The sequence below is a fragment of the Pseudophryne corroboree genome, chromosome 1 (genome assembly GCF_028390025.1).
Source record: "Pseudophryne corroboree isolate aPseCor3 chromosome 1, aPseCor3.hap2, whole genome shotgun sequence".
Classification (NCBI taxonomy): Eukaryota; Metazoa; Chordata; class Amphibia; order Anura; family Myobatrachidae; genus Pseudophryne; species Pseudophryne corroboree.
Window position 1 is genome coordinate 500437611 of NC_086444.1, and position 1153433 is coordinate 501591043.

At 44.6% G+C, this 1153433-nt stretch overlaps 2 protein-coding genes, 1 long non-coding RNA gene and 1 pseudogene across 5 annotated transcripts; 3 read left to right on the top strand and 1 right to left on the bottom strand.

Moving 5' to 3' along the window:
* The first annotated feature begins 976 nt into the window (after window positions 1-976).
* On the top strand, window positions 977-14178 carry LOC134895773 (uncharacterized). Its single transcript, XR_010171945.1, has 2 exons — window positions 977-1459; window positions 13149-14178. It is a non-coding gene; the product is annotated as an uncharacterized LOC134895773 (long non-coding RNA).
* A 136175-nt stretch (window positions 14179-150353) lies between these two features.
* TRPM6 (transient receptor potential cation channel subfamily M member 6) lies at window positions 150354-678228 on the top strand. 3 transcript variants are annotated; one of them, XM_063913863.1, is made up of 39 exons: window positions 150354-150645; window positions 310013-310092; window positions 312742-312780; window positions 336117-336297; window positions 337299-337512; window positions 357664-357788; window positions 373945-374116; window positions 387036-387210; window positions 395888-396011; window positions 404321-404393; window positions 413277-413377; window positions 415751-415885; window positions 434039-434092; window positions 456054-456194; window positions 479935-480084; window positions 500002-500282; window positions 502122-502350; window positions 506317-506472; window positions 509360-509494; window positions 510694-510822; window positions 513613-513864; window positions 516873-517047; window positions 519066-519180; window positions 532610-532809; window positions 538376-538508; window positions 538870-539903; window positions 542262-542374; window positions 550366-550456; window positions 586865-586962; window positions 589482-589522; window positions 601102-601127; window positions 621227-621277; window positions 622919-622984; window positions 628370-628656; window positions 630405-630487; window positions 651407-651612; window positions 670966-671017; window positions 674708-674814; window positions 677837-678228. In XM_063913863.1, exons 1-39 carry the CDS (start codon window positions 150628-150630, stop codon window positions 677938-677940), a joined length of 5946 nt encoding a protein of 1981 aa, XP_063769933.1. In that variant the 5' UTR covers window positions 150354-150627; the 3' UTR covers window positions 677941-678228. The 3 variants fall into 3 exon arrangements, with proteins under 3 accessions (XP_063769933.1, XP_063769936.1, XP_063769935.1); XM_063913865.1 differs by lacking the exon at window positions 150354-150645 and adding an exon at window positions 205512-205560; XM_063913866.1 differs by lacking the exons at window positions 395888-396011; window positions 404321-404393; window positions 413277-413377; ... (26 more) ...; window positions 674708-674814; window positions 677837-678228 and adding an exon at window positions 387308-387800.
* Window positions 678229-684842: 6614 nt separating this feature from the next.
* On the top strand, window positions 684843-684961 carry LOC134949793 (5S ribosomal RNA; annotated as a pseudogene).
* A 130658-nt stretch (window positions 684962-815619) lies between these two features.
* Window positions 815620-1077133, bottom strand: RORB (RAR related orphan receptor B). Its single transcript, XM_063917496.1, has 10 exons — window positions 1076633-1077133; window positions 876598-876683; window positions 867040-867181; window positions 860836-861237; window positions 848822-848943; window positions 837713-837845; window positions 827688-827795; window positions 824354-824464; window positions 817554-817666; window positions 815620-816294 (listed from the first exon to the last, which is right to left on the bottom strand). The coding sequence occupies exons 1-10, from the start codon at window positions 1076637-1076639 to the stop codon at window positions 816139-816141; spliced, it is 1380 nt and encodes a 459-aa protein (XP_063773566.1). The 5' UTR covers window positions 1076640-1077133; the 3' UTR covers window positions 815620-816138.
* Between the last annotated feature and the right edge of the window lie 76300 nt (window positions 1077134-1153433).

Genomic DNA, 1153433 nt, shown 5'->3' on the forward strand with positions numbered 1-1153433 from the left:
GGACCGCATTTGGGAACCTCTGACGTAAATATTGGCCCAATTATGTGAATTGGAAATTTCAAATGCCTATTCAGTCATTAGGGGGAGTGTCCAATGGCTCCTGAGGCAAGTCCCATCATTTTCACCTTAAAACAAAGTTTTTTTTCTACCTGTGGGGGGTGCACACAAAAACAATTTAAAAAAAAAAAAAAGCAAAGCCTTTTTGGAACCGAATTGCAGTGTGAGGTCACCTTGAGAATGGCACCCAGACTGAATACGCACCTAACTGGATGGACACCTGTGTCTGTAGTGAAGCTCCTTTGTGCATGACCAAACTACAGTTGTCCGTTGCACATGAGCATCAACACAACATTGATGTTAACAAGCGATTACATACCATTGCAAGGAATGCTGCGATGACAGCAGAGCCGCAACTATTCAATGGTGCATTTCCAACGATCATTCCTACATTACACAGCACTAAATCAAGGTATATTGAAAGGTGGAGGAGTAAAGGGCCCTACACATTTAAAGATCCGCGCTCGAGCTGCCTGACGGCGGATACGGGTGGTGGGCAACCCGGCGGTGGGGGGGTGAAGTTACTTAACTACCCCCGTCACACGGCTCCATAGAAGTGCAGGCAAATGTGGACGAGATCGTCCATATTGGCCTGCATGCACAGCCGATGGGGCACCAGCGATAAACGAGTGCTGGGCTGCACATCGTTCATCGCTGGTGCCTCCACACTCAAAGATATGAACGGTATCTCGTTCATATCTTTGAGTGATATCGCCCAGTGTGTAGTGCCTATAAGAGTAGCCTAGTACTTCAGAAAAGTATGCATGAGCCTGGGTGTCTTTCACACCCTGTCCCTATTTAAAGCTCTGCAACATTAGGCCATGATAAACAAGAACTAGCGGTTATAAGCCCAGGATAAAAGCAAGACCATAAATTAACACATTGTTTAGTATTATTTAATACACAAGCGTCTGGTCCCTTTATTTCTGAATCTCAGAAACCTGTTATAATGGTGCTGCACTGTGTGGAGGGGACGCCAGAGGGCGCTGTGTGTAGTGTGTACACTCGGGAACGGCCAAGCTCCTGCGTCCCACCACGATAAGGTGTGGGAGGCTGGCGGAAGGAGAATATGTCCGTGTGACACACGTGTGTGCTGCTGTGTGTACACATACCACACGCTGGTGCCTCTACCACTATGTCCAAGCGGAAAGTAGCGATGCTGCCGGCGCCGCCCAGTGCTCTGCTACCTCCATGCAAGAGGAGAGTGTGGTCCAGTCACTCTGCCCCGGGGCATTCCGAGCCACGGAGGAAAAGAAAGCTGGAGCCCGAGTCTGCCCCGTTAGTGGAGACGGCGTCCTCTCCCGAGTGTGATCGGCTGCGGGAGCCGCCAGCCTCTTCCCCTCCTCCCTGCAAGAGGCTGCTGGTGTCAGAGCGTCGTCCTGCCGCAGTGTTCCAGTGCCAGGTACCTGCGCTGCAGCCGCTCCCCCATCCTGCAGTGTGACTGAGGGGCTAGTGCTCACATTATCCTTACGTTGGAAGCTACTAGTATAGCTGGCCAAATACTTAGATGTACTGAGCCTGGGAGAGAGAGAAAGTACCAGCCAGCCAGCTCCTGTCATTTTTCAAATACAGCCTGTAACATGGCAGCTGTGAGCTGATCGGCTGGTACTTGATCTCTGTCCACTTGATCCCTTTCCAAGGGTTAGTACATCATGGTATCCGGACTCTGGATCGACACCACTTAGGTCGACAGTGAATAGGTATTTTTTTGAACTTTTTCATACTTTATGATCCATGTGGACTACGATTGCCCAAAGCATGACGAGCCATGCGAGGGGACATGGTGCACTAATTGGGGTTCCCGGTCACTTTACGAAGAAAACAACACAAACAACCCCATGAAAAACTCATGTCTATCTTTTTTCATGTTGACCTAATGGCCGTGTTGACCTATTTCTAGTGTCGACCAATAGGTGTTGACCCTGAGTCTCATACCCGTACATATCCTTCTCCAGTTAATTAGGTACAATGGGGGAGATATATTACGCTTCCTGCTTTGCCTGTTTACCGAGGTGAAGCAGGAATGAACACTGCCGGGTGTGGCCCCCCTATTTGAATTTTGGACTGTGCTGCCACTGGAGAAGAGACAAACCTATCTCCCAAAATCATAAATATACAATTTCCTGGGGGTTTTTTTGTTTGTTTTTTTTGATCATTACGTTTATTAAATATCCCACATAGAAACATAGAATTTGACGGCAGAAAAGAACCACTTGGCCCATCTAGTCTGCCCCACATAGACCCTTAACTGTCCAACCAACCATCCAGTTGGCTGGTTGGAGTTATAACCTGAAAGTGTATAGGAATGAATTGCTCCCAAACCCAAGTAAACTGACAAAAACAGTCATTGAGACAAATTATTACGGTTTTAGTTCAGAACATAGGGATCATTGGACTTCCATCGGCGCCGCTGTCTATGCATTACCTTCGGAGCATGTCTGCAATCCGGGTTCTCTGCATGTCTCCTCTGGTGTTGGTGGGGACTGCCCTGGTGGCTCCATACAACTTGGCAGCAGCATGTGTGAATGGAGCCTGCCGGAGAGGAGAGATACAGAGGCCCCGGACTGCAGACATGCTCTGATCCGTATATTATTTAAAAAAAATAGATGTTCAATCTACATAATTTACCAAATCTTCTTAATTACAACCTTCAGTTTTAGGGGCCTATTTAAGCTTTATTTATTTTTACTTATTCATAAAATGATGTAGAAACTGAAGTTTCTGCATAATTTTATGTATTTTTGCTATGTACTATTGGATGTGGATCATTAGATCGACAGTGTCTAGGTCGACAATGTTTAGGTCGACCACTATAGGTCGACAGGTCAAAAGGTCGACATGAGTTTTTCGTGTCGTTTTCTCCGTACAGTGACCGGGAAGCCCAATTAGTGCACTGTGTCCCCTCGCTTTGCTCGCCATGCTTCGGGCAGGTTACTATTCCCAATCGTAGTCCGCGTGGATCGTTAAGTATGAAAAAGTTCAAAAAAAAGAAAAATGTGAAAAACTCATGTCAACCTTTTGACCTATCAACCTTGAAAACATGTCGACTTAGACACTGTCGTACTAACAGTCTAATGCAGGGAATTTCAAAGAAGTTGCAGTCCCCATTATTATCAATAGCGACTGTGATCTGATTCCTATGTACCAAACTCTGAAAAGCCTCAGTTTATTTTGGATCATCTTCAGATGTTGTAAATGGCTCTAAGGGTGTGTACACACGGTGAGATTTTTTCTTCCGATTCTGACTATATAGTCAGAATCGGAAGAAAATTTAGTGCAGATCGCAAGGTGACAGTCACCTTGCGATCCCGATTCGATGCCGATGCGTGGTCCCGCGCGGTCGGCATTGAAAGAAAAGATAGACTATGCAGGCAAGTCAATTTTGACTATCTCTATAGAAGAGAGTCAAAATTGACACTTAGCCAAAATCGCACATAGCCAGTATCGCAAGCACAGTCATTATGTGCTTGCGATACTGACTATGTGCCGATCCGGCCCCTGTCGCATAGTGAGAATTGGGCATAGCCCGAATCTCACCATGTGTACACACCCTAAGTCTATGAGCTTACATGCTACAATTATCTGGCCGATCTGCCCGATAATTGCAGCGTATATGTGGCTAACCAACCCGAACATATTGATCGGTCGGCATGCTGGATTGTCCATCATTTCACTCTGATGCGATATTTTCAAGTGAGAAAGACTCCTCCAATATGCCTGGGAAGTACAGTAACTCGCAGGCACAGTGGTTATTACTACTGTTGTCCCTGACAGTTTACTTTAGTACGTAACTGGGATATATCATACAGAATGAAAATATCCGTCGCAGTTGTTAATAATTGCAGCGGTGCAACAGTTATTAATACATAGACCCCTTCGAGTATGTGTAAACAGTAGTTATAAAGAATTACTGTAGTGATCAGCATAGGACCAGGCTTCCAAGCTGTGTTCTAATTAATTACATCTCATCAACAAAACATTAGTGCTGTGATGTCTTTACAAATAAACGTATGTTAATCATTTAACAACATTTTCTATTTAAGTAGGTAATAAGGGCCATACATCTACATAGATGATCGGCGATTTGTCTGGGAATCTTATTTATTATTTTATCATTTATTAGCAGTTTCTTATATAACGCAGCATATTCCATTGCGCTTTACAATTAGAACAACAGTTATAGAACAAAACTGGGCAAAGGCAGACAGTCATAGAGGTAGGAAGGCCCTGCTCGCAAGCTTACAAAAGCATGTTGAAAATCCCTGTCTCACCAACCCCCTTAATTTTTTTTTTGTCTGAAATGGTGATCAAGGATTTCCTACATACAAGCGTCGGGAGAACAGGGAATTACCCTTATTCTCCCCTAATGTATGGGCCCTCTAAGATTGAGTTGTGTAGGACTTAAAGCAAACTTTTTTATGGAAGGGTAGTAGGTGCTGTGTGTGAGGTGTCTGAGGTTCCCTTTGCACCCTTACCTGTTTAATATGCAGAGTAAATGCTATGTGATAGCATGCCTAGGACATCACATTCTTGAATACTTGTGCCAGATCAGGTAAAACAACTTCTGTTCAATTGGTTAATAAAGGGGTGTTCTGCAACCATGTTAAACTATCATTAAACCAATACCTGCTGCACAAGCGGATATGTAGCGGTTTTAGAATGGACTAAAACCCAAGAGAAAAATATTACAGCGCTCAGAAATTAATGAACAATTTATTAAAAATACAATATTCAAAAATACATAACACAAAACCACCGGCCGTTTTTTCAAGTTAGGTTAAGTGTCCTCTATAATTGATAAATGTAATTAAAACTGCAGTGGATCTAAAACACAAAACGTTCTGATGAAGCCGCTGACACTACAAGGAGGCGGAGAAACGTGTTAAGACGACTATCTTTCAAACACCACCCGTGCTGGAGCTTGTATCCGCAGCGTCTGCATTACCACCGATCCCTTTTATACCATTCTCCCAGAGATGTCTGCATTCAAAGGTTGACAGCACTAGCAGCTGGGGAGACATAGGATTGGTGAGACTGAAGGCTTTTTAATTAAGTTACACAAAGGAATGTCTCGGCGCTATTTGCTGGGTAGATAAGTACACCTAAATTAAAATCTATATAAAGGAACACACTAATCAAGAGCAGCTGTTGAAAGGGAGAGTACTCCACCCTTAAATGACAAAAACTAAAAACACAGATCACAGCGCTTGATAAAAAGATATGTACCTTTATTAATACAATATAAAAAATTCAATAATTATTAGTAACACCAATCTCATCCTGCGTTCCAGTCGATTCTGCAGAGCATTAACCACAATTATAATTGTAACTCCCGGCCTTGTTAGTATGGTTAGTATATAGGTTTTTCCAACTCAGCTAATTAGTCAGTCTCTTGATTTTAATTGGTTAAAAGTACTTAGCAGTGTAGTAGTAACTGATATTGACTGATTTGTTGCAACAATTGTTTAGAGTTAGTATTTAGTAGATAATACAGCATGCTGTTCTCTATAGCTTTAAGGCAATGGCAGTGATCCACACAAGTAGATAAATCAAAAACCTGTTTTGACCTCTGGTTCCATATATTGGTATCTCCCGGCTCCTGGTGCTTTATCATCCCATTCGTGGTGCCATATCTGGAGTGTCCAAGTGTTTGGAAAGTGCCTGCAGGTAGTTGCAAAATCCGACCGGTACCGGACAGGTGTTGGGGGTCTCTTACGCGTTTCTCCACCTTTAGTATATTCAGCGGCTTCCTCAGAGCAGTATAACCCCTTGTCTCCGTGGCGGTGTTTAAATAGTAACTGTTCTCCCGCCTATGGATGTACGTAGCGTCTCCTTCCAGACCTCGTTTCTGAGTGGAGCGCATACGTATGTGTATTTACACATGCACGTGACCTCTCGCGATCACGTGTCTGCTTCTCACGCCTCAGTTTCGGAATACGGGGCTCCTTGGCCATTTAACAGGCTACACGTCAGAGATGCGTTCCACACATCTTCCGGATTATGATTTAATATAGTTAGAATCTATTTAACTTATGTTCTTAAAATCACATAGACTTGAGAGTTGATATTCCTTATATGGGAATTTCTTCATATTGATTATTACTAACCATACGGAGACAATTAGGTGTAAATAAAAACATATATAAAAGATATACATACATATATATATATATATATATATATATATATATATATATATATATATATATATATCATGTGTGTACTTAAACGAATATACATAAAAATACAGATGTTATCTGGTCATTTGTTCCTATATCCGCCACGCATCTGAGTGGCGAATATAGGAACAAATGACTAGATAACATCTGTATTTTTATGTATATTCGTTTAAGTACACACATGTATTATATGTATATATATGTATATCTTTTATATATGTTTTTATTTACACCTAATTGTCTCCGTATGGTTAGTAATAATCAATATGAAGAAATTCCCATATAAGGAATATCAACTCTCAAGTCTATGTGATTTTAAGAACATAAGTTAAATAGATTCTAACTATATTAAATCATAATCCGGAAGATGTGTGGAACGCATCTCTGACGTGTAGCCTGTTAAATGGCCAAGGAGCCCCGTATTCCGAAACTGAGGCGTGAGAAGCAGACACGTGATCGCGAGAGGTCACGTGCATGTGAAAATACACATACGTATGCGCTCCACTCAGAAACGAGGTCTGGAAGGAGACGCTACGTACATCCATAGGCGGGAGAATAGTTACTATTTAAACACCGCCACGGAGACAAGGGGTTATACTGCTCTGAGGAAGCCGCTGAATATACTAAAGGCGGAGAAACGCGTAAGAGACCCCCAACACCTGTCCGGTACCGGTCGGATTTTGCAACTACCTGCAGGCACTTTCCAAACACTTGGACACTCCAGATATGGCACCACGAATGGGATGATAAAGCACCAGGAGCCGGGAGATACCAATATATGGAACCAGAGGTCAAAACAGGTTTTTTATTTATCTACTTGTGTGGATCACTGCCATTGCCTTAAAGCTATAGAGAACAGCATGCTGTATTATCTACTAAATACTAACTCTAAACAATTGTTGCAACAAATCAGTCAATATCAGTTACTACTACACTGCTGAGTACTTTTAACCAATTAAAATCAAGAGACTGACTAATTAGCTGAGTTGGAAAAACCTATATACTAACCATACTAACAAGGCCGGGAGTTACAATTATAATTGTGGTTAATGCTCTGCAGGATGAGATTGGTGTTACTAATAATTATTGAATTTTTTATATTGTATTTTTAATTAAGTGTCTGGCCAGACCTATATAAACTACACATTAAGCCTATGATTGGACGCTTGCTTGGATACACATCACAGAGGAGTCTGTGAGCTAATTTAATTCAGCTGCAGCAGTCTTCACACAAGCAGCTGATCTAGATACATTTGAAACTAGGGGGTATATGCAATTAGCGGCGAATCGCGGCAATTTTTCGTCCGTTTTTTAATTCGACACAATTCGACCGTCTAATTTCGGCAAGTGGGTGCCGAAATTTACCATATTCAATAAAAAACGGATTAGACAGTCCCGCTGACGAAAAACGGCCGATTTGACGGATTTTGTTCCGATTTTTAAAAAAACGGGAAAAAACCCGGAAAAAATTGCGTGGGGTCCCCCCTCCAAAGCATAACCAGCCTCGGGCTCTTCGAGCTGGTCCTGGTTCTAAAAATCCGGGGGGAAAATGGACAGGGGATCCCCCGTATTTTTAAAACCAGCACCGGGCTCTGGTGCTGGTGCAAAAAATACGGGGGACAAAGAGTAGGGGTCCCCCGTATTTTTTACACCAGTATCAGGCTCCACTAGCTGGACAGATAATGCCACAGCCGGGGGTCACTTTTATACAGCGGCCGTGGCATTAAATATCCAACTAGCCACCCCTGGCCGGGGTACCCTGGGGGAGTGGGGACCCCTTCAATCAAGGGGTCATCCCCCCCAGCCACCCAAGGGCCAGGGGTGAAGCCCGAGGCTGTCCCCCCCCCCATCCAAGGGCTGCGGATGGGGGGCTGATAGCCTTGAGAAAATGACAAGAATATTGTTTCCTGCAGTACTACAAGTCCCAGCAAGCCTCCCCCGCAAGCTGGTACTTGGAGAACCACAAGTACCAGCATGCGGGAGAAAAACGGGCCCGCTGGTACCTGTAGTACTACTGGAAAAAAAATACCCAAATAAAAACAGGAGACACACACCTTGAGAGTAAAACTTTATTTCACACCTGCCGACACACACATACTTACCTGTGTTGACCCGCCGACTGCCACGTCTCCTGATCCGACGATCCGGGGTACCTGTGAATAAAATTATACTCTCCTCAATCCAGTGTCCAGATATAAATCCTCGTACTTGGCAAAAAAAATAAACGAACACCCGACCAAGCCGGACTGAAAGGGGTCCCATGTTTACACATGGGACCCCTTTCCCCGAATGCCGGGACCCCACGTGACTCCTGTCACAGAGGTCCCTTCAGCCAATCAGGAAGCGCTACTTCGTTGCACTCACCTGATTGGCTGTATGCGCGTCTGAGCTCAGACAGCGCATCGCACAGCTCCCTCCATTACTTTCAATGGTGGGAACTTTGCCGTCAGCGGTGGGGTTACCCGCGGTCAGCCGCTGACCGCGGGTGACCTCACCGCTAACCGCAAAGTTCCCACCATTGAGTATAATGGAGAGGCTTTGCGATGCGCTGTCTGACAGCTCAGACGTGCAGCCAATCAGCAGAGTGCCAGGACGTTGCGCTCGTTGATTGGCTTAAGAGACCTTTCTGTGACAGCAGTCACGGGGGGGGTCTCTGCATTCGGGGAAAGGGGTCCCATTTGTAAACATGGGACCCCTTTCAGTCCGGCTTGGTCGGGTGTTCGTTTATTTTTTTTGGCAAGTACGAGGATTTATATCTGGACACTGGATTGAGGTGAGTATAATTTTATTCACAGGTACCCCGGATAGTCGGATCAGGAGACGTGGCAGTCGGCGGGTCAACATAGGTAAGTATGTGTGTGTCGACATGTGTGAAATAAAGCTTTACTCTCAAGGTGTGTGTCTTCTGTTTTTATTTGGGTATTTTTTTTTCAGTAGTACTACAGGTACCAGCGGGCCCGTTTTTCTCCCGCATGCTGGTACTTGTGGTTCTCCAAGTACCAGCTTGCGGGGGAGGCTTGCTGGAACTTGTAGTACTACAGGAAAAAACAATATTCTTGTCATTTTCTCAAGGCTATCAGCCCCCCATCCGCAGCCCTTGGATGATGGGGACAGCCTCGGGCTTCACCCCTGGCCCTTGGGTGGCTGGGGGGGGGACCCCTTGATTGAAGGGGTCCCCACTCCCCCAGGGTACCCCGGCCAGGGGTGACTAGTTGGATATTTAATGCCACGGCCGCAGGGCGCTGTATAAAAGTGACCCCCGGCTGTGGCATTATCTGTCCAGCTAGTGGAGCCCGATGCTGGTGTAAAAAATACGGGGGACCCCTACTCTTTTTGTCCCCCGTATTTTTTGCACCAGGCGCAGAGCCCGGTGCTGGTTTTAAAAATACGGGGGATCCCCTGTCATTTTCCCCCCCGGATTTTTAGAACCAGGACCGGCTCGAAGAGCCCGAGGCTGACTATGCTTTGGAGAGGGGGACCCCACGCCATTTTTTTCCGGGATTTTACCATTCCATCTAAAAAAAAAAAAAAAATATATATATATATATATATATATATATATATATATATATATATATATATATATATATATATATATATATATATATATATATATATATATAATTAAAAAAAAATTTAAATATATAAATAATACTTGTGCCTCCCAAAAAGACAAACCAAGTACCTAATCCCTTCTAATATAAATAGATATGCTATTACCAATAAAAAAAACACCAAAAAAAACATGTTTTACATTTTTTTTAATAGATTCACCCACCAAAGTGTGGCGGATTGAAAATGACGAATTTACTGTCTAAAAGCACTGTTGTCGAATTTCCAAACTTCAATTGAATATACTTTTGTCGAATTGCCGTATTTGTACCATTGCAGAAATGTCGAATTTGACAAATGTCGAATTTCAAAAAGTCGAATTTGGAATGGCCGTTTTTTTGACAGCAAGTACTGAATTGCATTGTCGAATTTTTTTTTTTTTTTTTGGCGAAAAAGTCCAGTTTTTCGACAATTCGACCGCAATTGCATATACCCCAAAGTCTCCACTTGATGAACTCATATGTGTCAATGTTAAGTGATGTACTATGAGCTATTGGGCTACATAGAAAAAACACCCTTCTTATATTTTATATGAAGCGCTGCATTATGAGTTACTGGGCTACTTGAAGGAAACAAATATCCTTGCCATATTTTATATGGATGTATAGCAGCCGTGGCCAACCTGTGGCTCTTTCTTTATTCAAATGTGGCTCCCGACACTCAGTCGCCTTACCACAACAGATCCTGGAAACTGGTGCACTCCAACCAGACACACAGCAGCACTACGGCGACTGAAAACTGAGGGAGCCAGATACTGGGCTGTAGTGACATATGAGGGTGGGCTGGAGTGACACAATGGGGAGCTAGCTGGAGTGACACAGAAGGATCCTGGAGACATAATGGGGGAGCTGACTGGAGTGAAACAGGAGAGTGCTGGCTGGAGTGACACATGGAGGAGCTGAAGTGTATTATGTGAATATTGCTTTTTCAATATATTTTATGTGGATCTGGATTTTTTAATTATTTTATGTGGAAGTGTCTTTTTTCAATGTATTTTTTGTGGATCTGGCATATTCATTGTCTTTTATACCAGGAGTGTGGCCTAGCAGGCACAAGGTCCCACCCCATTTTTGCACACGCGCCTTCGGCTTGATGTCTGCTCTTTGACGTACCTAACAAGATTTTTTGGCTTTGTCTCTGACTGGTTGGCCACCCCTGATGTATAGTATTTTGTGTTTTAGATCCACTGCAGTTTTAATTACATTTATCAGTTATAGAGGACACTTATGGGTATATGCAATTGCGGGAAATTCGACCGTTTTTGGATTCGACAGGCGAAACCCTCCCGCCGGGACCCGAATTCGACATATTCAATAAATAACGGATTCGACAGTCCCGCTGTCGAAAAACGGACCAATTGACGAATAGTGGGCGGCCTGGATTCGACTTCATGGACGGCACGAAAGTGTTCAATAAATCCTGGAAAAAAATGCGTGGGGTCCCCCCTCCTAAGCATAACCAGCCTCGGGCTCTTTGAGCCGGTCCTGGTTGCTAAAATACGTGGGGGAAAAAAATGACAGGGGTTCCCCCGTATTTTAACAACCAGCACCAGGCTCTGCGTCCGGTCCTGGTGCCAAAAATACGGGGGACAAAAGACGTAGGGGTCCCCCGTATTTTTAACACCAGCGCCGAGGGACACTTTTATATTGGTCCCTGTTGCCGTGGCATTAAATCCCCAACTAGTCACCCCTGGCCGGGGTCCCCCCCCTTCAGCCACCCAAGGGCCAGGGGTGAAGCCCAAGGCTGTCTCCCCACCCACCCCCATCCAAGGGCGGCGGATGGGGGGCTGATAGCCTTTTGTGAAAAAAAATATTTTTTTTTGTAGCAGAACTACAAGTCCCAGCAAGCCTCCCCCACAAGCTGGTACTTGGAGAACCGCAAGTACCAGCATGCGGGGGGGGGGGGGGGCGCTGGTACCTGTAGTTCTGCTACAAAAAAAATACCCAAATAAAAACCAATACACACACACACCGGCACAGTATAACTTTATTACATACATGCACACCAACATACATACAAACTTACCTATGTTGACACGAAGAGTCGGTCCCCTTCTCCACATAGAATCCGCGGGGTGCCTGTAAATAAAATTATACTCACAACAATCCAGTGTAGAGCGGTCCTCTTCTGTTTGTAATCCACGTACTTGGCAAAATAAAAAAACGAAAAACACGATCCACGCACTGAAAGGGGTCCCATGTTTACACATGGGACCCCTTTACCCGACTGGCGGGACCCCCTGTGACTGCTGTCAAAGAGGGTCCCTTCAGCCTATCAGAGCGCCACGTCATGGCACTCTCCTGATTGGCTGTGCGCGTCTGAGCTGTCAGTCAGGCGGCGCACTCGAGATACAATGTAGCGCATAGGCGCTCCATTATATCCAATGGTGGGAACTTTGCGGTTAGCGGTAGACCACAAGAGTGACCCCGCATAACCTCGCGGTCTACCGCTGACCGCAAAGTTCCCACCATTGGATATAATGGAGCGCCTATGTAGTTAGTAAAAAGAAAAAAATATTCTTTTAAAAAATCGATCAAATAATACTTGTGGCTCCTAAATAGACAAACCAAGTAGATAATCCCTTCAAATATAAATAGATATGCTATTAGCAATAAAAAAAAGCACCAAAAAATACATGTTTTTTAAAAAAAAATGTATTAGATCACGACAGAAAAATGAGGCGGAATGAAATTGACAAAATGACTGTCAAAGCACTGTTGTCGAATCGACATTCTTCAATTGAATATACTTTTGTCGAAAAGCCGCATTTTAACATTACAGACATGTCGAATTGAAAAAATGTCGAATTGACAAAAGTCGAAAATGAAACTGCAGGTTTTTTGTCAAAGTACTGTATTGAATTGTCGAATCAAATTCGACAGGTTTTTTGTGTCGAAAATGACGCGTTTTTCGACATTTTCGGCAATTCGACCGCAATTGCATATACCCCTTAACCTAACTTGAAAAACCGGCCGGTGGTTTTGTGTTATGTATTTTTGAATATTGTATTTTTAATAAATTGTTTATTAATTCCTGAGCGCTGTAATATTTTTCTCTTGGGTTCTAGTACATTTTATAGGGTTGGGCAATCCCTATATTACTAGCAGCAGAGGAATTAAGTTGTTAAGCGCGTGGTCACAAACCCCTTTCCTGGTTTTAGAATGGTGCTTCTATAATCAAAAGCAGAGTTGTCATTGCACCTGGCTCTGCCAAGCTAAAAATACAGTTGCCTCTTATAAATATGTTGCTCACATGACTTGAACATTCCAAAAATGCTATGTTTTTATGTTTTTCTTTCAGAAAGATGAAGCTTTTTCTGAATTCAATTCTTTCCAGTATTGGAGGACTCCTTTACCTGATGTTGACTTTTCAGAACTAGCAGTGGAGGCTGGGGAAGATGAGCAGAGGCTAAAACTTTCTGTGACCGATGTATTGGAAGAAATGGACAGCTGACTGGAATCCTTGCAATGACTTTAATATTTTTTTCATCTTTACAAAAACTTTTCTTTTTTGTTCTTTAAACAGATTTATTTCCAGCTTTTTTTTTTCATTGCCAACGTTTTATGTAAAACATTTCTAAGAAACAATGAATCTAAATTTACAGACTATGAAATGGCAGGAGTAAGGAGTCTGTGCATCTGTTCAGCTCTAATCCAAAATAACTGTGGCTTGCTGTTTCTTCAAAAGTGTAAAAAAAAAATAAAAAAAAATTGACCCTGGATATATTTTGTATATACACTGTACTAAACTGTAAATATTGGTGTCTATATATTTTATGGATTTTGTTTTATTTTTGACATCGGTAAACAGCATAACCTGTTTACAGTTATAGACTCAGCTGTCCTTTTACTTTTTTTTATTTTCATGGTACTGTAATTATGTTGCAGCTAACTCTGGGATTTAGCACACAATCTTCTGTTACTGGTGGCCCTTACAGATGTGTTGCAAGCCAGTCCTACTTGGATGGAAATTCCCTACAACAAATGAAACGGGTTGTCAGTACTTGAGGGCAAGTTCAAGATTTTGGCAATTTTAGTTGCTAGGTTTAAATCATTTCTTTTTTTTTTTAAAGGCAAATCCAGTATAATTTTACCTTTTTAAAAATGCTTCACATCTAGCGGGTCAGTCACAGAAATCGTGCTGCTGCAGCTTGCAGACTGTTGTATTTGCACCTTAGATGGTATTCCAGTAAATGCTTGAAAGAACTCACTACCATCTCTGATGACACACACTTGCATTACTCTAACTTTCCACTGCTTTTATTTTTAACTGCTTTTTATTTGTATGTAGATCAGTATGTACTTGAGCACAATAAAATTTAGTTTATTGATGTATGTGTATATATATATATATTATAGAGAGAGAGTGTGGGTTTAGTTTTAATGCAAATTTTTAAAAAAATGGAAGAAACTGAATAAGTAGAAGGAATACAGATTACATACACCATGCAAGTTTTAAGGGTTGGGTGGAATAGGGGCAATAGATGAACAGCTACAATTTTATAACTTATTGTAAAACCTCTAGAGGCCTGTTTCTGACTTGCTCTCAATGCCGATGTTCACGTTCTTGGGCGATCATTCAATATGCCCATTATAGAAGTGTCGCGGGCATGTCAGTTCAAGCGACTGTTCCGAGACACACAGCCACAAATGTAGGAGGGCTGTCAGACAGAGGGCTGGTGCAATTTTTGATGGTGTGACCGATGGTGGCGTATAATAATGCACTAAGTGGTATTATAGCGTGCATGGGTTCTAAAAGCGGACATCTCCGCCCTTGCACATTCTGCTGTACGCATGTACACAAAGAAGGGGTGTGTGTATGCCATTTGCATAACCTTGCATTTATTTTAGCAAGCAAATGTAAATCAGTCTCTCAATGAAAGAGGTGGAGGATAAATTTGCTCTACTATTCATATAGAGGATTCTCATAAATTGACCCCAGTACCTGAGGAGTGTGGTATAGGAGATCTACACTGTCTAGATAGACAGTCATTAGGTTGAAAGGGTCAAAAGGTAGACCGTCAGTAAGGTCATGAAGTTATCTGGGTGTCATTTTGTATGTTTAACCATATCTAAGTACAATTAGTGGAAAGGTGTACCCTTGTGGGCTTGCTTTGGCAGGTTACTTTTCCCAATCGTAGTCTATGTTGATAGTAAAACTGGTGTTATTGGTGCCTTCTTGTTCCCGCTGTTTATTGGACATGGGAATGGGTGTGTAGAAAGCGGGTGGACTACTGACAATTTTGTAAGAGCCAGTGGGTAAAGATAGTAGTGCAATTTGTTTAGGTTCAAATATGTATTTTCTCTGACGTCCTAGTGGATGCTGGGAACTCCGTAAGGACCATGGGGAATAGCGGCTCCGCAGGAGACTGGGCACAAAAAGAAAAGCTTTAGGACTACCTGGTGTGCACTGGCTCCTCCCCCTATGACCCTCCTCCAAGCCGCAGTTAGATTTTTGTGCCCGACCGAGCTGGGTGCAATCTAGGAGGCTCTCCTGAGCTTCTTAGGAAAAGTTAGTTTTAGGTTTTTTATTTTCAGTGAGACCTGCTGGCAACAGGCTCACTGCATCGAGGGACTAAGGGGAGAAGAAGCGAACCTGCCTGCTTGCAGCCAGCTTGGGCTTCTTAGGCTACTGGACACCATTAGCTCCAGAGGGACCGAACACAGGCCCAGCCTCGGAGTCCGGTCCCAGAGCCGCGCCGCCGGCCCCCTTACAGAGCCAGAAGCAAGAAGAGGTCCGGAAAATCGGCGGCAGAAGACATCAGTCTTCACCAAGGTAGCGCACAGCACTGCAGCTGTGTGCCATTGCTCCTCATGCACCACACGCTCCGGTCACTGATGGGTGCAGGGCGCTGGGGGGGGGGCGCCCTGAGCAGCAATATAAACACCTTGGCTGGCTAAATTACATCACATATAACCCTAGGGCTATATGGATGTATATTAACCCCTGCCAGATTCCGAAAAAAAGCGGGGGGAAAGTCCGCCGAGAAGGGGGCGGAGCCTATCTCCTCAGCACACTGGCGCCATTTTCCCTCACAGCTCCGCTGGAAGGATGTCTCCCTGACTCTCCCCTGCAGTCCTGCACTACAGAAAAGGGTAAAACAAGAGGGGGGGGGGGGGGCACTATTTAGGCGCAGTATAATATACACAGCAGCTATAAAGGGAAAAACACTCTGTTTGGTGTTATCCCAACATATATATAGCGCTCTGGTGTGTGCTGGCATACTCTCCCTCTGTCTCCCCAAAGGGCTAGTGGGGTCCTGTCCTCTATCAGAGCATTCCCTGTGTGTGTGCTGTGTGTCGGTACGACTGTGTCGACATGTATGAAGAGGAAAATGATGTGGAGGCGGAGCAATTGCCTGTACTGGTGATGTCACCCTCTAGGGAGTCGACACCTGAGTGGATGAGCTTATGGAAGGATTTACGTTAAAGTGTCAGCTCTTTACAAAAGACGGTTGATGACATGAGACAGCCGGCTACTCAGCTGGTGCCTGTCCAGGCGTCTCAAAGACCATCAGGGGCTCTAAAACGCCCGCTACCTCAGATGGTAGATACAGACGCCGACACGGATACTGACTCCAGTGTCGACGATGAAGAGACGAATGTAACTTCCAGTAGGGCCACACGTTACATGATTGAGGCAATGAAAAAATGTTTTACACATTTCTGATAGTACAAGTACCACTAAAAAGGGTATTATGTTTGGTGAGAAAAAACTACCTGTAGTTTTTCCTGCATCTGAGGAATTAAATGAAGTGTGTGATGAAGCGTGGGTTTCTCCCGATAAAAGACTGATAATTCCTAAAAAGTTATTGGCATCATACCCCTTCCCGCCAGAGGATAGGGCACGTTGGGAAACACCTCCTAGGGTGGATAAAGCGCTCACACGCTTGTCAAAACAGGTGGCACTACCGTCTCCGGAGACGGCCGCCCTTAAGGAACCTGCTGACAGAAAGCAGGAGAATATCCTAAAATGTATATACACTCACACGGGTGTTATACTGCGACCAGCAATCGCCTCAGCCTGGATGTGCACTGCTGGGGTGGCTTGGTCGGATTCCCTGACTGAAAATATTGATACCCTGGATAGGGACACTATATTACTGACTATAGAGCATTTAAAAGATGCGTTTTTATATATGCGTGATGCACAGAGGGATATTTGCCGACTGGCATCAAGAGTAAGTGCGCTGTCCATATCTGCCAGAAGAGGGTTATGGACGCGGCAGTGGTCAGGTGATGCTGATTCCAAAAGGCATATGGAAGTATTGCCTTATAAAGGGGAGGAGTTATTTGGGGTAGGTCTATCGGACCTGGTATCCACGGCAACTGCTGGGAAATCCACATTTTTACCCCAGGTAGCCTCTCAACATAAAAAGACGCCGTATTATCAGGCGCAGTCCTTTCGGCCCCATAAGGGCAAGCGGGCGAAAGGTTCCTCATTTCTGCCCCGTGGCAGAGGGAGAGGAAAAAGGCTGCAGCAAACAGCCAGTTCCCAGGAACAGAAGCCCTCTCCCGCTTCTGCCAAGTCCTCAGCATGACGCTGGGGCTCTACAAGCGGACTCAGGCACGGTGGGGGCCCGTCTCAAGAATTTCAGCGCGCAGTGGGCTCACTCACAAGTGGATCCCTGGATCCTTCAAGTGGTATCTCAGGGGTACAAATTGGAATTCGAGGCGTCTCCACCTCGCCGTTTCCTAAAGTCTGCCTTACCGACGTCTCCCTCCGACAGGGAGGCGGTATTGGAAGCCATTCACAAGCTGTATTCACAGCAGGTGATAATCAAGGTACCCCTCCTGCAACAGGGAAAGGGGTATTATTCCACGCTGTTTGTGGTACCGAAGCCGGATGGCTCGGTGAGACCTATTCTAAATCTAAAATCTTTGAACACTTACATACAGAGGTTCAAATTCAAGATGGAGTCACTCAGAGCGGTGATCGCGAACCTGGAAGAAGGGGATTATATGGTGTCTCTGGACATCAAGGATGCTTACCTCCATGTCCCAATTTACCCTTCTCACCAAGGGTACCTCAGGTTTGTGGTACAGAACTGCCACTATCAGTTTCAGACGCTGCCGTTTGGATTGTCCACGGCGCCCCGGGTCTTTACCAAAGTAATTGCCGAAATGATGATTCTCCTTCGAAAGGAATGGAGTTTTAATTATCCTTTACTTGGACGATCTCCTGATAAGGGCTAGATCCAAGGAACAGTTGGTAGTCGGAGTAGCACTATCTCAAGTAGTGCCGCGGCAGCACGGTTGGATTCTCAATATCCCAAAATCGCAGCTGATCCCGACGACACGTCTTCTATTCCTAGGGATGATCCTGGACACAGTCCAGAAAAAGGTGTTTCTCCCGGAAGAGAAAGCCAGAGAGTTATCCGAGCTAGTCAGAAACCTCCTAAAACCAGGCCAAGTATCAGTGCACCAATGCACAAGGGTCCTGGGAAAAATGGTAGCTTCCTACGAAGCAATCCCATTCGGCAGATTCCACGCAAGAACATTCCAGTGGGACCTGCTGGACAAATGGTCCGGATCGCATCTTCAGATGCATCAGCGAATAACCCTGTCCCCAAGGACAAGGGTGTCTCTCCTGTGGTGGTTGCAGAGTGCTCATCTTCTAGAGGGCCGCAGATTCGGCATTCAGGACTGGGTTCTGGTGACCACGGATGCCAGCCTGCGAGGCTGGGGAGCAGTCACACAGGGAAGAAACTTCCAGGGCTTGTGGTCAAGCCTGGAGACATCACTTCACATAAATATCCTGGAGTTAAGAGCCATTTACAACGCTCTAAGCCAAGCAAGACCTCTGCTTCAAGGTCAGCCGGTGCTGATCCAGTCGGACAACATCACGGCAGTCGCCCACGTAAACAGACAGGGCGGCACAAGAAGCAGGAGGGCAATGGCAGAAGCTGCAAGGATTCTTCGCTGGGCGCAAAATCATGTGATAGCACTGTCGGCAGTGTTCATTCCGGGAGTGGACAACTGGGAAGCAGACTTCCTCAGCAGGCACGACCTCCACCCGGGAGAGTGGGGACTTCACCCAGAAGTCTTCCACATGATGATAAACCGTTGGGAAAAACCAAAGGTGGACATGATGGCGTCCCGCCTCAACAAAAAACTGGACAGGTATTGCGCCAGGTCAAGGGACCCTCAAGCAATAGCTGTGGACGCTCTGGTAACTCCGTGGGTGTACCAGTCGGTGTATGTGTTCCCTCCTCTGCCTCTCATACCCAAAGTGCTGAGAATTATACGGCGGGGAGGAGTAAGAACTATTCTCGTGGCTCCGGATTGGCCAAGAAGGACTTGGTACCCGGAACTTCAAGAGATGCTCACAGAGGACCCGTGGCCTCTACCTCTGAGAAGGGACCTGCTCCAGCAGGGACCCTGTCTGTTCCAAGACTTACCGCGGCTGCGTTTGACGGCATGGCGGTTGAACGCCGGATCCTAAAGGAAAAAGGCATTCCAGACGAAGTCATCCCTACTTTGATAAAAGCCAGAAAGGATGTAACCGCAAAGCATTATCACCGCATCTGGCGGAAATATGTTGCGTGGTGCGATGTTTTCCAAATCTATATCGCGAGGCCAAAAAGGCCCCGACGGAGGAATTTCAACTGGGTCGATTCCTGCATTTTCTGCAAGCAGGAGTGTCTATGGGCCTAAAATTAGGATCCATTAAGGTCCAGATTTCGGCCCTGTCGATTTTCTTTCAGAGAGAACTGGCTTCAGTGCCTGAAGTCCAGACGTTTAAGGGAGTGCTACATATACAGCCTCCTTTTGTGCCTCCAGTGGCACCCTGGGATCTGAATGTTGTTTTGGATTTCCTAAAATCACATTGGTTTGAACCACTCAACACTGTGGAATTAAAATATCTCACATGGAAAGTGGTCATGTTGTTGGCCCTGGCTTCAGCCAGGCGTGTGTCCGAATTGGCGGCTTTATCCTGTAAAAGCCCTTACCTGATTTTTCATACGGACAGGGCAGAATTGAGGACTCGTCCTCAATTTCTCCCAAAGGTGGTTTCAGCGTTTCATCTGAACCAGCCTATTGTGGTACCTGCGGCTACTAAGGACTTGGAGGACTCCAAGTTGCTGGACGTTGTCAGGGCCCTGAAAATATATTTCTCTATCGTCCTAAGTGGATGCTGGGGTTCCTGAAAGGACCATGGGGAATAGCGGCTCCGCAGGAGACAGGGCACAAAAAAGTAAAGCTTTACTAGGTCAGGTGGTGTGCACTGGCTCCTCCCCCTATGACCCTCCTCCAGACTCCAGTTAGATTTTGTGCCCGAACGAGAAGGGTGCAATCTAGGTGGCTCTCCTAAAGAGCTGCTTAGAGAAAGTTTAGTTTAGGTTTTTTTTCTTTACAGTGAGTCCTGCTGGCAACAGGATCACTGCAACGTGGGACTTAGGGGGAAAGTAGTAAACTCACCTGCATGCAGAGTGGATTTGCTGCTTGGCTACTGGACACCATTAGCTCCAGAGGGATCGAACACAGGCCCAGCCGTGGAGTCCGGTCCCGGAGCCGCGCCGCCGACCCCCTTGCAGATGCTGAAGCGTGAAGAGGTCCGGAAACCGGCGGCTGAAGACTCCTCAGTCTTCATAAGGTAGCGCACAGCACTGCAGCTGTGCGCCATTTTCCTCTCAGCACACTTCACTGGGCAGTCACTGAGGGTGCAGAGCGCTGGGGGGGGGCGCTCTGAGAGGCAAATATAAACCTTATACAAGGCTAAAAATACCTCACATATAGCCCATAGGGGCTATATGGAGATATTTAACCCCTGCCTGACTGGAAAAATAGCGGGAGAAGAACCCGCCGAAAAAGGGGCGGGGCCTATCTCCTCAGCACACGGCGCCATTTTCTGTCACAGCTCCGCTGGTCAGAACGGCTCCCAGGTCTCTCCCCTGCACTGCACTACAGAAACAGGGTAAAACAGAGAGGGGGGGCACATTAATGGCTATATATATATATATATTAAAGCAGCTATAAGGGAGCACTTAATATAAGGATATCCCTTGTATATATAGCGCTTTGTGGTGTGTGCTGGCAGACTCTCCCTCTGTCTCCCCAAAAGGGCTAGTGGGTCCTGTCTTCATTAGAGCATTCCCTGTGAGTTTGCGGTGTGTGTCGGTACGTGGTGTCGACATGTATGAGGACGATATTGGTGTGGAGGCGGAGCAATTGCCAAATATGCAGATGTCACCCCCCAGGGGGTCGACACCAGAATGGATGCCTTTTTTTGTGGAATTACGTGATGGTTTATCTTCCCTTAAACAGTCAGTTGAGGACATGAGGCGGCCGGACAATCAATTAATGCCTGTCCAGGCGCCTCAAACACCGTCAGGGGCTGTAAAACGCCCTTTGCCTCAGTCGGTCGACACAGACCCAGACACGGGCACTGATTCCAGTGACGACGGTAGAAATTCAAACGTATTTTCCAGTAGGGCCACACGTTATATGATTTTGGCAATGAAGGAGACGTTACATTTAGCTGATACTACAGATACCGTAAAACAGGGTATTATGTATGGTGTGAAAAAACTACAAACAGTTTTTCCTGAATCAGAAGAATTAAATGACGTGTGTGATGAAGCGTGGGTTGCTCCTGATAAAAAGTTGATAATTTCAAAAAAGTTATTGGCATTATACCCTTTCCCGCCAGAGGTTAGGGCGCGCTGGGAAACACCCCCTAAGGTGGACAAGGCGCTCACACGCTTATCCAAACAAGTGGCGTTACCCTCTCCTGAGACGGCCGCACTTAAGGATCCATCAGATAGAAAGATGGAAGTTATTCAAAAGAATATATACACACATGCAGGTGTTATACTACGACCAGCTATAGCAACTGCCTGGATGTGCAGTGCTGGAGTAGTTTGGTCAGAATCCCTGATTGAAAATATTGATACCCTAGATAGGGACAATGTTTTACTGTCGTTAGAACAAATAAAGGATGCATTTATCTATATGCGTGATGCACAGAGGGATATTTGCACACTGGCATCTCGGATGAGTGCTATGTCCATTTCAGCCAGAAGAGCCTTATGGACACGACAGTGGACAGGCGATGCGGATTCAAAACGTCACATGGAGGTTTTGCCGTATAAAGGGGAGGAGTTATTTGGAGTTGGTCTATCAGACTTGGTGGCCACGGCTACTGCCGGGAAATCCACTTTTTTACCTCAAGTCACTCCCCAACAGAGAAAGGCACCGACCTTTCAACCGCAGCCTTTTCGCTCCTACAAAAATAAGAGAGCAAAGGGCTTGTCGTACCTGCCACGAGGCAGAGGAAGAGGGAAGAGACACCAACAGGCAGCTCCTTCCCAGGAACAGAAGCCCTCCCCGGCTCCTGCAAAAACCTCAGCATGACGCTGGGGCCTCTCAAGCGGACTCGGGGACAGTGGGGGGCCGTCTCAAAAATTACAGCGCGCAGTGGGCTCACTCGCAGGTAGACCCCTGGATCCTGCAGATAATATCTCAGGGGTACAGGTTGGAATTAGAGACGGATCCTCCTCATCGTTTCCTGAAGTCTGCCTTACCAACCGTCTCTTCCGAAAGGGAGAGGGTGTTGGAAGCCATTCACAAGCTGTACGCTCAGCAGGTGATAGTCAAAGTACCCCTATTACAACAAGGAAAGGGGTATTATTCCACTCTATTTGTGGTACCGAAGCCGGATGGCTCGGTAAGGCCTATTCTAAATCTGAAGTCCTTGAACCTCTACATAAAAAAGTTCAAGTTCAAGATGGAGTCACTCAGAGCAGTGATAGCGAACCTGGAAGAAGGGGACTTTATGGTATCCTTGGACATCAAGGATGCGTATCTACACGTTCCGATTTACCCCGCACACCAGGGGTACCTCAGGTTCATTGTTCAAAACTGTCACTATCAGTTTCAGACGCTGCCGTTCGGATTGTCCACGGCGCCTCGGGTCTTTACCAAGGTAATGGCCGAGATGATGATTCTTCTTCGAAGAAAAGGCGTATTAGTTATCCCATACTTGGACGATCTCCTAATAAGGGCAAGGTCCAGAGAACAGCTGGAGACAGCTTTAGCACTATCTCAAGAGGTGCTAAGACAACACGGGTGGATTCTGAATATTCCAAAATCCCATTTAATCCCGACAACTCGTCTGCTGTTCCTAGGAATGATTCTGGACACGGTTCAGAAAAAGGTTTTCCTTCCAGAGGAAAAAGCCAAGGAGTTATCCGATCTGGTCAGGAACCTCCTAAAACCAGGAAAAGTGTCAGTACATCAATGCACAAGAGTCCTGGGAAAAATGGTGGCTTCTTACGAAGCAATTCCATTCGGCAGATTCCATGCAAGAATATTCCAAAGGGATCTGTTGGACAAATGGTCAGGGTCGCATCTGCAGATGCACCTGCGAATAACCCTGTCACCAAAGACAAGGGTGTCACTTCTGTGGTGGTTGCAGAAGGCTCACCTATTAGAAGGCCGCAGATTCGGCATTCAGGATTGGATCCTGGTGACCACGGACGCCAGCCTGAGAGGCTGGGGAGCAGTCACACAAGGAAGAAACTTCCAGGGAGTATGGACGAGTCTGGAAAAGTCTCTTCACATAAACATTCTGGAACTAAGAGCAATCTACAATGCTCTAAGCCAGGCGGAACTTCTCCTGCAAGGAAAGCCGGTGTTGATTCAGTCGGACAACATCACGGCGGTCGCCCATGTAAACAGGCAGGGCGGCACAAGAAGCAGGAGTGCAATGGCAGAAGCTGCCAAGATTCTTCGCTGGGCGGAGAATCACGTGATAGCACTGTCAGCAGTGTTCATCCCGGGCGTGGACAACTGGGAAGCAGACTTCCTCAGCAGACACGATCTTCATCCGGGAGAGTGGGGTCTACATCCAGAAGTCTTCAACATGTTAATAGACCGTTGGGAAAGACCAATTGTAGACATGATGGCGTCTCGCCTCAACAAGAAACTGGACAAATATTGCGCCAGGTCAAGAGATCCACAGGCAATAGCTGTGGACGCACTGGTAACTCCTTGGGTGTACCAGTCAGTGTATGTGTTTCCTCCTCTGCCGCTCATACCAAAGGTATTGAAGATCATACGGCAAAGAAGAGTAAGAACAATACTAGTGGTTCCGGATTGGCCGAGAAGGACTTGGTATCCGGAACTTCAAGAGATGCTCACGGACGAACCGTGGCCTCTACCTCTGAGAAGGGACCTGCTACAGCAGGGTCCCTGTCTTTTTCAAGACTTACCGCGGCTGCGTTTGACGGCATGGCGGTTGAACGCCAGATCCTAAAAGGGAAAGGCATTCCAGAAGAAGTCATTCCTACCTTGATTAAGGCACGGAAGGAAGTCACCGTGAAACATTATCACCGCATTTGGCGAAAATATGTAGCGTGGTGCGAGGATCGGAGGGTTCCGACGGAGGAATTCCAACTGGGTCGTTTCCTACATTTCCTGCAATCAGGATTATCTATGGGTCTCAAATTGGGATCCATTAAGGTTCAAATTTCGGCCCTGTCAATATTCTTCCAAAAAGAATTGGCCTCTGTCCCTGAGGTCCAGACTTTTGTCAAGGGAGTACTGCATATACAGCCTCCTGTGGTGCCTCCGGTGGCACCGTGGGATCTAAATGTAGTTTTAGATTTCCTCAAATCCCATTGGTTTGAACCATTGAAAAAGGTGGATTTGAAATATCTCACATTGAAAGTGACTATGTTACTAGCCCTGGCCTCTGCCAGGAGAGTATCTGAATTGGCGGCTTTATCTTATAAAAGTCCTTATCTAATCTTCCATTCGGATAGGGCAGAACTGCGGACTCGTCCGCATTTTCTCCCTAAAGTGGTATCAGCATTTCATCTGAACCAACCTATTGTGGTGCCTGCGGCCACTAGCGACTTGGAGGACTCCAAGTTGTTGGACGTTGTCAGAGCCTTAAAAATATACATTGCAAGGACGGCTGGAGTCAGAAAATCTGACTCGCTGTTTATATTGTATGCACCCAACAAGTTGGGCGCACCTGCTTCTAAGCAGTCGATTGCTCGTTGGATTTGTAACACAATTCAACTTGCACATTCTGTGGCAGGCCTGCCACAGCCTAAAACTGTAAAAGCCCACTCCACAAGGAAGGTGGGCTCATCTTGGGCGGCTGCCCGAGGGGTCTCGGCATTACAACTCTGCCGAGCAGCTACGTGGTCGGGGGAGAACACGTTTGTAAAATTTTACAAATTTGATACCCTGGCAAAGGAGGACCTGGAGTTCTCTCATTCGGTGCTGCAGAGTCATCCGCACTCTCCCGCCCGTTTGGGAGCTTTGGTATAATCCCCATGGTCCTTTCAGGAACCCCAGCATCCACTTAGGACGATAGAGAAAATAAGAATTTACTTACCGATAATTCTATTTCTCGGAGTCCGTAGTGGATGCTGGGCGCCCATCCCAAGTGCGGATTATCTGCAATACTTGTACATAGTTATTGTTAACTAATTCGGGTTATTGTTAAGGAGCCATCTTTAAGAGGCCCTTTCTGTTGTCATACTGTTAACTGGGTTTAGATCACAAGTTGTACGGTGTGATTGGTGTGGCTGGTATGAGTCTTACCCGGGATTCAAAATGCCTCCCTTATTGTGTATGCTCGTCCGGGCACAGTACCTAACTGGAGTCTGGAGGAGGGTCATAGGGGGAGGAGCCAGTGCACACCACCTGACCTAGTAAAGCTTTACTTTTTTGTGCCCTGTCTCCTGCGGAGCCGCTATTCCCCATGGTCCTTTCAGGAACCCCAGCATCCACTACGGACTCCGAGAAATAGAATTATCGGTAAGTAAATTCTTATTGTTTCCAGGACGGCTGGAGTCAGAAAATCTGACTCGCTATTTATCCTGTACGCACCCAACAATCTGGGTGCTCCTGCTTCTAAGCAGACTATTGCTCGCTGGATTTGTAGTACAATTCAGCTTGCGCATTCTGTGGCAGGCCTGCCACAGCCAAAATCTGTAAAAGCCCACTCCACAAGGAAGGTGGGCTCATCTTGGGCGGCTGCCCGAGGGGTCTCGGCTTTACAACTCTGCCGAGCTGCTACTTGGTCAGGGTCAAATACTTTTGTAAAATTTTACAAATTTGACACTCTGGCTGAGGAGGACCTGGAGTTTTCTCACTCGGTGCTGCAGAGTCATCCGCACTCTCCCGCCCGTTTGGGAGCTTTGGTATAATCCCCATGGTCCTTACGGAGTTCCCAGCATCCACTAGGATGTCAGAGAAAATAAGAATTTACTTACCGATAATTCTATTTCTCGTAGTCCGTAGTGGATGCTGGGCGCCCATCCCAAGTGCGGATTATCTGCAATACTTGTACATAGTTATTGTTAACAAATCGGGTTATTGTTGTTGTGAGCCATCTATCCAGAGGCTCCTCTGTTATCATGCTGTTAACTGGGTTCATATCACAGGTTGTACGGTGTGATTGGTGTGGCTGGTATGAGTCTTACCCGGGATTCAAAATCCTTCCTTATTGTGTACGCTCGTCCGGGCACAGTATCCTAACTGAGGCTTGGAGGAGGGTCATAGGGGGAGGAGCCAGTGCACACCAGGTAGTCCTAAAGCTTTTCTCTTTGTGCCCAGTCTCCTGCGGAGCCGCTATTCCCCATGGTCCTTACGGAGTTCCCAGCATCCACTACGGACTACGAGAAATAGAATTATCGGTAAGTAAATTCTTATTTTAAGTATGTTTGAGCAAATATTAAGATTTACAGTCCAAGAAGTCTTATTTGACAGGGCATTCCCACAAAAAACCCTCCTGTAGGTACAGTATTTGGGACTGATAGAAGCCACTTATTAATAGGTAATGTATCAATGCCTGTACAGGCCTCTCTCACCATACAAAGCACGGTTACACCTCAAAATTAAGCTCCTGAGTATTTCTGTTTCTTGAGACAAATCCTAGTCAGAATAAATAAAACTAACACTGGAGTTGTGGATACAGATGGAGTCCTCCTCATCTTTTCCTTTAATATGATTAACTGAGCAAGGGCAGTCAGACTTAATCCCCTACTGCAGTGGTTTCCAAACTTTTTTGAATCACGGCGCCCTACAATATCAGAATTTTTTTCATGGCACCCTTAGGCCAAAAATGTATTATTGAGAAATTAGAAAGAAATATTACATTAAGTAGATCGCGTTTATATGTCATCCTTAGGGTCATTTGTGTGGCGAGGGACAACATTTGCTTCTGTTTGGCCACATATGTTATGACTGGCAGCCACCAGCACTGGTTTTGCCTATTATATTGACCATGAATAATTTGAATTGGTCCTGGACCACCAACCCAGGGCCCCCCTGCAAGTGTCCCGAGGGAGCCACGGCACACAGTTTGGGAACCTCTGCCCTACTGTATTGTTCTCTCTGTATTGTATTGCAGGTGAGAACAGTAGATGAAGGGTTTATGCTAATAAACCATGGTGCACCTATGCGCAGCAGAGATGCCTAGATGAGCATGGCTCAATCTGTATGTCCTAGACAATGTTTGCAAAAAGGGGAAAAAACATTTATTATCTTTTATTTAATTTGCAGCACAAGGGTTCCATAGTGCCTTACATAGGTATAGACAGCGTCAGACTTGCTGACCGGGAAACTGCTTCTGGTCCATTTATGCCAGGGACAATGTTTAGAAGCACGCTGCTCTTTACACCCGCTACCTGCATCGCAGGTGAGAGTGCAGAGAACCGGGTGCCGCTAAATATTGTCAAAAGTCTTGGTATAGGAGGGCATTTCACAGTTGGTTGCAGTGCAGGAGAAATCCTGGAGGTAGTGTGTGGACGTTGTTAGCAGAGCCGATAAGGGAAAAGAGTGGCAGGGGGCTGTGCAATTGAATAAGAACATTTTAAATTTGATTCTGTATGGTAGTGGTTCTCAGGACTTCAAGCATTTCTGTTTTCCAGGTCACCCAGCAGGTGCACAGGTGTATTCATTACTCACTGACACATTTTAAAAGCTCCACAAGTGAACAGTCTTATTTCACTTGTGATTCTGTTAGGAGACCTGAAAAACATTAACTGCCAGTGGAGATACTGACAGAAGGGGGCAGTGGAGGAATGGAATTGAGGATGAAGAGAGATGAGAATTCAGGTGCTCAGAGATGAGTATGTTACAGTAAGTAACCAGTAGTGAATGCCTCTAACAGTCCCACCTTTGTTGGGAAGTATGTCTGTTAGGATTAACCTGCCTTAACTGACTGCAGGTAAATTGCTAGACTACGATTACTGCTGGAGTAGAACAGAAAACATGCCAGGTTGACGAAATAAAAATAAAACTGTATTATGACAGGGAAAGCACACAGGATTACAGATGATGATGAAAATGCTTGAACAAAGGAATACTGAAGCAGATTACTTCACCTGGGGAAAACATATGGATGGTAGAAAACAGTCTGAAATATGGTGCAAAGAAGGCAGGCAGGGTTTGCAGGATTCTGGCTACGGCAAGATCAAACAAGGCAAAATAAAAGTATACGGGCTGGATACAGAGTTGCAAGGCAAGGATACAGACGAGACTGACAGTTACTGGGAACTGTACTGGCAAACAAACACTTGATAACTGGCTATCACTGGCCCTGAGCATCAGGGCTAACGCACATTTAAAAACAGCAAGCCAATCACTACAGCACACAAGGGCAAGCCCCCTAACACACAATGTGCTGCAGATGGAGAATGATGATTATGAGATCAGTCTGTTCCAGCTGATTACACCAGCTGGGACTGCCCTCTGACAACAGCACCTCTGGCCACCCAGAGGTACTCCAGGCCAGAACATAGCAGCACCTCTGGCCACCCAGAGGTACTTCAAGCCAGAACATAGCAGCACCTCTGGCCACCCAGAGGTACTCCAGGCCAGAACATATAAGAGGGCAGCGTTTGTAACAATGGGGGTAATTCAGATCTGATTGCTGCTGTGCATTTTCGTACAGCGTGCGATTAGATCCAAACAGCATGCGCCTGAGCAGCAAAGTGCTGGCGCGCCGCACAACAGCAACATGCATCGGCGCCTAGCGATGGAGCGAAAAATTGAAGCGCATGGGCGATCGCAAGGTGATTGACAGGAAGTGGCCATTTGTGGATGTCAGTTGACCATTTTCCAGGAGTGTCAGGAAAAACGCAGGCGTTTTCAGGGAGGGTGTCTGACGTCAGCTCCGGCCCCAATCAGCAGGATTCCATCGCAGCAGCTGAGTAAGTCCTGGCCTAGCAAAGACTGCACAAACTGATTTTTGTGCCACTCTGCTACAGAAGCGAACGCACACTTGCACAGCGCTTTTCCCCTCCCCCTGTAGGTGGCGACTATCTGATCGCAGGGCAGCAAAAAACGCAGCCCAGCGATCAGATAAGAATTAGACCCAATGTCTGAGCATCGAGTAAAAAAAAGGTAAAATGTCTGCTACTTCCTACCATATTGAAATGTGATTGATAAAACACTTACTGGGCAACCAAGTAAGGCCTCTGTTGGGCCCTAATGTCAATTTATAGGCAGATTAACTGCTTCAAAGCACAAGGGTCTGTCTACAATTACTTCAGAGAACATTTAAATGAACTACTCCCTGGCACAGTGGCACTAACTCAGGTGTATAAATGCTGTTAACCACTTAACTGATGATTTTTTCCCCAAAAAACGCTCAGAAATTGTTGGGGGGTTTTACGAGTGAATCAAGTGAGGAACATGATTTTAGTTAAAAAAAGAAAATATATATTTTTAAAAGATCAGTAACATTGCGATGTTACTTTTTACACTCCAGACAGCTGCCAGGGTCACATGGGGGTGGCTTGGGGGGGTTGGTTGGCACATTCCCAGCAGCTGCTATTGTCTGCAGCTGTTGGGTGGGGGGTCCTGCCATGCTGACCAATCAGCAATGATCGGCAGCACGGCAACACTGAAAGCAGGGTGTCGGGGAGGCAGAGGGACTTTCCGGTCCCTCTGAGAGGAGCAGCGGAAGGGAAGTTTCTCTTCCCTGCAGCTGCTAACACTGTTGATCTGACTGGTCGCATACTGTGCCACCACGTCCGATAAGACACTTGCTGGTATTGTTGCATCTGCCAGGCAAGTACACAGACTTGGTGGAAAAGAACATCTGCGCTTACAAATAAAGGGCCATTCAAGTCAAGTACTTTGACCAGGTGAGGGTCTTATACATTTAGCCAAAATTCCTTTCCTATGTAAAGCATACCTCTTCTTCTTTTTTTCTTTTTCTTTTTTTTTTTCTTTTTTGGGGGGGGGGGGGGGGGTAAATTGTCAATGAAGTCTGTTAAAATAAGCAGATAACCTTGTCCAAGTATTTTAATTAAAGGTGGCACACTCAGGTAGATATAACAAGGATAGTGATGAGCCTGAGGACTTTATTACCTTGACCTGTGTATAGAATGCCTGTAGTAGCAGTAGTAATAGTTCTGTGATCAGTTAGTGATCCTTAACCTATACACACAGAAACAGAACCAGTTATCTGGGTGCACTAATAACCTTACAATTAGTATTTTTATTAAAATGTATCCTTTATTGTCATCATTTAAAATAGTAACGATTATTTCTCTAACGTCCTAAGTGGATGCTGGGGACTCCGTAAGGACCATGGGGAATAGCGGCTCCGCCGGAGACTGGGCACAAAGTAAAAGCTTTAGGACTAGCTGGTGTGCACTGGCTCCTCCCCCTATGACCCTCCTCCAAGCCTCAGTTAAGATTTTGTGCCCGAACGAGAAGGGTGCAATCTAGGTGGCTCTCCTGAGCTGCTTAGAGTAAAAGTTTAAATAGGTTTTTTTATTTTCAGTGAGACCTGCTGGCAACAGGCTCACTGCACCGAGGGACTAAGGGGAGAAGAAGCGAACTCACCTGCGTGCAGAGTGGATTGGGCTTCTTAGGCTACTGGACATTAGCTCCAGAGGGACGATCACAGGCCCAGCCATGGATGGGTCCCAGAGCCGCGCCGCCGTCCCCCTTACAGAGCCAGAAGACGGAAGAGGTCCGGAAAATCGGCGGCAGAAGACGTCCTGTCTTCAATAAGGTAGCGCACAGCACTGCAGCTGTGCGCCATTGCTCTCAGCACACTTCACACTCCGGTCACTGAGGGTGCAGGGCGCTGGGGGGGGCGCCCTGAGACGCAATAAAAACACCTTTTTGGCAAAAAATACATCACATATAGCTCCTGGGCTATATGGATGTATTTAACCCCTGCCTATTTTTACATAAAAAAGCGGGAGAAAGGCCGCCGAAAAAGGGGCGGAGCCTATCTCCTCAGCACACTGGCGCCATTTTTTCCTCACAGCTCCGTTGGAGGAAGGCTCCCTGACTCTCCCCTGCAGTCCTGCACTACAGAAACAGGGTAAAACAAGAGAGGGGGGGCACTAAATTGGCATATAAATATATACAGCAGCTATATTAGGGAAAAACACTTATATAAGGTTATCCCTGTATATATATAGCGCTCTGGTGTGTGCTGGCAAACTCTCCCTCTGTCTCCCCAAAGGGCTAGTGGGGTCCTGTCCTCTATCAGAGCATTCCCTGTGTGTGTGCTGTGTGTCGGTACGTTGTGTCGACATGTATGAGGAGGAAAATGGTGTGGAGGCGGAGCAATTGCCTGTGTTAGTGATGTCACCCCCTAGGGAGTCGACACCTGACTGGATGGTCTTATGGAAAGAATTACGTGATAGTGTCAGCACTTTACAAAAGACTGTTGACGACATGAGACAGCCGGCAAATCAGTTAATACCTGTACAGGCGTCTCAAACACCGTCAGGGGCTCTAAAGCGCCCGTTACCTCAGGTCGATACAGACACGGACACTGACTCCAGTGTCGACGGTGAGGAAACAAACGTATTTTCCAGTAGGGCCACATGTTACATGATCACGGCAATGAAGGAGGTTTTGAACATTTCTGATACTACAAGTACCACAAAAAAGGGTATTATGTGGGGTGTGAAAAAACTACCCGTAGTTTTTCCCGAATCAGATGAATTAAATGAGGTGTGTGATGAAGCGTGGGTTTCCCCCGATAAAAAACTGCTAATTTCTAAAAAGTTATTGGCATTATACCCTTTCCCGCCAGAGGTTAGGGCGCGTTGGGAAACACCCCCTAGCGTAGATAAGGCGCTCACACGCTTATCAAAACAAGTGGCGTTACCGTCCCCTGATACGGCCGCCCTCAAGGAACCAGCTGATAGGAGGCTGGAAAATATCCTTAAAAGTATATACACACATACTGGTATTATACTGCGACCAGCAATCGCCTCAGCCTGGATGTGCAGTGCTGGGGTGGCTTGGTCGGATTCCCTGACTGAAAATATTGATACCCTGGACAGGGACAATATATTATTGACTATACAGCATTTAAAGGATGCATTTCTATATATGCGAGATGCACAGAGGGATATTTGCACTCTGGCATCAAGAGTAAGTGCGATGTCCATTTCTGCCAGAAGAGGATTATGGACGCGACAGTGGTCAGGGGATGCGGATTCCAAACGGCATATGGAAGTATTGCCGTATAAAGGGGAGGAGTTATTTGGGGTCGGTCTATCGGACCTGGTGGCCACGGCAACGGCTGGAAAATCCACCTTTTTACCCCAAGTCACCTCGCAGCAGAAAAAGATACCGTCTTTTCAGGCTCAGTCCTTTCGTCCCCATAAGGGCAAGCGGGCAAAAGGCCACTCATATCTGCCCCGGGGCAGAGGAAGGGGAAAAAGACTGCAGCAGACAGCCTCTTCCCACGAACAGAAGCCCTCCCCCGCTTCTGCCAAGTCCTCAGCATGACGCTGGGGCCTTACAAGCGGACTCAGGCACGGTGGGGGCCCGTCTCAAGAATTTCAGCGCGCAGTGGGCTCACTCGCAAGTGGACCCCTGGATCCTGCAGGTAGTATCTCAGGGGTACAAATTGGAATTCGAGACGTCTCCCCCTCGCCGGTTCCTGAAGTCTGCTTTACCAACGTCTCCCCCCGACAGGGAGGCGGTATTGGAAGCCATTCACAAGCTGTATTCCCAGCAGGTGATAATCAAGGTACCCCTCCTACAACAGGGAAAGGGGTATTATTCCACGCTGTTTGTGGTACCGAAGCCGGACGGCTCGGTGAGACCCATTTTAAATCTGAAATCCTTGAACACTTACATAAAAAGGTTCAAGTTCAAGATGGAGTCACTCAGAGCAGTGATAGCGAACCTGGAAGAAGGGGACTATATGGTGTCTCTGGACATCAAGGATGCTTACCTCCATGTCCCAATTTGCCCTTCTCACCAAGGGTACCTCAGGTTTGTGGTACAGAACTGTCACTATCAGTTTCAGACGCTGCCGTTTGGATTGTCCACGGCACCCCGGGTCTTTACCAAGGTAATGGCCGAAATGATGATTCTTCTTCGAAGAAAAGGCGTCTTAATTATCCCTTACTTGGACGATCTCCTGATAAGGGCAAGGTCCAGAGAACAGTTAGAGGTCGGAGTAGCACTATCTCAAGTAGTACTACGACAGCACGGATGGATTCTAAATATTCCAAAATCGCAGCTGATTCCGACGACACGTCTGCTGTTCCTAGGGATGATTCTGGACACAGTACAGAAAAAGGTGTTTCTCCCGGAGGAGAAAGCCAAGGAGTTATCCGACCTAGTCAGGAACCTCCTAAGACCAGGCCAAGTGTCAGTGCATCAATGCACAAGGGTCCTGGGAAAGATGGTGGCTTCTTACGAAGCGATTCCATTCGGCAGATTCCACGCAAGAACTTTTCAGTGGGATCTGCTGGACAAATGGTCCGGATCGCATCTTCAAATGCATCAGCGGATAACCCTGTCTCCAAGGACAAGGGTGTCTCTCCTGTGGTGGTTACAGAGTGCTCATCTCCTAGAGGGCCGCAGATTCGGCATTCAGGATTGGGTCCTGGTGACCACGGATGCCAGCCTGAGAGGCTGGGGAGCAGACACACAGGGAAAAAATTTCCAGGGCTTGTGGTCAAGCATGGAAACATCACTTCACATAAATATCCTGGAACTAAGGGCCATTTACAATGCCCTAAGTCAGGCAAGACCTCTGCTTCAGGGTCAGCCGGTGTTGATCCAGTCGGACAACATCACGGCAGTCGCCCACGTAAACAGACAGGGCGGCACAAGAAGCAGGAGGGCAATGATGGAAGTGGCAAGGATTCTTCGCTGGGCGGAGAATCATGTGATAGCACTGTCAGCAGTGTTCATTCCGGGAGTGGACAACTGGGAAGCAGACTTCCTCAGCAGACACGATCTTCACCCGGGGGAGTGGGGACTTCACCCAGAAGTCTTCCACATGATTGTGAACCGTTGGGAAAAACCAAGGGTGGACATGATGGCGTCCCGCCTCAACAAAAAACTAGACAGATATTGCGCCAGGTCAAGGGACCCTCAGGCAATAGCGGTGGACGCTCTGGTAACACCGTGGGTGTACCAGTCAGTGTATGTGTTCCCTCCTCTGCCTCTCATACCCAAGGTACTGAGAATCATAAGAAGGAGAGGAGTAAGAACTATACTCGTGGCTCCAGATTGGCCAAGGAGGACTTGGTACCCGGAACTTCAAGAGATGCTCACGGAGGACCCGTGGCCTCTACCTCTAAGAAGGGACCTGCTCCAGCAGGGACCCTGTCTGTTCCAAGACTTACCGCGGCTGCGTTTGACGGCATGGCGGTTGAACGCCGGATCCTGAAGGAAAAAGGCATTCCGGATGAAGTCATCCCTACCCTGATCAAAGCCAGGAAGGATGTAACCATGCAACATTATCACCGTATCTGGCGTAAATATGTTGCGTGGTGTGAGGCCAGGAAGGCCCCTACAGAGGAATTTCAACTGGGTCGTTTCCTGCATTTCCTGCAAACAGGACTGTCTATGGGACTAAAATTAGGGTCCATTAAGGTTCAAATTTCGGCCCTGTCGATTTTCTTCCAAAAAGAACTAGCTTCACTTCCTGAAGTTCAGATGTTTGTCAAAGGGGTACTGCATATACAGCCTCCTTTTGTGCCTCCAGTGGCACCTTGGGATCTCAATGTGGTGTTGGGATTCCTAAAATCACATTGGTTTGAACCACTCACCACTGTGGAATTAAAATATCTCACATGGAAGGTGGTAATGCTGTTAGCCCTGGCTTCAGCCAGGCGTGTCTCAGAATTGGCGGTTTATCTTATAAAAGCCCTTACCTAATTTTCCATACGGACAGGGCAGAATTGAGGACTCGTCCTCAATTTCTCCCTAAGGTGTTTTCAGCATTTCACTTGAACCAGCCTATTGTGGTGCCTGCGGCTACTAGGGACTTGGAAGATTCCAAGTTGCTGGACGTGGTCAGGGCCCTGAAAATATATGTTTCCAGGACGGCTGGAGTCAGAAAATCTGACTCGCTGTTTATCCTGTATGCACCCAACAAGCTGGGTGCTCCTGCTTCTAAGCAGACTATTGCTCGTTGGATTTGTAATACAATTCAGCTTACACATTCTGTGGCAGGCCTGCCACAGCCAAAATCTATAAAAGCCCATTCCACAAGGAAAGTGGGCTCATCTTGGGCGGCTGCCCGAGGGGTCTCGGCTTTACAACTTTGCCGAGCAGCTACTTGGTCAGGGGCAAACACGTTTGCTAAATTCTACAAATTTGATACCCTGGCTGAGGAGGACCTGGAGTTCTCTCATTCGGTGCTGCAGAGTCATCCGCACTCTCCCGCCCGTTTGGGAGCTTTGGTATAATCCCCATGGTCCTTACGGAGTCCCCAGCATCCACTTAGGACGTTAGAGAAAATAAGAATTTACTTACCGATAATTCTATTTCTCATAGTCCGTAGTGGATGCTGGGCGCCCATCCCAAGTGCGGATTGTCTGCAATACTTGTACATAGTTATTATTACAAAATCGGGTTATTATTGTTGTGAGCCATCTTGTCAGAGGCTCCTTTGTTATCATGCTGTTAACTGGGTTCAGATCACAGGTTGTACGGTGTGATTGGTGTGGCTGGTATGAGTCTTACCCGGGATTCAAAATCCTTCCTTATTGTGTACGCTCGTCCGGGCACAGTATCCTAACTGAGGCTTGGAGGAGGGTCATAGGGGGAGGAGCCAGTGCACACCAGCTAGTCCTAAAGCTTTTACTTTGTGCCCAGTCTCCTGCGGAGCCGCTATTCCCCATGGTCCTTACGGAGTCCCCAGCATCCACTACGGACTATGAGAAATAGAATTATCGGTAAGTAAATTCTTATTTATTCAGCCATTTATGAAATATAATTAAAATTGAAGGAGTGAATGTAAAGTTAAAGGGAATGTGAATAAATTAAAATCTAATATATTTGATAGAGATTGCTCAATTCTTTTATGAAGATTTCTCTTCCAATAAAGGCATTATAGCCCCCGCTGATTTTTCTTGTTTGATATTTATACAATTATATTATTTCATCAATCCAGTCCTATTTTTTATTTTTTCTCCCCAGGAAAGTATGGCTTTCTTTAGATGGAGCTCTGATGTCACATGTAGATACAATGTTGTTTGCTAACTTGTTACAATAAATAATAAATTAACTGTAACACCTCCTGGTCTTTGTCTGTTATAGCAAACAGTTCATTCAATGTATTGTGTTGATGCTTTATTTTTATTCTTTGGTGGTCACATAGTATACTGAGAGGATAGATACATTTAACCCTTTGATTTTACATACACCATAGAAACTTATACAGTATTTTGAAACACCAATGCATGTTATACATAATTCACCGTGCTAGTGTCCTGCGGGACCATCTGTGACACTGCACTTGGTGAATCTTATGTTTATTATACTGAATCACATATAGTCTTCTTTTCATTTAATCAAAATGATAATGTCAGGTGTATTATTGGCACGTAGAGATTAAATCTAGCTTATACGTATCATGCTTTGCAAGCTTGTGGCCCCTCTAGTAACTTTATTTCTGTGATTTAATTATGCTCATATACATTCCATGGGTACACTGTAATTCCTTTCTCAGGTGCTAACAATATACCTGTCAGCGACTGTTATGCTGCCGCTCTACACTCCTCAATGACGGACCAAGTGTAACTGCCCGACCCGCTTGCTAAGTACGGTGAGCTGCTTCACAGGCGCTCTCACCGCTTGTGTTCTCCCCCTGCAAGCAGTCACCAGATATTAAACGGAGCGGTACACATTACATTCAACAACACATTATACATTTATAGGACATAATAAGGACTATTCAGCGGTATTAAAGAAGCGGAGCAGCCTCTGAAACGCCTACTTACGTTTCACAGAGGGCTACTTTGTCAGGGCAAGCAGGAAGCACTAGGGACCCCCAATATATACATAGAGGCCTTGACATGGCTTGGGGGCTTAAACATACATTTGCGCAGATATATGTAACCAAGATCTCTGCATTCTAAGATATTGTATAGGATTTAACTCTGGTTACTTCCATTATTCAGGGTGCTGAGGGAAACAAAATGTTTTTTTCCTGCTTAGAGAAACCCCTCCCTTTCAAGTACGTGAATTATATCACTAAGCTAATTGAGTATCTGCCACTATTTATGTTTGTTGTGAGAGGCAGAAAGGAGCTTACATTAGGAGGAGATGCATATGGAACATTATGGGGTTGCTCCAAGGTAGGTAGCTCTTAGCTTAGATATGTTGTAGCAAGGAGCCATTATGTGGCTCCTTGCTGGTTAATCATAGACACAAATTGGGGTTGTGGAGGTGTGGGATGTGGTTCCCCTGGATTGACTGAGCTGGATGGCTTTAGTGTGGCATACCCTTACAATCTATTAACACTTATCACATACTAATTTCTTTAACACTATTTCTTATTTCTCTTACGTCCTAGAGGATGCTGGGGACTCCGTAAGGACCATGGGCTACAGACGGGCTCCGCAGGAGACATGGGCACTCTAAAGACTTTAAATGGGTGTGCACTGGCTCCTCCCTCTATGCCCCTCCTCCAGACCTCAGTTGGATCCTGTGCCCAGAGGAGACTGGATGCACTGCAGGGGAGCTCTACTGAGTTTCTCTGAAAAAGACTTTTGTTAGGTTTTTTATTTTCAGGGAGCACTGCTGGCAACAGGCTCCCTGCATCGTGGGACTGAGGGGAGAGAAGCAGACCTACTTAAATGATAGGCTCTGCTTCTTAGGCTACTGGACACCATTAGCTCCAGAGGGTCGGAACACAGGTCTCACCCTCGTTGTTCGTCCCGGAGCCGCGCCGCCGTCCTCCTCACAGAGCCGGAAGATAGAAGCCGGTTGAGTATAAGGAGAAAGAAGACTTCAAAGGCGGCAGAAGACTTCTGATCTTCACTGCGGTACCGCGCAGCAGTAACGCTGCGCGCCATTGCTCTCACATTCACACACACCGACGGCACTGTATGGGTGCAGGGCGCAGGGGGGGGGGGTGCCCTGGGCAGCAATTATAAACTTCTAGGGAGACTGGCATAGATATATATATACTGCGGAGGCAGTATATTACAGAAACCCCCGCCAGTATAAAGATTTGAGCGGGACCGAAGCCCGCCATTGATGGGGTGGAGCTTGATCCTCCAGCACTAACCAGCGCCATTTTCTCCACAGCACGCTGCACAGAAGCTGGCTCCCCGGACTCTCCCCTGCTGAACACAGGTACAGAGGGCACAAAAGAGGGGGGGGGGGGGCATATTTATTTGGCGCAGTGAGTGTATTATATCTATATATATATAAAAGCGCTGTACTGACTGGGATTGTATTCCAGTGTCAGGTGGCGCTGGGTGTGTGCTGGCATACTCTCTCTCTGTCTCTCCAAAGGGCCTTATTGGGGGACTGTCTCCATATAGATATATATCCCTGAGTGTGTGGGGGTGTCAGTTTGTGTGTGTCAGCATGTCTGAAGCGGAAGGCTCATCTAAGGAGGAGGTAGAGCAGATTATTGTGGTGTCTCCGTCGGCAATGCCGACACCTGATTGGCTGGATATGCTGAATGTTTTAAATGCAAATGTGTCTTTATTACATCAGAGGTTGGACAAAGCAGAGTCCAGGGATAGAACAGGGAGTCAATCCATGGCTTTGGCTGTGTCACAGGGCCCTTCAGGGTCTCAGAAACGTCCCCTGTCCCACGTAGCAGACACTGATACCGACACGGATCCTGACTCCAGTGTCGACTAGGATGATGCGACGCTACACCCAAGGGTGGCCAAACGTATTCATTATATGATTATTGCTATAAAAGATGTTTTGCATATCACAGATGACCCCTCTGTCCCTGACACGGGGGTATGCATCTAAGGTATACAAAATGTTACCAGTTTTTAGTGCGCAAAAAAAAACCCTATATTGCAGCTAGTTATGTATATCAGAGTAGCGCATCCAGGTTACTCAGAAACAGTGAATAGAGAAAAAGAAATAGATATACACCCTCCAGCGCTAAGGAGAATACCACATTCACAATATATATTCAGAAAAACGCCGTACAAAAACACTTGTCACCAATGTGGATAATGACACGATTAATAGTACTTAACGTTTAGGGAAGTGGTCAACATAAGAGCAGATTTTTCTTAATCCGTAGGTTTCCACAGTTTACCATGTGAAAAGAAAAAATATATAATAGTGCAGATTATTTAAAAAGGATTGCAGATTTTATTAAAAGGATCCACTTACAAACGCAAATTATGGATTGAGCCTGATAAAATTCCCAAACTGGCAAAATACAGCATCAAACAGGTGCATCAATTCCAGGGTTGTAATAGATCTTTCATGCAGACTCCATGATGAAATGCACGGTACCATAAAAAAGAAATATAAATAGTGCAAGTATGTAGAAACAATTCAAAGTTTTAATACACATATGCACTTACAAACACTTGACAGAAATACAGCATAACGGGTTCCCCACTGGCAAAACAGCATAGGTAAGTTCCTGATGTCCGAGGAATTTTCCAGCACTCACTTCCAGAATGTGAGTGCCGTATCAAACCCAAGATCTTAAGCCACGCAGGGTATCCCTCCTAAAGCCACGCTAGACGCGTTTCAGACCGAAGTCCTTCCTCAGTAGCATGGCTTATACTCTCCTAAGGCGTCCTTTTATCAAGAGGAAGCAGGTGCTTCCAATTCCCGCTGGATGCGTCGTCCTCACATCCGGCATGCACGTCACGACCGGAACCGGAAGTGACATCGCGGTTTGCGTTCCATACAGACAGGAAGTCCTCCGCATGCGTTCCACGTGTCGAGCATGTGCATTACAACCGGAACCGGAAGTGATGTTACATTTTGCATTCCACTCGATCAGAGGTGGTTCACATGCGTTCCACAATCCATTTTCATGATGAGAGTCACTAACAGAAGTCCATATACATGTTCCACATCGTAAAACCGGAGCTAAATAATCACATAACGCAAGCATCAATAAAAACAAAAAAAATATATATATAAAAAAATATATATTTAAAAAGAATAACTTTAAAATACATAAGAATAAAACGAAGGATAGATTTATAAAGAATTTTTGGGGCATCCAATTAATATTACCTAGATCCAGAAGCTGTGATATAGATAAACGACTATCACAAGCCGAGATGCGGTGGATACACTATTTAGGAATCCTTGCACCTAAGGGTTTGAATGTGGACTTCGAGCTTAAATGCTTTTTAACTTAATTAGTTCACATATAATTTTATTCATTTTTATATTATGTAATTTCTACTATACACATATATATATATATATGTTTATTTTAATTAATTGCCCCAGCGATTCATCCCCTTGAATTCCTGATGAAATCTATCCTTCGTTTTATTCTTATGTATTTTAAAGTTATTATTTTTAAATATATATTTTTTTATATATATATATTTTTTGTTTTTATTGATGCTTGCGTTATGTGATTATTTAGCTCCGGTTTTACGATGTGGAACATGTATATGGACTTCTGTTAGTGACTCTCATCATAAAAATGGATTGTGGAACGCATGTGAACCACCTCTGATCGAGTGGAATGCAAAATGTAACATCACTTCCGGTTCCGGTTGTAATGCACATGCTCGACACGTGGAACGCATGCGGAGGACTTCCTGTCTGTATGGAACGCAAACCGCGATGTCACTTCCGGATCCGGTCGTGACGTGCATGCCGGATGTGAGGACGACGCGGATCAGCGGGAATTGGAAGCACCTGCTTCCTCTTGATAAAAGGACGCCTTAGGAGAGTATAAGCCATGCTACTGAGGAAGGACTTCGGTCTGAAACGCGTCTAGCGTGGCTTTAGGAGGGATACCCTGCGTGGCTTAAGATCTTGGGTTTGATACGGCACTCACATTCCGGAAGTGAGTGCTGGAAAATTCCTCGGACATCAGGAATTTACCTATGCTGTTTTGCCAGTGGGGAACCCGTTATGCTGTATTTCTGTCAAGTGTTTGTAAGTGCATATGTGTATTAAAACTTTGAATTGTTTCTACATACTTGCACTATTTATATTTCTTTTTTATGGTACCGTGCATTTCATCATGGAGTCTGCATGAAAGATCTATTACAACCCTGGAATTTATGCACCTGTTTGATGCTGTATTTTGCCAGTTTGGGAATTTTATCAGGCTCAATCCATAATTTGCGTTTGTAAGTGGATCCTTTTAATAAAATCTGCAATCCTTTTTAAATAATCTGCACTATTATATATTTTTTCTTTTCACATGGTAAACTGTGGAAACCTACGGATTAAGAAAAATCTGCTCTTATGTTGACCACTTCCCTAAACGTTAAGTACTATTAATTGTGTCATTATCCACATTGGTGACAAGTGTTTTTGTACGGCGTTTTTCTGAATATATATTGTGAATGTGGTATTCTCCTTAGCGCTGGAGGGTGTATATCTATTTCTTTTTCTCTATTCACGGGGGTATGCATGTTTAAGGAAAAGAAACCTGAGGTAACCTTCCCCCGTCTCATGAGCTGAATGCTTTATTTGAAAAGGCTTGGGAGACTCCAGACAAGAAACTGCAGATTCCCATGAGAATTCTTATGGCGTACCCTTTCCCCTCGCAGGACAGGTTACGGTGGGAATCCTCGCCCTGGGTGGACAAGGCTTTAACGCGCTTGTCCAAAAAGGTGGCGCTACCATCTCCGGACACGGCAGCCCTCAAGGATCCTGCTGATCGCAGACAGGAAACTACTTTAAAATCAATTTATACACATACGGGTGCCTCGCTCAGACCGGCAGTAGCGTCGGCATGGGTATGTAGCGCGGTAGCAGCATGGGCAGATAACTTGTCATCTGACATTGACACCCTAGATAGGGATAGCATTTTATTGACCTTGGGTCACATTAAAGACGCAGCCTTATATATGAGAGACGCTGCGAGAGACGTTGGGCTGTTAGGTTCAAGAGCCAACGCCATGGCTATTTCTGCTCGGCGAGCCCTGTGGACCCGCCAATGGACGGGTGATGCTGACTCAAAGAGACATATGGAAGTTTTACCTTACATGGGTGAGGTCTTATTTGGGGAGGGTCTCGCGGACCTGGTTTTCACGGCTACCACGGGTAAATCTTCTTTTTTGCCTTATGTTCGCCCACAGCAAAGAAGAAAACACCACAATATCAGATGCAGTCCTTTCGGTCGCATAAGTCCAGAAGAGGTCGGAGCTCTTCCTTCCTCACCAGAGGTAAGGGTAGAGGGAAAAGAATGCCTGCTACGGCTAGTTCCCAGGAGCAGAAGTCCTCCCTGGCTTCTACTAAATCCACTGCATGACGCTGGGGCTCCACTGAGGGAGTCTGCGCCAGTGGGGGCATGTCTTCGTCTCTTCAGCCAGGTCTGGGTTCTGTCAGACGTGGATCCTTGGGCGATGGAAATTATATCCCAAGGCTACAAACCGGAATTTGAAGAGGTGCCTCCTCGCCGATTTTTCAAGTCGACTTTGCCAGCTTCTTCCCCAGAGAGGGAAATAGTTTTAGCTGCAATTCAAAAGCTGTATCAACAGCAAGTGATTATCAAGGTTCCCCTAGTCCAACAGGGGAAAGGGTACTATTCAACCCTGTTTGTGGTCCCGAAACCGGATAGCTCGGACAGACCCATTCTGAATCTAAAATCCCTAAACCTGTACTTAAAAAAGTTCAAATTCAAGATGGAATCGCTCCGGGCAGTTATCTCCAGCCTGGAAAGGGGGGATTTTATGGTGTCACTAGACATAAAGGATGCATACCTTCATGTCCCCATATATCCTCCTTATCTGGCGTACCTGAGATTCGCTGTACAGGACTGTCATTACCAGTTTCAGACGTTGCCGTTTGGGCTTTCCACGGCCCCGAGGATTTTCACCAAGGTAATGGCGGAAATGATGGTGCTCCTGCGCAGGCAGGGAGTCACAATTATCCCGTACTTGGATGATCTCCTGATAAAAGCGAGATCGAGAGATCAATTGCTGAAAAGCGTGTCGCTCTCCTTGAGAGTGCTGCAGCAGCACGGCTGGATTCTAAATCTACCAAAGTCACAGTTGATTCCAACGACTCAGCTATCTTTCTTAGGCATGATTCTGGACACGGAACAGAAGAGGGTTTTTCTCCCAGTGGAAAAAGCCCAGGAACTCCAGAACATGGTCAGAGACCTGCTAAAACCAAAAAGAGTGTCAGTCCATCAATGCACTCGAGTACTGGGAAAAATGGTGGCGGTCTACGAGGCCATCCCCTTCGGCAGGTTCCATGCAAGGACATTTCAGTGGGACCTTCTGGACAAGTGGTCGGGGTCCCATCTACAAATACATCCGAAAATAAGCCTGTCCCCCAGGGCCAGGGTGTCTCTCCTGTGGTGGATACAGAGTGCTCACCTTCTCGAGGGTCGCAGGTTCGGTATTCAAGACTGGGTTCAGGTGACCACGGATGCGAGCCTCCGAGGATATGGAGCAGTCACACAAGGAAGAAATTTTCAGGGACTATGGTCAAGCCAGGAGGCTTGTCTACACATCAACGTACTGGAATTGAGGGCCATATACAATGGCCTACGACAAGCGGAGAATCTTCTTCGCGACCTGCCGGTTCTGATTCAATCAGACAACGTCACAGCCGTGGCTCATGTAAACCGCCAAGGCGGGACAAGGAGCAGAGTGGCAATGGCGGAAGCCACCAGGATTCTGCGCTGGGCGGAAAATCACATAAACGCTCTGTCAGCTGTCTTCATTCCGGGAGTGGACAACTGGGAAGCAGACTTCCTCAGCAGACACGATCTCCATCCAGGAGAGTGGGGACTTCATCAAGAAGTTTTTGCAGAAATAACAAGTCATTGGGGACTTCCTCAAATAGACATGATGGCGTCACACCTCAACAAGAAGCTTCGGAGGTATTGTGACAGGTGAAGGGACCCTCAGGCAGTAGCGGTGGACGCCCTGGTGACACCGTGGGTGTTTCAGTCGGTCTTTGTGTTCCCTCCTCTTCCGCTCATCTCAAAAATATTGAGAATCATAAGACGAAAAAGAGTGCAGACAATACTCATTGTTCCAGATTGGGCTCGAAGGGCCTGGTATTCAGATCTTCAGGAAATGCTCACAGAAGATCCGTGGCCTCTTCCTCTCAGGGAGGACCTGTTACAGCAGGGGCCCTGCGTGTTCCAAGACTTACCGCGGTTACGTTTGACGGCATGGTGGTTGAACACCAAATCCTAGCTGGGAAAGGTATTCCGGAGGAAGTCATCCCTACTCTGATAAAGGCTAGAAAGGAGGTGACGGCAAAACATTATCACCGTATCTGGAGGAAGTATGTATCTTGGTGTGAAGCCAAGAATGCTCCTATGGAAGATTTCCATCTGGGCCGTTTTCTCCACTTGCTACAGACAGGAGTGAATATGGGCCTAAAGTTAGGCTCCATTAAGGTACAGATTTCGGCCCTATCAATTTTCTTTCAGAAGGAATTGGCTTCTCTCCCAGAAGTTCAGACTTTTGTAAAGGGAGTGCTGCACATCCAGCCTCCTTTTGTGCCCCCTGTGGCACCATGGGACCTTAACATGGTGTTACAGTTCCTAAAATCTCACTGGTTTGAACCTCTTCAAACGGTTGAATTAAAATTTCTCACTTGGAAGGTGGTCATGTTGTTTGCCTTGGCATCTGCAAGGCGGGTGTCCGAATTGGCAGCTTTATCTCACAAAAGCTCCTATCTGATTTTCCATGTGGATAGAGCAGAGTTGAGGACTTGTCCTCAATTTTTGCCTAAGGTGGTTTCATCGTTTCATATGAACCAACCTATTGTGGTACCTGTGGCTACTGGTGACTTGGAGGATTCCAAGTCCCTTGATGTAGTCAGGGCCTAAAAAATGTATGTAGCCAGGATGGCTCGGGTTAAGAAAACAGAGACACTGTTTGTCCTGTATGCAGCCAACAAGGTTGGTGCTCCTGCTTCTAAGCAGACTATTGCTCGCTGGATCTGTAACACGATTCAGCAGGCTCATTCTACGGCTGGATTGCCGTTACCAAATTCGGTAAAGGCCCATTCCACTAGGAAGGCGGGCTCTTCTTGGGCGGCTGCCTGAGGCGTCTCGGCATTACAGCTTTGCCGAGCAGCGACTTGGTCGGGTTCAAACACTTTTGCTAAATTCTACAAGTTTGATGCCCTGGCTGATGAGGACCTCATGTTTGCTCAATCGGTGCTGCAGAGTCATCCGCACTCTCCCGCCCGGTCTGGAGCTTTGGTATAATCCCCATGGTCCTTACGGAGTCCCCAGCATCCTCTAGGACGTAAGAGAAAATAAGATTTTAAACCTACCGGTAAATCGTTTTCTCCTAGTCCGTAGAGGATGCTGGGCGCCTGTCCCAGTGCGGACATATTTCTGCAAGGCTTGTATATAGTTATTGCTTGCATAAGGGTTATGTTACAGTTAAGATCAGTTTTTGGCTGATGCTGTTTTGTTCATACTGTTAACTGGTTGCGTATATTCCATGTTATACGGTGTGGATGGTGTGGGCTGGTATGAATCTTGCCCTTAGATTAACAAAAATCCTTTCCTCGTACTGTCCGTCTCCTCTGGGCACAGTTCTTTAACTGAGATCTGGAGGAGGGGCATAGAGGGAGGAGCCAGTACACACCCATCTAAAGTCTTTAGAGTGCCCATGTCTCCTGCGGAGCCCGTCTATACCCCATGGTCCTTACGGTGTCCCCAGCATCCTCTACGGACTAGGAGAAAAAGATTTACCAGTAGGTTTAAAATCTTATTTTTAATTACATCTCATTTTTGTATCCCTTTATAGCATCGGCTTCTTAACACTAATCTATTAACATTATGGTTTTTCACTGGTATGCTGCCCTGGGCTTTCTGGCTTATGCTGATTTGTGGGGTGCCATGCCCTGCACCTAGATATAGCGCTAGGGACCCCCAATATATACAGAGAGGCCTTGAGACGCTTAGGGGCTTATACATACATTTGCGCAGATATATGGAACCAAGATCTCTGAATTATAAGATATTGTATAGGATTTAAATCTGGTTACTGCTATTATTCAGGGTGCTGGGGAAAACAAAATGTGTTTTTTTCCTGCTTACAGAAGTTCTGATGTAAGCTCAGTATTGCCAAGCAGATTGTGATTTTTTTTTTGTGGCCAAGACTGATCGTGTAGCTACTGTAACACTCGTACAGCAGTGCACCATCACTGGGGACTGGTACATCAATCAATGCCTGCTGCAAGTACTGGAACCCATTTCCAGACACCGTCGAAGAACCCGCGCTTGTGGTGCCCTTCTCCCTCATGAAAATTCACCTGCCCACAAATCCAGAAAAGTGGTTGATATTCTGGCTCATGTACGCATCCTGGAGCTTGGTCGTCCGCCATACAGTCCAGTCCTTACTCCCTGCGACTTCTGTTCGCACAAATCAAGTGCAAGATGTGTAGGATTTGTTTTGAGTCATCAGGAGCTGCCGTGGAGACCTTCATCCAGCATGTAGAAGACATACATGCTTCGGACTGGTCCAGCTGCTTCACCAAGTGGTTTGAGCACATGCAACTTTGCATAGACTCCTCTGGCGAATTCTTTGAAAAAATGTAATGTTCACTTTGTTTGTAAATACAGTATATTACTTTTTGTGCATCCAGAAACGTATTGCATACCCCTTGTAATAGAAAAGTGTGCAGGCTTTCTGTAATGATTGGTGCTGTAAACTTACAGTGGTCACCGTTTGTGCATCATGAAGAAATAATGCACCATTCACTAGCGCACGCAGGGGGGGGTTCCGAGTACCTAGAAACCCCCCCTGGCCGCCGATTTATCGCCGCAGCTAACCAATCTTTTTTTTTTTTGAGACGGAGGAGTGATGTAGCAGCAGCTGCCTCCTCGAAACAACAGACATCTGGCAGTGTCAGCTGGCTGAAGCTAGGGGGAGCTGGCATTTCCTCCCAGGCATGTCCCATGGAGCTGAAAGCTGGCGGAGTGAAGCACTCTCTATCAGTCTGTCCCAGAAGGTAGGCAAGCGCATGCATCAAGCTGCACACAGAAGGCTCCCACTACCCAACCGCGCTGTCTCTTACCTGCGCGCGTCCGCCTCCCCCCCCCGTTTTGATGGCGCGCTAAGGATCCGGCAGTGTGAGGCAGCTGCCGCACATACAGGCTGAGAGGCTGGCTCGGGGAGCGGGGGTAGTGTGTTGACTGTCTATGGAGGGAGGGGGGGGGGGGGGGTTGTGCCTGTGACCCTGTCTGCTGTCTTTCTATGTAGGGGTGGTGGTCTTGGTGCCTGTGTGCAGCATTGATTGCAAAATACGCGGTATTTACGCGCTACGGGCAGTAGGGGACTCGGATTTTAAAAGTGAGCGGGTCCTGCAGGACACGCTGTTTCTTGCTGACTGTCGCCTCACAGCCAATACAAATCCCCAAGCCCTGCCTCACCAGCCAATAGCCGTCGGCAGCTTCTCAACATCCAATCGCCGCCGGCCTTCTCCCGATCCAAGCCTTGCCTGAGACGTCCCTCCTCCCTACGCTGCCTCCAACCCATTGAATGTGCTGGCAACTGGGCGGGGACATCATGATGACCAGAGCGGAGGTATGGCATGCGCAGGAGGGAGCCGAACAACGCTGCAGCCGAGGAGCATGACACAGGAGACTTCTGCCACGCTCACTCTGGCTGTCTCCTGTGTCTCTGAGGTTGCTGTCAGCGTCGGGACCTGCAGAGAGGAGGCACAGTGCGCTTCCTGTTATGCTACATCTTATTCCCCCCAGCGTCCATTCCACTCCCAACTGCTAGTGCACCCATCCTGCCCCCTGCTACCACCACTACTGCAGCTATCCTGCCGCCTGCTACCACTACTGCACCCTTCCTGCCCTTTGCTAATACTACGGCTCCCATCCTGCCCCCTTCCACCTCTACTGCACCCATCCTACCCCCCACATACCCACACAGTTCCCATTATATACCCACCCATACTGACAAAATGCCCACAATATGCACGCACATAATATGCACACCATCATATCCACACAGTGCTCAGTATTCACACCCCCACAGTGCACATAACACCCTCCATACCCACACACTGCCCAGTATACACCCTCCACAGTGCCCATCATACGCACACCCCATACCCACACAGTGCTCATTATACCCCCACACCAGAGCTCATAAAACCCTCTAAACCCACACAATGCCCAGTATACACACCCCCACAGTGACCATCATACGCACAGCCCATACCACACAGCGTTCAACATATACACACCCCTATACCCACACAGTGCCCATTATACACCCCCCACAGCTCTCATGACACTCTATACCCACACAGTGCTCATTATACTCACTCTTACAGTGCTCATACCACCCTCTATACCTACATACCCGCACAGTGGCCATCATACCCACAACCCGTACCCACACAGTGCTCATTATACACCCCCCCCCCCCCCCCCACAGCACCTAGCATATGGGTACTCCATACCCACAGTGCCCAGCATACATCCACCCATACACAGTGACCAGCATACATACATAAACTCCCATATCCACACACAGTGCTCAGCATACACACAAGTAACCGCCACACCCACACAGTGCTCAGCATACACATAAACAACCCCAAACCAACGCACACAGCCCATACTCAGACAGTGCCCAGCACACGCACACACCCCATACTCAGACAGTGCCCAGCATACGCACACACCTCGTGTTATAGCGATAGGGCTTCAACAAGGACACAGAGAGCTGATCTTAAAAGTTGACGGGGAGCACAAAGTACCGAATCCTTACGACTGCCTACAGCACTACCTGCACCTAACCCCTTATTTGCCCCCCAATACTGCCATAACTGCTATCTACCATGTGGGGTGGTTTAATGCTATGTGGGGAGGCATAAGGGGAGCTCAAAAGCATACATTGCTATGGGACCCAGAAACAGTGAAGTAGGACCCCAATTTTTTAAAGTGAGGGGTTCCCGGTACCCACAAATGTCAGCGCGATCACTGTGCAGTCTATCTATGTAGGGGTTGTGGTCGTGGTGCTTGTGTGTAGTCTATGTGGAGGGGTGGGGGGGTTGTGGTGCCTGTGTGCTATCTATCTATGTAGGGGGGTGGTCTTGGTGCCTGTGTGCTATCTATGTTGAGGGGGATGATCTTGGTGCCTTTGTGCTGTCTATCTATGTGGGTTGGGTTTCCACCGGGGTCTCGATGTGTATATTGCCGGCGGGGGGCTCGGTGTGTCGTGGATACCCACGAGTGGGAATACTCCCTGTTAGTCGGCATGCCAACTGTCGGGCTCTGAATCGGCTGAGATCCTGGCGTCGGTATAGTGACCGCCCGTCTCCTGATCGCCGGTCACATAACTACATTGTGTATGTGTGTCTGTAAGGGGTCATGGTGTCTGTGTGCTGTCTATGACTTTTTTTGGTCTATAATCAATTATTTGGAAACCCCCCTTTCAAAATCCTGCGTTTGCCACTGCCATTAGCATAAACCAAGCCCATGCTGGAGAGTTGAAGGTATTCCAAATATTATATACAATACAAATTAAAATTCATAACATAGCAGAAGCGTAGTTAAAATTAATAAGTTCCATGACAGTCTGTTAAATAATAAGTTCAATTTAATTGACTTGTTGATTTTATCAGATTTGCTCAAGACTTAAACTCAGTGGCACTTGTTACTGTACACCTCAAGAGCAGTCATTTGAATATAAAGTTCTGTGTGCCAATAACTGAAGCTGCTACCTACTGTACCAGTGCCAGCTTCCAAGTAAATCAGGTTTACAGACAGAATAACACCAACCAGAATAAAACCAAGGAAGCAAAATAGATTGATAGATAAACATCTTGAAGATCTTTCAAGAATTTCTGAAGAGGGACTTGTTTTGAAAGATGAAACGATACAATGTCGTTTTGAATTCCCAGCAGTAATATAAAACATGCAAACTGAACCTGTAATTTATCATTCCTCAGTCAAGATCCTGTTCATCCAGTTAAAGGGATGCGGTCAATATCCCGGCGGTTGGGATCTCGACCACTGAGAATCCGAGCAACGGTGCCAGGGCTATTCCCACTAGTAGAGTGGGAACAGAAACTGTGGCAAGCCCGAAAAAAGCTTTCTAGCGCTTGCCCCGCTGCCGACATTCTCTGAGGTAGGTATACAGACCTCCGAGATCCCGGCCGCTGGTATTCCAACACCAACCCAAGTTAAACTGTCCTTGACTGGCCCTTTCACAGTGACTTCCCAAAATCCTGCATGTGTTCTAGGTAAGGTTTAACTATACTGTTTTTAAAAATAAATAAATAAATAAATAAATATGAAGTTATTATATGGTTATAAGTAACTCAAGTTAGTGGTAATTTGGTATGTGATGATCAGACATCACCATTTAAGTAGGGGACCATTGTTATTGAGCTTTGAACATCATATGTCAATGTACCATTAAGTTAAATACGCTGTAATGATTTACTCCTGTGTATAAAAGTACTTATTAAAAATATATATTAAAAAAGCATTTTCACGCCACTGAAAAAAAAAAAGCACAGCGACTCCTTGGTCAAAGTGCTACCATATTACCACCTAGAAATTTGTTTTTGTGGGTCCCATGGCTAATAGAGGTGTGCACTACTACAGGAATGGCACTTTTTAGTTCTCCACTTACCGATCAGTTCCTCCCATTGTTCTAGAAATGAAGGTCAACAACTTATTGAGGTGTATAATTAGGTGTCACAACTGAGGGCCTGAGCTGACGGGAGGCAGCCTCAGTTGTAGGGGCTGAGATGTAACGGAACCTGGGAGGTTGTATCAGACCCCTAGACATGTAAGTAACATGTAGAAGAAATGCCCGAAGGCGTGAACACGACAACCAGGGTAAAAGTCAATGATGTTTATTTATGACAAACTCCGTAACACAGCAGCAGTAAAAGAAAACATAAAAATCAGCAGAGGATAAATACAGTTCCTGGGTTCTACAGGGTGGCAAGGGCCACAGGGCTCTGGTAGTGTGAGATAGTTCTTATAATCTTCTAGTTGGAAAGTCCTTACCAGGCCCGACTGTAGCAATGGAGATAGCCCAGGATCGTACCAGCTGGTGTTCCAGGAAAAGCTGGGCTGCTGTGGATAAAACGGCTGCTGTGGGTACTGGCTGGAACCAGACTGATGTTGGCACGGAGTGGATACTGGCTGGAACCAGTTAAATGATAAATATAGCTTGAGAGCGATGAATCCAAATGGATAGGAGAGTCAGGCTACACCGCAGGTGGAATGCTGGTGCGGGTCTCTTTAGTGGAGGTTTGGAGATAGGAACTGGAACCTGGAAAACAACCACAGGAGAGAGACAAACTGGAACAAGGTTTGACAACCAAAGCACTGACGCCTTCCTTGCTCAGGCACAGAATACTTATACCTGCAGCAAGGAAGGGATTGGCTAGGCAATTATGCAGATTAACATTGCAAACAGTAGATTGGTGGAAATGAACAGATGACAGAATCCAAGATGGCTGCGCCCATGCAGACACTTGGAGGGAAGTTTGGTTTGTAATCCATGTGGGAATTAAAACAGTAATGGCGGCGCCGGCCACAGGAGACGCCAGACTGATAAGTGCACATTTAACCACGCGGGCACAGCGGAGGCCGCGGGAGACGCCATTCCGGATGTTACAGGCGTTGCGGTGACCGCGTCTCAGAGTGACAGGAGAGGAGGCAGGAATGTGGACATCAGTATGACAGATGGGATCTGGTCCTGGAACGCTGAGCCAGCCTTAGAAGGCATCTGAAGGGTAAGTAATGGCGTCCAGATACCCGGATCGTGACAGCACCCCATCCTTTAGGAGTGGCCCCAGGACACTTCTTTGGCTTTTGAGGAAACTTGGAATGGAATCTCCGGACCAAGGCAGGAGCATGGACATCAGAAGCATTGGTCCATGAGCGTTCCTCAGGGCCGTAACCCTTCCAGTCAATAAGATACTGTAGTTGACCGTAACGGTGACGTGAGTCCAGGATCTTGGCCACTTCATACTCAACGCCTCGTTGAGTTTGGACTTTCGGAGTTGGAGGAAGTGAGGAATGAAACCGATTCAGGATCAGCGGTTTCAACAGGGAAACATGGAATGTCCTGGGTATTTTTAAGAAGGGAGGTAACTGAAGTCTGTAAGCAACAGGATTGATGACTTGCTCAATTTTGAAAGGACCAATGTAGCGAGGTGCAAACTTCATACTGGGAACTCTTAACCTCAAATTCTTCGTGGATAACCATACCCGATCACCCACCTTGAGAGCAGGAACCGCTCTACGCTTCTTGTCTGCAAACTTCTTATACCTGAACGATGCCTTGAGCGGAGCTGCTCGTACACTCTTCCAGTTGTTTGCAAACTGATGCAAGGTGATATCCACTGCTGGAACAGAAGTTGCTGGGAGCGGTTGGAATTCAGGGACTTTAGGGTGGAATCCAAAGTTGGTGAAGAATGGTGTTGAAGAAGATGAGGAATGATACTGATTGTTATGACAGAACTCGGCCCAGGGAAGTAATTGAACCCAGTCATCTTGAGAGGAAGACACATAGATGCGGAGGAAGGCCTCCAAGTCCTGATTCACCCTCTCAGTTTGACCATTGGTCTGAGGATGGTAAGCCGTGGAAAACTTTAGTTTGACTTGGAGGACTTGACATAAACTTCGCCAGAATTTGGCTGTGAATTGAACTCCTCGATCTGAGATAATTTCTTCAGGCAGACCGTGGAGTCGGAAGATCTCTTGTATGAACACTTGAGCCAACTTGGAAGCTGACGGAAGACCGGTGAGAGGAATGAAGTGTGCCATCTTGGTGAACCGGTCAACTACCACCCAGATGGTATTGAACTTGTTGCACATGGGTAAGTCTGTAATGAAATCCATCGACAAATGGGTCCATGGTCGACGGGGAACGGATAGTGGAACCAGTTGCCCCGCAGGCGACTGGCGGGATACTTTATGTTGGGCACACTTTGGGCAAGATGCAATAAACTCCATGACGTCCTTTCTCAGAGTTGGCCACCAATAGGACCTAGAGATAAACTCCAGGGTTTTTTGGATACCTGTATGTCCGGCAAAACGGGAAGCATGGGCTCAATGCATGAGCTTCTTCCTCAGTACCGGCTTCACAAAACTTTTCCCTAGTGGGGGCGTAGAGTCCATCCCTACCGTGGAGAATGCCAACGGATTGATAATAGGATGCTTGTCTGAAGACTCTGACTCATTTTCTTGCTCCCATGAGCGGGAAAGGGCATCGGCCTTGCGATTCTGAGAGCCCGGACAGAACTGGAGTTTAAAGTCGAACCTGGAAAAGAAAAGTGCCCATCTGGCCTGACGAGGGTTGAGACATTGTGCGCCTTTCAGATATAAAAGGTTCTTGTGGTCTGTAAGTATGGTGATTGAATGAGAAGCTCCCTCCAACAGATATCTCCACTCCTCTAGAGCGAGCTTGATGGCTAGCAACTCCTGGTCGCCAATGGCATAGTTGCGCTCCGCTGGGGAGAACTTCCGGGAGACGAAACTGCAAGGATGTAAATGGCCATCTTTAGCCCTCTGAGATAACACCGCTCCTACTCCAACGGAGGAGGCATCCACCTCTAAGATGAAAGGAGAGTCGATGTCGGGCTGTTTCAGAACTGGTGCAGAGATGAACCGTTGTTTTAAGAGATGAAAAGCTTGCGTAGCTTCTTCAGACCACTTGGACGGGTTAGCACCCTTCTTAGTTAAAGCAGTAATAGGCACCACAATGGTGGAAAAGTCTCGTATAAACTTTCTGTAATAATTGGCGAACCCTAAGAACCTCTGGACCCCTTTGAGGGTTAAGGGTATCGGCCAATTCTGGATTGCTTGTAGTTTCTCAGGATCCATCTCTAGTCCGGAACCGGACACAATGTAACCTAGAAACGGAATGGACTTGACTTCAAAGACGCATTTCTCTAATTTGCAATAGAGATGATTGACACAGAGACGGGACAGAACCTCTTTTACCCAAAAACGATGTTCCTCTAAATTGTTGGCAAAAATGAGGATATCATCTAGATAGACCACGACATGACGGTATAAAATGTCTCTGAAGATCTCATTGACAAAATGCTGGAAGACAGCTGGAGCATTGCTCAATCCGAAGGGCATGACGAGGTACTCATAATGTCCGTCACGGGTGTTAAAGGCGGTCTTCCACTCGTCACCCTCACGGATCCGGATGAGATTGTATGCACCTCTCAAGTCCAGCTTTGTGAAGATGGTAGCTCCGCTAACTCTATCAAAGAGCTCAGTAATCAGGGGTAGTGGATAGCGGTTCTTGATGGTAATGTCGTTCAGACCTCTGTAGTCAATGCACGGCCGCAGACCACCATCTTTTTTCTTTACGAAAAAGAAGCCTGCGCCGGCTGGAGAAGAGGAAGGTCGAATGAACCCTTTTGCTAGGTTCTCTTTAATGTATTCCTCCATAGAATGCGTCTCAGGCAGAGACAACGGGTAAGTTCGGCCTCGAGGTGGAACCTTCCCTGGAACGAGATCAATCGGGCAGTCCCATTCTCTATGAGGAGGAAGGATATCAGCAGAAGCCTTACTGAACACATCCGTGAAATCTTGATATGGAGGAGGTGGAACATCAGACGACCTGGGGGAGGAAGAACAGACAGGCAATACTTTAAACAAACATGTCTCAGCACAGGAGGGACCCCATGCCAGAATCTGCGTAGTCGTCCAATCAATAGATGGATTGTGAAGACGGAGCCATGGAAGGCCCAGGACCACAGGATGTGTGGCCCTTGGTATCACTAAAAAAGAAATAAATTCGGAATGAAGAACTCCCACTCTCAGACGAACTGGTAGAGTCCTTAGGGAAATAACTGCATCAAAAATCTTGCTGCCATCCACGGCAGTTAAGGAGATGGACGAAGGAAGTCTCTCGGTGGGTAGGGACCACCGTTTAACATAGGCTTCGGTAATAAAGTTCCCAGCTGCTCCGGAATCAAGGAGGGCAATGACGTTCCGATAACGTTGAGCAATTTGGAGCGACACTGGGAGATTACAATCATGAGGAGATGGAGAGGAGATCATTACTCCTAGCCGACCCTCTCCTGGGCGAGCTAGGGTTTGGAGTTTTCCCGGACGTTCGGGACAGGCATTGATGGTGTGAGACGGAGCTGCACAGTAAAGACAAAGAGACTCAGAGAGACGTCTTCGGCGCTCAGCAGGAGTTAAATGGGAACGGCCAATTTGCATGGGCTCGTCTTTAGATGGTGACAGTTGGCGAGGAGGAGGAGCAGAAGATTTTGGAGCAGATGATCTTCCACGCTCAGTTGCTCTCTCTCTGAAACGTAAATCAACTTTCGTGCAGAGTGAGATTAGCTCATCTAACTTGGAAGGTAAGTCTCTGGTAGCTAACTCATCTTTAATACGCTCAGATAAGCCATGCCAGAATGCAGCATACAGGGCCTCGTCATTCCATGCCAGTTCGGATGCCAGGATCTGGAACTGTATAAGATATTGTCCCACAGTACGTGATCCCTGGCGTAAACGGAGAATCTCAGATGAAGCTGAAGTTACCCGGCCTGGCTCATCGAAGATACGCCTGAATGTTGACACGAATGCAGTGTAGGAGGATAGCAGGGTGTCGGACCTCTCCCATAACGGTGATGCCCAATCAAGGGCTGAGCCACTGAGAAGAGAGATAATGTAGGCAATTTTTGTACGGTCACTGGGAAAATTGCCAGGTTGTAGCTCAAACTGAATCTCACACTGGTTGAGAAATCCCCTGCAGAATCTTGGAGATCCGTCAAATTTTGCTGGCGTTGGAAGATGAAGACGTGGAGCAGAAATGGGTAAGGTGGGTGGGGTCATAGCTGGAGTCACTGTGGTTGACGCACCGGACGCGTCTGATCCACGGAGGGTTGTCTGAATCCCATCCAGCCGAGTAGAGAGATCCTGGAGACAGCGGATGATGTGGCCCTGTGCAGCCTCCTGATGTTCAAGTCGGGCTGCCAGTTCTTGCATCGGCCTGGCCGCTTGATCCTGGTCTCCGGCTGGATTCATATGGTCAGTGCTTACTGTCACAACTGAGGGCCTGAGCTGACGGGAGGCAGCCTCAGTTGTAGGGGCTGAGATGTAACGGAACCTGGGAGGTTGTATCAGACCCCTAGACATGTAAGTAACATGTAGAAGAAATGCCCGAAGGCGTGAACACGACAACCAGGGTAAAAGTCAATGATGTTTATTTATGACAAACTCCGTAACACAGCAGCAGTAAAAGAAAACATAAAAATCAGCAGAGGATAAATACAGTTCCTGGGTTCTACAGGGTGGCAAGGGCCACAGGGCTCTGGTAGTGTGAGATAGTTCTTATAATCTTCTAGTTGGAAAGTCCTTACCAGGCCCGACTGTAGCAATGGAGATAGCCCAGGATCGTACCAGCTGGTGTTCCAGGAAAAGCTGGGCTGCTGTGGATAAAACGGCTGCTGTGGGTACTGGCTGGAACCAGACTGATGTTGGCACGGAGTGGATACTGGCTGGAACCAGTTAAATAATAAATGTAGCTTGAGAGCGATGAATCCAAATGGATAGGGGAGTCAGGCTACACCGCAGGTGGAATGCTGGTGCGGGTCTCTTTAGTGGAGGTTTGGAGATAGGAACTGAAACCTGGAAAACAACCACAGGAGAGAGACAAACTGGAACAAGGTTTGACAACCAAAGCACTGACGCCTTCCTTGCTCAGGCACAGAATACTTATACCTGCAGCAAGGAAGGGATTGGCTAGGCAATTATGCAGATTAACATTGGAAACAGTAGATTGGTGGAAATGAACAGATGACAGAATCCAAGATGGCTGCGCCCATGCAGACACTTGGAGGGAAGTTTGGTTTGTAATCCATGTGGGAATTAAAACAGTAATGGCGGCGCCGGCCACAGGAGACGCCAGACTGATAAGTGCACATTTAACCACGCGGGCACAGCGGAGGCCGCGGGAGACGCCATTCCGGATGTTACAGGCGTTGCGGTGACCGCGTCTCAGAGTGACAGGAGAGGAGGCAGGAATGTGGACATCAGTATGACAGATGGGATCTGGTCCTGGAACGCTGAGCCAGCCTTAGAAGGCATCTGAAGGGTAAGTAATGGCGTCCAGATACCCGGATCGTGACATTAGGCAAGGAAAAAACATCAAATGCTGTAAAATCCTCAACGTAATGCCAAGCACCAAATGAATTACCACATACTGATTACAAGCTGAGTCTCCCTTATTCGATGTTCTAAAAACCATAAAATTCCTAAAACCAGAATTTTACGGAAAGTCGTGATAACGTGTAGCAATAGCCCATGACTCGGAGAGTGGGCGTTTGATTTGCTGTCCTCACCAAGATCTGCCCGCGACACCCACTGAATCCTTCCTCCTGCATCTGATGGACTCTGAAGGCATCCACGAATACCCGCATTCTGGGTCTGCCAAAACCTCCCCCTCGCTGCACTTGTCACCCCCCTCCCCACTGCACCTGCCAACCCCATCTGGTCCCAAGCATTTCGGATATTGGAGACTGAACCTGTGCTAGGCTTTGTAGCTACCCAGATATTGGCTAACTTCATGCGGGCATTTAAAAAGCAGAATTTACAAGAACATACACTACTTTAACACACAATAAATGTTATGCAATCATTTTTTTATTAGTTTTCAAAAATACATTTAAAAAGCAGAATTTACAAGAACATACACTACTTTAACACACAATAAATGTTATGCAATCAATTTTTATTAGTTTTCAAAAATACATAGAGCAAGTAGAGGTTTACAAACAACATATTAATAAAGACATTTCAGCAAAACAAAATATCCAGAGTCTTCTTTGTCAGAAATGTCCACAAAGTTTGCTCAATAAGCAGTAAACAACAATATAACAAAACCTTAGAGAGAGATAGGAAGAAAGAATACAAAAAGAAAAGGAGAGGAAAGTGGAAGAAAAGACGAGAAAAAGAAGAATAAGTAAAAGAGAAGGGAACCTCTGTTTGCATGAAGACAATATGATCACAAACCTTAAGCAGAAGACATATCAGATTTATACTCATCTTTTGTTTTATACTCCAGCCACGGTAACCAGATGGCCATAAATCCAGTCAATTTATCGGGAGTGGAGTTAAGGATGTCTTCCATTGACCAGTCTCTACGGCAGAGTAGTGTCGTGGACTTCCATAGAACTGGGATAGCAGCACGAGCTGCGTTCCCTAAATGTTTGAGGAGAGAGGACTTGTAGTCTGGTAAAGGAATATGAGAATGATTGAGAAGCCAAAAAGGCGGGTCTGATGGTACTGTAATCTGCAATATTTGCTGAGTGACATTAATTATATCTGACCAACAATTCGTCAATTTAGGGCAACTCCACCAAATATGCTTCAAAGTCCCAGATACTGAGAGACACCTCCAGCACGTAGCAGGAACTGAAGGATAGATTGCATTTAATAATGAAGGATGTCTATACCACCTCATAAGAATTTTGTATTGTGTTTCCCTTATAATAATACACGTGGAGCTGTAATGAGTTTTCAAAAATATACGCTGCCATTCAGTGTCGGATAGGGAAAGCCCCACTTCTTTCTCCCAGGATTTAGTCCATAGTGGTCTAAGAGAGTCATGTTTATGCAATAACAGTTTATACAAAGTAGAAATTCTACGGGAACAGGTAGTAGAGGCTATACACATTTTCTCAAAGTTTCTAAGCTCTGTTTTAGCCAAATTCAATCTATTTTCTGTCAGTATGTAGTGTCGAACCTGTAAAAATTTCCAAAAGTCAATCTGGGGAATGTTCCATTTTTCACAAAGCTCTTCAAATAGTTTAAGTCCTGAGTTAGAAACTAGCTGACCTACTCTAAAGAGCCCTTCCCCCGCCCAAGTTGAGAAATGAGATAAACGTAGACCTGGAGAAAAGGATGGATTAACCAAGAAAGAAGTGAGAGGACTAAATTTAAAGGAACTGTGTTTCTAATAGATTTTCAGATTGTCAAAGTCGGGGTAATAGTTGGATGAGGAGGGTAGTGTTTAGAAATATTAGGAAGCCAAGGTAAGATTTCTATAGGTGTTTTCATGAAACAACTCTCCAAAGCCACCCATTGCTTAATTTCCCTATCCCTGGTCCACTCAAGAATTCTGTTTAGATGTATTGCTTGGTAATATAGTTTAAAGTCTGGGAGCTGAAGTCCGCCCGCCAACCTAGACCGAGTCAAAAAAGATAATTTGATCCTAGGATATTTCCTGGCCCATATAAATTGTTGAACCAAAGAATGAAGCGATTTGAACCAAGCATCTGGAATTTTTATTGGTAAACTTTGAAATAAGTATAAAAGTTTAGGGAGTGTGTTCATTTTGAGTGCATTAATCCTGCCTAGCCAGGAAAGTAATTTCAGGTTCCACCCCGCGTATTCAGACCTAAATAAAGCAAGTACAGGGGAAAAGTTCGCAGAGAAAAGCTGAGAAAGGTCCCTAGTCATTTTGACTCCCAGATATGTAATGTGGGAGGGATGCCAGATAAATGGAAAGGCAATTTTCAATCCCTAAATCATTTTGTGGGAAGCCGAAATATTTAGAGCAGACGATTAAGAGAAATTAATTTTAAAGTTAGAAAGCGATCCAAACTTCTCAAATTCCAGCATAAGGTGAGGCAAAGAGGTTACAGGATAAGAGAGAGCAGCAAGGAGATCCTCCGCAAATAATGCAAATTTGTATTCTGAACCGTCCAGCCGTATCCCTGAGATTTGAGGGTTGGATCTAACAGCGAGGGCAAAGGCCTCAATGCACAACACAAATATTAAAGGGGAGAGGGGGCAACCATGACGGGTACCATTACCGATTGTGACAGACTCCGAAAGACAACCATTGACTTTCACTCTCTCTGATGGTGTTGAATAAAGGGACAGAATCCTATGTAAAGCAGTGGGACCCAAGCCCAAGTGTTCCAGCATCGACCTCATAAAAATCCAGTTTATCCTATCGAAGGCTTTTTCAGCATTTGTGGGCGTGTGCTTCTCAGAAATATGTTGCATTAGATTAATTATCTTAGTCGTATTATCTCTGGCTTTCCGTCCCTGCACAAAGCCAACTTGATCACTATGAATCAATTGGGGAATGAGAGAATTCTATTGGCTATAATTTTAGCATATAATTTAAGGTCCACATTAAGCAGGGAGATAGATCTGTAGCTGGAACACAAGGACGGGTCCCTACCTACTTTGTGTATCACTGAGATGTGTGCTTCTAAGAATTGAGAAGAGAAATGTGAGTCACTGGAAACCTTGTTAAAAGCTTTCAGTAACATGGGAGCCAGTATAGTCTTAAATGTTTTAAAATATCCTATCGTAAATCCATCTGGACCTGGACTTTTACCCGAGGGAGAATTTGAAATAGCCAACTCAATCTCACGTAAGGTAAAAGGCTATTTCAGAGATTCTCTGTCTTACTCTGAGATAGTGGGAAATTAAATTGAGGAAAGATAGTTCCGAACATCCTGCGGGAAAGGGATCGGTAACATTTCAGAGGAATTGTCGGACAGATTATATAAAGGGTGGTAGTATTTTTGAAACGAAGAAGCTATCCTAGAGGTCTCGGAGACTGTCACACCAGAGCTATCCTTAACAGAGTTGTTAAAACCAGCAGCCCTCTGAATTCTAAGAGTGCGTGCTAAGAGCTTGCTAGGTTTATTTCCCCATGTATAAAATCTACTTTTACATTTTGTCAAAGAGAGTTTTATCTTATCGTGAGGATTTTATTTAGAGAGGTATGTGCTTCTATCAATTTAAAATATGTTTCGCTAGATAAAGTCACTTTATGTGAGGATTCCAGAAGTACAATCTGATGGAGCAAGGCATTAGTCTGAGCTGTGTTTTGCTTTTTAATAAAAGAGCCTAAATGAATAAAGGCGCCCCGAATTACACACTTGTGAGACTTCCAAATGGTAATCTGAGACATACCTGGGGTTTCATTATGATTCATAAAATCTAGAAGGGTAGAAGTAATTTCAGATTTACAATATTCGTCCAACAAAAGGAGCTCATTGAGTCTCCAGGTCCACTGTTTGGAAGAAGTCAATGGTAGAATTAGTGTTAAAGAAATTGGAGCGTGATCGGACCAAGTAATAGATCCTATGTTAGCGTCTGCCAACAAGTGGAGGTGTCTATGACTGATAAAGAGGTAATCTAGATGGGCGTAACTATTATGAGGGTGAGAATGAAAAGTAAAATCCTTATCGGATGGGTGAAGGACTCTCCAAGAGTCGGCCAGCTGGTATTCGTGAAAGACCTTTCTAACTTTGGAGTATTTAACTAACGAAAACTTAGGTGAGTTAGCGGAGGTATCTATAGAGGGATTAAGGGTCCAATTGAGGTCCCCACCGAAGACAGTGATGTCCTTTATCAAGGGTGCCGCCAATTCCATTGTATTTTTAATAAAGGTCAATTGTGATTGGTTTGGGACATAAATGTTAATTATGGTAACAGACTGATGAAATAATGTACAGGTAATCAAAAGAAGCCTTCCAGGGATCAATCTATGGACTTTAATGTCCGAGACAGGGAGTCTTCATGAAAGGAGAATAGCTACACCTTTAGACTTCCCATCTGGATTGTTACTATAAAAGCCTGTAGGAAAGCGGAGATCTCAGAGAGAGGAGGGATTTGAGCTTGTTTTAAAATGCATCTCCTGGATCAGAGCTATATCAGATCTTCTGGCCCAAAGGGATCGTAGCAAATTGGATCTTTTCTCGGGTACATTCAATCCCCTGGCATTAATTGATGAGACTACAAGTTTCTTTGGACTAGACATTTAAGGTAGACCAATCGTAGCTTGTGTACAATGGAAAAAGGATGTTGTGGAAAATGGTCACAGAAAAAAAAAGTAGAAAGTAGAATAACTAAAGAGAATATCTAGATAGAATATCAAACTAGATACCCACAGTAGAGAATATGGAACCTAAGGAAAGCCCCAACATCTCAACCAACAACATGAAACGTGGGTATGGGGGTGAAGGGGGCCAGTGTCACAGTGTCACATAGTGTCTCCAAGTTATAACATTAATAAACATAACTATCACACTTCAAAGTTATAGTTAAACAGCCTAACTCGTAAATTGTGAAAAGGAAAATCAGATACAGAAATTATCACAAATAGACAAAAATCACAGAGATATACTTAGCACTGTCGTGGGTCGAAGAAGTAATGTGGGCGATCTCTGGTGACTAAACTGACATATTCTAAGAAGGAAATTCAAAGTAAATCAAATCAGTGTCCCAAATTCAAGTGTCCTCGAGAGGAGGAGGTTCCATAGGACTCTTGGGAGGATGATGATTCCTGTGAGCTTTCTGCCACGATGACTTCTTCTCCCGGATCTTCGAGAAGTCCAATTGGGTTAGCAAGTCAGTCCATTCAGAAATGTCGATCGGTGAAAGCCCCAGAGTCTTGCTAAAGGACGGACGATCTGAAGCTGAATGGAGGAAGCATGGTTTTCCCGAAAAGGACACTTGCAAATTAAACCGGTATCCCCATTTGTACTTCAATTGTCGCTTGCGTAGTTCTTCTGTTAGTGGACGTAGCGCTCTGCGTTGTTGTAAGGTGTACCAGGACAAGTCCTGATAAATCTGAATAGTGACTATATTGAAGTCCACACCATCCAGTAGTCGGGCTTTCTGCATTATCTTATCTTTTTGGGAATAATAGTGCAGTCTACAAATTACATCTCTATGTTTGTCGGAAGGAGTGCCCCTAGGCCGAAGAGCCCTATATGCTCGATCAAAGACAATGTCCTCATTGGGATCATTTTCGAGAATTTCATTGAATACCTTCGTCAACACAGGAATTAAATTAGCTGGTTGTACTTCCTCAGGATGGCCTCTAATGCTTATATTGTTTCTCCTTCCTCTGTTGTCCAAGTCCTCAATCCTAGCTTTCATTAATTGTATTTCAGACGTTTGAAGAGCGACAATGTCAGATAGTTTAGTGAAAGCTTTGTCAGTTGATTCCTGACCGTCTTCCAGCTCCGTAATGCGCTCAGAAAGCACAGTTAACTCTTGTTTGACAGATGTGATTTCTTGTCTAATAGTGGTTTGAAGAGCTTGTTTGGTAGGTAAAGCTTTAATGTAGGTCAAAATTTCTTGTAATTCTTTACCTGTACTATGAGCTGTGTGGGAAGGTGAATCAGATATCATGGAAGGACTTGGAGGAATAGATGGCACAGGAGAAGAGTCAGACATACCAGCACTGGGGCTCCATGTTGGTCGATTAGGAAGAAGAAAATGGCTCAGGTCAGATTGAGAGGTTTCCTTTGTGGGACGAGGTTTATGCTGCAGAGATGATTTTCCAGTCCTGCCCATACTTCAGTATAACATTATGGTAAGCAGAGAGAAGGTCATCATGCAAGTAGTGACTTAATTGAAGCAAGTGTTGAAATAAGGAGACGTCAGCGAGCACAGACCCCCAGTGGTTAACAGCTACATGACCATAATCAGTTCAGTTATGTACAAAGAATGCAAGAAGATAGCATTTCCAAACGATATATAATCTTGAATGAGCTAACAGCTGACTCCTGCCACTACCCTGGACTCAGAGGCCATATCGCCATGACGGTACTGATGCCCCATACGTGGTGATGGGTTCTTGCAATGATAGAAGAGTGCGGGAGCGTTATAGTTTCAGTCACGCATAATGGAGGGCATAGATATCACAGTTTGCCACCAGAGGGTGCAAACATAACTGGAGTGGAGGCCAGTAAATAGCAATAAAAGTTAATTCAGGGAATAACTCACTGCCCGATGAGTTCCGCCCCAACAGAACTTCCTGTCAGAGATCACTAAGGTTGCAGAGGAGGGTGCTGGCCACAGTCCGCAGCATCCAGAGAAGCACCCAACAACAACAAAAGGGGCGTGTAAGATGTACTGCCAGGAACCAAGATGGCCACTGAATTAGATGACTTCCCGGTACCCCAGTCAGCAGCAGGACAGCGGCGACCAGGCAGCCAGGATATAAGGACACAGGGAAGATAATCGGGCGACAGAAACAGCCGCGTCACAGGATCCGGAGGTCCACTGCGGGAACTGGCCGAAATCAAGGTCCCGGCTTGGAAGGGGAAATAAGGCTGTAGCTGACAGGGGTGCTGGAAACACCTCACTGTGCCGTATGCTGGGTTCCCCGGTGGGAGGTTGCTCAGAGGCGTAAGTGAAGCCGGATAGGAGGCTCAGGCAGCCCGACGGTAGGGGCAAAGCTGGTGAGAAAGCAGACACTGGGTAGGAGCCGTTGTAAGGTGCATCCACTGCTCGTGCCAGTCAGACCACGTCCCTACACACAGTAAATGAAAGGCCGTAAGTAGGGTGGTGTGGACGATGCTCAGCACACAGTGCACTTGCCCTGTGGATGCTCCATCTGCATCCACCTGTGATTGGCCGCCTATGTATGCACTGCCACCAGCTGCATCGCTGCCCACTGTAATGTATAATAGCAGTGCAGACATTGATTCCAGAAGAAGGCATTGAACACCTGAAAGATGTTCTCCACCCAGACCAGTCACATGACGCACCATTCCCGGAAACTCTTCTCACAGGGAGACGCATACAGCTGGAGAAAGTAACTGAGCAGATGGCGTGGACGACTGCATGGGGAGGAACAGGTGAATCTTTGTAACAGAGGATGTGACCAGTGACTGGTTCCCAGAAGCCCAACCTGGTAACATCCCCTCCTTAGGCTGCGTTTGGTCCTCGAGGGGACGTCTGCCCACAGGCCATCTGCGTAAAGAAGACTATAAGTCCATGGGGCCCACACCGCACACCCAGGTAAGCACATCAGTGGCTGGTGGCCACGATACAGTACATTGAGAATCCCAGTGATCAGTATACAATACCCAGAGCATCTCAGTGACTACCATAAAATAAGTGTGTGGATCACAAAAAGTCAACATGCACTATGTCAACATAGGGAAAAGGTAAAATGACCAGGAATCCCAATTAGTGCAAAACCGTAATAAGGTCGACCTATTGACTCTCGACCTATCATCCGTATACCGTACAATACATAGAGTATCCCAGTGACCAACATACAGTACATAGAGCACCACAGTTACAATCATCACAGCTATCGTCATACAATACACAGAGGAACCCGGTGGCACCCATACAGTACACAGAACACCCAGATGACTGCAGTACAGTACATAGAGTATACCAGTGACCATACAGTAAATATTGCATCCCGGTTAGTCATACCATACACAGAGACTCATGATTACTGTTACAAGATACAAATAGCATCCCAGTGACAGCCATTCAATAAACAGAGCATACTGGTGATCGCCATACAATACACAGAGCATGCCACAGTTAGGAGGAGAGGTACTAAAGTTTAAAGAGTGATAAAGTGAAGGGAGCTAAAGTACCAGCCAAACAGCTCCTAACTACCATGTGTTTGAAAAATTACAGTTAGGAGCTGATTGGCTGGCTCTATACCTCTCTGTACTTAGGGCCTAATTCAGATCTGATCGCAGCAGCAAATTTGTTAGCTAATGGACAAAACCATGTGCACTGCAGATGGGACACATATAATGTGCAGAGAGCGTCAGATTTGGGTGGGGTGTGTTCAAACTGAAATCTAAATTGCAGTGTAAAAATAAAGCAGCCAGTATTTACCCTGCACAGAAACAAAATATCCCACCCAAATCTAACTCTCTCTGCACATGTTATATCTGCCACACCTGCAGTGCACATGGGGGGTAATTCTGAGTTGATCACAACAGGAATTTTGTTAGCAGTTGGGCAAAACCATGTGCACTGCAGGGGAGGCAGATATAACATGTGCAGAGAGAGTTAGATTTGGGCGTGGTGTGTTCAATCCGCAATCTAAATTGCAGTGTAAAAATAAAGCAGCCAGTATTTACCCTGCATAGAAACAAAATAACCCACCCAAATCTAACTCTCCCTGCACATGTTATATCTGCCTCCCCTGCAGTGCACATGGTTTTGCCCAACTTCTAACAAAATTCCTGCTGCGATCAACTCAGAATTACTCCCATGGTTTTGTCCATTAGCTAACAAATTTGCTGCTGTGATCAGATCTGAATTAGGCCCTTAATCACTCTCCAAGGCTTAGTACATCTGCCCCTGACAGTCAGACCATACATAGAGCATTACAGTTACCATTAAACAAGACAATCCCAGTGACTGCCATACATACACAGAGCATCCCGGTGACTGCCATACAATACAGAGAACATGCTAGTGACCACCATAATAGAGTATTTTTGTAAATGCCACACATCATCCCTCACAATTGATTAACTCCTCAAAAATAATTTTCTCCTTCAACTTCATCATAATTAACTCTGTTAACTCCCCCATTGACATTAGTACCCCAACATCATCATCAATTATTTAATCCCCTAACTACAGATACTAGCTTGATAGTTTATAGATTTAACGCTCAGGATTTTAAGGTTTCAGAAGTTTCCCCTGTGTAAAGTGCAGGTATATGTTTACCTCCTCCAGCTGTGCTGTCTTGAACTTCTCATGGACAGCGCCATGGGCAGTCTGGGTTAATGTCTATACTAGATACCATCCCATGCCTGCTTATATTCACGTAAATTTGCAGAATGTTTATTTAATAATCTTTTCCATCAAACTTGAAATTGCTAATTGCTTCATGTGCAACTCAGGCCCTTGAGCACTATATGAATTGCATGGTGTGTGCTGTACTACATGAGTAAGCTACAGTATTGTTTTATAGTCTCCTGCAAACAGTTTCCTGATGTCAGGGCACAGAGTTCTTGTTACAAGAGGCCATTAGCCAATTACATAATATCAGGAGCGCTGCAGCAGGTTAAAGTGTAGACTATTTGAAGCTATGAATGGTTAGTATATTAACTTTTACTTCTATTGTGAAAATAAAGAATAAGATCATCGGCATGATGTAATGCAGTCCAAGACCGCCAGAGGTGCGGGATGCCGGCCAATCTCGGAAAGTTTTTTAAAGGGGCAGTTGCAAGGCAACAGCATGCCTTGTGTTTGTCCCTTTAAAAAAAGTCCAAGATCAGCCTGCATCCCGCACCTCCAGTGATCTAGGACTATATTACTCCCGCCACATGTCTGTATTTGCAGTTTGTTAGTGGAAATGGATGGTGTGTGCAGATCAGTAATGTTGGTGGGTATGTAAGTATTCACGATGACTCAGGAATGGTTCAAGGGCGGTTGGGAGTGCCTGCCCTGATGTTCTGCTGCACTGATATATATCAGCAAGCAGAAGTGGACAGGTTAGAAGTGTTACCGGATCCACCCCTGTGTAGACTGATTTATAGTAAGGCCAACGGCTCATGAACAGCTGTAGGCAGATGTAAATACACCAGTGGTTCTTAACCTTTTTGGAGGTACTGAACCCCGCAAGTTTCATACGTGCATTCACTGTACCCTTCATAGATGGAAAAATAAAATGTTGTTTTTATTCAAATTCAAAACATAGAGATATATATTTTATTAGTGCACAAAATGAACCATGCATCAGTTGCACATAAAATCGCTGTGTTCAAAGAACAAAACCAACAAAACATAAATGTCACACAAAAACATAACTCAATGACTATTTACTGCAAATCAATGTGACTTGCCTTGTAAAGACAAGTTCAGAAATGCGCGGCTTCACCTTGGCAACTGCCACTCTCATATCATATCGCAACAAAGTCTGTTTCTATCTTCGTTTTTATGTCTACCATCCTCGAAAAGGGTCGTTAGGTCGACACCACTTAGGTCAACAGTCATTAGGTCGACCACTATAGGTCGACATGTTCACTAGGTCGACAACACCATTAGGTCGACATGTACTAGGTCAACAGGTCAAAAAGGTCGACATGAGGTTTTTTTTAAAAAAAAATCCCAATTTTTGGACTTTCTCATACTTTACAATCCACGTGGACTACAATTGGGAACGGTAATCTGTGCCGAGTGCAGCGGTAGGGGAGCGAGGCACCTTGCCAAAAGCATGGCGAGCGAAGCGAGCCATGCGAGGGGACACAGTGCACTAATTGGGGTTCCCCATCACTTTACGAGGAAAACTACACCAAAAAAAGTAAAAAAACTCATGTCAACCTTTTGACTTGTCAACCTAGCACATGTCGACCTAATGACCATTTCGACATAATGACCCTGTCGACCTAATGCATGTTGATCAATAGTGGTCGACCTAATGACTGTCGACCCAATGGCCCATACCCCTCGAAAAGGATTGCTCGCAAAGATACATTGTAACAAACGGTATGGGTATCTCAAGGGCTTTCTTAGCAATAAGAGGGTACGATTTGGTGACAACAAAACGTTGAGAGCGTTGTTCTGAAGAGTTGCTGTTGAACCTGGCTCTGCTGAAGTTCAATGATTTTGTTACGTTCTCTGTGCTCCGAACGTAGTATATAGAGTGGGTAAGTCCCGAGCACAGGAACGTGATGCTGATATTCAGGACAAAGTAAAGCAGTACCCCTAGAACCCAACTCCGTTGTTCCACCCAAATGGTCAGTCTACGTCTGCGAGACTATGTGTTCTTGGGCCCACGGCAGCCGCGTTTGAAGGGCGGATTAGGTCTGCCCAACTCCGATGGCCCCCGGTCTTAGTATGAGACAAGGCATAAACTGAGACTGGATGGAAACAAGGGGACCTCTAACTAAACAAAACACAGAGCTAGGGGTTAATGCAGAACTAAAAAAAACTAAACGTATGTGCAGCACGGCGCCAATGGAAAAGGCAACAAAGGTAACACTGTCCACCCCTACACGGCACCGTCGTGTACCGGGGAGGACAGCTGTGGCGGAGCACCTCCGCAAAAACACCAGCAAAAGAATATAACGGAAACTCTACAGCCAAGGCCGCAAGACGCGGCAAAGGCCGCTACTCACAACACCGGGGAACAACCGCAGGTGAGCAGGAACCTCGAGATCTTACGACACAGGCTTCTACCAACAGGAAGGCTGGAATGACCCCAGGAGTCAGCACCACAGGAACGAGGTAGACCGGACCACAGAACACCGGACAGGGAATTTCTCCAGAGCAGGAACAGCTCACAGGAAGCTATCACCGGCGTCTGTGTAAAGCACTGACGGAGAATATAACAGGACTCTGTACCAATGGCTGCAGAGAACCTAATTAGAAAATGTCATGTAGCTGCCCTGCTGCATGACCACACGCTGACAGGTGCTTGATTAATTGGATAGCAACGGGGAACGCGGTCGCCTGTGGCGTCCCCGTTGCTATGGACCCGGCGGCTCAGCGCGCACGGCGTCCCGGCGTTGCCATGGACCCAGCGGCTCAGCGCGCACGGCGTCCCGGCGTTGCCTGGCGCATGCAGGGAACACCTAACAGATTTCATCGAGGTACTCATCATTGACATTTGCTGTCGCAACACTAAATGTGAATGGCTGTCTCACTCATGCTGGATATGACTCTCTGGTGGGGAAGTATCCATCTAGAGACTTTGCGAGCTCATCTAAGTGCATGGCAATTGCTTGCTTCACTTCCCCGGGTACAGAAATGTCTCCAACTCCAAACTCAACTTCGATCTTACTTACACAGTCGTCCAGCAGGGGAAAGTTTGCCAAGTTATCATTCTCTGTTCGTCATTTCCATAACGGCAGCTTTTTTTGAAAAGCCTTCAGGTTTTCTTACACTTCGATAATGTTGATTCCTCCCACCTGCATCTGTTGATTATAATGACTGAGAGCATCGAAGATATTGGCCATGTACGCCAAAATGAGAATGATTTAAAAGAAATCTGCATGCCAATGTTGGTGCCCTCGCAAAAACAGGGCTAATACCACGCGCATGGCAAAAACACGATTCAGCACCTTTTCCCGGGATAACCACCAATTTTTAGAATGGTACAGAAGTACCTTGAATTCAGAGCCCATTTTATTACACAGCTCTTTGAAGATGCGGTGCTTGAGAGCACTATTTCGCACATAGTTCACACATTCCACTACAATTTTTAATACTTCTGCCAGTTTTGGGGGCAAGGTTTTTGTTGCCAACACAGTGCGTAACAATGATGTGTGGGCAGGGACTTTTACCAGCACACAAAAACCAGAGTTTCGCCCCAGCATGGCTAGAGCTCCGTCCGAACAAATTGCAGAAACCATATCCCACGAAAGATCGTTGTCTCTGAAGAAGTCATCCTCTTCACGTCGGCTGCATTAGTTGTTGTTGTAAGAGGCTTACAAAATAAAAAATCTTTCGTTATCATGTTGTCTTTCACATAGCACACAAATACAACAAGCTGGCTTTGATTGGAAACATCTGTGGTCTCGTTGAGTTGGAGGCTGAATTTTGCTGGGCTTGAAATCAGATCTGCAACTACTTGAGCCAAGATGTTATTGCACATGTCATCTATTCTGCTGCTGATGGTGTCATTTGAAAGAGGAATTTGGGACAACTTATTTTCAGAAGCTTTTCCCAGCATGATATTCACCATCTTCAACGCAGCTGGTTTTACGAGTATTTCACCAATGGTGTGTGGTTTTCCCCGCTTTGCGATCAGGTATGCAACTTCGTATGATGCTGTTAAGATTGGTTTGTCGATGGGTACAAAGCAGAGAACAGGCAGAGTAGCCCTCTCATCCAATCTGGCTCTCTTCACCTTGAAGTCAGCGAGCATTGTGTTCTTGTATTTCCCATCTCCATGCAGCTTTTGGAAGTGTTCCCTTAGTTTTGAGAGTGCTAGACTAGAATTGCTCAACTTGGCATTGCAAATCATGCATTGAGGACACTGACTTCCGTCACATTCCATTATACACGTGATTCCATATTGTACGTATTTGTCTGACCACTTTCTTATTTTGCTCTACATAGTACGAAGGGATTGGAATATTAAAAAGGAAATCACAAATGACGTACAATCACGACAGTCACAAGTCGACTACTGAGCGCACCAAGTTCCCTGCGGCACAGATATTAAGGCCAAGCAAGCAGCCAATGATGGCCATGCTGAGTGTGACGTCACAAATCATATGAGTGGGGTGAATGGCAGGGCTGCCAGGTCATGCCATGTATGGCGTTTTTTGCCATTCGTCAATAGCCTTCAGTTTCTTATGGTGAAACATTGAAAATGCCTTAAAAGTATTGTGTGAATGCCAAAAGTATATTAATGCACCTGGCAACCCTGGCGAATGGAATGGACACACACCTCCGCCGAACCCCTGAGACTGACTCACCGAACCCCTGGGGTTCGATCGTACTCAGGTTAAGAACCACTGCTCTACACTGATGATGACAGACAGCAACATAATATCATTGATTCTCATTAGATGATTACTGAATCACATACACAGCTGGCAGCACTGCCTACATTAATTACACCCATACTGTACCGGTTGATTAGCGCTTTCATGACATTCCAGGCTTACCTTGGACTTCTACTGGTGACATATTTGAATGGCATGGTAAGGAACACTTGGAGCTTCTAGACTCTTATTCCAACTGCTTGATAAAAACTTGTTGGAGTGCATGTTGGTTTTGGCCCATAGCTATTGCTGCCCTGGACTTTTGTTTAGAAATTATACATCACATCCTTGTCGCGTTATCTCACAATTACACATCTTGTCCATTTATTGAAGTTTCTGATCTGGGATTCCAATGTCCCCTATCGGTTATTCAATGATCCTTGAACATTATATTACACTACCCTTAGCAATCATCTTTTTCCCTCTACTAACAGGCCTTATATTAGGTATCTGTATGAAGAGGTTAATAACATGGTCTGTTTGGGAAACTAGCCAACTGGGCAGGTTCTGGGGAACTGGAGACTTTCTGGATTGTCCAGATTATGTGGCTAACATTCCAAAGTCTTTTCTTTAAATCGCTATCTTTATTTCTCAGTAATAAAATTCTGGCTTATTGCCCAGGACATGCAGACTTTTTGCATTGGGAAATCCTTCTAGTTTCATTTTTGTTTGTTACTTGCCTTAGTTGTAGTATGATTAAAGGGTGAACTCAGTACATACACTCTCCCAGTTCTAATTAGATTAAGGGCCTAATTCAGATCTGATCGCTGGGCTGCTAATTTTGCTGTTCTGCGATCAGACAGTCGCTGCCTCCAGGGGGAGTGTAAATTTGCCATGCAAGTGTGCGATCGCATGTGTACGCCGAGCTACAAAAATCCACTTTGTGCAGTCTCGGCGCAACCCAGGACTTACTCCTACAGTGCGATGAGAAGAGGCTGATCGGGGCCGGAGCTGACGTCAGACACCCTCCCGGAAAACGCTTAGGCATGCCTGCATTTTCCCGAACACTCCCAGTAAATGCTCAGTTGCCACCCACAAACTGCCTCTTCCTGTCAATCACCTTGCAAACGCCCGTGTGATCGGATTTTTGCACATCATCCCGTTGATGACTGACGATGCCCGTTGTTGCTGTCTAACACGCGTGCGCATTGTGGTGCATACGCCTCCGCAGTTAAGATCTGATCACCTGTTGTGCAAAAACGCACAGCTGCGATCAGATCTGAATTACCTCCTAAGTGTGAATACATACAGACTATTGAGCTGCACTTCGGTAAAATGTGCTTAAATTACTTTAAAAACAAAGAGCAAAGAAAAATTACTTTTTTTCCCATATGCTATGTCTTAAACATCTCAAGGTGCAGCTGCCTCTGCATCACGCCTCTGGTTTACAGCAGATTATCACCACTAACATGTATCTCCTCCTGCCATGCAGTGGGCTCCAAATATTTGGCTCCTAACATGCTTACTGCATGTTTGTACTTCTGCAAGGCTGAATGAGCTGCATTTGTGTATACACACCTTTACTGTACTCATCCTATGCTAGACTGCCCATTACCACATGTGTTCCGCCTCTCCAAGTGCAAGCAGACATATGCATGGAAAACACACAAGCCTGCATAGGTCCATATGCATGTACACACTTTCTGGTATGGCAATATACTGTACACCAAGCAAACTGGCATATCATTTCTCTCAAAAGAGTCCCAGAATCTTACTTTTTTCCCATTACCCAGGAAACTGTGTAAAGTGAAGTTATAAAGATCAGCACATCTAATAGAAAAGAACCACCATCTAGTGTACACAATGGAGTGGGGGAAAAAGTACATGCAGGATTGGCATACTGTAGATTCATTTTTGGACGGAAGCTTTAACTTTTGTCGAAGTCAGAAAAATGTCTCTATGCACGTTGCCATATTTGCACCGCACACTGGTCCGCGCTGCGCGTGCGTGCGCTCTCCCGTGGAGGCGCATACCCGCAATAGCGTGCACTCACAGGCGCGGTATGCGTATTTACGGTAGAGTTTACGTAGTCGTAGCGTGCGACTCATTCGTTACATATTTTCACAATTAATGTAGTTTATAGATTATGGTCCCTTTGATAGATTCTGAAAGTTTGGTTAATATAGAATGTCCCTGAACGGAGGAATCCCTCTTTGTATTGTGCGAAGGGTCTAACAGGAGTCAGACAGTGGTGTTTGGTACCTATCGGAAGAGTATTTAAATAGCAATGTTCCGGTGTTGGTTTGGAGCAGATTAATTGCTCGTGCGAATAGTTATGGACATAAGAAGTTATGTCCATTTATTCATTATTATTTGTCCTTACTTAGTCATGCATCTGAACAGTTGGAGACAGGCATCAGTAGGTCTCAAATGTCTCTTTGACCTCAGAGATCCCCCAAACAATAGTTTGCATGTTAAGAGGGCCTCATCTCTACACATGCATAAGGTAAACACAGGAATAGTAATTGAAGATCAATTGTACTCCAAATCAGTATCTTTCCCGCAGACGGAGTACAATAGTCTTTAATTACACTGAGCTTTTGAGACTCAATGAGGAGGGTCAACACCTGTGTTTACAAATGGGGCTGGATTTGTATACAAAGAGAATGGTGACTCAATACAAAGGAGAAAGAAAGACCCCTCCCCCAGGGACTGGTCAAACAGGAAGGTAGTGGTCAGGTGTGGCCTCAGAGAGCAGATGTAATGTAGCTACACTCACAGACACACACACAGCTACCTGGCACCAAGCAGCATGGCGGCTGAATCCCCAGGACATCTTCCAAACTAAAGGCTAAGTATTGAACCTCACATGGCTAGATAAGGAAACAGATAGATTGCTTTCTGGTTTAAATAGGATATTGTAACTTGGTTGTGTGATTGTTGGGTGTTTGTGGATACTCTGTGAAGTCTGTGATAAATTGGAACAGTATACAATCTGTAGCATAATATTTGTGGTATTTGTTTGCCAATGGAGATTTAAAATAGATTGTGCTGGTTAGTTATAATATATATCCTGTTAATCATAAATACCACCATGCAGTTACGTTTGTGTTAATTACATTGTGATCTGGTCTTGTGATGAATATGCTCTGGTTATTGAGATACTGAAGTTGTTTGGGATGTGAAATTATGAGATGGTTCTAGGAAGTTGGATTACATTGTGAAAGGTGTTTTAGATGGTTTGGAATTGTAAAATCAGAACATATGCATTGTTTTGAGGCTTGGACATTTTGGAAGAAAATGGAGTCTTGTGTTTTCTGCTATGTGATTGTGGTTTAGTATAGAGTGCCATGGGTTTGGACCTGCAAATCTAAAATGGCTGCTGCTGGATGTCTTCCCCTCCCCCTTTCAGCCATGTGGTGTGGTCTTTGGAATCAAGTGGAGGTTTCTCAAAATGGAGTCTAGCTTCCATCCCATGCTGTATTCAGCATTGACTAACTGCGCAGCGATTGTCTCTCACATGTGTAGTTTTATCTGCAACCATGTTGTCTCTTATTTAATGTTATCATGAGCCATTTCTCTCTATCTCTCTCTTCTTCTCTTCCCCTTCCATTTTCCCATAAATAGTAATTGTATTGTATTGTATTTCTTGTGTAGTTATCTGGTTAGGAAGTCTCTGTTATATTGTAGTGTATCAATTGTACTGTTATCCCCTTTTACAAGTATATTAGATATAATACAGTTAATAGGCCTTGGAACCTAAACCAGCATCTGTGTATTTTCTATAGTGATAAGTGTTCATTTGAGCGTCGGTGACGCTCATGCAGCTTTGTAGATAGTCAGGTTACACAAGGTTGCACTTACACCCTGTACTCACATTAAGGTATTCAGTGTATTTCATTGGTATAAGGTTTTAACATAAAGGTATAGTGTTGTAAGCGTCTGCATCGCTGGTGACCTCCTCGTGGTCTCGAGCGTATGCTACGCTACAGCGAATCATTCCCCTAGACATAACCAATAACGTGTCCTGTGATCACTGGGCCGTGAGCGAACGTGACGCTTGAGCGTCTCGCCTACGGCTGAGCGATCGCTACGCAGATAGCGTACCATTACGGTACTTCTTAAGTAAACAGCGTACAGTGTTCTTAGCTTCATAAAGGGTTGTTTATACGACAAAGGAATTTAGCATTCTCAATTGCGGGCTCGTCCTATACTTCTCATATCTGCACTAGGTAGATCAGCAGACATTATCCCTCCAGCAAAGGGTGGGAGGTTGTCTCACAGTGCTGACGGGATAAGCGTCTGCTTCGCTTAGATAAAGAGTGCTGAAGGAACCCGGTAACCGGAGGTAAGAACAGTACGCTATTGTCTTTGAAAATCTGGTTTTTATTTCAATTTGGTGCCAACTACACACTCAGGCCTAGAATAACTTTAGGAGTTTTGAATGATGACTTTCTTTGTGACAAGAGACCGCATGGTCTGTCCACCATTTTGTGTGACCCTCATGGAGGTGGAAGGGGGAGGAGCAGCGGCCATTTTGGGAAGGTCAAAAAAAAAAATTTTTTTTTTTTTGAGCGGCTGGTTTTCAGTTGACTCAGGAAACAATCAGCCATCCACTGTCAAAAAGAAATCATCATTTAATGAGTTTTTTTTTAATGCATTTATTTAATCTATATCATAGTCAATCATAAGTAATAGTGATTGGTACTTATATGTAATATCTATATGCGTGTGCTTACATCAATGTATGTTATTAGATTAAATTTAGAATTGCATTTTCATCTGTGTAAGTTTCACATCTCACCTTCCTGTTTGCCATTTGCATTGATAACGTGCTGAGAAAAAAAACAAGCACACAGCATAGAAGATACTGTGTGGTGTTTGGTAAGCGTTTATATAGTGAAATATCGCTTATAGTAAGGCGATACAGAAGCCACAAGACAATAGCACACATTTGTTCAGTTTCCAAAATTTAGTTTAAATACCTTACTTTACTGTAACGCCTCTGGGGAGAGCTATCAGACTACGGGAAATGATTTTTCTGATCAGAAAACTATAAGAATGATAGTGGGTTGAAAACGGTATGAGTGTATTGAATCCCGCTTTGTGGACTTTGTGATCTATGTGATAAAACGGTATTGAATTCCGCTTTGTGGACTTTGTGATTTGTGTGATCTATGTGGAACGTGATGAGCACGATCTGAGTGAAAACGTGCAACAGAGTGTGATAAAGTTTTCGTTGTATTACGCTCTGGCTGTTTTGGAGCACAGTAGGGAGACTCCAATGATCCTACCATTTATGGGCAACAAGTGTCTATAAGTGGTACGATTGGACCGCACGGTTGTATGTGTGACCAATAACGCAACGTGATATGAGGTCGTATATCCATGCGTAAATCTTGCCCTCATACGTGTTGTAGGGAGCACATGCAAGCGTGATTTGTGTAAAGAAAAAGGAAGGGAATTTTCTCAGGAAAATCTCTAGAGATAGGGCCTGCAACGGCTACACGTGTCTGCTAGAAGGCGGACCGGAGATACCCGGAGCAGAAGAAGTTCAGTGGAAGAGCTTTAAGGATTTCCAACGAAGTTCTGTGTTTGGTGCATTTTAAGAAGTTTTTCTGTGTTAAAAAGGTCCACAATGGCAGCCAAGTGCACAACACAGAGACGGTCGGAGGTCAGGATTCAGACTCCAGAGGCTTGCAGACCCCGAGGGTCTGCTCGGTTAGTAATGTGGGGCAAATATGGTCCCCACACTGAGACCTTTTGTGATGAATGGACACGAATGACTGCGGGGGATAAGGCACCATTTCCCGGGATAGGTAGTTTTGACTTAGAGGTGTTGCATAATTTAAGGCAAAGGATCAGTCTCATAAAATCCTGGAAACAACGAGTTAAACATGATGATTGTTTGCAGTTATGGCAACAGGAAAGTGAAATGCAAAGAAATGTAACTTACATATCTAACTTTCATCTTGAGAGGAGAGACATGGCATTGAAGAGGATTATGGTTGCAGAGAAATGGCACAATGTTGTACGATAAAAATGCACTTAGTAACTGTATTAAGAATGAAAGTGTTAAATGTAATAATGTTTATGAAAATGAAAGTGTAAAAATTACAAATGTTAACCTGTGCAAGTCGCACCCCATGTTAAACTTCCCTCAGGATTACCAACAAGAAAGTGAGCCCAGAACGATGTCGGCACCTCTTAAAGAAGCCATCCTACAAGACATCCAGGTGGACGCGACCAAATTGGTAAAGGCAATAATCAAACCCCCTAACGGAGGGTCAGGTGAGGTCGTGTCCACAGGTACGTACAATGTTTTATATCACGCACAAACAAATGTACCCCATATTGTAAGACCAAAACAAGGTGATGTAATTGAGTTTAGTCCTGTCAGGGTGATCACAGTCCCCAATGGGAAGACTGACGATCAGGGAATCATTCCCGTCAAGGACAGTGCAATGCGCCATCCCTGGTCCCGGACAGAATTGAGATCAATCATGTCTGATTACCCAGATCCTAGGAAAGATCTAACTGTATGATCAAAGATTCACAGAAGGCATATCAACTCCCTAGACAACGACATAATCATGGTATCCAAGGAACCAGGTAGGTACAGGGAAAGCGGTTGAGGGTGATGAGCATCCAAACGTTGAGGAGGCATCAAATCAACCAAAACCCCAGGCCATTGGCACATGGAGGAACTTAAGGAGTTGTGATCTGTGCAAAAGAGAACTGCAATAACCCACATAAAGTTAGACCCCCTAGACATGAAAATGAGCAAAAGTTATGACACACCAAATTACAAGCAGGGATCATATAGGAAGAATTTTGGGCCACACCCATAATATATAGTTAGGAAAGGTGATTATTAGGAATGGAGGCAAGCCTGAGGTAACGGTTAATAAATTGGGAGGTCATTCACTGAAGACACAGGAATGACCAGGTTAAACGTTGTAAATGTATTTGTGAAAAATGTTTTTTCTTTCTCTCTCTATCCCCATCTCTGACGATTATTGGTAAGAATTCAAACATTGCATATTCGCTTGGTCCTTGCAGAAGTCTACCAAACCCCAGCATGACCTATCCACCACAATGTATTCTGGCCAGATACAGACAGTGGAATAATGCAAGTGCTGGTGGGGAGGGACTGCTCAAGGAAACCATTAGACACGTAGATACGACAGCCTAATAAGTCTGACAATGTTTTTTCTAATGCTAACAATGTTTTCTTAATGTTGACAATGTTTAAAAATGTTTTGTTTCTCTTTTCTCATTGGTGGTTATTGTCGAGTTATGTAATGTATATATGCACATGAATTGTTCTCTATCTCTTTTGTTTTTTTGTTGTCTCTCTCTTCCCACTCATGTTTCCATGGTTTAAAGATGGTATGTCATCCCTCAGTTGGACCAATGGTAATGCCAGATTTTTTCTCCTTACAGAAAGATCGCCGGTTAGGAAGGAATATTGCATCACCAGAATGTTCGTTTGGAAGACTGAGAGACAGCACCTTTGAGAGGACAGCAGAACAAGAAGAACAACAAGACGAGAGAACTTATTATCGTAACAAGTTCTCTCCCCCTCAAACTGTTTTCTTATACCCCCTTTACAAATTTCTTCTTTTCTCCTCCTGTAAGATGGACTTGCCCCAAGAGACTGTGATATGGATTTTCCCGTTAACCATGATGTTGACCAGAGCAGTCTGTTTCGGTGAGAGTACCAGTGAGGTCGAGAAAGGATCCAGAAAGGTCCTGATGACTGAGACGGAGGTGTAAAATTCCAATAGCAACCCAATCACCAAGCAAAGGCGAGTACCGGGCACGATCTAACAACCATGTTATCTGTAAACATTTTCTTTGAAGGATTGTTAGTTCAAAAAAAAAAAAAAAAAAAAGAAAAACTGTATCTGTAGGCTCTGTGACAATGGTTGAAGATGGATGCATAAAGAAATGCCAATCCAGTCTTAATATCCATATGGACCAGCATCCATTGAGTGACCATCACTCCTTAGTGGGTAACGTGTTAAATAAAACAGATTGTTGGGTATGCTCTCAAGTACCTCAGGGTCATAGCAAATCAGGGCTAGTACCATTTCCTTTAACGTTAGGGGAGGTACTTGAGCTAAGGGGTGGGAGACCGGTGGACCGGAGGTTTAACATCTCCAGCCCTCCTAGTTTGAAGCTCCACCAATACCATGTGGATAGGTCCCTCTTATGTTTTAACATCTCCAATCCCAGAAAACCGGGAAATTGGGAAGTGTCATGGAGCAACCTTACCATGACCTTTTCACACAGAGCAGATAGAATGCCTACAGATACAGAGCTCGTACGCCACATAGCCAGTAGAGGAAAATCTTTCCGGTATCGATATACCTTAGGGAATAGGATTACTAGAGTTGGAGAGGTATCACCAGGATACTGTGCACATATCGTACAAACCGATACGTGCATTAAGCAGTTGGAAGAATTAGGGTCAGGAGATTTCACCTGGAAGGTTTGTAACATGGTCATGTCCTTCTCCGTCCCTTATGTTCTCCCCGATGATGCATATTTCATATGCGGGAGAAAGGCGTACAAATGGCTTGCCCCAAACTCTGAAGGATTGTGTTATATTGGAAAAGTATTGCCTGAAGTGATGACTGTTACACATGACAAAATGAAGGACATACACCGTGGTGCCCAAGCTCCTTATACTCACACTCACTACGAGCACCGGGTTAAAAGACAACTGTCAGAAAGGTTAGAGCATCCGGCCTCTGATCTTATCCATGAATCCACCGGGATTCAGGTTCTGGTAGCGTTAGATTTCACTCGTACCGCTCGGGGAGTGATGAATTATAGATACATTTCCGCACTCGCCAATTTGTTAGATAATATCACTGAAATGTATGATGACACGTTTAGATACACTGGAAGAGAACTTCAAGCTTATAAAACAGAACTAGTTCAGCATAGGATGGTTCTTAATTATCTTACAGCAGTAACAGGCGGATATTGTGTTACATTGGCAACACAGTACGGCATAAAGTGTTGCACGTATATCACAAATAGCACCGAGGATCCGGTAGAGGTCATAGACCAAAAGATGGACGATATTCTCCAATTGAAGTGGGAATTTCGTCGAAAACACAATCTCACCCTTGCTGCTGTAGGTAATGAGCTGACTGGTTGGGTGTCATGGTTGAACCCGCGAAATTGGTTCTCCGGTTTAGGAGAGTGGGCTCAAGGAGTCATAATGGATGTTGGAAAGTTTCTACTATGTATCTTAGGTGTCGTTATATCGATTGGATTGATATTTAGATGCGGGCAGGCTTTAATGAGGTGCAAACAAAGTACAAAAGTGATGAGCTTGAGGAGTGAGGAAACTGTAATTAACCTGGATTTGATTTATGACCCAATGATAGAAACCAGAATGTGATGAAAATGCGATTATACGGTCCGTTTCTTTCACCTGTTTTTCTGCTTTTTCTCCAAGACACAAAGACCCCCTTGGACGAGGAAGCTGACGAGACGAGATGTATACAGACAACAGACAAGCACCAAAGAAGAAGATTTGACAACTTTAAATATGGACACTTGATGAACTTTGCCATGGATCCCCAGTTTCCCTAGTATCTTTAAACTCACGCTAGCCCAACATTTTTGTAAATCTGATGGCTCAGACAAAGCTATTTGCTCATGCCTAAGGAGCAATACAGCGCAAAGAAGACGACTCTCAACAGATACCGAAAACAACTTCGACGACAGATGTACATTTCCCTGACATAGAATATCATTGCATTTTTCGTAAGTGTTCTTTATCTTCATCTCTACAACCCTCAGGTAACGACACACATAGACGATAGGGAATACAGGCACAGATATCAGCAACCACATACCTCCCCCATTCATGTATCATCAACTAAAATGTGCATCCCCATTTTGTTACAACCACAGCCGAAATGAGCTCGGTAGAGTTTGACAGCCCATCCACAGACCTGTACCACAGGATAAGAAGGAATTCAAATGTATACTTCGCAATACCTCGAAGCTTGATTTACCACACGTACGGCACGATGATACATGACCCCCCAAACATGGATTCATACACACATGCTTCTGCTATCTCACTAGGTCATACCCTTTTCACACCTACTCCTCTCTTCTTCCTTACCCCACCATGGAAATCAATTAACCCCTGACTTACATTTTTCTCCTTAAATGTTTTGTGGCAGTTATTATTGACTGCCAAAGGGTGGACTGTCGAAGTCAGAAAAATGTCTCTATGCACGTTGCCATATTTGCACCGCACACTGGTCCGCGCTGCGCGTGCGTGCGCTCTCCCGTGGAGGCGCATACCCGCAATAGCGTGCACTCACAGGCGCGGTATGCGTATTTACGGTAGAGTTTACGTAGTCGTAGCGTGCGACTCATTCGTTACATATTTTCACAATTAATGTAGTTTATAGATTATGGTCCCTTTGATAGATTCTGAAAGTTTGGTTAATATAGAATGTCCCTGAACGGAGGAATCCCTCTTTGTATTGTGCGAAGGGTCTAACAGGAGTCAGACAGTGGTGTTTGGTACCTATCGGAAGAGTATTTAAATAGCAATGTTCCGGTGTTGGTTTGGAGCAGATTAATTGCTCGTGCGAATAGTTATGGACATAAGAAGTTATGTCCATTTATTCATTATTATTTGTCCTTACTTAGTCATGCATCTGAACAGTTGGAGACAGGCATCAGTAGGTCTCAAATGTCTCTTTGACCTCAGAGATCCCCCAAACAATAGTTTGCATGTTAAGAGGGCCTCATCTCTACACATGCATAAGGTAAACACAGGAATAGTAATTGAAGATCAATTGTACTCCAAATCAGTATCTTTCCCGCAGACGGAGTACAATAGTCTTTAATTACACTGAGCTTTTGAGACTCAATGAGGAGGGTCAACACCTGTGTTTACAAATGGGGCTGGATTTGTATACAAAGAGAATGGTGACTCAATACAAAGGAGAAAGAAAGACCCCTCCCCCAGGGACTGGTCAAACAGGAAGGTAGTGGTCAGGTGTGGCCTCAGAGAGCAGATGTAATGTAGCTACACTCACAGACACACACACAGCTACCTGGCACCAAGCAGCATGGCGGCTGAATCCCCAGGACATCTTCCAAACTAAAGGCTAAGTATTGAACCTCACATGGCTAGATAAGGAAACAGATAGATTGCTTTCTGGTTTAAATAGGATATTGTAACTTGGTTGTGTGATTGTTGGGTGTTTGTGGATACTCTGTGAAGTCTGTGATAAATTGGAACAGTATACAATCTGTAGCATAATATTTGTGGTATTTGTTTGCCAATGGAGATTTAAAATAGATTGTGCTGGTTAGTTATAATATATATCCTGTTAATCATAAATACCACCATGCAGTTACGTTTGTGTTAATTACATTGTGATCTGGTCTTGTGATGAATATGCTCTGGTTATTGAGATACTGAAGTTGTTTGGGATGTGAAATTATGAGATGGTTCTAGGAAGTTGGATTACATTGTGAAAGGTGTTTTAGATGGTTTGGAATTGTAAAATCAGAACATATGCATTGTTTTGAGGCTTGGACATTTTGGAAGAAAATGGAGTCTTGTGTTTTCTGCTATGTGATTGTGGTTTAGTATAGAGTGCCATGGGTTTGGACCTGCAAATCTAAAATGGCTGCTGCTGGATGTCTTCCCCTCCCCCTTTCAGCCATGTGGTGTGGTCTTTGGAATCAAGTGGAGGTTTCTCAAAATGGAGTCTAGCTTCCATCCCATGCTGTATTCAGCATTGACTAACTGCGCAGCGATTGTCTCTCACATGTGTAGTTTTATCTGCAACCATGTTGTCTCTTATTTAATGTTATCATGAGCCATTTCTCTCTATCTCTCTCTTCTTCTCTTCCCCTTCCATTTTCCCATAAATAGTAATTGTATTGTATTGTATTTCTTGTGTAGTTATCTGGTTAGGAAGTCTCTGTTATATTGTAGTGTATCAATTGTACTGTTATCCCCTTTTACAAGTATATTAGATATAATACAGTTAATAGGCCTTGGAACCTAAACCAGCATCTGTGTATTTTCTATAGTGATAAGTGTTCATTTGAGCGTCGGTGACGCTCATGCAGCTTTGTAGATAGTCAGGTTACACAAGGTTGCACTTACACCCTGTACTCACATTAAGGTATTCAGTGTATTTCATTGGTATAAGGTTTTAACATAAAGGTATAGTGTTGTAAGCGTCTGCATCGCTGGTGACCTCCTCATGGTCTCGAGCGTATGCTACGCTACAGCGAATCATTCCCCTAGACATAACCAATAACGTGTCCTGTGATCACTGGGCCGTGAGCGAACGTGACGCTTGAGCGTCTCGCCTACGGCTGAGCGATCGCTACGCAGATAGCGTACCATTACGGTACTTCTTAAGTAAACAGCGTACAGTGTTCTTAGCTTCATAAAGGGTTGTTTATACGACAAAGGAATTTAGCATTCTCACTTTGAACAATTGGGCAGTGCCGTAACTAGGCATTTTAGCGCTGTGTGCAAGAAACGACAGTGGCGCCCCCCCCCCCCATGTAAGATAGGGGCAGTGTGCGCCGTAGGTGCGCAAATTTTTTTATAGGGGCGTGGCTTCACGGGGAAGGGGCGTGGCCACAAAATAATAGCAATTCATACTACGGTGCACAGTAGTCTACATTATTCAAATTACGCTGCACAGTAGCGCCACTACACCAGGTAGAGCCCCTTTTATACATTACAGCAGACAGCGTCCCCCTTTTTACACATTACAGCAGACAGTCCCCCTTTTTACACATTGCGGCAGCCAGTCCCCCTTTTTACACATTGCGGCAGCCAGGCCCCCTTTTTACACATTGCGGCAGCCAGGCCCCCTCTTTACACATTGCGGCAGCCAGGACCCCTTTTTACACATTGCGGCAGCCAGGACCCCTTTTTACACATTGTGGCAGCCAGGCCCCCTTTTTACACATTACGGCAGCCAGGACCCCTCTTTACACATTGCGGCAGCCAGGACCCCTTTTTACACATTGCGGCAGCCAGGCCCCCTCTTTACACATTGCGGCAGCCAGGACCCCTTTTTACACATTGCGGCAGCCAGGACCCCTTTTTACACATTGCGGCAGCCAGGCCCCCTTTTTACACATTACGGCAGCCAGGACCCCTCTTTACACATTGCGGCAGCCAGGACCCCTTTTTACACATTGCGGAAGCCAGGACCCCTTTATACACATTGCGGCAGCCAGGACCCCTTTTTACACATTGCGGCAGCCAGGCCCCCTTTTTACACATTGCGGCAGCCAGGCCCCCTTTTTACACATTGCGGCAGCCAGGCCCCCTTTTTACACATTACGGCAGCCAGGACCCCTTTTTACACATTGCGGCAGCCAGGACCCCTCTTTACACATTACGGCAGCCAGGACCCCTCTTTACACATTGCGGCAGCCAGGACCCCTTTTTACACATTGCGGCAGCCAGGACCCCTTTTTACACATTGCGGCAGCCAGGCCCCCTTTTTACACATTACGGCAGCCAGGACCCCTCTTTACACATTGCGGCAGCCAGGACCCCTTTTTACACATTGCGGCAGCCAGGACCCTTTTTACACATTGCGGCAGCCAGGACCCCTTTTTACACATTGCGGCAGCCAGGACCCCTTTTTACACATTGCGGCAGCCAGGCCCCCTTTTTACACATTACGGCAGCCAGGACCCCTCTTTACACATTGCGGCAGCCAGGACCCCTTTTTACACATTGCGGCAGCCTGGCCCCCTCTTTACACATTGCGGCAGCCAGGACCCCTTTTTACACATTGCGGCAGCCAGGACCCCTTTTTACACATTGCGGCAGCCAGGCCCCCTTTTTACACATTGCGGCAGCCAGGCCCCCTTTTTACACATTGCGGCAGCCAGGACCCCTTTTTACACATTGCGGCAGCCAGGACCCCTTTTTACACATTGCGGCAGACGGTGTCCCCCTAAGAGAGAGAGAGAGAGAGAGAGAAAGAGAAAGAGAGAGAGGGATATACTTACCTTCTCCCCGCTGACAGGCTTCTCGTGCTGGCATCTCCCTCTCGGTGCAGGCAGTGAGGTGAGAAGGAGGAGGAGGGAGGGGGAGCAGGGAGCCGCAGCAGCGCTATTTCATTGGTAGTAAGCGCTGCTGTGGATGCTGGGATGAAGGAACCGCATCCCAGCATCCATAGCAGCGCCGGGCAGCCTATACAGAAGGAGAGGGGGATGCTGCAGCGGCGCTTACTACCAATGAAATAGCGCTGCTGCGGCTCCCTGCTCCCCCTCCCTCCTCCTCCTTCTCACCTGCCCGGCGCTGGTCTCTTCTCCCTCCAGCGCGGCGCACGGCGCACACAGCACACGGCCGTGCGCCCTCAGAGCAACTGCGCTGTGTGCCAAGCCCACTTGGCACACACGTAGTTACGGCCCTGCAATTGGGGGTTTATTTTAAGCTGAATGAAGGCGCATCTGTGTCGGCATCAATTGACGGTTACCCGCTTATGACTTTATGCAAATGCCGCTGCATAGTCCTTCCCTTGTGTACATCTAAGCATATGAATGTGAAAAGACTGAGAATCCACTGTCAGCATCAGTACACAATGACATATCAACAGGTGCATCTGCTGATCTGCTGTATACAAAGGTGCAGCATCGACATGATTAGCGTACACCTCTGAATTAGGTCATAAGAGACCTCACCTTAGTGCAGTCTTTCTAAAGGCCCATACACACTGGGCAATTTTGAGCTCAAAGTACAGATGGAGCCACGCTAGTTGTGGCTTTATCTGTGCCGGGGAGTGCCTAACGCAGAGGGTGTGTCCGTCCGTCCGGGCGCACGTGCCCATTCACTGTAATGGAAGAGCGTCTCTTTTGCGCGCCCGGACGGAGATGCTCCAATGTGTGACTAGACGGATGGATCACCTAGTCACGCTGGGAGTGCCTGCGATTCATTAGCCTCAGATGAGCGCAGCTCCATCTGTAGCTCACTTTTGGCATTTTGAGTTACTTTGATCTCAAACTCGGCCAGTGTGTATGGGGGCGGGCGATGAGCGGTGAGTGCTGATGCACGCTCCCGCATCATCGCTGGCCGCCGCAGGCCGTCGGGCTGTTTGAACAGCCGAGTTAAGCACTTTCCACAGTATCCTACTGTGGAAAGTGGTTCACCCCCGTGAACATCTCCTACCAATCTTTGCATGAGTAAAGTTTGGATTTATGTTTCTCTGTTGGTATTTGAAAGATAATTATTTTGACTGTTCATCAACTTCAGCTTAATTCCTTACAATAATACTTTCAGCATACCTCAGAACTGTCCCAATTTTCGTGGGACAGTCCCGTTCTTTCGGAACTGTCCCACTGTCCCACCCGCGGGACTCAGTGTCCCGCCGTGTGTGTGTGGGGGGGGGGGGGGGGGGGGCAGTTGGGAGGCTCCTGTCACTCTGTGGGTCCTTCAGACCTGATCACACGCTAGCTTTTTTTGCAGCGGTGTGATCGGATCTGAACTGCGCATGCGTATGCTCCGCAATGCACAGGAACATCGGCCGCCGCCGGCGGGGATCGCCAGACAGTGACATATCTAACGATGAAAGTGGTCGCATCGGCGATCACAAGAAGATTGCAAGGAAGAGGCCGTTTGTGGGTGTCAACTGACCGTTTTTAAGAAGTGTCCGGGCGAACGCTGACGTGTCCAGCCGTTTCAAGGGAGGGTTCCTGACATCAGCTCCAGGCCGGATCGTCGCAGTGGCTGAGTAAGTACTGAGCTGTGCAGAGACTGCGCAAACACTACTTCTTAGGCTATCATGGATTCATAAGTATACTATTACTTACAATCTTAGCAGCCATACATCATTCTATGGGGATTTCCTCAGATCTTTCCAGCTAACATTGGGGTCATTCCGACCCATTCGCTCGCTGCGTTTTAACGCAGCAGAGCGAACAGGTCCCTGCTGTGCATGCGCCGGTGCTGTAGTGCGCCTGCACATGCGGGACGGCCAAAGGCCGTAGCAGGACAGCGATCGATGGGCGGGAGTGGGCGAAACGGCAGCGTTTGGCCACCGTATCGTAGGCACGGTCCGGCCAACGCAGGCGTGGCCGGACCGAACGGGGGCGGGCCGCAGCGGCTGCGTGACGTCATACGCAGCCGCTGCGGGCCAGGGAGCGAGGAGTAGCTCCCGGCCAGCACGCTAAAGCTGCGCTGGTCGGGAGCTACTCCTGAAGTGCAAAGGCATCGCCGCTGTGCAATGCCTTTGCACTTCTGCAAGGGGGGGGCTGGCCTGACATGCGGGGCAGACTAGCCCTGTGCTGGGCGTACCCCCGCATGTCAGGGAAGATGATCGTAGCTGTGCTAAATTTAGCACGGCTACAATCAACTCGGAATGACCTCCATTATCAGCCAAAACACTTTAGACCTTAACTAAGAACAAGTAACAAAGTTTTCTCTTTCTTGCAGGAATATACAGTAAGAAGTAAAGTACCTGTCATTAAAGTTGTTTCATGTTTGACTGGTCCTTACAAGAGCTACATATAAATCAGTTCTGCGTCATTTTGTTTCAGAGCTGCATATTTAGAGTTAACATCAGGATTTTAATCATACCTCCCAACATCTGGGAGTACGAAGCTGGGACATTGTTATGCATGTGCAAAAAGGGGTGTGATCTCATTGGAAGTGGCGTGGCCTCATACATCACTCTAGGTGCATGCCCAGCGCTCCCTGAGCTGCACCCAGACTTACCCCGCACTGCGTAGATGCACCCAGACACACACACACACACACACACACACACACACACACACACACACACACACACACACACACACACGGTATGGGTTTTCACAGGTCTTTGCCAGCAGCTAGTTGTTAAGAGTCTTCCAGACCGAAGTCTACACAAATATACCAGAATCAACACAGAATAAAAATGCATATGAGGCTGCACTACTTGCAACTCACAGTTTGCTTCCTGGATATGGGCATAACCAGAAACCTCCTGTTGATTAGTGGCATGAAAAACCCTGTGGAAACAGTAAAAATGTGGTGTGCTCTCAAATGGCAACAGCATTAGCACATCTAGCAGGAGATTTATAATTAATCCTGTCCTTTTGTAGCATACACCTAAATCACAGAATAGTAATCAATTTACAAAATTGTACCCATTTAGGTGTCTTCACATGTGTCCATGTGAGTGTGAATTAGGACACACAACCATTTGATGTCAGGGACTATGGGGGTCATTCCGAGTTGATAGCACGTAGCAACTTTTTGCTGCTGGTGTGATCAACCTGACGCCGCCTATGGGGGAGTGATTTTTAGCATAGCAGGGCTGCGAACACTTGTGCAACCCTGCTATGCTAAAAATGTTTCTAACAAAACAAGACCAGCCCTGCACCTATTTACCATTTGCGATGGATCCAGCGATGCAGGTCCTGGATTTGACGTCAGACACCCGCCCTCAAAACGTCTGGACACACCTGCGTTCGCTGGACCACTCCTGGAAAACGCTCAGTTGACGCCCCGACACGCCTTCCTCCTGTCAATCTTCTTGCGGTCGCCGCTGCGACCACTTTGCTTGTTCCCGGCGTTGTTGCCCGACAACAGCCGTCGCCGGACAACGACGCGTGTGCGCAATGCATATGCAGCGCATGCGCAGTTCCGACCCGATCGTACCGCTGCAAAGAAGTGCAGCGTGCGATCGGGTCGGAATGACCCCCTATGTGCTCAGGCTTTCTCTGGTCACTGACAAACAGGTTGTGTTTTCTTATTTTTACACTTTAGTTTGCCTGGCGTCCCAATTCTGACTCAGCTAGTGCCTGTTCATTTTCTTGTGACCCTGGAATATAACCTTAATAAACCTGTACTGCCTGCCCTGATTTTGGAATATATATTTACCTGTCTCTTGATTGCATTCTATCTCTACCGAATCGGAATGACATATCATGTACCATCAGGTAGTATGTATGCCCGATATGTGCTCTCCAGTCAGAAGTTATCAATAATGATGCCATGCTGCAGAATTCAGCATGGATGTTAGATCGCTCCGTCATCCCCTGCATTATACACGTGTGTATGCACTTGCCGATGCAGGGTCTCAGTGCCCGTTGGATTAGACGGTTACACATTATTTCATGTGTAGCCAGCCATAGTTCATAAGTCCATGGTAAAAAAGTTACCATTGGTGTATGTGCTCTACATGCAGCCAGCACCATTCACCTGCAGCACAGTGGGTTCACAATTTGCTACATATCCCCTACATACTGTAACACTGCTATCTCTAGAGTCAATCATACTGAAATGGAATGCTAGTCTCAGTCATTGTACATTCCTATTACAAACACATGTGGGGCAGTTCAATTGAATGGGCTATGGGGGTCATTCCGAGTTGTTCGCTCGCAAGCTGCTTTTAGCAGCTTTGCACACGCTAAGCCGCCGCCTACTGGGAGTGAATCTTAGCTTATCAAAATTGCGAACGAAAGATTAGCAAAATAGCGAATAGACACTTCTTAGCAGTTTCTGAGTAGCTCCACACTTACTCGGCATCTGCGATCAGTTCAGTGCTTGTCGTTCCTGGTTTGACATCACAAACACACCCAGCGTTCGCCCAGACACTCCTCCGTTTCTCCAGCCACTCCCGCGTTTTTCCCAGAAACGGTAGCGTTTTTTCGCACACACCCATAAAACGGCCTGTTTCCGCCCAGAAACACCCACTTCCTGTCAATCACATTACGATCACCAGAACGAAGAAAAAACCTCGTAATGCCGTGAGTAAAATACCTAACTGCATAGCAAATTTACCTGGCGCAGTCGCACTGCGGACATTGCGCATGCGCATTAGCGACTAATCGCTCCGTTGCGAGAAAAAAATACAGAGCGAACAACTTGGAATGACCCCCAATGTACAATAGATCTGCTTGGGATAATACTGAGGTATAGAGGCGTGAGCAAAAATAAGTGATATTTTCTGTAATGTAATACCCAGAAGTGTGCATTTAGGGTCTGTTTCAGAACTGCATGCAATTCCAATGTTTATGAATTTGAAGTAGAATCAAGTTTTGCTACTGTGTGTGTGCATATAAACATAAATCCCTAAAAACTCCTATGGCACATGTGTTACACAGACTGTATGCACAGAAGCGCTGTTGTGATTGAAAGTGATGGGTGGTTACTAGGAGGTAGCTTAGTGCACAGATAGAGATGGTTTGTCATATGGGAGCAATGGCGGAACTACCACCAGTGCAAGAGATGCATTGCACTGGGGCCAACTGCTGTCAAGGGGTCCAAAGCAAGCGGCATGTAATGAATCAGACTGACTCATTACATGCGGCCTGCTGCTGTGTGCTGCGGGGTGTCAGAGAGGAGCAGGGACGTAGCCATGGGGAAGGAGGAGGAGGAAGGGGGATTCTTGAGCTGCAGCGGCGTACTGTAATTAGTGCATCATCCTTCACAGTGATACCGCTGCAGCTATCCCTCTCCCTCTCTGTTGGCTGGCCGCTGTGAATGGTAGGAGGAGACGGGCCCGACGGTAGGGAGCTGTCTGCAGCGGCAGTGAGGAGCCTGAGCCGGAAAGTGAAGAAATGTACACATCATTCTCATGTGTAGCCGTCATTCTCATGTGTGTCATTATCTATCTATTACATATCTATCTCTATGTGTATCTATCTTTCTCTTACGTCCTAGTGAGGATGCTGGGGTCCACATTAGTACCATGGGGTAGATGGATCCTTTGGGAGCCACTGGCATTAAGAGTTTAATAGTGCGGGCTGGCTCCTCCCTCTATGCCCCTCATACCAGACTCAGTTTAGAAAATATGCCCAGAGGAGCCGGTCACAGTTAGGGGAGCTCTTAGGAGTTTTTCTAGTTTTATTATTTTCTGAGTTTATCTAGGTACAGGCAGGCTGCTGGCAACAGCCTCCCTGCCTCGTGGGACTTAAGGATGGGGGGGGGGGGGGGGGGGGTGTAGGAACTAACTGTGCAAGTTAATGGTTCTCTAACTCTGCTGACAGAACACAGAGCTCCTCCTCACGAGCAGCACGGCCACCACCCCCTGACAGAGCCAGAAGAAAGAAGAGTGGTGAGTAGGATGAAGCAGGTCGCCGGTGTGAATGGCGGAACAAGGGTGGGAGCGCAGCTCTGACAGGCTGCGCTCTGGAAGGCTCAGCGGCATTTGGTGTACGGCGCTGTGAGGGGCGTCCTGGGCCAGCGCACATACACTACACTGGTCAAAAATGCTAACAGGGGCTAAACCCACTGTTAGCAGCACAAATATCTCAGGCCAGTATAATCTGTTAAGTGCGGGAAGATGCGCCATTACAGGGGGCGGGACTTCTACTCAGAGCGGATCCAGCACTCACCAGCACCATTTTCTCCCTGCAGATCACACAGATGAGACGCTGACGGGGAGCGCTGCCCTCCTCATAACTCCAGCATACCTCTGCGGTACCAGGGTGTTATAGATGTGTGGGAGAGTGTTATAAGTACTGTTTATCCTATTAAGGTTACTCATTAAGCGACGGCAGTTTATTCTATTAACTGCCTACTGGGGCGCTGTGTGGCTGGCTCCTTATACTCTGTGACTCTCTGAAGGTACTCTGGGGGAAACTGTCTGACATTTTCCTGTGTGTGTGTGTATGTGTATTTATCCACATTACCATGTCTAAGGGCTCTGTGTCTTGTGCTGCAGAGTGTGTATCTTCTCCTGAAGAGTCTATCCCATGTACTCAGGACTGCAATGTGCTTTCCCAACCTGTCAAATCCGAACCCCCATGGGTGGATTCTTTAAGGGGAATGATATCACAGATTTCATGTAGGATGTCACATAATAAGAAAGAGATGCAGTTTTTGAGGAAATCTTTTGAGGGGTTACAGCATTCAGCTCCTACTCCCTCCCATACCCCACCTACATACCCTAAAAAACGTACACTTGCCCAAATAATGCAAGTTGACACGGATACCGACTCTGATACAGGGGAAGGTGATGGGGATATGCAGGGGGGTGATGCATCCCTTGCTAAGGGGGTACAGTTGATGATTGAAGCCATTAGGGATGTTTGACATATTACTGAGAAGGTACCAGAGCCGGAAGAGGAATCTTATTTTACAGAAAATATGAAATCCTCTCTCACCTTCCCTGCTTCTAAAGAGCTGAACTCTTTATTTGAAAAATCCTGTAAAAACCCAGAGAAAAAATTCCAGATCCCTAAAGGAATTCTCATTGCTTTCCCTTTCCCTGAAGAGGATAGAAAGAAATGGGAACACCATCTATAGTAGACCTTTCTGTATCTAGGTTGTCTAAAAAGGTGGTTTTACCTGTCCCTGGTTCAACCGCCCTAAAAGAGCCGAGTGACCACAAGATTGAGACTACGCTCAAATCTATATACACTGCTACAGGCGTGGCTTTAAGGCCCACTATTGCTTGTGCGTGGATTTCTAAAGCCATAGTAAAGTGGTCAGGCACATTACTAGAGGACTTAGATTCTATGGATAGGTGTGACATTGATTTATTTTTGCGTCACATACAGGATTCTATTGAGTTCATGGTGGAGGCCATGAAAGACCTTGGAATGCTGAATGCAAGGACTACTTCCATGGTGGTATCAGCACGCAGAGGACTCTGGCTATGCCAATGGACTGCGGATGCAGAATCCAAGATAAGTGTGGAGAACCTACCCTTCATAGGTCGGGCTCTGTTTGGGGATGCTTTGGATGCGTGGATTTCCATGGCAACTGTGGGTAAGTCAATCTTTCTCCCCTCAGCGGCTCTAGCGACTAGGGTGTTTGGGGATGCTTTGGATGCGTGGCTTTCCACGGCAACTGCGGGTAAGTCAACCTTTTTCCCCTCAGCGGCTCCACTGACTAGGAAATCTTATCCTACGTCTACATTGCCTTTCGGACAGCACATTTTTAAATATCCAAATCCCCTTCCACCTTCTTTAGGGGTGGTCTTGGAAAATCCAAAAAAACCTGCACCTGCAGGTTCTCAGGAACAGAAACCAAGTTCTGCTTCCTCAAAATCTTCAGCATGATGGTGGTCCTCCCAGCCTGGAGATCGGGCAGGTGGGAGCGAGACTAAAAAATTCCAGTCACATCTTGGCGTCATCAGGCCTTGACCCATGGGTGACAGACATTGTTACCCAGGGCTACAGACTGGAGTTTCAGGAACTCCCACCTCACAGATTCTTCAAATCAGGCTTACCAGTTTTGCTGACAGAAAGTGCTATCCTGCAGGAAGCCATTAATAAATTGGTACAAACAAATGTCATTGTTCCAGTTCCACCTCACCTAAGACACAAGGGTTATTACTCAAACCTGTTTGTGGTGCCGAAACCGGACGGCTCGGTAAGGCCGATTTTAAACCTAAAGTCATTAAACCCCTACTTGAGGAAATTCAAATTCAAGATGGAGTCTCTGAGAGCGGTGATCTCAGGTCTGTAGGAGGGGGAGTTCCTAGTATCCCTGGATATCAAGGATGCGTACCTACATGTTCCGATCTGGCCGCCTCACCAGGCTTACCTGAGATTTGCGTTGCTGGACTGTCACTATCAGTTCCAGGCACTGCCATTTGGCATCTCCACAGCACCAAGGGTGTTCACCAAGGTCATGGCAGAAATGATGCTACTCCTAAACAGGCAAGGAGTGAACATAATTCCATATCTGGACGATCTCCTGATAACAGTGTCATCCAGGGAGAGATTGTTGCAGAGAATTGCTCTCGCAACTCAACTGCTCCAGAATCATGGGTGGATCCTGAACCTTCCAAAGTCACATTTGGAACCAACAAGGAGACTGCCCTTCCTGGGGATGATACTCGACATGGAAGTGCAGAGGGTGTTTCTACCGGTAGAGAAAGCGTTGGTGATCCAAGAAATGGTACGGCATGTCCTCAAGCCAGCCTGGGTATCGGTTCATCAGTGCATTTGCCTTCTGCGGAAGCTGGTAGCCTCCTACGATGCTCTACAGTATGGAAGATACCATGCAAGGCCCTTCCAATTGGATCTCCTAGACAAATGGTCTCCACATGCATCAGCGGATACGCCTGTCGCCGAAAGCCGGAATTTCACTCCTCTGGTGGATTCAAACTTCTCACCTCGAGGACCGCAGGTTTGGGATTCAGAATTGGATCCTTCTAACCACGGATGCAAGTCTCAGAGGTTGGGGTGTGGTCACCCAAGGGGAAAACTTCCAAGGAAGGTGGTCAAGTCTGGAATCCATACTTCCGATAAACATTCTGGAACTAAGGGCCATATACAATGGCCTTCTGCAAGCGGCACATCTTCTGCAAGATCAGGCCATTCAGGTTCAGTCGGACAATGTGACGGCAGTGTCCTACATAAACCGACAGGGCGGAACGAAGAGCAGAGCAGCAATGACAAGAATCCTCCTCTGGTCAGAAACGCACGCGGTGGCGCTACCAGCAATTTTCATTCCAGGAGTGGACAACTGTGAAGTGGACTTCCTCAGCAGAGACGATATCCATCCAGGATAATGGAGCCTTCACCCGGAGGTGTTCGCAGAGGTGACAAGCTGATGGGGCGTACCTCAGGTAGACATGATGGCCTTTTGCCTCAACAAGAAGCTTTGCAGGTACTGCTCCAGGTCGAGAGACCCACAGGCAGTGGCAGTGGACGCCCTGGTAACTCCGTGGGTGTTCAAATCAGTGTATGTGTTCCCTCCACTTCCACTCATCCCAAGAATTCTCAAGCTAATAAAAAGAACAAGAGTTCAGGCGATCCTCATTGCTCCGGACTGGCCAAGGAGGGCTTGGGATGTGGATCATCTCGAGTTACTCCTGGGGGATCCGAGGCCTTTTCCTCTTCGCGAGGACCTTCTTCAACAGGGGCCGTTCGCTTATCAAGACTTACTGCGGCTACGTTTGACGGCATAGAGGTTGAACACCAGGGCCTATATTTACTAATAATCCGAGTTTGACCGATTTGTGTGTTTTTTTCTAAGTCCCAACACGGGAATTTACTAAGCACAAATCTCGGCAGTGTTTGGGCTATTTGTAATGGTTTTCAAGGCTAAGTTCAAAAATACGAATAAATAGACCATCGGTCAAATGCGGCTGTTATTTCATGCAACACGGGTATTCACTATTAATTCGTATTTGGGTGTTAGTCTCTGAATGCTCAAGTGCGGGTGTTTTTTTTTGTGATTCATTAAAAAAAGCAGCAAAAAAATAGACCTGCTTTTTCCTGGCTAGTTTGGATAACCATGCACGGATCAGTGAGATCTGTCCATGGTTATCTATGGGAAAGGGTCGTTTAGTGTAAAAACTGGAAAAAAAAATTGCGTGGGGTCCCCCCTCCTAAGCACAACCAGCGTCGGGCTCTTTGAGCCGGTCCTGGTTGCAAAAATATGGGGACAAAATTGACTGGGGATCCCCCATATTTTAACAACCAGCACCGGGCTCTGCGCCTGGTCCTGGTGCCAAAAATACGGGGGACAAAAAGCGTAGGGGTCCCCCATATTTTTAACACCAGCTCCGGGCTCCACTAGTCAGAGATAATGCCACAGCCGGGGGACACTTTTATATATGTCCCTGCGGCCCTGGCATTAAATCACTAACTAGTCACCTCTGGCCGGGGTAACCTGGAGGAGTGGGGACCCCTTAAATCAAGGGGTCCCCCCCCTCCAGCCACCCAAGGGCCAGGGGTGAAGCCAGAGGCTGTCCCCCCCATTCAAGGGCGGCAGATGGGGGGCTGATAGCCATGTGTAAAAATAAGAATATTGTTTTTTGTAGCAGTACTACAAGTCCCAGCAAGCCTCCCCCACAAGCTGGTACTTGGAGAAACACAAGTACCAGCATGCGGTGGAAAAACGGGCCCGCTGGTACCTGTAGTACTACTACAAAAAAATACCCAAATAAAAACAGAACTCACACACCTTGAAAGTAAAACTTTATTACATACATGCACACCTACATTCACACATACTTACCTATGTTCACACGTGGTTCGGTCCACTTCTCCAAGTAGAATCCATGGGGTACCTGAAAATAAAATTATACTTACACAATCCAGTGTAAATCGGTCCTCTTCTGAGCTTGTAATCCACGTACTTGGCAAAAAAAACAAAACGAAAAACCTGAACCACGCACTGAAAGGGGTCCCATGTTTACACATGGGACCCCATTCCCCAACTGCCGAAACCCCCCGTGACTCCTGTCAAAGAGGGTCCCTTCAGCCAATCAGGGAGCGCCATGTCGTGGCACTCTCCTGATTGGCTGTGCGCTCCTGAGCTGTCACTTAGGCTGCGCACGGCAGAGATACAATGTAGCGCATAGGCGCTCCATTGTATCCAATGGTGAGAACTTTGCAGTCAGCGGTGAGGTTACTCGTGGTCAACCGCTGACCGCAAAGTTTCCACCATTGGATGCAATGGAGCGCCTATGCGCTACATTGTATCTCTGCCGTGCGCAGCCTGAGTGACAGCTCAGGAGCGCACAGCCAATCAGGAGAGTGCCACGACATGGCGCTCCCTGATTGGCTGAAGGAACCCTCTTTGACAGGAGTCACGGGGGGTCTCGGCAGTCGGGGAAAGGGGTCCCATGTGTAAAAATGGGACCCCTTTCAGTGCGTGGTTCGGGTTTTTCGGTTTGTTTTTTTGCCAAGTACGTGGATTACAAGCTCAGAAGAGGACTGATCTACACTGGATTGTGTGAGTATAATTTTATTTTCAGGTACCCCATGGATTCTACTTGGAGAAGTGGACCGAGCCACGTGTGAACATAGGTAAGTATGTGTGAATGTAGATGTGCATGTATGTAATAAAGTTTTACTTTCAAGGTGTGTGAGTTCTGTTTTTATTTGGGTATTTTTTTTGTAGTAGTACTACAGGTACCAGCGGGCCCGTTTTTCCACCGCATGCTGGTACTTGTGTTTCTCCAAGTACCAGCTTGCGGGGAGGCTTGCTGGGACTTGTAGTACTGCTACAAGAAACAATATTCTAATTTTTACACAAAAGGCTATCAGCCCCTCATCCGCAGCCCTTGGATGGGGGGGGGGGGGCAGCCTCGGGCTTCACCCCTGGCCCTTGGGTGGCTGGAGAGGGGGACCCCTTGATTTAAGGGGTCCCCACTCCTCCAGGGTACCCCGGCCAGGGGTGACTAGTTAGTGATTTAATGCCAGGGCCGCAGGGACCTATATAAAAGTGTCCCCCGGCTGTGGCATTTTCTCTCTGACTAGTGGAGCCTGGTCCTGGTGTTAAAAATACGGGGGACCCCTACGCTTTTTGTCCCCCGTATTTTTGGCACCAGGACCAGGCGCAGAGCCCGGTACTGGTTGTTAAAATATGGGGGAACCCCTGTCAATTTTTTCCCCATATCTTTTCAACCAGGACCGGCTCAAAGAGCCCGAGGCTAGTTTTGCTTAGGAGGGGGGACCCCACGCAATTTTTTTCTTGATTTTTAACACTTTCATTTTTTTTTTAAAGGTGCACAATGAACCCCTGCACGGATCTCACAGATCCGGCCGGGATTCCTTGTGTTTTGTCAGGCAGTGTTTTACTCATCACTCCCGTAAAACACTGCCTGACATTACGAATCACATCGACATCGGAAAAGACGAATGTTGCAAACTAGGCAGCTTAGTAAATGACCGTATCAGGATTCAAAAAGTTGCAGTAAAATGCACCCGATACCATTCGAGTTCAAACCAACTTAAAAACGGCTAAAACACGAATATTAGTAAATATACCCCCAGATCTTAGCTCAAAAGGGCATTCCGAAAAAGGTTATTCCTACCCTCATTCAGGCTAGGAAGGGAGTTACGTCTAAACATTACCATCGGATTTGGAGAAAGTATGTGTCTTGGTGTGAATCCAAGAAATATCCAATGGTGGAGTTTCAACTAGGACGGTTTCTCCTCTTTCTGCAGGCTGGTGTGGATGTGGGCCTATGTTTGGGCTCCATAAAAGTCCAGTTTTTGGCCTTGTCCATTTTCGTCCAGAGACAATTGGCTGCCCTCCTTGAGGTTAAGACTTTCTTGAAAGGGGTTCTGCACATCCAACCTCCCTTTGTGCCTCCTACAGCACCTTGGGATCTTAATGTGGTGCTGCAGTTCCTGCAATCGGATTGGTTCGAACCTTTGCAGGAGGTGGATGTCAAGTTTCTTACTTGGAAGGCGGTCACACTGTTGGCATTGGCATCTGCTAGACGTGTGTCGCAATTGGGGGCTTTGTCTTGCAAGAGCCTCTATTTGATTTATCATGAAGATAGGGCTGAGCTCAGAACACGTCAGCAGTTTAAGTCCTAAGGTTGTGTGAGCTTTTCATATCAACCAACCTATTGTGGTGCCAGTGGCTACTGACTCCTCAATTACCTCAAAGTCCTTGGATGTGGTGAGGGCTTTGAAAATTTATGTGAAGAGAACTTCTCGTCAAAGAAAGTCGGACTCACTATTTGTCCTTTATGATCCCAACAAGGTTGGGTGTCCTGCTTCTAAGCAGACGATTTCTCGTTGGATCAGGTTTACTATCCAGCATGCTTATTCTATAGCAGGTTTGCCATATCCAACCTCTGTTAAGGCCCACTCTACTCATAAAGTGGGTTCTTCCTGGGCGGCTGCCCGGGGTGTCTCGGCTTTACAGCTTTGCCGAGCAGCTACTTGGTCTGGGTCGAAATCGTTTGCTAAGTTCTACAAGTTCGATACTTAGGCCTCTGAGGACCTAAAGTTTTGTCAATCTGTTCTGCAGGAACCTCAGCACTCTCCCTCCAATACTGGGAGCTTTGGTATATCCCCATGGTACTAATGTGGACCCCAGCATGCTCTAGGACGTAAGAGAAAATAGTATTTTAATTACCTACCGGTAAATCCTTTTTTCGTAGTCCATAGAGGATGCTGGGTGCCCACCCAGTGTTTCGTATTCCTGCATTGTTACTTGGTTCAGTTTTGTTGCTTCAGCCATTGCTGAATTGTTCCAAGTTGGTTAGCTTGGCTTTCCTTTTTGTTATGTGTGAGCTGGTGTGAATCTCACCACTATCTGTGTACGTCCGTCTCCTCGGGCACAGTTTCTAGAGTGAGTCTAGTAGGAGGGGCATAGAGGGAGGAGCCAGCCCACACTATTAAACTCTTAAAGTGCCAATGGCTCCCAAAGGACCCGTCTATACCCCATGGTACTAATAAGGACCCCAGCATCCCCTACGGACTACGAGAAAAGGATTAACCGGTAGGTAATTAAAATCCTATTATCTCTATGTATATCTATCTGTCTATCTCTCTACTGGATATCTCTACTATATATCTATTTATTTGTCTATCTACTGTATATCTATCTGTCTACTGTATATATCTCTGTACGGGTAGGGTCTGAAATGTCAGTGGGCGGAATGCCAGGGGTCAGAACACCGACCACGGCATCACACTGTTTAGAATCCAGACAGGGGTTGAGAAGAAAGCTACCCCCAACCCCCTTACCCCTCCTCCCCACAGCTTAAACCGAACCCTCCCTGCCCCCGGCAGCCTAACCTTAATCCTCCAAAGGGGTGCCTACCCTAAACCCCCTCTCCGCATCCTAAATGTAAACCACCCCTCCCCCCAAGACCTAACCCTCCTTGGGGGTGCCTAGCATTATCCCCCCCCCCCTCTCCGCATCCTAAATCTAACCCCCCTTCCCGCAGCCTAACCCTAACTCTGCCCCCGCAGCCTATACACTCTGTATATCTGGAACTCACTACAGTGTGTAGAAGCTTGGCCGATTGCCCTATGCTCCATACCAGTCCCAGCATGGAAGAAATCAAACATATATCCAATATTCTGCGGCAGTCAGGGACGCCAAGTATTACAAAGCAGTAGGCTGGTCTGTTATTTCATACTTTGCATCCCTGAGTGCCAGTGAATATTATATATATATATATATATATATATATATATACTAGGTGCTTCATCGCACCCTACGGGCGCTCTTCACACCGTCGCAAGGGGCTACGCCCCCTTAACCCTTGCATGCCTTTCTGGGGTTTAATATTTGTATTATATAGAGTATTACCTGCATTCCTTTGTTAGTTGTTAAATATTGCACAATGAAAGGGCGTGCGATGGTGATGGAGGCGCAGCCCCTTGCAACGGCGTGAACAGCACCTGCAGGGCACGATGTACAGAATGTAGCGGGTGCGGGGGGGACTGCGGATGGTGTCTGTAGATGCTGCGGGTGGAGGGAGGCAGAAGTGGGGGTGGGGCCAGGATGGGGAAGGTTCGGGAGGTGCTGCGCGTGGGGGAGGGGCAGAGGAGTGGGGGATGCAGATGGGGGAGGGGTCCGGAGGCACTGAAGGTGGGGGAGGGGCAGGGGTGCCACGGGTGGGAGAGGGGCAGGTGTGGGGATGTTGTGGATGGATGAAGGGTTCCGGAGGTGCTGTTGGATGGGAAGGGACGGGAGTGCCGGGGGTGGGGTAGGGGACCGCAGGCACCATGGGTAGGGTAGGGGCAGGTACGGGTGTTGCGGCGGATGGGAAAGGAGGTCCGGAGGTGGTGGAGGGGCAGGTGCGGGGGTGCCATTGGTGGGGGAGGGGTGGGTGAGAGGGGGACCGCTGATGGAGGAGGGTGTCTGCAGATGCTGCGGGTGGAGGAGGGCAGGTGTGGTGGGAGACATATAAGGGGGGTGAATGGTGGAAGGGGCCTGGAGGTGCTGTGGGTGGTGAAGGGGTGGAGGAGTGGGAGCCACGGGTGGTGTAGGGGGTCTGGAGGCACAGCATGTGGGGGAGGGGTGGAGTGCCGCATGTGGTGGAGGGGAAGGTGCGGAGGTGTGGTGCATTGGGGAGAGGTCTGGAGGCGCTGCGGGTACTGTACATGCCATAAAAGGTAGTTGGAGGGTATGCAGTAACAGAGCCAGGACAGGGGTGACAGGGTCAGTACAGGGTTGACGGGGCCAGGACAGGGGTGACAGGGTCAGAACAGGGGTGACGATGCCAGGACAGGGGTGACGGGGCCAGGACAGGGGTGACGGGACCAGGACAGGGGTGACGGGGCCAGGACAGAAATGATAGGGACAGGATAAGGGTGACAGGGCCAGGATAAGGGTGAAAGGGCCAGGATAAGGGTGGCAGGGCAAGGCCAGGGGTGACATGGACATGACAGGACACAGGGCACGGGAGAGATTGGTATTAGGGACAAAACAGTGGTGACAGACAGATGTGTCTTACCGGAGTCACTGCTGCTGGCTGCTGCTGTTCCACTCCAACCTGTTGGGATCTGCTGCTGCTGGAGACTTGGCATGGCTGACTCTCTCAGGCTGGAGTCCTGCTTCCTCTGCCCGTCCGCATCCCTCCCCCCCTCCTCAGTCACACACCGCAGACCTCGCGCAGCTGCCGGGCACTGTGGTAAGGTGAGACTGGAAATGACTGGTTAGCCCCCAGGAAATGCTGCGGCTGGAGGGAGGAGGGGGTCATAGCATGCACGTGGCGCGGACCTCACGGCTTCCGGGCACTGTGGTAAGGGGAGACTGGGAGTGACTGGTTAGCTCCCAGGAGACGCTGCGGCTGGAGGGAGGAGTGGGTCAGAGCCTGCAAGCAGCTCGGATTTCTGCAGCGCTACCCGCCAGCTAAAGTGTGTGAAGGAGCTGGGTGCACCTCACTGCGGGTGGCAGCGCTGCAGCTAGCGGTGGGGTTGCCGGGGCTGGAGATAACAGAGGCAGTATGGAACCTGCACAGCGGCAGGTGCCCCACTAAACTGCAGCTAAGAAGCGTGGAGTGTGCCAGAAAGTGACGCTCCTCCGCATCAGAGAGACCCTGCTGAGTATGCCGATGTGGGGGGTCAAGCACACAGTGAGCCGGTGCCCGTCTGTCTGTATGACATACCCCTCACACACCCCCATACCTCCCAAATGTCCCGATTTTCGCGGGACAGTCCCATTTTTTGGGGTCTGTCCCGCTGTCCCACCCGCGGGTCGCAGTGTCCGGCGGTGGGGGGGGGGGCAGTTGGAAAGCTCCTGTACTCGCTGTTCTGCTTAGCAGAGCAGCGGTGAATAGTGGAGACAGAGGGAGAGGGGGCATCAGGGGGTACGGATTAATGGGGGGGTTCCAGCAGCAGAGCCGGATTAAGGTGGGGGGGGGCAGGCGATACGTACCGTTGGCCCCACAGTTTTAGGGGACCCCCCGGCTGGAGTAGCTCTGTCCCAGCTCAGAAGCTACCCCCCCCCGTCCTGCCAGTAACAGCGGCATTGTGCTACAGTCAGCACACGCTGCTGCGTATTGGCAGGTCTGTGGTGTTGCAGGGAGGCAGCAGTCTCCCTGCTTTCTTCTCCCTGTGCGGGTGTGTAGGGGGGAGCGACCACCTCCTCTGGATTTAGCCCTAGCTGAGGGGCCAAAATCACATTAAAAAAATAAAATAAAAATCGAAATTTGCATAAGGGGGCGTGGCCGCGCGGGCCGCGATTAGGCCACGCCCCCAACCCACAGCAGGCACAGCAATGAGATAGGGCTCCCCTGTCACAAGTGCCCTGGGCCCCCCGGACTCATAATCAGCCCCTGGGAGCATGCCAGCAGCTCACAGAGCACTGGGCATGCTCCCTCACTGACGAAAAACGGGGACCCTCCCGTGAAGCCACGCCCCCTTTTCGCCGAGTGTGTTTCCCTCCTTCTGCCTGGATAAAGCTCCTGCAGAAAGCTGGGAGGTCTGCACCCCTGCCTGTGCCATGCCCAATGCCCATGCTATCTGCTTCTGCTCCTAGTCTCCTGTAGATTTGGCCAGATCTCTGTGACTCATTTGACTAACTCCGCCCAGTGTTGTAACTCCGCCCAGCGTTAGCAAATGAATCACAAGGTCACAGAATAGGGCTATTATATAGGAGATATTGTGACAAGAACACTGGGATAGTGTTTGAGGGCAGGTATGTTTGTCCCAGGTTCTTGTCTTACATGTATTAGAAAAATGAAAACTTCTAGGAATATGTTTTGTTTTGTTAGAACCTTTTCAGTTTGTTGGAAAAGCTGGGTAAGGGCCCTGAAAGAGAGATGGGGCAAGTTCCAGACATTGGGCCCAGTTCGGGTCTTTGGCCTCACAGAAGGCTAATCAGGCTTTCAGCTGTGTAAGAGTGTTATAGAGCTGCTGGCCTGATTAGGGTGTGCAGACTGCCTGGGAAGACTGCAGGATCTCTGTGAGAGAAACACGCTTCCTGATACAAGTAAGCTATACAGTGCTTACTGGAGAACTCTGTGGGTTTTTTGTTTAGTGATAGTTAGGAACATCTTGTGTTTAGTTAGTGCCGGACAGGCAAGGTATTTTCTTTTGGTGTTTGTTTTATTTTCTGTATAATAAAACTGGCTGGGGCCAGTTGTACCAGAACCTGGACTTGTGTTGTTCCTCAGCTGCTGCGTGCTGCCATATACCCCAGGAAACGGCACCTTGCACCCTACAGTGTTACAACTTGGTGGAGAATGCGAGCACACCGTTCTGCGCATAAGTGAAAGCAGCAGCTTTGTGAGGCCTGCAGAAAACGGTGGTTTATGCAGATACAGCCCAGTGTGAGGTTACTGAGACTCGCCCTGAGGATTTGATATATGTCCTGGGTGAAAGCAGCTACAAAGCCACCTGAAAAATCTGTCGACATGGAGGAACTGCTTAAAGCCTTGCTGCAAGCTACAGCGGCTCAGCAGGAGGCCAACAGATAGCAGCAGGTGGCAATGGAGGAAAATTGGAGACAGCAGCAGGTGGCAATGGAGGAAAATAGGAGACAACAGCAGGCAGCTGTTGACGAACTTTACAGGCAACAGCATCAGGATAGAGAGGCCTTAACAAAAGTGGTGCAGAGCCTTGCAGCCCGGATTGGAGATGTGGCCGTCAGTGCTCCGACCAGCTCTAGTTCTATACGGGCCAGTCACTTCCTGCAGAAAATGACAGAGGCTGATGATGTGGAGGACTACCTGACCACGTTTGAAAGGACTGCCGAGCGTGAGAACTGGCCGAAAGCACAGTGGGCCAGCCTGCTGGCACTTTTTCTGTCAGGTGAGCCCCAAAAAGCGTACTTTGATTTAAGCCCTGCTGTGGCTCGGGACTATGATAAACTAAAGACTGAGATCCTGACCCGCCTGGGAGTCATGCTGTCAGTACGAGCACAACGGGTGCACCGTTGGGTGTACGCCATGGAGAAGCCACCTCGCTCCCAGATGCACGACCTTATTCAGCTAACAAAAAAATGGTTACAGCCAGAGACATTAACTGGTCCCCAGATGGTTGAAAGATTCGTCATGGACCGCTACTTGAGATCTTTGCCCATGGTCCTGCGCAAGTGGGTGAGCCATGGAGACCCGGGTACGGCTGACCAATTAGTGGACATGGTAGAGAGGTATTTGGCAGCAGAGGAACTACTGATGACCACCCAGCAACCCACAGATCCTCGACAGCGCCCTTCAGTAAAGACACGTAAGACTGTTCCGTGGGAAAATGTTGCTGGGCGGTTAAGAGAACGCAAGGCTGGAGAGACTGTAAACACTGGCCCTGGAGACAGGCCAATGGGGCTAGAACGGTCTATGCTGCCCAAATGGGTTGATAATTGTGTGGTTAAATGTTTTAGGTGTGGTATGCCAGGTCATGTTATTGCCAATTGCCCAGTCACGCAAGAACCCATGCAATGTGATGCTGCCTTTGAATGTCGCAGAATGTCTTTCTTTGCTAGGTTAGCCTGTACTGTGGTACCTTCACCTGAGCTGGAAAAACAAATGTGTGATGTGTTCTTAGAGGGTAACCGGGTAGAGGCCTTGCTAGACTCAGGAAGTTTAGTTACCCTCGTGAAAGCGGGGTTAGTGAACCCCTTAAAAGTCCAGCAAATACCTATTGGGGTAACTTGCATACATAGGGATACCCAACATTATGTCACTGCTGAAGTGAATATAGAAACTTGTTGTGGGTCAGCAATTGTTAAAGTAGGACTGGTCCCCACCTTGGTGCATGAGGCCATGATAGGGAGGGATTTTCCTCATTTTTGGAAACTGTGGGAATCACGTTTATCAACAGATGTGAGAAGTAAAGAGCCAGGTGATAATACCGGTGATTTCATTGATGTACGTGTGTCTTCGGAACTTTCTGACCCTTTGCCTTTTGCTAGTTTGGTTGGGGAAGGGACAGATGGGGAATCCAGTGAAGACCCTCTTGCTGGGAACAGAGACATAGTAGTTAGAACTGAAAGCATGCCTGACCTGGAGGTAAAGAAGGATCTGTTTGCGTCTGAACAGTTAAAGGATCCTACCTTAATAAAGGCTAGAGAGAATGTTAAGGTTGTTAATGGAGGACCTGTGGTACCAGGTGACAGGGTTACGTATCCCCACATGGCCATCTGTAATGAGCTCTTGTACCACATTGTCAAAAGGGGTGAGGATGTGGTTGAACAGCTGGTAGTTCCCCAGCCTTATCGGAGAACGGTACTAGATTTAGCTCATAGTCACGTTACCGCAGGACATTTAGGGGCAGAAAAAACCACTGAAAGAGTTTTACAAAGGTTCTTTTGGCCAGGGGTTTATAAAGAAGTGTCTGAATATTGTTCTTCCTATCCTGAATGCCAGTATCATGCCCCTAGACCCCAATTCAGGAGCCCACTAGTTCCCATGCCTATTATAGAGGTCCCGTTTGACAGAATAGCCATGGATCTCGTGGGGCCCTTGTTAAAGTCTGCTCGTGGCCATCAGTATATCCTGGTAATTATGGACTATGCCATTTGATATCCTGAGGCTGTCCCTTTACGCACTATCACAACCAAGGCGATAGCTAGGGAGCTGGTGCAGGTTTTTAGTAGAGTGGGAATACCAAAAGAAATTTTGACTGACCAAGGTACTCCATTTATGTCAAGGATCATGAAAGAATTGTGCAAATTATTTAAGGTCACTCACCTCAGGACGTCCATCTACCATCCCCAAACTGACGGGTTGGCGGAAAGGTTTAATAAAACATTAAAAAAAGTATGTTAAAAAAGGTTGTTGAGAGAGATGGGAAAAACTGGGATTGTTTGTTGCCCTACTTGTTAATGGCCGTCAGAGAAGTTCCTCAGTCCTCTACGGGGTTTTCTCCATTTGATTTGTTGAATGGTAGACACCCCAGAGGGTTGTTGGACATTGCCAAAGAGACGTGGGAAGGACAGCCCACTCCTTATAGTAGCGTTATTGGACATGTAACACAAATGCAGGATAGGATTGCAGCCGTGGTACCTATTGTCAGAGAGCACATGGAACAGGCCCAAAGTGCTCAACAAAGGGTATATAACCGGAGTGCCAAGATACGGGAATTTGCTCCTGGAGATAGAGTTCTTGTTTTGGTACCCACTGTGGAAAGCAAATTCCTAGCTAAATGGAAGGGTCCATTTGAGATTAGGGAAAAAGTGAATGAGGTTAATTACAAAGTATATCAGCCAGGAAAGAGAAAACCCGAACAAATCTACCATGTTAACTTAATCAAACCCTGGAAAGATAGGTTGTCTCTGTCAGTGGAGCCTTGCCCTTCAGTGTCTTCACCTCGGTTGCTTCCCGCAGTAAAGGTGTCAGAGACATTATCAGCTGATCAGAACAATCAGGTTAAAGAATTTCTCATCCAAAATAGGGAGATATTTTCAGAGCTCCCTGGCCGAACGACCATAATAAAACATGACATTGTCACAGAACCAGGGGTCAGGGTTCATTTAAAGCCATATAGGATTCCTGAAGCTCAGCGAGAAGCTGTTTTTAAAGAAGTTAAAACCATGTTAGAACTTGGAGTCATAGAGGAATCTAACAGTGAGTGGTCCAGTCCCATAGTTCTCATCCCGAAGCCCGACGGTAGCATACGCTTCTGTAATGACTTTCGTAAGTTAAATGAGGTGTCCAAGTTTGACGCGTACCCCATGCCCCGTGTGGATGAGCTTATAGAAAGGCTTGGAACAGCCAGGTTTCTCACCACATTGGACCTGACCAAAGGTTACTGGCAAATACCTTTATCTGATAGCGCAAAAGAAAAAAACAGCCTTTTCGGTTCCGGAGGGGCTGTACCAGTATAAGATGTTAACCTTTGGGTTGCATGGGGCTCCAGCAACCTTTCAACGGGCGATGGATAAAATTTTGAGGCCCCATAGAAAATATGCAGCTGCCTATTTGGATGATGTGATAATTCACAGTACAGACTGGGGGTCCCATTTGGTTAAAGTACAAGCAGTACTGGACTCAATCAGAGAGGCAGGGTTAACTGCTAACCCAAAGAAGTGCTGCCTCGCAATGGAGGAGGTCAAATACTTGGGCTTCACCATAGGCAGAGGTCTAATTAGGCCCCAATTGAATAAAATTGATGCTATTCAAAACTGGCCTCGTCCAGTGAATAAAAAACAGGTAAGGGCTTTTTTGGGAATAACTGGGTACTATAGACGGTTTATTCCCAATTTTGCGACCACAGCGGTGCCGTTGTCAGACCTTACCAAAGGGAAGCAGTCAAATATGGTGAAATGGAACCCTGATGCAGAAAAAGCGTTCCAAGCGTTAAAAATGGCTTTGTGTTCACAACCGGTATTGATAACACCAGATTTTTCAAAAGAATTTGTGGTACAGACAGATGCCTCAGAGGTAGGGATAGGCTCTGTGCTGTCCCAAACCAGAGATGGGGACGAACACCCTATCATTTATTTGAGTAGGAAACTCAATGAACATGAAAAAAGGTATGCCATTGTGGAAAAGGAGGCTTTGGCCATTAAGTGGGCACTAGATACCTTGAGATATTACCTCTTGGGCAGACAATTCAGACTAGTGACGGATCATGCCCCTTTAAAATGGATGTATGTAAATAGAGGCAAGAATGCTCATGTAACTAGATGGTTTCTAGCGTTGCAGGATTTTAAGTTTACTGTTGAACATAGACCTGGTACACAATTGGCCAACGCAGATGCATTGTCCCGCATCTTCTGTTTGGGGGCTACAAGTGTTCCGGCCCCTAGGTCGAAACAGGGGAGGGGGATATGTGACAAGAACACTGGGATAGTGTTTGAGGGCAGGTATGTTTGTCACAGGTTCTTGTCTTACATGTATTAGAAAAATGAAAACTGCTAGGAATATGTTTTGTTTTGTTAGAACCTTTTCAGTTTATTGGAAAAGCTGGCCTGAAAGAGAGATGGGGCAAGTTCCAGACATTGGGCCCAGTTCGGGTCTTTGGCCTCACAGAAGGCTAATCAGGCTTTCAGCTGTGTAAGAGTGTTATAGAGCTGCTGGCCTGATTAGGGTGGGCAGACTGCCTGGGAAGACTGCAGGATCTCTGTGAGAGAAACACGCTTCCTGATACAAGTAAGCTATAAAGTGCTTACTGGAGAACTCTGTGGGTTTTTTGTTTAGTGATAGTTAGGAACATCTTGTGTTTAGTTAGTGCCGGACAGGCAAGGTATTTTCTTTTGGTGTTTGTTTTATTTTCTGTATAATAAAACTGGCTGGGGCCAGTTGTACCAGAACCTGGACTTGTGTTGTTCCTCAGCTGCTGCGTGCTGCCATATACCCCAGGAAACGGCACCTTGCACCCTACAGTGTTACAACTTATAAATATATATATATATATATATATATATGTGAAAACCCTTACTCACTCACTCACTCACTCACTCACTCACTGAGCGACTCTTCACTAATTGTTTTACTTCCCGATATGTTAGGAAGCTGAAATATAACAGAGGTATTCGTCAGGTGGGAAATAGAAAAGCTACGTAATCAATTCCCTAAGGGGATGAAAAGAGGGTTGACATAATGGCATCATTACTGATGTGTGGTTTGCGTTGCGTGAACGATAACACCCAAATGGACAATCGGATCAAAATTTGGATTGCACCTCTAGTGTGTAGAATTTAATAAAATACAAAAATGGTCCTGTCACATATTACCGTATCTGCTACAGATGCTCCTCGGTTAACATCTCAAATTTACACCTCTACAGATTTACCAAATTTAAAACACTCATTTATATTTACAACTATGAAGATCAGAAACTCCTGCGTGAAAAACGGCAGATCAGCTAGTAAGTATATATATATATATTTATCCGTGAGCATGCAAAGAATCCCTAATTTTGAGTTGGGGGCAAGGGGGGTGAAGTTGGAGGTGAGGGGGCCCAAAGTATTTTGTTTCACCGTGCCCACCGCTCACTAGTTCCGCCACTTTATGTCCTTTATGATCCCAACAAGGTTGGGTGTCCTGCTTCTAAGCAGACGATTTCTCGTTGGATCAGGTTTACTATCCAGCATGCTTATTCTATAGCAGGTTTGCCGTATCCAACCTCTGTTAAGGCCCACTCTACTGTGAAAGTGATCGCTAGCGCGATCGCAAGAAGATTGATGGGGAGGGGTCATTCTGGGATGTCTACTAACCGTTTTCCAGGCGTGGATGTCTGACGTCAATCACGAGACCTTCATCGCTGGATCCGTCGCACAGGGTAAGTATGTCTGACCCTGCTCTTGCTTTGCAGGAAACTTTTTAGCATAGCAGGGCTGCACAAGTGATCGCAGCCCTGCTATGTTAAAATACACTCCCCCATAGGCCGCGTCAAGTTGATCGCACGAGCAGCAAAAAGTTGCTACATGCGATCAACTCGGAATGACCATCACTGGGAGAACTTTGCAGCAGCATTTACTTAAAGTGACTGACGGGCAACTGCAAATAGACTAAAGGTGCATACACAGTGAGATCCTTGCTATGCCTGATTTTGACTATGAGATTTCCCTTGAACTCCCTCAGAGCCAAGAAGCACCGATTTTGACTATTTGTACTTTCGATTTTGACTATGTACGATTTTGACTAAGTGCCAATTTTGACTATTCTTCATCCTAGATAGTACACTAGATAGTCAAGATTGACTTGCCTGCACAGTCTATCTAGCCTTGCAATACCGATCCCGCAGGACCGCGCATCGGGATCGAATCGGTATCGCAAGCTGCCCAACACCTTGTGATTTCCACTAACTTTCCTTGCGATTTTGACTATATCGAAATTATATATCTCACCGTGTGTACACACTTGTAGCTGCAGCCGCTTCTGCACCCACCTCTAATTCAGACCCTAAATGCATTCTGCCCTTTCTTATGTCTTTATAATTCTTGCTTTAAAAATAGTTGCGATCATTACGGGAAAGTACTTGTCATCACAATAGTGCTGTATTGTACAATTTTAAACAATGCAATAAACAAACTTTGAAAAGTAAAAAAAAAACTAATTGTGTAATTTTATTAGTACGTTTGGCATTTTCAGTGTCCTGTGTTTCTGATGTGTAACTATTTTACCTTTTTTGTAGTTTGTTATCTAGATCAGAGAAATGCAAAGATTATTTCTAAAGATCTATGTGCGTGTTAACTACCCATTATATACAAGACAGATTTATTTTTTTATATTTTTGTTACTGAACCTTTGTTCCATTGCATGCAGTGTCTAGTCCCATCTTTCCTGTATTATCAGTTTCTTGTAGAACACAGATGTGCTGATATGGCAAATGATCTTTCTTAGCTTGCTTTTACAGCTAGAATGATTTTTATTACAGTGTAAATATTCTTATTGCTACAGTATGAAAGTTTTCTGCACTTATTCGTGGCATTCTGACCACTGGTTAGGGTTGTTCATGTAAAGAGGAAATTTTATTAAGTGGCGGGTTGGGATTTTCGTTGATTTTACTGTCCTTTCCTGGCGGCACCACTGATAGAAAGCCGTTGAGAAGCCACAGTTTACAGTACAATTAAACATTGGTTTAACATCGGTTGACTATCATTTTTATTTTATTTTTGCCACTACAACTATAGAATTCCTTGATTTACTAAGCGTCAGTTCTATAACTCAATGGGAAACCATCGGCAAACTCAACCAAATAAATGACTTGCTTCCGACAGGAGGGTTAGTGCGGATAATCATGCTGTTGGTTTGGGCTCCATCATGATGCCTATAAAAAGGGACCACACCATGTGTTACACTACAGTATATGGAAACCACGGGTCTGATTCAGGGGATCCGGTCTGAAGATCGACACTGTCTAAGTTGACAACGTTTAGGTCGACCACTATAGGTCGACAGTCACTAGGTCGACAGGGTTGGAAGGTCGACAGGGTTTCTAGGTTGACATGTGCTAGGTCGACAGGTCAAAAGGTCGACATGAGTTTTTCACATTTTTTTTCTTTTTTTTAACTTTTTCATACCTAACGATCCACGTGGACTATAACCGAACGGTAATCTGTGCTGAGCGAAGCGAGGCACCTTGCCCGAAGCATGGTGAGTGAAGCGAGCCATGCGAGGGGACACGGTGCACTAATTGGGGTTCCCGGTCACTCTACAAAGAAAACAACACAAAAAAAAATCCTCATGTCGACCTTTTGACCTGTCGACCTAGCACATGTCGACCTAGAAACCCTGTCGACCTTCCAACCTTGTTAACCTAGTGACTGTTGACCTGTAGTGGTCGACCTAAACATTGTCGACCTAGACACTGTAGATCTAATGATCCACACCCCTGATTCAGATGTGGACAGCCTAAGTGACAGCTCAGGAGCGCACAGCCAATCAGGAGAGTGCCACGACGTGGCGCTCCCTGATTGGCTGAAGGGACCCTCTTTGACAGGAGTCACGGGGGGTTTCGGCAGTTGGGGAAAGGGGTCCCATGTGTAAACATGGGGCCCCTTTCAGTGCGTGGTTCAGGTTTTTCGGTTTGTTTTTTTGCCAAGTGCGTGGATTACAAGCTCAGAAGAGGACTGATCTACACTGGATTGTGTGAGTATAATTTTATTTTCAGGTACCCCATGGATTCTACTGGGAGAAGTGGACCGAGCCACGCGTGAACATAGGTAAGTATGTGTGAATGTAGATGTGCATGTATGTAATAAAGTTTTACTTTCAAGGTGTGTGAGTTCTGTTTTTATTTGGGTATTTTTTTTTGTAGTAGTACTACAGGTACCAGCGGGCCCGTTTTTCCACCGCATGCTGGTACTTGTGGTTCTCCAAGTACCAGCTTGCGGGGAGGCTTGCTGGGACTTGTAGTACTGCTACAAAAAACAATATTCTTATTTTTACACAAAAGGCTATCAGCCCCTCATCCGCAGCCCTTGGATGGGGGGGGGGGACAGCCTCGGGCTTCACCCCTGGCCCTTGGGTGGCTGGAGAGGGGGACCCCTTGATTTAAGGGGTCCCCACTCCTCCAGGGTACCCCGGCCAGTGGTGACTAGTTAGTGATTTAATGCCAGGGCCGCAGGGACCTATATAAAAGTGTCCCCCGGCTGTGGCATTATCTCTCTGAATAGTGGAGCCCGGTGCTGGTGTTAAAAATACGGAGGACCCCTACGCTTTTTGTCCCCCGTATTTTTGGCACCAGGACCAGACGCAGAGCCCGGTACTGGTTGTTAAAATATGGGGGAACCCCTGTCAATTTTTCCCCCATATCTTTTCAACCAGGACCGGCTCAAAGAGCCCGAGGCTAGTTTTGCTTGGGAGGGGGGACCCCACGCAATTTTTTTCTTGATTTTTAACACTTTCATTTTTTTTTTTAAAGGTGCACAATGAAGCCCTGCACGGATTTCACAGATCCGGCCGGGATTCCTTGTGTTTTGTCAGGCAGTGTTTTACTCATCACTCCCGTAAAACACTGCCTGACATTATGAATCACATCAACATCGGAAAAGACGAATGTTGCAAACTCGGCAGCTTAGTAAATGACCGTATCAGGATTCAAAAAGTTGCAGTAAAATGCACCCGATACCATTCGAGTTCAAACACCCTTAAAAACGGCTAAAACACGAATATTAGTAAATATACCCCCAGATCTTAGCTCAAAAGGGCATTCCGAAAAAGGTTATTCCTACCCTCATTCAGGCTAGGAAGGGAGTTACGTCTAAACATTACCATCGAATTTGGAGAAAGTATGTGTCTTGGTGTGAATCCAAGAAATATCCAATGGTGGAGTTTCAACTAGGACGGTTTCTCCTCTTTCTGCAGGCTGGTGTGGATGTGGGCCTATGTTTGGGCTCCATAAAAATCCAGTTTTTGGCCTTGTCCATTTTCTTCCAGAAACAATTGGCTGCCCTCCTTGAGGTTCAGACTTTCTTGAAAGGGGTTCTGCACATCCAACCTCCCTTTGTGCCTCCTACAGCACCTTGGGATCTTAATGTGGTGCTGCAGTTCCTGCAATCGGATTGGTTCGAACCTTTGCAGGAGGTGGATGTCAAGTTTCTTACTTGGAAGGCGGTCACACTGTTGGCATTGGCATCTGCTAGACGTGTGTCGCAATTGGGGGCTTTGTCTTGCAAGAGCCTCTATTTGATTTATCATGAAGATAGGGCTGAGCTCAGAACATGTCAGCAATTTAAGTCCTAAGGTTGTGTGAGCTTTTCATATCAACCAACCTATTGTGGTGCCAGTGGCTACTGACTCCTCAATTACCTCAAAGTCCTTGGATGTGGTGAGGGCTTTGAAAATGTATGTGAAGAGAACTTCTCGTCAAAGAAAGTCGGACTCACTATTTGTCCTTTATGATCCCAACAAGGTTGGGTGTCCTGCTTCTAAGCAGACCATTTCTCGTTGGATCAGGTTTACTATCCAGCATGCTTATTCTATAGCAGGTTTGCCGTATCCAACCTCTGTTAAGGCCCACTCTACTCATAAAGTGGGTTCTTCCTGGGCGGCTGCCTGGGGTGTCTCGGCTTTACAGCTTTGCCGAGCAGCTACTTGGTCTGGGTCGAAATCGTTTGCTAAGTTCTACAAGTTCGATACTTAGGCCTCTGAGGACCTAAAGTTTTGTCAATCTGTTCTGCAGGAACCTCAGCACTCTCCCTCCAATACTGGGAGCTTTGGTATATCCCCATGGTACTAATGTGGACCCCAGCATGCTCTAGGACGTAAGAGAAAATAGTATTTTAATTACCTACCGGTAAATCCTTTTTTCGTAGTCCATAGAGGATGCTGGGTGCCCGCCCAGTGCTTCGTATTCCTGCATTGTTACTTGGTTCAGTATTGTTGCTTCAGCCGTTGCTGAATTGTTCCAAGTTGGTTAGCTTGGCTTTCCTTTTTGTTATGTGTGAGCTGGTGTGAATCTCACCACTATCTGTGTATGTCCGTCTCCTCGGGCACAGTTTCTAGAGTGAGTCTAGTAGGAGGGGCATAGAGGGAGGAGCCAGCCCACACTATTAAACTCTTAAAGTGCCAATGGCTCCCAAAGGACCCGTCTATACCCCATGGTACTAATAAGGACCCCAGCATCCCCTACGGACTACGAGAAAAGGATTTACCGGTAGGTAATTAAAATCCTATTATCTCTATGTATATCTATCTGTCTATCTCTCTACTGGATATCTCTACTATATATCTATTTATTTGTCTATCTACTGTATATCTATCTGTCTACTGTATATATCTCTGTATGGGTAGGGTCTGAAATGTCAGTGGGCGAAATGCCAGTGGTCAGAATACCGACCACGGCATCACACTGTTTAGAATCCAGACAGGGGTTGAGAAGAAAGCTACCCCAAACCCCCTTACCCCTCCTCCGCACAGCTTAAACCGAACCCTCCCTGCCCCCGGCAGCCTAACCTTAATCCTCCAAAGGGGTGCCTACCCTAAACCCCCTCTCCGCATCCTAAATCTAACCCACCCCTCCCCCCAAGACCTAACCCTCCCTGGGGGTGCCTAGCATTAACCCCCCCTCTCCGCATCCTAAATCTAACCCCCCTTCCCGCAGCCTAACCCTAACTCTGCCCCCACAGCCTATACACTCTGTATATCTGGAACTCACTACAGTGTGTAGAAGCTTGGCCGATTGCCCTATGCTCCATACCAGTCCCAGCATGGAAGAAATCAAACATATATCCAATATTCTGCGGCAGTCAGGGACGCCAAGTATTACAAAGCAGTAGGCTTGTCTGTTATTTCATACTTTGCATCCCTGAGTGCCAGTGAATATTATATATATATATATATATATATATATATATATATATATGTGTGAAAACCCTTACTCACTCACTCACTCACTCACTGAGCGACTCTTCACTAATTCTTTTACTTCCCGATATGTTAGGAAGCTGAAATATAACAGAGGTATTCGTCAGGTGGGAAATAGAAAAGCTACGTAATCAGAATTTTAATAAACCTTCCCTAAGGGGATGAAAAGAGGGTTGACATAATGCCATCATTACTGATGTGTGGTTTGCATTGCGTGAACGATAACACCCAAATGGACAATCGGATCAAAATTTGGATTGCACCTCTAGTGTGTAGAATTTAATAAAATACAAAAATGGTCCTGTCACATTTTACCGTATCTGCTACAGATGCTCCTCGGGTAACATCTCAAATTTACACCTCTACAGATTTACCAAATTTAAAACACTCATTTATATTTACAACTATGAAGATCAGAAACTCCTGCGTGAAGAACAGCAGATCAGCTAGTAAGTGTGTGTATATATATATATATATTTATCCGTGAGCATGCATAGAATCCCTAATTTTGAGTTGGGGGCAAGGGGGGTGAAGTTGGAGGTGAGAGGGCCCAAAGTATTTTGTTTCACCGTGCCCACCGCTCACTAGTTCCGCCACTGTATGCTGAACCACTCACATTGTAGGCCATACATAGTTGGAGAAACTTAACTTGCTATAGGGCAAGTGCAAGTTACAATGGTGCAACCAATTGTACATTTAAACTTGCACTAATCGGTATTTCAACCTGCATAGACATTGACAGTGGGAGTCTCAGTCCTTGCACATTAGGACGTTAGGCTGTATACACTGGGGGTCATTCCGACCCATGCGCACACAGTGGTTCTTCACTGCGGTTTGAACGGGTCGGAACAGCACATGCGCAGCAGCCGCATTGCACACGCACGGCAGTCGCCTGGCAGTGGCCAGAACACAGAAGAAAGTGATCGCTAGCGCGATCGCAAGAAGATTGACGGGGAGGGGTCATTCCGGGATGTCTACTCACCGTTTTCCAGGCGTGGATGTCTGACGTCAATCCCGAGACCTTCATTGCTGGATCCGTCGCACAGGGTAAGTAGGTCTGACCCTGCTCTTGCTTTGCAGGAAACTTTTTTAGCATAGCAGGGCTGCACAAGTGATCACAGCCCTGCTATGCTAAAATACACTCCCCCATAGGCGGCGTCAAGTTGATCGCACGAGCAGCAAAAAGTTGCTACATGCGATCAACTCGAATGACCATCACTGGGAGAACTTTGCAGCAGCATTTACTTAAAGTGACTGACGGGCAATTTTGTAGTTTGTTATCTAGATCAGAGAAATGCAAAGATTATTTCTAAAGATCTATGTGCGTGTTAACTACCCATTACATACAAGACAGATTTATTTTTTTATTTTTTTGTTACTGAACCTTTGTTCCATTGCATGCAGTGTCTAGTCCCATCTTTCCTGTATTATCCGTTTCTTGTAGAACACAGATGTGCTGATATGGCAAATGATCTTTCTTAGCTTGCTTTTACAGCTAGAATGATTTTTATTACAGTATAAATATTCTTATTGCTACAGTATGAAAGTTTTCTGCACTTATTCGTGGCATTCTGACCACTGGTTAGGGTTGTTCATGTAAAGAGGACATTTTATTAAGTGGCGGGTTGGGATTTTCGTTGATTTTACTGTCATTTCCTGGCGGCACCACTGATAGAAAGCCGTTGAGAAGCCACAGTTTACAGTACAATTAAACATTGGTTTAACATCGGTTGACTATCATTTTTAATTTATTTTTGCCACTACAACTATAGAATTCCTTGATTTACTAAGCGTCAGTTCTATAACTCAATGGGAAACCATCTGCAAACTCAACCAAATAAATGACTTGCTTCCGACAGGAGGGTTTGTGCGGATAATCATGCTGTTGGTTTGGGCTCCATCATGATGCCGGGATCCGGTCTGAAGATCGACAGTGTCTAGGTCGACAATGTTTAGGTCGACCACTATGGGTCGACAGTCACTAGGTCGACATGGATGGAAGGTTGACAGGGTTTCTAGGTCGACATGTGCTAGGTTGACAGGTCTAAAGGTCGACATGAGTTTTTCACATTTTTGGGGGGGGGATTTTTTCATACTTAACGATCCACGTGGACTACGATTGGACCGGTAAAGTGTGCCGAGCGAAGCGGTAGCGGAGCGAAGGCACCATGCCCAAAGCATGGCGAGCGAACGCGGTGCACTAATTTGGGATCCCGGTCACTCTACGTAGAAAACGACACCAAAATATTTTTTGCCCTCATGTCGACCTTTAGACCTGTCGACCTAGCACATGTCGACCTAGAAACCCTGTCGACCTTCCGTCCATGTCGACCTAGTGACTGTTGACCTATAGTGGTCGACCTAAACATTGTCGACCTAGATACTGTCGATAAAACGAACCACACCCCATGATGCCATGTGTTACACTACAATATATGGAAACCACGGGACTGATTAATGGGTGGGATCCGGTCTGAAGATCGACACTGTCTAAGTTGACAATGTTTAGGTCGACCACTACAGGTCGACAGTCACTAGGTCGACAGGGTTGGAAGGTCGACAGGGTTTCTAGGTTGACATGTCCTAGGTCGACAGGTCAAAAGGTCGACATGAGTTTTTCAATTTTTTTTCTTTTTTTGAACTTTTTCATACTTAACGATCCACGTGGACTATGACCGAACGGTAATCTGTGCTGAGTGAAGCGAGGCACCTTGCCCGAAGCATGGCGAGTGAAGCGAGCCATGCGAGGGGACACGGTGCACTAATTGGGGTTCCCGGTCACTCTACAAAGAAAACAACACAAAAAAACCAAATCCTCATGTCGACCTTTTGACCTGTCGACCTAGCAAATGTCGACCTAGAAACCCTGTCGACCTTCCAACCATGTCAACCTAGTGACTGTTGACCTATAGTGGTCGACCTAAACATTGTCGACCTAGACACTGTAGATCTAATGATCCACACCCCTGATTCAGATGTGGACAGAGTGCTGTCCCACGCTGCAGAGTACCAATGTTCGGTTCTTTGCATATGCACGGGACCTGTTCTTCACATGCATGAACGGGTCCTGCGACACAGGATGCAGGGCCGACATCAGACTGTCGGTGATTGACAGTCTGATGCCATTTGGGAGCGGAGGCACGTTGCCGCCGTTTAGGACGATGGAAGAGGCCAAGGATCTGTGTTGTTGCATCATGGAGATTTCGTAACATCTACGATGGCCAGCATGTGCATTCCCATGAGCAGGGCTGGCTGGCAACTTTCAGCTTGGGGGGCAACACTAACAAGGAGCCCTGACTTTTCCACAAACATAAATGGTGACAGAAATAAAGTTCTAGATTACCCCCCCCCCCAAATAAATAACACAGTTGTACCCAAAATCTACAATCCCCTTCTCTAATTGTAAATCAATTCCCAGTTCTGAAAACAACTACATTCTCCCACCTTCCCCTTTACAAAATGTAGAACTCAGATCTGTGTGGTGACCCGGTCACGTAGCTCACCATCCTTTTCGCCCCCCTCCTCATCTTTATACTCATTATGGTGGCATCCTCCCAATCTATATACCTCTTATTGTGGCCTCCTCATCTTTATACCCATTATTGTGCCCCCCTACACATCTGTATACCTTTTATTGTGGACCCCTCTCCATCTGTGTATCTGTATTGTGTCCCCCTGTATTGTGTTCCCCTCCCCATTTGTATACCAAACTATTCGGACACTGTCCTGCTGTCCCACCCGCAGGTCTCAGTGTCCCACGGGCGGGGAGGCAGTTGCTGAAGCCTTTGGTCACCCGCTTCTCGGCTCTGCAAAGCAGTGAGTGATCTCTGCATACATGCTGTGCGCACGGCATGTATTCAGAGCTGGGAGGTGAGCAAGGGGCTGCCCAGCTGCTACGGGAGCACTGGGCGCACCCCCAAAATGAAAGAAATAGGGACAGTGTCACAAGGCCATGCCCACTAAGAAGAAGCCATGCCCATCCCACTAGAGGCCACGCCCCCTTTGCGGCTCATGTGAGGGTCCCGAGTCTCAACAATGATAGGTTGGGAGGTATGAGTACTGCCAATTACATTAGCACTGCCACAAGCTTCTATACAGAACACTCTCTGACCGTCAGAGGCAGAGCTACTGTATACATTTTAATACATTTCTCAGTGGACAAGGCTATGACATCACAACTGTAAACAAGCTATTCAATTGAACCTTAATCCAATTTATCTGACTTTCACATACACCTCATTTAGAATTTTAAAAACCAATGCCCCCCATTTATCAAGCCTTGGAGAGTGATAAATAGCACTGTGATAAAGTACCAACCAACCAGCTACTAGCTGCCATGTTACAGGCTGTGTTTGAAAGATGACAGTTAGTAGCTGATTGGTTGGTGCTTTATCACTGTACAATTTATCACTCTCCAAGGCTTGATACAGTAAATAGGGGCCCAAATTCTCTAGGTAAGTCTGGTGGTATTCTACTGTCGAGCCCAGTTAAGGTCCCTGATATTGTGGTTTGTTGCTATCTCCTTCACAATATGGCATTACAACAACCTACCCCCTCCGATGTGGTACTAGATCGTGAGTCTGCATGGGTCTTGGTGCCATTTGGCAAGATGCACAGCACAAAGGCGGGAGACAGGTAAGGAATATACTCATTAACAACTACTTCACCTTTAAATATTGGGATTAGTACCTAAAATATGTATTGCCAGAATTATGATTTCTGTTGTGTTGTGTTGTGTTTAGGTCTTGTTTGAGATCAGTGCATGTGTATTATATTTTTTTTCTAAGCTCACAAAAAAACTAAAACATAATACAAGTGTCATGTGCAAACAGTGCAAATCTATTTACTGTAACATTTCTGATGACCATAACTTTGTTCTCAGCACATAAAAAGATTACAGAACTTTAAAACAAGCAATATAATCTTAACAATCCAAAATGTATGTTAAATTTCTTTCCGTGTTATTCATAACATTTTTATTTAATGATCCCTTACAGAGTCATTGAGCACTCTGATAAATATGTCCTCCTGTTTTGTGATAACTCAAGGTTGTCCAGTTTTCAGTTTTCACAAGTGTTCACAGTATCACAATACAAGGTGAACACAGAATTCTTTCACTGTGTATGTGTTGACGAATCGGTTTCATAACAGCATTGAGCATATATCTGATGAGCATATATCTACCTTGTCACTTGAGGGCGTAATTTGTTTATTTTTAGGGATCATACAGTGGGGCTAATTCAGTAAAGATAGCAAATACTGATTCTAATCAGCAGAATTTGCTATCCTGTTGCTCGCATGCTGGGGGCCGCCCAGCGCTGGGCAAGGCCCCCCAGCATACTGTCCGGCGCCTCCCCCCCTTTGACAAACAGAAATTGCGATCGCTTCACAATTTCTGCTTGTCAGCAGAAACTACAGAAGACTCCTGCCGGCGCAGCCTAGCTGCGGCTGCAGGAGTCCCGGCGCCATTTTACCTATTGCAGCGGCTGCGTGTGATGTCCCGCAGCCGCTGTGACCACACCCCCAATACGCCCCCATTTGTGCCGCACCGCCCACTGTTCTGGTAGCCCCGCCCCCGCAACGCTCCATCACCTATCTGGAAATGGAGCATTGCCCGCCCCGCGACCGCCTCTGCCTGAGGCAGAAAATGCAGGCGATCGTAAAAATTCAGGTTGGATCGTGATTTCCGAGTTGATCGCTAGCTGCATTTGTTCGCAGCGCAGCGATCAGGCTAAAAAATGGCAGTTCTGCGCATGCGTATGCGGTGCAATGTGCATGCGTATGCAGCGCAATCCGCACGCGCGATGTATGGGCTCAACGAACAATGCAGTTTTGCACAGGGACTAGCGAAGATTTTCAGTTGCACTGGTTGCCGCAGAGTGATTGACATGAAGTGGGCGTTTCTGGGTGGCAACTGACCATTTTCAGGGAGTGTGCAGAAAAACGCAGGCGTGCCAGGGAAAACACAGGCGTGGCTGGGCGAATGCTGGGCGGGTGTGTGACGTCAAATCCGGAACCGAATAGTCTGAAGTGATCGCAAGCCTTGAGTAGGTTTTGAGCTACTCTGAAACTACACAAAAAATGTTTGCAGGCGCTCTGCGATACAACCGTTCGCACTTCTGCTAAGCAGAAATACACTCCCAGTGGGCGGTGGCATAGCGTTTGCACGGCTGCTAAAAACTGCTAGCGAGCTATCAACTCGGAATGACCCCCAAGTTCATCCTTTACAGAGAAATCGAAGAGCCTGGAGGTGTATTGAACTGAAAGAGCTGTAGTGTACTTTATTCTATCCTTTTTTGATAGATAACAAAAATAAATAAATGTACTCCCTGTTTGGCAGTGATTACTATTAATTTGTTCTTTGGACAAGTGTCCAGTTACTTTGAATTACAGCAATGTTCTGATTCCGTCCTGTGGATAAAGGAACAATTTGATACTGAGGCACATCAATCCTACTGTATATTAAATAGCCAGCAAGATAAATATAAATAATTCTGGATGTTATCCAAAATGTAGGGATTTCTTAAAAGTGATTTTCTTTTAGTTGAACATCTTAAGTTCTTTAGGAGAGTATTTGTGACAGAAATATGATTGGTTAGACCTTTTTTTTTTAAGATTAATGAGCTCATGATGTATCCATGCATTTTGGGGATTTAATCTATGTCAACCACATTGCTCATAATCAAGCAAAAAAAAAAAATGTATTGAGTGGTCATGTAAATTTGACTGTATCCTGATATTCAATTGTATCCTGAAATTTTACTGTATCCTGAAAGTTTAGTCTATACCAAGTGTTAGAAAGATTTCATTATATCAATTGAATTTAGGGCACAAAAAAAAGGGCAAAGGCTTCGCTGCAATTTACAACCCAAAGAGACAAAAGCTTGCGCCCCCTCAGAGAAAAAAATCACAACTTTTACGCGTTATTCCTCATCAACCTGACCACTTATCAAAATTCTGTGACCTTATTGCCATCTACATCACATACCCTATCGAATGACACATGAACCATCCAAATCAGGAAATTGTTGAGTAGTGACTTTCACAAAAAAACAAAAATCGCAGATCAATTTTTTTGTCACAACGGGTCCAAAACTACTTATTACACTTCATAGAAGATGACTTGTGTTATGTAAATTCCCTTTGATGTGTTTATGTGGTGAGAAACCTCCTATATGAATTAATTAAATCTGCCCAGGGTAATTCAGTCAAAAGTCAGTGGTAAATATGGAGTCTCATGGATGAAATGGGTCAGGTAGACACATACAGTGCATCCGGAAAGTATTCACAGTGCTTCACTTTTTCCACATTTTGTTATTTTACAGCCTTATTCCAAAATGGAATAAATTCATTTTTCCCCTCAAAATTCTACACACAATGGGGGTACTTCCAAGTTGATCGCAGCAGGAATTTTGTTAGCAGTTGGGCAAAACCATGTGCACTGCAGGGGAGGCAGATTGTGTCTGTCACACTTTATTTAGTTGTAAAAAACAAATGTTTTAAATAACTGACAAATTCAACCTATAGGGGGTATATTTACTAAACGTCGATTTGGGTCGAGTTTGATCGATTTTTGGTCAGTTTTGTTGATTTTTGATCGATTTTGTGTTTCAGGGTCGTAATAACACTTTTACTAACAGATGATTTTTGACATCCTTTATAAATATGTAAAAAAATCATCTGTTAGTAAATGTGTGATTTAGGGGTCTATCTACTAAACCTTGGATGGAGATAAAGTTGCTGGAGATAAAGTACCAGCCAAGTGGCTCCTGTCATTGTTCAAACACAGCCTGTGGCATATCAGTTAGGAGCCGATTGGCTGGTACTTTGGGGTCTATTTACTAAGCCTTGGATGGAGATAAAGTTGATGGAGATAAAGTACCAGCCAATCAGCTCATAACTGCCATGTCACAGGTTGTATTTTAAAAATGACAGTTAGCAGCTGATTTGCTGGTGCTTTATCTCCATCTTCTTCATCTCCATCCAAGCTTTAGTAAACAGACCCCTTTATCTCCAGCGACTTTATCTCCATCCAAGGCTCAGTAAATAGACCCCTTAAGGGGGGTACACACGGAGAGATCCGTGCTCAAAATCTAAGCAATCTTGCTAGATTGCTTAGATTTTAAGCAGGGATCTGCCGTGTGTATGCCCTCCAGCGATAGCGATGCGCGGCCCCGCTCATCGCTATCGCCGGTGCTAGATTGAGCTGCATGCAGGCTCAATCTAGCTGGTCGCTCACTTCACCGTTGTGTGAAGTGAGCGGCCCCCCGTCGGCTTTCCCCCTCGCTCAGCACATCGCGCTGTGCTGAGCGGGGTGAGAGATGTGTGCTGAGCGGTCTGTGTTAAGATCGCTCAGCACACATCTCTCCCGTGAGTACCCCCCTTTAGACCCTGAAACACAAAATCAAGCAATAATCGACCCAAATTGACTTCTCTATTGGAACTTGGTTTTACCAAATAAGAGTTTATTTTTCTTAATTAGGAGTACCTAAATAAGCAGCTCTATGGCAGGTGCAGATTTTCCGTCTGAGTATGGCCTCCAGTGTGGACAGATAAGCAACCAGTTCAGCAACATGCCCACACTGCTATAACATGTCCATGAGTTGGACCTTCTCTGTGCGTCTGAATAGCAACCTCCCACTCACCACACAGAAACAGCCAGCACATTTACAGCACATTTCTGATAACCATGAATCTCAATTGCACCTGAGGCTTTGTGTCTACACACAATGTACGCCAGGGACATGCAGTCAAGGTAGGCAGGGGAGCCCCCTGTTTATTCTCCCTGTCAAACTCCAGTGAATTTATATAAAAACGATTATAATAATACAAAGGATATATTTATAACATAAACATCTTTTGTTTATTGTCATCTTTTTTTATAGATAACACTCACCAGCTTTTTGGAGATCCCTGGAGCTGCAAGGAGATGAGAGATGAGGCTGCAACAGCTCTGCCTCGGTTCTACGGTCAGATACTTCTTTGCAGAGCTGGGGGTGGGTCCACACCACGGGCAGTAATGCTGCACAGAGAGGGAGCTAATAGAGGCATGCCTCTGAGTGTAGAGGTAGGCCTTGTGCACTTGTAGACACTTGGACGTGTCATGTGACCAGTAAGTGCGCGGTAGTCTGAGCTCAGTCAGGAGCAGCAGCAAGAGAAGACACAGGGATGAATGTAGGAGACTCAATGGACACTGTAGCTTAGTATAGGGAGGTGTTGGGGGTGAGACAGGCTCCCAACATCCAGACCTATCCCCATGTGTGCCTCCCCAGCCATTTACCTGACCACATGTCACTGGTGTACGCATGCACTGTATGGTTTATTTGAGCATGTGTAGTAGCTAAAAAATCACCCAACTCCATAAACATTGGCATTTAATTGTTGTCCCTTCAATATAGTGTATCAGCCAGGGGTTAAAGTGAGCCGGAATGGGGCAGAACTGCGTTCCGTCAGTTCAACTTGGAGACAGAACGCAGTTCCGCCTCCTCTGGCTCACTTCACCCGATGTGTGCCGGCGCCGCAGTGAGATGCCGGACGCCTGCTGTGTTACCAGTGGCGCCCAGATCTCCCTGCACAGTAAAAGCCGGCGGCAGGAGCTCACTACTGAGCTCCGGCTCCCACCTCTGTCAGTGCGCGATATGAGAGAGACGTCATGACGTCTCTCTCATAGTGCTGGGGAGCCGGACACCAGGAGGATCACAGGGGGCAAGGTACTAACTACAAGGGGGCAAGCTACTGGGGGCATTACTACTTTGGGCAAACTACTGGAGACAAACTACGTGTGGCTAAACTACAGGGGATACCTACTGGGGGCAAACTATGGGGCACATTACTACTGGGGGCATAACTACAGGGGCGCATTACTACTGGGGGCATAACTACAGGGACATTACTACTGGGGGCATTACTACTGGGGGTATTACTAACTACTGTGGGCTAAACTACTGGGGACATTACTACAGGGGGCTAAACTACAATGGGTTTAACTACAAAGGGGCTAAACTACAGGGGGCAAACTACAGGGGGGCATTACTACTGGGGCTTAACTACAGAGGCTAAACTACTGGGGGAATTACTACTTGGGGCAGACTACATGGGGCTAAACTACAGGGTCTAAATGACTGGGGGCATTACTACAGGTGACATTACTACTGGGGCAATACTACACAGGGGCATTACCATTAAGGGCATTACTAATGGGGGCACTACTAATGAGGGCATTGTAAAGGGGACACTTCATAAGGGGCATCACTCCTGGGGACATCAGTAGCACTACTACTGGGGGCATTGCATATGGGGCACCACTACTATGGGCTCTATATAAGGAGCACTACTACTGTGGGCATTGTAAAAGGGGCGCTACTGATGTGGGCATTGTGTATTACAGGGTGCTACTACTGTTGGCATTATGTGTATTAGGGATGCTACTACTGTGGGCATTATTACTATTGTGTGACCACGCCCCTTTCTTTTTGAGACCACGCCCCCTGCAATACCTTTATTGCATGGGCGACGGAGGCATGGAGGGTGAGTTCCACCACCTCTCTAGGACCACTTTAAGCACTGGTACCAGCTGTTTCTAAGCACAGGATAATTACAGTTCCAAATGTTACTATGGCCCCCTTGGACTTTGAATCATAGAGGACATGCGGTGGTCAGTATACCGACAATGGCATCCAGTCCATCATAATCCTGACAGTCCTCCAGGATGCCCCCTAACCCTTACCCATTCCCTACCCTAACCCTAACTCTCCCTTGTGGGTGCCTAAATCCTAACCCTCCCCGCTGGTGCCTAACCCTAACTCTCCCTTCCCCGCTGCCTAAACCTAACCCTCGCCGCTCGATGCCTAACCCCAACCTCCCCTTCTGTGTGCCTAACCCTAACCCTCCCTCCCTAGTACCTAACCCTAACCCTCCCAGCGCTTACCCCTAACTCTAACCCCCCCTTCTTCTGCCTAAACCTATCCTACCCCCACCCCCCCACGGCAGGACGCCAGCGTGTCGCGCTGTCAGTACGTTCAGGATGCCAGCTGTCAGTATTGTGATGCTGGCATCCCGTTCGTCGTCGGTATATTAACGCCGGGATGGTGTGCTTGTTCGGGATGCCAGCATCAGTATAGCGACCATTGGTATCCCGGCCGTTGGTTAAGTAACTGCTTCCCAACTGGTGGCCTGTGGTGGACAGTGTAGACAAAATGACCACCCTACTAAAGATGGTACTGTATAAGCCACAGGAGAGCTAAGTGCCATAGAGGGAATATGGCAGATAGTTACAAAAAGTATAGTATCTTTTTTCATATTTACCTCCTACAGTATTGTAAATATTGCATCCTTATGTCCAATGCTTAATTGAACAAGTGAATTTGTGTGTGCTTAATCAGTGCCTACACAAAAGTTTTCACACCTTTTCACTGAATTTTCTCTGTGACAATCACCTACCTACTGCCTTTGTTTTTTTAGCTGAAGTTCTATATTTGTTAATAGTCTACTTCCTCTCCAGTATATACTTATGGAAACCAAACCAGGCTAGATTGCATTGTTGACTTGAATTGTGTGATGATGAGTGCATGTGGTAGCAGAAAGTAACACAACCCCAAGCCATCCATGGCAAAGATGTTTATAAGTGCATAACCTTTGTAGCTACCATTTTATGGCTGTAACTAAGAAATTAAAGTTGCAATATAATTGGTTGTATTAGAAAATATGTTTTAAGAAATAAGGGGAAAGATTTAGGAAAAGTAGTCCTTATGTCATGACCTTTCTCATTATTAGGTGCTCATAATACATCCCTTCTGCAGTTTCGTGAATTGATGTGACTGTACTGTATAAGTAATCTGCAGCGAAGCAAAAACGAATTAGTTATGATGCTGATATAGCTGTACCACATCTAACCAAACCTTAGAAATAGCCCTTGATGAAGTGGCTTCAGCTACTTTTCACACTTTGTGTCAACTGTGGTAATACAACATCTACAAAAACTCTCTCATAAAGTAGATTGCCAATGGTGCAAATCTCATACTCCTAATGGTTTCCTCACATATAAGACCATCTATCACTCGTATCAAAAGGTTCTGGACACTGCCAAATAAACACATTTCCAAGATTTCATCTCTATTCAAGATTCTAAGCCCAATCACCTTTTTAATACATTTACATCTCTTCTCAACCCTCCCACACCAAGCCTAATGTCACAACGTGCCAGGGCCTGGATTTTTCTGAACGGGTCCTTCAGAGCTGGTCCTCTGAGGCAGCAGTTGCTCTGTTGAGGGCCTGTGATGGGCAGTACCCTTCGCAGTGATTTGATTCCTCCAGACTCCGCCAGCCCCGTACATTAGGAACCCTGTCAGAGGGCTGTGACCAGCATATTGGGTGCAGCCAAGCCAACACACTTTTGCAAGGGTCCCTGAGGAAGGCCACTGATACATTAAACTCTGCCCCTCTGGCAGATGTGCTACTATAAGGGTTATAAAATATCAGTTTATAAAAACTTTATAAACAGTATTCTCACTATGCAAGGTCAAAAAAAACCTACACATTTCATGGACATTTTCCAGTTCCTCATACATCATTTTAGCCTCCAAACCTTGAGCATTCCTAAAAACACACTTCTTCAGACAAACATATCAAATTCTTGAAGCAGTCACATAACCTCCATAAGATGTCACACTGTCTGCTTCCATCATTACAGCCTGGGGAACTGGACAGTGTCTGTGAAACACGTCATTTTTTGGACCATGCCCAGTGAGAATTCTTTTTATTATTTTTATGTTTTATTCTCATATATTTTTCATACTGCTCTATTCTGCATGCCAGTTTTATTTGATATTTTATCAGTTGTCTTTTATTGTTTTATGTTTTACAGTGATTGTTTAAGTGTTGTTATTGATCTTCTGAAACTCTACAGTACCTACTTTCCTCCCCTCTACACAGCCCACACAAAACCTTACATATTTGCCTTTGGATTCCGACTGCACTAATTTGCAAGGGATCTGGTCGTGATCCCAGAATCCCAACATCGATCGCAATGCCGGCGCCTGAATCCCGACTTCCAGCATCCTGAACGCAAGTATGCCCGGGGCTGCTTAGGGTTAGGCTACAGGTGGAGGGGGAGGTTAGGTTTAGGCTACAGGGAGATGGTTAGGGTTAGGCTGTGGAGTGGGGATTAGCATTAGGCACCTCTGGGGATGGTTAGGGTTAGGCTGCAGGGAGGAAGGGTTAGGGTTAGGCACCATCAGGGAGGGTTAGGCTGTGGGGGTGTGAGGGTTAGGTTTAGGCTGTGGGTAGGGGGGTTGGGTTTAGGCACCACCTGGGAGGGTTAGGGTCTAGCTGCAAGGGGGGTGGGGGGAGAGTTAGGGTCAGGCTGCAGGGAGGGAGGGTTAGGGAGGTAGGAGGCTAGGATTAGTATACTTGCCCGTTGCCTAGTAGGTGTCAGGATCCTGTGCATTGGGATGCCGCTGTCTGTATTCTGAGCGCTGGCATCCGAAGCACCGAGATCCCGATACCACCCCATTTGCAATATGTATAGCATGTATCCTCATTTCACATTTCTATTTCTCTTTGTAAGCTGGCCTCCCTTTACCTCTTTTTTTTTTCTGTTATTACTCAGTCTCATTTCATTTCTATTTTCCAATTATTTCCCAGTTGTAAAGTGCAATGAAATATTCTAGCGTTCTATCTCCTGAAAGAGACGTTTATATATTGGCAGTATATCTTATATTTGGAAACCATGGTAATTCCTTACAAAGCTCTGTAATATGTGTGCAAGTAATATGTTATTTAACAAGTTACCCTTTTCTTCTAGTCTTAAAGGATAACAAACTCTTATATGGTAATTGTTATATGGAACATTTAAGTAACTAACACCAACTTTGTTAATCATTTTCTACACCGAGGAATGACTGAAGCTAAAACTAAATCACATGTTCACAAGTGTTTCAGCAAGGTGAGACAATCTGCACCACTGTCCAAATAGGAAGTTTATGTTACATTTTCCCTGAGTAGATTGTTAAAATTCTGAGATCAAGTTAGTGATTTTAGCGCAGAAGTTATTTTTTACTTGGCTTTGCCTGAGGACTTCAATTTAATGGCTGGACAGTACATGGTTACTACAAACCAGGATGAGACAGGTACGTGAAACCTCTGCACTTGTCTGTTTGTACAAATATAATCTACAGTATATACTGTACATGTTTCTTTTGCTGCTAGAAAATTGATACCTTGGAATTTCCTCAGACTGTTTAATTGTATGTTGTCTCAACAGTAGGATAGGAGGAACTTCTGATGGCTATAAAGGTACCATGTATACAGTGCAATATAGCAAGAGAGAAAGAAAACATATGTGTATTTTATTTTGCAGTAGATAGCTGCAGGTCTTAGTTAAAACTGTGCTGCTTTAATCACAATCCAGAGCCGACTCTAGGCATAGGCAGTATAGGCAAATGCCTAGGGGCATCTGAAAAGCATAGGGGCATCTGGGCAAGCTTGACATCTAAATTCTAATTAGCAAATTTTGGGCTGTTGCTTTATTGTAGCTGCTGTAACTTTACTGGGTACAAGAAGAACCAACGATACGTACATTAGTTGTTGATAGATAAATAAATAGATTGATGGTTTTAAAAAAGTCTAAAAACACATATTTATTTTGTTAAAAACAAGGTATATAAACCTTAAAAACATCCATATATGAAATGTATATCTCTATAAAGCCACTGTCCCAGCTCCTACTGTATAGAATTGAGTTCATATGACGGAGCTCACCACATCAGCGGTGTGGAGTATATTAAAGGTCCAGCTGAAGCAGCGAATGTTATCAGTTCATGTGAAAGCTATGTTTCTGCAGTCCTTTTAACAATAATGCAGATGGTGTCAGGCTATAGGGAAAGTCCACCAGGCTTTTGCAGATTTTGCTGCAATTTTCTGGTCCAGTTGATCATGTAAAGCAGGGGTGTCCAACCTTTCACCTTCCCTGGGCCACATTAGAAGATGAAAATTTGGTTTGGGCCGCACATAAAATAAAATAACAGTAACGATACCTGATCGTCCAAAAAAACCATAGAAAACACAGTTAACATATTAAACTTACTTGTAGCTGTGCCCCTGTAGCTGCGTCCCTTGTAGTTGTGCCCTTGTAGCTGCGCCCCTTGTAGCTGTGCCACTATAGCTGCGCCCCTTGTAGTTGTGCCCCTGTAGCTGCCCCCTTGTAGCTGTGCCACTATAGCTGCGCCCCTTGTAGTTGTGCCCCTGTAGCTGCGCCCCTTGTACTGTGCCCCTTGTAGTTGTGCCCCTGTAGCTGCGCCCTTGTACTGTGCCCCTTGTAGCTGCCACCTTGTACTGTGCCCCTGTAGCTGTGCCCCTGTAGCTGCGCCCCTTGTAGTTGTGCCCCTGTAGCTGCGCCCCTTGTAGTTGTGCCCCTGTAGCTGCCCCCTTGTACTGTGCCCCTTGTAGCTGTGCCCCTGTAGCTGCGTCCCTTGTAGTTGTGCCCCTGTAGCTGCCCCCTTGTACTGTGCCCCTTGTAGCTGCCCCCTTGTAGTTGTGCCCCTGTAGCTGCCCCCTTGTAGCTGTGCCACTATAGCTGCGCCCCTTGTAGTTGTGCCCCTGTAGCTGCGCCCCTTGTACTGTGCCCCTTGTAGTTGTGCCTCTGTAGCTGCCCCCTTGTACTGTGCCCCTTGTAGCTGCCACCTTGTACTGTGCCCCTGTAGCTGTGCCCCTGTAGCGGCGCCCCTTGTAGTTGTGCCCCTGTAGCTGCGCCCCTTGTAGTTGTGCCCCTGTAGCTGCCCCCTTGTACTGTGCCCCTTGTAGCTGCCCCCTTGTACTGTGCCCCTTGTAGTTGTGCCCCTGTATCTGCGCCCCTTGTACTGTGCCCCTTGTAGCTGTGCCCCTGTAGCTGCGTCCCTTGTAGTTGTGCCCCTGTAGCTGCGCCCCTTGTAATTGTGCCCCTGTAGCTGTGCCCCTTGTACTGTGCCCCTTGTAGTTGTGGCCCTGTAGCTGCCCCCTTGTACTGTGCCCCTTGTAGCTGCCCCCTTGTACTGTGCCCCTTGTAGTTGTGGCCCTGTAGCTGCCCCCTTGTACTGTGCCCCTTGTAGTTGTGCCCCTGTAGCTGCGCCCCTTGTACTGTGCCCCTTGTAGCTGTGCCCCTGTAGCTGCATCTCTTGTAGTTGTGCCCCTGTAGCTGCGCCCCTTGTAGCTGTGCCACTATAGCTGCGCCCCTTGTAGTTGTGCCCCTGTAGCTATGCCCCTCGTACTGTGCCCCTTGTAGTTGTGCCCCTTGTAGTTGTGGCCCTGTAGCTGCCCCCTTGTACTGTGCCCCTTGTAGCTGCCCCCTTGTACTGTGCCCCTTGTAGTTGTGGCCCTGTAGCTGCCCCCTTGTACTGTGCCCCTTGTAGCTGCCCCCTTGTAGTTGTGGCCCTGTAGCTGCCCCCTTGTACTGTGCCCCTTGTAGCTGCGCCCTTGTACTGTGCCCCTTGTAGCTGTAAAAAAAAAACACACACGCACAGACACATACTTACCGCTCCTGCAGCGCTGTCTCCGTCCGCCGCTCCACGTGTTCTTGTACAACCAACTTCTCCGCTGGGCTCCTCTACTCTCGCGCTGCTCAGTCACGTGTGCCGCTATGCAGCGGAGGAGGGCTACATTGTGACTGACAGCGGAGAGGGCGTGAGCTGGTGCTGGTCCCAGCAGCAGCAATCCAATCAGGATGTGCTGACAGCCTGCTGGGGCCGGCTCAGCCTCACATGTGGTGTCCGTACTCGGAAAAAAAAAAAAACCTCTGCTGCAGCGCTGCTCCTGGGCCGCATTACTAGCCGACTTGGGCCGCATGCGGCCCGCGGGCCGCGGGTTGGACAAGCCTGATGTAAAGGATCCAAGGGACACTGTGGCATCAGTTTAATGTGTTTCGCTAGGCAATGTGCACCCAATTTCCTCAGAGGCATATATATTGTGTGGGGGAGTGACAACCCCTCCTGCTCCTTCCCCCCTTACCAGCTGCTTCTGACAGCGCACCCAACTTCAGTTGCATACCTGTTGTAGATTTATTGCACTGGCGGTGGGCAGTGCAATAAAGTTTTGTTTTGTACATTGCGGTGCAGCGTGCAAGATGCCATGACCGCTGAGACAGACAGAACATGGTGGCGGGCAGCCAGTAGACAGGGGCGGGTGGCCAGAAGACATCAGAGAAAGTAAATGTGGTAAATGTGTTGTGTGGGCTGGTACCAGAGACTGTAGGGATTCATTCATGTTGTTTGAGATATTATATAATTGTGCACTATTTTAACAATGTTCTGGAGCTTGAGAAACAATTGTGTGGGCTGTTGAGACACAAGAGGGGAGGAGGCTGTGTGTGAGATGGGGAGCAAAACACAGTGGGTGAAAGGGAGCACAGCACCACGAGGCCGCGCCCTTCCATGAGACCACGTCCCTTCCGCAAGGTGAAGCTTCCACATAATGGGGGGAGGAACCAGACAAAGGGCCTAATTCAGCCCTTTGTCCCTCAAGCCCTTTTGTGTAGTGCGCACGCACACAGATGCGAAAGCATCTCACTACTGTCATCGCCTCTGCCTGATAGACAGGCACATACGGGCACAGGGTGGTAGGGGGCATGGCAACGGTGTTTCAACGCCGTTGGGGGGGCACGGTCTGGACAACGCAGGCGTGTCCAGACAGTAGCTGAGGCGGGCTGCGGTGGCTGCGTGATGTCACACGCAGCATCTGGACCCAAGACATAGCAATGCTTTCGCACCCCTGCGGCTGGGGGGGGGGGGGGGGGGGGGGGAGTGTAGGGCTTGACATGCGAGGCGGACTAACCCTGTGCTGGACGTCCCCCTGTATGCCAGAGAGTCTGATCATAGCTTTGCTAATTTTAGCACATCTACGATCAGCTCTGAATCGGGCCCCAAATCTTGCCTTAAATTTGGTCTTGGCTAGCTCTGCACTATACTATACTATACCTAACCGTATACAAAGCAGCTGCTGCAAACATTGGAGCTGATGCTGTGTAAATCAAAGTGTTTTTGCCCATATGCATGTTGAGATGCATCTGTATCAGGGACGGATCTAGGGGGTCATTCCGAGTTGTTCGCTCGTTATTTTTTTGTCGCAATGGAGCGAATAGTCGCTAATGCGCATGCGCAATGTCCGCAGTGCGACTGCGCCAAGTACATTTGCTATGCAGTTAGGAATTTTACTCACGGCATTACGAGGTTTTTTCTTCGTTCTGGTGATCGTAATGTGATTGACAGGAAGTGGGTGTTTCTGGGCGGAAACAGGCCGTTTTATGGGTGTGTGCGAAAAAACGCTACCGTTTCTGGGAAAAACGCGGGAGTGGCTGGAGAAACGGGGGAGTGTCTGGGCGAACGCTGGGTGTGTTTGTGACGTCAAACCAGGAACGACAAGCACTGAACTGATCGCAGATGCCGAGTAAGTCTGGAGCTACTCAGAAACTGCTAAGAAGTGTCTATTCGCAATTCTGCTAATCTTTCGTTCGCAATTTTAATATGCTAAGATTCACTCCCAGTAGGCGGCGGCTTAGTGTGTGCAAAGCTGCTAAAAGCAGCTTGCGAGCGAACAACTCGGAATGACCCCCCTAGACTTTTCTTTTAGGGGGGGGGCGGTTTACTGTTTAATCCTGACTCCTCCCCTCTCCAGTCCCAACTCCTCCCATCCTCCTCTCTCAATTCTGACTGAACTTTTTGCGTGAGACTGAGATAGAGCTTTGTGATTGTTCTAAGTACATGTGACTGTGCTGAGTGGTAATTGTATTTATTAGCCCTAGTACCCACACACCAGTAAGTGAGGGGCAAATACTCTGTAAACCTTGCTCTCCTGGTTCCTCTGTGCTGCTGTGGTATGGGCTGCAGCACATTGTTCTGCCTCAGGCTCTCCCCAGTGAGCTCTCTGCTGCTCAAAAGTGGGCGTGGCTATGACTGTGTTAGGGGGGAGCGGTCGCCCCCTTTACCCCCCTCCCGCCCTAAATCCGGCCCTGATCTGTATCTGCCTGTATAGGACTTGGGCTTCGCTTTCGACCATGGGATTTGAAATAAGAATTTAGTAATAAGAAAAATATAATGATATCAATAATAGTATTCCTTTGCTCAGAATATATCTCACAGTGCTGTTCCCTATTGCGTAGAACTACAAATTCTAGTGATTTGGTGTTTGTGGCTTGACCAAGTATTAACTCTTACAGTACCAGCAACATTTCTGCTGAAGGCAACAAAAACTACGGTACAATTTTTTGTGTGTGTATAATACCACCATATTAAACTGAACACCCAGAGGAAAGGAAACCAATACAAACACAGCAGGGACATGTAAACTCCACACAAAGAGAGCACAGCTGAAAAGCAAACCCATGTCCCCAGCTCTGTGAGGACACAAAGCTTATCGCTGCCAAAATGCACAAAGCAAAACTTGACATCATTTCTGATGACATTATTAATGGATTCAAACATTTATCACATTGTCACCCACACACATTTTAATTTACCTACAATTCAGATCTTAAGATAGCATTGTAAGGAGTATAGCTAGCTATATAATAAAGTAATGTTTAGCTTGTAAGTGGTAGGCTGTTAACCTTTTCCACTTATGTCAGCAAATGTTTCAGTGAAATGTCACACATAACACACATGCATTAATAATGATACTTTTGACATTGCAACCAGTTACTGGCAACACTGTAAAACAACCAGCCAAGCTACGTCTGCGATATGGCTTTCTCATGGTTATAATGATCATTAGGACATGGTGTATGTAAGCTACAAACCCACAGGTTTATAGCGGTATGTCATGGAACTAGATCACACAAGAGTTCATAGGAAAATGCCAGCTGCCAATGTTAGCCTATTACCTAGTTATACCAGACATTGAAGCAAATTGTATTATTGAATAATGGCTATAGCCCTGGTGATGTCCGGGTTATGGGAGTATGGTGTACCAATAAATATGTAAATACTAAGATGTAATACAGACTTACAATTTACTTTTGACATTTTTATTGGTTTATTTTGTGACAATTATCTATTCAAAAAGCACAAAGAAAAAGGAGAGAAAAGGCTGTATTGTCGATGCACATATGGGAGAGTGACCTAATTGTCACGTCCACCGGTGTATTTATAAAATGTAACTTTTATTACTGTCTCTTTAAAATAGTGTGAAAATAACGAACACACAATTGTCTGCCGGTGTATCATACTGGATCCCAGTGCCGTAACAAGAGTGACCCCACTTAACCTCGCGGTCTACTGCAGACCGCAAAGTTCCCACCATTGGAATAATGTAGCGCTGCTACGCTACATTGTATCCACAGTGCTCTGCCTGACTGACAGTGCAGGAGCGCACAGCCAATCAGGAGAGTGCCATGACGTGGTGCTCCCTGATTGGCTGAAGGGACCCTCTTTGACAGGAGTCACGGGGGGTCCCGACATTCAGGGAAAGGGGATCCATGTGTAAACATGGATCCCCTTTCAATCCGTGGGTCGGGTGAGCAGTTTGTTTTTTTGCCAAGTCCATGGATTATAACTTTTAAGAAGAGGACCGATCTACACCGGATTCTTTGTAAGTATAATTTTATTTACAGGTACCCCTGGATTCTACTGGACCGAGTGCTTCGTGTCAACATAGGTAGGTAAGTATGTATGTATGTATGTAAGTGTGCATTTATGTACATTAAAGTTTTACTGTCACGGTGTGTGTGTTTTGTTTTTATTTGGGTATTTTTTTTGTAGTAGAACTACAGGTACCAGCGGACCCATTTCCCCCCCGCATGCTGGTACTTGTAGTTCTCCAAGTACCAGCTTGCGGGGGAGGCTTGCTGGGACTTGTAGTTCTGCTCCAAAAAAACAATATTCTTTGTTTTTACACAAAAGGCTATCAGCCTCCCATTCACCGCCCACGGATGGGGGGGAGGGGGGGTTTGGGGGGTTGGACAACCCCGGCTTCACCCCTGGTCCTCTGGTGGCTGGAGGGGGGGAAACCCCTTGATTTAAGGGGTCCCCACTCCTCCAAGGTACCCCGGCCAGGAGTGACTAGTTGGGGATTTAATGCGAGGGCCGCAGGGACCAATATAAAAGTGTCCCCCGGCTGTGGCATTATCTCTCTGACTAGTGGAGCCCGGTGCTGGTGTTAAAAATGGATCCGGTCTGAAGATCGACAGTGTCTAGGTCGACAATGTTTAGGTCGACCACTATAGATCGACATGGATGGAAGGTAGACAGGGTTTCTAGGTCGACATGTGCTAGGTCGACAGGTCTAAAGGTCGACATGAGTTTTTCACATTTTTTTGGGATTTTTTCATATTTAACGATCCACGTGGACTACGATTGGAACGGTAAAGTGTGTCGAGCGAAGCGGTAGCGGAGCGAAGGCACCATGCCCGAAGCATGGCGAGCGAAGCGAGCCATGCGAGGGGACGCAGTGCACTAATTTGGGATCCCGGTCACTTTACGAAGAAAACGACACCAAAAAAAATCCTCATGTCGACCTTTAGACCTGTCGACCTAGCACATGTCGACCTAGAAACCCTGTCGACCTTCCATCCATGTCGACCTAGTGACTGTCGACCTATAGTGGTCGACCTAAACATTGTCGACCTAGATACTGTCGATAAAACGAACCACACCCTTTAAAAATACGGGGTACCCCTACGTTTTTTGTCCCCCGTATTTTTTGCACCAGGACCAGGCACAGAGACCGGTGCTGGTTGTTTAAATATGGGGGGACCCCAGTCATTTTTCCCCCTGTATTTTTACAACCAGGACCGGCTCAAAGAGCCGGAGGCTGGTTATGCTTAGGAGGGAGGACCCCACGCACTTTTTTTATGATTTTTAACTCTTTCTTCACTTCTCATAATATACACAATGAAGCCCTGCACGGATCTCACAGATCCGGCCGGGATTCATTGTGTTTTGTCAGGCAGTGTTTTACTAATCACTCCCGTAAAACACTGCCTGACATTACGAATGACGTCGACATCGGAAAAAACGAAAATGCAGAATACGACAGCATAGTAAATGAGACGTAAAAAAACCAAAAAGTTGCAAATTCACACTACCGATGTCATTCGTGTTTAATCTCCCACCAAATCCCGACAATTACGAATCTTAGTAAATATACCCCCAGTATAGTAAATGCAGGAAAAGTTGTAAAAAAACAACCAAAAATGTGTCGACCTTTTGACTGTCGACCATTTGACCCTGTCCACCTTTTAACCCTATCAACCTAATGCATGTCGGCCATTAGTGGTCAACCTATTGCATACCTCCCAACATAACCATCTCCAGGAGGGACAGAATGCTCTGCTCCTGGACTTCCCTCTTAATTTGTGATTGCCATCACCTGTGTTGAAACACCTTTCTAATCCATTAACCTGTTCAACACAGGTGATGGCAATCATAGAGAAAGGGAAAAGTCCAGAAGCAGAGCATTGTGTACCTCCTGGAGAGGGTCATGTTGGGAGATATGCAATTGACTGTAGACCTTTTTATTGTAGATCTATAGGGGGTCATTCCGAGTTGATCGCACAAAGCTACTTTTTGCAACCCGTGCGATCAACTAGTTTCCGCCTATGGGGAGGGATTTTTTGCATAGCAAGGCTGCGAATGCTTGTGCAGCTCTGCTATGCAAAAAAAGTTTTGAGCAAAAGAAGACCAGAGTCAGACTTACTTACCATGTGCAACGGATCCAGCGACCTAGGTCACGGATTTGATGTCAGACATCAGCCCTCCAAACGCCTGGACACGCCTGCGTTTGCTTCACTATGCCTTGAAAACGATCAGTTGATGCCCCGGAATGCCTCCCGCCTGTCAGTCTTCTTCCGATCGCCGCTGCGATCACTTTTTCCGCTGGTGATGTCGCTGCCCGACGACAGACGTCGCTGGGCAACGACGCACATGCGTGCAGACGGATCGGAATGACCCCCATAGACCGGATACCACACAGACTGTGGAAGTACTGATGGCAGCTAATAATTGCAAAATCACAGGCAGCTGATGGTGTTCATAGCATACCCTCCAACATGACCCGCCCCACTAGGTACAAAATGCTCTGTTTCTGGACTTCCCTCTTAATTTATTATTGCCATCACCTGTGAAGAAACAGCTTTCTTATCATTTAACTAGTTCAACACAGGTGATGGAAATAATAAATTAAGAGGGAAGTCCAGGAACAGAGCATTTTGTACCTAGTGGGGCGGGTCATGTTGGAGGGTCTGTCATAGTGATGCAGGGAATGCTGTTTAGTGTGCTGCATGCCTAATTAAATAAATTAGCTTTCTACAACTGACAGAGTAATGTGCCCTACACATATAAAGATCCGCCGCCGAGCTGTCCGATGGCGGATAAGGCAGACGGGCGACCCGGCGGCGCGGGAGCAGTGATGGGGGGAGTGAAGTTTCTTCACTCCCCCGTCACCCGGCTCCATTAAAGTGCAGGCAAATATGGACGAGATCGTCCATATTGGCCTGCATGCACAGCCGTCGGGGAACCAGCGATGAACGAGCGTTCATATCTTTGTGGAATATTGGCCAGTTTGTGGGGCCTATAAGATTTTTCTTTAGGTATACTGTCATGTGTGTACTCATTTTAACACAGTGTTGTGCATAACATTACTATTGTAAGCAACTTAAAAGTTTTCATACCTCCCAACTTCAGAGACAGCAGTGGAGGAACACTAGCATGCGCCAGAAATTGGGGGCGTGACCTCGTGGCAAGGGGGCATGACCCTGTGACAAGGGGGTGTGGACTAGTGGCAAGCCATGCCCCGTTTTTGTCACTATGACACCATGCCTGCCTAACATTATTCTGAGAAGACGCAAACCATCCCAGCACATTATTGCAAAATGATTTTTGAACGCCATATTTTAATAGCTACATTATCAAAGTACTAATCTCCTATATATTAGCCCAGATCTGTGACTTTATGCCTCATTTGCTAATGCTGGGCGGAGTCACGTAGCTGGGCGGAGTCAAGCCATAGATCTTACAGATCTGGGCTAATATATAGGAGAAGATAGCCATAGGAGATCTGCCCTAATCTATATGTGAGCAATAACTGACCGCAGGTTATATCAGAGTGGCCGCGATTGTGCAGAGACAACAGCATTAGCTAAAGGCTCCGTCGCGGCTCCCACCCCACCCTCACCAGCCATTGGCAGTGGCAAACGCAGGATTTGCATGGGGGGGTTTCCAGAACTGGGTGGAGCCAAGCACGGGGGTGGGGACTGAGGTGACCCAGTATATGATGGGTCTGTAAAACTAGTGTGTCTGTGTGTGTGTGTGTATATATATATATATATATATATATATATATACAAAGCCAAATCAGCCGGCACTCAGCTTCAGACGACAGCGTGCCCCGGTGCCTTAATCCTCAAAATGTATGCAATTCCAACGGTGGACAATAAGGCACTCAAGAGGCCGGTTATAAGCAAAAATGCTGTATTGACATAAAGCCATATATATATATATCTACACACATATATATACCGTATATACACCTCTCTCTCTCTCTCTATATATATATATATATATATACACACACACATATATATATATATATATATACACATATACATAGCATATTAAACATGCATATATATACAGTACACATATATATATATATATATATATATATATATACACATGTATATATATCATATGTGTGTGTGTGTGTTTATATGTATGTATATACATGTGTATATATGTATGCACATGGATATATATGTACTATAATTAAAATAAAGTAACATTTTATTAAGCACTTATAAGTACCACCAGGAAGACAGCAGGCATAATAATAGTCATGCAGAAAAAAAAACTTAAAAAAAATATATATTTTTTTTGTGAGGGGGGATTCTGGGTGCTCGGAAACCCCCCCTGCGTGCGCCACTGATTGGTTCAAACTCCGAAGTGTCCCCCCTTCCTCCGCCAGCCATTGGTTGAGTCTCCCTCCGTCGAGCCCCCGGCACACTCCGCCCGCCATTGGCCAGACGCCGCCAGGACGTGCTGTGATTGGCAGCCCGTGGAGGTGCCACTGGAATGCTTGCCTCCTGCTGGCCCACCACTCACCACCAGAGAGTTGAACAGTGCTGATACGGAGGGTACTTGCAGGCAGCAGGTGGCCGCCCGTAGCTCCTCTCCCGGCTAGACACCTTGCCTGCCGTCTGACGCCCACACCCCAGGGCGGGGGGCGCTAGCTCAGGTAACGCTATATGAGCACCTAAAGCATACATACAAGGGGGTGCCATGCTGGGTGGCAAGCGGTGCGGACCATGTGCAGCGGGACAGCGCCAGGACGGGACACTAACCAATTACCTAAGGTCGGCCGCCGCTCCTCTCCGGGGAAAACACCATGACTGGCGGGTGAGAGCCACACCACAGGGCTCGGAACGCTACCTCATGCCCCGCCATAACAGCAGCTGCCACAGCCAGACAGAGTGGAGGCATGCCACCCGTCAGACGGGGCGGACCATGTACAGCGGGACAGGACGGGACACTGACCGCAAGCCAGTGCTGCTGAGCTGGGGCTCCCTCCCTCTGCAGCCGACTGAACATCTCACAGCAGCAGCCGGGTGGTTAGTGGCCAACACTACCCGCACATCCTTACGTCACACATGAGAGCAAAGGTACACACACTGTGACGTCACACCTGTACTCCTCGCCTACATCTTCGCTCTGTCACCCTCATACGCACAGGTCACACTATTTGCCTGTCCACATGCTGCTGCGTCTATTACCCGTCCAGAGCAGCACACCTGCCCCTCCAACACCCTCAACACTGCCCCAAGCCCCACTCACCCACCTGAGGCACCCACCCACCGCACCCCAACCCTGCACCGCCCATATCCGCCACCCCCCCACAACTGAACACCAACCATGCCACCCCAGCACCCTCTTCTCCTCCACCCGCAACACCACTCCACCCACCTCTCCCCCAACCACAACATTGACGCTCCCTCCCCCACCCCCTGCGCACCCGAAACCTCTTCCCCATCCGTGCAGACCACCCACCCACAACGCCTCCTGACCCCCTACCCCTCCCGCCACACCAACTAAACCAACCCTCCAACACCCACAGCTCCTCCGGAACCCCTACCCCACCTGCACCGTCAGCACACCCGCCCGTTCAACACCCCCTGCACCTCACAAGCCCCTCTACCAACCAAGGTAGCCCCATACCTGCCCAGCCCCCCCTCCCACCGGAAAATCCACCCCTCCACCACCCCCTGCACCTCCGGACAACCTCCTCCATTCGCCTACTGCACTCCCCCTCCCCTCCCTTCCCCTGCACACAGCACCTCCCAAAACCCTCCCCCATCCACTCATCCATCCAATGTGGCCCACCTCCCCCCATGGCACCTTTGGCCACCATCCCCCTGTCCACCACACCCGCAACTTCCCCAAGCACAACACCTCCAGACCCATCCCCCACCCCTATCCCCTAGCATATACAGACACCCTACCCCATCCACAACTATTGAACACCACAAAGTCGTACGGAGGTTAAGGGGGTGTAGCCCCTTACGACGGTGTGAAGAGCACCCGTAGGGCGCGATGAATCACCTAGTCATTTATAAATGAATATACATGTTTTTGTGCTGACATTGATGTGTAAGAGATGTGTTTATTCTCATAACTTTGAGCGAATGTATGCAATGTTGTGTTTGTAGCTATGTGTGTAATGGGAGTGGGCTATATTTGCGATAGTATACGCACATGCTATTGTGGGTTTGGCTAGAGGTCTTTGCAGATTTGCGATTGCAACTGTAATCAGTGTGCGTTCACAATTGTAATCCACGCTGAATCAGGCCCAATGACCGAAGTGAAACAGAACCTAGATAAAGACTAAAGTTCTTCCGATACACTGTACAGGGGCATGAATTCACTGAACTTTGCAGAAGGAAAATAAGTCCTGTTGCTACCCACTTCTGCTGGTTCCTTACTATCAATGGTTTAAATTCTGTGTGCAAAAATAGTAAATAAACCTTCTGAGTAGGGCTGCCCATCGGAATCCAATTGTTCAACTATCAATGTTTCTTTTTATTTTATTCAATTTGAGGAAAGCGATGGTGACCACCACTGTTTACTTTCTTTTCTGATGTTTTTTTTTTTTTCAATTCTCTGCTGCTGTTATTGAAGCACTCACTCAGCATAGGTAAACAATCTCACTCTATTGCACATGTGCACCAAGTAAATCATCAGTGGCTAAACCAATGAATGCCAACGGTCGTATGCCATTGCAAAGCATGTTGACACGATAGATAGATAGATAGATAGATAGATAGATAGATAGATAGATAGATATAAATATACACTACATATATATGTATATACTGTATAACTGTATATATATGTATATACTGTATATATATATATATATGTGTGTGTATGAATATATATATATATATATATATATATATATATATATACATACATCCAGTGGGGCAAAAAAGTATTTGGACAGCCACCGTTTGTGCAAGTTGACCCACTTAAAAAGATGAGAGAGGTCTGTAATTTCCATCATAGGTACACTTCAACTGTGAGAGGCAGAATCTGAAAAGAACAAACTAGGAAATCACATTGTATGATTTTTAAACAATTTATTTGTATATTCTTGCGTAAAAAAAATATTTGGACAATCAAAAAGTTTAACTCAATACTTTGTAATATAACCTCGGTTGGCAATTACAGAGGACAAACGTTTTCTGTAGTTCCCCACCAGGTTTGCACACCCTGTAGCGGGTATTTTGGACCTTTCGGGCACTGCAGGATTTCAATCCATGACGACGCAATGTGTTGATCTCTTCTCACCAAGCTGCTTGCCTATTGTCGAGTAGCTCATCCCAGCTTTGTGCAGCTCTACAATTTTGTCCCTGGTGTCCTTAGACAGCTCTCTGGTCTTGGCCATGGTAGAGAGGTAGCAGTCTGACTGTTTGAGGGTGTGGACAGGTGTCTTTTATACAGATAACCAGTTCAAACAGGTGCCATTAATACAGGTAACGAGTGGAGGATAGAAGAGCTTCTTAAAGAAGAAGTAACAGGTCTGTGAGAGCCAGAAATCTTGCTGCTTGGTAGGTGTCCAAATATTTATTTTCCACAAGAATATAGAAGTAAATTGTTTAAAAATCATACAATGTGATTTCCTGTTTTTTTTTTTCAGATTCTGCCTCTCACAGTTGAAGTGTACCTATGATTGAAATTACAGACCTCTCTCATCTTTTTAAGTGGGTCAATTTGCACAATCGGTGGCTGTCCAAATACTATTACTCCCCACTATATATATATATATATATGTATATATATATATATATACATATTGTTAAAAAGAGAGAGAGATCAAGAAAAAAACAATCAAATAAATAAATAAATAAATATATATATATATATATATATATATGTACAATACTGAGCAAACATTTTAGGCAGGTGTGGAACAAATGCTGCAAAAAGTGTTAATAATTAATTTTTATTAATTAACAAAATGCAAAGTGAATGGACAGAAGAGAAATTTAAATCAAATCAATATTGGGTGTGACCACCCTTTGCCTTCAAAATAGCGTCAATATTTCTAGGTACACTTGCCCAAAGTCAGGGATTTTATAGGATTATGGTCACATGTATGATTAACCAATCATACCAAATAGGTTATAACGAAAATCATTTTCATATATAGGTTGAAACACAGTCATTAATTGAAAGAGAAACAGCTGTGTAGGAGGCTTAAAACTGGGTGAGGAATAGCCAAACTCTGCTACAAAGGTGAGGTTGTGGAAGACAGTTTTATGTCACAGGTCATACACCATGGTAACACTGAGCAAAGCAACAAGACACAAAGTAGTTATATTGCATCAGCAAGGTCTCACCAAGCAGGGCCGTAACTAGAGGGGGGCTAAGGGGGCATGCGCCCCGGGTGCAGGATTTGAGGGGGCGCCAAGGAGTTACAGAGGAGCAGGGTTTTTTTTTTAAACCGGCATTGCTGTGCTGCTCCTGTAAGACAGCAGACAGCTCCCAGGGCAATGTCTCTGACCCACCTGTCTGCACACAGCTGGCTCTGGCGCTGTGCAGGTGAGCTCCAGTACCTGGGATCTCTCCTATGCCGGCTACTGTCTTAAACTCTCTTCTTTGCCATGCAGTGCTGCGACTAGCGTGTGGTGCACCATACAAGCTATAGAAGTGCACTGTGCTTCCAGTTAGCAGTATCAACCTCCACTTTGCCTACCAGATGGGGGGATTTGATGTAGCTTATAGGGTATGTATTGTAGTAATGTATTGCAGTATATAGGGGCACGTAGTGCACTGATGTGGTGTAGCATATAAGGGGATGTAGTGTAGTGATTTAGTGTAGCATATAGGGTATGTAGTGCAGTGCATAGGGGCATGTAGTGTAGTGATGTTGTTCAACGTGTAGGGGATGTAGTATAGTGATGCAGTGGATAGGGGATAGGGGAATGTAGTGCAGTGACGAAGTGTTATGATATAGTGCAATGTATGGGAACACACAAAGGAGCATGTAGTTGTACACGCTGGCTGGGCATGTGACGAATAGGGTATTTGAGGCACATAGGGGAATATTGTCCAATAGTATCTTCTTTTTTCGCATTTTTTGATAATATGATTATTTTAGTCTGACAGAGTTTGTTTTTGTTTGTTTTTTTTGGGAGGGGGGCGCCAATTTTCTGTCTTGCCCGGGTGACGAAAATCCTAGTTTCGGCCCTGCACCAAGGCAAAAGATTTCCAAGCAGACTGGGGTTTCAAGATGTGCTGTTCAAGCTCTTTTGAAGAAGCACAATGAAACAGGCAACGGTGAGGACCGTAGATGTAGTGGTCGGCCAAGGATACTTAGTGCATCAGATGAAAGACACATCATGCTTGCTTCCCCCTCAAAATCGGAAAATGTCCAGCAGTGCCATCAGCTCTGAACTGGCAGAAACCAGTGGTATACAAAAAAAGAGAGAAACCCAGTGGCGCAAAAGTGAATTGACAGTTTAAACAAACGTCTTCCCTGATTATTGTCCTCAATGGATTTCTTCAACCTCTGTGGTTTTCTTTTCTGAAGATCCACACTGGTAAGAATTGTACCTCGCACAGAGAGATAATATCCTTAGTGCAACACTGTTTTTATACAAGAATGGCACTCCTTAAAAACGTATGATGTTACACTCACATTTAATCAAAAGTATAAATGCTCATAATCCTCCACAATTGAATCGTACTCCTTTACACTTCCTTCATCCAATATGTGACTCAAAAGGCAAAGGGAGAAAGGGATTTAGTGCAACACCGTTTTTTAAAAACAATCTGATTTATTCAAGGTTGCACTTACAAGATAAAAAATTCACAAAAGCATATAACAAAACCCCCAGGGAAAGGTTGATTCTCACGGTAGATGAAGTCCGAGCCAGTCGGTCCAAATCGCCGAAGAGAAGCAGTTCTTTCACCTTCACAATGAATGAAAATGTCCAGAAAATGTCCACCTGCTTAACGCGTATCGGACTATAAAAAGTCCTTCATCAGAAGCATGGTGGTTGATAGCACAGTTCAGATATTTATACCCCAGTATTAATGGGACACACCTTTAGATCCACCCCCTCCCGAGTGTCAAATGGGCGCCAAAATTGAAATGGGCCAATCATAATAGCCCGACAAAGGAAACTCCCGATACGAGAGTAGCGATACGTCACTTCCGGTATTACCGGAAGTGACGGGCATGCATTTCACCGCGTTCCACTCGCGGCCCTGATGGATTCCAATGCCGTCAGTTCACAGTGGTACTCCATGCGCTCACATGTGCGTTTCAAAATCCCGGAAGTGAGATCAGTTTAAACACTTTTTCCATAGTACCACTTGATTAATATTAAGACGCAAACGGAGTCCATTTTCCTAGGGAGAGGGTGACCTTAAGAATAACAAAACAATAACAACAATTAGTAAAAGTATTTTTAAACAGATAAAAAGGTTATTACAATAATTTATTTTATCAAAAGGAGAGGAGGAAAAATTAGAAAGATTTATAAAAAAAATTATAAAAATTTATAAGAAATGTTTCAACTCAAAATCCCCATTCAGACCTCGGGGAACAAGAGTTTTTAACTGATAGATCCATTTAATTTCTGCCCTAGAAAGCCTCAAATCTATATCACATGTTTTCCAATGAGGTGGTATAACTTGTATGCCCCAAAAAGATTTTATAAAACATTCCTTTGAATTATGTTTTTCTTAAAAAGGGCCGACAACGTATGCGATTCTAATCCCTTTTTTATGTTGTATACATGTTCCGCTAATCTGGTTTTTAAGTTTCTTGTGGTTTTTCCCACATATACCAAATTGCACGTACATTGTATAGCATAGACCACATTTTTTGAACAACATGTGATAAAATCCCTTATGGGGTATGTTCTCCCATTTATGACAAAATCTTTAATTTTTGAAGAGTTATTTTTAGTTGTTGTTCTACACATTAAACACAATCCGTATCGATGGAACCCTTGTATTCTTAAGCTGGTACGTTTTTCCTCCTCAACACTACTTCGTACTAATTTACTTTTAAGGTTTGGGGCTCTTCTGTAGATAAAAGGCGGTTTATTGGGCAGTTCCTTCCCAATTATAGGGTCTTTTTGAAGTATAGGCCAATTCTTCCTAATACATTTATCTATATCCTTAGAATTAGAGCTATATCTACTGATAAATGCCCATGAAGATCTATTATTTTTTATAATCTTTGGCTTACACTTCAGCAGATCTGTTCTATCAATTTTTTCAATTTTATCTTCCGCTTTTGATAATTCTTCCGGGGTGTACCCCTTCTCCAAAAAACGTGATCTAGTTTCACTCATAAGTTCTTTAAGTACTTCAGGCTCTGAACAGTTCCTTTTTATACGACTGTATTGACAAAAGGGGATAACACTTTTACTAATTGTTGTTATTGTTTTGTTATTCTTAAGGTCACCCTCTCCCTAGGAAAATGGCCTCCGTTTGCGTCTTTATATTAATCAACTGGTGCTATGGAAAAGTGTTTAAACTGATCTCACTTCTGGGATTTTGAAACGCACATGTGAGCGCATGGAGTACCACTGTGAACTGACGGCATTGGAATCCATCAGGGCCGCGAGTAGAACGCGGTGAAACGCATGCCCGTCAATTCCGGTAATACCGGAAGTGACGTATCGCTACTCCCGTATCGGGAGTTTCCTTTGTCGGCTATTATGATTGGCCCATTTCAATTTTGGCGCCCATTTGACACTCGGGAGGGGGTGGATCTAAAGGTGTGTCCCATTAATACTGGGGTATAAATATCTGAACTGTGCTATCAACCACCATGCTTCTGATAAAGGACTTTTTATAGTCCGATACGCGTTAAGCAGGTGGACATTTTCTGGACATTTTCATTCATTGTGAAGGTGAAAGAAATGCTTCTCTTCGGCGATTTGGACCGACTGGCTCGGACTTCATCTACCGTGAGAATCAACCTTTCCCTGGGGGTTTTGTTATATGCTTTTGTGAATTTTTTATCTTGTAAGTGCAACCTTGAATAAATCAGATTGTTTTTAAAAAAACGGTGTTGCACTAAATCCCTTTCTCCCTTTGCCTTTTGAGTCACATATTGGATGAAGGAAGTGTAAAGGAGTACGATTCAATTGTGGAGGATTATGAGCATTTATACTTTTGATTAAATGTGAGTGTAACATCATACGTTTTTAAGGAGTGCCATTCTTGTATAAAAAGAGTGTTGCACTAAGGATATTATCTCTCTGTCCGAGGTACAATTCTTACCAGAGTGGATCTTCAGAAAAGAAAACCACAAAGGTTGAAGAAATCCATTGAGGACAATATACAGGGAAGACGTTTGTTTAAACTGTCAATTCACTTTTGCGCCACTGGGTTTCTCTCTTTTTTTGTATTCTATAAGTTGTATGGTTTTTGGTGAGCCATTTGAGATACTTGGGCTGCATTATAAGTGTATGTGCGCAATTGTTTTCTGGTGATTTTCTTTCTAGAAACCAGTGGTACCCAGGTACACCCATCTATTTTTCGGAGAAGTCTGGCCAGAAGTGGTCTTCATGGAAGAACTGCGGCCAAAAAGCCATACTTTTGACGAGGAAACAAGGCCATGTTACTCAACTGTGCATGAAAACATAGGAACTGGGGTGCAGAAAAATGTCAGCAGGTGATCTGGTCTGATGAGTCAAAATTTGAAATATTTGGCTCTAACAGAAGGCAGTTTGTTGGCCGAAAGGCTGCAGAGCGGTTCAATAATAATGTCTGCAAGCAACAGTGAAGCATGGTGGAGGTTCCTTGCAAGTTTTGGGCTGCATTTCTGCAAATGGAGTAAGGGATTTGCTCAGGATTAATGGTATCCTCAATGCTAAGAAATACAGGCAGGTATTTATCCATCATGAAATACCATCAGGGAGGCATCTGATTGGCTCCATATTTATTCTTCAGCAGGACAACGACCCCAAACATACAGCCAATGTCATTAAGAACTATATTCAGTGTAAAGAAGAACAAGAAGTCTTATAAATGATTATATGGCCCCCACAGAGCCCCGATCTCAACATGATTGAGTCTGTCTGGGATTAAATGAAGAGACAGAAGATTTTCAGCAAGCCTACATCCACAGATGATATGTGGTTAGTTCTCCAAGATATTTGGAACAATCTCCTTGCTGAGTTCCTTCAAAAACTGTGTGCAAGTGTACCTAGAAGAATTGATGCTGTTTTGAAGGCAAAGGGTGGTTACGCCAAATATTAATTTGATTTAGAATTCTCTTCAGTTCATTCACATTTTAACTGATAAAAATAAATTAGTAATACTTCTATTTTTTAAAGTATTCTTACTTTGCAGCATACGTTGGATATATCTACATAGGGGGAAGGTATCAGGATCCCGGGGCTTGGGATGATGGCAGTCAGAATACCGACAGTGACATCCCGATGCTCAGGATCCCGACACCTATTTGGTAAGTAAACTACCCCTAACCTCCCTAACCCTTCTTTCCTGCAGCCTGACCCTAACCCTCCCCCCACAGCCTAACCCTAACCATCCCCGGGAGGTGCCTAACCCTAATTCCCCCTCCCTGCACCCTAAATCTAATCCTCCATCCAGGGTCGGACTGGGGCATGAAGGGCCCACTGGGGGAATTCTGTTATAGGGGCCCATGCTTAAAGGTGTGGCCAGGCTCCAGTGGGGGTGTGGCCAGCCACTACAGAGGTTTGGCTAACCATTACAGAGTACATGGTCTGTGCCCCTTGGTAAATTTATAATAAACCAAATTCTTGTGAAGTATAATGTAAGATATGTATAATGCATAATTTATGCACACTAGGATAGAGTCTAGAACGTGATCCCTAGAGGAGGATGAGGGCCCACAGGCAGTGGGGCCCACCGGTGGTTTCCCCTGTGGGCCAGTCCGACCCTGCCATCATCCCCTGCAGCCTAACCCTAACCCACTCCTGGGGTGCCTTACACTAACCCTGCCTCTCCGCAGCCTATCACTAACCTTCTCCACCACCGCAGCCTAACCGTAACCCTTCCACCCCCCGCGGCTTACTAGTGTGGAATTCCAGCACACAGCAATCAGGATTCTGGCGTTCGTGATCCCAGCATCGGCATTTCTATCCATGCCGACGCCAGCATTCCAAGCAGTGTCAGGATTCTGGCGTCAGTATTCCCGAAGCCGGGATCCTGACTGGATCCCCCTATACATGTACTCGCAGACTGGGAGTCTAATAGACAGCATCCAACACAGCAGCTCTTGGAAATAAAAATATGAAGACAGAATGAAAATGTTGCATTAGCAGTAGTCTTCACATTATTATTTCAGAGTGCTGCTGTGTTATATTTGGTATATCTATCTATATATATATTTATATAAAATCTATCTATCTATCTATCTATCTATCTATCTATCTATCTATCTATCTATCTATCTATCTATCTATCTATCTATCTATCTATCTATCTATCTATATGGGCCTCTAAAAAATACAGTATATAGGTTTTAGATTGAGTGGCCCTTTAAAAGTACAAAACCTGTCTTAGCACGTGTTCACTGCTGTTTTCATTGGTACACTTGCTCCAGACCTATGTGTGCTTCTACACTGCAGAGGGAGCCATAAATGAGGATCAGATCCCTGTAAGCAGATCAAGGATCATGCTTCTTCTATCTAGGGAGCGATCCTCCTTCTCCACTCCTCCCGCTGCCGCTGCAAGTGTTTCCTTTGGGGACATGAAGCCTCACATAGCGCCCTGGCCCCTGCCTGAACGCTGGTCCTAGATGAGTGTGTGGATAGAAGCTGTGAGAAGCAAACCCAGGGGAATCTCCTAACAGACATTAAAGCCCCCGGGGGACAGCAAGATGAAAGTACAGCTGAAGGTAAGGTATAGCGTTACCACACTTTCACCTTATCCCTGTGTTACCTGAATGGCGGGTGCACAAACTTTTGCCATGTTGTGACTTGTATACACCAGGTTTAGGCAAAATGTGACTCTCCAGTTGTTGTGGCACTGCAAGTATCAATATACCCTGCCAACTAGATGGAAACAGGGCATGCTGGGACTTGAAGTGCCACAGGTTGTCTTCATTTGTCATATACATACATCAGCGTTCACACAGAATGGTTATTTATGAGCTGTGTGGAGTAGATGGCTACATTTGATCACACTGTCAAAAAAGCTGACATTTAGCTATGTATAGCTAAGCATTTTTATTTCACAGTAACAGTTGTATCTAAGGTGTATTTAAAGTAATATGTGTGGGTGGGATGTACAACAAATTGTACATTCATCTTTGATTCATGACAGATTTCACATTTGTCATTATTGTTTGTAAATTTTGAGCTTATGTAATACATGACATCAGGGGTTTCTATGGAATCATCATGGTGTAGGCTGGGTGCATTTTTATATTAGTGTTTATATGAGCAAAAATAAGTCCTAGACATAGCCAACAGGTTACATGTCCATTGTATTTCATTTATGGTGTGTATGTATGTCTGTGTGTCTGTCTCCATTTAGTGGTTGGGAAATAAAAAACAGGTTCATCCTGCAGCCCACCCAGTGCTGATTGTTGGGTTGCTATGGTAACCAAACTGTTATGGTATGATTTCCATTACCCTAACATGCTGCACATAAAGCTCTTAAGAAGCTATTGTGTGCAGTAAAAGGTTCAGTTCTATGTGATGGCTACATAGTGCCTGCCGGAGAGGACAGACTAAGGCATTTCATGGCCATTCATTTCACCAATTTTGGCGTGTGAGGAAAAGTGAAGTTGGACTACAGTGATGTCAGCAGTCCGACATCGTGGTGGAACATTGCAGGAAATTGAATCTCCCACTGAGGGGACAATCCCATTGAGGTTGAAGGGCCGAGTTGCCTTTGCAGCGACGTGGAAAAGGCGGCAATGGCACTGCATCATGCCCTTCTCGCTGTCCGATCTCCCTTCGAATTTACAGTTTTGGACACAGTCATATGGGGCTGCGAATAGAATTGTGCGAGTTCGAGCTGCTGTAAAGTGTGGCTGTTGCTGCACTAACTCACATGGGTGGGGGTGGGGGACACACACGACATTGCCGCAACCGGATTGCCCACTTTCTGTTTGTTTGTCATTAGTTGCAGAGACAGATACACTCACGGACAACAGTCAAGGGATATGTATAGCAGGTGCACATTTGGGACATCCAAAATCCTTATTCAGTACTCAGGGTAAATATATTTAAAACTGCAATGAAAATAAGAGCACAAATGAGAGATGTATCAAACTTTGGAGAGGAATAAAGTTTACAGTTTGCCCATAGCAACAAGTCAGCCTCTAGTTAGCATTTATCTAGCACAGTCTATAAAAAGGCAGAATCTGATTGGTTGCTGTGGACCACTTCTCCACTTTATCTCTCTCCAAGGCTTAGTACATCACCCCCCCATAGGCTGTGAGTATGGCACTCCGCACTCCCACCTTATCACAGACATGGAGAAGGTGCCGCAGCCATCACAGAGGAAGGGGCTGAAGTGTGCTGGGTGTGTTAGTTAATGCTAATTATTAAACACGCTCCCTCAAATCTCACTGCCAGGTATTACGGGGAGTGTTTAAACCCCCAGGACAGCTAAACCCAAAGTCAGTGGGTATCCGGTTTTTAGGTCGACACTCATTAGGTCGTCTACTAATGGTCGACATGGTCACTAGGTCGGCATGGCAAAGGTCGACACATGAAAAGGTCAACATGTGTTTTTCCTGTTTAAGTTTTTTAACAACTTTTCATACTTTACGATCCACGTCGATATAATAACTGTCGACCTATTGCATGTGTCGACCTAGTCACTGTCGACCAATAGTGGTCGACCTAATGATTGTCGACCTAGTTACTGTCGACCTAATGAACCACACCCAAGGCAGTGGTGCAGCAGGGCAAAATAAACAACTTTGGCAACCTAGATGACTTCATAGTATGCCTGATGGTACAACCAGAGGCATAACTACGGTTGATAGTGCCTAGGAGAAATATAAACATAGCACCACTTTAAGACTTTTATTTAAAAATACTGTAGAATTGTGACATGAAACTAATACCTCGTTCACACTGCCATGAAAAATCCGGGTTATTGCACGTGAACGCGCAGTAATCCGGGTTTATGTGCAGTGTGAACGGGGGTCCTGACAAATTCCCGGGTCGTCTGACCCGGTATTTTAACCCGGGAATAAAGAAGGGTTATTCCCGGGTCAATACTGGGTCAGGCGCAAGTGTGAACAGTGTTAAGTGTTCCCGGGTCGATGCGATCCGGGACCCTTCAACACTATTGGAGCAGGCGGTGCTTGTAGATCATCTGATCTCCAAGCGCCCCCCCCCCCCCCCCATGTGACCCGGTGACGTCATCGACATGGCAATATGCCGTGTCGGGGCCGCCAGTCTGAACAGGGTCTCAAGCGGGTTGCACCTGGGAAGGTCTCGTGCACGAGTCCCGGGTGCAACCCGCCAAATGTCAGTGTGAACACTGCATAAATAGTGCAAAAGACCACACCACATAATCACGTCACAAGAATATACAACATCCTCTTTGCTCACATTCCCAAAGCACAGTACTTCCAAAAACCTTCACATGCTCCCAGAATTTTTGTCCCTTCTTCTTTTCTGCACCACACTTTTATTTCTATTCCTCCTTTCGCTTGACACATAACACAACCCTACTTAAGCCCAGATTTATCATACCTTGGAAAGTGATAAATAGAACGGTGATAAAGTACCAACCAATCACCTCCTAACTGCCATGTTACAGGCTGTGTTTAAAATGACAATTAGGAGCTGATTGGTTGGTACTTTATCACTGTGCAATTTATCACTCTCCAAGGCTTCATAAATCTGTGTTCATTCTAGCAACATGTACATGTCACAGCCCGTGCAGTCCCCTTTCCTGACTGGGGTGTCGCTCTCTGCTTTGGTGCTTCTAGCACACTCTGGCTTGTATCTCATCACTGAGATACAGACCAGAGTGTGCTAGAAGCATCAGAGCTGAGAGTGACACCCCAGGCACACAAGAGGAATTGCACGGATTGTGACACCCTGCGTGCAAGAATGAACACTACATACTTGAAGATACTTACTGTCCTCCATGCTCTCCCAAATAAAGTCAACCGGCGTTATTCTCTTCTCTGCAGTGGATTCAGTATGATATCCCAATGGACGGGATGCCGGCACTCAGAATACCGACAAGACCATCAGAATCCTGACAGATCCCATGAAACTACCCTAATCCCCCTACCTAACTATAACTTTCCCGTCCCTGCACCCTAGCCCTAACCACCCCTCTAATGTCTAAACCTACCCCCCCCCCCCTGCTGCAGGACGCGAGCGCGTCCCACTCTAACAATGACCGAGATTTCGGGCGTCATTATTTTGACACCGGGATCGCTACCTCCATCAGGATTTTGACGCCAGTCTTATGCTGTCATTCGGTATTTCGACCGCTGGGATCCCGTCCGCCTGCATTTTAACTGCATCCATCTGAAGCATACAATCCACTGGCACTCGTCTACAAGTACCTGCACATAAATGAGAAGTGGAATTTTTACATTATTTAACCATAAAAATGGCGCCATCAATATTAATAAAACAACAATAATGTTAAATGCAAATCACTCTTGGCTTGTATTTCATATTACAGGTTGAGTATCCCATATCCATATATTCCGAAATACGGAATATTCCGAAATACGGACTTTTTTGAGTGAGCGTGAGATAGTGAAACCTTTGTTTTTTGATGTCTTAATGTACACAAACTTTGTTTAATACACAAAGTTATTAAAAATATTGTATTAAATGACCTTCAGGCTGTGTGTATAAGGTGTATATGAAACATAAATGAATTGTGTGAATGTACACACACTTTGCTTAATGCACAAAGTTATTAAAAATATTGGCTAAAATTACCTTCAGGCTGTGTGTATAAGGGCCCTCATTCCGAGTTGATCGGTCGCAAGGCGAATTTAGCAGAGTTACACACGCTAAGCCGCCGCCTACTGGGAGTGAATCTTAGCTTCTTAAAATTGCGACCGATGTATTCGCAATATTGCGATTACTAACTACTTAGCAGTTTCAGAGTAGCTCCAGACTTACTCTGCCTGTGCGATCAGTTCAGTGCTTGTCGTTCCTGGTTGATGTCACAAACACACCCAGCGTTCGCCCAGGCACTCCCACCGTTTCTCCGGCCACTCCTGCGTTTTTTCCGGAAACGGTAGCGTTTTCAGCCACACGCCCCTGAAACGCCGTGTTTCCGACCAGTAACACCCATTTCCTGTCAATCACATTACGATCGCCGGAGCGATGAAAAAGCCGTGAGTAAAATTACTTTCTACATAGCAAAGTTACTTGGCGCAGTCGCAGTGCGAACATTGCGCATGCGTACTAAGCGGATTTTCATTGCGATGCGATGAAAAATACCGAGCGAACAACTCGGAATGAGGGCCTAGGTGTATATGTAACATAAATGCATTCTGTGCTTAGATTTAGGTCCCATCACCATGATATATCATTATGGTATGCAATTATTCCAAAATACGGAAAAATCCGATATCCAAAATACCTCTGGTCCCAAGCATTTTGGATAAGGGAGACTCAACCTGTACTTTTATTTTAAAAGACACTGTGTGGAAATATATGGAGTTTGCACTGTCCAGTGTTTGCATTCATGCAAGTGCCTCTCATACCCCAAAATGGTGGCTAGGGACTTGCTCATGAAAAAAGTCAAGGTCCTGTGGAACCTGCTATGACCAATCATTGTAGTCACAGTGCTGATATAGGGCCTAATTCAGACCTGATCGTAGATGTGCGAAAAAATGCACATCTACGATTAAAATCTTTGACATGTGAGGGGACGCCCTGCACAGGGCAAGTCTGTCCTGCATGCCGGATCCAGCCCCCGCTGCAGACATGCAAAAGCATAGCGGCGATGCTTTCGCATCTGTAGAGTAGTGCGAAGGCAGTCGGCTACCCACCATGTTTAGGGTCACAGCAGCTGTGTGTGACGTCACGCAGCCACCTTGGGCCGCCCCACAAACGGTCCGGACACGCCTCCGTAGTCCGGACCGCACCCCCCCAACACCGCCATAAAGACGTCCCAATGCCGCCGACACGCCCCGCGTCCGCCTTTGTCTGTCAATCAGGTAGAGGCGATTGCACAAGTGAGATGCACAGTGTGGCTTCTGCACGTGTGCACACTTCACCGGCCTTCAGCCTGCGAACGCCGCCACTGCAGCGTCCAGGTCAAAAGATGTCCTACCAGCATATTTGCCTACCTGAACCTCTCCATGAGGGAGAAAATGCTCTGTTCCTGGACTTTCCTGGTAATGTATGATTGCCATCACCTGTGGTGAAACACCTTTCTTATCAATTAACTAGCTCACCACAGGTGATGGCAATCATACATTACCAGGAAAGTCCAGGAACAGAGCATTTTCTCCCTGATGGAGAGGGTCAGGTAGGCAAGTATGCCTACCAGTCCATCCCTATCCCAGCTTCTATATCATACCTCCCAACATGACCCTTTCAAGAAGGGACAAAATGCTCTGGTTCTAGGCTTTTTTTCTTAATTTATGATTGCTGGCACCTGTGTTGAACAGGTTAATGGATAAGAAAGGTTTTCAGCACAGGTGATGGTGATCATAAATTAAGAGGGAAGTCCAGGAGCAGAGCATTTTGTCCCTCCTGAAGAGGGTCATGTTGGGAAGTATGACTGTATTACTTACCCAGCTTTATTCTTCAGAGTTATGGTTCGTTGGGTGGACAGTCATTAAGTCAACCACTATTGCATACCTCCCAACATGATCCTCTCCAGGAGGGACAGAATGCTCTGGTCCTGCACTTCCCTCTTAATTTATGATTGCCATCACCTGTGGTGAAACACCTTTCTTATCCATTACCCTGTTCAACACAGGTGCCAGCAATCACAAATTAAGAGGAAAGTCCAGGAGTAGAGCACCATGCTTCGGGCAGGTTACTATTCCCAATCGTAGTCCATGTGGATTGTAAAGTATGAAAAAGTAAAAAATAAAAATGTGAAAAACTTATGTCAACCTTTTCATGTGTCATCCTTTGCCATGGCGGCCTAGTGACCATGTCGACCTAATGTGCGTCGACCATTAATTGTCGACCTAATGAGTGTCGAACTAAGTATTGTCGACCTAAAGATCTGATACCGTTCTTCAGCTGGCTTCTCTGCTGACGGCCATGTGGCAAAGTAATTAGGTCACATGTGCAAAGCCGAATACAGAAAGCAAATCACACTCCGTTTCAGGGCAGGATCTTCCAGCAGCTGCACCCATAGAGGACCTCATAAGAACCCTGATAGACCGGGCCAATGCTGCACTGAACTATTCCTGGTTTACTGGATGCCCCTTCTCCCACCGGGCCTGCCATTCCTTCTGGGGAACATGCCTCACGTGTCCCATACCTGTTATGCCACTGGGTAGTCACTGCTTTGTCTTACATCCTACATGACCACATGGCAAAAACTGTCTACCATTCTTCACTATAATGAGCCAGATATCAGCTGTTTGCACAGCCCACAATCATACCCAGTGCTTATTGGTTGGCTTGCCTCCCCTAAATTTTGATGTGTGTGTGTGTGTGTGTGTGTGTGTGTGTGTGTGTATTTACAGCTCCTTGCGATGCTGACTCGTGCTTATGGGTAATGGCAGAATTGGCCTAATTCAGACCTGATCGCTGCTGTGCATTTTCGCACAGCAGGCGATCAGGTCTGAACTGTGTATGCGCTGGTGCATGACAGAGATGCAATCGGCATCTCTGCCCAGCAATCGCCTCTGCCTGATTGACAGGCAGAGGTGTTCGCTGGGCGGGAGGGCCGGTGGCGTTAGGCCGCTGTTTTGGGGGTGCAGTCCGGGCAAAGCAGGCGTGCCCGAACTGTGCGGGGGGCGGGCCGCGGTGGCTGCGTGACGTCACAAGCAGCTGCTGCGACCCGGAGAGCGACAAGTAGCTCCCTGCCAGCGCGCAGGAGGTGCGCTGGTAGGGAGCTACTCTTCAGGTACAAAAGCATTGCCGCCGTGCAATGGTTTTGTACCTGTGCGGCGGGGGGAGGTCCAGACATGCGGGGCGGACTAGCCCTGTGCTGGGCATCCCCCCCGCATGTCAGGGTGGCTGATCGTAGCCGTGCGCTATGATCAGGTCTGAATTAGGCCCAATGTTCCAGACTAATTTCTTGCACCTAGTATAGGGCTGATGTAAGTGCCCATACTAATGATAATGGTTGCATCTATGGATGCTAGAACAGTGTGCAGGATAGGCTAGCACTTTCATATATACAGATTTGTGACTTAATTTGACTAATTGTCCCCTTAGCATATGAATGTCAGTATAATGCCACGGCTGCAGAATCGTGCAACTCAGAATCAAGCCCTAAGACTTCAACCAAGAACAGAGAGTAAGGGAGCGGTGTGGCCAAGTAGGGTCATATTGGGGGGCATGGTTACTTCCCCTCTAAGGGGGTTATTCAGGTTTGTTAGCAAATCGAAAAAGCACACTAAAGGACAAAACCATGTCGCACTGCAGGTGGGGCAGATATAACGTGCAGAGAGATTTAGAGAGAGTTATTTTGTTTCTGTGCAGGGTAAATAATACTGGGTACTCTGTTTTTACACTGCAATTTAGATTTCAGTTTGAACACATCCAACCCAAATGTAAATCTCTATGCACGTTAAATCTGCAGTGTAAAAATAAAGCAGACAGTATTTACCATACAGAGAAACAATATAACCCACCCAAATCTAAATCTCTCTGCACGTTACATCTGCCTCACCTGCAGTGCAACATGGTTTTGCCCAATTGATAACTTTTGTTGGTTTGCTAACACCCCCTTCTTCCCCCATGGTCCGCTGACAAATTTATGAGTGCAAGATATGCAGTGCACATGTGACCCAAATGAAGGGGCCTCCATTTTTCAGTGTTACTATCTACCAGAAAAATGATATAAACTAGCAGGCAGAATGAAGTAGAACTATACACTATGTATGCCACACTGCTGCTTTGTAAACTACTGTAGGGTACTCCATTTTTTATTTTCTTCTCTGGTGATTCCTTTGCTCAATTATAGAAACTACTGTGGGTTCTAGACTTCATTTCTGGAAACAAAACTCAAAACACAGCAAAATTCATATTCTTTTGAGAAAAATAAAAAAGCAATGATTTGCATGTGTACTATACCAAAACATTATTGGTAAAAGTGCAAGCTAGGCTCTAGATGGGAGAAATATGTCTCTGCAGTGAAGGAAAAAAGGTAATAAAATCAAAGCTGGCGGTATATTTTGTTTAGTATGGCTGCATCTTGCAGTAATAATTGCTATTATATCATGAGTATTTACCAATATTCACCTATTTGGTAGAATCCAGTGGTGTCTCCCTCCTCTGCGGTTTTCTATTCTGTGTTCCCGACTGCCTAATTATGCCATTGCCTGTGTATAAATTGCACAGGCGCTGCAGCCAATTATGCGTGCACCACAGCTATGTTCATAGCTCTGCAACCTGTAAGGGAAGGGTTGGGTTCGGGATACCGGCAGTTGGGGGGGGGGATCCCGGCTTCCAGAATGCCAGCAGGGGGGCGAGTGCAACGAAGCCCATTGCAGGCTCGCCACGCTGCAGGCGCGGTGCGCTCGCCACAGGTTCTATTTCCACTCTATGGGTGTCTGGGGCACCCACGAGTGGGAATAGCCCTCAGCCCTCTGCTGGCATTCTGGCGGATCCTGGCATCGGTATGCGGACTGCCGGGAACCTGACTACATCCCGTCAGGGAACCACCAAGTAACAGTACTGACATTAGGCACTGACGGTTGGGCAACAATTAGTGCAATACCTTGGCACTGTTAAATATATACTAACAAATATTACAATTTATATTGTACAATATTTTATTACGTTTTCACAGTTCCTTGGTTATTATCTGATAAAGTGCACAAACCCCTCAAAAAGAAATAAAGAATTATAGTGTAGTCAAAAATGCTTATAAACAACTAGGAGCAGCTATAGAACTGTTTATTTTCCACATACGTACACTGTGGTTTGAGCCGCTATGGCCGCTAATCATATACATATAACCGCTATGTGGTTTATATACATTACGTATGCACGCCGACACGTTATGCGCACAATATAGCAATACGTGTGGCTGTATACACTTTACCCCAAACAGGAAGGAATGCGACACCAGTAGTTAAATGTAACGTTGTGGTCCAACGCATCAACAGTATTTACTTGAGAATATACAGATAAAAGGTACAACAATATACAGAGAAGAGCTACAACCAATAATACATAAGTTTACGTGAGCCCTCCTGGATCCAGGACTCAGTCAGTCTTGGCAAGATGACCTCAGAGTATAGGGACTGACTCTTGGATCAGGAGACCACTCTTTTATACAGTTTGTCCTAATACAGTACAATGGGAAATGTAATCTCTCTTCTTTCATAGGTCAGAGGGCAAGTTATTTATTGTACATGAGGGGGTCATAGGTTCGTTTGAACCAGTAGGCGATGCTTGATCCAGGGTGCACTTGCAGATGTTCGCCTCTGGTTTCCCGCCGAATATCATGAGTACAGTATAACTACAGTTTGTGAATATTCCCATTCTGCGTATATCTATATGTAGAAGTATGCGATATACTTGAAACAGCCACCGGAATGTAGATCATAAAATACTGCACATCTGGATACCAAACACTAAGTCCTAACACTGCTCCATCCCCTCATACCATGTAGAGCTGAATAGCTCCGTTGCTTTACCTTTAAAATGGACGCAAGTTGCTGACAATGTATATAGAGACTATGTGTAAATTATGCACTATATGAATAAGATATTATATATGTCTTTGTGGCTTTTCTGTGCGAATGCGTATGCTACTGTATACACTCTTGTCATGCGTTAATACGCAAGGCGCGTGAACCTGTGTACGTAACTGGCGTGTATGCGTACGCACGGCGGTAACGTGATATTTTTTTGACTCTGACAGTCCACCCTTTGATAGTCACCTAAAACTATCACTAAACAATTCATTATTATATTTCATTTTTCGTATGCACAACAATAGCGTATGTACCTTCGAAGAGGAGGAGGAAGAATTTTAGGTAGGAATATATCTAATTTTGTACGACCTAGTGGTATAGGTAAAGTGTGTATGTATGGGTGAGTGTTTGAGGGGAAAGTATCATTGTGCCGTATAAGTCTTAGTTCTATAAAAGCTTCAAGGTCATGCAAAGTATTCATTTAATCCTTCTCATCCCGTATTAAGAGTCTGTAAATGGTCCAACAAACATTTACATAGCTTTTTTTAGACAAGGGCATTCCTAGCTGCCCTCATCTTGTTCGGCTTATTAATAAATGGGAAGCACATTTACCTGAAGATACATTTGGGGAGATGTATGTGTATGCCATTATGTGTGGATAGTGTTCCTGCATCGGCTATGTGTTATTAACTGGGGATTACAGAAATGAGGGTAAGTCAACATTTATAAAGCCTATGATGTCTGTCCTGGACAATTAAATACATATACATACACCTACATCAGGGTACACTGATGTCATATCCGGTTGGAGATTTCTGGGTTGAGGGGAAAACACAAACAAATGGTGAAAGAAACAGACCATGAAATTCATTTCCATTCCTATCACAGTACTGTTTCTATCGCTGGATCGTATACTAGATCTGCCGCATTTACAACGCACCTGCTCCTTAGACTCATCAAATTTGCATTGTGATTTGTTCTTGTTCGCCCTGTCAAAATCTGAACACATTTAAATACAGTGGGGCAAAAAAGTATTTGGACAGCCACCGATTGTGCAAGTTGACCCACTTAAAAAGATGAGAGGTCTGTAATTTCCATCATAGGTACACTTCAACTGTGAGAGACTGAATCTGAAAAAAAAAACCCTAGGAAATCACATTGTATGATTTTTAAACAATTTATTTGTATATTCTTGCGGAAAATAAATATTTGGACAATCAAAAAGTTTAACTCAATACTTTGTAATATAACCTCGGTTGGCAATTACAGAGGTCAAACGTTTCCTGTAGTTCTTGACCAGGTTTGCACACACTGTAGCGGGTATTTTGGCCCACTCTTCCATACAGATCTTCTCTAGATCTGTCATGTTTTGGGGCTGTCGCCGGGCAACACAGACTTTCAACTCCCTCCACGGATTTTCTATTGGGTTGTGGTCTGGAGACTGGCTAGGCCACTCCAGGACCTTGAAATGCTTCTTACGGAGCCACTCCTTAGTTTCCCGGCCGGTTTGTTTGGGGTCATTGTCATGCCAGAAGACCCAGCCACGTTCCATCTTCAATGCTCTTACTGAGGGAAGGAGGTTTTTGCCCAAAATCTCACGATACATGGCCCCATTCATCCTCTCCTTAATACGGATCAGTCGTCCTGTCCCCTTTGCAGAAAAGCAGCCCCAAAGCATGATGTTTCCACCCCCATGCTTCACAGTGGGTATGGTGTTCTTGGGATGCCATTCATCATTCTTCTCCCTCCAAACACGGCGAGTGGAATTTATACCAAAAAGTTTGATTTTGCTCTCATCTGACCGCGATACATTCTCCCAATCCTCCTCTGGATCATCCAGATGGTCACTAGCAAACTTTAGACGGGCATGGACATGTGCTGGCTTAAGCAGGGGGACCTTTCGGGCACTGCAGGATTTCAATCCATGACGACGCAGTGTGTTACTAATGGTAACCTTTGTGACTGTGGTCCCAGCTCTCTTGAAGTCATTGACCAGGTCCCCCCGTGTAGTTCTGGGCTGATTCCTCACCGTTCTCAAGATCATTGATACCTCACGAGGTGAGATCTTGCATGGAGCCCCAGGTCGAGGGAGATTGTCAGTGATCTTGTATTTCTTCCATTTTTTAATAATTGCGCCAACAGTTGATCTCTTCTCACCAAGCTGCTTGCCTATTGTCGAGTAGCTCATCCCAGCCTTGTGCAGCTCTACAATTTTGTCCCTGGTGTCCTTAGACAGCTCTCTGGTTTTGGCCATGGTGGAGAGGTAGCAGACTGACTGTTTGAGGGTGTGGACAGGTGTCTTTTATACAGATAACCAGTTCAAACAGGTGCTATTAATACAGGTAACGAGTGGAGGATAGAAGAGCTTCTTAAGGAAGAAGTAACATGTCTGCGAGAGCCAGAAATCTTGCTGCTTGGTAGGTGTCCAAATATTTATTTTCCACAAGAATATACAAGTAAATTGTTTGTTTAAAAATCATACAATGTGATTTCCTTGATTTTTTTTTTTTCTTATTAATTTTTATTATTTTATGGGTAAGCTAAGCAAAAGGGGGAGGGGTACAGAAAGGAGAAAAAGGGAAGGGGAAGGGTGAGGGGGGTACACAGTCTGCTCAACAAAAATACAGAATTACATAGATGATATAAAAAAGAACATCGCACAGGCATACATCGTGAGGCCAGATCCGACCAACAGTAAATACATAACGAAAAGACTACATATAATCCTAAGTGTCTGGAGGAGGTAAGGGAACTGGAGAACGAGTATGCCAATAGGTAGACCATGAAAACCAGCGGAGTAGTGGGCAGGATGGTGTAGAGGCATAGGCCACACCCGCTGTCTCAAACTCGCAATGCGACTGTACGGCCATCTCTATCGCTGATATGTGGGGTATCTCGGTGGAGCGCCATTGGCGAGCAGTCAATAGTTTTGTCGAGATCAGAATATGCCCTAAGATATAGCGATCGCCCGGCGATAAGTCGCCATAATATAGATGGAGAAGAGCCAGTCGCTTGTGTGGAGCTACAGAATGACCCAGAACTAACTCTATGAGGTGGAAGACAAAGGTCCACATTGGGGTAAGTATAGGGCAGTCCCAGAAGGTATGCACCAAGGTACCGACCTTACCACATTTACGCCAGCATAAATTGGATGTGGAGGGTTGCATTGCATGCAAGCGGGATGGGGTGAAATATAAACGGTGGAGGAGTTTATAATATAGCTCTATGTGTGATATGCATCTAGACACCGTATAGCAGGACCGAAAAATCATCCCCCATTCTTCCTCCGAGATAGAGCATCTAAGGTCTGCCTCCCATTTCAACTGGAAGGGGGCTTTCTGCAGCGTTTGGGAAGTAATAATATAGTTATACCATTTCGTGATGCCTCCCCTGCCCTCCCCGGTACCCAGGAACCTTTGAACGAAGTTAGGCAAGGGGGAGAGGGTGAGGTGGGGTGCTGAGGTTCCGTGGAGCCAATGTCTGAGTTGCAAATATTTATAGAATTCCCTATGGGGCAAAAGGAATTTTTCCTGAATCTGAGCAAAAGATAAAAGAGTATTATGTGCCGTTATATCCTGTAGAGACTGGATTCCCTTTAATATCCAAGATTCAAAACTCAAGTCAGGGTTCAAGGAGGCTAGGCCCGTCAGCGATAGAGCAGGGGCAGGGAGAGTTATATCATTTCCACTTTGCACCACGGTCAGCCAAGCCTTCCTAGTAGCGTGAACAGAAAGGGATCTACCGGTCATTAACTTTCCCTCCGATTTCGGGAGCAATAAAACATCAGTCAGGGGCAGTGGGGCAATCAGCCCTTGTTCCAATTGAACCCACGGCTTGAAGGGAGGGTGTAGATACCATGCCCCTATCTGCGCCATTCGGCAAGCCAGTTGATAGGAAAGCAAATCCGGGTATGCCAGGCCCCCTTCCCGTTTGGGTCGGGTCATAGTTTTCCTGGCTAACCTCTGTTTCTTACCTTTCCAAACGTAAGAGGTAAACACGGCATTAAATTTGGACAAAAGGTATTCGGGTAAGAGGAGAGGAATGGCCCGAAATAAGTACATGAGTCTTGGGAGTACCGTCATTTTTAGTGCAGCTATTCACCCTAGCCAGGAAACATGGTGCATCATCCAGTCCGAAATCAGAGCAGTAAATTTGCGCAACAAGGGGGGATAGTTAGCAGATATTAGATCATCCAGCTTCTGGGTGATATGGATCCCCAGATATTTAAGGCTTCTATCCTGCCAGGAGTACGTGTAAGAAGCTTTCAGTGCGGATAGGAGGGGGGGTGGAAATTTAATAGGTAGTGCCTCCGTCTTGGTGCTATTAAGTTTATAATATGATACAGCCGAGTATTCAGACAAGAGTGTGTGCAAAGCTCGGAGGGAGGTAGTAGGGGCAGTGAGTGTCAACAGGACATCGTCCGCGAACAGACATATCTTGTGCGATTGTCCCAAAAACTCCACTCGTTCAATCAGTGGAGAGGATCGTATTTTCTCAGCCAAAGGTTCTATTGCCAAAGCAAATACCAGTGGAGATAAAGGACACCCTTGGCGTGTGCCATTCGTGATCATAAAAGAGGAGGAGAGGAGTCCATTTACACACACCCTTGCTGAGGGGAGAGAATACAAAGCTAAAACAGAGGAGAGAATCCTACCTGTAAGGCCAAATTTACAAAGAACCGCCTGTAGATACCCCCAGTGAAGACGATCGAACGCCTTCTCCGCGTCTAAGGAAAGCAGCAGTAAGGGAGAATCAGATGGGGAAAAGGCGTCCATCACGTCTATCACCCGCCTAGTGTTATCGGGGGCCTGTCTTCCGGGGATAAAGCCCACCTGATCACAATGGATGAGCGAGGGGAGCAGGGGGTTGAGCCTGTTGGCCACTAGTTTCGCATAGATTTTTAAGTCAGTATTCAATAAAGCTATGGGGCGATAATTAGGCATCATAGCGGGATTTTTCCCTGGCTTAGGAAAGGCTGCCACACGAGCCTCCAGCATTTCCACCGGGAAATTCCCCACGGAGGAAGCATGATTGTAGACTCCTTCCAGGACAGGGGTAATAGCGTCTTTGAAGCATTTATAGAATTTATTTATAAACCCATCTGGGCCTGGAGCTTTGTCTAATGGGAGGGAGTCTATGGCTTGGGTAATTTCTTTAGAGGTCCAGGGTTGATTTAAAGTCTGTAAAGTAAGTGAGTCGATGGAGGGGAGATTAATATCTTTCAGGAAGGCCGCTATATTGGCTGGTGTGTGCTGTGGGATAGATACGTCATCCTTCAGATTATAAAGGGAGGAATAATAAGTAGCGAAGGAGTTAGCAATGTCCAACGGGTCGGATATCTTGACATTGTTTAAAGTGACAATGGATTTCACCCTCTCTTTAGCAATTTTCCCCCTCAGTTTGCGCGCAAGCATTCTACCTGCCTTGTCCCCTTGCGTATAGAACTTTTGCCGCAGCCGGAAGAGGTTTTTATGGACCTCAGTTAAAGCCAATTTATTAATCTCATCCCTGACCCGAAGCAGATCTCGATAAATTTTCTTATTAGAGGGGTTCAACTTAAATAGGGTATCTAAATCTTTAAAGCGGGTTTCGAGTTCTAACTGTTTTTCTCGGGAGGTCCTGCGAATATAAGCAGCCGCCTGGATTGCCGCTCTCCGAACCACCGCCTTAAGGGCACACCAATGCGTAAATATGGACGTGTCTGCTGGAGCATTGGTTTCGATGTACAAGGAGAGGGCCTGTGAAATAGACCGGTGAGCATCCGCATTTGTGAGGAGGTATTCTCCAAGGCGCCATAAGGGGGGAGAAGACCGCACGCGGCGGGGGTTCCATTTGACCGAGAGGGCAGAATGATCGGACCATGATACTGGCAGGATAGAAGCCCTCGATACTTGCTGGAGAGTCCACTTATCCGAAATCACTAAATCGATCCTAGAAAAAGAGCCGTGTACCGGGGAGAAGAACGAATAATCCCTACAGGTAGGATTCTTAGCTCTCCAAACATCATAAAGGTCATACTCATGTAATATATTCCTAAATGCTTAAGAGCTATCCCGCTGCGAGTTCGCTGTGAGAGATGGGCGGGGTAAGGATTTGTCTACCGCTGGATCAAGGACCATGTTAAAATCCCCTAGCAGTAATAGAGCACCCGATAAGTGTATCTGGAGGAGTTTAAAAAATTTCCTAAAGAAGGGTATTTGTTTGGTGTTAGGAGCGTACACCGTGGCAATGGTGACCGGTCTGTCCTCCAGTTTACCTGCCAGAATAAGGTACCTACCCTCTGGATCATTGATTTGATGAACCAGAGAGAAATCACAGGAACTAGAAAATAATATGGCCCCCCAGCCTTCTTCTCCGGGCCGTTGGACATGTAACCAATGGGGAATTTGTTATCCTTAAGAGAGGGGGGTGACAAGGACATGAAGTGAGTCTCCTGTAAGGCCACTATGTGCGCTTTACATTTGGCAAAATGGCGCAAGGCCAATCGCCGTTTATGTGGTGAATTCAGCCCTTTCACGTTTAAGGATGGAACATTAACCATAAGTCCTGTCGGTGAGCAATGCAAAAATCAGTCTACATACATAAGCTATGTAACGGGATCTACTAGCGTGTTTGTGTATTAGAACTTGGAAAGGCAGGAAAAACAGGAAAGGAAGAAGAAACAGTAAGAAAGGGAAGCAGAGCGGGCACCGCAAGGATGCCAAACAAGGTTGCCCAGCTAGGCAACACATGGGGTCGGGGCGTGGTGTAGGGAGGGGTCTCCCCCCCCCCCCCCCCCACTCCTAGAACAATCAGCATAGACATAGAAAGAAAAACATCAAGAAGACATACGATACACGTCTCTTCCCGGGCCGCACCAATGTTACATACACAGTGCTAATGGTAGCAAAAACGTCTCGCGAGGGAGATGTAAAAAGAGCAGCAGGCAATAAATTGGCAGTAGAAACAATGCTATATGAGCAACCCAAGCCAAGCTAACACCATACGTATATATAAATATAAATCTATCTTCGTGCCCATCCGAAACATTGCCCAGGAGGGTACCTGAGGGGTAAACATAAATTTAAATGGAGAGAGGAAAATCAATGCCAGCTACAACATACAACCTGAGTGAGATAATCAGTTTCTAGAGTCATTTGCCGGCCATTGACCACTCCTGGGTCAACTTAAGGGTTGCAGGTGTCTTCTCAGGTGTATCCTCCCTCTTCCAGGAATCCAACAATTTCAGCCCAGCTTCCGGCGTGATTATCGCGTGCATGACACCGTTACGTCTGACCAGCAATTTCGTCGGAAACTCCCAACGATAAAGAATATCAGCTCTCTTGAGTGCTGTAGTCACCGGGTAGAACGCACGTCTCATGGCTAGGGTAGCCACTGAGAGGTCGCCATATACTTGAATATCTCCCAAGGTCGTGGGTGGTAGATCCGGACGCATAGCTGTCCGCAGGATTTGGTCCTTGACATGGAAATAATGCATCCTCATCAGAGTGTCTCTCGGAGCATCTTTTGGGGCATTTCTAGCCTTCGGTAGGCGATGGATGCGGTCGATAAGAAAGTCATCAATAGAGTTGGTAGGAAGAAGAGTCATGAAGAGGTCCGTTGCAAATTGGTTGAGCTCTGAGTTGGAGACTGTTTCCGGGATGCCGCGGAGCTTTATATTGTTACGGCGTGACCTGTCCTCAAGGTCACAGGTCTTCCGCCGTAGGTCCGCAACCTCTGCTTGTAGCTCTTCAAGTTGGTTAATCACCTCATTATGAGACTTCACCACCTCCTCACACTTATTCTCGAGGTGGTCCGTACGCTGACCTATAGTGTCGACTGTCTATTGGCAGCTTTGGAGCGCTGTCTTAACTTCCATTGTAATATCATCTTTAAAGGAAGTAAGCAGCTGCCGCATAGAGCCGAGTGTGAGGGGTGCATCGTCATCCAGTTGAGAGAGTCTCGTTTGATGCACCCGGGGAGTCACGGAAACGTCATCTCTACCTTGGGAGTGTTTGGATAGGGAATCCGACACAGCGGGAGTTTTCTGACTTTGAGGAGTCGGAGACTGCTTGAAAAGAGCGACCGGGCGGGCCGGGGTCGAGTCTTTTTGGCGTTTAGGCGGCATTATCCCAGGGGATATCTCCCTCCTCAGTGATAATCGCTGACCGAAGAAATCGGGAGGAGGATACGGAGGTCTATGTCTACTTGATATGTGCGTCTAAGGCGGGGTCACAGCATCAGGAGTGGGGGAGAGATTCAACCATCACAGCGTAGGTCACATCAGCACGGCTCGGGCATGGATAAGTCCCCCTGCAGCGCCCAGGTTCCGGGTGCGGCTATGGGGAAACCGGCCAAATAAACCCTGAAGGGTTAATAATATTATAATCTCCTAAAATCTCCCAGCTGTTGTATCAGGTGGTCCCTTCAAAGAGCCAGAAAACATGCACCCGTAGAGTGGTAGATAAAAACTCCTTTCAGGTAGCTTGAACAATTGTACAGCTGTGCAGAAATGGGAGGGCTGACAGGCAGAGTGTATGTGCTTCCACTGTGGTAATGTGCCTGGAAGCAAAATGGCGCCGCCTGGCTCCCGTCACAAACTGCAGGAGCTCAGATGATTTTTGTCCCCCTGATTCATTGGTGGCATCGGCGGCAGATATTCTCGGGCCCCCGGGTCTCCGTCCGCTGCGGGCGGGGATGAGTGCTCGCAGCGGGTAGCAGTAGCGGTCACAGCAGAGGGGTCGGGCGGCGCGTTCGCGGACCCGCTCTCCCGCCCCGGCAATCTCCCTTAGCGGCGGCCAGCGTCAGCGTCCGGGGAGCCCGGCCTAACGGCTGAACTAGCGCCAACAGCAGAGCCGCCCAGGGGGAAGATAGTGCAGACCCCGTACCTCCGTCCAAAAAGGGTCCTCTCCGCGGCACTTCCGGTCCGGACTTCACACTAATCCAGCCCCCGGCTTATTCCTGGCAGGTAGGCCGCAACCCGCATGGGCACAGAAGGCACCCGCCGGCTCCGCAACCCACCTTGCCTCGAACAGGGGGACCTCTACAGAGCAGTAGTGGGGGTCCTGGGGATAAATCAGGGGGCAGAAGGGTTCTGAATTTGGTCTAAGGCAGGAGCCCAGGCACAGCACGTCCTCTTCCCTCCACGTCCAGGCCACTCCCCTTGATTTTTTTTTTTCCAGATTCTGTCTCTCACAGTTGAAGTGTACCTATGATGGAAATTACAGACCCCTCTCATCTTTTTAAGTGGGTCAACTTGTACAATCGGTGGCTGTCCAAATACTTTTTTGCCCCACTGTATCAGGCCGATAATTATGACAACACCCAGGATACAGAGAAGCTTTCCCACATTTGCGATCATCCCTTGTGCCCACTATCCTAACCCAGAGAACCACTTGAGTGGGTTCAACCATGAGGCCCATCCGGTCAATTCATTACCCACAGCCGCTAAAGTGAGATTGTGTTTCTTTCTAAACTCCCATTTTAACTGCAATATCTCGTCCATCTTTTGATCAATGATCTCTTTTGGATCCTCAGTACTGTTTGTAATATGCGTACAGCACTTCACACCATACGGAGTTGCCAAAGTAACACAATACCCACCCATCATGGCCGTGACGTAATGCAAGACCATTCTGTGTTGTATCAGTTTCTTTTTGTAGGCCTGTAGTTCCCTACCCGTATACCTGAAGGTGTCGTCATACATCTCAGTGATATAGTCTATCAAATTCGCTATCGCATGGATATACCTATAATTTATGATTCCTCTGGCAGTATGGGTGATGTCTAATGCAAGAAGAATCTGAATCCCGGTGGATTCGTAAATCAAATTAGAGGCCGCTGGCTCTACCCTGTCTATAAGGTATCTCTTATAAACGTGTTGTGAGTATAAGGAGGCAGAGCGCTGCGGTGAATGTCCTCCATTCGGTCATGTGCAATGGTCATGATTTCTGGTAGTACTCTGCCTATGTAACATAACCCTTCAGAGCTCGGAGTAAGCCACTTGTACGCCTTTTTTCCACATATGAAATAAGCGTCATCTGGGAGCACATAGGGGACAAAATGCATTAATATCATGTCACAGATAATTCTCACAATGAAACCTGTCCCCAGTTTTTCCATCTGCTTGACACGAGTATCAGGCTGGATGATTTGCGCACAATATCCCTGTGACACTTTCCCAGCCCACATGGTTTTGGTTCCACGTGAATACTTGTATCGGAAGTACCTCCCACTTGTGGCTATCCTATGTACAAGTTCAGAGTTGATGGGTTCCTCGACAGCTCCGTGTGAGAAGGTCATTGTCTGATTGTTCCAAGTCACTTCCCAATTTCCTGGTTTCCATAAATTGGTTACATTGAAACAAAGTAGGGATCTGTTTACGTGGTACTGGTGGAGCTTTATGCTAGGGGGTCTAGATATATTGTATTTTCTGTCCACCGGTCTTCCCCCATGCAATTCGAGTACCTCATTTACTGTTAATGGGTATGGCACTAACCCCGATTTACTCTGTCCTTTAGGTACTTGTGAGCACACCCAGCATTCTGTTTGGTTTAAGACCGTATCCACTAGTGAGTGATAGACACTCAAAGGATGTCCGTCAATATCGATATTATTTTTTGACTGACATCTCTGGATGCACTCATCTTCAACTATGGGGTCGCAGTACTTACATATGCAGTATTCATCAGACAACAACCCCTCACATTGCCTCCGAGCTCTGTGACTACCAGATCTCTTACTTATACCAGCTTTGACCAAAGTGATGGACTGATCCTGGGATCCTACGAATTCATCCTCTTCATCAGAACCCATTCCAGATCCTTGCTCAACTTCTCGGGGGCCCTCGTAAAAACAAATTGTCCTGATCAAAAATAGAGTCACAATCAAAATAGCTATAATACAGTCTCTTGATGTAAATTCATTTCGTAAAAGGAAGGCGGGGTGAGAAGAAAAAAAATAAGATAGCAGTCATTGATCTTGTTTTTCACCACGCTCAGGTACAGTTCAACAGTACTGCCTTTCAGGTTTTCTTCACCTTTCTCTTTCTCACGAGCTTTCTCCGGGTTAGCGACCTTCTTGCAATGGGATGTGTGGACCCAAGTCTCTCTTTCGGCACCCTGCAGTGATGTTGTGCTGGCCAACAAGACTTGGTACAGTCCTTCCCACCTGTCTATTAGGCATCCTCAGCGTAGAAAACTTTTAATCATCACATAGCCCTCAGGTTCAATTTCATGACCGTTACTGTTCGGTAGTTCAGGAATCGCCAGTTTCAACTTCCTTTGCTGATTTCTCAATTGCTTGCTCAACCTAACCAAGTATTGCACATCTCATTGTTGCATTTCAAATAATCCTGGGGATCTATCATTACGTGGGGCTGTCGTCCAAAAATAATTTCAACGGGTGATAGGTTAAGCTGCGACCTGGGAGTGGTTCTGATGCTGTACAACACTAGTGGCAGTGCCTCTGGCCACAACAGTCCAGTTTCAGCCATCACTTTGCTCAGCTTGTTTTTAATAGTGCTGTTCATTCTTTCCACCTTCGCACTGGCCTGTGGTCGGCAGGGAGTATGAAGTTTGCTATTAATACCCATAAGTTTGCACATAACCTGAAAAGACTTCACCTGTAAAATGGGTACCCCTATCACTCTCAATGATCTTAGGGATACCATATCTACACACAAATTCCTGCACAATTTTCTTTGCGGTAAACACAGCAGTATTTGTAGCAGCAGGGGAATGCCTCTACCCAGTTTGAGAAAACGTCAGTGCGTACCAATACATACTTCAAATTCCTACATGGTGGTAGCTGTATAAAATCGATTTGTATTACCTGGAAAGGTCCATCTGTAGGAGGGATATGGGATGGCTCTGTTGGTATTGTCTTACCAATGTTCTTCCTCAAGCAAGTAAGACATGTCATTGCTTTCTTGCTTGCCTGAGAAGAGAACCCTGGTGCACTCCAGTAAGCTCTTACCAATTTGCACATACCTTCCTTGCCCAGATGAGTCAGACCATGTGTCGCTTCAGCTAGACTTGGGCGATACGCCCTGGGGGCCACTGGCTTACCCTGTCCATCTCTCCAGAGTCCTGAGGACTCCTGACCATATCCCTTCGCCTTCCAGACCGCCTTCTCCTATAGGGAACACAAATCTTGCATCTCAATTAACTGTTATGTATTTACTGTATTGACTGTCATCAGTTGTGTGGTGGTAATTTTTGTAGTGGTGCTTGCTGCCCTTTTAGCAGCTTCGTCTGCCCGGCTGTTACCAAGTGAAATTAGGTCTTGGTTGTACGTGTCTGCTTAACACTTGATAACAGCCACTCTGTCAGGTTCCTGTATGGCTGTCACCAGCCTTCTGATGTGTGACGCATGCGCCACAGGTGTGCCAGCTGCCGTCATGAAATTTCTGAGGCACCACAGGGCCCCAAAATCATGCTCTACTCCGAAAGCATATCTAGAATCCGTGTATATTTGACTGACTTACCCTTTGCCAACTCACATGCTCTGGTCAGTGCCACCAACTCAGCGACTTGTGCTGAGTGAGATGGGCCAAGGGGTTCAGCTTCTATAATACCTTCGTTATCTACAACTGCGTATCTGGTGCACGTCTCCTGACTCCGTCTGTCTGTGACAACTACCGTCCATGTAAAAGGTAAGGTCTACGTCTTCTAGTGGGTTGTCACTGATGTCAGGTGTCTCAGTGAAGGTCTGGTTCAAGTATTCCATACAGTCATGTGTATCAGTGTCTGTACCAAATCCTCCTTCACCATCGTTCTCATCCTCCACTCTTTGTGCACGACAAGGCACACTTGGCAAATACTGTATGTTGCAGGATTTAGGGTGTTACACCTTTTTATGGTGATGTTTACAGGGGCCATCAGTGACCGTTCCCATTTTGTAAACCGAGTGGATGAGACATGTCTGGTTTGTGCGGAGTTTAGCAAGGCTGACACTGCATGAGGTGTATGGATCATCAGGTCACACCCTAGCACTACGTCTTCACTCTTACCAACAAAGCTGTTGCGGCAAGACTTCATAGCTAAGGGGGGAGAGGCCATGCTACCGTGTCCAACTGTGCACTGTAGTAGGCTACCGATCTGCTGGCATCACCATGTTTTGTGTTAGGACCCCTGCCACGCACCCAGCACTTTCGGTACCATATAATTCAAAAGGTTTCTCATAATCTGGCATCCCCAATGCTGGTGCTTTTGACAAGCACTCTTTCTTTCAGTCTCTCAAACGCCAGTTCGGACTCCTCAGTGTGAGAAACCCATTCTGGTTTGCTTGAAGAGACCATTTCTTGCAGTGGTAGTGCCAATAGAGAAACCCGGGATCCAGTTCCAGCAATATCCACACATTCCTAGAAATGCGCAAATTTGTTGCTGAGTCTGCATCAGAGTCATGTCACGGATGGCCTGTATCCTGTCTGTGGTTAGGTGTCTTAGTCCTTGTGTCAAGCAGTGTCCTAAGTATTTAACCCTTGTCCGGCACAACTGTAATTTATCCTTAGAAACCTTGTGTCCTGTCTGGGAGAGGTGAAACAGAAGCTGTTTAGTATCTGCCAGGGACGACTCAAATGAATCCGAGCATAACAACAAGTCATCAACATATTGTATCAGCACCGATCCATTCTCAGGCTGAAAGGATTGCAAACAGTCATGTAGGTCCTGGGAGAAAATACTTGGCCTGTCAATTAAACCCTGGGGGAGATGGGTCCAGGTGTACTGTACTCCCCTGTAAGAGAAAGCAAAGAGGTATTGGCTGTCGGGGTGAAGAGGAACAGAAAAGAAAGCCGGCAGAGGTTTATTACAGTAAAGTAAGTAGAGGTAGAGGGAATCTGCATGAGAATGACAGCTGGATTGGGCACTACCGGGAATTGGCTCTCGACTATTTTGTTTATCCCCCTTAAATCCTGCACTAGCCTGTAACCCCTTCCCCCACTCTTTTTCACAGGGAAGATGGGACTATTGGCTGTGCTGTACATCCTGACTAGGATGCCCTGCTGTAGCAGCCGTTCTATGACAGGGTATACTCCTAATTCCACCTCTGGCTTCAGAGGGTACTGGGGAATTTTTGGAGCCATCTTGCCATTTTTTTATTTGCACAACTACTGGGGCTACATTTGCCATCAATCCAGTGTCCTGTCCATCTTTAGCCCATAGGGAACCCGGTATTTGTGAGATCATTTCCTCTACCTGTGATGGACATGTGTCTAGAACGGTAGAGTGCATCATTAGCCTTTGAGCGGTGTCTAACATATCTTGTACTTCCTGTGCATGGATTTCAGGGATATCTAAAACACACCCTCAGGGGTACAATATATAACACAACGCATCTTGCATAATAAATCTCTGCCAGGTAGGTTAGTTGGGGCCACTGCAGCCAACAAGAATGAATGTTTGGTATGCAAGGGCCCTATTGTAACCTCTGCAGGTCTAGTCAAAGGTACTGCTGCACTTTTGCCATTTACTCCCATTGCCGAAACAGTTTTGCCCGTGGTCATTATTCCTTTTGAAGAGGTTAATACAGATCTGGCCGCCCCTTTATCTACAAGGAAGGGTTGTCTTGTGCCTGCTACATTGACCATGACCTCAGGTTCGTCTCTAAGGCCAGTAGTCAATCTTACTGGCTGCAGAACACAGGTGTGACCTGACCCCTATTGTGGATATTGGCCTCCCCGCCGAGCATTGGCAGCTATTATATGTGGGGAAAATATTTGTGAAGCTTTGGAGACCTCCCAGTCCTTCCTTGGTGGATACCTCTGTGTTTCCCCTCTGTGTGGCTCATAATCCCTCCTATATGTTCCCTGGTTCCGTCTATGGGGGTAATTCCAAGTTGATCGCAGCAGGAAATTTTTTAGCAGTTGGGCAAAACCATGTGCACTGCAGGGGGGGGGGGGGGGGGGCAGATATAACATTTGCAGAGAGAGTTAGATTTGGGTGGGCTATTTTGTTTCTGTACAGGGTAAAAACTGGCTGCTTTATGTTTACACTGCAATTTAGATTGCAGATTGAACTCACCACACCCAAATCTAACTCTCTCTGCACATGTTATATCTGCCTCTCCTGCAGTGCACATGGTTTTGCCCAACTGCTAAAAAATTTCCTGCTGCGATCAACTTGGAATTACCCCCTATGTGTCTGATAACGTGGCTCGTGTTCTTGTCTAGGGGATATATACTTACTATGTGTCCCTGTGTTCCTACACTCTCTGGCAAAATGTTCCTCCCTCTGGCAAATATAACATTTTGATGACTTTTTCCTGTTCTCTTCAAATGTCTGGGGTTTTGGTTGGGTGGATATCCCTTTGAGTGCCTGTATACTTACCACCATCAACCTCTCCCTCTGTGTCTCCTTCCGTTTCAGTATGTTTTTGTCATGTTCCACTGCGGATTCCCAAAGGGCATCCACAGTTACCCCTCTCCAATTAGGCAGAGAAGTCTGTACCCTGACTTTTAATGCCTCTCTGAGTCCGTCCATTAACACCGAGACAACCACCTCCCTATGATTTGCCTCATTTTTGATATTCTCGATCCCATTCATCACTACCGGAATATATAATCCCAATTGAACATTAATTTGTTTAGCGTTCTCTTGGTTATATTCATCAGTTAGAGGTTCATCTTTCTCTATTTTGCAATCATTTATGAATTTTTGGTTGTCAATATTTGGGGAAAGGCACGCTCGCAACACAGTCCGCCAATCTTCGTTTATGGGTTCCTTAGCATTACCCAGATTCCTAGTGAATTTTGGCATTTGGCTAAGTCCTGTCTAGGATTGGGGAATTCTGTAATGATTGACCGTAGTTCAGACCTGGTCCACGGGCAATACATTGCAATATTCCTCATGGGGGTTACCCCGTCCCTTTCAGTTCTTCCTTTGATGACAGCTATTATGCAGACGGGGTTTAGCCCAGCTATATCACTCCTTTCTGAGTCAACATTGGGATACACGGACTCTTCATAATGGACGGACCCATACTTACCGGTAGCTCTGATCCCGGCTGTCTCACTTGAAGAGGAAGCAGTTGTCGCTCTTACCAGTTGGGCTTGCCCCACCTGGGTTTCCTGCATGGTTACTGCCTGAGAGGGCTGAGATCAGGCTAGGTTCGTCATCCTCCTCTGAACTATGATCCTTGAAAGAACTTAGGACAGGGTACAATTTGCAAGTGTTAGGGTTAATACATGTTGCAATTGTATTTCTACCGTTTTCTAGTATGCCATTGGTTGTAGCGGCCTTCTCTCCATCGACATATGGCGGTGGTGGTGCACTCGCATTCACATTCCTGTCTGGTTTGCGAGCAAGTTCCCTTTGCGTTTCTCCTTCCTGTTGCCATATGTTTAAACAGTCGTTATGTCTGATCCTCCGTTTCCTGGATTTGATCAGGCATATTCTATTTCTAACGTTTTGCAGCACCTCTGGGTCAAAACTGTCATTCGCATCCATTCATCACAAAAAGCCTCCGTGTGAGGACCATACTTCCTACACATAATATAACCAGCGGACCCTTTCGGCCCCTGTCCTCCAGCCTGAACCCTGGCTAACGAACGTTTCTCGCTTGTGCATTTGGCTCCCATCGTGGTCCTTTTAACAGGGTGGTCTTCTGTTTGCCGGCGGTCGGGCTCCCGGCGCTCAGTATACCGGCGCCGGGAGCCCGACAGCCGGCATACCGACAATTATTTTCCCTCGTGGGGGTCCACGACCCCCATAGAGGGAGAATAAAATAGTGTGGCGCGCGTAGCGCGCCACCGTGCCCGTAGCGTGGCGAGCGCAGCGAGCCCGCAAGGGGCTCATTTGCGCTCGCCAAGCTGTCGGTAAGCCGGCGGTCGGGCTCCCGGCGCCGGGATGCTGGTCGCCGGGAGCCCGACCGCCGGCCACCCGTAGTGAACCCCTTTTAACACGATCATCAAATGGATAACACAAGCAAACAGTGAAAGTCCTCCGAGTTCTTTCACCAACTCCTTCTCTACCGAGCATGCCATGCCTCACCGACTGATGACGCGCGTATATCAGAGAGGACCCTATCAGGCCCCTCAGGCACTGGGAGAACGAAATGTATTAACAGAATAATACCACGCCTTTCCAGTGAAGGTAACAGGCCTGCTACTTTTGGGTTTCTATGACACTGCATCACCACACCATCCAATGAATGTCCACCAAGAATCTTCCTGGAAGAGCAGCAAATTTTCTTAACTCTTTACTCAATCACCTCTGCGTATGCTAACACAGCACGTATGATGACGCTATTTGTGCAAAATGACGCAAAAACCGTATCACGTTACGACGCGTATCACATAAGCAGAGATGCTGTCAAATCGCATGACTCACAAATACTTATTTGTTTGCCTTACGATTATGAAGACAATTTTACTTTTTACAGTAGGCTATGTCTCCATCACCTGGAGTGTTTTATAAATGTGCTAACTCCACACCTGGACGGTTTACCATACCTCGTCCGAACGGAACCTTACTTCGTTCTATACTTAACGTGCGGTTGCGAGCCGCCACGCCACTTGAGCATCTCCTTGCTGAGTGCCACTCCACAGGATCACGCTTTCCGGGGTTCAATCCACTCACACTTACTCTTCAACCATCCACACTTTTATATTTTCTGTACAGAAAAAAAATCACTCCCTTTGATTCATAACTTGCCCCAGAGGTAGTACACTTATAATAAGATTTTCAGTAATCTGTCTAAAATCGGATAGTTACTTGTTAATGTGTAACTAGAAGTCTTTTATCCCGCCTTAAAATTAAATTCTATTGTGTGGCAAACTTGCGCTCGCTAATTTACGCATTTTTTTTGCGTAATTACGCAACCGTGCGTGTAATCATGCACACGTGCGCGTCCCCGTACACACGCTTCACGTACCTCTGTACTGTGCCACGTGTGTACCGTGCGTTCGCAATTGCGTATATTCATATATACAGGAATACGCAACAACCACACTTATATCAATCAATGTACCGGTAAGCAATAAAACAAAACTTGTGCTTCTATTGCTATTGACTAATACACACTACTTCCTTTGTTCCCCACACACACACTGAAAGTCACCCATGTGGATAACTTCCGTTGAGTGCTGCCCAAACTTTCAGGCAGGATCCGAGTTTTGTATGTGCTTTACAGGTAACCACTAAACAAATACAACAAATGTATAACAAATAACTTATCCGATTCTATGCAGATCTATAATGACTACTACAACCTATGGCAACAATGTATGAGAATATACGCAAAATATCTGTACGCTTATGCATTTATTTTCACGCCAACAGACCCAAAGAAAAATGGCTTTTCTTTGTTGTCCCTTGGTTCGCACCAGCACCTCTGAGACTATTCAAGACAGACGTGGTTTAACAACATTAAGTAGTTTTAACACAAAACAAAATTGTTTTACTTTAGACGCGTCCTCCACTTTTTGTTGTTAGACAAACGTCTGTAAGGCCCTGCAAGTCCGCGAGTGTGAGATGAACCGGACAGAGCCCCCAATTGTTAAGTTTGTTTAAAATCTACACATACGTACACTATGGTTTGAGCCGCTACGGCTGCTAATCATATACAAATAACCGCTATGTTGTTTATATACATTGCATATACACGCCGACACGTTATGCGCACAATATAGCGATACGTGTGGCTGTATACACTTTACCCCAAACAGGAAGGAATGCGACACCAGTAGTTAAATGTAATGTTGTGGTCCAACGCATCAACAGTATTTACTTGAGAATATACAGATAAAAGGTACAACAATATACAGAGAAGAGCTACAACCAATAATACATAAGTTTACGCAAGCCCTCCTGGATCCAGGACTCAGTCAGTCTTGGCAAGATGACCTCAGAGTATAGGGACTGAAGCCTGGATCAGGAGACCTCTCTTTCTCATACGTCCTACAGGATGCTGGGGACTCCAAAAGGACCATGGGGTATAGACGGGATCCGCAGGAGACATGGGCACACTTTAAGACTTTGAATGGGTGTGAACTGGCTCCTCCCTCTATGCCCCTCCTCCAGACTCCAGTTAGACTCTGTGCCCAGAGAGACTGGACACACACTAGGGGAGCTCTCCTGAGTTTCTCTGAAGAGACTTTGTTAGGTTTATTATTTTCAGGGAGACCTGCTGGCTACAGGCTCCCTGCATCGTGGGAGTGAGTGGAGAGAAGCAGACCTACTTCTGTGAGTTTCAAGGCTCTGCTTCTTAGGCTACTGGACACCATTAGCTCCAGAGGGTCTGATCGTTTGGTTCGCCTAGCTGCTCGTTCCCGGAGCCGCGCCGTCACCCCCTCACAGAGCCAGAAGAAGTCGGGTGAGTATTAGAAGAACAGAAGACTTCAGTGACGGCAGAAGACTTCAGAGTCTCTGAGGTACCGTGCAGCGGTCGCGCTGCGCACCATTGCTCCCACACACAAGCGGCACTACACGGGTGCAGGGCGCAGGGGGGGCGCCTTGGGCAGCAATTATACCTCATAATACATCCTGGCAAAGAAGTATACAGTGCATAGGCATTGTATACAGACCCCGCCAGTATAAAAATGTCAAATATTAGCGGGACTGAAGCGAACCGAGAAGGGGGCGTGGCTTAGCCCTCACAACTCTATACCGCGCCATTTTCTCCTCACAGAGATGCTGGCCCGCCAAAACACTGTGGGACAACTAACAGTAAAAAACGGAGGGGGGCACAGTTGTTTAGTGCACTATGGGTTCATATAAGAAGCACTATATATATATATATATATATATATATATATATATATATATATATATATATATATATATATTTCTCTAACGTCCTAGTGGATGCTGGGAACTCCGTAAGGACCATGGGGAATAGCGGGCTCCGAAGGAGGCTGGGCACTCTAGAAAGATCTTAGACTACCTGGTGTGCACTGGCTCCTCCCACTATGACCCTCCTCCAAGCCTCAGTTAGATTTCGTGCCCGGCCGAGGTTGGATGCACACTAGGGGCTCTCCTGAGCTCTTAGAAAGTTATAGTCTTAGAATTTGTTTTTTTCAGTGAGACCTGCTGGCAACAGGCTCACTGCAGCGAGGGACTAAGGGGAGAAGAAGCGAACTCGCCTGCTTGCAGCCGGATTGGGCTTCTTAGGCTACTGGACACCATTAGCTCCAGAGGGATCGACCGCAGGCCCAGCCTTGATGTTCGGTCCCGGAGCCGCGCCGGTGTCCCCCTTACAGAGCCAGAAGCAGGAAGATGGTCCGGAAAATCGGCGGCATGAAGACGTCCTGTCTTCACCAAGGTAGCGCACAGCACTGCAGCTGTGCGCCATTGCTCCTCATACACACTTCACACTCCGGTCACTGAGGGTGCAGAGCGCTGGGGGGGGGCGCTCTGAGGCAGCAATAAAAACACCTTGACTGGCTAAAATACCTCAATATATAGCCCCTGGGGCTATATATGAGGTAAATACCCCTGCCAGAATCCCAAAATAAGCGGGAGAATAGGCCGCGAAAAAGGGGCGGAGCCTATCTCCTCAGCACACTGGGCCCATTTTTCCCTCACAGCTCGGCTGGAAGGAAGCTCCCTGGCTCTTCCCTGCATTTCTACAATACAGTAAGAGGGAAAAAGAGAGGGGGGGCACTAAATTGGCATTGTATACAGTATAAGCAGCTATTAGGGACATAACTCAGTTAGTCCCTGTATATATATAGCGCTCTGGTGTGTGCTGGCATACTCTTACTCTGTCCCCCCAAAGGGCTTTTGTGGGTCCTGTCCTCTATTTGAGCATTCCCTGTGTGTGTGGAGTGTGTCGGTACGGCTGTGTCGACATGTTTGAGGAGGATAATGATGTGGAGGGAGAGCAGATGCCTTTAGCAGAGATGTCACCCCCTGCGGGGCAGACACCTGAGTGGATGGTATTATGGCAAGAAATGAGTGCACGAATAGACTCCTTACATAAAAAATTTGACGACATGCCGACTGTGGGACAGCCGAGTCTTCAGCTCGTGCCGGTCCAAGGGTCTCAAAAGTCATCAGGGGCTCTAAAACGCCCGTTATCTCAGGTGGCACAAGTAGATGTCGACACGGATACTGACGCCAGTGTCGACGACGATGAGTCAAATTTAATGCCCGTTAAGGCCATTCGCTGCATGATTGAGGCAATGAAAGAGGTGTTAAATATTTCTGATTTACATCCAGGTACCACAAAAAAGGGTATTATGTTTGGGGAGAAAAAACTACCTGTAGTTTTTCCCCCGTCAGATGAATTAAATGAAGTGTGTGAAGAAGCGTGGGCTTCCCCTGATAAGAAATTGGTGATTCCTAAGAAATTACTAATGGCGTTCCCTTTCCCACCAGAGGATAGGTTACGTTGGGAAACACCCCCGAGGGTGGATAAAGCGCTCACACGTTTGTCAAAAAAGGTGGCACTACCGTCCCAGGATACGGCCGCCCTTAAGGAACCTGCTGATAGAAGGCAGGAGGCGATCCTGAAGTCTGTATATACACACTCAGGCATTATACTCAGACCAGCAATTGCGTCAGCTTGGATGTGCAGTGCTGCCGCTGCATGGTCAGATAACCTGTCAGAAAATATTGACACACTAGACAGAGACACGATCCTGTTAACAATTGACCATATAAAAGACTCAGTCTTATACATGAGAGATGCACAGAGGGAAATCTGCCGGCTGGCATCTAAAGTAAGTGCACTATCTATCTCTGCTAGGAGATGTTTATGGACTCGCCAGTGGACTGGAGATGCAGATTCCAAAAGGCACATGGAAGTTTTGCCTTATAAAGGGGATGAATTATTTGGGGATGGTCTCTCCGACCTAGTTTCCACAGCAACGTCTGGGAAGTCAGCATTTTTACCCCATGTCCCCTCGCAGCCTAAGAAGGCGCCATTTTATCAGGTTCAGTCCTTTCGATCCCAGAAAAATAAGCGGGGAAAAGGAGGGTCTTTTCTGTCAAGAGGCAGAGGCAGGGGAAAAAGGCTGCAGCAAACAGCAGGTTCCCAGGAACAAAAGTCCTCCCCCGCTTCCTCTTCCAAGTCCGCCGCATGACGGTGGGGCTTCACAAGCGGAGCCGGGTACGGTGGGGGCCCGCCTCAGGAATTTCAGCGATCAGTGGGTTCGCTCACAGGTGGATCCCTGGATCCTTCAAATAGTATCTCAAGGATACAGGCTGGAATTCGAGGCGATTCCACCCCGCCGTTTCCTAAAATCCGCCTTGCCGATTGCTCCCTCAGACAGGGAGGCAGTGCTAGCGGCAATTCACAAGCTGTATTCCCAGCGGGTGATAATCAAGGTACCCCTACTCCAACAAGGCCGGGGTTACTATTCCACACTATTTGTGGTACCGAAACCGGACGGTTCGGTGAGACCCATTCTAAATTTGAAGTCCTTGAACACATACATAAAAAAATTCAAGTTCAAGATGGAATCGCTCAGGGCGGTTATTGCAAGCCTGGACGAGGGGGATTACATGGTATCCCTGGACATCAAGGATGCTTACCTACATGTCCCCATTTACAATTCTCACCAGGAGTACCTCAGATTTGTGGTACAGGATTGCCATTACCAATTCCAGACGCTGCCGTTTGGACTCTCCACGGCACCGAGGGTATTTACCAAGGTTATGGCGGAAATGATGATACTCCTTCGAAAAAAGGGAGTTTTAATTATCCCATACTTGGACGATCTCCTAATAAAGGCACGATCCAAGGAACAGTTGTTAGTGGGAGTAGCACTATCTCAGGAAGTGCTGAGCCAGCACGGTTGGATTCTGAATATCCCAAAGTCACAGCTGGTCCCCACGACACGTCTAATGTTCCTGGGAATGATTCTGGACACGGCCCAGAAAAAAGTGTTTCTCCCGGAGGAGAAAGCCAGGGAGTTGTCTTCTCTAGTCAGAGACCTCCTAAAACCAAAACAGGTATCGGTGCATCACTGCACGCGAGTCCTGGGAAAGATGGTAGCTTCCTACGAAGCAATTCCATTCGGCAGGTTCCATGCCAGAATCTTTCAGTGGAACCTGTTGGACAAGTGGTCCGGATCGCATCTTCAGATGCATCGTTTAATAACCCTGTCTCCACGAACCAGGGTGTCTCTTCTGTGGTGGCTGAACAGTGCTCATCTTCTGGAGGGCCGCAGATTCGGCATACAGGACTGGGTCCTGGTGACCACGGATGCCAGCCTACGAGGCTGGGGGGCAGTCACAAAGGGAAGAAATTTCCAGGGACTATGGTCAAGTCAGGAGACTGCCCTTCACATAAATATTCTGGAACTAAGGGCCATTTACAATGCCCTAAGTCAAGCAAAATCCCTGCTCCTACACCAGCCGGTGCTGATCCAGTCAGACAACATCACGGCAGTCGCCCATGTGAATCGACAGGGCGGCACAAGAAGCAGGACGGCGATGGCAGAAGCCACAAAAATTCTCAGATGGGCGGAGAATCATGTACTAGCACTGTCAGCAGTGTTCATCCCGGGAGTGGACAACTGGGAAGCAGACTTTCTCAGCAGGCACGACCTCCACCCGGGAGAGTGGGGACTTCATCCAGAAGTCTTCCAAATGATTGTAAATCAATGGGGTCGTCCACAGGTGGACATGATGGCGTCCCGCATAAACAAAAAACTAGAGAAGTATTGCGCCAGGTCAAGAGACCCTCAGGCGATAGCGGTGGACGCCCTGGTGACACCGTGGGTGTACCGGTCAGTGTATGTGTTCCCTCCTCTACCTCTCATACCAAAGGTACTGAGAATAATAAGAAAGCGAGGAGTAAACACAATTCTCGTGGTTCCGGATTGGCCAAGAAGAGCGTGGTACCCGGAACTTCAAGAGATGATCTCAGAGGACCCTTGGTCCCTGCCGCTCAGACAGGACCTGCTACAGCAGGGCCCCTGTCTGTTCCAAGACTTACCGCGGCTGCGTTTGACGGCATGGCGGTTGAACGCCGGATCCTGAAGGAAAAGGGCATTCCGGAGGAAGTCATTCCTACGCTTATTAAAGCCAGGAAAGATGTTACGGCAAAACATTATCACCGCATATGGCGGAAATATGTTGCATGGTGCGAGGCCAAAAAGGCCCCAACAGAGGAATTTCAACTGGGTCGATTTCTGCATTTCCTGCAAGCAGGAGTGAATATGGGCCTAAAACTAGGCTCCATTAAAGTACAGATCTCGGCTCTGTCGATTTTCTTTCAAAAGGAACTAGCTTCAGTACCTGAAGTTCAGACATTTGTGAAAGGAGTGCTGCATATTCAGCCCCCATTTGTGCCTCCTGTGGCACCGTGGGATCTCAACGTGATGTTGAATTTCTTGAAATCACATTGGTTTGAGCCACTAAAAACCGTGGATCTGAAATATCTCACGTGGAAAGTGGTCATGTTATTGGCCCTGGCATCAGCCAGGCGAGTGTCAGAATTGGCGGCTTTATCATGTAAAAGCCCTTATCTGATTTTTCATATGGATAGGGCAGAATTGAGGACTCGTCCCCAGTTTCTCCCTAAGGTGGTGTCAGCGTTTCACCTGAACCAGCCTATTGTGGTGCCTGCGGCTACTAAGGATTTGGAGGACTCCAAGTTGCTAGACGTTGTCAGGGCCCTGAAAATATATGTTTCCAGGACGGCTGGAGTCAGAAAATCTGACTCGCTGTTTATCCTATATGCACCCAACAAGCTGGGTGCTCCTGCTTCTAAGCAGACTATTGCTCGTTGGATTTGTAGTACAATTCAGCTTGCACATACTGTGGCAGGCCTGCCACAGCCTAAATCTGTCAATGCCCATTCCACAAGGAAGGTGGGCTCATCTTGGGCGGCTGCCCGAGGGGTCTCGGCTTTACAACTTTGCCGAGCAGCTACTTGGTCAGGGGCAAACACGTTTGCAAAATTCTATAAATTTGATACCCTGGCTGAGGAGGACCTGGAGTTCTCTCATTCGGTGCTGCAGAGTCATCCGCACTCTCCCGCCCGTTTGGGAGCTTTGGTATAATCCCCATGGTCCTTACGGAGTTCCCAGCATCCACTAGGACGTTAGAGAAAATAAGAATTTACTCACCGGTAATTCTGTTTCTCGTAGTCCGTAGTGGATGCTGGGCGCCCATCCCAAGTGCGGTCTATCTGCAATACTTGTACATAGTTATTGTTAACTAAATCGGGTTATTGTTGAGCCATCTGTTGAGAGGCTCTATTGTTTCATACTGTTAACTGTGTTTCATATCACGAGTTGTACGGTGTGATTGGTGTGGCTGGTATGAGTCTTACCCGGGATTCAAAATCCTTCCTTATTGTGTACGCTCGTCCGGGCACAGTACCTAACTGAGGCTTGGAGGAGGGTCATAGTGGGAGGAGCCAGTGCACACCAGGTAGTCTAAGATCTTTCTAGAGTGCCCAGCCTCCTTCGGAGCCCGCTATTCCCCATGGTCCTTACGGAGTTCCCAGCATCCACTACGGACTACGAGAAACAGAATTACCGGTGAGTAAATTCTTATTATAAATAAATGAGCGTGTGGTTAATGAGTTGTTAAAAATGTCTGCGTTTTCCCTGTCAGATACTGGAATCTACCCATTATAGCGATTTAGTACACGTGTGTTGACATGTGTGAGTGCTCTGCCACAAACAACTATGGGAATCCCTCTCTCGGCATTGCCGACTCCTGATGATACTTGATTCAGTAGTTGAAGTGTCAGCATGTCGGTAGTTGTAAGCTTTTCCAAAGTAAACACTGTATGGGAGACAGTCGTATTTGGGTGACCCTGTCGGCACCAACTGTATGACTGGGTGGAAATTAACATGATAATGTAAAAAACCTATACCTGTGTGTGTGTGTGTATGTATGTATGTATGTATGTATGTATGTATGTATATATATATATATATATATGTGTGTGTGTGTGTGTATATATATATATATATATATATATATATATATATATATGTGTGTGTGTATATATATATATATATATATATATATATATATATATATATATATATGTATGTATATAGTAAGGATCCATTGAGCTGTAGCTTGAGCACAGACGTGGTAGTATTTGTGGGGGAGTGATATTAAAATTATGTATATATTTCCCTCAGACCCCTCTGGGTCGCGAGAATGTTATTTTGCCCTGCTACTACTCCCTGTTGTTGACGAATACTATGTCTTATGTCGACCATAATGTTTCCTGGTTAGATCCACAACATTGGCATTCAGTACATGTTCATACACATTCAGAACACATTAATGTCACTAGGGACCCTGCTGTTCCTGACAAAATAAATATACGTATGATGTGTATATATAGAATATGTGTGTATATGTGTATTTAAATATGTATACTCATATTACGATTTCTAATGAATGCTGAAGTAAAGTTATTCCTTTTCATGTGCTGGTCGCTCTGTTGATAAAGCTCTAGGTCAGCCGTGATGAGATGGTCTTAAATCCTCACGAGGAGTACGAATGTTTATTCTTTTCCCGCCGTGGATAGAATAAAGTGAAAGTCAACCCCTGGTCTGCACGGGGCCCTGTCACAAAGGATCGTATACAGGAAGCTAAGTGATATTTTAATTATATGCTTTGATGATCTTTGCATTACATACGCATGGGGGAGTGCTTGTATTCAGAAATGGTCGGTTACCTTGTTATCCGATATAATTACCCTGGGGAGAGATGGGATATTCCTTAAGTTGGGTCTTATCTAGAACATTGCAGCATGCTGCCGTGCGACTACAAGAGGTATGCACTGACTCCGAGAAATACTGGAGTATCTTCCCTATGAAGGTGTAACCTGGATTGGGGATGGCTTTGATCTCGGCAGATACCACTGGTAAGTCTACCTCCTTGAGCTATGTTCCCTCACAACGGTTGGTAAAGCATTTTTTGTGGGATGCAGTCATTTTGACCGGTTGGATACCGTTTTTTTTCCCCTTCTTTGTAGGTAGAGGAAGGTGAAAAGGTAAGAGGTCTGCAGCCTTTTCAAGTTCGCAGAAGCAGATATCGTCCTCTGTTTCTACCACATCCACTGCATGTCTCTGGGTCTATCTTGCTGGAACTCGTCTAATACTCTTCAGTCAGTCCTAGAATGGACTTGGACCAGTGAGTTAAAAATAGAGTCCAAAGGTGGACATACTGGAGTTTCCAGATGATTCCCCTCACTGATTTTTCAAATAGGTCTTACCGATTCTCCTCTGGACGGCGAGGTAGTATGCGACGCCATGCAATAGTGGGGTCAGGATCAGGACGTTGTCCTGCTGTCTCTGTCACAAAAAAAAAAAGAAGAAGCTGTTATTCAAGCTTTTTCGTGCTTCTGAGCCCGGACAGCTCGGTCAGAACAATCCCAAAAAGATTTCTACTTAAGAAATTGAACTACAAGATGGAATCTCTCAGGGCAGGGATCTCCAACCTGTAAAAGAAGAAAGAGGGTTTAAATGCGGTTTCATCCGCATTAAGCTTACCTGGTTTTGCTATTCAGGTTTGTCATTGCCATTTCACCAGAGTGATGGCAGTATGATTGTTTTCCTTCAATAGTAAGAGCCATTATTATTCTGTACTGGGACGCTCTCCTGACTGCGGCGAGGTCAAGAAACAAGTGGTACAAATCGTTGTTTCTCTATGACAGTTCTTCACCACAGAGAATCGCTGTTGATTCCAACGACGCAGATGTCTGAGTTGGGAATAAGATTAGATTCTGAACTGTTAAGAGTTGTTTTTTCCTGTGGAAAAGAGATCTGAGGATCCAGAGTCGGATCAGATTTGCAACAGTGTAAATCCATCAATACGTTCCGTTGATGAAGAAGATGGTTGCGGCCTACGAGGCCATTCGGTGAGCAGGTCAAATGCCAGAGTGGTTTTTGCCGGACCAGTTGGACATGTGGTACGGGTCTCACCTGCACATGCACCGGAAAATAATCCTATTTTCCAGGACCAGGATATCTCTCCTGTGGTGGCTGCACAGTTCTCACCTCCTAGAGGGACGAAGGTTAGGGATCCAGGATTAGATCCTCGTGTCCATGGATACAAGTGTCCGAGGCTGGGGAGCAGTCTTTCCAGTGGAAGAATTTCCAGGGGAAAAGGTCAAGCCGGGTAGCTTGTCTGCAATAAGCATTCTTGAATTAAGAGCTATCTTCTTCGCGATCTGCCCGTCTTAATTCTGTCGGACGACTTAACAGCAGTGGCGTAAGTAAGCCGCTAGGGCGGAACGAGGAGCAAAGCGGTAATGGCAGAAGCCGCAAAAGTTTTCCGCTGGGCGGAAAGGCATGTAAACGCTCTATTAGCGGTCTTCGTTCCGGGTGTAGACAACGGAGAAATAGACTTCCTCAGCAGACACGATCTCCATCCAGGAGAGTGGGGTCTTCATCAAGAAGTTTTCACAGAAGTAACAAGGGGAATTCCTCAATTAGACATGATGGCATCTCGCCTCAACAAGAGACTTCAGGGATATTGTTCCAGGTCAAGGGACACTCGAGCAAAAGCAGTGGACGCCCTCGTGGCACCATGGGTGTTTCAGTCGGTCTATGTGTTCCCTCCACTTTCACTCTTTCCGAAGGTGATAAACATAAGTAGAACAAAGGTTCAGGCGATCCTCATTGTTCCGGTTTAGCCAAGGAGGGCTTGGTATCCAGATCTTCAAGACTTACTCATAGAAGATCACTGGCCTCTTCCTCTACGAGAGGACCGGTTACAGCAAGGAACGGGCGTGTATCAAGACTTACCGCGGCTGCGTTTGACGGCATGGCGGTTCAACGCTATATCCTAACCCGAAAGGGTATTTCCGGTGAAGTCATTCCCACATTGCTTCAGGCTAGGAAAGGAGTAACAGCGAAGCTTTACCACCGTATTTGGAGGAAGTATGTGTTTTGGTGTGAATCCAAGAAAGCTCCTATGGAAGAATTTCAGCTGGGTCGTTTTCTCCATTATTTGCAAGCAGGAGTGGATGCAGGCCTAAAGTTAGGCTCCATTAAAGTGCAGATTTCAGCCTTGTCAGTTTTCTTTCAAAAAAGAATTGGCCACCCTTCCAGAAGTTCAGACTTTCGTGAAAGGAGTGCTGCACATCCAACCTCCATATGTGCCCCAGTGGCACCATGGGACCTTAACGTGGTGTTGCAGTTTCTTATGTCACACTGGTTGGAACCTTTATAAAAGGTTGAGTTAAAATTTCTCACTTGGAAAGTGGTCATGCTGTTGGCCTTGGCGTCCGCAAGGCGGGTGTCGGAATTAGCGGCTTTGTCTCACAAGAGCCCTATTTGATGAACCAAACTATTGTGATGCCTGTGGCTACAGAAGCTTTGGTTGATTCGAAGTCTCTCAATGTAGTCAGAGCTTTGAATATTTATGTCTCCAGAACGGCTCAGATTGGGGAAACAGAGGCTCTGTTTATCCTGTATGCTCCCAACCAAATTGGGGTTCCTGCTTCTAAGCAGACTGTTACACGCTGGATCTGTGATACGATTCGGCATGCTCATTCTACGGCTGGATTGCCGTTACCGAAGTCGATGAAGGCCCATTCTACCAGGAAGGTGGGCTCTTCTTGGGCGGATGCCCGAGGAGTCTCAGCGGTTTAACTTTGCTGAGCAGCTGCTTGGTCGGGTTCAAACACTTTTGCTAAGTTCTACAAGTTTGATACCCTGGCTGATGAGGACCTCATGTTTGCTCAATCGGTGCTGCAGAGTCGTCCGCACTCTCCCGCCCGGTCTGGAGCTTTGGTATAAACCCCATGGTCCTTTTGGAGACCCCAGCATCCTCTAGGACGTATGAGAAAATAGGATTTTAATACCTACCGGTAAATCCTTTTCTCTTACTCCGTAGAGGATGCTGGGCGCCCGTCACAGTGCGTACTGTATCTGCAGCTATTGGTGGTTACACTCAGGTGGTGTTTCTTTTCAGTCAAGTCTGTTGCTGAAGTTATTCATACCATGGCATGCGATATGCTATTATTGGTCGTGTTTACACACAGGTTGTGTTACATTTTCGGTCAGCATATTGCTGTATATTTTTCATGCCATCGGCTGATGTTCTTTTGAATGCCACGTTCTGCGGCATGTTCGAGGTGTGAAATGGTATGACACTCACCGTGTTTAAACAATAAAATTCTTTCTTCGAAATGTCCGTCTCCCTGGGCACAGTTCTCTAACTGGAGTCTGGAGGAGGGGCATAGAGGGAGGAGCCAGTTCACACCCATTCAAAGTCTTATAGTGTGCCCATGTCACCTGCGGATCCCGTCTATACCCCATGGTCCTTTTTGGAGTCCCCAGCATCCTCTACGGACTAAGAGAAAAGGATTTACCGGTAGGTATTAAAATCCTATTTTTATACAGTTTGTCCAAATACAGTACAATTGGAAATGTAAGCTCTTCTTTCATAGGTCAGAGGTCAAGTTATTTACAGTACATGAGGGGTCATAGGTTGGTTTGAACCAGTGGGCGATGCTTGATCCAGGGTGCACTTGCAGATGTTCGCCTCTGGTTTCCCGCCGAATATCATGAGTACAGTATAACAGCAGTTTTTGAATATTCCCATTCTGCGTATATCTATACGCAGAAGTATGCGATATACTTAAAACAGCCACCGGAATGTAGATCATAAAATACTGCACATCTGGATACCAGACACTAAGTCCTAACACTGTTCCATCCCGTCACACCATGTAGAGCTGAATAGCTCCGTTGCTTTACCTTTAAAATGTATGCTGGAGGAAGAGAGATGCAGATGCACACTCTTAGCACTAAGAACACTTATAGTAAAAATAATTTATATAAACCCTCACTATTAACATGGAGTATAATTGAAGTTCTTAGCACACATTTGCGCAAATATGCGGGCCCATGTACCGCGGCCAGGTGACTTCATCACATGGGTCCCTAACATTCCTAATACTATCACATTCTATAAATGTATTCAGGACTTACCTCTAATAGGGCCTTATCAATGTGTGATCTGAAATGCAGGAACCCAGCTAATTAAAACACCTGAGGGTGAATGGGAGGAGTGCCAATACCAGAGGAAGGAAGCCTTGCCTTCCAGTGTACAAGATATACACAAATATAGGCCCTCATTCCGAGTTGTTCGCTCGTTCTTTTTCATCGCATCGCAGTGAAAATCCGCTTAGTACGCATGCGCAAAGTTCGCACTGCGACTGCGCCAAGTAACTTTACTATGAAGAAAGTATTTTTACTCACGGCTTTTTCTTCGCTCCGGCGATCGTAATGTGATTGACAGGAAATGGGTGTTACTGGGCGGAAACACGGCGTTTCAGGGGCGTGTGGCTGAAAACGCTACCGTTTCCGGAAAAAACGCAGGAGTGGCCGGGGAAACGGTGGGAGTGCCTGGGCGAACGCTGGGTGTGTTTGTGACGTCAACCAGGAACGACAAGCACTGAACTGATCGCACAGGCAGAGTAAGTCTGGAGCTACTCTGAAACTGCTAAGTAGTTAGTAATCGCAATATTGCGAATACATCGGTCGCAATTTTAAGAAGCTAAGATTCACTCCCAGTAGGCGGCGGCTTAGCGTGAGCAACTCTGCTAAATTCGCCTTGCGACTGACCAACTCGGAATGAGGGCCATAGAGTGCTAAGAGTGTGCATCTGCATCTCTCTTCCTCCAGCATAGTATTAGAAGCCTCAGCATGATAGCACCTCTTGATATCTTAAGTAATAGGATGTGCAGTCCAGGTCCCCCCCCTTTTTCCTTTAAAATGTATGCAAGTCGCTGACAATGCATATGGAGACTATGGGGTATATTTACAAAGATTCGTGTTTTTGACGTTTTGAAGGGTGTTTGATCTCGAATGGTATCGGGTGCATTTTACTGCAACTTTTTGAATCCTGATACGGTCATTCACTAAGCTGCCGACTTTTCACAATTCGTATTTTCCGATGTCGATGTGATTCGTGATGTCGGGCAGTGTTTTACGGGAGTGATGAGTAAAACACTGCCTGACAAAACACAAGGAATCTTGGCCGGATCTGTGAGATCCGTGCAGGGCTTCATTGTGTTCCTTAAAAAGGTGTTTAAAGTCTTTAAAATTCTGAAAACAATTGCGTGGGGTCCCCCCTCCTAAGCACAACCAGCCTCGGGCTCTTTGAGCCGGTCCTGGTTGACAAAATATGGGGGGAAAAATGACAGGGGTTCCCCCATATTTCATCTTTGCGGTCAGCGGTGAGGTTACTTTCGGTCAACCGCTGACCGCAAAGTTCCCACCATTGGATACAATGGAGCGCATAGGCGCTACATTGTATCTCTGCCGTGTGCTGCCTCACAGACACTACAGGAGCACACAGCCAATCAGGAGAGTGCCACGACGTGGCGCTCCCTGATTAGCTGAAGGGACCCTCTTTGACAGGAGTCAGGGGGGGTCCTGGCAGTCGGGGAAAGGGGTCCCATGTGTAAACATGGGACCCCTTTCAGTGCGTGGTCGGGTTTCCGTTTTTTTGTTTTGCCAAGTACGTGGATTATACAAAAGACAGAATCTACACTGGATTATGTGAGTATAATTTTTTTCACAGGTCCCCCAAGGATTCTACATGGAGAAGAGGACTGAGCCTCGTGGGAACATAGGTAAGTATGTATGTATGAAGGTGTGCATGTATGTAATAAACGTATACTTTCACGGTGTGTGTGTCCTGCTTTTGTTGGGGTATTTTTTTAGTAGCAGTACTACAGGTACCAGCGGCCCAGGTTTTCCACCGCATGCTGGTACTTGTGGTTCTCCAAGTACCAGCTTGCGGGGGAGGCTTGCTGGGACTTGTAGTACTGCTACTAAAAACAATATTCACATTTTTTACACTTGGCTATCGGCCCCCCATCCGCCACCCTTGGATGGGGGGGGACAGCCTCGGGCTTCACCCCTGGCCCTTGGGTGGCTGGAGGGGGGGGACCCCTTGATTTAATGAGTTCCCACTCCAGGGTACCCTGGCCAGGGGTGACTAGTTGGGTATGTAATGCCAGGGCCGCAGGGACCACTATAAAAGTGTCCCCCGGCTGTGGCATTATGTACCTGGCTAGTGGAGCCCGGTGCTGGTTTTAAAAATACGGGGGACCCCTACGCTTTTTGTCCCCCGTATTTTTGGAACCAGGACCAGGTGCAGAGCCCGGTGCTGGTTGATGAAATATGGTGGAACCCCTGTAATTTCCCCCCCCATATTTTGTCAACCAGGACCGGCTCAAAGAGCCCGAGGCTGGTTATGCTTAGGAGGGGGGACCCCATGCAATTTTTTTTTCACTTTTGACACTAAACACACCCTTTCCCATAGATAACCATGCACAGATCTCACTGATCCGTGCATGGTTATCCAAACTCGACTGGAAAAAGCAGGTCTATTTTTTTCCTGCTTTTTTTTTAACGAATCGAAAAAAAATAGACCTGCACTTGAGCACTCAGAGACTAACACCCAAATACGAATGAATAGTGAATACCCGTATTGTATGAAATAACAGCCGCGTTTGACCGATGGTCTATTCATTCGTATTTCAGAACTTTGCCAATCAAACCATTACAAATAAACCAGACACTGCCGAGTTTTCTGCTTAGTGAATTCCCGGATTGGGACTTAGAAAAAAAAACACAAATCGGCAAAACTCAGATTTTTAGTAAATACTGGCCTATGTGTAAATTATGCACTATATGAATAAGATATTATATATGTCTTTGTGGCTTTTCTGTGCGAATTTGTTTGCTATCGTATACACTCTTGGCATGCATTAATACGCAAGGCGCGTGAACCTGTGTACGTAACTGGCGTGTATGCGTACGCACGGCGGTAACATGCACGAACAGAGGCCACTCTGTTTGGAGTTTGTATGTTGTGTGTATGTAATTTTTTTTCTCTATCGTCCTAGTGGATGCTGGGGTTCCTGAAAGGACCATGGGGAATAGCGGCTCCGCAGGAGACAGGGCACAAAAGTAAAGCTTTCCGATCAGGTGGTGTGCACTGGCTCCTCCCCCTATGACCCTCCTCCAAGCCAGTTAGATTTTTGTGCCCGGCCGAGAAGGGTGCAATCTAGGTGGCTCTCCTAAAGAGCTGCTTAGAGAAAGTTTAGCTTAGGTTTTTTATTTTACAGTGAGTCCTGCTGGCAACAGGATCACTGCAACGAGGGACTTAGGGGAGAAGAAGTGAACTCACCTGCGTGCAGGATGGATTGGCTTCTTGGCTACTGGACATCAGCTCCAGAGGGACGATCACAGGTACAGCTTGGATGGTCACCGGAGCCTCGCCGCCGGCCCCCTTGCAGATGCTGAAACATGAAGAGGTCCAGAATCGGCGGCAGAAGACTCCTCAGTCTTCTAAAGGTAGCGCACAGCACTGCAGCTGTGCGCCATTTTCCTCTCAGCACACTTCACACGGCAGTCACTGAGGGTGCAGGGCGCTGGGAGGGGAGCGCCCTGGGAGGCAAATGAAAACCTATTTGGCTAAAAAATACCTCACATATAGCCTCCGGGGCTATATGGAGATATTTAACCCCTGCCAGAATACACTAAAGAGCGGGAGACGAGCCCGCCGGAAAAGGGGCGGGGCCTATCTCCTCAGCACACAGCGCCATTTTCCTTACACAGCTCCGCTGGTCAGGACGGCTCCCAGGTCTCTCCCCTGCACTGCACTACAGAAACAGGGTAAAACAAGAGAGGGGGGGCAAAATAGTGGCAAAAATTATATTATAAAAGCAGCTATACAGGGAGCACTTATTATAAGGCTATCCCTGTCATATATAGCGCTTTTGGTGTGTGCTGGCAAACTCTCCCTCTGTCTCCCCAAAGGGCTAGTGGGGTCCTGTCTTCGTTAAGAGCATTCCCTGTGTGTCTGCTGTGTGTCGGTACGTGTGTGTCGACATGTATGAGGACGATATTGGTGTGGAGGCGGAGCAATTGCCAAATATGGGGATGTCACCTCCTAGGGGGTCGACACCAGAATGGATGCCTTTATTTATGGAATTACGGGATAGTGTCAACACGCTAAAGCAGTCGTTTGTCGACATGAGATGGCCGGACAATCAGTTAGTGCCTGTCCAGGCGCCTCAAACACCGTCAGGGGCTGTAAAACGCCCTTTGCCTCAGTCGGTCGACACAGACCCAGACACAGGCACTGATTCCAGTGGCGACGGTGACGAATCAACCGTATTTTCCAGTAGGGCCACACGTTATATGATTTTGGCAATGAAGGAGGCGTTACATTTAGCTGATACTACTGGTACCACTAAACAGGGTATTATGTGGGGTGTGAAAAAACTACCTATAGTTTTTCCTGAATCAGAAGAACTAAATGATGTATGTGATGAAGCGTGGGTTGCCCCCGATAAAAAGATGCTAATTTCAAAGAAGTTATTAGCTTTATACCCTTTCCCGTCAGAGGTTAGGGCGCGCTGGGAAACACCTCCTAGGGTGGATAAGGCGCTCACACGCTTATCTAAACAAGTGGCGTTACCCTCTCCTGAGACGGCCGCACTTAAAGATCCAACAGATAGGAGGATGGAAAATATCCAAAAAAGTATATACACACATACAGGTGTTATACTACGACCAGCTATAGCGTCAGCCTGGATGTGCAGTGCTGGAGTAGTTTGGTCAGAGTCCCTGATTGAAAATATTGATACCCTGGATAGGGACAATGTTTTACTGTCTTTAGAGCAAATAAAGGATGCATTTCTTTATATGCGTGATGCACAGAGGGATATCTGCACACTGGCATCACGGGTAAGTGCTATGTCCATTTCGGCCAGAAGAAGTTTATGGACGCGACAGTGGTCAGGCGATGCGGACTCAAAACGGCATATGGAAGTTTTGCCGTATAAAGGGGAGGAGTTATTTGGAGTCGGTCTATCAGATTTGGTGGCCACGGCTACAGCCGGGAAATCCACCTTTTTACCTCAAGCTACTCCCCAACAGAAAAAGACACCGACTTTTCAACCGCAGTCCTTTCGTTCCTTTAAAAACAAGAGAGCAAAGGGATATTCATATCTGCCACGAGGCAGAGGAAGGGGGAAGAGACACCAACAGGCAGCTCCTTCCCAGGAACAGAAGCCCTCCCCCGCTTCTACAAAAGCCTCAGCATGACGCTGGGGCTTCTCAAGCGGACTCGGGGGCGGTGGGCGGTCGTCTCAAGCATTTCAGCGCGCAGTGGGCTCACTCGCAGGTAGATCCCTGGATCCTGCAGATAATATCTCAGGGGTACAGGTTGGAACTAGAGACAGATCCGCCTCGCCGTTTCCTGAAGTCTGCTTTACCAACGTCCCCCTCCGAAAGGGAGACGGTTTTGGAAGCCATTCACAAGCTGTACTCTCAGCAGGTGATAGTCAAGGTACCTCTTCTACAACAGGGAAAGGGGTATTATTCCACTCTATTTGTGGTACCGAAGCCGGACGGCTCGGTAAGACCTATTCTAAATCTGAAGTCCTTGAACCTGTACATAAAGAAGTTCAAGTTCAAAATGGAGTCACTCAGAGCAGTGATAGCGAACCTGGAAGAAGGGGACTTTATGGTGTCCTTGGACATCAAGGATGCGTACCTCCACGTTCCAATTTACCCCTCACACCAGGGGTACCTCAGGTTCGTTGTACAAAACTGTCACTATCAGTTTCAGACGCTGCCGTTCGGATTGTCCACGGCACCTCGGGTCTTTACAAAGGTAATGGCCGAGATGATGATTCTTCTTCGAAGAAAAGGCGTATTAATTATCCCATACTTGGACGATCTCCTAATAAGGGCAAGGTCCAGAGAACAGCTAGAGAGGGGATTAGCACTGTCTCAAGAAGTGCTAAAACAGCACGGCTGGATTCTGAATATTCCAAAATCCCAGTTAATGCCGACAACTCGTCTGCTGTTCCTAGGGATGATTCTGGACACGGTTCAGAAAAAGGTTTTTCTCCCGGAGGAAAAAGCCAAGGAGTTGTCCGAGCTTGTCAGGAACCTCCTAAAACCAGGAAAGGTGTCTGTACATCAATGCACAAGAGTCCTGGGAAAAATGGTGGCTTCTTACGAAGCAATTCCATTCGGCAGATTCCATGCACGAATTTTCCAGAGGGATCTGTTAGACAAATGGTCAGGGTCGCATCTTCAGATGCACCAGCGGATAACCCTGTCTCCAAGGACAAGGGTATCTCTTCTGTGGTGGTTGCAGAGTGCTCATCTATTGGAGGGCCGCAGATTCGGCATACAGGATTGGATCCTGGTGACCACGGACGCCAGCCTGAGAGGCTGGGGAGCAGTCACACAAGGAAGAAACTTCCAGGGAGTGTGGACGAGCCTGGAAACGTCTCTTCACATAAACATTCTGGAACTAAGAGCAATCTACAATGCTCTAAGCCAGGCAGAACCTCTGCTTCAAGGAAAACCGGTGTTGATCCAGTCGGACAACATCACGGCAGTCGCCCATGTGAACAGACAGGGCGGCACAAGAAGCAGGAGTGCAATGGCAGAAGCTGCAAGGATTCTTCGCTGGGCAGAGAATCATGTGATAGCACTGTCAGCAGTGTTCATCCCGGGAGTGGACAACTGGGAAGCAGACTTCCTCAGCAGACACTACCTTCACCCGGGAGAGTGGGGACTTCATCCGGAAGTCTTCCACATGCTGGTAACCCGTTGGGAAAGACCAATGGTGGACATGATGGCATCTCGCCTCAACAAAAAACTGGACAGGTATTGCGCCAGGTCAAGAGATCCGCAGGCAATAGCTGTGGACGCGCTGGTAACGCCTTGGGTGTACCAGTCGGTGTATGTGTTTCCTCCTCTGCCTCTCATACCAAAAGTATTGAGAATTATACGGCAAAGAGGCGTAAGAACGATACTAGTGGTTCCGGATTGGCCAAGAAGGACTTGGTACCCGGAACTTCAAGAGATGATCACGGAAGATCCGTGGCCTCTACCTCTAAGGAGGGACTTGCTTCAGCAGGGTCCCTGTCTGTTTCAAGACTTACCGCGGCTGCGTTTGACGGCATGGCGGTTGAACGCCGGATCCTAAAGGAAAAAGGCATGCCGGAAGAAGTCATTCCTACTTTGATTAAAGCAAGGAAGGAAGTAACCGTGCAACACTATCACCGCATTTGGCGAAGATATGTTGCGTGGTGCGAGGATCGGAGTGCTCCGATGGAGGAATTTCAACTGGGTCGATTCCTACATTTCCTGCAATCAGGATTGTCTATGGGTCTCAAATTGGGATCTGTTAAGGTTCAAATTTCGGCCCTGTCGATTTTCTTTCAAAAAGAATTGGCTTCAGTTCCTGAAGTCCAGACTTTTGTTAAGGGAGTGCTGCATATACAGCCTCCTGTGGTGCCTCCAGTGGCACCGTGGGATCTCAATGTGGTTTTGGAATTTCTAAAATCTCATTGGTTTGAACCACTAAAAAAGGTGGATTTAAAATATCTCACATGGAAAGTGACCATGTTACTAGCCCTGGCTTCGGCCAGGAGAGTGTCAGAACTGGCAGCTTTATCTTACAAAAGCCCATATCTGATTTTCCATTCGGACAGGGCAGAACTGCGGACTCGTCCGCATTTTCTCCCTAAGGTGGTGTCAGCATTTCATCTGAACCAGCCTATTGTAGTGCCTGCGGCTACAAGTGACTTGGAGGACTCCAAGTTACTGGACGTTGTCAGAGCATTAAAAATATATATTGCAAGGACAGCTGGAGTCAGAAAATCTGACTCGTTGTTTATATTGTATGCACCCAACAAGATGGGTGCTCCTGCGTCTAAGCAGACGATTGCTCGTTGGATCTGTAGCACAATCCAACTTGCACATTCTGTGGCAGGCCTGCCACAGCCTAAATCTGTAAAGGCCCACTCCACAAGGAAGGTGGGCTCATCTTGGGCGGCTGCCCGAGGGGTCTCGGCATTACAACTTTGCCGAGCAGCTACGTGGTCAGGGGAGAACACGTTTGTAAAATTTTACAAATTTGATACTCTGGCTAAGGAGGACCTGGAGTTCTCTCATTCGGTGCTGCAGAGTCATCCGCACTCTCCCGCCCGTTTGGGAGCTTTGGTATAATCCCCATGGTCCTTTCAGGAACCCCAGCATCCACTAGGACGATAGAGAAAATAAGAATTTACTTACCGATAATTCTATTTCTCGGAGTCCGTAGTGGATGCTGGGCGCCCATCCCAAGTGCGGATTATCTGCAATAATTGTACATAGTTATTGTTAACTAATTCGGGTTATTGTTAGGAAGCCATCTTTCAGAGGCTCCTCTGTTATCATACTGTTAACTGGTTTTGATCACAAGTTGTACGGTGTGATTGGTGTGGCTGGTATGAGTCTTACCCGGGATTCAAAATTCCTCCCTTATTGTGTACGCTCGTCCGGGCACAGTACCTAACTGGCTTGGAGGAGGGTCATAGGGGGAGGAGCCAGTGCACACCACCTGATCGGAAAGCTTTACTTTTGTGCCCTGTCTCCTGCGGAGCCGCTATTCCCCATGGTCCTTTCAGGAACCCCAGCATCCACTACGGACTCCGAGAAATAGAATTATCGGTAAGTAAATTCTTATTTTTTTTTTTACTTTGACAGAACAATAGAATGGTATAATTGGCAGTGAGGATGGTGTTAGCATTACTGCCTCACAGCATTGAGGTCTTGGGTTCAATTCCCTCCATGGCCCTAGCTGTGTGGAGTTAGTATTTTTTCCCTGTGCTTGCATGGGTTTGCTCCGATGTCCTCCCACAATCCTATAATATACTGGTTGATTAATTGGCTCCTGACAAAAAAATAACCCTAGTATGTAAGCCAAGTTTCTGGTGGTTTGGGCAGAAGATTGGCTTTTCACTGCTTTATAAATTGAGCCCTTTGACAAAGGTGGTCTGAATGTATGGTGAAATGTGGCCAGATAATTAGCTTCATTATTTGAAGGTTATAAGTAAAACACTATTTAAGGATATATTCACACCTATACTTGTTTGGTATTCTTATTGAATTGAATCATTTGTGTTGATATAGGCCCTCATTCCGAGTTATTCGCTCGCAAGCTGCTTTTAGCAGCATTGCACACACTAAGCCGCCACCTACTGGGAGTGAATCTTAGCTTAGCAGAATTGCGAACGAAAGATTCTCAAAATTGCGAATAGAAATATCTTAGCAGTTTCTGAGTAGCTCGACACTTACTCTGCCACTGGGATCAGTTCAGTCAGTTTCGTTCCTGGTTTGACGTCACAAACACACCCAGCGCTCGCCCAGACACTCCCCCGTTTCTCCAGACACTCCCGCGTTTTCCCCAGAAACTGCAGCGTTTTTTCACACACACCCATAAAACGGTCAGTTTCCGCCCAGAAACACCCACTTCCTGTCAATCACACTCCGATCACCAGAACGAAGAAAAAACCTCGTAATGCCGTGAGTAAAATACCAAACTTCTTAGCAAATTTACCTGACGCAGCCGCAGTGCGAACATTGCGCATGCGCAGTTAGCGGAAAATCGCACCGATGCAATGAAAAATAACGAGCGAACAACTCGGAATGAGGGCCATAATACAGTTTTATAAATACTACATCTATATTTCTTATACTATATACATTACTGCATATGTTGACTATTAGTGGTCAAAGACAGAATGGTATTGAAAAAGAATACAATAACTTTGTTAGGTTTATCATTTAACAAAAAAATAAAAATGGGCGCAATATAGTGCCCACTATTTAGTTAGCTGCTGCTGGTATTTAACACTACCTTGCCATGCAGCGAGTGGTAGGTTTAGTTTACTAAGCAGCATTTTTTTTTTCTGCCCTCTGGCTGCCAACAAGTGGAGATTGCAGTGCAGAGAGCAGGAGGGAAGTGAGGGCGAGTGGTAGAGGGGGGCGGAGAGTAGTAGAGAAGGGGTGGAGAGTACAACGGAGGTGGCTGATAGTGAGGCCAGGAGACTGTGCTTCAGCACTGCATTGTGGGTAATGTCCCGGTAGCCGGGACATTACCACTCGCTGACACAGATGGATGCGAGGATTACCTGGCGAATTTGAATCTTTTCAAGAAGCAGTAAGTTGCAGACATCGCTCTCTGGTAAATACAATGCCCATACTGTTTGTATGGGCAGGGCCATCTTAACAGCATTGTGGGCCCCTGGGCAAAGCAATGCACTGACGCACCTACCCATCCTTCAGCGATAGGGGTGAGGGGTGTTATCAGCAGCAGCTTTGATGTCCCTTGGGCAGCAGGGGATGTTCTTGGTCAGCTTTGTAGATCCTGGAGCAGTAATTTCTGCTAATTACTCCTTTAGTGCAGGGATGGTGGGAGGGTCAGTGATCACGCTAAGCCCCAAAAAATAATAATAAAAAAGAATAAAGGTTCTTATTAATCTTATTAATGATTCAAATATAAAAACACAGACTTGATTTTGACACTACAAAAGTGATGCAAGGGGGATGAGTGATAGTGCTGCTGGGCTGTGTAGCGTACAGGACACTCTGCAACAGGGCTGTAAGTAGACATTTTGGTGCCCTTTCACAGAAACTGAATTGGTTCTCCCCTTCCTATAATGTGAAGGATGGACAGTGCGCGCTGAAGGCAAAATTTTAGGTTCATGTTTTCGTGGAGAAGGGGCATGGCCACATCATAGTAGTGCCACTTGTACACACTGCACCAGGTAGGACCTCCCATACATGTTATATACATTGCGCCAGGTAGAGCACGTTACAAACATTGCACCAGGTAGAGCACGTTACAAACATTGCACCAGGTAGAGCACGTTACAAACATTGCGCCAGGTAGAGCACGTTACAAACATTGCGCCAGGTAGAGCACGTTACACACATTGCGCCAGGTAGAGCACGTTACACACATTGCGCCAGGTAGAGCATGTTACACACATTTCGCCAGGCAGAGCACGTTACACAGATTGCGCCAGGTAGAGCACGTAACACAGATTGCGCCAGGTAGAGCACGTTATACAGATTGCGCCAGGTAGAGCACTTTATACAGATTGAGCCAGGTATAGCATTTATACAAAAGAAACCATCTTTCAGAAGATAGGAGGTAGTAATGTACATTGATAATATGCTAATGCCATCATTCAATACAATATGACTAAAATAACATAAAAAAACAACTTAGATTTCTAGGTGACCAGTACTGTTTTACATCGGTGATAGTTACGGTAAAGACACTACAACAGCAATGTTTGCAGGAACACAATGTAATGTATAGGGATTTAATTTGTCACACAACACGTATTCTGCTCTCTCAGAACAACTTTAGCTAAGGCCACATAACAAGGAGGAGGCTATGACCACAGAGCACACTGTCAGTCACAGCAGTCGCGCAGCCAGGAGGACGCTATGAACGGTGCAGACCCCTCCAGGGATCCTGCACACAAACTTTGGAGGAAGGCACTGAGAGAGGGGACCTGTGGGCAGGCAGAGGCTCGGCCGTCCCTGCATTACAGGACATCGGCCTCCGGATTTTTGTCTGGGAACAATAGCACATCCTCCAGCATCCTCCATCTGTCACCTGTAGTGCAGGATTGGGCCAGGTGAAGCCTGGGTCTCGCAGAGGAGCGGGTGCGCTGTGGTGTACGGGAGAAGCCAGAGACTACCCTGCTGTGCCGCCTCCTGCTGGCCGGTGCTGACCCCGCGCGGTGCTCTCCTCTTACCTTCAGTAGACCTCATTCTTTCCATCCCCCTGACTGTATGGCGCCATGGAGTACTGGGCGGACGCCTCTCACACTGGGACCCGCTGGTGCTCAGGCCGGGCTGCCATGGGAGGAGCGCTGATAGCCGCCACTGCCCGTTACCATGGAAACGTCCCGCCGCCTCTGCACACACACATACAGACACGGTGCAGCCAGAAGGGGTGGGGCCGGCGAGGCTAAGTTGGGAGGCGCCGGCAGGAGAGGGGGCGGTGTGTGCGCGGAGCAGACAGTGAGGGGAGGCGGGAGTGAATACACCCTTGATGGTCTCCTCCCCTTCCAAGTTCCTCCCTCTGCTGCTATGGAGACGAAAATTCACTGACAGCGCTGCTAAGTCAGAGCGCGTCCTGAGGGACCCTGCGGGTTTTTAATCTTGAGTCCCCACCATCAATAATTGGGTAAAATATGTGCCATAGCGCGTTTTTGCGATCACTGAGGGTGACCACTAAACTGTAAAAGGGGGCATTGGGCTGAATGAAGGGGCATGGGTACATGACTTCCTGGTTGGTAGGGGGTGTTTAATATGTAGGGGACGGGTGGATAGTGGAGTGGGCTTAATATGGGGGAGGGCAGCTTTCGTGACTGCAGATATCTCCAGTTCCTGGTAATACATTTCTTAGCTTTTAATGTGATAAAAAGTAGAGAGTTCCAGGTACTGGGGACTTGGGGATCATAGTTCAGGAGTCAGAGCAATCCACCGATGAAAATATAAAACTGCATACAAGGCTTGTTGAGCTGGAGCAGGGACCAGCTGCTGGAAGGCTGTACTGGTTCTGGGCACAGTAGAGACAAGCTACTATTGTCCTCCGAAAGGGGAGAGTCCCAGCTATAAAAGTATACCCTCAGAAAAACTCTAAGTTAGACAGAACCTGAGATATCTGGCTTGGAAGAGCAATTAACATGCTCGGATTGGGTCCACTGCTTTGAATTTGGATATCTCCGGTTCCCCAGGGCCGATTTAAAAAAAAAAATTCAGCAGTCCGCCTAGGGCCCTTATACTCCTGGGGCCCTTGGGCAACTGCCCATTGAGCCCATGCGAAAAGACGGCCCTTTGCCCATAGAAAGCAGCCAAGCGATGCTCACTAGAATAGGACAAACTGCGGAATCCTGATAAAACATATGTCACTTGTTATTAAATGGGGTCCTTAGGCTTAATAGCTGGATCCAACCTCAGGGAGTACTGCTAGAACAGCAGGCCAGTGAGCTCTGCCCTATTGTGCAGTGGGTAGGAGCAGGGTGATTCGTAGGGGCCGGGCCTTGATAACACAAATTGTTCCACCATGCCTTCAGCACTTGCCCCTAGACCTCCCTCCAGGATATCACAGTGGTGAGGTCACTAATATCGGGCAGATTATCTCTGTAGATGCCTTGTATATATTATAATTAGTAATTCTATAATAAAAGATTCTATGTATTATTTTTTTTTACAATTCTTTTAAAGTCTTGCATATTTCATAAAGATCCTTTGACGTAATATGCCAGGTTATTCTGAGGGCTTTTGGTAATCTCTTTTTCTCTAACGTCCTAAGTGGATGCTGGGGACTCCGTCAGGACCATGGGGAATAGCGGCTCCGCAGGAGACAGGGCACAAAAATAAAGCTTTAGGATTAGGTGGTGTGTACTGGCTCCTCCCCCTATGACCCTCCTCCAAGCCTCAGTTAGGTTTTTGTGCCCGTCCGAGCAGGGTGCAATCTAGGTGGCTCTCTTAAAGAGCTGCTTAGAAAAAGTTTTTTAGGTTTTTTATTTTCAGTGAGTCCTGCTGGCAACAGGCTCACTGCATCGAGGGACTTAGGGGAGAGAATTTCAACTCACCTGCGTGCAGGATGGATTGGATTCTTAGGCTACTGGACACCATTAGCTCCAGAGGGAGTCGGAACACAGGTCTCACCCTGGGGTTCGTCCCGGAGCCGCGCCGCCGACCCCCCCTTACAGATGCTGAAGATTGAAGGTCCGGAAACAGGCGGCAGAAGGCTCTTCAGTCTTCATGAAGGTAGCGCACAGCACTGCAGCTGTGCGCCATTGTTGTCACACACTTCACACCAAGCGGTCACGGAGGGTGCAGGGCGCTGCTGGGGGCGCCCTGGGCAGCAATATTTTAATACCTTATGGCAAAAGAATACATCACATATAGCCATTAAGGCTATATGTATTGTGACAAGAACACTGGGATAGTGTTTGAGGGCAGGTATATTTGTCCCAGGTTCTTGTCTTACATGTTTTAGAAAATGTTAACTTCTAGGAAAAATGCTTTTTGTTTTGTCTGAACCTTTTCAGTTTGCTGTAAAAGCTGGGAAAAGGCTCTGAGAGAGAGATAAGGCGAGTTCTAGACATTGGGCCCAGTTCGGGTCTTTGGCCTCACAGAGGGCTAATCAGGGTTTCAGCTGTGTAAGAGTGATATAGTGCTTCTAACCTGATTAGTATGGGCAGACTGCCTGGGAAGGCTGCAGGATCTGTGTGTGAGAGACACGCTTTCTGATGCAAGTAAGCTATACAGTATGTACTGAAGAACTCTGTGTTTTGTTTAGTGACAGTTAGGAATATCTTATGTTTAGTTAGTGCCGGACAGGCAAGGTATTTTTATTTTGGGGTTTGTTTTATTTTCTGTTTCAATAAAACTGGCCGGGGTCAGTTGTACCAGAAACTGGACTTGTGTTGTTCCTCAGCTGCTGCGGGCTGCCATATTCCCCAGGAAAAGGCACCTTGCACCCCTACAGTGTTACAGTATGTATTTAACCCATGCCAGTTATCTAAATCTACGGGAGGAAAGCCCGCCGAAATAGGGGGCGGGGCTTATTCTCCTCAGCACACAGCGCCATTTTCCTGCTCAGCTCCGCTGTGAGGAAGGCTCCCAGGACTCTCCCCTGCACTGCACTACAGAAACAGGGTAAAACAGAGAGGGGGGGCATTTTTTGGCGATATATTCGATATATTTAAGCTGCTATAAGGAACAACACTTATATAAGGTTGTTCCCATATATATTATAGCGCTTGGGTGTGTGCTGGCAAACTCTCCCTCTGTCTCCCCAAAGGGCTAGTGGGGTCCTGTCTTCGATAAGAGCATTCCCTGTGTGTCTGCTGTGTGTCGGTACGTGTGTGTCGACATGTATGAGGACGATGTTGGCGTGGAGGCAGAGCAATTGCCGATAATGGTGATGTCACCCCCCAGGGAGTCGACACCGGAATGGATGGCTTTGTTTATGGAATTACGTGATAATGTCAGCACATTACAAAAATCAGTTGACGACATGAGACGGCCGGCAAACCAGTTAGTACCTGCCCAGGCGTCTCAGACACCGTCAGGGGCTGTAAAGCGCCCTTTACCTCAGTCGGTCGACACAGACCCAGACACAGACACTGAATCTAGTGTCGACGGTGATGAAACAAACGTATTTTCAAGTAGGGCCACACGTTATATGATCACGGCAATGAAGGAGGCTTTGCATATCTCTGATACTGCAAGTACCACAAAAAGGGGTATTATGTGGGGAGTGAAAAAACTACCTGTAGTTTTTCCTGAATCAGAGGAATTAAATGATGTATGTGATGAAGCGTGGGTTAACCCAGATAGAAAAATGCTAATTTCAAAAAAGTTATTAGCATTATACCCTTTCCCGCCAGAGGTTAGGGCGCACTGGGAAACACCCCCTAGGGTGGATAAGGCACTCACACGCTTATCAAAACAAGTGGCGTTACCGTCTCCTGATACGGCCGCCCTCAAGGATCCAGCGGATAGGAGACTGGAAACTACCCTAAAAAGTATATACACACATACTGGTGTTATACTGCGACCAGCCATCGCCTCAGCCTGGATGTGCAGTGCTGGGGTCGTCTGGTTGGATTCCCTGACTGAAAATATTGATACCCTGGATAGGGACAGTATTTTATTGACTATAGAGCAATTAAAGGATGCTTTCCTTTATATGCGAGATGCGCAGAGAGATATTTGCACTCTGGCATCGAGAGTAAATGCGATGTCCATATCTGCCAGAAGGAGTTTATGGACGCGACAGTGGTCAGGTGATGCGGATTCCAAACGACATATGGAAGTATTGCCGTATAAAGGGGAGGAATTATTTGGCGTCGGTCTATCGGATCTGGTGGCCACGGCAACTGCCGGAAAATCCACTTTTTTACCTCAGACCCCCTCCCAACAGAAAAAGACACCGTCTTTTCAGCCGCAGTCCTTTCGTTCCTATAAGAACAAGCGGACAAAAGGACAGTCATATCTGCCTCGGGGCAGAGGAAGGGGTAAGAGAGGGCAGCAAGCAGCCCCTGCCCAGGAACAGAAGCCCTCCCAGGGTTCTGCAAAGCCCTCAGCATGACGCTGGGGCCTTACAAGCGGACTCAGGAACGGTGGGGGGTCGACTCAAGAATTTCAGCGCACAGTGGGCTTGCTCACAGGTGGACCCCTGGATTCTGCAGGTAGTATCTCAGGGTTACAGGTTGGAATTCGAGAAGTCTCCCCCTCGCCGGTTCCTAAAGTCTGCTTTGCCAACGTCTCCCTCAGACAGGGCGACGGTATTGGAAGCCATTCACAAGCTGTTTTCTCAGCAGGTGATAGTCAAGGTACCCCTCCTACAACAGGGAAAGGGGTATTACTCCACGCTATTTGTGGTACCGAAGCCGGACGGCTCGGTAAGACCTATTCTAAATCTGAAATCTTTGAACCTGTACATACAAAAATTCAAGTTCAAGATGGAGTCACTCAGAGCAGTGATAGCGAATCTGGAAGAAGGGGACTTTATGGTGTCCCTGGACATAAAGGATGCTTACCTGCATGTCCCAATTTGCCCTTCACATCAAGGGTACCTCAGGTTCGTGGTGCAAAACTGTCATTATCAGTTTCAGACGCTGCCGTTTGGATTGTCCACGGCACCTCGGGTCTTTACCAAGGTAATGGCCGAAATGATGATTCTTCTGCGAAGAAGAGGCGTATTAATTATCCCTTACTTGGACGATCTCCTGATAAGGGCAAGGTCCAGAGAACAGCTGGAGGACGGAGTAGCACTAACCCAAGTAGTGCTGCAACAACACGGGTGGATTCTGAATTTTCCAAAATCTCAGTTAACCCCGACAACACGTCTGCTGTTCCTGGGAATGATTCTGGACACGGTTCAGAAAAAGGTGTTTCTTCCGGAGGAGAAAGCCAGGGAGTTATCCGAACTTGTCAGGAACCTCCTAAAACCAGGGACAGTGTCTGTGCATCAATGCACAAGAGTCCTGGGAAAGATGGTGGCTTCTTACGAAGCGATTCCATTCGGCAGATTCCACGCACGAACTTTTCAGTGGGATCTGCTGGACAGATGGTCCGGATCGCATCTGCAGATGCATCAGCGGATAACCTTATCGCCACGGACAAGGGTGTCTCTTCTGTGGTGGTTGCAGAGTGCTCATCTGTTAGAGGGCCGCAGATTCGGCATACAGGACTGGGTCCTGGTGACCACGGATGCCAGTCTGAGAGGCTGGGGAGCGGTCACACAAGGAAGAAACTTCCAGGGAGTATGGTCAAGCCTGGAGATGTCTCTTCACATAAATATACTGGAGCTAAGAGCGATTTACAATGCTCTAAGTCTGGCAAAACCCCTGCTTCAGGGTCAGCCGGTGTTGATCCAGTCGGACAACATCACGGCAGTCGCCCACGTAAACAGACAGGGCGGCACAAGAAGCAGGACAGCAATGGCAGAAGCTGCAAGGATTCTTCGCTGGGCGGAAGATCATGTGATAGCACTGTCAGCAGTATTCATTCCGGGAGTGGACAACTGGGAAGCAGACTTCCTCAGCAGACACGATCTACACCCGGGAGAGTGGGGACTTCATCCAGAAGTCTTCCACATGATTGTGAACCGTTGGGAAAAACCAATGGTGGATATGATGGCGTCCCGCCTCAACAAAAAACTGGACAGGTATTGCGCCAGGTCAAGAGATCCTCAGGCAATAACTGTGGACGCTCTGGTAACACCGTGGGTGTTCCAGTCAGTGTATGTGTTCCCTCCTCTGCCTCTCATACCAAAAGTACTGAGAATTATACGGCAAAAGGGAGTAAGAACGATACTAGTGGCTCCGGATTGGCCAAGAAGAACTTGGTACCCGGAACTTCAAGAGATGCTCACGGAGGATCCGTGGCCTCTACCTCTAAGACGGGACCTGCTTCAGCAGGGACCGTGTCTATTCCAAGACTTACCGCGGCTGCGTTTGACGGCATGGCGGTTGAACGCCGAATTCTAAAGGAAAAAGGCATTCCGGAAGAGGTCATTCCTACACTGGTAAAAGCCAGGAAGGAGGTGACTGCACAACATTATCACCGCATTTGGAGAAAATATGTTGCGTGGTGTGAGGCCAGGAAGGCCCCCACGGAGGAATTTCAACTGGGTCGATTCCTACATTTCCTGCAAACAGGATTGTCTATGGGCCTCAAATTGGGGTCCATTAAGGTTCAAATTTCGGCCCTGTCGATTTTCTTCCAGAAAGAATTGGCTTCAGTTCCTGAAGTCCAGACTTTTGTAAAAGGAGTACTACATATACAGCCCCCGGTTGTGCCCCCAGTGGCACCGTGGGATCTTAATGTAGTCTTGGATTTTCTCAAATCCCATTGGTTTGAGCCGCTCAAATCGGTGGAGCTGAAGTATCTTACATGGAAAGTAACCATGCTACTGGCCCTGGCTTCAGCCAGGAGAGTATCAGAATTGGCGGCTTTATCATATAAGAGCCCATATCTGATTTTCCATACGGACAGGGCAGAACTGCGGACGCGTCCTCATTTTCTGCCTAAGGTGGTGTCAGCGTTTCACCTGAACCAGCCTATTGTGGTGCCTGCGGCTACTAACGAGTTGGAGGATTCCAAGTTGTTGGACGTGGTCCGGGCATTGAAAATATATATTTCAAGAACGGCGGGAGTCAGAAAGTCTGACTCACTGCTTATATTGTATGCACCCAACAAGATGGGTGCTCCTGCTTCTAAGCAGACGATTGCTCGTTGGATTTGTAGCACAATTCAACTTGCACATTCTGTGGCAGGCTTGCCACAGCCTAAATCTGTCAAGGCCCATTCCACAAGGAAAGTGGGCTCATCCTGGGCGGCTGCCCGGGGAGTCTCGGCATTACAACTCTGCCGAGCTGCTACTTGGTCAGGGGCAAACACGTTTGCAAAATTCTACAAATTTGATACCCTGGCTGAGGAGGACCTTGAGTTCTCTCATTCGGTGCTGCAGAGTCATCCGCACTCTCCCGCCCGTTTGGGAGCTTTGGTATAATCCCCATGGTCCTGACGGAGTCCCCAGCATCCACTTAGGACGTTAGAGAAAATAAGAATTTACTTACCGATAATTCTATTTCTCGTAGTCCGTAGTGGATGCTGGGCGCCCATCCCAAGTGCGGATTGTCTGCAATACTTGTACATAGTTATTGTTACAAAAAAATCGGGTTGTTATTTGTTGTGAGCCGTCTGTTCAGAGGCTCCTACGTTTGTCATACTGTTAACTGGGTTCAGATCACAAGTTATACGGTGTGATTGGTGTGGCTGGTATGAGTCTTACCCGGGGTTCAATATCCTTCCTTATTGTGTACGCTCGTCCGGGCACAGTATCCTAACTGAGGCTTGGAGGAGGGTCATAGGGGGAGGAGCCAGTACACACCACCTAATCCTAAAGCTTTATTTTTGTGCCCTGTCTCCTGCGGAGCCGCTATTCCCCATGGTCCTGACGGAGTCCCCAGCATCCACTACGGACTACGAGAAATAGAATTATCGGTAAGTAAATTCTTATTATCTGTTTTGATGCAGTAAAACACTGTGTCTGCATAACTTCTCATAAGTATATTTTATTGCACTTGTACAACTAAAGTGTTTAATAAGTAACATCTTGCTGATTACTGTGAGTATTCTATTTCTGAAACGGAGATCAAAACTAACAATACTGTATCATGCAGGGCAAGTGTTGCCTGGACTTGATGTCAATAGCCCTGTTTATTATGGTTGTCTTTTCTTTTCTTTTTGTTCATGTAAATTAGATACTTTATTCTGACAGCGGGTAATTGTATCGCCAGGGGCTATCCAGTTAGTCCCGACTCTGCGCGTTCCTCCTCCCCAATGCAGGCATTTAATGGGGATTATGCTTGGGGTGCCTCAGGCTCTGAAGTATAATCTGCAGTAATTTTACTGCACGACCCGCGATAACGCATGGGATCGGGGATTTATCCCCGTTCCCATGTGTTTTTGCACGATCGCGGGTCCAATTTCAGCTGATAAAAATGGCCTCTAATTGGACACCGCGATAATGACCGAAATGGCATCGGGGCTTATTGGATACTCTGAGTGAACGCATGAATGTGTGGCATAGTAAGAAATCTCATATAGAGGCTAGTTATTGACTAATTGTGAGTGGATGGCATAAGACTCTGTACAAACATGCTAAAATTACAGTGCCATGTGCAGTTTGCAGTGTCATCACCAGCGCATTAAGAACCTGATTCAGAGTTGCATGCAATTCAGAATGCGGACAGTCTTCTGACTTTTAGCAAACTGCTTATGCATTACAGTTTGAAATTACAGTATGTATGGACAGGACATTGAATATAGGGGTTAACCTGCTCAATCTATGTCTATAATTGCTTTCATAGTATTATTTGAATGATGTACAGTACATGTGTAGTTTTTGTGGATCTTAAATGTCACCAGGTGGTGTTCCACTCACTGCTTCTATTGTGTAAATGTCCATTTGTGTAATATGCCTCTATATACAGGCAGCACGAGTTTAGTTGAGTAGAATCCCACTATAGCAGACATGCTGAAGCCACAACATGTAGGTTGCTTGCAATTAGGCTGAATACTATGGAAAATCCATGGGAAGCCCCCCTCCTCCCTTGACTAGAATGGAAAAGGGGGTCTAAAAAGATGCAGTCCAGGACAGTGCTTAGATGCAGTTACAGCTCTGTTTGACTGGTTGCAGGATGGTTAAGTTTGCCTGGAATTAGATCATAAACTCTCTGTGAACTGCAGATTTTACTATTGTATGTGCCAGACACAAGTAGAAAGACATTGATTCCTAACAATTGGATGGAGAAGTGAAAACAATGGCTCAACAGCTGAGATTGCGCATCGAATGTGATGTCAAAACCCCTTGGTTTTTAAAGAAAAAATATAGTAAATTTTTAAGTGTTGTGCATCTCAGCAATAAATGGAGGTATATTTTACCTACTATTTGCCTAGGTGGGTTTACTTAACCAAAGTCATGAATGCCAGGTGCCACTCATAAGGTGACCTACAGTACATGCAGAGTAGTTAAGACATTGCAGTTCTACCATTACTCTTATGTATTTCCATATATTTGGGGCCTGTTTCTGATTTGGAGGCTACAGTGTCCATGTGTACGTCTCTTGCTGGTATTGCTTCTGCTACTTTATGCAAATACTGCCTTCCCTGTTGTAGGAGGGTGGTTCAAGAAATAAGGTTACAAGACATCTCATTGTGCAAATTTTTTCAACTTGTACATATAGTATATGTATAATCAATAGTATGGCTTTGGTACAGATGACTTTTCCACATAGTCCCTATACTTGTCTAAGCATTTGCTCCAATGGTACACCAAGGCATCTATCCTGGCACAGAAGAAATCAGTGTCAAGCGCCTGAAGACGGAACATAACGGCTTGCTGAACTTTACCGTCGGTTGAGAATCGCCTGAAGGTCCTTCAGTGGAACAAAGAGATGGAAATCACTTGGGACCAGGTCAGGGCTGTAGGGAGGATCATCAGTAGCGGATCTTGCCACGGGCAAGCAGGACTTTTGCCCGGGGCGCCGCCTTCCGGAGGGCGCTGGCGCCATCCGGAGGGCGCCGCACCATGGCAAGATCCGCCACTGCTGTGCCCTCCGCTGCCCGCTGTGTCCCCCGTCGGTGCCTCCTGTGAAGGGAACTAGACGCGTAGCGTTTAGTTTCCCTTTGTGGAGAGTACCTTTGCTGAGCGGTGCGCGATGACGTCATCGCGCACCGCTCAGCATTCAAGCGGCGCTACTAATGTACAGGGGGCGTAACTGACCACGCCCCCTGTATTAAGCCACGCCCTGTTTCCTGCCCGGGGCGCAGTGCGGGCTTGAACCGGCCCTGAGGATCATACTCGACAACAATGGGGAATAAGGGTAAAGGGATGAACCTCAACACCAGTGGGTACTACAGTACCTATTCTGAAATCCCCAAATATCGAATGACCGTTAAATATTTAAAGGATTGCTTATAGTAATATAAGCAATCCTTTAAATATTTTGTCTGTGTACTAGACATGGCAACAAATATTACTGGTAATATACTGAACAGGTAAATTAATTTATATTTATATACTGATGAAAGGTGCTTATCAAGTCTTGCACTCATTCTCATCGGTATGCATAAAGTGACATGGCATAACGCATCAGTAAGAGTGGATGGTGATAGTTACTAAGTAATGACAAGCTTATAGGTGGTCCTATCCATTTGATTACGCACATCCTCTACCATCTGTTATCAACGTGTTTGTTCACACGGTATGTCTGTTGACAGTGGTATTAGGGGTCACTAAATTATATCGGTGAGTCCTCACCTTATACAGTTAAATATCCCTAAATCTGCTGGCAGTAGATGCTGTTGAGGGATATTTATTGTATAATGTGAGGACTCACTGATATAACGGGTTGGGTATGCGTGACACGAGTGGGAATAGTCCCTGTTAGTCGGCATGCCGACTGTCGGGACTGACCCTGATATCACTGTCAACAGACATACCACGTGAATATACATATTGAGTACAAACAGCCAATAGAGATCCACAGGTAATGACATCATCAATTAAAATCAAACAAAACTCTAATACATTTAAACAAGGAAGTGACATATTATTGTAACACTATGTATATATAGTATAACATTTAATATTATATTCTTATAGACCATGTAATCAAAAGTTACAAAAACAGTCCAAATGCATTTGAGTGTGCACGTTGTCATGGCAAACGGTCTTTCATCAGAGATAACCACGGCGATCAGTGGAGTAGAGATTACTCTCCTTGTTCCAAAGTAGGAGCCAAATCCCAATCCCGCACGACAATTTTAACAAAGATGGTTATGTACACTGGGTTTTATCCCCAGCCGGAAATGCCGCGAATGCCTCTAAACTCCGTGGAATGCACACAAGCAATCAGATTCCGTATATTACATCAAAACCGGTAATAGTATGGCGGCCATCTTGGGTCCCATGGAACGCATTCTGACACGCATGCTGGAACGCATGCCAGGACTCGTAGAAATCACCGTACTTCTTTAAATTCATTTTTGTTTGTAAAATGTGGTGTCATTTTAAAGGATTGTAATGGTATCTCAGGCAGCTCTGTTGTGACAATACATGAAAAAATCCTTACTTTTGCATTTAAAAGTACTTAAGGTCATTGAATCAAAGTGTCTTCTCACAAGCCTGTTGCCTGCTTCTCCAGGTAGTGAGACTCCAGGTAAAGCTCTGTGACACCTTATATCAGCCTCTTGCAGGTGCAGGTACTAATTTGCCTACTGTCAGGCTGAAGACACAAAATGGCCCTAATGGATGGAGCCCGCCCTCTCTCTCCATCCATACTCTCAGACACCCTTAACTGGCTTATGCTAAAGCCCAAACTCTAACCAAATCTGTTTGGCAGTAACAGACATTTTCCTGGGGGTTTAAATCGTATAGCTCAGAAACCTGGGAAAAACATATCTCCCATTTATAAATTTCCCAGAGTTTTACATAGATATTCATCTTTGAGGACAAGAATTAACCAATAATGTCAGTAGAAAACAACATAATTAACACCAAAATATATTTTCGGTATAGAGTTTGTGTCTTTAAAGATGGTGCACATCGTATTCTATATTAATAAGTACTGTCCCTTCCAAATAATGGATTATTCCTGCCACTTTAGAATCTATTGTCCAATTGAAGAATTGGCTATCACTGTCACAACGGCGTTTCCTATGGAGCTATTATTACATTGTAATTGACGAGTTAATGGAGATTGACATCTCCAGACTACTACCTGGCTGTCCTGGGAGGCAGCTTAAGCAATATAGGGGCAGATGTATTAACCTGGAGAAGCACAAGGAAGTGATAAACCAGTGATATGTGCAAGGTGATAAAGGCACCAGCCAATCAGCTCCAATATGTAAATTAACAGTTAGGATCTGATTGGCTGGTGCCTTTATCACCTTGCACATATCACTGGTTTATGACTTCCTTATGCCTTCGCCAGGTTAATACATCTGCCCCATAATACTGTAAGTTCCTAGGGAGCTCTTGCTAGATGGACACTGTAGTGATTAAGCAATTCATTTGTAGACTGGTCTGGAATGGTTTCTCCTGCTGCCTGTCTCTCAGCTGTGAGTTCCACTCTGCAGGTCTGTGTCACTATCTGGTGGTCTGCCTCATTGACAGCAGCTGCCTGGTCCAGCTCTGGCTTCCTTAGGGGGAACGCCTCTGGTGGGCAGATCCCTTCTATAACAGCCTTGCCTCCAAGTCTGCCTATTTCACCAACAGGCACAGAGGGCAGTTTGACGCTTGGATCCCAGCTCTGCCCTACAGAGTGATGTGGCTCTCACACACAGGCATCACTAGCCATCTATTTACTGCACAGCCAGTCTCTCCCAGCTGCATCTCAGGATAGCACTTGATGTCCCACCTGACGTGCACTATAGAGCGTTACACAATGCCAAACGTAATGCCTCCCATAGTGGGGTATTACAGATGTTGTTATGGAAAATTACTTGGGGCAACAGTAGGTCTGCTACTTTGTTCGGACAAATAGCTACAGCAGCAATAGTTTGGACCAGATGCACCAGATTTCTATTTAGTATCTAGTCTGGTCCCCACCAGGCACCTAGTTTACAATAGCACTCAATCTAAGTTTAGCAACGGGGATTAATGTGACAAGATGGGCATTTCAGTACATTGAAAGTAGACATTAAATTTTTTTAACATTACTTATATTGTTTTTTGTTAATCAGGTATTAATTATGGCCCTCATTCCGAGTTGTTCGCTCGGTATTTTTCATCGCATCGCAGTGAAAATCCACTTAGTACGCATGCGCAATGTTCGCACTGCGACTGCGCCAAGTAACTTTACTATGATGAAAGTATTTTTACTCACGGCTTTTTCTTCGCTCCGGCGATCGTAATGTGATTGACAGGAAATGGGTGTTACTGGGCGGAAACACGGCGTTTCAGGGGCGTGTGGCTGAAAACGCTACCGTTTCCGGAAAAAACGCAGGAGTGGCCGGGGAAACGGTGGGAGTGCCTGGGCGAACGCTGGGTGTGTTTGTGACGTCAACCAGGAACGACAAGCACTGAAATGATCGCACAGGCAGAGTAAGTCTGGAGCTACTCTGAAACTGCTAAGTAGTTAGTAATCGCAATATTGCGAATACATCGGTCGCAATTTTAAGAAGCTAAGATTCACTCCCAGTAGGCGGCGGCTTAGCGTGTGTAACTCTGCTAAATTCGCCTTGCGACCGATCAACTCGGAATGAGGGCCTATGTACAGTGCATCCGGAAAGTATTCACAGCGCTTCACTTTCTCTGACGTCCTAGTGGATGCTGGGAACTCCGTAAGGACCATGGGGAATAGACGGGCTCCGCAGGAGACTGGGCACTCTAAAGAAAAGATTAGGTACTATCTGGTGTGCACTGGCTCCTCCCTCTATGCCCCTCCTCCAGACCTCAGTTAGAATCTGTGCCCGGCCAGAGCTGGGTGCTCCTAGTGGGCTCTCCTGAGCTTACTAGTAAAGAGAGGATTTATTAGGTTTTTTATTTTCAGTGAGCTTCTGCTGGAAACAGACTCTCTGCTACATGGGACTAAGGGGAGAGAAGCAAACCTACCTGCTTGCAGCTAGCTTTTGCTTCTTAGGCTACTGGACACCATTAGCTCCAGAGGGTTCGAACACAGGCACCCGTCCTCGATCGTCCGTTCCCGGAGCCGCGCCGCCGTCCCCCTCGCAGAGCCAGAAGAACAGAAGCTTGAAGACGAAATCGGCGGCAGAAGACTCCTGTCTTCATTTAAGGTAGCGCACAGCACCGCAGCTGTGCGCCATTGCTCCCAGCACACTTACACACTCCGGTCACTGTAGGGTGCAGGGCGCTGGGGGGGGGGGGGGGGCGCCCTGGGCAGCAATTGAAGTACCTTTTGGCAATAAAAATACATATATACAGTCTGGCACTGTGTATATATATATATATATATATATATATAAAACCCACGCCATTTTTTTACACAGAAAGCGGGACAGAAGCCCGCCACTGAGGGGGCGGGGCCTTCTTCCTCAGCACACCAGCGCCATTTTCTCTTCACAGCTCTTCTGGAAGCAGTTCCCCAGACTCTCCCCTGCAGTATCCAAGTACAAGAAGGGTAAAAAAGAGAGGGGGGGCACATAAATTTAGGCGCAAATAAAACATATAAGGCAGCTATTGGGTAATCACTTATTATAAGTGAAAATCCCTGTGTTATATAGCGCTGTGGTGTGTGCTGGCATACTCTCTGTCTCCCCAAAGGACTTTGTGGGCTCCTGTCCTCAGTCTGAGCATTCCCTGTGTGTGTGCGGTGTGTCGGTACGGCTGTGTCGACATGTTTGATGAGGAGGGTTACGTGGAGGCGGGGCAAGGGCAGATAAGTGTGGTGTCGCCCCCGTCGGGGCCGACACCTGATTGGATGGATATGTGGAAGGTCTTAAACGACAATGTAAGCTCCTTACATAAAAGGTTTGATGACGCTGCAGCCTTGGGACAGCTGGGGTCTCAGCCCGCGCCTGCCCAGGCGACTCAGAAACCGTCAGGGGCTCATAAATGCCCTCTATCTCAGATGGTTGACACAGATGTCGACACGGAGTCCGACTCAAGTGTCAACGATGATGAGGCACATTTACAGTCTAAAATGACCAAGGCCATCTGATACATGATTATTGCAATGAAAGATGTATTACACATTTCTGAGATTAACCCTGTTAATACCAAGAGGGTTTATATGTTTGGGGAGAAAAAGCAGCCAGTGACTTTTCCCCATCTGATGAATTAAATGAATTATGTGAAGAAGCGTGGAGTTCCCCTGATAAGAAACTAGTGATTTCTAAGAGGTTACTGATGGCGTACCCTTTCCCACCAACGGACAGGTTACGTTGGGAAACATCCCCTAGGGTGGACAAGGCGCTGACACGCTTATCTAAAAAGGTGGCCCTGCCGTCTCAGGATACGGCCGCCCTAAAGGAGCCTGCGGATAGAAAGCAGGAAGCTATCCTGAAGTCAGTGTATACACACTCTGGTACTCTACTGAGACCTGCTATTGCTTCAGCCTGGATGTGTAGTGCTGTAGCAGCATGGACAGATACTCTGTCAGACGACATAGATTCCCTCTACAGGGATACTGTTTTGCTAACCCTGGGCCATATAAAAGACGTCGTCTTATATATGCGGGATGCTCAGAGGGACATTTGCCTGCTGGGCTCTAGAATTAATGCTATGTCCATTTCTGCCAGGAGGGTCTTATGGACTTGGCAATGGACAGGAGATGCTGATTCTAAAAAACACATGGAGGTTTTACCTTATAAGGGTGAGGAATTGTTTGGGGACGGTCTATCGGACCTCGTGTCCACAGCGACAGCTGGAAAGTCGACTTTCTTGCCTCAGGTTTCCTCACAGCCTAAGAAAGCACCGTATTATCAAATGCAGTCCTTTCGTTCTCAGAAAGGCAAGAGGGTCAGGGGCGCATCCTTTCTTGCCAGAGGCAGGGGTAGAGGTAAGAAGCTGCACCATGCAGCCAGTTCCCAGGAACAAAAGTCCTCCCCTGCTTCCACTAAGTCCACCGCATGACGTTGGGGCTCCACAGGCGGAGCCAGGTGCGGTGGGGGCGCGTCTCCGAAACTTCAGCAACCAGTGGGTTCGCTCACAGGTGGATCTCTGGGCTGTACAAATTGTATCTCAGGGATACAAGCTGGAATTCGAAGCGACTCCCCCCCGCCGTTACCTCAAATCAGCCTTGCCAGCTTCCCCCATGGAAAGGGAGGTAGTCCTGGCGGCAATTCACAAGCTGTACCTCCAGCAAGTGATTATCAGGGTCCCCCTCCTTCAAAAGGGAAGGGGTTACTATTCCACAATGTTTGTGGTACCGAAACCGGACGGTTCGGTGAGACCCATTCTGAATTTAAAATCCTTGAACACTTATATAAAGAAATTCAAGTTCAAAATGGAATCGCTCAGAGTGGTTATTGCAAGCCTGGAAGAGGGGGATTTTATGGTGTCGCTGGACATCAAGGATGCTTACTTGCATGTCCCCATTTACCCACTTCACCAGGAGTACCTCAGGTTTGTGGTACAGGACTGTCATTACCAGTTCCAGACGTTGCCGTTTGGCCTGTCCACGGCACCGAGGATATTTACCAAGGTAATGGCCGAAATGATGATACTCCTTCGGAAGAAGGGAGTTATAGTTATCCCGTACTTGGACGATCTCCTCATAAAGGCGAGGTCCAGAGAGCAGTTGTTGATCAGCGTAGCACTCTCTCAGGAAGTGTTGCAACAGCACGGCTGGATTCTGAATGTTCCATAGTCGCAGCTGATTCCTACGACGCGTCTGCTTTTCCTGGGCATGATTCTGGACATAGAACAGAAGAAGGTGTTTCTCCCGGTGGAGAAGGCCCAGGAATTAGCATCTCTGGTCAGGGACCTCCTAAAACCAAAACAGGTATCGGTGCATCACTGCACGTGAGTCCGGGGAAAGATGGTGGCTTCATACGAAGCCATTCCCTTCGGCAGGTTCCATGCAAGGATCTTTCAGTGGGATCTGTTGGACAAGTGGTCCGGATCGCATCTTCAGATGCATCGGCTGATCACCCTGTCCCCAAGGGCCAGGGTGTCTCTTCTGTGGTGGCTGCAGAGTGCTTACCTTCTCGAGGGCCGCAGGTTCGGCATACAGGACTGGGTCCTGGTGACCATGAATGCAAGCCTCCGAGGATGGGGGGCAGTCACTCAGGGAAGAAACTTCCAAGGGCTGTGGTCAAGTCTAGAGACTTCTCTACACATAAATATACTGGAACTAAGGGCCATTTACAATGTCCTGAGTCAAGCAGAGCCCCTGCTTCGAAACCGGCCAGTGCTGATTCAGTCAGACAACATCACGGCGGTTGCCCATGTAAACCGCCAGGGCGGCACAAGAAGCAGGATGGCAATGGCGGAAGCCACAAAGATTCTTCGGTGGGCGGAGAATCACGTGCAAGCACTGTCAGCAGTGTTCATTCCGGGAGTGGACAACTGGGAAGCAGACTTCCTCAGCAGACACGACCTCCACCCGGGAGAGTGGGGACTTCATCAAGAAGTCTTCACACAGATTGCAAAGCAATGGGAACTGCCACAGGTGGACATGATGGCGTCCCGCCTCAACAAAAGCTAAAAGGATATTGCGCCAGGTCAAGGGACCCTCAGGCGATAGCTGTGGACGCCCTAGTGACACTGTGGGTGTACCAGTCGGTATATGCGTTTCCTCCTCTTCCTCTCATATCCAAGGTACTGAGAATAGTAAGAAAGAGAGGAATAAAAACAATACTCATTGTTCCGGATTGGCCAAGAAGGACTTAGTACCCGGAACTGCAAGAAATGCGCACAGAGGACCCATGGCCTCTGCCTCTCAGACAGGACCTGCTGCAACAAGGGCCCTGTCTGTTCCAAGACTTACCGCGGCTGCGTTTGACGGCATGGCGGTTGAACGCCGGATCCTAGTGGAAAAAGGCATTCCGGATGAAGTTATTCCTACGCTGATAAAGGCTAGGAAGGACGTGACAGCAAAGCATTATCACCGTATATGGTCAAAATATGTTGCTTGGTGTGAGGCCAGGACGGCCCCTACAGAGGAATTCCAGCTGGGTCGATTCCTGCACTTCCTACAGTCAGGGGTGACTATGGGCCTAAAATTGGGGTCCATAAAGGTCCAGATTTCGGCCCTATCCATTTTCTTTCAAAAAGAACTGGCTTCACTGCCTGAAGTTCAGACGTTTGTTAAGGGAGTGCTGCATATTCAGCCCCCTTTTGTGCCACCAGTGGCACCCTGGGATCTTAACGTTGTGTTGGATTTCCTGAAATCCCACTGGTTTGAGCCACTTAAGACCGTGGAACTAAAGTATCTCACGTGGAAAGTGGTTATGCTGTTGGCCTTAGCATCGGCTAGGCGTGTGTCGGAATTGGCGGCTTTGTCATGTAAAAGCCCATATCTGATCTTCCATATGGACAGGGCAGAATTGAGGACTCGTCCCCAATTTCTCCCAAAGGTGGTATCATCGTTTCATTTGAACCAACCTATTGTGGTGCCTGCGGCTACTCGGGACTTGGAGGACTCCAAGTTGCTGGACGTAGTCAGGGCTTTAAAAATATATGTTTCCAGAATGGCTGGAGTCAGGAAGACTGACTCGCTGTTTATCCTACATGCACCCAACAAGCTGGGTGCTCCTGCTTCAAAGCAAACTATTGCTCGCTGGATCTGTAGCACGATTCAGCTGGCTCATTCTGCGGCTGGATTGCCGCATCCAAAATCAGTAAAAGCCCATTCCACAAGGAAGGTGGGCTCTTCTTAGGCGGCTGCCCGAGGGGTCTCGGCTTTACAGCTTTGCCGAGCGGCTACTTGGCCGGGTTCAAACACCTTTGCAAAGTTCTACAAGTTTGATACCCTGGCTGAGGAGGACCTTGTGTTTGCTCATTCGGTGCTGCAGAGTCATCCGCACTCTCCTACCCGTTTGGGAGCTTTGGTATAATCCCCATGGTCCTTACGGAGTTCCCAGCATCCACTAGGACGTCAGAGAAAATAAGAATTTACTCACCGGTAATTCTATTTCTCGCAGTCCGTAGTGGATGCTGGGCGCCCGTCCCAAGTGCGGACTTTCTGCAATACGTGTATATAGTTATTGCTTAAATAAGGGTTATTGTTTGGAGCCATCCGTTGAATGAGGCTCAGTTGTTGTTCATACTGTTAACTGGGTAAGGTTATCACAAGTTGTACGGTGTGATTGGTGTGGCTGGTAAGAGTCTTACCCTGGATTCCAAAAATCCTTTCCTTGTAATGTCAGCTCTTCCGGGCACAGTTTCCCTAACTGAGGTCTGGAGGAGGGGCATAGAGGGAGGAGCCAGTGCACACCAGATAGTACCTAATCTTTTCTTTAGAGTGCCCAGTCTCCTGCGGAGCCCGTCTATTCCCCATGGTCCTTACGGAGTTCCCAGCATCCACTATGGACTACGAGAAATAGAATTACCGGTGAGTAAATTCTTATTTTTTCCACATTTTGTTATGTTACAGCCTTATTCCAAACTGGAATAAATTCATTTTTTCCCTCAAAATTCTACTCACAATACCCCATAGCGACAACGTGAAAAAAGTGTTTTTGAGATTTTTGCAAATTTTATTACAAATAAAAAACTAAGAAATCACATGTACATAAGTATTCACAGCTTTTGCTCAATACTTTGATGATGCAGCAATTACAGCCTCAAGTCTTTTTTTTTTTTTTTTAAATTGTTTATTTTAATTTTCAGGGTATAAACTTTACAGGTTACAAACATTACAGCAGCCTCCCCCCTTTCTTGGGGTGGGCTGTTCCGTCTAACATTACATTACCAATAGCAGAAATATAACCTTAAAATAAGGAACATGTGGTTCCCATAATGCAAAGATACAGCAAGGAGTTATGCATCAGGGTAGACAGAGACTGTTCAAATGGGTGGGAACCAACAAACAAGTTCGTGATTATGTCAGTAGGAGGATAAAGACTAAAGAGATAGAACATGAAAGGCGAGAAAAAGAGACCGGGGAGATGGGGAGGGAATAGAGTAGAAGGGGAGAGGGGACAGGGTTAGAGAGAGGCCGCTGGTACGCCCCCGTGTTGCGCTGGTTACGCGCAGGGCGCTAGTACAAAATGGAAAGTGCTACTCGGGAAACACGGAAAGGACATGTTGAGGATATCCCCTGAGCTACTTGTCAGGCTAGGAGAGTACAGGAATCATAATAGGAGGGCCGTCGAGCTCCCGGGGGGTCGTACTCCATGTGCGGGAGCCTGTGAGTCAAACCATAGTTACCATATTTGAATAAACTGAAAAGATCTGTTATGGAGGTATGCAGTGATTTTTTCCATGCTTGCGAAGTACCATACTTTGTTGATGATCTGTTGTATAGGGGGGGACTCCCTCTTTTTCCAATGTAGGGCAATTGCGCATCTAGCCGCGTTCAAGATCTGTGTCAGTAGTTTACCGGAGTTCGGAGGTGCATTGGCAGTGGGGAGACCTAGCAGGAAGGACCAAGGATCTTTGTATATCCGGGTCTGGAGCACTGTACTCAACAGGTGTGCGACTGAATCCCAGAATAGCTTGATTTTAGGGCACGTCCACCATATGTGGAGGAAAGAGCCATGTCCGCCGCATCCTCTCCAGCACAAAGGCTGAGAGGAGGGAAACATTTTGTGGAGTCTAGAGGGGACTAGATACCACCGATATAAGATTTTATATGCGTTTTCCTTAACTAGGGTTGAGATCGAGGATTTCGCGGCCGCCGCAAAGACATCTGACCAATCATAGTCATCCGGTATCGGGCCAAGGTCCTGTTCCCACTTGAGTATAAAAGCCGGGGTCGTCACCTTATTCCCTACCTGGAGAAGGGAATACAGTTGGGAGATGATTCCACGAGCGAGCGGTTTGTGATAACAATAGGACTCCAGGGTGGAGAGAGGTTGGAATGGGGATGTGCTCATTAAGGACGAGACAAAGTGTCTCACCTGGAGATAGGTAAAAGGATTCGCATCCGGGAAGTCATATTTTGACATGATTTCCGGTAAGGGTGCACAGGTCCCTTCGGACAACACATCTAGAACAAAGCGAATGTTATGTGTCGACCATGGGTGCGAGCGGGTCATGGAATGGCCTGGGACGAAAGAAGGGTTGCCCCATAAGGGGGTAAGCGCCGAGGGGAATGACAGCATGTGGAAATGGCGTGTGCAATAGTCCCAGATCTGACAAGTGAATTCCAGAACCGGGTGGAGTTGCAAATGGGGAGATCTAGATTTAGGAGGGGATAAGAGTAGAGACGATAGAGATGGAGTGTGGCTAAGCGTCCTCTCTAACTGAAGCCAACGTATGGACTGCGTAGGGGCGAACCATGCCACCGCTTGGCTGAGATGAGTAGCCAGATAGTAAAGACGGATATCTGGGAATCCTCTCCCCCCTTCTTGTACTGGTTTGCGGAGGGTAGAGAACCCTATCCTAGGGGTTTTATTTCTCCACACAAAACGTAGCAACCACGTATGGATTTGTGCCAGTACCGAATCCGGGACTTTCACTGGCAGCGTCTGAAATAAATAGAGGAGGCGGGGGATAATATTCATTTTCAGAGCTATGATACGGCCTAACCAAGATATGATTAGTGATTGCCATTTATGGAGATCGGCCTTAAGATTTTTAAGCAATGGCGAGAAGTTTTCCTTAAACAAGTCTCCATAGCGGCTCGTAATATAGACCCCCAGATATCGAATTTTAGAAGTGCACCAGGTGAATTTAAAGTTGTTTTGCATGTTGGCTATTTGGGGAGGGGAGATGTGGAAGGGAAGAGCTTCTGTCTTGGACCAATTGACTTTGTAGCCCGATATATTTCCGTATTCAGACAGGAGAGTAAAAAGGTTCGGCAGAGAGGTGTGAGGTGAGGAAAGTGATAGGAGGACGTCGTCTGCGAACAAGGAGATCTTGTAAACAGAGTCCCCTACTCCCAGCCCCCCGATATCGGGCGAGGCTCGGATTCGGGCTGCTAATGGTTCTATCACTAAGGCAAAGATCAGGGGTGAGAGTGGGCAGCCCTGTCTGGTACCGTTGGAAATGTCCAAAGGGTCTGATTGTACTCCGTTTACAGATACCCTAGCGGAAGGGGTCGAGTATAAGGCTTGTATCCCTGTAAGGAATTCCCCCTGAAAACCCAGATGAGCAAGGGTTTCAAACATAAAGGGCCATCCTATTCTGTCAAATGCTTTCTCCGCGTCCAGAGAAAGCAAGAGAGCAGGAGTGTGTGTAAGGTTGATATAGTGAGTCAGGCTAATAACTCGTCTCGTGTTGTCTCGAGCTTGGCGGCCGGGAATAAATCCTACCTGGTCGTTATGGATAAGGTGGGGTAAGACTCTATTTAGACGGAGGGCTAATATTTTGGCATAGATCTTGATATCTGAGTTAAGTAGTGATATAGGCCTATAATTAGCGCAATTAGATGTGTCCTTACCCTCCTTAGGAATGACTATAATCTTAGCCTCCAGTGCCGATTTGGAGAAAGAAGCTCCCTGCAAGACAGCATTGAAAAGGGCTGAGAGGTGAGGTGTAAGCTGGGGGAGATATGGCATCATATTTTTTTCATAGCCTCAAGTCTTTTTGAATATGATGCCACAAGCTTGACACACCTATCTTTGGGCAGTTCCGCCCATTCCTCTTTGCAGCACCTCTCAAGCTCCATCAGGTTAGATGGGAAGCTTCGGTGCACAGCCATTTTCAGATCTCTCGGGAGATGTTCAGTCGTATTCAAGTCTGGGCTCTGGCTGGCCACTCAAGGACATTCAAAGAATTGTCCTCAAGCCACTCCTTTGATATATTGGCTGTGTGCTTAGGGTCGTTGTCCTGCTGAAAAATGAACCATCACCCCAGTCTGAGTTCAAGAGCGCTCTGGAGCATGTTTTCATCCAGGATGTCTCTGTACATTGGCCCTCATTCCGAGTTGTTCGCTCGCAAGGCGATTTTAGCAGAGTTACACACGCTAAGCCGCCGCCTACTGGGAGTGAATCTTAGCTTCTTAAAATTGCGAACGATGTATTCGCAATATTGCGATTACAAACTACTTGGCAGTTTCAGAGTAGCTTCAGACTTACTCGGCATCTGCGATCAGTTCAGTGCTTGTCGTTCCTGGTTTGACGTCACAAACACACCCAGCGTTCACCCAGACACTCCTCCGTTTCTCCAGCCACTCCCGCGTTTTTTCCGGAAACTGTAGCGTTTTTATCCACACGCCCATAAAACGCCGTGTTTCCGCCCAGTAACACCCATTTCCTGTCAATCACATTACGATCGCCGGAGCGAAGAAAAAGCCGTGAGTAAAAAAACTATCTTCATAGCAAAATTACTTGGCGCAGTCGCAGTGCGAACATTGCGCATGCGTACTAAGCAGAAAAACGCTGCGATGCGAAGAAAATTACCGAGCGAACGACTCGGAATGAGGGCCCTTGTTGCATTCATCTTTCCCTCTATCCTGACTAGTCTCCCAGTTCCTGCTGCTGAAAAACATCCCCATAGCATGATGCTGCCACCACCATGCTTCACTGTAGGGATGGTATTGGCCTGGTGATGAGCGGTGCCTGATTTCCTCCAAACATGACGCCTGGCATTCACGCCAGAGAGTTCAATCTTTGTCTCATCAGACCAGAGAATTTTGTTTCTCATGATCTCAGAGTCCTTCAGGTGCATTTTGGCAACCTCCAGGTGGCTGCCATGTGCTTTTTACTAAGGAGTGGCTTCCGTCTGGACACTCTGGGTGTGTTTCATTAGGTCGACATGAGTTAGGTCGACATACATTGGGTTGACATGATCACTAGGTCGACATGGTAATTAGGGCGACATGTGCTAGGTCGACTTGGAAAAAGGTCGACATGAGATTTTTGACCTTTTTTGTTGTTTTCTTCGAAAAGTGACGGGGAACCCCAATTAGTGCACCGTGTCCCCTCGTAAGGCTCGCGTTCGGGAAAGGTGCCTCGCTCTGCTACCTCTGTGCTTGTCACAGGTTACCGTTCCCAGTTGTAGTCCTTGTGGATCGTTAAGTATGAAAAAGGTAAAAAAAAAAAAAAAAAAGTGAAAAAGTCATGTCGACCTTTTTCCATGTCGACCTAATGACTATGTCAACCAAAGGCATGCTGACCAAACGTGGTCGACCCAATGTATGTCACCCTAACTCATGTCAACCTAATGACCGCCATCCGGCCACTCTACCATACAGGCCTGATTGCTGGATTGCTGCAGAGATGGTCATCCTTCTGAAAGGTTCTCTTCTCTCCACAGAGGACTGCTGTAGCTCTGACAGAGTGACCATCAGGTTTTCGGTCACCTCTCTTACTAGGGCCCTTCTCTGACGATCGCTCAGTTTAGACGGCCGGCAAGCTCTAGGAAGAGTCCTGGTGGTTTCGAACTTCTTCCATTTATGGATGATGGAGGCCATTGTGCTCATTGGGACCTTTAAAGCAGCAGATATTTTACTGTACCCTTCCCCAGATTTGTGCCTTGAGACAATCCTGTCTCGGAAGTCTACAGACAATTCCTTTGACTTTATGCTTGGTTTGTGCTCAGACATGCACTGCCAAGTGTGGGACCTTATATAGACAGGTCTGTGCCTTTCCAAAGCATGTCCAATCAACTAAATTTACCACAGGTGGACTCCAATTAAGCTGTAGGAACATCTCAATGATGATCAGTGGAAACAGGATGCACCTGAGCTCAATTTTGAGCTTCATGGCAAAGGCTGTGAATACTTATGTACATGTGATTTCTTAGTTTTTTATTTGTAATACATTTACAAAAATCTCAAAAACACTTTCCTCTTACGTCCTAGAGGATGCTGGGGACTCCGTAAGGACCATGGGGTATAGACGGGCTTCGCAGGAGACAGGGCACCTAAAAAGCACTTTGACTATGGGTGTGCACTGGCTCCTCCCTCTATGCCCCTCCTCCAGACCTCAGTTAGATTCTGTGCCCAGAGGAGAAAGGGTACACTGCAGAGAGCTCTCCAGAGTTTTCTGTTTTAAAAGAATTTTGTTAGGTTTTTTATTTTCAGGGAGTCCTGTTGGCAACAGGCTCCCTGCATCGTGGGACTGAGGAGAGAGAAGCAGGGCTGGCTTTACGGTTGGGCTCTGTTTCTAGGCTACTGGACACCATTAGCTCCAGAGGGTGTCGGAACACATGTCTCACCTGGGGTTCGTCCCGGGGAGCCGCGTCGCCGTCCTCCTCACAGATGCCGAAGATAGAAGCCGGGTGAGTATGAGAAGGCAGAAGACATCAGGCGGCAGAAGACATCAGATCTTCATGAGGTAAGCACACAGAGCAGGGGGCGCCCTGGGCAGCAATATTCCTCACTTCTGGCCATGTTGAGATGGATTAGGCTGCGGAGGCAGTAAATCCAAGAATCCCCCGCCATTTTAATAAAAAAAGCACTGGGACCGAAGCCCGCCGTCGGGTGGGCGGGGCTTGATCCTCAGCACTAACCAGCGCCATTTTCTCCACAGAGGCTGGATGCTGAACGCTGGCTCCCTGGTCTCTCCCCTGCTGAACTTCACAGGCTGGAAAAAAGAGGAGGGGGGCACATTGGCGACGCAGTGAGTGGGAATTGGAATATTATTATATAAAAAAGCGCTATCTGGTCATATTTTTCCACAGTGTTATTAAGCGCTGGGTGTGTGCTGGCATACTCTCTCTCTGTCTCTCCTAAGGGCCTGGTTGGGGTTTTGTCCCCTTTGTAGGTTAATCCCTGTGTGTGTGGGGTGTCGGTACGTGGTGTCGACATGTCTGAAGCGGAAGGCTTCTCCAAGGAGGAGGTGGAGCAAATGAGTGGTGTGTCCCCGTCGGTTGTGCCGACTCCGGAATGGATGGACATGTAGCATATGTTGAATGCAAGTGTGGCATCTTTACATAAAAGGCTTGATAAGGCTGAATTAGGGGGGACATCAGGGGGTCAATCCTCGGATTTGACCGACTCACAGGGCCCGTCGGGGTCTCAAAAGCGTACCTTAACACAAGACACTACTACCGACACGGATTCTGATTCCAGTGTCGACTATGACAAAGTAAAATTGCACCCTAGGGTGACTAAAACCATTCAGTGTATGATTGTGGCAATAAGGGATGTGTTGCATATTAAGGATGAACCCTTGGTCCCCGACACAAGGGTACACATGTTTAAGGAAAAGAAACAGATTATTAATTTTCCCACATCTCATGAATTAAATGATTTCTTTGGAAAAGCTTGAGAGACTCCGGAAAAGAGACCGCAGATCCCCAAAAGAATTTATATGGCATACCCCTTCCCTAAGCAGGACAGGGAGATTTGGGAATCACCCCCCACTGTGGACAAGGCCCTGACGCGCTTGTCCAAGAAAGTGGCGCTACCGTCTCCTGACACAGCGGCCCTTAAGGACCCTGCAGATTGCAGGCAAGAAACTACCTTAAAGTTTATTTATTCTCATACGGGTGCTGTGCTAAGACCGACAATTGTGTCGGCATGGGTGTGTAGCGCAATTGCAGCTTGGACAGATGAGCTGACAGATCAATTTGATAATATGGATAAGGATATTATATTCTTAACTCTAGCCCATATTAAAGATGCAGTCTTATTTATGAGGGATGCTCAAAGGGACATTGGACTGCTAGCTTCTAGGGCCAATGCCATGTCTATCTCTGCGAGAAGATCCTTATGGACTCGCCAATGGACGGGTGATGCGGATTCCAAAAAACATATGTAAGTACTACCCTATAAGGGTGAGGTATTGTTTGGGGATGGGCTGACGGACCTGGTTTCCACAGCTACAGCAGGTAAATCAAATTTTTTACCATATATTCCCCAACAGCAAAAGAAAGTAACATCCTATCAGATGCAGTCCTTTCGGTCGCACAAGTCCAAAAGAGGTCGGGGATCCTTTTTCCTCGCCAGAGGTAAGGACAGAGGCAAAAGAGCACCTGCTTCGGCAGGTGCCCAGGACCAAAAGTCCTCCCCGGCTGCTCCAAAACCCACAGCATGACGCTGGGGCTCCCCTGAGGGAGTCCGCACCGGTGGGGGCACGTCTTCGACTTTTCAGTCAGACCTGGGTCAGATCAGACCTGAATCCCTGGGTGTTGGAAATAGTTTCCCAGGGGTACAAACTGGAATTCGAGGAGGTGCCCCCGCGCCGATTTTTCAAATCGGCCCTACCAGCTTCCACATCGGAAAGCGATGTAGTGTTAGCTGCAATTCAAACGCTGTGTATACAGCAAGTGATAATCAAGGTTCCCCTGCACCAGCAGGGAAGAGGTTACTACTCAACCCTATTTGTGGTCCCGAAACCGGACGGTTCGGTCAGACCTATTTTGAATCTGAAATCCCTAAACCTGTACATAAAAAGATTCAAATTCAAAATGGAATCACTCAGAGCGATAATAGCCAACATGGAGGAGGGGGAGTTTATGGTGTCTCTGGACATAAAGGATGCGTACCTTCATGTCCCCATATATGCCCCCCATCAGGAATACCTGAGATTCGCTGTACAGGATTGTCATTACCAATTTCAGACGTTGCCGTTTGGACTTTCCACGGCTCCGAGGATTTTCACCAAGATAATGGCGGAAATGATGGTGGTCCTGCGCAAGCATGGAGTCACAATTATCCCATGCTTGGACGATCTCCTGATAAAAGCGAGACCAAGGGAGAAATTGCTGAGAGTGCTCTAGCAACACGGTTGGATTTAAAATCTACCGAAGTCACAGTTGATTCCGACAACTCGACTACCGTTCCTACGTATGATACTGGATACGGAACAAATGAAGGTCTTCCTCCCAATAGAGAAAGCCCAGGTCATCCAGAACATGGTCAGAGACCTGCTAAAACCGAAAAGGGTGTCAGTTCACCAATGCACTCGAGTTCTGGGAAAAATGGTGGCAGCCTACGAGGCCATTCCCTTCGGAAGGTTCCATACAAGGACTTTTCAATAGGACCTTCTGGACAAGTGGTCCGGGTCCAATCTGCACTTACATCGGAAAATAACTCTGTCCCCAGGGGCCAGATTGTCTCTCCTGTGGTGGTTGCAAAGTGCGCACCTGCTGGAGGGTCGCCGGTTAGGAATTCAGGACTGGATCCTGGTTACCACGGACGCGAGCCTCCGAGGATGGGGAGCGGTCACACAGGGAAAAATTTTTCAGGGACTTTGGTCAGACCAGGAGTCCTGTCTACACATCAAAGTGATGGAACTCAGGGCCATTTACAACAGCCTTCGACAAGCGGAGAGTCTTCTTCGAAACCTACCGGTTCTGATTCAATCAGACAATGTCACAGCAGTGGCTCATGTGAACCGCCAAGGCGGGACAAGAAGCAGAGTCGCGATGGCGGAAGCCACCAGGATTCTTCGCTGGGCGGAAAATCATGTAAGCGCTCTGTCGGCTGTCTTCATTCCGGGAGTGGACAACTGGGAAGCAGACTTCCTCAGCAGACACGATCTCCATCCAGGAGAGTGGGGACTTCATCAAGAAGTCTTTACAGACATAACACGTCTTTGGGGAACTCCTCAAATAGACATGATGGCGTCACGCCTCAACAAAAAGCTTCGGAGGTATTGTGCCAGGTCTCGGGACCCTCAGGCAGTGGCAGTAGACGCTCTAATAACACCGTGGGTGTTCAAATCGGTCTACGTTTTTCCTCCTCTTCCTCTCATCACAAAAGTGTTGAGGATCATAAGGCAAAGAAGAGTACAGACGATACTCGTTGTCCCAGACTGGCCTCGAAGGGCCTGGTACTCAGATCTACAAGAGATGCTCACAGGAGATCCCTGGCCTCTTCCTCTGAGGGAAGACCTGTTGCAACAGGGGCCCTGTGTATTTCAGGACTTACCGCGGTTACGTTTGACGGCATGGCGGTTGAACGCCGAATCCTAGCGAAAAAGGGGATTTCGGAAGAGGTCATCCCTACTTTAATAAAGGCTAGGAAGGAGGTGACGGTTAAGCATTATCACCGTATCTGGCGAAAGTATGTGTCTTGGTGTGAGGCCAAGAATGCACCTACGGAAGATTTTCATCTGGGTCGTTTTCTCCACTTCCTACAGACAGGAGTGGATATGGGCCTGAAATTAGGCTCTGTTAAGGTTCAGATTTCGGCCCTCTCGATTTTCTTTCAGAAGGAATTGGCTTCTCTTCCAGAAGTCCAGACGTTTGTAAAGGGAGTGCTACACATCCAGCCTCCTTTTGTGCCTCCAGTGGCACCGTGGGACCTCAACGTGGTGTTGCAGTTCCTAAAATCACACTGGTTTGAACCGCTTAACAAGGTTGAGTTGAAATTTCTTACTTGGAAGGTGGTCATGTTGTTGGCCTTGGCATCAGCAAGGCGAGTATCAGAATTGGCGGCTTTGTCACACAAAAGCCCCTACTTGATTTTTCATGTGGATCGAGCTGAATTGAGGACACGTCCGCAATTTTTGCCTAAGGTGGTTTCTTCATTCCATGTGAATCAACCTATTGTGGTGCCTGTGGCTACAAGTGACCTGGAGGATTCCAGATCCCTGGACGTAGTCAGGGCCTTAAAGATTTATGTAGCCAGAACGGCTAGAATTAGGAAAACAGAGGCTCTGTTTGTCCTGTATGCGGCCAATAAGATTGGCGCACCTGCTTCGAAGCAGACTATTTCTCGCTGGATCTGTAATACGATTCAGCAGGCTCACTCTACGGCTGGATTGCCGGTACCAAATTCGGTTAAGGCCCATTCCACTAGCAAGGTGGGCTCTTCTTGGGCGGCTGCCCGAGGCGTCTCAGCATTACAACTTTGCCGAGTGGCGACTTGGTCGGGGTCAAACACTTTTGCTAAATTCTACAAGTTTGATACCCTGGCTGATGAGGACCTAGCGTTTGCTCAGTCGGTGCTGCAGAGTCATACGCACTCTCCCGCCCGATTGGATGCTTTGGTATAAACCCCATGGTCCTTACGGAGTCCCCAGCATCCTCTAGGACGTAAGAGAAAATAAGATTTTAAACCTACCAGTAAATCTATTTCTCCTAGTCTGTAGAGGATGCTGGGCGCCCGTCCCAGTGTGGAAACTCTGCAAGACTTGTATATAGTTGTTGCTTACATAAGGGTTATGTTACAGTTGAAATCGGTCTTGGACCGTTACTGTTGTTGTTCATACGGTTAACTGGTTATGTATGATCCAGGTTACATGGTATGATTGGTGTGGGCTGGTATGAATCTTGCCCTTGGATTTCTAAATCCTGCCTTGTATTGTCCATCTCCTCTGGGCATAGTTCTCTAACTGAGGTCTGGAGGAGGGGCATAGAGGGAGGAGCCAGTGCACACCCATAGTCAAAGTTCTTTTTAGGTGCCCTATCTCCTGCGGAGCCCGTCTATACCCCATGGTCCTTACGGAGTCCCCAGCATCCTCTACGGACTAGGAGAAATAGATTTACAGGTAGGTTTAAAATCTTATTTTTTTTCACGTTGTTATTATGGGGTATTGTGTGTAGAAATATGAGGAAAAAATTAATTTATTCCAGTTTGGAATAAGGCTGTAACGTAACAAAATGTGGAAAAAGTGAGGCGCTGTGAATACTTTCCGGATGCACTGTATGTATTGTGACAAGGATCACACACACGGGGACTGAAATGAACACTCACAACATAGCAAGTTGATTCCATACAGTCGGTATTACAGGCAGTAGCATACAGGTACTCACAGCATAGCAGACTCTTGATAGGCTCCAGTGGTCCCTAGTCTAACCCACACAACCCGGCCTATCACTCGGGTAGCTATTCCACCATCGAGAGCAAGATGACTCTGCCCTGGAAACCCTTATATCAGGAAATCCCAGGTGCTGCTGATCACACACCTGGGAGTCTGCTACTGCTTCTAAAACCTGGTCTGGATCCTCCACATTACTTTCAGATGGAAAACTGCTGTCTCTGCCACACTCCTACCCCCTTAGCTTCAACCACCCTGTTGAAGCTACACTATTTTCAGGCGAGCTCTCTGCCTCGCCCACCCCCATCTGTATCATCCACCCAGGTACACAGCCTTCCACAACCTTCCAGAGGTCACCCACCTCACCTTCTTCCTCCTCCCCTAGCTTCACCATAGGGTTGCTTAGAGGGACAGGACCTACAAACCTCCTGGAAAGGGCATCGGCATTGAGGTGCTGTTTCCCCGGATGATGCCTCACCTCAAACTTAAATGGCTGCAAAGCCAAAAACCAACTGGTCACACGAGCATTCACCTCTTTGTTTATATGCATCCACTGTAAGGGTGCATGTGACCAACAAAAACTCTTGTCCCAATAAATAATATCTTAATGACTCAACTGCCCATTTAATCGCCAAGCACTCCTGCTCCACAGTTGAGTACCTGCGCTCCCTGGGTAATAATTTACGACTCAGATAGAGGATGGACTTCTCCTCTCCATCTACCTTTTGGGATAGGACTGCTCCTAATCCTGTCCCAGAGGCATCCGTTTGTAACACAAATTACTTTTTAAAGTCAGGAGCTTGTAAGACAGGCTCAGTACACAAAGCTCGTCTTAAATCTTGCCAAGCAGTTTCCATTGGTCCAGACTACGTTATCTTGTTTGGGAATTGTTTTTTAAGACATTCGGTTAGTGGAGCCGTTCTAGCGACGAAATCTCGAATGAACCTGCAATAATATCCGACCAAACCGAGAAATGTTCTAAGTTGTGATTTACATTTAGGTCTGGACCAGGTGAGGACTGCTTCTACCTTACTAGGCTGAGGTTTAACCTGTCCTCTGCCCACAATGTACTCCAAATACTTGGCCTCAATCATACCAATGGCACATTTCTCGGGGTTGGCGGTAAACCCGTGTGCCCGTAGAGACTGTAAAACGGCTTCTACCTTTGGTAGGTGTGACTCCCAATCAGAGCTGAAAATAACGATGTCATCTAAATATGGAGCCGCATATTCCCTGTCGGGCCGCAGCAACTTATTCATAGCTCTCTGGAAGGTTGCTGGGGCACCATGTAAACCAAATGGGAGCATTTTATATTGGAATAAGACTTTTGGGGTAGAGAAGGCTGTTTTTGCCTTAGCAGCTTCTGTTAGCGGAATCTGCCAATAACCTTTTGTCAAATCAAGTGTAGTGAGATATTGACTATTGACTAAATTGTCTACTAACTCATCCACCCAGGGCATAGGGTAGGAATCAAACCGGGACACTTGATTTAATTTACGGAAGTCATTGCAGAACCGTAAGGCACCTGAAGGCTTCGGTACTAGGACAATTGGATTATTCCACTCACTGGTGGATTCTTCGATAACCCCTAGGCATAACATCTCTTCCACCTCCTGCTTTACTGCTGCTCGCTTCGGGTATGCGATATGGCATCTGTTTAATGACCACCCCGGGTGGAATCACCACATCATGCTGGATGATCGATGTCTTTCTCGGAATGGCAGAAAACGCATCTTGGTAGTATTTCACCAAGTTCACCACTTCCCGTTTCTGTTCAGGAGTAAGCGTGACTTCCATGGGCACCTGGCATTCTGAAATCTTTGTAGCTACCAAAGTGGGACGATTGGCAGTTTCCTTCCAGGGTTTTAACAGGTTTACATGGTAGATTTGCACTTCCCTCCTTCTACCCTCCTGTCGGACCCTGTAATTGACCGGTCCCACTGCCTCAATGATCTCATAGGGCCCCCGCCATTGTGCATACATCTTGCTTTCTGTGGTGGGCACCAGCACTAACACTTTATCTCCTGGATTAAAGGACCGGTTAACTGAGGTGACGTCATACCTCTGTTTCTGACGTTGTTGGGCCCTTTCCATGTGTTCGATCAGTAGTGGCGCAATCTGCCTTAGACTGCCGTATAACTGGCCCACAAACTGAACGACATTAGGGTCCTGGCATGTTGTTCTTCCCACCCTTCTTTTAAGAGATCTAGAATTCATCTGGGCTGTCTCCAATAGAGGAGCTCAAAGGGACTAAACCCTGTAGAGGATTGGGGTACCTCTCTGACCGTAAACATCAAGTAAGGTAGGAGCAGATCCCAATCTCATTTTTCTTGTGACACTGCCTTCTTTCTCCTTTGCTTAAGGGTTTTATTAAATCTTTCTACTAGGCCATCTGTCTGCGGGTGGTACACTTAGGTGGTAATCCTATCTACGTTTAGCAACCAACATAAATCTTTCATGAGTTTAGACACGAAAGGTGTACCTTGATCCGTTAGGACCTCTTTCGGTATTCCTAACCGGGTATACATGGTTAGTAGTTCTCTGGCAATAGTGCTAGATTTCATATTGCGCAGGGGTATAGCCTCTGGGTACCTGGTGGCATAATCAACTACCACCAATATGTATTGGTGCCCCTGAGCGGATTTTTCTCACGGTTTCCCACCTGTAACTGCACCCGGGACAGGGAGGACTCTGCTTGGGATACCTCCGCTGCTGCCATGCTGACCAACGGCCGAGCAGTTTTCCCCGCACAGCAATCCATCGGCTCGCCCTGTGTTGGGCAGTCCCGCCGTACATGACCAGGCTTGCCGCACTCAAAGCACACCAAGGGAGGCGGAGTTTTTGGTTTAACTACTGGGACCTGAGTCCTGGGTTTAGATGTTGGCCCGTATTCTGACCTGGCTTTATTCAGCTTACCCAGCGTCAGTTGCCGCTCAATCACCACCGCCAACCCCTCAAATGTCTGGGGGTCAGCCTGAAGGGCCCACTGCTGCACCGAGCGGTCTAACACTCGCATAGCCTGGTCCAGTGCGACTACTTCCACAATCTGTACTGCAGAGTTTTTATTCGGCTGCAACCAGGCCCTTGTCAGTCGGGCTAGTCTGGCCAGCTGAATCCTGGAAAGCTCAGCCCTCCAGCCGCCAGTCATGGAATTCTTGGGCTTTGCTTGGCCCCGTCACTCGAATCCTATCCAGTATAGCCTTTTTCAGGGCAGGATAGGAGCGTGCCTCAGCCACAGTCATGTCCACATACACCCGCTGTGCCTCCCCTGTTAAACAGGGAGCCAGCCTGTCAGACCATTCCTCCGCAGGCCATCCCAACCGCGTGGCCGTGCGCTCAAACGTGCAAAGGAATGCCTCTATATCATCCGCTGGGATGAGCTTCAGCAGCCTTTCCCGCTCTGGCTCAGATTTCTTTAGCGCTTTTAACTCATCGCACAACATTTGAATTTGAGTTTGCTGTCTTTCAGCCTCTGTTCGTTGGCCCTCATGTAACATTTGAATCTGAGTTTGTTGCCCAGCTATCTGGGCCTGTTGCCCCTCATGTAACATTTTGAATCTGGGTTTGTTGCCCAGCTGCAAGTTCAGCAAATTGTTTTAGCAATTCCTCCATATTGCCCTGCGTGGCCCCTTTAAGGACAAATCTAGGAGGTTTAATATAATGTGCCAGGCTTATCAAACAGGCCAAGCCGACACCTGTCTGCTTTGCTGGCTTATTTAACAGATAACAGCAAACCGTCTGCCTATAATGCTATGCCCCTTTAAGACTGCCACATGCACTGCATAACCAGAGAGGGAAAAAAGGAAAACTTGCAGTTTAAACACAGGTAGGCTTACCAACCGTTTCTGCTGTACACCGTGTCCTTCCCCGGCATCTCCACCACTTGTGACAAGGATCACACACACGGGGACTTAGATGCACACTTTCGGTGTTTATTTTGCACAGCAGGTCACCACATAGCAAGTTGATTCTATACAGTCTGTATTACAGGCAGTAGCATACAGGTACTCATAGCATAGCAGACTCTTGATAGGCTCCAGTGGTCCCTAGTCTAACCCACACAACCCGGCCTTTCACTCGGGTAGCTATTCCACCATCGAGAGCAAGATGACTCTGCCCTGGAAACCCTTATATCAGGAAATTCCAGGTGCTGCTGATCACACACCTGGGAGTCTGCTACTGCTGTATTTTATGTTTGTTAGGATTCTTAAATGTTGCCGTATAGGATTGCTGCTATTTTGTAAAACACTTTTTTTGTTTACAAATGGTAAGTTGTGTAATATGCTTCCTGCAAATACATACAAATCCATTTGGAAAGCAAAGAAGGACGAAGGCGGATGCTGGGACACGGATCTGGAGGGACAAGTAAGACTCTGTAAGAGGGGTTAGGACACCGCGGACAGTCCTGTTAGGTTTTGAAGCGGTGCCCTTGTTCCCCTTCTAAGACTGGGACCGCCTCCCAGTGCCTCTGGTGACCACAATGTGCTTGTAACATAGTCATCCCGGTCAACGCCAGATCACTGGTCAGGATGGTAAGTCCGGAGTCCTGACACTTGACCACCGTATCCGATCCCCCCGCTAGCAAGACAGGGGTACCCCGCACTTTACTTAAGGACTTATAACACCCTCCTACCATACTGCTAGCTTCACCTTCCCATTCATATACAGTGGAATTTTTAAAGAGCTCTAAACATGTTATACCAGTATAAAACATTATCCACTCAATAGAGAGGTGGGATGCCACCCTCAGAGTGGACATATTTCAGACTCTCATACCGATTTCTTGCAGACTTTCATAACTTCTCTAAGTTAAATGCACTGTGTTATTTTCTGTCCCGTGTCCCTTCCCCCCCCCCCCCCCTTTTTTTTCCAATTCTGTATATGTTTTGTGTTAAGGAACACAAAAATTTGGGATGGGCTGCGTGCATTAACAGACGTGGCAACGGAAAAGGGATTAAGTATGTTATCCCGGCTGACGGGATGCCGGTGGTCGGTGTAAATCCCGACAGGGGGGAAGTAAGAGTGTTTCCCCCTTTTCCCGACCCCCAGGGTAAACCCTGCAGCTAATTGAAAATCCTTCTTGGTAGCAGAGAAATGTTGTTTATGAAATTCCCAAAACAATTTACCACCATTGGGGCTGCTGAATTAAATGTACACCTGTTTAAAGAGAATATCTTGCATGTTTTGCATTTCTCCAAAATTGTGCCCACACATGTACGGATGATGTAGAGTCGTACTCAATTGCAAATTTATTTTAGGAAAACAACGTATGATATTAGTTTAACTACTGTATGACATCAACATGCAGTGCATCAGAAAATATAAATTGTTCCAGAAATGGCACAGTTACGGTTTAGATCTCAAAGTCCACACAAAATATATATGAGGATTTTACTTTTCCTCAGTTCTCATGCTTCTGATGAAGGATAATATCCGAAACGTGTTAAGCTACTGGCTGCTTTGGGGTATCTGGTCTGCAATAACTTTTACCTGGAGGTTGAGCACAAGTTCCCTGGACTTTTGGAGCTCCTGCCAAATTCCATCTGGGAGGGTATTCGTTTTGAAACCAGAGTGAGGGTGATCCCCATAACCACTGAATTTAGTGATATGATTTTTTATTGTTTTAAGTTGTGAATGTAATTTATCAACAAATTTGTTCCTTTGTCTTGCAATATTGCACTATTTTCCCTGTTTGCTTTCTTTGAGCTGAGAAGCGTCTCTCAGATGGAGTGATTTTCATACAATAACAAAAGGGGTTGCGCTAGAGACGGAAAAATACAAGTTGGATTATGTACATTACAGGACTGCGGAGGAGCCTCTTATATATACTTAGTGAGGACTTTGAGATCTAAACTGTGACTGCGCCATTGTGGAACAATTTTTATGTTCTGATGCACTGTATGGAGTAGTTGTGAAGGCTCCATTTGCTTTCATAGGCTGTAGCTCACAGGTTTACGCAGAACTGGATTTGTTCTATTATATACAGTATGATCAACATACAATGTAACAGATGATGGAAATGCCTATCATTGGATTGTATGCTAAAACCAAGTTTGTGTCATTTGCACAGGAAATGTCAGCACATTCTTTATTCCTAAGAAGGCAGACGAAAGTCATGTCATTGTTTCAGCTATCTCAGTGATATACATTTGTTTACAGATCCCAGGATTCTTTTGAATGTTTACTGTGATTGGTTGAACAGTTGACTTGTACAAACTTAATAACCTTTAGCAAGGATTGGTTTCAGCATTTTTCACATTGTAACTTTGCTCTTGTTTACAAATCTGTGATAGTAAGGTTGAAGAACTAACATATCAAGTGCATTCATTAAAGCTTTGTGATTTGGCTGTACTACAGTTGTCTATCTACAGAAGATTTGGAATACTTCAGCACAGACCGTTTTAGATTATCTCTGAACAACAAAATGGCTTGCAGCTTCCAATTACACATGTAATACTAAACTCTCTTGACTTGGTAATAGAAAAATGAATTTATTAACCCGATTTTATTGATTCAATACAGAGCCCTGTGATTAGAAATATTGTTTTTAGACAATGTACTTTGAAGTCAAATTTTTATTGTAGGCAGCTAATTATTTGACTTGGAACATATATCTCTATTAAATATGTGCCTTTTGCTGCATTTACCTGTATTTTTTGGTACTCTAGACTTCCACAGTAGTTAATACTGAATATTACTTTAGGGACACATTAATAATTAGCAGCTGTGTAAGAATATGCTAATGTCGCAGTAAAAAGATGCAGCATCAGCTCAACTATGTTCATCTTTGCCGCAAATGGGTCTTTGGCCTATGGATTGCGGGTGCCAATGCAGTGCACATGGAAGGCTGTGGGCATGCTAGTCACTGCAGACAACTCACAGTTTCGTGGCTAGCAGCAAAGGTGAGCTAGCCTAGAACCTATCTGTATGTGAACATCAGACATATGCAATACCCTCATATTATTCAAGATATCCATGAAAATCACGCTGCTGGGACCAGTGAAGCTTTTACTGTCCTTTTACTTGTTGCTGTGGTTATTTGTTTTGGGTTGTGTGTGTGTGTTTTTTTTTTTTTTTTTACTTTTCCTGTGCTTGATCTCAAACGTAATCCTTCTGTGAACTGGTACCACTATCCGTACAGTTGCTTAAAGCTGCATTAACAACTATTGAAGATTTTAGATACCTCTATCAGGAGCTCTAGGAGCTGCTAATTGTGACCATATTTCCTTTGTCTCAACCAGCTCTGTAAAACTAAATTATCAAATCAATTTATCTCCTCACTTTTAAATGGCGGCAGAGGGGTGTGTGTGAGTGGGAGGACCAGTCACAAACCACAGTCATTTAATTGTGGTTTGTGATTGTCCTCCTGATCAAAACCTTTCCCTTATTTTGGCATGGGCTTTAAAAGGAACAGATGGGCCCCTGGAAAATGGTGGCACTACCATTGTAGCTCCAGCTTTGGTGCTGGGCACCTTTGGTAAAATCTGTACTAGGTGGTAGTACAGCATACCTCTTAACTGTCCCGATTCCAGCAGGACAGTCCCGCTATTCGGACACTGAGCCGCTGTCCCACCTGCTTTTATCAGCAGTGTCTCGCGGGTAGGGGGTGGGGCAGTTGGGGGATCCTTTGATCACCCACTGCTCTGCTGTGCAAAGCAGCGAGTGATTGCTGAATAGATGCCGTGCGCATGCGCACAGCATTTATATAATACAGGGAGGTAAACCGGGGGTTGCTGAAGCTGCTTGTCGAGCACTGGGCATGCCCCCAAAATTACAGAAACAGGTCTGTGGTGTGAGGCCATGCCCACCCACCTGAGACCATGACCTCATCTACCTGAGGTCATGCCCCAATTTTTGGGTCACGCAGTTCCCGATCTGTGTACCAGAAGACTTGGGAGGTCTGCAGTGGAATAGTAAAAAAAGTAACCGTGATTAATGTATTTTAGCTCATCATTTATATCTAAAAATTTTAATTTTTGTGGGGTTAGTGAGCCATTGATTTTTTTTTTCCCTCTTCATATTTTGTTCTATCAAGTGGCAGTGAACTTCCTCTTTTATTGAGTCGGCTTGTGTTGCTTTATAGTACCAGCAGTGCCGGATTAAACCCTGTGGAGGCCCCTAGGCAGTCAAAATCTTTGATCCACTTCGCAAATTATCTCCTAATACTTTTTTAATTTTACCAACCGTCTACGATCTAGAAACTGTAATGTGAATCTCATGTCTATGGTTTATGTACTTTTAAGTTGTTAATGGGTACATCACATTAATACAGTATTTTCCTATAGAGTCTTTAATGTAAAGTTTTCATTTCCTTGAATTGATTTATTTTTTTCTATCTTTTGCTGGGCCCCTAAAGGCGTGGGGCCCATAGGCCAGTGCCTTCTCAGCCTACTTGGTAATACGGCACTGAGTACCAGTTATAGATGTGAACTGACATTGAAATCTGTGACTCCTATAAATAGGAAATGGCTCAAACTAAAAGTGTTTTAAAAGTTTCATATTAGTTAGTGAATGAATGGATCCTCTGCACCAAATACACAGCAGCATGTGCGTGACTGGAGAGGGATGTTACTACTGCTGAGCCGTAGCAGTCTCCTCTCTCTCACACTGCCCAATGTGATGCTGCGCTGCTTTCAGCGGCCATCGTTGGTGGACAGAGGAGAAGTTTTACAGGTGACAGGGGACCCTGCAATTGGCCTGAGCTCAGGTAAATAGTATTCGGTGGTGCAAATGTTAAAGCTTTATAACCTGTGATATATTTAATTTTGATGGGGATTTTTTAAAGTATTTTCTCTGTAGTCATTTGAACATGTTCTTTTCAGTTATTTGAGCTGTAACCCACATCAGCAACAATTCCATCATTGGTTGTAGTAAGGCGTTTTTCACTGTTTGTGATGAAGGTAAAGACCATACTCTAAAGGTGCATACACACTGTACATATTTTAGTCAATACCGCTCATTTTCCCTCTTCTGAGCGATAGTGACTAAAATATTGCATAGTGTGTATGCCGCACACGACGGCCGATCCGCATTCCCGGGGGTTGATAATGAACCCCTGTCGGCCGTATATGCAGGTCAAAACTGTATGTACAGGTCGGCTGCTGCGTGGCGTCACTAAGCAATTTCGCTTACCATTTTCGCTCAGTGCGTACGCATGGGTGTAGTACGGTATGCCGGCGGCCGGGCTCCCGGCGACCAGCATACTGGCGCCGGGAGCCCGACTGCCGGCATACCGACAGCGTGGCGAGCGCAAATGAGCGCCTTGCGGGCTCGCTGCACTCGCCACGCTGCGGGCACGGTGGCTATTTATTCTCCCTCCAGGGGGGTCGTGGACCCCCACGAGAGAGAAAATCTGTTGGTATGCCGGCTGTCGGGAATCCGGCGCCGGTATACTGTGCGCCGGGATCCCGACAGTCGGCAACCTGAAGACCACCCGTATGCACAATGGGGGTCATTCCAAGTTGATTGCACGTTGCCGATTTTTGCAGCGCAGCGATCAGGTTACTACTGCTCATGTGTATGCACCGCAATGCGCACGCGCGTCATACGGGTACAAACAGCATTGTTGCTAGCGACGAATCCATTCGCACAACCGATCACAAGGCGATTGACAGAAAGAGGACGTTTATGGGTGTCAACTGACCGTTTTCTGGGAGTGGAAGGGAAAACACAGGTATGTCCAGGTGTTTGCAGGGTGGGTGTCTGACGTCACTTCCGGGACCGGACAGCCTGAAGTGATTTCAAGGGCTGAGTAAGTTCAGACTTACTCAGAAACTGCAAAAAACTTTTTCGTCCCGCTAGGCTGCACGTGGGCGGCGACTATACGTTTGCACGACTGCAAAAAGTAGCTAGCGAGCGATCAACTTGGAATGAGGGCCAATGTCGGGTGGGACGGGAACACACAGGCCCTCATTCCGAGTTGTTCGCTCGCAAGCTGCTTTTAGCAGCATTGCACACGCTAAGCCGCCGCCTACTGGGAGTGAATCTTAGCTTATCAAAATTGCGAACGAAAGATTCGCAAAATTGCGAAAAGACTTCTCTGTGCAGTTTCTGAGTAGCTCGAGACTTACTCTTCCAGTGCGATCAGTTCAGTCAGTTTCGTTCCTGGTTTGACGTCACAAACACACCCAGCGTTCGCCCAGACACTCCTCCGTTTCTCCAGCCACTCCCGCATTTTTTCACACACTCCCATAAAACGTCCAGTTTCCGCCCAGAAACACCCACTTCCTGTCAATCACATTACGATCACCAGAACGAAGAAAAAACCTCGTAATGCCATGAGTAAAATACCAAACTTCTTAGCAAATTTACTTGGCGCAGTCGCAGTGCGAACATTGCGCATGCGCAATTAGCGGAAAATCGCTGCGATGCGAAGAAAATTACTGAGCGAACAACTCGGAATGACCACCACTGTGCGGTATCGCTCATGGAGCTTATCGCACAGTGGGGTATATTCAATTAAAGTCGGATCCATTCCGACATGTATTTGTCGGAATGGATCCGACAACCCCTATTCAATCCCATCTTAATTCGACTTTCTCTAACGTCCTAGTGGATGCTGGGAACTCCGTAAGGACCATGGGGATAGCGGGCTCCGAAGGAGGCTGGGCACTCTAGAAAGATCTTAGACTACCTGGTGTGCACTGGCTCCTCCCACTATGACCCTCCTCCAAGCCTCAGTTAGATTTCGTGCCCGGCCGAGGTTGGATGCACACTAGGGGCTCTCCTGAGCTCTTAGAAAGTTATAGTCTTAGAATTTGTTTTTTTCAGTGAGACCTGCTGGCAACAGGCTCACTGCAGCGAGGGACTAAGGGGAGAAGAAGCGAACTCGCCTGCTTGCAGCCGGATTGGGCTTCTTAGGCTACTGGACACCATTAGCTCCAGAGGGATCGACCGCAGGCCCAGCCTTGATGTTCGGTCCCGGAGCCGCGCCGCCGTCCCCCTTACAGAGCCAGAAGCAGGAAGATGGTCCGGAAAATCGGCGGCATGAAGACGTCCTGTCTTCACCAAGGTAGCGCACAGCACTGCAGCTGTGCGCCATTGCTCCTCATACACACTTCACACTCCGCTCACTGAAGGTGCAGAGCGCTGGGGGGGGGGGGGGCGCTCTGAGGCAGCAATAAAAACACCTTGGCTGGCTAAAATACCTCAATATATAGCCCCTGGGGCTATATATGAGGTAAATACCCCTGCCAGAATCCCAAAATAAGCGGGAGAATAGGCCGCGAAAAAGGGGCGGAGCCTATCTCCTCAGCACACTGGGCCCATTTTTCCCTCACAGCTCGGCTGGAAGGAAGCTCCCTGGCTCTTCCCTGCATTTCTACAATACAGTAAGAGGGAAAAAGAGAGGGGGGGCACTAAATTGGCATTGTATACAGTATAAGCAGCTATTAGGGACATAACTCAGTTAGTCCCTGTATATATATAGCGCTCTGGTGTGTGCTGGCATACTCTTACTCTGTCCCCCCAAAGGGCTTTTGTGGGTCCTGTCCTCTATTTGAGCATTCCCTGTGTGTGTGGAGTGTGTCGGTACGGCTGTGTCGACATGTTTGAGGAGGATAATGATGTGGAGGGGGAGCAGATGCCTTTAGCAGAGATGTCACCCCCTGCGGGGCAGACACCTGAGTGGATGGTATTATGGCAAGAAATGAGTGCACGTATAGACTCCTTACATAAAAAATTTGACGACATGCCGACTGTGGGACAGCCGAGTCTTCAGCTCGTGCCGGTCCAAGGGTCTCAAAAGTCATCAGGGGCTCTAAAACGCCCGTTATCTCAGGTGGCACAAGTAGATGTCGACACGGATACTGACGCCAGTGTCGACGACGATGAGTCAAATTTAATGCCCGTTAAGGCCATTCGCTGCATGATTGAGGCAATGAAAGAGGTGTTAAATATTTCTGATTTACATCCAGGTACCACAAAAAAGGGTATTATGTTTGGGGAGAAAAAACTACCTGTAGTTTTTCCCCCGTCAGATGAATTAAATGAAGTGTGTGAAGAAGCGTGGGCTTCCCCTGATAAGAAATTGGTGATTCCTAAGAAATTACTAATGGCGTTCCCTTTCCCGCCAGAGGATAGGTTACGTTGGGAAACACCCCCGAGGGTGGATAAAGCGCTCACACGTTTGTCAAAAAAGGTGGCACTACCGTCCCAGGATACGGCCGCCCTTAAGGAACCTGCTGATAGAAGGCAGGAGGCGATCCTGAAGTCTGTATATACACACTCAGGCATTATACTCAGACCAGCAATTGCGTCAGCTTGGATGTGCAGTGCTGCCGCTGCATGGTCAGATAACCTGTCAGAAAATATTGACACACTAGACAGAGACACGATCCTGTTAACAATTGACCATATAAAAGACTCAGTCTTATACATGAGAGATGCACAGAGGGAAATCTGCCGGCTGGCATCTAAAGTAAGTGCACTATCTATCTCTGCTAGGAGATGCTTATGGACTCGCCAGTGGACTGGAGATGCAGATTCCAAAAGGCACATGGAAGTTTTGCCTTATAAAGGGGAGGAATTATTTGGGGATGGTCTCTCCGACCTAGTTTCCACAGCAACGTCTGGGAAGTCAGCATTTTTACCCCATGTCCCCTCGCAGCCTAAGAAGGCGCCATTTTATCAGGTTCAGTCCTTTCGATCCCAGAAAAATAAGCGGGGAAAAGGAGGGTCTTTTCTGTCAAGAGGCAGAGGCAGGGGAAAAAGGCTGCAGCAAACAGCAGGTTCCCAGGAACAAAAGTCCTCCCCCGCTTCCTCTTCCAAGTCCGCCGCATGACGGTGGGGCTTCACAAGCGGAGCCGGGTACGGTGGGGGCCCGCCTCAGGAATTTCAGCGATCAGTGGGTTCGCTCACAGGTGGATCCCTGGATCCTTCAAATAGTATCTCAAGGATACAGGCTGGAATTCGAGGCGATTCCACCCCACCCTTTTTTCTAAAATCCGCCTTGCCGATTGCTCCCTCAGACAGGGAGGCAGTGCTAGCGGCAATTCACAAGCTGTATTCCCAGCAGGTGATAATCAAGGTACCCCTACTCCAACAAGGCCGGGGTTACTATTCCACACTATTTGTGGTACCGAAACCGGACGGTTCGGTGAGACCCATTCTAAATTTGAAGTCCTTGAACACATACATAAAAAAATTCAAGTTCAAGATGGAATCGCTCAGGGCGGTTATTGCAAGCCTGGACGAGGGGGATTACATGGTATCCCTGGACATCAAGGATGCTTACCTACATGTCCCCATTTACAATTCTCACCAGGAGTACCTCAGATTTGTGGTACAGGATTGCCATTACCAATTCCAGACGCTGCCGTTTGGACTCTCCACGGCACCGAGGGTATTTACCAAGGTTATGGCGGAAATGATGATACTCCTTCGAAAAAAGGGAGTTTTAATTATCCCATACTTGGACGATCTCCTAATAAAGGCACGATCCAAGGAACAGTTGTTAGTGGGAGTAGCACTATCTCAGGAAGTGCTGAGCCAGCACGGTTGGATTCTGAATATCCCAAAGTCACAGCTGGTCCCCACGACACGTCTAATGTTCCTGGGAATGATTCTGGACACGGCCCAGAAAAAAGTGTTTCTCCCGGAGGAGAAAGCCAGGGAGTTGTCTTCTCTAGTCAGAGACCTCCTAAAACCAAAACAGGTATCGGTGCATCACTGCACGCGAGTCCTGGGAAAGATGGTAGCTTCCTACGAAGCAATTCCATTCGGCAGGTTCCATGCCAGAATCTTTCAGTGGAACCTGTTGGACAAGTGGTCCGGATCGCATCTTCAGATGCATCGTTTAATAACCCTGTCTCCACGAACCAGGGTGTCTCTTCTGTGGTGGCTGAACAGTGCTCATCTTCTGGAGGGCCTCAGATTCGGCATACAGGACTGGGTCCTGGTGACCACGGATGCCAGCCTACGAGGCTGGGGGGCAGTCACAAAGGGAAGAAATTTCCAGGGACTATGGTCAAGTCAGGAGACTGCCCTTCACATAAATATTCTGGAACTAAGGGCCATTTACAATGCCCTAAGTCAAGCAAAATCCCTGCTCCTACACCAGCCGGTGCTGATCCAGTCAGACAACATCACGGCAGTCGCCCATGTGAATCGACAGGGCGGCACAAGAAGCAGGACGGCGATGGCAGAAGCCACAAAAATTCTCCGATGGGCGGAGAATCATGTACTAGCACTGTCAGCAGTGTTCATCCCGGGAGTGGACAACTGGGAAGCAGACTTTCTCAGCAGGCACGACCTCCACCCGGGAGAGTGGGGACTTCATCCAGAAGTCTTCCAAATGATTGTAAATCAATGGGGTCGTCCACAGGTGGACATGATGGCGTCCCGCATAAACAAAAAACTAGAGATGTATTGCGCCAGGTCAAGAGACCCTCAGGCGATAGCGGTGGACGCCCTAGTGACACCGTGGGTGTACCGGTCAGTGTATGTGTTCCCTCCTCTACCTCTCATACCAAAGGTACTGAGAATAATAAGAAAGCGAGGAGTAAACACAATTCTCGTGGTTCCGGATTGGCCAAGAAGAGCGTGGTACCCGGAACTTCAAGAGATGATCTCAGAGGACCCTTGGTCCCTGCCGCTCAGACAGGACCTGCTACAGCAGGGCCCCTGTCTGTTCCAAGACTTACCGCGGCTGCGTTTGACGGCATGGCGGTTGAACGCCGGATCCTGAAGGAAAAGGGCATTCCGGAGGAAGTCATTCCTACGCTTATTAAAGCCAGGAAAGATGTTACGGCAAAACATTATCACCGCATATGGCGGAAATATGTTGCATGGTGCGAGGCCAAAAAGGCCCCAACAGAGGAATTTCAACTGGGTCGATTTCTGCATTTCCTGCAAGCAGGAGTGAATATGGGCCTAAAACTAGGCTCCATTAAAGTACAGATCTCGGCTCTGTCGATTTTCTTTCAAAAGGAACTAGCTTCAGTACCTGAAGTTCAGACATTTGTGAAAGGAGTGCTGCATATTCAGCCCCCATTTGTGCCTCCTGTGGCACCGTGGGATCTCAACGTGATGTTGAATTTCTTGAAATCACATTGGTTTGAGCCACTAAAAACCGTGGATCTGAAATATCTCACGTGGAAAGTGGTCATGTTATTGGCCCTGGCATCAGCCAGGCGAGTGTCAGAATTGGCGGCTTTATCATGTAAAAGCCCTTATCTGATTTTTCATATGGATAGGGCAGAATTGAGGACTCGTCCCCAGTTTCTCCCTAAGGTGGTGTCAGCGTTTCACCTGAACCAGCCTATTGTGGTGCCTGCGGCTACTAAGGATTTGGAGGACTCCAAGTTGCTAGACGTTGTCAGGGCCCTGAAAATATATGTTTCCAGGACGGCTGGAGTCAGAAAATCTGACTCGCTGTTTATCCTATATGCACCCAACAAGCTGGGTGCTCCTGCTTCTAAGCAGACTATTGCTCGTTGGATTTGTAGTACAATTCAGCTTGCACATACTGTGGCAGGCCTGCCACAGCCTAAATCTGTCAATGCCCATTCCACAAGGAAGGTGGGCTCATCTTGGGCGGCTGCCCGAGGGGTCTCGGCTTTACAACTTTGCCGAGCAGCTACTTGGTCAGGGGCAAACACGTTTGCAAAATTCTATAAATTTGATACCCTGGCTGAGGAGGACCTGGAGTTCTCTCATTCGGTGCTGCAGAGTCATCCGCACTCTCCCGCCCGTTTGGGAGCTTTGGTATAATCCCCATGGTCCTTACGGAGTTCCCAGCATCCACTAGGACGTTAGAGAAAATAAGAATTTACTCACCGGTAATTCTGTTTCTCGTAGTCCGTAGTGGATGCTGGGCGCCCATCCCAAGTGCGGTCTATCTGCAATACTTGTACATAGTTATTGTTAACTAAATCGGGTTATTGTTGAGCCATCTGTTGAGAGGCTCTATCGTTTCATACTGTTAACTGGGTTTCATATCACGAGTTGTTCGGTGTGATTGGTGTGGCTGGTATGAGTCTTACCCGGGATTCAAAATCCTTCCTTATTGTGTACGCTCGTCCGGGCACAGTACCTAACTGAGGCTTGGAGGAGGGTCATAGTGGGAGGAGCCAGTGCACACCAGGTAGTCTAAGATCTTTCTAGAGTGCCCAGCCTCCTTCGGAGCCCGCTATCCCCATGGTCCTTACGGAGTTCCCAGCTTCCACTACGGACTACGAGAAACAGAATTACCGGTGAGTAAATTCTTATTTTTTCAAGTCGAATTTAGATGGGACGCAGAGGAGGAGAAGGGGTGCGAGCCGCGGGGAGACAGCCGGCGGGCATACAGGGAGATCAGCGCTACAGTAGCGCTGCAGCAGGATGTCACTCAGCCGCCCGACCTCACGGCAGCTTCCACCCGGCTCCAGCAGCGTGCTGGAGCCGGGTGGAAGCTGCCGTGAGGTCGGGCGTCTGAGTGACATCCAGCTGCAGCGCTGCTGTAGCGCTGATCTCCCTGTATGCCCGACGGCTCCCCCCCCGTCTCCCTGCGGCTCCTTCCCCCCCCCCCCCTCACCTCCTCTGGGTCCGCATCTCAGTCCAACATCATTTTGATGTCGGACTGAGATGGTCGAAAAGGGGGCCAAAACCTGTCGGTTTTGGCCCCGTTTTCGACATAAACACATGTATCGGCAGCTATTCCGCCGATCCACGTGCTTTTCGACAAGTAGAATTTATCGACTTGTCAAAAAATGTAGGAAAATATTGAATAGGTCGAATCAGGATTCAACCTTATAAAGTCGAAAACTGACGTCTTTTCAACAGACGGCAGTTTTCGACTTCAATTGAATATACCCCAGTGTGTACCCACCTTAATATACATTATTTGTTATGAATGCTAGATTGGAAAGCTAGTGCAAATTTTAACATTTTTTTTTACTATGCTTCATATGTGAGAACATAACTTTTGAAAAGGCATAAATATATATTACTGAAACAAACAATAGCTGCCTCTGTTGCTTAAGTCATTTCTCAGTAGCAAATACCATCGTAAGAGCAGCTCTGCTTTATTTGCTATGATATTTAATCTTAAGATTATTTGGAAAGGCCTTCTGCCAAACAGACAATGCCTGCAGGAAAGTAATAATGCTCTTTTATTTCAAAAGTCGTCAATGTACCTGCAATTATTACATTTTTGCCTAAAGAAAAAACATTGAATTATGTTGCCATGTTAGAGGTGATGTAGCTATTATAGAAGTGTGTTGTTTTTTGTTGTTGTACTGTAGTGAAAAATGACTGTGTGTTGTGTAATATACTTTCTGAGCTCTCTTCTAAGATACCCATCTTTCAAATGTTTTTGCTGGGTAAGAAAAGCCAGAATTTACACCATTTTTTACAATCAACTGACTGGCTTAACTTAATTTCATTATACGGGTTCCATTATAGTTTCCTCTCGTTCCTTTTCCAAAAGCAAATAAAGCCCCTTCTGAATGAGAGCTTAATCTGTGTAAAGAATGAATGCTACTCACTTGAGACATCACAACAGACAGCTGAATTTAATCAACAATATGCATGGTAGTTTATTCAACATGTGGAGCAAGAATCTGTACAGTCTCAAGTGTCTGATGCTTTTCTAGGGGGATATTTCTAAAACTTGGAAAGAGATGAATTGTGAGAGGTAAAGTGCCAACCAATCAACTCCTGTCCAGCCTGTAACAGGTAAATTAGGAGCTTATTGGTTAGTACTTTATACTCAATTGTGTCTCTCTCCAAGCTTTGATAAATATCCCCCTTAGTCTTAAGTTGCATACACACTGGGTGTTTTTGCCCAGCTTGTATGAACAGCGATGATCGCTGACATCGCTGGGCTGAATAGCGCTCAGTGCATACACACTGAGCGCTTTTCCTCCCTGCCCAGCGATGTCAACGGGGGTGAGCGGCTTTGCATAGCAGGACGCTATGGAAAGCCGCTCACTGCGCCGTTCATCTACTGGTAATACCAGTAGATGAACGGCGGCCGCCAGGGATGAAGCGGGAGCGCGCATCAGCGCTCACCGCTCATTGCTTGAACATACACACTGGGCGGCTTTGAGCTGAAAGCAGCTCAACAAACCAAAAGTGAGCTGCTTCCAGCTCAAAATCACCCAGTGTGTATGGGCCTTTAAAGAACTTGACAGACTGGGATTAAGGAGAATCGCAAAATGGAGCCTTGGCAGGCTTTACTGAATAGCAAGGCTTGAAATGCAGCAGTAACCTTCCTCTATTGGGTATCTGTAAAAGCGGATGTGGTGTAATAGATAGACAGTATATAGTTAGACAGTCAATAGATAGACACCAAGTTAGACAGTCAAAAGGTAGACAGAGTCAAAAGGTCGACATGAAAATGTAGACACCATTTTTTTTTTAAGGGTTTGTGTGGATAGTTTTGTCATTTGGGACCCCTAATTGTAGGATGGCATCCCCTGGCAGGGCTCACTTTCCTTGCCACAATTCGGGCTCTGTGGCTTGCTGCGCTCGCCACAAGGTTTATAACCAACTCTATGCCAACATGGATAGTGAAGGTATAAAAAAGTCCAAAAACATGTAAAATTGGAAAAAACGTGTCTAAGTTTTTTACATCGATTATTTTCATGTCGACTTTTGACCCTGTCTATCTTTGGACCCTATCGACCTTTTGTACTGTCTACCTTTTTCATGTCAACCTTTTGAGCATGTCGATCTTTTGACCCTGTCGACCTAATGTCTGTCTAACATATGGTGTCTATCTATTGATTGTCTAACTAGACTGTCTATCATCCGGATACCGTAAAGGCCACTATATAATCTAACGCAGGGTTTCCCAATCTCAGAGGGGCAGATGTATTAAGCCTTAGAGAGTGTTACAGTGGAGAGAGATAAAGTGCCAACCAATCAGCTCCTAACAGTCATTTTTAAAACACGGGTAGGATGTACTAAACAATTTTTTTTCCTATTGTACTATCCCCCGGACGCCAGGTCAGCGCCACAGCTGGGTTCGCCAGCTTTTGCTGGCGATACCCCATAGAAGCCAATGGGCTTCTCTCCGCAGCGCTGTGTGAGGGATCCGATTGGATCCCTCCCAGCATGCCTCACGCCCGCCCTCATCACCCTGCTCATGCGCAGCCTGACTCCCGGGGCCAAATCTCGGAAGTCAGGCTGCCGCAGCGCATCGCGGAGGACAGCTCTTATCGGAAGAGCTGTCCTCCGCAATGCTGATCGCATCGTACATTGTTGGTGCCTATACACTGAACAATATGAACGAGTTCTCGTTCAGTCATGAACAAGAACGTTAATATAGTTCTTTGCAGTGCTGTAACTAGACATTTTGGCGCTGTGTGCAAGAAACGGCATCGGCGCCCCATTGTTTATGTAAAATAGGGGCAGTGTGCGCCGCAGGCGCACGCGAAAAATATAGAGGTGTGGCTTCATGGAGAAGGGGTGTGGCCACAAAATAATACCAATTCATATTACGGTGCATAGTAGTCTCCATTATTCACATTACGCAGCACAGTAGCGCCACTACACCAGGTAGCGCCACTACACCAGGTAGATCCCCTTTTACACGCAGACAGCGTCCTCTTTCTTACACATTACGGCAGACAGCATCACTTTTTTACACATTACGGCAGACAGCATCACTTTTTTACACATTACGGCAGACAGCGTCCCCTTTTTACACATTATGGCAGACCGTCCCCCTTTTTACACATTATGGCAGGTGGAGCCCCCTTTTACTCATTACTGCAGGCAGAGCACCTTACAGCCCCCCTACTCTTAGGCTGTAATGTAGTGTACTGTAGTGTAGTGTACTTTAGTGTAGTGTAGTGTAGTGTACTTTAGTGTAGTGTAGTGTGTGGGCAGCCACTTACATGATTTCTCCTTCCTGTGGCTGTGCTGCTGTCGGCTCCTGACCCAGCGCTCCCTCTGTATACTGCACTGCAGGCCAAGAGAGGGGGTGGGTCGTGGGAGCGCAGCACAGGGGGATCAAGAGAGGGGGCAGGCTGCGGGAGCACAGCTGAGCACACGGGGGCGAAGAGAGGTGGCTGGCCGCTGGAGCGCTGTACACGGTTGCCGATGGAGGAGGGGCCGTATGAACACAGTACACAGGGGCCAAGAGAGGGGGCGGGCCGCTGGAGCGCAGTAGACAGGGACAGGCAGTGGGAGCGTAGGGGGAATATGCGCTCTAACTAGGTGTGCGCTGTGGGCAATGCCTCTTCTGCACACACCTAGTTACGGCGCTGGTTTTTTGTTATCTTCCAGTGTGTAGGGCCCTTAAGTCAAACTTGAATTGGATTCTGTAGGCTATGGGGGTCCATCGTTGTGATTGATAGTGTAGGGATGCTGATGTTGAGAGGGGGAGAGAAAAATCTAAGTAAGTGAGGGAAAGACGAGTGTCAGAAATGCCGGCCTGGAATAAACTGAGGTGGGAGATAATGAAATACTGTAGTGGTGAGACGTTGGTATGGCAAAACAAACCGGAAGAAATATGTCACAGGGAAAAATACTGAAAGACATGAATGTATTGATAACATGGTAACTTTATGCATTACTGCCATTTTCAGAACATTTAATATAGAAATGTCTGGTTCTGTGAAACTACAGGTTAAACTCTAAAGGGCTCCATACACTAGGACGATAATGCCCGATTTCATCCGATTTCGGGCATTTGGCCCGATATATTGGATGAAATCAGCCATTTTGGAGGTGTTTCCGATCCGGTGCGCGTTCCGGTGAGCATCGGATCAGATTCTCCAGATTGAATGTGCTGCCCAGAATCGCCCAAGATACATCGTATGCAAAAGGACAGCATACGATGTATCTTGGGCGATCCTGGCCCCCGGGAAGCTGCCGGGGTGATCTCCTCCGACATGTCAGACGGACATGCCGCGTACTGTATGGGGCCCTTTAATGGTATTCCTTCTCTGTCGTGTATTAACCCTTGCATTGCCAAATTGTATTTCCCTATATTTTAAAAAACAATTGGTACCACCTGTCATGACTGTGGTTTTTGTGAACCCGGCGTGTATGTGAAGTCCATGCGGGTAACTGAAGGACTATGTGTATATTTGGCTGGTCAGTGGGAATCAGTGTGATGAAGTAGTAAGGAGCAATCCCTGACCGGGGGTCGAACCCAGGCCTCGGCCGAGGGAGACGTATCCTGACCACTGGATCACCAGGGACTTGGTGTTGATAGCCGGATGGTGAATGTATTGGTGAGAATGAACTGGATATACTGTCACAGGAGTAGGTGTTTGTGTACTCAAGGTTACTATGAAATAGGTTCTCTGGAGTTGCGCAGAACTGGGAGAAGAGCTGAAGATGTTGAACCGGACTGGTTAACGGTGAGACTGAGAACTGGGCTGGTTACCAGTGAGACTGAGACCTTCACTGTGAATCGGGCTGAGTATCACTGGAATGCAACTGTATGTAGAACAATGACACTGGCTGTGACTTTAAGACAAGGCTGAAGAAGAACTGGAGACTGTAGCTGTGACTTTAAGACGAGGCTGAAGAACACTGCGGCTGTGTCCCCAAGTCGAGACTGAAGAATACTGCGGCTGTGTCTTTAAGACGAGACTGAAGAATACTGCGGCTGTGTCTTTAAGACGAGATTGAAGAATACTGCGGCTGTGTCTTTAAGACGAGGCTGAAGAATACTGTGGCTGTGTCTTTATGATGAGACTGATACTGGATATAACTGGTAACACAACTGTAATCCAGACTAGGTAGCAAAAGAGCAGAGTTTTTCTTAGGGAGCTCAGCTACTAAGCTACACAGAGCTGTGTGACACAAGGAACTGGCCGCTTCTGTAACACAATTCTTTTTACTTATACGTCCTGGTCCTTGATGATTGGTGAACAGTCAGGTGATTCAGAGAGTCTCAGGCTGGCACAGGATTGGATAGCTCCAGGTCAGGTGATTAGACCCTGTCATGTTAATACTCCAGGTTAGGCTCTAATGTGGAGTGAGGCCTAGTAGGCAGGAAAAACACTGAAGCCTAAACTCCTAAAATGAGCAGAGGATGCTGGCTTTTAGGCCCAAATACCAGAGAGTCGAGCACAGTGGGGAAAGTATCTGGTGACCACTGGAGTCAGAGAGGCATATAGTATAATGACAACAATGATTGCTGTGTAGGCACAGCATAGAGAGACTTGCTGAATTCAGTATTCACACAGAAGGGTAATCAACAGCTCGTTAACTCTCATCTTCCAGGCAGAGAACTCAGCACTCAGGAAACTCATGGTACTGGCAAGCTGTTTATCCCAGTGAGCAGAAAAGACAGCAGAGGTAAGTCGCCAAATATGAGAACTGCAGTCAGGATCGTGGCAACCACCGTGGTAGTGTTACTGATCATGAAATGTTCATTGATGCAAAAACTTCAATGTGTGTAGCCTTAATAATCTGAAAAGCGCAGCCTCCTAGTTGCGGTTTTTATGGCCTTCACAAGTTTTCTGCACTGAAATGACCATGATCCAAAGAGGAGAAGATTGATTTTATATAAAGGGAGATTCTGTCCTCTCTCAGCTGGTAACCCTGTAGTTTACTGTCCTTGGTACCTTTCCATGTTTTTTTTTTTTTTTTACTTTTATATTTGAAATGAAAACTTGTACAAACGATATAAATATGTAATACAAAATTCTTATTTAACAATGATTTAACAATAATATTAATTAAAAAAAAATCTTAAATAGGAAAAACGTCAGTGTGAAATGTTAAAATCGTTAAGTAAAATAGGAAGGGTTCACATTTAAAGATACAGCTTCGTTGTGGGTGGAGAGCTTTCCATATTTTTGGTATTATAAACACTTGTCAATTCAGTAGCAGGATGTCTGTGCACCAATTGTCCAAAATTCTTAATGATTCTTTAATATTCAGTTTAGACATCTATCAACCCTTAGGGGTATATTTACTAAATTGCGAGTTAAGTGCCCATAGCAACCAATCAAATTCTAGCTCTTATCTTCCAGAAGGTGCTAGGTAAATGCTAAGGGGAATCTGCTATGGCAAACATCTCCACTTTTATGAACTTGCACTTTAGTAAATATACCCCTTTGTATACAATGATCACACTCATTCAGTTTAGTTTACTGAAACATTTGTTCTCCATTGAAAAAAATCTTCTAGATAATGTATAAAGTTTATGTCTCAGTTTGCACATTCTTCCATAGTTAATGCATACTTTCCAACTGTCCCGATTTTCGCGGGACAATCCCTGTTTTTGGGCACTGTCCCAACTGTGGCCCTCAGTGACCCACAGTGGGTGGGGTGCAGTTGGGAGGCTCCTGTCACTCACTGCTCTATTTAGCAGAGCAGCGGTGAATAGATACTAAGCACACAGCGTCTATTCACGGGAGACAGAGGGATTGGGGGCACGCCAGCAGATCACAGAGCGCTGGGCATGCCCACACAGTGACAGACACGATGGCGGCATTATCACAAAGCCATGCCTCCCAGGAAGCTGCCGGGAGAGTTTAAGAGAAGTCTGATGCAACATGCAGCTCAAGACAAGTCAGCCTAGTGGATGGGGCCTTTAGGGTGTTGAGCTTATGCATGTTTGCATGTATTTGTACTGTGTGTGTTCTCATGCGCATTTGTTGTATGTACACCTGCATCTGAAGGGATATAACTGGGCATTCTCACATAGGCAAAGCTCAGCGAGGATGTGTCAATGTAACTGTGGGCAATGCATTGTTGGACAGAAGTATATATATGCACATTTCCAAATGCATCTATTGTATCATGTACAGGCTTGTGCACATGCGTCCTGACGTGATTGCTAAGTGCCACGGACAAAGCTGTCCACAAAGATGCATACAGTGCGGGCAAAACTCTGCATTTATTGTGTGCACACAATGCGGGTGCAATTTGTGACAAACTTGCATGCATCAGACCTTAAATTAGTAAGGATATTCCTAATTCATAGTGGTCAAACTCTGCTTGCAAAGAATGTACAGAACATCAGAGTAGCTATACCTTCTTAAGGGGGGTACACACGGAGCTATGTTCACTTAATTAGGAACGCATCGCTCAGCGTATAGGGGTGCCAGCGAGATGCGATGTGTGGCCCCGCGCATCGCTATCGCCGGTGCTAGATTGGGCTGCATGCAGGAACAATCTAGTACTTCGCTCATTTCACCGCTAAAGCTGCGCTGGCCGGGAGTTACTCATGTAGTGCAAAGGCATCGCCGCTGTGCGATGCCTTTGCACTTCTGCGAGGGGGGCCAGACTGACATGCGGGGCGGACTAGCCCCGTGCTGGGCGTCCCCCCGCATGTCAGGAAAGTTGATCATAGCTGTGCAAAATTTTGCACATCTACGATCAACTCGGAATGACCCCCATAAGTGGAAGCTGCTAAATTTGGCATTAGACTTTCTGGTACGTTAATCACAAACATCCACACAACAGAATAGTGTAACATTAACAGTCTGTGACATTGTGATTGGGCAAGCTGGCAGGTACAAATAAAATGAGTCTATAGTGTTTTAGTTGCTGTAGATAAGGAAATATCTTCTGAGACTTTAATGTGTATGGATGTTAATCACTTTGAGGCAGCTGAACAAATTCCACTCTTTAAACCTGATATTGTACTTTTAGAATATAGTATACAGTTACCTGTTATCACTCATGTTTTTTTTCTTTTGTGTGAGAAGGGCATGAGTCCCTCTAATACTGTATAATATTTATCCTAGGCTCACATGCTAAAGTCTTAAAGCACCCTTGGCTATTTGCCCTACTCAGTCAGGCTCCTGGTGGTTTTAAAAAGGAGCACCACCAGGGGCTTAACTAGAAATGCATAGGAAGTGGCAGACCCCACCTTAGCTGCCAGGCCCCAGAGTGGTTGTTACCTTAAAAGTTATGCACATACTGTAAGTACCTCATTAACTAATTTGGCTTCTGATTCTATTTGATGCACTGCCTCCCATGAACGTGTATTACCTGTATGACTGACTTTTCACTAATTGTTTTCCTGTAACTCCTACTGGGGGCTGCAGGGCTGGTAGAGAGTTAAAAGGTGTGGACAAGAAGGAATGAGATGCTGCCATATTGTGGCCATCAGCCCTAGCCAGAAATGAACCACTGTCTTTCAATATGGTAAGCCAGCTACAGGGTGAGAAGCATATAGCCATATAGCCAGAGAGTTTTCTGCAAGTTTGAGAGTCCTTAAGCCGAAGGGTAAAACAGAGAGACTAGAAATGTAACCCCCCCACACATACACTTTTATTTGTGCTGATGTTAGCAGTGAGGAGGTTAATATAGGCACCATAGCTGTGGGGTGATTTCGGTGGAGGTTGCCATGGCAATCCAAAAGAAGCTATAAAGATGAAAAGTGGTTAAAATACCGCTAGACGGGATCCCGGCGGTCACGATGCCGGAATCCCGACTAGTGGTGAAACGCCACCGCCTGAATAGCGGCGAGGTAGGTGATTCTCCCTCTGTGGGTGTACACGACACCCATAGAGGGAGAATATAACCTGTGGCGAGCGCAGCAAGCCACCGTGCCCACAGCGTGGCGAGTGCAGCTTTCCAGCGCTTGCTTTGCTGCTGGCATACTGCTGGCCGGCGCCGGGATGCCGCTGTTGGTATACTGACGGCCGGCATCCCGGCCACCGGTCATTTATACTGAACCCATAAAGATCAGTGAGGCAAGCAGAGTTACAGCTGGTCTGACAGTCTGAGGTAACTGACTGGACAGGTAGATTCCTGTCAGCTCTACATGTGATGAGGGGGAAGAGGTTGAGAAGCCTGAGGTAACGGACAGGTGGAGTAATCCCTATCCACTCCTCCTATATGTGGTGAGTGGAGAGAGCGAATGTGGGGACACTGTCTGAGGAGAGTGTCTGGCAGCAGAGTCAGAGACCACGGAGGAATAACTAGGGTTGCTATATTCCAGGGAGGAATAACTAGGTTTACAAATCCCCCCCACAAAATAAATAAATAAATAAATATATTTTAAAAACATTCAAAAATAATACACACAGAATCCCGGGAAAGTTACTGTGCACCATTCTCTTTCCCTCCGAGTTCTGGGCTGAACGCTCCTTTTTGGTATACTAACACAATGATAAAATAATCAAGGGAAACCCTGCCCACCAGCACAGCACACACAGCAACTACTACTACAGCCACGCTGCTCCTCTACATCCCTCCATCCCAGTGTTGTTGTGCTGCTGTAATCTCCCCACACTCATCTCCCCCTCCTGTGCGGGGTGACTGGATGTCCATCGCCCGTTTATGTTGTACACAGCGATGCTAAAGAGGAGGGATGCATATAGGGAAAGGGTAGAGAGTGAGGCATGAGCTCAATCGGAGCTCACAGTCTGGCAGCCAATCATGAGCCAACGTTCATGATTGGCTGCAGGTTTGTAAGCTACAGTTGACTCACGGCCAGTGCTAGATTTAAAATCTATCCATGACTGCCTGCCGGTGTGCTCACTGTAACCATTGTCACAAAGACCCACACTGTTGGGTGTATGACATCGGGACGGACACCCAAAAACCAGTACATTCCCAAAAATCCAGGACATGTTGCATCCCTAGGATTTCCTCATGTGAGGAAAAAGAAAGTAGCCAGAAAAAGGGCTGAGGAGGCTGAAGCTTGTCCAGGAGAGAGCTGACCAGTCTGTCAGAGATTACAAAGAGGCGACCCAGCCACATAGTGAGCAGGCAGAAGAGCCAGTGGTAAGAAAGAATCACAGACAGTGACAATAAAAGGAAAAATTACTTTCTCCTACGTCCTAGAGGATGCTGGGGACTCCAAAAGGACCATGGGGTATAGACGGTATCCGCAGGAGCTTGGGCACACTGAAAAGACTTTGACTGGGTGTGAACTGGCTCCTCCCTCTATGCCCCTCCTCCAGACCTCAGTAAGACTTTGTGACCAGGACTGACTGGACACTCACTAGGGGAGCTCTCCTGAGTTTCTCTAGAAAATACTTTTGTTAGGTTTTTTATTTTCAGGGAGACCTGCTGGTTACAGGCTCCTTGCAGCGTGGGAATGAGGGGGGAGAAGCAGGACCTACTTCTTCTTAGTTTAAGGGCTCTGCTTCTCGGCTACTGGACACCATTAGCTCCAGAGGGTTCGATCACTTGGTTCGCCTAGCTGCTTGTTCCCGGAGCCGCGCCTTCACCCCCCTCACAGAAGCCAGAAGAAAGAAGCTGGGTGAGTATGCAGAAGGCAGAAGACTTCAGTGACGGCAGAAGACTTCAGTAACGAGGTACAGCGCAGCGGTAGCGCTTCGCTCCATGCTCCCACACACTTCACCAACGGCACTCACAGGGTGCAGGGCGCTGTGGGGGAGCGCCCAGGGCAGCATGTTACTGGGTCTTGGAAGCTGGCAGAAGGCTTTTCGGTGCCAGGGCACCGTTTTTCATACCCCCGCCAGCATTTTCATTTTGAAATTTTAGCGGGCTGAAGCGCGCCGGGAAGGGGCGGGGCTTAGCCGCACAGCTCACCAGCGCCATTTTCTCTCATCCACGCCGCTGCATGAGACGCCGGCCCGGGACCTCCAAGCTCCACTACAAGTAACAGGGAGCTAATCTGGGGGGGGCACAGATATTTGGTGCATAATTATTGTTCTTATTAGCAGCGCTTTCAACATATATTTCTCTGACGTCCTAGTGGATGCTGGGAACTCCGTAAGGACCATGGGGAATAGCGGGCTCCGAAGGAGGCTGGGCACTCTAGAAAGATTTCAGACTACCTGGTGTGCACTGGCTCCTCCCACTATGACCCTCCTCCAAGCCTCAGTTAGAATTCGTGCCCGGCCGAGGTTGGATGCACACTAGGGGCTCTCCTGAGCTCTTAGAAAGAATAGACTTAGGTTTTTTATTTTCAGTGAGACCTGCTGGCAACAGGCTCACTGCAGCGAGGGACTAAGGGGAGAAGAAGCGAACTCGCCTGCTTGCAGCCGGATTGGGCTTCTTAGGCTACTGGACACCATTAGCTCCAGAGGGATCGACCGTAGGCCTAGTCCTTGGTGTTCGGTCCCGGAGCCGCGCCGCCGTCCCCCTTACAGAGCCAGAAGCAAGAAGATGGTCCGGAAAATCGGCGGCATGAAGACTGTCTTCACCAAGGTAGCGCACAGCACTGCAGCTGTGCGCCATTGCTCCTCTCACACTTCACACTCCGGTCACTGAGGGTGCAGGGCGCTGGGGGGGGGCGCCCTGAGGCAGCAATAATAACACCTTGGCTGGCTAAAATACCTCAATATATAACCCCAGAGGCTATATATGAGGTAAATACCCCTGCCAGAATTCCATAAAAAGCGGGAGAATAGGCCGCGAAAAAGGGGCGGAGCCTATCTCCTCAGCTTACTGGCGCCATTTTTCCCTCACAGCTCGGCTGGAAGGAAGCTCCCTGGCTCTTCCCTGCTATATACAGTAACAGTAAGAGGGAAAAGAGAGGGGGGGCATTACATTTGGCAGTATATATACATATATTATATGAAAAGCAGCTATTAGGGACATAACTCAGTTAGTCCCTGTATATATATAGCGCTCTGGTGTGTGCTGGCATACTCTCACTCTGTCCCCCCAAAGGGCTTTTTGTGGGTCCTGTCCTCTGTTGAGCATTCCCTGTGTGTGTGGGGTGTGTCGGTACGGCTGTGTCGACATGTTTGATGAGGATAATGAGGTGGAGGCGGAGCAGATGCATTTTGAAGGGACGTCACCCCCTGCGGGGCAGACACCCGAGTGGATGAACTTATGGAAAGAAATGAGTGCACGTATAGATTCTTTACATAAGAAATTTGACGACATGCCAAATGTGGGACAGCCGGGATCTCAGCTCGTGCCTGTCCAGGTGCCTCAGGGGTCGTCAGGGGCTCTAAAACGCCCGCTACCTCAGTTTGCAGACCCGGATGTCGACACGGATACTGATAACAGTGTCGACGACGATGAGTCAAACCTAATGCCTGTCAGGGCCATTCACTGCATGATTGAGGCAATGAAAGAGGTGTTAAACATTTCTGATTTACATCCAGGTACCACAAAAAAGGGTATTATGTTTGGGGAGAAAAAACTACCCGTAGTTTTTCCCCCATCAGATGAACTAAATGAAGTGTGTGAAGAAGCGTGGCTTTTCCCTGATAAAAAATTTGTAATTCCTAAGAAGGTACTAATGGCGTTCCCTTTCCCGCCAGAGGATAGATCACGTTGGGAAACACCACCTAGGGTGGATAAAGCGCTCACACGTTTGTCAAAAAAGGTGGCACTACCCTCTCAGGATACGGCCGCCCTTAAGGAGCCTGCTGATAGAAAGCAGGAGGCAATCCTGAAGTCTGTATACACACACTCAGGCATTATACTTAGACCAGCTATTGCGTCAGCTTGGATGTGCAGTGCTGCCGCTGCATGGTCAGAAAAACTGTCAGAAAATATTGACACACTAGACAGAGACACTATTCTGCTAACGATTGACCATATAAAAGATTCAGTCTTATATATGAGAGATGCACAGAGGGAAATTTGCCGGCTGGCATCTAAAGTAAGTGCATTGTCTATCTGCTAGGAGATGCTTATGGACTCGTCAGTGGACGGGAGATGCAGATTCCAAGAGGCACATGGAAGCCAGCATTTTTACCCCATGTTCCCTCACAGCCTAAGAAGGCGCCATTTTATCAGGTTCAGTCCTTTCGGACCCAGAAAAGCAAGCGTGGAAAAGGAGGGTCTTTTCTGTCTAGAGGCAGAGGTAGGGGAAAAAGGCTGCAACAGACAGCAGGTTCCCAGGAACCAAAGTCCTCCCCCGCTTCCTCTTCCAAGTCCGCCGCATGACGGTGGGGCTCCACAGGTGGAGCCAGGTACGGTGGGGGCCCGCCTCAGAAATTTCAGCGATCAGTGGGCTCGCTCACAGGTGGATCCCTGGATCCTTCAAGTAGTATCTCAGGGATACATGCTGGAATTCGAGGCGGCTCCACCCCACCGGTTCCTAAAATCTGCCTTGCCGATTGCTCCCTCAGACAGGGAGGCGGTGCTAGCGGCAATTCACAAGCTGTATTCCCAGCAGGTGATAATCAAGGTACCCCCTACTTCAACAAGGCCGGGGTTACTATTCCACACTATTTGTGGTACCGAAGCCGGACGGTTCGGTGAGACCCATTTTAAATTTGAAATCCTTGAACATGTACATAAAAAAATTATTCAAGTTCAAGATGGAATCGCTCAGGGCGGTTATTGCAAGCCTGGACGAGGGGGATTACATGGTTTCCCTGGACATCAAGGATGCTTACCTGCATGTCCCCATTTACCATCCTCACCAGGAGTACCTCAGATTTGTGGTACAGGATTGCCATTACCAATTCCAGACGCTGCCGTTTGGACTCTCCGCGGCACCAAGGGTATTTACCAAGGTTATGGCGGAAATGATGATACTCCTTCGAAGAAAGGGAGTTTTAATTATCCCGTACTTGGACGATCTCCTAATAAAGGCACGGTCCAAAGAACAGTTGTTGGTGGGAGTAGCACTATCTCAGGAAGTGCTGAACCAGCACGGCTGGATTCTGAATATCCCAAAGTCACAGCTGGTCCCGACGACACGTCTACTGTTCCTGGGGATGATTCTGGACACAGTCCAGAAAAAAGTGTTTCTCCCGGAGGAGAAAGCCAGGGAGTTGTCTTCTCTAGTCAGAGACCTCCTGAAACCAAAACAGGTATCGGTGCATCACTGCACGCGGGTCTTGGGAAAGATGGTAGCTTCTTACGAAGCAATTCCATTCGGCAGGTTCCATGCCAGAATCTTTCAGTGGGACCTGTTGGACAAGTGGTCCGGATCGCATCTTCAGATGCATCGCTTGATAACCCTGTCTGCAAGAACCAGGGTGTCTCTTCTGTGGTGGCTGCAGAGTGCTCATCTTCTGGAGGGTCGCAGATTCGGCATTCAGGACTTGGTCCTGGTGACCACGGATGCCAGCCTGCGAGGCTGGGGGGCAGTCACAAAGGGAAGAAACTTCCAAGGACTATGGACAAGTCAGGAGACTTCCCTTCACATAAATATTCTGGAACTAAGGGCCATCTACAATGCCCTAAGTCAAGCAAAATCCCTGCTCCTACACCAGCCGGTGCTGATCCAGTCAGACAACATCACGGCAGTCGCCCATGTGAATCGACAGGGCGGCACAAGAAGCAGGATGGCAATGACAGAAGCCACAAGAATTCTCAGATGGGCGGAAAATCATGTACTAGCACTGTCAGCAGTGTTCATTCCGGGAGTGGACAACTGGGAAGCAGACTTCCTCAGCAGACACGACCTCCACCCGGGAGAGTGGGGACTTCATCCAGAAGTCTTCCAAATGATTGTACATCAGTGGGGTCGTCCACAGGTGGACATGATGGCGTCCCGCCTAAACAAAAAACTAGAGAGGTATTGCGCCAGGTCAAGAGACCCTCAAGCGATAGCTGTGGACGCTCTGGTGACACCGTGGGTGTACCAGTCAGTTTATGTGTTCCCTCCGCTGCCTCTCATACCAAAGGTATTGAGAATAATAAGAAAGCGAGGAGTAAGCACAATTCTCGTGGTTCCGGATTGGCCAAGAAGAACATGGTACCCGGAACTTCAAGAAATGATCTCAGAGGACCCGTGGCCTCTGCCGCTAAGACAAGACCTGCTACAGCAGGGGCCCTGTCTGTTCCAAGACTTACCGCGGCTGCGTTTGACGGCATGGCGGTTGAACGCCGGATCCTGAAAGAAAAGGGCATTCCGGAGGAAGTCATTCCTACGCTTATTAAAGCCAGGAAAGAGGTTACAGCAAATCATTATCACCGCATATGGCGGAAATATGTTGCATGGTGTGAGGCCGAAAAGGCCCCAACTGAGGAATTTCAACTAGGTCGATTTCTGCATTTCCTGCAAGCAGGAGTGAATATGGGCCTAAAACTGGGTTCCATTAAGGTACAGATCTCGGCTCTATCGATTTTCTTTCAGAAAGAACTAGCTTCAGTACCTGAAGTTCAGACATTTGTAAAGGGAGTGCTGCATATTCAACCCCCATATGTGCCTCTTGTGGCACCTTGGGATCTCAACGTGGTGTTGAGTTTCTTAAAATCACATTGGTTTGAACCACTAAAAACCGTAGATCTGAAATATCTCACGTGGAAGGTGGTCATGTTATTGGCCTTGGCTTCTGCCAGGCGAGTATCAGAATTGGCGGCTTTGTCTTATAAAAGCCCTTATCTGATTTTCCATATGGATAGGGCAGAATTGAGGACTCGTCCCCAGTTTCTCCCTAAGGTGGTGTCAGCGTTTCATTTGAACCAGCCTATTGTGGTGCCTGCGGCCACTAGGGACTTGGAGGACTCCAAGTTGTTAGACGTGGTCAGGGCCCTGAAAATATATGTTTCCAGGACGGCTGGAGTCAGAAAATCTGACTCGCTGTTTATCCTATATGCACCCAACAAGCTGGGTGCTCCTGCTTCTAAGCAGACTATTGCTCGTTGGATTTGTAGTACAATTCAACTTGCACATTCTGTGGCAGGCCTGCCACAGCCAAAATCTGTCAATGCCCATTCCACAAGGAAGGTGGGCTCATCTTGGGCGGCTGCCCGAGGGGTCTCGGCTTTACAACTTTGCCGAGCTGCTACTTGGTCAGGGGCAAACACGTTTGCAAAATTCTATAAATTTGATACCCTGGCTGAGGAGGACCTGGAGTTCTCTCATTCGGTGTTGCAGAGTCATCCGCACTCTCCCGCCCGTTTGGGAGCTTTGGTATAATCCCCATGGTCCTTACGGAGTTCCCAGCATCCACTAGGACGTCAGAGAAAATAAGAATTTACTCACCGGTAATTCTATTTCTCGTAGTCCGTAGTGGATGCTGGGCGCCCATCCCAAGTGCGGTTTATCTGCAATACTTGTACATAGTTATTGTTAACTAAATCGGGTTATTGTTGAGCCATCTGTTGAGAGGCTCAGTTGTTTCATACTGTTAACTGGGTTTCATATCACGAGTTGTACGGTGTGATTGGTGTGGCTGGTATGAGTCTTACCCGGGATTCAAAATCCTTCCTTATTGTGTACGCTCGTCCGGGCACAGTATCCTAACTGAGGCTTGGAGGAGGGTCATAGTGGGAGGAGCCAGTGCACACCAGGTAGTCTGAAATCTTTCTAGAGTGCCCAGCCTCCTTCGGAGCCCGCTATTCCCCATGGTCCTTACGGAGTTCCCAGCATCCACTACGGACTACGAGAAATAGAATTACCGGTGAGTAAATTCTTATTTTTTTGGTGGGATATATGGGCGCTGGTGTGTGAGCTGGCATACTCCCTCTGTGTTTCTCTATCCAGGCTTCCTTGAGGGTCTGTCCCCTTACTGAGACAGTGTGTGTGTGTTGGGGTGTTGATACTCCGTGTCGGCATGTCTGAGGCTGAGTGTTATTTCCCGGAGGAGGTTGCTTGGGGCGCAGATGCAGGTCTGGAGTTGGCTCTGTTGGCGCAGCCGACACCTGATTTACTTACAATGTTAAGTACACTTAATACAAATGTAGCCTCCTTGTCTAAAAGGTTGGATAAATCGGAATCTCAGACACAGGTGTAGAGAAAATCCATGGAGGATGCTTTGTCTCAGGTGCAGACCCCATCAGGGTCGCAAAAGCGGTAGTTTACCCAGTTGGGAGATACGGATACCGACACGGATTCTGATTCCGATGTCGACTTCACTGAGGCTGCTTTACACCCACGGTTAGTTAAGAGTATTCAGTACATGATTGTGGCTATAAAAGATGTTTTACATATTTCTGACGAACCTGTGGTGCAGGAAACAAGGATTTGTTTGTTCAAAGGGAAAAACCTGAGGTGAAGTTTCCCCCCTCTCATGAAATGAATACTCTTTGTGAAAAGGCTTGGGAGTCGCCGGACAAGAGGTGGCAGATTCCCAAGAGAATTTACATGGCGTATCCTTTCCCCTCTGATGACCGGGAAAAATGGGAGTCGTCTCCGAATGTCGACAAGGCTCTATCCCGTTTGTCTAAGAAGGTGGCGCTTCCATCCCCTGACACGGCAGCTCTCAAGGATCCGGCAGATCGCAATCTGGAGACGTCTCTGAAGTCCATTTTCGCTAATACGGGTGCATTGCTCAGACCTGCTGTGGCGTCGGTATGGGTGAGTAGTGCTATTGCTAAATGGGCTGAGAATTTAGCGGCTGATATGGATACCCTTGATAAAGATAATGTTCTTTTGACTCTTGGTTATATCAAGGACGCTGCAGATTACCTGAAGGATGCGGCGAGGGATGTTGGTCTCTTGGGATCAAGAGCCAATGCCATGGCAATCTCGGCCAGGAGGGCGCTGTGGATCCATCAATGGAATGCTGATGCCGACTCCAAGAGAGCTATGAAAGCTCTCCCCTTCAAAGGTAATGTCTTGTTTGGTGACGGCTTGGCTGACCGGGTGTCTACCGCAACGGCGGGTAAGTCATCTTTTCTTCCTTATGTTCCCACACAACAGAAAAAGGCACCACATCAGCAGATGCAGTCCTTTCGTCCAAATAAATACAAGCGTGGAAAAGGTTCGTCCTTCCTCGCTTCAAAGGGAAGAGGAAGGGTAAGAAAGTCGCCTGCAGTGTCAGGCGCCCAGGACCAAAAGTCCTCCCCTGCCTCTACCAAGTCCACCGCATAATGCTGGGGCTTCCCTGGGGGAGTCCGGACTGGTGGGGGGCCGTCTGCGGATCTTCAGTCAGGTCTGGGTTCAATCAGGCCTGGATCCTTGGGTCCTAGATATAGTATCTCAGGGATACAAGCTGGAGTTTCAGGAGGTGCCCCCTCACTGGTTTTTCATTTCGGCCTTACCAGTGTCTCTTCCGGACAGGGAGGTGGTGAAGGCAGCAATACAAAAGTTGTGTCAACAGAGGGTCATTGTTCCCGTTCCCCCGTCCCAACGAGGTTCTACTCGAGCCTCTTTGTGGTACCGAAACCGGATGGTTCGGTCAGACCGATTCTGAACCTAAAATCCCTCAATCCATACTTGAAAGTTTTCAAGTTCAAGATGGAATCTCTTCGAGCTGTGATTTCCAGCCTAGAAGGGGGGATTTTATGGCGTCAGTCGACATAAAGGATGCCTACTTACACGTCCCGATATATCCTCCGCATCAAGCTTTCCTCAGGTTTGCGATACAGGATTCTCATTACCAATTTCAGACGTTGCCGTTTGGGCTTTCCATGGCCCCGAGGATTTTCACCAAAGTCATGGCAGAAATTATGGTTCTCCTTCGCAAGCAAGGGGTTACAATTATCCCATACTTGGACGATCTCCTAATAAAGGCGAGGTCAAAGGAGCGGTTGCTGAGAAATGTGATTTTTTTTTGTCTGTCGGTTCTGCGACAACACGGTTGGGTGCTAAATTTGCCAAAGTCTCAGTTGATTCCGACCACTCTGCTGCCCTTTCTGGGCATGGTTCTGGACACGGAGTTACGGAGAGTGTTCCTTCCGGAAGACAAAGCTCTGGAACTGCAGACGATGGTCAGGGAGCTTCTGAGGCCGACAAGTGTGTCGATTCATCAGTGTTCTCGGGTTCTGGGGAAATGGTTGCGGCGTACGAAGCCATTCCGTTTGGCAGGTTTCATGCCCGGGTGTTTCAGTGGGATCTGCTGAGCAAATGGTCCGGGTCTCACCTGCACATGCACCGGAAGATAAGTCTATCTCCCAGGACCAGGATTTCTCTCCTGTGGTGGCTACAAAGTTCTCACCTCCTAGGAGGACGCCGGTTCGGTATCCAGGACTGGGTCCTGCTGACAACAGATGCAAGTCTCCGAGGCTGGGGCGCAGTCACCCAAGGAAGAAATTTCCAGGGGAAATGGTCACTCCAGGAATCTTGTCTCCACATAAATGTTCTCGAGTTAAGAGCCATTTACAATGGCCCGCTTCAAGCAAGAAGCCTTCTTCAGGGTCGACCTGTCCTGATACAGTCGGACAACATAACAGCGGTGGCACATATAAACAGTCAAGGCGGAACAAGGAGCAGGGCGGCTATGGCGGAGGCCACAAGAATCCTTCGCTGGGCGGAACAGCACGTGAGCGCTCTGTCAGCAGTCTTCCTTCCGGGAGTGGACAACTGGGAAGCAGACTTCCTCAGCAGACACGATCTCTATCTGGGAGAGTGGGCTCTTCACCAAGAGGTATTTGCAGAAGTGACGAAGCGTTGGGGAATTCCACTGATCGACATGATGGCGTCTCGCCTCAACAAGAAGCTTCCGAGGTATTGTTCCAGGTCAAGGGATTCCCAAGCCAGTGCAGTGGACGCCCTGGTGACTCCGTGGGTGTTTCCGTCGGTGTATGTGTTCCCTCCGCTTCCTCTCATTCCAAAGGTACTGGGAATCATTCGACGAGCAAGGGTTCAAGCGATTCTCGTCGTTCCAGATTGGCCAAGAAGGGCCTGGTATCCGGATCTTCAGGAATTACTTGTGGAAGATCCTTGGCCGCTTCCTCTAAGAGAGGACCTGTTATTGCAGGGACCATGCGTGTTTCCAGACTTACCGCGGCTGCGTTTGACGGCATTGAAGTTGAACGCCAAATCTTAGCTCGAAAAGGTATTCCCGGGGAGGTCATTCCCACTCTCCTTAAGGCTAGGAAGGAGGTTACGGCGAAACATTATCACCGTATTTGGAGAAAGTATGTTTTGTGGTGTGAGACTAAAACTGCTCCTGCGGAAGAATTTCACTTGGGTTGGTTTCTCCATTTTTTGCAGGCAGGCGTCTATGCAGGCCTGAAATTGGGTTCCATCAAAGTGCAGATTTCGGCTTTATCTATTTTCTTTCAAAAGGAATTGGCTGTCCTCTCAGAGGTTCAGACTTTTGTGAAGGGAGTGCTGCATATCCATCCTCCGTTTGTGCCCCCTGTGGCGCCATGGGATCTCGATGTGGTCTTACAGTTTCTTATGTCTTCCTGGTTTGAACCTTTGCGTAAGGTTGAGTTAAAGTTTCTCACTTGGAAGGTGGTCATGCTGTTAGCTCTGGCGTCTGCCAGGCGAGTGTCAGAGTTGGCGGCCTTATCTCACAAGAGTCCGTACTTGATTTTCCATTCGGATAGGGCGGAATTGAGGACTCGTCAGCAATTTCTGCCGAAGGTGGTTTCTTCGTTTCACATTAACCAACCTATTGTGGTTCCTGTGGCTACAGATGCTCTGGCAGTTCCAAAGTCTCTCGATGTTGTGAGAGCGTTGAAAATCTACGTCGCCAGAACGGCTGTTGCCAGGAAAACAGAGGCGCTGTTTGTCCTGTATGCTTCCAACAAGATTGGTCATCCTGCTTCGAAGCAGACTATTGCACGCTGGATTTGTAGTACGATTCAGCAAGCTCATTCTTCGGCTGGGCTACCGGTGCCGAAATCAGTAAAGGCCCATTCTACCAGGAAAGTGGGCTCATCTTGGGCGGCTGCCCGAGGGGTCTCGGCACTTCAACTTTGCCGAGCAGCTACGTGGTCGGGTTCAAACACCTTTGCTAAGTTTTACAAGTTTGATACCCTAGCTGAGGAGGACCTCATGTTTGCTCAATCGGTGCTGCAGAGTCGTCCACACTCTCCCGCCCGTGTTGGAGCTTTGGTATAGACCCCATGGTCCTTTTTGGAGTCCCCAGCATCCTCTAGGACGTAAGAGAAAATAGGATTTTGGTACCTACCGGTAAATCCTTTTCTCCTAGTCCTTAGAGGATGCTGGGCGCCCATCCCAGTGCGGACTGTTACTTGCAGTGTATTCTTGCTGGTTGCATTAGTTTACACACGGGTTGTGTGTTTGTTGTTTTCAGCTTGTTACTGTAGTTAATTCATACTGTTATCTGGTTTACTGTTACTCCGGTTGTACGGTATGTTGTGGTGTGGGCTGGTATGTTTCTAGCCTTAGTTTACACAAAAATCTTTTCCTCGAAATGTCCGTCTCTCCTGGGCACAGTTCCTATAACTGAGGTCTGGAGGAGGGGCATAGAGGGAGGAGCCAGTTCACACCCAGTCAAAGTCTTTTCAGTGTACCCAAGCTCCTGCGGATCCCGTCTATACCCCATGGTCCTTTTGGAGTCCCCAGCATCCTCTACGGACTAGGAGAAAAGGATTTACCGGTAGGTACCAAAATCCTATTTTATCTGTAATTAGAGTGCTACAGGAACACAACAATAATTACCAAAGGGTGACTGAGGAAACTACTTACCTGGGGCACCATTTCCCTTAAATATTACACATATACAGGTCAGTGGGAGGCACTAGGAGATAAACACATACTGTGACCCAGTCAATGAATGTACATCAGCCTGCCTACTGATCACCTCATGCACAAAGACAAAAAACTATATAGGATCACATTATTGGCAGTGCCAGGTTATCATGGGCAGTGGTTCCCAAACTTTTTTGAATCGCGGGCCCCTAGAGAATCAGATTTTTTTTCACGGTACCCCTAGGAAAAAAGTTTCTTATTGAGAAATTTAGAAAGAAATTCAAAATTAATTCAATTGTTTTTAAATGTCATCCTTAGGTTCAATTATGTGGTCGGGGACAAGATTTGCTACTGATTGTCCACATAGTTTATAATTGCCAGCCACCAGCATTGGTTTTGCCTATTACATTGACCATAAATAGTTTGAATTGGTCCTGGACCAGCAAGCCAAGGCACCCCTGCAAGTGTCCCGAGGCACCCCAGGGTGCCACGGCACACAGTTTGAGAAACACTGTATTACAGTGACCATAAATAATTTGTATTGGTCCTGAACTACCAACCCAGGGCATCCCTGCAAGTGCAGTGAGGCACCCCAGGGTGCCACGGAACACAGTTTGAGAACCACTGTCATCAGGGTTTCTCTGATCTAAACCCTGGTGACCACCCATCTACTGAATAAGAAAAAAAAGGGTGTATTCAATTAGCTCCTTTCATTTCGGATTAATTCCAGAGCTAATGAATTCTCCCCCCCCCGCGTAATCAATTACGAGCCGTATTTCAATGTTCATTTTCTTTCTCCTTTTTTTGTTGTGTTGGATAGAGTTGAGGAGTTGGTGGTGGTAGTGGGGAGGCGGTAGCGGGGTTAGGTATATTGTTAATCATCTAGACCAGCGGTCGCCAACCCATCGCTCGCGAGTGACGGGTAGCTCGCAGTTGCAATCCGGGTCGCTCGACCCGTGCTGGCTGTTACCGCTGGCCAACTTCGGGGGGGAGTCCGCAACTTACTCCCCCCGGACGATCCCTAGCACTCCTCTGCCGCAGAGGAGACAGACGCTAGAGGTCATACTTGACCTCTAGTGTCTGTCAGGCAGCACAGCGCTGTAGCTACCCGGAAGTGCCAGGAGCGCTCAGCGCTGGCGGCACCCAGAGAGAGTCCTGTCCTGCTGCAGAGCCTGTCATCCGGCCCTGCATGCCTGAGAAGTATCTCCCAGAGTATCTTCTTGCGGACGTACACCGGCCTAAGCGGCTTGCTGCTGCTGCACCTCAGCCTCCTCAGTGTCTATCATAGCCTGATCAAGGAGCTGTGGGGAGACAGAAGTGGGCGGCCTGGCAGAGGCAGAAGAAGGCTGGGCTCAGAAGACTCCGGGGAGGTGGCGGCTGAGCTAGGACAATTTCTGGTGTCAGTCTGGGAGTGTGAGTGAGTGCAGGGGCTGGGGGAGAGCTGCTGTATACCATGCTGTCTTTTGCCATCATGTGTGCACCTTGTACAGTATGCCCCTCCCTGGTAACGAGCGTTACACCCCTGGCAACGAGCATAACTTGCAGGGCATTACACCCCTGGCAACGAGCATGACACACAGAGTATTATACCCCTGGCAACAAGACCATAGGCAACGAGCATGACACGCTGAGCATTACCCCCCTGTCAACAAGACCCCTGGCAATGAGCATGACACCGCTCGCAACAAGCATGGAACCCAGAGCATGAAACCCCTGGCAATGAATATCAAACCCCTGGCAATGAGCATGAGACCCCTGACAATGAGCAGGTAATTTAAAATTAATTAGAAGCCTTACTGTGGGGCATAATTTGTAAGTGGCATTATGGTGTGTGGCATAATATATCACGGGCATTGCAGTAGGTGACATAATGTGTCAGGCATTACGGTGTGGGGCATAATGTATCACGGGCATTGCGGTGTGTGGAATAATGTGTCAGGGTCATTATGGTGTGTGGAAAAATGTGTAAGTGGCATTACTGTGTGTGGCATAATGTGTAATGGGCATTGCGGTGTGTGGTATAATGTGTAATGGGCATTACTATAAGGAGGAAAAATAGCAAATAATGTAAGGGGCATGAATCAGGATTATTTTTTTCCTGTGGTGGCCATTGTCTGGGTGTGCAGGTTGCAAAACTGGGGTATAAGGTAGTCTTTTCCTGCAATACCACGCCCCTTGCAGTGTGGCCACACCCTCTTTTTGGAGGCGCGCCCTAATTCTTTGCTTTTAGTATAGCAATGGGATGAGCGCCAGAAACTTTTTGGGCAGGAGGGTGCAAAATATATAGCTACGCCACTGCTCACGTGTCCAGTCTTAACACTGAGAGCGCACCAGCAACCATTCAAGTACAGCATTTTTTTTTCCAAACACTTTAGTAGCTCCTCAGAAGGTTTAATTTTTCTCGAGTAGCTCACACCCCAATTAAGCTTGGAGACCACTGATCTAGATTTATCCTGATTGTGTATATGATCAGTTGGCTCATTTATAATGTCACGATTCTTAAATAGACCGATTATACGTTTTTTACGTTTATTGTATGCCCTCTAAAGTTGTATATTATTTGTATCTACTTATAGGAAGAGTATATCCTTTATATTTTCACCTCTACAATTCTGTGACTAATGTGAAGTGTATTTACTGATTACCTTACTTAATAAAAATAATAAAAAAAGAAAAAAGTTCAAGTTCTTGTATTTCATTTATAAGGTCAATTTTAATACAGACGTTATTCATGTTTAGATATTTTTGTCCATGCTCCTCATACTAAATTGTGATCATGGATTTTTTGGGCCCACTTTTATGTCATTTTTGGAACGTCTGATGGACCTATTTTATTTTATTTGGACCTATTATTTGTATCTGTACGTTAAGGTTGCACGTATCTTAAGATAAACATAGGTGTATATAAAATCCACAAGTAACTTGAAATCATGTCCATAGATGTTATGTTTGATTATTCACTTAGTGCCAGCAAATGATCCAAATTATGTTATCATTATCAACTTACAGTGTACACCAATATAATAAAAAAGCATAGTTACAAAACAATTCTAATATATTATCTATGACAACAAATTATTTTTCCTTCTATTTTTCCAAATTAAAGTCTCAAGATATTCCCTACACCATTTTATACCACCCTTATAATAATTAGAAGGGAAGGAGTGATGTAGAACATATATATATATTTTTAAAAGGAGATTGTTGGGAGTACTAGACAGTAATATAAATGGGCAGCATTGGTTGTCATAAAATTCTGTGACATGGGAGGAAATGTATTGAGATGTTCTTCTTCTCAGCGCCAAGAAACATCCTGCATCTCCACTTACTGCATAGTTTATTAGCTAAGCAGTGTATGAAACAGATAGACCCCAAAGAGGTGTTAGGGTAACTCACCCCTCCAGTGTTCTGTTCCTCTGTGTCAGCTTTGTGCTAATACATTGTGTTATTAATTCTTAGCAATCATAATGCTCATGCACATTTTACGAAACAACATGAGCTGTTGTATGGTGCGAACACACCTCCGGAGGTGGCATTGGCTAATGTTACCCTCATATGGCATTATCTTACTTGACAAGTGACAAAAAGCTGAGCTTTTTGTTGCATGGTAATATACCACCATGCCACCATAGCTAGCTATGGCAACAGCGGTTTTTGGAAAAGGCAGCGACGCTGGGAAAATCTCTTGAATTCTCCATGGACTGCCTTTTAATACATGTTTAACTGCTCTGGCCTCTACAGTTCAGCATCTAGGTTTGTACCTTGGAGACCACACTGAGCCGCAGGTGGGATAGATTGCAGGGGTGCATATTTTACATATGCTTGTAGAAAGTATAAGAAAGGACTGGGCCACCATCAACGTGGTTTATGTAGTTGTTTGGGACAAGGAAGCAGGAAACAAATAATGCTCACAGAAAACACTCAGAATGCCATTAAATATAAAATTATCATTATTTGAATGCATTAAGCTTACATTTGAACTTTACAGAATGTAAATGTAATTAAATGAGACTTCAATAAACTTTGAGTGGGGCAGTGATTATATATTAATCTCATTGTTACACTCCTGTCCTTGTCTCTCCAGATAGGTAAGTATGATGTAATCAAAGAATAAGACCCTTTCATTAATAAAATAACATATACAACAAGATCAGTAGGCATTTTGAACAAGTGGTACAAGCTGAAACAAACATTTGACAATAAAGCAGGAAGGCGCTGGAGGCCGCAGATGAAGCCAGATACATTTTTACCACTGTCTGTTAAGGCCCATATACACAGGAGAGTTGTGAACTGAGCGAACACATCTCTCCCGCCGCTCAGCACAGCGCGATGTGTGCTGAGCAATGCGGGGGAGGACGGGGGGCTGCTCATTTCACCCAGCGGGTGAAATGAGCAACCTGCTAGATTGAGCCTGCATGCAGGCCAATCTAGCACCGGCGATAGCTATTATCGCTGTGGGGGGTACACAAGAGTGATCTGTGCTTAAAATCTAAGCAATCTAGTCAGATTGCTTAGGTTTTAAGCATGGATCTCTCCGTGAGTACCTCCCTTTACCTATCATTGCTTAGATGGATTGTGGTGGATTTTCAGTAGGATGGTGTACAGTGCTTAAGTGTGCTATAACATATAGCAACTAGACTACATATCTTGCCATCTTATTAGATAAGCCCCTTTTTCTCTAACGTCCTAAGTGGATGCTGGGCCTCCGTAAGGACCATGGGGAATAGCGGCTCCGCAGGAGACTGGGCACAACTAAAGAAAGCTTTAGGACTACCTGGTGTGCACTGGCTCCTCCCACTATGACCCTCCTCCAGACCTCAGTTAGAATCTTGTGCCCGGTTGAGCTGGATGCACACTAGGGGCTCTCCTGAGCTCCTAGAAAAGAAAGTATATTTTAGGTTTTTTATTTTCAGTGAGATCTGCTGGCAACAGACTCACTGCTACGAGGGACTAAGGGGAGAAGAAGCGAACCTACCTGACTGGAGATAGTTTGGGCTTCTTAGGCTACTGGACACCATTAGCTCCAGAGGGATCGAACACAGGACCCGACCTCGATCGTTCGGTCCCGGAGCCGCGCTGCCGTCCCCCTTACAGAGCCAGAAGCAAGAAGCGGTCCTGGAAATCGGCGGCAGAAGACTTCGGTCTTCACCAAGGTAGCGCACAGCACTGCAGCTGTGCGCCATTGCTCCTCATGCACACCTCACACTCCGGTCACTGACGGGTGCAGGGCGCTGGGGGGGGGGGGGGGGGGCGCCCTGAGCAGCAATATTAAACACCTTGGCTGGCAAATCTACACAATATATAGTCATATAGGCTATATATGTGTAAAATACCCCTGCCAGAATCCATAAAAAAAAGCGGGAGAAAAGTCAGCCAAAAAAGGGGCGGGGCTATCTCCCTCAGCACACTGGCGCCATTTTTTCTTCACAGTGCAGCTGGAAGACAGCTCCCCAGGCTCTCCCCTGTAGTTTTCAGGCTCAAAGGGTTAAAAAGAGAGAGGGGGGGCACTAAATTTAGGCGCAATATTGTGTATACAAGCAGCTATTGGGAAAAATCACAGTTATAGTGTTAATCCCTGCATTATATAGCGCTCTGGTGTGTGCTGGCATACTCTCTCTCTGTCTCCCCAAAAGACTTTGTGGGGTCCTGTCCTCAGTCAGAGCATTCCCTGTGTGTGTGCGGTGTGTCGGTACGGCTGTGTCGACATGTTTGAGGAGGATATGTGGAGGCGGAGCAGAGGCCTATAAATGTGATGTCACCTCCTGTGGGGCCGACACCAGAGTGGATGGATAAGTGGAAGGTATTAACCGACAGTGTCTACTCCTTATGTGAAAGGCTGGATGACGTAACAGCTATGGGACAGCCGGCTTCTCGGCCCGCGCCTGCCCAGGCGTCTCAAAGGCCATCATGAGCTCAAAAACGCCTGCTACCTCAGATGGCAGATACAGATGTCGACACGGAGTCTGACTCCAGTGTCGACGAGGTTGAGACATATACACAATCCACTAGGAACATCGGTTGCATGATCTCGGCAATGAAAAATGTGTTACACATTTCTGACATTAACCCATAGTACCACAAAAAAGGGGTTTTATGTTTGGGGAGAAAAAGCAGGCAGTGTTTTGTTCCCCCATCAGATGAGTGAATGAAGCGTGGGTTCCCCCGATAAGAAACTGGTAATTTCTAAAAAGTTACTGATGACGTACCCTTTCCCGCCAGAGGATAGGTCACGTGGGGAGATATCCCCTAGGGTGGATAAGGCGCTCGCACGTTTGTCAAAAAAGGTGGCACTGCCGTCTTAGGATACGGCCACTTTGAAGGAGCCTGCTGATAAAAAGCAGGAGGCTATCCTGAAGTCTGTATATACACACTCAGGTACTATACTGAGACCTGCAATTGCCTCAGCATGGAGAGTGCTGCTGCAGCGTGGTCTGATACCCTGTCAGATAATATTGATACCCTAGACAGGGATACTATTTTGCTAACCATAGAGCATATTAAAGACGTTGTCTTATATATGAGGGATGCACAGAGGGATATTCTGCCAGGAGGGTATTAGGGACCCGGCAGTGGACAGGTGATGCTGGCTTTAAAAGGCACATGGAGATTCTGCCTTATGAAGGTGAGGAATTGTTTGAGGATGGTCTCTGGGACCTCGTATCCACAGCAACAGCTGGGAAGGAAAATTTTTTACCTCAGGTTTCCTCACAGCCTAAGAAAGCACCCTATTATCAGGTACAGTCCTTTCGGCTTCAGAAAAGCGAGCGGGTCAAAGGCGCTTCCTTTCTGCACAGAGACAAGGGAAGAGAGAAAAAGCTGCACCAGACAGCCAGTTCCCAGGATCAAAAATCTTCCCCCGCTTCCTCTGAGACCGCTGCATGACGCTGGGGCACCACAGGTGGAGCCAGGTGCGGTGGGGGCGCGTCTCGGGAACTTTAGCAAACAGTGGGCTCGCTCACAGGTGGATCCCTGGGTTCTGCAGGTAGTATCACAGGGATACAAGCTGGAGTTCGAGGCGACTCCCCCTCACCGTTGCCTCAAATCAGCCGTGCCTGCTGCCCTCGGAGAAAGGGGAGGTAGTACTGGTGGCAATTCACAAGCTGTACTTCCAGCAGGTGATAATCAAGGTACCCCTCCTTCAACAAGGCCGGGGTTACTATTCCACAATGTTTGTGGTACCGAAACCAGACGGTCGGTGAGACCCATTCTAAAATTGAAATCTGTGAACACTTATATACGAAGGTTCAAGTTCAAAATGGAATCGCTCAGGGCGGTTATTGCAAGCCTGGACGAAGGGGATTACATGGTATCACTGGACATCAAGGATGCTTACCTGCATGTCCCCATTTACCCTCCTCACCAGGAGTACCTCAAAATTGTGGTACAGGTCTGTCATTACCAATTCCAGACGTTGCCGTTGGTCTGTCCCCAGCACCGAGGGTATTTACCAAGGTAATGGCCGAAATGATGATACTCCTTCGAAAAAAGGGAGTTATAATTATCCCTTACTTGGACGATCTCCTTTTAAAGGCAAGGTCCAGGGAGCAGTTGTTGGTCGGAGTAGCACTATCTCGGGAAGTGCTTACAACAGCACGGCTGGATTCTGAATATTCCAAAGTCGCAGCTGGTTCCTACGACGCGTCTACTGTTCCTGGGTATGGTTCTGGACACAGAACAGGAAAAAGGGTTTCTCCCGGAGGAGAAGGCCAAGGAGTTGTCATCTCTAGTCAGAGACCTCCTAAAACAAATACAGGTGTCGGTGCATCAATGCACACGAGTCCTGGGAAAGATGGTAGCTTCTTACGAAGAAAATCCATTCGGCAGGTTCCATGCAAGGATCTTCCAGTGGGATCTGTTGGACAAGTGGTCCGGGTCGCATCTTCAGATGCATCGGCTGATAACCCTGTCTCCAAGGGCCAGGGTGTCGCTGTTGTGGTGGCTGCAGAGTGCTCATCTTCTAGAGGGCCGCAAATTCGGCATACAGGACTGGGTCCTGGTGACCACGGATGCCAGCCTTCGAGGCTGGGGGGGCAGTCACACAAGCAAGAAACTTCCAAGGACTATGGTCGAGTCAGGAGACTTCCCTACACATAAATATTCTGGAACTAAGGGCCATTTACAATGCCCTAAGTCAAGCTAGATCCCTGCTTCAACACAAGCCGGTGCTGATCCAGTCAGACAACATCACGGCGGTCGCCCATGTAAACCAACAGGGCGGCACAAGAAGCAAGATGGCGATGACAGAAGCCACAAGGATTTTCCGATGGGCGGAAAATCATGTGTTAGCACTGTCAGCAGTGTTCATTCCCGGAGTGGACAACTGGGAAACAGACTTTCTCAGTAGGCACGACCTCCAACCGGGAGAGTGGGGACTTCATCCGGAAGTTTTCCAAATTATTGTACACCATTGGGAAAGGCCACAGGTGGACATGTCGGCGTCCCGCCTCAACAAAAAGCTAAAAATATATTGCGCCGGGTCAAGGGACCCTCAGGCGATAGCTGTGGACGCTCTGGTAACACCGTGGGTGTACCAGTCGGTGTATGTGTTCCCTCCTCTGCCTCTCATACCCAAGGTACTGAGAATAATAAGAAGGAGAGGAGTACGAACTATACTCGTGGTTCCGGATTGGCCAAGAAGAGCTTGGTACCCAGAACTTCAAGAAATGATCTCAGAGGACCCATGGCCTCTGCCGCTCAGACAGGACCTGCTGCAGCAGGGGCCCTGTCTGTTCCAAGACTTACCGCGGCTGCGTTTGACGGCATGGCGGTTGAACACCGGATCCTAAAGGAAAAAGGCATTCCGGAGGAAGTCATTCCTACGCTGATTAAGGCTAGGAAAGATGTGATCGCAAAACATTATCACCGCATATGGCAAAAATATATGTTGGTTGGTGTGAGGCCAGGAAGGCCCCAACGGAGGAATTTCAACTGGGTCGATTTCTGCACTTCCTACAGTCAGGAGTGACTATGGGCCTAAGATTAGGTTCCATTAAGGTCCAGATTTCGGCTCTGTACATTTTCTTCCAAAAAAGAACTGGCTTCACTGCCTGAAGTTCAGACTTTTGTTTAGGGAGGGCTGCATATTGAGCCCCCGTTTTTGTGCCTCCAGTGGCACCGTGGGATCTCAACGTGGTGTTGGATTTCCTGAAGTCGCATTGGGTTGAGCCACTTAAATCCGTGGAGCTAAAATACCTCACGTGGAAAGTGGTCATGCTGTTGGCCTTGGCGTCGGCCAGGCGTGTATCAGAATTGGCGGCTTTGTCATGCAAAAGCCCTTATCTGATTTTTTTATATGTATAGGGCGGAATTGAGGACTCGTTCACAATTCCTTCCTAAGGTGGTATCAGTTTTTCATGTGAACCAACCTATTGTGGTGCCTGCGGCTACTTGGGACTTGGCGGATTCCAAGTTACTGGACGTAGTCAGGGCCCTGAAAAATATGTTTCCAGGATGGCTGGAGTCAGGAAAACTGACTCGCTATTTATCCTGTATGCACCCAACAAGCTGGGTGCTCCTGCTTCTAAGCAGACTATTGCTCGCTGGATCTGTAGCACGATTCAACTTGCACATTCTGCGGCTGGACTGCCGCACCCTAAATCTGTAAAAGCCCATTCCACGAGGAAAGTGGGCTCTTCTTGGGCGGCTGCCCGAGGGGTCTCGGCTTTACAAATTTGCCGAGTTTTTACTTGGTCGGGTTCAAACACTTTTGCAAGAGTCTACAAGTTTGATACCCTGGCTGAGGAGGACCTAGAGTTTGCTCATTCGGTGCTGCAGAGTCATCCGCACTCTCCCGCCCGTTTGGGAGCTTTGGTATAATCCCCATGGTCCTTACGGAGTCCCAGCATCCACTTAGGACGTCAGAGAAAATAAGATTTTACTCACCGGTAAATCTATTTCTCGTAGTCCGTAGTGGATGCTGGGTGCCCATCCCAAGTGCGGATTGTCTGCTTTACTTGTATATAGTTATTGCCTAACTAGAGGGTTATTGTTGAGCCATCTGTTGAGAGGCTCAGTTATATTTCATACTGTTAACTGGGTATAGTATCACGAGTTATACGGTGTGATTGGTGTGGCTGGTATGAGTCTTACCCGGGATTCAAAATCCTTCCTTATTGTGTCAGCTCTTCCGGGCACAGTATCCTAACTGAGGTCTGGAGGAGGGTCATAGTGGGAGGAGCCAGTGCACACCAGGTAGTCCTAAAGCTTTCTTTAGTTGTGCCCAGTCTCCTGCGGAGCCGCTATTCCCCATGGTCCTTACGGAGGCCCAGCATCCACTACGGACTACGAGAAATAGATTTACCGGTGAGTAAAATCTTATTATCTGTGCTTTACTGTATGGGCCATTAACGTGAAATTCTTTATTCTCATTACGTGCTACTTATACCACTTTCAGACAGAAAAATCTCAAAATACTGGGTTTTTCCCGGATTTGTGAAACCGGGAAAAACCCGCTACACAGTTCTTAACCCCCTTTCACACAGCACATTTAACTCGGATTATTCCCGGATCGACCCCTTTCAGACAGAACCCGTGTCAGCCCTGCAATAGACTGTGTCATAAGAAATTAACTGTTTTTAGGGCACACAGAGATGAGGTCATGAAAAGTGGGTGGTAACTGCTCACTGCATTGCATTAACCATGGCCGACGAGTTACTGCTGAGTAGCCCCGGAGTTCCTGAGTTCTTGCTGTTTTTTTCTAATAGCAAGCAGCTCCCGGATCTCTTCCTCCTTCCAGTGCGCCATGCTGTCTCTCTCCATCTCCCCTGCAGCACAATTGTGACCTCAGACGCCAGCGCCAGTGCCACACCCACTCGGACAATCAGAGAGACCTTGCTGCTCAGCCAATCAGCCAGTGCCCCGCCAGCTCAGCCAGTAAGCGCTGTTAACCGCGATCCGTTTCTAAAATCCCGGATTGGACAGCCGGCAACCCGTGTAAGATCCGTTAAAAACCTGGGTCCAATAGCCGGCAATTCAGTCCTGGGTTGACCTTTTCAGACAGAAAAAAATCCCTGGTCGAATCTTCCCGTGCCGGGAAATTACTGGATTGTTTTCTCTGTCTGAAAGGGGTATAACTTGAAAAGCAGTACCCAGAGTGTAAAATGCTAAAAGTTTATTTGTCTTTCTAATTTGTTATTGTTAAACACTTCAATAGAATTTATAAACTAGAGAGTTAATATATTGTTATTTACGATAGGATTTTATCATCCTACTGTATATTTTTCCGTTCTAGAAAACTGGTTTGTAAAGAGATCCTGATAGTCATACAACTGTAGTTTCATAGTTCTGCAGTTGCTCACCTCTACAGCAATACTATGCTGAGAAGGCCTGTGGCATAGTGCACTACATATTTTAGCATGAAAAATTCTTTGATAGCTAATTGTCAAAGCTGAGGAGGTGACTTTTACTTCATTGTGCTTCTTCTACATCTTGTCCTCTGTCTCCCATCCTCCCCTCTGCTTCTCTTCCCCTCCTCTTCTGTTACCCCACTGTCACTCACTTCTCCTCTACCCCTCCGCTCAGCCCTGCTCTTTCCCTACTCACCTTGTCACCTCACCTCTATTCCAACAGTATCACACTGTACTCCCTCCGTGCCCAACTCTTGCAGTTTACCTTCCTAGCCCAGGAGCCAGCACTATCACTACACCCCAGGGGCGTTTTAAGAGAGGAGGGGACCTGCGTCTACAGCGCATGCGCAGGTCTCCGGGAACATGGTGTCCATGCCTTGTTCCCGGGGACATCTTCAGTACGCATGCGCAAATCACTCGGAAATGGCCACAGCGGCCATTTTCTGAGTGATTTATGCCCGTACTAGAGTGCCGTCAAGGCGGGATTACGGAATGGTAAGTATATTTTATGGGTGCAGCGTGTGTGGTGTGAACCTGCCTGCAACCAGGGGCCCGTACACTCTCCGTATCTCTACCTTCCAAATGAATCTCACCTCAACGCTACATCAACCCTGATAATCTCATTTGCATCTCTCCCACAAACTCACACCCCCTATCCTCTGGAATACCAGATCTGTTTGTAACAAGCTGTTCCCCAATCGTGACCTTTTCATCTCCAACTCCCTGCATCTCCTAGCCATTAATGAAACATAGCTTACCCCCTCTGACACTACGTCTCCTGCAGCTGTCTCTGCTGGGAGCCTCACATTCTCACACACCCCTCAACCCAGGGGTGGTTGGGGTCCTTTTACCCTCATGCCACTCCTACCAACTCATACCTCCAGAACTGTCCCTTACATTCTTTACATTTGTGGTCCACACTATACACTTCTTCCAACCTGCTAATCTTCGAGTTGCTGTCAATTACCCCCCCCCCCCCCCCCCGCCACTCCCTCCAAATTCCTTGATAACTTGGCTTCCTGGCTTCCCCACTTACTCTCCTCTGCTATTTCCTCCATTATTTTTGGTGATTTCAACATCCCTATCGATATCCCCACTAAATCCCTTGCCTCTAAACTCCTTAACCTCACATCTTCGCTTGGTCTCTCCCAGTGGATCTCCTCACCCTCACATGTGAATACGAGCTCACTTTATCTGGTCTTCACCTACTGTTGTGATATTTCTGATTTCTCCAACTCCCCATTTCCCCTTCTCTGACCACCACCTACTTTCCTTTGACTTATTTCTCTCCGCTACTCCATCTCTACCTCCTAAGGCTACCATCACTAAACGTAACATTGAGGCTATTAACACCACTTCCCTTTCCTCCCTGTTTGACTTTGTTCTCTCTCTCTCCTGTCCTGAACAAGCCACTTCCCTTTACAAAGCATCCCTTACTTCTGCTCCTAACTCTGACGCTCCACTGACCACTAGCCACCCATGCAGATCAACACCTCAACCCCGGTACACCAAATGCACCAGATATCTGCAAAAATGCTCACATACCGCTGAGCGACATTGGAGGAAATCACGCACTGAGGCAGACTTTGTCTTTTTCAAATGTATGCTCTCATCCTTCAGTGGATGGCCTTTTGCCTTGCTAAACAGTCATATTTCAAGAATCTCATCTCCTCCCAGTCTTCCAACCCCCAGCGCCTCTTTGCCTCTGTCAACTCCCTCTTCTGCCCACCCCCACCTCGTATCCCCTACTTACTGTCTGCTCCTGACTGTGCCACTTACTTCACATCCAAAATTGACTCCATACTGTATTTCACGACATCACATCCCACCAGACATCACCAACCAGCCACATCCTTTCCCTTAATGAAATAAACAGAAAAAAAACCTCTCGTGGCGCTGCACAATGGAGCAGCAATGGGCGGTACAAAAATAGGTCACCAACCTATAAAACAATGGATAATAGAAAAAGTACAACCTCACTTTCTGCGCTCCAAATGTCACCTTGATTGTATAGTTCTCACCAAGATAATGGTATTACATGAAACAGAAAGACATAAATCACAACATAGTGTAATATTGTCTGTATGAAATGGTTCTTTTCCACTGTGTGGGGTGGAAGAATAGGTGATGGAGAATAATCCCAGAAAGAATTCAAACGTTCACCTTCTTATAGGATCACCCAAAGTGATGTCATGACAACGGAACAGGGAATTCGTACATGTATGCCTACTTGTATAAGCGGAGTAGAAAACACATAAAGGTTTCTTTGTTAGAAGTGTGAACTTTCTTCTTTAACCAATAGGGTGAGGAAGAGTATCACTCGTGCAATGGATGAGAAATTAGAAAGGGAGCCAATTAGGGCAAAGCTTAACCCCTTTATTGAGAATAAAATACAAATAGACGACCAGCTGTACCATGGAAGAAAACTGAGATGGAAACCAGCTGACACAATATGACCCGGGTATCAATATGTCATAAGTTTTCCTCCATGAATATGACAGGTTTAAACATCAATAGGCACTGTATCAACGCGTTTCGACGCTCACCGGCGTCTTTATCAAGATTTAACAGTGTGTGTGACTATAAAGATATAAATATACAGATATACAATAATATCAATCCAATTGCAGTTATCACAATTAAAAATAAACGGTCCTAACATAATTGCAATTATCACAATTAAAAATGAACAATCCTAACATAAGTATCAAGATATGACATACCACTGATGTGCAGCCTTAGTGGATTGGCTGACAGCATTCCCCACCTATTTATGCCCATGCTATTTAAGGAGTGTCAGATCTTGAACCTCTCATTCAGCTGACAATACAGGAGAGGCTGCACATCAGTGGTATGTCATATATCTTGATACTTCTGTTAGGATTGTTAATTTTTAATTGTAATAATTGCAATTATGTTAGGACCGTTTATTTTTTATTGTGATAACTGCAATTGGATTGATATTATTGTAAGTCTGTATATTTATATCTTTATAGTCACACACACTGTTAAATCTTGATAAAGACGCCGGTGAGCATCGAAACGCGTTGATACAGTGCCTATTGATGTTTAAACCTGTCATATTCATGGAGGAAAACTTATGACATATTGATACCCGGGTCATATTGTGTCAGCTGGTTTCCATCTCCGTTTTCTTCCATGGTACGGCTGGTCGTCTATTTGTATTTTATTCTCAATAAAGGGGTTAAGCTTTGCCCTAATTGGCTCCCTTTCTAATTTCTCATCCATTGCACGAGTGATACTCTTCCTCACCCTATTGGTTAAAGAAGAAAGTTCACACTTCTAACAAAGAAACCTTTATGTGTTTTCTACTCCGCTTATACAAGTAAGCATACATGTACGACTTCCCTGTTCCGTTGTCATGACATCACTTTGGGTGATCCTATAAGAAGGTGGACGTTAGAATTCTTTCTGGGATTATTCTCCATCACCTATTCTTCCACCCCACACAGTGGAAAAGAACCATTTCATACAGACAATATTACACTACATCCTTTCCCTTACCACCCCTCCACATCCCTCTTACCAACTCTAACATCTTTCTCCCATGTATCTGGTGAGGAAGTCACGGGCCTCATCTGTTCCACTACCCCACCACCTCCCCACTTGACCCTATCCCCTCCCACCTACTTCACTACCTTTCTCATTCTGCCTGTTGCCATCTTGCCCTCCTCTTCATTCTCTCCCTCTCATCATGCACTATACCTTCTGCCTTCAAGCATGCACTTGTCTCCCTTATTCTTAAAAAAACCTACCCTTGATTCATTACAGTTTAGCTTCCTTCCTCTCAACTCCACTCTAAACTGCCCTCATGAAAGTCTTCAGTGACCTCCATGCTGCCAAATCTAAAAGCCACTACTCTCTGCATATTCTTCTTGACCTCTCTGCTGCTTTTGACTCTGTGGACCACCCTCTCCTTCTGCAAATCCTTCACTCCTTTGGTTTGCATGAAACTGCCCTCTCTTGGCTGTCCTCCTATCTCTCTGATCGGTCCTTCTCTTTCTCCTCTCATGCCTCCAACTCCCTCTCACTTTCACTAACTGTAGGTGTCCCCCAAGGTTCTGTTTTTGGTCCTATTCTTTTCTCTCTCTACATGTCTTCTTTAGATGAACTCATGAACTCTTTTGACTTCTAATATCATCTATATGCTGATAATACTTAAATCTACCTTTCCTCTCTTCCCCTCTCTCCTTACTTGTATTTCTCTCTGTGTCTCTCTGTGATCTCTTCTTGGATGTCCCAGCGCTTTCTTAAACTTAACATGTCAGAGACTGAGTTGATTATCTCCCTGCCCTTCTGCACAACCTCACTTCCCACAGTTTAATTATCTATTGATGGCACTACTATCTCCTCTAGCCCCCAAGTGTACTGTTTTGGAGTAAGCCTTGACTCCTCTCTCTCCTTCAAAACACACATTCAGCACCTCTCACAAACTTGCCATTTTCATCTCAACAGAATTTCCAGGATAAGACCCTTTCTCACCCAGGATGGCACTAAACTCTTATCCACTCACTGGTCATCTCCAGACTGGACTACTGTAATCTCCTCCTATCTGACATCCCGGACAAATGCCCCTCTCCACTACAGTCTATCCTTAATGCTGAAGCCTGGCTCATCTTCCTTACTTCCTCCAAATGCACTATGTCCACCTCCCCTCTGTTACAACCCTTCACTGGCTTGGCTTCCCTTTCAGAATCCAATTCAAGCTTCTCACACTCACAAAGCCCTCACCCACTCTCACATTTACATCTCTGACCTTATCTCCCTTTACACTCCCATCCATCCTTCTTGCTCCACTAATGCACACCGCCTCTCCTGCCTACTGATTATTTCCACTCCCACTCCTAGATTTTTCACGTGCTGCTTCCTCTCTGGAATTCTCTACCTCTACACCTCTGACTCTACTTCTCTACAAAACTTCAAACGGACTCTCAAGACCCACTTCTTTACCAAACCCAGCCACATCTAATCCTAACCCTCTGTTCCACGCTCGCTGTCTACCCCATCTGATACACCCCTATCTGTCTTCCCCTCCCCTTTAGAATGTAAGCTTTCACAAGCAGGGCCCTCTTCCCTCATGTGCTTTTCCTCCTCTTAAACTATCTTCAACGGCACCAAATCCCACGGTTTTCTGCAACCCTGATACTTATTTCAATGTCATCTGCTGATGCAGCTATGTTTATGTACCCTGTACTTGTCCTATATTGCCTTCAGCTTTAAGTCAGTTTTTCCTATTTTGCTTATTTATTTATGTACTCTGTAATTGGGCGCTGCAAATCCCTTGTGGTACCATATAAGGATAATAATAATAAACAAGTAAATTGTGTGTATGTGTATAGTATAGAAGCAGTCTTAACAGGGTATACATCGTACAGCTGTATCCCGGAATGCAATGTTCAAGTAATTTTAACAATATTTTTACATTTTTGGCGTGTACCATTATTATGCATGGTGACTAAGATAGCAGTTAAGCTTTCAATGAGCAGTCAAATGTAGCGTCTAGTATAGAATTTAGGTATTTTCAGAGAAGCTTTAGAATGGGTCATTAAATATAAATATAAATATTATATCAACGTTTTAGTGCATGGCAGCACTTTTATCAAGACTGTCAGATCACAATCTTGATAAAAGTGCTGCCATGCACTGAAACGTTGATATAATGAAGATTTGTTTTTAGATGTTTATTTCAGTCCGGAGTGCCACTGTTAAGTGTATGGTTGTGGATCACTGCTAGTTCAGCAGTTAATACAGAGGGCACCTGGCAAGTTTTGCTTTGGGATAACAAGAGAGTGCCGGATTTGTGGTTGTATATATATGTGTGTGTGTGTGTGTGTGTGTGTATATATACAGTGTGTAAATATATATATATATTTATGATATAATACACAAAATCCCATTAGCTGGCACACTCCTTCAGTAGCCGCAACAGCCGTGGTACATGTGAAACATATTTGCTTATGAAAAGTCTAACAAGTGCCGTTATTTGGATGTGTGTGTGCAGGGAAGGACTGGGGCCGCTTCTCGGCTCCAGCACTTATGAAAATGGGCGTGGGCTCTGCTCATGGGGGTGTGCCACGAGTCAAGGGTGTGTGGACTCACAACACGCCCCCATCTTTTTTTGGAACAGACACTTCAGGCGAGGAGAGGGCAAGACAGAGAGCGCGGCCTTCCCGGCTCTCTGAGTGACTGGACCAGCCCACCAGACCATCGGCCCTTCCATATGCAGTCTGTCCCTGGGTATGTGTGTGTGTGTTTGTGTGTGTGTAAATACAGGTATATCATCTGGATAGATAGAGAGATAGATAGAATATATATATATTTTTAACTCTGGTTTTCCTTGCACTGCATATATAATTTTGAAGTTTCTTATAAATTTAGACAATTACAGTTGGAGTAATAATAAATGTACGCAACTGGAGAAAAAAGTCTATGTTTGCACTCAGTTTTCCAGCTGTATTTGTTTTGCAAGTAAAAGGAACAGAGAAAATTGAAGCTTCTATATTTTTAGTGTCTTGTGTAGACACTGTTATTTTCTAGACTACTGGAGGACCTACAGATGTAGCGATGCTCATCTTTGCTGCGATACGGCTTTCTGCGTGGCATGCCCGGCTGCAGCTATTCGCAGCTGGCGGGAATTAATGGAGCAATCGCCAGCTGCGAATAGCCTTATGCCATGCAGCATGCTGCATTTTCCCGCAAGATGAGCATGGCTACATCTGTACGCCAGAGGTGCGGGAGTTTTGTGCGAGAATGCCCATATTTTAAAAGCGACAATCATTTACAAGGCAAAACCAGGTTGGTTTTGCCTTGTAAACGATTGACGCTTTAAAAATACGGGCATTCTCTCAAAAAATGCCCGCACCTCTGGCTTCTTACACCCTATTACATTTACACACAATGGGGGTAATTCCAAGTTGATCGCAGCAGGAAATTTTTTAGCAGTTGGGCAAGACCATGGCCCTCATTCCGAGTTGATCGCTCGCAAGGCGATTTTAGCAGAGTTGCTCACGCTAAGCCGCCGCCTACTGGGAGTGTATCTTAGCATCTTAAAATTGCGAACGATGTATTCGCAATATTGCGATTACAAACTACTTAGCAGTTTCAGAGTAGCTCCACACTTACTCGGCATCTGCGATCAGTTCAGTGCTTGTCGTTCCTGGTTTGACGTCACAAACACACCCAGCGTTCGCCCAGACACTCCCCCGTTTCCCCGGCCACTCCAGCGTTTTTTCCGGAAACGGTAGCGTTTTTTCCCACACGCCCATAAAACAGCCTGTTTCCGCCCAGTAACACCCATTTCCTGTCAATCACACTACGATCGCCGGAGCGATGAAAAAGCCGTGAGTAAAAATACTATCTCCATTGTAAAATTACTTGGCGCAGTCGCAGTGCGAATATTGCGCATGCGTACTAAGCGGAATTTCACTGCGATGCGATGAAAAATACCGAGCGAACGACTCGGAATGAGGGCCCATGTGCATTGCAGGGGGGGGGGGGGGGGGGGCAGATATAACATTTGCAGAGAGAGTTAGATTTGGGTGGGTTATTTTGTTTCTGTGCAGGGTAAATACTGGCTGCTTTATTTTTACACTGCAATTTAGATTGCAGATTAAACACACCACACCCAAATCTAACTCTCTCTGCACATGTTATATCTGCCTCCCCTGCAGTGCACATGGTTTTGCCCAACTGCTAACAAAGTCCCTGCTGCGATAAACTCGGAATTACCCCCAATATTCGATAAGAATGTCCTTCCATGCAAATGAACATTAAAAGATTTTCTCTAACATCCTAGTGGATACTGGTGAATGTACATTAGTACCATGGGGTATCATACCTCCCAACATGCCCCTCTCCAGGAGGGACACAATGCTCTGTTTCTGGACGTTTCTCTTAATCTATGATTGCCAGCACCTGTTTTGAACATGTTAATGGATAAGAAAGGTGTTTTAGCATAGGTGACGGCAATCATACATTAAGAGGGAAGACCAGGAGCAGAGCATTGTGTCCCTCCTGGAGAGGGTCACGTTGGGAGGTGTGGGGTATAGATCGGGTCCATAGGAGCCTGGCACTCCAGAGAGTTTTCTTCAGAAATGTGATTTAGTTTGTTTTTTTACAGGTAGTACTGGTTGGCAACCAGTCTCCTGTGTTGTGGGACATAGGAGGGGGGACCGGACCAACCTCATGAGGGTTAATGGTTCCGTAATCCCCGCTGACAGGACATTAAGCTCCTGAGGCTCTGTTTCACATACTACACTGTATGTGCCCAGGCCAGCAGTGCGCTGCCACCACCTAACACATGCTGAATAAGATGACCAGTGCGGTGAGTGTTTACACCGGGGTACCAGTTAGCGGGTCCCGGTGTCATGTGGCGGCTGAAGGGCGCGGCGGTCATGGACTGCGAGCTGCAGTCCCTGCCGCGGACCCCAAGACTGGCAATATAAAGGGGGTGAAAGCTTCCTTATTTTACACTGTAAACAAAAAACGATTAAGCTGGTATAAACAACAGAATGGGACCGCACGCCATTGAAGGGGCGGGGCTTCCCGGAGAGCGGGACCAGCGGCTGAATGGCGCCATTTCCAGCTGCTGCTGTCTGAAAGGCTGCATAACAGAGCTCCTCCACAGACCCTGCTGAACACCAATAGTACTGGTACCAGGGGGCTATAGAGAATTGGGGAGCACATCAGCGGTGAGTCACTGCTGCAGATTCTATATATATATATATATATATATATATATATATTTCTCTGACGTCCTAGTGGATGCTGGGAACTCCGTAAGGACCATGGGGAATAGACGGGCTCCGCAGGAGACTGGGCACTCTAAAAGAAAGATTAGGTACTATCTGGTGTGCACTGGCTCCTCCCTCTATGCCCCTCCTCCAGACCTCAGTTAGATTTTTGTGCCCGGCCGAGCTGGATGCACACTAGGGGCTCTCCTGAGCTCCTAGAAAGAAAGTATATGTTAGGTGTTTTATTTTACAGTGAGACCTGCTGGCAACAGGCTCACTGCAACGAGGGACTAAGGAGAGAAGAAGCGAACCTACCTGCTTGCAGCTAGCTTGGGCTTCTTAAGCTACTGGACACCATTAGCTCCAGAGGGATCGACCGCAGGACCCGTCCTTGGTGTTCGTTCCCGGAGCCGCGCCACCGTCCCCCTTACAGAGCCAGAAGCATGAAGATGGTCCGGAAAATCGGCGGCAGAAGACTTCAGTCTTCACCAAGGTAGCGCACAGCACTGCAGCTGTGCGCCATTGCTCCTCATACACACTTCACACTCCGGTCACTGAGGGTGCAGGGCGCTGGGGGGGGGCGCCCTGAGCAGCAATAAAAACACCTTGGCTGGCAAAATAATCACAATATATAGCCCCAGAGGCTATATATGTGATAATTACCCCTGCCAGAATCCATAAAAAAGCGGGAGAAAAGTCCGCGAAAAAGGGGCGGAGCTATCTCCCTCGGCACACTGGCGCCATTTTCTCTTCACAGTGTAGCTGGAAGACAGCTCCCCAGGCTCTCCCCTGTAGTTTTCAGGCTCAAAGGGTTAAAAAGAGAGGGGGGGCACTAAATTTAGGCGCAATATTGTTTATACAAGCAGCTATTGGGGAAAATTAACTCAGTGATAGTGTTTATCCCTACATTATATAGCGTTCTGGTGTGTGCTGGCATACTCTCTCTCTGTCTCCCCAAAGGGCTGTGGGGGGTCCTGTCCTCAGTCAGAGCATTCCCTGTGTGTGTGCGGTGTGTCGGTACGGCTGTGTCGACATGTTTGATGAGGAGGCTTATGTGGAGGCGGAGCAGATGCCGATAAATGGGATGTCGCCCCCTGTGGTCCGACACCAGTGTGGATGGATAGGTGGAAGGTATTAACCGACAGTGTCAACTCCTTACATAAAAGGCTGGATGACGTAACAGCTATGGGACAGCCGGCTTCTCAGCCCGCGCCTGCCCAGGCGTCTCAAAGGCCATCAGGGGCTCAAAAACGCCCACTCCCTCAGATGGCAGACACAGATGTCGACACGGAGTCTGACTCCAGTGTCGACGAGGTTGAGACATATACACAATCCACTAGGTACATCCGTTACATGATCCCGGCAATAAAAAATGTGTTACACATTTCTGACATTAACCCAAGTACCACTAAAAAAGGGTTTTATGTTTGGGGAGAAAAAGCAGGCAGTGTTTTGTTCCCCCATCAAATGAGTGAATGAAGTGTGAAAAAGCGTGGGTTCCCCCGATAAGAAACTGGTAATTTCTAAAAAGTTACTGATGGCGTACCTTTTCCCGCCAGAGGATAAGTTACGCTGGGAGATATCCCCTAGGGTGGATAAGGCGCTCACACGTTGGTCAAAAAAGGTGGCACTGCCGTCTTAGGATACGGCCACTTTGAAGGTACCTGCTGATAAAAAGCAGGAGGCTATCCTGAAGTCTGTATTTACACACTCAGGTACTAGACTGAGACCTGCAGATAGTGCTGCTGCAGCGTGGTCTGTAACCCTGTCGAACAGGGATACTATTTTGCGAACATAAGTCGTCGTCTTATATATGAGGGATGCACAGAGGGATATTTTGCCGGCTGGCATCCAGAATTAGTGCAATGGCCATTCTGTCAGGAGGGTATTAGAGACCCGACACTGGACAGGTGATGCTGACTTTAAAAGGCACATAGAGCCTTATAAGGGTGAGGAATTGTTTGGGGATGGTCTCTGGGACCTCGTATCCACAGCAACAGCTGGGAAAAAAAAAATTTACTTCAGGTTTCCTCACAGCCTAAGAAAGCACTGTATTATCAGGTACAGTCCTTTCGGCTTCAGAAAAGCAAGCGGGTCAAAGGCGCTTCCTTTCTGCACAGAGACGAGGGAAGAGGGAAAAAGCTGCACCAGTCAGCCAGTTCCCAGAATCAAAATTCTCCCCCCGCTTCCTCTGAGTCCACCGCATGACGCGGGGGCTCCACAGGCGTAGCCAGGTACGGTGGGGGGCCGCCTCAAAAATTTCAGCGATCAGTGGGCTCGCTCACAGGTGGATCCCTGGATCCTTCAAGTAGTATCTCAGGGGAACAGGCTGAAATTCGAGGCGTCTCCCCCCCGCCGTTTCCTCAAATCTGCCTTGCCGACAACTCCCTCAGGCAGGGAGGCTGTGCTAGAGGCAATTCACAAGCTGTATTCCCAGCAGGTGTTAGTCAAGGTGCCCCTACTTCAACAAGGACGGGGTTACTATTCCACACTGTTTGTGGTACCGAAACCGGACGGTTCGGTGAGACCCATTTTAAATTTGAAGTCCTTGAACACATACATATAAAAAAATTCAAGTTCAAGATGGAATCGCTCAGGGCGGTTATTGCAAGCCTGGAGGAGGGGGATTACATGGTATCCCTGGACATCAAGGATGCTTACCTACATGTCCCCATTTACCATCCTCACCAGGAGTACCTCAGATTTGTGGTACAGGATTGCCATTACCAATTCCAAACACTGCCGTTTGGACTGTCCACGGCACCGAGGGTCTTTACCAAGGTAATGGCAGAAATGATGATACTCCTTCGAAAAAAGGGAGTTTTTAATTATTCCGTACTTGGACGATCTCCTTATAAAGGCGAGGTCCATGGAGCAGTTGTTGGTCGGAGTAGCACTATCTCGGGAAGTGCTACAACAGCACGGATGGATTCTATACATTCCAAAGTCACAGCTGGTTCCTACCACACGCCTGCTGTTCCTGGGGATGGTTCTGGACACAGAACAGAAAAAAAGTGTTTCTCCCGCAGGAGAAAGCCAAGGAGCTGTCATCTCTAGTCAGAGACCTCCTGAAACCAAAACAGGTATCGGTGCATCACTGCACACGAGTCCTGGGAAAAATGGTAGCTTCTTACAAAGCAAAATTCCATTCGGCAGGTTCCATGCAAGAACCTTTCAGTGGGAGCTCTTGGACAAGTGGTCGGAATCGCATCTTCAGATGCATCGGCTGATAACCCTGTCTCCAAGGACCAAGGTATCTCTACTGTGGTGGCTGCAGAGTGCTCATCTTCAAGAGGGCCGCAGATTCGGCATACAGGACTGGGTCCTGGTAACCACGGATGCCAGCCTTCGAGGCTGGGGGGCAGTCACACAGGGAAGAATTTTCCAAGGACTTTGGTCAAGTCAGGAGTCGTCCCTACACATAAATATTCTGGAACTGAGGGCCATTTACAATGCCCTAAGTCTGGCAAGGCCTCTGCTTCAAAACCAGCCGGTACTGATCCAATCAGACAACATCACGGCAGTCGCCCATGTAAACCGACAGGGCGGCACAAGAAGCAGGATGGCGATGGCAGAAGCCACAAGGATTCTCCGATGGGCGGAAAATCACGTCTTAGCACTGTCAGCAGTGTTCATTCTGGGAGTGGACAACTGGGAAGCAGACTTCCTCAGCAGACACGACCGACACCCGGGAGAGTGGGGACTTCATCCAGAAGTCTTCCAACTGTTGGTAAACCGTTGGGAAAGGCCACAGGTGGACATGATGGCGTCCCGCCTAAACAAAAAACTAGATATTGCGCCAGGTCAAGGGACCCTCAGGCAATAGCTGTGGACGCTCTAGTGACACCGTGGGTGTACCAGTCGGTTTATGTATTCCCTCCTCTGCCTCTCATACCAAAGGTACTGAGAATAATAAGAAAACGAGGAGTAAGAACGATACTCGTGGTTCCGGATGGGCCAAGAAGAGCTTGGTACCCAGAACTTCAAGAAATAATATTAGAGGACCCATGGCCTCTACCGCTCAGACAGGATCTGCTACAGCAGGGGCCCTGTCTGTTCCAAGACTTACCGCGGCTGCGTTGGACGGCATGGCGGTTGAATTCCGGATCCTAAAGCAAAAGGGCATTCCGGAGGAAGTCATTCCTACGCTGATAAAAGCCAGGAAAGAAGTAACCGCAAACCATTATCACCGTATTTGGCGAAAATATGTTGCGTGGTGTGAGGCCAGCAAGGCCCCAACAGAGGAATTTCAGCTGGGTCATTTTCTGCACTTCCTACCGTCAGGAGTGACTATGGGCCTAAAATTGGGTTCCATTAAGGTCCAGATTTCGGCTCTGTCGATTTTCTTCCAGAAAGAACTTGCTTCACTGCCTGGAGTTCAGACATTTGTAATGGGAGTGCTACATATTCATCCCCTTTTTTGTGCCTTCTGTTGCACCGTGGGATCTCAACCAACGCTCATTGGTTTGAGCCACTTAAAACTGTGGATTTGAAATATCTCACGTGGAAAGTGGTCATGTTATTGGCCTTGGCTTCGGCCAGGCGTGTGTCAGAATTGGCGGCTTTGTCATGTAAAAGCCCTTATCTGATTTTCCATATGGATAGGGCAGAATTGAGGACTCGTCCCCAGTTTCTCCCTAAGGTGGTATCAGCTTTTCACTTGAACCAACCTATTGTAGTGCCTGCGGCTACTAGGGACTTGGAAGATTCCAAGTTACTGGACGTAGTCAGGGCCTTAAAAATTTATATTTCCAGGACGGCTGGAGTCAGGAAAACTGACTCGTTTTTTATCCTGTAGGCACCCAACAAAATAGGTGCTCCTGCTTCTAAGCAGACTATTGCTCGCTGAATTTGTAGCACAATTCAGCTGGAGCATTCTGCGGCTGGATTGCCGCATCCTAAATCAGTAACAGCCCATTCCACGAGGAAAGTGGGCTCATCTTGGGCGGCTGCCCGAGGGGTCTCGGCTTTACAACTTTGCCGAGCTGCGACTTGGTCAGGGGCAAACACGTTTGCTAAATTCTACAAATTTGATACCCTGGCTGAGGAGGACCTTGAGTTCTCTCATTCGGTGCTGCAGAGTCATCCGCACTCTCCCGCCCGTTTGGGAGCTTTGGTATAATCCCCATGGTCCTTACGGAGTTCCCAGCATCCACTAGGACGTCAGAGAAAATAAGATTTTACTCACCGGTAAATCTATTTCTCGTAGTCCGTAGTGGATGCTGGGCGCCCATCCCAAGTGCGGATTGTCTGCAATACTTGTATATAGTTATTGCCTAACTAAAGGGTTATTGTTGAGCCATCTGTTGAGAGTCTCAGTTATATTTCATACTGTTAACTGGGTATAGTATCACGAGTTATACGGTGTGATTGGTGTGGCTGGTATGAGTCTTACCCGGGATTCAAAATCCTTCCTTATTGTGTCAGCTCTTCCGGGCACAGTATCCTAACTGAGGTCTGGAGGAGGGGCATAGAGGGAGGAGCCAGTGCACACCAGATAGTACCTAATCTTTCTTTTAGAGTGCCCAGTCTCCTGCGGAGCCCGTCTATTCCCCATGGTCCTTACGGAGTTCCCAGCATCCACTACGGACTACGAGAAATAGATTTACCGGTGAGTAAAATCTTATTATATATATATATATATATATATATACATATATATATATATATATATATATATATATATATATATATATATATAATCTATCAAGAAATAGTATATCTCTGTGGAGCGCACTTAATGACTGAAATAAATATATTTATGTATTATACAATTTAATATGGTTATATTGGTTTCTGACAAAAAGAGGATGACATCACACAAACACCCTTTAAACTTTAAAACATCTATTGCTTTTTATTGCTAAAATAATTAAATTTCAATACTGATAAAAAATGATGTACACTTTTACAATGTGTTATTGTTCATTACAGCCAAAAAATTGAATAACAACTTTTCCAAACAATAAAAGATTTTTTCACTCAACGCGTTTCGTCGTATGTCGACTTCTTCAGGAGTGTTTTTTATGAAAAGGTAATTAATTAATTTGAAACAGCTGTATTTTCACAAAATTATAATCCATATTTTACTAAGAATTATTATGTATAATTAACTTCCATAGTTTTGTAGTATTTAATGAATCTTCCTATTTGCGACCATCTGATGGTTAATATTAATCTTCCAAAGGCTTGTAATTAATTTGTCCAAATTTTTATTTAATTTACCTACAATACTTTCATATGTCCAAAAAATATATATGAGGATCCGGCAATGGGATAAATAATATTAAGCTTCTTTTATTTCCCAGCAGCTCTCCTTGTGTGTCCTCATACACAGAGATCCAAAAACACTCCCGAAGAAGTCGACATACGACGAAACGCGTTGAGTGAAAAAATCTTTTATTGTTTGGAAAAGTTGTTATTCAATTTTTTGGCTGTAATGAACAATAACACATTGTAAAAGTGTACATCATTTTTTATCAGTATTGAAATTTAATTATTTTAGCAATAAAAAGCAATAGATGTTTTAAAGTTTAAAGAGTGTTTGTGTGATGTCAGCCTCTTTTTGTCAGAAACTAATATAACCATATTAAATTGTATTATACATAAATATATTTATTTCAGTCATTAAGTGCGCTCCACAGAGAGATACTATTTCTTGATTTCTATTTTTGGTCTTGTTCGACAGGGGACCATCTCTGTGTAGAAGCTTGCCCCTTAATAAAATTATTGAGTACAATCAAAGGTATAGGTCCAATTTTAGAGCGCAAAAAGGATCTCTTATTCTATATATATATGTATATATATATATATATATATATATATAATTTCCAAACAGTCCACACTCTGGCCTATTAAGTGTATGCTGGGGTGACTTCCATATAATGATAGATAATAACCCGTAAATTTCCAATGTAAATCCACAACAGAGGAGCACTCACCAGTCTTCAAAGCAGTTTTTCTTTATTTTCAATAGATCATAATAGACAGGGGTGTATAGACGTTTCGGTCCCTAGTGGGACCTTTGTCAAGATCTTGACAAAAGTCCCACTAGGGACTGAAACGTCGAAGACTGGTGAGTGCTCCTCTGTTGTATATATACACTGCTCAAAAAAATAAAGGGAACACTAAAATAACACATCCTAGATCTGAATGAATGAAATATTCTTATTAAATACTTTGTTCTTTACATAGTTGAATGTGCTGACAACAAAATCACACAAAAATTATCAATGGAAATCAAATTTATTGACCCATGGAGGTCTGGATTTGGAGTTACACTCAAAATTAAAGTGGAAAAACACACTACAAGCTGATCCATCTTTGATGTAATGTCCTTAAAACAAGTCAAAATGAGGCTCAGTAGTGTGTGTGGCCTCCATGTGCCTGTATGACTTCCCTACAATGCCTGGGCATGCTCCTGATGAGGTGGCGGATGGTCTCCTGAGGGATCTCCTCCCAGACCTGGACTAAAGCATCCGCCAACTCCTGGACAGTCTGTGGTGCAACGTGGCGTTGGTGGATGGAGCGAGACATGATGTCCCAGATGTGCTCAATTGGATTCAGGTCTGGGGAATGGGCGGGCCAGTCCATAGCATCAATGCCTTCGTCTTGCAGGAACTGCTGACACACTCCAGCCACATGAGGTCTAGCATTGTCTTGCATTAGGAGGAACCCAGGGCCAACCGCACCAGCATATGGTCTCACAAGGGGTCTGAGGATCTCATCTCGGTACCTAATGGCAGTCAGGCTACCTCTGGCGAGCACATGGAGGGCTGTATGGACCCCCAAAGAAATGCCACCCCACACCGTTACTGACCCACTGCCAAACCGGTCATGCTGGAGGATGTTGCAGGCAGCAGAACGTTCTCCTTGGCGTCTCCAGACTCTGTCACGTCTGTCACATGTGCTCAGTGAGAACCTGCTTTCATCTGTGAAGAGCACAGGGCGCCAGTGGCGAATTTGCCCATCTTGGTGTTCCCTGGCAAATGCCAAACGTCCTGCACGGTGTTGGGCTGTAAGCACAACCCCACATGTGGACGTCGGGCCTTCATACCACCCTCATGGAGTCTGTTTCTGATCGTTTGAGTAGACACATGCACATTTGTGGATTGCTGCAGGTCATTTTGCAGGGCTCTGGTAGTGCTCCTCCGGTTCCTCCTTGCACAAAGGCGGAGGTAGTGGTCCTGCTGCTGGGTTGTTGGCCTCCTACGGCCTCCTCCACGTCTCCTGATGTACTGGCCTGTCGCCTGGTAGCGCCTCCATGCTCTGGACACTACACTTACAGACACAGCAAACCTTCTTGCCACAGCTCACATTGATGTGCCATCCTGGATGAGCTGCACTACCTGGGCCACTTGTGTGGGTTGTAGGGAGGTCATTCAGGCACGTGGAGGCCACACACACTACTGAGCCTCATTGTGACTTGTTTTAAGGACATTGCATCAAAGTTGGATCAGCCTGTAGTGTGTTTTTCCACTTTAATTATGAGTGTGACTCCAAATCCAGACCTCCATAGGTTAATAAATTTGATTTCCATTGATCATTTTTGTGTGATTTTGTTGTCAGCACATTCAACTATGTAAAGAACAAAGTATTTAATTAGAATATTTCATTCATTCAGATCTAGGATGTGTTATTTTAGTGTTCCCTTTATTTTTTTGAGCAGTGTATATATAAAGCAGTGAAAGGACTGGCACTCCAATACAATCCACGGTGGAGTAGAGGCCCAGGTGCCTGTGTGAAGAAAGTTGGATACAGGAAGCTGGAACACGGCACTCACAGGACTTAATAAACATGCATCAAGCAGAGTCAAAGGAGCTGACTGAACAGCATCATTGACAATGATGCTGTTCAGTCAGCTCCTTTGACTCTGCTTTATGCATGTTTATGGATCCAGAGAAACTCACTGCCATCCGGGACTGGACTCAGCCTCTTTCCTTGAAAGTGGTGCAACGATTTCTTGGTTTTGCAAATTACTACCGGAAATTCATAAAGGGATTCTCTACCATCATGGCACCTATTACTGCCCTAACCAAGAAGGGTTCTGACCCAAGTCATTGGTCCTCCGAAGCTGTAGCAGCGTTCGCTCAGTTAAAGGCAGCCTTTATGTCCGCTCCAGTACTTCAACAACCAAATTTTTCAAAACCATTCTTTTTGGAGGCTGATGCTTCCACGGTAGTCATAGGTGCCGTGCTTTCGCAGTACGCTCCAGATGGGAAGTTACATCCATGTGGTTTCCATTCTCGCAAATTCTCTCCTGCGGAACAGAATTACACCATTGGAGACAAAGAGCTTTTGGCATTAAAATCTGGAGGAATGGAGATATCTTTTGGATGGTGCTAAACACCTAATTACAATTTTCACTGATCATAAGAATTTGCTGTACCTCCGTTCATCCTGGAGTTCAAAAGATGTGGGAGTTTCTACGAAGGTCTTACTGGTGGGACACTATGAAGAAGGATATTCAAGATTATGTCAACTCATGTCCTCAGTGTGCTCAGCACAAAATTCTTCGTTTGCCTCATGCGGGGTTGTTGCATCCACTGTCCATTCCTCAGAGGCCTTGGACCCATATCTCTATGGACTTTGTCACCGAATTGCCCCTCTCCAAGGGTCACAATACTGTCTGGGTAATTATCGACCGTTTCTCTAAGATGTCACATTTTGTACCTTTAACCGGGTTACCATCAGCTCCCAAGTTGGCTTTGTTATTTATCCGAGAACATTTCCGCCTGCACGGCTTACCTCATGAAATCGTCTCTGACCGGGGGGTACAATTCACTGCAAGATTCTGGAGAGCTCTCTGTACGGCCTTACAAGTAAAACTCAAGTTTTCATCCGCTTACCATCCACAAACCAATGGGCAAACAGAACGCGTCAATCAAGATTTAGAGACTTTTCTCCGTGTTTATCTTTCTCCCTCGCAAGATGATTGGGTGGAACTGTTGCCATGGGCCGAGTTTGCCCATAATCATCTGTACCACTCTTCGACTGGTGAGTCCCCATTTTTCATTAATTATGGGTTCCATCCTCAAGTTCCTGAATTACCCATTTGTCCTCCGGAGGATATTCCTGCTGCAGCCTCTACTCTTCGGCACTTCAGCCAAATTTGGAGTCGAGTTCATGCTAATCTCAAAAGAGTCTCCGGTCGCTATAAGTTCTTTGCGGATAGGAAGCGACAAGCAGCTCCCCAATACAAGGTTGGTGACATGGTATGGCTTTCCACCCGCAACCTTCGGTTAAGGGTGCCCACTATGAAGTTCGCCCCAAAGTTTATTGGTCCTTACCCCGTGTTACAAGTCCTGAACCCTGTTGTCTGCAAATTGGGATTGCCTTCCCACCTCCGGATACCAAACTCCTTTCATGTCTCTCTCCTTCGCCCCCTTATTTTAAACCGGTTCCATTTAAAGTCCCCGAGGCCAACCTCTGCAGAGTCTGAAGCTGGAACGGACTTTGAAATCAAAGCTATTCTTGACTCTCGTTATCTTCACAAGAATCTACAGTATTTGGTGGAGTGGAAAGGTTTTGGCCCCGAGGAGAGGAGCTGGGTCAAGGCTACTGAAGTTATGGCTCCCCGACTGGTGCGGATTTTCCATTCCAGACATCCAACAAAACCTGGAAAGTGTCCGGGGTCCACTCCTGGAGGAGGGGGTACTGTCACACGCCATAGGCGGCGTTCACCGCGCTTACCCCTGCGTGCCTGCTGGTCTGTGTTGCGGCCTCCGCCTTCGATGGTCCATGGGCTCCAGCGTCTGGCTGGCGCGGCTCTCGGCGGTTCCCTGGAGCAGGGGCACCGCCATGACACCCGGCATCACGTGGGCGGGGAGCAGGTGACGTCATCAGACTGTTCCGCCAATCCAGCGGAGGCGGGAGATTCAAAGGCAGACGCCGGGCAGAGCCTCGGCGCCTGAGTATCGTCTTTTCCCCTGAAGTGGATTCCAGTGCTCTTGTTCCCGGCGAATCTCTCTGCAGTCGTACCCCAGTGTCTCCGGCACTTCCAGGTGCCAGTTGCTGCACAGTTCCAGCGTATACAGCGGCTGGTGTGTTCCTCTGCAATCCAGTCACCAGTGCTTCTTGGAGTCAGCGTGGGCTGCGGGCTAAACGCCGCTCTCAAGTTCTACAAGTCATCAGTGTCTTTAAACACCGTTCTCAAGTTCTACAAGTCATCAGTGTCTTTAAACACCGTTCTCAAATTCTACAAGTTATCAGTGTCTTTAACCACCGCTCCCAAGTTTTGCAAGTTACCAGTGTCTTTAACCACCGCTCCCAAGTTTTGCAAGTTGCCAGTGTCTTTAACCACCGCTCTCATGTCATACAAATCATCAGTGTCTTTAACCACCGTTCTCAAGTTCTACAGTGTCTTTAATCACCGCTCTCAAGTCATACAAATCATCAGTGTCTTTAACCACCGCTCACAAGTGTTTCAAATCATCAGTATCTTTAAAAACATCACTCACAAGTTCTTCAGTCACTATTATCTTGTACCAACACTCACAAGTACTTCTTTTCCTGGAATCTTTAACATTGCTTACAAGTTCTCCTATAGGCCTGGACATTCCCCCCATACGTTCCTTCTCTGCTATGTGACATGGTGTTGCTCCCTTCCTGCAATAAAGTTCTTTAATATTTTCACCAAGCTTTACAGTCAGAGTCCTGTATGAGGAAGGCCTATATCAAGCCATCCCTGTTCCGACCCAACTGTGGTTCCTCTCCCCTACCATCGGGAGAACCCCCGAGTTCACAACACCCCCAACCTAGGTCAGTGACACCCTGCAGTGCATGTGGTTTTGCCCAACTGCTAACAAAGTTCCTGTTGCGATCAACTCGGAATTACCTCCCAGGGTCTATGCAGCATGCTTATTCCACGGCAGGATTGCCGATTCCTAAATCATTACAGGCCCACTCTACTAGGTCGGTGGGTTCTTCCTGGGCGGCTGCCCGGGGTGTCTCGGCTTTACAGCTTTGCCGAGCAGCTACTTGGTCAGGTTCGAATGCGTTTGCTAAGTTCTACAAGTTCGATACCTTGGCCTCTGAGGACCTTTTAGTTTAGTCAATCAGTTCTGCAGGAACCTCAGCACTCTCCCACCCAGTTTGGGTGCTTTGGTACATCCCCGTGGTACTAAATGGATCCCCAGTATCCTCTAGGACGTCAGCGAAAATAGGATTTTAATTACCTACCGGTAAATCCTTTTCTTGGTACCCGCCCGGTGCTTCATACTTCCTGAACTGTTACTTGCTGAAGTATTGTTGTTGGTCCAGCTGTTGCTGTTCCTGGTTTCAAGTTTGGTTAGCATGGCTTTCCTCTTGTTTCATGTGTGCTGGTTCGGAATCTCACCACTATCCTTTTGTATCCTTCTCTCAAAGTATGTCCGTCTCCTCGGGCACAGTTTCCTAGACTGAGTCTGGTAGGAGGGGCAAAGAGGGAGAAGCCAGTACACACTATCAAATTCTTAAAGTGCCCATGGCTCCTAGTGGACCCGTCTATACCCCATGGTACTAATTAGATCCCAAGTATCCTCTAAGGACTACGAGAAAAGGATTTACCGGTAGGTAATTCAAATTCTATTTTTACAGGCTAGGCCTTATTTGGGGATGAAGGTTTCTCATGCAACAACGGGTAAGTCTTATCTTTCTGCCGTCTGCTGTGCCTCCTGCTAGACGTCCCTATCCTGGGCCCTTTCTGCAGTCCTTTTGTGTGGCCAGATTCAAAGGCGGAGCCAGAGGTGCCTCTAATGCTGCAAGAGGAAACAGAGGTAAGTCCTGTAAGCCAATCACTGCTGCACCTCTGGACTAGACCTCTGGATCTTCCTCCACTAAGCCCTCCGCGTGTCGGTTGGCCCCAGCAGCAAGGCGACTTTCAGGTAGGTGCTCACCGTCAACACTTCGCTCATATGTGGGCAAAATCCTGCCAGGACCCTTGGGTGAGGAACCTCATATCCCAAGGGTACCGGTTAGAATTTCAAAAGAGACCTACACTCTGATTCTTCAAGTCAAGCTTTCCAGCTTTTCCTGTAGGAAGGGCTACCTTGCAGGACGCCATACAAAAGCTACTACTAACAAGGGTGTTCACAAACGTCATGGTGGTGATGCTGCTGCAATTGCGCTGCATGGGAGGGAACATTGTTCCCTATTTGGATGATCTCCTGATATAAGCTGCGTCCAAAGACCGTCTGCTGCAGGCAATCGATTGGACTACTCGTCTTCTTACGGACCACGGTTGGATCCTACTTTTCCAGAATTCTCACCTGGATCCTTCACAGAGAATTCCGTTTATAGGGATGATACTGGACACAGTATCTCAGAAGGTGTACCTTCCCATGGACAAGGCCTTGGCAATCCAAGCTATGGTTCGCTCAGTCCTCAAACCTCGCATGATCTCAGTCCACGTTTGCATTCGTCTACTGGGCAAAATGGTGGCCTCATACAAGGCAGTTCAGTTCGGCAGGTTCCATGCCCACCCGTTTCAACTGGATTTACTGAACATGTAGTCAGGGTCTCACCTGCACATGCTCCAGTTTGTGTCTCTGTTGCCATGAGCAAGGATTTCCCTGTTGTGTTGGCTACAAGTCCATCATCTAGTGGAGGGTCGGAGTTTCAGCTCCCAGTCATGGATATTGCTCACAAAAGATGCCAACCTCCGAGGTTTGGGAGCAGTGACCCAGGGAGCCCAATTCCAGGGAAAATGGTCAACTCAGGACTCTGCACTCCCAAGGAATGTGCTGGAACTCAGGGCAATTTACAATGCCCTTCTGCATTCCTCCTCTCTTTTCAGACATCAAGCCATCCAAGTACAGTCAGACCATACCACTGCAGTGGCGCACATAAACTGATAGGGAGGAACAAGAAGCAGGGCCGCAATGTGAGAGGTGTCAAGGATACTCCTGTGGGTGGAGGCCAACGCGAGGGCCATCTCGACTATGTTCCTTCCAAGAGTGGACAACTGGGAAGCGGATTTCCTCAGCAGGCACAGCCTCCATCCGGGGGAATGGAGCCTTCATCCTCAGGTATTCCAACAGCTGGTTCAACGGTGGGGATTTCCACAGATAAACCTGATGGCTTCTCGTCTCATCAAGACGGTCCGTCGCTACTGTTCCAGAACGAGGGATCTGCAGGCGGCTGCAGTGGACGCTCTGACGGCACCGTGGACTTACCAGTTCGTGTACCTGTTTCCTCCAATTTTTCTAATTCCAAGAGTTCTAAAATGACTCAAAAGGGGAAAGCGCTCAGGAAATTCTGATTGCTTCAGTTTGGCCTTGACGAGCCTCGTATGCGCACCTCCTGACCATGTCTCTGAAGGAACCTTGGCTTCTGCCGCTTCTCAAGGACCTTCTTCAGCAAGGACTGTTCGTCTATCCAGACTTACAGCAGCTACGTTGATGGCTTGGAGGTTGAGAGGGAAATTCGAGCCAGAAAAGGTCTCCAAGGTGATTTCCACGATGGTCCAGGCCCAGGAGGTGGTCACGTCTAGACATTGCCACTGTATCTGGAAGAAATTTGTCTCCTGTTGTGAAGGTATAAAGTATGCTCCTACCGGGTTTCAACTTTGTCGTATTCTAGTCTTTCTACAAACAGTGGATATGGGCCTAAGATTAGGCTCCATCAAAGTCCAGATTTCGGGTTTCTCCATCTTCTACCAACAACAACTTGTTTTTTTGCCGGATTTTCAGACTTTCCTGAAGGGGGTTCTTCACATTCAACCAACTTTTGTCCCTCCCACGGTGCCGTGGGATCTAAACGTGGTCTTGAACTTTCTCCAATTGGATTGGTTTGAACCCTTATAAAGGGTGGAATTGAAATATCTTACTTGGAAGACTGTTATCTTGCTGGCGTTTGCCTCGGCAAGACGTGTCTCAGAATTGGGGGCATTGTCCTGTAAGAGCCCGTATTTGATATTTCATGAGGTTAGGGTGGAGCTCAGGACTCGCCCGCAGTTTTTGCCGAAAGTAGTGTCGATTTTTTCACGTACATTAACCTATCATGGTACCAGTAATGGCTGACACATCAGTTGCTCACAAGTACTTCAATGTGGTGAGGGCTTTGAGAATTTACGTCAAGGGGACTGCTTGTCACAGAAAATCTGACTCGCTGTTTGTCCTTTATGACGCTACCAAGATTGGTCGTCCTGCTTCAAAGCAGTCCATTGCTCGTTGGCTCAGGTTGACCTTTCAACAAGCTTATTCTTCGGCTGCATTGCCGCTGCCGACTTCTATCCACGCCCTCTCCATAAGGGCGGTGGGTTCTTCCTGGGTGGCTGTCCAGGGGTGTCTCGGCCTTACAGTTGTGCCGTGCAGCCACTTTGTCTGGATTGAACACGTTTGTAAAGTTCGACACCTTGGCCAGTGATGACCTTCAGTTTGGTCAGGCGGTTTTGCAGGGGTCTCAGCAGTCTCCCACCTGTTTTGGGAGCTTTGAGACTTCCCCATGGTACTAAAGTACATTCCCCTGTATCCACTAGGATGTTAGAGAAAATAGAAATTTAATACCCACCGGTAATTTCTTTTCTTATAATCTGTAGTGGATACTGGGCGCCCGCCTCAGTACTTCGTGTTTCCTGCTTACCACGTTGTACGTGTTCTGGTTGGGTCTGCTGTTGCTGTCCCTGTTCCAGGTTTGATTAGCTTTGCTAATCTTGTTGTTTGTTAACGTTGCTTCCCTCTATTTGGTTAGCATTGCTATCCTTTTTACGGTTGTGTGTTGGTTCGTTCCCTCACTGCTGTTCATGTGTATATCCTTCTCTCAAGGTATGTCCATCTCCTGAGGCACAGTTTTCCTAGACTGAGTCTGCAGGAGGGGCATAGAGGGGAGGAGCCAGCACACACTATTGATTTCTTAAAGTGCCATGCTCCTATGGACCCGATCTATACCCTATGGTACTAAAGTACATTCCCCAGTATCCACTACGGACTACGAGAAAAGGAATTACCGGTAGGTATTAAATTCCTATTTTTACCATTCTGTTTATTTAGGACATAGCTGTCATATTGTCCAAAGAATAACTAGAACATTGTGTGTCTTGGGAGGTTAACCACTTACCTGGCTAATATTTTTTCCAAAAACCGCTCAAAAATGTAAAAAAAAAATATGATTGAAAAAGGTTAAGAGCATTTATTTAAAACGTATCCAACACTATTTTACAAAAAAAACACAAAAATATTGGTTCAAACATCGGTGGCTGAAATATTGGTCCACAGTTGATCTGAACATTGCGACTTTTGCGACTTCACATTTTTTTGGTGGCTGCTTGTCTCTGCAGCCTTGGGTCTACACAGGGTGGGTAAGGACTGCTTGTTTTTATATATCCCTGGGGGGTGCAGCCTTGCTGCCCAATCAGCAGTGATTGGTTGCACGGCAGGCACTGGGGAAGGGAACCAGTGGGCATTTCTGACTGTTCGCATCAGATGCTACCATATAAGGGAAAGCCCAGCCTGGTGTGGTTGAATCTGATGAGTACACCCCAGGCAAGTGGTTAAAGAGATTGAGGGCAGGATGTACCAAAGGAGAGCGGTACATCCCGCCACTTACCACATTGATACTAATCGCACATGTATTAACGGGTTGGGTATGTATTACCGGCACTGGGGATCCCGGCAGCAGAATGCCAGCGGGTGGGCGCAACGAAGCCCCTTCCGGGCTCGGAGAGCTCTGTTTGTCACAGGTTCTATTCCCACTCTGGGTGGTAATGGACCCTGCTAGTCGGCATTTGTCGGGATTTAGAGGAGGGTGGGATGTAGCCATCGGTATTGTCACATAACTACATCCCGTACTAACATGTGTGATTAGTATCGCAATGGTCAGTTTTTCCGATAAGAGCTGTCCTTTGCAATGTGCTGCTGCTTCTGGACTTTTAGAGTCTATGACCTGGTAGTCCACCTGCGTATGCGCAGACCAGCATTGGCCGTAGGGGATGCTGGGAGGGTTCTGTCACGGAACCCTTTCCACATCTCATTTTGAAAGAAGCCACATATGCATCTACAGGGTAACGGCAGCAACACCAGGTACTACTACAAGCAATTTCAGGGAATTTTGTGTCTCTGTCTGAGCTGCAGTGTGAACAGCGTCTCACCCAGCTGTGACATGGGTTGGAACCGTGTTTGAAAAGCTGGGATGGACCAGGCATTTTGGTGGAAAAGGGATATCAGAGAGACAATTGCTTCCTCCATCTCTCCGCGCTGAAGTAAAATCTACTTCAGTGAACAGCAGCCCTGTCCAGCTTCTAGTGTGCAGAAGCTAGCCTGCAGCGTCACTGTTGGTATCCACAGGTTAGTGATGGGAAAATATCAACCCCCCCCCACTCCCCCCCGCGCCTGGCAGTAGAGGATCCGGATGCTTGCTACCCAAGTCCACCAGCTGTTGATAGGTGGCATTCTCCCGAAGAACAAATGTATATATCTGTTAATGTATGTATTACAATTGTTCACAAATCTGGTCATGTGTGATTGAAACTAGCTAATTAAGATAATGAGGGGAATTCAATTGTTTAGGATGCCGCGATAATTACTAGGCACGCAATGAAACAATTCAGTTGTTTTTGGTATCCATTAATTATCATGTTGGTTGTGCCCAAAGACGCTGGGTTTAGCCGCGTATAGTGTCTAAACCTGTATTACACCTCAAGAGTCTGTGAGCTGAAATGTGGGCGCCTGATCAGAGCAACAATTGGATTGCTAATGTTGTTGTAGTGATATTGTAAGTTTTAAATGTTTTTCATGTCTATGCTTGTATGTTAGGCTGTGTTTTATATTCATTTGTCTACAAAACATTGCACTGGCTTATGTGCATATTGTTGAAAGTGATCTTTTTATATTATTATTGTAACCATTGGCCACATTTGAAACACTGATAAACTGTAATATAGATTGCATTGTTTTTGTTTCCCAGAAAGCATATTTAACAAGCAACATGTTATTAAGCAAACCACTACTCAAACATTGCAGTATTATAAGGGCCATTTCCTAACTGCACAATATGGTGAGGCACACAGCATTTCATTACAAATCTAATACTTGCACAATCTTGGTGCCCACATTCTGTTTTTGGGAAATCCCTCAGTAATCCCGCCAGCAATAGGACTACACATGGCCAGGCAAAAATGCAATTGAAATTCTTACTAACTGTTGGGGAATCTTTTATTGATAGATTCAGTTAGCGTCTCTGTACAAATCATTAGCATATTTTTGCAGATCCACTGCGTCCGAATATGCAATTGCAAATACTGCTGCGTCCACTTCTGAATCAGGTCCTCTTATACAGTATCTTATGATAATGTTCTTTTTTTTTTTTTTCTCAGTCCCAAAAATCTTGGATTGAAGGCACTTTCTGCAAAAGGGAATGTGCAAAGATTATACCAGCATTCCGAGATCCTCACAGGTATGACATTATCCATGAATAGCTAATACTTGAAGAAGCGCTGCACTGCTAAGATGTGCTAACAGAAATGATGTCTGACATGTTTGCTACACAGTAGATTCCTGCTCAATAGTCCGTTTTAGTGATGAGATATATAAAATGGAATATGCATGTTGCAAACATAAAAAAAAAAATGTATTATAAAATTTAATTGGAAATGTTATAAACAGACCTGGAAACAGTTGCAATTTGTGTATGTCACAGAGCAGGATGCGCTTGCGTGAACAGATGCTCAATATACTTTGTGACTATACCCCGCTCCTGATTCCAGACCCTGCAGACCGGCGCCGCTCTTCTCCTCGGATCTATGGGAGAGACGTCAGTCATGACGTCTCTCCCATAGCACAGCATAGGCACTAGAGGTCAATTATGACCCCTAGCGTCTGTGCCACAATGCTGTGCGGTGCGCGATGACGTCATCGCGCACCGCACACCAAAGGTCCTCTCCATGAAGGGAAACTAGACGCTTAGCGTCTGATTCCCTTCAGAGCGGGGGAGGACCAGCGCCACGAAGGGAAACAAGACGCGTAGCGTCAGGTTCCCTTCTCACAGCGGGAGGGGGGGCACAGCGGGGGGACACTGCTGGGGCCCACACTGACAGTGGCGGATCTTGCCATGGTGCGGCGCCCTCCGGATGGCGCCGGCGCCCTCCGGAAGGCGGCGCCCCGGGCAAAAGTCCTGCTTGCCCGTGGCAAGATCCGCCACTGACTTTGTCCCCTCTTGTATGCAACTTCTCTCCATGCCCTTCAGCTCTAACAGAGGTTTATGTTCTACCTAAGTACACCTTAGGACCCTGCATTACAGGTACTTCCCTTGCCACATGGGGATTCGGTGTAAGTGTGCTTGGCACACATACAGTATGTACAGTGAAGGGTGAGTGTGCCGAGTATTGGGGGGGTGGCAGATGTGTCAGTAGGAAGGGATGCAGTTACTCTACCGACTGTTGGTATCCCAGTGTTCAGGAGACTGACGCCGGAATCCTGACAGCCGGTGAAATGCCGCAGGCTTTGATTCCAACAAACGCAGGTTATTTTCACTTGGTTGGTGGGTCCACGCCACTAACCGACTGTGAATATAACCTGTGGTGAGCGAAATAGCAAAGTGAGCCACCAGGCCCGAAGCCTGGCCGGGATTCCGACAGACGGGATGCCGCTGTCAGTATAATGACAGCTGGCATCCCATCTGCCAGGATATTGTATGTATTCTAGTAGGAGTTCAAAGTAAGTGGGACTAGTAGCAAGAGGTATGGTTGAGGATTAAGGGGTAGTGAGGTCAAATGTGCTGAGTATGGGGGAGTTAAGTCTATCCACTGTGTGTCTGGGTGTACATGGGGGGGCACAATCTGACAACATACCATTTAGAATAGTTGCTCTTATTATATCGTAGCAGTACGCTTTCTACTGTACTTTTACAGCCGGAATGAACGCACCTATGACACCTAATTTTTGATTACCACGGCTATGTGCGCTCCCAAAAATCGCACTATCCAATTAAAGAATTGGACGTGATAAGTAAAGGTGGAAATCAGCTTGTACCCTAAAAGTGATATTAATTAATTAATTAGTATTGGTTAAAATTATTAATATCTATTACTGTCCTAAAGAAAAATAATTGGAGCTCTTTCTTTTAAATGGCTGATTTTTCTATTTAACAACTGTTTAAAAATGATAAAAAGTTATTTTTTAAGCAAATAAATAATTTACTTATTTTTAGATGTGCTTAAAAATGCCTGTGAGCGAATTTCTGTACTCATTTTAAACCACTTTAAAACACCTGTGCCATCCATACAACACCCCCATATACCTGTCCACATCTTTTAAATCATTATTCTGCACTTTGCAGAGTATCACTCCAAAAATTACATTTAACGATTGGCCCAGTTTTGCTAATTGAAAACTTCTAATTGACTAATTTATCATTTGGAGGGGGAAGGGGGAAGGGGGGGGGGGGTGGGGCGGCAATTACCGCAGCTAAATTTCTCACGGCCAATTGAGTAGCAAAACCGTGTGACTGACCGAAATTTCTTGCATAAAAAAAATTAAAGACCAGGGACAACTGAATGTGCTCCTTAAGAGTCACACACCCACATAGCAAGTGCTTGCTCTATTCACCGATTTGGTTTAGAAGTCTGTGTGTCTGTCTACCTATCTAATCCGGTCAGGATCCCGACAGTCGGGATCCTGGCTGTAGAAATACCGATGCCGGAATCCCGGCACTGATCAGAATACTGGCGCCGCCATCTTGAATAAGATTACAATGCTGCCGCATGCGGACAGCCAGGATCACGACTTCCAGGCTCCCGGAGAGGTAAGCCGCAGGAGCGGAGATTAGGTGGGTGGGTTAGGCTGCAGGGTGGGGGTGGGGGGAGGGAATGGGAGGTGAAAGGGTTAATTTAGGCTGCAGTAAGGGAGGGTTAGGGAGAGAGGGGTAGCATGCTTTCGGCATTCTAAACAGCGGAATGCAACAATCTGTGTACTGACCGCCGGCATCCCGACTGCCGGCATTTCAGCCCCAACCCCTATCTATCTGTCTGTCTGTCTATCTGGCTGTAAGTGAAGCTAAACACATATCATTTTTGTATGGATTGTTTTTTTCTTTCCTCTTTTGCAGGTGCCATGGGGGATGCCATGTCTGCCAGAACCTAATCAGGTGAGGAATCTTTAAATGAACCCTATTACTATAATAAATATCCAGCTTCATTGTTCAAACAACTGTAGGTTGTTGTACGTTTACAGAGGCTTTAGAGCTACAGTAGCCATTGTCTCATGACAAAGGTGCAAGTGTTTTCTGTTTTGCACTACAACACTGTTGTCTGTTTGCTAAGTAAGTATTAAATTAGATTGCATGCATTGTAAGCTTCACGTCACATATACTATAGTGATGCTCACTGTCCATTAATCCACTTAAAGCATTTCTTGTCAGCAAGGATTTGAGTGTGTTTGCTTATTTGATGGAATGTTAGTATTGTAGATTTAGGAGCTGATGCAAAGTAGTACTATGCTAATTTGTGTGAAATTGCTGTGTGTATGACCAGAAAAGCAGGCACTTTCCAGTATACAGTATATGCAGATTCGCCTGATGCCAGCCTGTCTGCATCTGTAACAGATTTAGACTGCAACACAGACACATATATGCTTGAGAATATCGCATTGTTTGCAGATGTTCCAACATCCATATTCATAATCATCTGGTATCTGCACTGGCCCCCGAAATGGTGGTGTACCCAGAACTTCCCAACACCTCCCCTAAAGAACCCCATATGCTTTATTATTGCAGACTAGGGCGGTGATTCAGAGCTGATTGTAGAATCACAATCTCGGACATGCGGGGGGACGCCCAGCACAGGGCTAGTCAGTCCCGCATGTCAAGCCCTCCCCACCTCCCCTGCAGAGGTGCGAGAGCATCGCACAGCGGCGATGCTTACGCACTCGGCAAGTAGGCAGGCGGCTACCCGCCATGTTTTGGGTCGCAGTGGCTGCGTGTGACGTCATGCAGCCGCTGTGGCCTGCCCCAGCAACGGTCTGGACACGCCTGCGTTGTCTGGACCGCGCCCACCTAACGCCACCAACACGCCCCCCAACGATGCTCACACGCCCGATACCACCTCTGTCTGTCAATCCAGCATAGGCAATTGCACCAGTGATATCCTTTCACATCCCACTGTATGCGCACGCGCAGTGCGGCCGCTGCGCATGCTCACAAGACAATAGGCTTCAGGCTTGCTATCATTGCAGCAATCAGGTCTGAATTAGGCCCTAGCTTCCCACTCTCCGCAATCGTAACCTCACCCACTTACTCCATTTTCCAGTCATACGTGGGTTTATTGTGAGGGAGCAGGGACAAAATTACATGAATCTAATGGAATCAAATTGCCCCGGGTGGTGGTGGGGGGTAGGGGATTGAGTACTCTGAACCCCCCCTACTATTTGCGCCACTGTTTCAAGAACAGGTGTACATACCCGATGATGAATATAGACGTTGGCACTAGATGACTCACGGCTTCCAAAAAAATGCATTGCTGATGCTGGTAGGTGCTATCTTGTTGCTTATGCATATATTATGGTTTTGTGTGTGTGTTGAGAAAAAGGTATAGTGATAACGCCATCTCACAGAACCAGGTTTAGGTTTGGTGCACTGCCTGTGGTTGACGTGCTTTGCCGGCCGGACCGCTGCTCATCCTGAACGCCTGTCCTGCCGTTATGAAAGGCAGTGCACCAAACTCATACCTGTTTCCGTGACATGAAGTTATCGCCGTACACCTCGACAGGTTGGCTATGAGTTTCAGCTGCTGTTGTTCCCTTTAGATGCAGAACTGTGATGTGAACTGATGTCTATTAATTTTATAATAACATTTCTCATACGTCCTAGAGGATGCTGGGGTCCACTTCATGACCATGGGGTATAGACGGTTCCGCAGGAGCCATGGGCACTCTTAAGACTTTTCAATGGGTGTGAACTGGCTCCTCCCTCTATGCCCCTCCACCAGACCTCAGTTTTATAAATGTGCCCAGGCAGACTGGATACACTCTGAGGAGCTCTACTGAGTTTCTCTGAAAAGACTTATATTAGGTTTTTTATTTTCAGGGAGAACTACTGGCAACAGTCTCCCTGCTTCGTGGGACTGAGGGGGCAGAAGTAGGAACCAACTTCCTGAAGAGTTTCATGGCTCTGCTTCTGGCTGACAGGACACCATTAGCTCCTGAAGGGAACTGAACGCTAGCCGTGTCTAGATGCTCACTCCCACAACACGCCGTCACCCTCCTCACAGAGCCAGAAGTCAGAAGACAGGTGAGTGTAAGAAGATAGATCTTCAATCAAGTAAAGTGACGGCTGAGGTACCGCGTGGCTGGCGGGAGCGCAGCGCGCCATTGCTGCCCACACATACACAGGCACTGCAGGGTGCAGGGCGCTGGGGGGGGCGCCATGGGCAGCAAATAACCTCCTAAACTGGATAAAAGGGAGCATAAGATGCCAAGGCACAGCCCTACCCCCGCCAGTATAAATATTATGTGAAAAATGTGAGGAGAAATGCGCCATTGCGGGGGCGGAGCTTCCTCCTCAGGCAGCCAGCACACTGTTCAGCGCCATTTTCTCTCATTCACAGACTGCAGAGAAGACGCTGGTCCTCCTCCACTTCTGAACAAGTATCAGGGTGACAAAAGGGGGGGCCTGGTTGCTAAATCATATTGTTCATAATATAATAGCGCTTAAAGGTTTCTGTGCACGTAGTACGCGTCACGGGGATTTTGTCTCTGTGTACAAAGTACGCGTCACATGGATGTTTTCTTTGGCGCTGGGTTGTGAACTGGCTGCTCCTAAACTGTGTCCCTTTGACAGATTTTACTGTGGGTCCCCTATAAGTCCCATTGTGTCTGTGAGAGTGTGTTGTGCACGTGTGTGACATGTCTGAGGCGGGGACTTCCTCACCGGAGGAAGGCATTCAAGGGACACAGAGTTGTAATGTGGTGGCGCTGCCGGCACACCAAGAGCCTGCATGGGTGAAAGAAATACGTGATAGTATGCATCATATCAATAGATTAGATAAGTCTGAATCTCATGCTGAGTGCTGGAGAAAATCTATGGAAGATGTGGTTTTTCAGGGCTCTGTTCTTCCATCCGCAGGCGACCCCTCTGGGTCACATAAAAGACCATTTGCGAATATTGTGAATACTGATACCGACACGGACACTGATTCTTGTGTCGACGATAGTGACTCCAGAGAAATAGATCATAAATTGGCAAAAAATATACAATATATGATTGTAGCTATAAGGGAAATGCTGGAAGTCACGGAAGCCACCCCTGTACCTCAGGAGAAGGCTTATTTCTATAAAGAAAAGAAATCCAAGGTCACCTTCCCTCCTTCCCATCAAATAGCTTATCCTTTCCCGGTGGAGGACAGGAAAAAATGGGAGTCACCCCCTGTGTTAGACCGTGCACTGTCTAGGTTGACAAAGAAGGTAATTCTCCCTGCACCTGGCACGGCTTCACTAAAAGAGCCGGCAGACCGAATGATGGAAACTACATTGAAATCCATTTCTCTTACGTCCTAGAGGATGTTGGGGACTCCGTAAGGACCATGGGGTATAGACGGGCTCCGCAGGAGATATGTGCACTATTAAGAACTTTAGAATGGGTGTGCACTGGCTCCTCCCTCTATGCCCCTCCTCCAGTCCTCAGTTAGATCCTGTGCCCAGAGGAGATTGGGTGCATTACAGGGGAGCTCTCCTGAGTTTCTCTGATAAAGAATTTTGTTAGGTTTTTTATTTTAAGGGAGCACTGCTGGCAACAGGCTCCCTACATCGTGGGACTGAGGAGAGAGAAGCAGCCCTACTTAAGTGATAGGCTCTGCTTCTTAGGCTACTGAACACCATTAGCTCCAGAGGGAGTCGGAACGCAGGTCTCCCATCGCTGTTCGTCCCGGAGCCGCGCCGCCGTCCTCCTCGCAGAGCCGGAAGATAGAAGCCGGGTGAGTATAAGAAGAAAAGAAGACTTTAAGGCGGCAGAAGACTTCAAATCTTCACTGTGGTAAGCGCGCAGCGGTAACGCTGCGCGCCATTGCTCCCACACAATACACACACTAGCGAGCACTGATGGGTGCAGGGCGCAGGGGGGGCGCCCTGGGCAGCAATAAAACCTCTATATCTGGCATTATTATGTTGGACACTGCAGCAGCAGTAATTCTTTGACTCCCCCGCCAGTTTTGAGATACTTTGAGCGGGACCGAAGCCCGCCGTTGGGGGGGGCGGAGCTTGGTCCCTCAGCACTAACCAGCGGCATTTTCTCCACAGAGATCTGCAGAGAAGCTGGCTCCCCGGTCTCTCCCCTGCTGAACACGGTGACACAGGGCTGAAAAGAGGAGGGGGGGCACTTGTAAGGCGCAGTGAGTGTATTAACACAGTAATTAATATAAAAGCGCTATTATCTGGGAGTTTATTTTCCAGTGTCAGTTGGCGCTGGGTGTGTGCTGGCATACTCTCTCTCTGTCTCTCCAAAGGGCCTTTTTGGGGAACTGTCTCCTTATAACTATATCCCTGTGTTTGTTGGGGTGTCGGTACGAGTGTGTCGGCATGTCTGATGCGGAAGGCTCAGCTAAGGAGGAGGTGGAGCAGATGATTGTGGTGTCTCCGTCGGCAACGCCGACTCATGATTGGATGGACATGTGGAATGTTTTAAATGCAAATGTGACATTATTACATAAGAGATTGGACAAAGCAGAGTCCAGGGGAAAAGCACGGAGCCAATCCACGGCTTCGGCTGGGTCACCGTGCCCTTCTGGGTCTCAAAAAGTCCCCTATCCCAAATAGCAGACACTGATACCGACACGGACTCTGACTCCAGTGTCGACTACAATGAAGCGAGGTTACACCCAAGGGTGGCAAAAAGTATTCATTATATGATTGTTGCAATAAAAGATGTTTTGCATATCACAGATGACCCCTCGGTCCCTGACATGAGGGTGCGCATGTATAAGGAAAAGAAACCTGAGGTAACCTTTTCCCCATCCCATGAACTTAACGAGTTATTCGAAAAAGCTTGGGAAACTCCAGATAAAAAAACTGCAGATTCCCAAGAGGATTCTTATGGCGTATCCTTTCCCTGCACAGGACAGGGTACGTTGGGAATCCTCACCCAGAGTGGACAAGGCTTTAACACGCCTGTCCAAGAAAGTGGCGCTACCGTCTCCGGACACTGGCCCTCAAGGATCCTGCTGATCGCAGACAGGAAACTACTTTAAAGTCTATTTATGCGCATACAGGTGCTTTGCTCAGACCGGCAATAGCATCGGCATGGGTGTGTAGTGCGGTGGCAGCTTGGACAGATACCTTGTCAGCTGACCTTGATACCCTAGATAGGGATACCATTTTATTGACCTTAGGCCACATTAAAGACGCAGTCTTATATATAAGGGACGCTCAAAGAGACGTTGGGCTGCTGGGTTCGAGAGCCAACGCCATGGCGATTTCTGCTAGGCGAGCCCTGTGGACCCGCCAATGGATGGGTGATGCGGACTCAAAGAAGCATATGGAGGTTTTGCCATACAAAGGTGAAGTTTTATTTGGGGAAGGTCTCGCGGACCTGGTGGCCACAGCTACCACGGGTAAATCTACCTTTTTGCCTTTTGTTCCCCTGCAGCAAAAGAAAACTCCACAATATCAGATACAGTCCTTTCGGTCGCATAAGTCCAGAAGAGGTCGGGGCTCATCTTTCTCGCCAGAGGTAAGGGTAGAGGAAAGAGAGCTTCTGCTCCGGCTAATTCACAGGAACAGAAGTTCTCCCTGGCTTCTACTAAATCCACCGCATGACGCTGGGGCTCCACTGAGGGAGTCCACACCGGTGGGGGCACGTCTTCGACTCTTCAGCCAGGTCTGGGTACTGTCAGACGTGGATCCTTGGGCGATGGATATTGTATCCCAATGCTACAAACTGGAATTCGAAGAGGTGCCCCCTCATCGATTTTTCAAGTCGGCCTTGCCAGCTTCTTCCCCAGAGAGGGAAGTAGTGTTAGCTGCAATTCAAAAGCTGTATCAACAGCAAGTGATTGTCAAGGTTCCCCTAGTTCAACAGGGGAAAGGGTACTATTCGACCCTGTTCGTGGTCCCGAAGCCAAATGGTTCGGTCAGACCCATTTTAAATCTAAAATCCCTAAACCTGTACTTGAAAAAGTTCAAATTCAAGATGGAATCGCTCCGGGCTGTGATCTCCAGCCTGGAAGGGGGGAATTTTATGGTATCACTCGACATAAAGGATGCATACCTTCATGTCCCCACATATCCTCCTCATCAGGCGTACCTGAGATTCGCTGTACGGGACTGTCATTACCAGTTTCAGACGTTGCCGTTTGGGCTTTCCACGGCCCCGAGGATTTTCACCAAGGTAATGGCGGAGATGATGTTGATCCTGCGCAGGCAGGGAGTCACAATTATCCCATACTTGGACGATCTCCTGTTAAAAGCAAGATCGAGAGATCTATTGCAGAAGAGCGTGTCGCTCTCCCTGAGTGTACTACAACAACACAGTTGGATTCTCAATCTGCCAAAGTCACAATTGATTCCAACGACTCGACTATCATTCCTAGGCATGATTCTGGACACGGAATGGAAGAGGGTTTTTCTCCCGTTGGAAAAAGCCCAGGAACTCCAGAACATGGTCAGAGACTTGCTAAAACCAAAAAGAGTGTCTGTTCATTAATGCACTCGAGTTCTGGGGAAAATGGTGGCAGCCTACGAGGCCATCCCCTTCGGCAGGTTTCATGCAAGGACGTTTCAGTGGGACCACCTGGACAAGTGGTCAGGGTCCCATCTACTAATACATCAGAAGATAAGCCTGTCCTCCCAGGCCAGGGTGTCTCTCCTGTGGTGGCTGCAAAGTGCTCACCTTCTAGAGGGTCGCAGATTCGGCATTCAAGACTGGGTTCTGGTGACCACGGACGCGAGCCTCCGAGGATGGGGAGCAGTCACACAAGGAAGAAGTTTTCAGGGCCTTTGGTCAAGGCAGAAGGCTTGTCTACACATCAACGTACTGGAATTGAGGGCCATATACAATGGCCTACAACAAGCGGAGAATCTTCTTCGCGGCCTACCGGTTCTGATTCAATCAGACAACGTCACAGCTGTGGCTCATGTAAACCGCCAAGGCGGGACAGGGAGCAGAGTGGCAATGGCGGAAGCCACCAGGATTCTGCGCTGGGCGGAAAATCACGTAAGCGCTCTGTCAGCGGTCTTCATTCCGGGAGTGGACAACTGGGAAGCAGACTTCCTCAGCAGACACGATCTCCATCCAGGAGAGTGGGGACTTCATCAAGACGTTTTTACAGAGATAACAAGTCTTTGGGGAATTCCTCACATAGACATGATGGCGTCACGCCTCAACAAGAAGCTTCGGAGGTATTGTGCCAGGTCAAGGGACCCTCAGGCAGTAGCGGTGGACGCCCTGGTGACACCTTGGGTGTTTCAGTCGGTCTATGTGTTTCCCCCTCTTCCTCTCATCTCAAAAATATTGAGAATCATAAGACAAAATAGAGTGAGAACAATCCTCATTGTTCCAGATTGGCCTCGAAGGGCCTGGTATTCAGATCTGCAGGAGATGCTCACAGGAGATCCATGGCCTCTACCTCTCAGGGAGGACCTGTTACAACAGGTGCCCTGCGTGTTCCAAGACTTACTGCGGTTACGTTTGACGGCATGGCGATTGAACACCGAATCCTAGCTGGGAAAGGTATTCCAGAGGAGGTCATCCCTACTCTGATAAAGGCTAGGAAGGAGGTTACGGCAAAACATTATCACCGTATCTGGAGGAAATATGTTTCTTGGTGTGAAGCCAAGAATGCTCCTACGGAAGATTTCCATCTGGGCCGTTTTCTCCACTTTCTACAGACAGGAGTGGATATGGGCCTAAAATTAGGCTCCATTAAGGTACAGATTTCGGCCCCATCTATTTTCTTTCAGAAGGAATTGGCTTCTCTCCCAGAAGTCCAGACTTTTGTAAAGGGAGTGCTGCACATCCAGCCTCCTTTTGTGCCCCCAGTGGCACCCTGAGACCTTAACGTGGTGTTACGGTTCCTGAAGTCTCACAGGTTTGAACCTCTTCAAACGGTTGAATTGAAATTTCTCACTTGGAAGGTGGTCATGTTGTTGGCCTTGGCATCTGCAAAGCGGGTGTCCGAAATTGCGGCCTTGTCTCACAAGAGCCCCTATTTGACCTTCCATGTGGATAGAGCAGAGTTGAGGACTCGTCCTCAATTTTTGCCTAAGGTGGTTTCTTCATTTCATATGAACCAACCTATTGTGGTGCCTGTGGCTACAGGTGACTTGAGGATTCCAAGTCCCTGGATGTAGTCAGGGCCTTAAAAATCTATGTAGCCAGGGCGGCTCGAGTTAGGAAAACAGAAGCACTGTTTGTCCTGTATGCAGCCAACAAAGTTGGCGCTCCTGCTTCGAAGCAGACTATTGCTCGCTGGATCTGTAACACGATTCAGCAGGCTCATTCTACGGCGGGATTGCCGTTAACAAATTCAGTAAAGGCCCATTCCACTAGGAAGGTGGCCTCTTCTTGGGCGACTGCCCGAGGCGTCTCGGCTTTACAGCTTTGCCGAGCAGCTACTTGGTCAGGTTCAAACACTTTTGCAAAGTTCTATAAGTTTGATACCCTGGCTGATGAGGACCTTGCGTTTGCTCAGTCGGTGCTGCAGAGTCCTCCGCACTCTCCCGCCCGGTCTGGAGCTTTGGTATAAACCCCATGGTCCTTACGGAGTCCCCAGCATCCTCTAGGACGTAAGAGAAAATAAGATTTTAAACCTACCGGTAAATCTTTTTCTCCTAGTCCGTAGAGGATGCTGGGCGCCCGTCCCAGTGCGGACGAAATCTGCAAGGCTTGTATATAGTTGTTGCTTACAGAAGGGTTATGTTACAGTTGAGATCAGTCTTTAGCTGATACTGGTTTTTTGTTCAGACTGTTAACTGGTTGCGTATATTCCAGGTTATACGGTGTGGATGGTGTGGGCTGGTATGAATCTTGCCCTTAGGTTAACAAAATCCTTTCCTCATATTGTCCATCTCCTCTGGGCACAGTGTATCTAACTGAGGTCTGGAGGTGGGGCATAGAGGGAGGAGCCAGTGCACACCCATTCTAAAGTTCTTTATAGTGCCCATATCTCCAGCGGAGCCTGTCTATACCCCATGTTCCTTCCGGAGTCCCCAGCATCCTCTATGGACTAGGAGAAAAAGATTTACCGGTAGGTTTAAAATCTCATTTTATGTTGCCAATGGTACGCTGCTCAGGCCAACTATTGCTTGCGCGTGGGTGAGTCGCGATATTGAAAAATGGTCAGAAAGCGTTTCATCAGAAATTGACACGATTGATAAAGAGGAGATACTCCTTAAATTAGGGAATATTAAAGATGCTGCCGCATACATGCTAGAAGCGATGAAAGATATTGGACTCTTGAGTTCACAAGCTGCTACCATGACAGTATCGGCTCGACGGGCGTTGTGGATTCGCCAATGGAACGCGGATGCAGATTCCAAAAGAAATATGGAAGCTCTCCCATATAAAGTTGAGGCCTTTTTTGGCAATGGACTGGATGCGTTAGTCTCGGCGGCTACCGCAGGTAAGTCGACATTTTTGCCCTCTGCTCCTGCAAAAAAAGACATATCACCCGCACATGCAGTCCTTTCGGCCCAATAAATACAAAAAAAGCAAGAGGTTCCCCCTTCTTTGCAGGAAGGGGAAGGGGAAAGGGAAAGAAGTCCACAGCGACTTCAGGTTCCTAGGAGCAGAAGTATACCTACTTCTGCCAAATCTTCAGCATGATGATGGGGCTCCTTTGCGGGAGGCCGCTCGGATGGGTGCACGTCTCAAGCTGTTCAGCCAAGGTTGGATTCGGTCTGGCCTGGATCCCTGGGTGTTGCAAATAGTGTCCCAGGGATACAAGCTGGAGTTTCAAGACGTTTCCCCATGCCCATTTTTCAAATCGACCTTGCCAGCTTCTCTTCCAGAAAGGGAAGCAGTAACAGCGGCAATCCGAAAATTATGTCAGGATCAGGTCATAATCCTGGTACCTTTGTCACAACAAGGAGAGAGGTTTTTATTCAAGCCTTTTTGTAGTTCCGAAGCCGGACGGCTCGGTCAGACCGATCCTAAACCTAAAAAAAATCTGAATCTCTACTTGAAACGATTCAAGTTCATATTGGAATCAGTGAGGGCAGTGATTTCCAGTCTGGAGGAGGGGGACTACATGGTGTCTGTAGACATAAAGGATGCCTTCCTGCATGTTCCCATTTATCCTCCTCACCAGGCTTATCTCAGATTCGCGGTTCAGGATTGCCATTACCAATTCCAAACGTTACCTTTCGGTCTCTCCACGGCGCCGAGGGTATTCACCAAGGTGATGGCGGAGATGATGGTTCTCCTGTGTCAAAAAGGAGTCAATATAATTCCTTATCTAGACGATCTCCTGATAAAGGCGAGATCCAGGGAGCAGTTGCTACAGAACATCACACTCTCCCTGTCCATACTCCAACAACACGGTTGGATCATAAATTATCCAAAGTCGCAGTTGGAAAAGATTGTCTTTTCTCGGGATGATTCTGGACACAGAAGTTCAGAGTTTTTCTTCCGGTGGAAAAGGCTCTGGAAATCCAGAAAATGGTAAAACAAATATTGTAACCATCAAGTGTGTTGATCCATCAGTGAATTCTGTTGTTAGGGAAGATGGTGGCGGCCTACAAGGCCATACAGTTTGGCAGGTTCCATGGCAGAGTATTCCAGTGGGACCTGTTGGACAAGTGGTCGGGATCCCACCTTCACATGCACTGGAAGATAATCCTGTCGTCGAAAGCCAGGATTTCGCTCCTGTGGTGGCTCCACAGTTCTCACCTCCTAGAGGGACGCAGGTTCGGGATTCAGGACTGGCTCCTGGTAACCACGGATGCAAGTCTCCGAGGCTGGGGAGCTGTCACTCAGGGAGAAAGCTTCCAGGGAAAATGGTCAAGTCAGGAAGCCTGCCTTCACATAAACGTGCTGGAATTGAGAGCCATTTACAACGGCCTTCAACAAACGGTACATCTTCTTCAAGATCATCCCGTGCAGATCCAGTCGGACAATCTAACAGGAAGCAGACTTCCTCAGCAGACACGTTCTCCATCCAGGAGAGTGGTGCCTACACTAAGAAGTCTTCACAGTGGTGACAAGTCTTTGGGGAGTTCCTCAAGTAGACATGATGGCATCTCGTCTCAACAAGAAGCTTCAGAAATATTGTTCCAGGTCGAGAGACCCTCAAGCAATAGCAGTGGATGAGCTGGTGGCCCAGTGGGCGTTCCGGTCGGTGTATGTCTTCCCTCCACTTCCGCTGATCCCAAAAGTGCTCAGGATCATAAGAAGACCAAGAGTTCGAGCAATCTTCATTGCCCCAGACTGGCCAAGGAGGGCTGGGTACCCAGATCTTCAGGAGTTGCTCATAGAAGATCCTCTGCCTCTTCCTCTTCGCGAGGACCTGCTACAGCAGGGGCCGTGCGTGTATCAAGACTTACCGCGACTACGTTTGATGGCATGGCTGTTGAGCACCGGATCCTAGCCCGAAAGGGTATTCCCAAGGTAGTCATCCCCACCCTTATTCAGGCCAGGAAAGGAGTAACGTCGAAACATTACCACCGTATGTGGAAAAAATGTGTCTTGGTGTGAATCCAAGAAGGCTCCTACGGAAGAGTTTGAGTTGGGACTTTTTCTCCATTTTCTGCAGGCTGGTGTGGAAGCGGGCCTCCGATTGGGATCAATCAAGGTCCAGATTTCGGCCTTGTCAGTGTTCTTCCAAAAACAATTGGCCTCTCTTCCAGAGGTTCAGACCTTCGTGAAAGGGGTTCTGCACATCCAGCCTCCCATTGTGCCTCCAGTGGCACCATGGAACCTAACGTGGTGTTGCAGTTCCTTCAATCGGATGGGTTTGAGCCTCTACAAGAGATAGAGTTGAAGTTTCTCACTTGGAAAGTGGTGATGCTTTTGGCATTGGCATCCGCGCGGCGGGTGTCTGAATTGGGGGCCTTGTCTCACAAGAGCCCTTACCTGATCTTCCATGAAGATAGGGTAGAGTTGAGGACTCGTCAACATTTTCTTCCGAAGATGGTTTCGTCTTTCCACATAAACCAACCTTTTGTGGAGCCAGTAGTTACTGACACGTTCACTGAGTCAAAGTCTCTAGATGTGGTTAGGGCTTTGAAGTTTATGTCGCTAGAACAGCTCGAATACGGAAAACAGTCTTTGTTTGTCCTGTATGCTCCCAACAAGATTGGGTGTTCTGCTTCCAAGCAGACTATTGCACGTTGGATCAGAAGTACGATTCAGCACGCTCATACTACGGCTGACTTGCCGTTACCGACGTCGGTGAAGGCCCATTCCACTAGGAAGGTGGGCTCATCCTGGGCGGCTGCCCGGGTGGGTCTCGGCATTGCAACTTTGCAGAGCAGCTACTTGGTCAGGGTCAAACACATTTGCAAAATTCTACAAGTTTGACACCTTGGCCGATGAAGACCTCAAGTTCGGTCAATCGGTGCTGCAGGGTCATCCGCGCACTCCCGTTCGTATTGGAGCTTTGGTATAAACCCCATGGTCATGAAGTGGACCACAGCATCCTCTAGGACGTATGAGAAAACAGGATTTTAATACCTACCGGTAAATCCTTTTCTCCTAGTACGTAGAGGATGCTGGGCGCCCGTCCCAGTGCGTACTTTACCTGCAGTTTTGTTATTAGAATACACAAGTTGTGTTATATTAGTTTCAGTATGTTGCTGCAATTAGTTCGTGCCTGTTGGCATGTGTTATGTTGAATGCCATGTTGTGCGGCATGGTTGAGGTGTGAGCTGGTATTTATCTCACCACTAGTTTAAAGTAAATCCTTTCCTTGAAATGTCCGTCTCCCTGGGCACAGTTCCTATAATTGAGGTCTGGAGGAAGGGCATAGAGGGAGGAGCCAGTTCACACCCATTGAAAAGTCTTTAGAGTGCCCATGGCTCCTGCGGAACCGTCTATACCCCATGGTCATGAAGTGGACCCCAGCATCCTCTACGGACTAGTAGAAAAGGATTTACCGGTAGGTATTAAAATCCAGTTATTGTATTCAGCTGTGTCCATTGACAATGTAACACTGAATACTTTGTGACTATTATAGTCATCAATTCTATGTATTTATCTAAATGTGTTTAAATTTATTATTGTAATTCATATTTTTGCATATTATAACTCTCAGAGAGCGTTCATTACATATGAAATCCTTTGTTTAGATTTTTATTTATTTTTTCTAATGTGGGTGCCCCTTAATCTTTGCAATAAGTATTTATTGACCTCTGTTAATAAGTACCCTATAGGAAAGGTCGGTATATACTGTACTACAGATCCTTGTGCTTTTGCCACTTATTCCTGTTCATGAAGCTGAAGAAGCAAATAAAGCATCTGCTGAATGTCTCTCTAGTCACAGTGACCATAACTTGCTTGTACATGTCCTCATACTATTTTGATTAAATATATTACTCAATCTTTCTGGCTTTCTTCTGTCCATTGTAGCCATTCATTCATGTCATCAGTTAATTTATGTTTCACAAGTGACTTCAAGCTTCCTTTAGGATACAACTGAACAATGCAAATTACCTCTGTTAGTTTAATTATACTTAAATGGCAGAAAAAGATGAAATAGTATGCTCAGTAAAAAGTTATGACAGTGTTTGAAGTCCTCTAAAACTGGACATACAGCTTAATTGAAAGTGTTTTATAAGTAGAATAGAAACAGGTTCACTACATGAAATCACAATGTGTCATGTCTGATGCCGCTAGTGCATTGCCGGCAACAGAAATCTTGGGGCCCGGTACAGTATATATATATACTGGTATATTTCCATCCCTGTTCAAACATGCAGTGATTACTCCCATTCTGAAAAAAAACTAAATTCTGACCCCAACTATTTAACGCTCTCTCAAATTACCGTCCCATTTATCAGCTCCCATGCCCATCCAAGTTACTTGAGAGACTTTGCCTACACTCGCCTCACACACTTTCTTAACTCACACAATTTATTGGACCCACTTCAGTCAAGCTTTCGTGCCCAACACTCCACAGAAACAGCACTGACTAAAGTAGTGAATAATCTGGTCACTGCTAAATCTCAAGGCCATTACTCACTTCTTATTTTCATTGATCTCTCTGCTGCCCTTGACACTGTTGACCACTCTCTTCTCATAGAAACACAATAATCCCTAGGTCTCCAGGGCACAACCCTTTCTCTGACGTCCTAGTGGATGCTGGGAACTCCGTAAGGACCATGGGGAATAGACGGGCTCCGCAGGAGACTGGGCACTCTTTAAAGAAAGATTAGGTACTATATCTGGTGTGCACTGGCTCCTCCCTCTATGCCCCTCCTCCAGACCTCAGTTAGAATCTGTGCCCGGCTCGAGCTGGTTGCACACTAGGGGCTCTCCTGAGCCTCTAGTAAAGAAAGTATTTATTAGGTTTTTTATTTTCAGTGAGATCTGCTGGCAACAGACTCACTGCTACGAGGGACTTAGGGGAGAGAAGCGAACCTACCTGCTTGCAGCTAGCTTGGGCTTCTAGGCTACTGGACACCATTAGCTCCAGAGGGATCGAACACAGGCCCAGCCTCGGTCGTCCGGTCCCGGAGCCGCGCCGCCGTCCCCCTTGCAGAGCCAGAAGCAAGAAGAACATGGAAATCGGCGGCTGAAGACTCCGTTCTTCATTAAGGTAGCGCACAGCACTGCAGCTGTGCGCCATTGCTTCCTATGCACACCACATACTCCGGTCACTGATGGGTGCAGGGCGCTGGGGGGGGGGGGGGGGGCGCCCTGGGCTGCAATTACAGTACCTTAAATTGGCAAGACAACACATAATATAGTCTAATAAACTATATATGTGTAAAAATCTCCTGCCATAATATTAATAAAAGAGCGGGAGAAGCCCGCCGAAAAAGGGGCTGGGCTATCTCCCTCAGCACACTGGCGCCATTTCCTCTTCACAGCTCCGCTGGAAGACAGCTCCCCAGGCTCTCCCCTGCAGTTTCCAGGCTCAAAGGGTAAAAAAGAGAGGGGGGGCACTAAATTTAGGCGCAAAACTGTATTGTATAGCTGCTATAGGGAAAATCACTTTCTGTAATAGTGTAAATCCCTGTTTATATAGCGCTGTGGTGTGTGCTGGCATACTCTCTCTCTGTCTCCCCAAAGGACTTTGTGGGGTCCTGTCCTCAGTCAGAGCATTCCCTGTGTGTGTGCGGTGTGTCGGTACGGCTGTGTCGACATGTTTGATGAGGAGGCTTATGTGGAGGTGGAGCAGGTGCCGATAAATGTGATGTCACCCCCTGCGGGGTCGACACCAGAGTGGATGGATATGTGGAAGGTATTAACTGACAGTGTCAATTCCTTACATAAAAGGCTGGATGACGTAACAGCTGTGGGACAGCCGGCTTCTCAGCCGGTGCCTGCCCAGGCGTCTCAAAGGCCATCAGGGGCTCAAAAACGCCCGCTACCTCAGATGGCAGACACAGATGTCGACACGGAGTCTGACTCCAGTGTCGACGAGGATGAGACATATACACAATCCACAAGGGGCATCCGTTGCATGATTACGGCAAAAAAAAAAATGTGTTGCACATTTCTGACATTAACCCAGGTACCACTAAAAAGGGTATTATGTTTGGGGAGAAAAAGCAACCAGTGGTTTTTCCCCCATCAGATGAGTTGAATGAAGTGTGTGAAGAAGCGTGGGCTTCCCCTGATAAGAAACTAGTGATTTCTAAAAAATTACTGATGGCGTACCCTTTCCCGCCAGAGGACAGGTTACGCTGGGAGACATCCCCGAAGGTGGATAAAGCGCTCACACGCTTGTCAAAAAAGGTGGCGCTGCCGTCTCAGGATACGGCCGCCTTAAAGGAGCCTGCGGATAGAAAGCAGGAGGCTATCCTGAAGTCTGTATATACACACTCAGGTACTATACTGAGACCTGCTATTGCTTCAGCATGGATGTGCAGTGCTACAGCAGCGTGGTCTGATTCCCTGTCTGATAACATTGATTCCCTTGACAGGGACACTATATTGCTAACCATAAAGCATATTAAAGACGTAGTCTTATCTATGAGAGATGCACAGAGGGATATTTGCCGGCTGGCATCTAGAATAAATGCAATGTCCATCTCTGCCAGGAGAGTATTATGGACTCGGCAGTGGACAGGTGATGCGGATTCTAAAAGGCACATGGAGGTTTTGCCTTACAAGGGTGAGGAATTGTTTTGGGATGGTCTCTCGGACCTCGTTTCCACAGCAACAGCTGGGAAGTCGACATTTTTACCTCAGGTTCCCTCACAGCCTAAGAAAGCACCGTATTATCAGGTACAGTCCTTTCGGCCCCAGAAAGGCAAGCGGGTTAAAGGCGCGTCCTTTCTGCCCAGAGGCAGGGGTAGAGGGAAAAAGCTGCACCATACAGCCAGTTCCCAAGAACAAAAATCCTCCCCTGCTTCCACTAAATCCACAGCATGACGCTGGGGCTCCATTGGTGGAGCCAGGTGCGGTGGGGGCCCGTCTCCGGAACTTCAGCGACCGGTGGGTTAGCTCACAGGTGGATCCCTGGGTTCTACAAGTGGTATCTCAGAGATACAAGCTGGAATTCGAGACGTCTCCCCCTCGCCGTTACCTCAAATCAGCCTTGCCAGCCACTCCCCCGGACAGGGAGGTAGTGCTGGCGGCAATTCACAAGCTGTACCTCCAGCAGGTGATAATAAAAGTTCCCCTCCTTCAACTGGGACGGGGTTACTATTCCACAATGTTTGTGGCACCGAAACCAGACTGTTCGGTGAGACCCATTCTAAATTTGAAATCCTTGAACACTTATATAAGGAGGTTCAAGTTCAAAATGGAATCGCTCAGGGCGGGTATTGCAAGCCTGGAAGAAGGGGATTACATGGTATCACTGGACATCAAGGATGCTTACCTGCATGTCCCCATTTACCCACCTCACCAGGTGTACCTCCGTTTTGTGGTACAAGACTGCCATTACCAATTCCAGACGTTGCCGTTTGGTCTGTCCACGGCACCGAGGGTATTTACCAAAGTAATGGCCGAAATGATGATACTCCTTCGAAAGAAGGGAGTTATAATTATCCCATCCTTGGACGATCTCCTTATAAAGGCGAGGTCCAGGGAGCAGTTGTTGGTCGGAGTTGCACTATCTCAGGAAGTGCTACAACAGCACGGCTGGATTCTGAATATTCCAAAGTCGCAGCTGGTTCCTACGACGCGTCTGCTGTTCCTGGGTATGATTCTGGACACAGAACAGAAGAAGGTGTTTCTCCCGGAGGAGAAGGCCAAGGAGTTGTCATCTCTGGTCAGAGACTTCCTGAAACCAAAACAGGTGTCGGTGCATCACTGCACGCGAGTCCTGGGAAAGATGGTAGCTTCTTACGAGGCAATTCCATTCGGCAGGTTCCATGCAAGGATCTTTCAGTGGGATCTGTTCGACAAGTGGTCTGGATCGCATCTTCAGATGCATCGGCTGATCACCCTGTCCCCGAGGGCCAGGGTGTCTCTGCTGTGGTGGCTGCAGGGTGCTCATCTTCTAGAGGGCCGCAGATTCGGCATACAGGACTAGGTCCTGGTGACCACGGATGCAAGCCTCCGAGGTTGGGGGGCAGTCACTCAGGGAAGAAACTTCCAAGGACAATGGTCGAGTCAGGAGGCTTCCCTACACATAAATATTCTGGAACTAAGGGCCATTTACAATGCCCTAAGTCAGGCAAGACCCCTGCTTCAAAACCAGCCGGTGCTGATTCAGTCAGACAACATCACGGCGGTCGCCCATGTAAACCGACAGGGCGGCACAAGAAGCAGGATGGCGATGGCAGAAGCCACAAGGATTCTCCGATGGGCGGAAAATCACGTGATAGCACTGTCAGCAGTGTTCATTCCGGGAGTGGACAACTGGGAAGCAGACTTCCTCAGCAGGCACGACCTCCACCCGGGAGAGTGGGGACTTCATCCAGAAGTCTTCCAACTGATTGTAAACCGTTGGGAAAGGCCACAGGTGGACATGATGGCGTCCCGCCTAAACAAAAAGCTAAAAAGATATTGCGCCAGGTCAAGGGGCCCTCAGGCAATAGCTGTGGATGCTCTAGTGACACCGTGGGTGTACCAGTCGGTTTATGTGTTCCCTCCTCTTCCTCTCATACCAAAGGTGCTGAGGATAATAAGAAAGAGAGGAGTAAGAACTATACTCATCGTTCCGGATTGGCCAAGAAGGACTTGGTACCCGGAACTGCAAGAAATGATCTCAGAGGACCCTTGGCCTCTGCCTCTCAGACAGGACCTGCTACAGCAGGGGCCCTGTCTGTTCCAAGACTTACCGCGGCTGCGTTTGACGGCATGGCGGTTGAACGCCGGATCCTGATGGAAAAGGGCATTCCGGTTGAAGTCATTCCTACGCTGATAAAAGCTAGGAAAGACGTGACAGCAAAGCATTATCACCGCATATGGCGAAAATATGTTGCTTGGTGTGAGGCTATGAAGGCCCCCACAGAAGAATTTCAGCTGGGTCGTTTTCTGCACTTCCTGCAGTCAGGAGTGACTATGGGCCTAAAATTGGGTTCCATTAAAGTCCAGATTTCGGCCCTGTCTATTTTCTTACAAAAAGAACTGGCTTCACTACCTGAAGTTCAGACTTTTGTTAAGGGAGTGCTGCACATTCAGCCCCCTTTTGTGCCCCCGGTGGCACCTTGGGATCTCAACGTTGTGTTGGATTTCCTAAAATCACATTGGTTTGAGCCACTTCAGACCGTGGAATTAAAATATCTCGCGTGGAAAGTGGTCATGCTTTTGGCCTTGGCTTCGGCTAGGCAGGTGTCAGAATTGGCGGCTTTGTCCTGTAAAAGCCCCTATCTGATCTTCCATATGGACAGAGCAGAATTGAGGACGCGTCCCCAATTCCTCCCTAAGGTGGTATCAGCGTTTCATTTGAACCAACCTATTGTGGTGCCTGCGGCTACTCGGGACCTTGAGGCCTCCAAGTTGCTGGACGTAGTCCGGGCCCTGAAAATCTATGTTTCCAGGACGGCTAGAGTCAGAAAGACTGACTCGCTGTTTATCCTGCTGGGTGCTCCTGCTTCTAAGCAGACTATTGCTCGCTGGATCTGCTCCACGATTCAACTTGCACATTCTGCGGCTGGACTGCCTCATCCTAAATCAGTAAAGGCCCATTCCACGAGGAAGGTGGGCTCTTCTTGGGCGGCTGCCCGAGGGGTCTCGGCTTTACAACTTTGCCGAGCTGCTACCTGGTCGGGATCAAACACGTTTGCAAAATTCTACAAGTTTGATACCCTGGCTGGGGAGGACCTTGAGTTTGCTCATTCGGTGCTGCAGAGTCATCCGCACTCTCCCGCCCGTTTGGGAGCTTTGGTATAATCCCCATGGTCCTTACGGAGTTCCCAGCATCCACTAGGACGTCAGAGAAAATAAGAATTTACTCACCGGCAATTCTATTTCTCGTAGTCCGTAGTGGATGCTGGGCGCCCATCCCAAGTGCGGATTGTCTGCAATACTTGTACATAGTTATTGCCTAACTAAAGGGTTATTGTTCTGAGCCATCTGTTCAGTGAGGCTCAGTTGTTATTCATACTGTTAACTGGGTATAGTTATCACGAGTTGTACGGTGTGATTGGTGTGGCTGGTATGAGTCTTACCCTGGATTCCAAATCCTTTCCTAGTAATGTCAGCTCTTCCGGGCACAGTTTCCCTAACTGAGGTCTGGAGGAGGGGCATAAAGGGAGGAGCCAGTGCACACCAGATATAGTACCTAATCTTTCTTTTAAGAGTGCCCAGTCTCCTGCGGAGCCCGTCTATTCCCCATGGTCCTTACGGAGTTCCCAGCATCCACTACGGACTACGAGAAATAGAATTACCGGTGAGTAAATTCTTATTTTCTTGATTCTCAACCTACCTATCTAATCACTCTTTCATTTTTCTTTTTTATGATTCCACCTCCTCTTCGCTACCTTGATCAGTAAGATTACTATAATACTCAGTCTTAGGTCCTCTGTTTTTCTCAGTCTATACAACATCTCTTGGCAATCTAATCAGCTCGTTCGGATTTCAGTATCATCTGTATGTTGATGATACTCAAATCTGCTGTACCTATCCTCCCAGATTTCTCACCATCTGTATTGGGCCATGTAACTGAATGACTTTCTGCCATTTCATCTTGTATGTCATCTCGCTACTTAAGACGTAATATTTGCAAAACAGAATTAATGGTATTTCCACTGGCCAATAGTAGGTACCAACCTGATATCTCTATCACTGTTGATAACTCAACAATCAACCCTACCCCACAAGCTTACTGGCTAGGTATCATTCTTGACTCTGAACTGTCATTTATTCCCCACATTTAATCTGTCTGAAAATCATGTTACATACATCTAAGAAACATATCCAAAAAACTCTAATCCATGCACTCATTATCTCCTGCATTGATTATTGCAATAGTCTATTTACTGGTCTTCCCAAAAATAGGCTCTCACCACTACAATCCAGCTGCAAGGCCGATTTTCCTCGCTAGACGTTCATTGTCTGCTGCTTCACTCTATCCATCCATTGGTTACCAGTATTCTACCATATTCTATATAAAATACTTTTACCTACATGCAAGGGTATTAACCAATCTGCACCTACATATATCTCTTATATCAAAATATCTCCCTACCCGACCTCTCTGCTCTGCACAAGAGCTGCGTCTCTCATCCACATTAATTACTCGCTCCTCAAAATTACAGGACTTTTTCCGGGCTGCAGCCACTCTGTGTAATGCCCTCTTACGCAAAGTAAGATTTACCTCTAGTCTCCAAAGTTTCAAGCGTTCCCTGAAAACTCACCTATTCAGACAAGCTTATCAAACTCCAGGCCCACCCATGTAACCTTCAATGCCTTCTGTCTAATTACATCCTCTGTGTACAGTCCACACACAACCTCACGTATTTTTTTCTTTCTTCACTTTAACATCCTCCTGACCCTTGGCCAACATTGCTGAGTGATTATACTATACAGCCCATTAATAATCTTTGCAATCTGGCAGGACCATTATGCAATAGGTAGCAAGCATCCTTGTGTATCAATGCCTATTTCCCTATAGATTGTAAGCTTGTGAGCAGGAGCCTCCTACCTCTAGGTCTGACTGTTATTACCCAGTTTTGTTCTATTACTGTTGCCCCAATTCTAAAGAGTCTAAAGCACAACAGAATATGCTGCTCTATATAATACACTGATAAAAAAAATAAAACAAAATAATTAAAAAATAAAATAAAATATATATATATATATATATATATATATATATACATTAAAGCGCAATGGAATTTGCTGTGCTATATAAGAAAACAATCATTATGTGTGTGTGTGTGTGTGTGTGTATATAAATATATATATATATATATATATATATATATATATATATATATATGTATGTGTGTGTATACATAAAGGTTAAGTATCCTTCTAAACTGCAGAGTATCCTTCATCCAAAATGCTCGGGACCAGAAGTATTCTGGATATCGGATTTTCACGGATTTTGGAATAATTGCATACCATAATGAGACATCATGGCGATGGGACCTAAGTCTAAGCACAGAATACTTTTATGTTTCATATACACCTTATACACACACAGCCTGAAGGTCATTTAATACAAGATTTTTAATAAGTCTGTGTATTAAGCAAAGTGTGTGCACACTTTGCTATCAGAAAACAAAGGTTTCACTATCTCACTCAAAAAATTAAGTTTTTCGGAATATTCCGTATTTCGGAATATTTGGATATGGGATACTCAACCTGTGTGTGTGTGTGTATGTGTGTATATATATATATATATATATATATATATATATATATATATATATATATATATATATATATATATATATATATATTGTTATTTATTAAGTTTCTTATATAGTATAGCAAATTCCATCGCGCTTTATTATATCTTTATTATTTAGGCACACACACACATATATATATATTTATATCTCTCCTTCCTCCCCCACATACTCCACAGTCTGTGTCTCCCTTTCTCCTTCCTCCCACACTCCCCACAGTCTGTCTCTCCCCAATGACTCCATGCTGCATTCTTAGCTCCCCCATCCTATCCCAAAGCCCTGTATTCCCTCACCAAGCCACTCTTACCCCGGGGAGAGACTCACCTGTGCTGAACACCCCAGTATCCAGACCTGAACATCGCACAGCATGCATCCCTCAGAAACCACCTGGAGAGGCCGGCTTATGGCATGGGAATCCTGGCCAGCAGAGTCACTGTGTGTGAGAAGCTCCTGTTACTCTGATGCTGACACTGCCTACAGCTCGCTACCCTGTTTGGACAAGACAGCTCCCATCCCTGCCAGGCACTAAGTGGTGTATCCTTGAGTCCCCACTGATCCTTGGCGCCCAGTACAGGTGTCCCCTTCAACCCCCTTCCTCCCCGTTGCTGGCCTTCTCTAGTGATATCATTAAATATTATCTGCAATTTCATCCAGTGAAACTGCAGAGACTTCATATCAATAGCCATCTTGCTTTAGCGTAGCTTCCTCAATCCCTGGTAACTTGGAAGAGGGGCCACCAATCGCCAGACAGTGATTATTGATAATTAAGTTGCTATTATTTTCGACACATGGCTTTTAGTCCTATATGCATGGCTTATATGTGCTGTATGTTGGGGGGGGGCGGGTGGGGTGGAGAAGCTCTTATGTTTGTTTGGAGCTGTGTATTATAGTGTGGATGTGTGCTATACACCAAATAACCTTTTTTAATACCATAAATACATGAATTTATTTATCCCGTTGTACAATTTGAGATATTTCCTTTTCTCTTTCTTCCTTATTTTTGTTGTTCTTGTACCTCTGTCTCATGCAAGTCCATTAATTTGTCCCTCAATATACTGTATATGAAACTTATAATGGAATGCAGTGCTATGACCAGAAGGTCACTAAAACACTTAAGAGTCACAGAAAGGAAAAACCTCAATATTCTTCCTCACCCTCCTTACATCATTTTGATCAACCATTAACATTGTTTAGTTAGAGGTTGCAGGCGGATGGATTTTTTTCCCTTTTGTAAAAGAAAATGGTCAAACATTTATGTCCATTGGTGTTCCAATGGAAATAGAGGTGGGGTAGGGTCATAAAATGTCAAATATAAGATATAGAGGTGACATTCAGCAACACTTGGAGAGAGGTAAAGTGGAAATAAATAAAGTGCCAACCAATCAGGTCCTAATGGTCATTTTTCTAGCACAACCTGTAAAAGAACAATTAGAAGCTGATTGACTGGTACTTTTTCTCTCCACTTTATTTCTAGTTAGGCTTTGATCAATCTCCCCCATAACATTTTACATTTACTATTTTATTTCCCTCTGATATTTTATTAAATAAGTGAGCTAAAATGAAGCATACATATTTGTTTAGGTGTTGCTGTGGAAGATTAATTGGAGACCACCCTGGTTTAGATTATGACTGGCCAATTTATGCTACTCCACAAGAGAGTAGTGATGAAGAATGGTTGGTCCACAAACATACAAAGACGAGCCCCACAGATGCTTTTGGCACCATCAATTTCCAAGACGGCCATCACACATACCATGCAAAGGTTTGCCGTGGTTGCTGCAATGCAATGTTTATTATCCTGCATTATACATGTATTTTTTTTATCTGTCAAAAATAAATAACTATATAGTGGGCCTGCTATTTGTTTTTAAGTTTTACCCCTCTTCTGAAATAATAATCTGTAACAATATTTTTATTGACCGTGTTTTCCATTTCATATTATTTATCTAAATGTAAAATACATAGAAAAGTGAAATTAGCACCAACCAAAAGTAGAAGTTGGATATATAAACAATGATTAAAACAGTGGTGCGTTTGACATGTCACCACAATCTTTTTCAATAATTGTTACAACTTTCACATCACCACTCTCGGATATTGGAGGTTCTGTTCCTTCCAATATTAATCTCTGAGTCTGTGGCTGCTTGCTGACGTTTCCCTCCTCGCACTTTGACACTGTCTCAGTGACATGTGTCTCTCTGTCCATACGTAATTTTACATGTGGACATGTCCATGCCTTTCACAAGGTCAGGGCACTCCTGTAGCTGTAGTATTCTGATGGATGTAATTGGCTGACGAGCAGAATATGAAGTTAATACAATACAGTCATAACAATGTCTATCCCAAATTATAATATATGTACACATGGGTTGGGTTCGTGTGGCCGGCGGTTTGAAGACCGCCGGTCACCATACCAGCAGCGGGAACCTGGCTTTTTTGATGGTCGGCAGAGGGGGGCGAGCTCAACGAAGCCCCTTGTAGGCTCGCTGCTCTCACCACAAAGCGGGCTCGGTGTTCTGTTCTCACTCTCTGGGTATCGTGGACACCCACGATTGGGAATAATTCCTGTTGGCCGGCATGCCGACCGTCGGGCTGTTCAGTGTTCGGGATCCCATCGTCGGTATAGTAACCGCCGGTCTCCCGATCGCCGGTCACATAACTTCATACGGTTCACATATTTACTATTTTATTTCAAATTGAATTTCCTATAATCCTGTATTTCCTATACATCCTATAATCCTAGTGTATTATTATTTTTCTCAGTATTTAAGGATAGCTTATGACACCTCTCTGGACCTGTTAATGCACCTGATGATAAAGGAATGGCAGATGGAGCTTCCCAAGCTTGTGATTTCTGTTCATGGAGGAGTCCAACATTTTAAACTTTCTTCGAAGATCAAGCAAGTTTTTAGTAAAGGCTTGGTGAAAGCTGCAGAGACGACTGGGGCATGGATCCTGACAGAGGGCATTAATACAGGTATTGGCAGTGCACTATATTCTTATTACACAGTCCATGCTGTATATAACGCTTATTATACTACATGATTACAGTAAGTAAGGGATTCCCAAGTTATAAATGGTGAGATAATTTATTATTAGTAGGTAGTTGATCATTGCTACTGCACATTTGATCCGTTATCCTGGCTCAGACTATCAAGGTTATAATTATAAACCCTACTGGAAGCTAATTAGTGAGCCAGTCAGATTAATATTACTGTATGTACAAAAAATATGAAAAAACATTATTGATCGAGTATTTGTTATATTAAAATATATGTTACAATATTATAGAACAATAAACCTTTTAAGTTGTCTGAACAGAATATTTAAATGCATATACACTGCTCAAAAAAATAAAGGGAACACTAAAAGAACACATCCTAGATCTGAATGAATGAAATATTCTTATTAAATACTTTGTTCTTTACATAGTTGAATGTGCTGACAACAAAATCAGACAAAAATTATCAATGGAAATCAAATGTATTAACCCATGGAGGTCTGGATTTGGAGTCACACTCAAAATTAAAGTGGAAAAACACACTACAGGCTGATCCAACTTTGATGTAATGTCCTTAAAACAAGTCAAAATGAGGCTCAGTAGTGTGTGTGGCCTCCACGTGCCTGTATGACCTCCCTACAACGCCTGGGCATGCTCCTGATGAGGTGGCGGATGGTCTCCTGAGGGATCTCCTCCCAGACCTGGACTAAAGCATCCGCCAACTTCTGGACAGTCTGTGGTGCAACGTGAATGGTGGATGGAGCGAGACATGATGTCCCAGATGTGCTCAATTGGATTCAGGTCTGGGGAATGGGCGGGCCAGTCCATAGCATCAATGCCTTCGTCTTGCATGAACTGCTGACACACTCCAGCCACATGAGGTCTAGCATTGTCTTGCATTAGGAGGAACCCAGGGCCAACCGCACCAGCATATGGTCTCACAAGAGGTCTGAGGATCTCATCTCGGTACCTAATGGCAGTCATGCTACCTCTGGCGAGCACATGGATGGCTGTGCGGCCCCCCAAAGAAATGCCACCCCACACCATTACTGACCCACTGCCAAACCGGTCATGCTGGAGGATGTTGCAGGCAGCAGAACATTCTCCTTGGCGTCTCCAGACTCTGTCACGTCTGTCACATGTGCTCAGTGAGAACCTGCTTTCATCTGTGAAGATCACAGGGCTCCAGTGGCGAATTTGCCAATCTTGGTGTTCTCTGGCAAATGCCAAACGTCCTGCACAGTGTTGGGCTGTAAGCACAACCCCCACCTGTGGACGTCGGGCCCTCATACCACCCTCATGGAGTCTGTTTCTGATCGTTTGAGTACACACATGCACATTTGTGGCTTGCTGGAGGTCATTTTGCAGGGCTCTGGCAGTCCTCCTCCTGTTCCTCCTTGCACAGAGGCGGAGGTAGCGGTCCTGCTTCTGGGTTGTTGCCCTCCTACGGCCTCCTCCACGTCTCCTGATGTACTGGCTTGTCTCCTGGTAGCGCCTCCATGCTCTGGACACTACGCTGACAGACACAGCAAACCTTCTTGCCACAGCTCGCATTGATGTGCCATCCTGGATGAGCTGCACTACCTGAGCCACTTGTGTGGGTTGTAGACTCCGTCTCATGCGACCACTAGAGTGAAAGCACCGCCAGCTTTCAAAAGTGACCAAACCATCAGCCAGAAAGCATAGGAGCTGAGAAGTGGTCTGTGGTCACCACCTGCAGAACAACTCCTTTATTGGGGGTATCTTGCTAATTGCCTATAATTTCCACCTGTTGTCTATTCCATTTGCACAACAGCATGTGAAATTGATTGTCAATCAGTGTTGCTTCCTAAGTGGACAGTTTGATTTCACAGAAGTGTGATTGACTTGGAGTTACATTGTGTTGTTTAAGTGTTCCCTTTATTTTTTTGAGCAGTATATATTTACTAAACATGTAAACTTTGGAATGCAAACAGATACTCTGACAAATAATGTAATAAGTTCCCTCTTAACACACACTTTTTATTATATTATTTATTTATTTTATATATGGAGCTTTGTTTATTTTTTTAAGGGAATTACTACTTTTAAGGATATTCGACACACACACACACACACACACACACACACACACACACACACACACACACACACACACACACACACACACACACACACACACACACACACAATAATAATAATAATACAGGTTGAGTATCCCATATCCAAATATTCCGAAATACGTAATATTCCGAAATACTGACTTTTTTGAGTGAGAGTGAGATAGTGAAACCTTTGTTTTTTGATGGCTCAATGTACACAAACTTTGTTTAATACACAAAGTTATTAAAAATATTGTATTAAATGCCCTTCAGGCTGTGTATATAAGGTGTATGTGAAACATAAATGAATTGTGTGAATGTACACACACTTTGTTTAATGCACAAAGTTATAAAAATTATTGGCTAAAACTACCTTCAGGCTGTGTGTATAAGGTGTACATGTAACATAAATGCATTCTGTGCTTAGATTTAGGTCCCATCACCATGATATCTCATTATGGTATGCATTTATTCCAAAATACGGAAAAATCCCATATCCAAAATACCTCTGGTCCCAAGCATTTTGGATAAGGGATACTCAACCTGTAATACATTTTTAACTTAGCTAAAAAAACAAACTATGGGGGTTATTCAGGTTTGTTAGCAAACTAAAAAGCACACTAAAGGGCAAAACCATGTAGCACTGCAGGTGGGCAGTTGTAATATGTGCAGAGAGAGTTAGATTTGGGTGGGTTATATTCCTTCTGTGCAGGATAAATACTGTCTGCATTATTTTTACACTGCAATTTAGATTTCAGTTTGAACACACCCCACCCAAATCTAACTCCGTACAGTATCAGCAGCCTCTCTTCCCCGTGCTCCCTGCCCTGAGTGCCCCCTTTCCATGCCACCAGTAGAAGAGCCGGCCCTGTGGAAAGCCCAGCGCCATTGTCACTGGGGGGGAGGAGGATCCAGCAGCAACAGCCGAGGACCCAGCAGCAGCTGAAGTCCTGCCGCAAGCCAGTGACAGGAAGCAAAAGTGTGTGCTCCTGACCCTCCCAGTACTCTTGCATGGTGTCACCCAGCAGCTTGCTACCACCAGAAACTTTGCTTATCCTCCCCCTCCTCCTGTCTTTTTGTACAGTGCCCTGGCAGTGCCCCCTGTGTCATTTGTTATTTTGTGCCCCTTCTTCTATGTATTGCCCAGTGCTATGTGTTTCCCTGTGCATCCTGTGCTATGTATTACCTTGTGCCATGTATTGTTCCACTGTGCCATGTATTACCCTGTGCCCCCCTGTGCTATGTATTACCATGTGCCATCTTTGTCATGTGTTACCTTGTGTCCCTTTGTGCTATGTACTGTATTACCCTGTGCCATGTGTTGCCCCACTGTGTCATGTGTTACCCTTTGCCATGTTTTACCCTGTGCCCTCCTGTGCCATTTGTTACCATGTGCCCCCCTGTACTATGTATTACCCTATGCAATGTGTTACCATGTGTCTCCATGTGCCATGTGTTACCCTGTGCTATGCATTAACCTGCCCCCTGTGCCATCTGTTACCTTTTGCCCTCCTGTTCTGTTTATTGCCTTGTGCTATGTGTTACCCTGTGCCATCTGTTACATCTGTTACATTGTGCCCCACTGTGCCATGTGTTACCCTGTGCCACCCTGTGCTACGTATTATCCTGTGTCATGTGTTTCCTCACTGTGCCATGTGTTTTCCTGTGCCTCCTCTGTGCTATGTATTATCCTGTGCCTCCTCTGTGCTATGTATTATCCTGTGGTACACTGGAGGCAGTGTGATCTGTGAAGAGGGGGTCTGTGTGGAGACAGTGTGATCTGTGAAGAGGGGGTCTGTGGTGGAGGCAGTGTGATCTGTGAAGAGGGGGTCTGTGGTGGAGGCAGTGTGATCTGTGAAGAGGGGGTCTGTGGTGGAGGCAGTGTGATCTGTGAAGAGGGGGTCTGTGTGGAGGCAGTGTGATCTGTGAGGAGGGGGGCTGCGTGATCTGTGAGGAGGGGGATGTGTGGAGGCAGTGTGATCTGTGAAGAGGGGGTCTGTGTGGAGGCAGTGTGATCTGTGAGGAGGGGGGCTGCGTTATCTGTGAGGAGGGGGGATGTGTGGAGGCAGTGTGATCTGTGAGGAGGGCGGCCTGTGTGAAGGCAGTGTGATCTGTGAAGAGGGGGTCTGTGGTGGAGGCAGTGTAATCTGTGAAGAGGGGGTCTGTGTGGAGGCAGTGTGATCTGTGAAGAGGGGGTCTGTGTGGAGGCAGTGTGATCTGTGAAGAGGGGGTCTGTGTGGAGGCAGTGTGATGTGTGAAGAGGTGGGCTGTGTGGAGGCAGTGTGATTTGTGAAGAGGTGGACTGTGTGGAGGCAGTGTGATCTGTGAAGAGGGGGTCTGTGTGGAGGCAGTGTGATCTGTGAGGAGGGGGGCTGTGTGGAGGCAGTGTGATCTGTGAAGAAGGGGGCTGTGTGGAAGCAGTGTGATCTGTGAAGAGGGGGGCTGTGTGGAGGCAGTGTGATCTGTGAGGAGGGGGGCTGTGTGGAGGCAGTGTGATCTGTGAAGAAGGGGGCTGTGTGGAGGCAGTGTGATTTGTGAGGAGGGGTGCTGTGTGGAGGCAGTGTGATCTGTGAGGAGGGGTGCTGTGTGGAGGCAGTGTGATCTGTGAAGAGGGGGTCTGTGGTGGAGGCAGTGTGATCTGTGAAGAGGGGGTCTGTGTGGAGGCAGTGTGATCTGTGAAGAGGGGGGCTGTGTGGAGGCAGTGTGATCTGTGAAGAGGGGGTCTGTGTGGAGGCAGTGTGATTTGTGAGGAGGGGGGCTGTGTGGAGGCAGTGTGATCTGTGAAGAGGGGGGCTGTGTGGAGGCAGTGTGATCTGTGAAGAGGGGGGCTGTGTGGAGGCAGTGTGATCTGTGAAGAGGGGGTCTGTGGTGGAGGCAGTGTGATCTGTGAAGAGGGGGTCTGTGTGGAGGCAGTGTGATCTGTGAAGAGGGGGGCTGTGTGGAGGCAGTGTGATCTGTGAAGAGGGGGGCTGTGGTGGAGGCAGTGTGATCTGTGAAGAGGGGGTCTGTGTGGAGACAGTGTGATTTGTGAGGAGGGGGGCTGTGTGGAGGCAGTGTGATCTGTGAAGAGGGGGGCTGTGTGGAGGCAGTGTGATCTATGAAGAGGGGGTCTGTGGTGGAGGCAGTGTGATCTGTGAAGAGGGGGTCTGTGTGGAGGCAGTGTGATTTGTGAGGAGGGGGGCTGTGTGGAGGCAGTGTGATCTGTGAGGAGGGGGTCTGTGTGGAGGCAGTGTGATCTGTGAAGAAGGGGGCTGTGTGGAGGCAGTGTGATCTGTGAAGAGGGGGTCTGTGGTGGAGGCAGTGTGATCTGTGAAGAGGGTGTCTGTGTGGAAGCAGTGTGATCTGTGAAGAGGGGGGCTGTGTGGAGGCAGTGTGATCTGTGAAGAGGGGGGCTGTGTGGAGGCAGTGTGATCTGTGAAGAGGGGGTCTGTGGTGGAGGCAGTGTGATCTGTGAAGAGGGGGTCTGTGTGGAGGCAGTGTGATCTGTGAAGAGGGGGGCTGTGTGTAGGCAGTGTGATCTGTGAAGAGGGGGTCTGTGTGGAGGCAGTGTGATCTGTGAAGAGGGGGTCTGTGTGGAGGCAGTGTGATCTGTGAAGAAGGGCGCTGTGTGGAGGCAGTGTGATCTGTGAAGAGCGGGGCTGTGTGGAGGCAGTGTGATCTGTGAGGAGGGGGGCTGTGTGGAGGCAGTGTGATCTGTGAAGAAGGGGGCTGTGTGGAGGCAGTGTGATCTGTGAAGAGGGGTTCTGTGTGGAGGCAGTGTGAATTGTGAGGAGGGGTGCTGTGTGGAGGCAGTGTGATCTGTGAAGAGGGGGTCTGTGGTGGAGGCAGTGTGATCTGTGAAGAGGGTGTCTGTGTGGAAGCAGTGTGATCTGTGAAGAGGGGGGCTGTGTGGAGGCAGTGTGATCTGTGAAGAGGGGGGCTGTGTGGAGGCAGTGTGATCTGTGAAGAGGGGGTCTGTGGTGGAGGCAGTGTGATCTGTGAAGAGGGGGTCTGTGTGGAGGCAGTGTGATCTGTGAAAAGGGGGGCTGTGTGTAGGCAGTGTGATCTGTGAAGAGGGGGTCTGTGTGGAGGCAGTGTGATCTGTGAAGAGGGGGGCTGTGTGGAGGCAGTGTGATTTGTGAGGAGGGGTGCTGTGTGGAGGCAGTGTGATCTGTGAGGAGGGGTGCTGTGTGGAGGCAGTGTGATCTGTGAGGAGGGGGGCTGTGTGGAGGCAGTGTGATCTGTGAGGAGGGGGGCTGTGTGGAGGCAGTGTGATCTGTGAAGAAGGGGGCTGTGTGGAGGCAGTGTGATCTGTGAAGAGGGGTTCTGTGTGGAGGCAGTGTGAATTGTGAGGAGGGGTGCTGTGTGGAGGCAGTGTGATCTGTGAAGAGGGGGTCTGTGGTGGAGGCAGTGTGATCTGTGAAGAGGGTGTCTGTGTGGAAGCAGTGTGATCTGTGAAGAGGGGGGCTGTGTGGAGGCAGTGTGATCTGTGAAGAGGGGGGCTGTGTGGAGGCAGTGTGATCTGTGAAGAGGGGGTCTGTGGTGGAGGCAGTGTGATCTGTGAAGAGGGGGTCTGTGTGGAGGCAGTGTGATCTGTGAAAAGGGGGGCTGTGTGTAGGCAGTGTGATCTGTGAAGAGGGGGTCTGTGTGGAGGCAGTGTGATCTGTGAAGAGGGGGGCTGTGTGGAGGCAGTGTGATTTGTGAGGAGGGGTGCTGTGTGGAGGCAGTGTGATCTGTGAGGAGGGGGGCTGTGTGGAGGCAGTGTGATCTGTGAAGAGGGGGTCTGTGGTGGAGGCAGTGTGATCTGTGAAGAGGGGGTCTGTGTGGAGGCAGTATGATCTGTGAAGAGGGGGGCTGTGTGGAGGCAGTGTGATCTGTGAAGAGGGGGGCTGTGGTGGAGGCAGTGTGATCTGTGAAGAGGGGGTCTGTGTGGAGGCAGTGTGATTTGTGAGGAGGGGGGCTGTGTGGAGGCAGTGTGATCTGTGAAGAGGGGGGCTGTGTGGAGGCAGTGTGATCTGTGAAGAGGGGGTCTGTGGTGGAGGCAGTGTGATCTGTGAAGAGGGGGTCTGTGTGGAGGCAGTGTGATTTGTGAGGAGGGGGGCTCTGTGGAGGCAGTGTGATCTGTGAGGAGGGGGTCTGTGTGGAGGCAGTGTGATCTGTGAAGAAGGGGGCTGTGTGGAGGCAGTGTGATCTGTGAAGAGGGGGTCTGTGGTGGAGGCAGTGTGATCTGTGAAGAGGGGGTCTGTGTGGAGGCAGTGTGATCTGTGAAGAGGGGGGCTGTGTGGAGGCAGTGGGATCTGTGAAGAGGGGGTCTGTGTGGAGGCAGTGTGATCTGTGAAGAGGGGGGCTGTGTGGAGGCAGTGTGATCTGTGAAGAGGGGGTCTGTGGTGGAGGCAGTGTGATCTGTGAAGAGGGGGTCTGTGTGGAGGTAGTGTGATTTGTGAGGAGGGGGGCTGTGTGGAGGCAGTGTGATCTGTGAAGAGGGGGTCTGTGGTGGAGGCAGTGTGATCTGTGAAGAGGGGGTCTGTGTGGAGGCAGTGTGATTTGTGAGGAGGGGGGCTGTGTGGAGGCAGTGTGATCTGTGAAGAGGGGGGCTGTGTGGAGGCAGTGTGATCTGTGAAGAGGGGGTCTGTGGTGGAGGCAGTGTGATCTGTGAAGAGGGGGTCTGTGTGGAGGCAGGGTGATTTGTGAGGAGGGGGGCTGTTTGGAGGCAGTGTGATCTGTGAAGAAGGGGGCTGTGTGGAGGCAGTGTGATCTGTGAAGAGGGGGTCTGTGTGGAGGCAGTGTGATTTGTGAGGAGGGGGGCTGTGTGGAGGCAGTGTGATCTGTGAAGAGGGGGGCTGTGTCGAGGCAGTGTGATCTGTGAAGAGGGGGTCTGTGGTGGAGGCAGTGTGATCTGTGAAGAGGGGGTCTGTGTGGAGGCAGTGTGATTTGTGAGGAGGGGGGCTGTGTGGAGGCAGTGTGATCTGTGAAGAGGAGGGCTGTGTGGAGGCAGTGTGATCTGTGAAGAGGGGGTCTGTGGTGGAGGCAGTGTGATCTGTGAAGAGGGGGTCTGTGTGGAGGCAGTGTGAATTGTGAGGAGGGGGGCTGTGTGGAGGCAGTGTGATCTGTGAAGAGGGGGGCTGTGTGGAGGCAGTGTGATCTGTGAGGAGGGAGGGCTGTGTGGAGGCAGTGTGATCTGTGAGGAGGGGGTCTGTGTGGAGGCAGTGTGATCTGTGAAGAGGGGGTTTGTGTGGAGGCAGTGTGATTGTGAAGAGGGGGTCTATCTGGAGGCAGTCTGATCTGTTAGGAGGGGGGCTGTGTGGAGGCAGTGTGATTTGTGAAGAGGTGGGCTGTGTGGAGGCAGTGTGATCTGTGAAGAGGGGGGCTGTGTGGAGGCAGTGTGATCTGTGAGGAGGGGGCTGTGTGGAGGCAGTGTGATCTGTGAGGAGCAGGCTGTGTTGAGGCAGTGTGATCTGTGAGGAGGGGTGCTGTGTGGAGGCAGTGTGATCTGTGAGGAGGGGGCTGTGAGGAGGCAGTGTGATCTGGGAGGAGGGGGGCTGTGTGGAGGCAGTGTGACCTGCGAGTTGGGGGGCTGTGTGGAGGCAGTGTGATCTGTGAGGAGGGGGCTGTATGGAGGCAGCATGATCTATGAGGAGGGGGTCTGTATGAAGGCAGTATGATCTGGGAGGAGGGGGGCTGAACTGGGAGGAGGTGGGCTGGGTGGAGGCAGCGTGATCTATGAGGAGGGGGCTGTGTGTAGGCAGTGCGATCTGTGAGGGGGACTGTGTGGAGGCAGTGTGATCTATAAGAGTCATGTAATGTCATCTCAGGACTGTCCCCCTATAAGGCTGTGATTGCAGCCTATTGCTGTGCTGCTTGCAGAGGGGATGGGCTGTATATGGGTGGTATATACAGTAAATCTGCCTCTGATACTAGCCAGTGCCTCCGCAGCAATTGACCTCACCGCACGTCACTGAGAATCTATGTTTTCTCTGACGTCCTAGTGGATGCTGGGAACTCCGTAAGGACCATGGGGAATAGACGGGCTCCGCAGGAGACTGGGCACTCTTAAAGAAAGATTAGGTACTATCTGGTGTGCACTGGCTCCTCCCTCTATGCCCCTCCTCCAGTTAGAATCTGTGCCCGGCCAGAGCTGGGTGCTCCTAGTGGGCTCTCTGGAGCTTGCTAGAAAGAAAGTATTTGTTAGGTTTTTTATTTTCAGTGAGATCTGCTGGCAACAGACTCACTGCTTCGTGGGACTGAGGGGAGAGAAGCAAACCTACCTGCTTGCAGCTAGCTTGTGCTTCTTAGGCTACTGGACACCATTAGCTCCAGAGGGTTCGAACACAGGGCCTAACCTCTATCGTCCGTTCCCGGAGCCGCACCGCCGTCCCCCTCGCAGAGCCAGAAGACAGAAGAAGGAGATAAAATCGGCGGCAGAAGACTCCGGTCTTCATTAAGGTAGCGCACAGCACTGCAGCTGTGCGCCATTGCTCCCACTGCACACCACACACTCCGGTCACTGTAGGGTGCAGGGCGCTGGGGGGGGCGCCCTGGGCAGCAATAAGATTACCTTTTGGCACATTATGCACATAATACAGTCTGGAAAACTGTATATGTGCAAAAAACCCCGCCATTTAGATATACAAAACGCAGGAGAAGCCCGCCGCTGAGGGGGCGGGGCCTTCTTCCTCAGCACACCAGCGCCATTTTCTCTTCACAGCTCCGCTGGAAGGACGCTCCCCAAGCTCTCCCCTGCAGTATCCAGTACAAGTAGGGTAAAAAAGAGAGGGGGGGCACATAAATTTAGGCGCAAATAAGATATAAGCAGCTATTGGGAAAAATCACTCTGTATAGTGTAAATCCCTGTGTTATATAGCGCTGTGGTGTGTGCTGGCATACTCTCTCTCTGTCTCCCCAAAGGACTTTGTGGGGTGCTGTCCTCAGTCAGAGCATTCCCTGTGTGTGTGCGGTGTGTCGGTATGGCTGTGTTGACATGTTTGATGAGGAGGGTTACGTGGAGGCGGAGCAAGGGCAGATAAGTGTGGTGTCGCCCCCGACGGGGCCGACACCGGATTGGATGGATATGTGGAAGGTTTTAACCGACAGTTTCAACTCCTTACATAAAAGGTTCGATGACGCAGCAGCCTTGGGACAGCCGGGATCTCAGCCCGCGCCTGCCCAGGCGTCTCAGAGGCCATCAGGGGTTTATAAACGCCCGCTAGCTCAGATGGCAGACACAGATGTCGACACGGAGTCTGACTCCAGTGTAGATGAGGATGAGACAAATGCACAATCTACAAAAGCCATCCGATGCATGATTACTGCAATGAAAAATGTATTGCACATTTCTGATATTGACCCGGTTACCACCAAGAAGGGTATTATGTTTGGGGAGAAAAAGCAGCCAGTGACTTTTCCCCCATCTGATGAATTAAATGAATTGTGTGAGGAAGCGTGGAGTTCCCCCGATAAGAAACTAGTGATTTCTAAGAGGTTACTGATGGCGTACCCTTTCCCGCCAACGGACAGGTTACGTTGGGAAACACCCCCTAGGGTGGACAAGGCGCTCACACGCTTATCAAAAAAGGTGGCACTGCCGTCTCAGGATACGGCCGCCTTAATGGAGCCTGCGGATAGAAAGCAGGAAGCTATCCTGAAGTCTGTGTATACACACTCAGGTACTATACTGAGACCTGCTATTGCTTCAGCATGGATGTGTAGTGCTGCAGCCGCATGGTCTGATTCCCTGTCAGACAACATTGATTCCCTCGACAGGGATACTATTTTGCTAACCATAGATCATATAAAAGACGTTGTCTTATATATGCGGGATGCACAGAGGGACATTTGCCTGCTGGCATCTAGAATTAATGCAATGTCCATTTCTGCCAGGAGAGTATTATGGACTCGGCAGTGGACAGGTGATGCTGATTCTAAAAGACACATGGAGGTTTTGTCTTATAAGGGTGAGGAATTGTTTGGGGACGGTCTCTCGGACCTCGTATCCACGGCAACAGCCGGGAAGTCTACTTTTTTACCTCAGGTTCCCTCACAGCCTAAGAAAGCACCGTATTATCATGTACAGTCCTTTCGGCCTCAGAAAGGCAAGCGGATCAGAGGCGCATCCTTTCTGCCCAGAGGCAGGGGTAGAGGAAAAAAGCTGCACCAGGCAGCCAGTTCCCAGGAACAAAAATCCTCCCCCGCTTCCTCTAAGTCCACCGCATGACGCTGGGGCTCCACAGGCGGAGCCAGGTGCGGTGGGGGCGCGTCTCCGAAACTTCAGCAACCAGTGGTTCGCTCACAAGTGGATCTTTGGGCTGTACAAATTGTATCTCAGGGATACAAGCTGGAGTTCGAGGCGACTCCCCCTCGCCGTTACCTCAAATCAGCCTTGCCAGCTGCTCCCAGGGAAAGGGAGGTAGTACTGGCGGCAATTCACAAGCTGTACCTCCAGCAGGTGATAATCAAGGTTCCCCTCCTTCAACAGGGACGGGGTTACTATTCCACAATGTTTGTGGTACCGAAACCAGACGGTTCGGTGAGACCCATTCTGAATTTAAAATCCTTGAACACTTATATAAGGAAGTTTAAGTTCAAAATGGAATCGCTCAGGGCGGTTATTGCAAGCCTGGAAGAGGGGGATTTTATGGTGTTGCTGGACATCAAGGATGCTTACTTGCATGTCCCCGTTTACCCACCTCACCAGGAGTACCTCAGGTTTGTGGTACAGGATTATTATTACCAATTCCAGACGTTGCCAAGGTAATGGCCGAAATGATGATACTCCTTCGGAAAAAGGGAGTTATAATTATCCCGTACTTTGACGATCTCCTTATAAAGGCGAGGTCCAGAGAGCAGTTGTTAGTCAGCGTAGCACCCTCTCAGGAAGTGTTGCTACAGCACGGCTGGATTCTGAATATCCCAAAGTCGCAGCTGATTCCTGCGACGCGTCTGCTCTTCCTGGGCATGATTCTGGACACAGAACAGAAGAAGGTGTTTCTCCCTGTGGAGAAGGCCCAGGAATTGTCATCTCTGGTCAGGGACCTCCTGAAACCAAAACAGGTGTCTGTGCATCACTGCACGCGAGTCCTGGGAAAGATGGTGGCTTCTTACGAAGCAATTCCCTTAGGCAGGTTCCATGCAAGGATCTTTCAGTGGGATCTGTTGGACAAATGGTCCGGATCGCATCTTCATATGCATCGGTTGATCACCCTGTCCCCCAGGGCCAGGGTGTCTCTGCTGTGGTGGCTGCAGAGTGCTCATCTTCTCGAGGGCCGCAGATTCGGCATACAGGACTGGATCCTGGTGACCACGGACGCAAGCCTCCGAGGATGGGGGGCAGTCACTCAGGGAAGGAACTTCCAAGGACAGTGGTCAAGTCAGGAGACTTCCCTACATATAAATATACTGGAACTAAGGGCCATTTACAACACCCTGAGTCAAGCAGAGCCCCTGCTTCTAAACCAACCAGTGCTGATTCAATCAGACAACATCACGGCGGTCGCCCATGTAAACCGCCAGGGCGGCACAAGAAGCAGGATGGCGATGGCAGAAGCCACAAGGATTCTCCGATGGGCGGAAAATCACATGCTAGCACTGTCAGCAGTGTTCATTCCGGGAATGGACAACTGGGAAGCAGACTTCCTCAGCAGGCACGACCTCCACCCGGGAGAGTGGGGACTTCATCCAGAAGTCTTCACGCAGATTGTGAACCGTTGGGAACGGCCACAGGTGGACATGATGGCGTCCCGCCTCAACAAAAAGATAAAAAAATATTGCGCCAGGTCAAGGGACCCTCAGGCGATAGCTGTGGACGCACTAGTGACACCGTGGGTGTACCAGTCGGTCTATGTGTTCCCTCCTCTTCCTCTCATACCCAAGGTACTGAGGATAGTAAGTAAGAGAGGAGTAAGAACTATACTCATCGTTCCGTATTGGCCAAGAAGAACTTGGTACCCAGAACTACAAGAAATGATCTCAGAGGACCCATGGCCTCTGCCTCTCAGACAGGACCTGTTACAGCAGGGGCCGTGTCTGTTCCAAGACTTACCGCGGCTGCGTTTGACGGCATGGCGCTTGAACGCCGGATCCTAACGGAAAAGGGCATTCCAGATGAAGTGATTCCTACGCTGATAAAGGCTAGGAAAGACGTGACAGCACAACATTATCACCGTATATGGCGAATATATGTTGCTTGGTGTGAGGCCAGGAAGGCCCCTACAGAGGAATTCCAGCTGGGTCGATTCCTGCACTTCCTACAGTCAGGAGTGACTATGAGCCTAAAATTAGGTTCCATAAAGGTCCAGATTTCGGCCCTATCTATTTTCTTTCAAAAAGAACTGGCTTCACTGCCTGAAGTTCAGACGTTTGTTAAGGGAGTGCTGCATATTCAGCCCCCTTTTGTGCCTCCAGTGGCACCTTGGGATCTTAACGATTTCCTAAAATCCCACTGGTTTTAGCCACTTAAGACCGTGGAGCTAAAATATCTCACGTGGAAAGTGGTCATGCTTTTGGCCTTGGCTTCGGCTAGGCATGTGTCAGAGTTGGCGGCTTTGTCATGTAAAAGCCCTTATCTGATCTTCCATATGGACAGGGCAGAATTGAGGACTCGTCCCCAATTTCTCCCTAAGGTGGTATCAGCGTTTCATTTGAACCAACCTATTGTGGTGCCTGCGGCTACTCGGGACTTGGAGGACTCCAAGTTACTGGATGTAGTCAGGGCTTTGAAAATCTATGTAGCCAGGACGGCTAGAGTCAGGAAAACTGACTCGCTGTTTATCCTGCATGCACCCAACAAGCTGGGTGCTCCTGCTTCAAAGCAAACTATTGCGCGCTGTATCTGTAACACGATTCAGCAAGCTCATTCTGCGGCAGGATTGCCGCATCCAAAATCGGTAAAAGCCCATTCCACAAGGAAGGTGGGCTCTTCTTGGGCGGCTGCCCGAGGGGTCTCGGCTTTACAACTTTGCCGAGCTGCTACTTGGTCGGGTTCAAACACATTTGCTAAATTCTACAAGTTTGGTACCCTGGCTGAGGAGGACCTTGCCTTTGCTCATTCGGTGCTGCACAGTCATCTGCACTCTCCCGCCCGTTTGGGAGCTTTGGTATAATCCCCATGGTCCTTACGGAGTTCCCAGCATCCACTAGGACGTCAGAGAAAATAAGAATTTTCTCACCGGTAATTCTATTTCTCGTAGTCCGTAGTGGATGCTGGGCGCCCGTCCCAAGTGCGGACTCTCTGCAATACATGTATATAGTTATTGCTTAACTAAAGGGTTATTGTTATGAGCCATCTGTTACTGAGGCTCAGTTGTTGTTCATACTGTTAACTGGGTATGGTTATCACAAGTTGTACAGTGTGATTGGTGTGGCTGGTATGAGTCTTACCCTGGATTCCAAATCCTTTCCTTGTTGTGTCAGCTCTTCCGGGCACAATTTCCTTAACTGAGGTCTGGAGGAGGGGCATAGAGGGAGGAGCCAGTGCACACCAGATAGTACCTAATCTTTCTTTTAGAGTGCCCAGTCTCCTGCGGAGCCCGTCTATTCCCCATGGTCCTTATGGAGTTCCCAGCATCCACTACGGACTACGAGAAATAGAATTACCGGTGAGTAAATTCTTATTATCCATGCTACAGACTACATTCATCAGAGTAAGATCTCCGAGTCCATGCATCCTTTACTTGGGTTGGTGATATCCAGAATGCTGCATAGAACCACTGAAAACATTTAATTCAATGAACTTCCTCAGGGATACATACAGGGTGGCCATAATTAAACTTCCCCTATTCAGAGCCATCTCTTGCTTGAGCTGTCAATGAGAATGTCGCCAAATTTGGCAGGGAGAATAATTATAACACAGGAAGCAGGATTCCACGTCAAACATTTTTAGTGCAAAAGTTTGCTGATAGGGGGAATATGGTGCCCTATGATGTGAAGACAGAGTGCATTTTATAAGAGAAAGGGGCCTGCATGCCATCTCAGTGCATAGCCCCCCTTGTGCCAGCACATCCGCTGTGGAGGCTCTGGCAGTGTTCCAGAGTCTACTGTGGATTTGCATATCTGTAGTATAATGGCGCCATATTTCTGGTGATTTTTTCAATGGTTGCATCCATTATAGATATGCATATTATGGCAGGGACAGCATGATTCCACATGAGGGTAATGTGGAACGGCAGGCTTTTACAGGACTGGAACAGCAGCAACAGGTTTGATAGAATCCAGTCCGGGTTTTAGCTGAGTCTGTGGTAAGCCGCAGCTGGACTAATCACTTCACCTTGTCTGCTGTCTTTTAAAAAAAAAAAATCTGCAGCAGGGTACACAGGTTTCCACAGGGAAACATCGGGGTGTAGGGTGGATCTGGATCCAGATGTACCAACAAGCAACACTTTAGCTGTCCCAGGATGCATAGGGGCCTCCTCTATAACCCCGCCTCCAGACACTGTTAGCTCAGTTTTGAAGTTGGTACCTGCAGCAGCAGGTCACTATACAGAAGCTTTTAACTTTAGACAGAAATGTGACGTTTTTCTCTGGGCTGACAGTACTGCAAGTCAGATTGACATCTGTGCTGCAGCTCCATCACCTCCCCAGTGGCGCTGCATACTCCCGCTGGCCTGGTTCCTGTGTACTTGCAGCGGAGACATGCGCCGATGTAGGCACAGTCCCGATCCGTCCTCCAGGATCGCGTGGCTGCTATTGGGAGGCAGATAAGAGGGTCTCCTTGCGGGACCCGCGACTAAATCGCGTTCTGTCCTTGGCCTAGGGAGACTGGCCACAGCGCTGGCATAGACACTGTCATTGGGCAGGGATCCCGCTAGACCACCAGGGCAATAGGAGCATAGGTCGGGTGTACTAACACCCTATTTAATAAGGATCTATAGTACCTGGGGTGCAAGATTTGCATAGGGGAGAAGGCTCTTGACCTGTAGCCCCTTCTCCGGCCCAGGGCGCCATCTCCTGCAGATTTTCCACGCTGGAGCTGCGTCACTATCCCTCATTCCCTCCTATGGAAAGCTGCCTGTACACAGCGTCATGCATTTACATTACACTTAAGTATCCTGCCTGTCTTTGAGACAGCGTCTGTTGAGAAATTGTGTACATATTATAGATTATATTGTACCGAGTAGTCTGCAGTGTCTAACCAAAAGGGCAGCAAATCAGCGGAAGCTCCTGCATCATGCAGAGCATGCTCCGAGGATTTATCAGAGGAGTAATTATTACATGTTGGTCTCTGTACTGCTTGTCATGCGCCTTCCAGTCAGTCCGCAACCCCTGCTACTAGTCAGGAGCCACCATGGGCAACATTTACTGCCCTGCTGGGCACTCTGGTGGAATGCCTTGTGCCCCCTGTGGGGCCGCCTGTAGCATTACCCCAACAAATTGTCCCCATGGTAAACCCGCCTTGGGCGGAAAATTTGTCTAACCAACTGCAACAACTAAATCAGTCTCTGGTTAGACAGAAAACTGCCTCGGGTCACACACGTGTCCCTGGTTCATCTAAGCGGGCTGCTTCCTCCTCTCAGTCTACAAACCTCTCTGAGGTCTCCTCTGACGAAGAGAGGGAGTATACGGTCCTGTCTGACACTGACTCCTGTGTTTCAGACGAGGACGCTCCCTTAATGGTAGATGTCCCTGCCCTAAAAATTGCTATTAATCATATTCTCCAAATCACTGTAGAGGAGGATTTCACCCCAGTGGCAAAGAAAACTGACAGTTTAAACAGCAGAAAGTGGTTAAAACTGTTTTACCCAATCTGATCATTTAGTAGACATCAGACGGGAACCCTGGTCTTAGACCAGGGCAGAAATTCCCTGTACCTAAAAGGGCTTTAGCTTGTTATCCTCTCCCTGCAGAGCTATGTACCAAATGGGAGACTCCACAGGAGCTGTTTATAGATCCACTATAGCTGCCTCTTGGGCCGCAAAATGTATTGAGCGTGGGTTCAGGCGCTAGAGGAGGAGCTACCTGAGGATATCTCATATTACTACCGCTTCTTATTATATCCAAGAAGCATCCTCCTTGGCATGATGGTGTCTTCCTTCGACATGATAGAGTACGCTCAGTTTCATAACCGCCATCTACAATGGTTGACTCTTTGCAAGTGGGATGGATTACCTCATCGGATCAAATGATCTCTTTGACTCCGGAGGTTCATCTGTCACTGACCTGGTGGCTCCAGGACCAGCAATTGAACAGGGGCTGTCCCTTCTGGATCCCAGACTGGGTCCTACTGACAACAGACGCCAGTCTTCGGGGTTAGAGAGCGGTGTTGGAGCAACACTCGTTGGACCAGGGAAGAATCTCTTCTTCCGATCAATATTCTGGAGCTGAGAGCAGTGTTCAATGCACTGATTAGCCCTGCATCTGGTATGAAACAGGCCTGTTCAAGTACAGTCAGACAATGCCACAACAGTGGATTACATAAACCATCAAGGCGGCACTCGAAGCCGCAGGGCAATGTTGGAAGTGTCCAAAATCCTATGTTGGGCGGAACGCCATCTACAAGCCATATCGGCAGTGTTTATTCCAGGCATCCAAAACTGGGAAGTGGACTTCCTCAGTCACCAGGACGTTCACTCCGGAGAGTGGGGTCTTCATCCCGAAGTTTTCCAACTCGTGATGGACAGAGGGGGTCTACCAGACGTGGACCTCATGGTGTCTCGACACAACCACAAGGTTCCATTCTTTGGACCACGAACCAGGGATCCTCAGGTGGCGTTTGTGGACGCATTGGCAGTTCCATGGAACTTTCAGCTGCCTTACATATTCTCTCCGGTGTCACTCCTGCCCAGGGTACTTTGGAAGTTCAAGCATGAAGGAAGAATACTGATTCTCGTTGCTCCAGCATGGCCCAGATGGCATTGGTTCTCCGACCTGCAGGGTCTCTCGACCGAGTGTCCCCTTCTACTTCCTCAGCGTCAAGACCTCCTAATACAGAGCCCATGCCTCTACCCGGACCTGGCCAGACTGGCTTTGATGGCATTGCTCTTGACGCATCACTCCTGAGGTCCAAAGGGTTCTCTGAAGCTGGTATTCAGACTATGCTAAAGGCCCGCAATCCGGCCTCTGCACGGATTTACTACAGAGTGTGGCCTTCTTACATCACCTGGTGTGCTGATAAGAAGATTCAGGAATTCCAGAATTCTGGCTTTTCTACAAAGAGGCTTGGACTTGGGTCTTCGCCTTGCCTCCCTCAAGGTTTTCATATCTGCATTGTCTGTGTGGTTTCAGCACAAGATTGCCTCTATAACCAATGTACATACGTTCATTCAGGGTGTTCTACGTATTTAGCCTCCCTATGTCCCCCCAGTGGCTCCATTGGACCTGTCCAATGTATTGAAAGCCCTTCAAGAGTCTCCCTTCGAACCTCTCCATGTCTATGTGGACAGGACCACCTCTTTTAGACTGTCAGATACCTTATTTGTTCTGTTTGGATTCCACAAATGTGACTGGCCTGCGAATAAGCAAGCATTGGCCAGATGGATTAGAATGGTGATTGCACATGTTTACGCACAGGCTGGTCTTTCAGCTCCTGCTGCGATTAAAGCCCATTCTACCCGGTCTGTTGGACCTTCTTGGGCGACCTGCCGTGGCGTGTCCGCTGAACAGTTGTGCAAGGCTGCTACGTTATACTCAGTGAACACTTTTCTTAGGTTCTATGCCTTTGATATCTTCACCTCCCAGGATGCTTCCTTTGGACGCTGGATTCTTACATCAGCTAAGTTCCCTTGAGGAACTACTTTAGGACATCCCTAATGTTTCCCTGTGTAAACCAATGTTCCCTGCTGCAGAAAAGGAGTGTTATGGTAGACTTACCATTGTTAACACTCTTTCTGCGATGTACACAGGGTTCCTCAGGGCGCCCAACCTGACGCACCTAGCTTTGGGTTTGTATGGCATTAGCCACTGGTACCTTCTCCTGTCGTGAGATTGTGTTCTTATGTGACTAACATCTGCCTTCTCTCTTGACTGCTTCCTGCATTGGACTGGTTAACAAAATGGAGCTCACAGTGCTTGGAGTTGGGGTTATAGAGGAGTCCCCTATGCATCCTGGGACACCTAAAGCTTTGCCTGTTAGTGCTTCTGGATCCAGATCCACTCTTAACCCCAATGTTTCTCTGTGGAACCCAGTGTACTTCGCAGAAAGAGTGCTAACAATGGTAAGTCTACCATAACACTCCTTTTGTTCATTAGGTCATAGCTCCTGATACCAGCAAGTGGCAGGCTTGGGGGGTCTGAGGTTACGTTAGGAGCCATTTGGAATATGCACTGTTTGTGATTACCAGAACTTGGAATGCTGTACTTCTTTTTTTAAGCACTGCCTGTAAACCTGACCTGCAAAACCTGCATGTGAAGCTGGATCCTGCCTGAGGTGGAAATAAAGTGTGTCGGATTATACTCTGTCTATGTGATTCATGTTACAATATTTATACAGGTTGAGTATCCCATATCCAAAATGCTTGGGACCAGACGTATTTTGGATATCAGATTATTCCGTATTTTGGAATAATTGCACTCCATAATGAGATATCATGGTGATAGGACCCAAGTCTAAGCACAGAATGCATTTATGTTTCATATATACCTTATACACACAGCCTAAAGGTCATTAAATACAATATTTTTAATAACTGTGTATTAAACAAAGTTTGTGTGCAATGAGCCATCAGGAAACAAAGGTTTCACTATCTCACTCTCACTCAAAAACTTCCATATTTCTGAATATTTGGATATGGGATACTCAACCTTTAGTTTAATACTCACTGCTACAGAAAATATTGACTACAATGCCAAGTATCACAAGTTCTGTCATTGCATATTTTAACTTATATTATTATAACTATTATTAGTTATGTATGTAAGATGACTTGTATTTTAGGTATAGTGGTCCTTCAGATTTTGTTGTAGCATGACATTACAAACTGGTGTCCCACCTTCACTGAGCAATCTTGAAATTAGTTCAGTTATTAACGGCAGTTTACAAAATTTACAGAGTTATTAAACTGAGCCCCGATATTCTTTTATACTTCAGTATTTGTGTGCTGAGTATCTGTTTCCTGATAATGTTCCATTTTCCCTTTTCAAGGAGTCTCCAAACATGTGGGTGATGCCTTGAAAGCCCATGGTTCCCAGCACCTGAGAAAAATATGTGCAATTGGGATCCCATCCTGGGGAGTCATTGAGAATCAAAAAGACCTCATTGGCAAAGACGTGAGCGCTAAATATTTTATTGAGTAACTTATTATCGAATTCAGTCATTCATAAAATTGATTACGTTTGAGCTCTTACATAGTTTTACACATTTAAACGGGTTGCAGTTATGTGACCGGCAGTCAGGAAACCGGCGGTCACCATACCGGCCCCAAAATCCCGCCCACTCACAATCTCGATGGCCAGCATGTCCGCGACACCCATAGAATGGGAATAGAACCTCGCTCTGTCGAGCCCACTGTGTGGCGAGCGCAGCTTGTTGTGCTTGTCCCCCACCGGTCACACGTACCCAACCCATTTAAACAAAGGGCAGTTTGTTAACATTTATTTCTGCTGCGGGGTACACTGGGCTCTACAAGTCTGGACAATGGGGTGTAGAGTAGGATCTTGATCCGAGGCACCAACAGACTCAAAGCTTTGACTGTTCCCAGAATGCACAGCGCCGCCTCCTATATCACCCCGCCTCCCAGCACAGGAGCTCAGTTTGTCAGTTGGTGCTGCAGTAAGCAGACACTTAACAGAGGGGCTGCTCCAAGCAGCCCTGAGAAAAGCTTTTTATGAGGTAAAAAGTGAAGACTTCAAGGGCAGCAGCGGTGGTAAATGTTTTGTGACATTCACTGCTGCAGCTCCAGCTCTCCCCAGCGGCGCTGTACACTCCCGAGCCCTGGTTGCCGGGTACCTACAGCGGAGGCTATGGTTTTCTTCATGTTAGACACACATGGCTGAGGTTCTCCTGGATCGCGTGGCTGCGCTTCGGGAGGTGGTAAGTGGGTCCTGCTCGCGGGACCCGGTCTTTATCGCGATCCGGCGCGGTCAGTGGGAGGCGGGCCGCGCGCGGTGGACACTGTGGCAGTACAGGCGATCCCACTAGATCACCAGGGCATGGATCAGGTCGGGTTTTCTCTCTAAACTACTTCTTATATCGCCCACAGTACCCCGTGGTTTTGCCAGCAAGGGGGACAAGGCTTAGACCTGAAGCCCCTCCCCCAGCCCCAGGGCGCTATTTCCCGCAAATGTTCCCGCCCTGGAGCTGCATATCTGTCTTTTCCTCACTCCCAGTCAGTGTCTGCGGCGCCATTATCCCTCAGCTCACTGTTCCTGGGACTGCTTGGGCAAATCGTCCTATGTAAAGCCGCCTGGTTGTCAGCGCTCTGCCTTTACATGACACTTAAGTATTCTACCTGCCTTTTTAGACAGTGATAGTTAAGAAAGAGTGCATTTAGTCAGGGTTTTATTGTACAATTACCCTGTGATATACATCCAGTTCTTACTGTGTACTGTTATATCTACGGTTATATAGCTGTGTAAGCTAGTCCAGTGCAGTATTATTGTCTGTAACCTCTGCATTGTACAAACTGTGACCTTCTGTGTGTGCATTTGTTTGCTGAGTGTTGTCCATCTCGTGTCTTTCACTCAACTTGCTATCCCTATATTCTATTACCTGAGGGGGCTTGGTGCATCAGGTGTTATCTAATATAGGATTTTCACAAAGATATACTGTATTACGTATTTTTCTCTGTGATTTGGTCACCATATCTCTCCTTTATCTCTGCTAGTGCTGACTACACTGCGCTGGGGTTTGGGTTTGGGATATTGTGCTGCTGATAATTGTACTGTGTTACCTCATACTGCAAGTTATATCATGTCTGCTTCTGAGGGTAACGGTTCTGGGGCGGAACACACTGCTGGTGTTGCTGAAGCCACAGGCACATATGAGGAGAATATAGCAGCTGTGGACTCTGGTTCTGGGGCTCCTTGCCCCCCAGTGGGACTGTGGCAACGGAGGCACTTACTGACCCACCGTAGGCCGCTTTTTCCACGCTTCTGCATACGCTAGTTCATAAACTAACACCCCCTATGGGACCCCCAATACCGGTACAACCGTATGTGGGCCCTGCAGCTAATCCGCCGTGGGCGGACGATTTATCTGCTCAATTAAAGAAGTTGAACCAGTCCTTGACTACTAAAAAGTCTGACCAACGCTCGCCTAAGTCCAAGAGGTCCTCTAAGCGAACGCTCGTCTCCTCACAATCCACTGCTGTCACTGACACCTCGTCTGTGGAGGACGGCACTTACATTGACCCCACAGGTTCTGACTCAGATACGGCTGATGGGGAGGGTAGTTTACATGTGGATGTTCCTGACCTTTTGGAGGCTATTAGGTTAATTCTGCATATTACGGATGATCCCGAGCCATCCGTGCTTCCTAAGGAACCAGATAGGTTCAAGTGTCAGAAGGTGGTTAAACAGGTTTTACCTCACTCTGATCACCTAGTGGATATACGTCAGAAACCCTGGGAAAACCCAGGTACGAAGTTTGTGCCTCAAAAGAGGATGCTGGCTCGCTATCCCCTCGTGCCAGAGCTGTCTAAGAATTGGGAAACACCTCCAGTGGACTCACATGTGGCTAGGATGATGGTTTCCTCAGCTCTACCTGTCACTACCGTCACATCTCTGAATGAGCCTACGGATAAACGTGTGGAGGGTTGTCTAAAAGCGATTTACACCCTCACGGGTGCTGCACAAAGGCCTACTATTGCAGCTTCATGGGCTGCTGAGGCTATTGAAGCATGGACCTTGGAGTTAGAATCTGAAATCTCCTCTGACCATGCTAGACAATGCTTGTCATATATTGTAACAGCTTCTCGATATATTAAAGAGGCGGCTTCTGATGCCGGTATCCTGGCAGCCAAGGCCTCTACTATGTCAGTCCTGGCTCACCGGATATTGTGGCTGAGATCCTGGTCTGTGGATCTGGACTCTAGAAAAATACTGGCGGTACTCCCTTTCAAGGGAGATATTCTGTTTGGGGAGGACTTAAATAAGATAGTGGCTGACTTGGCTACTGCCAAAACTGCCTGTCTACCTAATACCGCTCCTTCTGTGTCGAAGGCTAAAGGTACGTCCTTTCAACCCTTTAGTCCTTCAGGTAAAGCAAAAGGTCAGGCATACCATAAGCAGGCCCGCACTTCCAAGCCTGGTAAGCCGAAGCCCAAAAGAGCCTGGGCTGCCCGTCAGCCAGCGTCCAAGACGATAAGCCTGCCGCATGACGAGGCGGGCCTCCCCCTGGGGGATCCCAGGGTGGGAGGCCGGCTTCTAGGGTATACCCAGGAATGGTTGAAGACCACTTCAGATGCCTGGGTACGGGAAGTCGTCACTCGAGGTTACGCCATTGCCTTCAAAAACCGACCCTCTCATCGATTTTGCCAGACAGACGTCCCTTTGGACCGGACAAAGGCAAAAACTCTACACTCAGTGGTACGGACCCTCCTGGATACAGGAGTCGTAGTACAGGTGCCTCTTGCTCAGAGGTGCCGGGGGTACTATTCTCCGCTGTTTCTAGTCCCGAAACCGAATGGGTCCTCCCGGCCCATTCTCAACCTCAAGGCATTGAACAGGTTTGTGAAGATTTCCAAGTTCCGTATGGAAACCCTTCGCTCTATAGTTCTGGCCTTGGAACCTGGGGACTACATGGTCTCCTTGGACATACAGGATGCTTACCTGCATATCTGCATATTCCTATAGCAGTGTCACTTCAACAATACCTGAGGTTTGCTATTGGCAACATCCATTACCAGTTTCGGGCGTTACCTTTTTGGTTTAACAACGGCTCCGCGAGTCTTCACCAAAGTGATGACGGTGGTACTCCGCCGTCAAGGGGTCAGGATACTGCCGTATCTGGACGACTTGTTAATCCTGGCAAATTCCCCAGATCTTCTCCTGTGTCATCTGGATATGACGGTCCGGTTTCTTTTTTTGCAAATTGAGTTTTTATTAATAAAGAGATAACAGTATACAGCTCAATGGAATTGCAAGTAAAACAAATATTCTTTATAGCAGAAGCTGTCGTTCCAATCGTAGACTAAGAATACAAGAAACAAAAGCAATGTATGACAGCATTAGCCCACTTAGCTAAAGACATTAATCTGTATTATCTTCAAGTATTAATAACAAGGAAAATAGAACATACAAGAAGCATAAAGGACAGACCGAGAAAGGGAAAGAAAGAGAGAAGAACCGCCATCGCCATCTCAGCCCCAAGATGTCGTAGGGGTGGAGAGTAGCACAGAAGTTTTGTATTCCTGCGTTCCTTTGAATTCCAGCCAGTCAAACCAGACGGCTGTGATTCGAGACACAGACTCTTCGGAAGAAGACGTCAAGCCTTCCATTGCCATATAGTAATTGATTCTTTGGAACCATTTGGCAATGGGAGGCTGTACCTGAGATCTCCAGAAGCACGGAATGGTCACCCTAGCAGTATTCATTAAATGTCGCAGTAGAGAGGTTTTAAACTGGGATAATGGTAAGTCAATTAAATTAAGTAACCAAAACTCAGGTATTGGGAGTCCTGTGATACGCCTGGTAATAGAATTAACCTGTTGCCAGAAGGAAGCCAGTCCCGGGCACCGCCACCATATATGGCAAGGAGTGCCACGAGACCAGCCACACCTCCAGCAGACATCCGAAACACTCGGAAACATGTGGTGGACTCGGTCTGGACATCTATACCATCTCGATACCACTTTGTATTGTGTCTCCAGAACTTGGAGTGAAGGAGAACTAGCAAATGTGAACTGAAAAATGCGCAACCATTGGTCAGAGGTCAACTCCCTACCCAGGTCCTCCTGCCAAGCCGTAACGAATGCCAGAGGTTGAGTGGGAGTGCTCGAAAGGCAGTGTCTGTACAATAAAGATATGAGGTGTCGTTGCAAATTCTCAGAGAGACACAAGTATTCAAAAATCGTCGGTCTCCATCCCACCGCACGAGCCGGTGTCGCAGTAACGTAATGCCGAATTTGTAGGTAAGCCCAAAAAGAATTAGGCAGTAGACTAAAAGATCATTGCAAGTCTGCGAAGGGATGGAATCCCGCCGAACCAATCAGGTGACTCAACCGAGATATGCCAGCTTTAGCCCACACTGAGGACGGAGACGAGGAGAGGGGGTTTGCGGGTAGGTCTGGGTTAAATAATAAAGGTGTCGGCAAGGAGGGGCTCAGACTAAAAGAGTCTAAGTACCTAAATTTCTTCCATATCTTAAGGGTCAAGTCTAGGGTGGGGTGTTTTATGCGTGGGATTTTTTTAAGCCTGGGGAGAATAAATAAAGGAGTACCGGCAGTCGTTTCAGCTATTCATGGCCATTGTTTAGTATAGGGAGATCTGGACATATCAATAACTCTGGACAAATGCACAGCGTAATAATAGCTAATAAAATGAGGTAGTTGTAAACCACCTTCTCTACGAGTACGGGTCAGTGTGAATTGGGAAGCCGGTGCCCTCTCCACCCCCAAATGAAACGACCGACAGATGACTGCAAAGTAGTGAAAAAGGAAGTAGGTACTGTTATGGGCAACATTTGCAGCAGATACAGAACTTTAGGAAGGATCGTCATCTTTACCGTGTTAATCCTATCCAGCCAAGTAAGTTGAAGTGCAGACCATTTATTAAGATCCGTGGTGATCTTATGCAGTAAAGGAAGAAAATGTACCCAGTATAAATCAGTGAGGTCTTTAGTCAAGAGAACTCCTAAGTACTTTAGCTGAGTAGGATGCCACTGAAACGGGAACGAATCTCGAATGCCTTCCAGTACTCGTGCGGGCGTTGAAATATTCAAGGCAACAGACTTAGTGAAATTTACCTTGAAATTAGAAAGCAAGTTGAACCTATTGAATCCTTGCATAAGAGCTGGAAGTGAAGTTACCGGGTCCGTCAAAGTAGCCAAAAGGTCGTCCGCATACAATGCCAATTTGTGTTCCCGCTTTCCAGCCCATACGCCGTGAATATTTGGATTGGCCCGAATTGCTCTCGCAAGTGCCAACATGCAGAGAACAAATATAAGCGGGGACAGGGGGCATCCTTGCCTTGTTCCGTTTCGTATCATAAAGGGAGCAGAGAGGGCACCATTCACACGGACCCTAGCCGATGGTAACCTATAAAGAGTCAATATACGACTAAGACAGGCCGGACCCAGACCCATGTGCTCAAGAAGACCCTCCATGAACTGCCAATCTATCCTGTCAAAGGCCTTCTCCGCGTCAGTGGACAGGAGGATCATATGGGAGGACCCGCTCTGAGCAAGGTGGATAAGATCTATAACTTTGGAAGTGTTATCTTTAGCCTCTCGTCCCAGTATAAATCCCACCTGGTCCCCATGAACCACCAGCGGGAGAAGGCGGCCCAAACGGCCCGCAAGCAGTTTAGCAAAGAGTTTAATGTCGCAATTGAGTAGGGAAATAGGTCGATAGCTCGAGCACTGGGTGGGGTCCTTACCCTCTTTTGGGATTACAGTTATATGTGCTTCCAGGGTCTGCGGAGAAAAGCCTTTCTCGGCAGAGATGGAATTGCACGCCTTCAAAAAGAGGGGCAACAAGGATTGTTTAAAGGCTTTATAGTATCCGACTGGGAAACCATCCGGGCCCGGACTCTTCCCAGTCGGTGTAGCCGCCAAGGTTGTTTCCAGCTCTAATATGGTAAAGGGTTGATCCAGAGAATCCAGGTCTGTCTCAGGAATTTTTGGAAATTCAACTTCCGCCAGGTATCTCTGTATCAATACCCTCAAATCAGAGGCAGCCTGAGGGGTTTGATCCTTTCTAAGATTATAGAGGGACTCATAATAATTTTGGAAGGAATGAGCAATCTGAGGCAATGTATATGCAGCACGTCCCCCCCCGGCTCATGGATAGAGCGAACATAAGACTGCAGTCTTTGGGCCCTTAATGCCCTAGCGAGCATAGCACCTGGTTTGTTGCCCCACAAATAAAATTTATGGCGACATTTGGTCATTCCTAATTTAGTTTTATCCCATAAAAATGTATTAAGGGCTTGACGAGCCTCAGTTAGTTCTAGAAAAACCCCTGCATCAAGGGAGGACTGGTGCGAGACCTCTAAAGTCGCTATTTGTTCAATGAGCTGCAGCCTCTGTGCCATTTGCTCCTTCTTGAGCTGAGAGCCAAGCTGTATACATCTTCCTCGAACTACACATTTGTGTGCCTCCCAAATTGTGACTGCACTAACATCTGGGGTGTCATTTGTCGCAATATAGTCCGAGATGGCGGAGGTGAGTTTAGCCTTTAAACAAGGATCCTGCGTCAAGGAATTATTAAACCTCCATGACCATGGTGTGGTGGGGGCTGGTGAAAGCGCAACAGAGATATACACCGGGGCATGATCTGATCATGTGATGTGCCCAATTGCACTTGAAGGAAATAAGTGTAAAAATCTATGCTCAACTAAGAAGTAGTCTGGGCGTGAGTACATATTGTGAGGAGAAGAAAAGAAAGTGTAATCCTTTCCTGTTGGATGTTGAGTTCTCCATAAGTCCATCAACTGAAACTCACGGAGAAGTCGGCTCACACGACGGTGATTACGTGTCAACCGTCTAGTCAGGGAAGGTGAACAGTCTATCCCCGGGTCCAAGGACCAGTTAAAGTCGCCCCCACAATCAGACGCCCTTCTTTAATGGGTTCTATTTGTCGCAGTATTTTGGTGAAAAACTGTCTTTGGCGTTGATTAGGAGCGTATATTAACAAGAGTATAAACCTGGTTATGTATTGTGAATTTAACAACCTGGCACTGACCTTCTTCCAGAATTAGGTGAGAAACATCTGTGACCGGGACCCGACGTGCCACTAAGATCGCTACCCCCAGAGATTTATTGACGGCGTTATTGTTACAAAAAACCTGCGGATAATAATAATTTCCTAATTTAGGGGAGGCTTGACTTTTAAAATGGGTCTACTGGAGAAAAGCAATGTCTATACGCTCTGCCCATAACTCCCGTAGCAAGGTGGACCGCTTTTCGGGGATATTAAGTCCCTTCACGTTGAAGGAACATAGCCTAAGGTCAGAAGACATTAAGAAGGCTGAATTTGTTGTCTACAATGAGCAATAAAGGTAACATTGACTTACCGAAGATGCGAGGAAGGTACAGGGTCCGATCGCATTAGGTACTTCAGGCTGCAATGGAGATAGGCGGAGATACCAAGAAAAAAGAGGAAGAGAGAAAGAGCTAGAAAAAGAAGAACACAAGGAGAAAAACCAATACAGAGAACATAGAACTATATGACAATAATATTACGTCTTGTAGAATGGCAATTTCACCGCCGTTAAGTCGTAGGGAGGTCATACCCATGACTTAAGAGCCAAAACAGGCAGGCGGCCTGACCCAACTGGGGCACAGTAGTAACAACACAACCTCGGGACAAGAGTAGAACAGTGCGTAACCAAGGAGACTCCAGAAACAACCATCTGACTTCAGTATTATACATACAAGGGTCCCCCCATCTTGTAGTAAACGCAGTGGAAACAATCATCTCTACATAAACATTTGAAAATAATAAATAAAATAAAAATCTTATAGAAAGCAATAGAATGCAACAAATCCAAACAGCAGGAGTGTCAGGGAAAGGGAAGGGGTGGAAGCATGAAAAGGCAATATCACTAAGTGATTAAACTTTAAAGCAGAATCTCTGGTGTGGAGGAAGAGCAATGGCCTAGCGTTGTGCTCCCGGATTGGCTCTACCAGACATAGAAGGACCAAACAGAGCCGCTCAAAACTAAACTTTATCAAACAACTTTATACCAAGGAGAAAGAAAAATTTTATAGATCAAGTCCCAGCCTCGCCATTATTCGGAGGCGACCGCGTCGAACCCCGTTTCCTGTTGCTGACCGGGGTCCATGATGCCCGTGGGACTGGAGGCTTCGGAGGATCAAAACGGTGATAAGATTGAGTCCAATCCGTTAAGGCAGGTTTAAGTATAGACAGTGCAGAACAAAAATTGTCCAAGTCGTCTGGCGTGTGCAAGAAAACCTGTCTTCCCTCAAAGGTGGCTTGTATATTAAAGGGAAAGCCCCATCGGAATCGTATACCCTTCTCTTTAAGAGCCTCTGTCAGGGGCTTAAGAGATCTACGTTGCTGGAGCGTAGACCATGATAAGTCCGGAAAGATCTGAATCACAGTATTATCGAATTCCAATCGATCTAGTTTGCGGGCTTTAGTAAGAATCTCCTCCTTTATGTGATAGTAATGAAGACGACATATAACATCTCTGGGAGCCTCAGAAGAAAGACCTTTCGGGCGTAGTGCTCTGTGAGCCCTATCAAACAGTATGGTGTTGTCCGGATTTGCATCTATGATCTCATTGAAGATCTTAGTAAGGGCGTCAGCAATACCCGAACCTTGGACATCTTCCGGCAATCCCCTGACGCGTAAGTTGTTTCTCCGACCTCTGTTGTCAAGGTCGTCCTGTCGACGCCAAAGAGCCCTCAGTTCCTGAGCCTGAAGTGCAACAGTATCACAGAGCTTCCGTTGAAATGAGGAAACTTCATCGACGTGGTCTTCCATATCTGAAACTCGATGGGATATTTGAGAGATATCTGCCTGAAGTACGGAGATCTCAGATTTGACCGTGTCACGTATCTTTTGTTCCAGATCCAAAAAGTATCTTTTGGTAGGCAGATCTTTTTTAGTAGGAAGTGAATGCAAGTAGGTCAAAACATCAGCCATAGAGGCTTCAGGCCCCTTGTCCAACGATGAAGAGTCGGCTCCCGCCATCCCTCCGATGTCGGCAGGAGAGCCAGAAACAGAGGATGATGAACGAGTGTCCTCGCTCTCAATGTCCGGTTGAAGATAGCGAAACAAATTAGATTGTAGGGACTTGTCACCAGATTTCTTAACTGCAGAGGATTTCCCTCCCCTTTTAGTTTTCCCCATCAGCAGATGTTATACACAATAATATACAGTGAGACAGAGGAAAGTCACATAGGTGGATCAGAAGCACTCCATATCCGACTTGTAGAGTCCCCGCTGCGGTACGAGTGTCCCGGGCTATGTCATCAGCCACCAGACCCCATTGTATGCAGGTGATTCAGGGGGTCATGGCATGGAGCAAAGGTCAAATTCAAGGCATTAGAGCTGCAGGGGGAAGGTCTGAGTAGGCTGTGAACAAATTTACAGGTATCAGTCAGAAAATGCACATAAACACCAGGCACCACAGGGAGCAGCTGAGGGTGGATGCAGCTAAAGTATTGCAGCAGCACTGGGTGTGAAGTGAATTTATTGAAGTGAGATAACACAAGCCAGGCTGCTGTGGGAGATCTCAGTCTCTGTGTAGACAGTGTGTGCTGTTGGATGAGAATTAAAATGGCTGCCGCAGCAAGGATAGGCAGGTAGTCACAGTACTGTGTCTGGGAAATGCAGGCTCTTAGGAGGATTCCCCCTAATGGAGAGGTACCTCAGGGTCCAGGGAAGGTCTCTGCTTTGTTGGGAGGTTGAAGGACGTCCACAGGGTGCCGCACGGGTCCCGTCGCGGCCGCGCGCCGGCCTGGAGCCTCCCACCGGGCCGTTTCCAAACTCGAGGCCCCGGCTTCAATACGAGAGGTAGGCCGCACTGCCGGAAAAGCCCGTACGGGCACGCAGCTGCACGGGGCCACACTGCAGTTCACTCTCCGCCGTGGGCAGGTCTCAGGGGGGCAATCGGATCTGGGGGGGACAGCAGGAAAACGTTTTTTTGGGCAAAGTATGCAGGAGCCCTGCTACTGCACGTCTGCCCAGGGTTACAGCCAGGCCACGCCCCTCGACGGTCCGGTTTCTAAAAGCCCACGGGTGGCTCATCAACTGGAAGAAATCCTCCCTGGTCCCTGCTCAGAGCATGGTGCACCTGGGAGCGCTGTTAGACACTCACAACCAGAGGTTGTTCTTGTCTCAGGAAAAAGTCCTGAAGCTTCAGGACAGGATTCGTTGCTTCCTTTCTCGTTCGCAAGTGTCGATACATTCGGCTATGCAGGTGCTGGGCCTCATGGTGTCAGCATTCGACATGGTGGAGTATGCTCAATTCCATTCTCGCCCCTCCAGAAGCTGATTCTAGCCAAGTGGGACGGCCTGCCTCACCGGATCAGGTCTCGCATGATCTCATTGACTCCAGGGGTCCGTCTGTCGCTGCTCTGGTGGCTCCAGGACCAACAATTGTGCAGGGGCCGTCCCTTCTGGATATCCAACTGGGTCCTGTTGACGACAGATGCCAGTCTAAGAGGTTGGGGCGTGGTGCTGGAGCAGCACTCCTTACAGGGTCGGTGGACCAAGGAGGAATCTCTCCTCTCGATCAACATTCTGGAGTTGCGGGCGGTCTTCAATGCGTTGAACCTGACCCAGCATTTAATTCAGAACCGTCCTGTTCAAGTACAGTCGGACAACGCCACCACAGTGGCTTACATAAATCATCAAGGCGGCACTCGAAGCCGTTTGGCAATGAAGGCAGCCTCACGGATTCTACAGTGGGTAGAACGCCATCTACCGGCAATATCGGCAATATTCATTCCGGGAGTCCTGAATTGGGAAGCGGACTTTCTCAGTCGTCAGGACCTGCATGCCGGCGAGTGGGGCCTCCATCCAGAAGTGTTTCAACTCCTCGTGGAAAGGTGGGGTCTTCCAGATGTGGATCTGATGGCGTCTCGACACAATCACAAGTTTCCGGTCTTCGGAGCAAGGACAAGGGATTCTCAAGCAGCATTCGTGGATGCGCTGGCGGTGCCGTGGAGGTTTCGGCTGCCGTACGTGTTCCCTCCGGTGTCACTCCTGCCCATGGTAATTCGGAAGTTCAAGCAAGAAAAAGGAAATCTGCTTCTCATAGCTCCGCCGTGGCCCAGACGTCACTGGTTCTCAGACCTGCAAGGCCTATCGTCAGAGCGTCCACTTCTACTTCCACTACGCCCAGACCTCCTCATTCAGGGCCCTTGTGTCTACCAGGACCTAGCCCGACTATCTTTGACGGCGTGGCTCTTTAAGCTTCCGTCTTGAGGGCTAAGGGTTTCTCTGAAGAGGTCATTAAAACTATGTTGCGGGCCCGGAAACCGGCTTCTACTCGGATTTACCATAGGGTCTGGCATTCATACTTTGGTGCGCATCTAACAATTATGACACTTGCAAGTTTTAGTACAGCCAAACTTTTGGCTTTTCTGCAGCAGGGCCTAGATTTAGGCCTGCTTCTGGCCTCCCTCAATGTTCATATTTCTGCCTTGTCGGTGTGGTTTCAGAGAAAAATTGTGACTTTACCTGATGTTCATACTTTCACTCAGGGTGTGTTGTGTATCCAACCTCCCTATGTCCCGCCTGTGGCTCCTTGGGACTTGTCGGTGGTTTTGGAGGCGTTGCAGGAGCCTCCATTTGAACCTCTTGGTTCAGCTGACATAAGTGGCTTTCCCTTAAGGTGGTGTTCTTGCTGGCTATTGCCTCTGCTAGAAGAGTGTCGGATCTGGGTGCCTTGTCTTGTAGTTCCCCATATCTGATTTTTCACCGTGACCGGGCGGTTCTTAGGACTCATCCCGGATATTTACCTAAGGTGGTTTCTTCGTTCCACCTTACAGCGGAGGTGCGGTTCCTAGAGGTCACTTGGCTGCAGTGTGTACACCGGACGGGGTGTCGGGAGCCGAGATGGTAAGGAGCCTGTCTGCCAGATAACGGGTGTCCAATGATGAACTTGTAGAAAGGGGCGTCAACGCGTTTAGTCTCCTAGCAACGGAGACTTCCTCAAGACGAATCGTACACACTGCAGCCAAGTGACCTCTAGGAACCGCACCTCCGCTGTGAGGTAAAAAGTTATTTCAGCTATTTACGGCATCTTGTCATTTAGAAACTGCTGCGGCTATGGATATGAACGGATCTCCGCAGTGAGACCACTATAACACCAGCCATCAGCGGATGTGCTTTTCCATACTGCTACCATCAGCTGAATAAATTACGTCCCTTGTTGGGAAGTTCCTATTACAACACCATCTTATGGTCAATTGACGGCTTCTCTAACGGAGGTTAGAGCATTTCAGCAAGTTTGCTTTCCAATTATCACTGAGGCATCAACCAAAAATCTATATATCTACCTCGTGCATTTGCACACAGGACCCTGTGATAAACTCCAGGAACCAGCACGGGGGTAATTATTATTGTTTGTTTTTGCCTCTAATAATTCTTTATTAGCTATTGCGGAGCCTTCTGTGGACAGTCCATATGATTTCACACTGGGACGCCAGTGATAGAATCAATTGACATTCTTTGTTAGAAAGCTTCTCTCTCAAGATAACCATTTCTGCACTTTAGATATATTGTATACTGTTTTAACAGCATGTTTACAATTATAGATAGTGTTTCTGCTTACACATGTTAGAGGTAGTAACCTCTGAATTTCTAAACTGCCAATCTTTTATGTATTGTTTGTTTTATGTGTCTATGTGGTATTTAATTGTTTGATAAAATATTTTCTTTTCAAAAGGTCAAGCCTTATTGAGTCAATTATTCTCCTTGCTAGACTGCATTTAATTAATTAATCAATTAATTTTAAGTGATTTTTGGAGCGCAGAGCATTTCTTTTGTTTGTGTCTCTCTTTGTTTTGTTTGGATTTCACAAACGTGGCTGGCCTGCTCACAAGCAGACCCTGGCCAGATGGATTAGAATGGGGATTGCACATGCTTATGTGAAGGCTGGTCTGTCCGCTCCTGCTCACATTACGGCCCATTCTACTCGGTCTGTTGGACCTTCTTGGGCGGCCCACCGTGGTGCGACCCTTGATCAATTGTGCAAGGCGGCTACGTGGTCCTCCGGGAACACATTCATAAGGTTCTATGCCTTCGATACTGCCGCTTCCCAGGATGCTTCCTTTGGACTCCGGGTTCTTGTGCCCGCTACAGTGCGTCCCCTCCTATAAGGAACTGCTTTAGGACATTCCCATTGTCCAGACTTGTGGAACCCAGTGTACCCCGCAGCAGAAAACGAGTTTTATGGTAAGAACTTACCTTTGTTAAAACTCTTTCTGCGAGGTACACTGGGCTCCACAAGGCACCCACCCTGACGCACTTAGCTTCTTTGGGTTGATATGGCATTAGCCGCTGACACTTCTCTTGTCATGAGAGTGTGGTATATGTGGCTACTAACCGTTGTCATCTCTTTTCCTGCTACTGCATTGGGCTGGTTAACTAAAACTGAGCTCCTGTGCTGGGAGGCGGGGTGATAAAGGAGACGGCGCTGTGCATTCTGGGAACAGTCAAAGCTTTGAGTCTGTTGGTGCCTCGGATCAAGATCCTACTCTACACCCCATTGTCCAGACTTGTGGAGCCCAGTGTACCTCGCAGAAAGAGTTTTAACAAAGGTAAGTTCTTACCATAAAACTCGTTTTATATAGCTCACACATATTATGCAGCGCTGTACATTGAATAATCATTCACATCAGTCCCTGCCCCAGTGGAATTTACAATGTATATTCCCTACCACATTCACACACATTCGGACTAGGGTTTATTTATGTCAGAACCATTGGTGTTTCTATAATGGGGGCAGTGTGTGCTCCTGGATCCAGGGTGGGCCCACACCGCACACATTGCACCCATATTTTAGTACTCACCTCTCCGGAGTCCAGCGTCGGGTGCTGCAGCGTCAGCCCCCAAAAAATCACCTTCAAAATGGCCGCCGTGCATGCGCAGTACGAAGCTTGTCTCCGGAATATGGCGGGCGCCATGTTTCCGGAGACCTGCACATGCACAGTAGGCTCCGGTACAATACCGTGGAGAGGAGGGGGCCCACGCGGAGTCTGCACACGGGCCCCCTCCTCTCTTAGGAGGCCCCTGGTCAGATGGCAGCAGTGTCGGACTGAGGCATGTAGGGTCCACCGGGGGATACAGTGGTAATGGCCCCATACACTACAACGATTTGCACAATTTCATGCGATTCCGACCTTTCAAGCCGATATATCATATGAAAAGTGTCAAATCGTATGTGTTTTCGATCTGATCCGATGCGCGTTCCCGTGATTGTCGGATCGGATCCCCTAGATCGCTAGTGCTACACAATTTATTTAACGGAATCTCATTGAATTGGATGGAAAATGGTGTTCTTTTTATGCTATGTATCGCACAAGTTTGACCGCCATTTTCCAGGACACTCCCAGCCCCCCTAGCCCTCTAATCCAGCCCATCAGATATATTTTATGGTACAATTGTATGTCATACGATATAGCGGCTTGATCAATAGCATGCAATATATTTTATGCAAAATAGCACAAAAGTACAAAATCATATGGAATCACTCCCAGGAAGGTCTTGGGGGAGTTCAAGGGAAATCACATCCGACTACAGCCTCAGACATATCGTCTATTGTATAGGGCCCTTAAGGGGTGTGGCCAGCCACAAGAGAAGATATAGTCAGCCTACAAAGAACAGTGTGCTTTTATAAGGTAGGGGAGAATGGTATGTCAGGTACTGCCCACTTTGATTGGAAGAGGGCTAATCTTGGTGTAGTTTCCATAGAATCAAACCAAGCTACCAAGTTCATCCTTGGTCCTGCTCCACCAAGTTACTAACCCTCTAGTAAAGTGCAATGTATAATTTGAGCGCACAGTCTACAATCTGACCCTAAGAGAAGCGGGTGGGTCCCACCGGGGGTTTCTCCTGTACACCTATGGGGTAGTCAGACCCTGAATGGCAGCTTAAATACTACAACTAGGTGTCGCTCTCTAGAATACAGCCAGTAACTCATGGATAAACCTTTTCAGTGGCAGGAAAACAGGTGCAAAGTTTAACATATATATATATATATATATATATATATATATATATATATATATATATATATATATATGTGTGTAAGGTGCGCTGTAAGAGAGGAGGCCAGTGTGCAGCCTCCTCCGTTCGAGCCCCCTCCTCACTGCCGACAGCGCTGGAGAGTCTCAGCACTAGAGGACTCAGACACTACTGCGCATGTGCAGGTTACCGTGGAAATGGCATGGCGGACATTTTCCCAGTGATTTCTTTACTGCGCATAGGCTGTGCCATTTCCGCGGTGATTCCACAGCACACGGGCCCCCTCCTCTCTTAAGATGCCCCTGGTCAGAACCCAATTAATATACATGATTTTTTGTAGTGTGGGAGGAAACTGGAGCATGAGCAGGAAGCCCATGCAAACATGGAGAGGACATACAAACTCCAAACATATATGGCCCTGGCTGGGTATTGAATTCATATCCTCAGTACTATGAGGCAGTAATGCAAAGAGCTACATACAGTACACCCCAGTTGGCAATATTAGAATAATTACAATACAATATAATTATTTCAAAATCTTCAGGGGTAGATAAAAGCTGTATAAGTATTTGTTTGTTTTTCATTTGTTATCATTTCAGATGGTTTGTTTTTACCAAACACTGGTTAATCCACTCAGTAAATTCACCAGTTTGAACAGCATGCACTCCCATTTTATCATGGTGGATGATGGCACTGTTGGAAAATCTGGTAGCGAGTTGAAATTTAGGAGAAGGCTTGAGGAATACATATCTCTTCAGAAAATACACACCAGTAAGTCAGTTTGTTGGTTACTATATTAATATGTGGGATACACTGTTGCCATTTATTTCAACCTAGAACTAGGGGGTAATTCAGACCTGATCGCTCGCTAGCTGTTTTTTGCAGTCCTGTGTTCGCGTAGTCGCCGTCCATCGGGGGGAGTATTTTAGCTGTGCAAGTGTGCGAACACACGTGCAGCCGAGCGGTACAAAAAAACTTTGTGCAGTTTTTGAGTTGCCCAGGACTTACTCAGCCGCTGCAATCACTTCAGCCTGTCCGGGGCCGGAATTGACGTCAGACACCCGCCCTGCAAACGCTTGGACACGCCTGCGTTTTTCCAACCACTCCCTGAAAACGGTCAGTTGCCACCCACAAACGCCTACTTCCTGTCAGTCTCCTTGCGATCGGCTGTGCAAATTGATTCTTCATAAAACCCATCGCACAGCAACGATCCGCTTTGTACCCGTGCATTGCGGTGCATACACATGCGCAGTTCTGACCTGATCGCAGCGCTGCAAAAAAAGCTAGCGAGCGATCAGGTCTGAATTACCCCCTGGGTTTTATTGAATTTCATGCAATTACTTTTGCACTGAACCTCTGAGAGCAGCAGAGAGATTCGTGGTAAACACAGAAAAATGTTTTACCTTGCACAAACTGATTTACTAAGTATTTTTAAGTATATAGACCTTTAAATGTGTTCAATGTAACCAGGTTCTTTCGATACACAGGTATTAATGAGATACACAAAGAGGAACTAGTCCCAACTAACACAGTTTTATTGTGACAACTAAATTTTATATACTTAGCTTGGTCTGGGTGACAATGAAATATTCAGTCTGGTGTTCAAGAGAGCCCCACCACTTGTTTCAGTGTAGTCCCTGAATGAGGCTGCTGTTATCTTGCAAATGGCAGAAGTGTCGGACTCAGGCATATAGGGCTCATTGGGGGATGCAGTGGTAAGGGCCCAAGCTAAAGGGCCCCATACACTACAACGATTTTGCACAATTTCATGCAATTCCGACCTTTCAAGCCGATATATCATATGAAAAGTGTCAAATCATATGTGTTTTCAATCCGATCCGATGCACGTTCCCGGAGTGTCGGATCAGATCCCCTAGATCGCTAGTTCTACACGATTTATTTAGCGGAATCTCATTGAATCAGATGGAAAATGGTGTTCTTTTTATGTTATGTATAGGACAAGTTTGACTGCCATTCTCCAGGACACTCCCAGCCCCCCTAGCCCTCTAATTCAGCCCATCAGATATATCTTATGGTACAATTGTATGTCATACGATATAGCAGCTTGATCAATAGCATGCGATATATATTTTATGCAAAATAACACAAAAGTACAAAATCATATGGAATCACTCCCAGGAAGGTCTCGGGGGAGTTCAAGGGAAATCACATCCGACTACAGCCTCAGACATATCGTTGTAGTGTATAGGGCCCTTAAGGGGTGTGGCCAGCCACTAGAGAAGATATAGTCAGCCTACAAAGAACAGTGCCCTTTTATAAGGTAGGGGAGAATGGTATGTCAGTACTGCCCACTTTAATGGGAAGAGGGCTAATCTTGGTGTAGTTTCCATAGAATCAAACCAAGCTACCAATTTCATCCTTGGTCCTGCTCCACCAAGTTACTAACCCTCTAGTAAAGTGTCAAAGTATAATTTGAGCACGCAATCTACAATCTGACCCTAAGAGAAGTGGGTGGGGCCCACCGGGGGTTTCTCCTGTACACCTATGGGGCAATCTGACCCTGAATGGCAGCTTAAATACTACAACTTGGTGTCGCTCTCTAGAATACAGTAACTCATACGTAAACATTTTCACTGACAGGAAAACAGGTGCAAAGTTTAACACATATATATATATATATATATATATATAGATATATAGATATAGATATATATATATAGTACTGTCCATAAACTAGAGAATCCCACAGGAACCAAGCTCAGGATAGACCAGCACACTGTTCAATCATGAGAAAATCTTTCTGTATTTTTATATATCAGTAAAGTGCAAAAAAAATCCAATGCAAACATGCAGCACAAGTAATTCAGCAGCAAAGTGTCATATGCAATAGTAGACTCAACATCCCAACAGCCGTTTCGTATGCCTTCATCAGGGGAATAATAAGCTCAGCATATTTGCCAAAGCACTGCTCGTCCTGCAGGGCAACAGAATAAAGTGCCAAGTGCCCAAAAGCTGCATTGCACCCGCAGCCTATTTAAACCCAGTGCATAATTACCTGATTGACAACTGTCACCGCCGGCCACACGTGGGGAACAGACAGACGTCACTCGGACGCGCCGCTGTGAGCCGCGCTCCGATCATGACGTCAGAGGACTGGCGCGCCAACACCTCTCTGCATGCAGGGTGCCGGGAAGTGTCTCACTGCCACTCCCCCTGGAGAGTCTAAGCCCACCAGGTCCTCCCATGGATGACGCCGTCCCACCAGCGCATCACATGACGCACAGGAGGCGGCGCCAATCCAAGATAGGCTAGCTGTCACGGACAGCCCGGGACATGAAAGCCCGTCTCACTGTGGCCGGAGGGAACAAAGGCACGCAGGCACAACGAATCTACATGTAATAATAAACAAAATAATAATAAACATAAAACTAATGCAACATCCCTATCAGTGACTTCAGCATCTAGGTTAGGCCATATATATAACACTATATTAAACCTTAGCTGTGCCCATATTAGGGCCAAATTTCTATCCAAGTTAATGACCCCAGTTGCCCACAGGTCACCGAGTGGGATGTCTGACAAAACATATATAACAACAAATAATCATAAACAAAAAAAACTTAGCAATTAAAAGTACCCTATCAGGTGATAGATCCAGACGCAACCCAGAAGTCCAGGTCCACGTGTACCCAATCCAGACCAAAAAATTTGTTAAAAAGAAAAAGAAAAAAGATTTTTTGATCATTTACAAAAATGGGGTAAAGGAAAAATCTTCATTGAGTCCCATTGGAGTCAGTGTTCCGAGCCGACGAATCCACCGACATTCCTGTTGTAATAACAACTTATGTCTATTTCCACCTAATTTAAGTGGTGGCACATGATCAATGGGCATGAACTGTAGATCTTTGATGTTATGTCCACATAACCCGAAATGTTTAGCGACCGGTGGTGTAGAGCCATCCATTTTTATGAATGCTCTTTTAATGGACGAGCGATGTAAAGCAATACGTTTTTTCAGCATTCTCATTGTTTTAAAATATGAAAAGTACTAAATTGCGCTATAAACTGGATTTTTTTTAGCAGCTCAATTCAAGATTCTCATATGATGTAAAAAGTAAAAAAGCGCTTGATATATGTAAATATGTGTATGCGCAAAACCTGTGGAAAAAGAGAAATTAGTAAAAAAATGTTTACAGCCCTTTTTGGACTATTTGTGATTGGATTGCAGTTCAGCCAAAAAAGATCAGGATAACTATCTACCCCTATCTAATTAATTTTCAGTCCGTAATTTGTTAATAAATGACATTTGTATAAGGAGTATCTTACCCCTGTTCGTTCTTACTTTTTAGCAGCAGTCCCGGCACCCGTAGCACACAGTGCTGTTGTTAGGTAGGCGGCTGATGTCTGGCTGCTCTTTAATCAGCGGCTGACGGCTGGCGGCTTTAATTAGCGGCCAGCTGACTGCTAGTTCCCCGTCCAAAGCTGCTGGCGGCCGGCTGACGGCTGGCGGCTTTAATTACCGGCTGGCTGGCTGCTGTTTCCCCGTCCAAGCAGCTGGTGGCCGGCTGACTGCTGGCGGCTATAATTACTGGCTGGCTGGCTGTTAGTTCCCCGTCCGTGTTGCATAGTCCGATCTTGCAAATTCAGTGCACAGTAGGGGTTCCTCAGTGTATAATCCAACGCGTTTCAGGCATAAGCCCTTCATCTAGGATAACTGTTGGCAATCACCAATCCCTTTTTATAGGATAAAAAACTTTATTAAAAAAACGGAAATTCAAATAAAAACAGGCGGTTACCATGTGTCCTAATTTTTTGTTTGGAGTAAAAAAGAAGAAAGCTGTCCATTACTTTTTTCTTTCGATGTTTATGTGGTTTTGCACAATTCTAATAAGATGATATGTATGTAGTATATTTTTACTGATTCATAAAAAAGCATTGAGTTCTATATCAATGTTTAGACCCTTGGGAGTTAACGTATCCATGAAATAAATCCATTTGGTTTCTTTTTGTCTCAAAATTTGTGAAATGTCGCCTCCTCTCCAATTATTCTCCACCCTTTGTATGCCCATAAATTTTAACTTCGATGCATCTTTATTGTGACAGTTTAAAAAATGTTTGGACACACTGTGGGTCTCCAAGCCTTTTTTAATATTTAATATGTGCTCAGATATGCGAATGTTTAATTTTCTTTTAGTCTGTCCTATGTATTGGTGTCCACAAGGGCACTCTAACATGTAGATTACTTTTTCGGTGTCACAAGTAATTCTACCTTTTACATCAAATTCTTTTTTTGTGATATTAGATTTGAATTTCTTTATGGGCTGTACTGATGTTTGCTTAGTTGTCTTACATGCTACACATTTTAAGCAAAAGAAACTTCCCTGATTTTCCTTCATTTTGATATTTTCAGATTGTATATAACTTCTAACTAGACTCTGTTTTAAATTCTGTGCCTTTTTGTAAATCTGTGGTTTATCTTTGATCAGTGGTTTTAATTTGGTATCCAGTTGTAAAATATGCCAATGTTTGTTTAAGATTTTTTCAAAAGCTTGGGTGCTGGCTGTTATATTGGGTGATGAAAGCTAATTGATATTTGTTCTCCATATTTTTTGGTTTATAACGAATTAAATCTTTTCTATCTATGTTTGTGACTTTTTTTATTTCTTCCTGTAGATTGGTCTCATTATAACCCCTTTCTACAAACTTATTTTTTAAAAATTTACTTTGAGTCATGAAAATGTCATGTTTGGAAGAATTTCTCCGAAGTCTCCTAAACTGACCACCTGGAATGTTCCTAATCCACTTGTTATGATGATTGCTGTTATGGGAAAGCAAGTTATTGCCACTTACTGTTTTGGTATGTGTTCTGGTATGTATTTTATTTTCCTCAATGAATATTTCCGAATCAAGATATATAACCATTTCTCTACTTGTTGTAAATGTGAATTCTAAACCATAATTATTATTCTCCATATAGGATAGGAACTCTTTCAAAATAATCAAAGACGTACACATAATCAAATGAATATAAGAACATATAAAGAACCATTGATTAAAAAACCACCTCCTCCAGCATCACAAAAAAGACGATACGTCTCATATGACTCCAGAAATTTTGAATACAATACCAATGATAGAAAAGATTGGAGACAAGAATCATTTGAAAAAGGTCAAAAAGCAGCGGAGAAACAAGAGAGTGAAGAATACCGCTTACTCATGGAAAAAATTGGGTCAGCAAGTACAAACTCCACACAAAAAAAACGACCCCTGTCAATCACAGAAGAGGATGAGGAGGATAATGAGAATTTTTTAGACCTTCTCACAAAAAAAGACAAGCCACCGGAATGGACAGAGGTTGTCAGCAAGCGACAGAAAATAACATCATTGTCCCCAGGAGAAGGTGTGTCAGGGTGGCAAGAAGAAGAAACAACTAACAAAAAATTCAAAAGTCTTGAACGCAGAAGAAGAAGGAATCTTTAATCTCAGTAAAATAGATTGAACTCCTCATCAGATATCTTTACTATCAAAAGGTTTGAAATTTTCACCACAATCAAATGCTAACCCATTTGACCTTTATATTGATACACAGAAATTTATACGGAAATTATGTATAAAAAAGTTCTTTTCCACTCAGAATGATAACATCTCCAACGTATCTGTCGATAATTAATTTCATCATAGCCAGCTTAGACCGTCATCCACCTTTTTTCCCGCACATATCAAAGGCCCACATATCAACACCTTTGAAAAATTGGTAGAAAAAGATATTAGGGCTCTCGCAGGGAAAGAAAAGAAAAAATTAAATTTGTCTAAAGAAGAACAAGGGGCATTAAAAGAATTTAAAAGAAGATAACCGCATCATTTTCAAACCAGCTGATAAGGGTGGAGGACTGGTCATAATGGATAAAGAAAGCTATGAAAAAGAAATTGATAATTTACTTTCAGACACTGAAACATATCAAATACTTCAAGGTGATCCAACTGACCAATACAAAAGGGAACTTGAAGAACTTTTACAAGAAGGATTGCAATTAAACATTTTAACCTAAAAAGGAATTTGATTTTCTTTTCAAAACATATCCAAAAATACACACTTTTTACCAGCTGCCTAAACTTCACAAAGATTCACAGGACCCACCAGGACGTCCAATAGTGTCGGGTGTAAATTCCCTATCCTCGAATTTATCTAAATACGTGGACTTTTTTCTTCAGGAATTAGTAACAGATCAGAAAAGTTACCTAAGAGACACTATAAATATCCTGCAAACATTGGAAACAATTGTTTGGAAAAGGACTACATTCTATGTACATGTGATGTACGATCTTTGTACACCTGTATTGCACACGACATTGGTTGTGAAGCGAATAGACATTTCTTGTCCAAAAATACAAACCTACCTAATGCCCAAGTAAATTTTATCATGGAATGCATCAATTACATTCTGACGCATAATTATTTTTGGAATGATAATACATTCTATAAACAGAAGAAGGGTGTGGCAATGGGTTCTTCATTCGCATCGAGTTACTCTAATCTTTTTGTGGCTAGGTGGGAGGAGGAATTCATCTGGAAGAACAATCCCTTTCTTCCTCACATACTAATATGGAAGAGATATATAGATGATCTCATTTTTAAATGGAAAGGTCCATATACCATTTTGAAAGAGTTCCTATCCTATATGGAGAATAATAATTATGGTTTAGAATTCACATTTACAACAAGTAGAGAAATGGTTATATATCTTGATTTGGAAATATTCATTGAGGAAAATAAAATACATACCAGAACACATACCAAAACAGTAAGTGGCAATAACTTGCTTTCCCATAACAGCAATCATCATAACAAGTGGATTAGGAACATTCCAGGTGGTCAGTTTAGGAGACTTCGGAGAAATTCTTCCAAACATGACATTTTCATGACACAAAGTAACTTTTAAAAAAATAAGTTTGTAGAAAGGGGTTATAATGAGACCAATCTACAGGAAGAAATCAAAAATGTCACAAACATAGATAGAAAAGATTTAATTCGTTATAAACCAAAAAATATGGAGAACAAATATCAATTAGCTTTCATCACCCAATATAACAGCCAGCACCAAGCTTTTGAAAAAATCTTAAACAAACATTGGCATATTTTACATCTGGATACCAAATTAAAACCACTGATCAAAGATAAACCACAGATTATTTACAAAAAGGCACAGAATTTAAAACAGAGTCTAGTTAGAAGTTATATACCATCTGAAAATATCAAAATGAAGGAAAATCAGGGAAGTTTCTTTTGCTTAAAATGTGTAGCATGCAAGACAACTAAGCAAACATCAGTACAGCCCATAAAGAAATTCAAATCTAATATCACAAAAAAAGAATTTGATGTAAAAGGTAAAATTACTTGTGACACAGAAAAAGTAATCTACATGTTAGAGTGCCCTTGTGGACACCAATACATAGGACAGACTAAAAGAAAATTAAACATTCGCATATCTGAGCACATATTAAATATTAAAAAAGGCTTGGAGACCCACAGTGTGTCCAAACATTTTTTAAACTGTCACAATAAAGATGCATCGAAGTTAAAATTTATGGGCATACAAAGGGTGGAGAATAATTGGAGAGGAGGCGACATTTCACAAATTTTGAGACAAAAAGAAACAAAATGGATTTATTTCATGGATACGTTAACTCCCAAGGGTCTAAACATTGATATAGAACTCAATGCTTTTTTATGAATCAGTAAAAATATACTACATACATATCTTATTAGAATTGCGCAAAACCACATAAACATCGAAAGAAAAAAGTAATGGACAGCTTTCTTCTTTTTTACTCCAAACAAAAAATTAGGAGACATAGTAACCGCCTGTTTTTATTTGAATTTCCGTTTTTTTAATAAAGTTTTTTATCCTATAAAAAGGGATTGGTGATTGCCAACAGTTATCCTAGATCAGGGGTGTCAAAGACAAGGCCCGCGGGCCAAATCCGGCCCGCCAGACCTCGTCTGATGGCCCGCGGTGCCGCCGCCATGAAACCCCCTTCTCCCGAGTGCCCAGCTCGGGGGGGGGCGGGGTTTCGCGGAATGACGCGATTGCGTCGTGACGTCACGGCGCAAACGCGTCATTCAACGAAACCCCGTCGGAGGAGGGAGAAGGGAGCCGCGCAGACGAGGAGGGAGAGGCGGCTGAAGAGCGGCGAGAACCGCTTCAAATGTAAGTCAGCCCCTCTCCCTTCCTCTCTCTCTCCCTCCTTCCACCACCTGCCGCAATGTGTAAAATGGGGACCTGTGCCTGCCACAATGTGTAAAATGGGGACCTGTGCCTGCCACAATGTGTAAAATGGGGACCTGTGCCTGCCACAATGTGTAAAATGGGGACCTGTACCTGCCGCTATGTGTAAAATGGGGACCTGTGCCTGCCACAATGTGTAAAATGGGGACCTGTGCCTGCCACAATGTGTAAAATGGGGACCTGTGCCTGCCACAATGTGTAAAATGGGGACCTGTACCTGCCACAATGTGTAAAATGGGGACCTGTGCCTGCCACAATGTGTAAAATGGGGACCTGTGCCTGCCACAATGTGTAAAATGGGGACCTGTGCCTGCCACAATGTGTAAAATGGGGACCTGTGCCTGCCACAATGTGTAAAATGGGGACCTGTGCCTGCCACAATGTGTAAAATGGGGACCTGTACCTGCCGCTATGTGTAAAATGGGGACCTGTGCCTGCCACAATGTGTAAAATGGGGACCTGTGCCTGCCACAATGTGTAAAATGGGGACCTGTGCCTGCCACAATGTGTAAAATGGGGACCTGTGCCTGCCACAATGTGTAAAATGGGGACCTGTGCCTGCCACAATGTGTAAAATGGGGACCTGTGCCTGCCACAATGTGTAAAATGGGGACCTGTACCTGCCGCTATGTGTAAAATGGGGACCTGTGCCTGCCGCAATGTGTAAAATGGGGACCTGTGCCTGCCGCAATGTGTAAAATGGGGACCTGTGCACTATAAAAGGGGGCACATGGCTGGGCACTATAAAAGGGGGCACATGGCTGGGCACTTTAAAAGGGGGCAGATGGCTGGGCACATATAAGGCAGGTGGAGCGGTAAATTTTGGATAGACCTACAGATACAACCGGCCCTTTGATGGGGACCAAACTGCTGATGCGGCCCCCGATGAATTTGAGTTTGACACCCCTGTCCTAGATGAAGTGCTTATGCCTGAAACGCATTGGATTATACACTGAGGAACCCCTACTGTGCACTGAATTTGCAAGATCGGACTGTGCAACACGGACGGGGAACTAACAGCCAGCCAGCCGGTAATTATAGCCGCCAGCCGGCCACCAGCCGCTTGGACGGGGAAACAGCAGTCAGCCAGCCGGTAATTAAAGCCGCCAGCCGTCAGCCGGCCGCCAGCAGCTTTGGACGGGGAACTAGCAGTCAGCTGGCCGCTAATTAAAGCCGCCAGCCGTCAGCCGCTCAGCCGCTGATTAAAGAGCAGCCAGACATCAGCCGCCTACCTAACAGCAGCACTGTGTGCTACGGGTGCCGGGACCGCTGCTAAAAAGTAAGAACGAACAGGGGTAAGATACTCCTTATACAAATATCATTTATTAACAAATTACGGACTAAAAATGAATTAGATAGGGGTAGATCGTTATCCTGATCTTTTTTTGCTGAACTGCAATCCAATCACAAATAGTCCAAAAAGGGCTGTAAACATTTTTTACTAATTTCTCTTTTTCCACAGGTTTTGCGCATACACATATTTACATATATCAAGCGCTTTTTTACTTTTTACATCATTCTCATTGTTTTGCCTACGTACAACTTGTTACATGGACAAAAAATCACGTAAGTGACATATCGTGTTTCACATGTCATACGATGACGTAAATGATATGTTTTGCCATTCGTAGTAGGATGAGAGAAGCTGTTCCCTGTGCGCATATGTTTGCAGTTGACACACGACCCACATTTAAAAGCTCCTTGTTTAAGTTGTAACCACACTTTTCTTTCTTGGGCTATAAGCACAATATCAGAATAGGTTATCTGATCTTTCAAATTAGAGCTCCGTTTGTAGCAAAATAGGGGCAGATTTTCACAATGTTTCCCCATAATCGGGTGGAGATGGGCAAGAAGTTTGTAGAAAGGGGGTATGACCCGAAAGAAGTACAGGAATCTATTTCCAGATGTTTAAAACTTGACCGTAAACAGCTAATGTAAAAAACGTCCTGATGAACTTGGACGAATGATTTTCTCCAGCACCTACTCTGTGTCTTCAAATGTCACGAGACAAGCGATCTTGAAGTATTGGCACATTTTACAGTCCGACCCGATTATGGGGAAACATTGTGAAAATCTGCCCCTATTTTGCTACAAACGGAGCTCTAATTTGAAAGATCAGATAACCTATTCTGATATTGTGCCTATAGCCCAAGAAAGAAAAGTGTGGTTACAACTTAAACAAGGAGCTTTTAAATGTGGGTCGTGTGTCAACTGCAAACATATGCGCACAGGGAACAGCTTCTCTCATCCTACTACGAATGGCAAAACATATCATTTACGTCATCGTATGACATGTGAAACACGATATGTCACTTACGTGATTTTTTGTCCATGTAACAAGTTGTACGTAGGCAAAACAATGAGAATGCTGAAAGAACGTATTGCTTTACATCGCTTGTCCATTAAAAAAGCATTCATAAAAATGGATGGTTCTACACCACCGGTCGCTAAACATTTCGTGTTATGTGGACATAACATCAAAGATCTACAGTTCATGCCTATTGATCATGTGCCACCACTTAAATTAGGTGGAAATAGACATAAGTTGTTATTACAACAGGAATGTCGGTGGATTCGTCGGCTCGGAACACTGACTCCAATGGGACTCAATGAAGATTTTTCCTTTACCCCATTTTTGTAAATGATCAAAAAATCTTTTTTCTTTTTCTTTTTTTCTTTTTAACAAATTTTTTGGTCTGGATTGGGTACACGTGGACCTGGACTTCTGGGTTGCGTCTGGATCCATCACCTGATAGGGTACTTTTAATTGCTAAGTTTTTTTTGTTTATGATTATTTGTTGTTATATATGTTTTGTCAGACATCCCACTCGGTGACCTGTGGGCAACTGGGGTCATTAACTTGGATAGAAATTTGGCCCTAATATGGGCACAGCTAAGGTTTAATATAGTGTTATATATATGGCCTAACCTAGATGCTGAAGTCACTGATAGGGATGTTGTATTAGTTTTATGTTTATTATTCTTTTGTTTATTATTAGATGTAGATTTGTTGTGCCTGCGTGCCTTTGTTCCCTCCGGCCACAGTGAGACGGGCTTTCATGTCCCGGGCTGTCCGTGACAGCTAGCCTGTCTTGGATTGGCGCCGCCTCCTGTGCGTCATGTGATGCGCTGGTGGGACGGCGTCATCCATGGGAGCACCTGGTGGGCTTAGACTCTCCAGGGGGAGTGGCGGTGAGACACTTTCCGGCACCCTGCGTGCAGGGAGGTGTTGGCGCGCCAGTCTTCTGACGTCATGATCGGAGCGCGGCTCACAGCGGCGCGTCCGAGTGGCGTCTGTCTGTTCCCCACGTGTGGCCGGCGGTGACAGCTGGCAATCAGGTAATTATGCACTGGGTTTAAATAGGCTGCGGGTGCAATGCAGCTTTTGGGCACTTGGCACTTTATTCTGTTGCTCTGCAGGACGAGCAGTGCTTTGGCAAATATGCTGAGCTTATTATTCCCCTGATGAAGGCATACGAAACGGCTGTTGGGATGTTGAGTATACTATTGCATATGACACTTTGCTGCTGAATTACTTGTGCTGCATGTTTGCATTGGATTTTTTTTGCACTTTACTGATATATAAAAATACAGAAAGATTTTCTCATGATTGAACAGTGTGCTGGTCTATCCTGAGCTTGGTTCCTGTGGGATTCTCTAGTTTATGGACAGTACTGTATTATTTATCTGACCTGGCACCTATACATTGACTTGGAAGTGTGCTGCGGCTCGTTCCGTGGAAATTTATATATATATAATGTAAGGTGCGCTTTAAGAGAGGAGGCCAGTGTGCAGCCTCCTCCGTTCGGGCCCCCTCCTCTCTGTCGACAGTGCTGGAGAGTCTCAGCACTAGAGGACTCGGACTCTACTGCGCACGTGCAGGTCACCGTGGAAATGGCACGGCGGACATTTTCACAGTGATTTCTTTACTGCGTATGGGCTGTGCCATTTTCGCAGTGATTCCACAGCACTACTGACATCTGCTCGGGACTCCAGAGGTGAAAGTATTCTTAAAAATGACTGCAGGGTGTGCAGTGGGGGCCCCCTCTGGCCTCAGGGGCCCGTGTGCACCGCACACACTGCACCCATTATAGATACGCCAGAGATATATAAATATATATCATACATTCCAAACTTTCCTATGTTACAGAAACATTGCATTAGTACCAATAGAAAGTAAGGGGCAGAGTTGCCTCAATTATACACGTAGCCAATAATATAATTTGCAGTTTCTTTTTACTTAGATTAGTTACATGGTTTATGATATTAAATTATTTAGTAACTTTACCAAATAGTGATCCTTGTTCTTTCTTGCAACCTATAAAATAAGCTTGTGGTATGTAAGCATTTAACCATAATTGTACAACAAAAGACACAATTTTGTATCTATATTACAACATGTAACATACTATAATAACGCATAACATATGATGTGTCAACAGGAATGGGACAAGGGGTCCCTGTGGTTGGGCTAGTTGTAGAAGGTGGCCCAAATGTGATCCTTATGGTGTGGGAGTATGTCCGGAGTTCTCCATCAGTTCCTGTAGTGGTCTGTGAAGGGACAGGGAGAGCAGCTGACATCTTGGCCTTTACACACAAGCGTACAGCTGATGAAAAGTAAGACTGTCTTTTTTTCACACTAAAACTATTTTCTTTTAGTATTTGTTCCAGGCACTCGTTAAGAAATTAATACATATTTTTTATTTTACTGCAGTGCAAGAATCTACTTAATTATCACAATTATGAGTCTAACACCAGGAGCCTAATCATTATGTTAATTATGCTTTCACTGCATTAATAATGGTGAATCTTAGCACTGCCATGTCTGACATGGAGTGCTACTGTGCATGTGTGAACTTGGGTTCATGCATGCACGACTTATGGCAGAAGGAGCCCAGCAGTGGTGGAGGATCCCTCTTCGCAATCGGGGGTGCAGGAGCAAAAGCTGAAGATGGTGAAGGTTCCTGCACTTAAAATTTTGTATTGTCGGAGACTGAAGAATTTAAGTCTCCATACTAGTGTATGGAGACAGCGAGCCAGAGCAGGACTGAAAGGTAAGCAGGAGATACCTGTGATATTTCCTGTGTTACCTCTATAATGAACTGCACTGACACTTAGGGAGTCATTCCGACCCGATAGCTCGCTGCAGTTTATCGCAGCGCAGCGATCGGGTCCGAACTGCGCATGGGCGCCAGCAAATGCCAGACGGCCAAAGGCCATTATTCCCTAGCAATCGCATCTGCCTGATTGACAGGCAGAGGTGGTTGCTGGGCGGGAGGGGGCTGCACGGCGGCGTTTGGCCGCCGTTATGGGGGCGCGGTCCGGCCAACGCAGGCGTGGCCGGACCATGCGGGGGTGGCCCGCAGTGGCTGCTTGTCGTCACACGCAGCGACCAGGGGCTGCAACGATCAACTGCGCTGGCCGGGAGTTACTCCACAAGTACAAAAGCATCGCCGCTGTGTGATGCTTTTGTACTTGTGCAGGGTCGGGGGGGGAGACGGACTGACATGCGGGGCGGACTAGCCCTGTGCTGGCCGTCCCCCCGCATGTCAGGGAAGATGATCGTAGCTGTGCTAAATTTAGCACTCGGAATGACCCCCTTAATTCATACAAAGTAGGTGAAACTGCTATTGTATAAATTAAGTGATGATGACTATACTCTGTGTGTAATTGTGGCTCTATCTGCATCTGATTTACCACGTTACAGTGTTTTTCATGAAAACTATCGAGCATAGTATTTTGTATACAAATACAGTCACAGTCACACACAGAATGTAGGCATGCTGCATTTCAGTTTAATCAGCAGAAGCTGCCTATGTGTCCTATTACATTACTTTGTGTCTAAGATGCATTTTCACTGAAGAAATGCAAAAATAGACATTCTGTACTACCCAGTCACACGGCACTTACGCGTTATATGCAACGTGACTTGTATCGCATAAAGCAAAGATGTAAAAGGACAGATATGTACCCTAGCTAGACATTTTTCTGGGAGAGAAAGATATGGTCACTGTCCAGGGTGTTTGTTATTCTTTGTGTTGTCAAAACCATATTTTTGTTTCCTTTTGTTGTAATGGTGTACTACTGTATATATATAACAATCTCTTTATTGATATTGTTTATTCTTGCATTTGTTACCATAATGTATGTTTATGCTTTTGCCTGTTCTCAGTAAACACACTTGATTTAAAAAAATAAATAAATTGCACAACTCAAGATGGAGTCTTTTCTGTCAGTGATAAATGGCTTGAAGAGGGAAGAATAGCTGGAGTCCTTGGACATAAGGGACGCCTAGGGGCGGATCCAGAAGAAAATGAAAGCGGGGGCACCATGATAGGGTAACGGTAATAGTTATATTTACATGTACCTAAGGCACGTGTGCTCCCAGATAAGGGGTGTGGTTTCACAGGGGGCGTGGCCTCACAGAATACGCCATCAGGTAATGATTGGTTGTAGGAGTGCATCCTGGTTTATTGCCAATGATTCACCCTGATGAAAAGGCTGATTGGGCCTTGAAATGTTGGTCACAGGTTCCATTAGTTATGGGAGCCTGGAAGGCACCCCAGCACAGTATAATTATTACAGTTTTTAGTTGGTGGTGGCAGGTGCAGCATACCTTGTTTTGGGCACTACACAGAGACTCAGACTGCAGGACATGAACTGCCCATCTTTGATTAGCAGAAGCAGCCAGCTGGATCTCCAACAAGCAGCATAAGACATCTGCAGGACAGCCCTGTCACAATCACACGGGTTGCCTTCTCAAGGCCAAGGCTTAGTTTGACTGCACCTAGCATGGTGGTAAAGGAAGTGGAGGAGGAAGCGCTTGGATTATTGTGCGGTGCAGTGAGGGCAGATGAAGCCCTCTGCGCCGTCATAAGTAACAGTCTTACTCAATGCTGGCATTTGATCCCCGCGCCTGGGCTGGACTCTGGACGGCTGGCAGTGGGGGAGGTAGGTTGCGTTGTGAGCATGGGGAGGCTGGAACCGCCTATGGGGACGCCTATCTTCACATGCCATTTTGGAGATGCCATCACTGCCTGTTGAGGTTTGCAGTGGGCAAACATTACTTTCAGTTCTGTGCACTTCCTTTTTTACTTGCTACAGCCCCTTGAGTCTTTACAAAAATGATGGTAGTAAAGGAGTAACCATTGTCCTCTATTTCCCCACTCTCATACAGGCAATTACAGGATCACTTCTCAGATTTCATCTACAGCTCTGTAGTGGTGGAGACTCTGCAAAGAAATCGATGGAATTTCAATGATCACAAATAAAATTTGGGCCCCGATTCAGACCTGATCGCTGCTGTGTGTTTTTGCACAGCAGGCGATTATTGAACTACTGCGCATGTGTATGCACCGCAGTGTGTACGTGCATCACCAAACAGCGACAGGATAGTGTGAAAATTTTGATCGCACAGCTGTTCGCAAGGTGATTGACAGGAAGAAGACGTTTGTGGGTGGTAACTGACCGTTTTCTGGGAGTGTCTGGAAAAACGTAGGCATTCCCAAGCGTTTTCATGGAGGGTGAGTGACGTCATCTCCGGTCCCAATCAGCCTGATTTCTTCGCACTGGAGGAGTAAGTATTGAGCTACGCACAGACTGCACACACTGCACAGAATGGAAAAATCATTCGATGGTGAGTGTGATGTGAACGGTTTTGCAGCTGTCCGCTGACTGAGGGGAATTTGCGCACAGCGTACACATGCGATCACACACTTGCACGGGGAGAATTTTAACTCCCCCTGGGTGGCGACTATCTGATCGCAGGACAGTGTAATAGGCCCTACACACTGGGCGATATCACTCAAAGATATGAACGATCTCGTTCATTAATGAACGAGATACCGTTCATATCTTTGAGTGTGGAAGCACAAGCGATGAACGATGCGCGGCCCCGCGCTCGTTCATCGCTGGTGCCCCGTCGGCTGTGCATGCAGGCCAATATGGACGATCTCGTCCATATTTGCCTGTACTTCTATGGAGCCGGGTGATGGGGAAAAGAGAAAAAACTTCACTCCCCCCGTCACTGCCCCCCCCCCACCGCCGGGTCGCCCGTCGGCCGTATCCACCGTCGGGCAGCTCGGCGGCGGATCGGTCAATGTGTAGGTCCCTTAACTTGCAGCACAGCGATCAGGTCTGAATTAAGCCCTTGGTTCCATCATATTGCTTTACCTCTTTGAGTCTTGTGTTCAGTATGGTTCCTCACAGTGTCTTTCTCACTGCGGAGAAAGTGTGGAGAAAGAAGCTGTGCAGAGCAGCTACCGTACCTGGTCCTCCATTTATACCTTCACAAAATATGTTTGTTTATAAAGACGCAAACTTTGTCCACAAATTTTTCGCTGCTGAGGCCGAGCTTCCCTCCGAATAATGACTACATTGTGAAAACCCCAGGGAAACAGTGTCCCCCAGCAAAGGATGAAAGAGAAAATAGAAACTTTGTTACTTACTGATAAATCCGTTTCTCTGAATCTAGCTGTGAGACATTGCGCACCCTTCCTTTGTCATTCTTCCTTTTTCTTTGGTTTTACTGTTCTTGAATATGGAGTATGAGCCTGGTAAGTTGAACTGCTTTGCTATTGGATACTAAATCCAGGTGGGATGTAAAGGGGAGTCCACTCCTCAGATGGCACCTTTTACGTCTAAGGGGGTTATTCAGAGTTGTTAGCAAGCCAAAAAAATTAGCAATTGGGCAAAACCATGTTTCACTACAGGTGAAGCAGATGTAACATGTGCACAGGGAATTAGAGTTGAGTGGGGTGTGTTCAAACTGAAATCTAAATTTCAGTGTAAAAATAAAGCAGTCAGTACTTACCCTGCACAGAAACAATATAACCTACTCAAATCTAAATCTCTCTGCACATGTTACATCTGCCCCACATGTAGTGAAAAATGGTTTTGCCAAATTGCTAATTTTTTTGGGTTTGCTAAGCACTCTGAATAACCCCCTAAGGCAGTGGTTTCCAAACTTATTTGTATCACGGCGCCCTAGAATATCAGAATTTTTTTCACGGCACCCCTAGGTCAAACATTTCTTATTGAAAAATGTAGAAATAAATATTACATTAAGTAGATCGTGTCACAACTGAGGGCCTGAGCTGACGGGAGGCAGCCTCAGTTGTAGGGGCTGAGGTGTAGTGGAACCTGGAAGGTTGTATCAGACCCCTGGACATGTAAGTTACACGTAGAAGAATTGCCCGAAGGCGTGACCACGACAACCAGAATAAAAGTCAATGATGTTTATTATGACAAACTCCGTATCACAGCAGTAATAAAAGAAAAACATAAAATCAGCAGAGAAATAATACAGTTCCTGGGTACTACAGGGTGGCAAGGACCACAGGGCTCTGGTAGTATGAGACAGTTCTTATTATGTTCTAGTTGGAAAGTCCTTACCAGGCCCGACTGTAGCAATGGAGATAGCCCAGGATCGTACCAGCTGGTGTTCCAGGAAAAGCTGGGCTGCTGTGGGTAAAATGGCTGCTGTGGGTACTGGCTGGAACCAGACTGATGTAAGCACGGAGTGGATTGCTGGATGGATCCAGCCAAATAATAAATGAAGCTTGAGAGCGATGAAATATGATGGATATATGGAGCTTGAGAGCGGTGAAATAATAGTACCGGTGGTGAGTGGTAATCTGCAGAAATGATACCGGCACTTTAAGAAAAGCTGAACTCTGCTGGAAGCAGGTAATTCTGTAACTGGAAACAGATGAGTCCCAGAGGACTGGAGAGTCAGGCTGCACCGCAGATGGTAAACTGGAGCGGGTCTCTTTAGTGGAAGTTTGGAGATGGTAACTGGAACCTGGAAAACAACCACAGGAGAGAGAGACAAACTGGAACTAGGTTTGACAACCACAGCACTGACGCCTTCCTTGCTCAGGCACAGAATACTTATACCTGCAGCAAGGAAGGGATTGGCTAGGCAATTATGCAGATTACAATGGAAACAACGGATTGGAGAAATTTGAGCAGGTGACAGAATCCAACATGGCTGCGCCCATGCAGACACTTGGAGGGAAGATTGGTTTGTAATCCATGTGGGAACTTTAACAGTAATGGCGGCGCCGGCCACAGTAAACAGGAGACGCCAGACTGATGAGTGCACATTTGAACCACGCGGGCACAGCGGAGGCCGCGGCTGACGTAAGCGCCACTCTGATATTCTGCATGCAGAAACTCAGGGACGGCGGCAGAGGCCGCGGGAGACGCCATTCCGGATGTAACATGGCGCCGATGTGACAGCGTCTCAGAGTGACAGGAGAGGAGGCAGGAATGTGGACATCAGTATAACAGATGGGATCCGGTACTGGAGCACTGAGCCAGCCTTAGGAGGCATCTGAAAGGTAAGTAATGGCGTCCAGATACCCGGATCATGACAGATCGCGTTTATATGTCATCCTTATGGTCAGTTGTGTGGTGAGGGACAAGATTTGCTTCTGTTTGGCCACATATGTTATGACTGGCAGCCACCAGCACTGGTTTTGCCTATTATATTGACCATGAATAATTTGAATTGGTCCTGGACCACCAACCCAGGGCACCCCTGCAAGTGTCCCGAGGCACCCCAGGGAGCCACGGCACACATTTTAGGAACCTCTGCCCTAAGGTATCAGTGTTCCCCAGCTGGATTCACAGAAACAATTTTCATGATGAATACCAAAGATCCTATTTTATGTTTCCAGGATCATCTCACAATACCAAACCTTAAGTTTTTGCTCAGTCTGTACAATGGAATATAATGTACCATAACATAAATATGCAGATTAATGAATGATGGTCTTACCAACAAGAAGAGCATGAAAACCATTCTCTGTATGGCAAACCCAAACTTGTCCCACCTACGAGTATAAAATGTCAGGGTGTTAGGTAGAAATGAGTCAGTTTTATAAAGCAGTGTTGTTAGTTATTATGGGCATAGAGGATTGTGCTGAGATTACAACTTTAAAGCAATTGCTTGCAGATATTATTATAAAAGTTAATGGGTAGGATTAGAGGTGCATGGTGTAGCAGCAGTAAGGTCTACCTCCAAGTATTTTCTCATTTAAAAACTGGAACATATGTTTGCAGAAGTTCAGACTTCTCCTAACATGGTGACAGAATGTCCTATGAAAGGAAGGGCCCAGCTTAAGCTTGTGCATGAACATTGCCATTTATGTCATAATGTAACTTTTACAGTTCATGGATGAGACTGCCCCATAGTAATGTTACGAAAAGAAACATCTCTCTGTAATGTATTCCATATATCCAGAGTTGTTTAACAGCATATTCCGAGTTGTGCAAATGAAAGGCAACTGACAGTACAATTTGCAAATAACTGTGTATTCACAACGCCTTATGTGTGCAATGTATTGCATTCCAAGGTTAGGTGACATTATGACTATCCTTATTGCATGTATTTGTGTGTCTGAGTATTTTTATTACATGCTTATAAATTAGGTTTCCAGCAAATGTAATGTAATGTTCAAAGTGCATCCCATTATAAGTACACTGAAGTGCCACAAGTCATGGGATAGCAGTATGTAAAGGTAATGGTAGGTGCCGCCACCGTACTGTGACATCTTGGAAATGCCCAGACCTGTATTAGTTGTAATCTGGCATCTTGTGAGTCCGTTTTGAACACCGGCTAGGCTGCTCATGGCAAGGCAAGGTGAATTATCGGCGTTTGAACGGGCCATAATAGTAGGTGCCCGATGGATGGGGCATTCCATTTACGAAGTTGTGCGGATATTCAACATTCCCCGATATACGGGGTCACGTGTACTAAGATTACCTCAAGGAAGGCTTTATCACCCACTGTGGACAGCGCAGTGGCCGACCACAGGTGCTTAATGATCGTGACCAGCAGTATGTAGAGAGAATTGTCCGTTATAACAGACAAGTGATACTCCATCACATCCACATTCAGTGCAGGAAGTACCAGACTGATTTGTGAGCAGACGATCCACCAGAGTGAATCTGTTAACACTACTACACCGAACACTGCGCCTTACCTGGGTCGTGACGTTGCTAATTGACCCATGGATGACTAGCAACATGTGTCATGGTCTGATGAGTCACGGTTCCAGTTGTTTTGGGCTGGTGGTAGGGTTCAGTTGTGGCACTTATCCCACGAGGCTATGGCCCAGTTGTCAACAAGGCTTCGTGCAGGCTGGTGGTGGTTCCATAATAGTGTGGTGTTCATGTGGCATGGGTTGGATCCGCTAGTCCGCCTCAAAACATTGATGACCAGTAACCACTACATTGCAGTGCTTGGTGACCATTTGCAGCTCTTCATGGACTTCATTTACCCCCATAACGATGGAATATTCCAGAAAGATAATACATCATGTCATCGGTCTCAAATTGTCCAGAACTGGTTTTAGGAGCATTCTGGAGAGTTCCGACAAATGGTGTGGCCACCACGTTTGCCCGACATGAACCAAATTGAGAATTTATGGCAGGGAGCTGTGGAAAGCTGTCCAGACGGCATGGGTCAACATCTCTCCAGAGGTCCTCGTTCACTTGTGGAATCCTTGCGACATTGAGTTGCTGCACTCCACCGGGCTAGAGGGGATCCTACATGATACTAAGCACTTATCCCATGACGTTTGGCACTTCATTGTTTAGGGATAAAAGTTTTGTCACAAAACCTAATCTGCAAAATACAGCATCTGAGGTATAGCTGGCAAGAAAAGGTTGTATCCGCCAACAAAACAGGGAATACCCCAGCAATCAACCCCTCCACCCCACCCCCCTTATCTCATTTAAATAATCTGATCCCCAAAAATAGAAATGTTAGTTTTTCATTTCAGTGCAAAAGTGGCTGATCTGCAGTTAGTAATGAACTCCTTCAGTCCACACAATTATGCTGCCTTGCAAACAACGCTATTTTGACCTCTAGAATCATGCGGAGAAAAACTAGGTCCACTGTTGTGTTACAGTAAGATTAAGATGTTCATAAAGAGCATGTGCACTGCCGTTCTGCCATTTTGCTATTTCTAAACTACTGTCAGGCAGGGGAGGGCTGTATTCAGCAGAAGCGCAAAACAAGCCATTTTGTAACATTACATACAAATGGTTTGGTCTGATAAAAGCCATCTGTAATTCTTACAAAGATTTCAAAATATTTATATTAATTAAGCTTCTGTATGAATATAAATTACAAAGCTTTGATCTTCTTTCAAAATTAATTTTAATGATGTCTTTACAAACAAAAGGTTACATGTTATACTGTAAGTGAGTGGCCATCTGAAGACTGACCGATGGCAGGCTTGTATATTCCCTATGATGATGTCACTATAATTGTCTCCCCCAGAGAGATCACTTCAGAGCTGAAGAATGAAATCTTGCAAATGATTCAGAAAACATTTAATCTTGGCCATAGACAAGCTAATCATGTTTTATCTATTCTGATGGAATGTATGGACTTCCGGGATTCTGTAAGTGAAATAGTCATTTTTTTAATCCAGATTATGGGCCTGATTCATATTTGCATACAAACACAATGTGTGGGGGTCTGCGCAGGCGTAGGACCCATTCTGCACATGTGCATACCTGGTCTTGCGATGTCGCTCGCAGCCCCTTGTGAGCCACAGCTTAATTGACATGCTGCTGCATTTGGGGGTGGAATCCAGCACCATTTTTCAAAATGGGGGCGTGTCGCCCCCGTTTTGAAGACGTGACGGATCCAGTGTCTGCGTCGTTGGATGCAGACTCCCTGGACCCGGGTGTCCGGATCCTACACCCAGCCTGCGCAAGCTTCAACTTATGCAGGCTGGCTAGTGCCTGAAACCAGAGCCATAACTAGACCTTTTGGTGCTCTGTGCCAGAAATAGAATTGGTGCGCCCCCCCCCCCCCCCCCCCCCCCATTTTTCCAATAGGGACATAAGGCGCATGCCTCATGGGGAAGGGGTATGACAAAATTCATCCCAGAGAATGCCCATGCTATGATGTCCCTTCCCACATTTTGTTTTATATATATATATATATATATATATATATACCATCAGGAATCGCTCGGATCACGCTAACACTAACGGGAGAAGTCTATCTCCTACAGATGCCCCCTGCTGCATTTCAGTTTTAAAGACAGGGGATTGCACAGCCACTTCTTTACGGCTGTACAATTCCATACAATCATGAATCGGGCCTTATATGTTACAGCTATAGTTGCAAAATTTCTATTGAATGTATATACAGTGTTATATTTTTCAAGTAATGGATTGCATGTCTAATAAATTCTTCAGTTGGCCAGATTGCTTTAAAATAGTGAGTAAATGGTAACCCTTCTTCTACATGTCCTTGTGAAAAATATTGATGTATTCTCTAACAGCGTCTTATTTGGTGGAGTAGCCTGCAAACACCACAGGACTTAAAGGTTAAATGGGTGGTGCTGTTGCCAAAAGTGCTGCATATTTCTAGCTATTTCCACTTGAAATCATAACAAATACATCACAACTAGATGTTTAAATTATATCATGTCACCTGCCATTACATTCACATACGAGCCTTTTAATAAGAATTTTATGGGTTAACCAGGGCTACAGTAATACTCAAAGGTACAGAAATGGCAGAATAACTACTGTACGCTTTTGTATACAGTTCCCATTGAGCTTGCAGTACAGTACCTTTTTTTTTTTTTTTTTACAAGAACTTACTCCAAATATGTATTCTACTTTTATATAAGAAAGCTTTAATGAATATTTCTCTAACGTCCTAGAGCAGTGTTTTTCAACCACTGTGCCGTGGCACACTAGTGTGCCCTGAGCAGTATCCAGGTGTGCCGCCATAGAAGCAGAGCCAGGCCCGTCAGTGTTTTGCCGCTACTTAGGCCCTGGAACGATCAATACTGGTGGGTTTAGTGGTTGGAGAGCCAGTTCTAATTTTGAGCCCGGGCAGTGTTGGGCTCTTCTGGCTTTCTCAGATGTGGCTCAGGCGATAACTATGGAGAAGCTGCGACATGACATCCTAGGACACGCAACTGCACCATACATCACTATTATATTTGAGTGTGCCTTGGCAATATTTAAATCTTGTTCAGTGTGCCGCGAGTTGTAAAAGGTTGAAAATCTCTGTCCTAGAGGATGCTGGGGACTCCGTAAGGACCATGGGAATAGACGGGCTCCGCAGGAGATATGGGCACTTTAAGAAAGACTTTAGATCTGGTGTGCACTGGCTCCTCCCTCTATGCCCCTCCTCCAGACCCCAGTTTGATACTGTGCCCAGAGGAGATGGGTGCACTTCAGGGAGCTCTCCTGAGCTTCCTGACAGAAAGTATATTTGTTAGGTTTTTTTATTTTCAGGGAGCCTGCTGGCAACAGACTCCCTGCATCGAGGGACTGAGGGGAGAGAAGCAGACCTACTTCTGTGAGTTTCAAGGCTCTGCTTCTTAGGCTACTGGACACCATTAGCTCCAGAGGGAGTCAGAACACAGGTCTCACCCTGGAGTTCGTCCCGGAGCCGCGCCGCCGTCCTCCTTACAGAACCGGAAGATAGAAGCCGGGTGAGTATGAGAAGAAAAAGAAGACTTCAGAGGCGGCAGAAGACTTCATGATCTTCACTGAGGTAACGCACAGCAGTGCAGCTGTGCGCCATTGCTCTCACACACCTCACACACGGTAGTCACTGTAAGGGTGCAGGGCGCAGGGGAGGCGCCCTGGGCAGCAATATAAACCTAATTTCTGGCAAAAGAGATATATATACAGCTAGGCACTGTATATATAAAGAGCCCCCGCCAGTTTTTATTATATTTAAGCGGGACAGAAGCCCGCCGCCGAGGGGGCGGGGCTTCTCCCTCAGCACTCACCAGCGCCATTTTCTCCACAGCACAGCTGAGAGGAAGCTCCCCGGACTCTCCCCTGCTTATCCACGGTGAAAGGGGGTTTCAGAGAAGAGGGGGGGCACATAATTTGCAGCAAATAATAGTATTACAACGCTACTGGGTAAACACATTGTGTGTTTTTCCTGGGGTATTAGCGCTGGGTGTGTGCTGGCATACTCTCTCTCTCTGTCTCTCCAAAGGGCCTTGTGGGGGAACTGTCTTCAGATAAGAGGATTCCCTGAGTGTGTGGTGTGTCGGTACGTGTGTGTCGACATGTCTGAGGTAAAAGGCTCTTCTAAGGAGGAGATGGAGCAAATGTGTGTGTGGTGTCTCCGTCGACAACGCCGACACCTGACTAGATATGTGGAATTAAGTGCTGAGGTAAATTTATTGCACAAAAGATTAGAGAACAGACAGGGAATCTACCCATGTCTTTCCCTATGTCGCAGGGACCTTCAGAGTCTCAAAACGCCCACTATCCAAAATAATAGACACTGATACCGACACGGAGTCTGACTCCAGTGTCGACTACGATGATGCAAAGTTACAGCCAAAACTGGCAGAAAAGTATTCAATATATGATTATTGTAATAAAAGATGTTTTGCATATCACTGATGACCCATCTGGCCCTGACATGAGGGTACACATGTTTAAGGGGAAGAAAGCTGAGATAACATTTTCCCCCTCTCATGAGCCAAATGAATTGTGTGAAAAAGAGAGGGAATCTCCAGACAAGAAACTGCAGTTTCCCAAAAGAATTCTCATGGCGTATCCTTTCCCTGCTAGGGCCAGGATACGATGGGAATCCTCCCCTAAGGTGGACAAGGCGTTGACACGTTTACCCAAAAGGTAGCGCTGATATACCAAGATACAGCTACCCTCAGGGATCAGAAAAGTACTTTGAAGTCCATTTACACACATTCTGGTACACTACTCAGACCGGCGATTGTGTCGGCAGGGGTTTATAGCGCTGTAGCAGCGTGGACAGATACCTTATCAGCGGAGATTGAAACCCTAGATAAGGATACCATGTTATTGACCCTAGGATATATAAAAGATGCTGTCTTATATATAAGACATGCTCAAAGAGACATTGGTCTACTGGGTTCTAGAGTCAACGCTATGTCGATTTCTGCTAGATGTGTCCTGTGGAACATGCAATGGACAGGTGATGCCGACTAAAAGAGGCATATGGAGGTTTTACCTTACAAGGGTGAGGAATTGTGTGGAGAAGGGCTCTCGGACCTGGTCTCCACAGCTATAGCTGGTAAATCTGATCTTTTGCCGTATATTCCCTCACAGTCTAAGAAAGCACGACATTATCAAATGCAGTCCTTTCGGTCGCAGAAAAACAAGAAAGTACGAGGAGCGTCCTTTCTTACCTGAGGTAAGGGCGCAGGGCACAGCTAGTTCCCAGGTACAGAAGTCCTCCCCGGCCTCTACTAAATCCACCGCATGACGCTGGGGCTCCGCTAAGGGAGTCCGCCCCAGTGGGAGCACGTCTTCGACTCTTCAGCCACATCTGAGTTCACTCACAGGTGGATCCCTGGGCAATAGAAATTGTTTCTCAGGGTTACAAGCTGGAATTCGAAGAGGTGCTTCCTCGCCGGTTTTCCTTATCGGCCCTACCGGCTTCTCCCCCAGAAAGGGAGATAATATTAAATACAATTCACACATTGTATCTCCAACAGGTGGTGCTCAAGGTTCCCCTCCTTCAACAAGAAAGGGGATATTACTCAACCTTGGCTGTAGTCTCGAAACCGGACGGTTCGGTCAGACCTATTTTAAAATTAAAATCTCTGAACCTATACTTGAAAAGGTTCAAATTCAAGGTGGCATCGCTCAGAGCGATCATCGCCAGCCTGGAAGGGGGGGATTTTATGGTGTATCTAGACATAAAGGCTGCATACCTTCATGTTCCCAGTTATCCACCCCATCAGGCGTACCTGAGAATTACGGTACAGTATTGTCATTACCAATTTCAGAGTAATTGGCGGAAATGATGGTGCTCCTACGCAAGCAAGGAGTCACAATTATCCCATACTTGGACGATCTCCTAATAAGGGCGAGATCAAAAGAGCAGTTGTTGAACAGCGTGTCACTTTCGCTGAAGGTGTCACAGCAACTCGGCTGGATTCTCAATATCCCGAAGTCACAGTTGGTTCCTATGACTCGTCTGCCCTTCTTGGGTATGATTCTGAATACGGACCAGAAATGGGTTTATCTTCCAATAGAGAAGGCCCAGGAACTAAGGACTCTGGTAAAAAACCTATTAAAGCCAAAACCGGTGTCAGTGCATCACTGCACTCGGGTCCTGGGAAAGATGGTGGCATCTTACGGGGCCATTCCCTTCGGCAGGTTCCATGCGGGGACTTTCCAATGGGATCTACGGGACAAGTGGTCCGGATCACATCTACAGGTGCATCAGTTAATCACCCTGTCCCCTAGGGCCAGGGTGTCTCTCCTATGGTGGCTGGAGAGTGCTCACCGTCTGCAGGGTCGCAGGTTCGCCATCCAGGACTGGATTCTGGTAGCCACGGACGTGAGCCTCCGAGGTGGGGGAGCAGTCACACAGGGAAGAAACTTCCAAGATCTTTGGGTCAAGTCAAAAAAACTTGTATTCAAATAAACATCCTGGAGCTGAGGGCCATATACAACGCCCTTCGGCAAGCGGAAACATTGCTTCGCGACTTACCGGTTCTGATCCAGTCAGACAACATCACCGCAGTGGCTCATGTAAACCGCCAAGGCGGCACAAAGAGCAGAGTGGAAATGGCAGAAGCCACCAGGATTCTCTGCTGGGCGGAAAATCATGTAAGCTCATTTTCAGCAGTTCATTCCGGGAGTGGACAACTGAGAAGCAGACTTCCTCAGCAAACACGACCTGCATCCAAGAGAGGACTTCTTTAGGAAGCCTTCGCACAGATTGCAAGTCAGTGGGAACTGCCACAGATAGACATGATGGCGTCCCGCCTCAACAAGAAGCTACAGAGGTATTGCACCAGGTCAAGAGACCCTCAGGCAGTAGCTGTAGATGCCCTAGTGACACTGTGGGTGTTCCAGTCAGTCTATGTATTTCCCCCTCTTCCTCTCATACCCAAGGTGATGAGAATGGTAGGAGGGAGAGGAGTGAGAACAATCCTCATTGTTCCAAATTGGCCACGAAGGACCTGGTATCCGGATCTGCAGGAAATGCTCACAGAAGATCCGTGGCCTCTTCCTCTAAGACAGGACCTGTTGCAACAGGGGCCATGTCTATTCCAAGACTTACCGCGGCTGCGTTGGACGGCATGGCGGTTGAACGCCGGATCCTAGCTGATAGGGGTATTCCGGATGAGGTCATTCCTACGCTAATAAAGGCTAGGAAGGACATTACATCTAAACATTATCACCAAATATGGCGAAAATATGTTTCTTGGTGTGAGGCCAGGAATGCTCCTACGGAAGAATTCCATCTGGGCCGTTTCCTTCACTTCCTGCAAACTGGAGTGAATTTCGGCCTAAAATTAGGATTTATTAAGGTTCAGATTTCGGCCTTATCCATTTTCTTTCAAAAGGAATTGGCCTCTCTCCCTGAAGTACAAACTTTTGTGAAGGGAGTACTGCATATTCAGCCTCCTTTTGTACCTCCGGTGACGCCTTGGGACCTTAACGTGGTGTTAAGTTTCATTAAGTCACACTGGTTTGAACCACTTAAAACGGTGGAGTTGAAAAATCTCACTTGGAAGGTGGTCATGTTATTAGCCTTGGCTTCGGCTAGGCGAGTGTCGGAATTAGCGGCTTTATCACATAAAAGCCCCTATCTGGTTTTCCATAGGGATAGAGCGGAATTGCGGACCCGTCTTCAATTCCTGCCAAAAGTGGTTTCATCCTTTCATATGAACTATTGTGGTGCCTGTGGCTACGCGTGACTTGGAGGATCCCGAGTCCCTTGATGTGGTCAGGGCTTTGAAAATTTAAGTGGCCAGATCGGCTACAGTCAGAAAAACAGAAGCACTGTTTGTCATGTATGCAACCAACAAGATTGGTGCCCCTGCTTCAAAGTAGACTATTGCTCGCTGGATCTGTAACACGATTCAACAGGCGCATTCTACTGCGGGATTGCCGTTACCTAAATCGGTCAAGGCCCATTCCACTAGGAAGGTGGGCTCTTCTTGGGCGGCTGCCAGAGGGGTCTCTGCGCTACAGCTGTGCCGAGCTACTACTTGGTCGGGTTCAAACTCCTTTGCAAAGTTCTATAAGTTTGATACCCTGGCTGAGGAGGACCTCCTGTTTGCTCAATCGGTGCTGCAGAGTCATCCGCACTCTCCCACCTGTTTGGGAGCTTTGGTATAATCCCCATGGTCCTTACGGAGTCCCCAGCATCCTCTAGGACGTTAGAGAAAATAAGATTTTAAACCTACCGGTAAATCTTTTTCTCGTAGTCCGTAGAGGATGCTGGGCGCCCGTCCCAAGTGCGGACTACTCCTGCAAGACTTGTATATAGTTTTGCTTACATATGGGTTATGTTATAGTCTCATCGGTCTTGGACTGATGCTATGTCGTTTTCATACTGTTAACTGGATAGTATATCACAAGTTATACGGTGTGATTGGTGTGGCTGGTATGAATCTTGCCCTTGGATTTACAAAAATCCTTTCCTCGTGCTGTCCGTCTCCTCTGGGCACAGTGTCTCTAACTGAGGTCTGTAGGAGGGGCATAGAGGGAGGAGCCAGTGCACACCAGATCTAAAGTCTTTCTTAAAGTGCCCATGTCTCCTGCGGAGCCTGTCTATTCCCATGGTCCTTACGGAGTCCCCAGCATCCTCTACGGACTACGAGAAAAAGATTTACCGGTAGGTTTAAAATCTTATTTTTTTCAACCTGAACTATTCAAATTTTTGAACCAATTCTTTAAATCTTAGTTAATTGTTCTCTGCTTGTCTGAGGGCAGATTATCATTCTCATGCTTTTTTTTGGAGTTCTTTTATTAAGGGGTCTATTTACTAAGCCTTGGATGGAGATAAAGTGGACTGAGATAAAGTACCAGCCAACCAGCTCCTAACTGTAATTTTTCAAACCAAATCTGTTAATTGGCAGCTAGGAGCTGATTGGCTGGTACTTTATCTCTGTCCACTTTATCTCCATACAAGCCTTAGTAAATAGACCCCTAACTATGCAGAAATAGTTTGTTTTGGATTCAGAGGTGGACTCTATGCTGTTGTCTGTGCAGTTCAGCATTAGAGACATACTACACACGCGCAGTGATTGATTGACGACTGTGGATGCAGTGGTGGTTTATTCGCTAAGTTAGTGACAGACAGTGCGCATTTGTGGGAGGTACTTGGGGGGTGGCTTTAAAAAAGTAGGTGTGTCGTGACCGTTTCCGTGGCATGTCTGATCCTGCAACTGCAAATTTGTATGCAGTTTTAAAGGATCCAGCGGCTTACTTGCGATGGACATTTTCAGCATCCACAGGGTGCACAATTGATTGATGGTGCAACCGTTGTACAAATCCCCATGGCAGCATCATTAGCATATTTTCATAGTCGCAACAGCATTTGCATCCACCTCTGAATCAGGCCCTATGTTACATGTGACCAATCCCGGTTACTTGGTAATAAGGTAATTTATTCTTCTAAATACAAATAAAAATGAAGAAATAACTTGGTAGTTCTAGAATCTATAATGGAGCTAATCACTGTCATTTAGACTCCTACAGGTACATTTACTGAAGTGCAGGATACAAAAGCGGTGGTATTGCCAATAGCAACCAGTCTTGCTGTTGTTTTTAGAATGAACTAGGTAAATGATAACCAGAATCTGTAAGCTGGCACTTTAGCAAATTCACCCCCTAGCCCAGTTGGGAGTTGCATAGCAGCTTGGTTTTGAAGCATCGGTGGATTTGGAAGGTAAAGAGGTTTATAGCTTATGTTTGCATCTATCAGATCACCATATTTGATGCAGAGTCTGAAGAGCAGCAGGATATAGACATGGCAATCCTGACAGCTCTTCTAAAAGGTAAGTTGTTTCAGAAATGTGATTACCCACAAGTTGTTCTGTGTTAAAAATAAATGTGCAAAAAAGGAACTTTCCCACAGGGAACAGAGGGCAAAAATAAATGTTTTAATAGTCAAAGCCAGATTGGATGATGCACTAGAAAGCATGCATATGAGCCTCTCGGTATCCTATATAAGTTATTCTTCTCTTTTGGTGCATCTCTGCTGTTGACGAGTAGTTTGGTTTGTCATCTCTGCTAGGGGACATTGCTCACCATGGGGTGTAGAAGGCGCTGTGAGAAGCTCGCACATAAACCAAATTTGATTGCAGCTAGACTCTTATGAGTCTGATTCAGAGATGGCAATAAGACACAGCAGCTGCGTATTTGGATGCAGCTGCAGTACGAAAATATGCTAATGCTGCAGGAGGCCTCTTGTGTCAATAGATGCCTCCTGCCGAATTCACTGATCCTCTGCTGCATCCGAGGTCACAGCATCAGGTCATCTGCATGTATATCAGTCATTTGAGTAACCCTCAGGTTACTCAGGATGGCCGGTGTGTTCACACTGTCCTTAGCATGCTCCTAAAATGGGGATGGCGCACCCATGTTATCGGTAATGGCCATTGCTGCTCCACCCCCAAATTGTTGCAGCAGGTTAATGATGCTGTGGCTTATGGGCCACTGCGACCGCCGTCACAGGCACAGAGCCCTTTGTCATGGTCTTGCAATTATGCCCATGGACAGGGCTCTCTCTATCTGTGAGTAAGACTATCTTTTAGCTTTCCCCCTTCCTCTGATGGGTTCTTTTTTAACAGTCCAGTTTTGTTTTTCACAGAGGAGGGACAGTAATAGCGAGGGACCTTTCGTTGTGATTGGTCCCCACTTATAGCAGACATTGCATTATACAGTACAGTAGCCACACTGCTCTATATAGGGGGGAGGAGCTACACTCTGATAGCAGATGTGCAGAGACTTGTCAGCAGGAAAGTCTAGAACGCCCTGCTGCTCTCCTTCCTTACTGTATTTGGAGGGGACATTGTGGGTCTTCTGTATAGACAGCAGTGTTCATTAGTCTTCTTGCTCTTTGCAACTCTTTTACAAATGTGATACTACTTTGCCCTAGTATTATGCTACTTTTTTCCTAATATAATGCTACTTTTTATGCAAATATTTATGTGAATTTTACACAATTGAAAGTTTTTATTTTCTTGCATATTTCATGTAGATGAACAGACATGTTTTGAGAGAAGTAGCCCATCACAAAGATACAGTATACTATAACATGGCACACCACTGTATCCAATATTAACCTGTGAGACAGATGGGTCTTTTGTGCGATTTTACTAAAGCTTAGTGTGGACTCGTATGTACAGTAGCCAGAAGTCCCTGCAAGCGTCAGTCAGCTCCATGTGTGTGGCCTTCCAAGGATGCTTCAACTAGAATATTTCTCAGGTGGAGGAAGGTGAAGTTCTGGGAGATTTGGGGGCATACAGTATGTTATAGGGTCTGAGTTTACCGGAGATGCAGGATGCCGGCTGATCTTGGGCGTCTTTTTAAAGCAGCAATCATTTACAAGGCAAAACCATGCCTTGTAAATGATTGCCGCTTAAAAAATGTTTTGAGATCGGCCAGCATCTCGCACCTACAGCAAACTTGGACCCTATTACATATGCCCCTTGGATCAGGATGATCCTAATGATTGGGTAACCAACAGTTTGAGGACATTAATATTCCATCAGGCCTCAGACTTTGAGGTTCTTGTGGAACAGATGGATGTGACGTTATAAATGTTTAAAAATATCTAAGAAGCAAACAGGCCATCCATTTCCCATTTGATTTGGGTTCTTGGGAGAGGATTGGCAGAAGCTAGGTGAGTGATCTGAGGCACAGCTTAGATTTTTTTGGTCACTAAGGAAGCAGGCAGGTTGGATGGGGTAGACATCCAGGTCCAAATCCTGCTGATTGACAGGGTCCATCCCTATCTGGACCGATCTATGATGAGGGCCCACTTGTTTCACTTTTGACAACAGTGGACAGCTTCTTCCTCATATCCATGGGTAAGGGGTATTGTGGTCCTTTCTGCGCCTCCTCCCATGTTAGTATTGTTTTATTAGGCTTTTCTGTGTGCGTGTTAAGTTGAATTTGATTCCCATTGGCTCCACAGAGACTGATGGGATGTCAAGGAGATGGCCTAGCTGCAAACATGTTTTATTTTCTGGTTCATCACAGAGCCATCTACACCTCACAGTTAGCATTGCCCCCCAGATATACTCAGAGAAGCAGGTTTACCAGTGATTACCAAAAATCTTTACAGCTTCTTGCTTTTCCTCATTTGGAACACTTGTTATTATTTATTCTGTTTAAGTATTCTGGAACCATATGCCACTAAAATTGACACTAAAAGAAGAGATCCTCTTCCTGGTACTTAAATCAAAAGTTCAAATTTGCACTTTTAAACTACATTTCTCTGACGTCCTAGTGGATGCTGGGACTCCGTCAGGACCATGGGGAGTAGCGGCTCCGCAGGAGACAGGGCACAAAATTTAAAAGTTTGACCACTAGGTGGTGTGTACTGGCTCCTCCCCCTATGACCCTCCTCCAAGCCTCAGTTAGGTTTTTGTGCCCGTCCGAGCAGGGTGCAATCTAGGTGGCTCTCCTAAAGAGCTGCTTAGAAAAAGTTTGTTAGGTTTTTTATTTTCAGTGAGTCCTGCTGGCAACAGGCTCACTGCAACGAGGGACTTAGGGGAGAAGAAGTGAACTCACCTGCGTGCAGGATGGATTTGCTTCTTAGGCTACTGGACACTAGCTCCAGAGGGACGATCACAGGTACAGCCTGGATGGGTCACCGGAGCCGCGCCGCCGACCCCCTTGCAGATGCTGAATAGAGAAGGTCCAGAAACCGGCGGCAGAAGACGTCTCAGTCTTCATGAGGTAGCGCACAGCACTGCAGCTGTGCGCCATTGCTCTCCGCACATTTCACACCAGCGGTCACTGAGGGTGCAGGGCGCTGGGGGGGGGCGCCCTGGGCAGCAATGTAATATACCTATTCTGGCTAAAATATATCACATATAGCCCCTGGGGCTATATGGATGTATTTAACCCCTGCCAGGTTCCAAAAAAACCGGGAGAAGAAGCCCGCCGAAAAGGGGGCGGGGCCTATTCTCCTCAGCACACAGCGCCATTTTCCTGCCCAGCTCCGCTGCGAGGAAGGCTCCCAGAACTCTCCCCTGCACTGCACTACAGAAACAGGGTAAAAACAGAGAGGGGGGGCACTTATTGGCGATATTTATAATATTTGAGCTGCTATAAAGGGAACACACTTATTAAGGTTGTCCCTATATATATATATTTATAGCGCTTGGGTGTGTGCTGGCAAACTCTCCCTCTGTCTCCCCAAAAGGCTAGTGGGGTCCTGTCTTCTATCAGAGCATTCCCTGTGTGTCTGCTGTGTGTCGGTACGTGTGTGTCGACATGTATGAGGACGATGTTGGCGTGGAGGCGGAGCAATTGCCTGTAATGGTGATGTCACCCCTTAGGGAGTCGACACCAGAATGGATGGCTTTGTTTATGGAATTACGGGATAGTGTCAGCACGCTACAAAAGTCGGTTGACGACATGAGACAGCCGGCAAACCAGTTAGTACCTGTCCAGGCGTCTCAGACACCATCAGGGGCTGTAAAACGCCCTTTACCTCAGTCGGTCGACACAGACCCAGACACTGACACTGAATCCAGTGTTGACGGTGAAGAAACAAACGTATTTTCCAGTAGGGCCACACGTTATATGATCACGGCAATGAAGGAGGCTTTGCATATCTCTGATACTGCAAGTACCACAAAAAGGGGTATTATGTGGGGTCTGAAAAAACTACCTGCAGTTTTTCCTGAATCAGAGGAATTGAATGACGTGTGTGATGAAGCGTGGGTTACCCCTGATAAAAAACTGCTAATTTCAAAGAAGTTATTGGCATTATACCCTTTCCCGCCAGAGGTTAGGGCGCGCTGGGAAACACCCCCTAGGGTGGACAAGGCGCTCACACGTTTATCCAAACAAGTGGCGTTACCGTCTCCTGATACGGCCGCCCTCAAGGATCCAGCTGATAGGAGGCTGGAAAATACTCTAAAAAGTATATACACACATACTGGTGTTATACTGCGACCAGCAATCGCCTCAGCCTGGATGTGCAGTGCTGGGGTGGCTTGGTCGGATGCCCTGACTGAAAATATTGATACCCTGGATAGGGACAGTATTTTATTGACTATAGAGCAATTAAAGGATGCGTTCCTTTATATGCGAGATGCACAGAGAGATATCTGCACTCTGGCATCAAGAGTAAGTGCGATGTCCATATCTGCCAGAAGAAGTCTATGGACACGACAGTGGTCAGGCGATGCGGATTCCAAACGGCATATGGAAGTATTGCCGTATAAAGGAGAGGAATTATTTGGGGTCGGTCTATCGGATTTGGTAGCCACGGCAACAGCCGGGAAGTCCACCTTTTTACCTCAAGTCCCCTCCCAACAGAAAAAGCCGCAGTCTTTTCAGCCGCAGTCCTTTCGTTCCTATAAAAACAAGCGAGCAAAAGGACATTCATATTTGCCCCGAGGCAAAGGAAAGGGTAAGAGACTGCACCAAGCAGCCCCTTCCCAGGAGCAGAAGTCCTCCCCGGCTTCTGCAAAGGCCTCAGCATGACGCTGGGACCTTACAAGCGGACTCAGGGGCGGTGGGGGGTCGCCTCAAGAATTTCAGCGCACAGTGGGCTCACTCGCAGGTGGACCCCTGGATTCTGCAGGTAGTATCTCAGGGTAACAGGTTGGAATTCGAGAAGTCTCCCCCTCGCCGGTTCCTAAAGTCTGCTTTGCCAACGTCTCCCGCCGACAGGGCGACGGTTTTGGAAGCCATTCACAAGCTGTATTCTCAGCAGGTGATAGTCAAGGTACCCCTTCTACAACAGGGAAAGGGGTATTACTCCACGCTATTTGTGGTACCGAAGCCGGACGGCTCGGTAAGACCTATTCTAAATCTGAAATCTCTGAACCTGTACATACAAAAATTCAAGTTCAAGATGGAGTCACTCAGAGCGGTGATAGCGAATCTGGAAGAGGGGGATTTTATGGTGTCCTTGGACATCAAGGATGCTTACCTTCATGTCCCAATTTGCCCTTCACACCAAGGGTACCTCAGGTTCGTGGTACAAAACTGTCATTATCAGTTTCAGACGCTGCCGTTTGGATTGTCCACGGCACCCAGGGTCTTTACCAAGGTAATGGCCGAAATGATGATTCTTCTTCGAAGAGAAGGCGTATTAATTATCCCTTACTTGGACGATCTCCTGATAAGGGCAAGATCCAGAGAACAGCTGGAGGTCGGAGTAGCACTAACTCAAGTAGTGCTCCAACAGCACGGGTGGATTCTGAATTTTCCAAAATCCCAACTGATCCCGACGACACGTCTGCTGTTCCTAGGGATGATTCTGGACACTGTTCAGAAAAAGGTATTTCTTCCGGAGGAGAAAGCCAGGGAGTTATCCGAACTAGTCAGGAACCTCCTAAAACCAGGGACAGTGTCTGTGCATCAATGCACAAGAGTCCTGGGAAAAATGGTGGCTTCTTACGAAGCGATTCCATTCGGCAGATTCCATGCACGAATTTTTCAGTGGGATCTGCTAGACAAATGGTCCGGATCGCATCTGCAGATGCATCAGCGGATAAAATTGTCGACAAGGACAAGGGTCTCTCTGCTATGGTGGTTGCAGAGTACTCATCTGTTAGAGGGCCGCAGATTCGGCATACAGAACTGGGTCCTAGTGACCACGGATGCCAGCCTGAGAGGCTGGGGAGCGGTCACACGAGGAAGAAACTTCCAGGGCGTGTGGTCAAGCCTGGAAACGTCTCTTCACATAAATATACTGGAGCTAAGAGCAATCTACAATGCTCTAAGCCTGGCAAAACCTCTGCTTCAGGGTCAGCCGGTGTTGATCCAGTCGGACAACATCACGGCAGTCGCCCACGTAAACAGACAGGGCGGCACAAGAAGCAGGAGGGCAATGACAGAAGCTGCAAGGATTCTTCGCTGGGCGGAAAATCATGTGATAGCACTGTCAGCAGTGTTCATTCCGGGAGTGGACAACTGGGAAGCAGACTTCCTCAGCAGACACGATCTTCACCCGGGAGAGTGGGGACTTCATCCAGAAGTCTTCCACATGATTGTGGTCCATTGGGAAAGGCCAATGGTGGACATGATGGCGTCCCGCCTCAACAAAAAACTGGACAGGTATTGCGCCAGGTCAAGAGACCCTCAGGCAATAGCTGTGGATGCTCTGGTAACACCTTGGGTGTACCAGTCAGTGTATGTGTTCCCTCCTCTGCCTCTCATACCCAAGGTACTGAGAATTATACGGCAAAGGGGAGTAAGAACGATACTCGTGGCTCCGGACTGGCCAAGAAGGACTTGGTACCCGGAACTTCAGGAGATGCTCACGGAAGATCCGTGGCCTCTACCTCTAAGAAGGGACCTGCTTCAGCAGGGACCGTGTCTATTCCAAGACTTACCGCGGCTGCGTTTGACGGCATGGCGGTTGAACGCCGGATCCTAAGGGAAAAAGGCATTCCGGAAGAGGTCATCCCTACCCTGGTCAAAGCCAGGAAGGAGGTGACTGCACAACATTATCACCGCATTTGGAGAAAATATGTTGCATGGTGTGAGGCCAGGAAGGCCCCGACAGAGGAATTTCAACTGGGTCGATTCCTACATTTCCTGCAAACAGGATTATCTATGGGCCTCAAATTAGGGTCCATTAAGGTTCAAATTTCGGCCCTGTCGATATTCTTCCAGAAAGAATTGGCTTCAGTTCCTGAAGTTCAGACTTTTGTAAAAGGAGTACTACATATACAGCCCCCGGTTGTGCCCCCAGTGGCACCGTGGGATCTCAATGTAGTTTTGGATTTTCTCAAATCCCATTGGTTTGAGCCACTCAAATCGGTAGATTTGAAATATCTTACATGGAGAGTAACCATGCTACTGGCTCTGGCTTCAGCCAGGAGAGTGTCAGAATTGGCAGCTTTATCATATAGAAGCCCATATCTGATTTTCCATTCGGACAGGGCAGAATTGAGGACGCGTCCTCATTTTCTGCCTAAGGTGGTATCAGCGTTTCACCTGAACCAGCCTATTGTGGTGCCTGCGGCTACTAGCGATTTGGAGGATTCCAAGTTGCTGGACGTTGTCAGAGCATTGAAAATATATATTTCAAGGACGGCTGGAGTCAGAAAATCTGACCCGCTGTTTATACTATATGCACCCAACAAGCTGGGTGCTCCTGCTTCTAAGCAGACGATTGCGCGTTGGATTTGTAGCACAATTCAACTGGCACATTCTGTGGCAGGCTTGCCACAGCCTAAATCTGTCAAGGCCCACTCCACAAGGAAGGTGGGCTCATCTTGGGCGGCTGCCCGAGGGGTCTCGGCATTACAACTCTGCCGAGCAGCTACGTGGTCAGGGGAGAACACGTTTGTAAAATTCTACAAATTTGATACCCTGGCTAAGGAGGACCTGGAGTTCTCTCATTCGGTGCTGCAGAGTCATCCGCACTCTCCCGCCCGTTTGGGAGCTTTGGTATAATCCCCATGGTCCTGACGGAGTCCCAGCATCCACTAGGACGTCAGAGAAAATAAGATTTTACTTACCGATAAATCTATTTCTCGTAGTCCGTAGTGGATGCTGGGCGCCCATCCCAAGTGCGGATTGTCTGCAATACTTGTACATAGTTATTGTTACAAAAAAATCGGGTTGTTTATTGTTGTGAGCCATCTTTTCAGAGGCTCCTACGTTATCATACTGTTAACTGGGTTCAGATCACAAGTTGTACGGTGTGATTGGTGTGGCTGGTTTGAGTCTTACCCGGGATTCAAAATCCTTCCTTATTGTGTACGCTCGTCCGGGCACAGTATCCTAACTGAGGCTTGGAGGAGGGTCATAGGGGGAGGAGCCAGTACACACCACCTAGTGGTCAAACTTTTAAATTTTGTGCCCTGTCTCCTGCGGAGCCGCTATTCCCCATGGTCCTGACGGAGTCCCAGCATCCACTACGGACTACGAGAAATAGATTTATCGGTAAGTAAAATCTTATTTTTTATTTCTAGGACTAATCTTATTGCTTTGTGCTATCTCACAACTAATGAAATACCCTAACCTAAAATATATGGTCTATACTGTCTCAACGTTTAATTCTAGTGCTTATCACAGACTTATACTGAAGCTGCCCAGTCCCAAGTACAGACCTATGTTCATGTCCTACTGATAACCTAGTGCATACAGCAAAAATCTCATATACTCTATATATCATGATTTTGTACTAGTGGAGATGTGTACAGTAATCTTGAAAAGTTTTTGGATACATCTGTATTATCTCCAAACATTGTTTGGTGAGTGAAAGATTGCTCAGTAATGTGATCTTAGCCAATGGTTAATAATGGGGGTAATTCCAAGTTGATCGCAGCAGGAATTTTGTTAGCAGTTGGGCAAATCCATGTGCACTGCAGGGGGGGCAGATATAACATGTGCAGAGAGAGTTAGATTTGGGTGTGGTGTGTTCAATCTGCAATCTAATTTGCAGTGTAAAAATAAAGAAGCCAGTATTTACCCTGCACAGAAACAAAATAACCCACCCAAATCTAACTCTTTCTGCACATGTTATATCTGCCCCCCCTGCAGTGCACATGGTTTTGCCCAACTGCTAACAAAATTCCTGCTGCGATCAACTTGGAATTACCCCCAATGTCTTTATAATAGCTTTGCTCAAGTGCTGTTGTATTTAAGCTATGCACTTAAGAAATAGTCAAAGTATCTAGGTATTTACAACCGTATAAACTTTACAACTGTATTATGAACATTATATTTTCTAGGAGCAAATATGTCTGCCCCAGACCAGCTGAGCCTGGCTCTGACTTGGAATAGAGTGGATATTGCAAAGAAACACATTCTAGTGTATGGACAACACTGGAAAGTTTGTATTATTGTTTATTTTTACTATGTAAACACAAGATTATAGTGTGTTCAGCAGGACTCTACAACTATGGGGTCTATTCAATTATTATCGGATCCTCTCCGACGGAGAGGATCTGACACTTCAGTATTCAATTTAAGGGCATTTTCGACAGGTTTTTGCCCGTTTTCGACAGTGCCGATCTGATTTTTTTTAAAAATCGGATCGGCATTGTCGTAAACGGGCCAAAAAAATGCCCGCAAATCCGACAAAATACGTGGATCTGCGACTAATCCGCCAATCTACGTGTTTTCCGACAAGTCGGAATTCCCAGCTTGTTGGAAAAACGGCACTGGACTTGACTAGGTCGAATCCAGATTCAATTTAAAACCGTCAGAAAATGCAGTTTTTCCAACAGTAATTGAATAGACCCTTATGTCGTAAACCCTTAAGATTATGGTGTTTTTATTGTCACAAATGTTATTTTATGTTGATAATAAAATGGATATTATCTATAGTGTATGGAAACTTTAAACTTCCTGGCAGAAAAAAGTACATTTCACCATTGGCATGTGAATGGAAAGATAGCTCCAGATAAAATCAGATAAAACTGTGATGGAGTTCAGGTCCACTGCTCACTACACATTATACAAAAAACAGTATTGCATTAAAGCACAACCGATACAGTTTATGTCCAAAGTATCATCAGCTATTTTACTAATACATTTTTGTATGTGTAAGATTTGCTAATTGGGATTATCTATTTTGCTTTTGGCCTTACTTTTTGCTTGACATACAGTAGTGTTAAGTTTTTTTGTACAAGTTTTGTTTTCCTTCTTACACTATAGTCTCTTAATCTGGTTCTAACCTGTTACTGTATACACCTGACCAAATATGTGTAAACTCCTATTTTCCACCTGGATGAACACCCACTGATTTACTGTTTTTAGATGCCTAGAGGAATAGATAACTTTATAGCTTCCCTTTAAAAACACATTATTTGTGGGAACAGTACTTTCTAATCAGGCTCAGGATCATACCCTCAGGTATCTCAGCTAATTACTTTTTTTTTTAATGATGCTTGTCCATTACTTCCTGTTGCCGTTATTCTAGAGTACCACTAAAGTTTTACTGCCTAGGGAAGGATAGTTTTGCCTTACAAATCAAAGTATACAAAAGTATTCAGGAGCTTCGTCATATTTTCTGGGATGTTGTTTAGTTCTAAGCAACAATCACTTGAATTCATTTTTATTTGAAAGTTACGTTGATGATTGTTGATGGAAAGGAGATATTATTGTTTTATTCTTTGTTATATATGAATAAAAACTGTAGTTTTGCTATTTAATGTGTATGAGAAATGCATGCAGTACCTGTAGCTATGAGTGGTTTCTTTTGGTTTGGACTTCTGTCATCTTTGCTACCATTTCTTTACAGTATGACCTATATTTTACTACAGTGAAGGTATCACTGTAGCAGTTATGGTCTATTAACTGTGGACAATGACGACACTTCTGCATAGACACAAGTAGAGAGAGTGACTACTGCATCGCAAATTAATCGGACCCTTTTTTAAATATAACTTTTGAAAGCTCTATCCAGTAGTGGTGCTACAGTTGTTTAAGGGGGACATGTACTAAGCAGTGATAAAAGTGGAGAAGTTGCTCATGGCAACCAATCAGCATTGACGTAACATTTATAATTTGCATACTATAAACATATACAGAGCAGCTGATTGGTTGCTATGGGCAACTTCTCAACTGGCTCACTTCTCCACTTTTATCACTGCTTAGTACATGTCCCCCTTAATCTGGTGCATGAAAGGATAGAGGTTCATTTTAAAATCTGCTTTTACAATACACTATGTAATCGTTTGCATAACATGCAATAATGTCTGGATTTGTAGTGACTTCCGGAATTTTTTTTTTTAAAGTGTTAATCCTCCCTCAGCACTAGCGCTCAAAGCCTAGGTTGGAAGTTGCAGTATCAGGGGTCAACGAGAGAGCCCATGAAATCTGCTATCGGAACTAGGCTTACGCTGACTGGTCTGGGAACACCATAGCAGGGGGACATGCAGCGCGGGGTTCACCTGACATAATGTCCACAGAGTATAAAATAATGCAAGCCCTTCCCCACAACCCTGGCTTGTAGTGGTGGGTAATAATAGTGGTAACATGGTATAATTGCTGGCAAAGTACTGGCCCAAGCATGATATATTTTATGGCTGCCATTGCAGGGTAACACTTGGGGAGCCTGAAGTCTATCTGTAGAAGAACATAGAAAAAGATCTAACACCTTACATCTCCCCAAATATCTTTAACAAAAATATATATTTACAGTAATTTACCTAATTATTGTGCATTCATATATTCAGCTGTGGTTTTATTTTTATGAAAGGTTGGATCATTGGAACAAGCAATGGAAGATGCATTAGTAATGGATCGTGTAGACTTTGTAAAGCTGCTTATTGAATATGGAGTGAACATGCACCGATTTTTGACCATAGGCAAATTGGAAGACCTTTATAATACTGTAAGTAAATTTAAGTATTATAGGCTGTGTTTGAGATGACTTAAGCCATTCTGTACAACTTTTGGCTAGTCTTCATTTACTCTTACATCTTTATCTGCTATGTATAGAATAAATCTAAGACATTTTTGGTTAAAGCCATATATAGATGACAATATTGGAACGTTTTTAATGTTTCAAAAAATAGAATATAGTAACAAACATTTCTCTAACGTCCTAGTGGATGCTGGGGACTCCGAAAGGACCACAGGGGGAATAGCGGCTCCGCAGGAGACTGGGCACATCTAAAGAAAGCTTTAGGACTATCTGGTGTGCACTGGCTCCTCCCCCCATGACCCTCCTCCAAGCCTCAGTTAGATCTCTGTGCCCGACCGAGAAGGGTGCACACTAGGGGCTCTCCTGAGCTTCTTAGTGAAAGTTTTAGTTTAGGTTTTTTATTTTCAGTGAGACCTGCTGGCAACAGGCTCACTGCATCGAGGGACTAAGGGGAGAAGAAGCGAACTCACCTGCGTGCAGAGTGGATTGGGCTTCTTAGGCTACTGGACATTAGCTCCAGAGGGACGATCACAGGCCCAGCTTGGATGGGTCCCAGAGCCGCGCCGCCGGCCCCCTTACAGAGCCAGAAGGCAGAAGAGGTCCGGAAAATCGGCGGCAGAAGACGTCCTGTCTTCAACAAGGTAGCGCACAGCACTGCAGCTGTGCGCCATTGCTCTCAGCACACTTAACACTCCGGTCACTGAGGGTGCAGGGCGCTGGGGGGGGCGCCCTGAGACGCAATAATAAACACCTTGGATGGCAAAAAATGCATCACATATAGCTCCTGGGCTATATGGATGCATTTAACCCCTGCCAAAATACATAAAAAAACGGGAGATAAGGCCGCCGATAAGGGGGCGGAGCCTATCTCCTCAGCACACTGGCGCCATTTTCCCTCACAGCTCAGTTGGAGGGAAGCTCCCCTGGCTCTCCCCTGCAGTCACTACACTACAGAAAGGGTTAAAAAAGAGAGGGGGGCACAAATTAGGCGCAGTATTAACTATACAGCAGCTATAAGGGGAAAAACACTTATATAAGGTTATCCCTGTATATATATAGCGCTCTGGTGTGTGCTGGCAAACTCTCCCTCTGTCTCCCCAAAGGGCTAGTGGGGTCCTGTCCTCTATCAGAGCATTCCCTGTGTGTGTGCTGTATGTCGGTACTTTTGTGTCGACATGTATGAGGAGAAAAATGATGTGGAGACGGAGCAGATTGCCTGTAATAGTGATGTCACCCCCTAGGAGGTCGACACCTGAGTGGATGAACTGTTGGAAGAAATTACGTGACAGTGTCAGCTCTGTATAAAAGACAGTGGTTGACATGAGACAGCCGGCTACTCAGCTTGTGCCTGTCCAGACGTCTCATAGGCCGTCAGGGGCTATAAAGCGCCCGTTACCTCAAATGGCAGATATAGACGCCGACACGGATACTGACTCCAGTGTCGACGGTGAAGAGACAAATGTGACTTCCAGTAGGGCCACACATTACACGATTGAGGCAATGAAAAATGTTTTACACATTTCTGATAATACGAGTACCACCAAAAAAAAAAAGGGGTATTATCTTCGGTGAGGAAAAACTACCTGTAGTTTTCCTAAATCTGAGAAATTAAATGAGGTGTGTGATGATGCGTGGGTTTCCCCCGATAACAATTTCTAAAATGTTATTGGCATTATATCCTTTCCCGCCAGAGGTTAGGGTGCGTTGGGAAACACCCCCTAGGGTGGATAAAGCGCTCACACGCTTGTAAGGGCTCTATCCTCTCCTGAGATGGCCGCCCTTAAGGATCCTGCTGATAGAAAGCAGGAGGGTATCCTAAAATGTATTTACACACATACTGGTTTTATACTGCGACCAGCAATCGCCTCAGCCTGGATGTGCAGTGCTGGGTTGGCGTGGTCGGATTCCCTGACTGAAAATATTGATACCCTAGATAGGGACAGTATATTTTTGCCTATAGAGCATTTGAAAGATGCATTTCTATATATGCGTGATGCACAGCGGAATATTTGCCGACTGGCATCAAGTCTAAGTGCGTTGTCCATTTCTACCAGTAGAGGGTTATGGACACGTCAGTGGTCAGGTGATGCGTATTCCAAACGGCATTTGGAAGTATTGCCTTATTAAGGGGAGGAGTTATTTGGGGTCGGTCTTTCAGACCTGGTGGCCACAGCAACAGCTGGGAAATCCACGTTTGTACCCCAGGTCGCCTCTCAACATGAGAAGGCGCCGTATTATCAGGCGCAGTCTTTTCGTGGATAAGCGGGCAAAAGGTTCCTCATTTCTGCCCCGTGACAGAGGGAGAGGAAAAAGGCTGCAGAAATCAGCCAGTTCCCAGGAACAGAAACCCTCTCCCGCCTCTGCCAAGCCCTCAGTATACGCTGGGGCTTTACAAGCAGAATCAGGCACGGTGGGGGGGCCCGTCTCAATGAATTTCAGCGCGAAGTGGGCTCACTCGCAAGTAGACCATTGGATCCTTCAGGTGATATCTCAGGGGTACAAATTAGAATTCGAGACGTCTCCCCCTCGCCGTTTCCTAAAGTCGGCTTTACCGATGTCTCCTTCTGACAGGGAGACAGTTTTGGAAGCCATTCACAAGCTGTATTCCCAGCAGGTGATAATCAATATACCCCTCCTGCAACAGGGAACGGGATATTATTCCACACTGTTGTGGTACCGAAGCCGGACGGCTCGGTGAGACCGATTCTAAATCTAAAATCTTTGAACACTTACATACAGAGGTTCAAATTCAAGATTGAGTCACTCAGAGCAGTGATTGCGAACCTGGAAGAAGGGGACTACATGATGTCTCGGGACATCAAGGATGCTTACCTTCATGTCAAAATTTACCCTTCTCACCAAGGGTACCTCAGGTTTATGGTACAGAACTGTCACTATCAGTTCAGACGCTGCCGTATGGATGGTCCACGGCACCCCGGGTCTTTACCAAGGTAATGGCCGAAATGATGATATTCCTTCAAAGGAAGGGAATTTTAGTTATCCCTTACTTGGACAATTCCCTGATAAGGGTAAGATCCAGGGAACAGTTGGAGGTCGGTGTAGCACTATCTCAGGTAGTGTTGCTGCAGCACGGTTGGATTCTCAATATTCCAAAATCGCAGCTGGTTCCGACGACTTGTCTTCTGTTCCTAGGGATGATCCTGGACACAGTCCAGAAAAAGGTGTTTCTCCCGGAGGAGAAAGCCAGGGAGTTATCCGAGCTAGTCAGGAACCTCCTAAAACCGAGCCAAGTCTCAGTGCATCAATGCACAAGGGTTCTGGGTAAAATGGTGGCTTCCTACGAAGCAATCCCATTCGGCAGATTCCACGCAAGAACTTTCCAGTGGGACCTGCTGGACAAATGGTCCGGGTCGTATCTTCAGATGCATCAGCGGATAACCTTGTCACCAAGGACAAGGGTGTCCCTCCTGTGGTGGTTGCAGAGTGCTCATCTTCTAGAGGGCCGCAGATTCGGCATTCAGGACTGGGTCCTGGTAACCACGGATGCCAGCCTGCGAGGCTGGGGAGCAGTCACAAAGGGAAGGAATATCCAGGACTTATGGTCAAGCCTGGAGACATCACTTCACATAAATATCCTGAAGCTAAGGGACATTTACAATGCTCTAAGCTTAGCAAGACCTCTGCTTCAAGGTCAGCCGGTGTTGATCCAGTCGGACAACATCACGGCAGTCACCCACGTAAACAGACAGGGTGGCACAAGAAGCAGGAGGGCAATGGCAGAAGCTGCAAGGATTCTTCGCTGGGCGGAAAATCATGGGATAGCACTGTCAGCAGTATTCATTCCGGGAGTGGACAACTGGGAAGCAGACTTCCTCAGCAGGCACGACCTCCACCCGGGAGAGTGGGGACTTCACCCAGAAGTCTTCCACATGATTATAAACCGTTGGGAAAAACTCGACAGGTATTGCGCCAGGTCCAGGGACCCTCAGGCAATAGCTGTAGACGCTCTGGTAACACCGTGGGTGTACCAGTCAGGGTATGTGTTCCCTCCTCTGCCTCTCATACCCAAGGTACTGAGATTGATAAGATGGTGAAGAGTAAGCACTATATTCGTGGCTCCGGATTGGCCAAGAAGGACTTGGTAACCGGAACTTCAAGAGATGCTCACGGAGGATCCGTGGCCTCTACCTCTAAGAAGGGACCTGCTCCAGCAAGGACCCTGTCTGTTCCAAGACTTACCGCGGCTGCGTTTGACGGCATGGCGGTTGAACGCCAGATCCTGAAGGAAAAAGGGCATTCCGGATGAAGTCATCCCTATCCTGATCAAAGCCAGGAAGGATGTAACCGCAAAAACATTATCACCGCAATTGGCGAAAATATGTTGCGTGGTGCGAGGCCAGTAAGGCCCGACGGTGGAAATTCAACTGGGTCGATTCCTACATTTCCTGCAAACAGGAGTGTCTATGGGCCTGAAATTGGGGTCCATTAAGGTTCAAATTTCGTCCCTGTCAATTTTCTTCCAAAAAGAACTAGCTTCAGTCCCTGAAGTTCAGACGTTTGTAAAAGGGGTACTGCATATACAGCCTCCTTTTGTGCCTCCAGTGGCACTTTGGGATCTCAATGTAGTTTTGGGTTCCAAAAGTCACATTGGTTTGAACCACTTAAATCTGTGGAGTTACAATATCTCACATGGAAAGTGGTCATGCTGTTGTCCCTGCCCTGGGCCAGGCGCGTGTCAGAATTGGCGGCTTTATCCTGAAAAAGCCCTTATCTGATGTTCCATTCGGACAGGGCGAAATTGAGGACTCGTCCTCAGTTTCTCCCTAAGGTGGTTTCAGCGTTTCACCTGAACCAACCTATTTGTGGTGCCTGCGGCTACTAGGGACTTGGAGGATTCCAAGTTGCTGGACGTAGTCAGGGCCCTGAAAATATATGTTTCCAGGACGGCTGGAGTCAGAAAATCTGACTCGCTGTTTATCCTGTATGCACCCAACAAGCTGGGTGCTCCTGCTTCTAAGCAGACGATTGCTCGTTGGATTTGTAGTACAATTCAGCTTGCACATTCTGTGGCAGGCCTGCCACAGCCAAAATCTGTAAAACAATGCACAAGAAAATAAGGGATCCCTTCTGCGCTCATCCAACAACAATAAACAGTAATGCAATAAATGATAGGTTCCCAATGGATAAGTCTATGACTAAATTATAGTCTCTTTTAGTTCTTATACAAAGCGGAAGTGCTGGATGTAGGGAGACTCAATGCATACCGTACTCACAAGGAGTCGTGGTATGTCCCGCATGTAGAGGTGTCTTAAGTCGCTTGGTTCTTCTTTACCTTCTCCGAGGTGGAAAGTTCTTATCCTCGTAGTTGGATGACCTTAAATGCAGAGATCTGACCCATCTGTGTCTGTCCTGTGCCGCTGTATGTACATCGGGTGACAGCAGCCCATGTGCCGGGGGGAGAGCATGAAAGGGCACGCTGACAGTAGGGAGAGAGCCGGGGCTGGCGGGCGACCTGCTGTCTGTCACCTGACGCCCTGTGTGTGCGGTAGCAGCGCCGGCACTGGAGGGAGCGCTGTGACACTGGCAGGAGAATGGGGAATTCCCACACCGGGAGCGGGGCCCGGGCCGACTGGGGAAAAATGATTTTTTTCCCAGTCGGCCCGGGCCCCGCTCCCGGTGTGGGAATTCCCCATTCTCCTGCCAGTGTCACAGCGCTCCCTCCAGTGCCGGCGCTGCTACCGCACACACAGGGCGTCAGGTGACAGACAGCAGGTCGCCCGCCAGCCCCGGCTCTCTCCCTACTGTCAGCGTGCCCTTTCATGCTCTCCCCCCGGCACATGGGCTGCTGTCACCCGATGTACATACAGCGGCACAGGACAGACACAGATGGGTCAGATCTCTGCATTTAAGGTCATCCAACTACGAGGATAAGAACTTTCCACCTCGGAGAAGGTAAAGAAGAACCAAGCGACTTAAGACACCTCTACATGCGGGACATACCACGACTCCTTGTGAGTACGGTATGCATTGAGTCTCCCTACATCCAGCACTTCCGCTTTGTATAAGAACTAAAAGAGACTATAATTTAGTCATAGACTTATCCATTGGGAACCTATCATTTATTGCATTACTGTTTATTGTTGTTGGATGAGCGCAGAAGGGATCCCTTATTTTCTTGTGCTTTGTGTTCCAGGGTGATTGAGTGATCATCTGTTGGTATCCCTACTGCAGCTCTCTGAGGCGCAGCAGTCCTCTACCTCCCCTTTTTTAGACAAAATCTGTAAAAGCCCATTCCACACGGAAAGTGGGCTCATCTTGGGCGGCTGCCCGAGGGGTCTCGGCTTTACAACTTTGCCGAGCTGCTACTTGGTCAGGGGCAAACACGTTTGCTAAATTCTACAAATTTGATACCCTGGCTGAGGAGGACCTGGAGTTTTCTCATTCGGTGCTGCAGAGTCATCCGCACTCTCCCGCCCGTTTGGGAGCTTTGGTATAATCCCCATGGTCCTTTCGGAGTCCCCAGCATCCACTAGGACGTTAGAGAAAATAAGAATTTACTTACCGATAATTCTATTTCTCATAGTCCGTAGTGGATGCTGGGCGCCCATCCCAAGTGCGGATTGTCTGCATTACTTGTACATAGTTATTGTTACAAAAATCGGGTTTTTTGTTGTTGTGAGCCATCTTTTCAGAGGCTCCTTCTGTTATCATGCTGTTAACTGGGTTCAGATCACAAGTTGTACGGTGTGATTGGTGTGGCTGGTAAGAGTCTTACCCGGGATTCAAGATCCTTCCTTATTGTGTACGCTCGTCCGGGCACAGTATCCTAACTGAGGCTTGGAGGAGGGTCATGGGGGGAGGAGCCAGTGCACACCAGATAGTCCTAAAGCTTTCTTTAGATGTGCCCAGTCTCCTGCGGAGCCGCTATTCCCCCTGTGGTCCTTTCGGAGTCCCCAGCATCCACTACGGACTATGAGAAATAGAATTATCGGTAAGTAAATTCTTATTTTCAAATTCAATAAAAATATATATGACAGTGGTGGCACCCAGCGCACCAGCACAAGTCCATCTGTCCCACGGGCCACTGCAGTTTTAGTGTTAGAGGGCCGCCCGCTGCATACAGTATATCGAACTAGCTGCAGGAGGCCGTCAACTGTAGCTGCTACAGGCTGCGTCCGCTTCCGACCGCTCTCACTGTGCTATAATACTATTGGGCAGCGGGGCGACCAACTCTTTAGTTCAGTCTCATAGCAGAAGCAGCACGATCGCGACAAGACCAGCTTGGCTGCGCACCACTGCAGGGAAAAAGAGAGCAAGATAGGAACAACAATTTTACACCAAAATAAAGAAGGTAATTTTGCTTTCGCTGCCAAAGGGAGTGCTATGGTGGGGGGACAGTTGAGGAGCGGCGGTGTGGACATTGAGAGTGCTGAGGCATGGGAAGGTAGAGTACTTTAGCGTGGACATTGAGGGAGGAGGGGTAGTGCTGACGGGGGACATTGAAGGGGCTGAGGCGTGGAAAGGGAGAGTACTTTATGGTGGACATTGAAGGGGAGGGGGAGTGCTGGAGGGGGACATTGGAGGGATTAGGGAGAGTGATGTGCTGTTGAAGGTAGAAGCACTTTGAGGTGGACATTGAAGGGACTGAAGGTGCTTGAGGTGGACAGTGAAGGCGAGGGGAGAAAATTGAAGTAGAAATTACTTCACAGAGAGGGTAGTGGTTAAGTGGAATAGCCTCCTGTTAGAGGTGGTAGAGGCTAAGACAGTAGAGCAAAAACATGCTTGGAATAGGCATATGAATATCCTTACAAAGAACTAAGGCTAAAGTGTTGAGATTACCTAAAGAATAAAAAAAAGGGGCAGACTAGACTGGCCAAGTGGGTCTTATCTGCTGTCAAATTCTATGTTTCTATGTTTTAACTGTGACATTGAAGTGAGTGAGGAATTCTCTGAGGTGGACCATAAAGGGCGTAGTGCTGTGAGGGAGTAAATGCTGAGAGGGGGTCAGCGTGTACTGTTGGGGGCAGCGTGTGAGCTGTGATGGGGTAATTGAGGGAGGGGGTCAGTGAAAGGAAAATGAGTGCTGTCAGATGGGGTCAGTGAGTGCACTGAGGTGGACAGCGAGTGCTTTTAGGGGGCAAGTGAGGGGTCAGTGTGTGCTGTGGGAGGTAATAAGTGAGATGTCAGGGGGTCAGTGAGTGCTGTGGGAGTCAATAAGTGATATGTAAGGGGGTTAGTGTGTGCTGTGGGGGGGGCAATAAGTGAGATATGAGGAGGTTAGTGAGTGCTGTGGGGGGGCAATAAGTGAGATGTAAGGGGGTTAGTGTGTGCTGTGGGGGGGGCAATAAGTGAGATATGAGGAGGTTAGTGAGTGCTGTGGGGGGGCAATAAGTAAGATGTAAGGGGGTTAGTGTGTGCTGTGGGGGGGGCAATAAGTGAGATATGAGGAGGTTAGTGAGTGCTGTGGGGGGGCAATAAGTGAGATGTAAGGGGGTCAGTGTGTGCTGTGGGAGGCAATAAGTGAGATGTCAAGGGTTCAGTGAGTACTGTGGGAGGCAATACGTGATATGTAATGGGGTCAGTGTGTGCTGTGGGGGGCAATAAGCGAGATCTGAGGGGGTTAGTGAGTTCTCTGGGGGGCAATAAGTGAGATGTAAGGGGGTCAGTGTGTGCCGTGGGGGGGGGCAATATGTGATATGTAATGGGGTCAGTGTGTGCTGTGGGGGGCATTAAGTGAGATGTGAGGGAGTCAGTGAGTGCTGTGGGGGCAATAAGTGAGATGTGAGGGGGTTAGTGAGTGCTGTGGGGGGCAATAAGCGAGATCTGAGGGGGTTAGTGAGTTTTCTGGGGGGCAATAAGTGAGATGTAAGTGGGTCAGTGTGTGCTGTGTGGGGGGGGGGCAATATGTGATATGTAATGGGGTCAGTGTGTGCTGTGGGGGGCAATAAGCGAGATCTGAGGGGGTTAGTGAGTTCTCTGGAGGGCAATAAGTGAGATGTAAGGGGGTCAGTGTGTGCTGTGGGGGGGGGGCAATATGTGATATGTAATGGGGTCAGTGTGTACTGTGGGGGGCATTAAGTGAGATGTGAGGGAGTCAGTGAGTGCTGTGGGGGCAATAAGTGAGATGTGAGGGGGTTAGTGAGTGTTGTGAGGGGCAATAAGTGAGATGTAAGGGGGTCAGTGTGTGCTGTGGGAAGCATGAAGTAAGATGTGAGGGAGTCAGTGAGTTCTGTGGGGGGCAATAAGTGAGATGTAAGGGGTCAGTGAGTGCTATGAGGTCAGTGTGTGCGGTCATGGCCTCAGTGTTATATGTTAGGAACTGGTAGTGAGAGAGAGCTATAGAGGGGGTAATGAGAGGCAGGGGACAGTGGCTTTCTGGTGGTCAGAATCCCAACAGTAAGTTCTTGGGGTTAGGTTTAGGGTTAGGCACTAGGGGGAGGGTTAGGGTTTGGCTGAGGGAGGGACGGTAAGGGTTAAACTGTGGGAGGGGTGGGTATAGGGGTACAGTTAAAATATTCACCGGGATCCGTCGGAATTCTGTAAATCTGAGTGCCACTGTCGGGATCCAAACTGCTGGGATTACAATAAAATCCGAGAGACAGCTATGGAGTGGTCAATCAGGGATATTTGCAGGTAGGACTAAATGAGACAGCAAGAATATATGCAGGAAGGGCTTGTAGAAAAGCTGGGGCCACCTGATTGCATTTGCCCTAAAGGCAGCCAGCGCCTGATGACAAAGATTATTAAGTTCACACTTTTCATTATTTCTTACTCCACCTAGCACTGGGATTCTTTCTTATTCCCACAACACTGGGATCCATTTTATTTAGGCACTGTCTCTCATAACTTCTGAAAGACTAATGGTGCCCATACACTTGTGCAATGCCCCGCGACGTGACATCGCACCGGCAGTTAGGGCAGATGGGGCATCGCACCAGCAGTTCATGTGCAATGAAATCGCACCTGAACTGCCAAAGTGATTACCATGTGATAATGCGATAAATCGCATGGTAATCACTTGATCGGCACGTCACCGCCGAGTGGGAGAAGCCTCTGGTCGCTCTCGGCGGGCGCCCATTGCACATCGCAGTTTGATAATCACATGTGGTTTAAAAACCACATGCGATCCCACTGTGGTGCGAGAAATATTAAGTGCAGCACATACTATCTTGAGACGCGACATTCGAGCGGCGTGCCCGCGCATCGCGTCTCAAGGTACCTAAAATGTGCATACAATCCTTCGATTTCTCTCACAGATGAGGTCGAAATCGAAGAATAGCACCTAATATCTCACAAGTGTATGGGCATCATAAGGTGCATGATGGGCACCTTGGGGGTCATTCCGAGTTGTTCGCTCATTATATTTTTCTCGCAACGGAGCGATTAGTCGCTAATGCGCATGCGCAATGTCCGCAGTGCGACTGCGCCAAGTAAATTTGCTATGCAGATAGGTATTTTGCTCACGGCATTACAAGGTTTTTTCTTCGTTCTGGTGATCGTAATGTGATTGACAGGAAGTGGGTGTTTCTGGGCGGAAACTGGCCGTTTTATGGGTGTGTGCGAAAAAACGCTACAGTTTCTGGGAAAAACGCGGGAGTGGCTGGAGAACCAGTGTCTGGCCGAACGCTGGGAGTGTTTGTGACGTCAAACCAGGAACGAAACTGACTGAACTGATCGCAGTTGCCGAGTAAGTGTGGAGCTACTCAGAAACTGCTAAGAAGTGTCTATTTGCAATTTTGCTAATCTTTCGTTCGCAATTTTGATAAGCTAAGATTCACTCCCAGTAGGCGGCGGCTTAGCGTGTGCAAAGCTGCTAAAAGCAGCTTGCGAGCGAACAACTCGGAATGAGGGCCCTTATGCATTAAGGTGCCCATCATAAGGTGCATTATGGGCATCATAAGTGTATGGGCATCTATTTGCCCAGACACAGAGCCTCATTCTTCTACAGTATGCTTTACACTCCAAATTGTCTTGTCTGGTTCACAGAACATTTTTGACTGAAGACACTTTAAAATGTGTTTTTTTTCAAGTAAAGATGATCCCTTTCTTATATGCTTACTTTTTTGATCTAATAAAACTTTAGATCTGTTCTATCACCAGCATGTAATAATAGAATGTTCTGAAAGCACGATTCCCGCTATCCTTTGCTATTATCACCAATGTGGAAAAAAACTCTGGTACTGGTTTGGTCATTGTCACTACTTCTCACTCACACGTTAATGTATGTTCGGTGTCTACAACACATTAGTTTTAAAGAGGTTCTGTGACTACTGTATATAAACAGGTTTACCGTGTTGGGGAATTAGAAGAAGTATGAACTTTGTCTCATATTATAATTTTTTTTAAATGTGATAGTGCCACTTGTCACCGTATTCTATTTTTTGTTGTTATGTATTATTAAATTGTAAATTTTGGTCAAATGCATCTGTTGACAAGGCAGCTGATAATTATGAAAGTGATTCAAAGTAGACTATATAATTTTTCTGCAATAGGGTACACTGGTATTACACAGGGAATGTAGCGTTGGATCTTGATCCGAGGCACCAACAGGCTAAAGCTTTGACTGTTCCCAGGATGCACTGCACCGCCTCCTCTATATCCCCGCCTCCATGCACTGGAGCTCAGTTTGTAAGTTGTTGCCTGCAGTGCAGGCAGCTAACAGGGACGCAGCCCTGAAAAGAGCTTTTCTGACAAGAAAGAAGACTTCAAGGCCCTCACCTCCCCCAGCGGCGCCGTATTCTCCCGCGCCCTGGTTGCCGGGTACTTACAGCGGAGGCGCTCCGGTCTCATCAGGCACACATACCGCCGCTGCTCTCCTGGATCGTGTGACCGCACGATAGGGAGAAGGTAAGAGGACCCCCCAGGCGGGACCCACCGAAATCACGATCTGGTCGCGGTCTCCGAAGACGGACCGCGCTGCTTGCGTGGACACTGGCCGTGCAGGGACCCCACTATATCCACCAGGGCAAGGAGCGCAGGTCAGATTTACTAAAATCCGTTTAGTAAGGCTCCATAGTACCCAGTGGTGAAGTCAAGGCTCTGACCTGTGGCACCTCCCCCAGCCCCAGGCGCCATCTACAGCAGATCTTCCCGCCCAGATGCTGCATCTCTCTCTCTCCCTCACTCCCTGTCAGCGTTTGGGCGCCATTACACAGAGCTGAGCTGATTCTGGGACTGCTGGGCACTGCCTCCTCTGTAAAGCCACCTGCCTCATCAGCGCTGTGCATTTACAGGACACTAAGGGTGTGTACACACGGTGAGATCCTTGCTATGTTCGATTTTTACTTGCGATTTCCCTTGAACTCCCCGGAGCCCAGATAGGACAGATTTTGACTATCTTTTCTTGAGATCTGTGTGTGTGTGCTTAAGATTTTGGCTTATGTGAGATTTTGGCTTATGTGAGATGTCACTGACATGTGAGATGAACTAGATACAGTACACGATCTAGCAAGGATTGACTGCACAGTCTATCTTTTCTTGCGATGCCGACCTGGCGGGGCCGCGCATCGGGATCGCAAGGTGACTTTCACCTTGCGATTTGTACTAACTTTCCTTGCGATTTTGACTATATAGTCAAAATCTCAAGAAAAAATCTCACCGTGTGTACACACCTTAAGTATTCTACATGTCGTTTAGACAGTGTTAGTTAAGAACAAGTGCAAAACTATAGGGATATTTAGTACAAGTATCCTGTGATATACATCCAGTATTTACTGTGCATTGTTATCTCTGTATACTTAAATAGCTTTACTGAGTATTGCTAGTCCAGTGCAGTGTTATTGTTGTTTGTAATAATTTCTGCGATGTACAGTACATGCGACTGTGTGTGCCAAAAGCTGCTGTGTGGTTCCTATTCCATGCATCTCACACATATTGCTATCCCTATATTCTGTACCCTGACGGGGCTAAGTGCATAAGGGTCATATATATATATATATATATATATATATATATATTTCACAGGATATACTGTTTGGTATTTTTCTCTGTGTATATCAGTCACCTTATACCACTTAAATACCTTGTTTGTGATCTGCATTGTAATCACACTCCACAGGTTTTTTTTTGTCAGGTACTGTGTCTGGCTATATTGTACTGTTACGCCCTAAATCTACATTCTCCAATAATGTCTGCATTACAGGGCGGGAGATCTGTGGCTGATCCTGCGTCATGCAGTGCTGATGCCACGGATTTATCTGAGGAAATATTCCAGCTGAGGGTCCAGGAATTGTGAGTTCTGTACCCCTCGGTCAGCCTGCAGCACCGGTGACACACCAAGACCCACCTTGGGCTGCTTTTCTAATCTAGTAATAGTAACGAGACTTGCGCCCCCTGTGAGACCTACTGTGCCTGTACAATCACATATTGTCCCTGTGGGTGGATTCTCTGTTAACTCAGTTACAGCAGTTAAATCAGTCCTTGTTCAAACAAAAGCCTGACCCTCGCCCCCTAGGACCAAAGGGTCATCTAAGCGGGCCATTTCTTCCTCGCAATCCACGCATGTTTTGGATACTTCATCCGATGAAGATGGCGTATATACTGACCAATCAGACACTGATGCAGATGCTTCTGATGGGGAATCTACAACACAGGTGGATGTTCCTGACCACTTGGAGGCTATCAGATCGATGATGATATTGACCCTCCATGTACGTCTAAGAAACCTGATAAGTTCAAACGTCAGAAGGTTACTAAATTAGTTTTGCCACATTCTGACCATTTAGTTGACATACGTCAGGAATCCTGGGAGTCTCCAGGAAAGAAATTCTCTCTGTCTAAAAAGATGCTAGCTCGTTATCCCCTTGCTGCAGAGTTAAGTAAAAATTGGGAAACACCGTCGCTGGTGGACTCACATGTGGCACGTCTGGTGGTGTCTTCTACTCTGCCTCTCACCACCATCACCTCTCTGAAGGAACCAACGGATAAGCGTGTGGAGGGTTGCTTGAAGTCTATTTACACTCTTGCGGGTGCTGTGCATAGACATACTATAGCGGCTTCTTGGGCTGCAAAAGCTATTGAAGCCTGGGTTCAAGAAGTTGAAGCGGAGCTACCTCCTAATTTTTCTGATAATGCCAGACAGTGTCTTTCATATATTACCACAGCCTCTCATTACATTCAGGAGGCGGCCTCTGATGCCGGTGTGCTGGTGGCCAAAGTGTCTACTACGTCCATTCTGGCTCACCAGATTATGGGGTTGCGGTCCTGGTCTGTGGATCTGAACTCTAAAAATACCTCAGAGGTTATCCCTTTTAAGGTAAGCATCCTTTTTGGGGAAGATCTGAACAAGATTATTGCTGACTTAGCGTCTGCTAAAACTACATGTCTGCCGAGTACTAATCCTTCGGCTCCGAAGGCTAAGAGTACCACCTTTCGTTCCTTTCAACCTCCAAGTAAAGCAAAGGGTCAGGCGTACCCAAAACAGGCTCGGATTTCCAAAACCTCTAAGCCCAAACCTAAACGTTCCTGGGCTGCCCGTCAGCCTGCTTCCAAACATGACAAGCCTGCTACATGATGGGGCGGGCCTCCCCCTGGGGACCCCAGGGTGGGAGGCAGACTTCTACGATTCACCCAGGTATGGTTACAGACCACTTCAGACGCCTAGGTTAGGTAAGTCGACACTCACGGATATGCCATCTCTTTCAAGAAACATCCCCCTCGCCAGTTTTGCTTGACAAATATCCCTTTGGATCCACTGAAAGCAATAACTCTACAATTGGTGGTACAATCCCTCCTGGACACAGTAGTGATAGTGCCGGTGCCTCTGGCTCAAAGAGGCAGAGGGTACTATTCAACACTGTTCCTTGTTCCGAAACAGAATGGATCCTCAAGGCCCATTCTCAACCTCAAGTCTTCAAATTCAGTATGGAAACTTTTCGCTCTATTGTTCTGGCCTTGGAGCCCAAGGACTATTTGGTATCCCTGGACATACAGGATGCTTACCTACATATACCTATGGCCATGTCGCATCAGCAATATCTGCGGTTTACTATTGTCAACCTACATTATCAGTTCCAAGCCTTGCCTTTTGGACTGACTACGGCTCCGCGAATCTTCACCAAGGTCATGGCGGTCATGACGGTCCTTCTCCACCGTCAGGGTATCAGGATCCTGCCGTATCTGGATGACTTGTTGATCCTGGCGAACTCCCCAGAGGTTCTCCGCCATCTGGAACTGACGGTCCAATTCCTGCAAGCAAGCCCACAGGTAGCTCATCAACTGGAAGAAGTCCTCGCTGGTTCCTGCTCAGAGCATGGTACACCTGGGGGCGTTACTCGACACACACAACCAACAGTTGTTCTTGTCTCCGGTGAAGGTCCTGAAACTTCAGGACAGGATACGATTCTTCCTCTCTCACCCTCATGTGTCGATACACTCGGCGATGCAAGTACTAAGCCTCATGGTGTCGGCTTTCGACATGGTAGAGTACGCTCAATTTAATTCTCTCCCTCTGCAGCGGTTAATCCTTTCCAAGTGGGACGGCCTGCCTCGCCGGATGAGGTCTCACATGATTTCTTTGACTCCGGAAGTTCGTCTGTCTCTGAGCTGGTGGCTCCAGGACCAACAATTGAGCTGGGGTTGTCCCTTCTGGATCTCCAACTGGGTCCTTCTAACGACAGATGCCAGTCTGCGGGGTTGGTGCACTGTGCTGGGGCAACAGTCTCTTCAGGGTCAGTGGACCAGGGAGGAATCTCTTCTTCCGATAAACATTCTGGAGTTGCAGGCAGTGTTCAATGCCCTGAAACTGGCCCTGCCTCTTGTACAGAACAGGCCTGTTCAAGTACAGTCGGACAATGCCACCATGGTGGCGTACATAAATCAAGGCGGCACTTTAAGCCGCATGGCAATGATGGAAGTGTCAAAGATTCTTCTATGGGCGGAACGCCATCTGCCAGCGATATCGGCAGTGTTCATTTTGGGGGTCCTCAACTGGGAAGTGGACTTCCTCAGTCATCAGGATGTACATGCCGGAGAGTGGAGCCTTCATCCGGAAGTCTTTCAACTCCTTTTGGACAAGTGGGGCCTACCAGATGTAGACCTGATGGCGTCTCGACACAATCGCAAGGTTTCGGTGGAGCAAGGACAAGGGATCCTCAAGCAGCGTTCGTGGACGCACTGGCAATTCCATGGAACTTTCGGCTGCCATAGTGTTCCCTCCGGTGTCTCTCCTGCCCAGGGTAATAAGGAAGTTCAAGCAAGAAGGAGGATTACTGCTTCTAATAACTCCAGCGTGGCCCAGACGGCATTGGTTCTCAGACCTGCAGGGTCTCTCGATAGAGCGTCCTCTTCTACTTCTGCAACGCCCAGACCTCCTCGTTCAGGGCCCTTGTGTCTACCAGGTTCTAGTCCGACTGACTTTGACGGTGTGGCTCTTGAAGCTTCACTCCTGAGGACCAAGGGATTTTCTGAGGTGGTCATTCAAACTATGTTGAAAGCCTGTAAACCGGCTTCGGCTCGGATTTATTATAGGGTCTGGAATTCTTACTTCACCTGGTGTGCGGCTAAGAATTATGATGCATACAGGTTCAGTACTGCCAAACTTTTGACTTTTCTGCAACAGGGCCTGGACTTAGGCCTTCGTCTGGCCTCCCTCAAGGTTCATATTTCAGCCTTGTCGGTATGGTTTCATAGAAAAATTGCGACTCTGCCTGACGTTCATACTTTCACTCAAGGCGTTTTAAAGATTTAACCTCCCTATGTCCCTCCTATGGCTCCTTGGGATTTGTCGGTTGTTCTGGATGCCCTACAGGAGTCTCCGTTTGAACCTCTTGAGTCTGTGAACCTTAAATGGCTTACACTTAAGGTCTTATTTTTGCTGGCTATTGCCTCTGCTAGAAGGGTTTCAGATTTGGGTGCCTTATCCTGTCGTCACCCTTTCTGATTTTTCACTGTGACCGTGCAGTTCTTATAACTCGCCCTTGTTATATGCATAAGGTGGTGTCGTCTTTCCACCTTAACCAAGAGATTGTGGTTCCAGCCTTTATCTCTCCTGGTTTGTCCTCCAAAGAATGGTCTTTGGATGTGGTACGGGATCTCCATATCTATGTGAAGAGAACCGCCTCTCTTAGGAGATCTGATTCTCTCTTTGTCCTTTTTGGTTTTCACAAACGTGACTAGCCTGCGAATATGCAGACCTTGACCAGATGTATTAGAATGGTGATTGCACAAGCTTATGTACAGGTTGGACTTCCAGCTCCTGCTACTATCAAGGCCCATTCTACTCGGTCTGTTGGACCTTCTTGGGCGGCCCACCGTGGCGTGTCCCTAGAACAATTGTGCAAGGCGGCTGCGTGGTCCTCAATGAACATGTTCATCAGGTTCTATGCCTTTGATTCTTCCTTTGGTCTCCGGGTTCTTGTGCCCGCTACAGTGCGTCTCCTCCCATGAGGAACTGCTTTAGGACATCCCCAATTTTATTCCCGGTGGAATACCAGTGTACCCCGCTGCAGAAAAAGAGATTTATGGTAAGACTTACTATTGTTAAATCTCTTCCTGCAAGGTACACTGGATTCCACAGGGTACCCACCCTGACGCACTTAGCTTCTTTGGGTTTGTATGACATTAGCCGCTGGTACCTTCTCCTGTTGTGAGAATATGGTTGTCTGTGGCTACTAACTACTGTTGTCTCTTTTACCTGCTACTGCATTGGACTGGTTAACAAAACTGAGCTCCAGTGCCTGGAGGCGGGGATATAGAGGAGGTGGTGCAGTGCATCCTGGGAATAGTCAAAGCTTTAGCATGTTGGTGCCTCGGATCAATATCCAACTCTACACCCCGATGTTATTCCCTGTGGAATCCAGTGTACCTCACAGAAAGAGAATTAAAAGTGGTAAGTCTTACCATAAATCTCCTTTTTATCTATTTACTTATGTATCGCATTACAGGTATTAGCAAATTAGGGACATACTGTATCTGGGATAATATATCCTAATACTCAATTATATTACTCTAAAAATTTAGCATCATTTAGGGAACTATCTTATAATGTGTCTATAGTATGAAAAAAATAAATAAATACATGAATTATGTAAAAATGTTCAAACATGCTTGCTATGATTTAATAAATAGTAAATAAATATGCTTCATGAGTGTTGTCTCCATATTGCTGCTTTATATACTATCATTTTACATTTATACTAATGTTTTTTTTCTGTATTACAGAAACAAGGACCAACAAACTTACTCTTACATAATCTTGTTGGAGATTTAAAGCAGGTACAATTTAAAAAAATTATTTTAGAACAATTAATTGAAGAAGGTTTGACCAACCTAAATCTTGAAGATCCATCTTGAATGTTCCTTCATTGTCACTTTCTCTACCTGCCTGACCCATCAACAGTCGCACTTTACAACAGCTCAGACTGACACAATTGTGTTCACAGCCTTATAGTCATACTTGCCTACTCTCCCGGAATGGCCGGGAGGCTCCCGAAAATCAGGTGACCCTCCCGGCCCCACGGAAGAGCAGGCAAGTCTCCCGATTCGCGGGGTCCCCCCTGCCCGTCCGCCCACTTAGTGTGTAAAGTGGGCGGTCCGGGCAGTCGATGACGCGATTCTTGCAGAATCGCGTCATCATAGCCACGCCCCCTGCAGTGTAATGCCGGTGATCGCGGCATTACAGAGCGAGGGCGTGGCTTAAAGGAGGCGTCATCGTGACCCCACCCTTGCTCCCTCCCCACCCGCCATTACTCCGCCTCCGGCCCACCCCCTCCTCTTCGTCACAACCTCCCCTGCCCGCCCTCTGAGCCGACCTGGCTGCTCTCTCCCGCAGAGAGCAGCCAGAATGTCAGCAACTATGCTTATAGTGCTGCTTACAAAATTGTGCAAATTAGGGGTAAGATCCGGCCACGTGGGGTCTGAGTTGTGGTGCCATTGCAACGGCAACTCGCACCCTCCACCTGCAATTGGATTGATCCTCTTTGTTTATTGAACCAATTGGTGAGAATTAAATACTGTAGTTGCACAGCTACATATGATGTAATAGTTAGCATTACTAAATAAAATAAAGATTCAGGCATCATTCAAATATGAGATAATCTATACGTTTGTGTTGATAAATGAACGAACACATAAATATTATAATATGTAATAATTAAAAAGTTTCCAACTTATCCATATAACATTTTGACTTCACTATGTTTGTTTGTTTATTATTATTATTATTATTATTAATATGTACTTTGGCATAAAGCAGCTGACACTGTTTGACTATGATGTTAGCTCACAGCAAATAAGTAAATTGTACATCTTTTGATTTGTGGTACTTTTGAGAAAATAATTTGCTGAAATAATCTGTTATATAAAGTACTCATTTTCCAATCTTTGAGTTACTCTTGTCTTAATAGTAAATGATTTTTTTCTGGACTGATTTTGCTTTTTTTTTTTAATGTACTGTAGTTTAACTTTTTCTTATGAGTACTTATACAGGCAGTCTTTATTAATCCATTACCAGATCTATTACAGTGTCACCTTAATCTGCTGTGGAATCCTTCAATAAGATTTATCTAGGTGAATTCAAGTTAGGAATGGCTATGCTAAGATACTGTATGTTTTGTTTCAGGGTTTTTTATGTTCAGTGCGGTCATACTTTTGCAACAAATGTTAATATTCCCATTAATATATTTCCCTTTGTTTTATTTATTTTGACACTGTGCAAGTCCACAATTTCTCTGTGATATCTGGCAAAAGGTCTCATATCATATGTGTGCTTCCAAAATGATCTAACAATTTGAAATCATTCAAACTAATAATAAATAAATAAACAAACAAATAAATAATATTGGTAATGCTGGCAAATGTTGATCTGCTTGTGTGGTTACCTTCCAACTGCAGTGATAGGCCCCATGGGGTGAATCCTGAATAGATGCACCTGCTCAGCCCAAACACTGGACAACTTGGTTTCTGTCAGTTTTTCCACTTTTAGTGCTTGTGTAGCCAAAAAGAATCCTGATCCTTTAGCTTGGCGATTGGACCGAGTGGCAGAATCCTACTATAGTTGGAATGAAAGATATATAATTTAGAGATAATACTGTGCAGGCACAATTATTCCAACATTAAAGTAATAAAAAGTGTAGACTACCATGCAAATGACTGTGGACCTCATTCAGTAAGGATTGCAAATTTTGCAAATCGCAATCCAGACGATTATCAAACGACTGCGCATCGTTCGCATTGCGCAAGTGCAAGTGAAAATAGAGACAGAACATGCGTACACATCGTTATCGCAGTGTAGCTGCTGTTTGACAGGAAGCCGGCATTTCTTGGTGGAAACCTGCCGTTTTCTTGGTGTGTCTGAAAAAACGCAGGCATGCCCAGGCATTTTAAAAGAGGGCCTCTGATGTCAGCGATGACCATTTCCAGCCTTTTGTGTAACAAGAATTGTGGACAATCTTGCCTGGCGCAGATAGGAAAATCTTTGCTGGTTTTGCGATCAGCCCGCATATTGCGATTTGATCACAATTTCTGCAATGGATGTTTTTTTCCCTCTATTTCTGGACTGCAACTATTTGATTGTAGCAACTGCTTTTTAGCAGAAATTGTGATCCTTACTGAATAAGATCCTATATTAGGATTTTGTTACACTTTCAGTTATTTCATTTTTTTCAATTAATTGCATATACATAATTCTGATAATTATTAGGCTTTAATATGAAGAGTCGTCATGGTACAACTAAATTAAATTAAGACTCATGGGGGGCGTGGCCTGGCAGCCGGAGCAAGCAGACGTGCTTGAGGGGTGCTCCTGCATCCCTCTTCTGTTAAAGTGCTTCACAGCCCTTCTTGCCACCTTTTGAGGGCTTCTACACCCCTCCACCTGTCTCCGTGGGACTTACCCGCCAGTCTCCAACCTTTTGCTGCTCTAGGGGCAGCTGTGGGAGCTCCCGCGACTTGCGGCCCTGTCCACTTCCATAAGCCGGGGACTCGAGTTGTGGCCGCGGCCGGCCCAGACTTCCAGGCCCGCTGAATAAGGTACACGCCACTCTGTGAGCTGCTGAGGGCGCCTCTCTCTCTGCCCACCTTTCCTCCTTCTGGCGCCTCTGACCCTGCACACTCAGCGGCCCACCTGGGAGTGGAGGACCCACTGCACAGGCCAGGAGAAAAGGCAGATAGTGCCATGCTGTAAGATAGCGGCAGCCATCTTGGATCCTGGAAAGGATTCCTATACAGTACAGCCACAACAGTCCCTTCACAAGCGTGGCTTGGCCACCGACTGAGAAGGAGGCACACTGAGAGAACTCCCACACACACAGCTTATAAGAGTGCTTCTCTCACCTCCACTCCATACAAGGGCTTAACTCTGACCCGTAGTTGCAGTGCTGCTCCCCTTCACCATAGCTACAATGTGATGTAACTCCTAACAACATATGCCTTGCTGTTCAAGCTTCAGCTCATCTACATCAGCAATTAAGGCATTGTAGTTCATTAATTATTAAGAATTTGCTCTCTGAATAGAGTCCATTGCTATTATGCCTCTTAAAAAAACCCAAAGGGGTTCTTCCCTCCCCCATTTGTCCTTCCCTGCACAGAAGACACCGAATTAGGCCTCTCCTTTGGCTAATGCATCAACCTCTCACTTGCCTGATACTACCCCTTTAATCTACCTTATGAGTGCCTTCTCTGCCTCGGGAGTTGATTGTGATTCCGATGCCCCGCTCACGATCAAATCACTATGCCAAATCCTCTTGGCGTTCAAAGCTGATCTAACTAAAGACTTAACATCTGCAATCCGAGAAGTCAAAAACGAGTTTTATGGTAAGAACTTACCTTTGTTAAAACTCTTTCTGCGAGGTACACTGGGCTCCACAAGGATAGACATAAGGGTGTAGAGTAGGATCTTGATCTGAGGCACCAACAGGCTGAAAAGCTTTGACTGTTCCCAGAATGCATAGCGCCGTCTCATCTATAACCCCGCCACCCTGCACAGGAGCTCAGTTTTTAGTTAACCAGCCCAATGCAGTAGCAGGAAAAGAGATGACAACGGTTAGTAGCCACATACACCACACTCTCACGACAGGAGAAGTGTCAGCGGCTAATGCCATACCAACCCAAAGAAGCTAAGTGCGTCAGGGTGGGCGCCTTGTGGAGCCAGTGTACCTCGCAGAAAGAGTTTTAACAAAGGTAAGTTCTTACCATAAAACTCATTTTCTGCTGCGGGGTACACTGGGCTCCACAAGGATAGACATAGGGGATGTCCTAAAGCAGTTCTTTATGGGAGGGGATGCACTGTAGTGGGCACAAGAACCCTGCGTCCAAAGGAAGCATCCTGGGAAGTGGCAGTATCGAAGGCATAGAACCTTATGAACGTGTTCACAGAGGACCACGTAGCCGCCTTGCACAATTGTTCAAGGGTCGCACCACGGCGGGCCGCCCAAGAAGGTCCAACAGACCGAGTAGAATGGGCCGTAATGTGAGCAGGAGCTGATAGACCAGCCTTCACATAAGCATGAGCAATCACCATTCTAATCCATCTGGCCAAAGTTTGCTTGTGAGAAGGCCAGCCCTGTTTCTGAAATCCAAACAGCACAAAGAGAGAATCAGATATCCTAATAGAAGCAGTTCTCTTCACATAGATACGGAGAGCCCGTACCACATCCAAAGACCGTTCTTTGGGAGACAGATCAGGAGAAACAAGTGCCGGAACCACAATCTCCTGGTTAAGGTGGAACGAAGAAACCACCTTTAGGTAAATATCCGGGACGAGTCCGAAGAACCGCCCGGTCACGGTGAAAAATCAGATATGGGGAAGTACAGGACAAGGCACCCAAATCCGACACTCTTCTAGCTGAAGCAATAGCCAGCAGATACACCACCTTAAGGGAAAGCCACTTAAGATCACCTGAACCAAGAGGTTCAAAAGGAGACTCTTGTAGCGCCTCCAAAACTACCGACATGTCCCAAGGATCCACAGGCGGAACATAGGGAGGTTGGATATGCAACACACCCTGAGTAAAGATATGCACATAAGGTTAGGTCGCAATTTTTCTCTGAAACCACACCGACAAGGTAGATATTTGAACCTTGAGGGAGGCCAGACGCAGGCTTAAGTCCATGCCCTGCTGAAGAAAAGCCAACAACTTGGCTATACTAAACATGGAAGCGTCATAATTGTTAGATGCGCACCAATCAAAGTAAGAATGCCAGACCCTATAGTAAATCCGAGCCGAAGCCGGTTTCCGGGCCCGCAACATAGTTTGAATGACCGCCTCAGAAAACCCTTTAGCCCTTAAGACGGAAGCTTCAAGCGCCACGCCGTCAAAGATAGCCGGGCCAGGTCCTGGTAGACTCAGGGACCCTGAACGAGGAGGTCTGGGCGTTGTGGAAGTAGAATTGAACGCTCTGACGATAGGCCCTGCAGGTCTGAGAACCAGTGCCGTCTGGGCCACGCTGGAGCTATGAGAAGCAGATTTCCTTTTTCTTGCTTGAACTTCCCAATTACCCTGGGCAGGAGTGACACCAGAGATTCAAGGAGTGACAAGGAGATTCCTCCTTGGTCCACCGACCCTGAAGGGAGGCGTTTCCCAATTTTTAGACAGCTCTGGTGCGAGGGGATTGCGAGCCAGCATCTTCTATTGAGGCACAAACTTCTTACCCGGTTTTTCCCAGGGTTCCTGAAGTATATCCACTAGGTGGTCAGAGTGAGGTAAAACTTGTTTAACCACCTTCTGACGCTTGAACCTATCTGGTTTCTTAGGAGGGACAGATGGTTCGGGATCATCCGTAATCTGTAAAATCAACTTAATAGCCTCCAAAAGATCAGGAACATCCACATGTGAACCACCCTCCCCGTCAGCAGTATCTGAGTCAGAATCTGTGGGGTCAGTGTAAGTGCCATCTTCATCAGACGAGGTGTCAGTGACAGCAGTGGATTGTGAGGAGATAAGAGCTCGCTTAGATTATTGGGTTTAGGCGAGCGAGGGTCAGACTTTTTAGTAGTCAGGGACTGGTTCAACTTCAACTGAGCAGATAAATTGTCCGCCCATGGCGGATTAGCTGCAGGGACCACATACGGTTGCACCGGCATAGGGGGTCCCATAGGGAGTGTTAGTGGGATCGCCTGTACTGCCACAGTGTCCACTGCCAGCACGCGCGGCCCGCCTCCCACTGACCGCGCCGGATCGCGATAAAGTACGGGTCCCGCAAGCGGAACCCACTCACCACCTCCCGAAGCGCGGCCACACGATCCCGGAGAGCCCCCGTCGTGTGTGCCTGACCAAGGAAAAAAATCGTAGCCTTCTGCTGTAGTTACCCGGCAACCAGGGCTCGGGAGTGTACAGCGCCGCTGGGGAGAGAGAGAGCTGCAGCAGTGAATGTCAGAAGACATATACACACTGCTGCTGCCCTTGAAGTCTTCACTTTTCTTCTAAAAAGCTCTTCTCAGGGCTGCCTAGCGCAGCCTTTCTGTTATATGCCTGCTATCTGCGGCACCAACTGCAAAACTGAGCTCCTGTGCAGGGAGGCGTGGTTATAGAGGAGGCGGCGCTATGCATTCTGGGAACACTCAAAGCTTTTCAGCTTGTTGGTGCCTCGGATCAAGATCCTACTCTACACCCCTATGTCTATCCTTGTGGAGCCCAGTGTACCCCGCAGCAGAAACTGAGTTGGTGGTTATTGGAGATCGCACAGACCATCTAGAATGAAAAATGGAGGATCTGGTGATGTCACACAATGACTTAATTTCTTTGCACGACCAACTCCAAAGCGAACTGGAAGCTCTCGAGAATAAAACAGCAGATCTTGAGGACAGATCCAGAAGAAATAATATAAAAATCAGAGGCATACCAGACTTCGTCTCCAACTCCGAGCTGGATGATTATGCGCTACACCTCTTTCATAAGCTATTGCCTAATGCAGGAGAGAGGGACCTACTGATTGACCGCATCCACCGGACCTCGTACGGTTTTGTCCTCACTACCGAATGACATGTTGCTTCGAGTGCACTTCTTCGACCAAAGAATGCATCCTCTGAGCTGCACGATCGGCAGAAGACTCTGATGTATTGGGGCCAACATATTTTTCTTGACTTCTCCACCCTTACTATTGCTAAAAGGAGATCCTTTGCCCCGATCACGACAGCTCTCTGGGTTCATGGCATTACCTATCGTTGGGGTATTCCAGTGAAGCTCATCGTCTCATATGAAGATTCTTCTTATACCATCTCCTCACTGGATGCCGGGATCAGGCTGTTAACGGATTGGGACATATCGGTCAAGCAAACTGCCGTCACCAGGCAGAACCCTGCTTCCTCTGCCAAATGGTCTACCACCTGAGACCTTATGACCCTCTCTGTGATCTTTTTCTCGTCTGCCAAGAGCTGGATTCCTATGAAGCACTATCTCCCAGCTACCGTATACTGGGAGTTCTGATTGCCATGCTTTCTGTTCTAGCTCACTTTATGCTTTGACTCTTTTATTAGGGCGTCTTGATATGATGCAGCTTACATGTGTTCATAGTTATTTGATGTTCTTACCATTTTCCTACAATGTTTGATTTGTTCTTCTTTCTGTTTACATTTCTGACAGTTACATAGAAATGTGGGTTTATGTGTCCACCTGTTATTGTTTATGATAATTGTTAGGTGGGTGGTGACGCCAAGCCACATTACATCCCCCCTTTTCCTCTGATACTACTGCACTGTTAAGTTTCTGCAGTAGTTATGCAGGCCTGATATACTGGGCCATTGTTTTTCTTCCTTTTCTCTCTTCTCTATATTCTTCTGACTCTCCTCCTTGATGCCTTTTTCTCTATTTTATTCTCCCTGCTCTCAAATTCCAAAGCGTGTGTTACTTCATTACGATTAATTGATTGTAATTTTTTTCCACAATGTATAGCTATGGTGGTCTATCATTTGTTTATATTAATATATCATGACCAGCATTTTATCGCTTAATGTTAAATGCTGTTTCTTTTTTCGCTAAACAAAAATCTGCGGTTGTAGCATAACAGGAGACCCACTTTTCTTCATTACGTCCCCCCATGTTTAAAGACTATAAATATTCTCTTGGGTATTATGCCAACGGCCCCTTTAAACGTAACGGAGTAGCTATCTTATTTACTTACTTACATTACTTAATCCTGACTGGCCTTCTTAATGATAAATTAGTCACGTTGACATCCATATACGCTCCAAATTCTAACTAAGTCCCCTTCCTTCGTAAACTTTTTCTATTGATTCATAGATCTTTTAAGGGCTCCTTAATTATTGTGGGTGACTAATTTAGTTTTGAAACCTAAACTAGATAAGTCCCATAAAGCGATTTCAGTACAGTCGCCTGCTGCTTTAGTTAACTACGGTCCCTCTGTCGCATTTCGTAATTTACTGGCTGAATTTGATCTTTATGATATATGGAGTACACAAAACCCAACCGGACGGGACTATACATTTTATTCCCCTGTTCATAACACATATTCCAGGATCGACCGAATTCTAGGCAATAAATGGACCTTGCAACACTCCAAATCTCTCGCCATTCTCCCTATCACCTGGACGAATCATGCCCCATTACTGTGGTACTGGGATCTTACCCCGCGTATATTCCCACCATGACCTTGGCGTCTATTCCCTCACCTTTTATCTGATGTCATGACAAAAAAAAAATTTTTCACATAGTATAACGTCCTATATGGCCACTAATGTTCCTCAAGACACATCTACACTGAATTATTGGAGCGTGTTTAAAGCAGTCATTCGAGGATCTGCCATACAGGCAGGCGCTACCATTAAAAAACAGAATGTCCAACGTCAGCAGGTCCTAGAGCATAAGCTGAAAGAACTAGAAGATAGGAATAAAGCCTTGCCCACTAAACTTTTACGTAAAGAACTCCCTGACATTCGTAGCCAGTTACTCATGGCGCAAACCCAGTCAACTTTAAATAGACTTCGGCAGAAATTTTACCTATTCGGGAATAGGTCATCTAAGATGTTAGCCTGAAAACTAAGAATGCAAGAAGCAAGGAACAGAATCAGGCATATTTTCCCCCCACTAATGCTAAGATTCTAAATCCTAAAGATATATCAAATCAATTTGCTAAGTATTACTCTGTTTTACAATCTTTCTCAAGATACTTCTACAGCCTTCTTCAGCCTCTATATCTTCCTTTAAAGATAGGATACACTTACCGTCTCTCACTAATGATCAATTGGAAGCACTGAATGCTCCCTGGACTAACTTAGAAGTCAACAAAGCTATAAAATCTTTGCCCAAAGGCAGAGTCCCAGGCCTTGATGGCTTCATTAATGATTTCTATACCTCATTTCGTGAAACTTTGACTACTCTCATGACTGAGCTTTTCAATACAATCTCTACGTTTGGTACTTTTCCCAAAGAAATGCTCGAGTTGCAAATAGTAACTCTTCCCAAACCAGGAAAGGACCCTGCCTACTTCCAAAATTACAGACCCATAGCATTATTAAGTGGCAATATTAAACTTTTTGCCTCTGCTGATTCACATGAACCAGGCTGGGTTCGTTCCTGGCAGGCAAACATCCGATAACACTCAAAGAGTGTTCAATATAATAGATTCCCTAGACCAGGAACAAGACCTTCTTCTGTGGTCCCTTGATGCAGAAAATGCCTTCGACCGTCTAAATTGGTCTTATATGAGAGAAGTCCTTAAGTTTGGATTTCATGGTCAAATTTTAACATCTATTTTTCCATTGTATACCGCCCCTTGGCCCGTGTGTTCAGCAATGGCTTTTTATCTGATGTCTTTCCGATATCTAATGGAACTAGGTAGGGTTGCCCCCTATCAACCCCCCCCCCCCCCTCCCTAATTTTTATTCTAGCTATAGAACTCCCAGCAGCTAGGATTCGTAATGGTGATAATTTTTTAGGAGTGGTTGTTGGTGATTCACATCATAAATTCTGTTTATTTGCAGATGACGATCTCCTATTTGTCTTCAACCCCTCTTCCACTCTCCCACATCTTCATTTAATCTTGGATGACTTCAGGAAGGCCTCTTATTATAAGCTAAATACTTCAAAAATGGATGCCCTTCCTATAAATCTCGCCAATGCATCCTCCTCTTTGCAGGCCAGCTATCCGTATAACTGGCAATCTGAATCAATAAAGTATCTCTGCATTAATATCCCGGCAGTTACCTCCAAAGCTTTTGAGGTGAATCTCCCACTTCTTATCACAACCCTTTCTTATTTAACTAAATCTTGGGTTAATTATGAGATCTCCTGGTTAAGCTGAAGTTAATGTACTTATTCCGCACAGTTCCTTACTCTTTCCCCACTATATACTTAACTGAGTGTAATCGTGTTTTAACTAAATATATTTGGCCTACTGGGCCCCCCAAACTTGCAAAATCTAAGATGATCCTACCCAAAGCTAAAGGGGGTCTCAATTTTCCAGATTTGACTTTGTATCATGAAGCCTGTTTTCTGGCTCAACTTAAATTTTATTATGATACCGATTCGGAGGTGGGCTGGGTCAACTTGGAAAAAACAGCATGGATAGATTACCCGCTAGCAGATTCTATACATATTCCTAAACCTTTACGTCCATTCCCTTCTTCCTTACTACCTTCTACACAAACATTGTTGAAAATATGGGACAAATTAGCTGGAAAACTACATATTCCATTGCTTACTCTTTCAAGCATTACTCTGAGATCGCTATCTAAATTAATACCTACCATATTTTTCGGACCATAAGACGCGCCTGACCATAAGACGCACCTAGTTTTTAGAGTAGGAAAACTGGAAAAAAAATATTCTGACCTCTAAGAGATATTTCTGTGATTTCTCAGACTCAAGAATACAGTGCAGCCTTCTGTCAGAGCCAGCATACACAGACACACACACACATCAGAGCCAGCATACACACACACACACACACACTGACAGTACCAGTGGTTCCCTGCGTCTCCTGAGGAGGGAGGAGGTGGGGGGGAGCGGGGGAGTCACATGACACCTGCTCTGCTGCTGAGATGTGGCCGCTCTGCGCTCTGCTGATGACGGCGCAGCAGCAGCAGCATCCAGGACCCGCCGCTACCCGCCGGCCGCTGCTACCGACAGTACCAGTGGTTCCCAGCGTCTCCTGAGGAGGTGGGGGGAAGCGGGGGAGTTTACATGACGCCGGCTCTGCTGCTGAGATGTGGCCGCAGCAGCATCCAGGACCCGCCGCTACCCGCCGGCCGCCGCTACCCGACAGTACCAGTGGTTCCCAGCGTCTCCTGAGGAGGTGGGGGGGAGCGGGGGAGTTTACATGACGCCGGCTCTGCTGCTGAGATGTGGCCGCAGCAGCATCCAGGACCCGCTGCTACCCGCCGGCCGCCGCTACCCGCAAACGTCTTATTCGCTCCATAAGACGCACATACTTTTCCCCCCACATTTTTGGGGAGAAAAAGTGCGTCTTATGGTCCGAAAAATACGGTAACTTGAACCTTGTGAAATGGTTCTCCTGTGGTGTGAAAACGCTTGGCGACATGTTAGACAATTCAGTACTGTTACCATTCTCCAAGTTACAACACAAATTCCGAATCCCCGATACAGAATTACTATACAGGTTGAGTATCCCATATCCAAATATTCCAAAATACAGACTTTTTTGCGTGAGAGTGAGATAGTGAAACTTTTGTTTTTTGATGGCTCAATGTACACAAACTTTGTTTAATACACAGAATTATTAAAAATATTGTATTAAATGACCTTCAGGCTGTGTGTGTATAAGGTGTATATGAAACATAAATGAATTGTGTGAATGTAGACACACTTTGTTTAATGCACAAAGTTATAAAAAATATTGGTTGAAATTACCTTCAGGCTGTGTGTATAAGGTGTATATGAGACATAAATGCATTCTGTGCTTAGATTTAGGTCCCATCACCATGATATCTCATTATGGTATGCACTTATTCCAAAATACGGAAAAATCCCATATCCAAAATACCTCTGGTCCCAAGCATTTTGGATAAGGGAGACTCAACCTGTATTATTACCAAATACATTATTGGTGGAAAAATTTACCCAAGCAACTTTGTTCTACTAATTCCCTGACGCCCTCAATATTAGCCTGTGTCTCTCAATCCAAATCCAAAGGAGACATTTCTTTTTGGTATAAGGTCCTTATAGATTTAGCTCCTCTCCCTGAATATAAAGCTTAAACAAGTGGGAAGAGGATTTGGAAATTACATTGTGTGAGGTGCAATGGAGTAAAATATTTACCTCTTCCTTTAAAATCTCCAGATGTTTGAATCACACTGAGATGCATGTAAAATTACTCCATAGGCTGTATCTGACTGGATAGGCTACTGTATATACTATTTGTCCCACTTGTTCTAAATATTGCTGGTTCCAATGTGGTGAGATAGGCCACATTTTTCATGTAGTCTGGTCATGTAATGTTCTTGGTCAATTCTGGTCTGGCGTTTATAAATGAATAAGGTGCTGAACATAACACTCTCTCCCTCTCCCTCCGTGGCATTATTGAATTTGTTCCCTGACAATATTTTACTGCATAAACGCTATGTTCTTGGACAAATTCTTATAGCTGCAAGAGTTGCTCTAGCACAATTATGGAAACAACCAACGCCTCCTTCTCTACTAAAGGTTATACATAAAATCCAGTTCCATTTCACCATGGAGATGACATATCTACCATGCTCGTACTCAACCTCATCTCCCTTAGTGCTTTGGTCACCTTGGCATGACTTCATTACGGAAGGAGAAAGAGCTCAGTACTTCCCAATCTGATCCTATGCCATTCAGTTTTAACGGGAGAGTGTTTGATTCTTCCCAAAATGAATGAACCCCCAATTTGTTTGTATGTATCATTTGCATTTTGATAATACTGGATGTACAGTCAATTGTAAATATACAATAACTCTGTACACGCTAATGGAATAATGTATACTTGTTTCTAATGCTTGTACCCTCCTCTTTTTCCTTCTCCTTCCCCTTTCCTCTTTCTGTATCCTTTTGCCAAAAGTACTACCTTATTTTATTTCATTTTTTGTTCAAATAAAAACTTTAGATGTTAAAAAAAATAAATTAAGAATCATGGAACTTTTTTTCTTTGATTTAATTATTTTTTTATCATATTGGTAAATTTCTTATGCTTTCCCTCCCTTTTAAAGAGCAAGTAAATCCATTATTTGACATTACCCATATGTAATAGCCTTCAAGATGCAGGAACCGTTGATTTAACCCATAGATTTAAAGTGTCAATAATTTAACAGGCAAAACCAAACTGGAATCGCACTGGTTCCTGCAACTCGCAGGCTAATTACATCTAGGCCAGTGAATCAAAGGGTAAGTTTTGCAAACCTTAACCTGAAATAACAGTGCTTATGCTAAATATGTACATGATATGCAGTGATCGCAGAAACGTGCTATGGCGCGTATTTTACCCCATTTTGAAGACCGAGGACTCACTTTTCTAAAATGCTCTGCTGCGGCCAATTAAAGGCTGTCAATTCATTGATTGATGGATCCTTTTGCTTTTAAAAGAGGAGGTGGAGCCTTGGCTCCTCTCCTGGTCATGTGCGGCGGGCTCCCGGCATGAGGGTGCAGCATAGTGTGTGGGACTGCCAGGAAGGCTGCAGGAGACGGAAGTCAACGGGTGTATGTGCTGCCGGGGGTAGAAGGAAGTCAGCGGGTGTATGTGCTTTCGGGGAGAGAAGGAGGTCAGCGGGTGTATGTGCTGCCGGGGGGAGGAGGTCAGCAGGTGTATGTGCTGTGGAGGGGGGAGACGGAGGTCAGTGAGTGTATGTGCTGCGGAGTGGTGGAGACGGAGGTGAGCTGGTGTATGTGCTGCAGAGGGGGAAGAAGGAGGTGACTGGGTGTATTTGCTGCGGGGGGTGTGGTTGTGGGGGCAGACGGAGGTCAGCGGGTGTATGTCCTGCCGGGGGAGAAGGAGGTCAGCGGGTGTATGTGGTACGGGGGGAGAGGGAGGTGAGCGAGCAAATATGTATGTCACTGATCTGCCCTATGCCCCCAGCGACGTGTGCCAGCACTGCAGCAGTCTGTGTGGGGGTGGGGTGGGGGGGTGGATGGGCTTGCTGTATGGGGTTCCAGCGTCTGCAGGGGGACGACTTAGGGGCTGAGGCTGCAATGTGTATAACATGCTCTACCTGGTGCAATATGTTACATAGTTGTTGAGGTTGAAAAAAGACAAATGTCCATCGAGTTAAACCTATATTAATTTTTTTTTTTTTAATATTAATTAAATGCTGTATCCCTGGATATTTTTTGCCGCTAGGAATTTATCTAATCCATTTTTAAACTTATTGATTGAGTCCACCATTACTACCTTCTCTGGCAGAGAATTCCAAATCCTTACTGCTCTTACTGTGAAGAACCCTTTTCTCCATTAAGTATGGAATTTTTTCTCTTCTAACCTTAGGGTTTGTCCTCATGTCCTATGTAGTGTTTTTTTGGTAAACAAATCGTTTGATAAATCCTTGTATTGTCCCTTAATGTATTTATAAATATTAATAATGTCGCCTCTTTTCCAGTGTGAACATATCAAGCCTTTTAAGTCTTTCCTCCATAGTCCAATGCCTCTAACTCCTTAACCAGTTTAGTGGCTCGCCTCTGAACCCTTTCGAGTTCCAAGATATCTTTTTTATAGTATGGTGCCCAAAACTGTACACTATATTCCAGGTGTGGCCGCACCAATGATTTATACAGAGGCAGAATTACACACTCATCCCTTGTCTCCATACCCCATTTTATGCATGATAACAGCTTATTAGCCTTTGCTGCTGCATTTTGACTTTGCGTACTGCTACCAAGTTTATTATCGATGAGCACACCCAAATCTTTTTCAACTACCGTTATTCCTACATTTTCCCCATTTAGTTTATAGGCTGCCTGATTGTTCTTAGCCCCAAAGTGCATAACTTTACATTTGTCTATATTGAACCTCATTCTCCATTTATCTGCCCAGTCCTCAAGTCTAGATAAATCATTCTGTAGAGACTCAACATCCTTGTCTGAAGTAATTATTCTACATAGTTTAGTATCATCTGCGAAAATTGACACTGTGCTTTCCAGTCCCTCTCCTAGGTCATTAATGAATATGTTAAACCAGTGCCGTAACTAGGTGTGGGCAAACGGTGCTTTGCCCACAGCGCATTTGCCCTGTAGGCGCACACCGTCCGCATCCACCCCCGACTGGCCGCCTTCGTAATGTGTATGTGCAGGACAGCTGCGGCGCTGTCGGTTGAATACATTACAGGAGGCAGCCGTAGCGCCTCTCCCCAGTGTGCTTACCCCTCCCTCATGATGCTGGCGACGGCGGGCAGCAGCGCCTGGAGCAGGCACAAGTGAGGAGACCAGCGGGGATGGGGGCAGAGATGAGCGGGAAGAGGAGACACAGGACAGGAGCCGGCGAGAGAGCAGCGGGGAACAGGCAGGCTACATACAGTACTTGCACGCATATCCCCCCTGCCCGCCGGTTTAGTAATCCAAGGCCTCCTTCTCCCCGCTTACCCTGTCACTTACTTAGTGTACCCGCTGGTGACGCTGTGCCATCCCTTCCCACCCTGTCTCTTTCCACCTGCCGCCGCCGTCAACGAGGAGCCCGCAGTTATGTGTATGCTACTGCCGGGCACAAGGTAGTGTGTGTGACAGACTGCAGCAGCCACTTTCAGCCTCAATGCTATGCTGCAGACAGATACCCTCGCCTTGGTGAGTCCCTCCAGGTCCTGACAGTGGCATCCTTATCGCTGTTTCTAAGTCCAGTATGTATGTATGTATGTATGTATATTATAAATACACACATATATATATATATATATATATATATATACATATACATATATATTATACATATACAGGTTGAGTATCCCTTATCCAAAATGCTTGGGACCAGACGTATTTTGGATATCGGATTTTTCCGTATTTTGGAATAATTGCATACCATAATGAGATATCATGGTAATGGGACCTAAATCTAAGCACAGAATGTATACATACTGTATACACCTTATACACAAAGCCTGAAGGCAATTTTAGCCAATATTTTTTATAACTTTGTGCATTAAACAAAGTGTGTAGTACATACACACAATTCATTTATGTTTCATATACACCTTATACACACAGCCTGAAGGTCATTTAATACAATATTTTTAATAACTTTGTGTATTAAACAAAGTTTGTGTACATTGAGTCATCAAAAAACAAAGGTTTCACTATCTCACTCTCATTCAAAAAGTCCGTATTTCGGAATATTCGGTATTTCGGAATATTTGGATATGGGATACTCAACCTGTATATATATACATATATATATATATATATAAGTAAGGGGGACTCTGCCTGCCATAATGTGTAAAAGGGGGACCTATCCTGCCGTAACGTGTAAAAGGTAGACGCTGTCTGCCGTAACGTGTAAAAAGGGGACGCTGTCTGCCGTAATGTGTAAAAGGGGACGCTGTTTGCTGTAATGTGTAAAAAGGGGACGCTGTCTGCCGTAATGTGTAAAAAGGAGGCGCTGTCAGCCGTAATGTGTAAAAAGGGGGATGCTGTCCGCCGTAATGTGTAAAAAGGGCACGCTGTCCGCCGTAATGTGTAAAAAGGGGACGCTGTCCGCCGTAATGTGTAAAAAGGGGACGCTGTCTGCCGTAATGTGTAAAAAAGGGGACGCAGTCTGCCGTAATGTGTAAAAAGGAAGCAAGGAGGGCGCTGTCTGCCGTAATGTGTAAAAAGAGGACGCTGTCTGCCGTAATGTGTAAAAAAGGGGACGCAGTCTGCCGTAATGTGTAAAAAGGAAGCAAGGAGGCGCTGTCTGCCGTAATGTGTAAAAAGAGGACGCTGTCTGCCGTAATGTGTAAAATGGAGACACTGTCTGCCGTAATGTGTAAAAAGGGGCTCTACCTGGTGTCGTGGCGCTACTGTGCGGCGTAATTTGAATAATGGAGACTACTGTGCACCATTATGAATTGGTATTATTTTGTGGCCACACCCCTTTCCCGTGAAGCCACGCCCCTATATATTTTTTGCGAGCGCACTGCCGTCGGTTTACGTTAAGGTGTGTGTGTGTGTGTGTGGGGGGGTGATGCCGTTTCTTGCACACAGCGCTAAAACGTCTAGTTACGGCACTGTGTTAAACAGCAATGGCTCGAGTACTGAGCCCTGCGGTATTCCACTGAGTACTGGAGCCCATTCAGAGTACATCCCATTAACCCCCACTTGCTGTTCCCTATTAAACAGCCAATTACTCACCCAAGTACAAATGGTATTTCCTACCGCAAGCTCTCTTAGTTTGAGAATTAGTCTCCTGTGTGGAACTTTGTCAAAGGCCTTAGCGAAGTCTAAAAAGATCACATCCACTGCTTGACCCTGATCAGTATGATCTCTCGCTTTCTCGTAGAAGCTTATTAAGTTAGTTTGACATGACCTGTCCTTCACAAATCCATGCTGATTCCTAGTAATAACCTTGGCGGTATCCAAGTACTCTAGTATGCTATCCCTTAATATACAGTACCTTCTAGTATTTTCCCCACTATAGATTTCAAGCTAACCGGTCTATAGTTCCCGGGGAGCGTTTTAATACCCTTTTTAAATATTGAGACTACCTCTGCTATACGCCAGTCCTTTGGTATCATTCCTGATCTAATTGACTCGCTGAAGTTCAAATATAGAAGTTTCAATATTTCTACGTTGAGTTCCATAAGAACCCTGGGGTGGAGTCCATCCGGCCCAGGAGATTTGTTTATCTTAATTTTACTTAGTCTCTACCGGACTACTCCCTCATTTAACCAAGTACCAAGCAATGGGTCGTTATTATTTTTTATGTTATGCTCTGCTCTCGTCAACCTGTCCTCTTTCGTGAATACTGATGAAAAGAATTTATTAAATAAATCCGCTTTTTCCCTATCATCATTAATCAAGACATCCAACTTGCCCTTTAAGCGCCCAATATTCTCCCTTTTCAACCTTTTACCATTTATATACTTAAAGAACTTTTTGTTGGTTTCTTTTACTCTCATTTCCGATTTGTTTTTTGTTTTCTATTTTAGCTGCTCTGATCGCTTTTTTGCATTTTTTGTTACATTCCTTGTAGAACTGGAATGATTCCACCTTTCCGTCAGACTTAAATGCTTTGAAAGCACGCCTCTTTTTATCCATTGCTGCGCTATATAAGAAACTGCTAATAATCCATTTGTTCCTTGACCTTCTTATTAATCCACATCGGTTTGAATTTCCTACTGTTGCTTTTGTTGACTTTGGGAATATATAAATTAGTGTACTTATTGAGCTCAGTTGTAAAAACATTCCACATTTCATCAGTATTCTTACCATGAAATAAAATTTCCCAATTGATCTCCTTTATTGCTTGTTTCAGCAGTGTGAAATTTGCTTTCCTAAAGTCAAAAATCTTAGTTAAACCCTTATATTGTTTTTGAAAGCTGATATCGAATGTGATCATATTGTGATCACTATTTCCTAGGGTCTCCCCTTCTTTTGTATTTGTTATTATTTCCTCATTATTAGTTAGTATTAGGTCCAGTATAGCCCCTTGTCTAGTTGGCTCCTTAATTACCTGGGGCAAGTAATGATCTTTTAGCATGTTTAAGAACTTGTTACCCCTAGCTGTATTTGCTGTTTAGATGTTCCAGTTTATGTCCGGGTAATTGAAGTCCCCAACAATAATGACGTCCCCCATACCTGCAGCTTTTTCGATTTGCTGCAAGAGTTGTAATTCTTCAGCCATACTAATATCTGGCGGTTTATAGCATGTCCCTATTAAAAAGTTTTTTGTATCTTTACCCCCACTCAAAATCTCAACCCATAATGACTCTACGTTATCTCCAGTCCCCTCGTAAATTACCTCCTTTAAATATGGTTTTAAGAATGGTTTAACATAGATACAAACAACCCCTCTCTTTTTATTAGTCCTGTCTCTCCTGAAGAGAGTGTATCCCTCGATGTTTGGCGTCCAGTCGTGAGAATCGTCCCACTATGTCTCAGTAATGTCTATTATGTCATAATGGTCATTAAGTGCAATTGCCTCTAATTCCCCCATTTTACTTGCTAGGCTTCTCGCATTTGCAATCATACACTTAAGTTTATTAATTCCCTTATCCTCAAGTTTTGTTGTACATAACATTTCCTTAGGAAACTCAGTTTCCCTTAAATTACCATTGCTGACTATTTTTCTCCTTCCCCCCTCTCCAACCCCATTATACTTTATCCATCCCACTATTCTTCACTCTCTAGTTGTCCCACTAATTCTTTCTAATCCCTCCCCCAAGGCATCTAGTAATGTATAAGTACTCTACCTGGTGCAGTGTGTATAATGTCCTCTCCCTGGTGCAATATGTATAATATACTCTGCCTGGTGTGAAGTGTATAACATGTTCTACCTGGTGCATTATGTATAACGTGCTCTACCTGGTGCATTAAGTATAACGTGCTCTACCTGGTGCAATGTGTATAACATGCTCTACCTGATGCAATATGTATAAGTACTCTACCTGATGCATTGTGTATAACGTGCTCTTCCTGGTGCAATGTGTATAACATGCTCTACCTGGTGCACTCTACTTGGTGCAATGTGTATAAGTACTCCACCTGGTGCAATATTTATAAGTACTCTACCTGGTGCATTGTGTATAACGTGCTCTACCTGGTGCATTGTGTATAACGTGCTCTACCTGGTGCACTCTACTTGGTGCAATGTGTATAAATACTCCACCTGGTGCAATATGTATAAGTACTCTACCTGGTGCATTGTGTATAATGTGTTCTACCTGGTGCATTGTGTATAACATGCTCTACCTGGTACAATGTGTATAACATGCTCTACCTGGTGCAGTCTACTTGGTGCAATGTGTATAAGTACTCTACCTGGTGCAGTATGTATAAGTACTCCACCTGGTGCAATATGTATAAGTACTCTAGCTGGTGCATTGTGTATAACGTGCTCTACCTGGTGCAATATGTATGAGTACTCTACCTGGGGCATTGTGTATAACGTGCTCTACCTGGCGCATTGTGTATAACATGCTCTACCTGGCACAATGTGTATAACGTGTTCTACCTGGCGCAATGTGTATATTGTCATCTACCTGGTGCAATATGTATAATATGCTCTGTCTAACACTAAGTGTATAACGTTAACATACTCTGCCTGGTGCTAATAACGTGCTCTACCTGGAGCAAAGTGTATAATGTGCTCTACCTGGAGCAAAGTTTATAACGTGCTCGACCTGGAGCAAAGTGTATAACGTGCTCTACCTGGAGCAAAGTGTATAACGTGCTCTACCTAAAGCAAAGTGTATAACTGCTCTACCTGGAGCAAAGTGTATAACGTGCTCTACCTGGCGCATTGTGTATAACATGCTCTACCTGGCGCAATGTGTATAACGTGTTCTACCTGGCGCAATGTGTATATTGTCATCTACCTGGTGCAATATGTATAATATGCTCTGTCTAGCACTAAGTGTATAACGTTAACATACTCTGCCTGGTGCTAATAACGTGCTCTACCTGGAGCAAAGTGTATAATGTGCTCTACCTGGAGCAAAGTTTATAACGTGCTCGACCTGGAGCAAAGTGTATAACGTGCTCGACCTGGAGCAAAGTGTATAACGTGCTCGACCTGGAGCAAAGTGTATAACGTGCTCTACCTGGAGCAAAGTGTATAACGTGCTCTACCTGGAGCAAAGTGTATACTTGGAGCTCTACCTGGAGCAAAGTGTATAACGTGCTCTACCTGGAGCAAAGTGTATAACGTGCTCTACCTGGAGCAAAGTGTATAACGTGCTCTACCTGGAGCAAAGTGTATAACGTGCTCTACCTGGAGCAAAGTGTATAATGTGCTCTACCTGGAGCAAAGTGTATATCGTGCTCTATCTGGCGCAATATGTATAAAGTGCTCTACCTGGCGCAGTGTGTATAGGAGGTTGTACCTGGTGCAATGTGTATAAGCGGCACTACTGTGTGGTGTAATGTGCATTGTCACTATTATGTGGTCACGCCCCTTCCCCATGAAGCCACGCCCCTAAATTTTTGCTGCCTGTAGTTTCAGTTCTGGGTGGTAGAGCACCAATTCACTTTCTGTCAAAGGGCACCAAAATGTCTAGTTACAGCTCTGGTGCAGGGTGTCCTGCATACTACATAGCCCAGCAGCACTGTCACCCCATCCCCCCACCTTGCAACACTTTTGTAGTGTCCAGATAATATTAAGATTAATAAGAACCTTCATTCCGATGGGACCCAGGAAAGGTCCGGTAGGACCCCAGTTTTTAAAAGTGAGGGGTCCCTGGGATCCACTTTTTTTGGGGCTCAGCGCGATCACTAATATGTACTCTGTCACTCCTCGGGGAAGTTTGTCATATTAGAAGGTAGGTGCTTCTCTAATATAGCAGACTTACAATGACTTAGAGACTTGCTTTGCAGAAATGCACTGAATGGATTGGTTGATTCATACTTTGTGACTGTACTGTACTGGGATTCTTATCATAACAAAATGCAGATAATCACAATTTTATTTTGTAAAATAAAATACTTAGTAAAGTTACAGTAATTATACTGTAATACTATATATTATATTTTATTTAATTTGACACTGTTTTAAACTTGAATTTAAAATATTAGCTGTCTTTAATAGTAAATTTGTGTCTACACACAGTAGATGCAGCCATGTTGTAGGCTCACACAATAATAAAGTAGCCTAAATAGTTATTCTGACCAAGGGGGTAATTCCAAGTTGATCGCAGCAGGAAATTTTTTTAGCAGTTGGGCAAAACCATGTGCACTGCAGGGGAGGCAGATGTAACATGTGCAGAGAGAGTTAGATTTGGGTGTGGTGTGTTCAATCTGCAATCTAAATTGCAGTGTAAAAATAAAGCAGCCAGTATTACCCTGCACAGAAACAAAATAACCCACCGAAATCTAACTCTCTCTGCACATGTTATATCTGCCTCCCCTGCAATGCACATGGTTTTGCCCAACTGCTAAAAAATTTCCTGCTGCGATCAACTTGGAATTACCCCCCAAGTGCGTCATGACCGTTTGCCATGTAATGCATATTTCAGTTAGCCTGCAATGCTAGGAATCTTGGTCCAGACCACAAAAGGCTGTCACTTGGTACTTATGTTGATAGTGCAATACTTCAATGATGTTTATCTTGATTATTTTACATACAATAACAGTTTATCACATGTTTTACATTGTTTCAATAATTTGATCAGCACTGACCTTTGTGTACACAGAGTAACCTTTCCCCTGACTACAAAATTTCACTAATTGATGTGGGGTTGGTACTTGAGTACTTGATTGGAGGAGCGTATCGAAGCAGTTACACGAGGAAGAGTTTTCGTGCCCTGTACAATGGCCTTTACAGAAAACAAAAGGTACTTGTTCTCTTAACTTTACCAAGCTATTCATCATTTTTCTATACTCAAAAAACATAAATTATATCACTTAACCCTTATTTTCTGACTGCTGTCTCTTTCATCAACCCGTTAATGTTCTGTTGTTGATATACTGTATGGTTATGCTGCATCAATAGTTTTAAGCCCACATACAGGCTCGATATAGTGAAATTCCCTTAGCGTAACTCATTTGTGACTTTGGCCCTCATTCATTAGTGATCGCACAAGCGATCAACCACGCAGTTTCCCAATTATTGGGAAACTGCGCAGGCATATGACCCATTCTGCACATATGCAGAACTGTTCCTATGTGATCACAGGCAGCCCTCCGTAAGCCTCTGCCTGATTGATAGGCGGGGGCAGGGACGGCCAGCATTTCCCGTGAGTGGCGAGGTCAAAGTCTGCGTCTAAAGATTCAGATTTCTTGTCCTTGCAATTGCGGATTCAGTATGGTGTTCCGACGGTCGTGATCCTGGCAGTCATAAGGCCGACGCTGGAATCCCGACAGGCGGGATTCCGATGGCGAGCGCAGCGTGCCCCCTCACGGGCTCGCTATGCTCGCCATGCTTCAGGCCTGGTGGCGAGCTTTGCTCGCCACACTAATTCTTTCCCCCTCGGGAGGTGTCGTGGACCACCGCCCAAGTGGGTATTCCGGTCCGGCCGCCAGGTATTCCTTGCTGTTGGGAATCTGGCATCGGTATCCTGACCGCCGGGATACCGACAGCCGGGAAACTAACTGCTTCCCCCTACACTAGCCAGCCTGCATAAGCTGAGTTTTACTCAGCATGCTGTTTGTGGGGAACATGGCTACCATCGGTCACGATGTTGATCTCAAGATCTCTGGGATTGCAAATGCAGCAAGGCGGTATTTAATACCTCCTACTGCATTTGCATTTTTAGTGATCACATCGCAGGCAGCTTTGCAAATGCGATCACTGCTGAAAGAGGGCTTTAGGGGGTCATTCCGAGATGATCGTAGCTGTGCTAAATCATTCACACTGACATTCGGGGTGGACACCCAGCACAGGGCTATCCCGCCCCGCATGTCAGTGCCGGCCACCCTGCAGAAGTGCAAAGTGCACTTCAAGAGTAGCTCCCGACCAGCGCAGCTTTAGCATGCTGGCCGGGAGCTACTCATCGCTCCCTGGCCTGCAGCGGCTGCGTGTGACGTCACGCAGCTGCTGCGGCCTGCCCCCCGTTCGGTGCGGCCACGCCTGCATTGGCCGGACTGCACCCACAAACGGCGGCCAAGCGCCGCCGTTCCGCCTCCCCACTTCTGCCCAGCGACCGCCTCTGCCTGTCAATCAGGCAGAGGCGATCGTAGCCGGCGCATGCGCAGTTCTGACCCAATCGCACCGCTGCGATAAACTGCAGCTTGCGATCGGGTCAGAATGACCCCCTTAGTCCGATAGATTTGATACAGTAAGAAACGATCTTGTGGAATAAGTCTAGAACCATTTAAGTTTCCTATTGCTAGCAAAAAAAACCTGGGCCAATAAGTTGACAGAAGGTGAAAATCTAACAGGTACCACTGGTATGAGACATTGATGCCACCTAAAGGCTACCCTCTATTTTCAACCTTTCAATTCAGTTTTAATTAAGTTCACTAGTATGCATGTGCTGAATATGTCCGCATTATAAACAGCATTCACAAATTTACATATGTCATACATTTTAGTGTTCTATATTAACTATTTATTTGTGTTTGTGGTCGAAGAACATTTTTTTTCATATTGATACAAATTTGAATATACTGTATAATGACTAATTATAATGCAAATAACCGGAAATAACGAGACCCGACACAGGTATTAGAATTTTAAATGTCACAGCTTTTATTTTATTTTTTCTGAAATTAATAAAAAGGTGGCCAAAGAAAGCATTGTGAAACTCAGATACAGCCTAGATGTATTTACACTATTAATGGGATTTGTCCAAAGGCTTATACTCCCCTCTCTATTAGCCTAGCACTACTGGGGCCCAACCTTAATGGAGAAGCCCAAGTTCCCCCTTTGAGCAGAGACAGCTCGCCCTGGGAAGGGGAAGGTGCCCCAGCAGCTACCACTTGCGCTCTAGTGGCTACTGGGAAGCCACAAGTGGCTGCTTACCCACCAAAGCTGCAGTCAACTGATTATTGCTCGCCACCAAGTGACCTTTCAAATCCACCTGTGAAATTAAGAAAAATCACCTTCAAAAACATTAAAATGTAACCTGTCTGGTCTAAAAGATCTGGGGTTGTCGTAAAGGGAAACCTGGATGTTGTGCCACTAAACCTCCTAAGCTGAATGTACTTACCAACGGAAGCTTTCACATTCAAAGACCGGCCCACTATGAGTTCATCACCAAACCCTTTGTTGAACTGTATAAGACCAAATTATCTGCATTGACCCATAAAGGGAATGTAACTACATCTGCTTTCACACTGAGTATCAACTTGATGCCAGTCCATGTTCCCAGGTAATTACCACCTGCATGAGTGATTAAACACCCTGGGGATCCCCATTTGGAAATTGACTTCTCAACTAGATGACCCATGCCTTCCCATTTCAGACCTCTGATGCATATTTATGTTACCCTACGACTACCCAGTAAAGTAGTTGCCTCCTTGGCCAATGATCGGTACTCTGTTTATTTTCCTGTGGGTGCCAGCTTGTTTTTTCCTGTAGCATCCAATGTGTGTGTGTGTTTTTTTTTCCTGTGGGCGCCATTTTTTTCTTGTGCAATGCTTTTTGTCTGCTCATGCATTCCGATAGTGTTTGTACGGAGTTGCAGAACAGATTTAGATACACGCATAAATAAGTGCATTAGGAAATTTGTTGGATGTTCCTGGGCGGTCACAGTGGGTTGGCTAATTAGACACAAAAGTAACATAGTACTTGTGTGTTATTGGAGTGACATGGGCATGTTGTTGAAAGTGGTTGGGTATAGAGACGCTGAATTGCTCACACTGGAGGTGATACTTAGATAGATGATCTGCACCTAGCATACAGCTGGTGAAAGTTTCAATGGTGGGACTGATGGAGGCATATAAAGACGCACAAAGCACTGAGAAAGGGCATCTCAGTCCTTGCATGTTCGGATGCATGGATGTACACCAGGGTAAGACTTTGTAGCTGCATTAGAATAATGCTGCAGATGCAACTGAAGCAAAAAACAGTAGGAGTGCTGTAACTGCATACAAATCAGAATCAGGCTCTATGAGGAAGGATCCTGTCATCCTTGACAGACCACACTCCTCAGCAGACTTTGCCTCCATTAGAGTTGCTTTCAGACATTTCCCGGGCTGGTTTTCCATCCCAGTCCGCCCCTGTAAAACTGTAAGGGTTGTGTCTGTGGGATGCGGTTATGTGACCGGCGTTCTCCTGACCTCCGGTCACTAAACTAAAGCCGGCATCCCGCCTGGTGGAAAGCCCGGCAGTCGGCATGCTGACGGACAGGAACTATTCCCACTCGTGGGTGTCCACGACACCCATAGAGTGGGAATAGAACGTGTGGTTAGTGCATCGAGCCACCGAGCCCGCAAAGAGCTTCATTGCGCTCACCACCCCCTCCCTGCCAGCAAGCTAAACACCGGGAACCCAGCGTCCGTATGTTGACCGGCAGTATCCCAACCGCCGGTCACCCATACCCAACCCAGCACTGTACATAGAATTTTTTTATTTGAGAAATATACTTATAGGGATTGTTTATGAGCTAAGGAGATAAAAAATGTTTTTGCCTGTCTGTTCATTGTGGCATCATGCAAAAAACTACTATTGTATAGCTTAGTGACCCAGAACGAATCTGAGGTATGTATGATCTCAATGTGACATCATGGAGAGGAGCAAAAAAGGAAAAACAATACGCTTGACCAGTTTTCTGTATGAGTTTGCTTCGCTATGACGATCAACAAGTCGCAGGGACAAATGCTCAAGGCTACAGGCGTAGATCTAAGGACCAGCTGCGTCTCCTATGGGCAGCTTTGGGTGTCGTACGGTATGCCGGCGCTCGGGCTCCCGGCGACCAGCATACCGACAGCGTGGCGAGCGCAAAGGAGCCCCTTGCGGGCTCGCTGTGCTCGCTGCGCTCGCCACGCTGCGGGCACGGTGGCGCGCTACGCGAGCCACACTATTTTATTCTCCCTCCAGGGGGGTCGTGGACCCCCACGAGGGAGAATAGTTGTCGGTATGCCATGTGTCGGGATTCCGGCGCCGGATCCCGACATTCGGCATACAGAAGACCACCCGGCAGCTTTACGTGGCTTGCTCACTAGTTAGTAGCCTAAAGCATCTGTTTATGTTGCTCCCTGAAGAAAAAACTGCAAGTATTGTTTACAAAGAAATTTTGTGATCAATGGCCCTCATTCCGAGTTGTTCGCTCGCTAGCTGCTTTTAGCAGCATTGCAAACTCGATGCCGCCGCCCTCTTGGAGTGTATCTTAGCTTAGCAGAAGTGTGAACGAAAGGTTAGCAGAACTGCTACTAAATAATTCCTTGCAGTTTCTGAGTAGCTCCAGACCTACTCCTAGATTGCGATCAGCTCGGTCCGTTTAGTTCCTGCGTTCGGCCAGCTACTCCCCCGTTTCTCCAGCCACTCCTGCGTTTTTGTCTGGCACGCCTGTGTTTTTTAGCACACTCCCTGAGAACGCCATGTTGCTGCCCAGAAACACCCACTTCCTGTCAATCACACTACGATCACTCGAGCGTTGAAAAAACGTTGCTCGAGCTTGTGTAAATCTCCAAAATTTTGTGATAAATAACTAAGCGCATGCGTGCTGCGTACCATGCGCATGCTCTACCTAATCGCTCTGTTGCGAAAAACAGCAACGAGTGAACAACTCGGAATGACCACCAATATGTAAAATATAAAATATACTGTACATCACAATATTAGATGGCGATACTGTCTTTCTAAAACTAGTTCCGCTGAGTAATAACAGACATCCACGCGAGCGAAGCTGTGGGCAAAAGCTAGTTAGTAATCGATATAACCTGGCTTATGAATGTTAATGCAAACAAAAACCACACCACGTTCATACCCACACAAGAACAACATATAACACATATCAAGGGAAAGGGAGGGACACAAAAGGATGGGCACCCAGACGAAGGTAAAACCTATGAGCAAAATATAACCCTACGGAATACAAATCCAGTACCACAAATCCAGTACCCCTAAAAAGAGGCAACTAACCCAGCAGGGAGCACATTGTCACCCTAATTTCTCTTACGTCCTAGAGGATGTTGGGGTCAACATTAGTACCATGGGGTATAGACGGGTCCACTAGGAGCCACTGGCACTTTAAGAGTTTAATAGTGTGGGCTGGCTCCTCCCTTTATGCCCCTCCTACCAGACTCAGTTTAGAAAATGTGCCCGGAGGAGCCGGTCACAGCTAGAGGAGCTCCTAGAGCTTCTTTAGTTGTATTATTTTTCTAAGAGTATTTTAGGCACAGGGAGGCTGCTGGCAACAGCCTCCCTGCTTCGTGGGACTTGTGGGGGGGCGGGGGGGGGGGGGGGGGAGAGTAGTGTCCGCCCTGAGGGGTTTTGAGCCACTATCTCCTCTGACAGGACACTGAGCTCCTGAGGGTGATGATCTTTAGCCGTCCCAAGCGACCGCTCACTCCCGCAGCATGCCGCCACCCCCTAACAGAGCCAGAAGATTCCAGTGGCGAGTGAGTCACCGACCCCCCTGGCAAGCGGGAAGCCGGTGTGAAGATTGCGGCAACAGGGTGGGAGCGCAGTACTAACTGCGCTCCAGAGGCCCAGCAGTACACAGTGCAGCGATTTGAGGGGCGCCGTGAGCCAGCGCCTATACCTTCCACTGGTCACCAAGGCTGTCAGGGACCTCGGTAACGCTGCCAGCACCATACCTCAGGCCAGTATAAAGAAGTGAAGAGCGGGAAGCAGCGCCATGTTCAGGGGGCGGAGCTTCTCCTCAGAGCGGACCCAGCAGCGTTCAGCGCCATTTTCCTGCCTGCAGATCCAGTACAGAGATGCTGACAGGGAGAGCTGTCCCTCCACGCAACTCCAGCTATCCTGTGCGGTACCAGGGGGTTGTAGAAGGGGGGGGGAGGCTGTGAATTTACTGTGTAGCATGTTAAGGTACACAGTCAGCGCCAGGTAGTTATATTATATCTACCTAGGGAAGCCCTGTGTGTGTGGAGGCTCCAAGCTCTGTGTTTCTCTGTGGCATACTTGCAGGGAAACTGTGTCTGACATTTTCCTGTGTGTGTGGAGGTTTGTTTTCTCACATAGCCATGTCTAGGGACTCTGTGTCTTATGCTGCTGAGGACATTTCTTCTCCAGAGGAATCTATTCCATGTACACAGGAATGTAATGTCTTGTCTCAGATCCCTATTAATGAGCCTGAGTGGTTATCCTCTATTAAGGGAATGATCTCTCCGATCTCTACTAGGGTATCTCATGCTGAGACTGAAACTCAGGTTTTAAAGAAGTCTATGGCTGTTTGGTCAGGTTCTGTTCTAATTCCTTCAAAATCCCCTAGCATATACCCACAGAAACGTGCACTTGCCCAGATTATGCAAGCTGACACAGATACCAACTCTGACACGGCAGACGGTGATGGGGATGTGCTGAGAGGGGCGGTATCCCTTGCAAAAGGGGTACAGCTCATGATTGAGGCCATTAGAGATGTGTTAAACATTACTGACACACCACCTGAGCAGGTTGAGGAGGCTTACTTTACATACAATAAGAAAGCCTCGCTAACCTTCCCTGCATCTAAAGAGTTAAATGCTTTATTTGAAAAATCCTGGGAAGCCCCGGAGAAGAAATTCCAGATCCCCAAAAGGGTTCTGGTTGCTTTTCCTTTCCCTGAGGAGGATAGAAAAAAATAGGAAAACCCACCCATAGTTGACGCATCTGTTTCCAGACTGTCAAAGAAGACCTGTCCCTGGATCTACCGCATTAAAAGAACCGAATGATCGTAAGATTGACACTACGCTCAAATCCATGTACACTGCTTCAGGGGTGGTGTTGAGGCCCACTATTGCCTGTGCATGGATTTCTAAAGCTATAGTAAAGTGGTCAGGCACGTTACTAGAGGATTTGGATACAATGGATAGAAGTGACATTGAATTATTTTTACGTAACATACAGGATTCTGCGGGGTTCATGGTGGAATCCATGAAGGACCTGGGTACGCTGACTGCATGGATGTCTTCCATGTCTGTCTCAGCTCGCAGGGGTCTCTTGCTACGCCAATGGTCTGCAGACACGGAATCCAGGAGAAGTGTGGAGAACCTACCTACACAGGTCAGGGTCTATTTGGGGAAGCACTGGATGCGTGGATTTCCACAGCAACCACGGGTAAGTCACCTTTTCTTCCCTCAGCTACACCTTCTACGAAGAAACCCTTTTCTTCATCTGCATCGCAGTCCTTTCGGACCGCTAAGACAAAAAAAGTCCAGGCCTCCTACCACCTTCTTTAGGGGTGGTCGTACAAAATCCAAAAAGGCTGCACCCGCAGACTCCCAGGACCAGAAACCTGCTTCTGGTTCCTCAAAATCCTCAGCATGACGGTGCTCCGCGAAGCCTGGAAGACGGGCTGGTGGGTGCGAGGCTAAGACGTTTCAGTCACGTCTGGGTGTCGTCCGGCCCGGATCCCTGGGTACAGGATATTGTGTCCCAGGGGTACAGACTGAAGTTTCAAGAACTTCCGCCTCACTGATTCTTCAAATAAGGCTTGCCATCTTTGCTGGCGGACAGGGCCATCCTACAGGAAGCCATCCAAAGATTGGAAAAGTCACAGGTCATTGTCCCAGTTCCGCCTCATATGCAAACCACGGGTTATTATTCAAACCTTTTCGTGGTACTGAAACCGGATGGTTTGGTCAGACCGATTTTTAACTTGAAATCGTTAAACCCTTATCTGAGGGAGTTCAAATTCAAAATGGAGTCTCTGAGAGCGGTGATCTCAGGTCTGGAGGAGGGAGAGTTTCTGGTATCCCTGGATATCAAGGATGCGTACCTCCACATTCCGATTTGGCCGCCGCACCAGGCTTATCTCAGATTTGCTCTGTTGGACTGTAACTATCAGTTCCAGGCACTGCCATTCGGCCTCTCCACGGCACCGAGGGTGTTCACCAAGGTGATGTCCGAGATGATGGTTCTCCACAGACAGGGGGTTAACATAATCCCATATCTGGACGATCTGCTGATAAAGGCATTGACCAGGGAAAAGTTGTTGCAGTCTATTGCTCTCACGACTCGTCTGCTCAGGGACCATGGTTGGATCCTAAACCTTCCAAAGTCACATTTGGAGCCGACAAGGAGATGGTCTTTCCTGGGGATGATCCTCGACACAGAAGTGCAGAGGGTGTTTCTACCGGAGGAGAAAGCGTTGGTGATTCAAACAATGGTCCGGGATGTCCTGAAGCCAGCCCGGGTGTCGGTTAATCAGTGCATTCGCCTTCTGGGGAAGATGGTTGCCTCCTACAAGGCTCTACAGTACGGAAAATTTCATGCTCGATCCTTCTAACTGTATCTCCTGGACGAGTGGTCAGGGTCTCTTCTACATTTGCACCTGAGGATTCGTCTGTCGCCGAAAGCAAGGATTTCACTCCTCTGGTGGCTGCAAATGTCCCACCTTCTGGAGGGCCGCAGGTTCGGGATTCAAGACTGGATCCTTCTAAACATGGATGCAAGCCTCCGGGGATGGGGCGTAGTCACTCAAGGGGAAACCTTCCAAGGAAGATGGTCAAGTCAGGAATCCGGTCTTCCAATAAACATTCTGGAACTAAGAGCCGTGTACAACGGTCTTCTCCAAGCGGCACATCTTCTGCGAGATCGAGCCATTCAAGTGCAGTCGGACAATGTAACGACTGTGGCCTACATAAACCGACAGGGCGGAACGAAGAGCAGAGGTGCAATGTCAGAGGTGTCGAGATTCATCCTCTGGGCAGAAAAACACGCGCTGGCGCTGTCAGCAATTTTCATTCCGGGAGTGGACAACTGGGAAGCGGACTTCCTCAGCAGACACGATCTCCATCCAGGAGAGTGGGGCCTACATTCAGAGGTGTTCACGGAGGTGACAAATCTTTGGTGGGTTCCTCAAATAGACATGATGGCCTTTCGCCTCAACAAGAAGCTTTGGAGGTATTGTTCCAGGTCGAGAGATCCGCAAGCAGTGGCGGTGGACGCTCTGGTGTCTCCGTGGGTGTTCCAGTCAGTGTATGTGTTTCCTCCACTTCCACTCATCCCAAGGATTCTAAAGCTCATAAGGAGAACATGAGTTCAGGCAATCCTCATTGCTCCGGACTGGCCAAGAAGGGCTTGGTACGCGGATCTTCTGGATCTACTGCTGGAAGCTGCAAGGCCTCTTCCTCTTCAGGAGGACCTGTTACAACAGGGGCCGTTCACTTATCAAGACTTACCACGGCTACGTTTGACGGCATGGAGGTTGAACGCCAGATATTAGCTCGGAAGGGCATTCCGAACAAAGTCATTCCTACCCTAATACAGGCTAGAAAAGGAGTAACGTCTAAACATTTCCATCTCATTTGGAAAAAGTATGTATCTTGGTGTGAATCCAAGAAGTTTTCTTCCATGGAGTTTCAACTGGGACGGTTTCTCCTCTTCCTGCAGGCAGGTGTGGATATGGGCCTGAGGTTGGGATCTGTAAAGGTCCAGATTTCGGCCTTATCCATTTTCTTCCAAAAACAATTGGCTGCCTTCCTGAGGTTCAGACTTTTTTGAAAGGGGTTCTGCACATCCAGCCTACCTTTGTGCCGCCTATGGCGTCCTGGGATCTTAACGTCGTGTTGCAGTTCCTCCAATCGGATTGGTTTGAGCCTCTACAGGAGGTTGAGGTCAAGTTTCTCACGTAGAAGGCTGTCACTTTGTTGGCCTTAGCTTCTGCTAGACGTGTGTCGGTGTTGGGGGCTTTGTCTTGCAAAAGCCCCTACTTGATCTTCCATGAAGACAGGGCTGAGCTCCGGACACGTCAGCAGTTCCTTCCAAAGGTTGTATCGGCTTTTATATCAACCAACCTATTGTGGTGCCAGTTGCTACTGACTCCTCAATTCCGTCAAAGTTTTTGGATGTTGTAAGGGCTCTGAAAATCTATGTGAAGAGGACTGCTCGTAACAGAAAATAGGATTCTTTATTTGTCCTGTATGATCCCAAGAAAATTGGGTGTCCTGCTTCTAAGCAGTCGATCTCTCACTGGATCAGGTTCACTATCCAGCATGCGTATTCTACGGCAGGATTGCCGTGTCCAAGATCTGTTAAGGCCCACTCTACTCGTAAGGTGGGTTCTTACTGGGTGGCTGCCCGGGGTGTCTTGGCTTTGCAGCTTTGCCGAGCGGCTACTTGGTCTGGGTCGAACACGTTTGCTAAGTTCTGCAGGTTTGATACTTTGGCCTCTGAGGACCTAAATTTTGGTCAATCAGTTCTGCAGGAGCCTCTGCGCTCTCCCTCCCAATCTGGGAGCTTTGGTACATCCCCATGGTACTAATGTGGACCCCAGCATCCTCTAGGACGTAAGAGAAAATAGGATTTGAATTACCTACCGGTAAATCTTTTTCACGTAGTCCACAGAGGATGCTGGGTGCCCGCCCAGCGCTTCGTTATCCTGCAGTGGTTACTTGGTCAGTGCTGCTTTATTCTTAGTTAAGTACTGCGTTATTACTTGAATCAGTAATGTTATTCAGCTGTTGCTGAGTTTTCAAGCTAGTTAGCTTGAAAAAAAATATTTAAAAAAAAAATAATATATATATATATATATATATATATATATATATATATATATATATATTAAATCTCCACCCGCAGAAAGCTTTAATGGCTGGCTCTGAAGACCTCACTTCTGCTGCGCGTATAGCTGCCACATGCGGAAATGCCACAGCCAAACCTAAACCAAAATTGCACTGCTTAAATGCAGCTGAAAACTGAATTTCAGTAAGCATGAGTTAGACAACTCTGGTATAGGAGCTACCTGACAAAGAGTAACCCATTTACCCATATCCAACTGGTTTGTTTTTGAACAATGAATTTTGCAAAGAAGGGCCTGAGGTTTTTGGACCACATTCTTTGCCAGGAGCCCTGAAAGTAATTATCATCAGATGCGGCCACCAATTTGCAAGTCCAAAATGCTCTAGAAAAGGCTATAGAGAATGCCAACCAAAACAACATTGTTTCAAACTCACCAGAAGCCACATTGGGTACGCAATTAATAAAATCTTTCAACAATTCTAGATCTATGGAGCCCTTCTTCCTTATCTGTTTCTGATCTAGCCCAACCCCTCATGGCCTTAGAAATCAAAAATAATTTCATAGGGTCCACACTCCCATAAAATATGAAATTCCTGCCTATAACTTTGCAGTCGTGAAGCCCTAGATCGCTCCTGTTTGTAACATTCCCAAATTAAAGCACTTAAGCTTTATTTGCCATTCTTACCTGCTAATAAGGCAGAAACACGGAATTGCTCTCAGCGACTCTAGTCTGCCGAAGAGACCCGTCTAGTGGGCGGTGCCAGAGTCGTGGCAGCCCGTGCCGCTAAATCTGTTTGATGATTTGCCAAACAGGGTGCCAACACTCTAAATTTCAGACATTAAATCAGCGGCACAATTGTCCACTCCTGTGTTATGTTTTGCCTGAAAACAGACAGCAACACTTAAGGAATAGATGCTGAAAAAGACGCGAAGACAAGGGTGATTGAGCTTTCTGATTGATGATTGCCTGAGCCACTCCAAGGTTCCGAAGCTGCTGCACACAAAGTTCAACCGCTACTACTATTGGTAAGCGCTCCAATAGCAATAGAGTCATAGTTAAACCAGCAGAGTGCCATGGCTAACACCACTCGCCAATTAAATATGCACAGATAACCCACAGACCCCACAGCATCTATAAACAGTTTCATGCAATGACTGTCCATGGGCAGACCTAGTTAAATCCTAATCCAACTAAAATCTTTCAAGAATGATAACCACATAGTCCGATCATCCTTAATTTCCCTAGATATACTAAGCTTTTATTGCGGTTCAGTTATTCTTGCTGTGGCGCTTATCAGCTTCCAACAAAAGACCTTCCATATCGGTATTACCCTAAAAGATTGAACCTCCCTAAGCTCAACTTTATCGGCTGACAAGCAACCACCGATCTGACTAATCAGTTGCCTGCAAGGGTGTATTACGGCTGACCGGCGGTCTCCTGACCGCCGGTCAGCTTACCGATGCCAGGATCCCGGCAGCATACCGACGCCGGGATCCCGGCGGGGAGGGGCGAGTGCAGCAAGCCCCTTGCGGGCTCGCTGCGCTCGCCACGCTGTGCTCGCCACGCTGCGGGCTCGGTGGCGACCTGCGGTCGCCACGGGTTCTATTCCCGCTCTATGGGTGTCGTGGACACCCACGAGTGGAAATAGTCCCTGTTGGTCGGCATGCCAACCATCAGGACAGTGACCCGTCGGGCTGGTGGAGGAGGTCATGTGACTGTCGGTCAGCTGACCGGCGGTCACATGAATACCACCCGCCTGCAACTGTGTTGATTACTGTAACATAGGCAGGGAACAGTTCCCTCCATCTTATCATGTGCAATGGCCACGCCTAAAACCCTTAACAAAGCCTGTAAGAAAAATAGCATTACGCTACAAATCACGCTATCTGAAGACCCTACCACCAGAAAGTCATCCATATAATGTGCAACCCTAGTGAGACCCTTGCATGCCTGTATTAACCATTGAAGAAAGGTACTGAACCTCTGAAAGAAAGCACAGGAGACTGCATAGCCCATGGGCAAACGGTGGACTATGCAATAATGTTCTTTAAATGGGAAACCCACCAACCTGAAGAATTTGGATGCAAAGGCAACAGGTGAAAAAGCCGATTCAATATCGAGCTTAAACATAAGGACACTTAGACCAAAATCCCTAAATAAAGACCATGCATCATCAAAAGACTGATCAATAACACTGCAAATGTGAGGGTCAATGGCATACGTAATTGATGACCCCACTGGGTAAGATAAGTGTTGTGTAATATGAAATTTGCTGCACTTTCTTTGACACAACGCTTAAAGGGGAGATGCATACATTTTGTGTGGGGGTGTTGTTAAATTGCCCTACCATCCTACCTAACCTAAGCTTCACATCTAACTTCGCTTACACCAGCTCAGGAAATTCTCTGGTGGATCGAAGATTGTGTGATTCTGCAGCAACCACCTGAAGGGAAATAGGAACTTTTAAACCAACTGTAAAACCATCCTTGATGAATTCCGCATCAAGCCTATTGAGGTACCACTTCAGCTATATGACTAACTGTGGAAAAGAGACTGGTAAAAGAGCTTTCCCTAACTCATTTGTGGGGCTCCTCCACTGGGGGAGCTGTAGATGATGCCCCCCTGGCAATCCTAAGTAGTATACCTTCCTCTGCAAAGGACACAAATTCTCCCCTCTCTCTATTCAAAGCAATCTATTGAAAGCAAATGACTTCCCTTTTTGAAATGTGCTTTGTTTCAATCCAGCTGATCGTGCTTACTTCTTAATGTAAGCTACGCCACTCCAAAATCTCCTGTGCTGTGTCGCCTCTAACCATACCTCTACGTCTTTAAAATCTAGCAGCATAAAATCTTGTCCATCCTGCTTCTTATGAAATTCCTCAAAGTAGATGCGCTATATAGTCCTTTTTAACGTAAGATTCATGGCATGGATTAAATCATCCAATTATATATTCTGAAGGCCTAGACTCTAAAGGGTCTATGTACTAAGCCGTGGAGAGAGATAAAGTACCAGCCAATCAGCTCCTAACTGCCATGTTACAGGCTGTCTTTGAAAAATGACAGGAGTTGGTTGGTTGGCCCTTTATCTCTTTACTTGATTACTTCTTAAGGCTTATTCTATAGACCCTTAAATAGCATGCTGCAAATGCCAGCATCAATTTAACCATGGTTATTTTCCTCTCCAATGCCCCCAGATGCCTTAGCTGTAGTGAAACCCTCGTCTGCGATCTTGACTGTATCAACAAAATTATCCTAGGCTATTCTATCATTAACATTTTTCCATAAAATCAGACAAATGAAAGTGGTGCATCTGACCCACTGAGTCCAAGGTGCTTGTGAGTATCTGCAGTGGAAGATGCTACCAGTAAAATGTAGTGGCAAATGAGGGGACAGGAAAAATACAAAATAGATTTTCCCTGGACACCAAGGGGCATAAGCAATAGGGTTTGAAAAGCTCCATGATACTGTAAATTTTAAAAAATATGGTTAAGCCACCAGGGCACGTCAAGGCTTCTCTGATACTGGTGGTTCCCAGTTTTGAGAGGCACAGATGGGAACAGCATTTGGAGAGCATGCTGGTTCTTGCAGTGCCATTTGGAGGACCAAGGGGTGACCCCTGGTAAGCTGGCTATAAATTTAGACACATTTTTACAGGTGCTATTATCATGTGGCCTTATAGTAAGCTATTATATGGCTCAGAGTGGGTACTGTTATCATGCATTGTTACGGACAACCAGTATCAGAGAAACCTTGAAGTGGACTGGTGGCTTAACCACGTTTTTGCAAATATACAGGTATGTAACTAAGATCTCTGGATTTTCTACTACCATGAAGCTTTTCAAATATTATTGCTAATGCCCCTTGGTGTGCTGGGAAAATCTGTTTTGTATATTTATTGTTTAGAATAACCCCTCTCAAGCACCTGAGGGTGTTACTAATCTGATTGAGTGGTTTCCAATTTATAAAGGAGGGGACAAGGTTGTGGGTTATCATCAATTGAAATGCAGGCTTATTCCTCACTATAGGTGTTTAAATAATTATACCCATGATCTAGGGAGGGAGCAAACATGGGAAGTTGGGTAGAAACCTGAACCTCAAACTGACCCTGCTGCAAATGTTCAACTGTTGGTTGGAGAAGGTTGACATCCATATTTTAAATACTTGCCTGGCGCGGTCGCATCTGATGTGACTACCCCAGGCTTGGCTTTTCCTGACATGATCTCATCTGATGTGACCAGTCAGAAAGCCCACTGTGCAGCTGCAGGAAGACAATCTTCCTGCAGCTACCGGTATCAGAGAGACCTCATGATCCCTCTGCTTCATGGTGCCGTCTACCACCAGTGCCTGCTGTGCTGCCGATCATTGCTTATTGGGCCCCACGGCAGCACCCCAGAGATGCAGATATTAGCAGCCACTGGGGAAATCTTGTCTCTCTGACCCCACACCGTGGCTGCAGAGAGAAGCAGCTGCTAGGAAAATGTAGGTTCCCAATGGTCGCAATATTCTGATCCTTGATAGACCGACATTTTTACATAAATATTTAAAATAGATGTTATTAACCTAATTCAATAACAAAAAAGTCATTGTCTGAGCATTTTATAAAATAACATACTAGCAACTTCCGGTTCCGGGTTCATGCTGTGAGCAGCGTGTCCGTGCAGCTCCCGGGACTCACTCACCGCGAACAAGCTTTTTACGGCTCCCCGGAGCCTCCAACAAGAAGGGACGAACCTCCCCTCCTTCCCCCCAGTGTATGGAGAAATTTCTGGCTCCGAATACCTCCGCCCGCACGCAGCTGTTTCGGCAGGAGAAGCGACGAGCAGATCCAAAGATGGCGCCCGGCACAGACTCGCCGCCAGCGTCTCCGGCACACAAGAAAGCCGCTTCGGAAACAGATAAGTTTGTCTCACAGAGACACCCTGATTCTCCCATCACACACGCTGATTTGGCCCAAGCTATAACGGCCACGATGGGGCCCCTATTGACACAGGCTGTCACTGACATTTCCACACAGCTCAAAAATCTCACTCATAGGGTGACCACAACCGAGACACAAATAGGGAAGATAGCTCATGACATGGCAGATGCACAGCACGACATCATCCGCCTTCAAAAGGAAAACTATCATCTTTTAAATAAGCTGGATAATATTGAAAATAGATCCAGGAGAAACAACTTGAGAATAATTGGCATCCCTGAATCAGTGAAAGATGCAGCCCTGGAACGCTTTGTGAGTCACACACTACCCCAGCTGCTGCATATTACTGACGCTTGTAAAGACATTGTCATAGAAAGGGTACATATAATTGGCCCCAACCTACGTCCTGCAGATACCCGTCCCAGAGTGGTCATTTTCCGCTGCTTAAATTACCTTCACAAGCAAGCCCTTTGGATTGCTTCCAGACAAGTACGCCCACTGATATGGGAAAAAAATAAATTACTTATCTTCCAAGACTTCTCTCCTGAACTCACACGGGCCAGAAAGGCTTTTTCACCTATCTGTGCTCAGTTGATACAGATGAAAAGGAAATTTGCCCTCCAATATCCAGCTAAACTACGCATATTCACAGGAGACACATTTTACGACTTTAACACCCCTGGAGACGCAGATGCATTCCTCAAAGAAGAAGCGCAAGGACATCATGAGGACATTTCTGACACTGCATAACGTCCTAGATAGCCTTCGTGATGGGCTATTCACCTCTCCAGCGCAACCACTGAAGGACAGCTATGTTGACACGTACCACTGTTTATTGTCATGATTGTTTTTCACTTATAAGCAGGGCTAATAGGCCTATCTCCGATACTACACCAAATACTATTAAGGATAAACCCTTTGATTTTATGACATTATTATATATGTAACTAGATAGTATATGGGTTGATGTGATGCCCCTTGCGGTCATTAATGACACGCAGCCTGCAGCTATGACATACACCCACCTGCTCATCCCAACCTCCCACCCCCCCTCCCCACCCCCCCTCCCCCACCCCCCATAGGTTCACCCCCTTCTATATGTTTCAACCTGGTGGGTTAGTTCCGGGCAGCTAAGGCTCCCTTGAGGTTATACCTTCCTTTACTCCGATGAATCGAAAGTTGGTATGCTGGTCATGCCGCAGATCAACTAGGTTGTTTCCTAGTGTTGTCCTAACTAGGACTTTTTTGCATTATGTTTTGTTTATCTTCTCAATGCTATCTTTCTTCTATCAATTCTTCCTTTTCTCCTTCTACCTTTCCATCTCAACATACTCAAAATATGGCCTACACAATGCCCTATCCCTGTCCCCTCCTCACATGGTAAATATCACATATGACACTCTCTCACCTTAAGGTTGGCTCTCTGAACGTGGGCGGCATAAATTCCCCAGCCAAACGTCGTAGAATCCTGCAATACCTAAATAAACAACACTTAGACTTAGCATATCTACAAGAAACTCACTTAACGGATCTAGAATCAAAAAAATTAGGAACCCTAGGCTGGACAGTTGTAGCAGCGGCTCCTTTTTCCTCCAAGGCCCGTGGAGTAATCATATTGGCTAGATCCTCTCTACCATTTAAAGTGACTAGGACTACACCCGACCCTAATGGCAGATTCATCATAGCACACATTACCTTACAAGACATTTCATATGTATTGTGTAACATATACGCACCCAATAACTACAATAAATCTTTTTTCTCCACACTGATAGCTAAATTAACCCCCTTCCTCCAAGAAAGACTAATCATTGGAGGTGACCTCAATCTAATCTCCTCCCCACTTCTTGATCGCTCCAACACTTCCTCTAAACCTACCTCTTTACCAAAATTTGGTATTCCCCACCTCGCCTCCTCTCTCCAAACCACTGATGTCTGGAGAGCCTTCAATCCCATCGACAGAGAATACACATGCCTCTCTGCCGCACATGGCACCCTATCCCGAATAGATTATTTTTTAATTTCCCATATTCTAATCCCAGATATTATTTCTACCACTATAGAAACCATCTCTCTCTCGGACCATGCCCTCATCTGGTTTGATCTCAAACTCTCACATGACCCTTCTGTCACGAAAATTTGGAGATTCCCAACTCATTTATCACGCTCACAATTGTTTTGTGAAGCTCTAATAGCGAAATGGGATGAATTCGCCTCTAATAATATATCTTACCTCACCTCCAACCCCCCAATATTCTGGCAAACAGCCAAATCAGTTTTAAGAGGCATGATCATCTCATACACCTCTAAATCTAAAAAGCAACTGGCCTCAACCTACTTACAATTGCAGTCAGAACTAACATCATCATTCCAACAATTCAAAACATCACCCTCACCTGAAAACAAAGATTTATACACCAAGGCAAAAAATAACTTTGAAATACATCTCCAATCTCTAGGCGATAAACATCTCTTTAACATAAACTTTAAATATCACAAATTTGGCAACAAGACAGGCAAGCTCTTGACCAACTTACTTCATGGTTCCCGCCCTCCTTCCTTTATACGCCCTCTAAAAACACCTGATGGTAAAATGACAACCTCTAATCAACAAGTCTCAGAGGTGATGAAATCATTCTACGAATCACTATACTCTGCACCTTCTCCCCCCCCCCCCCCCCCCTACAAACACGCCTTCACAGTATACACTCTCTTCCACCCCTATTTGGGAATATCCCTCTCTCCCTACCATCCCGCAATCCCTCTCTGACTCTCTAACGGCTCCCATCACAGCCAAGGAGATCCTTTCAGTTATCCAACATCTTCATCGAGACAAAGCCCCAGGTCCTGACGGATTCTCAGGCGAATTCTACAAATTACTAGCCCCCAAAATTATAGATACCTTAGTTTTATTATACAACCACCTCCTTATAAACCTCAATCCCCCACTCTACTTCACCTCAGCAATAATAAAAACTTTACCCAAACCAAATCGTGACTTGTCCCTCCCCAGCTCATATAGGCCCATATCTCTACTCAACCTTGACTACAAAATTCTGACAAAAATTCTATCCAATCGTCTCCAACCGATATTGCCCCACATAATTCATCAAGACCAGACAGGCTTCATTTCTGGCCGTCACTCGGTGATAAACCTGAGGAAGGTCTTCTCGGTCGTTCAAAGTATGAACATCTCTCCTTCCGCCAAACCAGCCATTATCTTATCATTGGACGCCGAGAAGGCCTTCGACTTAGTGCTATGGCCCCACTTATATCACACACTTTCCAAATTCGGATTCCCTAAATCATTTATTGATATAATTACAGCCTTATACTCCAAATCCACATCCCAAATTTCCTGTAATGGGTCTCTCTCCTCCCCCTTCCCTATAGCTAGAGGCACTAGACAAGGGTGTTCATTATCACCATTATTATTCAACATAGCCATTGAACCCCTCGCTATAGCTATCCGCAATTCGACCAATATACCTGGAATCGCTTTAGGACCACTAGAATTAAAAATTTCTTTATTTGCAGATGACATGATTCTTTTCCTTTCTGACCCTTCCTCCTCGGTTCCCCAAGTTATGTCCCTCATCTCAGCGTTTGGCCAAACTGCAGGTCTTAAAATAAACATATCTAAATCAGAAATCCTACCCATTAATGGCCCTCCCCCCATCACTCAAATCACCCCATCCCTTTCCACTTTTCATATAGCCAGGGAAGGTATAAAATACTTAGGGATCAAAATTCCACCATCCACCGCTAACATCTATAAACTTAATTATACCCCCCTACTAACAAAAATAGCTACACTGTATGATAACTGGAAGGATCTCCCACTGTCACTATTGGGCCGCCTTGCGGCTATAAAGAGTATTATATTCCCCAAAATCTTCTACCTCATTCAAATGTTGCCACTCTCTTTGAAAACCTCTGACTTTGCTACCTTTGACAAACTAACCTCTAGATTTCTATGGAAACATAAAAAATCCAGAATTTCGCTAAACAAACTGCAAAATCCCATTAAGCACGGAGGCCTTAAAGCCCCCAACCTTCGTATGTATACTCACTCTGTTATGTTCCGATACATTTCTGACTGGATTTTAGAATCCTCCACCTACACAGATGTAAATCTTGATACAGCCATGTTTGCTCCATACTCCCCATGTGCATTGCTCCACGCCAGGAAGCAAGACATCCCACCACATATCTATAACAACATCATCTTCACAGATACATACAAATCATGGATCTCCATCAACAAAATCCTACACCGAGATTACACTTCATCCATACACATCCCGCTTTGGGGCAATCCACGATTCCCACCCTCGTTAACCAACCGCCAGTACCTTGACTGGAAGGCTAAAGGACTATCGACAACATCAAAAGTTTTTGACCCAGGGGGAATACCTCTCCCTTTCTCCGCCCTTCAACAGACCTACCAACTCCCTAATAACCAATTCTTCATGTTTCTACAAGCCCGCCATTTTGCAACATCTATACATACACATAATTTCCATCCGGACACACAGGATCTAATACTAATACTACTCCAATCCCTAACACGCAGACCATACAAGACTAGTCTTTTATACTCTAAACTTATGTTTGCCAGACATCCTACCTCTCCACCAGCCAATCCCTCGAAATGGTCACAAGACATACCCACAGTAGTCGAAATCTCTGATCTGTGCCCTACTTTTAGTCAATCCATGAGTTGGCTTAACTCCTCTTATCTACAAGAGGTCCACTTCAGAACTATCCATAGAGCATACATCTCTCCAGCACAGAGAAGCCATATGGTCTTGGAGGAATCGGGAAACTGCCCAAAATGCTCAGCACACATGGCCAGATTCCTACATTCCTTTTGGTCATGTGGGAAGATCAAAAAATTCTGGCACAAAGTTATAGCCTACATTAATAGACTATTTCAAGCTAGGATACAACCTGACATCTTAGCATGCTTATGCGCAAATTTCACAAACTGGAAAATTGGTCCGTTCTCACCTCAGATCCATCCACTACTTACCATTATAGTGACGATTGCAAAAAAGATAATCCTAATTCATTGGACCACCAAATCTGCACCATCCCTCAATGAGGTACTGCAGAAGCTTAGACAGATATTCCTCTTTGACAGAAGATCTTTGATTCTGGCCAGAGGAGAGATCCTATCTAAATTTCTGAACAAATGGCACTACTACCTACTGTCCCTACCAGACGAAGAGAGACTCTCGCTAACCAAAATGTTTGACATCGCTCGTTGGTCTCTTCACTAATGTATTTTTCTTATTCATATATACTTTCATCTGCCAGGCTCCATTACATACTCGAGGGCTCCGCACCCTCTTCATAGTATCACTCCTCACCCCTCTACGTGCCGCCCAGGTTCGGAGAGTCCACCCGCCCCCCACCCCACCTTTCTTCTTTTTACACTTCTTTTTTTTCTCTCACTTACCCCCCCCATACTATTCTTTGAAGTATTTGTCTTGACAGAGATAGATATATAGATTACGCTAATAATGTGTTATCATCAAATATCGCCTTTTTCACAACTACATTATGGTAGAGCTGTATTTTTTTTTTCTTTTTTTCTCTCTTCATCTTTCCAAACCACTCCTTTTGCCCTCTTTACTTCCTTTCTCTCTTTCTGTCCTTTCTTAGCCTCTCTCTGGGCTCATCTCCTGAGGTTCATTCTTTCTTATCCCACTTTCTATCTCTTTAATAACTATTCTTTCCTCTCTCTTACCCTATATTTCGGTATACTATTCCTTATTTAATATCGTGGAGCAACATCTTATGGCTAATGTGATATACAAATATCATCATCTATGGTATGGCGATTATCTCCTTTTACTCCAAAATACCACTAGCTCTTTTACAGGAATAGACGACATTACTCAGGCATGATAGCTATCGATAAAGATAACTGAATAGTTCTTAACACCGTTATAGTATATCTTTTGTTACTCAATATTGTTAAACGGGTTCAAGTGGTAGATGTTATGATGCCTTTTTGCTATATGGATATTTCCTCAGTATAACATATACTGATCTGTTCCTCCACCATGCAGTGCCACCAGGCACATACTCGATCCAAAGATGACTAGATGAGACTAACCTACATTTTTCAACATCTGTGTAACCTATGCTCCATGTCTTATTGTATACAAATGTTGTAATTTGGAAATATACCACTAATAAAAATTGTTAAATAAAAAAAAAAAAATAACATACTAGCTGGTTATGGGTGGATTAATAGTGTTTCTACTTTAGGAGAGCAGTTAGGGTGCAACTTTCTAAAGGCTGTAGGTGAGCCTGATAAATGGTTGAGATCTATAGGGTGGGAGCCAGGGACACACAGTGAGAATGGCCCTGGGTAAAGGAGCAGACTTTGAAACATGTGGCCAACATGGGGTCTGGTGGAGGATTAATGGCAGCTGCTCTGTTGTGACCGCTCCAGATGTGGTAGAAGCTGTTGCATCCTCAGCGATGGGTGGTGGCAGTGCTAAACGTGTGGGATTAATTGCTCTCCCTCACTGCACACTTGCTGATTGGTCAGCTACTCTTTAAATACCTTTCTTGCCACCCCCTCTGTACTGGTTACATTTTATACCTGAGTGTAAGCTGCTGGTCTCGGACTCCTGTCCAAGTTGTTCCTGTGGATACTCTGCCAGTTTTCCTGCCTGTCTTTAACCTGACGTCTGCCCTGCCTGTTTCCACCTAAGACTTAGTGTGGCACCATTCCTCTACTTTCCCAGTACTGTAGCCTGCAAACCATCTGCACAGTGTAATATCCGCCCCGGTGGAGACTCGTCTCTTGTCTCACTCCCCGGGCTATTGTGTGCCTCACTCTCAGTCTGTTTCCAGTTCCCCAGCCTATTGGGTGAGCTCTTGCCGCTGGAGGAATTAAGTCCAGGGGGCCCCCTAAGTACCGGTATGCGTAACAAGCACTAAGGGAACAGCAGGGGAGTATCTGTTGGCAGAAGACCCTCTAGAGGGTGCTAGGGGTCTCACCTCAATAGTTCTGGAATTCCTCTCATCTTCAAGCAAGTCCAAGTATCCTCACGTTTATCAAGTCCAAGTATCCTCATGTTTAGCAAGTCCAAGCATCCTCACATTCATCAAGTCCAATAACCACCACTCTTAGCAAGTCCAAGAGTCTCAATATTAAGCAATTCCAAGAATCCAAACAGTTAGGATTTTGTTGGCTGAGGAATGGTTAGCGTCACATGTGCTGTAGCGTTTTGAATTGACACTGAACTCTATAGCTCCTTCAGTGTTATATTGATGATCTTACTGTGGCTTCCATCATGTGTCCTTCTTTCTCTGAACCTGATTTTTTGCGGTATGATCAAGCTCCCATGTAGCAATAAACCCAACCATTCTCAATAGGATATCCAAGCACTTGGCTAGTATTTTATAACTGTTTCCTATATTGTGGATGCCTATTACTTAATCATTAAGTTTCTTAAAATACTCTTTCGTCTTCATTTTCACAGCGTTCCCACAGATTCACAGTACTATTTAAGTTAGGGTCTATTTTTCCATTAAAGGTGACCTTTTTTAATGAATCACAGGTAGAGGCTAACTGAAACAAAGCCAATTATTAAGGCAATATTGTTAAACTTGGAGCTGCTACAGCATAGAGAGTGAACACTTTTCCCTTTTTTTTATTTTTAACTATTGCGCTATTAGCATCCTACGCTTTGTGACTATCATATATTGTTGGAAAAGTAAATTCCCTTCTTTTAAAATGACTATTTAGTACACCTGTTAGTGTAATTTCTAGGTTATTACAATAAAAGTTATATTTTAAACTATTTTTCTTTCTATATTTATGCAAAGCGTGCCCCAGGAACAGTTTTTCTGTCTTCTTGACCCTTGCATATTTATGTGATTAAATACTATTGCACATTTTTTCCCCTTGTTTTTATTAGGGCATTACAAGTGCATGAAAAGTTCGATGCGCACTAACGCAACAATATTATTTTTATTATATTGATTACTCATTACTTTTTTCTTTGGATCTTTACTATTGTGCTCTATGTTGTACTTATGTTTATTTACTCTTTCTGCCAGAGATCTGCTCACAGTTCCACCAATGACCTGGCACAGAATCAAAGTCATCTTTCAATAAACCAGAACAGCCAGATGGACAGCAAGCTCTCTTCGACGGAGAATACCTTGCATTCCCAGTTCTTCAGAACAGCCCAGCCTTATAAACGCAAGGTGATCCTTCCAAGTTTTACATCCCGTTTAATTGAAAACTTTCTGCTAGAATCAGGTTTCTAATCTACCACATGCACGTACAGGACTACATATGGGAACAGAATTCAGGGTATGATTTACAAAAGAAAGTAAACACTATAGTTTAGATGGAATATATGAATGTATTCTTTGTAATCATTTTGTTTTCTTATGTTGTTACTACATACTAGATATTTGTAATAACTAAGTTGTACATGACATGATAAAATGTAAATTCTCATGTTTTCTTGTTATTAGAAAAAAGAAATCATTTTACTAATTGACTAGCCAGAAAGTTGCTTTGTAATCCACACTCCACTTATAATTTTGCTCAGTATCATTTGAACATGGGCCCGATTCAGACCTGATCGCTGCTGGCGATTATCGATTGACTGCGCATGCATATGCGCCGCCAAACAGCGACAAGCTGGTGCAAAAATTTTTCATTCATGATTGACAGGAAGCGGACATTTGTCGGTGGTAACTGGTCGTTTTCTGGGAGTGTCATGGATAATGCAGGCGTTCCCAAGCGTTTTCAGGGAGGGTGTGTGATGTCCTCTGCGGCCCCCGATCAGCCTGTTCTCATCGCACTGTAGGAGTAGGTCCTGGGCTGTGCACACACTGTAAAAACCATTCGATGGTGAGTGAGTTGCAAACGGATTTGCAGCTTACCGCTGACTGAGGAACATTTTTGCACGGCGTAAACATGCGATTGCACACTTGCACAGGGAAAATTTACACTCTCTTTGGGCGGCGACTATCTGATCGCAGAACAGCAAATTTAGAAGCACAGCGATCAGGTCTGAATTACCCCCATTGACCTAGTGGTTTCCAAACACTCTAAACTAAGCTGCAAGCCTGTAGTATCTTTTGCATACAGTATTTTAAGAGAACCAGTGCTAGTGTAGAGTCCTTAGTAAAGATTCTCTGGCGTAAAGTATGGAAGCCAGGGAACTGGAGCTGTATATAAAAGAGCCCCTTGCTTAGTAACTAGCAAAGGGTTTGGGGCTGTAATGCTGGCAATCGGGATCCTGGAGGTCAGCATACCGACCCACCAGAATGCCGGCGCGGGGGGCGAGTGCAACAGAGACCCTTGCAGGCTGCGCTCGCCACATGTTCTATTCCCACTCTATGGGTGTCGTGGACACCCACGCGTGGGAATAGCCCCTGTTAGCAGGCTTTCCTGCTGTCAGCATTGTCAGTGGTCAGAATTCCAGCGTCGGTATCCTGACTGCCGGGATCCCAAGCACCGGCATATCAACTTCATCCCATTTACAATGCAGGACATAGTTTTAGATAGCTAATCTAAAGGGGGGTACACGTGGAGAGATCCGTGTTTAAAATCTAAGCAATCTGACTAGATTGCTTAGATGTTAAGCACGGATCTGCCGTGTGTACCCCCCACAGTGATAGGGCCGCGCATCGCTATCGCCGGTGCTAGATTGAGCCTGCACGCAGGCTCAATCTAGCGGGTCGCTCACTTCACCGCTGTGTGAAGTGAGCGGCCCCCCGTCCGTTTCCCCCTCGCGCAGCACATTGCGCTGTGCTGAGCGGGGGGAGAGATGTGTGCCGAGCGGTCTGTGTTAAGATCGCTCAGCACACATCTCCCCCCGTCAGTACCCCCCTTTAAGATTCCATTCTGCTATTTTCCAAGAGTTAATTATACTGTAACTCCCCTGAACTACAGTGAATGGAACTGATTTACAGCTCACATTCTCATTTCTGTCTTGACTGTGGGCATTTAGTTTCTCCATAAGGTATTTTATATTGGCTACCGCCTACCGTACAGCGCAGAATGTCACTTATATTATCAGACAAGAGCTTATATCCTTTTTACATGAAAAACGGAAAGACACCTATGTGACCTGAAGTTTACACAGGCTATTAAACTCATCCCATAACTTCCTTACAGGTCCCAAATAAAGTAAAGTAGGAGTGATAAGAACCAATGCTTACTACTCCTGTTAATTTGGGAACACTGTGAGTCTAACATATATGTAATATAAAATAACTATTGTGACGGTCCTGGAAAATTGCTTAGACTGTTTTCCCAATGACATTAGAAAAACACAAGTATGTATGTTCGTATTTGTCAAACAGTGGTAACCAACACTTGTGGTTGGGGTGCGCCAATAGGGCACACAGGACCCTGGGTCCTTGGGAGGCACACACCACACTCCCTGCACTCACACATTATACTTGCCTATCTAGAGTCATTTTTCTAAAGATTTTGCATGTGCAGTAGAGAAAACTCTGGGATTATGGCATGTGCCCACACGGAAACTACACATGTGCTCCCTCTTCTCTTAGTCCACCCCTGCCAATTGCTTCGTACAATTGCTAAGACTGGAAATTGTTTTGCCTGTATTTATATAGTTAATTTCTCTGACGTCCTAAGTGGATGCTGGGACTCCGTAAGGACCATGGGGAATAACGGCTCCGCAGGAGACCGGGCACAACTAAAGAAAGCTTTAGGACTACCTGGTGTGCACTGGCTCCTCCCACTATGACCCTCCTCCAGACCTCAGTTAGAATCTTGTGCCCGGCTGAGCTGGATGCACACTAGTGGCTCTCCTGAGCTCCTAGAAAGAAAGTATATTTTAGGTTTTTTATTTTACAGTGAGATCTGCTGGCAACAGACTCACTGCAGCGAGGGACTAAGGGGAGAAGAAGCGAACCTACCTAACTGGTGGTAGCTTGGGCTTCTTAGGCTACTGGACACCATTAGCTCCAGAGGGATCGACCACAGGAACCGACCTCGATGTTCGGTCCCGGAGCCGCGCCGCCGGCCCCCTTACAGAGCCAGAAGCAAGAAGTGTTCCGGAAAATCGGCGGCAGAAGACTTCTGTCTTCAACAAGGTAGCGCACAGCACTGCAGCTGTGCGCCATTGCTCCTCATGCACACCTCACACTCCGGTCACTGATGGGTGCAGGGCGCTGGGGGGGGGGGGCGCCCTGAGGGCAATATAATACACCTTGGCTGGCAAATCATCACAATATATAGTCCCAGGGCTATATATGTGATAAATTACCCCTGCCAGAATCCATGAAAAAAGCGGGAGAAAAGTCAGCCGAAAAAGGGGCGGGGCTATCTCCCTCAGCACACTGGCGCCATTTTTTCTTCACAGTGCAGCTGGAAGACAGCTCCCCAGGCTCTCCCCTGTAGTTTTCAGGCTCAAAGGGTTAAAAAGAGAGGGGGGGCACTAAATTTAGGCGCAATATGTGTATACAAGCAGCTATTGGGGGAAAAATCACTCAGTTATAGTGTTAATCCCTGCATTATATAGCGCTCTGGTGTGTGCTGGCATACTCTCTCTCTGTCTCCCCAAAGGACTTTGTGGGGTCCTGTCCTCAGTCAGAGCATTCCCTGTGTGTGTGCGGTGTGTCGGTACGGCTGTGTCGACATGTTGGATGAGGAAGGTTATGTGGAGGCGGAGCAGAGGCCGATAAATGGGATGTCGCCCCCTGTGGGGCCGACACCAGAGTGGATGGATAGGTGGAAGGTATTAACCGACAATGTCAACTCCTTACATAAAAGGCTGGATGACGTAACAGCCGTGGGACAGCCGGCTTCTCAGCCCGCGCCTGCCCAGGCGTCTCAAAGGCCATCAGGGGCTCAAATGAGACATATACACAATCCACTAGGAACATCCGTTGCATGATCTCGGCAATGAAAAATGTGTTACACATTTCTGACATGAACCCAAGTACCACATAAAAGGGGTTTTATGTTTGGTGAGAAAAAGCAGCCAGTGTTTTGTTCCCCCATCAGATGAGTGAATGAAGTGTGTAAAGAGCGTGGGTTCCCCCGATAAGAAACTGGTAATTTCTAAAAAGTTACTGCTGGCGTACCCTTTCCCGCCAGAGGATAGGTCACGTTGGGAGATATCCCCTAGGGTGAATAAGGCGCTCACACGTTTGTCAAAAAAGGTGGCACTGCCGTCTTGGGATACGGCCACTTTGAAGGAGCCTGCTGATAAAAAGCAGGAGGCTATCCTGAAGTCTGTATATACACACTCAGGTACTATACTGAGACCTGCAATTGCCTCAGCATAAATAGTGCTGCTGCAACGTGGTCTGATACCCTGTCAGATAATATTAATACCCTAGACAGGGATAATATTGTGCTAACATAGAGCATATTATAGACGTCGTCTTATATATGAGGGATGCACAGAGGGATATTTGCCGGCTGGCATCCAGAATTAATGCAATGTCCATTCTGCCAGGAGGGTATTAGAGACCCGGCAGTGGACAGGTGATGCTGCCTTTAAAAGGCACATGGAGATTCTGCCTTATAAGGGTGAGGAATTGTTTGGGGATGGTCTCTGGGACCTCGTATCCACAGCAACAGCTGGGAAGAAAAATTTTTACCTCAGGTTTCCTCACAGCCTAAGAAAGCACCGTATTTTCAGGTACAGTCCTTTCGGCTTCAGAAAAGCAAGCGGGTCAAAGGCGCTTCCTTTCTGCACAGAGACAAGGGAAGAAGGAAAAAGCTGCACCAGACAGCCAGTTCCCAGGATCAAAAATCTTCCCCCGCTTCCTCTGAGTCCACCGCATGACGCTGGGGCTCCACAGGTGGAGACAGGTGCGGTGGGGGCGCGTCTCGGGAACTTCAGGGACTAGTGGGCTTGCCCACAGGTGGATCCCTAGGTTCTGCAATTAGTATCACAGGGATACAAGCTGGAGTTCGAGGCGACTCCCCCTCGCCGTTACCTCACATCAGCCTTGCCTGCTGCCCTCGGAGAAAGGGAGGTAGTACTGGCGGCAATTCACAAGCTGTACTTCCAGCAGGTGAAATCAAGGTACCCCTCCTTCAACAAGGCCGGGGTTACTATTCCAAAATGTTTGTGGTACCGAAACCAGACGGTTCGGTGAGACCCATTCTAAAATTGAAATCCTTGAACACTTATATACGAAGGTTCAAGTTCAAAATGGAATCGCTCAGGGCGATTATTGCTAGCCTGGAGAATTTCATGGTATCACTGGACATCAAGGATGCTTACCTGCATGTCCCTATTTACCCTCCTCACCAGGAGTACCTCAAAATTGTGGTACAGGATTGTCATTACCAATTCCAGACGTTGCCGTTGGTCTGTCCTCGGCACCAAGGGTATTTACCAAGGTAATGGCCGAAATAATTATCCCGTACTTGGACGATCTCCTTATAAAGGCGAGGTCCAGGGAGCAGTTGTTCGTCGGAGTAGCACTATCTCGGGAAGTGCTACAACAGCACGGCTGGATTCTGAATATTCCAAAGTCGCAGCTGGTTCCTACGACGCGTCTACTGTTCCTGGGTATGGTTCTGGACACAGAACAGGATAAAAAGGGTTTCTCCCGGAGGAGAAGTCCAAGGAGTTGTCGTCTCTAGACAGAGACCTCCTAATACAAGTACAGGTGTTGGTGCATCAATGCACGCGAGCCCTGGGAAAGATGGTAGCTTCTTACGAAGAAATTCCATTCGCCAGGTCCCATGCAAGGATCTTCCAGTGGGATCTGTTGGACAAGTGGTCCGGGTCGCATCTTCAGATGCATCGGCGGATAACCCTGTCTCCAAGGGCCAGGGTGTCGCTGTTGTGGTGGCTGCAGAGTGCTCATCTTCTAGAGGGCCGCAGATTCGGCATACAGGACTGGGTCCTGGTGACCACGGATGCCAGCCTTCGAGGCTGGAGGGCAGTCACACAGGGAAGAAACTTCCAAGGACTATGGACAAGTCAGGAGACTTCCCTACACAAAAATATTCTGGAACTAAGGGCCATTTACAATGCCCTAAGTCAGTCTAGACCCCTGCTTCAACACCGGCCGGTGCTGATCCAGTCAGACAACATCACGGTGGTCGCTCATGTAAACCGACAGGGCGGCACAAGAAGCAGGATGGCGATGGCAGAAGCCACAAGGATTCTCCGATGGGCAGAAAATCATGTGTTAGCACTGTCAGCAGTGTTCATTCCCGGAGTGGACAACTGGGAAGCAGACTTCCTCAGCAGACACGACCTCCACCCGGGAGAGTGGGGACTTCATCCAGAAGTCTTCCAAATGATGGTACACCGTTGGGAAAGGCCACAGGTGGACATGATGGCGTCCCGCCTCAACAAAAAGCTAAAAAGATATTGCGCCAGGTCAAGGGACCCTCAGGCGATAGCTGTGGACGCTCTGGTAACACCGTGGGAGTACCAGTCGGTGTATGTGTTCCCTTCTCTGCCTCTCATACCCAGGGTAATGAGAATAATAAGGAGAGGAGTAAGAACTATACTCATTGTTCCGGATTGGCCAAGAAGAGCTTGGTACCCAGAACTCCAAGAAATGATCTCAGAGGACCCATGGCCTCTGCCGCTCAGACAGGACCTGCTGCAGCAGGGGGCCTGTCTGTTCCAAGACGTACCGCGGCTGCGTTTGACGGCATGGCGGTTGAACGCCGGATCCTGAAGGAAAAGGGCATTCCGGAGGAAGTTATCCCTACGCTAATTAAAGCTAGGAAAGAAGTGAACGCAAACCATTATCACCGCATATGGCGGAAATATGTTGCGTGCTGTGAGGCCAGGAAGGCCCCAACGGAGGAATTTCAGCTAGGTCGATTTCTGCTCTTCCTACAGTCAGGGGTGACTATGGGCCTAAAATTGGGTTCCATTAAGGTCCAGATTTCGGCTCTGTCGATTTTCTTCCAAAATAGAACTGACTTCACTGCCTGAAGTTCAGACTTTTGTTAAGGGAGTGCTGCATAGTCAGCCCCCGTTTGTGCCTCCAGTGGCACCGTGGGATCTCAACGTGGTGTTGGATTTCCTGAAGTCGCATTGGGTTGAGCCACTTAAATCCGTGGAGCTAAAATACCTCACGTGGAAAGTGGTCATGCTGTTGGCCTTGGCGTCGGCCAGGCGTATATCAGAATTAGCAGCTTTATCATGCAAAAGCCCTTATCTAATTTTTTTATATGGATAGGGCGGAATTGAGGACTCGTTCCCAATTCCTTCCTAAGGTGGTATCAGTTTTTCATGTGAACCAACCTATTGTGGTGCCTGCGGCTACTTGGGACTTGGAGGATTCCAAGTTACTGGACGTAGTCAGGGCCCTGGAAAATATATGTTTCCAGGACGGCTGGAGTCAGGAAAACTGACTCGCTATTTATCCTGTATGCACCCAACAAGCTGGGTGCTCCTGCTTCTAAGCAGACTATTGCTCGCTGGATCTGTAGCACGATTCAACTTGCACATTCTGCTGCTGGACTGCCGCACCCTAAATCTGTAAAAGCCTATTCCACGAGGAAAGTGGGCTCTTCTTGGGCGGCTGCCCGAGGGGTCTCGGCTTTACAAATTTGCCGAACGGTTACTTGGTCGGGTTCAAAAACTTGTGCAAGAGTCTACAAGTTTGATACCCTGGCTGAGGAGGACCTAGAGTTTGCTCATTCGGTGCTGCAGAGTCATCCGCACTCTCCCGCCCATTTGGGAGCTTTGGTATAATCCCCATGGTCCTTACGGAGTCCCAGCATCCACTTAGGACTAGAGATGAGCGGGTTCGGTTCCTCGGAATCCGAACCCGCCCGAACTTCAGCTTTTTTTACACGGGGCCGAGCAGGCTCGGATCCTCCCGCCTTGCTCGGTTAACCCGAGCGCGCCCGAACGTCATCATCCCGCTGTCGGATTCTCGCGAGGCTCGGATTCTATCGCGAGACTCGGATTCTATATAAGGAGCCGCGCATCGCCGCCATTTTCACACGTGCATTGAGATTGATAGGGAGAGGACGTGGCTGGCGTCCTCTCCGTTTAGACTAGAGTACTAGAGAGAGACACAAATTTTGGGGAGCATATTATTAGGAGGAGTACTACTTGCTGCTGATAGTGTGACCAGTTACCACCAGTTTAATTAATCCGTTCTCTGCCTGATAAAAAACGATACACAGTGTGACACAGTCACATACCATATCTGTGCTCAGCCCAGTGTGCTGCATCATATGTAATACTGTATATCATTATCTGACTGTGCTGAGTGCTCACTGCTCACACAGCTTAATTGTGGGGGAGACTGGGGAGCAGTTATAGCAGGAGTACATATTTTAAGTACAGTGCACACTTTTGCTGCCAGAGTGCCACTGCCAGTGTGACTGACCAGTGACCACTGACCACCAGTATTGTGATTGTCTGCTGACCACCAGTATATTGTGATTGCCTGAAAAAGTTAAACACTCGTCGTGTGGTGTTTTTATAAACGCATTCTGCAGACAGTGTCCAGCAGGTCCGTCATTACATAATATATACCTGTCCGCCTGCAGTACTAGTGTGATATATATATATATATATTTTAATTTTATCTCATTATCATCCAGTCTATATTAGCAGCAGACACAGTACGGTAGTCCACGGCTGTAGCTACCTCTGTGTCGGCAGTCGCTCGTCCATCCATAATTGTATACCACCTACCCGTGGTTTTTTTTTTCTTCTATCTTCTTGATACTAGTAGCTTACTTTAGGAGTCTGCAGTGCTGAGTCTGACAGACAGTGTCCAGCAGGTCCGTCATTACATAATATATACCTGTCCGGCTGCAGTACTAGTGTGATATATATATATATTTTAATTTTATCTCATTATCATCCAGTCTATATTAGCAGCAGACACAGTACGGTAGTCCACGGCTGTAGCTACCTCTGTGTCGGCAGTCGCTCGTCCATCCATAATTGTATACCACCTACCCGTGTTTTTTTTTTTTTCTATCTTCTTGATACTAGTAGCTTACTTTAGGAGTCTGCAGTGCTGACAGACAGTGTCCAGCAGGTCCGTCATTACATAATATATACCTGTCCGGCTGCAGTACTAGTGTGATATATATATATATTTTAATTTTATCTCATTGTCATCCAGTCTATATTAGCAGCAGACACAGTACGGTAGTCCACGGCTGTAGCTACCTCTGTGTCGGCAGTCGCTCGTCATCCATAAGTATACTAGTATCCATCCATCTCCATTGTTTACCTGAGGTGCCTTTTAGTTGTGCCTATTAAAATATGGAGAACAAAAATGTTGAGGTTCCAAAAATAGGGAAAGATCAAGATCGACTTCCACCTCGTGCTGAAGCTGCTGCCACTAGTCATGGCCGAGACGATGAAATGCCAGCAACGTCGTCTGCCAAGGCCGATGCCCAATGTCATAGTACAGAGCATGTAAAATCCAAAACACCAAATATCAGTAAAAAAAGGACTCAAAAATCTAAAATAAAATCGTCGGAGGAGAAGCGTAAACTTGCCAATATGCCATTTGCCACACGGAGTGGCAAGGAACGGCTGAGGCCCTGGCCTATGTTCATGGCTAGTGGTTCAGCTTCACATGAGGATGGAAGCACTCAGCCTCTCGCTAGAAAAATGAAAAAACTCAAGCTGGCAAAAGCACAGCAAAGAACTGTGCGTTCTTCGAAATCCCAAATCCACAAGGAGAGTCCAATTGTGTCGGTTGCGATGCCTGACCTTCCCAACACTGGACGTGAAGAGCATGCGCCTTCCACCATTTGCACGCCCCCTGCAAGTGCTGGAAGGAGCACCCGCAGTCCAGTTCCTGATAGTCAGATTGAAGATGTCAGTGTTGAAGTACACCAGGATGAGGAGGATATGGGTGTTGCTGGCGCTGGGGAGGAAATTGACAAGGAGGATTCTGATGGTGAGGTGGTTTGTTTAAGTCAGGCACCCGGGGAGACACCTGTTGTCCGTTGGAGGAATATGGCCATTGACATGCCTGGTCAAAATACAAAAAAAATCAGCTCTTCGGTGTGGAAGTATTTCAACAGAAATGCGGACAACATTTGTCAAGCCGTGTGTTGCCTTTGTCAAGCTGTAATAAGTAGGGGTAAGGACGTTAACCACCTCGGAACATCCTCCCTTATACGTCACCTGCAGCGCATTCATAATAAGTCAGTGACAAGTTCAAAAACTTTGGGCGACAGCGGAAGCAGTCCACTGACCAGTAAATCCCTTCCTCTTGTAACCAAGCTCACGCAAACCACCCCACCAACTCCCTCAGTGTCAATTTCCTCCTTCCCCAGGAATGCCAATAGTCCTGCAGGCCATGTCACTGGCAATTCTGACGAGTCCTCTCCTGCCTGGGATTCCTCCGATGCATCCTTGCGTGTAACGCCTACTGCTGCTGGCGCTGCTGTTGTTGCTGCTGGGAGTCGATGGTCATCCCAGAGGGGAAGTCGGAAGACCACTTGTACTACTTCCAGTAAGCAATTGACTGTCCAACAGTCCTTTGCGAGGAAGATGAAATATCACAGCAGTCATCCTGTTGCAAAGCGGATAACTGAGGCCTTGACAACTATGTTGGTGTTAGACGTGCGTCCGGTATCCGCCGTTAGTTCACAGGGAACTAGACAATTTCTTGAGGTAGTGTGCCCCCATTACCAAATACCATCTAGGTTCCACTTCTCTAGGCAGGCGATACCGAGAATGTACACGGACGTCAGAAAAAGACTCACCAGTGTCCTAAAAAATTCAGTTGTACCCAATGTCCACTTAACCACGGACATGTGGACAAGTGGAGCAGGGCAGGGTCAGGACTATATGACTGTGACAGCCCACTGGGTAGATGTATGGACTCCCGCCGCAAGAACAGCAGCGGCGGCACCAGTAGCAGCATCTCGCAAACGCCAACTCTTTCCTAGGCAGGCTACGCTTTGTATCACCGGTTTCCAGAATACGCACACAGCTGAAAACCTCTTACGGCAACTGAGGAAGATCATCGCGGAATGGCTTACCCCAATTGGACTCTCCTGTGGATTTGTGGCATCGGACAACGCCAGCAATATTGTGTGTGCATTAAATATGGGCAAATTCCAGCACGTCCCATGTTTTGCACATACCTTGAATTTGGTGGTGCAGAATTATTTAAAAAGCGAGAGGGGCGTGCAAGAGATGCTGTCGGTGGCCAGAAGAATTGTGGGACACTTTCGGCATACAGGCACCACGTACAGAAGACTGGAGCACCACCAAAAACTCCTGAACCTGCCCTGCCATCATCTGAAGCAAGAAGTGGTAACGAGGTGGAATTCAACCCTATATATGCTTCAGAGGTTGGAGGAGCAGCAAAAGGCCATTCAAGCCTATACAATTGAGCACGATATAGGAGGTGGAATGCACCTGTCTCAAGCGCAGTGGAGAATGATTTCAACGTTGTGCAAGGTTCTGCTGCCCTTTGAACTTGCCACACGTGAAGTCAGTTCAGACACTGCCAGCCTGAGTCAGGTCATTCCCCTCATCAGGCTTTTGCAGAAGAAGCTGGAGACATTGAAGGAGGAGCTAACACAGAGCGATTCCGCTAGGCATGTGGGACTTGTGGATGGAGCCCTTCATTCGCTTAACCAGGATTCACGGGTGGTCAATCTGTTGAAATCAGAGCACTACATTTTGGCCACCGTGCTCGATCCTAGATTTAAAACCTACCTTGGATCTCTCTTTCCGGCAGACACAAGTCTGCTGGGGTTCAAAGACCTGCTGGTGAGAAAATTGTCAAGTCAAGCGGAACGCGACCTGTCAACATCTCCTCCTTCACATTCTCCCGCAACTGGGGGTGCGAGGAAAAGGCTCAGAATTCCGAGCCCACCCGCTGGCGGTGATGCAGGGCAGTCTGGAGCGACTGCTGATGCTGACATCTGGTCCGGACTGAAGGACCTGCCAACGATTACGGATACGGACGTGTCGTCTACTGGCACTGCATATGATTCTCTCCCCATTGAAAGAATGGTGGAGGATTATATGAGTGACCGCATCCAAGTAGGCACGTCAGACAGTCCGTACTTATACTGGCAGGAAAAAGAGGCAATTTGGAGGCCCTTGCACAAACTGGCTTTATTCTACCTAAGTTGCCCTCCCACAAGTGTGTACTCCGAAAGAGTGTTTAGTGCCGCCGCTCACCTTGTCAGCAATCGGCGTACGAGGTTACTTCCAGAAAATGTGGAGAAGATGATGTTCATTAAAATGAATTATAATCAATTCCTCCGTGGAGACATTGACCAGCAGCAATTGCCTCCACAAAGTACACAGGGAGCTGAGATGGTGGATTCCAGTGGGGACGAATTGATAATCTGTGAGGAGCGGGATGTACACGGTGATATATCGGAGGATGATGATGAGGTGGACATCTTGCCTCTGTAGAGCCAGTTTGTGCAAGGAGAGATTAATTGCTTCTTTTTCGGTGGGGGTCCAAACCAACCCGTCATTTCAGTCACAGTCGTGTGGCAGACCCTGTCACTGAAATGATGGGTTGGTTAAAGTGTGCATGTCCTGTTTATACAACATAAGGGTGGGTGGGAGGGCCCAAGGACAATTCCATCTAGCACCTCTTTTTTCTTTCATTTTTCTTTGCGTCATGTGCTGTTTGGGGAGTGTTTTTCGGAAGGGCCATCCTGCGTGACACTGCAGTGCCACTCCTAGATGGGCCAGGTGTTTGTGTCGGCCACTAGGGTCGCTTAGCTTACTCACACAGCTATCTCATTGCGCCTCTTTTTTTCTTTGCGTCATGTGCTGTTTGGGGAGTGTTTTTTGGAAGGGCCATCCTGCGTGACACTGCAGTGCCACTCCTAGATGGGCCAGGTGTTTGTGTCGGCCACTTGGGTCGCTTAGCTTACTCACACAGCTACCTCATTGCGCCTCTTTTTTTCTTTGCGTCATGTGCTGTTTGGGGAGTGTTTTTTGGAAGGGCCATCCTGCGTGACACTGCAGTGCCACTCCTAGATGGGCCAGGTGTTTGTGTCGGCCACTAGGGTCGCTTAGCTTACTCACACAGCTACCTCATTGCGCCTCTTTTTTTTCTTCTTTGCGTCATGTGCTGTTTGGGGAGTGTTTTTTGGAAGGGCCATCCTGCGTGACACTGCAGTGCCACTCCTAGATGGGCCAGGTGTTTGTGTCGGCCACTAGGGTCGCTTAGCTTACTCACACAGCTACCTCATTGCGCCTCTTTTTTTCTTTGCGTCATGTGCTGTTTGGGGAGTGTTTTTTGGAAGGGCCATCCTGCGTGACACTGCAGTGCCACTCCTAGATGGGCCAGGTGTTTGTGTCGGCCACTAGGGTCGCTTAGCTTAGTCATCCAGCGACCTCGGTGCAAATTTTAGGACTAAAAATAATATTGTGAGGTGTGAGGTGTTCAGAATAGACTCAAAATGAGTGGAAATTATGGTTTTTGAGGTTAATAATACTTTGGGATCAAAATGACCCCCAAATTCTATGATTTAAGCTGTTTTTTAGTGTTTTTTTGAAAAAAACACCCGAATCCAAAACACACCCGAATCCGACAAAAAAAATTCGGTGAGGTTTTGCCAAAACGCGGTCGAACCCAAAACACGGCCGCGGAACCGAACCCAAAACCAAAACACAAAACCCGAAAAATTTCAAGTGCACATCTCTACTTAGGACGTCAGAGAAAATAAGATTTTACTCACCGGAAAATCTATTTCTCGTAGTCCGTAGTGGATGCTGGGCGCCCAAGTGCGGATTGTCTGCAATACTTGTATATAGTTATTGCCTAACTAAAGGGTTATTGTTGAGCCATCTGTTGAGAGGCTCAGTTATATTTCATACTGTTAACTGGGTATAGTATCACGAGTTATACGGTGTGATTGGTGTGGCTGGTATGAGTCTTACCCGGGATTCAAAATCCTTCCTTATTGTGTCAGCTCTTCCGGGCACAGTATCCTAACTGAGGTCTGGAGGAGGGTCATAGTGGGAGGAGCCAGTGCACACCAGGTAGTCCTAAAGCTTTCTTTAGTTGTGCCCAGTCTCCTGCGGAGCCGCTATTCCCCATGGTCCTTACGGAGTCCCAGCATCCACTACGGACTACGAGAAATAGATTTACCGGTGAGTAAAATCTTATTTTCAGACAATAAGACAAGCAAATATCCTTACTATCAAATACTGCAAACTGAGGCTAGTCACTGCATCTGCTGTACATGAGAGGCACTTATTTGACTACCTAATAGTGCAATATTATGATATCTCTGCACAGGGGTGTATTTAGGGGTCCGAGCGCCCCTGGCAAAGTAAAGTACTGGTGCCCCACCCCATATTTGAAATAAGGAAGGCACGTGTGCCAAAAAGGGGCGTGGCAACTCAATAGTACCCCAATTCAAATTACAAGACAGTAGTGTGCCTTACTCACATTACACAGTACAGTAATGTACATTATTCACGTTATGCTTCACAGTAGTACCCCTTAAACACATTATGCCACACAGTAGTGCCCATATATATATATATATATATATATATATATATATGGGAAGGCGTGCACGCTCCTGGGAAAGTGGGCGTGGCCTCACAATTTTATATAATGATATCAAACTATAAATATATAATCACACCCCCTACACATGCGCACACACACAATTAGCAGCCTTACACACAATAATCACAGTAGTTCTCCTTACACATAATGTCACCAGTATAGTGTCAGATGCACATAATGTCCCCCAGTATAGTGCCAGTTACGCATATGCCCCCACAGTGCCAGATACACATATGCCCCCACCGAGCCAGGCACTCATGTGCCCCTACAGTGCCGGACACTCATATGCCCCTACAGTGCCACACACTTGTATGCCCCCACAGTGCCGCGCACTCGTATGCACCCACAGTGCCGGACACTCAAATATCCCCACAGTGCCAGATACACATATGCCCCCACAGTGTCAGATACACATATGCCCCCTCAGTGCCAGACACATATATGCCCCCATGTTGATTTTACTATTAAAGGCAGCACTTTTAGGTATATTCACTTTTAGAGGTGACAGCTATTCCCCCCCACCCCCGTGTAGTTCCTCAACAGCAGGGATGTCCATTAATGATCAAAGAATGCAGCAGCAGCAGCCACTGTAATTGGCGCCGGGGTCCAGCACCGCACCACAATACAGACAAGAAACTCTACATAAACTACACCCCCCAGCAGCCGCTGCTGCATACTGTGATCATTACTGGGCATCCCTGCTGGTGAGGAACTACACGGGGGTGGGGGTATAGCTGCTGCCTCTAAAAGTGAATCTACCTACTGCCCGCGGGTGGCACCTCTGGATGGCGCCCCCCCCCATGGCTGGCGCCCCTGGCGAGTGCTATCCTGGCCAATAGGAAGATACACCCCTGTCTCTGCATGCATAAAGAAGCAATGTCCTACTATAAAGACACCCGTTTTCTAAACTATAAGAATAAACTATAAGAATAATAAGAATAAACAACATACAAATACCATTCACCTTAAATAATAATACTGAATAAAGAAAAGGTAACTAGTGCAGAGGATCCACCAATAGACAAGCCAAGCCTGTTGAACTGATCCAGGGGATTGTGATATACCAGCCTATATAGCTCCCAAAAATTTGCAGCAGATACTGTACCGTAATTATTTAGTGTTCGGAATATGAAGATCGAATAAAGCTTATCTCAGTGTTTCAAAAGATTGAGATCATGATATCAAATGTTATTCGGTAAGGGTTCTAAGACACAGTTGTATAAGCATTTTCATTCCATACCAAAACAATAATACAAAGCATTAATACATGTAATTAACATAATTTTTAAAATTCACTATGTTTTTGCAATTTATTTATTTTTTATTTTACTAGTTTTTATTTAAATGAGTATTCTCAACCTGAGATTCTTGGCAGATGAGTGGAACACTATGTGACTAAATTGTTTAAATAAATCCATAGACTTTGAGCAATCCTGAAACTTTTATGCAAAAGTCATAAATAATGACACAATATATCTAGTTCAAGTGTACAGCTGAGAAGCAGGTTCAAGTTTTTTATTACTACAAGTAATAAAATGTAACAGGGCAAGATGAACTTGTAAATATGCTGTAATTGTAGATTCTAATCAAAATAAGCCAGCGTGACAAAGGTTCAACACTTGGCAAGATGAATCCTGAGCTTTTGCAACGTGAAATCATTTGATTCATTTTCCATTGTTTCTAAACAAAAACACAATACACAGTGATATTAGGATACTTATCTTGCACACAGAGCGCAACATTGGCATAAAGGTTTGCATGGAATAACAGGGTTTATCATAAGCATTCTGAAGTAATTTAACATACATAGGGGTATATGCAATTGCACCGGAATTCGACCGTTTTTTAATTCGACACAATTCGACAGTCAGACACCCTGCCGCCGGGACCCGAATTTGACATATTCAATAAAAAACGGATTCGACAGTCTCGCTGTCGAAAAACGGACCAATTGACGGATAGTGTGCGTCCTGGATTCGACTTTTTGGATGGCACAAAAGTGTTTAAAAAACCCAGAAAAAAATTGCGTGGGGTCCCCCCTCCCAAGCATAACCAGCCTCGGGCTCTTTGAGCCGGTCCTGGTTGTAAAAATCCGGGGGAAAAATTGACAGGGGATTCCCCGTATTTTTACAACCATTACCGGGCTCTGCGTCCGGTCCTGGTGCAAAAAATACGGGGGACAAAAAGCGTAGGGGTCCCCCGTATTTTTAACACCAGCACCGGGCTCCACTAGTCAGAGAGATAATGCCACAGCCGGGGGACACTTTTATATCGGTCCCTGCGGCCCTGGCATTAAATCACTAACTAGTCACCACTGGCCGGGGTACCCTGGAGGAGTGGGGACCCCTTAAATCAAGGGGTCCCCCCCCTCCAGCCACCCAAGGGCCAGGGGTGAAGCCCGAGGCTGTCCCCCCCATCCAAGGGCTGCGGATGGGGGGCCGATAGCCTTGTGTCAAATAAAAGAATATTGTGTTTTATAGCAGAACTACAAGTCCCAGCAAGCTTCCGCCGCAAGCTGGTACTTGAAGAACCACAAGTACCAGCATGCGGGGGGGAAACGGGCCCGCTGGTTCTACTGCAAAAAACCCCCCAAATAAAAACAGTACACGCACACCGTGAAAGTAAAACTTTATTACATACATGCACGCCGACACACACATACTTACCTATGTTCACACGCCGACTCTGTCCACTTCTCCATGTAGAATCCATGGGGTACCTGAAAATAAAATTATACTCCCAAAAATCCTGTATAGCGTCTGTCCTCTTCTCCTTGTAATCCACATACTTGGCAAAATAATAAAACGCAATAACCGGACCACGCACTGAAAGGGGTCCCATGTTTACACATGGGACCCGTTTTCCCGAATGCCGGGACCCCACGTGACTCCTGTCACAGAGGGTCCCTTCAACCAATCAGGGAGCACCACGTCGTGGCACTCTCCTGATTGGCTGTGCGCGTCTGAACTGTCAGACGGCGCATAGCACTATGCCGCTCCATTATCTTCAATGGTGGGAACTTTGCGGTCAGCGATGAGGTTACTCGCGGTCAGCGGCTGACCGCGAGTAACCTCACCGCTGATCGCAAAGTTCCCACCATTGAAGATAATGGAGCGGCATGTGCCGTCTGACAGTTCAGACGCGCACAGCCAATCAGGAGAGTGCCACGACGTGGCGCTCCCTGATTGGCTGAAGGGACCCTCTGTGACAGGAGTCACGTGGGGTCCCGGCATTCGGGGACCCCTTTCAGTGCGTGGTCCGGTTATTGCGTTTTATTATTTTGCCAAGTACGTGGATTACAAGGAGAATAGGACAGATGCTATACAGGATTTTTGTGAGTATAATTTTATTTTCAGGTACCCCATGGATTCTACATGAAGAACTGGACAGAGTCGGCGTGTGAACATAGGTAAGTATGTGTGTGTCAGCGTGCATGTATGTAATAAAGTTTTACTTTCACGGTGTGCGTGTACTGTTTTTATTTGGGTATTTTTTTTGCAGTAGAACTACAGGTACCAGCGGGCCCGTTTCCCCCCCGCATGCTGGTACTTGTGATTCACCAAGTACCAGATTGCGGGGAGGCTTGCTGGGACTTGTAGTTCTGCTACAAAAAAACAATATTCTTTTATTTGACACAAGGCTATCAGCCCCCCATCCGCAGCCCTTGGATGGGGGGGGGGGGGTCAGCCTCGGGCTTCACCCCTGGCCCGTGGGTGGCTGGAGGAGGGACCCCTTCATTTAAGCGGTCCCCACTCCTCCAGGGTACCCCGGCCAGGGGTGACTAGTTGGGGATTCAATGCCACGGCCGCAGGGACCGGTATAAAAGTGTCCCCCGGCTGTGGCATTATCTCTCCAGCTAGTGGAGCCCGGTGCTAGTGTTAAAAATACGGGGGACCCCTACGTCTTTTGTCCCCCGTATTTTTTGCACCAGGACCGGACACAGAGCCCGGTGCTGGTTGTAAAAATACGGGGGATCCCCTGTCAATTCCCCCCCCCCCTTCCCCGTATTTTTTCAACCAGGCCCGGCTCAAAGAGCCCGAGGCTGGTTATGCTTAGGAGGGGGGACCCCACGCATTTTTTTTCTTGATTTTTAACCCATTCCCACCCCGTCCCACTGAAAAACATGCTCTGATCTCTCCATATTATTTAAGTCAGTAAAAAAAATAAATATATATTCTTTTAAAAAATATATAAATAATACTTGTGGCTCCTAATAGACAAACCAAGTAGATAATCCCTTCTAATATAAATAGATATGCTATTAGCAACAAAAAAAACACAAAAAAAACATGTTTTTAATTTTTTTTTATTAGATTCCGCCACCAAAATGAGGCGGACTGAAATTGACGAAATGACTGTCGAAAAGCACTGTTGTCGAATCGTCATTCTTCAATTGAATATACTTTTGTCGAAAAGCCGCATTTTTACCATTGCAGACATGTCGAATTTGACAACTGTCGAATCTGAAACGGCCGTTTTTTGTCGAAAAGTACTGTATTACATTGTCGAATTTTTTTTTTGTGTCGAAAATGCCCCGTTTTTCGACATTTGCGGCAAATCGACCGCAATTGCATATACCCCATTGAATTTGACGACAGATAACAACTACCTGGCCCATCTAGTCTGCCCTTTTTTTACCATATTTTTATCTCAAAGCTTGTTTGATCCTAATTTCTTTGTAGGGATATCCTTATGTCTATCCCATGCAAATTTAAATTGTTCTACTGTCTTAGCCTCTACCACATCTGATGGGAGGCTATTCCACTTTTCCACTACCCTTTCTGTGAAGTAATTTTTCCTCAAATTTTTCCTAGTGTATATCAAACATGCTGCTTTTTTAGAAGATTCTTATACCAAGAAGCACTTATCACCTGTTACATAGCATTTATCTAAAGTGAGTTAGTAGCAAAAAAGATAAGTCAGTAATTCATGTGTACACATTAGGAGGTTATCCCTTTAAATATGAATATTCACAAGAAATTTAAATTATTTTTAATAAAGAGAAAAATATATGAAGTATCATTTTGTGATTGGGACGTCTGTTGTATGTGTTTACAGTTTTGTATTATTAGATCTATATGATATTTTCAGCACAACAAGTAGGACTGTTATCCTACCAGCTGCAGAAATTCTATTATTAAGGCTCTGCATTAAGGCCAGTACTCACCGGCAGATCAGGGGAGAGATGTGTGCTGAGCGGTTCGCTCAGCACACATCTCACCCCCCGCTCAGCACAGCGCAATCTGTGCTGAGCGTGCGGGGGGAGACGGGGGGGCCGCTCATTTCACCCAGCGGGTGAAGTGAGCGACCCGCTAGATTGGCCTGCATGCAGGCCAATCTAGCACCAGCGATAGCGATGCGCGGGGCTGCGCATCGCTATCGCTGTGAGGGGTGCACAGGGAGTGATCGCTGCTTAAAATCTAAGCAATCTAGTCAGATTGCTTAGATTTTAAGCAGCGATCGCTCCGTGAGTACCCCCCTTTAGACACTTCTACTTGGAAATGTGGATTGTATTAATATAAGTTTTTCACTTTCAGATCTTTCTTTGATTCAGTTAGTGTATGCTTTTAGTTTGAAATAAGTTATTTTATGTCCGTACTTCTTTAATTCAGTTCTTGGTCTCTAAATAAGATATTTTGTTAAAAGGAGAAGACTACTGATACCCAGAAATCAAAGAAGAAACCCAGAGATGAGACAAATTCCACAGAGGACAATGAGCTAGCTGGCTTTATTTATCCCTTCAATGACCTCTTGGTGTGGGCAGTGCTGTTGAAGAGACAAAAAATGGCCATGTTCTTCTGGCAGCACGGAGAAGAAGCGATGGTGAAAGCATTAATTGCCTGTAAGCTGTACCGGGCTATGGCTCATGAAGCAAAGCAGAGCGAGATAGTGGATAACACTCCAGAAGAGTTCAAGAAATACTCAACGTATGGCCCGACATATGTTCTTTATTAGCATTGCTGTACAGGACAAATCTGCACAAAAAAGATAGCAACAATGAAAGTCTGTTGTTTTATTATAGATTTTCTCTTTTAGGGCTATGTTAGTAAACCACTCTATAGAGGATATTTAATAAACAATTATCTAAAAAAAAAACAGGAAAATCTGATATTTTTGATTTCTGGAGATGGAGATAAGTTTGTTTAAAAAAAAAAAGAAATAAGTATCTTCTCCAGTGGCAGTTGCAGCACAGTCTAAAATTCAAATAGGGGAGCCATACCAACTGCCACCCCAAACGCTGCCAAACCTCGCTGGGTGGGACTCACTGGCAGTTGGTGTGGCTCCCCTATTTGAATTTTGGACTGCGCTGCAATTGTACAGTAGTTATAACATGTGGTTACCCTATTTAAAGAAATTTATTAGATAAAGGCATTTTTTCTTCTTCTTATATCCAACATATTTTAGAGATACTAAGGGGTATATTCAGTTGAGGTCGGATCCATTCCGACATGCATTTGTCGGAATGGATCCGACAAGGGCTATTCAATGCCCATCTCAATTCGACTTTAAAAAAAGTCGAATTGAGATGAGGGACCGAAGACGGGGGACAGCCGCGGGCAGTTGGGGGACAGCAGCGCTGCAGGAGGATGTGGCACAGCCGCCAGACCTCACGGCAGCGTCCACCCGGCTCCAGCGAAGCGGGACCTCACTTGCTGGAGCCAGGTGGACACATCCTCCTGCAGCGCTGTGCTGTAGCGCTGCTGTCCCCCGTCTGCCCGCGGCTCTCCCCCGTCTGCCCTTGTCTCTTCCCCCTCTCCTCCTCTCAGGTCCCTCATCTCCGTTCGACTGTTTTTTAAGTCGAACTGAGATGGTCAGAAGCACGTAAATCGGCAGCTATACCGCCAATTCAATAACTGTCGGAAGCTGCCGTCTTGTCGGAAAGACGGCAGCTTCCGACAGAAGTAAGTCGGAAGGGGTTCCGATCTATTCAATAGGGGCTGATTTTTCCCGACAAGTCGGGAGTTCCCGACTTGTCGGAAAACACGTGGATTGGTGGAATAGCCGCCGATCCACATGCTTCTGTCGGAAATGGGGCCAAATCCAACAGGTTTTGGCCCCCTTTCCGACAAACTCAATCCGACTTGAGAACAAGTCGGATTGAGGTGAGAAGACAAGTGGGTGCTGCGGGCGGCGGAGAGAGCACAGATCGGCAGCTGGCCGGAGGAGCTGGCTGCGGGAAGACATGTCTGCGGTGGTGGGGGGGAGGCGCTGCAGGGAGAGAGGTGCCTGGCTGTCCCCCGGCCAGGCACCTTTCTCCCTGCTGCGCCCCCCCCCCCCCCCCCCCCCCGCCGCCGCAGACATGCCCCACCCCGCAGCCAGCTCTTCCTGCCGGCTGCCGATTTGTGACTCCCCGCCGCCCGCAGGCACCTCTGTCCCTGCTGCCAGCACCTCCTGCCGCCGCCGATCTCTGCTCCCCTCCGTCGCCCAGCTTACCCTCACCGCCGTCCTGCTCTCGCCCGCTGCCATTTGTGCACCTGGCCGCTGCTGTCAGCGCATCTGCAGCCGCTGACAGCAGCGGCAGGACGGGTCCTTGTGTACGACCAAATCTGACAGTCGGATTTGGCCGTGTATTGAATAGGGGTTGTCGGATCTATTCCGACTCTTATTGAATATACCCCATAATATAGCAGTGTAATTGCTCTGTGTAGAATCCAAAAAACTAATCATACATGTAATAAAGATGGTAGTTTGCCCTTACATGGAAACCATACATGCTGATACATTATAATAAGGCAATTCCTTGAATTTCTATTTATTTTGCTTAGAGAATTTGGCAAGTTGGCTCTGGACCTTTTAGAAAATGCCTTCAAACTAAATGAGCAAATGGCCATGAAACTTTTGACATATCAGCTAAAGAACTGGAGCAACTCAACATGCTTAAAACTAGCGGTATCATCGACTTTGCAGCCCTTTGTGACCCACACCTGCACCCAGATGCTGCTGACAGACATATGGATGGGGTGCCTGAATATGAGGAAGAACTCTTGGCTCAAGGTGTTGTTTATCCTAATAAACCATCAGACTTGTTTAGTTGTTTGTTCTGATAAACTGTTTTCTTTACTTTTGTGTTCAGGGTAGGACTGGCCTACAGGGGTACAGGAGAATTCCCCGGTGGGAACACAAACTCCTAGAGGGCCCCCCTAAAGGTTTAGGTTCCAGGCTAAACATACAACTTATACATTGTTATTCTACTACTAGACGGTCAGTAACTTGGTTGAGCAGGATCACTAATGAACTTGGGTGCTTGGTTTCTTTCTGTGGAAACTACACCAAGATTTACCCTCCTGCCAATCACGTGGATAATTCTGACAGCTCTATCCCCTCCTTTATAAAAAGGGCTTTGTATTTTGCATGCCTTCTCTAATGGTTGACCAAGTCCCTCTGTGGTGGCTGGCCATACCCCCTTTGGTGGCTAGCCACATCCCTTAAATTTGCTCCCCTGCCACTGCATGCCCTGGTGGACCATTCATGTCCGAGTCTGACACTGTTTGTATTACAGCTGTTTAGTCTCTTGTCACCCTTCTACATGTCAGCTTTAAGTTAATCATTTTTCTAGGTAGTTATAAATATTAATATTAGAATGTGAGTAACCTTTGTACTGGTGAGAGTTTTATAACTACATGTTTTTCATCCGTCAGTTTGCTGCACAAAAATACCTTTGAATGATCACAGAGATCAGTGTCAAACGAACTTCTGCCCTCATCAGACACCAATTAAAAAAATGCCTGAGCTTAGTGTTGCATGGGCACTTTGAACGCAGGCTTCCATCTAGAAGTGCACTGCATTTTTTGAATTTTTTTCTGAAATATTACATGTAATTGCTCCTGTGTGACAAATGAGAAACATCCCCTGTTTAAGTTTTCAAGTAAGAAGGAAATTTACGTAGAATAGAGACTGAAATCCTGGTGGTTTTGATGCAGTTTACTGACGAGGTTGCATCCTGCATGTTTTCTAAGCTCAAACTTGCCACAAAACTGTAGAGAAGCCATATTTTAGAATAGAGTTGAACATCGAATGGCCATCATTGTTTTTACTGCTACAAGTATAGAATCCTCAGATTTACTTGGCAACGGTTTTAGAAAACACCTCAAACCCAACGAAAAAAATGAGGTGTCACAGTACTCTTATGATGAGGGCAATCATTATGGAATGCTCCTGCGGTCAAGTAAACATTTTTTAAACACTAATTAATAATTAACTTTGTACCTTGAATATAATGAATAATATTGCTCTCTTAATAAAACGAAAAAATAATTTTCCCACTAACGTGTAAAAACTTTTTATTGTATTTTCCACACAGTGTATAATGATTGCCCTCATTATAAGGGTATACTAATCCCTCTTATTCTGATTGGTCAGATAGATACACTGGTTTTATGGCCATTTTGATCAAAACCTTTGAAAAAAAATGCTATAAAACAGATATACATGGATGGTTACTCACAAAACCGCTGAATAGTAAATCCAGTGGTTTGGTGCTTAATACTGCCGGCGATGTGCAGGAGTTTCAAAACTACAGTAAAACCCTCTTCTTAGTAAATTTACCCCTATGACTCAAATTAATTAGCTGCAAATCCTTGAAGTCGCCTCGAGCAATATGTTTCGGTGCAAATTGCATCAATTAGTATACTGAAAACTTAGCGCATGTACAATTGCACCTCTGTGAGGTGTGAGCAAAAATCACCTAAACATAATGTATGATGCTATTAAAAGACCTCGCAACTAAGTGAATTAGCCCCTATGAATGCTAGCGCTTTCTTAGCTGGATAAGCAACACCATTTAGTGCACTCTGGTTCCACCATTCTGAGTCAGAGAGGGAGGTGCACAGTTTTTTACTGTAGCTGATTATCCTCAGTAATATGTGTTAACAGCTGTACATAAATTATATCTATGCTATAGTACTAAGGGGATCCGGTCTCTAGGTCGACAGCGTCTAGGTCGACCACTATTGGTCGACAGTAACTAGGTCATCAGGGTTTCTAGGTCGACAGGGTCTCTAGGTCAACATGTTCTAGGTCGACAGGTCAAAAGGTCGACATGAGTTTTTCACAATTTTTTTCTTTTTTTAACCTTTTCATACTCAACGATCCATGTGGACTACGATTGGAACGGTAACCTGCAAGGGGACACTGTGCACTAATTGGGCTTCCCGGTCACTCTACGCAGAAAATGACACCAAAAAAACATAAAAAACTCATGTCGATCTTTTGACCTGTCAACTTAAAGACCCTGTCGACCTAGTTACTGTCACCCAATAGTGGTCGACCTAGACACTGTCGACCTAGTTACTATCTACCTTCCATACCACACCCAGTACTAAGAGTATATTAAGGCCAGAATGTTATGGAGTGAGAGACTCTATAACTATATACAGTATATAAAAGCAGAGCTGGTCTGGGACTAAACATTGGGCCTGCACTTATTGCACACCAGCCCACCTTAGGGACAACAGCCAGCTCCTGGCGTCCTCTTCGTGGCTTCTTGGGCAGCTCCCAGTATGTGTGATGTGTTGTCATGATGCCACATTATGCCTTACATTCATCCTGTTGAGCAGAGCACTAGGAGGTAGAGCTGCTAGGCAGTGGAATTAAACTCCAAACTACATGTGCACAGACATTTAACACGAGAGCTGTCTGTAACTACATAGTGTGTACCTGTACCATAGGTATTTGTAGCCTTCACTGATTTACTCCACCATATTAAAACATGCAATAGATTAAGCAAGGTATTTGGGGCCTAATTTAGCATGGGTTGCTAATCTGAGAAATTGCAGTGGTCTGTGAGTAGAAAGGCGCCACCCTGACAGAAAGAAAAAAAAACGCACTGCAAATTTGTGAATGCATAGCAGATCACTATTCACTCACAGATGCAAACGCAAATCTTCGAACATCGAAGTGTCTTTGCCGTGTGAGCAAATGTGAGTACGTCTGAGGCTGCCACTAATCTGCGACTTAGACGGGCTGGAAGTGGTTTGCGCTGATGTGAGAGACCCTCCCCAAAAACGCCTGGGCACGCCTGCATTTTTTCTGACACACCCAGAAAATAGCACCGGCCTCCTGCAGTCAAACAGCGGCTGCATTGTGTTTACGATCTGTACGCATTTTCTGTCGCTATTACCCCACTCTCGTAATTACCCCACATGCGTGTGGAATGCTATGCATGCGCAGTTGTTCGATAATCGCTCCATTTGCGAATTCTATAATTAGCAATCAATTCTGAATTAGGCCCTTGAACACCAGACCCTGTATACCATATTCAGACACTTACTATAACTTGTGATTTGTTAGTAATAGTGTAACGCATACATGTACTTTTGTTAATAATAACTTTCATCTAAATCCCCTGTATTTATAATACACAATGATCAGCATGCCATGCATGCTCTGCGTCCTGTGTAGCAAGCCTCGTGATTGTAACTACTAGCCTGCAGCTGCACAATACATAGACCTGACAGCAGTGCATGAGGCTGTGAGTTTGAGTCCTCTACATGGCATGAGTGTTGTATATTACAGTAATATGTGTCTAGGGGTTAATCCGCAACTATGCCGTAAAAAGCTCATACATTGTGGACTATAGTATTTATTTGTAAAGCCAAGATTGTGCATGATGTAATATAAAATGTATATGTGTGAACCAGCAACTGCAAAATTGTGTGTGTCCCCTTCCCCATTACCATCCTGTCTGTATCTGAGTGTTAAATTGTGTCAATTTAAACACTGCATCCGTAATGGACATATTTGTGGCCCCATTTTCTCCTACTCAATATATGATTATTCTGATTAACCCTCCTTGACAAATATTGTGGTGGCTACTAGTGTTATAATGTTACTACTAGTTATATGACCTGCAGTTAGTACTGTAGCTTGGTGTGTAGTTTATGAAGCAAATTTCCTGCACTTTCTGAATGGCATTGTCCTACACTATCCATCTGATTTACATTTTTAAATCTTTTTCTAAAGGTTATTTTAGGAATTCTGTTGCCACCCTTTGTCTTGATGTTGGAGTTTAAGACCAAGGCAGAAATGTCTCACGTGCCTCAGTCACAGGACGTCTACCAGTTTTCTAGAATTGATGTAGACACCCCCCCTCCAAATTCAAATTTGGAACAGATAGATGTGAGTATTGCTACACTTCATAAATAGCCAAATGTAAATTTAAAAAACTAGATGCAAACTGAAAGAGTCCATATAGTCAATAAATATAATTTATAGAGCTGTTAAACAATTTATTATTATTATTATTATTATTATTATTATTATTAGCAGCACTATTATTATTGTTTAATTATATGGCACCACAAGGGTTTCACAGCGCCTAACAAAGTACATAAACAAATGAGTAAAACAAGAAAACAGTGACTTACAGTACAAGACAATGTAGGACACGTACATGGTATATAAACATTTCTACATCAGGGAACATAACACTGAAATAAGCACAGGGTGGCATAAACCGAGGGTAGGTGCCATTGTAGGGAGCATGTAGTAGAAGATAGTCTAAGTAAGAGAATAAAAACCACATGAGGGGAGAGGGCCGTGCGCATGAGAAATTACATTCTGAAGGGAAGGGTCAGACAGACGGGTGACACAGATGGGGTAAAAGTGAGCATGGAACAAAGGGTTAGGATGAGAGATAGTTGAATTTGATGAAGATGTGGGTCTTGAGAGCCTGTTTGAAATTTTGAGAGGTTGAGAGTCTAACAATGACAGGCGATGAATTCCAGAGGTAGGGAGCACCTCTGACAAAATCTTGGTGGCAGGAATCAGAGGAAGTAATCTGTTTTTCAGGAGAGGCAGCATTAATTTATGGAGCAAAGAGGGCAGACGGGGAGTGTACAGGTAGATGGAGAGATCAGTAAATGGGAGAAGAATGGGTGAGAGCTTTATAAGTGAGTGTGAGAAACTTGAATTGGATTCTGAAGGGGAAGGGGTGCCAGTCTAGGGCTTGTAAGAAAGGGGAGACAGATGTAGTACATTTGGAGAGGAAGATGAGCCTGGCAGCAGCATTGAGGATAGATTGGAGTGGAGAGAGGTGGTTGTCAGGGAGGTCAGATAGGAGGAGATTACAGTAGTCCAATCTGGAGATGACCGGTGAGTGGATGAGGGTGTTAGTAGTATCAAGTGTGAGAAATGGTCTGAGCCTAGAAATATTTTTGAGATGGAAACAGCTGGACTGTGAAAGGTACTGAATGTGTGGCGAGAGGGAGGAATCAAGGATAACTCTAAGGTACTGTATTTGGGGGCTAGAGAAGATAGTTTTGCCATTAACAGATAATAAAATTATGGGAGGTGAGGTTATACATGTTAAGTTTAAGATAGCGCTGTGACATCCAAGAAGAGATAACAGAAAGACAGTTGGACATACAAGACTAACTAGATTTGAGTGTCATCAGCATAGAAATTATATTGGAAGTCCAAAAAGCTAATGAGCTCACCTAAAGAGGAAATATAGAGAGAAAAAGGAGAGGTGCAAGAACAGAACCTTGGGGGACACCTACAGTTAGAGGAAGTGTGGGGAGGTGAAGTCACGAGAGGATAAAGAAGGAGTGTTTAAAGAGTTAGGAGGACAACCATGAGAAGGCAGTATCACACAGAGTAATGGAGTGAAGAATTTGCAAGAGGAGCGGGTGGTCCACAGTGTCAAAAGCAGTAGAGAGGTTAAGGACAATAAGCAGAGAGTAGTGGCCCTCGGATTTGGCAGCATTGAGGTCATTTGCAGACTTTTGTGAGGGCAGTATCAGTGGAGTGGAGAGAACAGAAGCCAGTACTATATTATATCTATTATAAATCCACTTATTTCATGAAACTATGCCATTATTATAGGGCAGAAAATAATGCCATTACTTGATTATATGAAATGTATATTGCAAATTACATCGCATTTTAAAAAGTGACTTTTTCAAGCAACTACTAAATTAAGAAATTCATCATTAGATGAAATCATTTGGATTCAGCAATGGGTTGTTAAGCAAATTACTGGTATTTAGTATAAATAGTTTTCTCTTGTACGAGGGGGTACCCAAAAGAAACAGGAAGGGCAGGGTGCTTGTAATAAGGGCTTCTGCCGCTAGGTGATTGTTTGCGAAACCCTTCTGAGCCAGTTTACCCGCTTACGTTGCAGGGGTAGGTAGCGTTTTACTGTAGTGTTATTAACTCTTTCGCCTATTTTTGTGATGGCTGATTAACATGAACAACGTGTTGCTGTGAAGTTTTGTTTCTTTTTGGGAAAAAGTACAGCAGAAGTGGTTGCTATGCTACAAAGTTTTTATTTGGAAGTTTTGAAAAAGTTGTGTCATGATTTGAGGAAAAAACATCCCGACTGGTGACAAACAGATGACTGGTTCTTCCATCATGACAAAGCACCTGCCCACACAGGGCTGAGTGTTAAGCAACTTTTAACTGAAAACAACATGACACCTTTGCCTCATCCACTGTTCCGATTTCGCCCTGTGCGACTTTTTATTTCCTCATATGAAAAGAGACCTTAAAGAAAAACGTTTTGCTGATATTGAAGAGGTGAAACAAATAACGTCAGTAGTACAAAAAGGCATCAACGAAGATGAGTTTAAAAAATGTTTTGAGCAGTGTAAAAATGTTTGGACAAATGTATTGATTCAAGTGGAGAGTACTTTAAGGGTGACTGAAGTATCAAAATGTCCAAATAAATAATTAATAAATAAATAAATAAATAACTCTTGTTTCTTTTGGGTACCCCCTCGTGTTATTATACAATTCATATTTGTGTTGTTCATAGATTTAATACAGATAAATTGGATGGCTTTGTTCTTGTTGCCCTGATATGTTTTTTTGTAATTGAATCCCCTTGCATGAATAAATCTGCATTGACTTTGGTTTTACAGAATAGAACTTCAATTATTCGTGAGGTTGATCACTGTAATAGATACAACAAATAATGTATAATGGGACCTTTACTTAAACATGATGTGTACCTTTTCTAAGCTATAGTCGCTCTCAGCACTATTAAAAATACACATCTTTTCAGCAAAACTTTGATGAAGAAAATGGATCAAAAGATGCAAGTAAAAGAAAGAACTTTAATGGGCAAGGAAACTTGCCAGCAACTAGGAAAGTCCGTGAGTTCTACAATGCTCCTATTGTCAAGTTTTGGTTCCACACTGTAAGTTATTCATATTTTTTATTTATTTAGTTTTTAATGATGATGGAGATAAATGTAGCATACTGTATACAATTTTCATATTTTTAGAAATAAAGATATGTTATTGATTGGAAGACAAGCTTAATTCCTTTAATGCCATTATCATTTCTGTGAAGTTACTGTAGTTATTGGCCATGTTTTCAGCTGTTCTGGAATAGGACAGGAGAGACATGAAATAGAAGTGGCTGTATGAGAGCAAAATAGGTACATTTATTGCAGCTACTTGCAAGGAAACATCTAAATATCTGTAATTAGCTAAATCTTTGGTTACCCCACTGTCATTTTCCAGAACAAATCAAAGGTATGAGATCTTTCCATAAGCGATTTATACATAACATTGAGCACCATGCTTAAACTTGCTTTAGAAACACTTAAAAATGTGCTTTATTTACCAAAATGACTCTTATTGGAATTGTAATAGCTGTACTCATAATAATGATTGTAACATAAACATGAATATCACTGCCAAGTATATTACTTTCAGATGTCTAAAGCGTAAAACTGACAGCTGCTTCATCACATTGCCTTTTATGTACTATTGTGTCCTGATGTTCCAGTTACATCATTTACATGCAGTACCATTTTCTACCAAAAAATGCTGACGTGCAGGATGTCCCATTACACTGTAAAACATGAATTGTGAAAGTCATTCCTTCATAAAACCATGTCCCTGTTTAAAATAAATAAAACAGATTGCATGTTTCCCTCCAAATAACTATTCGGTAGCGATCGTGGGATGCAAATGCAGGGGACAAGGAGTGCGGATGCCACTGCAAAAGCGGCATCCAGCACCAGGCTATTCCAGCCTGGGCAAGGCAAACTATAATTGGAAGATCTGCAGTGCGGGGTCCGACTGGCCTAAAGTGAGCCGGCCCAAAACTAGTCAGCACAGGTTGAATTGGTTGAGGCAAATGTGCCAACACAAAATGTGCCCCTCTCTATTCCTCCTCCTGAGGCAAACCAAGCCAATGCTGAAAAGCACTGCATGTCTTCCTGGTATCCGTTGGTCAGTGAATACCAGGGTAATGGTAATTTAGATACATAAAAGCCACTATTGTATTTGTTTATTTACTTGAATATTTTGATTAATTTACATGACAATAGCTAGCCGCAGTATTTCATTCATCTAGCGCACATATTGCCTGTGTGATTTTTTGCAGATGGCATACTTGGGATTCCTCATGCTTTTTACATATGTAGTGTTGGTGAAGATGGAGTCTGTCCCCAGTGTCCAAGAGTGGCTGGTTATTGCTTACATGTTTACTAACGCTATTGAGAAAGTCCGAGAGGTGAGTTTACAATAATCAAATGAGATTTAAGTGCCATTTTTTGTAAGTGGTGACCAGTTCTCCTCAATATATGTACAGCTATGAAACATACAGTATAGTACAGTACTTGCTTTACTTTGTTGTATTTTACCAAACAGCAGTGTTATAAGTTGTAGAGATCAAAATTGTGGCCGAAATGTTCTGCAAATAATTTTGTGACTGAATATTCTATTTGTTGGAGGTGATACAATCTTTGAGTTCCACATTTCTATACGATTCATTGGAGTGCCATTCTGTACTGTATTTGTAAAATCACAGTTTGCAGAATGGTAGCTGGGAAGATGACTCGCTGTTCATTCTGATCTGTGATGTAGCTGGGATAGCTATGAGAACGCTTATCTCCAAATACTGTCAGTAAAATCTGTGGAATTTGACAAATATTTAGTTTAACCATTTTTAAAATGTGATTAATCTCTTAACCACTTGCCTGGCATGGTTGTATCATTTGCAAACACGCCAGGCTGTGCATTATCTAACCTGGTCACGTACATTGCGACAAGTCAGAAACGCAGAGTGGACGGGTGCTGGAAGATAATCTTCTAGCAGCCGCCAATCACAGGTGGACTCCTTGGCCCCCCTGCAGCTGTGCACTCTCACCCAGTATCTGTCGTGTTGTCGATCACTGCTGATCGGTCAGCACAGCAGGACACCCTTCCCCCCCACCCAGCGGCTGCAGAGAGGAGCACCCACCTGGGTAATGTAAATTAACACCCCTCAGCACCCCCAGTGTGTCTGGTGAAATCAAAGTTACAGTGGTAGTGATGTTCAGATGATTAGTGTTTCGATATTTTGGTCACCGATGTTTGAAGAAAAGAAATCGATATTTACAAATGGTAAAAAATGATATATTATTTATAATAAATCGTTTTAGATAAGTTATAAATAGATGTTCTTGACCTAATTCAGTCATAAAGAAATTACAGTTTCTGAGCGTTTTTGGGGGGAAAATTGACAGTTAAATTTGAAATAAACACGTTATTGTTAAATTTACTAGATTAGTTGTTAAACAATCTAAATTATTATTGTCAAAATATTTGGGAGTTATTTTCCCATAAGAATAATAGCAGAATTTAAAGGCTTTGTCATACATACAATAAAACAAAGGGAAAGAAAGTTTCAGAACAGTAAAATGACTGTTATTAGTAAATGTAAAAATAAAGGCCCTCATTCAGAGATGACATAGATCGTTGCATCCGCAGCAAGATCTGTGTCCATCTCCTCACATACTGCTGGCCATCCAGCACAGGGCAAGGCCACCAAGCATGTGTGGCGCCACCTCACGATGCATCCACAATTGAATTGATTTAAGGTCGACACCTGCCTGCGCAGCCTGGCTGCACTGGCAGACTGTCTGCCGCCATTTTTTTTATCTGAGTGGTTGCGTATGACATCATGCAGCCACCATGAAAACGCTCGTGAAATGCCCCCGTTTCAACTGCCACGCCCCCGCAACGCCGCCCCCCCCCAAATGCCCGCCGCTGTCAATCACCTTGTCGCATGCGCAGACCATCCAAATGCAGCTGCTGCGTACAGATGCGCGGCTGCGTTTGGCTCTGAATAGCCCCCATAGTCTATATGTTTGTTTACAAGTCTTATACTTTGATTTTGGAGGGAAACAGTCTAGTCAGTTTTTATGATTCCGCAACTACATCATCAAACCTAGGATAGAGTTTCCAAACCTACAGTATGATACAGCCTTTTTATGTCATTAGTTACTACAGTAAGCGTTTATCCAATGAAAATGTTTGTTTAAATATAAATATGTATATGATTTTAATTTACTCTTTATTTATAGTTTAATTTTGATGTATGCTTAATGTCATATGAAATAGGCTGCTGCCACATGTGGGGCTTTAACCCTAAGAGGCGGAGGCAGAGTTGAACACAAGTTGACCTAATAGTTGCACAAATTAAACTAAATGCAATTTAATTTAACCCATACGCTTGGTATGATATCCATCATGATCAGAGGGCACCTCCACCAGCACTATTCTAGGTGCAAAAGATACATCTGAAAACAGACATATGTATACTTCTGAAAAACTTGACATGGGGCCTTATTCCAGTTTGTTAGCAAATGAAAAAGCCCACTAATGGGCAAAGCCATGTTGCACTGCAGGTGGGGCAGATGTAACATTTGGGTGGGATGTGTTTAAACTGAAATATAAATTGCAGTGTAAAAAATAAGAAGACCGTATTTACCATGCACAGAAACACTATAACCCACCCACATCTAACTCTCTCTGCACATGTTACATCTGCCCCACCTGCAGTGCACATGGTTTTGCCCATTAGTGTGGTTTTTTGGTTTGCTATCCAACCTGAATAACCTCCCTTAGCCCGTATGTCCATCGCATGCTATAACCATTACTGTAACAAGTGTAATATGCTACGGACTAGGCATTGTGCGACAGTATGGTTTGTGAGCTTCTTTGGTAATTGCATGAATGTAGTCTATCTCTCGACTGATACACTATTGTTATTTATATAAGAAAATGCCAGATAAGGCTTTAACCTTGAACTGTATATGTGCTACAACATAGATGCATACTTTTTGTTAAGCCATACAGTAAATTATAAAAAGTTATTTCAGGATATTACGGAGAAGCTGTTAGGTGGACATCTATCATACCCAGTCATCCACCAGAATCATTTCGTTTTCAGATTTGTTCCTCTTCCAGATAAGTGGTCACGTCATTGCTTTAGATTTCTCCGTAAAGATCTGTCTGATGCTTTCTTTTCTGCCTGTAGGTTCTAATGTCTAATTCTGGAAAATTCAGTCAGAAGGTAAAGGTATGGCTACAGGAGTACTGGAATCTGACGGACTCAATAGCTATTACTTTATTTGTTGCTGGCTTCATTTTACGCTGGGCTGAGCCACCTCTACATACCGCAGGAAGGCTCATCTACTGTCTGGATATCATATTTTGGTTCACACGACTTCTAGATTTCTTTGCTGTCAACCAGCAAGCTGGACCTTACATTACTATGATCGGGAAGATGGTAAGGGTTGAATAAACTACAAGACAAACCAAATGCTTTCCATGCTTACCAAAACTAAGCTGTGTACATGTGCCTGTAAGCAGGTTACTTGCAGGTGCCTGTCTCTTGGTGCAGTACGATCTTATAATGATCAGTTGCCACTTCTGATTGGCTGATTGCATCTATCATCTGAGTACTACTATTACTATGAGTAGTGTGTTTGCCACATTTTATTTGCGTAATTACAGTACATTAATACTATATATATGTATGTATATATATATATACACATACATACATACAATGGATGTTTTTATTTATTTGTAAGTAATCTGGTTTTAATTTACTTTTATATGTTCAATGTGACTTTATTTAAAACACTGTTCAGACATGGACAGACTATATTGTGTAACGTCACAGACATCACAAGGGGTGTGGACCACTCCCAGGTGTCACTCTTGTAGTAGGTTACACAAAAATGCTGGCTTGTCCGCAGTGACAGGAGCTGGTTGCTGCAGTGTGACATTATCATGCAGAAACCGGCTTTTGTCACTGAGAAGGATCCGGCATAGCAAGCACAAGTCTCTGGAGTGATGTTACCGGTGGATGGGGGGGGGGGGGGGCGGCTTCCCCCTAGGCTATGCCCCCTAGGCTATGCCCCCTCTGCGACTGCAGCGGGTAACTCACGCAAGGTCACAACCATTTATCTTAGGCCACGCCTCTTTTTTGGCCACACTTGGGGTACTATTGGCCGCACTGGGTGTCACCGACCCAATGTTGCCACTTTGTACTGTTCTTCAGCATTTACTGAAATTCTGGCTGTCAACATTGTGAATGTCAACATTATGTTGACATTCTGAATGTTAACATTTAGACCATGTCGATAATCCGTTCTGGACATTCTAATCTCACCATTCGTAATGTGGACATATGACTGCATACTGCCTCCCATTTTACATATACCTGTTTTCCGCACTTGCTTGGGCTGTGAAAGCTTCACTTGGATCCAGGGTCATAGTACAGAACTTCCTCATCCTGCACAGACCCCCACTGCCACCCACCCCTAGACTTTGTGTTGTCATGATATCGCCCAGAGTGGCAATGGTTGAGAGCAGCCATGTAGCTGAGCATATTCTATGGACACACTGCCATGCTCCTCTCCAGATGGCAGTATGCCATTTTACAGAAACTATCCTTCTCATTGGCAAAGCCAATGGTCATTACTCTATTCTCATCCTTCTTCATCTTCTGCGGCCTTCAACACTCTTCCTCTACCTGTTGGTGTTCCCCAAGGATACGTCCTTGGGCTCCTCTTCTCTCTTTACAACCCCTTTCTTGTAAAACGCAACAGCTCCTTTGGTATCCAGTTGCACATGTATTCTGATGCTACTCAAATTTCTCCCTCAGTCCTGGCTCAGGTCCCTTCCTGACACTTTGACATCTCATTCAAATGTCAATGTTTTCTCAAATTGAAATTGGCAAAAAAAACTTCTAGGCTAATTTTTCTCTTTCTGTTGACGACATCTCCCTCTTGGCTGTTCCTCAAGTCCTCTCATTTGGGTGTCGTCCTTGACTCCTACCTAGTCCTCATGCTGCACATTCAGTCTATTTATCATTCTTGTCTCAACTACTGTATCCTTCTTTCTGTCCTCCCCTAATCTGGTCTTTCTCCACTTTAATCCATTATGAATGCTGCTGTCCAGGTCATTTTCTTGTCTAATAGCTCAGTGTTTGCTTCCCCTCTGCAACCTGCTTCACTGGCTCTCCATTCACCTCAGAATTCATTTCAAAATTTCCTGTCCCTCTAGTCCACCCTGGTTTTCTCCTTTCATGCTTGCCTCTAAGATTTTTCTCGTTCTGTCCATCTCCACTGTCACTCCCTCCCTCCCTCCCTCCCTCCCTCCCTCCCCAAGTCAGACTTTTTCTCTTAATCTCAGCAGCTTCAATTATTCATTCCAAACTGACCTTTTCTTTAAAGCCTCCAAAATATGAACTCTTCTCTCCTCCCCTGCCCTTCACTTCTCCCCAGTTCACCCTCCAACTGTGCTCTTTATCTTAGCATGTAAGCCTCACAGACAGGGTTCTCCTTCCTCTTGTCCCTCCCTAGCACCATCCTTGCTTCCAGTGCTCCTTATGCTTTGTCTCCTAGTCCCTTTGTATAACTCTGACTCTGTTTGCTCACTCGCCCTTCATTAGGTACAGGCTCATTGAGTGCTGAACCGACTTCCCTTCCCCTGACTCACCTCCACTTACCTGTCAAGATAGTGTGTGTTCCCGAGCCCTCGCATGTAGCCCACGTCCTATTTAGTTTGTTTATTGCTCTGTCTTGTTCCAAATATATGTATGTATATATATATTGATATACCATGTTTTACTATTACTCTATGTACACGGTCGAGTCACATTATTATGACCATGTCCTACAATTGATGTCTGCAACGCGTAGCCCATGAAGTTAGTCACGTGTCGTGTGCTGGCTTGGTAGGTATATAAGGTATGCGATAGGCCATCTGTCATGGGTTAAAGGAGCAATTTATCAGAGTTGCAAAAAGGGATGATTATCAGCTTTCGGGCCAAGGGTGGCAGTATTTCTAAAACAGCACAGTTTGTGAACTGTCTGCGTGCTGCTGCGGTGATGGTGTATCATGACTGGGAAAATGGCACCATTGCGAATTACTGACGTGGAAACTGCGGAGCACCACGTACCACTGATATGAGAGGTGAATGTCAGCTACAAAGGTGCATGAGAGCTGACTGTCAAAATGAACCTGGGGCCTTCCAGACGTGTGTCTAAAATGACAGTTCAACAAATGTCTAGCTGCTGTCCGTGCTGCACATTGTGGTTACTATGGCTGTTAGCTGGTGGTCATAATAATATGACTCAACCGTGTATGTTAGGTACTGCGTAAACTTTGTGGCCCCTAAATAATAAAGGATGAATATAATAATGGGAATTATTGCATTTATGCTTAATTTCTTTACAAATACCTTTTTTAACGTACTAAACTTTTTTTTAATTTCCTATTTAGACAGCAAACATGTTTAGTATTGTGGCTATTATGGCTATTGTGCTGCTGTCCTTTGGAGTGGCACGAAAAGCAATTCTTTCACCGTCAGAAGAGCCTTCTTGGACCCTGGCTCGTGATATTGTGTTTGAGCCATATTGGATGATGTATGGTGAAGTCTATGCTAGTGAAATAGATGGTAAGGGTTTGGTGTTATGATGATTTGAATTAATAGTTACTACTGTACCAATAAGGATTATTGGATCATGTACATTTTAAGAAATAATTAGTAAATATTTTCCTCACAATCTAATTTTCTAACTTGACTTTATCTATAGTAAGTGACCTGACTTTTAGAACATAAATTACAGTACTCGTAACTTGGTAAATTATGATACTAATGGTGCTTGTCAGACATGGATGGTCATTCCGAGTTGTTCGCTCGCTAGCTGCTTTTAGCAGCATTGCACACTCTAGGTCGCCGCCCTCTGGGAGTGTATCTTAGCTTAGCAGAATTGCGAACGAAAGATTAGCAATTCTGCTATTAAATATTTCCTTGCAGTTTCTGAGTAGCTCCAGACCTACTCCTAGATTGCGATCACCTCAGTCCGTTTAGTTCCTGGTTTGACGTCACAAACACGCCCTGCGTTTTGCAAGCCACTCTCCCGTTTCTCCAGCCACTCCTGCGTTTTAGCCTGACACGCCTGCGTTTTTTAGCACACTCCCGGAAAACGCTCAGTTTCCGCCCAGAAACACCCACTTCCTGTCAATCACTCACCGATCCGATCAGCAGAGCTACTGAAAAGCGTCGCTCAGACCTGTGTAAAATTGCATAATTTTGTGTGAAAAAACTTAGCGCATGCGCCCTGCGGCCCATACGCATGCGCAGATTCGCCCATGTTTAGCCTGATCGCTATTCTGCTAAAAACGTCAGCGAGCGAACAACTCGGAATGACCACCATAGGCTTTAAATGTGCAACCACTGGTTGAACAAAGACTAGGGGGGAGATTCAATTATATATGAGGTACCGTCTGAGGACTTTGAAGATAGTATTTTGGGGGGGAAGGGGGGAACCTTGCTCGTTTTTGCACACACCCCTATGGAGTAAAAAAAAAAAAAAAGAGAGTGAGATTTCTTTCCTTGATAGCCTGCTATTTACATGTGTGGATATATCCACCTATATCTAGCCTCCCTGCACGTTAAACAGTCTTTCTAGTTACGTGATGCCGTGGAGTGACTTGGTAGTGTCTAACGTGTGACTTTTTCCATTTAGATGTGTCTTATTCGCAAAATGACACACAAGCAACTTTTGCAGATTAAAATGATATGCGGTTCGCCTATATTCTGTGTATGACCGCGGCTGTATCTACATACCAAATGCTGCGTTACATTGTTCTCCTAGAAAACAGCCAATGACACTGTAATGTAGCAATTCGTATACAGATACAGGTACAGTCCCACACAGATCAATTTAATCAGCAGAGTCTGCTTGTGTGTCCTATTTGCATAGCGGTGCGAATAAGACAATTTTTTGGAAAAAAAAGACAAGACGCCCGACACTAACAAAGTTGTGCGGGACCTGTCCTCTCACTCACACCAGGTATCTCCCGCTGCATGGCGTATTGAGGCAAGATGTATAAGGGCACATCTGTACATACATATACATCTTAGGAAACAAACACATAAGAGGTCACAAAAAAAAGTAACCAGTTATTAAAAATCAAATGGGTGTATAAAAAAGTACCAAATAAACATTAAGTAGCTGTTTACAAGAATTGCAAAGAACTTGGGACCTAAACAGTAACCCAATTTGTTGTCCAGCAATTATCTAGTTTACTATGCACCCCTTCACTAAAGATATCTACAGTATATATGATCTATCTATCTATCTATCTATCTATCTATCTATCTATCTATCTATCTATCTATCTATATATCTATCTATATATATATGTGTGTGTGTATATATATATATATATATATATATATATCTATATGTATGTGTATCTATAAATATATATATATATATATATATACATACACACACACAAAGGCGTCGGTCCGGCACTCTCGATAACCATAATATAATGGCAGCGGTGCCCGCACAAGCAGGGTAGAACAGAGGTCCAGGAGGTGCGGCACTCAGGCAAATAAACAGCTCAATATTCTTAAAACGATGATGATGTCATGTAATTTATTATCTTCGTTGTTTGCAGACTGTGAACAAAATCCAGATTGTCCTCCTGGCTCGTTCATCACTCCATTCCTACAAGCTGTCTACCTCTTTGTTCAGTACATCATCATGGTCAACCTGCTGATTGCTTTTTTTAAGTAGGTATCAGTAATATCCATTTTGTGGACAGGTCTTGTGATTGTTAGCAACTGTGAATGCATCGAAGCTGATCGCATACATTTACCAGTGAGTGAGGGGCAGATTTATTAAGACTGGTGAAGTGATAAAGTGGAAGGTGATAATGCACCAGCCAATCAGCTCCTAACTACCATGTCACAGGCTGGGTTTGAAAAATGACAGTTAAGAGCTGACTGGCTGCTGCTTTATCACCTTCCACTTTATCACTTCACCAGGCTTAATAAATCTTCCCCTCAGAGTCCTGCGTATCTCAGTTGCAACTGACTTGTGGTTAGGTGGCAATGGGGTGTTTGCACATAGGCAAAGTGTACAGAGGGATTGCCGTGGGCATGGAATTGTGGGCTATCTTGTGTTGAGCCTATGCAAGACTGATCTCTTGCACCATGTATATGGCTGATGTAAGTTTGTACTGCTGATGATGATGGCTGCTTTTTTCACTAATGAATGGATGGGGTCGTTGTTATCAAAGAGATGCATGTTCCTTGGCATATTGGCGAATAGCATTCATTACTAGGCACATAATGCAAGTGTAGTTGTGGCTCACAGGCATGCAAAGTTATTCTCTGTTTAAAACTGGAGTTGTCTATATTGCATCGAACAAGTAGCTGTGTAGTTAACAGAAAATGAACTTTCATTTCATGCAGATAGTTAAAATGTATTTAAACCAGTGGTTCTCAAACTGTGTGCCATGGCACTCTGGGGTTCTTGGGGACACTTGCAGGGGTGCCTCGGATTGGTGGTCCAGGACCATTTCAAATTATTTATGATCAATGTAATAGGCAAAACCAGTGCTGGTGGCTGCTAATCATAAACTATGTGGACAAACAGAAGCACATCCTGTCCCTCACCACATAACCGACCCTACGGATGACATATACACACAATTTACTTAAGTTAATATTAATTCTAAATTTCTCAATGAGAAACTTTTGGCCTATGGGTGCCGTGAATACAATTCTGATACTCTAGAGCGCCATGTTTCAAAAAGTTTTGTGAACCGCTGGTATAAACTATTCCCATTGCTTCTCTTTGGGGTAAATATACTAAGAATCGTGTTTGGTTGAGATTTAACACGCTGGGCATTGCTGGGATACTGTATGTGAGTGTTTTTCTGATCAAACACTCAAATTTACTAATAATTGTGGTTGACTGAATCATGTTTTCCGATGTTCTGTGTTTAGTCATGTGCAGATTTAGTCACATTTAGCTGAATTCAATAGAACTCTTCGAAATTGAGTTTTCCACAGAAGCCCTGCACAGATCGTTGTGATCTGTGCAGTGTTTTTATGTGTTACTGTGTAAATAAATAGTTAAGAAACAGAAAAAAGTGTGGACCCCCTCCCCAAAAGTATAACCACTGCCGGGCCAATTAGCTTGTTCTTGTCCTGAAAATATGGGAAATAAATTTTGTGGGGCCCCCCGTATTTCCATGAACCTGTTAGCCGCCGGATCCCTGGCAATGGGGACACCGGAAGCAGACGACATTCCCCGTTGCTGGGTAACTAGTACCCAGTTGTTGTATGGGGACATGCAGCAGGGCAGCTGCACGGTATTTGGTAATTAGGGGTTCTGCTGTGATTGGTGCAGCTCCATTTATATTCCCTTTCTGGTCACTCCCAAAACGCTGGTGATAGTTCCTGCTAATGTGTGAACCTGTCAGTTCGTAGGAAATCCTGTCAGCCTGTGTCGAGCCCGTGACCCGGAGACCTTGCTTGATTGATTACCTGTACAAACAATTAGAGGTGAATCTTACCCCAACTCCCGGCGCAGATTGACCAATATATACTTAATTAGACATCAGCTGCACACACTTAAAGGATTAGCAAGATCCCCAAACAAACTAGAATAAAGATTAAAGAAAAATAAAGAAAAATAGTCGTGCGCTTATTTTTTTTTTTTTTTTTTACACATTGATAGGAGGCACTAAATGTCCTTTTACGCTGTAAATAAATAGCAACCGTGTAGCTCATATGATACTTAACAGACCCGTCCAATCTGTTACATCAAATGTATCAAGCTGTAACATATCCTGATTGCTTAATAGAAACTAAATAGAAAGTCTCTCAGGTCCTCCTGCTACTTGCGTCCCAGTGCAGAGGAATGCTGTGTAATAATTACCCGAACCTGCGGGAAATGTTCAGTGATACAGCACAGGCACCCAGAGAGATATGTCCTTACAGCATTCAGCCAAAAGCGCCCACCGCCGGCACTATTAGCGGTGCAGATCTCAGTCTCTGTCCTGGCAGGCGGGTGTGGGGACGCTCCGATTGCCGCTTTACAGTGTAGCCGCTGGAGATAGCACAGTCTCTGTCCTGGCAGGCGGGTACAAGCAGCTCCTATTAGCGCTTCCAATAAAGCCGCTAGAGATAGCGCTCATGCAGGTGCTTCCCTCAGTGTGTGGATACAAACAGGGAGATGACGTCAACGCGTTTCGTCCCGTCACAACTTGGGACTTCCTCAAGACTATAGGGCTCATTCTGTCTTAGCCCTTATTTAACTCCCCATATGGACCGCCTCTAATTGAAATTACAAACACCAGTGTGCTGCAATTTGGATCCTTTGTACTGCTGTCAGCATATATGCATTTACTAAGACAATTAAAATAATTAAAAAGCAGACTCTAAGTAGTTACTAAACGACTGATATTCTTATACATATAGGCCCTCATTCCGAGTTGTTCGCTCGCAAGCTGCTTTTAGCAGCATTGCACACGCTAAGCCGCCGCCTACTGGGAGTGAATCTTAGCTTCGCAAAATTGCGAACGAAAGATTCTCAAAATTGCAAATAGAAATTTCTAAGCAGTTTCTGAGTAGCTCGACACTTACTCTGCCACTGCGATCAGTTCAGTCAGTTTCGTTCCTGGTTTGACATCACAAACACACCCAGCGTTCGCCCAGACACTCCCCCGTTTCTCCAGCCACTCCCGCGTTTTTCCCAGAAACGGCAGCGTTTTTTCACACACTCCCATAAAACAGCCAGTTTCCGCCCAGAAACACCCACTTCCTGTCAATCACATTACGATCACCAGAACGAAGAAAAAACCTTGTAATGCCGTGAGTAAAATACCAAACTTCTTAGCAAATTTACTTGGCGCAGTCGCAGTGCGAACATTGCGCATGCGCAATTAGCGGAAAATCGATGCGATGCGAAGAAAATTACCGAGCGAACAACTCGGAATGAGGGCCATAGACACAAGTACATATACATTGTAATAAGGATTTAAATAATTTTAATAATTATTTAAGATTTGGCATAGTGTAAGCAACATTATTAACGTCTTGATAGTAATACTAATATTTTTCTTTTTCTTTCAACAGCAACATTCTTCATATAGAGTAAAATTAATCTAAGCAGGTATAATCAATAGCCTCGTTAAGCCCTTTGGGACTTAATGTATCTAATTTAAAAATCCAAGCAGATTCTCCAATACATAGCTGCCGATATCTGTACCCACCCCTCCTAGTATTGCAGAATTGTTCAATCACTATTAGAGACAACCCCTTAGGGTCCCCATTATGACATTTAGCAAAGTGTCTTGAGACACTATGTTTAATGGATTTATTAATGATATTACATCTGTGTTCCCTAAAACGAAGTTTAATTGTTCTGATCGTCCTGCCGACATATTGCAGTCTGCACGGACTTTGCAAAACATATACAGAGTAGGTAGATTCACAATTCAAATATTGCTTGATAGGAAAACTCACCCCACTACTATTAGAAATGACATTTACTGACCCATTATTCATGTGCCCACAAGTAAGGCAGATGGATTTATTGCACCTATAACTACTAAGAGGTCTACTAGGAAGCCAAGATTTATGCTGATCTTCATTAAATTGTTTAATTGGCCTCAAATCACTCGGTGCCAGTAGATTCCTTAAATTTGTATTTTTCTCATAGATTATCCCTGGTTTGTCGCCAATTTGCTTATTCAGCACCGGATCTTGTTTTAATATTCCAAAATTCGTATTCATAATCTTTCTTATCTTACTCGATTTTGAATTATACTTAGATATAAATAATATCTCTTCTGATAGATCGGGCTGATTAGTAACTTCTGATGTTCTCATAGAAGGTTTGAATTGATACCTAGGGGTATCCTTGTTAACTAACGTTCCAATGTAAGAATCTGCTTTCTCTGCTGATTTAGCAAAGGTCAGAGCCTCATCTAACAATTTCTGTGGATAATCTCTTCTATTGAAATTATTAATCATAGTACCTGATTGTTCAACAAAATCCTCATCTCTTGTACAGTTGCGTTTTACACGCATTAATTGATTTTTTGGTAAGTTTTTAATCCAAGGTTTAAAATGGGCACTTTCATAGTGTAAATAATTACTCGTCCCTACTAGTTTAATATAATTATTAGACACAATCGCCTTATCTTGAATAGAGAAGGTCAAATCAAGGAAATTAATCACATCAAAATCAAAAGTGTGAGTAAATGTGAGATTGTAAGTATTATTATTAACAAAATTAACAAACTCTTGTGCTAATGTGGGGCCCCCATCCCAAATAATAAACAAATCATCAATAAAACGGCCATAGAGGACCAGGTTATCTCTATATGGGCCGCTCCATATATACTCCTCGAAGCGGTTCATATAGAGATTCGCAAAACTTGGCGCGAACCTGGTCCCCATGGCCGTCTCAAGTGCCTGTAAATAATAAGTGTAACCAAACAAAAAATAATTGTGAGTGAGATTGTACCAAATGGATTGAATAAATAAAATCACATCGCTCCATTGTCACATTCTGATCCCTATTTAAATAATAATTCACCGCATCAACACCAGCTGTGTGCGGAATATTGGTATAGAGTGCCTGGACGTCAAGGGTGAGAAATCCCCAACCCTTCGTCCAGCTCATTCCCACCACTTTTTGTAAAATGTGTTTGGTGTCCTTAATATGCGACTGTAAATTAACAACGTGATTTTGTAAGTGCACATCACTACTATGGAGACTCTTTGCTCACTAATTTCCATTTGTGGATTAGATGGCAGTCCTCTCCAAAACGGTCGGGTGAGTAGCCGGACTACAGCCCTTCAGTTTGTTGTCTGAATGTTCCATTGCGAAAAGTTGTCTTTTTTTCCGGTACATTGTCCCTTAACTCCAGTAGTTCTGGGACTGCCTTGGCTAAAGATTCATAATCCAGTATTCAACTGGAGTACTGGAGATCTTGTTTCCTGGGGCACGGAATGTGCAATCAAATGCCTGACCATGCCGGTCCACTCAGCACTTCCAGTTCCTGAAGGGTTGCCAACCCAGTACATATCTTTTATGGACGTTTTTTTCCAAACAACAAGCTGAATATCTGACTCCTCATCGTCCTTATGATTGTGCAATCAATCTCATACCTGGAGCTAGACTCCCAAAAAGGCAGCCTCTATGCTCTGTCTTTGCCCGAGACTAAAGCTATGGAGGAATATATCCGGGAGAGTTTAGAATCAGGCCTTCAAAATCACCGGTAGGGGCCAGGTTTTTCTTTGTCGGTAAAAAGGACGGCTCATTACGGCCATGCATAGACTACAGGGGACTAAATAAGATTACAATCAAAAATTCATACCCAATGACTCTGATCTCTGTCTTATTTGATCAGCTCAGAAGTGCTACAGTTTTTTCTAAGATCGATTTTACGAGGGCCATACAATCTCATTTGGATCCGGCAAGGGGATGAATGAAACCACATTCAATACTCACTCGGGCTACTTTGAGTACTTGGTTATGCCTTTTGGACTCTCCAACGCCCCTGCCGTCTTCCAGGATCTCATAAACGATGATATTCTGCTCTACTCCGCCTCACTTAAAGAACACCAAGCTCACGTAAAAGCGGTTCTCACCAAGCTCAGGAAAAATCATCTGTATGCAAAATTGGAAAAATGTGAATTTGAGGTTGAGAAGGTGGCCTTCCTAGGATACATCACCTGCAAGGGGTTTTCTATGGATCCTAAGAAACTTCAGGCAGTTTTGAAATGGGTCCGTCCCTCTATTCTAAAAGCTACTCAACGTTTCCTTGGTTTTGCAAACTATTACAGAAGATTTATTGATTCATTCTTTTCAATTGTTGCTCCAATTGTGAACCTGACCAAGAAAGGTGCAGAATCCTGCTCATTGGCCACCGCAGGCGGTAAAGGCTTTTGAGGACCTTTAAAAAAGCATTCATCTCTGCACCTGTTCTCCGGCATCCCGATCCAGATCTAGCTTTCATTGTAGAAGTGGATGCCTCCGAAGTAGAGATGAGCGGGTTCGGGTTTTACTCGGATTTACTCAGTTCTTAAAACGGCATCTTATTGGCTATCCAAAACAAGAGACAATAAGATGCCGTTTTGAGAACCGAGTAAATCCGAGTAAAACCAAACCCTCTCATCTCTACTCCGAAGTAGGCGTTGGAGCTATTCTGTCGCAAGAGGATCCAGACAGTCATAAGCTCCATCCCTGTGCCTTTTTCTCTTGAAAATTTTCTCCTGCTGAAATCAACTATGACGTAGGGAATCAAGAGCTCTTAGCAGTCAAATGTGCTTTGGAAGAATGGAGGCACTGGCTGGAGGGAGCAAGGCAAACAATAACCGTCTTCACAGACCACAAAAATTTAGTATACCTTGAATCTGCTAAAAGATTGAATTCTCGGCAAGCCAGATGGGCACGGTTCTTTACTAGGTTCAATTTTGTAATTACCTATAGGCCCGGCTCTAAAAAACATCAAAGCTGACGCTTTATCTCAAAGTTTTCTGCCTAGTCATGAAGTCTCAAAGTGTCCGGAGCTGATTCTTACCCCACGGTGTAAGGGGGGCAATCGGTCCTTTCCCCATACCCCTTTCCTGAATATTTCAAATTGATATTTCTCTGCCTGTGGTAGCACCCCCCTAACATTTATATAGAATATTTAGAGTGACTATTAAATTGGGGGTCAAGTTTGATATATAAGAACCAGTGCGACCAATAACCCACATAACTATTACCCCATGGTGTATTCTTGCTGGCCTAATCATGAATCTTGCCTCTCAAGTCCAGTCAGCGCAGACGCAGGCCCCATCTGAGACTCCTTCAGGACTCCTGTTCGTTCCAGAGAAACTCAGATCAGCTGTGTTATCGGAGTTCCATGACAACAAGACTTCAGGACATCCAGGGGTTAATAAGACTTTACACCTTCTCTCACACTCTGTATGGTGGTCAACTATTAAGGCAGACCTTCAAGAGTTTGTTAGGGCTGGTCATGTCTGTGCCAAAAACAAGTCTCTTTGTGTTCTTCCTTCTGGACAATTACTTCCTCTGTCTGTACCCTCCAAGCCATGGACCCATTTGTCAATGGATTTTATTATAGATTTACCAAGATCTTCCAAATGCTTGGTCATCAGGGTGGTAGTTGACCGTTTCAGTAAAATGGCTCTTTTCATTCCTCTATCTAAACTGCCTAATGATAAGGATCTTGCTTCTCTGTTCATTCAACACATATTCCGTATTCATGGCCTACCACAAGACATTGGCCCTCATTCCGAGTCGTTCGCTCGCAAGGCGAATTTAGCAGAGTTGCTCACGCTAAGCCTACGCCTACTGGGAGTGTATCTTAGCTTCTTAAAATTGCGACCGATGTATTCGCAATATTGCGATTACAAACTACTTAGCAGTTTCAGAGTAGCTTCAGACTTACTCGGCATCTGCGTTCAGTTCAGTGCTTGTCGTTCCTGGTTTGACGTCATAAACACACCCAGCGTTCGCCCAGACACTCCCCCGTTTCTCCGGCCACTCCTGCGTTTTTTCCGGAAACGGTAGCGTTTTTATCCACACGCCCCGAAAACGCAGTGTTTCCGCCCAGTAACACCCATTTCCTGTCAATCACACTACGTTCGCCAGAGCGAAGAAAAAGCCGTGAGTAAAAATACTATCTTCATTGTAAAATTACTTGGCGCAGTCGCAGTGCGAATATTGCGCATGCGTACTAAGCGGAATTTCACTGCGATGCGAAGAAAATTACCGAGCGAACGACTCGGAATGAGGGCCATTGTCTCTGATAGAGGCTCTCAATTCATAGCCCATTTCTGGAGATTTTTCTGTGCGGAACTAGGAATCAATATCATTCTCTTGTCAGGATATCACCCACAGTCCAATGGCCAGACAGAACTGGTTAATCAACCATTGGAGCAATATCTACGGTGTTAGATCTCTAAATGCCAGGATGATTGGGTTGACCATCTACCCTTTGCAGAATTTGCGTATAATAATTCTGAACATTCTTCAACTTCCATGTATCCTTTCTTCTGTGTTTCTGGTATTCATTCTAAATTCAATACTTTCACTCCTTCACGACAGTCTAGTTCTTCTTTTTCGCCTGTGTCTCGCCTTAGGAGGATTTGGAGGGAAGTACTTCAAGCCTTAGAGGATGCGGCAGTCCGGTCTAAGAAATTTGCTGACAGATTTCTAAACCTCGTTCTTTCAAAGTAGGAGACATAGTATGGTTATGTCCCCGAAACCTCAAGCTCCGCCCGACATCTCAGAAACTGGGTCCCCGTTACATTGGACCATTTCAAATCATCCAGAAAATCAATCCTGTTGCTTTCCGTCTGCAATTACCCAGATCTTTGAGAATCCATAATACCTTCCATTGTTCTCTATTTAAACCGGCATTTGTTTCTAAGAAATTTAAAGTAAGAGGTTTCAAGAGACCTTCTCCAGTCATGATTTGGGGAAATCAAGAATTTGTTGTTGAGAGAATCCTGGACTCGGGGTCAAGTACATTATTTAGTTAATTGGAAAGGCTACGGTCTTGAAGAGAGAACTTGGGTGCCTGGGAAGTTCCTCCATGCTCCTGAACTAAAGAAAGGATTCTTCAAGAAATATCCCCAGAAACCTGGATCTAGGGGTTTCTTAACTCCTCTTCAAGGGGTGGTACTGTTAGCGCCGGTAGGCGCACGTCCTGGCCGTTGCCTAGGAGCCGGGATGCCGCGCCTCCCGCTGACTGGCGCCTAGGAACAGGCGGACACCGGGCGCAAGGTCTCCTGGGTCCCGTCTGACACCTAGCAACAGGCAGACGCCGGATCCATGGCAACGGGGATGCCGGAAGCAGGCAGCGTTCCCCGCTGTTGGGTAACTAGTACCCAGTTGTTGTACAGGGACATGCAGCAGGGAAGCTGCATGATATTTGGTAATTAGGGGTTCTGCGGTGATTGGTGCAGCTCCATTTATATTCTCTTCCTGGTCACTACCAAACCACTGATGATGGTTCCTGCTTCTGTGTGAACCTGTCAGTTCGTAGGAGATCCTGTCAGCCTGTGTCGAGCCCGTGACCCGGAGACCTTGCTTGATTGATTACCTGACCAGATCCAGCCAGCCTTGTGTTCAGGTTTTTGTGGAGTATCCACACAAACATTTCTTCGCTTGCATTTCTATTTATAACATACCTGAGCATTGTTGCTCTCACTGTTTATTTGCTTATAACATCTTAGAGCATTGTTGCTTTCGTTACCACTCGTGTATTTAGTGTTGCAGGGTTTAGTTAGCCTTCCCTTTACTCACTTGCAGTCTCGGTTGGTGCCTTGTTACCTCGTAAGACCTGGGGGCATCGGAGTCTGGACGGACCTAATTCGCCCATTCAAATGCGGCTGCTATAGGAGAAGACTAGCTCTGTAGGCACCAACTGACCACTGGGAGGAGTAACAGAGTCAGTGGTAGAGCACGAGTGGCTGCGGTCATCCATTCTAGCAGCAGCTTTACCCAAGAGTACAGGAACTCCCCGGTTGCCACATACTCCCTTGAGTTCCAGATACTCAGTACATAACAGACCCACACTGGTCTCAACCAGCAGTGGTGGTGGAGGTGGGTATGGGTCATTAGGTCGACAGTCATTAGGTCAACCACTATTGGTTGACATGCATTAGGTTGACTTGGTCAAAAGGCCGAAATGTTCATTAGGTCGACATGGAAAAAGGTTGACATTCGTTTTTTTCCTTTTTTTTTGGTGTCGTTTTCTTCGTAAAGTGACGGGTAACCCCATTTAGTGTACCGCTTTGCTCGCCATGCTTTGGGCAAGGTGCCTTGCTCCGCTACCGCTGCGCTCGGCAAAGGTTAACGTTCCCAATAGTAGTCCACGTGGATCATAAAGTATGAAAAAGTTTTAAAAAAATTTTTTTATTTAAAAACTCATGTCTACCTTTTGACCATGTCGACCAATAGTGGTCGACCTAATGACTGTCGACCTAAGTCTTGTTGATCTAATGACTGTAAGCCATGGAGATAATGACATAGCATGGGTACATTCTTCACAGGATCCAAAACATACCCCCTGCCCCCCCGCCCCCCCAAATAGTCAGCCCATGCTGGAGATTCCTAGACAGTGGGTACCCCCGCCCCAATAAAGAAGTCCCTCCTGAGTATACCACAGGCCTGGGTGCAAGGTTGATTGTGTAAAAATAGAATAAAATATTGTCGGTTCCTGTAAGACTACAGGTTCCAGCAAGCTTGCCCTGCATACAGGAACTTGGAGAACTAAGGTGCCAGCATGTCCAGGCATTAGTGCCACTCTGTAGTGCCATTGTAAAGGAAATATAATAAAATGACAAGACACACACATCCCTTATTTCACACTCACGCGCACTCACACTCACCCTAAATACTCACTTTCTCCATGGTGCTCCTTGTCCAGTATTAATTCAGGTGTCTTGGCAAAACAGCAAAATTCTTGTGAGTTGTTTCGATGGTCTGTTAACTTCTATTTGCCATCTTTGGCCATGTTTGCTTGCTTGTTGCTATATGGCTCGAGTCTTTATACCCATGTTTAGAATATCTCAGAGTTTCAAAAACAGGGTTAACTCACACGAAAATGCAAACTTGACCAAACATGGGGGCAGATGTGTTAACCTGGAGAAGGGATAAGGAAGTGATAAACCAGTGATAAGTGCAAGGTGGTAACACACCAGCCAATCATTACGGATTTGAAAAATGACAGTTAGGAGTTGGTTGGCTGGTGCGTTATCACCTTGCACTTATCACTGCTTTATCACTTCTCCAGACTTAATACATCTACCCCCATGATTCTTAGTAAGTTAATCACTTTGTTTATTCTCTCTTTATGTGGCATACAATACTACTGGCATTGACACCAGTATTACATTTTTAGTCTTATTTTTAGTAAAAATAAATGCATCTCAAAAGATTTTAAGTTTATTTAAATCTGTCTGCTATTAATGCATTTGTGTGCTGCTAACCCCAGCCTCCATGTCTACTTGGTCTTCGGTTGGAGTCGTATGTTTAGCACACTTAATTGACTTGAGTGGTCTATGATCCTTCGCAGATTTTTGCCAGGCGCTTGGCCTCGCTTATTTTAGGTTTATCTTCAGCTGAAGCATTGCATTTTTACTTGCTGCTTACTCGCACCACTGATTGGAATCCCTACTGTGCTTGAATACGTCTGCCTGTCGTAATTTCCACCTAAGCATCTAGTTTCTAAGCTGTACCAGCTTTGCCTATCAAGCATTGCCTAGCAAGCTTGACCCCTGCGTTGCTCTTTAATGTCTCAGAATAAAATAAGGAGTTGACGGGAGAGCTGATGGAAGAACAATGGTCCCAAATATTTTGCAAGTTCCTCCTCACCTCATATTCCAGTACGGAAACACAATATCATATTTTATCAGGATGATATCAGTATCCCGTTCATATTAACTAGATGTTTCCTAACCTTTCGGCTCTCTGATGGTGATGTGACTGGGAACTGGGTACTCCATTTCAAATTAGGTGGCGGTGTCCAGTTCTGGCTGATTTTTGGCAGGCAGTTCATAAACTGTCCACAGCAGTTACACGTATCCCACATCCGGATACACCTGAGTTTAGGCTTCTTAGCCTCATGGATATGCCACTTTCTCAGTTTAAAAGATCTCTACTTCAACATCTTCTAAATGCGGGAAAAGCGACTATCCCGTGTTACTGGAGATCCCCTGTTATGACCCCAAACTCTCTATGGTTCCAGGGCATAGACCACTACATGGCTATGGGGGATCTCACATCCTCTGCTAAACTGTCAATATCTGATTTCACTTCCATCTGGTATGATTGGCTGCGATTTAAGGAGACCCTTGAATATGCTGCTCATATCACACCTCCCTCTAATTCTGTGCCTTGAAGAATGTGGTGACCCATACACCCCCTTTTCCTTCCTTTCTCTCCCCCCCCCCCCCTTTTTTTTTCTTGTTGTCCCTGTCCTATTGCTTTCTTTCTACTCCTATTTGTTCATTATTCTTTTTCTTTTTCATATGCTCCATTTGGCAATATGCTTTGGAACAACTATATGTATGTTTGTTTTACATTGTGTATCATTAGGTTTAGCAGCTTCTAGCTTCTGTAGCTACTGTTCATAATGCTATGTTGTGTTTTCTGCCCATGCCTCTGTATGTTCCTTTTATTGCTAATCTCAACAAAAACTGATTGCATAAAAGAAAAGAAATAGAATGATTAGTCTGTAACAAGTTGATTCTCACTGTTGTGTTCTAAAATTTAAATTGTTGATTTTTAAACAAAACACAACCTATTTCTCATGTGTAAACTTGCACTACTAGTACAATGAATGGTATAGATAAATGCACAGTACATGAAAAGTGCATGGAAAATGCGTTAAACCGCATCACTAAAGCATTAGGGTGGTCATTCCGAGTTGATAGCTCGCTAGCAGTTTTTAGCAGCCATTCAAACGCTATGCCGCCACCCACTGGGAGTGTATTTTAGCTTAGCAGAAGTGTGAACGAAAGGATCGCAGAGAGGCTACAAATTTTCTTTGTGTAGTTTCAGAGTAGCTCAAAACCTACTCAGCACTTGCGATCACTTCAGACTATTCAGTCCCTCATTTGACGTCACAAACACGCCATGCGTTCGCCCAGCCACGCCTGCGTTTTTCCTGGCATGCCTGCGTTTTTTACGGACACTCCCTGAAAACGGTCAGTTGACACCCAGAAACGCCCACTTCATGTCAATCACTCTGCGGCTGCATCGCTAGACCCTGTGTAAAACTACATCGTTCGTTGTAATAGTACGCCACGCGTGCCTTTTTTTGCCTCATCGCTGCACAGCGAACAAATGCAGCTAGGTTTCATGCGTCATTACCCATTTCCACAGGGTATACAGTCTATTTGTGAACTAGTCATTAGTAGTGATGAGCGGATTCGGTTTTACTCGGTTTTACTCGGTTCTCAAAACCGAATCTTACTAAGAACATACAGTGTACCAGTTAATGAGGAATACAAATTTACTGGTGCAGATTATTTAATAAAAGACACATCAAGGAATATTGCAGGCCTAAAATGAAGCACAATTTTTGATCTTGAGAATTACAAAAAAACAAAATGTTTCTTATTTTAAAATAATATGTTTTTTGTTTTCATATTTATTCTCTTCCTTTCAATTTAGTTTTATATATAGGAAAATGAGAACTATTACTCACAAAGTCTGGCAGTATAACCGCTACAGATACATCATAATGTACCATGACAAGCCTTGGTTACCTCCTCCACTAATCTTGCTGAGCCATGTGTATCTGCTAATAAACCGTTTATGCCATCATAAATCTCACAGCGAGGGTGACCAGGATGAAGGGGACGTAGGATTGAGTAAGTATATTATACTTATATTCTATACTTATACTTATAGATACTATTATATTCAATTTCAGTTTTTCATTTCAGTAAAAAAAAAAAAAACTTTCATAAATACTCTAGTTAGTGTCGTATTTAGAACGGGTACACCCTGCACCCATTTCTCTCCGGAGTCCTGCATTGGCAGCTCCAGCGCTGCACGGATCACCTGGAAAATAGCGCGGTGGCTATTTTCCCGCCAATTATGCATGCACAGTAAAAGAAATATGATAGGAAAATGGCCTCCACGCCATTTCCCCGGAGACATGTGCATGCACAGTAGAGTAAACTTTTATCCTTTGTTTTAGTCATGTAGTTTGAATAAAATAGGAAATGTCGGGGTTTGAATATATGTCCGATATTAATTATGTTGACATGGACGAAATTGAACGTAATGTTAATATTGTTAGAATGTTGACATTCTGGGTTATTTCGTCATTCTGTTCCTAATCCTAATGGCCAGCCCCACTAAGATGCCACCTGTACTGCCCCTGCCTCCCGAGCGCCGGCATCTCTAGGACGCTCCAAATGGCAGAACAGATTCCGCGGCTCTGTGGGAGGCGATATAATGTCTCTCCCAACAGCAGATCACGGGTTGCAGCGGAGGGTGCGTACGGCTGTTAACTCCCCCAGGGCATTTCTTCCTGTGCAATGGCAGTGGCTGCACCCCTGCTAACGCAGCCCTAATCCTAATTCTGACCCCAACTCTTATGGAAAATGTTTACATTGTGACAATTTGAAATTTTGCAGGTTTCAACATTAATAATGTCGACATTGTAATTATGATGACATCCTTAATGTTGACCTGCTGTCAGCTTTGTGAATGTCTGCTTATTAAATAGCAACATAATGACCTTTTCTAAAGATGGAATTTGTATCCCAATTTACGGGATCCCGTCGGTCAGGAGACTGGCACCGAATGCCGATGCCAGAGTCCTGACAGCTGTAATCCCAGACGTAAGTATGCCAGGGAGGGTTAGGCCGTGGGAAGGGAGGGTTAGGGGGAGGGAAAGGTTAGCTGCATTCACCTGTTGGGATTATAGCAGTCGGGGTGAAGGGGTCGTCCTGACTGCCGGCATTCTGTACCCAACCCCTTTCCTGGATAGGTACTGTATGAGTGAGACATTTTGCAGAATCAGGGCTGTATGTAATGGCTTGCGAGACAGCTGGAGCTCCGAGACTCTGGGCCTAATTCAGACCTGATCGCTGTGCTGCTAATTTTGTTGTCCTGCGATCAGATTGTCGCCGCCCAAAGGGGAGTGTAAATTCGCCCCGTGCAAGTGTGCGATAGCATGTGTACACAGTGAGAAAATGTCCCCCAGTCAGCGGACAGCTGCAAATCCGTTCGCAACTCACTCACCATCGAATGGTTTTTCCAGTGTGTGCAGTCTGTGCGCAGCTCAGGACTTACTCCTACAGTGTGAAAAGAAACAGGCTGATCGGGGCTGGAGCTGACGTCACACACCCTCCCAGAAAATGCTTGGGCACGCCTGCGTTTTTCCTGACACTCCCAGAAAACGGTAAGTTGCCACCCACAAACGCTCACTTCCTGTCAGTCAGCTTGCGAATAGCTGTGCAATCAAAATTTTTACACCAGCTTGTCGCTGTTTGTCGACGTGCGTGCGCATTTCGGTGCATATGCATGCGCTGTCAATAATCGCCATGCTGTGTGAAAACGCACAGCAGCGATCACATGTGAATCGGGCCCTCTAGCCATACTCGTACGTTTTTTTTTAAAGCAGCAAAACGTTTACAAGGCAAAACCTGGTTGGTTTTGCCTTGTAAACTTTTGCTGCTTTTCAAAAAACGTACGAGTTTGGCTGGAGTCTCGGAGCTCCGGCCATCTTGTAATCTAGTATCTCTCATTCCTTGTGTATTGTAAGCCAGTACATCCGGCCCTCTCTCTCTCTTCTAGCAGACTTAAAAGATTTATAAAATGACCTTTTAAATAATGTATCTGTCTGTTCTATATATTCATACGTTACCCTGTCACTCCTCCCCAACCGAAGTAACTTGAAGCATGTTGCATTTGTGACAAATAGCAATACTCCTTATGAAAAGCTATACTGTATCTCAGTGACGTGCGGTGAGTTCGATGGCTGGGAAGGCACTGGCAGCTAACCACGCCACTCCATAGAGCAGGGCTGGCCAAACCGGTCCTCGAGATCTACCAACAGTTCATGTTTTCCAGGCCTCTTGGAGATCTGTAGAATTGTCAGTTAGGAATGAATGCAGTACATCTTAATTAGTAATGACTACACCTGAGCACCAGCTAGGTGATCTGGAAAATGTGAACTGTTGGTAGATCTCGAGGACTGGTTTGGCCAGCTCTGCCATAGAGAGAAAAAAAAAGAGTAGTCCCCCACACATCACTAAAACCAGCACCAGGCAGAACCAGCCAGGGGGGATAATGCCATAGCAGGGGAGACACTCAGTGTGGGGTCCCCTTGCCATAACATTAATCAGCCCCCCAAGCTAGTCAGCCAGGGCTGGAATTCCTTGGAAAGTGGGGACCCCAAAAAATAAAAATAGGGTCCCCCTTCCCGAGCAACAACCAGCACTGGGCTGATAGCCCAGTGCTAGGCCCCACACCCCTGGTGGCAGTGGGTGCGGGGTTCATTGTATGTTAATATTGTTCTTTACAGGTGGCCTACAGGTCCAAGTAAGCCTGCCCCAGCATGCTGGCACCTGGAGAACCACAAGTGCCAGCATGCCCGGACATAAAGGGCCCGCTGGCACCTGCAGTCCACCTGTAAAGAAAATATTAAAATAAAACACCACACCGTCTTAAAAAAAAAGTTTTATTAGTCGGGGTCTTCACCTGGGGGCGGCGGCCTTTAAGCTCTTTTGCATGGCCGCCGCCTTCCCAGGGCTTCCTCCGACTTCATCTGAGTGGCTGCCGCCTTCCCAGGGCTTCCAGCGTCTTCCTCCGTCATCTTCATCTGGTGGGCAGCGGCTGTTAAGCTCCTTTGCATAGCCGCCGCCCATCCAGGACTTCCACGGCGTCTTCTTTCTTCAAGAGCTCTTCACTGCTCTTCCGCCGTCGGACTGACGCCGTTGCCTCGCGCTGACTTATATAAGTCAGCCGGAGGGTGCGGGGCAATGACGCAGCGAGCCGTGATTGGCTCACGGTGGCCATCTTGAATTTACAAAATGACGCTGAGGCGCCATTTTTGAAACTGGTGCAGCTCTCGGATACCTGCCTGCCGCTAATACTATCGCGCACCGCCGCCCGCACCTCCGCCGCATCCCGCCACCCGCACCTCCGCCGCATCCCGTCACCACCGACGCCCGCACCTCCGTCGCGTCCACACAGTGATGACAGCGGATCCAGTGATGGCTCCGCTGGCCAATCACTGTGGCCTCACTGACAGGGGCGTACTTTCATGGGTTGAAAGCACGTCCCTGTATGAAAGCGGCACTTCTAATGGTGCCGCTTTCCTATGTATTTTCAATGGACTTTTACTGCCCATGGCTCGGCCCCGCCCGCACCCCGCTCCCACTCCTTTCCCATTGACAACGGGAGGCACCACGGTCGGTGCCTTCCAACCCCATTTAAACAGTAATAAGGAGTAGATTAATATAAAGGAGATACTTATGACACAGAATATATGTCCTAAGTATCTTCTTTGTATTACTTTAATCATTAATGACAGGGGAGGCACTGCCTCCCCTGACTGCATGTCCCTGCTGTGTCTATACACAGCATGAAAACAAATAGTGTGAAATACAGTTTGCATTCATGAATATTCCAACCAGGATGTTATTATAGAACCATTGCCAAAGTTTCTTCTTTTCAAAGAATCCCTGCTGAAGATTTCTGTTTGCGCTGCTCTGATATTTTGTATTGTATTGTATATTGCATACGATGACACTAGTGGCTTAATGGACAAGAAATAATACTTTAAACAGTGAGTGTAAAAATGTAAATTAATTTGTTCAATCACCAGCTGTATTCTACTGGGCTTTATGGCTTGATTTGTCTGTAGCAAGCTGTATAAGAATAGTATTTTCCTGTGATTAACACACTTATACCCACAGTTCAGCTTTCTTTTCATCCTTTTAAACTGCCTAATTAAATTCAGCTCCTTGCTGACATTATGGTACAATGTGGACATTCAGAGAATCACTTTTCATGTACCACTGGGAATTCTACTGGTTAAAAATATTAAGCACTCCTACTTCCAGAAATGTATTTTATATTGATTTGGTTTGGTAGATAGAACGATAGTGCCACCATGTGGCTAAGATTCATACTTTACTTGTATGATTAAAAAAAAAAAAAAAGTTCTTAATTTACATGAAATCAACAGATACAGATGTGTCTTCTTACATCCTTGCTGCAGTCACGCTAAACAGCCCTTGAAGTCGCATCATGCCGTGGCGGGATTCGGTGCACTGCACGTCTTTTTTTGTGGGTTTTTTATGCAAAACTGCGTCTTATACGCAAAATAATGTAATAGGACACACAAGCAGCTTCTGCTGATTAAACTTATATGCAGCATATTCTGTGTGTAATTGTGGCTCTATCCGCATCCAAAATGCCACGTTACAGTGTATTCCATGAAAACTGTAGCATAGTATTTTGTATACAAATACAGTCGCAGTCACACACAGAATGTAGGCATGCTGCATTTCAGTTTAATCAGCAGAAGCTGCCTATGCGTCCTATTACATTACTTTGTGTCTAAGATGCATTTTCACTGAAGAAATGCAAAAATAGACATTCTGTACTACCCAGTCACACGGCACTTACGCGTTATATGTAACGTGACTTGTATCGCGTGGAGCAAAGATGTAAAAGGACAGATATGTACCCTAGCTAGATATTTTTCTGGGAGAGAAAGATATTGTCACTGTCCAGGGTGTTTGTTATTCTTTGTGTTGTCAAAACCATATTTTTGTTTCCTTCACACAGAATATAGGCATGCTGCATATCCATAGAAGCTTTTAGTCCCATTACATGACTTTACGTCTAAGACACATTTTTGCAGAAAAAAAATGCTAAATAATATGCGCTTCGATAGCGAGTCACGCGGCACTCTTGCATTATGTGTAACACGACTTGTAGCGCACGGAGCAAAGATGTAAAAGGACACATCTGTACGGAATGAGTCACAGTTTGGGTGATAGTGTATGGTGACTCATATCCAACATTTCAGTTTCTCTTTTCCGACGATAGCGGAGAAGTTAAATTTTACCAGTTTTTATTCGTTTTTGGTTATCACAGCACACAGACTAATATACTTGTGACATATTATGGGGGCAGTGGAACACTCATTTTTGGCATGTTGTAAAATCACATAGCGTGCTCAAACAGTTTGCTCCTGTTTTATCATTCTTTTGTTGCTTTATAAATATTGAACACTGAATGCTGACTTTCATCCCAGTTCTGTTTAATCTATGTACCGCTCAGGTTGTTAGTTCTGTGGACATGTGTGTGTGTGTATATTTATACAAACAAAAGTGAATCAAAGGTCTCAAAATATTAAAAATACTTATATTCTGAAAATAATGATTTCAACTATTTGCATATGTTTAGAACTTTATCTCAGTGATGATGATCTCAGGAAACTTCATGACTTTGAGGAAAAATGCGTGAGAACATATTTTCATGAGAAAAATGAGCATTTCCATTCGAGTGACAGTGCAAGAATTCACGCTACGACTCTACGGTAATGCATTTGTTTTTTTTCTGTGTAATATAATAAGATAAACATTCTTAAAGTGAGCTTCATAAGACTAACTTTGTGGTACTGTAACTAGCATTATCTACAATAAAAGTAAAAATTATAGGCCCAAATGTAATAGTTTCTGAATTGCTGGTGAATTAAAGAAGTAGTTAATTTTAAGCCAAAACCAGGTTATTTTTGCCTTTATAACTGAGTTTTGCTTTAAATCTAGCGGCTATATCTCTGGAATCGAGCAGGAGCCAACAATTCAAAGGCTATAATATTGGGGCCCTAGTCCTTCTAAATAGAAAAAAAAAATAACTTTTTCTTTTTTAATAAATGAATTTCTTCCTGTTGTACACAGAACTGAAGACATGTCATTGCAGCTTAAGGAGATGAATGATACAGTGTTTTTCATCAAGGACTCCATGATTTCTTTGGTCAGTCAGATAGGGCACCTACAGGACCTTTCTGCATTAACAGTGGACACATTAAAAATCATTTCAGCTGTGGACACTTTGCAAGTGGAAAAGGCCAAACTAAAAGACCATACAAATCTCCCATGTAAGACGATGCCACATAGTTGGAGTAATGTCACATACACAGAGAACAACAGACAGCATAATTATCACAGTATGCCACCCTCGCTTCTCAGGACATTGGCGAGGAGCCAGTGGCCTTCAGAGAGCCACAATCCACCTCCGCTAACTGGCACACCTTATAGTAAAGCAGAGGAACTGGAGACAGAAAAGGATAAGGTACCTACAGTAGTATTATCAGAGAGCAAGTCAGCTTCCCGATATGGGAATTTCCTTCTTGTTCCATCAAGTCCGGATGGGTCAGCTTATACTGATGAGCCGGTGTTGGACTTCTCAGCTTTGGAAGTTATTGTTAGTGGTGAAGCTACTTCTGAAGAGGATAAAACCAAAGATACAATTTGCTTCTTACAAGTTGACCACAATGCTTGTGACCACAAGGATAGTAAAGTTGTAAAACTACAAGATGAGTCACAGCTGCCAGTGATAAAGATAAATGAATTACAGAATGTATCCACAAAGGAAAATGCCTCTGACCAGCCGCCTACGAATCTTAATTTTGAAAAATCTCTTGATTTCCCTGCTGGTGAACCTACAGGAGGCTTTGTGAATTATGGATTTTCAGAAGACGAGGAAGTTGGTGTTTTTATTGGTGCTAAGAACCGCCAACTTTGCACTCACCCAAATCACTGTACAAACTGTCAGTGTTTAAGCACCATGGGAGGCACAGTCCAGGGTAATGAAAGAAATGCAGTGTCCATTATCTCCGATAAGGCCACACAAAGTAATGACCACTTCAAATATGATTTGGATCTGCAACAGAGCACTCTTCATCAAAGCAGATTTAAAAGCAAGGAAGATGGTAAGATGAGTAAAGCAAAAGGTCATTATGTTATCTAAACTCTATGGATTTACATAAATATGCATTTTCTTGAATATATGTTCTCCTCTGTAAATTGATACTATGATACCATATATTCACTGTGTAACTATTTTGGGCAAACTGGATCATTCCACAACAACAGGGTCTGTTTTCTATATTTTTACAAGAACACAAATCTAAAGGTGGGTACACACTGGTAGATATATCTGCCAATCAATTGATCGGCAGATATATCTATGGACGGATCGGGCAGTGTGTTGAGCATACACACTGCCCGATCCGTCGGGGACTGACATCATGAACTGGGTGGGCGTGTTCAGCTGTCAGTCACCTCCGGCTGCCGCAGCATGTGTACGGGTGGGCGGCCGACCGTCCGCACACACACAGCGACCCGCCAATATATCGGTAGATATATTGGCCGTCGGCTGTGCTGCGGGGCCGACGCGATACGTCTGTGAACGACGGAGTTCACAGACTTATCGCTCGTACACACTGGCCGACGGACCCGCGATACATCGGCCGTTCAAGAGAACAGCCGATATATCGGCCAGTGTGTACCCACCTTTAGAGTCTAGTTGTGAGACCAGTAATAACCAAAGATGCCACATTTACCTTATTTCTATATGCTGGGTATAATGAATGTTTTGGTTGTTGTTTTTTTTTGCGGGGGCAGGGGGAGGGTAAATGCAGTTGTTACACATACAGTACTATGATGTTTTTAAAGGCATTTTGGACTACCACTGGTCAAATTGCCATTACCATTATCCAGCAGGCACTGCCTGAAGCAATGTCAGTCCAGACCAAAGTGGTCTTGATGTTTTTAAATACACCGGTACACTTGATATACTGTTAAATATGTGTTTTGCTTACAAGTATTGGGACATGTTTATTTCAGCTCATTAAAGATTTGGTTTACTTGAAATTGATGCATGTCCAGATCTAATATTTACCTGGCTGCTGGTGGAAATCCTATGCACTGAACACTGCTGGCTAGCTCAGTACAGTGCTTTAACTTCTACTGAGTCTAGGACTGTCAGTAATAATTATACTGGCTAAAATGGTAGTTATAGCAAAAATAAATTGCTGATGAAGGACCTCATTCAGTAAGGATTGTAAATTCTGCTAAACATCAGAATTTACAATCATTTTTTTCACATGCTGGGGGCCGCCCATCGCAGGCACAGCCCACCCACTGCGATCATGCTGTAATTGCGATCGCACCACATTACAGCGTGATCACAGAAATTATGGAAGCCTCCTGCATGACGGCAGGAGACCTGCCGCCAATTTTTAGTTCGGAGCGGCTGCATGTGACGACATGCAGCAATCCCAGAAATGCAGATGACGCGTCCCCTGTTCGTGCCACCATGCCCCCGTTTGCTAAGCGCCGCCCGCAATGCTCCATTTCTGCCTAGAAAGTGGAGCGTTGCCGCCCTGCAAACATCTCTGTCTGGCAGAGGCAAAGGCGTTTGCAATTACTGCGGGCCATTAAATGCAGGAGCATGCACAGGATGGGACCTGTGCATGCGCAGGGGGGCCCTATTGCAAAATTTGCGCTCGCATTGCAATGCGAGCTGAATAACCCCCTAAGTAAGGATATTAATTGTGATTAAAAAAATAATAAAAACACTGCACACTGTGCCTGAAACCGATATGGTTGCTAATGTAACCACAACTGCAATTTTTTACGTAGCTGCCGTGCAGAAATATGGTAATGTTACAGCCTTCTGGTAATGTATTGAGACGCAGACCTCCGGCATTGCAGATCCAAGCAGTTGTGTACAAATACGCAGCTGTGGTCATAGATCCTTTGATAATTTGAGTAACCGTTTGTTCGCGCAGAATGACCGTGGGTGATTTAGATGGTGGCGCCATGTTTTCTGTGTATGTGATTGCAGATGTAGGCAGGTACATGCCCGGAAAACGGTCACAACATGTATTTCTTTTTGCTGCCACTCCCCGGTACCTCACCCAAGACTGTCAGTCACTTGCTAATAATACCTCACTTCAAGTGTAGTCACCTTTACTCACAATTCAATCACTGCACATGCAGCTAAGATACATGCGCAGTCATCCGATAATCGCTTAGCTGCGTAAATGGCGACCACCTCTGAATCAGGCCCATTGTACATTATTATCATGCTTTACAGTAAAATGACAGTATTCCTCTCCTTTAATACTCCCATGTTCCTCAGAGAAGATCTGCCTTTTGAATGCTTGCTGATAATGTAATATCATTTTAATATCATTGTAGATCTGTATGCACTTTTTTTCTCTTTTTTTTTTGGAGTATTACAGGGAATTTATTTGTCCTATTTTGTTTTGTTTTTGTTTCAGGGTTAGCAAAATGTTCTGCGTTCTATCATGTCGAATGTGCTAAAGAAAAACTACTTAACACTTTCAGAAGATCTGTCAAAGAGAAGACCAAACAGACACAGCTTCAAGTGCCTGTAAGAATTCTTGATGCTGGATACTGCAGTTGTGTTATTGTGGTCAGCTTTGAAACTGAGATTAGTGTAACTGGTACTACAGGTTGAGTATCATTTATAGAGATGAGCGCCTGAAATTTTTCGGGTTTTGTGTTTTGATTTTGGGTTCGGTTCCGCGGCCGTGTTTTGGGTTCGAACGCGTTTTGGCAAAACCTCACCGAATTTTTTTTGTCGGATTCGGGTGTGTTTTGGATTCGGGTGTTTTTTTCAAAAAACACTAAAAAACAGCTTAAATCATAGAATTTGGGGGTCATTTTGATCCCAAAGTATTATTAACCTCAAAAACCATAATTTACACTCATTTTCAGTCTATTCTGAATACCTCACACCTCACAATATTATTTTTAGTCCTAAAATTTGCACCGAGGTCGCTGTGTGAGTAAGATAAGCGACCCTAGTGGCCGACACAAACACCGGGCCCATCTAGGAGTGGCACTGCAGTGTCACGCAGGATGTCCCTTCCAAAAAACCCTCCCCAAACAGCACATGACGCAAAGAAAAAAAGAGGCGCAATGAGGTAGCTGTGTGAGTAAGATTAGCGACCCTAGTGGCCGACACAAACACCGGGCCCATCTAGGAGTGGCACTGCAGTGTCACGCAGGATGGCCTTTCCAAAAAACCCTCCCCAAACAGCACATGACGCAAAGAAAAAAAGAGGCGCAATGAGGTAGCTGTGTGAGTAAGAATAGCGACCCTAGTGGCCGACACAAACACCGGGCCCATCTAGGAGTGGCACTGCAGTGTCACGCAGGATGTCCCTTCCAAAAAACCCTCCCCAAACAGCACATGACGCAAAGAAAAAAAGAGGCGCAATGAGGTAGCTGTGTGAGTAAGATTAGCGACCCTAGTGGCCGACACAAACACCGGGCCCATCTAGGAGTGGCACTGCAGTGTCACGCAGGATGGCCCTTCCAAAAAACCCTCCCCAAACAGCACATGACGCAAAGAAAAAAAGAGGCGCAATGAGGTAGCTGACTGTGTGAGTAAGATTAGCGACCCTAGTGGCCGACACAAACACCGGGCCCATTTAGGAGTGGCACTGCAGTGTCACGCAGGATGTCCCTTCCAAAAAACCCTCCCCAATCAGCACATGATGCAAAGAAAAAGAAAAGAAAAAAGAGGTGCAAGATGGAATTGTCCTTGGGCCCTCCCACCCACCCTTATGTTGTATAAACAAAACAGGACATGCACACTTTAACCAACCCATCATTTCAGTGACAGGGTCTGCCACACGACTGTGACTGATATGACGGGTTGGTTTGGACCCCCCCCAAAAAAGAAGCAATTAATCTCTCCTTGCACAAACTGGCTCTACAGAGGCAAGATGTCCACCTCATCATCACCCTCCGATATATCACCGTGTACATCCCCCTCCTCACAGATTATCAATTCGTCCCCACTGGAATCCACCATCTCAGCTCCCTGTGTACTTTGTGGAGGCAATTGCTGCTGGTCAATGTCTCCGCGGAGGAATTGATTATAATTCATTTTAATGAACATCATCTTCTCCACATTTTCTGGATGTAACCTCGTACGCCGATTGCTGACAAGGTGAGCGGCGGCACTAAACACTCTTTCGGAGTACACACTTGTGGGAGGGCAACTTAGGTAGAATAAAGCCAGTTTGTGCAAGGGCCTCCAAATTGCCTCTTTTTCCTGCCAGTATAAGTACGGACTGTGTGACGTGCCTACTTGGATGTGGTCACTCATATAATCCTCCACCATTCTATCAATGTTGAGAGAATCATATGCAGTGACAGTAGACGACATGTCCGTAATCGTTGTCAGGTCCTTCAGTCCGGACCAGATGTCAGCATCAGCAGTCGCTCCAGACTGCCCTGCATCACCGCCAGCGGGTGGGCTCGGAATTCTGAGCCTTTTCCTCGCACCCCCAGTTGCGGGAGAATGTGAAGGAGGAGATGTTGACAGGTCGCGTTCCGCTTGACTTGACAATTTTGTCACCAGCAGGTCTTTCAACCCCAGCAGACTTGTGTCTGCCGGAAAGAGAGATCCAAGGTAGGCTTTAAATCTAGGATCGAGCACGGTGGCCAAAATGTAGTGCTCTGATTTCAACAGATTGACCACCCGTGAATCCTTGTTAAGCGAATTAAGGGCTCCATCCACAAGTCCCACATGCCTAGCGGAATCGCTCCGTGTTAGCTCCTCCTTCAATGTCTCCAGCTTCTTCTGCAAAAGCCTGATGAGGGGAATGACCTGACTCAGGCTGGCAGTGTCTGAACTGACTTCACGTGTGGCAAGTTCAAAGGGCATCAGAACCTTGCACAACGTTGAAATCATTCTCCACTGCGCTTGAGACAGGTGCATTCCACCTACTATATCGTGCTCAATTGTATAGGCTTGAATGGCCTTTTGCTGCTCCTCCAACCTCTGAAGCATATAGAGGGTTGAATTCCACCTCGTTACCACTTCTTGCTTCAGATGATGGCAGGGCAGGTTCAGTAGTTTTTGGTGGTGCTCCAGTCTTCTGTACGTGGTGCCTGTACGCCGAAAGTGTCCCGCAATTCTTCTGGCCACCGACAGCATCTCTTGCACGCCCCTGTCGTTTTTTTAAAAATTCTGCACCACCAAATTCAAGGTATGTGCAAAACATGGGACGTGCTGGAATTTGCCCATATTTAATGCACACACAATATTGCTGGCGTTGTCCGATGCCACAAATCCACAGGAGAGTCCAATTGGGGTAAGCCATTCCGCGATGATCTTCCTCAGTTGCCGTAAGAGGTTTTCAGCTGTGTGCGTATTCTGGAAAGCGGTGATACAAAGCGTAGCCTGCCTAGGAAAGAGTTGGCGTTTGCGAGATGCTGCTACTGGTGCTGCCGCTGCTGTTCTTGCGGCGGGAGTCCATACATCTACCCAGTGGGCTGTCACAGTCATATAGTCCTGACCCTGCCCTGCTCCACTTGTCCACATGTCCGTGGTTAAGTGGACATTGGGTACAACTGCATTTTTTAGGACACTGGTGAGTCTTTTTCTGACGTCCGTGTACATTCTCGGTATCGCCTGCCTAGAGAAGTGGAACCTAGATGGTATTTGGTAACGGGGGCACACTGCCTCAATAAATTGTCTAGTTCCCTGTGAACTAACGGCGGATACCGGACGCACGTCTAACACCAACATAGTTGTCAAGGCCTCAGTTATCCGCTTTGCAGCAGGATGACTGCTGTGATATTTCATCTTCCTCGCAAAGGACTGTTGAACAGTCAATTGCTTACTGGAAGTAGTACAAGTGGGCTTACGACTTCCCCTCTGGGATGACCATCGACTCCCAGCAGCAACAACAGCAGCGCCAGCAGCAGTAGGCGTTACACGCAAGGATGCATCGGAGGAATCCCAGGCAGGAGAGGAATCGTCAGAATTGCCAGTGACATGGCCTGCAGGACTATTGGCATTCCTGGGGAAGGAGGAAATTGACACTGAGGGAGTTGGTGGGGTGGTTTGCGTGAGCTTGGTTACAAGAGGAAGGGATTTACTGGTCAGTGGACTGCTTCCGCTGTCACCCAAAGTTTTTGAACTTGTCACTGACTTATTATGAATGCGCTGCAGGTGACGTATAAGGGAGGATGTTCCGAGGTGGTTAACGTCCTTACCCCTACTTATTACAGCTTGACAAAGGGAACACACGGCTTGACACCTGTTGTCCGCATTTCTGGTGAAATACCTCCACACCGAAGAGCTGATTTTTTTGGTATTTTCACCTGGCATGTCAACGGCCATATTCCTCCCACGGACAACAGGTGTCTCCCCGGGTGCCTGACTTAAACAAACCACCTCACCATCAGAATCCTCCTGGTCAATTTCCTCCCCAGCGCCAGCAACACCCATATCCTCCTCATCCTGGTGTACTTCAACACTGACATCTTCAATCTGACTATCAGGAACTGGACTGCGGGTGCTCCTTCCAGCACTTGCAGGGGGCGTGCAAATGGTGGAAGGCGCATGCTCTTCACGTCCAGTGTTGGGAAGGTCAGGCATCGCAACCGACACAATTGGACTCTCCTTGTGGATTTGGGATTTCGAAGAATGCACAGTTCTTTGCTGTGCTGCTTTTGCCAGCTTGAGTCTTTTCATTTTTCTAGCGAGAGGCTGAGTGCTTCCATCCTCATGTGAAGCTGAACCACTAGCCATGAACATAGGCCAGGGCCTCAGCCGTTCCTTGCCACTCCGTGTGGTAAATGGCATATTGGCAAGTTTACGCTTCTCCTCCGACAATTTTATTTTAGGTTTTGGAGTCCTTTTTTTTCTGATATTTGGTGTTTTGGATTTGACATGCTCTGTACTATGACATTGGGCATCGGCCTTGGCAGACGACGTTGCTGGCATTTCATCGTCTCGGCCATGACTAGTGGCAGCAGCTTCAGCACGAGGTGGAAGTGGATCTTGATCTTTCCCTAATTTTGGAACCTCAACATTTTTGTTCTCCATATTTTAATAGGCACAACTAAAAGGCACCTCAGGTAAACAATGGAGATGGATACTAGTATACTTATGGACTGCCTGCCGAGTGCAGACACAGAGGTAGCCACAGCCGTGAACTACCGTACTGTACTGTGTCTGCTGCTAATATAGACTGGTTGATAAAGAGATGTCTATGTAACTATGTATGTATAAAGAAGAAAGAAAAAAAAACCACGGTTAGGTGGTATACAATTATGGACGGACTGCCTGCCGAGTGCAGACACAGAGGTAGCCACAGCCGTGAACTACCGTACTGTACTGTGTCTGCTGCTAATAATATAGACTGGTTGATAAAGAGATGTCGTAGTAGTATGTATGTATAAAGAAGAAAGAAAAAAAAACCACGGTTAGGTGGTATACAATTATGGACGGACTGCCTGCCGAGTGCAGACACAGAGGTAGCCACAGCCGTGAACTACCGTACTGTACTGTGTCTGCTGCTAATATAGACTGGTTGATAAAGAGATGTCTATGTAACTATGTATGTATAAAGAAGAAAGAAAAAAAAACCACGGTTAGGTGGTATACAATTATGGACGGACTGCCTGCCGAGTGCAGACACAGAGGTAGCCACAGCCGTGAACTACCGTACTGTACTGTGTCTGCTGCTAATATAGACTGGTTGATAAAGAGATGTCTATGTAACTATGTATGTATAAAGAAGAAAGAAAAAAAAACCACGGTTAGGTGGTATACAATTATGGACGGACTGCCTGCCGAGTGCAGACACAGAGGTAGCCACAGCCGTGAACTACCGTACTGTACTGTGTCTGCTGCTAATATAGACTGGTTGATAAAGAGATGTCGTAGTAGTATGTATGTATAAAGAAGAAAAAAAAACCACGGTTAGGTGGTATACAATTATGGACGGACTGCCTGCCGAGTGCAGACACAGAGGTAGCCACAGCCGTGAACTACCGTACTGTGTCTGCTGCGACTGGATGATAAATGATATAAAAAATATATATATATCACTACTGCAGCCGGACAGGTATATATTATATATTATATAATGACGGACCTGCTGGACACTGTCTGTCAGCAGAATGAGTTTTATTTTTATAGAATAAAAAAAACAACAACACACAAGTGAAGTCACACGACGAGTGTTTAACTTTTTCAGGCAATCACAATATAAGTATACTACTAACTATACTGGTGGTCAGTGTGGTCAGGTCACTGGTCAGTCACACTGGCAGTGGCACTCCTGCAGCAAAAGTGTGCACTGTTTAATTTTAATATAATATTATGTACTCCTGGCTCCTGCTATAACCTATAACTGGCACTGCAGTGCTCCCCAGTCTCCCCCACAATTATAAGCTGTGTGAGCTGAGCAGTCAGACAGATATATAATATATATAGATGATGCAGCACACTGGGCTGAGCCTGAGCAGTGCACACAGATATGGTATGTGACTGAGTCACTGTGTGTATCGCTTTTTTCAGGCAGAGAACGGATATATTAAATAAACTGCACTGTCTGGTGGTCACTCACTATATAATATTATGTACTCCTGGCTCCTGCTATAACCTATAACTGGCACTGCAGTGCTCCCCAGTCTCCCCCACAATTATAAGCTGTGTGAGCTGAGCAGTCAGACAGATATATAATATATATAGATGATGCAGCACACTGGGCTGAGCCTGAGCAGTGCACACAGATATGGTATGTGACTGAGTCACTGTGTGTATCGCTTTTTTCAGGCAGAGAACGGATATATTAAATAAACTGCACTGTCTGGTGGTCACTCACTAGTAAACTCTCTGCACTCTCTACACTTCTACAGTACTCCTCCTAGTCCTAAGCTCCAGTAAATCTCTCTCTCTTATAATCTAAATGGAGAGGACGCCAGCCACGTCCTCTCACTATCAATCTTAATGCACGTGTGAAAATGGCGGCGACGCGCGGCTCCTTATATAGAATCCGAGTCTCGCGAGAATCCGACAGCGTCATGATGACGTTCGGGCGCGCTCGGGTTAACCGAGCAAGGCGGGAGGATCCGAGTCTGCTCGGACCCGTGAAAAAAACCATGAAGTTCGGGCGGGTTCGGATTCAGAGAAACCGAACCCGCTCATCTCTAATCATTTATCCACAATTCAAAATCCCACATTTGTACTGGTAATTAACCTGTGGCTGATCTCAGCCATACACCTAGCTGCCGTGAGTCACAATCACAAAACACACTACGGGTGGTATTCAATTGTTTGAAAAGTCAGTTGGGTGTCTGTTTTTTCCTATCTAATAAACAGGGAAAAAAACAGACACCCAACTGACTTTTCAAACAATTGAATTCCTATATGTTATAGCTAGTTATTTTTTTTCTGACTAATTTATACATGATTTTCAACAGTCACCTTCTGTGCTGAACATGACTTGTCATTAATACAACGTGGCTGGCCAGATGGGAGCCTTTTTGTCAGTAACATTTATTTTAGTTTATGACAAGTTGAATATTTGAACCAGTACACACGAGATACAATGATGGGACTTTTTAATACGTTTGTTCTACCCCCTATACAGTAAGCATACAGTAGGTTTGCAATTCTGTTTACAACTTGCAGCTCTCTGAAATGTATAATTGAATAAATGGTTTTGCTTTTAAATGATTGCCCCTTTAATAATACAGGAAAACTTGCTGGAGTCTCCCCAGAGCCTGCATAAAGCCCTATGGAGATGTAAAATAAAGTTTAGTTGAATTAAAGACTTGCCCAAACCCTTGTCCACTACTGTTAAATATAAAATCAAATCTCCGATGCAGTCCAAACTGGAGGGGGAGGAATTGGTGCACTTTCTATGTTTTTTTGGTTTGTTTTTGCAGCTGCCTTACCTTAGGGGCAAATGCTTGCCAGCCAGGGGACAGCTCTCACTGTTACCAAGGATACCAGCCAAGCCTGTCTAGCACTGCCTATTAGATAGCAAATGCTGCTGATTTAACAATTGTAGAATCATTTAGTTTAAAGTAAACTGCAGTTCTCACAACTCATATATTGCATTGATTCAGTCAACCATGTTATTAGCCATGGTATTGCAGATAATTCCTATCAATAGTTGTTATTAAACATTACCATAACATATGGAGGAATTGTGCTGCATGAAAAATATAATTTGATGCTTGCTATAGCTATAACTGTATGTTAGGCATATGAAGACCATCAAAACAAGATTTCAGGGAAACATTTTCAAGATGCAATAACAGAGACACCTAACACTGCATGCTTATGAAATATCAGATCATTTTGTTTACATTTTGCTTAGGTGGACATTTATAGTATGTTAGGCAATCTGTGAAGGATTAGAAACAACATATTATAATCTTCGCCTTGCAGAAAGGGTTAGTTACATAATCCTGTGTCTGACTAGACGAAGGGACATTGCCTGCAGGTGTCTGACCTGTTCCCAGCAGGAGATAGACTGTTCTTCAACATAGATAAGATGCTCCATATCTGGGCTTATTTGTGGTTGTTCCGCCTCGCAGGTGATTACTGTTGATGGTTGTTCCCAGAGCACACAGATGAGCTCAGAACCAGCAGAGTGCTGCAGTTGGAAGAGTGAAGTGGCGGAAGATGGTAAGAACAGGCTCTCTGTATCCAGTTTTAATCAGCTAAGTATGTGGCCACCTGCTGTTAACAAAACAATACGATCCATTTACTGAAATATATTAAGCTTTTCAAGTAAGTGTAGAATTACTATATGTAAGATAGGGTGGTTACTTGCTGTAGAACTGCGAGTATCATTACTGCAAAACTACATAATATTTCAATAGTCTGGATATATAGTGGAACTAAACATTCATATGTTCATATCTCCAGCTAAGTTACACCAAATTAACCAAAAATGTAACCTATAGTATCACATCCAGTCGAATGTATGCTTTTTTTTGTGCTTATTTTACGAATGGCAAAATATTGGATCAATCTAGAACTACCGGGAGAAGATTTATCAAAACTTGGACAGAGATAAGGCCAGTACTGACGGGGGAGATGTGTGCTCAGCGATTTTAACACAGACCGCTCAGCATACATCTCTCCCCCCGCTCAGCACAGCGCGATGTGTGCTGAGCGCGAGGGGGGATGACGACGGGGGCCGCTCACTTCACACAGCGCTGAAGTGAGCGACCCGCTAGATTGAGCCTGCATGCAGGCTCAATCTAGCACCGGCGATAGCGATGCGCGGAGTCGCGCATTGCTATCGCTGGGGGGCATACACATGGCAGAGCCGTGCTTAAAATCTAAGCAATCTAGTCCGTGTGTACCCCCCTATAGAGTGGAGAGAGAGAGAGAGTACCAACCAATCAGCTTCAAACTGTTGTTTTCTAGCACAGCCTGTAAAATGACAGAAGCTGGTTGGTACTTGATCTCTCTCCAATATTTTATAAATCCCCTCCCCTCCCATCAATACTTGTGTGGGGTCATTACTTGATATGTACCTTCAGAAGGTCTTGCCTGCATACTGTCTCTCTCATTGTCTGTGTCTGTCTCTCTCTCTCTCTCTCTCTCTCATATATAATTATAGGCAGGTTTCTTTTTTGGATCTGCATTAACTTCGTTTGAGTTTTGCCAAAACTGCCCTCCCATATTTTGCTCTTGGTTTTGGATCTGTATTTTTTTCTTAAAAAATGCTAAAAATCGCTACAATCATGCAATTCGGGCCTGTTTTTGGCCCTACAGTATTATTAACCTCAATAACTTTAATTTCCAGTCAATTTTGACCACCTCACAGCTGCCTATATTGCTTCGCAATGTAGGCCAAAGACTGTCTGACTAAACACAGTGACAGAGGGGGGTGTGGCCACGGCAGCTAAGGAGTAGGTTGCGGATCTTGGGAGCTCCCTGGCTACAATAATCCTATCACCCATCCTGACCCCCTCTGGTGTCTCTACCCAGGCTGAATACCTCCCTCATACTGCTGGGCATCGGCGGGCATCCTCCTCCGCAATCTCCGGGACCCGTGGAGCGGCGACGGCTGACTTCCGGCCCTGCGGCCTGTGCCTCCTCCGGATCCCCGGCCTCAATTTTGGCGCCCTCGGCCGCGTGATACCCGGAGCTCGAGCGGCGGGCTGCCGCTGCCGCCAAGCACCCCGGGACGACTGGGAGGTGGAAGCTGCCTCTCCTCTCCCCGACAGGCTGCGGCCCGGAGCCCCGATACCCGGAGACGAAGCAGGTACTCCTAGGGAAGGGGAATGGGCACTGCGGCCATTTTGGGAGAAGCTTATACAGACGGCCCCACTGCTCTGGGCTGATATCCATGCTTGGAAAGGCTACATTCATCTGAAGGGGATTCTCATGTGCCCTGTGAACTGTCTCTGCACTCTGGGTCCTTACTGCATGTTGATCTCTCCCATTCTTAATCTCTTAATAACTATGCTAAATTTCACCTGTGATTGGAAGCAAAGTCAGCCACTTCCACTGCACAGCTCTTCCATTCTACCACACAGGAGTTGCATATAGATTGGAACTGACTACACTGCTGTACTGCACTAATATCCTACAGTGTACTACACACCAATATCCTACTTTTGCCTCCCGGAATTTACTGCAGGATATTCCCGTCCGTACTGTTACTTTTACACAAGCCTGTGCTTCCTATCCATTGATATTTTGACCTACAGACCGGGCACGGTTGGTTCCCGCCACTGATTATACACAACCTTGCTGCAGCCGCCTTCTAATTACACTTCTATACTGTAACCCTAACTTGGGGTGAGTGTGACTGCTCCTGTCCAATATGGTTAAGGGCGGCCAGAGTGCGGCCGCGGCCAAACTAGAAAGATTTGCCAGACAATCCAATCTCAAGGTAACATCGGCTCCTTCTCATGGAGCCTCTCCGACACACTCGACCTCCCCTCCTGAGTCTGCTGTCAATTCCCCGGAGGCAGCGGAGGCGTCGTCTATTCAACAAGTGCTGGAGGCTATAGCTGGCAGTGAACAGCGTCTCTCCGATAAGATGGAGAAGGTGCAGTGCGATCTCTCCTTGCTCCGACAAGATGTTCAACGTATCCGAGAGAGAGTGGGTGAGGCGGAGACACGGGTCTCCAACCTGGAAGATGTGTGTGGCCCCCTAAAGCAGTCCGTATCCACGGTGACCCAGCAGGTTTCCTCCCTCCAGACCAAGCTTTTAGACATGGAGGGACGGCTGCGCAGAAATAATGTAAGATTTGTAGGCCTGCCTGAAAGAGAAGAGGGTTCGCAGCCGGAGGACTTCCTCGAATCCTGGCTTAAGGAGATGTATGGCGCTGAGTCCTTTACGGCCCAATTCACGGTGGAGCGCGCACATAGGATACCACCTCGGCCGCTACCTCCTGGTGCCCCTCCTCGCACCTTCATCGCCAAATTCCTGCACTATAAGGACCGTGACTCGGTTCTCCGCTTAGGTCGCACGAAGGGCCCGTTGGTCCGCAATGGAGTCAAGGTGTCGGCCTTCCCGGACTTTGCCGCAGACGTCCAGAAGGACCGAGCCCAGTTTATGCCTATTAAATGGCGCCTGCGAGACCTCAACATTTCATACTCCATGCTGTTTCCTTCGAGGCTCCGGGTTGTGGCGGATGGGGAGACCAAGTTTTTTTAATTCCGCTAGAGAGGCGGCCCAATGGTGCTCGGCAGCTGGCTCCTGACTGACCTCCTGCGTTGAAGAGCCTGGGGCCTGGTCTGCCGGAGGAAACGATCACAGATCGGGGAGCCCCCCTCCTTTGCATTGGTGGCTCAAGACTTTTACGTCCAAGTGGTGTTGGTTAGAGAGGGTTAGAGGTTCAGTTGAGAATCTAGGCCTTCTTAGCGCTTGGTAGTTTGGGTTGATTGTTCGGGATATAAGTATGCCGGAGTTTGGGGTGGTGTACGGGGAGGGGACGGTTAGTTGGGAAGCTGCTGGTTGCGCCTCCTTTTGCTGTTTTCGGTTTTCTTTCTTTAGTTTGTTATTTTTCTTATTTAAGTATTTTCTGAAGCAAGGATGTTTAATATTTCAGATGCAATGGCTTACAACGCAGGGCTCATATACGTCATGTGTTGCTGGTGTTAATAATGCTGATTCTCAAGATGTATTTTGGGAGATGTCTATCCGGGTGGTACATAGAGCTTACATGGGGTCATGATTAACCTAAAATTTCTGGCATGGAATGTCCGAGGTCTGAATAACAAAATCAAACGATCTTTGGTTCTGAATATGATTAAGAAATATGACCCGGATATTGCATGCCTCAGTGAGACCCACTTGGAGGGACATAGGTTACTGTCCTTACGACGGGCTTGGGTGGGATGGGCTTACCATGCCTCTCACTCCTCCTTTTCTAGGGGTGTCTCGGTTCTGATTAAAAAGTCAGTGCAATTTGAGTTGTTATCGATTAAAACTGACCCGTATGGAAGATTTGTATTTATGGAGTGTAAGCTGAGTTCCCAGCCCTATTACATTTTAGCGGTGTATGTCCCCCCTCCTTTTTCATATGCTGTGCTGCAGCAGGCTGCTTCTTTCATTGCTCCTTCTCCTACCACCCCAGTGATTTGCTTGGGCGATTTTAATAACATCCTAGATTTATCTTTGGACCGATGGCACTCGAACCCGAAGGTTGCGCTGGCGGGTGGTGGTCCTACCAAGTTTGCTGATTTTTTTAATAGTTTGCAGTGGGTAGATGTGTGGAGGCTTCGTCACCCTGCGGTCCGTCAGTTCTCCTGTTTTTCCAGCACTCATGGCTCCTTCTCCAGGATTGACCTGATGGTGGTGTCCCCCGCCCTCGTCCCTGGGATCATTGACATCCACTACGAGGCTCGAGGGGTCTCTGACCACTCCCCTCTGTTGATGACTCTTGCTGTGGAAAGTCAGAGGGGGCACTCTTATTGGAAGTTGCACCCCTCTTGGCTGGCCCAGCTGGGTGCCTGCAGTGATCTGGAGACTCAGTGGGAGGGTTACTTTAACGACAATGCAGGGTCTGCCCCGGGTACAGTAGTTTGGGATTCATTTAAGGCGTTTTTGAGAGGTTCATATATTGGACGTATAGCGGCTCATAAAATGTCCTCAAGGGAGAGAGAACAGGCCCTTGAAAGTGACGCTAGGGAACTGGAGTTCCAATATTTGTCCGATGGTGCCCCCGCGACAAGGACACGCTGGCTAGTGGCTCAGTCGGCTTGGTTAGCCCACCTGTCTGATAAAAACTCTCGATCCCTCCTTTTTAAGGCTACTAATATTTATATGCAGGCTGATAGGACGGGGGGCCTCCTGGCCCGTCTGATACATTATGATCGTCCTGGGACTACGATCACCCAAATGTCCGATGGAGATGGCTCCCTTGTTGACACCACACCGGACATTGCGCAGTTATTCCGATCTTATTACTCTGAGGTTTATAGCTCACAATTGACACGCTCTACTTTAGATCTTTCATATTACCTGGGGGGTATTCCACTGCCCGCACTCTCCTCTGAGGCCTGTGAGCTGCTGGAGGCGCCTTTGACGCTCGAGGAGGTGACTGCGGCCATTGGTATGTCCCCTAGTGGCAAGGCTCAGGGTTGTGACGGAATTCCCTCCGAGGTATACAAAAATCATGTTGATTTTTTTGGGCCCAGGCTCCATGCCCTATACTTAGATATATTTGCCAATAACGAACTTCCCCCCTCTATGTCAGAGGCAGTTATAATAGTGATCCCAAAGCCCGGTAAGGACCCAGGGTCTTCAGACTCCTATAGACCGATATCCCTGATTCCCACCGATGCTAAGGTCCTGGCAAAGATTTTGGCAGTACGGCTTAACACGGTGATCACCTCCCTCGTTCACCCGGACCAGACTGGCTTCATGCCAGGGAAGTCCACGTCTATCAACCTACGTAGACTGTATACCATTTAAAACTCCCACATGACTCCCCTTCTGACTCGGTTGTGGTCTCGTTAGACGCGGCCAAGGCCTTTGACAGCATTGAATGGGCTTATTTATGGGAGGGTGATGGCTTGTATGGGCTTTGGACCCAACTTTATCAGATGGACTAAATTACTGTATCAACATCCGAGTGCCAGGAAATGGGGGAACGGCTATGTATCCCCCTCTTTCTCTGACGTCCTAGTGGATGCTGGGAACTCCGTAAGGACCATGGGGAATAGCGGCTCCGCAGGAGACAGGGCACATCTAAAGAAAGCTTTAGGATCACCTGGTGTGCACTGGCTCCTCCCCCTATGACCCTCCTCCAAGCCTCAGTTAGATTTTCTGTGCCCGACGAGAAGGGTGCACACTAGGGGCTCTCCTGAGCTCTTTGTGAAAGTTTTAGTTTAGGTTTATTATTTTCAGTGAGACCTGCTGGCAACAGGCTCACTGCATCGAGGGACTAAGGGGAGAAGAAGCGAACTCACCTGCGTGCAGAGTGGATTGGGCTTCTTAGGCTACTGGACATTAGCTCCAGAGGGACGATCACAGGTTCAGCCTGGATGGGTCACCGGAGCCGCGCCGCCGGCCCCCTTACAGAGCCAGAAGAGCGAAGAGGTCCGGAAAAATCGGCGGCAGAAGACTTTCCTGTCTTCAGATAAAGGTAGGCGCACAGCACCGCAGCTGTGCGCCATTGCTCTCAGCACACTTCACACTCCGGTCACTGAGGGTGCAGGGCGCTGGGGGGGCAGCGCCCTGAGACGCAATAAATCGATAGAAAACCTTTTATGGCTAAAATAAATGCATCACATATAACTCCTGGGCTATATGGATGCATTTAACCCCTGCCAAAACAGACAAGAAAACGGATGATAAGAACGCCGAGAAAGGGGCGGAGCCTATCTCCTCAGCACACTGGCGCCATTTTCCCTCACAGCTCAGTTGGAGGGAAGCTCCCTGGCTCTCCCCTGCAGTCACTACACTACAGAAAGTGGTTAAAAAAGAGAGGGGGGCACAAATTAGGCGCAGTATAAACAATACAGCAGCTATAAAGGGAAAAACACTTATATAAGGTTATCCCTGTATATATATAGCGCTCTGGTGTGTGCTGGCAAACTCTCCCTCTGTCTCCCCAAAGGGCTAGTGGGGTCCTGTCCTCTATCAGAGCATTCCCTGTGTGTGTGCTGTGTGTCGGTACGTTTGTGTCGACATGTATGAGGAGAAAAATGATGAGGAGACGGAGTAGAGTGTCTGTAATAGTGTTGTCACCCCCTGGGGGGTCGACACCTGAGTGGATGTACTGTTGAAATTGCGTGACAGTGTCAGCTTTGTATAAAAGACAGTGGTTGACATGAGACAGCCGGCTACTCAGCTTGTGCATGTCCAGACGTCTCATACAGGGGCTCTAAAGCGCCCGTTACCTCAGATACAGACGCCGACACGGATACTGACTCCTGTGTCGACGGTGAAGAGACAACCGTGATTTCCAATAGGGCCACACATTGCATGATTGAGGCAATGGAAAAAGTTTACACTCTTCTGATAATATAAATACCACCAAAAAAAGGGGTATTATGTTTGGTGAGGAAAAACTTCCTGTAGTTTTCCTGAATCTAAGAAATAAAATGAGGTGTGTGATGATGCGTGGGTTTCCCCCCGATAACAATTGATAATTTCTAAAAAGTTATTGGCAGTATACCTTTTCCCGCCAGAGGTTAGGGTGCGTTGGGAAACACCCCCTAGGGGGGATAAGGCGCTCACACGCTTGTAAGAACAAGGGCTCTACCCTCTCTGGAGATGGCCGCCCTTAGGGATCCTGCTGATAGAAAGCAGGAGGGTATCCTAAAATGTATTTACACACATACTGGTGTTATACTGCGACCAGCAATCGCCTCAGCCTGGATGTGCAGTGCTGGGTTGGCGTGGTCGGATTCCCTGACTGGAAATTTGATATCCTAGATAAGGACAGTATATTATTGCCTATAGAGCAATTAAAAGATGCATTTCTATATATGCATGATGCACAGCGGAATATTTGCCGACTGGCATCAAGTATAAGTGCGTTGTCCAATTATACCAGTAAAGTGGTCAGGTGATGCGGATTCCAAACGGCATTTGGAAGTATTGCCTTAACAAAAAAGGGGATGTACCCCAGGTCGCCTCTCAAAATAAGACGCCGTATTATCAGGCGCAGTCCTGGTTGGCAAGCGGACAAAAGGGTTCCTCTTTTCTGCTCGTGACAGAGGGAGAGGAAAATGGCTGCAGAGATCAGCCAGTTCCAAGGAACAGAAACTCTTTTCCGCCTCTGCCAAGCCCTCAGTATGACGCTAGGGCTTTACAAGTTCAGGCACGGTGGGGTCCCGTTCTCAATGAATTTCAGTGCGCAGTGGGCTCACTCGCAAGTAGACCCCTGGATCCTTCAGGTAATATTTCAGGGGTACAAATTGGAATTCGAGACGTATCCCCCTCGCCGTTTCCAAAGGTCTGTTTTACCGACGTCTCCCGCTGACAGGGAGGCAGTTTTGGAAACCATTCACAAGCTGTATTCCCAGCAGGTGATAATCAAGATACCCCTCCTGCAACAGGGAACGGGGTATTATTCCACACTATTGTGGTACCGAAGCCAGACGGCTCGGTGAGACCGATTTTAAAATCTAAAATCTAAAATCTTTGAACACTTGCATACAGAGGTTCAAATTCAAAATTGAGTCACTCAGAGCAGTGATTGCAAACCTGGAAGAAGGGGACTACATGATGTCTCGGGACATCAAGGATGCTTACCTTCATGTCAAAATTTACCCTTCTCACCAAGGGTATTTCAGGTTATGGTACAGAACTGTCACTATCAGTTCGGACGCTGCCGTAGGGATGGTCCACGGCACCCCGGATCTTTACCAAGGTAATGGCCGAAATGATATCCCTTCGAAGGAAGGAAATTTTAGTTATCCCTTACTTGGACGATTCCCTGATAAGGGTAAGATCCAGGGAACACTTGGAAGTCGGTGTAGCACTATCTCAGGTAGTGTTGCGGCAGCACGATTGGATTCTCAATATTCCAAAATCGCAGCTGGTTCCGACGACTTGTCTTCTGTTCCTAGGGATGATCCTGGACACAGTCCAGAAAGAAGGTGTTTCTCCCGGAGGAGAAAGCCAGGGAGTTATCCGAGCTAGTCAGGAACCCCCTAAAACCGAACCAAGTCTCAGTGCATCAATGCACAAGGGTTCTGGGTAAAAATGGTGGCTTCCTACGAAGCAATCCCATTCGGCAGATTCCACGCAAGACTTTCCAGTGGAACCTACTGGACAAATGGTCCGGATCGCATCTTCAGATGCTTCAGCGGATAACCCTGTCACCGGGGACAAGGGTATCCCTCCTGTGGTGGTTGCAGAGTGCTCATCTTCTAGAGGGCCGCAGATTCGGCATTCGGGACTGGGTCCTGGTGGCCACGGATGCCAGCCTGCGAGGCTGGGGAGCAGTCACACAAGGAAGGAATTTCCAGGGCTTATGGTCAAGCCTGGAGACATCTCTTCATATAAACATTCTGGAACTAAGGGCCATTTACAATGCCCTAAGTCAAGCGAAACCCCTGCTTCAGGGTCAGGCGGTATTGATCCAATCGGACAACATCACGTCAGTCGCCCACGTAAACAGACAGGGCGGCACGGGAAGCAGGGGGGCAATGGCAGAAGCTGCAAGGATTCTTCGCTGGGCGGAAGATCATGTGATAGCACTGTCAGCAGTGTTCATTCCGGGAGTGGACAACTGGGAAGCAGACTTCCTCAGCAGACACGATCTACACCCGGGAGAGTGGGGACTTCATCCAGAAGTCTTCCACATGATTGTGAACCGTTGGGAAAAACCAAAGGTGGATATGATGGCGTCCCGCCTCAACAAAAAACTGGACAGGTATTGCGCCAGGTCAAGAGACCCTCAGGCAATAGCTGTGGACGCTCTGGTAACACCGTGGGTGTTCCAGTCAGTGTATGTGTTCCCTCCTCTGCCTCTCATACCAAAAGTACTGAGAATTATACGGCAAAGGGGAGTAAGAACGATACTCGTGGCTCCGGATTGGCCAAGAAGAACTTGGTATCCGGAACTTCAAGAGATGCTCACGGACGAACCGTGGCCTCTACCTCTAAGAAAGGACCTGCTCCAGCAGGGGCCTTGTTTGTTCCAAGACTTACCGCGGCTGCGTTTGACGGCTTGGTGGTTGAACGCCGGATCCTGAAGGAAAAAGGCATTCCAGATGAAGTCATCCCTACCCTGGTCAAGGCCAGGAAGGACGTAACCGCAAAACATTATCACCGCATTTGGCGAAAATATGTTGCGTGGTGGGAGGCCAAGAAGGCCCCTACAGAGAAATTTCAACTGGGTCGTTTCCTCCATTTCCTGCAAACAGGACTGTCTATGGGCCTAAAATTAGGGTCCATTAAGGTTCAATTTTCGGCCCTGTCGATTTTCTTCCAAAAGGAACTGGCTTCAGTGCCTGAAGTTCAGACATTTGTAAAAGGGGTACTGCATATACAGCCTCCTTTTGTGCCTCCAGTGGCACCTTGGGATCTCAATGTTGTGTTGAGTTTCCTAAAGTCACATTGGTTTGAACCACTCACCACTGTGGACTTAAAATATCTCACATGGAAGGTGACGATGCTGTTAGCCCTGGCTTCAGCCAGGCGTGTGTCAGAATTGGCGGCTTTATCATATAAAAGCCCTTATTTAATATTTCATTCTGACAGGGCAGAATTGAGGACTTGTCCTCAATTTCTACCTAAGGTGGTTTCTGCATTTCACATGAAGCAACCTATTGTGGTACCTGCGGCTACTAAGGACTTGGAGGATTCCAAGTTGCTTGACGTGGTCAGGGCCCTGTAAATATATGTTTCCAGGACGGCTGGAGTCAGAAAATCTGACTCGCTGTTTATCCTGTATGCACCCAACAAACTGGGTGCTCCTGCTTCTAAGCAGACGATTGCTCGTTGGATTTGTAGTACAATTCAGCTTGCACATTCTGTGGCAGGCCTGCCACAGCCAAAAATCTTAAAATGCCCACTCCACAAGGAAGGTGGGCTCATCTTGGGCAGCTGCCCGAGGGGTCTCGGCTTTACAACTTTGCCGAGCAGTTACTTGGTCAGGAGCAAATACGTTGTAAAATTCTACAAATTTGATACCCTGGCTGAGGAGGACCTGGAGTTCTCTCATTCGGTGCTGCAGAGTCATCCGCACTCTCCCGCCCGTTTGGGAGCTTTGGTATAATCCCCATGGTCCTTACGGAGTTCCCAGCATCCACTAGGACGTCATAGAAAATAAGAATTTACTTACCGATAATTCTATTTCTCGTAGTCCGTAGTGGATGCTGGGCGCCCATCCCAAGTGCGGATTGTCTGCAATACTGGTACATAATTATTGTTACCAAAAAATTCGGGTTATTGTTGTAGTGAGCCATCTTTTATAGAGGCTTCTCTATTATCATGCTGTTAACTGGGTTCAGATCACAAGTTGTACAGTGTGATTGGTGTGGCTGGTATGAGTCTTACCCGGGATTCAAAATCCTTCCTTATTGTGTACGCTCGTCCGGGCACAGTATCCTAACTGAGGCTTGGAGGAGGGTCATAGGGGGAGGAGCCAGTGCACACCAGGTGATCCTAAAGCTTTCTTTAGATGTGCCCTGTCTCCTGCGGAGCCGCTATTCCCCATGGTCCTTACGGAGTTCCCAGCATCCACTACGGACTACGAGAAATAGAATTATCGGTAAGTAAATTCTTATTTTTCAACTGTCCCGTGGTACTAGACAGGGCTGCCCCCTATCCCCCGCGCTGTTTGCCTTGGCCATCGAGCCCCTGGTCTGTTTGATAAGATCGCACCCAGATATTGTGGGAATCTGTACGGGTTCACGTGAGGATAGAATAGCTCTCTACGCCGATGACATGTTGTTGTTGTTTTTGCAGGATTACACCAAATCAATGCCCACTCTGCTCCGTGTGATTGAGAGCTTTGGAGATCATTCGGGTCTTAGAATTAACTGGTCTAAATCATACATTATGCTAGTCATAGGCCCCCCTCCTACTGTCTCCAAAATCCCCCTGCCATTATGTGTTACGCACACCAGTGCTAACAGGAGTATACCGGTGTATGAACAGAGAGGGAAGCGAAGCAAACGAACTCACAGACAGTATAACATAACATACACAGGAGGTGATGGAATAACTAATAAACACAAAGTGAACGGAGAAGCCCAAAGGCTCAGGAATTGGGTGTCTTCCTAGTGTCAGGAATGCTCAGATGGAATAGAGCGGACAATGAAGCGATGTGTAGTGATTTCACATGTGGAGCACCTGAAATGATGTTGCTAAGAGCAACAGAAAAACCCCCAAAGGGTTACCAACGGGTGTGGGAATAAACTCCTTGGTCAGAGATAGAAATATAGACACAAGGAGAGTATCCACAATCCTAACCCCCACTTGCAGGGCACAGGTTCAGCTTACTGCCACTAAACTGACACCTGGACGCCCTGCACAGTGAGGGAGGATTAAGCAAGCAGGTCTGAGAGTACAGCCGCAAACCTGCTGGGTTCACAGAATAGCAAAAGAACCCCAGCAGGTCAAACAACTGACTCCAGTCTTACTGCTAGGTCCGGATTGGCAGAATGAAGTACCGAATCCCAAGGCCTATTCGCAGTAAGCAACAAGTAAATACAAAGTCACACAGTACTAGCTAACTCTCTGGAACTGACTAACAAACAAAGATTCAGCAGCATTTGCCTAGCCTGAGAGGATGGTTTATATAGCAGGTGCTGTCCACGCCCCACTCAGACCTCACAGACTGTGAGCACAAAACCAGCGCCGGATTCCCTGCCGTGCACAGAGCCTGTAACCACTACACAGTAAAAACCCGGACCGGAGTATCAGCTGCGCTCAGGTTACTTCGCTAACACTTGCCTCCCGGTTGCCATGGTGACGTGGCAGCACAGAGCAGGAGATCCTAACAGTACCCCCCCTCTGACGAGGGGTCAAAGAACCCCTACCACCGGGTTTATCGGGGAACTGCGAGAAGAAAGAGCGTATCAGTCTGGGGGCATGAAGATCACAACTGCGCACCCACCACCGCTCCTCCGGGCCATACCCCTTCCAGTGCACCAAAAATGACAGCCGACCCCGAACCATCTTGGAGTCAAGAACCCTTTCAACCACAAACTCCCTCTGACCCCAGATCAGAAGAGGAGAAGGTCTTCCACTGGAAGAAGGATTACTAACCGCCAGTTTTAAAAGGGAACAATGAAATGTTTTATTGATACCCAATGAACGGGGCAGATCTAACTGAAATGCCACCGGATTGATAACCCTGGTGATCTTATAAGGGCCGATGAACCGGGGGCCTAACTTATGAGATGGCTGTCTCAACTTCAAATTCTTGGTGGACAACCAGACGAAGTCTCCTAATTTGAAGCTGCAGGGTCTTCTCCGCTTATCAAAAACCCTTTTGGTCACTAATGACACAGACACAAGGGCTTTCTTCACTTTCCTCCAAATACCCCTAAGGACCGAAACAACAGAGGAACCACCAGGCGTGGAATCCAGGGGGTCAAAAGAATTGGCCTTAGGATGATGCCCATACACACAAAGGAAGGGAGAGATCCCTGTAGCAGAGTGAGCCGCGTTGTTATAGGCAAACTCCGCCATGGACAGATGAGCAACCCAGTCAGTATGACACTTGGAGACATAACACCTGAGGAACTGCTCCAAGGACTGGTTCACCCTCTCAGTCTGCCCATTAGACTGTGGATGGTAGCCTGACGACAAGCTCACAGAAATCTGGAGATCAGAACAAAATGCCCTCCAGAATTTGGCCACAAACTGGGATCCACGGTCAGAGACCACATCAAGTGGCAACCCGTGGAGGCGCACAACATGCTGCATAAATAACTCAGACAGGCGTCTGGCCGATGGCAACCCAACCGGTGGAACGAAATGCGCCATCTTCGAAAACCTGTCAACGACAACCCAAATGGCTGTCATCCCCGAGGATTTGGGCAAGTCCACCACAAAATCCATGGAAATGTGGGTCCATGGCTTAGACGGAATAGAGAGTGGATGTAATGGGCCGACAGGAACCCCTCTAGGAGTTTTATTTCGGGCACAAACGTCACATGCCCGAACCCACTGATCCACATCCCTAGCCACCGAGGGCCACCACACCGCCCTAGACAGCAACTCCCGAGTTCTGGCAATACCCGGATGCCCTGCCGACCTCTTGGCATGGAATTCCAAGAACACTCGCTGTCTTAACCTAGGAGGCACAAACAAGAGACCAACCGGAAGGTCTGGAGGAGCCTGCTCCTGTGCTCTAAGGACTAATGACAAGAGGTCCTGGGTAATGCCCACTTTAATACATGATGGGGACACAATGGGCAATGGCTCCTCGATGGTCTCTTGAACTGGAGCAAAACTCCGCGAGAGCGCATCAGCCTTGATGTTTTTTGACCCAGGGCGATATGTTATAAAAAAATTAAAGCGAGCAAAAAACAAAGCCCATCGTGCCTGCCTGGCATTGAGCCGCTTCGCTGACTCTAAATATGCCAGATTCTTATGGTCGGTGAGAATTGAGACCACAAACTTAGCCCCCTCAAGCCAGTGTCTCCACTCTCCGAGTGCATCCTTTATAGCCAACAATTCCCGGTTACCCACATCATAATTCATCTCGGCAGATGAAAATTTACGGGAAAAGTAAGCACAGGGATGAAGGCGATTATCAGACACCCCCATCTGAGAGAGCACTGCCCCAATACCTATCTCAGAGGCATCCACTTCTACCACAAAAGGACGCTCTGGATCTGGGTGTCACAGCACCTTGGCCGAGACAAATGCCCTTTTGAGACGGGCAAAGGCCGCTTTGGCCTCACAAGACCAGTGAGCAACATCCGCCCCTTTCTTAGTGAGTGCCACCAAGGGGGCCACTATAGACGAAAATCCAGCGATAAACCGTCTATAAAAATTTGCAAAGCCCAGAAAACGCTGAAGCGCCTTCAAACTAGTGGGCTGCACCCAATCCAGGACTGCCTGTACTTTAGAACCCTCCATTTGGAAACCTTCTGAGGAGATAATATACCATAGAAATGCGATTTGCTGGACTTCAAACTCGCACTTCTCCAGCTTCGCCCCAAGCTGGTGGTCTCTGAGTTTCTGGAGGACTAAGCGTACATGCTTCCGATGTTCCTCCAGGGAATGAGAGAAGATTAGGATGTCATCTAGATAAACAACTAAGAATCTATCCAAATATTCCCTGAGCACATCGTTCATGAATTCCTGGAAGACTGCCGGGGCATTAGAGAGCCCAAAAGGCATCACCAAATATTCATAATGCCCTGAGTGGGTATTAAAGGCAGTCTTCCATTCATCCCCCTCTCTTATTCGGATTAGATTGTAAGCACCGCGTAGGTCAATCTTAGAAAAAATGGTGGCAGTACGAAGCTGGTCAAACAAAACCGAAATGAGAGGCAGTGGGTACGAGTTTTTAATCGTGATACGGTTCAATTCCCTGAAGTCGATGCAGGGTCGCAATGAACCGTCCGTTTTTACCCACGAAAAAGAACCCCGACCCAACTGGGGACTGTGAGGGTCTGATAAATCCCTTAGCCAAGTTCTCCTGAATGTACTCTGCCATAGCCTGAGTCTCAGGACGTGACAGGGAGTACAACCTGCTCTTAGGAAGCTTAGCATCCGGCAACAAATCAATGGCACAGTCATAGGGGCGATGGGGAGGTAGTACCTCCGCAACTTTTTTGGAGAACACATCCGCAAAATCTGCATAACATCCTGGCAATCCTGGCAAACTTAGCTGCGAGAGCCTGACTGGAAGGCTCAAGCAACTCCTGAAACAATCACTACCCCAACTAAGAATCTCCCCAGAGACCCAGTCAAATTGAGGGTTATGGGCCCTTAACCAGGGTAACCCCAAAACCAATGGGGCAAAAGAACAGACAGTCACATAAAAAGACAATTTTTCAGAGTGTGTGGCTCCAATAAACAAAGGAATTTGGCTGGTGCAGGAGGTAATTTTACCCTGGGACAATGGTTCCCCGTTTAACCCACAGATCTCAATCTCTGATGCCAAAGGTACTGAGGGAACAGAGTGTTCCAGGGCGAATTGACGGTCCATGAAAACCTCATCGGCCCCACTGTCAACAAAGGCCTCAGTCTTGACAGTTTGACCGAGGATCTCCAAAGTCACCGGAATGAGAAAAGTCTTTTTGGGAAATTCTGACTTCTGGCCTGACAGGATATTTCCCATCACCCTCAGGCCCTGAAGTTTTCCGTTTTTTCTGGGCATGATACTACAACATGACCTTTATTCCCACAGTACAAACACAAACCCTGCTGTCTCCTCCGCGTCTTCTCACGCGAGGAGAGGCGGGTAGCCCCAATCTGCATAGGCTCCTCGGAATATTCCTCAGAGTCTGAGATTCCCTTGGGAAAAAAGGAAACTGCGGTCTCCCTTTCAAGCCTACGCTCTCTCAGCCGTCTATCCACCCGGATGGATAACTGCATGAGCTGATCTAAGCTATCAGGCGAGGGATATTGTACCAGTTGGTCCTTTATCTGGTCAGAAAGGCCCCTTCGGTACTGGTTTCTCAGGGCTGGGTCATTCCACTGGGTATCATGAGCCAACCTCCGAAACTCCGTACTATAAACCTCAGCTGGCCGTCGCCCTTGCTTAAGAACCGTAATCTGAGCCTCGGCTGAAGCCATCTTGTCAGGGTCATCATACAAAATGCCCAGTGCCGTAAAAAAAGCATCAACACTTTTAAGCGACGGACAGTCAGGCTGTAACCCATATGCCCAGACCTGTGGGTCTCCTTGTAGCAAGGAAATCACCATGCCCACCCGCTGAATCTCCGACCCAGAAGACTGGGGCCTAAGCCTGAAATATAGCTTACAGCTCTCCTTGAAACAAAAGAACTGCGAGCGATCTCCAGAAAAACGATCCGGGAGATTTACTTTCGGCTCCTTAACCCCTGAACTTGCCGCTGCTGCTGCGGGAGCTCCGCTAGCGGCCTGCGGGGTGTTCATTTTAATGGACATCTCATTAAATTGTCGAGTCAGGACCTGCACCTGATCGACCACCTGTTGCAAAGTATTTTGAGGGGTATGCTCCATATTCCCACAAAATTTCAACAGGAGTAGGGCTGCTGAATATGTTACGCACACCAGTGCTAACAGGAGTATACCGGTGTATGAACAGAGAGGGAAGCGAAGCAAACAAACTCACAGACAGTATAACATAACATACACAGGAGGTGATGGAATAACTAATAAACACAAAGTGAACGGAGAAGCCCAAAGGCTCAGGAATTGGGTGTCTTCCTAGTGTCAGGAATGCTCAGATGGAATAGAGCGGACAATGAAGCGATGTGTAGTGATTTCACATGTGGAGCACCTGAAATGATGTTGCTAAGAGCAACAGAAAAAACCCCAAAGGGTTACCAACGGGTGTGGGAATAAACTCCTTGGTCAGAGATAGAAATAAAGACACAAGGAGAGTATCCACAATCCTAACCCCCACTTGCAGGGCACAGGTTCAGCTTACTGCCACTAAACTGACACCTGGACGCCCTGCACAGTGAGGGAGGATTAAGCAAGCAGGTCTGAGAGTACAGCCGCAAACCTGCTGGGTTCACAGAATAGCAAAAGAACCCCAGCAGGTCAAACAACTGACTCCTGTCTTACTGCTAGGTCCGGATTGGCAGAATGAAGTACCGAATCCCAAGGCCTATTCGCAGTAAGCAACAAGTAAATACAAAGTCACACAGTACTAGCTAACTCTCTGGAACTGACTAACAAACAAAGATTCAGCAGCATTTGCCTAGCCTGAGAGGATGGTTTATATAGCAGGTGCTGTCCACGCCCCACTCAGACCTCACAGACTGTGAGCACAAAACCAGCGCCGGATTCCCTGCCGTGCACAGAGCCTGTAACCACTACACAGTAAAAACCCGGACTGGAGTATCAGCTGCGCTCAGGTTACTTCGCTAACACTTGCCTCCCGGTTGCCATGGCGACGTGGCAGCACAGAGCAGGAGATCCTAACATTATGTTGGAGGTTACAATTTAAATACCTCGGAATCCAAATAACTAACGACCCTTCTGATTTTGTCCCTCTGAACCTGGACCCGACCATGCAGTGGGTCATGGGCAAATCCAAAACTTGGTGTAAGCTTCCACTGACGGTGTCGGGCAGGGTTAACCTCATTAAAATGATTATAATGCCCAAACTCCTATACATTATTCTCCAGTCCCCGGTATATATTTATCCAATATTCTTTAGGAAATTAAATAGCGTTTTATCCTCACTGATATGGGCTAACAAACGACCTAGGATACAGCTAAATAACCTTACCAGGCAGCGATCTGACGGTGGCCTGGCTCTGCCTAATTTTCAGATGTATTACTACGCTGCTCAGCTGACTCATATCAGTGTGTGGGCGCAAGATTCTGGGGCTGACTCTTTACATTGTGAGTTTATTCGCTGTTACTTTCCCCACCTCTCTCCTGTGCAGGTGCTACTGAGCGGGAGCATAGCTCGGTTCCTTCCCCCTATTATTTTCCAGGCCTTAAAGATATGGCGGGCCCTGAGGGACCTCTTGAAGTATGATGGCCTGGACCCAGATACCCCCCTCTGGTACTCTGACTGGCTCCCTGAATTACATGCACTTGAGGGGCGGGAGGTATGGGCCCCTAGATCGGTGGTTTCTATTTCTCAACTCTACCTAGATAATGTACTCAAATCCTTTCAACAACTGCGAGATGAGTTTGACTTACCCAATTCCTATTTCTTCAGATACCTCCAGCTTCGTCACGCCCTCCAGTCCCAATTCGCTAAATCCCCCCCACGAATCCTCCCATTCCCCATCAAGACCTTTGTGGCTACTTTGGGTCGAGCTAAGATGGTCTCCCTTGCGTATGGATATCTTCTTACCAAGCTCCATACGGACCCTTTGACACGTCTCCGTGGAAAGTGGGAGGAGGATATGGGTCTAATAACTTAGGAGGACTGGGTCCTTGCTCTGGAATACCCTTCCAAAGTTACCAAATCTCTCAGATATCAGCAAATTCAATTCTTCATTTTACACAGAACATATATGACTCCAGCTAGGCTGGCTACTTTTGGGACGGGCGGATCTGGCCTTTGTCCTAAGTGCGAGGGGGCGGTGGGAACATTCTGGCATCTAGTGTGGGATTGCCCGAGGTTGAGGGTGTTCTGGTTGGGGGTCAGGTCAATTCTGGAGAGTACGGGAGTGACTGGCGGACTGCTTACCCCACAATTCTGTATTTTGGGGATGGGATGCTCTACTTCTTTGTCTGTTTCAATGGGTCTTTATGCTCGCAGTGTATGTGCCTTGGCTAAGGTTTGCATTGCGAGGCTATGGATGGCCCCTAGAGGCCCTTTAGTATCTGCGCTTAAGACCTTAATTAATGACACAATAATTAAGGAAAGATACATATATATGAAACAAAACGCATCAGCCAAATTTGAAAAGGTTTGGTCTCCATGGCTAGACTCCCCCCATTCCCACCTGGTTCCCTAAATATAGTGGGCACTGAAGTGCTAACCTACCCCAAAAAATTTAATGTTTAGAGATGTATATTGGGGATGCTTGGCGGGAGAGCCCTGCGGGTTCGCCTACTTAAATACATGACTAATGCGGTCCTAAATCAGATGATTCCTTCTCACTTTGCTTCTGTTTTTTCTGTTTTTTTCTTTTTGTTTTTCTTACTGTTTAGTTTAAGGGCGTAAATATAAAAGTTAATGGAGATTTATATATTTGGCTACGGATTTTGCAGACCCAAATGGTCTGAACAATAGGAAATCCTTGTATATTCCCTCATGGACTCGGCCTATTATTCCACTGCTGTAAACTTCTCTCAAAAATGTGGCTATGATTCAAGATAATTTGATGTATTTTTTGTGATATGATGATGCTCTGCAATGTCTGTACCTTTTTTCTCCAGACTACTGAATAAAAATTACTTTATTAAAAAAAAAAAAAAACACAGTGACAGAGCCACAGCAAAAACACACGGCAGTTACTTCAAAAATATAGCACATCTATGAAACATTGCCACACAGCCGTGGCAGACAGGATGGCAGTTTCATAAACTATACAATGCTACGTTACTTTTTAACTGTGCCTGAACCTCAACACACACAAGTTTTATTTTTTTTTAACACACTGTGACTCACAGTGATGCAGAGTATTACAGGAGAGGTAACGCAATAACCAGTATCCCTCATTAGTAGTTCTGCAGAGTACTATAGGAAAAAACGGGTGTAGTACGGCTGACCGGCGGTCAGGAGACCACCGGTCAGCTTACCGACGCCGGGATCCCGGCAGCATACCGACGCCGGGATCCTGGCGGGGAGGGGCGAGTGCAGCAAGCCCCTTGCGGGCTCGCTGCGCTCGCCACGCTGCGGGCTCGGTGGTGACCTGCGGTCGCCACGGGTTCTATTCCCACTCTATGGGTGCCGACCGTCGGGATAGCGAGCCGTCGGGGTGGTGGAGGAGGTCATGTGACTGTCGGTCAGCTGACCGGCGGTCACATGAATACCACCCGGAAAAAACACTGTACTCCAGTATTCATCACACTGTGACCATCAATATTTCAGAGAACAACAAAAGAGCTAACCAGTTCTCCAGTTTGTATCACCTTGTGTCATTACTAATGCTGCAGAAAACTACAGAAGAGTTAGGACTAATTTCCAGTATGTCATCCTCTGCATACCAGGAGAACTGGAATACCGTCCTATGCCCCGTATAGGACTCTAGTATATTTCATCCTGTGTACATCACTAATATTGTGGCACTTTGCAGGCGGTAGTTCAGTGCACCATTATGATCCCATCCGTTGTAATACCATCTAATACTGCAGAGTTTTGCAGGAACAGAAGCCCAGTACTCCAGTATCCATCCTTCTTTGTACATCACAAATACTACAGAGTACTTGAGGAGAGATAGCAATACACTACATCACTAATACTACCCCATAGGAGCAGTAGTGTTGCTGACAGATAATGCTGTAAGTAGCAGTGCATTACTGTGTTAATTAAGGTTGCATGAAACCATTTCAATATCTGGAGACTCATTGGTAGCTATAAAGAACTTGCAGCCTTTCCTGCAGTAATTATCAGTGCTGTTCAGACCCACACACTCACCAAAACACGAACGCAATATCTAGATCTGAGAGACATGCTGAAGCCATCATTTAACATGACACTAAAGGGGGGTACACACGGAGAGATCCGTGCTTAAAATCTAAGCAATCTTGCTAGATTGCTTAGATTTTAAGCACGGATCTGCCGTGTGTATGCCCTCCAGCGCGCATCGCTATCGCCGGTGCTAGATTGAGCCTGCATGCAGGCTCAATCTAGCGGGTCGCTCACTTCACCGTTGTGTGAAGTGAGCGGCCCCCCGTCGGCTTTCCCCCTCGCTCAGCACATCGCGTTGTGCTGAGCGGGGTGAGAGATGTGTGCTGAGCGGTCTGTGTTAAGATCGCTCAGCATACATCTCTCCCGTGAGTACCCCCCTTAAGCATCACGCAAAGGAGACAGCAATGGCAAGTAATGATAGAGCACAGAGCTGTCACACCAGTATAATGCTCTCCTCTGCAGGTGGCTCTAACACTGGGTGAGGCAGAGTCACCCAGAGGAGGAAACTTCCATCTAATGGCCTGATCTGTTTACATACACACACCCCACCAGTATGACACTCACCATTGGCATTGCTTTGAGCTTTGGACACCATAGAAACCCAGGAGGAGAACACTCCGGGTTCTTATGCACCTTGTCCAGTGTCAGAGCCCTGCATGACTGAGACACAGGGAACCTCCTCTGACGTAACCGGGGAATACCTTATGCGGCCGTAGTGTGGTACACCAGACAGCAATGGGGAACCTCTAACATAATAAGGGAATACCTTATGTAGCTGTAGTGTGGTTCACCGGAGGTGTCCTAGATAGCAGGAGGCTGGTACGGCTATATGTCTCAGTGAGGAAGTCTATACTGTACCATGTCACGAATGGCCTGCTAACCCAGCAGGAGCCCTACTACCTGGCAGCATTTCCCAGCAGCAGGGAGCCTCTTCTGATGTAGAGAGATAGTACTTTGTGCGGCCGCATTCTGGTACACAGGAGGTCGCCTATGTTCTGAGAGCTGATATGGCTGTGTGCCTCAGTAGGCACACTTAGAAACGTCAACCGGCATCCTGCTGCCTATCAAACACTGAGTTCTCCTGCTTGCCCAGGTTCACGGCACAGACAGGTGACTTCTGACTCTGAATTTTTAAAATGCGCCCGAATCCAAAACCTGTGAGATTCAACACCGGGAAGATGACGTTTGCCTTGTTTTCGGATCCCAGTCAGACGGGAAAACCTGTACTGGGAATCTGATCCACTTGGAATGAGTAACTTTGTGTGGGTTTGATATCCTGTAAATCATATCATATAGCTCATTAAGAACCTTTGCAATCTGGCCTGACTATTATGCAATAAGTAGCACCTATCCTTGTGTATCAATGCCTATATCCCTATAGATTGTAAACTTGCGAGAAGGGCTTCTTACCTCTGTCTGTCTGTTATTACCCAGTTTTGTTCTTTTACTGTTGTCTAATTGTAAAGTGTAACAGAATATGCTGCGCTATATAAGGAACTGTTAAATAATAATTTTATTTTGTTTCTTGCCAGAGACTTTTTGTCAAACTAGGCATTTTATTCTCATCACGTGTGTGATAAATGTTTACTGCTGGCATATCATGTAGCTTCTGTGTGTGACTCGGGGTCATTCCGAGTTGATCGCTAGCTGCCGTTGTTCGCTGCGTAGTGATCAGTGAAAAAAATGGCTAATCTGCGCATGTGTATGCACCGCAATGCGCACGCGCGTCATACGGTTACGAAGTCCATTGTGGTTTTGCACTGGTTCCAGCGACGATTCCAATCACACAGCCGAACGCAAGGAGATTGACAGGAAGTGGGAGTTTCTGGGTGTCAACTGACCATTTTCTGGGAGTGTTTGGAAAAATGCAGGCGTGGCCGGGCGTTTGATGGGCGGATATCTGAAGTCATTACCGTGTCACTCGTTGCAGCAATCATCGCACAGGATAAGTAACTACAGGGCTGGTCTTGTTTTGCACAAAATATGTTTGCAGCCGCCCTGCTGCACAGGTGTTCGCACTCCTGCAAAGCGAAAATACACTCCCCCGTGGGCGGCGACTATGCGTTTGCATGGCTGCTAAAAAATGATAGCGAGCGATCAACTCGGAATGACCCCCATAGTTCCTAATCAGTGTAAAAGGCAAATGACAGAGGTCTGATACAACTGGCCTGCGCATTACCTTACACCTTATATCCTTACGTTTAATCTAGTGATGAGCACCGGAAATTTTTCGGGTTTTGTGTTTTGGTTTTGGGTTCGGTTCCGCGGCCGTGTTTTGGGTTCGAACGCGTTTTGGCAAAACCTCACCGAATTTTTTTTGTCGGATTCGGGTGTGTTTTGGATTCGGGTGTTTTTTTCAAAAAACCCTAAAAAACAGCTTAAATCATAGAATTTGGGATTCATTTTGATCCCAAAGTATTATTAACCTCAATAACCATAATTTCCACTCATTTTCAGTCTACTCTGAACACCTCACACCTCACAATATTATTTTTAGTCCTAAAATTTGCACCGAGGTCGCTGGATGGCTAAGCTAAGCGACCCAAGTGGCCGACACAAACACCTGGCCCATCTAGGAGTGGCACTGCAGTGTCACGCAGGATGGCCCTTCCAAAAACACTCCCCAAACAGCACATGACGCAAAGAAAAAAAGAGGCGCAATGAGGTAGCTGTGTGAGTAAGCTAAGCGACCCTAGTGGCCGACACAAACACCTGGCCCATCTAGGAGTGGCACTGCAGTGTCACGCAGGATGGCCCTTCCAAAAAACACTCCCCAAACAGCAGCACATGACGCAAAGAAGAAAAAAAAGAGGCGCAATGAGGTAACTGTGTGAGTAAGCTAAGCGACCCTAGTGGCCGACACAAACACCTGGCCCATCTAGGAGTGGCACTGCAGTGTCACGCAGGATGGCCCTTCCAAAAAACACTCCTCAAACAGCACATGACGCAAAGAAAAAAAAAAGAGGCGCAATGAGGTAGCTGTGTGAGTAAGCTAAGCGACCCTAGTGGCCGACACAAACACCTGGCCCATCTAGGAGTGGCACTGCAGTGTCACGCAGGATGGCCCTTCCAAAAAACACCCCCCAAACAGCACATGACGCAAAGAAAAATGAAAGAAAAAAGAGGTGCAAGATGGAATTGTCCTTGGGCCCTCCCACCCACCCTTATGTTGTATAAACAGGACATGCACACTTTAACCAACCCATCATTTCAGTGACAGGGTCTGCCACACGACTGTGACTGAAATGACGGGTTGGTTTGGACCCCCACCAAAAAAGAAGCAATTAATCTCTCCTTGCACAAACTGGCTCTACAGAGGCAAGATGTCCACCTCATCATCATCCTCCGATATATCACCGTGTACATCCCCCTCCTCACAGATTATCAATTCGTCCCCACTGGAATCCACCATCTCAGCTCCCTGTGTACTTTGTGGAGGCAATTGCTGCTGGTCAATGTCTCCACGGAGGAATTGACTATAATTAATTTTAATGAACATCATCTTCTCCACATTTTCTGGATGTAACCTCGTACGCCGATTGCTGACAAGGTGAGCGGTGGCACTAAACACTCTTTCGGAGTACACACTTGTGGGAGGGCAACTTAGGTAGAATAAAGCCAGTTTGTGCAAGGGCCTCCAAATTGCCTCTTTTTCCTGCCAGTATAAGTACGGACTGTCTGACGTGCCTACTTGGATGCGGTCACTCATATAATCCTCCACCATTCTTTCAATGGGGAGAGAATCATATGCAGTGACAGTAGACGACATGTCCGTAATCGTTGTCAGGTCCTTCAGTCCGGACCAGATGTCAGCATCAGCAGTCGCTCCAGACTGCCCTGCATCACCGCCAGCGGGTGGGCTCGGAATTCTGAGCCTTTTCCTCGCACCCACAGTTGCGGGAGAATGTGAAGGAGGAGATGTTGACAGGTCGCGTTCCGCTTGACTTGACAATTTTGTCACCAGCAGTTCTTTGAACCCCAGCAGACTTGTGTCTGCCGGAAAGAGAGATCCAAGGTAGGTTTTAAATCTAGGATCGAGCACGGTGGCCAAAATGTAGTGCTCTGATTTCAACAGATTGACCACCCGTGAATCCTTGTTAAGCGAATTAAGGGCTCCATCCACAAGTCCCACATGCCTAGCGGAATCGCTCTGTGTTAGCTCCTCCTTCAATGTCTCCAGCTTCTTCTGCAAAAGCCTGATGAGGGGAATGACCTGACTCAGGCTGGCAGTGTCTGAACTGACTTCACGTGTGGCAAGTTCAAAAGGTTGCAGAACCTTGCACAACGTTGAAATCATTCTCCACTGCGCTTGAGACAGGTGCATTCCACCTCCTATATCGTGCTCAGTTGTATAGGCTTGAATGGTCTTTTGCTGCTCCTCCAACCTCTGAAGCATATAGAGGGTTGAATTCCACCTCGTTACCACTTCTTGCTTCAGATGATGGCAGGGCAGGTTCAGGCGTTTTTGGTGGTGCTCCAGTCTTCTGTACGTGGTGCCTGTACGCCGAAAGTGTCCCGCAATTCTTCTGGCCACCGACAGCATCTCTTGCACGCCCCTCTCGTTTTTTAAATAATTCTGCACCACCAAATTCAAGGTATGTGCATAACATGGGACGTGCTGGAATTTGCCCATATTTAATGCACACACAATATTGCTGGCGTTGTCTGATGCCACAAATCCACAGGAGAGTCCAATTGGGGTAAGCCATTCTGCGATGATCTTCCTCAGTTGCCGTAAGAGGTTTTTAGCTGTGTGCGTATTCTGGAAAGCGGTGATACAAAGCGTAGCCTGCCTAGGAAAGAGTTGGCGTTTGCGAGATGCTGCTACTGGTGCCGCCGCTGCTGTTCTTGCGGCGGGAGTCCATACATCTACCCAGTGGGCTGGCACAGTCATATAGTCCTGAGCCTGCCCTGCTCCACTTGTCCACATGTCCGTGGTTAAGTGGACATTGGGTACAACTGCATTTTTTAGGACACTGGTGAGTCTTTTTCTGAGGTCTGTGTACATTTTCGGTATCGCCTGCCTAGAGAAATGGAACCTAGATGGTATTTGGTACCGGGGACACAGTACCTCCAACAAGTCTGTAGTTGCCTCTGCAGTAATGATGGATACCGGAACCACGTTTCTCACCGCCCAGGATGCCAAGGCCTCAGTTATCCGCTTTGCAGCAGGATGACTGCTGTGATATTTCATCTTCCTCGCAAAGGACTGTTGGACAGTCAATTGCTTGGTGGAAGTAGTAAAAGTGGTCTTACGAGTACGACTTCCCCTCTGGGATGACCATCGACTCCCAGCAGCAACAACAGCAGCGCCAGCAGCAGTAGGCGTTACACGCAAGGATGCATCGGAGGAATCCCAGGCAGGAGAGGACTCGTCAGAATTGCCAGTGACATGGCCTGCAGGACTATTGGCATTCCTGGGGAAGGAGGAAATTGACACTGAGGGAGTTGGTGGGGTGGTTTGCGTGAGCTTGGTTACAAGAGGAAGGGATTTACTGGTCAGTGGACTGCTTCCGCTGTCGCCCAAAGTTTTTGAACTTGTCACTGACTTATGATGAATGCGCTGCAGGTGACGTATAAGGGAGGATGTTCCGAGGTGGTTAACGTCCTTACCCCTACTTATTACAGCTTGACAAAGGCAACACACGGCTTGACAAATGTTGTCCGCATTTCTGTTGAAATACTTCCACACCGAAGAGCTGATTTTTTTGGTATTTTCACCTGGCATGTCAATGGCCCTATTCCTCCCACGGACAACAGGTGTCTCCCCGGGTGCCTGACTTAAACAAACCACCTCACCATCAGAATCCTCCTGGTCAATTTCCTCCCCAGCGCCAGCAACACCCATATCCTCCTCATCCTGGTGTACTTCAACACTGACATCTTCAATCTGACTATCAGGAACTGGACTGCGGGTGCTCCTTCCAGCACTTGCAGGGGGCGTGCAAATGGTGGAAGGCGCATACTCTTCACGTCCAGTGTTGGGAAGGTCAGGCATCGCAAACGACACAATTGGACTCTCCTTGTGGATTTGTGATTTCGAAGAACGCACAGTTCTTTGCTGTGCTTTTGCCAGCTTGAGTCTTTTCATTTTTCTAGCGAGAGGCTGAGTGCTTCCATCCTCATGTGAAGCTGAACCACTAGCCATGAACATAGGCCAGGGCCTCAGCCGTTCCTTGCCACTCCGTGTGGTAAATGGCATATTGGCAAGTTTACGCTTCTCCTCTGACAATTTTATTTTAGATTTTTGAGTCCTTTTTTTACTGATATTTGGTGTTTTGGATTTTACATGCTCTGTACTATGACATTGGGCATCGGCCTTGGCAGACGACGTTGCTGGCATTTCATCGTCTCGGCCATGACTAGTGGCAGCAGCTTCAGCACGAGGTGAAAGTCTATCTTGATCTTTCCCTATTTTTGGAATCTCAACATTTTTGTTCTCCATATTTTAATAGGCACAACTAAAAGGCACCTCAGGTAAACAATGGAGATGGATGGATACTAGTATACTTATGGATGGACGAGCGACTGCCGACACAGAGGTAGCTACAGCCGTGGACTACCGTACTGCGTCTGCTGCTATTATAGACTGGATGATAATGATATAAAAAATATATATATATCACTACTGCAGCCGGACAGGTATATATTATATAATGACGGACCTGCTGGACACTGTCAGCAGCACTGCAGACTCCTAAAGTAAGCCACTAGTAGTATCAAGAAGATAGAAAGAAAAAAAAACACCACAGGTAGGTGGTATACAATTATGGATGGACGAGCGACTGCCGACACAGAGGTAGCTACAGCCGTGGACTACCGTACTGCGTCTGCTGCTAATATAGACTGGATGACAATGATATAAAAAATATATATATATCACTACTGCAGCCGGACAGGTATATATTATATAATGACGGACCTGCTGGACACTGTCAGCAGCACTGCAGACTCCTAAAGTAAGCTACTAGTAGTATCAAGAAGATAGAAAAAAAAAAACACCACAGGTAGGTGGTATACAATTATGGATGGACGAGCGACTGCCGACAGAGGTAGCTACAGCCGTGGACTACCGTACTGCGTCTGCTGCTAATATAGACTGGATGATAATGATATAAAAAATATATATATATCACTACTGCAGCCGGACAGGTATATATTATATAATGACGGACCTGCTGGACACTGTCAGCAGCACTGCTGACTCCTAAAGTAAGCTACTAGTAGTATCAAGAAGATAGAAAAAAAAAAAAACACCACAGGTAGGTGGTATACAATTATGGATGGACGAGCGACTGCCGACACAGAGGTAGCTACAGCCGTGGACTACCGTACTGCGTCTGCTGCTAATATAGACTGGATGATAATGATATAAAAAATATATATATATATATCACTACTGCAGCCGGACAGGTATATATTATATAATGACGGACCTGCTGGACACTGTCAGCAGCACTGCAGACTCCTAAAGTAAGCTACTAGTAGTATCAAGAAGATAGAAAAAAAAAAAACACCACAGGTAGGTGGTATACAATTATGGATGGACGAGCGACTGCCGACACAGAGGTAGCTACAGCCGTGGACTACCGTACTGTGTCTGCTGCTAATATAGACTGGATGATAATGATATAAAAAATATATATATATCACTACTGCAGCCGGACAGGTATATATTATATAATTAATGACGGACCTGCTGGACACTGTCAGCTGAATGCGTTTATAGAATAAAAACACCACACGACGAGTGTTTAACTTTTTCAGGCAGACAATCACAATATACTGGTGGTCAGACAGTGGTCACTGGTCAGTCACACTGGCAGTGGCACTCTGGCAGCAAAAGTGTGCACTGTTAAATAATATGTACTCCTGCTACTGCTCCCCAGTCTCCCCCACAATTAAGCTGTGTGAGCACTGAGCACTCAGCACAGTCAGATATACATAGATGATGCAGCACACTGAGGCTGAGCACAGATATGGTATACTGTTACTGTGTCACTGTGTATCGTTTTTTTTCAGGCAGAGAACGGATTATATTAAATAATAATATAATAAAAAAACTGCACTGGTGGTCACTGGTCAGTCACTAGTAAACTCTGCACTCTCTGAGTACTCCTAAGCTCCAGTAAATCAAGTGTCTCACTCTCACTCTCTCTCTTCTAATCTAAATGGAGAGGACGCCAGCCACGTCCTCTCCCTATGAATCTCAATGCACGTGTGAAAATGGCGGCGACGCGCGGCTCCTTATATAGAATCCGAGTCTCGCGATAGAATACGAGCCTCGCGAGAATCCGACAGCGGGATGATGACGTTCGGGCGCGCTCGGGTTAGCCGAGCAAGGCGGGAAGATCCGAGTCTGCCTCGGATCCGTGTAAAAAGGCTGAAGTTCGGGGGGGTTCGGATTCCGAGGAACCGAACCCGCTCATCACTAGTTTAATCTGCAACTTTATAACAATTGCTTTGCAACAAAAGTACTAATCTAATGTGTAAACTGTGAGTGATGTATGTAACTATGATACGAATAAGATGCAGAATTCAGGAAACTATTAATTACTACCTGTTGCAGTTTGTTTAAGTCAAAGTGACTTGTGTCATATGGCAGAATAATGCTAGGTGAATGAGGATAAATCTGCATACTGTAATGATTGTAATAATGATAGATAGTGGTAACTACACACTCATGTTTACATCTTAAATATATGTGAAGGGGGGAAACATTTTGCACAGTGGGAATAAGAGGGAAGGTGTGTGCGTGTGTGTGGGGAAGGGGCAGGTGTTGCCACCGGAGCACAGTATGGAGATGGGGTGGGCATCGGATGCCACTGTAGCTCAGTGTGGAGATGAGAGAGAAGGGGAGACAGGTGACGCCACCAGATCTCAGTGTGGGGATGGGAGGGAGAGGGAGAAAGGGTATGCCACCAGAGCTCAGTGTGGGGATGTGATGGGGGGGGGGGGGGGTTGGGTGGTGCCCTCGGAGCTCTTGCAAGCTGGGCTGGCTGCGCTGTTAATTACTGCCCGATGAAGGGCGGTCTGCATCCTAAAAACTTCCTGTTATGGGGGTGTGGGCTGTCCTATTGCTCAGCTGTAAACAGAGGCAGCGTGGTGCACTGCACGCCTGCCCTAGCCAGCCACTGCATGCAACAGAAAAAAAAGAAAATGCAGCTGCAAACTCTGTAGTAGTAAGCACTGCGAATCAGAATAATTATAATAAACTCTGCAATCTAACGTAGAGCAAAATTGAGGTGCTTAGCATAATTAGTACTCTATGGACATGATTCAGGTTCAGTAACAGATTCTTCTAGCTACTGCTTCTATCGCATAGGCAAGACCACCAAGCATGCAAAGTGCCACCCTGCGATGCAATCATAATTCAGTTGCGATTGCATTGCAGATTCAGGTAATAAGGGTAGACGCCTGTATAAGTAGCCATGCTGTGTATGCAGGCACACCGCCACCATCTTTTTCTTAGAAGCAGCTGCATGTGACGTCACAGAGCCGCCCTGAAAACGGTCTGGACGCGCCTCTGTTGTATGGACCACGTCTCTAAAATGCCGTGTCGACACCCCTCTACCCCCACGGCCCGACGCTGTCAATCATAGTGCTATTGCGTCTTTCTCTGGCTGGGTCCACAGGATTATCCACAGGATAACATTGCGATATGGTTGAGCGACAGCGGAAATGGCACCAACACGGTCACGAGCTTTCTGGCCTCCCAGGATGCATCGGGGCCTCACCATATAGTCCCGCCCACTGATTCAGTCAGATCAGTTTTTTGCTTGGTGCGGCAGGAAGCAGCATGGTCACAGGGCTGCTGTTGATAAAGCAGCCTGAAGCTTTTATTATTTTATTTTTATAGACTTACTTTTTTTTTGAGCGTCTTTTCTTAACAGCGTCTTAAACGCATACTGGAAAAAGTCGCTCCAACAACTCCCCACCGGGTCGCAACAACGCTTACCTTCGCGGTAATAGTGCTGTCTCGACGGGCATCTGTGTCGGATGTTCTAGCAGGTCCAGCAGACGTAACCAGGCTGTGGCCGGAGCATGGGGGGACGATAAGTCTATGGATTTCCTCTTACTAGGGGGCTCCGGACACAGCTACACTGTATTGGTGGAGACTACAAACAGTGTGTTGATGCGCCGAACATCTCGGGTGCGACAGTCTACGCTCCAGGGATCATAGGCGCCAGGACTAGGTAGAGGCTGCGATCCTTCTAGTTTAAGTCAACAGCGGGATTCAGACGCTGTCCTGGCCGCCCCTGCTCAGAGTTCATGACCAGTTTCCGCGCGTCTCCCGTCCATGAACTGCATGACCTCACTTCCGTCTCAGACGCTACCACGAGGGTACTCGGTCGCAGCTTAGACGCTGCGGTTGTGTACACTAGAGATCCCGCCTAGACCGAGTCGCAGGCCTTAGCGTCTGCATACACGTGGAAGTCGCTCAGCGTCCGTGTCCGTTGGTGAGCGTCCGTGTCCGTTATCAGTTATCAGGAGCGGTAGTGTACATCAGTAGCGTCTGAATCCACTCAGCGTCTTACGAGCGCATTTGCTTGGATATGGAAGTGTGGTGAGTCTCCCTGTATCCCGCTGTACAGAGGAAGGGTATACAGTACTAAAAATTCTCTCTACTTCTTAGTATGAATTGTTAATTTTTAGTACCTATTGCATGAGATCTGTATATTACTGTGTTTTCTGCATGTTATGTTTGAAAAAGAACCAGATAAAAACATAAGTACAATTTTCCTACTTATTTATAAGTTGTAATTGGGGGTTGTATTCTCAAATGACAATGTCTAATGCTTTAACATGTGACTGACTGCTAGTATGTGTGCTGACTTTTCTATTTAACGTCAGTCCTGTTCTGACCCTCAATTCAGGTGCACTGTGGTCAGATTGATTTCACTTCTATATACTCATATATAGGTGATTTTCAGTCACAAATTGTGTAGTCATTAACAGATTATTACCATGTCTGTGAGCGGCAAAAGTGACGAGGAGAATTTATCAAGCACTCCTACATCCCTAACATGCTTATCTTGTAAGACAGGGTTAATTGGTATGGACCAATTGGTCACTTATGAGGGCTTGTATGCGCACTGGTTTGTTTTTCAGCAAAGTAAAAAACAGGAGTTGGTTCAACCACCAACAGAGCCACCATGGAATATGTTTGCAAAGACTCTATCTTCAATAGCGGACAGGTTAACTCCGGTCGCACCACCTCAAGGGTTAAGTTACACTATTAACCCATACATGCAGTTCCCTTCCTACGGCTTGGTTCCAGTAGCCTCTACAAGCAACCAAAGGACAGGTAAGACTAAGACAGATACGTACATGTGGCAGACTACACAAGATGATAAAACAGATGATGATACAGTATATTCAAATACTCCGTATGATGATCAGTCGCAGAGTTTTAGTTCAGAAGATATAGCTGAACTTATTAATGCTGTGAAGGCTGTTCTCTCTTTGGAAGAGCCAGCCAAGACAGTGTTAAAATCTAAAGCACCTGTGTTTAATCGAACAAAATCAGTGAAAACTGAATTCCCAGCATCAGATGAGCTGACGGAAATGATGGATGAGTCTTGGGCAACGCCCAGTAAGAAGTATAAGATTCCGAAAAGATGGAATTCTTATTATCCATTTCCAGCTGCGGACTGTTCGAAAAGAGAAGTTCCTCCAAAAGTAGATGCACATGTTCTGCGACTTGTGCATAAATCTGCTTTACCACTGTCATCTACCTCACTAAATGATGTCACTGACAGAAGGGTAGATAGCTTTTTGAAAAATTTATTTTCTCTAGTAGGAGCAGTGGTAAGACCTGCTATGGCTTCGGCCTGGGTAGCAAAGGCAATGGGCGAATGTATAGAGGAACTAGAGAGTGACATCTCTTCTCATACTAGAGAGCAAGAGTATCATTTAAGCCGTTTAAGACAATCTGCCCAATACTTGGAAGAAGCAGCAATTGATATGGGTACAGTTGCTTCTAAAGCTTCAGCCTTGACAGTAGCCGCTCGCAGAGCAGTTTGGCTATGTACCTGGAAGGCAGATGCGGAGTCCAAGAAAGAATTGGAAGCATTGCCTTTCATTGGTAATATATTGTTTAGGAAACCATTATCTGATATCCTAGAATCAGAGGCTGAATCAAATAAGGTCAGATTTCCGGCTACTTATAACCCTAAGTCCAAGGGTTCAAAGTTTCGCTCACATCGTTGGCAAAGCAAAGCGAAAGCTAAAGAGGAGTCTAAGCAACCCCAGTTTAAAACCAGGGGTAAGAAGCAGTGGGCTAGCAAAAAGCCAGCTTCCAAGCCTGAACAGAAACCATCAGCTTGAAGAGACGGGCCTCCGCCTGGAGATTTCCAGGGTTGGGGACCGACTCCTTCATTTTGCACACATATGGCAACAGTCAACAACAGATGCTTGGGTGCAGAAGGTGGTATCTCAGGGGTATGGGTTCCCATTCAGGAGGCAGCCTCCTCAAAGATTTTTTTGCACCAGCCCGTCTCGTATAGAGTCGAAGGCCAATGCCCTGCAAGAAGCAGTCCAAAAATTACTGCAGTCAGGTGTGATTGTCCCAGTACCTCCATCACAAAGGGGACAGGGGTTTTACTCCAATCTATTTCTGATCCAGAAACCAAATGGGTCATATCGACCAATTCTCAATCTGAAAATGTTGAACATTTGGATCCCGAAGTTCCACATGGAGACGTTACGCTCCATAATGTTGGCTATGGAACCGGGAGATTACATGGTATCTCTGGATGTACGGGATGCTTACCTACATGTGCCTATAGCTCTGTCTCATCAGTGTTACCTCAGGTTTGCCATCCTCCAGGAACATTTTCAGTTCCAAGCTTTGCCCTTCGGGCAAGCAACAGCACCCAGGGTGTTTACCAAGATCATGGTGGTTATGGCAGCTTGTCTGCGCAGACAGGGGATAAGAATATTCCCATACCTCGACGACCTGTTAATCTTAGCACATTCGCAAGATATACTTTTGAGCCATCTTCAACAGACAATAGTTTGTTTACAGAGACACGGGTGGCTCATAAATTGGGAAAAGTCGTCCCTGAATCCGTCACAGCGGATGGTTCATTTGGGGGCCATATTGGATTCAGACCTACAGAAAGTTCTCTTACCAGAGAAAAAGGTAGTCAAGGTGCAGGTCATGGCTCAGGAAGCGTTGCATGCCCAGAGAATGTCAGTCCATGCAGCAATGCGACTGTTGGGTCTGATGGTATCAACCTTCGACATGGTGGAATATGCGCAATTCCACTCCAGACCATTGCAGCACCTTATTCTGACCAAATGGAACAGAAATCATCAGACAATGAAAAAGCAGATGTAAAGTTTCCAGTAAACGTAAAAAGGTCTCTACCGTGGTGGCTACAGACAGACCATTTAAACAAGGGGAGACCCTTCTGGATAAAAGAGTGGCAAGTCCTGACAACAGATGCCAGCCTGCAAGGCTGGGGTGCGGTACTCGGAAGCCTTTGTTTCCAGGGAAAATGGACCGCAAGGGAAAGTCGACTGCCGATAAATCTGTTGGAGATAAGGGCCATTTACTTGGCTCTAGTTCAGGCAAAGGACAGTCTGCAAGGAAGACCGGTCCAGATTCGCTCTGACAATGCGACAGCAGTACTGTACCTCAATCATCAAGGAGGGACTCACAGCAAAAGATTGATGGAGGAGGTAACTCCCATTCTAAGATGGGCAGAACTCCATCTCCCAGCATTGTCAGCAGTGTTTGTCCCAGGTGTTCTGAACTGGGAAGCGGATTTTCTCAGTCGACACACCATTCAGGAAACCGAATGGGCATTACACCCAGAAGTGTTTCAGACACTAGTGAACAGATGGGGTCTACCAGAGATAGATCTCATGGCGTCTCGTCTAAACAACAAAGTTCCAAGGTACGGATCGAGAACAAGGGACCCAGGAGCGGTCCTTGTAGACGCACTGTCAGTAGAATGGAAATTTCATCTGGCGTATCTGTTCCCTCCAATATCTCTGTTACCCAGAGTAGTGAGAAAGATAAAGCAAGCAAAGGGAGCAATAATTTTAATAGCTCCAGCTTGGCCAAGAAGGCAGTGGTACACAGATCTACTGAGGATGTCCTTGGAAGCACCAATACTGCTCCCTCAACGTCCAGATCTGCTAATGCAGGGTCCTTGTTGCCACAGTCATCTGGATCGCCTGTCTTTGACGACGTGGCTGTTGAAACCTCTATCTTAGAAGCGAGAAGATTTTCAAAACAAGTAATCCAAACTATGCTTAGAGCAAGAAAGCCTTCTTCAGCTCGCGTGTATCATAGAATATGGCAAGCCTATATTCATTGGTGTACTGGAAAAAATTTGAACCCGAGATCTTTTAAAGTATCCAGGATTTTGGATTTCCTTCAAGCAGGATTGGATGAAGGTTTGAAAGTTGCTTCCTTGAGAGTTCAAGTATCAGCGTTAACTGTATAGTGTCAGCGTAAGATTGCTGATTTACAGGATGTACGTACTTTCTTTCAGGGAGTTGTACATATTCAACCTCCATTTGTTCCTCCTGCAGCTCCCTGGGATTTGAATGTAGTTCTTAAATTTCTCCAGGGTCCTCTGTTTGAACTGCTTAAGAGAGCAGATCTTAAATGGTTAACGGCTAAAGTACTTTTTCTACTGGCAATGGCGTCAGCCAGAAGAGTGTCAGATTTAGGAGCGTTATCGTGTAAGTCTCCTTTCCTAAGTTTTTTTCCAGACAGAGCAGTTCTCAGAACGAGATCTGGTTATCTTCCAAAGGTGGTGTCAAAGTTTCACCTGAATGAAGAGATTGTAGTCCCAGCTTTTCAGGTATCAGGACTATCTGCGGGAGAAGCGTCGCTGGACGTAGTCCGAGCTTTAAGAATCTACATAGATCGTACTAGTGCCATCAGGAAAACAGATTCTCTCTTCATCCTCTACGGATTTCATAGAAGAGGATGGCCTGCTAGTAAACAGACGCTGGCGAGATGGCTCCGAATGGTAATATCAGAAGCTTATTCTCATGCAGATCTCCCTACTCCGGCTAATGTCTCTGCTCATTCTACACGTAAGGTAGGTCCTTCATGGGCAGCACAACAGGGTGCTTCAGCAGAACAGATATGTAAGGCAGCCACATGGTCTTCCATAAACACATTCATTAGACATTATGCCTTGGATACTTTTGCCTCTCATGATGCAGACTTCGGGCGAAAGGTCCTCTTGTGTAATCAGGAGCGTCCCCACCACTGAAATTGGCTTTGGGAATCCCAATGTTATCCTGTGGATAATCCTGTGGACCCAGCCAGAGAAATAGACGTTATGGTAAGAACTTACCGTTGATAACGTGATTTCTCTTATGTCCACAGGTATCCACAGGGATTCCACCCTGACGCACCTGATTTGAGGATCTAGACAATCACTAAACCTCTTCCTTCTTGTATGGAAGGGTGTGCATGTGTGTTCTTATCGCCTAAACAGGTCTCTACCTGATGCTCCTGCCTAAATCGCTGTGGAAAGAACTGATCTGACTGAGTCAGTGGGCGGGACTATATGGTGAGGTCCCGATGCATCCTGGGTTGCCAGAAAGCTCGTGACCGTGTTGGTGCCATCTCCGCTGTCGCTCAACCATATCCCAATGTTATCCTGTGGATACCTGTGGACATAAGAGAAATCACGTTATCAACGGTAAGTTCTTACCATAACGTCTATTTCTGGGATGCGGTCGCACTGTGAAGTTTTGAGCACACATGCAGCGGCTGCTGTGCACGTGCAGATCTCCGAAAATCATCTGTTTGCGATCTTTAGAGAAGAGATCTGTGTACCATGCTGAATGAGGTCCTATACTAGCAGTGCTTAATATTATAGAGTGTGCATCTGCATTTTCTTTTTTTTTTTCTGTGTTACACCTCAATTAGCAAACTCTGTTGATGTCTTGTGTTTTCCAGGATTGGAGCACATGAGTTATGTACAACAGCAGCTGATGACTCAAGAACTCGAAATAAATTTTGCACAAACGAGTGAATACTTGAGGCAATCTCAAGAGGTAAGTGCTCATAAAAGGCCTGATTTAGAGGTAGATGTTAGCTGAATGCAATGTTGGTACAATTGGGCAATTATTTGCTAATGCGCAAATTATTAAACAAAATGCAACATCACACGCATTAGTCTGATTGTACACCCAAAGGTGGCCTGAACACAAAATAGTCCATCTCGAGGCCATGTTTAATTTAGTATTATGGGTGTCAGTGGAAGCAACTGTGCTCTCAGATGCATAGCTGATTCCATAGTGGCCACGTTCAGACAGAGACACTGCAAGTGTCAATGGTGGATGCAGTGGTTCGCCGATGGTGGACTCTCTAGAACAATGGTTCCCAAACTCGGCCCTCAAGTACTCTTAACAGTATAGGTTTTAAAGATATCCATGGCTCAGCACAGATGGTTAAGTCAAAGTGATAGAGGTACTGTGGCTAAGCATGTATATACCTAAAACCCAGACCGGTTGAGAACCACTGCTATAGAACCACCAGCAGTGCTGCTGCGTACAGGGACACAGAAAATGGGTGTTTCCAGGCTTGCACTCTTCAATGCACGCTAAAAAACAAGGGCTAAAACTAGCATTTGCATATTATCGCACACACGACTCCGCCAATGGGCGCTAGAGCAGACGCAGCACCGTCCATCTCTGAATCAGGTCCAGAATCTCGAAATTATATAAGTTAAAGGAGCTAATATTGCATCTGTACAATGTTGTCGTCATTATTCATTTTGCTTTGTACTGGTCATACCCAAGTGTTTTCTCACCCAAAACTTACACATTATTATAATACTGAGAAACCATGAAACACTGCAGTAAGAGACTATTGTAAAGCTGATCACTACATGAAATATGTACGTTTTGAATTTGGTGAAACAGTGTACTGTAAGTTACCAGGTGTGTATGGAAATACAAGCAATAAAAGAGCACATGCTAAAGCACTCTGTTGAAGGCTTGGGGACTGCACATTAGTATCTAATGCAGTCATGTCAAATTTGCATCCTCCCTGGGACCATTTTGGGTGCCATGATGATTTTAGGGGCCAGCAACACAAATGTTCAAAGTACTGTACATTATAAATACAATTTTTATACAATAAAAACTGGTTAGAACTGTTACCATCAGGACACTTGCCAGTTTGGGGATTTGAATCAATATTATGTCTGCACAGTTACAGAGGGACATGTTGCTTCCACTATTTGACCAATGGGCAATGTTTTTTTGTTTTTTGTTTTTAAAGAAAAAAAGTGCCGTATTCAGAAGAGTTACAAGTCCACACAAGTAGCTTCTATACACTGGACACATTTTCAGATGCCTCTACTGTACAGGCAGTATGGATCTCTCACAAATTCTTTAACCAGCACCTGTATCAGACAGCCTTGCTTGGTGTAGCACAATAGCCTATAAAAGGGGTGCTATGCACCACAAACATGGGGTCCAGCCTGCTATAGAGAAAAACATTCCCAAACTAGTCAGCTATAGGCTATTCCCTCAACTGGAAGAAGAGCCACACAAAAAAAACAGCTTCCCCTGAGTTATGGTTATATGGGCCAGGGTAAGTACCAGGCCTAAGGGGGACATTTACTAAGCAGTGATAAGAGCTGAGAAGTGAGCCAGTGGAGAAGTTGCTCCATCAACCAATCAGCAGCTGTGTATAATTTTATAGTATGCAAATGTATAGATGTTACTTCAGTGCTGATTGGTTGCCATGGGCAACTTCTCCACTGGCTCACTTCTCCGCTCTTATCACTGCTTAGTAAATGTCCCCCTAAGACTCCTGGAGTGGCAGAGTGTTCCCAGGATATTGCCATTAAACCAAAAGTTTAAGTGTAAATCAAACACCATTTAAAAATAAACTTCTAATTGAAAAATACATTCCAAATCTACATTCACCAATTTTTTTAAATGTAAAATAAAATCCTATTTTCTTCTTGTGACTCGATCCATCCTAGTCCAAATTACACATGCTGGAACTGATGGGGTAGTCACATTTCCTCACCAGGTGTACCAATCTTGGAAATTGCTCAGGCTGATGAAAGTGCCCCTGGGAGTTTCAGTACAGGACTGCTACCCTCTAAGGGGGGTTGGGACACATGTTTGCCGAGCAGCCTTGTTTTCACTATAGTAGGTGGAGTCTTTACTTCTATTTTTTTTTTAATTCATAGTATATGTTTTTATACATACAGATATACATAAACTGTATGGGGTGCACAGTAATTGCCATGCAGAATGCACGCATGCAGAATCTGTGCCAGATTCTATTTGAAATCCGGATTGCAAACCCCACTAACCAGTGTTACTTTTGATGAGAGATTTTTTTTTTCTTTAGCTGGCCATTGTCCTATGTTAAATGAAGACACATTTTTATTCATTTAACCTTTATATGGTTTTAATGTTACAATTATTCACTACAGGTTACGTTTTATGTTAATATTAAGTTATCAAGATAAAACGTAACCTTGTTATAAAATGTGTAAACTCTTCCAGGTCTTTTCCTAGTGCCATGTAACCCTGTTGTCTCTGTGTAGGAACTGCACAATGGCACAGTTCAGCTGAGGAGGAGCTCTTTGTAAGTACACTAATCAATGACTGCTATTGTTTCTGCATTTCACAAAAGATTTACTACACTTTTAGATGTGAATAGTACTGTAGTATCTTGTTACGCCACTTGATGCCTACCATTACAAAGCACCCACGCATTGCTGGAGTATATGTAAGCCTCCTTGAACACCGTTTAAATAATCACCGTACAATAAGCTTTCTAGGAAGACCTATTCAGCATCAGTTATGTAATAAAACAAAATGCACTACATATGCTTTTTAAATATATGCCCACAGATGTTCATTGTGTACAGAATCACCGGCCTCTCAACCACCTACTTATTTATTTGATTAGTTATATGATAGAAATTAAAGTCATTATTCAACATTAATATAGTACAGTATATCACAGTCTTTATATTATTGATCTTGAAATTATGCCTGAATAACTTAAGCATATATATGTAACTGCACCAATATGCAAAACCATGTTCTTTTCTCCTCCTCCATGGCAGCACCCCCTGGCCTAAGGGGCTAATCTTTCCATATGCCAGAATTAGTATAGGAGAGAAGACACACTTGAAAGGGTGGCCATGAGTTTGTGCTGGTAGACACTTTTTGTTTCTGTTTTGTGGTGGGGGGCGTTGCTACTATTGGGTGTGTACAGGTCTGACTCAGGGCCGGATTAAGCTTTCGGGGGACCCGGGGCACTTAAGACATGTGGTCTTTCCCCTCTTGTTAGCCCCACCCCCCCCTGGCTGTTCCTACTGTGTGTCTCCTCCTCCCCCCACCTCCATGAGGCAACAATGCAGAATTTACCTGCACTCCTTCAGTGGGGCAGGCTCCAGAGTCTCCTCTAGGACAGGGAGGGGACAGATTCTGCTCATCTCCAGTCTCTTCCAGCAGCAGCTCATCCAGCAGCAACGTGTCAGCTGAGATTAATATGTAGAGGCAGGGACCTGTTACTGACGGCAGGTATCAGGGATGAAGGGATTACTGTGTACAGGTAGGGACCTGTTACTGAGAACAGGGCTGTGGGGATTACTATGCAGACGCAGGGATCAGGTATGCAGCAGCAATTACTATGCAGATGTAGGGACTTGTTACTTAGGGCAGGGATCAGAGATGTAGGGAGTACTATGTAGAGGTAGGGACCTGTTACTAATGGCAGGGATCAGGCATGTGGGGATTACTATGTACGGGTAAAGACATGGTATTGAGAGCAGGGATTACTATAGACAGGTAGGGACCTGTAACTGAGGACAGAGCTCAGGAATAGGGACCTGTTACTGAGGGCAGGGGTCAGGGATGCGGAGATTACTATATACAGGTAGGTTACTGAGGGCAGAGCTCAGGCATAGGGACCTGTTACTGAGGGCAGGGATGCAGGGATTATTATGTACAGGTAGGGACCTGTTACTGAGGGCAGGGATGCAGAGATTATTATGTACAGGTAGGGACCTGTTACTGAGGGCAGGGATGCAGAGATTATTATGTACAGGTAGGGACCTGTTACTGAGGGCAGGGATGCAGAGATTATTATGTACAGGTAGGGACCTGTTACTGAGGGCAGAGCTCAGGCATAGGGACCTGTTACTGAGGGCAGGGATGCAGGGATTATTATGTACAGGTAGGGACCTGTTACTGAGGGCAGAGCTCAGGCATAGGGACCTGTTACTGAGGGCAGGGATGCAGGGATTATTATGTACAGGTAGGGACCTGTTACTGAGGGCAGAGCTCAGGCATAGGGACCTGTTACTGAGGGCAGGGATGCAGGGACTACTATGTACAGGTAGGGACCTGTTATTGAGGACACAGATCAGGCATGTGGGGATTACTAAGTAGAGGTAGTGACCTGTTACTTAGGGCAGGGATGAGGCATAGGGACCTGTTACTGAGGGTAGGGATCAGGGATGCGGGGATTACTATGTACAGGTAGGGACCTATTACTTAGGGCAGAGATCAGACATAAGGACCTACTACTGAAGGCAGGGATTACTATATGCAGGTAAGGACCTGTTATTAAGGGCAGGGATCAGGGATGTGGGGATTACTACAGATCTGTCCACTCACATCTAGCCTTGCTGAACGTTAAACATGCCGTGGCATGACTTGGTAGCGCCGAGAGTCTTTTTGTGCAAATGTTTCTTTTTTTTGCGTTTTATTATCAAAATTATGCAAATAGGACGCACAAGCAGCTTTTGCCAATTGCGGCATGCCTATATTCTGTGTGCGACTGCTGCTGTATATGCATACAAAATGCTACACTACAGTGTTTTCCTAGAAAATGCAGAGATTACTATGCAGATGTAGGGACCTGTTACGTAGGACAGGGATGTGGGAATTACTATGTAGTAGTAGTAGGGACCTGTTACTGAGGAATGGGTATGATATAATGGCTGACGGGATGCCGGCTGTCACTATACCGCTATGCTCACCACGCTTCGGGCCCAAGCTTGCCACGCTTTGGGCCACAGGTTCTATTCCCACTCAGTTGGTGGGGTGGACCCACCAACCGAGTGGGAATTACGGTGGTGGTGGTGGTGGTGGGGGGGGGGGTCAGCATTGTGACCGCCGCTAATATGTCGACTGATGGGATTCCAGCATGGGGTTCCTGAACTCCGGGATCCAAACAGCTGGTATTATAACTACATCCCATTACTGAGAACAGGGATGCAGGGATTACTATGCAGAGGTATGGACCTGTTACCGAGGACAGTGATCAGTAGGCCCAGGATTTTTAGGAAGAAAAAACATAAAATAGCAGAAGCGCTAGTGTGTGGCTGATTACAAGTTGCCTGCTGCCGTCAAGGTATGAGGTATGCCTTCCTCAAAATATTGAAATACAAAAGAAAAAGCCCCAGTGGCGCAAAGGCAGCTTTCATTGCCTAGCGATCGCCTCTGCGACAGAGGCAGTCGCTGGACAGGAGGGGGAGAGGTCCGGCCAATGCAGGCGTGGCCGGACCGTTGGGGGGGGGGGGTGGGGAGACCGTGGCGGCTGCGTGACGTCTCACGCAGCCGCTGCGGCCAGGGGCAGCGACAATTCACTTCCGGCCAGCCGCAGGAGCTGCTCTGGCTGGGAGATGCTCCTCAAATACAAAGGCATCGCCATGTCAGGGAAGATGATCGTAGCTGTGCTAAATTTAGCACACCTACGATCAACTCGGAATGACCCCCCTGTCTCTTCAACCGGTTTCTCCACACTGAAGGGTGGCTTTCTCAAGAAGCAAGGAGTTTTAGTATCTAAAAAAAAAATTTTTTTTTCTCTAACGTCCTAGTGGATGCTGGGGACTCCGTAAGGACCATGGGGAATAGACGGGCTCCGCAGGAGACAGGGCACTTTAAGAAAGAATTAGGAATACTGGTGTGCACTGGCTCCTCCCTCTATGTCCCTCCTCCAGACCTCAGTTTGAATCTGTGCCCGGACGAGCTGGGTGCACCTTAGTGAGCTCTCCTGAGCTTGCTAAATAGAAAGTATTTTGTTAGGATTTTTTTATTTTCAGAGAGATCTGCTGGCAACAGACTCTGCTACGTGGGACTGAGGGGAGAGAAGCAGCCCTACTCACTGTGGATAGGTCATGCTTCTTAGGCTACTGGACACCATTAGCTCCAGAGGGATCGTACACAGGAACGCACCCTTGGTCGTCCGATCCCAGAGCCGCGCCGCCGTCCCCCTCGCAGAGCCAGAAGACAGAAGCCGGCGTGAGAAGCAAGAAGACTTCAAAAGCGGCGGCAGAAGACTCCAGTCTTCATATGAGGTAGCGAACAGCACTGCAGCTGTGCGCCATTGCTCCCACATTAAACCCACACACTCCGGTCACTGTAGGGTGCAGGGCGCAGGGGGGGGCGCCCTGGGCAGCAATTAGAGACCTCTTGGCAAAGTGGGCATATATACAGTTGGGCACTGTATATATGCATGAGCCCCCGCCATTATTTTACACAAAATTGCGGGATAGAAGCCCGCCGCTGAGGGGGCGGGGCTTCTTCCTCAGCACTCACCAGCGCCATTTTCTCTCCACAGCTCCGCTGAGAGGAAGCTCCCCAGGCTCTCCCCTGCAGATTCACGGTATAAAGAGGGTAAAAAGAGAGGGGGGGCACATAAATTTAGCGCAAAATCAGTATATACAGCAGCTACTGGGTAAACACTAAGTTACTGTGTAATTCCTGGGTCATATAGCGCTGGGGTGTGTGCTGGCATACTCTCTCTGTCTCTCCAAAAGGCCTTGTGGGGGTTCTGTCTTCAAATAGAGCATCCCCTGTGTGTGTGGTGTGTCGGTACGCTTGTGTCGGCATGTTTGACGAGGAAGGCTGTGTGGAAGCAGAGCAGGTACAAATGAATGTGGGATCGCCGCCGACGCCCGATTGGATGGATATGTGGAAGGTTTTAAATGATAATGTTAATTCTTTGCATAAAAGGTTGGATAAAGCTGAAGCCTTGGGACAGTCAGCGTCTCAACCCAGGCCTGATCCTACAGCACAGAGGCCGTCAGGGTCTCAGAAGCGCCCACTATCCCAAATTGTTGACACAGATATCGACACGGATTCTGACTCCAGTGTCGATGGCGATGATGCAAAGTTGCAGCCTAAAATGGCTAAAGCCATCCGCTACATGATTATAGCAATGAAGGATATATTGCACATCTCAGAGGAAAACCCAGTCCCTGACAAGAGGGTTTATATGTTTGGGGAAAAAAGGCATGAGGTGACCTTTCCCCCTTCACATGAGTTAAATGAGTTATGTGAAAAAGCTTGGGAATCTCCAGATAGAAAACTGCAGATTTCCAAACGGTTGCTTATGGTGTATCCTTTCCCGCCAACGGACAGGTTACGCTGGGAATCCTCCCCTAGGGTAGACAAAGCTTTGAATACTTTATCTGAGGAACTTGATACCTTGGACAAGGATACTATAGTACTGACCCTGGGGCATATAAAAGACGCTGTCCTATATATGAGAGATGCCCAAAGAGACATCAACCTACTGGGCTCTAGAATAAATGCAATGTCGATTTCTGCCAGAAGGGTCCTGTGGACTCGGCAATGCACAGGCGATGCTGACTCAAAAAGGCACATGGAGGTTTTACCTTATAAGGGTGAGGAATTGTTCTGGGAAAGATGGTGGCGTCATACGAGGCCATTCCCTTCAGCAGGTTCCATGCGAGGATCTTTCAGTGGGATCTGTTGGACAAGTGGTCCGGATCGCATCTGCAGATGCATCGGCTGATCACCCTATCCGCCAGGGCCAGGGTGTCTCTTCTGTGGTGGCTGCAGAGTGCTCGCCTTCTCGAGGGTCGCAGGTTCGGCATTCAGGACTGGGTCCTGGTGACCACGGATGCAAGCCTCCTAGGGTGGGGTGCAGTCACACAGGGAAGAAATTTCCAGGGTCTGTGGTCAAGTCAGGAGACTTGTCTGCACATCAATATCCTGGAACTAAGGGCCATATACAACGCCCTCAGTCAAGCGGAGCCTCTGCTTCGCAACCAACCGGTGCTGATTCAGTCAGACAACATCACCGCAGTGGCTCATATAAACCGCCAAGGCGGCACAAGGAGCAGGGTGGCGATGGCGGAAGCCACCAGAATTCTTCGCTGGGCGGAGAATCACGTAAAAGCACTGTCAGCAGTGTTCATTCGGGAGTGGACAACTGGGAAGCAGACTTCCTCAGCAGGCACGACCTCCACCCGGGAGAGTGGGGACTTCATCAAGAAGTCTTCATGCAGATTACAAGTCGTTGGGAACTGCCACAGGTGGACATGATGGCATCCCGCCTCAACAAAAAGCTACAAATGTATTGCGCCAGGTCAAGAGACCCTCAGGCGATAGCTGTGGACGCACTAGTGACACCGTGGGTGTTCCAGTCGGTTTATGTGTTTCCTCCTCTTCCTCTCATACCCAAGGTGCTGAGAATAGTAAGAAAAAGAGGAGTGAGAACAATACTCATTGTTCCGGATTGGCCAAGAAGGACTTGGTATCCAGAACTGCAAGAAATGCTCACAGAGGACCCATGGCCTCTGCCTCTAAGACAGGATCTGTTGCAACAGGGGCCCTGTCTGTTCCAAGACTTACCGCGGCTGCGTTTGACGGCATGGCGGTTGAACGCCGGATCCTAGCAGAAAAAGGCATTCCGGATGAGGTTATTCCTACGCTGATAAAGGCTAGGAAGGACGTGACGGCTAAACATTATCACCGTATATGGCGAAAATATGTTGCTTGGTGTGAGGCCAGGAATGCCCCTACAGAGGAATTCCAGCTGGGCCGTTTCCTTCACTTCCTACAGTCGGGAGTGACTATGGGCTTAAAATTGGGATCCATTAAGGTCCAGATTTCGGCCCTATCCATTTTCTTTCAAAAGGAACTGGCTTCTCTTCCTGAAGTTCAGACGTTTGTAAAGGGAGTGCTGCATATTCAGCCCCCTTTTGTGCCACCAGTGGCACCTAGGGATCTTAACGTGGTGTTGAGTTTCCTGAAATCACACTGGTTTGAGCCACTTAAAACCGTGGAGTTAAAATATCTCACGTGGAAGGTGGTCATGCTATTGGCCTTAGCTTCGGCTAGGCGGGTGTCAGAATTGGCGGCTTTGTCACATAAAAGCCCCTATCTGGTTTTCCATATGGACAGGGCAGAATTACGGACTCGTCCGCAATTTCTGCCAAAAGTGGTGTCATGTTTTTATTTGAACCAACCTATTGTGGTGCCTGTGGCTACTCGTGACTTGGAGGATTCCAAGTTACTAGATGTAGTCAGGGCTTTGAAGGTTTATGTAGCCAGAACGGCTGGAGTCAGGAAAACTGAGTCGCTGTTTATCCTGTATGCATCCAACAAGCTGGGTGCTCCTGCTTCAAAGCAAACTATTGTTCGCTGGATCTGTAACACGATTCAGCAGGCTCATTCTGCGGCTGGATTGCCGCCTCCAAAATCAGTAATAGCCCATTCCACAAGGAAGGTGGGCTCTTCTTGGGCGGCTGCCCGAGGGGTCTCGGCATTACAGCTTTGCCGAGCAGCTACTTGGTCGGGTTCAAACACTTTTGCAAAGTTCTACAAGTTTGATGCCCTGGCTGAGGAGGACCTTGTGTTTGCTCATTCGGTGCTGCAGAGTCATCCGCACTCTCCCGCCCGTTTGGGAGCTTTGGTATAATCCCCATGGTTCTTACGGAGTCCCCAGCATCCACTAGGACGTTAGAGAAAATAAGATTTTACTTACCGGTAAATCTATTTCTCGTAGTCCGTAGTGGATGCTGGGCGCCCGTCCCAATACTTGTATATAGTTATTGCTTAAATAAGGGTTATGTTATGGTGGCATCAGGTTTATCTGATGCTCTGTTGTTGTTCATACTGTTAACTGGGTAAGTTTATCACAAGTTATACGGTGTGATTGGTGTGACTGGTATGAGTCTTACCCTGGATTCCAAAATCCTTTCCTTGTACTGTCAGCTCTTCCGGGCACAGTTTCCTAAACTTAGGTCTGGAGGAGGGACATAGAGGGAGGAGCCAGTGCACACCAGTATTCCTAATTCTTTCTTAAAGTGCCGTGTCTCCTGCGGAGCCCGTCTATTCCCCATGGTCCTTACAGAGTCCCCAGCATCCACTACGGACTACGAGAAATAGCTTTACCGGTAAGTAAAATCTTATTTTTTAAACCATGTTTTATAGGTTTTGAAAATCTCAGTTTAGGAATTTATACATTGTATGAAATTAAAACAAAACCACGCAACATATCATTATGTTTGAAACACTGTGCCTTTAATACAGATGTGTCCTGCTACCATACATCCCAATTGTCCGGAATTTCGCGGGGACTGTTCCGATGTCCCACCCATGGGCAACAGTGTCCTGCAGTGGCTGGGGGGGTGGGGCAGTTGGGAGTCTCTCTGTCACTCGCTGCTAAGCTGCAGAGCAGCGGTGAATGGCCGATGTGTGCATGCGTACAGCATCTGTTCACAGGAGCTGGAGGCTTGGCCAGCAGAAAAAAAAACAAGACAGAGAAGCAGACTCTCTTTTTTGGGGCACTCTTTGCATTCCCGCAAAATCAAGTCAATTTTGCAGTGACAACGCCCCTTTTTTTCGGGCGATGTCCCAACTCGTTGGCGATGTTGGGAGGTATGTGCTACTACTTGCAGTGTTTGCTCCCACGCTGTGCTATGCCGCAGGAGGCTACAATCCATTCACAGCACAGCTTTCCCATACAATCAAAAGGGTTGTGGGTGCATGCGTATAGTCGCACCCCTGAATCTATCGATCCAGCAGTCGCACTGCATGCGCTACGCAGCAAGACTATAAAAGAACACATCTGTATATATGAATTACATATGAATACTACCCATTCCACACGTTTCACAGTAAATTTACTGTATATAGTTTCAACTTAAGTAACAGAATTAGGTCTTTTTGGGTTCTAACAGTCAAAATAAGTCATTTTAGGTCATGGAAACACCCATATTAGGTCATTTTAGGTCATGGAAACATTAAGTATGTTATTCTCTGGTACATAAAACATAAAAGGAAACTAAAATTTTGAGTGTACCGGGAAAGGATTAAAATAGGTTAGAACCTAAGAATCCGGGGCTAAGTGATCAGGGATGTGAAGATTACTATGTATGGGTAGGAACCTGTTATTGAGGGCAGAGATGAGGGATGTGGGGTTGTTATGGAGAGGTAGGGACCTGTTACCGAACGCAGGTATCAGGGAGGGGGCATGCCAGGACTGCTGTAATACAGTATGTTGTAGCACTACCTCTCTCGGAAGTAGCACTTTGCATCCATTTCCTCTTGTGTAGCTCTAGTGGGGTCGGGTAAGATGATGTTTGAGCTGTTCATCACTTTCCAAGTGGAAGAGAGCATAGATTGATAGGATGAGGCTTTATAAAGCCTGTATTCCCATAATCCTTTGCATCCACATGTGCATGATGAGTCGCATACTGTGCCGATATTCAACCAGTTGGCAGATGTTTTAAGTACTACACATGCGTCCCAATTGTTACTACACCAAGACACAGAAAGAATTTGGTCACAGGAAGTGTGATTTTTAGTGTGCGTTACTATGTAGAGGTAGGGACCTCTTAATGAGGGCAGGGAGCAAGGGTGTGGAAATGTTTTATCTGGGAAGAAATAACCTTGATCTTGTGCTGGGTGTATCAGCTTCTCCCCTCACCTGTAATAAATGTTTTTTTCTCTCCTTTCACTTGCCTTAATCAGAGAGATGGGGCTGAGGGGGCGTAGCTGGGTCAGGAAGGGGGGTGTCCATGGCAGGAGGGGCGTCTGGGAGTGGGTGTGTCTAGGTAGGGAGGGGGCATGCCAGGATTGCTGTAATATGTTGTAGCACTACCTCTCTCGGAAGTAGCACTTTGCATCCATTTCCTCTTGTGTAGCTTTAGGGGTGGTCTTCTGTTTGCCGGCGGCCGGGCTCCCGACGACCAGCATACTGGCGCCGGCATACCGACATCTTTTCTCCCTCTTGGGGGTCCACGACTCCCCTGGAGGGAGAATAGATGACAGTGCCCGCAGCGGGGCTCATTTGCGCTCGCCCAGCTTGTTTGTATGCCGGCGGTCGGGATTCCGGCACCGGTATGCTGGTCGCCGGGAGCCCGGCTGCCGGCATACACTACTACACCCTAGCTCTAGTGGGGTTGGGTAAGATGATGTTTGAGCTGTTCATCACTTTCCAAGTGGAAGAGAGCATAGATTGATAGGATGAGGCTTTATAAAGCCTGTATTCCCATAATCCTTTGCATCCACATGTGCATGATGAGTCGCATACTGTGCCGATATTCAACCAGTTGGCAGATGTTTTAAGTACTACACATGCGTCCCAATTGTTACTACACCAAGACACAGAAAGAATTTGGTCACAGGAAGTGTGATTTTTAGTGTGCGTTACTATGTAGAGGTAGGGACCTCTTAATGAGGGCAGGGAGCAAGGGTGTGGAAATGTTTTATCTGGGAAGAAATAACCTTGATCTTGTGCTGGGTGTATCAGCTTCTCCCCTCACCTGTAATAAATGTTTTTTTTCTCTCCTTTCACTTGCCTTAATCAGAGAGATGGGGTTGAGGGGGCATAGCTGGGTCAGGAAGGGGGGTGTCCATGGCAGGAGGGGCGTCTGGGAGTGGGCGTGTCTAGGTAGGGAGGGGGCATGCCAGGATTGCTGTAATATGTTGTAGCACTACCTCTCTCGGAAGTAGCACTTTGCATCCATTTCCTCTTGTGTAGCTTTAGGGGTGGTCTTCTGTTTGCCGGCGGCCGGGCTCCCGACGACCAGCATACTGGCGCTGGCATACCGACATCTTTTCTCCCTCTTGGGGGTCCACGACTCCCCTGGAGGGAGAATAGATGACAGTGCCCGCAGCGGGGCTCATTTGCGCTCGCCCAGCTTGTTTGTATGCCGGCGGTCGGGATTCCGGTACCGGTATGCTGGTCGCCGGGAGCCCGGCTGCCGGCATACACTACTACACCCTAGCTCTAGTGGGGTTGGGTAAGATGATGTTTGAGCTGTTCATCACTTTCCAAGTGGAAGAGAGCATAGATTGATAAGATGAGGCTTTATAAAGCCTGTTTTCCCATAATCCTTTGCATCCACATGTGCATGATGAGTAGCAGACTGTGCCGATATTCAACCAGTTGGCAGATGTTTTAAGTACTATGCATGCGTCCCAATTACTACTACACCAAGACATAGAAGTATTTTGGTCACAGGGAGTGTGATTTTTAGTGGGCGTTCCTTGGACACACAACTGCTCACAGCTAGGAGCAAGTTTCATTGGTGTGTTTGATGGTGACTCTAAAGATACAGTGAGACAGATTTAGACAGCCACAAGACAAATCCTCAGAGGAATTAGCATAACACACAGATGTAGCTGCAGCAAAAGACTCCGTATTTTAGGAGAAAAACTGAAACTATTTAATGGGAAGGTTAATATATAGTAGGAGGTTGGCCTTTCAATGTGAGACTTGTACAGTGCACCTTCTAGGAGTCTTCTATCTCACAGCCAGGGCAAGACTGGCCATCTGGCACCTCTAACAAATGCCAGAAGGGCTGATGGGCCAGCCGCACAAAGACCAGGACTGGCTGGGCAGCGCAGCCTTCCGGCACTCTGCTCGGCCGCCCTGCATACAGAGACACAGAAGCGTGCCACTAATCCACACTCCCGTGAGCCATGACAGTGCACCCTTGGCACGCAACTACAATGCCAGGGCCATTATAGACCCTTAGTCTGTCCTTGCTCACAGCTCACGTCTGCTTTGCGGTAGTGACATCTATGGTTAGTGTACACCTTGGTGTGTGCAGTGTGGACCACCCAGGTGCACAGCCCCCCAAAAAAACGTTGAAGTGAGGTCCCTAGAAAAATAAAATAAGAGCAGGAAATAGTTTTGTCATTTAAAGAGCTGTTTAGAGTTTATACATTTAATAGTTAACTACACAGAAAATGTATTGCTAGCTTTAATGACCGTTTCATGAATTAATTATGCACTTTCATTTTGACATATATTTGGTCTGTTTTTAGATTATCATAGCTAGATCTACACAGACATAAAACAGAAAAATGTAAATAGACTAATTTGTTGAAATAGTGTAAATTAAATTTGTCATTAAGATGTTTATGTTCTTTTAATTATAGATTCAGAGATTCGGATACAGTTAAAAGTAAGTCTGTCATTACAATGTTAAAATAACATTTAATTTGGCTCTTTTTGTAAATCTTTTGTATACATGATGTAATCAGAGTAAGCAATCCTCAGTTGTCGGCATTGGGATACGGTCGTTCGGTCGACACACCTTAGGTCGACAGTCAGGTCGACCACTGAAGGTCGACATGGTCATTATGCCGACAGGTCAAAAGGTCGACATGCGTTTAGCATTTTTTTTTTTTAACTTTTTCATACTTGACGATCCATGTGGACTACAACTGGGAATGGTAACCTGTGAAGCGAGCCATGCGAGGGGACACAGTGCACTAAGTGAGGTTCCCCGTCACTTTTACGGAGAAAACGACACCAAAAAAAAGTCCAAGACCCCTTGTCGACCTTATGACCTGTCGACCTAGTACATGTCGACCTAATGACCATGTCGACCTATTGTCCTTGTCGACCTAATGCATGTTGACCTAAGTTGAGTCAACCCAACGACCCATACCCGTCCGCATTATGCAACAACAGATAAGTAGGATTCAGAATATCTTATTCCAAGATAGCCAGACCAAGTTACGCAAAGGCGGTAATTCAGAGTTGATCGCAGCAGCAAATTTGTTAGCAGCTGGGCAAAACCATGGCCCTCATTCCGAGTTGATCACTCGCTAGCTGCTTTTAGCAGCATTGCACACGCTAGACCGCCGCCCTCTGGGAGTGTATCTTAGCTTAGCAGAATAGCGAATGAAAGATTAGCAGAACTGCTACTAAATAATTCCTTGCAGTTTCTGAGTAGCTCCAGACCTACTCCTAGATTGCGATCACCTCGGTCCGTTTAGTTCCTGGTTTGACGTCACAAACACGCCCTGCGTTCGGCCAGCCACTCCCCTGTTTCTCCAGCAACTCCTGCGTTTTTACCTGGCACGCCTGCGTTTTTTAGCACACTCCCTGAAAACGCCATGTTGCCGCCCAGAAACACCCACTTCCTGTCAATCACACTACGATCACTCGAGCGATGAAAAAACGTCGCTCAAGCTTGTGTAAATCGACTAAGTTTTGTGTTAATTAACTAAGCGCATGCGTGCTGCATACCATGCGCATGCGCATTTTCTACCTAATCGCTCCGTTTCGAAAAACGGCAATTAGCGAACAACTCGGAATGACCACCCATGTGCACTGCAGGGGGGGGCAGATATAAAATTCGCAGAGAGAGTTAGATTTGGGTGGGTTATTTTGTTTCTGTGCAGGGTAAATACTGGCTGCTTTATTTTTACACTGCAAGTTAGATTTCAGATTGAACACACCCCAACCAAATCTAACTCTCTCTGCACATGTTATATCTTGCCCCCCCCCCCCCCCCCTCCCCCGCAGTGCACATGGGGCCTAATGCAGAGTTGATCGCAGCAGCAAATTTGTTAGCAGTTGGGCAAAACCATGTGCACTGCATGGGGGCAGATATAACATGTGCAGAGAGAGTTAGATTTGGGTGTGATGTGTTCAATCTGAAATCTAAATTGCAGTGTAAAAATAAAGCAGGCATACAGTATTTACCCTGCACAGAAACAAAATAACCCACCCAACTCTAACTCTCTCTGCACATGTTATATCTGCCCCCCCCCCTGTAGTGCACATAGGGTTTCATTCCGAGTTGATCGCTTGCTAGCTACTTTTTGTAGCCATGCAAACGCATAGTCGCCGCCCACGGGGGAGTGTATTTTCGCTTTGCAAGTGTGCGAACGTGTGTGCAGCCGAGCAAGACGAAAAAGTTTTTTGCAGTTTCTGAGTAGCTCTGGACTTACGGAGCCCTTGCGATCACTTCAGTCTTTTTGGTCCCGGAATTGACGTCAGACACCCGCCCTGCAAACGCTTGGACACGCCTGTGTTTTTCCAAACACTCCCAGAAAACGATCAGTTGACACTCACAAACGTCCTCTTCCTGTCATTCTCCTTACGATCGGCTGTGCAAATTGATTTTTTTGTTAAATCCATCGCCCAGCAACGATCCGCTTTGTACCCGTACAACGCGCGTGCGCATTGCAGTTCATGCACAGTAGTAACCTGTTCGCTGCGCTGCAAAAAACGTCAATGAGCGATCAACTCGGAATGACCCCCCTGGTTTTGCCCAACTGCTAACAAATTTGCTGCTGCGATCAATTCTGAATTACCCCCAAAGATTGTGGAGAATTTTCGTATTTCTAGGTAAATATAAATTTCCCTTACGTCCTAGAGGATACTGGGGTTCCATTTAGTACCATGGGGTATAGACGGGTCCACAAGGAGCCGGTCACGCTGAAGGAAGCTCCTGATGAGTTTTCCGCATTTATTTTATATGTTTGTTATTTTCAGGCAGGGCTGGTTGGCACCAGCCTGCCTGCGTCGTGGGACTTAGGAGGTGGGAACGGATCAACCTCTTGAAGGGTTAATGGTCCCGTTCCCCGCTGACAGGACACTGAGCTCCTGAGGGAACTATTCACAAGCCCCACCACGGCGAGCGTACATTCCCGCAGCACGCCTCCACCCCTAACAGAGCCAGAAGAAAGAAGAGTGGTGAGTACTAAGCCGGGGTCCCAACTAATGGGTCGCTGGCCATTATGGCGGCATGAGGGTATGGAGACGCACAGCTTCTATCCGGGTCGGAATACGTCTACAGACACAGTACACAGCTGCGTCTCAGTATACTGTACCCAGTACCCACACTGGCAAAAACAGCCTTAAAACGTTTTTCTCTCCATTTTAAGCACCAGATTACCTCAGCCAGTATAAAAAAAGTGGGAAGACCGCGCGCCATTGAAGGGGCGGGGCCTTCACTATGAGCAGATCCAGCAGCTCACCAGCGCCATTTTCCCTCTGTAGTGGACACAGACGTTGACTGACAAGAACGCACAGCTCCTCCAGAGAGACTCCAGATTACCTCAGGGGGGTCATAGCAGGGGGGGAGCGATTCTTAGTGCACTAAGGGGGTAATTCCAAGTTGATCGCAGCAGTATTTTTTTTAGCAGTTGGGCAAAACCATGTGCACTGCAGGGGAGGCAGATATAACGTGCAGAGAGAGTTAGATTTGGGTGGGTTATTTTGTTTCTATGCAGGGTAAATACTGGCTGCTTTAATTTTACACTGCAAATTAGATTGCAGTTTGAACACACCACACCCAAATCTATCTCTCTCTGCACATGTTACATCTGCCTCCCCTGCAGTACACATGGTTTTGCCCAACTGCTAAAAAAAATCCTGCTGCGATCAACTTGGAATTACCCCCGAAGTCCCCTATCAGGGTACTTAGTCTGCTACCCGGCTAAGCTTGGCATTAGCGATAAGGGTGCGTTGGGGGCTTGCTCCAATTAACTCTGTCTCCCTGAAGGGCTCTTTGTGGGTTAATTGTGCTTAACCTTTTCCTGTGTGTGCTGTCACATTTACGTTATGTCAGGCAAAGAGTGTGTTTCTTGTACAGCGGAGTGTTCCGCTTCACCAGGGGCTCACTACTGGGTACTCAGGGCAGTGCACCTTCCCAGAATAACGGGGCTGAACCGGATTGGGTTGCTTCCATTAAGCGAATGATCTCAAATATTTCTACAAAGCTATCCCGCAATGAGAGAGAGACGTAATATTTAAGACAGACTGTGGATGAGTTTATGAATAGAGTCTCAGTCCGCAAACCAGCGTCTCAATCCCCTGGCCCCGCAAAAACGATCTCTGGCCCATATCTTGCAGTCTGACTCAGACGCTGATGGGTAAGACATGGAGGTGGGTGAGGTGGATTTGGAGGTGGGGGATGCTACTCTGTCACAGGGAATAGCCTCTATAAGAGCCTCTATCAGAGATGTTCTGCAAATTCCGGATAAGTTGTCAGAGGAGTGTGAGGAATCTTATTTTAATGTAAAAAAGAAGTCATCAGTCACTTTTCCTGCATCAAAGGAATTGAATTCCCTGTTTGAAGAACCATGGGTTAATCCTGATAAGAAGTTTCAGATCCCTAAAAGGTTGCTCTCATCTTTTCCTTTTCCTCTGGAGGATAGGAAAAAATGGGAAAATCCACCGACAGTGGATGCATCAGTCTCTAGGCTGTCACGTAAAATTGTATTGCCTGTCCCTGCTGCAGCCTCCCTAAAAGATACAGCTGATCGTAAAATTGAGACTACACTCAAATCATTGTACACAGCTGCTGGAGTGGCCTAAAGACTCACTATTGCATGTGCGTGGATTACAAAAGCCATTGCTAAATGGTCAGGTAAACTAATTGAGGGGTTAGATTCCTTGTCTAGGGGGGATGTTGTTTTACTCCTGCAACATATACATGACTCTGCAAACTTTATGGTGGAAGCCATAAAAGAGATTGGTTTGCTTAATGCATGCACCACCACTATGGCAGTGTCAGCACGCAGGGACTTGTGGCTACGCCAGTGGACTGCTGATGTGGACTTCAGGAAAGCCGTGGAAGGCCTGCCATTCACAGGAGAAGCCTTGATTGGAGACGAAGTAGACAAATGGGTCTCCAAAGCTGCTGCGGATAGGTCTACGTGTCTTCCTTCCGCAGCTCCTTCAGCCAGGAAAGCTTATTCAGCTTCAAATTTACAGTCCTTTTGGACGGCCAAGTTTACGGGAAAATCCAGAGGTGCTTTTAGGTCTTCCAGAGGTGCAAGAGGTAAACCACGCAATCCAGCAACTGCAGGTGCTCAGGAACAGAGCTTATGCCTGGAGGGCTGTCAGGTGGGAGCCCGACTAAAATTCTTCAGTCACATCTGGTCAAGTTCATGCCGGGATCCCTGAGTCATAGATCTTATTTCCCAGGGCTACAAACTGGAGTTCCAAGACCTCCCACCTCACAGATTCTTCAAATCAGGCTTACCAACTTCACAAGCGGCAAGTATAACTTAACAGCATGCCATCCAAAAACTGGTACAGACTCAAGTCATTGTTCCAGTTCCATCTCATCTGCACAACAAGGGGTAGTATTCCAACTTGTTTGTAGTACCGGAACTGGACAGTTCAGTATGACCAGTTCTGAATCTCAAGTCCTTAAATCCTTTCTTAAGAGTGTTCAAGTTCAGGATGGAGTCTCTGAGAGCGGTGATCTCAGGTCTGGAGGAAGGGGAATTCCTTGTGCCTCTGGAAATCAAGGATGCGTACTTTCACATTCCGATCTGGCCGCCTCATCAGGCTTATCTATGGTTTGCACTACCAGTTCCTGGCCCTGCCATTTGGTTTCTCCACGGCACCGAGGGTATTCACCAAAGTGATGGCAGAGCTGATGATTCTCCTTCGCAAGCAGGTTGTGAACATAATTAAATACCTGGACGATCTTCTGATAAAGGCGCCATTCAGGGAGATGTTGCCGGACAGCATTGGCCTCTCAAACCAAACTTCTCCAGGATCACGGATGGATTCTGTACCTTCTGAAATCTCACCTAGAGCCAACAAGGAGGCTCCCATTCCTGGGAAAGATACTTGACATGGAGTCGCGGAAAGTGTTCCTTCCGTTGGAAAAGGCATTGGTAATCCAGTCGATGGTTCGGGATGTCCTGAAGCCAACCCGGATATCGGTGCATCTGTGCATTCGCCTTCTGGAGAAAATGGTGGCCTCTTACGAGGTGCTTCAATAAGGAAGGTTTCACGCAAGACCCTTCCAGCTAGATTTGTTGGACAAATGGACCGGATCGCATCTTCACATGCATCAGAGGATCCGTCTGTCGCCAAAAGCCAGGATCTCACTTCTGTGGTGGCTACAGACTTCTCACCTCATCAAGGGTTGGAAGTTCGGAATTCAGGACTGGATCCTGTAAACCACGGACGTAAGCCTCAGAGGTTGGGGAGCAGTGACCCAGGGGGTGCAGTTTCAAGGAAGATGGTCAAGTCAGGATATTACCCTTCCAATCAACATTCTGGAACTCAGGGCCATATACAAGTCCCTTCTGCAGGCCTCTTATCTTCTTCAGGATCGGGCCATTCAGGTCCGTCAGACAATGTGACGGCAGTGACATACATAAACCGACAGGGCGGAACAAAAAGCATAGCAGCAATGTCAGAGGTGTCAAGAATTCTCCTCTGGGCAGGAAAAAAACGCTGTGGCGTTGTCAGCGGTCTTCATTCCGGGAGTAGACAACTGGGAAGCAGACTTCCTCAGCAGACACGACCTGCACCCGGGGGAGTGGGGCCTTCACCCAGAAGTGTTCAAGTGCTTGACACATTGGTGGGGATATCCACACATCGACATGATGGCCTCTCGTCTCAACAAGAGGCTCAAGTGGTATTGTTCCAGGTCTAGAGACCCACAGGCAGTGGCGGTAGATGCTCTGACGACTCCATGGCTCAATCAGATGGTGTACGTGTTTCCTCCACTTCCTCTGATCCCAAGAATTCTCAAAAGGATAAAAAGGGAAAAGGTTCAAGCAATACTCATTGCTCTGGACTGGCCAAGAAGGGCCTGGTACACGGACCTTCTGGAGATGCTCCTCGAAGATCCGTGGCCTCTACCTCCTTGCGAGGATCTTCTGCAACAGGGCCCGTTTGTCTATCAAGACTTACCGCGGCTACGTGTGATGGCATGGAAGTTGAACGGCTGATTCTAGCCAGAAGAGAGATCCGTAACAATGTTATCCCGAGTATGATCCAAGCCAGGAAGGGGGTAACGTCTAAACATTACCACCGTATTTGGAAGAAATACGTCTCTTGGTGTGATCGGCAGAAAATATTCTGCTGTGGAATTTCACCTGGGACGTTTTCTGCTTTTTCTGCAGGCAGGTGTGGATGTGGGCCTACGTCTCGGCTCCATAAAAGTCCAGATTTCGGCCTTGTCCATTATCTGTCAAAAACATTTGGCTTCTCTCCCAGACGTTTTTGAAGGGTGTTCTGCGCATCCAACCTCTCTTTGTGCCTCCCACGGCACCTTGGGATCTCAATTTGGTGCTGCTGTTCCTCCAATTGGACTGGTTTGAACCGTTACAGGAGGTTGACGTAAAGTACCTTACGTGGAAGACCGTCACACTGTTGGCGTTGGCTTCAGCAAGACGTGTGTCGTAGCTAGGGGCGTTGTCTCACAAGAGTCCCTACTTAATTTTTCATGAGGACAGAGCTGAACTCGGAACTCAATTTCTTCCTTAGGTGGTGTCTGCGTTTCACATCAACCAACCTATTGTGGTTCCGACTGTTACGAACACCTCTGCTACTTCAAAGTCTTTGGATGTTGTGAGGGCTTTGAAGGTGTATGTAAAGAGAACAGCTCGTCACAGGGAATCCGACTCGCTGTTCGTTCTATATGATCCTTATATGATTGGGTGTCCTGCTTCAAAGCAGACAATTGCACGCTGGATCAGGTTCACTATCCAGCATGCTTATTCAACGGCAGATTTGCAGATTTCGAAATCTGTACAGGCCCACTCTACTAGGTTGGTGGGTTCTTCCTGGGTGGCTGGCCGGGGTATCTCGGCTTTACAGCTCTGCCGAGCAGCTACTTGGTCAGTTTCGAACACGTTGCTAAGTTCTACAAGTTCGATCCTTTGGTCTCTGAGAACCTTCAGTTTGGTCAATCAGTTTTGCAGGAACCTCAGCACTCTCCCACCCGGTTTGGGAGCTTTAGTACATCCCCATGGTACTAAATGGAACCCCAGTATCCTCTAAGACGTAAGAGAAAATAGGATTTTAATTACCTACCGGTGAATCCTTTTCTCGTAGTCCGTAGAGGATACTGGGCGCCCTCCTGGTGCTTCGTTCTTCCTGCCTTGTTTCTTGGTTAAGTATTGTTGGTTCAGCTGTTGCTGTTCCTGTTTAAAGTTGGATTAGCATAGCTTTCCTCTGGTGTGTGCTGGTTCGGAATCTCACCACTATCTTTATCTATCCTTCTCTCGAAGTATGTCCGTCTTCTCGGGCACAGTTTCCTAGACTAAGTCTGGTAGGAGGGGCATAGAGGGAGGAGCCAGCCCACACTATCAAATTCTTAACGTGCCCATGGCTCCTAGTGGACCCGTCTATACCCTATGGTACTAAATGGACCCCAGTATCCTCTACGGACTACGAGAAAAGGATTTACTGGTAGGTAATAAAATCCTATTTTTGTTTTTTAATTGACTGTACTACATTGTTTTGAAACAATTGCTTAGTTTACATGCAGTATTGCCACACTTTGATAACATACAGTAGGTACAAGCATATCAATCTACTACCATTGCTACTTTGGATATTTTATCAGTCATGGGTATTTACTAAAGGCAAACACAGGTGTAAAATCAAGATTTGAACTGCAAAACACGTCTGATTCTGCAAATAGAAATCAATACACAGTTGTACCAACTCGCAAGTACTTTTAAAAGAGAATAAAAATCGGAAATTTACTAAGAATCATGATTTTAAACACTGAGCAAACTCAGGGCAAAATATTCTTTTCAAATAGACGTCCCCCTGTGCAGTGTCTTTGCAGAAGGCAGCACAGATCACACTGCTTCTCTGTGTGTAAAAGCAAATAAAGTTTTAAAAATCAGGAAAAAAAATGTGTGGGGTCTCCCCCTCCCCCAAGCATAACCAGCCCTGTGCTCTTTGAGGTGTCCCTGGTTCTTAAAATACAGGGGAAAAAATGTGTAGGGGTCTCTGTATTTTTAGAACCAGCATCGGGCTCCACTAACGGGAGTAATCTCACAGCCAGGGGACACACTTCAAGGGGGCACCCTAGCCAAAGCATTCACCTTCTTCAAACAGTCAGCCCAGGCTGTGGATTCCTGGGGAAGTGGTTAACCCAATAAAGGTGTCTGCCCTCTTCAGTGTACTTCCCACACCCCTGGGCAGTGAGTGTAGGGTTGATAGCTTGTGTAAAAAGTAATTTTGTCCTTTTCAGTGCAACTACAAGTTCCAGCTAGCCTGCTTTGCTTGCCAGTACTTTGAGAACCACAAATACCAGCATGCATGGCATTAAGGGCCGTCTGGTACCTATAGTCCCCCGTAAAGGAAATATTAAAATAAAGACAGTAGTCACACACTGTAGAAAGTAAAAGTTTAATACATACAGATACACTCACACTGTACTCACCTTGTCCCAGGTGCTGATCGGTCCTCTTGTTTAGTAGAAACCCGCTGCATGGATAAAAAATAAATATACATACTCACCCAACCCTTGGCACAGGTCAGTCCTCTTCTCCATGTAGGCTTCCCCGGAGTATGAAGAAACAAGCCAGCAGATCCCGATCCATGTAGGACAATGAAACAATATATGTACATACTGGAACCTGTAGTCCCACTATAAAAGACAATATTACTTTTAACACTATCACAAGCTATCAGCTCCACACCCACTGCCCAGGGGTGCGGGGTATAGCCCCGAGGTTTCATCCCAAGCCTGGGGTACACTGGAGAGGGGAGGCTCCTTTATTGGGGTGCCCACTGTCCTAGGAAACCCCGGCCTGGTCTGACTAGTTGGAGGGGGAGGGGGGGGGGGGGGTTAATGCTTTAGCCGGGGTGACCCCTTGAAGTGTGTCTTAGTAAATTTATGAGTTTGATCTTGAAAAACTCACGTATACCAGTGATGCAAATGATTATTGAGCGCAGACCAAACTAACTCCTAAATCTGCACGTTACATCTGCCCCACCTGCAGTGCAGCATGGTCTTCCCAGGTACACAATTACTTGCTTTTTATTGCTTTACCTCCAAATCAGAGTTAGGCCTTATGACAGGATCTCTTGCAGTTTGGGACAACTCACACTCTCCGGTTCTGCAATACTTTTTCTGTAATGGTGTTGACAACTGGGATCCGTTCAATGGCAAACAGGGCTGTGTATCAGACTCGGTGTTAAGAAAAAGACACAGTGCACTTTGCTAAATGAACAAGGGGGTGTGCTCTCTCTACAATGGCGCTGGTCTCTCTTACGGTCACCTATGTATGTGGATAATCTAGTGATGTGCACCGGAAATTTTTCGGGTTTTGTGTTTTGGTTTTGGGTTCGGTTCCGCGGCCGTGTTTTGGATTCGGACGCTTTTTGGCAAAACCTTACCGAAAATTTTTTGTCGGATTCGGGTGTGTTTTGGATTCGGGTGTTTTTTTCAAAAAACCCTCAAAGACAGCTTAAATCATAGAATTTGGGGGTCATTTTGATCCCATAGTATTATTAACCTCAATAACCATAATTTCCACTCATTTTCAGTCTATTCTGAACACCTCACACCTCACAATATTATTTTTAGTCCTAAAATTTCCCCCGAGGTCGCTGGATGGCTAGGCTAAGCGACCCAAGTGGCCGACACAAACACCTGGCCCATCTAGGAGTGGCACTGCAGTGTCAGACAGGATGGCACTTCAAAAAAATAGTCCCCAAACAGCACATGATGCAAAGAAAAAAAGAGGCGCAATGAGGTAGCTGTGTGACTAAGCTAAGCGACCCAAGTGGCCGACACAAACACCTGGCCCATCTAGGAGTGGCACTGCAGTGTCAGACAGGATGGCACTTCAAAAAAATAGTCCCCAAACAGCACATGATGCAAAGAAAAAAAGAGGCGCACCAAGGTGGCTGTGTGACTAAGCTAAGCGACCCAAGTGGCCGACACAAACACCTGGCCCATCTAGGAGTGGCACTGCAGTGTCAATCAAGACAGGATGGCCCTTCCAAAAAATTGTCCCCAAACAGCACATGATGCAAAGAAAAATGAAAGAAAAAAGAGGTGCAAGATGGAATTGTCCTTGGGCCCTCCCACCCACCCAAATGTTGTATAAACAGAACATGCCCACTTTAACGACCCATCATTTCAGCGACAGGGTCTGCCACACGATTGTGACTGAAATGACTGGTTGTTTGGGCCCCCACCAAAAAAGAAGCAATCAATCTCTCCTTGCACAAACTGGCTCTACAGAGGCAAGATGTCCACCTCATCATCATCCTCCGATTCCTCACCCCTTTCACTGTGTACATCCCCCTCCTCACAGATTATTAATTCGTCCCCACTGGAATCCACCATCTCAGGTCCCCGTGTACTTTCTGGAGGCAATTGCTGCTGGTGAATGTCTCCACGGAGGAATTGATTATAATTAATTTTAATGAACATCATCTTCTCCACATTTTCTGGAAGTAACCTCGTACGCCGATTGCTGACAAGGTGAGCGGCTGCACTAAACACTCTTTCGGAGTACACACTGGAGGGAGGGCAACTTAGGTAGAATAAATCCAGTTTGTGCAAGGGCCTGCAATACTTTTTCTGTAATGGTGTTGACAACTGGGATCCGTTCAATGGCAAACAGGGCTGTGTATCAGACTCGGTGTTAAGAAAAAGACACAGTGCACTTTGCTAAATGAAAAAGGGGGTGTGCTCTCTCTACAATGGCGCTGGTCTCTCTTACGGTCACCTATGTATGTGGATAATCTAGTGATGTGCACCGGAAATTTTTCGGGTTTTGTGTTTTGGTTTTGGGTTCGGTTCTGCGGCCGTGTTTTGGATTCGGACGCTTTTTGGCAAAACCTTACCGAAAATTTTTTGTCGGATTCGGGTGTGTTTTGGATTCGGGTGTTTTTTTCAAAAAACCCTCAAAGACAGCTTAAATCATAGAATTTGGGGGTCATTTTGATCCCATAGTATTATTAACCTCAATAACCATAATTTCCACTCATTTTCAGTCTATTCTGAACACCTCACACCTCACAATATTATTTTTAGTCCTAAAATTTGCCCCGAGGTCGCTGGATGGCTAAGCTAAGCGACCCAAGTGGCCGACACAAACACCTGGCCCATCTAGGAGTGGCACTGCAGTGTCAGACAGGATGGCACTTCAAAAAAATAGTCCCCAAACAGCACATGATGCAAAGAAAAAAAGAGGCGCACCAAGGTGGCTGTGTGACTAAGCTAAGCGACACAAGTGGCCGACACAAACACCTGGCCCATCTAGAAGTGGCACTGCAGTGTCAGACAGGATGGCACTTCAAAAAAATAGTCCCCAAACAGCACATGATGCAAAGAAAAAAAGAGGCGCAATGAGGTAGCTGTGTGACTAAGCTAAGCGACCCAAGTGGCCGACACAAACACCTGGCCCATCTAGGAGTGGCACTGCAGTGTCAATCAAGACAGGATGGCCCTTCCAAAAAATTGTCCCCAAACAGCACATGATGCAAAGAAAAATGAAAGAAAAAAGAGGTGCAAGATGGAATTGTCCTTGGGCCCTCCCACCCACCCTTATGTTGTATAAACAGGACATGCCCACTTTAACGAACCCATCATTTCAGCGACAGGGTCTGCCACACGATTGTGACTGAAATGACTGGTTGTTTGGGCCCCCACCAAAAAAGAAGCAATCAATCTCTCCTTGCACAAACTGGCTCTACAGAGGCAAGATGTCCACCTCATCATCATCCTCCGATTCCTCACCCCTTTCACTGTGTACATCCCCCTCCTCACAGATTATTAATTCGTCCCCACTGGAATCCACCATCTCAGGTCCCCGTGTACTTTCTGGAGGCAATTGCTGCTGGTGAATGTCTCCACGGAGGAATTGATTATAATTAATTTTAATGAACATCATCTTCTCCACATTTTCTGGAAGTAACCTCGTACGCCGATTGCTGACAAGGTGAGCGGCTGCACTAAACACTCTTTCGGAGTACACACTGGAGGGAGGGCAACTTAGGTAGAATAAATCCAGTTTGTGCAAGGGCCTCCAAATTGCCTCTTTTTCCTGCCAGTATACGTACGGACTGTCTGACGTGCCTACTTGGATGCGGTCACTCATATAATCCTCCACCATTCTTTCAATGGTGAGAGAATCATATGCAGTGACAGTAGACGACATGTCAGCAATCGTTGGCAGGTCCTTCAGTCCGGACCAGATGTCAGCACTCGCTCCAGACTGCCCTGCATCACCGCCAGCGGGTGGGCTCGGTATTCTTAGCCTTTTCCTCGCACCCCCAGTTGCGGGAGAATGTGAAGGAGGAGATGGTGACGGGTCACGTTCCGCTTGACTTGACAATTTTCTCACCAGCAGGTCTTTGAACCTCTGCAGACTTGTGTCTGCCGGAAAGAGAGATACAACGTAGGTTTTAAATCTAGGATCGAGCACGGTGGCCAAAATGTAGTGCTCTGATTTCAACAGATTGACCACCCGTGAATCCTGGTTAAGCGAATTAAGGGCTCCATCCACAAGTCCCACATGCCTAGCGGAATCGCTCTGTTTTAGCTCCTCCTTCAATGTCTCCAGCTTCTTCTGCAAAAGCCTGATGAGGGGAATGACCTGACTCAGGCTGGCAGTGTCTGAACTGACTTCACGCGTGACAAGTTCAAAGGGTTGCAGAACCTTGCACAACGTTGAAATCATTCTCCACTGCGCTTGAGTCAGGTGCATTCCACCTCCTTTGCCTATATCGTGGCCAGATGCATAGGCTTGAATGGCCTTTTGCTGCTCCTCCATCCTCTGAAGCATATAGAGGGTTGAATTCCACCTCGTTACCACCTCTTGCTTCAGATGATGGCAGGGCAGGTTCAGGAATGTTTGGTGGTGCTGCAGTCTTCGGTACGCGGTGCCTGAACGCCGAAAGTGGCCCGCAATTCTTCGGGCCACCGACAGCATCTCTTGCACGCCCCTGTCGTTTTTTAAATAATTCTGCACCACCAAATTCAAGGTATGTGCAAAACATGGGACGTGATGGAATTTGCCCAGATGTAATGCACGTACAATATTGCTGGCGTTGTCCGATGTCACAAATCCCCAGGAGAGTCCAATTGGGGTAAGCCATTCTGCGATGATCTTCTTCAGTTTCCGTAAGAGGTTTTCAGCTGTGTGGCTATTCTGGAAAGCGGTGATACAAAGCGTAGCCTGCCTAGGAACGAGTTGGCGTTTGCGAGATGCTGCTACTGGTGCCGCCGCTGCTGTTCTTGCAGCGGGAGGCAATACATCTATCCAGTGGGCTGTCAGTCATATAGTCCTGAGTCTGCCCTACTACACTTGTCCACATGTCCGTGGTTAAGTGGATATTGGGTACAACTGCATTTTTTAGGACACTGGTGAGTCTTTTTCTGAGGTCTGTGTACATTTTCGGTATCGCCTGCCTAGAGAAAGGGAACCTAGATGGTATTTGGTACCGGGGACACAGTACCTCATTAAAGTCTCTAGTTGGCTCTGAATTAACGATGGATACCGGAACCACGTTTCTCACCGCCCAGGCTGCCAAGGCCTCAGTTATCCGCTTTGCAGCAGGATGACTGCTGTGATATTTCATCTTCCTCGCAAAGGACTGTTGGACAGTCAATTGCTTACTGGAAGTAGTACAAGTGGTCTTCCGACTTCCCCTCTGGGATGACGATCGACTCCCAGCAGCAACAACAGCAGCGCCAGCAGCAGTAGGCGTTACACTCAAGGATGCATCGGAGGAATCCCAGGTAGGAAAGGACTCGTCAGACTTGCCAGTGACATGGCCTGCAGGACTATTGGCTTTCCTGGGTAAGGAGGAAATTGACACTGAGGGAGTTGGTGGTGTGGTTTGCAGGAGCTTGGTTACAAGAGGAAGGGATTTAGTGGTCAGTGGACTGCTTCCGCTGTCACCCAAAGTTTTTGAACTTGTCACTGACTTGTGATGAATGCGCTGCAGGTGACGTATAAGGGAGGATGTTCCGAGGTGGTTAACGTCCTTACCCCTACTTATTACAGCTTGACAAAGGCAACACACGGCTTGACACCTGTTGTCCGCATTTGTGTTGAAATAATTCCACACCGAAGAGCTGATTTTTTTTGTATTTTGACCAGGCATGTCAATGGCCATATTCCTCCCACGGACAACAGGTGTCTCCCCGGGTGCCTGACTTAAACAAACCACCTCACCATCAGAATCCTCCTTGTCAATTTCCTCCCCAGCGCCAGCAACACCCATATCCTCATCCTGGTGTACTTCAACAGTGACATCTTCAATTTGACTATCAGGAACTGGACTGCGGGTGCTCCTTCCAGCACTTGCAGGGGGCGTGCAAATGGTGGAAGGCGCAAGCTCTTCCCGTCCAGTGTTGGGAAGGTCAGGCATCGCAACCGACACAATTGGACTCTCCTTGGGGATTTGTGATTTTGAAGAACGCACAGTTCTTTGCTGTGCTTTTGCCAGCTTAAGTCTATTCTTTTTTCTAGCGAGAGGATGAGTGCTTCCATCCTCATTTGAAGTTGAACCACTAGCCATGAACATAGGCCAGGGCCTCAGCCGTTCCTTGCCACTCCGTGTCGTAAATGGCATATTGGCAAGTTTACGCTTCTCCTCAGACACTTTTAATTTTGATTTTTGGGTCATTTTACTGAACTTTTGTGTTTTGGATTTTACATGCTCTCTACTATGACATTGGGCATCGGCCTTGGCAGACGACGTTGATGGCATTTCATTGTCTCGGCCATGACTAGTGGCAGCAGCTTCAGCACGAGGTGGAAGTGGATCTTGATCTTTCCCTTTAACCTCCACATTTTTGTTCTCCATTTTTTAATGTGTGGAATTATATGCCAGTATCAATAGCAATGGCCTACTACTATATTTACTGCGCACAACTAAAAGGCACCACAGGTATACAATGTAGATGGATGGATAGTATACTTAATGGATGACGAGTGACGACACAGAGGTAGGTACACAGCAGTGGCCTACCGTACTGCTATATACAGTATACTGGACCTGGTGGACACTGTCAGCAAACTGCTAAACTAGTCTAAAAAAAAGGCACCACAGGTATACAATGTAGATGGATGGATAGTATACTTAATGGATGACGAGTGACGACACAGAGGTAGGTACACAGCAGTGGCCTACCGTACTGCTATATACAGTATACTGGACCTGGTGGACACTGTCAGCAAACTGCTAAACTAGTCTAAAAAAAAAAGGCACCACAGGTATACAATGTAGATGGATGGATAGTATACTTAATGGATGACGAGTGACGACACAGAGGTAGGTACACAGCAGTGGCCTACCGTACTGCTATATACAGTATACTGGACCTGGTGGACATTGTCAGCAAACTGCTAAACTAGTCTAAAAAAAAGGCACCACAGGTATACAATGTAGATGGATGGATAGTATACTTAATGGATGACGAGTGACGACACGGAGGTAGGTACACAGCAGTGGCCTACCGTACTGCTATATACAGTATACTGGACCTGGTGGACAGTGTCAGCAAACTCCTAAACTAGAATGCACCTCAGGTATAGGAATGTAGATGGATAGTATACTTAATGGATGACGACACAGAGGTAGGTACAGCAGTGCACTCTGCACTGTACTCCTCCTATATAATATTAATTATACTGGTGGTCCCCAGTCCCCACAATAAAGCAGCACACTGTGAGCACAGATATGGAGTGTTTTTTCACTCAGACAAACGTATACTGGTGGTCACTGTCAGCAAAACTCTGCACTGTACTCCTGCTATAGCTGCTCTCCAGTCCCCACAATTAAGCAGTGTGAGCACTCAGCACAGATATATCATGCAGCACACTGAGCACAGATATGGTATGGAGCGTTTTTTTCAGGCAGAGAACGGATAAAAACTAAACTCTGCACTGTACTCCTCCTAACAGCTGCTCCCCAATCCTCCCCACAATTATAGTAATAAACAAGCACAAGCAATCAAATCAACTGTCTTCTACTAAACGGAGAGGACGCCAGCCACGTCCTCTCCCTATCATCTCCAATGCACGTGTGAAAATGGCGGCGATGCGCGGCTGCTTATAGAATCCGAATCTCGCGAGAATCCGACAGCGGGATGATGACGTTCGGGCGCGCTCGGGTTAACCGAGCAAGGCGGGAGGATCCGAGTCTGCTCGGACCCGTGTAAAAAAGGTAAAGCTCGGGGGGGTTCGGTTTCTCGGAAACCGAACCCGCTCATCACTAGATAATACCCAGGTGTGAAAGTTTATGTTGAAACACACTGGTATGGTAAATAAAATGGAATTTAATACAGTACTAACATGCAATGTCTAAAAACAATCAATACATAAAAAAAACAAGTGGACTGGGAACAGGCCATGGGGGGAAATGCATTTCTGACGTCATTTCCGGTCAAAACATCCCTTGAATGGACCGCAAACGACACTCCCGGTCTGGACAGGAAGTGACCCTTTCCCGCCATTTTCGGCAGTTTTTCACTGGCTAAAAGACATTTAAAAGGATCCCCATCAAGCCACAAAGGTATCTTGCCTTGAAGAAGGGACCAGGCTTTCCCGAAACGCGTTGGGGATACCTTGTGGCGCTGCCCACCCCCTGGACATTTGGCAGACTGTTTTCCTGATTGCTTGGAAGGGAATTCGATCAGAGGAGCCACCAGCAGGGTATTTCCCGGGGTACCCTGCCTTTATTTGACACCTGCGGCTCCTCCACCTGCATCGGTAGGATCACATTCCCCCCATGGCCTGTTCACAGTCCACTTGTTTTTTTTATGTATTGCTTGTTTTTAGACATTGCATGTTAGTACTGTATTAAATTCCATTTTATTTACTATACCAGTGTGTTTCAACATACACTTTCACACCTGGGTATTATCCACATACATAGGTGACCATAAGAGAGACCAGCGCCATTGTAGAGAGAGCACACCCCCTTTTTCATTTTGCACTTTTGTACTGAGCCCTTAGGGAGCTCTGGCACTCTCCACACAGCCAGCTGTCTCAGTCCTATACAGCGCAGACTTGCTACCCCCGCCCTCCAGTTTGCACGGTGCACTTTGCTGTTTGAACATCCTTTGCTCCAAGATCCAATCGCAAGGGCAAGAATAGTACACTGTATTTTTGTTATGCTGCCAACATAATCACATTTGTTTTTGAGTTTGAGAAGACAGCGTATATAAATAAAATCATTCCAGCAGTCATTGTCGGGCTACATGCAATTCCCTGCTAGAAATCATATGTGGGGCCAGATGTATTAGCGGCTGAGTTTGCCGGAGGTTTAGGATGCCGGGCGAACTCGTTTTTTTTTTTTTTTTACATGGCATGGTTTTGCCTTGTCAGAGTTCGTCCGGCATCCCACACCTCCAGCAAACTCCCCCGCTATAACATCTAGCCCATGGGCTTTGTTCTTTGTACTACACTAACAGGCTGACCTGCCAGAAACATGCTGGGTACACACTAGATCAGAGGTTCCCAAACGCGGTCCTGAAGGCACCCCAACGGTCCTGGTTTTAAATGTATCCATACTTGGCCACAGGTGACTTAATTAGCACCCTAGTCAATTTGATTTAACCATCCGTGCTGAGCCATGGATATACCTAAAACCTGGACTGTTGGGGTGCCTTGAGGACCGTGTTTGGGAATCTCTGCACTAGATGATATGTCGTCTGATCCGGTGGATCAGACCGACATATTGGGAACATTGTCTAGTGTGTTTCCAATATGTCTCTGACTATGGGAGTAATTCTGAGTTGATCGCAGCAGAAACTTTGTTAGCAGTTGGGCAAAACCATGGCCCTCATTCCGAGTTGTTCGCTCGCTGCTAATTTTAGCAGAATTGCTAGTAGGCTAAAATCCGGCAGTTCTGCGCATGCGTATGCACAGCAGGGCGCACGCGCTAAGCAAATTTACACAAAACTATGCTATGTTACTCACAGGCGAACAAAGCTTTTCAATCGCTCTGCTGATTGACAGGAAGTGGGTGTTTCTGGGAGGAAACTGCCCGTTTTCAGGGAGTGTGCTAAAAAACGCAGGCGTGCCAGGTAAAAACGCAGGAGTGGCTGGAGAAATGGAGGAGTGGCTGGTCGGACGCTGGGCGTGTTTGTGACGTCAAACCAGGAACTAAACGGACTGAGGTGATCGCAATCTAGGAGTAGGTCTGGAGCTACTCAGAAACTGCAAGGAAATTGCTTTCGTTAGCAATTCTGCTAATATTAGCAGAATTGCTAATCTTTCGTTAGCAATTCTGCTATGCTAAGATACACTCCCAGAGGGCGGCGGCTTTGTGTTTGCATTTCTGCTAAAAGTAGCTAGCGAGTGAACAACTCGGAATGAGGGCCCATGTGCACTGCAGGGGAGGCAGGTATAACATATGCAGAGAGAGTTAGATTTGGGTGGGTTATTTTGTTTCTGTGCAGGGTAAATACTGGCTGCATTATTTTTACAATGCAATTTAGATTGCAGATTGAACACACCACACCCAAATCTAACTCTCTCTGCACATGATATATCTGCCCCCCCCTGCAGTGCACATGGTTTTGCCAACTGCTAACAAAGTTCCTGCTGCGATCAACTCGGAATTACCCCCTATGTGCGCTCCCGCACATCATCAGCGTCATCCTCTGACATCGCTAGCGAGTGTGTATGCACTTGCCGATGCTGGGACCCTTCGCTGACGATGTCGCCGGGTAAACACATTGTCTAGTGTGTACCCAGCTTAAGACAATTTCTGCTAAGCTGTCTCTATCTCAAAGGGTGCTTTCTTAGCATCGAACAGTAAAAATCTAATAGTAATTAAAGAACACAACACAAAACACAGCTATAAAGTTATCTTTATAACATAAAACACTGCTTAATGAAGACCATAGACACCACTCAAAATTATAATTCAAAATAATATAGAAAGGGAGTACACTCCTTTTGAATTGGGGAGTTATGCAGAAACTTTCAGGAGCTGCTGGGTATGAAATGGTCAAAACAGGAAAAATCTGGAAGGCAGTATGGATAGAGAGACAATGGTCAATAATACTTCAGGGCTGTCGTATTTTCCTTTTTACCACTAAGTAATACATTCAGTTATACAAGACATCATTTTCTTACCCTTTTATATAGCCAAAGGTGTTTCACTGCTTTTCTGTTGTTTCCTATAAAATATGAAAGCTTTTTCCTTGTGTTATATAACTGGATTTATACAAATGGTTTCTGATACAAATGGGAGGTTCATAAAATATCCAAAATTAGTATTATTTATTGTATCTATGATCTACTAATTACAAAAACATATGTGACACCATTGTACAAAAGGAAATGTGAAGGGACACAATAGATGCAAATCTATAATTTTATTCTCTTGCTAGTGCTAATGTGATAATGGAATGATAGAGATAATTGACATGGAATAGCTCATTTTAATGCTCTCCCTCTCTCCTACAAATGTTAGTTATTCATTTACTGGTGAAGATAGCACTACATTGTAAAATGAGTATGTACATTATGAGTCCATTACAATGACTTCTCATTCTCTGTATTGCAGAAATGTATGCTTCTTTGAAAGCTTCTCAAGACTTAAACAATCATTACTCAGGTAGGTTAAAGGAAGGACAGTTATTTGAGGTTACCATAAGGTTAAAAATGGGCAGACTAGGTGGGCCAAGTGGTTCTTATCTGCCCTCAAATTCTGTGTTTTATGTTTCTCGTTTTCTATTTTGCTAACTTATGATTTTTGTTAAATCTCTTTGTGTCCTATCTGCTAACTTACATCTTTAATAATGGATTACCAGGCTTACTGCTATTTAGCTAGAATCGTGCACCTTTATAGGGAGGTTATTATGAATTTCAACGTAAAATCAATACGAAATTACGGAACCTGGAATTCCATCCAAACTGTAAAATTGTTTTCAATAGAATAAAGTACACCCATCACCACAGTCGGTACTTTAAAGAGCGAAATAGTCACAACAAAGCAGTCTGTCAAGTCACTACGTTTCATTAGGAATTGGTGCCTCAGTGATGTCACTAGTCCGTAAAGAACCCGTGTTCTCAAAGCCGCTGTCTGCAGCACGCTCTCATAAGTGCTTCAATATAGAAATAAAAGGAGAATGAGGTTACTATTGAAAGAAGAATTACTATAAATCTGACAACTCTACTCCACAAAGGAATTGCAGAATTGTGTAAAGTAGTAGCATTTTCATAAATAGGAGAAAATAAAATAAGAGAATGTCATTATATGAACTACTATCATCATGTTTATTGTGAAAGCATTTCCATCTTGTGGCACATGCAGATCACCAGCATGTAAGGTAGTATACGAGTGTTAGAAGGTGTATCTTTTACAACTGCTACTTTATATGGCAGGTGGAAGTTCAGGCAGAGGATAATGGCTAGTAGTAACCCAGGTGCACGTGCTGGCCACAGAGAGGGTAGAAATGGCATTTATTTATTTATAAGTTAGTACATGTTCTGACAATTGGCAGCTACAGTTTGTGAGTGACAGAACTTAACATACTCTCCGCTTATAAAAGGTATGACCTTTTTTTAACAACCTCAAGAAATTATATTGGTGTTGAATATAATTTCCTACATGGACCTAGAAGCTCAGGTCTGATAAGACTGCAGCACTGTAAATCTGTATCGAGTACAATATAGAATGGTCCATCATGTATGCTCATGTGCTACTTTAAAAAGTAATACATGAACCATTCCACGGCCATGTATATTATACTCAGACTACACTTATGTTGAGAAAATAATTTGATTACAGTATAAATACACACATGTCATTTGTGTAATATTTATAATGGGTGCACCCATATATTATACTCACCTCTCTGTATTCCTGTCTCGGGACTGGAGAAATCACCGGTAAAATGGAGACGCTCTGAGATTTGCTCATGCGCAGTACAAGAGTCACTGGAAACAGCGTGAGACAGGAGTGGGCTGTGTGCAGTCTGCTTGCAGGCCACCTCCTCTCCTGAGGCACCACTGGTGTCAAGCACCATTTTATGGCACACATTTGCAACAGATTATAACTTACATGTCATGTCATGGCCCTCATATCACACTTGTTCTTATTGTACCTTCAAATGCCAAGCAGAAAATATTCTATAGTAAATGTGTGACGCATATTAAAATGTAAATGAATAATACCTAGCTTAAGTCTCAGAACTTAATTAATATAAAGTAAGCTAAAATGGACACTGTCAGCGTGTTTTCCTTTCTGTTACAGCTGTGGAGAGAAATAACCTAATGAGGCTTGCACAGACCATTCCTTTTACCCCTGTGCATCGATTTGGTGAGTTCTGCTATTTATTATATTGCATTGTTTTAGGCTCTATTATATTGACTGGTTTCTGGGTTTAATTTTTCTTTTGAAAATCTATACCCTTGATCTTGAATCTTACATTTTATGTGCTTAGCTAATGTTACCAACGTAAACGTTTTTAACTAGGTATAAGCAGATTCAGAAATGTTCTTATTAGTTGTTGTGTTTTGAAAGTAGATTCCTGGTGAAACTGTTTTGTCATCTTTTACTGTAGGTAATACGGTTAATGCATATAGGAGCCTGCTGATCCCTTTCCACTTCAATACTATATATACATATGGTGGCAATGTACAGATGTAGCCACACTCATCATGGCTGTATCTAGCTGGCACGTGCACACCCGGCGCAGCAAGGCATGCCCGCACCAAGCTGCGTCTTTTGCTGCCCCATATACTTTGTACGGGGTGCAGACATGACTAAGACGCATGCGCACGGGGACGTGCATGTGAGTTGTGGCAAACAAGCTGCTTTCGTGCCTAGATTTAGCCACACTGAGCGCAGCTACATCTCTAATAGCCTGTGAGAAACAGGAAGTGCAAGACTTGTGCAAGTTCTCATGTTTTTTTTAAAGCAGCAATCATTTTTGTTTTGCTGTGTAAATGGTTGCCGCTTTAAAAAAAGGGGTAGAACTCGCGCAGAGCCTCACACTTTTTCTCACAGGCTATTACATTCCCCCCATTTCTAATCTATATTGTTATTACCTTACAATCGTCAATACTTATATAAAGTCATATCTTTAAATATATTCAGATATACAGTACATTTTATGTTTCATAAATATTTCTATTTGTCCACCTAGTGCATACTGTAGGTGCACAGTCTCTTCCCACTTTTGTAAGAATCACTGAGCTGTGGCAGTGTGCGACTAAATGTGAGATCGAAGTCTAGGTAGAAATGTGCCCGCTAACGGGTAAAGCTGCACTTCATGGTCCTGCCCAGAGGCGGATTGGCCATAGGTTTCACAGGGAAGACCCCCGGTGGGCTGACGCACCCGTGGGGCCTGTTTTGTTTGAGGACATGTGGTTCTTTTTATAGACATAATGAATAAAATGCAAAATAATTTGCATATATGAAAATCACTTTGCAACTTAGCCTGTGAATGCAGATGATCTAGTGTATGCTCTGTCTGCCTGCTTGGCTGACATATAAGATTGAGTGAATAGTGATTGGGATACGGTTGGTGTAATAAGCAAGAAAATATATCTTTCTAAAGAATTATATAGTTTCTTCAATTCTGAAGGTGTATCATATAATGTGCTCATAATATTTAATTGTATTTCTTTTTAACTTCCCCCTTGATGCCCACTATCTGGAAAGTCTTTGGGGGAGGGTGCTGCTGCCATGGCCCATGGCTAGACCTTACACCTCTGGTGCTGCCCATGTGGGACCACTAGTACAAATTTTTCCAGGGCCGCTTTTTGTTCCCAATCCGCCCCTGGTCCTGCCTAATATCACCTTTGGGACTAAAGAATTGTAAGCTTTAATTTTTTGTCTGAAATTTCTATTCACTCTAGCACCGTTTAGGTCTTGTAAGGAGACAACAGACCTGTATTAATTATATTGTGTTTTGTGCATATACAATCGGTACAATGTGTCACATTGAGTGTAAAGCTCAATATCTGATGTGAATAACATGTAAGGCTGTATTAACAAAGAAATTCTGTGATTCACCACTCACCTGGCAGGGAATGTCCCCAAAAATGTGTACTTTCAGGTCCAACCTCTTCAATTTCATTATAAAACAGTGAGCAACATATGGCACATTGACTATTAATCTCTGCAATATCCATATCTCGCATTTGTCATCTCTGTTCTTGGATAGTTTAACATTTTAAGTATATGTCTCAATAAGGGATGTAGTCATGATCCCGGCAGTCAGCATACCGATGCCGGGATCCCAGCCGCCAGAATGCTAGCAGGAGTCCAAGGGCTGTTCACACTCGTGGGTGTCCACCAAGCCTGAAGCGTGGCAAGTGCAGCGAGCCCACAAGGCTGGCGGCCAGGATCCCGGCATCAGCATGCTGACCGCCGGTATCCTGAACCCAACCCCTCAATGATTACTTGTTGGATTCCTTTGCTGTAGATTTGATGGATCCCTTTGCCATATACTCTCTATTCTCTGTGAAGGCTCACAGGGCCTAATTCAGAGACAGACTGCAGCTGAGTCTTTTGCTGTACCTGCAGCTGCGTCTGTATGCTAATGTCGCGGTGGTGGAAATCCATCTCAGTGAGTCTTTAGATGTACCCTCTGATAATGTTGATATTGTCTTATACCATAAAGCTATACCTTTAAACACACTTTTACCATGGAGCCGCTGCGGCCGCTATACTTATATACACGCTACGCACTTTGTACACTATTTGCGTACATAGTCCCGTACGTTGTACGGATTTAGCGTACACGCGCCACGCTGGGGGTACAAAGTACGCACAGCGCGCGCACACACTCTTGATAAACTTTAAACCTTATTAGTAATGCAATGCAGTGATGTTATACCTTAAACCTTATACAGTTAAATACACTTTAAACCCTAGCAGGGAAAAGAGGACACAACACCGATTTGTAGTTAACCGCTGGGTTCTAACGCCACAGTGGATTATTTGAAAGGGAATAACAATACAAATTATACACTACAAGGCTAACAAGATAAATCTACAACAGAATAATGGCTACAGTCAATGTACATACGTGAGAATATTCGCTTGCGCAACCTAGACCAGTCCTCCGCTCATCAGGTAGATAGCGTTCAGAGTCTTCTGACCGGCCAGGCAGCAACAGGCTTTTTATACACAACTTCCATAAACAATACAATGGTTACTGTAATCCCTTTGTTCATTGGACACAGAGATGCATCTTTACATTACAGGAGAGGTCATAGGTTGATTTGAAAAGGTGGGCGCGATGTCTTTCCCAACTGCTCTTGTGGGTGGTCTCTTCTGGATTCCCGCCGCATACATAATATACAGTAAATACAGTTTATATCTATATTCTACTTCTGCACATAACTATACGCAGGAACATGCGATCTTCCTCTAACCAACACCGGAATGTTACCCTTAAAATACCCTACAGCTGGATACTAGACATCACCTTCTAACCTTTGTCTGTCCCTTCCTATCATGCAAAGATGAATCCCTTAGTCCTGGAATCATTTAAACTGTTGGTACTTGCTGATGTGGTGCAGGGGGGCTATGTGTAAAATGTGCACTATTTGGGTTAAATATGTAATGTTCTGATAACCCTCTATGCGCTCACAAACTCCGCCGTAAATACCCATACCACGCGCAGGATCGCGGGAGCGATCATACGCAAATTGCGGATATGTGCACGCATGGCGGAACAAGTGCACGCGCAGCGGGCATGTGTGTGTGGTTAGTACGTGCTGTGTGTATTACAATATTTTTCGACATTGACACCTCGGTGCATCACTGGACGCACCATTGAAATTTACACCAGCCATATTGTTGGTGCAGTTTGATGTCTGAGTTTGGATGCAGCCGCTTACTGCAACATGTCCTCGTCGGCGTAGCCGCCCCCATGTAACCTCGCAGGAACGCCCAATGAAATCTAACTTTCTCTGCACATGTTATATCTGCCTCCCCTGCACTGCACATGGTTTTGCCCATTAGCTAACAAATTTGCTGCTGCTATCAGATCTGAATTAGGCCCTTAGCTTTGCTCACAGCATAGCACATAATCAATAGAGTGGCACGAGATGGTGTACTCCATTATAAGCATCATCATCTTGCACCAAGATTTCACTAGCCTATAATGTATTTTTGTAAAAGCATTATATATGCTCAGGCAGCAAATTATGTTTTGTGTGTGTTAAACTCTACTCAGTAGTACACGTGTATTTAGGCTTACAGTAGTCTTGCACGTGGTAAGCTGGATGAGAGATGTACATCAGCTATTACAAGAGCATCCTGGACCTTTATCCATGTTTTTCAACTCAACCTTATGTCCTGATGCTGGAATTTGCTATTATACTGTACTCAGTGAGTGTTTAACACCCGCTTATGAGTATATTAGCAAATGCCATGGCTTACTGAGTATATAAGCAAATGCTAGCAACTAGCCAGATAGTGGAGTTGTGAGCCGAGGACAGGGTCGGATTAAGTCTTGGGGGTGCCCAGGGCACATAGGAGAGGGGAGTCCTGGTTGAAGGAGGTGTGTATATTAAATTGTACATACCTCCCAATATGACCCATTCCAGGATGGACAAAATACTATCTACCTGGATTTCCCTCTTAATATATGATTGGTGTGCCTTTATTTATAACATTTATTGTAGTGGAACAAAGACAATTTAACCTTAAAATACAGAAAATTAAAATAGAATAGCAGCAGCCTCTGTACTACTTACATGTTGGGACAGGACTCAGGAGGACTCTCTATGTGTCTCTCACTGTAGACACTCAATAGATAACAGGTTACACAGGGCCCAGACACCAGGCGGGGAGGAGGAGAAGCTGGGATCCCTGTGTCACTTACAGCTCTCTCCACCCTCCTAATTCTCCTCTGTAGGAAAGCTCCATAGGTAGTTCATGAAACCTGATACACCCGTGTCTCTGCCAGCACTGCATACTATTCTGCTCACATTCCGGCTGCTTGGCTCTGCTACATACTGCGAGAGAAAAAGCTAGTGATGTCAGTGTGCTCTGGCCGGGATGAGGGGGGGGGGGGGGGGCTGACAAAGGGGGGCCTGGGGTACATTATGCCCTGTGAGTCCCCTTAATCTGGCTATTGCCTGGATATCTGTTTAAGTTGCTATTGTAAAAGCTGATGTTTGAACAACTAACTTCTGTGATTCATAGCCCAGAGGCTAGAACTGCTGAACTCATTTAAGAAACTTATAGGGGCTACTTTTGCAATCGAAAATGAGGGATCACAGCAGACATCTACAATATCTGCTGTGGTCATCCTCTAAACACAATAAGGGGATATTCCACACATTTTATTTGATAAGTAAGCACTTTGTCACCAAATAAGTGCAGTTTTACAGTTTTGAATTGAACCTTAGTATCATTTATTTTGTAAAGTATGTTTTCAAACCCGCAAATAAGACTTCCTGAGGAAAAAAAAATAGTTAAAAAAAGAAATAAACCACACCATTGTACAGTGCCATTTTCCTTACCATTTTGTATTTTATCTGTGTTTAAATGTTGCACAATTCTGGGTAGAATAAACTTAAGTCAGTCAAATAACAAAATATATATATATAAAAAAGGGGCTCTACATAAGTTTTTAATAATTTAAATGTGTATTGCTAATTCCTTTTATGTAATGTGAAAAGTATGTATGAATTACTGTACATACACTTTACTAATACCTACAAGCTCTCCATTTTATAGCTGGAGAAGAGGTGACTGTCTTTAGGTTGGAAGAGAGTTCTCCATCCAGTCTGGATAAAAGTATGTCCTCATGGTCTCTCAGAGGAATGGCAGCGATGCTTCAGGTCCTGTCTCCTGAGAAAATGGATGGTGGCCTGCGCAGGGCACTGAAAGTAGTTTGTACATGCTCTGAACATGACGTCTTGGCCCCGGGAGAGGTCTTCATAGTTAAATCCTTTCTTCCTGAAGTGGTACGAGAATGGAAGAAAGTTTTCCGTGGTGACACTGTATTGCAACTGTGCCTCAGGGTGAGCTCAAATTTAAATTACAGTATCTATACGAATGAACAGATGAATAAAGCAAACAATAATATAGCAGTTTTTTTAATTTATTTTATTTTTTAAATTGTATTTTGTGTTAATTTTTTAATGCAGTTTTAAAACGTATTACTGAGCACTTGACAGATATCATGTTACTTGCATAAAATATGTAAGAAAAGTGGTGGAATATTGGCCCTCATTCTGAGTTGTTCGCTCGCTAGCTGCTTTTAGCAGCCGTGCAAACGCTAAGCCGCCGCCCTCTGGGAGTGTATCTTAGCTTAGCAGAAGTGCGAACGAAAGGATCGCACAGCGGCTACAAAATATTTTTGAGCAGCTTCAGAGTAGCTTCAGACCTACTCCTAGCTTGCGATCACTTCAGACTATTTAGTTCATGTTTTGACGTCACGAACACGCCCTGCGTTCAGCCAGCCACGCCTGCGTTTTCCCAGGTACACCTGCGTTTGTATCTGACACGTCTGCGTTTTTCAGCACATTACCTGAAAATGGTCAGTTACCTCCCAGAAACACCCACTTCCTGTCAATCACTCTGCGGCCAGCAGTGCGACTGAAAAGCGTCGCTAGACCTTGTGTGAAACTACTTCGGCTGTTGTGAAGGTACGTCGCGCATGCGCATTGCGCCGCATGCGTAGAATGGACGCTTTTTTACCTAAACGCTGTGCTGCGACCGAAAACAGCTGGCGAACAACTCGGAATGACCGCCATTGTGTCCGTTTAGTAACAATAATCTAACAAATGGCCTCTTGTGGTCCCACTTAATTTAGCTGATAGAAAATATTGTACGAGACTAACCATCTTGTAATTTAATTCCTACTGGTATATTGGATGTTTTGTGTACCATCTGCTTTGCAAAATCATTCCAGTGCTGAACACTAAAACAATATAATTACTTAGTATGCATTATATAATGGAAATGAAAAACGGTGCAGTCCGGTTGTGGTCATCTTGTTGTAGTTCTTGAGGTGTTCTCCCCACTAATAAATAGGTTAGGTTGATCTTGCTCGACTGGGGTTAGCGGCACCATCTTGTTAAGTGGGATTGTGGTGTTATTAGGTAGGGAGTTTGGATACCTTGAGTTGTTATGTTGATGGGCTGGCAATTGGATTATTGGAATTTTTGTTGAGAAAGTGGTGATACTTTAATAATATACTTACAAATGCTGACCCTTTGCACACTAATGCACTTGGGAGCTGGCCTGTAATCAGCCATTAGGTCATTTAAAACAAAGTCTAGAAAAACCTCTTTAAGAGCTCCTACATTGTTTCTAAACTACGATTTCTTATGGTCATCGAATATCAATCACTATTATTGGCAATTAGTGAAGTAAACAACAGTCTAGCTGTACAGTATGTGAGTCATCAGTATGTGTAAATGGGCGTAGCTATAAATATTTCACTATCATATGTTATAGAAAAGAACACGTGGGTGTACTTTTGCTTCACGTACATAAATGAGAGTCTTTATTACCCTCATTACGTTATGTCATTGTAGAGGGTGGTGCTAGCTGATCTGCGTAAATCCTCTTTTCCCCAACTGCAATTATCCAACCATCACTGATTAGTGCTATGTGACACAAAGCCCCCCCCCCCTCCCCTTCCCTTTCCTTCCCTTATCTGACATTGCGGCAGTATGTGGCATAGGGTTAGGAGTAAGAGATTTAAGAAAAACAAAATGTCTGATTTTGAAGAAGGTTATACATATGCCTGTACATTATATAGGAAATTCAGCAACAGAGAGCTGCACAGAAGTTGATTTATACCTTCAATCAATTGAAGCCACACAGTATCCCCTACATGCTGAGGTAAAATCGCAGTTTTAAATATTATGTATATTATTTCATGTTTAAATATTATGTTTAATGCATCACTGTTTAGATTATGTACAGCATTCATCAGCAATGTTTATACAAGATGTAGTGAAGTAGGACACTGATAAATAAGATAAGTATTGAAATAAATCAGTAATGATATCAAGAAAATGCGGGAAAAAGCGTCAAAATGTAAAAGCAGATATATAAAAATATTTCACTTTTGCTCCGCTAATAACCTACTGTGCTTCAGATAATGATTACTGTGAAACAATTCTTATTCCTCTGTCAGCCATCTAGGCTTTACATAACTCAAAAACATGGTAGAAACAGCCATAAGCAGTTTCTGAAATGCATACATCCTCCATATTACACAGAGCACAGGTATAGCAATACCCTCACACACTGACATAATACACTGACCACTGATCCCTGTAAAGGCTCGGGGTATAGCAGTACCCTCACACTGACATAATACACTGACCACTGATCTTTGTAAAGGCTCGGGGTATAGCAGTACCCTCACACACTGACATAATAGACTGATCACTGCTCCCTGTACAGGCTCAGGGTATAGCAGTACCCTCACACACTGACATAATAGACTGATCACTGCTCCCTGTACAGGCTCAGGGTATAGCAGTACCCTCACACACTGACCTAATAGACTGATCACTGCTCCCTGTACAGGCTCAGGGTATAGCAGTACCCTCACACACTGACATAATAGACTGACCACTGCTCCCTGTACAGGCTCAGGTTATAGCAGTACCCTCACACACTGACATAATAGATTGATCACTGCTCCCTGTACAGGCTCAGGATATAGCAGTACCCTCACACACTGACATAATAGACTGATCACTGCTCCCTGTACAGGCTCAGGGTATAGCAGTACCCTCACACACTGACATAATAGATTGATCACTGCTCCCTGTACAGGCTCAGGCTATAGCAGTACCCTCACACACTGACATAATAGACTGACCACTGCTCCCTGTACAGGCTCAGGATATAGCAGTACCCTCACACACTGACATAATAGACTGACCACTGCTCCGTGTACAGGCTCAGGGTATAGCAGTACCCTCACACACTGACATAATAGATAGGTCACTGCTCCCTGTACAGGCTCAGGATATAGCAGTACCCTCACACACTGACATAATAGACTGATCACTGCTCCCTGTAAAGGCTCAGGCTATAGCAGTACCTTCACACACTGACATACTGTAATAGACTGACCACTGCTCCCTGTAAAGGCTCAGGCTATAGCAGTACCTTCACACACTGACATAATAGACTGATCACTGCTACCTGTACAGGCTCAGGGTATAGCAGTACCCTCACACACTGACATAGGGGGTAATTCTGAGTTGATCGCAGCAGCAAGTTTGTTTGCAAATGGGCAAAACCATGTGCACTGCAGGGGGGGCAGATATAACATTTGCAGAGAGAGTTAGATTTGGGTTGGTTATTTTGTTTCTGTGCAGGGTAAATACTGGCTGCTTGTTTTTACACTGCAATTTAGATTTCAGGTTGAACACACCCCACCCAAATCTAACTCTCTCTGCACGTGTTATATCTGCCTCCCCTGCAGTTCACATGGTTTTGCCCAACTGCTAAAAACTTTACTGCTGCAATCAACTTGGAATTACCCCCATAATACACTGATCACTGCTCCCTGTAAAGGCTCAGGCTATAGCAGTACCTTCACACACTGACATAATAGACTGACCACTGCTCCCTGTACAGGCTCAGGGTATAGCAGTACCCTCACACACGGACATAATAGATTGATCACTGCTCCCTGTAAAGGCTCAGGCTATAGCAGTACCTTCACACACTGACATAATAGACTGACCACTGCTCTCTGTACAGGCTCAGGATATAGCAGTACCCTCACACACTGACATAATAGACTTACCACTGCTCCCTGTACAGGCCCAGGATATAGCAGTACCCTCACACACTGACATAATAGACTGATCACTGCTCCTTGTACAGGCTCAGGGTATAGCAGTACCCTCACACACTGACATAATACGCTGATCACTGCTCCCTGTACAGGCTCAGGGTATAGCAGTACCCTCACACACTGACATAATAGACTGACCACTGCTCCCTGTACAGGCTCAGGTTATAGCTGTACCCTCACACACTGACATAATAGACTGACCACTGCTCCCTGTACAGGCTCAGGTTATAGCAGTACCCTCACACACTGACATAATAGACTGATCACTGCTCCCTGTAAAGGCTCAGGTTATAGCAGTACCCTCACACACTGACATAATAGACTGACCACTGCTCCCTGTACAGGCTCAGGGTATAGCAGTAACCTCACACACTGACATAATAGACTGACCACTGCTCCCTGTACAGGCTCAGGGTATAGCAGTAACCTCACACACTGACATATTACGCTGATCACTGCTCCCAGTACAGGCTCATGGTATAGCAGTACCCTCACACACTGACATAATAGACTGATCACTGCTCCCTGTACAGGCTCAGGGTATAGCAGTACCCTCACACACTGACATAATAGACTGATCACTGCTCCCTGTACAGGCTCTGGGTATAGCAGTACCCTCACACACTGACCTAATAGACTGACCACTGCTCCCTGTACAGGCTCAGGGTATAGCAGTACCCTCACACACTGACATAATAGACTGATCACTGCTCCCTGTACAGGCTCTGGGTCTAGCAGTACCCTCACACACTGACATAATAGACTGACCACTGCTCCCTGTACAGGCTCAGGTTATAGCAGTACCCTCACACACTGACATAATAGACTGATCACTGCTCCCTGTACAGGCTCTGGGTATAGCAGTACCCTCACACACTGACCTAATAGACTGACCACTGCTCCCTGTACAAGCTCAGGGTATAGCAGTACCCTCACACACTGACATAATAGACTGATCACTGCTCCCTGTACAGGCTCTGGGTCTAGCAGTACCCTCACACACTGACATAATAGACTGACCACTGCTCCCTGTACAGGCTCAGGGTATAGCAGTACCCTCACACACTGACATAATAGACTTATCACTGCTCTCTGTACAGGCCCAGGATATTGCAGTACCCTTACACACTGACATAATAGACTGACCACTGCTTCCTGTACAGGCTCAGGGTATAGCAGTACCCTCACACACGGACATAATAGACTGATCACTGCTCCCTGTACAGGCTCAGGGTATAGCAGTACCCTCACACACTGACATAATAGACTGATCACTGCTCTCTGTACAGGCCCAGGATATAGCAGTACCCTTACACACTGACATAATAGACTGACCACTGCTTCCTGTACAGGCTCAGGGTATAGCAGTACCCTCACACACTGACATAATAGACTGATCACTGCTCCCTGTACAGGCTCAGGGTATAGCAGTACCCTCACACACTGACATAATAGATTGATCACTGCTCCCTGTACAGGCTCAGGGTATAGCAGTACCCTCACACACTGACATAATAGACTGATCACTGCTCCCTGTACAGGCTCAGGGTATAGCAGTACCCTCACACACTGACATAATAGACTGATCACTGCTCCCTGTACAGGCTCAGGGTATAGCAGTACCCTCACACACTGACCTAATAGACTGATCACTGCTCCCTGTACAGGCTCAGGGTATAGCAGTACCCTCACACACTGACATAATAGACTGACCACTGCTCCCTGTACAGGCTCAGGGTATAGCAGTACCCTTACACACTGACATAATAGACTGACCACTGCTCCCTGTACAGGCTCTGGGTATAGCAGTACCCTCACACACTGACATAATAGATTGATCACTGCTCCCTGTACAGGCTCAGGGTATAGCAGTACCCTCACACACTGACATAATAGACTGACCACTGCTCCCTGTACAGGCTCAGGGTATAGCAGTACCCTTACACACTGACATAATAGACTGACCACTGATCCCTGTAAAGGCTCGGGGTATAGCAGTACCCTCACACACTGACATAATAGACTGATCACTGCTCCCTGTACAGGCTCAGGGTATAGCAGTACCCTCACACACTGACATAATAGACTGATCACTGCTCCCTGTACAGGCTCAGGGTATAGCAGTACCCTCACACACTGACATAATAGATTGATCACTGCTCCCTGTACAGGCTCAGGGTATAGCAGTACCCTCACACACTGACATAATAGACTGACCACTGCTCCCTGTACAGGCTCAGGGTATAGCAGTACCCTCACACACTGACCTAATAGACTGATCACTGCTCCCTGTACAGGCTCAGGGTATAGCAGTAACCTCACACACTGACATAATAGACTGATCACTGCTCCCTGTACAGGCTCAGGGTATAGCAGTACCCTCACACACTGACATAATAGACTGACCACTGCTCCCTGTACAGGCTCAGGGTATAGCAGTACCCTCACACACTGACATAATACACTGATCACTGTTCTCTGTACAGGCTTAGCCCAACATCCTCAACACTAAACATACATTCATAAATTATTGGTTTGAGCAGCACCAGATGATAGATAAAACCACACTCTCTCATTCCTGCATTCCTCTTTTCCTTATGGAGTAAGATATGGATAATGGATTTCAGTATAGCCTTGGCTAATTATCTTGGAGCAGTGAAGCCATATTGGACAATTGTGTTGTTATATTGCATGGGACTTGTGAGAAACATGTAGTAAATAAGGATGCATGTAGGGACGTTATGTAGTTCTGTGCTTTATTTTTGGACCAGATTAGTGTTATGGCATTATTGTTGTCACTAATCACGATATCCTTCCGTTTTCACCCAACTGAAACGGATCGGATCTAATTGGATACCCTCCATACTGTAGTATGTTATGCAGTGGATAAAATTATGTTATAACAGAAATTCTGTATCACTAGTAGAAATGCTACATATATATACATACATACATACATACACAATACTATTACTACTATACTATTATTTCTCTGACGTCCTAAGTGGATGCTGGGACTCCGTAAGGACCATGGGGAATAGCGGCTCCGCAGGAGACTGGGCACAACTAAAGAAAGCTTTAGGACTACCTGGTGTGCACTGGCTCCTCCCACTATGACCCTCCTCCAGACCTCAGTTAGAATCTTGTGCCCGGCTGAGCTGGATGCACACTAGGGGCTCTCCTGAGCTCCTAGAAAGAAAGTATATTTTAGGTTTTTTATTTTACAGTGAGATCTGCTGGCAACAGACTCACTGCAGCGAGGGACTAAGGGGAGAAGAAGCGAACCTACCTAACTGGTGGTAGCTTGGGCTTCTTAGGCTACTGGACACCATTAGCTCCAGAGGGATCGACCACAGGACCCGACCTCGATGTTCGGTCCCGGAGCCGCGCCGCCGGCCCCCTTACAGACCCAGAAGCAAGAAGTGTTCCGGAAAATCGGCGGCAGAAGACTTCTGTCTTCAACAAGGTAGCGCACAGCACTGCAGCTGTGCGCCATTGCTCCTCATGCACACCTCACACTCCGGTCACTGATGGGTGCAGGGCGCTGGGGGGGGGGGGGGGGCGCCCTGAGGGCAATATAATACACCTTGGCTGGCAAATCATCACAATATATAGTCCCAGGGCTATATATGTGATAAATTACCCCTGCCAGAATCCATGAAAACAGCGGGAGAAAAGTCAGCCGAAAAAGGGGCGGGGCTATCTCCCTCAGCACACTGGCGCCATTTTTTCTTCACAGTGCAGCTGGAAGACAGCTCCCCAGGCTCTCCCCTGTAGTTTTCAGGCTCAAAGGGTTAAAAAGAGAGGGGGGGCACTAAATTTATGCGCAATATATGTATACAAGCAGCTATTGGGGGAAAAATCACTCAGTTATAGTGTTAATCCCTGCATTATATAGCGCTCTGGTGTGTGCTGGCATACTCTCTCTCTGTCTCCCCAAAGGACTTTGTGGGGTCCTGTCCTCAGTCAGAGCATTCCCTGTGTGTGTGCGGTGTGTCGGTACGGCTGTGTCGACATGTTGGATGAGGAAGGTTACGTGGAGGCGGAGCAGAGGCCGATAAATGGGATGTCGCCCCCTGTGGGGCCGACACCAGAGTGGATGGATAGGTGGAAGGTATTAACCGACAATGTCAACTCCTTACATAAAAGGCTGGATGACGTAACAGCTGTGGGACAGCCGGCTTCTCAGCCCGCGCCTGCCCAGGCGTCTCAAAGGCCATCAGGGGCTCAAAAAACGCCAGTTACCTCAGATGGCAGACACAGATGTCGGCACGGAGTCTGACTCCAGTGTCGACGAGGTTGAGATATATACACAATCCACTAGGAACATCCGTTGCATGATCTCGGTAATGAAAAATGTGTTACACATTTCTGACATGAACCCAAGTACCACATAAAAGGGATTTTATGTTTGGGGAGAAAAAGCAGCCAGTGTTTTTTGTTCCCCCATCAGATGAGTGAATGAAGTCTGTAAAGAGCGTGGGTTCCCCCGATAAGAAAATGGTAATTTCTAAAAAGTTACTGCTGGCGTACCCTTTCCCGCCAGAGGATAGGTCACGTTGGGAGATATCCCCTAGGGTGGATAAGGCGCTCACACGTTTGTCAAAAAAGGTGGCACTGCCGTCTTGGGATACGGCCACTTTGAAGGAGCCTGCTGATAAAAAGCAGGAGACTATCCTGAAGTCTGTATATACACACTCAGGTACTATACTGAGACCTGCATTTGCAGCATAAATAGTGCTGCTGCAGCGTGGTCTGATACTCTGTCAGATAATATTAATACCCTAGACAGGGATAATATTTTGCTAACATAGAGCATATTAAAGACATCGTCTTATATATGAAGGATGCACAGAGGGATATTTGCCGGCTGGCATCCAGAATTAATGCAATGTCCATTCTGCCAGGAGGGTATTAGAGACCCGGCAGTGGACAGGTGATGCTGCCTTTAAAAGGCACATGGAGATTCTGCCTTATAAGGGTGAGGAATTGTTTTGGGGTGGTCTCTGGGACCTCGTATCCACAGCAACAGCTGGGAAGAAAAAAATTTACCTCAGGTTTCCTCACAGCCTAAGAAAGCACCGTATTTTCAGGTACAGTCCTTTCGGCTTCAAAAAAGCAAGCGGGTCAAAGGCGCTTCCTTTCTGCACAGAGACAAGGGAAGAAGGAAAAAGCTGCACCAGACAGCCAGTTCCCAGGATCAAAAATCTTCCCCCGCTTCCTCTGAGTCCACCGCATGACGCTGGGGCTCCACAGGTGGAGACAGGTGCGGTGGGGGCGCGTCTCGGGAACTTCAGGGACCAGTGGGCTTGCCCACAGGTGGATCCCTAGGTTCTGCAAGTAGTATCACAGGGATACAGGCTGGAGTTCGAGGCGACTACCCCTCGCCGTTACCTCACATCAGCCTTGCCTGATGCCCTCGGAGAAAGGGAGGTAGTACTGGCGGCAATTCACAAGCTGTACTTCCAGCAGGTGAAATCAAGGTACCCCTCCTTCAACAAGGCCGGGGTTACTATTCCAAAATGTTGTGGTACCGAAACCAGACGGTTCGGTGAGACCCATTCTAAAATTTAAATCCTTGAACACTTATATACGAAGGTTCAAGTTCAAAATGGAATCGCTCAGGGCGATTATTGCAAGCCTGGAGAATTTCATGGTATCACTGGACATCAAGGATGCTTACCTGCATGTCCCTATTTACCCTCTTCACCAGGAGTACCTCAAAATTGTGGTACAGGATGGTCATTACCAATTCCAGACGTTGCCGTTGGTCTGTCCCCGGCACCGAGGGTATTTACCAAGGTAATGGCCGAAATAATTATCCCGTGCTTGGACGATCTCCTTATAATGGCGAGGTCCAGGGAGCAGTTGTTCGTCGGAGTAGCACTATCTCGGGAAGTGCTACAACAGCACGGCTGGATTCTGAATATTCCAAAGTCGCAGCTGGTTCCTACGACGCGTCTACTGTTCCTGGGTATGGTTCTGGACACAGAACAGGATAAAAAGGGTTTCTCCTGGAGGAGAAGTCCTAGGAGTTGTCGTCTCTAGACAGAGACCTCCTAATACAAATACAGGTGTCGGTGCATCAATGCACGCGAGCCCTGGGAAAGATGGTAGCTTCTTACGAAGCAATTCCATTCGCCAGGTCCCATGCAAGGATCTTCCAGTGGGATCTGTTGGACAAGTGGTCCGGGTCGCATCTTCAGATGCATCGGCGGATAACCCTGTCTCCAAGGGCCAGGGTGTCGCTGTTGTGGTTGCTGCAGAGTGCTCATCTTCTAGGGGGCCGCAGATTCGGCATACAGGACTGGGTCCTGGTGACCACGGATGCCAGCCTTCGAGGCTGGGGGGCAGTCACACAGGGAAGAAACTTCCAAGGACTATGAAAAGTCAGGAGACTTCCCTACACATAAATATTCTGGAACTAAGGGCCATTTACAATGCCCTAAGTCAGGCTAGACCCCTGCTTCAACACCGGCCGGTGCTGATCTAGTCAGACAACATCTCGGCGGTCGCTCATGTAAACCGACAGGGCGGCACAAGAAGCAGGATGGCGATGGCAGAAGCCACAAGGATTCTCCGATGGGCGGAAAATCATGTGTTAGCACTGTCAGCAGTGTTCATTCCCGGAGTGGACAACTGGGAAGCAGACTTTCTCAGCAGACACGACCTCCACCCGGGAGAGTGGGGACTTCATCCAGAAGTCTTCCAAATGATTGTACACCGTTGGGAAAGGCCACAGGTGGACATGATGGCGTCCCGCCTCAACAAAAAGCTAAAAAGATAATGCGCCAGGTCAAGGGACCCTCAGGCGATAGCTGTGGACGCTCTGGTAACACCGTGGGTGTACCAGTCGGTGTATGTGTTCCCTTCTCTGCCTCTCTTACCCAGGGTAATGAGAATAATAAGAAGGAGAGGAGTAAGAACAATACTCATTGTTCCGGATTGGCCAAGATGAGCTTGGTACCCAGAACTCCAAGAAATGATCTCAGAGGACCCATGGCCTCTGCCGCTCAGACAGGACCTGATGCAGCAGGGGGCCTGTCTGTTCCAAGATGTACCGCGGCTGCGTTTGACGGCATGGCGGTTGAACGCCGGATCCTACGTTAATTAAAGCTAGGAAAGAAGCTTTTAAAGCTAATTAAAGCTAGGAAAGAAGTGAACGCTAGGAGGCGGAGCAGAGGCCGACACCAGAGTGGATGGATATGTGGAAGGTATTAACCGACAATGTCAACTCCTTACATAAAAGGCTGGATAACGTAACAGCTGTGGGACAGCCGGCTTCCCAGCCCGCGCCTGCCCAGGCGTCTCAAAGGCCATCAGGGGCTCAAAAAACGCCCGTTACCTCAGATGGCAGACACAGATGTCGGCACGGAGTCTGACTCCAGTGTCGACGAGGTTGAGATATATACACAATCCACTAGGAACATCCGTTGCATGATCTCGGCAATGAAAAATGTGTTGCCAATCACACGCCACCCTGATGGTATTTCATGATGGATAAGTACCTGCCTCTGTTTCTCAGCATTGAAGCACAAAGAAACGGACAACGTTGAGGACTGTAGATGCAGTGGTCAGCCAAGAAAACTTTGTGTATCAGATGAAAGACACATCATGCTTGCTTCCCTTTGAAATTGGAAGAGGTCCAGCAGTGCCATCATCCCAGAACTGTCAGAAACCAGTGTGACCCAGGTACGCACCCATTTACTGTTTGGAAAAGTCTGACCAGAAGTGGTCTTCATGGAAGAATTGTGGTCAAAAAGCCATACCTTCCACGTGGAAACAAGGCCAAGCAACTGAACTATGCACGAAAACATAGTAACTGGGGTGCAGAAAAATGACAGCAAGTGCTCTGGACTGATGAGTCAAAATTTAACATTTTTGACTGTAACAGAGGGCAGTTTGGTCACCGAAGGGCTGAAGAGTGTCTGCAGGCAACAGTGAAGCATGGAGGAGGTTCATTGCAAGTTTTGGGCTGCATTTCAGCAAACTGAGGGGTATATTTACTAAGGTCCCGATTTTGACCGAGATGCCGTTTTTTCTTCAAAGTGTCATCTCGGGAATTTACTAAACTCAAATCTCGGCAGTGATGAGGGCATTCATATTTTTTTTGTAGTCCAACATAAAAAATACGAATGAATACACCATCGGTCAAAACGCGGCTGTTTAAGTATGAATCTCGGTAATTTACTAAGAAGTGCAAAGCAAAAAAAAACAAAAACACTGCCGTGAAAAATTACAACTCGTAAAAAAGTGCTAAAAAAATAACAGACCTGCTTTTTTTCCCCGTGATTGGATAGGCATGCACGGATCCATGAGATCCGTGCATGTATATCAGTGGGAAGGGGTGGGAAAGTGGTTATTTTCGGAAAAAAAAATGCGTGGGGTCCCCCCTCCTAAGCATAACCAGCCTCGGGCTCTTTGAGCCGACCCTGGTTGCAGAAATATGGGGAAAAAAATTACAGGGGTTCCCCCATATTTAAGCAACCAGCATCGGGCTCTGCGCCTGGTCCTGGTTCCAAAAATACGGGGGACAAAAAGAGTATGGGTCCCCCGTATTTCTAAAACCAGCACCGGGCTCCACTAGCTGGACAGATAATGCCACAGCCGGGGGTCACTTTTATATAGTGCCCTGCGGCCGTGGCATCAAAAATCCAACTAGTCACCCCTGGCCGGGGTACCCTGGGGGAGTGGGGACCCCTTCAATCAAGGGGTCCCCCCCCCCAGCCACCCAAGGGCCAGGGGTGAAGCCCGAGGCTGTCCCCCCCATCCAATTGGCTGCGGATGGGGGGCTGATAGCCTTTTGTGAAAAGTGTTTGATATTGTTTTTAGTAGCAGTACTACAAGGCCCAGCAAGCCTCCCCCGCAAGCTGGTACTTGGAGAACCACAAGTACCAGCATGCGGCGGAAAAACGGGCCCGCTGGTACCTGTAGTACTACTACTAAAAAAATACCCAAAAAAAGACAATACACACACACCTTGAAAGTAAAGTTTTATTACATCCATCCACACAAACATACATACATACTTACCTTATGTTCACACGAGGGTCGGTCCTCTTCTCCAGTAGAATCCATGGGGTACCTGTTGAATAAATTATACTCACCAGATCCAGGGTACCAGGCTCCTCGGATAATCCTTTTGTAATCCACGTACTTGAGTAAAAAAAAAAACGGAGACCCGAGCCACGCACTGAAAGGGGACCCATGTTTTCACATGGGTCCCCTTTCCCCGAATGCCAGAAACCCACTCTGACTGATGTCTAAGTGGGTTTCTTCAGCCAATCAGGGAGCGCCACGTTGTAGCACCCTCCTGATCGGCTGTGTGCTCCTGTACTGTCTGACAGGCGGCACACGGCAGTGTTACAATGTAGCGCCTATGCGCTCCATTGTAACCAATGGTGGGAACTTTGTGGTCAGCGGTGAGGTCACTTTCGGTCAACCGCTGAGCAGAAAGTTCCCACCATTGGTTACAATGGAGCGCATAGGCGCTACATTGTAACACTGCCGTGTGCCGCCTGTCAGATAGTACAGGAGCACACAGCCGATCAGGAGGGTGCTACAACGTGGCGCTCCCTGATTGGCTGAAGAAACCCACTTAGACATCAGTCAGAGTGGGTTTCTGGCATTCGGGGAAAGGGGACCCATGTGAAAACATGGGTCCCCTTTCAGTGCGTGGCTCGGGTCTCCGTTTTTTTTTTTTTTACTCAAGTACGTGGATTACAAAAGGATTATCCGAGGAGCCTGGTACCCTGGATCTGGTGAGTATAATTTATTCAACAGGTACCCCATGGATTCTACTGGAGAAGAGGACCGACCCTCGTGTGAACATAAGGTAAGTATGTATGTATGTTTGTGTGGATGGATGTATTAAAACTTTACTTTCAAGGTGTGTGTGTATTGTCTTTTTTTGGGTATTTTTTTAGTAGTAGTACTACAGGTACCAGCGGGCCCGTTTTTCCGCCGCATGCTGGTACTTGTGGTTCTCCAAGTACCAGCTTGCGGGGGAGGCTTGCTGGGCCTTGTAGTACTGCTACTAAAAACAATATCAAACACTTTTCACAAAGGCTATCAGCCCCCCATCCGCAGCCTATTGGATGGGGGGGACAGCCTCGGGCTTCACCCCTGGCCCTTGGGTGGCTGGGGGGGGGGGGGACCCCTTGACTGAAGGGGTCCCCACTCCCCCAGGGTACCCCGGCCAGGGGTGACTAGTTGGATATTTGATGCCACGGCCGCAGGGCACTGTATAAAAGTGACCCCCGGCTGTGGCATTATCTGTCCAGCTAGTGGAGCCCGGTGCTGGTTTTAAAAATACGAGGGACCCCTACGCTTTTTGTCCCCCGTATTTTTGGAACCAGGACCAGGCGCAGAGCCCGATGCTGGCTGCTTAAATATGGGGGAACCCCTGTCATTTTTTTCCCCATATTTCTGCAACCAGGATCGGCTCAAAGAGCCCGAGGCTGGTTATGCTTAGGAGGGGGGACCCCACGCAATTTTTTTTTACAATTTAAACTTTATTTTTTATTTAAACAAAGTGCACAATGAAGCCCAGCACGGATCTCTCAGATCCGGCCGAGATTCATTGTATTAAAGTCGGCAGTGTTTTACAAGTCACTCACGTAAAACACTGCCTAAAAAAACGAATGACATCGACATCGGAAAACCCGAAAATGCAGAATACGGCAGTTTAGTAAATTAGTCGTAATAAATTCAAAAAGTTGCAGTTTTACACTTTCGATGTCATTCGTGATTGAACTTTGACCTTTTTCCGAAAATTACGAATGTTAGTAAATATACCCCTGAGTTGGGAATTTGGTAAGGATTAATGGTGCCCTCAATGCTGAGAAATACAGGCAGGCATTTATCCATCATGCAGTACCATCAGGGAGGCGTTTGATTGGCTCCAAATTTATCACGTAAAAGGTGTGGGTGCTTATAAGTGGACCCAACGCTGAGTAGGCCGAGCTTATGTAGACTGTAAGGGCTTTATTTAAATGTCTTTAGATAAGTGAGCCTAGTAAGGCTAGACATGTTAAGTTGGGCACATCACACCACGCCAATCAGTTCACTAATACCCCTTCCACACTGAGCAAATAAACCAGGATATTGCAGGGCAAGCCGATGTGACTTGGGTCCTGTCTGAAAGGCTTGAGTTAATCCACCACCCAGTGTCACAACCAGGTTCGATCCCAGGACCAACCTGGTTAGGCTGCAGTGTGAAAGGCATGACTCGAATTCTCTGACCTGGGTCATGCTAAAAAAAACAGACAAATCAGCTGCGCTTGTAGATGATGTCATCTCCAAACGCCGGCAGATCTGGAAGCATGAGACTCAGGAGCAATCTGAAAGGGATGACCCAGCAATAACCCAGGTTCAGCCTGCAGTGTGAACACGGTTTCAGCAGCTGTGACATGGTTTGAAAACGTGTTCAATAACCAAGGTTGGACACGTGTTTTTAGTGTTAAAGGGGTATTAGGTTTCACATCCAGTTTTACTATGGGCTTTGATTGAGTTAATGCAGGTGTAGATTGCCACACATCAGAATTTGGTTCAAGTTTTCACCTTGAACCCACAAGATATGATGTATCCTATGGTTTGGATCAGAATGTCAAATCCTGTGTGTGGTGATTTGCAAATTCAGTATGTAGTAAACTGACGCATAGTAAATGTTCCACTCCTTTGGCTTTTACATTTGATGACTCAAATAAATGTGCAAAAGAAACTGGTCTACTACCTCCTACCTCTTACATTAGTAAATGACTAAATTGGTAAATGTAGGTAACTTTTTCATTTTAAATGTTATGTGCCGCCTTTTAAATTATCTTTAGGACTTACACATTGACTTTGAAGCCATTTCATAAATAGAACTGATACATAATATAGTAATTATACTATATTAAAGAGGAATAGAATAAAAGAGCAGAGAGATGGCCTCTTCTGAGCATACATGACCTGGCCTTTCAGCATATGATACTACTTTACGGGTTTTAGAGCTGAGCGTGTGCCATAATTAGCTACTTTCTCCTCCTTCTCTCTGGGAGAAGCCCGGAGAAGAGATGCAGCTGAGGGTGGGGTCAGACTCTTCATGTTATTAGGCCCCTCATTGAATCACACCGCGGGTCTAATTCAGATCTGATTGCTCGCCAGATAGTTTTTGCAGCGCTGCGATTAGATAGTCGCCGCCTATAGGGGAGTGTATTTTAGGTGTGCAAGTGTGCGAACGCATGTGCAGCCGCCCTGTACAAAAACAGTTTGTGCAGTTTCTTAATAGCTCAGACCTCACTCAGCCGCTGCGATCACTTCAGCCTATTCGAGCCCGGAATTGACGTCAGATACCCGCCCTACAAACGCTTTGACACGCCTGCGTTTTTCCAACCACTCCCAGAAAATGGTCAGTTGACACCAACAAACGCCTTCTTCCTGTCAATCTCCTTGCGAACGGCTGTGCGAATGGTTTCTTCGCTAGAATCGTTGCATAACAACGATCCGCTTTGTAACCGTACAGCACGCCTGCGCATTGCGGTGCATATGCATGTGCAGTAGTTACCTGATCGCTGCGCAGCGAAAAACGCTAGCGAGCAAACAGATCTGAATTAGGCGCCATATTGGCCACTGCCCCTTCATACAGACTCATGATTCTCCATATTATAATTCTTATCCGGGGATGAGGGAGATACACCCACTCTTCAGCAGGTCCGGAGGACAACCAAAAAAATGTCCCACACATTCTGGGAGAGTAGATACAGTAAGGATGGCGTGGGACTGGATGGAGAATCAGGTATATGGGAGTGTGTTATGGGGGCGGGGCGAGACATTGGGGGTCATTCCGAGTTGATCGCTCGCTAGCTACTTTTTGCAGTGCTGCGGTTAGATAGTCGCTGCCTATAGGGAGTGTATTTTCGCTTTGCAAGTGTGCGAACACCTGTGCAGCCGAGCTCTGCAAAAACATTTTATGGCACCCATAAACGCCTTCTTCCTGTCAATCTCCCTGGCGATCGGCTGTGCGAATGGATTCTTCATTAAATCCATCGCTCAGCAACGATCCGCTTTGTACCCGTATGATGCGCCTGCGCATTGCGGTGCATGCGCAGTAGTGACCTGATCGCTGTGCTGTGAAAAACGACAGCGTGCAAACAGGTCGGAATGACCCCCATTGTCAGGCCCCCTTTAACCCAGGACCTCGTATAGGTTGCACCCCCTTCACCCACCATAGTTCTGCCATTGTTTTTACCCCACACATTTTCATTATGCATGCCCAAAGATAGATATCTGTAAAAGTACATTTCTATACATTTTCTCATACGTCCTAGAGGATGCTGGGGACGACATCAAGACCATGGGGTATAGACGGGATCCGCAGGAGACATGGGCACTCTAAAGACTTTTCATTGGGTGTGAACTGGCTCCTCCCTCTATGTCCCTCCTCCAGACCTCAGTTTTAGAAATGTGCCCAGGTCGACTGGATGCACTCTGAGGAGCTCTACTGAGTTTCTCTGAAAAGACTTATGTTAGGTTTTTTATTTTCAGGGAGATCTGCTGGCAACAGACTCCCTGCTTCGTGGGACTGAGGGGGCAGAAGCAGAACCAACTTCCTCAGAGTTTCATGGCTCTACTTCTGGCTAACAGGACACCATTAGCTCCTGAAGGGAATTGAACGCTAGCCGTGTCTAGATGCTCACTCCCACAGCACGCCGTCACCCCCCTCACAGAGCCAGAAGTGAGAAGACAGGTGAGTATAAGAAGAATAATCTTCTATCAAGTAAGTGACGGCTGAGGTACGGCGCGGCTGGCAGGAGCGCAGCGCGCCATAGCTGCCCACACACACAGGCACTGCAGGGTGCAGGGCGTGGGGGGGGGGGGAGTGTAAGGACGAGACATTGTGGGGGTGGAGCTTCTTCCTCAGGCAGCCAGCACACTACTCAGTGCCATTTTCTCTCTCTCCTCAGGCTGCAGAGAACACGCTGGTCCTCTCCTCCACTTCTGACAAGTACAGGGTGCTATTAAGGGGGAAGGGGGGCACGAAGCGATTGTGGTGCATTTGATAGTGTATATTACTATTTAAAAAGCGCTGTTAAGCTGTGGACATACTGTGTTCACAGGAAATACTGGCACTGGGATTGTGAACTGGCTGCTCCTATCCTGTGTCCCTCTGACAGATTTTACTGTGGGTCTGTCCCCAAAATAAGTCCCAGTGTGTCTGTTGGTGTGCTGTACACGTGTGAGGCATGTCTGAGGCAGGAAGTTCCTCCCCGGAGGAAGCCATTTTAGGGACACAGAGTTGTAATGTGGTGGCGCTACCGGCACAGCAAGAGCCTGCATGGGTGAAAGAGATACGTGACAGTATGCATCTGATTAACCGTAGATTAGATAAGTCTGAATCTAAGGCTGCATGCTGGAGAAAATCTGTGGAAGATGTGATTTTTCAGGATGCTGTTATTCCTTATGCGGGCGGCCCCTCTGGGTCACATAAAAGACCATTTGCAAATGTTGTAAACACTGATACCGACACGGATTCTGACTCTTGTGTCGACGATAGTGAATCCAGAGAGATAGATCATAAATTGGCAAAAAAGATACAATATATGATTGTGGCTATAAGGGACGTGTTGGAGGTTACAGAAACCACTCCTGTACCTCAGGAGAAGGCGTATTTATGTAAGGAAATAAAGTCCAAAGTCACGTCCCCCCCTTCACACGATCTAAATGCTCTGTTTGAAGGGATGTGGGTGAATCCTGATAAAAGATTTCGTATTCCCAAAAGGATTCACATAGCTTACCCTTTCCCGGCTGAGGACAGGAAAAAAACTTGGAGTCACCACCTGTGTTAGACAGTGCACTTTCCAGGTTGACAAAGAAGGTAATTCTCCCTGCTCCTGGCACGGCTTCTCTTAAAGAGCCGGCAGACCGCAAAATGGAAACGACATTGAAATCCATTTATGTTACCAATGGTACACCGATTAGGCCCACTATTGCCTGTGCATGGGTGAATCGCGCTATTGAAAAATGGTCAGAAAGCGTGTCATCTGAAATTGACTCAATTGATAAAGATGAGATACTCCTTAAGTTAGGGAATATCTAGGACGCTGCCGCCTACATGCTGGAAGCAATGAAGGATATTGGACTCTTGAGTTCACAGGCCGCTACCATGGCAGTATCGGCTAGGCGGGCGTTATGGATTCGCCAGTGGAAAGCGGATGCAAATTCCAAAAGAAACATGGAGGCTCTCCCATATAAAGGTGAGGCCTTATTTGGCGATGACCTGGATGCGTTAGTTTAGTCGGCTACCGCAGGTAAGTCGACATTTTTGCACTCTGCGCCTGCACCGGCAAAAAGACCTATCACCCGCAAATGCAGTCCTTTCGGCCCAATAAATACAAAAAGACGAGAGGTTCCCCCTTCTTTGCAGGTAGGGGAAGGGGAAAGAAGCCCACAGCGGCTCCAGGTTCCCAAGAGCAGAAGTCTACCCCTACTTCTGCCAAATCCCCAGCATGACGCTGGAGCTCCCTTGCGGGAGGCCGCTCGGGTGGGGGCACGTCCCAGACTCTTCAGCCAGGATTGGATTCTCTCTGGCCTGGATCCCTGGGTGTTGCAAATAGTATCCCAGGGGTACAAGCTGGAGTTTCAAGACATTCCTCCATGCCGATTTTTCAAATCGACCTTGCCAGTTTCTCCGTCAGAAAGAGAAGCAGTAACAGCGGCAATCCAAAAATTATGTCAAGACCAGGTCATAGTCCTGGTACCGCTGTCACAACAAGGAAGGGGTTTTTATTCAAGCCTCTTTGTGGTTCCGAAGCCGGACGGCTCGGTCAGACCGATCCTAAATCTAAAGGATCTGAATGGTTACCTAAAAAGGTTCAAGTTCAAGATGGAATCACTTGGTGTTGGTGGACATAAAGGATGCTTACCTGCATGTTCCCATTTAACCTCCTCACCAGGTTTATCTGAGATTCGCGGTTCAGGATTGCCATTACCAATTCCAGACGTTACCTTTCGGTCTCTCCACGGCGCCAAGGGTATTCACCAAGGTGATGGCGGAGATGATGGTTCTCCTTCGTCAGGAAGGAGTCAATATAATTCCTTACCTGGACGACCTCCTGATAAAGGCGTGTTCCAGGGAGCAGTTGTTACAAAACATATCACTCTCTCTGTCAATACTCCAACAACACGGGTGGATCATAAAATACCCAAAGTCACAGTTGGAACCGACGACAAGGTTGTCTTTCCTCGGGATGATTCTGGACACGGAAGTTCAGAGAGTATTTCTTCCACTGGAAAAGGCTCTGGAAATCCAGAAAATGGTAAAACAGATATTGAAACCATCAAGTGTGTCGATCCATCAGTGCATTCGGTTGTTGGGGAAGATGGTGGCGACCTACGAGTCCATACAGTTTGGCAGGTTCCATGCCAGAGTATTCCAGTGGGACCTGTTGGACAAGTGGTCGGGATCACACCTACACATGCACAGAAAGATAATCCTGTCGTCAAAAAGCAGGATTTCGCTCCTGTGGTGGTTACACAGCTCTCACCTACTAGAGGGACGCAGGTTCGGGATTCAGGAATGGGTCCTGGTAACCATGGATGCAAGTCTCCGAGGCTGGGATAGCAGTCTCTCAGGGAGAAAACTTCCAGGGACGTTGGTCACAACAGGAAGCCTGCCTTCACATAAACGTTCTGGAGCTAAGAGCCTTTTATAACGGCCTTTAACAAGCAGTACATCTTCTTCAAGACCGTCCTGTGCAGATCCAGGCGGACAATGTAACAGCAGTAGCATACATAAACAGGAAGGGCGGAACGAAAAGCAGAGCGCCAATGGCAGAGGCGACAAAAATCCTCCGCTGGGCAGAAAAACATCTACAAGCTCTGTCGGCAATATTCATTTCGGGAGTAGACAACTGGGAAGCAGACTTCCTCAGCAGACATGATCTCCATCCAGGAGAGTGGGGCCTCCACCAAGAAGTCTTCGCAGAGGTGACAAGTCTTTGGGGAGTTCCTCAAATAGACATGATGGCGTCTCGTCTCAACAAGAAGCTTCAGAGATACTGTTCCAGGTCAAGGGACCCTCAAGCAGTAGCAGTGGATGCACTGGTGACCCAGTGGGTGTTTCCGTCAGTGTATGTCTTCCCTCCACTTCCGCTTATCCCAAAAGTACTCAGGATCATAAGAAAAACAAGGGTTCAAGCAATCTTCATTGCCCCAGACTGGCCAAGAAGGGCTTGGTACCCAGATCTTCAGCAGTTACTCATAGGAGTTCCTCGGCCTCTTCCTCCTCGAGGGGACCTGCTGCAGCAGGGGATAGTGTGTGTACCAAGACTTACCGCGGCTACGTTTGACTGCATGGCTGTTGAGCGCCGTATCCTAGCGAGGAAGGGTATTCCCGATGAGGTCATCCCCACCCTTATTCAGGCCAGAAAGGGAGTAACGTTGAAACATTACCACCGTATTTGGAGAAAATATGTATCTTGGTGTGAATCCAAGAAGGCTCCTACGGAAGAGTTTGAGTTGGGACGTTTTCTCCATTTTCTGCAGGATGGTGTGGAGGCGGGCCTCCGATTGGCATCAATCAAGGTCCAGATTTCGGCCTTGTCAGTGTTCTTCCAGAAACAATTGGCCTCTCTTCCAGAGGTTCAGACCTTTGTGAAAGGGGTTCTGCACATCCAGCCTCCATTCGTGCCTCCGGTGGCACCATGGGACCTTAACGTGGTATTGCAGTTCCTTCAATCGGATTGGTTTGAGCCTCTACAAAAGATAGACTTGAAGTTTCTCACTTGAAAAGTGGTGATGCTTTTGGCTTTGGCATCCGCAAGGCGGGTGTCTGAATTGGGGGCCTTGTCTCACAAGAGCCCTTACCTGATCTTCCATGAAGATAGGGAAGAGTTGAAGACTCGTCAACATTTTCTTCCGAAGGTGGTTTCATCTTTCCACATAAACCAAACTATTGTAGTGCCAGTAGTTACTGACACATTCACTGATTCAAAATCTCTAGATGTGGTTAGAGCTTTGAAAATCTATGTCGCTAGAACAGCTCGTATACGGAAAACAGAGGCTCAGTTTGTCCTGTATGCTCACAAGATTGGCTGTCCTGCTTCCAAGCAGACTATTGCACGTTGGATTAGAAATACGATTCAGCAAGCTCATACTACGGCTGGATTGCCGTTACCGACGTCGGTAAAGGCCCACTCTACTAGGAAGGTGGGCTCATCCTGGGCGGCTGCCCGGGGGGTCTCGGCATTACAACTTTGCCGAGCAGCTACTTGGTCAGGGTCAAACACATTTGCTAAATTCTACAAGTTTGACATCTTGGCCGATGAGGACCTCAAGTTTGGTCAATCGGTGCTGCAGGATCATCCGCACTCTCCCGCCCGTACTGGAGCTTTGGTATAGACCCCACGGTCTTGATGTCATCCCCAGCATCCTCTAGGACGTATGAGAAAACAGGATTTTGATACCTACCAGTAAATCCTTTTCTCCTAGTCCGTAGAGGATGCTAGGCTCCCTTCCCAGTGCGTTTTTTACCTGCAGTTTAGTTATTACAGTTACACAAGTTGTGTTATTTTAGTTCAGCATGTTGCTGCAATTGGTTCATGCCTGTTGGCGTGTGTTATGTTGAATGCCATGTGTGCGGCATGGTTGAGGGTGTGAGTTGGTAGATATCTCACCACTAGTTAAGTAATTCCTTTCCTCGAAATGCCGGTCTCCCTGGGCACAGTTCCTACAACTGAGGTCTGGAGGAGGGGCATAGAGGGAGGAGCCAGTTCACACCCAATGAAAAGTCTTTAGAGTGCCCATGTCTCCTGCGGATCCCGTCTATACCCCATGGTCTTGATGTCGTCCCCAGCATCCTCTACGGACTAGGAGAAAAGGATTTACCGGTAGGTATCAAAATCCTATTTTTATGCATCACTTTCTTTTGTTTTATTTTTTTATTGTATTTGCAGATTCTTAGAAGTCTTCCTGATCTATTGTCATTCTGCTAACCAGTGGCTAACAATAGAGAAATATATGACAGGAGAATTCCGCAAGTATAACAACAACAATGGTGATGAAATCACCCCCACAACTTTACTGGAGGAGGCGCTATTGTCCTTTTCTCACTGGACCTATGAATACACGAATGGAGAACTACTTGTTCTTGATCTGCAAGGTAAGGAACAAATACAAACAGTACACATGTGTCCTCATAAATCTTTTGCTGCAATCACGCCAAACAGCCCCACTTGGCACTCCAGGTCACAAGAGACTGTTCTAGCGTTGGGTGTTATTTTTGCTGACAATGCATCTTAATCACAGAGGGATGCAACTAATGTATGATGCACAGGGAGACTGTGCTAATAAATTTGATTTATGACACTTATATCTGTGTGCGACTGACTCTCTGAATCTGTACACAAAGTGCTACAATGTAGCAGCCACAGCTATTCTGCTCCCTATACAGACTCAGTCACACACAATACACAAGTGTCCTATAGCATCTGTAGTTATAAATTGAATTGCAAACAGAAAAGATTTACAAACAGATAATAAATCTAAAAAATATTCAAATATGTGAAAGTGACGTTTTCTCTGGCTGGGTCCACAGGATTATCCACAGGATAACATTGGGATATTGTCGAGCGACAGCAAAAATGGCACCAACACGGTCACGAGCTTTCTGGCCTCCCAGGATGCATTGGAGCCTCCACTATATAGTCCCGCCCACTGACTCAGTCAGATCAGTTTTTTGCTTGGTGCGGCAGGAAGCCGCATGGTCACAGGGCTGCTGTGAAAGCAGCCTCAAGTTTTCATTACTTTATTTTTATAGACTTACTGTTTTGGTTTGAGCGACATCTCTTAACAGCGTCTTAAACGTGTATTAGAAAGAGTCGCTCCAACAACTCCCCACTGGGTCGCAACAACGCTTACCTTCGCGGTACAGTGCTGTCTCGACGGGCGTCTGTGTCGGATGTTCTAGCAGGTCCAGCAGACGTTACCAGGCTGTGGCCGGAGCATGGGGAGACAGTGAGTATATGGACTTCCTCTTACTAGAGGGGTCAGGACACAGCTACGCTGATTTGGTGGAGACTACAAACAGCGTGTTGATGCGCCGAACATCTCGAGTGTGACAGCGCTACGCTCCGGGGATCATAGGCGCCAGGACTAGGTGAGGCCGCGATCCTGGGAGTTTAAGTCAACAGGGGGTTTCAGACGCTCTCCTGGCCGTCCCTCCTCCGAGTTCATGGCCAGTTCCCGCGGGTCTCTCGTTTCATGAACTGAATGACCTCACTTCCGGCTCAGACGCTACCACGAGGGTACTCGGTCGCAGCTTAGACGCTGCGGTTGTGTACACTGGATATAAACCCGCCCAGACCGAGTCGCAGGCCTTTAGTGTCTGCATGCACGTGGAGTCGCTCAGCGTCCGTGTTCGTTGGTGAGCGTCCGTGTCCGTTATCAGTTACCAAGAGCGGCAGTGTACACCAGTAGCGTCTGAATCCACTCAGCGTCTTTCGAGCGTCTTTGCTTGGATATGGAAGTGTGGTGAGTCTCCCTGTATCCCGCTCCCTGGAGGCAGGGTATACAGTACTAAAAATTCCTTCTACTTCTTAGTGTGCACTGTTAATTTTTAGTACCTATTGCATATGAGACCTGTATATTACTGTGTTTTCTGCATGTTATGTTGAAAAAGAACCAGTTAAACAGAAGTACAATTTTCCTACTTATGTATAAGTTATTATGGAGGTTGTATTCTCATATGACAATGTCTAAATGCTTTAACATGTGACTGACTGCTAGTATGTGTGCTGACTTTTCTGTGTAATGTCAGTCCTGTTCTGACCCTCAAATCAGGTGCACTGTGGTCAGATTGATTTCACCTCTATATACTGATTATAGGGTGTGGTTCAGTCACAAAATTGTGTAGTCAATATCAGAAAAGATGTCTGTGAGCGGCAAAAGTGATGAGGAGAATTTGTCAAGCACTCCTACAGCCCTAACATGCTTATCTTGTAAGTCAGGGGTAATTGATATGATTCAATTGGTCACTTATGAGGGTTTGTGTGCAAACTGTTTAGCTTTTCAGCGAAGTAAAAAACAGGAGTTAGTTCAACCTCCAGTAGAGCCACCATGGAATATGTTCGCAAAGACTCTGTCTTCAATAGCGGACAGGTTAGCTCCAGTAGCACCACCTCAAGGGTTAGGTTACACTATGAACCCATACATGCAGCTCCCTTCCTATGGTTTGGTTCCAGTAGCCTCTACAAGCAACCAAGGGGTAGGTAAGACTAAGACAGATACGTCTGTATGGCAGACTACACAAGAGGATACATCGGATGATGATGCGGAAACAATAGATTCAACTCCGTATGATGATCAGTCGCAGAGCTTTAGTTCAGATGATGTAGCTGAACTCATTAATGCAGTAAAGGCTGTGCTTTCTCTGGAAGAACCAGCCAAGACAGCGTTAAAAGCAAAAGCACCTGTATTCAAACGAACAAAGTCAGTGAAAGCTGAATTTCCAGCGTCAGAGGAGTTGACGGAAATGATGGATGAGTCTTGGGCAGCGCCCGGTAAAAAGTATAAGATTCCTAGGAGATGGGATTCTTATTATCCATTTCCTGCTGGAGATTGTTCGAAGAGAGAAGTTCCTCCAAAAGTAGATGCACATGTTCTGCGACTAGTGCACAAATCTGCTTTGCCACTGTCATCTACCTCTTTGAATGATGCCACAGACAGGAGGGTAGAGAGCCTATTGAAAAATATTTTTTCTCTTGTGGGTGCAGTGGTAAGACCTGCTATGGCTTCGGCCTGGGTAGCAAAGGCAATGGGCGAATGGATAGAGGAACTAGAGAATGACATCCCCTCTCCTACTAGGGAGCAAGAGGATCGTCTTTGCCGTTTAAGACAATCTGCCCAGTATTTAGAAGAAGCAGCCATTGATGTAGGCACTGTTGCTTCTAAAGCTTCAGCCCTGGCAGTAGTCGCTCGCAGAGCAGTCTGGCTACGGACCTGGAAGGCAGATGCGGAGTCCAAGAAGGAATTGGAAGCATTGCCTTTCGTGGGTAATATATTATTTGGAAAACCTTTATCGGATATCCTAGAGTCAGAAGCTGAATCAAAGAAGGTCAGATTTCCGGCTACCTACAACCCTAAGTCCAAGGGTTTAAAATTTCGCTCATTTCGCTGGCAAAGCAAAGCGAAAGGTAAAGAGGAGCCTAAACAACCCCAGTTTAAATCCAGGGGTAGGAAGCAGTGGGCTAGCAAAAAGCCAGCTTCCAAACCTGAACAAAAGCCCTCAGCCTGAAGAGACGGGCCTCCGCCTGGAGGATTCCAGGGTTGGGGGCCGACTCCTGCAATTTGCACACACATGGCAACAGTCAACAACAGATGCCTTGGTGCAGAAGGTAGTATCTCAGGGGTATGGGTTCCCATTCAGGAGGCAGCCTCCTCAAAGATTTTTTTGCACCAGCCCGTCTCGTATAGAGTCGAAGGCCAATGCCCTGCAAGAAGCAGTCCAAAAATTACTGCAGTCAGGTGTGATTGTTCCAGTACCTCCATCACAAAAGGGACAGGGGTATTACTCCAATCTGTTTCTAATCCAGAAACCAAATGGGTCATATCGACCAATTCTAAATCTGAAGATGTTGAACAATTACATATGGATCCCGAAGTTCCACATGGAGACGTTACGCTCCATAATGTTGGCTATGGAACCGGGAGACTATATGGTATCTCTGGATGTGCGGGATGCTTACCTACATGTGCCTATAGCACTATCACATCAGTGTTACCTCAGGTTTGCCATCCTCAAGGAACACTTCCAGTTCCAAGCTCTGCCCTTCGGGCTAGCTACAGCACCCAGGGTGTTTACCAAGATCATGGTGGTTATGGCAGCTTGTCTGCGCAAACAAGGGATAAGGATATTCCCATACCTAGACGACCTATTAATCTTAGCACAGTCGCAAGATTTACTGTTGAGCCATCTCCAACAGACGATAGTTTGTTTACAGAGACACAGGTGGCTCATAAATTGGGAGAAGTCGTCCCTGAATCCATCACAGCGGATGGTTCATTTGGGAGCCATATTGGATTCAGACCTACAGAGAGTTCTCTTACCAGAGAAGAAAATAGTCAAGGTGCAGGTCATGGCTCAGGAAGCGTTGCAAGCCCAGACAATGTCAGTCCATGCAGCAATGCGACTGTTGGGTCTGATGGTATCAACCTTCGACATGGTGGAATATGCGCAATTCCACTCCAGACCATTGCAGCATCTCATTTTGACAAAATAGAACGGAAATCATCAAACAATAAAGAAGCAGATGATAAAGATTCCAGTAAATATAAAAAGGTCTCTAGCATGGTGGCTACAGACAGACCATTTAAACAAGGGGAGACCCTTTTGGATAAAAGAGTGGCAAGTCCTGACGACAGATGCCAGCCTGCAAGGTTGGGGGGCGGTACTCGGAAGCCTATGGTTCCAGGGAAAATGGACCGCAAGGGAAAGTCGCCTGCCGATAAATCTGTTAGAAATAAGAGCCATTTACATGGCCCTAGTTCAGGCAAAGGACAATCTACAAGGAAGACCAGTCCAGATCCGCTCAGACAATGCGACGGCAGTAGCATACCTAAATCATCAAGGAGGGACTCACAGCAAGAGTCTGATGGAGGAAGTAACTCCCATTCTAAAGTGGGCAGAACTCCATCTCCCAGCATTGTCCGCAGTATTTGTCCCGGGTGTACTAAATTGGGAAGCAGATTTTCTCAGTCGGCACACCATTCAGGAAACCGAATGGGCACTACACCCAGAAGTGTTTTAGACACTGGTGAACAGATGGGGTCTACCGGAGATAGACCTTATGGCGTCTCGTCTAAACAACAAAGTTCCGAGGTACGGATCAAGAACAAGGGACCCAGGAGCAGTCCTGGTAGACGCACTGTCAGTAGAATGGAGGTTTCAGCTGGCATATCTGTTCCCTCCAATATCTCTGTTACCCAGAGTAGTGAGAAAGATAAAACAGGCAAAAGGAGCAATCATTCTAATAGCTCCAGCTTGGCCAAGAAGGCATTGGTACAGAATGTCCGTGGAAGCACCGATACTGCTCCCTCAACGTCCAGATCTGTTAATGCAGGGTCCTTGTTGTCACAGTCATCTGGATCGCCTGTCTTTGACGGCGTGGCTGTTGAAACCTCTATCTTAGAGGCTAAAGGATTTTCAAAGCAAGTAATCCAAACCATGCTTAGAGCAAGAAAGCCTTCTTCGGCCCGTGTATATCATAGAATATGGCAAACCTATATTCATTGGTGTTCTGGAAAAAATTACAATCCAAGAGCCTTTAAAGTAGCTAGAATTTTGGATTTTCTGCAGGCAGGATTGGATAAGGGGTTGAAGGTTGCTTCCTTGAGGGTGCAAGTCTCAGCGTTGACTGTATGGTTTCAGCAGAAGATTGCTGACCTACAGGATGTACGTACGTTTTTCCAAGGAGTAGTACATATTCAACCTCCATTTGTTCCTCCTGCAGCTCCCTGGGATTTGAATTTAGTTCTTAAATTTCTCCAGGGTCCTTTGTTTGAACCACTTGAGAGAGCGGATCTTAAGTGGTTAACGATTAAAGTTCTTTTTTTACTGGCAATGGCGTCAGCCAGAAGAGTGTCAGATTTAGGAGCATTATTATGTAAGTCTCCTTTCCTAAGTTTTTTTCCAGACAGAGCAGTTCTCAGAACGAGATCTAGTTATCTTCCAAAGGTGGTGTCAAAGTTTCACCTGAATGAAGAGATTGTAGTCCCAGCTTTTCAGGTATCGGGACTATCTGCGGGAGAAGCGTCACTGGACGTGGTCCGGTCTTTAAAAATCTATATAGATCGTACTAGTGCCATCAGGAAAACAGATTCCCTCTTCATCCTCTACGGATTCCATAGGAGAGGTTGGCCTGCTAGTAAACAGACGCTGGCGAGATGGCTCCGAGTGGTAATATCTGAAGCTTATTCTCATGCAGATCTCCCTATTCCGGCTAATGTCTCTGCACACTCTACACGTAAGGTAGGTCCTTCTTGGGCAGCACAACAGGGTACATCAGCAGAACAGATATGTAAGGCAGCCACATGGTCTTCCATAAACACATTCATCAGACATTATGCCTTGGATACTTTTGCCTCTCATGACGCAGACTTCGGGCGAAAGGTCCTCCTGTGCAATCAGGAGCGTCCCCACCACTAAAATGGCTTTGGGAATCCCAATGTTATCCTGTGGATAATCCTGTGGACCCAGCCAGAGAAATAAACGTTATGGTAAGAACTTACCGTTGATAACGTGATTTCTCTTATGTCCACAGGTATCCACAGGGATCCCACCCGGACGCATCTGATTTGAGGATCTAGACAAACACTAAAAACCTCTTCCTTCTTGTATGGAAGGGTGTGCATGTGTGTTCTTATCGCCTGTACAGGTCTCTACCTAATGTTCCTGCCTATAATCGCTGTGGAAAGAACTGATCTGACTGAGTCAGTGGGCGGGACTATATAGTGGAGGCCCCAATGCATCCTGGGAGGCCAGAAAGCTCGTGACCGTGTTGGTGCCATTTTCGCTGTCGCTCGACAATATCCCAATGTTATCCTGTGGATACCTGTGGACATAAGAGAAATCACGTTATCAACGGTAAGCCATAACGTTTATTTTATTCATTCCTAAACATTAATTTATGGATTTAGGGGGATATCCAATTACTTGCGGTCAATGGCCGCGGGTAATTGTATCGCCAGGGGCTTTCCTAATAACTCTGATGTGGCGTGCTCCTTCCCCCTATGCCGCCACTTATCGGGGATTATTCTTCAGGCGCATCAGGCACCCATAGCATAATCTGCAATAAGCGTGCTGCCGGAGCAGTGATAACATATGGGATCGGGGAAACGGTCTGTAATTGGATACCGCAATAGTGACCATCGGTCATTAATCGCGATAACTGCCTGTTTTTGGGGGGGGGTGTTTTGTGCTGAAAACGGATCAGGGCTAATTGGATACCACCCTTAGTATTGGTAACCTAGGGGGTAATTCTGAGTTGATCGCAGCAGCAAGTTTGTTAGCAATTGGACAAAACCATGTGCACTGCAGGGGAGGCAGATATAACATGTGGAGAGAGATAGATTTGGGTGTGGTGTGTTCAATCTCCAATCTAAATTGCAGTGTAAAAATAAAGCAGCCAGTATTTACCCTGCACAGAAACAAAATAACCCACCCAAATCTAACTCTCTCTGCAAATGTTATAACTGCCCCCCCTGCAGTGCACATGGTTTTGCCCAACTGCTAAAAAAATTTCCTGCTGCGATCAACTTGGAATTACCCCACTAATGTAGTACTGGATTGTTTAAATAGGTAAATCCACAAATACATGCCTTGCCATTTTGGTGGTATACAGTAATGAAAGTATTGTGATAAGCCTATTATGAATGAATGGTATAAAGTGGACTGATTAGGACTTCCGGTTCCGGCTGCCTGAGTGAGGACGCTGCTTGTGGAGCTCTGCCGCTCCGGGCACTTAACACAGCTATTTCACGGCTAACCAGCCTCTCCAACGAGCCACTCCATTCTGCGGAGACCACAGAGCGCTGTATGGACAAATACCTCACTGCTATGCCGGGGGTAAAGAGCCGCTCACAGAAGGACAAGGAGAAGCGCCGCACTCAACTAAAGATGGCGCTGGGTGCCGCACTCGAGCTCCCGCTGCCTGATCCCGCTTCCCTGTAACTCACTGACGCTGAGCGGATCGCTGATACAGCGGAGACTTCTGACGGTGATACCCTGCCAGGCTCACTGGATCGCTCTCGTAAGGTACTTTCCCTGCCTGATGACCCGGTCACTTACCGAGACATGGTGGGCACTATACGTACAGCCATTGGCCCATTACTTCAGGAGCAAACAGTTAATATTAACAAACAACTGGCTCAACTTACACAAAAAGTGCAGGGGGTGGAGCAGAGAATAGGGGATACGTTTGCTGACGTGGCTAATTTGAAAGAATCTGTATCTCTTAATGCCAAGGACATCCTCCAGCTCCATAATAAACTCCAGGACCTAGAAAATAGATCACGAGAGGGAATTTGAGAATTACTGGCCTGCCCGAATCTGTGAAGGGGCAATCCCTCATTGATTTTATTAAAGTCTCTCTCCCAGAGCTCCTGCAAATACAAGACAGGTGTAATGATCTCATTATTGAGCGCGCCCACAGGCTGGGTCCTATACGGCCACAGGAGGGTGCTAAACCGACAGCAGTCATTTTAAAACCATTAAACTACTTGCACAAGGAACTGTTCTGGTCCGCCCGCTTAGACAACGTCAAATTCTGTGGGATGGCCATAAGATCCTGTTATTCCAGGACTACTCTGCAGAATTGTCCAAGGCCAGAAGAGAGTTTGCCCCGTTATGCTCTAAGCTTATTCAAGACAACAGGAAATTCACACTTCTGTATCCAGCGAGACTACCCATTTATGACGGCTCATCAGTCAAAGATTTATGTCTGTGTCTAAACATGATCTTGGTGAATTAGCTCAGTCTGAGGATTCTCGTTCTAGACTGTCTGATTGTGAATAAACCTAATATATTTACCCTGCTTTAGCCCACTTTCTGTGACATGTCACAGTTTTTTCTTACGAATGCCATAGACTTTTCTACCATATGATGTTTTCTCATTTGGTCCTCTGCTTCACTACAGACCTGTTCCACGAGATTCTCAAATTTATACAGCTACAGTCTATTTGTTTCTCATGATCATTATATCACTCCCAGCGAATTGGCTGCGCAGAACTTGCTGCAGTGCTCATTGGATAATGCTCGCAGCTATCATTTGCCTATTATACGATTTCACGATGCTTGAGAGGTTTCCTTTCCTTACACTCTTCTACAGTGCTTCATAACTGTTCATACCTTTCTTATAATTCCGGGTCTTCATGTTTTGTATGGTTATTATCTTGTGATTTAGCAGAGCTCGTATTTTCCGAAGAGATCTATGTATCCAGGTTGTCCGGGGATAGGAGCGATACCCTTGATGCAATTTACACTGAACAACACGTTGTTGTTTAATTTGTTTGGAAGTTTTCCCGACCGCATTGTATTTTTGATGTTTTGTTTTCTCTTCTTACTGCTTTTTTTCTTATCTTTTCTATCATTCCCTCCTTTTTTGTTCTTTTTTCTTTCTGATTTGTCTAACCATTCTCCATCAATTTTGTACCAGGGTGTCCCTTTTCTATTTAGAGTCCCTTACCCTAAGGGATGAGGAATCTCTCTAGATTTAACTGTCACAACTATGACCTTACTCCTCTTGACTGATGTTTCGTTATGTCTCTGAAAATAGGATGTTAGAATGTAGGGGGCTTTAATTCCCAGAAGAAACGAAAATGTATGGTAATGTATTTACTTAAACTTCATATAGATATAGCCTCTTTACAGGAAACGCATTTAGATCCGAGTGAGGCGCTCAAGCTAAATATTTTAGGTTTGATGGTTACTGGCTTCAGCATTGTTCAACTCCAAAGCCAGAGGAGTGGTTGTAATAGCCAGAGCAGAACTTCAGAACGAAACCTCCGACATTACTGTGGACGCATTGGGTCGATATGTTTTATGCTCTATATTATATGAAAACGTTAAATACATTTTCTTTAATGTTTATGCACCCACTGTATATACCAAATCTTTCTTTTTGAACATTGTTACACTACTTCCTCCTTTCTTAAATTTCCCTATTATACTATGTGGAGATTTGAACCTGGTGTCCCTTGCCAGCTTAGATAGACAGGTTGGTATTAAATTCAAACCAGCTCTCCTGAAGTTTGGTGTACCTGAATTGGCCAATAAGCTACATCTTTTGGATACCTGGCGGGCCCTACACCCTTTAGACAAAGAGTTTTCATGTATGTCGGCCACGAGGAGCACATTGCCTCGAATTGATTACATTTTGGTGTCTAATTTTTTATTACCTAAGGTGTCCATGGCAGAAATGGTGCCCATATTCATATCTGATCATGCAGTTGTTTGGGTAGAATTGCTCTTATCCTCTGAATTGGGTAAATTTATCAAATGGAGATGCTCTTCCTCCCTGACGAATTCCAAAGCTCTACAAGAGGTAATTGTTCAGGCTTGGGATAATTTAGTAGGGACAATGCTGACACACGTACCACAGACCCTGTTTTGTTCTGGAATGCCGCGAAGGCTACGCTTAGGGTGGAGATTATTTCACACACTACTACATATAAAAGGACTCTTACCTTGAAATATACTGAGGCTCAGAGTTCCCTTACATCATCTTTTCAATTATTTAAGAATAACCCTACTCCCTCTACTAGATCAGCGCACCAATTGGCTAAATCGCAATTTGAGGGTATTTTTCTTAAAATGGAATCCTCATATTCTTTTACTATACATTTTAAGTCCCATAAATTTGCAAATAAATCGAGTAAGTTGCTGACTCATTTATAGAATGGTCACCGTACTCCCGCTATGATTTATCCTCTTAAAAAGGGGGATGGGAATCTTACCACCTCAAACAGTCAGATTGCAGAAGTTTTACAGGTTTTTTTTATGGCAACTTGTACTCAGCTCAGGATTACGCACCCTCACAATCTTCTGAATTTTGGGATTCCTTACCAATTTCACAACTAGCAGAGCCCCTGTGTGACGCACTAGTGGGTAAAATTACGGAGACTGAGGTCTCTACTGTTGTTTCACAGCTTAAATTGGGAAAAGCCCCGGGCCCAGGTGGATTTACCCCGGAATCCTTCAAATTTTTAGCCCCAAAACTTATACCCATCTTGGTATCCATTTATAACTCCATTTTATTCTCTGCTGCTATCCCCAGATATTTTAACTCGGCTACGCTTAGAGTGCTCCTTAATCCTGGAAGAAGTCCTTCAGACCCGGCTCATATAGGCCTATTTCCTTACTAAATATAGATTACAAAATCCTGACAAAAATTTTAGCAGAAAGATTGAAGAAGGTTCTTCCTACACTTATTCATACGGATCAATCAGGTTTTGTAAAAGGCAGGAACCCTGTCATTAATATTCGTAGGGTATTAACGGCAGTTTGGTACTCCCAGTGCACCATGTCTTCCACGCCTAAGGCGATTCTTTCTCTTGATGCTGAAAAGGCTTTCGACATGGTGCACTGGGAACACTTATACAAGGTTTTACTCTCAGATCCTTTCCCAGTACAAAGAGGGACCAGGCAAGGATGTCCCCTCTCCCCATTATTATTTATTTTGGCCCTAGAACCTTTAGCGATAGCTCTACGACAATCTCCTTTCTATCAGGGAATTTTAATGGGCAGAAGGGATAATTGCGTATCTCTGTTCGCAGATGATATGCTTTTGTTTTTATCGTCCCCTGAATATTCTATCCCGATAGTACTATATATAATTTCCAAATTCGGGGATATCTCTGGATATAAGATAAATATTAACAAATCTGAGCTCCTTATTTTAAAGGGAGACACGCCTCTATACTCGAAAACTGACACTGTCCTACCATATCAGATACGTAGGCATACAGATCCCGAAAGAGCTAAACAACTTATACTCCTTAAATTTTACCCCTGCAATACAGAAAATGGAAAGCACTTTAGAGGGATGGCATACCTTACTACTGTCTCTTCTAGGGAGACTGGAGGTGATTTTTGTTCCGGTTTACTCTTGATTGGTTGACGGAGAGCAATGTTTACTCAGATTTTGACATAGAATGTAGCCTGGTTTACCTTTATTCACCCGGTGCTTATTACAGACTCCGAAACAAAAAATTCCCAAACACATTTTGAATAGCCTCTTATTTAGAGATATTTATGAACCTGGGTTTCGGTACATCATGCACTCCATGGTTCTCCTCTTAAATTGTAGAGACTTCCGATATTGGTTAACCCACTGTTTCTTCCGGGTATAGAAAGCTCTGCATGTCAGAGACTTTTCCAGAAAGGCCTTAAATCAGGCATTCCCAACCGCGGTCCTCAAGGCACACCAACAGTGCAGGTTTTAGTGATATCCAGGCTTCAGCACAGATGGTTAAATCAAAATAACTGAGGTACTAATTAAGTCACCTGTGTTCAAGCCTGGATATCACTAATAGCAGGACTGTTAGTGTGCCTTGAGGACCGCGGTTGGGAAACACTACCTTAAATCCATCTCACAGGTTTTTGACCCAGGTGGGAAATTTAAATCCTTCCAAGATTTGCGAACTGAGTTTGCTTTACCTAGTAATTGTTTATTTTCACTTATGCAACTGAAACACTATGCTTTATCGTTACCCTTGATATTGATTAGTGATCCCCCAGAAGAACCTGTACATGATATTTTTAATAAATACTCGCTAAATAAATACAAACCTAGAATGCTCTATAATATACTTAGAAAGTCGGTATCACAAAAAATTGAATTGCACTCTAGTGAGGCCTGGAGGCACGATATCCTGACTTTGATTTTGGGTAATATTTTATTAAAATATTATGATAGGGTTCTACGCACAGTGCGAGCCTCGGTCTTGCAGACGATGCATATCAAAACAATACATAGGGCATATATTTCACAGGGACAACGTACACATTTTGTGGAGGGAGAATCCAGACAATATCCAAAATGTAGTTGCATCTCTGCGACTTTGTTCCATAATCTATGGTCCTGTGGACACACAAAGAAATTCTGGCATAAGCTTCTGAATTACATCAATAACATTATGTCACTACGTGTCCCCCTAGATCCTATCCCCTTACTTTTCGCTAATTTTGATTCATGGAACTTAGCAGAAAGCTATAAACGTTTTATACCATTCCTGACACTATTGGTAACAGTAGCAAAAAAGGTGATCCTGCATTCCTGGATTGTGAAACATGTCCCATCACTCTGAGAAGTTGTTGAACTCCTGCAGAGATATATGTATTTTGATAGCTATGATGCTAAATCTAACCCTCAAAGGGAGATTCCAAAATTTTCTTACAAATCGGGACCCTTTATATGTTCTCAGCCTAAAACATTACAAATTCAATTACGTGATATGTTAGGTATTCCATCTTATGTATGTTGAACAGTAGGGCCCCATACACTAGGGAGATGTATCTCAGCAATGACTTCCATGCAATTTTCCTGCAATCTGTCCGGGAGCTTCCCAGGGAGGCCTGCAATTGCGATTTCATACTTGAGTGTATTTTTACATGTGTTTTATTTCAGGCAATCTAATGTTGTTAAACCTATTTCCATGCATTTGAGAGAAATCTCACGTGCAGCACGTGTGATCTGCGATTGCGATGGGTGACACACGGGAGTGCGCAATTGCAAGAAAAGTACATGCAGTTTGACATTTTTCATGCTATCCATCTCGGGAACTCATTGCAATTGCACGAAAACATGCAATATCGCACCAGTGTATGGGGCCCTTTAGACTATCCTGATATTATTCGCCTCTCAGTATAACATTAAGCTTACTGACCCTCTAGGTTTTCTTCAATATTATTATTTAGGCCGATTGCTTTGACAAATGATTTTCACCAGGGACTGAAAATAATTTCACAATTTCATATTGACACTATACTTTTGTGACAATACTGGAAGAATGGTTAATTTTCCTTCGGTTTTGATCTTTCTCCTCTTTCTCTAATTTCCTTCTTCTCCCTTTTCTTTCTTCCTTTCTTATGTTCCTATTCTTTCGACAATTTTCTATGGTTGTTATACTGTATGTAATGTTATTGTATTTGTGAACAGTGGATGTTGTTATATAGCGCTACAGGAAGTATAACCATAATATATTTTCTTTATACCAGATGTATGGCGCTATTCTGCTCTTCTTTCCGAATGTACTTGAATTTAAAAATGTCCTCTGTTCTTTCTATGATTGAAAACATCAATAAATACATTTAAAAAAAAAAAAAGTGGACTGATTAAGGGACCCAATTTATCTTCATGTGCAATAATAGTACAATAATTCCCAGTAAAATATATTAATAATATACGTAATACATACTTGAATAGGGATGTAGTCAGGTTCCCAATTGTCAGGATCCAATGGTCACAATCCTGGCACTGGAATCCCGATGGTCACAATCCCAACGAATTCCGATGCAGAGTATTAGGGTTACTGTTAGGGTTAGGCTGCTGAAGGGGACGGTTACTGTTAGACTGTGGGAGAGGTGTGTTAGGGTTAAAATACTCACTTAAATTCATTGGAATTGTGACCGCCGGGATTCTGCAACCGGCATTCTGACCATCGGGATCTTGACCACCGTACCCAACCCCTTTAATGTGTTGCAGTGGACATATTATAATCACCTTTATTTGACTATATTAACTGTTTGGTGCAAGGTTACCTTTCCTACATTTGGGTCTACTTTTCGATCTGGCAACTGCCCAAAAGATGATTGGGAAGATTGTAGCTGTCATATCCCTATTTCAATCATCTCTTGTTCAAAACAAAGTCTTCAGTCTTGCTTTAGGCACATCATTGAGAAATGGAACAGAATCTGAAGTCTCACAGTTGGATTATCAAGTACAAGAAACCCAATCTGGTTTCTATCCAGTGGGTCAAGTAGCAACAGATGCTCATACACATAATAGTAACAACAATGGACCTCTGTTCTTTACTGTATGAAGGTTCTTCAGAAGATAGTTTCAGCGTTTCGTGCTGTACAGTGTGTTGCTTCCATTTCAGGGCATTCCAGATCAAATTCCTCTTGAAGTAGGACAAGTCAACAAGTCAAGCCATTACTTGAGCAAACATTACATCAGTCTGTCTCCAAGAACGTGTCAGTCACCTTTCTGGAAGCTGATGTCAGCAACCTTAAAAGGGGTCATCCTTTTGCTGTTTGGTATTGGACAATTGTAATGACAGATGCCAGCCTTTAGGGAAAGGGATGTTGCCCTGCATTACTGGTTCTAGTGTCTATGGTCTCTGGAAAAAGCCAATATTCTGATCATGCTACATGCTTTAGTTCAGGGACATCTTCTTTTGCAGAGAAACCTATACAGATCAAGTCAGACAGTGGCACAGCACAGACAACATCACAGAGGTTCAGAAAGCTTCCTTTTGAATGTTACAAAATATTACAGTGATATTGGTTGTGTACATACGAGGTGAGGGGAAATTGGACACTACCTCAGAATGTTAAATGGCCCATTGTGTAGTCCTCCTCTAACAAATTATCTTTAATTCACGGACTGTATAACCATCAGTAATTAATTAATGCAACTGACTTTAATGGTGTGGCAGATGAAGCCTTGATCTTTCAGAAATAAGGTTTGTCTGAAATTTTGAACAGGACCATATTCGGAGCTTGAAAGCCTGTTTTGTTGAATCTATTATACTGCAGACAGGGCCAGTGTTCAGCAAATGATAAACTTGCACCCTCCCTCCCATGCGTAATAAGGGGACAGTGCGCACACCACAAAAAAGAGGTGTGGTCTCACAAGGAAGGGGCTTAGCCACACAATAGTACCCACAATTCAAATTCTACCACACAGTAGCACAATCTTATTCACATTACATTGCACAAGGTGCCCCTGATTCATATTACACTATATAGTAGTGTCCCTTATTCAAGTTACGACACACAGTAGTGCCTCTTATTCACATTAAATCCACAGTAGTGCCCCCTAGTCATTTTACGCTACACAGTAGTACCCCTTATACATGTCACACTACACAGTAGTGCCTCTTATACACAGTGGGGGTCATTCCGAGTTGTTCGCTCGTTATTTTTTTCTCGCAACGGAGCGATTTGTCGCTAATGCGCATGCGCAATGCCCACAGTGCGACTGCGCCAAGTAAATTTGCTATGCAGTTAGGTATTTTACTCACGGCATTACGAGGTTTTTACTTCGTTCTGGTGATCGTAATGTGATTGACAGGAAGTGGGTGTTTCTGGGCGGAAACTGGCCGTTTTATGGGTGTGTGCGAAAAAACGCTACCGTTTCTGGGGAAAACGCGGGTGTGGCTGGAGAAACGAAGGAGTGTCTGGGCGAACGCTGGGTGTGTTTGTGACGTCAAACCAGGAATGACAAGCACTGAACTGATCGCAGATGCCGAGTAAGTGTGGAGCTACTCAGAAACTGCTAAGAAGTGTCTATTCGCAATTTTGCTAATCTTTCGTTCGCAATTTTGATAAGCTAAGATTCACTCCCAGTAGGCGGCGGCCTAGCGTGTGCAAAGCTGCTAAAAGCAGCTTGCGAGCGAACAACTCGGAATGAGGGCCAATGCCCACAGTAGTGTTATTATATACATAATGTCCACAATAGTAGTGCCCCTTGCACATAACATCCACAGTAGTAGTGCCACACATAATTCCCACAGTAGTAGTGCCCCTTACACAAAAAGCCCACAGTAGTAGTGCCCCTTACACAAAAAGCCCACAGTAGTAGTTCCCCTTACACAAAATGCTCACAGTAGTAGTGCCCCTTACACAAAAAGACCACAGTAGTAGTGCCCCTTAGACAAAATGCCCACAGTTGTAGTGCTGCATATAATGCCCAAGGTAGTATTGCCCTTTACACATATGACCACAGTAGTAGTGCCTCTTACACATATGACCACAGTAGTAGTACCTCTTACACATATGACCACAGTAGTAGTGCCTCTTACACATATGACCACAGTAGTAGTACCTCTTACACATATGACCACAGTAGTAGTACCTCTTACACATATGACCACAGTAGTAGTACCTCTTACACATATGACCACAGTAGTAGTGCCTCTTACACATATGACCACAGGAGGGAAGAGAGGGGGAAGTGCGGTACTTATAAAGGATATAAGCGCCTAGTGGACTGGTGACTGAAGAGCTGCTTCATGCTGCCGAGCCTTTGCCATCATACAGGTGCATGCAGAGGGGAGGAGAAAGAAGGGAGAGAGGTAGCTGACGCTGGAAGAGTTGCGCCTCAAGCTGCCAGCACCACTGCCTGTAATACAGTTTGATAGGCGCAGCGGCAGCCAGCAGCAACAGCAGAGTTTAAACTGCCAGTCAGTGTACATACTGTATGTATGTATGTATGTATGTATGTATGTATGTGTGTGTGTACTGAAATCACACATGCGTGCAGAGAGTGCCAATAGAGGATTGAACCCTCTTTGTATTCTGCAACTCCTCTAATCGGAAATAGAGGGCCATTGGGAGCTAACACTATCTGAAGATGGCTTCAGTTCCTGCAAACAAACTTAGGGGGTTCCTTATCCCATAAGGAATAATGAATTAACCCCTAAAACTGAAATGTTAAATCTTTGTTTACTTCCAGAAGAGATTGGCACTCTTTCCAGAAGTATGGACTGTTTTTGTAAGGTGTGCACATTTGCACCCACTTTTTAGTCCTCCACTTACTGGGTGCAACTTGAATAATTCTTGACATCATTACAACTACCTACTTGTACTCTACAGCTCTGAAATTTCCATATGGCCCAGTGTGCCCCAAATGTATGAAAGTGAAAACAGGATTTTTGGATTTATGTTGAATCCTTTTCTCTGAATCCATTGGGGAAACCGGTCGCCACCTCATTTATGCTTAAGTTCTTCTGCTAAAAATGAACCATGGTTAAATCGTTTCTGTTTTTGTTGTTGTTTTGGGGATGATGATGATGTTATTCTTCTCTTTTGATATTGATTTTGTCCTGTGGGGTTTGGTTAGAAGAATAACTGAGCTCCCTGCAGGAGTTATATAAGAGGGAAAAGCACAAAACATACTAAATATTTAAAGTGACAAAGTATTACGAAGGTTCTATACTGTATGGTCCAGTGTCCCACAATTGGACCAGAGAACATGATTTATCACAAGTATTAAAATACTGTTTTTCTTACCATTTCAATCACATAGTTGTCTACCAAACTCTTCAGAATCCAATCACTTTTCTAAAGGCTCAATTTTAAAAAGCATGTTTTAAAGTTTCGAGCAATAAACTGAGTGACTATAGATCCTTAGGGGTATATTTAATTAGCCGCAGGGCTTAAGTGGGTTTGTTGCAGTTATGGAGCTATTCAGTTGCAGCCCACTGTAAGCTTGCAGGCAGCACCTACCGTGGGTTTCTGCTCGTACTCTCCTGAGTTGCGTACAGAAGTCCTTGGTACTGTAAGTAGGGCTTTTTTCCCTTAACAAGGCGAGATCGTTAACCCATAGCTCAAGGCATTTGACCACAGGGAGGAAATGAGCTTATAACTTAATAGCTCCATTTGTTAAAGCTCAAGGCTATCTTCTCGAGGTAAGCCCCACAGCTATCTGAATATGCCCATACATGATTATTGCTTTACATTTCTGAACCAACCATCATGTTGTAGAACAGTTTAGAAATGTTCAATTGGTTTATATGTTACAGAAGCTTATTTATGTGTACCACTATTAATAAATGTCTATAATTGTACCTTACCAATTTCATGGTAGTAAGCTATCAGTTGTCATTTTTTATATACAGTATGTACATGTGAAAGGAATATGGAATGATGCGATGCATGTTTTCTAAAACTTGGAATTATTGAGATAGATAGAATGACAGTCTTTTCCAGTACACGGGTATGACACTTCACAGTAATTGAAACATAGCTGGCCGTAAACATACTTACTACTTTTCTTTTGATTTATGTTTTCGTTTGCTAAATTGGGCGGCCATTGCACTGCATAGTGGGGGAATTTAGAACAAGCTTGATGTTGCTCTGTTCATGTCTCCGTTGTTCCTCTAGAACACAGGTTCTCAAACTCGGTCCTCAGGACCTCATACGGTGCATGTTTTGCAGGTCTCCTCACAGAATCACAAGTGACATAATTAACTCCACCTGTGGACCTTTTAAAATGTGTCAGTGAGTAATTAATACACCTGTGCACCTGCTGGGTTACCTGCAAAACATGCACTGTGTGGTGTCCTGAGGACTGAGTTTGAGAACCACTGCTCTAGAACATTTGCCTTTGGCGTATGGACAAGGTTCTGTCTACAGCACAAGTACTATGAAAAATTGCAGTGAGAGAGCTTAATAAAAATATATATATTTAGTATATATGTAATAATATTATTGGGACATCTATGATTTGAGATGGAGCAGTGACATTTTAATGGCTGTCTTTCACGCATAATAATTTCATAATGGATTTATCTCAGATATACAGCAGATGTCCCTGTCCCTCTTTAAAGGATTTTTATGATCTAGCTTTACATTCAGTATTTAAACCCAAAGTGGCTTTCTACAGTGTTTCATAGATGGGAACCTTTCCTGCTTGCCATCTATTGTCTGTAGGCCTCAGGTTTCTATTATAACAACAATTTATAGTAATTGAAGGCTGTGAAATATATTTTGTTAAATTGAAACATAAAATTGTCAGGACTACAACACTAATAAATACAATATATTAATTAGTAAATCTGACTTCTCTTGTTAACATTTACAAAACAATTGTCTTATAATTACATACTAGTGATAAAATGTGCTTTACAGTCCGGTTCTATCTATCTATCTATCTATCTATCTATCTATCTATCTATCTATCTATCTATCTATCTATCTATCTATCATTTATGTATTTTCTTTACCGTACAGGTGTTGGGGAAAATCTTACTGATCCATCTGTTATTAAACCGGAAGACAAACAGTAAGTATAATCACAAGCTGCCATTATGACTATACCAAAGCCGATGTAACATTCAATTGAGACTGTCTGTCCATCTGTGCTCATAAGAGAGGGGTTTCTTTGTACATTGCACCCTGTCACATGAGGCTGCCTGACTTAATCCACAGATAAGAGTATAATATATTTAAGGGAGTTTTCAGCTTCTGTAATTAGAACCATTGTGCATTTAATCAGTTAAAACAGCTATCTTTTCATATTACTGGATGACGAAATAACATGACCACATATCTTAAAAATAAGTGTATTCGAAATAGCAGGCGTACAGTGTTTTATCTGTCAGTACTTCTATGGCAAGCGCACTGTGTTTTATATGTCAGTACTTCTTCTGCAGCAGGCATACAGTGTTTTAGAAGTCAGTACTTCTTCTACAGCGAGCGCACTGTGTTTTATATGTCAGTACTTCTTCTGCAGCAGGCATACAGTGTTTTATAAGTCAGTACTTCTACAGCGAGCGCACTGTGTTTTATATGTCAGTACTTCTTCTACAGCAGGCATACAGTGTTTTATAAGTCAGTACTTCTTCTACAGCGAGCGCACTGTTTTATATGTCAGTACTTCTTCTGCAGCAGGCATACAGTGTTTTATAAGTCAGTACTTCTTCTACAGCGAGCGCACTGTGTTTTATATGTCAGTACTTCTTCTACAGCAGGCATACAGTGTTTTATAAGTCAGTACTTCTTCTACAGCGAGCGCACTGTTTTATATGTCAGTACTTCTTCTGCAGCAGGCATACAGTGTTTTATAAGTCAGTACTTCTTCTACAGCGAGCGCACTGTGTTTTATATGTCAGTACTTCTTCTACAGCAGGCATACAGTGTTTTATATGTCAGTACTTCTTCTACAGCAGGCATACAGTAGGTCTAATTCAGACCCCATTGCTGATGTGCAAAAATCGCTAGGTAGGGATCTTTGCACATCTGCGCATTCGCGTACGGTACACGCATGTGCAAGGTCCTAAACTGCATTCTTTGCAGAACGCAGTTTAAGACCTGGATGGGGATGGGAACAGGACATCGATGCCATGTATTTTGGGCGTCGACTCTCCGTTTAAAGGGCGCGGTCAGGACAACGCAGACGTGTCTGGACCGTTGCTGGGACTGGTTGCGGAGGTGGGTCGTGGAGGCTGTGTGAAGTCACACGCAACCATCGCGACCAAAAACATTGCGGGTAGCAGTCTGCCTGCGCAGGTAGGCAGCGTAGGCAGAGAGCTACTCAACACTTGTGAAAGCATCGCCGCCATGCGATGCTTTCACATGTCTGCTGGGGGGGTAGGCCGTATCCGGCATGCGGGGCGGACTTGCCCTGTGCTGGGCGACCCCCCCACACACACACACATGTAAAAAAGAAATTATCGTAGATGTGCGTTTTTTCGCACATCTATGATCAGGTCTGAATCACCCCCAGTGTTTTATGTCTTCAATTTCATTGACATACTTTTGTTAGTGAGGAAAGATTCTCTATTGTTAGATATCTGCAGCCTCATGGGACACTCACCGGGTATCTGAGGTATGGAAGTGTCTGTTCCTGTCCCCTGGGACCTCTTTCAGCCAACTATGAGCCGCTGTGTATATCATTATTTATTTATTAACAGTTTCTTATATAGCGCAGTAAATTCCGTTGCGCTTTACAATTGGACACAATGATACAACAAAACTGGGTAATAAACAAACAGAGGTAGGAAGGCCCTGCTCGCAAGCTTACAATCTATAGGATGTATATATCATGTTGTTATTGCACTAACTAAGTAGTTTCTAGTTGTATTGCTTGAAATCACAATGTTTCAGTAAGTACTAGTTCCTAGCTAAAGCCAATGTACATATCATGAATGATGACACAACACTGATTTCATGTGCAATATGCAAATGTGATGATTACCCAATATATTCTGTAGTGCATCAGTATTATCTGTAACTACTGCAGCCCTAAAAGAGTTTCTGAACTGATCAGTTACAGATGTAGCCATGTTTAGCTATCCCGCTAAGCGTATGCATCTCAAAAAGATGAGCGTGGCTACGTCTGTATTGCATTTAAAAACACATCTAATGAACAAATCATTCGATATAAAAGCAGTGGTAGTTTTGGTGAGTCTCAGGTTCGCTGTGACAGTTTCCAGCAGGATTAAATATTTATGGAAAAAATATATATTTGCCTGAATATCTGATATTTAGAGGTGCCTGTAACTTCACATGCACAACTCCTCTCAAAGGAAACCATGTTTTTTTGCAGAAGAGGTAAGTTTGTGCCCGTCCTCTATTATATCATTACATCACTGCAGTTCAATGGTACAGTATTTCCCAGTATGGTATTGATCCTCAACATACTTCACAAAGTTACACTCTTTCTTACTGATGGATTGATAATGTCGATATTATCTTAAACCATAAAGCTATACCTCTAAATACACTTTTACCTTGGAGCCGCTATGGGCGCTAGACTGAATATACACACTACGCACTCTGCACGCTATTTGCGTACAGAGTCCTGTAAGTTGTACGGTCTTAGCGTACCAATGCCGCGCTGGGGGTACAAAGTACACACAGCGCGCGCACACTCAATTGATAACCTTTAAACCTTATTAGTAATACAATGTAATGATATGATTATACTTTAAACCTTTATGCAGCAAAGCACTGCAATGATGTTATACCTTAAACCTTAAGTAGCGCTGATGGTATAAAGTACCCGCAGTGCGTACACCTTATCAATACACTCTTAAACCTTATATAGTTAAATATGCTTTAAACCCTAGCAGGGAAATGAGGACACAACACCGATATGTAGTTAACCACAGGGTTCTAAGGCCACAGTGGATTATTTCAAAAGGGATAACAGTACAAATTATACACTACAGGTTAACAAGATAAATCTACAACAGAATAATGGCTACAGAAAATGTACATACGTGAGAATGTTCGCTTGCGCAACCTGGACCAGTCCTCCGCTCATCAGGTAGATGGCGTTCAGAGTCTTCTGACCAGCCAGGCAGCAACAGGCTTTTTATACACAACTTCCATACAGAATATAATGGTCACTGTAATCTCATTGGACACAGAGATGCATCTTTACATTACAGGAGAGGTCATAGGTTGATTTGAAAAGGTGGGCGAAGTCTTTCTCAACTGCTCTTGGGGGTGGTATCCTCTGGATTCCTGCCGCATACATAATATACAGTAAATACAGTTTATATCTATATTCTACTTCTGCACATAACTATGCGCTGGAACATGCGATCTTTCTCTAACCAACACCGGAATGTTACCCTTAAAATACCCTACAGCTGGATACTAGACATCACCTTCTAACCTTAGTCTGTCCCTTCCTATCATGCAAAGGCGAATCCCTTAGCCCTGGAATCATTTAAACTGTTGATACTTGCTGATGTGGTGCGGGGTGGCTATGTGTAAAATGTGCACTATTTGGGTTAAATATGTAATGTTCTGATAACCCTCTATGCGCTCACAAACCCCGCCGTAAATACCCATACCACGCGCAGGAACGCGGGAGCGATCATACGCAAATTGCGGATATGTGCACGCACGGCGGAACAAGTGCACGCGCAGCGGGCATGTGTATGGGGTTAGTACATACAATATTTTTCGACTTTGACAGGATTTAGGACCTTCTCTGACACATTATGCTTTTCTTTTATAGATCGAGAGGTATGGTATTTGGACCTGCCAATTTAGGAGAACGTGCACTTACAAACTTTGTTTCAAAACACCGATGCAACTCGTGCTGCAAGAAACTGAAACTCCCTGGTATGTACATGTCTGGCTATACTAGAAATCAACACTATTTCTTTTCTTTACTGTATTATTTTGTTTAAGTGTGTAACTTCTGCCTAATTTCCGGTACAGTGCTGACATTCTACTTTCATGATTATAAAAATATTCTGAGAAGAGTTTAGGAAGGGATTTACTTAAGAGCTGCTCACAGAAGAGATTAAACAGCATTGACACTTTTACATTAAATGAGGCACATGATGAGACGGTCTTTCACTGCTGCTGAGTCCATTAAGTCCAGCTGCTGCGTGCCTGCCTCCCTGCCCTCGGCCTGTCAATCATTTCATAGAAGAGGCATAGCACCAATACTGCCATAACTAGTCATGCAACACAAAATTATATTAAAGTGACCCCTACCGTGTCAGGAGGGCCAGCACAGTGTTAACAATTCCATTATTAAACTCTTTATCCCTGTCTTATATTAAGTCTTTGCTTCCTCTGGAGTTTTGCTGGGATCATGCGGATTCTAGATTCAGTTTATCTATGGCGAGCCAGAGTCATGCAGACACACCTTTTTATTAGAAATGCTTGGTACAGTACTCTCATGGGCCCTCATTCCGAGTTGTTCGCTCGCTAGCTGCTTTTAGCAGCATTGCACACGCTAAGCCGCCGCCTACTGGGAGTGAATCTTAGCTTAGCAGAATTGCGAACGAAAGATTCGCAAAATTGCGAATAGAAATTTCTTAGCAGTTTCTGAGTAGCTCGACACTTATTCTGCCACTGCGATCATTTCAGTCAGTTTCGTTCCTGGTTTGACGTCACAAACACACCCAGCGTTCGCCCAGGCACTCCCCCGTTTCTCCAGCCACTCCCGCGTTTTTCCCAGAAACTGCAGCGTTTTTTCACACACACCCATAAAACGGCCAGTTTCCGCCCAGAAACACCCACTTCCTGTCAATCACACTCCGATCACCAGAACGAAGAAAAATCCTCGTAATGCCGTGAGTAAAATACCTAACTGTTGAGTAAAATAACTAAGCGCATGCGCTCTGCGAACATTACGCATGCGCAGTAAGCGACTAATCGCAATATAGAGAAAATCGGCAACGAGCGAACAACTCGGAATGAGGGCCATGGGCATTTGTGTATGTTGTCAGTGTGGTAATAGCAGACTGTTTCAGGTGTGTCTAAGACATAGAGGGGCAGATGTATTAACCTTGAGAAGACATAAGGAAGTGATAAACCAGTGATAAATGCAAGGTGATAAACACGCCAGCCAATCAGCTCCAATATGTAAATAAGCAGTTACAAACTGATTGGCTGGTGCATTTATCACCTTGCATTTATCACTGGTTTATCACTTCCTTATGCTTTCTCAAGGTTAATACATCTGCCCCTTAGTTTGCAGTGTGCTATTCCAGTGTGACCCTACCAAGGTAAACACTTATTGTACCCCACTCATTTCTTATACACAGAGCAAATCATTCTATAATTCACTAAACAGAAATCTATCCATTCACTTTACGGCAAATTTAGCTATTAGAATAAATTTTGCTTTGTTACTCTGGCTGTAATCAATAAATTCACTTAATACAAACTAAATTGTATTTCTTTTTATAGTAAAGGTGTACATGATAAAAAAAAAAGCAATTGTGTGACTCAATAATTCATTTTTGTTTCTTATGCCACCCACAAAATTCTGCGTTGAATCAAACTAACAAATCAAACTAAAATATTGGTGATTCTTCTATTCTTTACATCATTTTTACTACTACATAATGGTAAACATTATATCTGCAAATATCCACACAATAGTAAATAAGTACAAGTCTGAAATTAATAATGAGTGTAGGAAGATATAGGCATTGTCTTTATTTCATGTGTCAGTGTGTCTGAAAGATGCAGAAGTCATCCCGCTGACCATGTAGGCTAAGGCCTACTCTATACTGCACCTGAGCCTATAGGGCTTCCTGCTAAACCTGGTCTGCTCCAGCAGATTGTTCGGCACGGTATCTGGTGCTGCATATACTCATACACTTCTATGAGACAGTATTTTTAAGATTCCCGAAAAAAAAAAAAAAAAACTAGCGAATGTGAAATAGGACATGGAGAACATAGGTATTATACCACTTAAAAAAAGAACCCACTAGTTGTTAATACATTATATGTAGTGAAGTAATAATATACAACTTATCAAATAAACAATATACTGTATCTCTTTGTCATTTATGTAGCATCCTTCCCTATATAGCTACTACAGGATCTCACTATTCTACCCTATTTTCCTTTTTTAGTAACAAGATGGTATGCCACCAATGGTTACAGGTATCAAGAGGGTTGTAAACCACAAGATCATTTCTCCGTATGCAGAAGCTGCTGAGCGCTGGCCATATCTCCCATGACGTACAGTACGTTGCCGCCTGGCAGCTTTTGCTTACTGTAGGGCAGGCATGTCAGACTCATGGCTCTCCAGCTGTTGTGAAACGACAAGTCCCACCATGCTTTACCAGCATACTTCCACCGATCAGCTGGTAAAGCATGCTTTGACTTGTAGTTTCACAACAGCTGGAGAGCCACGAGTTTGACATGCCTGCTGTAGGACCATAACCATGCGGCCTTGTCGCCATAGTACTGGGTACTGCCCATGTTTTTGTGGTCCTGCCATTGATCACAATTTAATTTCCTGAGCTGCAGCTTATGAACCATATTTTGCCATATATGTGACAAATATTATTTCTATCGCTCACTATTTTCTAGTATGCAGTTTTTTCATTGGACTTTTCCCCTTCTTTGGACATATTCTTTCTCTGTTATCCTGTGTAAAGCACAAGCTTAATTTGTGATGCAATTTGTGTATTGGTGCAGTGTATAGTTTGACAATACTTCACAGAATATTTTCCCCCTACATGTCCCCATAGCACTATGATCTGACAGAAACCTCATTAAAGGAGCAAACCTGTACAGCTAGTCTACATCCGTGTGTCCTCTCTCATATCCATTGTCTGATATGTCATTATTTCCCCTGCTCTCTCAAACATTTGATCTTCTTCACCTACAGATTTGAAAAGAAATGACTACTCGCCTGGGAGGATCAGTCTACGGTTTGATATTGGAGAAGCAGACACCGATGAAGACATTTTGGAATTCACTACAAAACTCTAACACAACATTTCTGCCCAGCTAGGAGATAATCTTTGAGCCCAATGCAGGAGAATGATACTGTAGGACTGACACCAGTAGTCACACACTGCGGATTAAATAGTAGTAATTTTCATACGATCATTCTTGTTCCTAAACAGGTTTCTGGGAATTATATAATGTTTGTACACTCATAAAATCACTAATTTGTATTCATTCTCTATGAAGAAATGCTGTTTTTGCCGTTAAAAATGTACAGTTTAATAGTGTATACTTGGATTCAATTTTACAATAAAGTGCAAGGAAATCGTTCATTATGTTTAATCACTTTTTTATTCCTTAGCTAAATGATTGACAGCTTGATACAGTTCAGGAGCTGCACAGGGTCGCCCGTTAACCTTTATAGGGTCCTTATTACTGGGCCAACGGTTCGGCCATCTTGCTGATCTGCCAACCTATCTGATGATCGGTAAGTGCATACACACTTAGCGATTTTCGGCCTGATGTGTTGTGCCTAACGTCAAAACTGGGTGGGCAGTTACATCACCGTTCAGTTGTAATGTCAGTCCTCTGCAGCAAGTGTATGGGTCGTCTGCAGACCGCCCATACAGACAACATGATGCTCTGATATATCTGCAGTTATATTGAGCCATTGTCTATGGTGCAGGGCTGACGCCATATGTCTTTGAACGATATTGTTCACAGACATATCGGGGGTACACACCCACCGGCGCGCCCATGATATATTGGCCATTTAATTGAACCATCGATATATGGCTTAGTGTGTACCCAGCTTAAGGGATCTATTTACTAAGTCTTGGAGTAAGATATAATGGAGAGATAAAGTACCAGCCAATCAGCTCCTAACTGCATGTTACAGGCTGTGTTTAAAAAAGGTATAGGAGCTGATTGGTTGATACAGATGGAGCCAGCGTTATCTTTGCTGGCTGAGGCGCAGGCATGCACTCCCGGCGTGACTAGGTGATCCATTCGCCTAGTCATGCCGGGAGTGCACAGAGCCGCTTCCCATTGTAAGCGTCTCTGTCTGGGCGCACGCCCGCCCGGACGGAGATGCTCTCCATTCAAGTGAATGGGGAGCGTCTCCGTCCGGGCGCATGCGCCAATGCAGACGGAGACGCTCACAGTGACTAGGTGCGCCCAGGGGGCCTGCCTAGTCACACAGGGAGCAACGATAACGGAGGCTAGATCTGTAGTTTATCTCTCTCCGCTTTATCTCTCCCCAAGGCTTAGTAGTAGTGATGTGCACTGACTCCCCGGTTTTGGTATTGAATCTTGATTGATTTTTGTGTTTTTGGTTCTTGTTTTGCAAAACCACCCTCACGTATTTTGGTTTTGAATCTTTTTTTTTTTTTTTTTTAAACAAATGCTAAAAACAGCTAAAATCATGTCATTTGGGCCTGTTTTTGTACCTAGAGTATTAATAATCTTATTAACATTAATTTCCAGTCATTTCCAGTCAGTTTTGACCATCTCACAGCTACTGTTTTTACCAATATTGGCCAAAAGTTGCAGCAAGCTACTGTAGCGGGCTACTAAGCGACAAAGCAGCAGCTTTGACACATGACAGCATATAGCACATCTGTGAAGTGGCAGAAAAGAAAGGTGATGCAAGATGAAATTGTCCTTGGGCCCTCCCAACCACCCTTATGTTGGATGTTGAAAATGATATACACAGTTTAACAAACCAAGCACTTCAGTGACAGGGACTGACACTTTTTTGGCTGAAGTGCTTGGTTTTATCTGGGCCCCCACAAAACAAGTTTTTGGAAAGACTGCCCCTGATAAATAATGATTAAGTTGATAATGAGGGCGTTGGCGGTGGAGATTGCATATGCTGCTCCAAAGTGATGGTAGGTGATACTGGACTGTTTGCTATTATTTTACAAATTATTATTATTATGTTGTCAAATTTCATGAACTCATTGCAAATTACATGAGAGAGGAGGTGTCTAGATGGTTAACGTCCCTACTTCTACTAACTTTGGCCCCACTAATAGAACAGATGCCTTTACACGTGTCAGGATTTGGGTAAAAATAAATTCAACACCCATGAGGTGGCGCTTTTTGGTATATGCCCAGGCATGAAAAAAATGCCTTCTTTTTAGCATGAGCAAGAACTGCTGCCACTGGTGGCTGACTTACACAAACAATATCCTCATCATCAACATCCTCAGATAGTACAATAGAGTCAGATAATAGCGTAGAAACATAGAATTTGATGGCAGAAAAGAACCATGTGGTCCATCTAGTATGCCCACACAAATATCCCGCCCATCTTGATGCACTTCCCTACTAGGATCCTCGATTTATAGTATGTCATCACAATCTTTAGTTGTACTGCTCATCCCCACATTTGCAGAGGGTGCAGAAATGGTGGAAAAATGCTTCTCTGAGTACAGTATCAGAAATGTCAGACTCACTCATCGCTAACATGGACACCTTTAGACTCTCCTCAGGGATCTGAACTGCGCATGCATCTGAGCCGCACTGCGCAGGTGCGGCGGACTGCAGCAACGGGAATTGCCGGTAAGCAACAGGTTTGTGCGAAGGATCCATTCGCATGGGCGTTCGTAAGGAGATTGACAGGAAGAGGGCATTTGTGGTTTTCAGGGAGTGTCTGGAAAAATGCAGGCGTGTCCAAGTGTTTGAAGGGAGGGTATCTGACGTCCATTCCGGTCCAGAACATCCTAATGTGATCGCAGCGGCTGAGTAAGTCCTGGGCTGTGCAGAGACTGCACAAAATCAGTTTGTACAGCGTTCGCACACTTGCACAGCTAAAATACACTCACCCTGTAGGCGGCGACTATCTGATCGCAGGACAGCAAAAAATGCAGCCCAGCGATCAGGTCTGAATTACCCCCCATGTCAGAATCCCAGCATCGGGATTGTGAGTAGTGTTGGTACTTCGACTGTCAGGATCCCAAACGCCGGGATCCTGATCAGATCCCGGATTAGGAGCTTTGGGCTGCACTACAGGCAGTTAGAGTACCAGTATGCACCAGTAAGGTTAATGATACCCTGTAATAAATTAGGAACTGAGCTTTCCACTGCACTGCTGCCAGTCACTGTACTCTCTAGCAGTCCTGTGTGAATGGCATCCAAATCACCGCATGAGGGACTTATTTTGAATCCAAAACAGGCAAGATCTGATGCCGGGAAGATGAAGTTTTTCCCTTGTTTTGGAATCCAAGCATGTCTGGAAAACCGAGCCTTGGATCAGATTTTCTCAGAATTGGTAAGTTCAGGTGGTTCGGTTTTTAGGAAACTAAACCAGCACATCTCTAGTAAATAGACACCTTAATCTCACTAGCAAGTTAAATTAATACATTTAATCAATGAAAGAAACACCTACAGTATCTGTAGTAACATATCAATAGGCTTTTTAAGCAATCATTATAAGTTACAGCAAACAATTATGGCAACCAAATAGGAAGCAGATGGAGGTTGCAAGTAAAGGCTTAGATAGCTGCATGTGCTCCTAAGGCCACCTATTGTGCTTCCAGATCATGTGATACGTGAGGGTGAAGATATCCTTAGTGCATGGCTGCTATACAATGTCATGTTCCTTGGTTTTGCACGAACAAGATAGTGTATAACGGACGTACAGGGACGGCCCCAGGACTACTAGCATCACTGTGCGGGAATTTTTGGAACCCCCCAGAATAGAAAAACATACATTACCAGGGGCGGAACTCTCAGAGGCAATGGAGATGCCAGCCTCCAGGTTCCAAGCCCTAAAAGGGCACCTGCATGTAAAGCAGCATGTGTGTGTTTCACAGCGGGATCCAAATGTGACCGCAGCTCTTCCAACTGAGATATGAGGCACATCAGTTCTGTCCCAGGAGCCCTGCTAACACATGCAATAGGACACAGGATGGCTCCTGTCTGGTACCGCGCCGTCCTGCACCGCAGCAGTGGCGGTGCACCTGCCGCTGCTGCTGGACTGTAAGATGGGACCCGCACTGATTCTGCAAGCCCTGACAGTTTAATGTAGGCTCTGGTCTCTGTAGACTGGCTGAAAGTGCTAGCTTTATAATTCTGTAAGTTGCTCATGTTATATATATATATACTGTAATATATATATATATATATATATATATATATATATATAGCAACACTCACTTTCCCAGCGCATTGGAAAAAGCAGAACAAGCCAGCACTCACGGTTTGATGAAAACTTGTAGAAGATTTATTCCATGTTAAAGCGACAAATGCAGGTACAGGACAATAAGCACAGCCCGACAGCTGTTTCAACCAATTTTGGTCTTCCTCAGGGAAGTAAAGTAAAAAGTAACCAACGGTGTTCATCGGTGTTGGCTGTCCGGATGCTACACTAATTGTCTACATTGCGCTGGTTACTTTTTACTTTAAATGTATGTGAGTGAGTACTCTTTTAGTAAATTACTTTTGATTCCATACTCACCATTGAGCCCTATATATATATATATATATATACACAAACACATACACCTTGTTTGATTTTCCTTTTTTAACGGGGGGGCACCAAACTCCAACTTGCCTCCGGGTGACTGGGATGAACTTACACCTCTGATTGCCCCCCACAGTTTAAATAAACCTACATTAGCTCCCACAAGACAAACACACACATTGCTCCAACTGGAAAACTCTACATTTTTGACCACTACATATTCTGTAATACATCCCAGTCCTCTCTATACACTCCACTAGCTCCCTGAACCCTCCATACTCTGCACTACATCTCCTCACTATGGGCCTAATTCAGACCTGATTGCTGCTGTGCAGGCGTGCCCGGACCGTGCGGTAGGGCGGGCCATGGTAGCTGCGTGACATCACACGCAGTAGCTGCGACCCGGACAGCGACAGGTAGCTCCCTGCCAGCACGCAGGAGCTGCGCTGGTATGGAGCTACTCATGAAGTACAAAAGCATTGCCGCTGTGCGATGCTTTTGTACTTATGCGGGGGAGTGGGGGGGGGCTGACATGCGGGGTGGACTAGCCCTGTGCTGGGCGTCCCCCCGCATGTCTGTGTAACTGGTCGTAGATGTGCTAAATTTAGCACATCTACGATCAGGTCTGAATTAGGCCCTACATCTCTTCATTATGCTGACACCTATACCCTGCACTAAATCACTGATGCTTTTATGCCCAGAAAAACAATTCAAAAGTGAGAAAACATCTGGACAGTCTGTGTTGCATGTATCCTGAGAATGAGGGACAACGGGACTGTCTGTGCTACATGTGTCACTACTCTTTGTGCATCCTGGCCGCAATACAATACAGAGGCACAAAATGAGTCCCAATTAATAAAAAAACAACAAATGTGCCCACTCCATCCCTTTGTCTCATTTATAATAATACTAATAATAATAATAATAATAATGTTTTTCAAAACTCCTTCCAAGTCGGGCGTTATGCCAGTTATTCTAACAATAAAATATATTGGTTACCAAAGGCAAGGCATTCGGGCTACTCCCACAGCGAACTTTTGGTTACACTTCCACACTTTACAAATCAATAGCATGTGTGCCTCACAAGGCAAAGGGTAAGAACACAGAGGTCAGAATGAAAAATTAAGTTTTAATTTTAAGAATAATAACTTGAGTTTAGTTACAAAAAAGATAGTTACAAACAATATGATTATATTTAAAAATACACTCAGAGAGAAATAAAAGGAATAAAGTTTCAAAACTTTGAGTACTTAGTAAAAAGACCCTAGGAGTTGCGTTGTGTGGGCTTCACAGAGATAGGAGGTATGAGGTACCCTCAACACTTGGTTGTCCCGCAAAAAGTGCACCCTGGATCCTCCTAAACAGGCATATTTATCTCAGCAGCAACTACTCATGACACACACCCCCATACCTTTCCTAAATCAGAATGAATTGATTGTACTTAGGGAATTGAGGGGTTTCCCGGTCCAGTGGGCAGGGGTTTTTAATTACCTGCTTCAGTTTGTTTGAAGACTAAGGGTCTGGAATGTTATGGCTTTGAAGAGAAAATGACTTTGCAGAAGACTCTTGTGTGGGTGCACTCTTGTATTTAATTGTTTATATGACTAAATATTAAAACATAACTTTTATTAGCTCATTTTAAAATAAATCCACACTCTATAATGACCAGGGACCTGGGCAGTGACTGGTATTTTCTTCGTATCTTTTTTGTAACCAATATCTGTTTGTAGCAAAAATATCTTTTTTTTTTTACTCCCCAGATATGACACAGTGGTAATAAGATTGTACAGATAAGATACAGCAATTGCATTCTGTATTGATTCATGACACATTTTGCAAGTAATTGGGAGCATTTAATATTACAGGGCTCCTAAAAACCTTAGTCCCGACGAGACCAACAGGTCCTAGGGACATTATCATAATTTCCTAGATATACTCTGCCTTAGTGGCCGGCCTCCCTAATATGACAACCCCGCACTTTGATATAATTAATTGTGCATATATGTGGGAATAATCGGTGTAAACCCAGCACATGTCATAGTCGGTGTATTTTGACTCAGGCTAATACCTGACATAATTTTATTACACATATTTTTTGGTACTCCCTTACCTGCTCTATGATATAATAATTTGTGTGTACATATGGGATTAATTGGTGCAAATTCAGCACAAGTTATAGTCAGCATATCCTGATCTGGCCCACAGTGGGGCTTTCTTTAGAGTGTGCATCTAAGCTTCAAAAATCCTTTTATACTGTATCTTTCTAATGACTCAGGCTAATACCTGATATAATACCATTATACAGATTCCTCTACATTCTCTCACTTCTACTCGTTTCCTATATCAGCGGACTCTCATCTATGATTCACAGGTTAATCCTGCGTCTAACATAGAAAGCAGATCCGCAACTTGTGTCTCTATCTTGAATTCTGTACTAGGTGCACTCTCATTGGCGAGTCGACAAATTGTGTCTAACAATTACTACCATACCCCACCGACAGAGCCCGATCTCGTCCGATCTTGGAAGCAAAACGGTGGTGGGCTGGGTCAGTATCTGTGAGGGGGACCCCCAGAGAATACCTGGTGTTGTAATTAACGACCCACTTCGACTAGATGGCAACAGCAGGATCACCACATTTTCTTCCCCTTTTCCTTTTTTCCTTTTTCTAGATACTTAAAGAAAAATTAACCAAACCCATTACCCATAACCACGGGGTGATACAGAAGATACCCCCCCCCCCTCCCCCACGCACACACATTGTTATTAGGATCTATACTCCTGATATTAACAGTCCGGTCAATTATGACCCATTGAGGTCTCATTAAAACAAGCTTCGCTTGTGCTGGTTGGTTAGGATTCGGATGTAGAACCACAGTGTCTACATCCCCCTACAAGTCTTTTGGTGACAGATAACCAGAACATTTCCAATTTTTTATTCCTATATTAATTCAATCTGTAGCTTACATCCATTTCAAGTGATATAAGCACAATTGCGTGTAAAGTATATCTCTATTAACTAATTGTGGTGGATTATAGAGTGTGGATTTATTTTAAAATGAGCTAATAAAAGTTATGTTTTAATATTTAGTCATATAAACAATTAAATACAAGAGTGCACCCACACAAGAGTCTTCTGCAAAGTCGTTTTCTCTCCAGTTTCTCTCTGACTCTGGGTGCACCACCAGGTACAAATAATAGGAAGCATTCCTGTATATGAATACAATTCTGGTTCTATATAATATTATCTGAATTTTTTTGACTGGTGCGGAGTCACACCCTTGTTTGTAGATGTTATGGCTTTGGCCAGGAAAGAGATTTGACACTTTCTTTAGACTGAGCGCCTGTAGACATGTAGGCACGACCCCCTGCCATTTATAGTCTTCACAAAATGAGTAAACACTGTCCAGTTACTTGCCGACTGGTCATCTGTCGTATAGTCTTACAAATTACATGTCCCTACAGAATATACAAGATGAGGTGGTACACAGAAAAATGGCATTTTCATAACTGGTTGTACGTCACATTTCCCCATTCATGAATGGCACGGAAGCTTACAGTTTTACAAGTGACATTTTCCATATAGAATTTACCTTGCTACAATATGCAGTTTGAATAATACAATTTTTTGTGATCATATGCATGATGGATCATGATAATGTCTTCTGTTTATATACCTACCAGTGCCCTCACCCATCCTAAAGGTGACCATCCACTACTCAGACTTGTCTGATCTGCAGATCGCATCAGATTTCTCTTGAACTCTCCCGGGAGCTTCCCAGGAATCGAATCGGACCCTGGCTTTAATTTTCACTACATTTACTTCAGATATATCTGATGCGATATATCATGTGCCAGATTGCATCAGATATATCTGATGCACACATGCTACATGTGATTGATCTGATGATGCGGCTGCTGCCGCCACGTCCTGTAGTGGGTGGGAGTGACCAGGGAGATGCCAGTCAAGTGACGCTTCAGATGAATCTGATCAGATACATCTGAAGTAAAAAAAACACTCCGATGTGCACCTGATTTCTTCAGATTCCGATAAATAGTTGGGGCAGCCACAAAGATCTGTAGTTCAGACATATCTGACACGGGACTACACATCTCATCGGAAGAGCCATCCGATGTGACACTTTCACTTTAGATGGGAGATCGGGCACGATAATCAAATGAATATCGCCCAATGTGTCACTGACTATGGTACAATGGGCCTGATTCAGAGATGGACGCAGATATCATTGCCGATGTGATTTAGTATGTAGAGGCTCTGCAAAAATATGCAAATGTTGCAGCCAAATGGATTTGTATTTAGACTGTGTATGAAGGCGCAGGCATCAGACGCACATCGGTCAATAACCAACCCGAGTATCCCTATAGTTGCGCAGTATGGCCATTGGAAGTCAGACGCTGGAGCCATTGTCGCAGCTAATGGGATCACAGTCTGAAGCTGTGACACACCACCTGGAATGATTGGGACACGCTTGTGTTTGAGTTGCCATACCCCTGTCACCTCCCATAAATGCTCACTGCTTGTCCCTCACTTTGCTAATAAATCTTCACTGTGGCCACGACTGCAAGTCCATCATGTTACAGGTGCAATGTGACTTAGATGTATGCACAGTGACAAAGTCACTCCACTGCGTACAACATCAACATTGCATTAATTCATCTTTGAATCAGGCCCAATCTACGGTAATATGAATAAACTGTTTTTGTGCTGAATTTAGATGTCTTTTATCAAATAAAAACGTTCTTTGTGGATTACTAGACATATGGGGTCTATTTGTTAAACCTTGGAAAGTGATAAAGTGGAGAGAGATAATGTACCAGCCAACCAGTTCCTAACTGTCATTATTCAAACACAGCCTGACATGACAGTAAGAATCTGATTAGCTGATACTTTAATTTTAGTAAATAGACCCCATAGTCACTAATTCTGATCTAAAATGTCTGTTGTGAAGGTCATTCAATTGTTTTAGCCTGCACGATACAAACTCCGGTGAACTTTTCTCCTGACAGTCTTGACAGCTTTTAGAATAGTAATTATTTCTCTTGAGTAGTTTCCTAAGGCCAGCTATATATCTAAGTGTCAGTTCCCTGACCCAACGTTTGGTGGCCATGGATGATCAGCGATCCATCAGGGATATTAAACAAGTTAAAGAGCCTTGAAATGATTGGGATCAAGGAATCAGGATTTTTAAACATTCCTAAACTTTCCCAAAATATTCCTGATATCCCCACCTGGACATTGGGTATTCGGAATTCGCAGCAATTCATCTGTGCTGTATGGAGGCCTATACTTAAATGATCTGTTACTAGATCTCTTATCTACATCATACTCATAGACAAAATCAATCCCCTCCCCCCCTCTTTACATTGTTGCAGACCAAGTGTCATGACTGTTTGTGAACCTGGAGTCTATGTGTAGGTTGTGCGGTAACCGGAGGACTATGTGCTGAGTAGGCTGGTCTGAAGGAAACAGTGGGATGTAGAGGTAAGAGCAATCCCTAACCAGGAGTCGAACCCGGTCTCGGCAGAGAGAGCCATATTCTGACCACTGGAACACCAGGGACTTTGGTGTTGATGACAGAATGGTGAATGTAGTAGGGAAGAGTGTAGTAGTGGATTTACCGGCTGAGTACTGGATGGATGCTGTGGATAATAATATTACACATTCCTTACTTGGTATGAAACACAGAAGGCTAGAGTGGCAGAATCCGGCAGGGTGATGAGCGAGGGTTAACAGGACCAATGTTGAGCAAGGTTTGGCTGGAACCAATGATGACACTTCTGGATGAAAACCAAACTGGAGGGCTGTCTGTGCTGGAACTGGGAGAACTGGACTGGGATGATTGTAATGCAACCAGACTGGAACAGGACAAACCGGATTGGAATTCAACTGTACTGGAACCGGACTTGAGTGCAACTGGACTGGAACAGGACAAACCGGATTGGAATGCAACTGTACTGGAACCAGACTTGAGTGCAACCGGACTGGATTACAACTGTACTGGAACAGGACAAACCGGATTAGAATGCAACTGTACTGGATCCGGACTTCAGTGCATCCGGACTGGAACAGGACAAACCGGATTGGAATGCAACTGTACTGGAACCAGACTTAAGTACAACCGGACTGGAACAGGACAAACCGGATTGGAATGCAACTGTCCTGGAACCAGACTTAAGTGCAACCAGACTGGAACAGGACAAACCGGATTGGAATGCAACTGTCCTGGAACCAGACTTAAGTGCAACCAGACTGGAACAGGACAAACCGGATTAGAATGTAACGGTACTGGAATGGAGTGCAACTGGATTGGAACAAGACAAACCGGATTGGAATGCAACTGTACAAAGGATTGCAGGTATTAAGGTAATATTTGTAACTCTGGGACACTCAGCTTCTAGGCTCACACACTGAGCTGTGTGACTCATGGAACTGGCAGATTCTGAAACTCAGGTCTCCTTACTTATACCCCTTGGTATGATGATTGGTGGATAGAGTCATGTGATTCAGGGAGTCTCTGTCTGGCTCAGGAGTGGATGGATCATGGTTAGGTGATCAGAACCTGTCACAGTAGTAATCCAGGTTAGGCTCTAATGTGGATTGAGGCCCAGCCGGCTGGGAAAAACTGAAGCCTAAACACCAGGCAGCAGAGCACTTTGGAGAATCAGATGCTGAACAGAGGAATTCTCACACAGGTGACTTGATTATGAGTTTACACTGCAGCTTGTGTGCTGAACTGTGAAGCAAGTGCAGGTTTGCAAAGTATACTGGGCTGCAGAGCAAATGCAGGCTTGTAGGAAATACTAAGGTAAGTCACAGAATATGAATGATTTAGTCAGGACTGTGACACCAAGTACAACCTTTCATGGCAATGGTGTTCCCTGAGGTCTCTTTCAGCAGGATAAGGCACCCTACAACACTGCAAAAATTGTCCAGTAATGCTTGGAGAACATGACAAAATGTTCAAGGTGTTGGCTTGGCCTCCAAATTCCCCAGATCTCTGTCTGATCAAGCATCTGTTGAATGAGCTGGAGTCTGAGCCATGGAGGTCTCACCAGGGTTTAAAGGATCTACTGCTAACGTCTTGGTGTCAGATACCACCGGACACCTCCAGAGGTCATGTGGAGTCCATGCACAACAGTCAGAGCACAAGGGGGGCCTACACAATATTAGGCATTTGGTTTTCATTTTATGGCTGACTGTTGTAGATTACATTAGATGAAAACTAATTAAAAGTGTTTCAACTGTAACAACAGTAATATCCTTCAGTAAAGGACATAGCTATAAATCCAGCAGGTAGGCTACAGTCAAGCCTCGGGTTATAATTCCCTTTTGCTGGCATTAATAGTAAAATTATTACAAAGGGCTTTATGCTAGTAAAGACCAGTACTAATATTTTAGATGGCTATTATACTTAATAATATGCATATACTCTCATTAATTATTACATATTATAATTCAAGTATGAAAGGACAAGACTATAAAAAGGTAAGAGAGAGAAGTCTGAAAAATCTAGTTACAAATGCAAACATTTATATTTATTAACAGTCTGTGATCACAGAGCTTTCAAATGCAGTTGAAATGTTTCCTTCAGACTTAATATTCCCTTGAGTCACTTGGGTTAAAACTTCAGAGGTCCACACAGGGCTGTAACTAGGAGTTGGGCAGAATAGCACTAGTCATGGGCACTGGTTGGGGGAGGTGGTTCCACCTGGCTCAGCCTGCCAACAGCAAAGCCAAAACTTTTATTGTTTTTCATTTCATTGAGCTTGATTTGCTGTGGTCGACCAGGAGGATGGAGCAGAGCATCCCACGTCTGGTGCTGGGCTGCAGCCTCTGTATCTAGTGGACAGGTATTCACCTGTACACAGCACATTGCAGGCAGGATGGGGTCTGTCAGGCACTGGAGGATGGGATGACAATGGCACTGAAGATTTACTGTACAAGTGAGGAACCTACAGCTTGCTATTTGGAACTTGGTCACTGCCAGAACTGGACATTGGACAACAAGTGCTGCGCCTTGTCACCACAGTGGGGGTGAGCTTCCTTGCTGCCTCTTTTGCACTGTTGGGGGTAAATTTACTAAGAATCGTGTTTGGTCAAAAATGCATTTTCAGGCATATTTGACCAATTTTCACAACAGGGACATTTACTAACGCTAAATACGGGTGAACAAACACGATTCTATCTGCAAAACATGGCTGAAAACCCAAATAGAATATCGAACCAACTAGCAAGTACTTTCAATAGAAAGCAGTACAGCATGCACATTTACCAAGATTCGTGTTTTCAAACATGGCCGCAAATTGCCCAAACACGCACCATAATACACTTTACAAATACACTACCTTCTACCTTCTCTGCAGTGAGTTTGCATGTCTTCTCATGTGTTTTAACTTCAACCACAATAATGCCAGCAAATAAACACATTTTTATTATGTCACCATTTGATTAAATGTCATAAACATAATGTAGAATGCAAATAATTAATGTGACAAAAAGTACAACAGTACATAACTAAATTATTACATTTTGTTCAAATACAAAATCAAATAGTAATGAAATTTAGTTAACATTCTGTAACAATTTTTCAAGTGTTCTTTTATTTAGTAAGTTTTTTTACATTTCACATTTGCAGCCTTCTGCTACCACGACCCCTGCCACTCTTGAGAACCACCTCTGCTGCGTGGTGGGGTAATTACTGGGGTTGTGTTATGTGAAGCATTCCCTCCTGATGTGCTAGAATTAGCTTCAGGAAAGCAAAACAATATTTAGCTTCCTAAATTCATGATTGTTCCATTAAGGTACCTAATAGTAGGGCCGTAACTAGCTGTGTGCGAAGTGTGCCTTGCACACAGCACAGGTGTCCTGGGGACGGAACTGGCTGCTGCCGCAGCCAGTATTTTGCAGGGTCCACAAGCAGGAAGTGTAGAGCCACACAGCATCTCCGTGCACCCACAAAGCCGGGAAAGTAAGGATCAGCCTCAACAATGCCCGGGTCTCCTTCCGTCTGTCCCGTACACTACAGCTCCCTGGTGCCTTCTCAGCAAGCAGCTCTTTCACATCTTGTAACCCGCCCCTAACACCCTTTGTCCCAGGTCTCGCGCTGCTGCCAAGTGACCTGGCAGATGGGAAGAGAAAGATTGCGACAGTGTGAGTGGATAATTGCAGCACAGCAGAGACCGGGGACTGAGACAGGCAGGTACTCACCGTCTCTGGGGGGTGGCGGAATTAGTTGTTAGTCTTGGGCCACACATTGCGGGACCCGCTCAGCAGGAAGGAGCCTACACATGGTCTTTCTATCTGGCTGCCTACACATATGCAGTGGTGCCGCACCTGCCGGATCTAACCGCAGCATGCTGCGGTTGAGCAGGATGTCAGGACGACCGGATTTCAAGTAGAATGCATACATTTGAATGTATGTGTTCACACAGTGCAAGCTGTGCAGCACTGTGTTCTATTTGAAATCCTGTAGTGGCATTGTCGAAAACGCTATATATGAATTGAAAAACGCATGTTCCTGCCGAGCTGGTCCCGTTGAAGGGATCCGCAAAAATGCTATGTGTGGCCCCAGCTTTAGTGGTCTATAAATTGTCAGGAGAGCATCCATCTTCCTCTTTTCCAGTTTTGTGATCTCTAGGCTAAGTGTTTCCATTTCTCTATTTAATCCTATACTTGTTTCATTTCTCCTAATCACTTATTTCTGTATTTCCCCCTCCACTATTCCCTGTTTTCTTCCTTGTGCCTCCTCTTGTTTCTCCCCACTGTTTTCTCCTTCATAGCCCACACTGCAGTGTTACCAAGGCCACTCCCCATCCCCCTGCTGCTTATCTAAATATATAACATGCCCTGTCCCCATCACAGCACTACCCCTTCCCACTGCCTTATTGAAGCAGCCAACCATTCACCTCTGTAGACCAGGCTGTTGGCAGTAGTTATTCATCCTCACATCTCACATTTGCTGGGATCATTCCATCCTTGGCTACCATGGCTCTACCTGGCATAATGTGTAACAGGAGGCTCTACCTGGCGTAATGTGTAATGGGGCTCTGTCTTGCATAATGTGAAAAAGGGGGCTCTGGTGTAATGTGTAAAGGTGGCTCTACCTGGTGTAATGTGTAAAGGGGGCTCTACCTGGCGTAATGTGTAAAAGGGTCTCTACCTGGCGTAATGTGTAAAAGGGGGCTCTACCTGGCATAATGTGTATAAGGAGCTCTACCTGGTGTAATGTGTAAAAGGGGGCTCTACCTGGCATAATGTGTATAAGGAGCTCTACCTGGTGTAATGTGTATAAGAGGCACTACTGTATGGAGTAATTTGAATAAAGGAGACTACTGTGCCTCGTAATATGAATTGGTATTATTTTGTGACCACGCCCCTTACCAATGAGCCATGTCCATATATATTTTTGCACGTGCCTTTGGCTCTGCCTAATAGCATCATTTTGGTGTCCAAAAGTCAATCAAATGTATAAATAAATCTAGAGTTTGATTCCTGCACTCTTAGCAAAGTGTTGTGGAATTGCATATTTGAGTCCTGTATTATTTCTATTCTCGCAATTCGAGTTAGCTCAACATTTTGGGAAGTCAGGTTTCTGTTGTACCAGTTTTGACCTCTACTGATGGTGTTAATGATCCTAACTTGTGTGGTTAACAGTGTCAGCTGCTGCCATTGAAAGTCACCCATCATTTGCCAGTATGACATGTCAGGCTGTGGAGGAGCGGTAGGGGCAACAAATGATGGTGCTGGAGGGGATTCGGTATGATATTCTGATGGACGGTATGCCTGCAGTTAGAATACCAACAGCAGCATCCCAACTATCAGAATACCGACAGCCCCCAAAAAGTACCCTAACACTTCCCTACCCTAACCCGCCCTTATGGGTACATAATCCTAACCCTCCCTGGTGGTGCCTAACCCGAAACCTCCCCAGTGGTGCCCAAATCTAACCCTCCCTTCCCCGCTGCCTAAACCAAACCCTAACCCCCTTTCCCTGGTGTCTAACCACCCCCTTACCATCCCTGCACCCTAACCCTAATCCCCCTTCTAATGCCTAAACCTAACCTTCCACCCCCCGCAGCTGGACACAAGCGTGCCCCGCTAAAAGAGCGTTAGGGATTCCTGGCATCTGTATTTTGACGCAGGGATCCCGATCTCCATAAGGATTTTGATGTCGGTATTATACCGCCGGTTGAGATTCTGGCGTATGTATTTCGTCCGCCAGGATTCCATCTGGCAGCATTGTAACTACATCCTGATGGAGGCACTGTGGGAGTATGTTGCATTGGTGGTGTCAGTGGAAACATATGAAGAGTGATCATCTCTTGTATCTCTTGTGTTTGCAGGCCTCCACCATCAGTGATGGATTCCAGTGGATGCTCAGGAATATCTTCAGAATCTGTGATACAGACATGTGTAAGTGATATTTGGCACAATCATCTATTCAATGCTGCTTTGCTATGCAGATCAGTGATTGACAGGACGCCTACCAATTGACACCCCCCTCCCCTGCCATGGGATACTGCGGCCCACGGGTGGGGCAGTCTCCAAAAAAGTGATGGTCCCGCAAAATCGGGACAGTTGGGAGGTATGTCATTTTAACAAATACTGTGGGGGTGAGTAAGAGAAATTGCATACCAGGTGAAAGATGCAACGCTCCTGTGAAAGCTGTATTACTTGCAGTTGGTCAGAAAGGGTAGGTGCAAACAGCAAATGATGGTGGTCACCAGCACTACCAAATTACTTGTTTTTGGGTGTTTGGGAAAGCACTGCTTTTTTCATTGTTTGGTGATGAATTATGGGGGTAATTCCAAGTTGATCGCAGCAGGATATTTTTTAGCAGTTGGGCAAAACCATGTGCACTGCAGGGGAGGCAGATATAACATGTGCAGAGAGAGTTAGATTTGGGTGGGTTATTTTGTTTCTGTGCAGGGTAAATACTGGCTGCTTTATTTTTACACTGCAATTTAGATTGCAGATTGAACTCACCACACCCAAATCTATCTCTCTCTGCACATGTTATATCTGCCCCCCCTGCAGTGCACATGGTTTTGCCCAACTGCTAACAAAATTTCCTGCTGCGATCAACTTGGAATTACCCCCTATGTTTTTTTTTTAGTGTAAAGTATTTAAGCAATCTTTCTTTCTGCATCCACAACACAGGGATTTGTAAGATTTTGCAGTTTTAGTGATACAAAATAGCTAATGCATTTAATACACATAAAGGACATTTTTTAAAACGTGAGCTAAAGTGGATAAAAAAAGTGTCTTGAAGTTTGAAGCGACTGCTGGGGGAATGCAGGGCCTAATTCAGAGTTGATCGCAGCAGCAAATTTGTTAGCAGTTGGGCAAAACCATGGTGGTCATTCCGAGTTGTTCGCTCGCTGCCGATTTTCGCAGTGCAGCGTTTAAGTGAAAAAACTGCAAAAATGCGCATGCGCTAAGTACTTTCACACAAAACTTTGTAGATTTACACAAGCTCGAGCGACGTTTTTTCATCGCTCGAGTGATCGTAGTGTGATTGACAGGAAGTGGGTGTTTCTGGGCGGAAACTGGCCGTTTTCAGGGAGTGTGCTAAAAAACGCAGGCGTGCCAGCTAAAAACGCAGGAGTGGCTGGAGAAACGGGGGAGTGGCTGGCCGAACGCAGGGCGTGTTTGTGACGTCAAACCAGGAACTAAACGGACTGAGGTGATCGCGGTCTAGGTGTAGGTCTGGAGCTACTCAGAAACTGCAAGGAATTATTTAGTAGCAGTTCTGCTAATCTTTCGTTCGCTATTCTGCTAAGCTAAGATACACTCCCAGAGGGCGGCGGCCTAGCGTTTGCAATGCTGCTAAAAGCAGCTAGCGAGCGAACAACTCGAAATGAGGGCCCATGTGCACTGTAGGGGGTGCAGATATAACATGTGCAGGGAGAGTTACATTTGGGTGGGGTGTGTTCAAACTGAAATCGAAATTGCAGTGTAAAAATAAAGCAGACAGTATTTACCCTGCACAGAAACAATATAACCCACCCAAATCTAATTCTCTCTGCAAATGTTATATCTGCCCCCCCTGCAGTGCACATGGGGGGTAATTCTGAGTTGATCGCAGTAGGAATTTTGTTAGCAGTTGGGCAAAACCTTGGGGGTAATTCCAAGTTGATCGCAGCAGGAAATTTTTTAGTAGTTGGGCAAAACCATGTGCACTGCAGGGGGGCAGATATAACATTTGCAGAGAGAGTTAGATTTGGGTGTGGTGAGTTCAATCTGCAATCTAAATTGCAGTGTATAAATAAAGCAGCCAGTATTTACCCTGCACAGAAATAAAATAACCCACCCAAATCTAACTCTCTCTGCAAATGTTATATCTGCCCCCCCTGCAGTGCACATGGTTTTGCCCAACTGCTAAAAAATTTCCTGCTGCGATCAACTTGGAATTACCCCCATGGTTATGCCCAACTGCTAACAAATTTGCTGCTGCGATCAACTCTGAATTACCCCCGCAGTGTGGTAGAGGCCCATGCCTAGATGTGGGACCAGTCTCCAGGGGGTAAATATACTAAGGTGGGAGGTTTTTTTTTTTTTAGAACTGGTGCTGTTGCTCATAGCAACCAATCAGGGTTTACTTAACATTTATCTAGCTGCTTCTAGAAGATAACAGAATCTGATTGGTTGCTATGGGCAGCATCATCAGTTCTAAGAAACTTACTCAACTTAGTAAATTTACCCCCAGGAATGGTGTGAAGAGTCAACATAAAGGCTTGACTAACCGTTAGCAAGTACATGGTCTGGGCCCCTTGATAAATATACATCAGAGGTTCTCAAACATGCTCACCCAAACGGTCCAGGTTTTAAGTATATCCATGGCTCAGCAAAGATGGTTTAATCAAACTGACTGAGGTACTAATAAAGTCACCTGTGGCCAAGCATGGATATACTTAAAACCTGGAGAGTTGGGGTGCCTTGAGGACCGCGTTTGAGAACCTCTGATATAAATAGTAAATATTTCTGGTCCGTGCATGATAATGTACCAGATTAATAATAGGAATATACTGTTTAACATACACCATAGTCCTGTGCAGTATAATGTAATATATGTTTAATGTATAATTAGTGCACAGTCTGGAACCAGGGGGTTTATTTATCAAGAGTCAGGTTGTTAAACCCATCATTCTGAGTCATGTTTCTGACCAATATTTAAAATGGCAATGCTTCCGCAAGCAAGGCATTGGGGAAGCATATCCCTTTAAAATATCAGACAGAAACATGACTTGAAATTACCTGCAACCTGACTCTTGATAAATAAACCCCCTGATCCCTAGAGGAGAAGGTGGACCCTCAAGCAGTGGGACCTGCTGGAGGATTCCCCTGTACAACTGGGGACCAGTCCGACCCTACCTGACTTAAGGCTGGGTGCATATGTTACTCTTGCCGACTGGATCTCAAACATATTGGGCCGAATTCAGACCTGATCAGGCTTGGACTGGCCCACAGGGGTACAGGGGAAACCACCGGTGGACCCCACTGCCTGGGGACCCACCTCCTGCTCTAAGGATCAGGTTCCAGACTGTGCACTTGAATTATACATTATACATATGTTATCTTATACTGGACTATGGTGTATTTTCTACAGTGCATTGCTGTTATTAATCTGTTATTAATCTGGTACATTATCATGCATGCAGCAGCTGAATTTACTGTATATATTTATGAAGGGGCCCAGACGTTGCACTCTCTAATGGTTAGTCAAACCAATGAGGTGGCAGGCCACACCCCCTCTGCAGACTGGCCACACCCCTAAACATGAGTTCCTATCACTGCATCTCCTGGTGGGCCCTACATGCCCCAGTCCGACACTGGACCTGATCATAGCCGTGCAAAATTTAGCACGGCCACGATCGGGTACTCAGACATGCGGGGGGATGCCCAGCACAGGGCTAGTCCGCCCTACATGGCAGGCCCTACCCCCCCCCCCCCCTTCACAAGTACAAAAACATTGCACGACGGTGATACTTTTGTACCTGAGGGCTAGCTCCCTACCAGCGCAGCTCCTGCACGCTGGCAAGGAGCTACTCGTCGCTGTCGTATCGCAGCAGCTGCGTGCGATGTTATGCAGTCACTACGGCCCACCCCCCGCATGGTCCGGGCATGCCTGCTTTGCTCGGACCGCTGCCCTAAAATGGCAGCCAAACGCCGCCGGGCCGCCCAGCAACCGCCTCTGCCTGTCAATCAGTCAGAGGTGATCGCAGGGCTGAGATGGCCATCGGCTGTCTGGCATGCACTGGCGCACTGTGGCGCCGGCGCATGCGCAGTTCAGACCTGATCGGCTGCTGTGCAAAAATGCACAGCAGCGATCAGGTCTGAATTAGGCCCATTGACTCAGCATATTTGTTGGACTACAGTTTTTTTTTCAGACAATTTAAATTGTAAATTTAAATGAATTATTCAAAATTTAGAAAATATCAAACCTTGATTTTCTTCTATGTCAGCTTTTCTAATTGATTTCAATGGTGTTGTACCTATTGAAATGAATGGACCTTCATTTGCAGTTGCGTACACATTCGCAGTCTATACGCAAAAATGAGGAACCTCGAGCTTAAGAGTAGGCCTATGGTTATGCAAACTGGACACGACAGTAGCAATGCAGGTGCCATGATTTTGCACGTACGAGCTTTCAGCTGATGGCAGATATATGCCTCAAAAATAGCCATGACATGCCTGTGTTTTTCTAACCACTCCCTGTAAACTCTCCATTGACACCTCCAAACAGTCACTTCCTGTCATTGGTGTTCTATAATGGGTGCACCCATTTTCATACTTACCTTTCCGTGGTCCAGCATCGGGCGCTGCGATCGCAGTGAAAATCGCTGCCAAAATGGCCACCATGCAAGCGCGGTAGCCAAATTGGTCCCCGGATCATGGCGGGCGCCATGTTTCCGGAGACCTACGCATGTGCAGTAGACTCCGGCACAATTCCGGAGTCTACAGCGCTGTACAGAGGAGGGTCTCACCCGGAGGTGCACATGGGCCCCCTCCTCTGTTGAAATGCCCCTACTTCCTGTCATTCACTTTTCCATGAAATCCTCATTGAGAGTGAGATTGCAGCGGCACCTTGGCGCATACGCATTGTGCAAACTGCCAATAATCACTCCATTGTGTGAACATCGGCCATTGGGTCTAATTCAAATCTGATCACTGGGCTGCGTTATTTGCTGTCCTGCGATCAGATAGTTGCCGCCTATAGGGGGAGTGTATTTTCCCCATGCAAGTGTGCGATGCTATGTGTACACGAGCTGCTAAAATTCTGTGTGTGCAGTCTCTGCACAGCCCAGGACTTACTCCTACAGTGCGATGAGAACAGGCTGATTGAGGCTGGAGCTGCTGTCAGAAATCCTCCCTGAAAATGCTTGGACACACCTACGTTTTCCCAAACACTCCCAGTAAATGCTCAGTTGCCACCCACAAATGGCCTCTTCCTGTCAATCACCTTGCGTACGCCCGTGCGAATGAATTTTTCACACCATCCCGTCGCTGACCGTCGATACCCATTGCTGACCACACGCGTGCACATTGCAATGCATACACATGCGCTGTTATGACCTGATCGCCTGCTATGTGAAAACGCAGCAGCGATCAGACCTGAATTACCCTCATTGTACGCAGCAGGGACGTAGGAACAAAGAGAGGAGCAGCAGGATCATACAGTAGGGACAGAGAGAGGCAGGAAGGACAGAGACAGAGTGAGGCGGCAAGGACATACATTAGGGACATAGGGAGTCAGCAGGGATGTAGGGACAGAGGCAGCAGGGACATACAGTAGTGACAGAGAGGCAGCAGGGACGTAGGGACAGAGAAAGGTAGCAGGGACATACAGTAGGGACAGAGAGAGGCAGCATGGACGTAAGGACAGAGGCACCAGGGACTTAGGGACAGAGAAAGGCATCAGGGACATACAGTAGGGACAGAGAGAGGCAGCATGGACGTAAGGACAGAGAAAGGCATCAGGGACATACAGTAGGGACACAGAGAGGCAGCATGGACGTAGGGACAGAGGCAGCAGGGACATACAGTAGTGACAGAAAGATGCAGCAGGGACTTAGGCAGCAGGGACATACAGTAGTGACAGAAAGATGCAGCAGGGACTTAGGCAGTACAGATGTAGGGACAAAGAGAGGCAGCAGGGATATACACTAGGGACAGAGGCAGCAGGGACATACAGTAGTGACAGAGAGAGACAGAAGGGATATACACTAGGGACAGAGGCAGCAGGGACATGCAGTAGTAACAAATAGAGGCAGCAGGCAGTAGGGACAGAGAGAGGCATCAGTTACATACTGCACCTCCATAGTGCAGCCTCTTTCAGCCGCTATCTCAAGCAATGGTTGATGCAGGGCTATAACTAGGTGTGGGCGGATGGTGCTTCGCATACAGCACATTTGTGGGCGCCCCATCCGCATCCACCCCGATTGGCCTCTGCCAGCTGCAGCGCTGCCCTCTATAACAGTAGTGTTGCATCCGGCTCCTCTGCCAGATGCACAGCTGCTGCTGTACTTTATCGCTGTCAGCACTGCTTGGTCTCCCCATGTGCTCCACCCGCTCCTCCCCACTAGTGCAGCAGCGTCCCTGCACCAGCCCAGGCCAGATCCGCACCTCCTCCCTGTAGGCAGCTGCGCAGGGAATGCCGGGAGCTGCTGCCATCGTCACATAGGTAGAGTGTGTGTGTGTGCTTTGTGTGTGTACGTGTGTGTGTGTGTGTGTCCCGTGCTCCACCCCTCTCTCTCTGTCTCCTTCTCACCACTCTCTCTCTCTCTCTCTCTCTGTGCCTGCCACCTTTCGGTTTCTCTCCCTCATAACCATCTCTCTCTCCCTTCCCTCTCTCTCCCACCCCCCCCTCTCTCTCTCTCTCTCTCTCTCTCTCTCTTTTGACTCTACCTCCCGTAATGTGTAAAAGGGGACTCTACCTGCAGTAATGTGTGCAAGGGGACCCTACTTACGTAATGTGTAAAAGGATACTCTACCTGCCGTAATGTGTAAAAGGGGACTCGACCTGCTGTAATGTGTAAAAGAGGTTCGCTCACTAGCTGTTTTTAGCAGCCGTGCAAACGCTATGCCGCAGCCCACTGGGAGTGTATTTTAGCTTAGCAGAAGTGCGGCCGAAAGGATCGCAGAGTGGCTACAAAATTATTTTGTGCAGTTTCAGAGTAGCTTCAGACCTACTCAGTGCTTGCGATCACTCCTGCGTTTACCCAGCCACACCTGCATTTTTCCTGGCACGCCTGCGTTTTTCCGAACACTCCCTAAAAACGGTCAGGTGACGCCCAGAAATGCCCACTTCCTGTCAATCACTCAGCGGCAACCACTGTGACTGAAATGCTTCGCCAGACCCTATGCAAAACTACATCGGCCGTTGTAATAGTTCGACGCGCGTGCGCATTGTGCCGCATACGCATGTGCATAAGTGCCTTTTTTTGCATCATCGCTGCACAGCAAACATTTTCAGCTAGCGATCAACTCGGAATGACCCCCTATATGGCGTAATTTGTAAAAAGGGACTCTACCTGCCGTATTGTGTAAAAGGGGACTCGACCTGCTGTAATGTGTAAAATAGTGCTCTACCCACCGTAATGTGTAAAAAGGGACTCTACCTGCCGTTATGTGTAAAAGGGGACTCTAGCTGGTGTAATGTGTAAAAGGAGACTCTACCTGGTGTAATGTGTGACAGGGGCTCTACCTGGCGTAATGTGTAAAATGGGGCTCTACCTGGCATAATGTGTGACAGGGGTTCTACCTGCCGTAATGTATAAAAGGGGCTGTACCTGGTGTAATGTGTGTAAATGGCGTTACCGTGTGGCGTAATTTGAATAATGGAGACTTCTGTACAGTGTAATATAATTTGGTATTATATTGTGGCCACGCCCCTTTCCGGCACCCCAATATTTTGAGGGTGTACCTATACCGCGCACTGGCTCTATTTTAAATATGGGTGAGACACTGATGCTGTTTCTTGCACACAGCACAGCCTAGTTACGGCACTGGGTTGATAACTCACTACCTCCCGCAAAGGACCCAAGTGTGTGTTATCAGTGGTTGTCAGTGTAAGGCAGGTCTAGTGTAGAAGTGTGGTAATAACAATGAGGGTGTGCAGGAGTGTAGCAGAAGAGTACGGGGTGTGTGCACCTTAGTGGGGGAGGTGGTGGTAGGGTTCCTGACGAGAAATATGCCTCAAATATTTAATACAGAGTCAGCAAAGGGCACGCTATGCTTTGGCAACCACTGGTGTGTATGCATGCACTCACTTATACGCCTTTCAGACTCCCAGCAATAACCTGGGTTATTGCACGTGAACGCACAGCAACCCTGTATTTCAACTAGGATTGCAAGCAGGGTTGAACACGGGTTCAACACAGATCACAGTGCAGTGCGTACGGGTAAGCCCGGATCAATGTGACCCGACACCCGTTCACTGAATGCGAAGAGGCGATGCTTGGAGATCACTCATCTCCAAGTGCCACCTTGGGGTGCGTTGGCGGTGTCGTCTCCAACCCGCCAAAAGACGGTCCGTGCCGCTAGTCTGAAAGGGGTCTCAGCCGTGACACACCCAGGAAGGACCTGTGTACAAAATCTTGGGTGTGGCAATGCGGTCTGAAAGGGGTATTAATGTCATATTTTGTCCTCCCCAAAAAATATTATATATATATATATATATATATATATATAGTAAAAAGTATAACAGTAAATTTCTGTGATAATAGCAAGTAGTAATAGTTATGATGAAGGATAAACGCAATTCCATTCATGAGCAAATTGATTTCAGATGATGGTAATTTTCAGTTGTTTATTAGAAAGTGGTAGGTGTGATTGCCTGCTAAGATACAATCAAAAGCATAAATCAATTAAATATGAACTTTGATTCACAGAACAGTTCAGCAGTGATACTAATACAATTACATCCATCCATCCTAAGGGCAATTCCATGAAAATATGGACATACAGCCTAAAACATAACAGTCAACACAGGTACAAGATGTTGGCATTATGAATCACTTGAAGTGATCAATTTTGCTAATAGAGGGAAATAATTTTGATTTGTGGTCTAGTACTTCATATTAGAGCTCTTTAAACTATCGGTGTTCACTGAATGAAAACAGTATTATGGGCAGGCTCTCATTTACTGGCATATAAAGCAATGAGAATATAGGTGTTTGGATAAATTATCACATAATATTCCAATATCAGGGTTAATATAATGGAAATAAAGCAATTTAACAGTCATAAGAATAATTCTGGTAAAAAATGGTAAAAAAAAAAGTTTGACAATAAAGTTTCTAAATACAAGCTCATTTTTAAAAGAAAATGAACATATTTTTTCAGGCTGTAATTTGCGGAAACTGAATCATTTATGTGACTCTATGGGGTAAATGTATTATAGCGGCACGGATTGTGCCGCTATAACACTTCCTGCTTCTCCTTATTACCGAGGTGTAGCAGGAAGGGACATCTACAAGATGTACTAACATCTTGTCTGCCGAAGCGCGATCTCCTCTCCGGCGATATTCCCCGAGCACACAGCGGTTCAGCTCAGTGCTGATGCGCTGTGTCTCCCTGTCCCGGCTGGCTCCAGTGCACCTACGCGGGATCTCGCTACTCACACGAGATCCCCAGCGCAGTTCAGAGCCGGCACTCGCCACAGGCAGGGACAGCTCTGCCCGTGCTGTGGTGAATTTGCATCGACACATGCAGCTGTCGAAATTGACAGCTGCAGGTGTCGGAACTGTCAGCGATGCTGACCATTCATACATTGCCCACGCTTATTGGCTTGCTATCTATTAGATAGAAGCGCCGATAAGGACAGGGGCGCATAGTACCCCTGTCACCCTGCAGACACCGCTGCCTTCATACATGGGGGAGAAGCGGTATAGCGCACATAACGTGCGCTGATACCACTTCTTCCCCATAACGGCAAGAGGGAGTATGTAAGGATACAAGGTTAGAGATGTACGGGGTAATAGAGTTAGAGAGGGCCTTTTATGTGAGGGTGGGTAGTTTGAAGAAGATTCTGTAGGGGCGTGGGAGACCGTGCAAGTTTTGTCGGAGGGGAGTGGTGGATGTGGAACAGCTGTAGAGGAGTCTAGCTGCAGAGTTCAGAACTTATAGGAGGGAAGCGAGATAGGAACGTGGGAGGACAGTGAGGAGAAGGTTTTAGTAGTTGAGCCGAGAAATGATAAGCGAGTTAATAATCAATTTAGCAGCATTCTGGATCCTGTACACTTGTACAAAGGTATAATTATATACAATAAAATCTGCACCATTTAATAACCTCAGCCAGTTTCATATTCTGTAGCCATCTTTTACCAACATAGCATTTTTATGTGTTACAAAATCTTGTGATCGCAAGTCATTTTTCACCACATTGTTAAACATGTCCAGCACTTATTCATAAACATTTATACATTTTTTATACAATAAAATCGACACCATTCTAGTGTATAACCACTGCTTTATCTACTCTGTAATCCAAGAGTCTTCAACCTGTGGCCCTCCAGCTGCTGTGGTACTACACATCCCAGCATGCCCTGCCTCAGTTTTAGCATGCCTTAATATCAAAACTGTGGCAGGGCATGCTGGGATGTGTAGTTCTACAGCAGCTGAAGACTCATGAGGGAAATCTTTTGTTCAAATGTATTCTGCAGCCAGATCTGCACATGCTGGGGGCCTCCCAGCACAGGGCAAGGCTGCCCAGGAGATGAAGGCCGTCTCCCGGTGCGTCCACAATCTAATTGTGAACGCTTCAGAACTAAGGTTGACCCCTTTGCAGCGCAGCCTGGCTGTGCTGTCAGGCAGTCAGCAGACATTTTTTTTTATTGGAGCTGTTGCGTGTGACGTCATGCAGCCACCCCGAAAATGATCCCGGCCCTCCCCCTCAATGCTGCGTCGCCACCCCCCAAACGCCCACCGCTGTCAATTACATTGCGGTATCATCAGGGATGCGACCGCAATGTGTGGCCACACAGCCGCTGTGTGGCCACTGCGCATGCACAGTTTGCCACCATCGGCAAACTGCGCTGCGGACCACATCAGCGGCCGGGTCTGAATGACCCTTCTTATCCATCTCCACTTTATTTCTTGTTAAGGCTTAATACATTTGGGCCAATTACCCCAGATTGTAAGAGTAATTTTATCTGAACTTCCTTTTATTCCTCATGAATGGAAAACCTCTTGACAAATCAGGTGTATTCTGTTATGTGCATAATAATAATGTAATATAATGCATTAACAAAAACCCAGCAGTCATAATGTCTACTGGGTTTTTGTTAATCATGTATTATTACATTAACTTCAGCACGTTGTTGTCTGCAGATATGTCTAATGGTCCCTAATGTTATGTATTGTTATGTTGACTTAATATATGGCATACGTTTTTATGTGTTATATAGAGCTCTTTTTCTATTTGGGTTCAGGTTCTGTATTTTTTAATCACGTGTTTGATCACGCTGCTCAGTGACCTGATAGTCCGGCGTCTGGTTGTCTAGGAGTGCAGGTTGCCATGACTACTGAGCGCGTCTACATCACGACGCTGCACACAGGAGCCGGGACGGAAGTTGTTCCCATCCCCATACTCCGCTGTATTTTTCGCCGATGGGTCTTCTCCTTTTCATAAGCTATGTTTCACACCATTTCATTTTGTATCACCTTGACAAAGGGGCGTTACTGCCACGAAACATTGGTTTGCATTATAGATTAAAAACACTGTTTTGCAATTTTTGACATTTACCGACTCTGAGTGCCGCTGCTTTTTGGATGTGTACACTGTACTATTGATGTATTCAGAGGGTACCGGAGCAAGTAGTATCCGCATAAGGGTGAGTGCCGATCAAAATACCATATATATATATATATATATATATATATATATATATAGATTTATATATATAGATATTTATATATAGAGAGAGATAGATTTTGGTGATTCTAGTGGAGTAGTCATTTGCATACAAGCGTATCACCCCTAAAAGAATAATCCAAGAAGCACACAGGACTGCACAACTGGTAAATAGTGTTTTATGTTGTTATACAGTATGTCTGTATGTTCATGTAAATTATGTATACCGGTATTAGATAATTTGAAATGTATTTTTATTTAAAATATAATAGAGAGATAGATATTTCAGGAATACTTTTTAGACATCTTTATACTATATTAAATAAACTGAATTTTATACCACTTATATAACTGTATAGTGGTCATTATATGGTTGCAAAGTAAGTGCTGGGAGTCTCCCCTTTTACAGTATAACCAACTTCAGGGAGGGTGGTCCCTTTTCTCCCTAAGCAGCCCCTAGTCAACCAGAGGAAAGCACAGCCTCTGACCTCCTTATCGATGAGCCTAAACCATAGACTTTTATTCCCAGCCAGCCCCAGGCCCCTTTCTGCCTCTCTCAGCAATTATGAACTTACCACCATTCTTTTGTCTTTTACTGTACTGCTGTACGACTCCTCCTCTTTTTCTTCTGTCTCACTCTGCTCCTCAGTCCAGCGGCTCCTCTCATCTTCACTGGCGGTGCTTGATGTCATGACTTCACAGGGCTCTTTCTCCTGCACCTTGCTTGACACTGCGCGGACAGCAGTGGCATCGGCAATAGCAGTCGCAGGTTATTAAGTTTCCCCCAAAATCAGAGAAGGGTGTGCCCAAACTCAGATCTAAATTGTTGTGAAAAAAACAATGCTGCTCGGCATTTCTGGTCTACATGCAAAAGCAGCCAGTATTTATTTACCTTGCATGCAAAAATCAACTGTTCAAGGTACAAAAGGGGTCATTCTGAGTTGATCGCTCGCTAGCTGTTTTTAGCAGCCGTGCAAATGCATAGTTGCCACCCACAGGGGAGTGTATTTTAGCTGTGCAAGTGTGCGGACGCTTGTGCAGACGAGCAGTACAAAAACAGTTTGTGCAGCTTCTGAGTAGGTCTGAACTTACTCAGCCAGTGCGATCACTTCAGCCTGTCCGGTCCCGGAATTGACGACAGACACCCGCTCTGCGTTTTCCAACCACTCCCAGAAAACGGTCAGTTGACACCCATAAACGCCTTCTTCCTGTCAATCTGCTTGTGATCTGCTGTTCGAAGGGATTCTTCATACAATCCATCGCCCAGCAACGATCCGCTTTGTACCTATGCAACATGCCTGCGCATTGCGGTGCATATGCATGCGCAGTAGTGACCTGATCACTGCGCTGCAAAAAACAGCAGCGTGCGATCAGGTCAGAATAACTTCCAAAGTTACTTGCTCTTTTTTGCTTCGCTCCCAACTCAGAATCATCCCAAATTTTGTTAATTAAATGAATGAAATAGTTAAAAATATATGCATGTAATAGCTGCTATATGTACAGATTGTTGGCAGGGTGTATTAGAATTGCCTGGTGCAGTGACGTCAGTCCACACACTTAATGACTTAAACTGTAATGCAGGTTTATTCAGTGAATACAGGTGACTCAGATGTAATACTGATATAGGCAATTAGTGGCCCTTATATCATACAAGGTAACTGCAGTGGTAGCGATACTTATCAGGAGTTGTCTCCAGTGGTGAGGGATGGAGGACTGCACAGCTGTGCAGTCTGACTCCCGCTGTAGAGAAGATGTGGCGCCCAGCTCAGCGTCAGCTCCGAAGCCGCGATACATACAATGGAACGCTATGAATCTGTGTAGCTGAGATCCGCTCCCGGTCTCAGCTCTGCATGCTTGCATACACCAGGACTCAGTCTCTCTAACTCACTCACTCTAAGATGGAGGAGCAGGGATTACATCACATAGCTCTGCCTCCGAGTGACTCTTGGCACTAGGGGATTAACATTAGCGGATGCGCCCATAGATTGCTATGTAGAAGGAGACAGGCACAGAGTGCACCATATCCTAACACTCCCCCTCGCTTAAGACTGTCTCCGGTCACAAATTTAAAGAACATGAAATTTTATCAAACAAATCAATAAAGTTATTCCTGTAACCGAAAACATAATGAGAAGCAAAGAATAAATCAACATTAACCATATTCTAGTCCACATTCCATAAGGAATGCATGATACAACTGTGATGACAGTCCTTTTGTCAACATTTCGGCAATATTTTCTTCACTTGCAACGTATTCCACATTGACGGATTTGTTTTCCGCCAACTCACGGATGAAGTAATGTCTTATAGAAATATGCTTAGACCGTCCATGATGCTTGGTAAAGAATACCTAATTTAATAAAGTCTCTTTTATCCAAAGCGCTTTTTTTGAAGTTTCTGTGAGCGCCATGTACTCTGCCTCTGTTACCTACTTGCTCAGTTTACGGCTGCACCTGTTAGTGCAAACAGGTTTCCAGTATAAGAACGTCTATCATCCTCATCTGATCCCCAGTCGGTGTCACAGAATACTTTTAAGCTGGTATCTGTTGATCTTGTAAATTTCAGCTTTAGCCAACTTGTACCTTTGAGGTACCTTAGTATTCTCTTTACTGCAATCCAGTGTTGTCTCCCAGGATTATTTGTGAACTGGGTTGCCCGACTCACTGCATGTGTGATGTCAGGTCATGTCCCAATACTTGCATACATCAAACTACCAATAGCTTTTTGATAAGGGATTTATTGCATTTCCTCTATCTCCCCCTTGCTACTTGGTGACATGGCCTTGACCATCTTTGTACTTTTATCAATGGGAGTACTTACTGGTTTTGCATCTGTCATTCCGTATTTGGAAATTATTGCCTCAATGTATGTTTGTTGGTCAATTGTGACAGTTCCCTCTTACAGGTTTTGTACAATTTTTATACCTAATAGATGATTTGCAGGGCCTAGATCTTTCAACTTGAATCTTTGTTTAAGCTGGTGCTTGATGTCAGTGATGTGATCTTCTTGACCTGCCAAAAGGAAATCATCCACATAGACAGCTATGATGAGCAACTTTTCTTTGATAGTTTTGTGGTATAGGCAGTGATCAGTTCTGACCTATCAAAGTTCATTTCTAGTAACGCTGCATCCAACTTTACATACCAGCAACGACCACTTTGCTCAAGGCCATATAGTGACTTTAAGAGACAAACTTTCGCATTTTGGAATATGTCCATGGCATAGTATTCAGGCAGCTCCATGTAAATTTCATCAACTCACTCTCCATTCAGGAATGCAGAATTAAAGTCTAGGTGATATAACAGTAGATAATGCAGTGTAGCAATAGCAATCACTAACCTTAAGGTGCTATATCTTGTGACTGGTGAGTAGATCTCTCCGTAATTGATTCCGTACTTCTTGGTATATCCCTTGGCAACAAGACAGGCTTTGTAATGAGCTACTGTCCCATCTGCGTTCAACTTCTTGCAGAAAACCCACTTGTTTTTAAGCATTTTACGGTCTCAATCATAGTCCATGTACTGTTATCATTTAGTGCTGACAGTTCTGTATCAATTGCTGACTTCCACTCTGTCCAATCACTGCTTGACTATGCTTCTTGTATATTTTGAGGTTCACAGTAAGCTATGTTTGCATACTCCTCACTGTATTTCTTGGCTGGAACACCTTTGTTGTGCCTCATGGAACTTCTGTTCCCTGACTTGTTGTCTGCTTTGACACTCTCAGATTCAGACATGCTGTCTGGTGCATGCACATCCAATGAAACATTTTCTTGTTGCTCCACTGCTCCAGTTAGTGGTGCTGTCTCATAGAATACCACATCTCTGGATTTAAGAAGACATTTACTTGTAACATCCCAAAGTCTGTATCCTTTGCTTATGTCACAGTATCTGAGCATTATACTTTACATTCTATGAATTTTGGATCTAGCTCTCTCCTTTTCTCCTTTGGTATATGTGTAAAAGCTTTGCTCCCGAAGACACGAAGATGACTGACACTTGGCTTTTACCTGGTCACGCCTCCAGTGGCGTTTACCTTTGACGACCACTGTAGGTGCATGATACTTTAGGTATACTGCAGTAGATACTGCTTCTGCCCAAAACTTCTTTTCCAGGCCAGTATCACTTAGCATAGTCCGTGCTCTCTCAACAATTGTGCGGTTCCCGTGTGTAAGCAATTGTTAGCTGATGCTTTATGCAATATTTCCTAAGGAATGTGGCTAAGACTTTGTTATCATACTCTCCACCGTTGTCTGATCTCAGGATCTTTAGTTTCAGACCTGTCTGATTCTCCACCAGGTTCTTGTATTCCACAATTTTGTTGACAACTTCACTCTTCTCTTTAAGGAAGTACATGTGTGTCATTCTTATGGCATCATCAATGAGAGTCATGAAATACCTGTAGCCACTGATTGATTCTTCCTCCATTGAACCACACACCACGTCTGTGTGCACTAGAGCTAACGGTATCTCTGCTCTATTAACTGACTTAGGAAATGGGTTGCGAGTTTGCTTGCCTTTTATGCAACTCTCACACATAGGTCTTTCAGCGTTGCTCATGGTGATCCCTGTTACCATTCCATCTAGCAGTTTCTGGATGTTGTCATATCCCAGATGACCCAAGCGTTTGTGCCACAGCTCCATTGCCTGTTTTTCCTCAGTAGCCATCATTGCAGTACACTCCTCAGTGTCCAGGACATATAGTTGGTTGCACTGGGTTGCTAAAGCAATAGCAGTCCCTTTTATTCTGCACCATACACTTGCCCTTCTGAAATTGCACTTTGTAGCCTTTTTTCTCTAGGACGCTGCTAGCAATGAGATTACTTCCTAAATCAGGCACGTACAACAAATCTTGGATATCTGTAACAACTGTTTCTCCTCAAATTCTTAAATGTACTGTGATTGTCCCAGCTTGTAATGCAGTAAGGACCTTATTTCCAATCCCTGTAACTGTAGTGGGAACACACGGTGTTAAAGAATTGAACCAATGCTTATTGCAATTGATATGTCCAGTGGACCCCGAGTCAAAGTACCAGCAATCCTTCTTGTGACTGCTACATTCAGTGCTGACTCATTTGGCTTATCACGCTGCTTCTGCGCACCACTAGAATTTCTCATTCTGCAATCTGAAGCTTTATGTCCTATCTTGTGACATACAAAACATTTGAATTTGTGCTTTTTGGACTTTGTGCCCTTTGTGATCAAGGCAGAACCCTCAGCTATGGTCTTGACAGGAATACGTTCTTGGAACTGCAGCAACTTGGCTCTTACAATCTCTGTTATCATTCTGAAAAAGGTTTTGAGGTGCCTCTATGCGCTATTGTGGAGCAACCTGAGAAATATTTTGAAAAGGAACCACAAACAATTCCAGAAAACAGACAATATACAAAGAAATCAAAATATAGCGCTCAGGCGCTCACACTTGAACACTTCCCTTAATAATTTATATGAGATGCGTCTTGAAATTCTCTCTTTTCAATTCCTCACGGAATGTCCTCGTACATGCAACTCGGTGTATATTTGTTTTCTCTTGCATGTACGAGCGCTATATTTTGATTTCTTTGTATAATCTCTGTTATCAGTTTAGTGTCATTTGACTCTAACGCAAACACCAAAAAATCTAATACTGGTGTCAGATTCTGTAACATAGCCATTGCCACTTCTTCCTCGTCCACCTGTGCCCCCACAGATGCCAACTGCTAAGCTATCAACAATAACTTACCAAGGTAATCATTCATGTCCTTGCAGGCACTCAGTTTTGTTCCATATAGTATGTGTCTCAAAATTATCCTTCTCATTAGACCTTTGTCTTCATATGCATTTTGCAGGGCAGTCCACATGTCCTTATTTGACACTTTCCCACTGACTATTGAATAGACATGCTGCTCCACAGCTAAACCTATCATCCCAATGGCTCTGTCTATGTCACCTGAGTTTGGACTTGCTCCTGGGTCTATAGTAACCTTCCACAACCTTTCACGCTTAAGCTGCATCTCCATGGCAAACTTCCATGTCGCATAGTTCTTTGAACCTTTCAGCTTAGCAAAGGTCATGCTGTGTCCTGTGCTATACATCCTTTCTACACTTGTATAAAATGTCACTTTACACTTTGTCAGTGTAATTATTTATAAGCCATCAGGGGGTAAATCCTCAGGCACACGCGGGTCTGGGGCATGGGACTGGGCACATATCCTGTTGGCAGAGTGTATTGGAATTGCCCGGTGCAGTGACGTCAGTCCACACACGTAATGACTTCAACAGTAATGCAGGTTTATTCAGTGAACACAGGTGACTCATATGTAATACTGATATGTATAGGCAATTAGGGGCCCTTATATCATACAAGGTAACTGCAGTGGTAGCGGTACTTATCAGGAGTTGTCTCCAGTGGTGAGGGATGGAGGACTGCACAGCCGTGCAGTCTGACTCCCGCTGTAGAGAAGATGTGGCGCCCAGCTCAGCGAGCTCCAGAGCCGCGATACATGCAATGGAATGCTGTGAGTTCTCTGTAGCTAAGATCCGCTCCCAGTCTCAACTCTGCACGCTTGTACACACCATGTAGAAGGAGACAGGCACAAAGCGCACCATATCCTAACACAGATCACATCACAAACTGTATGGATCTCAATATCTAAAAGTCTCCATATTGAAGGCAGAAATGTGCAGTGCAGTTTTACAAAAGCATTACAGTACCTGTTGTTTGATATCAGTAATAAATGTCTGACAAAGAATACTTGTGATAGTTTCATGACTCATCTCTCGGCAACATCCTCAGTTATGTTGGGCTAAAAGTATAATTAAAAAGAGAACTTATATGTGCACACAGTGGGGAAAAAAGTTTGTTGTGTTGTAAAGAAAGGGTACTTAGTGGTGTTTTTATTTTTATCTGTAATTACAGTCGTCAAAACCTCTCTCGTATTATGAACATTTTTACAGCAACTCACTTAAATAAAAATAATACATCAAAAGCCTATAAAAAATAATTTATTAAAGATTACAGTAATAACAAAAATGAAGAAATAATAAATAAAAAAATCACAGTAATTCCCTTTAAACCACTTCAAAAGCACTAATGCAAACAAAAACAGCAACACAATATCAGAAAACTCAGAAATGAAATGAAAATGTTGTTTTGTCGCAGTAAGCTAGACCGTCATGAGACGGTGATGTAAGTGTAACTATTTACATAACAACCCTATTACTAGCTGTACAGCACAAATAAGGACCCCACAGTGAATGTTAATTTATCTCACAGAGGGAGTAACCATAATGACATTGATGATCTTTTAGCCTTGTTAACTTTCTAGTTAGAAAACTGGTGATGTTTTCCTTTGTGTTTTCTGCATCAGTCATATTCTATTAACCTATTCAGACCCTAGAAACCTCACTGATTTTTTATTTGAGCAACCTGAAGCAGTAAAGCTAAAATAAGATGTCTGTTTTTAGAGCAGCTTTCAGAGGATTCTTTTTTACCCTGGTCTGGATATAATAGATACCCATTTAGTACTGTACAAATGACAGGGGTATTATAGGTGTTAACTGGATTGGTCAGGAAAAATAATTAAAATTGTATAGCAGCTTCCCATTTATGCCATTTATGATGGCAGTGGTAGAGGATATCATTAATGAAGCATTCTCTAAAGTAATTAAAGCAGTATAGTTTACTACATGATGAACTATTTTTTTCATGTATTTCTTTACTGCATAGGTAATCTGTAAAAAAATATGTTTTTATATAATTCTTTATTTTCAATGCTCACAAGAGTGAGATAAAACAATTACAGAGCATGAAAAACATGAGCAAAATATGTGAGACGTACAGCAGGAAGGAACACAGAGATGGAATAAAACTTGGACAACTACAAGGAAAGTGAGGAGGGGGTGTAAAGTTCTTTTTGAACATCACTTTCATGTGAGATATTGGCCCTCATTCCGAGTTGTTCGCTCGCTAGCTGCTTTTAGCAGCATTGCAAACGCTAGGCCGCCGCCCTCTGGGAGTGTATCTTAGCTTAGCAGAAGGGCGAACGAAAGATTAGCAGAACTGCTACTAAATAATTTGCTGCAGTTTCTGAGTAGCTCCAGGCCTACTCCTAGACTGCGATCACCTCAGTCCGTTTAGTTCCAGGTTTGACGTCACAAACACGCCCTGCGTTCGGCCAGCCACTCCCCCGTTTTTCCAGACACTCCTGCGTTTTTAGCTGGCACGCCTGCGTTTTTTAGCACACTCCCTGAAAACGGTCAGTTTCTGCCCAGAAACACCCACTTCCTGTCAATCACACTACGATCACTCGAGTGATGAAAAAACGTCGCTTGAGCTTGTGTAAATCTACAAAGTTTTGTGTGAAAGTTCTTAGCGCATGCGCGCTGCGTACCATGCTCATGCGCTTTTTTGCCGTTTTTTAACTTAATCGCTGCACTGCAAAAATCAGCAGCGAGCGAACAACTCGGAATGACCACCATTGTTGAATAAAGTTTGCTCTGATCTGCTTTACCCCATTTTTATTATCCACTTTACCTGTTGGTAACAGGCACAATGCTTCCTCACTGATTACTGGTAAGAATATGAATCAGAATTTGGTTTAGTTAAGCCATATTGTGCAGTAGACAGCAAGCCACTTTTGTGAAGGTATAAAGAAGCACACTACCAGATTTATAAAGGCACCTGAACCTGCTTGTCAAAGGTCCAAATGTGTAATTAGCCAGCATCAACATCCGTATCCTGAATCACCTTAAATGACACACACAATACATATTACATTTAATAAAAACATATATTGCAGCTAGCACAATTCGAAACATGCTCAAAGTAATGCATGTACAAAATAAGAAGTATTCTTTCATACTCTGCTGTACCAAATAGATATCTTTCTCTCATGGCTCCTTTCTTGAACATTATTGGGATGACTGGCACAGGAATAAAGGAGTTATGACATGAACCAGGATATTAAGGAGTACTGGGACATTGTAGAAAAATAGCTTTACCTGAATTCATTGAGCTAGTGAAGCAGTTATATGTATATGACTTTGTAGTGCACACTACACATAAGAAAATGCCTTAACAATGTCACCAGTGTAATGCCTAACAGTTGTGAGCACACAAACGGAAATGATCCTGTGACTATGAAGTGTGCAACAAATAATAATTTACTCAGGGCAGAAATTGCATTTAATCATCCGATAAAAGTCTCCAAATGATCCCTCACCAGCACAAAATGAATCTGGAGGTTTTGTTGAGCCAAAACATTTTAATGACCTCCAGGACTGACTCCAGGAAGGAATCAAGACCAACCTTGGTCTAGGTTACTAGCCTCTGTTGAACCCCCACAGCACATGATGCTGCTGTTACTTCTCCCTCCTTCTAAGCATTTCTTTTTCCTCCATATCCTGCCGAGCCAACCGAACCAGCCATCTCTCCAACAATGTCTATTTTCAATCTTGCTCAGTAGTAGTGTTCTTGTTCTTTTGCATGCATCATAATTTAATTTCATGTGATGTGAGTGATATTGCATACAGGGGCTGGCTGGCAACTTTCAGCCCGGGGGGGGCAGACTCAAGCAAGTGGCCCAGCTTTTCACAGGGAATGCAGTGAGAAAATGGCCCTGGAACACTTAAATTGCACTGGCCCGGGGGGGGGGGGGGGGGGGCAGATGGCACCCTGCCCCCCTGCCAAGCCTGTCCCTGCAATATCAGAACTACAGCTACAAATGCAGCTTTTTCTCTAGCAGTTTTATATGTGTTTTGTTGCAAACTACAGCTTTATACTTTGCACAATTTCTATTCTTGCCATATGTCATGCTTGGCATACATTATACAATTATCTAGGCAGTGCACCTAATATAGTGTATGTGCCTGACTGATCCCAAATGTCCAGAATGTCTGATGCAATATTTATATAGTTGCAAGTCGGCTTCATCAGACAGTCAGTGGTGTAGAGAGCTCGCAGGGGGGAAGGGGCCTAATCTCGGGAGGTATGACCACACCCCCTTATACAAATTAGTGTTAAAAAACATATTTTCATTGCAGCCCAGCCATCACACAGCAGCGTGTGCTGGTTGAAGAACGAAGCTGCTGCTGACAGGTCCACCAGGCCTGGGTAATTAGTACTTGCCCCCCACCCATTTAGCAGCGCTGTCACGGCTGACTGACTGACATTTCCCCTGTTCCTTCACAGGGAGTAACAGGGAAAGGTTTCCTCCCCAGGTAGGAACCCAGACATTGTGTGGCCTATACACTGTGAGTTACTGTATCTCACATTGTATGCCCATAATATCTGATGGGTTTTAGACTGTCAGTCAAAATGTTTGTTGGTCTGGTCTTTTTTAGGTTGGAGTGTTGCCAACCCTGATGCGCGCACACACACACACACACACACACACACACACACACACACACACACACACACACACACACACACACACTCTCTCTCACTCACTCTCCTTTACACTGAACTTTGGCTATGGTAAAGGAATGGTAAGAGTATTAGCAAGGGGTTGACACTATGGGGGTCATTCTGAGTTGTTCGCGAGCAGATTTTGGTCGCAGTGCAGCGATCAGGTAAAAAAAGTCTCTTCTGCGCATGCATATGCGCCACAATGCGCACGCGCGTCATACTATTACAACGAACGATGTAGTTTCACACAAGGTCTAGCGAAGCATTTAAGTCGCACTGCTGGCCGCAGAGTGATTGACAGGAAGTGGGCGTTTCTGGGTGTCAACTGACCGTTTTCAGGGAGTGTGTTGAAAAACACAGGTGTGCCAGATAAAAACGCAGGCGTGGTTGGGGAAACTCAGGCGTGGCTGGCCGAATGCAGGGCGTGTTCGTGACGTCAAAACAGGAACTGAAAAGTCTGAAGTGATCGCTAGCGCTGAGTAGGTTTGGAGCTACTCTGACACTGCACAAAATTATTTTGTATCCGCTCTGCGATACTTTAGTACGCACTTCTGCTAAGCTAAAATACACTCCCAGAGGGCGGCGGCTTAGCGTTTGCACGGCTGCTACAAGCAGCTAGCGAGCGAGCAACTCAGAATGAGGGCCTATGATGGGATTAGTATATTGTTAGTGTAGTGCAATAGCATTTTACATGTTTCATCTTGTCTCTGCTTACTAGAATCCCCTCTTTTCCTCTCTTTATCTCTTCTCTCTTATTCCACGTAGAGGATGAGTGGTCCGACCTGATTGGGGGAGGTTTTCGACAGCAAAAGCAGACCCCCATAAGTTTCTATGTTGGCTGCCCAGTTGCCAAATTGGAGCTTGGCCCTGGTAGCTAATGCCATCTTCAGATGGCGTTATCTACTGTAGCCTATAGGCTACAGTCTGCAGAATTCCTCAGGAGAGAAATCTGGAGGATCCCTCTCTGACAATAGCTTCCCACAGATGCATGGTCAGCAGACCTCACATACACAATAGCACAGTGGGGTCCTGAAGGAGAAGTGGAGTGAACAAATTAGCAATCACCTTCTAACACATACCAGGTATGGGTTTCTACAAGATCAATCGTCCTTGGCTTTGATTTTACATTCATCTAGGCAGTCCATAATTCTTTATTTCCATTATAGGTAGCAATAAAACGTTATAATTATTGGGTATTATACCCCTAAGATATTTTGGTATTGATGGATCATCTGAGGCCCCCAAACCAGTACCTTGCCTAAGGCCCCATGACATCTTTATCTGGCTCTGCATGGTAACCATAAATACAAATGTTAGACCTATGCAGCAATTAGGTAATCAGCACTGGTTTTGGGGCTAAGCTATGTTTGGAAGTACAACTGGGAGGCGTGTGAATAATAATAGATTTTGCAAAGAAAAACGAAATTATTACTTATTAATGTGAGTCTAATGCATTCATTTTTTCCCCAAAATAAAAGGGCCTATTTAAATGATCAATGTCATCTTAATTAATCTGTTTTTCATTTGCTGCCTTTCACTTAAAAGAAAAGTTAGTTCAAATAAAAAAAAGTATATCATTTATTTTAAATTAGGAGTTTCCATTTCCAACAAAGATTTAAACTCATGGTACAGTAGCCATGAACAAGACTGGATTAAAGAGCTATGCTACCATGCTGACTCTATCAAAGCTTGACTCTGTATATCTCCATTATTCGAACAGCTCTGTTAACCAAACCTATTATCTTTTCCCCCTTGGTTATCAACTTGAGAAAGTGAAAGCAACTTTCTATAATGGCCCACAGACTGATGATTAACATTTTACATGTCCCAGCTGGTAGGTAAAAGAACTGTTTAGTGGACATTTAGGATGCCTAAGAGGAGAAAGCAAGAGTCAAGTTGCTTTATTAAGTTGCGCTGCCTCATTAATCACCATCTTTTTTTTTTATTGCACTGCTTACAGCCAAATTCATTGTACATTTCTGGAATAAGGTTGAATCCAATCTGAGGGCGCTTAATGCACCTTGACATCTGGCCCAGCAGCTGGCTGTCCGCTATATCATTCTTAAGAAGTGTCTAGAGTCACATTTGTTTTGACCATTGCAGCTCTCTTGAATAAAGCAACTGCAAAGGGCAATGAATTATCACAAAGTAGCTTCTTTCTAAAACCCCAAGTTATTTGGACCCCTGCCAGCCTCAGCACTTCATGAGTATGTACAATCAGACAATTGAACTGATTTAACTTTGCCACTCCCGGAGTTTCATCGCAGTTAACCTGGGATGTAATGTATTTGGGAAGGGATTAGGGGCCTTTGTTGTCATGCTTTGTGCTTTTGTTACCAATGGGAATGTTCATTACAATCTCAACTAGGGCACCCATTCTTGTTAATTTACCACTATATTGGTTTACTGAGATGAGAGGCTAAAATCTTGTACAGGCAAGTGAAAAGGAGGTTGAAATGTACAGTAGGTTAACTCTTTAATAACTTACAGGGATAGTCCACATTCTGTTAACATGCATATATTGCTCTGCAATGTAAAATAATAATAATAATATTTAGAATATTAATGTTTCTAGAAAATATTTCCAATTAATGAATAATGAGAACGAGAATTCATTTTATGAATGCAAATGGTAACTCTGTTGTCATGTAAGAGATTTATTTATTTTTGTTTTACAAAATTTTACAACTTAGTTCAAATGCTTTATGGTTTAGAATGTAAATATTTTTCAGACAAAGAGTTTAAATGAGTTGGTTAAATTTGGAGTAGTATTAATGGTGGAAAAGACCAATTCTAAACTACTGATGTAAAACTTTGTGGAATTTGTTGCATGCATGGTCTCCGGTATGAAAAGTTTAGACAGCATAAGATCTTATGCAGGCTACACGTCAGTGCCATGATTCTCAGATCCGATCCACCGATTGGCAGCCTTTGATGATTGTCAATCCACCGTGGAATTGGAGAAATTCTGCATGTTAAAAATCCCTGAGCCACCGATCCCAATAATTTTTTTGTCTGGAATTGGCAAGTCAGGGAATACAACATGTTAGTTTTCCCCTATTCCCCGACTCTGGCGTCAGAAGGGAATTGGGGCAATACATCGCAGATGTATGGGCCCCATTACACATTAATTTAAACTGGTTTCATTAGATATTAAATAACTAATAATAATAATAATATTAGATTATAGTTACTAAAAGAAAACCCCACCTAAGTACTATTTTAGGGAAAGATGGGAATTTAAAATAATATGCACTTAAACTGTTTTGCACATATCAGCAGGGCCTGTGCAAGGTTTTTGACACCCTAGGCAAAACTTCAGCCCCCCTCCAATCCACACACCGATACCCACTATCCAGCCCCTCCGGTCAAAGAATTGAGGTACAGTGGCATCTTACTTGCAGTCTGCATTTTGTTAAACAAGGATGCATCTCTCAGAGTTATCCTTAATTTTGTGATAAACTGACTCAGGACTGCCCCCTCCCCCCAAGATCCTGACGCCCTAGGCAGCTGCCTAAAACTGCCTAATGGTAGAGCTGGCCCTACCTGTCAGAACCCTTTGTATCCTTTTAGTTGTGTCATTATGGTTAATACAGCATTTATAAATTCATCTGGAGGGTGGTCAGGGATATGACTACTTTAAAATACACATCATGAAATGCAATATATCGGACCTAATATTAAATTGCTATTACAGTTAGACACAGGTTATTGATCTAATTTTTTAACTAATTTCCTTTGCCAATATAGTGGATATTTCTTTAAAGGTCCCATAAAGGTAAAACATGAAAACTGGTAACAACTTGTCTTATTAACGGAATACATATGTTTTAGCGGCAGACGGGATGCCGGCTGTCAGTATACCGACAGCGGCATCCCATCTGTCAGAATCCCAGCAGCAAGTCCCCTTGTGGGCTCGCTGTGCTCACAACGCGGTGGTCGGGATTCCATTCGGCGGCATTTCACAGCTTTTGGGATTCCGCTGTGGATCTACTGGTCGCCGGGATCCCGACAGCCGGCATTTTAACAGCATCCCCTATTAACCAGGAGTTTAAGGTACAGTATGAAAAAATAAGATTTTATCATTAAACATTTGGGTATATCAGAATGGTACTTGTCTGAGAAATCTCTGGTAAATGGCTTCCTTACTATATATTTTCTGCTACTTTGTAGAATTATCATTACACAACTAGTTACACAGTATAAGCGTGTAGCACTGAGCTGATTAAAGCTCTTTGAATACAGAGAAGACAATAGACTTGTTTTGCTTTTCTGTTTAAGTATACAGTAGATTGACACTCCGCACTGCTCAGGCAAGCTGTTTTCATTACTGTATTAAGCAGGTATTGTGGTATAATTAAAAGTACATTAGATAAATGTTATATAAAGATTCAATAGACCTGATTTAGAGGCGCACGTTATGTTGATTTCATACACAGTGGAGTAATATTGTTGCCACTGCGCATGTGTGACAACTTGACTTGCCCAGAGGTCCGATGTGCTACTGATGTTTCCAGTGTTGGATCTTTTGTCCTCAAGCAGTGGATGCAAGACATCGGCAGTGGGCTTCTCTGAACACAAAATACATACATAAAAACTGGAAAAATGCAGTCACAACTCACGCTAACTACCAAAAAATAATAAAGTCTGAGTATATTCAAAAGAAGCAAAAAAGTTAGTGTCCTGTGGTTTCTGCAGAGAGGTATGTGGAAGAGTCCGTGATTCACTATCCTCTCTGAGTCGGTATTCTCCATTGGTTCTCCCAATACATAGAACAGAAACAGAGAAGAATACAATGATATATTACATCTATAAAATGGATGTTATACACCCCTAATTTAGGTGGAACTCCAACTTTTCATCTACCAGTTACTTCATCCTTCACCTTAATCTGTGAATTAGGGATGACATACCATACTTACACAATGCTGTTGTATGATTTGCCCTTAAAGATTTCTTTATTTTGAATCATCATAGTGTAATATCCTCTCCTCTTGCTATCTGTATTCTCCGAATGGTTCTCCCGGTTCAATGTCAAGTGTATGATGAATCTCATAAATGTTTATTTCGGGATCCTTCTTCTGATAAGTATCCCTTGTCATATCGAAAGGCATCTGTCTGCAGCCCTTAGTCCCAGCACTTAGAAACGGGCACTGTACATGATGCCTCCCTCCACAATCTCTGGTTTGCTGGTATTTGCTGTGGGTACTCCAATCAATGCACTCGTTCTTCATGCACAGGTCAGCAAGGGGAACACACGCACCTTTTTCTGAGTAGCTGTGGGTCTGAGCATCCTGTTCCAGCATTCCTGCTACCAGAGCAAACATTGATGTTGACAAACGACTGAATACCCATGTTTGATATGGAAGTAGGAATGCTGGAACCATAGAGAACTGGCTGCTCAAACCCACAGCTACTCAGAAAAATGATTCAGGGAAGGGGTGCAAGTAATGGTGGTGGTGTTGAGAACAATACTGGTAGGAATGAGAATCAGTTGTGCATATAAAATATTCTCTAGAAATTAAAACAAAGGGTGCCAAGCATTGAGGGAATAATATAGAGGTTGAAGGTAGAAGGAAATGTGCAGCCTTACATTATGCATGGGTTTGACTGAAGTAATAGAGTGTGGATAGAAAGGGCAGAGAAGTGCCTGCAAGAGAGAGCCAGGGAGCCCAAATATGGGCACATATGTAACCTCCTGTCATGCTGGTAGTAGGCGAGTTTCTCCATAATTGCAGTCTGCCAGATTTGCTTTCTTCAGGGCCTAAAAGGTTAGAGGGAGTGATTCTTCAAGGATTTCACAGCAAGACTTCTTTCAGCAATAAATATGTGGGAAACTAGCGTATAGATAATTTGATAATACTTTGAGTGGGAAGAACATAATAGAAAGACTCATGGATCTTTCAGTATTGGGGCCTCAAATAGGCTTTACTGGAGGTCATAAACCACCAACCAGTATGGAGAAATCACTGGCAGACCCACCAAATGTGAAGTAGAGTACACCTAAAGCAAAGTGGTGTGTCAGGTCTGGTTGAATTTGTGTTCCTGGACTGGAGTCTAGAGTTGAATTTGGAGGAGAGAAGGTATGTAGGAAGCTTGGTGGTTTTATGAAATTCCTGAACATCTTGGAAAAGTAAACAAGCTAGACTCACTAAGCTTGATGTAGAAGCTGGTTATTACTGCTAGGCTTGACTCAGGTTCTGGTAGAAGACACAGCAAGGGTATAAACAAAACCTGATTTTCTCAGAGAATTTGGAAGCATGACAGTAGTCTGTAAAACTGAATGCCAAATGTAGACCAGAAGTTCTGAACACCAGTCTGGGACTGATAAATGGGGAGTCTGCAATGCTTAACTGAGAACTGTAGTCAGAGGTACTAGAGCCTGGTCATGAAGGTATCCAGTTCTTGTACTGTACAGTGGCCTGGAACTGGTGAAACTGGATACTGAGCAAGAACAAGTTGGACAGGTACTGGATAATAGGCTGAAATGGTTGTGTCAGGAGTGATACAAAAATATTTCACTATTATCAATCTCATCATGATCATGCATTCATGTGTTTTATAGCACCATGGGGGTCATTCCGAGTTGTTCGCTCGTTATTTTTTTCTCGCAACGGAGCGATTAGTCGCTAATGCGCATGCGCAATGTCCGCACTGCGACTGCGCCAAGTAAATTTGCTATGCAGTTAGGAATTTTATTCACGGCATTACGAGGTTTTTTCTTCGTTCTGGTGATCGGAGTGTGATTGACAGGAAGTGGGTGGGTGTTTCTGGGCGGAAACAGGCCGTTTTATGGGAGTGTGTGATAAAACGCTACCGTTTCTGGGAAAAACGCGGGAGTGGCTGGAGAAACGGAGGAGTGTCTGGGCAAACGCTGGGTGTGTTTGTGACGTCAAACCAGGAACGACAAGCACTGAACTGATCGCAGATGCCGAGTAAGTCTGGAGCTACTCAGAAACTGCTAAGAAGTGTCTATTCGCAATTCTGCTAATCTTTCGTTCGCAATTTTGATATGCTAAGATTCACTCCCAGTAGGCGGCGGCTTAGCGTGTGCAAAGCTGCTAAAAGCAGCTTGCGAGCGAACAACTCGGAATGACCCCCCATATACAAAGAATAGAATGAGTAAACTTACTGAAGATAGTACAAGTTACCCATTACATGTCAGGTTGCATACTGACTATACACAATTCATGTTTTTAACTTCATTTGATTATTATATGAGTGCTTTATGTTATAGCTTTAGAAAAGTGTTTGGTGTTTGTTATGAATATAATATGGTGTTTTTAATAGGACAAGAAGGGGGAAATATTATATATATATATATATATATATATATTTAATACAAGGGAAATATTTATATATTTATTACAAACTGATATGTTCTGTGTGTGTCAGTATTCCTGACAGGGGTATATATTTTACAAGCAAGGGCAATGTCCATTGTCTGGTTATATGAGACCAAAAGAAGACAAGTGTTTGGAGTTGGACATATGTCAACATTGGAATGTTTGCGTCTTCATTTGGAGACAATGGCGTTTCACCTTGTGTGTAATCTATATAATACATGTTAATCAATGTATATAATATATTATTTCTAATACTCAAAATTGAGGCAACAGTGCCCCCTACTGTTTCTAAGCATTTATGTATAGTTCATAATATGAACTTTGTACATATGAAATAATCTTACTCAGGAGCTCTCCAGCCTATATATTATTGAAATTGTCAATGTTAAAGCAGCCTAGACATCCTGGATGAACATTGACTGCAGAAGTGCCAGGAGGATCTGAATGTAACTCAGCCTCTAGACAAAGAGGGCGAGGCTCCTGAGTATGCAGATGTGATTGCTGTATTGAACATCTGCTGAATTGATCAATAACCTTAGCTAAGTATTCAATAAATTAATATTTATATATTCAAGTTATTTGTTGAAGTACTTTTCTGGGAATCCACCCATCTGGGTCTCCTCGAACTTAACCCACCTGTAACAGGTTGGAACAGGAACTAGACACTGGATTGGTACCACTGGTACTGGACACTGGGCTGGAACCAGTGGAGCAGGAGCTGGACATTGGGCTATAATTGATGACAATGGACACTGTGATGGAACCAGTGGACCAGGAACTGAACACTGGGCTGGAACCAGTGGTACTGGACACTGGGCAGGAACCAATTGCACTGGGCATGAGGCAGGGACAAATATACTCAATGGTAGTCTCAGAGATACTGCTCATGCTGTAGGCCAGGCATTCCCAACCACAGTCCTCAAGGCACACTAACAGTGCAGGTTTTAGTGATATCCAGGCTTCAGCACAGGTGACTTAATTAGTAGCTCAGTTATTTTGATTTAACCATCTGTGCTGCAGCCTGGATATCACTAAAACCTGCACTGTTGGTGTGCCTTGAGGACTGTAGTTGGGAATGCCTGCTGTAAGCTGTGAGACACGTTGCACTGGCAATAAGCCAGCATTAAAGGAAGTCCCTTTATAGGGATAGCTGTACACGGATTGGTCAGAGAACCAGGAACTGAGTCCACATTGGTGGCACAATTATCAGCTGATTCAAACAAAGTGGCACCCATACTCAGGAGCTGGCGGGAACATCTACATGTGTGATGTTGGAGCCACCTGCATTGCCAGCAAGCGCCAGCGAGGACTGGATAGGTACTGTAAGTGCTGGGGTTTGTGACTCTTTGGCACTGTGTGACAGGGTAAGGCAGAAGGAAACATATGACTGAGTTTCCTTAGGGTACAGTACCACCAATAATACAAATTTTAGAATGTTTCCTTGAACTGTGTGGAAACTTAAAACTTTTATCTTTCTCCCATTCTGCACCATGGTAGTTTTACACAAGGAGAGTAGCATCAAGTAGAATGCCATAGATTTGTGATATTAACCCCTAAAACAGAGGACAGTATGTACATACAGTGTGAGTTCAAAAAGGTGTGAAGGGCTTGAGGGGGGCGAGTGATGTTCAGTAAATTGAGTACAGTAATGTGATTAGAAGATTTTAGTTGAAGGTCTGAAAGAGACAACCAATTTCCTTATTTATAGAAAATTTAATGGGAAATGTATGGTCTGTTTTAATCATTAATAATGTCCAATATAGAAATCTGTAGAATGTAAGAACCTTCCTCCTTTATTTATTTTATTTAGAAATCCCCCATATTCTACCAGCCAGTGATTTGTAATAATTTGTTATTAAAAAACAATTCAGCTTTCCTTTATTTTAACAATAAAGTAGTGGTTTCTAAGATTAATATGTAGCCACCTAGCCATCAGGTATTTAGAAATCACCCATATTCTACCAGCCAGTGATTTGTAATAATTTGTTATTAAAAAACAATTCAGCTTTCCTTTATTTTAACAATAAAGTAGTGGTTTCTAAGATTAATATGTAGCCACCTAGCCATCAGGTATCTTATGGGAAGGAGGAGTGAATTTTATGGTCATGGTACATTCATCTCTTTCTCAATTTCTCATATTCTGCATCCGAGTTCTTGGTCTTTCTTTGGGATTATAGATTTTGGCAAATACTACTAGCAGTTGACTTGGGAAACCCATGCCTGATTTCTAATAACTGTCTGATGATAAACCTCTCATACGAACACATCAAACATTGCTTGACCTATATATTAAATGGCCATTTAATGTAATGGTCCATAACTTGATACTTAAAAGAGTAATATACTCTGTTTCTGATCAAATTAAAGATTCTGAGATCAATGTAATCATTAAATGTAAAATGCATCTAATGACAATTATACAATATTTATGCAAATGATCAACTAAACAATGTCATTCAACTGTGTGGAAACTTAAAACTTTTATCTTTCTCCCATTCTGCACCATGGTAGTTTTACACAAGGAGAGTAGCATCAAGTAGAATGCCATAGATTTGTGATATTAACCCCTAAAACAGAGGACAGTATGTACATACAGTGTGAGTTCAAAAAGGTGTGAAGGGCTTGAGGGGGGCGAGTGATGTTCAGTAAATTGAGTACAGTAATGTGATTAGAAGATTTTAGTTGAAGGTCTGAAAGAGACAACCACTTTCCTTATTTATAGAAAATTTAATGGGAAATGTATGGTCTGCTTTAATCATTAATAATGTCCAATATAGAAATCTGTAGAATGTAAGAACCTTGCTCCTTTATTTATTTTATTTAGAAATCCCCCATATTCTACCAGCCAGTGATTTGTAATAATTTGTTATTAAAAAACAATTCAGCTTTCCTTTATTTTAACAATAAAGTAGTGGTTTCTAAGATTAATATGTAGCCACCTAGCCATCAGGTATCTTATGGGGAGGAGGAGTGAATTTTATGGTCATGGTACATTCATCTCTTTCTCAATTTCTCATATTCTGCATCCGAGTTCTTGGTCTTTCTTTGGGATTATAGATTTTGGCAAATACTAATAGCAGTTGACTTGGGAAACCCATGCCTGATTTCTAATAACTGTCTGATGATAAACCTCTCATACGAACACATCAAACATTGCTTGACCTATATATTAAATGGCCATTTAATGTAATGGTCCATAACTTGATACTTAAAAGAGTAATATACTCTGTTTCTGATCAAATTAAAGATTCTGAGATCAATGTAATCATTAAATGTAAAATGCATCTAATGACAATTATACAATATTTATGCAAATGATCAACTAAACAATGTCATTCAACAATGACATTTAGTAATTGCAGTCAACATAGACAACATATAGCAGTAAACAAACAAAAAAAATAATGCCATTGGTGAAATCACAGATTCAGCAACACTAACACTATTCACTGGGAATTGTGACAGCTATTCTAGCTGTCTAGAATGTGGCTATGCAGTGGTACTATGTTAAGTGTCCCACTGTCATCACTGAGTAGAGCTTGGATTTTAGAGTATGGAGTACTTTCAATCAAACCTACCCTGAGCTACTTTCTCTTACAGGAGACATGGATGATATATAAACCATAGGCATTGACTCTTTTATAGCAAGATGAGATAGCGACATCCTATACAGTGGATGAAGTTGTTTCAATAACTGTTGTGATAATGAAGATTATTAATAATGAGTTTTGTGGCAAGGCAGGCAATAAAGAATAAAATTCACTCTGAAGACAAATGTAAGATATTAAGAGGATGGCAAAAATTATGTGAGTAGTAGTCCCACTAAATATGAGTATATTGTAGGAACACAGTAATGAGGATAGTAACCCAGGTTACTTGCAGTAAAGGATTGCTCTTTTCATTGCTTATGTTCTCTCTGTAATGATTACTCAAACTGTCTTTGCCTCTTGTTACACACATAACTTCTCTCCACTAAACTCACTCTCACAGTAAACTCTTCTCTCTCCAGCAGACTTAGGGTCTAATTCAGAGTTGATCACAGCAGCAAATTTGCTAGCAGTTGGGCAAAACCATGTGCACTGCAGGGGGGGCAGATATAACATGTACAGAGAGAGTTAGATTTGGGGTGGGTGTGTTCAAACTGAAATCTAAATTGCAGTGTAAAAATAAAGCAGCCAGTATTTACCCTGCACAGAAACAAAATAACCCACCCAAATCTAACTTTCTCTGCACATGTTATATCTGCCACACCTGCAGTGCACATGGCTTTGCCCAACTACTAACAAATTTGCTGCTGCGATCAGCTCTGAATTACCCTCTTAGTCGTTTCAGCTGCACTAGTTCCTCTTGCAGAGCCAATAGTCCTATGTCTACCTCCTCTATGGCTGCCCTCCAACACTTCTAAATCTTGCTACTCTTTAGCACCAGTCACAGTGCATTTTGCAGGCTCTGATCTACCTTCCATCTGTCTTGCTCTTCAGACATTGTGCTACCTGAAGTAGTGTTAGACTCGTGCTATAAGCTGTTGGCTCCTTCTCCCATATCACTCACAGGACCTATTCTTAACTATGATGCAGTTACAATGATTAGATGCTTTGAAGGAGCTGTATGCTTCCTAAAATGTCTTGCCTTCTGCTCCTTCAGCTGCACAGTGTTTCATCATCATTAGATATGCTCAAAAACCAATCCAGTGAATCAGTTCAAAAATGTTAAAATTCAATGGAATTTCTAACATTTATGATCAATGAAAACAATTAGCTAAAATCAAGAACATTGAAAAGTTCCACCATTTTTGAGCTTGTTGTTTTCCTTTTAGTCAGCTTAAATGTGTTCAAGATAAGAATGATGAAATTATGCTAGTTTTAATGGCAATGATGAATCAAATTCAGATTGTAAATTTCCACTGCAGTGTTTGTGCAAATTCCAACTGGAATAATTGACAATTGTACCATGAACATGTTTGTAGCCATGGAACTGATGAAATTCTAGATCTAAAATTTCTAATCCTCATTACCATGGACTCCTTCAGTGCAGTGATATAATGAATGGTTCCTATAATACCAATATTTTCTTCCCCAGTGTCCACTCTTCCTGCTCTTTGCCTGTAGACAGGATGAGGGGTAAACAGTGGAGAATGTCAGCTGTACCAATGCAGCCAATTAGCTAAACTTCGGAATGACTCTGTGTGCAAAAACTGTTTATCAGGCAGGTATTCTGACTTGATGTTGTATATTGGGTACATTGGGAATAGAATTCAATTTCAATTTTTTTAAGCGGTAAATTTAAAAAGAATACTTTTTAAATTTAAATGATTACCTGCTGGGGGAATCCTCTGAATCTGTGACACAGGGTGATGGTGCCCCCCTTTGCTGCTGCTCCTGCAAGAGGCCAGGACCCCCGCAATTGTTTCCTGCACCTGTTGCCTGGTCCTCCCTACATAGAGCTCCTGCTGTTGTGATAAAAAAACTGCCTGGGTGAAGAAACTCCCAGTCCTTTCTGGAGAGTCTCCTGCTTTATATCTGCAGACTGTCTGCGACCTCCTGGGCTGCCACCCCCTAGGCTAAATTGCCACTGTTTAAGTTGAACTCACACTGCACTGCGATTGCAGGGGGCCACAATCTGCCTCAGTGTCTCCTGCCTGGACATTGCTGCCTGCCACGCTGCTCTGTGGTCTGTCATCTGGGTTGCCTGCTCGGTGGGTCTCTCTTTTGTTTCACCAGGAGTGCTTTGGGGCTGCTGGGACCTCCGTGGTGGACTCCTGCACCTCTTGCCTGATCATCCCTACATAGAGTCCCCGCTGTCGTGAGACGCACCAACGACAACCTGGGTGGTCTCTCTTAGAGTCTGGCTGGCTTGTCCCTGCTACCTTCGCTCCTATAAGTATGCAGTGTAACCTGGTTTGCCTGCTGTGTACCTGGGTGGCTGCTGTTAGAGAGCATTATGGTGGTAGTGACCTATACAGTAGTCTCCTACACCTTCTGCCTGATCTTGCCTGTGTGGAACCTCAACTGCTGTGACAAAGGGTTGCCTGGTGCTCTTCCAGAGTGCCGGTTTCCACCTGCTTGCAGAGACTTGGACTGTCACGAGCTGCTGACCCCTTTGCATCCCTAGGGCTCTGATGCATAGCCTGGAATCTGCATTCTGTCCCATGGACTGAGGAGTTCTTGAAGCTTTATAAAGTGACACAAGGGCTTTTGCACAATATTCTACTACCCAGTATTATTGTTTGTCCTATTCTTTTACTAATATAGTTTCACACTGTCACACCTTCACACCTTCCTTCTTTTGTTTACCTCCCCTCCTGGTGTTTTCTCCTACCCTTATAATTATCTTGAACACATTCCTCATCCTCTCACTTTCCCCTTATTTTTATTCTTTATCACCATTTCTATACTTAGACCTGAGATATTTATGCTTTGATAAATAAAGAGTTCTGGTTCCTGGGACTTATGAGAGACAGAGTTGTGGTACAGCTGGATATAAACTTGTAATCCACAGCAGCTTTTACCTGACCTTGAGCTGGTCTATACTAAGCCCTGATCGGGCCCAACATATTTCTACATAATACTCTGTAACCTGATTCTAGTTTGTGCTGTCTCATCTGTATAATATACTGTACAGTGGAATTGAACACTGTTAGTGTTTAATAATTTTCATAGCTGTGCATTGTATTGTATCTTGCTGGTGATGGCCATTCACATGAGAAAGTACTCTTGTACCCTGTCTCTGGACCACTCAGGTCTTATATCCTAGTTTGAGAGAGTACCAGGAATAACTCTAGTGGCTTAATTTTATATCCTTACACATACTCTCAGTTTATTAATTTTCAGGGTCTCATGCTTTAATAGCTAGAAGGTTAACGCCATCTAGGGGCAAAAATTAACACTGCTACTTATTTTCCATATATATAATTTTTTATTATTTCACGTACTCAATCTGAAAACACCATCTAGTGACAATACTCAATATTGCTATATATTTTTATCTTACTCATTTCCATTGATCTATGACAATGTATTGATGAATGATTTAATGTCTGTTTTTTAGTTTGTCAGTCCCTGTACAATCTGCATACTTAATGTGGTTGCACTGGTTATGCACAAATACTTTACCATGACTAAAAGATCTGTTAAGGCAAAGGCCTCTCAGACACATCTGGCATCCTCTCAGCCTTCCCCATCTCCCTCTTCCCCATGCCACTCGATCTTTCCTCCATGCACTCCACCTCTAGTTCCCATTGGTGATACACAATCTTCAATATCTCTGTCTGCTCCATCAGCCACTGCAGCAGCACAGGGAATGCTGCTAGTTATTTAAACCATAATGAAGCAACAGTTTAAAGAATTTCACAATACGCTTACTTCAGTGGCATCTCAGATAGAATCTCATACTAAAAAGCTTGACACTGTTGAACAACGTACTAGTGATGTGGAGGATACTGTAACTTCCCTTCAATTCTCTTCCACATTCCAAGGGGATACTATTAAACTCCTGCTCGATAAGATCGATGATCTCGATAACAGAAATTTTCGTAGTAACCTTAGATTTATTGGGATCCCGGTATCTGTAAAAGGCCCAGAGCTAATGGAGTATTTACAGTCTGCTTTACCAGCTGCCTTGGGCATTGCCCCCTCAGCCTTCTCAATGTTTATTGAGAGAGCTCATAGGTTGGGGCCGGAGAGATCTAACACCACCTCTCGCCCACGTCCTGTAATTGCTAAATACCTCAACTTTAGGGATAAGGAGCTGGTTCTCCTTTCCTATAGGCATGCATGCTCTCTTATGATTGATGGCCACTCACTCCTGGTACTTCAGGATTTCTCAGCTGCCATGTCTCAACGGAGAAAGGAATTCTCCCCAGTGTGTAAAATCTTGTTTGATCACCATGTACAATTTGCACTTATTCCTTGCAAAGCTAAAAGTTACAGTAAACAACACTGTAACTTTAACTTTCTTAAAGCTAAAGAATAAGTGCAATCTCTTACTGCTCTGACAGCAAACAGTTCTGAGTCAAATACTAGAGTTTATTCTATTGCCTTATATATACTCTATAATAGAGGGATCAGCTTTGTTCTATTTGTGTTGATTGTTTATGTGTCAGGACAGATGGTGGCCATGTTTTTGGGATTCACTCTTTCCTGATTTTGTTATTTGTGTTTATATTTTCATTCTCTTTGTTTTGGGAGCATGTCTTGTAAGACATGCCTACCTTTTATTGTTTTTGTAGGAAAATGTTAGAAAATGGAGTTATTCAGAGCATATGGCTATACTGTATATGTCATATATTTGTTTTATATTATGTATATCACATTACATTTGTTATGTGTTTGCTGTGAAATCTGGGCATGGCTGGTGGAGTAACCCTCCCTTGATTGCTGCCTCTCCTACTTGCTGTAATGGGAGAGGGACATGGTGATTTAGATTTTCTCCACAGTATCTGTTGTACACAACAATATACGTATTGTCTCATGGAACGTTTGTGGCTTAAATTCACCCATAAAGAGATGTAGAGTGACTACTCACCTCCGTCATTTAGACCCAGACATTACATTTTTGCAAGAGACTCACTGGAGGGGTGGTCTTCAGTATGCCGACTGTCGGGATCCCGGCGCACAGTATACTGGCGCCGGAATTTTGACAGCCGGCATACCGACACTTTTTTTCCCTCGTGGGGGTCTACGACCCCCCTGGAGGGAGAATAAAATAGCGTGGCGCGCCACCGTGCCCGCAGCATGGCGAGCGCAGCAAGCCCGCAAGGGGCTCATTTGCACTCGCCATGCTGTCGGTATGCCGCCGGTCGGGCTCCCGGCGCCGGTATGCTTGTCGCCGGGAGCCCGGCCGCCGGCATACCACACTACACCCCACTGGAGGGCATCTGATAATATGTCACTCCAGAGTTCATGGATTGGAGAATGTGTGGCCTCTTCATTTGTTTCCAAGAAACGTGGGGTTGCTGTAGTGATGCCTCGATTATTTAGTTCTGGGCTCTGAATGTGACCCTGAAGGTTGCTACTTACTGCTGGTTGTTATAATTAGAGGCGAGTCATATACCCTTCTTAATCTATACGCCCCTAATTCACCAAATATGGAGTTTTTCTGTGATAATTCTAACTTGCTGCTTAGTAGACCCACTTTGAACCTGCTGGTGGGGGGAGATTTCAATAGTGTAGCAGATGATGCATTAGACTGTAGTGGACCTTCTCCTGCGGGCATGGGGGGATTATGTCTACTGACTATGCTTCATGGCTTGTGTGATGTTTGGAGGTTGTTCAATCCGACTGACCGGACACACTCTTATAACTCTCGGGTTCATAACTCCTTTTCTAGGATTGGTTATATTTTAACTGCAGATCGTTTGGTCCCATCAGTGGTAGCTTTTGAAATATACCACATAATGATTTCGAATCATGCCCCTATTTCCTTAGATGTTCAAACTCACTCCCCTGGGTTGTCCCATAAATTCTGGAGGTTCCCGTCTTTTCCCATCCCGTCAATCGAATAATTTTAAACAAATGGATGGAATTTGTGGATGATTTGTGGAGCATTGGGAGGATTCTGTCCTCTTTTGAGAAACTTCCAAGGCCGTAATGAGAGCCCATATTATAACCTATTTGGCCGGGAAGAGATGGGAATATCGTAACAAATATGACAGCTTATACAGGGCTATGGGTACAGCATATGATTCCTATGATACTATAGATGGGGCAACAGATCTGGTTGGTTGCTGGCCAATATGCCCAAACTACAACGCCCCCATCATTTTATTAAAGCCTTAAGACATCCTGATACGTTGACTCGGGTTTTGTCTACCCCAGATATGGTTTCTATTTTTCAACATTATTATCAGACTTTATACAAAGCTTCTCCTGAACTTCCCCACCTCCATCAAGTTTTATTGGAAGAGGCACGACTCCCTAAACTTTCCTCTGCACAGCGTGATGTTTTAACTGCGGATATTATGGAGGAAGAAATATCGAGGGTGAGTTTGCATCTCCACAATAATAAGTTTCCGGGCCCGGATGTGTTTTTCTGGGGAATATTATAAATTGTTGCAACCGCAGTCAGTGCCATTCCTCACTCAATTATATCAGGGCATTTTGAAAGGCCATATCCAATACCCAAATTTTAATAAGGCATATACCATTGTATTGCCAAAGCCCTCCCGTGATCCTGAACTGGTGACATCATATAGGCCTATTACATTGTTGAATCAAGATTTTAAAATACTGACAAAAATAATGTGCAATAGTCTACAAGCTATTTACCAAATATCTTGACACATCACCAGTATGGGTTTGCTCATGGTAGATTTTCTGTAAAAGGGATTAGGGAGGCTTTGGCTGCGATTATATCCCGCTCAACTTCTCAAAATGCTTCTCCGACTATGCTCTTGAGCTTAGATGTGGAGAAAGCACTTAACACTGTGTCCTGGAGTCACTTATTGAAGATTTTTGAGTTACGTGAGTTTGGACGGCCCTTCTCACAATTTTTGAGGCTTCTATATGATTCTCTGACTACTACTCTGATCATTAATGGCACTTGTAGTTCTGCAATCACTATGACAAGAGGTATGAGGCAGGGTTGCCCCTTATTGCCTCTACTGTTTAATATTGCTCTAGAGCCGTTGTTACGGATCTTACAATCCTGGTCAGTATTCAAGGGGTTCACTGTGGGATCCCAGGAACTTAAACGTCAAGCTTTTGCTGATGACCTACTCTTATTTATTTCGGATCTTAAGAACACCCTACCCAGCATTTTAGATAAATTGACAGAGAATGCTCAGGTTTTGGGATTTAAGATTAATCCAGACAAATCAGAAGCGCTATACCTGGATCATACGGCGACACCCCCCTGGGGTGGTCAGTACCCCATAATCTGGGTTACCAAGTCTCTTAAATACCTGGGGATAAATTTACCACAACATATTGCAGATTTATACAACCTTAACATGCGACAGTTGATCGGAGAAGTGGTCGGAGAATTGTCCTGGTGGCGGCACTTAATGTTATCATATCTCTGTAGAATTAATTTGTTGAAAATTATTTATTTTCCAAAATTGTTGTATCCGTTACAAATGATGCCTGCTTTGTTAACTACAGCGGATGAAAATTTCCTTTATAAAACCTTTCGGGATTTCATTTGGAAATCTAAGTGCCCTCGGATAGGTTTATTGAAACTTCAACAAACTCGAGAGAATGAAGGGACCAATTTGCCTAATTTAAAGCTATATAGTCATGCTGGGGTTCTGTGGTATATCAGAGATTGGTTACATAAAACAGACTTTTACACTAATTCCCTCTAAGACCAATCATTTCTACCTGAGCAGCATCTCATGACTTTTCTACACTCAACAAAGAAGAATTGGCGGATGATGCTGTTCGCAACTCCTTGTTCATGGTTACATGGCGGGTTTGGCACTATACACGGAAACAACGTAACTTACATTGTCCTTACAAGGAGGGAACTAGATCAACACCAAGGAAATCACTTTAGATACTAAACATGGCTTTTAAAACTAAGAGCGGGATCCTATTTTTTAGTGATAATGAAAAGCATTAATCAGATTAAACATAAACATTCATTAGTATATACTGAAGCAATTTTATGGGTATAGTAATAACAACATTTTGTGTAATGGTTAGGATTACTGCCTCATAGCACTGAGGTCATGGGTTCAATTCCCACCATGGCCTAAACTGTGTGGAGTCTGTATATTCTCCCTGTGCTTGCATGGATTTCCTCTGGATACTCCGGTTTCCTCACACAATCCAAAAATATACTGGTAGCTTATTTGACTCCTGACAAAAATGAACCGTAATGTGTAAGTGTGTGTGTGTACTGTACAGTGGGGGTAATTCCAAGTTGATCGCAGCAGGAAATTTTTTAGCAGTTGAGCAAAACCATGGCCCTGATTCTGAGTTGTTCGCTCGCAAGCTGCTTTTAGCAGCATTGCACACGCTAAGCCGCCGTCTACTGGGAGTGAATCTTAGCTTAGCAAAATTGCGAACGAAAGATTCTCAAAATTGCGAATAGAAATTTCTTTGCAGTTTCTGAGTAGCTCGGGACTTACTCTGCCACTGTGATCAGTTCAGTCAGTTTCGTTCCTGGTTTGACGTCACAAACACACCCAGCGTTCGCCCAGACACTCCACCGTTTCTCCAGCCACTCCCGCGTTTTTCCCAGAAACGGTAGCGTTTTTTCACACACTCCCATAAAACGTCCAGTTTCCGCCCAGAAACACCCACTTCCTGTCAATCACATTACGATCACCAGAACGAAGAAAAAACCTTGTAATGCCGTGAGTAAAATGCCAAACTTCTTAGCAAATTTACTTGGCGCAGTCGCAGTGCGAACATTGCGCATGCGCAATTAGCGGAAAATCGCTGCGATGCGAAGAAAATTACCGAGCGAACAACTCGGAATGACCACCCATGTGCACTGCAGGGGGGACAGATATAACATTTGCAGAGAGAGTTAGATTTGGGTGGGTTATTTTGTTTCTATGCAGGGTAAATACTGGCTGCTTTATTTTTACACTGCAATTTAGATTGAAGATTGAACACACCACACCCAAATCTAACTCTCACTGCACATGTTATATCTGCCTCCCCTGCAGTGCACATGGTTTTGCCCAATTGCTAACAAACTTGAAGCTGCGATCAACTCAGAATTACCCCCAGTGTTGGACTGGGGCATGAAGGGCCCACCGGGGGGATGCAGTGATAGGGGCCCATACTAATGGGAGTGGCCAGCCTACAAAGGGGGTGTGACCAGCCTCCACAGAGGCTTGAAATACACAATTGTCTTTTGCAGTGTAATGCAGCATATTTACCATGTATAATACAAGTGCACAGTCTGGAACCTGATCCCTAGAGGAAGGAGTGGGCCCTAAGGCAGTGGGGCCCACCGGTGGTTTCCCCTGTACCCCTGTGGGCCAGTCCAACCCTGTGCATGTACATGGGCAGACTAGATAGGCAAGGTGGTTCTTATTTTATCTGTTTCTATGTAATCCCACTGAGATTATATGTTACATACTGTATGATAGTAAAGGAGTTATACATTTTTTGATATGCCCCTGTGGATTTGTCTATGTTGGATTTGTCTCAAGGGCTTCCTTGAATATAATTCTAATATTATATTGAAGCTTTCAGTGTAACAAATAAAGGGGGAAAAAGGGAAAGGTCAGTTTATCGAAATTTTCATTTTTATTATAGTAGACATAATGGGACTAAGGCAGAGTTTGAACACAATTGCACTATAAATCTCATGCACAAAACGAGTTTAGTAAAAGCCATAATTGGGAGCATATGCAATGTGGTAACTAGCGTAAGGTGTGTGTGTGTGGGTCTGCATATGCGCCAGGTTTATATCTGGCACATCATATACAATACACTTGTAAACACATGTTTAATCATTTGTTTTACTTGCATATGCATTAGCTCTTAGACTTCAATATTACTTTGATTTATTTCTATTACATCAGACACAACTTTCAGTGTTGTTTAGAACTAAAAAGCAATTTGCTAAAATATGCACACACACAAAACCATTATACAGTATATGCATGAGCAAAGATAAAAGCACCAGCCTCCGTACTGCATTCACAATCAGACAATCACAAGTGGCTCACTAGTGCTGTCATCATCATTGTATATTTAAACTTGCCTTCAAGTAACTGCAAATAATACAAAGGCTAAGATTATATGCAGCTCTGGGTCAGAAACAAGTTCATACTGTCCTCAGCCTAAATTCTGCTGTCCAAGGTAAGAGTAATCCCAGTAAGGAACAGGCGGCCACCTAGGCCCACCTACCAACTGCCACCATTTTATGTAATCTTCCATATTTTTACAAATGTCCTATTCTAGACCCAACTTGGCTGGCAGGCATATGTGTGTTTGGGAGGAAAGTTCAGATAAACCATTACGTCACTTAGAGGCAGCCAGCAGGTGATTATGTGTTGGCGTCAGCCCTGGACATAAAGGGGGCCAACCATGCTACACTCTGATTGGTGGTTGATGGTTGTAGGAGGTGCTTAGGGGTCCATGTTCTAAGTGGAGAGCCAAATTAAAAAGAAAGAAAATCCCTTTACATATCACATCTCTGTAAATATTAAAGGGTTTTTTTGGCCTTCTACTTCTTAGCACTAATAGCCGTTCCATCCCATACATGGGCTAGAGAATAGATTTCTTATATGTATAAATGCCATCATTTCGTGCCCAAATAAAAAGGTTCTAATCTCACCACATGCTTGCTGACATTTCTGGACGGCAAAGTGTCCTTTTCTCTGTGAGTGAGGCAATACACATGTATCATATATTGTGGCATAAAATGATTACCTTTATACATACTGTTTATTGGATTTATTGTGCTGGTTTTTGCAGTATAACCAGTGATCTACTATATGGATTTATGATGCTATTTATACTATTACTGTACATGAACTGCGTATTGCTGCTTAGATTTATTATGCTGCACAGTGTTACATGAACTGTGACTTTATTATATTGTTGCAATTACTCTCACATGGAACAAATGTTTTTAGATACACAGTAATGCTATTGGTAAGGGCATCATTTCAACTTGTAAAATACGCAAATAGTGAGTTTTTTTATGTATTTATAAAGAGTATATAGAATCAGCAATAAAACTTTTGTGCTGTTACTTAGCTAGTATGAAGACTCAGTAAACCTAACTGTACAGATGAGGAAACCAGTGAATTTGAGCAGAGGCAAGCAGCACTAAGTGTAAAACTCACCAACTCACTCACGGGTGTGGTCCCATAGCTTCTTTATCCCATTCTGATGCTGCCCCCTCCCTCCCCTATCCTGCCTCTGCATGCAAGTGATGGCCGTAAAGGGCCGTACTGACGGGGAGATGTGTGCTAAGCGATCTAGCACGGACCGCTCAGCACACATCTCTCCACCACTCAGCACAGCGCGAAGTGTGCTGAGCGAGGGGGGACAGACGGGGGGGGGGGGGGGGGGCGGGGGCCGGCGCTCATTTCACCCAGTGGCACCCATACACACGCTCCTGGTCAGATTGCTTAGAAATTAAGAGAACATTGATGTGTGTACCCCCCTTAAGGCTCAGAGGGGCAGATGTATTAAGCCTGGAGAAGTAATAAAACAGTGATAAAGTAGTGATACCTGGAAGGTGATAATGCACCAGACAATCAGATCGTCATTTTTCAAACCCGTATAATTGTGTGGTGCGTTATCACCTTCCACTTATCACATCTTTATCACTGCTTTATCACTTCCTCAGGCTTAATACATCTGCCCTATGGTCACATAATTTTTCATAGACTTACCTATTTTCTTGTACACACAGTGCCAGTTTTACTTTATTTTATGTTTGCAAATTTGCTTAGGGTTCATTCTGCATCATCCCCAATGTACAGTATGTGTACCAGTTTCCCTAGCAGCAGTATTGTCATATCAAGGGGGAAATGTAAAAACGGGTTTGCTTAGAAGTACTGTTAAAGCACTCTGACTAGACAAAGTGTGCACATGTAAAAAAAAAAGTAATTGATGAGTTCAGTTAAGATGTGCTGCTTGATTTTCAACATGCAGGGTTTTAATGCTTATATTGCCTGTATTTTATAACAGATGGTTGTATCTACAGACAGAGCCGAAACTATACTTTTTGGTGTCCTGTGCTAGAAAGAGGATTGGTTCGCCCCCCCCTTCACTCACACACACACACACACACACACACACACACACACACACACACACACACACACACACACACACACACACACACACACACCTGGGAGACTGGGGAGGTCAGGTGATACTGGGCTTCAAAAGGAGTAAGCTACAAGTGAAAGTAATTAAAACAGATATTTGACAAGTGCAGCCAACTGCGCCTTGTACCCTGCAGCTGGCGCTATGTGCGGTGGCACACTCCACACCACCCTAGTTATGGCCCTGCTTACAGACAGCAGAAAGATTGTTTGTAATATATTTAATGTTGATAAATGGCAACATGAGCCCATATGTCTTTGTGTTGGAGTTAATTTATAATCCTGTTTGTGGCAATTTTGCATGTGTTACATATTAATTAGAATTATGTAGGTAAGGTTAGAAAGGTTCCCTGATTACATTTAAAATGATATGGTTAATTTTGTTAAAAAAGTGACATAATAAACAATTAATAACCATTAATTGATGAAAACGTTCAATGAAAAGGGTCACCATTATGTTTTATTCATACCTGAGCATACATATGTTTTAGCTATATTTTCTGCAATTGGATAAACATGAAGAGAGTTTTCTAAAGCTGGATTCTTGCGTGTGCTATGTTCTGTTGTCCTTTGTTTGCATCTGGCATTACCAGTCAAAATGACTACTAATAATATTGTTACCCATTACTTCAATTGTTATGTATTGTACCATGTACCATTATTGTGATTTGGAAACCTTATTGAAAATTTTGTCAGATTTGGTATCAGTTCCTCACCCAGTTCTCAAAATGCCATTGCTATAATCAACCACCAGTCAAGAGATGCTCCATCCCAAAATAACACCTAACATTGCAATGTACATATATGTCTGGGAAGGTGTTTGAGGCTGCTTAGTCCCTCAGTGGCATTGGTTGTAACTATAACCATGTCATTCGATGCTTCTGAAGATATATATATATATATATATATATATATACACACATACACACATATATATATATATATATATATATATATATATTAACATTCACTTTTCTCAGGTAAAGAAAAAAAGAGATGCCAGCAATCACTTTTGGAGATGAAATATTATTTTTGAATTTTCATAAAGATTCCATTGCATGTAGACCGACAGCTGCAGCCCGACAGCTGTTTCAACCAGCACAGAGTGGTTTTCTTCAGGGGCCCCTGAAGAAGACCACTCCAATAATCATTTTTCATCTCCAAAAGTGAGTTCTGGTATTTCTTTTTTCATTACCTGGGAAAAGTGAGTGTTAATATTAACCCTTTTTTGACCTTGCACCATATTTTTTTTGCTTTGTTATATCTTTCACTGAGTGCTGTCTTTTCCATTTCATAGTCAAGGGTACGAGACAGCACACAAAGCCAAGCAAAAATATAACATCCAGATTGGAGGTGCAGGGTCCACATAGAAAATATGACAACACTCACATTTCAGAAAAAAGTACAAAGACCAGCACTCACATTTAGCAGGGTGATGTTTATACACAAAAACATCAGTTTATAGTCCAAACGATACCCATGTAACAGCGGCAGCAGCCCGACAGCCATTTAAACTATGTTCATGGTCCCTGATGAAAACCACTAGAAGTGGTTGAAACGGCTGTCTGGCTGTTATCGCTGTTACATGTGTATCATTTGTACTATTAACTGATGTTTTTGTGAATAAAGATCACCCTGCTAAATGTGAGTGCTGGCCTTTGTACATTTTTCTGAAAAGTGAGTGTTGTTTTATATACTGTATGTATGTGTGTATATATATATATATATATATATATATATATATTAGTCTTCATTTATGCAGCAAAAGGAACTAAAAAAACTATAATATACACTGTAAAACTGAATGATCAGAACAAATTATGTGAAATAATTTTCTAATTTGCTCTCCCTAAAGACTACAGAAGTCTAAGAAATAAAGATAAGTTGGAATGTGTCTTTTCATACAGTAATCAAATTGAAGGCATCAGAGTCACTGAGTCAGGCTTTGTAATACAAACCACCCCATGGTGTGTATGATTATCTCACAGCACTCCTTCCTCCAGCCATTCCCCCATGTCGAGAATGTGTTACCTAATTGTTCCTGAATATTGGTATAATGATTCACTGTTCCTTATGCCAGTAGTAACCAGCTGCTTGTATAACATATAGCTAAGTGCATGTTTTTTTTCTACGTAGAAGCAAATTGGGCACCTAGACTTGAATAATAATAAAAACAAAACTTAAAACGCCTCCCATAAAATCCATTGTGCATTTCCATTAACATTCCCAATCCTGCTGAGATTAATATAACTGAAGATACGGATGCTTTATTTTGTCAAATAATTGAATGTTTATCAGTGAGCTCCTGTGGTTAGGTTGTGGGATATGAGAGAAATATATACGTTATCCTGGTATCACTTAATTTGCCTGTTATACATATTTTTAAACAAACACAAGAAAATAAAAAGAAAATGGAGTTTTATAGAAGATGTAGGTGGAAGAATCTAACAAAGATATTACAAAGGGATACTTAGTTTAGCCTAAAAAATACAATGTAGAGGGCAGGGTCGGAGCCTCACACTTCGGAATTATACTCAATTTCCTCCTACCATTTCAGAGTTTGAAGGGAAGCCAGTCACCCTTTGAGAAAGTTTGTGGATGGTGTAATCCCTCTCTTGCAGGTTAACTCATTTTGAAGGTAAGTTTCAAGTTCATATTTGGAATATCCCTTTCCACAAGAAAATCATGTTTTTTACATGTGCATGAAATGAATGAGATCTTCCAAAGTTTAGAATTTAACATCTACATTTTATTCAGAATATAAATATTAAATCTATTTGCTGACAGCACGTAATTTAGTAGATAGATGTGGTTTCAGTGTCACAGATGAAACCAATATTTTTAGATATTAGAAAGTATTCTGTGCAAAAACTAATCCCAAAGTGTGGTTCCCTAATGTTAGACAAAGGAGTGCATAAGAATCTCCCTCGGACAATCTTCCCGCTTCTTCCTCAGAATGTCAAAAGTAGGGTATTTGGATATGACACGAGCATGAGATGTACCATATGGCAGGGATATGACATTACATAATGCAGAAATGTGACCATCCTGGAGAATGCTGTAGTGACTGTCACACCATAAGGCCCACAATTGACTTAAAATGAACCTCTAGAACACATAAGTCTAACAATATTTGAAGTTTACTATCCATCTGTCACTACATATCCATCCATATGTATGTGTGAGACATGTAGACATATGTATGTGTGAGACATGTATCTTATTTATGCTATTCTGGGTGTACTACAATATACTGGCGCTCGGGATCCAGGCGCTTAGCATACCGGTGCTGGGATCCCGACCGCCAGAATTCCGGCAGTGGTGCGAGCACAAAAGGGCCCTCGCCACTGTATTTGTTCTCCCTCCAGGGGTGTCGTGAACTCCCCAAGAAGGTGAATAGTTGTCTGTATGCCGGCGGTTGGGATCCCGGCGCCGGTATGCAGAACGCCGGGATCCCAACAGCCGGGATATCGAGTGCCTCTCATTCTATTTTTGTATGCCACCAGACACCTCTAAGTTTTTCCTTCCCTTGTTTCTGCTGATTCCTTTCTTGGCCTTCATGCTATACCAAACTGGGTGGAGCTTGGAACTACTGTATGCTTATAGCGTTTCCATTTTTCAGGCAACCAACTTTTCATCCATTATTTGTCTGTAGATTAAAATTTAAATGTTATTGGGATTAATTTGCTCACTAATCATGCAATGGATACAGTCTTTTTAAACTCATCATAATAACCATATCCAACATTTGTAGGATATGTACATTAATGTGTATTTATTATGTTGTGTTTTATTTGTGTACCATGATATGACAACCCCTTACTCTCTATGTTGTTGTTTTACAATTATCTCATTTGTTGTCATCAACAGCACCCCCACAAAAGTAAAATTCCACGTGGTACAAAAACAATATGGGATCTTACTCAGAAAGAATAATTTATGTTATGATATACTTTACTAGTGCAGACGTGTCCATCTGTCATTTAGGAAAGCGGTTCACCTGATTTTTTCTTGTCAGCCCCAACATATGCAACCCATTCTAAGTATAAAAGTGACATCTTGTTAGCCTCATTGAGAATACTATCAAACCCTGAAAACAGAAGCACAGCAATCTAACAAAACAAAGAAAACTGAAGAACTAATAACAAATGTGTCACTTACTCTTCATATCACTCACCTCCTGATTGTTGCATGTGAATAAATAGCATGAAACTACCTTACTTGGACATTTAAAAAACCAACCATTTCACCAACAAATGATTGTATCTGTATTTTTGTAATTTGTTTTTTTTATGCACAGCTGCACCAATGCAATTTTACCTACAAACACTTAAAAAACCTTACAGAATTACCATTGCTTTTTAACCCTCTCACAAGCCTCTCATTTCTTACAGTCCAAATACACTGCACCCACTTTATCTATGCTTTTAATTAACTTAATGAATCACTTCATGAATGCGTTTGAATCACTTCATGAACATGCTACTAAGACTCTTATCCACTCACTGGTCATCTCCAGACTGGACTACTGTAATCTCCTCCTGACTGGCATTCCTGACAAATACCTCTCTCCACTTCAATCTATCCTCAATGCTGCTGTCCAGCTCATTTTCCTCACCAAATTCACTACATCCACCTCCCCTCTCTTACAAGGCCTTCACTGGCTCCCCATCCCTTTCAGAATCCATTTCAAGCTTATAATATTATATATATGTACCATTCACTGGCCTCCTATGAGACACCTTCATATGTATTTGTGGGCACCCTGAATGACTTTTTTCTCTCAGGGCCTCTAATTTGCATATCAAAGATATTTGCCTTGCCTATACTAAAAAAAAAGTAGTCATACAAGTTAATTTGCATTTCAGTGGCTATATTACACAAGTCTTGGAAAAAAAAAAGCAAAACTCTTTTTTTTGTTTTCTTTTTCACAGACAAGAAGGAAAAAAACATTCACTTATCTCACCATTTACTCTCACTAGGCCCAATTGAGACTATTTGTAATTGACTATGGCATGGGTTAAATAAATTCATTGGTAACTCATAAATGGTGCTGGATGTGACAAAGGAAACTGATTTTTCTAAGCACACTGAAAATCGGCTATTTAGAAAGTGACCTTCCTAAAATGGCCACTGCTCCTCCCCCTTCCACATCCATGAGGTTTACACAAGATGGTGGACAGGCCATGTGGTTAGTCCAAAATGGAGGACAGACCATGCGGCTCCTTTGTCACAAAGAAATCACACTCCACACAGGCAACTTACATGCACTTACATGGTGTGAGGAGATGGAGCAGTATTAGGTCTTAGTGTTTGGTATCCAGATGTACAGTATTTTGTGATCTACATTACGGTGGCTATTTCCAGTTTATTGCATGTTTCTGCATATAGATATACTCATGATATTTGGTGGGAACCCAGTGGCGATCATCTGCAAGTACACCTGGACCAAGCATCGCCCATTCATTCAAACCAACCTGTGATCCCTCATGTACTGTAAATGATTTGCCCTCTGACCTATGAAAGAAGAGCATAAAGTTCCCATTGTACTGTATTTGGACACATTGTGTAAAAGAGAGGCCTCCTGACCAGGTTCAGTCTATTCTCTGAAGGTCATCTTGCTAAGACTGACTGAGTCATGGATCTAGGAGCACTCTCGTGATTTAAATGTATGTATTATTGGTTATAGCTCTTCTCTGTATATTGTTGTACTTTTTATATATATATATATATATATATATATATTTAAGTAAATACTGTTGATGCGTTAGACCACAACATAACATTTAACTACTGGTGTCGCATTCCATTATTGTTTGGGGTAAAGTGTATTCAGCCAGATGTGTCGCTATATTGTGCACATAACGTGTCGGCGTGTATACGCAACTTATATACACATTTTAGCGGTTATTTGCATATGATTAGTGGCTGCAGCGGCTCGAACCACAGTGCAATAAAGTATTGTTTTTCCTTGTAATTTAAACCAACGTAACAGTTGGGGGCTTTTCCTATTCACCTCACACTCACGGACTTGCAGGGCCTTACAGACTTTGGTCTAACAACAAAGGGTGGAGGACGCGTCTAAAGTAAAACAATTTTTTTTTGTGCTAAAACTACCTAATGTTGTTAAACCACATCTGTCCTGTATAGTCTCAGAGGTGCAGGTGCGAACCGAGGGACAACAACGAAAAGCAATTTTTTCTTTGGGTCTGTTGGCGCGCAAATACGCACAAGCATACAGATATCTTGCGTATATTCTCATACATTGTTGCCAAAGGTTGTAATAGTCATTACAGATCTGCATAGAATCGGATAAGTTATTTGTTATACATTTGTTATATTTGTTTAGTGGGTACTTGTAAAGCACATTCAAAACTCAGTTCCTGCCTAAAAGTTTGGGCAGCACGCAACGGAAGTTAGCCACATGGGTGACTTTCAGTGTGTGTGGGGAACAAAGGAAGTATTGTGTATTAATCAAAAGCAATAGAAGTGCAAGTTTTGTTTTTATTGCTTACATTGATTGATAAAAGTGTGGTTGCTGCGTATGTCCATACGCAGGAATACGTAATTGCGAGCACATGGTACGCATGTGGCACAGTATAAAAGGTACATGAAGCAAGCGTACGGGGATGCGCACGTGCACGTGTGCACGATTACGTGACACTTGCGGAATTTGTCTGCCCAAACCAGACATGTCTCATCTGCTCAGTTTACAAAATAGGAACTGTCACTGATGGCCCCTGTAAACATCACCATAAAAAGGTGTAACACACTAAATCCTGCAACTTTGCCTTGTCATGCACAAAGGGTGGAGGATGAGAATGATGTTGAAGGAGGATTTAGTACAGACACTGATATGCATGACTGTAAGGAATACTTGAACCAGACTTTCACTGCAAGACCGGACATCAGTGACAACCGACTAGAAGACATAGACCTTACCTTTTACACGGACAGTAGTTGTCACAGACAGACAGACGCAGGAGACCTGTGCACTGGATACGCAGTTGTAGATGACGGAGGTATTATAGAAGCTAAACCCCTTGGTCCACCTTACTCAGCACAAGTCGCTGAGCTGGTAGCACTGACCAGAGCATGTGAGTTGGCAAAGGGTAAGTCAGCTAATATATACACGGACTCTAGATATGCTTTTGAAGTAGTGCATGATTTCTGGGCCCAGTGGCGCCTCAGAAATTTCATGACAGCAGCTGGTACACCTGTGGCGCATGCGTCACACATCAAAAGACATCTGACGGCCATACAGGAACCCGACAGAGTGGCTGTTATCAAATGTAAAGCACACACTTACAACCAAGACCCAATTTCACTTGGTAACAGCCGGGCGGACAAAGCTGCTAAATGGGCAGCAAGCACCACTGCACAAAGTACCACCACACAACTGATGACATTCAATACAGTAAATGCGCAACAGTTAATTAAAATGCAAGATTTGTGTTCCCTACAGGAGAAGGTGGTCTGGAAGGCGAAGGGGTATGGTCAGGAGTCCTCAGGACTCTGGAGAGATGGACAAGGTAAGCCAGTAGCCCTCGGGGCGTATCTCCCAAGCCTAGCTGAAGCCGCACATGGTCTGACTCATTTGGGCAAGTATGGTTTGTGCAAATTGGTAAGAGCTTACTGGAGTGCACCAGGGTTCTCTTCTCAGGCAAGCAAGAAAGCAATGACATGTCTTACTTGCTTGAGGAAGAATATTGGTAAGACAATATCAATGGAACCATCCTATATCCCTCCTACAGACGGACCTTTCCAGGTAATACAAATCAATTTATACAGCTACCACCCTGTAGGAATTTGAAATATGTACTGGTGTTCACTGATGTTTTCTCAAACTGGGTAGAGACATTTCTTGCTGTCACAAATACTGCCATGTTTATCGCAAATAAAATCATGCAGGAATTTGTGTGTAGATATGGTATCCCTAAGATTATTGAGAGTGATAGGGGTACCCATTTTACAGGTGAAGTCTTTCAGGTTATGTGCAAACTTATGGGTACTAATAGCAAACTGCATACTCCCTACCGACCACAAGCCAGTGCGAAGGTGGAGAGAATGAACAGCACTATTAAAAACAAGCTGAGCAAAGTGATGTCTGAACCTGGACTATTGTGGCCGGAGGCACTGCCACTAGTGTTGTACAGCATCAGAACCACTCCCAGGTTACCGCTTAACCTATCACCCTTTGAAATTCTTTTTGGACGACAACCCCATATAATGATAGATCCCCAGGACGATCTGAAATGCAATAATGAGATAACTGTACATTACTTGGTTAGGATGAGCCAGCAATTGAGAAATCAGCAAAGGAATTTGAAATTGGTGATTCCTGACCTACCAAACAATAATTGTCATGAAAATTAACCTGGGGACTATGTGATGATTCAAAATTTTCTACGCTCAGGTTGCCTAATAGACAGGTGGGAAGAACCATATCAAGTTTTGTTGAGCAGCACAACATCACTGAAGGTTGCTGAAAGAGAGACTTGGGTCCACTCATCCCACTGCAAGAAGGTCGCTAACCCGGAGAAAGCTCGTGAGAAAAAGAAAGGTGAAGAAAACCTGATATTACTGGAGAATCTGTTCCGGGAAAGCTGAAAGACAGAAATGTCAAATGGTAACTGAGCGTGGTGAAAAACAAGACCAAGGACTGTTATCTTATTTTTCTTTTCTGCAACACCACCCTTTTTTTCCTGCCAAAATGGATTTGCATCGAGAGGCTGTTAACCCTATTCCGGATTTTTCTTGTGACTCTATTTTTGATCGAGACAATTTGTTTTTTGTGAGGGCCTTCGAGAAGTTGAGCAAGGATCTGGAATGGGTTATGATGAAGGAGATGAATTTGTAGGATCCCAGTATCAGTCCATCACTTTGGTCAAAGCTGGTTTAAGTAAGAGATCTGGTAGTCACAGAGTTTGGAGACAATGTGAGGGGTAGTTGTCTGATGAATACTGCATATGTAAGTACTGCGAACCCATAGTTGAAGATGAGTGCATCTAGAGATGTCAGTCAAACAATAATATCGATATTGACGGACATCCTTTGAGTAACTATCACTTACTAGTAGGTACGGTCTTAAACCAAACAGAATGCTGGGTGTGCTCAGAAGTACCTCAAGGACAGAGTAAATCAGGGTTAGTGCCATACCCATTAACAGTAAATGAGGTACTCTAATTGCATGGGGGGGGGGGGGGAGACCGGTGGACAAAAAGTACAATATATCTAGAACCCATAGCTTAAAGCTCCACCAGTACCACATAGACAGTTCCCTTTCCAGAAATCAGGAAATTGCAAAGTGACTTGGAACAATCAGACAATGACTTTCTCACATAGAGCTGACAAAGAACCCATCAACTCTGAACTTGTACGTGGGATAGCCGCAAGTGTGAGTACACACGTGGGACCAAAACCATTGGCCTGGAAAAGTGTTGCAGAGATATTGGGGGTAATTCCAAGTTGATCGCAGCAGGAAAGTTTTTAGCAGTTGGGCAAAACCATGTGCATTGCAGGGGGGGGCAGATATAACATTTGCAGAGAGAGTTAGATTGGGTTATTTTGTTTCTGTGCAGGGTAAATACTGGCTGCTTTATTTTTACACTGCAAATTAGATTGCAGATTGAACACACCACACCCAAATCTAACTCTCTCTGCACATGTTAAATCTGCCTCCCCTTCAGTGCACATGGTTTTGCCCAACTGCTAACAAAAATCCTGCTGCGATCAACTCAGAATTACCCCCATTGTGCACACATTATCCAGAGAGATATTGGTGGTCATTCCGAGTTGTTCGCTCGCTGCTATTTTTAGCAGAATTGCTAATAGGCTAAAATCCGTCAGTTCAGCGCATGCGTATGCATAGCAGGGCGCAGACGTTAAGTAATTTTACACAAAACTATGCTATTTTTCTCATGGGCGAACGAAGCTTTTAAATCGCTCTGCTGATCGTAGTGTGATTGACAGGAAGTGGGTGTTTCTGGGCGGAAACTGGCCGTTTTCAGGGAGCGTGCTAAAAAACGCAGGTCTGCCAGGTAAAAATGCAGGAGTGGCTGGAGAAACGGGGGAGTGGCTGGGCGTGTTTGTGACATCAAACCAGGAACTAAACGGACTGAGGTGTTCGCAATCTAGGAGTAGGTCTGGAGCTACTCAGAAACTGCAAGGAAATACTTAATAGCAGAATTGATAATCTTTCGTTAGCAATTCTGCTATGCTAAGATACACTCCCAGAGGGTGGCGGCTTTGCGTTTGCATTTTTGCTAAAAGTAGCTAGCGAGCGAACAACTCGAAATGAGGGCCACTGTGTCAAGCAGATGTAAAAACTGGGGACAGGTTTCTTTGTAAGAATTATCTTTGACATGATATTAATGCATTTTGTCCCCTATGTTCTACCAGATGATGCTTATTTCATATGTGGAAGGAAGGTGTACAAGTGGCTCACTCTAAGCTCTGAAGGGTTATGTTACATAGGCAGAGTAGTACCAGAAATCATGACCATTGCACATGACAAAATGAAAGACATTCACTGCAGCGCTCTGCCTCCTTATACTCACACCCACTAGGAACACACTTATAAGAGACACCTCATAGATAGGGGAGAGCCCACAGCCTCTAATTTGATTCATGAGTCCACCGGGATTCAGAGTCTTCTCGCATTAGACATCACCCATACTACCAGAGGAATCATAAATTATAGGTATATCCATGCACTGGTGAACCTGATAGACAATATCACTGAGATATATGATGACACCTTCAGGTATATGGGTAGGGAGCTACAGGCCTACAAGAAGGAACTGGTACAACACAGAATAGTCTTAAATTACGTCACAGCCATGACGGGTGGGTATTGTGTTACTTTAGCAATTCAATATGGTGTGAAGTGCTGTACATATATTACGAACAGTACTGAGGATCCAAAAGAGATCATTGATCAAAAGATAGACAAGATATTACAGTTAAAATGGGAGTTTAGAAAGAAACACAATCTCACTTGAGCGGCAGTGGGTAATGAATTGACTGGATGGGCCTCATGGTTGAACCCACTCAAGTGGTTCTCTGGGTTAGGAGACTGGGCATAAGGCATGATTGCAAATGTGGGGAAGCTTCTTCTCTGTATCTTGGTGTTATCATAATTATCAGTCTGATATTTAAATGTGTTCAGATTTTGATGTGCAAAAAGGACAAATCACAATACAAATTTGATGAGCCTAAGGAGCGGGTGGGCTGTAAATGCGGCAGAACTGGTATATGATCCAACAATAGAAACCGTATTGTGATAAGGAATGTAAATTAATTTCATGATCTGTTTCTTTCACTATATGTTTGTGTTTTTCTCTCCCTCCACCCAGCAAAACCTCTATCGAATCCAAACATCAGTGCACAAAGACTTAGGTACATGTATGTATGCAACGATCATTCAGATCAGACATCCTAGTCCCAGCATACTCGATGGGTTGAATGACGTCCCACATCCAACCAGTGGTCCTGTGACCTCCGAGCGCATATAAAGGATGTCTCGTCCTTTTCCCTGTCTTCCCCAAATTTAGTAAATGTCTGATTTGTGAAATAAATACATACGTGTGTCTAGGTCACCAGTTATTTGTTTGAAATATTTTTTAAATTATGTTTAGTGTGACAGTTATGATAGTTATTGTTTACTGTCAAAGGTGGACTGTCAAAGTCAAAAATATTACACGCACACACGTATAAACTCCAAACAGAGTGGCCTCTGTTTGTGCATGTTGCCACCGTGCGTACGCATACACGCATGCTACGTACCCAGGCCTTGCATATTAATGCATGGCAAGTGTATATATGGTAGCAAATGCATTTGCACAGAGAAGCCACAAAGACATATTCAATACTTTATTCATATAGTGCAAAATTCACACATAGTCTCAAAACATATTGTCAGCAACTTACATACACTTAAAAGGTAAAAAAACAGAGCTATTCAGCTTGTCGAAGTCAAAAATATTACATAGAGAGAACATACAGACTCCACACATTATGAGTCACTATGCTTGCAAATACGTGCAGCGAACACAGCAATATATGGTAACATATGCATTTACACAGACATGCCACAGAGATAGATTCAACACATATTTCATATAGCACATAATTATAACATATCAAGCGCCAGACATCATAATGTTTTAAATGTATTTAATGGAGTAACGTCATGTATGTGTATTATTGGAACGAAGCAAGATAGACATGTCGTGTTTGGTATTAAAGCAACCAGATTATCGTGTATATCAATTTGATGCCTGTTATTAAGTTGTAGCTCATTGCAAAAAGTAGATATGATGAAATGTATGAAAGCTAAAGTCACTCTTATTAGAACAATGGATTTCCTGGAAGACAGCATGCCTGACCAGTGGCTATCTCCTGTAATTTGTCCATCAAGGCTGAAACTTGTTTGCATATGAACTGATCAGTGACTCATCATGAATGAGAAAGTTCTCTCCCCTAGACTAGATGTGTGCACTCCCCCAAAATACATAGTATATAGGTGATCACACACACAGAGCCGGCTGCTTCTTTCCTGTTTGTCCCAGATGATGATGGAGATGCTGTCTATCCGGTGCCTGCATGATTTTACAGAGAGAGAGTGATACGGAGGGGAGACTTTATATGAGAAAGATATGGTGATGTATTTGCTGGCTGTGGCTGTATTTTGAATTAGATTGTAATAACTGCTTACTGTATAAATTGTAACCATGTAACTATATATATACTGTACATGTGATATATTGTATACATATCCTTTTAATAGCAAATATATACATCAATGAGCTTTGGAACTCAGACAATGTGTGCGTGTATTGTTTTCTCTTAAGGGATGTAGTGTTTTGCGACGTACAGCATTCTTTTATCGTATATGGTAATAAGATGCGCCTGGCGTCCGCAGTATATATTAGAGCGGGCATTTTAAATATTTGTTAGAAGCAATTTGGAATTTACAGATGGGGGCTCATCCGGGATATCACTTTCTTGATGATGGACTGTACATTACAAACGCGATGCTGTGGTCGATCAGCTAACGATGGACGCATCGCGACATGCTGACAAATCACATCCGTGTGTTCTGTTGTGTTATTAGTAAGGCGCTGATATAAAATTCAAGGGACAGTGTTTTTCTCAGATTATTTAAAATGCTAAAACGTATTTTTATTGTTGCAAAACAAAGTTCAAATAAGTCATATTGTGTTTGATTCAGATTGGATTGTTTATCTGTTAAGTAGAATTTAAAAGTACATTTAAAAGTTGCTGCATAGCCATGATATAGCTTTTTTTTTTAAACTCAGGCCTAAAGTAACATTGGTGCCTGTGTGGAGTGTGATTTCTTTGTGACAAAGGAGCCGCATGGTCTGTCCTCCATTTTGGTCTAACCACATGGCCTGTCCACCATCTTTTGTAAACCTCATGGATGTGGAAGGGGGAGGAGCAGTGGCCATTTTAGGAAGGTCACTTTCTAAATAGCTGATTTTCAGTGTGCTCAGAAAAATCAGTTTCCTTTGTCACATCCAGCACCATTTATGAGTTACCAATGAATTTATTTAACCCATGCCATAGTCAATTACAAATAGTTTCAATTGGGCCTAGTGAGAGTAAATGGCGAGATAAGTGAATGTTTTTTTTCCTTCTTGTCTGTGAAAAAGAAAAAAAAAGAGTTTTTTTTCTTTCTTTCTTTTCTTCCAAGACTTGTGGAGTATAGCCACTGAAATGCAAATTAACTTGTGTGACTACTTTTTTTTTAGTATAGGCAAGGCAAATATCTTTGATATGCAAATTAGAGGCCCTGAGAGAAACAAGTCATTCAGTGTGCCCACAAATACATATGAAGGTGTCTCATAGGAGGCCAGTGAATGGTACATATATATAATATTATTGTAATTATGTGTATATTTATATCAGTGTATGTTCTGCAAGATAGCTATCCAATCTGAATCATAGCATTTTAATTATAGGTTATTAGTCATTATTAATCTGTGTGAAATCGGATACATTTGTTTGCAATATAGATAAATTTTAAATAAATGTATTTAAGGGTGTAATTATAAAGACATTAAAAGCAGTTCTGGCCTAGTCGTTAAAGGTTTAAACAGAAAAAACTGGGTGTTGTGTTTATGAGCGATTATAGTTAGTATTGCTCACATTTATAGAGACTGTGTGGTTTGTTGAATTGCGGACGCACTTTTTGTACACGTGGTATGGACAAAGTACAGGGTCGCGCACGTGGCGTAAAAGGCACGCCCGGTTGCGTGTTTACGCAAGGTTGCATAAGAGTGTGGACGCTAAGTACAAATCACACGATAGATGTTCAATTAAGGCGGGATAGTATACATTTAATACAATAGCACATAACTATCCAATTTCAAAAACAGGTTACCTTAAAATTTAGTTTAAAAAACTGTAAGTACCTCTGGGGTAAAGCTGCCAATCAGAAAGAGTTGAAATTTTCTGTACAGAAAAACGCTGTGTATTTGTGTGAGCTGAAAGTAGGAGTGAGTGTATTGACCCCGTGAATTCGGGATCCCGTCGTTGGTACACCAAGTAAGTGGAGGCTTGGCGGCGTGAGGCTGCTGACTCACATTAGTATAGATAGTAAAGTACGCAAATCGCGGGGAGATTTGCAGAGGAGCGTAATAGGGAATTGTGCATTGAGTAATATTGAAGTAAAAATATTTTTTGTTACGCTCCGGCTGAGGATCGCAGCTTGTGAATTCGACTCCAGTGGTCGTAGAGCGGATAGGTAACATGTACCTATACGCTGTGCGATTGGACCACGCGTTTGTGGGTGCGATACTTGACGCAACTTGATACCCTTGTGCAAACTTTTTGCACAAAACTGCGGTATCATTAGTGCCGTGTAGAGCATACGCAAGCTTGATTTGTGTATAAGTGCATAGGGAGTTTTTGCTGGTCTCCCTCAGGAAAATCTACAACGGTAGATATTCACTGGAAAAGGTAAGTCACTCCTAAAAACTTCCAGTGAATAGAAGCCAGTTAGGGGCCCTAAGTTGGGTACATTGCGATTCACTATCGACAGTGTATCATTGTACTGGCTAATGTGGTCAAGAGCGGGTGAAGAGCGCTCTGAGAACTTTCACCGTCTGCTTGCATTGTGTATTTTGGTGGTGTTTGTGGGAAAAGGACCCACAATGGGAGCCATTTGCTCAAGTAAGCCATTTGCTCAGCCAGGGTTCAGGCTGAAGTTATTATGCTGAAGTTAATATGTGTGGGAAATATGGTCCACACGCAGAGACTTTCTGGTTCTGAATGGGTACGTATGACTGCGGAAATATAGGGCATCATTCCCTAGGATGGGCAGCTTTGAGCCAGAGGTACTGCAGAACGTAAAGGTTAGAATATGTCTGATAAAATCTAGAAAACAAAGGGTCAGACATACAAATTGTTTAAACCTGTGGCAGCAAGAGGGGTTGGTGAGTTTGATCCTAAGGTATTGCAGGTGGTATGTCTAACCAAAGTCATATAAGACAAGAATGGAAATATAAGAACTGTTTGAACTTGTAGCAATAAAAAACAATTAGGAAGAAAAAGAGAAAGCAAGTACACCGCCATATGTAGATGTGGAAGCAGTTATGGCCAGCATACAAACTATAGAAAATAATAAAAATATGAAAAATATGACTGTAACCTATATATGTACTAATGAATGTTGAAGTTTTAATTAGGAGGAGAAGGCGACCTGATTGGTTTCAGCCATTTCTCATGCACTCAGAGGAGTATCCAACCAGTAAAGGAAGAGCAGTAGCCTGCGGGGGAAGTGGCTGAGACCAGTGGAACTGGTAAGTATGGTATCATTCATGTACATATATAGTAAAACCCAAAAATAAAATAAAAATCAAGAAAGTAACGTCAGAAATGGAGAAAAACCCATCCGCACATTAGTATTTGCCAGTAGGAAAGCGGACAGAGACAGGGTAACCCCCAGGTATTTCTTTTAGTTACCATATAAGAAGTATTCATTCCTAGTAATGCCCCTAGTCAAGATGAGCTCGGAAATGTTTGTTGAACCATGTACAGAACCTTAATATGGGATGAAAAGGATTGAATGAATACTTCGCATGACCTAGAAGCTTGTTAAAAAATGTTTTTGTCTTTTGCAGTACTAGAAAACTCTCCGTCTGGATAAGATCTCTGGTAAACACTAATTCGGCAAATGGGAGGTGGTTGTCTCTGTGCTAATGGACGGGCTCAATAAGCCATTGAGGGTGAGGGTGCAGACTTCTTTACCAAATTGGAAATGGGTCACAGTAGCTAATCTTAGAGAGTGCGCTATTGAACATCACAAGAATATTGCTAGGCGCAGAGAACAACAGGAGGAGAGGTTGAGGATGGTAAGTATACAGGCACATACAGGAAAGACCCATCAGTCCAAACCCCAGATCCCTAATGGTAAGTCAAGGTCAATAATATGTTACACTTGTAGGAAGGAAGGGCATTTTGCCAGAGATTGTAGGAGTAGTAGGACACATAGTCAATATAGACCCCCTAGACAGAAAACACAAGCCACATTATTAAACACATAGACGGGACCAAGGGACATATAGTAAGGAATCACAAGCCATATGGAAAACACAGATTCGGCTAATGGGAAGAACAAAATAAATGCAACATTACCCTTTGACAAAACTTGCTGGGGTTAAGATGGGGCCTCTAAACTTTTGCTTCTTTTTCCTAGCAGAAATGGCCCCTGATTAACTTAACAGGATGTTTGTTAGATATTATATACATATAATGTGCTCCCGCTCAGGAAGTACAAAGTATGTTAGACACCCACGAAGACTAATGTTACATTTCACTGTTCTACAGTAGATGCATGTCCATCACAGGTAGAGGAAATTATCTCACAGATACCGGGTTCCCTATGAACTTAGGAAGGACAGGACACTGGATTGATGGCTGGGATAGTCCCAATAGCGATACAACAAACACAGATTTTTTTTAAGGGGAGCAGACCAAGTAGAGAATCACTTCCCCGTAGTGCCCAATCCAGTTGTCAAATTTTTATAAAATCTTCTTTACCCTACAAGCTCATCTGTCACCAACCTCTATTCTGTTTCTCCACAGTTTCCTCTTCATCTTTTGCATTCACACAGGGTGGTACAATACATGGACCCGATAACAGTTCAAACACTACATGCCTAATTGGTCCTTCAGAGTTCTGCCCGAACCCAGTATATCTCACCAGCACGATAACACCAGTATTACTGCAGTGTGCCTTGTCATTAACAAAGAGTGGAGGAAGGATGAGAATACTGGTGAAGGGAAACTTTGTATAGACACTGATATGCCTGTTGGTGAATGGCAAACCTGACATTTTCTTTTTCATTTTTCTTGTTCTTTCTCTCCTCTAGAGATGTTTTTTTTCTTTCTTTTTTTTTTTGGAGTTATGCTCATGGTACTCTACATTGCAAACACACAACAGTTAAATTAAGATACAAATGTGTGTTCCCTACAGGAAAAGGAGGTCTGGAAGTCAAAGGGGTATGGTTAGGAGTCCCCAGGACTCTGGAGAGATGGACAAGGTAAGCCAGTGGCCCCCAGGATGTATCTCCCAAGCCTAGCTGAGGTGGCATATGGTCTGACTCACCTAGGGTAAGGAAGGTATGTGCAAGCTGGTAAGAGCCTACTGGAGTGCACCAGGGTACTCTTCTCAAGCAGACAGGCAGGAAAACAATGACCTGTCTTACTTGCATGAGGAATAACATTTGGTAAGGCAATACCAACAGAGCCATCCCATATCCCTCCTGCACACGGACCTTTTCAGGTAATACAAATCGACTTCGTGCAGTTAACACCCTTTAGGAATTATTGTTATGTATTGGTGTGCACTGATGTTTTCTCAAACTGGGTAGAGACATTTCCTGCTGCCACGGATGCTGCTGTGTTTACCGCAAAGAAAATAGCGCAGAAATTTGTGTGTAGATATGGTACCCCTAGGAGTAGGAGCAAAGCTTGAAATTGGACTATTGTGATCATAGATACTGCCACTAGTATTATGTAGCATCGGAACCACTCCCAGATCTTCACTTAACTAATTGGTTTTTGTTTCTTGTGTTTTTGTTTTGTTTTTGGAAGACAACCTCATGTCATGATTGATTCACACAATGATCAGAAATACACCAATGAGGAGACAGTACAGTACCTTATTGAGATGAGTCAGCATTTGAGAACTTGACAAAAGAACTTGAAACTGTTGATTCCTGGTATGCCAAATACTAACTGTCTTGATTGTGAACCAAGAGACTGTGTGATTGTTCTTACGCTAAGGTTGCCTAATAGACAGGTGGGAAGGACCATACCAAGTTTTGTTGACAGCACTATCCCAGTGAAAGTAGCCGAAAGAGAGACTTGTGTCCACAATTCCCATTGCAGGAAAGTCGGTAGTCCAGAAGGAACTCGTAAATGGAGTGAGATCGCAAAAGTATCACCAGAGAGTCTGTTCTATGAAGACTGAGAGGCGGCACTGTTGAACACTACCTGAGCATGATAAAGGATCACAGAAAGACCAGTCATTGTAATTGATTTGCTATGAACAAGAGTTGTTTTGTTCTATTTCTCTTTTTTCTCTTTCCCGCTGACAAACATTTTTTTTTCAGGACATTCTATTTTTGTGAGGTTTTTCATGAGGAGTCGAGTGTGGGACTGGAACTGGTTCTGGAGGAAGGAGTGATTTCCTTACAGGATCCCAGGATTAGCCAATAAGTTTGTTAAAGCCAGAGAAAAATCAAAGGGCTAGTAGTTACGGAGTTCGGAGGTAACGTGATAGGCTATTGTCTGAGGAATACTGTATTTTGTAGTTATTGTGACCCCATATTTGAAGATAAGAGCATCCAGAGATGTAAGTCTAGCAATAAGGTGACAGACATCCCTTGAGTGATTACCACTCCCTAGTGGGTAAGGTCTTAAACCAAATGGAATGTTGGATGTGCTCACAGGTACCTCTAAGACGAAAAGATGCAGGATTAGTGCCATATTTTTTTTAGAGTTAGCTGAGGTACTTGAATTACACGGAAGGGGGAGGGGACTGGTGGACAAAGAGTATAATATAACTATGCCCCCTAGCCTTAAGATCCACCAGTACCATAGATAAATCCTTGGTATGTTTAAATCTCACCAATTTCAGGAAATTGGAAGGTAATCAGGAACAATCAGACAATGGCTATTCACACATAGCAGATAAAGAGCTCATTAATATGTGTGAAAGAAAAGTTTATGAGTGGCTCTCCCCGAACTCTGAAGGTTTATGTTATTTAGGAAGGACACTACTTATAACCCTTGTTCAATGATTAAACAGACCTAGCACACATTCCAGAAATGGAAACAATGTTCAGAAAATGATAGGAATATGTAAATCATGAAAATTTTATATGTCACTTTTACGATTTGTTTGTGTCTTCTTCATCTACCCAGCAGAACCTCAATCGAATCTGAACATCAGTGTACAAAGATGTAGGTACATTTATGTGTGAAATGTTCATCCAAATCAGACATTATAGGCCAAAGCACTGTCCCAGCATACTCTATAGGTTGAATGTTGTCCCACACCCAACCAGTGGTCCCATGACTGCCGAGTGCATATAGAGGATGTCTCATCGTCCTCCCTGTCTTCCCCAAATATAGTCAAATGTCTGATTTGCGAAATGAATACATACTTGTGTCTAGGTCACTGATTATTGTCTGAAATATTTTTTTTATGTTAATAATTTATGGCAGTTATTGTTTACTGCCAAAGGGTGGACTGTCGAAGTCTAAAATGTTACATAGAGAGAATATACAGACTCCACACATTATGAGTCGCTATGCTTGCAAATACGCGCAGCGAGCATAGCAATATATGGTAACATATGCATTTATACAGACATGCCACAGAGATAGATTCGACACATATTTCATACAGCACATAATTATAACATATCAAGCACCAGACATCATAATGTTTTAAATGTATTTAATGGAGTAACGTCATGTATGTGTATTATTGGAACGAAGCAAGATAGACATGTCGTGTTTGGTATTAAAGCTACCAGATTAATGTGTATATCAATTTGATGCCTGTTATTAAGTTGTAGCTCATTGCACCAAGTAGATTATGATGAAATGTATGAAAGCTAAAGTCACTCTTATTAGAACAATGGAATTCCTGGAAGACAGCATGCCTGACCAGTGGCTATCTCCTGTAATTTGTCCATCAAGGCTGAACCTTGTTTGCATATGAACCGATCAGTGACTCATCATGAATGAGAAAGTTCTCTCCCCTAGACTAGATGTGTGCACTCCCCCAAAATACATAGTATATAGGTGATCACACACACAGAGCCAGCTGCTTCTTTCCTGTTTGTCCCAGATGATGATGGAGATGCTGTCTGTCTGGTGCCTGCATGATTTTACAGAGAGAGAGGGAGAGTGATATGGAGGGGAGACTTTATATGAGAAAGATATGGTGATGTATTTGCTGGCTGTGGCTGTATTTTGAATTAGATTGTAATAACTGCTTACTGTATAAATTGTAACCATGTAACTATATATATATATATATATATACCCATCCACAGTATGCCGGCACTCACTTTACAATGTCCCAACTGCATATACTGTACATGTGATATATTGTATACATTTCCTTTTAATATCAAATATATACATCAATGAGCTTTGGAACTCAGACAATGTGTGCGTGTATTGTTTTCTCTTAAGGGATGTAGTGTTTTGAGACATACAGCGCACTTTTATCGTATATGGTAATAAGATGCACCTGGCGTCCGCAGTATATATTAGAGCGGGCATTTTAAATATTTGTTAGAACCAATTTGGCATATACAAGCTTTACATGGTGTGAGGAGATGGAGCAGTATTAGCGCTTAGTGTTTGGTATCCAGATGTACAGTATTTTGTGATCTACATTCTGATAGCTATTTCCAGTTAGCAAACTGCTGTAATACTGTACTCATGATATTCAACAGGAACCCAGTGGCAAACATCTGCAAGTCCACCTGGACCAAGCATCGCCCATTCATTCAAACCAACCTATGACCCCTCATGTACTGCAAATGATTTGCCCTCTGACCTATGAAAGAAGAGCATAAAGTTCCCATTGTACTGTATTTGGACACATTGTGTAAAAGAGAGGCCTCCTGACAAGGCTCAGTCTATATTCTCTAAAGGTCATCTTGCTAAGACTGACTGAGTCCTGGATCCAGGAGCACTCATGATTTAAATGTATGTATTATTGGTTGTAGCTCTTCTCTGTATATGGTTGTACTTTTTACACACACACACACACACATATTTATATATATATTTTTTTCTTTTAAAGTAAATACTGTTGATGCGTTGGACCACAACATATCATTTAACTACTGGTGTCACATTACATTCTTGTTTGGGGTAAAGTGTATTCAGCCACACATGTCACTATATTGTGTGCATTACATGTCAACGTGTATACGCAACTTATATACACATTTTAGTGGTTATATGCATATGATTATCAGCCGCAGCAGCTCGAACCACAGTGTGATAAAGTATTGCTTTTCCTTGTAATTTAAACAAACTTAACAGTTTATTTATCCTGTATCTGTCCTATATTGTTAACTGTAAGTTGCTGTCTTCCTGTTTTGATTTTTTGTTTATGTACTCTGTAATTGGAAGAAGAAGAAAAAGAAGAAAGAAAGAAGAAAAAGAAAAAAGAAGAAAGAAAAAAAGAAGAACAAGAAGAAGAAGAAGAAGAAGAAGAAAGAAGGAAGAAAAATAGAAGAAAAAGAAGAAGAAAGAAAAAATAGAAGAAAAAGAAAGAAGAAGAAGAAAAATAGAAGAAGAATGATGAAGAAGAAGAAGAAGAAGAATGAAGAAGAAGAAGAAGAAGAAGAAGAAGAATAAAGAAGAATAAAGAAAAAGTAGAAATAGAAAGAAGAAGACGAAAGAAGAAGACGAAAGAAGAAAAAGAAAGAAGAAAGAAGAAGAAGAAATAGAAGAAAAAGAAGGACAAAGAAAAAGAAGAATGAAGAAGAAGAAAGAAGAAAGTAGTAGAAGAAAAATGATAAAGAAAGAAGAAGAAAGAAGAAGAAGACGAAGAAGAAAGAAGAAGAAAGAACAAGAAAAAGAAAGGAGAAGAAAGAGGAAGAAGAAGAAAGAAGAAAGAAGAAAAAATAGAAGAAAAAGAAGAAAGAAGAAGATGAAGAAGAAAGAAGAAGAAAAGAAGAAAGAAGAAAAAATAGAAGAAAAAGAAGAAAGAAGAAAGAAGAAATAAGACAAAGAAGAAGCAGAAAGAAGAAGAAAGAAGAAAAAAAAAGTAGAAAGAAGAAAAAATAGAAGAAAAAGAAGAAATAAGAAAGAAGAAGAAAAGTAAAAATAGAAGAAAAAGAAGAAAAGAAGAAAGAAGAAGAAAGAAGAAAAAATAGAAGAAAAAGAAGAAAAGAAGAAAGAAGAATGAAGAAAGAAGAAGAAGAAAGAAGAAAAAATAGATGAAAAAGAAGAAAGAAGAAGAAAAAAAGAAGAAGAAAAAGAAAAAAAGAAGAAGAAGAAGAAAGAAGAAGAAAGAAGAAAAAATAGAAGAAAAAGAAAGAAGAAGAAAGAAGACGAAAAAATAGAAGAAAAAGAAGAAAGAAGATAGAAGAGGAAATAAGAAAAAATAGAAGAGAAAGAAGAAGAAAGAAGAAGTAGAAGAAGAAAGAAGAAGAAAGAGGAAAGAAGAAGAAGAAGAAGAAAGATGAAGAAGAAGGAAGAAGAAGAAGACGACTTTAACATAATTTTGAACCCCAAACTTGCTAGAACCCCTTCCTCTGGAGATCTATTAGTGTCTTCCTAGGAAAAATAAGTGATCTGCCTTGGTCCACTTTGAAATGTTATATGCTCAACATACAAGAGAGCTGGAGATTTAATATCTAATTTCTACTTATCCACAATTATGTAAATTAAATTGGTCAAGCCATTTCTTACTTTTTTGATCTCACTGTCATGGAGGTATTTCACTGACAACAATCTGGGAAGACCATCAAACCATTATTAGTGGAATGCTACAGCAATTAGGACTTGTGTGATGCATATGATATAATAGAAAAAAAAGATGGAGGAGAGCAAAGAACACTGCGCTTTAAACATAAAGTCGATTTTAGTGGTAAATTGTATCGTGAACTGCTTTCTCTCAAAGGGCAATTGTTTGCTTGGCCTCCAAAACTCTGAAGCAGATTAAAAAATGGTTTGAAGACCAGGGTGATAAAATAGACACAATTTTTATTAATAAACTAATTAGTGTGTGCTAATGTATTACAACTTGAATAGTGACAAATCAAAGTTTTCAATTTAAAAGTCTCAGTCCACCAAAGAAAGCTATTGTTTCACAAGTTGAATTGTGACAAATCAAAGTTTTCGATTTAAATGTCTCAGTCCAGCATAGAAAACTCAACATGAATTTTATCTTTAAATTAGCAGGTTGAAACCAAGACTAACCAGTAACTTAGCAGTAACTGAGGCAGGTGTCAGACAGAAGAGTCAAAACAAGCAAGTGCAGTGGACAAGCAGAACAAGAGACAAACAACAGAACAAGTCAGACACCTAACAGGCAATAAGTGAGTGCCACTGACAGCCTTATAAGCCCATCTAATTCAAAGTCCATCAATTCACTCCAGTCCAGCCCAATTAGTACTGACGAATATATGCCTAGCACCTATTGATGATGGCAGGTTGGCACCCTGGCAAAAGGGCCTCATTGCAGCACTGAAATGTTGGTCTTCAATTAAATAATCTAATATACTTTTTTTTTCTTCTTTATCTTGTCAGAGCCACCTATGTTATCCTCAGAACAGTGACTTTTATTTCCATGTTGGGAAGACACCACATTTGCTGTGCTTTAATTATTAAATCAAATTATATGCAAGTTGTTATATCTGAAGCTAACAGAAACCTTTGGCCCTAATAAGGCATATTGATAACTAAGGAAAACAATATGTTAATGTATTGTATGAACTGGAAAATTTAACAATTTTAAAGTTTTAATGTTTTTAAGATTTATGTTCTAAATAAATTCAATGAATGGTTATTTGGTGTTATTAAGAAATTGTTTATACTAAGGATAATCGGTTTAGCAAAAGCTATACAAACTACATTATAGGCGCCTCTGTAGATACTTTTGTTATATTGTCAACAGTACAGCAGCAATAAATGATGTGGAACTGGAAACCTGGATGATGCCTCCAAGGCCCCTGTTATATACCTATATAAATCAGTATTGGCGCCACATCTACCCTCCAATCCCGGTTCATGCGTTCCAGGGCTGAAACGCACGTGTCACTTCCGGTCAATACCGGAAGTGTCCGCGGGAGTGCATAGAGACAGAGAATCATACAGTAATGTAATAAAAGGAGCGGACTCAACGCAACCTACTATACCAGGTGCTAAAGCGGTGCTGCGTGAGCAGCATTCAGACCTGGTTTACAGGTCTGTGTGCTCTGCTATCTCTACCGCCAACGTCACTTACGGATCAACGGGGGCGCTGGTCTGTTGCCATAGTAACAAGCTAACATAAACAGCTATCGATTCATTGTGAGACTAGTGGTGGCAACTTAAATATAAAGTATAAAAGCAAAACAAATAGGTTACGTGTGTGCCTAGGTAGCTAAGGGGTCTGCCCATAACACAAGGGATTTATAGCGCACAGAGATAGTCACAATATCCATTGGGGGAAAAAAATCACAGGGGTCAGACACCCGATATAGACAAAAAAAGGTATAATAGAAGCCTGGGAGTAGAGTACACATATCAATGTCACAAGGATCACACAGTATAGGGAAATAAAGATAAATATTAGTATGGTAATGTAAACATATATTAGGTTAAAGAGGTATATTGAATAGAGCAGATAAATAAAGCAGAGAGACGAGAAACAATTTTCCAAACTAGCATCACTATTAACTCATTAGGTGCAGATGACTATAGAACCCCAACATAAGTCTCAGGACCAGAGCAAGGACTTGTAGCAATATCAGATGACCAAATAGTATTCACATTCCTTACGTGAATACTATTGGCCACACAATGAGTTTATTGCATTACCTACAATTTCATTATCTACATACATCAGCCCCAGCAGACTCACACTAATGCATTACTCATGATTATATTTACAATGTGGCTGTCAGAATCTTTATTTGCTGTGGGCACAAGACTAGGAACACAGGCAGGACTCAGGGCTGGGTCTAGACCTTATGGTGCCCAGGGTGAAAGTGTCCATTGGTGCACCCCCCCTCATCCCTCCCCATGTAAAATAGGGATAGCACATGTAAAAATAAGGGCGTGGCTTCATGGGGAAGGGGCATGGTCACAGAATAGTACCAATTCACATTACACCGCACAGTAGTGTTATTCAGTCACATTACACCACACAGTAGTACCCCTTATACAGATGAAGCCAGCTAGATCCCCTTATACAACACAGGAAAAACAAAAGCACATAAAAAAAAAAAAACCTGATTCATGCCCTTTACATTATTTGTAATTTTTCCTCGATATAGTAATGCCCCTTACACGTTATGCTACACACTGTAATGCACATTCCACATTATTCCATACACCGTAATGCCCATTCCACATTATGCTACACACCATAATGTCCATTACACGTTATGCCACACACCGTAATGCCTATTACAACTTATGCCACACACTGTACTGCCTGTTACAACTTATGCCACACACAATAATACCATTACACATTATGCTCCACATCATAATGCCTATTACATGTTAAGTCAAACACCATAATGCCTACTACACATTATTCCACACTCTGTAATGCATATTACACGTTATGCCACACACTGTAATGCCTGTTACAACTTATGCCACACACGGTAATGCCCATTACATCCTATGCCACACACCATAATGCCTATTACATGTTATGCCACACACCGTAATTTCCATTACACATTATGCCACACACCATAATGCCCATTATATGTTGCACCACACATTATGCCATACACTGTAATGCCCATTACACATTATGCCATGCACAGTTATGCCCCTTAAACCATTTTATGCAGCACACACAATAAAGTTCCTTACAAATTATGCTCCACAGTAAGGCTTCTAATTATTTTTAAATTACCTGCTCACTGCAAGGGGTACCATGTTTGTTGCTAGGAGGGCCAATGCTTGTTGCCAGGGTTCTCCTGCTTACTGCCCGGGGTCTCATGCTCATTATGAGGGATCTCATGCTCATTCCCAGGGGTCTTATGCTCGTTGCTAAGGGTTTCATGCTTGTTGCCAGCGGTTTCATGCTCACTCCCAGGACTGAAAAGCTCACTGCCAGGGATCTCATGCTTGCTGCCAGGGGTCTCATGCTCATTCCCAGGGGTCTCGTGCTCATTGCCAAGGGTTTCATGGTCATTGCCAGGGGTTTCATGCTCACTGCCAGGGGTCTCATGCTCGTTGCTACGGGGGTTAATGCTCATTGCCACGGGGTTGCCTGCTCACACCCATGCACCCCTATCCACATCCCCGCTGCAGCTGACACCATTGAGGGAAACACTCAGACGCTACCCGAGGTCAAGTAGGGCATCTAGTGCCTGATTGTTTCCCAAATTGGTATCGGCTGCAGCAGGCAGCCATGCAGCCCATGGTGCCTCCTGCAACTGGGGTGTGGAGTCCGGGGTGTGGGCACCTGTGGGGGGACTACAGCCACATTCTCAGGCTGCAGTGCCCCAGGGTCCACCTGGCTTGCCCGCTCCTAAAACTGATCCTGGTAGAACGGCTACAAACTGGAGGTAAGGGGAACAGATAAGTACTATTTAAATGTCTCTCCTAAAATGGCCACCGCCTTGGAGGAAACAAATGCTAGAGGTCATACTTGACCTCTAGCATCTGACAGGGAGCCAGGAAGTGCCAGGAGCACTTAACACTGGTACCCACCACCAATGATCATTACACCACCGGCAACAAACATTACACCTCTGGCAATGAGCATGACACCCAGAGCATGAAAACACCTGGCAATGATCATTACACACCCCTGGCAATGAGCATGGGGCCCAGATCATGAAACCCCTGGCAATGAGCACTAAACCCCTGGCAATGTGGATGACACCCAGAGCATTAAAACCCCTGGCAATGAGCACTAAACCCCTGGCAATGAAGATGACACCCAGAGCATGAAACCCCTGGCAATGAGGATGACACCCAGATCATTAAAACCCCTGGCAATGAGCTTTACACACCCCTGGCAATGAGCATTACACCTAGAGCATGAAACACCTGGCAATGAACATTACACCATAGCAACGAGCATTACACTTCTGGCAATGAGCATGACACCCAGATCATGAAACCCCTGGCAATGAGCATTACACCCCTGGAGATGAGCATGACACCTAGAGCATGAAACCACTGGCAACAAGCATGGAACCCAGACCATGAGCATGAAGCCCCTGGCAATGAGCAGGTAATGTAAAAGTAATTAGAAGCCTTACTGTGGGGCATAATGTGTAATGGGCATTGTGGTGTGTGGCATAATGTATCACAGGCATTGCAATGTGTGGCATAATGTGTCACAGGCATTATGATGTGTGGCATACTGTATTACAGGCATTGTGGTATGTGTATAATGTATCATGGGCATTGCAGTGTGTAGCATAATGTATAACGGGCATTACGGTCTGTGGTATAATGTGTCGCAGGCATTACGGTGTGTGGTGTACTGTATCACAGGCAATGTGGTGTGTGGTATAAATGTGTCTGGGGTATTGTGGTGTGTGGCATAATGTATCACGGGCATTGCGATGAGTGACATCATGTAAACCGGGCATTGCGGTCTGTGGTATAATGGGCCTAATTCAGACCTGCTCGCTGGGTAGCGATTTTTGCAGCCCTGCAATCAGATAGTCACCGCGCACTGGGGGAGTGTATTTTAGTTGTGCAAGTGTGCAAACGCATGTGTAGCAGAGCTGCACAAACTGATTTTGTACAGTCTCTGTGCAGCCCAGTGTTAGGCGCCGGGGTCCGCTTGTCTGCGCGGCCCGGCGCCTAGCAACTAGAGACGCAGTGCGCGTACAGCCGCCGGCTCCCTAGCAACGCTATACGCCGGGCGCGCTGAGCCGCACGGACCCTAGCAACGGGGACGCCACTGGCGGACCGCGTTCCCCGTTGCTAGGCTTTAGGAAATTAAGATATTCACCTGCTCTCTGGCCGTGCAGCAAGGCAGCTGCACAGCATTTATTCTAATCAGCCTTTAGCAGCTGATTGGAGGACTCCTTGTTAAATACACTCCCAGGGCTTCTCACAGACGCCGGTAATAGCTTCCTGCATGCTGCCTTTGTTTGCTGAGAGTCTGTTTCCAGTCCTGCTGTATCCGGTCATTCCAGTCCTCAGAAGTCTGGTATTCGGGAGTTGTCATCTCATCCCAAGAGGTCGTTTGGTTCCCTGGAGTCCTGACTGATCACCGTTTTATATCCAGTGGTGTTCGTGAGTTGCGGCTCTGCCGTGTGTTGCGGCTCAGCCGCTTTACCTTTTATACTTTGTGTTTGGAGCATTTGCGGAGGGTTCCGCTTCCACAAGTCCTCTCTGGTACTCGGCGGTGCCGGGTAGGAGAATTGGACAAGTGGATATTTTGGTTGTCCTTTTCCCTGGCGGTTTCTCCGCACATATTATAGTTTTGAGTTTGCTTAGCCCCTGGCCTGGTTGTTTAGTTAGAGGGCCTCTTGTTATCACCCTGTCTCGGGTTTCCCTTTGTCTCTCATTAAGACCGGGGGGCATCGAAGTTGGGCAGACATAATCCGCCCTTCAAACGCGGCTGCCAAGGGCTCAAGAAACCATAGTCTCGCAGGGGATTTCTGACAACACGGGTGAGACAACAGAGTTAGGGCGCCAGGGGCTATTTTCCTGTCCTGCTCCCTTCCCCAGCATTCCGTTCCAGTGCTCCGGTCCTTGCCATAAGATCTCCTCTGACCAGAGTGCTGGAATCATAACATTATTACCGGCCATACCAAAACTTAAAATTAAACGGGGTTTAATTTTTTCTCATTCAGTTTTGTGAGAGTTTATCGGCCTCATGAATCCAACAGGTTTAGGGCCAAATCCTGGTCAGCTCTTAGTCAGCCAGATTCAAGAACTTACTCAGATGGTTCAGGATCTTTCTCTTCGGGTGAAGTCGCAGGAAGATCTTTTGCGAGCTTCCCCAAGGGTAGTCCCTGAACCAAAGATGCATTTGCCTGACCGTTTTTCTGGTGATAGAAAAGAGTTTTTTTAATTTTAAAGAATCCTGTAAGCTTTATTTTCGTTTAAGACCGACTTCCTCGGGTACTGAATCTCAGCGGGTCGGGATTATTATTTCTTTGCTCCTGGGGGATCCTCAGACCTGGGCATTTGGTTTAAGAGCAGAGGATCCGGCATTGTTGTCAGTTGACGCTTTTTTTGAGTCTTTAGGGCTCTTGTATGATGACCCTGATAGAGAGGCGTCCGCTGAAAGTCAGTTGCGCGCTTTCAGACAGGGTAGAAATCCTGCGGAGGTTTATTGTACGGAGTTTCGCCGTTGGTCGAACGACTGTGGCTGGAATGACCCAGCCCTGCGCAGTCAGTTTCGCCTCGGCTTATCAGAGTCTATAAAAGACAGTCTCCTTCAGTACCCCGCTCCTGAGACTCTCGATAAACTCATGGAGCTTTCCAGGGCTTAAAGTGGTCCTGGAGAGGTGGGGGAACTCACCTCGCCCGCAACACCGTAGAAGGGGTGTGGCCTCACAAGGAAGGGGCGTGGCCACACAAAGTACCACCAATTCAAAATAATGCTTCACATTTCCCGCCCCACATACTAGTGCCCTTTACACACACAATGTCCACAATAGCAGAGTCCCTCTTTTACACAGTACGGCAGACAGAGCCCCCTTTTACACAGTACGGCAGACAGAGCCCCCTTTTACACAGTACGGCAGACAGAGCCCCATTTTACACAGTACGGCAGACAGAGCCCCATTTTACACAGTACGGCAGACAGAGCCCCATTTTACACAGTACGGCAGACAGAGACCCATTTTACACAGTACGGCAGACAGAGCCCCATTTTACACAGTACGGCAGACAGAGCCCCATTTTACACAGTACGGCAGACAGAGACCCATTTTACACAGTACGGCAGGTAGAGCCCCCTCCAAGGGCAAACGCAGGATTTATGAGGGGGTTTTCCAGCTAGATATATACATATATACATACTGGGGGGATGGTGAGGGCATGGGGGGACACATACTGGGGGGCCGGTGAGGGACATGGTAGAACATACTGGGGGGCCGGTGAGGGACATTGGGGGACACATACTGGGGGGGTGAGGGACATGGGGGGACACATACTGGGGGGGTGAGGGACATGGGGGGACACATACTGGGGGGCCGGTGAGGGACATGGGGGGGACACATACTGGGGGGCCGGTGAGGGACATGGGGGGGACACATACTGGGGGGCCGGTGAGGGACATGGGGGGACACATACTGGGGGGTGAGGGCCATACATACTGGGGGGATGGTGAGGGACATGGGGACACACATACTGGGGGGGGGGATATGGGAATGCACATAGTGGGGTCAGGTAAGGGATATGGGGACACATACTGAGAGATGGGTGACTAGTGACACACTGGGGCCTGGGTGGGAGGGGACCTGGTTACATGCACATGTACATTAGAGCCTGGTAGATCAGCATTGCTCCCCTCAGATTGTGAATGAGCTGCACCCAGCAGAGGAGGAGCTCAGGCAGCACACAGGACGCAGTACACAGGACGCTGCAGATCCTGAATAAAGATCCTTCCATCGGCTCCACCATCATTTTTTCTATTGACCTGAGCGTTGAGATGAAAGAGAAGTGACAGGCAGCAGTGTACACTGCTAGAGCCTACCTCACTCTATGTCAGCACTCGCGGCTCCGCGTTCCGCCCCCACATGTAGTTGCAGCCGGTGATCATGATCACTGATCAGTGATACTTTCTCCCCTCACCCTGCACGCAGCGGCGCGCGCCCGATTCCACTTCCTGTATGGCAGAACACTAAACACATTCTGCCGGGGGTGACAGGGAGAGCGGAAGTGAGCAATGGAGGAGGGTAGGTGGGGACAGGCAACGAACATGCAGCTCCAGCCCCAGGCAAATCCAGCAGCGGCCAACGAGTGAGCATGGAGTGGGTGCTTCACATCCCTCATGCTGTTCCACTCTGTTCCGCCCTTTAATTGTTAGCGCTCATAGGCAGCTGCCTAGTGGTGGCGCCGGCCCTGGGAGAGGGCACTTTGAATCTGGCGCCGACTGTGCGCCATTCACGGCTCCTGGACCGCCAGCTAATGAGAAGCTGCCACTTGGCAGCTTCTCATTGGCTGGCGGTCTGCGAGCCGTGATTGGCTCACGGCAGATTTTAAAAAAACCTTCCCTTCTTCTGATTGGTGCTGCAGCCGGTCCGCAAGCCATGATTGGCTGGCGGCCGCTGCCACCTTTACAATGGAACAGGGACATGATGCTGTGGCCGGGCGGAGGCGGAACTGGTTCCGCCTGCAATTAGAGGTGACGGAACGCAGTTCCGCCCCGTTCCGGCCCACTTTAACCACTGGAGCTTTCTATTAAGATTGATCGTCGTCTCAGAGAGCGGAGGGCTGAAAAAGGAGCACCTGTAAGGTCAAGTCCGTGTGTATATTCCATTCCTGAAGACGTAGAGGAGCCCATGCAGATGGGTCTCTCCCGGCTGTCTCCTGAAGAAAGAGCCAGAAGGCAAAATTCTGGTCTTTGTCTGTACTGTGGGGGTAAGGGACATTTTGCTCGTAATTGTCCGAACAAGTCGGGAAACGCTTTGACCAGGTGAATTGTGAGGGGGTTCACCTAGGTCTGCAGCTTATCTCCTCGAATAACTCCCTTTTAGTCCCAGTTAAAGTTTCCTTTGGCAGCCTCAGTTCTTCGGTGTCGGCTTTTGTTGACAGTGGAGCTGCAGGAAACTTTATGGATTTAACTTGGGAAGACTGCAGCCTCTGCCACTGCACGCACCACAACCTCCTTCAGGGCCACCGCTGCTCACCGCCGGGACCCGCTCCACCGCTGCTTACTGCAGGGGCCCGCTCCACCACTGCTCACTGCCTGGACCTGATCCACCGCCTGGACCCGCCACCACTTCCATCCACCGCGCTGCGTATGGGTGATTGGACAGCGGGTCCAGCACTGGATCCGCTGTCCAATCACAGCTGCCTCGCTGACATGAGCGTGGTGTCCCTGTCAGCAAGGCACTTTCAGCATTTTTTTAAATGGGCTTTTACAGCCCAGTGTTTGGCCCCACCCTCGCTCTATCCTTGTTGCTATTGTCTAGGGGAGGCACTGCTATCTGTGCCTCCTAAACTAATTTTAGAAGTTAAAATTATTAGAATAAAATAAAGAAGATACTTATGATACAGAATATGTGTCATAAGTATCTTCTTTGAATTATTTTAATAACTAATCACAGGGAAGGCACTGCCTCCCCTGACTGCACGTACCTGCTGCGATCACTTCAGCCTGTCCAGGACCGGAATTGATGTCAGACACCCGCCCTTTCAACGCTTGGACATGCCTGTGTTTTTCCAGACACTCCCTGAAAACGGCCAGTTGCCACCCACAAACTCTCTCTTCCTGTCAGTCACCTTGTGATCGCCTGTGCAATCGCTTTTTTCACATCGTCCCATTGCTCTGCATCGATCCCCGTTGCTGAGGTCCGTTGTGCCTGCGCATTGCAGTGCATACGCATGCGCAGTTCGGACCTGAACGCAGGCTGTAAGAAAATACAGCCTAGCAATCAGTTCTGAATTACCCCCAATGTGTCAAGGGTATTGTGTAGTGATGAGCGGGTTCGGATCCTCAGGATCCGAACCCCCCCCGAACTTCACCCATTTTACATGGGTCCGAGGCAGACTCGGATCCTCCCGCCTTGCTCGGTTAACCCGAGCGCGCCCGAACGTCATCATCCCGCGGTTGGATTCTCGCGAGATTCGTATTCTATATAAGGAGCCGAGAGTCGCCGCCATTTTTCACTTGTGCATTGGAGATGATCGTGAGAGGACGTGGTTGGCATCCTCTCAGTTTCTATGTTCAGTGGGCTGCAAATTGTGCTGCAAATATCTGTGCTCAGTGTGCTGCAAATATCTGTCCTCAGTGTGCTGCAAGTGCAAATATCTACGTTCTCTGCCTGAAAAACGCTCCACATCTGACTGTGCTCAGTGTGCTGCAAATATCTGTGCTCAGTGTGCTAATTGCTTTATTGTGGGAACTGGGGACCAGCAGTATTATATAGTAGGAGGACAGTGCAGAGTTTTGCTGACCAGTGACCACCAGTATTATACGTTCTCTGCCTGAAAAATGCTCCATATCTGTGCTGCATTGTAGTATATAGTAGGAGGACAGTGCAGAATTTTGCTGACCACCAGTATAACTATATATATAGCAGTACGGTACAGTAGTCCACTGCTCTACCTACCTCTGTCTCGTCAAGTATACTATCAATCCATACCTGTGGTGCATTTCAGTTTTGCACAGTTTGCTGACCACCAGTATATACTATATAGCAGTACGGTACAGTAGGCCACTGCTCTACCTACCTCTGTGTCGTCAAGTATACTATCCATCCATACCTGTGGTGCATTTCAGTTTTGCACAGTTTGCTGACCACCAGTATGTAATATATAGCAGTACGGTACAGTAGGCCACTGCTCTACCTACCTCTGTGTCGTCAAGTATACTATCCATCCATACCTGTGGTGCATTTCAGTTTTGCACAGTTTGCTGACCACCAGTATATAATATATAGCAGTACGGTACAGTAGGCCACTGCTCTACCTACCTCTGTGTCGTCAAGTATATTATCCATCCATACCTGTGGTGCATTTCATTTTTGCACAGTTTGCTGACCACCAGTATATAATATATAGCAGTACGGTACAGTAGGCCACTGCTCTACCTACCTCTGTGTCATCAAGTATATTATCCATCCATACCTGTGGTGCATTTCAGTTTTGCACAGTTTGCTGACCACCAGTATATACTATATAGCAGTAGGGTACAGTAGGCCACTGCTCTACCTACCTCTGTGTCGTCAAGTATATTATCCATCCATACCTGTGGTGCATTTCAGTTTTGCACAGTTTGCTGACCACCAGTATATACTATATATCAGTATGGTACAGTAGGCCACTGCTCTACCTACCTCTGTGTCATCAAGTGTACTATCCATCCATACCTGTGGTGCATTTCAGTTTTGCACAGTTTGCTGACCACCAGTATATACTATATAGCAGTACGGTACAGTAGGCCACTGCTCTACCTACCTCTGTGTCGTCAAGTATACTATCCATCCATACCTGTGGTGCATTTCAGTTTTGCACAGTTTGCTGACCACCAGTATGTAATATATAGCAGTACGGTACAGTAGGCCACTGCTCTACCTACCTCTGTGTCGTCAAGTATACTATCCATCCATACCTGTGGTGCATTTCAGTTTTGCACAGTTTGCTGACCACCAGTATATAATATATAGCAGTACGGTACAGTAGGCCACTGCTCTACCTACCTCTGTGTCGTCAAGTATATTATCCATCCATACCTGTGGTGCATTTCATTTTTGCACAGTTTGCTGACCACCAGTATATAATATATAGCAGTACGGTACAGTAGGCCACTGCTCTACCTACCTCTGTGTCATCAAGTATATTATCCATCCATACCTGTGGTGCATTTCAGTTTTGCACAGTTTGCTGACCACCAGTATATACTATATAGCAGTAGGGTACAGTAGGCCACTGCTCTACCTACCTCTGTGTCGTCAAGTATACTATCCATCCATACCTGTGGTGCATTTCAGTTTTGCACAGTTTGTTGACCACCAGTATATAATATATAGCAGTACGGTACAGTAGGCCACTGCTCTACCTACCTCTGTGTCGTCAAGTATACTATCCATCCATACCTGTGGTGCATTTCAGTTTTGCACAGTTTGCTGACCACCAGTATATACTATATAGCAGTACGGTACAGTAGGCCACTGCTCTACCTACCTCTGTGTCGTCAAGTATACTATCCATCCATACCTGTGGTGCATTTCAGTTTTGCACAGTTTGCTGACCACCAGTATACACTATATAGCAGTACGGTACAGTAGGCCACTGCTCTACCTACCTCTGTGTCGTCAAGTATACTATCCATCCATACCTGTGGTGCATTTCATTTTTGCACAGTTTGCTGACCACCAGTATATACTATATAGCAGTACGGTACAGTAGGCCACTGCTCTACCTACCTCTGTGTCATCAAGTATACTATCCATCCATACCTGTGGTGCATTTCAGTTTTGCACAGTTTGCTGACCACCAGTATATAATATATAGCAGTACGGTACAGTAGGCCACTGCTCTACCTACCTCTGTGTCGTCAAGTATACTATCCATCCATACCTGTGGTGCATTTCAGTTGTGCGCAGTATATATAGTAGTAGGCCATTGCTATTGATATATTACTGGCATATAATTCCACACATTAAAAAATGGAGAACAAAAATGTGGAGGGTAAAATAGGGAAAGATCAAGATCCACTTCCACCTCGTGCTGAAGCTGCTGCCACTAGTCATGGCCGAGACGATGAAATGCCATCAACGTCGTCTGCCAAGGCCGATGCCCAATGTCATAGTAGAGAGCATGTAAAATCCAAAGAAAATAAAGCTCAGTAAAATGACCCAAAAATCTAAATCAAAATCGTCTGAGGAGAAGCGTAAACTTGCCAATGTGCCATTTACGACACGGAGTGGCAAGGAACGGCTGAGGGCCTGGCCTATGTTCAAGGCTAGTGGTTCAGCTTCACATGAGGATGGAAGCACTCATCCTCCTGCTAGAAAACTTAAAAGAGTTAAGATGGCAAAAGCACAGCAAAGAACTGTGAGTTCTTCTAAATCACAAATCCCCAAGGAGAGTCCAATTGTGTCGGTTGCGATGCCTGCACCTCTTTTTTTCTTTCATTTTTCTTTACATCATGTGCTGTTTGGGGACTATTTTTGGAAGTGCCATCCTGTCTGACACTGCAGTGCCACTCCTAGATAGAGATGTGCACTTGAAATTTTTCTGGTTTTGTGTTTTGGTTTTGGGTTCGGTTCCGCGGCCGTGTTTTGGGTTCGACCGCGTTTTGGCAAAACCTCACCGAATTTTTTTTGTCGGATTCGGGTGTGTTTTGGATTCGGGTGTTTTTTTTCAAAAAACACTAAAAAACAGCTTAAATCATAGAATTTGGGGGTCATTTTGATCCCAAAGTATTATTAACCTCAAAAACCATAATTTCCACTCATTTTCAGTCTATTCTGAATACCTCACACCTCACAATATTATTTTTAGTCCTAAAATTTGCACCGAGGTCGCTGGATGACTAAGCTAAGCGACCCTAGTGGCCGACACAAACACCTGGCCCATCTAGGAGTGGCACTGCAGTGTCACGCAGGATGGCCCTTCCAAAAAACACTCCCCAAACAGCACATGACGCAAAGAAAAAAAGAGGCGCAATGAGGTAGCTGTGTGAGTAAGATAAGCGACCCTAGTGGCCGACACAAACACCGGGCCCATCTAGGAGTGGCACTGCAGTGTCACGCAGGATGTCCCTTCCAAAAAACCCTCCCCAAACAGCACATGACGCAAAGAAAAAAAGAGGCGCAATGAGGTAGCTGTGTGAGTAAGATAAGCGACCCTAGTGGCCGACACAAACACCGGGCCCATCTAGGAGTGGCACTGCAGTGTCACGCAGGATGTCCCTTCCAAAAAACCCTCCCCAAACAGCACATGACGCAAAGAAAAAAAGAGGCGCAATGAGGTAGCTGTGTGAGTAAGATAAGCGACCCTAGTGGCCGACACAAACACCGGGCCCATCTAGGAGTGGCACTGCAGTGTCACGCAGGATGTCCCTTCCAAAAAACCCTCCCCAAACAGCACATGACGCAAAGAAAAAAAGAGGCGCAATGAGGTAGCTGTGTGAGTAAGATAAGCGACCCTAGTGGCCGACACAAACACCTGGCCCATCTAGGAGTGGCACTGCAGTGTCACGCAGGATGTCCCTTCCAAAAAACCCTCCCCAAACAGCACATGACGCAAAGAAAAAAAGAGGCGCAATGAGGTAGCTGTGTGAGTAAGATAAGCGACCCTAGTGGCCGACACAAACACCGGGCCCATCTAGGAGTGGCACTGCAGTGTCACGCAGGATGTCCCTTCCAAAAAACCCTCCCCAAACAGCACATGACGCAAAGAAAAAAAGAGGCGCAATGAGGTAGCTGTGTGAGTAAGATAAGCGACCCTAGTGGCCGACACAAACACCGGGCCCATCTAGGAGTGGCACTGCAGTGTCACGCAGGATGTCCCTTCCAAAAAACCCTCCCCAAACAGCACATGACGCAAAGAAAAAAAGAGGCGCAATGAGGTAGCTGTGTGAGTAAGATAAGCGACCCTAGTGGCCGACACAAACACCGGGCCCATCTAGGAGTGGCACTGCAGTGTCACGCAGGATGTCCCTTCCAAAAAACCCTCCCCAAACAGCACATGACGCAAAGAAAAAAAGAGGCGCAATGAGGTAGCTGTGTGAGTAAGATAAGCGACCCTAGTGGCCGACACAAACACCTGGCCCATCTAGGAGTGGCACTGCAGTGTCACGCAGGATGGCCCTTCCAAAAAACCCTCTCCAAACAGCACATGACGCAAAGAAAAAAAGAGGCGCAATGAGGTAGCTGTGTGAGTAAGATAAGCGACCCTAGTGGCCGACACAAACACCGGGCCCATCTAGGAGTGGCACTGCAGTGTCACGCAGGATGTCCCTTCCAAAAAACCCTCCCCAAACAGCACATGACGCAAAGAAAAAAAGAGGCGCAATGAGGTAGCTGTGTGAGTAAGATAAGCGACCCTAGTGGCCGACACAAACACCGGGCCCATCTAGGAGTGGCACTGCAGTGTCACGCAGGATGTCCCTTCCAAAAAACCCTCCCCAAACAGCACATGACGCAAAGAAAAAAAGAGGCGCAATGAGGTAGCTGTGTGAGTAAGATAAGCGACCCTAGTGGCCGACACAAACACCTGGCCCATCTAGGAGTGGCACTGCAGTGTCACGCAGGATGGCCCTTCCAAAAAACCCTCCCCAAACAGCACATGACGCAAAGAAAAAAAGAGGCGCAATGAGGTAGCTGTGTGAGTAAGATAAGCGACCCTAGTGGCCGACACAAACACCGGGCCCATCTAGGAGTGGCACTGCAGTGTCACGCAGGATGGCCCTTCCAAAAAATACTCCCCAAACAGCACATGACGCAAAGAAAAATTAAAGAAAAAAGAGGTGCAAGATGGAATTGTCCTTGGGCCCTCCCACCCACCCTTATGTTGTATAAACAGGACATGCACACTTTAACCAACCCATCATTTCAGTGACAGGGTCTGCCACACGACTGTGACTGAAATGACGGGTTGGTTTGGACCCCCACCTAAAAAGAAGCAATTAATCTCTCCTTGCACAAACTGGCTCTACAGAGGCAAGATGTCCACCTCATCATCCTCCTCCGATATATCACCGTGTACATCCCCCTCCTCACAGATTATCAATTCGTCCCCACTGGAATCCACCATCTCAGCTCCCTGTGTACTTTGTGGAGGCAATTGCTGCTGGTCAATGTCTCCACGGAGGAATTGATTATAATTCATTTTAATGAACATCATCTTCTCCACATTTTCTGGATGTAACCTCGTACGCCGATTGCTGACAAGGTGAGCGGCGGCACTAAACACTCTTTCGGAGTACACACTTGTGGGAGGGCAACTTAGGTAGAATAAAGCCAGTTTGTGCAAGGGCCTCCAAATTGCCTCTTTTTCCTGCCAGTATAAGTACGGACTGTGTGACGTGCCTACTTGGATGCGGTCACTCATATAATCCTCCACCATTCTTTCAATGGTGAGAGAATCATATGCAGTGACAGTAGACGACATGTCCGTAATCGTTGTCAGGTCCTTCAGTCCGGACCAGATGTCAGCATCAGCAGTCGCTCCAGACTGCCCTGCATCACCGCCAGCGGGTGGGCTCGGAATTCTGAGCCTTTTCCTCGCACCCACAGTTGCGGGAGAATGTGAAGGAGGAGATGTTGACAGGTCGCGTTCCGCTTGACTTGCCAATTTTCTCACCAGCAGGTCTTTGAACCCCAGCAGACTTGTGTCTGCCGGAAAGAGAGATCCAAGGTAGGCTTTAAATCTAGGATCGAGCATGGTGGCCAAAATGTAGTGCTCTGATTTCAACAGATTGACCACCCGTGAATCCTTGTTAAGCGAATTAAGGGCTCCATCCACAAGTCCCACATGCCTAGCGGAATCGCTCTGTGTTAGCTCCTCCTTCAATGTCTCCAGCTTCTTCTGCAAAAGCCTGATGAGGGGAATGACCTGACTCAGGCTGGCAGTGTCTGAACTGACTTCACGTGTGGCAAGTTCAAAGGGCATCAGAACCTTGCACAATGTTGAAATCATTCTCCACTGCGCTTGAGACAGGTGCATTCCACCTCCTATATCGTGCTGAATTGTATAGGCTTGAATGGCCTTTTGCTGCTCCTCCAACCTCTGAAGCATATAGAGGGTTGAATTCCACCTCGTTACCACTTCTTGCTTCAGATGATGGCAGGGCAGGTTCAGTTGTTTTTGGTGGTGCTCCAGTCTTCTGTACGTGGTGCCTGTACGCCGAAAGTGTCCCGCAATTCTTCTGGCCACCGACAGCATCTCTTGCACACCCCTTTCGTTTTTTAAAAAATTCTGCACCACCAAATTCAAGGTATGTGCAAAACATGGGACGTGCTGGAATTTGCCCATATTTAATGCACACACAATATTGCTGGCGTTGTCCGATGCCACAAATCCACAGGAGAGTCCAATTGGGGTAAGCCATTCCGCGATGATCTTCCTCAGTTGCCGTAAGAGGTTTTCAGCTGTGTGCGTATTCTGGAAAGCGGTGATACAAAGCGTAGCCTGCCTAGGAAAGAGTTGGCGTTTGCGAGATGCTGCTACTGGTGCCGCCGCTGCTGTTCTTGCGGCGGGAGTCCATACATCTACCCAGTGGGCTGTCACAGTCATATAGTCCTGACCCTGCCCTGCTCCACTTGTCCACATGTCCGTGGTTAAGTGGACATTGGGTACAACTGCATTTTTTAGGACACTGGTGAGTCTTTTTCTGACGTCCGTGTACATTCTCGGTATCGCCTGCCTAGAGAAGTGGAACCTAGATGGTATTTGGTAACGGGGGCACACTGCCTCAATAAATTGTCTAGTTCCCTGTGAACTAACGGCGGATACCGGACGCACATCTAACACCAACATAGTTGTCAAGGCCTCAGTTATCCGCTTTGCAGCAGGATGACTGCTGTGATATTTCATCTTCCTCGCAAAGGACTGTTGGACAGTCAATTGCTTACTGGAAGTAGTACAAGTGGGCTTACGACTTCCCCTCTGGGATGACGATCGACTCCCAGCAGCAACAACAGCAGCGCCAGCAGCAGTAGGCATTACACTCAAGGATGCATCGGAGGAATCCCAGGCAGGAGAGGACTCGTCAGAATTGCCAGTGACATGGCCTGCAGGACTATTGGCATTCCTGGGTAAGGAGGAAATTGACACTGAGGGAGTTGGTGGGGTGGTTTGCGTGAGCTTGGTTACAAGAGGAAGGGATTTACTGGTCAGTGGACTGCTTCCGCTGTCACCCAAAGTTTTTGAACTTGTCACTGACTTATTATGAATGCGCTGCAGGTGACGTATAAGGGAGGATGTTCCGAGGTGGTTAACGTCCTTACCCCTACTTATTACAGCTTGACAAAGGCAACACACGGCTTGACACCTGTTGTCCGCATTTCTGTTGAAATACTTCCACACCGAAGAGCTGATTTTTTTGGTATTTTCACCAGGCATGTCAATGGCCATATTCCTCCCACGGACAACAGGTGTCTCCCCGGGTGCCTGACTTAAACAAACCACCTCACCATCAGAATCCTCCTGGTCAATTTCCTCCCCAGCGCCAGCAACACCCATATCCTCCTCATCCTGGTGTACTTCAACACTGACATCTTCAATCTGACTATCAGGAACTGGACTGCGGGTGCTCCTTCCAGCACTTGCAGGGGGCGTGCAAATGGTGGAAGGCGCATGCTCTTCACGTCCAGTGTTGGGAAGGTCAGGCATCGCAACCGACACAATTGGACTCTCCTTGTGGATTTGGGATTTCGAAGAACGCACAGTTCTTTGCGGTGCTTTTGCCAGCTTGAGTCTTTTCATTTTTCTAGCGAGAGGCTGAGTGCTTCCATCCTCATGTGAAGCTGAACCACTAGCCATGAACATAGGCCAGGGCCTCAGCCGTTCCTTGCCACTCCGTGTGGTAAATGGCATATTGGCAAGTTTACGCTTCTCCTCCGACAATTTTATTTTAGGTTTTGGAGTCCTTTTTTTACTGATATTTGGTGTTTTGGATTTTACATGCTCTGTACTATGACATTGGGCATCGGCCTTGGCAGACGACGTTGCTGGCATTTCATCGTCTCGGCCATGACTAGTGGCAGCAGCTTCAGCACGAGGTGGAAGTGGATCTTGATCTTTCCCTAATTTTGGAACCTCAACATTTTTGTTCTCCATATTTTAATAGGCACAACTAAAAGGCACCTCAGGTAAACAATGGAGATGGATGGATACTAGTATACTTATGGATGGACTGCCGAGTGCCGACACAGAGGTAGCTACAGCCGTGGACTACCGTACTGTGTCTGCTGCTAATATAGACTGGATGATAATGAGATGAAATCAATATATATGTATATATAATATCACTAGTTTTTTTTTTTTTTTTTTTCTTACTTGAAGCCCGAGGTGCGGTGCTCCATCACCCAGTGTCTGTGCGCAAACGTGCTGGGGGCATAGGTACTTGGACCCTCTCCCAAAGGAGAAGGGCCCCATTACTCCCCTACCCCTCAGAGCCAAAAGGCCTACTGAGGGGAAATAGGGACTGTGGGTCCCCCCTTGCCGAAGCGCAGAGGGACCCTCGTGTGTCCCCAGGTTTGGCCGAAGCGTCCCCCTGAGGACCGAAAACTGCGTCTGGTCCTCACCCCGTGGAGAGGACCTCAGCATCGAAGGAGAGTGGGTGGCCCATAAGGGTCTCACCTAAACCCCAAAACGAAAAAACGTGAACGTGACACACTACAAAAAACAAATATAAGTGCTGTGCTTTTCCAATCAAATAAATAAGCCCCAGCCAAAAGGCCGGGGAGGGGGATAAAAAAGAAAGGAAAAAAAAAACCCACGGGTAGGTGGTATACAATTATGGATGGACTGCCGAGTGCCGACACAGAGGTAGCTACAGCCGTGGACTAACGTACTGTGTCTGCTGATAATATAGACTGGATGATAATGAGATGAAATCAATATATATGTATATATAATATCACTAGTACTGCAGCCGGACAGGTATATATTATATATTTATTATGTAATGACTGATGACGAACCTGCTGGACACTGTCAGCTCAGCAGCACCGCAGACTGCTACAGTAAGCTACTATAGTAGTATGTATAAAGAAGAAAGAAAAAAAAAACAACCACGGGTAGGTGGTATACAATTATGGATGGACCGCCGAGTGCCGACACAGAGGTAGCTACAGCCGTGGACTAACGTACTGTGTCTGCTGATAATATAGACTGGATGATAATGAGATGAAATCAATATATATGTATATATAATATCACTAGTACTGCAGCCGGACAGGTATATATTATATATTTATTATGTAATGACTGATGACGGACCTGCTGGACACTGTCAGCTCAGCAGCACCGCAGACTGCTACAGTAAGCTACTATAGTAGTATGTATAAAGAAGAAAGAAAAAAAAAACAACCACGGGTGGGTGGTATACAATTATGGATGGACTGCCGAGTGCCGACACAGAGGTAGCTACAGCCGTGGACTAACGTACTGTGTCTGCTGATAATATAGACTGGATGATAATGAGATGAAATCAATATATATGTATATATAATATCACTAGTACTGCAGCCGGACAGGTATATATTATATATTTATTATGTAATGACTGATGACGGACCTGCTGGACACTGTCAGCTCAGCAGCACCGCAGACTGCTACAGTAAGCTACTATAGTAGTATGTATAAAGAAGAAAGAAAAAAAAAACAACCATGGGTAGGTGGTATACAATTATGGATGGACTGCCGAGTGCCGACACAGAGGTAGCTACAGCCGTGGACTAACGTACTGTGTCTGCTGATAATATAGACTGGATGATAATGAGATGAAATCAATATATATGTATATATAATATCACTAGTACTGCAGCCGGACAGGTATATATTATATATTTATTATGTAATGACTGATGACGGACCTGCTGGACACTGTCAGCTCAGCAGCACCGCAGACTGCTACAGTAAGCTACTATAGTAGTATGTATAAAGAAGAAAGAAAAAAAAAACAACCACGGGTAGGTGGTATACAATTATGGATGGACTGCCGAGTGCCGACACAGAGGTAGCTACAGCCGTGGACTAACGTACTGTGTCTGCTGATAATATAGACTGGATGATAATGAGATGAAATCAATATATATGTATATATAATATCACTAGTACTGCAGCCGGACAGGTATATATTATATATTTATTATGTAATGACTGATGACGGACCTGCTGGACACTGTCAGCTCAGCAGCACCGCAGACTACTATAGTAGTATGTATAAAGAAGAAAGAAAAAGAAAAAACACGGGTAGGTGCTAGGTGGTATACAATATTATATATATATTATATACAATTATATATATATATATAATATATATTAAACTCATAAACTGGTGGTGATTATTAAACTGGTGGTCAGGTCACTGGTCACACTATCAGCAACTTGCAAGTAGTACTCGTGAGTCCTAAGCAGACAATCACAATATATATTATACTGGTGGTCAGTGTGGTCACAAACAATGGCAGTGTGGCTGGCACTCTGGCAGCAAAAGTGTGCACTGTACGTTATATGTACTCCTGAGTCCTGAGTCCTGGTCTCAGACTCTAACTGCTCCCCACTGTCAGTGTCTCCCCCACAAGTCAGATAATACAGTCACACTATCTCTCTCTATCACTTCAGCAAGTACTAGTAGTAGTAGTACTCCTCCTAATGCTCCCCAAATTACTACTGTGTCTCTCTCTGTCTCACTCTCTTCTCGAATCTCTATAAACGGAGAGGACGCCAGCCACGTCCTCTCCCTATGAATCTCAATGCACGTGTGAAAAATGGCGGCGACGAGCGGCTCCTTATATAGAATCCGAGTCTCGCGATAGAATCCGAGCCTCGCGAGAATCCGACAGCGTGATGATGACGTTCGGGCGCGCTCGGGTTAACCGAGCAAGGCGGGAAGATCCGAGTCGCTCGGACCCGTGTAAAAAAAACTGAAGTTCGGGCGGGTTCGGATTCCGAGGAACCGAACCCGCTCATCTCTACTCCTAGATGGGCCAGGTTTTTGTGTCGGCCACTTGGGTCGCTTAGCTTAGTCACACAGCTACCTCATTGCGCCTCTTTTTTTCTTTGCATCATGTGCTGTTTGGGGACTATTTTTTTGAAGTGCCATCCTGTCTGACACTGCAGTGCCACTCCTAGATGGGCCAGGTGTTTGTGTCGGCCACTTTGGTCGCTTAGCTTAGTCATCCAGCGACCTCGGTGCAAATTTTAGGACTAAAAATAATATTGTGAGGTGTGAGGTGTGAAGAATAGACTGAAAATGAGTGGAAATTATGGTTATTGAGGTTAATAATACTATGGGATCAAAATGACCCCCAAATTCTATGATTTAAGCTGTTTTTGAGTTTTTTTTGTAAAAAAACACCCGAATCCAAAACACACCCGAATCCGACAAAAATTTTTCAGGGAGGTTTTGCCAAAACGCGTCCGAATCCAAAACCAAAACACAAAAACCCGAAAAATTTCCGGTGCACATTACTAGTATTGTGATGTGTGGCATAATGTAAAACTTGCATTATGGTATGTGACATAATGTATCACGGGCATTGCTGTGTGTGGCATAATGTGTCACAGGCATTATGGTGTTTGGCATAATGTATCAGGGGCATTAAGGTGTGAGGCATATTGTGTAATATTACAGTGTGTGGCATAAAGTGTAAGAAGCATTACGGTGTGTGGTATAATTTGTTACAGGCCTTTTGGTGTGTGGCATGATATATAAGGGGCATTACTATAAGGAGGAGAAAATTCCAACTAATGTATGGGACATGAATCAGGTTTTTTTTTTCCTGTGGTGGCCAATGCCTGGGCGTGCAAGTTGCAAAACTGTGGTATAAGGTTCTCTTTTCCTGCAATACCATGTCCCTTGCAGTGAGGCCACGCCACATGCAGCGAGGCCACACCCCTGTTTTGGAAGAGGTGGTGGCCATTTTGGGAGGGACATTTAATAGATGAAGGCCGGAGGGAGCAAGAGGTGTCAGAAAATTACACATCAGTGTCGGGGATGTGGCGGAAGCATAGGCAGGGCAGTGGCAGCGGAGGGAGCAAACTAGCAGGCCAAAGAACATGAAACAACCTCTTGACAATAAGCAGGTACAAAGCCAATTTTAAGTGAGGTATGGTGTTAGAGGGCATTATTGTGTGGGACATAGTAAGGTGCAATGAGCATTACTGTGTGTAGCATGATAAGATAATGATTCCGTGTTCTGGGCGATACCTGTTTTTTGTTTCTTGTCTAAAAAAGGGGGTTCTCACTTCTCAGATACTTTTGCCAAATTAATATTTCAACTCAGCAGTAAAAGTATTATGCAATTTTGAAAAGATACCAGGGGGTATATTTACTAAAGTTCGTATTTGTAGGGATTTGGTGGGAGATTAAACACGAATGACATCGGTTGTGTGAATTTGCAACTTTTTGAATAAATTACATGTAATTTACTAAGCTGCCGAGTTGTCTTCTTTCGTATTTTCCGATGTCGATGTGATTCATATTGTTGGGCAGTGTTTTAAAGGGAGTGATTAGCAAAACACTGCCGGACTTAACACAATGAATCCCGGCCGGATCAGTGAGATCTGTGCAGGGCTTCATTGTGTACATTATATGTAGTGTGGAAAGGGTTAAAAAATAAACAAAAAATTGCGTGGGGTCCCCCCTCCTAAGCACAACCAGCCTCGGGCTCTTTGAGCCGGTCCTGGTTGTAAAAATACAGGGGGAAAATTGCATAGTGACCCCCCATATTTAAACAACCAGCACCTGGCTCTGCTCCTGGTCCTAGTGCAAAAAATATGGGTGTCCCCCATATTTTTAACACCAGCACCGGGCTCCACCAGCCAGAGAGATAATGCCACAGCCGGGGGGCACTTTTATGTCGGCCTCTGCGACCGTGGCATTACCCCCCAAACTAGTCACCCCTGGCCGGGGTACCCTGGCTGAGTGGGGACCCCTTAAATCAAGGGGTCCCCCCTCCAGCCACTCAACGGCCAGGGGTGAAGCCCGAGGCTGTCCCCCATCTGTGGGCGGTGGATGGGAGGCTGATAGCCTTTGTGTAAAATGAAAGAATATTGTTTTTTGTAGAAGAACTACATGTCCCAGCACGCCTCCCCCACAAGCTGGTACTTGGAGAACCACAAGTACCAGCATGCGGGAAAATAACGGGCCCGCTGGTAACTGTAGTTCTAATACAAAAAAATATCCAATAAAAACCCCACTACACACACACACACACACACACACACACACACACACACACACACACACACCATGAAAGTACAACTTTAATTGACATACATGCACACTTACACACACACATACTTACCTATGTTGAAACAGAGCCCCTCGGTCCTCTTGTCCAGTAGAATCCACGGGGTACCTGTAAAAATAAAATTATACTTACAAACAATCCTGTGTAGATCAGTCCTCTTCTTTAAGTTTGTAATCCATGTACTTGTTGAAAATAAAAAAACGAATAACCCAGTCCACACACAGAGAGGGGTCCCATGTTTACACATGGAACCCCTTTCCCCGACTGGCAGGACCCCCAGTGACTCCTGTCAGTGAAGGTCCCTCCAGCCAATCAGGGAGCTCCACGTCATGGCACTCTCCTGATTGGCTGTGCGCTCCTGCACTGTCAATCAGGAGGAGCGCACTGGTTACAATGTAGCGTAGCGGCGCTCCATTATAACCAATGGTGGGAACTTTGTGGTCTGCGGTTAACCGCAAAGTTAATTGGGGTCACCCACAAGAGTCAGCCTGGACTGCACTGATCTGTACTGGGGAGCTGCAGCATACTGGTAGCAGGAAAAAGCCAACATAAGCTGACAGTTATAAAAGGAGAGTGAGAGAAGCGGTTCAGTAGCAGGGTGGAGCAGGATTGCAGTCACAATAGAGCACAAAGTTTGGGCTCTATTGTGATAAAGTGAAAAGAGAAAAAGTACCTGCCAATCAGCTCCTAACTACCATGTCCAATGATGTGTTTGAAAAACTACAGTTAGGAGCTGACTGGCTGGTACTTTTTACTCTTTCCATTTTATCACTTTCCAAGCTGTGACGCATCTAGCCCTAAAGCAGTACCCCAGCATCAGATATTACCTCAGATGGGAGATGCTGCAGCCTGGATGTAGAGGAGGTGCTGCAACACAGCAGTGGAGAGCAGAACCCCAGCCAGCAGTGAGATAAAGGTGGCTGACGTCAGAAGGGTTTGTGTTGGGAGCAGAGTCTTACTGGCCCACAGGGCAACAGTGGAAACCGCCGGTAGGCCCCACTACCTGTGGGCCCTCCTCCTTCTCTAGGGATCAGGTTCCAGTCTTTATCCTAGTGCACATGAATTATGCACTATACATATGTTACATTATACTTCATAAGAACATGGTTTATTATATATTTACCAAGGGGAACAGAACATGTACTCTGTAATGGTTAGCCAAACCTCTGTGGTGGCTGGCCACACCCTTAAGCATGGGCCCCTACAACAGCATTCCCCCAGTGGGCCCTTCATTCCCCAGTCTGACACTGGTTGGAAGGTGGTTTGAGCCCTATCAACACTGGTGAGCTGTCAGTAGGGCGACCTCTTGCTCTGAGATCTGCCTCATTGGCAGGGCAGAGAGTGAGACAGAAATGTCGATTACTGTATCTGGAAGGGTTGTGCTTAGGGTTCTGCAAGTGGGTAATACAAGGATTAAGTAGCCAATTAGCGCTTAGTAATGCATACATTAGAACTAAGTAACAAACAAATATTTATTAAAATATTAATAGCCCAAAATATACCCCCTCCCCGTCTCCCGGGAGTTAATTAAAATTAGTATAAAACAGCACAATATTAAAGCAGCAGATATTTGTTACATATGTATAATAAGATTGCCTATATATGGGATGTCTGTTCAACCAGCCCAGTATAGAGAGAGAGAGCCATTTGGGAAGCTCCACTGTTTTATGTTGGCTCAGAGCCCAGACTCAGTGCTTTTGAAGTGAAAGTGTAACCTTTCATCAAGGACAAGTAGTTAGCAACAATTGTAGCTGTTTAAGTAAGAAAATGTCTAATGAAGGGGTGGCCAACCAGTCGGTGACAAAGAGCCAGAAAACCTTGTTAGGTATGTCAAAGAGCTGACATCGAGCCAACGGTGCACATGCAAAAATGGAATGTGGCTTTGTGCCTGCTAGACCATGCCCCTGGTATAAAATACATTCAAAATGCCAGAATTACATAAAATATATTTTTTAAAGCCAGATCCACTGAAAAAGCCACTTTCACATAAAATAATTGAACAAGCCAGATTCACATAATAAACTTCAGCTCCCCCATGTGTCACTCCAGCCAACACCCTCCTGTCACTCCAGCCAGCTCCCCCATGTGTCACTCCTGCTAGCACCCTCCTATGTCACTCCAGCCAGCTCCCCCATGTGTAATTCCTGCCAACACCCTCCTGTCACTCCAGCCAGCTCCCCCATGTGTCACTCCAGCCAACACCCTCCTGTCACTCCAGCCAGCTCCCCCATGTGTCACTCCAGCCAACACCCTCCTGTCACTCCAGCCAGCTCCCCCATGTGTCACTCCTGCTAGCACCCTCTTATGTCACAACAGCCAGCTCCCCATGTGTCACTCCTGCTAGCACCCTCCTATGTCACGCCAGCCAGCTCCCCCATGTGTCACTCCTGCTAGCACCCTCCTATGTCACTCCAGTCAGCTCCCCATGAGTCACTCTGGCCAGCACCCTACCGTGTCACTCCAAACAGCTCTCCCATGTGTCACTCCTGCCGGGACCCTCCTCTGTCTCTCAAGCCAGCTCTGCCATGTGTCACTCTAGCCCACCCTCATGTATCACTACAGCCCCCCCCCCCCATATTGTGCCATTGCAGCATCCCCAAATGTGTCCTCTGTTTGCTGGTGGGTGTCTCACCTCTAGTATCTGTAGTGCTGCTGCGTGTAGTGCTGCTGCGTGTCTGGCTGGAGTGCAGCGGTTTCTTGCTGGAGTGCAGCGGTTTCTGGATCTGCCCTGATCACATGATTTAGAGTGTTGGAAGCCACATTTGAATAAAGAAAGAGCCACATGCAGCTCAAGAGCCACTGGTTGGCCACTGCTGGCCTAATGCATCAACAATAAATTGCTGCAGTGTCCAGACGGCCGGGACAGGGAATCGGGATTCGGGAATATTAAACATGTTTAAAAATCCCAATTCCCTGATCCTGACCGAAAATGGTGTGGATCAATAAATCAGGCATTTTGAACATTTTCATAGCCAATCATAGCTGGCGGATCGTTGCTGCAAGCAGATCGAGGAATGGTGGCTGCTGATGTATGAAGGCCTTAACTCTCTGGAAAAGCCTCAGCATTACCCTTATATGCAATATAAACTCCTTTAGTACAAATAAAGCTTACAACAGCTATTGCTACTCCAGAAAAATTACCAAACTAAGAAAGGGAATTTTATGTACCAACAAGATCATAATTAGTGCTTAAAATCTAGAAACATTTAGCTTGTACTGAGATAAGTAAAAATATTATAAAAACTGGTTAATTTGGCAGGTACTAGAAATTATTCTGTATAGCGTATTTAAGAATAGTGTTATGTATGTTATGTTATAAGGTTTTGGACAATTGGTGAATACACAATTTAAGTAAATGTTTAAGATAATTTGTTTATGCTGAATTCTGAAGTTGTAAAAATCTGTTAATTGTATGAACTTACCTTTTTCCTTTGCAGTAAGCATAGCCTGGCGAGCAGTGTGGAACTGGGGCATGAAGGGCCCACTGGGGCAATGCAGTGGTAGGAGCCTATGTGTAGGAGTGTGGCCAGTCTCCACAGAGGTTTGGCTAATCATTAGAGTGTGCATGGTCTGAGCCCCTTGACAAGTAAAGTATATATATAGTCAATACTGATAGTGCATGCAATAGGGATGTAGTTAGAATCCTGCGGTCAGAATCCTTATGGTCAAAATACGGCAGCCAGCAGTGCCTCTACAGCTATTCCCTCTCCTGCGTGTCCACGACACCCGTGGAGTAGGAACAGAACTGCAGAATTGCGAGCATAGCGAGCCCGCAAGGGGATTCAGTATACTCGCCCTCCTGCCGGCATTCTGACGGTCGGGATTCTGGCTTCGGTATTTTGCCCACTGGGATCCCGATCGCCGGGATCCCATACCCAAACCCATGCAATATACCAGATTAATAACAGCAATGCACTGTAGAAAATACACCATAGTCCTATTCAGTATAAAGAAATATATGTATTATGTGTAATTCGGGTGGTCTTCAGTTTGCCGGCGGCCGGGATCCCGATGACCAGCATACCGGCACCAGAATCCCGATCGCTGGCATACCGACAGCTTTTCTACCTCTTGGGGGTCCACGACCCCCCTGGAGGGAGAATAGATAGCGTGGCGCGCATAGCGCACCACCGTGCCCACAGCATTGTGAGCACAGAAAGCCCGCAAGGGGCTCATTTGCGCTCGCCCACCTGTCGGTATTCCGGCGGTCGGTATGCCGGCGTCGTTATGCTGGCCACCGGGACCCCGACTGCCGGCATAACATACTACACCCGTGTAATTCAAATGCACTGCCTGGAAACTGAACCTTACAGGAGGAGGTGGGGCCCCGAGCAGTGGACTCCCTGGTGGTTTCTCCTGTATCCCTGTGTGCCAGTCCAACCCTGCTTACGGGGATGTCTGTTGTAATCTTTTGCAAACTCATATTTCTCTTATGTCCTAGAGGATGCTGGGGTCCACATTAATACCATGGGGTATAGACGGGTCCACTAGGAGCCATTGGCACTTTAAGAGTTTGAGAGTGTGGGCTGGCCTCTCCCTCTATGCCCCTCCTACCAGACTCAGTTTAGATAATGTGCCCAGAGGAGCCGGTCACAGCCAAGGGAGCTCCATAGGAGTTTCTCTGTTTTTTTTTAATTTTAATTGATTTTAGCAACAGCCTCCCTGCTTCGTGGGACTAAGGGGGGGGGGAGTAGTGTCCCCCCTAAGGGGTCTGAGCCACTATCTCCGCTGACAGGACACTGAGCTTCTGAGGGGAACGTTCGCCGCAACAAGTGATCGCTCACCCCCGCAGCATGCCGCTACCCTCTTACAGAGCCAGAAGACTTCAGTGGCGAGTGAGTCACGGGTCCCCTGGCAAGTGGGGAGCCAGTGTGAAGATGGCAGCGACATGGTAGGGAGCGCAGTACTAACTGCATTCCGGGGCTCAGCGGTACATTGTGCGGCGCTGTAAGGGGCACCCTGAGCCAGCGCCTACACCCTACACTGGTCAGAAGCCTGTCAGGGACCCCAGATCACTGCCAGCAGATATTCCTCAGGCCAGTATAAAGAACCAGAGAGCGGGAAGCAGCGCCATGGAAAGGGGTGGAGCTTCTCCTCAAAGCGGACCCAGCAGTGTTCAGCGCCATTTTTCCTGCATGCAGAGACGCTGACAGGGAGAGTTGTTCCTCCTCATCAACTCCAGCTATCTTGTATGGTACCAGGGGGTTGTAGAAGGGGGAAGGGGGAGGCGGTGTATGTACTGTGTAACCTATTAAGGTGCACAGTAAGCGCTGGATAGTGGTTTTCATATATCGAAAAAGCGCTGTGTGTGGGTTGGCTCCAATCTCTGTGGCTCTCTTGGCATTCTTGGGGGATAACTCTGTCTGCCTTTTCCCTGTGTGTGTGTGGAGTGTTTGTTGTCCCCAACTGGCCATGTCTAGGGACTCTGTGTCATATGCTGCAGAGGCTAAGTCCTCTCAGGTTGACCCCATTCCATGTAATCAGGATTGCACTGTTGTAGCACAGATTCCTGCTAAGGAGCCTGAGTGGTTAGTTTTAAGCGTATGATCTCTCAGATTTCTACTAGGGTAGCACAACCTGAGACAGCAACTCAGGTTTTACAAAACTCTATGGCTGTATGGTCCGGTTCTGTTCCAGGGCCCCCTAGCATACACTCTAAAAAACGTGCTCTTACTCAGATTATGCAAGATGACACAGATAGTGATTCTGACATGGCAGGCGGTGAGGGGGATGTGCTGAGGGGTGTGGCATCTCTTGCAAAAGATGTGCAGTTGATGATTGAAGCCATTAGAGATGTGTTGAATATTACTGACGCAACACCTGAGCAGGTTGAGGAGGCTTACTTCACGGATAATAAGAAAGCCTTGCTAAACTTCCCTGCGTCTAAAGAATTAAACACTATATTTGAGAAATCCTGGGAAAACACGGAGAAAAAAATTCCAGATCCACAGAAAGGTTCTGGTTGCTTTTCCCTTTCCTGAGGAGGATAGAAAGAAATGGGAAAACCCACCCATAGTTGGCGCATCTGATTCCAGACTGTCAAAGAAGGTGGTTTTACCTGTCCCAGGATCTACCGCGTTAAAAGAACTGGCTGATCGTAAAATTGACACTAAGCTCAAATCCATATACATGGCTTCAGGGGTGATATTGTGACCTACTATTGCCTGTGCATGGATCTCTAAAGCTATAACAAAGTGGTCAGGCACGTTACTTGAGGAATTGGATTCAATGGATAAAAGTGACGTTGAATTGTTTTTACGTAACATACATGATTCTGCAGGATTTATGGTGGAATCCATGAAAGACCTGGGTTCAATGGCTGCAGGGATATCTTCCATGTCTGTCTCGGCTCACAGAGAACTCTGGCTATGACATGGAATCCAGGAGAGGTGTGGAGAACCTACCATACACAGGTCAGGCTCTATTTGGGGAAGCGTTGGATGCATGGATTTACACGGCATCTGCGGGTAAGTCGCCTTTTCTTCCCTCAGCTACACCTGCTACGAAGAAACCTTTTTCTTCATTCCCATCACAGTCCTTTCAGACAGCAAAAACAAAAAAGGGCAAGCCTTCTAACACCTTCTTTAGAGGAGGTCGTGCAAAATCCAAAAAATCTGCTACTGCAGGTTCCCAAGACCAGAAGCCTGCTTCTGGTACATCAAAATCCTCAGCATGACGGTGGACCGCACGGCCTGGAGGAAGGGCCGGTGGGGGCGAGGCTCAGATGGTTCAGACACATGTGGGTGTTGTCCAGCCTGGACCCCTTATTGCAGGAGATTGTGTCCCAGGGGTACAGGCTGGATTTTCAAGAACTCCCGCCTCACGATTCTTCAAATCAGGCTTACCAGCTTTACTGGTAGACAGGGCTGTCCTACAAGAAGCCATCCAAAAATTGGAAAAGTCAAAGGTCATTATCCCAGTTCCACCTCAGATGCAAAACAAGGGTTACTATTCGAACCTTTTCGTGGTTCTGAAACCAGAAGGTTCGGTCAGACCAATTTTGAATTTGAAAATGTTGAACCCCTATCTGAGGGAGTTCAAATTCAAAATGGAGTCTTTGAGAGCAGTGATCGCAGGTCTGGAGGAGGGGGAGTTCCTGGTATCCCTGGATATCAAGGATGCGTACCTCCACAATTACAATTTGGCCACCACATCAGGACTTATCTTCGATTCGCACTGTTAAACTGTCACTATCAGTTCCAGGCACTACTATTCGGCCTCTCCACGGCACCGAGGGTGTTCACCAAGGTGATGGCAGAGATGATGGTTCTCCTCCGCAAACAGGGGGTGAACATAATCCCACATCTGGATGATCTGCTGATAAAGGCATTGTCCAGGGAGAGGTTGTTGCAGTCCATTGTTCTCACGACTCATCTGATCAGGGATCATGGTTGGATCCTGAATCTTCCAAAATCACATTTGGAGCCGACCAGGAGGTTGTCTTTTCTGGGAATGATCCCAACACAGAGGTGCAGATGGTGTTTCTTCCGGAGGAGAAAGTGTTGGTGATACAAACAATGGTCCGGGCTGTCCTGAAGCCAGCCCAGGTTTCGGTTAATCAGTGCATTCGCCTTCTGGGGAAGATGGTGGCCTCTTACTAGCCTCTACAGTATGGAAGGATTCATGCTCGGCCCTTCCAACTGGATCTCCTGGACAAGTGGTCGGGATCTCATCTACACATGCACCAGAGAATACGTATGTCGCTGAAAACCAGGATTTCACTTCTCTGGTGGCTACAACTACCTCACCTTCTGGAGGGCCACAGGTTCGGGATTCAGGACTGGATCCTTCTAACCACAGATGCAAGTCTCCGGGGTTGGGGTGCAGTCACTCAAGGGGAAACCTTCCAAGGAATGTGGTAAAGCCTGGAATCCAGCCTACAACCATCTTCAATGGTCTTCTCCAGGCAGCCCATCTTCTGCGAGATCGAGCCATTCAAGTGCAGTCAGACAATGTAATGACAGTGGCTAAACTGACAGGGCAGAACGAAGAGCAGAGCTGCAATGTCAGAGGTAACAATAATCATCCTCTGGGCAGAAAAACACGCATTGGCACTGTAAGCAATCTTCATTCCGGGAGTAGACAACTGGGAAGCAGACTTCCTCAGCAGACACGATCTCCATCCAGGAGAGTAGGGACTCCATCCGGAGGTGTTCATGGAGGTAACAGATCTTTGGTGTATACCGCAAATAGACATGATGGCCTCTCAACTCAACAAGAAGCTTTGGCGGTATTGTTCCAGGTCGAGGGGTCCACAAGCCATGGCGGTGGACGCCCTAGTGACTCCGTGGGTGTTCCAGTCGGTGTACGTGTTTCCTCCACTTCCACTCATTCCAAAAGTTCTAAAACTTCTAAGGAGAACAAAAGTTTAGACAATCCTCATTGCTCTGGACTGGTCAAGAAGGGCTTGGTACGCAGAACTTCTGGATCTACTTCTAGAAGAGCTGAGGCCTTTTCCTCTTTGGGAGGACCTGCTGCAGCAGGGGCCATTCGCTTATCAAGACTTACCGTGGCTACGTTTGATGGCATGGAGGTTGAACGCCAGATATTAGCTCAGAAGGGCATTCCAAACAGGGTTATTCCTACCCTGATACAGGCTAGAAAAGGAGTAACTTCTAAACATTACATTGTATTTGGAAAAAATATGGATCTTGGTGTGAGTCCAAGAAGTTTCCTATGGTGGAGTTTCAACTGGGATTGTTTCTCTTCTTCCTGCAAGCAGGTGTGGATATGGGCCTGAGGGTGGGATCCGTAAAGGTCCAGATTTTGGCCTTATCAATTTTCTTCCAGAAACAGTTGGCTTCCCTCCCGGTGGTTCAGACCTTTTTGAAAGGGGTTCTTTACATCCAGCCTCCCTTTGTGCTGCCTACGGCATCATGGGATCTTAACGTGGTGCTGCAGATTCTCCAATCGGATTGGTTCGAGCTGCTACAGGAGGTTGAGGTCAAGTTTCTCACATGGAAGGCTGTCACTGTTGGCCTTAGCTTCTGCTAGGCATGTGTCAGAGCTGGGGGCTTTGTCTTGTAAAAGCCCCTACTTGATCTTCCATGAAGGTAGAGCTGAGCTCTGGACATATCAGCAATTCCTTTCGAAGGTTGTGTCGGCATTTCATAGAAACCAACCTATTGTGGTGCCAGTAGCTACTGACTCCTCAATTTAATCAAAGTCCTTGGATCTTGTAAGGGCTCTGAAAATCTATGTGAAGAGGACTACTTGTCACAGAAAATTGGACTCTCTGTTTTTCCTGTATGATCCCAAGAGACTTGGGTGTCCTGCTTCTAAGCAGACAGTCACTTGCTGGATCAGGTTCACTATCCAGCATGCGTATTCTACGGCAGGATTGCCGTGTCCTACATCAGTTAAGGCCCACTCTACTCGTAAGGTGGGTTCTTCCTGGGCGGCTGCCCGGGGTGTCTAAGCTTTACAGCTTTGCAGAGCGGCTACTTGGTCGGGGTCGAACATGTTTGCAAAGTTCTACAAGTTCAATACCTTGGCTGCTGAGGGCCTGAAGTTTGGTAAATCAGTTCTGCAGGAGCCTCCGCGCTTTCCCTCCCATTCTGGGAGCTTTGGTACATCCCCATGGTACTAATGTAGACACCAGCATCCGCTAGGACCGGTAAATCCTTTTCTCGTAGTCTGTAGAGGATGCTGGGTGCCCTCCCAGCGCTTTGTGATCCTGCAGTGGTTACTTAGTTCAGTACTGCTTAGTTCTTGGTGAAGTACTGTTTTGTTACTTGGTTAAGTAATCTTGTTCAGCCATTGCAGAGTTTTCAAGCAGGTAAGCTTGGTTTGCCTTGTATGTGTGAGCTGGTGTGAATCTCGCCACTATCTGTGTAAAATCCTCTTCTCAAAGTTGCCCATCTCCTTGGGTACAGTTTCTATACTGAGTCTGGTAGGAGGGGCATAGAGGGAGGAGCCAGCCCACACTCTCAAACTTTTAAAGTGCCAATGGCTCCTAGTGGACCCGTCTATAACCCATGGTACTAATGTGGACCCCAGCATCCTCTACGGACTATGAGAAAAGGATTTACCGGTAGGTAATTAAAATCCTATTTTTATCGCTGAGCTACATTTGAATTATGTTAAATCCAAGAACAGCAGGTCACTAGCACAACAAACCTGTATCATCATTAGAGGCATAGTGGGCTTGGCAGAGAACACATGGTTTGTCACGGTTGAGCCAAGGGCACATTCTGAGAACACCACTAGTTGGCTAAAGGAGATCTCTCTCTTTTGAACTCACCAACAGCCAGCATTACTTTCTTTAATGAATTACTATTGTTGATAACATCTTCAATAATGTGTAGGTCCAAACCATGACCTAAATTAGTACTTGCTTAATAGCTGCTTATCCAACTCAGTGGCCTTGGTGCTGTGCTGCTCATATTGTTGGATGGGTCCAAGATGTTGTCTAAATGAGTTTTAAAACCCCAAGTCCAATGCTACTCCAGTGGTCAGAGTGGTAATTAAGATAGCTTGGGCCATCTCACATTAAATGTGAATAATGTAGGTTCAAAACATGGGCTAAATTTTTACTTAGTTGGGACAGCTGGCAATAGGTTAGGTCTGAGAAGGGATTATGTGGGAGGAGCTAAGGAGGTTGTACAGGTAGTTGAGTGTATTGGGATCAAGATAGGAGTTTGAAAGTAACATACAGGGAAGGGAAAGGTAGAGTTAAGAGAGAAATTAGAGAAACTGGTGGCTAGTCCAGCAGGTCAGGATGAATTGGCTAGTATAGGCAGGTGAGTATATCTTGAGGCAGGGGGTGTGTTGTAAATGGCATATTTGGTAGGTTTATGTCATGCTATGTTCTGGACATTTTTTAATATATGTAATATTATGATGCATCTTTGCTATAAATATTCTTAAGGGTCGATTCAAAAACCAGATTTTTGTATGCCCCTTTCTTGGAGAGAACGAAAATCTGGGTGGTAGGTGCTATGTGGAATAGTGTTCTGGTACACGATTATCATATAATTTAATCAACCTCTTTATGGCATTATAACAAAAACATTTCAATTTACATGACTATAAAACTTACTTGTATATACAACACATACTGAAACCTAAGCTACACAGTTAGCCATGGATCTACTGGCATGTGTTAATATAAATCTGTAAGTTCATTTATATGAATAAATGCAGTGTGGACCTGAGGTATACAGGCACACCATAAAATCCACCAAAGGGATGAAAGTATATTCTATATACATAGGTGACATTTTTCTTTACCTAGATACACAATAATTGACATTACAGTATTTGTTTAACAATTTTGGGACGTCCGTCAATAAAGCATTAATTTTACTATGTTTTTTTTGCATCAGTTATGCTAAAAGTATTAATTTAGGTTTAGGGAACAGATAATGATAAATGTTTTTATTGGGTTTAAGTCTACTTGCTGTATGTATTCTTATTGTGATTTTTTTGTGTATTTCATGTAATCTACATGTTTAATATTTAATAACGTACAAAACTAGTTTTGTGGTTATATTTTTTCTTTGACCCTGTGGGTATTTCAGTTTTATCATGTTTGTTTATGATTTACTAAAATAAAAAAAACAACAGGGGAGGCAACACAGATTCAAATCATGTTCGTTAACATCAAAGAATATGACAATAACAGTATACTGTTTTAATGTTTTAATGAACATATATTGTCTACATGACATAAAATATTTTATCAGAATCGCACAATAATCAGGGATTATAAATCACTTGGGACTAGGTGAATTAATCAGACTGTCATTACCTGTTTGACTACAGACAGAAATTATAAACAATAATTTCATCTTAGAAAACAAAGTTCCTTTACAGTTAAATAGGATTTAGGAAGGTGTTTTTTAAAAGTTGATTGCATTTTCTTTTTTTCCTTTTGCTGGAAGTTTTATGTAGATCAGTCAAAAGAACTTCAACACCAAGAAACACACAAAAATAAGATACAGGAAACATTTGCATATTCAGTAGAAACTTTATATAAGAACACTCCGGGGATCAGATCAAACAGAAAGGATATTCTTCCAACATGAATTAATTCCCAAATCTCACGTTCGGAAGTTGTTTTTCTTTTAAACAAAGGTTCTCACTGTTTTTTTCTTCTTTTTATTAAAACTCCCTAGTATATGGCACCTCATCAAAAAACTTCAAGCTCTTATTTAATGGATCACCACAATATTAGTTTTGGGAATAGTTGTAAGAGTCTTACTGTATAACATTAACATCAAGGATTATTAACCAAACATTTTATTTATAGTTGTGGGGAAATAGTAGGAAATACAGATTGTACTGTACATTTCTAGTTATTTTCCAAGTCAGTGCTAGGTAGCTGGGTCATGAGGGGTGGCTGTCTATGATCCTAAAAAGGTTAACCCATATCTGTTATTTTTATGTCAATTACTGACTATAAAATGTTATCAAAATATAGTTAATAAAAGCGGTCCCACCTGCAGTCTCACCTATTTCAGAGTACTCCCCAGCTCCCATAGATTTATTTTCTCAGTGATTCTTTGAAAGAAAAGAAAAGTAGTGATCATTTTTGTGTAAAGTTTGGTGAAGTGTACTTTGAATTTATGTGAGGCAGTTTTACCCCCTTGCCGCAGGGATGTCCATTGTTTAATTATAAGTCGATTCAGAAGGAGGCACTTGTTTGTGACCATATTGCACAGGAGTGATTGTTATACCCCCCTAATTGTCTGATGATGGTTACTGAATCACTTTATAGGTGATTACCTATTTTGCTCATGCCATGAGCATTTTTAGTTTAAGCTTCAGTATTCTATTTAAATATTAATAAACAAAATAATTATTTGACATAGTCAAGTCTTCTAGTCTATTTCATGCAACTTAAAGAATTAAGACTTACTGCTGAATAAAAACTTCTGCCAATAGGGCATTTAACAGTTTGAATATGGGATTGCAATACTACATGGTTTGGGTGAGGCCCTTAAAAGAGCTTGTACCATCTCCTGCTTGATTTAAGCTAGGCTGATTTATAGAGATGCACTGAATGATTTTGTCAAATACTAAATGTAATTCAAACTCTAATTTGCATTTCAAATTAAGCATTAAAAGGCTTAAATAATAACATCTTATTAGCCACTGGAATTTCTAGAATTGTGCAAATCAAAACTACTTGAAATCAGGATTTGAGTTCAGTTTGCTAAACTTTGAGCATATAGGCCTGATTCAGATTTGTAAGTAAAGCAAATAAAAACAAAAAAAGAAAGAAAAAAAAAGCATTTAACTTTGTGCCTGGAATAAACCATGTGCTGCAAGTAGAAATATTTATATTTTTATCTATGCGTGGTAAATACTGGCTGCTTTTGTATATATGTAGCCCACAAATGTTAGCTTTATTTTTACACTGCAATTTAGATTTCAGTTAGAACATTCCCCACCCAAATCTAAATCTCTCTGCACGTTAAATCTGCCCCCACCTACAGTACAGTGCAACATGGTTTTGTCCAGTTGCTAGCTTTTTGCTTTACTTGCAAATCGGAACCAGGCCCATAGTCCATATTTTGAAAAAAGAAAACAGAGACTTTACGATTTGCCTAAATCCTGAAGCACAGTCTGGATTTTGTATAGCCCAATTGATTTTCTAAATATTTTGCACACATGATTCAAAGACTTCCAAACAAAAATCTAGAGACCTACATTAGCTACTTTTGGTACACAAATTTTAGAAATTCTAAAATTATATAACTTCAGTTTAAATTACCTTTGCTCCCTATGGACTGCCTTTAACTTCTCTAAAACTTTCAGGATAATAGGATTGACTTAACTAAAGACTTTTGGACATAAACTGTGTATATTGCTTACATTTAAGTTGCCCACATACTTAAATTTTATTTTTCTGCACTACTGTCAAACAACCATGTGTGTGAGCGGTTTGGTCACACCTTTGTGTGGCCAATCTACTGTACAATCCTTCAATTATTCAGGATTCTGAAGAACAAACTGGATTGCAGTGCAGATCGTCTGGTTTAAAACTGTACCAAATCAAATCTGATCCAATTGCATTTGGTTTAAATGGAATAGATTGACCCTATACTGTTCTACAAAGCTTAGCCTCACATTTACCAAATAAACATCTGAAAATAAAGCCATATAGAGTACATTTTGTAGTAAAGCTAGCTGCAGTATCATTCAATATCCATGAATAATAAATGGTACAATGACCCTGTATTACACAATTGTAAAATCAGTGTCATATCTATAATGGGTACAATACAGTCCCCTGGGCTATGGGGGTTCAAATTGCACTTCCTGCACCCACTTCTGGTATCTCCTTTATGCAGCATGCACAGATCTCATAGTCCGTGCTTGTGTCAGTGCTGTGTTTTTCCCCCAGAGGGAAGAGGGCCCATGGGTAGCCACACAAGAGCCCCATCCCATCTTATTATGCCTGTGTTTAAAATGTACATATTTTTACAAAAATTGCAATAATCACAGGCAACTTTGTCTGCTTTATATATATTTTTTTAATTTTCATCAGCATTAAAGGAAGGAACATTGATTGTCATTTACAGAAAACATTCAAAATCATGTGTGCTTTATAATGAATGCTAACAGTACAGTAAACTAATAATTTACATGACAATAGACAACATCTATTACATTCTAAATTAACCATGGATCGCTTGCAGTTTAGTAGTGACGCTCCATGAAAAAAAGGCTAAGAAAAAAAGAATAGATTAAAAAAAGACCCTGAAGTCTTAGTTTTACTTACAGCAGACTTTAGAACTAAGATATAAACATAAGGGTAAATGATACAGATTTAATACATCACATTACTGTGTTTCCCCATTTTAGGCAAACCCAGGCAAGTTGAAAGAAATGCACTATATTACATTTATATTCTAAAAAAAATCATTTTCACTGTACATAACATACATACTTACTCATGTTTTTATTATGCAGTTTTAATGTGTATTATTTTATACAAGTGTATTCTGGTACTGGGGATTCTTTAAATAAACATCTGCAATCCTGAGATGCGAAAGCTGTGGTTTTATTATGTTTTTGTCCTATGTAAGTCATGTATTGACATGCTCATCATGTAAAGCATCTTGACTACAGTATAAATCCAAGGGGAAGGTCAATCACAACTATAAACTCCCTTATTAGCAGGAACAAAGAGTAGTGATTGGGATTAAGATTCAATTGAAGCTCCAAATGCATGATGTTTCTAACCTCATCATACTTAAATGAACAATAGAAGTGTACAGTACATAAATATGTCATCAATAAACAATGGCAGTAAATTATCTAATAGGATATAATGTGTGCAGATAGTTTCAAAACAAAAACAGAATAAGAATATACTTAAAAATCATTTTAATTCTTTAATAGCACCATACGTAAATAGATCAATTAACCAACCAAACTCCACAAAAATGCCAAACATGAAGTTTTATTTTGTGTGCTGTCTTCATAAAAGTTGCATCATATTATTATTATTATTAATATCATCATCTTTTATGCATGATGTGCCACAAGGATTCACAAATGAATGCATATTTCTGATGCTTATGGTTTTTTTTCAATTTCTAAAAAGTAAAAAATTTGAATTTAATTTTCAAGCAAAAGTACTTTCTGTTATTATTATCGCTCTGTTCCATGTGTTCTATATTGAATGTATAGAATGAATGCAGTAGTCCTATCACTGCAAACAAATATTACATGTAAATAAATTTAATATTTCTTGTTACCTAATAATGAACCAGTTGAGTTTTAAATGTGTTTAATATTTAACTATATCAATATCTATTTTATGTCCGGGAGATATAAAAAATATATAAGCTTTATATTCTCAGCACTTCACAGTTTTTAAATAATTTGCTGGATTTGATCACTATTTTTGAGATCAAATTTATATTCAGACACAAAAAGAGTAAATGCATACTATATAATCTAGGTAACAACTGGATAATTAATGGACAATTATTAACTTTTTACATATCACAGTTATTAGTAAATAATTTTAGATTTTAAAGTAATGTGATATATATTATAGATACATGTATGAAAACCTTTGTTTAGATGTAAATTTATCTTCACATATTATCTATTGATCAAAATAAATCATAATTGGTGGGTGTGGTTGTGTCACAGTTATAAACATTTAAAAATAAATGTAAAAAAAAACTAAAGTTAGTATTAATGCAAAAAATAACTCCCTCTAATTTAATTTAGAGATTCATTTGAATAAAAATCATGAGCTTATTTTTTTTGAATGTATGTATAACAAATCTCAGCTTTAAACATGAATACTGTACATGTAGATAAAAATGTATGCACCTTTATATCTTGTCCTCATACTGAAAATGAGTAAATGTCAGACATGAGTATTAAAATATATATATTAATTTATTATCATCTGTATGGGAAATACACAAAATATTAATAAATAAAAAACAGTTTACCATAAATGTAACTCTTTCCCACTACAAAAAAGGTTAAATTATTTTGAGAAAAAATTTACTGTACCTGAAGGGATATGTTCTTATTAGTCTTGTAGTGTTCTACAAGTCTACCATTGTGATGTTTATGCGAAATCTGAACATGCTCCCTATTCCTTTTTATTGCTGGAAATTACTTGTGTTTAACACATAACACAGCATTGCCAATCACTTTTCTTTTTGTATATTTCTCTAGGTAGCAATTCAGGCACCTGAGGTGGTACAAAATGGCTCCTACTACTACGTACTACAAATGTGGTATTAAAGATGCCACAGAATAAAAATAGGTTTTGACTTCTTAAGTGCTTGTAATGTGGATTTGGGGATTTATTGTTTATATCTCACTGTTTGAAAAACCCATAGTAAGACATTTCTTGATATATTTTGTACAAGCTATAATAAAAGTAAACTATATTATTTGAAACAACTGTTTTGTTTTTTAAATAGCAGAATGCCAGTTATAGCCTATTTAGTTTGGGGAAGAAGAAGGGAGTTGTAGATTTTTTTTATGTGTACAATGAATTTCACTTTTTTTAACATACAAATAATAATTTATATACTAATTTTTGAAGTGTATTTGGTGAACTGTAAAAAGAGAATATAGTAAAGATAACAGTAAAGATACATTTTCTAATAAATGGGTTTCAAATAGATATGTGCAGCAGTTTGATATTTGTAAGCAAATAAATTACATTATGTTTATTGATATTACTATCCCATTCTGACTCTTTTACTTATGGTAACAGTAAATATATTTTAATAACAATATTGCTACCATTGTTTATAAATGTGAAAATTAAGATAAATTTACCTGCATTAGTCATATATATGTTTTTAACACTTCAATATCATCTTATAATTGAAGACCATTTTATCATCATCATCATCATCATCATCATCATTATCATCACCATCATCATCACCACCACCATAACCACTGTCATTATCGTTTCTATGTATCTAACTTTATTTTGGTAAATATCAAATATGGCTTTAGGGTACAGCTATGTAAATAAGCTTACCATCATTCCCTCAGGAAAATAGTTAGTGCAAATATATTTGATTATTTTATGCACATAAATACATTTTTAATTAGTTAAACAACTGATCCATTTGGTAAACATTTTTTGTAATTAAACACTGTAGTTTTGACTTTTGATCCCACCATTATCTACATCAATGGAGATGTATTTTTAGACAAGGAAAACATTTTATTTTTTTTAGTTTCCATATATACTTACATTGGAATTGTGCTCTAGACAGTTTTTCATAATATATACTGTATGATTGTACTGTTTAGACAAAATGCAAGAACAATAAAACAGCAACAACAAAAAATATTGTAGTTAGTCGTAAATTCTGACACAAGCAAATACATTATGTACCATGCACCATAATAATCCTGGTCAGAACATCCTGCCATGTAATAAATGAAGATACAGTACAAGAGACACTTGTCAGTGACCAGTACTGATGAATATGATAAAGTCTTATTCTGGACCTGTTTTGTTATGATTTACTGCTTACTAAGAAAGGACAAAAACATTATCACATAGGGGCTAATGCAGAGATAGGAACAAATAAGGAAAACAGTACAAAAAAGGAATACTTGGCAAATTCATGTTGTACTGCAAGTGGGCATATTTTAAATATGAAGAGAGATTTAGAGTTGTAAAGGGTTTGTTCTATCTTAACTCTAAATTTCCATTTGAAAACAAAGCTGACCATTATTTGATTGTTACTTGCAAAAGCACCCAGCATTCTGCAAAAAAATAAAAATAAATAAATGCATTTATATCACTTTTATTGCAACATGGTTTGTTCAAGGGCAAATTATTCTTTCTGCTCTTATGTTTATAATGTGTTCCTAACAGGGTCATAACTTGGGGTATGTGAGTGATGCTGTTGCACAGTGAGCAGGGTCTAGGAGTGGAATTGTCACAGTCCCACAGCTCTTGCATTTGGCTAGCACCCTGCAGTGAGAATGTCTTCAGTGACAGTGTCCACATTCACAATGTTGACAACAGAAGGCCGATCCTGATGACATGGTCAAAATGTTGACATTGCCATAATTATCAACATTTCATTTAGGGTAGGATTAAAATTAGGGTTAGCATTAGGGTTAAGGATAGAGTTAGAATTAGACCAAAAAACACAGTATCGACATTATATCAGAATGTTGACAAGGTTATTGTTAAAATTATGAACATGACAACATGTTCAATGTCAGCATTATGAACATGACAACATGTTCAATGTCAGCATTATGAACATGTCAACATTTTCATGGCAACATCTTGAACATCCACAAAATATACCACACTCTACAGTAGCACACTATTGCTTATTGTAGTGCCTCAATGCAGTGTGGAATATTGCTGCCAGGTATTAGTGGCAATGATCAACAGCATTGTCAACATACATTCTGTTACAGACCTGGTGCATTAGACTAGTACTAACGAGAATGTACATTCTGCCAATCTGAACTTTTAAATAGAGGGTTGCTGATTTTCTACAATGAGTATGACAATATATAGAATTATCTATAGCTTTTCTCATTGGATGTAAAATAAAAGCTGCTATGATCAATAACATTTTAGATCTCACTATCATTGGAAGAACTGCCTACACCCATAATCTGTAACAGCTGACGTAATGAGAATAGTATGCTTTTTCTTGCCTCATTCATAACAGTTTTACATTTCAAAGGTCCATTTTGACAGTATATGACAATGTAGGATGCACTATTAATGTATATTCGGGTAATCTACATTAAATTAAAAAGCCATAAAACTAGGATTTAACAATACCATGCAAGATAAATAGATTAAAGTTTAGAAATGTCTTCCTTTTCACAGACCAAATAGTCCCATGATTAATTCCACATTTTATTGCTGTAGCAAAATCTCTTTGGTGCTAGAGGCTGAGAGCCTGTGAACCTGTTTATTAATGACAATCCAGCACTGAACAGTATGGTCACTTGAAAACTAATATATAAATGTTACAAAAGCCCAGAGTTCTTAAGTCAATGCAAACACTGAGTTATTAGTTAAAGTAAGCCAGTGTTTGACGGAATGCAGATGTTTTAACCACAGGTTACTGTATGTGAAAAGGAAGCTTTTAAAAATATATGAGATTATGTACGATGATGTACGTTATATAACTGGTCTGTTTTCTGAACTTCAAAATGTTCCTTTATATTTTATACACTGTCTTAAATAGCAAAATAGAAAACATCTCACAGACTACAGATGTCTATAGTAATATTGTGTACAGTATTTTATTTTATTTTAATCAGTTGGGCTACATTTTCCAGGATCCCGTCCTGGTGGACAAGACACATAAATCATGTTTGGACAACCCCGATCAGAAGTTTTTCATACTAAAATAGAAAAATAATTACTCACAAAACATCTTTAATTATGCTATACATCATCAACAAATAAGCATTTTAATTAATAAAACTTGCTGGTGGGACCAATTCTGGTGTCAAAAATACTATCAAATTTGTGCTTACAGCATATGCATGATCTATACATTAACAGGCTCATACATAGTAATTACAATTCATGTAGTATTGAATAAATGTAGTGGGAAAGGCACAGCCTTCTAATTATACTCTTATGAAAGTACAGTAAATTGCATGTTGCAAGTTGATGAAATGTTTTAGAATCAATCAGGCTTATTTATTAATATTGCATTTAGGTATTCTAGCCATATAAACCAACCATTTGCTTGCTTTCATTATCCAATTTGCACTAGACACAGACAGGTCATATGTTCATTGGTTGTTGTACTTGAGTGACAATTGTGCAACTGCAAGCAGTGTTACTAAATGAGCCCTAGTAATTGCAAACAGCAAGGAAAAGTGTACATACATACACAATAGGGTAGTTTTAGCATACTGTATGTACTCAATGTATTTTCTGCTTATAATAACAACTTCTAAAATGTATAGAACTCCATTTAAGGTATCACCAATTGGGAAAAAGCCTCAAGTATATAGTTAAGGTGATTTACAGTATCATACACAAGCTTTTCACCAAATGCTTAAATAAAGATATTCTACCTTCAGATGACTTTATTGGCATAACCTCTTTAAAATTTGACTATCTATGCGGCCTTTTCCAGCTATTTCGGTGTTCTTAGTCATGCATTTATGTAATCAGAGTTTAATTATGTTTTCAAAGTTGACTTCAGAACACACTTCTATTAAACTAGAACAGCGGTATATGCCAGGGCAACTAAAATGAACATCTATATGGGATTTTATACTATATATATTTTTATATATATATGTATATATACAGTGTGTGTATGTATATATATATATATATATATGTATGCCGACAGTTAGCACTCACAGAAGGCCAATATATAAATTGCCACGGTGCTACATCAATAGAGACCATGCAGGCACACCCAGAGGATGGCACTCACTGGACATTGAAAAAAGCACTGAAACTTTTCCTTTACATGTAAAGGAAAGTGCCAGTGTTTTTATTAATGTCCAGTGTGTGCCATCCTTTAGGTATGCCTATATATATAAAGCGCAGCAAGACATATAATGGGATATATTTAAAACAAGTAGCGGTAGGACATTTATAAACCAAGATTAAATTAAAGTCACCTGAAGGTAGACCACCCATTTAATAAAAATATTAAGACAGATTATCTCAGTTTTCCAGAGTTCCATAGCACTTACAATTTCTTGCTGATAATGTTAACAACCTTTAAATACAATTGCTTTTCATATTCCTCAAAAACAAAATAATTTTGTATATTGATTGGTTTAGAAAAAGAGTACATTGAATTGCATGTTATTCCCCAAAGAGGCTGACAAAATAATCCTCTGGCTTCCGATTTGCAAAGCTCAAAGTCTAATCAAGACAGATACAAGTGATTTTTATGAGCTGGGTTTTAAGGCAGAGCAGCCTTTAAGGTATCGTCTGCACTCTGTAGCCTCCCATCTGTCCTTGCTTGCTTTATAATCCTTTTGAAGGTTGCTACTTCAGACAGGAGAAAACAAACAGATAGTAAAGAGGAGAATAGGATAAATTAATTCTACCGAGGCCTAAAATATGCTCATAAATCTGACCTCAATGTGGATTTTCTGAAACAAAGGAGTTTTTTGTTAATCATTCATTTAATTAAAAAATAAAAAGCGGCAAGTATTCTTTACACAAATTTACAAAAGACAGCATACATATCCACAATTTTAACAAGTTGGTACTGTGCATTTACAATTATTGCTGCTGTGTTTAACCATCTTAAAGCACAATTACGAGCCATTGAATTCAAACAGTGCAAACTATGTATAAATGATACCAACCACTCCCCACCATTTTGTGTGTCCTGATACATTCACCAAGTGCATGCATTGAGTGTAATGTATGTGCAGTATTAATTCATTTTAGAAGCCTTTTATGGGATAACATGTCGCTGTAAAACAGGGCATGTAGACTCTGATTAGCTTCCTTGTGTTCAGACAGAAATGCCTTTATAGGTGAGGTTCATTAAACCGTGACTCAATATCACTGATATAGACAGGTTCAGATTATTAATGGTCATGGCTGAACTCCATTACAGTACAACATTAATTGTTATTTTTTGGTGTGCATATGGCATATGAGTGATGTGATGAAAAATAAACTTCCATCAACCTATCAAAAGAAAAGGTTAATCTTATTATTTCATGGACAATTTCAGTAGTATGTCAATGTACTTCAGATTTATTTAACTAATTACAGTTTGTTATGCATAAATAGCTGATCTTTAAATTGAAGTTATATTATGTTTGCAGGTTATCTAGCAGATATGATTAATACAATTCCTAAAGTACTTCTGGGGAATTTGGATTATAATCGACAGGACCATGATGAAAAGCAAAACTAAAATTACATATTTTTTGACTCTACTAACACCTGTTAGAATAATCTAAGTCATGATAAATGTGCTAAAATTTTTTTAAAGAGTAATTTGTTTGGAGCTTTTAGAATTGACCTTGCAAGTAGTGGCACACATCATATTGGAGTGTAGTTGGTCTTTGAGGGAACTATTGTCTTTACAGTCATGGGGCGGTATTCAAATGATATATCACGCCCAATCTTCTTTCTAAAGTGATTCCTGTTATCGCGCATATCGCGCCCATAGTAATTAAGGTTAGCTGTGTAAAGGGTTGGGTGCCCTCGCTACTCCGGGGGTAGCGAGCTGAAATGGTTATACCATACCCGTCAGCAGAAACAGAACGGGTGGAGAAGGGGGTGAAAAGAATTGAATTCCGCCCATGGTTTCTTATCTTGCGCTTGTATCTTAGATTAGGTAGCTATGATTTGTATTATTGTGTGAGCGTATTCTTGTGTAATCTTGTGTATGTCACTGACATCTGATAATATCAGTTTGGCATGCCTATTCTAGTACACCAGCCAGTGAAAATATTTGGTACATTTTCTTTGAGATCTCCTACAGGTAGATTGGCTGTGTCAGTATAGAACTTTTGCATAAAATTATCCAAAATACATTAATCAGTTGGCTAGGAACAACTTACTTTGAGTGCTATAGGATTTGTTAATGTTTAGAATGTCCACATTGCCAGAATATCAGTATAGTGAATGTAGACAGGCGGCATGTCGAGCATGCAGTGGCTCATTCCAGAGGTGAGTATGTCTGATACTAACTCTAAGGGGAGATTCGATTACTGCAAAAAACTCACGGACCTCATGCCAAATTTTGGATTACCTTGGGTATGTGCACTCCTGATACCTGTGGTATCCAATAAAAAAAAGAGAAAAAAATATATAGCAGTACGTTGTTCTCCAGTGGTCTCCATGGCTCATGGTGGTCTCCTCTCCATCTTTGCACTGGCGAGTGGGCTGCTGGGAGGTGAACTGGCTGCTGGGAGATGTAACTCTCCCAGCTGCTGCCTCTGGGGAGGATCACACCCATACATTGGGGGTCTCAAACATAATAACACACACTCATGTACACACACACACACACACACACACACACACACACACACACACACACATGCACACTTCCAATTAAGTCCTTGGGGAAGGGGGGCAGGAGGTGACACAATGGTACCAGAGCAAATCCCACTGATTTTTCCTAAAAATAACTGATTTTACTCTGGAGATGCGTGAAAAAAGATGCGGTAATTCCTATAGAAATCACTGTGTTTCAATTTTTCTCCTCTAGCTGAATAGGAAAACCTATGACTGCGGGAAAAACCCACCTCCGTGGCTTTTTGAAATTTCCCACTCTCAGATGAATTCCCCCTAACTGTAATCATGATCCTAGCCATAACCCTTACCTAATACGGAATGTAAATTGTGAGGTCCAACTGGGCAGGGACTGAAGTGAATGGCCAAGTATTCTATATAAAGTGCTGTGGAATATGTATTCACTATAAATAATGTTAATAAATAAGTAACAGTGTCATTATAAAAATGTAGTAATTGTAGCTGTATCTTTGAGTACATTTGAGATTGAGTGTAGCCTGTACCTAAGCAGCACTGCAAACAAACTGCAAAAGGAGGGTTGTGGATAGAAAAGGAATGTAAAATGGATTGCGCTGCATAGTTTCTTACGGACATCTTCACAAGGAAGTAATAGCGTCCCATTATTTCCAGGATGCTTTGGTGCATTCTCGAGAAGCTATTCTGAACCAAGTTGAATTTAACTGAATTGGGTCTAATATGTCAGTGTGAGATGATAATTAAAGAGAGCTAATTATAGTTTAGACCTGTTTTGATCATTAGATTTTCACAATTTGTAGTCAAGAAAGAGCACAACCTACTTGTGTCACATCACTCATTTCTAAAACTGATACTCAGGTAACTATGCATCAAAGGAGCCACCAATAATTGGTTGCTATTAGTGTTGGCTCCTTTTTTGATTTGAGTAACCAGAAAGTTGCTTTAATTATTATTATTTTACTCTACTAGAGGTATGATGGTTGCAGTTTATGCTAGAAATGACAGTACTTTTTATAGGCAGTTACTTGTGCACCAACTTCCATAACTATTGTGAAAGTGTTTTAAATGGAACATATTAAACTATGAAGGCAAAAGATCCTAAATATAAGGATTTCCTGATAGAGTAGTTGATAGTTGTTTTATTTAGAAGGATCATAGTATAGCTACTGCGGTACCACATGTTTCCAACATATGAATTCAGATGGTTCTTCTAGTGATTATTAACAAAATATCAGTAGTATGTTGTAAACTATTGAGTTAAACATGAATATATACTGTATATTTTTAGGAAAAAATCCTTAACATACTGTATGCCACATAGTGCAAGGTAAATTCAATACTCTCACAGTAAAAAATACAAAATATAAAAGGTAGTTACAGAAAATATATATAGATAAGGAAAAAAAGATTGTCCTTTTGTTTAGAGCTTCAGGATTTGTGCAAACTCAGGGATTGTTTCAAAAAGTTTGACCATGAGATCTGTGCAACCTCAAGCTTGACCATGAGAGCTGTGCTATTACAGGAACTGTAAAATGTGTTAAATTTCTGCTACATAGGTCCTTAGTTCCAGCTGCTATAATCTAGAAACTAACATCCCTGAGTGGTAAGCAGTGCAACTTCTGCATTAAGTAGTGATTGTCATTCTGAACCTTAAACGTTAATGAGACAGAGGCTTTAAAAGCAATAAATAGGAAATCTCTTCATCTTATTTACACACCACAAGTGAATGTAACAAAATCACTTATGAGGCATGGTTTTGCCTTATAAATGATAGCCCCTTTTATAAAAACGTCCAAGATCAGCTGGCATCTCGCACCTCTGCTGATCTCGGACATCATTACATCCAACCCCATCTGTTTTTAAGCCCATTTACATGCACTGTACTAGTGTTAAAAACACTGTTAAAATGTCTGCATTAGCTCCAGTGAGTATTAAGCCTTAGGGGCATATGTACTAAGCAGTGAAAAGAGCGGAGAAGTGAGCCAGTGGAGAAATTGCCCATGCCAACCAAACAGCATTAAAGTAACATTTAAAAATTTGCATACTTTAAAATTATACAGAGCAGCTGATTGGTTATCATAAGCAACTTCTACACTGGCTCATTTCTCCACACTTATCACTGCTTAGTACAGAGGTTCCCAAACGCAGTTCTCAAGGCACCCCAATAGTCCAGGATTTAGGTATATCCATGGCTCAGCACAGATGGTTCAATCAAATTGACCTAGGTGCTAATTAAGTCACCTGTGGCCAAGCATGGATACATTTAAAACTTGGACCACTGGCGTGCCTTGAGGACCGCGTTTGGGAACCTCTGGCTTAGTACATTTCCCCCTTAGTAACATGGAGATCACTACAATATATTATCTTACAGTATTTGCAAACAAGTTTAAAAATTGTGGCACATATTAAAAGAGGAAAATTATATTTACACAACACAGGTCTAAATATTCTTCAATAAATTGTTGAAAAATCATATACTTTCTAGCATATGTCTTTCGCAATAAAATTTTTATTGTTATTATTGTATTTACTCACTGTAAGTTAAAAAATATGTTTAAAGCATCAATGTTCTGAATAGTTATTTTATATTACTTAGGAGACCAATGCTGTGCTAATTCTCTTAAAAGGCAAATGAATAGATGCCACATAGTACATAATTATAGTGTCTAATAAATCTAAAAATACATGTATACTGTATGTTTGGGAACTGTTAAACAACATGCTTTAATTGACCAATGTTCTATTACCATGAGGTTCTAACAATCTGCAAAGTAATCTTCCATTAACAGGGAATATGACTCTTGGAGTTAATTTTTTAAACAAAGGGCTCACAGAAGTGACATTTACGCTTAAAAGGATTAGGCCCTTGCTGTAAATGAACAAGTGGTTTACATCTGTCTATACAGTAACTGGTTAGGCAATTTACTTCCATAGAATTGTCAAAATCGATAGGCATTACACATGTTTCAACAGAACTTTAGATAGAAAAAATAGAAACATAATTCAAGGAACTATTACAAAGTGCTGTGGCTTGTTATATTATTTGAAGGTTGTATAACAGATAGCATATTATTGTGTAACTCAATACTTGTCTTGGTAATCAAAATTACTGCTTAGAATGTATTATATCAAGTCTTCATGAGGTTAGAACTAGTTTCAATCCCCACAAAGCACAATTTTAAGTGTAAGTATTTTTTTTACAAATTTATTTGACAATAGTCTTACAATGGATTTTCAAGCCACTTACCTACTGACATTAAAATACATCCTTTAACTAGCAGTTTTCTGGTTCCAATGATTCTATACAGGCTAGCATTTACACTGATCACATTGGGAAAAGGAAGCATCTCCATTGACATCCCCACCTGAAGAGCAAGCTCTTTTTACCACTGTATGTCAAATGTGATCATGTGTATGGACGTTAAAGACAATGCCAGTGGGTAATCAGCCTAATATTTATTCACGCAGAGTGCACAAAATGTCTTTACTGGTACATAAAGGAGAATGAAAAAAAGACAATGGGCAGCAAACTGTCATCCAGGAGGTTGTAAGCCCTGTACACACGACGGACATATGTGCTGAGCGATCTATCACCGACCACTCAGCACACATCTCTCTCCCCCCACTCTGCAGACAGCGCGATGTGTGCTGAGCAAGGGGGGGGGCTCACTTCATAAAGCAGTGATGTGGGCGTACTACTAGATTGTGCCTGCATGCATGCCAAATCTAGATTTAGCGACAGCGATGCATAGTGCCGCACAACGCTATCGCTATGGGCATACACCCGGAGAGAGCCATGCTTAATTTCTAATTTAAGCACAGATCTCTCCGTGTGTACCCCACTTTAGTGGGGTGAGGATGGGGCTGATTTGTTAGTCTCGAAGTATCAGGACTGGGCCTGAAACAAAGGGGGCAATGACATGATGGGGAAGGGAAGGGGCAGATGATAATGTGCCTAGGGTGCGCCTGACCCCTAAATCCACCCCTAGGTCTTTGTGGATTTGGGTCGTGGCCTATTTTGTTCTGATTTCATTGTTTTTGAATGCTGTACAGTATGCACAATGCACAACAACTCATTACTTTACATTTGACTGGGTATATATGATAGTTTATAATCTTTCTTGAATTATTTATGAACGTGATTGTGTTGTGTAGTGATAGTTAACGTCAGGAAAGCTACACATTCCCAGTAACTTGCATTTTTATTGCTCTTGTAGTAATACAGAAAATACAGTACTTTGTAGTTATCATCTGGGTTATCAAAACAGTATTCAGAAAAGCGTCTATTTCAGGTTATTCAAGTAGGAACACTATATAATAAATTACTTGTTTATTGTTTGAATACGCTTGGTCATCACCAAACACTTATGTTGTTGTGTTCATTCTACATTGTCCAGAATTGCAAATGGTGTAATTGCTGTCTTTCCTCTTAAATGCTATTCAAATGTGTATTTATAAAGGGAATTAAAGTGAAATGTGGTGTAAGAAAAATGTTCAGCACAAAATAGTCAAGTATAATTGTAGGAACAATTTACATGGATAAACCCACATTTCTTATGAGGAGGATTTCATTTTCATTCTCTTCTCTGCTGTGTATGATAATTCAAGTTTCTATGAACAAGCTAGGCATTTTATTCTGTTTATTGCTCTGTGTTGGGTTTCTGGATTTATTGTAGCTACTGTATCTATAATAAATGTTCTGATATTTCCCAATAATGATACTTTATAAAATAACACTAGTGGGATTATGAACACATTTAGGCCACTTTTAAGGGGAGATGTATCAAACCCTCTGGTTGGAGAAAAGGAAAAGTTGAAAATTGCCCAGAGCAACCAATAAGCTTCTACCTATCATTTTATAGAATGTACTGTACTTAATAATTGCTAGCTAGAAGCTGTTTTGTTGCTATAGGCAACTTCTCCAGTTGTCTTCTTCTCCACTCTTTAGAAGCTTTGATTTATTTAACCCTAAGGGGCCTATTTACTAAGCTTTGGATGGTGATAAAGTCGCTGGAGATAAAGTACCAGCCAATCGGCTCCTAACTGCTATGCCACAGGCTGTGTTTGAAAAATGACAGTTAGGAGCCGATTGGCTGGTACTTGATCTCCAGCGACTTTTTCTCCATCCAAAGCTTAGTAAATAGACCCCTCAATTGAATATCTCAGTATTTCTTCATATCCAGACAATATTAACTACAAAGCAAACTGTGTAAGTGGTGAATTCTGGAACTTATAGTGGGCACATTATTAGCTACATATTGCTCAGTGGTTAATGGAAAACAGCTGCTTGCTTCATAGTTATTTATACTGTCTGTCATATTACTGAATTATTCACTGTGGGCCTAATTCAGTGGCTGTTCTTGCTGCTGCTGTTGCTATCTTTTGCCGTAAGCAATTGCGATTATATGCTAATATGGGCAGAAGCTAACCTAAGCATAGGGATGCCCACTGCTGTCGCATCATTTCCATCCAACTGCTGATACATTGGTACCATCTTCACAAGTCTGGTCATCACACAGTCTGAGTGCCTCTGTAGATGCACAGGCTAAGCAGCTCTTCTGGAATGCTGAGAGATTTCCAGTAGCAAGTAAGATCGCAACCGCTTATTTATGCATGCCCAGCAAACGCTGTTTCAATGACCATGACATTTCTGAGTTTACCTGACCATTCACCATTACCACCCCCAAACATTGTCTTAAACGTTGTCTTACTGTCACTCACTATGCAAGTAATTCCTCAGTGCGACCATCGCAACTCTGCAGCTCAGATGCATGCGCAATAAGAAAACATCTGATCTGAGAACAATAGCAGCTTTGCGACTGCATCTGAATTAGGCCCAGTATGGATTTAATAATGAGGTCCAAAAATTGCAACAAGTCTAGGGCTCCAAAGACCAAATAATGTTTCTATGACAATTAAAATACCAGTTATACCATGCTACTCTCAAATGAATTTGCAACTTTGCGCAATGCAATCATTTTGCATTTCAAAATATACACTTTGTGTTTATTTTGTACCCTTAGTAGGCTACACAGAAAACCTAACTTGTGTAACATCTAGCTAACCTAATGGCAAAAAACATCAGTGCAATAATTTTTGTTTTTACATTATAAAAAACAGCTGTATAATCTGAAGTACAAAGATACATACCATGAACAATTCAATTAAAAATATTTTTTTCTTTTGTTTCTCCAAAACTATATCTTGTTATTTTTCATTTTACAAGAATATGTACCACATTGTTATATGTACTGTAAATGGTCGTTTTTGGAAGAATATTTGTGTCTGTATGAGAGTGTTGTGTCATTCTAAACCATTACATTACACACCTGGCATGCTTTATACTGTACATAACCCAATGTGACATTTTTACCATTTGGTAGGTATACATTAAATTGGCAATAATTGTTCAAACAATGGCTTCGTTGGTTTAAACTTGATTGCCCACACATAAATTAAATACAGAAATTCAAAGGAAAAAAAAACACATTATCAATGAAAGACAAAAAGAAAACTAGAACAGTTTTTTGTGTAAGTATAGGATTACACCACAGCAAAGGTGCATTTACTGATATATATATATATATATATATATATATATATATATATATATACATATATATCCCATTTTCACTACACATGCATCTAAAACATAGAAATAAGTCAAATTCACTTAAATTAGATTTGAAACAGTAATCCAGAAAGAAGCGTAATACTGTATAAGTATATGCTCTTGTTGATATCTACAATAAAATTCTATAAATTACTGTCTCTCAAATTATATATATAAAAAAAGTAAATACACCCAGTGTCCTATATATTAAGATAAATGGTTCGGCTACTAGATGACTTTGCAATACCTTTCATTTTCCACAGTAGCCTCTGGCAACAAAAGTGTTAAATGGTCAGTTCCAAAGGAAAATCAAACAGTTAATAAAGAAGAAAAGAGAGCCCCACTCAGAGGTGCATATTTACATTCTTCAAACTGTAGCGGTGAAAAAGAATTCTAGTAAGTGCAGGACATTCCTAGTGCTGCTGCAGTGATGTCTGGTTTTGTTCCTTTTGTGGTTTTCTTCAGTCCTTTTGAGCACATTTCTTTTGTCTTAATAGTGATGCATTCCATAGCTATGTGAAAAATCCCACTGTCTTCACTTGCAGCCAGTGCTTGAGTCAGGATTAAATAGCTCCTTATACAATGGAGGGAACAGTGTATTCACTATTTCTGGGTGAGATTGTTTAAATACCTGCAACTTCTCTCCATGTAAGTTGCAAAGTGCAGTTATGTTTGGTATCTTGGCTATTAACTGTGAAGAAATGAAAAAGATTATTAAAATGACATACAAATCATGGTACATTTCCAAGGCATTGTCGAGGTTTATTTAAAATCCCAAATAATGAAAACTCAAGAGCATTTCTGATGTAAAGCCAGAGTGCCAAGATATGGTGTTAGTAGCCTAATTTGACTTAAGCCCACAGGCTCGATTACATTGAGGTCTATTAGTGTAGTTTGTAGAAGACCACATAGGGTGAAAACAATGATGCTCTCCATCACATTTTCAATCATATATGATAATGACCTGATTGATCCCTAATTTATTGGTACACACGTGCTGATACTGGGCCAATCTACTGATATTTGTGCATATGTGGGGTAAAAAAAGAGGTGTCTTTTCTCTGCTAATGTAATCTTTTGCTGATTAGGGTACACCAAGATGATTTGTATCACAGTGAGCAGTAGTGAGACTATTGAGTCTTACAGTTGTACACCTGTTTTTTAATAGATGGTCAATGAGAGATGCCCTTGCGTATCTACTGTATATTGGGTGCAGTGTGTGCTTTGTACACGGGGTCCAGGGGGCCCACACAGGGGTAAAGTTGAAATCTCCACTGGGTCCCACTGCCTGAGGCCCCCAATACTTCCTTTAATATCAGGTTTCAGACTGTGCACTCATATACATTGTTACCATAAGTGTTTCTAGAATGTGTGCAGTGTGTACAGTGCACAAAGGCCCTTGGGTCCAGTAGGGCCAACACTGCACACCCTGCACCCATATTATACTTACCCCTCTGGAGTTCCATGGCAGTGGCCCTGCAGTGCGGACACAAATCACTTGGAAATTGGATGCCGCGGCCATTTCCGAGTAAGTTGCACATGTGCACTGGATATGTCCCCAGGAACAAGGAGCGGGTGCCATGTTCCTGGGGGACCTGTCAGAGAGGAGGGAGCCCACAAGTGATGCTGCACGCAGGTCCTCTCTTCTCTTAAAACGCCCCTGATTGTTACTCTACTATGGAGTCAGTTACACAGTGTCTAATGGCTGGCCAAGCCTCTGTGCGGGGCTGGCCACTCCCTTGTGGCAACTGGCCCCACTCAGTTGCCACAGTATGGGCCCCTATCACTGTCTTCTCTTGGTGGGCTCTTCATGTCCCAGTCTGGCACTCTGTATTTGATACTTATAATGTACAATTACAGTTTCCCAGACACTTGACATTTGCTATTAGAGTTCCTTATGTCTAAGCTGCAGTTCTACATGTGAATGGACTACCTGAGGCTAACACATACCTTTGCCAATGTCTCATCATCTAAGTGGTTCTTCTGAATCACATGCTGGAGTGCAAAATAAATTTTCTCTTGTAGCTTCTGGACTTTCCTTGGCTCTATCAGCCAGGGTCGTTCTAATGCAACATAATTGAAACAAAACAAATATATCATTAATAAAGGCATTTATCACAATAAAAACATAAAAACAAATAAAACAAGGCATGACTTGAAGGCTATAGCAGTATTATGACTGGTTAATCATTCACTTCCATACACATTTGCCTTAAAACAGCACAACAAATCTCTCATCTTATAATTCCCCATAGAGCTATATTTGGTAGGTTGTGGAAAATACTACACGTTCCCTGTCTACCTCCACAGTCTGTAGTATATGTTTAAAGTAAAATAGACAGTTATATCATACAGTATATGCAGCCAATTGCATTGAAATACTCGATTAGCTGTGCCTAACGTTTACATGTACTTTAAATAAAACATAAAAATGATTAACAAATATACAATTAGTACAATTAACTATTTAATGGATTTTCTTCTTAAAGATATAATTGTTCAACTATTTTTATGTAAAATTTATTAGGGTGCATGTTTTGGTGCTCCATATAGATGAGTCGAATTATTAATCAGCTATGAACCAAAGAATTTCTATCGCTGTATGTTGCCGCAATTTACTAATAAAATGCAGGTGAGTGATTCTCAGTTCCCTGACGATACCGCCTGGCAGAGGCGCGAAGAGACTTATCGCTTCCAGTGCCAGTCCTGCATGAATCTGTGTAAACTTGTGCAGTGTACTTGGAGATCCAGTTCCACTTTCAACAAAAGTAAAAAAATAATAAATATATATTTTTTAATTATTTGTATTTTTAATAGAATAATGCTTTATTGAAATAAAGTACAGTAGCCCTCATTCCGAGTTCTCACGCTAGCTGCTTTTAGCAGCATTGCAAACGCTAGGCCGCCGCCCTCTGGGAGTGTATCTTAGCTTAGCAGAATAGCGAACGAAAGATTAGCAGAACTGCTACTAAATAATTCCCTGCAGTTTCTGAGTAGCTCCAGACCTACTCCTAGATTGCGATCAGCTCAGTCCGTTTAGTTACTGGTTTGATGTCACAAACACGCCCTGCGGTCGGCCAGCCACTCCCCTGTTTCTCCAGCCACACCTGCGTTTTTACCTGGCATGCCTGCGTTTTTTTTAGCACACTCCCTGAAAACAGCCAGTTTCCGCCCAGAAACACCCACTTCCTGTCAATCACATTACGATCACTCGAGCGATGAAAAAACGTCGCTCGAGCTTGTGTAAATCTACAAAGTTTTGTGTGAAAGTACTTAGCGCATGCGCGCTGCGTACCATGCGCATGCACATTTTTGCCATCTTTTTACTTAATTGCCGCACTGCGAAAATCGGCAGCGAGCGATCAACTTGGAATGGCCACCAGTATTTCTTCTGTTGCCTTCACCACGCACAGCGATAATGTTCCCAAATAGGTATTCGCCATGCTTTGCAAAGGAAAACTGGACAAATAAATTATGCTGCAGGGTTTTCTACTGTCTATATTAATAGGTAAAAACTGTAACTGACAAAAATGAGACACTTTGGCCCTAAATAGCTAAGCACTCATAGATTTAGATTGTTGTTACAATACACGTACTTGAGAGTATTGCAGAAAAGTTAGACGTGTTTGATATAGGATTAGGATAAATTAAAACCATTGTAATAGGCAAAAACAAATATACAAAGAAAATAATGGATTAATATTCTGTCTTCACTTAGATTACAAATTCTGGTCTCTCAGAAAGAACATTTTTCAGTCACGCTAAATGAAAATACTCCATGACAGTCTGTGGTTAAACAATTTAATCATAAGAATATCCCCAGAAGGATTATCTTTCACTCCCCGTCTCTCATGCTTTCTAGTTAGCAACAAGGAAAGAGGATTTGATGTAAGAGGACTGGAGAGTTAGAACAAATGTATTGACAAAAGGGGATGTGTTACTCTGTAGCTAGAGCAAATTTTATTCTTATGAAAAGAGTTTAGGATACTTTGCCAGACAACAGACACCAGAGAATGAACCTATGAATCAGAGCCGTAACTAGACATTTTGGTGCCCTGGACCAGAACAAGCATTGGCACCCTGAGTCATAGCCAGAACTTAAAGTCACTTCCACCTTTATTTAAAGCACACATTTCAAATTACTGTCATACCCAGGATTCGAACCCACATTGCAGTCAGACACCTTACTCATGGAGCCATTTGCTCCTGTATGGGAACTAAGAGTATTTTGAAATGTGTGCCTTAAATAAAGAAGTGTATGACTTAAGGTGCTTAGGGACTTGAGGGTGAGATGGGGGCGTCCAGGTGATCCCGGGGATTAAAGAGGAGGAAGTTGCAATTGAGATTGATTAAAACAGAAAATTGACAGGTGCTGCAGAACAGTGCCCCCTGCCTTGTGGTGCCCTATGTGGTGACACATGTCCTACCACCCTCATTATGGCCCTGCTATGACTGTTCTATACTAACCAGGCTATTAAGAACAGTTTGCAAATGAGCCACACGGTAAGATAAAGGCTATGCCTAATTCTGACTACGCGATATGGACTGTCATCGGTATCGCAAGCCTAGATGACTGTGCTTGCCATACTATGTGCGATTTTGACTGAGAGCCAATTTTGACTATGCTTTTATACTAAATAGTCAAAATTGAATTGCATGCACAGTCTATCTAGGGTTGCGATACTGACCTCGTGGGACCGCGCATCGGGATCACAAGGTGACTTTCACCTTGCAATCAGGAACTAATTTTCCATGCGATTTTGACTATATAGTCAAAATCGTAAGTAAAAATCTCACCGTGTGTACACACCTTTAGAGTCATTACATATCTCCAAGTCTGATGCTTTGGCCATTTCACAACAGCAGATGTAAAGTACATGACTACAGATTACAAATAATAAGACACAGCAGCCTTGTATTGTACTAAAGTCCTGTCCTGCATGGATGGTCAGTGTCTGAAACTGAAAAGCTGTACTGTGTCCTAGGCAGAGCCGGCGCTAGCCATTCAGCAGAGTCTGCTAAGCAGGGAGGCGCTAGGATAGAAAGGCCCTCTCCCTGCTCTGTGACCCTGATGCTGTGCTCTGTTGCTGCGGGCTGCGCTGTACTTGTCAGACGCTCTATGACAGGCAGCGCTGCAGCGGCGCCGCCATAATGTAGCTCTAGACCACCCACTGATCTCCCCTTAGTTCCTCCCTCCCAGTAGAGTAGAGTAGAGCACACAGGAGGGCTTTCATAACAGTCTGAAACTCCATCCGCACAGGCTGTCTAGTTTCAGTTTCTGTTCTTGCTGCTGGCGATTTCAGCAAGGAACAGTTCTCCCTGCACTCGGGTTTCTGAGCCCTTCCCCCTCTACATGCTGATGCAGGGGAGCTTGTCTGTGTTCAGGGCAGCCCGACACAACAGTGAGTTTAACTCTTTCAAATCCTTGATCTCTACTGTAATTTTATGAATGCTTTTGTTGCAAGTATGTGCTTCTAATCTTTTCTGAATATTTTTTTAAGCGGCACTTCTACTGTGGCCTTGTGTATAAGCAGCAGTGCTACCGTGGGCTTTTGTATAAGGGGCACTGCTATTGTTGGAATTATTATGCGTTTAAGTGGCACTGCTACTGTGGGTACTATCATGTGTATAAGCGGCACTGCTACTGTGGGCATTATTATGTGTATAAGTGGCACTGCAACTATGGGCACTATTATGTGTATAATCGGCACTGATACTGTGGGCATTATTATGTGTATAAGTGGCACTGCAACTATGGGCACTATTATGTGTATAAGTGGCACTGATACTGTGGGCACTATTATGTGTATAAGTGGTACTGCTACTGCGGGTATTATTATGTGTATAAGTGGCACCAGTACTGTGGGCATTATTATGTGTATAAGCGGCACTGATACTGTTGGTATTATGTGTATAAGTGGCACTGCTACTGTGGGTATTATTATGTGTATAAGTTGCACTGCTACTGTGGGTATTATGTGTATAAGCGGCACTAGTACTGTGGGCATTATTATGTGTATAAGCGGCACTGATACTGTTGGTATTATGTGTATAAGTGGCACTGGTACCATGGGCATTGTGTATAAGGGGCACTACTGTATAGCATAACGTGAATATGGGGCAGTACTGTACGGTGTAATATAAAATAGGGGCACTACATGCGGTGTAATGACAATAAGAGTGTGCTACTGTGTGGCGTATTTTGAATTGGGGTACTATAGTGTGGCCATGCCCGTTCCTTGTGATACCACACCTTCTTTTTTGAAGGCGTGCAGTCCCTTTGTTAAGTACTGGAGAGCGGGCGCAAATTTATAATTAGCTGGGAGGTGCCAAACACACTAGCACTGACCCTTGTCCTAGGGATCTGGAAGTGATATAGAGCCATACTGGAGATGTATAGATTTCTGATTTTATGATCTGGGGGTCAAAAGAACATGCTGTAAATCACGGAGAAGGATTGTTCGGCTCCCTCTCCGTGGATTTTTGGATAAGAAGGCCATAGGTTCTATAGCCAATGTTATCTTATTATGGAGTTAGCTAGCTGGCACAAGCTCTGGAAAGCTATGCTTTATGGAACTTGATGCATCCAGCCAAATTGCATAGAATCCTATTGGGAATGCTGTGACATGGATTTTTTCAATACCAATAGGATGCAGTTTTAGAAGATTTACAGCATTTTCCTTTTTTATATATTCAGCCCATTGTGCTAAAAATGTAACGTAAATCCATTGACCAGTGTGACACTGAACAAAAATATTCAGATTGCAGGGTGTAGCTTTCTTTAGTTTTCACTGTTTGATAGCCATATAACTAAATCTACAGGGAACAAGATGCTTACTGTTAAATAAGGTAGGCAAGACACATACTGCATGGAAAAGAAAGTGACATAAGTGACTGCTGGAGGTTGTGAGCAATATATATATATATATATATATATATATATATATATATATATATACATACTGTACATGTGTATGTATATACCAGATAGATAGATAGATAGATAGATAGTTAGATAGATATACTTTTTCAGAATTTTTAGATCATTTAAAGATCATCTTAAAGTTATTTACAAAGTTTTATAATGTTAAAAATGTAGTTGTATTATTTTCAAATACTTTTACTGAACTAATTTGTAGATTAAAAAATATATTTTTCAAAGTCTTGCTTCACTATTACTTTCAAAGGAATATCATAACACAATAGATTTTTATTATTCTGGGGAAAATAAAGCATATGCTACTGTATAAAAAAGAAATAACAAAAGATGATTAGATGACAGCATTAAATGGCTTTCAGGAATGTACTACATCTACTAATTTTGATGGATTCATATGTAACACAAAATTCTTATGAAGTGTAATTTCACTCATTGGGTTTTGGTATATTTATTGATTTGTTATAAAGTCTTTCCTATTAAGCATTTTGGGTACTCTGTCTCCCTAACCTGCAGGTGTCACTGTTTTACAGCAATCAATAAACACAATGTAAGCCACTGATATGGAAGCTCAATTGTAAGATGTACAATGTAAACAACCTACTACACATTTTCCAGCCATTTAATATACATTTATTTATCTGTAGTAAGCAATAAATAATTAATTAATTAGTAGAGACTGAATTATGCCATGACAGTGCCCCCTTTTCTATTCTAATTATAAGTCTTTAGAAATACAGGTTGAGTATCCCATATCCAAATATTCCGAAATACGGAATATTCCGAAAAACGGACTTTTTTGAGTGAGAGTGAGATAGTGAAACCTTTGTTTTTTGATGGCTCAATGTACACAAACTTTGTTCAATTCACAGAGTTATTAAAAATATTGTATTAAATGACCTTCAGGCTGTGTGTATAAGGTGTATATGAAACATAAATGAATTGTGTGAATGTAGACACACTTTGTTTAATGCACAAAGTTATAAAAAATATTGGTTAAAATGACCTTCAGGCTGTGTGTATAAGTTGTATATGTAACATAAATGCATTCTGTGCTTAGATTTAGGTACCATCACCATGATATCTGATTATGGTATGCAGTTATTCCAAAATACGGAAAAATCCCATATCCAAAATACCTCTGGTCCCAAGCATTTTGGATAAGGGAGACTCAACCTGTATTTAAGAAATTTCATTGCATTTTAAGTCTCCTGTAAAATGAACACTCTAAAGACAACATAAAGGCTTAACGATTGTAATATGATTTGTATTTCATGGCAATCCTACAAAATTATATTTTTTGAATGTGCTCAGGTTTTAACACTGGGCTAGGTACACACTACAGCGTCAGCCCTGGCTGGTGTATACACACTGGGGCGATGCTAATGAAGGTCAGAACAAACATGTTCCATCCTTCATTAGCATAATACAGGACGTTAGTGACAACGCTTGGTTTTATGTACAGAACAGCGTCCATCACTAGCGTCCACGGGAGCGCGCAATCCCCCGTACACACTAAGCGATGTAGGCAATATGTAGTTACGAAATGGCATATTGCGCCGAAATCGCTGTAGTGTGTACCCAGCATTATTCTCAGATTGCTCATCTTACAGGGCAGAGTGCGGCCTTATAATGCCTTTGTGAATGATGGAACCAAAATCACACCATTTCCTACTTAAACCTTTGTAATTATTACTTCATCAGCCTGCTTTAATGAACTTATCTTCTGTTCAAAACACTTTCTTTAAGAAAAATAGAGACTTAAAACCTGAGGTAAATAGGACATATTTGTGCTTAATATCATAATTAGTACCTGGTGATATCAGTACGGCTGCAGAAAACAAGGCAATTTCCTCCTCAGTCAGCTGTAGGGAACATAAACTCTTTGCGAAGTCAAATGCTTCATTCACTAAATCATCAGAACCTGTGGGCCAAGGAAAACACAGTTAGAACTAGACGCTAATCACTGTTCAATTCTACTTGGAACTCAGCTGGCAGTCCTGTCAGGGAAACAGGTGCTAGTAGAAAATAGTATTTTGGTTAGTTAAAATCTCAGATTTTCAATCAACATCATGTGGAGAGAGAGAGAAAAAGACTAGATCTAATTATCTTTTAAAATAGATGTTTTTTTTATGTCTATATTATACTGTTTTACCAGCGGTTACATTTTCTCATGAAAGTGCAGCACAATTTAGCACTGCTTTTATTCCAGTGTAATTGACTAAATAATTGAAATGATAATAAGTATGATTATAATGCAGATAGGACCTGCAAAGGCTTTTCACAATTAGCTAGTGAAGGCCAAAAGTGCATATACAGAATGCCACTGTTGATGATGAATGGAGCCCTGAGGATGACATATAACAGCGCACATATAACAGCAATGTGTGGCGTTGCTATTCTCTGAAATGTTATCAATAGTATAAACGTACTCTGAATTCAAATTATTTTTTATGTTAGCAGAGGATCTGTTTAAAATAAATGATCTTAAAATTAAAATGTATAACAAAAACATAAATGACATACTGTATACAGCATAAAAATAAAAATGCAGATATTTCCGCTAAATTCATTGGGGAATTGTTAGTAATCACTTTGGAGAAAAATGTTAATAAAGATGAAATATGAAACACTGCATATTGGAGCAGGGATCAAAATAAATTCATTGGGTAGTTTGTTACTCCTTATACACAACATCCCCAAATAAATACTATTATACTACAGGCATCAGTGTTCACCATTTCTATGCATATTTAACCCTACATTACTGTAAATTATATTATTTCATATAATACACAATTATTAATTTAGGGGAAAAAAGAACTAGCCCATAATAATGAAACACTTATACTGTAGGCAAGCAGACACAGGGGCAGATGTACTGAGCGCTGGAGAGTGATAAAGTAAAGTGAAAAGAGATAAAGTACAAATCTATCAGCTCCTTCAAGCACAGCCTGTAACAGGTACATTAGGATTGGCAAGTACGTTTATCTCTCTCCACTTTATCACTCTTCAAGGCTTAGTACATATCTCCCACAGACTCACACACACACACACACACACACACACACACACACACACACACACACACACACACACACACACACACACACACACACAAGCACAGACATGGTCACACACATATTAACACACATCAATATACATTTTGTGTATCCACCTGTCATTTAAGGGTCTATTTATCAGTACTGCATGATAGAAAATATTTAGTGTCATTGTTTGTGGAAGCGATAGAAAATCCTCACAATTTGACAATAACACGTTACAGGGCATGCTGAGATATTCTGAGATATTCTCAGTTACCCTTTGACTCTGACTGGCAGTGGTAAGAGGACTCTTACCACTTATTCAGCCAGTCTTGTGGTCTTCTGGGCTTCTAGTTCGAGTATTGTGCAAAAATGAACCAATAAGAAAAAAAATATCAGAAAATGATAATAATTGTTTTCAATATTTTTACTCTCTGACAAAATTTTTATTTTTTAAAAGTTTTTAATTCATAATAAAGAATCGTTTACTGACCCCCTGCTGTCGCCATCCTGAGACGAAGTTAGCGATTAGTGGATTGTGACAGTATATGTACAGTTTTTTAAATAGGCTTGCTCATCTATCGCCAGAGGTAACTGATACAGGCTATCGCTAAATTTAGGTATCACTAGCAGAGGCGTAACTAAGGCAGGGCGAGTGGGGCACATGCCCTGGGCATCTTGGCAGGCCCAGCAGAGGGGTGTGCCACCGGTGGCCAGGGCATCATTCCCACCTGCCCCCGTCCCACTGCAATGTGAGGGGAGGAGAGCGCAGCATCTCTCCTGTCCCTCAATGTGCTCACTGCCGCTGCCGCGCTGCCAGCGGCGCTGCATGTCTGTCAGGTCTCGAGCGGCGTTAGCCAATCAGAGCTTGCGGACCGGCTCCTGATTGGCTAACGGTCCACGAGCTCTGATTGGCTAACGAACTGGCGCCACATTTAAGATAGCCGCCACCGGAGACCTGGAGTGTTGAGGGGCAGGAGAGGCGCTGCGCTCTCCTCCCCTCACATACCAGAGGGCAGCGGTGACTGACGGCCCGACGGGAACCTGACTGAAGTAAGCGGCGGGGGGGGGGGGGGGGGGTCTTGTATCTGGCACTGTGGGGCATGTAACTGGCACTGTGGGACATGTATCTGGCACTGTGGGGCATGTATCTGGCACTGTGGGGCATTGTAACTGGCACTGTGGGGCATATATCTGGCACTGTGGGGCATGTATCTGGCACTGTGGGGGCATTGTATCTGGCACTGTGGGGCATGTAACTGGCACTGTGGGGCATGTATCTGGCACTGTGGGGCATTGTAACTGGCACTGTGGGGCATGTTACTGGCACTGTGGGGCATTGTATCTGGCACTGTGGGGCATTGTAACTGGCACTGTGGGGCATGTATCTGGCACTGTGGGGCATTGAAACTGGCACTGTGGGGCATGTAAGTGGCACTGTGGGGCATGTATCTGGCACTGTGGGGCATTGTAACTGGCACTGTGGGGCATGTATCTGGCACTGTGGGGCATGTATCTGGCACTGTGGGGCATTGTATCTGGCACTGTGGGGCATTGTATCTGGCACTGTGGGGCACTGTATCTGGCACTGTTTATCTGGCACTGTGGGGCACTGTATCTGGCACTGTGGGGCACTGTGTATCTGGCACTGTGGGGCAATTGTGTATCTGGCACTGTGTAAAAAGGGGACTCTGCATGCGTACTGTGCAAAAATTGAATGAAGGTGTGCTGAGAGACGACACAAGGGGTAGGTGATAGTGTGCTGAGAGGCGACACCGGGGTTAGGTGATAGTCATGTTGGCACGCCCCATTTTCAGTGGCCACACCCCTTCTGGGGCGTGGTCATGCCCATATTTTTTCGTCACGCACATACTTATTTTTGTGTGTGTGGGTTTTTTTTTTTTTTTGGGGGGGGCGCCACTCTTTATCTTGCCCTGGGCTACGAAAACCCTAGTTACGCCTCTGATCACTAGCTGTGAGGCTTCTTATGTAGGTAGAAGTCCTGTCTCCGGTGAAAACAGGTGTTTAGATTTTTCTCTGTATCATAAATAGACCCCTTAACTTCTGATTACATGTTTACTTAGCATAACAACAAATACATACCTAGTGATTTAAACATCTGCATTCCTCCATATTTTCCTTCAAAAAGAACAGTGTTGTTTAATGGATTGAAGGCACGGCACATTCTTACTAGGACAACTTCCAAGCAGCCTGTCAGAAAACACAAAAGACATGTTAGAAATAATGTGGCACAATAAAGGGTGTCACGGTGGATCCTAGCATCACCCATGCATCATTTATAGTAAATATGTAATAGGAGAATAGAGTGATTGGTTGTTACATACTAACAGTTCGTTAGTCAATCATATATGATCTTTACATGCTTGTTTGTCTGCTTTCGTCTATGTTGTTAGCATGGGTAAAATGATCTATTTTGTTTAAAATATTGACATTTTCTAAAAATGATTTAGCAGGAGTTATAAAGAAACACAACATAGTAAAGAGATTCAACCACCTAGATCAGAACCAACACACCTGTTTGATACATCTCCATGATGGTTGCAGTTAAAACAGTGTTGAACTGGGGCATGACGGGCCCACAGCGGGCATGCACTGGTAAGGGTCCATGTTTGGTGGTATAGCCAGCCACCACAGAGGTTTGGCTGACCATTAGAGAGTGGATGGTCTGGGCTCCTTGATAAATATATATGTAGTATACTGCTAGTCTACTGTATGCATGATAAAGTACCAGGTTAATCACATCCTTTTCTACACAGGTACTTACATTTTGTATAAATGTTTCTCATTTCATGATTCAGAGAAGTAACGGGAAGCCAATTTAAAACCAAATTAAATTGTATCCAAGCTTCTTTAAGTATGTAGCAATGAGTTCAAAATTTAATTGGGGTAGAATAATGTGAAGTGTAGGAATTGCAAGACCAATGTTATGGCAATGTGTCAAACAGGTCTAGGAGAGGGTTAGTATTTAATTCAGGTTTGAAATCCGATTAAAACTGAGTATGTTTATAGAGACAATACGGAAATTAACAATTACTCTGAATATAAGCAAGCACTTTTGGAGAAACATTGTTTAATGGCCTGCTAAATTGTATACTACATTAGTACACTATGGGGAGATGTATTAAACCTGGGAGAGAGTACTAACCAAGGGGCAGATGTATTAAGCCTGGAGAAGTGATAAACTAGTGATACGTTCAAGGTGATAACACACCAGCCAGTCATTTCCTAACTGTCAATTTACATATTGGAGCTGATTGGCTGGTGCATTATCACCTTGCACATATCACTGCTTTATCACTTCTCCAGGCTTAACACCTATTGGTCGACACACATTGAGTTGACACAGGAAATAGGTCGACACAACCATTTGGTCGTCATGAACAAGGTCGACGTGGAAAAAGGTCGACATGAGTGTTTCACTTTTTTTTCTTACATTTTTGAACTTTTTCATACTTTACGATCCTCGTGGACTACAATTGGGAACGGTAACCTGTGCCCGAAGCATGGCGAGCAAACGTGGTACACTAATTGGGGTTCCCCATCACTTTACGGAGAAAACAACACCAAAAAAACATTAAAAACTAATGTCATCCTTTTTCCACGTCGACCTTGTTCATGTTGACCTAATGACCATGTTGACCCATTTCCTGTGTCGACAAAGTCACTGTTGACCAATAGGTGTCGACCTAATGTGTGTCGACCCTGAGTCCCATACACAACACATTTGCCCCCAAGTACTAACCAATCAGTTCCTGACATTTTTCAAGCACCACCTGTACAATGGCAGTTAGATGCTGATTGGTTGGTACTTTATCTGTCTCTAAGATGTGATACATCAACCCCATGTCATAAATCCATAGTGGGAAAAAAAATACAATTAACCATATATATTTTTAATATGCTGCGGTTTCATTCTTCCTTCACAATATTACAATTGCTATATAAACTAAAACTATTCAAGCATTTTAATTACTTAGTTTTTTTTTTAAATGCTATAGACATTAAGACAATAAATATATTCCTACATTTATAATATATATATATATATATATATAAATATATATATACACTCTCCATTGTTACACTCTCCATTGTTATTTGTGCATTAACTAGAGGTCTCTTATCATGTATATTAACAAATATACATGATAAGAAGTCAGCTGTGACGAAACGCGTTGGGCTCCCTGTGGTGACCCCCCTGTGCCTATTTTAAAAGCTAAGTTAGAACTCCTTACTTTTTACTAAGACATTTGCATTCTTAAGATTTTACTAGTAGTTTTATGTTTTAAACCTACTTTTATGTGAGTAATAAACTTGTTTATATCATTATATAGTTTTTTGGCTTTTAAATCAATCTTTTAACAATTGCATTTTAAATCACACCAGTCGCCGGTACCCTTATTCCCCCATTTTTTAAATTTTCCCAGCAGTCCTGTACCAGTACTGCGTTCTTAAGGGTTGGCAGACACCTTGTAGTAAGGTTGCGTGTGTTTTTTAATAAATTTTAGCATTTTTATTCACTTTATACTGAGAACCCACCTCACAAGTGGCGCTGTGTCAATTCCCTTTTCTACATAAATATATATATATATATACACTCTCCATTGTTATTTGTGCATTAACTAGAGGTCTCTTATCATGTATATTAACAAATATTCAAATGTAATATGGAATTAGACACATTTTTATTTTAAAGAAGCCATGCTACGTCCAGATACAGCTGCAATAATTATGAATATGAATTACAGCCAAGTGCTGTGCAGTTTGCATTATCAGTGTCATATGCAGAAGTGCACGTTTTATTATTGCAACATGCTGTGTATAGCTCTCTGGAGATAAGTAGAAGCCTTTTTCAAAGATCTGTTTACGTTGCTCTGCCCCCTTTATACTTGTTATACACAATATACTGTACAGTCTGTTTGTATAATGTCAGTGCATTAGCACTAACATTTAGCTATCCGTTCCCAATATGTGTATTGTACACCTTTACATTTAAAATGTGTCAAGCTTTTATTATTATTATTATTATTATTATTAATAATAATAATAATAATAACAACACAATATTTATTGATTAAGGCATTATTTTTCCTTGTAAGATTCTGCAAGTCTTATTTTACCGTCCCTTTTAACTGTTTACCTCTTTTGGAGAATGCATCCATGTGTACATATGTTTAACAGGATATAGGACTAATGACCTCTACAGTAGGTGTCACCAAGCATCTTATCCATTGCAAAGCTGATGCAAAAGGTGTGCCTGTGACTATGATGCGTGCATATGCATGTGCACAGCAATAGGAATGAACTGGTGGTGTACCTAGTCACAGCTCGGTGTACTAAGGCGCACCCATGGCTCAGTGCAGCACGTGTGGCCATGGGTAATATGAGCGTGGCTACATCTGTATGTAAAGGTAACAAAGGAGAGAGGTGAGAGTTGAAAAGACTTAAGCAATACACCTAGTACAGAGGCGGAACTACCGCCAGTGCAACCAGTGCATTGCACTGGGGCCCGCCTCTGTCCAGGGGCCCAAAGCATGTAATGAGTCACACTGACTCATTACATGCCGCTGTGCGCTGCGGGCAACCGCTGCCCGCAGCGCACAGCCGCCCGGAGAGAGGAGAGGAGCAGCGGTACGGGGGAGAAGGAGGAGGAGGGAGCCGAAGGAGGGAGCCGCAGCAGCGCTTTACTACTGGTGGAGGCGCTGCTGCTGCTGCCCCTCTGCTTCACTATAGGCTGTCTTCCGAGAACAGCCTATAGTGAAGCAGAGGGGCAGCAGCAGCAGCGCCTCCACCAATGACACAGCGCTGCTGCGGCTCCCTCCTCCACCTCCCTCCTCCTCCTACTCTCCAGCCCGGGAATCGTCTGACGCTGCACGAGGAGCCTGAGCCAGCGGAGACGCCGGAGAGGGTAAGTATAATTCTTTCTTTCTGTCTCTTTCTTTCTGTCTCTTTCTTTCTTTCTTTCTTTCTTTCTTTCTTTCTTTCTTTCTTTCTTTCTTTCTTTCTTTCTTTCTTGGGACTGCCTGCCACTATGTGTAAAAATGGGGGACTGCCTGCCGCAATGTGTAAAAATGGGGAATCTGCCTGCAGCTATGTGTAAAAATGGGGGACTGCCTGCCGCAATGTGTAAAAAGCGGGAATCTGCCTGCCGCAATGTGTAAAAAGGGGGAATCTGCCTGCCGCAATGTGTAAAAACGGGGGACTGCCTGCCGCAATGTGTAAAAAGGGGGAATTTGCCTGCCGCAATGTGTAAAAAGGGGGGACTGCCTGCCGCTATGTGTAAAATGGAGAATCTGCCTGCTGCTATGTGTAAAAAGGGGGAATCTGCCTGCCGTAATGTGTAAAAAGGGGGACGCTGTCTGCCGTAATGTGTAACAAGGGCACGCTGTCTGCCGTAATGTGTAAAAAAGTGACGCTGTCTGCCGTTATGTGTAAAAAGTGCACGTTGTCTGCCGTAATGTGTAAAAAGGGGGACGCTGTCTGCCGTTATGTGTAAAAAGTGTACGCCGTCTGCCGCTATGTGTAACAAGGGCACGCTGTCTGCCGTTATGTGTAAAAAGGGGGAATCTGCCTGCCGCAATGTGTAAAAAGGGGGGACTGCCTGCCGCTATGTGTAAAAATGGGGAATCTGCCTGCCGCTATGTGTAAAAAGGGGGAATCTGCCTGCCGTAATGTGTAAAAAGGGGGACGCTGTCTGCCGTAATGTGTAACAAGGGGACGCTGTCTGCCGTAATGTGTAAAAAGTGCACGCTGTCTGCCGTAATGTGTAAAAAGGGGGACGCTGTCTGCCGTTATGTGTAAAAAGTGTACGCTGTCTGCCGCTATGTTTAACAAGGGCACGCTGTCTGCCGTTATGTGTAAAAAGTGTACGCTGTCTGCCGCTATGTGTAACAAGGGCACGCTGTCTGCCGTTATGTGTAAAAAGGGGACGCTGTCTGCCGTAGTGTGTAAAAAGGGGACGCTGTCTGCCGTTATGTGTAAAAAGGGGGACGCTGTCTGACGTTATGTGTAAAAAGGGGGCGCTGTCTGACGTTATGTGTAAAAAGAGGAATCTGTCCGCTGTAAGGTGTAAAAGGGTCTCTACCTGGTGTAGTGGCGCTACTGTGTGTCGTAATTTGAAGAATGGAGACTACTGTGCACCGTTTTATGAATTGGTATTATTTTGTGGCCACACCCCTTCCCCACAAAGCCACGCCACTATGTATTTTTGCACGCGCCCGCGGCGTGCACTGCCCCTGTTTTGCATGCAGGGGTGGGGCTCCGATGCCGTTTCTTGCACACAGTGCTCAAATGTCTAGTTACGGCACTGTTGCTAGGTATCCATTTCTCTGGCCCTGAGCAGGTCCCCCTCACCAGATCCTCTCCATGGGTGAGGGGGTGGACTTGGATGGGATGTGGGGGGCCCAAAGCATTTTGTCGCACCTGGGCCCACCGCTCGCTAGTTCCGCCACTGAACTAGTATATACAGCAAGAGAAGCTGGTGAGTAAACTAAATAGAAAAAAGTATTGCAAAATCAACACTTATTAAGTTACCAAAGTCTCATCTTTCTACAACTCTTAGGACAGATAGTGGGGACACTGCAGGCGCTAGCCTAGCGAGAAGGGGGTGGGGCCTTATGGCACACTTCCTTTCATCACTCTGGGGTGTGTCCGGCACTCCTGGAGATTCTTAAATCCCTTGGGACACACTAACGGTGCATGTGTTCCCAATGCCAAACTAATCTGCCAATCGCTGGACTCCAATGATCAGTGATTTGTTGGGGATCGGCAAAATAAAGCTGTTCTCCTACTCGACAATTCTGGACCTTTTTTACATTCAAATCAGTGAATTGAGGATTTCCAACATGTTGGATTTTGCTGACCCAGGCATCAGGGGACCGGTGAATTGGCCTAATACACTCCTGATGTATGGGCCAATTAACACATTTTAAAAGATCTACAGGTGTTTATAATTATTTCTCTTTTAATTCTGGGAGCAGCGCTGGGAAACATGCGCTGTTAGTGTTACATGGGGACTAGATTTGACAAGCACATATGTGTAGGGTGATCTGTAAGAGAAGTAAGTGTGTGTTTAGGTGTGCTGTTCATGTCACTCTATCGTTTTGTATTTAACTGTAATTGATACCCTTTTTATATCCGACTCGATATCCCAGGTAATTGCTGAGTCGACCCAGGTCGGGCCTCAGTGTAAATTGCTCACAGGACCCGTGTCGACGGGTAGTGTAAATGGGTAACCCAGGTATTCTGACGCGGGACCCGTTTACAGCAATGGTAGAGCTCATGTCTCCCAAACGCAGCGTCCTGCGGGCAGTAAGGAGGTTGGGGGACAGGTTGCACACAGTCTCTGCTGCTGACTTCCTATGCATTCAGCAGCGTTGAAAGGGTGTAGGTGAATGGATGCCGTGCACATGCATGCGGTGACGGTGTCCATTCACTGCACGGAGTTAGAGACTGGGGCAGCCCAGCAGCTGCCAGAGTGCTGTGCTTGTATTCAGCATGACATAGGCACCCCAGGCAGTGGCGTCACAAGGCGGGTGCGGGGGGTGCGGCCCGCACTTGGGTGTGACGCCTGGAGGAGGGTGACACCAAATGTTAGCTCCTCCGCACTGACAGGAACCAGGTGCTGCAGTGAGAAAGTCTCCTACAGCACCCGGATCCTGTCACAGGTCAGATCAGGGGTGCGCACCGGGTGTCACCACACCCGGTGACGCCTCTGACCCCAGGGGTCCTGATCAGCAGATTTCCCGGGGCTTGGGAATGATGTCATCTCCAAGTGCTGGCCTTAAAGACACTGCACCCATGTGCAGTGTGAGCAGTGCCAACCCGGGAATATCCTGGGTCGACACCGCAGTGGAAACAGGTTACATCCGGGTCTGACCTGGATTGAAACCGTGTTTCAAATCCCGTTCGGATTCAGGATTTTGGCGTAAAAGGGGTATAAGTAGTTTTACCGCTATAGCAACAATCCTCCTTCACCTCCTGTTTTTTATAAGCATGGGCTACAGTACACCTTAATGGCATTATACAGTAAAGAACTGTAAATAAATGAACACTATAGTTTATAGAATTATTGAAAATGTGAGTTAGCTATATGATAACATTATATTGGAGTATGTTTGCATGATTTAGTATAATACATATTCCAGTATCCAGTGCTATTTTAATAAAAGGGCAAACAGTTCCATATTTTAATAAGAGTGAGCGGTTCTGCTGCTTAGAGCCTAAGGGGTAGCACTGTTGCTACCCCTTGGCAATTGTATATGCATGAGTAGTACCCTGCAGCCTAGAAAGCCACTGCCAGGAGTCAGTGACCCCGTCCACTCATTGTGATATCATGATTAACACCTCTGACATTTCAATTGTCCTGATGTTACCCTAAATCGTAAATCTGAACCACATCAAGTTATTAATCAGAGAACGGAGATCAAGGGTCAAATTTTCTAATCCGCAATTGTAAAAACAGCTTTTTGCTTTTTTTTTGTGTTAGTTTTGCATCTGTGTTTACTAATGACAGATCAGCCAATAAACTGTTGGAACAGTAAAAGGTTAGAAAAGGCCACAAAACATACCGTTGTCGCAACCTTTTTTTACATCTGAAGAATAGACACACACTTATCAAGCCAAAACCACCCACATAAATGAGATAGTTGTGACAGGAGTGATAATCCAAAAAGCAGGCTGTTAGAGCTGTCTGACCAATCAGAAGATGAGGAATCACAAAACATTAATAATAAAAGTAGTCAATATATTGGACATCATAATTAGCTTATTGGCCAATAATATATTGTTAAAATATAAGGGGAGCAAAATTATTTTTTTTTTTTATTTTTTTATTATTTCATGTATTAAAAGAGAAATACATATTAATGAATTTCTATAAACGTTATATGATATTTTATGCTCACATCATGTCATAGCGACAGGTTCTTACACCAATTAATAATTAATATTACCCTTTTATATAAATAATAATATTGTATGCTTACCAAAATGAAACATTATTTCTGCCTACTATATTAACAAAATAATATTGTCCCCATAAAAGAATTATTAATTGTATTTGCCTCTTTAATTATTACTTAACCACTTAACTGGCATGGTCAGATCACATGTGACCGCACCGCCCCACTATGGTGGTCATTCCGAGTTGTTCGCTCGTTGCCGTTTTTTGCAACGGAGCGATTAGGTGGAAAATGCGCATGCACATGGTATGCAGCGCACATGCGCAAAGCTATTTATCACAAAACTTAGTAGATTTACACAAGCTCGAGCGATGTTTTTTCCTCGCTCGAGTGATCGCAGTATGATTTACAGGAAGTGGGTGTTTCTGGGCGGAAACTGGCAGTTTTCAGGGAGTGTGCTAAAAAACGCAGGCGTGCCAGGTAAAAACGCAGGAGTGACTGGAGAAACAGAGGAGTGGCTGGCTGAACGCAGGGCGTGTTTGTGACATCAAACCAGGAACTAAAAGGACTGAGGTGATCGCAATCTAGGAGTAGGTCTGGAGCTACTCAGAAACTGCAGCAAATTATTTAGTAGCAGTTCTGCTAATCTTTCGTTCGCCCTTCTGCTAAGCTAAGATACACTCCCAGAGGGCGGCGGCCTAGCGTGTGCAATGCTGCTAAAAGCAACTAGCGAGCGACCAACTCGGAATGAGGGCCTATGTCCACCAATTTTTGATGAGGTGATCCGTTCTGCAGATGTGCATAATTTAATATTTAAATATTTAAAAAAAATACTTTTTAAACTATATTAAATGAAAAATGCCAAATAAAACAATGTTATGAACGGTTTAGAAGGGAAAAATCGTCAGTTAAGTGGTTAATGATTGCCACATTATAAGTGTGATTCCTCACATTCTGATTGGCCACACAGATATAGAGGTTTGGCTGCGTTTTTTCTGGTGGTTTTAATGAAACCTGTAGTCATTTGTCTATTTGTAAACTGCTGGGCATTACTGGTAGTTTGAAATTCACTATCCAAACCACTGAATATATAAAAGGGGGTACACACGGAGAGATCCGTGCTTAAAATCTAAGCAATCTTGCTAGATTGCTTAGATTTTAAGCACGGATCTGCCGTGTGTATGCCCTCCAGTGATAGCGATGGCGGCCCCGCGCATCGCTATCGCCGATGCTAGATTGAGCTGCATGCAGGCTCAATCTAGCGGGTCGCTCACTTCACCGTTGTGTGAAGTGAGCGGCCCCCCGTCGGCTTTCCCCCTCGCTCAGCACATCGCGCTGTGCTGAGCGGGGTGAGAGATGTGTGCTGAGCGGTCTGTGTTAAGATCGCTCAGCACACATCTCTCCCGTGAGTACCCCCCTTAAGTATACCGGCTGTAGATTCAAACACCCAAAAAAACCACCTTCTGTGAATTTTCCCCCCGACCACCAACTTAAAGCATAAATCTATAGCAATCTCCTAAAATAATTGTTCAAGTGGAAATGTATTTATTCTCAAGAACACTTGTTGTATCTTGATTTGGAGATATAACTGAAAGATGCCCTTTGTTTTGCAAAAGTGATTGATTGGGATACATATGATATCCCGGCAGACGGGATGACAGCTGTCAATCAATATACTGACAGAGGCATCCTGTCTCCCGTCAGGTATCCTTGCAGCGAGTCCCCTCGCGGGCTCGCTTTGCTTGCCACCCATTTGGCCTGGTGACTCGCTTAGCTTGCCATAGGTTCTATTCCGACTCGGTTAGTGATGTGGACCCACCACCCGAGTGGATACTGAGCGATTGTTTGGATTCTATGTGCCGGCATTTCACCGGCTGTCGAGATTCTGGCGTCAGTCTCCTGATCGCCGGGATCGCACCAGCCGGTATATTGACTGCATCCTGATTGATTTATAGTGGTCCAATCTCTGCCCTCTGACAATTAATGTTTGTCAACGTAAGATAACCTATTGAAATAGTCAAGATTTGAATCATATTACCGACATATCAGTATAACAACCAATTAGCAGCATAATAGCCTCATGCCAGCATAAACCCAATACCCATTAAAAGTCCAATGTTGTTCAGCTGCAGATTACATGTGCCAGGTGAAAGAGTACAATGCATGGAGCAGGTCACATTATCATCAACATTATCATCTACTTACCTGACTTAAGTAACAATATTTGATCATTCTGGCATAGTTCCATAAAGCCTGTTATTCGCTTTGCAAACTCCACAACATACTGTATTGCATGGGTAATCTGAATGGCACACTGCTGCCACAATGCTTCTCTCGCCTGCAAGAAACACCAGTAAAAACAGAAAATCTCAATTTGTCTGAAAATGAAATGCACAACTTTTTGTGTAAAAGACTAGAAGCAGGTCTGCAGCACTAGGAGTTAACTGCTATGCAGATAGCTGCATAATGATCCTAACAAATTAAGCAAATACTGTACAAGTAGCTGTGACTGCCTGCCAAGCTTTATTCTAGTGAATGGGGAAAGCAAGGTTATGAGAGTGCTCAGAATAATAGGTTTTATGATTTGTAAAATTGAATTGATATGTACTGTATGTGCTGAATCCCCCAGCGCACAGGTATATAAGTTAAATGCAACTTTAATGTACACTTATTTTTCACCAGAACTCAGCAGAGAACTTAATTACAATAAGAAGTTAGTCATCTCATTATCAACTGGGGAATATAATAATTAAACTAAATGCATGGCCTTGCCTTTTAACAACTCTCTTCATTAGACTTTATTGGCCTATCTATTCTGCATTTTTATTCAGGCTGCACAGTTGTTCAGGTGCATTATTGTGTTTCAGGAAAGTGGTTTCTGTAAAATATCTTTCAGAGAGAGAAAGAGCCCAATTGTTCCTTTATAGCACACATCCTCCTATTTATGCAACAGTAACAACAGACAAATACCTTGATTATTATAGGGGATATTCAATTGGCTCCAATAATTTTTGGTTAGAAAAAAAGGGGTGTTTTTTGCAATTTCTGCCCGATGTCTAGCTTTGGCCAATTCAATTAATCCCTGTTTTTTTCTCCTGAGAAATTTTACATTTTTGGGTGAGAACACATGGGATCTGGGATAAACTCCCAGACCTATGTGTTTCTGCAAAAAAATGCGGCCGATAGGGATGGTTACTGGGGAAACCCCCCCACAATGATAGCCGGCATCGAGTACAATTGAATATGCCTGGGGAGGTCGGTGTGTGTGTGTCAATAAGCCGCGGTAAATTACCACTGCTAATTGAAAATCCCCATAAGAATTTTTTTTTTGAGGTAGACAGTAACCATCACTGGTGCAGTGATAACAAATGATATGATGTAAAATGTAAAAAATATAAAAAAAAAAACTATTGGTGTTTAAGCATGAGATATAGCACTAAATAATGCACTATAGGGCATATCTAATTGTCGGCTCAGACCTAGTCAATTAGGTCACGCAGCCCCACGCATAGACATGGATCTTTCCTTGCAGCCTTAGGAGCTGCTAGGAAAAATCTGCAGTAAACGCAATCGCTGGGTTATAATGTGTGGGGAAACCCAGAGACACCAGCATTTATCAAAATCTATTGGTTATTTGTTGTTAACCCAGGGTTTGCCATACAGGAAAAAATGCTGAATAATTGAATAGATCCGGGCGTTAAAAACCACACAATAAACACAGCACCTAATTGGTTATACCCCTACGGAGCTGATTGTCATTTGGAGCAAGGGAAAAAATGCAAGTAACGGTGCACCGTGGTAAAAGCATGTTGCACTGTATGTGCAGGGAGAGTAAAAATGTGCAGAGATTTAGATTTGAGATGGGAGGTCCAAAATGAAATATAAGGTGCAATGTAAAAATAAAGCTGCCCAGCATGTGTATGCTTCATGCAAAAGCCGCCAGTATTTACCTTGCAGATATCAGTTTTCCCTTTATGACTCTTTATAGACTTGGATTGTGTGTCTAGTTCACTAGACAGTTGTCTTTCTTACTAAAGCTAGGTACACACTATCCAGTTTTCCAATCAGCCAATACTAGGTTGGATGGCCTGATAGATGGATAGTGCGTATGAAGAAGTGCTAGAGAATTTTTACCCGATAAACGCTCACATTGCTCCTGATTGGGTGAATGATACAGCGTGTTCTGCACACTTTATATTGCTCCCCACCTCCTGATCTCATTTGCACGGTCTGATCAAAAGCTTTAGCGTTTCAGTGGGTACCCAGCTTAAGTTATATTTTCCTGCTTGTTTTCTGTCTGGTTGATTTTACTCCTTGCTCTAGACCTAAACAGGTACAATTATACATATATTCTTCTTCTTACTATAAATAACAATATTAATTGAAAGAAAACAGCCATAGTTATTTATATTAGATGTGTTTAAATACAGTGCCTATATGTGTCTAAGTGTTCATTATGTTCTAAATATAAAAGTGAATCTACATTATTAACCTAAACCCTTTTACTATCCTTCTTTTGACTCTCTCTCTCTCTCTCTCTCTATATATATATATATACTAGAGATGAGCGGGTTCGGTTTCTCTGAATCCGAACCCGCCAGAACTTCATGGTTTTTTTCACGGGTCCGAGCAGACTCGGATCTTCCCGCCTTGCTCGGTTAACCCGAGCGCGCCCGAACGTCATCATGACGCTGTCGGATTCTCGCGAGACTCGGATTCTATATAAGGAGCCGCGCGTCGCCGCCATTTTCACACGTGCATTGAGATTGATAGGGAGAGGACGTGGCTGGCGTCCTCTCCATTTAGATTATAAGAGACTGAGAGAGATTTACTGGAGCTGACTAGGAGGAGTACTGTTACTGTAGAAGTGTAGAGACTGAGTGGAGAGAGTTTACTAGTGAGGACAGTGCAGTTTACTTTATAATCCGTTCTCTGCCTGAAAAAAGCGATACACAGCACACAGTGACTCAGTCACATACCATATCTGTGTGCACTGCTCAGGCTCAGGCCAGTGTGCTGCATCATCTATTATCTATATATAATATTATATATATCTGTCTGACTGCTCAGCTCACACAGCTTATAATTGTGGGGGAGACTGGGGAGCACTACTGCAGTGCCAGTTATAGGTTATAGCAGGAGCCAGGAGTACATAATATATTATATAGTGAGTGACCACCAGACACACAGTGCAGTTTATTTAATATATCCGTTCTCTGCCTGAAAAAAGCGATACACACAGTGACTCAGTCAGTCACATACCATATCTGTGTGCACTGCTCAGGCTCAGGCCAGTGTGCTGCATCATCTATTATCTATATATAATATTATATATATCTGTCTGACTGCTCAGCTCACACAGCTTATAATTGTGGGGGAGACTGGGGAGCACTACTGCAGTGCCAGTTATAGGTTATAGCAGGAGCCAGGAGTACATAATATATTATATAGTGAGTGACCACCAGACACACAGTGCAGTTTATTTAATAAATCCGTTCTCTGCCTGAAAAAAGCGATACACACAGTGACTCAGTCAGTCACATACCATATCTGTGTGCACTGCTCAGGCTCAGGCCAGTGTGCTGCATCATCTATTATCTATATATAATATTATATATATCTGTCTGACTGCTCAGCTCACACAGCTTATAATTGTGGGGGAGACTGGGGAGCACTACTGCAGTACCAGTTATAGGTTATAGCAGGAGCCAGGAGTACATAATATATTATATAGTGAGTGACCACCAGACACACAGGGCAGTTTATTTAATATATCCGTTCTCTGCCTGAAAAAAGCGATACACACAGTGACTCAGTCAGTCACATACCATATCTGTGTGCACTGCTCAGGCTCAGGCCAGTGTGCTGCATCATCTATTATCTATATATAATATTATATATATCTGTCTGACTGCTCAGCTCACACAGCTTATAATTGTGGGGGAGACTGGGGAGCACTACTGCAGTGCCAGTTATAGGTTATAGCAGGAGCCAGGAGTACATAATATATTATATAGTGAGTGACCACCAGACACACAGTGCAGTTTATTTAATATATCCGTTCTCTGCCTGAAAAAAGCGATACACACAGTGACTCAGTCAGTCACATACCATATCTGTGTGCACTGTGCAGTGCACTGCTCAGGCTCAGGCCAGTGTGCTGCATCATCTATATATATTATATATCTGTCTGACTGCTCAGCTCACACAGCTTATAATTGTGGGGGAGACTGGGGAGCACTACTGCAGTGCCAGTTATAGGTTATAGCAGGAGCCAGGAGTACATATTATATTAAAATTAAACAGTGCACACTTTTGCTGCAGGAGTGCCACTGCCAGTGTGACTGACCAGTGACCTGACCACACTGACCACCAGTATAGTTAGTAGTATACTTATATTGTGATTGCCTGAAAAAGTTCTATAAAAATAAAACTCATTCTGCTGACAGACAGTGTCCAGCAGGTCCGTCATTATATAATATATAATATATACCTGTCCGGCTGCAGTAGTGATATATATATATTTTTTATATCATTTATCATCCAGTCGCAGCAGACACAGTACGGTAGTTCACGGCTGTGGCTACCTCTGTGTCTGCACTCGGCAGGCAGTCCGTCCATAATTGTATACCACCTAACCGTGGTTTTTTTTCATTCTTCTTTATACATACATAGTTACATAGACATCTTCTCTTTATCAACCAGTCTATATTAGCTGCAGACACAGTACAGTACGGTAGTTCACGGCTGTGGCTACCTCTGTGTCTGCACTCGGCAGGCAGTCCGTCCATAATTGTATACCACCTAACCGTGGATTTTTTTCATTCTTCTTTATACATACATAGTTACATAGACATCTTCTCTTTATCAACCAGTCTATATTAGCTGCAGACACAGTACAGTACGGTAGTTCACGGCTGTGGCTACCTCTGTGTCTGCAGTCGGCAGGCAGTCCATAATTGTATACTAGTATCCATCTCCATTGTTTACCTGAGGTGCCTTTTAGTTGTGCCTATTAAAATATGGAGAACAAAAATGTTGAGGTTCCAAAATTAGGGAAAGATCAAGATCCACTTCCACCTCGTGCTGAAGCTGCTGCCACTAGTCATGGCCGAGACGATGAAATGCCAGCAACGTCGTCTGCCAAGGCCGATGCCCAATGTCATAGTACAGAGCATGTCAAATCCAAAACACCAAATATCAGAAAAAAAAAGGACTCCAAAACCTAAAATAAAATTGTCGGAGGAGAAGCGTAAACTTGCCAATATGCCATTTACCACACGGAGTGGCAAGGAACGGCTGAGGCCCTGGCCTATGTTCATGGCTAGTGGTTCAGCTTCACATGAGGATGGAAGCACTCAGCCTCTCGCTAGAAAAATGAAAAGACTCAAGCTGGCAAAAGCAGCACAGCAAAGAACTGTGCATTCTTCGAAATCCCAAATCCACAAGGAGAGTCCAATTGTGTCGGTTGCGATGCCTGACCTTCCCAACACTGGACGTGAAGAGCATGCGCCTTCCACCATTTGCACGCCCCCTGCAAGTGCTGGAAGGAGCACCCGCAGTCCAGTTCCTGATAGTCAGATTGAAGATGTCAGTGTTGAAGTACACCAGGATGAGGAGGATATGGGTGTTGCTGGCGCTGGGGAGGAAATTGACCAGGAGGATTCTGATGGTGAGGTGGTTTGTTTAAGTCAGGCACCCGGGGAGACACCTGTTGTCCGTGGGAGGAATATGGCCGTTGACATGCCAGGTGAAAATACCAAAAAAATCAGCTCTTCGGTGTGGAGGTATTTCACCAGAAATGCGGACAACTGGTGTCAAGCCGTGTGTTCCCTTTGTCAAGCTGTAATAAGTAGGGGTAAGGACGTTAACCACCTCGGAACATCCTCCCTTATACGTCACCTGCAGCGCATTCATAATAAGTCAGTGACAAGTTCAAAAACTTTGGGTGACAGCGGAAGCAGTCCACTGACCAGTAAATCCCTTCCTCTTGTAACCAAGCTCACGCAAACCACCCCACCAACTCCCTCAGTGTCAATTTCCTCCTTCCCCAGGAATGCCAATAGTCCTGCAGGCCATGTCACTGGCAATTCTGACGAGTCCTCTCCTGCCTGGGATTCCTCCGATGCATCCTTGCGTGTAACGCCTACTGCTGCTGGCGCTGCTGTTGTTGCCGCTGGGAGTCGATGGTCATCCCAGAGGGGAAGTCGTAAGCCCACTTGTACTACTTCCAGTAAGCAATTGACTGTTCAACAGTCCTTTGCGAGGAAGATGAAATATCACAGCAGTCATCCTACTGCAAAGCGGATAACTGAGGCCTTGACAACTATGTTGGTGTTAGACGTGCGTCCGGTATCCGCCGTTAGTTCACAGGGAACTAGACAATTTATTGAGGCAGTGTGCCCCCGTTACCAAATACCATCTAGGTTCCACTTCTCTAGGCAGGCGATACCGAGAATGTACACGGACGTCAGAAAAAGACTCACCAGTGTCCTAAAAAATGCAGGTGTACCCAATGTCCACTTAACCACGGACATGTGGACAAGTGGAGCAGGGCAGGGTCAGGACTATATGACTGTGACAGCCCACTGGGTAGATGTATGGACTCCCGCCGCAAGAACAGCAGCGGCGGCACCAGTAGCAGCATCTCGCAAATGCCAACTCTTTCCTAGGCAGGCTACGCTTTGTATCACCGCTTTCCAGAATACGCACACAGCTGAAAACCTCTTACGGCAACTGAGGAAGATCATCGCGGAATGGCTTACCCCAATTGGACTCTCCTGTGGATTTGTGGCATCGGACAACGCCAGCAATATTGTGTGTGCATTAAATATGGGCAAATTCCAGCACGTCCCATGTTTTGCACATACCTTGAATTTGGTGGTGCAGAATTTTTTAAAAAACGACAGGGGCGTGCAAGAGATGCTGTCGGTGGCCAGAAGAATTGCGGGACACTTTCGGCGTACAGGCACCACGTACAGAAGACTGGAGCACCACCAAAAACTACTGAACCTGCCCTGCCATCATCTGAAGCAAGAAGTGGTAACGAGGTGGAATTCAACCCTCTATATGCTTCAGAGGTTGGAGGAGCAGCAAAAGGCCATTCAAGCCTATACAATTGAGCACGATATAGTAGGTGGAATGCACCTGTCTCAAGCGCAGTGGAGAATGATTTCAACGTTGTGCAAGGTTCTGATGCCCTTTGAACTTGCCACACGTGAAGTCAGTTCAGACACTGCCAGCCTGAGTCAGGTCATTCCCCTCATCAGGCTTTTGCAGAAGAAGCTGGAGACATTGAAGGAGGAGCTAACACGGAGCGATTCCGCTAGGCATGTGGGACTTGTGGATGGAGCCCTTAATTCGCTTAACAAGGATTCACGGGTGGTCAATCTGTTGAAATCAGAGCACTACATTTTGGCCACCGTGCTCGATCCTAGATTTAAAGCCTACCTTGGATCTCTCTTTCCGGCAGACACAAGTCTGCTGGGGTTGAAAGACCTGCTGGTGACAAAATTGTCAAGTCAAGCGGAACGCGACCTGTCAACATCTCCTCCTTCACATTCTCCCGCAACTGGGGGTGCGAGGAAAAGGCTCAGAATTCCGAGCCCACCCGCTGGCGGTGATGCAGGGCAGTCTGGAGCGACTGCTGATGCTGACATCTGGTCCGGACTGAAGGACCTGACAACGATTAAGGACATGTCGTCTACTGTCACTGCATATGATTCTCTCAACATTGATAGAATGGTGGAGGATTATATGAGTGACCGCATCCAAGTAGGCACGTCACACAGTCCGTACTTATACTGGCAGGAAAAAGAGGCAATTTGGAGGCCCTTGCACAAACTGGCTTTATTCTACCTAAGTTGCCCTCCCACAAGTGTGTACTCCGAAAGAGTGTTTAGTGCCGCCGCTCACCTTGTCAGCAATCGGCGTACGAGGTTACATCCAGAAAATGTGGAGAAGATGATGTTCATTAAAATGAATTATAATCAATTCCTCCGCGGAGACATTGACCAGCAGCAATTGCCTCCACAAAGTACACAGGGAGCTGAGATGGTGGATTCCAGTGGGGACGAATTGATAATCTGTGAGGAGGGGGATGTACACGGTGATATATCGGAGGGTGATGATGAGGTGGACATCTTGCCTCTGTAGAGCCAGTTTGTGCAAGGAGAGATTAATTGCTTCTTTTTTGGGGGGGTCCAAACCAACCCGTCATATCAGTCACAGTCGTGTGGCAGACCCTGTCACTGAAATGATGGGTTGGTTAAAGTGTGCATGTCCTGTTTTGTTTATACAACATAAGGGTGGGTGGGAGGGCCCAAGGACAATTCCATCTTGCACCTCTTTTTTCTTTTCTTTTTCTTTGCATCATGTGCTGATTGGGGAGGGTTTTTTGGAAGGGACATCCTGCGTGACACTGCAGTGCCACTCCTAAATGGGCCCGGTGTTTGTGTCGGCCACTAGGGTCGCTAATCTTACACAGTCAGCTACCTCATTGCGCCTCTTTTTTTCTTTGCGTCATGTGCTGTTTGGGGAGGGTTTTTTGGAAGGGACATCCTGCGTGACACTGCAGTGCCACTCCTAGATGGGCCCGGTGTTTGTGTCGGCCACTAGGGTCGCTAATCTTACTCACACAGCTACCTCATTGCGCCTCTTTTTTTCTTTGCGTCATGTGCTGTTTGGGGAGGGTTTTTTGGAAGGGACATCCTGCGTGACACTGCAGTGCCACTCCTAGATGGGCCCGGTGTTTGTGTCGGCCACTAGGGTCGCTAATCTTACTCACACAGCTACCTCATTGCGCCTCTTTTTTTCTTTGCGTCATGTGCTGTTTGGGGAGGGGTTTTTGGAAGGGCCATCCTGCGTGACACTGCAGTGCCACTCCTAGATGGGCCCGGTGTTTGTGTCAGCCACTAGGGTCGCTAATCTTACTCACACAGCTACCTCATTGCGCCTCTTTTTTTCTTTGCGTCATGTGCTGTTTGGGGAGGGTTTTTTGGAAGGGACATCCTGCGTGACACTGCAGTGCCACTCCTAGATGGGCCCGGTGTTTGTGTCGGCCACTAGGGTCGCTTATCTTACTCACACAGCGACCTCGGTGCAAATTTTAGGACTAAAAATAATATTGTGAGGTGTGAGGTATTCAGAATAGACTGAAAATGAGTGTAAATTATGGTTTTTGAGGTTAATAATACTTTGGGATCAAAATGACCCCCAAATTCTATGATTTAAGCTGTTTTTTAGTGTTTTTTGAAAAAAACACCCGAATCCAAAACACACCCGAATCCGACAAAAAAAATTTGGTGAGGTTTTGCCAAAACGCGTTCGAACCCAAAACACGGCCGCGGAACCGAACCCAAAACCAAAACACAAAACCCGAAAAATTTCAGGCGCTCATCTCTAATATATACACAGATGGAGCCCTGCTAATCTATCCCTTTAATAGGATTAAGTGAGCCAGTGCAGTCGGATTTTATCCCCTGCTGTAATGACTTAATCCCCTGATGTATTGTTCTCTCTGTATTGTATTGCAGCTGACAACAATAGATGAAAGGCTTATGATAATAAACCATGGTGCACCTATGCGCACCTGAGAAGACTAGATGAGCGAGGCTCCATCTATATATACACACACACACACACACACACACACACACACACACACACACACACACACACACACACACACACACACACACACACACACACCCAACATGCATACTTGACATAAATCACTCAAACTCTGAAAACTTTGAGACAAACATACAGAATAACTATGTAAACTGCTGACTACAATGTTTATATAATAGGATAATTAAAGTATTAACAAAATATTATACATTGAATCCCTATGTAGTAAGCAACTGTAAAAAAAAAAAGTACTGAAACTAATAATTCACCGGTTCCGTGGCCACAAAACTACAACAGTCAAGGAAAGGCTTGCAGCGTACCATAGTAATTTTGTAAGAGCTTCTAAAGTGATTTAGCAAAAATAAGTCTGATGATACATTTCATATTTTTTTTTTATAATTTACTGTGTAGCGCTTAGTGGAAGTCATTCGGATAGAAAGAATATTTTTTGGAAGAGATCCTTCTATAGAGGCTCGTAAAACGTAAGTGTGACCTTAAAAAACTGGTCTCTGTGTCACTTCAGATATATATTGTCCATTTCCCAATCTCAATCAGAATTAAGCTGGAAAGACGAGGGAGGATGAGAAGTAACAGGAACATAATGTATGGGCAGGAGAAATTACTCTCCATGATACTTCACTAATCCCTATTTTTTGTATAATTTTATTTTCTTTAAACTGCCCATAAAAAATTGTGGGACATGTAATATTACAATACATTGTAGTTACAGGGCCAAATACTAAAATACTAATATGAAACAAGATTGGAGAAAGACCAAAAGAGGGCACTGCTCCACTGCAATGTATAGTGGGTATTGCAACAATACAATAAACTGCACAGAGTGAAAGAGTATTATGTACACAGACCAGGGTAGGAGCGAGCAGCACCATCTTCACCTCTTTACATCATATTTAACAGTACACATCAATTTGATTAGAAAAAGTAATTCCAGGCCAAACGAAATGCTAGATAATGCTGATATGCTCACATTGCATAATATATTATTGGATAAACATTGAGTATGGAATAAGAAGTGCTCCTAAAAAATAAAAATGATCAGTGAATGATGATGTTAGTTCTCATAATGATTATAACATAGAGCATTTAACATCAAAATCTCTGCTGATTGTTATCATGAATCCAATGATTCAACTATATTTGGATTGACCTGCAGTTTGCTCAATGGCCGAAATGGTTGCAAAATTGTATTTTAAAAATTAGAAATGTGTATAAATGTAGCAGATATTTTCTGTTCATGTATTTGTTGTACTTTTCAAATGATAAATGAACTCAATAGGAGAGAAAATAATTCTCACACAATTGTGGATAAAAGACCTGCATAATGAATAAACTGGAGATATTGATGTTAGTTAATGACATGTACTGTACACAGAAACTATGTGACATTCGGTGAGTTTTGATTGTAGCTTGTTTTCTGATCACCGTATGGACCTTGATGCTATCCATTGGCAAAACCATCCAACTTACCTTTTCCTTGTAAGTGTGGCATGAATTAGGCACATTACAAGGCATTTTATAGAAGATGGCATATATAAGTAATACTTTAATAGATTCGTACAAGTATGATAGCTGTGGTTATGAATTTATGTGCATTTGTATCTTTGCACTTTGTTAGTAAATAACCCGCTGTCTCTTACAGATTACATACACCATCTACAGTACCTTGCTCTGGTATACTTTAATTTCTTCGTAAGTATGAGTTTGCCATGCTAGCTGATGTAATTCATCCAGTGTATACTGACACGTCTCCAAATGGGACTTTATGATATTTTGTGCAGCTCGATCTGTTCCAAAGATATAAATTGCAAAATCAATAAGCATTTATCTGTAAATATAAGTTGATCATTATTTTGTATATATATTGTTTACTAGGGGAAACATGTTAGCAGTTAAGGGATAAAACGTCACATGTTCATCAAATGAGTAGAATGTCTTTATTATTTAATTTTGTTTGTCCATGTACAGTATACATACAATAGTATGATTTCTAGTTGGGTTACTGTGTACAGATGTGTGTAGCCCAAATACAACTGAAGTACCATGCTGCCATTAGGCGCTCCCTACTTATTGCTTTAATTGTAGCAGACCAATGAGTTGTCTTCCCTGCAGAATTCATAGCAGCTGTATAAAATATGAACAGGCAATGTGTACCACAGATTAATAATGCTCACTTGTGGATGTGCAAATCAGCATACAGTAAAGGCAGAAATACTGCTCTATGCACTTCTTCCCTAGCATACATGTAAATTAATGAATGTATGCTCAATGCTAATTTATATTAGAAATGGTTTGGAAATAAGCATCAAGAGTTGGATAACTGCACCAAAAGAGTATTTCATTGATTAGAAAAGCAACATATTTTTAGCTACGTATATGGATATGATTGTAATATTACCAAAACTAATCACTATAGGTCCTGAAAGTGCACCAGGAATTATTGCATACTCATAATACTGTCTCATAAATAGAGCAGTCATGGACAGACTTTGCACCAAGCTACAATGCAGATTGTATGTGGATTTCCACTAAACCCATTCCAGGTCATCTAGTTGTACTCCTAAAACAATATTTAGACGTTTACTATCTGATGTAATGGGATACAACCTGCGAAACGCGTCATTAATTTATGATATTGGAATTACTAGCCTCTTTTATGATACACCATCTATTGCAATATTGGAGAAATAAATGAGAATTAGTATTATAGTCTTGATTATTATATCCAGAAAGACTCTTACAGTAATCTATCAGCAAACCTGTGCCTGTTACCAATCTTTCTACTATATGTATTGAAGGGACTGTGGGGCAGATGTATTAACCTGGAGAAGGCATAAGGAAGTGATAAACCAGTGATATGTGCAAGGTGATAAAGACACCAGCCAATCGGCTCCAATATGTAAATTAACAGTTAGGATCTGATTGACTGGTGCCTTTATCACCTTGCACATATCACTGGTTCATCACTTCTCCAGGTTAATACATCTGCCCCTCTGTACTCAGACATCTTGAGGACACTTCTTACCTCCCCATACTGCCACTCCCAGCAAGAGACGGCAAGACACTCTGCATTCCCGAATACTGGATGCACTTTCTGGGCATGTGCACATCAATTTCAGGTTATGTAACATGGCCTAGTACTCACTCTGCACTAGCCACTACATGTCTGGGTAATTTTATTCGCATGTGTGCATATTTACATATAAATACATATATATTTTCAGTTTAGGGGGGAATTCAATTATCTGTGGTAAATTGCTGTGGCAAATTGATTCCCCGGGGGTTATTCAATTGTCCCTGATAGCCGGCACTATTCGGGAAATTTTTCAATGGCCGGAGGCAGGAGAGAAAAAATAACTTACTCATTTTAGCAAACGCGGCTGCAAAAACACATGGATCTGGGAACATATCTCAGATCCATGTGTTTTTGCGTTAAAATGCATCAGTTTTTTGCTGGGAAAAAACGCACTACAATTGGATTGCCCAATAAAACCATAGGGCAAAAAATCATGGTAAAGCCCATTTTTTCATGTGAAAATGTATCAAGCACAATTGAATTCCCTCATAAGTTTGCAAATATTTTCTCCTCTACCCAGTCAGCTCCACGAGGATCCATGAAAGGCTCTTCTGATCTATTAAATAATGAACCCTTTGCTTTACCTACATATTGCTAGTAAGTACTATACTTATAACTGTTCTCATGTAGAGGTGCTGCACATGTTCTGCAATAACATCCTGCAATAACAGTTCATAATAAAAAATATTAAATGTGTGTATCTAGAGTAAAGCTGGGTACACATTGAGAGGTATGTCATACGATCCAGCGGCCTGGGGCGGGACAGTGAGAGAATCTTCATATAATTGCAGCACAGTTATCTTGGACTCAACTACTGATCCCTCTTGGTTGCTGGAGACCTGATGCAGTGATACACAAAGGTGATCATCAGCAGCACTATCTAGCTGCTTCTGATTACCTGACTACGTATTGACCCTTCCAAAACAGTGTTCCCCATTGCTAATAATATAAAAATGCAATAAGATTACACTATGATCATATCCGATGGTAAGCGTAGGTCTAATCATTCAGCTGTCTAATAGGGTAAATGTAATTACACACTTCTAATTTCTTGTCGAAGCTAACAAAATATTTTAATTTTAAAAATGTAACAAGGAATAACTAAGACTGCACATTTTACTTCTACTAAATGAATGTATACATCTAGAGAGTGAGTATAAAAAGAATGGTTGGCACTGCTTGACGACACCAAATGCGTCAAGTGGGTGGTTAAAACGGGCATGGACGAAACTATGGGTCCCATTTATCAACAATGCATAACCCAACCTTAGCACTCACTAAACGGGTTTTGTCCTACTTTCAGCATTCATCATACAGCGGTGAAGTTTACAACTGTTTGCCCCTATACCGCACACGCCATCTATAGATGGACCTCACTGGAGAGGTAAGTAATGCTGAATACCAGCTGCATTTTTTGTTTGTATTACAGTGATACTTTAGGAATTATGCTGCTGGTGTTATTCTCTGTTGCTAGATGGAGCCCAAACTGTGTTATTAAGTCTCAGACACAGTGTTCACTATAATGGCAGGACTCCAAAAATGTAAGTTGTTTCACCAAAGCACGTTCCTGTGAACACTGCTGACAGGCACACTGCCGTACAGGAGGTGTGTCTGCTCACTTTGCAGACCTGGGGGGGGGTTCCTAGCATTCAAGGAGAATGTTAGGCTGCATTTTATGGCTCTCGCTGTTCTGCCAAAAACCTACCGAGTGACAGGAGCCGGGTGCTGCACAATAATGCATCACCCAGCTCCCCATCACTGAAGAGGAGCCGCATTTTGGTGTTACGCCCTCCGAGGGTGACACCAAGGTGCGGTCCGCATCTCCCTCTAGTGACACCTCTGACACCGGGAGAGTGGCGCTTGACTGAATTATTTTAGCCAAACACCACACTCACATTGACAATGAAAAGCTGAATCTGACAGTTCCACATGCAGCAATTTGCTGGCTGCTTCACTTTCACATGAGCTTACCCCTGAGCCACACTGTTACTGTATTACTGGAAGATAATCATATTACAATTCAATATACAGGAGAACCCAGGGAGGAAAAGATAGAATTATGGGCAAGAGAACACAGACAATTGAACTGCTCTAAATGGTCAGTTCTGCTAGCAGACTTCCCAGCACCATCACAGAAACTAAATATAAAATACTTCTCTGCATAAGAATATTAGGGCCTTATTCAGAGTAGCACACTATGCTGATATTCACACAAACGGCCAATGGGGGTAATTCAGATCTGATCGCACCAGCAAATTTGTTGACTAATGGGCAAAACCATGTGCACTGAGGGGGCGGGGGGGGGGGGGCAGACGTAACATGTGCAGAGAGAGTTAGATTTGGGAGGGGTTATTTTGTTTCTGTGCAGGGTAAATACTGGCTGCTTTATTTTTACACTGCAATTTAGATTACAGTTTGAACACACCCCACCCAGATCTAACTCTCTATGCACATGTGTGTACACACGGTGAGATCCTTGCTATGTCCGATTTTGACTATGCGATTTCCCTTGAACTCCCCCAGAGCCCAGATAGCACAGATAGTACAGATTTTGACTATCTGTGCTTGAGATTTTGTCTATGTACGATTTTGACTAAGTGCCAATTTTGACCATACTTTGTACTAGATAGTACACTAGATAGTCAAGATTTATTGCCTGCACAGTCTATCTAGCCTTACGATACCGACCCCACGGGAGTGCACATCGGGATCGAATCTGTATCGCAAGCTGCCTAACACCTTGAGATATGCACTAACTTTTCATAAGATTTTGACTATAAAGTCAAAATCTTACAGATTTATCTCACCTTTATATCTGCCCCCCCTGCAGTGCATATGGTTTTACCCATTAGCTAACAAATTTGCTGCTGAGATCTGAATTAGGCCCTATGTTTTTTCTTCTGCACATGTGTCTGAGTCGCATTATGCTTGAATGACAATTTTGTTCAAACAGAGTTACAGATCAAATTTAGAAGCATGGTACCGGAACTGTAAGATGTGTTCCTGGATGGTGGGTGGGAGGTAATCGGGAGGTGGCTACAAAGATGCACGGATTTGTTGCGTCTTATGGGAGTGTCACAGCTGTGATGTGGGCATGTTGCAGAAAAAGCGGTTGCGTACCACGCACATAGGAGACCATACTCTACGGCGAAACTGTAGGGTTGTTGCAAGTTTTGATAATGTGACCAATGGTGCTTCTAAAGATGCAACATACTGTAATGCAGCGTCTATACATGCTGCGAGTGAGCACCTCAGTCCTTGCACATTTGCACGCATGTATGTACCCTATGGAAGGGCTTTGTAGCAGCATCAGCATAAAGATGCAAACACGAATGCAGCAAAAAAATGGAACTGTGGCCTCGCCAGCATACGACTCAGACCTTAGTGGTTTAACTGGTTGTCTACATTTACATACTCAGGGCCTGATTCAGATTTGCAAGCAAAGCAAAAAAGCAAGCAACTGGGCATAACCATGCTGCACTGCAAGGGGGATGGGGGGCAGATATAACATGTGCAGAGAGATTTAGATTTGGGTGGGGTGTGTTCAAACTGCAATCTAAAATGCTGTGTAAAAATAAAGGTGTCTAACATTTGTGGGCTACATGCAAAAGAAGCCAGTATTTACCCTGCACAGAAACTATATAAATGTATTTGCACCCCTTGCATGGAACATGGGGACAGATTTATTAAGCCTGGAGAAGTGATAAAGTGGAAGGCGATAACGCACCAGCCAGTTAACTGTCATTTTTCAAACCCAGCCCGTAACACGTCAGTTAGGAGCTGATTGGCTGGTGCATTATCACCTTCCACTTTATCACATCACCAGGTTTAATAAATCTGCCCCATGGTTTGTTCCAGGCACAATGTTACTTGATTTTTTGTTGTTGCTTTATTTACAAATCTGAATCAAGCTCTCAGTGATGGCAGTATGTGCAACAAATATTCACGTATGAGTCCTTTGGGGCTAATTCAAACCTGATCACTGCTGTGCGTGTTCGCACAGCAGCGATCAGGTCTGAAGTGTGCATGCGCTGGCGCCGCAGTGCACTGGCGCATGACAGATAGCCAATGGCTGTCTTAGCCCTGCGATCGCCTCTGCCTGATTGACAGGCAGAGACGGTCAGTGGGCGAGAGGGGGTGGGCCGGCGGCATTTGGCCGCCGTTTAGGGGTCACGGTCCGGGCAACACAGGCATGCCCGGACTGTTGTGGGGGTGGGCCGCGGCCGCTGCGTGACATCACACGCAGCCGCTGCGACCCGGGCAGCAATGAGTAGCTCCCAGCCGGCGCGCAGAAGCTGCGCTGGCTGGGAGCTACTCCTACAGTACAAAAGCGGCGATGTACTTGTACAATGGGGTAGGGCCTGACATGCGGGGCGTCCCCCTGCATGTCAGGGAAGCTGATCGTAGATGTGCTAAGGTCTGAATCACCCCCCTTGTTCTGGAACAGTTTCTGCTACGGAGCCAACCTATTCATTTCTTAACAAAGCACAGACATTCAACAAGTTATCCTCTATCTCATGTTTATTGATTAGGATGAAAGAGCACAGATTTGAGTGTACACTGATTTGCAGCAATACACCTATTAAGTGAAGCTTTGTTTATAACTGTTGGATCTCATGGAGATGTTTCAAAAAAGGTGGAGGATCAGAATCAAATTCTATCCTCTTGGCAGACACTCTGTCTCCACCAGCAGACTTTATTCATGAGTATACTGTACAAGAACACTATAAACAGAGAGAACTGATATATATGTGGCCAGAGGATCAGATGAACATTACTTTTTACAACATGACAGCTGTTTCTCAGCCACTGGTGTACAGTATAAAAGAACAAAATTCAGAACGTCCAAACTACAGTTTATGAGAGATATCAAAAGTAGATTAACTAATACCCAATGAACTTGGATACAGACTTCAATTTATAAAAGCATAATATTTATAAGAAACCTCCCATTACATTAGGTATTAATAAGGCTCCTGGATAAACCTTTTCTGATCCAATAGCATTTAAATCTACCTACAGTACATTATGCCAAGCTTGCTGAAGAAATACTCGTACCTCCTTTTGATGCTATGGTATTCTTTCAAACTGCATACTAGTGTACTTTATATATAATGTATGTGTACTTGCAGTATATAATATGTAGGCATGTGTTTTGCATTCACAATTGGAAAATGCTATCTATCAAAGTTTATTTAGCAACTAGCTGGAGTACCCAGTTTTGCCCGGGATTTGGAAATATTAAACACACAGTATAAATAACATTATAGATAGCTGAATACCCATGCTTCGCTCCGGGATGAGGATGGTAAATTAGAATGATAGTTGTCCGTTAATTTACGTTGGTTGGAAATCTTGTATATAGGCATATCTTGCTTCCCTGACACACTTTGTGTAGTGGGCGGACCCCTTTTTGGTCCCCCAAGGGACCCTGCTCTTTCCACTATACATCTCTCAGTCTGTGGCTTCCTGCTGCCTCCATTCCCCTCCTCACATCATGTCAGCGCCCCTGTGAAATTATCGATTTATTCACAGTTTCTTATATAGCGTAGCACATTATGTATCTCCTGATATACTCTGTGCTGCTGGGGGACCATGATACTTCCACCATATAACTCTCAGTGTGTGGGTTTGGGCTACCTGCATTCCCCTCCTCACATCAGGTCTCTGCCCCTGTCACATGCAGCCCTGTCATCACTGACATATCATGCATGTCCTGATATAGTCTGTGCTGCTGACCCACCCCTAGGGGTGCTAGTGGTGTGTTACCCCCCAGTGTTTGTTCCCAGAGTGTAAGTCATATTTGTAGCAAGTTTGGTGTAAATTGCTCCAGGCATTCCAGAGTTATGCTGTCTGCTGAAAAACTCTGTGCTGCTGCCTCAACCCTAGGGGTGCTAGGGGTGTCTTACCCCCACAGTGTTTGTTCCCAGCTTGTAAGTCATATGTGCGCCAAGTTTGTTGTAAATTGGTCCAGGCATTCGGGAGTTAGGCTGTCTTCTGAAATACTCTGTGCTGCTGTCCCACCCCTATGGGTGCTAGGGGTGTGTAACCCCCACAGAGTTTGTTACCAGATTATAAGTCAGATGTGTACCAAGTTTGGTGTAAATTGCTCTAGGCATTCCACAGTTATGGTGTCTGCTGACATACTCTGTGCTGCTGTTCCACCCCTAGGGGTGCTAGGGGTGTCTGACCCCCACAGTGTTTGTTTCCAGAGTGTAAGTTATATGTGTACCAAGTTTTTTTTATAAATTGCTGCAGGCATTCCAGAGTTATGCTGTCTGCTGAAATACTCAGTGCTGCTGCCTCACCCCTTGGGGTGTTAGGGGTATCTTCCCCCCACAGTGTTTGTTGCCAGATTGTAAGGCATAGGTGTACCAATTTTTGAGTACATTGCTCCAGCAATTCCGGAGTTATGCTGTCTCCTGATATACTCTGTGCTGCTGTCTCCACCCTAGGGGTGCTAGGGATTTCTAATTGTTTTAGTTGCCTCCGCTGTGTTTAAATACGCTCGCATGTAAAATTTCACGATCTTCGCTTGTAAACTGTGGATTTGTATAGAAAGACAGAAGGACACATTTTTGCTTTAATATAGTAGATAATCAGGGAATCAGCAGAATATATATGTTAGTATTTTACAGAGAATAAAATAACTTTTATTAGCAGCAACTATCTTTATTCACATTTCTTTTCTGTCAACACAACACTGCAAAGAGCTTTACCAATAACACAAACAACTTATACAACTTTCAAACAAGTTATGCCGCACAAGTGCTTGTAATTTCTTTTAGGAACACGTGAACATAAGGTGGGTACACACTATGCGATGTGCTCCATGAGCTACATTGCATAGTGTGTCCCTCTCCCGGCTCAGGCCGCCAGATGTGAGCAAACACACTGTGCGATATCGCTAGCAATATCGCACAGTGACATCATGCCACGGCCGGGCCGCACATGCAGCTTTGGACGATGAGTTCAAATTGAGCTACATGCACAGTCGACACCGAGGGTCATTAACGTTCTGCGTGGCCCAGCATCGAACGTCATTTACAGCATACTCACTGGACAATATAGTAAACGATATCGCTCAAGAAGGGTCAAAGTGAGCAACATTGTTTACTATATCGCCTTTAGTGTTATTAAATACTTTTAGCATGTAACTCATGCCATTCAATACAGACCATATAGCCTTGCTCATAGTTTAAACAAATATTGGTCTGTTTACATCCTCTATAATGTATGCTCATACTTGAAGCCACTGGAGGGGGGGTGCCAAGAAGAATATTTAAATATACCAATGCTAATGGATTTAATCATTGCCATGCAGTCTGCCATCCATCCCCTTCTCCCTGCTCCAAAATTCTCTGTCACCTCTGTCCCATTTTTATGCATAGCACAGTGCTTCCCAAACTTTTTTAATTCACGTTGCCCCTGACTATCAGAATTTTTTTCACAGCACCCCTAGGCCAAAAGTATCTTTAGAAAGAAATACTCAATTAAGTAAATGTTGTTTATATGTCATCCTTAGGTTCAATTGTGTGATGACGGACAAGATTTGCTTCTGTGTGTGCACACAGTTTATGATTGGCAGCCACCAGCACTGGTTTTGCCTATAACATTGACCATAAATAATTTGAATTGGTCCTGGACCACCAGTCCAAGGCACCCCTGCAAGTGTCCTGAGGCACCCCAGGGTGCCACGGCACACAGTTTGAGAATCACTGCCATAGCGACATCATATGTAATAACTTATTACTGCATATAGCTCTGCTTCAAATCAGAGTACTGAAGGTCTATATCAGAGGTTCTCAAACTCGGTCCTCGGGGGCACACACAGTGCATGTTTTGCAGGTCTCCTCACAGAATCGCAAGTGAAATAATTAGCTCCACCTGTGGACCTTTTAAAATGTGTCAGTGAGTAATTAATACACCTGTGCACCTGCTGGGTTACCTGCAAAACATGCACTGTGTGTGCCCCCGAGGACCGAGTTTGAGAACCTCTGGTCTATATAAATAAGTATAGATACCTCTTTGTGTTTCAGTCTTTTAAATTGTACATTGTATTACTATAATTTTTCTGTGAAGTGTTGCAAATATGCTGGGGATATGTAATAGCTGTAAGAAGAACAAAGCAGGAATCTTGCATTCAGCAAAACTTACTCAAAGTGACATCTAATTCAGCAAATAAAATGTCCGACACCTCCCTGCTTAGCCATAGCTTGCTTCCTCCTATACTATTAAGTCACTGTAAAATAAAGTAACTTACTTCTATCCAAATGGTCAATATATTTATTCAATATTATTTATTACCAGTTATTTATATAGCGCACATATTTTGCAGCGCTTTACAGAGAATATTTGCCCATTCACATCAGTCCCTGCCCCAGTGGAGCTTACACTCTATGGCCCTCATTCCGAGTCGTTCGCTCGGTAATTTTCTTCGCATCGCAGCGTTTTTCTGCTTAGTACGCATGCGCAATGTTCGCACTGCGACTGCGCCAAGTAATTTTGCTATGAAGATAGTTTTTTACTCACGGCTTTTTCTTCGCTCCGGCGATCGTAGTGTGATTGACAGGAAATGGGTGTTACTGGGCTGAAACACGGAGTTTTATGGGCGTGTGGATAAAAACGCTACCGTTTCCGGAAAAAACGCGGGAGTGGCTGGAGAAACGGAGGAGTGTCTGGGCGAACGCTGGGTGTGTTTATGACGTCAAACCAGGAACGACAAGCAGTGAACTGATCGCAGATGCCGAGTAAGTCTGAAGCTACTCTGAAACTGCTAAGTAGTTTGTAATCGCAATATTGCGAATACATCGTTCGCAATTTTAAGAAGCTAAGATTCACTCCCAGTAGGCGGCGGCTTAGCGTGTTTAACTCTGCTAAAATCGCCTTGCGAGCGAACAACTCGGAATGAGGGCCTATATTCCCTACCACATGTACACACAGACACATTCACACTGGGGTTAATTTTTGTTGAGAGCTAATTAACCTACCAGTATATATTTTTGGATTATGGGTGGAAACCGGAGAACCCGAAGAAAATCCACTCAAGTACGGGTCGAATATACAAACTCCGCACAGTTAGGGCCATGGTGGGAATGGAACCCATGACCTCAGTGCTGTGAGGCAGTAATGCTAACCATTACACCGTCTGTACTGCCCCACTATTTGACTAATTATTTTTCAATATTTAAAAGACACAATCTAACAATAAAGCCAGCCAAGCATGTTCAATGCAGATGTTTGGCCTCATTGACAGCATGTCCACTGCACACGGGACCCAATAGTGTTGTCACCAGATAATGGTCATACTCGCTGGATAAATCAGCGTATAATGGGGGTCATTCCAAGTTGATCGCTAGTGAAAAATGTTCGCAGCGCAGCGATTAAGTGAAAAAGCAACACTTCTGCGCATGCGTATGCGGCGCAGTGCGCATGCCCGACGTACTTTCACAACGAGCAATGTATTTTTACACAAGGTCTAGCGAAGCTTTTCAGTCGCAATGGCAGCCGCAGAGTGATGGACAGGAAAGGTGCGTTTCTGGGTGTCAACTGACCGTTTTCAGGGAGTGTTCGAAAAAACGCAGGCATGCCAGGAAAAACACAGGCGTGGCTGGCTGGACGCAGGGCGTGTTTGTGACGTCAAATCCGGAACTGAATGGTCTGAAGTGATCGCAAGTGCTGAGTAGGTCTGAAGCTACTCAGAAACTGCACAATATTATTTTGTAGCCGCTCTGCGATCCTTTAGTTCGCACTTCTGCTAAGCTAAAATACACTCCCAGAGGGCGGCGGCATAGCGTTTGCACGGCTGCTAAAAACAGCTAGCGAGCGATCAACTTTGAATGACCCCCAATGTCAGTCATTTGGAGTTTTGTGGAGCCCCACATATGTAACAATTTGAGGTACTTTAGTTGCATTAAGTCAATATCAATATACTGTCCATTTATAAGGCTTCATATGGTTATATAACCCCTTATTTTATCTCTTCTTTTATATGAAATTTGCAGCACAATTCTGATTGCATCTACGTGCAAATGGAAGAGAGGAGATAGACACAGCAGTATTCCAGTATGGCACAATGAAAGGGAAGATAAAAAGATAATTGCTCAATTTATTGTTCCATTATTCTTATTTGATGTCAGGGTTCATCTTTACTCAAATACTGTATAAATAATTATGACCAGGGGTGCCATGTAATGAAGTCCGAGTTTGGCGGCCGTGCTTGATGCCCACTGAATGCAAGGTGCAGTCATGTACATGGCATGGTTTAGCCTTGTACATGATTGCCCCTTTAAAAAAAAGTCAGAGTTCGGTCGGCAACCCGCACAGCCACCGAACTTGGACTTTATTACATCCAGGCCCATGTGTACACTCACTTTATCACAGCGATCATATGTAGTGCCTATTACAGCATGGTACGTGTAATGCATTAGGTGCCAGCTGAAATGCCAGTGAACACAAATGCCAATGAAGCAACTGTAGAGATCAAAGTCCATGTCCAATTCATGTCCAATTCCCCCCATTATAACATTTGCTCATCAGCTCATAGAAGAGTATCGAGTATTTACAAAATATATTTTATAATTGTTTAGACAAAGCGACTTACCTATTTCACTTATGCTTATTCCAGGTGAGAGCTGTCCATTGTTGAAAGAGCTATACATAAATAAGTTTGGTACAGATGAAAGGTCATAAATAGGTTCTTGCTTTATCTGTTTCATTCCAGTTATATCTATGCCTGACTGGTCCGGGGAGGGCTGTGCAGAATCTGCACTGTAATAACCTTCAGATTTGGGCAGGTCAATGACATGTCCATTAGAGTAAGTGCCCCCTGTCTCATTGTTGAGGTTGCTTAAACCATTGCTGATGTTACTGCTGTATACCCTGGCTAAGGCATCGGCCTCTCCGCTTTGTTGTTGCCTCTGTTCTTGTAATCGTTGCTGGTGTTTCTGGACTTCGGCGTACAGACTATCTCGCTGTTTTTTTGACATTCGCCCAAATTTTACAGCTGTTAAGAGAAAAGAGCAAAACGTAAACAAGAGAAAAGTAGCATTTATAAATAATATTATATTTTCATATGTTTTAGAATATTAGACATGACTACACTGTAATAAAAAAAAATGCTGTCTGACATGTTGGGAAGCCTACGTTCCATTCGTCAGATGCTTATTTATCGGATTGTTTACGGTATAGGAGGATTTGGGTAGTGCTTTTTTACTCAAATATAGGAACTAAGAGACGTTTAATCTAAAATTGCTGTATTGAAAGCAAGTCTTATCACATTATTAGATTAATCACCAGTGGCGGAACAACTGTGGGTGTAGGTGGCATGGCCGCAAGAGGGTTCAGCGATGCTAGGTTCTTACCTTCTCAGGGTTCCCCCATGCACCCACTGCACGTCCTGTGCCCCCCTCTGAGCGATGCATGCAGAGCAGTGTGCCGAGGAGGCTACAGTGGCAACATGGGCCCCTACCTAGGTTTTTCTATTGGGCACTGTTCCACCCCTGTCAACTGCTTAAGTAAAAACTATCCACTACCAATACTGGGGATGTAGTCAAAATGTTGGCATTTACAGTGCTGACATTCATAATGTCGACAGCAAAATGTAGACAGTTATGCTGTCCACACTGCTAAAATGTCAACGTGTGCAGAATGTCTATACGTGAAATGTTGACTTGTGAATCTCATCATTATTCTGGATGGAGTAGGGTTAGGATGTGCGAGGGAAGATTAGGGTTAGGCTGCAGGACGGGAGGATAGGGTTAGGTTATGGGAGGAGAGTTGAAGGTTAGGCATTAGGGGTTAGGGTTAGGGGTTAGGCATAGTCACCACCGCAACTGTCACTGCAGTCACCAGAATTCATCATCACCTGACCGCAGAATCCAGAAGATACTGCTGGAGCAGCTGTACCCGCTGTACCAGGTAATTCACCGCTAGACCAGCAGGGACATTTAGGCAGATTCTAATTATGCTGACACTTCATCAGTGTCAGCATGATAAATGTGGACTTGGTCAATGTTGACACTGCGAGCATGTCAATATTATGACCATGTTCACATTGTCATGTTGACAAAATATACCACACTTAAAATGTACATACTTGTTGGCTGGCTGTGGTACTGATGACTGATTTAACAAATATATATTATAATCAGTTTGAATGCCTTTCTTACAATAATTGGTCCCGGTGTATTTACTAACAATATCCATTTAAGTAGATGGCATTTCCTTAATGGGCAGAAATAAATTGCTACAATCTATCTGTTTAATTGACAGCATACCGGATGTTTTGATCACCAGTATCAACTGGAAAATCTTCCAATATAGAGATGTCCTGGTGATGTTTAGACTTCTAGGGTTATGACCAATGGGTCCAAATGTGCAAGCATGGCCATCCGCCTGCAAGTCGCATGTAACGGAGAAGGATCCTTCAGATCCCTCTAGGCTTCTATAGGCAATGAATCTCTGTAAAATTACTCCTTCCAGAACTTGATACACGCGGACAGTTTACAGCCCTTAAAATCCTATGGGAAATGCTGTGATGCGGTACAGGCAGATATTGGAGGTATCTTATGCAGACCTTTTTAATACATATGCAGATCCTTTGTGCATATGTATCAAACCCATTTTGCAATAAAACCTCCTGATACCTCTCTGTCACAGGTCTCTCGAGCCTGCTAATTTCATCCCCTGTGTGAAGATCCTGGAAGTGAAGTCAATTCTGGGACAGCTATATATTGCAGAGCTGTCCCAGCAAGAAGAGGATTTTACATACTGGCAGACGATCCTGGAGGTACTGTAAGTAACATTATAAAAACAAATTTTTTTACATCTCATCCATAATCTCAAATTTTCTCTTCCCGTCTCTTATATATTCCTTTGGATTGTAATATCCACACAAAAAGTGTTTTAAACAAATTATGTCCAATAATAATATCTGATAAACAAATAATAATAAGCTCAAGATATTGATGTGAATACGACTTCATAAAGTGATCAACTATGAGTTGCTTGAGCTATATTAACACCTGCAATTTCATAAAGTCTATAAAATACCCTTTTAACTTACAGTGAGACCCCCAGTGTTCTCCTATTTGTACAAATTGTTCTGAAAAGCTTCAGTGATAAAACATTCAGAGACAGTGTTGTCTGTGGGTAAGAGACTAATTGTTCTGCTAATGCTTTGGCCCAAACAGGGATGTTTCAGCACAACAAAGACCAGAAGAGAGTGTAGGGCTACGAAGAGCTTGTTAAACTCATTCATTGTTCAGCTGCCAAATTCTAACTGGTATCTGATGTAATCAATAGACCAGACATGTCAATGTAACAGTCCTTTATCAAATGCCATCCAACTGCTTTCAGTTAAAGAACACATTTACATATTTGTTGTGTTATATATTGTGCGGTTCAAATTCATGCCTTTCTATAGCACGCATATACCGTTACCAATATTGTACCTACCGAATGTGTGAACTATCCTTTTGTGTGTTCCTTTCAGATGTAATAATAATATTCTTAGAAAGTAATATAACTAAACCTTGCCTACATAAGATCATGTTCTTCCTGTCTTTGTTATACAGTATATGCAAAGCTATTTAGAATTATAAACAAAAAACAGTGGGGAGAGTGTAAAGGTGATAACAGTCCTTTCTTTCTATAGGATGCACAATAAAGGAGAACTCCACCCTTTATGAAAAAGAGACCAACATCTAAATGTTCCTTTCTTTGTGTATAGGATATAAAATGTAAGAGTACTGTGTTTTTATGTTCAAGCTTTAAAGAAAGACATCTCTATCGTAGATGGTGACAGCAGACACAGCCGACAGCTCTCTGCTTCTACTCTCCCTCCCACTGGCCTTCCCTCTACATAAATATTTGATAAGAAAGTAAAGTACCTCTATGTAGGAGAAGTTGTGCAGATGAAAGCTGGAGCAGATATATTTAACAAACATGCTTCAAATGTAATGTTGTTCTGCTATTTGTTTCAGGTGCTGGCGAAAGGTACAGAGAGCCTTTCTGCTCAATAGTTATATAACTCCACTAGCTAAATAATACCCCTTTCAGACTAAAAACCCACGTCCAACCAGGGTTATTGAACATGGTTTCAAGCCATGTCACAGCTGCTTGAAACAGTATTTACACTGCAGTTTAGATTCTGGATATTGCTGGGTCATCTCCAACCGCCTGTGATCTGGCTTTCTGCTGATTTTAGCATGACCCAGATCGGACTACCCGGGTCACGCTTTCACACTACAGACTACCCTAGTCGGTCCTGTGTTCGACCATGGTTGTGACTCAGGTAGCGGGCCCGAGACACACAGCCTGGGTAAACCCTTTCACACCAAGCCAGTACCTGGGTGGCCCCAGCAATATCCCAGGTCAGAGGCTTGGTCTGAAAGGATTATAATATGGGAATCCTTTAGAAAAAGTGGTTGGTGAGTTTTTAAGCCTTATTTCTGTGCACTACCTTATTATATATCCATATCTAGTGACTATTGGTATCTGCACTCTGGGAGATTCAGGAGGGAAGGACCATGTGGCAAGTACAGGCAGTTTGGTAACATAACTTGCTTCATCATGGGCATACACCATGTGGTATAGTGCCATAACTCTTGGGGGCAGGGCCATAATGGTGAGATTCACAGTAAATGATGTCATCTTGTCCTGCCCATTTTACAGGAGTCAGGGAGAACTCCTCAAAATTTGACAGTCTCTCAGGCATTCCGGAGGAGTAAACTAATATTGTCCTACCCCAATCTTCCCAGCTGTACAGTTCTTCCAATTTAGTGAGTCTTTATTTTGAGTACATACTGTATTGGAGGAGATATATTAAGCAGTGTAGAGACTGGAGAAGTGGACTAGTGGAAAAGTTGATCATAGTAACCAATTAGTTTTGAAGAAGTACATTTTATAAAATGGCCCACTTTTTCACTTGTAACACTCTTGAAGCATCTAACCCATGTCCCAGCCCTTTAGTTTTGACAACTTTTCTTTGCTTTTGGACATAATGGAGCAGCTAGCTGTTGTTAGTACTAGATTGATGTCTACAGAAGGTCATCAAACCCAGGCCCTGGAGCAAAGCATAATGTGAAATCTAACTCTTTGACAGAGAGAAGCCTGCAGAGCTCATTGTTGAAAGCAGCTTGAAATAAATGCCACACAGCTATAAAATGGAATACAGGGTGCTGAAAAAGATGGCTTGCCAAAAGCAATTTAAGATATAAATCCCACCAAAATATAAATATTAATTTTGCATTGAAACTTCTTTATATAGCATTGTGAATAGAATATTAATATTAATAAATGAAAATTAATATAGAAATATAGGTTACTATTTCTCATAACAAAGTTACCTTGTGATCAGCTCTAACATAGGTAAAACATTTGTGGCTATATTTGTGAAGTGGCTTTCATCAGCACGTGCAATACATAAAGGGGGTCATTCCGAGTTGATTGCTCGCTAGCTAGTTTTAGCAGCCGCGCAAACGCTATGCCACCGCCCACTGGGGAGTGTATTTTAGATTAGCAGAAGTGCGAACGCATGTGCAGCCGAGCTCTGCAAAAACAGTTTGTGCAGTTTTTGAGTAGCTCTGAACCTACTCAGCGCTTGCGATCACTTCAGCTTATTCGTGTCCGGATTTGACGTCATACACCCGCCCAGCGAACGCCCAGCCACGTTTGCGTTTTTTTCAGACATGCTTGTGTTTTTGCAAACACTTCCTGAAAACAGTCAGTTGACACCCAGAAACGCCCCCTTCCTGTCAATCTTCTTGTGGCCGTCAGTGCGACTGAAAACTTCGCTAGAACCTGTGCACAACCACAACGAGCTTTGTACCCGTACATCGCGCGTGCACATTGCGGGACATAGCCTAATCGCTGCGCTGCAAACAACGGCAGCTAGCGATCTACTTGGAATGACCCCCATAGTTCACATAAGTAGATGCTATTGACACCAAGTCTACATTTAGGAAGCAGCATCTTTTGTAAGTTGCAGCTTCTGGTGGTTTGAATCTTAAAATTTAAAGTGGAACTAACATTCAGTAAAAGGAAACAGGGCTTTACACTGAATGTTAGTGTTTGGGAATATACTGTATATTGTCCCATTGTGGATAATTATGTATTTCAGTACAGTGCAGAGTAATGTAATCAGCGCTTTATAAACAATAAAAATAAAAGGAGCATTGTGTTCATATTATTTTATGAATTTGATAGGATGCTTTCTGCCATCTTTATGTGGATAATTGTAATTGGATATAATGAATGATATAATGATAATTGCATAAGAACCTACACCCAGTGTCAATCTGTACAGCAAGCAATTTTTTTGGAGAGGTGACAAATATGTATTTCAGTATAATGTCTATTTCACAATAAATTATACAGTAATTCATGAATTGTTTCTAAACAAGATTAGAAATGTTCTAGATACAAAATGAAGATGTGATTTTCCGGACACACAAGTTTTCTTCAGGTCAGCAACAGCATTTTTTCCCTTTTTAAAAAAATCAGTATTATTGTTATTATTATTTGTTCTGTTCACTAATAGCTGTTAGATTATCTGGGACATTTTCTTAATAAACAATTTCATTAATTGAAAAGGATTTGTCTGTAAATGTAGCACACTAGACTTCTGAAATTGTGAAGTGGCTCCTTTTTCTGATCCACCTGCACATATTGGTTGTTTAACCTTCTCAGACTTCGTGATTCCAAATCCTTGTACTTCATACGAGAAGTGTTGCTCTTTTCGTGCTCCTTCTACATTAGATGAGATTTTCAGAAGCGTACAATGTTACAAGGGAAGTTGACTTACCATCTCTAGACATTCCCAGGGCAAGACACTTTTGCAGTCTACAGTGTTGGCAGCGATTTCTATTTGTTCTGTCAATTAAGCAGTTCCTCTGCCTTGGGCAGGAGTAAGAGGCATTATTTTGTTGACTTCTTCTGAAGAATCCCTGAAACAGTAAGAGATAATAAGGAATGAGAATACTATTCATATTAATTAAATGTATTGCAATGAAAAAAAAAATGGCTCATTATTAAATAAAAACAGAAATCTCTGAGCCATTAATTTGTATTTAAAATCTAGCCGCGCAGAATGACATTTGGGTTTATGAGACTCATTGTGAGATGTCTCTTAGCCTGCAGACTAATCTCTGTTTATTGTTTGGTGTGCTTGTATAGGTCAGCAGACTGAACAATGTATGCTGTTCTTACAGTACTGCTCTTCATATTGTGTAGGGTGTGAGTCACAAGACACGTTTCTTGTCATCACAATAATAAACAATAATCACTTGCACGTCCTGTATCAGACTCAATATATTATGTTGTCAGTGACCATGTTGGTAATCGTAATGTCAACATGAGAATATCGACTTAGTGATGTTGACAGGCATGTCCACATGTTCATCATGAAAGAATCTGTATGTCGACTATCAGCATGTTGACACCAATGAAATGTTGGCAATGCATTTGCAGAGTATCACTAACTCATGACCCTGACTCCTTACTCTAACCTTGACCCCTAAATTAGTGCTAATGTTGACATTTTCACTAAGTCAACATTTCGCATGTCAACATTATAAACACTACAAGTGGCACAAAAGCCATAGACACATATACTACCGTACAAAATAATTCCTGTTATACATTGGAGCGAGGGAGTGAAAATAGATTCTCAATGAAAAATGACTTGATTTCTTTGGACACCCTAGATCAGAGGTCCTCAAACTCGGTCCTCGGGGGCCCACACAGTGTATGTTTTGCAGGTCTCCTCACAGAATCACAAGTGAAATAATTAGCTCCACCTGTGGACCTTTTAAAATGTGTCAGTGAGTAATTAATACACCTGTGCACCTGCTGGGTTACCTGCAAAACATGCACTGTGTGGGCCCCCGAGGACCGAGTTTGAGGACCTCTGCCCTAGATAAAGCACCCACTATAATAGTAGTAGTAGTAGTATAAGTTAATAATTGGCTGATCGGCCTGATAATTGGATGGAGGAGCGGTCAGTTTGAGAAGTCAGAATAGTGTGTGCTGCACACGCTATCTCATTCCCGAACTCCTAATCCCATTGAAGAAATTGCTCAGTGTGTACAGGTGGACAGCGATCCGATACTCACTATGTCTGATCGGAGTATTTATTGGATTAGCATCAACTCTTGTCTAGTGTACCCAGCTTTACCCTTAGAAGGGTCCTACACCTAAGTATGTAAATATGACTGATCTTTAATTCTCTTTTTCTGTATTTTTTCTCTTACTCATTCTTATGCTTTTCGCTATCCCCTATCAAGTCATTCACTCCTATAGTTTACTGAATAGTTCTACTTCATACTGAACAATCTCTCGGAATTCCACAAAAAAACTTTGTATTACACCTCAAAGCTCGGTAAAACTAGAGGCACAAACATCAGTGCAGAATGTCACAAAAGAGAGAATAAATCTGACATTGTTGTAAATTACCCGTCTACTAATACAAGTATTTGAAAGTATTCCTCAGAATTTCTTTCTACATATAGTAGTTCTTATTTGTCTTCTTCAGTAGACTGTCATGAAAATATCCATAACTCCTCCCTCTGTTACTGGAACTACAAGTCCTTGTAAACATCTTACTGTAAGAATAGCTGCCACCATTTCCTTACAATTCCCACCTTCCTGTTGGGTAGTTATGTCTATATTTATGGGGATGATGTCTAGGTTGATCTTGTGTTGTTACCAATTAAGTAATTATTGTTGAGTTGTCCTTGTGATATGTTCCCTGTAAATTGTCTTTGTTAATTGTCCCTAATTTTCAGGGAAAGTCTCAAGGTTTAGATGTTGGGACTTGTACCACTCCAAGGCCCACCAATATGATGTTGCATGTAAAGTGCTTAGTGCACCATCCCCAGGAGAGTTACTATACATCAAATTTCTTGTAACACGTGTTGTTCACTTTATTTCTATCAGTGCTACTATTGTCACAAAAGTTATTTATAACGTAGCTTTCATTCCGTATATTAACTACAGTAGTGCATAAGCGTTTCTATAATATGTGCAAGATGTGCAGTGTACACTGGCCCCTGGGTCCACGGGGGGGGCTTACACCACACACCCTGCCTCCATATATTATATTTACTCCTTCGCAGTCCGAGCCATTTCCGAGTGTAAAACACCACTGCACCACTAGTGTATGCATATTTAGTAATTTATCAAAAGAAGCATCAGAGTAAAGTAAAAAGTTATACTGAAAAAAAGTATAAGCCAAAGAAATGTGCAAGGTATGCATATGTTAGTATGAAATATATGCATCACATTTACTAGGTAAAAAACACTATGACACCTTACTGTATTTAACAGAACAAAACAATGTGGGTATAATAAGTTAAGACTATATATTTTGCAATTCAATATTTTAACTGACAAGACTGAGGGGCTAATTCAGGTCGGATCGCAGTGTGTGATCTAACCAGATTTTTTGGTTTTGAAAAATCAGCCCAAGTATTTTGTTTCAGATTCTGATTTTCGTTCAGTTTAAAATTGATAATCATTGATAAAAATGAATAAAAACAGCTCAAATCATGTAATTTTTGCAATCCAAACTCTGAATTCCGAACCTTGGGAAATACAGATTAGGTTTTGGTTTAGATTGGATCCACAAAATTCGGATGGATTCAGGATAGGTACAGGGGAGGGGTAAAATAATTGCACGGTCCCCTGTCGGCATTCTAATTGTCATGATGCCGGTGTTGGTCATGTGACTGCAGGCATCCCGACCACGCGTTTATACTGTACATGGGTCCCATCCCAAAGATATATGGAAAAATTGGATATCCAAAATATTCCTGCTCCCAAGCATTTTTGATATGTGAAATTCAACCTGTATAAGTTAATGTTGCGAGACTACATTTCATGTATTATATTATACATAGTATTATTTCTAATAATATTATTTCATTTAACTTTTCACACTACATAAATATTTTAAGTTTATCTATCTCTGCGTTGTGTAATTTTGTAGCATTTATAACACACACACACACACACACACACACACACACACACACACACACACACACACACACACACACACACACACACACGTGTAGGCATGCATACATGTACACCCACAAATGCATAAACAATTAAATAAATAAAATTGTTATGACCATCCTGCAAGCAAAACAGAACAAACTTTATACCTGTATCATTATCACCTAGGTAAATTTAATATAAAATATGGAAATAAACAAGTATTTGCTATATTCTTGTATTATGGTTGCCACAACTTTACACCCTACTGTTAATTGTGATAATATATACACATAAATGATTTGCTTGTAATGTGTGATATTCACAGGTGTATTTTTAATCAGATTCTGTAATTTTCTTAGTAAGATATGCAGTGAATATACATTGCAACTTTAAAACAAGCATCATCAATTTAGATGGCATTAAACCACATTATATTCAATTACAGCTATGAAGGATTTTTATAAATCTACCTCTATATTAGTATCCTAGAAATGCACTAAATAGTTAAGTAAAGATAATTAAAAATAACACATGTTATGTTGTAAACTCTTTCTAAACTTCAAATTATATATTATTGCAAATCATTATCATTAATTTATAGAGAAACAAAGCTATGTTTCCTTTATAACCTTATAAGGTCCATAATGGATTCCATGTAACCTACATTGACCACTCATGATCATTAAATATTTATTTATGTGTAGTAGCTGTAACTAAACCTATTTTATGGAGAAGGTCCTAATCAGTACAAGTTGTACGGATAAAGGGGGTCATTCCCAGTTGTTCGCTCGCAAGCTGCTTTTAGCAGCTTTGCACACGCTAAGCCGCCGCCTACTGGGAGTGAATCTTAGCTTATCAAAATTGCGAACGAAAGATTAGCAGAATTGCGAATAGACACTTCTTAGCAGTTTCTGAGTAGCTCCAGACTTACTTGGCATCTGCGATCAGTTCAGTCAGTTTCGTTCCTGGTTTGACGTCACAAACACACCCAGCGTTCGCCCAGGCACTCCCCCGTTTCTCCAGCCACTCCCGCGTTTTTACCAGAAACTGTAGCGTTTTTTCACACACACCCATAAAACGTCCAGTTTCCGCCCAGAAACACCGTCTTCCTGTCAATCACATTACGATCACCAGAACGAAGAAAAAACCTTGTAATGCCGTGAGTAAAATACCTAACTGCATAGCAAATTTACTTGGCGCAGTCGCACTGCGGACATTGCGCATGCGCATTAGCGACTAATCGCTCCGTTACGAGAAAAAAATAACGAGCGAACAACTCGGAATGACCCCCAAAAGCCATAACAGGTGATTCTTAATACATTCCGTAATATACATGCATCCCTTTCAGTCTAGCAATAATCACATAAAAGTAGCAACTGATGTCAAACTGGATACAGGTACGGAATCACTTTTTTGTGTCCAGGAGCCCATTATCCAGAAAGATAAAAAAAAATTATTGCTGCTGTTTGAAAATAATGACACACAGATGTGCTCACTAAGGGGTCTATTTACTAAGCCTTGGATGGAAATAAAGTCGCTGGAGATAAAGTACCAGCCAATCAGCTCCTAACTGTCATTTTTCAAACACAGCCTGTCACATGACAGTTAGGAGCTGATTGGCTGGTGCTTTATCTCCAGCGACTTTATCTCCACCCAAGGCTTAGTAAATAGACCCCCAAATGCCTTCTTCTACAGTTATGTGAGAAGCACTGCTACACAACTTAATAAGGAGTACAATGCCAGGGGCAAAACACACAGGGTAAGTGTTGACTATTGTTTTAGGGGGTGGTCTTCAGGTTGCCGACTGTTGGGATCCCAGCGCACAGTCTACCGGCGCCGGAATCCCGACAGCCGGCATACCGACAGTTTTTCTCCCTCGTGGGGGTCCACGACCTCCCTGGAGGGAGAATAAATAGAGTGGCGCAGGGGCTCATTTGCGCTCGCCACACTGTCGGTATGCCAGCGGTCGGGCTTCCGGCGCCGGTATGCTGGTCGTTGGAAACCCAGCCGCCGGCATACCATACTACACCCGTTTTAGGTAGACACAATTATACTGATGACTATGCTGATTATCCATTACCTTTATGTATATGATTTTATTACACATTTATATATTTTTAAATTGACTTCACTATGAGCTCTTGTTTGTTTGGTGCTGGGCTGTTTTTCAGATTTAGAGATGACTGAAGCAGATTAAAGAAAGACTCTGTCTGGATACCCTGAAGTGGTATTATACAGATCTAGCCACGCTCACCGTGGCTTCGTCGTGGCAATACGTGCACCCACGCATAGCCACGCCTAGCTGTGGCAATTGGCACTTAACACATTCTATATGGGCACGACTAAGACACACGCGCACAACGAACGTGTATGCAGTCATGGCAAACGAGGTGCATTTGCGCCTAGATGTAGCCACAATGAGCATGGCTACATCTGTATACTCCAATGTGGTCTTATAATATTATTCAAAGACATTAGCTACCGTATATGAGCAAGGAGTTGTTCGGTTCCTTCCTGTTTTGTTGTTGTTATTTGGTTACTTTCTTTGGTGGTGAGGGGGGTCACCAAGCTCAAACTTGCCTCCGGGCCACTAACATGAACTTACGCCAGTGGTTTCTAGCTCTTCTATCAGCAGTACACGAGTATCCATTAGTGACTACTCATTCATAAATAGTTCTATCCTTGTGCTTCATAACAATTACTTATAGCATTAAATGTGATAGAAATGAAGGCAGAATTGATCACTCACTAAATTATTCTCAGGAAAAAAAAAATGACAAAATGTATTCATTTTTATTGAACTTACTATAAAAGACCCAATATGTCAAAAGGAGGACCAGGTGAAAACCTAGTAGACATTTCTTCAGGGAACCTTAAATCCTTCATTTAAGCAAATTCCTAGTTCTACTGTCATTCCCATTGGTTTGGACTACCACATTGGTGACCAAGTTTCTGGCGGTGGAGCAATTATATAAACACATAGGGCGGTATTCAATTATTTCTGCCCCCTTCCACACTCGTTCTGTTACTGCTTACTGGTGTGGTATCATTTCAGCTCGCTACCCTTGGTGTAGCGAGGCGCCCAACCCTTTAGGCAGTTAAACCTGATTTCTATGAGCCTGATATGTGTGATAATGGGGATCATTTAGAAAAGAGATTGGGCATTATATATCATTTGAATACTGCCCATAGAGTCTTACTTTTTACTGCTCTAAGGTAAACCCGGCTAATATGTACACTTTCATTATAATATTCACAAATCTTTCAGAAATGTGTGAGAACTAAATATTTTCAGCTAAGGCTGATTATTTTTGTTGTTTGTTGGGACAGGGAGCTGCTTTCTATGCACATAACACATACATTAAACACCTCAGCTAACTCATTAATTATTATGTATCACAATTTCATGCATGTTAGTTTCTTTTATGATATGCAACCTTTATGTACATATTGTGACTGTTACAAGTTGCCTTTTCACACTGGATCAAAACTATTTTACAGCTCTCCAACAGGTAGCCAGTATTGCCACATGTGCACGTGGCCTTCCAGGGTTTTCCGGTCCCCTGTATGCTTTAAATCTATAAAATGGGCCAGATGTAATGGCTTGCAAGACAGCCAGAGCTCCGAGACGCCTGCCGAACTTGTATGTTTTTTTAAAGCAGCAAACGCTTACAAGGCAAAACCAACCAGGAGTTCGGCCGGAGTCTCGGAGCTCCGACTGTCTTGCAAGCCATTACATCCTGCCCAATGGGGCAGATGTATTAAGCTTGGAGAAGTGATTAAGCAGTGATAAAGAAATGATAAGTGGAAGGTGATAGTGCACCAGCCAATCAGCTCCTGTTAATTTACACACTGGAGCTGATTGGCTGGTGCGTTACCACCTTGCACTTATCACTGCATTATCATTGCTTTATCACTTCTCTAGGCTTAATACATCTGCCCCCATGTTTGATATCCTGTATGATCATTTTATTATTGCCAGATATAACTCATGACCCACCTGGGCTGCATCTACCATGTACAGTAACTAAGGAGACTGCTGTCTTGGGCAGCATCTTTATGGTACAGAAGATTAATTACCTTAATTTCAGTTTTGTAACTTTAAGTTTCATATTTTTGTGCTAGCTAGCTATCCATGCATATAGTCAAAACTATAGGGTGGGGATCCATTCACTATCATCTATCTAGTGTAAAAAAACTGTTATACAACCTTTCAGTTTACCTCATAAACCACTAGAAAAACTTGTGGATAAACAGGATCACTTTCTTGGCAAATGTTCCTAATCTGTAATAAACCAGAAATCTAGGGGACAAGTTCACTTTGACATGACCTTATGGCATATTAAAGTTTGTTACATCTCTCTCTAAATTAACCTGATGATCAAGCATCGTCCAATTTATAACACTTCTTCATTTCCTCTAGCCTTTTCTTGTTTATAAAGTCATTTTACAGATTGCTCTTTAATACGCCATCGGTTTAAGTGGTACTACTTGTTTTCCCTCTGTCCCAATTACATGGCTTTGCTTGTTAGCTTTAGTACTTTATGTTGCCGTCATTGAGTTTACTTCTGAAAAGTGTGTCATTGACTTTTATTGTGATACTTCCAAGGCTCTGTTGGAGGAGCCTACAGCACATAGCTTTGTGAAGGGTAAATAAGGCTATGTTGTGTACTACACTATTATTGCATGATTTAGGCAATTAGGTAGTGATGCAAAAAGAGCAAACAGAGAACACACAGAGGAAGTAACTCTTAAAAGAGTTCCAAATGAGGCTAAACCAAGTAAAGAGAAAACTGACCTAGATTACATGATACTGTAAGTAGGCAAAAGGTGCTAAACTGTACATATACTTTACCATGTATATGATACTGCACATCCCAAACTATGATCAAAGCACAAGACATACAAAAAAAAAAAAAATCTTACTACTAATTTTGGAAGTATAATACACGGTCGAGTCACGTTATTATGACCACCTCCTACATTTGACGTCAGCAGCGCGTAGCCTGTGAAGTATGCCACGTGTCAGTCACTGGCTAGGTAGGTATCTAAGGTGTACAATAGGTTGAAGGTGCGTAACGGCCATCTGATGCGCTACAGTAGAGCAGCTCACCATCAAAATGAACCTGGGGGCTACCAGACGTGTCTAAAACGAGAGCTTAGCGAACGTCTAGCTGCTGTCAGTGCTGCACACGCCTATTACTCTGGCTATTTACTGGTGGTCATAATAATATGACTCAACCATGTATAATGGTAATTTAGAGCTTAATGACTTAGATTAGTTCAACAACCTCAGCCTTTGATGATTTAGAGCTGCTACAAATGGTGCTATTTGGATTTAAAGTACAATTCCTTGATAATGACTATATTCTGCTGTGTTGTATGACAATTTATGAAAAAAAAATGATATGTAAAAAAGTAAAAGTAAACAGGTTGAGAGTATAAACTTTATCACAGTTTTCCTCCACTAGTTAGACAGGAGCCTGACATTCACTATGCAATGCCCAGTATCATCACCAACCGTCTTACTTCATGATATCATGACTCTGCCTATGTCATATGCAGCCCTGTATTCACTAACATAATCTTAGTGGACAAGTCAAAGAATCCCAAAAGATCAACACACATTCCTTGCAGCAGTGAGCATTCTGAAAACCTAATTGATTAAAGGTTACAGGTGAGGACCACATATATGTGAAGGAGACATAGGGGGTTATTCAGTACGGTACACAGTGTACCAAAAATCACAATTGAGCATCCCTAAGGGATGCGATCACACCATGATTGACATCAGCGGCCGTCAGGGGAGTGACGTTTCGCCGTTGTGGGAGACTGGTTCGGCCAACACAGGCGTGGCTGGACCGTTTTTGGGGTCACATATTTATATATATTTATGCTATGTATGACCTTAAGTGTTTTGCTGACCCTGGTTTAAGGTTGTGCTTCCTTATAATGGTCACATGCTGTCCAAAACGCTGACAATATCGTTCTAACTATGTAAGAGATATATTTCTGCTGTCTTTGATGAATTCTTGGTGAGTGCCCTTTTTTATGCGTTTAGATCTTAGAAGAGGTCACAATGGGAGACACGCAGCTGTTGGTTTTGTATTGTATAGATGTGAGTGCGGAATTTCTCTACAAAGTATATATATTATAAATAGTGGCATCATAAGTAAGTCAACATATTTTGAGACATTTTACATAAGTATCTATTAAACGTGAGCAGACTTACAATAACACTTATTTTTTAAAGTGTTTCTTATGCTCTCCTCACATAACTGGGAAAAAACATATGAGTGTGGGTATATGTACGTTTCATCTACCTGTCTTTCATTCTGCCACCTTTTGCCTTTTGTCTTACCTTGCAGCCTTCACAAGTGATGACACCGTAGTGGATTCCTGAAGACTTATCTCCACAAATTTTGCATGGTATCACTTCAATTTGTGCTGAAAAACAGAGAGCGACAGCTTAGCTGACATAGCATTTTTATTTAGCAACGTCTATTTTTGTTCAATGACTAAAACATCATTTTTAGGTGATTAAAAGGAAACGAAATGTAGCACTGAGTATTTTCAAGTAAAAAAAAATAGATCTCAGGTTTAAGCTTCTCTTCAAATACATAATTTAATAGCAATATCCAATATTTGACTGCTCTAAGACCCAACACAAACATTTCCCTAATCTCTCTGCAGGAAAAATAAACAGTTTAATGCAACTTGATTTGTATTTTATATTAATATTTTACTCTTTTGGCTGATGGTTATATTATCAAAATGGTTAGACTGTAATTTACTTGTTTGTTAAAATAACAGCAATTGAAGAAAACAAATGTTTAAACAAACAGTGCTTAATATAATGCAATTGTGTTATATTCAACTGCAGTGTATTATCCTGCGCGCTGCTTATAATCAAGAGGGATTATGTAAAAATGAACAATGTAATGATGTATAGCACAATTCTGCCTCACAACAAGCTGAACTGTATAGGACATGAATACTTAATCGTACTGACGGTGTTCATACCTGAGAGGCATTTATCCTATGTGTCAAAGAAGGACAATTGGAGGGGTGTGTAACAGAAAACGCCTGTTATTAAATGTACACGCAAGGTGAAAAGAAGCTATTGCTTTCCTAGAAACAGCTTCAATTACTGTAACTGAAACTCGGTTGGCTATTGGACTTCACTGGAAAAGAAAAAACCTGAGCGCAGCCAATAAGAGTGCAAGATCTTTTTAATAACACATAGAGTTCCTGAACATGATCACCAAGTGGAGACGCCAGAGGGCATCCAGGTTAGACTTAGATATCACTTTAAGACAACTCTATCCAGTCTAACCAAAGTCATTCAAAACTAATACTTCCACCTTTAGGCTAGATGTCACAATAAATCCAATTCTGGCCACAATTGATATGCTGTGCATCATATATCAGTTTGTATCTGCAAAAACTGTAGAACCTGCAACAGACAGATAACCAATTCTTCTGATGAAGCATTGCCATGAATTTTAAAAAGCAAAAGTCATTTAGATACAGTATCGGACTGAGGCATGTAGGGTCCACTGGAGTAATAAGCGTTTGGGAAGCGGATATGGAGGCAGTGAACAAGTCATTTCTACAAAATGAGGGTGTGTTTTGTAGGCATGCCAAGACCAGGGTCTGCATAGTCAGATGTGGACTTCCTGGAACTGGCTGACCAGTTTATGACGGCAGTCCAAGTAAGACTGGCCGAGGGCAATGATCTCGATGGTTATTTGATGCTGCATCTTTGGACTTAGCACTCGCACTGCAGATGCTGGCAGGAGACATCTTTTCCTACAGACACATCCTGCAGCATTAGAATATTTAGTTTACGGTATTGCCCTGCCACTTCCCTGCTGCTGTGCAATGCCAGCCACATCAGAATCAAGCTCTGTGTCAGGATTCTAATTCTTTACATTTAGTACATTTAATGACTATTAGCTTCTGGTGATACAGTACTTATGCATCTCTTTGTATCATTACATAATGTATGGATATTCTTACAAATTGTTTAGTGCTACATAACATTTATAAATACTTTATGTCAACTAATTCAGAACACTTACTGGGCAATTAGACACATTGGTGGACTCCCCATACCTTAAAAGAAGCGCATTTTATTTCTTCCCATAACAGTTCCAGAGACATACGGGTGTATTCAATGTTTGTCGGATCGGATCCGACAATGCAGTATTCAATAAACGGCCAAATCCGACAGGATTTGGCCATTCCCGACAGTGCCAATCCGACTTTTTTTAAAGTCGGATTGACATTGTCAGAAAGGGCTAAAACCTGTTGGATTTGGCCGTGCTTCTGACAAAACACGTGGATCCGCGGCTATTCCGCCGATCCACGTGTTTAGCGACAAGTCAGAATTGCTGACTTGTCAGAAAAACGGCAGGGGGATAGAATAGGTTGGAACAGTTTCCGACCTAAAAAAGTCGTAAACCTCCATCTTTCCGACAAGACGGCAGTTCCGACTACAATTGAATACCCCCATAGGTGTTTAATGGGTGAATTGTGTGCGGCGCACACGGCCGCTAGGTCCAGGGGGGGCACACACTGCACCTATATAGTTTACTTATCCCTCCGGACTCCCGCGATGGCGGCCCTGCAGTGCTGTCACAAATCACTTGGAAAATGGGCGCCGTGGCCATTTCCGAGTGATTTGCGCATACGCACTGGAGATGTCTCTGGGAACAAGGCGTGGGTGCCATGTTCCTGGAGACCTGCGCATGCGCAGTAGACTCTGGCGTTATGCCAGAGTCTACTAGCTGCCAGAGAGGAGGGGGCCCGCAATAGAGGCTGCACGTGGGTCACACGGGTCCTCTCTTAAAATGCCCCTGTCCAGTGGTACAAGTTCGATTAGCTTAGGAATTGATCTAATGTTAGATGGCAAGATAAAGTTAATGGACAATTCATTTAGGACTCGGGTAAATTCCGGGGAATACAAACATTTAGATTAATGCTATTAAGTTTACAAAATGTTTAAAACACTGCTTCGTTATGGCCTGTGTGTCTTCTAATTAAAATAGCCTTCTAAAGATGGTGTAATAACTTAATTATTCCTTACTATCTATAAACTTAATGATAAAGCACGCTATTATTGATCAATGGCATTTGTTCTTTTATTTTATGTTACAATATGGCCAGAAGGGCTTAATGCTGTGGGTTTACAATTGTACTGTGAATACAAGAAATTTTACATGGTGGAAGCATGTCATAGTGACGACCACGACATGTAAATGAATTGTGAATCTATAACGTCTTACATACTGTATCAGAAAACGTTCTGATTCTGCTTGTTCCTTTCTCTATCACTAGGCAGGAAGAGCAGCTGCCAGCACAAGACAACAAGCCACAAGTACAGCCAGGAGGGACACAGTCACATTGTGCTAGGGGCTTCCATTGCATGTTAATCTTTCATGCCAAAAGCAGAATAAAGAGCAATCCACCACTCAGGGGAGACAGGTAGCAAAGGGAAGAACACATCACGCCTGACTAAGCATAATGCTAACAATGGTCCCTGAAGGAAATTTATAACATTTTTGTCAATATGACTACAGCACACTGAAAAGTAATAATACAAGGCAACTTGAGTTCTATGCTAAAAACAAATCTCATAAATTTCAGTGTTAGCAAGTCCCATCTATTACATACTGTATCATAAAATACATAGACACACACACACAAATCCATCACAATTAGAGTTTATGGTCTATTATTAAACTTTTTGCCTGGTACTACAAGTCTCAGCATGGTAGCACCTCTCATTACGTTTAAGATTAGGGTGTGCAGTCCAGCCCCCCCTTCCCCATTTTTCACGTTTTACCAGAGATTTGGCTACTTGCATGCAATACAAAATAGGTAATAATATACTGTATGTTTTAATGTTGGTTGGAAAGAAATGACTTGAGCAGAGTTTTTCTGCATAGAATTGTGTGTTTGTTCTGCTGATACTGCACCCTTTCCCTAAAGAGATTAGGATTCTAATCCCAAATATTATACTGCACAGCCTATTTTATATTTGAGCTCATCAGATCCAGCATTCTGCATGTAATCTCCTGCAGTATTACCTAGTGTTTATATAAGCTGCTGCTGCTGTTTGAGCAATGATGACTGAGCTCTATCAATACACCTGGATAAAAAGAAATGACATGCTTTTAATGATATACCAGTGATGTATTTATAGCAGCATGTGCTCATTAGTCACACAAAATAAGTTAAAATAAACAAAAAGTTTACAATAATTAATGAAAGTGAAATTACAAAAATCATTCCTGAATTGGTCAAACTGAAGAGATATGTTTTATTAATGTAATATTATTGTGTTTTCTATGGGGTCTATTCATCCTCTCTAAATGGCCCCTCATCGCTGACTGGCAGATTTATGCATTCGTGATCTCAGGTCACACGTGTGCAGAAACCGGCAACGGGGGAGGAAAATAATGCTGCTACTAAAGTAGCAGTGCTACTGATCTTGGGGACAGCTGCTTTTCAAACCAGCTGTCCCCACGCCAGAGCAAAGCTGAAGGCACGTGCATTCGAAAAGGAGGCTAGGCGTATAGGGGCATGACCTTGTGGGTGCCCCGCTGACATCACTAAAGGGGGCATGGCCTCACAGGAGAAGCCCCTGATTACCTCACTCTGGGGGGTGTGCGGGCTGTCCCCAGAGACTCTTCAAGCACTGTCAGCTCCTTCTCTGTGACAAAGCCTAGTGCTGCAACATAATGTCACACTGCAGCACCCGGCTACTGTTATGGAGGAGCAGTCAGCATTTTGGTGTCACCCATTGGAATGGTGACTCCCAGTTGTGACCCGCAACCCCTTTGTGACGCCTCTGTACAGAATTATATATCATATGCATCCAGAGCTGTTTGGAAACATGTTGCACTGACTCAATGGCATTTGGCACCAACATCTATGTGGTTCAAAATTCCCTGTGTCCCACGCTGGTAAGCTGCACCTTATCAAGGTTTGATTAACAAAGGGAAAACAGAATAAAGAAGATTTAAAGAGACAATGCCAGAGGATGCAGGAACAAAATAGACAAGTAGTATGAGATAGGCAAAGGGTAACCAGAACAGGCAGCCAAACAAGAGTTGAGATTGTGTCTCCAAATGCACAATCAGGTGAGAACTAAGATTTGGAATCATACACACATAATCAGATGAGCCAGAAGTCTTGGACTGAAAAAGCAAACCACTAACAAGCAAGCCAAAGTAAAAGGAAATTACACAGTAGCAGTTTACAGGAGAAAAATAAATAAATAAGATATACAATATAGTCCCATTCATGAGGGCTAAAAGGTCCATTATACATGCAGAAGCAGTAGTTTCTGTATGTTGTTAGTAATGGACCCATATCCAATGGACAGCACAGTCCGATGTGGCCCACTGTTCCCATGCACTAGTAAGGGGACCTACATTCATGTTCAGATGTCGATAGTTCCCAGATCCCCAATGTTTATTTTTCGAAGAAGGTCCAGGTTGCAAAAACAAATCCGTTTGGATCCCGCTGACTCCTCTGGCCCACTCTGTGCTAATACATTAACTAAGTACATGCACAGTAACAATGCTAGATCATACCTGCCAATGTAAACTATCAGCACTACCAATTAGCAATGAAAGTAGCAGTGTTAGGACTGCTTCTCAAAGATGTCCATGTACTGGAGAAATACTGAATTGCTCAAGTGCTGTAGTTTGGCATCCAACACTGCAACTTACAGCAAGTCAGATACCTAATTAACGGGGACTTGATGATGACTATGCCCCATAGATATAACCAAAATGTGTCAGGCCAATTCCCTACAGGAGAAATCTTCTGGTTACAAATTGCTATTTGACCTTAATAATCAAGAATCCCTAGACTTTCACTAGGGTACCAAGGTATTAGCGTAGACGAAAGATGAAGTACAGATTATTATTATTAATAATAATAATAATAATAATAATAGTAATAATAATAAGAAGAAGCATTAAAATAGAGTGCCAACGTATTACACAGTGAATGTTTAGGCCTTCATTAGTTCTTGCCTCAGTGGATCTTACAATAACAATTATCTACCACACAGACACACATTGACATTAACTGGATGGAAACCAACACAAAAACATAACCTACATGTATGTTACCTATAACGGTCTAAATAAATATCAGTCCAAAATAATAAAAAGAGATAATATTTTGGACTTGCTGACAAATTACAATTATTACCGTGAGTACTGTATAAGAACATGCATATATTCAGACAAATTCAGGGATAATAATAAAACTATAAAACAGATAACATGCAGATATAGTTTACAAACCAGGAACTGAAATGAAGCCAAAGTCATCCAAGAACCAATATAAGGAGCAGAAGGCAAGCCAACAGCGAAGTCACAGCATGCAGAAGGGCGAGCATATTCAGAATAACCCTGGATCTATGAATGTATATAGTGGGGCACACATGTGGCCACAGGTAAATTACCAAAATTATTTTTTAAACATACTTTTGACAACACAAAAAGCATGCAGAAAAATAGCAAGTCCTGACAAGTATTTCCCATATACAGATCCGAATGGTATCATTTACAAATGTTTACATCAATTTTATTACCTAGATAGTTGATTGCCATGAAAAGGTTTTACTCTTGAATATTATCTGCAGCGTAACAAAATATATAGATTTACAGATAATGGGATGATGAAACAGTGAATTACAGTGAGTCAATAGATCAGATCATCTTCTAAACTAGGTACAGTAGGCTGTAAGATACATTCTTAGTACAATGCTGTAATGCCTTTCCAACATCCTGACGCTATTTACAGAGTAAAATGTAATATTGTGAATTATATGCTTATTATTCTCATTAATGTTAAAAATAAACTATTTTTGGTCACCCAACAATTAACATTAGCACTATCAGTTAAATGTTCAACAGATTATCAACTTAGAGAAAAGAATGGGAGCGCAGGTACAATTGAAAAGACAATAATATATTTAATCTACATATATAATAAAAAAACATACAAATACACAATTAAAAGTAATTTGCTTGACACCTCCTATAGAGAGTTGGACACAGTTCTTTATATCCGGAATTAGTTCTACTGTGGAATAATCAAGGTCCCATAAATGTATATAACCCGATGGGGATAGATACTGTACAGCTCCAGCGGGTTATATACTGTACATTTATGGGAACCTTGATTATTCCACAGTAGAACTAATTCCGGATATAAAGAACTATGTCCAACTCTCTATAGGAGGTGTCAAGCAAATTACTTTTAATTGTGTATTTGTATAGTTTTTATTATATATGCAGATTAAATATATGATTGTCTTTTCAATTGTATCTGTGCTTCCATTCTTTTCTCTGTTTGCATATATTCTGGTGAGAGTCCAGTTTACCAAATTGAGAGCAGCAAATATATTTGTATTATTTTTATTAAGTGCTCAGCTACTTTTAACTGATAATTCATGGTGTTGTTTGCGCCCAATAATTAGTATTGTTTTAGATTATCATCTTGTATTATTTAACCAACCCATCACACTGTGACAAATAATTGGAGTAGGTTGTCTCATTAGATTACCTAAAATGCAGAGTTACTAGCCATTGCCTAACTCCAAACTATTAGACACTCTTCACGGCATTGAACCTATCATTTGTGAATGCTGATGTGTCTTATTAAGACGTATCAAGATAACATGCAGCATTTCAATACAAAATGTTCTATACTCACCTAATACAAGCATTTTACCTGGGTGCAGCAGCATAACATTCTCAGAATGTCAACATTAAGATTAGGCTGTGGGCAGGAGGGTTAGGGTTAGACTGCAAATGGAGGTTAGGGTTAGGCTGCGGAGGTGGGGGGTTCGTGTTAGGCTGCAGGAAGGGAGGGTTAGGGTAGGGATTAAGGTTAGATGAGAAGTGCCTGAACACAGGAGGATCAGAGATTTGGCCCCCAAAGTCACGGTCGCATGACAGCAAGGCCCTGGTAGATGCCCTGGAGTTTCTGCAGTTGTCTGGAATAGGTGAGTCACTGCTGGACCTCCAGGGATGATACGTCGACATTCTAACATGTCAACATTTCATCACTGTCTACATCCTGAATATCGACATGGTCAATATCGACATTATTACCACGTCAACATTCTCATGTCAACATGATGAATGTTGACATTATAACTGTCAGCATATTCTACCACACCCATATAGGCAGTGCTTCTAGCATACAGTATAGCAGCTGTGCATGTTCTGTGTAGTAAGAAGTGCACAAAAAGAACTCAGACTAGCAGCGTTAGGTAAACCTATCCGCAATAGTGTATGTGCATATCATGCAAGGACTGAGATGTCAACTTTGAAGATCTTTACCAAAGATGACCAAATACCACTTGGTGCGTCATTAGATGTAACCATCAGTCATACAATCGAAACTTGTACCAGCCCCTTGCTAGGTCTAGATTCTCCATGAGAGTATGACCTCCAATGTGAATGACTGCGCGTATGAATTTGAAAACAATTCAGTGAGGCGCTCGCGACACTCCTATAACAAACTCATAACTTTGACAATCTCTGTGCATCTGCTTAGCCACCTCCCCATCACTGCTCAGTAATGTTCAATACAGTTTCAAGACAATTATGAAACAGGGCATCTCCATGTGTGTCTCAATCATAACTGTGGTCTCAAACATAAATGGTAAATGCAGACTCTGGAAACATTAATGCGCAGTGCAACTTAGATGCATACGCAGAAAAAAAAATTGCTCAACTGTGCCAATCGTTGGCAATGCATCCAAATCAGAATCAGAGCCAAAGAGAGTTGAGAGGGGGAAAAAGTAAAGCCAAGACACAACTGTGAAATTAGTATTAGCATTTGGAATACATACGTTTTACTGGCATCCGGGATCCCGGCTGTCATGATCCCGACAGCGGGATCCCAGCTACCAGTATGCCAGCAGCAGGGCGAGTGCTAGAAAGCCCCCTGTGGGCTCGCTAGACTGCTTCATGGTGGCTCGCTGCGCTTGCCATAGGTTATATTCTCCCTTTATGGGTGTCGTGGACACCCATAGAGGGAGAAAAGCCTGTGGCACCGGTATTCCGGCAGTGGCATTTCACTGTCTGTTGGGATTCCAGCGTCAGCATTGTGACCGCCGGGATCCCAACAGGTGGTCTCGTGATTGTCTCCCTTATTATTAGCTCTGTAAATTCCTCCCATTGCTTGAGTAAACAACTGTTACAAGATTCATTTAGAATCATGACTGTTCAAGGACAAATGATACATACACTGTACTGTAATATGAGAACTGGTTTAGCTAAGAATTGCTGTGTTGAACAATAATTTTGACTGCAGCCAAGAAAAACTAAAACTAAAATTGTAAATAAATAAGTTACCTTGCAACAGATAGACTATACCTGTAGATCCAGTACACAGCACATTAACCCCATTATAGTAGCAGGCAGTAAAAGGGGTGATAGAGGTACAGCAAGTTTTAGGATTTTACATATAGTGTGCCGATGTGCTCACAATCATACAGGTATAGTCAAACACATAAAGGTATCTTTTTCTGTGACTTCTAGGAATACGATTGGCATACCCCAACTCACAATTCTGAAGATGGATTGAAACACATCAAGGTATCTTTCAAAGTCCAAAAGGTCACCAGATTACGGAAAAAAGTATTTATTGCATATTGCCACTCAAAAAATATTTTTTTAGTATCCAGAAACAAAAATATATACAAAATTCTTCAGAATGCATGCGCTAGGTTATTTAACACAAAACTTAGATTTTCTGGTGTTCGTGCGGCGCTTTTCAGTCACACTGCTGATCGGTGAGTGATTGACAGGAAAGGGGCATTTCTGGGAGGTTTCTGAGCGTTTTCCGGGAGTGTGCTAAAAAAAGGCAGGTGTGCTAGGGAAAAACGCAGGAGTGGCTGGAGAAATGGGGGAGTGGCTGGCCGAACGCAGGGCGTGTTTGTGACGTCAAACCAGGAACTAAACGGACTGAGGTGATCGCAATCTAGGAGTAGGTCTGGAGCTACTCAGAAACTTTTTAGTAGCAATTCTGCTACTCTTTCGTTCGCAATTCTGCTAAGCTAAGATACACTCCAAGAGGGCGGCGGCTTAGCGTGTGCACTGCTGCTAAAAGCAGCTAGCGAGTGAACAACTCGGAATGAGGGCCATAGATCTTTTTCAAGTCCTTCAGAGTGGAGTCCTGGAGCTGATATTTATACCCCAAACAGTTTAGAAACAGGAAGTGGTCATTCTCTTCCTGTATCAATAAACTTACATTTATAATGCTCTCTCCTACATGAGACATACTTGGAAGCATACATATGGTAAAGTAAAACTGTCCCAATTATGGGAATGTTGAAAAATGAATTTATAAAGTCATGAAAACATCCACGGTCCGGTAAATTACTGCCGGACCGGAAGTGGAAGTTCCGTTGCGGTATGCGTTCCACCTGTTAGTGGGGAGTGGAAATGACGTCTTCCGCTATAGGATTCTTTTGGTGTCACATGTACAGGAAGAACGGAACCTTTGCATTCCACCTGTGGATGCAGAAATTACATAATTTGATATCTCAGGTGGAACGCTTCTAGGAAGGATCCCTGCGTTCCACCCACAGATAAAACATAATGCAAAGATCCTGGGTGCCGACATGGCTTGAGGAGGACCTGATCCAAGGATGATGTGATGTCCAAGGCTGGTTATGGAATTTCAGACCGGATCCCACAATTTTTTTTATTTTTTTTGTTACTATTTCTATTATTTCAAGCATAACAAAGCCTGCACAGATCATAGTGATCTGTGGAATGCTTCACCCAAACTCGCTTCCCACAGGCAGGTCTATTATGTGGCTTGGTTTGCTGGCGGGATTACAGTGTTTTCAAAACCCCCGCTAGATAACTTGTTTTAGAGTCTAATAGAAGAGGCGCAGGTCTCTGGGAAAATATTGCGGCGACCATTTTCCCAGCGATTTCCCTACTGCACTTGCGCAAAACACCAGGAAAATGTCTGCTGCAACATTTTCCTAGTGATTTTTGCAACACTGCTACTGTCAACAGGGGTTGTAAAACCACCGCAAAATCTGAGGGATTCAGAACTCGCCACTTAGTAGATTTTGCCCTAGATCTCAGCATAGTATGACACTACAGTATGTCTTATCTGTGCTTAGCTACAGCTCCCAAAGACGTAAATGCCATTCAGAATTCTTGCCGTGTGGCGTCTGTGGGCAGTGATGAAAAAGATATAATAGGATTCAGTTTGACTTTTCTTCCTGCTCTGATGGAACACATTGAGCCAAGGTGATCACCTGATGTTAAGTATACGGTATCACCTTATGGTAAGTAAAAAATACTATACATTTCTAAACACTTGTCCTAGTTGTTAATCCACAATAAACCTAGAGATTACTTTAAAGTTTAAACTAAAAATAATTAATTTCAACACTTGCAATAATGAGCTTTCATTTATTGAACCAATGTATAAAGTTACAAAATAATGATGGAACACCTATAGGTCTTTGATCATTTCTTTGTTCTTCTATAATATCCCTACCATGGAATATTACTACACTAACTCAAGAATAAAGCCTAACTTCTAACTATACACTCTATAATGTTAACAATCTGTTACAAAGATATGGGGAGGGATGTAATAGGTTGTGAGAATTAGAAAGTGAGAGATTTTGTGAGAGTTCTCCGTTTAAAAAAAAAAGTGGCAATCATTTACATTGCTCAAGCAGGTTGATTTTGCCATGTCAATGATTGACACTTTAAAAACACAGGAGAACTCTCACTAAATCTCTCCTTTTCTGATTCTCACACCCTATTACATCACTCCCCTGGTGTTTATGCAGGCAACAACTTAAATTTCCAGCAGCAGCAACCAAATTTGTCAATCAGAGCACAGAGACAAGGTAACCTGTACCACAACACTATGTGACTTAGTTAATAACATAAAACAACATTTACTACAACACTTGCACTCACCAATTATGTCAGATTTCTGCCTGTGATGGTTCTCGCACATTTTGTGTTGGTTATAGCCTGTAAGGGAACTCTATTCCCTTAAGCACACAATGTACACAATGCTATTGCTCCAAGAGTCCATTAGACTGCATTAATGAGATTACAGGAGATAGATGTTAAAGACATAGACTGTTCCATTCCATTACGTAAGGATGAATGACAGCAGAAGTAAAAGCAAATCATAGGATTATTTCTCCAGGTAAAGATCCTGACTCTCCTTCCATTCACTTTCAATTTAAGAAGAATGATTTATAGGAAAGTACTATTACTGATAACAATAGTATTATTATAAATCATTAAAGATACAATTGTGAGGATAAGAGGTGCGTTTCCTACATCTTAAAGGCACAGATTTATTACATATGATTTATATCATATAGGATTTGGAAACAGGTAAACACTGTATTACATTTACGTGTCACCTATTATACAAGGAAATGCATTTTACAAATAAACACTGCGCAAAAACCATTGTTTGATTGTACAGATATGTGAGTGATTGGTTTTACAGGTATTTGAGTCCTAGGACACATTAGTTGCTTTGAATTCTTCCTCTTACTGGTGTTTTTCAAATTCCAAAATAGGTACATTATATGATAGTGTAGTCTGCTTGATTTATAAATAACGGGGACAGTATTCTAACCGCTGGTATCCTGACCGCTGGGATATTAACTACATCCCTTATAGCATTTATGCCATTGTGTTTATTTTTGTACACTGTAAGCTGTAATACATTTTATGTATTACTAAATGTAGCCAGATGGGGTTGCCCACACTGCTATTGCAATGTTCCTTTGTTCTGTAGGAGCTGTGTCCAGTCTGGGTCACACATGGTGACCGTGATAAAGTAAAGTCTATAAGAGGTTCCAGGAACAACTCAAAGACCAGGATGGTTTGAAATAACTAGAGATGAGCGCCTGAAATTTTTCGGGTTTTGTGTTTTGGTTTTGGGTTCGGTTCCGCGGCCGTGTTTTGGGTTCGACCGCGTTTTGGCAAAACCTCACCGAATTTTTTTTGTCGGATTCGGGTGTGTTTTGGATTCGGGTGTTTTTTTCAAAAAACCCTAAAAAACAGCTTAAATCATAGAATTTGGGGGTCATTTTGATCCCATATTATTATTAACCTCAAAAACCATAATTTCCACTCATTTTCAGTCTATTCTGAATACCTCACACCTCACAATATTATTTTTAGTCCTAAAATTTGCACCGAGGTCGCTGGATGACTAAGCTAAGCGACCCTAGTGGCCGACACAAACACCTGGCCCATCTAGGAGTGGCACTGCAGTGTCACGCAGGATGTCCCTTCCAAAAAACCCTCCCCAAACAGCACATGAAGCAAATAAAAAAAGAGGCGCAATGAGGTAGCTGTGTGAGTAAGATTAGCGACCCTAGTGGCCGACACAAACACCGGGCCCATTTAGGAGTGGCACTGCAGTGTCACGCAGGATGTCCCTTCCAAAAAACCCTCCCCAAACAGCACATGACACAAAGAAAAAAAGAGGCACAATGAGGTAGCTGTGTGAGTAAGATTAGCGACCCTAGTGGCCGACACAAACACCGGGCCCATCTAGGAGTGGCACTGCAGTGTCACGCAGGATGGCCCTTCCAAAAAACACTCCCCAAACAGCACATGACGCAAAGAAAAAAAGAGGCGCAATGAGGTAGCTGACTGTGTGAGTAAGATAAGCGACCCTAGTGGCCGACACAAACACCGGGCCCATTTAGGAGTGGCACTGCAGTGTCACGCAGGATGTCCCTTCCAAAAAACCCTCCCCAAACAGCACATGATGCAAAGAAAAAAAGAGGCGCAATGAGGTAGCTGTGTGAGTAAGATTAGCGACCCTAGTGGCCGACACAAACACCGGGCCCATCTAGGAGTGGCACTGCAGTGTCACGCAGGATGGCCCTTCCAAAAAACACTCCCCAAACAGCACATGACGCAAAGAAAAAAAGAGGCGCAATGAGGTAGCTGACTGTGTGAGTAAGATAAGCGACCCTAGTGGCCGACACAAACACCGGGCCCATTTAGGAGTGGCACTGCAGTGTCACGCAGGATGTCCCTTCCAAAAACCCTCCCCAAACAGCACATGACGCAAAGAAAAAAAGAGGCGCAATGAGGTAGCTGTGTGAGTAAGATTAGCGACCGTAGTGGCCGACACAAACACCGGGCCCATTTAGGAGTGGCACTGCAGTGTCACGCAGGATGTCCCTTCCAAAAAACCCTCCCCAAACAGCACATGACGCAAAGAAAAAAAGAGGCGCAATGAGGTAGCTGACTGTGTGAGTAAGATAAGCGACCCTAGTGGCCGACACAAACACCGGGCCCATTTAGGAGTGGCACTGCAGTGTCACGCAGGATGTCCCTTCCAAAAAACCCTCCCCAAACAGCACATGACGCAAAGAAAAATAAAAGAAAAAAGAGGTGCAAGATGGAATTGTCCTTGGGCCCTCCCACCCACCCTTATGTTGTATAAACAAAACAGGACATGCACACTTTAACCAACCCATCATTTCAGTGACAGGGTCTGCCACACGACTGTGACTGATATGACGGGTTGGTTTGGACCCCCCCCAAAAAAGAAGCAATTAATCTCTCCTTGCACAAACTGGCTCTACAGAGGCAAGATGTCCACCTCATCATCATCCTCCGATATATCACCGTGTACATCCCCCTCCTCACAGATTATCAATTCGTCCCCACTGGAATCCACCATCTCAGCTCCCTGTGTACTTTGTGGAGGCAATTGCTGCTGGTCAATGTCTCCGCGGAGGAATTGATTATAATTCATTTTAATGAACATCATCTTCTCCACATTTTCTGGATGTAACCTCGTACGCCGATTGCTGACAAGGTGAGCGGCGGCACTAAACACTCTTTCGGAGTACACACTTGTGGGAGGGCAACTTAGGTAGAATAAAGCCAGTTTGTGCAAGGGCCTCCAAATTGCCTCTTTTTCCTGCCAGTATAAGTACGGACTGTGTGACGTGCCTACTTGGATGCGGTCACTCATATAATCCTCCACCATTCTTTCAATGTTGAGAGAATCATATGCAGTGACAGTAGACGACATGTCCGTAATCGTTGTCAGGTCCTTCAGTCCGGACCAGATGTCAGCATCAGCAGTCGCTCCAGACTGCCCTGCATCACCGCCAGCGGGTGGGCTCGGAATTCTGAGCCTTTTCCTCGCACCCCCAGTTGCGGGAGAATGTGAAGGAGGAGATGTTGACAGGTCGCGTTCCGCTTGACTTGACAATTTTCTCACCAGCAGGTCTTTCAACCCCAGCAGACTTGTGTCTGCCGGAAAGAGAGATCCAAGGTAGGTTTTAAATCTAGGATCGAGCACGGTGGCCAAAATGTAGTGCTCTGATTTCAACAGATTGACCACCCGTGAATCCTTGTTAAGCGAATTAAGGGCTCCATCCACAAGTCCCACATGCCTAGCGGAATCGCTCCGTGTTAGCTCCTCCTTCAATGTCTCCAGCTTCTTCTGCAAAAGCCTGATGAGGGGAATGACCTGACTCAGGCTGGCAGTGTCTGAACTGACTTCACGTGTGGCAAGTTCAAAGGGCATCAGAACCTTGCACAACGTTGAAATCATTCTCCACTGCACTTGAGACAGGTGCATTCCACCTCCTATATCGTGCTCAATTGTATAGGCTTGAATGGCCTTTTGCTGCTCCTCCAACCTCTGAAGCATATAGAGGGTTGAATTCCACCTCGTTACCACTTCTTGCTTCAGATGATGGCAGGGCAGGTTCAGTAGTTTTTGGTGGTGCTCCAGTCTTCTGTACGTGGTGCCTGTACGCCGAAAGTGTCCCGCAATTCTTCAGGCCACCGACAGCATCTCTTGCACGCCCCTGTCGTTTTTTTAAAAAATTCTGCACCACCAAATTCAAGGTATGTGCAAAACATGGGACGTGCTGGAATTTGCCCATATTTAATGCACACACAATATTGCTGGCATTGTCCGATGCCACAAATCCACAGGAGAGTCCAATTGGGGTAAGCCATTCTGCGATGATCTTCCTCAGTTGCCGTAAGAGGTTTTCAGCTGTGTGCGTATTCTGGAAAGCGGTGATACAAACCGTAGCCTGCCTAGGAAAGAGTTGGCGTTTGCGAGATGCTGCTACTGGTGCCGCCGCTGCTGTTCTTGCGGCGGGAGTCCATACATCTACCCAGTGGGCTGTCACAGTCATATAGTCCTGACTCTGCCCTGCTCCACTTGTCCACATGTCCGTGGTTAAGTGGACATTGGGTACAACTGCATTTTTTAGGACACTGGTGAGTCTTTTTCTGACGTCCGTGTACATTCTCGGTATCGCCTGCCTACAGAAGTGGAACCTAGATGGTATTTGGTAACGGGGGCACACTGCCTCAATAAATTGTCTAGTTCCCTGTGAACTAACGGCGGATACCGGACGCACGTCTAACACCAACATAGTTGTCAAGGACTCAGTTATCCGCTTTGCAACAGGATGACTGCTGTGATATTTCATCTTCCTCGCAAAGGACTGTTGGACAGTCAATTGCTTACTGGAAGTAGTACAAGTGGGCTTACGACTTCCCCTCTGGGATGACCATCGACTCCCAGCAGCAACAACAGCAGCGCCAGCAGCATTAGGCGTTACACGCAAGGATGCATCGGAGGAATCCCAGGCAGGAGAGGACTCGTCAGAATTGCCAGTGACATGGCCTGCAGGACTATTGGCATTCCTGGGGAAGGAGGAAATTGACACTGAGGGAGTTGGTGGGGTGGTTTGCGTGAGCTTGGTTACAAGAGGAAGGGATTTACTGGTCAGTGGACTGCTTCCGCTGTCGGCCCAAGTTTTTGAACTTGTCACTGACTTATTATGAATGCGCTGCAGGTGACGTATAAGGGAGGATGTTCCGAGGTGGTTAACGTCCTTACCCCTACTTATTACAGCTTGACAAAGGGAACACACGGCTTGACACCTGTTGTCCGCATTTCTGGTGAAATACTTCCACACCGAAGAGCTGATTTTTTTGGTATTTTCACCAGGCATGTCAACGGCCCTATTCCTCCCACGGACAACAGGTGTCTCCCCGGGTGCCTGACTTAAACAAACCACCTCACCATCAGAATCCTCCTGGTCAATTTCCTCCCCAGCGCCAGCAACACCCATATCCTCCTCATCCTGGTGTACTTCAACACTGACATCTTCAATCTGACTATCAGGAACTGGACTGCGGGTGCTCCTTCCAGCACTTGCAGGGGGCGTGCAAATGGTGGAAGGCGCATGCTCTTCACGTCCAGTGTTGGGAAGGTCAGGCATCGCAACCGACACAATTGGACTCTCCTTGTGGATTTGGGATTTCGAAGAACGCACAGTTCTTTGCGGTGCTACTGCTTTTGCCAGCTTGAGTCTTTTCATTTTTCTAGCGAGAGGCTGAGTGCCTCCATCCTCATGTGAAGCTGAACCACTAGCCATGAACATAGGCCAGGGCCTCAGCCGTTCCTTGCCACTCCGTGTGGTAAATGGCATATTGGCAAGTTTACGCTTCTCCTCCGACAATTTTATTTTAGGTTTTGGAGTCCTTTTTTTACTGATATTTGGTGTTTTGGATTTGACATGCTCTGTACTATGACATTGGGCATCGGCCTTGACAGACGACGTTGCTGGCATTTCATCATCTCGGCCATGACTAGTGGCAGCAGCTTCAGCACGAGGTGGAAGTGGATCTTGATCTTTCCCTAATTTTGGAACCTCAACATTTTTGTTCTCCATATTTTAATAGGCACAACTAAAAGGCACCTCAGGTAAACAATGGAGATGGATGGATACTAGTATACAATTATGGATGGACTGCTGAGTGCCGACACAGAGGTAGCTACAGCCGTGGACTACCGTACTATACTGTGTCTGCTGCTAATATAGACTGGTTGATAAAGAGATGTAGTAGTAGTATGTATGTATAAAGAAGAAAGAAAAAAAAACCACGGGTAGGTGGTATACAATTATGGACGGACTGCCCAGTGCCGACACAGAGGTAGCTACAGCCGTGGACTACCGTACTGTACTGTGTCTGCTGCTAATATAGACTGGTTGATAAAGAGATGTAGTAGTAGTAGTATGTATGTATAAAGAAGAAAGAAAAAAAAACCACGGGTAGGTGGTATACAATTATGGACGGACTGCCCAGTGCCGACACAGAGGTAGCTACAGCCGTGGACTACCGTACTGTACTGTGTCTGCTGCTAATATAGACTGGTTGATAAAGAGATGTAGTAGTAGTAGTATGTATGTATAAAGAAGAAAGAAAAAAAAACCACGGGTAGGTGGTATACAATTATGGACGGACTGCCCAGTGCCGACACAGAGGTAGCTACAGCCGTGGACTACCGTACTGTACTGTGTCTGCTGCTAATATAGACTGGTTGATAAAGAGATGTAGTAGTAGTATGTATGTATAAAGAAGAAAGAAAAAAAAACCACGGGTAGGTGGTATACAATTATGGACGGACTGCCCAGTGCCGACACAGAGGTAGCTACAGCCGTGGACTACCGTACTGTACTGTGTCTGCTGCTAATATAGACTGGTTGATAAAGAGATGTAGTAGTAGTAGTATGTATGTATAAAGAAGAAAGAAAAAAAAACCACGGGTAGGTGGTATACAATTATGGACGGACTGCCGAGTGCCGACACAGAGGTAGCTACAGCCGTGGACTACCGTACTGTACTGTGTCTGCTGCTAATATAGACTGGTTGATAAAGAGATGTAGTAGTAGTATGTATGTATAAAGAAGAAAGAAAAAAAAACCACGGGTAGGTGGTATACAATTATGGACGGACTGCCGAGTGCCGACACAGAGGTAGCTACAGCCGTGAACTACCGTACTGTGTCTGCTGCGACTGGATGATAAATAATGATATAAAAAATATATATATATCACTACTGCAGCCGGACAGGTATATATTATATAATGACGGACCTGCTGGACACTGTCTGTCAGCAGAATTAGTTTTTTATAGAATAAAAAAAAAAACACCACACAAGTGAAGTCACACGACGAGTGTTTAACTTTTTCAGGCAATCACAATATAGTATACTATACTACTAACTATACTGGTGGTCAGTGTGGTCAGGTCACTGGTCAGTCACACTGGCAGTGGCACTCCTGCAGCAAAAGTGTGCACTGTTTAATTTTAATAATAATATGTACTCCTGGCTCCTGCTATAACCTATAACTGGCACTGCAGTGCTCCCCAGTCTCCCCCACAATTATAAGATGTGTGAGCTGAGCACAGTCAGATATATACATAGATGATGCAGCACACTGGGCTGAGCAGTGCACACAGATATGGTATGTGACTGAGTCACTGTGTATCATTTTTTTCAGGCAGAGAACGGATATATTAAATAAAACTGCACTGTCTGGTGGTCACTGTGGTCAGTCACTAGTAAACTCTGCACACTCTACAGTTCTACAGTACTCCTAATCTCCAGTAAATCAGGTCAATCTCTCTCTCTCTCTCTTCTAATCTAAATGGAGAGGACGCCAGCCACGTCCTCTCCCTATCAATCTCAATGCACGTGTGAAAATGGCGGCGACGCGCGGCTCCTTATATAGAATCCGAGTCTCGCGAGAATCCGACAGCGTCATGATGACGTTCGGGCGCGCTCGGGTTAACCGAGCAAGGCGGGAAGATCCGAGTCGCTCGGACCCGTGAAAAAAAACATGAAGTTCGTGCGGGTTCGGATTCAGAGAAACCGAACCCGCTCATCTCTAGAAATAACCTGGTCAGTGTTACTACAGGTTCTGGTTCTGGTTGCACTAGATCAGAGGTTCCTAAACTCTATCCGCAAGGAGCAATAACAGTTCATTAAGAAAGTAACATGTGTCACCTTTTCTGGAGGTATTGGGAAGCTGCATGTCACCACATATATTGTGAGTAATACACTGGAACAATATGCACCTGAGAAACACTACTACCTGACTCTTGAATAAGAGACATCAACCTTTTCTCCTTATTTTCAAGAGCTGACAAATATTAAAGTTATTGAAAAATTAACTAAATTAGGCAATGCTTAAATATGCCTTTGCTCAAGAGCATTTCAGCTGTACATGGTAAATTTCAAAGTGGAAATGAAATAGTATCATCAAGCAATTCTATAGTCTTATACATAAGTAGGCACTCGGGCATTGCTGTCATACTCCCTTGGTGACATAAACATGAGTATCATTAACACCGGTCATAAAGGGATTAAACATACAAATTAGTGTGCAAAGAAAAAAAACAACAACAATGAGAGGAAAGGGAATGTACTGTGTCTTACTGCTAAATACTATTATGTTTGTAACATTATAACATATACAGTATTTTGCTCATAGAACACAATTAGTATTTTGTAACAAAAGAAGCTTGCAAATGGAGATGAGTGAATATTCAATGTACTCTGCATTTTGCTACAGCATGTTGCATGTTTCAAAGTCAGAATGTTTTCTTAAATGTTCCCAGTCCTCCCCCAGACCACCCAAACCACCACAAAGCTGAATACATTAACCACAATCATCCCAGATCTAGAGACTTGCTTAGAATTACCCCTCCCTTTCAAGCACCTGAAGTATATTGTCAAATTGATATGAGCAACTTGCACTCTGTTTTGCCAGATCTAGAGACTACAAACTCTGCAAGATGAAAACTTACAAATACAGGGCCTAATTCAAGGTTGATTGCAAAACAACATTTTCCTCTAATGGGCAAAACCATGTGGCAGATATAACATATGCAGAGAGAGTTAGATTTGGCGGGTTATATTGTTTCTGTGCAGGGTAAATACTGGCTGCTTTATTTTTACACTGCAATTTAAATTTCAGTTTGAACACACCACACCCAACTCTAACTCTCTTTGTACATGTTATATCTGCCCCACCTGCACTGCACATGGGCCCTCATTCCGAGTTGTTCGCTCGTCGCCGAGTTTCGCTATATTGCGATTAGTCGCTTACTGCGCATGCGCAAGGTTCGCAGAGCGCATGCGCATAGTTATTTTACTCAAAAGTTAGGTATTTTACTCACGGTGTAACGAGGAATTTTCATCGCTCTGGTGATCGGAGTGTGATTGACAGGAAGTGGGTGTTTCTGGGCGGAAACTGGCCGTTTTATGGGAGTGTGCGAAAAAACGCTGGCGTTTCTGGGAAAAACGTGGGAGTGTCTGAAGAAACGGGGGAGTGTCTGGGCGAACGCTGGGTGTGTTTGTGACGTCAAACCAGGAACAAAACTGACTGAACTGTTCGCAATGGCTGAGTAAGTCTTGTGCTACTCAGAAACTGCTAAGAATTTTCTATACGCAAATCCGCTAATCTTTCGTTCGCAATTCTGCTATGCTAAAATCCACTCCCAGAGGGCGGCGGCCTAGCGTGTGCAATGCTGCTAAAAGCAGCTAGCGAGCGAACAACTCAGAATGAGGGCCATGGTTTTGCCCATTTGAGGAAAATGTTGCTTTGCAATCAACCTTGAATTATGCCCACAGTGTGGAATATTCTTCTGTAGACTGGAAAAACAAAAGTGGAAATTAAAGAAAGTATCTAGGACCTTTGCAATTCTGCAAAACAGCTTGTTGCACTATGACTTTTAATTTGTCTGATTTTTTATTTTGGGCATGCTCCTGTTTCATCTCTAAAGAACAGCATAATGTCACTTCTCTATTCTCTATTGTTTTCTGCATGTATGTATCATCAATAAATTAAATTGAAATAAAATAAAATAGAAGTTCAGCAGAAATTGATATGAAAATTAGTTCTAACAATTTAACCACTGCAACCAGTTTATATACTTATGTGGAAAATCAACATACAGTATAAAGAAAGAGAAACCCAGTCTCCGTTGCTATTGCTTTCTGACTAGTGTAATGTTTTTTCATTGCCTGCTCATAAGAGAAATTAAGAAAAAATTTCAAATAAAGCATCAGAGCAGTTCCTTAATAATTTATTGTGCCTGCTGTTAACAGGAACTAGATAGTGAAACTGAAGTGAAGAGAACTGTACAGGCTTCATATATATTTTAAGCACAGAGCACTCTCACCAAAGTAAAATGCAGAAGATGGATTTGGTGGGATGCATACTTCAATATGTGAAGTTGTTAACAAAAGTGAAATGCCACAATAAATAATGCCTTTAAGGATGACGTGTAACCCTTTCACCTCTGATGGACTCGGTAATGCAATGCATTGAAATCCATGGCATGGCAAAATATGTCCCACTACTGCATGATTTATAAATGTGTTCCTTTCTTTTAGTCTTTTAAATTCAGAATTCTCATATTTCTATACATACTGTATGTTGATATTTTTTCTGCCGCCTAAGAAATAAATCTCTATGATTGCAATGGATTATAAAAAAAAAGATGTAAACCCAAATGGAGCTAATTGTAAAATGCCTAATCAGTAGCATCGTGTGATTTTGGTTTGTCAACATGCTTCAATTTGACCAACCAGTGGAGTAACTCCCAGAGACTCTGGAGGCGCCGGCCACTGGCCTCCAGCTGTCAGAAAGGCACCAAGAAAGAATGACAGAGGGGGCTGCTGAACTAGGAAAGATTTATCTCCACTCATTTGATAGTGAATTGCTCCAGTCATAGCTGACTGCTGTCCAAGCTCACAAACCACCTTTGCAGACCCCTTCAGCTGAGGAGTCTGGAATGTGTCTGAAAACAGGTCAAAGTATGTAGAATAAGCTACAACTCTGCTGTTGTGCATTATATAAGGAAAGAAAGGAGAGCAGGAGTTGGTTTTAAGGACATTTCTATTATATTAAAACTTTTAGGGAGGTTTATCACAACTTGGAGAAAGAAAAAATTGTGAGAGATAATGAACCACTCAATCCACTCCTGTCATTTTTCAAACACAGCCTGTAAATGTAACACAGAAGCTGATTGGCTGGCAGAAGAAAACTCCTCTCAGGGCTCTATTTATGATCATTTGCAGCCAGTCAATGGTGAGGTCATAGACTGGGGAGGCACTGATGGAGATATATATATCTCAATCAGTGCAATACCCAGTCTATGACCTCACTGCACGTCACTGGCCGAGATTCAACGCACGTCCTCCCCCTCACCTGTGTGTCTGGACAGTGAGTATAGGTGCTGCTGCTGGCTGGGAGGAGAGGGAAGAGCACTGGCCTCCGCCACTTCCCACAGCTCCAGTCTTCATGGCCACCGCTCCTCCACTGCTGTAGCCAGGTGCCCGGGACAGCTCCACCGCTGGGACCCACCGTCACTTCCTCTCACCACATATAGGGGTGATTGGACAGCGCTTCCAGCACTGGATCCGCTGTCCAATCACAACTGCCTTGCTGACATGGGGGTGGTGTCCCTGTCAGCAAGGCACTTGTTTAAGTGCCTCCTTCAAGATTTTTTTTAATGGACATTTAAAGCCCAGTGCTTGGGCCCCACCCCCCGCTCTGTCCCAGTCCCATTGTCTACAGGAGGCACTGCTATCAGTGCCTCCCAAACTGATTTTAGTAGTTAAAATTATTAGAATAAAATAAAGAAGATACTTCTTTGTATTATTTTAATAATTAGTCACAGGGGAGGCACTGCCTCCCCTGACTGCACGTCCCTGCATTTAGCTGCAATAAGGAATCTTTATTCTCTCAGCACATGTGCAAGCTGAAGCCACTTGGGGGGGTGGGGGGTGGGGGGAGGGTGACGGGTACCTTCTATTTTGCCTCCGGGTGCCAACTGCATCCAACTACCGTACCAAATGAGAGCTCATCATACTGTGCATCATATATAAAGAACTCATTGTTTCAATTTAACCTGCAAAAGCCTATTTCATTCTAGGCTGGTTATTTTGTAGTGATCCTGAACACATGTGGTCTAAATGCTGAATAATGTATTTGTCAGTGTTCATGCTGAACAACCAGATTGATGTGTTATTACAGTATGCTGTCCTTTCACTAGAGCCTTTTGAAGCTATCGCAGCAAAAATAAAATAAATATATAAACAAATATACATAGACAGGCATAATCTTGCATCACATGTGACAATCTTTAAATTTAGCCACTGTTTAGGCTTTCTAGAAAGTCAGCATCCCACACTTTATAAAATATGCATAAAAATCGTACGTTAAATGTTTCAAAATTATATTTATTAGGTGAGTACAAAGTCCATTTTTGTTTTCTAAAATAAAATATTACAGTACTTTAAATGCTTTTTCAATGTGTTAGTCAACTGAATAATATGGAACAGATGATGCATTGTGGAATTATCCAAAAAGATGAAGGCCACTCAAAATGCAGTCACCCTCCTTATGGAGAATATTTATAGCATATATTACATTTTTAGACGCGCTTGTAGCATGAAACCGCACGCAAAAAAGCTGAAAATGATTAAAACAAATGTTACATTTTTTTTCAAAACCCCTTATAAGACTGAGTACTCACTCTGTACCTTTAATATTTGATACTAAGCAGGAGAGCACATATAAAATCTCCTTGGTTTTGGTGCGCCTTTGAAGACTGGCTTTTTTTAAAAGAAAGCTACACACTATTTAGCCCTTTTACTCTACTTTTCTTCTGTGCTTTGTAGATCATACCAATGCATAGACTTCCAACCCTTTAGAATGACAGCCGTTTTTCATAAGCGCACACTGCACAGGAAAGAAAAGAGGTTGATGTCAGAGAATAAAAAAGACTAAGGTCCTTTGGCCTGATGTTCATGTTACCCAAAATAACAGTGGATAACAGAGGAGGAAGCTCAAATATTATTTGAGGTGGGCAAAGTGTATTCTCTGCTTTTATGCTTTCTGTGGCTTCATATCTTTCATTTGTGTGGTTTTATAACTAAAATCACTTTTTTTAAAGTAGCAAAAAAGGGTCGGAGAGCAAAGTACTATTTTAAAAGCTTGTGTTAGCGTATATTCCTACTGTGTTATACATTCATCCAAGCGATTTGTGTTATAGAAAGAATATGTCGACTTTAATGCTCTTGATGACCTTAACTAGTGATCTTACATTTTAGTTCATTATACTACATACTATATATACACTAATCACAGATTATGCCCCATTTTATAATCAATTATTATTAATAATTGCAAAATAACATATTAATAAAACTGTTAGTTTAAATAAAATAGATAATTGGTTATTTGATTAATATAAATCATTGTATTCATAAAACTATATCTGATAAATGAATATGATAGATTACCATTTACATTTAGAATGATGGAAACCAAATAAACCAATTGGTAATGTTTACTACCTTTAAGGGAAAAGATTGATCGAGAACCTATTTCAGAGGACAAATAGAAAAGTTCCTTTTAGAGAAGTTTCTACTCCTACCAATTGAGGATGTGATACCACTTAATTGAAATAGGCTTTAAGGTTTTTTTAAAATTCATCGAAAAATGGAGATGTATAAATCTAATCTCACAAAACAAATCCTTTCCATGGGTATCCAGTGGTATCTACTCTCAATGGTAGAACTTGCACCAAAAGGAACATTTCTATTTAGACATTTAAGGGCTCCACACATTGGCCGATCCGCCGCCGAGCTGCCCGACGGCGGATACGGCCGACGGGCGACCCGGCGGCGGGGGTGCAGTGACGGGGGGAGTGAAGTTTCTTCACTCCCCCTGTCACGCGGCTCCATTGAAGTGCAGGCAAATATGGACGAGATCGTCCATATTGGCCTGCATGCACAGCCGACGGGGGACCAGCGATAAACGAGCGCGGGGCCGCGCATCGTTCATCGCTGGAGCCTCCACACTGATAGATATGAACGAGTTCTCGTTCATTTATGAACGAGATCGTTCATATCTTTAACACAAATCGGCATGTGTGTAGGGCCTTTTAGAATGATGCCAATTGAGTAATTTGTCTGATGAAAAATTCAAGGGTAATTCCTCTTTTTTTGTTCATTTTTATTAACGTAATACCCGCGCTTTGTTTTAGCTTTGCTTTAGCTTTGCTTTGAATCACGGTGTCCCACCAATGAACTCCTTAGTGTACACTGTTGGAATCCCTGAAGAATTCAAATGAAGGTCCCATTCCCATGTATACTGCAGTACTACCGGGATCAGTACTAAATGCCGCCGGTCGGAATCCCGGCGGTCGAAATACCGACGCCGGAATCCCGACCACACAATCCCGACAGGGGTGGTGAGCGGAACGCAGCCCCTTGCGGGCTCGCTTCGCTCGGCCCGCTGCGGGCACGGTGCCTCGCTACGCTCGGCACACTATTATATTCTCCCTCTATGGGTGTCGTGGACACCCACGGAGGGAGAATGTGTCGGGATTGTGGCGGTCGGGATTCCGGCGTCGGTATTTCGACCGCCGGGATTCCGTCCGGCGGCATCTTGACCGCATCCCGTACTACCTTACTTAGTCTTGTATGCAGCTGCAGGCTGGGATTTTGCTAGTGGACAAAAGGTACATGACAGAGGCTTTGCTATAAATAATTTCCTAGTCATTTTATTTTAGTTATATATTTATTATATACCAGGGATGAAAATTTTAATGAGAAGGTGATTTCAGGGGTGGGAAAAATGCAAACCATATAGAGGGGTATAGCAAACATTATAACTAACGTTAATACATATTCAGTATTCTTTATTTTATATTCCATTTCTGAAAACAGACACAGAGGAAGTAGTGGGAGTTTAACCCCTCTACATTCTTTCAGTTAGGGAGAGAATAGATAAAAGGGAGACAGGTTGTCCTGAAGTCTCCTAGGTAATGGAAAAGTTCTGAACAGATTGTGTATTAAATTAAAGCTGCATCACCATTTATTTCACTTTACAATTTACATTAACAATGGATCCCAACTATATATGTATGTATGTATGTATGTATGTATGTATGTACATACAGTATGTATATACAGTATGTATGTATGTATGTATGTATGTATGTATGTATGTATGCAGAGTACAGGCTGAGCAAGACAAATGTGTTAACTACATAGCAATAATATAATCTATTGAAACTTTATAACATTTTAGTTATTTATATTTTTGTATAAGATTTATGCAAATTAATTATGAGAATATTATTTAATGACAATATACTGTATGTCAGATCACTGCCAGGTTTCTCCTGAAAAGTGTGGCTATGAGCATTTTATGTGGAAAATACTGACAATTACTCTTTTTTTAACCTTAATCTGAAGGAACTTTATCTTTTCAGTACAAGTTAAAGAATTCTTCACAATTTGATTAGTGATGAAATAACTAAAAATACATTTTGTATTAAAACATGCTCAATTAAAAAAAAGGGGGCAGACTAGATGGGCCAAGTGGTTCTTATCTGCCTTCAAATTCTGTTTCTATGTTTTATGTTTAATTAAAAAAAATGACCCTTGCTATTTTTTTTTGTACAAAATAGTTTGCGTTTATTTTGCAATTAATTGTGAAAAGTCACTTATAACTCCAGACATTTCTACACCTCATCAAGCTAAACTTTTAATCGACGATTTGTAAAGACTAACGGGAAAATAATAGCTCCTTAAATACCATCAAGAGAAGAGCAAATTAACTTAACATAGAACAATGAATAGGTAATTACAAAATGTCAATTCTTGTTTACTTAATTGAATCCATGCAGAAAATAAAGTGAAGTGTATTTAAAACAGAACATGGAATTGTGATGTTTAGATACAATTACAAAAAAAAAATAAAAAATCACAATTGTATCTAATAATACTTTGTAAGAATGTTATGCACAAAGCTTGCTTGGCTAATGTGAGAGATACAATGGGTTTAGATTTTAGATGCCAACAATATTTAAAGATTTGTTTAATTTTATTATTATTATTATTATTATTACTAGGTGATTCATCACGCCCTACGGGCGCTCTTCACACCGTTGTAAGGGGCTACGCCCCCTTAACCCTTGCACGCCCTTGTTGCATGCAATATTTCTATTATATGGAGTATTACCTCCAATCATAATTGTGTGAGTGGTTAAATATTGCATGGAAAAAGGGTGTGCAATGGTTAAGGGGATGTAGCCCCTTGCAACGGCATGAACAGCGCATGCAGCGCCTGATGAATCACCTAGTAGGTGCTGTGGTTACGGGAGTGGCGGGTGTGGGGGAGACGTGGATGGAGGAGGGAGTCCGGGGCTGTCGCAGGTGGGGGAGGGGTGGTTGTGGGGTGCCACGGGTGAGGGAGGGGCTGGTGTGGTGGTGTTGTGGGTGGGGGAGGCACAGGTGTGTGGGTGCCGCGGGTGTGGGAGGGGGTCTAGAGCCACCGTGGGTGGGGGAGGAGAGGTTGAGGGGGTGCCGTGGGTGGGTGCGGTGGTGCTGCGGGTAGGGGAGGGGCGGGTGCGGGGGTGCATGCAGGTGGGGTAGAGGGGTCCAGAGACACCACAGGTGGTGGAGAGGGTGTGTGGGGGTGCCGCGGCTGGGGCCCGGAGGTACTACAAGTGGGGGAGGGGTGGGCAATGCTGGAAGCAGCTAAGCTGCTGTCCTCCCTTTGGCAGTGGCTCTCCCGGAGACTCGCACAGCAGCCAGTCACTATTGAGAGCGATGGTGTCCCAACGCACTGCATTACAGGGAAGAAGATGCACTCAATAAACTTCAGCTCCCTGCAGCCCTTAGCGCCGGAATTCTCTGGCGCTAGGTGCTGCTGAGAGTGGTAGTTTATTTAGTGCGTGTACTTCCCTGTAATGCGGCGCGTTGGGACACCGGCGCTAACAATAGTGACAGGCTGGCAGAACTGACTGACTTGCTGAATCAATGTAAAAGGTGAGAGTGCTGTGCAGTGTCAGTGACACTGCACACCCACTGCTATGCACAGCACTGTCAACTTTTACATTTATTCAGCGTCCAGACATTACCCTCCGTGATATCACCCACTCTATCCATTACATTAGCCATCTCTGGGCTTCCAGTCCAGCAGCCCAAGTGCTCTGTTGCGGAGTCAGGGCCTCTGGGGATCTGAGCACGGCTGTGGAGGGGAGGCACTTCTGTGACATCACGCGCAGAGGAGGCTCCAGGGTTCAGAGAGTATGCAGCGCAGGGAGGGCTATGAAAGCCTTTCACTGCGCCGCTATCATACACATCTATACCGGTGGCCGCAGCAGCTTTTTTTCCACCTGCGCCGTGGCTAGGGACTAGGGATTGTTGATGCCGGAGGGGGCAGGTGGACTGGCAGCAGGACATAGGACGCTGCAGTAAAAGGATCCCCCCCCCTATCTATAGCACAGAGACTTACTGCAGATGCAGTGGCATACCCTCCAACTGTACCTTTTTGGCTAGTACAGTACCTTTTTTATGGTCTGTACCGATTTTTGTGTATCCAAACTTCCATTTTCAAATTTGTAGCGATTTTTATGTGTAAATTGTTGGAGGGTATGTTGCTGCAGATGCAGTAGACCTATTTTGGGGTGTGGGCCTGGAGCTGTAGCTCCATCAGCCCCATTGCTAATCCTGCTCTGGGAACACACAGCAGCCAAAGAGCAGAGCCTCCCATTGGATGTAACCTGTGTGGGAGGGCGTTTCTCGCCCAATCAGCTGTGGACTGGGTGTGATAGACCTGCCACTAACCCAATGAGAGCTCCTAGCCACGCCCAGCGTTATACACACGGTCACAGAGTCACAGATCTGGGCTATTGTATAGGAAATTATTATTATTATTATTATTATTATTAAATTATATTGTGCCACCAAATTCTGCAGCACTGTACAGAGAATTTATGTCATTTATATCAGTCCCAATCCTATTGGAGTTTACAGTCTACGGCAGTGGTTCCCAAACTTTTTTTAATCACGGCACCCTAGAGCAGTGATGGGGAACCTTTGGAACTCCAGCTGTTGTTGAACTACACATCCCAGCATGCCCTGCTACAATTTTGCTATATGGCCATGCTAAAACTGTAGCAGGGCATGCTGGGATGTGTAGTTCAACAACAGCTGGAGTGCCAAAAGGTTCCCCATCACTGCCCTAGAGTATCAGAATTGGGTGGAAAAGACATAGGGGTCTCCCGTATTTTTAAACCAGCACAGAGCTCCACTAGCCAGTGAGGTAATGCCACAGCCAGGTGACACATTTATATTGGACCCGGAGGCCGTAGCTGGGACTTGTAGTTTTACTGTAAAAGAATAGTACTTTAATTTTACACTTTAATGCTATAAACTTGGCATCCACTACCCAGGGGTGCCGGGGATAGCCTTGGGCTTCAATCCTGGGCTTTGGTGCCCTGGAGGGGGAACACCCCCCTATTGGGGATGACTAGTTGGGGGAGGTAATGCTACAGCTGCCTGAACCAATATAAACATGTGGCGTTACCTCCCTGGCTAGTGGTGCCCTGTGCTGGTTTACAAAATACGTGCGACCCCTACATCTTTTTCCTCCCATATTTTTGGAACCAGGACCAAAGCCGGTACTGGAGGTTAAAATACAGGGGAACCTCAGTCATTTTTCCCCCTGTATATTTTCAACCAGGACCGGCTCAAAGAGACCAGGGCTGGTCATGCTTTTGGCAGGGGGGGACCCACATAATTTAAAACATTTTTTTAAACTATGTGTTACCTTTCACAGTCAGAAGCATGCACAGATCTCACTGGTCTGTGCATGCTTGTGTCAATACTTGCACCTTGTAATGAAACTCGCATTACAAGGTGCGAGTTCACTAGAAACAAAAATGCACATTGTAACAGTCTTGAGGTTACAAACTCACAGGCTATAACATTGTGTGAGTGGTGGTACAAACTCGCACCTTTTAATATGCAAGAATGTGCGAGTTTATCCTGCATAAAAAACTCGGACCTGACTAAAGTACCAACCTATCAGCTTCTGTCTTTTTTTAAATATGGCAGTTAGGAGCTGATTGGTTGGTACTCTCTCCACTTTATCTCTCTCTAAGCTTTGATACATATGGCCCCAGATTTCCTAACATACAAGTGTGCACACACATCACACACCAGTATTCATTTTGTCAGAATCCAATTAACCTAACAGTATGTTTGTAGAGTGTGAGAAGAAAGTGGAGTGCCAAGAGAAACCCACGTAAACCTGGCAGACATACAAACTACAGACTGATGGACCATGTTCAGGAATTAAACTTATGACCAGTGCTGAGATAGGGTTTCGATATCCTCCTCTGGATTTCACTTATTAAAACTATTAGCCAAAATGCATCTCAATAGTGCATTATTTTGTACCGGGTCAAGAAAGCGTCTCACGTATACTCTTGTGACATGACACCTTCTTCAGCCATACATGCCATGTTATGCAGAATCCTCCTGGCTGATAACGATAAAGGCAATTTGGTAACAGAATTAAGATGTACTTTCTGCCAGAAGCAGCAATCCACTATTAACAGCATCCTAAGGCCATATGCGCACGGACGGGGACGGGGGGGGGAGTACTATGGAAACCACCCCTGTGCTCCGATCTATCAGTGCAGATGACAGACAGAGGATCTTCAGTCCGGGATGCAAGACAGGCTGTGTGTGTAGAGCGCAGCCTCTTTATTCTTACGTGGAGGCTGGGTTGACTAAATGTAGGGGGAGCTGCAGAGTCACTTCCTCACCCAGCCAGCAAATCTTAGGCAGTTCCCATGGGCCTTTGAGACAGAGCTGGCCAGGTGAGGAAGTAGGAAGTGACTCTGCAGCAAGTTTGTGGCTTGCATGCTGGAGGGGAGCTGGCTGATTGGGTGACTGCTGACAGTATTCCCACCCCATATCTGTCTGTTTCTCTCTCTATCTCCCTGTGTCTGACTCTCTTCATATGTCCATTTCTCTGAGTCCCTTTAAATGTCAGTCTCTGTCCCTACCCATGTCACTCTCTCCATGTCATCTCCCTCTCTCTATGCATGTCTGTTTCTCCCTGTCTCTGTCTCTCACCCTGTCTGTCTCTCTCCCTGTGTCTCTCTCTCTGTATGTGTACCTCTCCCTGAGTCCCTTCTCATGTCAGTCTCTCTCTCCCACCCCACGTCACTCTCTTTATCTCCATCTCTCTCTCTCTGCATGTCTGTCTTTCACTGTTTCTCCATGTGTCTCTCCCTGTGTCTGTCTCTCTACATCTCTCTCTGTGTCTGTCTCTCTCCCTGTGTCTTTCTTTCTTTCTTTCTTTCTTTCTTTCTTTCTTTCTTTCTTTCTTTCTTTCTTTCTTTCTTTCTTTCTCTCACATGTCTCCTCCTCCCTCCTCATGTCTGTCTCTCTCACTATCCTTGTGTCTGTCTCTCTCTGTCGGTCTGTCTTTCCCTCCACACTTCATTCTCTTCATGTCTGTCTCTCTCTCTCTCTCCACATCTGTCTCTCCCTACCCATGTCACACTCTCTTTCTCCATAACTGTCTCTCTCTCTGCATGTCTGTCTGTCTCTCACCCTCTCTGCATGTCTGTTGCTCTCTCTGTCTCTATCCTTTCCCATGTCTGTCTCTCTCTCCCTCCTCATGTTCCCATCTCTCCCCAATACTGTCTCTATGTCTCTCCCTCCCCATATCTCCTTAGCTTTGTGTGTACAGAATATCTCTGACACATACATACACACATGCACACGCACACACACATACACACTTGAATTGGGTTGGAGGTTTCCATATATGTGCGCTCTCTCTAGTTTCTCTCTCTCCCCCTCTTGTCTCATATCTGGAACTCCCCCCCTAAAATTCCTACGTTTGCCCCTGATGGCCTAGCCTTCAACTATTGTGGTGACATTTTGGTTCAGCAACATGATTTTATTTCTGTTTTGTATAAACAATTAACTTGAAAACAAACGACGCTACCATAATTATCCTGGCTATCCAACTTAGTAGTCCTTGGTTAGTACTAAATACAGAAAAAATTATGTGAGGGAAAGTTTGTAAAACATTGAAATTTTCTGTATTCCTGCATTCATTTCAACTACATTCCTGCCTTGCTATCTAGACTATAGTATAAGCCAGTGGTTTCCAAACTTTTTTGAATCACGGCGCCCTAGAATATCAGAATTTTTTTTCACGGCACCCCTTGGCCAAAAATTTCTTATTGAGAAATTTAGAAAGAAATATTACAAGTAGATCGCGTTTATATGTTATCCTTAGGGTCAGTTTTGTGGCGAGGAACAGGATTCGCTTCTGTTTGTCCACATAGTTTATTACTGGCAGCCCCCAGCACTGGTTTTGCCTATTATATTGACCATGAATAATTTGAATTGGTCCTGGAACACCAACCCAGGGCACCCCTGCAAGTGTCCCGAGGCACCCCAGGGAGCCACGGCACACAGTTTGGGAACCTCTGGTATAAGCTATACCAAGATGGGCCCTCTCTACTATTTGTCTCATGTCTGCACCTTATTTGTACACCTCTAATATGTCAGTTATATTTTTATGCGAGATTCTTACTTGTGTGCTATATTTTTATGTTTCATTGTACGTATGCAACCTGTAATGTACTGAATGATTTGCACTTACTGTACATGATTTGTTATTTTGTTTCATTTGTATTCATATGATTAATACGCTGACTGTTTAGTGCCGGGGAACTTGTGGGGCCTTTCTAATAAACAACAGTTTATTGATAAAATACATACAATTTTGGTAAAGCTAAGCACAATAACCAATACTGCAATATGCTTATAAGATATTTTATTTATCTTGTTATTATAATGCTAATACAGGCTAAATGTAATAGCATGACAGATGCTGGAGGTGTGGCCGTATGACCGTATGATAGAATGTCTGTATTTTTAACGTTTACATTTTTATAGATTTACATTTGGGTGGGGTATGTTTAAACTGAAATCTAAATTGCAGTGTAAAAATAAAGCAGTGCGGAATTTACCCTGCACAGAAACAATATAACCCACCCAAATCTAACTCTCTCTGCACATGTTACATGTTCCCCACCTGGCCAGTTGTGTGCTTTCTTCCTTTGTTTACAAACCTGAATCAGGCCCATAGTCCACTATGACCAGGGGTGGATTTAGGGACGAGGGCACCCCTAGGCACAATAGTAAAGCCCCACCACCTGCATAATTTTATTATTTTTATTGATTGGTTATAATTTGATGATAGCCAATTTAATAGAATAATTAAAGAAGCCACTAGCTATGATTTTATTTTTTTAATTATATATACATATTTACTAAATAGGACAGCTTACAGGAGCAGTACAGTATGTGCATGTCCTACCAATTTACACTCCATTCAAGATGGCATGTGGTACAGTAGAGTGGAAATATTTTGCAGTCACTGTTACTTTTTGGGTTGACAGTACCAACACAAGCATCCAAGTGCCGCCCCCAAACAAATGCTGCCCCCAAACAAATGCCACCCCATGGCACGTGCCCCACGTGCCTAATGGGAAATTCACTACTGACTATGACACTTCGTCCCATAGTAGTGGCTGCTACTGCTATTGCCCTGTATTCAGATGATGAGGAGGTATGCCACATTGCACAGTGTACTACAGTGACTGGTGACTCACTGAGACTTTCATGCACCATGGCTGATGATAAGGGAAGGACTAGCCCAGGAGGAAGCGAATGCAAGTTCCTCTACTGAAGTTCTGCAATACCAGCATTTAACAAATCTGCCTTCAGGGCAGTCCTCTGTGTGTTTTATTTCTGTTCTGTAGGGGCAATAAGGTGTGTTTTATTGTTTCCTGTGAGGGAAATTAATGTTTTATTTTTTTCTATGGGGCAATAAATGTGTGTTTTCATTATTTCCTATGGGGGTCAATGCGTGTGGGTTTTTATTTTTTCCTGTGGGAGCCAAAGTGTATGGTTTTATTTGTTTCCTGTGAGGACCAATGTGTGTGTGTGTGTGTGTGTGTGTGTTTCCTGTGAGAACCAATGTGTGTGCGTTTTTTTTCCCTATGGAGCCAATCTGTTTGTTTGTTTTCTGTAGGGGCGACATGTTTGGGTTTTATTTGTTTCTCTGTATGGCCAATGTGTGTGGGTATTATTAGTTTCACTGTAAGAGACATTATTTTCTCTGTAGGTGCAGTGTGTGGTGGTTTTAGATTTTTTTTTCCTGGGGGGGGGGGGGGGGGGGCAATGTGTGTATTCTTTATCCTGTGCCAGCCAATGTGCATGCTTTTTTTTCTGTAGGGGCCAATCTGTGTATTTTTTTGAGGGGTGTGTGCTCCAAAATTTCTTGCAAGGATCAATTAGACCTGGTGCAAGCCCTCCATATACTCTTGACTTATGAGAAGGCTAGCAGTAAAATGTAGTGAATAAATAAGGAAATAGCATGTATAGTAACTAACATATAAAACCATCTACAATAAATAAATTAAATAACATATACATGAATAAAAAAAAACATTACAATAATTCATAGCATACAGTGGGGTTTGAAAGTTTGGGCACCCCAGGCAAAAAATCATTTTAATGTGCAAAAAGAAGCCAAGGAAAGATGGAAAAATCTCCAAAAGGCATCAAATTACAGATTAGACATTCTTATAACATGTCAAAAAAAGTTTGATTTTATTTCCATCATTTACACTTTCAAAAGAACAGAAAACAAAAAATGGCGTCTGCAAAAGTTTGGGCACCCTGCAGAGTTAATACCTTGTACTGCCCCCTTTGGCAAGTATCACAGCTTGTAAACGCTTTTTGTAGCCAGCCAAGAGTCTTTCAATTCTTGTTTGAGGTATCTTCACCCATTCTTCCTTACAAAAGTCTTCCAGTTCTTTGAGATTCCTGGGCAGTCTGTGACGCACTGCTCTTTTAAGGTCTATCCATAGATTTTCAATTATGTTGAGGTCAGGAGATTGTGAAGGCCATTGCAAAACCTTCAGTTTACGCCTCTTGATGTAATCCACCGTGGATTTTGAGGTGTGTTTAGGATCATTATCCATTTGTAGAAGCCAGCCTCTCTTTAACTTCAGCTTTTTCACAGATGGCATCAAGTTAGCGTCCAAAATTTGCTGGAATCTTATTGAATCCATTTTTCTTTCTACTCGTGAAATGTTCCCTGTGCCACTGGCTGCAATACAACCCCAAAGCATGACTGATCCACCCCCATGCTTAACAGTTGGACAGAGGTTCTTTTCATTAAATTCTGTGCCCTTCCTTCTCCAAACGTACCTTTGCTCATTCCGGCCAAAAAGTTATATTTTAACCTCATCAGTCCACAGAACTTTATTCCAAAATGCATCAGGCTTGTCTATATGTTCATTTGCAAACTTCAAACGCTGATTTTTGTGGTGAGGATGTAGAAGAGGTTTTCTTCTGATGACTCTTCCATGAAGTCCATATTTGTACAAGTATCTCTTTATAGTGGAATAGTGTACCACAACTCCAGTGTCTGCCAGATCTTCCTGGAGGGATCGTGCAGTCAAACGTGGATTTTGACTTGCTTTTCTCACAATCCTGCAAGCTGTTCTGTCTGATATTTTTCTTGGTCTTCCAGATCTTGCTTTAACTTCCACTGTTCCTGATGACTGCCATTTCTTAATTACATTCCGAACAGAGGATATAGGCATCTGATAACGCTTTGCTATCTTCTTATAGCCTTCTCCTGCTTTGTGAGCGTCAACTATTCTCAGTTTCAGTGTTCTACACAACTGCTTAGAGGAACCCATGGTGCTGATTGTTGGAGCAAGGTCAGATGAGTCTGGGCTTTTAAAACCTTTGAGATTGACATCACCTGGTCTTTCCAGACGATGATTGAGAACAATCCATGACACTGCCAGATCTCAGCTGTTCAAAGGGGGCAGTACAAGGTATTAACTCTGCAGGGTGCCCAAACTTTTGCAGATGCCATTTTTTGTTTTCTGTTCTTTTGAAAGTGTAAATGATGCAAATAAAATCAAACTTTTTTTGACATGTTATAAGAATGTCTAATCTGTAATTTGATGCCTTTTGGAGATTTTTCCATCTTTCCTTGGCTTCTTTTTGCACATTAAAATGAATTTTTGCCTGAGGTGCCCAAACTTTCAATCCCCACTGTATACTGTATGACTACTAGGGTATTATTGAATAGAACTATCAACAGGTCCAGTTGTATATAACTCTCATTCCAAGCATTGGTACTACTACTACTACTACTACTACTACTACTACTACTACTAATAATAATAATAATAATAACCATCATCATCATCATCATCATCATCTTAATTTTTAGATGTTTAGCATTTATTATGGTAAATTAATTTTAAACCATGGGCAAAATTATGTTTGTATATTATGATTTTATTAACATTTACTTATATACTGTATATTCTTTTGTGCTTTACAATTATTGCAGTATCATATTAATAGTTATTATCAGAAAGAGGAGTGCTTTGTTTGCCACCATATTACAACAGTCATTCAGGAGGTAGATCAGGTATTCATTTAACAACATGTTCTATTTTTAATTTTTATATAGTAATAAATCTGTATTTATTTACTGGCGGTTATTTATATAGCTCTCACATATTCCGCAGTTCTTATTTATGACAATATGTTTTTATAAATGTGTATTTATTTAGTAATTATATCTCAGCTTCCCTAAGGCAATATCTTTGATGGAAATTAAATATAAACTATCCACCCTTACGCTGCAGTAGTTATGTAACTTGACAGGCTGTCTGAATGTACTTACTTTTCTCTTTATCTACACAAGGGATCATCAATAATAGATGGAAATACAAATTGATTGGATTGTACTGGGAAAAGGTTTAAGTGAAATCTGAGTCAAAAGCATAAATAGTGTAATACTGTTTTAACAGTTACACAAGACATAGCTGTGGGCAGCTCACTGGTATCTGCTTCTTACATTTTACTTCATCATTGTAAAATAACTTCTAAAAGAAACAAATGTTATGCAATACAGTATAAGCATAAGTAATGTACACATGTGTGCACATATATGCAATGCAAGAGTAGCTATTGCCAGTTATTATGTAATTACTCCTACAATTAAATATTTATTTCAAATTACGTACCAAAAAGAGCTGCTATGTTACAAATACAAAGAATACAACACTTTGCAGTGGATGGTTGTGACTGGTCAATAGGTGTCACTGCTTTTATATATTCTTGCAAAAACATACGCAAGATTTGTGAATCTGTTTAATTAACAATGGAGTTGGTCTAACAAAGCTGGATAAGTTCTTCATTTGTGTTTCCAGAGGACAAACAAATTCACATACCATAGCAATTAAATGGAAGCATTCACTTTCTCTGCCTAAATCTACTGAAGCAGGGGTAAAACCGGCACTTTGTAAACCCTGTGGCCACATTTTGAAGAGGCCAAAATGCTTCAAAGAGACACAGTTGCTCATATTATGCCCCATAGTAATGCCCTAGTAAATATTATGCCACATAGTAGTGCTCTAGTTAATATTATGACCCATAGTAGTGCCCTAGTTAATATTATGCTCCATAGTAGTGCCCTAGTTAATATTATGACCCATAGTAGAACCCTAGTTAATATTATGCCCCATAGTAGTGCCCAAGTTAATATTATGACCCATAGTAGAAGCCTAGTTAATATTATGCTCCACATTAGTGCCCTAGTAAATATTATGCCCCATAGTAGTGCCCTAGATAATATTATGACCCATAGTAGAACCCTAGTTGTTATTATTACGCCCCATAGTAGTGCCCTAGTTAATATTAGGGCCCATAGTAGTGCCCTGGTTATTATTATGCCCATAGTAGTGCCCTAGTTAATATTATGACCCATAGTAGAACCCTAGTTAATATTATGACCCATAGTAGTACCCTAGTTAATATTATGATCCATAGTAGAACCCTAGTTAATATGACCCATAGTAGTGACCTAGTTAATATTATGACCCATAGTAGTTCCCTAGTTAATATAATGACCCACAGTAGTACCCTAGTTAATATTATGACCCATAGTAGAACCCTAGTTAATATTATGACCCATAGTAGTATCCTAGTTAATATTATGATCCATAGTAGAACCCTAGTTAATATGAACCATAGTAGTACCCTAGTTAATATTATGACCCATAGTAGAACCCTAGTTAATATTATGACCCATAGTTGTACCTAGTTAATATTATGACCATAGTAATACCCTAGTTAAATTATGACCCATAGTAGCACCCTAGTTAACGACTTAGCTGGCTTATATTTTTTTTCCCAAAAAACGCTAAGAAATTGTCATGTTTATTTATGATTGAATTAGGTTAAAAACATATATTTTATAAATACAGTATCTAACACAATTTTATTTAAAAACATGTACACATTTTTTAAACGACATTGGTTAAACATTTATGGCTTAAATATAAGTCGACCGATGATTGAAACATCACGACCATTGCAACCCCCACTGGGGACCAGGAAGCAAAGGGACTGGGAAGTCCCTCTGAGCAGCGGGTGCTGGATGATTATCAGATGCAACCATGTCAGGGAAAGCCCAGCCTGGTGTCGTCGCATCTGATGTGACTAAGCCAGGCAAGTAGTTAATGTTATGTGACATAGTAGTGCCCTTAGTTATTCTTTTGCCTTTACATTTTCACTGTATTTACCGTTCCCTATTGCCAGCTTCTGAATCTTACATGACAGCCAGGGACATAACTAGAACCTTTTGAGCCCCATAGCAAAATCTTGAAAGTCCACACCAACCCTTACCATTACACTATCCGTACTGCTATAGAAACTGAATGTAAGCTACCATGGGCAGTGTACTGGCGGTGTATAGAACCTACCCAGCAAAGTGTATTGGGGCTGTCAGAGTCGAAAAATATCATGATTCATATGCCTTGTATTAACCCCAATGCACGTGCCCGCTGCTCGTGCACGGACTCCCCCGTGCGTACGCATCCCCCCAGGTTGCGTAAGGGACGCTCTGACGTCGCCTGCGCATGGAGATGGGTATTTACGGCGGTGTTTGTATGCGACTAGCGAGCGACTCAATCGCTACATATTTAACCAATGTAATGCGTTTTATAGTTAATATTCCCCTTAACAATGTCAGCAAGTATGGTAAGTTTAAAACTTCTTGGACAGAGAGATTCCTCTTTGCATGCTGGGAGGGCTCAGACAAAGGTTGGAGGGTAGTGTTTGGTGTCCAGCTGTGGGGTATTGAAGGGGTGTTGTGCCTATGATAGTTGGGAGGGATTCGCATAGTTCCTGCTCATGGTTATGCACAGAAGTAGAAAATAAGATTAATTGCATTCCGAATAAATTACACATAAGTGCAGGGTAGGTGAATGGAATTCAGTCATTTCTTTCCCACAGACTGAATACAATAGCCTTATTTACACTAAGCTTTGAGATTCTATGAAGAGGGCTTACACCTTTGTTTATGAATAGAACCAGGTTTCTCTCCAGAATAATGAGTGCTGAGTAGTCAATTGTCTCAACTGAAGGTGGGGTAAACAAAGCCCAGAGACAGAGTTTGTTTGGAAGATCCAAAACAATAGCTTTCCTCAATATAATCAGACAAAGAGGAATTTAGAATACTAACAAGTCCTAGCCATCGCCCACTTCTTGAACTAACCAATGATCCCAGGTGCAGTACATGTCCCACCCCCTAACCAATGGAAAGAGAGCACACAGTATCTATTGTAGTATGTCTTGAGTTAGTAAATAAATATAGCTTGCAATAGGCTTGGTGACACAAGACTCTGCAAGGTTTTCACACTGAAGGCTAGAGCCCTGGTCCAGGTTGCGCTGGCGAAATCATTCCCACGTGTGTAAGTTTCTCTGTGACCACCTTATTCTCTGTCTGTATTTGCCATACACTCTCTCTCTCTCTCTCTCTCTCTCTCACTGTTATTGTTTATGATTATGCCGCTATTGTATATTCATGTCTAGATATTCTGTTTAGGTATTAATGTTAGTCCTGTAGTGTATAAGCTGTTAACTGTTTTCCCCTTTTTCATACAAATTATCGTAAGTAAAGGTTTTGGAACCTTAGCAAGGAGTGTGTGTTTTACTAGTTATTATATAGGGTTTCTAAGCGTCTTAATCGCTCCAACAGCTTTCATATGATAAGGGTTAATCAGCGTTGCATTGTGTTAATATTACAGTAATAAGGTTTACAGCATAAGCATATCCTTTCAGTGTGTTGCTAGCAAGGTTTACTGAGTGTCATTCTGTGAGCGTCTGCGCCGCTCGTGTTCTCGTGGGCACAGCGTCTGCTACGCTATAAGTGTACCATTACGGTACTTCATACGCCAATTGCGTACTGAGTCTGGTACAAATATATAGTGAATGTTATAAGGTAAAGAATAGGCTTTATCAATTGGGGGCAAGTCCGGTCCACCTCATATCCGCAGTCAGGCGAAAACGCGCAGACTTTATCGATCACCAAAGGGCGGAAAGGTGGTATCTTGTAGTGCTGATCAGATGAGCATCTGCGTCTGATTCTCTTGGTTTGTAGGGATGCTGGTGGAATCCGAGGAAGGTAAGAACGTTACGCTATTGTCTTTTTAAACGTTTTTTAATTTCTGTTAAGTAGGTTTGAAAGTATTTTTAATCGCTCTGCATAGCTTGATAGTTTTATTTTTAACCCAGGCCTAAAATAACTTCAGGGGTTTGGATGGTGATTTTTTTTGTGACAATAGAAGCCGCATGCTCTGTCCTCCATTTTGTGTAACCCTCATGGATGTGGAAGGGGGAGGAGCAGCGGCCATTTTGGGAAGGTCAAAAAATGTTTTTGTTTTTTTCTGAATGGCTGATTTTCAGTTGACTCAGGAACAATCAGCCGTCCTTTGTCTAAAAAGAAATCACCATTTAATGAGTTTTCAATGCATTTATTTAATCCATATCATAATCAATCATAAATAGTTCAGATAGAGTTTAATGTAAGTTAATAGTAAAATTAATATTTGATGTAAGAACGACACACAGAAATAAAACAACGTTTTTTTTTTAAGGTTCCAAAACCTTTACTTACGATAATTTGTATGAAAAAGGGGAAAACAGTTAACAGCTTATACACTACAAGACTAACATTAATACCTAAACAGAATATCTAGACATGAATATACAATAGCGGCATAATCATAATCATAAACAATAACAGTGAGAGAGAGAGAGAGAGTGTATGGCAAATACAGACAGAGAATAAGGTGGTCACAGAGAAACTTACACACGTGGGAATGATTTCGCCAGCGCAACCTGGACCAGGGCTCTAGCCTTCAGTGTGAAAACCTTGCAGAGTCTTGTGTCACCAAGCCTATTGCAAGCTATATTTATTTACTAACTCAAGACATACTACAATAGATACTGTGTGCTCTCTTTCCATTGGTTAGGGGGTGGGACATGTACTGCACCTGGGATCATTGGTTAGTTCAAGAAGTGGGCGATGGCTAGGACTTGTTAGTATTCTAAATTCCTCTTTGTCTGATTATATTGAGGAAAGCTATTGTTTTGGATCTTCCAAACAAACTCTGTCTCTGGGCTTTGTTTACCCCACCTTCAGTTGAGACAATTGACTACTCAGCACTCATTATTCTGGAGAGAAACCTGGTTCTATTCATAAACAAAGGTGTAAGCCCTCTTCATAGAATCTCAAAGCTTAGTGTAAATAAGGCTATTGTATTCAGTCTGTGGGAAAGAAATGACTGAATTCCATTCACCTACCCTGCACTTATGTGTAATTTATTCGGAATGCAATTAATCTTATTTTCTACTTCTGTGCATAACCATGAGCAGGAACTATGCGAATCCCTCCCAACTATCATAGGCACAACACCCCTTCAATACCCCACAGCTGGACACCAAACACTACCCTCCAACCTTTGTCTGAGCCCTCCCAGCATGCAAAGAGGAATCTCTATGTCCAAGAAGTTTTAAACTTACCATACTTAACTATAAAACGCATTATATTGGTTAAATATGTAGCGAGTGAGTTGCTCGCTAGTCGCACACAAACACCGCCGTAAATACCCATCTCCATGCGCAGGCGACGTCAGAGGTCCCTTACGCAACCTGGGGGGATGCGTACGCACGGGGGAGTCTGTGCACGAGCAGCGGGCACGTGCATTGGGGTTAATACAAGGCATATGAATCATGATATTTTTCGACTCTGACAGGGCCATAGAAAACATATGGGGGGAGGGGGTAGTGTCAGGTGGCTGTGCGGTGTGACTGTTTGGTGGGCAGGCATGCACCGCAGGCACAGGAAGCAGGCAGATGCTCCGGATCTAGATGTTCCATGGGTGACTAGGTGCAAGGGTAGCGGCAGGCCCTTGAGGCAGTTTGGGCCTCCAGGGCCTGCTGCTACCCATGCACCCACAGTAGTTACGCCACTAAGGACAGCTCCTCATCTGCAGGGCTAACAAGATTGCAGTTATCAGTGACTGTAAACACAGGGGAGGAGGGGATTAACCTGCTCCTGCCTGAAAGCGATATACTTCCTAACACAGGAATTTCACTATGAGTGGAGAGCTTCTTAATCACATTCATCACATTGTCCTTTTCTGGGATAGTCCTAATCGCTGTACTCAATCCCCACTCCCCAGCTCACTTATAAAGACTATAATCAAGGAGATGCCTACACTCCAACAGTGTTGGGCTTACTGGTTAGCTCAGCTGTGCCTGTAAGGGTGAATGGAGAGCTCGGGAGATAGATTATATAAGTGTGGAGTTTTACAAAGCGGGAGGCAAAAACCTACATGACTTCTGACCAGTCTTCCTTTTCAGGCCAGGCAACAGGCTGGACCCAATTGCTTAGTGGGCATTTCTGGGAGCTTGCTAGACAATTATATGACATTTGTTTGGGGCCCCCTAAGCCTCCTCTCCCCATTGCAATGGCACCCCCTACACCAACTTTAGCTAAGCCAATGTACTAGAGAATCAACTCAGCACCTTCCAGTCATTGACTGATAACAGAATGATATTGTATTTGAACTCAAAAGCATTACAAGTGCAATAATTTTATGATTACATATAAATTTGTGTTGCTGTGTTTTTTTTATTGTGGTGAGAGGGGTGGTCTCTCATCTGATTTGTTCACATTCTGGTGGGATCAGCAGAATACATATGTATTCCCGACAGGTGGGATGCTGGCTGTCAACATCCCAAAAGTGGTATACCGTCCGCCGGAATGCTGGCAGCATGGTGAGCGTTACGAGTCCCCTTGCAGGCTCGTTGCACTTGTTACACTGCGGACTCGCTGACACCCACGAGTGGGAATAGCCCCCGTGCGCCGGTATTTTGTCTGTCGGCATTGTTGGCTGTTGGGACTCCGGCATTGGTATCCTGACCACCGGGATCCTGACAGCCAGCAAATTGATTGCCTACCAATGGAGAGGAAGACAAGACCTGACCATTCTGCACCTGCAGTAGTAATACTGAAATCTGGGCTTCATGGGCTGCACAAATCAAGGTGGAAAATTAGAATTCAGTGTTTTCCAGCTCACCCAGAGCCAGCAGGAAGTCAGTAGCAGCAGAGGGGTTTAAAACTACCATACACCCACTGTACGGTGCACTGATGCCTGTTAGAGGCCAGTTAGTAGGCTGGAGTTTGTAGTGCCAGGGACTGATGACATTGTTTGAACCAGTAGAGCATGGCAAGTGTAGCTGCAAGCCATTGCAGCATATTGATTGCTGAGCACAAGGAGTGCTAGGACTTTTTATGTTTGTGCGCTTATTTTCTGTTTATACCTGTGTTTCCATGCCTGAGTATGCTGTGCTTCCGTGTCCACTGCCAGTAAAAAGACACTGTGCATTCACCGGATACCTACTTACTGAGTCCTTATTTCAAGTACCAGTTTTACATAATATATGGCAATTTATGGTTTACATTTAGTGGTTCTCTAATACAAAACAGATTTTGATACTTAGAAGCAACAACAATATAAAAATAACCAAAATAAGAACACATTGTTGCAAAACTCACAATAATGAGGTAGATTATTACAGGATGAAAAGAGATAGGGTCGGTTGCTGAGCTGCATGCATGCCCATTTTGTGGACAGTTCTTGTGATTTTCTGCAGTGAGCATGCTCTGTAACCTAGCGCACCCCCAGCATCTACCCATGATTCCAAGTCATATGCATCTCAGTCGAAACTCCACAAACTGCACAGCTGAATCAGCGTAATCGGGTGGCACACATACGCTAAGTTTACTGCATAATTTCTATTTCCAGAGCTCCTCCAGGAGAGCCCAGGGACAGGCATCCATGTCCGATGGTAAGAAGGGAGCATCATGGTGCAGCGTATGTTATCCAACCCCAGAGCCCCCCACTTCCGTGATGGGCCAACTCTGTGAGGATGCAGGGAGAGCCCCCTAATCCAGGAATCTCCCACCTGTCCTAGGAGAGTTGACAAGTATGGCTTACTTAGAGCATGTAGTGGCAATTGGGGATTAAGCCTGGTTTCCATATGGATCTCTTGCACCAAATTTAGGGCAGGTGCAAATGTGCACTGGTATTTATGATTTGAGGAAGAATATTTATAGAGGCGTTCATTTTGACCCCATCGCATGCTGCAGTTTGTCGCAGCGCAGCGATCGGGTCGGGACTGCGCATGCGCCGGCGCCGGCGCATGCCAGCTTTCGCCTCTGAGACAGCGGCGGTTGCTGGGTGGGAGGGGGCTGAACGGTGGCGTTAAGCCGCCGTTTAGGGGGAGTGGTCCGGCCAAAGCAGGCGTGGCCAGACCATTGGAGGGGTGGGCCGCGGCAGCTGTGTGACGTCTCACGCAGCCGCTGCGGCCAGTGGCCACGCCAATTAACTCCCGGCCAGCCGCAGGAGCTGCGCTGGCCGGGAGTTACTCCTCAAATACAAAGGCATCGCCGCTGTGCGATGCTTTTGTATTTGTGCGGGAGGGCCAGACTGACATGCGGGGCGGACTAGCCCTGTGCTGGGCGTACCCCCGCATGTCAGGGAAGATGATTGTAGCTGTGCAAAATTTAGCACAGCTACGATCAACTCGGAATGACCCCCAGAGTCAGTGCATTCGTATTTATGCGTACCACTCAGCATATCCACATGTATTTCTGTGCATGCACTACAACTGTGACTGACTCTCCGTGGATCTCTGAATCTCTGAACCTCCCCCATTGTGTACAATGTTATTAATGCCAGTAATATAAAATCTACCAGCTCTGAACTGCTATTTTAATGCCTTTAACATAGCATTTAACATTGTAAATGTAATTAATAATTATGAATCTGTAAATAGGTAGGAATGAACAATTATGTACAATTTGTAAGACAGCAGAAGATGCGATTATGTCTGCTCCCGGTAAAATATGCAGTGCAATGATTTGCATAGGCAAGGCAAGGGATGGTGTTGAAAGAACAATTTGAGATAGATATCTGATTAAGAAATATGCAGTATAAAAATGGACTTTTCCCGATGTGGAATGTTTCGTATATGTATCTCCTGAGGCTTTATTCTTTCAGTAGTGAGTTATTTAAGATGAGTGATAGACAGCTTAGCACAAATCAAACCACTTCCTTTCTTCCTGTGTATCATGTGTGAGAAGCAACGCAGCAGTTCATGAATACTTAATATTTGTGAGAAAGTTCATGTGTGAACTTTGATTTCATATATTACCGACATTGGGGGTTATTCAGGTTTGTTAGCGAACCAAAAAAACAAGTAATTGGTCAAAACCATGTTGCACTTCAGGCTGGGCGGTGATGTGGCATTGCAGGGGCGGTGATGCAGCATTGTGGGGGCGTGATGGTAAAAATGGGGGCGGGTTCGGGGTGGCCGCGTGACATCACCTGTGGCCGCTGTGACGCAGAAAATGGAAGCAGATCGACTGCCTCCACAGCCAGGTTGAATAGGCAGGGGGGCTTCTGAATTGCGATCACATTGCTGGCCGCCGTTAGTATGCTGGATGGCCTTGCACTGTGCTGGGCAGCCCACAGCATGTGAGTGATAGCATTTCAAGTTTTGCTAAAATAGCAAAATTGATACTGAATCAGGTCCATAATCCATTGATATTAACATAATAAACCTGCAATTTATTTTAAGCATTGCTTTACCAACTGCGGGAAAAAACAAACACGTAAACAAAAAAACCAAAAAAATCAAAACAAAAGGCCTCAACCTGATCCATAAACTTGTGGTAACACTGATAACCTGATGATCATTTTACAATTTATTTACTGAATTTCTTTTCACTGTTGCCATTGTCTGTGCCGACTGTGGGAGCCGTCTCTTTGGCGATGTATGTGTTAAAATGCTTTGCAACAGTTTTTACTCCAAGAGCACTCAAGGACAAAGAAACAGCTTCTTCTTTCATTTCTGGTTTTATCTCAGGCCCCTCCCAACTGTTACATTGGTAAAGGGATTAGCTTGGAAAGCATTAATTCTCGTCGCATGCAAATAATAATAATAAGAGAAACAACTATTGACATTTTTATCACATCAGGCTTACCATGTTACCTCTTACACTAGTGGGATTCTGTAAAGTGCAGTATTATATGAGACAAGGCAGCTTAAGAGTTACAGTCACCATTAGTGGTAGCCCAGGTTTTTTTTTTCTTTTTCTTCTTTTCTGTAAAACACTGTAGTGAGCGGCAAAGCAGCATATAACTCATTAGCACAATCTTGCTAATTGAATTTGATTTAGTGTCAACACTGTCACGGTCACATAACAGCACACCAATAAAATTTCAGTCTGGCTTGCTGTGATCATTAAACCCAGTTATCTAACAACAGGAGCTTGGCCTCTCTGTGCTGTAGGTTGTCAGATCAAACTTGCCTGCACATTGGATTTTTACCCGGAGGCACATTGGGGAGAGGGAAGCTATTATTGCTTTGGGTTCCCTGGAAATTATTAGGACGTTTGAAAAATTCTAGATAAAGAGCTGAGCGTATTGCTACTTTCTGATGTGATCCCTGTTATTATCAAAGGCATTCACTATAGATAAGACCTCAAAGGGCACTAATGTTATGGTAAAAGAAAAAAAGAAAAAAAAAGAAATGTTAAAGCCAAATTGGAGAAATGTCATGTCTTTTGTATTTGAACACCTTTTCTTTTCTTTCTCTGTCAATTTATTAGATCATCTATACTAACCATATCTCCTCAAGTTCTATTTCAATCAAGACCCAGTTCTTCATTTAATCAAGGTGCTGCTAAGGACAGAATATCACAGAGAATGGCAATTTTAGAATATTCTTTAAGTGGGATGCAAAATTGCAGAGCTTCTCAAGAAGACAAATGTCCTCCTAATATTCCAAGCCTGGAAATTGTTACTGAATCAAAAATAGGTTATGAGCACATTGTCATTGGGGTAACTCAGTCTCTCCTTTGTTCCATTTTTTGCAAAAGCAGATGACGGAACAAGGTCAGGGGTAAGTTGAACTTACTTCCTTTTTCTTCATCCCTGCTCAATTATCTGTCTTGCAAAGACAGCCATGTACACCTCAATGATCTCTATGTGAGATTTTGTCTCCCATCCATTCAGCTGTCAAAAGCGGAAGAGCGGTGTAGACAGAATTATCAAATGTCCGTCTGCACCAGTCCTCAATCAGAATTCTGCTTATATGTTGTGTTTTACTGTTGATAAATACAGCGGTAACTCAGACAGTGTACTTTACTTCAAGTTAGGGATGTTAGTAACATCTAAAGAGGACTCCATCAGAAAGGCAAGTTCCGCTAAAACAGTATTGAGCAAATTTGTATTCCCTTGTTCCAGTTTGATATTTGTAATAGTCTGCAATCTTCTGTATATGGAGATTAATTTATTTCAATACATGATGACATAGATAGGAACTATTACTTTTCTGATATTTACAATTACGTGTAGCTCAAACATTGGATATAATTCCAACAGAAGGGTCCAATCCTAATTTCCATTAAACAATACTACAAACCATTTTAACCCTATAAAAAAAACACGACTCTATGCTAAACACTATTAGAACCACTCAAACAGGCTTTCCCCATTTAAAGGTATAAGGGAAATAGGAAGGAAAGAAAACAACATTTTGATAACAGCCTTGGGAAAATAAAAATCTGATTTGTAATGGCTGGATTTTGATTGGCCCCATCTGAAAACCTGTGCAGCAATTAACTGCAATCTTCGATTTGTTTGCTTATATTGCGTAGACTCTTCATAATCTGGTCAGTCAGATTGCTATAATAGTGCATCCAGACAGTAAGCCCCCCCCCCTCCTCTAATACACAGGATCATTTGGAATATACCTGACAACTATTGCACTGTGGTCTATGAATAGCTTTGTTTGGCTATGTTGGAAAATTCCAGAAACTGCGCTTTTCCCATTCATTTCAATGTGCCCATTTTTTTCAGTAGGTTCTCCCTTTGTACTACACATGCTGTTAACAAATTTATAATGATTGAATACATTGACATGAATAGAAAAATTGCTCAGAAATGTTTAAAAATTCATGGTGAAAACATTTATTTCAATTAACAAAAACAGTAAAAATCAGTGTTTTAGATTACTGTAGATTACTGTATAAAGTATAAATGATACACATTTGGAAGAATGAAAGAGAACATGCTGGATAAGTTTACTTAGTATAAAATTTCTAATTGTTCAGCTCAGTAGTACACATGAAATATAATTACTTTTGCTGTAATTATTCAATGCTGATTTACACGTAGCTATATGCGTGATTGAGTAATCTTAACATGTTGATAACATCTTTCTTCATGATCTTATGTGATTGCCAAAAAGCATTTCAGCAATTACAAGTGATTCCTATGCGTTGTTGATACATTCAACCCTGGCATGACCATCCCTTCTGGGACCTTTAGCATTGACTGTGGACTGCTGCTGCAAGAAAATTCAGCAAACACGTAGGAGCTACTGTTTATTTTTATGTACTGTGATAGCCTGATGTGCCCTTGCAGTGTATTAATTCAGCAACTCAACCTCAGCACACCTTTCCAATGCTTTCTAGCCTCCTTAGCTGTAAAAGGGATAACATACAGCCAGTTAGCAGCACACACAAACTTCAGATGCCAACACTAGGTTTAAAGATAAGCCTGAAAAACAGCAGCTTATTATACCACCTGAACTACAGGGGAGAATATATAAAAATATCTGAAATGCTGTATACTGTATTTAGTCTATTTTAAAACATATATTCCACTGTACTTTATAACATTTATTAACCTGGATTTATAACCCAAAGCCCACAAGTCTTTTTCAGAGCTGAATAAGCAATTATAATTTTATAAAAATATAGTAGAGCACATACTCACTGTTGCCACCACACTACACTTACCCTGTGCCGGTGCTTCTCCTATCCTTTTCTGCAGGGGCATAGAGTGCCATGCCAGGCCCCAGTAAAGAATGGGGAGCATAGCCTAAAAAGGGAGCATAAAAAGTAAATTTGGGACCACGGGGGGTCCCACATGAGGGTGTGTGGAGGAGGGCACCTGCTTCCTACCTTGCTTGCGGGAAGCAAATTCCACCTCCGACATTTGGGAAGATGGCACATGTGAACTAGAGAGCAAAGACAGTGCCAGAGTCTTTACTTTCAATGTGTGGGTGCCATCTTCCTGAAGATATCACTGATATCACGGCCTTAATATAGATATACTCAGGAGAGGGGGAGGATAGTGGACCTGAGCACCCACCAAGCCCCTTCCTGGACCCTTCAACAACCCGGGTAATTAGTACCAAACCCCCCCACCCCCTCTCGATGCCACTGCTGCTCTGTCCCATCTATGTCTCTACCGTGGGAACTATTTGGGTGGGGTGTGGACAGGCAGTGGTGTCGAGAGAGGGAGGAGAGGGTACAAATTACCCAGGCCCACGTCTGATGGAGGGGCCCAGTGAGGGTCCAGTAGGGGTCCAGGCCCCCTCCCCCTTACCTGTCAGCAGCAGCTGCATCTCTTCTCCTCAGCCCAGCACACTCTGCTGTGTACTGGGCAGCAGTGTGGCCATGGACGTGCTTAAAATACCATATTTTTTGTATTTTTTTCTAAAAGTACATGACCACTCCTCCTGTGATTAGACCACGCACCTTGAAAAGTACCTGGGCCCAGCCTGGCTCTCGACTGCCCTGTCGACAGGTTCATGACCTAAATGGAACCTGTCACTGTCAATTATTATATGGATAATATCATCAGAGTTTTGTAACAGATTACTGATCACCTTTTTTTTTACACTGTGTCTCTTTAGAAAAGATATGTATGAAAAATCATTTATTGCCTTCCAGGTCCAGTTTCCCAATTCTTGACAACTTTCCGGTATGGCTTTTTTATTTTCTAAAATTGTAAACAAACTTCTCTTAAACTAGGTGAGTTCTCTGACACTAGAAATCTTATTTTGCTAACTCCTCTATTGGCCTCTTCCAGCAGGCTTCTCCTCCAACCAACTGTGATGAATGTTCCCCTAACCTTGTCTTCTCCCACTTCTGCTTTCATCAGTATTACAACTTCCCATTCTATAAACACAACCTATTAACTTGCAGCCTCACCTTACCTCATGAAACCAAATCCACATCTACTAAATACACTCAACCCGATCTCTCATACATAGAACTATCCTGACCTGTCCTGATCTATACCTATACTATTTTTATACACACTCATTGCAATTCCTCTTAGTCATGCTCAACTTATTTCTCTGTCCACCAGCACTAACCCCTCCCTCACAGCCAAGTGACTGGAACATACTTCAAAGATATAAGCAAAAAACACCATACAAAACATCTTCTCATGCCAGATCCCACAAACCCTATCTACTTTCTCCTAAACTAATCAATAAACCCTCAATTAATTCGCCATGTGACTGAGAATTACATTTCATCCATCATCTCAAGCTGTCCCTTCAACCTGATTCCCTTCCAACTTCTTTGTTCCTCTCCCCTACTGCTTGCCTGTCTCTTGTTCATCTCTGCGACCTGTCTATTTCAACATTTCAATTCCCTTTAGACATTTGCTGGTCTCAACCATCCTAAAGAAACCATATTTTGACCCAGCCTCTCGCTCTGAATGCCCTCATTTGCTCATCCTTTTTTACCTCCAAACTACCTGAGTGATTTGCATACAACTGCCAACCTCACTTTTTCACCTCTCACTCCATTCTCAGCATTGTGCAGTAATTTCAACTCCAACACTCCACTGAAATAGCACTCGCAAAAGTGTTCAACAATCACAACCACAACCACCAATATTCTCACTCATCCTCCTGCACCTCTCTGATGCTTTTAACATGACAACTTCCTGGCCTTCATGACAAATGTTGTCCCTAGCACCTTCCAAGTTCTAGTATATTCTCCTTTACATCCTCTGAGGGCATGGCAACAAATCTGCAAGCTATGCAGATAGGATGTAACCATAAATATGCCTGTTTCCTCCTCTATCTGTTGCAATTAGTACTGTAGTGTATATGGCTGGGGCAAATGCATAGTCACAATGATAACTAGTATAAAACCAAGCATACAGATAGGGGCAGGTGGACCATGAGATAGGTACAACTCTGCGTAGGGTGAATATACACATTTTTTATCATGTATGCAATGTGTGAGCACATGCACCCAATGTCTGTCCAACTCTGCTCTAGTCCCCCAACCCATGCTAATGGAAATCATTTCTTGAAGGGTAGTGCACAATAAATATGTCTTTATGCACTATTTCAAATATTCAGTCATGCTAAGCTGGATTTGACAAGTGAAACATTTCTTAATGTAAAATGCTCATAAGATTCTTTTTTAATACATGACAAAGTAGAAGAGTGGGACAGGTAACTTTCCCTTGTATACCACACAGGGCAGTGACACAGCTTACCTGTGGAAATACTGTGAGATACTGTTTTCCTGCTCAGTGCTAATGCATTTTATTACATTTGTATCTCACTACAAGCTGTACATAGTGATCTATAAGTTAGTTACCATCTATATTACATTGAATTATTATTATTATTATTATTATTATTATTATTATTACATTTTATTTATAAGGCGCCACAAGTGTTTCGCAGCGCCGTACAAAGGCCAGTACAGGGAGACAAAACTTAACATTACAGTAAATAAATAACAGCAATAGAGTACAGGTAACAAAGAGCACCACAATTCTCAGGACATAATACAGCTTAGATGTAAGTAGCGAGTGAGTGATCAGCGCACTATTAGGAGCTGGTGGCCATAGATAGAGATAAGCCTTTACCAGCAGGAGAAAAAGCGGGTAAAGATTGTTGCTGAGTAGGAGAGAGCTGTGAGTGAAATGTGTCGAGAAGAGGGCTTTGACAACAAGAGGAAAGAGGGCCCTACTCTGAGGAGATAACATTCTAGTAGGAAGGGGTGACAGACAGATGACATGAGGTGCAAGCAGGCGGGAGGTAGTCTGATGGCAGGGTGTAAGCAAAGCAGAGATGGTCAAGGCATGATGCAGGGGGATGGAGGAGCAGCCTCAGGACTAGGTTATGCATTGGAAGGGTATGCTTTGATGAATAGGTAGGTTTTCAATGCCCGAATGTCATTTATATTGTGATCAGGGCTGGTTCTAGATCTTGTGGCGCCCAGGACGAAAGTTTCCTTTTGCGCCCCCCCCCGACAGACAAACAGGGATAGTGTGTGCCAAAGGCGCGCATAAAAAAATAGGTGCATGGCTACATAGGAAAGGGGTGTAGCCACAGAATAGTACCGATTCAGACTATACCGCACAGCAGTGTCTGTCAGTCACATTACACTGCACAGTAGTGTCCGTCAGTCACATTCCACCACACAGTAGTGTCCATCAGTCACATTACACTACCAGGTGTGCCGCCAGTAGATTTGCCCCCAGCAGATGTGCACCCTGTAGATTTTCCCCCTGTAGATGTGCCCCCAGTAGATTTGCCCCAGTATATGTTCTCCCAGTAGATCTTCCCCCTGTAGATGTGCCCCCCAGTAGATATGCCCCAGTAGATGTGCCCCCTGTAGATTTGCCCCCAGTAGATTTGCCCCCCTCTAGATATGCCCCCAGTAGATGTACCCCCCAGTAGATATGCCCCAGTAGATGTGCCCCCTGTTGATTTGCCCCCAGTAGATTTGCCCCCTCTAGATATGCCCCCAGTAGATTTCCCCCCAGTAGATGTTCCCCTGTAGATTTGCCCTCTGTAGATGTGCCCCCAGTAGATGTGCCCAGAGTAGATGTGCTCCCTGTAGTTATGCCCCCTAGTAGTGCCGCTTACACACACAAATATAAAAAAAAACACAATACTCAACAGCCCCACTCCTGCTCCAGACCGCTGCTGCCCTCCATCTCTGGCTGCCTGCTCCTCAGATCTATGGGAGAGACATCATAACGTTTCTCCGATAGCGCCGTACAGACACCAGAGGTCAATTAGGACCTCTAGCACCTGACAAAGGTGCCGGCTGCAGCCGGAGACTGCGATATGCGGGATGCGGGGTGCGTGCTCCTAGAACCGCTCCTGATTGAGATATCTACTTGTAATCAGTGCCAAATTAACATTTAGGCAACATATAGTAAATCCCCACATTTGTACACGACAACTTGCTTACATCGCCCTTACAGTTTCTGCCCCACCATCAGGCACTAAATATAGATAGACTGTGAGGTCAGATACCTCCTCTAATTCAGACTCACTTCAACATTGCTGCTGCATTGGCTCCTTTAAAACCCCCTTGTATAAATGAAGATCCATTCAAAGGGTACACATGTGAATAGAGGACAATGTGAGGTATCACACAACACATTTTTAGTACAAGTATATGAAATAATGGAGGATGAGAAGAAAATATATGAACTAGAACTGAATGAAATGACTAATTCACATTATATATCTGGACTCATTTTCATAATTTGGTACTATGAATGAATGTTTGCAGATAGTGTACAGCACTGGCTGTAATATGATAAATGGAAGTAATTTGAACAGGAAATCATGGGCAGGACAAAATATAGAAATAATGGCACTAAAATTACTTTACTTTTTGTCAGACATGAGCTGCTCATTTAAAATAAATCATGCGTAACAACCACATGTAGAAATTTTTAAGAAAATAACGGTACATCTTGGCTGATGTATCAGGAATTTTTTTTTTTTTTTTTTTTATACTAAGAAACTGTATGATTAATTACATCTTCCAAAAATCCTTACCTTAGCTGAGACACTAGTGACAGAGGCACCGAGCAGGTGGTGGTGGTGATGAGTGGCGGTGGGGAGGGGAGGTTGTGGAGCAAGTACAAATTACCCAGGCCCAAGCTTGTTGGGCCAGCAGCTAAGGGGGATATTGTACCCCTGTGCAGCACTACTGAGGGGTATGAATGTCCCACTGTGCAGCCGCTGTTCCCCCGTATGTGGCGACAGCGCTTGCGCCTCACCAGCTTTGGCCCCGTCCCCCAGTATCCAGGCTCATGGCCACTCTTGGCAGCTATGACTAGTGATAACATGTTAATGTAATACAGGAGATGGGTATGTGGAACGAAACTAGAGAATTTTATGATGTCTGTACTGCATGTGACAGTCACATGACCGACAAGACCATGAAGATGAAGCTGCAGCCATGGCAGCCATCGAGAGCATATAAGTCCCTGCTGGACCACTAGAGATGATATGTCGACTATCTAAAATGTCGGTATTTGTGTCTACATAATTAATTTCAACATTGTCAATGTCCACCTAATAATCATGTTGAAATTCTGGCGACATTATGACTGTCAACATATTATAGTCAGAGATAGCATGTAGTCAGTGCATACGTTCTCAATGTAGTTATTGTCTGAAAAAGATAATTATTGCTAGGATCCTAATTGATTTCTACTTTAAGCTCAGCTAAAGCTTTATTTTATCTAAGTGTAAATATATAAAACATGGATTTGATATTATGATTCTTCCCTGCTTGACTGTTGCTTTTTGGACATCATAAATCAATTTGCCATTATGCTGAAATACCAACATCACTTCAACTACATAGATTTAAATGTAGCACAGCCAATAAATAAGAGTTTCATTTTTAACACATTATTGATTAGCATTAGTTGCTTGCCAATCACCATAGTAAATTTTAGTTGATAATTTTATTGGATGATATTGAGATCCAACATTTCTTATACAGAGCTTAAAAAAGTATATATGTAAAGGGCAGTGTTGTCATATAATGTAAACACACAATCACAAGTATATGTGTAATACAGTAGTTACAGAATATCATACTGCTGATCTATTTACTGACAGAGAAATAAATGTACTGCACTTCCATACATATGGGGATCATCGCATTTCCTGTAAAGCTATAAGGTCTTCTTTGAAATCTGCCTGGCTGCTGTATTGTTATTTTACAATATATGCACATATTCGATGCTGCCACTTATGTATCTGTCTACACTGTCTTAGGGCTAAAGGGCTACACTTTCGAAGCGCCGGTTTTGGTGTGATTTAGAACCTGCTGGTAACCGCCATCAATTGATGGCAGTTTCTATGTCTAATTAATAGCATTTACTAAGCAGCGGTTTTGGTGTCTAAACTGAATCCACTGTTGGTCCCCGGCGGTTTCTAAATGACAATCCGCAGTGGGCTGTTCTATTTGATGGCGGTTTCTACTGAAACCACTGCAGATTAAAAACTATTCTATTCATATTCATTTAATGGTGCTTGAAATAGCATTCAGTTGACATCACAGACACAGAACACTGTGGAATAAAAACTATTCTGTTCTATTCATTTACTTGTGCTGCTCTATTTGTTACAGAAAGCACAATTCAATTGTCATCATAGAAACAGATCGCTGTGAATTTATAAGCTATTCTGTTCACAATCAATTAATAGTAATTTTACAATATTCACGTAACATCTTAGAAATAGACATGTGGCAAATTTTACTTTGTGTGTTTGTGAGGAGAGTGGTGAAGTGGATAACGAGAAAGTTACAGGAAAGTATAAGGAGAAAGATGTGGGGTCATTTAATTGCTGGCAAATCCTTCATATCCGCCCCACTTCGCGACAGAGGAATCTCGCACAAAAGGGTTCACTATACTATAGAGTAGCGAGCACTTTTGTGCAGATCTTGGGGCGGAAACGGAAATTCGCACTCATTGTCTGCAAATGAATACCCCCAAAGTGGTGCTAATTGTGGTGGTTTTTGTTCTTTTTTTTATACTTTTTATAAATTGTCTTGCTTCTTGTTCTGTATTTGTCTATTTGAGGTGTGTTTTCCATAGTCTGTTTTTTTTTCTTTTTTCTTTTTGTCCTGTGTGAGATTTTGTTTGTGTGTGTGTGTTTGTGAGTTGTTTTTTTAAGTTTTTAGTTTATTTCTGTTAAAGACCAGTCATGTCTTGTGAGAGACATAACCCTCCATAGCCCAACTGCATGATACTCCTGTCACTCTGTTGTTGCCAATCAAAATCAATCCATTTACTGCTGTTTCAGCAAACACGTCTTTTTTTTGCCAGTTTTATGGCTATTTGGAAAACAGGTGCTTCGTAAATCCTGTTCTATTCTACTCCTTCTAAAACATTGATTGCGCTTTCATATTCAGTTCTGTTCTACGCTATTCTTAAGTTTGCATTCTTTGCGTTTTTACTGAGGTTTTGACCTTAGTAAATCATCAGATTGGAAAATTGCTGCAAAACCACCACAAAACAAAGGTTTCCAATCTGCTGGTTAGTAAATTTTGCACAAAGTTTGGAACATCACAACTGCCATTTAACTTCAGTGATCAGTGATTTCCAGAATGCAAATAAAAATCAAACCTTTGATTTAGTAGATAAATAGACAAAAAGCCCATTATCTACCAAGTAATTCGTAATCCCATACTGCTCTTAGTTTACTTTAAATGCCTTTATTTAATAACACTAGAAAATGTATGTTATCATTTTTCTTTGAAACAAGCCTACAAAACCGAATAGATTCATTTACTATACAAATCAAGGTAATACAAACTCCTTCAAGCATAAAGAACTGACACAATGATGCAAGCATCAGTTTTCTATTGTACTAAAGGAGGCTGCAAATCTGCTTGTTAACCACATGATGTCACTGAAATCTACAATGTGCCTAATTCAAAAACTTGCTGGATGACAAATTTGCAAATCGAAAAAATAGCTCAAGGGATGAACTGGAGGCTTTCTCATTACGTTTAAATTGAAATACTAGCTTACTGCAAGGAGGACAGTACAGTACATTTGTTATTGGGTTAAATAATGTAGCTGACAATGGATATGATCAGTGTTTATGTTTCTGCGTTTAGGATCCGTGAAGACGTTATTGGTACAATTAGAGTAATGTATCAATATTGAACAATGTAACTGTTGAACACTACTCTGGGCTGATCCTGCCCTACATCAGGGATTGTGAATACTACAGACTGTACATGACAATTGCTTTACCACTCCTTCCCTCACATTGGTTCTATTAGAAAAAAATGGGGATTTAGTAATACAAAAAGCATACAAATATTACATTTAAAATAAAGTAATAATATTATACCCATTGGTTTTCTGACTGCCTAAACAGTGCTATTTTAGATAATTGACAAGTTGGCATGAATGAGAAACACAGTTCTCACTATGGGCGGGATGTACTAAAGTGGAAATGAGGCCAAAACCCTCAAAAATTTATGTTTTCCGATTTTGGCCGCATTTCCCATATATACTAAGCCTCACACCGCAGGCTCCGATGCGGAGGGTAACGCCAGCCTTTACTGGCATTACCCTATAGAAGCTTATGGGCTTCTTTCTGCATTGTGCTATGAGAGGGATCCAATCGCATGCGCAGAGGGATTCCCGGGGCCGAAACCCGTAAGTCCCTAGTTTGCAAAGGACAGCTCTTAATGGGAGATCTGTCTTATGTGTTACTAATTGCATATGTTGGTACATCCCACTCTGTAACTGATACGATTTAGTAATTTAAAACTACCTAATACACACCTACAATTGTCAGTAGTATATGCACTATAGGCCCAGGAAGGCATTCGGCCTTGTCGCCACTATTACAAGTGTTAGCAGAAAACAGACCCTCTTGTTATTTTGTATACAGTACATGCTATTTTTATGTGAGCCATATGATAGGGCAAGAGTCGACAGTCAATGGGTCGACCCATAAGGTCGACATGTATTAGGTAAACAGATACAAAAGGTCGACATGGCCAAAAGGTCGACATGTAAAAGGATTACAATGTTTAAGGTTGACAGGTACAGAAGGTCGACAGCTTCAAATGGTTGACATGACAATGGCCAACACACATATGGTCAACATAAGTTTTTATGTATTTTTGTCATTAATTCAACTTTTTATTCATTTGCCATCCACGTGGATTACAATTGAAAATAGTAACCTTTGCTGAGCACAGCGGTAGTGGAGTGAGGATGCGGGACACCAAGTGGGGGTCACATGTAGTTTAACATAGAAAATTCCACCAAAAATAAAAAAAAGTGTTTACAATTTGCATGTCAACTTTTTGTACCTGTTGACTTATTGCATGTCAACCATATGGGGTCGACCTACTGACTGCTGACATAATTCTGGTCGACCCAATGACCCACATGCTATTTTCATTCCCTTTGGTCAGTTCAACACTAGTGAGTAGAGGAAGCACGGCAGAATAGCATGAAGGTAATTCACTGCTACCATGCTCAGTGGCGCACCCAGGGGGGGTTTCCGAGTACCCAGAAACCCCCCTCCACTAAAAAAAAAAAAAAAAAAATTTTTTTTTTGTAGCTGCATGAGTATTATTAATGACTGTCTAGCGTCCTCTGCAGCCTGTTGTCTTCCTGGTGGCACTTGCAAGTGCAATAAAAGTTTACTTTATTTTAATTATAGTACATATATATCCATGTGCCTACATATATACACATGTATATACATACATACATACATACATATAAACACACACACACACACACACACACACACACACACACACACACACACACACACACACACATATGATATATATATATACATGTGTATATATATGTATACTGTATGTGTGTGTATATATATATATATATATGTATGCATGTTTAATATGCTATGTATATGTGTATATGGGTTCACTACGATCTCCCGGCGGCCGGCCTCCCGGCGACCAGCATACCGGCGCCGGGAGGCCGGCCGCCGGCTTACCAACAGTGTGGCGAGCGCAAATGAGCCTCTTGCGGGCTCGCTACGCGCGCCACACTATTCTATTCTCCCTCCAGGGGGGTCGTGGACCCCCACGAGGGAGAATAGGTGTCGGTATGCCAGCGGTCAGGCTCCCGGCGCCGGTATGCTGGTCGCCGGGAGCCCGACCGCCGGCATACTGAAGACCACCCGTGTATATGTATGTGTGTGTGTAGATATATGTATATATATATATATATATATATGTGTAGATATATATATATATATATATATATATACACACACACACATACACACACAGACACACTAGTTTTACGGACCCAGCATATACTGGGTCACCTCAGTCCCCACCCCCGTGATTGGCTCCGCCCAGTTCTGGAAACCCCCCCCATGCAAATCCTGCGTTTGCCACTGATGCTTCTCTAATTCCATGACTGCCTTGGTCAGCACAAATGGTTATTAATACAGTCCTGAGAAAAAGCACACAACAAAAACAAACCAATTAGATTTCATGTTTCATTTTCTAAACTTACACAGAAAAAAAGAATATTATCTGCTTTGTTGTTACAGGTTATGTCTCATTTGCACAATATAGCTGAGAAAATAAACCATTTTTATAATTGAATCAGTAAAAGTTTTGTGAGGTCAGACATGTTAAGCTAAATGTGGGAATTGCCATTGGCTAACATGAACGGCTATATAATCAATACAACTCTTGCTCATAGCACAGGCTTTGCTGATGAACATGCACCTCAGCAAGGGCCATGCACAATTATATGTTAAGGTACTGGAAATTGAGTCTTTAACTGTCAATCCAGATGAAGAGGAGAACAGTACAGGAAAAGAGAAGATAATTATTAAGCATTCCTCCCTGCTTTAATATTATGTATTGAGAAATAAGATGTCACAACACATTTTTTTTGGACCATGCATTCATGCAATGCTGTACATACTGAATACAGTGGGTTGATAAATAAATTGTACCAGCAGATGTTCTTAGACTAGAGGATATAGGAAAATGCAGTGATAGGTGCTCAGAATCCCCAAAGAAAGGACTTAAGTTGGGTACACACCTGCGACCCAGCACCATAATATAATAACACATGGCATAGCCATTAACACTACACTGATACTCATGGAAAGCGACAAATGTTCCCCACTTTGTACTTTACCCTCAATGAATAAAGCCAAGCAGACAAACGTAACTAGACCTTTTTCTAAGATTTCTGTACTCGACTGGATATTGCTGGGAATTATGTATCAATAATTACTTGTAGTCACATTCCTATAAACAAAACACCACATTAATAATATTATATGGTTCGCTTCAAACATGCAAAATGGAGCTTCCATACTGTGGCCGTTTACCTAGTATTTCACCTGTTGCATATATTGAACAATGACTATAAAGTAGAAATACAAAGTAAACACCTGGATTCAATTAACAGCATTATTTTTCATGTTTGGACCATATAATATTATCATTATTCTCTCCTGCATGCAGGCAGCATTTCATTTGGTGTACCATCACAGAATTTACCGCCTATAGGCCTGATTCAGAGTTGCGCGCAGACGTATCTGTGTCTTATGCTAACACTGTGGCTGATTTTCTTAATACTGAGACACCCTCTTGCAACATCGTGCAATTGTACATTTCCGTCTCAGTGCGTCCTTACACACATTGGGGCAAATTTACTAAGGTGGGAGTTTTTTTAGAACTGGTGATGTTGCTCATTGCAACCAATCTGATTCTACTTCACATTTATCTAGCTGTGTCTAGAAGATAATAGATAGAATCTGATTAGTTGCTATGGGCAACATCACCAGTTCTAAAAAAACCTCCCACCTTAGTAAATTTACCCCATCATCGGACACATCACTGAAACATACACTAGCCCTATTGCAGGTGCAGTTCCTAAAGGCCAGTACTCATGGCCCGATTTGGGAGAGATGTGTGCTGAGCGAACCGCTCAGCACACATCTCTCCCGCCACTCAGCACAGCACGATGTGTGCTGAGCGTGCGGGGGGGGGGGGGGACGCTCATTTCACCCAGCAGGTGAAATGAGCGACCTGCTAGATTGGCCTGCATGGCAGGCCAATCTATCACCAGCGATAGCGATGCGCGGAGATGCGCATTGCTATCACTGTGGGGGCTACACACGGAGCGATCGTGCTTAAAATCTAAGCAATTTAGTCAGATTGCTTAGATTTTAAGCAGCGATTGCTCTGTGAGTACCCCCCTTAAGGCTGAGTACGGCCTCCTGTGTCTTTGGACACAACCACTTCCAGTGACACTCCTGCATGGTAATAATCGGGACACATGCGCTGTGCGACTCTGATGTATGCGCAGAAGAACCATTGTCCAACGATTTGCTCAAACATATTGGAAAACGGACAAAAACTGTTGTCCAGACAAATTGGTTACATTTGTGATTTAACCAATATGTATGAATGACCATTTTTGACCATTTTCCAGTGTTTACCAGATTTTCATTCCAATCAGCCAGATTGGGCAGATGGTTTGCCTGACAATTGTATAGTGTATGCCCAACTTAACATATTGTACAGGCAGGGGCGTTTTAAGAGAAGAGGGGGCCCGTGTGCAGACTCCAGGTGGGCCCCCTCCTCTCCACAGTGCCATAGGCCCCAGTATCGAGCTATAGTATACTGCACATGCACAGGTCTTTTGAACTGCGCATGCACGGTGGCCATTTTTGGTTGGATTTTTGCCGCAAATGAAATGAAACAGTGTCTGGCTGTGAGGTATTATGATGGTAGGTAAACCCTTGTTTTTTTTTACTTTCACAAACTATGAAGCACAAGCAAATTTCTACAAAATTTTCCTAACCTAGCATCCTATGGAGTGTCATCACGCAAAGTGTCATAGAAACCTTGCAGCAACATGAATCTGCTTTAATCATTGACTATGTGTCCAGCACAGAAGTCATGTAATTTGATCATGTGATACTAACACAGTCCAAATTAGTACTATTGGATCTTTTAAAATAGTATGTTATATAATACCTCATTCTGAGCCAAGAGAAATCAGCACTTAAATTATAACAATATTTACCATACAACAGCAACTTATATCAATATGAAACAAATAATATGATATACTAAATATTCATTGTAATATGTATCAATTACATTGCAAAAACATAATGTAAAATAACTGTATAGGCCCATGCGATGATGCAAATTCATTATTGCTAGTCTATACATTGCACAGAAATCACACAGCGTCTTGCATTGAGCACATCGGAAATTGTCTGGGCTTGGTAATACTTGGGTAACTCCTGGACAGTATGTGGACTAAGGAATGCAATTCTGACCTGTGACAAAACTAAAGTGCATAGTATGTTTAGCTCTTCAGTTCATTAAACCGTAGATAGCAAAAATGTTTTTAAAAATGTCTCTTTAATCTAACATTATATATACTTTTGCACAATGCTTGTGGCTGTAGAGATAGTTCAGTTACGTGCTGCTTTGCTGGGCTTGAAGTGAACATACTGTATATGGTAAGTGAAATGTTTATTGAGATCACACTACTATTTCTTGAACAATCAGCGGCCTGTCTAAGCCACTAATGAGAAAAGTGAATATTGAGCACAGAGGCCCATGCCCTATTAAAATCTGTATACTTTGTATTTTCCCACTCCTCTGTGGACAGTAACATAATGTCTGTCATTGCCAACTAATAATATACTGGCAAGAGATTGCAATCATTAGCTAAAATGTCCATTTTGCTATATACCAGACAAACTCACAAAGAACGACACTTTGGATAGATATTTTGGCGGTGGTAAATGTAAACACCAACATGATTTCATTTGTAACATACAGATTGCAGTTGAGTATAATTAATTAGCTAACAAAAATGACTAAAATATCTTAAAGTGTAGAACACCTGTAGAAAGGGGGCTAATTGTTATAGCTACACCATCTTTGATTAGCAAAATGCCAAGATCAGGTGATGGTGGCACTTGTTCGGAAAGATGTTGGCCACCAATCATGCCAAATCAAGATGACTTATTCCTATTCCTATTCTCCAGGTATCTGTACCTGCAGAATGCAGTTGGCTGGTGTCTGCATTCTACTAGCCACAGAAGCCAGGGTGAAGGGTATTTCGCTGGTCAGAGGGAAAGCGTATGTGTAAAAATACATCAAACAGGGATATCATCATTGAGATATGTTGATTGCTACTTGATAATCTAATAATATTTGTGGCAAGTAAAATGCATTATTAACTTGTCCAGTCATCTAAATATAGTATATTTCAGCAACACTATAGGCTGTGAAAATCGGATGACAAGTAATGAAATATTATACAGGTTGAGTATCCCATATCCAAATATTCCGAAATACTGACTTTTTTGAGAGAGAGTGAGATAGTGAAACCTTTGTTTTCTGATGGCTCAATGTACAAAAACTTTGTTTAATACATAAAGTTATTAAAAATATTGTATTAAATGACCTTCAGGCTGTGTGTATAAGGTGTATATGAAACATAAATGAATTGTGTGAATGTAGAAACACTTTGTTTAATGCACAAAGTTATAAAAAATATTGGCTAAAATTATCTTCAGGCTCTGTGTATAAGGTGTATATGAAACATAAATGCATTCTGTGCTTAGATTTAGGTCCCATTACCATGATATCTCATTATGGTGTGCAATTATTCCAAAATACGGAAAAATCCAATATCCAAAATACCTCTGGTCCCAAGCATTTTGGATAAGGGATACTCAACCTGTAATATAAAAACAGTTATTTTTTCTGTATTCTGTTTTCTCTATTTAACCCCTTGCATAGCAAGCATCAGACTCACAAGGATCAGTATTGTCATATTTATCTGATTATATTAATCTGCACCATTAATGAAATATATTAAATAACACATTTTATGTGCATGATTTTAATATAGGCTACAGTTATTTTACAATGGTAGGGTTCACTCCTCTATGTTAAGTTATTGCTAAAATAATGTAGTTCCATGGCTATTTTCCTATGGGAAATAATAATAGTCCTATTTATAGCTGAAATCCTATGCCATTTACTGCACTGGTGTCACTAGGCAAAAGTGGGGAAAAAGAAGGATTTCTATTCCTTTTCTACAGAATTAATGGAAATGAATGCTCCAGGCAAGACAGGAATAGTACACTTTGCACCTGAATATAAAGCCCTCTGAAAAGGACTGTCCAATGTTTGACTTTGAAAGCACACTGATTCTTCCATGTAATACCTGTACTAACCTATGATTTACACACAAGGGCATTAGTACTGTAGGTTCCTGGCTAGTAATGAAAAGAAATATTCATCTTTCGCAGTCCAATAAAGTTTACTGAAATAACGAGACATTATGTTGTTTCAAAACTACTTTATTCTAGTGACTTATTTTACCAATGCTAGACTAAATTTAGGCTGCATATTGTCTCAACACTTTACCCAACAGAGAACCTACTGTGTGCGAATAAGTCCTTATTATTGTATTTCAATTTTCACTTTATATTCGGTGAAGACAGCAGTATCATACTTAAAAATATGTTTTATTAAAAAGTATTTTTTTCATTGTGGCAAACAAACGTTATTCTATTTTTAGAATAATTTGACAACTGGTTGGCAATTTTGCTTTATGCTCTAATTATGTCACCAGTTCCTAGTGAATTAATAGACCACAGTCCCAGATATTGAGACATATAGTATGGGCATACTAGATGGTTCCAGTGGTTCTTATCTTAGTGAAGTATTTACAGTTAACCTTTTCACCTTTGTAGCAGGTTGTCATATTATCAGGGAGGTGCTTCTCTAACTAGCAGACAGTGGCTGACAGCTTTGCAGACTTGTTACAAACACAGTGTCCATCAAATTAAGCTTTTATTCTGTATACAATGTCATCGGAACACTATCCCAAAAATATGGCAGGAGCTGCAGCTATCGGTAACGGAGTGGGTAGTTACTACTTATTAACAGAACTGCAGTGAATCTTTAGGTTAGCATTAAACAATGCTTTGTAGCTTCATGGTTCATATCTGAAAAACTTCACTTTTGGTGTTTAAGTGAACCATTATTAAAAGAACAACAACAACAAAAAAAACCAACAACAACAAAACAACAAAATTACCACTGTAATATGTCTTGGTATATAAAAAAATAAAGGAAAAACTAGAAGTATGAGTGAAAAAAAGGACAGAGGTTGCTTTAAAAAAAAAAAAAAAAACACGTAAAGTGGTAAAAATGCAATTTGGCGCCCCAAGAAAATTTCTCAACCCCACCACCATTGTAAATTTTGCTATTGGTAGATTAAGAGTTATAATTATGCCCTGAATCTATAGGATCTAAAAAACGAAAATTAGGTTTTTCAATCCCTGTTTTAGGATTTTATATGTTTTAAAAACTTCAGTTTACTAATGTATACGTTGTATGAAAATAAAACAAAACCATGCAACGTATCATTATGTTTGAAACACTGGGGTAGATGTATGAACTGATGATATGGGGGAGAATCGGTATCAGCGCATGTTATGTGTGCTGATGCCACTTCTCCCCCATGTATTAATGCAGAGAAGTATGTTAAATGACAGGGGCGTCATGTGGGGTCTGGGAGATGCGGCCTGCCCCTGGAGACTGGCATGCCTGCAGTGCTGGCTACTACAGGGTGACAGGAGCCAGGTTCCTGCACGTAATGTTACAGGGCAGCACCCGGCACCTGTCACTGAGCAGGAGCCAGCACTTTGGTGTCACCCCCCTTGTGATGCCACTGCCCCCACTCAAGAACCCACGTCCTCATGCAGTCATCCAACCAAAGCCTTACATTATGCACAATTTCCACCCAGTGCACCACAGCAACAAGCTAATTATCATATTTTCGGAATACTGCTGGATGGCCTCTGTGTTTTTACAGCACATACCGTATTACAATTGCGTTTGCCGAATACAGGGAAATTATACTAAAAATATGTTGTATTCCAAAGTGTAAATATAAGCAAGATGTTATACTAGCAATACCAGATAGGGGTTCTAGAAACCAATGGCGTGGTGTTTACAAATATCTACCAGGTCTATCAACACACTGGAGTATATAACATTGAATAAAAATATTTTATTTTACAATACTATATAAAATATATATATATATATAGCAAGAAAAGTTTTTTATAAAAAATATATGTATAAATAAAGATAAAAAATAATAGCAATAATAAGAAATGTAAATACGATATAGGGGAATTCTATTAAAATGCAATTGCGAGATAGTCTAATTATTCCAAGTACATAAAGTAAAGCTAAAAAGTCTTAACTGATTTAGCAGGAGCTCTCTAGGGAAAGGTCCAACGCGTTTCATCTCTCAGACTTCTTCATGGGGTCCAGTGTGTTGATAGACCTGGTAGATATTTGTAAACACCACACCATTGGTCGCCAGAACCCCTATCTGGCATTCCTATTTCTTACTTTTCGCAGCAATACACCATTGCTGTTTTCTTAGGGGGCAGCTGATGCCCAGATAATTGGGAGTGTGATTTTATATATTTTTGGAGTAATAGCCTCACAAGTGGCGCGGCATCTCTTTGCTTTTATAAGATGTTATACTAGTCGATTCATAAAATATTTTTAGTTGTATCAACTATCATTTGTTTCTTAGGAATCAGGTGTTTCATGTATATTTATCCATCTTTAAAAGTTGCTGTCTCCACTGTGCATCATTTATGAAGCATAAAATGACTGAGGTGCTCCTTAAGTCTTCACATGTGCAGGTGCCTCTAGACTTCCACCAAAACACAAAGTTTATGGTACAAACTGGTGGTGTTTGTGGAGAAGTAAAAGTTTGCACCAGTTGAATGGAGGAGTTGGGCTGAATGAGGACTTACAATGTAAGGAGTAGGTCATATTTGAAACTTTATAAAAACCTACCCTCCAGGAGATCCTAGTGGTGAGGTCCAAGTGAGGCTTTGAGTGGACTGTTGCCCTGACCCATGCTACACAATACCATGACTGTGCCAAACTGCAGTAGTGGCAGTATCACAATGAATCGATTTACTGTGAGTTGCCTTATCAAACCCCTCTCCTGTGACATTTTGAAGCCTCCAGGGCATTCTGGGACAGTAGAAAAATACCAAGCAAGTGCTCCAGTGCACCCAGAGCAACAAACAAACAAACAAACAAACAAACAAGCAAACAATGTTTCCATTTGAGAGTGGGATTATCTAAATGAATTTAATTGGTTGAGAAAAAGTTTCATTTTAAGGGTGTTCTTTGTACAAAGGGGTGCATGGCTATTTTACATCTGAAAGAAATGACCAGTTGTGCACTAGATCTGAGCTGGCAGAGATTGCTTCTTGACTTATTTAATTTAAATTAGAGAGTTGTGCACAGACCCCATGTTTTGGTTTCGGTTTTGGTTCTAATTCATCAACATGTTTTGGTTTTGGCAAAAACACCCTCAAGTTTTTGGTCCATATTAAATTTTTAATTCGATTAAAAATCGATTAAAAAAATAATTACTTATTGATAAAAAAAATCAATAAAAACAGCTAAAATCATGTAATTTTTGCAATCTAAAACCCGAAATTTAGAGTGAAAATCCGAATTCCGAACCGGGAAGATCCGAACCGGGACTCAATTTGGTTCGGATCTCCTCGGGAGAGCATCACCATCTGCACCGGGTTTTGTTCAGTTTGGATCTACAAAATTTGTGTTGTTTCGGATTTCTGGAGAACCAAACTGTACATCTCTACTTTTATGGTGGAGAACCAAACTGTACATCTCTACTTTTATGGGACACATTTTGGACCTTTCAGCATAAGTTCAGTGAAAACGCACATTTCTAGGCAAACTTAAACAACAGTGCCAGATCTGATTTATCACTGTCCATTCATTGTCACAATTACAAAGCAATATTTAAGGAGAGACATGTAAAAGTTTAATCCAATGAAAGGGGTGGTGTTGCAGTTTTGCACAGTGCATCCTTGTCACATATATTGCAGAGGGCTCTCCCGGCAAAAGAGAGCAGGCATGCTCCCCAGTCCCAGTGGACAGAGTGCGTACCATCTCACTACATGGGCACATCAAGTGTGCTTTATAAATACCCCCATTGTGTGTAGTGGTCAAGTGCACTTTAAAAACAGGCAATGGAGCGATTTTTCTGTGTACATATTTTAGTCCCGCACACGGGTCATTTTGCTTATATCTATGCAAATTTGTGTTTGCTTAATAAATGCAGGATTGGAGCAAAACAAATGCATACTAACACAATGTTAGCAATTTAAAGTCATTTGCCTTGGATTTAGGTGATGATGGTGATGGATTAAAGAGCACATTTCTTTGTTTCTAAGAGTTTAGGATTTGGTTGGAAGGGAGCCCTAAATAGCACATAAATAGGATAGCTAAAGTCATTTACAGAGTGGAGGTTTTGTTGGCTGTGGAAATAATCTCATATATCATTTAAAATCGTGTGATGAGGGATTTCAGCAATTGCTGTTCTAACAACAACCTCGGGGCATTTGTCTTTTCCCGTCTCACTCCACTTCAGTATTTTTCTCTTTCATTTTAATAATACCCGTGAGGCTACGTTATTGTAAAATAAGTAGATTTTTTTAGATACAGTCTGCTGCTAACACAGTTACATACACATAACGCAGTAAGAAACAGCTTGGGTATAAAAATAAAAAAAAACCCTGAATACATCGGCAATAAATATGTCAGAATTAACACACATTAAGCATTCATCTTTTAAGTACATCTTACACAGGATCGCACTTCAAGTGAAGTGGGAAGAACATTTGCTGTGATATTGCATCTTATATATATATATATATATATATATATGTATACTGTACGTACATATATAGATATATACTGTATATACATATACAGTATATATATATATATGTATATATATATATATATACACAGTACTGTATATAGTGTATATATGCTGAATATATATTCAAAGACTTGCAGTGCTCATTTTATGGTCATTTGTAAATTTTCTTAGTATAACTGGTTCTACAATGGATATAAAAGCTGGCGCAAGGCTGATTTATTATATAATACAAGTTGAGGCTCCCAAATCAAAAATTCGGAAATGCAGAATATTACAAAATCTAAAAAATGTTGTGGGAAACTGTGACACCTTCTGCTTTCTGTTGGTTCAATGTACACAAACTTTGTTTAATGCACATAATTATTACACATATTGTATACAATTACCTGCAGGCTATGTGTATAAGGTGTACATGAAACATAAATGCATTTCCTGTTTAGACTCGGGTCCCGGGGGGGGGGGGGGGCATAGCTACATGGGGCATACAGGGCCGTCTTTTCGTATGGGCTCAATGGGCACTTTCCGACGGGTCCCAGGAGTATAAGGACTGATAGCTGAGGGTCCCCTCTTTCCAGGGATACCATATTTTTGAAAATCGACCTTGGGGAGCGAGGGTTATCCAATGTCAAGCAGTGGTCTCCATCCAAGCCTGTTACTTGCTCTTCCCAGCCAGATAGCTCAGGTTCTGTCTGACTTAGAGTTTTTCTGAGGGTATAGTCCAAAATCTTGGACTCTCCCCTTTCAGTGGACACTGGCAGCTTGTGTCTACTACGCCCAGATCCAGAGATATCCACCTTCCAGCAGCTGCTCCCTGCTCCAGCTCCACACGCCTGGTATAGTTTTATATTTTTGTTGGTGAATTGCTCTGGCTCCTGAACTCTGATCCCCAAGTCCTCAGTACCTCCTGAAAGGTGTGACTCTCTAGTTGTTTATCCCGTTGGAAGCAAGGAAATCTATTTCCAGGAACTGGAGATATTTGCAGTCAAGCATGTTACCCTCCCACCGGAAAATGATGAATATTAAGCACACTCCAATATCCACCCCTCCTCTCCATAATAAACACCCCCTACTACCCTGGAAGGTATGTATCAGGGACCCTTTTTCCGCACAATGACCCTTCTACAGTTTAGTGTTCTCCCTCGTGCCCCATCTGTGCAGTAAATGAATAATTAGCAGAAATTACATGCTGAGCGAAAGATAGAACACCCCCTACCACCTGCGGGACTTTAAAGCTGCCGCTGATAGCACCCCCCAGCCTTACTGCTGGAGGATGGGTAGGGGCCACAGTGCATTGCTGTGCCCAGGGGCCTACACTGCTGTTAAGACAGCCCTGGGAGCATAACTATATGGGGGAATAACTACTGAGGGCATAACTACTGAGAACAATACTAAATGGGGTATAACTACATGGGGGCATAACTATGGGGGCATTACTACTAGGGGGCATAACTACTGGGGGCATAACTACAGGGGGCATAACTACTGGGAACAATACTAAATGGGGGTATAACTACATGGGGGCATAACTACGGGGGCATTACTACTGGGGGGCATAACTACTGGGGTAATACTACATTGGGCATAATTACTACATAGGCATTGGGGGGAGGGATAGCTGAGTTCCCACTCCTCTTTAGGAACACTTTAAGTACTGGATGAATCAATCTGCTGCACAAGTAGCTATTTCATTATTGTGAAAGAAGATATGTACTACCCCTGTATTATAAGTATCAAACCAAGAATATTGAAATACTACCCTAGAATCATAATTATGATTCGGGTATTCTGGCTACAGAAACAACCAGAGTAACGAGTTACTTGCTAAACTACAGTTTAATAATGTTTTCTTAGAATCTTAATTCTAAAGGGATATAAACTCTGACAAGACAGCAATATGCATTACAGGCGGGTGTAGTATGGGTGACCGGCGGTCTCCTGACCGCCGGTCACCTTACCGACGCCGGGATCCCGGCAGCATACCGACGCCGGGATCCCGGCGGGGAGCGGCGAGTGCAGCAAGCCCCTTGCGGGCTCGCTGCGCTCGCCACGCTGCGGTCGCCACGGGTTCTATTCCCACTCTATGGGTATCGTGGACACCCACGAGTGGAAATAGTCCCTGTTGGTCGGCATGCCGACCATCGGGATAGTGAGCCGTCGGGCTCACGGAGGAAGTCATGTGACTGTCGGTCAGCCGACCGGCGGTCACATGACTACCACCCTTACAGGCACCTCCATAACCTAACAAATTAACTTATGCGGAGATGAATGTAAGTCAGTTTTGGGGATGGAAACTGCGTGCTTTTACACTGTGCATGAGTGAGTACATCTACAGGTCATTCTCAGTTGCATGCAACACAGGCACTTGTTTATATGTGTCAGAGGTGCATGCAGTGGGGTTTCTGAGTACCTAGGGGTGTAATACTGTGAAAGGAGAGAGGACAATATTTGATTGAATCATTCTGACTCTGCCCCCTCCCCAAAGATCCGCAAATCACCATATTATGCTTTGAGAAGGTGGTGCCTACTGATTTGAAGTACCCAGTCCTGTCCCCAACAAAAGTTTCACAATGTGGACATTTATTATGCTGACATGTCAACATGGTTGTAATGTCAAGATGTTCATAATGTCAACATTAACATCGACACTGATGTAATGTCGACATTGTTGAAAATTGTCAATGTAATTACAGTTTAATTGTATGCATAATGCTTACCCCAAATCTAATGGAATGTTGACATTACAACAATGTTGACCTTCCGATGTCAACATTCTGTCAATATCAAAATTTAGCAGGTGTCAACATTAATTATGTCCAGTGGTGGATTTTACCTATGGGCTGCAGCCCCCCCCCCCCCCCAACACCACCACCACCCCCACCCCCCACTTCAGTATAATCTACCACTTTGGTGAGCTCAGCTGAGCCAGTTGCAGGCTGTATGACTGCACTGGCACAGTGGTTTCACTGTGACTGCCAGTGACTTTCTATTGGTCCTACCTTTCAGTCTCCCGCAGGACAGGCAATCATATTGGGAGGTTTTTCTTTCCTCTGGGACTGCCAGACCAGGCTGCGATAAGCAGAGAGCTGGTTTCCTGAAGGAAGCCACTCCCTGCCTCATCGTCAGCCCTACCTGGCTCCTATGGGCAGTACGGATGGTGTAATGGTTAGCATTACTGCCTCACAGCACTGAGGTCATGGGTTCAATTCCCACCATGGCCCTAACTGTGTGGAGTTTGTATATTCTTCCCGTACTTGCATGGATTTCCTCTGGGTACTCCGGTTTCCCCCCACAATCCAAAAATATACTGCCAGGTTAATTGGCTCCCAACAAAATTAACCCTAGCGTGAATGTGTGTGCATGTGATAGGGAATATAGATTGTAAACTCCACTATGAATGGTCAGATATTCTCTGTAAAGCGCTGCGGAATATGTGTACGCTATAGAAATAACTGTTAATAATAATAATAATAATATTATGGGCTGCTTCTAATGCAGTCCATAGAAACCGGGGGTTTGCGCATGTGCACCTGCCAGATCCATTGTGCAGGAGCCAAGATCCAGGCTCGCTCCTCTCCCTCTCCAGCACCGCAAAAGGTAGGAGCCACCGCTGATTATGTCTACTTTTTAATTATGTCAACATCATCAGTGTCAACCTTCTGCTGTCAACATTAAGAATATTGACATTATAACCGGAGACTTTCTGACTGCATACCCCAGAATCACTAGAAATGTTTTTTTGGTTGCTGTTCTCGGTCTATCTCTTTACAGGCAGCTTCAAATTCTATTAAAATGTATTTATTCTAAAGCAAAGAATCAGTAGAATATATATCTGGGAGTTTTACAGTAACTTTACAAAGAACAGAGCTACTCTGTAACAGCAGCCATCTCTTTTCTTCTTCAAGAGTTACTAATCCTCCCACAGTGCTCTCTGTTCCCAAAGTAATGCGCTCCATTGCAACATAACATGGCAAACAGCTTTCATTGTCTGCATTTCCTGATTCTCCTTCACCTTGCATCACTCGCACTTATGTTTCATATACGTATTTTGTAAAGTAACTTTCAACAATACAACCAGAATCATTTTTAAAATGAATTCAAATATTTTAAAAGTACATTTTTTTTAAAGTATGAGGGATGTATGCATACTGCAAAGATTAAAGGGACACTAACTTGTAGATTCCTTACAGACTTGTGTAATCCTTATTTTCTCCAGTACATGCTACATTTCCCTCATCTAGTCCTTAGGTCCACATTTACAATGTAAACATTAATATTGCCATCATTAATGATGTCAGCATTGTTCAAATGTTTGACGGGCAGCATGTTGCCATTTTCTCAGAATGTCATGTGAAATGCTGACATTGTCAGAATGTTGACATTAAGGTTAGGCTGTGGGACAGGAGGGTTATGGTCAGGCACTAGGGAGAAGTTAGGGTTAATAATGCATAGTTCTCTGTCTCCCTAAAAATATGTAGGCTCTGTATTATATATTAGTTAAAAGTGAAATTATGACTAGTATCACCTTGGAAAAAGAATGACGTGATTTTTACAGATTAGAGGTCCAGATTCAGGTTCCCCAATGTGTTTAATCATTGTAAAATGCTAACATTTAAACACGACAATAATTGTCAGATCGTTTACATTACTTTTATCTGTGTTTCTTGATATTAAAATGTATTCATTGCTAGTAAATGTGTGCAATTGCTTGTAAAATATGTGTAATAAACACCACATTGTTTTAAGCCCTTGCACAACTTTCAGGTCACTTAAACATGTACATCTATGCACAAAAAGGCAAGTCTGGTAATCTAAGATTGCAGCCAGTGGAGAAATGGAGCGTCCCAATGTACCCCAAATAGTGTAACTTAACAAAGTGGTTCTCCAGCACTAAGTGCAACAAACCCTTGTTTGAAATTTCAGGGTTTATTTACAAAGCATCTGGTTGTAAAACCTGGCACATCATTAATGCCCTATATTTAAAAGGGCAATGCTTTTACTAGCAAGATATAGCTAATAAAAGCACAGGGTTGCCTTAAATAGGTGGCTACACATGGCACAATGTGTGACTGAACGACACATTGTTCACGGTGGGGGACTGGCATCGGCAAGTGCATACAAACCTGCTGATGCCAGCAGCAATGAACGACGGCGGGGAAAGTATGCTGCATTCTTGCATATTCAAAAGAACTGAGGCTGTCGCTAGCGACATGCGGGTGAACACATCGCCACAGGCCATACACAAAGAACGATGTAAACAATGTGTCATTTCAATCGATTGGGAACGCCCACATCGTGGGAATAATCGTTCCATGTGTACCCACCGCAAGGATCAAAGCTTAGACCAGTGTCGTGCCAGTGAATAGGATAATGATGATTCTATGTCCAACTTGAATTGCAAGATGGTTCAAACCTGTATACTCATTATACAGATGGGCTGTAAGAATATATGAAAGTCCATCTAGCTTTTTTTTTTAAATCTAATGTCGAAAATGCAGGTCCCCGGGAGTACATGAATGAATGTATTACATGTCATAGAGTGGTCTCTGATAATACATTCAGTAACATACTGTAGGTAGTCCCACAGATAAAAGTAAAAAAACGTAAAAGTAAAATAAATAATGAAAAAGTTCACTTCATTTGCAGTGCTGAACAGTCTCAGAAACCATCTGATTAGTTAGGCAGTGCCTAATTTTTATTTTTATAAATTAAGTTTACAAGAAAAAAATTATTTATACTTTTATCTGTTCTCTCCATGTTACTGAATTATTTGTAGTTCGATACTGTGAAGAATACTTGCTACACTGTCTACTGACAGTTGCGTTAAAGACTTCTTAATTTAGTTATTCTGACAACTGTTACTGTGAGTTACGACCCAGGTGCCACTGCTGTATGTGAGGTGATAATCACAGCATGCCGCTGCCAATATCTGTTTACATGACTCTGCCCATCCCGATCATTTTACCAACATCACTGAAAATAGCGTGTCAGTCTGATGCCACTCCAAATTATCACTTCAACTATACCCTTCACATCATAAACAAACAAATGAAAGTACTGTACATCACTGTGGCCTTGAAAGGCAAGGAATACTTAAAATCCTATATTCCGCAGAACAGCTTCTAAAACAAGAAAAAGGGTGTAAATGAAATGTACAACAACGTTAGGCAGATATCCTTATGGGAAGGCTCTCTTCTCCCATTTTCAGGAACAGAAGTGATCACAAACAAATAAGCAATGTTTATACGCTGGTCTATTTACTGTAGCTTCTCTGTATGTGAGAACAAGGCATCAATGATGTCTGACTATTACTTGTTACTAAAGGAGATTATTTCCTAAAAGTAGCTCAGCTGTGAAATGGGCAGGATCCTGTTACTGAAAACTGTATCAGAGTTATGGTATCCAAAGCAAAAATGTTCATTAAACTTCTGAATTTTACAGTTGCAGTGATTAAGGAGAAAGGAACACAGTACATGTTCATTATGCTGAGTTTATGAAACCTTTCCTCCAGAGATTCTTTCAAATAGAGAATCGAAACAAATCTGCCACTCAGGGGCATATTTAGTAAACCAATTTTGTAGAAAATGTAAGTATACCCTCAACAGGGGCGTAGCCAGAACTTTGTTGGCCTCACAGCTACATTTTGAAGGGGCCCCTGCCCAATGCTTCTAGACAGACATCTTTCCGCAGCCTTTTTATGCCCCATAATAGTGTCCTAGTTTATTTTCTGAACCATACAGTAGTAGTGCCTTAGTTAATGTTATGCCTTATAGTGGGCTAGTTTATTGCATGAACCATAGTAGTACCCTAGTTCATATTATGTCACATTGTAGGACTGCCAGTACACATTATGCAACAGTGCCCCCAATCTACATTATAACATACTGTACAGTGTCCCCAGTTCATATTATGTCACATTACAGTGCCCCCAGTTCATATTATGCCACACTATAGTGCATCCACTTCATATTGTTCCACATTACAGTGTCCCTGACCATATTATGTAGCATTTTAATACTCTCCAGCTCATTTTATACATTACAATGAGCTGTTCCAGGGGCATAACTAGATATATTGTAGACCTAAGGCACAAGTTTGTAAGGGCCTCTATGTATCACGACTTGCTGAAAAATGTACATAACACATGTAACTGTGACAGGGAAGGTGGCCCCTCTTAGCTCTGGGCCCCATAACAGCTGCACTCCCTGCACCTATGAGTTTTTTTTATGAAATTAGCTATTTTAATGTGAGAAAGGATATTCCTTTATTTATTTATATGTAAAATTAAATTTACATTTATTAATGCCAGTTGCGCTCTCTTACATGTTGTTTTGCGATACAGGTTTACCAAGCACCTCTTTAGCTATGGGCCTATGGGCTACATATCACATCATTTACCAGAGAGGTTTCCTCCAGATCCCTCTCCTGTAGTTGCTATTCATGACTGCGCATATGCAGTAGGCCACCTGGGATCACACAGAACAAAGAACAGTGATCGCTGATGCAGTCGCTTTACCTTACACATCGCAAAGTGCCCCTGTCCCTACATGTGATTTTGCCATCAGGAAATAATTACGTATTGCCACAAATAGCTATGATATAGAACTCTAATTATCGGGTCTAAAACCCTATAATAATTAGGCCCCTTAATGCCTAAGCATTGTACTGTGTTTAGAGTTATCTATCACCCCAGAGCTATTGAAGGCAATGCATGTCACTCACCGCATATGTATTACCGAGCTTGTATAATAAACATCCTAATAAAACTTCAATTAGGTTTTACTTTGTTTATTAGATATTTAGACTATCTCAAAGGTGGCGATACTTACTGTATTCATTTAAGCACGATTTACTCACTAACACAACAAAACATGTTAGGAAAGTTTTAGATATACACTCTTGAGGGACAATATGCTAATCCTCCACTTAATGTCAGGAGAATAGCCTTATGGGTAATGTCATTTACATAGCAGACCTTTGAGTCAGTCATTTGCCCATTGGTGTTTTAAAGCTCATAGCGAATCTGAGGCAGTGCCGCAAGACTAATCTCCAAAAGTGGCTTGGTAGCCCGAAGTGGAAACGTTGCTACAAAGAACTGTGGAGATAAATATGTATACATTCCCAGTTTTGTGTTAAGAAAATAAAATAACAAAAATGGGCTGCAGTATTCTCTCCTACAGTAGTGAAGAGAAAATGTGTTCTTATTTTCGAGCACTTGCTGGTCTGGTATAGGACAATGCGACAGATGTATTAGGCCTGGAGAAGTGATAAAGCAGTGATAAATGCAAGGCGATAACGCACCAGCCAATCAGCTCCAATATGTAAATTGACAATTAGGAGCTGATTGCCTGGTGCATTATCACCTTGCACTTATCATTGCTTTATCACTTATCCAGGCTTAATACATCCGCCCAACTTAAAAATCCATTGATTGTAGGAATCTGCTATCAGGACCCTCTGGATAAAAAATAACTGACTTCACTAGGTATCAAATGTATTAAAAGTAGTCTTAAATAATAAATAGACAGTGCCTAAACTTTTAATATGCTATTGTAAAATACATAAAAGTGAATTGCATAAATGCAACAAAAAACTCTCCTTATTGCTTTATTATTCATGTATACTGTGGGGAGTAGTCAACTTTTCAGTTTGAGAAATTCTTAGTGTACGTGCTTAAAAAAAAAAGTATTGCTGAGTTTTACAAATCCCAAACTAAATATAGAAATACAACAGATAACAAAAATATTCCATATTTGAATAACCTGCCTATAATACAGCTACTGAGTTCTTTTATTTCTACATATTCTCCTTCCAAACAAAAAAGCCTTGGTCTCTGCCCCCTGTTGCCTCCTAAGCTGTTAAATGATTGCTCACACAAAGGTCTCCACTGTAATTTCTGAAAGAGAAGATTTGCAGTCATATGCCATGTGAAGCAGTTTTGGTGAATGAAATTTACTGCAGCAGTGACAGGCTGAAACCAACCACATACCAGATCTGATTACAGACTTATGTAAGAGACAAGCGATGTTAGATTCACATTTCTCAGAGAAACTCCGGAGTCTGATGCTGAATATAAATAATCACTTCTTGGAATTACTTTGTTTCTGTATGTGACAGTAAGTAAAAGATATTCCTGACACTCAAGTCTTAATCATGTGCTTTAGATACAAAATAAAAAGTAGCTAACAAACCAGGGGCTGCTGGTAATAAACAATTATTTGCTGCATTACCCTGATGGGTTTTGTAATAATGTTAAATGTTTTATCCTCTCTATGTTTCATAAAGATATATATATATATATATATATATATATATATTTACACATGGGGAGAGAGATGCACTAGGGCGGCCCTCCGGACGACTTTTATTTTAATAAACGACTCTTCGTCCCTTTGATGTCAATGTTTCAGAACCTTTTACTCGTGTTCTTTCGCCAGGTTCATAGGAAAAAGGTTCTAAAACATTGACATCAACGGGACTAAGAGTTGTTCTTCATCCACTTGCCTGGCATGGTCGCATCAGATGCGACCATGCCTGCAAGTGCTCTATCTGTCCTGGCGGCACAGGATGCGACCAGTCAGAGAGTGGTAGCAGCGGCAGGGAAGGGAGACTTCCCTCTGTTGCTGCTGTCAGAGGGACCGGAAGGTCCCACTGCCTCCCTATACTCTCCCTCTGTATCTGCCGTGCTGCCGATCACTGCTGATCGGTCAGCGCGGCAGGATCCCCCCCCCCTCCAGTGGCTGCAGACAATGGCAGCTGCTGGGGAGAGCAAATGAACCCTCCCAAGCCACCCCCAGACCCCCCCCCCCCCCTGCATACCTGCAGGCTGTCCCGGCTTTCAAAATGAAAGCTGCGATGGTCGCGTTGTTCCCGATGTTCCGATAAAAAAATAAATGTTTTCCTTTTTTTTAACTAAAATCATTTGGGATAAGGTTAAAGTCATGTTCTTCACCTAATTCACTCATAAAAACCCCCCAACAATTTCAGAGTGGTTTTCAGCTAAATAAATAGTCAGTTAAGTGGTTAAAAGTAATCTGGAATGCTGTCCTAGTGCATCTATGTGAGGCCACCCTCCGAAAAGAGCTTGGAATTGGGAGGGCAACAAACTGCGCAAGGTGACAACAAGGCAATTGGGAGTGCTGGCTTGTAGCACACTATATATTATACAGTTTGAGAGGAGAAATACACTCACCGTTATATATACATATATATATATATATATATATATATACTGGTGAGTGTATTTCTCCTCTCAAACTGTATAATATATATATATATATATATATATATGGACTGCATATGCATAATGCACCACACACACACACACACACACACACACACACACACACATAGTAACAAAAGCATATGTACATTCTAAAACAAGTGAAAATATAGGATTTTTTTTTTTAAAGGGAAGACCAACATATTATGTCTACAATTGACATCTGCTTTAATTAGCTACTTGGCCCAGAAGATAGAACTGTACATGTGATAATCAACTGCATGTAGCCAGGAGCCAGCACAGCATCTGTACTCAACAAGGGAGAAAGTATCAAACATTGCATTTTGCATTCAATACATTCCGCCACTTACTGCATGCATATTGGAGTTTATTAACGCCATATATATGTACAATTGTGACTAAAAACACAAAGGAAAGCTGTTCTTTGAGCCTTTGCAAGCCACTGGGGTGGGGGGTGAGGGAGCCCTTAGGATTCCTCTATGGGGACCTCTGCGGTAATAAGCCCATAGGCTTCTATAAACATACAGTATGCTTTGATGGCATTTTTTAGGTTGATATATCCGACCCCAACTACCTGGAGTCAGGAACTAGCATGTTACCTGTAATCACTAACAAGATGGAGCCAGTAACTAGAGCTGTACCTGCAATTACTAACCGCTTGGGCAAGAAGGTAGCAAAAGACAGCACTGTATATGTCATAATCAACTGCCTATATTTAGGAACCTGCACAGTCCCTGTAATCATTAGGTGCCTGTAGCCAAGATCTAGCATGGTACCTGAAATGATTAAGCACCATGGCTGATGGATTATCCCAATGGTTCCCAAGCTTTTTTGAATCACAATGCCCTAGATTCTCAGAATTTATTTCACGGCACCCCTAGTTTAACAGTTTTATTGATAAATTTTGAAAAAATATGAAACTAAGCAAATTGTGCCTAACTGTCATCCTAATGGTGCTTACAGACTAGAACAATATCGTCACAATTTGCCTGATTTGGACACATCATGCACGATATTGTCCAGGGTGTATGCATTATGTTGCTGACAATGTGTGCTCCCACGTGCCTTCAGCAACATCCTCCATTGCCAGTGTGAGTGATGCTGCCGAATGCAGCATGGCCCCCGATATCCCCCCCAGCGCTCACTCAATGCTGCTGAATGCACTTGCCGATGCCAGCACCCCGCCAGGTACCATCACCGACCACATCGCATGCAAGTCGTCCTAGTGTGTACCCACCATTAGGGCCAGTTATGTGTGGTGTACAGATTTGTGTTTCTGATACATGCTTTATGATTGGCAGACATTAGCACCGGTTTTGCCTATCACTTTGACCATACATAATTTGATTTGGTTCTGGTCCACAACCCAAGACACCCCAGAAAGAACCTCGCAGCACCCCAGGGTTCTAGGCACGTAGGGGTCTATTTACGATGTCTTGGATGGCGATAAAGTAGACAGAGATAAAGCACCAGCCAATCGGCTCCTAACTTCCATGTCACAGGCTGGGTTTGAAAAATGACAGTAAGGAGCCGATTGGCTGGTCCGCTTTATCTCCATTCAAGGCTTAGTAAATAGACCCCATAGTATGGGAACTCCTGGCTTATGGCTACTGCCTGCCTGAGACAGGAACTAGCACAGTGGCTCTATCTCTGAAAATGAATCCCTGCCAACAATACAGGCCTTGGAGTGGAGAAGCTGTAACTGCCATTTATCTAGCACAGTCTTTGAAATGATCGTTAGAAGCCGACAGTTTGTTTGTGGCAACTTCTCTACTCTATGTACTAAGGGGGACATGTACTAAGCAGTGATAAAAGTGGAGAAGTTGCCCATGGCAACCAATCAGCTTCCCTGTATATATTTGTAGTATGCAAATTATAAATGTTACATCAATGCTGATTGGTTGCCATGGGTTACTTCTCCACTGGCTCACTTCTCCACTTTTATCACTGCTTAGTACATGTCCCCCTAAGTCTTTTAGAGTGATAAAGTGTAGAGAGATAAAGTACCAGCCAATCAGCTCCTTACTGCCATGTTACACACTGAGTTTGAGAAATGACAGGAGATGGTTGGTTGTCCACTTTATCTCTCTCCAAGTCTTAGCACATAGACCCATTTATCTCTCTCCAATATATCCCTCTCCAAGGACTAGTACCCCTGCATGTTTAGGCAGAGTCCTCTTTATTTTGTAACTACCTGTATATTCTGTGGGCACTGGTACTGAATAAAAAAAGAAAAGTGGAGAGAGATAAAGTACTAGTAAATCAGCTCCTAAGTGCCATGTTACACAATGGGTTTGAAAAATGAGAGGAGATGGTTGGTTAGTACTTTATCTCCATCCACTTTATCTCTCTCCAAGGCTTAGTACATAGACCAACTTATTTCTATCCAATCTATCCCTCTCCAAGGCTTAGTACATCTGCCTCTATGGCTTGATACATCTCCCCAAAACATTATCCCCTCACCCCTTAGATTGTTAGCATGTTTAGGCAGAGTCCTCTTTATTTTGTAACTATCTGTATATTCTGTGGGCACTGGTACTGCATAGAAGAGAAAAAAAGAACCCTAAATAGAATAACAACAATTTGCTCCAATATTTATTTTTTTAATCAGTAATCAGCTGTTCATGATCACAATGCTGGCTGTAGTGTAACGCAGTTTTCTCAAATGGATGGTATAATGGTTGAATAGCCCATGGTGCAGCTAGTGAAGGCACAAATTTAAATGCCCCTCTAACAACCATACAGTAGTTTCTTTACATTGTTAAGAATGTGCTTTAAAGCTTTGTATTTAGAGTATTGGGGGGCCTATGTATTTACTATTATTATTATTCAGATTTTTTTCTCTGATAACTAACATCTCTTATTGCTGCTATATGTGATGGTAAAGGGTGTAATTTTGGGGCTATTTATCAATTTCTTCATACTGCACGGGGGATCCGGTCTCTAAGTCGACAGTAACTAGGTCGACAATGTCTAGGTCGACCACTATTGGTCGACAGTAACTAGGTTGACAGGGTGTCTAGGTCAACAGGGTCTTTAGGTTGACATGTTCTAGGTCGACAGGTCAAAAGGTCGACATGAGTTTTTCGCAATTTTTTTCTTTTTTTTAACCTTTTCATACTTAACGATCCACATGGACTACAATTGGAACGGTAACCTGTGCCGAGCGAAGCGGTAACGGAGCGAAGGCACCATGCCCGAAGCATGGCGAGCAAAGCGAGCTATGCAAGGGGACGCGGTGCACTAATTGGGGTTCCCGGTCACTCTACAAAGAAAACAACACCAAAATAACATAAAAAACTCATGTCAACCTTTTGTCCTGTCGACAGTGGCGGATCTTGCCACGGGCAAGCAGTACTTTTGCCCGGGGCGCCGCCTTCTGGAGGGAGCCGGCACCATCCAGAGGGCGCCGCACCAATGCAAGATCCGCCACTGTGCCCCCCGCTGTGCCCGCCGCTGGTCCCCCACTTTGAAGGGAACCAGACGCTACGCGTCTAGTTTCCCTTCATGGAGAGGTCCTGTGCTGTGCGGTGCGCGATGACGTCATCGCGCACCGCACAGCATAGTGGCACAGACACTAGGGGTCATAATTGACCTCTAGTGTCTATGCTGTGCTATGGGAGAGACGTAATGACGTCTCTCCAATAGATCCGAGAACTGGAGAAGAGCGGCGCCTGCGGAGGAGGAGGTCTGGAATCAGGAGTGTGGATTGTAAGTATACTTTTATTTTTATTTTTCTTCCAGCTGCGCTACAGGGGCACAAATGGGGGCATAACTGACCACGCCCCCATATGAAGCCACGCCCCTATTTTTGCCCAGGGCGCCACAAGGGCAAGAACCGGCCCTGCCTGTCGACCTAGAACATGTTGACCTAAAGACCCTGTCGACCTAGACACCCTGTCGACCTAGTTACTTCGACCAATAGTGGTCGACCTAGACATTGTTGACCTAGTTACTGTCGACCTTCAATACCACACCCTTGCACGGATAGGTAGTCCAGGCCCGGAATCTCGTCATTACTCAGAATGCTGACACTAGCATCCAGATTAGGGTCACAAGCCCAACGCCATAAACTCAACCGACAGGATCCCAAATGAGCGTGTGTTGGCCTGTAAGGGAGGTAAGCCGTGGGGGGTGGGGGTGTTAGGGTAAAACTGTGGGGGAGGGATAGGGTTAGGCTGCAGAGAAGGGAGGTTAGGGTTAGGCACATCTTCTGTGTTATATATTCCCGCTACTTAAATGTAAGTTATTAATGTGGAAACAGCTGTTTATGAATGATATTGGTGAAAAATAGCTTGATAAATAGGCTTCTAGGTCTTGTAAACTCAAAATCCGGAGTTAAAATTTTGCTGAGGCCTTCTACATTGCACATAGAAAGACTTTACATGAAAGGTGCAGGAATTCAGAAAAAGGAGCTACAGTATTTGCCTGTGAGCGGCGTAGAAAAAAGGAGAATGAAACTGCATGACTCATAAGAAACAGATTTACACACTGGACAAATCTAATATTTTATTATTTCTCATTAAATATCCCCTTAGGTATTAACAAAACTGCAGCAGTAGTGGTCGTGCTTTGCAATAAGCTTTCGGGAAATGTTTTCCTAGCTGGAGAGATCAAAAAATATATAATGCACAATAAAATATTATTCTGTCAAATCTTGTTTTTACATTTTGTTACAATATAACAATTACATTATTATGTTTATTAATTATTCTGTTGTACAAATCCTGCTATGCTCTTTTATTAATAAGTTATTTGCTGTCAAGCAATATCAACAATAACACAATTATTGTCATTTCATACTCTTTCATTAAACACAGCAGAAACAGAAATATTATAATTTGAGAAATCATTTGTGTTAAGGTTTTTTGGTTTTGCTGACATTCAATTCTATAATGTCCTCAAAAATGTCCGTAAGTCTGCTTCAGGCCCAGATTTCTGGAAAATGCTGTAGGCCTAACCCTAAGGTATAGAACTGCTGGGGTGACAAGCTTGTCACATTATTACTTATGTGTGCCTGACAGCATAAAATCTAGATGGTAACTTTCGCTAGAATGCATTCATTTGTTTTGCGGTAGAGGCTTTGGCAATGGAGTTCAGCAATGAGTGGTAGGAAAAACCTTGAAGTCTGGGGGGGCTGATGTATCAATGTAAATTTTGCGATAATGCTGCTTTATAAGTGTTTTCCGCAGAAAAGTAGTACTGTCAGATGTAACAAAGGTTACATAGAAACATAAAATTTTACGGCAGATAAGAACCACTTGGCCCATCTAGTCTGCCCCTTTATTTTATCCTTTAGGGTTGATAAAGGTTTTTTTCATCTCATTTATAGGGGGTATCCAATTACCCACAAAAAAATTTCATCCATGAAAAACATTTTTTTTGTGATTTTTTTTTTATATTACCGCCAATTTTTTTCTTACTATCCAATTATTTTCTGTTTTTGCTGTAAGAAAAATTTTCATTTTTCGCTTGAAAACACATAGGATAGTTAAAAAGTTACAGACCTATGTATTTAGAAGAGAGAAAGAAGACTCTTTTTGGGCCCACTCTTACAGACCTACGTATTTCCCAGCCACGATCGGGGAAAAATGCCTGAGGCAGGTAAAACAAAGTCCTCAGTAAATGCCGGCATCGGGGCTAATTGGATAGTCCCGAGTGCAGTATTTAGCTGTGGTAAATTACCACGGCTAATGGGATACCGGCACTGGCATATCTATAATGGGTGCAAGGTGTATGGTGTACACGGGTCTCCCGGTGCAAGTGGGCCCACACACCACACACCCTGCACCCATTTAACTATACTCACCGCTCCATCGAGCGGCGCTGACTGCACAGCAGGAAATACCACTCGTAAAATTGGTGCCTTGGCTATTTTCTGGTGATTTGTGCATGCAAAATAAAGATGCACCCAGGAACGCAGCACGGAAATTTCCTAGCCTCTGCAATGGGTGGTTAACAGTGGCAAATGCAAGATTTCTTGTTGGGTGTTCCAAATGTTTGATTTTAGGGCGATTGTTGTCAGCTCATGCAGTATGTTTAATTATCATATAACAAGCTACAGTCTGCCCCAAACAAAGTGCAGTTTATGTAATACAGTATGTCAGACATATGCAGGCCCATCATGGTACGCCACTTACTAGATTCTCTGGTGCAATGACTGAGCACTCACATCCACAAATACACACAGTAGACTTGGTAGGAAAATCTACTACCACTGGACATGTGCAGTAGCTCCATTCTGCCCCCTATACTGTATGTAGTTGCTGCTAGTCAGGCTGTGTGGGAAGGGGGGTTTCAGGGCAACTGCAAACCCCCCAGTATTTGCCTATGGCTTGCACGGCACCATGGGTGCCCGATGGTGTGTACCTGATCCAATGCTGCATCCTAGGACGCAGCTCAGATCACTACTGTAGCAAGAGGTGTCTGCTGGTAATAGACACCTCCTGCTACCTCACCATACAGCGATATCACTGCTGCTTCCAAAGAAGCAGCAGTGATAGCACCTCCAACCACACCTGAATAACCCGTTTTTAGTACATCCCATATACATGTTTAACATCAAATGGTTAAATTGTATATATAAAATGGGATATCAAACCTAATAATTAGAGAAAAGTCCAATGTCTTACCAAAAGTACATACAATATAAAATATATTTATAAATATTACTAAATTGATGAAAAAATATCTTGCAGTAAATTCGATCCTTGAATACAAAAATATCAATGTGGTATGACTGCTCTAGAGTACAGTATATAAAAAAATGATTATGTGATCCTAATACCAGTGTAAAGTAAAAACATTGGGGCAGATGTATTAACCTGGAGATGGCATAAGGAAGTGATAAACCAGTGATATGTGCAAGGTGATAAACGCACAACAGCCAATTAGTTCCTAACTGTTAATTTACATATGGTAGCTGATTGGCTGGTGTGTTTATCACCTTGCATTTATCACTGGTTTATCACTTCCTTATGCCTTCTCCAGGTTAATACATCTGCCCCTCTATCACATAATCCATTTTTTACATACTCTATATCAGACATACCACATTGATATTTATGTATTTACAAAGTGTCGAGATTTTTTCATTTGTTAAGACACTGGACTTTTCTCTAATCTACAGGTTAGATATTCCATTTACTATAAATAATATATAAATAATAATAATAATAATAAAAAATATAATTTCATATAAATAATATAAGCATTTCATGTTACACATGTATATCTATTCTGTGTTCAATTTTGTGGGAGTGTTCTATTTAGCAGCAACCTCCGTGACTACTCATATAACCAGGTTTAGCGCAGGCTTAGCCTATTTAAACGTAACATCATAAACAACCTGTATGTGAACAAGAATTCCAACATGAAGAAACATCTAAAAGTTACATAAGGTGTGGGTGAGCAGTATATTATTTAGGAAGTGGATATGCTACCACCCAACACATACTAGGATGCACTTGATGCATTTTCATGGCATGTTTCAGCAGACTGATATAGGATAACCTGTGCCTACCAATGTTTTATTGACTATGTTACATTAGGCCACCTGCACCATAAGGAAAATCTAACAATTACAAATACTGATTTAAAATTTTTATAACTGCACTAGAGGCGAGAAGGTTAATGTATATATTGTATGCAATATCCTTATTTAACCTACCTTCAGATGACATTCATTTTTAATTTACTAAAAGCTTTCTAGTGACAGTCTTTATGCCATGAACTGCTGGAAAACTTAGAAAAGCCTGCAACCAAAATAGAATGATAGAAATTAAGAAAAGAAAATCTTTCTAATTGATGTAGACTAAGCCTATCATATAAAATTTGGGTATTTTAAACCATAAAAGCACATGGGAAATGAGGTAGTAAAATTGCATTAAATCAAATTCCTTTGTTCCAGAATAGTGAAGCATGGCCTGTTTAGAAGACCTTCGGGGAATTGGTCCATTAGTTTGGAGTCATGTATTTATCTAGTCATCCTCCTTTAGGATTTTAGTGGTACAGTATCTTCCTCCAATCCCTTTATTAGCAGCAAGCACAATTTTCCAGCAATACTTGTACCTCTGCAGAGAAGAACAAGTTCAATCACATACTAATAGGAGTCATAAGTTGCTAAAATATTTGTTATACATTCTGCCAGCTACATACGTTTTCAGTAACAGCAGTTGATAATATATGCTAATATATCTCTTTCCATATGTCATTTTCCTATTATATTTCCTTATCAACACACCAAAAAAATAGGCTTGCAAGAACAGATGCACATGTATTCAACATAACATGAAAGTTTTTAAAAAAACAGGTTCCCTACTGCTGAAAATTTATGAAGTGTACAATGTACAATATGTTGTGCTGTACTTGTTCATATATATATATATATATATATTACTTTCATTTAAAGGATTATACATATTTATTTAGTATTAGGGAAGGATTTTGTTCTTGAACTAAAAATAAAATACATTTATAGTGACTGTTATGTAGAATATACATTTCTTAATTTAACTAACTTATGCCCGGATTTATCAAGGCATGGAGAATGGGAAATTGCGTGGTGATAAAGTATCAAAAAAATAACACTTAGGAGCTGATTGGTTGGTACTTTATCACCGTGCTATTTATCACTCTACAAAACGTGATAAATTTGAGCATGTGTATGTATAAGAGATGTGAATGGTTTAATTTCAGTCACTACTCTGGGATCTTCCTCTTTATTAATTGTACAACATAAATAGTATAAATATTTAATACATCTTTTATTTTCTGTACATTAAAATATAAATCATCTTTTCAGAGTCCCAAATATACTGCAGATATTTTGAGATTCCCAAATACAGATCACCTTTCAGAATCCCAAATATAGATCACCTTTTCAGATTCTCTCAAGAATATAAAATCTCAAAATTCAGCTTTGTATTTATTTCCAGTACTAAAACACAAACAAATATTATTTAATTTGGAGACATAGCAGTATAGAATAACATTTAGGAACATATTAGAAGTTATACCTCAACATGTGCCACTTATATTGCAAATAGAAAAGGTGCATATGTACCCACATGGGGATGCATTCAGCATCCCAATAGATTGGATGCCGGTGGTCATGTGACTGCCGGCATCCCGATGACCGTGATAACATACCAAACCCACAACAGTACCCTAATGTACTATCTTATCTCTAAATAACATGTAGTAAGGGACAAACAGGGGAGGTCATTTATAGAACTTCCAGGGGTAAATTTACTAAGGTGGGAGTTTTTTTTAGAACTGGTGATGTTGCTCACAGCAACCAATCAGATTCTACTTAACATTTATCTAGCTGCTTCTAGAAGATAATAGATAGAATCAGATTGGTTGCTATAATCATAATCATAGGATTCAAAATAACGTTGTACAGAGAAAATTATGCAATTTACAGGTAAAGAGCAGATATTAATTTCAATGGCTTATCTGATACAGGTTGAGTATCCCTTATCCAAAATGCTTGGGACCAGATGTATTTTGGATATCAGATTTTTCCGTATTTTAGAATAATTGCATACCATAATGAAATATCATGGCGATGGGACCCAAGTCTAAGCACAGAATGCATTTATGTTTCATATACACCTTATACACACAGCCTGAAGGTAATTTTAGTCAATATTTTTAATAAATTTGTGCATTAAACAATGTGTGTCTACATTCACACAATTCATTTATGTTTCATATACACCTTATACACACAGCCTGAAGGTCATTTAATACAATATTTTTAATAACTTTGTGTATTAAACAAAGTTTGTGTACATTGAGCCATCAAAAAACAAAGGTTTCACTATCTCACTCTCACTCAAAAAAGTCCGTATTTCGGAATATTCCGTATTTCTGAATATTTGGATATGGGATACTCAACCTGTATACTCATACAGTAAAACCAACAGTATCCCGGACTGCAACATACTCTAGACATAGGTAATGTGTAGTGTGTTAATGCTCACATATATTTTCCTCTCTGTAACATATAATTCTGTCGGATAAGGGATGGATGAATTCATTTTCATGGATACACTGACGTTCACCGTTGCCTCCACACATATACTGTATCTGTTCTTTTGCACTAATGGTTTTGCTTCTGAATTAAGGCTTTTTATCAAAGCTTTTGTTATGAGAAGAGGTTACCCGAGGTTACAAGTACATCATAATCAAAAGATACCCCAGTTATAATTACTCTTTACAAGGCAAGCATTTTAAGAGCTGGGATCACAGTTCCTTACAAATTCCCATTACCTACTAACACCTCTAACCCATTGAAACTGTACCTAATTTATCTTTTGGCAATTAAAAGATTCAATGGTAAAGGAGTGAATGTATAATACATGTGCTGTTGTGCTTAAATACACTAATTATGTCATCTACAAAATGATCAAAAAAGCAAGCACACAATAAGTTAAATTGGTATAATTTTGGTTAATTTATGAAATGTATCACAAGTATGCAGTTCTGAGAATAAAACAATATATAATAGCACCAACATGACGGACAGAGAATGTTTTCAGTTGCTGTTGGTTATCATGAATGTAATTGCTGTAACAGTATCTCTCTAATATACAGTAGTATATATATATATTATGTATTTCTAACTCTGAATCCATGATCATTTTTATTGTAAGTAGTGTCAGCTGGCATAAACCAGACAGCTATACGTAATTAATAATAATAATAATAATAATAATAATAATAATAGTAAAATAATAATACTGCCCAGGCATACAATGCAGGCGTTCCAATAAAGCCATATATAGCAGATTTCTTTTTAATAGTCATTTGCAACAGTAGCAGAGGAAGAATAACCCGTAATATATTGCTAGGGTATATTATAAATGTAGGCCTCTGAAAGGGTTCTTAGAAAGGTCTTTTGTGGAATAGCCACTTTATATAGTAAAATAAGTGGCGGTAGATAAAATGATGATATAACCCTAAAGGGTATAAAGTACAAAGAGGGACAATCTTAAGGACAAGACAAAGTACAATTCCAACTCTTTTATACTTTAAACCCCATTAAAGAGCACACTATTGTTTGAAGTAGTCAAAACAGTTTGTTAGCAAATAACTGTTGGAGAATAGGTTAGTTACCGCCCCTGTGCTCTGGCTGATCCTATCAGAGTTGCTGCTTTAGCATTAGCAAATGGGTATCCGGATGGTAGGTCGTCAGTGCTTAGGTTGACAGTCAATATGTCAACCACTACTGGTCAACAAAGACAAGATCAACATGGGATAAAGTTCGACACAGTGGAACGATTGACACAGGACAGATTGATACATTAAAAGGTTATTTTTTTTATTTCACATTTTTCATACTTTACCATCCATAATGATGGTAATAGTAACTTGTGCTGAGTGCAGTGGTAGCGGAGCAAGGCACCTTGCTCGTAGCATGGTGAGCTAAGCAAACCATGCAAGGGGACATGGTGCACTAATTGGAGTTCCTGGTCATGTTACGTAGAAAACGACACCAAAAACTTTAAAAAAAATCATGTTGACCTATTTATGTGATGACCTGTCCAGTGTCAATCTTTTCACTGTGTTGAACTTTATCCCATGTCAACCTTGTCCATGTTGACCAATAGTGGTCAACCTATTGTCAACCTTATCCAGGTCAACCCATTGATCCAAAACCTAGCAAATGGAAGCTGGAGTGCACATTGAAGGGGATTTGGTTACATGGTTAATACTGACCATGCCAACACTAGAATGTCAGCATGCACCATTTTGACACCCTCAGCATGCCAATATGTTCACAATGTCAACATCTCAAACATCACCATGTGAAATGTTAACATTCTCAGAATGCAGACGGTTGAGGATAGGCAACACTGGGAGGGCTAGGGTTAGGCTGTGTGTGTGCAGAGGGGGGAGCAAATTCAGGATTCTTAGGGGGGAGTGCAAGCTTCTATGCACATGACTATCTATCTATCTATCTATCTATCTATCTATCTATCTATCTATCCATGCCCCCTGACAAATTCCAATGATGAAATGTGTTAGTACATGGCTTAATGTCGCTTCCTTCTGCTGATCCATCGTCACCCTCTTCTCCAGCAACCTGACTTGGTATCGGCACGCTGCTGCTTCCATTGGCAGCTAGTGGCATGGGTTGTGTTTCCTGGCGGTGCCTGAGTAACCAGCCCACACTAAGTTTGGTACGAGTATATCAATACTTCTGCACGGCTTTTGTATGTTTTTTAAATAATCCAAGTCCTGGCTCAGATCTTCCTGCAGTTAGGAATTCTTATTTTCTATCTGAATTTTTGGATTGCAAAAATTACATGATTTTAGTAGTTTTTATACATTTTTATAAATTTTTGTTCAAGGGTTATCTTTTTTTTTAATTAAACCAAAAAGCGAATCTGTACCAAAACACTTGAGGATGGTTTTTCGCAAAACCAAAACACGATGATTAATTTGAACCAATACACGGTGTTCTGCACACATCACTAATGTCTATATACATAAATACATATCTATAGATAAATATTTGTCCACATGTGCCGCACTGTCAATCACACCTTCCCCACTGAAGTGTATGGAGCAGCTCCACTCCATAAACTTCATTGATGAGAACCACTACATTGAATCCAGGGTAACCTCAATTGACCTTGTGGTTTCTCTAACCACAAGGTCAATTGAGGTGACCCTTGTGGTTTACGTAGCATTAAAAGTAGCGGTTTTCACTACTGAAGTCTATGGACTGGAGCCGCTACATACATTTCAACGGGAAAGCTGTGCTTGAAAGCCTGGAAGCACACAGCCAATCACCAGGCTTTTGATATGGCAGCAGCTTCTGATTGACTGGTTGCTCCTACACTAATAGGAGTCACCCGGGTGCTGCTCAGTCGCACAGAGAATGTCTATATGGACACACATACACATTCTCAGTCCGGTGGTTCGGAATTTTGGTTAGGTTTTTTTTGTTACCGTTACCATGTATTTCTACTGGAGAAGTGGAGCAGATGGGCAGCGGTGATGTAGGTGTGTGTGAGTGTGAGTATGTATGTGAGCGTAAGTGTCCATGTATGCTTTATTAAACTTTTACTTTCTACAGTGTGTGTGTCTTGTCTTTATTTTAATATCACTTTTACAGGTGAGACTACAGGTACCAGCTGGCCCTTTAATGTAACACATGCTGGAACTTTTGGTTCTCCAAGTACCAGCATGCCGGGGAGGCTTGCTGGGACCTGTAAAACACAATATTATATCTAAATTAAAACACTTTAGTGCTATCAACTCAGCACCCACCGCCCAGGGGTGCCAGACATAGCATCAGGCTTCAGCCCTGACCTTGTGTGCCCTGGAGGGGGGCCCCTTTATTGGGGGGTCCTCTTTCCCCCACAGGAATCCCTGACCAGGGCTGACAAGTTGGAAGCTAATGCCACGGCTACTGGGGCCAATATAAATGTGTCCCCCAGCGGTGGCATTACCTCCCTGGCTAGTGGAGCCCGGTGCTGGTTTAAAAAATATGGGAGAGCACTACATCTTTTTCCCTCCATATTTTGAAACCAGGAACAAAAGCCCTGTGCTTGTAGTTAAAATGCAGGAGGACCTCAGTCATTTTTTCACCTGTATTTTTTTTTTAACCAGACGCAGCTCAAAGAGCCCCATATTGGTTATGCTTTAACACAGAAGCATGCTTGGATCTCACTGATCTGTGCATGTTTCTGTGAAACTTGCACAGTGTAATGAAACTCACATTACAATGTGTGAGTTTTCACATGAGGGCGGTATTCAATTATTTTCACCACCTTCCACACCCGTTCTGTTTCTGCTGACAGGTGTGGTATCATCATTTCAGCTCTCTACACTCAGGGTAGCGATGCACCCTAACTCTTTACGCAACTAATCCTGATTACTATTTGCGCGACATGCGCAATAACTGGGATCACTGTAGAAAGGAGTTTGGGCGTGATATATCAATTGAATACCACACAAAACTTCTAACTTCAGAACTTGCAGGCTATTATATTGGCTGAGTTTAGGGATAAAATTGCACCTTTTAATGTGCAAAAAGATGTGGGTTTGTCCCACATAAAAAACTCAAACCCTATTTCATTTAGCCCAATTTGACAATATATGAGAATCACATTGTATTGGTTCGACCCCATCCCCACACACCTGCGAATAGTGGCATAACCGCGTCTGAGTGGGGATAAGAGCACGGGATCGAGACCACTCAAAATACATTTGGTCCATCTAGGGGCATTTTAAGAGAGGAGGGGGCATGTGCAGACTATGGGTGGGACCCCTCCTCTCCATGGCGCCGTAGGCTCCGGCACTGTGCCGGCGTCTACTGCGCATGCGCAGGTCTCTGATTTTTGCCGTAGCTGTAAAGCCTGTTGTGGACCTCTGGAAAGGTATGTATTAAAACAACATGGGTGCAGTGTGTGCAGTGTAGACACCCATGATAGAAATGCCAATGAGTCCATCAGGGGGTTTCTGGGTACTCAGAATCTCCCCTGTGAGTGCCACTGGGGGAGTTAGGGTTAGGCATCTGGGGAAGGGTTAGCATTAAGGACAGAATACTTACTGGAACACTGCTCCTCAAACGCCTGTGCCAGTACTGCATGTCATATGGCCGCTGGGAACTGGTAGAAGACGCTGAAACTGCTACAGCTGCCGGGACCAGGTAAGTGACCATGAAGATTTGGTAGAAAATTAGGTGATATATGTAGACATGCTGCATGTCAACATTTTGACCATGTGTATCAACTTGATGCACGTCGACATGATAAATGTCAACATAACATACCACATAAGGCAATGATAGAAATGTAGAGGCGACAGTGACCAAATTTAAATGTCTGGAGTCAGGAATCAGACATTATGAATACTTAGCACACCCATATGCCAATTTAGTTGTGGGCACTAAAATCAAATGTCATTGTGAAGATTGAGGTACATGCATCTGAAAGGCCAGGCTGGAAAATGTCAAGGTTTGCGAAGGACATTAGTTTAAGTAAGGTGAAATGAAAGCAAGCAGAAGAAGAAAGAAGAAAACAAAGTTTTTATGAAAAATGTTAATCTTAGTAAGACTGCAAGAGAGAGGTCAGGTCACATGTTCGCTTAGATGTGTTTCTGCATCATCTTACACATTCATAGAGCCCTGTTATAGTAATATAACCTCTGTTGCATATACAGTATATACATATACACACACATACATGGTCAAGTCACATTATTATGACCACCAGCTAATAGCCAGAGTAACCGCCGTGTGCAGCACAGACAGTAGCTAGACAGGCTGAACTGTCCTTTTAGACACTCGGCTTCTGATTCTGAAGTATATCTACCAATCTAGATTTGGTAATATTTATGCTTCCACCTAACTGTGCCTAGCAGGCAGTTATTTTGCTATACCCACCCTGAACTTTGGCTAAATGAGAACATGGCCATTACAGCGCAGTTATTTATTTATTTATTAACAGTTTCTTATATAGTGCAGCATATTCCTTTGCTCTTTACAATTAAATGCCCCTTCAGTGGCAAATGGAGATGCAATACATTTGTGCTACTCTGTACTCTTCATTCTGGAGCACGTACATGGTGAAAACACAAAGATAGTGTATGCTCCTCACACAGTCTCAACCCAGCATCAGTCTCATGTCCAACTATGTCTCCACAGAACGGATATACCAGCACTATGCCCTTACATATTATACTCTGCCCATGTGCATTAAAATTGCCAGCAATGTGCCCACACAATTTGATCATGCCATCAATACTCTCCTACAAATTGACTGTGCCAGCACTATGCTTATAAGGCAGGTGTGATACATGTGCCCAGTGGTGGGGATGCCAGCAGTCACATGACCAACACCAGCATCCTGACCTTCAGAATGCTGACAAGGGACGTGGTAATTATTTTACCAATCCCCTGCCCCCTACCCTAACCTGTTTGGGGTGTTGACTAGGGCTAAGACACGGGGTGAGGGCTATGGCTAACCTCTCCCCCTCTAGTGCCTAACCCTAAACTCCCCCTCCGGGCCTTAACCCTATCAGGCACCCCAATACTTACCTTCGGGATGTCGGCGGTCGGTGTTCTGGCGCCGGCATTCTGAGTGGTGTCAGGATTCTGACGTTGATCACATGACCACCGGCATCCCAACTGCCACAATGCTAACCACATCCCTTATAAATAATGAGTGTCAGCTATTTAACCCTAAACAAGGCTTATGCCAGTTTTACATCCCACATATTGTTAATATCAGCTCTGTGTTTCACACATTCATTATGCCAGCGTGTACTATAGATTATGTAAACACTGTACCGCTACTATTTCCATGTCACCCTTGCACATTCATTACACCAGATATATGTCACCAGTGCATGCCCATGCATAAGTGTGATGGTAGTTCTGATTATTCCTGCTTTGCGTTCCCATGCATCACTTATGTCAGCTTTGTGCTTACACACAGTGATGTTAGCACTATGCTGCACACGTAGTTAGCTCCGTCCTCAGCTACTGTCTCCAAGTACCAGCTGCATGCGCTCACACATGCCTTATGGCTGCTTTGTGTCCCTCACAAACTGATTATGCCAGTCACATCTCCTCAGCTCTGTTGGCCCATTGCTGCACTAAGAGATATGAAGAGTAAACCAAGCACCTAAAATAGCATAGCAATAGCAAGTATACTTTTATTGACATAGACCCTAGGGCAGGATACACATAAAGTACAGTTAACAGAGCGCTCATTTTAATGATCAAAGATAGGTGGAAGAAACCTAAAGTTCACCATGGCAAACAATATAGCCATGATCACCATATTTGCAAATACCATGTGTTCTGTTGTGGAGAACTCCATACCCCCCAACATGACCCGCCCCACTAGGTACAAAATGCTCTGTTTCTGGACTTCCCTCTTAATTTATGATTTCCATCACCTGTGTTGAACTAGTTAAATGATAAGAAAGCTGTTTCTTCACAGGTGATGGCAATAATAAATTAAGAGGGAAGTCCAGAAACAGAGCATTTTGTACCTAGTGGGGCGGGTCATGTTGGAGGGTATGGAACTCATTGACATGAGCAGAGACTGCCAGCACACTTAATGCATAGACTATTGACCAGCATAAAACATACAGTTCCTAGTACTCACTCTCTCATGCACCCTAATTACCACTAGGCCTGCTTAGCCCAAAGGTGCATTGGTATGAAGCACCCAATGCTGACATTAATAAGGCTGGTGACTTTCTACTAGACTACTTGACTACTGAAGTTCATTAAAACATTAACTAAATGCCTACTGGTTTTTGGATCTCACCAGAGAAATGGCTGCTGGTGTTACCAATGTCAACCGCCATGTCTTCTCATATTTGCATAACATTTTTTTTTAAAGTGCCGGAAACCATACCTAAGCTTTATTTATCTGTTGTCTACATGCAGAGACAGTGGGCCTGATTCAGAGATGTACGGTTTTGTACAGCTGCTACATATCCTTATACAGCAGCTGTACAATAATATGCTTATGCACAGGACGCCTCCTGCTGGATTCTGTGATCTGCTGCTGTGTCCCTGTACACAGCATCGGATTATCTGCATGAACATTCATCATCTTAGTAGCTGCACGCGACACCATGCCCAGAAAACAGGCCCCTGTTTTCTAAAACGCTGCCCGTCGCTGCTCCCCCAAACAACAGCAGCATTTTAATAATGCTGCAGCTGCTTACGGGGCACTACCACCTTCAGTGCAGACACAAATCTGCACATGCGCCGTATGGATACTCCGCATGCACAGATCGGAAAACATTGGAAAACTATTTGGTCTGCATACTGTGCATCTCTAAATCAGGTCTAATGTCAACACATGAGAATCTCTTTTGAGGATAATAACCATGGACAAAACACTGTCTCACTTTTATATAGCTATTACTTTATTTTGCTATTCATAAAAAAAGAATTAAACAAGTCTTGAGATATATTATTAATAAGAAGTGTGAAAACATTATGATTTTTTTTCAATGACATCAGAGGTGCTGATATATGTTAGCTGCTGCAGCACTTCTCATTGTTACCAAGTAGTTTTGTTTTGTTCTGAATAATAAGCAAGTGACGCATTTTACAAGCAATTATTCATGAAATACACAATTACTATTCAGGGAAGCCAACAGTTTGTGAAGACTAATCTGCATGTTCACATTTTTAAACACACAGGAGTCTGGGTAGACAGAGATATTTTAAGTTATATGAGTAACCTCTTTGCACCATCCTGTATTTTCATCATCCTTAAAGTGTTACAGTGCTATAGAAACAAAACACATACTTTATAGATAAAGCCAGTGCTTTCCTAGGGCACTGATTACAAAAACATAAAAAATATATAAATAAATGAAACGTCAAAATATGGTGTGTGAAGTGTGAACGCACACATTTGGCAATGATGAGCGACGTTCATCACATGTAAGTAACATACAGAAACTTACGAAACTGCTACTGGAATTAACTGCTTCTCAGGACTCTCCAGGATAGGCATTTATCAGCAGAATGATACAGTACATAATACTGCTGTGTGCATTAAGAATGGATGAGAGTTGAGATTTGTGGCAGATAGGAAACTAAAACCTACAGTTAACTTTCCTTATCTTTAAGGTGAGGCGCGTCTGGCATTACCTACAGTAACAAAGTTACAGTCTATAACCAGAATACCCTTAATAAGATGTAGATATACTTGAATAGTGATCTTACAAGGTTATAGGAGAAACTGAAGAAAATACAAAACTCTTTCCTTTTGATCTTAGAATTCGAGTCACAGACACCTATCCCCAACACTATTTTAAATGCAACATGTGGTCCTGAAACTAAGCAACTGTACTGAATGTTAAGCAGTTTGTGTAGACCAGTTTTCTTTTCAGTCCAATAACTCTTTGTAGTTCAGTTTGTTCTGATAATCTTGATATAGTCAGAAAGATTTTTACTCTCCAAGTAAATTTGATTTCTCAAGTTTAAAAATGATCTTGACACAATTTTATTTTTAAAATTCATACACAAAAACTGCGGAAATCGATGTAGGCCCTTTACTGTTTATTCTCTTTTGCTGCTTATGGCTATAACAATTTAATGTAACATACTATACGAAGCTTATAAAGTACATCCCAGGCACACTGCAAAAGGCATTGGTAATACAGATGTGTGCCATGATGGTGTACCCAAAGCACATCAAGATATACACAACATCTTGGCAGGGAGAATGAGGACTGTTCATCATTAGAATTGTTATTACTAAATGTGTCTCTTATGACACTGAAGCTTTTTATTACGTTGCAGAATTTCTCCATTGAAGTCTTGTGAACATAAGGGGTATATTTGAGGGCTGGATTTAAAAGGGTAATAGTAATATACACCAAGTCCAGCTTGTTTTACATGTACTGTATTAATACCCTTTTAAATCTAGCCCTCAAAACTGATCTGTAATACACAGACCTCCAGGTCTTAGTGTACACTTTTATTTGAACCCGTTTGCCAGAGAAATACATTTGAGTAATGTCACTGCACATTGGGGGTCATTCCGAGTTGATCGCAAGCTGCATTAGTTCGCTGTGCAGCGATGAGGAAAAAAACGGCACTTCTGCGCATGCGTATGTGGCGCAATGCGCACGCGCGATGTGCTATTACAATGAACGATGTAGTTTCACACAGGGTCTAGTGAAGCTTTTCAGTCGCACTGCTGGCCGCAGAGTGACTGACAGGAAGAGGGCGTTTCTGGGTGGCAACTGACCGTTTTCAGGGAGTGTGCGGAAAAACGCAGGCGTGCAAGGGAAAACGCAGGCATGGCTGGGCAAACACAGGGTTTGTGACATCAAAACAGGAACTGAACAGTCTGAAGTGATCGCAAGCGCTGAGTAGGTCTGAAGCTACTCTAAAACTGCACAAAATTATTTTGTAGCCGCTCTGCTAACCTTTCGTTTACACTTCTGCTAAGCTAAAATACACTCCCAGTGAGAGGCAGCATAGCGTTTGCACGGCTGCTAGTGAGCGATCAACTCGGAATGACCACCATTACCCACACTTGAAATAAAACAGTGCAATGCATGGGATATGTAGCCCATGCCAGGACATTAGCACCAGTGCACAGGACATGAGGACTGCTCCTCCCCAAATCTTCTCTACTGTCTGGGAAAATGGCCACTAGTTGCATATATGGGTGGAAGGTCCCCTGCACTCAGTGGCCCGTGCGCACTGCACACTCTGTATGCATTATAGATATGCCACTACAGGTATCTAAGGCGTTTTAACTACAGAAAAGAAATGGAAAAATATTTATCCATTCTTAATGTCGATCACCCCTGAAATTGAAAGAGTTCCGTTGAAACTTGAGTGTATGTGATATACAAATAATTAACATAGATATTAGTTCAAAATGGTGGACCTGCTTTGCTTATACCCTTTTAAGGCAGAAATGTCTGAAAATCCCAGCTTTTACCCAGCATTTGCCCTGTATGACCCCCCTTTCACACAGACAGGCAAAGTACAGGGTCAATAATTTCTACCCAGTCATTTGCAGATCAACATGGGTATTTTGTCTGTGTGAAAGGGCAACCGAGGTCGAAATTCCCGGGTCTCCAAACCTAGTAAATTCCTGGGTCAAAGTCACGGGAATTTCAACCCAGGTTGACCCATTCACACAGAAAAAGGACCCATGTTTTTTGGCAAATTATCGGGTAGAACTTCTTCACCCAGGAATTTACCTTTCTGTGTGAAAGGGGTATAAGTCACAATACCAAATACAGTAATAACTATTACTTGGTATACGGGTTCAGTATGATTTATCAACATTAACAATGTGGACAGTCATTATCTAGACTACATAATCTCAAAAGGGAGTCCAAAATGGCAGAGTACATGTCAAAATGTCCATACTGTACTGTCAACAAGCATAAAGTAAACTTGAAACATGCCAACACTGCCAAAAAAGACACCCAACTTTAATGTGAATGCTAATGCTAATCCTGATACTAACTCTAATGATAACACTAACCCTGATACTAACTCTAAAGCTCACCCTAGTACTAATGGTAACCTTAACACTAACATTTCTATTGCCATCATGTTGACTTAGATGAAATTTTATATGTTGACATTTTAAGTATATTGACTATTTGCAGGTTTGGACATTGCAGATGTCGACATTTTAACCATGTCAACATGATGGAATTCAACATTAGAGTTTTGACGTGTCGACCTTTTGACTGCCTACATTATAATTGTAAACATGTTAACTAGATCCCTGATATACTATTAAAATACAAAAACAATTATTAGCAATTATTATCTGGTATGATAAACTTGAAAGAACACTAAAAGGAATGAAAGACAACTTTGTACTATAGCATAGTAGATGAAAAAGCTACTCCAAAATGTTTACAAAACTCAATCTGTACCATATGCTATTATACCAGTGGTTCCCAAACTGAGTCCTCAAGGACACCCAACAGTTTATGTTTTCCAGGTCTCCTCACAGAATCACAAGTGAAATAACCGTAACGGCCATTGGGCAGCTCGGCGACACATTGCCTAATGTGTAGGGCCCATAAGTCTTGTTTGGGGAGCAAAAATATTCCAGCAGCACTCACATTCAGATTGGTCACTGACCATTGACATCTTAAGCATGAGGCAGAGTTTTGCGAGTTTGTACATATTTACCGTATGCCGCAAAATGAGATGTGATTGAGTTGCATATGACTATAAATTGACAGATACATGCATTCAGTTACTGAGCATTAGCAGTGTAAAAACACTCAATATCTGTCTGCAATTTGACTTGTGTTCAACTGCATTGGCCTATTTCTATCTATCTTCAATAATCAACATATAAATAATAATTAAGGATTAACTGCAAAGACATCTGCCAGACTACAAAGATGGTCCTTAGTCTTGGGAGATTGAAGTTATGGGGACTAAACCACAGCAGTACTGACAGATTGTCATTATCCCCTCTACAACAAGCTCATAAGTATATCCAAAGAGATCAAGATGATATGTATCACTCAATAGTAATACAGCAATCTCCAATAATGAATGCTGTCATCAAGAGAGAAAACAGAAATTGTCCACTCTTATTTAAAGTCTATGATATTAAAATGACAGGTTGTTCAAAACATGGCAGCTCAACGTATCCTGAATCGTCAGCAAGAAGACATAAACTGTCTAGAGTAATAATGCCTACCAACTGTCAACTTGCTTCATAGGAACATGCATATATTTGTTATGCCACAAAAGTTTTACCAACCAATCAGCTCCTGTCATTTTTCAAACACAGCCTATAAATGGCACTTACTACAGGAGCCGATTGGCTGGTACTTTATGTCTCTCTGGTACTTATCACTCTCTCCAAGGCTTAGTACAGCTTCCACCAAAAATGAGTTACTTGCTGACCACAATAACAATACATAAGCACCAATCTGGATAAATCATACCATAATAGTAATTAAAAAAAAAGCTATATCTGTTGCATTGAGGTATATTTTCTAATTTACTTTATTAATTCTCACTAGTGTCTAGCGGGTTTGGCATGGGTGACCGGCATATGGGATCCATATTGATGTCGGGATCCTGGGGTTTTAGAATGCCAGAGGGGGGAGGCGAGGCAAACGCAACAAAGCGCTCTCCACAGGTGGACACCCACGAGTGGTAGTCTCTGCTAGTCAGCATTCTAAGGTGTTGGGATGCAGGCGACGGGCGGTCACATAACTACATCCCATATTTAGCATATGAGATTATATACATTGACTAAATGGCACAAACGATAAAATTTCTTAATTCACTAAATAATCCATATGCCTACCTAATAAAAAGTACAAAAAATAATAATCTTATTCCATTACCCATTAATCCATTACTCTATCTATCCGTACATTGTTCCTTTAAATGTGCTTGAATAGAATTGTCAGCCAAGGAAGAAATACCTGATTTTTAAGCACTTTTATAAGAAAGTCACATCATACTTGGTCACAGTTCTATTTCTCAGATCTTACGTGTCACATAGCCAGCTGAAGGTACTGCTGTGCTGCATCTGTTTTAAATCCGCTATTCCTAAAAATAAGCACTTTGTTACACTAACTTGCCTGAGATCCTACTGCACATCTAACAGTATGGCTTCTGATTTTAACAAGCTTACAATTGTATCATATCCAAGGGCTCAGTAACATTTGTGACTGATTGAGATTCTGATATTTTGTTATGTTTCAAAACTCTGAAGAGACACACATGTTTGACGTCTGATACACTGGCTCACATTAGCAGCAAGTGCAGCAGCTTTTTTTTAGAAAATCTTTTATCTTTCTTCATAACATAACTTTAATTTAAACAGTAAACAGAGAAGTGACACTACAAATGTAAATATGCATGGTAAAGTGCTTTTATGTACTACATAACCTAATAAGTATAATGTGAAAATGTTTTAATGTTAAAATGTTTTAAGACTTGTTGATTGATCACAGGCTAATACCGGTCCTCACCAATTTTGTGATGAAAATTACTTTGTTCACTACCATAATTTGCAGAAACGTTGGCATAAATCTGGGAGTGTCCGGTTCAGTATTGGCAACAGAAGAATAATGTAACCGTTTGTTTTGCTCTCCAGTTTTATATATAGAAGCCCAGAAAGACGGCACTCTCACTTCCACAGTCCCATTGGCTGGGGTGTCATCCTCAGAGATCTTATAGAGAGATGTCCATGCCTGTCCATAGTTTTATATATATGGAGATATATATATATATATATATATATATATATACTAAAGAAGAATAATATAACTCTATGAATCTACAAAACATATAATTATTCAGTGAAAACTGAACAACATATACTATATAAATTACTAGAAATTGCTGTTCTTGCTGTTCTCCTGAGTACTTCACAAGTTCTTCAACTCCAACCTCATTGTGACATTGTGCACCATAAAGTTATTCTACTGTATATAATAAAAGGCAAATTCTACTCCTCAGTTCTATGGGGGCAATTCAAGTGTTTTGCGCACTGGCAGCCACTAGATGGCGCCAGGTGGCGTAATCTAATTGTTGCTCCACTAAGCCATGCCCCCTCATGTGAGGCCATGCCTCCTTTTCATGGACAGCAGCACCATGTGTCATCAGGAGAAATGATGCCCCAGGTTGGTAATTTATCTGTCTCCACGATATCTCTTTTCAAGCATTGTCGGACTGGGGCATTATGGGCCCACTGGGGGGATACAGTAGTAGGGGCCCATTTGTAGTGGTGTGTCCAGTGTCCAGACAGGGTGTGTCCATCCAATACAGAGGTTTGGCTAAATACTGTATTAGAGAATGCAGGGCTGGGCCCCATCATAAACATATATAAAGTAAACACTGCTAGTGTATGCATGATAATGTAGCAGATTAATAACAGCAATGCACTGTAGAAAATACGCTATAGTCCTGTGCAGTATAATGTAACATATGTGTAATGTATAATTTAAGTGCACAGTCTGGAACCTAGGGGGTCATTCAGACCCGGCCGCTGATGTGGCCCGCAGTGCAGTTCACCAATGGAGGCAAACTGTGCGGGCACACACACACTGCGGTCTCATCTCCAAATGGGGACAGGCGAGTTTTTGGGGTGCCTGCATGATGTCACACGCAGATGCTCCGATTAAAAAATGGTGGCTGACCGCCTGACAGTGCAGCTGGGCTGTGCTGCCAGGGGTCAACATTAGTTCTGATGCATCCGCAATGCATTGGGATGTGGCCTCACACATGCTGGGTCGGCCTTACCCAGTGCTAAGCGGCCCCCAGCATGTGAGGAGATGGATGCAGATCTGGCTGCGCATGCGCGATCTGCGTCCATCTCTAAATGAGCTCCCTAATTCCTAGAGGAGGTAGTGGAACCCACCGGGGAGGGGGGGGGGGGTTCCCCTGTACCCCTGTAGGCCAGTCCAACCCTGTTACCAAGGCTTAGTACATCTATCCAGAGGCGTCACCAGGTGTGGTGACACCCGGTGCGCAATCTGCACTATCCCCCCCATGCCAATGGCATGGCCACCCCAAAAAGGGGGCCTGGTCTAATAAAAAGGGGCGTGACCACGCAGGGGTCTCCGTTTCTTCACTCCAGGGGAGTGTCCAGCATCCTTGGAGATGCTGGTTGCCTCTGGAGACCGGGCTGAGTGCAGTGCCGACTCTTCATGTGTGACATACATATATATATATATATATATATATTTTTTTTTTTTATATATATATATATATATATATATATATCTTTTAAAGTGCAATGGAATTTGCTGCGCTATATAAGGAACTGTTAATAAATAAAAATGTATATCTCTCCTTCCTCCCCCACACACACATTGCTGGACCTGGAAGAGTGGTACACACACTTGCACCACACAGTCACTCTGTGTGAGAGGCTCCTGTTACTATGAGGCTGCGCCCACACCACCTACAACTCGCTGCCCTAATTGGACAAAACGACACACATCCCTGCTGGGCACTAAGTGGCGTATCCTTGGGGCCCTTCTGATACTTGGGGCCCAGTACAGTTGTTCTCTTTGACAGAGGCGGTCGCTGGGCAGGAGGGAGTGGCACAGCGGCATTTGCCCGCTGTTTTGTGGGCACGGTCCGGTAAATGCAGGCATGGCCAGACCGTGCGGGAGGCGGGCCGCAGCAGCTGCATGACATCACACGCAGCTGCTGCGACCCAGGGCAGAGACAAGTAACTCCCGGCAAGCCGCAGGAGCTGCGCTGGCCGGGAGTTCCTCTTCAAGTACAAAAGCATTGCCGCTGTGCGATGCTTTTGTACTTGTGCGGGGTGGGTGGCCTGATATGCGGCCCGGACTAGCCCTGTACTGGGCGTCCCCCCGCATGTCAGTGTAAGTGATCATAGCTGTGCTAAATTTAGTACAGATACGATCAGGCCAGAATGACCCCCATTCTGCGCTCCTCCAGCACACAATCAGCATGAAAGAACAGTCAACAATACTATTTTGCAGTCAGATCTGTTTATTTTATTGCCTTTATATATGATATCAGATGTGCTGTATAGATACAATTTTATCCAGTGAAAAAGATAATCTGTTTGTAATGAAAATATTTAAAGTTACTACACACAGAGGAGGCAGAAACTTTATGGGCTGTACCAATATTCATGAGAAAAACTGATTGATTCATTATGTGACGTCAATATGTGATTAGTGACATCACTGAGACATGATACATAAAGTGCCTCATCCGTCAGTTATGTCATTACATCGCAGTGAATGAACATAGGCCCTCATTCCGAGTTGATCGGTCGCAAGGCGAATTTAGCAGAGTTACACACGCTAAGCCGCCGCCTACTGGGAGTGTATCTTAGCATCTTAAAATTGCGACCGATGTATTCGCAATATTGCGATCACAAACTACTTAGCAGTTTTAGAGTAGCTCCAGACTTACTCTGCCTGTGCGATCAGTTCAGTGCTTGTCGTTCCTGGTTTGACGTCACAAACACACCCAGCGTTCGCCCAACCACTCCCCCGTTTCTCCGGCCACTCCTGCGTTTTTTCCGGAAACGGTAGCGTTTTCAGCCACACGCCCATAAAACGCCGTGTTTCCGCCCAGTAACACCCATTTCCTGTCAATCACATTACGATCGCCGGAGCGATGAAAAAGCCGTGAGTAAAAATACTTTCTTCATAGCAAAGATACTTGGCGCAGTCGCAGTGCGAATATTGCGCATGCGCACTAAGCGGAATTTCACTGCGATGCGATGAAAAATACCGAGCGAACGACTCGGAATGAGGGCCATACTTTACAGTGTGGATATGTGAGCATGTACATTACATTCCCAGGAGTGGATTATGCTATGTTACAATGGTTTCTTTGAGAATGGAAAGTGTCAGGAAAATTAAAGATTAGTTTGTGTCAGCCCAGTTCCACAAAAACAGTGAACGGCGGTAACCCTACTTTTTCTGAGACTCACTGAAGGCATCACAGCAAGTCAGCAAGCTATGCCTTTTATAATGTTCCTCTCATTAAGACATTACAGAACCAGAGTTTTGGCTTGACTTCTAATAGCAACAGGAATATGTGCATTAAATGAAATGAAACATTACTTGCTTCAATTTTTACAATGACACTATAGCTATTTTAATCCTTTTTGCAATGCAACCCATATACTGTATGGAATGATTTATACCTACTGAAGCTTAACAAACTTTTCCCTTCAATGATATACAGATATACAATTAGTAATTATGGGTGTCGGTATTGGGAGTTGCCCCAGGCATTGCCTGCAAGTGTCTGAATAATTTTCAAGCAATAATACAAAATATATCCTTCACAATGGTGTATATTCTGTATTAAGAGTGATTTAACTATTTTCTATGTTGCTGCAGCTACTTTACTGCAAATTGCTACTAAAAAGACCATTATGTTGTGAGGATGTTGGAGAGACCTATGTATTTACAGGGCAAAATAGGGCACATATTGGTAACCTTGCTTACATAGTCATGGTGTAACAAGGTTATTATGGCTGGCACCAAGAGTGGGAGATGTGGTTATGTGCCGTGTGTGTAATGTATGGTATCTTAGATGGTTCAAATGGGTTCAGCATATCAGTTAGACAGTCACAATGTCAACATTTATCATGTCGTCAAGTAGACACTGACATGGTCATAATGTCAACATATTTATTAAAATGACATTAACCATGTCGATATTCTGATTTTGTCATGATAAATGTCAACACTGTAATTGCCTAATATATCCTACTAAACTGGTGACACCATGACCATGCAAGCAGGCTTACCATTAAGTGCCAAAAGTTTATCTTGTCACTACACAGCTCACAACAAATCAGGATTTTTTACTAGTAATTGTGTTACAATGTTAACATGCAGGTTTTCTTCTTTTTATGTCCCTAATCCTAACGGCAAAAACCTATACAGTTTTCCTATTGCTAACCCTTACAGCTACCCTAATCCCAACAAGAACCCTAACAGCAAACCTAACCCTATTGCTAACCCGAACGCTAACCCTATCTCTAATCCTAACCCTAATCTAATAGCAACCCTAACCCTAACAGTTTACCTGACACTAAAGCCTAACAGTAAACTTAACCCTAACGGCAACCCTGACGTTAATGGGGACCCTAACAGCAACCCTAATGGGAACCAAAACAGCAACCCTAATGCTGACCCTATTTCTAACCCTAACAGCAATCCTAACCCTAATGGCAACCCTAACCCTAAGAGTTTCCCCAAAACTAACCCTAACAGTAACCCTAATGGGAACCAGAACAGCAACCCTAACGCTGAACCTATTTCTTACCCTAACAGCAAACCTAACCCAAACACTAACCCTAACTCTAACCCTATCAGCAACCCTAACCCTAACCGTTTCCCCAACACTAACCCTAACAGTAACCCTAATGGAAAACTTAACAGCAGCGCTAACGCTAATGTGCAACCCTAACCTAAGTGCAACCCTACCCTAATGCTAACCCTAAAGGTAACCCTAACTGTAACCCTAACCCTATCAGCAACCCTAACCCTAACAGTTTCCCCAACACTAACCCTAACAGTAACCCTAATGGAAAACTTAACAGCAGCCCTAACGCTAATGTGCAACCCTAACCTAAGTGCAACCGTACCCTAAAAGTATCCCTAACGATAACCATAACAGCAACCTTAACCCTAACAGCCACCCTAACTCTAATGTCTACCCTAATCTTAACAGCAGCCCTAATACTAACCCTAACAGCAACCCTAACCCTACTGGCAACACTAATGCTAACCCTAAACCTACTGGAAATGTTGACAATCTGACAATGTACACATTTTTTAGCATTATGTTGACATTTTAGCCAATGTCGACATCTGGACATTGAGAATGTTTACATGTTAAACCCAGACATTGTGACTGTATACCATTCAAAGGTTTTTTTTTTTACATTACAATACTCATTCTTCATGTTCCCATAATTGCCTCATGAATCCTGCCTTGCAATATGTTCATTGAACTGGAGCTGACTGCTTATTCCTGTACAGCTGCTTCCAGGTCAGCTCTGGCCAGTAGGCAGCTAGCGGGGGGAGGTTTTAAAGCTGAGCTTAATATGTACAGTATATCTGTTGCCAAGACAAATGTTCAGAGTTATATCTGGTGCCAGAACTGATATCCAGCACCTTATCTTATGTAAAAACTATTCTGCAGTGTTGCCAGCGCTAATATGCATCACCATATCTAACGCAAAGTTTAATATGAAAAGCTATGTATGTGTGGTGCCAAACTTATTGTGAAGAGCCATATCTGATGCCAAGACTAATATACAAGTTGGCAAGACTAATGTACAGCGCAATATAGTTTGCCAATATTAATCTGTAGATCCAAATCAGGTGCCCATACTAGTGTACATGGTCATTCTGTTCCAGGGATGCACTGTTATTTGGTTGAATGTATCATAGACATTAATGGACTAATGACTACAAACATGTTTGAGGTGCAATAGCCACTGGCTACATTTTGAATTTGTGGTTTGAAATTTGTGGCTTGTGTACATTATTTGCAGTTTGCGTTCCCTGACAAAGGTTAGCCAATTATGTTATAATTATTGATCTGAAACATTTGTAAATAATATTAGATTGTAAAATAATTTAAAAGCATTTTGCCATTTTTCATTTGAACTGCAGAAACTGTGTTGTTTGAAGTCAGCTGTTCACATTCCAATTTCACTGTTCATTATTTAAAGCAGTTGAAGTAAAATAATCACAGACAAGACTGCAGGAAAATCTGGCCACATGTTACATTCTATATCAATTCTAGAAACAACACGACTGGTTTGAGCATCCCTATTTGCACGTGAAGTGTCATGCTCTCAAAACCAGCACTCCTCATCATGTCATTAGTATTTATAAAGGCAGGGATGTCCCACCCATAATGGAATATAGCGAAGAGTGGAGCTACACAGAGATACAAGTTCCTGTGTGTGACAACTGGCTTCTCTCATAAAACCCGCTGGTCACTTTGACTCTGGAATTCTGGCGAGTATAACTGCTATGTACAGAAAGCAGCTGTAAGTATAATAATTTACATTTTTCCTCTAGGGGTGACTAGTAGCAAGCAATGGCATATCCTCCAATGTTTCACAAGTATTACTATCATTAAAACCTGGACTGTTGAAGTGTTTGAAGACCAAAGTTGTGAAACACTGGATTAGGGCCTTTCTGACATTACTAAAGTAATGGATGTGAATTAACATATATGAGTTCCAGGCTGAGCAGTGCCATTGCAAAGAGTGTAGGGCCAAGGGGGTGTCTGGAACAGCACTCTGAAGAAAGTGGCTCTACTGCAGGTATCCTGCACATAGGCAAACGCAGGGGATGTTTCTGGTTGCCAAGAAAAAACACCTCCTCTTGGCAAGTGGCTCAAATTATGACAACAATAGCAATGGTATATAATATGATTACTAGAGCTGCCATTACATCATGCAGTTTAAGGGACAGAGCAGAGCTGCTGCATATGCCCAGTGGTTGCAGCTTCTTTTACCAAGTTTGCTGAGTGTATGAACCTGAGTCCTCAAACAGTGCACCGGACCAGAGAGTAGCTACCAGGAAGAAGAGAGAGGAGCCTTACCATGAGGTGGAAGAATGTGTGCTTAGAAGGTGCAGTACTGTTACTATGAGATATTTAACCTTTTCCTGAACACATCATATTTATATGATTTAAATATGCTTGATACAATGTATACTAGTATAGACAATCTATAGTGTTAAATATTAACACTGTATTCCATACAGTATCCAGTGTATAAAAATACCATTGTCTCCATTAATGTCCAAGGTCACTACTGAGTTTTTCTGCTGCTCCCCAAACTCCCACACTTGCTCCACTGTCTGCAGAGTGGGAGATAGTGGATTGCATTTGGAAACCCCCCTCTAGAAATCCTGTGTTTGCCACTGCTGCAGGCTGTGGAGCTGGCTGGAGCATTCCCAGATCCAGCGACCCCATCCCCTAGGTGTGACATCATGATCTCATGGGTTTTAGTAGGCAGGGCAGCAGTGGGTGCACAGTCACCCTGTTATGGCGTTACATGACTTGTAAAACATATGCTGAATTATCACTTTGTTTATTTGTGCAGGTTGTTTCTATAAAAAAAAAGGTCCACAACTTTATTTATAATCTGTAAGCAGGGGTGTATTAAGAGAGGAGGGGCCTGTGTGCAATCTCCTCTTTAGCCAGCGGTGCACCGAGTAGACTCTGGCCCTGTGATAGAGCATACTCCGCATGTGCAGCACTCCAGGAGAATGGTGCAGTGGCCACTTTCCTGGTGATTTTTCTACTGCGCATGCACAAATTGCCAAGAAAATGCCTACTGCACCATTTCCTGGTGATTTGTGCATCACCACCACTAGCATAGTGAGACTCTAGAGAGCAGTGACGTGCGGTGGGGTGAGGCGGGTGAGGCAGAGCCTTTCCTGTGATACTAACGTTTGTGCCAGAGTTTTTACTGTATAAAGTATATGAAAAATCCAAAGAATTTGTTTGAAATATATTCTTTACATTATTCTAATCATTTTTATAGCCAAAACTCTGGAGTAAAAAGTCTATGGCAGGTGAAGCAGTGCCTCACCTGCTTATCTTTTCCGCACATCTCTGAACAAAACTCACCAAATTTCCAGGAGTTTATACTGCTGCACCTGTGTATAATGCCTAGATGTACCCTTTGGCTCATATGTTGTGTGTATATCTGGCTCTGGTGCCAGCCAGTGCCTCCTGAGCAATTTAGCTCACTGCACGTCCCTGCTAGAGAGGTAAGTAATAAAGAACATGGGTGCAGGGGATGCAATCAATTTGTCGGCTGTTGGGTGCAGGGTGTGTGGTGTTGGCCCCCCTTTACCCAGGGGCTTGTGTACACCACACATCCTGCACCCATTATAGATATGCCACTGTCTGTCAGCAACAATTACATTCCAGTTTGGTGAAATAATGTTGGACAAGAACGCTAGTGAAACATCATTGATAATACCTTTTTTCAAGATAATTAATGTAAACTTCAGTCTGCATGTAAACTTCAGTCTAGGGTGGTTAATCCCGTTTTTGGGATCGGTGGGATTCCGGGATTCAACCCCGGGGATTTCGGGATTGGCCACCATTTTAGTATTTTCTGTGCCAGGCAGCATTGAGCATCCTCAGGAGACTCAGACATTGCCCGGCTCCCGCTGCTCAGATCCCCCTCACTCTGGCTGGGCGCACTGCGCAGCGTGACATGAAGTCAGAGGTCACGCTGTGCAGCCAGCTGCCCGCTCAGCCACCGGACCTCACCGCTACCTTGCACTGGCCATCGGACCTCACCGCAAGTGGCCCACCCTCCCTCCCGGACAGATTAGGGTGAGTTATCTGGGCTGGTCAGGGTAGGAGGGGTGGGACATATTGAAAAGCAGCCAATCCCGGGATTGATCATTTTTCAATCCCGATTCCCGGGATTGAATAAATGGCCTGGGATTGGCCACCCTACTTCAGTCCCTCTTAAGTAAAACACACTGTATATAACACACAGCTCTGGTGTGTTTCAACAAGGATGCAACAACTGGATAACCAATAAAAAAAATATTTGATGGCTAAACTTCTTTTGCTAGAATGTGCACTATTATTACACAGTATTGTCATTATTAATACTAATAAGTTACAGTACTATAACAGATATTACTTGACACCAGAATCAGCATTAATATAATAATTTAATTAGGGTTACACATTTTTTAATCTTAATATATAATATATATGTGTGTGTGTGTGTGAATAAACATTGTACAGTTCTATACAAGAAAGGGATGTGACAGTTTGTGATAAGCTGTCACGATGCATGTATGACTGAATAGTTCCATGTCCTGCTGCGCTACAGAAAGAAGGGGAATTTGTCACTCTCACACAGTGATCTCATTTTTTTTTCTTTTTCCTGATTCATTTGCTCTTGTATTTCTGTGTCTCAGCAGCTGCCGACCCAAATGTGTGTTTGTGTTGTGAAATCTATGGCAGAAAGTAATGATGTCTTAAATTGCCTGTTTAGCAGTGTAATTCTATGGAACAAATATTACACTTAAGTTCTTGTATCCATATTACACGATGCACAGTGGCTATTTGTTTTTCTGTCTCTCCAATGTATGTGTTAAACACTGCATTAGCTAGCCTCGGTTTCAATACATTTTTCTCTGAGAGGTACAGTAAATGAATAATAATGAATAGTTTTGCTGTGTATATTATTTGTAAAATACAGGTATTTTGTTGTTTGACACACAAAGATAAATAGAACACGTGGTGCTCTCAGTCGGCACAGTAGATAACAGAATGCCACTTATGTGCGCCTTACACCCTTCACAGCTAACCTCTCATTTCAGCTTGCGCTAGATGTCAACAAGAAAGGGCTTATCTTTTCTACAGCTCCTAACAATGGCCTCACCAATCAAAAACATTCTGTATCACAGTACTGACAGTAACCACAGAAAGGAGAGGGAGACAGCCTATTCCTTATTTGTTGTAACACTAAAAGCAGCAGTGTCAGCATTACACACTGTAATAGAATTATTCCCCGAGCATAGCACACCGAGCATTATTTTCAGAGCATAGCACATAGTGAATATACGTGAAGTCTTTCAGTATCTTTACAATGCAAACACTGTGCAATGAGAGCAAAATAAATACTATTGTATATGGAATGACTGCCATATGACACGTTGGTTGAGCTGTATGGCGTGTTGCTGTTAGCTATACAGGGATAGCAGATCGCAATGATAATTATTTATATCTGCCCGCTTCTCATCACTCTCTGTTGACAACATCACCCATCATTCTTTTTTCCCACCAGACCCTGCCTAGAAGTTATCCTCAGCTCATCCCTCAAACTCCACAATCCCACTCTCTTCTATTCATAAGAAGAAACAAATAAACAGCACAGGGAATTTGAATTCAGTCTAATTAGCATACCTAAAAATAAGTGTAATTAGCATAAATAAATATCTATATTACATGTGGAGGAGTTCCAGATTAATATAGTGATTTACCATCTGGAGAACGAAAATCTCTAGGATGATAGCATTACATTGTTTAGAATATGTACATGTATTGTAATAATTTTTCTGAGTTAATAAACTGTAATTTTATTATTATTGGAGTCAATTGTCTTATTATTCACAGAATTTTAGGATTGGTGAAGCAAACTAGCTGACTAGCTGCTTCAATTCCCGGTGTTATATGATGCATCCCAAAAGAAGATATTTAATTATTAAAATAAATATTATATATATATATATATATATATATATATATATATATATATATATATATATATAAATATATATATTTACATAATGCACATCTAAGCAGCAAATTCTATGAACAAAAAGTTAGACTGGAAAGTGGGAATTTATATATATATATATATATATATATATATATACATACACACTGCTCAAAAAAATAAAGGGAACACTAATATAACACATCCTAGATCTGAATATTCTTATTAAATACTTTGTTCTTTACATAGTTGAATGTGCTGACAACAAAATCACACAAAAATGATCAATGGAATTCAAATGTATTAACCGATGGAGGTCTGGATTTGGAGTCACACTGAAAATTAAAGTGGAAAAACACACTACAGTCTGATCCAACTTTGATGTAATGTCCTTAAAACAAGTCAAAATGAGGCTCAGTAGTGTGTGTGGCCTCCATGTGCCTGTATGACCTCCCTACAACGCCTGGGCATGGTCCTGATGAGGTGGCGGATGGTCTCCTGAGGAATCTCATCCTAAACCTAGACTAAAGCATCCGCCAACTCCTGGACAGTCTGTGGTGCAACTAGGCGTTGGTGGATGGAGCGAGACATGATGTCCCAGATGTGCTCAATTGGATTCAGGTCTGGGGAACGAGCGGGCCAGTCCATGGCATCAATGCCTTCGTCTTGCAGGAACTGCTGACACACTCCAGCCACATGAGGTCTACCATTTTTTTGCATTAGGAGGAACCCAGGGCCAAACGCACCAGCATATGGTCTCATAAGGGGTCTGAGGATCTCATCTCGTTACCTAATGGCAGTCAGGCTACCCGAGCACATGGAGGGCTGTGCGGCCCCCCAAAGAAATGCCACCCACACCATTACTGACCCACTGCCAAACTGGTCATGCTGGAGGATGTTGCAGGCAGCAGAACGTTCTCCTTGGCTTCTCCAGACTCTGTCATGTCTGTCACATGTGCTCAGTGAGAACCTTTCATCTGTGAAGAGCACAGGGCGCCAGTGGCGAATTTGCCAATCTTGGTGTTCTCTGGCAAATGCCAAACATCCTGCATGGTGTTGGGCTGTAAGCACAACCCCCACCTGTGGTAGTCGGGCCCCCATACCACCCTCATGGAGTCTGTTTCTAATCATTTGAGTAGACACATGCACATTTGTGGCTTGCTGGAGGTCATTTTGCAGGGCTCTGGTAGTGCTCCTCCTGTTCCTCCTTGCACAAAGGTGGAGGTAGTGGTCCTGCTGCTGGGTTGTTGCCCTCCTACGGCCTCCTCCACATCTCCTGATGTACTGGCCTGTCTCCTGGTAGCGCCTCCATGCTCTGGACACTACGCTGACAGACAAAGCAAACCTTCTTGCCACAGCTCGCATTGATGTGCCATCCTGGATGAGCTGCACTACCTGAGCCACTTGTGTGGGTTGTAGACTCCATCTCATGCTACCACTAGAGTGAAAGCACCGCCAGCTTTCAAAAGTGACCAAAACATCAGCCAGAAAGCATAGGAGCTGAGAAGTGGTCTGTGGTCACCACCTGCAGAACAACTCCTTTATTGGGGGTGTCTCGCTAATTGCCTATAATTTCCACCTGTTGTCTACTCCATTTGCACAACAGCATGTGAAATTGATTGTCAATCAGTGTTGCTTCCTAAGTGGACAGTTTGATTTCACAGAAGTGTGATTGACTTGGAGTTACATTGTGTTGTTTAAGTGTTCCCTTTTTTTATTTTGAGCAGTGTATATATATATATATATATATATATATATATATATATATAAAATTCCCACTTTCCAGTCTAACATTTTGTTCATAGAATTTGCAGCTTAGATGTACATTGTGTAAATATAGTTTTATATAGGCTAATAAGACTTCGGTGGAACTAGCATCAAGCAATTTGGGAATTACTTAGCACCTAATATGTAGTAGGCTCTGCAAGCCTTTGCCCCCCTCTCTCATTCAGGCTGCTGCCAGCTTCATAATATTCCTAAACCCTTTTTCACCCTAGATGAAACTAAAAAACACATTCACTCAGTTGCTTGTCATCATCCACCGATCTAATCTTCCCTAATTCCACCACTCTCCACTCCAATCTATCCTAAAATAATGCTGACTAGCCAAATCAGTGCATGTGCATTGAATACTTGTGCACATGGGTAGCACATCAGATAAGAGAAAGGTCAATAAAATAATTATCAGCAATAGGAGCATAAACTTATCATCAATTATCATATTTATTACAAAATAAAAAGAATTATACTTACACACATCTATAAAATTAGAGAAAACTGCAGTATAAAAGCATGAGTGGCAATAAACAATGTATATTAGCAGATACGATCTTCTATCTATTAAGGACCATCAGGCATGTATATGTTGTTGGCTGACCGGAGCTAGTAAAGTGTGCTGAGCATAGACGGTAAACCTAAACCATAGCGATATAGGAGTCTATTTACTAAAGCTTTAGAGAAAGATAAAGTGGATGGAGATAAAGTACTGTACCAGCCAATCAGTTCTGAAATCAATACATTTTTTTTAATCAAAATCGACCTTTAGTAAATATATCCCCTAATGCGGTGTCTTTTAATATGCCTAAACACAGAAAGTCTGCAGTGCATAGTAAAAACATTTCCCCCTTTTTTATAGTTCTGTCTAAAATATATTCTTTTCTGATAAACTCCTGAAATGTTTCATAAATATATTTGAGAATGTGACTAACAGCTAGTAGTACAAAAAAGTCATAAAGGAAAGCAGGACTTAATGGACACAGAATCGTAATCTATTTATTTATATGTCCTACACTAATGGGCCCTACACACTGGCCGATACCAGTGAAAGATATGAATGATCTCGTTCATTAATGAATGAGATACCGTTGCTATTTTTCAGTGTGTATGCACCAATGATGAACGATGCGCGACCCCCGCGCTCATTCATTGCTGGTGGCAGCTTGTTTATACATGCGTGCCAATATGTACAATCTCGTCCATATTTGCATGCAGTGCTATGCAGCCGAGTGACGGGGGGAGTGAAGAAACTTCACTCCCCCCGTCACCTCTCCCCCGCCGCCATGTCGCCTGTCGGTCGTATTCACCGTCGGGCAGCTGGGCGGCGGGTCGCTATGTGTGTAGGGCCCATATGACCTTCTTTACTTTGTTTCTTTATTCCTTTAACTGTGTTCTACTAATGTAAAAGGTTCTATTTCTGTTTTTCTGTGTCATTTTTTCATTTATTATGATATATTTTACATGGATCCTGCATTATTCTAGGATTTAGATGAGTATTTTGCTATGACCACAATAATATAAAGCGTAAGTCCTGGGTGAAGGATGCAAGACAAAATATTGTTGTATAGATAGGAAAAATGATTTAAGATTATAAATGAAAGCATAAAAATATAGGCAGTTATACATGTAGTCACCAAGTACAAGGTGATGTGCTCAAATACAATAATCATTTGTTGCTGTTGTGAACCATTTACCTGTGTGGAAGATAGTGTGATCAATATTGGTTTTCCCACTTCTGATAATACACCACTAAGGTTACCCACTGAAACTGTTAAAACTAATCTATGTTGTGTTTCTTTCATTGTACAATAAACCAGTGCGGACAGTTACCACCATGTGTTGTGATGGGTAAAGAATGTGAATTGGCTCAGAAGTATATTGCACACTATAGATGGGGCTGCCAATGTTGAAAATGAAGTCTGCCTGCTGTGAGCCTATAAACACTTCTTAATACCTGAAGTTTAAGGAAGTGGGTTTCTTCCCCCAGTGGTACTCTACACATCCCACAACTATCAGTGAAGGATTATAACCTTGTAACCTTTGCTTGGACTCAGCAATTTCTTAATTAGTATATTACAAGGCAGGGCTACACACAAGCAACAGAAGGAAGATACCTTGAAATTATATTTTAAAGCTCCAAAAACTAGAATACTGTAGTTAAACACATGCATTTCACTGCAAAGGCAATTCATTAATTCATTAATTCATAAAGTAACAGAAGCTTTTTCAATTTCAAAGGACTGAATAATAGGATAAAGGGCGGGCTGTAATGAAGTCCGAGTTCGGCGGCCGTGCGGGATGTAGGCCAAAAGCTGACATTTTTTGGAATGGGCAATCATGTTCAAGGCATGGTTTCGCCTTGTACACGATTGCCCCTTTAGAAAAAGTCTGAGGTCGGCAGGAATCCTGCACGGCCGCCGAACTTGGACTTCATTACATCCCAGCTAAAAAGTTTTATTTTAAATGGCAAGTGAAAGCTTAACAAAAAGAGTTGTTGTGCCTGGACTCACCATGGAGCCTTGGGTCCATTGTGAACTCCAGTGACATGTTTTCATAGCGTCTCCAACACGCACGCACTGTAGCAGTAATCACCATTTACTGCAATCCCGCCATTAACACACATTGTCTATCTATCTGAAAATTATTAGACTCTTTGTCACTAAAGATAAGAGGGTCTATGTACTAAGCCTTGGAGAAAGATAAAGTCAAAGCCAATCAGCTACTACCTGCCATGTTACAGGCTGTTTTTGAAAAATCACAGTTTGGAGCTTGTTGGTTCAACTTCTAACTTCTAATAACACATAGACGCAATACTGTGTCTGGGTGCCTACCCGCCCACCTTCCTGAGCGCATACCGTCATAAGTCTGCACCCATCAGTGTGGGTTGGTGTGACCACCATCTTTGTATCACTTCTGCACTGCTCCAAACATCCTTAGATTGGTCAGATGTCCAAAGTACACGCGGGTCGTCACTGCAGATGCACAGGCAGTGAGGCTGCCTCCCCCAGGGCACTCCACCCTGTGCCACGGCACCGGCCGCACTGCCCACCTTAGGGCCCTGCGGACAAGGTTGTCAAACACCTTGACCCGTGCAATATACAATTACAGGGAAGAAACTATTAGATTACAGAGTCTTTTATACTAATGCATGTGATGCCATATTAAATATCACATTAACTCTTAACTGTTAAATATTACAATTGAACAATTTTGCATTATAAGGATATAATAATTATTTCCAAATACTGAAAACAACATTTTATTTAATACTCAGTGAATATATTATACACAATAAGCTTCTGTGTAGAAAACGATGACATAAATATATAATTGTACATTAATATTAATGACAAATCCAGAAAGAAATGTAGGAGAATAACAGGGCCTTAGGCCTTCTGAGATAGTTGTCATTTAGTAGAAAGTATTTTACATACACATCTACTACTATTAGTGCAGAGTCTCACTAGCCAAACTAATGAGTGGGTTTAGAGACTTAACTCTGTATTCAGCAAGTCGGAAAAATATATTCATAATTTTTCACTGCTTTATTTAGTGCATTTACAGTCACTTTCAGTAACTCTCACAGCAACTGCATTATTAGTTTTTACTGTGTGTCTGTGTTTCTATGCAATATCTATTGGCTCAGTGCTGGAATAAGGGCCACAATGGCCAGGAGGCTGAACATTTTAAAGGGTCTATACTGACAAGGGGAGAGGCCAGGGTTGGACTGGCTCACAGGGGTATAGGGGGGGGGGACCCCTAGTGGGCCCCACTGCCTGGGGTCCCACCTCCTTCTCTAGGAATCATATTATAAGCTGTGGACTTGAACTACACATTGTACATATGTTACTTTATACTGCATAGGACTATGATGTATTCTCTACAGTGCATTGCTGTTATTAATCTGGTACATTATCATGCATGCACAAGCTGTATTTACTATATATATTTATCAAGGGGCCCAGACCATGCACTCTTTAATGGTTAAGCAAACCAATGTGGTGGCTGGCCACACCCCCTCTTGACATTTGCCACACCCCTAAGTACGGGTCTCAACCACTACATTCCCCCGGTGGGCCCTCGGTGCCCCAGTCCGACTCTGGGAGGGGCTATGACCAGTACGATGTGGGTGTGGCCAAATCCATCTGGGTGTGTACAGCCCCACTTTCTCCCTAAATTAATAAAAATAGAAAGACTGCATTATTATGGGTGGGATGCATGGCACATCGCATAGTGAATGCAATGCATCCCACCATGCATCACATGCAGATCGGCGTTTACTAATGGTGTATGGGTCACTATTTCAGCAAAGGACAACTCTGCCGATGAATGCTGTCCTTTGATATGTGCAGACTTTTGAGTTTAGGAACCGGGAGTCCGTCTGCGCATATGTCATCTGCCACATGTGCCGTGGGGGTTACTGGGGGGGATTCAATTGGATTCCTTTCAGGAGGCAGTGTGATAGAAGCCAAAAGTAACGCCATCTAAGATGGCCTTTCCCACAGCATCCTTGGTGCATATGTGGTAAGCAGTCAAACCTCCTAAAATGGCATTTTCGGAGGTTTGGCCTTATTTTTAGTATTGATGCATACCGCTCTTTGTCAGAAAACTACAAATGCAATATTAATACTTGAATGTGTGCATCTTTATCAAGTAGAATTACATTAACTAAATATAGAAAAGACGAAAACGTACTGTCCTCATATAAATTTACTTAAATAAAAATAATTGTGTTGAAATTTGTCTGATATTTTATTTTGTGACCGCTGCACAGTGAAACAAGACATTTATTTTTATCTTGGTGCACAGCAGGAAAAAATGGGAAAAACATGGGCTTGTGTTCCAGCTTGATTTTTAGCTAGACTGACATTATGTCATACAGCTATTCCTTCAAGCACAGAATAAACTAAAAAAAAAAAGAAAAGAAAAAAAAACCCACAAAAAAAATTCCACTACAACCAATGTGACCTCCGAACCTAGACATCAGCAGCTTCAATGGCCTGGGGATAGGACATTCCTGTTACTCAAATCAGGCAGCATGGCACATTATTCTGTTTTGTATGATGTTGCTGTTAGTTTATGTTGCTTGTTGTTGATTGAGATACACTATCTGTTGATTATTATAGCTACCTGTATCTTATTACCTTGTTCAGTTCTAGACCAACCTGATATTTGTGAAAGTCTTTCTTGCACGTTTACAATATTAAACACTTTCATTGCAAATTGATGAAGTGATCGAAAAAAAGTCCAGCGTCTTAAGTACAGTAACTTCAGGGACATATCAGCAGGTTTTACCTTCTGAATGACCTTAAATTCCAATACTGTAATAGCTTCAATTCCTACCATTATATGGCATTATATTGTCTTTTTATATTCATTTCGTTATTGTATCTAGTTGCTTAGCTAGCAATAAGACTTTACCAATAAGATAGAATACCAGTGGTATAGTGATTTCATTTTCCAAAAAGTAGGGGGGGGGAGGCAGTCAATTTACCGGCTGTCAGGATACCGACGCCTGAATCCCGACACCCGGTGAAATACCGGCGGTCAGAATCTCGACCGCTGGCTGAAATCCCCACTCGGGTGGTGGTCCATGCCACCACCCGCGGGGGAATCAGGTGCGTACAGGGCTCATCTGATACTCACCGCTCTGTGCTCTGATCCATCTTGGTGTGAGCTGCAGGGTGTCATTGAGGAAGACATGTGGGATCAAGGTACAGCTTAAAAGGTAGGCCAGCGGTGGGGGATCTAGGCTGGACACAAAGCTCTGCGAGTGCTACGCAGCCCCATGGAGCCACCCAGCTGGTAATGTCTGCTGTGAGGCCAGCCAATTAATTCCTGTGGAGTCCGAGGTCTGCCAACCTATTTGTGCTACTGCTGGGGGTGTAATGCCGGGGCTGTTGTGGGAAAGGGTGACCCCCCAGGGCAACTGTGTGTTGGATTAATGTGACCCCTAGCTTGGTGCAGCAGGGGCCCTTCACTAGATGAAGTGCAGTGTGACTGGGTACAATGGTAGCTGCGGGCCCTGGAGGTGCCACCAGTCCGGGCCCCATAGTAGCTGCATCCCCTGCACCCGCTATATATATATATATATATATATATAGCGGGTGCAGGGGATGCAGCTACTATGGGGCCCAGTAGGTGCCACCAGTCCGGGACCCATAGTACCTGCATCCCCTGCACCCACTATATATATATATATATTAGAGTTGAGTGGGTTCGGTTCCCCGGGATCCGAACCCCCCCGAACTTCACCTATTTTACATGGGTCCGAAGCAGCCTCGGATCTTTCCGCCTTGCTCAGTTAACCAGAACATGCTCGAACGTCATCATCCCGCTGTCGGATTCTCGCGAGATTCGTATTCTATATAAGGAGCCGCGCGTCGCCGCCATTTTCACTCGTGCATTGGAGATTGAACGGAGAGGACGTGGCAGCATTCTCTCCCTGAAAAGCTCTGTAATCTGTGCTCAGTGTGCTGCAAATATCTGTGCTCAGTGTGCTGCAAATAATCTGTGCTCAGTGTGCTGCAAATAATCTGTGCTCAGTGTGCTGAAAATATCTACGTTCTCTGCCTGAAAACGCTCCATATCTGTGCTCAGTGTTCTGCAAATATCTGATCAGAGTGCTGCATTGTGGGGACTGGGGACCACCAGTATATAATAATTATAGTAGTACAGTACAGTAGGCCATTGCTGTATCTTGCAGCTCTGTGTCACTGCAAGTATCCATTCCATATCTGTGCGGCATTTTTGTGAGCAGTATATATAGTATTACAGTGCAGCATTTTGGTGACCAACAGTATATAAGCACATGAGGGAAGAGGGCCCTGCTTGTGAGCGCATACAATCTAAAGGGGAGGGGTAGACAGACATGGGTGACACAGATGGGGTACATAGAGAACGTGGAACAGAGGGTTAGGAATCAGGATGAGATTTGGCTGGGTTTGGTGAAGAAGTGGACCCCCAGAAGGCACAAGTCAAATTTAACATTGCAACATTTTACTGGGCTATGCAGGAGAAAATTAAAAATAGGGGGAAAAAAATAAAATAAAAGAATCAATAACTTCTACCGCTTTCAAAAAGGTCAATGGAAGCTGAAATAATGGACAACTACCTCATGGAAGCCAGATACAGTATACCAAACAGTACTTAGCAGAGTTAGGAATGAGTGCTTATGAAATACAGTAAAATTTTGTCATAATATTTCAGAAACTGCATGGCTGGTCTCTTGCACTCTTTTGCTCTAATACACCACCTGCTTTAGGATTTATATTCAAAAACATTATGTCTCCATAATCCCAAAAACGTCAGTCTTCTTGGAAAGTGGTTTGTTCCTTTGTAAGGGAAAGAGAACAAACGTTCTCAAACAACGGTTTTTCAATTTCTTTTTCCTCTGGGAAGGGATTGTGGATTCGCAGGAATATCTGAGCATTTCTGTAATCAGAAAGCAGCGACTTTCTACAAATGTTTACGAATAATTCCAGTGATTTTGTCATTTTCTTCCAGTAATTTGGACCAATAATACCATTGATTAGAACGAGTAATTCCAGTGATCTTGTCATTTTCTTACAGTGATTTGGACCAATAATACCATTGATTGGAACAAATAATTCCAGTGATTTTGTCATTTTCTTCCAGTGATTTGGACCAATAATACCATTGATTAGAACGAATAATTCCAGTGATTTTGTCATTTTCTTCCAGTGATTTGGACCAATAATACCATTGATTAGAACGAATAATTCCAGTGAGTTTGTCATTTTCTTTCAGTGATTTGGACCAATAATACCACTGATTAGAACGAATAATTCCAGTGATATTGAGGTGTTTGTGTCGCTTAGCTTAGCCATCCAGCAACCTTGGTGCACCTCTTTTTCTCATTTCTTTGCATCCTGTGCTGTTTGGGGCCAATTTTTTTAAGTGCCATCCTGTCTGACACTACAGTGCCACTCCTAGATGGGCCAGGTGTTGGTGCCGCCCTCTTGGGTCGCTTTGCTTAGTCATCAAGCGACCTCGGTGCAAATTTTAGGACTAAAAATAGTATTGTGAGGTGTTCAGACTAGACTGGAAATGAGTGGAAATTGTGGTTATTGAGATTAATAATACTATAGGATCAAAATTACCCCCAAATTCTATGATTTAAGCTGTTTTTGAAAAAAAACCACCCAAATCCAAAACACACCCGAATCCGCCAAAAAAATTTCAGGGAGGTTTTGCCAAAACGCGTCAGAATCCAAAACATGGCCGCGGAATCGAATCCAAAACCAAAACACAAAACCCGAAAAATGTCCGGTGCACATCTCTAATATATATATATATATATATATATATATATATATATGTATATATATATATACATATATATGGCCGGCACTCCTGTGGAAATAATAGACAGCAGCACAAGTACCTACCCTGGAAAGAGAGGGTGATGGGCCCGGAACCGTTGCCATCACTGTCTATGTGAGTGCCAGACACCAGGTATTACTATACTGTATATATATATATATATATATATGTATATATATAAATGACGGGCATTGGAGAGACATATATATTTCAATTTGAAGAGGCAGCACCCGTGTAAACCTCACACAACCCCCCCGGCAGGTTCCTCAAACCCCCCCACCTGGAACAACCATGGCAGGCAGCAGCGGAAGCCTCTGTAGTTGGCACCGCACCGCCGAACAATTACAATAAAGACAACTCTGCATAAACTACAGCTCCCAGCAGCCATGGCTTCTGTGAGCTCCGCCAGCAAGGGCTGCTGGGAGCTGTAGTTTATGTAGTTTTCTTTATTGTAATGAGGTGCAGTGACGGACCCCAGCACCAGTTACCATGGCTGCCGCTGCTGCCTGCCATTGTTGTTCCCGGGAGGGTGAGGAACTGCCAGGGGAAGCGGGACGAAGGCGCCTGTACAAAGTGTATCTATCCCCAGTCCACGGGTGGCACCATCGGGTGGCGCCCCTTCTCGGCTGGCGCCCCTGGTGAGTGCCATCCTGGCCAATGGGTAGATATGCCTCTGTACGCCTCTGATACGCCTTAGGCATGGTTTAGCCTTGTATATGATTGCCCCTGTAAGAAAATGTCTGAGTTTGGCCGGAATCCGCTCGGACTTCATTATATCCCAGCCTATAGATTGGAATGAGTATGAATAGGATGCTGTACACAGCTAAACACATCATACAGTACATGGCTTCTGCAAATGGTGGCACTGTATTATCATGTCAGACTAATGAAGTAATGCACAAGAGTTGGGATGCAACACATCAGTAGAGGAAACAGCAACAAATATTTCTGTCTTTATGGTTAAATGTAATGAAATGACAATGCATTCCTAGCTATAGCTGTGACACCTGCACTGTACACATGAATGCTGTAATGTACAGTACATGGTATATGCCTGCCTTGGGAACATTGCTTTGGTTAAGAAATGTTAACAGAGAATTTGTTGAGTTTTCAGAGAAGAATTACATTGTACAGCGATAGAAGCAGTTAAGCTCTGAGAAAGGTATACCCTACCATCATTACTGCCAACTATATCTCCTGCTTTGCCCATATTTCTCATGTGATGAGTGGTGACAAATGGCCTGTAAAGTACCAGTAAGGAACCCTAACAATGTACACAATACTGAAATAATAGTGAATATCAGGTAATTACCACTTATGCTGGAGCCAAGGAGAGCGAGCTTGTTTGGGATTGGGGACTGCAGGCAATATTTACAATGCAGTATTGCGCCCTAGGGCAACTTCCTGAGCTGGAGTATGCCTTAGAGTCCATTTAAGTCGAGGCTGGAAGGCATGCTGGTAAATAAAGATGTGTGTTTTACGGTCTGTATTCTCATCTGCTGTATTTGTTTTATTTAGTAATACTTTTGATATGCAGCCGTGCTTATTAGAAAAATCAATCTATATTTACGTGCGTACCTGCTTTTTGTTCTGGTCTGGTAAATAACTTTGCAGTCTGTAGCTAAGTGCATTTTCTAATGAATTTACATCTTATGTACATTTCCAGGGTAGGAGCAGAAAGATATCACTTTATTGAATAGTTCCATCAGAATTTGATCCAGGAAATGATGTTTACAACTGCTGAAGATGTGTTGCTAGAATTATAGCTAACAGTATGCTGCTGCTTAGTATATTACTCATTATTTTAAACAAGAAAATAATCATAGGAAAGCGATGTAAAAACACTAGACAGACATGAGATTATATGCAAAGGGCTTTCCTTCGGGTTGCCCATCCCCTCCATCATCTTGGGGTCTCCCTAGCGACATAAATATGTAATGAGATGGGCTCACTCTGATACCTAAAGAGATGCCTGGGCAGCACATAAAGGGGCAGATGTATTAAGCCTGGAGAAGTGATAAAGCAGTGATAAGAGCAAGGTGATAACGCACCAGCCAATCAGCTCCAACGTGTAACTTGACAGATAGGATCTGATTGGCTGGTGCGTTATCACCTTCAGCTTGTCACTGCTTTATCACTTCTCCAGGCTTAATACATCTGCCCCAATATGTATGAATGGCTGTGAATGTGCTTTACATTGTAGCAGGCAGAAGAGTACAGTGGTCTATTGAAGCCCATTGGCATCTGATCTACAACAGCAGCTCTACTCATAGGGCAGGATAAAAGACAGTGGGACAGATGTATTAACCTGGAGAAGGCATAAGGAAGTGATAAACCAGTGATATGTGCAAGGTGATAAAGGCACCAGCCAATCAGCTCCAATATGTAAATTAACAGTTAGGATCTGATTGGCTGCTGCCTTTATCACCTTGCACATATCACTGGTTTATCACTTCCTTATGCCTTCTCCAGGTTAATACATCTGCCCCATTGTCATTTATAAGGAGGTGATCTCAAAAGTTGTTGGCACAATGTGAAATTAAGAAGTATAATCACAGACGTTTTCTGATATAAGGCCCAGATGTCCATATCTATAGTATTGTGTATACAGATTTTTTTATGTATTACATTATGGAAGATCTCTTTTATTCTCTTTGAGTTATGCTGGAGTAAAAAATACACTTTGGCTGGGGGAACAATCATTTTCTTTGGGCCTTTCATATATTTCAAAAAGAGAAGCACTGGACTTTTTTATTCCATGTATTTTCAAGTTCTGGAAGGTTCTTAACACCAGTCAGAGCTGCATTGCTGTAACAGCATATGTAGTGGTAAATTATTGTTTAAGTAAGGAATTGGATACAGACTGGACTTGGGCAAGTAAGACCAGTTCTGAGTTATGGATGACAACTAGGCCGTCACCATGAAATCAGGAAAGCAGCTTCCATTAACTGGTATTAATAACAGATTGAGTTTGAGGTAAGAGAACATCCCAGATGAATGGTAGAGAGACATTCAGCAACACAACACAAGCTCCAGAGAGGATAAAGAAAGTTGGATATCATCCACTAATATACAGTACATAGAGAAAAGTAGAGAACCTAGGGCCAAGCCTTGCAGTACTTCCAACAGATAGAAAAAAGGGGGTGGATCCAAAGAAACAACCTCTGAAAGAGCAATTTGAAAAGCTGATTAAGTCCTGTAGACCTAGAGAACATAGCATTTGCATGAGTAGTGAATGGCCAATCGTGAGAAAGATATTCAGAAGAATGCAGTCTCCGTGGAGTGTTGGGAATGAAACCCTGACTGTGGAAGATCCAGTAGGTTTTGTGTAAAGTGACAACAGGCAAGCGTGGCAAAAGTCTGGAGGGAATTAAGTTGAGAGAGATGGAACAGTGCAAATTCAAGCCAGATCTTGTCATCCATGTTCTTGAAATATGAAGCAAGTTATTGGGCATTGAAAGCTGTCAGTGGATTTTGAGTAGTAATTAAGAAAGTCATGTGAAGCATCTTCACCAAAGGCTGTTCTTCTCAGAGGCATCTTATGAGATGGGGGACCTATGTGCCATCACCCTCCCCTCAAGCTGCTCATATACAGTGTAGCCTCCTGCTCATGGTGCTTCTTCATGAAAATTACTCTGGCACCATTTACCCATGGATTTCTCTATTTTACATATGCATATCTCAGGGACAATTACTGACCCCAAAAGACGAAATTAAAGAGAGTAGTTTGAAAGTAGGTGGATGATAAACAGGAATTTTGGGATCAACCAAGATGAATATAAGGATGTCAATTAATAAGAAATAAGGAGACCAAAAGAGAAGACATGCTCAAGGAATTGTTGGTGTAGTGCACATGGGTGGTAGACCACAGCAATATGCAGTGAGAATATGTTATTTATATATATGTGTGTGTGTGTGTGTGTGTGTGTGTGTGTGTGTGTGTGTGTACTTTAAAAGATGGGGACATGTGTGAGGGGACATTTGGTAGAGCGTTAAATGTGCAGCAAGGGCTAAGATGTATCCCAACTGCCCTCCTGGTTTGTTGCCAGACCTGGAGGTGTGGGTAATGTGCAATCCACCTTCTGATAAGACTGCAGGTTTGGCAGTATTTTATTGTGTGAGCCATGTTTAGGTATTGCCAGAAGGCTGAGGTTATTTCAGTGGAACAGAATATGGATGAAGATTAGTTTGTTACAATTATATGCATTCAATATGACACCTTTAGAACAGTTTGAACAAAATGTGAAACAGCCTATATGTCTGGGGTTTGCTAGGTTTGTAGTGTAATGTGTTGTATGCATAAACAGAATGAAATGTAAGAGATTTAGAGGGTTATTCAGTATGGATTGCAAATTCTGCTAAAATGCAGAATTTGCAATCCGATCTTTTGCATGCTGGGGGGCCAATCTGTAGTACAGCTCGCTGTTAAAACTATTTTGCTTGTGTATATTATTTGCTCTTTTGTTTATTTTCTATTAGATGAATGTTTACACTTATCATTAGAACTGCAGAAATAACACTTTTAATGCTAGTTTCTTTTGAAACTGTTAAGTATGCTGAAATAACTGATAATATGCCAGCCAGAAAACTGCTTTTGGCACAGCTGACACAGAAAAACTGGAGTAATGTTAAAAGCTAAAAACACATGTTGTATAAGCTTGGGCTCAACAAAAATCACTTCAGAGGACTAATTAATCCATTAAATAACTATAACTAAATACATTTGCAGCATATGGCAGTGATGCGACAGTGGCATTTTTACAAACTGCTTCAGATGTCACTTTCTCATTAAAAGGTTGAAGAATGTATTAGAAGGAAAAATAAGAATACAAACTGATAAATGAGTTAAAAGCACATTAATTAAAAAACAAATAACTATAGAGATAAAAATAAAAAACTATACATACCGCTTATACTCAACTATGGGGTATCTAAAGCCCAGTAGCCACTGCGCATCGCTATCGCTGTAAGGGGTACTGTAAGGGGTACTCACGGAGCGATCAGGCTGATATTCTAAGCAATCTAGTCAGATTGCTTAGAATATCGCTCTGTGAGTACCCCCCTTAAGGTAACCTGAAATCTCCAGACCAATATTTTTGTTTCCATATATCATAGCAAACTGTTTGTATTTGTACATGTGCAAAGAGACAAACACAAATTTAATCAGGGCTCGCTGTAAAGCTGTGTACACAAGGAGGTTTATCTTTGCAATTTAGACTATATAGTCAAAATCGCAAAGTAAAGTTAGTGCAAATTGCACTGTGTTTAGCCAGCTGCGATACCGATGCGATACCGATGCGCACTCCCGTGGGGTCGGTATCTCAAGGAATGATAGTCTGTGCAGGCAAGTCAGTCTTGACTATAGCGTGTACTATCTAGTATAAAGGTGGCACTTAGCCAAAATCGCATATACCTGTAGTCAAAATCGAAGGTACAGATAGTCAAAATCTGTGCTTAAGGGCTCTAAGGGAGTTCAAGGGAAATTGCTTAATTAAAATCGGAGATAGTCAATATCTCACCGTGTGTGTGCACCTTTACTGTATGACTACAAATCAGCAGTTGCAGTCTATGAGCATGATACTGAGTTGAATGTATGTTAGTTTTCAAAGTTTACCTGTACACTGCCTGCTCCAGAACTACAGTATGCACATGTTTTGGTTTTGGTTCAATAGATCTACAGTCAGAAGGTCTACAGTCATTAGGTCGAAACCAAATGTTCAACAGCGAAAAGGTCGCCAAGTACAAAAAGTCGACACAGGAGAAGATCAATGTGGAAAATGGACTACACAGAAAGGTTGACACAATATTTTTAAAGAATGTGGGTGTCATTTTCGCCATTTCAGGACACCCAATTAGTGCACTGCTTCCCCTTGCAAGGCTCGCTTTGCTAACCATGCTTCAGGCAGGTTACTATTCCCAATTGCAGTCCATGTGTATGATAAAGTTGAAAAAAAAAAACACCTCATGTCGGCCATATGTGTGTCAGCCATTGCATGTTGACCATGTGAACCTGTCGATCCTAAACACTGGCAACCTTTCATAGGTCAACCTAATCACCATGTCGAGCTTTTGACCATTTCGACCAAATGCATGTCAACCATTTGGTGTCAACCTATTGAAAGTCTAACTAGACACTGTAGATCTCTATTGACCACATACCTATGCAAATATGAGTCACACACATTTCAAGTTCTTCTCCACTTATTTATGAAGAGGAGTAACAGGGTGTTCTCATTAATACATTTTCAATGAGGGCAATGGCGGATCCAGGGGAAAATGATTAGGGCAACCACCCCCATTAATCAACAGCTGCTGTACACAGTACTGGTGCTGCAGCAGTGTAGCTCTGAGCAGTGCCCTTCAGCACTGGGTAGAGATGGGATTGGGGTCACAAGCAATCACTCACTGATTACCTCAGATTACTTTAGTGTGTGCAGCTCAGAGTGCCATCCCAGGGATAGGCCGCACTGTATGACAGGGACTAATAGGAGCCAAGACAAATAACAACACAATTCATCTAAAGGGTGCTCCACTAAGGTAACAGGCACTCCCTTTACCAATAATAGCAAAAGTTATGGTCACTTGGGCCAAAAGAGGGCACTCACCAATCGGATCCCTTCCAGCACCATCCGGGTGACCCCTTCACTCTGCGCATGTGCAGAGGGACTCTTAACCAGGAAGTCCTTCTATTGTAAAGGACAGCTCTTTTCGCTAGAGCTGTCCTTTGCTATTTAAATCACAACTGTAAGTACATGCTGGCTTTATTAATACTGTTTTTTACCCGATAAGTGGTGGGATGTGTCGCATCGCGTATGCAATGCTTAGTGAAGCCTGCCCTAAGTGTGATTTTCTTTTTTAGAGCTATTATGTAGTATATGACATTTTATGAAATAAATATTAATGGTAACAGTGTCTACATCAGCCATATGTTTTCATGTAATATATGTATGGTATGTGAATAAATGTTTTTTTCTTTCTTTGACGAACTTCAAGTTTTATTTATTGTTAATCTACAGTAAGTATTGCTTTGCACACTTCCAACACTGAGGTTTGGGCCAGGGTTGGACTGGCCCACAGAGGCACAGGGGAAACCCCTGGTAGGCTCCATTGCCTGGAGGGCCTCTAAGGTCCTCTAAGGACCAGGTTCAACACTGTGCACAGGAATGTGATGTATTTTCTTCAGTGCATCACTGTTATTAACCCTGTACATGCGCTAACAATGCTTTCTATATCTGGGAAACGGTTAAAATGCCAACAGTCAGGATCCCATCAATCACAATAATGACACCGAAATACCGACAAGCACTGAAATGCAGCTGCTGGAATACCGGTGACACAGGCTATTCTCCCTCTGTGGGAGTTCACAACACCCATAGAGGAAGAATATAACCATGCCCGCAGTGTGCGAGCACATCGAGTCCGCAAGGTGCTTTCTAGCACTCGCCCCGCTGCTAGCATTCTGGTTGATGGGATCGCACTTTCGGGATCATGACAGCCGGCATCCTGTCCGCCGGCAATTCATACATATTCCCTATATCTATCAATGGGCCCAAACCATGGACTCTCTAATGGTTAGCTAAACCTAACTGGTGGCTGGCCACACCCCCTCTGGAGGCTTGCCACACCCCTATGCATGGGCCCCTAGCAGTGCATTCCACGGTAGGCCCTTCATGTCCCAGTCCAACACTGATTTGGAAAGGTTACAATTGACAACTCTTATGCATATCATTTTTGTGTAATCAGTGATAATGTGGACCCCTACTCAATATAAATAAAGTAAACCAACTAAACCTACTGTATCTGCAAATCCACAGCAGTGATTGGTTAATCCTGCTTTTCATATCTGTCAGAGATTTATCTGGGTCTTCTATAGCTTACTTTGATTTCAACAGTTTTCCTTAAAAATGTATCTCTTGGAAAGGGTAGTAACTAGTTCACATTAATTTTTTTTTTTTTTATTAAATTCAGGAAATATATAATAATAATAATAATGTACTACATTGTGCAGGAACATGTCATGTTTTAGTTTAAACATTGTAGAGGTTGTGTTAGCTTCTTTTCAATTAAATTGTGAAAAATGCAATATGACCCCAACTGCCAAGAGTTTTGCGTTATAATTGTATGAATGACGATCACACTGCTGAGTCATACAACATAGTATATAGCCTTAAGTGACAGTTTATTTTAGTTATTCAGGAACCATGTTGCTTGAATCAAATTGCTCAAATACAGTAAGCATAGGTTTTGGTTGCTTGCGAACATAAATGTGTTTATACAGTAGTTGATAGTTAGACCGTAATTTTTGAACACACTGTTGAATCAAAACCCTTCATTGTGAGTCTATGAATGGATGAATGGTACAGGCTGAATACTAACAAACAGGTCTGAAAACAGAAATCTTGGGTTCCGGCACACTCATATTTTTGGGGCCCACCTTCCCTGCCCGGTAAATACAGGCCGGTTAACCATTGGCTCTGTGTCTCTCCAGCCTCACTCACCCTGTGTCTATCCAGACCCATCCCCACCTGTGTCTTTCAGCCTTATCCCCATGTCTCTTTAGTTTATGCTCACCTGTTTCTCCAGCCACAACCCCCATCTCTGTAGCATCATCCTCATATGTGTTATTCCAGAATCATTCTCACCTGTGTTTCTCCAGCACCATCCCTGTGTCTCCAGCCTCATTCTCAATATATGTCTCTCCAGCCTTATGCTCCTTTGTCTCTCCATCTTCAGCTATTGTCTGATATCCCTTGTATTTCTTAGAATCACCCACCACCTCATTGTGCCTACAACAGGTGGTTACAATATTTTTTTTCATGGCAGGATGTTGTGCATTGGACTTTGGTCTTGGTGACTTCTAACACAATATACTGTATATGAGTCTCTGAATATGAGGTTTCAGCAACTGTTGAAAATGTGTCTGACATAGAGAGGCTAGAGCTCTGCATGAGCAGCCAGACATGTCTTACCAATGTATGTGATTGTGGGTGACAACAAAGGTGTTACATGCTGGGATGAGCATATTGTGCACACAATACTTGGATATGGTGTTACACATGTTGGATGGGGCAGGCTTGCAGATGGTGTATATGCCAACAGGGGCAGACTGGGATAAAAAACCAGCCTGGGAAATGTCTGGAAGCAGCCCTAATGGAGGTATGGTATGTTGAGTAGGGATACTTCTTCCTCAGAGGGCCTGACTCAGAGTTAGTTGCAGTCCAAGCCTTCCTTATGTCTCTTGCTGAAGTTGCACAGGCAACTTATTGCTAATACTGCTACAAAGTCCTTCTTTGTTGTACATCCATGTGTCCTAATGTGCAAGGACTGAGATGCCCACGTTCAATGTCTACAGGCACTGCAATCATGCTTTGTGCATCTTTACACCCCAACACTGCACCACTGGAACTTGCAACAGCCCATTGTTGGCGTATGTTGCTGCGTCATTCATGTTAAGTGAAGTGAAACTTACACTAGTCCTATGCCATTTGTACATCATCCATCTGATTAAGGCCTCCAATGTGAGCGATTCAGCATTTCTGTATGCAAATGCTTCCAGAAAAAAAACCCTTTCACTCCATTGACACGCCCATACTATGTTAAACCTGTGTCTAATTAGCCAACCAACTGCCCAGGAATGCCCAACACATTTCTAATACACTTATTTGTGCATGCATCTGTTTATGAAAACCATCGGTAAGCATGTGCAGACAAAAAACATTGCATAACAAAAAATTGGAAACACATTGATCTCCACGGGAAAAAACATACATATTGTCCCTCACAGGAAAATAAACACACATTGTCCCCCCATAGGAAAAATATAATGCTTCCCAACAGGAAAAAGCAACACAATTGCCCACAAAGAAAAAATAAAACACATTGGCCCCAATAAGGAAAACAAAACACAATGGCCCCGACAGGACAAACAAAACACTGTCCCGACAGGAAAAAAAAGCAACCACATTGGCCTCTTTTGGAAAAAATAATACACAGTGGCTTCTACAGGAAAATAATAAAAACAATGGCCGAACAAATAAAACACATTGACCCCCATGGAAAAAAATAAACACATTGTCCCCCATAGGAAATGATATACACATTGATCCCACATGAAAAAAAACATACAATAGCCCCAGACAGTAAGACAAGCAAATACAATGGCCCCCAAAGGAAAAAAATAAACTCAACAGGAGTAAACAAACAAACACAGTGGCCCCCACAGAAAAAAAACGCAGTGGCCCCCAAATAAATAAAAAGAACCATTAAATGCCCCGGTTCCAAAGAAGACTAGCCTGTAGATCAGGGGTTCTCAAACTCGGTCCTCAAGGGCACACACAGTGCATGTTTTGCAGGTCTCCTCACAGAATCACAAGTGAAATAATTAGCTCCACCTGTGGACCTTTACAATGTGTCAGTGAGTAATTAGTACACCTGTGCACCTGCTGGGTTACCTGCAAAACAAGCACTGTGTGTGCCCTTGGGGACCGAGTTTGAGAACCCCTGCTGTAGATAAATGCAGAGTGTGTGATAAACTGAAAAGGGGAGAAGGTCTGCTTTGTTGATCCCTCACTGGGACTGAGGGACTCCTTTGGAGACTGGTTTTGCACAACACCTGTAGCACCAGAAGCATTGGCTGGCAACTGCCTTCAGGTGGCTGCTGGGGATGGGGTCACAGAACAATGGCACCCCCTGCAAACGTGGTAGTTTTGCAGCTACTAAGGTGCTCCTACTTTGGGAATTACTCAGGGTCATGTGGCACTTTTAGAAAGGAGAAAGAAGAGGATACACCGAGCTGGGTACCATGCATGCACAGAAGGGTGCCCCTCTGGCAAGCCACTGGGTCCTAGAGTCTGTCATTTTTTTCTATCGGTAATGACCCAGAAATCTTTGGTGATCCGATTGGCAGTATCCCTAGAGGAAGGATTAGAGCATTTACAAGTTGACTGGCCCAACAGGCACAATCCCATGTCCCTGGTTGGCCAATTCACCCCTGTATAGTAAAGTTAGTTTTTAAATGTATCTTAAATAGTGAATGCATCAATGGAGGGACTGGAAAGTGAGTCAGAGAAGTTTAATAAGTTAGGCTAATGACAGCAGTATTCATAATAGAATATAATGTGTTGAGGAGGTGGAGGAGAATGTCAGTTAAGAAACAGCTGTTATAGTCAATTTATGATGTGCTATGGAAACAGTTTATTTCAGAAACCCGGCAGTCAGGATGGGTTATGGTTATGGCTAGGATAGAGTTAGACTACTCACCAGGATATGTCTGAATTCCCACCATCAGGATTCTGACTGCCGGCATTTCATACCCAATCTGCTTATATGTGGCATCATGCGTAAAGGGCCGTACTGACGGGGAGATTTCTCCAGAGACGTGTGCTGAGCGGTCTAGCACAGACCGCTCAGCACACATCTCTCCCCCCGCTCAGCACAGCGTGAAGTGTGTTGAGCGAGGGGGGGTCGGACAAGGGGCGCTCATTTCACCCAGCATCCCCCCCCCCCATTTTAGATACATTATAATCTTCCATGAGAAAGTATACATTGCACGGTTTGAGATATCTGAAAATAAGATATTCAAGACACACTTGTCCTTATGACGAACTTAATGGAATCACCCGGCTGAATACAAAATTGCAACGGTCACTCTCCAACCTTCTACTACATGTCAATCTTGTGACCTAACATATTATAACATGTACTGATTTTCCCTGTGGAAAATAAACCAAATTCCTATTTCACTAGGAGTGAGCTCTTGGTTAAAGACTATGCTGTGGGCATAATTTCTCTAAGAATTAGTGATAGCGGTCTGTAAATTATCCCTTATCATTGGTAGCACGACACACAGTAGTTTCACTGAAATAAATTGTTCCTGCTGCAAACTGAACACAGTAAGTGCTATGAAGGATCTAATTACTCTTTACCATCTGCAGTTTAGATTAAATACTGCCATTTGAATAGAAAATATAAAAATAACAAATATTATCAGTTCTTCTGATGTTTTAAAAGAACAGACTAATTCCAGAATCATATTACTAAAGTAATGTAAAACTTGATTGTTTGCAGATAATCATGGAATTTCTTTGTTGTTATGTAACAACCAGTAACTAGAGACATTACACTCATACTTGCTGAAAGTTCACTTTTTGCTGCAAATGAACATTTTGGGGCGGAGTCACATGCAAAGAGGTGGTAATTGCGGGGAGCTGCAAAAGCCAGATTACTCTCTTATGCTAGCGAGATTCCAGCTAAAGCATGGTCCAATTGCGCTTGCACAAGCCCCATGGTTGGTGTATGAGATCCGCCATAAAAAAAGGCTTCCCTTCCCCGTACGCTCACACACAGCTTTTGATACATGCTCACAACACTCCCATGACACTCCCGCAAGTCAAGGCAATGATATGCACTTGCATTGTTGCAGCAGAGTTCCTGCCAAAAGTGGCAAATATCACAGAAAGACAGATGTGGCCAAGCTCCACCTGACTCAGAATAGGATGGACACAACAAAGATGTGTAAATTCACAACAGCGTATGCGCTGTATGCAAATCCTTGTCTGTTGCGTCCGTGCACAGAGATCCTTCTGACTTAGAATCAACCCCTTGGAGCATCAGCCATGAATGTTAAAATAAGTAGTGATAGTATTAATTTAGCCATAGGCATTTAGAATTTGACATATGTTTTTAACATAACTCCCTGTTTTAGAAAACTGGGTAGTGGGATTTTGCACATGCCACGGAAGCGCGCTTGAAAGGGTAGCGTGATCTCAGGTCTGTGGAGTCCAGTGTGTGATGTTTTCGATGAGTAATTGTGTGTCATGTCACCATTTCTCACCATGCAGGGGGTTTGCCCAGCGCCCCGGGAGGTGCTGGGCAGCCCCCAGCATCATCCTGCACTGTGTGGATGATGTATCATTTATTCGTGGCTTGTCGCAGTGCTGACAATGTTGTCCCATAGCCTCTTCTCCACCCGCCGGACACTGCAGCCCATGGATGGGACAGTGGAAGAAAACCGGGACTGTCTCGCTGAACTCGGGACGGATGGAAGATATGTTTTATGGGGCATTTGAATTCATCTTATTGCATTTAACATGTTATAGCATTCATCCTTAATTTAGTGAGTGTCCATGTGCAAAAGTTATATATTGTAACATCTGGAGCTGCATGAGATGACATTGCTGACCTGGTGGAAGGTAATGATCGATCCAACCATTTGCTTATGGAAATGAGGTAACAGGGGCAGTGTCACGGTGGGAGGAGGGAAAGGCAATAAGCAAAAAAGGTTAGCCTAAAAATGAGACAATGGGAGGCAGGGCCGTCTTTTCGTATGGGTTCAATGGGCTTTTGCCCAAGGGCCCCAGGAGTTAAAGGGCCCTAGGCTGATAGCTGATGGTCCCATCTTTCTAGGGGTACCAGATTTTTTAAAATCGGCACTGGGGAACTGGAGATATCTGACTTCAACAGTGGTCCCCATCCAAGCCTGTTAATTGTTCTTACCAGCCCGATATCTCGGGTTCTGTCAGTATTTCTGAGGGTATAAGCCAAAAGCTGCGACTCTCCCCTTTTGGTGGACACTGGCAGCTTGTCTCTACTATGCCCAGAACCAGAGATATCAGCCTTCAAGCAGCTGCTCCCTGCTCCAGCTCCACACGCCTAATATGCAGTTTTATATTTTTGTTGGTGGATTGCTCTGGTTCCTGAACTGTGATACCCAAGTCCCCAGTACCTCCTGAAAGGTGGGACTCTCTAGTTTTTTTTATCCCATTAAAGCTAAGAATCTATTTCCAGGAACTGGAGATATCTGTAATAAAGCAAGCTGCCCTGACCCCCGGAAAATGATGAATATTAAGCCCACTCCACTATCCACCCCTCCCCTGTGTAGTAAACACCCCCTACCACCTTGGAAGTCATGTACCAGGGCCCCTTCGTTCAGCGCAATGTCCTCTTCTACAGTTTAGTGTTCTCCTTCCCGCCCCATTTGTGCAGTAAAGGAGTAATTAGCAGAAATGATTTCTCCAGGTTCTACATGCTGAGCGAAAGATAGAACACCCCTACCCCCCGCGGGACATCAAAGCTGCCACTGATAGCACCCCCCACCCCTACTGGTGATGGGTGGGTAGGGGCAGCAGTGCTTTGCTGTGCCCAGGGGCCTACACTGCTGTTAATGCGGCTCTGATGGGAGGTGCCAGGTTTCCAACCGTTTGGAGAATATCATCTGTAGGGAAGGTGCAGGTGGCCATTGTGGGTATGTGTGTGTGGGCTGGGGTTAATCACATTATTATGGTATTGCTCCCTGATGCGCAGCACCTTGAAAGAGTGAATAGGGCCATGATGACATGATTCACCGAGAATATGCCCATTTCACTAAGAAGTGGGTAGGTTCTGGGAGAATTACCTGCTCTACCAGAAGTCTGTAGGTATTTCCAGGAATTTGGGAGACTTTGGACATACTGGGAGAGTAAGAAAATTGTGGTGGCAAATGCACTTCTCTATAAATCTTAACATAAAATAGGACGTTTAATACTTTTTAGTCTCTCTGGAAGTGTTATGATTAGTTCTGAGTTTATTATGTCTCACCTTTAAGAATCTCCCATAATCTTTTTTATTTGCAATAAAAAGCTGACCTGGTCACACATTAAAAATTTCTAGCCACACAAGCTACACTGCAAGGCTAGGATGCAAACATAAACCACAACTTGAATGCTGCACACACATAGAAGTCAGTTCTGTGTGCACACTGCATTCTACAGTTGGGCTATGCAGTACCTGCCTCACAACTGTAAATCAGCTATGCCGTTTATATTTCCCACCTTGCAAACACAAAACATTTTTTCCTGTACAACTTTTGCAGCCAGTTCCTTGATTGTTCCTCACTCTATCAACCCCTCTATACAAAACAGGGAAACCAGTAGGAGTCCTGTAAGTGTTGCTCACAAAGAGACAACTGTATGGTACTAGGTGCTTCATCGCGCCCTACGGGCGCTCTTCACACCGTCGAAAGGGGCTACGCCCCCTTAACCCCTGCACGCCTTGCTGCGGTTCAATATTTGTATGAGTGGATAGAGGGGATAGAGAGAGACGCGGGCCGGTAGGGAGGGGATAGATAGAAGGGGGGCGGTTGGGAGGGGATAGAGAGACGCAGGGCGGCAGGGAGGGGATAGAGAGACGCAGGGCCGTAGGGAGGGGATAGAGAGACGCAGGGCGGTAGGGAGGGGATATATAGAGACGCGGGGCGGTAGGGAGGGGATAGAAAGATGCGGGGCGGTATGGAGGGGATAGAGAGACGCGGGTCGGCAGGGAGGGGATAGAGAGACGCGGGGCGGTAGGGAGGGGATAGAGAGACCCGGGGCGATAGGGAGGGGATACAGAGAGGCGGGTCGGCTGGGAGGGGATAGAGAGACACGGGGCGGTAGGGAGGGGATACAGAGACGCGGAGCAGTAGGAGGGGATACAGAGACACGGGGCGGTAGGGAGGTGATACAGAGACGCAGAGCGGTAGGGAGGGGATACTGAGACGCGGGCGGTAGGGAGGGGATACAGAGGCATAGGGAGGAGGGGATAGAGAGAGGCGGGGTGGTAGGGAGGGGATATAGAGACGCGGGGCGGTAGGGAGGGGATAGAGAGACGCGGGGCGGCTGGGATGGGATAGACGCGGGGCGGTAGGGAGGGGATAGAGAGACGCGGGCGGCTGGGAGGGAATATAGAGACGCGGGGCGGTAGGGAGGGGATAGAGAGACGCGGGGCGGTAGGGAGGGGATAGAGAGACGCGGGGCGGCTGGGAGGGGATATAGAGACGAGGGGCGGTAGGGAGGGGATAGAGAGACGCGAGGCGGTAGGGAGGGGATAGAGAGACGCGGGGCGGTAGGGAGGGGATATAGAGACGCGGGACGGTAGGGAGGGGATAGAGAGACGCGGGGTGGTAGGGAGGGGATAGAGAGACGCGGGGTGGTAGGGAGGGGATATAGAGACGCGGGTCGGCAGGGAGGGTCCCCAGTGAGGAAGCTGAAGAGAGGGGGGAAAGTAGTGGAGGGGGAGGGCACCAGAAGAGGAGACTTGTGTAAAGTGGCGAGCAGACATAGAAACAGTGGGTAGGATGGCCGGAGGGACTCACCGTTGGGGCTGTGGGCGGCTGCTGCAGGCTGGTAAACAGTACAGTGTCCAGAGGCGTCACTGGGTCAGCATTTCAGCATTACTGTTACACACATCCCCCCCCGCGGCCGAAAAGGGGCGTGGCCTGTTGCGAAAGGGGCGTGGCCTCGCAGGTCTGTTCTCTCTCGCTCCGGGGGTGTTTCCAGCTTGCCTGTAGATGCTGGCAGCCCCCGGAGACTGGAGAGTGTGTGCCGGCTGTGTGACAGGAGGAGAGTGCTGCAGGAGATGATGTCACTGCAGCACTCGCCTCCTGTCACAGCAGGAGAGCTGACAGCGGGATTTGTGTGGAGGAGGCGGCGGGTCTGTGTACACGGCGCAGGGAGGGCTATGAGAGCCTTCTCCTGCACCACCCGTCCCTCCTAATGTGTATGCCGGGGGCGGCATCAGCCGTTGTTGTTGGGCCGGGCCGCGGCCGGGGAATCAGAGCTGCTGATGGGTTGGGGGAGGGGAGAGAGAGAGATGAACAGGCAGCAGGAGCAGAGACTTGCTGACTCCGCCCACCGCTGTGACTCCACCCAGCGTTACGGGCACAGAGTCACAGATTTAGACAAATATATAGGAGATATTTTATAGGCAAATGGCCAATGAAAGCACCAGAAATATTAAATGAAGAAATGTTAAAGTGGAACTCTGCAGAACAGGTAACAGTGTTGCAACAGAGCTGAGATAAATTAAAATGTTTGCAAAATTTTTTTACTATGTCGATATGACTTCTAAAATGATTAGATCTCATTTAAGTGACTGGCACATGCAGAGTATGCCGTATTTTCAGTAAAATTGATTTTTATTGCTTAACTCAAAATTGAAGCTCAGTATAAGACTGTCACAGTCACAGTGGTCTTTTCATCCGGTATAGTCTGGAAATCATAATGGGATGCTGTTGAGATTGTAAGAATGGAGGTTACACCTGAATTAAAAGAATTTGTTCTCTTTTGTTAGACAAAAAGATTTCTGAATGTTGTGCTAATCAGGTTGTTCCAGAAGGGTTTCATTTATAAAAACACACTGAATTGTTGCATGCTGGCCTCTAATGAACATATGGAGCATTTTGGATAAATGATACCTGTCTGTAAGTATATAATATTGAATTAGTGCTTCATGTACAATATGTTTATAAAAGGTCATTTGATAGTAATTGTAAAACACTTTTTAAATGGATTATATATTTATATTGCAATAGCTTTTGGACAGATAGCTTTAAACTGCTAGGCATGTGAATTACGATGGAATGCTATTATGTGTCTTGTCAAAAATGCTTAAGGGCCATACAAGATTGTCTTTGGTTACCACTGCATCCTATGCACCCTGTGTATATTATCAGCCAAAGGGGGATCATAGCACCTTATACTGTAGAGTGCATAAGCAGAGACAGTGCTACCAATACAAAGGGGGATCATAGCACCTTATACTGTAGAGTGCATAAGCAGAGACAGTGCTACCAATACAAAGGGGGATCATAGCACCTTATACTGTAGAGTGCATAAGCAGAGACAGTGCTACCAATGCAAAGGGGGATCATAGCACCTTATACTGTAGAGTGCATAAGCAGAGACAGTGCTACCAATAAAAAGGGGGATCATAGCACCTTATACTGTAGAGTGCATAAGCAGAGGCAGTGCTACCAATACAAAGGGGGATCATAGCACCTTATACTGTAGAGTGCATAAGCAGAGACAGTGCTACCAATACAAAGGGGGATCATAGCACCTTATACTGTAGAGTGCATAAGCAGAGACAGTGCTACCAATACAAAGGGGGATCATAGCACCTTATACTGTAGAGTGCATAAGCAGAGACAGTGCTACCAATACAAAGGGGGATCATAGCACCTTATACTGTAGAGTGCATAAGTAGAGACAGTGCTACCAATACAAAGGGGGATCATAGCACCTTATACTGTAGAGCGCATAAGCAGAGACAGTGCTACCAATACAAAGGGGGATCATAGCACCTTATACTGTAGAGTGCATAAGCAGAGACAGTGCTACCAATGCAAAGGGGGATCATAGCACCTTATACTGTAGAGTGCATAAGCAGAGACAGGGCTACCAATACAAAGGGGGATCATAGCACCTTATACTGTAGAGTGCATAAGCAGAGACAGTGCTACCAATACAAAGGGGGATCATAGCACCTTATACTGTAGAGTGCATAAGCAGAGACAGTGCTACCAATGCAAAGGGGGATCATAGCACCTTATACTGTAGAGTGCATAAGCAGAGACAGTGCTACCAATAAAAAGGGGGATCACAGCACCTTATACTGTAGAGTGCATAAGCAGAGGCAGTGCTACCAATACAAAGGGGGATCATAGCACCTTATACTGTAGAGTGCATAAGCAGAGACAGTGCTACCAATACAAAGGGGGATCATAGCACCTTATACTGTAGAGTGCATAAGCAGAGACAGTGCTACCAATACAAAGGGGGATCGTAGCACCTTATACTGTAGAGTGCATAAGTAGAGACAGTGCTACCAATACAAAGGGGGATCATAGCACCTTATACTGTAGAGTGCATAAGCAGAGACAGTGCTACCAATACAAAGGGGGATCATAGCACCTTATACTGTAGAGTGCATAAGCAGAGACAGTGCTACCAATGCAAAGGGGGATCATAGCACCTTATACTGTAGAGTGCATAAGCAGAGACAGTGCTACCAATAAAAAGGGGGATCATAGCACCTTATACTGTAGAGTGCATAAGCAGAGGCAGTGCTACCAATACAAAGGGGGATCATAGCACCTTATACTGTAGAGTGCATAAGTAGAGACAGTGCTACCAATACAAAGGGGGATCATAGCACCTTATACTGTAGAAGAGTGCATAAGTAGAGACAGTGCTACCAATACAAAGGGGGATCATAGCACCTTATACTGTAGAGTGCATAAGCAGAGACAGTGCTACCAATACAAAGGGGGATCGTAGCACCTTATACTGTAGAGTGCATAAGTAGAGACAGTGCTACCAATACAAAGGGGGATCATAGCACCTTATACTGTAGAGTGCATAAGCAGAGACAGTGCTACCAATAAAAAGGGGGATCATAGCACCTTATACTGTAGAGTGCATAAGCAGAGGCAGTGCTACCAATACAAAGGGGGATCATAGCACCTTATACTGTAGAGTGCATAAGCAGAGACAGTGCTACCAATACAAAGGGGGATCATAGCACCTTATACTGTAGAGTGCATAAGCAGAGACAGTGCTACCAATACAAAGGGGGATCATAGCACCTTATACTGTAGAGTGCATAAGCAGAGACAGTGCTACCAATACAAAGGGGGATCATAGCACCTTATACTGTAGAGTGCATAAGTAGAGACAGTGCTACCAATACAAAGGGGGATCATAGCACCTTATACTGTAGAGCGCATAAGCAGAGACAGTGCTACCAATACAAAGGGGGATCATAGCACCTTATACTGTAGAGTGCATAAGCAGAGACAGTGCTACCAATGCAAAGGGGGATCATAGCACCTTATACTGTAGAGTGCATAAGCAGAGACAGGGCTACCAATACAAAGGGGGATCATAGCACCTTATACTGTAGAGTGCATAAGCAGAGACAGTGCTACCAATACAAAGGGGGATCATAGCACCTTATACTGTAGAGTGCATAAGCAGAGACAGTGCTACCAATGCAAAGGGGGATCATAGCACCTTATACTGTAGAGTGCATAAGCAGAGACAGTGCTACCAATAAAAAGGGGGATCACAGCACCTTATACTGTAGAGTGCATAAGCAGAGGCAGTGCTACCAATACAAAGGGGGATCATAGCACCTTATACTGTAGAGTGCATAAGCAGAGACAGTGCTACCAATACAAAGGGGGATCATAGCACCTTATACTGTAGAGTGCATAAGCAGAGACAGTGCTACCAATACAAAGGGGGATCGTAGCACCTTATACTGTAGAGTGCATAAGTAGAGACAGTGCTACCAATACAAAGGGGGATCATAGCACCTTATACTGTAGAGTGCATAAGCAGAGACAGTGCTACCAATACAAAGGGGGATCATAGCACCTTATACTGTAGAGTGCATAAGCAGAGACAGTGCTACCAATGCAAAGGGGGATCATAGCACCTTATACTGTAGAGTGCATAAGCAGAGACAGTGCTACCAATAAAAAGGGGGATCATAGCACCTTATACTGTAGAGTGCATAAGCAGAGGCAGTGCTACCAATACAAAGGGGGATCATAGCACCTTATACTGTAGAGTGCATAAGTAGAGACAGTGCTACCAATACAAAGGGGGATCATAGCACCTTATACTGTAGAAGAGTGCATAAGTAGAGACAGTGCTACCAATACAAAGGGGGATCATAGCACCTTATACTGTAGAGTGCATAAGCAGAGACAGTGCTACCAATACAAAGGGGGATCGTAGCACCTTATACTGTAGAGTGCATAAGTAGAGACAGTGCTACCAATACAAAGGGGGATCATAGCACCTTATACTGTAGAGTGCATAAGCAGAGACAGTGCTACCAATACAAAGGGGGATCATAGCACCTTATACTGTAGAGTGCATAAGCAGAGACAGTGCTACCAATGCAAAGGGGGATCATAGCACCTTATACTGTAGAGTGCATAAGCAGAGACAGTGCTATCAATAAAAAGGGGGATCATAGCACCTTATACTGTAGAGTGCATAAGCAGAGGCAGTGCTACCAATACAAAGGGGGATCATAGCACCTTATACTGTAGAGTGCATAAGTAGAGACAGTGCTACCAATACAAAGTGGGATCATAGCACCTTATACTGTAGAAGAGTGCATAAGTAGAGACAGTGCTACCAATACAAAGGGGGATCATAGCACCTTATACTGTAGAGTGCATAAGCAGAGACAGTGCTACCAATACAAAGGGGGATCATAGCACCTTATACTGTAGAGTGCATAAGCAGAGACAGTGCTAACAATACAAAGGGGGATCATAGCACCTTATACTGTAGAGTGCATAAGCAGAGACAGTGCTACCAATACAAAGGGGGATCGTAGCACCTTATACTGTAGAGTGCATAAGTAGAGACAGTGCTACCAATACAAAGGGGGATCATAGCACCTTATACTGTAGAGTGCATAAGCAGAGACAGTGCTACCAATACAAAGGGGGATCATAGCACCTTATACTGTAGAGTGCATAAGCAGAGACAGTGCTACCAATGCAAAGGGGGATCATAGCACCTTATACTGTAGAGTGCATAAGCAGAGACAGTGCTATCAATAAAAAGGGGGATCATAGCACCTTATACTGTAGAGTGCATAAGCAGAGGCAGTGCTACCAATACAAAGGGGGATCATAGCACCTTATACTGTAGAGTGCATAAGTAGAGACAGTGCTACCAATACAAAGTGGGATCATAGCACCTTATACTGTAGAAGAGTGCATAAGTAGAGACAGTGCTACCAATACAAAGGGGGATCATAGCACCTTATACTGTAGAGTGCATAAGCAGAGACAGTGCTACCAATACAAAGGGGGATCATAGCACCTTATACTGTAGAGTGCATAAGTAGAGACAGTGCTACCAATACAAAGGGGGATCATAGCACCTTATACTGTAGAGTGCATAAGCAGAGACAGTGCTACCAATACAAAGGGGGATCATAGCACCTTATACTGTAGAGTGCATAAGCAGAGACAGTGCTACCAATACAAAGGGGGATCATAGCACCTTATACTGTAGAGTGCATAAGTAGAGACAGTGCTACCAATACAAAGGGGAATCATAGCACCTTATACTGTAGAGTGCATAAGTAGAGACAGTGCTAACAATACAAAAATAAATGCAAACACCTTACAGTACAAACAGACCATGGAAGACAAGTTATATAAATGTTGCTGCATATACATCAGTGGCGTGCGGTGAGGTCAGTGGCTGGTGAGGCACTACCGTAACTACAGCCTAACTTTAACCCGTACCTAATCCTAACCTCATCCTAACTGCAACCTAACCCTAACTGGTGTGGGGGGGATGGGGTGATCGAGGATGCTGCAAATGAGGGTAGTTGGAGCTGTGAGGGAAGAGAGAGCAGGAAAGGAGAATTCGTGTGGAAGAAGGTGTGATTGGAGGGGTCGTTTGGAACTTGAGGAGAGCAGGAGAGGTGAATGTTTGTGGGGGAGAAGGCAGGGTTTGGTGGGTACCTTGATTTTGGTTGGGGAAATTTTGAGCTGTGAGGGGAGTTGTAGCTAAAGAGGGGAACCTGTGTGGGTCAGGAGAGGGAGGGTGGGTTGGAGCTGTGAGGGTAGAGAGCAGTTGAGGGGAACATGTGTGGAGGAGAGGGATGAGGTGTGCCACGGTTGAGGGGTGAGTTTGAAATTATAAGGTGAGAGAGATAGCAGGAGAGGGGAATCTGTGTGGAGAAGGACGGTGAACGGTGGGTTCCGCGAATGGGGGGGGTTTGAATTGTGAGGGGAGGAGAGCAGAACCTGCATGGCAGAGGGAAGGGAGGGTCAGGGGTGAGAAAGATGGTGGCGGATTTGGAGCTGTGAGAGAAGAAATAGGAGAGGGGGTCAGGTGTGCTGCAGAGGGGGTGAGGCGGAGTTTGGAGCAGTGAGGGCAGATAGAATAGGGAGCGCGTGCGGGAGAGGTGGTGGGCGGTTGGGGGTGCCGCGAAAGGGGTTTGGAGCAGTGCAGGAACAGAGAAGAGAGGGTAGCCTGTTTTGGAGAAGGGAGAGGAGTGTCTGTGCAGGAGGAGGGGGGGTTGGAGCAGTGAGAAGAGAGCCTGTGTGCGGGGGAGGAGGGGTCAGGGGTGCCTGCGGAGGGGGCTGTAGCTGTTAGGAGGTGCTGCAGATGAGGAAACTAGCCACTTACTGCTGTCGGTAGGAGCCGCTTCCGAACCGCTGCTGCATGTGCTCTTCTGCCTGTGTGATGAATGGTGACTGACATGGTGCTGGGGGCGTGGCCACATGCAGCATTCGGACCTCACAGCCTGGCCGGCCTCCTGGGGAACATCTCTTATACTTGCACCACTAATCAGGCACAGGCAGGAGGCAGCATTACTAAGTTTGGAGGAGGAGCAGAGATGAGAGGGGAGGAAAGTAGAGGCGGCTCCTCCTACCACTCCAGCCAAGAGTTGGGACCCGAAAGATGAATGCTGACTGAGTGACTGCGCTTTCCGGGCCCGACAACGTTATTGTAGAGACCCTGGGACACTGGCGGCGGCGACATTTAATAAGTCAATGTGACTCATTTTTATACTGTCGGGTGAGGAGAGGGGAGAGTGCTGCTGCTGGCTGGGAGCAGGAGGGACGGAGCCGGCCCCCGCCTGTGGGTGATTGGACAGCGGATCCAGTGCTGGATCCGCTGGGCCAATCACATCTGGGGGACTGACTGGGGCGTGCATTCATCGGGGCTAAATGCACGCCCCTGTCATTGCGGCACCAGTATAGGTGCCGCTTCCCCATACATTTTCAATGGGCTTTCACAGCCCATTGCTGCGCCCCGCGCCCCCCGCTGCCCGGACTTTTAGTGTTAGCAGCGGGAGGCACCTCTCCCGCTGCCTCCCACCCTAACATGCAGCCATAATAAGAGGGGAAAAATGATTAGAATAATAAAAGAAGATATTTATCACTGACTCTGTGCTATAAATATCTTCTTTTTATTATTTTAATCATTATGACAGGGGAGGTACTGCCTCCCCTGCCTCCCCTGACTGCACGTCCCTGATATACATACCTACAAAAGTGGAGCCAACTGAACCCAAACGTGCATTATACTGGATATAGGGCCTAATTCGGACTTGATTGTAGATTTGCGGGAAAAAGCACATCTATGATCAAAATCTCTGACAAGTGGGGGACACCTAGCATAGGGCAACGCCCCTCCCCCCCACAGACGTGCGAAAGCATCACACAGCGGTGATGCTTTCGTACCTGCCGAGTAGCTCTCTGCCTACGCAGCCTAGCTGCGTAGGCAGGCGTCTACCCGCCATGTTTAGGGTCATGCAGCCACCATGACCTGCCCTACAAATTGTCCGGATATGCCTGCATTGTCCAGACCGTGCCCCCAAAAATGCTGTTGCAACGCCGCGAACACGCCCCACGACCGGCCTGTCAATGAGGAGAGGCGATCGCACAAGTGAGATGCCATTGCATCTCACTGTGTGCAGATGTGCAGTGCAGCTGCAGCGCGTGTGCACACAGCACAGGGCTTTAGCCTGCGTACGCTGCCGCTGTAGCGACCAGGTCTGAATTAGGCCCATAGTACTTTAAGGTCAGTGAAAAGAAATAATAAAAAAATAGAATGAATTTAATGAAACAAATGTCACAATAAATACAACCCCAATCACATGACTTTCCATTCTCTGGGGCCATGGAGATGTGTTGCACTCATGAGCCATTACCAGTGGGTGACATTTTCTCCATGCAATTATCAGCTGCATCAAGCTATTTGCTTTAGTAAACTGACTCCATTTGTACTGTTTTGTAGCGAAATACAGCCAGGCAAGTCAGAGTTCATGACTTTTGTTTTAGCTTTTGCACCTGACAATATCTCTGTTTTTATAGACTGATTAACTATTGAGTGCCATGTATATGTTCATCTCTATGCAGAGTGCAATTGCCAGAACACATACACCTTTCTATATTCCCAGATCATTCTGTCCGCATGAGGCACAATTATTTGAAAGGAAGTATTTTAAAATGTACTTCATATGTATTATGATGATACCCTGTGATTACATTTTGGCTTGTAGTGTCCTTTGGGGCAGATATATTATGCCTGGAGAAGTGATAAAGCAGTGATAAGTGGAAGGTGAAAACGCACCAGCCAGTCAGCTCCTGTCATTTTACATATTGGAGCTGATTGGCTGCTGCGTTATCATATGGCACTTATCACTGCTTTATCACTTATCCAGGATTAATATATCTGCAAGGACCACCAAATAAACAACTTCCACTATGGACCATGAAGGACAAAAGTGAAGCAGTGCAAACCAGATATCCCTACAAATAAAATGTTAACTCCCCACATAATTACACATACAGTAACTGCAGCCCCTCTCATGCACATCAAAAATCTTAGGCCTAGATTTAACAAGCTTTGGGGAGTGATAAATTGTACGGTGATAAAGTGCCAACCAATCAGCTCCTAACTGTCATTTTTCAAACAAAGCCTGTAACATGACAGTTAGGAGATGATTAGTTGGTACTTTATCACCATGCAATTTATCACTCTCCAAAGCTTGATAAATATGGGCCTCTAACTGCAGTAATTTCCGTTAATGTGGCTATATCCCTGTGTATGAATAAACAAATCCGTAAAGTGCCTAGCAAGACTAGCCTGCTGAGCTACAGAAGTACCTCCCTCTTAACCTGCTGCTAAGGCATAAAATAGAGCATGATGGGAATGGTGGCGATACTTAGCTAAGTATAGATATTCCAATTCTATTATTGTTCAGGTCAGTAACACACAGCCCGCACAACAGATTAATGTCAAATAGCTTTATTTATTCTTTATTGTATGTCTTCACAGAAATAACTACATATTATTCATATACAAATGCACCTGCCCAGCAATACAGCATCCTTGGCAAGTGCATACAAATGTTGGCACCCATGACTGTAATCAAGTGATAAACTTACTGTATTTCCCGGGGACCAGATGTAAAGGAATTTTGGAGTGATGAAATAATTTGAACAGATTTTTTTTTTACATTATAACATAGTACAGGAGATCTGGGAAGACATTTGCAATCGCTAAGACTGCAATAACAACATTTTCAGTGTGTTTTTAAACCCCACAGCGCCTGTAAATCTTGTAGCCAGTGCAAATTGGCTTACACTTCTAGGCCATCTACAGCAAAATGTCCCCAGTGCTAGATTCACACTTTGAAAAGCAGAGAAGCAGATGCAGGGAAATGGTCTGTATTTTAGGGTTATCTACAGAAATATAAACTTTAAATTCTAATACTGCTGCCGAAAATTGATGACACATTTAAACAACTGTGAAATATATTATCTTTGTCTTTCACTGACATCAGTAGTCATTAAACAATGCCATTCATAATGGTGTCTATTAAGTCTTACCTCATCAATGTCATAACAAAGTCAGTTTGGTTCGCACACTGTACTCTGCTACTGCTACATTTTTCTCAGTTCCCTCACACGGGGGGAGATGTAGTAAGCCTTGGAGAATGATAAAATGGAGAGTGAGAGATAAAGTACCAGCCAATCAGCTCCTAACTGCCATGTTACAGGCTGTGTTTAAAAATGGCAGCTGATTGGTTGGCAGTGTATCTCTCTCCACTTTATCACTCTCCAAGGCTTAGTATATAATACCAGTATACAGTGGTCACATCAGCTAATGGAGCATTAAGGATGGTGTAATGGTTAGCATTACTGCCTCGCAGCACCGAGGTCACGGGTTTGATTCCCTTTATAGACCTAACTGTATAGAGTTTGTATATTCACCAGTTTCCTCCCACATTCCAAGAATATACTAGGTTAACTGGCTCTTGACAAAAATGAGTCTTAGTGTGTAAGTGTGTGTGTGTGTGTACATGGGATTAGGGCAGACTAGATGGCCAAGTGGTTCTTACAGTGGATTCAGTATGGGATCCCAGCGGGCAGGAGACAGACACCGGAATCCCCGCGCTCGCCACGCTTCAGGCTTGTTGGCGACCTTTGCTCACCACACTGTTCTATTCCTCCTCGGGTGGTGGCATGGACCAACACCCGAGGGGGAATACTGGTCTTCTGACGGGATTCCGGCCATCAACATATACATGCCTGTCGGGATTCCGACGCCGGGATCCCGACAGGCGGTATATTGACAGCATCCCCTTACAGTATCTGCTATCAATTTCTATATTTCTACCCGTGCATTATCCCACCCTACAGTAGCACCTCCCCCATGCAATCTGTCTCAGACTCATCTCACAAATCGCAGCTGATTACAATAAACTGTACAATATATGCCTTTTCAATATTCAGTCATACATTAGTACACTTATATTGCTGATATGGATGGTTCTCATTGGGTGTGAGGAAACTCACACTTAGGGGTCTATTCATGAAGCAGTGAAAACAGTAGAGAAAAGAATCAGTGGAGAAGTTGCCCATGGCAACCAATCAGCTTTGAAGGAAGCCTTTATCAAGTACAGTCTATAAATTTTTCCACTGGTCTGTTTTTCCGCAGTTTTCACTGCATCTTGAATAGACCTTAGTGTAGTGGAGATGAATCTGAAGACAGTTTTCTACTCCCCAAGCTGTATGCCAAACTAATCCAAAATTATAGCATTGGCAAAAACTGGTATTATGCAAGCATCCTAGGGGCTTGTCCATCCATCCAAGTGCGAAGCTGCTAGAAAACCTGGTGTTGTGCATATAACCTAGGAGGAGTGAAATTACTGTAGGAAGATACTAGACCAAACTGTCACTTTCCACCAGCCATAATCCAGTTCATACAGTATGAGGCCCCAGTTTGGCTAATTTTACAACAATCACAAAAGCGAGTGCAACGCATGCAGCCAAGGAGGGGAGTGTCTTGGAAGCTACTGGTTAATGCAACCACTTTTCTCTGAATATAATCCAGTTCAAATGATAATGTGGATGTTCTAGCCAGGGCTGGGATCAGGGGTATGCGACTGGTGCTATCACATAGATCACAGGGCTCTGTGGGCGGCACTATCATCACCACACGGCCACTGCTTCTGGCTATAAAAATGCCTGAGAAGGCACCTTGCAGCCATGATCACATCAGATGCTCCAGACAAGCACCCTACAAAACCTGAACAGCCGATTATAACTTCCTCAGGACAGTACAGTCACTTACTAGAGCTACCGGCCCTGTTACAGTGCTGGCCATACAAATGTTATAAGGAGTATAGATGTTTCAGCTGTAACTTGATTGCTAGCTGTCTCTCTCTTCCCATTATTCCACACTGGACATCATAAGTAAATTACTGTAGAGTGGATTAGTTCACTGTTTCCTTAATAGCCAAAAAAACAATCAGCTACAGTTTCAATATAAAGAACACTAAAAGTACAAGACTGTTACTGTACAGGAGTCTATTTATTATTATTTAACATTCCATAACGTGGCAATTTGGAATGTACAGTAGTTTTTGGGTGATTTATTATTTTTTGGGCTTTTTATTATTCTAGAGATACTCAGTCCCGGCCATGGGCAAAAAGTAAAGTGCTTACATACATGACCACTTTACAGTACCTCCGGGCTCAGGCTTGACTATTGCACATGCATGGTCACTGGGCCTCGTATGTGCAAATGGTACTTACTAGAGAGGCTACAGTACAATGGCTAATGTCATCTATGCTTTTCAGGACTTGTTATATTAGTTCAGACTGCAGTCCCCATTGTGAGTAATGGTACGTGTTGGGGTCGGGTGACTGGCGGCCGGAATGCCGGCGGTCAGCATACCGATGCCAGGATCCCGGCCGCCAGAATGACAGCAGGGGGGCGAACATAATGAAGCCCCTCGTGGGCTCAGTTCTATTCCCACATTATGGGTGTCATGGACACCCATGAGTGGGAATAGCTCTGGGCCCCCTACCGGCATTCTGGGGACCGGGATACGAGCATCGTTATGCTGACCGCCGGGATCCTGACCATTGGGATGGCAACAACATCCTATGTATACTGCACTTGTTAAATTGCCCCAATATTAAAACCATGAAGAAACTGTCCTGATTCCCCATAATTTTAACAAATAGGCCCCACAGTTATTCAAGATTGATAATTCATCTTTTAAGTTTTTTGTTTTTGTTTTATGGGTGCCTACAGTACATGAGGTCTGCTTGGCCCAATTAATGAATCTACAATGCGGGCCTTTTGTGTACAGTTATATAATCATAAAAATACACACAAAATGTTATTATTTTCCCAGTAGGTGAATACAAAAGGGTCCACTAATCCCTGTACTGCTGCATGCATAGAAAGCCCTGATGTCATCAATTAGGGACAGGTACTGTAATTGTTCCTGCCGTGAATTGCTTGGTAGCTGATGCTCATACTGTCTGTGACGCAGTATCAAGAGATAGATACAAAATAATTGTCAGATCTTCGGTATGAAGTGGACTCTCTGGCTCCACTGATAGATCATACGGGAGCATGTAAATCCACCTCATTGATAGGTGTGCATTGTTAAAGACCATCTCTTCTTTTAGATTTTACGGACCTTAAAGCAGCGAATAGAGTGCTCCCTGCCTGCTTCACGCAACCCTTTCATGTTACATTCTATTTTACTTTCTTTTTCTGTTTTATTCATTTAATGCAGTTAGCAGTCGATTCATTGGGACCCTGTAGAGATCTTTCACTCCAAGTCAACATACCCGCTTGCATTAAAATGATACACTTCTCTAGAGTTTTTAATAGTACTTGCAAACAGATGTACTGTAAAAATAAAAACAAACACTTCACTAACTGAGATTGTAAAAATTAATGTGATTTTGTGTTTAATTTGAGGTACGTTATTTCAAATGCTTCTTGTATCATTTCAACTGTATTTTACAATGCAGCTGGGATCTTATATTAAACACAGTGGGAACCAGTGGCGAATCATTAGGCTGCAGGGAGCCCATACTGCATACCTTGTACCCATGCTCTTTAATATTTATATCTTCATAGTCTGCAGTAGTGGCAGCAATGCACAAATCCCCATGAACTGCGCGTACACAGTTGAAAATTCGCTGGGTAAATGTCAGCTATGCCATTTTCATGGAGACCTGCATATGTGCTGTAGACTCTGGCACAATGCCAGAGTCTACTCGCTTGTGCCGTTAGCTTAAGAGGACCAGTCCTGAATTCAGAATGTACACTGGCACCGTCCGCACCTAATATTCCCATGATAAAAGCACACTTTTTTTAATGCAATGATTAGAGATGAGCGCCTGAAATTTTTCGGGTTTTGTGTTTTGGTTTTGGGTTCGGTTCCGCGGCCGTGTTTTGGGTTCGAACGCGTTTTGGCAAAACCTCACCGAATTATTTTTGTCGGATTCGGGTGTGTTTTGGATTCGGGTGTTTTTTTCCAAAAACACTAAAAAACAGCTTAAATCATAGAATTTGGGGGTCATTTTGATCCCAAAGTATTATTAACCTCAAAAACCATAATTTACACTCATTTTCAGTCTATTCTGAATACCTCACACCTCACAATATTATTTTTAGTCCTAAAATTTGCACCGAGGTCGCTGTGTGAGTAAGATAAGCGACCCTAGTGGCCGACACAAACACCGGGCCCATCTAGGAGTGGCACTGCAGTGTCACGCAGGATGTCCCTTCCAAAAAACCCTCCCCAAACAGCACATGACGCAAAGAAAAAAAGAGGCGCAATGAGGTAGCTGTGTGAGTAAGATTAGCGACCCTAGTGGCCGACACAAACACCGGGCACATCTAGGAGTGGCACTGCAGTGTCACGCAGGATGGCCCTTCCAAAAAACCCTCCCCAAACAGCACATGACGCAAAGAAAAAAAGAGGCGCAATGAGGTAGCTGTGTGAGTAAGATTAGCGACCCTAGTGGCCGACACAAACACCGGGCCCATCTAGGAGTGGCACTGCAGTGTCACGCAGGATGGCCCTTCCAAAAAACCCTCCCCAAACAGCACATGACGCAAAGAAAAAAAGAGGCGCAATGAGGTAGCTGACTGTGTGAGTAAGATTAGCGACCCTAGTGGCCGACACAAACACCGGGCCCATCTAGGAGTGGCACTGCAGTGTCACGCAGGATGTCCCTTCCAAAAAACCCTCCCCAAACAGCACATGACGCAAAGAAAAAAAGAGGCGCAATGAGGTAGCTGTGTGAGTAAGATTAGCGACCCTAGTGGCCGACACAAACACCGGGCACATCTAGGAGTGGCACTGCAGTGTCACGCAGGATGTCCCTTCCAAAAAACCCTCCCCAAACAGCACATGACGCAAAGAAAAAAAGAGGCGCAATGAGGTAGCTGTGTGAGTAAGATTAGCGACCCTAGTGGCCGACACAAACACCGGGCCCATCTAGGAGTGGCACTGCAGTGTCACGCAGGATGTCCCTTCCAAAAAACCCTCCCCAATCAGCACATGATGCAAAGAAAAAGAAAAGAAAAAAGAGGTGCAAGATGGAATTATCCTTGGGCCCTCCCACCCACCCTTATGTTGTATAAACAAAACAGGACATGCACACTTTAACCAACCCATCATTTCAGTGACAGGGTCTGCCACACGACTGTGACTGATATGACGGGTTGGTTTGGACCCCCCCCAAAAAAGAAGCAATTAATCTCTCCTTGCACAAACTGGCTCTACAGAGGCAAGATGTCCACCTCATCTTCACCCTCCGATATATCACCGTGTACATCCCCCTCCTCACAGATTATCAATTCGTCCCCACTGGAATCCACCATCTCAGCTCCCTGTGTACTTTGTGGAGGCAATTGCTGCTGGTCAATGTCTCCGCGGAGGAATTGATTATAATTCATTTTAATGAACATCATCTTCTCCACATTTTCTGGATGTAACCTCGTACGCCGATTGCTGACAAGGTGAGCGGCGGCACTAAACACTCTTTCGGAGTACACACTTGTGGGAGGGCAACTTAGGTAGAATAAAGCCAGTTTGTGCAAGGGCCTCCAAATTGCCTCTTTTTCCTGCCAGTATAAGTACGGACTGTGTGACGTGCCTACTTGGATGCGGTCACTCATATAATCCTCCACCATTCTATCAATGTTGAGAGAATCATATGCAGTGACAGTAGACGACATGTCCGTAATCGTTGTCAGGTCCTTCAGTCCGGACCAGATGTCAGCATCAGCAGTCGCTCCAGACTGCCCTGCATCACCGCCAGCGGGTGGGCTCGGAATTCTGAGCCTTTTCCTCGCACCCCCAGTTGCGGGAGAATGTGAAGGAGGAGATGTTGACAGGTCGCGTTCCGCTTGACTTGACAATTTTGTCACCAGCAGGTCTTTCAACCCCAGCAGACCTGTGTCTGCCGGAAAGAGAGATCCAAGGTAGGCTTTAAATCTAGGATCGAGCACGGTGGCCAAAATGTAGTGCTCTGATTTCAACAGATTGACCACCCGTGAATCCTTGTTAAGCGAATTAAGGGCTGCATCCACAAGTCCCACATGCCTAGCGGAATCGCTCCGTGTTAGCTCCTCCTTCAATGCCTCCAGCTTCTTCTGCAAAAGCCTGATGAGGGGAATGACCTGACTCAGGCTGGCAGTGTCTGAACTGACTTCACGTGTGGCAAGTTCAAAGGGCATCAGAACCTTGCACAACGTTGAAATCATTCTCCACTGCACTTGAGACAGGTGCATTCCACCTACTATATCGTGCTCAATTGTATAGGCTTGAATGGCCTTTTGCTGCTCCTCCAACCTCTGAAGCATATAGAGGGTTGAATTCCACCTCGTTACCACTTCTTGCTTCAGATGATGGCAGGGCAGGTTCAGTAGTTTTTGGTGGTGCTCCAGTTTTCTGTACGTGGTGCCTGTACGCCGAAAGTGTCCCGCAATTCTTCTGGCCACCGACAGCATCTCTTGCACGCCCCTGTCGCTTTTTAAAAAATTCTGCACCACCAAATTCAAGGTATGTGCAAAACATGGGACGTGCTGGAATTGGCCCAGATTTAATGCACACACAATATTGCTGGCGTTGTCCGATGCCACAAATCCACAGGAGAGTCCAATTGGGGTAAGCCATTCCGCGATGATCTTCCTCAGTTGCCGTAAGAGGTTTTCAGCTGTGTGCGTATTCTGGAAAGCGGTGATACAAAGCGTAGCCTGCCTAGGAAAGAGTTGGCGTTTGCGAGATGCTGCTACTGGTGCCGCCGCTGCTGTTCTTGCGGCGGGAGTCCATACATCTACCCAGTGGGCTGTCACAGTCATATAGTCCTGACCCTGCCCTGCTCCACTTGTCCACATGTCCGTGGTTAAGTGGACATTGGGTACAGCTGCATTTTTTAGGACACTGGTGACTCTTTTTCTGAGGTCTGTGTACATTTTCGGTATCGCCTGCCTAGAGAAATGGAACCTAGATGGTATTTGGTACCGGGGACACAGTACCTCCAACAAGTCTCTAGTTGGCTCTGCAGTAATGATGGATACCGGAACCACGTTTCTCACCACCCAGGATGCCAAGGCCTCAGTTATCCGCTTTGCAGTAGGATGACTGCTGTGATATTTCATCTTCCTCGCAAAGGACTGTTGAACAGTCAATTGCTTACTGGAAGTAGTACAAGTGGGCTTACGACTTCCCCTCTGGGATGACCATCGACTCCCAGCGGCAACAACAGCAGCGCCAGCAGCAGTAGGCGTTACACGCAAGGATGCATCGGAGGAATCCCAGGCAGGAGAGGACTCGTCAGAATTGCCAGTGACATGGCCTGCAGGACTATTGGCATTCCTGGGGAAGGAGGAAATTGACACTGAGGGAGTTGGTGGGGTGGTTTGCGTGAGCTTGGTTACAAGAGGAAGGGATTTACTGGTCAGTGGACTGCTTCCGCTGTCACCCAAAGTTTTTGAACTTGTCACTGACTTATTATGAATGCGCTGCAGGTGACGTATAAGGGAGGATGTTCCGAGGTGGTTAACGTCCTTACCCCTACTTATTACAGCTTGACAAAGGGAACACACGGCTTGACACCTGTTGTCTGCATTTCTGGTGAAATACCTCCACACCGAACTGACCGAAGAGCTGATTTTTTGGGTATTTTCACCTGGCATGTCAACGGCCATATTCCTCCCACGGACAACAGGTGTCTCCCCGGGTGCCTGACTTAAACAAACCACCTCACCATCAGAATCCTCCTGGTCAATTTCCTCCCCAGCGCCAGCAACACCCATATCCTCCTCATCCTGGTGTACTTCAACACTGACATCTTCAATCTGACTATCAGGAACTGGACTGCGGGTGCTCCTTCCAGCACTTGCAGGGGGCGTGCAAATGGTGGAAGGCGCATGCTCTTCACGTCCAGTGTTGGGAAGGTCAGGCATCGCAACCGACACAATTGGACTCTCCTTGTGGATTTGGGATTTCGAAGAATGCACAGTTCTTTGCTGTGCTGCTTTTGCCAGCTTGAGTCTTTTCATTTTTCTAGCGAGAGGCTGAGTGCTTCCATCCTCATGTGAAGCTGAACCACTAGCCATGAACATAGGCCAGGGCCTCAGCCATTCCTTGCCACTCCGTGTGGTAAATGGCATATTGGCAAGTTTACGCTTCTCCTCCGACAATTTTATTTTAGGTTTTGGAGTCCTTTTTTTACTGATATTTGGTGTTTTGGATTTGACATGCTCTGTACTATGACATTGGGCATCGGCCTTGGCAGACGACGTTGCTGGCATTTCATCGTCTCGGCCATGACTAGTGGCAGCAGCTTCAGCACGAGGTGGAAGTGGATCTTGATCTTTCCCTAATTTTGGAACCTCAACATTTTTGTTCTCCATATTTTAATAGGCACAACTAAAAGGCACCTCAGGTAAACAATGGAGATGGATGGATTGGATACTAGTATACAATTATGGACGGGCTGCCGAGTGCCGACACAGAGGTAGCCACAGCCGTGAACTACCGCACTGTACTGTGTCTGCTGCTAATATATAGACTGGTTGATAAAGAGATAGTATACTCGTAACTAGTATGTATGTATAAAGAAAGAAAAAAAAACCACGGTTAGGTGGTATATACAATTATGGACGGGCTGCCGAGTGCCGACACAGAGGTAGCCACAGCCGTGAACTACCGCACTGTACTGTGTCTGCTGCTAATATAGACTGGTTGATAAAGAGATAGTATACTCGTAACTAGTATGTATGTATAAAGAAAGAAAAAAAAACCACGGTTAGGTGGTATATACAATTATGGACGGGCTGCCGAGTGCCGACACAGAGGTAGCCACAGCCGTGAACTACCGCACTGTACTGTGTCTGCTGCTAATATATAGACTGGTTGATAAAGAGATAGTATACTCGTAACTAGTATGTATGTATAAAGAAAGAAAAAAAAACCACGGTTAGGTGGTATATACAATTATGGACGGGCTGCGGAGTGCCGACACAGAGGTAGCCACAGCCGTGAACTACCGCACTGTACTGTGTCTGCTGCTAATATATAGACTGGTTGATAAAGAGATAGTATACTCGTAACTAGTATGTATGTATAAAGAAAGAAAAAAAAACCACGGTTAGGTCACTGGTATATACAATTATGGACGGGCTGCCGAGTGCCGACACAGAGGTAGCCACAGCCGTGAACTACCGCACTGTACTGTGTCTGCTGCTAATATATAGACTGGTTGATAAAGAGATAGTATACTCGTAACTAGTATGTATGTATAAAGAAAGAAAAAAAAAACACGGTTAGGTCACTGGTATATACAATTATGGACGGGCTGCCGAGTGCCGACACAGAGGTAGCCACAGCCGTGAACTACCGCACTGTACTGTGTCTGCTGCTAATATATAGACTGGTTGATAAAGAGATAGTATACTCGTAACTAGTATGTATGTATAAAGAAAGAAAAAAAAACCACGGTTAGGTCACTGGTATATACAATTATGGACGGGCTGCCGAGTGCCGACACAGAGGTAGCCACAGCCGTGAACTACCGCACTGTACTGTGTCTGCTGCTAATATATAGACTGGTTGATAAAGAGATAGTATACTCGTAACTAGTATGTATGTATAAAGAAAGAAAAAAAAACCACGGTTAGGTCACTGGTATATACAATTATGGACGGGCTGCCGAGTGCCGACACAGAGGTAGCCACAGCCGTGAACTACCGCACTGTACTGTGTCTGCTGCTAATATATAGACTGGTTGATAAAGAGATAGTATACTCGTAACTAGTATGTATGTATAAAGAAAGAAAAAAAAACCACGGTTAGGTCACTGGTATATACAATTATGGACGGGCTGCCGAGTGCCGACACAGAGGTAGCCACAGCCGTGAACTACCGCACTGTACTGTGTCTGCTGCTAATATATAGACTGGTTGATAAAGAGATAGTATACTCGTAACTAGTATGTATGTATAAAGAAAGAAAAAAAAAACCACGGTTAGGTCACTGGTATATACAATTATGGACGGGCTGCCGAGTGCCGACACAGAGGTAGCCACAGCCGTGAACTACCGCACTGTACTGTGTCTGCTGCTAATATAGACTGGTTGATAAAGAGATAGTATACTACTAATATTATATACTGGTGGTCAGGTCACTGGTCACTAGTCACACTGGCAGTGGCACTCCTGCAGCAAAAGTGTGCACTGTTTAATTTTAATATAATATTATGTACTCCTGGCTCCTGCTATAACCTATAACTGGCACTGCAGTAGTGCTCCCCAGTCTCCCCCACAATTATAAGCTGTGTGAGCTGAGCAGTCAGACAGATATATAATATATATAGATGATGCAGCACACTGGCCTGAGCCTGAGCAGTGCACACAGATATGGTATGTATGTGACTGAGTCACTGTGTGCTGTGTATCGCTTTTTTCAGGCAGAGAACGGATTATAAATAAAAGTGGTGGTCACTGGTCACTATCAGCAAAACTCTGCACTGTACACTACTGAGTACTCCTAATGCTCCCCAAAATTAGTAAATCAAGTGTCTAAACGGAGAGGACGCCAGCCACGTCCTCTCCCTATCAATCTCAATGCACGTGTGAAAATGGCGGCGACGCGCGGCTCCTTATATAGAATCCGAGTCTCGCGATAGAATCCGAGCCTCGCGAGAATCCGACAGCGTCATGATGACGTTCGGGCGCGCTCGGGTTAACCGAGCAAGGCGGGAAGATCCGAGTCGCTCGGACTCGTGAAAAAAAACATGAAGTTCTGGCGGGTTCGGATTCAGAGAAACCGAACCCGCTCATCTCTAGCAATGATATGTGGTTAAGTATTTACATAAAGTGGATAAACCTGTCTTAAGTACTGGACGTGCTGCATTATGGTGCCCACAGCACTCCTGATTGGTAGAACAACTGAATTGCTACATTGGGTCAGAACAGCCGTACACAATCCTGAAGCCGGCAGTAATAGTATAGATACTGAAGGTATATAAAGAGTGCTGTCTATAGCATGCAATTAACAAAGAGCATGATTACAGTTGGAAACCACTCCCTGACTTTCAGGCAGCCATACCCGGCAGTATATTAATCGCATCCCTTCAGAACATGGGGACTGAATGCAAAAGTAACTTTTTCTGTTACCTAAATATCTCCAAAAAGATGAAAACTTATTACTAAACCCAAAGCCAGTACATTTAGGGATTAATTGCAGTAGTTTTGCTTATAAAAAAAGTCATACAAACTTCCTTTTATACACATCTCTCCTTATCTCATGATAAACTTCAGTATTCTTTGATGTATCATTACTCTTAGAACTTCAATTAGTAACTAGCCAGACATCAAGTAAACCTTGTTCCACATTGCATACAATAACTGATCTAGTAATCTAATGGGCCCTACACATTGGCCGATCCGCCGCCAAGCTGCCCGACGGCGGATACGGCCAACGGGCGACCCGGCGGCAGGGGGGGGCAGTGACGGGGGGAGAGAAATTTCTTCACTCCCATCATCACTCGGCTCCGTAGTAGTGCAGGCAAATATGGACGAAATCGTCCATATTGGCCTGCATGCACAGCCGACGGGGCACCAGCGATGAACGAGCGTGGGGCCGCGCATCGTTCATTGCTGGTGCCTCCACACTCAAAGATATGAACAGTATCTCGTTCATTAATGAACAAGATCGTTCATATCTTTGAGTGATGTCGGCCAGTGTGTAGGGCCTATAACACAGCATAATGCAATTTATTTGGTCCTCATAATGATATTCCTAAATTGCACAATAAGAGTAGGGATATTAAATGAACAAGAAGAATGAGATGCATATGTTTTCTCTAGAGGTAAAAATGGAAATTGTATTTTGACAAAATATAGTTATGTTTTCACTGCCAGACTGGGCTGTTCTGATGTACTAAGGGCCCGAGCACTGCAAATGCAAACACAATGCTGCCTGCAAAGAGTCTACAGACACACTGCTGCTGCAGGATAGAAAGCTCCATGTCGAGTGGCTACTGACAGGGGCCTAGGACTGGGGAAGGTGCATCTGTCGTGATTTCATTCATTAATCTAGAAAATAGGATTTTGGGACAGGAGGAAAAAAAGTGTTGTGTGTGCCAAGCCTGGACATTCTAAATGAAACTTCTATTCCTTTTCTCAAAAAAGTTTAATTTAAAACTTTTTAAATATTCACAAATTGGCATATGAATTAGGTCAGTTTAATATTCAGCAGTTCGAAACAGTACACAGGACAGCATTTTGCATACTTATCTACCTGTGCAATAACTAATAGATCCATTGTCTATGCATTAAAAAGATCTCAGCTGCTTTAGAAAAGCAATGAAAAATATGTATTCAAGTGAAATATTGAAACAATGTTTTAACAGAGTCAATATTTAAAATGCAGCTGTCATTGTTAAATAAAGTTCTCTTGAAATTACTGGTAAGCTACCATCATCCATTAGAAAGAAAGTTTCCTTTTTTAAATCATGTGATAACCAGACAATATCAACCTGTACTTCAGAAATACTAGATCTGGCAAATGGGGACGACACTTAACTTGCACAATTTACATAGTATTGGCACCTGCACACTTGGGGGCACCCTTGTTTGAAAGAAAGGAGTACCTTCTTTCAAACAATATGCCCTCTTAGTAGTTATTTACTGGTAATTACCAGAGACTGATATCCTTTGCTATAGAATGCAGTTAAAAATCCATAGATGGGGATTCTAATGCCTAGATGCCCCACATCCTGGAATCATTAAACACATGGATCCCCTCATTATGGAATCCTGCATGTATAAAGATGGATTATTGCCAAAGCAAGAACCCAACATATTTTTGGTGATGTGATATGTAAAAAAATGGGGGCTCTGCCTGCCGTAATGTGTAAAAAGAGGGTCTCTGCAGACATAATGTGTAAAAGGGGGACTTTGCTGCTGTAATGTGTAAAAAGGAGGACTCTGCCTGCCTAATTTGTAAAAAAGTTGGACTCTCCTGCTGTAATGTGTAAAAAGAGGGACTCTCCTGCTGTGATATGTAAAAAAATGGGGGCTCTGCCTGCCGTAATGCGTAAAAAGAGGGACTCTGCAGCCGTAATGTGTAAAAGGGGGACTCTGCCGCCGTAATATGTAAAAGGGTATTCTACCTGGTATAATGTGTAAAAAGAGGGACTCTGGGGTCTATTTACTAAGCCTTGGATGAAGATAAGGTCACTGGAGATAAAGTACCAGCTAATCGGCTCCTAACTGCCATTCCACAGGCTGTGTTTGAAAAAAGACAGTTAGGAGCCGATTGGCTGGTACTTTATCTCCAGCGACTTTATCTCTATCCATGGCTTAGTAAATAGACCCCTCTGTCTAATTAATGTGTAAAAAGGGGGACTCTGCTGCCGTAATGTGTAAAAGAGCGACTCTGCCACTGTAATGTGTAAAAGGGGACTCTACCTGGCATAATGTGTCAAATCGGGTTCTACCTGGTGTAATGTGTGTAAGTGGTGCTACTGTGCAGCGTAATTTGAATAATGAAGACTTCTATGCAGCATAATATGAATTGGTAGTATTTTGTGGCCATGCCCCTTCCTCATGAAGCCACACCCCTATATTTTTGGTGTGTGCCTAAGCCCTGTTTTGTACATTTCTTTTTTTTTTTTTTTGGGGGGGGGGGGGGGGGGGGGGCGCCGATGCTGTTTCTTGCACACAGCGCTAAAATGTCTAGTTATGACACTGGTGTGCAGTGTGGGCTCCCTGGACCTAGGGGCCCATCTACACCACACATTCTGCACCCATTATCGATACACCAATGTATAACGAGTGTATTTCTGTGTCATACATGTGTAGGCTTATGTGCCACTATAACATAGGGATGCAGCATGACTAGGGCCAGTTCTAGACCTTGTGGCTCTCAGGGCAATTGTTTCCTTTGGTGCCTCTCCATTGAGAACAGGGACAACGTGCGCCAGAGGCATACAGCAAAAATAAAGGGACGTATCCACAGAATAGTACCAATTCACACTGTACAGTAGTGTCCATCAGTCACGTTACACCACACAGTAGTACCCCTTATACACATTATGCCATGTTAGAGCCCCTTACTTGCATTAAACCACTGTAGAGCAGTGCTCCTTATACATATTACACCAGGTAGAGCTCCTTTATACATGTTATGCCAGGTAGAGCCCCTTACACACGTTATCCTATGCTAGGTAGAGCCCCTTATACACTTTGCGCCAGGTAGAACCTCTTATACATATTTAACCAGGTAGGACCTCTTATACACTTTTTGCTAGGTAGAGCCCCATATACATGTTACGCCAGGTAGAGACCCTTCTACACATTGCACCAGTTAGAGCCCCTTACACACATTGTGCCAGGTTGAGCCACTTATACACTTCATGCCAGATTGAGCCCCTTATCCACATTGCGCCAAGTAAAGCCTCTTATACACGTTGCACCAGGTAGCTCACAGAGGACTTGGCATGCCTCCCACAGCGGTGAAAATGGGGGTGTCTCCTAATTTCACATATCGGGAGATGGCCAGCATGGTGCAGGAGGCGGGCAGGTGCAGGGTGAATGTGGTCACACCCTCAGGCAGCAGCACCCTGGGCAGCCACCTTGCTAGCCAGCACCTAAACCCGCCAGTGAGCATGACCATGTTTGTGATAAAAGTAAAAGATTACATGAGCTTATTTGTAAACAGTATAATGTAATGATGTTTATATACACAAGAGCATATAGCTACATCATAGTTATTAGTACTGTAAATAAAAGTCACATTTTCAGTATCAAATGCAAATAAATAAAAACATTCACTCCAACATTGTTGTTCAGCACGTGGTAAACCACATGGACATACAGTATGCTCATACCAATACATTTTATTACTCATGTGCAAGATGTGTATACGAAATGTTAACAATATAAATTGCTGTATGCCCGTATGTAAATGAGCACAATATTTAAGAAAAAAATATTATGATTAGAGATGATTAATACTACTACTACTACTACTACTACTACTACTACTACTAATAATAATAATAATAATGTCATAATTTATTAGTAGTAGTAATAATAATAATAATAATAATAATAATAATAATAATAATAAAAATATTAATTAAAACTCTAACTAGCTCTTAAGCTGTTTTTTTATTTTTATGTTTGGAACATATGGCTAAATAGACCACCTTGGCTCTTTTGTGAAAACAATTTTGTTCTATTTATTTTATTATAGACATATGCAGCACAATCACCTGTAATTGGTGTTTAGTCTCCTCTGACTCCCTGAATCAGCTATTTCTTAGAGCATTTTACAGAAAGATATGAAGAATTAGCATCGTAAGCATTGATACTGAACAAACCTTTGCCATTCCTACAGTATGTCCTTTTCTTTCTAAACCTACAATAGTTTAATGGCTAAATTAGGTCTCTAGAGGAAATGAACCACTAAACAAGGGTCACTTTTCCTTTGTTCAGACTGATATAAAAAATGCTGAGGATGGAGCAGTAGATAGTATGATAGAGAGGCTAAACTTGCATCACCCTCAGCAATCCATTGATATAAATCACTATGATATTTCACACACACACACACACACACACACACACACACACACACACACACACACACACACACACACACACACACACACACACACACATTCTATAAATTGAATGTAACATACAGTATGCTACCCTTTATTTTATCTTACAATTAATTCTGTATTCAATAACCATTTGATTCTGAGCCTATTTTTACACTTGATGGGCTGTTTACTTTCCAACATCAATATTCATAATAATTTATGTCATAACCACTCAAATAATGCCTTGTATTTTTTTTTTCAAGAAGACCTTCAAATTTTGTTAAATAGCATTAGTTTGCTATTTTCTTCTCAAAAGTCAATTGCAATCAACCAGAAATGTATAGGAATTGATTTAATTTAAATTTTAAGAAACTGAACTAAAAGAACATGTGTGTATTTCTAATTTTATAACCACCACCAAAAATATGTTGGGTTCTTGCTTTGGCAATAATCCATCTTTATACATGCAGGATTCCATAATGAGGGGATCCATGTGTTTAATGATTCCAGGATGTGGGGCATCTAGGCATTAGAATCCCCATCTATGGATTTTTTACTGCATTCTATAGCAAAGGATATCAGTCTCTGGTAATTACCAGTAAATAACTACTAAGAGGGCATATTGTTTGAAAGAAGGTACTCCTTTCTTTCAAACAAGGGTGCCCCCAAGTGTGCAGGTGCCAATACTATGTAAATTGTGCAAGTTAAGTGTCGTCCCCCATTTGCCAGATCTAGTATTTCTGAAGTACAGGTTGATATTGTCTGGTTATCACATGATTTAAAAAAGGAAACTCTCCAATTTCAAATGCACCTGCCCTGAGTTTAGTGAATATTTTGTATTCCTATCATTCAGCTATTTGGTGACTCCATCTATCTGGACAGAGCACACATGCTCACAGACAGTTATGTACCACTGTCTAGTCCATTCCCCTTTTCAAAGTTCTACCACTGATACCAGTTATATTCAGATATCGACACCAGAATGTCGACAGGGTATAAATGGAGGCATTCAAAATGTTGTCATAGACATAATGGCAACAGGTAAAATGTTGACATCCAGAGTTAACATGGATAAAATGTCGACATTGTCATGCTGTCATGGTGAATGCCAACAAGCACAATGTCCAGAGTCCACGTTTTGGTTTAGGGTGAGGTTTAGAGTTAGGTTGTGGTTAGGGCTAAAATACACTGAAAATTATATGTCGACATGCCGTCTGTCAGTATTCACAATGTTGACTGTCTAGCAATGGCAAAAAAATTTTTTTACCATACCCAGCACATAGGCTTTGACATACTAATACCCAATAAATAGTTGATTGACTTGGTATTTAATTTACAAATATATACTGTAGTTATATTGGTTTAAAGATGCCACATGACAGCTACTATACTGGTGGAGTATATTGCGGTATCTCTGATAGAAATAAATGACACGCAGTAAGATCTGGAAAAAGTTAACATTTGCGCTAAACAAATAAAGATTATATTCCACAACTGAAACATCACTAAGAAAGATCACCTAAAACCTTAAAAGAGAGATATCAATATTAAGTTTCAGTTCAAACCTTAGCTTGTTAAAAGACAGAATTAAATGTTATGGTCTGTAAAGTTTGGGTTCTGTTTAATTATCCAGCACATGAATTATAAAGTGATGAAGTTGGATCTGGGCTCAGAACAACCTAGAGCTACCATATAACCACTAGAACAACATATTGGTTTAATAATGATTTATGTTGCTATGCACAAGCAGTAATTGCAATTCCTAAGGTTTTAACTACCGATCTGTGTACCATAATGCAGATTATAGGCCATATGGTAGCGTTGTCTTAATCACTTACTCACTTTTTCTTTTAACATCTTGAATTTTATTTGCTGGTTGTCAAAGCAAGATGTGAGTTGTTGCAGCGGCAGATAATGAATGTTTTATTGAAAAATGAAAAGTTATTTCCTATTCAGCAATATTTAGTTAGGTCAATTAGCTACAGTCCATTTGATTTAATTACCAAACTGCTAAGACAGTCCCTTTAACTACCATAAATCATTACAATTGAAAGCTTTCAATAAACATACAAGTGCAAGTGAAAACCTCTACTTATAATGTGGCATTATAGTCTGCATTTTAAGCCCTACCAGTTTTTATGCGGATTGCATGTAATGGACTTTTCCATCTCACAGCCAAGCCAAGAAATATTATCTGGGATGTTTACAAAACCCGGCACAGCTGCTGCTTAATACTTTGAGTTTTTTACATGGCTACCGAGCGTTTTGACGTTGCCTGTTTATTGGCTTTTACGCTATATCAGTACAGTATCTGTAATATACTGTAATATACATATGAACCACAGAGTAAAAAATGATTCTTGTACAGTATATACATACATAAAATATTTGGCTTGTATGTTCAATGTTTGCTATATAATTATGAAGAAAGAAATGTATGGAATAAAAGAAAAACAAATGTCAAAATGACAGGAAGGAAAACGGTCACATCACAAACTCAGGTTATGTGGCAACTGGATTTGAGTGGAGACTTTCGCTCTGTTATGACTGATTGTGTGCAGGATTTTTACTACATGAAGCTCCCCCCTGCTGATATTAATAATCCACAGTGATCCACCCATCTGCTTCCAAATGACTGTTTATGTACTATGGATTAAATATGCGTTAAGCTTTATTTACTGAAACTGCCTACTATAAAATATAATATGGTATACCAGTACATACAGCATAAAGTATTGGCTATTTTGGATTCACAGCAGAGCTTATCTGTAAAGGTTTCCCTCTAGTCTACAGAATACTATTGCTCAATCTTTTCTCATGGAACTGAAATAATACAGAAGAAAAAAGAAACTCAAAATAAACATTTTTTTTGCTGCTTAAAAAAGTTTCATGACACTAAGGTACAAAAAGGCAATAACAGTTCTTGTGTTGGTTAATACTACAAAGATCAGGGACACTTGTACTATAGCAATGCATACTTACATTGATTTAAAGAAAAATATGTCACATAACAAAGTACAGTATATGTAAATGATCCATAGGTTTCACGACCCTCTATTTCGATTTTTATTCATTGGCTATATTTACAATTGAATTTCAATATTCACTATCAGGCTGAACATTTATAACTTACCCTGTTCACAGAAATGTAGAGATCTTTATGAGATGAAACAGAACCTCATATGGTGTATTTTCAGGGACATTCTCCCATTGATGCCCTTATCACCACAGGTAGCACTATATATAGCATAATATATATAACCTTATCTTTAGTCTGGATTCATTGCATACTGTACCATTGATAACCAGCTTTACTGCATATCTGTCCCCACCAACCAATATATAAATACTGTATATAATCAAACACCAAGTCAGATAATTATGAAGGCTGTAACTATGGCTATTTATTTTGTATGATGTCTATTTTGAGTATTACAGTAGCCCATGCAGTTCTGTACAGCAGCTACGATTTGCAGATGCTGCATTATTCCACATGGCCTGGCTTGGCGGAGAGAGATAGGGTAGGGTTGGTGTTCGGACTACTCTAATAGTTTCATACCCTAAATCCTACCTTGAATACAAATGTTTATTAAACAACCTGGTTTCTAAAAGGTTATGTCTATTTTATAAAACAAGTGAAGGCATGGTATACAATTTCTGGATTCAACACATTGCCTGAGAGTTATACTTCTGTTCATATAATGTTCTCAGAATGCGCATATTATTATAGTAACCACAAAGTGGCTAAAGGAAGCTTTGACCTCACTGTTCTTTAGTTACTTAGAAGTAACTGTTAGACCAAGAATATAAAACAGGACACTGGGTTAGTAATCTATTACAAAAAAAAAACAATTGAGGAATTATGATCATTTGAGCAGTCACATAAATAGTTTTTGACATGGTCTAAAATTAGGTATTGTCAATATTGTAACATATTCCTTTATTATATCCATATAGTACCCTAAGTCTCTGCGACAAAACTGATACGTTACACTACTGAAGCATCCTTTTCATCTTCTCTTTGTACATAGTCACCAAGGGTGATTAATCAAACTCCGCCACAGCTTAACACAGGACTTCCTGCTGCAGCTCCAATTCAAGTATCTGGCCGTATGAACCAGTAACATTATTTGATAAATCATCCCCAGAGAGATCATTATTTCAGTTCTACTTTTACCAGTGAAGTTTAACATTTCTAGTAAATTTCACAATTGCTTCATGGTTTTACTTGTTGTTATAAGGTCTCAAATACTGTATCTCCACTACACAACGTGGGCGAGAAACAAGATCCCAATCATTTAAGTGTGAATAGTGAAATAGAAAAAAATGCATCATGAAAGTAACTATGAGAAATGTGACCTTTATACAACTGGTAAAATAAAGCTGAACCAGAACTAGCTAAAAAAAATTACACAGATTAACAAACTAAAACAAAACCTAATTCTAGCAACTGATCACAGGAGAAACATAATACAGATATGTGGTGTCAGGGCTTGTTAGTAAGACAAACGCAGTGTCACTCTTATGGATATATTCAATTAGCTGTGGGGCTTACTGCGGACTTGTTGCAATGGCCGCAGTAATTGAATTGAAACCCACGGTAAGCACCACAGACTGTATTTACTGCAGATTTTTGCTTACGCCCTCCTGTGGTGCGAACAGACATCCGCTGAAAGGCTTTTTTCCCTTACCACAGCCGCTGCAAGCGCATTAGTCCGTATCTGTGAACAGTTATCCGAGAACCTATGGGTTAATGCGCGTTAGATATTTTTTTACAGCAGGAAGAAATGAACTTTAAACTGAATAGCTTCAGATGTTTAAGCTCAAGACTATCCTCCCGCGGAAAGCCCTGCAGCTAATTGAATATGCCCCATAGTATTATTGTTACATGGCAGATTGTACAAAGCATGCGAAATGCGCTGTGAGACACTTGCTGCCTTGTAAATTGCCAAATACTGCATGATTTCACTTTGTTTCCTAATATATAAGTAGAATTTATAGTAAACGTAAAAAAAAGAACAAATGTGTTTATAAGAGCTGCACAATCAGTACATCAATTTAATTTGGAGCTTATAATAAAGGTAATACATACCTGCCTACTCTTCCGGACTGTCTGGGAGTCTCCCAATTTTGGGGAGCTTTCCCAACGTCCCAGGAAAAAAGACCGGCTTCCTGCAATCTGTCCACTTCCCCAGTGGGGGCTTGAAGGCATGATTCACGGTGAATTGCTTTATCGTGGCCCTACTGTATCTATCTGTCTGTTTATATATAACCAGGAAAAATGAAACATTTGTTTATGTACAGCAGGATAGCTGGGCAGCACAATCTTGCTCATGCCCAAATGTCAGTGCTTACAATGATGATTCAAAAAGGTTTAAAGAAATATTAAAAATACAATTAAATGCAATAACTTTTCCGCTAAGTCCCAATCCCCACTGCTTTAATTTATCTTTATTATTGATCATATGCTTATGGTAGTGGACCCACTCTTTATCTATAACCTTTCTATTGAATAAATTATAAGGTATAACAGTATGATAAAATATCCCAGGGAAATGTCATGATTTCTGATTTGCTTCAAGAAAGATTGTGATTCATTGCTTACTTTGCAATGTGTAGGGAGCTGAATACTCTAACGTTTCTAATTGATTGTATGTTAAATGGTAAATGTTTATCTAAGGGTGAATGTTATGATTAACTTAAATGCCTTGAAAATCATCAGGTATGTACAGATATATTTAGCAAATTAATTAGATTAATTTGCTATTTCCAGGCAGCATTTATAACATCCTTGCCACTTACCACAAGCGGTCAGGGAACAAAACCAGTGATCTGGAAAATATGTTTTATGGGACATGTCTCTAAGGGGCAGAATAATGAAATACATCATTTACATTTTTCTACTTGCTCTGACTAAAAAAATGTTGGGATGTGTCTATTCATGAAAATGAATAATAAGTTTATACATATGGTCTGGAGATAAGTAAACATTTGTGATACCTATAAACAACAGGGGGTATATTTACAAAGATTCGTGTTTTGGCCGTTTTGAAGGGTGTTTGAACTCGAATGGTATCGGGTGCATTTTACTGCAACTTTTTGAATCCTGATACGATCATTCACTAAGCTGCCGAGTATTGCACAATCGTTTTTTCCGATGTCGATGTGATTCGTAATATCAGGCAGTGTTTTACGGGAGTGATGAGTAAAACACTGCCTGACAAAACACAAGGAATCCCGGCCGGATCTGTGAGATGATCCGTGCAGGGCTTCATTGTGTACCTTAAAAAGTTGATTAAAGTCTTAAAAAATCTGAAAAAAATTGCGTGGGGTCCCTCCTCCTAAGCATAACCAGCCTCGGGCTCTTTGAGCCGGTCCTGGTTGAAAAAATATGGGGAAAAAAATGACAGGGGTTCTCCCATATTTAATTAACCAGCACCGGGCTCTGTGCCTGGTCCTGGTTCCAAAAATACGGGGGACAAAAAGCGTAGGGGTCCCCCGTATTTTTGAAACCAGCACCGGGCTCCACTAGCCAGGTACATAATGCCACAGCCGGGGGACACTTTTATACTGGTCCCTGCGGCCCTGGCATTACATACCCAACTAGTCACCCCTGGCCGGGGTACCCTGGAGGAGTGGGAAACCCTTAAATCAAGGGTCCCCCCCTCCAGCCACCCAATGGCCAAAGGTGAAGCCCGAGGCTGTCCCCCCCATCCAAGGGCGGCAGATGGGGGGCTGATAGCCTTGTGAAAAAATTTGAAAATTGTTTTTAGTAGCAGTACTACAAGTACCAGCAAGCCTCCCCCGCAAGCAGGTACTTGGAGAACCACAAGTACCAGCATGCGGTGGAAAACCGGGCCCGCTGGTACCTGTAGTACTACTACTAAAAAAATACCCCCCAAAAAACAGGACACACACACCGTGAAAGTATAAGTTTATTACATACATGCACACCTCCATACACACATACTTACCTATGTTCCCACGAGGCTCGGTCCTCTTCTCCATGTAGAATCCTTGGGGTACCTGTGAAAAAAATTATACTCACATAATCCAGTGTAGAATCAGACCTTTGAATAATCCACGTGCTTGGCAAAATAATAAAACGGAAACCCGACCACACACTGAAAGGGGTCCCATGTTTACACATGGGACCCCTTTCCCCGACTGCCAGGACCCCCCCTGACTCCTGTCAAAGAGGGTCCCTTCAGCCAATCAGGGAGCGCCACGTCGTGGCACTCTCCTGATTGGCTGTGTGCTCCTGTAGTGTCTGTCAGGCAGCACACGGCACAGATACAATGTAGCGCCTATGCGCTCCATTGTAGCCAATGGTGGGAACTTTGCGGTCAGCGGTTGACCAAAAGTAACCTCACCGCTGACCGCAAAGTTCCCACCATTGGCTACAATGGAGCGCATAGGCGCTACATTGTATCTGTGCCGTGTGCTGCCTGACAGACACTACAGGAGCACACAGCCAATCAGGAGAGTGCCACGTCGTGGCGCTCCCTGATTGGCTGAAGGGACCCTTTTTGACAGGAGTCAGGAGGGGTTCTGGCAGTCGGGGAAAGGGGTCCCATGTGTAACCCCCCCCCCATGGGGTCCCCTTTCAGTGCGTGGTCGGGTTTCTGTTTTATTATTTTGCCAAGTACGTGGATTATTCAAAGGTCTGATTCTACACTGGATTATGCGAGTATAATTTTTTTCACAGGTACCCCAAGGATTCTACATGGAGAAGAGGACCGAGCCTCGTGGGAACATAGGTAAGTATGTGTGTATGGAGGTGTGCATGTATGTAATAAACTTATACTTGTCACGATCCAGGTAATTCCTTATCAGTATTTACCTTCCAAATGTCTCCTGAGACTGTCCCAGTGTTCCAAGCCTGGATTCCATCTGCACTGTCTGTGTGCAGCACGCTGCATCTCATTGTTTCTAATCTCTTTACTGTGATTCTGGCAGCATCAGGGTTAAGTTTCACATGCAAGTTACAAACAGTCTTCCCCTCCAAGTTCAAACATGGGCGCAGCCATGTTTGTTTTCATCACATGTTACTTTTCAGCCTATCAGCTGTACTCTGCTCTCGGCCTGATTATCCAGCAGCTGCACTCTGGACTCTGCTTAATCAGCCAGCCAATCCCTGTTTCCCAGCTGGTATAAATATCTTGTTCCTGGGCTGGAAAGAGTTGTCAGTGCTTCAATTGTCTTCAGTGATTCCAGTGTGCAGTCCTTCCATGGACTTTCTCTGCTGTACAGCCTGACTCTGCAGTGTCTACATTGCTCCCTGTGACTGGCAGTTACCTGAGACCGGCTTCTAGCTTCCAGCGGTGCTCTGCCCTGCCAGTAACCATCGGTGCTCCGCCATCGATCCCCAGTCTCCATCGGTGCTCCGCCATCGATCCCCAGTCTCCATCGGTGCTCCGCCATCGATCCCCAGTCTCCATCGGTGCTCCGCCATCGATCCCCAGTCTCCATCGGTGCTCCGCCATCGATCCCAAGTCTCCATCGGTGCTCCGCCACCGATCCCAAGTCTCCATCGGTGCTCCGCCATCGATCCCAAGTATTTCTCTGAACTGTGATTCCTGTTACCTGTACCAAGTCATCCGTATTCCTCTGAACTGTGTTTAATAAACCTTTGAACTTTCCTTCGTTGTCTTGGTCACGCCTTCGGGCATTTGTTCTAAAGGTTCCCTGCTTGTCTAAGAACCCTGTACTGCCTCCCAGGTACACATATACCTCAGCCCCTACAACTGAGGCTCCCCCTGGTCAGCACCAGCCCTCAGTTGTGACAGTAAGCACTGACCTAATGGATCCGGCCGGAGACCAGGTCCAAGCGACCAGGCCGATGCAAGAACTTGCAGCCTGCCTTGAACGTCAGGGGGCTACACGGGGCCATGTGATTCGCTGTCTCCAGGACCTCTCCTCTCGGCTGGATGGAATACAACTAACCCTCCGTGGTTCAGGGGCGTCCAGTGTGCCGACTGCAGTACCTTTGGTGGTATCCCCACCCACCATTCCCGTTTCTGCTCCTTGTCTCCATTTACCGACACCTGCCAAGTTTGATGGTTCCCCAAAAGCCTGTCGGGGTTTCCTTAATCAGTGTGAGATATATTTCGAGTTACAGCCTGGCAGTTTCCCAACTGACCGCACCAAGGTTGCTTACATCATCTCCCTCCTCAGTGGCTCCGCCCTCGATTGGGCATCACCTCTATGGGAGAAGTCTGATATCCTCTGGCTACGTCAGGGGACACAAACAGTCGGTAAATATCTGGTACTGTACCAGATCCTAGTGTCCGAACTTTCCTCAGCCCTAGAAGGGGCGTCTGTGTCTACAGCCCAAGAAGGGGCGTCTGTGTCTACAGCCCAAGAAGGGGCGTCTGTGTCTACAGCCCAAGAAGGGGCGTCTGTGTCTACAGCCCAAGTTGGGGCGTTCGTTTCTGCAACCCCAGGAGGGGTATCCAATGTTCAAGCTCTAGTAGGGGCATATGAGTCTTCTCAAAAAGGAGTTTCTGATCTGTCAGCCCCAGGAGGGGTGCTGGAGAAAACAACCCTGAGAGAGGTGTCTGATTCGTCAACCCCAGGAGGGGTCACCAAAGTTTCAGCCCCAAGGGAAGTATCCAGAGCCAAGTTCCCAGATGGAAATTTTTGTGCTACAGATGCAGTTATGAACTCCTGTTTGCCGTCTTCAGAGAGCACCACCCTGTTGGCATCCAGCATGGACCATGTCCAGGATGGTCTAACTGAACACTCAGATACCACTTATTCCGGTTCTAACCGGATTCAGACTCCTTCAGTTCCAGCTGATTCGAATGTCAATCCAAAGACTCCTCCGGTCCCAGCCGGTTCAAGCTTTTCTGGACCCAATCCGGTTCCATCCGTAGGTCCAAAGACTACTTCAGTTCCAGCTGATTCAACGGTCTCCAAACTCAATCCTGTCCTATCCGTCGGCCCAAAGTCTCCGCCGGTCTCAGCCGGTTCAAGTTTGTCTGGACTCAATCTGGTCTCGTCCATAGGTCCAGTACAGTCTCATCTGGTTCCAGCCAGTTCAAGTTCATCAGGATTCAATCTAGATCCTTCCGTTTGTTCAGGTAAAGAATTTATAAGAAGTGTCCTGGGGCCACTCCTAAAGGAGGGGGTGCTGTCACGATCCAGGTAATTCCTTATCAGTATTTACCTTCCAAATGTCTCCTGAGACTGTCCCAGTGTTCCAAGCCTGGATTCCATCTGCACTGTCTGTGTGCAGCACGCTGCATCTCATTGTTTCTAATCTCTTTACTGTGATTCTGGCAGCATCAGGGTTAAGTTTCACATGCAAGTTACAAACAGTCTTCCCCTCCAAGTTCAAACATGGGCGCAGCCATGTTTGTTTTCATCACATGTTACTTTTCAGCCTATCAGCTGTACTCTGCTCTCGGCCTGATTACCCAGCAGCTGCACTCTGGACTCTGCTTAATCAGCCAGCCAATCCCTGTTTCCCAGCTGGTATAAATATCTTGTTCCTGGGCTGGAAAGAGTTGTCAGTGCTTCAATTGTCTTCAGTGATTCCAGTGTGCAGTCCTTCCATGGACTTTCTCTGCTGTACAGCCTGACTCTGCAGTGTCTACATTGCTCCCTGTGACTGGCAGTTACCTGAGACCGGCTTCTAGCTTCCAGCGGTGCTCTGCCCTGCCAGTAACCATCGGTGCTCCGCCATCGATCCCCAGTCTCCATCGGTGCTCCGCCATCGATCCCCAGTCTCCATCGGTGCTCCGCCATCGATCCCCAGTCTCCATCGGTGCTCCGCCATCGATCCCCAGTCTCCATCGGTGCTCCGCCATCGATCCCCAGTCTCCATCGGTGCTCCGCCATCGATCCCCAGTCTCCATCGGTGCTCCGCCATCGATCCCAAGTCTCCATCGGTGCTCCGCCATCGATCCCAAGTCTCCATCGGTGCTCCGCCATCGATCCCCAGTCTCCATCGGTGCTCCGCCATCGATCCCAAGTCTCCATCGGTGCTCCGCCATCGATCCCAAGTCTCCATCGGTGCTCCGCCATCGATCCCAAGTATTTCTCTGAACTGTGATTCCTGTTACCTGTACCAAGTCATCCGTATTCCTCTGAACTGTGTTTAATAAACCTTTGAACTTTCCTTCGTTGTCTTGGTCACGCCTTCGGGCATTTGTTCTAAAGGTTCCCTGCTTGTCTAAGAACCCTGTACTGCCTCCCAGGTACACATATACCTCAGCCCCTACAACTGAGGCTCCCCCTGGTCAGCACCAGCCCTCAGTTGTGACAATACTTTCACGGTGTGTGTGTGTCCTGTTTTTTGGGGGGTATTTTTTTTGTAGTAGTACTACATGTACCAGCGGGCCCGGTTTTCAACCGCATGCTGGTACTTGTGGTTCTCCAAGTACCAGCTTGCGGGGAGACTTGCTGGGACTTGTAGTACTGCTACTAAAAACAATATTCACATTTTTTCACAAGGCTATCAGCCCCCCATCCGCTGCCCTTGGATGGGGGGGACAGCCTCGGGCTTCACCCCTGGCCCTTGGGTGGCTGGAGGGGGGGACCCTTGATTTAAGGGGTCCCCACTCCTCCAGGGTACCCTGGCCAGGGGTGACTAGTTGGGTATGTAATGCCAGGGCCGCAGGGACCAGTATAAAAGTGTCCCCCGGCTGTGGCATTATGTACCTGGCTAGTGGAGCCCGGTGCTGGTTTCAAAAATACGGGGGACCCCTACGCTTTTTGTCCCCCGTATTTTTGGAACCAGGACCAGGCGCAGAGCCCGGTGCTGGTTAATTAAATATGGGGGAACCCCTGTCATTTCCCCCCCATATTTTTCAACCAGGACCGGCTCAAAGAGTCCGAGGCTGGTTATGCTTAGGAGGGGGGACCCCACGCTTTTTTTTTCTTCAGTTTTTACACTAAACAGACCCTTTTCCATAGATAACCATGCACAGATCTCACTGATCCGTGCATGGTTATCCAAACTCGACTGGAAAAAGCAGGTCTATTTTTTTGCTGCTTTTTTTAACGACCCGCACTTGAGCACTCAGAAACTAACACCCAAATATGAATGAATAGTGAATGCCCGTATTGTATGAAATAACAGCCGTGTTTGACTGATGGTCTATTCATTCGTATTTCGGAACTTTGCAAATCAAACCATTGCGAATATTCAAAATACTGCCGAGATTGGTGCTTAGTGAATTCCCGTATTGGGACTTAGAAAAAAAAACACAAATCGGACAAACTCGAATTCTTAGTAAATATTGGCCCAGGAGTGCAAAATACACCAATTAGAACAGGTACGGAAAAACTCTGTCTTTCCAGTTGTGGCTGATCTATACATCACATCAGTGGCAGTTGCAGAGGTGAGGTCAAAATTCAAATAGGGGAGTCACACCAAACGCTGCCAAACATCAACGGATGGGACTCACCTGCAGTTGGTGTGGCTCCCCTCTTTGAATTTTGGACCTCACTACTACCCCACTTCTGGGGCCGCCACTGCATCACATTGTGATTCAGACAACTAAACTCTAGTTGTTGCTGATCAATACATCACATGGTGATTCAGACAGCTGAACAGCTATTGCTTATCTGTACATCACATGATGATTCTGACAACAGAGCTTTAGTTGTTGCTGATCTGTACATCACATGATGATTATGACCAGGGGTGTAGTGAGGGTGGGTCTGGTTCTCATGGATTCCCTTTCCCCGAATACCGGGACCCCTTATTACTCCTGTCACTTGGGTACCCGCCAGCGAATCAGGGAGCGCCACATCATAGTGCTCTCCTAATTGAGGTCCCCCACAGTGACATAGTGGCGTGAACGGGGATGCCATGAGGCTCCACCCCTTTCTCCAAGCGTCGCAGGCCCCGCTTACAGACACACGACAGTTGGGAGGTACAGGAGGTGTAAGTATTGAAGAATATGGGTTGCAGGGTGTGCAGTGTGGGCCCCCCTGGACCTGCACCACACACCTTGCACCCATTAGATGCACCACTGTCTGATACTACTGAAGGTCCATAAAGCCACTGTTGCTGCCATTCATTGCTCCTATTGCTGCTCGGTATTGCTATTACTCTAATGGTTCTGCTAATCATTGCTAACCCTCTTCCCCACCATCCTTGCATGTGACTGCAAATATCCGCAGGAAAGGAAGAACATAAACTCATTTATCCTGGCCAGAAGCTGCTGTGAACTGAATGTAGTGACCATAAGGCACCTCTCTCACACAGCACTCACGTGCACTATGTATAGCTGTGAAAGCAGCACATAGAAACATTCCATTTATATCAAAAACACTTAGGACTATGACAAAAAAATGAATGGAGTGTTTCCTCTGTGTTGCTGTTACAGCCAGAGCCGGCCCTAACCAATATGATGCCCTAGGCAAGATTTTGGGTGGTGCCCCCTAGCACCACTGCTGGTTCTGCCTCTGACCTTGCACCACTTTCCCAGCACCATCACCCCTCACCCATAGCAGTCCTTGTATCCCCTATATTTTAAATAGGAACAGTTCGCACATTTGACGCACAGCCCAAAAAGGGGCATCTTCTTGCTGGGAAGGGGCATGGCCACACAATAGTAACCCCAATTCCAATTACGCCACACAGTACTGCAACTTTATTCACATTTTATCTTGCGATAGTGTCCATAATTCATATTACATCCCACAGTAGTATCACTTTACCTTATAAACGTTACTCCTCACAGTAGAGCCCCTTATTCACATTACATCACACTGAATTGCTCCTTATTCACATTACACCACACCTTATTGCTCTTTATTCACATAAGATGACACAGTAGTGCCCTTTCTATATGCAACGCCACATAGTAGAGCACCTTATACACATAATGCCACACATTAGTAATGCATTTATACACAATTCCACACAGTAATGCCCCTTACACATATGAGACACATTAATGTCCTTATAAACATAATGCACCTTACACATTATGACAACCTTTATTAATGCCCTTTTACACATAATGTCCTTTACATATATGCCGCACATTATTAATGCCCTTATACACATAATGACACACATAGTGCCCCTACACATTTGCTGCACATTATTAGTGCCCCCATACACATAATGACACACATACAGTAGTACCCTGTTACACATATGCCGCACATTATTAATGCCCTTATACACATAATGACACACATAGTGGCCCTTTACACATATGTTGCACATAATTAATGCATTTTTACATGACACACATAATGCTCCTTACACATATTCTGAACACTACTGCACAACCAACCCACTCACATGCACACAGCACTCACACTACCACTAACACTGTGACCTCTGCCTCTGCTTGGATACAGATGTGTCCTCACAAATCTTGCATCAATGCTAACGTCGGGCACCTTTTTTTTTTATGAAAATGCATCTTATTTGCATTGCTATGTGGCTAGGATGCACAAGCAGCTTCTGCTGATTAAACTGATATGCAGCATGCCAATATACTGTGTGAGACTGTGGCTGTATCTGCATATGAAATGCTATATACAGAATATAGGCATGCCGCATATCATTTTAATCAGCAGAAGCTGATGATGCCCCTAGGCATATCAAATGCCCTAGGCAATTGCCTAGTTTGCCTATACCTATGGCCGGCTCTGGTTACAGCTAATCCTAGTACATGCAAGCGTTTTGCAGGGTGTATGGAGTTCACTGCATTCTTAATATTAATATTTATCTATTCCTGTGAAAAATTGCTTTCAGCTGAATGCAGGGACCCCTGTCTCTCTGCTCTATCCACTTTCATAGCTGATCAAAGGAGGAGCAGGGTGGTAGTAAACTGCTTATGGTCAGTGCCTCACAGATGACACCTACAGTATGTCCCTACAGTAGGTGTGTGGACAAGAGTGCTATGCCGTTCTGTGCAAAAGTGTAAATATCCCATCAAAAATGCTCAACTTTTTAAATAAAATCATTCTGTTTGATTTAGTTTCATCTGTGGCTAGGATTAGTCATGTCAATAGAAAAAAGATACAACAAATAATTTTATTGTGTGCTTGAAACTAGAGATGTGCGGTTTTCCTGAAATACGAACTAACTGAACTCAGGGGCTCCGAGTCAAATCGAGTCCAAGTGCAGAATCACTTTGGGATTCCGAGTGGGACTGAGTGACGGCTCGGGTCTGTTGTCATTTCAGAACTTGGATTAAAATACCAAACTCGGGTTTTGAATTGCAAGTAAACTGGTTCAAATGACATGATTTTAGCTCTTCTATGAAGTTTTTTTCCCCCCAGTGTTTATTTTCATTTTTAAAGGAATGCAAAACCGAACCAAACACCGAATCTGAACCAAAACACTTGAGGGTGGTTTTGCCAAAACCAATACACAAGGATGAATTAGAACCAAAACACGGGGGACTGCGCACATCTCTACTTGAAACTATATTTTACATTCAGCAAAGTGTGCCTAAAAATGCATGTCTCTACTGAAATGCAATTGGAATTTGAAACACGAGTGCCAAGCTCCACCACCTCAGGGTACAGTGAACATGGCTAAGCACATTCTGTGCAGTAAGGAATGCCCCTGTAAATGTGTTCTTGCTGCCCCTTTATCTTATTTCAATAATCTAACTCCGCAAATATTTTTTTTTTCTTTTTGTTGTCTCTGCAAAACCAGATGCACCCTTGTAGCTATTTCATACCATGCCATGAACGCCATCGTTCTGCTTGGACAGTTTTAATATTTGAGATTAGGTAATATGAGGAGTAGGGTGCAGGGGGAGTAAGGTAGGTGATATGCAAAAGTGCTGTCAATGGGGCTAATTCAGTATGGATCACTATTGTGATCCCCTGCACAGTTTCCTGATTATCAAGAAACTGAGCAAGTGCAGAGCGAGTCCTGCATATGGCTTGCATTTTTCTAACTGCCTCTACCTGATTGACAGGGGGAGTAAGGTAGGTGATATGCAAAAGTGCTGTCAATGGGGCTAATTCAGTATGGATCACTATTGTGATCCCCTGCACAGTTTCCTGATTATCAAGAAACTGAGCAAGTGCAGAGCGAGTCCTGCATATGGCTTGCATTTTTCTAACTGCCTCTACCTGATTGACATTCAGAGGTGTTTGGGGCAGGGGCTGAGACGGCCGGCATTTCTGGAAATGGGGGAATGTTGCCCCTAATTTCCGGGACTGGCGAGGCCATGGTCTGCATCCCAGACACAGATTTTCTTGCAAGGCCCCGTGCGATGGACAGTCTAAGCAAGCTGAGGCTCACTCAGCTGGCAGTCTGCGGGGAACATCGCGACCATTGGTCACAATGTTGATCCCAGGCTGTGATGCGGTCGCAGCGCTGACCAGACAGCAATGGTAAAGTGAGAGTTAGCTGCACATTAGCTCAACTATATCCCTGAACTCCTACTTTATGGAAATGGCATTTGCTGCCAGGCCAAGCGCAGCAATTTTCCCATAAGCGGGTGGGGACTAATGACATGACTAGCCCTGCCCTGCCCTCATCGCTGCCCACCTCCATGTCCTCTCCAGGCTTCTCCAGGAGAGAAAAAAGATAAAGCAGGCAAGATGGCTGGTACCTCAACATGGATGTCCTAATATTACTTACAGCTCAACATGTGCAAAACATAACTTCCTCTCCTCCCAGAGTCACCACCACCACCACCACCTCATATCTCACTCACCATCAATAACACCACAATCTCCTCAGGCTCTCAACGTCACTGCCTTGGTGTCATACTTTACTCTGCCCTCTGATTTAATCCTTATATCTAGTTTTTCTCCCAGTCCTGTTGCCTCCACCTTAGAAATATAGTCAGTATACACCCTTTTTTTACATACAGTGAAACCAAATCTATTATCTACACTCTCATTATCTCCTGCTTTGATTATTGAAATCTCCTGCTATCTGGCATTCCCCTCACCCATCTACCCCTGTTTTAATCCATCTTAAATGCGGCAGCAAGACTAATCTTCCTCTGTCACTGTTCCACATCTGCTGCACCACTTTGTCATATATCTACACTTCGCAAAAATAGAACAACTGGAATATTGCTTTGCTGGATTGCACTGATAAATGTATATGTTCGACATTTGTGCATCTGTGTGCAAATGAGTCTGAATCTGTGTAAGAAGCGCTGCGATGCAGCGGCCACGGCTTTTGCTGATGCAAAGTTCCGTTGTGCTTCATCTGTGACTTGTACATGTTTAAAAAAAAATCCTTTGTGGTTAAAGTTGCAACCCATCATCTGAAGTATAGTTTGAGTGGTGTTTTGCTGCGTCTCAGTCATGCCGGGGGTGTTTTGTACCATATGCCCCATTGAGGCCAGGTGTATGAAGACACAACTGTACGCAGAGTAAAATAATGCAGTACAGATTATACATTCTTACCCAACCACGATGAATAACAGGCCCAGTATTTTGTATTTTATTTTTATTTTTTTGGGTGGGGGATAGGGAGGTGATTGGAGCACAAAAGTGACCATGTCAATAAAATTACTTACACAATCCTCTTTACACTGTGCAGAACTGTAACATTCTTACTCTAATTGCTTTTGAGTTTGGATTAGATATTGGCCATCAGTTGATTAAGAAGTATTGCAGCGTACAGTATCTAGTTCATTATCAATACAATATTTTGCATTATTGAAGCTAATTTTCTCAGACTTCAGTGTGCCTGGTAATGCTTTCCATTCAATTACTATTGTCTTCTACTGATAATGTGTGCTACATTTATTGGCTTACATTAATTCCCCCCACAAACCACAGACACTGTTACTTGGGAAATGAGAATTTTTAGACGCCTTTGTGATTTAACAGCTCTTCCCATGAAGGGGGGGAAACAAATGGCATGCATTATGGACCCCTGATGCTTTGTGTTTTCATGATACACAGCTCTATTCTTTTCCTGACGCTGGACAGAAAGAACATTTCAGTAATTACATCAGCTGAGAATTACGCTCTATCTGTGCAGAAAACGAGGTTTGACGGCACTTCTTACACAGAACAGACATACAGTACATGTCTCAGGCATGGATCCTGATTTAGGGTACCAATCTGATCGAAGATCAACTAAACATCTACAGTGTTATAAGACTTTTGCTATCTTATTGTTATTGGATGACACTTTCTGCTAAAATAATTGCAATCTCCACTCTTGTTGCATACTATAACATGACATCTACAATTTAAGTGTGAAGGTCCTTCCTTGATAGGCTCAAGCAGAGGCCAGATATAATTCCTACCAATACTGCCCTGCTGAGATTAGAAGTATTCAACATGTGACTTTAGGGATCTCCTAGATCACAAATATGCCACTTCTATTACATTCACTAATCTGATCACATCGGAGGGAAAAATCTGAGACAAGTGTGATTAACTTAAATAAGCCATACATAGTCACATCCTGACTTTATATTTGTCTACCCCTTTGGGTGAAGACAAGAGAGTGAAACCTTAAGTGGTAAACATACACAGAAATATACAAAATCACATGGGTTAAATATGAAAACAATCTTATAAAAAAAGCCTGTCCCAAGCATATGCAAAGAGAAATCGATAACACGTGAATACGTTTGCAATAAGGTATTGTGAGTGATGACAAGTAAATAACACATTTCTGCATTGGCTGTGATACAGCTGCATGGAAAGCAACAATGTCAATCAGATACAGGCAAAGAGAGAGAGAGAGAGAGAGAGAGAGAGAGAGAGAGAGAGAGAGAGACAAAGAGAGATAAAGAGAGAGAGCGCAAGAGAGAGAGAGAGAGAGAGAGGGGAGGGAATGCTTTTCATTTTTAAAGATTATATAAGAAATACTTTTATGCTATAATACCCCTTCTTTGGTATTGCATTTCAGGAATGCTGTATATACTATTTTCACGGAAGGGTAAGTGGTAGATCAGAGTTGCGGCTCAATAACAGGAGGAAATGCTCCTTTTTAGCTTTTGCAGTACGAAGAAACATGCATTTTTACTGGTTGTCTGACCCAAGGAACCCAATTTTACATCTTTGTAGTTGTAGCACTCCCAAGTAAATGAGAATTGTCAATTGGCTCTCTGTGGTACATCAAGTTGAGAAGCTAGGTACATCAAGTCAGGAGTTATCAAGTTACGTGAAGAAAATGAAGGAAGCAAAATAATAATAATAATAATAATAATAATAGTAATTATAATAATAATTATGATTGTCTTCATCATTATTAGCTTTTATTTTGTAAGGGCTACATAGTTTCTGCAGTGCGGTACAAGGAAAATACATAAACTGACATGCTAAAGTACAATAACTACAAGCTGACATGACTGTGGTACAGTACAGTGTAAAAGACAGACGAACCAGGTATGACACAGACAAAGGCGATGGTTTAGTGACTTGACGTAAAGTGCAGGAGAGTTGAGTAGGGGGTAGTACAGCATTCAGTGAGGCTGTACTCAGTGGCATGCGATCATACAGAGTCCCTGTATGGGACTAGGAGACAGAAGATAAGGAGCACTGGAAGCAAGGATAGCAGTGTTTACTGCAGTGATAGTAAATCCTGTTTGGGTAATGTATCAATAGATAAGACTTTTGCGTCATAACTTCGCAAAGCTCAGCACCCTGGATCTGGTTGGCAGCAGTAAGCAGAGACTTAAAATTCATTGGCCAATCCCAGTCCCTTTTGCACATGTGTGACCCTGCATTGCTGATGATAGTCACCACTAGTGGTAGCCACTGATAAACAGCAAACCAGCTGTTTTCCAAGAACATAGGGATTTTTTGGGCTTCATAAATAGACTTTAGTAAATTAAAGTACTTTTACACAGAAAACATATTACATACTTATAAACAGAATTCTGTGTGCTATACAAGCTGCAACACCATACTTGCCATTCTTCCACATAGATCTCACACCCTAGGGTCACTATGATTGAATTCACAGAAAAAGCACCCAGATCTCTCAGATCACTAGGGATCTGATTGTCTAGTGTACTCCCTCTAATAGTCTGGGAGAACATTCTGCAATTGAGAAGTCTAATGTACATTCCACAAGATAATGAAACATAGCACTGAGTGTAAATATCCTTTCAAAAGATTAATACAATACCATGAGTCCCAATATGGGGGACTAAGCTGATTGAGACTGTGGCATGGCCAAATAGGAGAGGGGGTATGTCTTTGTCACAGAAGAGGTGTGTAATACTTCTGAAAAGTGCTAGGCTGTCCCTATTACCTTGAGAAAAGAGGTGGGCCGCCCTTACAGCACTCTCTGAGATGCTAGGCTGCCCCCAGCTTCCCCTTACACAAGTACGGCATCTATTCTCCTGCTGCTCACTAGCTCTACCCGGCATGTTCTGCTGAATGCGGGACAGTTGGGAGGTATGCTTTTATAACTTAAAGGCCTTATGTCAAGGTTTTTGTAAGTATTTAATGGCAAAAAGAGATGAGTAGCTTAGATTGACATGATTCTTCCCGCCAAGTTTGGATCTCAAAACAAAGCAAATTGTGTTTTTCCAAAAAACTAAAATCTCACTGTCTTTTTTTGGATCATATACACTGTAAATTATTGTTCCTTCTTTTCATATCTGCATTTGGAGGGAAGAATAGAGTCAAATCCAAGCCTGATTTCTCTAACAATAAATACATTGCATAACAGCATGTGTTAACAGTTTTGAGTATTAACTATTTTAGACAGAAAGTTTTCACCTGGTATAAGCAGTTTCACAATAATTTTTTTCACAATTAATCAAAATAATTGGCTCTATAAGGTGAATTTATATACATAAAGAAGGCAATGGTGGTCATTCCGAGTTGTTCGCTCGTTGCCGATTTTCGCTATGCTGCGATTTGTTGCTAAATGCACATGCGCATGGTATGCAGAGCGCATGCACTAAGTTATTTAACACAAAACTTAGTAGATTTGCTGGTGCTCGTGCGGCGCTTTTCAGTCGCACTGCTGATCGGTGAATGATTGACAGGAAAGGGGCGTTTCTGGGTGGTAACTGAGCGTTTCCCGGGAGTTTGCTAAAAAACGCAGGCATGTCAGGGAAAAATGCATGAGTGGCTGGCCGAACGCAGGGCGTGTTTGTGACGTCAAACCAGGAACTAAACGGACTGAGCTGATCGCAATCTAGGAGTAGGTCTGGAGCTACTCAGAAACTGCAAGAAAATATTTTGTAGCAGTTCTGCTAATCTTTCGTTCGCTATTTTACTAAGCTAAGAAACACTCCCAGAGGGCGGCGGCCTAGCATTTGCAATGCTGCTAAAAGCAGCTAGCGAGCGAACAACTCGGAATGACCACCAATATACAGTGTATCCCTCTTCTGAAGTACCTGAATATCCCTCTTCCGAAGTACCGGGATATCACTCTTCTGAAGTACCTGAACCCAGACGTTTAATAATCACTCACACTGTATCGGAGTGTCTAATTGACTGAACTCACAATTATTCCACCATACAGGAATATCCTTAAAATTGGACATGAAGGGGTCCTTGAAAAGGTTAAAAAATTCAGCAGTAGAAGAAATGGAGAAGCAGAAGCAAAATCAATATTGGGAATTTCTCACTAGTAAGTTACAGAAGCATATAAACATTGGAGCTCTTGGGAAGAAATATAAAACACAAATGACTTGAATTACATGGATGTGTTGCATCCTAACAGGTTTAGCCAGTTAATGCACTTAGGCGTATAGCATCCATCTCATGTGCTCTCATAGCAATATGCATTTGCAATTAGCACATTACCATGCTGATTGCCCGTGACTAAAGGCTTGTTCACATGGATGTTACAAAGGAATAAAATAAATTTATTCTAGTCTATAACAGCCGCACAGAAATAACACATATACAAAAAGAGAGTCATTTATTTGCAATTTTATCACATTACAATACATGATGCTAACACAATTCAAAACAAGAATGAACGGATCAAAAATGACAAAAAAAAACACCTAAAATTTGTAACATAATGAATTTCAATGATCACATATGTTCCGCAATTTATTTACTTATTTGGGGCAAATCAATGCTCAGTGATATATTGGTAGAAAGTAAGGTACTTACCACTCCTCTAAACAGAGGTAATCTAGTCCATTTTGCTGCCACTAAAGAGAATCTAGAATCCCATTGTGGGAAACAATGAAGAAAGACATTAACTCTTAGGCACAGGATGGCTAGAGGAATCTTTAATGAATACAAGGAACACAGGTATCAGGAATATTTGTATGCAATATAGATTCATCTAGTCAATCTGCGGCCAAGAGTATATTCCTTATTATAATGCTCTGCAATGTGCCTTAAAAATGATGGTACTCCACAGGGGATCAGCACGAGATCCCGCCGGACGGGATCCCGGCAGTCAGAATACCGTCACCGGGATCCCGTCTGGCACAATCCCGACATGGGGGCAAGCGCAATGCAGCCCCTTGCGGGCTCGCTGCGCTCACCACGCTGCAGGCACCGTGCCTCGCTACGCTCGGCACACTAATTTATTCTCCCTCTATGGGTGTTGTGGACACCCACAGAGGGAGAATATGTCGGGATTGTGCCTGTCGGGATCCCGGTGTCGGTATTCTGACCGCTGGAATCCCATCCGACGGGATCTTGATCGCATCCCCTTCACAGTGATGTATCTTCAATAATTTTCCTTGTACCCCATAGAAGCATGAAGAATAATATGTAAAGACTGCTTAAGGTTATATGTAATAGCACATATAAGTAATGTTCTTGGCTCCATATAACGGGATACGTCAGGATAATGGCAGTCGGGATCCCACCAGTCAGAAGACAGCAGAATCCCCACGCACAGCAGAATCTCCATGGACAGAATCCTGGTGGATCCTCCCAGTAAGTACGAGGGGGTTAGGGTTAGACACTAGGGGGAGGGTTAGGGTTAAACTGCGGCAGAGGGGGAGGTTAGGATTAGGCTGCAGGAGGTGGGGGTTTAGGGTTAGGGTTAAAATACTTACCGGGATCCGTCGGGATTACACTGACGGTCTTCTAACTCTCGGTATCCAGACTGCCAGGATTTCATAACCAACCCCTTATAACTAGTGCTATCTTTAGATAACATTAAACATTGTAGTCTGTTAGTAAAGTTAGAGAACTTTTTTTTTTTGGTCATTGACACAGGATGTTATCGGTCCCTGCAAGACTTTCTTGAAATACTGCCCTAAAAAACAATTCCGTAGTGCAATAGTATGCTGCAATAAAAAATGATACTTATACTGGACTTTAATGTGGGCATAATAAACATGTCCCTGACCATGTCATATGGTAAAGTCACCTTGAGAAGCATAATATATACTTGTTTACTATACTACTATATTAATGCCTAAACTGCATATGATCGCTTTCTGCGCCTTTGTATAAGCGCTGAGGGAACTCTTATGCACTGTATTCTCCATATATCAGGCAGCAATAGTGCTAAAAATGCAGAGACAAATGAACAACCTGGCTCTGCTACTATTATTCACAGGATGAGGAGTCAGGGTTCATACTGTCACTGTGTGTCAGAAACTTATGGTTACTCTCATAGGTGTTGGAATGGGGGGGGGGGGGGGGGCAAGGGGGGGCTGCCCCTCCCCCCAAAAAATTGAGAGGCGCTAGTCAGAAGGATGGTTGCGGCCGCCATCTGGACTTACCATGGGATGGAGATAATCCCCTTTCAAGCTTCTCCACACCTCCCTTCCCACTGCCCTTCTCTGCCTGCCTTCAGAGCCCTCCACCATGCACCCAGCTCCTACAGTGTGTGCCTATTTACTGTGGGCTGTCCCCTCCTCTGGGACCATCCCACGTACCACTTCCCCCTCAGCTCCCCCTTCATCCTTTCTCTCAGCACACCTTCCCCCAGATGGAAAGAGATATCTATATAAATATACAGTGTGTATATATATATATATATATATATATAGCAAGAGAGAAAGAGAGAGAGAGAGAGAGAGAGAGAGAGAGAGAGAGAGAGAGAGAGAAGCATTCAGTTGCACTCAGGGAATAAATAAAGAGACGATTCCTCCTCTTTAGAAAGTCAATGTATTATGACAGGACAAATGTGATAATATATTGAGACATTGACATTCTAATCGGGAGTAATCATCTCTATTTAATCCCTGAGTGCAGCTGAATGCTCTTCTCTACATTATGTCACTGATTTATATGGTAGTTAAGGGGTCTATTTACTAAGCCTTAGATAAAGTGGACGGAGATAAAGTACCAGCCAATCAGCTCCTAACTACCATGTCACAGGCTGGGTTTGATAAATGACAGGTAGGAGCTGATTGGCTGGTACTTTATCTCTGTGCACTTTATTTCCATCTAAGGCATACCTCCCAACTTTGTGAAGTGTGAAGGAGGGAAACTGTGCGCGGCTGGGTCGCGTGGCGCCCAAATGGGATGTGGTCTATTGGAAAGGGGGCGTGGCCTCACGTGGATAACGCGATCGCGGACCATGCCTCCAATTTCCGTCACAGTGGGGGTATGGCCAGTGCTCTGTGAGTTGCTGGCCATGCCCCCAGTCCCTCTGCCTTACTGGAATAGACGCTGTGCGCATGCACACAGCGTCTATTCACCGCTGCTCTGCTCTGAACTGAGCAGAGCAGCAAGTGCTACGGAGCCTCCCAACTGCCCCCCCACTGCGGGACAGACCCCCAAAAACTGAGTGTTCAATACCCTTAGCCTAAGGGTATTGAACTCTAGGGCTAATCCAGCCCATCCACTTGTGCCTCCTTATATTATGTCTCTTGCATTAGGTAACAAATATAAAATTATTTGTCAACAATAAGGCAGAAAAATAATAATAATAATAATAATAATAATAATAACAATAATAATATATAGAGTGGTCCGGTTCTCTGGGAACCAGGCCCACCCGAACATAGGGGATCCGGGGCAATCCGAGCCACAGCTTGGATCTCCCTGTCTGCCCCATATGCTCAAGCGAACCAAAACCTCACTGATTGGCTGAGAGAGCCTTCGGTCATGGCTCTCAGCCAATCAGCGCGTCCGCTTAGGCTACAATGGGGCAAGATAGATGCCCCCACTGCGCTAATGGCACAGCCGCCCGCACTGCTGACACCATCATCTGCACTGCTGATACTCCCGCACTGCGACACTGCCGAAACCCCTACACTGAGGACTCCCACAGTGCCGCCACTGCTGGCACCCCTGCACTGTGGAAACCGCATGCACTCCTGCACTGCTGACACAGCCCCGCACCCCCGCACAGAGGACGCAGCCCACACTGCCAGAACCTCTGCACACACCACTGGGTCACTGCAGTGAGGACACCTAGCACCCCTGCACTAAGGACACCACTGGGACACCTGCACTGCCGACACTGCTGGCAGCCATGCAGTGAGGACACCGTTGGCACCCCTGCACTAAGGACACAGCCAGAACCCTTGCATTGCTGACAGTGCCTGTACCTATCCCCGCTGCCAACAGCGCCGCCATATCCACATTGAAGACACTGCTGGCACCCTCACACCGCTGGCACTCCCACAATGAGGAAACTTCCATCACCCCTTCATTGCCAACACCACCAACACCCCTGCACTGAGGACCCCGACTTCACCCACCATTGGTGACACCGCTGGCAAACCCACACTGAGGACATTGCCTACACCCTCACACTGCCAGCACCACTAGCACTTCTGTATTGAGGACACCCTCACACTGTGCACAGCCCCACACTGAGGAACACGCTGACACTCCCAGCCACAGTAAGTGCACTATTGTTGTATCTGACCTGCACTGTATCACGTATTGTATCCGACGCGCACTGTAGCCAACCCACACTGTATGCTACCTGCACTGTATCTGACTCACACTATAAACTGCAATGCATCCAAACCAGACTGTATTCCACACTGTATCAACGCGCACTGTATCCAACCTGCACTGTAACCTAAATATATATATATATATATATATATATATATATATATAATTGGCTGATCATCCTAAGTAAATTTGGGAATGTAGACTGAAAAAGGTAATTGACTGTCAGTTTCCGCAAAACACTGAAAAGCGAGTGTGAAAATAACTCAAATTACATGCTAACCAATTAAGTGCAAGTATTAAATAGTACTGGTAGGTGGTAAGATAATCAACTTTGCTTATATTCAATGCTAGCAGCATTATTTTTAGAAGATGTTCATGACTGTTACCATATTCCTAGTAAAGACTGTCCAGTCAGTAGATTCAATATAATAAAGTATAATAAAAAGTAAATCAATACAAAATCTCTGATAGAAACAATGTATAACAACAGGTTTTTGTACTACTGTACCTTATTTGTGTACTACACAGAACTGCATAACTTGATATGGATTAGCATAGTAGTCCACATCAAGCAAAGGTAAAATTGCAAAAATGATAATGTGACTACCATTAAATACCTTGAATATTGACTTTGAGGGAGATATATCAAGCACTGGAGAGAAATAAAGTGGAGAGTGATAAAGTACCAAACAATCAGCTCTGAGTCAGTTATGAGTTGGTTGGCACTTCATCTCTCTCCACTTTATTTCTCCCCAAGGCTTGATACATGTCCTATTTTAGCATTTCAGCTTTCTAGCACTAAAGAGAGGAATCTTTCAGGACATATATTTTGGTTAAAACCACCTTTGTATCACATCCTATCCTTCATTTATATAAAGCTAAAGTTTGCACAACATTTCCAGTAATACAAATATCACACTAAAGTCTTAAGAGAGCATGGGGTCTGTACAGAAGGGGCAGTGAAAGGGGGGCCAAGATATAGTAAACGGCTGCATATAATTGTACAATTTATAAAATGAAGAGGGGTGGTCCTTGTAGGCGGACCACATACTTTATGCACCCAAAAACACACACAATTTTATGCAATTAAGAGTCATTAACTGTTTTAGAATGTGAACTTTAGAGGCATTCAGGGATTCCCGGTCATTAGGAGTCATCCTGTAGTTTTAATTGTTTGCCTTTTTTCTTCCTTTCATATTCACTTGTACAAGACAGCTCATTTCTATTACTGTACCATAAACATGTCAAAACATACAAGTGACATGTGTAATATAGACTTATATTGAGAGTGGCAGTACAGTAAGTAGTTGCTCCTATGCTTAAACTCAGGAAGAAAATAATAATTATATAATTAGAAATGCATGATAATTTGAATACATTATTTGTGATGAAAAGTATCAGAGTATGTCTCTTTCAAATATAGGTGATATTGACATTTAAAAAAAGTTGATTGCACTTGGTACTACATTTTCTACTGTGTGTAGTAATTAGCTCTTCAAACTGATCAGCATATACATAATGATTTTATTTAATAACTCATTCTATATTCGTCTTACCTTAGCATTATTGTTTGTGTGTTATTTTTATTTATTGTGCCAACTGTTTAATTGCTTAATGTATTTAGGATGTAATTACTGATAATTATTAACTATAGCAGTGCATTTCTGAATCATTTGCTATATAATATAGTAGCATAGTAAACAACACAGTTAATTTCTGTTATTTCCTAGAAACTACTGGTTATCAACAGCAGTTGTTTATAACACTTATTATTCTGCTTGGTTAATAACATATGTGAAGCACAATATTAGGAGTATTTATATTCATCTACATAACATGATGCATTTTTGTTATAGTACATACTACATATACGTATGGCAACCATTCTAGACAAAAAACTTGTACGTACAGTAACTGAAACCTGTAGTGCGTCATCTCATTGACTATTAGGGAATTACTTGTATACACTCATATTATTTACACAGTAATCCTGAACAAATATGTTATCTCCACTTTTGACTGCAAGCTCTCACGAGCAGGGCCTTCTTCCCTCACGTGCTTTTCCTTTCCTCACTTACTGTATACCATTATCTCCACCCCACTGCCAACAACAGCACCTAACCTTTGGGATGCGTTGTCCTCCTGCTTATTAGAGTATTAGGACTGCGCTGCTGCAATGTTTATACATCTTGTCTATGTTTTGCTGTTTTGTACTGTAAGTCACTTTTTTATTGTACTTGATCATACTGTTCCTGTTAATGTACAATGTATGGTGCTTCGGACCCCTAGTGGTTCCATATAAATAAAGGCTAATAATTATAATATCTATTGATGAGGGGTATTACAGCAGGGCTATCCAATAAAAATACAGTATTTTCCATCAACAAAGCACATTTTTGGTTGGACATCTTACATTTCACATTTTAAGTCTAATCTATAGATAGTATTACTCACAAAACTTATAAATATGTACAGTAGATATTGTAAATAACTACCAATGTAAAATATGTTTGCCATTATGTAATCAAAACAATAAATGACGCTGTGATGCAACAATCACAAACGTGATAAGATAGAGAATATATAATAATGTTCTACAGCATTGGGTCTTTGACAAATTATCATCATTAAGAGTATAGACAGCAGACAGTGGACTAACTAGATTGTACATAGGTCCAGACTGTGCCTCCTAGTGCCAGTCTGGAAGTGTTCATTTACGGCCATGATTCTGAAAGGAGTTGTTACACTGTCATGGTCTGATCACCATAGCCTATGTCTATGTCATTGTCTGCTCATCATGTTGTTCTACTGACAATTCAGTGTAACTATTCCTTTGTCTGTTATTTACACAACTGTTTTATTTAGCTTAATTTGCCCTAGATGTCGTTATAACACCTGTGGTTTCTCTCAATATGGATTGAATGGCTGGGGTCATGGGTTGAAAGGCCAGCATAAGGGCCACGAAAGGGGCTAGTTAACACAGCCCATTATAATAGTGTACTGGTTAAGCTCATTCCTATTCATCAGATGATTAGTTCAATCAATATTTATTCCTGTGTGCTTCCTTTGTCTTTAGCTACAAAGCAGACATCCTTCAGTTTGAGAGCACAAGCCTTGTCTAGGGTGAATTCACTGCTTTATTTGAAAGAAACAAATTGATTTATTTGGCAGCGAAATACACTTTCATTTGATGCTCATCAGTTGTGTTTGAAACGTCCAACCGTAAATGGAACAAAGGCGCCAACTTTTATACAACACGTGTAGTTTTTTAAGATATTTATGATCATTTTTGACACAATTTACTTTAATTTAAATTAATTTATTTAAAATAAAAAGATACTCATCGATGGCCGAAATTTTGTCATTTTGGCCATAGATATCCTTTTTCTAGGTTTTGTAAATGATTACTTAAAACATATAATTATAACATCTAGCATTCTGTAAAAACAGTGCACAGGGACACATTGTTATAAATGACTAATGTGTTGATTTATTAATTATGCAAGTTTCATATAAAATTTATATACAGTACACTTGGTTATCTGTTCCCATATGATGACAAATGCAACTCAATCTGTGCATAGGAATAATATATTATCAAGTTGACATGAAAAAGAATAATTGTTTAATTGTTTGTAACTATTTTTGTGTTGGTGAGGACAGGGGTCTTACAGACTATATGTATCATATTGCCAATGACAGGGTTAGACCATCATTCTGCTAGTAAAGGCTCATCTCTTTCTATGGCCGCCAGTCCCAAGTAGCACGATGATTACTCCCTCGCTACTTACATCCTAGCTGTATTATGTTTTGAGAATTGTGGTGCTCTTTGTTACCTGTACTCTATTTTTGTTAGTTATTTACTGTAATGCTAAGTTTTGTCTCCCTGTACTATCCTTTGTACGGCGCTGCGAAACACTTGTGGCGCCTAATAAATAAAATTTAATAATAATAATAATAATAATAATAATAATAATAATTCTGGTTCATACATGAAATGAGTTAAAAGAAAACATATCACAACATATGTAATAGTAGGTTTATAAGAAATAAAATATAAGTTATAGCTATTCATTTGTATTTTAGATGATAACATAACAAACAGAATGCACTTTTGTAAGACGCTCACTACAAATAATAATTTAAAAAACAACATGTTATTATGATATATTAATTATAGTTATGGACCCAAAAATGTACAACTCTGTGTGCTTGTAGGTGTAAAAACTACAATAGATATTGCTTTTCCGTATTGGTTTTTTGACGTGTTGAGAGCAATGAAGACACACACACAGACACACACACACGGACACACACGGACATCCACACATACATGGACACACACACACGGCAACATAAAATTATATTTACCTATCCAGTCTGTTTAAGGTTACACTGCACTTTAGTTCAAGCCAACTCAACATGTTTATAGCATGTAAAAAATTGTGTTCATTTTATACAAAATATATAATACAAAATACGGTACAATATTATATTCCAATATATACATATATTTATTATTTTTATTTATTTGTGCTAAATATGCAGAAATCAATCAATCATTAAAACAGGCAAGAAATGTATCTACATTGTCTAATACACAGTTTCATTTTACTATGCTGTATATACATTATTGTATAAAATGAATTACACAAGCGTTTAATATTTATTTACTTATACAAAAACAAAACATATCTATACTAACTACAAAAATACACATGTTCTCTTCATCTCAAAGAGATAGAGAATGCCACATTTTATTTATATATATATATATATATATATATATATATACAAACTGTAAAAATAATAAATAGAAAATACACAATAGATAAAATAATCTGTTATGAGAGGGCATTGCATTAATGTTTTTTTAGTTATGTAGTTTTGGTGCCATTAGATAAGCAGATCTCTGTTATTGCAGAACCTCCACTAGGTTTAGGTAAAGCTGTCAGTCAGCACTACTGTACAATGCTTTTCAATGAGCAGTTATATTGGAATCATTAGAAAAATCACAATAATTGGTGTTTGAAGTCTTTTTTGGGTCTATACAGTACAACAGATATATTTTGTCAATGTCACTTCTAAGAAGATACATATATTGGCTCTTGGTTCTCCATATCAGTAATTAATATTCATATTAATAGTGTATCAGTTTGTCACATTCGTGCATCTTTCATAGGAACACATTTTAGGCCTTTAAAAAAAGTCTTTAAGTATAAAGAAGTAAGTACTTCAGGTGTTATGCAATCTTAATTTTACACTGAATCATGAATACACCATCAAACAGTGTGTACCATATAATATCTCAAAATGTTGTGCCTTGAATTTTACATAATTTATTATGTCAAGATCTCTCCACGTTGGTTAGTTAGCATGGTACTATTGTAAAATTCTGTGTAGTACCATGACAGCAGTGATTGTTGTATACTGTACTTTATTATACCTTCATATACCGTATATAATTACTGTATGTCCATATTTAAAACATTGGATATAAAGTAACATTGTCATACTAAGTATATACCATACTTTTAAAGATAAAATATTCTGTAAACATAGATTGAACAGCCCTCCTGTCAAACTGACTAATACGAAAACATCTTAAACTTTCATACAAATGCCCTCTGCTTCTTTCAGACATTAGTTAGTGTGAGTCTATGTGTGCTCAGCAGTGCTGATTCTCTAGTCCTATAAGAGTAAATTCAATGATCAGGGGTACAAAAATACTGGATAGCATGCAGGTCCTGCACATCTGATGCCCATCTTATACACACATGCCAGATCCATCAGTCTTACATAATAGATGATTTGAGTCTGCTGCATTTTTTATATTACACTCATACATGCACAGATGCACAAAAGCACAAAGTAGCCCGCACACACCCACAGTCAGGTTCTCACTATATACAGTAGGTAAAGTACTGCAATGACAAGTAAAGGCAAACGGTCAAAACCACATAGTGCATAAACACTATTTGTAGGAAGAAACACATATACGTGTACATCTATGTATGTGAATAAAGTCAAACATAAATAGGGAAATCCTTGTTACTTAACACTACTTTAACAAGACAGCTTGTATTACATATGAGCAGCTTGCAGGGATGAACATGAAGAAATGTTTCCTTATATAATCATTTCTACAAACTTTCTCTAACTACTGGAAAGGCCACTGTATTTCTTAAATCACATCTTTGGGATCAAATATGTATGTGTGTGTGTGTGTGTGTGTGTGTGTGTGTGTGTGTGTGTGTGTGTGTGTGTGTGTGTGTGTGGTGACACAAGGAGATGATTGAAATTCTATTTAAGTTTGTATTTTAATGAGTGAATTACCCCAGATATACTGAGACTGTATTTGATTAACATTTGCCTTCCAGTATCCATGACATGACTTTAATATACAGCAATAACTTTGCCAATGTATTCAACTGTGAATATAATATCAGTGGACAGTGTAGTGTGCAGAACTGGTATCTACATCTCTGTATATCTTTATCTCAGCTTTGGAAGACAGTCACAGGACCAAATGCCCCCAGAAGGGTAAATTAGTTATTTTATCTTGCAATGTCTACAGTGGCACATATCTCTCTCACCATTCCTTTTCAGGAGTGTTCAGACATGATAATTTGGCTTTGATAGCAAAGAAACTGTCATGATTGATGTTGGGCAAAATGCAATACAAGGAACAGTAACAAGCAGTATCAAATTTTGCCTTCTTCAGTATTTGTAACTCCACTGGCTATGAAAAAAAAATCCTTGATATTGGCTCTAGATCAAACTGTGGATGAATGTGAGTTCAAAGCTTTTGATACAATCCACTTGATTGCACACAGCAAAGAGAGATTTGTGTTAAGATAGAAAGGTACATCAGTGGTGTAAATGATTTACATTTGCCTCACAATTGTACCAAACCAATAATAACTATAAAATATGAGTATGATCCGAGTACTATATATGTGTTTATATATTATAAGCATAATACAGTTTAAATCACAATTATGTATGAATGCATAACTTGTACATTAAGAGAACCAAGATGTGTTCCTTATCGCTAATGCAACTCTGAACTTATTAGATAGTCCCCTGCTTATAAATTTGCCTCTGCTTCTTAAGCCTCAGAAGACCTTTCATCTTTTAAAGCAGTATGACAACCAATTTACCAGCAATCCTATTGATCAAGGACAAAACTTATATTCAACTGGTAACATATCTTGCAAGACTGTAGTTAGTGACAACTGGAAAACATACCTTCTATTTTGCTGTACTATTTGTGGCAAGTTATTTGTCTTCCCTTAGCCAAGCAACAAAACACAAACATCTCTGAGTCCAAATATCTTTTTTATTACTATAATTGCTTCAAAAGCTCTTCTACTAAGCACCCTCGTGTTAATTTGTATGCATATTCAGGGGATAAGTGCTAGATCAGCATCTGTAGCTGTTATGGTGATCATGCTGGTAGGAAATAAATATGTGTGGGACCTAGATATTTAATTAGGAAGTAACAACTTTTGTGTTGTAGAAAGTCACCTGATAATTGTAAAGTGCAACAACACTGACTACAGTGACTTCTGCAGAAATCAGCATTCTGACACCATGTATGAGCCATAGTAACAAACTTCATCTCTGGGTACCAAAGAATAAAGAAAAATACACAAACGCACACACACACACACACACACACACACACACACACACACACACACACACACACACACACACACCTGTAACAATATACTGTACTATGCCACCATTACTATGTGTGCATGTTTGAGAAAGCAGGTTAAGCAAGATAACCCCCAATAGAAGCAATAGTGATATGCCATGAGCACCTGGTATCCAAAATAAAGCACAAAACTGCAGGTAAGACGTTACTGGGCTACTACTTCCTAATACTGTTTATTTGTGGTATTGCTACTCATTGTAAAGGTACATTTGTGCCTTTCTTAAAGCAGTACACTCATGAGCACTTATCTTAGTATAATACCCAAAGCACCATCCAGCCACTAATGGATGTGCATAAAGTCTGCCTTACAGTACTTATAAAGTGCAATAACTGCCCAAAGCAGAACAACCAGTCAGTAGTGATGAGCAGCCCAGCTCCCCACTTTGCTAATGGCAAGAAGTCAATGTGCGCATCTCCGCTCCCATCCTCCCGCACAACGCTCCAGTAGACGTATCTCCGTCCGGAGAGATCATGCTGGCAATGACCTTGGTCCTATCGGGATTTCCAGCCAATGCCAGAGTGCAGGGATAGACGTGCAGCGCAGCAAGAGGCGATTTGCCAGGGAAGGAACCTTCCTCACCCACACACTTGGCTACCTGTCCTCCCCAGGTGAGCTCTGCCATAGACGTGGCGATGCATGCGTATCCACCTGCACTGGAAGTAGTGTCTTCCTTCCTTGTCATCTAAGTATTGTATAAAGTCACCTAACACAGCAAGTACACAACTACGCAAAGTAGCTACAATGATAAGCAGCCGGCTCTTGTAGAGTGGCACAGAGACATGGGCACCGCGCAACAGCTCAGCCATGGGAGACTCTCACAGCTTCACACCGAGTCCAACTTGGACTTGACACCCTCCTAAGCAGTCATCCTGTGCCCCCCGCACTCCTTACCTCGCATGGTGGCAGTGAGGCGAAGACTCCTCTCTCAGCGCAATCATGAAGATCCCAGGCTGGGTACTTAGCAGACAAATCCCCTCCTAGAGCCGGAGAGCAGCAGCAGCACTAGTGAGCCAAGCATCCCTTCCCTTGCTCGCAGCCTGCCTCTGCCTCCCTGCTGCTGGCTGTGTGTGTGTGTGTGTGTGCCTCAGCTTATTGCTCTGCACAGCTTTCTTCCCCCTGCTCTTCTGTCACACAGCTCCAGATTTCTTTCTGATCACTTGCACGGATGAGGAGGGGGGCTGGATTATGCAATGGGAGGCAAGTGAGCTGCCACAACAAGCTAACCAGAGGGAGGAAAGAGAAAAGAAAGCAAAGAAGCAGAGGAAGAATGGGAGGCTGTGTAAGAGGCAGAGCATGTGGGTTTTCACATGACATCTGTGTCAGTTATCCGAAGGTGCAACAACCACTTAGAAAGTTGTAGGGACATGACCATAGCAAGCTCATAATGCAAATTCTGTTTGCTGAGGACCTGTGGCCCCTCCCCATTTCCCAGACTGAGGACTCTCACTTTCTGCATTTGTCTGACCCAAAATACTCATCTCCTCTGCTGTCATAAATAGGCATTCTGTTATTTCATGTGGAAAATGGGAAAACATACCGTACTGTAATATCTACAGTATTTTCAGACTTCCATTGGAGCCTGTATAAGAGAGACAGTACCTACTGTATGATGATATAAAGAAGTGGTTCTCAATCACTTTCCACCTGAGTACCCCCTTAAAGCCCATTTGGTTAATTTTACTCATAACATTTGCAAAGCTGTATACTGTATACTGTATATATATATATATATATATATATATATATATATATATATATATATATTTATATTTATATTTATATTTGTAAGGAATATAATTGCTGCAAGCTAAAATATTTAAGCACTACTATATATAAAAGCAATATATGTGTGCAAGATTTTAAGAAAGGGCAGGCAAATGAAATGATTTGTACATAAATATGTCTCATGTATTTCAAATTGTGAAAAGTTTTAAATGGGATAGAGATCCATAGGACACTGCTTTCCCCAGTCATGCATCTTTCTGTTACCTGGGGCAAAGTCTCAGCTCTGTGTCCAACCCCCTCACGTACATAGTAGTTAACCTTGGCTTACTTTAATACAGACACCAACAATGTAACAACTAAAATATATGTAAGGTAAGGGCAAAACCCATATTTAGTCCCAATACATTAAGGTGCCAGCGCCTGCTGCATTTATGCTGGGGAATCTTTTCATTAAAATGGAGCTTGCACGCTCCATGGTCTTACACCTGAAAGGTAAGTATCACTGCATGTACTATAGTCTACACTACCTCGCCGACCACAGAGCACCACAGTGACTGCTGCACAATACAGTTAGCATCAGTGACTGGCATACAATGCAGAGATAAATGCTCAGGAACATCTGTGTGATTTTTTTTCTCTGAGTAGGAGCAGGAAAGAGAGGTGTATGATATTATTTCCTATTGCAAGTCATTACAGGTGTCATTTTGAATAAATGTGTAAATAATGTGTATAACTGGGATAAATATATGTATGCACTTTTTATTTCATACCACTATAACACCTGAAACTGTAGCAGTGAGTTGTGGGCACAAAATCATGCCCAGTCTGTGTCTCATATTGTGCATCTGGCCGAGTGGGAATTTGCTTGAGAAAGGGCCATTTGTGCCTAAAATGTTGCTGACTTGCACAATAAAACTAGTAAACATGAAATAAGAATCACTTTTTGTGCGCAAATATACCAGCCTTACAAATTCACCTCTCATAGAAGGTATCCTCCACCCTTCAGCAAAGTGCACAAAAAAATATAAAAGTTAGAGAGGAACTTAGCGGCGCTTTCTTTCAGACGTTATTTGGTCCAATCAATTTCACTGTTTTTTGTCTTTCATTACAGGCAGGTCACCATAAATCAAAGTGCAAATGGAATGACATAGTGAAGCACAGGTTTAATAATCATATAATAAAACACATGAATAAAAACAATAATAATATAGATAGAAGGTATGCAGGAGATTGAAAAATGACAGGAGTACAAAACTAGTGTGAGCAGCAAATAATTACCAGATGTGGCCAAACAGTTCTTACAAGGCTTGATAAACACAAAGGAAGAACCCAATTGTCTCAAAAGTTCTTGGGCCAAATGTAATAGAGTGAGAGTTTCAGAAAGTGAGAGATTTGGTAAGGTTTTGTAATGATTTACACTGTAAAACCAGGCTGATCTTGCTGAGTAAATGATTGACACTTTAAAAAAACCTGCAAAACCTTACCAAATCTCTCACTTTTTGAAACTCTCACTCTATTACATTTGGCCCCTTGGCTTAGCTGGAACAAAAGCTGATTGCTGTTCACATCAAACTGGACCTCCTGCCCTGGTACCAACGCGTTTACACCCCTAACTGCTGTCTTTTTCAAGGTGAACGTGGACTTTGTGTTTATCAAGCCTTGTAAGAACTGTTTGGCCGCAGTTCTTACCTATCTGGTAATTATTTGCTGCTCACACTAGTTTTAGACTCCTGTAATTTTCAATACACTAAATTTTTCAATCTACCGCTTACCTTCTATATCACACTTTATTGTTTTTATTCATGTGTTTTATTATATGATTATTAAAACTGCTTCACTATGTCATTCCATTTGCACTTTTTTTTTTTTTGCGAGGTAGAGACCCCTATAAACGTTGTGACAGGTAGAGCCACTGATATACATTATGCCAGGTAAAGCCCACATTATGCCAGGTTGAGTCCCTGGTACACAATATGCCAGGTAGAGCCCTTGATATACATTATGCCAGGTAGAGCTCTCATTATGCCATATAGAGCCTCTGATACACATTATGCCAGTTGAGCGTCTGACACACATTATGCCAGGTAGAGCCCACATTATGCCAGGTTGAGTCCCTGATACACATTATGCCAGGTAGAGCCCATATTTTACCAGGTTGAGGCCCTGATACACATTATGCCAGGTAGAGCCCTTGATACACATTATGCCAGGTAGAGCCCACATCAAGCCAAGTTGAGGCCCTGATACACATTATGTCAGGTAGAGCCTCTAATACACATTATGCCAGGTAGAGCCCTTGATACACATTATGCCAGGTAGAGCCCCTGATACACATTGTGCTAGGCAGAGCCACTGATACACATTATGCCAGGTAGAGCCCACATTATGCCAGGTTGAGTCCCTGATACACATTATACCAGTTAGAGCCCTTGATATACAGTATGCCAGGTAGAGCCCACATCAAGCCAAGTTGAGGCCCTGATACACATTATGCCGGGTAGAGCCGCTGATACACATTATGCCAGGTAGAGCCCACATTGTGCAAGGTGGAGCAGCTGATACACATTATGTCAGGTAGAGCCCACATTATGCCAGGTAGAGCCCCTGATACACATTATGGCAGGTAGAGACCACATTAAGACAAGTTGAGGCCTTGATACACATTATGCCAGGTTGAGCCCCTGATACACATTATGCCAGGTAGAGACCACATTATGCCAGGTTGAGCCCCTAATACACATTATGCCAGGTGGAGCCCACATTATGCCAGGTAGAGCCCCTGATACACATATTGAGAGAGAGAGAGAGAGAGAGAGAGTCTGTGTGTGCTGGAGCAGTGCAGTGTAATCCTGTATGTGTGTGCTGGAGCAGTGCAGTACAACCTGGTGTGTGTGTGTGTGTGTGTGTGTGTGTATGTGTGTGTGTGATGGAGCAGTGCAGTATAACCCAGCAGGTACAGTTTGTGCTGGAGCCAATCAGTGTAACCCAGTGTGTGTACTGGAGTAGGGCTGAATAACTAGGTGCATGTGTGCTGGAGCCATTCAGTGTAACCTAGTGTGCGTGTGCTGGAGCAGTGCAGTGTAACCCAGTGTGTGTGTGCTGGAGCCATTTAGTGTGACCCGGTGTGTGTGCTGGAGTGCAGTAGTGCAGTTTAACCCAATGTGAGTGCTGCAGCAGAGCAGTGTAACAGGTGCATGTGTGCTGGAGCCGTTCAGTGTAACCAGGTGTGTATGTATGCTGTAGCAGTGCAGTTTAACCCAGTGTGTGTGCTGGAGCCGTTCAGTGTAACCCGGTGTGTGTGTGTGCCGTAGCAGTGGAGTGTAACCCAATGTGTGTGTTTCTGTGTATCTGTGTCCCTCCTTCCCAGCGCACTTTACCTCACACAATACATTCTGCATCAGACTGAACAGCGCTGCCCCGCCGTAACAAGAAGCCACCCTGAAGCCTCATGGGCCACACACTGCGCTGCTTTCCTGTTATATGTTGCCGCCTGCAGCAGCTAACTACCATCGGAAACTAGAAGGACCACTGGCTACACCACCAGACCCCAGCGCTGCCCTGCCATAATAAGAAGCTGCCTGGTATGGCAGAGAAATGGTACATATCATTCCCTAAGGTCAGTGAACAGCCCAGTACATAACCAGATAAGTGGTTTATTCAGCAGTAATTTGGATATACAGCCTGTGGTGTTGCAATGGGTTACTGCAATTCCTCAAAGTCACGTGTCATGACTGTATGCATTCTTTGTGCCCTGGGTAAACTGTGCTCACAATCTCATGGGTTACCAATGTGTCCTTACACATCTTTGTTAAAAACTGTAGTATGGCGTGGCATTCCCGCGATGCAAACACATTGCTTGAAGCGCATTGCCACACTGATAATGTGTGCTGTTAACCATGGGCGCACCTGTGAATGCCCACCACTATTAACTACTTCTAACACCGGGTAGTGGGAGCTAATCAACCCGCTACCTGGTCCAGTGTATCCCTGCCGAGTTCCCCTGTGTGGGTCTGGCAGCAGGAGAGTCCACGTCCCACTGCCAATGTCCATATTCACAAAAGTGTGTTATTGCGGAGTGTGCATACAGTCTTTCACGATTGCCACAGTGTACCGAAATCAATTAGTACAGGCTGCAGGAGCATAGCTCCCTACTGCCGGTACTGTATAAGAGCTGCCGACTCCCCCTCCTGTTCTGGGCATCGGGAGCTCCCCCATTGCCTGTGGTCACAATATTGAATTCTAATGTTGCATTTGTGGGAGCATGCATACGCATGCTCCTGTGAATGCCACGCTTTGCTGGGAAACCTTGCCTGTCATGAAAACGCATCACAGGCAATGCTCCAAGGGGACATATCTGTTTAACCTGATAGTGACCATGAGGTGAATCATTATAGTGCTCCCAAAATATATATTTGATAAATGTCCACTTGGTATGAAATGCTAAATTCAGAACTGTATCTGTACTGTGTAAGTTCCTTGCTGAACTGTATGAACTAAAGATCTTTTGAAGACCACAGTTGAGGCCCCTGAAGAGAGGCAGACTAGGAGAGTGTCATCTTCAGTCTTTCATTCAGCCTTGCCTGCCATAAACTGCTGGCGGATAAGGGATCCGATATCCTGCCCAAAAGGTTCAGCCATGACCCTTTGAGGGCTCAGGCGCAACTTCCTGGGTAGTTAAAATACTTTTCTCAAAGCCAGAGAGATATACAGTATGACTACTGTCCTCAATGACTTTTAATTTGCATCTACACTGTTCTTGTGAGAACAAAGGGAGGTCCTTGCAGCCAGGGAAAGTATGGGAAGTAGTGTTTGTGGAACTGTATGACTTAGAAGCAGAGACTGCTGCTTGTTTACTCTTCATGTTAGGAGTGATCCCATCTTCTGTTCCTGTGGACTCCCTCCACTCATATTGCCTGAACCTCAGAGTACGATAATAAATGGTTCTGTCTTTTTTAATTCCTTTTAATTTCTTAAAGTCAGTCTGTGCATATCGTAAGTGTATGTCTTGTTTATTTACCTTTTCTTTGTAAATAAACCCTGGAGATATTTCTCCAAAAATCCTAAAAACCTAGCAGCGTTACCTCTGTGCTCTATGTATTCACATGCCTGGTGAGGCCCATGCTACATACAGGAAATAACTGTGGATCTTGTGTGATTTTAGTGTCTAACAATCCCAAAAGCATATTCAATACTTTGGATGGTGGCTGCTTGAGTGACACCCACTTCATGACCGCTCACCCGCCTCAGGTTTGCATATCTGAGCGCTAGCCGGGGCGGGTGCTGTGACACAGGCATACCCCAGTTATGCATGAAACAGACTCTCAGCATAGAGCAGAGCTTGAGTAGATGAAAGTGGTACCAGCACTAGATTTGTGAGTCAAGCTGTAAATGCAGGGTCTCCTCAAGCGAAGTGGAAAACTTCCATGTTCTACTGTAACATTCTGACACAGTGAAACGATGGTACCGTGCATACAGAGAAATACAAACTGTGGCAATCATGGTTAGGGTTTGAAGCCTTCCTAAAGGAGCCAAAATGGAGATTGCACAGTAGTGCTCTTTCGGATTCCAGATTCCCCCTCACTACAAGCTTCTCTATGTTGCACAAATGTTTATTTATAGCTTTCTTGTAGCAACCTGCAAAAAACTGAGGGTTATTTAATCAGGACAATATCAACATTTCAAATAATACTAGCCAACATTTCTTGGTAGAAACATCAGCAAGACTCCTCTCAGTGACACACCATATAAACAATCTCTCTCTTTGCAAACTCACGACTGCTTTTAATCTCAAGATTGTTGATGTCTTCCTGACTCATGAAACTCAATTTATGCAAAGTTTCTTTGCTTATTTTGGACTTCTTCTCACACCAATCAGCTCTTGACTTTGTTTCTGTATATTTAGAGGTTCACTGAACACAATATTTATTAATTTCTCATCATATCTTTTTGATGGATTTCCAATATTTGATCTTGCAGAAGTTCTTTTCTGTGGTTGGACAGCCACACTGGTAGCTTCTGGTTCAGATATGTCTCCAGCCGCTGAAACATCCAGTGACACATGCTGTACTTGTTCTGCATTACAGCTCTTCAATATGCTATGTTTTCTTTGAATATTACATCTGTTGACCTGACAGGCTTTCTGGTACCTGTATTTTAGAGTCTGCACCATTTACCTCCATGGCAATAACTAAGCATGATACCCTTCATGGACTTTGAATCCAGTTGGCAACTTTTCTCTTTTGGTATGTAAACATAGGTGTTAAACTTTGAGATGTTTTACATTTGGTTTTCTTCCTGACAACACTTCAACTGGTGTTTAGTCTTTTATGACTATGTGTGTATGTACATGTGTTTAGGGCAAACTAGATGAGCCAAGTGGTTCTTACATGCTGTCAAATTCTATGTTTGTATGTTGAGGAAACTGTAGGAGAACAATTTTTCAGGTAAACTGTTGTGGACACTGCTTTCGCAAAAGGACCTGTATACTTCAGCATACATCTGGCCTCTCATCAATCGTGGAGTTTGATGTATCACTTATACCATTTTGGTCTGTGGTGTACACAATTGTCAATTGATGCTCAATTCCATGTTTCTTTATTGATAATTTAACACTTTTATTTAAATCTTAACCTCCATTAGGGCCATTCCACTGTCACGCATGGGACATTTATACAGGTTTTAACATATGCATGGGAGGGGAGAGAAAAATAGGGTTGGGAGGAGAGAGAGAGAGGTGGGAGGAAAGAGTGAGTGGTGGGAGGATAGAGGGGTGTGAGAGGGGGTTGGAGAGGGAGAGATAGAGGGGTGGGAGGGCGAGAGAGAGGGGGTAGGAAGTAGGGGAGAGAGAGTGGTATGAGGGGTGGGAGAGAGAGTGGTGGGAGAGAGAGATCATGGGGGGGAGAGAGTGAGGGGAGGGGAGAGAGGGGTGGGAGAGAGAGGGGTGGGAGAGGGAGAGAGAGGGATGGAAGAGGGAGAGAGAGAGTGGTGGGGGTGAGAGAGAGAGGGGGAGGGGGTGCAGAGGGGAGAGAGAGGGGTGTGGGAGCAGGCAGAGAGGGGTCGAGGAGATGGGGAGGGGGGAGAGAAGGGGGAGAGGGATAGATGCTGTGGCTTAAGTTACTGGAGATACAGCTGGCAGTATCAGTAGGCTCCAGTACCTGGAAGTACCTCTGCAGGAGGAGGCTGAAAGCACGGGGGGGAAATCACACATACTGGCAACAGAGCACTCACCCATCAGCGTCCTCTTCCTGGGAGTGCGAGTGGCCATGGCTGTGGCAGGGGAGTTCCCTGTGTGGGTGATGGTGGTACAGACCAAGCTGTTGCTACCGCCAGCCTGTTCAAACTTCGTTCAACTGGCTCCTGGCATCACCTGCGTGGCTCCCTGATGGGAGGAGGTGCTTCCCTGGCCTGCACTGCATGGTTTGGAGAGACTTGTGCTGCTGGAGTTGAGGAGAGTGGGGGAGCAGGGCAGAGTACACCGAGAGACAGAGAGACTTCCCAGCACTGCCGCCTATTTTATATCAGCAGCGAAGCATCCGGCATAGAAGGATCCAGGCGCAACGCTACTATTACAGTATATATTATAGCAGGAAGCGCAGCATTTGGTGTCAGCCAGTCGAGGTGGATGTGGATGGTGCGCCTACAGCGCAACTGAACTGTGTTCGAAGCACCATCTGCCCACCCATAGCTACGGGCCTCCATCTGCCCGCACCTAGTTAAGGCACTCCACTGACTCAATGAAATGGTACTTTGGTGCCCTCTGTAATGATGGATGCATAGAGGAAAAGAAGCAGTGGCATTTTGGGTATGATGTGAGGAAACTTGTATATTGTCACAACATATACCAACATTTCGGGGCCCGTAGCCCCTTTGTTATACCTTGACAGACTCCAAGTGCTGCTGTCTCTTTTTCCTCCCTATCTCTCTCTCTTTCTCTCTCTCTCTCTCTCTCTCTGTATATAAAAGTATATACATTTTTACTGATCAAGCCACATGGCAACTAATAGACTAGAGGCACAGAATCCCCAGTTGGTCTCAGATGGTTGAATATCTCCCCTGTCACCCACTGCCTTTACGTCTCCCACTATCTTTCCCTATCACCCACTGCCTTACCCTCTGGCTCTCTCCTGCATCACTATCACCCATCACCCTCCCCCTGGCACTTTTTGCTTCTCCCTGACACCTACTATCTCCATCACATTTCACCCTGTAACCAACTGCCTCTTCCCATCACTTTCTGCCTCTCCCCATCACCATCAACTGCCTGTAACCCTTTCCTGTCATGAACTACCATCCATCTCCAACTATCTTTCATCATCACCTCTCACTCCCGTCACCCTCTCCCTGTCACCTACTGTCTTTTCCCATCATCCACTATGTCACCCACTGCCTTTCCCTGTCACCCATACCCTGGCATTACCCACTGCCTCCCCCTGTCTTCAGAAAAGCAGTCTGAGATTGAGGTGAGTAGCTGAGCAGTGTTGTGTGCTGAAAGAGGGTACCAGAAGGGGTAAGAGAAGACTGTCACTCGGAGCCTAGATTCTGGGAAGAGGAGCCTGGCTGTGACTGCTGAGGGAGTGGGTGACGGCTGAGGGAACAAAGGTTGGCATGAGCTGGGGAGTGGGTGAGGAGACTGGCATAAGGGGAGTGGCTGAGGAAGCATGAAGAACACAGCATTCCCTTTGAGGACATGGCCCTTGTTGTGAAGACACACCCACTTTCTCAGGAGCTTGCATTCCTATGGCGTGCGCAAATAACCCCCCTTCTCTGCCCCTGTCATGATGCCCCCCCCCCCCCCCCCCTGTTATTTTGTTCTGGATCTGCCCCTAGATGGAGGCAGGGCTGGGGAGTGCTACATGGAGGATAAGGATACATGGACTGCACAATCACTAATATAGGGCACCCCCAAAGGTAGGTTAGCATAAGATCTGACTGACAGCAGGATAAATAACATACACCCCCATTCATTACTGTGCTTTTTAAGACTTCCCATATCATTAACTTGTAGATGTTGGATCTTAATGTGCTTTTGCTGTAAGGATGAGGATGTACTATGGGGCTGAGTTTGACAGATTTCTGTGCAAAGAGGCAAACTGTGAGTTTTTGTGCAGAATTCACCCACTTTTGCATATGACCGTCCTATTCTGAGTCATATGGAACTTGGCTGGATGTGTGTTTTTGTGAAATTGGGCATTCTATTTGGCAACAATGCATGTTCATGGAACTGCACTGTCTTGTGGAAGTGTCATGGGTGTGTAGCAAGAGCTCATGCGTATGGGAAAGGACAGCCTGTTTGTGATGGATTTCTTGCATCCAGCATGGGCCTGGGGCAAATGCCGATCCTAATTATGATAACTGGCTAGCATAAGATTAATGGGCGGCATAGGTTTGTGCATTAACCCTACAGATTCTTGCATTAGCATAAGGTAGTAAATGTGGCTTCCACAGCTACCCACGACTACAGCCATCAGTCCCTATACTCTTAACAAAACTGCAATTAAAATCAGAGTAAATCCTACCAGCACAATTACATTCATGCTCCATTCATGAATCTTTAGCTTTTGCCACTGATCTCTGTCAGTTTAATATGCTAATCAAATACCGACAGGAAGGTCCGTAGAAATACTTTTCAGAGGTTATATTTTTGAGAATTTCCAAAAAACAACAAAACCAAAAACAAAATGTGCATTCTTGAACCAATTCACTTACCAGAAGCATGACAGTAAAAGGGAGCAAGTTATAAAGTGTCAGTATATTTCAATTATTCCTTTTGAATTATTTTGCTGCATATTGACATTTTTTTCACACATACTTATAAACCCTGAAACCAGACAACATCGAAAGTCAGATGGTTCATATAAAAAAATGTCAGAGATAAGCTATAAATTTAGTAATAAAAACAACTACTCCAGCAAAGGTTTATAAATAAGTAACATTTGTTAACATATTTTCCTTGAGAAAGAATTACAATTTAAAATTGTACTTTTAGAAATAGAGAAAAAAAAAAGGGGGATATGAGTGCGCTGTCAGCGGCAGCTGGTATAGGGGTGTTTAAACTCCTGTGATTAATGCAAAACAGTTGCTCCAAAGATTAAAAAGGACGTTTCACAATGAATAAAAATATAACAATTTATTACAAATTCATAAAAAGAGGGATAATTGCCACATATCACATTAAAAATATATATATGAATTTGATTTGTTGGAAAATATAAGCCACAAAAGTTCTCCTTAACAGATACTGAATCACAATACTGGCTAGGGCTCAATCCACATGTGTAAGAAAGCCTTCTGAAGCAATGGTATTACCCGATCCATATAGTACAGTACCATAGGTATCTCAATGGTTGCAGAGATCCACTTTCAAAGCAGGGAAGAAGATCCGGGTCCAAGGATATGCTTTAGCTGTTGATGGTTCCAGTGGTGTGCATTGAGGTCAGTGGCTGGTGAGACGCTGTCGGTATTCTGACCGTCGTCACCTCAAGTGCGAGGATTCTGATACCATCCCTCACAGTGGTCGATGTGGAATTTTGAAGTGGGGATATGGAAAAATGAAGGCTGCAATTATGTGCGCGCCGAAGGCGCATGCACTCTGGATAAGGGGGCATGGCCACTCACAAGGGGTAGTGTCCTTTAGTGTAGTTGACCACACCATATACCCCTTATACACCACAAGAGTAGGACCCCTTATGCTGTCTAGTACTGGTGCCCATTTCACATTATACCACACAGTATGTGCGGAAATTCACATTATAGCACACGGTATGAGCGGAAATTCACATTATAGCACACGGTATGAGCCGAAATTCACATTATAGCACACAGAATGAGCCAAAATTCACATTATAGCACACAGAGGGCCAGATGTACTAAGCTTGAAAAGTGATAAATATCACTGTGATAAAGCACCAGCCAATCGGCTCCTAACTGTCATTTTTCAAACACAGCCTGTGACATGGCAGTTAGGAGCCGATTGGCTGGTGCTTTATCACAGTGATATTTATCACTTTTCAGGCTTAGTACATCTCCCCCACAATGAGCCAAAATTCACATTATAGCACACAGAATGAGCCAAAATTCAAAGTATAGCACACGGTATGATCCGAAATTCACATTATAGCACATGATATGAGCTGAAATTCACATTATAGCACATGGTATGAGTCGAAATTCACATTATAGAACATAGAATGACCTGAAATTCTCATTATAGCACACAATATGAGCCGCAATTCATATTATAGCACATGGTATGAGCCAAAATTCACATTATAGCACACGGTATGAGCGGAAATTCACATTATAGCACGCGGAATGAGCCAAAATTCACATTATAGCACAATGAATGAGAAAAAAATTCAGGGAGAGTGACAGCAGGGGCATAAGGACAGGGAGAGTGAAAGAGGGACAGGCAAAGTGACAGCAGGGACACAGGGACAGGGAAAGTGACAGCATAGACATAGGGACAGGGAGAGTGACATGGAGAGAGACAGGGAAAGTGATGTCAGGGACATTGGGACAGATAGAGTGGCAGAGAGAGCGACAGAGAAAGTGACAGCAGAGACATAGGGAAAGGGGGAGTGACAGAGAGAGGGACAGGGAAAGTGACAGCAGGGACATAGGGAAAGGGGGAGTGACATGGAGAGGGACAGGAAAAGTGACAGCAGGGACATAGGGACAGGGAGAGTGAGAGAGAGCGACAGGTAAAGTGACAGCAGGGACACAGGGACAGGGAAAGTGACAGCATAGACATAGGGAGAGTGACATGGAGAGAGACAGAGAAAGTGATGTCAGGTACATAGGGACAGATAGAGTGGCAGAGAGAGGGACAGGGAAAGTGACAGCAGGGACATAGGGAAAGGGGGAGTGACAGAGAGAGGGACAGGGAAAGTGACAGCAGGGAAATAGGGAAAGGGGGAGTGACATGGAGAGGGACAGGAAAAGTGACAGCAGGGACATAGGGCAGAGCCGGCCCTAACCAATATGATGCCCTAGGCAAGATTTTGGCTGGTGCCCCCTAGCACCACCGCTGGTTCTGCCTCTGACCTTGCACCTCTTTCCCAGCACCATCACCCCTCACCCATAGCAGTCCTTGTACCCCCTATATTTTAAATAGGAACAGTTCGCACATTTGACGCACAGCCCAAAAAGGGGCATCTTCTTGCTGGGAAGGGACATGGCCACACAATAGTAACCCCAATTCCAATTACGCCACACAGTACTGCAACTTTATTCACATTTTATCTTGCGATAGTGTCCATAATTCATATTACATCCCACAGTAGTATCACTTTACCTTATAAACGTTACTCCTCACAGTAGAGCCCCTTATTCACATTACATCACACTGAATTGCTCCTTATTCACATTACACCACACCTTATTGCTCTTTATTCACATTAGACGACACAGTAGTGCCCTTTCTATTTGCAACGCCACATAGGAGAGCACCTTATACACATAATGACACACATTAGTAATGCATTTATACACAATTCCACACAGTAATGCCCCTTACACATATGAGACACATTAATGTCCTTATAAACATAATGCACCTTACACATTATGACAACCTTTATTAATGCCCTTTTACTCATAATGTCCCTTACACATATGCCGCACATTATTAATGCCCTTATACACATAATGACACACATAGTGCCCCCTACACATTTGCTGCACATTATTAGTGCCCCTATACACATAATGACACGCATACAGTAGTACCCTGTTACACATATGCCGCACATTATTAATGCCCTTATACACATAATGACACACATAGTGGCCCTTTACACATATGTTGCACATTATTAATGCATTTTTACATGACACACATAATGCTCCTTACACATATTCTGAACACTACTACACAACCAACCCACTCACATGCACACAGCACTCACACTTCCACTAACACTGTGACCTCTGCCTCTGCTTGGATACAGATGTGTCCTCACAAATCTTGCATCAATGCTAACGTCGGGCACTTTTTTTTAATGAAAATGCATCTTATTTGCATTGCTATGTAGCTAGGATGCACAAGCAGCTTCTGCTGATTAAACTGATATGCAGCATGCCAATATACTGTGTGAGACTGTGGCTGTATCTGCATATGAAATGCTACATACAGAATATAGGCATGCCACATATCATTTTAATCAGCAGAAGCTGATGATGCCCCTAGGCATATCAAATGCCCTAGGCAATTGCCTAGTTTGCCTATGCCTATGGCCGGCTCTGACATAGGGACAGGGAGAGTGAGAGAGAACGACAGGGAAAGTGACAGAAAGGACATAGGGACAGGGAGAGTGAAAGAGAGAGGGACCGCAAAGGGCATACAGTAGGGACTAGGGAGAGAGAAAGGCAGCAGGGTAAAATTACCTCTTTAGTAGTGGCGCTGCTGAGGATGCTGTGATCTGCGGTGAGGTGGATGAGGAGGCTGTGGTCGGCATGGTGTGGAGGAGGCAGAGGTGCAGAGAAGGACTGAGGGTGGCAGCGGTGCGGCTGAGGGTGGCGGAGGTGTAGCGAGGAGGAGTCAGAGGTCCGCGGTGGTGCAAGGAGGAGGAGGCTGTGGTGGGTGGCACTGCGGCTCCTATGACTGTGGCGCTACTATTTCAAATCTGCTACGGACCGGAAGCCTATCAGGAGCGATACACGACAGAAGAGCCGCTTATACACGTTACACCACAGAAGAGCCGCTTACACGTTACACCACAGAAGAGACGCTTATACAAGTCACACCACAGAAGAGACGCTTATACACGTTACACCACAGGAGAGACGCTTATACACGTTACACCACAGAAGAGACGCTTATACACGATACATCACAGAAGAGCCGCTTATACACGTCACACCACAGAAGAGACGCTTATACACGTTACACCACAGAAGAGACGCTTATACAAGTCACATTACAGAAGAGACGCTTATACACGTTTCACCACAGAAGAGACTATTATACACGTCACACCACAGTAGAGACGCTTATACATGTCACACCACAGTAGAGATGCTTATACACGTCACACCGCAGAAGAGACGCTTATACACGTCACACCGCAGAAGAGACGCTTATACACGTTACACCACAGGAGAGATGCTTATACACGTCACACCACAGTAGAGCCGCTTATACACGTTACAGCACAGAAGAGACGCTTATACACGTTACACCACAGAAGAGACGCTTATACATGATACACCACAGTAGAGATGCTTATACACGTCACACCACAGAAGAGCCGCTTATACACGATACACCACAGAAAAGCCGCTTATACACGATACACCACAGTAGAGATGCTTATACAGATTACATCACAGAAGAGATGCTTATACATGTCACACCACAGTAGAGACGCTAATACATGTCACTCCACTGAAGAGGCGCTTATACGCGTCACACCACAGTAGAGCCGCTTATAGTTATACACGTTACACTACGGAAGAGCCGCTTATACACGTTACACCACATGGGGAGCGTCTTATACACGTCACACCACAGGAGAGCCACTTATACATGTTACACCACAGGAGAGCCACTTATACATGTCACACCACAGAAGAGCCGCTTATACACGGCACACCACAGAAGAGCCGCTTATACACGATACACCACAGGAGAGATGCTTATACACGTTACACCACAGAAGAGATGCTTATACATGTCACACCACAGTAGAGACGCTAATACACGTCACACCACTGAAGAGGCGCTTATATGCGTCACACCACAGTAGAGCCGCTTATACAGGCTACACTTCAGAAGAGCCACTTATACACGTTACACCATAGGGGAGCCGCTTATACATGTCACACCACAGGAGAGCCGCTTATACACGTTACACCACAGGAGAGCCGCTTATACACGTTACACTATGAGAGAGCCGCTTGAGGGGAGGGATGGAGCTGAGGCTAGAGAAGGCAAAATAGCAGAATGAGGGGGTGCTGCTGATGGGATGGAGGTGGGGGCATAGGCACTGATTCCGTGGGTGCTCCCGAGCCCGAGCACCCACAGAAAATGATGAGCACCCACGGGGCCACCCGGCCATGTGCAGGTCCTTATAGTCACCCGCTCACCCCCGCTGGCGGTTCATCTAGTGTATGACTATGCTGCGCTCACCCCCGCTGGCGGCTCATGTGGTGTATACATACATCACATGAGTCGCCAGTGGGGGTAAGTGCAGCAGTCTCAGCGGAGCCCCAGGCACAGCACTGCAGCTTCCTCCAGCCGACACTCAATGAGCCGTCAGGGGGGGTTGAGTGCAGGATAGTGTCAGTGAAGCCCCGGGCCCGGCCCGGCACTACAGCTTCCCCCAGCCGCCCAATACCCCAGAGACCAGGAGGCTGATTGTGAGCTGGGGGTGGAGCCATAGGCTGTAAATTCCGCAGCTCCACCCCCAGCTCACAGTCAGCCTCCTGGTCTGTTGCGTGTGCAGCTGCGGCGACGTAATTACGTCACGGCACCCACCGGCAAACAGATAGATCAGTGCCACTGGGTGGGGGGAGTTTGGGAGTTTACAAGCTACTCACCAGTCACCAGTGTCTGTCAATAGCGGCTGTGGTCTCTCACATATTCCCAGATGCTGCGGCCAAGCCTCTGCAACTTCTCCTGCGCTCCCTTTAGCTGACAGCCCAGCTCAGCTCAGCTGGCAGGTGAACGGCGGGTGGCAGTGGGGGGGGGGGGGGGGAATGAGCAGTGAGCAGCAGTGAGCTGGGGGTGATGAGCTGCGCTGAGCAGGGGGTGGTGCTGATGTGATGAGCAGTGAGCAGCGGTGAGCTGGGGGTGATGAGCGGCGCTCAATGGGGGGGTGATGGACAGTGAGCAGCCGTGATGAGCGGCGGAGAGCGGGGGCTGGGGGTGATGAGCGGGGGTAGGGGGTGATGAGCAGAGAGCAGCTGTGATGAGCGGGGGGGGGGATGATGAGCTGTGAGCTGGGAACGATGGGGGGGGTGATGAGCAGTGAACAGCTGTGATGAGCAGTGGTGGGCGGGGGGGTGATGAGCGGTGAGCTGGGGGTGATGAAGGGGTGGATGATGAGCAGTGAGTAGCTGTGATGAGCGGTGGTGAGCAGGGACGGGGTCTGGATGTGATAAGCGGAGAGCTGGGGGTGATGAGTGGGGAGGGTGATGAGCAGTGAGCAGCGGTGATGAGCGGCAATGAGCAGCGGTGAGCGGGGACGGGGGCTGGGAATGATGAGCAGTAAGCGGTGGTGATGAGTGGCAGTGAGCGGGGGGCTGGGGGTGATGAGTAGTGAGCAGCTGTGATGAGTGGCGGGGGACGGGGGCTGGGGGTGATGAGCGGCAAGCTGGGGGTGATGAGCTGGAGGGTGATGAGCAGTGAGTGGCGGTGATGAGTGGCAGTGAGCGGGGGGGCTAGGGGTGATGAGTAGTGAGCAGCTGTGATTAGTGGTGAGGACAGGGTCTGGGGGTGATGAGCGGCGAGCTGGGGGTGATGAGTGGGCGGGTGATGAGTAGTGAGCAGCTGTGATGAGTGGCAATGAGCGTCGGTGAGCGGGGACCGGTGCTGGGGGTGATGAGCAGTGAGCGGCGGCGAGCGCGCGCGCGGGGGGGGGGGCTGGGTGTGATGAGTAGTGAGCATCTGTGATGAGAGGCGGGGATGGGGGCTGGGGGTGATGAGCGGCGAGCTGGGGGTGATGAGCAGTGGGCGGCGGTGATGAGCGGAGCCGGCGGTGAGCAGGAGGGGGGGGGGGCTGGGGGTGATGAGCAACGCTGAGCAACCGCATAGTCAGGGGAGGTCAGGGGAGCAGAGGCCGCCAGGGTCTCACCAGCAGAAGTGCAGAGGGTCTGGCCGGAGGGATGGAAGTGGGACTCAATTCGGGAGTAAAGCAGCAGGCCGATGATCGGACAGCGAAAGTAGGCTGGTCCATAGGGTGCGCTCAAATTCTGGTGCCCAATCATATTTGCATCAGTGATAAGGGCGTGCTTTCATATGGGCCAGCCCCCTACCCCCCGCTCCCGGCCCTTTGTCATTTTCCACAGGAGGCACCGCTCTCGGTGCCTCTAAAACAAATTTGAACATGTTTTAAAATGTAAAAATTATTACAATAATATAAAGCATATACTTAGGACACAGAATATGTGTCATAAGTATCTTCTTTATATTATTGTAATCATTAATGACAGGGGAGAATGACAGGGGAGGCACTGCCTCCCCTGACTCCCCTGACTGCACGTCCCTGGAAGGTTCAGTGGTTCCAGATGAGTCCAAATTATGCCAGAATGGATGATGGAGAGATAATCGGCTTATGGGGGTAATTCTGAGTTGATCGCAGCAGGAACTTTGTTAGCAGCTGGGCAAAACCATGTGCACTGCAGGGGGGGGAGGCAGATATAACATTTGCAGAGAGAGTTAGATTTGGGTGTGGTGAGTTCAATCTGCAATCTAAATTGCAGTGTAAAAATAAAGCAGACAGTATTTACCCTGCTTCTTAAGCCTGAAGAAGTGATAAACCAGGAATAAGTGCAAGGTGATAACGCACCAGCCAGTCAGCTCCTGACTGTCAATTTACATATTGGAACTGATTGGCTGGTGCGTTATCACCTTGCACTTATCACTGCTTTAGCACTGCTTTATCACTTTTCCAGTCTTAATACATCTGCCCCAGTCTGTAGCATGGCAGTTAGGAGCTAAATGGCTGGTACTTTATCACAGTACAATTTTTCACTCTCCAAATCTTGATAAATCTGGGTGAATATAACCATTTGTGAGATTACGGTACATGAGGAGAATGCATATAGCCAAATTGAAAAAGACAATTGAAGTACTATTTTATAGCAATCCCTTAAATACAACTTCTCTATTTTTCTCGTAAAATAATGTTATTTTATTAGATATGCAGAGCTGTCAATAGACTGGTCGGCCCTTGTGCTCTTATAAATGTCCTTGGGGCAGATGTATTAAGCCTGGAGAAGTGATAATCAGGGGTGTAGTGAGGGTGGCTCCGGTGGAGAGCAAGCTCTGGGCACCAAAAAGTTAGAGGGTGCACTGGTGCCCACCCCCTTTCCTGTGGACCACTGTACTGGCAGCCGCAGAGCAGGAGAAACAGAGGAGGCGCACACTGCCTCGGAGGCTAGGTAGGGACAGAGCAGGTCAGAGGCAACAGCAGGGGACACTGACACCTGGCACACACTGGAGCTTTGCCCTCCCCCTTATATGTCTTACTGTCTGTAGCTATGCATCAGGATTACTTCTGTCCTGCAGCACCACTCTCTGCCCCCGCTGCTGCAGCACCTCTTTCTTTCCTGGAAGCTGCAGCATATCTCTACTTCAGATGCTGCAGCAGCTCTCTCTGCCCTAGCTACTGCAGCACCTCTTTCCGCCCCGGCTTTTGCAGAACCCCTTTCTGCCCCGGTTGCTGTAGCACCTCTCTATGCCCCAGCTGCTGCAGCACTTCTCTCTACATTGATGCTGCAGCACCTCTCCCTGCCCCGGCTGCTGTAGCACCTCCCTATGCCCCGGCTGCTGCAGCACTTCTCTCTACATTGATGCTGCAGCACCTCTCCCTGCCCCGGCTGCTGTAGCACTTCTCTGTACATTGATGCTGCAGCACCGCTCTCTGCAGTCTCTCAGGCTACTGCAGCACCTCTCTCTGCCCCTCAGGCTTCTGCAGCCCATCTCTCTCTGCCCCAAAGGCTGCTGTGGCTCAGCTCTCTCGGCTACTCAGGCAATTCTGGGGCATTATTGTAATTGAAGCATAGTGGAATTACCAGGTCTGAGATGTCAGTTCTAGTTTATTATTTTTATTAAGGCATTGGGGGATTATCACATTGGGGGGCAATTTCAGTGCGTTATTTTCATTGAGAGTTTGTTTTTTTTAGGTCTGTGGGGGGAGGTGTGTGTCACATTTGGGGCATTATTTTTATTAAGACATTATCAAATCTGGGGGGGGGGGGCAGTTTTGGGACATTACTTTCATTCAGAGATTGGGAGGTTACAGGTCTGCGTGTGTGTGTATGTGTGTGTATGTGTGTGTGGGTGTGGGGTGTCACACTTTGTTTTCATGGAGGAATTGGGGAGTTCTGAGGTTAGGTCACTCGGGACATATATAGTGTTTTGCATTTATTTGAATTAAACAAGTAAATAGTTAAATACAGCTGCTTCAATAGCGACTCTACCATGGAGTAATGTGTATTAGGGGCTCAACCATAGTGTAACGTGTATGAGGGGCTCCACTGTGTGGCATTACATGTATAAGGAGCTGAACTGTGTAGCATAGCGTGTATAAAGGACTCTACTGTGTGGCATAATGTTTATAAGGGGTACTGCTGTGTGATGTAATGTGAATAATGGACACTACTGTGTGGTGTAATGTGAATTGGTATTATTCTGTGGCCATGCACCTACCCAATGTATTATTTATTTATTATTAGCAGTTATTTATATTGCACACACATATTCCACAGCGCTTTACAGAGAATATTTTGCCATTCACATAAGTCCCTGCTTCCTGGGAGCTTACAATCTATGGACCCAATTCAGACCTGATCGCTGCTGTGCATTTTCGCACAGTGGGCGATTATCGATAGCCTGTGTATTCACTGCAATACGCACGCTCATCGGTAAACAACAACAGGCATCGCCGAACAGCGACAAGCTGGTGCAAAAATTTCAATCACACAGCCATTTGCATGCTGATTGATAGGAAGAGGCCGTTTGTGGGTGGTAACTGACCGTTTTCTGGGAGTGTCAGGGAAAACGCAGGCATTCCCAAGCGTTGTCAGGGAGGGTATGTGACATCAGCTCCGGACCCGATCAGCCTATTCTCATCGCACTGTAGGAGTAAGTACTGGGCTGTGCACAGACTGCACACCGTGGGAAAATCATTCAATGGTGAGTGAGGTGCGAATGGATTTGCAGCTGTCCACTGACTGAGGGACAATTGTAGCATGGCATACACACGTAATCACATACTTGCACAGGTGAATTTACACTCCCCTTGGGCAGTGATACCCCCAATATTCATTACCACACACACACACACACACACACACACACACACACACACACACACACACACACACACACACACACCAGGGTTAATTCTTGTTGGGAACCAATTAACCTATCACGAGCATGGGGAGACTATACAAACTCCACACAGTTAGGGCCATGGTGGGAATCTAACTCATGATCTCAATCCTGTGAGGCATTAATGCTAACCATTACACCGTCCATACTGTCATGCCCCTATATTGTTGTTGCAAGTCTTTGGCACGCACAAACTCTATTTTAAACATTGGGAGCACCCAACGGAAACTTTCGCCCTAACCTCCACAAGGTCTAGAACCAGTGCCGGACTGGGGCATGTAGGGCCCACCGGGGGAATGCAGTGGTAGGGGCCCATGTTTAGGGGTGTGGCCAGTCCGCAGAGGGGGTGTGACCTGCCACCTCATTGGTTTGACTAACCATTGGAGAGTGCAACGTCTGGGCCCCTTCATATATATATATACAGTAAATTCAGCTGATGCATGCATGATAATGTACCAGATTAATAACAGATTAATAACAGCAATGCACTGTAGAAAATACACCACAGTCCAGTATAAGGTAACATATGTATAATGTATAATCCAAGTGCACAGTCTGGAACCTGATCCTTTGAGCAGGAGCTGCGCTCCCAGGCAGTGGGGCCCACCGGTGGTTTCCCCTGTACCCCTGTGGGCCAGTCCAAGCCTGTCTAGAACTGGCCCTGTCACCAATTTAGGATTTTTAAATATTGTTTCTTTTCAAATGTCACAGGCCACCACATGTTGGCTAGGTCCCCAATTCAGTACATGGAAGGAGGGTGCCAAAACATACCCTTACTCCAGGCACTATGGTGCTTAGCTACACCTCTGGTTATAACGCACCAGCCAATCAGCTCCTAACTGTCAAGTTACAGGCTGGGCATAGAAAATGACAGTTATGAGCTGACTGGCTGGTGCATTATCACCTTCTACTTTATCACTTCTCCAGGCTTAATACATCTGCCCCCTTGTCCCTGTAATGTGCACCTAGATGTCACATTGTACCCCTGGCATCTGAGTACACATATTAATCAAGTTGTTTTGTGAGGCTAGAATAGCACTATGAGCCACTTTTAAACTGGGAACACCTGCCTAATTAAGGACAATCTACACCTTATAGCTTATTCAGTTATCTTGGAGTACAATACAAAAGGCTCTGTAGAGACAACGTGAAAATAATTTTTCATTTAAACCACTTTTGTTGGCATTTCATTGCCATCATTCCGAGTTGTTCGCTCGCTAGCTGCTTTTAGCAGCATTGCACACGCTAAGCCGCCGCCCTCTAGGAGTGTATCTTAGCATACCAGAATTGCAAACGAAAGATTAGCAGAATTGCGAATAGAAATTTCTTTTCAGTTTCTGAGTAGCTCGAGACTTACTCTTCCAGTGCGATCAGTTCAGTCAGTTTCGTTCCTGGTTTGACGTCACAAACACACCCAGCGTTCGCCCAGACACTCCTCCGTTTCTTCAGACACTCTCGCGTTTTTCCCAGAAACGGCTGCGTTTTTTCGCACACACCCATAAAACGGCCAGTTTCCGCCCAGAAACACCCACTTCCTGTCAATCACACTCCGATCACCAGAACAAAGACATTTCTCCGTTAAGCCGTGAGCAAAATACCAAACTTTTTAGCAAATTTACTTGGCGCAGGCGCACTGCGAACGTTGCGCATGCGCAGTTTGCGACTAATCGCACCGATGCGAGGAAAAATAACGAGCGAACAACTCGGAATGAGGGCCTATATTTGTTATATATTTATTATGTTTATCTTCTTGCCAGTGCCGAGACAGACCATAAGGAAAAGGTCTGTCCTGGTGAACACTATAATAGCAATATGGATGTGCCAAACTCATGCAATGCTTTCCTCTTGTGACATTAGAGTGCTGAGTCCACTCATGTCGCAGCCAAATGAAAAGGGAGGAGCTGGGAGACATGTACATTGTGGGAGAGAGCAGAAGGCGATATTGATCTCTGCTACCTATAATGTATAGAAATGGAGTTATGCTTTAGAGAAAAGTTTGTAGAAGAGAAAATTTTCTCTTCTCCATAAAAATGGTTACTGATCAGCCACCATTGAGACCCATGGGGTTGCATCAGAAAGAGATGCGCTAAGAAAACTGTAAAATCGCTTATTTCACTGCTGTTTTCTGTAAATAAAGATAGGTGAAAACTGGATAAAATGATGGAGTGAGGACATTTTTAGGTTTACTAAATAGAGCCCAAAATCTTGTTTTTCTTTAGTTCTCTATACAAGTCACAATACTACAGTATGTCTAGTCTGCATTCAGGAATGAATTTCCATTTACACTCGGGTCCACCAATCAACGGGAACAAATTGTTTCATCCCTGCAGGTGGCCCTTAACTGATCCACACATCTATCTGTACAAACAGGTGTCTGTAAACACAGCACTCATATTTATCTGTCTCTAAATACTGTACCTGGTCTTGTTTTATTACTGTGTTTGTTCCTGATATTAGAGAGCTGTGTGAAGTATACTGTTGCTAAAATATGAATAATTCTTAAATAATAAATGGTTTCATTACATCCAGAAGATCTGAAGAATGGTGTAGAATTGAATTCCATCATTTGAAGTCAGGTTGAGATGACCCTTCTAACATACAGTACTGTAGGTCTTTCCATTTATAGAGTACAGTAGGTCCAGTTAGCATTTTTATATATTGGTAGGTTTACATATATAGGTAGGTCTTTATATTTTTTTTATACAGTAGATAAATTGTGCAGGTGTGTTCTATACTTACACAATGTATTGCTGTGTATATGACATGTGTGTATTTCTAGACAATATAGGTATTCATTTTTAAAATGAGAACATTTCTGTTCACTGAATATATTACTAATATATCTAGTGTTAGATTCTGTTGCACATTATGAAGATACAGAATAGATACCTAGTTCAACATGTATCTTATTATGGAGAATCTCCCAATATGCATTATATGACTGCTGGTCTTAATTAGTACAGATTACATAACCAAAATAAAAAAATAAAAGGAACCAAAACCTATAGGGGCTGCCTTCTTCCTTTTGCCAAACTGTAATTAGATTATATTATATGTATTGTTTATGTGTGGAATTTTTATGAGAGACTTGCATGCTACGTTTGGACACAAACCATCAGGTAATCCATACAATATAATGAAATAAATTATGGCCTAAAGCAGTGTTTTCCAAACTTTTTTGAATCACGGCACCCTAGAATATCAGAATTTGTTTCACGGCACCCCTAGGCCAAAAATTTCTTATTGAGTAATTTAGAAATAAATATTACATTAAGTAGATTGCGTTTATATGTTATCCTTAGGGTCAGTTGTGTGGTGAGGGACAAGATTTGCTTCCGTTTGGCCACATATTTTATGACTGGCAGCCACCAGCACTGGTTTTACCTATTATATTGACCATGAATAATTTGAATTGGTCCTGGACCACCAACCCAGGGCACCCCTGCAAGTGTCCCGAGGCACCCCAGGAAGCCACGGCACACAGTTTGGGAACCTCTGGCCTAAAGGATCGAAGAGCAACTCTTGAGAGACAGCGGTATTCATATCTGATTAACCAAGCTGACGCTGACCACGTTAACTGCCTTTTTTGCTACTAATATATCCAGTTTTCCATGTACCAATTAGTATTAAAATAACAGTGACCCATATGAGTGTCTAATGACCACAAATCTAACCAAAAACGTAAGTATCCATTAGAAATTTTTTTATTTGATATCACACATGTACAGTGGAACTGAAAACAGAGCTTTGTTAGACTTTGTTAAGAAAAACAAGAAAACTATATAATTACAATAAAATATCAACATTTCAAAACCTGCATAAGATAAAATTTTTTGTAACTTTTCTCAAATGGACCCGTTAAAACATATAACAGTATTTACAGTTCTAAAGCTCTTTCCGCTTTTTTTTTTGTTATTTAAAATGAAAAAGGTTTTCCACTTTCATTAAACCATGTACTAAAATATACTTCTTTCCCTTCCCAATATTAATAATTTGGTGAAGGCATTATAATAATATGACTTTTATGAACTGGGGCTTTGCATGTCATAATGTGAAATGGGTATACTGTGTTGCATAATTAGTACTGGCAGCCCTACGATATGACATAACATGAGCATGGGCACTACCGTGGTTCATAAAATAAAATGGGCCACTATGTGGCATAAGATTAACTAAAGCACTACTATGATTCAGAAAATAATCTAGGGCACTATTATTGGGCATAAAATTAACGACTGCTGTGGAGAGGTGTTTCTCTAGAAGCATTGGGAGAGGGGACCCTTCCAAATGTTGCTATGGGGCCTACAAAGTTCTGATTACTCCCCAGGGGATGGACTGTCACAAAAAGTGTTACTATTGGGGATTGAGGGGATTAACTACAGGTTATTTGAAGTGAAAAACAGCTTTAAAAACACATTTTCACAGAAGAGTTGTGTTTTACACATACTGTACTGTATTAGTATATCACAGTTTTCAGGATGTCATGGAAAACATTTATTATGTTCTGATAGCTCTATAGTTTTTTATCATATTTTTGTTAGATATTTTAGCATCCAATCCAAGTTTAATCCCTTTAGTATCCAATCCCACAGTCAGCAGCAAAGAATATTGTGAAATGGCAGTTTTACAGAATGCTAAAGCCTCTTAGTAATCTGTAATGGGTATATATTACACAGCTGAAAACTGAAACATACTGTAAATGTAAAATGTGTATACTGTAAATATATAGATTGATAGATAGAATAAATACACTATACATGACACTATATATACTGATCAATACATTTAAGCTTTAAGTACCAATCAAGGTACCACATTTTTCTTTACCCCAACTCATACCCTATCGCTCATAATTGCAAGCATGGCAATTGCTATTACATTAGAATTTATGCCCTTATTTATCAATGAGTGATACATTTCACCGTGAGTGATAAATTGCACCAGCCCATCAGCTCCTGACTGCCATGTTACAGGATGGGTTTGAAAAATTACAGTTAGAAGCCGATTGGAGGGTGCAATTTATCACTCACAGTGAAATTTATCACTCATTGATAAATAAGGGCATAAATGTGAGATATGATAACTAGTTTAAAGCACACTGCGCATTGAAGTTTAAAGGTGAGTCAGTCACCAAGTATATCTGCTGTAAAACACCTAGGAAATCAGGTAACACAAATTGGATTAAATAAACTAACACAGGGGTGCACAAGCTGATCACAAAAGATTAATTGAAAAATGAATCAAATAAACAAAAGGCCCCTCCATTCATCTCTCCTAGATCTAGTGTGCTTGTAGTATGTGACCATTTTGTTTAAATAAAAATCCCAGAGGCTCTGCACTCACCATAATAAACAGTGGGGTGGTTCATATATTGATCAATGCTTATAAGCGTGCAGCCCCTGTTTATTATAATTGTTCTCATTATCAGTACTGTTAGTGCTTAGAGTCAGTTTCAAGCTTGATAGCAACTTGATATTATGTTTAAAATTAGAATGTGCAATCCAACTACCCTTTCCTCTTTATTAGGGAATAAAGTTTTGACATAACATCAGTTTCAGGTGAATTAAGGGTCTATTTACCAAGCATTGGAGAGACATAGGGCCTAAATCAGATATGATCATAGATGTACTACATTTACCACATCTACGATCATTTACTCAGAAACCCAGGGGGACGCCGAGCACAGGGCTAGTCTTCCCTGTATGTCTGTCCCTACCCCCCTTCATCCCCGCACTGGTGCAAAAGCATCACACTGCGGCGATGATTTTGCACCCGCCAAGTAGCTCCCTGCCTGCACAGCTCCTGCGCTCTGGCAGGGAGGTACCCGCCGAGTCCCGGGTTACAGTGGCTGTGTGTGATGTAATGCAGCCGCCGTGGTCCGCCCCCCCCCCCAACGGTCCGGACACTCTGCCAATGGCGTTTTAAACCGCCTCTGCTTGTCTGAATTACTCCTACAGGGCGGTATTCAATTATTTTCACCCCCTTCCACACCCATTTCATTACTGCAGATCGGTGTGGTATCATCATTTCAGCTCACTACCCCCGGGGTAGCGAGAAGCCCTAACCCTTTACGCAACTAAACCTGATTACTATGGGCGCGATAGAGCATTTAAATACCGCCTATAGAGTGGACGGATATAAAGTACCAACCAACTCTTAACTGTCATTAAGCAGTTAGGACAGTGGTTCCCAAACTGTGTGCCTAGGTGCCTCGGGACACTTGTAGGGTTGCCTTGGATTGGTGGTCCAGGACCAATTAAAATTATATATGGTCAATGTAGTAGGCAAAACCAGTGCTGGTGGCTGCCAATCATAACATATGTGGACAAACAGAAGCAAATCTTGTCCCTCACCACACAATTTAACTTATGGATGACATATAAACACAATTTACTTTATTTAATATTTCTTTCTAGATTTCTCAATAAGAAGCTTTTGGGCGTTCGGCACCTGGAGGTGCCATGAAAAAAATTGTGATGCTCTAGGGCGCCGTGATTCCAAAAAGTTTGGGAACCACTGAGTTAGGAGCTTATTAAAAGGAAGATAGACTTAGGCTTAGTAAATAGACCCCTTAAACTCCAGCTTAAAGTAGACGTGAAGGCCTTTTTTCTTTAGACCAAACTGTACTGAGACCCAAGAATGGGATGGAAAACCAAATTTTTATGAGCAGACCTAAATGTGGAGTGGGGTTTGTGAAGAAGTGGGGGTAGGGTGTGCTAGTGCTTGTAGTTCAATCATGCAGAAAAAAAACAATGACTGGCAAGGGCTTTCTTTGACATCAATTTTCACAATAGCGGGGGCCACTGAAATTGACTGTTTGCCACTCTAGTGGGTCTTACTTTTTTAGAAATGCCATAAACTCTTCATCAACCATGATGCCTGAAAAAGTAACAGCATTATTCAGCACAAAGTAGGTCTAGTACGGAGGCTCACTAATGTTTTTGGGTAACACTAGGTTTAATTGCTATAGTGGGATTAACTTAATGTTTACCACTTAAGCAGAAGGAACCTGTGATCGTTGTATTCCTGCTTTAGTAATAATCATCCATAAGCAATGGTGTTGCTGCTGATTATTCCTATGCTTGTGCCATGGGACGCTTTTTAGAAATTACATATTTATTTGTTCTACTTTTAAACTGTGTAAGGATATGGCAGTCATTTGATGAACACTGATGTATCGTATCTTTGTTCTGGCTGCAGCTTTATGCTCTGGAACTATATGTACTGATTTTAAAATGCACAACTAAAAACTAGTGATGAGCGGGTTCGGTTTCTCGGAAACCGAACCCCGCCCGAACTTCACCCTTTTTACACGGGTCCGAGCAATACTCGGATTCTCCCGTATGGCTCGGGTAACCCGAGCGCGCCCGAACGTCATCATCCCGCTGTCGGATTCTCGCGAGATTCGGATTCTATATAAGCAGCCGCGCGTGGCCGCCATTTTCACTCGTGCATTGCAAATGTTAGGGAGAGGACGTGGCTGGCGTCCTCTCCGTTATTGTTGAATTTGATTGTGCATTATTGCTTAATTCATTGTGGGGAGGACTGGGGAGCAGCTGTATAATATAGGAGGAGTACAGTGCAGAGTTTTGCTGATCAGTGACCACCAGTTATCCGTTCTCTGCCTGAAAAAAACGCTCCATATCTGTGCAGAGTGTGCTGCATATATATCTGTGCTCACACTGCTTAATTGTGGGGACTGGGGAGCAGCTGTATTATATAGCAGGAGTACAGTGCAGAGTTTTGCTGACAGTGACCACCAGTATACGTTGTCTGCCTGAAAAACACTCCATATCTGTGCTCAGTGTGCTGCTTTATTTTAATGTGGGGACTGGGGACCACCAGTATAATTAATATTATATAGGAGGAGTACAGTGCAGAGTTTTGCTGACAGTGACCACCATTATACGTTGTCTGCCTGAAAAACACTCCATATCTGTGCTCAGTGTGCTGCTTTATTGTGGGGACTGGTGAGTCGGAACCACCAGTATAATATTATAGGGGGAGTACAGTGCAGAGTTTTGCTGAAACAGTGACCACCAGTATACTATATATAGCAGTACGGTACGGAAGGCCACTGCTGTACCTACCTCTGTGTCGTCATTAAGTATACTATCCATCTACATTCTATACCTGTGGTGCATTTTAGTTTTGCAGTTTGCTGACACAGTGACCACCAGTATACTATATATAGCAGTACGGTACGGAAGGCCACTGCTGTACCTACCTCTGTGTCGTCATTAAGTATACTATCCATCTACATTCTAGACCTGTGGTGCATTTTAGTTGTGCGCAGTATATATAGTAGTAGGCCATTGCTATTGATACTAGCATATAATTCCACACATTAAAATATGGAGAACAAAAATGTGGAGGTTAAAATAGGGAAAGATCAAGATCCACTTCCACCTCGTGCTGAAGCTGCTGCCACTAGTCATGGCCGAGACGATGAAATGCAATCAACGTCGTCTGACAAGGCCGATGCCCAATGTCATAGTAGAGAGCATGTAAAATCCAAAAAACAAAAGTTCAGTAAAATGACCCAAAAATCAAAATTAAAAGCGTCTGAGGAGAAGCATAAACTTGCCAATATGCCATTTATGACACGGAGTGGCAAGGAACGGCTGAGGCCCTGGCCTATGTTCATGGCTAGTGGTTCAGCTTCACATGAGGATGGAAGCACTCATCCTCTCGCTAGAAAAATGAAAAGACTTAAGCTGGCAAAAGCACAGCAAAGAACTGTGCATTCTTCTAAATCACAAATACCCAAGGAGAGTCCAATTGTGTCGGTTGCGATGCCTGACCTTCCCAACACTGGACGGGAAGAGCTTGCGCCTTCCACCATTTGCACGCCCCCTGCAAGTGCTGGAAGGAGCACCCGCAGTCCAGTTCCTGATAGTCAAATTGAAGATGTCACTGTTGAAGTACACCCGGATGAGGATATGGGTGTTGCTGGCGCTGGGGAGGAAATTGACAAGGAGGATTCTGATGGTGAGGTGGTTTGTTTAAGTCAGGCACCCGGGGAGACACCTGTTGTCCGTGGGACGAATATGGCCATTGACATGCCTGGTCAAAATACAAAAAAAATCAGCTCTTCGGTGTGGAATTATTTCAACACAAATGCGGACAACAGGTGTCAAGCTGTGTGTTGCCTTTGTCAAGCTGTAATAAGTAGGGGTAAGGACGTTAACCACCTCGGAACATCCTCCCTTATACGTCACCTGCAGCGCATTCATCATAAGTCAGTGACAAGTTCAAAAACTTTGGGTGACAGCGGAAGCAGTCCACTGACCACTAAATCCCTTCCTCTTGTAACCAAGCTCCTGCAAACCACACCACCAACTCCCTCAGTGTCAATTTCCTCCTTCCCCAGGAAAGCCAATAGTCCTGCAGGCCATGTCACTGGCAAGTCTGACGAGTCCTCTCCTGCCTGGGATTCCTCTGATCCATCCTTGAGTGTAACGCCAACTGCTGCTGGCGCTGCTGCTGTAGCTGCTGGGAGTCGATCGTCATCCCAGAGGGGAAGTCGGAAGACCACTTGTACTACTTCCAGTGAGCAATTGAATGTCCAACAGTCCTTTGCGAGGAAGATGAAATATCACAGCAGTCATTCTGCTGCAAAGCAGATAACTCAGGCCTTGGCAGCCTGGGCGGTGAGAAACGTGGTTCCGGTATCCACCGTTAATTCAGAGGCAACTAGAGACTTGATTGAGGTACTGTGTCCCCGGTACCAAATACCATCTAGGTTCCATTTCTCTAGGCAGGCGGTACCGAAAATGTACACAGACCTCAGATAAAGACTCACCAGTGTCCTAAAAAATGCAGTTGTACCCAATGTCCACTTAACCACGGACATGTGGACAAGTGGAGCAGGGCAGACTCAGAACTATATGACTGTGACAGCCCACTGGGTAGATGTATTGCCTCCCGCAGCAAGAACAGCAGCGGCGGGACCAGTAGCAGCATCTCGCAAACGCCAACTCATTCCTAGGCAGGCTACGCTTTGTATCACCGCTTTCCAGAATAGGCACACAGCTGACAACCTCTTACAGAAACTGAGGAAGATCATCGCAGAATGGCTTACCCCAATTGGACTCTCCTGGGGATTAGTGAAATCGGACAACGCCAGCAATATTGTGCGTGCATTACATCTGGGCAAATTCCAGCACGTCCCATGTTTTGCACATACATTGAATTTGGTGGTGCAGAATTATTTAAAAAACGACAGGGGCGTGCAAGAGATGCTGTCGGTGGCCCGAAGAATTGCGGACCACTTTCGGCATTCAGCCACCGCGTACAGAAGACTGGAGCACCACCAAACAATCCTGAACCTGCCCTGCCATCATCTGAAGCAAGAGGTGGTAACGAGGTGGAATTCAACCCTCTATATGCTTCAGAGGTTGGAGGAGCAGCAAAAGGCCATTCAAGCCTATACATCTGGCCACGATATAGGCAAAGGAGGGGGAATGCACCTCACTCAAGCGCAGTGGAGAATGATTTCAACATTGTGCAAGGTTCTGCAACCCTTTGAACTTGCCACACGTGAAGTCAGTTCAGACACTGCCAACCTGAGTCAGGTCATTCCCCTCATCAGGCTTTTGCAGAAGAAGCTGGAGACATTGAAGGAGGAGCTAAAACAGAGCGATTCCGCTAGGCATGTGGGACTTGTGGATGGAGCCCTTAATTCGCTTAACCAGGATTCACGGGTGGTCAATCTGTTGAAATCAGAGCACTACATTTTGGCCACCGTGCTCGATCCTAGATTTAAAACCTACGTTGTATCTCTCTTTCCGGCAGACACAAGTCTGCAGAGGTTCAAAGACCTGCTGGTGAGAAAATTGTCAAGTCAAGCGGAACGTGACCCGTCAACATCTCCTCCTTCACATTCTCCCGCAACTGGGGGTGCGAGGAAAAGGCTAAGAATTCCGAGCCCACCCACTGGCGGTGATGCAGGGCAGTCTGGAGCGAGTGCTGACATCTGGTCCGGACTGAAGGACCTGCCAACGATTACTGACATGTCGTCTACTGTCACTTCATATGATTCTCTCACCATTGAAAGAATGGTGGAGGATTATATGAGTGACCGCATCCAAGTAGGTACGTCAGACAGTCCGTATGTATACTGGCAGGAAAAAGAGGCAATTTGGAGGCCCTTGCACAAACTGGCTTTATTCTACCTAAGTAGCCCTCCCTCCAGTGTGTACTCCGAAAGAGTGTTTAGTGCAGCCGCTCACCTTGTCAGCAATCGGCGTACGAGGTTACTTCCAGAAAATGTGGAGAAGATGATGTTCATCAAAATTAATTATAATCAATTCCTCCGTGGAGACATTCACCAGCAGCAATTGCCTCCACAAAGTACACAGGGACCTGAGATGGTGGATTCCAGTGGGGACGAATTAATAATTTGTGAGGAGGGGGATGTACACAGTGAAAGGGGTGAGGAATCGGAGGATGATGATGAGGTGGACATCTTGCCTCTGTAGAGCCAGTTTGTGCAAGGAGAGATTGATTGCTTCTTTTTTTGGTGGGGGCCCAAACCAGTCATTTCAGTCACAGTCGTGTGGCAGACCCTGTCGCTGAAATGATGGGTTCGTTAAAGTGTGCATGTCCTGTTTATACAACATAAGGGTGGGTGGGAGGGCCCAAGGACAATTCCATCTTGCACCTCTTTTTTCTTTCATTTTTCTTTGCATCATGTGCTGTTTGGGGACAATTTTTTTGAAGTGCCATCCTGCCTGACACTGCAGTGCCACTCCTAGATGGGCCAGGTCTTTGTGTCGGCCACTTGTGTCGCTTAGCTTAGTCACACAGCGACCTTGGTGCGCCTCTTTTTTTCTTTGCATCATGTGCTGTTTGGGGACAATTTTTTTGAAGTGCCATCCTGCCTGACACTGCAGTGCCACTCCTAGATGGGCCAGGTGTTTGTGTCGGCCACTTGTGTCGCTTAGCTTAGTCACACAGCGACCTTGGTGCACCTCTTTTTTTCTTTGCATCATGTGCTGTTTGGGGACTATTTTTTTGAAGTGCCATCATGCCTGACACTGCAGTGCCACTCCTAGATGGGCCAGGTGTTTGTGTCGGCCACTTGTGTCGCTTAGCTTAGCCATCCAGCGACCTCGGTGCAAATTTTAGGACTAAAAATAATATTGTGAGGTGTGAGGTGTACAGAATAGACTGGAAATGAGTGGAAATTATGGTTATTGAGGTTAATAATACTATGGGATCAAAATGACCCCCAAATTCTATGATTTAAGCTGTTTTTTAGGGTTTTTTGAAAAAAACACCCGAATCCAAAACACACCCGAATCCGACAAAAAATTTTCGGTGAGGTTTTGCCAAAACGCGTCCGAATCCAAAACACGGCAGCGAAACCGAATCCAAAACCAAAACACAAAACCCGAAAAATGTCCGGTGCACATCACTACTAAAAACACAAGTGTTTAGGTGTATTTTTGCAACTACAATGGTGCCCACATCAAACTCTGAATGAAGCCCAATATCTTTACCACATTAAAAGCACCCATCCATAATCAGCAAAACAATTCAACTGCCATGATTTTCACTGCTATAGTCTACATGGATTCAGTATGATTTATATGCAGGCAAGATGCCGACTGTCCATATCCCAACAACGACATCCCGCCTGCCAGAATGCCGGCAGCAGCGCAAGCGCAAAGAGTCCCCTTGCATGCTCGCTGCCCTAGCCACATTGCGGGCTCGGTGGCTTGCTGCGCTCACCACAGGATCTATTCCCACTCTATGGGTGTCGTGGACACCTACGAGAAGGAATAGTCCTGTTTAGCCGGGATTCTGGCTGGTGGTATTGTCGGCTAGTGGCATTGGTATCCTGACCTATGGGATCCCAACAACCGGCAAATTAAACATATCCCATCTACATTTGTGTCAACACATTCAAGATTATGAGGAATGGAGGGAGATTATATTACTCAAGATTATAAATAATAAGTACTAAACTTTTAGACTTAATTAAAAATGATTTCTAGCTCTATAAGACATAGCAGTTTAAAAAGAAGACCACAATATAAGTAATTTAAAGAAATGTAAAACATTACAAATTATAGAAGCATTGTGTATACTGAAGAAAAATTATGAAATCTAATGAATACTGTAGTGATAAGAATAACATATACTTTTCTAGGAGACACTTTGTATACTGTAGACCACCAAACATGTCTCTTCAAGGCCCCTCAGACCTCCCCACATGCCATCAGACCACCACATGTTTCCCTTCAATACTTAGAAGAACTGTTTCCCCCTGGGGTTGGCAGGTGGTTGGAAAAGGTATCACAGGTGTTTGGTGGCTATTAGGGCCGTAACTAGCAGTGTGCTAGCGGTGTCTTGCCCACAGCACAAATGCACAGCAGCACCCGCACAACCACGCTCCTGCCACCACCGATAATGCCACAACACCAAGCACCCGGCCTGTTCTTTGCCTGGCCTCCTGCCCACCAGCCCGTCTACTTGCCCGCCTACCTACCAGTCTGTTTGCTCACCCGCCCCTGACGGAAAGTTATGGATGGCCCAGGTCCTGCTATCTGCTGGCTACTGCTCACTGCGGCAGCACAATAAAGTTAATTTGCAGAGCGCATTACGTCACAACGCACCTTTAGAAGAGAGAGGAGCCACGCACCGGAGGAGCAAACAGATGGAAGAAGGCCTGGTAATTAAGTTTGCAGGCAAGCTGAGGTAGAAAAGGGGTTTTGTGCATGGCTGCAGAGTGAGAGAGTGTGCAGGAGTGCATGACTGCATAGCGAGTGTATGTTCCTGGGTCAATGTGTAAAATAAAAGGAGGCTCTACTTGGTGTGTAAAAGGGGGTTCTAACTGTCGTAATGTGTAAAAGTTGGCTTTACCTGGCGCAGTGTATAAAAGGGAGCTCACCTGGTGCAGTGTGTAAAAGGAAAGGGAGATCTACCTGGCGCAATGTGTAAAAGGAATCTCTAACTGGTGCAATAGGTAAAAGAGGGCTCTACCTGGTACAGTATGTAAAAGGGAGCTCTACCTGGTGTAGTGTATAAAAGGGAGCTCTACCTGGTTCAGTGTATAAAAGGGGGCTCTACCTGGTGCAGTGTGTAAAAGGGGCTTTACCTGGTGCAGTGTGTAAAAGGGAGTTCTACCTAATGCAATGTGTAAAAGGGGGCTCTACCTGGTGCAGTATGTAAAAGGGGGCTCTACCTGGTGCAATGAGTAAAAGGGGGCTCTACCTGGCGCAGTGTGTAAAAGAAAAGGGGGCTCTATCTGGCGTAATGTGTAAAAGGGGCTCTACCTGGTGCAATGTGTAAAAGGGAGCTCTACCTAGTGCAATGTGTAAAAGGGGGCTCTACCTGGTGCAGTGTGTAAAAGGGGGCTCTAACTGTTGCAGTTTGTTGAAGGGAGCTCTACCTGGTGCAATGTGTAAAAGAAAAGGGGGCTCTAACTGGTGCATTGTGTAAAAGGAAAGGGAGATCTACCTGGTGCAATGTGTAAAAGGGGTCTCTAACTGGTGCAATAGGTAAAAGAGGGCTCTACCTGGCACAGTGTGTAAAAGGGAGCTCTACCTGGTGTAGTGTATAAAAGGGCGCTCTACCTGGTTTAGTGTATAAAAGAAAAGGGGCTCTATCTGGTGTAATGTGTAAAAGGGGTCTCTACCTGGTGCAATGTGTAAAAGGGAGCTCTACTTGGTGCAATGTGTAAAAAGGGTCTCTACCTGGTGCAATGTGTAAAAGGGGACACTACCTGGCCCAGTGTGTAAAAGGGGGCTCTACCTGGTGCAATGTGTAAAAGGGAGCTCTACCTCGTGCTATGTGTAAAAGGGGCTCTAACTGGTGTAATGTGTAAAAGGGGGGCTCTACCTGGTGCAGTGTGTAAAAGGGGGCACTAACTGTTGCAGTGTGTTAAATGGAGCTCTACCTGGTGCAATGTATAAAAGGAAAGGGGGCTCTAACTGGTGCAATGTGTATAAGGGGCTTTACCTGGTGCAATGTGTAAAAGGGGTTCTACCTGGTGCAGTGGGTAAAAGGGGGCTCTATCTGGTGCTGTGTGTAAAAAGGGCTCTACCTGATGTAGTATACGGGACTCTACCTGGCATAATGTGTAAAAAGGGCTCTACTTGGCGTAATGTGTATAGGGGGCTCTACCTGGCATAATGTATATAAGGGGCTCTACCTGGCATAATGTGTGTTAGGGGCTCTACCTGGCATAATGTATATAAGGGGCTCTACCTGTACCTGGCATAATGTGTATAAGGGGCTCTGCTCTATTGTGGTGTAATGTGTGAAAGTGGGCTCTACCTGGCATAATGCGTAAATGGTCCTCTGCCTGGCGTAATGTAAATAAGAGTCTCTACCGGGTGTAATGTGTGTAAGTGCCACTACTGTGCGCAGTAATATGAATGATATTATTTTATAATATATTTATTGGCGTGCACTGTCCTTATTTTAAATATGGGGGGGGCACCAATTCTATTTCTGGCACAGGGCACCAAAATGTCTAGTTACGGCTCTGGTGGCTATGTGATGGACCCTTTCCCTAAGGTGTTTTCCCCATACCTTGTTCACTGTATGTGGTTCAGAGAGGTAGGACAGATTGATACTTTAGCAGAGAGGTCAAGGACAGCAATCTCTGTAGGGAATTTTTTTTATTTCAAGGATCCTACGGTGCCACAGTATTGAAAAGTGGCTGTGGTATAAACTGTACTTGTTTCACAAGGGATGGAGATCCTACAGTTCCACAATGTTGCAATGGGGCTGTGGTTTAAACTGTACTTGATGCACAAGGGGTTAAGCACTTTCTAGAAGAAATACTGATCCTGGGTTCAAACACCTAACTCTCTGGGTCAGAACAGAAAATATCACTTGCACAGGTATGTGGGTGCAAAGGTGTCTTGAAATTTATAGCAATCAACTGTCTCTGTAGTAATTATCCCAAGGAACAAATGCCTCTGTCTTTACTATCCAAAATTAAGCAATGTCTCTATATTGGTCATCCAAATGAATAAGTGTTTTTATAATAATTGCCCGAACATTAAGTGTCTTTATACTGATCAGCGCTGTGTTCAAACAGGGGTTACTCTGCATCAGTGGTGCAAGTAGAAATATTTTCTTAGTGGTACTGAGTGCAGGAAAATGGGCATGGTCATGTGTTGTGAGGGGGCGTGGCCACATGCTGCTAGTGGAGTGGCTACATGACAGTAGCGGCGTGGCCACACGACAGCCCGTTTTTTTTTGGAATCTGGAGGCAAGGCTAAAAATATATAGTAATGCCTCCAGTATAATAGAAATATATAGTGATACCTCCAGTATAATAGAAATATATAGCAATGCCCCCAATTTAATAACAATATATAGTAATGCCTACATTATAACAGGAAAATACAGCCACTATCGCACTCCCAGTAACCCTGACAAAGTGGGAGGAGCTGTCATGCTGCCAAGCACCATGGTCTTGTTGCTTCGTGGCACATTATAATTGTGGTAATGGCAAAGTGTGTGTCAGGTGGTACTGAGTACCGCTGCCAAATTCTTAAGGGTACTCCGTACCCGTGCGTACCCACATACTTGCACCTCTGCTCTGCGTGGTTCTCAGTAATAGGCCTATCAGCACCCCCTCATTGTCTTGACTCTGCAGCATTGCTCTCCATCGCCCTGCCTGACTACCTGGCTCTCACAACATGACTGTCCTGCTTTGCTCCTCAAAGCACGCCAGTTTCCCTCAATGACTTTTTTCCAACTTTGTGTCTACATCCTCTTCTTCCCACAAGGCTCCACTTGCTCTCAGTTTTACTGTCCAATCAGATCCTTCCACCTCATAAACAGGACATGTGTCCCAACTCTGGTCCGTCCCTTAAGCCCTGCTGTGCCAGCCAAATGAAACGTCAAGTGCAATCACTGTCATTTATATGTTAAAGGGATATACACAATTTTTCCGTGGGACCACAGAACCAACAACAGTATTACTGATTATTTTAAATCTATGTCACTTAATATTTGAAATAAAAACGACAAGCATCAATATTAACCAATTATGGTCAGGTGAAAAATAAAGTAGTGTAAACAACACCAGCCTTTAGCACAGCAGGTAAGCACAATGATTCCAGGAGGTCTAGCCTCAGCAGGCCTTGATAACATTTAAATTATGTTAGGTATGCCTATGTAAGTCACAGAGGTCTACGAAAGTCTGGCCTGTTCTTTTAATGGCCACAATATATGAGCCTGTCCTTTCTTCCCCAAACAACAAGACAGCAAAGAAATAGGGACTGCTGATTGAAAAAAAAAAGAAAAAGAAAGGTGGAACCCTAGTTTAGGTAGCAGACAACACTCCAAAGCTATCTGCAGCAATCAGAGCTAAATAGGGATGTACTGGAGGGGAAAATCATGAACCCACTGCCACAGTCAAGATCACTGAAACCTACTCCTCCACTCCCAAAATGTCTGCTTTCCCTTATCTCTCCCCTCAATCTGATTTATCCTTTCCTATGCTTTTAAAGTTAGTGACAGAGCTGCTCAGGCCAATCACAGCAGCTGCAGATCCAGGAAAGCCAACCAATCATCAAATCCTGCAGATGAGAACTTACCAATAAGATCAAGTTCAAAATGCAGACTCAATCTCATTGGCTGCTGTATGTCTACTAGCTTCTAAAGATTAGTCCTGCTTCTATGACAGTCCAATTGTGGTTGCTGTCATTGGGCTAGTCAGATGCAGAGGCATGTGTGGCTTAGACCATCACTCTATGCTGCTGCTGTAGCACTGAGGATAAAGAGTTTTGACTGTCTGTCCCACCCACCTGCCCTTATTACTTTTCAGCCTGTTGTCTGCCCCACTACTCGTTGGCCCCTCAAAATTACTCTTTCAGGCCTGCCAATAATTCAAAGCCATCATGAAGAACTGGAGAAAATGTGGCAAAATTCCAACATGCTCAGAATAGGACATCGCCCAAAAGTTAGTATCCATGCAAGAAGATCTCGTTAGGGATTTTACCAAGTGGTCTACGCCAAATCTGACTGACATACAGTCTCCCCTAACATAGATGGGAGAATTTTTGAATGGAACAACATTAATTTCCGCATTTCTGGAAGCTGTGTTTTATGGGTCGGAAGGAGAGAGAAAGCCAGGACTGTTAATATTTTTTTTTTTACTTTTCTTGCTTTTTTCCTCTTTTCCTTTTTCCTTTTTCATTGTTTTAATTGTTTACATTTTTCTAATTTTTACATTTTTCTCTTTTTTCTGTTCTCTGTTTTTTTCTGAATCTTCTACCCCTTTTGGTGTTTAACCATTTTTTGTTCTACAGTATGCTAGAGCTACATTACATTTGGATCTCTTGTTTGTCCTTTTTGTGCCCACTATATATATATTTTCTTCTCTGGGTTTACTCTCCTATAGTTTTTTTTTCTAGTTATGCCACACTCAACCTAGCTAATATTCTAACAATGCCATTGTTGGCATGAAGCATCAGTAATTGTTGACATATTCTCATATTTTTTCATTCTATTTTTCCATTTTTTTTGAGAAATATAAGGATTTCTCTTGTCACTTTTTTTTTTATCTCCTACACATTTTAATGTTTATCTGTGTTTTTCTATTTTGACCTATATTACCTTGAACCAATATGCATTTTCACGCCTGGTAGTTTTTTCAATTTTTGACTTCCTCTATACTTATGTGGGTGACTGAACTGTCTTTTCTAATAATACCAAATTATGCCATTTATTTTTATATTTATTTTTATTTGTAAAAATTATTTTTCATTTGTATCTAAATTGAGTTATCTGATTTCATCTGATTTTTAGTTTTATTTTTTCACACTTTTTCATTGTTGGGGATCAACTTCTGTATACACCACCAGGCTCCTGCTATACCAGTTTTTTCCCCCCTAATTTCACTGACATGTGGCTCAATGTGCATGAACACATGTCCCTGTGCTCCACTGACTACTACTGATAACCTGATTTTTAGCTGCTTGGGCTCCTTGAATGTGTTTCCATACAGGAAACACCACGGGCATACTCACGTTGCTATTGCAACACCACTAGTCTGCATGCGCTGTTTTCCATGGTGCCGCTCCTTGGGTGCCACCAAAGTTGTATTGAGGCACTAGTAGCCCCATGAGCTTACCCTTCTGTTTATTACTACCACAACAAGGGCATAGCTACCATAGGTGCAGGCAGTGCAGCTGCTATGGGGCCCAGAGCTGAGAGAGGCCCACCTTCCCTGTCAAAGTTACATGTGTTATATACATTTTCACCATTGCGTGGTACATAGGGGTCATTTGAAATGTTTTCCTTGGGGCCTGCAATATATCTAGGTATGTCTCTGGACCTTCTCATTGTAGTGTGGTATAAAATGAACTGGAGGGCATTTTATTTTAATGCTATATAATATGAACCGGGGCACTGTAATGAGATACAATATGAATGGGGAGCACTATATATCATATTGTGAATTGGGGGTACTGTGCGGCATAATGTGTACTGGCAGCTCTGAAATGTGACATATGGTGAACTTAAGCACTACCACGATTCATAAAAGAAACTAGGGCACTACTATGGGGCATAACATTAAATAAGGCTCTACTTTGGTTCAGAAAATAAACTAGAGCACTGTTATAGGGCATAAAATTAACAACTGCTGCAGAGAAGTTTACCTCTAGAAGCTTTGGGATGGGGGCCCCTTTAAAATGTTGCTATGGGGCCCACAAAGTTCTGCTACCACCATGTTTTACACTGACATTGAACGTCACAGCTCATCTGTTTTTTACTTAAGGTAATTCCTAGAAGTGGACGTCTCAACCCTCAACCTGCTGGGCGGGTCTGGTGCATTTTTTCAATTAAGCATGGTATTTAGCAGGGGCTCTATTTCCTGATTCTCTCCTTAACTTTATTTGTTGGTGCTGTTGTTCTGTTGCATTGGTTGCTACAGTTCCATGATAAAGGTCCTGGATTGGGACCAAACCGTCGGTATTGTTTGGATCTGGTATGTGCTATTTGCTGATTACATTTTTTCCTGTTTATTGCATGTAAAGTCTTTAGAGAGCTATCAGTCCCACTTGTAAATATATATATATATATATATATATATATATATATATTGAACAGATTTACCACAATGCTTGTGAATCACTTACTAGATGAAAAACGTTTTATGGTCTAATGGGATCAAGATTAATATTGACCTCAGTGCTTGGTGCTAAGTTTGCTGCAAGCCAACCACTGTACATCATCCCAAGAACACAATCCCTATCAATGAGCATGGCAGTTGGAGCATAATATCATCTTCTGAAAATGGACATGTGTTAAGTGGATGCAAACTCTACACACTGGTTGGAATTTAACCAATGACCTCAGTGCTGTGAGTTCTACATAAGATAACAGGAAGTACTTCTCCACTCTGCAAATGTGTTTCCAGCTTACTATCCAAGAACAGACCAAAAAATTGTTCACTGGTATGTGAAACTGTGATGCCCTTGGCTTTGTAATAATGCCTATGGACCCTGCAATGCCAAAGGTGGTGTTGTGGAGCACAAGAAAGGCATTAAGGCAAGTGGAAATTCACTGGTCTTGCACAGTGAGAGTTGTTAGTCACCAAGGTGCAGAGCTGGAGAGTGGTGATGAGGTGCCACATGGTCTATTTGAGGAGACTTGGCTGTCAACATTGCTTAAGTGGTGCCCGGAGACAGGGCCACTGAGCACTGGCATATTTATAATGGGAACAGTGTGTGAGGCACATGGGCCTCTGAGTCGGGGGGGGGGCTCATACTGCACATGCTGCACCCATTTCTTGAATGCTTACACTCCAGAGTCCCACGCCAATGGCAGCAGCAGTGTTGCACTGACAATGAAAATTACGTGGTGGCCATTTTCATGGCATTTTGCGTATGGGAATCGCTGGGAAAATGGCCACCGCTCCATTTTCCCAGAGATCAGTGCATGTGCATTAAAGTCTCAACCCTCTAGTGCTCAGACTCTATAGCACTGTCGGCAGAGAAGCAGGGACCCGGATGGAGGGGGCTGTTAATGGGCCTCCTCCTCTCTTATAGCACCCTTGGCAGGGTTAAAAAGAGAGAGTGACAGTGTGCAGACAGTGTGGCAGCATTGAAGATTGAAGAGGATCTGTGAAGGCTGACAGTTTACTGAGCTAAGAAGGGAGACATATATACTGTATATATTTATTTACACACATATATATATATATATATGCAGTATAAAAAAAAATAAAATATATATATATATATATATATATACACTGCTCAAAAAAATAAAGGGAACACTAAAATAATACATCCTAGATCGGAATGAATGAAATATTCTTATTAAATACTTTGTTCTTTACATAGTTGAATGTGCTGACAACAAAATCACACAAAAATTGTCAATGGAAATCAAATTTATTAACCCATGGAGGTCTGGATTTGGAGTCACAGTCAAAATTAAAGTGGAAAAACACACTACAGGCTGATCCAACTTTGATGTAATGTCCTTAAAACAAGTCAAAATGAGGCTCAGTAGTGTGTGTGTCCTCCTCGTGCCTGTATGACCTCCCTACAATGCCTGGGCATGCTCCTGATGAGGTGGCGGATGGTCTCCTGAGGGATCTACTCCCAGACCTGGACTAAAGCATCCGCCAACTCCTGGACAGTCTGTGGTGCAATGTGGCATTGGTGGATGGAGCGAGACATGCTGTCCCAGATGTGTTCAATTGGATTCAGGTCTGGGGAACGGGTGGGCCAGTCCATAGCATCAATGCCTTCGTATTGCAGGAACTGCTGACACACTCCAGCCACATGAGGTCTAGCATTGTCTTGCATTAGGAGGAACCCAGGGCCAACCGCACCAGCATATGGTCTCACAAGGGGTCTGAGGATCTCATCTCGGTACCTAATGGCAGTCAGGCTACCTCTGGCGAGCACATGGAGGGCTGTGCGGCCCCCCAAAGAAATGCCACCCCACACCATTACTGACCCACTGCCAAACCGGTCATGCTGGAGGATGTTGCAGGCATCAGAACATTCTCCTTGGCGTCTCCAGACTCTGTCACGTCTCAGTGAGAACCTGCTTTCATCTGTGAAGAGCACAGGGCGCCAGTGGCGAATTTGCCAATCTTGGTGTTCTCTGGCAAATGCCAAACGTCCTGCACGGTGTTGGGCTGTATGCACAGCCCCCACCTGTGGACGTCGGGCCCTCATACCACCCTCATGGAGTCTGTTTCTGATTGTTTGAGTAGACACATGCACATTTGTGGCTTGCTGGAGGTCATTTTGCAGGGCTCTGGCAGTGCTCCTCTTGTTCCTCCTTGCACAAAGGCGTAGGTAGCGGTCCTGCTGCTGGGTTGTTGCCTTCCTACGGACTCCTCCATGTCTCCTGATGTACTGGCCTGTCTCCAGGTAGCGCCTCCATGCTCTGGACACTACGCTGACAGACACAGCAAACCTTCTTGCCACAACTCGCATTGATGTGCCATTCTGGATGAGCTGCACTACCTGAGCCACTTGTGTGGGTTGTAGGGAGGTCATACAGGCACGTGGAGGCCACACACACTACTGAGCCTCATTTTGACTTGTTTTAAGGACATTACATCAAAGTTGGATCAGCCTGTAGTGTGTTTTTCCACTTTAATTTTGAGTGTGACTCCAAATCCAGACCTCCATGGGTTAATAAATTTGATTTCCATTGATAAGTTTTGTGTGATTTTGTTGTCAGCACATTCAACTATGTAAAGAACAAAGTATTTAATAGAGATGAGCGCCTGAAATTTTTCGGGTTTTGTGTTTTGGTTTTGGGTTCGGTTCCGCGGCCGTGTTTTGGGTTCGACCGCGTTTTGGCAAAACCTCACCGAATTTTTTTTGTCGGATTCGGGTGTGTTTTGGATTCGGGTGTTTTTTTTAAAAAACACTAAAAAACAGCTTAAATCATAGAATTTGGGGGTCATTTTGATCCCATATTATTATTAACCTCAAAAACCATAATTTCCACTCATTTTCAGTCTATTCTGAATACCTCACACCTCACAATATTATTTTTAGTCCTAAAATTTGCACCAAGGTCGCTGGATGACTAAGCTAAGTGACACTAGTGGCCGACACAAACACCTGGCCCATCTAGGAGTGGCACTGCAGTGTCACGCAGGATGTCCCTTCCAAAAAACCCTCCCCAATCAGCACATGACGCAAAGAAAAAAAGAGGCGCAATGAGGTAGCTGACTGTGTGAGTAAGATAAGCGACCCTAGTGGCCGACACAAACACCGGGCCCATTTAGGAGTGGCACTGCAGTGTCACGCAGGATGTCCCTTCCAAAAAACCCTCCCCAATCAGCACATGACGCAAAGAAAAAAAGAGGCGCAATGAGGTAGCTGACTGTGTGAGTAAGATTAGCGACCCTAGTGGCCGACACAAACACCGGGCCCATTTAGGAGTGGCACTGCAGTGTCACGCAGGATGTCCCTTCCAAAAAACCCTCCCCAAACAGCACATGACGCAAAGAAAAATAAAAGAAAAAAGAGGTGCAAGATGGAATTGTCCTTGGGCCCTCCCACCCACCCTTATGTTGTATAAACAAAACAGGACATGCACACTTTAACCAACCCATCATTTCAGTGACAGGGTCTGCCACACGACTGTGACTGATATGACGGGTTGGTTTGGACCCCCCCCAAAAAAGAAGCAATTAATCTCTCCTTGCACAAACTGGCTCTACAGAGGCAAGATGTCCACCTCATCATCACCCTCCGATATATCACCGTGTACATCCCCCTCCTCACAGATTATCAATTCGTCCCCACTGGAATCCACCATCTCAGCTCCCTGTGTACTTTGTGGAGGCAATTGCTGCTGGTCAATGTCTCCGCGGAGGAATTGATTATAATTCATTTTAATGAACATCATCTTCTCCACATTTTCTGGATGTAACCTCGTACGCCGATTGCTGACAAGGTGAGCGGCGGCACTAAACACTCTTTCGGAGTACACACTTGTGGGAGGGCAACTTAGGTAGAATAAAGCCAGTTTGTGCAATGGCCTCCAAATTGCCTCTTTTTCCTGCCAGTATAAGTATGGACTGTGTGACGTGCCTACTTGGATGCGGTCACTCATATAATCCTCCACCATTCTTTCAATGGTGAGAGAATCATATGCAGTGACAGTAGACGACATGTCCGTAATCGTTGTCAGGTCCTTCAGTCCGGACCAGATGTCAGCATCAGCAGTCGCTCCAGACTGCCCTGCATCACCGCCAGCGGGTGGGCTCGGAATTCTGAGCCTTTTCCTCGCACCCCCAGTTGCGGGAGAATGTGAAGGAGGAGATGTTGACAGGTCGCGTTCCGCTTGACTTGACAATTTTCTCACCAGCAGGTCTTTCAACCCCAGCAGACTTGTGTCTGCCGGAAAGAGAGATCCAAGGTAGGCTTTAAATCTAGGATCGAGCACGGTGGCCAAAATGTAGTGCTCTGATTTCAACAGATTGACCACCCGTGAATCCTTGTTAAGCGAATTAAGGGCTCCATCCACAAGTCCCACATGCCTAGCGGAATCGCTCCGTGTTAGCTCCTCCTTCAATGTCTCCAGCTTCTTCTGCAAAAGCCTGATGAGGGGAATGACCTGACTCAGGCTGGCAGTGTCTGAACTGACTTCACGTGTGGCAAGTTCAAAGGGCATCAGAACCTTGCACAACGTTGAAATCATTCTCCACTGCGCTTGAGACAGGTGCATTCCACCTCCTATATCGTGCTCAATTGTATAGGCTTGAATGGCCTTTTGCTGCTCCTCCAACCTCTGAAGCATATAGAGGGTTGAATTCCACCTCGTTACCACTTCTTGCTTCAGATGATGGCAGGGCAGGTTCAGTAGTTTTTGGTGGTGCTCCAGTCTTCTGTACGTGGTGCCTGTACGCCGAAAGTGTCCCGCAATTTTTCTGGCCACCGACAGCATCTCTTGCACGCCCCTGTCGTTTTTTAAATAATTCTGCACCACCAAATTCAAGGTATGTGCAAAACATGGGACGTGCTGGAATTTGCCCATATTTAATGCACACACAATATTGCTGGCGTTGTCCGATGCCACAAATCCACAGGAGAGTCCAATTGGGGTAAGCCATTCCGCGATGATCTTCCTCAGTTGCCGTAAGAGGTTTTCAGCTGTGTGCGTATTCTGGAAACCGGTGATACAAAGCGTAGCCTGCCTAGGAAAGAGTTGGCGTTTGCGAGATGCTGCTACTGGTGCCGCCGCTGCTGTTCTTGCGGCGGGAGTCCATACATCTACCCAGTGGGCTGTCACAGTCATATAGTCCTGACCCTGCCCTGCTCCACTTGTCCACTTGTCCGTGGTTAAGTGGACATTGGGTACAACTGCATTTTTTAGGACACTGGTGAGTCTTTTTCTGACGTCCGTGTACATTCTCGGTATCGCCTGCCTAGAGAAGTGGAACCTAGATGGTATTTGGTAACGGGGGCACACTGCCTCAATAAATTGTCTAGTTCCCTGTGAACTAACGGCGGATACCGGACGCACGTCTAACACCAACATAGTTGTCAAGGCCTCAGTTATCCGCTTTGCAGCAGGATGACTGCTGTGATATTTCATCTTCCTCGCAAAGGACTGTTGAACAGTCAATTGCTTACTGGAAGTAGTACAAGTGGGCTTACGACTTCCCCTCTGGGATGACCATCGACTCCCAGCAGCAACAACAGCAGCGCCAGCAGCAGTAGGCGTTACACGCAAGGATGCATCGGAGGAATCCCAGGCAGGAGAGGAATCGTCAGAATTGCCAGTGACATGGCCTGCAGGACTATTGGCATTCCTGGGGAAGGAGGAAATTGACACTGAGGGAGTTGGTGGGGTGGTTTGCGTGAACTTGGTTACAAGAGGAAGGGATTTACTGGTCAGTGGACTGCTTCCGCTGTCACCCAAAGTTTTTGAACTTGTTACTGTCTTATTATGAATGCGCTGCAGGTGACGTATAAGGGAGGATGTTCTGAGGTGGTTAACGTCCTTACCCCTACTTATTACAGCTTGACAAAGGGAACACACGGCTTGACACCTGTTGTCCGCATTTCTGTTGAAATAATTCCACACCGAAGAGCTGATTTTTTTTGTATTTTGACCAGGCATGTCAATGGCCATATTCGTCCCACGGACAACAGGTGTCTCCCCGGGTGCCTGACTTAAACAAACCACCTCACCATCAGAATCCTCCTTGTCAATTTCCTCCCCAGCGCCAGCAACACCCATATCCTCCTCATCCTGGTGTACTTCAACACTGACATCTTCAATCTGACTATCAGGAACTGGACTGCGGGTGCTCCTTCCAGCACTTGCAGGGGGCGTGCAAATGGTGGAAGGCGCATGCTCTTCACGTCCAGTGTTGGGAAGGTCAGGCATCGCAACCGACACAATTGGACTCTCCTTGTGGATTTGGGATTTCGAAGAATGCACAGTTCTTTGCTGTGCTTTTGCCAGCTTGAGTCTTTTCATTTTTCTAGCGAGAGGCTGAGTGCTTCCATCCTCATGTGAAGCTGAACCACTAGCCATGAACATAGGCCAGGGCCTCAGCCGTTCCTTGCCACTCCGTGTGGTAAATGGCATATTGGCAAGTTTACGCTTCTCCTCCGACAATTTTATTTTAGGTTTTGGAGTCCTTTTTTTACTGATATTTGGTGTTTTGGATTTGACATGCTCTGTACTATGACATTGGGCATCGGCCTTGGCAGACGACGTTGCTGGCATTTCATCGTCTCGGCCATGACTAGTGGCAGCAGCTTCAGCACGAGGTGGAAGTGGATCTTGATCTTTCCCTAATTTTGGAACCTCAACATTTTTGTTCTCCATATTTTAATAGGCACAACTAAAAGGCACCTCAGGTAAACAATGGAGATGGATGGATACTAGTATACAATTATGGACGGACTGCCGAGTGCCGACACAGAGGTAGCCACAGCCGTGAACTACCGCACTGTACTGTGTCTGCTGCTAATATAGACTGGTTGATAAAGAGATGTCGTAGTATGTATGTATGAAGAAGAAAGAAAAAAAAACCACGGGTAGGTGGTATACAATTATGGACGGACTGCCGAGTGCCGACACAGAGGTAGCCACAGCCGTGAACTACCGTACTGTACTGTGTCTGCTGCTAATATAGACTGGTTGATAAAGAGATGTCGTAGTATGTATGTATAAAGAAGAAAGAAAAAAAAACCACGGTTAGGTGGTATACAATTATGGACGGACTGCCGAGTGCCGACACAGAGGTAGCCACAGCCGTGAACTACCGTACTGTACTGTGTCTGCTGCTAATATAGACTGGTTGATAAAGAGATGTAGTAGTATGTATGTATAAAGAAGAAAGAATAAAAAAACCACGGGTAGGTGGTATACAATTATGGATGGACTGCCGAGTGCCGACACAGAGGTAGCTACAGCCGTGAACTACCGTACTGTGTCTGCTGCGACTGGATGATAAATAATGATATAAAAAATATATATATATCACTACTGCAGCCGGACAGGTATATATATTATATAATGACGGACCTGCTGGACACTGTCTGTCAGCAGAATGAGTTTTTTATAGAATAAAAAAAAACACACCACACAAGTGAAGTCACACGACGAGTGTTTAACTTTTTCAGGCAATCACAATATAGTATACTACTAACTATACTGGTGGTCAGTGTGGTCAGGTCACTGGTCAGTCACACTGGCAGTGGCACTCCTGCAGCAAAAGTGTGCACTGTTTAATTTTAATATAATATGTACTCCTGGCTCCTGCTATAACCTATAATTGGCACTGCAGTGCTCCCCAGTCTCCCCCACAATTATAAGCTGTGTGAGCTGAGCACAGTCAGATATATAATATATACATAGATGATGCAGCACACTGGGCTGAGCAGTGCACACAGATATGGTATGTGACTGTCTTGTACTCCTGGCTCCTGCTATAACCTATAACTGGCACTGCAGTGCTCCCCAGTCTCCCCCACAATTATAAGCTGTGTGAGCTGAGCACAGTCAGATATATAATATATACATAGATGATGCAGGCATGCAGCACACTGGGCTGAGCAGTGCACACAGATATGGTATGTGACTGAGTCACTGTGTGTACCGTTTTTTTCAGGCAGAGAACGGATATATTAAATAAAACAACTGCACTGCTGGTGGTCACTGTGGTCAGTCACTAAACTCTGCACTCTCTTCTACAGTATCAGCCTCAGGTCAATCTCTCTCTCTCTCTCCTAATCTAAATGGAGAGGACGCCAGCCACGTCCTCTCCCTATCAATCTCAATGCACGTGTGAAAATGGCGGCGACGCGCGGCTCGAGTCCTTATATAGAATCCGAGTCTCGCGAGAATCCGACAGCGTCATGATGACGTTCGGGCGCGCTCGGGTTAACCGAGCAAGGCGGGAAGATCCGAGTCGCTCGGACCCGTGAAAAAAAACATGAAGTTCGTGCGGGTTCGGATTCAGAGAAACCGAACCCGCTCATCTCTAGTATTTAATAAGAATATTTCATTCATTCAGATCTAGGATGTATTATTTTAGTGTTCCCTTTATTTTTTTGAGCAGTGTATATATATATATATATATATATATATATATATACACATACTGCATATATGAGGAAGAGAACTCTAAGTACTGGATTAAATTGTGTTGTGCACTCAGGACTGAGCTATATAATTACTAGCGAGCTGAAGCTACCGTTTTACTGTGTGTCTCATACAAGATGAACTACATTAGATGCCTTATTGTGGATTTCCTAATGTGGATTACAAAGACATGCATGTAATAGGGCAATGACCAACTAGCAAGAGAGTACTTCTACATAAAAACTCTGTGTTCCCCTACAGTTAAATGACTGATCCGTCTGGGGTATACAGTATGTAGTCTAATGCATAACAACATAGGGCCTGATGCATAGGAGCATGCAGGTGCATGCACGGATGCGCGACTGCGATTTTGATTGCAGGGTACATGCAAAAGTATGCTAATGGTTAAGTTGCCAACTTGACAAAGTCTGCTGGCAATTCACATACGTTATTCACGCACATCAGTTGCCCCATCGGACCTCTGAGCAACCCTTTACTGAGCAGCTCTCCTAAGGATGCCGGGGTTTCTCCAGCTACAGTATGAATGAATTTGCAGTGGCTGACTAAAGAACACCCAGAAAACTGTCCAGACAAGCATGTGTTATTCCAGCCATCCCCATATTACCTCCTGGAAATGCTGACTACCTTTCACTCACTTTGCAAATAAATCTATTGCTATTCAATCGCTGTGTGTATGCAGGATGGATTTGCTGCATGCACAGCGCCAAAACAAATTGCTCCACTGCATCTAGCATCAATATTTTGTGCACCTCTGAATCAGTCCATATTTTGCTATTTCTTTATACTGTATGTGTTTATGTGAAAGTTACTGCTTATATTCGTATACCGTGTTAAAGTAATTTAGGAATTGCATTTTCTACTAAATAATAAAGAGGTGCTGCAGCAGCTAAAGTTAAGAGTGTATCTAATTGTCAATAGAAAAGCAGTATATTGGTTATTTAACATAGTATTTATAAGAATGTAATTCCTATTATCATCATCATCTCACCTATGTCACATAGTATGTTATTTGTATAGCATTCATTATTTTCTAATTGTTTGCAGCTTAGTCTTTGTTGTGTGAAATTTGTATTTGTATGCTGCATGTTATTTTCTGCCTACTTTATCCCTGGACCTTCTTTTTCCCTTTAGTTATCTTACCAAGGATGTCACGTTAAGTAATTTTTCTATGTACGGACCTAGCCTGTTACAGTCAGAGAAGGACAAGACGGTGGAATTGTTGTGTGACTGAGAAAGGGAACATCCACTGGAGCTGCCATCTCTATTGTAAGGTACAATCTGCTAAGCAGTACCACAGTACTCTGACTTGAGCCAGAGCGGCACCATGCTGGTGGAAAGCAAGGCAGTGAGCTCTGCTCTGGTAGGAGGGGTAGTGTGTGGGCAGAGAGGGAGGACAGGATGCCAATAGCATCAGGGCAAGGGTTGGGACTGGGTGGGAAACTGTTTTCCGGGCTTTGAGATGCAGCCTGACCCGGGCAATGCGGAGGGGGAGTGTGGTAGCACCTGTGCCAGTGATGGCCAGCACAAGACCTCAAAGGCGCAAGATGGCCTGGCCCACCAGACACTAAATGGATCAGGTAAGCAGATCAGTTTAACAGACAGCAAGGAATTGGGAGGGGGTGGTGATGTTTGGACAACACAGTGGCTGAGAGAGAACACTGGGATATGGAGTGACACAGTGGATGCGAGAGAATACAGGGATAGGGGAGTGACACAGTGGCTGGGAGAGAACACAGGGTTAGGGGGCTGACACAGTAGCTGGGAGAGAACACAGGGGTGGTGGTGTGACACAGTGGCTAGGAGAGAACACAGGGGTGGTGGTATGACACAGTGGCTGGGAGAGAACACAGGGGTAGGGGGTGACACAGTAGCTGGGAGAGTACACAGGGGTTGGGTGGGGACACAGTGGCTGGGAGACAATACGAGGGGGAGAAATAGTGGCTTTAAGAGAACACAGGGATAGGGGTGGTGACATTGGCTGAGAGAGAACATGGGGGGGTCACAGTGGCTGGGAGAGAATACGGGAGTGGGGGTGACACAGTAGCTGGGAGAGAACACAGGGATAGGGTGGTGACACAGTGGCTGAGAGACAACACGAGGGGGTGAAAAAGTGGCTTTAAGAGAACATAGGGCTCGGGTGTGACACTGTGGCTAAGAGAGAACACCAGGGGTGTGACACAGTTGCTGGGAGAGAACATGGGTAGGGGGTGACACAGTGGCTGGGAAAGAACACAGAGGTGGTGAAATAAATAATAGAGTAGAAAGGGAAAAATAGGATTTTGGTTACCTACCGGTAAATCCTTTTCTCGTAGTTCGTAGAGGATGCTGGGGTCCATATTAGTACCATGGGGTATAGACGGGTCCACCAGGAGCCACTGGCACTAAGAGTTTAACAGTGTGGGCTGGCTCCTCCCTCTATACCCCTCCTACCAGACAGAGTCTAGAAACTGTGCCCGAGGAGACGACATACTTCGAGAGAAGGATTATACACAGATAGGGGCGAGATTCATACCAGCTCACACAACAAGGCAAATCCGGCTAACACACCGGATAAACTCAGCAACAGCTGAAAAGTACTGAAACAGTAAAAAATGCAGAACTTACCTAGAAACCAGGCAGTACTGAACTAAATAACCACTGCAGGAAAACGAAGCACGGGGCGGGCGCCCAGCATCCTCTACGGACTACAAGAAAAGGATTTACCGGTAGGTAACCAAAATCCTATTTTCTCTTACATCCTAGAAGATGCTGGGGTCCATATTAGTACCAGGGGGATGTACCAAAGCTCCCAGAATGGGAGGGAGAGTGCGGAGGCTCCTGCAAAACTGCTTGACCAAACTTGAGGTCATCAAAGGCCAAAATATCGAACTTGTAAAACTTAGCAAACGTGTTCGACCCAGACCAAGTAGCTGCTCTGCAAAGCTGTATAGCCGAGACACCCCAGGCAGCCGCCCAGGAAGAACCCACCTTACGAGTGGGCCTTAACAGATTTTGGACACGCCAATCCTGTCGTAGAATACGCATGCTGGATGGTGAACCAGATCCAGCATGAAATCGACTGCTTAGAAGCAGGGCACCCAATTTTCTTGGGATCATAGAGGACAAACAGAGAGTAAGCTTTTCTATTACGAGCCGTCCTCTTCACATAAATCTTCAAAGCCCTCACAACATCCAAGGCCTTTGAAGCAATTGAGGAGTCAGTAGCCATTGTCACCACAATAGGTTGGTTGATATGAAAAGCTGACACAACCTTAGGAAGAAACTGTGGAAGAGTCCTGAGTTCCGCCCTATCTTCATGGAATACCAGATAGGGACTTTTACAGGACAAAGCCCCCAATTCGACACACGTTGAGCAGAAGCTAAGGCCAACAAAGTGACTGCCTTCCACGTGAGAAATTTGATTTCAGTCTCCTGTAGAGGCTCAAACCAATCCGATTGCAGGAACTGTAACACCACATCAAGATCCCAGGGTGCTGTTGGCGCCACAAAGGGAGGCTGGATGTGCAGAACCCCTTTCAAAAAGGTCTGAACCTCAGGGAGGACAGCCAATTGTTTTTGGAAGAAAATGGATAAAGCTGAGATTTGGGCCTTGATGGAGCCCAATCTCAGGCCCATATCCACACCTGCTTGCAGGAAAAGAAGAAAACGTCCAAGTTGAAACTCCACCGCAGGAAATTTCTTGGATTCACATCCAAATTTGATGGTAATGTTTAGACGTTACCCCCTTCCTAGCCTGTATCAGTGTAGGAATAACCTCGCTCAGAACACCCTTCCGAGCTAAGATCTGGAGCTTAACTGCCATGCCGTCAAACGTAGCCGTTTTAAGTCTTGTTAAGCGAGCGGCCCCTGCAGTAGAAGATCCTCTCGAACAGGTAGGGGTCTTGGATCTTCCAACAGTAGATCCAGCAGATTTGTGTACCAAGCCCTCCTTGGCCAGTCCGGAGCAATGAGGATTGCCAGAACCTTTGTTCTTTTTATAAGTTGTAGAAATGTTGAAATTAGAGGAAGTGGAGGGAACACATACACTGATGTGAACACCCACGGTGTTACTAGTGCATCCACCGCCACTGCCTTTGGGTCTCTCGACCTGGAACAGTACCTCCGCAGATTCTTGTTGAGGCGGGAGGCCATCATGTCTATGTGAGGAACCCCCCACCAACTGGTTACCTCCTCGAACACCTCCAGCTGGAGGCCCCACTCTCCTGGATGGAGATCATGTCTGCTGAGGAAGTCCGATTCCCAGTTGTCTTCTCCCAGAATGAAGATGGCTGACATCGCTACCGCGTGTCTTTCTGCCCAGAGGAGGATTCTTATCACCTCTGACATTGCAGCCCTGCTCTTCATTCCGCCTTGTTGGTTTATGTAGGCCACTGTAGTCACGTTGTCCGACTGCACCTGAACAGCCCGATCCTGCAGAATGTGTGCTGCTTGAAGAATGCCGTTGTATACGGCTCTTAGCTCCAGGATGTTTATCGGGAGAAGGGATTCTTGACTTGACCACCTTCCTTTGAAGGTTTCCCCCTCAGCGACTGCTCCCAAACCTCTGAGACTTGCATCCGTGGTTAGAAGGATCCAGTCCTGAACTCCAAACCCTTGGCCCTCCAGAAAGTGTTGTAGTTGAAGCCGCAAGAGGAGCGATATCTTGGCTCTCAGTGAAAGACGTATCCTCTGGTGCATATGTAGGTGAGATCCCGACCACTGGTCTAAGAGATCCAGCTGCAAGGATCGAGCATGAAACCTTCTGTACTGCAGAGCCCCGTAGGAGGCAACCATCATCCCCAGAAGGCGGATGCACTGATGAACCGATACCCGGGCAGGCTTCAAGACATTCCGGACCATTGTTTGAATCACCAACGCTTTCTCCACTGGTAGAAACACCATCTGCACCTCCGTGTCGAGGATCATCCCCGGAAAGACAGCCTACTTGTTGGCTCCAGATGAGACTTCGGAAGGGTCAGGATCCAACCGTGCTCCTTGAGCAGATGTGTCGTGAGATCAATGGATCTTAACAACTTCTCTCTGGACGATGCCTTGATCAGCAGATTTTCCAGATACGGAATTATGTTCACCCCTTGCTTGCAGAGGAGAACCATCATCTCTGCCATCACCTTGGTGAAGACCCTCAGTGCCGTGGAGCCACCGAATGGCTGTGCCTGAAACTGATAGTGATAGTCTAACAGTGCAAACCTGAGATAGGCCTGGTGCGGTGATCAAATGGAAATGTGGAGGTACGCATCCTTGATGTCCAGGGACATCAGGAACTCCCCCTCCGTCAGTCCTGAGATAACTGCTCTCAGAGACTCCATCTTGAATTTGAAGTCCCTGAAATAAGGGTTCAAAGATTTCAAGTTCAGAATTGGCCTTACCGAACCATCCGGCTTTGGTACCACAAAAAGGTTCGAATAGTAACCTTTGTGGAACTGGAACAATGACCTCGGACACTACCAATTTTTGGAAAGCGGCCAGAAGAATAGCTCTGTCTGCTGGGAAAGCTGGCAAGCCTGATTTGAAGAAATGGTGAGGCGGGAGAGTTTGAAACTCCAGCCTGTACCCCCTGGACACAATATCCTGTATCCAGGGGTCCAGGCCCGACGACACCCAGACGTGGCTGAAATGCCGGAGTCTTGCTCCCACCTGACCTACCTCCAGGCTGTGCGGTCCACCATCATGCTGAGGACTTTGAGGTACCAGAAGCCGGCTTCTGGTCCTGGGAACCTGCAGTGGCAGGCTTTTTGGATTTGGCACGACCACCTCTAAAGAAGGTGTGAGAAGGCTTGTTCTTTTTAGGCCTCACGGGCTGAAAGGACTGTGACATGTTGGGATTGAAAGGCTTCTTCGTAGCCGGTGCAGCTGAGGGCAGAAAAGGCGACGTACCCACGGTAGCTGTGGCAATCCACGCATCCAGTGCCTCCCCAAACAGAGCCTGACCTGTGGTAGGCTCTCCACACTTTTCCTGGATTCCGCGTCCGCAGACCATTGGCGCAGCCAGAGACCCGTGTGAGCTGAGACAGACATGGAGGAGATCCCCGCAGCCATGGAACCCAGGTCCTTCATGGACTCTACCAGGAACCCTGCAGAATCCTGTATGTTACGTAAAAACAAATCAACGTCACCTTTATCCATCGTAGTCAAGTCCTCCTGCAGAGCGATTGACCACTTGGCTATAGCTTTAGAAATCCATGCACAGGCAATAGTAAGCCGCAGTATAGCCCCTGAAGCCGTGTATATGGATTTGAGCGTAGCATCCACTTTACGATCAACCAGGTCCTTCAACACAGTAGATCCCGGGATTGGCAATACCACCTGTTTTGACAGCCTGGAGACAGAGGCGTCAACTATAGGCGGGGACTCCCATTTTTTTCTATCGTCTTCCGTGAAGGGAAAAGCAACCAGAACCCTTTTAGGGATCTGGAATTTTTTCTCTGGGTTTTCCCAGGCTTTTTCAAAGATAGCATTTAATTCCTTAGTTGCCGGGAAGGTGAGAGGGGCTTTCTCACTGTCCATGAAAAAGGCCTCCTCAACCTGCTCAGGAGGTGTGTCAGAAATATGTAGCACATCCTGCATGGCCTCAATCATCAACTGCACCCCCTTAGCAAGTGATGCCGTCCCCCTCGACACATCCCTATCACCGTCTGCTGTGTCAGAATCGGTATCTGTGTCATCCTGCATAATTTGTTCAAGAGCACGTTTGTGAGAATGTACCGCAGGGGGCACCGAGGGAGCAGTATCAGACCATACTGCCATAGAGGATTGCAACACCTGAGTTGCATGCTCAGTCCTTGCAACCCATTCAGAAATCTGAGAAATAGCCCCCCTAAGAGAGGTTAACCACTTTGGTTCTCTAGCTGGGATCTGCGTTACAACAGTGCAATCCTGATTACATGGGATGGGATCTTCCTGAGAAGATAAATCCTCTGCAGCATATGAGACAGAGTCTCTAGACATGTTTGCCTGTATACCCCACACACCCCACGTACACACAGGGTACAGGGCAGACAAAGTTCCCCCCCAAGAATGGCAGAGAGACACAGAGATTGGAGCCAACCCACACACATGCACTATATAGGTATAGGGAGACCCTTAATCAGCGCTGACTGTGTCCCTTAATAGGTGACACAGTCTTACACAGCCGCCCCTCCCTTCTACAACCCCCTGGTACCGTACAGATAGCTGGAGTTGCTCTGGAGGGACTGCTCTTCCACTGGCAGCCTGTCTGCAGGCAGGAAAATGGCACTGAACGCTGCTGGGTCCGCTCTGAGGAGAAGCTCTGCCCCCCCTTAATGGCGCTGTCTTCCCGCTCTTCCAAGATTATACTGGCCTGAGGATTTTTTGCTGGCTGAGATCCGCAGACCTCGACAGGCTTTCTGGTCAGTGTAGGGTTAAGGCGCCGGCTTAGGGCACCCCTCACAGCGCCGCACCTAAGTACCGCTGAGCCTCCCCTGGAGCGCAGCTAGTACTGCGCTCCTACCCTGTAGCCGCCATCTACACATCGGCCCCCCGCTTGCTAGGGGGGTAGCTGACTCACTCTCCACAAACTTCAGCTCTGCAAGGGGGTGGCGGCATGCTGCTGGGGTAAGTGTTCCCCTGTAGCGGGGAGTGATCTACCCCCTGTGGAGCTCAGTGTCCAGTCAGCGGAGACAGTGGCTCAGACCCCGCAGGGTGGACGCTGCTACCCCCTCAGTCCCTTGATGCAGGGAGGCTATTGCCAGCAGCCTCCCTGTAAAATAAAAACTCTAAAATAAACTTTTACTAAGAAAGCTCTGTAGAGCTCCCCTAGCTGTGACCGGCTCCTCCTGGCACATTTTCTAAACTGAGTCTGGTAGGAGGGTCATAGAGGGAGGAGCCAGCCCACACTGTTAAACTCTTAAAGTGCCAATGGCTCCTGGTGGACCTGTCTATACCCCATGGTACTAATATGGACCCCAGCATCCTCTAGGACGTAAGAGAAAATGGCAAAAAGAGGGTAACATTAGAGGCACAGAGAAGCAGAAGTGGGCACAGAGAGGCAGAAAGGAAAGAGGCAGAATGGGGCACAGAGAGACAGAATGTGGAACAGGGAGCCACAATGTGGTACAGAGAAGCAGAAGGGGGCACAGAGGCAGTATAGGGTACAGATAGAGGCAGAATTGGGTACAGAGGAAGAAAGGTGTACAGAGAGACAGAAGGGGGTACAGATAGCAGCACAATGATGCAGGAAATGGTACAGATAGAGGCACAGGTAGAATCGAGCATAGGTTGAAGCACAGACAGAATGGGGCAGATATAGAAGCACAGTCAGACAGACAGAAGGGGATACAGGTAGAAGGAAATGTGTAATTGGTTGATTTAGGTAACACAACAAATTACTTCAATGTTGTGGACAGGTCTCAAGTAAAATAGTTTTAAAATTAAAAAGTGGCTTAGAGGCAAATGGGCCGGGATTCAGCTGGGGTGTCAGGCATCTGCCAGATGAATCAACAGGCCAGCACCAATATGGTTAGTGGTGGTAAAATGACATAGCCTGGGATATACTGACATTCCAGGGATACGTAAAAGCTGGGAGGGCCCCTAATCTACAATTTCCCTTGGTGCCCGCTGTTCTTGCTGGCCAACACTGCACCTGTTCTTGCCAGCACTGCACCTGTCTGTTAACCAGCAGCGTGAAGAACAACTCAAGGGGCATTGCTACTGTGGGCATTATGTGAATAAGTGGCACTACTATTGTGTGCATTATGTGTAAGGGGCAGTATTGCAGTATTGTGGGGATTTTGTGTGTATGGGGCACTACTGTAGACAGTATGTGTATAAGGGGCACTACTGTTTGTCGTAATGTGACTAAGGGACACTACTATGTGGTGTAATATGCATCAGGTGCATTATTGTATGTGTGGTGTAATATGAATAAGATTGTGTTACTATGTGGCATAATTTGAATTAGGGGTACTATTATGTGGCCACACCCCTTCCTTGTGAGACCACATCCCTTTCTGTGGTGCACGCTATCCCTATATTAAATATGGGAGGGAGGGCGCAAATTTATAGCTTGCGGGGGGGGGGGGGGGCAAACAAACTAGCACTAGCCCTGTGATGCAATATTTTAAGTGTCAAGAGGGTCGCATTGGGTAGTGTGCGCACTGCTGTGGCTAACCGACGAACCTGTTTCTTCACATGGGTGAGTATGGGGAAATGTCTCCATCCCAGGATAGGAGTGCAGATATTGGGTGCCACACAGTATGAGACATCTGACAGTGCATGGCTATGATAACTGCAGGGTGTGTGTGCCAGATAAAATGCCTGTCAGTCTGACAGGCATTTTATAAGCATATATATGCCCAGCATAAGGATTCATCTGCTTATTTTGTGAATATCTCTGATTAGATTAGAAATAAATAGCTTGGTATTTTAGTGTTATGAGGAAAGAAAAACAGTTTGTGCTACATTCTGAGTTTCTAATAGATATTCCAATTTCCCAAAGCCTCGTTCCTCTGCAACAGCATCACCCTGGTTAACTGAAAGTGAGAGCTATCTGACTGAAACAATGCTGAGAAAATCAGACAGCATGAAAAGCTGTCATTATTATTTTGCTAAACACAACCCCCTTGTTTCCAGTTCAGTCCAAACACTTGTGTGAGGAGGTCAAATCAAACAGCCAAAGCAAGGTGTGATGTTGCACCCCCTGATGTGTAAAATACTCCAGCATAAATCATTGTTCTGGGACAAAGGGATTGATGAAGATAGAATATGAGACATATATTTTAAGAGTGTTATGCAGCAGCTGGACAGCTCCTCCCAGAGCCAAGAAAGCAGCAAATCCGCAGGATAACCATTGAGATCTCTGATGAGCAGATTAAAGAAGAGAGAGCCAAGATCTTTCATGTCATAGAGGGAATCCTGGACAGAACGCGGCTGCAATCAAAGCAATTCCCTGTGACAGCTCTCTGACATTAAGAAAAACAGGCTGCAAACTCAGACTACTCATAAAATCTAAGTGCAGGTGGTACAATGGGAAAGATTCATATTCACGTTGACTCAAGTGTTTATATCAAATATACAACCTTCATGATGAAGAAAACATACAGGCTTGCATACTGTATTCTGAACTTTTGCAGTTCATTTTCTACCATTCACTAATGAAATACATGTTACATTAAAACAGTTTCACACAGCATTGTATATTTTTTTTTATCACTGTCAGCAGGATTTTACTTTCTTTTGTTGCCATCTTCTCTGTGGTTTCTACTAAAATCTTTAAAAGCCAGTTAAATCCATCTTTGCAGTGCAATGTGGCTGATCAAGTATTACAGTGCAAAAACATCTCTCACAATAATGCAAGCAGAGATTAATATAGTGGCCTTCAGATGTGCCTCTCGGAAATCACTGTTGTCAGTGGTGTAGACAAGGTTTGCAGTGGAATATTCCACAGTTAAAGTAACAAGGTTTAACAGTTCAAACAAGCAAGGTTATTATATTATTTTCTAACCAAGTGCCATTGACATACCATAGTACAAATGCGAGAATACAGCGAGTGGCAAAGCAACATAAATAATTTTGTATTTATAGATTGGCACAAATAATAAAGAATTTATTGCTCATGAGACTAGAACACTATATATATATTGTGCAGTGGCATAAGTTCATCCCAGCTGCCCGGAGGCAAAATAAATATTGGTGCCCCTCACCCCTAATCCTATACATAGAAATATATGTATCTATATGGAGAGTTCTGACATAAATATATATATATATATATATATATATATATATATAAATATGCAGAGTCCACGGCACTCCCAAATCCCAAAGGTATATATAGAGAAATACTAATGCCGGTGCCCTCCCAATGGAGTACAGCGTTGCTGTGTCCAGTAATACAGGTTGAGTCTCCCTTATCCAAAATGCTTGGGACCAGAGGTATTTTGGATATGGGATTTTTCTGTATTTTGGAATAATTGCATACCATAATGAGATATCATGGTGATGGGACCTAAATCTAAGCACAGAATGCATTTATGTTACATATACACCTTATACACACAGCCTGAAGGTCATTTTAGCCAATATTTTTTATAACTTTGTGCATTAAACAAAGTGTGTGTACATTCACACAATTCATTTATGTTTCATATACACCTTATACACACAGCCTGAAGGTCATTTAATACAATATTTTTAATAACGTTGTGTATTAAACAAAGTTTCTGTACATTGAACCATCAAAAAACAAAGGTTTCACTATCTCACTCTCACTCAAAAAAGTCCGTATTTCGGAATATTCCGTATTTCGGAATATTTGGATATGGGATACTCAACCTGTATATGGTGCAGACACGGGCGGCACTCTCGGCGTAAGGAATAAAGACAGACAAGCAAGTCTGATGTGTCAACGTTTCAATGTCAAAAGCGGCATTTTCGTCAGGATAAAAATATATATATATATGTATATGTAATAATTTCATTGTCATTTATTTTAGATTCTAACTATGACAATTATTTAGCAAGTGTCATACCCAGGATTAGAACTCATGACCTATTACACTGGAAGCAAGCACCTTATTGATGGAGTTAATAGCTCCTCCATAATAAGCATATATAGTACAGGAGCAAATAGCTCCATTAGTAAGGTGTTTGCTTCCAGTGTAATAGGTCGTGGGTACTAATCCTAAATACAGTATGACACTTGCAAAATGTTTGTCTATAATAAAGAGGGAGTGACTTCTAAGGTGAAGGGACTAGTGGGGGAGTCGGCCATGGAAGAGATAGTGGTGGCTGTCAATTAACTGATTCAAACAGTTAATTGGTGTCACTGCTATAGCAGGAAATACCTAAATAGAGGTCAGCACACGTGGAACAGGAGAAAATTAAAGAGAAGTGCCCCCCTTCAGAGCAGCTGACTCCGTCACCTCCCACAGTTTTGCCTCTGTATATATGTGTGTGTGTATATATGTGTATATATATATATATATATATATATAGAATCACATGCCAAACACTCGGGGTGAGGTTTAAGACAGAACCAGCACTCTGCGTAGTTTTCAAGACAGATTTTACTCCAAACTGTACTTCAATCATGAAATAGTCACATCGACATCAGCATAAAACGACAAAGGCATATACTCATCGCATCAAGATGATAATGTAACACTGGAAAACTCCCTAACAGCCGTTTTCGGTGAACAACCTTCCTCAGGGGAATAACCAGGCAAAGGGTCTAGCTGCCATGTGAAAAAGTGCTTGCGTGTCGTATATAATAAACCAAAGTTGCAGGCATTCACCATAGAAAGCAGGTTTTATTTTATTATATACTCACAAAAACATTTCCCAGATATTCTGTCAATGTTTCGGTCAAAGTATGACCTTTGTCAAGACTTCACATACAAGCACAGGGATCTGAGGCAAATGTACACCTATCACCCATGTCTCACAGGCTCTCTCTTTAGCAACAGGCAATTACTAAGCCCTCCCACCAATGATTAGAATGCATGGATTACCGGACGTGCTGCAAAAGTACTGTTAAGGTAGCTGCTATATAGACCAACTTTCACAGTATACATCAGGCTAGATAAAGCCATGAAAGATGTTCGAAAACAGCCAAATCAAGTGGAATCACCGCAACCGGAAGTCTGATGCGTTCCACCAGCTGTGTATATATATATATTACCCCATGAAGAAGTCTTGGAGACGAAACGCGTTGGGCCTTCACCCAGAGACCTCCTGCCATATCAGTTAAGATTATATATGCTATTACTCCACTTTTTAAATGAGCTTATTTGCACAGGCAATTTGCACTTTAATTGAGGATCTAACATATGTCCATTCTCTTTTTTAAAAGAACTGTCTTTTTAGAACCATATTTTATGTAAGAGACTCTCTCTCCTTTTTTTTAACTTTTAATTAATAATTTTTTGTCTCTTTTATTTACATTGCACTTTAAATTCATTCCTAATGTTGTGAAATAAATTAATAATATATTTTTATAAATCTCATACATCTTTTTGTTATATTTATTATATTTGGCAACATATAAACACCTTAGGTCGCTCATACCCCTATCCGGTATCCCTATCCTTTGTTTTGCGGCAACACACCATTGCCGTTTCCTTAGGGGGCAGCTGACGCCCAAATAACTGGGAGTTTTTCTAATTGAGAGTTTGTGTTATCACAAGTGGCGCGGCATTCTCTTGCAATCACATATATATGTGTATATATATATATATATATATATATATATATATACAGTGGCAGTTGGCGGCACTCACAGCTCCACAAAAGAAGTACCAGGACTCAGTCTGAACGTGTCAATGTTTCAATGTTTATGTTCAAACATTTTCGTCAGGACAAAGACAATGAAATTGTGACTCATTTATCATATTGGAATAAACTTCCATAAATAGAGAGAATATTTATATATATTAAATGGACTCCATCCAATATTATAATCCTCAATGAATGATACATTAATGAAGAAATGCAACAAATTATCTACAGGTAGCAAGAGAGACCAGTCTGTTCATTTAACCCTCTAGGTGATAAGGTGTCTAGTAATAAGATCCATTTGGACTCTGCTTGCACGACTTCCCGCCATCCATCAGAGCAACATTATTGACTGGATATAGTGACCAGCCGGTCGCTCGGCATTTCTTAAATGCCCGACATTCCTTAGCGGTTTTGAAACACTGCATTATTAATCACATTTCCCCTCTAACACGGGGTGGGAACCGTGGACTACTGCTATTAAAAGTCCAAATGGATCTTTTTACTAGACACCTCATCACCTAGATGGTTAAATGAACAGACTGGTCTATTTTGCTACTTGTAGATAATTTGTTGCATTTCTTCATTTTTGTATGTACAGTGACTATTGTAAGTAATGTATCATTCATTGAGGATTATAATGTTGGATGGAGTCTATTTAATATATATAAATATCCTCTCTATTTATGGAAGTTTATTCCAATATGATATGTGTAGTTTATTTTTGCTCGCTGCCACATATTATGAGTATCTGTTCTTTTTTATTAGGTCACCTTTTTTGTTTAATTACGTAACAGGTGGGGATTTTCCGGGATGTGCTGCGGGCCGGCGGCCTGTGATGACGTCAGTTGTATGGAGCAGGTGCGGCGGACGCGGAATGCCACGGACAGTCCAACGGGGTATTTAGGTGAGTCAAAATTTCATTGTCTTTGTCCTGACGAAAATGTTTGAATATAAGCATTGAAATGTTGACACGTTCAGACTGAGTCCTGGTATTTCATTTATTGAGCCGTGAGTGCCGCCAACTGCCATTGTATGTATATAGGGGATACAGTCACCCATGGAGGGCACCAGCCATTATCTGTTACTAAATTGAATACATTGAGGAGTGCCACTGACTGTCTACGTGTATATACACTTCCGGACGGTAGCGGAAGTGGGGCGGAAGTGACATATCGCGGCCTCCGTCACCGGAAGTGTGGCGGAAGTGCCGCGTTTATACTACAAATAGACTTTTTACACTGTTTAACTTCTCAAAAACTGCTCAGACCAAATCGTTTTTCACTGGCTTAGGATTTCTAATAGACTGGTATCTTTCAGACTGCATTATATAAATAGACTAACTGTATTTCACACTTGATTGTTTCACATGACTCCCTGTTAAGATAGGACCCTCCCACCAGCCTATAACTGCTATAAATAGACTCACAGGTGCATTGTACCCTTACCCTTTGAAGAAGTCTCATCAGACGAAACGCGTTGGGAACCTTCACCTACCTCATTTAAGATAAGAAAAAACTCTTATACTTGCTTTTATTGTAGTTTTATATAATTCATTTAAGTGCTTTTAGTTGTGTTTTATCATTGTCCCATTTTTTTTAGATGTTTCTTATATTTGTAATTGTACGTGAATAAATACCTTTTAATTTATTAAAATTGGCAACTATATACTTACTATACTGACACCTTGGTCGCTATATATCCTTCATCCCCCCCTTTTTTAATATATATATATATATACATATATGGGTTGGGTAGGAGAGACCGGCGGCCGGTATCCCGGCGTGCAGCATATCAACATGGGATCCTGGCCCCATAAAGCCCAGGAAGCATTGTACGCCATTGGAACAAATCCAATGGAGTAGGAAGCCTGTCATTTCCTTAGACTGGCTTGCCAATACCCTTTTGTGAGATCAAGAGTTGAAAAAGTTTAAATACACTTGGCTAACCCAAACTGATCAAGAAGTTCATCCACTCTGGGCATAGTATAGGCATCAATCTTTGAGCATATATTTACCTTTCTAAAATCCACACAGATGTATATACTCCCATTAGCCTTAAGGACCAACACACTAGGGCTACATCATTTACTACTAGAGTTTTCTATTACTGCTAATTTTAACATTTCTCTCACTTTCTATTCCTAGAGCATACAAAAATACAGCCAGCAGGGGTTTTGATAAATCTCCTTTCTAACGTTAATGAAGAGTTACCCATAACCTGAGCCCCTGGCAAAACATTCATGAATACTTGAGCTAGATCCCTTACACCATCAACAGGATATACAAACAGTGTCTCCTATTCTTTCCAAGTGTTCATCAGATTCATATGATAAATCTGTTTTTCCCTTTGGGTATCTGGCTGAGAAATTTGATAATTTATGTATCCTACTCTATGATTTACTAGTAGAGGCCTTGCCATTTTCCTGGTAATTTACTACCTGTAATAGTCAATCATAAATAGAACCTCTTGGGGCAAACATTTGAGCCCTTTCATTAAGATTATATAACCTTTCTTATGTCTGTTGTTGGTTTAAATAATTATTTATGGCTAATTGACCAGCCAAATCTAAACAATTCTGTGTGTTCATATCATATTGTAGAACATTCTGTCCTTTTACTGGATATTCCTCCAAAGATTATCACAAATGCAGGACACTCAGAGGGTTCCACCCATAAAGAGACTCAAAGGGCCAAAACCCAGTACAAGCTTTGGCTACCTCACGGATAGCAAAAAGCAAGTTGAGAAGAAATTTGTCCCATTGTCTCTCTGTCTCCGTATTTCATCTCACCATTGTACTACCTATCCGACCACATGAAGATGTTCTTATTGACATCATGGCCAATATTTACTAATATTCGTGTTTGAGTCGGTTTGTGTAGTGATTAAACTCGTTTTGTATCGGGTGCATTTTTATGCAACTTTTTGAATCCATATACGCAAAGTTGTCGATGTCAGTCGTTTTTTTTGGCACATTTACGGCCGTCATTGTCGTTTGCGTACGTGTTTTTGTTGTATTTGCAGGTTTTTTTCCTAAGTTAAACGCGGCAGGGTTTTTTTTTCCCCGCGGCCGCATTTTCATTTTCAGTTTCGATTTTCATCCCCGTTCATGATTGGTTGTGTTTCAGATGGTAGGAGTGTCTGTGCGCAACCATATAAATACGCCCCAAACCGTCCGCACCTCGTGGGTTTAGTTAGTGGTGAGGAGGAGGGAGGTTGTGCTGTGGAGGTAGGTGAATTTGTGGTTTGGTGAGGAGTGTTGGTAGCGATTTCTGAGTGTGGTATTGTGTTTGAAAGTTGTCTTGTCATTCTTGTTGTCTTGTATTTTGTGGTTTTGTCTCATTTTTAGTAGAGATGAGCGGGTTCGGTTCCTCGGAATCCGAACCCGCCCGAACTTCAGGTTTTTTTACACGGGGCCGAGCGACTCGGATCTTCCCGCCTTGCTCGGTTAACCCGAGCGCGCCCGAACGTCATCATCCCGCTGTCGGATTCTCGCGAGGCTCGGATTCTATCGCGAGACTCGGATTCTATATAAGGAGCCGCGCGTCGCCGCCATTTTCACACGTGCATTGAGATTGATAGGGAGAGGACGTGGCTGGCGTCCTCTCCGTTTATAGAGAAGAGAGTGAGACTAGAGTAGAGAGAGAGACACAGTATTTACTTTAGTAATTTTGGGGAGCATTAGGAGGAGTACTACTACTTGCTGAAGTGATAGTGTGACTGTATATCTGACTTGTGGGGGAGACAGTGGGGAGCAGTTAGAGTCTGAGAGCAGGAGTACATATTTTAACGTACAGTGCACACTTTTGCTGCCAGAGTGCCACACTGCCATTGTGACCACACTGACCACCAGTATATATTGTGATTGTCTGCTTAGGAGTACTACTTGCAAGTTGCTGATAGTGTGACCAGTGACCTGACCACCAGTTTAATTAATCACCACCAGTTTAATATATATATATATATAATTGTATATAATATATATATAATTGTATACCACCTACCCGTGTTTTTTTTTTCTTTCTTCTTGATACATACTACTATAGTAGCTTACTGTAGCAGTCTGCGGTGCTGCTGAGCTGACAGTGTCCAGCAGGTCCGTCATCAGTCATTACATAATAAATATATATACCTGTCTGGCTGCAGTACTAGTGATATTATATATATATATATATTAATTTCATCTCATTATCATCCAGTCTATATTAGCAGCAGACACAGTACGGTAGTCCACGGCTGTAGCTACCTCTGTGTCGGCAGTCGCTCGTCCATCCATAATTGTATACCACCTACCCGTGTTTTTTTTTTTCTTTCTTCTTGATACATACTACTATAGTAGCTTACTGTAGCAGTCTGCGGTGCTGCTGAGCTGACAGTGTCCAGCAGGTCCGTCATCAGTCATTACATAATAAATATATATACCTGTCCGGCTGCAGTACTAGTGATATTATATATATATATATATATACATTAATTTCATCTCATTATCATCCAGTCTATATTAGCAGCAGACACAGTACGGTAGTCCACGGCTGTAGCTACCTCTGTGTCGGCAGTCGCTCGTCCATCCATAATTGTATACCACCTACCCGTGGTTTTTTTTTTCTTTCTTCTTGATACATACTACTATAGTAGCTTACTGTAGCAGTCTGCGGTGCTGCTGAGCTGACAGTGTCCAGCAGGTCCGTCATCAGTCATTACATAATAAATATATATACCTGTCCGGCTGCAGTACTAGTGATATTATATATATATATATATATTAATTTCATCTCATTATCATCCAGTCTATATTAGCAGCAGACACAGTACGGTAGTCCACGGCTGTAGCTACCTCTGTGTCGGCAGTCGCTCGTCCATCCATAATTGTATACCACCTACCCGTGGTTTTTTTTTTCTTTCTTCTTGATACATACTACTATAGTAGCTTACTGTAGCAGTCTGCGGTGCTGCTGAGCTGACAGTGTCCAGCAGGTCCGTCATCAGTCATTACATAATAAATATATATACCTGTCCGGCTGCAGTACTAGTGATATTATATATATATATATTAATTTCATCTCATTATCATCCAGTCTATATTAGCAGCAGACACAGTACGGTAGTCCACGGCTGTAGCTACCTCTGTGTCGGCAGTCGCTCGTCCATCCATAATTGTATACCACCTACCCGTGTTTTTTTTCTTTTTCTTTCTTCTTGATACATACTACTATAGTAGCTTACTGTAGCAGTCTGCGGTGCTGCTGAGCTGACAGTGTCCAGCAGGTCCGTCATCAGTCATTACATAATAAATATATCTACCTGTCCGGCTGCAGTACTAGTGATATTATATATATATATATATTAATTTCTTCTCATTATCATCCAGTCTATATTAGCAGCAGACACAGTACGGTAGTCCACGGCTGTAGCTACCTCTGTGTCGGCAGTCGCTCATCCATCCATAATTGTATACCACCTACCCGTGTTTTTTTTTTCTTTCTTCTTAAAACATACTACTATAGTAGCTTACTGTAGCAGTCTGCGGTGCTGCTGAGCTGACAGTGTCCAGCAGGTCCGTCATCAGTCATTACATAATAAATATATATACCTGTCCGGCTGCAGTACTAGTGATATTATATATATATATTAATTTCATCTCATTATCATCCAGTCTATATTAGCAGCAGAAACAGTACGGTAGTCCACGGCTGTAGCTACCTCTGTGTCGGCAGTCGCTCGTCCATCCATAAGTATACTAGTATCCATCCATCTCCATTGTTTACCTGAGGTGCCTTTTAGTTGTGCCTATTAAAATATGGAGAACAAAAATGTTGAGGTTCCAAAATTAGGGAAAGATCAAGATCCACTTCCACCTCGTGCTGAAGCTGCTGCCACTAGTCATGGCCGAGACGATGAAATGCCAGCAACGTCGTCTGCCAAGGCCGATGCCCAATGTCATAGTACAGAGCATGTAAAATCCAAAACACCAAATATCAGTAAAAAAAGGACTCCAAAATCTAAAATAAAATTGTCGGAGGAGAAGAGTAAACTTGCCAATATGCCATTTACCACACGGAGTGGCAAGGAACGGCTGAGGCCCTGGCCTATGTTCATGGCTAGTGGTTCAGCTTCACATGAGGATGGAAGCACTCAGCCTCTCGCTAGAAAAATGAAAAGACTCAAGCTGGCAAAAGCACCGCAAAGAACTGTGCGTTCTTCGAAATCCCAAATCCACAAGGAGAGTCCAATTGTGTCGGTTGCGATGCCTGACCTTCCCAACACTGGACGTGAAGAGCATGCGCCTTCCACCATTTGCACGCCCCCTGCAAGTGCTGGAAGGAGCACCCGCAGTCCAGTTCCTGATAGTCAGATTGAAGATGTCAGTGTTGAAGTACACCAGGATGAGGAGGATATGGGTGTTGCTGGCGCTGGGGAGGAAATTGACAAGGAGGATTCTGATGGTGAGGTGGTTTGTTTAAGTCAGGCACCCGGGGAGACACCTGTTGTCCGTGGGAGGAATATGGGCGTTGACATGCCTGGTGAAAATACCAAAAAAATCAGCTCTTCGGTGTGGAAGTATTTCAACAGAAATGCGGACAACATTTGTCAAGCCGTGTGTTGCCTTTGTCAAGCTGTAATAAGTAGGGGTAAGGACGTTAACCACCTCGGAACATCCTCCCTTATACGTCACCTGCAGCGCATTCATAATAAGTCAGTGACAAGTTCAAAAACTTTGGGCGACAGCGGAAGCAGTCCACTGACCAGTAAATCCCTTCCTCTTGTAACCAAGCTCACGCAAACCACCCCACCAACTCCCTCAGTGTCAATTTCCTCCTTCCCCAGGAATGCCAATAGTCCTGCAGGCCATGTCACTGGCAATTCTGACGATTCCTCTCCTGCCTGGGATTCCTCCGATGCATCCTTGCATGTAACGCCTACTGCTGCTGGCGCTGCTGTTGTTGCTGCTGGGAGTCGATGGTCATCCCAGAGGGGAAATCGTAAGACCACTTTTACTACTTCCACCAAGCAATTGACTGTCCAACAGTCCTTTGCGAGGAAGATGAAATATCACAGCAGTCATCCTGCTGCAAAGCGGATAACTGAGGCCTTGACAACTATGTTGGTGTTAGACGTGCGTCCGGTATCCGCCGTTAGTTCACAGGGAACTAGACAATTTCTTGAGGTAGTGTGCCCCCGTTACCAAATACCATCTAGGTTCCACTTCTCTAGGCAGGCGATACCGAGAATGTACACGGACGTCAGAAAAAGACTCACCAGTGTCCTAAAAAATGCAGTTGTACCCAATGTCCACTTAACCACGGACATGTGGACAAGTGGAGCAGGGCAGGGTCAGGACTATATGACTGTGACAGCCCACTGGGTAGATGTATGGACTCCCGCCGCAAGAACAGCAGCGGCGGCACCAGTAGCAGCATCTCGCAAACGCCAACTCTTTCCTAGGCAGGCTACGCTTTGTATCACCGGTTTCCAGAATACGCACACAGCTGAAAACCTCTTACGGCAACTGAGGAAGATCATCGCGGAATGGCTTACCCCAATTGGACTCTCCTGTGGATTTGTGGCATCGGACAACGCCAGCAATATTGTGTGTGCATTAAATATGGGCAAATTCCAGCACGTCCCATGTTTTGCACATACCTTGAATTTGGTGGTGCAGAATTTTTTAAAAAACGACAGGGGCGTGCAAGAGATGCTGTCGGTGGCCAGAAGAATTGCGGGACACTTTCGGCATACAGGCACCACGTACAGAAGACTGGAGCAACACCAAAAACGCCTGAACCTGCCCTGCCATCATCTGAAGCAAGAAGTGGTAACGAGGTGGAATTCAACCCTATATATGCTTCAGAGGTTGGAGGAGCAGCAAAAGGCCATTCAAGCCTATACAATTCAGCACGATATAGGAGGTGGAATGCACCTGTCTCAAGCGCAGTGGAGAATGATTTCAACGTTGTGCAAGGTTCTGCTGCCCTTTGAACTTGCCACACGTGAAGTCAGTTCAGACACTGCCAGCCTGAGTCAGGTCATTCCCCTCATCAGGCTTTTGCAGAAGAAGCTGGAGACATTGAAGGAGGAGCTAACACGGAGCGATTCCGCTAGGCATGTGGGACTTGTGGATGGAGCCCTTAATTCGCTTAACAAGGATTCACGGGTGGTCAATCTGTTGAAATCAGAGCACTACATTTTGGCCACCGTGCTCGATCCTAGATTTAAAACCTACCTTGGATCTCTCTTTCTGGCAGACACAAGTCTGCTGGGGTTCAAAGACCTGCTGGTGAGAAAATTGTCAAGTCAAGCGGAACGCGACCTGTCAACATCTCCTCCTTCACATTCTCCCGCAACTGGGGGTGCGAGGAAAAGGCTCAGAATTCCGAGCCCACCCGCTGGCGGTGATGCAGGGCAGTCTGGAGCAACTGCTGATGCTGACATCTGGTCCGGACTGAAGGACCTGACAACGATTACGGACATGTCGTCTACTGTCACTGCATATGATTCTCTCCCCATTGAAAGAATGGTGGAGGATTATATGAGTGACCGCATCCAAGTAGGCACGTCACACAGTCCGTACTTATACTGGCAGGAAAAAGAGGCAATTTGGAGGCCCTTGCACAAACTGGCTTTATTCTACCTAAGTTGCCCTCCCACAAGTGTGTACTCCGAAAGAGTGTTTAGTGCCGCCGCTCACCTTGTCAGCAATCGGCGTACGAGGTTACTTCCAGAAAATGTGGAGAAGATGATGTTCATTAAAATTAATTATAATCAATTCCTCCGTGGAGACATTGACCAGCAGCAATTGCCTCCACAAAGTACACAGGGAGCTGAGATGGTGGATTCCAGTGGGGACGAATTGATAATCTGTGAGGAGGGGGATGTACACGGTGATATATCGGAGGATGATGATGAGGTGGACATCTTGCCTCTGTAGAGCCAGTTTAAGCAAGGAGAGATTAATTGCTTCTTTTTTGGTGGGGGTCCAAACCAACCCGTCATTTCAGTCACAGTCGTGTGGCAGACCCTGTCACTGAAATGATGGGTTGGTTAAAGTGTGCATGTCCTGTTTATACAACATAAGGGTGGGTGGGAGGGCCCAAGGACAATTCCATCTTGCACCTCTTTTTTCTTTTTTTCTTCTTTGCGTCATGTGCTGTTTGGGGAGTGTTTTTTGGAAGGGCCATCCTGCGTGACACTGCAGTGCCACTCCTAGATGGGCCAGGTGTTTGTGTCGGCCACTAGGGTCGCTTATCTTACTCACACAGCTACCTCATTGCGCCTCTTTTTTTCTTTGCGTCATGTGCTGTTTGGGGAGTGTTTTTTGGAAGGGCCATCCTGCGTGACACTGCAGTGCCACTCCTAGATGGGCCAGGTATTTGTGTCGGCCACTAGGGTCGCTTATCTTACCCACACAGCTACCTCATTGCGCCTCTTTTTTTCTTTGCGTCATGTGCTGTTTGGGGAGTGTTTTTTGAAAGGGCCATCCTGCGTGACACTGCAGTGACACTCCTAGATGGGCCAGGTGTTTGTGTCGGCCACTAGGGTCGCTTATCTTACTCACACAGCTACCTCATTGCGCCTCTTTTTTTCTTTGCGTCATGTGCTGTTTGGGGAGTGTTTTTTGGAAGGGCCATCCTGCGTGACACTGCAGTGCCACTCCTAGATGGGCCAGGTGTTTGTGTCGGCCACTAGGGTCGCTTATCTTACTCACACAGCTACCTCATTGCGCCTCTTTTTTTCTTTGCGTCATGTGCTGTTTGGGGAGTGTTTTTTGGAAGGGCCATCCTGCGTGACACTGCAGTTCCACTCCTAGATGGGCCAGGTGTTTGTGTCGGCCACTAGGGTCGCTTATCTTACTCACACAGCTACCTCATTGCGCCTCTTTTTTTCTTTGCGTCATGTGCTGTTTGGGGAGTGTTTTTTGGAAGGGCCATCCTGCGTGACACTGCAGTGCCACTCCTAGATGGGCCAGGTGTTTGTGTCGGCCACTAGGGTCGCTTATCTTACTCACACAGCTACCTCATTGCGCCTCTTTTTTTCTTTGCGTCATGTGCTGTTTGGGGAGTGTTTTTTGGAAGGGCCATCCTGCGTGACACTGCAGTGCCACTCCTAGATGGGCCAGGTGTTTGTGTCGGCCACTAGGGTCGCTTATCTTACTCACACAGCTACCTCATTGCGCCTCTTTTTTTCTTTGCGTCATGTGCTGTTTGGGGAGTGTTTTTTGGAAGGGCCATCCTGCGTGACACTGCAGTGCCACTCCTAGATGGGCCAGGTGTTTGTGTCGGCCACTAGGGTCGCTTATCTTACTTACACAGCTACCTCATTGCGCCTCTTTTTTTCTTTGCGTCATGTGCTGTTTGGGGAGTGTTTTTTGGAAGGGCCATCCTGCGTGACACTGCAGTGCCACTCCTAGATGGGCCAGGTGTTTGTGTCGGCCACTAGGGTCGCTTATCTTACTCACACAGCTACCTCATTGCGCCTCTTTTTTTCTTTGCGTCATGTGCTATTTGGGGAGTGTTTTTTGGAAGGGCCATCCTGCGTGACACTGCAGTGCCACTCCTAGATGGGCCAGGTGTTTGTGTCGGCCACTACGGTCGCTTATCTTACTCACACAGCTACCTCATTGCGCCTCTTTTTTTCTTTGCGTCATGTGCTGTTTGGGGAGTGTTTTTTGGAAGGGCCATCCTGCGTGACACTGCAGTGCCACTCCTAGATGGGCCAGGTGTTTGTGTCGGCCACTAGGGTCGCTTAGCTTAGTCATCCAGCGACCTCGGTGCAAATTTTAGGACTAAAAATAATATTGTGAGGTGTGAGGTATTCAGAATAGACTGAAAATGAGTGGAAATTATGGTTTTTGAGGTTAATAATACTTTGGGGTCAAAATGACCCCCAAATTCTATGATTTAAGCTGTTTTTTAGTGTTTTTTGAAAAAAACACCCGAATCCAAAACACACCCGAATCCGACAAAAAAAATTCGGTGAGGTTTTGCCAAAACGCGGTCGAACCCAAAACACGGCCGCGGAACCGAACCCAAAACCAAAACACAAAACCCGAAAAATTTCAAGTGCACATCTCTAATTTTTAGTCCAAGTTATTTTTCTTTATATTTACTTGTCAGTGTTTGTGTGTGTGTGTGTGTGTGTGTGTGTGTGTGTGGGTGTAAGTTGTGTAGTGGTAGTGGAGGAGTGTGTTGTTTGTCTTTTTTTTTCCCTGTGTTAACTGTTTACACACACAATTATGTGTGACTCAGAGGTGGAGGGTGTGAGTGAGGGGGAGGAGGTTGGTCAGGTGGAGGAGGTGAGTGTTAGTGAGGTTAGTGAGGTGGAGGAGGTGGGTGAGGTTGCTGCACCAGCCTCAAGTGATAGTGACAGTCAGAGTGCTCCATAGCCATGCACCACTACTAAGACTGGGCGGAATGTAAAGTTTAGTTTTGGTGAAAATGTGGCATTGGTGCGTGAGCTGATGAAGTATCAGCGGCAGCTATTTGGCCCTGAGTCCGCCAAGGTGCCAACACGGAGGAGCACGGTGTTGTGGGTGAAAGTTGTTGCTGCTGTCAATAGTGAGGGGGTGGTCAAGCGGACGGAGGACACGTGCCGCAAACAGTACTATGACATAAAGCGACGTGTCAAGTCCAAAATGGCCAAGGAGGCCAAGTCGGCTCGGAAAACCGGTGGCGGGCAGCCCTATATTGCAAGATATCTGGAGTATGAGGAGCCCATGCGGAGTGTAATACCTCCTGAAGTTGTCTCTGCAACCCATGTCTGGGATTCAGATAGGCCCAGGAAGAATGGTGAGCATGTGTATTTGCATTTACATTCTATGCTTCTTTTTTTTTTTATAAATGTGTGTCATGTGACGTTGCATATTACTCCCATCTTCAAGTGTGTGTCAGCAAATACATTGTTTTGGTTAATGTTTTATACAATAGCTAATGTAACATCTTACTTTATTGTATGTCATGTGTTTTTCTGACAGATATTTTGCATGTGTACTTTGGACTTGGTGTGTCTCTGAATTGTCCTGCAATAATGTTTTCCTTTTGGCCGATTCTTCAATTAAAATTGTGACTATGTTTTATATTTAAGTGATCCATGTTCAATGTTTTATAAACAGTGGTTGTCATGTTAGAGGCTGGAGTACTGGAAAGTGGTTTGGAATTCACTTACATGTGTAGTGTCATTATTAGATAATGTTAATTATTTAATTAAATTAACATAATTTTTTTTTTGCTTGTATTTGTACCGTGACACCACACTGCAGTGTAATTTTTGAAAAAAATTGCTACATTTTGTTTTGGCTCATATAGTGGTAATGTGTCTTTGGAGTGCCACATCACAGAGCAATTTAAATATTGCATCTGTAATATTTTTCCTTTCAATACAAAATTAAGATGTGTGTGTTTTTGTTTTGTTTTTTTTTCTTTAACTTTTGGCCTATGTCAGTGTCCTGTACATGTTTTCCTGTGTTGATGTTGTCATAGTGCATATATGTTTTGGTCAATGTTTTTAGTTGTTTTTTTTATTTTTTTTATTTCCGGTCCTTATGTTTTTTATAAATAAAAACCAAGCATGTCTTCAAGAATAAATGTTTATAAGCATAATGGGTGGATGTATACACAATAGCATGATTCATTTTTTTTTTTTTAATTTTATACAGTGTTAGAAAAAAGCAGTACTACTCGTCGTCCAGTAACTCCTATCACATCTGATGATGATGACGCTGCGGAAGCAGGTAAAGTGTCCATTGTAGTATAGGGTATGCTTGTAAAGGAATGGCCATAACAAAATTGCACTTTCATTAAAAGGTCCATCAAAAGAAGTATGGAGCAGCAGAAGTGGCACTTCTGAAAGACATCACCACAAAAAACCTGTGGCCGAAAAGAAAGCAAGGTCGTATGTCCCGGCCCAAACACAGCAGGCTACCCCGCCACGAAGATTATCGTCCGTATGTTATGTCCCCCCACTCCAAATTTTGGACACACCTCCAAGGCATCAACCACACTCCCCTCATCTTGATTGTGAGTATCAAACTGAAAAAAATGTGTAAAAATTCAGTACGTAATCAAAATATTTCTTAACCGCATTAAGTCAAAACACATCAAAAATGTAAATACTTACCGCAGTAAGTAAAAGCTGAAATGTAATCCAAGCTAAATGTCCTTGTCCACATCCAGTAAAGATATGTATGTCCACTTGAGCCATACAGTATGACATTGTGTGTAAGATGCTGCAACAAAAAAGCATGTTAGTTTTATTGAAAAAAGTAAGGTTGTTTTTCAACATTTCACATGTGTGTTTGAGGTAACATTGCAAAATACATATAAAAACATTACTATGTTTGTTTGAACAAAGCTATAAGGTAAGACATTATGTATTCCAATGTGTTTTTATGGTGGAGTATGTGTGAGCTACAATAAAACTAAAGTGTTTGCTTTCACAATTAAGTAACCAGACACATTTGCCACAAACAGGCATATGTATGTATTTAAGCTATGAGTGATGATGTTGCTATGCAGAATAGTTGAAAGCAACAGTGAATCACATGTGTTCCATGGGGTAAATTTACTAAGATGGGCATTCTATTTAAGATGGGATGTTTCCCATAGCAACCAATCAGATTCCAGGTATTATCTGCTAGAAGGTGCTAGATAAATGAGAAGTAGAAGCTGATTGGTTGCTATGGGCAACATCACATCTTAAATAGAACTCCCATCTTAGTAAATTGCCCCCCATGTGTAGTGATTTGTTTACATTTCTCAAACATATGGATAGCTAACGGAGATTTGTTTAATATTTCAGCTTCTAGTCCTGGGAACAGCATCCCTCCGCAACAACAGCAACACAGTGACATGGAGGAGACAAACATCTTAGAAATGCAGCCATTAATGCAAGGAATGAGGCCCCCAGCACCTGTGAGTACACCACCACAACAAAGCACACCACCACCACAACACAGCCCAACAACACCAGGAACACAAGGCCCTGATCATGTATTTTGGACCATTTGGGCTAGACAGCAGGCCACTAATGAAGTTTGCCTGCGTAAGCATACACAAATGTTTGCAAGCCTACCATCTCACCACAGAAGAATATCAAGAA

Excerpts from the sequence above, each read along its gene's own strand:
- TRPM6 (XM_063913863.1), top strand. Across the intron at positions 519,181-532,609 it reads CTGCTGATTGCTTTTTTTAA|TTTTATATATAGGAAAATGA; the intron begins GTAGGTATCAGT and ends CTTTCAATTTAG. Across the intron at positions 586,963-589,481 it reads ACTTGAGGCAATCTCAAGAG|GAACTGCACAATGGCACAGT; the intron begins GTAAGTGCTCAT and ends GTCTCTGTGTAG.
- RORB (XM_063917496.1), bottom strand. Across the intron at positions 817,667-824,353 it reads AGCCGTACTGATATCACCAG|AACGACCCTGGCTGATAGAG; the intron begins GTACTAATTATG and ends ATGTTGCATTAG. Across the intron at positions 816,295-817,553 it reads ATGATGAGACATTGGCAAAG|TTAATAGCCAAGATACCAAA; the intron begins GTATGTGTTAGC and ends ATTTCTTCACAG.